Below are 1100753 nucleotides of genomic sequence, written 5' to 3'. Positions count from 1 at the left end.
ATGTAGTTAGCTACCATCCTGCTAAAGTCTTGCTCTGCATGCGTTGACAGTAAAGGTCAAATTTTACATATGATTTTAATTCAACATATTGCTGTATGAAGGGCCAAAAATGGGGTGGTGGACCTTAGCAGAACACTTACGAAACCCACGGATAATGAGAATCTCGTTCCAGCAGAAGATCAAGCAAATATGATAATGAAATTCGCAATTGTAAAAGCTTTCCACGGGATGGTTTGTTTGACGAAGGCGCGTCAACTTGTTAACACTGTTAGGAGATAAAAGTAATAGACGTGAACGACTAATACTTTCTGTCGACTCGATTGGTTACCACTTCATTGTCAGTTGTACTTCATTGATGCCCTGATGCACCCTCCAACCCCATCTAATATATTTAAATTCAAATCAGTAATATTGTATAGGAAATTTGAGCATGTATAGGAATATATAAAATAGTGATCTGGTAGATAATCCTGGAAGGTTGCTATGCTTCAATACTTTAGTCTGAAATGTTAATTTCATTATAACTTTCTGGTGGTGTTTCAATGTTAAACTAATTCTGTAAGCATAATAAAATAAGCTATAATAATAAAAAACTATAGGAGATGAAACGCTGATTTATGAACATCCACTAAAGGTTGGTCAGATTTTTTTATCCAATAATGATGACGACGGGAATCTGAAACTAATTATGTCCATCGATGAATGTTTTATCCTTACACCAGCACTGAATAGATATGAAAAGCACCGATACTCGATTACTCAATATTTGATAAATCGATCTGCAATAATAAATTTAAAACACTGCCTCGAGCAAGCTTGAGGTCAAATTGATAACTTGATTTGATGTTGAGGAATCGCTGATTTTTATTGACGGTTTTAACGTTAAAATAATAAAATTTACAAGAAAAAATCTTATAGTGACATCAAATTGAGGAACTATTTCTGCTGTCTATGAGAGCAATTTAAAATAATTTCAATATGTATCATTAGTAAAGACATAAGAAACCAGTTTAATATTAGTTCATATAATTTAAAAATCAACAGAAAACTGAAATCAAATTAGGCAATCCATCATGGATTTTTGATTGAAAAATTTGAAAACAAATTATGATTTCAATTTGATGTTGGTATGCAATATGTTTTATTTGCCCTCATTTTGATATCAGACTTTGCTCAGGTAATTTATCTTAAACCACAGTGTAATCAATCTGAAAATAGTATATGATTGTATGGAAGGTAATGATAAGACTCATGCGTTATGATAAAATTGTATAAGATTTAAAAAATGCATACTGTAAATATGTAGACTTTTGTATTCTATTTGATGTATGAACACAGTGTATAAATAAATGTATGAATATAATAACTCAACTAGCCTTGCGATCGAAATCCTAATATAGGGGCGTTAAGTTTTATGGTTGGTACCGTCCAGGATTTTCATCTTGATGACAATCTAATGCACATGAAAATGTTTAATATAGTGATGCAGAAAAAATGAACAAAAGGAGTAAATAATTATAAGTTATAATGACTGTTAAATGCTTTGAGATTTTCATTATAGCTTACTCATACTGCGGGACATTTCATTTGATGTAGAGTAATTTGCAATGTAAAACATTAAAACATTCTGCATCTCGTGATATGTTTAGGAATATGATATCAAAATGACAATCGAGTAGGGGAGTATATCTAGTTAGAGAATATGAATAGTAAAGAGTAAAAAGGTATAGTACAATCTTGAGGTTAATCATCCCTAGCTCCATGAAATGTGCGACATAAGGTGTGCTAAATCGATATCCAGTTAAAAATCTTGATAGATGAAAATAGTATGGCTCAATCGAGGCAATTTAGTACAATGATAAAAAATAAATATATTTTTTTTAGATTCGTTTATTTGGCAGGCTCAGGCGTGCTAACACTTTACGGAGCCACGTTTCTTTGTGATATACAATCGACATAATCTTATTATAAATTTGTAAGAGAGGAAATAAGCAACGTACTCGTGGTGATTTGAGGTTGGTTGACAATGTTAAAGGATGGACGGGGATTAGGATTTGGGGTTCATCACAAACGTCCGAATGACCTCGCCGAATTCCATTCGCCCGAATGACAAAGCCGAATTCATTCGCCGAATAGATCAAACGCCATGAAAAGACCAAACGCCGGGGACCATTCTGAAAGACCATTCGCTGAAAAGACCACTCGCCGAATAGACTTTATGCCCGAATAAACTCTTCACCTTACTTGATGAAAAGATTTTTTGTACTAATAGGAAGAAATAGTATAACTTCGTCGGGGTGACAATAGGTCAAATGGGGGTGAGAATGGGTCACTGTTTCAACTACTTGAAATGCTTGTAGAATAGATTTTATGCATCTGAGGCAAAAGACCAAAATATAAGAGACCTTTTGAACGATTTTGTCTGACGCTCCAGACTTCCGGTGAGACCGATGACCCATTTTCATCCCTCAGACCCATTGTCACCCCGATGGCGTATTTGATTTCCTACTTATCTCATATTTTGTTGTACACGTCTCTCCACATGGATCTAAATATTCGTTTTCGTTTATGTATAAAATAATAAGAAAATAACGATGTTATGTACTTTCCTTTCATAATATTTAAATAATGACATTTCTTTAAATTCTACATAAAGTCCTTTAGGTAGCTTCATCTGGAGAATTTGGTCCACAGATTTTTCCCAGGGCACAGGGACCAAAAATCCAGCGGAAAACTTTCCCGACGTGTAAAGCCCATAACATTGATTATAAATAAAATATACTCATCGCTCTTGCAATCAGGCTTGTAAAATGTCATCTGCATGTCATTTGACTAATTTGATTCATAACTTTTTCAGAAGAAAAATTTACTTATTTTTAGGTCTCATACGCTTGAGTAGGGCTATATTTTTGTCAAGGGTACATTGCTCTAAATATAACATCTTAGGCTGGAGGTGAAAAATTTCCAAAATGTCACGTGTCATTTGACATAATGTCATTTGAATGACATTTTACCTCCACGCCCTAGATTACATATTTACACAATGCCTTATTAGACAAAGTTAGGCACATTAAGGCTATAAGTTCGACATACGATAGCTTATTTCTGAACAAGTTCTGGAAAATTATACAAACAGATGCAATGACATTTACAACACTCTACAATCCATTCATAGAAAAAAAGTCATTTTCAATTGCTCAGCATTGTTGAGAGAATCAGATATCAAAATATGTTTTATGAATGCTGGTCACTTATACCGGTCCACAAACATCCTGCAATGAATCAAACCTGACAGAATAATTAGAGCTGTAGCGAAATAACGTTGCAAGTATTTTTTAAACCACTCGTCAAAAATAAGAGGCAAATGAATTCACCCTTCTTTTCTTCATACAATGTTCTAAATGTATTGAGACAAGGATTCTTCCTAAGTATTAACGTTCTAAGCAAAATTCGTTTTGAAGATAAGCAAAAACAGTCACGTCGTATAAACGTAACAACAGATGTCATATGATAACATTGGACGCAGAACCTTTTGCGATTGACTATCCAGAATGAAGGACGATCTTTCTATTACCTTCAACACATCATTCAGTGTTAGCAAAGAAGATTTGGATAATTGATGGAATATTGTTCCTTGGTATTAATTCTAAAATACGGGAACGTATGGTACACCTTCATTGATGGAACAGAATTTATCAGTATACGTTAGATCAGAGTATATACTATTGGATATAAGATGGCTGAGATTAAGCTGAGGAACGTGTCATCACCAATTCAAGTTTCAAGGATTTTCTTTCTCCTCACAAAGTTTTGTTTTTAGAAAGCATCAGCTATGTGATTACAATCGGCATACGAAGGATTAGAGACTTCAACTTGCCTATAAAGTTTTTACCATAGCACTTTTTTCATGTTGAGATATAACAAAGGCATTCAGGAGTTCGAAAATCTTGCCCAAGAAAGGTAATTTTTTATGTAAGCAAGTATTATTTGAATTCCGTAATACATAAATGACCAAAAAGAACAGCCCTGACATAAAGAAGGCAGAATTATTCAAACGACCATTATGTCCTACGTCCATATGCGTAACGTTCCTAACATACTTATGCCTAACGTACGGACTCATCTAAATGGTCGCCAATCAACGCACAAAGACCACTAGAGTCACTATGGTCGTTTATGAAAATATCTAAACAGTATTCCTCGAACTCTTAATAACATTCTAGGTTGGCACAATAGGTGGAATACGCTTTTGAATCGAAGAATTCCTTCGTTTGACAGCGTTCCAAACAGTTCCCACTAAAGAAAGAAATGCGACCACTGGTACCCTACGACCACTGCAGGCTAAGAAGACATCTAAATAGCGAAAAGAATGAAAACTAGACAAACGGATACGTTCATATATTCCAGGTGATTGGCATATTTTTTATTTTAATATGATTAAGAAAAATAATATGTTGTTATAGAATCTGGAGGTACATAAATATATGATATTCGGCGAATGGTACATTCAGGAGTGTCATTCGGAGTGAATGGTCTTTTCGGGCGTTTGGTCTTTTCAGGCAATGGAATTCAGCGACTGTTACATTCACAGGCGTTTGTCATTCAGGCGAGTGTCATTCGCGTTGTGATAGAATCGATTTGAAATTAGGAGAATAATAAATATATTGGTGATAATCAGTTCCGTAATGATGAAAGCCAATGAAAATATTGAATTTGATAAAATAAGTATTAGGAATTAACTGAAAATGTAGAATATAATGAATGCAGTGAGTACCTAATATTAACTAATATAGAGAAACCTGAAGGTAAACCTAGAGCTAAAATGGACAGATCAATTTCACATCAAAATTCTCCACATCACGCCACATAACTCATAGTCTGAATTCTCTTTTAATCAATATCCCTTCAATATCGAGAGTGAAAGTATATAAAAGAATCCGATCAGATCCCTAGGGACAACTTATGAAGATAACACATTGAGTGGAGAGGGTTCTCTGTATGATTAATACAAAAATCAAAGTAAATATATAATTAAATTAGTAGAAGCAATATAAAAAATGAATACAATAAAGTTAAATGGTTGATTGTGTGCAGGCAGAGAATATAGTGTGATATGAAAGGAATACGTCTATAATGAATTGTTGATAAATATGTTGAATAGATTAAACTTATTAATATAGCTAACAGAATAGATACATGGTTATCGAGTCGACCCAGTGAAGTCTTGAGATGAAAATTTATCCGATGAGTAGAGATAACGAGTGATAGTTATAAATGAAATTTAGCGAATATGAAAACGATATGAATAAGCGAAAATATGAGGTGTAATATACTGACCCACAATCATTACAAAGATATGGCCATTTTTCGTGGTAATTGGAATTGCCATCCTCTGAGCAAAATGTCACTTTCAGGACCTCGAACCTGTTGCAAATTGGACAGAAAGTCTTACAGTCCTCAAAATATATCTTTGATAAAAATCCTAATTCATCGTCTGGGAAAAATATGAATTTTGACTCCTATATACGCATTTCCCAGATGGTGCCAAAACCTCTTCCTGGAAAGCTTTTGGAACCTGCTATAAGTTGCAGTGGACACTATCATTCTGGAAATGTTTCTGTAATCATCGTCTCAAAAGCCATAAAGTTAGATAATAATTTGCATTATTTCGATCTGTTACCCATTCATTATGCTCCCGGAACCGTTTTTGGAAATGGCCATATCTCTGCGTAGTTTTGGTGGATTCTCGATCTACAGCAATTGATCGGCTATATGTTGTTTTTGGAGAGAGATAAAACATGATAAAGTGAACATCACATGAAATGACAAGCAGTGGAAGAAATGCATCTGAACATACCTCGCGAAGCTGAACATCTCGGTGGCCAGAAACCAATTTCAGGTTTTGTGGGGGCAGTATCTAGAAAGTGTCCGCTTATGGATGCCCTAGTTTTATCAAATTCAGATTACTCTACGCAAAGTTATGCTGATTTCAATTTCACAAAATTTTACTTATTAACCTTTTTGTCTAACCCCTGTATAGTCTTCTCCATTCGGCTCGTCAATGGCTCCAGGGTGCGAATTCTCAATCTCAGTGACTGAAATTTGTTGATATTACCTATTCTTTCACTCTTCACTTCCTAGCAGTGAAAACTGAAAATGGTTAGCAGCAACAATCAAAGATAAGTAAACAAATGACCTCTCTTCCATTGCACACGCAGCCTGCACTGACGATCTATTCAGTCTACTCGCTGCTGTGGCAGACGGCAACCTATATAAATGCATGGTGAATACTATCACTTGAAAGACAATGACAGGAAATGTGTGCGAATGATCATCACTTCAGCCCGCTTTAGCAACTGAGTTTCAGCTTCCTGCTTTTCGTTCTGACTGAAAGGAACGCATCATGGCAAAGAGAGCAGGGAAAATACAACAAAAAATCATCACCGGCATTGTTGATAAATTGCACCACTGATGGCTACATCGCCAACCACGCAGTCTCGGAGGGTTCGCGATCATCTTCCACCTGCCGCTGCGCACCTCGCCTTCTTGTCCCGTCGGATCGTTGTGAGAACCATTTTCACCGGTTTGTCGCATTCTGGCTATGCGGCCACCGCTGTCTCCGATTTTCGCGGTTTGAACGATGGATGGTTCCCAACAGCTGATGCAACTCGTGTTCATTCGCCTCCTCACGTACCGTCCGCCATCTGCACCCACGATGGTACGCAGCACTTTCCTTTCGAAAACTCCAGTGCGTTGGTCCTCACGAGCATCGTCCAGGTCTCGTGTCCGTGACTATCGTCTAATAGCGTTTGTAGATGTCAGTTTGGTACGGCGGCGAACTCTATTCGATCGGAGCGTTTGCGGAGTCCAGTACTACGATTTCGCCTACCGTCTCGATTTCTCTGTTGGTATCGTTATCGGCGGTCACCAGTGAGCCCAAGTACACAATTCTTCAACCACCTCGATTTCGTCACCACGATGAACTCGGGTGGGTGTGTAATACGTAACTTCTAGACAATCGATATCATCTTATTATCAACAGTTAGTAAGGGAAAGGGTATAGACCAAGATATTCGTGGCGACTCAAGCTTAGATTGGCGTAATTTCAGAACGGATTAGGTTGGGATTTAGGTTTGAGGTATTACAGCTGCTCATCCGTATTTGACGTCATTAACGGTATGGCGTAGCGTCAGGCTCGAGTTGTGGTTCGTCAGGGAGCATCTTCCGGATGGCCATAGCTTCGTATTACACAGAACAATAAAGACAAAAACAAAACAAAAACGAGAAAGAAAAAAAAAATAGGGGAATTAGACTTTTATATCAGACAAGCGAAGAAAGGCATAGATGACCTGCATATAAACCACATCACGATCCCCCAAAACACCTCTTATCTCCTGGAAGGGTTGTTTACCTCGGGCCACAAGGGTATCCAATAATTGCTCTCTGGAGGCGTTATTTTCCGAGCAGGACCAAACTACGTGATCGATGTCATCATAACCGGCTCCGCACCTACATAAGTTGCTATCCACAAGTTTTATTCTGTAGAGATGTGCGTTTAGTGAATAGTGATTAGACATAAGCCTCGACAACGTGCGAATGAAGCCTCGGCTTAAGTCCTCACCTCTGAACCACGCTCGCGCAGAAACTTTGGGAACTATGGAAAATAGCCACCGTCCAAGTTCATTGTGTGACCAATTCATTTGCCAATTTTGAAGAGTACTCTGACGAACTAATGGGAAAAACTCGTTGTTCGAGATTTGCCTATCGTAAACTTCACCTTCCTGTGCGCCCACCTTTGCCAGCGAGTCCGCCTTCTCATTGCCATAGATTAAGCAATGGGATGGGACTCATACAAAGGTAATCTTGAATGATCTTTCGACCAAATCACGCATCTGCTCTCTTATTTTTGTAAGAAAGTAAGATGCGTGCTTAACAGGTTTCATCGACCGAAGTGCCTCGATAGAACTAAGACTATCCGAGAAGATGAAATAATGGTCTATGGGCTGATCGGAAATTATCCCCAAAGCGAAGTTAATTGCTGCCAGCTCAGCAACATAAACCGAGCACGGTTCTAGAAGTTTTCGGAAGGTTGTCGAATTTTCGTTGAAAACACCGAAGCCAGTGGATCCGTTGATGCGGGAACCATCAGTGAAATATCTGTTTTTACAACTGACATGTTCATATTTTTCAGAAAAAATAGGGGGAATAGAGTAATTTTGAAGATGATCTGGTATTCCTTGAATTGCATGTTTCATGGACAGATCGTATTCAATTGAGGAGTTGTCGTTGAGGAAGTTAACTCGAGGTGGATTATAACATGGAAGACAAAGATCTGACGATATTTAGTTAAGATAAACTTTTTTCACGGGCTGAAAGTCTCTTTAATAAAAAAATAATAAAAAAAAACTTTTTTCAGATTTATATACTATGTGAGATGAATTAAATCTATGTCTAAAAATTAATTGTCTGTCATAAAAAAGTGCTATTTTTGAACACACGCGAAGGTTTTCCGAATAAGTGCGAATCCATAATAACCATTATTGCACATTATTCTGTATGACTTGCTTCAAAGTTGTGCTTTTCCAGAGGTGAAGAGGGTAGAAAATTTAACTAACCCTCTCTTTCCCACGCCTTTTTTCAAAGATTTCAATAGGAAGGAATCACCTATGGAAAAATGCTAGAACAAAAGTTATTCAGCATGGCTGAAATTAGTGCAAAACAAAAAAAGTTTTTGATTGTAATTCAATAGTTACTTGATTGTTTTCAATAGTTTCACTATTTTACTCAAAATTGATTATATTTGCAATCTAATGAAACCATAAAGTTGTGCCAAATAATGCTTTTTGTTGTTGAAATAATTCGAATCCGAAAGGTGCACAATTTGATGGAGCTCTACAGCTACCATGGGAAGAAAAGGGTTAATGTTTTGGCAACTTTTTTTTTTTTTGAATTTATTGCCCATTCAAACTAAAACTTTCAACCAAAAGATATTAAGGGGAGATTTTTTTTATTCTTTATTAAGGTGTTTTTTCAATGCTAGATTAAGTTCAACACCGGTTAAGGGGAGACATAGTTTTTGAAAATGATTTGTTTCAGCCTTCTTCTTCTTATTGGCATTACATCCCCACACTGGGACAGAGCCGCATCACAGCTTAATGTTCATTAACCACTTCCACAGTTGTTAACTGCGATATTTCTAAGCCAGGTTACCATTTTTGCATTCGTATATCATGAGGCTAACATGATGATACTTTTATGCCCAGGGAAGTCGAGACAATTTCCAATCCCAAAATTGCCTAGACCGGCACCGGGAATCGAACCCAGCCACCCTCAGCATGATCTTGCTTTGTAGCCGCGCGTCTTACCGCACGGCTAAGGAGTTGTTTCAGCCTTATTAACTTTAAATAAAAGTCCATTTCTGTTATTCTGCAAATGAATTTAAAAGTCATTATTTGGTCACTTTTTGTACAAATGAATGTCACTATTCGGTCTATTTTTGTTGTTGGTCCCTTAAATCACTCTTTTGAGTAGCATTGATCGCTACCAGCACTGAATCCCCATGAACTTGTGGCAAGTACAGAAGTATATTCGGCTTAGTGGGCGAGTGATTGCAACATCATTTCCTCCCCCTTCACTACATTGACTCTGACGTGGCAGGCGCCAGTGTGACCTAACAAATAAGATCACCAGTAACCTACTTGTACATTGAAGATGAGTGCTGGTCCCAACCAAACATCTGTTGGTTCTCTGTGCAAGAATAGCTGATCTGATCATAATGGAATAGCAACTACGGGCAGTCAATCAAGCTCAAGCTATGTTTGAAATTTCCCTGATTGTGTCAGGCATTCCCTTATAATTCCTGGATTTTTTCAGATAGTAGACACCCTGTAGGTTGAATTCAACATCGAGAATCGAGAATGGCATCATTACCACTGGGGGTAATTTTTTTTTATCAGAATAAGTGTTTTTTGGACGAGGATTCAGAATATATGAAAATTTCATTTTGGCCAAAAATGTCACATAATATGCTCATTTACTATTGCATACATTTGGGGAAGAAATGCTGTCGAACATTACTCGCTTAACTTTTCAAAAGGACCTAAGTAACATTTTTTCATGAATTATTTTGAATAGCGCAATCAATAGCTTTCATGGGTTCTATACTATTCCCCAGAAAACCGTTCCCCAGAAAACCATACCCCAGAATTCCATTTCCCAGAATGTACTATTCCCCAGAAAACCAATCGCCAGAATGTACCTTTCCCCAGAAAATCAATCCCCAGAATGCACCGTACCCCAGAAAACCATTCCCCAGAATGTACCGTTCCCCAAAAAACAGAATATATAGATAAACATGTTTTCATATTCTTGTTTTCTTACAAACATCATCGCAAGACCATAATTAAAATCATTTGTCTTGATGAGTTGGATGTGCAATGGCCATTGTGGTAATTATAAGTAAGTAAGGTTCCTGTCAGAGTAGACGCGCCTACGCAACGTCGCATGAAAATTGCACGCAAAGGAATAACAATCAATAATAAGGAGTTGTCAAATCGTATGAACGCTTCGCATTGCATTTCGCGTCTACTCTGGCCGCACCCTAATCACGATGTGCGATGCGACGTGACGCGACTCACGCAAAGGAATAACAATTATTATCAATGAACTGTCAAATTGCACTGTCGCGTCACGTCGCATAGCATGGTCACGTCTATGCTGGCTTCAGCCCACAACAGGAAAAAAATTCTTCTTATTTTGAAGCATGCCTTGATTGAGGAATCGAACAGAGACCCACGCATTTGCCCGGAATAAGGCAATATAGTCAATGATTCCTTCTTTTAAAACGCGCATTTGCTCGAGAAAGGCAAATGAGTGATACATTCTTTTGGCTCACACATTTGCCTGAAATACGCCTTCTTTCAAATCACGCGTTTGCACTGAGTATAGCAAACTGATGCCTTCTTTTGAAATATGAATTTATCCGCACTAATAAAAATCTACAGTTTCATTGAACAAAAATTTAAAAAAATACAAATACTGCCGTTACACGCATAACTGTCCCATGTACATAGGAATGCCCGTTTACTATAAGCATTTGCCGGAAATAAGGTGAATCATAATTGAACGCTTCTAGAAAAGCACACATTTGAATATAATAAGGTCATTTTTTTCAATGACTGATTTAGGCTCACAATAATATTGTAGATCCAAACCGAACTGAGCTCTCGCGACAATCGCAATTTCTCCCATTTCCGAATGTCGCGACTGCATCGCGAGTGGTGCGCATGATGGCGCACGGCTATGGCATAGATGCGCACTATTCGCGATGCAGTTGCGACATCCGGAAATAGGAGAAAATGCGATTGTCGCGAGAGCTCAGTTCGGTTTTCAACTTGATCTACAATAATGCTTTCACCGTAATATTACTTATGTGAATGAATCCTTACAACATGCCGTCGAAACAAGAAGTATTACGGCGCGTATTGTACACTTTATCAAGTAAACCAGGACCATGGGAAAAGTACACGGTCGAACATTTTAAGCGTGAAAATGATTCGAAAACTGTCATAGCATTTTCTGGTCAACTAAGCTCTATTGTATGCAACTCATAAGCAGGATCAGAAGCAGTATTTCGAAATTCGATGTGGCAGAGCCTTCCAGCGGTCATGTCATACCAGCAAGACTAAGCTGCGCCGCACGGCGAACCATGGATCATATGATAATATTCATTAGTCCAAGTTTGAAGACTAAGGGCATCTCTTTGTATAACATAATCTATTATATCAGATTGAACTGTACTTCTTTGTAGTTTTTTTCCCGAGCCGTTCTTTTTATTCCAGTTTTTTAGTTTTCAAAATATTTTTTCTTCATTGCAGGAATCTTTTTAAAGGTATGAAAAAAAATCTGGGATATGGTGCATTCTGGGGAATGGTTTTCGGGGGAATGTTTTATTCTGGGAAATGGTTTTCTGGGGAATGGTACATTCTGGGGAGTGGTTTTCTGGGGAACGGTTTTCTGGCGAATGGTTTTCTGGGGTATGGTTTTCTGGGGAATGTTATAGAATCGCTTTCATGTTGTTGTGTTGATTGCGCTATTCAAATTAATTCATGAAAAAAATGTTACTTAGGTCCTTTTGAAAAGTTAAGCGAGATTACATTGATTTTTCCACTACATTTCGAGCTGTAAGCAAAACAAATCTCCGCTCCTCCACTGCTTTTGGCTGCACATTAATCACTTCAAATTTATTCCCCCCGTTTACGGCAGGTACGGCAATCGTCAGCAATCGTCCGGAGGATTCCGAGGAGGCAACCAGGGTGGTGGCCGTTCCATGAATGGAGGTGGCTTCCGCGGTGGCGATCGCAACTCGGGTGGATCCCGTGGCGGAATGGGTGGAGGCGGTGGTTTTGGCGGCAATCGAGGTGGTGGATTTGGCGGCGATCGGCAAGCCAACAACGGTGCCTCGCTGCGCACGCTAAAGTGGACAAACGAAGAGCTGACCCCGTTCGAGAAGGACTTCTACAAACCATCGGATTTTATTACCAACCTCTCGGAGGGCGAAGTGAAGGGATACCTGGACAAACTGGAAATCACGCTCAAAGGCAAGAACATTCCCCGACCCAGTATGGAATTTGATCACGGTGGTCTACCGGACTACATCCTGGAGGAAGCGAACAAGCAAGGCTTCGCCAAACCCACGGCTATCCAGGCTCAGGGCATGCCAATTGCCCTAAGTGGGCGTGACATGGTGGGAATCGCTCAAACAGGCTCGGGAAAAACGCTGGCTTACATTGCCCCAGCATTGGTGCATCTTACGCATCAGGATCAGCTTCGTCGCGGAGAAGGTCCGATCGCACTTGTACTGGCACCAACGCGTGAGCTGGCTCAACAAATTCAACAGGTTGCCACGGATTTCGGACAGCGAATCAACGCAAACAATACCTGCGTGTTTGGAGGAGCCCCGAAGGGACCGCAAATCCGTGACTTGGAACGTGGTGCGGAAATTGTCATTGCCACACCTGGTCGTTTGATTGATTTCCTCGAACGAGGAATAACTAACCTGCGTCGGTGCACCTATCTGGTGCTTGATGAAGCTGACCGCATGCTTGATATGGGTTTTGAACCACAAATTCGTAAGATCATGGGACAGATCCGTCCCGATCGCCAAGTGCTCATGTGGTCCGCCACATGGCCCAAAGAAGTTCGCAACCTGGCAGAAGAATTTTTGAACGATTACATTCAGATCAACATTGGATCGCTGAATTTGTCTGCAAATCATAACATTTTGCAAATTGTTGATGTTTGCGAGGACTACGAGAAGGATCAGAAGCTCATGAAGCTGCTGACGGAAATCTCTGCGGAGAATGAGACAAAGACGATTATCTTCGTCGAAACAAAACGGCGGGTGGACGATATCACCCGCAACATCAACCGTAACGGTTGGAGAGCCGTGTCAATTCATGGCGACAAATCGCAGCAAGAGCGCGATTACGTTCTGAATGCATTCCGAAATGGACGCCAGGGTATTCTGGTGGCCACTGACGTCGCTGCACGTGGACTTGGTAAGTGTTCTGGTCCTCGATCGGCTTGTCGTTCGAGCGACTCGCGAGTCGTCGGCGGATGAAAGCTCCGGCTGGGTACTGATGTTTCGGTAGACTTGTCATATGATCATTCAAGTTTGTTGCAAACGGCACACCCGCTCACGCATTCACCGTTGATCGACTCGAAATCACAAAATGTTACCCAATGCTACACCAAATCAACCAATTCCTGGGATACTTATTCGCCTACAAAGTTTTGTCAGTCAATTGTTCTCACTGGCCGAGATCGTCCGAAAGAGATTAACATTTCGAGGAGAATCAGTTTCTGAGTACACCACCTGTGACGAAATCCTTCAGTATTTGTTCGTACTGAGATGCCATTCCGTATCGATCGAGAAAGAGATGGATTTATGTATTTCCTGTATTCACGACCCATGAATTTATTTCTTTGCAGTTTTTGCAACGGAGCGCACACAGGAGAAAGTTGCGCGAAGTTGTTTAATCCCTTTTTGAATCTTTCTTTACAGGATAGCACTCGCTATAACATCATTGGACATCGTTGACGCAGCATTCTGGATAAATCAGGTTCCTTATTACATTTCTTATTAATAGTGAATACCAGGAAAGATATAAACTGTGAATCATTTCTATTCTTGTGAGCATTAGCAGTTTGCTGGTGATGAATGTGTTTTGAAAAGCTTGGTAATTTTGTCTTGAGCTTTTCACGTAAACAACAAATATGAAGGCAGTTGGCATTGCAGGGTGTATTTGATTTATCTATCGAAGCAATAACTTTTCAACCAATCGGCAATCTCGAATCATGCTCGAGAGGACGTTTCACTGTCCAGTTCCCCGACAAGGTCTAGGCGGTGACGTGCCATTTCTTCTAGATTGCTTGGCCTCGTGCTGCCACAGGGGCACGTCACCCGAAATGAGCTTGTCTTGATCCTCAGCTTTACGCAGATTCACAACATACTTCACATCGACCCCCCAGCAAGTGTGAATCCTTCTCGCGTTCCCAGGGATTGCACGGAAAAGGCTATTGCTGTTGAATTATGTTTCATTCACTAGATTCAAATAGGCAAGAATTATAAACAGTGCATTGAACGGAAGACAAAGCTTTCCTAAATACATAGAAATGTGTATTTACGCGACATTTTCGATTATAGTTTAATCATGCGACTCCAATTTACCACCGAATCTATGCAACTTGTTAAAAAAGTCTGGTGGTATTGATGCGGTTAAAAAGCTTAATGTCATTAACATTGAGAAAAAGGAAATCGCGTAAAGACAAAATTCTGTGTATGGTATTTCCCCTTGCTTTTCTAATGTCATTTTAGTTTGATTCTAAAAAAAATGGGTACAGCAGAGAGCTTAATCATTACTAAACATTTTTTGTCGTAAACCAGGGGCCAGATGATTCCAATCAATTATTATGATTTATAATAGGTTAAATTACAACAGGTTTTCGGCGGTATTCTTCACTTTCATAGTAAGCCATTCTTTGGCAAGTAACAAAGAATTCGCATTAAAGTTAGTGAAAATTGATTTTTTTTTTGCTAGATGCTATTCTAAAAATTTATGGCAAAAACTCAAGAATACTGTGAAAATAGATCTTCTTTATTCGTAAACAGTGCATTTTACTGTTGCCCTATATAATTACGCCTTATTCTAAAGTGGCTTGGATTTATTCTTTTTGGAAATTAAAATTTTAATTTACGTTCAAAAAATATTGGAGCAGTACAATAAAAAAAATGATAAGTAGAAAATTTACTTCTGGCCCCTGTTAACACAATTTTGCCTTGGTCTAATTGATAATTAATAGAATGAAACCTTCTTTTTCAAAATTTATACCCTACTAAAATTCTGCTTATGATACTTTAACCAAAAAGCTTTGAAAAGTTGCCATAACTAGCTTTAACCCAACCCTGAAGTGAGTGAAATGTAAGGAAAATACCAAAATTAAATTTCTTCGACCATAATGATCTCGCGGCCACATTTGATTTGACTGAACAAAAGCTCGTAATTGAATGTACTCTTAAAACAGACAGTGAATTTGATTATTAGCCAATAAGTAGAATAATTATCTGAAACCGAACAATAATCAAAAGCACATTGAGAAAAAATAACTCATTGATGAAGAAACCGTTTCATCTGTTATAAGCATAGTGTGATGGCGTAAAGTTAAAATTTTGTTCGCGTATCATATACAAATCGGAGTCAGTCGGTAAACGCCCAAGCTAATATCACATAACTTGCGGATGGAAGCTGAATTCCTCATCAAATGGATCTCTTAAGTGGTGAAATCTGTTTTAAAGAACGTTTGAATATTATCCCAATTGTGATGCAAAAGTCATATTTTCCCTCTCGTGGCTTCCGTTTTTGCCATTCGCGGAAGCCGCCTTTTGTCGATGTTTTCGAAAATCAATTAGTCGATTTTCCGTCTGCGTCGTAATAACACGCTCTTCATGTACGTTACATGCTAATGCCCGTCCCCTGATCCCGCACAGATGTCGAAGACGTGAAGTTTGTAATCAATTACGACTACCCGTCAAACTCAGAAGATTACGTCCACCGTATTGGTAGAACCGGCCGTTCTAACAATACCGGCACCGCATACACGCTGTTCACCAATTCCAACGCAAACAAGGCCGGCGACCTCATCAACGTCCTTCAGGAGGCCAATCAGGTAAGATCATTCGTTTTTATTTTGTTTAGTTTTACCTGCTTCAGAGTTCTTGATAAACGAGAGTTGTGCAAATTGCACATCGTCCATACCGATTACTCTGATTCAAACTTTTATGTACTTGTTCAAACTGATTTCCCTTTTCTGGTGCAATCTACAGGTTATCAACCCTAAGCTAGCTGAAATGGCCAAACCGGGCATGAACAGACACGGACAACGCCACAACAGGTACGGAAACCGCTACGGAGGTCAGCAGAACAGGCCACCACGCGACGGAGGCTTCGGTGGACAGCGCAACGATGGAGGCAACCGTTTCGGCGGCGGTGGCATGAACAACGGAAACAAATTCGGCGGACCGCGCGGGGATGCTGGCGGTGACAAGTACGGTTCGAAACCGGCTCAGAACGGTGGCTACCAGCAACGTGATCAGAACCGAATGCCCAATGGATCTGGACCACCATCGGGAGCCCGTCCGAGTCGATTCTCTGCTCCGGCCAACGCACCTCCATCATTCTCGTCCAGTTCAAACGGTGGGAACAATTACAATAAGGGTAATTACCAGAACGGTGGCTCTTCCGGCGGAAACAGTGGTCCAACAAGCAATGGTTACGGATCGTACAAACCTTACACATCTGCACCTCCGTCCCAAAATGCTAACGGTGGAGCGTCCTTTGGCGGATACGCCAGAAGTACACAGGCCGCTCCTGCCGCGTATCCGTCGTTCGGTGGTGCTCTGCCACAACCTGGACAAGCATTTGCATTCCCCCCACCTGCAGTTGCGATGAATTAGGTCTTTTAAGTTAATCATCCCTTGAATTCATTCTTATCTCATAATTATTTTATTGACACCATCTAATCCATAGAACAAGTGTGATTACTTAGTTTTACCTGTGAACATGATACAAAACCTAGCAAACGAAGTATCTAGGATTAAGGACGTCCTATTTATTTAATTGATTGTTATTAGCAGGTACTGATTCAAAACAAAGAATGTAAGAATTTGCACTTTCATGTAGCTGCGAGTTGGGTTTTTACCTTTTCCTCTTTTTTTACTATCCTCGATGCGATTGATTATATAAATGTGATAATGGTAGTACATAAAATCCACCAAACAAAACAAAAAAATCAGAAATTATTTCTGTGTTCCACTTTTCTCGAATGAGAACCAATTCGCAAATTTGTATTTATTATAATTTGTGTGGAGGCTGCCCTGCGTTGACGCGAGGGATCTACTGTGAATTTAATAGATGTATGATGTGAAATGGAAGTGGTGGTTGGATGTGTGAATAATAGAAAATAAATTAAGTAAAAATACAGAAACTTACAGATTTTGAAATTCACACGAAAACATTGACAAATGTGTGGAAAGCAGCAAAATTATCAACCAGTTGCTCATTAGTGGGTAGTTTGGGTTTTTTACGTATTCTAACGATAAGGTTCAATCCGTTTTGAATAGCACTGTAATCCACACATTGAATCTCCTATGTAGTTTGGAAATAGTGTACTAACTAACCCCATTCCTTGCAGCAATTAGTATGTACTAAAAAAAACTCTGAATCATGTGATTTGTTTTGCTGAAGTTTTCACTTTAGTGGAATAAAAGCCATTTCTTGGAGTAACACAAATGGTACAATAAAAAAGTGGTAACAAAATGATACAAGTGTTTACACATTTAAAATATCCGAATTTTTTCTAGGGTTTAGCAGCTTAAGGTAAACCACACTTATATGAAAAAATCAAAATCATTTTTTCGAGACGTCCCCTGAAAATAAAGCTTTTTGCTCCCAGAAGCTTCTGTAAAAATTTCAGTCAAGTCTAAGTGGATGCTCAAAGAGCGTGAAGTTTATGTGGGAAAAATTGATAAAATCATTCGCGGTTTTCGGGAGCCTCTTCGCAATAATATAAAGATTGTAAATGTCACTAATAAGCGGGATTGAATGATCACAGCGCCACCTAGAGAAAAAAAGCGAAAAATATGCATTTTCCCATATATTTAGTCAATTTTTTCCTCATAAACTTCACACTCGTTGAGCATCCACTTAGACTTGACGGATCTGGTTGAAATTTTTACAGTAGCTTCTGGGAGCAAAAACTTTATTTCTAGGGGATATTAATACGTCTCGAAAAAATGATTTTGATATTTTTTTTTATATAATTGGTCCACCCTAATGTACCTATTATATCTCTTGTTTGCTTCTACATTGTGAAACGATTTGACCCCGGGAGAAAATGCTCGGTTCCGGAAGAAAACCCCCCTAAGCCCCAAGCAGCTGGTCTTCAGCCAACGGCCGCTTCCGGGTTGGACACCAAAGGCCTTCTTCTGTCTCCCGGGTCCCAGGGAGTTATTCGTAGGGGAGAATTTCGGATGAGGGAGTCCTACTAACAAAATTGAATTTCAACTTACGGTGGTTTATTGACAGAGGAGGGCGGCCGGGTGAATCGTGTATTTTTTATTTATTACCAGACCAAGGCCGGAGTGGCCTGTGCAATACATAAAGATCTTCTCCATCCAGCTCACGCAGTCTGCGGAGGGTCCGCAAATCGTCCTCCACCTGATCGATCCACCTTGCCCGCTGTGCACCTCGCCTTCTTGTTCCGGTCGGATCGTTTTTTGACGTAAACTACGTCTAAGGGGAAGACTCGGATACAGGGTGTAAAACGAAAATTTACAAAATCAAGACCGTCACGAAATTAGGATAGATTTCAAACGTTAATAGAGTTTTTATCCTTCAATGGATTTTCGAGATTTTCTTATCAATCGGTTCGAAAACTCTCCAACAATTTGTCAAATCCATTGGAACTATTGATTATCAACGGTAAACTATTGAAAAATTATATTTTTCTATACCCAGTAAAAATTTCAGAACCAATCAATCCCGTACATAGCGCGTTTTAATCATAGGTAATTGCCTACTTTTTGGCTATTATCTATTATTGAATTATGCATGATGAATGAATAGGAGTGCTTCCTTCATCATTGACCCTCGATAAAACTCAAGAAAAAGTAGAAACATGGAAATGTGACGACATTATTCGCGAAGTCGAAGCAAAATTCTTCACACAAACAATGACAGTTCTTTATGGGTTTTTACAGTAGAGCAACAGAGAGGAGGAGATGGCGGCCATGTTTCACTCAAACTCTGACAGATAGCAATGGGATTTCACATAGGAGGGAAGAGCAGAATTTGCTTCGACTTCGCGAATATAGGGTAAAATACCCAACAGTGGTAAAATACCCCCTGTTAGTGGTATTTTACTTCGACTTTGAATGCACCGGTTTTTTATACGTATAACGTAGTTTACGTCGTGCGGTCGTATCTTCTACACAACCCTTCTAATTTTTTATTCTTTATTTAAGTGATTTTTTTATTTTAAAATTAAGTTCATCACTCCGTCACCGTCGGATGAACAGAAAAATTGGAGTAGGCTGTGCGCGTGAGCTGCTGTATTTTTCCTGTGTGACGTATCCGTATCATTGAGTGAAAAGCCGAAATTCGGCTGATAGTTCTCGAAAAGTGCGAAAATAAAACTTTTTTTAATAGTTGCAGAAAACATGTATTAGTGATAAATTAGGAAACATGAGTACAGTGACACACACAGTACAGTGAACCAGCTCTAGGCATGCCGTCTGTAGCGGAGAAGAGGATACTATTTCTGCCACCATCAATAGAAGAAATAATTGCGACGGTGGCAGTGGCATCGAAACCGGAACAAGGGTGGAGATTTTGTAGGAGTGTTTCTTCGGAACGAACCAGAACTTCAAAAGGCACTAACCCCACGAGAACTTTCGCAGCACCCAAATCAGCCTCAGCTGGGCCAAAGACTAAAAGGAAGCAAAGATGGATGAACTAAATTGGTGAGCACGTTCCAATTCTTCACTCTTTCTTCTCTGATCGCTTCACCAATATATGAATAAAAAAATAAACACTGAATACGTACAGGGCATCGTTTGCTGCTATTGCCGCGGATATTGTGGGAGTCCCAGGTATCCGGTTCAAGCTCTAGTTAGCAACGGTGGCTCTTCTCGATCTTCTACTCCCTGAGTAGTACGAATAAGGGCGTCCTTGTGAAGTCTTGCTGTACCTGTTATGATCAACTAGTATATCCCATTCCCTACACTTCTGAAGAAACCTTCCTTGCTTCAGAAGTGATTCCTTTTTGTAGTACTAGTCTCCGTAACAAAAAGGGCACCATAACGGAGCATGAGATCTGATCAAATTATTCGTAGTACTACTTGTTCAACACCCTCGGCTGGGTGAAGGATAGAGGATGAAGCACACACACACATCACTCCGTCACCATCGGATCGTTGTCGACAACCATTTTCACCGGATTACTGTCCGACATTCTGGCTACGTGCTCACCGCAGTCTTCCGATTTTCGCGGTGTGAATGATGGATGGTTTTCCTAACAGCTGATGCAACTCGTGGTTCATTCGCCTCCTCCACGTACCGTTCGCCATCTGCACCCCACCATAGATGGTACGCAGCACTTTCCTTTCGAAAACGCCCAGTGCGCGTTGGTCCTCCACGAGCATCGTCCAGGTCTCGTGTCCGTGAAGAACTATCGGTCTAATAAGCGTTTTGTAGATAGTCAGTTTGGTACGGCGGCGAACTCTATTCGATCGGAGCGTTTTGTGGAGTCCAAAGTGCGTACGATTTCCTGCCATGATGCGTCTCCAAATTCCTCTGCTGGTATCGTTATCGGCGGTCACCATCAGTGAGCCCAAGTACCGATAGAAACTCGTGGTGGGTGGCTTACATTGACCTCTCTTGAGCCTCTTCCTATCATGTACTTCGTCTTCGACGTTTTAATGACTAGTCCAATCCGTTTAGCTTCGCTTTTCAGTCTGATGTAGGCTTCCTACATCCTATCAAAGTTACGTGCCATAATATCAATGTCGTCGGCGAAACCAAATAACTGGACGGACTTCGTCAAAATCGTACCACTCGTGTCAATCCCTGCCCTTCGTATTACTCCCTTCAAAGCGATGTTGAATAGCCTCTGCGCGTTTCGAAGGAACTCGAGATGGCCCTGAAATTCGAACTACCTACATCACCCGATCCATCGTCGCCTTGATCAACCGTATCAGGAAATCCGAAAATCCGTTTTCGTGCATTAGCTGCCATAGCTGGTCCCGATCGATTGTATCACATGCGGCTTTGAAGTCGATAAATAGATGATGTGTGGGCACGTTGTATTCGCGGCATTTCTGCAATACCTGACGTCCGGCGAACACCTGGTCTGTGGTAGAGCGTTTACCCATAAATCTCGCCTGGTACTGTCCCAAGAACTCTCTTGCAATTGGTGTTAGTCGGCTGAATAAAATTTGGGAGAGTAGGTAGTGACTTTTAGTTTCAGGAAAAGTGACCAAATAGTGACTTTTGTATAAAGTTTATAGCCAGATAGTGAGCTACAAGTTGCATTAGCATTGTTACGGGTGTAATTCGTCTTAGCAACACCCTCATAAGTATCACGGAGTTGGATATTGGGGATGGTATTCGTTGGTTAACCCAGAAGCAAGCAGTTTGACCATGATAAATCATATTTAGTCACACCACAAGAAAGTATATATCAGCCGTCACGGAAACAGGTAGTGAGTTACAAGTTTATAATTTCAGCAACGATTTTGAAGCAATTACAGCATTTTGGTAATAATGTTTGATATAATAATATGAGCTCAAAGTTTTCCGTGAAACTGCAAAAACAATGGTATAAAATGATCTAATTGATTCCTAGACAGAGAATTATTTGAACTCACAAAGCTTATAAATCTTTAGTAGTTGAAAAATAAAACTTAAAGAAATTAAAATAATGAAAAATACGATTTTTCCAACAACAGGTAGATTTTTTTCAATAACAGTAGGAGTGGGTGTGGGTGAAGAAGTTGACAATGCACTACGCGTCTCCATACACGGCCCATACCAAAATGTTGATTCGCCGATGTGTGGTACGCTGTTCTTTAAGAGCTGCCAACTAAAAGACGGTTTGCCTCATGAGTTTTCCGGCAACGTAACATAGCCCATTGTTTTTTAAATGTTATTATCAATATAATTGAGATTTTATAAAATTTTAAGATGGCATCGGCTAGCTATATTGTTTAACTGTTGTATGAGGAAAAAGTACCCATGAAGAACGATATTGCTAAGACATCAAAACAGTCTTTGCTTAGGTAGGGTCGGCCAATCCTTTCGAATGTTTTTTGGATCACCTCACGCTCGTTTGTAAGAAGGTTCCCGTTTATGTCCTTACACATATCGGGCTATACCTGAGATGGCAGCCCCAACCCGGTGGATAGGGAACCTTGGGCCAACAACCTACTGTTCCCGAAACATCAATTTGTTTGAGAATCCGATAATGAAAGAATACGGACTGATTTTACGGCGACTCTTAGCGCGATACAACGGACACGAATAGGAACATGGAACGTTTTAACACTAGCCCAGCAGGGTAAATTGGCACAACTTGCCAATGAGGCACGCCGCATGAAGCTTGAGATCCTGGGACTGAGTGAAGTCCGTTGGCCAAACTTTAGAAAACACAGAACGCCGTCGGGACAAGTTCTGCTATACTCTGGTTTACGAGGTGAACACGCTCCCCGGCATCGCGGAGTTGGCTTCCTACTAAGCGCTCATGCACACTCTGCGCTTATGAAGTGGGAACCTATAAGTGAAAGGATAATTGTTGCCAGATTTAGAACACGGGTCCGAAACCTTTCTATAATCCAATGTTATGCGCCAACCGATGCTGCAGATCTGCAAGACAAAGAGAACTTCTACAGTCAACTCAATGCCGTCGTAGATAGAATTCCGAAGGGTGATATCAAGATCTGTTTGGGCGACTTCAATGCGAAGATCGAATCCGACAACTCGAACCATGAGCGCATTATGGGACGCCATGGTCTCGGAGAAATGAGCGAAAACGGAGAGCTGTTGGCAGAATTTTGTGGTAATAACGACATGGTGATCGGGGGATCGCTCTTCCCTCATCGACCGGTTCACAAGGTCACGTGGGTCTCCCGTGACGGCTTTACAGAAAATCAAATCGTCGTCACCTGCATCAGCCGAAAATGGAAATGGAGCCTTCTTGATGTACGGAATAAACGTAGTGCCGATATCGCGTCTGATCATCACCTCCTCGTCGGCGAAATACGCCTGCGCATTGCGCGGATTCGTCGGCAGGAGGAAAGAGTTGGACGACGATTCAACACACGCCGACTGGAAGATGCCACGGTGGAACGGTCCTTCGTTGAAGAACTGGAGACGCGTGCTGCAGATATTCCGGAAGGTGGCAGCGTGGAAGACCAATGGACCGCCATCAAGAATGCCTTCAACGCCACCAGCGAGAACAATCTGGGCGAACTACGCACCCAGAGGAAACAATGGATCACCGATGAGACCTGGAGGAAGATAGAGGAGCGAAGAGAAGCCAAAGCCGCGATAGAGCGATCGAAAACCAGAGGAACCAAAGTCTTAGCCCGTCAACGATACGCGGCTCTTGAGAAGGAAGTAAAACGCTCATGTCGACGGGACAAGCGAGTGTGGGCAGACTCTCTGGCCGACGAAGGAGAGAGAGCCGCCGCAACCGGGGACTTTCGCCTCCTCTACGATATCTCACGACGCTTAAGCGGGACGAAGATGATGCCTGTGAAAGACGCGAATGATCAGTTATTAACCGACCCAACTGACCAGCTGAAACGCTGGTTCGAGCACTTCGAACAACTTTTTCAAGGCCATCACCACCTCGGCATGATCTGCCTAGGATCCGACGTATAACACGCGTCAATACCGAAGCTCCATCACTGCTAGAGATTCAAACAGCCATCCAAAGCATGAAATCGAATAAAACCCCAGGGGTCGACCGCATATCAGCTGAGATGCTCAAAGCTGATTCCATGACATCCGCTCAACTACTGTATCGTTTATTTCGTAATATCTGGGACACCGCAACTTTCCCGGTCGACTGGATGCAAGGTATCTTAGTGAAGGTGCCCAAAAAGGGTGACCTGACTGTATGCGATAACTGGCGAGGCATTATGTTGCTGTGTACCGTTCTCAAAGTTCTGTGCAAAATTATCCTAGCCTGGATTCAGGAAAAGATCGATGCGACTCTCCGGCGGCAGCAAGCCGGATTCCGTGCCGGAAGATCCTGTGTGGACCTTTACTTGGTATTCATTGACTACGAAAAAGCTTTCGACCGTCTCAATCAAGAGAATATGTGGGGCGCCCTGAGACGGGTTCCTGAGGTTCCTGAGAAAATCATCAGCCTCATCGAAGCACAGTACGTGGCCTTTTCGTGTAGAGTGCTGCACAAAGGGCTCCTGTCCGACCCTATCCGGGTGTTACTGTTCCTCATCGTAATCGATGAGATTCTGGTAGATGCGATTGACCGTGAACCAAACCGCGGGCTGTTATGGCAGCCTATATAACCATGGAGCACCTAAACGACTTCGAATTGGCTGATGACGTTGCACTCCTTGCTCAACGGCGCTCTGATATGCCGTTTGTATCGTGCCTCGTTCGCCCTCGTGCAGTGTTGCAGCAATCTCGCCCATGCTGCATTCTTCTCCTCAACTAACTGCTCACATTCGCCATCATACCAGTTGTTTCTCTGATCCGGGAGCACCGTGCCTAGTGCAGCGGTTGCGGTGCTTCCAATGGCGGATCGAATATCTCTCCAGCCTCCAGCTGCGCCTAGTTGCTCTTCCGTTGGGAGTGCCACTTCCAGCTGCTGCGCGTAGTCTTGGGCTATAGTCTACCGTCTTGTAGCCGACCAATGTTTAGCCACGGCGGGCGACTCCGATGCGTGGTGTACACCGTCGAGTTTTGAGCGCAGGCATACTGAAACGAGGTAGTGGTCGGATTTAATATTCGCACTGCGGTAAGTGCGGACGTTCGTGATGTCGCAGAAGAATTTGCCGTCGATTGGAACGTGATCGATTTGGTTTTCAGTTACTTGAATAGGTGATTTCCATGTGGCCTTGTGGATATTCTTGCGGGGGAAGTAAGTGCTTCGGACTACTATTCCGCGGGAGGCTGCAAAGTTTATGCATCGTTGGCCGTTGTCGTTCGATACGGTAAGCAGACTATCCGGTCCGATGACCGGTCTATACATTTCCTCCATTGCTAGCTTAGCGTTCATGTCACCGATGACGATTTTGACGTCCCGCAGTGGGCATCCATCGTATGTCTCCTCCAGCTGTGCATAGAACGCTTCTGTCTCGTCGTCGGGTTTCCCTTCGTGTGGGCAGTGCACGATGATGATGCTATAGTTGAAGAAACGGCCTATTATCCTCAGCTTGCACATCCTTGCGTTGATTGACTGCCACCCAATCACGCGTTGGCGTATCTTGCCTAGCACTATAAAGCCGGTTCCCAGCTCGTTGGTGGTGCCACAGCTTTGGTAGAAGGTAGTTGCTCGATACCCGCTTTTCCACACTTTCTGTCCTGTCCAGCAGATTTCCTGCAACGCTACGACGTCGAAGTTGCGGGGATGTAATTCATCGTAGACTATCCTGTTGCAACCTGCGAAGCCTAGCGACTTGCAGTTCCATGTTTCCAATGTGATCCTTTATTCGTCGCCTAGGTCGTTGCCGATTGCATCGAGTCGTATTATCTTCTATGTCGTTCGTAATGGTTGTTTTTGAAGGTGGCTTATTGGGCCTGCGCAATCCTCCTGTCTCGTCGGAGGTCCGTCGTGTCAGGTCTGTTTAGCGTCCCAGGACTTGGGCTTGTGCGCTTTGAGCGGCACACGGTCGCTTTGGCGGAGCCTACTTGCGGATGAATGCAGCTTTTTATAGAGATTTAACAGACCCCACTGTCAAACCCCACCACATCCTAGGCAGGCACCACAACTCGCAGATGGCCTGGGGAGGGGTCGTCAAGCCCTTGGACATAGTCCCTGCTGCTCGTGGCGTTTGATGTATGGTAGGGTTCTGAAATTTATATCCAGTTTTCCGCGAGCGGTAATGGTCCAATGCACCGAGTTCATCATTGACGTTTGAGCGGTGCGCTGTTTACTAAGAATGAATACTTTTTCATTCATCGAGTTCATGCAAGTGTTCATTTTTAGTAAACAGCGCCCGTCTCAAACGTCATTGTGTTCATTCGGTGCATTGGACCATGGCCGCCAGCTTGCCTGCAGGTCAGTCTCTGATTTGACATTTCTGGAGGTCAACTGCACCCACCTTTCGAGCATTTCAGACAATGTGGTATATAAGAAGGCTTGAATTCACTGCAACAGCACCTTCTTATATGCTACATTGGTTAGAATGCTCAGAGCGGTGGGTACAGTTGATCTCCACAAACGTCAAATCAGAGGCTGACCCGCAGGCAGCTGGCGGACTTTGCCGCTCGCGGAAAACTGGATAGTCCTTAACGCTCAAACAAGTACCCTCCCACAACCTAAAAAGCTATGTAATTTGTGAAAGGGCCTCTATGATGCTTTTCTCGAATCTGGATACAATCGTTTTCTTTCGTTGTACATACCAAAAGTAATTGCCTACCTTACGGATTCCACACACCCGATTCAAGCACAAGCGATCCAAGCATTAACCTTTCATCCTTCGATACACCATTTTCTTCATAATTTCGCAAATAAATGATCCAATTAGTGTATGAATTAAACGAACATCATTCCCCGCCCCTTAATTTAGTTTTATCAGCATTCGCACCAATCGTACAAACAATTTCTCATATAATAATAGAAATATTCAATGAATCGTATGTTTCATTAGATATACTTTCAACATCATTGCATGTGAATAATTTCAAGTCAAATTACTTGACAAATACGATTTGGAGTTGAACAGCGACAATGGCAAGTGGATCTTTACTACAAGAAACTGGTGATTTTCATAGATGAAGCACGTAGTCGTTTCCTGAACCATTTTAAAACATCTATAAGTGCTGCCTCGGTGGGCTGAAAAAACATCCACCTGATAGGGCCAATGGTGTCGACATTTTGTCCATTTCGCTCGAGACTTTCGCTGGTTTAAAGGTTGCGGACATCCATCGTCGTTTTTTGCTGTTTGGAGTCAAAACCAAAAATAAGCAAGCTGGCTGGTGAAAACCCGTATTATCACATAATAATGATACAATTTTGCGTGTACCTTTTAGTCCTCCATAGCTAGTCTAACAGTGAACCTGAAGACTGCTTAGAAGATATTAGAAGGTATTAATTTGCATTGTTATGTAGTTATTACGTGGCATTATATTTCGGATTTAAAAAGAAGTAACAAATTGTAAAAATCATGTCTTTTATAATAAAAGGTAATTGAGCAATCATAAATTCTATTCCGTCTTCTCTGCGGTAGGCACGGCCTCGAAAAGCACCTGGATGAAATAAGTCAGTTTATCTGAAAATAAGAATGATTGATTAGCTCTGAATTAATTCCACCGAGTATGCGAACGCTTACCCATCCAGCTGGGTCTGATTTTGTAGTAGACGAATGGAGTATAGACGGCCACGCCACTCAAGATAAATGCAAGGGCGAAGAAGTACTTTGGTGATGGCTCGGCGATGATTGGGACTACCGATAAGAAAATAGAAACTCCAAGCGCGAAAATTGGCACTAGCAATGGCACCTTGTACGGACGGGGTGTGTCTGGCTGGGTTTTGCGCAAAGTTAACAGCGCTATGAACGCCGACCCATAGAAGAACCAGATAAGGAATGATGCAAGTTCTATGAGTTCCTCGATATTGCCAACAAGAATGAAAGCTAATGCTAGTAAACCTTGCATAGCAACAGCGGGCGTTGGAGTCGATCGTCGTAGGTGAATGTACGAAAGCGGTTCCAACATTTGCCCCTCCTGACTAGCTACGTAACAAAGCCGGGTAACGCCGAATTGAATGCTAAGCGCACATCCAAAAGTTGACAATGCCACTCCCAGCGGAATTAGGAAAGAAAACGAACCAAGCACGCGATTTCCAAAGTCCAGTCCTACGGCTTCCGATACGATCATTTCCTCCGGGGACAGCACTGTCATGTAGGCCATGTTCATGAACACATATAGACCGGTGATGATCGGGACGGCGATTATGATGGAGCGTGGAATGTTGCTGGAAATGGAAAAGAACTATTGAAATGAGAAGTTCTGCAATTCAAATTCGCACTAACTTACACTTCAGGTCGTTTGATTTCTTCGGTGATAGTGGTAACGCTTGACCAACCATCGTAAGCCCAGAGACCATTGTAGAAGGCCAACGCTATATGACCAGGGCTGAAGTTTGTACCAGCGAATCCTCGGGACAAATTTTCTGTGTTGCCTATTGCCAGCTGGTAGATACCACCAAAAATTACTATCAAGCATGCAAACACCTTGCAAAATCCGAAGATGTTGTTGATCGTGACGTATAATTTTACGCTGCTTAGATTAATGTATGTGATTACCCCTGCAAACATAATTTGTTGTTGAAGAATGGTCGTAACAAATGCATGGGTAGACTCACCTAATCCTAATAGAGCTATCAGTTTTATTAGATTGTGTAAATCTTCTTCAGGGAGGTTCTTCAACCCCAGAATATTGCTAAAGGGTAGAATTGAGTATTCGGCGAATGTGAGAATTATCACAGCTATTTCTGCAGGTCGCAGAACTACTACGTAGACCCACGCGCAGATAAAGGAGGGCAACGGTCCCCAGAATTTGTTGGTTTTTTTGAAAGCTTCTATCAGGTACGCATACTCAGCTCCAGATCGTGGCACTACCGTGCCCAGTTCGGCAAAGCAAAGCGCTCCTAGCAGGGAAATTATTCCGCATACTGCCCACACTACCAGACAAAATCCCACACTTCCGGAGTACTTGAGAGCGGCCGTCGGTGAAACGAATATTCCAGACCCGATCATAACGCTGATGATGACATTGATGGCGGACATCAGCCCCATCTCCCGCTTCAGCCCGCCATTGGCGGGCTCCGTCTGCGCTACGGTCATCTTGGTTGGTTTTGTTGGAGCACGGATTGCTTCAGTTCAGTTCTGGTTCGGTTATCAATGGTGATATCAGGGATTTATCGCACAAAACTGCCAAAAAAATGCAGCATGGTTCCACTAGATGTAGATTGCCACTCGTCCGGTTTAGAACTGAAATCGAAGAAAAATGTGCCCATTACGTATTGGAACAATTGTTGGTAACAAGTGGAACTCTTCAAACACGTGTAGCTACATACATCGCAGAAATTATCTGATAACAAAGTGCAAGGTTGTTCTTAGCTTACGACATGGCGATTATGTATGTGAGGTCGGGGTATCGAGCCATCGTGGATTTGTTTGTCATACAAACAACACATGGAGATAATAAATGATGACCTACGGTAACAGCAGATATGTAGCAGGTAGATCAACACGACAGTCACGACAGGAAACGCTCATGAATAGATTCCAACACATCCGTTGTATCTGTCTTATGTTATTGGCTTATATTAGTTTATCATTTAGCATAATTATCCTATCAGTGGGTTTTGCTGATGCAAAAGCAGAAAGTAGAGAAATTAATTCTTCATTTCGTTGAAATAAAAATAAATACAAATTAATTCGCTTAGTTATGATGATTTGAGGTGGACGAAATGGCTTACCTTATTAGGCGATCTAAAATCATCCAGTCAAACAAAAAATCTATATTTTTTCTACTCTTGAGTATAGTTGTTACCACATTTTAATTTAGTTTTTTTCCCAACCTTATTCTTGTGAGTTTCAACATAAAAAAAGTTAGTTCTTCATTTCATTTTATGTAGTGTATATTGGATTTGAATTTTGTTTTATTGAGATTAGATTTGGATTGCAAGTGGTAAGAATTTGGAGTTTAATTGGTTTCCAATTTAATTTGGATTGCTTGTGGAAAGATCGTTGCAAATATTTAATTCAAATTATGTCCTACTGGTCTCCGAAAGATCAGGGGAGGGGGACAATAAAAAATCAATATGAGAATGGAAAAAAATCAATAAAACTCCACGGGTTTTTAAAAAAATTGTGTTAAAAATCATCAAAACTCCCCGATTATTTTTTGTCGCAACCTCAAAAATTTTTTTTGGGCAAAAAATACCGAGACGGGCGGGGGCGTAATTGTTTGGAATGGAAAAGGAGGATTAGTCGGTCCGGGTAACTTGGCTGCATATGACACAAAACAAGGCTTGGTGTGCAAATTTGGTTTTTCGCTTCATATCTTTCATCATTCCTTCAAAAGTTTCTGATAGTAAAGTTATGCAAATCGTCCTCCACTTGATCGATCCACCTTGATCGCTGTGCACCTCGTCTTCTTGTTCTCGTCGGATCGTTTTCGCCCGTTCCACATACCGTCAGCCAACTGCACTTCACCATAGATGGTACACAGCTCTTTCCTTTCGAAAACTCCCATTTCCTCGTTAGTCCTCCACAAGTATCGTCCAGGTCTCGTGTCCGTGGAGAACTACCGGTCTAATAAGCGTTTTGAAAATAGTAAGTTTAGGGCAGCAGCGACTATGTCCAAGGGCTTGACGATCCCTCCCCAGGCCATCTGCGAGTTGTGGGGCTTGCCTGGGATGTGGTGGGGTTTGACAGTGGGCCCTGTTAAACCTCTATAAAAAGCTGCATGTATCCGCAAGTAGGCCCCACCAAAGCGACCGTGTGCCGCTCAAAGCGCACAAGCCCAAGTCCTGGTGTTAGGTGGGACGCTAAACAGCCCTGACACGACGGCCCTCCGACGAGACAGGAGGTTTGCGCAGGCCCAATAAGCCGCCTAGAAAAAACAATCATTACGAGCAATATAAGAGATAATGCGACTCGATATAATCGGCAAAGACCTAGGCGACGAAAGAAGGATCACGATTGGAAGCTTGGAACATGGAATTGCAAGTCGCTAGGTTTCGCAGGTTGCGACAGGATGATCTACGATGAATTACATCCCCGCAATTTCGACGTCGTGGCGCTGCAGGAGATTTGCTGGACAGGACAGAAAGTGTGGAAAAGCGGGCATCGAGCGGCTCCCTTCTACCAAAGCTGTGGCACCACCTGTGGGAAGTTATCACGTAGGTTTCCCACGGTACACATCGGAACCGACACAACTCCCGGCGGGGTATTTCGGACGCGTAAAGTGGACGAGAAAACACAAGCGATTCGCTCTACGCGGTGGTCGTTTATTTACTATTATTTACATACATTCAACATACATTCACAGGGCTGGTCACGGATTATAAACATCGACAACATATAATAGACTGGCCCAAAGTCAACACTCCTCCTCGAGGTTTATCATCACGTAGTTCTCACAAAGTTTTACAAACAAAAAGTCAACACATATGTCGAATTCGTTTTTAAAAAGTTCCAACCTAAGTGCTGTCAAAGTGTTTTTTTATTCGCTCAGGTTGGAACAAGGTTCGCACTAGTTCCAACCCCAAAGCTGTCGGGTTCGCACTGTGTTGTTTCACGGTTTCGCACCGGGTTCACCAATACAAATGCACTTCAACTGTCAAAACCACGTGGGTGGGTGGGACTAGGCGGAATAAACAAGCAGAAGGGAGAAACGAAACTGTCTGTTTATTATTGTCGCGCTTATCTTTTTCTAGAATGCTGCGGCGGTCTTACACTCGCAGGCTCGACTGCGAAGGTAAACGTCAAGATAGCCGCCGTGTTAAAAGATAGGCAGAATTTTCCCGCTCAGAACAAAACCACGTGCTTTTCGCGAAATGACAGCAGTGTTCGATTGTATTAGTGAGAGGCAACCGATGTCACTGAGTACATGGAGAGTGTTTATCATGGCAAGTACATACGGTGGGTGAGATTTTCATTGACACTGTTGTGTTTAGTGACCGTTGCGATTACCTGAGAAGCAACCAGCAGGAAACCGCAGTATTCTATTTTATCTCGAGATGCATAATAAAATAAAATGCGCATTGAAAATCTTTTTTTGTTGGGGATTTTGTGATATTTGTAATTGTAGTTTTAAATGAAATTAATCCAGTACTGTTGTCTAGATTCAGTTTTAAAAATAATTGTTAGGGAAGTTATGTATTCATAAGTTCGTTCATGTTTTCCTCACATTTTGTGTCCAAAATTAGGTCGGTGGATGGAATTATGTAGTTTGGGAATTCCCCTTGAAACCCGTTCACAGAATCCACTAGGAATTGTCAGAAAAATATAATTGAGGAATACCGAATAGAATTATTTCTTATGAAATTCTTCCAAAAACTCTTTCGTGCTTTCTTCGGGAATTCTGCCAGAAATTACTTCAGACATTCTTTCAGTAATTCTTTCTTGAATTTTCAGGCATTCCACCATATGTTTTCCAATTGGGATCCTTTCCTTAAGGGATCCTTTCGAGATGAATTCCTTTGGAAATTCTTCTATGTAGGAATATCTTTGTATACTGTTCCAGGATTTTCTCTTAAAGTTGCTTCAGGAATTAATTTGGAAATTCCTACAATAATTCCTTCAGGGAATCCTTCTGGAATACAGGAACTTACTCGAAGTTTCCTTCAGGAATTGCTCCGCAAGATTCGTAAATAAATTCCCCCAGAAGTACCTTGAGCAATTCCTCCGGGAGATTCTTGAAAATCAAAATGCACAGGCCCGAAATCCGGCGGAAAATTTTCCCGAGGTGTGAGGCTACCTTTATCAGGAGAGGTAGCTAGGTAAAAAAATTAGCGAATCATGGAGAATTTCAATTTCATGCTTCTGAGTGTTCTCAAAAAAAAAAACTTTTGTAGAAACAGATGAATTTTTGTAAAATATAAAATCTCTTTTACATGAATTCACGGAATTCTTGATATAAAAATGTGCACGGGATCATTGAATATAATTAAATAGGGGAACTTTTCCGATCTCCTTCTCACTGAAAATAAATATATTCATCTCATCGGGAAACAAAGAAATACAGCATCAATTTCGTCGCCTCTTTTTGTCAACATGCGTGCTCACAGCTGAAAAGGATCACAAAAATAATAATCAATCCAAATTCCTTTCCATTGCTTTGCTTTTGATGGGATGAATATCGGAGCCATGAGATGAATTCCAGGAGCAGTTCCCCTATTTATATCCGCCCAAAAGTTAATTCTACTATCCGCAAAAATCAGTTCACGCACTTGAACATATTTATTTATTTATCATGATCTGATCAGGATCTGATTAGTCAAGGCCAACGCACTGCCAGTGCACTGGATGTCAGTCCGCGATCATCTGGATCATATGTTTCGAATCAAAACAAACACGATGCTACGCACACCACCATATCCAATGACAGATGGAACTGAAAATGTTTTTTTATTCAGGGTTCGGGTTGGCACTGACCCAGGTTTAAAAACGAATTCGACAATAGTTCTAGATGGGCACTTATCGATCTACTATCTACATTACCAGCTCCTGGGTCGTCTTATTCACCGCTTCGGCTTTATCAAGCGATTCATCCGGCACTCAGCATCGGTTTTATTCTTAGTTTTTCACACAGTCATAAAATTTGCTTACGTCCTTCATCTCCTCCTCAACGAAACGCCTGTCACCAGCTTGGCTATGCACTTCCCTGCTCTCTTGCCATTTTCCACAGCAGCACTCGGAGTTCCAGCGTAGATCCCTTGCCCGGACCCGATCCAGCCCTACTGGAAACTCCCGTCCAACGCTTTGTTTTCGCCTTTCTTCTCCCCTGGCACTTGTCTTCAAACTCTTTGCTACTTGCACAACATACAGGTCCCCACGAAGTTCGGCTACGGCTTCTACTTTTCCTCTGTTATTAATAATTTCGCACTTAGACTCCACAAAGTTTACTTTAAATCCATTCTGTGCTAACATCCGGACAGAAATAAGTCCACTGTCCAATTCCGGGACATACAGCACATCTTGCACTAACACTTCGTTCAATCTGCCGTTACCATCCACACATTTTAGCGAGCCTTCACCGGCGGATTTCACGGCGGAAACATTCGCCAACGTAACATCCAGCTTTACGCTCTCGTCAATCTCGCTAAAGAACTTCCGGTCGCTGGTCATGTGGCTGGAGTAGCCACTGTCCACATACCAGCTCCCCTGTTGCCGGTCTCCTCCTACACCAAAACATATTCGGGAATTCTTCTTTGCTACCGTCTTCGCCTCCAGCACATTCTCCTTTTGCAGCACCGGGCTATTTACCGGATGTGTCCCGGTTTTCGGCATCCATAGCAAATGCGGTCCTTTACTCTCCGCCAGCCTCTCTTCTGCGCTTTAAGCGCACGGTCTTCACGCTCACTGTACCCTTCCTTTTGTTTCTCGGTCCTCCGGTGGTACTCATCCATCAGCCGCTGCTTCGCGAATTCAACCGTCTGGTCTGCGTCTGGTCGGCTCTCCAGAGCAGTCACCAATCCATTGTACGACTCTGGTAGGCTTCGGTGAATCATTGCCACTTGCAACGAAGCTTCTACACTCAACCCTCTTTTTACGTCACTTATTGGGGGGACGTAAACGGAATGTGACGTAAAAAGAATTTTTGCTAAAATTTCTAGTACTTCACTTAATTTATTGATAGTGAGGATACTTTCAAATACATTCACTTGCGACTTACATGAGGTATTGTAAGATCTCTTCAAATCCAGGAGATGTTATAAGATCTCCAAATTGTCCTGGAGTTTGAATCAAATGGTCTACCGAAACAACCAAAACCTTCATGATGTACCGAGCCGTAGTATCAACTCAATTATGTCCTCCGAGGATTTGTCTTTCAATTGCGTCTCGAAACAAGACATATGAGGTGTTGTAAGATCTCCAAATTGTCCTGGAGTTTGAATCAAATGGTCCACCGAATCAACCAAGGCTTCCATGATGTCCCCAGTTTCGGTGTGAACCCAATTTTGTCCTCCGATTATTTGTCTTTCACTTCTTGCATGTATGAAGTTGTAAGATCTCCAAATCGTCCTGGAGTTTGAATCAAATGGTCTACCGAATCTACTGAGACTTTCATGATGTCCTCAGCCGCGGTATCATCTCAATCATGCCTTCCGAGTCTTTATCTTTCACTTGCGTCTCAAGTCCAGGTATATGAGATGTTTTAAGATCTACAAATTGTCCTGGAGTTTGAATCAGATGGTCTACAGAATCTAACAAGGCTTCCACTGTGTCCCCAGCCTCGGTGTCAACCCAATTTTATCTTCTGAGTATTGGTCTTTTACTAATGTCTCAAAAACAGGCATATTCGAAATTGGAAAATCTCCAAATTGTCCTGGAGTTTGGATCAAATGGTCTATCGAATCAACCAAAGCCTTTATTATGTCCTACGCCGTGGTATCAACTCAATAATGTTCTCTGAGTATTTGTCTTTCACTTGCGTCTCAAAACAAGACATATGAGGTGTTGTAAGATCTCCTAATTGTCCTTGAGTTTGAATCAAATTTTGTAATGAATCAACCTAGGCTTCCATGGTGCCCCCAGCCGCGGTATCATCCCAATCATGCCCTCCGAGTATTTGTCATTCACTTGCGTCTCAAGTACAGGTATATGAGATGTTTTAAGATCTCCAAATTGTCCTGGAGTTTGAATCAAATGGTCTACAGAATCAACCAAGGCTTCCACGATGTCCAGAGCCGCGATGTGAACCCAATTTTATCTTCTGAGTATGTCCTCCGATTATTTGTCTTTCACATACGTCTCAAATCCAGGCATATGAAATGTTTTAAGATCTCCAAATCGTTCTGGAGAAAGAATCAAATGGTCCACCGAATCTACTGAGGCTTGCACGATGTCGTCAGCTGCGGTATCATCCCACTCATGCCCTCCGAGTATTTGTCTTTCACTTACGTCTCAAGTCAATGTAAATGAGATGTTTTAAGATTTGCAAATTGTCCTGGAGTTTGAATCAAAAGGTCTACAGAATCAACCAAGGCTTCCACGATGTCTCCAGCCTCGATGTCAACCCAACTTTGTCTACTGAGTATTGGTCTCTTACTAACGTCTCAAATACAGGCATATTCGATATTGTAAGATCTCCAAATTGTCCTGGAGTTTGAATCAAATGGTCTATCGAATCAACCAAATCCTTCACGATGTTCTAAGCCGTGGTATCAACTCAATTATGTTCTCTGAGTATTTGTTTTTTACTTGCGTCTCAAAACAACCAAGGCTTCCACGATGTCCAGAGCCGCGATGTCAACCCAATTTTATCTTCTGAGTATTAGTCTTTTACTAACGTCTCAAGTCCAGGTATATGAGGTGTTGTAAGATCTCCAAATTGTCCTGGAGTTTGAATCAATTGGTGTTATGAATCAACCAAGGCTTCCATGGTGCCCCCAGCCGCGTTATTAAACCAATTGTGTCCTCCGGTTATTTGTCTTTCACTTACGTCTCAAATACAGGCATATGATACGTTTTAAGAACTCCAAATTGTTCTGGAGTTTGAATCAAATGGTCTGCCGAATCAAACAAGGCTTTTACGATGTCCCCAGCCGCGGTGTAAACCCAATTTTGTCTTCTGAGCATTGGTCTTTAACTTACGTCTCAAATACAGGAATGAGATATTCTAAGATCTCCAAATTGTCCTGGAGCTTAAATCAAATGATCTATCGAATCAACCAAAGATTTCATGATGTCCTAAGCCGTGATATAAACTCCAAAATGTTCTCTAAATAATTTTCTTTCATTTGCATCTCAAAACAAGACATATGAGGTGTTGTAAGATCTCCAAATTGTTCTGGAGTTTGAATCAAATGGTCTAATGAATCAACCAAGGCTACCATGGTTCCCCCAACCACGGTGTGAACCCAATTTTGTCTTCTGAGTATTAGTCTTTCACTTGAGTCACCAATTTTAGCATGTTAGATGTTGTAAGATCTTCAAATTGTCCTGAAGTTTGAATCAATGGTCTACCAAATCAACCAAGGTTTTCATGATTTCTTTCTATCGAATCAATCAAGGCTTCCATTATGTCCCCGGCCACGAAGGCTAGACTTCAGATATTTTTTCGATGACCTGGAGTGGAATAATTGTTGAATGCGTATCTAATATGGATCTATGGATCAAAATGGGATGAACCATTTAGAAATAATAATCCTGGAGACCTAAAGACCAGTACTCCATGCCTTTCTTAAATCACATGGAATGGAACAATAGTTGAAGAGGTATCCAATTTAGTCCTATGGATCAAAACAGATCAAGATAACAGTCTTTTGGTTACGCGTGTTGACCGTAAAGCTTATATTTCAGGGATGGGTGATATTCATGGATAATCTCCAATGGAAAAATAGTTGAAGCCGTATTCACTTTGGTTCTATGAATCAGAAAGGGCATGGCCCATATGAATTGCCGAATTTAGTCACAATCACGTTGCTAGACCCATCCCTACAAACATTTTAGTTTTATGCTGATTTTACCGAAGTCATGTAGAGCAAATAATGGTTTTCATGACCATTATAGAACTAAAAATGTTCCTTGGGATGATTGTCTGACTTGTGCTGCTCAGGTTGTTACTGGGGTTGCTGGGGACATCACGAAGGCCTTGGTTGATTCAAGCTCCAGAACAATTTGGAGATCTTAAGACAACTCATATGCCTGGAATTGAAACGCAAGTGAAAGACAAATACCCTGGAAACATAATTGTGCTGATACCACGGCATGGGACATCATGGAAGCCTTGGTTGATCCGGCAGACCATTTAATTCAAACTCCTGGACAATTTGGAGATCTTACAACATCTTATATGCCTGAATTTGAGACGAAAGTGAAAGTAAAATACTCGGAGGACATAATTGGGTTGATACCGCAGCTATGGACATCATGGAAGCCTTGGTTGATTCGGCAGACCATTTGATTCAAACCTCAGGACGATTTGGAGATCTTACTACATCTCATATGTCTGGATTTGAGATGCTAGTGAAAGGAAATTATTTGGAGGACATAATTGGGTTAATACCGCAGCTATGGACATCATGGAAGCCTTGGTGGATTCGGCAGACCATTTGATTTAAACTCCAGGACGATTTGGAGATCTGATTACATCTTATATGTCTGGATTTGAGACCCAAGTGAAAGACAAATACTCGGAGGACATAATATGGTTGATACCGCGGCTGAGGAATTCACGGAAACCTCGGTTGATTCGGCAGACCTTTTGATTCAAACTCCAGGACGATTTGGAGATCTTACTACATCTCATATGTCTGGATTTGAGGCGCAAGTGAAAGAAAATTACTCGGAGGACATAATTGGGTTGATACCGCAGCTTGGGACATCATGGAAGCCTCGGTTGATTCGGCAGAACACTTGATTCAAACTCCAGGACGATCTGGAGATCTTAGTACATCTCATATGTCTGGATTTGAGACGCAAGTGAAAGAAAATTACTCGGAGGACATAATTGGGTTGATACTGCAGCTATGGACATCATGGAAGCCTTGGTGGATTCGGCAGACCATTTGATTTAAACTCCAGGACGATTTGGAGATCTTATTACATCTTATATGTCTGGATTTGAGATCCAAGTGAAAGACAAATACTCGGAGGACATAATTTGGTTGATACCGCAGCTTGGGACATCATGGAAGCCTTGGTGGATTCGGCAGACCATTTGATTTAAACTCCAGGACGATTTGGAGATCTTATTACATCTTATATGTCTGGATTTGAGACCCAAGTGAAAGACAAATACTCGGAGGACATAATTGGGGTGATACCGCGGCTGAGGACATCATGGAAGCCTCGGTTGATTCGGCAGACCATTTGATTCAAACTCCAGGACGATTTGGAAATCTTACTACATCTCATATGTCTGGATTTGAGACGCAAGTGAAAGAAAATTACTCGGAGGACATAATTGGGTTGATACCGCAGCTTGGGACATCATGGAAGCCTCGGTTGATTCATCAGACCATTTGATTCAAACTCCTGGACGATTTGGAGATCTTACTACATCTCATATGTCTGGATTTGAGACCCAAGTGAAAGACAAATACTCGGAGGACATAATTGGGTTGATACCGCGGCTGAGGACATCATGGAAGCCTCGGTTGATTCGGCAGACCATTTGATCCAAACTCCAGGACGATTTGGAGATCTTACTACATCTCATATGTAGGATTTGAGACGCAAGTGAAAGTAAAATACTCGGAGGACATAATTGGGTTGATACCGTGGCTGGGGAATTCATGGAAGCCTCGGTTGATTCGGCAGACCTTTTGATTCAAACTCCAGGACGATTGGGAGATCTTACTACATCTTATATGTCTGGATTTGAGACCCAAGTGAAAGACAAATACTCGGAGGACATAATTGGGGTGATACCGCGGCTGAGGACATCATGGAAGCCTCGGTTGATTCGGCAGACCATTTGATTCAAACTCCAGGACGATTTGGAAATCTTACTACATCTCATATGTCTGGATTTGAGACGCAAGTGAAGAAAATTACTCGGAGGACATAATTGGGTTGATACCGCAGCTTGGGACATCATAGAAGCCTCGGTTGATTCATCAGACCATTTGATTCAAACTCCTGGACGATTTGGAGATCTTACTACATCTCATATGTCTGGATTTGAGACCCAAGTGAAAGACAAATACTCGGAGGACATAATTGGGTTGATACCGCGGCAGAGGACATCATGGAAGCCTCGGTTGTTTCGGCAGACCATTTGATCCAAACTCCAGGACGATTTGGAGATCTTACTACATCTCATATATAGGATTTGAGACGCAAGTGAAAGTAAATACTCGGAGGACATAATTGGGTCATTACCGCAGCTATGGACATCATGGAAGCCTTGGTTGATTCGTCAGACCATTTGATTCAAACTCCAGGAGGATTTGGAGATCTTACTACATCTCATATGTCTGGATTTGAGACCCAAGTGAAAGACAAATACTCGGAGGACATAATTGGGTTGATACCGCGGCTTGGGACATCATGAAAGCCTCGGTTGATTTGGCAGACCATTTGATTCAAACTCAAGGGCAATTTGGAGATCTTAGAATAACTCATATGCTTACATTTGAGATGCAAGTTAAAGACAAATACTCGGAGAACATATTTGGGATGAATCCGCGGCTGAGGAATCTAGGGAATTCTTGGATGACCAGGAAAGGAACGGCTGCTTAAGGCATATTGAGTTTGGTTTAATAGATCATATAGAGCATGAACCATTTAATAAAAGAGATAACAGCCCTTCGGTTACGCGGGTACACCTCAAGACCTATATTCCAGGGAATTCTTGTATGACCTGGAACGGAATTTGGTTCAATATATCAAATTGGGCATAAACCATTTTTTACAAGAGATAACAGCTCTTTCGCTACGCTTGTAGACCTTAGGTCCTCGGTTACGCGTGTAGACTCCAGGAAATTCTTGGATGACCTGGAACGGAACAATTGTTGAAGGCATATGATGTGTATACAAAGCATCTACTTTGTTCTTTGGGTTTCTAAGAGTGCCTTCTTATAGGCTTACTTTTGGATGTCAATAATGTTTCAAATTCTTTTTACGTCACGTGCCGTAAAAAGGGTGCCGTAAAATGAAGTGACGTAAAAAAAACTGCCGTAAAAAGAGGGTTGAGTGTATCTTCTGTCCCGCGCACGAAAGTCGGTCGAATAACTCTTCGATCCGGAACAGGTGCTGTTCCATATCAGCACCTTCGTCATAGTTCAGGCTACACAATTTCTTCAGTAGTGACACTCGCGACGTAAATGTAGCCTTCTCGTGGTAGTTTTTCAACTTTCTCCAAACATCGATCGCCGACGGCATCTTTCACCAAAGGCAACTGATTGTCCTCGACATACAAAATTATTTATTTATTATTCTCTGCCATTTCTATTTCTTTTCGCTAATTTTAGCGCACCCTGTACTCGATCAAATAAACACAATCGAAAGTACAGCACGTACCTACACACCGACGGCAGGCACAAGAACGGCAGAGACACTATCGATCACCACTACCAATAGGCTACAGCTACAACAATCGCGACACAAAATGGCACTCTGATAATTAGTTCACAGAACATAAAAAAACTGAACTAACAGCCCACCAGAGTCCAACCAGACGGGTTTCACACAGCCCCAAACAATGAATTATTGGCAGTGACTGATTTTCTACTCGCCGCTGCCACATCCAGGCGCTATAGTATATGCGCAAAATAGCCGGCATGAGTTAACCGCCAGAAATTTGTATGGTGAAAGACATATCTAACGCGGGTTTTCTCGAAAATAGAAACTTTTCATGGAAAACTATTTGGTACCGGTTATGTAGGAAGGTGTCTGCTACTACGCCTACCAAATATTTTTTCGATGAAGGTGCTTAATTTTGAGAAATCTAACCTTAGATGCCTTTCGCCATACTGATTTCAGAAAGTTAACTCCTAGTGTGCCGCTGTAAGCACGCTCAAAGTAGGCGATTCATTGTCGCGAATCACTGCTGTAGCACCACTCAGTAAAAGTCCACCACCAGGCAGAAAACGAGCAAAACAAATTTGCATCTGCCGAACGGCACACACGGAGGATTTGCAAAGAAATTTTTTTTTACACTCCGCGGCCGATTTACGAGTAACTTTCACGCCGATTTTAATGGTTTCTTCCACCTAACCTGGGCCGATAACCTGTGGGAAGTTATCACGGAGGCTTCCCACGGTACACAGCGGAACCAACACAACTCCCGGCGGTGTATTTCGGACGCGTAAAGTGGACGAGAAAACACAAGCGATTCGCTCTCCGCGGTGGTCGTTTATTTACTATTATTTACATACATTCAACATACATTCACAGGGCTGGTCACGGATTATAAACATCGACAACATATAAAAGACTGGCCCAAAGTCAACACCACCAACGAGCTGGGAACCGGCTTCATAGTGCTGGGTAAGATGCGCCAACGCGTGATTGGGTGGCAGCCAATCAACGCAAGGATGTGCAAGCTGAGGATTAAAGGCCGTTTCTTCAACTATAGCATCATCAACGTGCACTGCCCATACGAAGGGAGACCCGACGACGAGAAAGAAGCGTTCTATGCACAGCTGGAGCAGACATACGATGGATGCCCACTGCGGGACGTCAAAATCGTCATCGGTGACATGAACTGTGCGTAGGAAGGGAGGAAATGTATAGACCGGTCATCGGACCCGATAGTCTGCATACCGTATCGAACGACAACGGCCAACGATGCATAAACTTCGCAGCCTCCTGCGGAATGGTAGTCCAAAGCACCTTCTTTCCCCGCAAAAATATCCACAAGGCCACATGGAGATCACCTAACCAAGAAACGGAAAACCAAATCGACCACGTTCTAATCGACGGTAAATTCTTCTCCGACATCACGAACGTCCGCACTTACCGCAGTGCGAATATTGAATCCGACCACTACCTCGTTGCAGTATGCCTGCGCTCAAAACTCTCGACGGTGTACAACACGCGTCGAAGTCGGACGCCGCGGCTTACCATTGGGCGGCTTCAAGACGGTAGACTAGCCCAAGAATACGCACAGCAGCTGGAAGTGGCACTTCCAACCGCAACCGCTGCACTTGGCACGGTGCCCCCGGATCAGAGAAACGACTGGTATGACGGCGAGTGTTAGCAGTTAGTGGAAGAGAAGAATGCAGCATGGACAAGATCGCTGCAACACCGCACGAGGGCGAACGAGGCACGATATAAACAGGCGCGGAACAGACAAAACTCGATTTTCCGGAAGAAAAAGCGCCAGCAGGAAGATCGAGACCGTGAAGAGACGGAGCAACTGTACCGCGCTGTTCTATGAGAAGTTAAACCGTTCACGTAAGGGCCACGTGCCACAGCCTGATATGTGCAAGGGCATAAACGGGAACATTCTTACGAACGAGCGTGAGGTGATCCAAAGGTGGCGGCAGCACTACGAAGAACACCTGAATGGCGATGTGGCAGACGAAGATGGCGGTATGGTGATGGACCTGGGAGAATGCGCGCAGGACATAATTTTACCGGCTCCGGATCTCCAGGAAATCCAAGAGGAGATTGGCCGGCTGAAGCACAACAAAGCCCCTGGGGTTGACCAACTACCAGGAGAGCTATTTAAACACGGTGGTGAGGCACTGGCTAGAGCGCTGCACTGGGTCATTACCAAGATTTGGGAGGAGGAAGTTTTGCCGCAGGAGTGGATGGAAGGTGTCGTGTGTCCCATCTACAAAAGGGCGATAAGCTAGATTGTAGCAACTACCGCGCAATCACATTGCTGAACGCTGCCTACAAGGTACTCCCCAAATTTTATGCCGTCGACTAGCACCAACTGCAAGGGAGTTCGTGGGCAGTACCAGGGGGTTTTATGGGCGAACGCTCCACCACGGACCAGGTGTTTGCCATTCGCTAAGTACTGCAGAAATGCCGCGAATACAACGTGCCCACACATCATCTATTCATCGACTTCAAAGCCGCATATGATACAATCGATCGGGACCAGCTATGGCAGCTAATGCACAAACACGGTTTTCCGGATAAACTGACACGGTTGATCAAAGCGACGATGGATCGGCGATGGCGGCGAACTTTATTCGATCGGAGCGTTTTGCGAAGTCCAAAGTACGTACGATTTCCTGCCATGATGCGTGCCCAAGTACACCAATTCTTCAACATCTCGATTTCGTCACCACCAATACAAACTCGTAATGGATGGCTTATGTTGTCCTCTCTTGAGCGTCTTCCTATCATGTATTTCGTCTTCGCCGTGTTGATGACTAGTCCATTCCATATAGCTCCGTTTTCTAGTCTGATATAGGCTTCCTCCATCTTCTCAAAGTTACGTGCCATAATATCAATGTCGTAGGCAAAACCAAATAGCTGAACGAACTTTGAGAAAATCGTACTACTCGTGTCAATCCCTGCTCTTCATATTACCCCTTCCAAAGCGAAGTTGAATAGCAGACACGAAAGACCATCACCTTGCCGTAACCCTCTGCGGGTTTCGAAGGGACTCGAGAATGTCCCTGAAACTCGAACTACGCACATCATCCGATCCATCGTCGCCTTGATCAACCGTATCAGTTTATCCGGAAATCCGTTTTCGTGCATTAGCTGCCATAGCTGGTCCCGATCGATTGTATCATATGCGGCTTTGAAGTCGATAAATAGATGATGTGTGGGCACGTTATATTCGCGGCATTTCTGCAATACTTGGCAAATGGCGAACACCAGGTCCGTGGTGGAGTGTTCGCCCATAAAACCCACCTGGTACTGCCCCCACGAAGTTTCTTGCGATTGGTATTAGTCGATGGCATAACAGCAATGGCGTTCGTTCAGCAATGTGATTGTGCGATAGTTGCTACAATCCAGCTTATCGCTCTTTTTATAGATGGGACACACGACACCTTCTATCCACTTTTGCGGCAGAACATCATCATCACAAACCTTGGTAATTACCCAGTGCAGCGCTCTACATGAAAAAAGTACCCAAAATTGAGTATTTTTAAACTTACTTTTGAGTTACTTTTCTTCTTCTCTTTCATCCACTCTTTCTTTTGTTGTCAAAACAAAAGAGCCAAACGACGTCAGTTCAATACGGGAAGCCAATTTTAAGTTTTATTACCTGAGGTCGAAATTGAGTGAATTAAACTTACATTTGGGTAAATAAATTTTCCGTTGGGTACTTTTTTAACATGGGAGTAAAGGCAGTTGGGTGAATTAAACTCACTATTGGGTAGTTTATTTCTTCCGTGTAGCCAGTGCCTCACCACCAGGGCCGGACCTCGTGACCCCGGGCCCCCACAAATCGTATGTAACAAAACCAACCTCCTCCGAAAAAACCGAGTTTGTCCGTTCCGCGCCCGTTTGTGTCGTGCCTCGTTCGCCCTCCTGCGGTGTTGCAGAAATCTCTCCCATGCTGCATTATTTTCTTCGACTAACTGCTCACATTCGCCATCATATCAATCGTTTCTTTTATCCGGGAGCGCCGTGCCTAGTGCAGCGGTTGCGGTGCTTCCAATGGCGGATCGAGATATCTCCAGCCATCTTCAAGAGGTTGCTTCCTAGCTGCTCTTCCGTTGGGAGTGCCACTTCCAGCTGCTGCGCATAGTCTTGGGCTAGTCTACCGTCTTGTAGCCGCCCAATGTTTAGCCGAGGCGGACGACTCCAACGCGTGGTGTACACCGTCGAAAGTTTTGAGCGCAGGCATACTGCGACGAGGTAGTGGTCGGATTCAATATTCGCACTCCGGAGACGAGCCAGCCTAGGTCTGAACGTCTCCTTAATAAAGACAATTAAAAAATATTCGTTCTGCGATAAGTGCATTCGTTCGTGATATCAGAGAATAATTTACCGTCGATTAGAACGATTCCCGTTTCCCGTTTCTTGATTAGGTGATTTCCATGTCACCTTGTGGATATTCTTGCGGTGGAAGTCGAATTAAATGTAAATTTGTTGAGTCGAATTAAATTTGTAACTCTTAATAACTGATGAGTCGAATGCCCATGGTGAAAACCGAATTGCTCATCAGCAAAAATAGAATTGTCATTAATATGAACCATCATCCTATTTAAAATAATCTTTTCAAACAGTTTGCTTATTGACGAATGCAAACTGATTTGGCGAGCTGAGGCAGCTGGATTTTAGTCCGGCTTCAGAATTGGAACAGCTTAGTCGTTTTTTTTTCATTTATTTGGGAAGTATGTCAATTGAAAACATTTGTTAAATAAATTAACCAAAAAGGATAAAGAGTTGTTAGTGAGTTTTTTGATAAGTATGTAGAAAATACCATCATCACCCGGGGCTTTCATAATTTAAATTTTCTAGTAATAGATCCCACTTCCTCCAAATTAGTTTCCAACGAAGGGCCAATCAAAAACATTCTTTTGATTGAGAATGTCTTCGAACCTCCGCGTGACCGGATCCTCAATTAGACTAGTGAGACCTAGACTAAAAATATGGGCACTCTCAAACTGCTGAACAAGTTTTTGAGCCTTTTCGACTTTTCGTTAATTTCCAAATAGGTTTCGAATTGGGATCCAACTTGGAGACATTATTCTCAAATTTGGTATTTCTCAGAAAAGCGTTTTTAAATTTAATTTTGCAAACTCAGCAATTAACTTTCAACGCTGGATCGCGAATTCTTGGGTATTGCCTCAAATTTTGAAGACGGATCAGTAGCTGAAGATCGTCGTCAATAATAATGGAGTTGAATTTAATTTCACATTTAGGAATTGCAATGCCTCTGGCTTCGACAATTAAATTTGTCAAAGATACGAGAGCATTATGAATACAGTCCTATCCCGATTTTGGCAACACCCGTTTTTGTCTACCCCCGATTTTGGCAACACCCGTTTTTAGCAACATTTTCTTCCCGATTTTGGCAACAACTTTGAAAATATTTTTTTTATTACTTTTTAGTGCTAAAACCTTTTTATTAATATGTTAATAGGATAAACAAAACCAAAATTGAATGTCGTTAAGGTTTATATGAGTATTAGGGGCTCTGTACGAATAGTGGGCACTTTCACTGAAATAATGAACCACCACTCGTTTAACCGTTCATTGCAAACAATTTCTATTGAAACTTTTCTACTCTTTTTATTCACGTTTTCCATGTCCCTATTCACATTACCCCAATCTAACCAGCCCACTGTAGAATGTCGTACTTTTTGACATCCTCACTGATTTTGTCGTCGACAAGCTGACTCACACCGTTGTACATAGTACAACACATATTAATCGAAGCCCGCTATTTACATCACAATGCAATCGATATTGCATGAGTGATCCACGAGCAAGCAAGCCCCATTAGGTTTAATTGCTAGCGATTAGCACATTCGATTTTCTAAATGGGCTATATAGCTTCAAGTCGTTTTGCTCATTCTGTGCCTCTTTTCTGGTATCAGCCAAAAAACTGTCATTTTATCCGTCCTTCTGCTACATTCCCGTATAGATAGTAAGCATCACTTTTGTATCACTTTTGTTATCGAGAGGAATATCAACATCAAAACTCCTATCAATATACGTTTTTATATAAATCCCAAACAGCTCTATGATAATTAAAAATAGAGCTGATTGGATTGTTAATGGCTTCTTGTAAGATTTCAAACGTGATAGGAAGGTGATCAGAGTCAAAGTCAGCATGAGTTACCAACTGGCCACACAGCTTACATGAATTCGTTAAAACTAAATCAATTGTAGAAGGATTTCGACTGGAAGAAACAAGTAGGTCCATTGGGATATTGAATAGTATAATATCCCGCGTTCCCTTAAAAAAAAGTTTTGAGCATTATTCCATGAACGGTGTTTGGGATTGAAGTCACCGATTATGAAAAATTTGAATTTGTTGCGAGTTAGAATTTGAAGATCAGCCCTCAACAAATTCTCTTGCTGTTCATTGCAGGAAAGGCAAGTAGGCAGCAATAAAAGAGAATTATCCCAAAAATTGTTTCAACAGAAACTCCCAAGGTTTCAAAAACTTTATGTTTGATACGTCTATTAATGACAATGGCGACCTCACCACAGGCGCTGTCAAGACGATCATTTCGGTAAATAAAATAATTTGGATCTCTTTTGATGAAAAGACCAGGTTTTAAATATGTTCCAGTTTTCAGTTATAATGGCAATGTGCACATTATGAACTGATAGGAAGTTGAATAATTCATCTTCCTTACCCTTTAAAGAGCGGGCATTCCAATTTAAAATTCAAAATTCAAAGAATTATTTTGATCCATTAAAACGAAGTCCAATAACATTTTTTTGAGTAAATTTGATACCATCCTGCACAGCTTCAGTTTTGGTAAATATTTGCTTTGAAAATTGCAACAATCATGTGATGCAATTGTTCAGTTAGAAAATCAGAATCGGAAGCAGACATGCTACATGAATCGTTAGAACGACCATAACGGACATGGGACATAATGCAGGCCTATTCCAAACTTTCATATTATTTAGTTCGCTTTTATTAATGTGAACAAAATAAAATTCTTGAGAAATACCCCTCTGGGAAGTACCAGAGCGAGATTTCTTTTTCATCTTAATTACTTGGACTGGTGAAAATCCAAGTAATTGAGAAATTTCAATTTTAATCTCTACCAGTGATTTACCATCACTGGGGAGACCTTTCAAGACAACTTTAAACAATCGCTCAGTTTTGTCGTCGTACGTGAAGAATTTAAGCCGCTTCTCGCGGTTAATACTGAAGAAGACGTTTGCGATCGTCAGTGGATCCCGGCAAAACACGGCAGGCACCCTTCCTGGCACTCTGAAATGAAACTTCGATCCCCTGGAGGTTACTCAAAGTCTTATTCGTAAAGCCAGAAAAATCGGCAACAGACAATCATAATTGGCGGAATCCTTTGCTTCTTCGCATGAATCGTATCACCTGGGCTAAAGATAGATTCGATTTGCGTCATGATTTCGTCATGAATCAATTCGAGCTGATTGCTCAGTTTGATAGGAGAAGAATTATTTTCAATGTTAGAGTTAGAAGGAATATCTAAAGTCTGCAGCTTACTTCTATTTTTTCCGCGCTTTGTCGAATGGTCTTGAAACCTTGTTTCTTAGAACGAAGTGCAGAATTCAGACTCCCCCTTCCTCTTGTTTTTATTAATGCTCATTGCTGAGCGTGGAGGCGTGACCTTCTAAGACGTTTTTTTACAAAACGGTGTTCTTGCAGGATTACCACCGCTTGTTTTTACTTCAAACGGGTCCAACGTAAAACAATGGCACGGGTCCAAGCAGTGATGGGAAATGTCAAAAAAATGTCATGGGTTGCTATTACTAATTTGCTAATAACTTTTTTCAAAAGTTGTTTACAATTCGGATTTTTTTATTAACATGTAATGCTTAAAGGATCCTACAACTTTGCCGAACAGGTCATTGTTCTAAATATACAGTGTGAGGCATGATAACGAATTTAAAAAAATGTCACGGAATGTCATGACATTAATGTCATTTGACACTAATTCGGCTCTCACGCCGCCAATTTTAGTTTTAGAGCAATGACCTATTAGACAAATTTTTAGTATCCTTTGAGTGCTTATTAGTCCCATGACATCGATATGACATTTCCCGTCACTGGGTCCAAGTAAAGATCGTAACGGGATCAGTAGGTACAAATAGCGCTGAGAAGCACTGTTGAAATTAAAATACCTTCGGGTAGTATTGAAAACTTTCTTCAGCAATAAGAATAAAATTAGGTAATGAAGAGTTGTACTCATACTCGTTGGTAATACGGAGCACTTGAGAGGATTAAAATTCTCGCCTAATATTCTGAATACGATGTAACTCAATCGCTCAATTTTATAAGGTTTGTTGATTTGTTTTCAAAAAGTAGAAAAAATAAATGAAAGGTTGACAGCTTAACGCAAGCTGAGAATAGAAAAGTGTTCAAATGAGTTGGTACTTCCAGTGCAGCTCATTTTCGCAATGAAGCAAAATCTCAAAGCGCGCGTGTCTGAATGTTTTAAATTGAGCCAGAATAGCGTTATGTCTTGCTTTACGTTTCATATCTAAATAGCCACGCACTAAGCGTTTAACAACCAACGGAAAGAAACACGAAATGCCGTGTCATGTGTTTGCCGTGTAAGTAACTACATTATCACCTCATACATCATAGCGTCGCTCAATTTAATCATAATCTAGGCTTTCACTCCCAACCCCTTGATACCAGAGCACGTTTCAAGAAGGTGTACTGCACCATGTTCCGTTGATTTCGGAAGCACTGGCATGTCTACAATTAGGAGCAATTCAGCTGGACCTGATAGCAACTGTCGCAAAGATTAGGCCATTTCATTAACGATAGACCTTTCCAATTGAGAGCACTTAACCCTCTAAGACCCGGGACGAACGGATTTTTTTCAAATGGCTCGCATTCAGCACCTGATCGTTGGAATTCCTCGCGGTTTCGTTTGTGTTCAATGGGAATAACTATATTTTTGCTCTAATACATTTTCAAATAAAAATTTTTGTTCAGGTCCGAATTATTGCTAAAAATAAGTGTGCGCGGGGGTGTTTTTTCTATAATTCAAACATCTCTTCAATATTCTGGACGTGTTCATGCCCAAAATTTATCAAATCATTCATCAAACCAACCCAAAAAGATATTTGTAACGATTTTTAGTCGATTCCGATGTTTTCATCATTTGAGTAGGGCAGGATTGACTGAATTCAGGGCCGCATTCAGGGGTTATAATGGTAGAGTATGGGCTTAAAATAAAATTCAATTACAATGAAATTTGCATGAGCATGCGGCTGCACAAATTTTACAAATCAGGAGTTTTAAATATTTAATTTTCAATTGAAATTGACCTTCTGAAATTCTTATCAGGGCCGGATTTAGGGGTCTAAATGGGAGAGCAAGGGCCATATCACCAATTGCAATGAAACTGGGCATGCGACTGCTCAAACTTCATGAAAACACATCAGGAGCTCAAAGAACTCTGTTTGAATTTGAAATTGACCTTCTGTAATTTTGACCAGGGCCGGCTTCAGGGGTCTAAATGGGGAGAGCAAGGGCCATATCACCAATTGCAATGAAACTGGGCATGCGACTGCTCAAACTTCATGAAAACACATCAGGAGCACAAAGAACTCTGTTTGAATTTGAAATTGACCTTCTGAAATTTTGACCAGGGCCGGCATCAGGGGTGCAAAGGGAAGAGCAAGGGCCATGTCACCAAAAAGCAATGAAACTGGGCATGCGACTGCTCAAACACCATGGAAACACATCAGGAGCTCAAAGAAATCTGTTTCAAATGGAAATTGATCTTCTGAAATTTCAACCAGGGCCGGGTTCAGGTGTGAAAACATGGAGAGCGAGCTGCTCAAACATCATGAAAACACATCAGGAGCTCAAAGTATTCTGATTGAACTTGAAACTGCTCTGATACAAATTTCAGGAATTTCTCCGGAAAATACTCCAGGAATTGCTCTAGAAGTTCCTCCGGGAATTCCTCCAGGAATTTCTCCGGAAGTTCCTCCAGGATTTCCTCCGGAAGTTCCTCCAGGATTTCCTCCGGAAGTTCCTCCAGGAATTCCTCCGGAAGTTCCTCCAGGAATTCCTCCGGAAGTTCCTCCAGGAATTCCTCCGGAAGTTCCTCCAGGAATTCCTCCGGAAGTTCCTCCAGCAATTCCTCCGGAAGTCCCTCCAGGAATTCCTCGGGAAGTTCCTCCAGGAATTCCTCCGGAAATTCCTCCAGCAATTCTTCCGGAAGTTCTTTCAGGAAATGCTCCGGAAAATCCTCCAAGAATTTCTGCAGAAGTTTCTTCAGAAATTCCTTCGGAAATCCATCCAGGAATTCATTCGGAAATTCCTCCAGGAATTCATTCGGAAGTTCCTCCAGGAAATCTTAGAAGTTCCTCCGGGAATTCCTCCGGAAGTTCCTCCAGGAATTCCTCCGGAAGATCTTTCAGGAAATCCTCCGGAAAATCCTCCAAGAATTTCTGCCGAAGTTCCTCCAGGAATTTCTCCGGAAGTTCCTCCAGGAATTCCTTCAAATTCCTCCAGCAATTCATTCGGAAATTCCTCCAGGAACTCATTCGAAAGTTTCTCCAGGAAATCCTATAGAAGTTCCTCCAGGAATTCATCCGGAAGTTCTTCCAGGAAACCCTACGGAAGTTCCTCCAGGAATTCCTCCATGAATTCCTCCGGAAATTCCTCCATGAATTCCTCCGGAAGTTCCTTCATAAATCCCTCGGGAAGTTCCGCCATGAATTTTTCCGAAAGTTCCTCCAGGAATTCATCCGGATGTTCCTACAAAATTTCCCTCAAGTTCCTCCAGGAATTTCCCGGAAGTTCCTTCAGGAATTCCTTAGGAAGTTTCTCCAGGAATTCCTCCGGAAGTTCCTCCATAAATACTTCCGAAAGTTCCTCCAGGAATTCTCCGGAAGTTCCTCCAGGAATTTCTCCGGAAGTTCCTCCAGGAGGTTCCTCCAGGAGGTTCCTCCAGAAATTCCTCCGGAAGTTGCTCCAGGAATTCCTCCGGAAGTTCCTCTAGGAATTCCATTGGAAGTTCCTCCAGGAATTCCATCGGAAGTTCCTTCAGGAATTCCTTCGGAAATTCCACCAGGAATTCCTTCGGAAGTTCCACCAGGAATTCCTTCGGAAGTCAAAAAATCCTAGAGGATCTCTGAAAGTTCCGAAAGAATTCCTGAATTCGCGAAGTAACTTCTGCAGAAATTCCTGCATGAACTTCTGGAGGAATTCCAGGAGAAACTTCCGAAGGAATTCTTGGTGGAACTTCCAGAAGAATTACTGGTAGAACTTCCGAAGGAATTCCTGGTGGAACATAAGAAGGAATTCCTGGTGGAACTTCCGAAGGAATTCCTGGTGGAACTTCCTGGAGCACCTTCTGGAAAAATTCTTGAAAGAACTTCCGAAGAAATTCCTGGAGGAATTTCCGAAGAAACTTCCGGAGGAATTCCTGGAGGAACTTCCGGACGAATTCCTGGAGGAACTTCCGGAAGAATTCCAGGAGGAACTTTCGGAGGAATTCCTGGAGAAACTTCCGGCGGAATTCCTGGAGAAACTTCCGAAAGAATTCCTGAAGGAACATCCGGAAAAATTCCTGGAGGAACTTCAAGAGAAATTCTTGCAGGAACTTCCGGAAGAATTCATGGCGGAACTTCCCGAGGAATTCATGAAGGTACTTCCGGAGGAATTCATGGAGGAACTTCCGAATGAATTCCTGGAGGAATTTCCGAATGAATTCCTGGAGGAATGTCCGAATGAATTCCTGGAGGAATGTCCGAATGAATTCCTGGAGGAACTTCGGCAGAAATTCTTGGAGGATATTCTGGAGGATTTCCTGAAAGATCTTCAGGAGGAATCCCTGGAGGAACTTCCGGAAGAATTCCCGGAGGAACTTCTATAAGATTTGCTTGAGGAACTTCCAGATGAATTCCTGGAGGTATTTCCGAATGAATTCCTGGAGGGATTTCGAAGGAATTTCTGAAGGAACTTCCGAGTAACTTCGGCAGAAATTCTTGGAGGATTTTCCGGAGCATTTCCTGAAAGAACTTCCGGAGGAATTGCTGGAGGAACTTCCGGAGGAATTCCTGGAGGAACTTCCGGAGGAATTCCTGGAGGAACTTCGAGGGAAATTCTTGTAGGAACATCCGGATGAATTCCTGGAGGAACTTCCGGAAGAATTCATGGCGGAACTTCCCGAGGGATTTATGAAGGAACTTCCGGAGGAACTCATGGAGGAACTTCCGGAGGAATTCATGGAGGAATTTCTGGAGGAACTTCCGTAGGGTTTCCTGGAAGAACTTCCGGATGAATTCTTGGAGGAACTTCTATAGCATTTCCTGGAGGAACTTCCGAATGAATTCCTGGAGGAATTTCCGAATGAATTGCTGGAGGAATTTCCGAAGGAATTCCTGAAGGAACTTCCGGAGGAATTCCCGGAGGAACTGCGGCAGAAATTCTTGGAGGATTTTCTGGAGGATTTCCTGAAAGATCTTCCGGAGGAATTCTTGGAGGAACTTCCGGAAGAATTCCCGGAGAAACTTCTATAAGATTTCCAGGAGGAACTTCCGAATGAATTCTTGGAGGAATTTCCGAATGAATTCCTGGAGGGATTTCCGAAGGAATTTCTGAAGGAACTTCCGGAGGGACTTCTGCAGAAATTCTTGGAGGATTTTCCGGAGCATTTCCTGAAATAACTTCCGGAGGAATTGCTGGAGGAACTTCCGGAGGAATTCCTGGAGGAACTTCCGGAAAAATTCCTGGAGGAACTTCCGGAGAAATTCCTGGAGGAACTTCAGGAGAAATTCCTGGAGGGATTCCCGGAGGAACTTCTAGAGGAATGCCTGGAGTGTTTTCCGGAGAAATTCCTGAAATTTGTATCAGAGCAGTTTCAAGTTCAATCAGAATACTTTGAGCTCCTGATGTGTTTTCATGATGTTTGAGCAGCCCGCTCTCCATGTTTTCACCCCTGAATCCGGCCCTGGTTAAAATTTCAGAAAGTCAATTTCAAATTCAAACAGAGTTCTTTGAGATGCTGATGTGTTTTCATGAAGTGTGAGCAGTCGCATGCCCACTGCCCAGTTTTATTTCTATTGGTGATATGGCCTTTGCTCTCCCCATTTGGACCCCTGAAGCCGGCCCTGGTCAAAATTTCGGAAAGACTATTTGAAGTTCGAGCAGAATTCTTTGATCTCCTGATGTGTTTTCATGAATTTTGAGCAGTCGCATGCCCTGTTTCATTGCAAGTGGTGATATGGCACCTGCATTCCCCATTTTCACTCCTAAATCCGGCCCTGGTTGAAATTTCAGAAGATCAATTTCCATTTGAAACAGATTTCTTTGAGCTCCTGATGTGTTTCCATGGTGTTTGAGCAGTCGCATGCCCAGTTTCATTGCTTTTGGTGACATGGCCCTTGCTCTTCCCTTTTGGACCCCTGAAGCCGGCCCTGGTCAAAATTTCAGAAGGTCAATTTCAAATTCAAACAGAGTTCTTTGTGCTCCTGATGTGTTTTCATGAAGTTTGAGCAGTCGCATGCCCAGTTTCATTGCAATTGGTGATATGGCCCTTGCTCTCCCCATTTAGACCCCTGAAGCCGGCCCTGGTCAAAATTACAGAAGGTCAATTTCAAATTCAAACAGAGTTCTTTGAGCTCCTGATGTGTTTTCATGAAGTTTGAGCAGTCGCATACCCAGTTTCATTGCAATTGGTGATATGGCCCTTGCTCTCCCCATTTAGACCCCTGAAGCCGGCCCTGGTCAAAATTACAGAAGGTCAATTACAAATTCAAACAGAGTTCTTTGAGCTCCTGATGTGTTTTCATGAAGTTTGAGCAGTCGCATGCCCAGTTTCATCGCAATTGGTGATATGGCCCCTGGTCACCCCCATTTCGACCCCTAAATCCGGCCCTGATAAGAATTTCAGAAGGTCAATTTCAATTGAAAATTAAATATTTAAAACTCCTGATTTGTAAAATTTGTGCAGCCGCATGCTCATGCAAATTTCATTGTAATTGAATTTTAAGCCCATACTCTACCATTATAACCCCTGAATGCGGCCCTGAATTCAGTCAATCCTGCCCTACTCAAATGGTGAAAACATCGAAATCGAATAAAAATCGTTACAAATATCTTTTTGGGTTGGTTTGATGGGTGATTTGATAAATTTTGGGCATGAACACGTCCAGAATATTGAAGAGATGTTTGAATTATAGAAAAAACACCCCCGCGCACACTTATTTTTAGCAATAACTCGGACCTGAACAAAAATTTTTATTTGAAAATGTATTAGAGCAAAAATATAGCTATTCCCATTGAGCACAAACGAAACCGCGAGGAATTCCGACGATCAGGTGCTGAATGCGAGCCATTTGAAAAAAATCCGTTCGTCCTGGGTCTTAGAGGGTTAACTGCTACTGTCTGACGCGAAGTGCAAAGCGGTTCATGTGCGTGATTGTGTATGATGGATATATTCCCACGTTTCTGCGAAAGTAGCGGATGGATGCCAAAATTGTATAGCTCGTGATAGCTATGTCGTACATCAATGTGATTGATGACTGGATATTTTTTCGCATGATCGTTTAAAGATTACACATGGCGTATATGTACTATACTAGTATGGATGTATTATCTTACTTTACTTATGTCGATTTCCATGATATTATCGTCATAATTATTACAAAATCCATTTCTATTATCGTTTATGATAGTACCCAAAGCACTTGATGAACAGCTGTTACGGCTCATTCATTCCCATTTTTGCTATGCCTGATAGCGGCTATGTTCATATTGTCCACCTTACTCTACGTGTTCTTGAACTAATCGGATTAATAGCGACTAGCGAGAATCAGTTAGAATATCATTTCAAACCAGAAAATTTGCACTGTTACTAGAAATCAATCTAACAATTTCAATCCGAATTCAATCCCATTTCCAATTTATATCCAGAATCCGCTCCAAATTTGATCTGATCTAGAGCTGTGCGATGTGACGCGGCACTGTTCATAAGAAAATGCGGAAAGAGTTTTAAAAAAATGTAAGGAAAAAATAAAACAATTTCCTCTCAATTCAGACAATTGAGAAGATTTTACCGAATGAATTTGAAAGAATCTCCCGAAAAAACTCTATAGAAAAAAAAACTCTGTTGTTAAGTTTAGGATAAATTCCTATATTTTTTGAGGAAAATTTTAGAAGAAATAAAAAGCATTTCATGGAAAATTTGAAAGAATTTCTTATCGAAGCCGATACTGAATTCCGCCCTCATGGAGAGCTAAACTTTAGATGCTTCAGGTGACATCTGCACAAGTTTGGAATTGCGGCCCACCTTTTCGCGATGTCCAGACGTGATAAAAACGGCTAAGGACATTCTGTTCACATGTCCCTGGTACGAAGCGGAGAGGTTTAACACTCGAACCTGCGTGTGACACTTGATCAGTATCAAGATTGGCTTGAATTTTTACATGAGTTGACGGGCTGCGTAGATCCTAAATACGTGTGTTAACGTCGATCTTTTGATCCTCACTACTCGATCCTGTCTTCCCAATTGATGGTCGTGCTCTCCTATTGCCGGTTTTTACTCTCTCTAGTCTCCCATGCCCGGAACTAGTAGAACGCACAGGTGGTCATCGATGTTAAGATGTGAACAGTTTTGATTAGGTTAGTATAATTATTTTTGGTTGTACAGTTGTACTTCCATTTGATGACTATTTTTAAAAGTTTATCTCTGAGGAAAGCAGATCATGAGCGACAGCGTAAATCGCCGCTGAAGATGGAACTCAAACGCAAACGCCAGCTACAAAAGTTGCAATTGTCGTTAGCTTGTGGAGCGCGCGTAGCGTCAGGATCGGTACCGGAGAAGCTCTCGCTGTCGGGAGTAGGACAGATCCGCCGTCGGGGACTATCTGAGTCGTTCGCGATCGAAGTGGAGCTGAATGGCCTAGTGATTAAGTTGCTGAATGGCTCCAGGGCACTGAAAATCGGTTTTCGGAGTAGGCAAGCGGAGATTTTTGCTATAATGAAATGTGCTAATATCTGTGTAGAGAAGAAATATAGATATGCAAATATTTGTATCTTCACAGATAGTCAAGCGGCACTCAAAGCATTGAGTAGCTTTAAATGTACATCAAAACTTGTCTGGGACTACATTCTTTCATTGCGAAAAGTGTGCCAAGAGAACTTCGTAAATCTGTACTGGGTTCCAGGACACTGTGGCATTGAAGGTAATGAAAAGGCAGACGAGCTTGCAAAACGAGGTTCAAACACACAGTTTATTGGCCCAGAGCCTTTCTGCGGTATGTCATACTGTCCTACAACAATGAAATTGCACTCCTGGGAAGCACAAAGGTTGATGACCAACTGGTTGGTTGCCGAAAAGTGTGCTTAATCAAAGAGATTATTAATTCCCAATGTTAAAGTAACCGAAAAGCTCTTGGAGCTCAGCAAGAGAGCTCTTTGCACCTTCACTGGCCTAATTACCGGACACTGCCCGAGCAGATATCTCTTGAAAAATATTGGCCAGATTCAGAATGATATCTGTCGTTTCTGTACATGGAACGTGAAACCTCGGAACATCTGCTTTGCAGTTGTGATGCATTGTACAAGGGTAGATCTAAATAGTGGCTTTATGCAACCAAGAGACATTTGGACTGCAAATCCTGGAAAGGTAGTGGGTTTTATTAACTCAATTATACCGGACTGGGAAAAGACGTGTCTTAGGTTGTAGTCGATGCACAGTACCTAATACCTCTCCCATTCAAACCACGCGCTATCTTAGCCGTTTCCGTTACCGACAGAATTGCGTCGATGGTAGAACGGCCTTTACGGAACCCATACTGGCTGCTGGAAAAGCCACCAGCACACTCCGTATAGTCCGTCAATCTATTCAGGATCACCATCTCTAACAACTTACCAGTTGTGTCGAGTAGGCAAATTGGTCTGTATGCCGAAGGCTCTCCCAGGGATTTCCCAGGCTTAGGCAATAGCACCAACTTTTGCCGTTTCTGGGAAGTTTCCTTCGTCCAGGCAACGTTGGAGGCAGCTCCTGAACATATCTGGAGCGGCAAGAATCGCATGCTTAAGTACCAGGTTAGGAATACAATCCGGCCCTGGTGCCTTGTTTGGCTTAAGTTTTCTTGTAACGGCGATGAGCTTATCGTTGGTCACTAGCGGTACCACGTTTACTGACTCGTACGGTGTGGTGGGCCAGTCCGATGAGTCATGAGTCATCATCTCAGGAGGTGTGCTGTTGGTCCTAGCTATCACTATTTTGTATACATCCCCCATGGTGTATTATTGGCCATCATACACAGGTCTTCAAAGCAGGCTCTCTTACTACATTTGATTTCGTAGTTCAGAGCTCGATTTTCCCACCGTAGTGATTCTTCCAGCAGTTCTGGGTCGAACTGCGAGGTACGCCATCCTAGATAAGCTTTACTGATCCTCCTTGTGGTTCTGTTGGAGTATATCTGACCATTAAACGTGTTTCCTGATGGTCACTAGCAGTATACCCTTCGTGAACCCTCCACTCAGGCTTCACCGTCCATCCCGCGCTGCTTGGCCCTCGTTCAGCAGGACTACGTTCAGTACCGCTAGAGACTCTAGCAGGATATGACCTCTAGTCTTAGTGAACCGAGAGGCCCAATCCACTGACTACGCGTTGAAGTCACCTGCTACAACTAATGGTTTAAGACCAGTTAGTCTCGCTACAAGATTATCTAACACCCTAGTATACTGCTCTATGCTCCATCTTGGAGGACAGTAGCAGCTGCAAAAGTAAACTCCGTTTACCTTTGGTATAACAAAACCCTCATCATCAAGAGATGATACTATCTCCTGGATGGGGTATCTCCCGCCAGTCCAGATGGTCACTATTCGGGACTTATTTGCAACCCAACAGCTATGTTTAGCAGGGATGCAGTACGGGTCGGACAGCAAGGCAGCATCTGTCTTATTCTCGTGTACCGACTTTTGTAGCAGTGCTTGCGTTGCCTCGCTGTGATTGAGATTTAGCTGAGCTACTTGCATGACCGAGCCCGTCTGGAGGCCGGACAGGCTTGCCCACCGGACTGGTGTTTGTTGTCTGTGCCAGATCAAACACCTCGGTGCGGCCTGGCAGGTGTGAGCTTTGTGACCTTCAGCTCCATACCTCCGGTAAAGCCGACTCCGATCAGGACCTTTGCAGTCATATGACTTATGTCCGTAATCGAAGCACTTGAAGCAGGCCTGAGGTTGTTGGTTTGCGCTCACCGAGCATACCGACCAACCCGCCTTCAGCTTGTCCTTATCCAATACCTTCTTGGCGTCAGCCACAGGTACCTGAAATGAGGTAATCTGAGTTCCAGCATAATCTTTCCGCAACCGAATCACGATATCCTGGATTTCAACGCCACACTGATCTCTCAGTGCAGCTCATCGGCTTCGGTAATTTCGTCCAGGCCTCGGCATTGGATTACCTCTACTGGGCATAGGACTCTCACCTGAACCGCGTCACCCAGCACCTATTCTGCCAACTTTTTATACGTGCAGCATCTCGCTTCAGGACGAGGATCATCTCGCCCTTCTGCGTTCTGCGGATGCAGTTGACATCATCCCCTAGGCCAGTGAGCTTTTTATCGCCCTGCAAAGCCTTCAGAACGTCAGCATTGCTCTTACCATCAGCCTTGACGATAATTGCTTCGCCTCTGTCCTTCCTGCCATGACCATTGGAAGGTGTTGCCACTCTCCTTATGACTGGTCAGGGTAGCTCCGTCCATCTTGATCTCGATGGGCGGCTCCTCCAACCTGCCAAGCTCTTCTGTATCGCCTGCCCCTGGGACCTGGGACCATGTCAAGGCTGAAGCGACCAGCCACTCAGGATGAGGATCTTTTTAATTAATCCTATGTACCCCTAGCGGTCTCCAGTAACTAATACTACACGCTTTCGTGGATATTTTTCAAAAAGTGTCGACAACGCCAGATCCGTAGGCATATCTTATCTTCTCGTCCAGCTTCTTGCTATGTTTTTTGACAAAAATAAAAAAAGGAGACCTCCATATAGAAGACACATATCTCATGCAATAGTTTTAAAATCTATATACTACTGTGGGAACAAAGATTACCTAGCGAATATCATCCATACCGAAATCATTACCACTGCAATGCTGACGTGGGTGAAATTTGATAACCAAAAATTGTCAATCACTCTCGTGTTTTTCTATCGCATATTATTTTAGGAAATGCCAAAGACTCTCCCCATTTGCCACCATGGTTGATGTGCATCTAATTACCCATAAAACGGTTAATACACCAATTTCGATAAGCGTGGGTGTTATGGTTTCGAAAATCGATAAGGCAAACAATTGAACTTATCTCACGTTGAAGCTTTGGGGGTATTAGATATGTCGCGAATGTTTAAGATGTTATCCACAGTAAGTTTGATTATTAGGTAAGACAAATCGATCTATTTATCACTTCATTCGGCATTGAGTCATATCAGCAGCCAGGGCTTGCTTCTCAGATAGCCCTATCGTATGGCAGCCCTTAATGTATGGATTCTCATTTGACTTATATAGGTTAACGAGTATAAGTAATTTTGTTAGAATAAAGCAGATTCGGAACCAAAATAAATTACAGTTCTACTAATCACACGTGCTTCCATACAAAACAACTTGATGATGATATAAATTTAAAACTTATTTTAATATATATGAAGGGAGGTGACATCTGTAACGTGTTGGCTAGCTGTACTCGACTTGGGAGTAGGGACTAGTAAGGATAGATCCGTGTCGTACTATGCTGTGTATGAAAGCATATGTAACTGCCCCATATAGATAGAAAATCAATCTGATGTGGAACAGTTATATTTGCGGAGACCGCTTAATGTCTGGTTTTGTTTTTGGATTTGGATTCCGAGAGCGATCCGACTTGTGCAGGTCGTGCTATCACTAATTGATTATTTTTTAATTCTATTATTTGGCTCTGAATGGAGAGACTTCTTAATTCGTCAAGCAAATTAACGATCTTCAGCTAAACGATGAGGTCAGGACAAAAACACTCTAAGCTAGACTGACTGTAATCGCATATCTGTTCTAAATAGATGGTTGTCTTATTCAGATGAGACTGTTACGCGATTACAAGCTGTAGACTGGAGGGTAAGGTGACTTAGTTCACAGTCCACATGAGGATTTCAGAGCCAATTAACTCCACGCAAGCACCAGATAATTTTCTATTTATGCTCCAAGAATAAACAATATGAATTTCAGCTTTACTGAATGACGATTGACTTCGTTTTTTTCATCGTGTACGTGATAAGAGATTCGGGATTGGTATTAGATTGGCAATGTGGCTGTTTTTGCGGTACTGAAAAATTTGGCCATGAAAAGGCTTCAGTAGTACCCGACGTTCGTCACCTTAACTTCTTCTAAGGATTTTTGCAAGCCTATAGGGCACTGCACGGACTGCTTTGTCTCTTTCTCGCTGCAAAGAAATTAGAAAACAACAAGGCCAGTAAACGTCAAACTTTATGAGGAACGAAAGAGAAAGAGATGTTTCCGTGCAGTGCCCTATTGATAAAGGCAACTATGGAAGTTTCTGAGGTGAACTAGCCTAGGGCTAAAAACCTCACTAATAAAGATAAAAAAAAAACTGTGGAAGAATAATAATTTCAATTAATTTAGCTAGGAAAAATCATCTGAAATAAGAGAAAAACTAAAACAGTTCATAAATATAAGCTGATTTTGATTTTGCACTGCCCGCATGTTAAATCAATCTAAAAAGCTAATCAACTTTATGGGCAGTACTACACACATTGTGATAAATTGCCATTAAATTCATAACAGTCCCATGCTTGCTTGAATTCCTATCTACATGGGACTGTTATGCATTCAAGGGCAGTGAACGTCCTTGAACTTCAATATTCTCCACCACATCAGTATCTGTTATCAAATATTGTCGACACCACAAAGTATGATAATAGAAATCGATTATGTAGCCATTGCTCCAATTTTGCGCTACCCGTATGTGTAGTGCTAGTGCTCTATGCTGGATGATACTCCATCCACGGTATGTATAACATTCGCAATATGCTTGAGAGTATTAATGAACTGTTCGTTGCTACTATTCATATGCCGGACGATCTATAAATTCTCCAGCTAGCTTTAAGAGTCACAGTATTGGATTGCCAATCAGAAGACGGCGAGATTGACTTCAGGTTTGGTTGCGAATCATTGTGCCTCTTCTTTTTTTTTTCTTACTTGTATTACATCCCCTCTGGAACATCGTCGCCTCGCTGGTTAGTGTTCATTAAGCACTTCCACAGTAATTAAAAGTCCAACCTGAAAATTTAATAGACCGGATCGGGAGTCGAACCCAGCCTCCTTGATTTGTAGCTGCGCATCTTACTGCACGGATAGGGACGGCATCATTGTGCATGTAAGATTCAAATTCCTGTTTATAATGCAACGGGTGTACTTTGATCCACTTATTGACATTTTTCATTATCAAAAAAGAGTTTATTTAATTTTCCGCACATTCCGATGCAACTCCATTTTGAAACTTGAATAGGTCAGGGAGACTGAATACCATACATATTTGCATTGGTGAATAATTTGCTCTCATATTCGAAACGGGATTTTCAACACAACGAGCACGTTGGAAAAGCTCTTGGAAACAGTTGCGGTTGTCAGTTTGCTCTTATAATTGAATATTAAATATTCATAATGGTGTTAAGATGATCACATGTTGCGATGCACGTGCTAAAGTAGGGATTAGGGGGTAATATGCCTGAGGTAAGGATATGATGCTATGATCCTTCAATTGTAACGGTTTTCATAAGTATTAACACATCATGTAAAAGTTAACAAACGCCGGCTAGCCGATGTCGTCTCATTACTGCAGAAAATCTGAGTATTGTTATTAAAAATAAAAGTGTTGATGTTTTGTTGGTGGATAGCTCATGGGGGCAAAATGCCAAAATCGTTAGATGCTTTATTCAACGTTAGCACGTTCGTGAATGTTCAACATATATTCAGATTATCAAGGACGCCGCTCATGAGCCTTTCAGAGCTTTTAATATTCGATTGCTATTGTTGAAATTTCTATTTGTCACTTCACTTCTAAACATATTTTTTTATATCTTTATTAAAGAGGCTTTCAGCCGTTGGCTGGCTCACCTCCTCTAAACATATTTATGTTGATCAGTGAATATTTATTTACATTTCACAAGCTAACGAATTTCAGAAAAAACTAAACAATTTTTAATGATTAAAATTAATACCCACGTAGATCTGATCTTGTAACTGCAATCAAACTGAAGTAATCAAACTGAAGCAACGAGCAGCTGTCATCTTTTTATTCTATGCTTGCTGCGACGCAGCAAAGCCAAAATAAAAAGATGACAGTTGTTCGTTGCTTCTTTGATGAGATTGGTGCCTCTAAAAATGCGAGGCAAAATTTATTTGGATTCTGGACAGTTTCACCTTAATGTCATTTGACACTAATGAATCGCCTGCTTTGAGCGTGCTTACAGCGGCACAGAAGGAGTTAACTTTCTGAAATCAGTATGGCGAAAGGCATCTACGGTTCGATTACTCGAAATTAAGCACCTTAATCGAAAAAATATTTGGTAGGCGTAGTAGCGGACACCATCCTTCATAACCGGTACCAAATAGTTTTTCATGAAAAGTTCCTAATCTTGAGAAAACCCGCGTTAGATGTCTTTCGCCGTACAAATTTCTGGCGGTTAACTCATGCTGGCTATTTTGCGCATATACTATAGCGCCGGGATGTGATAGCGGCGAGTAGAAAATCAGCCACTGCCAATAATTCATTCGGCTCTCACGACGCCAGAATCAGAGGCCTCATTACGCATCTCCTTTCGACAGCTCTTTCCAAACAGCTCTATCCAAAACAAAATTCACTCGTGTTTTCAAGGGCACACCATTCCATATGAAAGCATCACACAACTGTCATTTTCATTATTACACGCATGCTGCGACGCAGCAAAGCTGAAATAATAAAAACAAAAGTTATCCGCTGCCTCCGTATTGAGTGGCGCCTTTGCAAATGTGATTTAATTTTTGGATTCTCTGATGCTTGTCTTTAAGGTCACTCCTGATAGAATCCAAGTTTCAAAGTGCTCGCGTTTTCGGGGGCACACCACTCGATACGGAAGCAATGCACAACTGTCATTTTTATTTTTTCATGCATGCTGCGACGCAGCAAAGCTGAATCAACAAAAATGACAGTTGTCCGCCGCCGCCGTATCGAGTGGTGTGCCCCCGAAAACGCGAGCATTTTGAAACTTGGATTCTGTCAGGAGTGACCTTAAGAGCTACATGTTTATATAAAAAATACACAGATAGAAAAATCCACTGAAATATACGCTAAAAATGATGCACATAAATGGAACGCCATTTTTAGCGTAATTCCACACGGGATATAACCTATATGTGTAAAATATTTGACGTGAATCGTCAATATTGCATACAAGTTGTAAGCAATGTTGTTAGGAAGAGTACCATTTCAACGTAGAATAGCGTAATTTTCCGCATGTCGAGTTTTACGCGCTGTTTATTTTTCATTATTTTTTTCTGTGTACAATTAATTGGCTACAAAATAAGTTACGCCCAAATCACAAATCAGTCCCGAATTGTAAATAACTTGTAAAAAAAGTTATAAACAAATTAGTTCCATGAAATCGATATGACATATTTCCCGTCATTGGTTTTGAATAATCATGCGAGTATTGTTAAACTCGGGCCGAAGTTGATCCATGAAGGTGATTATTTTATGCTCTCCTTATTGTGATCACAGAAATCCGCGTCGATTGCTTTAAAAGATCTGATAAGAAGCAGTCAATCATCTGATCTAGGTAACAATTATAAAAAACAGTTTTTTTCTCAGGTTTGATATTTATAAACAGTTATCAAGTATATATGTTTTGTGAGATTTTTAGTTACCAACCGAAAAAAAACTCGGACATTGCGTTGAAATCAACAATCGCTTCTTATTATCGCAAATTAGTCTGTTTTTCGCCATGCCGGCTGCTATTACGAACGGAGGTTATGTCAAACAATGATGACATGAAAGGATCATCCCAGTGCAAGAGTCAAGCGCCACCTGATAACAAACTGAATGAACGCAATGCCACGATGAAGAATTGCATGTGGCCGTATACAATGCTTCGTTTATTTTCTGGATTGATAAAATTCGAAGCAGTTGATATTCGGTTATCGTGTTTCCGGAATACAGGAATGGTTTATCATCGATTAAGTCGTTAATACACCGAACGATGGATTTATTTCTTTTTGCAGACGGTTGACAGCTGTGTATCGGCACATAACCAGTCACCGACCGTTCATGCTTATCAATATACTTATGTTTCATATATTTTTATCGGTTTGATATTTTCTATTGAAATTCTAAATTACAATTGAAAAGCTATTTGTAAAACGAGCACAATTTGAATTTACTAAAGTATTACTCAGTCTTGTGTAGTTTTTTGGACTACTAAAAGCTGATCTCTGGCTTCCATAATACTCACGCTTAAACAGATCTCCCGATGACAATCGACAGCCAGTTAATGATTGCGTTTTTATTGCAGCGAGAAGGTGTGTTTTTAGCGTGAGCGACCGTTGCAACCGTTGAGAATGAGAAAGCCGCAGAAATCGGGAACCTGTTGGTCCCTAAGGTTAGGCAAATTGTTGGTGTTGTGGTGGTTCTCCAACTGCGGTTATAATCTTTCCAAATGGTCGGCAGCCTTGGTATCCCTCGCTCAGTGTTGTTGCTAGGAGGTTTGCAGTGCCCTGAAATCCACGCAAATGTCGTGTACTTTTTTTTTGTAAAACCTCGTAAAACTTAAGTACCGTGCAAACTCAAACTTCGGACGCTTAAGCACTTCCTGATGTACAATCATCCTGTTAACTCACATTTTACATCACATCGTTTAAATCACCATTGCAATCACTAAGTACAGTATTCATCTTTAAACTACGTATTTAATATGTGCCAGATATTGCGAAGAATGTTTGCAATTTATGAAAATGTCCGGCTTCTGTTTGATTCAAACCTCGGACACCGGCGGGGTTGTATTCATATTTCGGACACAAAGATTCAAACTTCGGACACCTGATTACACCGTACCGGGAAGAATAATTGAAAACAATTTTCACTGCACAGTTCTGACTGTCTTTTAATCATTTCATCGCATTGTTTTAACATGTCCTATTAAAATGTAACTATACTAAAACAAGCGAAAACTATTAGTCTTTCCGATCCAGCTTCACGAAACATTTCGATGAAATATTTCAGAAAATTTCCCATACGAATTGAAGCGTCCGAAGTTTGAGTGTGTCCGAATTTTGATTATCCACGGTACTAGCACTAGTTACCGAATATGCTCTAGATCCAAGGGTGCTTAGACTACCCTGGCTGAGTTGGTAAGGGCCATGATCGGTTTCCTCGATAAGGTCTTGGACAATATAAAGCGTTCATGTGCGACTAAACGCCTTCAAGATGTCTGAATATACCAAAGTGATCGAGTTTACCTTGCTTGAAGGCGTCCTGGAGGCGTCTCCTAGGCTAGCAAAACTCTGCAATGTAGGACCCCGTCCATAGCCATGGCGAAAGGCGTGCTGCCAAAAACCAAATCTTCCGTTTGTTTCAAGTTTCTCCCGTTGTCGATGGTTGACTAACTAAACCTCTCAACGAGCTTGGATATGCAGAAGGTCAACGGGTTTGGTCAGTATAGGAACGCCACGGGGAGAGACGCTGTTTTTTTCTGGAATTGGAGGACTAGACTTCACTCGTCCGGGAAAATTTGGTCATTTCTTTTTAGCGGGATGAAACACAAGTTCTTTCAGAAGCTCAATGCATCCCGCTTGGTGCCACGAGCCGAGATGTGTAGGGATAACGATGGAAGCATCTTGACGGACGACAGTTTGGTGGTCGAATGGTGGAAGCAACACTACGAGGAACACTTAAATGGCTGAGAGCACAGACAGTGGAGGAAATAGCTACATCGGTCTCGCGGAAGTCACCCAGCCCCCACCTTGAGGGAAGTTCAGGGCTGTTACAAACTGATCACATTCCAATCCGCGAAATCCGCGACTAACAATATATTTGTAATTCAAGTAGATCTTGATGTTGTCATTGATGCCAGGTAGTCTACGAACTCCATAGAGTCAAGGTCTGTGGATCAACCTCCGTAATGGAGGCAGTTATTGAAGAATAAACAAGTTGTGTGACCCCTTCTGGGTATATGTTTGTATTCCTTGTAGTTCTTGTTGTTGTCGTGGGCTCCAGGAAGTTTACCAACTCCATAGAGTCAAGGTCTGTGGATCAACCTCCGTAACGGAGACAGTTATTGGATTAATTCGCGACTTCAAAACCAAAACCGCGACAAATGAAAATAATGGCCTTATCACGTGGAAACATATTAAAATGCAAAATTTCAATACTGTTGCTTTTAATTTATCGATACTTTGAACAAAGGAAAAAAGGAAATGCCTTATAATGTTTGAATGGTAAAGCAGAAATAATTTCAATGTGGTAACTATTTAGAAACCCAGAGGACCAGAATCCTTAAGAACTTGATTTTTCTAATCTGATTCTCCAGACAGGTCCTAAAATCCTACCCAACAAAGCTTGAAGAACTCTCTGATAAATAGATGCAGAGGCAGATAGAAAAGACTATAAGGTCTGCGGAATGTTTAACAAATTGATCAATATACGGTGTTCCACGATGCGATGAATGGATCTTTCTTCACTGAATAGTAGAAGGGAATATATCGCCGCTTACCGTAAGTCGAGCACATCTGTATATGGACGCCATATACAGATGTGCTCGACTCGCGGTTAGCGGCAGTATAGGAGTTGTGTGATTCTGCTCCCCATGAACATACAAGTACCCAGTCGGAGGGATTGCATCGTCCATTGACCATCCATCTATCCCGAGCAGTGGATCATCGGATTTGCAACCAACCGTGATTTCCCATGAAGTAATGTGCTCAGGCACGAGCAGTGTTGTAAAATGTCATTGGCATCCATTTGTCTAAATCTCTTTTTAGGAAGCGCGATATCAATTATGAGGTGGAACGTACCTATAGCGTTATAGCGTCTGGCAGGACAATGCTGTTAATATGTAGTTAAGCCATAAAGGCATGGGAGGCAAAATGTCATACAAATGGCATTATGTCGAATGACAAGTGACATTTTTGAAAAAAAAATCCTATGTATCTTTGTTTAAACATTTTAGACCACTCAAGTGTTATGGCGGGCTGATTTAAAATTATTAAATTACACTGGATTCTGTTTTTACACGATTTACATTTTCTCAACTTTCCACTCATCCTAAATGTGTAACGCATATTATTAATTATCATGTGATTTTTCTTTGATTTATTTGAATTTTTTGAAACATGTTGCGAAGAGTTTGGTGGTAAATTAAAGTCACACGATCAAAAATACGAGCGAAAAAAAATCGTGTAAAAACAGAATCCTGTGTACTTGGGTTTCTATAAAAGTTTAAGAAAAATTTATCAAATGACAAGCATATGATCTTTAACAACACTAGGCACATGCAAACAAAGAAACGAGGAATTTTTGATCGTGAAATAACAAAAACTTTTTAATCCGAAAAAATATCTAATAGCCTATTCAGATTACGCCATGACAGTACAAAGGGCTGTATTTTTTCAGGAACAACAGCTACGGATTCGGGAATACAGTCACGTTTCCTGGAACGTTCTGGAAAACGTAACTGGTGTTCCCAACTCCATGAGTTGAATCACGTTGTATTTTTGCTGGTTCACGAATTCGAGAACGCTTTTTTTGCGTGTAGATAGTAAATAGTTGAAATAAGCAGCCTGGAGTACTGGAGCAGAACTGGATGCAGACTCGAAAAGATGAAGGACCTCTCTATCGCTCAACCGTGTACAGAGCTGATAAAAACCAGCATGATTACGTACGATAGCCAGCATATTTTAGCTCAGTTTCGGCGTTCCCAGTTGCGAATTTCAATGCATTGGATCCGGAAAATAACACCCTTGGAGTGCAAAATGAACAAAGTGTCGTTCCCCAATTTGTAATACTGGTCCGCGTTTTTGCAAAAACATTCATGGAACCACTGTCAACAATATTGAAAACAAAGATTAGGTAACTATTAAACACAATTCGGCGTTCCGAATATCCAGAATTACAATATAATTAATTTGTCAGGTCAACAGATGGTCTGTTAAATGTCGTGTAAATATCAACCAACAATCATACGATAATTAAAATATTATGAGGATTATAATATGTTTGAATCCCAAAGTATTGCTTACTCCTCATGAAAAAAAAAACATTACACATCTCGAAATTAACCAATCAATTTCAGAAAATTCCAAAACCGCAATTTTCAAGAAAGTGAACCGAAAGTGAAGGAACCGCGATTTTCGCGACTGGAAGAGCAAATCCGCGAAATACGGCCTGGAAGTTAAGGATGTCATCAAACAGTTCAAGAACAATAAAGCAGCTGGTAAGAATGGAATCGGAACTGAGCTTACCAAGATGGGCCCGGAAAGCAGCACAAACTGATAGTCAGAATCTGGGGAACTGAACAGCTACCGTAGGAGTGGAAGGAAGGGGCCATATGCCCCAACTACAAGGAAGGTGATAAGCTGGAGTGTGCGAACTTTCGAGCGCCATCCATCCTTAAAGCCGCCTACAAAAGATATCCCTGATCATCTTCCGTCGTCTCTCACCAATAGTGAATGAGTATGTGGGAAGCGACACCGGACCAGATCTTTATTGTACGGCAAATCCTTCAAAAATGCCGTGAATACCAGGCCCAAACGCACCATCTGTTTATCGATATCAAAGCGGCATACGACACTATAGACCGCTTAGAACTATGGAAAATTTTGGACGAGAATCGTGAGGCAACAAAAGTTGGACTGGTGGTGAAGACAAAGTACGTGCTATAGATTTGGTACCAAGCGCGACAGGGTCCGCCTGGGAAGAAGTGGTTGAGGTATTTTTCGTCTCCCTTGGACCATTGCTAACGGCTGATAATAATGTTAGTCGTGAACAATGGAGGCACATCATTTGTGCAAGTCGGGCTTCAGAAGAAACTGCGATCAAACACGATTCACGCCAGCACTAAATGTACTTTTGTATAAAACGCTTTTAAGACCGGTGATCGTCTATGGACATGAAACTTTGACCATGCAAGAGGAGGACTTGCAATCATTTGAAGTATTAAAAAAAACGTACTTAGGACCAACCACGGCGACCCAAGTATCCAGAAGGTGGCATAAGCTGGAAGGATTCGATGAGCATCCAAATAAAAAATATTATAGAAAAAACATGTTTTTGAAGCAGTATTATAGCCTTTACGTACACTTAGTGTACGAGAAAGGCAAAAAAATACAATTTATTGTAACATTACTATCAAAAACAATAAATTGACCATAGATTATATTGTAGATGAAATAATAGAAATACATTAGAAAGCATTGTTATGAACCGTTTATTCAATTGTAAATGAAGTTTTTGCATTAGAATGTACGGGTTGTTAAGTATCGTAGCTATACAAAAGCTTAGATTTTTTCATACACTTTTTTTAAATAAAATATCCGAAGAAAACAGTTCAAATTACATTAGATTGAATTTTATTTTTATAGTAAAACAATTCGATATTGGATTTTTTAATTATGACGGCTATACAGTTCAACAATAAATTGCTTGATTGAAATGATTGAAATATTTTCGAACAAATATTTTCTTTTAATTGACCGCTAGAAATAATTACTTTTTCATTCAGTTTCATACTGCTATAGACACTCTCTCGATCATTTATTTCTATGTAATCTGACGGCTAATTTAAATTCGTTGGACTTTTATTAAATTGCACATAATATTGACGCTCTTTAAAAAATTGATCAATAAAAAGTGAATATTTGACTATTCTATATATGGTAATACGATCGAATCTAGCTGTGTACCTGCAGAGTTGTTTAATAGGGTGGTGGTTCATTTGCTCATATGGCACACTTGCCCCAAATCATATTTTAGCGCATGTTGCGGCTGTGTCTAGTTCTTTGATGATGTTGATTAAAATTTTTGCGGTAATTTCGCAATTGGATACAGATCTTTTTTTTTTGAAAATTTAATTTATTGAAGGTATTATTAAACCCTTAATCATTGCTACTTATTAATTAAATTGCCGCATTGCATCATCTTTGCTTAGAAAACACAGGATATGATGAATCCATTTCACCAGGAATGGTCCTAGTACAGAACAAGAGTCGAACTAGTCATCTACGCAATAACTTGGGACACAATGTTTATGGAAGATGGATTTCTACCATACAATTAAATTTCATTATTCAACGAGTCAAGTACGAGGCAGTGAAGACTACCATTCTACTGCCAAGCTAGTAGAATAATATGGAATATTATACAAACCACGTCTGTAATCTTGCAAAGATAATTCAATAAACAAGCCTCCAATTTTTTGACGTAGAATTACGTCTTTCGGTAAGATTAGGGGGTCATCCCAAAGTTTCCAATTTGGGACCAATAACACAGCTGTTTTTCAACGGATTCCGGAGATTTAGCAATAAATCGATTAGTAAACACTCTAAGATTCTATACAACTATTTTAAACAATTAATTTAATGAATTTAACTATTGAAAAATTTAATTTCGCCAGTCAATGTTGAAATTGCACTTTAACAGTAAATTGCCTACATTTCGACTGTTAGTCATCCGGCATGAACATGCATAAAATGTTGATGATCAAATTTCGTATCCTCTATTGCACTTTATGTAATTCTACGTTCAATTTGCGGTCGTATCTTTGATACAACCCTCTACTATTTCTTTCTATTCCAGAGTTTGGTAGTAAGTTAGCTGAGAAATTTATGAACGGAAGTTTGAAAACAATACCCAAATTCACAGTCACATCATTTTCAAAAAATGTTTCTTGTAAATTGCTTTTCAGCAATAATGGTATGTTGATAAGCACTGTTTCCTTTGTGATCTGCGTTCTATTTCTTCACTTCACCAATAACGAGATGCTCCTTTCAGCAACAAACACCCCAGCTTATCTGCCAAGTATAGTAATGTCAAATTAACATACAGATCAGCGTGTTGTCCATTTAGCCCCGAAATGGTCAATTGATAAGCAAATCACTCATCATATATAAATACCTATCAGCATCAGTTCAATACACTTCGCACCGCAATCGTTCTGCGTCGCTGTTTGAAGAACACAGCACTTTGCATTGCGGCGTTATTGTGTTTCTTTTAACGCCCCCATGCTACTCACTTTCCTCCTACCACAACAGTTCGAGCCCAGGTGCTAATGATAACCCGTTGTAACACGCAATTTGAACACTCTGTCGCGAATAAATCGATGGGCTCCCCCAGTCTCGGATTAACTCGGTTTCACCTGATCCAAAGGTAGATCAGTAAATCACTCCACGGGCAAGCGTACCTTATCAGCCGCGTGCGGTAGCTAATCGATGTTGATGGTTTCTGTCGTCTTCTCGAATCTCGGTGCCTGCCAGCGGGCGAAGAAACTCGCGAATTGAAACTGAAGCTGCTTACCGGTCGAGCGCGGGAAGAGAACTACGGAAAAGCGTGGACCGCTTCCAGTCGTCGTCGTCAGTCGTCGTCAGCGTCAGCGTCGACGTCGGTGTAGACATCAGTTGACGCTGTTCTCATCGCACCAGTAGCGTTCCTGCTGTAGGTATTGGTTAAATAGGCGGAGACGCAGTTCAACCATTAGTATAATGCAGGCTTTGGTAAATTCGGAAGGCCTTTGTTAAAACGTTCTTTTGAAGTAAACAACGGTGAGCGATATGAATGGGACTTGTAATCAGTTACCACCGAGAGAGCATCCTGCGTCTCGAGACTTTGATGAGCTGTTTCGGCAGGTCATAGGGGGTCCGATATGGAGCAGATTGAGTTTAATTTGTCTGCCTCTTGGAATTACCTGCCTCACTCAGGACATTGCTGGCTCGCATCTTGGTATTTCATGGGTGTTTTTGAGTCATCAACACATTTCAAACTCGAACGCAGCCTATCATATTTCTATCATAACAATATTCTACTCATAAGGAAAAAGCATTTTGCTTTTAGCATCTTCTTGCTTTTAATAAGTCGCGTAATTTGCCATTGAGCTAGAGGCGGCCCCAGTTTAGTTTCCGCTTGGACAAAATTCGAAACGGTTGAGTTTGATGGCGTCGATTAGATTTGAATGCGAGAGTGAATTGAGTGGTTTAGGAATTGATTAATTTAAGAAATGTCGCGCCAACTGAAATAGATCAGCTTGATTGGGGTGGGTAATTTTGTAGATGTAAGCTCCTTTAATAACCGGAAATTATGCAGATACTTTTATACATTTTTATGCATTCCAAGGCATCAAAAAATGTGTTTCAAATTTTTGCATTTCACAGGGTTTAAAGAAATACATTTTTAATTAGATTACTGTGTTTAGTGTTTGCTGTACGTACTTACAAAAGAGTAAGCCTTTTAATACTATTTAGTTCGAGCGCTGCGTCGAGATTCCAATTAAATTTCATTTTTTGAATATGTTTTTCTCTTGCTACGAAAAGTTAAAAAAAATCCAACTTGAATCAAAAGATAATATGTATATTAGAGGTTATTAGAAAGAGGAGTTTGATAATGTTCTGTGAGAGGGGTATCTCAGCAATATATTCTTATAAATGTCACTGGCTTCTGTGTTATAACCGGAAAAATGCAGATACTTTTATTTGTTTTAATCAGGCATTTCGAGTTTAATGCATGCAGCTTCTCAATGGCGTTGATACTATGTGCCAGAGTAAATCTAAAATATATCTATTAATATATTAGCATCAAATTCAAGTTTGATTTTAAAGTCTAATGAAGAATTTAAATTTGATTCTGTTATGCTCTATGATTACGCAGAAAAGGTCGCTACAAACAGTAAAAAACAAGCTCGGGTGTACTCCGTTGTTAGATAAATCTTTACATTTTTAAATACCTTTTGATAAAATTCGTTCAAAGTGGATATTTTTTGCACAAATTTGATAATACAAATTCGTACTATTCCACTCAATCTGGGCTTGTCGGTATGTAGACATTAGGACGTGTATGTCGGCCAAAACTGTAAGTTCGTATTCACTCGTTTTCGTCTGAGATGAGTGTAGGATCTAGTTAGCATAAAAGAATGTAAGTTACATTGAACCGAGAAATAAATATCATTCTGTATCCAACCGTCGTCTTAGTTACTATACTATATTTGGCGACGAGTGAAAACTTTAGCGCTCGGAAAAACGATTTGGCGGAAGTTGAAAGGAAGGAAGAAATTGGGATTATTTGCGAATCAATGAAGAATACGAGGAAGTTTCGGAAGGAAGTCCCTTGATTTTGAATAATGGCATATTCTATGGTAAGAAAAAAAATCCTAGAAATAAAATTGGAAAGTAGAATTTTTAACCAGCCATTAATTAACGTACCAAAAGAGGCCCGACATACCAGTACGACCTTCGAATCATAAAGTGAGACCCGGGACGCCGGGATGCGCCTCACATAAATAAATCTGAACGGAGGCCCGATTAAACGGGATGGCCCTCCAGTGAGACCCGGAAGGCCCGGGATGGCTCTCACTTAACCATGTACCAAACTGAATAACGAAAGGATCACTAATATAACTGTGAGACCCAAAAGTTGATGAATCTATCGAGGTTAGTTCAGGATTTTACGAATCGAGATTCAAGGTAGTCGGGATGACCCTCTTGAAATCAGTGAAATCTGAAATAATCAGGACAATGAATACTAAATAAACTGAAATTAATGGTTGGTGTGAAAGTCTCTATTTAAATTTTGGAAAAAGTCACCAGAAAAAAAAGAACAAATTAACCTGTTATGCTCATACACAGGACTATACTACCATATAATTATTAAAAAAAAAATACATTCATTAGGTCAACCAGATTGTGCCGCCATTTGTTGAAGACGATGAGGGCAATCCAGCGGCCCGCTGGGAGAAGTGGCGAGAGCATTTCGAGGCGTATCTCGATTGGAAAAATGTGGTTGATCACGAAGAAAAGTATAAATCATTAATGCTGTTTGGCGGTTCCGACATCCGTAGAATTGTTTCGAAAATACAGGTAAATGAATCGCATCTTCTGAGCAACCGTTATCATGCGGCTCTTCAAGTACTGGATGAGTATTTTATACCCCGCGTGTCGAAAACATTTGAAAGGCAGAGGTTTCGGCAAATACTTCCAGAGCCAAATGAAAAGCTGGACAAATACGCAATTCGCCTAAAGAAACAGGCAGCCAACTGTTCATTCGGAAGTCAAACGGACAATATGATTGTGGATCAAATCGTGTCAAACACCAAAGACGACAAATTGAAGCGCAAGTGGTTAGAAAAGGACTACACACTAGATGAGGTGCTAGCAATGGCTCGAACTCAGGAATCCGTGCAATTCCAATTAAGCCGGAAAGGGAAACCGAACCCCCAGTACTGAGGTGAATAATGTAATTCAAACAAATGAACCACAAAACTCTCTCCGTCATTCAAATAAGTGCTATCTAGAACAGAGCTTCCCAAACCTTTGGGTATGCGACCCACCTAGCAAAATTCTATATGTCTCGCGACCCACCTATGAAAAAATGCATTTTACCAAGTAGTATTAAGCGTTAATTGAATCAGAATGTCATTTGTTTCCACTTCTTCCACATAAAAAATATTCACGTTACCTTACATGTACAAATGCAAAAAATGACGATGGTATTGTTTGTCAAAATGTTAGCGTTTTTATTTTACTTCATTAAGGGGACAGCTTTAAGGCATAAATATTTAAATAAAATAGCGTGGTTATGGATATCTATAAACATAAAAATGAATTTCTGTCTGTCTGAACCTAATAGACTCGGAAACTACTGAAGCAATCGGCGTGAAAATTAGTGTGCATCGGTTTTTGGGGCCGATGAAGTTTCTTAAGATGGTTCGAGACCCCTCCCCGCTTTGGAAAGAGAGGCTCCCATACAAATTGAACATCAATTTGTTCTTAACTCGAGAATTAATCAAACAAATGGAATCAAATCTAACATGTGGAGGAATTGAAAGGAAAAATATGTTTCTGTAGTGGTTCGAAACCCCTCCCCCTTCTGGAAAGGGAGTCTCCCATACAAATGAAAAAGAAATTTCTGCAATTTTGGGCGAAACAAAGTTCGTCGGGCCTGCTAGTTTAAAATAAAATGCGGTTTGAACTTGAAATAATGTTGCTGAAAAAAATGATCAAAAGGTTCGGCATTCGAGCTGCAATTAATATTTGTTCTGCGCGACCCACCAACAATCCGCTCGCGACCCCCCTGGGGGTCGGGACCCACAGTTTGGGAAACCATGATCTAGAAGATAAGGCAAGTTCTTCATATACCAGTCGATGTTTCCGGTGTGATGGGCGACATAGTTCAAAGGATCCATCCTGCCCTGCTGTGTCCCGCAAATGCAAGGTTTGTCACAAGATCGGACATTTTGCTCGCTGTTGTCTGAGAGGAAAGAAATCCACGAAGCATTATCGCCAGGATAATCTCAAACCGAAGCAGAAAAGGTTTGTTCGAGAAGTGAGTGATGAATGCGCTGAAAACCAAGCTAATGGCGAAACTTTCGATCTGTTTCACTTGGGAGCAACGAAGCGCTTTGTGACTGCTAGCGTAGGTGGTGTTGCTGTGAAGTTAGTTATCGACACCGGGGCAGAGGAAGATATTCTCAGTGAGAACGATTGGAAAATGTTGAAGACAACAGGGTTTGAAGCATATGGCATCAAGAAAGGAAGCAATAAAGTATTTCACGCATATGGTTCTCCAGCTCCATTGACAGTTCTGGGAGAAGTAATTACGGACATCTGTTTTGAAGGAAGAAGCGTGGAAACCACACTGTATGTTATCAAAAGTGGAAAATGTTTTTTGCTATCTGCAAATACGGCCGTCAAATTAGGCATTATCAAGTTTTTGAGCGTTATTCAATCTGATCCCTTCTCTGCATAGCCGGTAAGATCTAATTCTCAAGTAAATTTAGAAGAATATAAAAATAGATAAATATATAACTCCAATCTAAAAAAAAATACACACACACATACACAGGAATTCAAGCCAATATAAAGATAGACAAAACCATTCCTCCCGTTCGACAAAGCCTAAGGCGCATTCCATTTCCCTTAGAAGAATTGACATTGTTAAAGCTAAAGGAATTAGAAAAGCAAGACATCATAGAGCGCGTTTCTGGAGCATCCGAGTGGGTCTCCCCGATGCTAGTGAAGCGTAAAAGCGTTAATGAAGTTAGAATTATCGTGGATCTTCGCGAAGCAAATAAAGCTGTTGTTCGCGAGGTCCACCCACTTCCTACGTTGGAGCAAATGACGAAACAAATAGGAGGCAATGTAATCTTTACGAAGCTAGATGTGAAACAAGCTTTCTATCAAGTTGTTCTGAAAGAGGAGTGTCGCTACATAACCACTTTTATCAGTCCTATTGGTTTGATGCGATATAAAAGATTGGTGTTTGGGTTGTCCGCTGCGCCTGAACTTTTTCAGAAGGTCATGGAAACAATTTTTGCCGACCTTCCATGGTTGATTGTTTTCATTGACGATATCCTCATTCCCGCTAAAAATGAAAACGAACTAGAATTTAGAACAAAAATAGTACATGAACGTCTTAAGAAATACAACGTACTAGTAAACACATCTAAAGTAGAAAGAGCTGTAAAAGAAACCGATTTCTTGGGGTACCACATTTCGGGATGTGGAATTACCGTTGCTCAAGATAAACTAGAGGCTATTAGGAAATTGAAACCACCGACGTCTCCAGAAGAAGTAAGGAGCTTTCTGGGGTTAGTTAACTTTGTTCATCGCTACGTACCAGATATGGCAACGATCAGCTACCCATTGAATCTACTGACTAGGAAAGGTACCAAATTCTGTTGGAATGATACGCATCAGAACGCATTTGAAAAAATTAAACGAATCTTGCTTAAAGAAGAAACGTTAGGATATTACGACATCGCTGACGACACTTTCGTAATTGCCGATGGTAGTCCCGTCGGGGTTGGTGCAGTGCTTGTCCAGAAGAACAAGGCCGGGGATTTTCGCATAATTAGCTACGCTTCAAAAACATTAACTTTGACTGAACAAAAATATGCCCAAACTGAGCGTGAAGCATTGTCTTTAGTATGGGCATGTGAGAAGTTTCATCACTACCTATACGGAAAATTCTTTTTCTTAATCACCGACCATAAGCCGTTGGTCGTTATTTTCGGTGATCGGTTGAAACCTTCACCTAGAATAGAACGATGGAAGTTGAGATTAATGTCGTACGATTTCAAGATCATGTATCGTCCCGGAAAGAACAACATTGCGGATCCACTTTCAAGATTATGTCAATCGTGTCCGAACACTGGTCCAAGTTTTGACGAAGAATGCGAGAGGATTATAAAGATGGTTGGAGTGGACAGTTGTCCTACAGCACTATCTAATAAAGAAATCATGTCTGCAACGAATAGTGATCAAGAACTTCAAGAGTTATCTAAATGGTTGCCTTATGACTCCAAACGTTGGCCGAAAACATTGGTAGGAAAAACTTTAATAATATTGCTGAAATCAATATATGCATGTATAGTTTTTCAAATAATTTTATTTTATTTATTTCAATAGATAAGGTACAAACAACTAGCAAACAGCCTATCTAGCGACGGGACCCTAATATACAAAGATCAACGAATTGTGATTCCAAGAACTCTCCAAAACGTATTTTGGAACTTGCACACGAGCCTCACCTTGGAATTACAGCTATGAAACGACGATTACGAACAAAAGTGTGGTGGTCTAGGATGGATAACATGGTAGAACAATTCGTCAAAAATTGCCATGGATGTGTTCTTGTTTCTGACCCTGACTCACATCCAATTGTTAGGTCGGAAATGCCTGATAAACCATGGGAGAAAATTGCCATTGATTTTATGGAAATACCTGATGGGAATCATGTATTAGTTGCTACAGATTATTACTCTAGATTTGTTGAAGTAGCTATTCTTTCATCAATGACGGCTAAGGTAACAATCACAAAATTACGGGAAATGTTTGCTCGTTTCGGGTACCCAGAAGAAATAGTTTGCGATAATGGGCAGCCATTCTCTTCTCAAGAATTTGGAAAATTTTGCAACACTAATTGCATCAATATACGCAGCATTCCAAAATGGACTCGTAGAAAGGCAAAACAGAACCATTCTCAAAACTGTGAAAATAAGCGATGCCATGGGTAGAAATTGGAGAAGCGATCTTCAAGACTTCCTGCATGCATACCGAGCAACACCTCATTCCACAACAAACTACTCTCCATCTGAGTTGATGTTCGGGTGGAACATCAGAGATAAGCTTCCAGGAACAGGACGAAAAGTTGATGTCGATCAAGCGAGAAGAAATGACGAGAAATCTAAGAACGAAGGGAAAAAGTATACTGACCGTAAAAGGAATGCTAAACCTTCGCACATAGACGTTGGAGATCACGTTGTGGTGAAAAACTTTATCAAGCGAAACAAACTTTCCTGCAAATTTCATCCGGATCTACATGTTGTAATTCGCCGTGATGGAACGCGCCTAGCGTTGAAAAACTTGAGAACTGGAGTTATATCAAGCCGCCACGTAAATCACGCTAAGTGTATACAAAGCCAAAACCCTGTATCTGCAAGCAATGAAAATGATGGAGCCGTAGAAGATTCTGTCAAATCACAAAATTGAAATAAACAACGATACATCAAATGAAGCAGAAAATGATATCCATCCTCCACCAAAGCGTATCAGAACGAAACCTTCATACTTGAAAGATTATAGGGTAAGTGGGGGTAACACGCCCATAGGGGTTAAAACGCGCCATCCCTGAATAAGGTTAAATATCCCCATTGTGATTATTTTAAATAGTCTATACGATGAATCAATGAAAAATATTGCCATTGGATACATATATTTCATGATTTTTCTCTAGTTACACATGAAAAACTCGAAAATGATTTTGCGTGTTTTGATGCAATTCTAGCTCGGTGAAATTTAGTCTTTCTATCGCTGTTATTCATTGGTAAATTGAAAATTGAGCCATGAGCCATGCTGCTTACTCGTGTTCTTTATGTTCCACACGAAATCGTCGTCAAAATTGGTCTTAAAACGATTTGATGGGCCTTCAAACTTCTGAGGTCGGTGTGGGGCAGCACGCCCATGCTCATTTCGTATGACCGAAACAGCTGAAACATTCGGTTAATTGCCTTAATGTAGGCAATTAAAATGAAAATCAGTACGATAAACACATGCGCGTTTTAACCCATCCACTGGCGCATCTCACCCCGCATGGTTTCAAAATCAATATTTTTCGGGTGCTTTTTAAAAATCAAATTTCTGTGCAATAAAATGTGGAATTAGATATCTGTCATCGGTAGTCAGTCGCAGATATGCTGTTCTTTAGTATGCGCTGATGAAAACTGGCTGAAATGGTGGTTTTCATTGATAAAAATGGCATTTTCCTTAACGTGGGCATCCTACCCCCAGTTCCCCTAATTTGAATTTTGTTAGCATACCTTATTCAATTGATTATTGATATTTATAAAAAATGACGAGGGGAAAGATGTAGGATCTAGTTAGCATAAAAGAATGTAAGTTACATTGAACCGAGGAATAAATATCATTCTGTATCCAACCGTCGTCTTAGTTACTATACTATAATGTTATAAGACACCTCGGAGCTGATTGCCCTCACACAAATTACCCGCAATCCACGCAATGGACAGCTCCAGTGTGACCAACTTATTTAACTAACCGAAAATTAACAAGACAAATAAAGTTCAATCAATAATTACCGAATGCTGAGCTGTTCATTTGTACTTCATGATTGCAGTTCTGACTATGATAATAACATTTTTATTATTCATTCCGAGATTCATTCTATTTCACGTTGAAATTAATGTAACAAACGTTTATTCGTGTTTACTTGTTTCTTTAGAAACTGAAGTTGGAAAATCCCCGACTACTAGCAACACCGCGAAAGTAATAACAAAGCTCCCACCAGCAAAATAAAGCAACGCTGCGCTTGCCGGCGTCTGTCAAATCTCCCAATCAAAACTGGCCTTTTCTGACAGGCAAATGGTTTCAAAAAGGGACAGTGAGATGTCTTATCTCATCTCAGGTTTACGTGCTTCCGTTGCACCAAGGGGTTGTACATATACCCCCAAGGTCGTTTTTAGTCTATTTTCTCACCATTTCAAATTCAGTCTGAATTTTCGTTTGTTGGTAGCTCACTGTTATATTGAAACTGAAATTAAGTAATTGAAAGAAAAATATTTTTTTCTTAAATATCTTGGCTGCGCATATTCACAGTACATGCTTCGAAATGGACAAATTGATATGAAATCTGCGAAAAAAGATCCACGTGTCTTGGAGGGACACGAACCGTCAATCTCATACTACCTCCCTCCAAGACATGTGGATTCTTTTTCGTAAATTTCATATCAATTTGTCCATTTCGAAACATGTGCTGTGCATTCGGGCAGTTCAAATTTCAAAAATGTTTGAAAATTCCAACTCTCATGTGTCTATTAGCATCATTTTTAAAATATAGGATTCCTGGCCAAATTTCAGGCAATTCGGTGGCCATTTAGGGGTGGCGCGAAGTTAATTTATGTTTATATGGAAATTTGTATGGGAAAAGCGTAAAATTTATTCAACTCTCCCTACAGCTGTCAAATCGTGATGAATTCAAATAAACATCCCCAACCTCCCTTTTTGTAATCTATATAAATGAGACCTCCAGATAACACATTAGTTCAAGACAAAATTTTCAAAACGACTTATCTGCTTTTGTAAACAAAGATTCAAACGACGATTTGACGAATCTGATAGCTCTCCCAAGCAAACCAACACCATCAACAGGTAGCGGAAACCTTCTGCTACCTGTTGGTGGTGTTAGTTTGCGTGGGAGAGCTATCAGATTCGTCAAATCGTCGTTTGAATCTTTGTTTACAAAAGCAGATAAGTCGTTTTGAAAATTTTGTCTTGAGTTATGAGTGGGTTGAACGGGTCTATTGTCAGTGCGAATATGGGATAAATGGCTAAAATGGTGTAATTAGCATCAACGTAGCAGTGGAAATATAAATCAAAACTAATGAGTCACCCACTGGTTGAGCTCAAATGGATTCCAAAAATGCAGGTTGGGTATGTTTATTTGAATTCATCACGATTTAAGAGTTGTAGGGGGATTACAATAAATTTTCAGTTTTTCCCATACAAATTTCCATATAAACATAAATTGACTTCGCGCCACCCCTAAATGACCACCTGAAATTTTGCCAAGACTCCTATATTATCAAAATGATGCCAATAGACATATGGGAGTTGAAATTTTCGAACATTTTTGAAATGTAAACTGCCCTACTGTGCATATGAGCAGCCAAGATATTTAACTGCCCATAAATTTATTACACTCACATGTTTACTTGATTTCCTATCCACAACTGTTATGCATTTATGTATTTAACAAAATACCTATACAAAATACAATGTACCTAATAAGTATAGACTTCCTATTTTTCTATACAGAGGAAACTTTCCGAAGTTCATGAGTTATACCGTTTCTTATTTTTCAAAAATTGTAATTTGGATAGTTGAATACATAACTTAAAAAATGTTCATTGTTATGTTAAAAATGGATGAGTCTAAATTTGAGTTTGATACGTGGACCGTCCGTGAGCTCTCAATGGACCTCAAGGTTTCCATACATGTAGAAGCTCACACTCTGTGACAAACACGCTGCTCTAATGCACTTTTAATAGGTGCAGAAAAGCTATGCTCGTCAAAATTGCTTATGTGTAGTAAATATTCTGCGATTATGTTTCCCATCACAAAATACACTTATTACGTATAACTGAAATGGTTTTTATAGGTGTGTATGTGACAAGTGCAGTTTCATAAAAGTACATATTGCATAAATATTAAATGTACATGTGGTATCTGAATGGGACTTTAACGCCAGTGTTCGTCTTCGAATCGTATGACAAGTATTAGTAATTTTTTTATTAGAGCTCTATCACCGATCTTGATAGCGTCACCTGGACTAGTGGCATATTTTTCTACTTCCGACACTTATTGTAAAACCCACATCAATCCACCTAACGTTGGTGGTGCCTTTCTCGCGCATACAAAAATAAGAAAAAACACATAAGAGAGTTCAAAAAAGCACTTTAGGGGGATAGATTTTACTTTTTCCATCAATTCATATTCATTTGCGGTCATTTGAATGCATTGCTGCAATATTTGAATTTTTTTTTTCGTTTTTGAAAAAAAATCCCAAGGCAAAAAACAATGTTTTTTAAATAACTTTGGAACGCAATGGCCGATTGGACCAATTTTCAATAGGAAACAACTAGGGGTCTGTTCACAAATTACGTAACGCAAAAATCCTAGTTTTTGACCCCCTCCCTCCCCCTCGTAACAAAGAGTAACACTTTTGGTACCCCCTCCCTCCCCCATGTAACGCGTAACTGTGAAATTTTTTTTCCTTCCCTGAAGCATGTAGATTTTGGTATTTTTTTGACATTGTTAGAATAGGAACGGCGGCACATGGTCAAAAACCAAGGATATCAAGAATGAAGTGGTTGAGCTAAAATGCAATTGCTTAGAATGAAAACTCTCTGGGTTGCCTCTAATAACTTTGGCTTAGTTTGGAAGATCTAATCATGAAATACAATTGGGGAACTGTACCAGTTTTGGCCATGTTCCCAATTTGACCAGTTTCTCGCATAACTCCAAAAATAAAGCAATTTTCGTGGGTTTTATTAGCTCTACTCTAACAGAGGATATATCTCTCATGCTTTTTCACTGTTGAAATTGATCGATATATTTTGAAAAATACGCATTTTCCAGGTTTGGCCAAATTAGGCACTAAGGTGGCCAAAATCGGTACACTTACCATACCAATAAAAGCGTCGTTTCCGAGTATATAAAATAATCTGTAGAAATCGTTAATATTCATCGTCAGACAAAAATGCCTCGAAATTTTGCAACAATTTTTCGAACAAAACTCGCTGTCTTTTAGAATTTTCAAAAATAAAATACGTGAAACCTGATCTGAGATAAAAAGTAAAAAACTACAAAGACTAGCATGGGACAATCATGGGTAGTATGGTGGTGAAGTGGATAGGTGTTGATGCGTATTCGTCGACTTGAATCAAGACATGTCAGCAATTACTTCAATCAGTGATTAAAAAAAAACATTTCAAATAAATTTTTATTCGCGTTATGCGTAACATTTGGTAGTACCCACCCCCTCCCCCACCTTTTAGTGTAACAAAGTATAACGCAAGTTGGACCTCCCCCTCCCCCCTAAAGCGTTACGTAATTTGTGAACAGACCCTAGACCGCAATCCGTGTCGAATCGGATAATGCTAAGTACCAAAAAGTGTGTCTCACATTTTTGTACACAAACACACATACATACACACATACAGACATCAATTCGTCGAGCTGAGTCGATTAATATATAATACTATGGGTCTCCGAGCCTTCTATCAAAAGTTCGATTTTGGAGTGGTCCTATAGCCTTTACGTATACTTTGTATACGAGAAAGGCAAAAAGTGCCCGTTGCTATACTAACAAAATGTCAATATTGCACATATGATTCCTATAATACAGAGTCTATTATATATAGAGTTACGCAAATAGTGAAGCCAAATCTACCAGGTGGGTGGCACGCCGCCATGTTTTTGAAGCCAACATCTCAGTGTAAAATTCATGATAGTATGTGTTTTGTTTACAAGCATCACATTTGATTCTCATTAGGATACAGAACTGTCAGTGGGATACGGTCGCGTTATGTTGGCTGCAAAACAAACCTATTGTGTGAGATAGCGATGCCACCGGGCAGAAATCTACCTATTGAACTGTCAAACCATCTACCTATCAAGCAAAGTAAACAAATGCTTGTTGGTGAGGCGGAAGTATTGTTATCGCCTAATAATTATTATGGCGAATATAAACGCATGAATTGAAATGTATTAGATTTGTTCTAGAAACAGCTTCAAAAGACTTCAATACGGACCGGAGCAATCGGCGAAGACCACTGCGACTAGGACTAGCGATTGGAAACTCGGTTCGTGGAACTGCAAATCTCTCAACTTCATCGGGAGCACACGCATACTCGCCGATGTGCTGAAAGACCATGGATTCTGCATCGTAGCGCTGCAGGAGGTTTGTTGGTTGGAAGGAATCAATGGTGCGAACGTTTAGAGGTAATCATATCATCTACCAGAGCTGCGGCAACACACACGAGCTGGGAACAGCTTTCATAGTGATGGGCGGTATGAAAAGGCGCGTGATCGGGTGGTGGCCGATCAATGAAAGAATGTGCAAGTTGAGGATCAAAGGCCGGTTCTTCAACTTCAGCATAATCAACGTCCATAGCCCACACTCCAGAAACACTGACGATTGTAAGGACGTATTCTACGCGCAGCTGGAACGTGAGTACGACAGTTAGTGGAAGAGAAGAATGCAGCATGGGCGAGATTGCTGCAACACCGCACGAGGGCGAACGAGGCACGATATAAACAGGCGCGGAACAGACAAAACTCGATTTTCCGGAGGAAAAAGCGCCAGCAGGAAGATCGAGACCGTGAAGAGACGGAGCAACTGTACCGCGCTAACAACACACGAAAGTTCTATGAGAAGTTAAACCGTTCACGTAAGGGCCACGTGCCACAGCCTGATATGTGCAAGGACATAAACGGGAACCTTCTTACGAACGAGCGTGAGGTGATCCAAAGGTGGCGGCAGCACTACAAAGAACACCTGAATGGCGATGTGGCAGACGAAGATGGCGGTATGGTGATGGACCTGGGAGAACGCGCGCAGGACATAATTTTACCGGCTTCGGATTTCCAGGAAATCCAGGAGGAGATTGGCCTGCTGAAGAACAACAAAGCCCCTGGGGTTGACCAACTACCAGGAGAGCTATTTGAACACGGTGGTGAGGCACTGGCTAGAGCGCTGCACTGGGTCATTACCAAGATTTGGGAGGAGGAAGTTTTGCCGCAGGCGTGGATGGAAGGTGTCGTGTGTCCCATCTACAAAAAGGGCGATAAGCTGGATTGTAGCAACTACCGCGCAATCACATTGCTGAACGCCTACAAGGTACTCTCCCAAATTTTATGCCGTCGACTAGCACCAACTGCAAGGAAGTTCGTGGGGCAGTACCAGGCGGGTTTTATGGGCGAACGCTCCACCACGGACCAGGTGTTCGCCATTCGCCAAGTACTGCAGAAATGCCGCGAATACAACGTGCCCACACATCATCTATTCATCGACTTCAAAGCCGCATATGATACAATCGATCGGGACCAGCTATGGCAGCTAATGCACGAACACGGTTTTCCGGATAAACTGACACGGTTGATCAAAGAGACGATGGATCGGGTGATGTGCGTAGTTCGAGTTTCAGGGGCATTCTCGAGTCCCTTCGAAACCCGCAGAGGGTTACGGCAAGGTGATGGTCTTTCGTGTCTGCTATTCAACATCGCTTTGGAAGGGGTAATACGAAGAGCAGGGATTAACATGAGTGGTACAATTTTCAATAAGTCCGTCCAGCTATTTGGCTTCGCCGACGACATAGATATTATGGCACGTAACTTTGAGAAGATGGAGGAAGCCTACATCAGACTGAAGAGGGAAGCTAAGCGGATCGGACTAGTCATCAACACGTCGAAGACAAAGTACATGATAGGAAGAGGTTCAAGAGAAGACAATGTGAGCCACCCACCGCGAGTTTGCATCGGTGGTGACGAAATCGAGATGGTATAAGAATTGGTGTACTTGGGCTCACTGGTGACTGCCGAAAATGATACCAGCAGAGAAATTCGGAGACGCATAGTGGCTGGAAATCGTACGTACTTTGGACTCCGCAAGACGCTCCGATCGAATAGAGTTCGCCGCCGTTCCAAACTGACAATCTACAAAACGCTTATAAGACCGGTAGTCCTCTACGGACACGAGACCTGGACGATGCTCGTGGAGGACCAACGCGCACTTGGAGTTTTCGAAAGGAAAGTGCTGCGTACCATCTATGTTGGGTGCAGATGGCGGACGGTACGTGGAGGAGGCGAATGAACCACGAGTTGCATCAGCTGTTGGGAGAACCATCCATCGTTCACACCGCGAAAATCGGACGACTGCGGTGGGCCGGGCACGTAGCCAGAATGTCGGACAGTAACCCGGTGAAAATGGTTCTCGACAACGATCCGACGGGAACAAGAAGGCGAGGTGCGCAGCGGGCAAGGTGGATCGATCAGGTGGAAGATGACTTGCGGACCCTCCGTAGACTGCGTGGTTGGCGACGTGTAGCAATGGACCGAGCCGAATGGAGAAGACTCTTATATACCGCACAGGCCACTTCGGCCTTAGTCTGAATAAATAAAATAATAAGAACCTACTTCCCACACAGCCTTCCGTATCGGTACACCTGGAGATCATCATTGCAGACAGAATCACAAATCGACAAATCGAGCCACTTCTCCAACATTGTCGACGTCAGGACATATCGTGGTGCTAACATTGACTCTGACCACTATCACTAGCTTAAACTGCGCCCAAAACTATCCGTCATCAACAATGTTCGGTACCGACGACCGCCGCGGTACGACCTAGAGCGACTGAAGCAACCTGATGTCGCCACTACATACGCGCAGCATCTCGGGGCAGCATTGCCCGAAGAGGGTGAGCTCGATTAGACCCCTCTTGAGGACTGCTGGAATACCGTTAAAGCAGCCATTAACGATGCAGCGGAGAACAACGTCGGGTACGTGTGACGAAGTCGACGGAACGATTGGTTCGACAAGAGTGCAGACAGATTCTGGAGGAGAAGAACGCAGCGTGGGCGGACGTGCTGCAGCAAGGTACCCGGCAGAACGTGGAACGTTATAGACGGAAGCGGAGATAGCATACCCGCCTTTTTCAGCAGATGCGAGGAGATGGAACAGCTGGGCCGTTCTCAAGAAACACGCAAGTTCTATCATAAGCTCAACGCATCCCGCAAAGGCTTGATGCCGCGAGCCGAAATATGCCGGATAAAGATAAGGATGGGAGCATCTTGACGGACGAACATGTGGTGATCGAAAGGTGGAAGCAGCACTACGAGGAACATTTAAATGGCGCTGAGAGTACAGGCAGCGAAAGTAAAGGCAGCGGAGGAGATGACTACGTCAGTTCAGCGGACGTTGGAAGCCAACCAACCCCCGTCTTGAGGGAAGTTAAGGATGCCATCCAACAGCTAAAGACCAATATAGCACCTGGTAAGGATGGTATCGGAGCTGAGCTCATCAAGATGGGCCCGGAAAAGCTAGCCACTTGCTTGCACAAACTGATAGTCAGAATCTGGGAAACTGAACAGCTACCGGAGGAGTGGAAGGAAGGGGTTATATGCCCCATCTACAAGAAAGGCGACAATCTGGAGTGTGAAAACTTTCGATCGATCACCATCCGTAATGCCGCCTACAAAGTGATATCCCAGATCATCTTGTTAAAAGCATGCAAACATATGGTGAAATTAACAAAATTTGGAAGTCGTTTGTTGTAAGCATCAAATATCATATGGTTTGATTTATGTTTTGTTCGAACAACTTGCTTGAAGAAATCCTAACGTGCAAATTTCTTACAAATGTTCAGCTTCTGATTTTTAAGAATTTAACGGTAAATCGCACATGGGCAATTATATTACTCAAATTTCCAGGTAAAAAAGAGGAATAATAATATAATAAATTAACAATCATTTGTCATAAACTCAAGAATTTTGTAGAACAACGACTTTTGGGGGAAACAGTATTTTTATGCACTTAAAAGCTTAAAAATCACTTTAACATGGACAAAACGTGAACTGAACGAATCGTAATGTTCACAAGACTTGTAGAGCACACCAATAGCTTCCGTATAGAGGTTTTTGCGGTAGTTTTTGACGTTTATATCTCACGTTAGATTTTTTCCAAAATTAAAAATAGTCCAAAAACACTAAATCGACTTGAGCCACCTCGAAATTTTATCCGAATTAGCTGAAAATTTGACAGGAGACTTATTTTAACATAAGAATTGTGATTCTGGGCTGACCGGTTAAATTTTTGATACTTTTTGAAAACATGAAGAGGTCTAATGTATAGGAGTGTATCAGAGTTCTGTGACAAAGACGCTGCTCTAATGCACGTTTAATAGGTGCAGACAAGCTATGCTTGACAAAATTGCTTATGCGTAGTAAATATTCTGCGATTATATGTCCCATCACAAAACACACGTTATTACTTATGAATGAAATGGTTTTTATACTGCCCATGATCGCATAGTTGTAATATTTGAATTTTGATTGATTTTGTAAATCGTTTGTCAATCTTCCCCACAAACTCAATCATTTCCAGGTTACCACAGATAAGCAAGGTATCCAAGCCTATTTTACGGTTGTGGGATTAAATGCAGTATATTGAGCTTTTTGAACGGTTCAGAGTTGTCCTACATAGTTGACAAAATAGTAGTTTGTGCAACTGTTTGCAAAAAGATGATTTTTTCAGCACAAGTTGGACGTTTATCGAACGAAGTTTGCGAGTTGACTACTACGAGTCCTAACAAAATCGAGTTTTGAGAAAATACCAGAAGAAGCCCGTTCGCTTCCGGGGCGCGGGGGTGGGACTTACACGCGGATTAGAGTCCCCGGCAGGCCCAGGATGGCAACTAAATCGGCTGATATGGCCCTCCGTCTTTGAGGAAACAGATGAGGGCTGCTAGGCTGGTGATTTCATCTGCCAAAGCGTCTTGGATACTCGAGGGGATTCTGTAGCTGGATAGGAGATCGTTGAACTTTGAACACCGGCAAATCACATGTTCGACGGAATTCAACACTCCGCATATTTCGCAAACAGTCCGGTTTAGACTACCACCGAAGTTATGCGAAAAACGGGTGTGGTCGGTGCGAAGACGAGAGATGATCTGTTGATCCATGTGGCTGGGCATGTTGTTCCAGGGAGCTGACCCCTTAATCTTCATGTTGCGGAGTAGCTGACGGAGAGTGTAGTGGCAGCGATAAGCAGGGTAGCGGTTTTGGCCGAAAAAATGCTGTATTGCTTGGGAAGGCTATTTGTCACTGTAAGGTTACTACCTGTGACTCCTAACCCTTGCCTCGAAAAGGAGCCGTCGGTGTACCGATGTACATGGTTCCTGTATTCCGTGTTTAACAAATTAGCCACCGACCTACGAAGAATCTCCGTATTTTCACCTCTCCTGAAGCGTCTCGCGATGGAGTGATTTATATTGACTACTAGTTGACCCGGCTAGTCGATTGAATCACTAATCGATCACGTTATAATTGATGGGTGATACTTTTCGGACTTTAACGACGGTAGGAACAATCTCCTCGTAACTTTGGGTAGACACCTTTAAGTGGTGTTTTACGGTGTAAGATATATCATGGCCACATTGTTAGCTACAGGCCAATCCTGACCCAACGAATACCTTCCCCAATGTCCAACTCCGTGAAGAGGGTGCACCGGTTCGAAAATCGGCGGCGGTGGCGTTTGCCAGAATTTTGGTCGGCGGCGGCGTTTTTGGTGTCACGCCGAAAGTTATTTTCACCGGTGGCGGCGTGAATCGACGTGGTGATTTTTTATATAATGTTCTCGAAGATTTTTTTTCATTTTTTTTCTGAATATTTTCAAGAAACCAAAGGAAGCATCTTTATCAGAAAATTCTTTAAGTTTTTCCAAAATATTCATTATTGGAAAACATTTTCGAATTTTCTACAGCAACTGCTTTGCCGTTCTTTGTAATTATGTAATTTGTTTGCATAATTTTCATTGTTCCAAATGTTGTACAGGAAATTGTTTGGAAAATTCTCAGAAAGTTCCTGTTGAGTACTCCAGAATACTCAACAAAATATTTTGTCAAATTTACACTGAACATTTTTCGGAATATCTGCGGGAGACTCTGAGAAGTTTTTACGTAAAACGGCACAAAACGAAAAAAAATCAGTGGAAATTGCTAGGAGTTTCCATAGGAAATTCATTCTAATTGGCGCGGGATTATTTAAAATCTGTCATGGAAAATTTTTCGAATTTTTCACGAGGAATTTTCCAGAATTTCCACAGGGTGACTACTACCTTTTTGAAAAAAAGAAAATTTTGGTATGGTTTTCCACAGGAATCAAGGCGTTTCCTAGGAATTATCAGCGTAATTATTCTAAATTATCCTTGGGGGAATTTCCAAAATGAGCCCCCGAATGAATTCCTGGAGGAATTTCTAAAGATAATTCAGGAGGAATTTCCGAATGGATTCTTTAAGGATTTATCGCATTTTTCAAAGGAATTCCAAGAAGAATTTTCAAAGGAATTCTTGATTCCCGAAGGAATTTCGAAATTACTATGGAAATTTTAAACAAATTTCCGAAGATTCAAAGGAATTTGTAGAAGAAATGCTAAAAGAAACTTTCTACAAATGACCGAAAAATTTTCGGAGAATATAATTACTAAAACGCTAGTGGCGCTGTAACCATTAAAATCATTTTGCCATTTAAAATTGTTTTGCTTCAATAAGCTTAACTTGGCATATGTTGTCTATCATGTTGTAGTGAATGATTGGTTGCATCAACAATATCGGTTTGACACTTATAGTACCGGTTTTCTGGCTGCGAACGAATTTCTAAAGTAATTTCTCAAAACATCTCCGAGGAATGCTCTAAAGGAACACGTAAACAAATTTACAAAGGAATCGTCGAATGATTTTCTGAATAATTACCCGTACGAAGACCTGGAGGAATTCCCGAAGAAAGTCCCCAACATATTACCGGAACAATTCTTTAAGAAGTTTACAATAGTTCCTCTAATAAAATTATATAAATAAAATCGATCGAATTTTCGAAGAAATTTTAAAAGAATATATGAAGAAATTGTCAATATGGTAACCTTCAATGTGAAACATATCATTCTACATTATGAACCAAACAAAAAAAAATCTTTTTATTTTTGTACTGAATCAAACATTGATTCCAACATAACTGTACTGACCATGAGTTGCGGAATATTGTAGGTACATAAAAATGGAAAAGGCCAAATTAGAAGGATCTCACCAGATTAATAGTTTTTTTCAGGAATATTGTCCATCTGTGTGTAATTCCGGGCCCACCATAGCTACTGCTTTTCCAGATCTTCTCAGATGACAATTCTGTTTCACCACACTATTTCCATTAATATCACTCACAATCGTGCCTCGCCCTCGCCCAACCCTGCGGCGAATCCTGTATCCAGAATGTAGCTGCTGAAAGGATACGATGGGCAGGGCATGTTACAAGCATACGGGACAGCATCCCTGCATATATGGCGTTCGCTTCCAAGCCGTCAGGTACACGAAGGCGTGGAGCGCAGCGAGCTAGGTGGGCGGACCAAGTACGAACCGATTTGGCGAGCGTAATCGAGAGCGGAGAAATATGGCCTCGAACCGTGAAAATGGTCGATTCAGTGATACCTAATTAAATGAATGAAATGAATGGACGACGCCGGACGCCGGACGAGTCTTCATAATCAGTTAGCAAAGGAGGGGAATGTTAGTGTGTAGGTATTCTTGCTACTAAAGACCGAGAGTGGCTCTGCAACTCCACAATGTCACGGAAAGAAAATTGTGTTAGTTGGATGGGGTAAGTAAAAGCTTAGATCATGGAAAATTTTATTAAGGGCGAACCCGAGATTGAACCAGCTATAAGCCAGAAGCAGTAGTTGCTAGACCACCCAGATTTTGTGAGTTAAAACAACAGAATAAAAATGCCAATTTTAAAACCTGCAAATATAGAGAAAGTAAGTAATTTTGTTGGGGTTGTAAGTGCCACAATATCGCGTTTGGGGAGACTTTCCGGAGAAGTATTAAGAAGAAATGCAAACTAAATTATAGATGCAACACAATATATCGGAGAAATGTTGTTAAGATATTTCATCAGAAAAACATCCACGTGTTTATTTTGCTTTTCAATTGAATCGTGTGTGTTTTTTTTTATTTTCAGTTTCCACTCATCTCCTGCTTTTTGTTATAGGGTAAAATGCCCAATAGTGGACCCCTAGTAGGGAAATTTTGCTCTTCCTGGCATAAAGAGTGGAAATTTTCAAAATATTAATTCTGCGTGATATCTAACATCAAGCTATGCATCTCCTCTTCACGATACATACATGAAACACGCAAATACTCGACGTTATTCGTTGAAATTAACATTTTAAAGTCTGACTGAATTCACCCTATAGTAGACCCCCTGGGGGTCCATAATAGGAAATTGCTTCCCTATAGTCGACACTTCATTTGATTTTTATGTTCCGTTTCGAGACGTTCTTCTTCCCTATTATGGACCCCCCAAAATATTCCTATAATGGACACACTCGTGTTTATTTTTTATAGAATTGTAAAAAATCATCTATTTTTACTTTCCATAGCATTTCCAATGCATGTAATCAAATCATAGAACTGTAAGGTAGGTTCTCCCGATGGAATTTCATAGCAAAATGTTTACATTGTGCTGTAATAATGCAAAAATGGCTGGAGGGTCCACTATTGGTTGGGGGTCCACTATTGGGCACTTTACCCTACATGTCCCTCATTTCCTAGCTACCAAATACGTAATTAAGAACCGGTTAACCGGATCAAAAAAAGGATACTAGTCATTAGTGATACATGTTTTTGGCTACATTCCCTACAGTCTATGTACGTTTATAATGGAAACATCAATTAGATCGCCTATCTTTATTTTATTCAGAAAGTGCTACATAAAATACAGTATGAGCTCCATGTTCAGGATGTAAGTATTATCAAGTTTGTGTGTATTGTTTAAATGTTTTTGACAAGATATAGCTAATGTCCAACTTCAGAATACTTTCCTTTATAGGCGTCTTAATAATATAAAGGAACACTTCATGCTGAGAGGTTGAAAAAAGTGTATGGCTGAGGATCGGAAAAGGGATAATGCCAGTTGTGTGTGACATTCTCTGTACATCGAATTTTTCCGCATGTTGGCGGTAAGATGCGCATTTGCAAAGCTAACTACTGAAGGGTTCGAGTTTTGGTCCAGCCTATAGGAAGTAATAACTTGGTTATAAAGAGTAATAATGCTAATAACGATAATACTAACCTATAGGTGACAATGGCTTTTTTACTTACAGTCGATATCTTTGTTCATTTTTGTATGTCTGTTTCCATTCTATCTCTTGCTCTCTGGCAGTACATATGTTTATAGATCTATTTCTGATGACATAAAATTTTGGTTGATTTTTTTTTCTGAAATTGGTTATTTAAGAATCACTTCGTGAACAATTTGCTTAAATTAATCAAAATTGATTGTTACCGAGATATCGTTGGTATCGATCGGTAAAGTAAACTGAAATATTGTCGAATTTTGTTTTGAAAGAATCTTCGTCCAATCTCGGTACTGTTTGCCGTTTTATATTAAAAAGCCTTCAGAATATTTAAGAAGTATTTCAAATTTTGTTTTTAAAAAGACAGGGACACCGTCTTCGACCAGAGGTCGCACAGACTGAACATTTAACACCTAGCATGAGACAACGGACAGGACATATAACACCCAGTGGACCAGTGGAGAATTTTTCGATCACGAAAAGTTTCCTCCTTACCGGGGCGGGAATCGAACCCACACTTCCTAGCACATGCGTCTAAACGATTGACGTATATACAGCGCCGTAGCGTGCGGTTGGCCAGGTTGGCCCCCGCCAAGGGCGCCAGTCTTTAGGGGGCGCCGAAATCAAGGATTACGCTATAAGAAAAAGACAAATTTATTTAGTTTAGTTTGAAAATCATGGATTGTGATACCAACATTATGTGAATTGGATTATTTCAAATTTTGGCTATTATTAGGACCACCGAGAGATTTCCGGAACCACAATGTTTAATAGCAGTGAGGACAATTTACACTCAGTTTTATTGGTTTGAATTTGTTCACATTTTTCAAGTGGATGTCTTTAAAGTATAACATCCATAAACCAATTGACCAAATTTAGAAGTGCTTTTTGTTCTTTTATCCGGAAGTAGTGGTATGGATTTTGAGCATATTTCAGATAAATTTGCTGTTTTTTCGTGAATTTTGTTCTTCTATTTATAATCAAATGTAGATTAGCCAACTCACTGCAGAGTTGAACTCTATCGACCCAAATATGTACAGCCTGTACAGTACAGTACAGGATGTGCCTCCAAACCATCGACAGACACAGTCCTGTGTTTAATTTTCTTTGATCCGAGATGATCTGTTGGCAATTTTAACCACCAATCAATCTGTTCACTATACGTTATTGACCCTTTAGTTACTTTCAAACCACAGACCAAGCCATATAAGATTTGAATTTTTCTTGATTCGTCCGATAGCGATTTTGAACATCGTTCAAACAACCCACGTTAGATTTGGATTTAATTTGTCCCTACGAGTCCAGTGGTCCAAACTATCGATAAAGCCTCTCCAAAGTTGAATTTTACTTGATCCGAATCCAGTATTTTGCGCTCGATAAAGGCGGCCGAGTGAGTGCCTTTTTGACATTCAAGAGGTAGAAAATATTTACATATTTCAAATACAGTTCAATGGCAATTCCCGGCCATCAACCAACCCATGAACCCGAAATATAGTTTTCCCTTATCCTGACTAGATCCGATAGCAACTCTGACCTTCGACCATCTCACCCAAAGTGGCACTTTATTAATCTAGTCAGCCACCGTCAGATCCGCTCCAGAACCGGATTTTCCTTGACCCGAGTTGGTCCGACAACGATTCCGATCATGGACCGACGCATTTCAGAGCGGGATTTAATTAACCCAACTAGACCTAGTATTGCGTAGGCTCTGGAAAACGGCTCATCATTTTTTATAAACTACCAGCGTGGCTCTGGAAGTTCCCTTACATGATTTTTGAAATAAACAAAAAAGTATCACAAAATTGAAAAAATCTCAAGAGAACATTTAGCAACCCACATGAACTTCAAGAATAAGCTTCTTGTACTCAGTATTGAATGGTATTTAAAGCATCGTTAAACCACTAAATCCTCTAACCTTACGTTTGGTGAATTTAAAAATATCTCTAATTTTTTTTGCGTTTTTGTTTTCATTTGTTAGAGAGGGGCGCCAAATTATGATTTCGCGAAGGGTTCTGGCAGTCCACGCTACGGCTCTGCGGTATATAAAATATATAAATTGTTCATACCGGCCGTACCCTAAAGGAACTATAAAATCTACACTTTCGTCTTAGATTTTATCATGAAAACGTACATCTAAGTTTTTAAAATCACATTTAGCATTTTCATATCATTACTATGGCGTACTGTGAATAACTTGAAATAAAGAGCCTTGTTTAGTGTTGGACCGTTGGACTATGAAAAAACGTAATCGTGCGCCTCTGATTGTGACTATATTTTACATGGCTAAAATGTAACTTATATATAAGTATACAACTACTGTGTTTTAAACGTTTAGTTTAAGGATCGCTTTCCTTACAACCGAATACAACTCCTAAAATCACGTGGTGCAGAAACTGTTTTGGCGCCCATCGCTAAATCATTTTATTTTCTGTTTTCGCACGAGGGGCTATTCACCAATGAAAGCTCATCAAGCAGATTGCGGGCAGCAAAAGCTAGCGGGCTTCTTGGAGCGGGATTCATTGGAAAGCTATTTTCAAATCGAGATGACTGGCAACCAGGAAGAGAATAATGTCAAAGTGGAATGTTTTGTTTGTAAACATCTAACGTTTGGTGCATTTAAGAGAAATTTAATCAACTTTGATTTGATTATTGCAATTGTTGTTGAGATGACTCGTCATGCAAGGAACTGCACTGCCGGAGCGGTTTACACCTATCACGAGAAAAAGAAAGACGCTGCTTCGTCCGGTTTTGGTTCATCATCACGGCGCATTGGTAAGGACTCGGTGAAAGGATTTGATTGCTGCTCTCTGACGCTACAGCCTTGCCACAACCCTGTTATAACGTACGTTTTTGAACTCATATAAATATGATTATATGGAAGACCACAATTAATGGCGTTGAATGGATGCGAATTCGTCTAAGGGAATTTAGTTCAAATGTTCTTCTCATTTTAGCAAAGATGGATATTTGTTCGACAAGGAAGCTATTCTTACCTACATCATTACAAAGAAAAAGGAATTTGCCAGAAAAATGAAGGAATACGAACGACAACTGAAGCAGGATGAGGAGGAACAAACGGAAAAGGTGAATGCCGAAACTAAAAAGCAGGTAGATCGCTTCATTTCCACCGAGAAGAACATCGTCAGCTCTAAGCCTACCAATCAGTTAGGTTCGTTGGTTTTTTATGTGCTGATTTGACATAAATTACATGCCCATTACTTTCGTTGCCCCTCAGATGAGATTCCCAGCACCAGCGGAGCAATTTCAAACGTGTCCCTCGGCAAGCGCAAGGAACTGCCCAGCTTTTGGGTGCCTTCGCAGACTCCTGCGGCCAAGGTGGCACGCATCGAGAAACCGGACAGCAAAATTTACTGTCCCATTTCCAACAAGCCATTGAAGATGAAAGACTTGATTGATGTGAAGTTTACCGAGGTGAAGGATCCTTCTGATAAGAAATCCTTGATTGCTAAGGAAAATAGGTACATGTGTGCTGTAACGCATGATATCCTCAACAATTCTGTTCCCTGTGCTGTTCTGAAAACCACGTAAGATCTTATTTCTGCCTATGAAGTTGGCGTGTGAATTAATTACCATTTATTGCAGAGGAGATGTTGTTACTTTGGAATGTGTGGAAAAGATTATCAAGAAAGATATGATTCATCCGCTGACCAATGAGAAACTCAACGAATCCGACATCATTACATTGCAAAGGGTTTGTTACTCATTTGTCTGCATAGAATGAAACTGAGTTATTATATTATTTTAGGGTGGAACTGGATTTGCAACAACCAACGATAACCTTCAGGCAAAAGAAGAGCGACCAGCATTGCAATGTTAAAGTATAGCATAATTCATTTTTCATATGATAATAAATAATGACACTAAAAATAGGTGTGTATTATATTTGAAAATAAATTGCTTTGGTAATCCACATAACTTAATAACGGCTGGGTGGATTATCTTCATGCAGATTTTCCTTGGAAATTCCCAAGAATTTACCTAGGAAACACCGACGTATCTCATTTAGAAATTCGGAAGAATTTTCCTTGTAAATTACAAAGATTATTTCCTTTGTAAATTCAGAAGATTTTTTTCTTTGTAAAGTTTGTAGAAACGATTCTCCGAAACCACAAACGTTTTAGCTTCTTCTTCGTTGGCATTACATCCTACGCTAGGACATTGTCGTATCGTAGTTAAGTGTTCATTAAACACTTCCATAGTTATTAGGGGAAGGGGGGGCAATATGCCCTAGCTAAGCAAACACTGCTCTATTGTCTTATTTGTAACGCTATTCATGGGTATTTTTACATTATGCATCAGTTAAACAAGATAGCTAGTTGATGCCATTCAAAAATTGACAAAAATTTCAATCATATTGATAATATTCATATTTCAAAAAAGTGGTGATATTCTGATGCCGGAAAACTCATGAGGCAAAACGCCTTTTAGCTGGCAGCTCCTAGGGAACAAAGTACCACGCGTCGGCGAATCAGCATTCTAGTATGGATAGTCCGTGGAGACGCAAGTACTTTGTATGTTATTGCCACTAGGGCGTTTTGCCTCTCCAAAATGTTAGATGTTTCTTCAAAATGTGGAAATTTTTGGTTTTTCCGACCTTCCCATGCACTATTTTGAAACTTTTTTCGCCTATCCTACATAATTTTAGATCTAGTTTTGTTACGGACATCTTAATGACGGTAAATATGAGAGAAACCACAAAAGGCGTTTTGCATCGGGTGGGCGTTTTGGGGCCTCTTCCCCTAACTGTGAGGTTTCTAAGCCAAGTTACCATTTCTGCATTCGTATATAATGAGGTTAACACGATACTCTATTTCCAGGGAAGTCGAGGAAATCTCCATACCGATAATGACCGGAGCGGGAACCGAATAAAGTCACCCTCAGCATGGTTTTACTTTGTAGCCGCGCATTTTTACTACCGTCGTCGGGGGTGACAATGGGTCAAATGGGGGTGAGAATGGGTCACTGTTTCAACCACTTAGATTGCTTGTAGAATAGATTGAATGTATCTGAGGGCGAGAAGACTAAAACATAAGAGACCTCTTTGAACGATTTTGCTCTATGACCTCCAGACTGCCGGTAAGAGCGATGACCCATTCTCAACCCCCAGACCCACTGTCACTCCCGATGGCAGTACTAGAATAAACGCTTACTTCCGACATCATGAACGTCAAAACAAAATTTGAGTTTGCCACCAACACATTTCAGTACCGGTAGGGTGGGTGTACCAATTGTCGCCACACGTAAGAACAACTATTTTTTAAAAAATAAGTAAAGGCATGTGGGTGGACTTTATAAATTAGTCTTTGCTTTATACATCAAGGGAACGGTTTTACTTCCTGCTCCTTATAACAGCTGTGAAAACAACAATAATTTTTTTTTTATAATCATCAAAATTTATTAATCCATAATAGGACCGCATGCACCATTGTGGTACTATTTTTAATTTTGGTTTCTTATTTGGCAAATCCCATTGTTTTCTTATGGGACTGGCCAAATAGGGACCACTAGTGCGACAACTGGTGCAAAGGACGTCAAAAATTAAGCAAAATCCATTTTTACAATTACGCTTTGCTTGTTTTGGGGAAGATCAAAGGTTTTATCGTATCATATGAATATGCTTTATCGATATGAACTTGGTTTGCGGTGATTTGATTGGCCATTTGGCATATAAAGCACTAGTGCGACAACTGGTGCTATAGCCACAACTGGTACATCTAGCCTACATAGTTGAATTTTTTTTTATTTAAATTTTCTACATTTTCCGGACCATTGTACATCACTGTATCCCTATTATTACTAGAATTAGGGGATTACAGTTATCTATCTTCAACATCACGAGCGCTATAGGGAGATTTTCTACATAAACATTTAGATATCCAATCATAACTGTTTTCACAATGGTGAAAATCGAGCAGGTGCACATTTCTTTTTGCTTTTAATTTTACAAAAATATCTACTTCTACGCAGAAACATATTCAAATGGAAGCCTGTACTCTAAATTGTGTGTTTGAATCTTCTTTTGTTTGATCACGCAAATATTATCAGAGTTGTTGACAATAGTCTTGCTATCATAATAAAAACTACTACTGTCTGCCTACATTTACTTCGCATAGTCGCAAGTCTAGCTGACAAAACATATAAACTCCCGCGGTGAATGTGCCATCATTAGCACCGTATGGAGCAACTCTAGATGATATGTATTTGACCTTATTCTACACTGAATATGTTAACGGACATGCAGAAAATGATGCGCTTCGTGAGAATGTTGTGACCAATAAGTAGGATATGCCATTGGATTGCCATATGACCTGGGCTGGTAATCTATTTCTTGAGAATATCTTACGGAGCGTGTCGGTAAGTGCACGAATTACGTTGTACCTACTGGAAGTATGCACTGGATTGATATGATACAATAGGGGAACTGTCCCATTTCCCTACTCACGGTCAGCTCATCTTGATGAAAAAGAAGCACAAATTGTGTCAGTTATTTTAGTTAACATGTGTTCGCACTGGAAAACAAGAAGCAACCCATTTGCGTTTAATTCCTTAGTTTTCGATAGGATGAATATGGGAACTATAGCGAACAAAACAATACTATGCTGAGGGTGTCTGCACACTTAAATCATTTCACAGATTTCGGTGAATTTTGCTTCATTTCACCGAAATCTCAACAGCAGATTTGTTCGGTAATTGTTTCACCGATTTTCTGCGGTATTTCCCTTTGTTCAACTGTCAAAATCACCAAAAAATCTGTAAAATTTTTACCGAACAGTTCTGCTGTTGAGATTTCGGTGAAATTTCACAGAAATTTGCGATTTATTTTAAGTGTGTGGGTTCGATTCCCGGTGCCGGTCTAGGCATTTTTCGGATTGGAAACTATCTCAATAACACTGGGTATCATCGTGATAGCCTCATGATATACGAATGCAAAAATGGTAACTTGGCTTAGAAACCTCGCAGTTAATAACTGTGGAAGAACTAATGGAACACCAAGCAGCAAAGCGGCAATGTCCCACTGGGGGATGTGATGCCAATAAGAAGAAGAAGAAGAATTCCGGAAAATTTACTCCAGGATCCATCGAAAACAAAACCTGGGGTGGCATTGCGCACCTCGACTCGAAACGAGAAAACCATGCAGAATGTCATACCAAAGAGTTGTCGAAAGGATATGCGCAATGAGGCCCCTGTTCCAAGAAGTATGACGATTTTAGATATGCAATGCAAAGATCGTGACGGCGGTTTGCATAGTGCCATTTTCCGCGTGATATAGAGGAACTGTTCGGCACTTCATCGCAGAGCTCCCGTCTTCTTCTTCTATGACCCTACGTTCCAACAGGAAATTGGCCTGATTTTCAACTTAGTATTCTATCAGCATTTCCTCAGTTATAAATTGAAAGCTTTCTATGCCCGTCATTTCACGAGTATGTATCTTATGTGGCAAGTACAATGGAAATACTATGCCCAAACATCCTAGACCGGATCGAGAATCGAACTTGCTATCTCAGGATTGGCAATTCTACGTCTTTGCTCGCAAGGCTACTGGAGACCCTCATAGCTCCCATATTCATCCTATTGCAAAAAAGCAATGAAAAACAAATTGATTTGTTTCTTAGTTTTGTGATTTTTTTTCATCAGTGCGCTGCGCACACATGGAACACATGGAAAACGGAACAGTTCTTCTACGTTATGGATCATTCTTTGGCAGAATAGAACAATTTTTGAATGAGCAAAATATGATGGCAAACAACCATTCCTCCAGGAATTCATTCTGAATTCTCACAGGAATTCATTCTGAATTCCCCCATGAATTCATTCTGAGTTCCCCCAGGAATTCATTCTGAATTTCACCAGGAATTCATTCTGAATTCCCCCAGGAATTCATTCTGAATTCCCCCAAGAATTCATTATAAATTCCTTCAGGAATTCATTTTTAATTCCCCCAGGAATTCATTCTAAATTCCCCCAGGAATTCATTCTGAATTCCCCCAGGAATTCATTCTGAATTCCCCCAGGAATTCATTCTGAATTCCCCCAGGAATTCATTCTGAATTCCCCCAGGAATTTATTCTGAATTCTCCCAGGAATTCATTCTGAATTCCCCCAGGAATTAATTCTGAATTCTCCTCAGGAATTCATTCTGAATTCCCCCAGGAATTAATTCTGAATTCTCCTCAGGAATTCATTCTGAATTCCCCCCGGAATTCATTCTGAACTCCCCCAGGAATTCATTCTGAATTCCCACAGGAATCGGAATTCCCCCAGGAATTCATTCTGAATTCCCCCAGGAATTCGTTCTGAATTCCCCCAGGAATTCATTCTGAATTTCCCCAGGAATTCATTCTGAATTCCTCTGAAATTCATTCTGAATTCCCCCAGGAATTCGTTCTGAATTCCTCCAGGAACTCGTTCTGAATTCCCCCATGAATTTATTCTGAATTCCCCAGGAATTCATTCTGAATTTCCCCAGGAATTCATTCTGAATCCCACCAGGAATTCATTCTGAATCCCTCCAGGAATTCATTCTGAATCCCCCCAGGAATTCATTCTGAATCCCTCCAGGAATTCATTCTGAATCCCTCCAGGAATTCATTCTGAATTCCCCCAGGAATTCATTCTGACTTCCCCCAGGAATTCATTCTGAATTCCCCCAGGAATTCATTCTGAATTCCCCCAGGAATTCATTCTGAATTCCCCCAGGAATTCATTCTGAATTTCCCCAGGAATTCATTCTGAATTCCCCCAGGAATTCATTCTGAATTCCCCCAGGAATTCATTCTGAATTCCCCCAAGAATTCATTCTGAATTTCCCCAGGAATTCATTCTGAATTTTTCCCAGGAATTCATTCTGAATTTCAGGAATTCATTCTGAATTCCCCAGGAATTCATTCTGAATTCCCCAGGAATTCATTCTGAATTCCCCAGGAATTCATTCTGAATTCCCCAGGAATTCATTCTGAATTAGAATTCATTCTGAATTCCCCAAGAATTCATTCTGAATTCCCAGAATTCATTCTGAATTCCCAGGAATTCATTCTGAATTTCCCCAGGAATTCATTCTGAATTCCCCAGAATTCATTCTGAATTCCCAGGAATTCATTCTGAATTCCCCAGAATTCATTCTGAATTCCCAGGAATTCATTCTGAATTCCCCAGGAATTCATTCTGAATTCCCCAGGAATTCATTCTGAATTCCCCAGGAATTCATTCTGAATTCCCCAGGAATTCATTCTGAATTTCAGGAATTCATTCTGAATTCCCCAGGAATTCATTCTGAATTCCCCAGGAATTCATTCTGAATTCCCCAGGAATTCATTCTGAATTTCCAGGAATTCATTCTGAATTCCCCAGGAATTCATTCTGAATTCCCAGGAATTCATTCTGAATTCCCCAGGAATTCATTCTGAATTCCCCAGGAATTCATTCTGAATTCCCCAGAATTCATTCTGAATTTCAGGAATTCATTCTGAATTCCCCAGGAATTCATTCTGAATTTCCAGGAATTCATTCTGAATTCCCCAGGAATTCATTCTGAATTCCCAGGAATTCATTCTGAATTCCCCAGAATTCATTCTGAATTTCAGGAATTCATTCTGAATTTCCCCAGAATTCATTCTGAATTTCCCCAGGAATTCATTCTGAATTCCCAGGAATTCATTCTGAATTTCCCCAGGAATTCATTCTGAATTTCCCCAGGAATTCATTCTGAATTTCAGAATTCATTCTGAATTTCCCCAGGAATTCATTCTGAATTCCCCAGAATTCATTCTGAATTCCCCAGGAATTCATTCTGAATTCCCAGGAATTCATTCTGAATTTCAGGAATTCATTCTGAATTTCCAGGAATTCATTCTGAATTCCCCAGGAATTCATTCTGAATTCCCCCAGGAATTCATTCTGAATTCCCAGGAATTCATTCTGAATTTCAGAATTCATTCTGAATTCCCCAGGAATTCATTCTGAATTCCCCAGGAATTCATTCTGAATTCCCAGAATTCATTCTGAATTCCCAGGAATTCATTCTGAATTCCAGGAATTCATTCTGAATTCCCCAGGAATTCATTCTGAATTTCCCCAGGAATTCATTCTGAATTCCCCAGGAATTCATTCTGAATTCCCCAGGAATTCATTCTGAATTCCCAGGAATTCATTCTGAATTCAGGAATTCATTCTGAATTCGCAGGAATTCATTCTGAATTTCAGGAATTCATTCTGAATTCCCCAGAATTCATTCTGAATTCCCAGAATTCATTCTGAATTTCAGAATTCATTCTGAATTCCCCAGGAATTCATTCTGAATTCCCCAGGAATTCATTCTGAATTTCAGGAATTCATTCTGAATTCCCCAGGAATTCATTCTGAATTCCCCAGGAATTCATTCTGAATTCCAGAATTCATTCTGAATTCCCCAGGAATTCATTCTGAATTCCCAGGAATTCATTCTGAATTCCCCAGGAATTCATTCTGAATTCCCAGGAATTCATTCTGAATTTCAGAATTCATTCTGAATTCCCCAAGGAATTCATTCTGAATTCCCAGGAATTCATTCTGAATTCCCCAGGAATTCATTCTGAATTTCAGGAATTCATTCTGAATTCCCCAGGAATTCATTCTGAATTCCCCAGAATTCATTCTGAATTCCCCAGAATTCATTCTGAATTTCCCCAGGAATTCATTCTGAATTTCCCTCAGGAATTCATTCTGAATTCCCTCAGGAATTCATTCTGAATTTCAGAATTTATTCTGAATTCCCCCAGAAATTCATTCTGAATTCCTCCAGGAATTCATTCAGAATTCCTCCAGGAATTCATTCTGAATTCCCCCAGGAATTCGTTTCGAGTTTATCCAGGAATTCATTCTGAATTCATTCTGAATTCATTCTGAATTCATTCTGATTTCATTCTGAATTCCCCCAGGAATTCATTCTGAATCCCCCCCGGAATTCATTTTGAATCTCCCCAGGAATTCATTCTGATTTCCTTCAGGAATTCATTCTGATTTCCTCCAGGAATTCATTCTGAATTCCCTCCGGAATTCATTCTGAATTCCCTCCGGAATTCATTCTAAATTCCCCCAGGAATTCATTCTGAAATCTCCCAGGAATTCATTCTGAAATCCCCCAGGAATTCATTCTGAAATCTCCCAGGAATTCATTCTGAATTCCCCAGGAATTCATTCTGCATTCCCCAGGAATTCATTCTGAATTCCCCAGGAATTCATTCTGAATTCCCCAGGAATTCATTCTGAATTCCCCAGAATTCATTCTGAATTCCCAGGAATTCATTCTGAATTCCCCAGGAATTCATTCTGAATTCCCAGGAATTCATTCTGAATTCCCCAGGAATTCATTCTGAATTTCAGGAATTCATTCTGAATTCCCAGGAATTCATTCTGAATTCCCAGGAATTCATTCTGAATTCCAGAATTCATTCTGAATTTCAGAATTCATTCTGAATTCCCCAGGAATTCATTCTGAATTTCCCCAGGAATTCATTCTGAATTCTCTGAATTCAATTCATTCTGAATTCTCAATTCATTCTTCGAATTCAGGAATTCATTCTGAATTCTGATTCTGAATTCCCCAGGAATTCATTCTGAATTCCCCAGGAATTCATTCTGAATTCCCCAGAATTCATTCTGAATTCCCCAGGAATTCATTCTGAATTCCCCAGGAATTCATTCTGAATTTCCAGGAATTCATTCTGAATTTCCCCAGGAATTCATTCTGAATTCCCCAGGAATTCATTCTGAATTTCCCCAGGAATTCATTCTGAATTCCCAGGAATTCATTCTGAATTCCCCAGAATTCATTCTGAATTCCCCAGGAATTCATTCTGAATTCCCCAGGAATTCATTCTGAATTCCCAGAATTCATTCTGAATTCCCCAGGAATTCATTCTGAATTTCAGAATTCATTCTGAATTTCAGGAATTCATTCTGAATTCCCCAGGAATTCATTCTGAATTTCAGGAATTCATTCTGAATTCCCCAGGAATTCATTCTGAATTCCCAGGAATTCATTCTGAATTTCCAGGAATTCATTCTGAATTCCCCAGGAATTCATTCTGAATTTCAGGAATTCATTCTGAATTCCCCAGGAATTCATTCTGAATTTCCAGAATTCATTCTGAATTTCCCCAGGAATTCATTCTGAATTTCAGGAATTCATTCTGAATTCCCAGGAATTCATTCTGAATTTCAGGAATTCATTCTGAATTCCCCAGAATTCATTCTGAATTCCCCAGGAATTCATTCTGAATTCCCCAGGAATTCATTCTGAATTTCAGGAATTCATTCTGAATTCCCCAGGAATTCATTCTGAATTCCCAGGAATTCATTCTGAATTCCCCAGGAATTCATTCTGAATTCCCCAGGAATTCATTCTGAATTCCCCAGGAATTCATTCTGAATTTCCAGGAATTCATTCTGAATTCCCCAGAATTCATTCTGAATTCCCCAGGAATTCATTCTGAATTTCCCCAGGAATTCATTCTGAATTCCCAGGAATTCATTCTGAATTCCCCAGGAATTCATTCTGAATTTCAGGAATTCATTCTGAATTCCCAGGAATTCATTCTGAATTCCCCAGGAATTCATTCTGAATTTCAGGAATTCATTCTGAATTCCCCAGAATTCATTCTGAATTCCCCAGGAATTCATTCTGAATTTCAGGAATTCATTCTGAATTCCCCAGAATTCATTCTGAATTCCTCAGGAATTCATTCTGAATTCCCCAGGAATTCATTCTGAATTCCCCAGAATTCATTCTGAATTCCCCAGGAATTCATTCTGAATTCCCAGGAATTCATTCTGAATTCCCCAGGAATTCATTCTGAATTCCAGGAATTCATTCTGAATTTCAGGAATTCATTCTGAATTTCCCCAGGAATTCATTCTGAATTCCCAGAATTCATTCTGAATTCCAGGAATTCATTCTGAATTCCCCAGGAATTCATTCTGAATTTCCCAGGAATTCATTCTGAATTCCCCCAGGAATTCATTCTGAATTTCATCAGGAATTCATTCTGAATTTCATCAGGAATTCATTCTGAATTTCATCAGGAATTCATTCTGAATTCCCCCAGGAATTCATTCTGAATTCCCCCAGGAATTCATTCTGAATTTCATCAGGAATTCATTCTGAATTCCATCAGGAATTCATTCTGAATTCCATCAGGAATTCATTCTGAATTCCATCAGGAATTCATTCTGAATTCCATCAGGAATTCATTCTGAATTCCCCCAGGAATTCATTCTGAATTCCCCCAGGAATTCATTCTGAATTCCTCCAGGAATTCATTCTGAATTCCTCCAGGAATTCATTCTCAATTCCTCCAGGAATTCATTCTGAATTCCTCCAGGAATTCATTCTGAATTCCTCCTGGAATTCATTCTGAATTCCTCCAGGGATTCATTCTGAATTCCCCTAGGAATTCATTCTGAATTTCCCCAGGAATTCATTCTGTATTTCCCCTGGAATTCATTCTGAATTTCCCCAGGAATTTGTTCTGAATTCCCGCAGGAGATCGTTCTGAATTCCCTCAGGAATTCATTTTGAATTCCCTCAGGAATTCATTTTGAATCCCCCCAGGTATTTATTCTGAATTCCCCCAGGAATTCATTCAGAATTCCCTCATGAATTAAACCTAGTGGAGGGTTACAATTCAACATGGAAGTAAAAGTAAAGTACAGATTTTTTGCATTTTACTCACTCTTAGCTTCTTTCACGCAAGGGCGGATGTGAATGAAAGGATCCATAAATTGAATTGATTGGCGGTTCCGTGTGAGTTCTCATGTTTGAATAAGAAGAAGGTTCTAGAGGTATTATAAATTGCCACAAGAATGTCCATCTGCTCTCCATCTTGTTATTGCATGAAGATACCGCCGGCAGACTCGGAGTTGCCAGTTTGATTCGCAGTTTTTTCACAATCGGAAAATGAATAAACCAATTTGTCAAAAGGATAATTGTGTTTTCTTATTGATACTTCATCATTTGATTAAAAGATGGCAGATTTCATTTGAAAACATTGACTGATTTTGAAAAAGAGGTCAAACCAAAAATCGCCTTATTCTGGTCCAACGTCTATTTCTAAAGAAGGAAAAATATCCACCGATGCTTTATCCCGGAAAACATCTATTTTTAAAGAAAGGATCACATTCACCATCCAGAAGGAAACAGATTAATCATTGCTTTTCACTGGGCAAACCATGATTTCGATGAAGTGTTGAGTTGATCGATAACTAAACAATACAACTCCCCCATACCCTTCCCTTTTCCATCCTTAACCCACTATCGTCGTCTCCTTAATATGAAGAATGTGTGTTCCAAATTTGACTGAAATCGGCTAAGGGAAGATCAGAAGTTACACTGAGGTGATTGAGAGCTGAACAATGCCAGTCCCTCAACAAGCTTCCTGGTTTCTAAATATCATCCCTATCATCTTCGCCTTCTTAAGAAAAAGAATGTCTGTTCCAAATTGGGTTGAAATCGGACAAGAGGTATAGAAGTTATGCATTGGTGAACATTGGATCATTGCATACCTTGCTTTTATTCATTAATCTTTAATCATATAATTTATATAATCATAAAATTTTATTGAAATCGGTCCTGGGGGTTGGGAGTTCCACTAAGTTGCTCGTTTTCCAAAGACAACACCTCCCCCCATACCCTCCCCTTTTTCCCAATGACCATCCCACCCCCTTTGTTGTCTTTTCCTTATGATATAGAATTTGTTGAAATCGGTACAGGGGTTCATAATTTATTTGAATTGCCCGTTATCTGAACAAAACCCCTCCCTCCAGACCCCTCCTCCTTTCCCAAATCCCCTCCCATATGATCGCCTCATCGTAGTGAATATATGTACAAAATTTGGTTGAAATCGGTCCTGGGAGTTGAAAGTTACACAGAATTGTTCGTTTTCTGAACAAAACCCCTTCCACCACCCCTCCCCCTTTTCCAAATGATCATCCATTAACTTAGCCTGAGGATAGAAAATGTGTGTACTAAATTTGGTTGAAATCGGCCAAGTGGTTCAGAAGTAGTTAGCGAACATACATACATAGATTGGTTTCTATATATATATAGAAGAAGAAGAAGAGATAGAGATAGATAGATAGATAGATAGAGATAGAAATAGATAGATACTGGGTGCTGCGGATAGAGCCGCTTTTCTGCTCTCAAGTGAGTAGAGGGATAGTTTGAAATCACTCCCATAAGCAAAATTATTTTGCAGTTACTTAGCTGTCAAACATTTCCCGCTCTTCGAATTCCGCTTTCCATGCTGCATGAGGGCGCTCAAATGCGCGAGACTCTACGTGACTGCTCCAGTCAGCTGTTTAATCTCGTGAAATTTTGTAACAAGTGCTTTTTAATTGCATTCCTACTAATTTTCCACTTGAAATATAATATGAAAATATTTGTTACAAAGAATACAATACTCAAACTAAGATTATTTTTATATTTTACTCAAATAAGAACAATACTCTAAATATAAAATCTGAAACGAGCATAACCACAATTTTCAATGTTTGGCTCCGTCACAATAGAAAGTTTTGGCTTCAGTTTGACAACCAAATCGATTCTATTCGCACCACCCAGGATAGATAGAAGATAGAAGAGAAGAAGATGAAGAAGATAGAAGATAGATAGAAGAAGAAGATATGAAAAGTTGGCTAATGTTTTTTCGGGTTTCGTTACACATTCGGTTACACAAGAATAGACAGACATTTTTTAGCTCGACGAGCTAAGTCGATTGGTATATAACGTCATGGGATCGGGGCTTCTATAGAAAGTTTGAATTTGTGGTAAATTGTAGCCTTTCGTACAACTTTGTTGTACTGCCCCGTAGTTTTATTTTTTTAAATCCCTGCATTAAACACGCACAGCGAGTAGATGCAATCGCCCAGAGTTAACCCGAACTGCATGCCAATAGCAACGTACCAACATACCTATGTGAAATCTAATCCCTCACTGGCACCGGGAAGCAAGAGAAATAGAAAAATGCATCCATGCTGACGAGTATGCAGTGCGGTTCTAAACAGGCAACCAGCGATGCAGTTTCGTCGGTACAGGCACTGCAGTTACTTTATAGAGAATGCTGATAGGGAATACTATCATGGGACGATCAAACAAGTACATACTATTTGCGACATACATTAAAAGCAACTTATCAACCTTTTCATGGCCGCGTTGATTTTTTAGTTCAATTTAGTTTCAATCTTGAATGATTCATTTTTTAAATTTTTCTAATAATAGTTCTCATTTCATCCATTTAGTTCGCAATGAAGGATCAAATTATCTTTATTGCTCGGAACTCCGTGATACCATATGCGTATAAAAACAATTAAGAACTTGAATTAAATGATGGGCACTCTCGAACTGCTTAGCAAATGGCTGAGCCTTCTCGCCATTTGGTAATAAAGCTCTATTCCGCCTTTTATTCTTAAGACATTATTCTCAATATTGGTATTACTCAAAATAGCTAAACGTTTTATTAATCTTTTCTGTGAATCGCGCCACATAATTATTAAAGAATTAAGTTTTCCGTGAAAGGAGAAGAGGAATTTCTGCTGTTGGACTCTACGGCTTACGTAACCATTACGGGTCCCGCAACATGCATTGCAGACAGAAACGAAATTTGCTCTTTATAAAACGTTGATTCTACCAGTTACCCTTTATGGACATGAAGAGTACACATTAAACGAGGCAGATGGGAATGCTTTCAGGGAATACTACATAACTCGGTCAACAGTATACTGCCGGAGGACGTATAATTGTCCCATGTATATAGGGAGTCCCAGCTAACATGGGACAGTTATTCGTTCACCGGCAGTATAGTCCAGGTGTTACTATTCAAACCATAGCATATCAAATCACTTCCCTGTTGCCAGCAGAGGGTTAATTCTGATGACCGCCCGCCCATGAGATGCGCCCCATAGCCGGCGCAGTCGCACCGCCGCCGCTCGCTCGCGCTGACTGGATGCCTGGGGAAGAAAACTTGCTATGCACTGGATTGCATTGTCCAGTAGTGCATCGCAATTGTGTCGGAGCGAAACTGTAGCGCGCGCGGTGCGATTCCTCTCTCGCCGGTTCTGGCGCGAAACGCGTGGTGTGGTCTCATCTGGTGTCGATCGAGATTACGCATTTGCCGGGTTCGGTGTACGTTACCGTGGTGGATTTTGGGGGGCAGTGAAGCTGCGGTTACGTGGCTGTCTGGGTCTGGAATATGTAACTAATAGTGCCTTTTAGATATTTTGTTTGGTGTTCGTTGAAAACAGGGAGAATATAAAGTATACTTACTTACCAAGAACGCGACCTTCACTGATAGTTAACATTGCAAATATGGTCGATGGCGACCACGACGCTGGTGTCGAGAGTGTTTAGAAGATTCGCCTGGAAAAACAAACTGTGTTAGTGTGCACATTGCCTTGGGGCTTGTTGTAAACAGAACAGCGTGAGCAAGTTCGCGTGCAAATAGTGTACAGCAGAGGAAAGGGCTTTCTGTGATAATAGCGCGGAATGGCGAAAAATTGTCATCGTACATTATGCTGATGATACACAGTTTTGATGGGCTCTTCCGGATTGATAAACACGATAGATTTGTAATGTAAGTACAATTTCACTCAGCTCAGTTTGGTGGTAGGTGGTTTTATTACTGGGGGGTGGTACGACAAATTCTGACAAATTGACAAATTCTGTCCCATTGAAAATTGGACAGATCGCTCTATGGGCTCAAAAGTTATGGCCTATTTTATTTTATACTATTTTTTCATATGCACGAGAAAGGCACCAACACCGCCAGGTGGATTAATCAAGGTTTTTATTTATACTTTCATTAGTACATTCATTATAAAGTTTAACGGAGATATTCGATGACTTTTAATACAAAATAACAATACGATCAATTTAATTGCGTTTTTAAAAGAGCAAAAACGACCAACTTACGACGATGTTACACGACTAATGTACTGTATGTAATCGCATAACTGTTCCATATGAATAGGAAACCCAGCAAATATGGGACAACTATGCGGTTACAGGCAGTGTAGGATAATAGGATTTATCTTCTTTGAGTGATTTGCGCTTTTCTTTTAAATTTATTTCGCTGCTTTTTATAGCTCAAGGTCAAGGTCGAGAAAAATCCCAGTAAAAATTCTAACCTAAGCGTTTCAACGCTCAAAATTCTACATTCTAAAACAACTGATTCAGCTAATTATTTTAATGTTAGTGATTCAACCCGTTGATGAATTTTTATCACGCCACAAGTCGTTTAATGAACGGGGATTCCAGTAGCAGTAATGTTTTAGTTAACAATCTTCTACAGACATATAAATTCAAAGCAAATATTATTCTAAAGTAACGGTTCTCAAACTTTTTCTTGAGAGGTACTTTCGCACTTTTGAATTGAATGAGTAGTGCTGTAAATAAAAATAAGTGTAACTCATAAGATGTATGAAAAATGGAACTGAAAATTAACGAAATATGTGAGTCTCCATAAAGTTGGCCGAAATTTTCATTATTCCGAGCTCTTGAAGAGAGGCTTCCGTGCCTCTTGAAAGATGGCTTTCGACCCACTTAAAAGGAGGCTTCTAAGCATCTTGAAATGACGCCTCTAAGCCTAAGGCTTCCAAGCTCCTAGAAAGATGAATTCCCTCTGGGCCTCTTGAAAGGAGGCTTTCGGGCCACTTGGTAGAAGGCTTCCGGGCCTCTTGAAAGGAGGCTTCTGGGACTCTTGAAAGGAGGCTTCTGGGTCTCTTGAAAGGAGGCTTTTGGGCCTCTTGAAAGGGGGCTTCTGGGCCTTTTAAAAGGAGGCTTCTTGTCCTCTTGAAAGGAGGCTTCTGGGTCTCTTGAAATAAGGCTTCTGGGTCTCTTGAAAGGAGGCTTCCGGGCCTCTTGAAAGAAGGCTTCCCGGGCCTTTTGAAAGGAGGCCTCCAGGCTTCTTGGAAAGAGGCTTCCGGGCCTCTTGAAAGGAGGCTTTCGGGCCTTTTGAAAGAAGGCCTCTGGGTCTCTTGAAAATAGGCTTTCGGGCCTATTGAAAGGAGGTCTCGAACCTCTTGAAAGGAAGCCTCTGAACCTCTTGGAAGTATGTTTCCAAACCTTTTTAAAGGAGGCTTCCAATCCTCTTGAAAGGAGTATTCCGAGGTGCTTAGAAGGTGGCTTTCGAGAAGCGTAGAAAGATGCTTCCAATCCTCTTGCAATGAAGCAACCGAGCTTTTCAGAAAAAAACCCTCATGTCTCTCAAATGGAGGCTTCTGATCGTGTAGACTCTAAATTTTAGTTCAGAAGCATATTTTTAACATATCATTCAACATTTTGTTTCGATTAGGTAGATTATATAAATGATTTTTAAAATTTGTTCATTCATCGTCCTGTCCTTTTGATTTTCTGGTGCTAGTTGTGGAGGGTAGTATTCTATATTCTCTGAATTACTGATCGCCATGCATATTATGTACAAGACATTGTAACCGATGGTTTCAAATATTTAAGCATTGGTTCCACCAAATGCGGGTATTTGTGTGATCTCCTTTATACGCCACCGCCACTGGGTTAGGTGCTGCCATCTATGTATGAGGTCACGGGAATTCATTTTCGAAGCATTTTAAGGTAAACCGTATACAGAAATCTCAGTTCATAAAATGTAATATGATTCTCGATATGGATGATAGAGGGATTGTCAAAAAAAAAAAGTTGTAAACCAAGATTTGTAGAAAAAGGGACTTCTTGCTATTTCGACCAAACTAATTCCTTCTTTTTGGCTCAAGACTTCGAAGTAGTTAGAAGTGCGCGGCGCGTGTTATAATTCGAGGTAGTGGAAGTTGAAAAATAAGTGTGCTTTTTTAGTAATTTTCTTTTCTAAATCTTTTAGATTATTGGTCCTCAAAAGTATTACGATTGTTAAAAATAAAACTAGTTGTTAGTAGTGAAATTAAAAATAAAAGTAAACTAAATGTTAATTGTAAAAGCTAAAAACATAACCTAAAAGTTAGTATGACATATAGGGTACTGTGTGACTGACGGAAACAGTTTGCCTTCTGAGAGAACGGTGTGCAATAAAACCCAGCGGAAAAAGGTAATTTACCAGGATGCTTGAAAAACCTTCGAATGGTACTTTGTCAGGTTACTAATACCGAAACCGATAAACGGAAAAAGGCCAAACGCGGCCTTTTTCCGTTTATTTAGGCCCAAAACCACAGACCAGGCGGCCCACGTGGATAAATCTTCCCGACTGGACCTTCCCATTTTCCCAGATCCCCCTGAGCCAGAAATCTACCCTGCTTGTTCTCCATTGGAGGCAAATGCAGAAGAGGGGTCTTCGACATCACAAGGGAGAGTCCAACGCTAAACTTCGAGACCAGTGTCGGTCAGTAGTTTGTCCAGCGGTAGTATTCGACGCCATTGTGGAAGACGCCATCATGTTCCGGACCACTAAAGAAATCCCGAGAATTCCCACCTGGCGAAACGGATAATCGAACCAGCTTCCCATCTATTCGACTTTCCGGGCGGCAAGCCGAGCCAGAGGTTCCTCATCAATAACAACCCATTGCTTCGATCTGGCACGATCTGACACGCCAGTCGAGCGGGCGATATCGACGATCGCCAATACCATTCAGTGGTTCCCCAGCAGCTCCATAAGTCAGTCCACGACCCACAGTAATCCGGAAAAAAACCGTAAGTCGCGCTGGTTATTTTTAGTAGTAATAAGCCAAATTGTGTATCAGAGCTATGAGAAGAAAAAAATAGTTCGAATAAATAATGTTTGTCAGCATGTTGTATTACCCCAGAAAAGCCTAGTTATCTTTGGAGATAGAAAGTAGAATTTCTTAGAAGGCACACAATTTGCTAAATACCGTCCTTAATTCGATGCAAACTTCGTTAAGAGATAGTTTCTCACCCCTCGCTTCTTGACGTCTTCCAAAAGTTCGAAAACGTTAGATTGTGATAGCTATTCAGTTCCAACCCTAGTAAATGAACACCCTTTAAGTTCATTCAAAAATTATGTTGCGTTTATGCTGAGTTTGCATGTATACTGAACTGTCAACAATTTCGCATAAAACGACCCTGGGAGTTTCCTAGCCACGTTTGGAACAAGGAACGTTATAAAGGAGTTATAACATAATTCTGAAATAAAAAACATATACATTCATCAAAACTTTATTAATAAATTTTGATTAAAATTGTAATAAATCCGCCATTATGCAATTTTGTTCGAGGTACCCCCTGGGCCCGGCAAAGGTACCCCCAGGGGTACATGTACCCCAGCTTGAGAACCGCTGTTCTAAAGCTTTGGAAGAATCCATTCAAATTATTAGCGATGCTATTCATCAACATCTGATTCAACGTGTATAGGGGAGGCTTAGAAGACTTCATTTAAAATAGATAATTTGAATAATTGTCCCATATAGATATGAAATCAAGCAAAGGTGAGACAGTTCTACTTGCAACGGACGTAAGAGAATCTTACAATTTATGATTAGATTTATTTTATGATAAAAATTGAAAATGTATGTTAATACTTGACTTGATATCTTGTCAAATTAACAAAAAAAAAACGCATATGAGAACAAGTTTATATTATGAATGCTAAAAGCCATATTAATCCCCCTAGCGGCGATGGTGGCTTGCTCGTGCATCATAAAATGTATTAACAAAAGTACATTAGATAGGTAAAATTAACACTTTAGGGCGATAGATCCCATCATTTTCAACAATTCCTATTAGTTTGCATTCATTGCCGAACATTTTTGCTTCAAACGAAAAAAAAAGTATTTTTGTTCAATTTCAATTTTTTTTCCAAGGAGGGACTCTTGGGAAAAAGCAGTTATTTGGAAATAACTCCGGAGCGCAATGGCCGATCTGGCCAATTTTCAATAGGGAACAAAGGGAGGATTTCACGTCGAATGCGACGAGCAAATCGTTCAATGATAAGTACCTAAAAATGAGTGAGTTTTTTGCGCACATACATACACACGCACATACACACGCACATACACACACACATTCGGCGAGGCCTAGTCCTCGTATGTGGAAGACATCATACTTCGACGACGAGGTGTTTAAGGAAGCGCTCCGCCGCGAGCACAATACTCTCGGTCTGAGCGGCGAGCAGCTGGTAACAGTACTCTCGCGTGCATGCGATACCACCATGCCTAGGAAAGTCCACCCTAGGAATGGGAGACCACCGGCTTACTGGTGGACTCAAGCAACTGCGAACCTGCGCCGCGCCTGCCTACGAGCAAGGAGGCGGATGCAGCGAGCACGCACAGAAGAGGAGCGTGTTGAACGACGGGTGGCGTTCGTGGCTGCTAGAGCCGCTCTGAAGACTGAGATTAGATGAAGCAAAAAAACCTGCTTCGAGGGCCTGTGTCAAAGTGCCAACGCGAATCCATGGGATGACGCCTATAGGGTCGTAATGACCAAGACACGTGGGGCGATGGCCCCTACAGAGCGGTCTCCAGAGATGCTGGAGAGAATCACCGCGGGGCTCTTCCCACGTCATGACCCAAGTCCCTGGCCTCGCTTTGTGAAGCTGCTAGGGGCCAGGTTGGCTGACAAGGGAAGAGTAACTGTGGCGGAACTTTCGGGATTGCACAGTCCCTTAGTGTGAGTAAGGCGCCAGGACCGGATGGTATTCCGAACCTGGCCATCAAAGCGGCCATTGCCGAGGCTCCCGAGATGTTCAGATCTGTCATGCAGAGATGCCTGGACGAGGGAGTCTTCCCTGAAGCATGGAAAAGGCAGAGCTTGGTCCTATTGCCAAAGGCGGGAAAACCACCGGGGGATCCGTCGGCATATAGACCAATATGCCTGCTTGATACGGCGGGGAAGGTGCTCGAGAAGATCATTCTCGACGTGAGGAATGGTTTCAATAGTGCCAGTTGGGCAGCTATTGCAGATGCGCTCCTGCGTCTTGGAATTCCCGAGTACCTGTACAAGATTCTCGGAAGCTACTTCCAGAATCGAGTATTGGTATACGACACGGAGGCGGGTCGGAAGTGCGTTGACATAACCTCAGGGGTTCCGCAAGGTTCCATACTGGGCCCAGTGTTATGGAACGTCAGTACGACGGTGTCTTGAGGTTGAAGTTCCCGGTGGGCGTGGTAATCGTCGGCTTCGCTGACGATATTACGCTGGAGGTCTACGGCGAATCGATCGAAGAGGTGGAGTTGACTGCAGCCCACTCGATCGCAATTGTGGAGGAGTGGATGAGTTCCAGGAAGTTAGAACTGGCTCACCACAAGACTGAGGTGGTTGTTGTTAACAACCGAAAGTCGGAGCAGCAAGCGGTGATAAGGGCGGGCAACTGCACGATCACCTCTGAACGCTCAATCAAACTCTTGGGGGTAATAATCGACGATAAGCTCACCTTTGGTAGCCACGTCAATTACGCCTGCAAGCGTGCCTCCACAGCTATAGTGGCATTGTCCCGGATGATGTCCAATAGCTCTGCGGTTTATGCCAGCAAGCGCAAGCTTCTGGCTAGCGTTGCTCTGTCCATACTGAGGTATGGGGGGCCAGCTTGGGGCACGGCCCTGCGTATTAACTGCTACAGAACGAAGTTAGAAAGTACGTATAGGGTCTGTACGTATAAGAGTTGCGAGCGCGTACCGTACCGTGTCGCACGATGCACTCTGCGTCATCACCGGTATGATGCCTATTGACATCGTTATCGGTGAAGACATAGAGTGCTTTGAAATGCGCGGCACGAGAGGCATCCGCAGGACTGTCAGGTTGGCCTCAATGGTCAAATGGCAGCGTGCGTGGGACAGTTCCACTAAGGGTAGATGGACACATAGATTGATACCGGAGATAGGTACGTGGGTCAAGAGGCGCCATGGGGAAATCACTTTCCACCTGACCCAGGTCCTTACAGGCCATGGTTGCTTCAGACAGTACCTACACCGGTTCGGACACTCGGCCTCGCCCGAGTGTCCGGTGTGCGTAGGTTTAGAGGAAACGGCGGAACACGTGTTGTTCGTGTGCCCGCGTTTTCGCACAATGCGCGACCACATGCTTGCCACATGTGGTCTGGACACTACCCCGGACAACCTAGTCCGGAAGATGTGTAAAGATGAAGTTGGCTGGAACGCCGTTTTATCGGCTATCGTCCAAATCGTCTCGGAGCTACACAGAAGGTGGCGCGTGGACTCGAGGAATGGCTAGTTCAGGCGCAAATAAGAGGTGGTCCAAGGGTTCGGAGTCGGCTTCATGGGTCATACCGGTGCCATGTGGTCCTTTTATCGAACAAGTGGCCGCGTGAAGAACAACATGGTATCGTCGCTTTCGCGGCGTCGGTCAACCCGGCGGGTCCCGAGCCCGAGGACGGAAAGGGTCCTCGTCAAGGCTGGGGCAGGCGTAGGCACCGCGTCGGCAATTCCCTCTGTGTGCTGGCGAATAGGCCCTATCGCAATTTGGGGTGCACGCGGCATCATCATTCTTGATACCAGTCGTGCAAAGGGAAGCAGGCCCGAAGTCGACCCTTCCCACCTTCAGAGGACATAGGGTATGGTAAGGCCACCTGGAAAGCCGGCAATGCGCTGGCACGATACCATGGTGTTCTTCTAAAAAAGCGAGTCACGATGTTCGATGCTGCAAGGACACGCAGCTAACCTCGAGGGTGCGTTATGCACTGGCCCCCTTTGAAGCATTACTTTCTGGTTGTACCGAAGGGACGATGGGCTTGGCGGCAATGGAAACGGTTTAGCTGGTCGGGGATGCAGTCCTGGAGGTGGCCCCTAACCCAGCACTTCCTGGTCAACCCAGGATGTCTGTTGAGCAGATTCCCCCTCCATTGTTTAGGAAGAGAAAAAAAACACACACACACACACACACACACACACACACACACACACACACACACACACACACACACACACACTGTTTTTGTTTGAGTATAGCAAACTAAACAGTTAATGGAGCGCCAAGTGCTGTGGTTTGAAATTCTACTTTATCAAAAATCTTCTACTTATAAAATTAGTATAATATTCTGTGAGGATTCACACTGCGGTGATTTTCTAACTATATATCTTGCGCCTGCCACGCGCCATCTCCAACTGCTACATGTAACTATCCATATGGCTAAACTAGAAAAACAAATTGCGCTGCTGAAGTCGGGAGAAGAGTAAAATAAACCAGTCTCATCGAAAAGCCGGTTAAACATGCCGTATGTATATCAGGCTAAACAGAACCCTTCTAATGAATAAGCTCGAAGATAAATAGAAAACTTTTATTTATCATCATTCAAGTAGTAATAAAAATAAAATTACGCAATCATCGCAATTATATTCCACACGAAAACAACGGAGAAGTAAATATCAACAATAGTTCAATAGCAAAAACGTACGTCTCATCCCCATCAGCAGTGTTATTTAACGATAGTTGGTCGTTGCCGGTCGCACGTAAACATTCGGGAACCCTACACCCCTATACCTAAGTAGCACGAGCAATGCAGCGACATATAAGTACCTTAGGTTTACAATTCCCGCATACTCGAAAGTGCATTCGCATTGCGCCCGTGATGCACACGCTCCTCGGGTTCCAGAAAAATGGCGCAAAACATTACCTACTTAGGAGCCCCGGTCTTTATCAGCTGCGCATTATTCAATCTAAACACAAACAGGACTTAGTACCTTAATACGGGAAGGGGTTTTCGGGTCGTTTGCCGTGGAACATGGAAATTCCGAAGTATTTTTCAATGAAATTCAGAGGAAAATTAAGAAGAACATTCAGTGGAAATTTTAAATCAATTTCTGTCAAAATTTGACATAGTTTTCCGGAGAAATAAAAAAAAACTTGAAGAAAATTATTGATTGAAAGGGAAATTCTAAAGAACGCTCCCGAAAATTCAGAAGTATTCATGAAAGTTTATTTTCGAAAACTCAGGAAAATATCCCAAAAAAATCAAAAGAGTTCCACCAGAAAATTCGTACGGGAAAATTCACAAAAGTTTTCGACCACCACAAGCAGAAACGACAGGCGCCAAAGCGAGCCCTTTTGTCTGTGGTCAAAGCTTTCTCTGTAGTTCAACACTGTGATCATTTTTTTTATGAAGGAGATGTGCCGATTTGAGTTAAATCCCGAACAGACTATTAAACCCCAAATACAATTCAGTGGAACGAAAATTTGACAGAAAATAACTAACTAACTGTCAAATCTGCCGTTTTCGTCGCTGTTCCGCTGTATCGCATGGGGGCCTTTATTCCGAACACTCGCCACATGGAGATTTATGTGAAATATTTCGTTATTACTGCATACATAAACAAACTTTCTTAGCAGGCGTACATAACAAGGACATAATAATTGTCCAATGAAGATATCCAATAATGAAATTTTGCATTTTAGTGCATTTAAGCTGGTATTTGGATTTTTTAGTGGAAGAGGCCAATAAACGCTATTTTAGTATACCCTCATATTTACCGTGTTTGAGATGTTCGTAACAAAACTAGACCTAAACTTGTGAAGGTTAGACGAAAAAAGTAATAAAATAATCGATAGGTAGGAAAAATTGAAATTTTCTATATTTTGTTGAAACATCTAACATTTTGGCGAGCCAAAACGCCCCAGTGAGACTAACCTACAATGTACTACGCGTCTCCACGCACATTCCATACCAGAATTCTGATTCGCCGAGGCATGGTGCGTTGTTCCCTAAGAACTGCCAGCTAAAAGACGTTTTGCTTCATGAGTTTTCCGGCAACAAAATATCACCACTTTTTGGAAATGTTAATACAATCAATATGAATGAGATTTTCTACAATATGAAGATGGCGTCAGCTAGCTATATTGTTCAACTGTTGCATGAGGCCAAAATACCCGTAAAATTCGATACAGCAGAAATTAAAGCAGTTTATGCTTAGCTAAGGCATTAAAGCACTCTTCGCTTAGTCTTCCTACCAGTGTTGGGAAATGTACAGTAAAACACTGTGATTATGTGAATGTTTACATTTTATCCGGTCAAATTTCACGCACCGCACAAACCGAAATAGTTTTCAAAAAAAAAATGTACGCCTCATTGTGACATTTTTTTTGCTGATGAGGCAAACTGTTTGTTTGCTGCTGCGTGAGAGTCGAGCCGTCGGTGCGGTCAGCATTTGCATGATATTTCTTGTTTCGATTCGTGCGCAACAGAATCGAGTCAAATTGCCTGTGGCACAAAGCCTAGAAAGAATGCTAGCCGTTGGTACTAATTCATCAGTTCAAGCCTCTAAAATGAGCAAGAAGTAATAAAATAATCATTTACCACAAAAAACGGTCATACGTCGTGAAATGAGCGTACAGAAACATTAATTGTGGGGAGAGAAAATAAAAAAATCATGTTCTGACTGTCGTCTGCTTGGTTGTGGCTGCTGCTGCGGCTGCAGTGGTTTTGTTTTTCTTTGACTGCGTGGCAGAACGAATAATAAAAAGAAATGTCAACCGTTCCCGTCCCTGCTTCCTACCCCTATTATGTGTATTCGGTATTTGAGACAAAGTTTGGCAGAATAAAATCATTCAGTATTGATAGTTACAATCTGTTACAATCAATAAAATCTGATTTGAAAATTTAAGCTCTTTTTATCAAGTGCTACCTATGAAAGTTCTTTTCTTTCTGGATATATTCTATGTAGGGGGAATGACGGCTTTGGCAGGTTTTGTTCTATTATTGGCAGGGGGGTTTTTTATGACTGACTAGGCTTAAATTTGGCCTAAACATTCTTTGCATATCAAAGAATATTGTGGCCAAATTTCATACAATTTGGTCGACAAAAACCCCCCTGCCAATAATAAAACAAAACCTGCCAAAGCCGTCTTTCCCCCTATTTCTTTCTCGATTCTATTCTACCCGATAGAACATAACATTAAGACCTCCGTTTTGAAAAATGCGCATAAGTATTCGGAATTTGAATCAAAACGGTGCAGCTTCTACGTTTAGCTAAATGATGTTAATGTTCCAGGATCATGTAAGAATTGTAATTCTATTTGTAATTGCATAATTCTGCTCCCTCCTAATATAAGGATCCAAAACCCCTGACGCAGAAGTACCTTGTTTGTTGCACATCTACAACCTATCCACAGTAATCCAGAACGATCGGGTTCTACTAACACCAGAACAATCAATAAGTAGGTAGCTCGTGCATATGTTCCAGTCCCAACCGGGTTCCATGTCTGGGTGCTTAGCGCGGGCAACGATATTCGCAATCGCCACACTACTGTTACGTATATGATGTAATAGGTGTGCTGTAACGTGACGCGCCAGGGAAATATATTCAAGATTACAAGCGTGGAAAATTCGCTGCACTTTGTCGTTGATTGATGCGCGCTGCAGCAATTAGTGTGGATTGACTGGACGTTTGTATTGGATAGTCGTAACGCGTGTGCTCGGTTGACTCGGCCTTACACTTGAACTCGGTTCAAGGCTGCCTATTACGTCTTTTCGAGAATGAATCTACGTACATACGAAGAATGATTCAATGATTTGCAGTTAGTAACCGAAATTGGTTACTTTTACTTTTTTAAATTGATTTCTGTTTTATAACATTTTGCATTTTGGCAAATTGATTTTTGCATCAGTTTTGCATATAATTGAGCTTGCAACTTATGCAACTGGGAGGGTGTGTTTAAAACCTTTTTTAATTTACAATAATCATGATTGTTCCATTTTTCACTCGATAACAAATTAAGTAATTCTTATAAATTTCTATGCGTTTCCAAAATAAACAGTTTTTATGAATCTAATATTTGTCGCGGTATTCTGCAATTAATGGTATTGCATTGGAAACGGTGTGCCACCATCCATTCAGGTTTGGATTGCACTCAAGCGCCACTTGTTGATCAGCACGAGGGAAACGAACATCGCTGTTTGTTTATCCTTCCAGTTGCAAAACTTTAACAGCTCTCCCCGTTGTTTGTCTGCTTTACAGTTCAGCGGACAATCGATTCGGCCGACTTTTATCTTATCTTTTTACAATTTCTCTATCTCTGTGTACTCCATTATTATAAAATTTACACTGGCGGAATCAACAAAGTGAAATGCGCTAATAATTATGTGACTTTTCTTTCGCATGTTTGCTTTTCTCGTATACTAAGTGTACGTAGAGGATAGATGCTATGGAATCGGTGTTAATGTCTTGCTCGTGCATTAGAAAAGGTATTAGAGTAGAGTGGGGCAAGAGTACGCACTTAGTTTTCAATCGATCATGTGGCCCTTATGAAGCAAGCTTCTGCATATCAAATCAGTGTCGATGTTTCATATACTCTTCCTTTATGTTACCCAGTGAAAAAAATATTGAAATTATTGAGATTCGTTTTAGTAGAACCCTTATTGCAAGACAAGTGAAAAACGCACTCTTACCCAACCGGTGGGGTTCAAGTGCGCATCGGGTGGGGTAAGAGTACGCATTTATTCAATCATGTGCTTTAAGTATATATTAACACAAATAAGAGTTAATAACATTTAATTGATGTTTAATGAGCATATATTAGGGAATGTTTAAAGATTACGCAACTCTTAAAGGGGGAGGGGGTCCTAAAAATGTGCACATTCATACGAAAAACCATTGTTTTTAATATATACAAAAAACTACAGAGGTAAAAATATATATCAGGTTTCGCGTGGCGTATTCAAAGGCATTTTCCTTAAAGAAAGTCTACCAATCACGTAACGTAAAATTTGGCTATTTCATCACCCCTCCCCCCCTATCTTACACTATTTGTATGAATCCTCTAAAAATTATATGGATCGTCAGACAACTCACAGCCCCTCCCAGCTAAACGTTGCGTAATTTATGAATATTTCTTTTGATTAAATGAAATTATCATTCAGATGAAATTGTGTTTTCGTACTATGTTTAGGTGTACAACAAGTCCTAATACACGACGACTAAAACACGCACTGCACAATGCTTGCTCGATGGCTACTCAGAAACACATTATCATTTTCTGATTAATTTACTCACCCGCACAATGCAGAACAAAATTTCGGTGACCGGCCGATTGTTTTGCTTTTCGCACAATTTATTGTTAATCACGTGCCTCAATACGTTAACCTATAGCCTGAGCAAACCTTCTTCAGCAAAGTTTTTCGATATCCTTTGGGTTATATTTTAACGCAATGTGACACTTGGTTTACGATGAACTGAAACCTCTAGAAGTCAAAATGCAAAAATATACGTTCTCCCATGTGTGTATCAGTGCAGAATACTCAACAATTGCAGGTGTTCATCAACAGATGACCGCGGTATATAATTTGGGCCTGGTGGCCTCACATCTGGATCTCAAACAACGAGCTCCATCGTCGTTGTCACCAGAGGCCAATAGCAACAGAAATTCGGGATCGGAAGTGGGGCTGGGTCGGCCACACTCTACGCAGGGGCGGAAACGAAATCTGTAAACAAGCATTAGACTGGAACCCAGGGGACATCGCAGCAGAGGCAGACCCAGAGGCTCATGGCGGCGAAGCTTTCAAAAAGAAATAAAAGAAGTCGACCGAAATCTAACCTGGCAACAGGTTGAAGCGATAGCTGGACAACGCTCAGGATGGAGATCTTTCAAGTCGGCCCTTTGCACAACCGGAGGTGCACAGGATCCATAACTAACTAACTACATACTAATTCCCACACAAACTTCAAATGCGATGCGGAAAGCGAGGAAGCAACCAATCGGGCTCAAATTATGTACAGTTGTTTAGGACCCAGGACATTAGGACATTAAGTACAATAAAAAAAAACACTGAAAAGTGGATAAATTCCCAGTTAGCCTTGCATGCAAAGGTGTAAGATTGCCAACCCGGAGAAGGCGAGTTAGATTCTTGGTCCGCCCTAGGATGTTTCCTAGGGTAAATAAGCTCTATAATTTGTAAATCCTCGTGAAAGCGCAGACAATTGAAAATTCGTAATATCACACGCCATGGAAGTATTTCAACCCACATTATTGTGGGTGCCAAGTTCATTTTCAGTGCAAAACGTAAACAAACGAGCATAAATTCCATAGAAGAATCCAAGATGGCTGACTTGGGATCATTGGCAAGTCAGATCACCCGCCCAATAAAGGCATCCTGAGTAAGCGCACGAGTTTCAGTCCGAACCATTCGAAAAATTAGACCCTGCAACTGTTGTTGTGGACCTCCAACGCTGCAACTTCAATATAATCTGGTAAGCTGCTCTGCACCTTATCCATGCCACCAACAAGAATAACAGACTGTGCAGACCCAAGACTGTGTCAAGATTCCCCCAAACACACGCGATACAACTGTAGCTGAACCACTGTTGCCGCGACTCTAAGCCGGATTCCTTGCATGCAAGGTTTCATTGAAGCTTTTATTACCAACGTCAGCCAGCGACAGTCGCATGTAATCTGACTATCGACTTTTGACTACGACATCATATGGCCGTTGGCATTTGATCAATTTATCCACATTGTACCCGGCAGTGCCTTTGACCATGCTGGTACGTTCACATTGGGGAAAATCGATCGAGAAACCTCGCAGTTAAGAACTGTGGAAGCGCTGAATGAACACTTAGCTACGAGGCGGCAGTGTCCCAGATATGTAATGCCAATAAGAAGTAAGAAGAAGATATGTATTGTGCCCTTCTGTGGAGGAAATTGCATTTTTACACGGGTAGAAATCCGCTCCCCAAAATGAGAAAATGATTAGTGATTTCGTGAATCCATCGTGTTTTCATGTTATGAAAATACACCATAAATATAATTCATGATTTATTTTCGAGTAAAGCATCCAATGCGTTCCGAATTGGTTGTTGATATTGAAAAATAAAAATAAAAATTACACAGGGATCGAACACTAAATGAGAGTCCGGCGTGCTACTTCTCAACCATCCTTGCTTATTGAGAAGGAAATGTTGGAGGTACAACCGTTTATGCATTTTGTCGATTAGTGGGGATTGCTCAGTACCATGATTAATATTCCTGGAATCATGAATTATAATCAATTATAACTATAATGACAAGTTCATGATTTACATGATTTTTAATTCATGATTATGGGTACGCATTTATTTCCTTGAGCACATTATCATAAAAATAAGATGACGAAAATATTGCGCATTTTGCACTTTACAAGAGTTCTGCGAGAATAGTTTTCTCACAGTCATCTTTTTCTCTCACTCAATACACTAAAAAAATGATTTTCCGTGTATGATATTTGTGTGTGAGTGCTCGATCTAAAACAAAGAGACGTCAAATCATGGCGGGAATCGTATTAGTGTACACGCTTACATGTGACTACACAGAAAAAAAATAATGAAAGCTAAGAGGCGCGTAAAAAATAAAGACATGAAAAATTACACTATTTTGGGCGTACATGGATATTTTCCAACAAGTACGCCCTAAATGTATGCAATTTCTGTAGTATTATGTCAGTTTCCATAGCATACATCATATAAAAAGTGACATAATGCAATGGAAATTGCATACGTTCAGGCGATAAAATCGTTTAAATTTACGCTCTTTTTGGCATTCCCTTTATGTGCATTACTTTCGTGTAAATTTCAACATTTTTTTCTATCTGTGTAACGAGTAATGAGTTACTATGTCTGAAACTTGATTATGCATATGTACAACATGTGATAGATTTAGTTCGGAAAAGGTATTGGAGGGTAACCGCCCCTTCGGGGGGGTTTGATCCCACGACCCCAGTTCGCATGACAGGTGCTTTCCCTACTAAGCTACGAAGGACCTCCCCTAGCAGCACACATGTACCACGTAGGTTACTGCAACTCATATGTGACCAGATTTGGTCACAATCAAGTTGCTGCAACCATTTATGTCTGACTTGTGCTGCTCGGGTCCGTCGTCCACCGCAGCTTAGCGGGTACTGATGAAATCAAATTCCCAGCACCAGGTACCAGCCGATCTTTCGCAATACATTTTCAGAACTAACTCTCTCATATGTATTTTTGTACACATGCCAACCAAGTAGGATGAGTATTTAGTATTGTCCGGCTCCTACACACACTAACACACAGTAATGAGTTATAATTGGGTAGATTTCAGTAACAAAAATCGATCAACCTGAAATGAGAATGAGTGAGCTTGAGCTTGAGCTTGAGCTTGATTGACTGCTCGTAGTTGCTACTCCATTATGACCATATCAGCTGTTCTTGCACAGGGAATCAACAGATGTTTGCTTGGGACTAGCACACATCTTCAATGTACAAGTACTGGTGATCTCATTTGTTAGGTCATACTGGCGCCTGCCACGTCAGAATGCAAAGTCAATGGAGGGAAGGGGGAGGAAATGAAGATGCAATCACTCGCCCACTGCAAGCCGAATATACCTCTTCACTTGCCACGAGTTCATGCGGAATTTGTTGGATTTTTTGGGTTAGGTTCGAGAGGCAGACGTCCGTCTTGGTTAACGAGCTGCTAATGTGATAGATAGGAGAAGCAACTGATGGAATTTCTAATTGGATGTAGGAAACGAGCTTTTCAGTTCATTTCCATTTCTGGCAGATTCCTGTTAGAATACTCAAATTGCCATCACACAGAGTAGAGATGGGCGTTCAGATCCGGAACCGGTCAAATGATCCGGATCTCTAAAGCGAGTGAATGATTCATGGATCATTTTTCAAAACATCCGGTTCACCAGATCAACAAATTATGTGACCATTTGTAAGGAAATAATAAAATAAAAAGTTCATTGTTTGTAATCCATACGCTTGTAAACAAGAAAGAGTAAAATTATTGTCAGTACGGTTCAAAAGTGTGATCCTGAATGATGAAAGTTTCACTTTTTTGGATTCACCTTACAACTAAACAAAACAAGAACAAAATCAAAGGAACCGATCCGGTTGGAAGATCCGGATCATTAGAATGAATGACCCAGATCTGATCCGTTCATCAAAGTGATCGGTTTTGCCCATCTCTAGCCTACGCCTGCTCCAGCCTTGACGAGGACCCCTTTCCGTCCTCGGGTTCGGAACCCGCCCGGCTGACCGACGCCGCAAAAGCAATGATACCATGTTGTTCTTCGCGCGGCCATTGGTTCGATAACAGGATTGAGCTCGACCACAGGGCACCGGTATAACCCATGAAGCCGACTCTGAACCCTTGGACCACTTCTTATTTGCGCCTGAACTAGCCATTCCTCGAGTCCACGCGCCACCTTCTGTGTAGCTCCGAGACGATTTGGACGATAGCCGATTAAATGGCATTCCAGCCAACTTCATCTTTACACATCCTCCGAACAAGGTTGTCCGGGATAGTGTCCAGACCACATGTGGCAAGCATGTGGTCGCGCATTGTGCGAAAACGCGGGCACACGAACAACACGTGTTCCGCCGTTTCCTCTAAACCTACGCACACCGGACACTCGGGCGAGCCCGAGTGTTCGAACCGGTGTAGATACTGTCTTAAGCAACCATGGCCTGTAAGGACCTGGGTCAGGTGTAAAGTGATTTCCCCATGGAGTCTCTTGACCCACGTGCTTATCTCCGGTATCAACCTATGTGTCCATCTTACCTGCACTGTGATTTTCTAGCACGCTTAAACGCCGGGCACTTCGAACCCCCCATGGGGTGCTTGCTTTTCGCAGCTTTGCTGGAGCAAATCAAACAATTGGGAGGGTTTGTGCAGCATTGTGCCTTATGTGCCTCCAATCTGCAGCGTCGGGAGAGCTTGCTTCTGTCAGGGCCTTTGCAGTCCCATTGCTTGTGCCCCGGTTCCAGGCACTTGAAGCAAACTTCGAGTTCCTCGTATTTGCCCACAGGGCACACCGACCATCTCACCTTGATGCTCCCTAACTTGACTACCTTGGAGGCGTCCGCTGCAGATAGCCGAAACAATGCTACCTGTGTCCCTGCCGGACCTTTCCGTAACCGAATGGCTGCGGTTTGCGTCTCCACTTCACACTGTCGCCGCAGTGCCGTGACGAGCTCTTCGACTTCGGTGATCTCGTTCAGGACTTCAACCCTTAGATTCACCTCCGTCGTGAGTGCCCTCACCTTGACCGTCTCGCCTAAGACTTTCTCCGCCAACTTCTTGTAGGCGGCGCCCTTTTGCGAGACGCCCCGCTTCAGCTAGAGGATCATCTCGCCCGTCCGGGTACGTCCTATTTGACGTACGTCGGCGTCGAGTTCACCGAGCTTGACGTCACTCCTCATCGCCTTCAAGACGCCAGAGTACTTAGCCTCGTCCGTCTTGATGACTAGGGTATCGCCTCTAAAGCGATTGGCGCCTACCCTAGACTTCTTGCTACCCTCATTCGCCTGGGTCTTTTTTTCGGCCTTTGACGTCTTCGGTTTCCTCTTGTTCTTGGCCAGGGCCCAGGAGGCGTCATTCCCTCTATTTCCCTGGTCTGGGGCGACTGAGAGTTCTCAGCCTGCAGTAACCCCTTACCACCGTCTTTCCTGGGTGGACGGACCTTTCCAGGTCCTTCCTCCGCCGGTTTTGGAGGTACCTGGCCGGGGTTCAGCTTCCTAGCCCCACTACCCTTGTTTAGGGGTAGAAACTCTCCGCGTTTTGGAACGGCCCCCAGGGGGCTCATCCCCCGGATACTGTCTCCCCTGGTCTGGTTGTGGCTGGTCCGTTGCAGCAGTCACCCCCGACGTGTCCGCGAATACTTGAGTTGCAGTATGGGTAGACTTTGGCACCACCATCTTCGCTAGCACGCCTTCGGTCGATTCGACCTTGCCCGAGTCCGCGAATCCTTGGGCCTCAGTCTGGGTAGACCTCGACTCCACGGATTTCACGGGTTTGCACTTGGCCGTCCCAACCGCCCTCTCCAGCTTGGCGTCCAACATCAACTTATGAAATTTTAGCAAGCTTCCCTTGAGGTCTTTACTGATATTATGCTTCGATGACGCAAAGTCGATGATGGCGTCCAGCTGTTCCGTCGCCACCTCGAAGGCCGAAAGCCCATCGCGTTTGCGGTTCATCGCCCTCACAAGCCATGGGCCATCCATAACCACTACCGGCGTAGCCAGGGAGAAGGTTGAGTAACCCACGCTGGCGCGGCGCACCCAGCTGCCGACTATTGCCTCTGACCTCCTAGGCGGAGACCTGAACAACCCACCTCTTAAGAAGGGGTTGTCGCCTACCCTACTACCACTAATTGAAGAATTGGTTTTCCATTTTGGTCCCACGAGTTGCTCGGGAAAAGAGGTCCACCACGCCAGAGCCCAGCATGACGCGGTAAGGGACAATTACTGTGGAGGGTGCCCAGGTACCCCACAGGCTCTGTTAAAGGCCTAGCTCATTATTTCACCCCCTGGCCATGCATCCCCTCGGCACGGGTCGCTTAACGCCTTGGGATTAGGGAGGGATGATGGTCCCCTTGGTCGCACCCCATCACTCTAGCTGATGTCAGAAGGACAACAGTGCCCAGGCTGCACTACCAGCTAAGTACAAAACCCTTAGCTGGCGGTCGATTGTCATCGGAAGACCCGTGGAAGTGTGAGATTGGAACTTGTGAGGACCAGAGCTGTGTAGGTCGCTCCTTCCCATACGTCAACTCACCATTTCGCAGCCCCAGCATCGGAATTGAATACGTCGTTAAGTATAGATGACAGGTAATATATTTCAAGATGATTTACTTGTTATTGATCCTTCAGTTCTTCAAACAATTCGATGTGCAGCACACGATGTTCAGCTTTCTGTTTCGGATGTTGTCAAGGACCACAACGTACAAAAACAATTGGCACCGGTAATAGAATTGGTGAAAATTCTCCGAAAACTTCCGTACGTTAGGTAGTGGTTTTCAAGAAAAAAGAGGGAGAAAACCGTTTCTTGATAATGAAACCCGCTGGGGATCCAAGTATGCAACGGTGGAATGCATTGGGACTCAAAGCGATCATATAAGGAGTAAAATGGCTGCAGATTTAAACCAAAAGTTTGATGATGATTTTTGGAAATTCGTTGACGATTTCATCCTATCAGTCAAACCTGTATACATTTTGACCAAACGAATCCAAAGACAAAACCTTACCTGCGGAGATTTTTATCTTTATTGGTTAGAGTGCATGTTGCATCTTAAAGAACTGAAAACAGCTTTATCGGTTCAGCTGATCGCTGCTCTGGAACAGAGAAAACATATGTGTGTGTGTGTGTGAGTGTGTGTGTGTACAAACTAACCCCTACTGTCTGGCAGTGATGTTATGGAAGAAAGCTGTCTGTTAAAACAGTCAGATTTAATCCGGGAGTTAGAAAGTGCTAGCTCTACTGCAGCTCCAGTGACCCATTTCAGAGTGCCTGGTATTTCATGTCCACTCCGAGGTCACTATCACTAACAGTAAGCCCCGCCTGGTTATGCTACCGTTTATCAAATGGATAAAGGTATCATAATCAAACTTCCGGATTCAAAATATATATAATATATTTTAAATCCAGCGCGCATTTAATTTAATTCATTATACCATTCATTATACTTATTATATACATAATCATATAGATTTAATATGAATCATTAGGATAAATAATGGAATTCTCTCACCAAATTTCCGTTTGTGAAAAGTTCATTTCATCTATCGTTTGTCCGAGATGATCTCAACTCAACACTAGTATTTTTTGGGGTTTTGATCCAATATTAGGAAGCGTTCAAAATTTGAAAAATGGTATTCTTGCATTCTGAAAAGATTAAATAAAAGGAACGAATGCAGTATCAAACAATATGACACATTGTCTTTATTACTTCTTGAACTATTTTAACTATTTGTTTAAGAAACATTTGCTATAAAAGCCAAGAAATTTTTTTTTTCAAATGATCTGTGAGTGTATACATAGATGTTATGTAAGAGATTTCAACTACAGAAATGGGCGATTTTAATATGACGTCCACTACTTTTTGAGATTTGTAGACCCCCCCTCTGTCGAGCTTTCCTTTATACCTGGTATATGTACTGTCACAACATCTTAGGCCCACTCCTCCCCTAAAACCCGTGACGTTATTTTTGAACAACCCCAAAGTTCATCAGTAGTTCCCAATAAAGATTTTTGTTGATACAATTTTTATACAAATTCATAGATGAAGATGAATGAAAAGAAAATATATCATGATAAATGAACAACCGATTATTAATTTTAATTCATAAAACAAAATTTAACCTATGTATTAGTTCTTCACTACTCTAAGCTAAATTATGAACACTTGATCACTTATTTATGATTTTTTTTTCTACCTTGGTGTAAATGCTAGTTAGCCTTATCGGTTTCTGTTACCATTTTCAATTTTTGCCCCTCGTACGCGATCTCGATCACTGGATAATGCGTTTAATATCGAGTAAGGGAGAATTCACTAAAAAGTTCAGTAGTTAGGATGTGTCCTAATTTCTATATTAGAGATATCTTGAGATATCTTGAAACCTAAAAAAAAATGACGAAAAGATGAAAAGAAGGAAGGCATTATCAAACATTACAGCATGAGTGCTTTTACATGAAAACCAATATGTACCCATTTTTTTCTCGTATCATTACCGGTTTATCATGATTGAAAAAAACAATGTCTAGAACCTTTTAGTGGAACGTCTTCACTTGTCATAACATGAGTTTAAATCCTAACAAACCTTAGGACAAGTGAATCATGATTGATTTGAGTCAAAGTATCATTAATTTCATTAGAACCTTGAGTCTAATCATTTTTGGAAAGGTGCTATGGTAATAGTAATAGAAATATGGGAAAAATATTAAAGTTATTGTAATAGAAGCTTTCGAAGAGTAAACAAACGAAACCACTAGCAACGAACTTCTATCTAAGTGTGTTTATTCGAAATGTTGAACGTCATCACTATCAGATGAAGATTCAAATATATTCAAATATATTGTCAGATTATTTTCCAATTCCTGAGTGAGTTCTCAATATCTATATGAATAGCTTATTTTAAAATGAATATCTTCAGACAAATATATTCATATAAAATTGAAAAATTGCGCAAACATTTCAAAATAAACTGGACGCTAATGTGTTTGTTTCTAAACTTAAGTCGTCCTAAATTTAAACCTAAGCAACCCTGATTTTAAATGAAGTACCTAATCTTAATTTAATATTGTAATATTGTAGAATTATTGTCCAGTATGAAAAATTTCGGGTTCTTATAAGACTTTAAATTTAGGTTATTTCAGAAAAAAAGAAATAACAAGGGCAATGGATCAACTATGGGAAATGCAAACTAAAATATGTTTCCTACCAGGAAGAATATAAATAGAAGAGAAAGCTAAATATGTGATTGTGGAATCGAAACTAACTCGTGATTGGTCTACTTTTAGATAAATATACCTATATGAATCCAGATAAATGAGGAATGAGGATCATCTCTTTCCAATGTTCTAACGAGATATTTACATATGTGCGTATTAAAATAAAATACTAAATACGGAAGAAAAAATTTAAAAAAATAAAAAAAAATTATACTTAATAATCTGCACTGAGAAAACGTGCAAATTTATCAATCGGTCCTTAGAAACAGCGGCAACCACGATCACGCTCGATAGTCAGGCCACGACAAATAGGATTCACTAATATTTCACAGCCTTCAGATCTTTCTTGATTCGTCCGCTCTATTTCCAATGCTTGAATTTCGCCGCATCCTGTAGAAATACATGATTGTAGTTTGGTGACTTGTCAGGATGTCGGGTGTTGCAGCGGCAGCAATTTCGACCATCTTCAACCGGAAGCCATATATCTTGTTGTGTTGGTAATTTTGGTTTTCCGCTGTTGCTAAATCGAAAAAAAAATCTGACGCGTGAACAAAAAAAAAACGTCTTCGTTGCAGCGCAGCACACTACGATCCACGATGCTCTGGAACAGAGAAAACATATGTGGTTCAAAAATAAAGCATTTCTTGCATCGCTATACGTGGACGTCCGTTTGAATTGCTTCAATCCACCGATTTTATCTCAGGATGACAAGGAAGTAGCAATAGTGAGTACCGCAATTTTGATTTGTTTTTTGACCAGTTTTGAATAGCATTTTTTTCCTTCAGAGTCATCTTCTATTCATATGGGATACGTTGGAGTCCATTAAAAAGTGCACCAGTTGCGTCTGATGCAGAAGCTTCGAGCAGTCTGAGCCGAATTCAGCGATTGATTCAAATTTGGCTACACTATGCCAAACAGCATTAGCGACACCTTGCACTCAAGTATCCATAGAGCGAGGATTCAGTGGTTTGGGTAAAGTGCTGACTAACGAGCGCACTAAGTTGAGTCATGAGAATCTTCGTATGCTACTTTTCATCAAACTAAACAAATCTCTTTTTTCAGAAGCATATCTGAAATGTGCATTCTAACCAATCGATAAACTTTGATTTAATCTAGTAAAACCATGTCTAGTCTAGTTATAACCAATCATTATTGATTTATTGGGATTTATCAGTGAGTACAACATCTAAAGCTCTAAGTCAAGAGGGAGCGCAACAATGACAAACGACCTCTGACTGCGACGTCCCATGCGCGTTGCCATTTGTCCAGTTTCTTGACATGTTATACTCGGCCTTTAGTTAGATTCCCATATTCGCATTACTTCGATTTGTTATCATTTCTAGACCAACATTTGAAAGGGCGTAACAGCCAAAATTTATTCCTTCTGATTCTTCGCCCACATATATAGCTATATATGTAGACGAAAAATCAGAAATGTTGGTCTAGATTTTATCATGCTCCCGGAAACGTTTTTACGGAAAGGGCCATATCGCTGCGTATTTTTTATGGGTTCTAGATCTACAGCCAACATTGGTCGGCATATTAGTTCTAGTTTCTGGAGAAATCATGAAATATTATGAAAGTAAACGTCACATAAAATGACAATCAATAGAAAAAAATGCATTATGAACATTGCCTCGGAAAACCCGGAACATATCCGGTGCCCAAGGCCCCATCTACAATTTCTACAAAGTTTTGCCTTTATCCAGCTTTTTGTCTATCCTCTGTATATGAACTGCTTTTCACATTAATCGCCTCTTCTGAATTATGGACGATCCGGATGGCTCGAACTATAAAATTTGTTATCAACAGTTTTTGACTAAGGAATACGCTCCTCTCTTATAATTTTTAAGGTTTTACATTGATTATATCGGAATCTTAAAAAAATACCAGCATTGTTTAGAAGTAAAAGGCACACTTTACTGGCAATGTCTTAAATTCAACAATCATAGTAACGATAGTATTGATTAAACTTAACAACATCTTGTCATAAATGTATTTCTTTTAAAAACTAAAAAGGCAAGAAATCTTACATTTACATATTTAATACTTCTGAAAATGTTCCATTCGACATACAATATTTTCAGGTTTTGTAGCTAAGTTGGCAGAATTTCAAGACTTCTTGAATAATAAAAATTATTTGGCTTTTTGAAGTAATTTAACTTTTTTTGGGATCTTTGAGATTTCAAAAAATATTTCCCGGTTTTCGGGAAATCCCGAAATTAAGCAATTCCCGGGATTTTTCATCCCGGGATGTCCCGGGATGGGCTCATTTTGAGACCTGTTTCATTGGTACGCCAAAAATTTGGTTTGGATATTGCAAAGGGCGAAAAACAACCAATGACATGAATTACTTTTAGTAGCTGTAATCTTCCGGGAATAACAGTCAGAAGATGCGTTTAGAGGAGTAGACTGTAAAAAAAATAATCAGGGCATTCGGTAATTTCCGATCTAAATTACAATTTCCGTTTTAATTTACCTCGCATAACAACTTGCCCCGTGTGCCTTGATTAGATTTGAAAATAACAATGATATCTTTATATATCGGGCAACTTGTTATAATACGGACAGTTCTCTACAGACACGAGGCGGACGGTACATGGAGGAGGCGAATGAACCACGAGTTGCATTCATCGTTCACGCCGCTAAAATCGGACAACTGCGGTGGGCAAGGCACGTAACCAGATTGTCGTACTGTAATCCGGTGAAAATGGTGGTCGACAACGATTCGACGGGAACAAGAAGGCGAGGTGCGCAGCGAGCAAGGTGGAAGACGATTTGCTGACCATCCTCAGACTGCGTGGCTGGCATCATGCAGCCATGGACCGAGCTGAAAGGAAAATACTTTTATGCACTGCATAGGCCACTCCAGCCGTAGTCAGAACGTTCCTTCTCAGCCTTCGTTTGGATATGGATGAGTTATAACAAAGAAGTGTTTCTTTTGTTAGTTTTCGAGCCTATATAGCGGGAACTAGATCTTAGACGAGAATACCTCCCTTACCATATCTAGTATATTTCGGGACAAGTTTTCAAAGCGATTCATGATGTTTAAAACAGATAAAAATAAGTAACGTTAAAAAGCAATCTTGTTTGCCCCTTCAATATTTTCGGGAAATTGAAGGCGCTAGACATAAAATAAAACAATTATTTGTATCCGCCTAATTAAATCAAGTATGTACGTATGTTTTTCTCGGAGGTTCATCAAACAACTGTCAAACACACTACTCACGCCTGTTCAGTCATGAAAATTAACCATAATGATGCGATTAGCTCACCATAATCAGTAGCAAGCATACACCTCTTCAACTTCCCTCCCATCATTCTTGTACGTATTATTCCGTTTCTTATGAAACAACCCATCTCACTACACGGTTCCGTCTTTTTCAAACTTCTCTGAAACTGACTGGCGGGAAACCAGCTCGGATATTAGATAATCGAGCGTATAGGATTGCAAACAGAACGCCACAGCTTGAATTGATTGTAATGACGGCGAAAGACATCGCTATCACTCACCTTCCTCGCCCGTTGAAAAATAGGACTATTCTACAGCACAAATGGCACAACAAGAAATCTGTAACTGTTTTGGAAGGGTGCTTGGTCGACTGGATGGGAGACATATTGAGAGAAGTCCTCAATGAACGGGATCAGGGCCGGTAAGGGTATTGGGTGCGTTGGGTTGTTCTTTTTGTTTGACTTTGTGTTTCGAAGGCACGGAGGGAGGCCATGAGCAATTGACGTAATATTGATACCGAAGGACTAGACGATTCAGAGGTAGCGGTCTTTCGTTCACAAAAATGGGCAGCTGATACTGACAGTTATGATGATTTTTCTCTGCATCCATTGTGAAACTAGATAACTGAATGAGCCCACTTACTTGTTTCATTTATTTGCGTGGGTAAGAATGTACATAGAGAAATTGATTTTGTAGCACAATAATTGGCTGTAGTTGAACAGGTGTGTTTGCATTTTTCCTTGCTGACTACATCTCCAATCCTACCTTATGGCATTGACAATAATTTTCGCACAGACTTTTCCCAATCCATAATGTGATAGCATACTGAATGGAAATTCAAGCTTTTTCCCTTTTTCCACAATTCTTTCACAGATGCTCACGGAATGTCTTCCGGTGCCACAGACAGGACGACTGAAGGATGATCTATACTAAAAGGTGAGCGACGGAACGGAATGGTTTCACTCAATTACGATGCTTTCTTGGGTAATCATTACTGTAACTACCAATCAATCCGGATGGTGTCAATTGAGATGAGGCGATGACGAACAAAAGCAGTAGCGTGGAGGATGTAATGTTATACCGTCGCTGATTGAAGCACTGTCGAAAGGGGGGGAATACAAAGAAAATAATCAATTAGATCTCGGCTTACGATTGACTTGCCGGTTGTGGCTGTCTGAAGGTGGGAATTGCCAGTAAAACAATATTGGACTGGGGTAATGCCATTTTCAAGAAAATTTATCGTGCAGTTGAAATTAATGCAAAAAAAAAACATAATTTATTTTGGATTTCCGTCTTGAAATGACTTTCAAAAACGCTAAGATCTTTCTGATTCTTGTTTAGGGTTCCGTAGTCACAGAAGGTTTCTCACAACCCTTGAATTGTTTTTTGAGAAATTCATAATTATCCCTGTCATTGCTTTTCCTTTTATATAAAAACATAATATCGCTATCGGATTGATGTGGTTTTACTTATTCTCATATCATGTTTGTCAAAATCCGATACATTTTAATCTGTGGTCATGGCAAATATGAAGGATGTTAATTCTTTGCATACTGCACCGCTCGTTCAACCGAGTAGAGTCTAGACATTCACGTCCATCCAAGAAGAGTATCTGCCGAGCACTGGAGTTCGGGCTCCACGCAATGCATCGCTCGTAGACGCTCTGGGATCAATCCTCTTAGCCCCGGTCAATCAGATTCATACGTAAACCACACGGATGGACGATTTCCTCACTCGATTGCATGAATATTACTGCCAACAGACATCAGACGGCAGCTGAGCTCGCGTATTAATTTGAATCGACAATGGTTTTTGGAAATAATTTTAATTCCAAAATAACAAGCTTTGTTCGTTTGATCCAGATTGGCTGGCAAACGGATTAGCATCGATGGGCATTTACAGACTAGTGACTGTTGACCATTGGACTCCGATGGTTTAAATTACGGCCGAGCTGGGCAGGGGGATATGAACATGAATGGTGCGAGTTCGCGAGATTCACGAAAATCCGTTTAGATTTCAAAATGCTACAATCGTTTTAAATAAAAATTGAAAATGTATGAACTTTTAACATTTCCAAATCAGATTCGAAACTGAATGAACTTTTTCAGATGGGTGAATTATCTCTTGTGGTGATATTTAAAGTCCAACCCCTTTTGTTGGTTTTGGTATCAAAGAGCTACCTGTTGCAACGAAAAGGTGGTTTTGATAGGAGTAGAACAAGAGTGGAAAATGTTTTCTCGGTGCATGCGCGTCGACCCATTTATTAGAGAAAACCACATGGAACTCCTAACATGCCGATTTTATGAGCACATTCATGATACGTTCATAATAGCATACGGATGAGGTAAGTTTTCTGATACAAGGATTCATTAGGGTGGCGATTGCACATAACGGCGAAGTTTGGGCGTTGATTGTCGAAGAACATTTATCTTGCTATTTTTTTAGCTAGTTTTTGAAAACAAAGATTTATAAGCCGTTAGCAATTGATATGATTCACTCGTCCAGGTTTATTTAAATAGTATTGAATCTTCTTCTTCTTCTATATAATAAAAATGAGTTGAGATTTCCTTCCTGACGATTTAACTCGCGAAGGGGTTGACCGATTTGCAAGATTTTATCCCTAATCGATTCGTTTTGGGATCCGCAAGGTTTGTATATACAAAAAGTGGCTGAATTAAACGGGGAAAGGTGAAAAATCATTAGAATACAATTTTGGGTCAGCGGTTGAGGAAGCAAAACAATCGCACGGAAATTGATCTAGAGTGCGGTGCTGCAATTAGTTCATTGTGACATTTGCAACACCCGGGCAAAGCTGGGTTTCTTTCGCTAGTTTAAAATAAAAAGTTGAAAACAGACCACGTTCTGGTAGAAACGCAGAACAGCGGCTCTCAACCCCTGGGGTACCTTCGTTAGGCCCAGAGGCTACATCGGACATAAATGCGTAATGGCGGATGATTTACAATTTTAATTAAAAATAACTGATAAAGTTTTATTTTTGTTTTATTTCAAAACTTTGTCTTGTAGGGGGAAAGACGGCTTTGGCAGGTTTTGTTCTATTATTGGCAGGGGGGTTTTTGTCGACCAAATTTTATGAAATTTGGCCGCAATATTCTTTGATATGCAAAGAACGTTTAGGCCAAATTTGAGCCTAGTCAGTCAGTCACTCAAAAAAACCCCTGCCAATAATAGAACAAAACCTGCCAAAGCCGTCATTCCCCCTACATAATATCCATGGCGATCAGTAAATCACGGTATATTGAATCCTGCCCTCTACACAGTGGATGAAGTGCTGTGGGACAAAAGACAAAACCTCGAATGAACAAATTTTAAAAATCTTTCATGCAATCTACCTGATAAAAACAGAATGTTGGATAATATGTTTATGCTTCTTAATTAAAATCTAGAGACTACAAATTCGAACTACAAATTTGAGAGACATATAGGCTTTTTCCCGAAAAGTTGCTTCGTTGCAAGAAAATTGGAAGCATCCATCTACGCTTCTCGAGAGCCTTCTTCCAAACAGATCGAAGGACTTCTTTCAAGAGGCTAGCAAACGTCTTTAAAGAGGCTCGAAAACTTTCTTTCAGGCGCCTTGGAAGCCTACCTTCAAGATGCCCAGACGCCTTCTTTCAAGAGCCCCGGAAGCTAGGATAGGATGTGCCAATTAGTCATTAAAAATCGTACCGATTTTCTGTCAAAATCGTACCGGTTGCTGATTGGGTGAAAATGACAATCGATTACTTCGATCGGCGGAATCACATTTTCAAAAGGGCAGCTTGTTGTTACCTTGGCCGTGTTGCTGGGTAAATAAATTGAAATTTATGACAAAATTCAAAAGTTTATTTTTAGATTTTTTGGGTAAAATGAATTTATGTTAGACTGCAAATGATGTATGCATGATTCTCAAGGGTAATGCTAATTTAAAATACACGATTTGAAGCATAATTAACCAACTTTTTACTCATTCCACTGTAAAACTCGTCTAACTCAATGTAAAAACTGTTTTACTATAGTACGTAGCATCTTTTATTATAAATAATAGAAGAAAAGAACGAGAAAACATTTTTTTACATATATTATTCGGCGGATTTTGCACAAAATTTTTTTCGGAAGCACTGGTCACCACCTCGTTGAAGCAACCGACTAAGGAAACAACAAGGCAGTCGCAATTCAATTGTCGCATCCTATCCTAGCCCGGAAGTTTCCTTTCAAGTAACCCTTAAGCTTCATTTTAAGATGTTCGTTTAGGGTATACCCCGTTAGGCATAAGCACGTTAGGCATAAAGACGTTAGGCATAATGGACGTTGAGCATAAAATGACCCAAAGAACAGCCTATGACATAAAGAAGGCAGAATTATGCCAAACGTGCCTATCGTCCGTTATGCCTAGCGTCAATTATGCCTAACGTACTTATGCCTAACGTCACGGACCCGTTAATTTAAGCTTTTTTCCATAAACTTTCTTTCTTTTTTATTTTCTATTTTTATTATTATTTTAAAAGCCTCGGAAGGATCTTTTCAAGTGGCTCGGGAGGCTTTTTTCAATAGGCTTGAAAGTCTACTTTTAAGAGGCTCGAAAACCTACTTTCAACAGGCTCGGAAGCCTACTTTCAAGAGGCTTGGAACCTCATTTGTACAGGCTCGGAAGTCTCCTTTCAAGAGGCTCGAAAGCTTTCTTTCAACAGGCCCGAAAGCTTTAATTCAAGAGGCCTGGAAGCCTTCTCTTAAGCTTTCTTCCTTATTTTTTTATTTCACCTTTTGTTAAAAGGCTGGGAAAGCTTTTTTCAAAAGGCTTGGAAGCCACCTTTCAAGAGGCTCAGAGTCCTCATTTCAAAAAGCTCGGCAACCTCCTTTCAAATGGTTCGGGAGCCTTTTTTTCAAGAGACTTGGAAGTCCTCCCTTAAATAGGATCAGAATCACTCTTTCAAAAGGTTCAGAAACGTCCTTTCAAGTGTATGTGTGTGTGTGCGTCCAGTATATCCCCCTCTGGCTGGCCGTGATGTTATGGAAAAAAAGTTGACTCACGGCGTGTGTATGGGGGACCTTTATGACAAAAAATGAGCATCGCCAAAACTTTCACTACGTGAAAATATAGCTCTTAAGCTTTCATTTCGTGACTATTTGAAAAAAATCTACCGAGGGGTCTCGAACAACTTTTTTTCTCCCTGAAACGGATCTTTGTAGTTGGAAGACCAACGATTATTATTCATCGCGTCCCATTTAAAATGAGATTCCTGGATTTTTTTATTCCAATAATCGTATATAAACTCAGGGGTACAGAAATTACCAAGTTATAGTCTAAATTAATAGTTTGTTGGAGCTCAAGCGTCAAAGTGCATGACGAAGCCGAACTCGATATATTTATGTTATCCCCTGCAAACAGCTAAGAAAGGCTTGGATGGAGATTATGCTCTGCATCGTAATCTTATGCACATATACACCCAATTTTTTCCCAAATATATACCAAAATTGAAACTTTGGTGGTAAATTTGATGGTAAAAAAATTGTAACTTGGCTTAGAAACCTCGCAGTTAATAACTGTGGAAGTGCTGATTGAACACTCAACTGTGAGGCGGCAATGTCTTAGTGGGGAATGTAATGCCATAACGAAGAAGGAGGAGTAATGTAGATACACATAATTCATTTTTTACACTTTTTTTTCTGTCGTATTTTTGATTGTGTAACATCAATTTATCACTAAAAACTATCCAACATGCTCATAGAAATCCTAAATACCTCATTCAAATAGAAATCAGATTTCAATTGATATACGGTAAACAGCTGAGCGCAAAAATGAGTCATGCTAAGTGCACAATAAAGGCAAAAATAGAAGTAAATATCTAGCTTTTAGTTTAAAATAAAATCTCTTCTGATTTCAACAAAAGGTGACATGGGTATAAAAAAACTTAAAAATATGTACTGTATTTTGTCCTAGAGATCATATCGCTGCGATGCATAGTTGTTGAGAACGAGTGATTCATCCAGACAAGCAAATTCATTTTACTACAAATGTTGTGGCAAACATGCAACTTTCTATGATATTGCACTGCGTGAGCTTGGAGAAATACTCATTCGAAACGATTATTTTCACTCGAAATTCATTACCAATTTAAAAATTAGTCCACTTTTCATTGTGTTGTCGCATTATTGCTATTTTGCTTTTGGCAATCACTTTCAATAACGTTCAATTATTTGGTCAAGCCGAATACCACCAACATAAAACGCAAACACAAAACTTGGAGGATCAGAACCAGGGTAGTTTTAAAAGTTTTTGGAGAAGAGTTTGAATGTTTAGACACAAAAATCGTGCTGAAGGGATGACTCTAATAAAATCTAAATTGCCTAAGAGTTCAGAAAAGTTAACCAGTAAACGAAAATCAATCTCCTGCCCTATGCATCAAATGCATCTTCTTCTAAAAAGACACTTATTTTCATGACTCTTGGTACAACCACCAGACTTTGAAGTAATCGATGAGCTTTACTTTTATTCATCTATCTAGTGGAACAACAATGATCAGAAGCGTAAATAAAAAAAAGCTTTACTAATTATTAGGCCCCGTTAATATTTATAAAAACTCCATAGAACAAAATGTATTCCTTACTTTCAAAACCAAAAATATCTTTATATAACCATCCCACATAGAAATGCCGAGGAAATGTCCAACCTAAACATTTCCTAGACCGAACCGGGAATACAACTCAGCCACCTGCAGCATGGTCTTGGCATGCTTATCTCGGTAGGTTAAAATAGTTTTATATTATCTTGGAAATGTTATAAAAAATCATTAGGTTTTCAGAAATCGTTATGTCTTGAATGTCGGAATCCTGTCTTTTTTGAGCTCAAATAATCAATTTGAAATTTCTCAATTATCTGGAATAATTTCTACGAATTTAGCTAATTTTCATTTAAATCCAAAAAGTATAAAATTGAAACTAAACAAACACTGTTAAAAATATTAGTGGGTTCAACCCTTGCGAAGCAGTATGTTTGCTAGCCAAATGTTGAACTTAATAATTTTGGCTTCGTCATGCTTTTCCATTTTTTAACCCTTTTAAATTAGGTTCAAAATAAAAGAACATGAAGAATATTCATTCCTTGCATTTAATTCATGAAAATAGTTAAAAAAATAAATGACGAGTCAACTCGTGATGGACTCGTGACTGGCAGCTGGTATTAGATTAGAATGCAGGTTCCATTTGGAAAGGAAAAAAAGTTGTTCGGGACCCTCCGGTAGATTTTTTTTAAAATACCCAGGAAATGAAAGATAAGAAGCTATATTTTCACGTAGTTGAAATTTTAGCCATGCTCATTTTTTTGTGATAATATTGTTCTACTGAACACGCCGTGGACTGTTTTACAATCAGATTTAGTCCCGGAGTAAGAAGATGCTTGCTCTACTGTAGCCCGAGTGACCGTTTTCAGACTGCCTGATATTTCATGACCAGTCTGAGGTCACTTTTGCTTACAACAAGTTCTGGCTGTTTATGATACAGTTATCAAATGGATTATGGATCCATACAAAAACTTCCAGATTTGAAATCCAGTGCGTATACAGATTTTTTGCAATTCCTGATCATAATACCTGGTTTACAGTTGGCGTTTGAGTGATAAAACGGCCTACTTTTCATGGGTGCTTTAATGAACATTATGCAACTCAAATGGGTTGCATAAAATCTATTATAGCACTCATTTGGGTGCTATATTGGAAAACCAGCATTAAAACAATAGTTACATGACCACATTCAGCTAAATTGGCTTGGGTGAGTTTTCAAATAGTGTATTCTTTGTGTCACGTAATAAATGAAATAATTTTATGGGCATGACATCCAATTTTCCAAAGGCAGGTTTATCTATCGCTTTATGGTCTGTCGAACACACAATGGGGCACGATAATATGGAATCTGTTTGTTTTCTGCAGCAACATGATTTTTTGGTAAGATTGGTCATGTTAAGTAAATAAAATTGTACCATTGTGGTACAGATTTATCATATTTAAGCTCATTTTTCGTCATTGCAAAAAATAGCGTGTGCAACTCGTTGCAAAACTCGATTTTTTCAGCACTCGTAGTATTTATCCAACTCGGCAAGCCTCGTTGGATAAACGTACAACTCGTGCTGAAAAAATTATCCTTTTGCAACTAGTTGCACAAACTACTATTTTATAATGGAAATAAAAGTATATTGGAAGAATTTCACCAAATAAATCCATTATTATGTAACGCCGTTCTTTGCCAGGACCGGGTTTTCGAGGAGTGACTTTGGTTTATGTGTGTGTCATACGTAAGGCCACATAAGGTAACGCATTTTTTCGCGTAATAATAAAAACGGTACACCGTATGTTAGCAGTTAAATAAAGATCCAGACTACAGCACATTCACTAAACTATTCCTGCTTCTTCAACGGTTCCAAATTTTGATATTAAATAATCTCACCATACACTGTAGCAGATGTCTCTGCTTAAATCCAGAAAGCAGATCAAAATATTTATTGAAACACCATGCATTGCTCGAAAGCTTTTCTAATACTTTTATCACACTATTTTGATCGAACAGTTTCATGTAATTGGAATTCGTCAACTGCACTGACATAGATCAAGCTTTAGCATATAATTTACTCTTAAACACATCTTCTTCTGTCGATATATGGAGTTTCCAAAAAGCCAAAAAAAAAAATTCTCCCCGTCCAAATGCACACACGGAATCAAAACACGCGCAGCAGCAAATTTTTTAAGCTGAACACAGGCTATTTTATTTAATTATTTTATTTTCACCGTCTTCAGCTTAAGCTGCACAGACTGATATTCTTATAACTATTGTAATTGCCTTATGCTATTTTTAAAACGGTCTCTACTGATATTGAAATCAAACGTGGGTACATCGTTGAGCATAATAAAACATTTTTCCAACGGGTGATTTTGTCCAAACACAGTGCGATGCCGATTTGTATAAAATAGAGGACGTTGGCGGGAACGACGTGCTGGAACATAGAAGATTGCCTGACGTTAAAAATCTGGGCAGTCTATCCGGATGTCAATTATCGCAAGCGAATATCCTTTGAAGGATACATCAACGTTGGCGTAGGTCAAGGCTCGCCAACGTTGATGTATCCTGTATCCTAGTCATGACTCGCTTTGTAGCCGAAGCTCATTTCCAACTGTATCGAATCAGCTCCTTTGCCATCTTTAAAAATCCGCCAAAAAGATGACGGATTCGCTGTCACTTCCTCTTGGATTCGGGCAATATACTCATGGAAGGAAACAGAGACGCATCTGTTATGTTCCGCTTAGGGTTCGCTAAGACACCCTGTTACCTTCGGAACGATGACGCAAAAAACGGCGGCGCGCCTTACGAAGGACATTACGTTTGTGTCGCAGTTCAGTATTCAGGTTTTGGTAGATTTTTATACCTACAGAATTGTTAGAAAATCTAACAAACGCCAGTTGGGTGTAGCTCCTGGAGGACAGCATCGTAATCACATTGGTTGAAATCGTAGTCATTTTCATTTATGATTGTAACAGGGGTGAAAAATGTTTTTTGTATCATCGAAAGTTGGCTTATGGTGACGGTCAGTGCTGCCGTAAACTGGCAAAGTGACGTATACGCTATTTTCCAAAAATGGTGTTAACGAGTGTTATTCATCGTACTCTTTAAAAGAAAAATGGAAAACATGTATGTTGTAAGTGGGTAAAATTGATGATGGCGCTTCAAACAATTCAGTTTCACTGCTATTGCTAACGATGGCCAAGTCAAGAATTCGTTCATTAGTATTACGCACATTACAAATCTGCTTTGAGCCACTAGAAATCATATTCTCGGTAAACGCAAGCTCTTGTTCTGTCGATGCGTTCATTGGGGTGAAAAAATCCAAACCCTCGTCATAAGACCAAATTAAGCGAGGTAGATTATAGTCGCCCATAACAATCACAGAATCGCTACGAGATGCTCTGTTCATAAATTTCGTTTTTTTTTACTCAGAAGCCTCTTTTCAAGTGGCTCGAAAAACTCGAGCATCCCTAGGCTAGGAAGACTCTTTTAAAAAGGATCCAAGGCTCCCTTCAAGAGGCTCTAAATTCTTTTTTCAAAAGGCTTGTAAGCATTCACTTAAGATACTCATAAGCCTCCTGGCTACAAGCCGCCATTCAAGGGGGGCTCATTGGGGGGCAGGGTTTGCAGAAATCGCTCTAAATAAATAACGAACAACGATAAAAGAGAGTCAAAAACCTCTTCGATTCATAACAAGCCATGAAAACAAGACTATCGTACTTGTATACAAGTTGGAAAAAAACTGATTTGGATAAGCGGCCTCACCGATTTTATGTTGGGGACCATATTTTTTTCGCATAGCTGTGTCAAACAAGTTGAAATGCATTATCAGCCCCGGTGCCTTTGCAATCGGGGCTTATTAAAAGATCAGTTCATTAACGTAACAGCTACCCAAAAACGTCTCTCACGGTATGCTACCTATCGAGAGTGTATTGTATACAGACATGATAAGTGAGAGATTTTCTCATTCTCCTTTGGATTTGATGCTCATAGAGTAACCAGAAGGTCAAATTGAAAATTGAGCCCCATTAATATGAATAAGGTACCGTTTTGACTCCAATGACTCATATTCTGTATACTGGATGATGTTTTAACGCCCTAACACTAACACTTTCAATCGGTTTTCCATAGTGAGGATCAAGTATTCAAGATCCTATGGAGAAATTACACGATTAAAGCCACATTTTGACTTTTCTCGAAATGAGATGCTCGAAGTAAGTAATGAGTAGTGAGAAGTAGGAAGTATGTAGTGTAGTGGAGGAGGAAAGAAGAAAGAAGAGAAGGAAGGAAGTGGGAATAAGGAATAAGGGAAAATCCATAAAGTACGTCACGCAAAAATCGTCAATTTTCAACCCCCCCCCCCTTTGTCGCACTTTTTGTATTAAACCTCTAAAATTTTGTTAAAAGTCGTCACGCTTCTCGGACCACCCCCTCCCCCTATGAGCGTGGCGTACTTTGTGGATGCCCCTTAAGGAATAAGGAATAAGGAATAAGGAATAAGGAATAAGGAATAAGGAATAAGGAATAAGGAATAAGGAATAAGGAATAAGGAATAAGGAATAAGGAATAAGGAATAAGGAATAAGGAATAAAGAATAAGGAATAAGGAATAAGGAATAAGGAATAAGGAATAAGGAATAAAGAATAAGGAATAAGGAATAAGGAATAAGGAATAAGGAATAAGGAGTAAGGAATAAGGAATAAGGAGTAAGGAATAAGGAATAAGGAATAAGGAATAAGGAATAAGGAATAAGGAATAAGGAGTAAGGAATAAGGAATAAGGAATAAGGAATAAGGAATAAGGAATAAGGAATAAGGAATAAGGAATAAGGAATAAGGAATAAGGAATAAGGAATAAGGAATAAGGAATAAGGAATAAGGAATAAGGAATAAGGAATAAGGAATAAGGAATAAGGAATAAGGAATACGGAATAAGGAATACGGAATAAGGAATTAAAAATAAGGAAATAATACTCGATATTGAAGGGACCATCGAGTTAGGGAGGTATCGAGATAGAGAACACATTTATATTTTTCTTCCAAAATATCAAACACTTTTCACAACATGTAGAAATAAGGACTGTTCAGTTTATTGAGAGGACACTTTTGCATAACGATATTATGCAGATAGATTGGTCAATTTCGATGGAGTTTGCTTTATCGTATATTATAATACACTGTCAATCAACAGTACTTTTTGAAAAGAGATAAAACAGTTTAAATCCAACAAAATGGCGCCAATTGTCAAAGGTTCTCGAATTTCTCGTAAACATAAGTTTCCCAACAGAATTTGTTATGAATATCCCAAATTTCTGAGTTAGAATTGTTTCGTTGATAATTGGATTTCATTTCTAGAAGGCCAAACAATATATTCAACGAAAAGCAAACAGATTTCGGAAAAGATTGATGGTTTAAAAGCATCGACAATACTGAGTGTCCTCTTTATAGATTGAACAGTACTTATGGTTAAGGGTCATTTGACAGAATGGTGTTTGGCCGAATGCCGTTTGACCAAAAAGTTAAAATTGATTTCCTTATTAAGTGAAGTAAGGAGTGAGATGTTCGAAATGAATAGTGAAAAATGAGAATAGAGAAGTGAGAAATGAAATGTTCGGGATCAGCACTTCTCACTTCTCACCTTTTACCTTTTACTTCTCACTTCGCAGCAGGAAGGAAGGAGAAGGAATGATAAGGAGGAATAAAGATTAAGTTGAAAAAACTCCTATTTTCACCTCACTTTTCACTTCTCACTACTTAATCCTCTTACTTCTTAGTTCACTTCTCACTACTCACTTTGTACTTCTCATTTCTCACCATTCACTTCGCACTTCTCGTTCCTCAACTTTCACTTCTTACTTCGCATTTCTCACTTCTCACTTCTCGCTTCTTACTTCCCACTTTTCTATTCTCATTTTCCACCATTCAATTCTCACTTTTCACCTCTCACTTCTCAAAGTTTTTACTTCTAACTTCTGACCTCTTATTTTTCACTTTGCAATTCTTACTTCTCACTTCACACTTCTTTATTCTCACATCTCACTTTTCACAATTTACTTTTCACTTTCTCACTTTTCGTTTCTCGCATCTCACTTCACAATTCTCACTTCGAATTTGTCACTTCTCACTTATAATCTTTAACTTCTTACTTCTTACTTCTGACTTCTTACTTTTAACTTCTCACTTCTTACTTCTCACTCCACAGTCCATTCTGGAATGATGCGGTGGAATAAAGATTAATTTAAAAAAAATCCAATTTTCACCACACTTTTCACTTCTTACTACTTGATCCTCTTACTTCTAAGTTCCCACTTTTCACTTCTCACTACTCACTTTGTACTTCTCATTTTCACCATTCACTTCGCATTTCTAACTTTTCGCTCGCACTTGGCATTTCTCACTTCTCGCTTCTTACTTCTCACTTTTCTATTCTCATTTTCACCTTTCACTTCTCATTTCTCAAAGTTTTCCCTTCTAACTTCTGACCTCTGACCATTTCACTTTTCAATTCTTACTTCTCACTTCACACTTTTCACAATTTACTTTTCACTTTTTGTTTTTCTTTTCTTAATCTAACTTCACGATTCTCACATCGAATTTGTCACTCACACTACTTATCTTCAACTTCTTACTTCTCACTTCTGACTTCTTAATTTTCACTTCTCACTTTTCACTTCTCACTCCTCACTTCTCCCTTCTCACTTTTCCCTTCTCACTTTTCCCTTCTCACCTTTTCCCTTTTTACTTTTCTTTTCTCACTTCTCACTTCGAATTTGTCACTTCTCGCTACTCACTTCTTATTTTTCATTTCTCATTTTTCACTTTTCACTTCTCAAATTCCACTATTCACTTCACAGTTCTCACTTCTCATATTTCTCACTTTTCACTTCTCAATTCTTACTTCTCACTTCTAATTTCTCACTTCTCAATACTTACTTCTCACTTCTAATTTTTTTTCTTACCACTTCACTATTCACTTCCTATTTCCTGTTATGAGATGTGCGAAATGCCTCATTCCTCACTTCTCGCTGCACATTTCATGTAATTCCTACTACACTGCCGTTATCTGAAAAAGTGACGTATACGCCATTTTCCAAAAATGGTGTTAACGAGTAATACTCATCGAGCTCTTTAACAGAAAAATGGAAAACATGCATGTTGTAAAATTACTGTAACGTCACTTTTCCAGATTACGGCAGTACAGTAGACGGTCGATAACTGCAAGTCATTTAACTGCAATTCGATAGTTGCAACAGTTTTGCAGTTATTGGGACGCTAAACTTCAAACTGGTGTCAAACTCAATGACAACTGCATTGCGCTGCACATTTAGATGCACTTTTATTGCATCTGACGTCGATTGACAACCGTTTGACGTCTAGAATGCGTTGCAGTTATCGAACGGCATTCGTTAACTGAAAAGTAAACATTTTGCAGTTATCGAACGGCTACTGTACTCATAACTCACAATATCAGTTACAGCATTCGACCAAACGGTTTTCGGCCAAATGACCCGACATCGTATACATTGTGCATGTGAACTGATTCTGACAACATCGAGTTGAAAATGCTTTGGGAAATTACTTCGACTTAGAGAATATCGAGTAAGGGAGGTATCGACTTACAGAGGTAACGCAGTATGCAAATTTCAAGGGACTTTGAATTTCATCGAGTAAAAGAAAACATCGACTTACAGAACATCGAGTTAGAGAGAGTTCACTGTATAAGGAAGAGGGAAGAAGGAAGAAGGAATAAGGAAGAAGGAAGAAAGACAAATGAAGAAGGAAGAAGTAACGGGAATGAAGAAATAAAGAAAATGCAACATGAAAAATATTGAATATCAAAAAAAAAATCAGATTTTTTTCAATTTTTCATTTCTTTTTTTTTTGCTTATCTTATTTCACATAGCACTTCTCACTTCTCGGTTCTCAATTCTTACTTAGCAGTTCTCATTTCTCACTTCTCACCTCTCATTTCTCACTTCTCACTTCTTATTTCTTATTTCTCAGTTCTCAATTCTCAGATCTCAGTACTTAGTTCTCAGTTCTTAATTCTCGGTTCTCAGTTATCAATTGTAAGTTCTAAGTTCTCAGTTTCCAGTTCTCAGTGCTCATTTTTCAGTTCTATCATGATTTTTGAAAACGTCGTATGTGCAAATGAAAGACCCTCTTTCATTACGCTATCTTTTGCTAATAACTAGGCTAGTTTTGCATTTGTTGCAAATATTTGAACCTCTGCACGCTATACAAAGCTATTCTCTTCAGAGTTGTGCTAAAAATCCGATATAAATGTTAGTATGGCATGGCTGCACTTCTCGTAATTAACTTTTCAATTCTCACATATTATTTTTTTTACTTCTTCTTTTTCTTCATTATTCACTCCTCACTTCTCATTTCTTATTTCTTATATGAAGCCACAATCCACATTTTCTTAATTTCACCTCGCGGTTATTGTTACTCACTTTTCGTTTCTTATTCTTCACTTCTCGTTTCTTCTTCTTCTTATTGGCATTGCGTCCCCACACTGGGACAGAGCCGCCTCGCAGCTTAGTGTTCATTAAGCACTTCCACAGTTATTAACTGCGAGGTTTCTAAGCCAGGTTACCATTTTCGCATTCGTATATCATGAGGCTAGCACGATGATACTTTTATGCCCAGGGAAGTCGAGACAGTTTCCAATCCGAAAAATGCCTAGACCGGCACCGGGAATCGAACCCAGCCACCCTCAGCATGGTCTTGCTTTGTAGCCGCGCGTCTTACCGCACGGCTAAGGAGGGCCCCGCTTCTCGTAATCTGAGGATTTTTTTTTAACTATTCGGCCGAACGGCCGTTCGGTCTAACGACATTCAAACGGGATTCGGCCAATTGGTCTGACATAATTTTGATGTCTCTAATATGCCTTTTTCATCCAATTTAATAAAAGCTCATCCACCGCTAAACTGGCATGTTTTTATCACAGAGCAAGTGGTCTATTGTCATGCATATTTCCCTAAAACATTAAAAAAATTCCAAATTTTGTTCGAAAAGTGAAAACAACACTCGACTTGTAAGTCGAGTCAAGTACGAGACACTGAAGACGGCCTTACTGTTGAGGTCGAAATACGTATCTGTCAAGATACAATTAAGTGGTGGAATTCAATGGGATTGTATTAACTCGTCTTATGACAAGTGACTTCAACAATGTTTCTGATATGTTGAGGCTCAGCTCAGTTCCGTATTAGGTACGTATAACTGTGGAAATGCTAATAGAACACGAAGTTGAAAAGTAGGCTAAGTTCCTGTTGGAATGAAGAGCGATAAAAGAAGAAGAAGAAGGAGAAGAAAGTCATACTTGATTTTGTTGTTTATGTAGTACACTTGTAGGCAAAATGTTGCAAATAGGGTCCACCTCTTATGCTTTTTGTGTCACAAATGAGTTCCAAATACGACGCGTTGTGTATAACTCAGACATTTAGTGAGTTACACCACAGTTGTTGTTACTCATTGAGAAACGAATTAATCATTTGTTTGAGAAACTGCATATATCCATTTTATACATATAATAAACATGTTTTTGAGCAAATTGCCGCCGAATCTTTTGATTTCTTCGATACAGATCAATAGTTTTTAGCAAAACTCAACACCCTGGGGCACTTCCTTTGCGAAAATTGCAAGCAGTTCTCAGGGCCTGAATTAGCCCGAAGGGGGCCCCGGGGCCGACAGTTTGTGGGGGCCCCAAAATGTACAAAAATTGTTGGTGTTGATACATAAGATCTGTGTTGGCCCGGCGCCACGACCCCACCTCCCCTACATCCGGCCCTGGCAGTAATTCATAATTGTTTTCCAAAGTGCGTGCACATATGTAGCTTTTTTCGTTTTTTTTGCCAGAATACGTATTTTTGGACGAGGATTCAGAATATATAAAAATCTCATTTTGGCCAAAAATGTTACATATGCAGTTCCTTAAACAAACGGTTCAAATGGTGTTGCTTGGGAATGCTGTATATATTTTGATACAGTTCTTGTTTTGTTTTCTCAGACCCTTCACAGAGAGCAATTGCCGCCTTAAAATATTATTTTTGGAAAAAAAAATCCGAAGCGGAGGAGATATAAATGTTTTAAATATTTGTATCGGCCTAATAGAAAACCAACAATGAAGCAGCAGTTACATTAGCATATTTAGCTTAATAAAAGGGGTAAATGTTCAAATAGCGTATTCTCTGCATCGCGTAATAAGTGCAAATAACAATTTGATGCAAATGTCTTCAAACATTTTAATAGGCAGTTTATCCATTGCTTCAAGAATTGTCGAGTTATACAAATATAAAATCTGATTGTTTTTTGCTCTACTTAAATGTTTTTGTTTCAAATTAGATCAAACTGGGCCTTAATGGTTTGGATATCATATTAAAACCCCTTTTTCTCGTTGCAAAACTCAGTTTTTTAGCAAACGTGAGATTTATCCTTAGCTTTTTGAATTATTCTGCATAACCAAAAAATCCTTCGTCCCTAGATTTCCATCACGGGCAATGTTAGAATCTCTGGAGGTCATTGTTTCCAGCTAATTTCGATTACCCAATATATGTTCTTACCCTCATACACAATCATCCTGTGTAACCACGAGCAACATAAAATGATTCGCACCTGACTTCCCAAGGGTGGCAAAATGCCATAACAGGATTTTCTTCTTATCGATGACGTGAAGTGCCATTCCACATCTTCCTTGCGTTCGACTGCACCCGCAACAGCACACGTTCGTTCATCCTTGTTCACTCGGTTCATTCGGTCGATGGTCGGCCGATTTATTTGAATATCCTCATCTACATTTCCCAAGCGCACCCTCCACAACTCGGGTTGCATTTTCCCCCCAGGTGGCCAGGTGAACGAAAGGAATATTTACTGAGCACACCGGTCCCAAACGGCACAGTCTGTCGCGAGAATCCACCGCGAAAGGATGTGAGCGAGCGCTAAGGACAGGAACGTTTGTCCATCGTCGGTGGTGGAAACTTCAAAAGGATTAAACTGGGCTGTTTGATGTGCCAGATATAGGGTTGACCGGTTGTGGATTAAGTTCGGATTACAGTGTGGAGCATCATCTGGGCGCCCAAAGGCTAAGGTCAATGAAGAAAAGTGTTGTCGTGGCTGCTGGCATTTATTGTGTGAATGCGAATGTCAAAAGAAGGAAAATAGGCTATCTTCAAGTAAGACGAGTTGCGACGGACATGTAATTTGATCCAGTTACAGTTCAGTAGTACTGTATGGAACTTCGTAATCTAATTAGGATACCACGTAGCAAACGGCAGAATATAATAATGTTTTCCAAAAACAAACATGTTTGAAAATAGAAACCATTGTGTCGAAGGCAAATTGTGTCATTTCGTCACAGTCTATCACCTTTTACCACAATATCATGTCTTTCACGTGCCAATTAAAAAGCTGACGGATAATTTTGTTGATTAATAAATAGTTTAAAAGTATCTTCGTTTATCATTGTGCTGTTTGTGACCGGCTAGGTTTAAATTTGGATAGTCTTGTAGAAAATCCAAATCAAACGACATAATCCTTTAAGCGAATGGTCCTCTTCATCATATGTGGCTCAGGCTATAATTTCTAATTAATTACGCCGCCACAAGCATGTTTTTCAAACTATTTGTCTGAATTATTGTGTTCAGGCCAAATAGATTAAAAACAGGTCAAATTAAGTACAAATTGCACTACAATTACAAGTTTGCACTTTTCTGCTTTACCTTTTTTTTGTCAAATTAGTTTCTGCAATAAAATCACTTAAATTAAGCATAAATAAATAATATTGTTGCCTGTTAGAAGTTAATAAATAAAAATTAAAAAAAAATCAGCCCAATCACTTGTTTATACAGTATGTTTCAAAAACAATTGTAATATATGATCTATAGAATTAAAGCATCACATCTGCGAATATCTTGTAAGCAGATTGATCATATTTATCCTTCCGGATTAAGGTGCAGCGTGTGTAAAATGATACTTTCGCCAATGAGAAACCACAATTGTGATGTCTTACTCAGTTGTGTAATTGTAGACCTTTGTTAACCCTAAAGCATACGAACATTGCATTACAATAGATCACTCTAAAAACATTAACGTTGATTATCTAACCAGTGAAGGAAGGGAACGAGATTAGTTTCATCTCAACGATTTATTGACGGGGAACACACGACCGCCAACCGGCTGTCATTCATCCAATGATACTTAGCTGTAAACTATTTATGCGTCGTCAAGCGGTTGTTGTGCAGCTAATTACAGATCTCCGTCTGCTACCAATAATTCTCGCCCTTAGTGAACCGTGCAAATAAAAAAAAACATCAACGCCACTTTTGCTGGAATAGATAAAATGTTTCAAGTGTTTTGGTGCTATTTTATTCTATGTTAGTAGAATATAAGAACAAACAGTAGTGCGTCGATGAAAGCATGGTGGCAAGAAACTTCCCCCTGCAAGATCTGCCGTACAACCATCTGTTGCAAGTGCCGGAAGAAGAGCGTGAATTCCTTACGTTGGACGAGCTGAAGCCGTATCAGTTGACCGAACTCGGGGTGTCCGTATCGTCGTCGCCGGTTCAGCAGCAGTCACTAGTTCCGGTGGTTAGCGGTGAGATCACCAATCCCGTCATCAGTACCGGCGGGTTGCTTCAAAATTACCACCACCATAACGTGTTCTATAATATCGGTGCATCACGATCGCCCACAAAGTAATAATCATGACTTGTTCGGTGGATGTATCGTAGAAAACTGTGGAGTGGAGGGCTTGGAAGACGCGCTGTTGTCGTGCGGATTCCAAAAACTCTACAAATTATCTTTAGTTCACGTAACAATCGATTCATTATCATATCAGGCATACAAAGATGCTATCATTGCTAGGAATCATAAATTTAATATTTGCTTCATTCAATTATGGTTTGCCTATACAGTATCTGCCTCAGTACTATTCTTGTAAACTATTCAACTCACTTATTATTTGACCTCACCTTCCCTTTTGGTGTTTCGCTTTTTCCAAACAGTGCAAACAACGCCGGAAATGATCATTTGACGGCAACTACCGTGTCGACGGTCGCCGTTCCCAACGCAGCGCTGTTGGACTCTATGCATGCGAGCATGGCCGCCGTGTCGAATCTCAACAGCCATCAGCAGAGTCTACCGTCGGGCGGTGCTGGGACCTTACATATGGGAGTTGACCACGGTGGCCATCATCACGACGATGGCGGCGTTGTTGGGAATGGGGCAGCTGAAAGGAAAAAACGGAAATTTTCGTACAAGTGAGTAATATTTGATAAACATGTGAATATAATAATTTTGACTCTTTTAAATAAATTTGTGAACATATTTATTTTGTCTCTTACATATAGTCTACTCAAATCGCACACTTTTTTTCAATGTCATGCCAAATTTTCCTTCTATATATTTCTCTGTTAATTAAAGGGCTGTCATCGCTATGGCTGTGTTAACAATATGATGCACAATTTCAACACCTGGGATGGGAATAGAGCACTTACGGCAAGGCTGTGCATCGTGATCATAGTTCAATTCCCAGTTTTGGATTTAAATGTTGAAAATAGTGTGGTAAAATTTAAAACCTTGGTTGCTATTATTGTAATGATCAAAGAATCAATGCAAAACCTTGATGGTAGTGAACGAATTTCGTTGGTGTTAACATTAGACAGCTAATTTAGCGAACGGACAAAGATCGCGATGAACGTCTAAGGGGTCGTTCAATAATTACGTAAGCACATATAGAAGGAGGAAAAATGCTTACGTAATTAGTGAACGACTCCTAAGTTAACCTCTACGATTCAAAGTAATTGATTATTCGGAGTTTTAAAGTTCTCTGCGTATTTAAATATATTGTTTACTTATTTCGTGGTATTTATAACGCATCGTTAACCTTCCTAGTGCATTGGGGTCTGTTTTGGCCCTGGGATGGATTAAAAACGTTATAGTTTTTTTTAACGAAATGAGATACCTAGAGGTATGAAATTTTCTGGCTGTTGCTAGCTTTTGAAAACAAAAGTTTTCGAGGATTAACAGCTTTCGGCGACCTCCAGGAATGTTACAACAAAAAAGGGACACATTAGTCGGTCAAAAATGACCCCAACTTCAAATTTTCAAAAGTGCATTTTTGAAACCAAATTGAAGGTACAGGAACAAATGATTTTGTTGACTAATTTTGATGGACCTGAGTGGCCACCGGAGGTTTTCCTTCTTCTTCTTCTTCTTATTGGCATTACATCCCCACACTGGGACAGAGCCGCCTCACAGCTTAGTGTTCATTAAGCACTTCCACAGTTATTAACTGCGAGGTTTCTAAGCCAAGTTACCATTTTTGCATTCGTATATCATGAGGCTATAACACGATTATACTTTTATGCCCAGGGAAGTCGAGACAATTTACAATCCGAAAATTGTCTAGACCGGCACCGGGAATCGAACCCAGCCACCCTCAGCATGGTCTTGCTTTGTAGCCGCGCGTCTTACCGCACGGCTAAGGAGGGCCCCAGGAGTTTTCCTGAAAACCTTGAAGATTCGTGAAGGTGGTCAACTCATGGAACTCATCATAGCAGGCAGGGTGCGGTTTTTCGAATCTCAATCGAAATCTGAGTAACAAATGGTTGTGATGACTCATTTTGATGGGCCCGATTGGCTTCGAGAGATCCTCCGGAACATCCATGAAAGTGGCCAATTCATGAAACTCATCATATCGCGGTTTTTTTTCAAAACTTCTTATCATCAAACTCTGAGATTGTGGTGACTTATTTTGACGAACCAGAGTGACCATGGGAGGTGCTCTGGAAGATCCGGAACAGTCGCATCTACCTATACCTATGATGGTCGTACACTTCTTGTTGTCCGGAGCAAAACCGAATGTAAACTTATATTTCAGGTCGCTCGTTCTTGGGCCGCCAATCAATCGCCAGTCTTCATGCACACCGTCCGTACGCATATCTTCCTAGATTGCACACAGCCAGCGAGTGCGAGGTCTACCCCGAAACTGACGTCGTCATTCAGGTTCTCTGCTAAACATAACTTAAGCTGGTCCCTCTTGCGACATACGCACTACATGTCCAACCCACTGTAATATGCCGTATTTCATCAGTCTGTCGATGTCTGCATTTTTGTGCACTTGTCCGCCTTGTTGGGTATTTTAATCACTGCGACCATTGCACTATGGGGAATCAGGTGGCCGAAAATAAAAAAATCGACTTTCTCTGATTCGTAATTCAAGTTGACCTACTAAATGCTAAAGCTTTGGAGCATTAAACCCCAGCATATCAGCACTCTAAGCCATATGGTTATCAAGATATAGGCATTAGAGCCAGACACTTTTTAGTTCTTGAAAAATCAATGCATTATTCAACTGTCAATATCTTCGGCTACAGTAGCTCTTTTCCAACTCTTTAAAAAGTTTCTGAAAGCTTGTTTCATGGACTTGCGAAGAACGGGTTAGTTATGGGAAAATAGGTAGTGAAACATCCGAAAATGACCCGAAGAAAAATTTTTTTTTATCATACGAAAAGTTCCATACAAAACAAGTTTCTCAAAGTTTCGCTTAGCGACTACCACTACGACTTTCTTTGGACCTCCCAGAAGGCATTAAAACAAATTCCAGCTGCTTATGGCTGCAAATCTGCGATTCCGATCACTTTTTCGAAAAAAAGTCATTAATTTTGAAACATTAAATGTAATTATTCTCATAATACACGGCAGACTGTGGTGGGCTGGATACAAATCCCATGCGTATGACAAAAGAGCATCAAGAACAGTTAAAATAGAGATAGTAGATAACACGAAAAGTGTCGTAGGCTTCGTGGTAGGCCGTGTACACGATAGCTTATGCAGCTATATGATACTCCATTTGGCGTAGGCTCACCAAGAGGAGGCAACTCATTATCTATCAAGTATCAAGCAAATAAATATGAAAAAAAAAAAACAATATACTCTTGAGGGTTACGAAAATACTCTAGGCTTCATTTGAAATCTATATAATAAAAATGAGTTGAGATTTCCTTCCTGACGATTTAACTCGCGAACGGGTTGACCGATTTGCAAGATTTTCCCCCCAATCGATTCGATTTGTGATCCACAAGGTTTGTATATACAAAAAGTTGCTGAATTTAAGGGGGAAATATAAAAGAAAAATTATTAATAATTATTAATTATAAATAAATAATTTTTGGCCAGTTGTTGAGGAAAACAAAATAAATGCACGGAAATTGATCTAGAGTGCGGTGTTGCAAATAGATCATTATGACATTTGCAACACCCGGGCAAAGTTGGGTTTCTTTCGCTAGTTATTTCATAAAAAGTAAAATTTTGATATTAATTAAAATCCAATATGTGAATACAAGAAGCAAAAATGTCTGTACCTAAGGACATCTTTCGATAATTATTGGTATGTACCTAGGTGAAATAAATAAACAGAACATTCATGAATGTCTGTCTGAGTGCATAGTGAGCTGTGATTGCGAAGGTAAATCGTGTGAAGTGTTTGTACTTATTATTTGGTGAATCATGAATTATAGGCAACTCATTGAAGTATTTAGAGCTCACGAGGGACGTCAGGTAGATCGCGTTGAAAAAGCTTTGGAATATATCTGCCAAAGCTTCGCTGTGGATAAACAAAAAAAGAGTCAACTCCATACAAAATTAATAAATCTGCATTTGAAATTTGAAAAAAATGGCAGGCCGCATCCCGGTCCAAAACTTACTTTGACTCATATAATGAGGAATGGCTTGACACAGAATTTGAATTAGAAGAATTTTATCATGCTGAGCCAGAGCCAGTGGCTTCAACATCTCGTGGAAGGCCATCAAACAAATTTGAGGATTTAAGTGAGCGTACGAAGCGCAGAAGAATTAATGACGAGCTAATGGATCCAAGAGAGGATGTCATAGAAAAAGCGCTACTGGGAGCAAGAAGAACTGCCTACAACAGAAGTGATACGAGTATGGTGAAAGTGATAGGCCATATTTAAAAAAAAACCGAGATCACGCTTCCAGAATGTTTTTTAGTGACTGAAACTTCTTGCAATACAACAGATTCGAGTACAGAAAAATATACCATAGCTGATATTTTAATCGATCTTGAAGAAATAAATGATGATTTTGTTGAGGATGTTCATGTACATAATGAATAAATAAATGTTGTTGCAGTATACTTATATATCTTGAAGCTTTTATTGCATGGAGTTCGTTTAGCTTTAATAGAGCTTTATATTGTATTCCCTTTACTTGTTTTACGGGTTAAGAGCCTGAACCAATCTGAAAAATCCTACAAAGACAACCTGTTACGTATGTAGATGCAATGGCCTGTATTTGACGGAGTCCTTGTGCAACTTAGAACATCTGTACAACTCAATTCACATAAAAACAGTATACAATTTTCTAGTTTGAACTCTACAGGTCTGCGCTGCAATAAAATACACATCTATAGACTGCTGTGTACATGAGACATTCGTAGATAAAAGGGATATATTCCATAGAGATCAAAGGTCTGTATTCCAGGGAGTTTGGAGACCTTAGAAGTAATAACGACCTGCAAAACAAGTATTTCACATCTTTTAGACAATAATCTACGATATAAGTGTGATATATTGCAGAAATGAAATGAAAATATTTTCGGCCACCTACTTGTATGGAGCCGCCCCATAGTGCATTGATACATTGTAATATATGCTCCATTTGATGTAGCTAAGTCAAGTTGATGCATCATTACTATGTATAGTAATTGCATTGCATAACCATGACTACCAGCATCTACCCAATACAAAACATAATGGTTCTGATGAATCGTACTACCGTATTGGGACTTGTTCTTTAAGAGGTTAGTCAGCTAAGGGCTGAGCTGTCAAATAAAGACAAAAAAAGATCTCCAAACTTCAGAGGGTTATATCAGCCCCCTGTTGAAGAACTGTAATCTCTTTCTAAAAATTGCCGGACAATGGCATAACAGATGTTTTGCGTCCTCTACATGTATGCCGCAGAAACGAATTACATCATCTTAAAGTGTTCATAACAGCTTCAAGTGATACTAGCTCGGGTAAAGGCAAGTTATAAGAACTGTATATGTGTTAAGATCTTTTTTGAAAGATTTAAAATTTTGCGAGTGATAAACAAGTGTGATGAAACGTTTAGACTACCTCGCAATCAAAGTGTTTTTCCAGGTATCCTCTATTTTAGAAAATGGTTTGGGACCTATAAATTGTCGAGATGAACCAAGTCTTGCCAGCATATCAGCATGCACATTGTTTATAATGCCACAATGAGCAGGAATCCAATACAGGTTTACTTTGTTACGACTACTCAAGGGTTAGAGTGACTGAACACATTCCAAAACGAGTTTAGATGTGCATTATGCAAGTTGCTGATTTCAAAGCATTCAATGTTGATTGTCAGACATAAGGCATATATTTGAATTCCTGTAATTTCGGCGTAAGCATAGATTAGAGCATACAAAACAGTTGGCCCTCGAAATATTTGTCATTGGGCCTGTCATGCCTGTCACGCCTGCCCACACTTCAGCTATAAAATACAATTGATACTGCGCGAAGATTTGGTCCTCCATTTGTCCTGACGGGGGATCTGCTCATTGCCGTACAATTTCTACATTTCTGAGCGAATATTTCTATACGCCACGTTCACGAAAACGGCCATATCTTAAATGTTTGCCATTCGATCTTTGATATCATTATATCAATCAACTCAGTGAAAGCTCTAGTTTATGTATTAAAATATAACAAGGGCCAATATTTCTCCCATGTAAATAATGTAGGCGCGTAAAAACTACCATATATGACATGCTCTCAAATAATCTGGAATTTCTCCTGCGGTTAAAACATGATTTTCAACCAGTTTTTCAAAACTAGATACATTTTCTGCCAAACTATTCCACATCGGTTGATATTTCACAGAGCAATGGTCAATCAAATTTTGAACGCCCTATTATTTTGTTCAGCTCCGGTCTGCTTGTCTGTGATAAAACGAAGAGTTTATGTCTGTCAGGTAGTATTTTTTTTATTAAGAATATGTAAGCCGATTCAACACGATTTTTTTTTCGTCGTAGGGGGAAAGACGGCTTTGGCAGGTTTTGTTCTATTATTGGCAGGGGGGTTTTTGTCGACCAAATTTTATGAAATTTGGCCACAATATTCTTTGATATGCAAAGAATGTTTAGGCCAAATTTGAGCCTAGTCAGTCATAAAACCCCCCTGCCAATAATAGAACAAAACCTGCCAAAGCCGTCATTCCCCCTATTTCAACATAAATTTTGGACATAGTGCTTCGAAAACGGATGCAAACCATAAAAAAGTAGAAATATGGGGAAAAATATTTTTTTTTAGATCTTTTAGGGCTTCCAAACCTTTCTTGAGTACAGAACTTGATGATCTACATAAACAACAAAGCGTTTTTCGGGGTCTCAATCCTAATATGAAGTTGGAAATGGTACTTGAGACATAATTAAACTATTTTTATCAAATCGCAGTGTTACCAGAACATCAACGGTACTCCAAACTATTCTTGAGTTCAGATCTTGGAGGTCTTCAAGACCAACCGAGTGATTGATAGGTTCCTGAGCTTGTGTGTTAGTTGTAGAAACCCCATGGGACATCATTACATCAGTATTTAAAAAAAATCAACATTCCCAGAATAGCTACGGTACTCCAAACCATTCTTGAGTTCAGATCTTAGAGGTGTACAACATCAACAGAGTAATTCAAAAGGTTCCCGAGCTTGTGTGTTAGTTGGAGAAGCCTCACGGAACATCAATACATCAGTATATAAGAAATTCAACATTCCCGGAATAGCTACGGTACACCAAACCATTCTTGAGTTCAGATATCGAAGGTCTACAACACCACCAGAGTGATTCATAGGGTCCTGATCTTGTGTGATAGTTGGAGCAACCCCACGGGACATCATTGCACCAGTATACACAAATCACAACATTCTCAGAGTTCCTGCAGTACTCCAAGTCATTCTTGAGTTTAGATATTGGAGGTCTACAAGACCAACAGAGTGATTAATAGGTTCCCGAGTTTGAGTGTTAGGGACATCATTACAGCAGTATATAAGAAACTAAACATTCCCAGAATAGCTACGGTACTCCAAACCATTATTGAGTTCAGATATTGGAGATCTTCTACACCGACAGAGTGATTCATAGGTTTCCGAGCTTGTGTGTTACTTGGTGAAGCCCCACGGGACATCATTAAACCAGTATACACAAATCACAACAATCTCAGAATTCCTGTGGTACTCCAAATCATTCTTGAGTTGGAGTTGGAGGTCTACAACACCAACAGAGTGATTCATAGGTTTCCGAGCTTGTATGTTAGTTGGTCAGCTATTCCAACTCAAAAAAATAGTTGAGACATCAAAGATTTTCATGTTGATATTTTTGAATATTAGGATGTGTACTCAAGGACAGTTTGGAGTTTCGTAGATATTGAACGAATTCTGTAGTGTGTCTGTAATGGTGTTTTGAAGTCCTGTGGAGCTATTTCAATACATAAAACTAGTAGGGACATCGAGGATCTTCATGTTGATCGATTTGAATATTATGATCTGTACTCCAGGATAGTTTGGAGAGTCGTAGATGTCGAACGAAGTATGTAGTGTATCTGTATTGATGTTATGAGGTACCGTGGAGCTATTCTAACTCATAAAATAGTGGGGACATCCAAGATCTTCTTGTCAATCCATTTGAATATTAGGATCTGAGCTTAAAGACAGTTTGGAGTATCGTAGAACGAATTCTAGATTCGAATTCAACGAATTCTGTAATGTGTCTAAAATAGTGTTACGAGATACCTTGAAGCTATTTAAACTCATGAAAATAATTGAGACATCGAACATCTTCGTATTGATCGTTTTGAATTTTAAGATCTGTGCTCAAAACAGTTTGGAGTGTCGTAAATCGAAGATCTTCATGTTGATCGATTTGAATATTATGATCTGTACTCAACGATAGTTTGGAGTATCGTAGATATTGCTCGAATTCTGTGGTGCGCCTGTAATGGTGTTACGAGGTACCTTGGAGCTATTCCAACTCATAAAACTAGTAAGGACATCAAAGATCTTCATGTTGATCGATTTGAATATTAAGATTTGTACTCAAGGATAGTTTGGAGTGTCGTAGATATTGATCGAATTCTGTGGTGTGTCTGTAATGGTGGTACGAGGTACCTTGGAGCTATTCCAACTCATAAAACTCGTGAGGACATCGAAGATCTTCATGTTGATCGATTTGAATATTAAGATCTGTACTCAAGGACAGTTTGGAGTGTCGTAGATGTCAAACGAACTCTGTAGTTTGTCTGTAATGGTGTAATGAAGTCCCGTGGAGCTATTCTAACTCATAAAAAAAGTTGAGACATCGTAGATCTTCTTGTTGATCGATTCGAATATTAAGATCTGAATTCAAGGATGGTTTGGAGTATCGTAGATATTGAAAACCGCGTGCCGCGAGCCGAAATGTGCCGGGATAAGGATGGGAGCATCTTGACGGACGAACGTGTAGTGATCGAAAGGTGGAAGCAGCACTACGAGGAACATCTGGATGGCGCTGAGAGTACAGGCAGTGAAAGTCAAGGCAGCGGAGGAGATGACTACGTCAGTTCAGCGGACGATGGAAGCCAACCAGCCCCCACCTTGAGGGAAGTTATGGATGCCACCCAACAGCTAAAGACCAATAAAGCAGCTGGTAAGGATGATATCGGAGCTGAGCTCATCAAGATGGCCCCGGAAAAGCTGGCCACTTGCCTGCACAAACTGATAGTCAGAATCTGGGAAACCGAACAGCTACCGGAGGAGTGGAAGGAAGGGGTTATATGCCCCATCTACAAGAAAGGCGACAAACTGAAGTGTGAGAAGTTTCGAGCGATCACCATCCTTAATGCCGCCTACAAAGTGATATCCCAGATCATCTTCCGTCGTCTGTCACCATTAGTGAACGAGTTCGTGGGAAGTTATCAAGCCGGCTTCGTTGGCGGCCGCTCGACAACGGACCAGATCTTTACTGTACGGCAAATCCTTCAAAAATGCCGTGAATACCAGGTCCCAACGCACCATCTGTTCGTTGATTTCAAGGCGGCATACGACAGTATAGACCGTGTAGAGCTATGGAAAATTATGGACGAGAGCAGCTTCCCTGGGAAGCTTACCAGACTGATCAAAGCAACGGTGGATGGTGTGCAAAACTGTGTGAAGATTTCGGGCGAACAGTTCGTTCGAATCGCGCCGGGGACTAAGACAAGGTGATGGACTTTCGTGCCTGTTGTTCAACATTGCGCTAGAAGGTGTCATGCGGAGAGCCGGGTGTAACAGCGGGGTACGATTTTCAACAGATCCAGTAAATTTATTTGCTTCGCGGATGACATGGACATTGTCGGCCGAACATTTGCAAAGGTGGCAGAACTGTACACCCGCCTGAAACGTGAAGCAACAAAAGTTGGACTGGTGGTGAATGCGTCAAAGTACATGCTTGTGGGCGGAACCGAGCGCGACAGGGCCCGCCTGGGAAGCAGTGTTACGATAGACGGGGATACCTTCGAGGTGGTCGAGGAATTCGTCTACCTCGGATCCTTGCTAACGGCTGATAACAATGTCAGTCGTGAAATGCGAAGGCGCATCATTTGTGGAAGTCGGGCCTACTACGGGCTCCAGAAGAAACTGCGGTCGAAAAAGATTCGCCACCGCACAAAATGTGTCATGTACAAGACGCTTATAAGACCGCTTATCCTCTACGGACATGAAACATGGACAATTGCCGAGGAGGACTTGCAAGCACTCGGAGTATTCGAGAGACGGGTGCTTAGGACCATCTTTGGCGGTGTGCAAGAAGACGGTGTGTGGCGGCGAAGAATGAACCATGAGCTCGCCCAACTCTACGGCGAACCCAGTATCCAGAAGGTAGCTAAAGCCGGAAGGGTACGATGGGCAGGACATGTTGCAAGAATGCCGGACAGCAACCCTGCAAAGATGGTGTTCGCTTCCGATCTGGCAGGTACGAGACGGCGTGGAGCGCAGCGAGCGAGATGGGCAGACCAGGTGCAAAACGACTTGGCGAGCGTGGGGCGTATCCGAGGATGGAGAGATGCGGCCTCGAACCGTGTATTGTGACGTCAAATTGTTGATTCAGTGTTATCTGTTTAGATGTAAACTAAATAAATGAAAAAATGAAAATGAATGAAAGATATTGGAAACGGTCTGTTATACCGCTGGGCAGGCGTAGAATTTTATCATTAGGCATTTCAATTTCAATTATTCAACAAGAATATGGTAAAGTATGGTATTGATTCCTAAGAACATCAAAATAACAACTCAAGGATAGTTTGGATGCCCTAGATCGTCGTAGTGCCCGTAACCTGACTTGTGCAATATTTTTCCTGGATGGAGCAGTTAATTTTGAACATTTTTGCTGAAGAAAGCAAGGCTCTATCTCTTAAAACTGATTTTTGACAGCTGATTTTTGTCTTGGGTTATATATGACCCATCCGTATTGAATCGGTTATTAAAATATTTTGACCGACTTATTTGTATTATTCAAAAGATTGATCACTTTACTCCAACGTCTGACCATTTTACCCCGCCCAAAATGAAATTCAATTATTATGAACAATTTATATTTTATTCTTTTTACAACGGGCTTTGATAACCAATAAGATAAGCTTTGACACACCTGCATTGAACAATGCAAAATCTTGATAGCCACTCGATAAACAACAGCAGTTCTTAGGGTGTCCAATTTACCCCCACCACCCCTACACAAAAGATAAAAAACACCTTAGCCTACTTTTCATATAGCAATCCCTAACCGATATTCTCACAACAAGTTGCATTCGATAGGAAGCAAAATCAATCTGAATTTTATATTGATCGGCCGTTACGTTTAAAAGTTATGGAATTTATGGTCTATCGAACCTTTGGTGTCTCGGCTAAATGCTAGAAAGGCAGGATCACTACTTAGTGAATGAAGTTTTTTTTTCAACCGTTCTTGTTTCTGAACTTGATAAAACTATTTAACAGGAATGTAACGATTATGAGAACTGTTGGCAATGAAAATCTGTAACATCTTTATTACTTGGATTTAACATTTTGCTACGACAAGTTCAATACTTTGGCGGAAAAATTGCCATAAAAGTCGTACGATTCTGAATGAGGAAATTTTTATATGGTAAATAAAAATTAACTTTTTAAGAAGTCCCTTTTAAAATTTTCTGGTGGGGGCACAAGTGCGTTTGGTGGGTCGGCCACACTCTACGTAGGGGCGGAAACGAAATCTGTAAGCAAGCATTAGACTGGAACCCAGCGGGACATCGCAGCAGAGGCAGACCCAGAGGCTCATGGCGGCGAAGCCTCAATAAAGAAATAAAAGAAGTCGACCGAAATCTAACCTGGCAACAGGTTAAAGCGATAGCCGGGCATCGCTCAGGATGGAGATCTTTCAAGTCGGCCCTTTGCACCACCGGAGGTGTACAGGATCCATAAGTAAGTAATTTCAATTTCAATAGTTTGGATGCCCTAGATCGTCGTAGTGCCCGTAACCTGACTTGTGCAATATTTTTACTGGATGGAGCAGTTAATTTTGAACATTTTTACTGAAGAATGCAAGGCTCTATCTCTTAAAACTGATTTTTGACAGCTGATTTTCGTCTTGGATCATATATGACCCATCCGTATTGAATCGGTTATTAAAATATTTTGACCGACTTATTTGTATTATTCAAAAGATTGATCACTTTACTCCAACGTCTGACCATTTTACCCCGCCCAAAATGAAATTCAATTATTATGAATAATTTATATTTTAATTTTTTTTACAACGGGCTTTGATAACCAATAAGATAAGCTTTGACACACCTGCATTGAACAATGCAAAATCTTGATAGCCACTCGATAAACAACAGCAGTTCTTAGGGTGTCCAATTTACCCCCACCACCCCTACACAAAAGATAAAAAACACCTTAGCCTACTTTTCATATAGCAATCCCTAACCGATATTCTCACAACAAGCTGCATTCGATAGGAAGCAAAAGCTATTTAAATTTTATATGGATCGGCCGTTACGTTTAAAAGTTATGGAATTTATGGTCTATCGAACCTTTGGTGTCTCGGCTAAATGCTAGAAAGGCAGGATCACTACTTAGTGAATGAAGTTTTTTTTCAATCGTTCTTGTTTCTGAACTTGATAAAACTATTTAACCGGAATGTAACGATTATGAGAACTGTTGGCAATGAAAATTTGTAACATCTTTATTACTTGGATTTAACATTTTACTACGACAAGTTCAATACTTTGGCGGAAAAATGGCCATAAAAGTCGTACGATTCTGAATGCGGAAATTTGTATATGGTAAATAAAAATTAACTTTTTAAGAATTCCCTTTTAAAATTTTCTGGTGGGGGCACAAGTGCGTTTGGTCCAGGCCTATATCTCCCCCTCATTATTTACGCCGATGCTCATGCAATGGAAAACACTTTCAATTAATGGCCGAGGAAATGCAAATAGCATTCTAAGGCTTCGGTCTGATTCGCGAATTAAAGTCAAATTAAACTTAAAGGTGACAGTTCGGAAATTATAAAATCCCCACTCAGTTTAGCCAAATCAGATTTTCTAGCTTCTCCAAACTGTGCTGAGCCAATTATTGAGCGTAAGTACTGACAATTCCACATTCCTGTGTGATCGTGATGAGACCTACTACCTACGTAAGAACTAAATCTTCTAAATACTGCAAAGTGTCCATCAACCGAAAAATATTGGGATTGGAGCATCTTAAAATCGTTGAACCTGATGATGAATGAATCAAATCGAGGTCCAATGCGGAAATCTGTTGATTCTTATATTGTACAATTTTTTTTTTTTCGAAAAGTATCAATTTAAACGACGGGAAATTTGTACTTGGTAGAAGAATTTAATTAAATGAACATGGAATCTAAAATATTCAACTTTTTCGTGAAAAAACTTATTTTTACTGAACAAATATGTGTGTTGTATTTTTTTTTATTTGTATATAATTATGCTTGCAATACAATATACAAATTCGTGCATTGATTGGCATCGCAAGATAATTATTAATCGAGGAATTGTAGAAACTAGCTGGAAGTCAGCTAAAAGCTAACAATTATTGTAACAGTAATAAGTTTGCAGAATCTTAGAAAGAGAATTGAATAGGGTTTTGACTTTTCAATTAGAAATTTTGGCGTAGATGCTGTTCGTATTTCGGTCTCACATGGTGCCTTCACCAATAATGCTCCAATCGAACAAACCGTTCAATATTCTTCAACTTAAAATGTCACACATCTTTGTGTGCAACGCTTTGAAGTTGAACTCGTTAAATTATTTAACTCTTTGCATTCGCTAGAAGTTTGCGGCAATATGAAACCTTATGAAACCGAGACCTATTTTCAACCGACACTTTTCCATTTCCCTGCTGTGCGTTCCCGCGCGACGAGAGCGGACGAAGTAGGTAGCAAATAAAGGGTAGCGAACGAAAGACAATGCCAACCCTTTCCCAAGGATGGAAAGAAAACTCAAAGTAGCAACTTGTTGGATTTCTCAACACTTCCAGTTTTGCGTTTGTGTAAAAATCGGGGAAACTTTGATTTCTTAAGACTGTGAAAGAAAGTGTTTTTACAGCACACTGCTATTAAACGTGGATTTAACAGTCTAAATTGGAATTTACAAAGCTTTGATTTTCGAAGCTTGTTTCTTTGAAATTTTATGTGAAGAAATACATTTGAAATCAATTTTCTCGAAAGTACGAACTTTTCCCGAAATAATATTTGGTACCCGTTTAAGAAGAAGGGGCTGATTACTCTGCTCAATATATATATAGGCTCAATCAAGTTGAAAACCATAATGACGACTATCCAATCAGAATGGAAACGTTTGCTTGCGTTTTGACAGTGTACCCTTGGTTTTCTATGCATCCATTCTGCGTGGCTCTTTAGGTATAAAGTACCGAAGTTATCTACATTGTTATTCGCCCATTCTTGTTTTCAATTAGTTTGAATATGTTTTTTTCGATATAAGAGCTCCTCTACTCCGAATAATTCGCTATTGATGCTTTTCGCCGTATTGTTTAAGAAAGTTTACTTCTATTGCGCAGTAAATATGCACAAAGCAGGTATTCATAAAAAATAGTTCAAATGTTGGTGTTTTACTAATTTAATTTGGAAGATTTTTGTAATATTCTACGAAAATATTGTTCTCGACAGCATAATCGAGAAACAATTGTTAAACTTGGCGGGTTTATCATTTACATCACGATGTCAAAAGAATGGTCTCCACGTGCCTTCACATTAGTCTGATAATAGATACATAAAAAAATGTCTTCACATACTTGAATAGCCGTTCGAAGAAATTCAAACCTCTGAAGTCAGTTATTTAATTTTGATCATGAATTCGACACAGTGCAGAGAAGCTGCTTTGAATAAGGTTTCATACCATCATCACAATTAGTGCTGATTGTGGGCCATATAGCAAGGTGAGAATATGAGATTGCGTAAACCGATCCATTAGTAGAGCAACATGTTGTAGAATAAATGTTCTTAACAAATTTTTGCAAGTTTTCTTTTGCTGATTTGTACTTTCTGCCTCTACTCCATACCATAGTAATACAAGGCTGAGCATTAAAACTTCAAGTAAAAAAATTAAAACTAAAACTAATTAAGTATATTTTTCTTGTTGTTCTATGTCGAATCATTTATAAAATATTGCATATATATTCAAAACAATAAATAGATAGTTGACTCTTAGTATGCAGAGGTGATGTTTTCGCAAGTTAGGGAAGTCTCTTTCAAGTTAGTTTGGTGCCTACAAGCATATGCTGCCGCCGCAAGTACAGGAGTTGACAAAAAGTTTGAGATAGGCAAAAATAGGCAGCATTTAGCATAAGATTTTGAAAAAAAAATCGTGCATATTTCTAGTTTTCTCTCCTTATTTTAAATCTCAGATTGACTCATGGATACCGGAGATGTACCGGGTTTTCCAAAGCTATGTTGTAAATGCATTTTATTCTTCTGCTTGCCATTTTATATTTTATGTTAGGGGAACAGCTCCTGGAATTTATCTCATGGCTTCGATATTCAATGTTCAGTGAGATTGAGATCTTAACAGTTCCCCTATTTGTTTATTTATATCTCAATTGCGTTTGATGAAGCAATTTCGATGATACTGGTTATGAATTTTATTCATACTTTGATTCTCCCCGACTCGGCGTCCAGCGTCTTTCTAATAGCATCTTTAAGTTTTCTCAGTTTCCTGAGCATGATCCGTAGTTGTCACTCCTTTATGATGAGGTCAGCTGATATTGCACAGAAAACCAACAGATGTTTGCTTGGGACTAGCATTCATCTTCAAATGAGCTTTTTTCATTAATTGAATATTCTAGCAGTAATTGCTAGAATTGGAAATCGTAGAATATATGATAGAAATGGTATGTATGATAGAAATGGAAGCCATATAGAAGATCATTTTCAGTTCTATCGATTACTAGTGCATGAGAATGCGGCTGGATTTGAACCTATGAGCTCCTGCGTATGACGCAGAACCGGTAGCCATATGACTACCAATCCCGTTCTTTAAGTTTTCTCAGCCTCTTTCTAGAAAGTAAAAAAACACGCCATAGATCTTGTCCCAATTTTTGCGAATATTTTAAAATCATCACTGTTTTATTAGAAAACTATCAAATAAAAATAAATAACTTCATATGTTCTCCTTTCGTTCTGAAGAATTGGAGTTTTTTTTTCAGTTTAATACATATTGAATTATTTATTTGAGCAATTGCCAATTTTCGAAATGTTTCGCAAGGAATTAGCGAAACTGTTTTCAAACAAAATTTCATAAATTCATCTGATTTCATCGAGTTTATCCACCTTTCAGCAAAAATATTTGAAACATGAAAGTAAAATGATATGGAAATGAAAATCATTTTTCAAAACTTAGACACACTTGTTCATGATATAATTAGAGGCAAAAGTAAGTTAGGATACGGTAGGTACTATTCCAAAGGTCATTTTAGGGGAAATGTCATTCTCGGGGCAGTAGTTTTTGTGGATATGTTACTGTCTAGGATTATGTGTTCAAAATTTGGTTGGCGGATCAGAAGTTATACTGAGTTGACCAATAACTACATCTCCTCCACTTTTCCAATGACCACCCTCTCCTCCACCATAATAGTTTCCTTGGGATGAGAGCCGTTTCACCGATTCGTTAAACTTTTAGTTACAATTTGACAGTTCAATGGTTATTTTCCCTGCTTCGGAGCATGGTGAGACTTAACAGATCGATAGTTAAACTTTGTTCGTGAGAAAATTGGCGCCAAATTCATTTTGTTCCAAGTATCTACCAGTCTATTTTAACTCCTTCGTAAAAGCTAAGCAAGGAATAACATAACATTATGAATTGTTGCAATTTTTAAACATCGTCCTGCTGTGTGCGATTTGTTTTTATTTTCTCAATCCCTTTCATTCTGCCTTTCGATTAGACGCAAGAAAACGATATAAGCAATAGAACAGTAGAAGCATAAGTAGGGGAAGGTCCGCGGGGAGACTTGATCACCCCCTGTTTTATCAAGAACTGAAGTAGTTCTGTCCTATCGTATTTTTTAGTATAGATCCTCTAGACCATCGGTTTTCAACCTTTTTCTTGAGAGGTAAAGGTTTTGCATTTATTGAGGTACCCTTTTTCTGTGAATGAAAATAAGCGTAACATATACTAACGTGAATCGTAAGTCAGTCCCATCTGTATATGGATTCCATGATGCGTTAGGTATTGCAATACCTATGCATAAGGAATTTTGCATATTAATTTTTGGTATTATTCTATGGTATTTTACCTCATAGCAATGTCTGTTATCGAAGTCGTCGCTCCGGCTCGGGTAGCGTTAAAAAATACGGCATTCGTTCCATTCCTGCCCACTCTCACTGTACTTTCCGCGGCTTGTGTCGGGACAACAGCCCATAAGGGTGAGGGCGTGTGGATACCCGCGCGGAAGTAATGCTAACTGCAACGAAGGAGCGAGAGATATTTCGATTTTACGTGAAAGTGAAAAATAAAGTAGTTGAAGAACTGAAAAAAAATCATAAAACCACCTCGTCGAGGTCTTTTGGGTCTTCTTGTAATACGGACTGCCAAGACAGTCGTAGTGCGCGCCGTATCAGTGAAAAAGTACAAGCCAAGGTTGACAAAAATTATTTGCATGTGATTCATCCCGCACCTCCGGCCGGAAGCTTCCTAGCCTCTTAAAAGGGGGGTTCCGAGCCACTTGAAAAGGAGGCTTTGGAGCCTCTTGAAAGGAGGGTTCCGAGCCAATGAATCGCCCACATTGAGCGTGCTTACAGCGGCACACTAGGAGTTAACTTTCTGAAATCAGTATGGCCAAAGGCATCTAAGGTTCGATTTCTCAAAATCAAGTAAGGTACCCCGGGACAAGTGGGACCTAAAAAAACGCTAGTTCAGCAAAATTGTTAAAGCATACTTAGAAAACAGGTTATTTCAGAACATTAACCACTGATACACCATTATATGCTTCCATTGTTGAAGTGTATAGGAGGGTGTAGGAGGCCATTTATTCAATTACAAAAATATTGGTAGTGCAAGAAATAAATTTACCTTCAGAACCCACTTACCCCTTCAAACGGGGTTATAAAACAATACTTTAGAAGAAACGTTTTCATTCAGCGATGCGCAGTATTTTTAATTTGTAACAGAACAAAATAGCCAATTTATGTGTTAAGCACTTTATTTATCTGAAATCTGATGCAAAGTTTAAAAATAATAAAACGCAAGACAAATTCTATTGACCTATTGTAGAATAAATAGATTATTTGCACTGTGCACAGAAGAATATCGCATAGTTATAGCCATTGCTCTTCTTCATGCGGGAGATAGGTAATTTTCAGAATGTAAAATACACATTTGGTAATTAACTGTACAATACTTTTTAAAAACGAAATCAAACTGTATCTGATTCAGATCCATATGATATATGAATGACGAAATTATTTTTCACTAGACAGCCATATAAAAACAATTAAAATAGCTCTATCGAAAATATTATTCAGATATGTCCCACTTGCCCCATGTATGTTTAAATTCAAGGGCAAGATTTTGGCTTTAATTAAAAAAATTAAGTCGTTTTCGATGTCACACAATTATTTAGTTGCTCAAAATATTCACTTTCCACATCAATGATAAATTTATAAACGACTATTTAGTTGGAAATCCATTGAATTAAAATAAAAGTAGTAGATTTTCCCGTTAGTTTAAAGTTATGATCAAGCAATAGCATTAGTATGGTGCCTCAAATGGTTTTGATTCCAAATATTTTCGTGTTGGGTGAATTCGTTTATAGTTCTGCTTCATCTTTCTAGAACATTGTTGCCATTAAACACGTTCATCGATTCATCTGCAGACATAGTACCCACTTACCCCATATTTTCATTTGCCCCGGGGTACCTTACTTTCATCGAAAAAATATTTGGTAGGCGTAGTAGCGGACCCTACATAACTGGTACTAAATATTTTTTTAAGAAAAGTTCCTAATTTTGAGAAAACCCGCATTAGATGTCTTTCGCCATACAAATTTCTGGCAGTTAGCTGGATGTGGCAGCGGCGGGTAGAAAATCAGCCACTGCCAATAACACAGCTCAACAAGATTTTGTCCCTAACACCAAATAATGTATCCCTAGTAGATTTTTGCTCGCTGAATCCGAATCTGATTTCAGATTTGCTCTAACACGTCGAGATTTTGAGATATACCTTAACAAATGTCGTAAAATCAATGATTTTGGGCATTTTGGAACAGCCATCGTTAACCCTATAGAAAGAATTACTAGTCAATCAAGGTCCAAAATGGATCACAAACATCTAATCTTTCGAAATGTGGTGCATTTTGAACAAGTTAAACATAATAAGTGTGATTTATCTGCAATTTTAGTTAGTGAAAGTTATTTAAAATTTTTTTTTATGCAAGCCACCTTGTATACAAGCCTGGTTATTTTCTGTGAACGGTTTTGAGAGGAAAGTAACAAGAATTCAATATAATAGTTTGTCCAAGCAAAAAAATAATTTGTTTTCATTGAACTAACTTCTATTGAATATAAATATGATATTGTATTTCCTCTGGCGCGATAAATTTTCAATTATTGCACAAGTGATATGGTGTATTTAATTATTCAATTTATGTCAATTTATGCTCCTTTATTATGTTCATTCGAATAAAGCAAGTACGAGAACTGTACGCAGTTCTATATATTTTGATTATTCCTGCTATTTATGATCATTCCAATATTCATATGATAGAAATTTGGGCGGAAAACTATCAATTAGCAAAATCAATCAACGAATCGATAAATTGGTTTTCGATCGTTCTTGTGTATGATTGCATACAAGTTGAAGCGATGTTGACGGCTACGCAACAGAAACCGGAAAACGTCAACAACCTACTCGTGCGTGGGGGACTTTTTATTTGATTCGCGTTGAAAATGCTGATTGTATGACATTTGCCAGAAAACCATTCGCCAGAATCAATTTGCCAGAATGATTTTTGCCAGAAACCCATTTGCCAGAATGGACCTAATGCCAGAAAGCCATTTCCCAGAATGGACTATTTGCCAGAATGTACCATTCCCCAGAAATAGTAAAACTGGAAATTCCAATTATAAAAAAAAAATATATAAAGAAGGTACTTTTGCATTATTTGGTGGATTTGACATTATTTAATAATGAATGGATTTGCGGTATAACTAATTTTCATAAAAGGGATTATTCAACATATTAGACAATTTTCAGAAAGATGGATACTATTTATCAAAAAAAAAATATCATATTTGTCTAATACCAAACAAACTGTTTACGAATGTAAATCATATTTCTTCGTCCCATTCCAGACGCAGACTTCATTTCAAAATTAAATCATATCTACAATTAGATAATATCATTTTAAGTCATACTAGACGCCATTTGCTTTCATTGAAGAAGTTATATCTACAAGTCTAGGCGAAATGTCTATTTCTCAAGAAGGAATCATATCCACAATTGACATATTCAAACACGGACACGGGCAACCACCTACGTTTAAAGAAGGGATAACATCTTCTTCTTCATTGGCATTACATCCCCACTGTGACATAGCCGCCTCGCTGCTTAGTGTTCATTCAGTACTTCCACAGTTGTTAACCGTGAGGTTTCTAAGTCAAGTTACCATTTTTGCATTCGTATATCATGAGGCTAACACGATGATACTTTTATGCCCAGGGAAGTCCAGACAATTTCCAAACCAAAAATTGCCTAGACCGGCACCGGGAATCGAACCCAGTGACCCTCAGCATGGTCTTGCTTTATAGCCGCGCATCTTATCGCTAGGCTAAGGAGGACACCGGGATAACATCTATCCTTGCCTTAATCGGGGCAAGCACCTTTTGACGTAGAACTACGTCTGTCTTTTCAATATTGGGGTACACTTTACGATTGCAAAAAAATGAAAAACGTCACGAAAATATGATAGACTTTGATCGTTAATATCTCAGCCGTTTCTCCATGGATTTTCAATTTTCTTCGACCATTCGATCAAGGATGAGTCAACGCTTCATACCCGATGTACACTGAAGTCGTTTTTCACGCGGTTATTTTTACAGGCATCGCTTTTTATGCGATTTTTTTCATTCGAATTTCTGGATTTCCGCGGTTCATTTAGACATATTTTGGGATTTACGCGTTCTTTTACGTTGTTTTAATTTACGCGGCCCATTTTCTCCGCGTAAAAACTGACTCTAGTGTGTTATATGTATCTATATATGATAATATTTACTATTAAAAACTTGGTAACAGTTTAGCACTCGGTTTCGGTGAATCAGTCAATTTCGTAAGTGCATCGCAAACTTATTCTTCCATAGCACTACATTCCAACTGGAACTTGGCCTGCTTTTCAACTACTCTATTAGCAATCTATTAGCATTTCTTTAGTTATTAACTGAAAGCTTCTTATGTCCGCCATTGCAGGGCTTTTAGCTGGTGCAGTTCGTTTCTGCTAACTTAAACGTGCGTTTTCTATCGAAAGCTTGGGGCGTTTGACGCCAGCTTCTTGCTTACGTCTATTGATGCCAATAGAGGAGCTCGGATATCTTCGGATATACCCCGTTAGGCATAAGTACGTTAGGAATAAATACGTTAGGCATAAGTATGTTAGGCATGATGAACGTTAGGCTTAACATACATTATGCCTAACGTCCATTATACCTAACGTCGCGGACCAGAATCTTCTTCGCTGCTGCAGTGAATGCGTTCTGGTAAACTTTCTTAGGCTCGTTTTTGCTGATTCGTAGGTTTCTGCCGGAGTAAACGCTAAGTCCGACGCAACTCACGTGAAGGAATAATAATTATTATCAATAAACTACTATGTCTGAAACTTGATTATGCATATGTACAACATGTGATAGATTTAGTTCGGAAAAGGTATTGGAGGGTAACCGCCCCTTCGGTGGGGTTACCCTCCAATACCTTTTCCGAACTAAATCTATCACATGTTGTACATATGCATAATCAAGTTTCAGACATAGTAATTAATTTCCACTCCGGGTGGCTTAATACCCGGCATATAGGCAATTAACTTTGAATGTACTGATCAATAAACTGTCAAACTTCTTTGTCGCGTCTACTCCGACTTCCTGCATAGAATGACCACCAAACGCCGTTGACAGCCCAGCTTTCGCGATGGGCTTTTATTGTAATGAGCCACTTAGATTGTAATGGCTTTTATTGTAATGAGCCACCAGGGGCTTAGACAGACTTAGTGACGGATGCTTAGTCTCTTAGTTTGCGTCGGCGAAGGTTGCAGCTGTACACTATCAGCCAGTGTTGTGCTTTTCAAATTTTAAACCAAATGTAATTAAATGTGATATCAATTTAATGTCAACAATGAAGTTCGGATGTTTGGCATTGTGTTTTGGTGTTATGTAGGAAAATAAGTTCAAAAGTAGCATTTACCAATGCTTCGAATCGAGATACAATTATCGAACGATTCTTACTCTCTAACGAGTTCTTATCAATTGATAATTTTAATATGTGAACGCTTTCATCGTGAACGTGTTGCTCATCCTCGATTATTTGAAAATTTTATTTTTATCTTCCTTTTCAAATGTTAGTCCAAAAATTATATACATCACCAGTTTTCATAATGCTCACTCAATCTCAGGAGCATAGGATAAACAACAAAAGCAGATTGAAAAACGCTTGGTTTGGTCTCATCGCAAAGAATAGTCGAAAACCTGTACATTACATACAGCTACGTAGTTCAACGTCACCTTTGCGTACAACCCGATTGGGCTGCACCTTTGAGTTTTTTTTAAAAGATATGGATCATATCCACCATTGTTTCATTTCTAACAAACCCCTATTTTCAAAGAAGGGATCACATCCACTTTTGCTTTAATTTGGACAAGCGCCTACTTTTAAAGAAGGAATCACATCCACCATTGCTTCATTTGAAGCAAATGCCTACTTTTAAAGAAGAGACCACATCCACCATTGCCTTAATCCGAGCAAGTGCCTTCTTTTAAAAAATGAATTACATGCACAATTACCCTTATCCGGAGAAGCGCCTTCTTTTGAAGAAGGGATCGTATCGACCATTGCCTTAATCCTGGCAAACACCTATTTTTGAAAAGGGTTCACATCAACCATTGCTTTAATCCGGGCAAGCATCTAATTTCAAAGAAGGTATCACATTAACCATTGCCTATCGCCTATTTTTAAAAGAAGGGTTCGCATCCACCGTTGCCTTAATCACAGCAAGCGCCTGCTTTTAAAGAAGGGATCACATCCACCATTGCCTTAAGCCGGGCAAACACCTATTTGAAAGAAAGGGTCACATCCGCTATTTTCGCCTTAATCCAGGCAAGCTGCTATATTCGGCTTATGCATGCATACGTCTTATGTACAGATTAGGTATTTTCAATTCTATTTTCGACTGGTGCGGTGTTTTATTCCTCAGTAGAAAACAACTATACAACAACAACAAAGCAAAATTATAAAAAATGTCCCTTATGCCAAATGACCCTCTCTTTTAACGCTGTTCATAGTTATGCCTAAAGTTCATGGCGTTAAGAATTATTGCGCATACTGAGCAAACGCGCGCTTTGCAAATAGGTGACGACCAATTCTGGGGAATGGTACATTCTGGCGAATGGCTTTCTGGGGAATGGTGCATTCTGGCAAACGATTTTCTGGGGAATGGTCCATTCTGGCAAATTGATTCTGGCAAATGACTTTCTGGCGAATGTCATACAACCAAAATGCTGCGTGGATGTTGCAATAATCCCAATGCAATTTCTTTAAACTATGATCAGCTTATAACATTGAAAAAGGAAAAAGTTCACTAGTTTTATCAAGCTTTGTTATGTGCTAAGACGCAAAGTTATACGAAAAAAAAACTTGGGCTCCGCTCCACTTGTGTGCTGTTCAACATGTTACAGTTACCCGAGCATATGGTTGGATGATCCGCCAATCCTGCACTCTGATATTTCTCTAATTTAACAAAACAACGGCATGAATGAGAAAATTTAAGATGAAGTTACAAAATGGTTGAGTTTCAACCAGGGCTGACAATCGTCATCGTCATAGCACGAAATGCCACAGTAGCGACGAGTTGCATTGTCTTCATTGCTACCCTACCCATCGTCAATGACGCGCACGACGTTAGCTTTCGTCGTGTAACCAAATCGTCCTGACGACATCGAAGAACGAAGACTTCATACCGTTATTCTTCAAGCGGCAGCTGCCATGCGAAGATTTTTACTAATTCTTTGTAATAATGAATTTGAAGCAACGTATGAAAGCGTTTTGAATGTTATCGATACATTTATGTTACCAAATTTCCTACTATTTGTTTATTTGAGACGCTATTATGTTTTTAACCAGTCCGTCTATAATGACGTGCGATCAATTGTGTGAAGAAGTGACGACGAAAATCGTCATAACTTTTTGCTGCGCGACTATCGTCGTGGTACGCATGTGGCGCGAAGAAAACGAATAGGTGTTGCGTCGTGCAATGTTATGACGAAGGCTAAATTTTTTTCGCTTTCTTCATACGACGAGAATGACTATTGTCAGCCCTGGTTTCAACTTATTTTCCGAGTGCTGAAATGTATTTTATTAGTCAATGTGGCTTTAATGCTCTGGTAGGGGATCTAGTAGAGGATTTGAATATGTTCAAATTGCACTCCGATCTTTTTCCTTGTTGATTAAAAGAAAGGAACTTTATGGATGCGGAGACGAGCCAGCCTCGGGCTGAAAGTCTCCTTAATAAAGACACAAAAAAAAAAACTTTATGGATCATCATGTTCTCACTATATTCTAGAACAACACAATTGCAACATGTTAACAGATTACGTGTGGTTATTGGAAGTTGATCGATCGAAAAAAAAAACAACCAGAAATCGAGCAGAATAACATTTTAGGAGGAGGAGATATGTAGATATTTTATTAAAAGTCCAATGAAACATATATTTACAAACTGACTAGTATCTCTATACTTCATTTAACATTTTCTTATCCCAGTTCCTCTGGCCTCATGTTGTGGAATTTTTGGTGGCTTCGAACTGGTGGTGATGGCGTTTGCATGCAAGTTTTTGAAACAAACTTGCATGGAATATTTTTAAATTAAATTCACTAAACTTAAATTCAAGTAAACAGGGACAGAAAAAGTCAGTTCAACTACACTCAAACAGCTGACATCCAACACACAATCAAGTCGTTAGCCCTTCCCGAATTTGAATGTGCGAATGAATAGGACGGCATGTGCACGAACAGCAGCAAGCGTCGACTCTCGGTGTCAGCGTTGTTTTGTGCGGTGTCAAAATAAATCTTCAGCTTGACACATTGATATTCAATTTGAAATCTCAAAATATGAATATCATTTCATACTGCGGTGCATGGATTCAACATTTTGAAGTCAGATTCCTGAAATATATGCATCTGTTTAGTATTTAAAGTAAAATAATCATCATTTATCGGTGCAAATTAACCGCAATTCAAAATATTCATTTCAGCCCCGGTAGATATTCATTTTTTGCGCTCGATTATCAATCGGCTATTGAAGATCGGGCGGTAAATTTGGTATGGAAGTTTGACAGCATGCTGCGAGATGTTCGTGCCTGCATCGCCGAGCGTCTGATCAAAACAAACACGAATCTATGACGAAGCTCCCTACTGAGCATCTATGCAACTGATAGTAAAACGAAGATTTCCGTCCTTGCAAGTAAAACCGAATAGAAAACAATTGTAACGTGCAAATCTGATGGAAATTCATTAGATCAGATGTGCTTTTACCGTTTCGGGTATTAATTGACCTAAAATTATGTTAATGTACTTCGATAAATGCCAATTTCTTCAAATTAGCGGTATTAATTTAGCTATATCTCAAAATTTGGACATGTTAGAGCATATCTGAGGACAGATTCGGATTCAGCGAGTCAAAATCTACTGAAGACACATCAATTGGTTCTGAGGACCCGCAAAAGGTTAAATTTTGTTCCCCTGTGTAATTCATCGAAAGAGGCTTCCAAGCAGGGATTGCAATATCATCTGAGCATAGGATATCATCCTTGCTAGTGCAAAGATATTACTCCTAATCAAAGAGCACTCTGGAAAAAATATTATCATTTGAGCACTAGATCAGGCCTGCCCAACCTTTTCAAGCCACGGGCCAATTTTTAGAATTTACACTTGCTGGCGGACCAGAAAATATTTTGTACATAACTTTTTAAATATTTCTAGACCAACATTTGAAAAGGGCGTAACAGTCAAAATTCATTCCTTCTGATTCTTCGTCTACATATATAGCCAAGCCATATAGTCTAGATTAAAAAAAAACATTGTTTTTTTTTTTCGTTTTCTAGAAAAACTAAACACGATCTAATTGCGTTAAAACTATCTTTTTTGTTTTTGTCGTTGCATTAGGGATCCATTTTAAATATTGAATTATTCTACTCACGCAGGTCTTAACAGCCCTCACCTCAGGATTCCCCCTTTAGATGTTCCCTGCATTGGAAATAAAGCTGCCAATTTTTCTGTCAGTCAAAAATGACCATGAAGACTGCCACGTTTTTCACGACGGTATTTTCATCGCTTGAGAGAGAGTAGAATACGAAGCGATGGTTTTTTCCGTCGGGGTTTTTCTTCTGCGAGAACTTTTACTCTTCACCGTGTTTCGCGCAAGCTAATGCTACTGAAGTAGACTTTTTCTATAGGACACACGATGTCAACAACAACCGAAATGCATTCCTTAACAGTTTCTTGGTCCTGGAAAAAAATCATCCGTTTTGCCTAGCTCGTATTAGCTCGAGTGAATAGAGTTTGTTGCTTCTATAATCCATTGTACCATCAATTTGAATCAATAAATATAAATTTAAATTGGAACCTTTGAAATTCTATCAACTTTTATTTCCTACCTGGGCCATTTTTAATATCATATTTCATAGAAGGCTTGGATTCAGATTTTATTCCTTCAGTATAGTAAAACTTTCCGAACAAATTAAGCAAACCGACTTTCCTTTTTTCAACGTGAAATAAACTACTTTGACCAATCTTTATTGAAAACGCGATGTTCTCCATCAACTTTTCATGTCTTGGGGTCACTTATATAATCATTTCTAATTATGTAAAATATTATTTTTCGTTTCACATTTAAATGAATTGTTTTGCAGTGAGAGCTTAAAACTTAAATATTGAATGACGAATAACAAAAAAAACTTCTGGAGCCAGGTGGTAAAGCTGGCGAGCCAATCATGAGGTTATTTTTCTCACATGCCGCGGGCCACAAAAAAATGGAGCCGAGGGCCGCATTCGGCCCGCGGGCCGTACGTTGGGCAGCCCTGCACTAGATGATGATCCTGATAGCGAGCGCAATTCAGGGTTTGTTCACGTTGTGAGGGCGTTGCTACAACAAAAGCAGTGAAAAAACTTATTACCATGGCAAACATTGCACTTTGTTTACTAAGCAGATAGATAACTGAGATCGATAACCCAGCATATCATCAGTATCTTTGCTTAGAAGATCGAATGATGGGATAAATTGCAATGGCTGCTTCCAAAACTCTTAAAACGAGGGTTACGAGCAACTCTAAACTTTGCGAAAATATTACTCATTGTCTCGCAATAGTATTTCGTGATATACAAAGAAACAAAGAAACGGTTGCTAGTTCGGTTGTTATGGCATTTGTCAATTAGTTGATGAAACACAGTGCTCCCCCGTATTGGAAACACCTGATTCCTACCTTCTACAGATTATAGAAAACTTTCAAACCGCATTTTATATTTCAAATAACAACAAACCTAAACGTGGGCACCTGTCATAAGACGAGTTTAAACAATCCCATTGAATTCCACCACTTAATTGTATCTTGCCAGATACGTATTTCGACCTCAACAGTAAGGCCTTCTTCAGTGTCTCGTACTTGACTCGACTTGAAGAAAATGATCGCAGCTTACACTATTTATACTATGCGTAGGTATAATAATTTATCTAGGTACTTATCTTACTACGGTGCTTATTTCTACTCGCTTGATGCGCTTAATGCTTAGGTATAAACTTGAAGAGCCAGGGTGGGCCCTAAAGATTGCTCCAAAAGTAATAGGGGGAAAGACGGCTTTGGCAGGTTTTGTTCTATTATTGTCAGAGGGGTTTTTTTTCGTCCAAATTTTATGAAATTTGGCCACAATATTCTTTGATATGCAAAGAATGTTTATGCCAAATTTGAGCATAGTCAGTCATAAAAAAACCCTGACAATAATAGAACAAAACCTGCCAAAGCCGTCATTCCCCCTAGTAATAAATAAAGTTGTTCGCTATTTTTTTAAGAATTTAAAGGAGACTGAAATCATGTGCTGCCTAAAACTGGGTGGACTGTATCGACTGGCTGGCGTTGTGTTTCATGCTTTCCAAACCAGGGCTCTTCGATCAATTAACCGTAGATACGACGTAGTTTTTCGCTAGTATTTGTTAGTATTTCTGGATACTGTCGAAAGTTTAGAGTTAGTTGCCCCTTGGTTACGAGCCTTTTGAAAAGGAGGCTTTCAAGCTGCTTGCAAGGAGGCTTCTGAGAAGCGTAGAAGGAGGCTAACAATCCTCTTGCAATAAAGCAACTAACTTTTTCGAAAAAAAAAGCCTTCAAATGCTGGCTTCAGATCCTTTAGACTCCTTTAGATTTTAGTTCAGAAGCATGTTCATTATTTTGTTTCGATCTAATAGAAGATTTTTAAAATTTGTTCATTCGACGTTTTATCGTGTTTTATTGTGCAGTATCAATGTGGAAAAAATGTCCATAACACGAATAAATACAATATCTCGGTACGGTGTCAGCAGATTGCGCTGAAATTTTGACGCAAACCGTAGAATAACTTGATGAGTTACATAACAAATTAGGTACATTGGGGTAAAACAAGGTCTTGCAGCTTTATGCAGTGAACTCAACCACCTTTGCATTATTCCCCAGACTTGTGTCAAAATTTCAGCGAAATTCGCCTATACCGAACCATTGCATATTGAATTTTTTCGCGTAAATGACAATTTTTTTCCCATTATGCACTGTGTTTGTTGTGAAGGGCATTATTCATTTGGCTTTAATTTACTGATCGTCATGCATATTATCTACAAAACAAAGTTTAAAAATAAAAGAAAACCCAATTGTAAAGCTTTAATAATAAGATTGAATAATAATTGTAATACAACCGCCATTACGCAGTTTTGTCCGATGTACCCCCTGAGGCCAGCGAAGGTACCCCCAGGGGTACAAGTACTCCAGGTTGAGAACCGCTGCTGAGTTATTTTTTGGATTGACAACTTTATTTATTCTGCAGGGCAGTTTGTGTGTTTTCACCCTTTTAAAGATTTATTTATTGGCCACGCAAAATTTGAATATTTTTTTCATAACAAGGAGCAAATGCTTTCGTTTTTTTCACAGCACAAAGCCATAAATATGCGTAATGATCTGTACTGATGAAAATGTCAACATTCCATCAAAGTTTTAGGATATTTGGATTTGAAGTTATTGCCTCAATATGGGGGCACTATATCCTTCATTAGTCAGTAGTCACCCATACAAAAATTTGACGAAAAAATTCAAAAAATATAAACCTGCTCTCAGGCTTCTAATTTTTTGTAGATTTGACATATTTGATGAAGGTTTGGCAGGAAAAATATTTATTGTGTAGATATCATAAATTGACAGGCAATCTGCGAGTTGAGGGGCTTGCCTAGGATGTGGTGGGGTTTGACGGTGGGCCCTGTTAAATTCCTATAAAAAGCTGCATGTATCCGCAAGTAGGCCCCACCAAAGCCACCGTTTGCCGCTCAAAGCGCATAAGCCCAAGTCCTGGTGTTAGGTGGGACGCTAAACAGCCCTGACACGACGGCCCTCCGACGAGACAGGAGGTTTGCGCAGGCCCAAAAAGCCGCCTGGAAAACCAGTAATTACGAACAATATAAGAGATAATGCGACTCGATATAATCGGCAAAGGCCTAGACGACGAATACAGGATCACGATTGGAAGCTTGGAACATGGAATTGCAAGTCGCTAGGTTTCGCAGGTTGCGACAGGATGATCTACGATGAATTACATCCCCGCAACTTCGACGTCGTGGCGCTGTAGGAGATTTGCTGGACAGGACAGAAAGTGTGGAAAAGCGGGCATCGAGCGGCTACCTTCTACCAAAGCTGTGGCACCACCAACGAGCTGGGAACCGGCTTCATAGTGCTGGGTAAGATGCGCCAACGCGTGATTGGGTGGCAACCAATCAACGCAAGGATGTGCAAGCTGAGGATTAAAGGCCGTTTCTTCAACTATAGCATCATCAACGTTCACTGCCCACACGAAGGGAGACCCGACGACGAGAAAGAAGCGTTCTACGCACAGCTGGAGCAGACATACGATGGATGCCCACTGCGGGACGTTAAAATCGTCATCGGTGACATGAACGCACAGGTAGGAAGGGAGGAAATGTATAGACCGGTCATCGGACCGGATAGTCTGCACACCGTATCGAATGACAACGGCCAACGATGCATAAACTTCGCAGCCTCCCGCGGAATGGTAGTCCGAAGCACCTTCTTTCCCCGCAAAAATATCCACAAGGCCACATGGAGATCACCTAACCAAGAAACGGAAAACCAAATCGACCACGTTCTAATCGACGGTAAATTCTTCTCCGACATCACGAACGTCCGCACTTACTGCAGTGCGAATATTGAATCCGACCACTACCTCGTTGCAGTATGCCTGCGCTCAAAACTCTCGACGGTGTACAACACGCGTCGAAGTCGGACGCCGCGGCTTAACATTGGGCGGCTACAAGATGGTAGACTAGCCCAAGAATACGCGCAGCAGCTGGAAGTGGCACTCCCAACGGAAGAGCAGCTAGGCGCAGCATCTCTTGAAGATGGCTGGAGAGATATTCGATCCGCCATTGGTAGCACCGCAACCGCTGCACTTGACACGGTGCCCCCGGATCAGAGAAACGACTGGTATGACGGCGAATGTGAGCAGTTAGTGGAAGAGAAGAATGCAGCATGGGCGAGATTGCTGCAACACCGCACGAGGGCGAACGAGGCACGATATAAACAGGCGCGGAACAGACAAAACTCGATTTTCCGGAGGAAAAAGCGCCAGCAGGAAGATCGAGACCGTGAAGAAACGGAGCAACTGTACCGCGCTAATAACACACGAAAGTTCTATGAGAAGTTAAACCGTTCACGTAAGGGCCACGTGCCACAGCCTGATATGTGTAAGGACATAAACGGGAACCTACTTACGAACGAGCGTGAGGTGATCCAAAGGTAGCGACAGCACTACGAAGAACACCTGTATGGCGAAGTGGCAGACGAAGATGGCGGTATGTTGATGAACCTGGGAGAACGCACGCAGGACATAATTTTACCGGCTCCGGCTGAAGAACAACAAAGCCCCTGGGGTTGACCAACTACCAGGAGAGCTATTTAAACACGGTGGTGAGGCACTGGCTAGAGCGCAGGAGTGGATGGAAGGTGTCGTGTGTCCCATCTACAAAAAGGGCGATAAGCTGGATTGTAGCAACTACCGCGCAATCACATTGCTGAACGCCGCCTACAAGGTACTCTCCCAAATTTTATGCCGTCGACTAGCACCAACTGCAAGGGAGTTCGTGGGGCAGTACCAGGCGGGTTTTATGGGCGAACGCTCCACCACGGACCAGGTGTTCGCCATTCGCCAAGTACTGCAGAAATGCCGCGAATACAACGTGCCCACACATCATCTATTCATCGACTTCAAAGCCGCATATGATACAATCGATCGGGACCAGCTATGGCAGCTAATGCACGAACACGGTTTTCCGGATAAACTGACACGGTTGATCAAAGCGACGATGGATCGGGTGATGTGCGTAGTCCGAGTTTCAGGGGCATTCTCGAGTCCCTTCAAAACCCGCAGAGGGTTACGGCAAGGTGATGGTATTTCGTGTTTGCTATTCAACATCGCTTTGGAAGGGGTAAAACGAAGAGCAGGGATTAACACGTGTGGTACAATTTTCAATAAGTCCGTCCAGCTATTTGGTTTCGCCGACGACATAGATATTATGGCACGTAACTTTGAGAAGATGGAGGAAGCCTACATCAGACTGAAGAGGGAAGCTAAGCGGATCGGACTAGTCATCAACACGTCGAAGACGAAGTACATGATAGGAAGAGGTTCAAGAGAAGACAATGTGAGCCACCCACCGCGAGTTTGCATCGGTAGTGACGAAATCGAGGTGGTAGAAGAATTTGTGTACTTGGGCTCACTGGTGACTGCCGAAAATGACACCAGCAGAGAAATTCGGAGACGCATAGTGGCTGGAAATCGTACGTACTTTGGACTCCGCAAGACGCTCCGATCGAATAGAGTTCGCCGCCGTACCAAACTGACAATCTACAAAACGCTAATTAGACCGGTAGTCCTCTACGGACACGAGACCTGGACGATGCTCGTGGAGGACCAACGCGCACTTGGAGTTTTCGAAAGGAAAGTGCTGCGTACCATCTATGGTGGGGTGCAGATGGCGGACGGTACGTGGAGGAGGCGAATGAACCACGAATTGCATCAGCTGTTGGGAGAACCATCCATCGTTCACACCGCGAAAATCGGACGACTGCGATGGGCCGGGCACGTAGCCAGAATGTCGGACAGTAACCCGGTGAAAATGGTTCTCGACAACGATCCGACGGGCACAAGAAGGCGAGGTGCGCAGCGGGCAAGGTGGATCGATCAGGTGGAAGATGACTTGCGGACCCTCCGTAGACTGCGTGGTTGGCGATGTGTAGCCATGGACCGAGCCGAATGGAGAAGACTCTTATATACCGCACAGGCCACTTCGGCCTTAGTCTGATTAAATAATAAAAATAATAAGTTCCAAAAAGTGTGTCTACAAAATTTTGTACACATACACACATACACACACATACATACATACACACAAATAGACATAATCTCAATTCGTCGTGCTGAGTCGATTGGTATATAACACTATGGGTCTCCGCGCATTCTATCAAAAGTTTGGTTTTGGAGTGATCATATAGCTTTTAGTATACGAGAAAGGCATAAAATACAAACGATTCAAAAATGTGTGATAAAGCAAAAAAAATAGTTGGTTTGGTGGTGGTGGTGGGGAGCTGGGGTGTTGGCCGAACTGCGATGAGAGATGAGGGGCAATATCAAACTTTTTTGATTTCCATCAATATTTGCTTCAATATTTTGGGTTCGCACTCACACCATCAATCTTTTATTTTATCTTCAATATTTAAGATTTCATCAAACTTTTTTCGTCGTCGGGGGTCTGCTTAAAGTTTACAACGTGGTGGAAACTAATGGCATAGTACTAAACTCGTCTTACGACAGGTAACGACATTCCAATAAAAGAGTTTAATAATTTACTTAAACCACGTTCGATCGCTTCGGCAGCCCAGGGTTGCCACTACTTTTTAAGAAAAGTCTGGCATGATGCATTCTAAAAATCTGGCAAAATCTGGCGAAGAAATTTGTCTTCATATTGTTTTTTAAATTGAGTGATTCTAACTAAAAATATGCTCTAAATATGTTTACACATATCAAAAATTTCACTGTTTGACCATATGTTTGCTTTTGCTCTGTGTTTATCAAAAATTATTCTTCTAAAAGAAGTTCTGCTTCCGCCTAATATATTCCTCAAAACAATTTTATATCCGTTAGACGATATTATAGAAGTTTTTAACATTTAAAAATTCAGATTGAATTGAATGAAATCTTAGCTCTGAATGTTTTTAAAAATTATAAATAAAATATAAATATTATTGGAGTAACTTAAGTCTAGTCCAGTTACTTGACTTAATTCGAGTCAGGGTTCGTTTGAAATTTGAATTTCTAAGTAACTCTAAATGACGTTGAAAGCATTTTCAATTTATTTGATTAATAAACGTAGCTTGAATTGAAAAATATTCAGATTAAAAATGGTAAGCCCACAGATATTCTAAAAATAGTTTTGATAAACATAGGTAATAATTAAGTTTTTGCAACAACAAAATTAGAGCCCTCAGAATTTTTTAGAAATGGCCATAACATAGGATTTTGATCTTCCGGAGCGATACAAATCTATGCCAAGGGGTAAAGACAATCATTTGTTGCTTGTAATGAAAAGATTTCAACAAAATTGTGCTCCTCTAAGATGAATATCAAGAATTTACCACTTTTACGGAGGTTCTGGATCTTCATCATCATCTCCACTCAGATCCATGAGAATGGGCCATATCAATCATTCGTTATTCAGAGACGGATGAGTTTTACAAACTGTCTACTTTTACGGATGCTATGAATATCCCGAAGGACCTCCGGTGGCCACTCAGGTCTATCAAAATGAGTTTAATGATGTTTCGGATCTTCCAGAAGGACACCCCATTGTTGAATAACCAAGAAATGTGATAAGCCATGAAAATAGACTATGTCTACATATTATTGGGATTATTATTACAGAACGACGTAAGCATTTTCAGAACTCCAAACGTAAGAAATTACGCCTGAAATTGGCCCTTTAATGTTTGTTTCTTTCAAACCGATCTCTGAGAATAAGCATGGCTAAACTGCAGTCCGGAACAACATCCGCGGAATCTTCACACCTTCACTTTAGTTATAAAATATTGAAAATAATTTAAAAATGAGAAGCGAGTTGAAGTTGCGGCCATTTTTGACTTTGTCAATGTACTTTGTAGAACTGTTTTCGCTGTAGCTTCCCGAACAGCACACTTTTATTAAATGATTTACTGCGACTCAAATGCAAATTGCACTACGATCCAAGTGAATAGTGGTTTGGATTTACCAACTATTCTCGAAGTGCACGTTCCGTGATTGAAAATAAACAGTTTCATTACATTAACTAATAGATAAAATATTTATTTTAAAATAAGATTTATTTCACCTAACCAATTATTCAAAATAGCTTCGTAAAACTTGCTTCACCATTGATGTGAGGAAATCAATTTTGTTATGAAAAATTATATTGGTGTGATGACTTAATTACATCATACCGCAACGAAATGAAACATATGTGGATAATAATGGAAAATATATAATAAGAACCCACTACCTACACTCAAGGTACGGGTGCCCTATGGAAATTACAAATATCCGTTTTCCGATATCGGTTCAGTAATTGAAAACCCTCTCCTATGTTAAACGTCATACATAACTTTTCTCATGTCTTATTGCTAATGCGCTAAGTCATGCGCTAAGAAAAACACAAATACCCTATATCACATACTCATGTATAGCAATTTCAAAATGCATCGTGCTTTGTTCAACGCTCTCCCGTACGAATGCGCGTGAAAAAAGGAATGGCAATGTACCGTCGCACAGTGGCAGTGGTGGGCCCCCATATAAATGTCAGACTAAAAGAATTTTTCGAATTTAATTTGCTCATACACATTTGTTTAGGAGATGCTTTACAGCATCAACTTTTTAACACCAAGTTACTAAACATTAAATTAACAAGCTACAATCAACAAATTAAGGAATTAGCTCATTCATAATATGTGTGAGCTTCACGAAAAAAAAACGAATCTTTCTTTGTACGGGTTTCCGCCACTGCGCATCGGTCGGCATCGCATCGTAGCAACCCCGTGGCAAGAGATGCTTCTCAGCGTAGCGAACATCTTCATGAATATGTCCAGCATACATTTTGAAAAGTACTTCTCCCGAATCGTGCGTTTACAAGCAACTAGATTTTATCCACAATATTGGTGGCTACACATTTTCAATTTGATCGAAAATAATACCAGCTATTATGGGCATTTAAATATAATCCTAAAACATCTTTCCGCACACCATTTATATCATTTCAATTTCACTAATGAATGTTGTTCGATTTGCATCCCCGGAGCATTTCAACTGTGATGCTCACCACAGTATAAACAATAATAATATCTTTTGTTTGATTCGGTGCGGGAGAACAAGTTACGAAATATGATTTCGTGTAGCGTTCGATTTCACCTGTCGATTCACTCCAATTCGTAAGTTTATTATATTTTATCATCAAATAACATAATTCCCATGGTCAAAGATGTAATACTTGCAAATTAATTTGAAAACAATTTTCAGATTTAACCAAAACAAATAGTAAACAAAATACATGTTGTTTATTTTCGTACAATAACAACAGACGGTAATGAGCTACCGTCCGTGGACATGGTGGCTATTGTCAAACCCCTTGTGATAGTATAGGACGCCAGGGGGGTGCATCGTAGCATCAGCAACACAAGCTTTGACTGTTTATTTTCAGCTTGCATCAGGCATCGCATTGTATACAGCCCGTACAGCGCGTACATCAAGCCGTGCTTCTGTTCTATTTTTAGCACTGATAGAAGTAAATACCTATATGAGGCAAGAAAGCACATAGGTAGTAGATCATTTTGACGTCTGGCGGTCGTCACGAGAATCACGAAAAAAGTGCTGTTGGCGCCGAAGTGCTTGAACAGCATAGGGGGGTGGTGTATGTTTCTTGCGTTGTCTGCTTGTAAATTGAATGAATTTCAGGAAACATTCGCAAAGTGATAGAAAATGTTATGATGGAATAAAATTTGATTTTAATTTTTTTAAATGATTTCGAATTTAAACAATCGATTTAACAACTATATAATATAATAACATAATTATTATGTTTTGCTTTTTGCAGATTCAAAGACAATTCGAGAACGTTTTTGTGGTAGAGTATGCTGTGGGATATTTGGAGAAAAACTCACAGCTTCTACCATACCACAAAACGTTCTCGAATCATCTTTGAATTAACAAAAAGCAAATCATAATAATTATGATATTACATTACATATATTGAAAATTGCTTTATTGCATTTGTACATAATTGCATATTTGTACCATCTTCATTTTAATTAATTTTCCAGTCCATAAATTGTCATTAAAAGCTTTTAAGTATATCATTGATTACACAATGGAATAATTTTTATTCATAGGGCGTAAGGCAGGGCGAATATTTTCTGAATTTTGTCTACCCCTTGAATGTATCAATTTGAAGGAAATACAGTAAAAGTATTGGTAATTCAACGACATGTGGTCGGGGCTTAGCCAAATCGCACCAAGCGGCTTTTTGACTGACTTGTGGTACTTCGTTCGCAAAAATAAAACGAACATCATACAATATCAATTTTATGTATATTTGTTGTAGGATATCCATACGATTTGTTATCAATTAAATCTGCTAATCGAAAATTTGAGTAGAAAAATGGGTTATTTTTATTGACGCTCAGTGCGATTTGGCAGAACCCGCCCATGTGAAAACACAAATATTCCCAACAAGTGAATATTCATTATTATCGATTAAATTAGATAAATTCTACAAGCGACAAATTTATTCGCATTATAAATAACAGTTAGTTTGATTGGATATTGCACTTTTCGCATGCCCCAAATATGTGCATGAAAATTCATTTAAAATTACAAAACACCTATATCTGAGGAATTATTTACGAAAACTTATTTCTCGTAGGGCTTGTAGACCAAAAGTGTCATAATACAAACGATTATGTTCGAACAGAGCTGCAAGTCTTTATAATAAACGCACAAAATGGAAATATGCACATTCCAACACTCGATCCAATTGTATGATCATATTGATTGGGTGACAGAAGCCTAAGCTGGATTCTGACTTCAAACTGGGAAGCACTCGAATGTTTGCCAACTGGAATCATTTTTTGTTCTATATCCCGGGATTTTTTTGTAATACTAAAATAAAACGTCACTGCATTCGCTTGCCGTTGGATGAATATTTCAGAAGGACGCAACACGCTCCATTGGCCCATCACCCCGGCAAGGGTGAAGTGCGTCAATTTTAAAATTATTGTTAAAATGTTAAAACACATTTTAGCCTAAAATAGTTAGATTTTTCGGATTTGAAATTTAATTTTCTTTTAGATTGGCAACATGAAAGCCTAATTATTTCGATTAAAAGACATGTGTAGATATGTAGTCTAACATATAGGTAAATACTTCGGCTACCTGTTAGTGGTGCTGGATTGCGTGGGAGTGCTCTCACCTCTCAGATTTGACGAATCGATGTTTTTAACTTTGTTTACAATCGCAGAGAAGTCGTTTCAAAAATTTGGTATTGAGTTATAGAAAATAAAAATTATTTATAAATATGTTTTTCAAAAAAAAATGAGAACCGAATGAGCTTCGAACATAAACTCTCTGAGTGAGAGCCTAGAATGTTACCCCTTAGCTATCTGTACTTCTTGAACGAGTGGTGATCGAAGTATAACAGGTTATATGCAATTTGCACTTATCATCGGCTTGTGCATTCGTGCGGCAACGCACCTGGAGCTGTGTTTTTAGGTTCCGTGGCATATTTAAATCATCTGACGTTGAAAAACATATACGATTGAGTTTACGTCATGTGCTTTTGGGTCAATTCATTCAAATATGTCGCATAATATTCATAATGTTTTGGTGTGCAGGGAAGCAACTTCAGAATCAATTTCAACATTTATTTTGAATCCTGTGTAATGCATTCTTCCTGGCGTTTCAGCAAATAATTCATATTGGCACAATTTCAAATAGCACTCGGATTATGTGGGAGAAGCTGAGTTTCGGAAGGATTTGAAGAAAATTTTCTTTTTGGCAAGTCAATGGAAAATGTGTCCAAACTTTTCTACAATCCAAGCATGTTTTGGATCATGTAGTAATCTATGTTCGATCATTTAGTTTGTCGATTACTCATACCAGAAGTTAAATTTTAAAACGTGTTTTATGGTGGACTTCTGGTGCGGATATTTTTCGACATTTAACCTCTGGAATGAGTTATTGACAAACTACTAAATTATCGAACCTATATTACTAAATGATCGAAAACATCCTTGCTATAATCCATAACAAATTACTCTAAGGCAATCAACGATTTTTGATTTCCTGATAGAATAATATCAGGTATGCAATCAGTATGATATAAAGTATTAGACCAGCTCTGTCACGAGTAATCTATCAGATTTTGTACAGGGATAGTTTACCTGTACAGAGTAATCTGATAAATAATTTTAGATCAGTTCATTATAATATATACAAAAACAAATTAATATGAATCAATTTTAATTAACCTTCGGTTAATCACTCCGAAATGCTCTATATGGAATGAAGAAAAGTAACCGTAGTAGAATTCTCTTTAGATTTTATTAAGTCGGATCAAATTCGTAAATCTTAGTTGAAAACTGGTTGAATGTCAATGACAAAAACGGAACTGCTCATCAGCAAAAAATGAATTCTTATCTATATGAAGAATCATACTATTCAAAACAATAATTTTAAAAAGGCTATCTTATTGATTGGGTGCCAGAAGCCTTAGCTGGATTCTGACTTCAAAACAAGAAACACTCGAAAGTTTGTCAAATGACCAATATTATGGATCATATATCCAAAACTATGGATCATATTACCGAAGTTATGGATCATAATCACGATAAAAATGGCCCAAAATTGTTTTTATGGATCAAAATGTAGTTTTTTATGGATCATTTTCCAAATTATGGATCATTTGAAAATAGCAGGAATTATATTGTTTTTCTTGATCATATTTGAAGGCACATATTTTTTTTTTTTATCTTTATTATAGAGGTTTGCAGCCCTAGGCTGGCTCACCTCTAAGAAGGTACATACTTATTTTCCAATTATTTGGTTTATTTTTTAGCTTAGTTATGGATCTTAAAATTAATCTTTATGGATACGCCTGAATTATTCGTTGGATTTAAGGTAGCGTTTTATGGAACATTCAGATGTTATTTATGGATCGTTTTTCATTTTTTTTATGGATCGTTTTTGTGCATTTAACGGTACAAAGTAAAGCTGCCATACACAAATGTGAAAAATAGGCCCTTTTTAGTGTTATATAAGACTTTTCTAATATGTTTGTCAACCCTTTTGAACGAACGAGAAAGGCACCATCACCGCTAGGTGGATTAATCTGGGTTTTACTCTATATTTTACTTTAATGTTATTCGTTCTTTCTATTTGCTAAAAATATTTCAAACAACAAATGGTTTATCTTTGTGTTTATTTCATGACTCCAATTATAATGACGAGGCATTACTGTATTGAACATTCATTATTATTTAATCTTTCAGCGACAATAGTGATATTGAAGATGACACTGGTGATGATGCAAAATCTGTTCGAACAACAGACGACAATAAAAAGTGAGTAGTTCTATTTTTTATTCTCATATTTACATTATTTATCATACATTGATCCTACTCTTTGGAATCATGCACAGCTAAATGGAGCATGTTCACATCGCACATTGCGTCATACAGCGGATTGATTTCTGTTACGCAACTGCTTTCCTAATTAAATCGATTATGTGTTGTTTCCTTGCATCATCCTTCCTGCAGGCAAAACCACAGTGAAATTGAAAAGCGTCGACGTGATAAAATGAACACCTACATAACCGAGCTCTCGGCTATGATTCCCATGTGCCATGCCATGTCCCGGAAGCTGGACAAACTGACGGTCCTCCGGATGGCCGTTCAACACCTGAAAACGATACGAGGGGCCGTCCACTCGTATACCGAAGGTCACTATAAGCCGGCCTTCCTCTCCGACCAGGAGCTGAAAATGCTGATCCTGCAGGCGGCCGAAGGTTTCCTGTTTGTGGTCGGCTGTGATCGAGGGAGAATTCTGTACGTGTCGGAATCCGTCTCGCAGATACTGAATTATTCTCAGGTATGCGTAGAGTATTGAGTCGAAATGGATCAAATTAATGACACTACTTTTTTACAGGGGGATTTGCTGGGTCAGAGTTGGTTCGATATTCTCCATCCTAAGGATGTGGCAAAGGTCAAGGAGCAGCTATCCTCTTCGGATCTCAGTCCAAGGGAACGGTTGATAGATGCTAAAAGTATTTGATCACTTGCATATAGTCTTTTCAGCGTTCTGAATTAAAATTTGAGTAATTCCTTTAAGCAATGCTTCCGGTTAAAACGGATGTCCCGCAAGGCGTAACGAGGCTGTGTCCGGGTGCAAGGCGTTCGTTCTTTTGTCGAATGAAGTGCAAAACGAATATTCAGGTGAAGGAGGAAACCGAATCTAACAATTCGCCGTCCAACTGTCATCGGAGAAAAAGTAAAGTTAATTCAGGTGAGCATCGCTTTTAAATTTAAAGTTGTATTATTTTAAAACAAACACAGATATATGTCCTGTATGTATAGTAACTTCTGAGCTGCTTCTTTAGAGTTAAGGATATTTCCAGAAGTAACAAGAAACAGTCTTTAATCTCAATATAAAAAACTACCATTGTACCATTGTTTGATAGGTTGTCTGCAATAGTTAAATCGATGCACTGCAGTAATCCATAGTTGTCAAAAGTGGTCGTAGATAAAGATGAATCAATTTACGTAAATACGAGTAAATTCTCGATACTGTTGATGCGATACCAAGTACTTTTGGTATCGATACTTTGATGTCCGATACCAAGTAAGTATCGAATGAAAGTAGCTGGATCAATTGAGTACTCCTTGCAAAACCTTTTAAACCTAAAAAGTTTAGGTTAGTTATGCAAAGTCTTAATTTTTCATAAAAATCCTTTAAATGTCAGTATTTAAATCGAATCACGAGTAAGCACTATGGTTTTCGATAACAATATTGCAGGAATTACTCTTCAATGTGTTCACCATGTTAAAGATATTGGTGTCCTGTTAGATGACAGGCTAACTTCCAGTCGTCACACAACATAATATTTTGAGGGGGCATCAAAATAAAATTCGGATAATTTTGAGTATTTTCAAAGCATTCTTTAAAAAATCCGAGGAGTTTTTTGATTTTTTCCATTTTAATATTTATTTTTTATCACAGCAACCCCCCCCCACACCCCTATGACCAGTAGAACAAAATGTTAATTAAATATTTATTACGGCCGTAAAGAAATAAAAATATAAAGCAATTATGAATTTACAATGTTCTGAAAAACTCCGAGGTAACCACCTTCCTTCGATTCAACTCGAACCCCTGACCCTCAGTACGTTAGACTGGTGTTTTTAACCAACTTAGCTACGAAAGATCTTCGTTGGCCTTCACAACTTAGCGTCTACTGAATGAGCCCGATATTCCCAAAAATTTGGATTTTTTGGTGTACTTTTTGACTGAACAAAATATGTATGGATAAGGACCCATACACAGTCTGATGGGATGTCGCAAAAAATGATGAAAAAAATTCAAGACCATGTAGGGAGTGAGTGCTATAGTAATGGACTCTTTAACGACTGAAATTTACTTCAGTCACTCCGCTAGAATTGTTGTTCTGCTGCACCAGATGACAAGCTACAGGTATCAATATTATGTTCGATGTCTCAACTATTTTATGGGTTGAAATAGCTCCACGGGACTTCGTAACACCATTATAGACATATTACAGAATTTGTTGAATATCTACGACCAGTGGTACAATTTATCAACAGTGCCTGCTGAGTGTGATTCTTTTGTTTTGTATTTTTCTCTGCTCCTCTTTGCCTATGACGGTGCCTTTCAGTCAGAACGACAAAGCAGGAGTAGCTTAGCAAACTCGGTTTGCCAACAGCGGGCTGAAGCTGATGATCATTCGGCACAAATTTCCTGTCATTGTCTTTCAAGTGATAGTATTCACCCATGCATTTATATAGGGCCGTCGCATTCACACAGTAGCGAGTGAACTAAATAGTCTGTCAGTGCGGGCTGCGTATGCAATGAGAAGAGAGGCCTTTTGTTTACTTTATCTTTGATTGTTGCTGCTAACCATTTTCAGTTTTCACTGCTAGGAAGTGAGTGTGAAGAGGGAATGGTATCAATATCCAACAAATTTCAGTCACTGAGATTGAGAATCCGCACCACTGCACTATGGGGCGGCCCCGACTAGAAGGTCATATCTAAATTATATCAACATATGTTATTATGTTATACTAAATTTTTATAACAAAATTTGTTAGAAACATGGTGCAGGATGTTGTTAAAATATATAAATTTCTATTAAAAATTACACTACTGGAAACAAAAAGCTATCAAACTTTGTTACAATTTTATCAAAAAAATAACATAATTTGTTAGAAATTTATAACAGAATCAGATACAAAATATATTGTTTCTGTGCAGTTGGAATTTTTTTACAGGTCGTGATAAGTCTGCAGATTGTGGTCAACAATCAGATATTTTTGTTTTTGTCTGAACAAGAATATTTTTCAAGAACATGAAACTAACAACACTACAAATTAGGAAACCTTTTCAAATGAGATCACTAGCGTTGTGATATATATGGCTGATAGACTTTGCTACATCTATTTTAATTGCCTACTGTTGGGCAATTCGGTGTTGAGCATTTTTTAATCATATTATGATAAAATCCTGTTACAACATTTGAAAGATAATAACTACTAAGAACAAAATTGTATTAAAATAAGTTATAAATATCACAATATGTTAAAATTATGTTCAGTTTCTGTTATGCTCTTCTAGTCGGGGCTCCATACAAGTAGGTGGCCGAAAATATTTTCATTTCATTTCTGCAATATTTCACACTTATATCGTAGATTATTGTCTAAAAGATGTGAAATACTTGATTTGCAGGTCGTTATTACTTCTAAGTTCTCCAAACTCCCTGGAATACAGACCTTTGATCTCTATGGAATATATCCCTTTTATCTACGAATGTCTCATGTACACAGCAGTCTATAGATGTGTATTTTATTGCAGCGCAGACCTGTAGAGTTCAAACTAGAAAATTGTATACTGTTTTTATGTGAATTGAGTTGTACAGATGTTCTAAGTTGCACAAGGACTCCGTCAAATACAGGCCATTGCATCTACATACGTAACAGGTTGTCTTTGTAGGATTTTTCAGATTGGTTCAGGCATATATTATTCCATTTCAAGGGAGATGATCTATCTTTCATTACCTGTATTTTTGTTGCCGTTTTTTCGATGGAATCCAGCGGAGGAGAACATATCGCTTTCATTTTTTGTATCACTTTGTAAGTAGGAAATCTTGCAGGATTTTTTTTATGTGTTTGTTCGTACACATATTTACTCATATCACAGTCGAGAAAATATTCAAAAGTTTCTTCATCGGACATCATTCCATGAGAATCACTTAGAGTAGTGTACATTCTGGAAGCGTGATCTCGGTTTTTTAAAATATGGCCTATCACTTTCACCATACTCGTATCACTTCTGTTGTATGCAGTTCTTCTTGCTTCCAGTAGCGCTTTTTCTATGGTATCCTCTCTTGGACCCATTAGCTCGTCATTAATTCTTCTGCGCTTCGTACGCTCACTTAAATCCTCAAAATTTTTTGATGGCCTTCCACGAGATGTTGAAGCTACTGGCTCTGGCTCGGCATGATAAAATTCTTCTAATTCAAATTCTGTGTCAAGCCATTCCTCATTATATGAGTCAAAGTAAATTTTGAACCGGGATGCGGCCTGCCATTTTTTTTTCAAATTTCAAATGCAGATTTTTCAATTTTGTATGGAGTTGACTCTTTTTTTGTTTATCCACAGCGAAGCTTTGGCAGATATATTCCAAAGCTTTTTCAACGCGATCTACCTGACGTCCCTCGTGAGCTCTAAATACTTCAATGAGTTGCCTATAATTCATGATTCACCAAATAATAAGTACAAACACTTCACACAATTTACCTTCGCAATCACAGCTCACTATGCACTCAGATAGACATTCATAAATGTTCTGTTTATTTATTTCACCTAGGTACATACCAATAATTATCGAAAGATGTCCTTAGGTACAGACGTTTTTGCTTCTTGTATTCACATATTGGATATTAATTAATATCAAAATTTTACTTTTTATGAAATAATTTCAAATGAAGCCTAGAGTATTTTCGTAACCCTCAAGAGTAGGGGAAGAGGTGGTAAAATGAACAGTTGGCTATATTTATATTAAAACATTATTTAGGCGTATGCTAATCATGCACACGTTTTCCTCGAAATAAAATAAGGTACCTAAGCTAAAATTTTGGTTTTGAGACCGAACGAATAGCTATTACTATCCAAAATACCAAACGAGGCCGTAAAAATAGGGTCTGATGTAATTTTTAACCATTTTTCTGCAAGCTTCAATTCTTAATAAATTCATAATAACATTGATTTAAACCTGTTCTAACCACAGCGGCAAATGGGACAACCTTCACAAAGATGTTGCAGGGGTAAATAGTAAAATTATTGGTTTGCATAGTTGGAGGAAAAGTTATTTATCACAAGGCACGTATGGGGGTAAAATGAACACTTGTATCAAACTTTCACAAATTTATGGCAAAAGTTGTGCGATTTTGAAGCGGAAGTTCAAGAAACAAACCATATCAAATAACCAAGACAAAACTTTGAATATGTAAATTTAATTAAAAAATAATTGATATTTTCAAACTTTTTTCCTTCTTTTTATTATTTTGATAATTAAGAGCTTTTCAAAAGTTATACCAGATTTTTCAAAAGGCTCTCGTAATCTCAATTAGTTGTATATACAGTGCCAGAGTAAAAAAAAGAAAATTAAATGTTTCAAAAGGGTTTAAGAAGCGATGTTCATTTTACCCGCACTATTTTTGTACATACGAAATTTCGATGTTTTTTATTTCGATGAAAAACTATATAAAACAATGTTTATTAGCGAAAAAATTGTTCAGTGCAATAAGAATATGAGTTAAATTGCTAAACCAAGTGGTAAAATTAGCAAATTATCCTCGTTTTATGATTGAATTTAACGCAAGTCCTTAACGTGTTCATTTTACCACCTGTTCCCCTATATTGTTTTTTTTCATATTTATTTGCTTGATACTTGATAGATAATGAGTTGCCTCCTCTTGGTGAGCCTACGCCAAATGGAGTATCATATAGCTGCATAAGCTATCGTGTACACGGCCTACCACGAAGCCTACGACACTTTTCGTGTTATCTACTATCTCTATTTTAACTGTTCTTGATGCTCTTTTGTCATACGCATGGGATTTGTATACAGCCCATCACAGTCTGCCGTGTATTATGAGAATAATTACATTTAATGTTTCAAAATTAATGACTTTTTTTCGAAAAAGTGATCGGAATCGCAGATTTGCAGCCTTAAGCAGCTGGAATTTGTTTTAATGCCTTCTGGGAGGTCCAAAGAAAGTCGTAGTGGTAGTCGCTAAGTGAAACTTTGAAAAACTTTTTTTGTATGGAACTTTTTGCATGAAAATTTTTTTTTTTTCTTCGGGTTATTTTCGGATGTTTCACTACCTATTTTCCCATAACGTAACCCGTTGCAAGTCCATGAAACAAGCTTTCAGAAACTTTTTAAATAGTTGGAAAAGAGCTACTGTAGCCGAAGATATTGACAGTTGAATAATGCATTGATTTTTCAAGAACTAAAAAGTGTCTGGCTCTAATGCCTATATCTTGATAACCATATGGCTTAGAGTGCTGATATGCTGGGGTTTAATGCTCCAAAGCATTAGCATTTAGTAGGTCAACTTGAATTACGAATCAGAGAAAGTCGATTTTTTATTTTCGGCCACCTGATTCCCCATAATGCACTGTCTACGACACTTTAAACTGTCCTGTCTCAAAATTGTTCAAACAATAATGTTTTAACTGCCCGACGTTTCGGCTGTGTTTGGCAGCCTTCTTCTGGGGGAAATTAGTTTTCCCCCAGAAGAAGGCTGCCAAACACAGCCGAAACGTCGGGCAGTTAAAACATTATTGTTTGAACAATTTTGAGACTGTAAAGCCGAATCCCATCACATATATTTAACAGTCGAGACACCATAGAGATTTAAACTGTCCTTGAGCTCAGATCCTTTTATTTAAATCGATCAACAAGAAGATCTTTGATGTCCCCACTATTTTTATGAGTTTGAATAGCTCCATGGGAATTCATTACACCTTTATAAACACATTACAGAATACGTTGAATATCTACGACACTCCAAACTGACCAAGAGGACGGATCTTAATATTCAAAACCATCAACAAGATGTCTACAATATCCCACCTACTTTTATGAGATGGAATAGCTCCACGGGACGTCGTTATACCGTTAGAGACATATTACAAAATCAGTTCGACATCTTCGACACTCCAAACTCAACTCAGATCCTAATATTCGAATCGATCAACATGAAGATCTTTGAAGTTCCCACTATTTCTATGAGTTGAAATAGCTCCGCGGGACTTCGTTACACCATTATAGACACATTACAGAATTCAATGAACATGAAGATCTTCGTTGTCTGAACTATTTTTATGAGTTGGAATAGCTCCATGAGACTTTATTACACCATTATAAACACATTACAGAATTTGTTGAACATCTACGACACTCCAAACTGTCAATAAGTTCAAATCTTAATCTTCATCTTGAGAAGATATAGTAGAACGTCACGCAAAACAATTTTCAACACGTTTCAACAATTTTCGTCATACTTCTTGTAATAAATCTCTAGTATTTTTTTCAATTAATCGTCACGCTGCTCAGACCCCCGGTCCCAGTAAGGATGTGTCGCAACTTGTAAATGGCTACCTTACACATATTTCATCGAAATTAGGAGCATTTATCGAAAAAACAATCACCAGGTTGCACAGCAACTGATAGATAGATTTATTTAGCAACATGTTTTAGCTATTATATTTAATTCATTTTGGGATAAGTATGGTGAAAAGCGCTTGAAGTGAAATTTTATAAAATTCTTCATACGTAAATTACTTTACTCTTATAATATAAATAGTAGTCTTAGTAACAAACATTTTCGTGTAATACTGCGATCAATTATATTGTGGATTGAATATGTTGCGAGCTTTATTCAGTTCTAAGTACGCAATACTCATTTATTGGTTAGACTTTCATCTCATGATACCCCTTGGCAAGATAACCAGATAGTAAAGCCTATTTTACTGTTGTGGGATTAGATGCAGTAAATTGAGCTTTCTGAACGATTCACAGGCTTTCTATAAAATGAACAAAAATGAGAGTGTTACAAATATGCGATCATGGACAGTATACTGGTGTAATGATGTCCCATGGGGTTTTGCAACTAAAACACAAGCACAGTACTCTATGAATCACTCTGTTGGTGTTGTAGACCTTCAATATCTGAACTTTACAATGGTTTGGAGTACCATAGCTATTCTGGGAATGTTGATTTTTTTTATACTGATGTAATGATGTCCCATAGGGTTTCTACAACTAACGCACAAGCTCGAGGGCTTATGAATTACCCTGTTGATCTTGTAGAGTACCGTTGATGTTCTGGTAGCACTGCGATTTGATAAAAATAGTTCAATTATATTTCAAGAACCATTTCCAACTTCAATTTAAGATTAAAGCCACGTAAAACGCTTTGTTGTTTATTTAGATCATCAAGATCTGAACTTAAGAAAGGTTTAAAAGCCCTAAAAGATCCTAGAAAATTCTTTAAAATTTTAACGAGTTTCAATAAGATGTAACAAACTTATGCAAATCTAAAAAAAGGATTTGTTTGGTCAATAAAATCTGGAGTGGGTCAGTCGATGTTTGCAATCATTATCGGACCTTTACAGATCAAGTAAAATCCATTTCTGGATGTGTTGTTTAGGTGAATTATTTTAAATCACTATCAGACCTAGTCAAGAAATCTTGAAAAATCCAAATCCAGAAACTACTGGACTTTGTTGGTGTCCAAAATTTAAGTATCTCATAAAATAGTAAATTTGGGCAGATTTTTATGCATGGTCCTTACAGCTTAGTAGTTCAACAGTGTAGTACATGGAATTTCACAGCGGAATACTGCGGGGTATATGTTTTGTTCGTGAATTTTTGCACAAAGTATGCTTTTACAAAACTACTGAAAACTCAAATCTGGACGGAGCTATTATTACGTTATCAAACCTATTATGTAGATCTGTCCAAGAGCTTTGTAACGATGTACAAATAAGATACTTTTGAGAAAAATATGACGAAGCTGCCCATTTCGCCAAAACAGTGTGCAATTATCACTTCTGGGAGGGGCCAGTTTGAACGCCTCTGAAAAATATAAAAAATCGAAACCGCCGCGATTTTAAAAATACAGACTATAGGACTAATTTTACATGCCCAAACCGAAATTGATATATTGGTAGTTTTGACTACTCCCTCATATTAAGCATTGGTCCAATTCGGGAAAAAAACAGCAGTGTTTTGAAGGCACTTCTGGGCGATAGGTCAATAATATCAAGCTCTGGACCAATCTGGGTCAATTATCTTGAAAACAAGTAATGATTAAGCATTTTCTCCATACTAACGATTTTAAAGAAGGCTCAAGCTTTTCAATTCTCGGGGGTATCAGTGATAAAAAATCAAACTCAAATTATCGCTTATTGAGTATTTAACGGTTTCATTTTTTTCTCCAATATGGATTGCTTGAATTGGAAATGTCGTTCAATTAAATGCTGCAATAATAATCTTTTTTCAGTCCACATGGAATTTTACGAGTAAAAAAGGCAAATTTGTCTCAAATCCATACCACTGGTTTCCGGGATAAACCATTAGAGCAGTAGAGCTCTTTGGGACGTGGACACTCGGTTGATTGAGAAATGAGAAGTGAGAACCAAGAAGCTGAGAAAAAATGAAAACTGAGAAGTTAGATGTGAATAAGGGCAGCGAGAAATTAGAAATGAGTTCTGAAATGTGAGAAATTTATATTTATTCCTTCTTTCTTAATTTTTTTTCCTCTTTGTATTTTCGCCATTTTTCTATCTGTCTTCTTCGTTATTATTTCTTTTATCATGTTTCTTCTTCTATATACATTTGTTCCTCTTCCTTTTTCTTTCTTACTTTTTCCATATTCGTCCTTCCTTCTTCTTTTGTTCTTCTTTCTTCTTTATTCTTTCTCTATCTCTCTGCTTTCTTCTTCCTACTTTTTCCTCATTCTTTATCCTTACTTTTTGCTTCTTCCTTCTTTTTTGTTTCTTCCTTCTTCTTTTTTCTTTCTGTTTTCTTCCTTCTTCATCTTTCCTCTTACTTCTTCATTCTCCATATTTTTTTCTCTCTTTTTTCTCTTCATCCATCCTTCCTTTTTTTCTTCCTCCTTCTTTCTTCCCCCTTCCTTCATCCTTTTCTCTTCTTTTATTCCTTCTTCCTTCTGAAGAAAGAAGGATTACCAAAGAATTACTAGGTTAAATCTTCTTCCTACTGTTTCTACCTCTCTTCTGCCTTCTTCTATATTCCGTCTTCCTTTTTCTTTCTTTTCCTTCCTTTCACCTTTTTCCTTCGTCTATCTTTCTTCTTCCTTCTTTCTTCTTCCTTAATACTGTGTCTACTTTTCTTCTTCCTTCTTGTTTATTACTTCTTTTTTTCCTTCTTCTTCATTTTGTTTTCTTTCTCCTTCCTTTTACCTGTTTCCTTCTTTCTTAGTCTGTCTTTCTTGTTCCTTCTTTCTTCATTTTTACGCTTTTTTTCCTCTTCTTCCTTTCTTATTTCTTCTTCCTTCTTACTTCTTCCTACTTCTTGCTTCCTTTTACCCTCTTCAGTACTCATGTTTCCATCTTTCTTCTTCTTTCTTCCATCTCACTTCACACTACTCATTTCTCACTTGTTACTTCTCACTTCTTCTCTTACTTTATTACTTACTTCGATCATCTAATTTTTCACTTCTCACTATTTACTTTTCACTACTCACTAATAACTTCTCACTTCTCACACTCAATAAGGAAACATATTTCAACTATTCGGCTGCAGGGCAGTCGGCTAAATAACTCTAACCCAAGTATATAATTCCCTTTGCGTCTATTTCGCAGCTGGGTGGCTGCCTCAAGAAGAAGAAGAACGAGATGGGCTTCATATCGCACAATGGTGCCGTCCTCATCAAGTTTTCGCTTACTTTTGGTGCCAATAGCTTTTCAAACCGCAGGGAATTGTTTAGCTAACTTCCATGTGCCTTGGTTGCTCAACGAATCAATCTCGTCATCCATTTCCTTCTATTTTCTTCGTTGCTGTATGGATTAACCGGTATGCCTCAAGGGCGTAGCCAGAGGGGGGCAGGGGGGCCACCGCCCCTCGCCCACCCCTCCGCCTTCTAAATGGTGAAAAAATTAAACGGGTACGGAAATTAACTCCCTTGAATATGTGCACTTTACGATCCAATCATATTCAGAAATAGGTGGTTGAAATTCAAAAGATTCCCAAAAACATAATAGGGTATCCAGGATTCATAATATATGAAAGTTCAAAACAACTCGAAATATTTTGGGCTCTAGAATTCTCATGAAATCCTTCTGGAAGCTCCCCTGGGAACTTTTCAATTCCTCCGGAAAGTTATCCACATATTCCTTTAAAGATCGTTCGAAAATCCTTCTCATGTAGTTGTAATTCCTCCTTATCTAGAAAACCCTCACCAATTTTTTTAGGACATTCATGAGCAAAACTTCTTGAAGAATTCTCTTCTTCTCTCATTTCGGCATTTTCTTCAGGAATGCATTCGAGAGTTCTTTCAATAATACATACGGATTTTCTTCCCAAAATTCTACCAAAAGTTTCTTCAGAAATTTATGACGGAAATTCTCCGATTTCGCTCCATTATTTCACTTGTAAATCTGAAAGGAATTACTTCGGAAATTCTTCTAGGAACTTCTTCGGGCATTCTTCCAGGAACTCTTCCTTTAATTCCTTCGGGATAACTTCCAGGAAATTCTCCGGGAATACCTCCATATTCCTCCAGGATTTCATTCTGGAATTCTTTTCGCAATTATTTCAGAATATCCTTCAAGAACTCCTCTAAAAAATTCTTCAGGAATTTCTCCCGTCCAAGTTTTTCCCCGGAAATTCTTACAGGTATTTTTCCGGGAGTTCCTTCAGATACTTCTCCAGGAATTCCTTCAGGAATTTTCCCGGGAATTTTTCCACGGAATTGTCCTAGAATTCTTTCCGGACTTCACTCGGAATTTACTCCAGAATTTCATTCGGAAATTAATTTCAGAGTTCCTCCAGGATATCTCCCAAGAGTTCTTCCAAGAATTTCTTCAGAACAAACCCCCGGGAATTCATCCGGTAATTTCTTCAGCAATTCATCTGGGAATACTTTCAGGATTTCATCTGGGAATTTCTGCAATAATTCCTCCTGGTATTTTTCCGGGAATTCCTTCAGATATTTTTCTGGAAACTCCTTAAGGAACTTCTCCAAGAATTATTTCAGGACTTCCTTGTTGAAATTCCTCCGGAAGTGCTTGTGGGAGTTCCTCCGGGAGCTCCTCCAGGAGTTTTTTCAAGAGTTTTTCCTGGAATCCTTCCAGGAGCTTCATAGGGAATTCCTGGAGAATATTTGGCAGGAATTTCACGAGAAATGGCATTACGGAAGCTCCTCTAGAAATTTAACTCCGGATATTCCACCGGATGTTCCCCTGAAAATTCCTCTGGGAGTTCCACCAGTTGTTTCTCCGGGAATTCATTCAGGCTTTCTTTCAGGAATTCATTTAGGCTTTCTTTAGCAATTTATCTACAAATTCCTCCAGAAGTTCTTCGGAGAATTTCTTTGGGAGTTCTTCCCTCTTGGAATTCTTACGGAAGTTCATTTGGGAGTTCATCCAGGAGTTCTTAAGAGTGTTCCTCCAGGATTTCCTCCGGAAATTCTTTCTGTAGCTCTTCAAGAAATTCCCCCAGAAGTTTCAGTTCCTCCGAGAATTCCTATGATCATTTCTCCAGGAATTCCTCCTGAAATTCCTTAGGGAGTTCCTCCTCAGATGAACACCCGGAGGAACTGCTGGTGAAACTCCCGGAGGAATTCTCGTAGAATCTGTTGGTGACCTCCCGGAGGAATTCCCGAAGGAACTGCCGGAGGAGCTCCCGTAAGAACTCCCGGATGCATTTCAGGAGAAGCTCCTAGAAGAATTCCTAGAGGACCTCCCGGAGGAACTCCCAGAGAAACTATCGCAAGAACTTCTGTAGGAATTTCCATCTATTTCCATCTGAAGAAAGCCTTAATAATTTTATTTAAAAAAAGCCTGAATAGTTTCCTGGAAGAGCTAGTGGTGGAACTCCCGGGAGAATTTTCAAAGGAACCCTCGGAGGAACTGCTATATAAATTCCTGAAGAAGCCTAAATGAATTCCAATTCTGGGAACTCCCGGAGGAATTTTCGGAGAAACTTCTGGAGGATCTCCCAGTGGAAATCTTGAAGTTTCCACCGGAATTCTTTCAGGATTTCTTAGGGAATTGATCCAGGAATTCCTCCGAAAATTCCATTGTTGATTTCATTTTCAGTATAATTTATGTAGAAAGTTTCGGTGGAATTCCTGGAGAAATTCTTTGAAATTTTCACAAGGAATTATTCGAAACTTTCACGGAAAATTTTATGGAATTCACACAAGAAATTCTAAGAGTTTTGCGAAATTCTCAGGAATGTTTATTGGCAATTCTGCGGAATTTCCACGGAATATTTTTAGGAATTCCGTGGTGCCCATTTTATATTTTCTTTCTGAATACTAAGCTTGTTAATAATTTTATCACTTTATTTAAAAATATCTGATGAGCAATCATGCATTTTTCTAAAAATGCAATCATGCATTTTTAAATCTATTATCGTTATAATCATTATTGAATTGGTTATTATTGGTTGTGAATTTAGTTTCAAAGTTGTTGGAACTTAGAAGGAAATAGTGCCAAGCAATAATATTCATGTGTGTATATAAAACTACTATAGAACTACGATTCAGAAGACCTAAAAAAGTTGCCCCTCACCCCAACTGGAAATCCTGGCTACGCCCACAGTTTCTGACTTGAGGAAATATACTTGAATGTACCGACTGAAGTTGTCGATCATCGATAAGAAGTAACGCGCACCACCTAGCGACATCGTGTTCATCTAATACCCACAGATGCCCGTGTCAAAATCATGGACGGACCACATTCCATGGCAAAGATGCCTTTGTCATATGTTATTTGTTTGTTTGTTTATTTGTTACACCCAACTGACCTTCATGGTCTTATTGAATAACTTAATACTATAGCTATGATATAATTTAACATTACATTTGGATTTCTTACACGACTTCATACAATACAATAATAAACAATAATTTCCAACATCTTTACAGTGCAAACAATAATCTAAAATTCTAAAAAAATTAAGCAGCACATATACAACAGACATAATATATACACAGCAAATTAAATAGAGTCATGGCACTAAACAAATGAAAATATTTGAATAAACGACAAAACGATTTTTTACGAGTTTACAACAATTAAATTCTATTTGGCTTCCACGTTATTCTAGGCTTTTCAATAAATTCACGATATTTTATTTCAGTCGGCCATATATCTGACTGCAAAGCTTTTCATTTATACTTATTACTAAGCATAACTTTAAATGATGCATATTCAAGGTGATCACATTCTTGCCATTTGGGTACAAGTTTCTTTACTTTTACAGAACTATTAGTTACTATCCCGAGTGATTGAGACACTAGAAAAGTGATATCTTGCTCCGTTGCTTGCCCATCAATGTTTGTCAAAAACAATGAAAAACTAATGCTGTCCAATGAGCAGCTCGAAGTAGCTCGAAGTTGTTCCTGTCACGCTCATGCCCGTTTGTTGACAAAAAAGAACGAGCAGGACGGGAACAACTTCGAGCTACTTCAAGCTGCTCATTCGCGACTACGAAGGTAAATGCTTCACGCACAGTCTGACAGTTCCTTATGGGATTTTACTGTGGAGGAACAAGAATGGGTGATTGGCGGCCATGTTTCACGCACAGTCTGACAGATAGCAATGAGATTTTGCCATAAGAGTGAGTAGAGGCATTACTTTCGTATTCGCGAATTGGACAGCACTACTGTCGTTTGCATAGACCGCTTCAGAATTTGGGTTCGTTTCGGATTGTTTTTTCGTTCGCATTTTCGCTTCCTTGTTGCAACCTTCCTGCAGTATCCAGTATGTGCCCCCAGGCTTGACATCAAGTCATCGAAAAATAAACGGTCACAGCACATGTGCGATGTGGCATCCGAATCGACAATCTATAGTTAAGAAGAATTTTCTGTCACAGCAACCATGGATTTGAATGCAAAATGCGTTACCTTGCCAACCGTTGCTTTGAATTTTAAATGTTTGGTGCTTCATCGCTTGCTTCCCTTCCAGTTCATGAAACTGGGCAGTGGGCACTCGCGCTTCACATGGCCCGGTTTGTGACAGATGCGGTAGACAATAGACTTTTCGTTCCCACCAGCTTTTGCCACTCGCTTTTGTGCTCTATAATAGCGTGAGCTCATCTTCGGATCTGCTTTCATTGGCTTTGATGTTGTTTTGAAGCTTCACGGTCCGATAACTGGGAGTCTTTATAAAGCAACTAAAGCAACTATCACATTGCAGATTAATTACTTGCAGTTATCGAACGAAGTTTGGTTGGGTGGCGTTGGAGCTACTGTACACGTCTGCAATTGCCACTTGTTCACTAAGGGAACAGGACTAGCTGTCTTCGATGTACACTATGATGCGCGTAGCCTGCTGTGTTCCACGTAGTCCGTTGGCTACTATCTGCTCATTCCTTGTATCGGAGTTCTTATACTGCCCACAAACTATCTTTGTACCGATCATAGTAATGGATTTTGTCTCATATTTTCCGTTTTTAGCCCTCGCTTAGAACACTAACATAGCTCGCTTTTTCCAGACAAGAAATATTCAGTCATTCAATGCACCGGTTACCTCAAATCCTGGGCACCAGCAAAAATCGGACTAGAAGAGCACGAAACGGATGGCGAAGGCGAGTCGTGCAATCTTTCCTGCCTGGTTGCCGTCGGACGGGTCCAACTGAATCTGTTCCAGAACCAAATCACCAACGGTAACGGCAATCTTCCGAATCGTCGTCCAACGGTAGACAGCGGCGGAAACGGCGCATCCACCGCCACCAACGGCTGTAAGGGCCTAAATCGGAATAACATTCCAAACCTGAGAAATGTACAATTCATATCGCGCCATGCGATGGATGGCAAGTTCCTATTCGTGGACCAACGGGCCACTCTGGTGTTGGGGTTCCTTCCGCAAGAGCTGTTGGGTACCAGCATGTACGAGTACTATCACCACGAAGACATTCCGGCGTTGGCTGAGTCGCATAAGGCTGCCTTACAAGGGAACCAGTGTGTGACGACTTCGGTTTACCGATTACGAACCAAAGAGAACGGTTTCGTGCGACTGCAAAGTGAGTGGAAATCGTTTCGAAACCCATGGACCAAAGAGATCGAGTATCTGATAGCGAAGAACAATGTCATTCTGGTGGACCTGGCGGAAGCCACGAGAGGCAGTTTCAGTGGAATAAACGCGAACTTGCAAAGTGGCTGCAACGGGAACGACGGCACCGGCAACAACGAGATCAACGACGGCAACAACAACAACGAAAATAATGAACAAAGTACGGTTGGATATGAAATTTTTAACCATTGTAAGTAATGGTTTGGCGTTAGGAGTCCAATTGGCATGGAACTGTATTAAAAACTAGTATTCGAAATTTAACTTGAGCTTTTGAGATCGCTTCTGCCGAGACGCATAGGGAAAGCAGTGTGTTATTAACGCTATGTTTGTTTGATTTTTTTCAGCGAATGGTCGTGAGATACAACGAATGATAAACTCACATGTGGAGGCTAGTAAAATAGGTCGTCAGATAGCAGAGCAGGTTTTGGATCATCAACGCAGGATAGGAGATTCTTCGTCAGGTACGAAATTTTATCTTCTACTTAGCTGACAAGGTTATTAAACCTAATCCTTGATACATTTCAATTGTATAATCACAGAGAGCAGTCCTGACCCTACCGACTCGGCCATAGCGCAAAGCTTTAACCCAGCCATCCAAGAATCCAACAACGCATCGAGTGAGGCTATTGCGGCTTCTTCCTCTGGGGTTTCACCAACGTCTTCCTCAAATGGTGGCGGTGGAAGCGGAGGAGGCAATGGGAATGTAGGAGGAGCGGCAGCAGGAGCCGTTTCAACGGGTGCCACAACCGGACCACCAGTGCAACGAATAAACGGCACATTGCCGGGTTACAACCATGTTCGAAGTAACAGCATCGTCAGTCCAGAACATGGTGAGTGTAAAAATATCGTATTTTCGTCAATTTTGCTCAAAATTTTGCATCGTTTTATTTCGCAGAGGCTTCCCATAGTCAAACCAACAGTAACGACGGCAACGATGAAGCGGCAATGGCAGTGATAATGAGTCTTCTGGAAGCTGATGCTGGCTTGGGAGGTCCTGTCGATTTTTCCGGGCTACCGTGGCCATTGCCATGAACCAATGAATCAATACGCACCTTAGAGGCATTTGTTATTATGATAAAATATGAGTTAACCTCCTTAGTCAACCAACCACGCAATGAATCAGAGTTACCAATATAATGATTTAGTCAAGTTGAAAGGGGAACAATTATTTAAGTAGACCAAGTCATTTATCAATATTGTGTTTTATTGCCAAGCTCCTAGATGGAATAAATCAGGCGATATTTTCGCTTCATATACTAAACTTTATTGTTATTTATTATTGAAATACTCTTAACCTATTTGCTATTACTTAGACGTACACCGCATTTGTCATTATGACTAATTCTACGGCCGCAGATGACCCAATCCCTGGATTCTTAATTCATACATTTCCAGTCTATTATTTTACTTCTCACTGCTTATGTTCTGCCTGACACTAATAATTTCTTTTTAGAACTTCGCACATCTATTTTCTCACATCTTCCTTCTAGTTTTCTTTAATTTCACTCACTTTTTAACTTCACCTACTACACCGAAGTTAAAATTTGTCTGTGAGCATTGATGGGAGCTTTGGACAAAATGCTATGTTTACTTCACCAACATGTTTTATATGAGCGTTTTGATTTTCTTAAATAAATTGATTTCATTTTCCGGCACTCGCAACAAAGTGATCTCGCTTGACTGTGGATATACAACAGTAAAGCACATGTGACGATTGGACAAATCAAGCATCCGAAAGATATTCAATTTACAAAAAAGAGCTAACCGCGGTGGAGGTGGAGGCGGATGCGGATACCAGGATTCTGATGGCTTTTCCGTAAATGTTACCTTTAAGTGGTCTAGTTGTGTAGGGGTTATCACGCCTATCTGACAGTAGGAGGTTGAGGGTTCGAGTCCCTCCAAGACACGTAGATTCTTTTATGCAAATTACAATTTGTCCATTTCGAAACATGTGCTGTGCATATGCACAGCCAAGATATTTATCAAAAACATTATTTCAAGTTTATTCTTAATTTCAATGAAAACAATGGTTACTCAATGAAAGTTTGTTCAGAATCCTTATGAATGATTAATACTGTTGTTTAACAGTTGTTTTACGAAATAATCAATAGCAATCTTTAAACACTTCCTTTTTGCGTCTTTTTCAACAAGGTTCACCGTGTAATACTATCAAGTACTCGACGGTGCGTTCCGTCCTTCAAACTATAATTGTTTCAATACAGTAAGGAACGATGAATTCATGTTCCGTAAATTCTACTTCGTTTGCCACCCTTTCTTGTCTTGTCTTAGCACATGCATTGCCAATATTGAAAAGCAAACTGGAAATGTCGGTTGTACTTCCAAGCATTTTCTTGTCTGTATTAATATTTGCATCATATCATAAATGTGACACAAATATTGAAACGGCCAGGCCCACCGTGCAGGCTTGAAAATGGGAGATAATTCATAACTCCCCGGCAATCTGATTATTCAGCAATAAATAAGATGATCAACGAAGAATTTATAATTCACGAAACGAAGAAACGGGGACAGCCGTACTAAAGGTTCCGCATTCAGGGAAGGATATGATTGAGTAATCGGTGGGAGTGATTTAGCTAAGAGGATTAATGTACACTCCTTGAGTCCTCAACGTCTTGGGATGGGACACAGTTTTTAGACTAGCGCCCTGGCTTAGGGGCCGTTCACAAATTACATAACGCTTAAGAAGGAGGGAAGGGGTTAAACCAAGCAAACCAAGTTGCCCAAATTTGCGCTACGTAATTTAAACCTTTAAACCTTATATAAGCCTAGGTTCAAGCGCCATTACTCGCCCTCTGAAACGAGAAGAAAAGAAGAGCGTAAATTGCATAAAATAAACCCCAAGACGTTGAAAATATGCCACATTTCCATAATTTCATAAATTATATGCTATTGTGATTAACATTTTTTTTAACTAACGTTTATTTGGGAGGCTCATTTGCCGTGAAGCGCTACGGAGCCGAAATCATACAGTTCTTCATGATTCTCATACACTAATGTTTGTATTGGGGAACCGAAAGACTCGCGGTTTGCTCGAGGTTAGGGAATAAAATATTACAGTAGGAAAGGAAGGGAATTTGGTGTGCTTAAGTAATTACGATTCTTATGGATAAAAAAAAACATTCAAAAGTTCCACAAAACGAAGAATTTATTATGTTGTCATATTTTGGTATGATGCTACAAATGATGATGATTTTGTACAAATTTAGTTTTGATCTCCTCGTATCACTAGACCCGTGCTATAATAAAATTATAAGTTGCTGGAATCAACAACAAAATCCTTGCGTTCAAAAGTTCAATATTGAGAAACATGTCTTGGAATATGAAATATATCATTGAAAATAATAAATTTTCATGCATTTCAACTTCCAATTTGTAACTGGAAACAATTGCCACACTTCTTGTATGTAGCTTCATGTAAGAAGTAATTACATCCACCCTAAGCGGGAACAAGCAATCAAAATGCACATAAGCAACTCTCACTGACTGAAAAGTCAGGTCATTCCAAGCTAGGAGGCAAAGTTCCAACTCAACCCAATCACTAGGAATCGAGACCTTGATCACCAAACATGATCATTCTACTTATATTTTTTTTTACATTTTTGATGATTTCTAGCGACATCGCAAGGTACTTTCTACTCTGGGTCGCGCGAGCAACATGGTGCCCAATACGTACACATACCACCTATATTTAATAACTGATATTGTAGAACTCGTCTTTACAAAATATCAAAATTTCTTTAAAAATGTGTATACAGAATAAAATATGAAATGTTCAAACACATAACTTCTATAATCAGTCCGTGCTTGTGGAAGGGTATAATTCAATGGATAGGTAGCTTATGAAATCGAATAGTACACTAAGATTTTTTTGCTTTGAGTTTTGTTTGAAATGTATGAAAATCAAAATTAATTCTTAACCTTCCGGGATTCGCACCGCTGTAAAAAGTACAACACATTGAGTAAAAATGAGATAACTTTTTAGTCAGTTGACCAATTTGCACCAAACCACCATGTATTCCTCAAAAAATTAGTTCTTCATCAATTGAAAAAATAATAAAAGTGATTCGATAGAAGGCTCAGGTAAATATAGCTAAATAAAAGGCTCAGGTGCACTGGGAAAAGTGACCATTCATGAATTATTTATTTACAGTCGCCTCTCCACATCTCGATATTGAAGGGACCATCGAGATAGGGAGAGATCGAGGAATGGAAGGATAATTGAAATGGGTACTAGATTGAAAAAAGCTCGTTGCTATGAAAAACGACAACAAAACATCTATTGTTGTTCATGTGTTTGTTATTGTCCAAAAGTCGTCTAGTAGCCTAGAAATATGAATATATCGACATAGGGAGAAAGAATCCTGAGCAAATTATGACCAGAACACATCGAGATAGAGAGATATTGAGATAGGGAGGTTATCGAGATGTGGAATTCCCAAATGTATGGAAATCGAAGGGACCGAGAAAACCATCGACATAGGGAGAGATATCGAGATATAGAACATCGAGATGTGGAGAGTCGTCTGTATTTCATTAACAATTCATCCTAAAGTAACGCAGTTTTTTTTCTATATTATTTCTGATACAGTCATGATTCGCTGGTTGGGGTTTTAATACTTGGGCCACTTTTTAGTTGGGCCTCCGCTGGTTGGGCCACGGCTCAATTAAAAAGCAACTGGATGTCAAAACCTTATGTCAAATTATATTTGACAACAACACGTCAATTCTTTCAAGGGGTAAGAAAATGAGTTCATAATAGATTGTCCTCAGAAATAATCAAATATTTGTATTTCATTTTCAATTAACAAAGTATGAGTCAACAAGTTCATGTAGCTTAACATTACATATTGCGCCGATTCCAGTCGTTTTCAATAAACTTGCTTGCTACATATTGCGCCGTTTCCACTCTTTTTCAATCAACTTGCTGCGTAGTGATTTGAGACGAGCAGCCTCCGAAACATCATCTTCAACGTATGTAACAACGATATCGAGCGATCGCAACACAAGAGAAAAGTCTGGCTTGATCGAGTCTTCTGGTGAAATTGGATGAGATGATGATAAGTCTTCAGGAGCATTTATATCGGTATCGTTCAACCACTCTTCATCTAGAACAACTGACTCATCGAAACCACGTAGCAAACCATTTATTATTTCTTCGTCGGTATACACCTGGCTTGTGCCACATAACAAATTTCCCTCAGCGTCGACTACCTGGTCATTCAACCATCGGTTCAATGATTCCTCACTAGTTTCAGTCCCGACGAGCTTATCAGCTGCAGCTACTAACGCCCTAATATCAGCCAAATTATCATTAATCGACGTTGCTTCTTCATTTGGGACAAGTAATGGCTGGTCATCTATTATGAATTCCTCATCCCCAAAATCTGGAAACTCGTCGACCAACTTATTCCACGAATTCCTGATTGTTGAAGGGTTTATTTCCTCCCATGAAGCGGCCAACCAATCCAAACACATTTTGAGTGAAACTTTCTTCAACCGTTGGTCGAACGATAAGGCTTCGTCTTCTAGTACAAGTTTAAGCATCAATTTTCTTTTGTACCGTGTCTTGATGGCGTTTATGACAGACTGGTCCATCGGTTGGCACTCGCTAGTTACGTTGGGGGGCAGATAGATGACTTGAATCAGGCCATCATCACTCCTCAAGTCACAACCGTCATGGTGAGCGGAGCAGTTGTCCAAAACAAGAAGAGCCTTCGGCTCAATTCCCCTTTCGCGACAAAATTGACGGACAGATGGTACGAATTCTTCTTCAAACCATTTTCGGAACAGCACCCGTGTCATCCATGCTTTTTTGGAAAAATAGTACGAAACTGGTAAGTCCTTGTTTGGTCCTTGCGGGAGATCGCGTGGGTTTTCTGATTTTCCAATAAACATCAGCTTAAGTTTCAATGAACCGTCGGAATTGGAACATGGCATGAAGGTAAATCTAGTCTTGTTCAATTTTCGTCCAGAAGCTGCTTTCTCATCCCACAATACAACAGTTTTAGAAGCAATGAGCTTGACAAATAGAGCAGATTCGTCGGCGTTGAAAAGTTGCGATCGATTTATACCCATATCCAGTATCTTTTGCATCAACACCGTCTTGAACTTACCATAGGCTTCCAAATCCGCTGATGCTTTCTCCCCGGCAGCAGTTACCATTCGCAATCCATGACGTTCCTTAAACCGACGAGACCAACCGTTTGAAGCAAGAAATGTGTTGTCAGAATAGCAGCCGTGCTTCTGGAATTCCCTGAATAGGGAATCTGCTTTTGTGCGCATAATGTCTGCCGGGACAACAATATTTGCTTCTCTCTGCTGCAAAATCCAAATGAAAAGTGCTTCCTCCATCAACGGAAAGTGCTGCTCTTTCAGTGTTCGCCGTTTCTTCAGACCGTATTCTCTGTATTTTTCGACTGCCATCCGAATTGCATTTTTATTCTGCAGGAACCTACCTACCGATGATCTTCCAACATTGTATTTTACAGCGATTTGTTCATGCTCGATGATTCCATTTTAATTCGCTAAAAATGAAAGCATATTTTGTATAAATATTATTATAATCAAAGATAAAGTTGCAATACTTTACCAACAAAAAATACGAATCTGGAGGAAAAAATTGCTTTTAATTAAATAATTTAACAACGAAAACAAACAAATGCGCACACCCCCCAATTGATTCGATGGTCTTGTCACTTGACCCAACTAACGAACCAGATTCGATAGTTGGGTCAAGGTGGTGGCCCAACCAGCGAATCGAGACTGTAATATCCTTGGAGTTAATTCTCGAGTAACGCAAATAACGAGCTCGAGATTCCCAAATTGGACGCATAGTCATATCACTCGCAATCCATTTCTCAAGCCAATACTTCCACATGTGTATAGTACACGTTCAGTAGCCGCTAGGTTGCGAAGGCCGACGGAGGTCCTTCGTAGCTTAGTTGGTTAAAGCACCAGTCTAGCGTACTGTAGGGTCATGGGTTCGAGTCCCATCGAAGGGAAAGTGGTTACCTCCAATACATTTTCCAAATCAATATCTTCCACATAACGTACATATTCAAATTAACGTCCGAGTCGGGTGGTTTAATCCCCGGAAATAGGCAATTAAGGTACACCGGGGCAAGTTGAAATGCGGGGTAAGTTGAAACAGAAGCTGTAATTTAGAAAGGAAATGACCGAATGTTCTGATATTTTTTTTCAAACAAACTACTCGCCTAAACGCATCTTCTGACTACCATTCCCGAAAGATTGCAGCTTTCAAATGCAATCCCTGTCATTGTTTATTTTTCGCCCTTTGCAAAATTCAAACCAACTATTTGACGTGCCAATGAAACAGGTCTCAAAACGATGTTTGGAAGAGTTTTTTTCATAAAATTTTCACGGGAGGTATTCATTCAATGTTGAATAAGCATAATGATTATGAAAAATCGATGAAAGACCCGTTTTAATTTTTGTATTTTGGTTGTTTGATGTTGCTCTGCATGTTCAACTCATCGGGGCAAATAGAAATGCGTGGTACGGGGCAAGTTGAAACAACGATTCAGAACGTCACCCTCGCAATTAAAAGTTTTTTTTTTTCAAAATTCAACATGGTCCGTAAATACATTCAAAAAACATTCATTTGTAAAAACATGCAAACTTCTGAACATAAATTTAATTAATTTGCCCATTCTGTCATGAATGCAACCTTCTTACAATCTCCATTAGAATAAAAAGGGGTCATGTTTAAACTGCAGTTTTGAGATTCTTAATCTTCTGAGCACTGACTCTCAGAAAATAAAACATAGAGTATCTAAACATTTCGTTAACCCCACCTTTCACTTCCCCAGCTGCCTATTTCTCCAATCGAAGGGTTTATGAGAGATATGATGGCTGGAACTAATGTGCATTTATGAAGAAGCCACAACAGAATTAATCAATTGTGCAATATCAAGTGAACCAAATAATGAAGCATCCTGAATAGAAATCCGAGTGGTCACCAGTAGGAGAAAATCAATTTGATAAATTTTCAGCGTAGTGCGTTCTCCAGAATTTCGTCTCTGAAAATACGCTTGTGACTTTGTTGTACACTGCCCTTATTCGCATAAGAGTCCCATGTCACTTTCGCCGACTTGAGTAATATGCCGTTGAATTTATCAAACTTTTTTTACATGGAGAAATCCAAAAAATTATCTAATAAATTGAAAAAAATTCGTATCCTTCCAAAAAATTGACATAATATTCTTTACCCGTATTTATTGCTGTGGGACAATTAAATGAACCATACTTAAGTTTATTTTTTGTGTAAAAGAGTACCTATCAAAATCTGGAATCTGATTTTTATGCGAGTAAATATCAAGATGAGACAACAAAAGTGGGATTTGTTTTCAAATTTCTAGAACAAACCCTACTATTTTATCAGTTTTTCTTAAACAGGAGACAATTTTAAGCTAATTTCTGAAAGAAAATCAATATCGTCAAAAACTTACATGGGGCCCTTATGCGAATCCTGGCAGTATTATAGTTCCCTTTACAACCTCGTGCTTATTGAGTCTCAATGAGTACATACATTTTGTTATTAATACGGAAAAATTAGCTTACGTCTGAATATAACGCAGCGTTTCAACTTGCCCCGATTCGCGGGGCAAGTTGAAACGATGCACATAAAAAAATAATTTAAATATAAAAAATATTTATAAAAAAGTTAGTTAAGGTTGTTTATTTTTTATGTATAATATTTGACCCGAACTAGCAAACACCGCAAACGGATTCAAAATATATCAAAGGGTGATTTTTTTACAGCACTTTGAATTTCAACTTTGAAAAAACCGTTTCAACTTGCCCCGGTGTACCTTAACTTTGATTGAACAGAAACGGTAGTTATATGACACACTTTTCTGAACACATTGGTTTTCAAATCCCAAATAACTGTGAATGACAGCACTTTAAAATATCCTGCGACATCTAGCAAAACTGGTTGATCTATATATCACCACCCAGCGGATGTAATCCAAACTAAACAGTTTTTAAGAATAATGGTTTTCATCCTCCAGCAGCTGTGAAGAAGACGGTCACTCGCTAATATCACAGATCCGGGGTTATATAATCACATGTACTATCACTACTCTACGGATGAATTTTAAACTTCACAATATTTCAACATGTTGGTTTGAAATCCCCGAACAACTTTGTAGAACACAGCAATTTTCTAAATCCCCCAGATCCCAAGAAATCGAAGAACTGATATCTCATATGCAGTAGCACCTCCTTGAGTCCTTGCGGATGAATTTTAAATTATTCTGTTTTTCAACATATTGGTTTCCAGTCCTCGAACAATTTTGTTGATGACGGCAATTTTCTAAATTTCACAGATCCCGAAATATCGAACTAAACTGATCTCTCATATACACTAGCGCTGCCTTATGGCTTAATTCTGAACTAAACAGTTTCTCAACATATTGGTTTCCAATGCTCGAACAACTTTATAGAAAATGGCAACTTTCCAAAACCAATAGATCCCGAGATATCAAACCCAACTGATCTCTCATATACAGTAGTGCCACATTGCGGATGAATTTCAAACTAATTAGCTTCAAATTTCAAACAAATATTTGTAAAGGTGTTGGAAGCCATTTATTCAATTACAAAAATATTTGTAGTGCTAGAAATAAATTTACCTTCAGGGCCCTGTAGCATAATCAGACTAATAATATTAGCTACAAGTTACAAGTTACAAGTCAAAAAATTACAAGTACTTGTAATTTGCGTCGCATAATGATGTTTTGTCAACTAATAATATTAGTACTTGTATTATTAGTAAAGTTGAAATTACAAGTCCGTCAGGTTCATTTACCTGTCAAAATTCATCCGACAGTTCACTGTCAATGCGAAGGTAAACGATTTGTTTACGTTTGTTTGCAAATTTGTGGATAGAATATATGTTTTGACTGCGATAGCTATGCACGGAACACGAATTATTATCTCTGTAAATTTATTGATTCCGCGGTTTAAGCCGGCTTCGTGGTATTGGCAGTTTTAACCAAGCCAATGTAATGCACACTGGAGTCGTTTTTACGTGGTCTTTGGGATTGACTTAAGTTTTAATTAGGGCGATTTGTAAGTTACGCGTACGTATCCTCCATGATAAATCGAATCCCGATAGACTTGTTTGTTGTGTGTCTTTAAAAAACGGGTTTAATTTACGTGATTGTGAGACTTATGCAAGTTTGGATTTTGCTTCTAATTCGATTATGAAATTTGAACGATTACTTTTTTAGTTCAAATTACTAACTGATGAGAATATCGCAATAAATTCTACTCAGAATTTAGGTAGTTTTTACGTTTTTCCTTTCTTTCCCATGATTGTTGTCAAAAATAAAGAAATATGCATGGTCTTAAACGAAATTGTTTAGTACAATAATACAAATTTCAGTAAATTAATATATTCTCAATTTTGAGATAAATAAAGTCAACTTTGGGTAAACTAAACTCAGCTTTGGTAATATGTTTTAAGTGGATTAAGTTAAACTACTAAGTGTTAGGAAACTCATTTTACTCAAATTGGGGTATTGTTACGAAGTACGGAGTTGCCCTAAAACAACCCACTTTTGAGTAGTTTTGGGTTTCTGTGTACTGCATAATGATCTTTAGCGCTCCACCATTTGAATACTTGATGTCAGCACTTAAAGTACTTCTACTATATTCAAAGTCATTTGAAAATTTTCATAATTCTCAGTGTTATGCACTGTCATGTCATGTCATTATATGGTAATTTGAATCAACTAGAATAATAGTTTCTTTCTTTGTTAAGTCGTTAAAAACAATTAAACGATGCATAATTACTTTGCACAGCTAAAATAATAAAATAAAAGCTACTTGTAAATTAAATTACAGCACCATTCATACTTGTAAAAATAACTACAAGCCATCGCTAATAATTTCTACTTGTATTTTCTTTATGCAACAGTTACTTGTAAATTCCACTAATATTATTAGTGCGGTTTACTTGTAATATTAGTCTTGTAAATTCATACTTGTAGAATCATTATGCAACAGAAAAATACAAGTTACAAGCTACTCTACTAATATTATTAGTAAAATTTCGATTATGCTACAGGCCCAGGACCCACTTACCCCTTCAAACGGGGCAAGTGGGACCCATTCTGTTTTCAAATGTCGAACGAAACTAATTTGAGGCATGAACAGTATCATATTATTTCTGAGCCTAAGTATTTTCAGATCATGCATAAATATTGGTTGCATGTCGGACTTTATATTTGCAAGAAGAAAGGGATTATAATGTTAGCATTTATGAAAACAAGACAACAGTCGATTTACTGTTTTTTTGGCTGTTGTCTTGTTTTCCATTAGCTTACTTTTGTACCAAATGTTTTAGGTGGCAAGGATAAGCAAATCTTTATTCACTTTTTGTATAAATAAATATTTCTCTGTTTAGAACACAAATTGTTATATAAATTAGTACTTTAGAAGAAACGTTTTTAATCCGGCGATGCGCAATGTTTTTAATTTGTATCAGAACAAAATTTCCAATTTATGTGTTACGCACTTTATTTATCTGAGAATGAAAATAACAAAACACAAGACAAATCCTGTTGACCTATTGTAGAATAAATAGATTATTTGCATTGTAAACGGAAGAATATCGCATCATAGTTAGAGCCATTGCTCTTCTTCATGCGGGATATAAATAATTTACATAATGCATACACATTTGGTAGTTAACTGTACAATACTTTTTAGCATTAAAATCAAACTGTAACTGATTCAGATCCATATGACATATGAAGGACGAAGTTATTTCTCACTAGACAACCATCTAAAAACAGTTAAAATAGCTTTTCGGAAATGTTGTTCAAATAGGTCCCACTTGCCCCATGTATGTTAAAACTCAAGGGCAAATGAACATTGCAGATTTTGGCTTTAAATAAAAATTTCAAATCATTTTCGATGTCACACAATTATTTAATTGCTCAAAACATTCACTTTCCACATCAATGATAAATTTTGAAACGACTATTTAGTTTGAAATCCATTGAAATAAAATAAAAGTAATAGATTTTCTCGGTAGTTTAAAGTCATGATCAAGCAATAGCATTAGTATGGTGCCTTAAATGGTTTTGATTCCAAATATTTTTGTGTCGGGTGAAATCGTTGATAGTTCTGCTTCATCTTCCTAGAACATTGTTACCATCAAAAACGTTCATCGATTCATCTGCAGTCATAGTACCCACTTACCCCGTATTTTCACTTGCCCCGGGGTACCTTATATGTTTTAGATCATCCAAGAAAATTGGGTGTAGGTACGAAGGATCTCAAGGTAGAGCAATATTTCACGAAAAAATATTGCAAGCACACTAGGGCCGTCTAATTGTAAAATTCCTAATTATTTTTTCCATCACATGACAGTCCATTCTCACCAGATAAACTTTGCTTAAGATATATTTTATACGGTTTTAAAAAAAAATTGTCTTCCTTTACTTCCACTAATTTCCACAATTTAGTTTTCAACAATTTCCAATTTCCACAAATAAGTGGAAGTAAAAGGAGGACACTAGCGCCGCCTTATGGCTGAATTCTGAACTTAACAGTTTCTCAACTTATTGACTTCCAATCCTAGAAAAACTTTGTAGAAGACGGAAATTTCCTAAATCCCATAGATCTCGAGATATCGAACCAAACTGGTATTTTTATGTACACTAGCGCCGCTCAGTGGGAGAATTCTAAATCAATTTTTTTCTTGATTCATAGGGCCACATAGGATTATAGATGGATATAGAGAGAGATTAACATTTTTTAACCATATACCGTATACGTATAGTGATTCAGGACCCGTGCTGAGGGTAAGGGGTGATCTTGGTATCAAAAAAACACCATGGATGCCACTTAAGCCTCTCGTCAGACACATTAATTCGTCGCTTACCTGGCTCTTCAGCCTGTTGATTTCTTACCAAGTTCCTTCGTGTGCCTCTCTTCCTGATTATTAAAATTGGGGGTAGCTTCTGCAGCATTTCCACTAATTTCCACAATTTAGTTTTCAACAATTTCCAATTTCCACAAATATGTGGAAGTAAAAGGAGGACAATTTTTTTTAAACCGTGTAACATTTTCCCCTAAGACGCTCGCAAATAATTATTAACATATTTTATACAAATTTCAAATTTGTGCGATAGGAATGTTTACAATGTAGAAAATTTCATATATCGGAATATCTTGAGTTAGTCTAAAATAATAATTTCATATATACCATCACCTAGCGGCCAAGTTCTAAACTATTCATTGCCTAATGGCAAAGTACACGCCATCCTGCTTAATCTTTTTGAAAAGGTGCATTTCAAAATGGTTAGAATTTCCAAATATTAGTAAAATAAACATAAAAAATTACAGTTTTTTTTACACTTTTTCCCGAAAACCCCTCCCCGCGAGGTACCCATCCACAATACGGTCAATCTTAGATAACTTCCATAGAGAAGATTAAATTATCTTTCAAAACTGCCCAAAAAATCCATAATTGGCCAAACCATAAAATAGTTAGAGCAATTTCAATCTGGGATCAATATGACCCCAGAGCGCAGACAATCCTTTGTGGAAGTGTAGCTTCAATAGGTATTGATAAAGGAGGAATTCGCCTTATATCGAGCTAACGCGATCATCTAAAGTTGGAATTATTTCTTCTTTATATCTCATGCCGGGCAGACGCGTTCATTTGACGAATGCATCAGTAAAAATGCTAGAGCAAAAGATTTTTTCCATAGCTTAAAATAGTGGGAAACCTAAAAAAAAGTTTAATTATGAATCAATAGTCACTTGAATGTTTTCAATACTTTCACTATTTTTAATATAGATAATAATTTATATTGGGAACGACCAGGGTAGATAACAAATCAAGACAAAATTTTCAAAACGACTTATCTGCTTTTGTAAACAAAGATTCAAACGACGATTTGACGAATCTGATAGCTCTCCCACTCAAACCAACACCACCAATAGGTAGGTGAAGGTTTCCGCTACCTGTTTATGGTGTTGGTTTGCGTGGGTGAGCTATCAGATTCGTCAAATCGTCGTTTGAATCTTTGTTTACAAAAGCAGATAAGTCGTTTTGAAAATTTTGTCTTGAAATAATCCCTCTGTTTTGGCTTTCCTTTTATACGTCTATCGCCTATTGCTGGGCGTTTGATTGTCGGGGGAATGTTCCCCGAAAATTAAACGCCCAGCAATAGGCGATAGACATATAGTGGCACCCCTATAACCTCCCTAAAGAAGGCCCAAACCAAGGGTCGAAACGTCGGATGTAGTAGGATCACTCCGCTTTGTACATTCTATGACCAGAAAAGCCAAAACAGAGGGATTATAGATAATAATGGCGTAGAATGACAGTTTAAGTTAATTACACGTAAATCAAAAATGTTGGTTAAACAGAATCTTTATTGCGTTTCTCTAAGTAACTCTAAGTAGTATATTTTTTTTTTTAACTTTTCAAATATTTTTATTTTCCAATTCATCGGTATCTGTATCGAAATATTTTCGGGGTAATGGCTTTCGGGGTAATAGCCTTCAGGGTAATGGAATTCGGCGTACTGTCATTCGAGGTGTGAGGTGGAGCCATAATTTTTATACTCATAAGATTCTATTGCAAACACCATTTAGAAGATGTAGGGTAGATGTTCAATTTTGGACCCCTAGAGAAAATGCTTCCCTATTCCCCGATCTAAACCAGAACATTTCTTGAAGAGTTATTGGTTTTCTATCTCTGAAGGCATAAATCTAAAACTAGCTGGCGTTGAAGAAAGGTCCTTATTCGTTACCCAACGTTTCGACACGGGGATTGTGTCTTCCTCAGGGGGTAATTATTTGTGTCGTTTCACGTTTATCGTTTCGTCTAACTCGTTTCTACAAATAAAGACTGCGTAGCCGTAAAATAAATATAAAAAGATACTAGGAGCTTTTTTCAAATAGGCGTAATTGTATTTGACCTTGAAATTTGAAATGGCTAGTACTCTCTCTGTTCAGCATATTTTTCTCAGCTGACGTTACTATCAGAAAGATTGGAATCCATTCTTTCTGTTAGGCACATTAGTTGACGAAATTAGTTTAAATGAAGCGCACATTTGTCGTTCAAAAAAACTAAGGTCAAAATCAATTACGCCCATTTGAATAAAATCCCTATGATTCTTTAGGGTAACTGTCCAATTTTGGACCCCTAGAGGAAGTGCATCCCAATATATGCTTATATCTATTGAAACACAGGTTCGATATGGGCGGAAATGACACCATTTCAAAGATGAAAGTCTTATTCATGAAATAGAAATTCGAAATGAGCTTCAGTTATTGATAAATCAGTGAAATTTGCCATTTTTTGAAATGAAAATATTCTTCGTTTTGGACAGTGCAACATATTTTGGACCCCCAAATGTACACATTTTGGACACCCCCAATTTAGTTTCTTCAAAGTCGATTTTTTAATTTACCGTGGTCCATTGAGTCGAAGCCAAGTCTAATCTTTCGATTGGCATGCATCAATGAGAAGGTTCCTGCGTTTCAAATTCACAATTTTGAAAGAAACTTATTGTGTACATTCTAAGATTTTCAGTGATCTATACTTTTAAGCGTAACGCTTTGTATCGCTCGCCTTCTTGAACATACTAATTTCCTCGAAATTTCATCTAAATATCGCCTTTTCGCACGAGAAACCAGTGAAATAGATGCTGAACAATGTTAATTTCCTGAAGCCAATGGGGAAATTAGCAGCGGCATTGTTTTTAGTTCAGAAATCAGAAAAATGTAGCCAGGAGGGTCCAAAATGTGTAGGGGTCCAAATCAAGTTGGTTACCCTACTATAAAAAAAAAACATTAGGGCACTCGATTGAAACGATTTGGATAGGAAGAGTGGAATCGCCAAATTACTATTGTTAACATATCGTGGAAAAAGGGCGGGCTCTTCTCCCCATCTATTGGGTCTATTGAGAAACGAGGTCTAGATTACGAACAATAATCTGGAAGGAGATTCTCTATTCATCCCGTGGATTCGCATAAGTGTCTCTGCTTATGGAACCACCCCGCCCATTTTTGGCCCTTCATACAGGAGTCTGATGAAATACAAACATTAGTTTAATCATGAATAAATCGTTTGTCAGATATGGCCAGTGCTATCGGCAGATGCCTTGCTACAATAGATGGTAGTATCATCATCATCATCATCCTAAAGAAAATGCTTCCCAATATCTGCTTATATCTATTAAAATACAGGTTCGATACGGGCGAGAATCATACCATTTCAAAGATGAAAGTCTTATTTAAGAAATACAAAATTAGAAATGGGCGTCAGTTATTGAGAAACCGGTGAAATTTGCAATTTTCTGAAGTAAAAATATTCTACGTTTTGGAAAGTGTAACATATTTTGGACACTCCCAAGTGCAACATATACACATTTTGGACACTCCAAATTAAGACTCTTCAAAGTTGAATTATCAATTCGCTCTGGTCAATTAAGCCGAAGCAAAGCCTTATCTTTCGATTGGCATACATAAATAAGATGATTCCTGCATTCTAAATTCTAAATTTCGACATGAACTTATTGTGTGCATTTGAGATTTTCTGCGATGCATGCTTTGCAGCATTGTAACGCTTGCCTTCTTGTCCAAACTGATTTAATTAAAATTTCATCTAAATATCGTTATTTTCGCACAAGAGACTAGTTAAATAAATGCAGAACAACAAGCAACGGCATTGATTTTGGGTCAGAATTCAATAAAATTCCACAAGGAGGGTCCAAAATCTGTAGGGGTCTAAATCAAGTTGTTTACCCTATTAAGGGCTGCATTCCAACATGTTTTGAGCCTAGTACGCTGCTTTTACGGAATGGGTTTACGGAAAATTACCAAGGTAAATTTGACAGCTGATTCAGTATGGGTGTAATGTCACTTTTCTGTACGGAATATTTTTCCGTAAGGGAATGTGACAGCTCCATTTACTTTACCCAGCAGGCGTTATTAGCGTTACGAAATTTTCTCTACTTATCAGTTCCGGAATCATTCCGTGAGCATTCCGTATCCTATCAATTTGCACAGTACTTTTCAGCAGCGCACTAGCCTTTGACGTAAACTACGTCTAAGGAGAAGGCTCGGATGCAGGGGGCAACATGAAAATTTCAAACTGGGAACCGTCACGAAATCCGAAATCATTTAAGATTTCAAACCTTAATAGGGAGCGGGAGCTCAACTGTGACAGATGGGCTCGGAGGCATACTTAAGGTTGAGTCCCGGTGTTTAGAAACGTGGAATATGGTAAAAAGTGAAGAGATTTGTTTAAGAAACTTTAAGACTTCATTCAGAATTAGATTTTTATTGAAAATCCGTTTGATATACCATTAAAAAAAATTCCGGATACCATAGGAAAGTTGTAATTCAAGTTGTCAAGTAGAAGAATTCGAAGAATTCGAAAATCGTTTAATTAATCATTCGGATATCTCGGATGGCACATTTTTTTTGCAGTTATTTTTATTTTCGACATTTCATATTTGCAAAAGGATGTAAGGCATATTTTGGCAAAAAATGAGTGGGAAATGAGCAATTAATTATTAATTATAAGGCTTCTATAAAATTCGTATGAAGTAATAAATATCTAACATCTTTGCAGCTTGTTTTTTTATAAACTAAGATTTTCTCACTTACACCACTTTGCGTCCGAACCACGATTCCATATTTCGCATGAGCTTTTAAGTTTCTCGATTATTGTCGCTTCTAGAGTAAAAGAAAAAAATCATAACGCATATAACTATGTAGGCTTTCATATGCATAAATTTTATAACCGAAAACTGTATATTCTAACGTGAAATTAGAAGCCAACGCGAAATATTCATCACAAAGGTATGAGCAGCAAAAACATGTTTCAATCAGCCTAGTGAAAAATCCAGTTCGCTGCAATGCCTGCATTGATGTCACTGTTGCACATGCGCAATAGCCACGGCAATAGCGGTCTGGTTCATCTTGGTTCAAACACCACTTGGTATGGTTTCGGCGAGAGCGTGATTCCCGGGAGCAGTTTCAGACTTGGCTTATCGATGCAGTTATCGGGCTGTCGGAGAGTGAATTTCTGTAGTATCCCAACAAGGAATGTGAACATGCAGGCTCGTGCCAAAGATTCACCGAGGCAGCGTCTTCTGCCCAGTCCAAATGGAATCAGACGTTCGACGTTGATTATCTTTCCATCTGAACTGATGAATCGTTCAGGTCTGAAGTTTTCCGGATCGCCCCAATGTTCCGGGTCCATATGAACTGTACGTAATCCCATTAAAATTGTGGTGTTTTTGGGTATTTGATAGCCTCCCAGGGTGCAATCTGAAAGCGCTCTTCTGGGACCACTAACGGGGACGATGTGGAAAAATCTCTGAACTTCTAACAAGAATGCTTCCGTATAGGGTAAGCTTGTTCGATCGTTTTGCTGAGGCATTTCATCTTGATGCAAATGTTCATCGATTTCAGTGTGAATCTTTTTCTGGATGTCAGGTTTCATTGCCAGAATCATGAATGCTAAATCAATGGTAATACTGGTGGTCTGAGATCCTGCAATGAAAATATCAAGTATGATCATTGTCAACTGTAGATCCGTAAACGTGGAGCTTGAGGCATCTTTTCGATCATTCATTTCTTTGATAAACGCGTAGATCAAGTCATCCGAACATTTCTCTTCGTTGTACTCCTGATGATGTTTTTTGATAGTTATCATGAAGAACTCATGTAATTCTTGATTGAACTGTTTGAGAAGGTTGTATCCGGTCCATTCCGGCGCTATATGACGAAGCCAAGGCAATTGACTCAGTATGCCTCCGGACATGTCGAATGCCTTCGATCTGTCCTGAAGCAGTTTCAGCAATCTTGCGAGTCGTTGGTCATCTCTTGCAATCCTTGATCCCGTGGTGAAAGTCCACAGTACGTTTATTACACTCGTTGGAAGTATACTGCCAGGCCACACAGGATTTCCTTTCAAATCTCTGATGATTCCAGTCAGCTCGTTGAGCTCATTTTGTATTTGCAGCTGCATCGGTTGTCTCCCATAGCCCGCTTGACGTAGATGCCGTACAACGAAGTTCCTGTGTTCTACCCAGAATGGACCATCTGTACAAGTAACTCCTAATCTGTAAATCAAAAACGTGCTGACATTATTTGCTTTTGACTTATTGAAAAAAATGTCACCTTGTTCCCATGGTTCTCAATCGGAGGAAGAAATTGTCCGGTCGACCGTCGAACTCTTCTTTGCTGTGAACCTCTCGAACGGCAGGGTACTGCAGGGCAACAACTACGTATTCCTGGCCTAGTTTTAGCCCTATAACGGGGCTATTATACTGCTTGGAAAGTGCTTCAAATGCCAAATGTTGACCACCGCTGGCGCGAGCCAATTTGCGAACGAACGGCGTATTACCGACAAGGGGAAGCCATTGGGGCCCTGTAAGAAAATAGCAATTAATGTACAGGCATTTGTTGTTGAACAGAAATATGGATAAACCACCACTATCGCGTTAGAACTATGATGAAATTAACAAATCGACAGATATGGTAAGCTGCCAATTGAATAATGGCACTGCAAATGCTGGGTAAAGCGTACCATTGTTACTTCGCGTACCTCAAGGAATAAAATAGATCCCATTTCGCGGCCCTTAGTTTTTTTAACTTTATTAAAGTGTTTTTTTAATCTACAGATTAAGTTCAACACCGCGATCCTTAGCCTCTTACCCAGCAATTCCTATCCCTTCCTCATCGTGGCGCTGCAGCCTTAGGGAAGATCGGGTAACCAACCCGGGTGGGAACTATGGTCGTTACTGACAGGGAAGGGGGGATTTGCTCCTCTCCGGAGGTGCAAATCTGAGCGAGCGTCTGTTCTCCATATTAGGGGCGGCTGATCATCGTCCGAGTGCCAGCGAGGGACTCTAAAATAAACTGTGCACATCATGTTGCATCGTGTCTGCATTGAGCAGGCAGCTCCTTCAACGCGATATAGGTAGTGCAACCCTGGTAAGATAGCCTACCAAAGATTCTACAGTTACCAAGAAAGGCAAAAGTAGAGCAAACGGATTGATTCAACTCAACGGCAACATAACCGGCAACGAATAAATGACAACGATTGGAAAGTCGGATCTTGGAACGTGAGAACTTTGAATGAACCCGCACGTGTTGGGCTCCTGGCTCGAGAGCTGCAGGAGGTCGGCGTGGGTGTGACACCAATCCAGGAAATACGGTGGCCTAAAACTGGAGAACGTGAATTCCGGGCTGTGGATCCCATAGCGAACACTTGTTGGATTCATGGTGATCGAGAAGCAGATGAAGCGTGTTATCCGGTGGAAGCCGATAAGCGACCGCATTTGCGTGTTGAGAATAAAGGGCAAATTCTTCAACTATAGACTGATCAGCATCTATGCCCCAAAGAACGATAAGCCTGATGACGTGAAGGATGAGTTTTATGAGAGCTTTGATAAGGCCTACGGAGAGTGCCCAACACACGATGTAAAGATTGTAATTGGGGATGCAAATGCGCAGATCGGATGAGAAAGTTTCTTCCGCCCTGTCATTGGTACGAAAAGCCGTCATTCAGCTCCCAACGATAATGGTCAGCGACTTGTAACCTTTGCTGATGCTAGAGGATGGCAATCAGCAGTATCTACTTCGCACGTAAGAATATACGCAAACACACCTGGCAACATCGAAGTGGAGATACTTGCTCACAGATAGACCACGTGCTGATCGACGGACGACATTTCTCGGATGTTATAGATGTAAGGTCCTTCAGAGATCCGAACATTGACCTTGTAGTTGCAAAAAATCGGGCGCGACATCCAGCGTCACGAATTCACGAAACAACAAAACGATGCGTTTCAATATCCAACGCTTGTCAGTTGAAGAAGTTGCTGAACAGTACCACCAGAAGCTGGACGAGCGGATAGGAGATGCCACCGGATATGGCGACGTCAACAGATTGTGGGAAAATATCCACGAAGATGTAACTACAACAGCGCAGGAAGTGTTAGGCACTGCACAGCGACACCAACGAAATGGTTGGTTTGATGAGGAGTGTCAGCGAGTGACGGACGAGAAACATGTTGCTAGGAGTCGAATGCTAGTGGCTCGTACCCGTTCCAACAGAAAGCGGTACAGTGTAGCAAAGGTTTTACGCAACTGTCAATAGCGCGCGGCATAAGACTGCGCCAGTGCGCAATGACCGAGAGGGGAATTTGCTGACAGACAAGACTATGGTGGCAGACAGGTGGAAGGAGCACTTCGAAGATTTGTTGAACGGTAAAAATGAAGGTGTATTAAGGAGCGGGATGGACATAGTCGGCGAAGGTCAAGCTGTGGAACCACTAACGAGGTAAAGATGAGGTAAAGAAGGCTCTAAACGAGCTGAAAAACAGCAAAACTGCTGGACGAGATCCCGGTCGAGCTTTTCAAACATGGAAGTAAACAGCTGCATCAATCAATCCACCACATTATCCAGAAAATATGGGAGGATGAAGAACTGCCTGCCGTCTGGTTGGATGGCCCCATATGCCCAATCTATTAGAAAGGGCACAGATTACAGCAGTGTTGATTAGTACTTTGGACGTTTTTTTCTCAATTTACTCAATCACACAATAAAAATTAGCTTTAACCATACAAATTAGCACTTGGTCGAAAGCTTTCAAATATATCTATCTGCTAAGGGTGATAAAACGGATATTGGTGTTAAATTCACTCCATACCAAACGATCAAAGCAAAACAAAAGTGCGGCCCGCGGGCCGCAGGGTAATTTTACTTTGATTAAGTCGTACGGAGTGATTTTAACACCAATATTCGTTTTAATATTCTCAGCTGATAGATATATTTGAAAGCTTTCGTCTAAGTACTAACTTGTAAGGTAAAAGCTCATTTTTATTGTGTGACAAGCAAATTAAAACAAAAAACGCAAAAAAATATTGAGCACTACTGGACTACAGTGTGCCAATTACAGAGGCACCCTTCTGATTTCAGCGTACATAATCCTGTCGCGTATCCTGTTTAACAGACTGAGACCGCTTGAGGAGTCCTTCGTCGGCGAATACCAGGTAGGTTTTCGTGAGGGCTGATCAACGACGGATCAGATGTTTAGAATGCGGATGATCCTTGATAAATTCCGGAAGTACAACTTGCAGGTTAATCATCTGTTCATTGATTTCAAAACAGCGTACGATTCAGTGAAAAAAAATAGCTGTGGCAGATAATGTCCGAACATGGTTTTCCGGCTAAACTGATTAGACTGATACGTGCACCGCTGGGTGACTCGAAATCAAATATCCGGATTGCAGACGAAGTGTCAACCTCGTTAGTGACCTTAGACGGATTGAAGCAGGGGGATGCACTTTCGCATTTATTGTTCAACATTGCACGGGCGCTATTAGGAGATCTGACGTGCAGAGGAACGGCACTATCATCACACGGTCGCATATGCTCCTGGGCTTTGCGGACAACATCGACCTCATTGGAATCGATCGCAGAGCAGTAGTGGAGGCTTTTGTCCTACTGAAGAGGGAACGGTGAGGATATTCTTAACCATAAGCTCTACCAAGAAAAAGTACATGGTGGCAGGTAGAGATAGAGGAAGACCTACTGGTGTTGGTGCTGAGGTAGTGCTTGATGGGGATGTGTTTAAGTTGTTGAAGAATTTGTTTTCCTTGAAAAAGCTTGTGACAATGACGTTTCCCGTGAAGTGAAAAGACGTATTGCTGCTGTGAATAGGGCCTTTTACGGATTACGTAACCAGCTTAGGTCCCGCAACATGCAGACGGAAACGAAATTTGCTCTATACAAAACTCTGGCCCTTTATGAACATGAAGCATGGTGATTAAAAGAGGTGGACCGGTGAGCTTTCGGGGTTTTCGAGCGAAAAGTGCTGCATACAATACTCGAAGAGAAACTGGATAATGGTGTGTGACGCAGATGTATGAATCATGAGCTGTATCAAGTATACAAAGAAGAAAATGTTGTCAATCATATACAATACGGCAGACCTTGGTGGGCTGGTCACTTAGTGCGAATGTCGGAAGAAAGAATAGCGAAAACAATATTCATCAAAGAACCAGATAAGGGCTGGCGACTTCGTGGAAGGCCATGAACACGCTGGCTGCACGCTATGGAATCGGACCTGGGGACCCTTAACGTTCGGGGAAACTGGAGGAACATCACCCAAGACCGACGATTATGGAGCTACACAATACGCTAGGGATAGGTGTATCGACGCTGTAGCCATGCTTATAAGTTTGAAATAGTTGTATATTGGCCCTATATGACGGTTTGGCGTAATAGATTCATCCAAAATGGCTTCCAGAGCGTTTTCATTTGAAACTTTTCCATCAACCTGATATCGTAAAGATGCGTGTTTTGTGGTAATAAAATGGTAAAGAAATAACGACATTGATTTTGAGTTTTTTCCTTTAAATTTTTCAATTTATTATAAATTTTTAACTATGTAATATTTTTATGTCAGTGTATTATTTTCTCCATTATAAATTGTCAGTAATCTGCACCGAAAGGCAGTGTTTTCATTATGGTTTCTAGGAGAGTTGTTGGGCAAAAAATATTGTAAAAAATCTGCTTGCATGGAAATGGCCAAAACATATTTTTTGAAATTCTAGGAACTTTTTTCAAATAGGCGTAACTGTATTTGACCTTGAAATTTGAAACGGTTAATATTCTCTAAATTTAGCTTATTTTGTTCAACAAACGTTACTACCAGATAGATCGGAATCTATTCTTTCTGTTAGACACATAAGTTTACCAAAATAGTTTAATTGAAAAGCACAGTCGCCGTTCCAAAAATCAAGGTCAGAATCATGTACGCCCATTTGAAAAAAAGTTCCTAGAATTGCGTTTTCTCAAAATGGTTTGCGCAAGATTTTTCTTCGTCCTGAAATTACATATCCCAAATCTGATACTCAACGAAACATTTTCGCGGGGAAAAAGTGGCTGCTTTATTTATTTATTTTTTTTTTCAGAAAAATATATTAAGCTCTTTTTAGTGGAATGTATTAAACCGTCTAAGACGAATTAAGTACTGTCCATTTAATTCCACCAGTTAATTTTCGTTAACTTTGCAGATACGTATTTCGACCACAACTGTGTGGTCGTCTTCAGTATCTCGTACTTAGACTTAGACTCGACTGAGTCGAGAAAATTAACTGGTGGAATTAAATGGACAGTACTTAATTCGTCTTAGACGGTTTATTTTTTTTTATTGAAATTTTTTGTCAAGTTTGAATTACTTACATTATTTTTAGTTACTAGCTATCTCCAAATAGAAGTTAAGCGAATTCAATGATAGGTATAACATTTATCTTTTGAACTTATGAATTTAACATAACAAACAAATAATTTCATTATTTTTGTTTTATTTTTTCGTGGAAAATGTTGTAGAGTTGGTTCCATCAGGTCTTCAAATCTTTTTTTCCAATTTTAGTTTGGTGATTCTTCCATAACCTTTGGGCAAGTTATTTGGCTCAGATATCGATGACGCAAGACAGCTGAAGATGTAGCTCTAGCTCTCAACACCTCTTGAGGGATGTAAGCAATTTCTTGATAATTTTGATTTTTTTACTTGGTATTATTCCGAATGTTGTTGTTGTAAGCCACAAATCGGACATCTTAGATACCACGTGCTTTTTCCAGTAGTTTTTTCAAGGCAGAATGGTAAAATCAAACGGGTTTGTTATATGTTGAAAATCGTCGGTGCATATTCTTAAGATAACCCTCGTTTCGACTATAATATTTTTTTCCGTTTAGGACCATCAAGTCGATTGGTATATAACACTATGGGTATGCGAGACTCATATAAGAAGTTCGTATTCGGAGTGAAAAGATAGCCTTTCGGTACAACTTTGTTGTACGAGAAAGGCAAAAAAGTTTTTCTAAAAAAACTATTTTCATGCCCATATTGAGTACATATATAAACCTTTTTCAAATGTTGGTCCACATAAATGCTAGATTATGCTAAATTGCGTCCTAAACAAAATTTTATACGTCCAAAATGTGTCGTTGGTTGAAGATAGGCTGCTGAACCTATATTCGGCACTGTAGGCATAAAACACGCTGATAAATTTTCACTCAATATGGACATGGAAAAAGTTTTTGTTAGAAAACCTTTTTTCCTTAAATATGTCACAGTTAGATAATTGAAATACCTACCTGTAGAGAAAATTTCATCGATTTCGAAAATTTCATCGAGATGAGGTTTTTTTTTGTAATATCTATTTTAATTTTTAAAACTAATTTGGTTCAGTGTAGGAATCGCTTTTTTATTTTTTGGATATTTTTCCAATAAACTTCAGGGAATTTCACGACAGTCCGCCATACAACATTTTTTTGTAGGTCTTGTCATTTTAGAGTTACACCCAGGTTTTTTTTTACGCGGTTGGAATTCAATAATTTCTCAGTCAACCTGAATTTTTACAGCTTTTAAAATACCCCCTAAATTTTCTTCGATTTTTTATGAACTTTTTCGTGGGGTCAACTCATTGTTTTATAGACGCTGGAGGTCTTAAACGACTAAAACCAAACCGTATAAAAAAAAACCTGGGTGTACATCGTTTTTTAAAAAATCAAAGAAAAAAAATTGGCCCTCATCAAATGTTACTCTTGACGTTTTTTGAAGAACCAAGTATGCAGAGTGGCTTAGAAATACCATATCCTCATGCCCACCAAGTTTGATTTGATTCTGAGATGGTGCTTCCAGCCCCATAGAAGGGGTGGTGCGAAATTCGTCTATGGGGGAGGTGGGGGTAAAACGGACAGGGGTCCCGTTTGAGCTAAATCGTTACAAATTTGGCACTCTATCAAGTGGATCTTATTGCTTGTTTCAAATTATGAGTGCAACATGTTTTACTACATTCAAATATGAAAACTATTTAGTTGATTAAAGATATATTTTTTTGTCGTTTATTTAGCAGGCTCAATCGCCATTTGGCATCACGGAGCCGGGTATTGTTTTTACAATAATTCATTAACTCAAGATTAAAAACTACTTTTCCCTAAAACCATTAGCAGGATGACTAATAGTTTGGGTACACTGCTCAGAACAAACTTTTTTTTTATGTTCTCTATCCGTTTTGATAGCCGCCTATCAACGGCTTTTTCATCTTCACCGACAGTCTTAGTTCCTTGTAGGCTGTTCGGTCAGTGAAACCGGTTCAGCACTCAGCGTATCTTCTGAATGGGATACGGAAAGCTGAAAGGGAAATGAGAAAGCGGACACTCTGGTTAAGGTGGGCACTATGGAAGGTGATATTTACGATCGGCAAATCACCTTCGATGATTTTTCCTCACTAGTTCGTCAGGAAACCTTGATCAGCTAGATGGCTGTATTCAAATTGCCAACAGGAGTCGAAGCGGCCATGGTTAAAAAAATTGAATTTGGGACGAGACTTCATTCGAACCATGTGTCGTCTACTGTCCAATCACTACTCTTTAAATGCACATCTTTTTGGAGTGGGGCTCTCAGAAGGCAATCTCTGTGTTTGCGAGGCGGATTATCAGGACATTGAACATGTCGTGTGGGCGTGCGAGGAGTATTGTGGCCCCAGATCGGCGTTAACTGAACATCTTCGGGTCCGAGGAAAGCAGCCAAAGCCTATTAGGGAAGTGTTGGCGGGTCTTGATCTCGAATACATGTCCCTTTTCCACCAATTCTTGAGAGTTGCTGATGTTAGATTATAATCGTCGTCCATCCATCTCTTTTGATGTCGCAATCCCTTAAGAATTTCTTCCTCCTGTTGTTTACCGTTAAATACCATTCGTATGTCTTTCTCTCGCTGCTATATCCCAAAAAATGTTTGTCTCATTACAGATGTGAAACATTGCCAAGGATTTCAACTGTGTGAACATCAGCATTGTAATTAATTAAGCACCCTAAATTCCCTCCCTTTCATATGGTATAATTGTATTCCCTAACCTCGACCAAACCGCGAGTCTTTCGGTTCCCCAAAACTAACATTAGTGTATAAGAACATGAAAAACTGTATTTAAAAACATGATTCCGGCTCCATAGCGCTTTACGGTAAATAAGCCTTCCAAATAAATGATAGTTAAAAATTCCAACAATTCATTTTTTTGAGAATTTTTAAAGAAAATGGATCATGGTGGGGTAAAACGGACACGTTCTGGTGTGGGAAATTTGGATCATATGAAGTACATACATTTTTTTCATCAAATTGTTTATATCCGAAAACACCAAGCATTCATTAGGAAATTCGAATCTCCGAGTTTTGTTCAGACCATTGACATTTTTAAGTAATTTCAAATGATGTAATATGGTTTTTAGTAAACTCGAAACTCGATTATGCATATGTACAACATGTGATAGATTAGTTCGGAAAAGGTATTAGAGGGTAACCGCCCCTTCGGTGGGCTTTGATCCCACGACCCCAGTACGCTAGACAGGTGCTTTCCCTACTAAGCTACGAAGGACCTCTGTCGTCCTCCGCAGCTTAGCGGGTACTGATGAAACCAAATTCCCAGCACCAGGTACCAGCCGAACTCTCTCAATATATTTTCAGAACTAACTCTCTCTCTAATATATTAATTATTATCCAACATTTTTATTTTAAGAGGCACATTTTATAGATGCTTCGCCTATGCATACAATTTATCAACTAAATTGATTGTTTTAAACTTTATTTCTTAACATGTCCGTTTTACCCACACACTATGTCCATTTCACCCGCATACTTTTAAACCGAGTTTTTTCTCATCCTGATTTTCATTGTCAAAAACATCACAAAATCCAACTGTTTTCCACTAAATTGACTTCAAGGCATCGTAGTGTTTCTACTAAAAATTCACGTAAGTGGTTTAAGTCCCCAATATTACGACGTTTTCCTTGTGAAAATGACGCGGTTCCTTAGGGTGTCCATATTACCCCCAGCCCCCTATGGTGCGAAAGAAATGTTGCGGTTGAAATTACTATATCGAGGGTTAGTTTACCTGCACCGACAGATTTTCAACAAATAGCAAACCCGTTTGATTTTACCGTGCGCGCAGTAAAAATCAATTGTGGCCCTTATGGATAGAAGGCCAAATTTATCCTTAATCTAATCGCTAGAAATCGAGATACTGATCCTCAAACATGACCATTTTGTATGAAAATCAGCGCAAGCATTATAATTATTTTCGGGTGTATATGTGTGTGTGCGTCATCCTCTATCCCTCACCCAACCGGGGGTGTTGATTAAGTAGTACTACGAATAATTTGATCAGATCTCATGCTCCGTAATGGTGCCCTTTTTATTACGACAACTAGTACGACAAAAGGGAATCACATCTGAAGCAAGAAATGTTTCTTCAGGCTGTGGAGGGAAAGGGATGTACAAGTTGTTCATAACAGGTACAGCAAAACTTCACAAGGACGCCCTTATTCATACTAACTACTCAGGGAGTAGAAGGTCAAGAAGAGCCACCGTTGCTAACTAAAGCGTGAACCGGATACCTGGGACTCCCACAATATCCGCGGCAATAGCAACAAACGATGCCCTGTACGTATTTAGTGCATATTTTTTATAGATTGGTAAAGCAATGAGAGAAAGAAAAGTAAAGAACTGGAACGTGCTCACCAATTTAGTTTATCCAGAAGAACTTCAATTTTGAACAGCGAACACCAAAGATATACGAAGAGACCACATAATTTCCTAAAGTCATTTAATTTTCTTCTCACTAATGTTTGCTGTATTGTTCGGTAGCCATTACACATTGACCACGACGTCGAATGGTAGCACTATCACACATATTGGTACTAGATCAAACCGCAGAACATTTCGGGTAGCTGGTCCCTGGCCCTATCGAGGAATGTAGATCACTTCTTAAACGGATAAGTTGAAGGCCATGTGCTGATGAATTTGAATAAATTCCACAGAAATATTTTGTCATATACAGAAACAGACAAAAATTTGTGACAGCGAAATTATGTTGCACCCATTCACACATGTCTACTTCGATCTTCATTATAATTATTTTCGGGTGTATATAGACCAAAACACACATCGACTGATGAAATAATCAGTCGAAGACTCATAAGGCGCCAATTTTGAATTTCGATGGTCCAGTTTACTAAGTGTGTAGTAGCTCCAACTGATCATAAATCGGATGTCCCTCAATCGCGCAAATGACGCAATCCTACATCAAATGTACACATTCCGTTTTCACTCTAGGAACGCAGCATAACAGGTCGGTAAGAAAGGTTTCGACACCAGTTTCGCAGAACCCCGACCAAATAATACGGGTCATACGGGTTAGTTGTCACCCTCTTTACCAATATGTACAGTATTTTAATCAAATTTGATGATTATGGATCAAATTTAATGATTTTTGAAAATGTTAAAACCAAAATCGCTCAATGCTGAAGAAATGACAAATAATGTTCCTTCTATCACTCACACGTGATATGGAATTTGGCAAACATTAATCACACTCGCTCAATCTGTATACGGAAGCGATTTACTGATAAAGTACACGACCCTCGTGCTGTTGTTGATAAGAGAAAATCTTCTGCTCAAATCGTTCAATATTTCGCGGCTCACACGAGAATGTATGAAATTGGTATGACGATACGATGAGTTAATATGATGTAAATTGGACATTGTGCGAGCGCTTATCGCATTTCGATAAAATTACTTGAAAGTGAACGGACAAATCGTAAATTGCGTTAGATGTCTTTTTTCCTGGTTTAGATTGACTCTCCCAATATTGTAAGACTAAGAATATTAAGATAGATTAAAAAAAGGGACTGGCTATTAGAAAACTAGATAAGACTATGAAAATTTTAAGATTTTATAATATCTTATGTTTGGTTGGAAAAGGAGGACATTGGCAAAAAATATATATTCAACTGATTTGAAAGCTCGTATCATCGCGCAAATGGGCTGGTTATATGCATAACGAGTTCGGTGAAATCCATGCTGCATCAAAGTGTGTTGCCTTAAAAGTCTTCCTGATGCACGAAAGTTCAGCAAAGATAAAAGATGCGGGCAGTCTAAACATCCTGTGTTTGACATTCCATCGAACGATTTTTCGTTTTTAATTTATTTCAGAATATTAGGGGCTGTGCGCAAATCACATTTTCGACCACCCCCTACCTCCTAGTAGACTTTTGTAGACTTTTCCTAAACCCTTCCTCCTTCCTTTACGTAAACTTCTACAAAATAAAAAAAATCATATTTGTTGTGCGCAATGACCTATTGTGAAATAATATGGAGATCAATCACGTGTTAAGTAATTCAGTTATTAAAATCCGTTTCGGTATAAAAATATAGCAACAAAAAACAAACTTGAATCAGAACAACATCAAACTTAAAAAATCCAACAAAAATCAATTTGATTCAAAATAAATTTTAATAAACTTTCCACGGCTGCTGAAACTATATCCCAAAGTCAACTGATGCAGTTTCCGGTAGATTCGATTCCTCCTAGAGAGGTGCGCTCGGCCATCGATATTCTTGCATCGGCGGGCCGCTGTTTAAAATCTGCACCGCCACAGATCTATATTTTCCTCGTGGATATTTCGTAAAATTCTCCTTACAATTTCTGTAGATAGTCCCGTGGAGCTTCAAAAAAAATCCTTTGGAAACTTTAAAGACTTTTTCTGAGAAATTCTATAGAATTTTCCGTTGAAATTCAAAATAATTTCCCAAGAAGTTTCATAATTTCCAAAGATTTTTCCGTGGAATCTCCAAATAATTTCAAGAGGAAATACCGAAAAGTTCTCCATGATTTTGTAGAATACTTAGAAGAATTTTTCAACTCAAAACAGAAGAATTTTCTGGTGAAATCCAAGATAGTTTCCCTAGCTATAAGTGACGCAAATCATGGAATCTTTATTAGAAGTCAAACAGACATTACATTATTTCAATACGAATAACAATTAATTTATTGAATTAAATTTATTTATTTATTTATTTATTATAATTCATCTGATCTGATCTGATCTTAATGAATAACGTGAAACGTTACTAATCTATATGTAGTCTTCTTATCCTATTAACAAATTGAGATGTAGTCAATCCAAAATCAAACACAGATTCAACTGATTTGAAAGCTCGTATCATCGCGCAAATGGGCTGGTTATATGCATAACGAGTTCGGTGAAATCCATGCTGCATCAAAGTGTGTTGCCTTAAAAGTCTTCCTGATGCACGAAAGTTCAGCAAAGATAAAAGATGCGGGCAGTCTACGTCTCCGTTGAGTAATTTGACGATGAACGATGCTTGCTGAATCTTATATTAGTGCGTGGCAGTGAGATATCATTTGCCGTGTACTATGTATGCAAATATTTATTGGCTTTGAAACCATCCAAGTGGGCCTGATACTGATAATCAATTTGAAAATAATCAAAGTAGTCGGGGCAATTGGTTGACAGTCTCATCCAAGATGATTACACCACTAGGTGTTCCAATCTGTCAAATTCACGATTCAGCCATTTTGGATTTTAGTATGGAAGAGCCAGCCGGTTTGTTTATGTTTTGCACCGAAAATGAATATTTCACCCCCGCCTTCTTCTCGTCCATAAACTGGGCAGATTGAAACACCTAGCTGTGTATTCATCTTGGTCTCATCAGTCTCATGGTCCGTTGTGCTAAACCATCAGATGCGGAAGGTTTTCCTGGAGACTCCCGCTTGCCTATTCACAGAATAAACTCCATAATTAGCATAGGCGAACGACGGTAAAAAATGAGTTAATCTTGTATGGGACTCAAACCATTTTGGTGCACAAAAACAAGCTTTTCAGTTGTTGACGCACCGGCTGTTAACCATAAATACTAATGGGGAAGATGGACTTTGAGACGGAAAAAGAATATCCAAAAGCATCGTCAAAACGTCACTACACTGCAGCCGAAAACGCAAAATGTTTGAAGAATAAGCTTACCTTTCTACCCGAATATGACAAAAACTGTTCAGGTCACTCTCAAGAAACATGGTTTCTGGGTAGTTTATTAATGTGGGAATATACTTTGAAGGATCGCCTATGTGCTATGAAAGAGAGAAGATTATGTAGGAAGAAATGTCTGGCATCTACGAAATCCCGAGCCAAGATTATCTTGCAGTGTATATAAGCCAAACACACGCCGAAACTTAAGGTTTGTTCAAAAGACCATGAAAGGGCAGTGAACAACGACAGGTTCTATGGCTCGCGCGTGGCAGCACACAGTGAGCTAAACCACGCCATAGATTGGGAATAAAATACGTTCGAAAGTATTCCCAAACAAATGCATGGGAGTCCCTATACATTGCCGCCGCTCTACAGCCGAAACATAAAATAATGTGAATGTTGTGTGCCAAGTACCAAAATGTAATCGTTCCTCTTAGTTTGATCACGTAGATGGGCAGCATCGAGCAATCGAGAAATTTTAAAAATCTTTTCCGTTTGTTAGAACCACAAGTATTGTGCCCAGTCTCGCGTCGCGTTTTGTGTTTGTAAATCTTGTATTCCTTTCGTTCGAATCTTGGAATATATAACGTAATCGCTGCCTATTCTCTGCCTATTGCATGACCCCCTACTAGTAATCTCAGAAGCCGGCATATCCCGATCAGGAGTGAATAAACTGATAACCAAAGCTTTATAGAGTACAAAATATAGAATTCCGAGACTAAACATTATATTGCCAAATATCTCGTGAAATGAAGGAAATATAGTGCGGATAGAGGAAAATAATGATTAAATGAATATTGGTTCTTAACATGTTTGTCACATTCGCAGTACCTGTATATTAGAAAAGTTTAAACATATTTTGTTAAATCATTAAGCCCCAAGATATGGGTGAGTTGTGGAGCAGACTAAAGCGATTAAACGGAAAATGATTTATTACGACACTGCAATAAGCATAGTGTTTGATATTTCAACTGAAATACAATACAGAGAGCCTAACCAGGGCAGGGAACGCTCTGCCAGTAATTTATCAAATCAGATTGATATTATTTTATTGATGGTGATATATGCTGTCAAAGAATATATTTCTTTACAATTTCTCGTGTTTCTAAATAGCGTATCCATATTTTTTCGATTTGAAATATGTTCTCCTACTCGGGACACAACTGAATTCTCACGCGACAGCTGATACACAGATTATTGCATGTGGTTCTCTCGCTGTTGGCCGGCACTTAATCAATTGTCGCGATGTGTTTTGTTCATCAATGAATTGTCAATCAACAAATAAATGCTCGGTCACTGAACTAAACTTGATTTTTTCGATTTCAGATAACTCATACCTGGTGGGTAATTTGGTGGTCTACGAAGTTGCTTCAATAACCAACTGATGAAGGTGATGATAAGAATGCTGCTCAGCACTAGAACTATCATGATGATTGGCTGTCAAAACTTTTTTTTTATAATCTTTGCACGATCGCATCGGGTTGCATAACATCCACCTGCGAGGCCAATCTTCTAAATTATGCAAATTTATATCAGTCCAAATTTGTCCGATGGCACCACAACTATTCCACTTCAAGAATGCTGGCTAGAATAAGATTTTAGTGCTCTGGAGCTGACTGGGCAGATTACACAACCGCATGAACCGCGTGCTCGCCCAAACGATGTGGACGAGCTGAAATACGAAACCGAACTGAGCAGAAAGGGTTGAGTCGGCGAAGATACTCCGATCTGATGGCACATGTGTGTACCATATGGTTGAATTTGAGCTGACTTGGTTTAGAATTACTAAAACGTCTTATCAAAGACGAAAGTGTGGCGCATGGTACGCTCATTCTCTCGATTATTTTGATGAACGATGTATGCAATTCAAAGAATATATGTTAATTGAGACCGACACACAACATGTATTATATGTTGTTTTCAGTGTTGCCGTGTGGATTTTTTTTAAAATGTGTACCCCGTCGAATAAAAGTTTAGTTTTTAGTTGGGATTATTTTTTTAATATTCCACAAAGATAAGAAAAATTGAAATTTAATCAAAATTAATTTCAACGCATTTTTTACTAGATTATCTTATCTGGATGCCATATAGAAAGAATACAATGCACTAAAATATAACAATGGGGCTCACGCCAAGAAATGAAATACAAAAGAAATAATTTTGCTTGTTTTTTTATTTATGATACATATTTTTGGACTTTTGAAGAAAATAATGTTCAGATGTACGAAAAGCATGTAAAACTGTGATTGAAATGTTTAAGAATATTTTTAAAATACATAAAAATAACTAACGCTGAATTATGCTTCAAATGTGAGATATTTCAAATCGGAATGTTTTGGGGAGACGTCAAAGGGTGCACTCCAAAACCAATCGTCGAATTCCAATCGACATAACTTGTCGAATTGAGATAATGTCTGTCTATCTGTGTGTGTATGTGTAACTGTACATAGGTGTGTATTTGTGTTAGTATGTGCTTGTACGTACATTAGAGTGATTAAAATTTTGACATTTTCGCTCCCCTATGCTTAAACGATTGGTTTTGTATTTCAATAGACCTCCTAAAGTTTAAGCTAATTTGGATGTAATTTGATTGTGTACGCGTCATCTGAAGATTGTATGGAAATTGATTTATAACTTGGGTGGGTCTTCACTACTTAAACAAGGTGGGCTGGCTTGACTGTAGATATCCAACAGTAAAGCACATGTGAAGATTGGACAAATCAAGCATCAGAAAGATATTCAATTTGCAAAAAAAAGCAACTGCGGTGGAGGTTGGTACTCGGATTCTGATGGCTTTACCGCAAACGTGACCTTTAAGTGGTCTTGTTGTGTAGGCAGGGGTTATCACGTCTACCTAGAGAGTAGGAGACTGAGGGTTCGAGTCCCTCCAAGACACGTGGATTCTTTTTCACAAATTCCATATTAATTTGTCCATTTCGAAACATGTGCTGTACATATGCACAGCCAAGATATTTAACAAGAAAAAGTGTCTATTGGGTCAAAGTTGTTTATGCTGGAGTTATTTGTTGGTTTTGCCAGTTCCCTCACATAAGCCTAGATGGTTTTAAACGGCCCAGTCTTGGTGACATGCTTCTAGTAGAGTTATGAGAGAATTCCACACGCTATGTTTAAAGGCAATTATTATGCAAAGTGAATGCACCTCGGATGTTAAACCGTTGGATCATAGTTTTTGACCTCTAGTTCTAGGATCTGTGTCGATTAAAATATTTCATCGGTGAAATTTTGACTTTTTTTTACTATTTAAGGTAATATTTTTAACCTAAAAACCTTTGCTGATTTTTTTAAATTTTTTGAAACAAATTATATAAAACCAAACCACAACTTTTTATTCCTGATGCTTTATGAAACATTTTCATATAAAAACATTTTTCATATGATGAAAATAGTAGAAGTTATATTAAAATTACTGCCAGTTTTAAATGTTCTTAAGGTTTATTATGAACAGATCTGGAGCCTTCCTTAGCCGTACGGTAAGATGCACTGCTACACTGCAAGACCATGCTAAAAGTGGCTGCGTTCGATTCCCGGTCTTGTCTAGGATATATTCTCGCCTTCCCTGGGCATAAAGTATCATCGTAGCCTAATGATATACGAATGCGAAAATGGTAACTTGGACTAGAAACCTCGCAGTTAATAACTATGGAAGTGCTGAATGAACACTAAGCTCCGAGGCGGCATATGTCAGAGTGGTTGATAAAATGCCAATAAGAAGAAGTATTATTAAAATTAAGAACATAATATCACTCTTTAACACTTCGAATCAACAAAAAAATAATACTACGAACTAGATCAAAGTAGTATTTATGTTCTGTATTTCAAACTTGATTAAACCTCAATGGACGTCTGTATTATGTGACCACTGTTATATGCTACCACCGTGGATAACTTGCATACTGTTCGTGGTTATCTGGCATTTTGTAGTTTTGCTAAATAGTATAGAAGTTTCTGTGGATGGCCTCCGTTGTTTGCTTCGTATACTTTGTAGGGCCTCCCTGTGATGCGAACGATTCTAGAACATGGAATTTCAAAATAAGAAATTTTTAGGTGTTTGGTAGCCCAGCTGCTATCGAACTATTCAAAAAACTGTTACAAAAATATCGTATGCCGTCTGAATAGAAGTCCAACAATGTTACACTAGAACAGCAATCAACTAACTGTGGTAGACTCTCCATTTACCTTGTAATAACCATTGCACTATTTTCCTTTCAAAACACCCCGTTTAATTAAAAGACTTCAGCAGTAGCGTCCAGTGAAACCAAGTTGAGCGTGATGGGTTGCGTTGACCTCTGATATCCAGACTTCAGATTTGTCTTGATGGTTTTTTGCTACACGGCAGAAAATTTGGTAGACCAATCCCACCAGCTAACGTTGCGCTGGATGAGGGGTTTTCTCTAAAATTGTGTCATAGTCTCCTCCTTCCAGAAGATGATTATGAACACAATTGAAATATAATCGAGCATCTTTCTTGACCTGTCCAGTGTTAAATTCTGTTTCTATGGTAACAAGTGGACGGTGCAGGGTTGCTGGTTTTTTAATAGACACGTATGAGATATGCAGTTACACAAGAATTCGCTATCGAAAAATGAAATGTATGTTCGGTGTCAACAGTATTTTTAGTATAACTTCTGCTACTTTCATCATATGAAAATTGTTTTTATATGAAAATTTTCCTTGAAGCGTTAGGAAAAAAATGTGGTGCCTGAATTTTATACCTATATCTCGCTACAAAAAAAATTAAAAACTCAGAATAGATTTTTAGGTTAAAAATATCCCCTTAAATGGTAAAAAAGTCAAATTTTCACCGATGAAATATTTCAATCGACACAGATCCTTAAATTAGATGTCAAAAACTATGATCTAACGGCCCAACATCCGAGGTGCATTCACTTTGCATAATAGTTGCCTTTAAACATAGCGTGTTCCATGGAAAAGATATGACTACAGAGTGGAGAAATGTACATGTTGCAAAGAGCATCGCCGGTGAGGGTTGTACATAAATATAATGATAGCTTATTTAGCGAATAGTTTCAACTTGCAATGATGTCACACTGTCACAATGATGTCATCTGCCTACGTGATTTCAATACTTTTTCAACAAACTCTATTTGGAACGAACTGGTTTTTTGAAGCGGTACACTAGAAATGTGTCCAGCCCATCGTATATTTTCATATTTGTCATACATTGGGTACATAAACGAGTATTTAAAAAAATCTTTATTTTAATGATTTTAATGATGTAACTATAGCGAGAATGGTACGTACCTATGGCATGATTACCGTCCATTCTACTGGTGGAATAGGACGATAGCCGAACTCCTTCACAGCTGTATTCGAGAAGGGAGTAGGATACAGAGAGCCTACAACGATATTTAAAGAGAAGATCGCAGACCTATATTTCATGGATGACATGAGCTGCTTTCACGAATCATGATCAACAAGGCTACTTGAATGCAGAGCAAACTAATGGGGAGATGCATATAAGTTCACTATAACAATGATTGGTAGCCCAACGAAATCGCCAGAAAGGTACCCAGAAGAGCTAAGGACAATAATCGAATGACTGTTTAAGCGCCATGAATCAACTGGCCGCCTACACTGAATGGCGAAGTTAATACTCCTACGGAAGAAGACCGTGTTACTGTAATCAGGAACTTATCACGAGCGTTAGCGCTTGATTGACCCCCGTAGTTGCTACTTTGTTAGGACCATATTAGCTGTTCCTGCTAAGGGAATCTACTAATATTTGCTTGCGACTAGCACTGCTCTTCAATGTACAAGTGATGGTGAACTCACATAACGATTCGATTCATTTCCAATTCTAGCAGTTAATGCTACGCGCAGCTGGAACGTGAGTACGACAGCTGTCTAAGCCACGACGTCAGAATCATCAAAGGAGATTTGAACGCTCAGGTCAGGTTCTCCGACATTATCGACGTCATGACATATCGTGGCGCTAACGTCGACTCTGACCACTATCTGGTGATGGGTTAACTGCGCCCAAAACTATCAGTCATCAACAATGTTCGATACCGACGACCGCCGCGGTACGGCCTACAGCGACTGAAGCAACCTGATGTCGCCTTTGCATACGCGCAGCATCTCGAGGCAACGTTGCCAAGAAGATTGGGAGCTCGATGGGGCTCCTCTTGAGGACTGCTGGAATACAGTTAAAGCAGCCATTAACGAGGCAGCGGAGAACAACGTCGGGTAAGTGGAAAGAAGTTGACAGAACGATTGGTTCGACGAAGAGTGCAGACAGATTCTGTAGGAGAAGGACGCAGCGCGGGCGGTCGCGCTCCAGCAAGTTAGCCGGTAGAACGTGGAACGTTATAGATGGAAGCAGAGACATCAGACTCGCCTTTTTTAGGAAAATAAACGCCGCCTGTAACAGGCAGAGTATGAGGAGATGGAACAGCTGTGCCGTTCTCAAGAAACAAGCAAGTTCTATCAGAAACTCAACGCATCCCGCAAAGGCTTCGTGCCGCGAGCCGAAATGTGCCGGGATAAGGATGGGAGCATCTTGACGGACGAACGTGTGGTGATCGAAAGGTGGAAGCAGCACTACGAGGAACATCTGAATGGTGCTGAGAGTACAGGCAGTGAAAGTCAAGGCAGCGGAGGAGATGACTACGTAAGTTCAGCGGACGATGGAAGCCAACCAGCCCCCACCTTGAGGGAAGTTAAGGATGCCATTCAACAGCTAAAGACCAATAAAGCAGCTGGTAAGGATGGTATCGGAGCTGAGCTCATCAAGATGGGCCCGGAAAAGCTGGCCACTTGCCTGCACAAACTGATAGTCAGAATCTGGGAAACCGAACAGCTACCGGAGGAGTGGAAGGAAGGGGTTATATGCCCCATCTACAAGAAAGGCGACAAGCTGTGATGTGAGAACTTTCAAGCGATCACCATCCTTAATGCCGCCTACAAAGTGATATCCCAGATCATCTTCCGTCGTCTGTCACCATTAGTGAACGAGTTCGTGGGAAGTTATCAAGCCGGCTTCGTTGACGGCCGCTCGACAACGGACCAGATCTTTACTGTACGGCAAATCCTTCAAAAATGGCGTGAATACCAGGTCCCAACGCACCATCTGTTCGTTGATTTCAAGGCGGCATACGACAGTATAGACCGCGTAGAGCTATGGAAAATTATGGACGAGAACAGCTTCCCTGCGAAGCTTACCAGACTGATCAAAGCAACGGTGGATGGTGTGCAAAACTGTGTGAAGATTTCGGGCGAACACTCCAGTTTGTTCGAATCGCGCCGGGGACTAAGACAAGGTGATGGACTTTCGTGCCTGTTGTTCAACATCGCACTAGAAGGTGTCATGCGGAGAGCCGGGTGTAATAGGCGGGGTACGATTTTCAACAGATCCAGTCAATTTATTTGCTTCGCGGATGACATGGACATTGTCGGCCGAACATTTGCAAAGGTGGCAGAACTGTACACCCGCCTGAAACGTGAAGCAACAAAAGTTGGACTGGTGGTGAATACGTCAAAGACAAAGTATATGCTTGTGGGCGGAACCGAGCGCGACAGGGCCCGCCTGGGAAGCAGTGTTACGATAGACGGGGATACCTTCGAGGTGGTCGAGGAATTCGTCTACCTCGGATCCTTGCTAACGGCTGATAACAATGTTAGTCGTGAAATACGAAGGCGCATCATCTGTGGAAGTCGGGCCTACCAGAAGAAACTGCGATCAAAAAAGATTCGCCACCGCACCAAATGTGTCATGTAGAAGACGCTAATAAGACCGGTTGTCCTCTACGGACATGAAACATGGACAATGCTCGAGGAGGACTTGCAAGCACTCGGAGTATTCGAGAGACGGGTGCTTAGGACCATCTTTGGCGGTGTGCAAGAAGACGGTGTGTGGCGGCGAAGAATGAACCATGAGCTCGCCCAACTCTACGGCGAACCCAGTATCCAGAATGTAGCTAAAGCCGGAAGAATGCGATGGGCAGGCCATGTTGCGAGAATGTCGAACAGCAACCCTGCAAAGATGGTATTCGCTTCCGATCCGGCAGGTACGAGACGGTGTAGAGCGCAGCGAGCGAAATAGGCTGACCAGGTACAAAACGACTTGACGATCTTGGGGCGCATTCGTGGATGGAGAGATGCGGCATCGAACCGTGTATTGTGGCGTCAAATAGTTGATTCAGTGTTATCTGCGTTGATGTAAACTAAATGAAAAGAATAATGCTGTTACTGCCCTCTAGCGTGTACTTTGACTTTAATGCATTCACCACCAGTCCAATAACTTTTATTGCTCCACGTTTCAGGAGGTAGTAGTAGTAGTAGTAGTAGTAGTAGTAGTAGTAGTAGTAGTAGTAGTAGTAGTAGTAGTAGTAGTAGTAGTAGTAGTAGTAGTAGTAGTAGTAGTAGTAGTAGTAGTAGTAGTAGTAGTAGTAGTAGTAGTAGTAGTAGTAGTAGTAGTAGTAGTAGTAGTAGTAGTAGTAGTAGTAGTAGTAGTAGTAGTAGTAGTAGTAGTAGTAGTAGTAGTAGTAGTAGAAGTAGTAGTAGTAGTAGTAGTAGTAGTAGTAGTAGTAGTAGTTTTCGACAAATTTTTGTGGGTAACTAATGGGGGATCAAGTGTCCCCATATTGAGGCAATAATTTCAAATCCAAATACCCTAAAACATTGATGGAATGTTGTCATTCAGTACAGATCATTAAGTATATTAAATATTTTATAATTTTATGCTTTCTGCTGAGAAAAAAAAACGAAAGCATTTGGCCATTGTTGTGAAAATTTTGCGTGGCCAATATAAAAATCTTTAGGAAGGTCAAAACATACAAATCGCCCTGCAGAGTAAATAAGGTTGTCAATCCGAAAAATAACTCACCACATAAAAGTCATTTGTCTATAGGATCTATACTAAAAAAATACGCTAGGACAAAACTACTTTAGTTCTCGATAAAACATGGGGTGATCAAGGTCTCCCCGGGGATCAAGTCTCCCCACTTTCCCCTATATGTAAAGTTGGGGGACATGCGGCGAAAAAAGTCTTTTTCACTGTCAAAAACGCCAAATTTTGCAAAAATTTGCGTAGCTACTAAAAAAATAACGGCAATTTTGATGACTGTTTAATTTGCCTTGGAAAGCTTTAAGTAGGCTAGATGTACCAGTCGTGGCTAAAGGGCACTGCACGGTCTGCATTTATAATTTCTTTGCAGCGAGATAGAGGCAAAGCAGTCCGTGCAATGCCCTATAGCACCAGTTGTCGCACTAGTGGATTATACACCAAATGGCACATCACATCACCACAAAACGTTTTCTGATCAGTGAACCATGTTCATGTGACACGATAACACCTTAAATCTTCTCTAAATCAATAATAATGTTTCGGAGACGAGCCAGCCTAGGGCTGAAAGTCTCCTTAATGTATGTATGTATGTAGTTAGCCACCATCCTAGCTTGAGTCTTGCGCTGCATGCGGTTCCATTTGACATTAAGGTCAAATTTCACTATCATTATGAATTCAACATTTTGCTGTATGAAGGGCCAAAAATGTGGGTGGTGGACCTGTAAGCAGAGACGCTTACACGAAACCCACGGGAAAATAAGAATCTCCTTCCAGCAGAATGATCCAACAAAAAGAATAATGAAATTTGCAATACTTGTCAAGCTTTCCACGGGATGGTTTGTTAGAAGAAGGGCGCGTCAACTGGTTAACAACTGTTGGAGATAAAAGTAATAGCAGCTAACGACTAATATTTTCCTTCCTTGACTCCGATTGGCTACCACTTCGTTGTCCAGTTGTAACTTCATTGATGCCCTGATGCACCCTCCCAACCCCATCTCAAATACAGTCAAATAAGTTATATTGTAAGTAAAATTTGGTCATATGGAGAAAATATATGAAATAGTGATCTTGCAGATAATCCTGTAAAGCTACTGTGCTCCAACACTGCCAACACTGAAACATCAATTTCATCGTTAACTTAAGCTACAATTAACTACTTCCTATAATCACAACTTAATACATTAGTGTTTCGGTTGAAGCGTACCGCTATCTCTGGACCTCGATCCTGTATCGGGAAAAAAAAAATCTCTGTCGGCATAAGCATTCATTGAAAAAATGATTATAGATATATACAATATAAAAATAAAATGAAATGCTTGCCAAAAAATTAATAAGACAAATTCACTGAAAATATTGAATATAATGAATTATAAAACACGTAGATGAAACATAAATTATATTTAATACTAGTCGACGCAGCAGACGTTGTCCTGACTCCTGCATAGTAGGCAAAAATGCGCGTTGTTAACTGCCCATGCGAAACTTCTACACGAATAATAATTTTGGTATTTCACGATGTAATCTACCTTACTCGTGATTTTCGCATGAGGAAACATCTTATAAACCCGTCGGACATGATAGCGAACATATCTGTTGAAGGAATGAAGACAATCTATTCAGCCGCTCACGAATCACGCGTACACGAACACAGACCATTTCACCTTTATATCTAAAGATATAGAAGAAGAGGATAAATAAACAATATTTGTTGAAGAAACAGCTTTTTGTGAATAATGCAATGATCTATTATCCGAGATTGCCTTTTTGCCTTTCTCGTACAACAAAGTTGTACCGAAAGGCTATCATTTCACTCCGAATACGAACTTTTTATATAAGTCTCGCAGACCCATAGTGTTATATACCAATCGACTCAGCTCGACGAGCTGAGCACATGTCTGTCTGTCCGTGTGTATGTATGCGTGTATGTGTGTGTGTATGTGTGTGCACAAAAGCTAAAAAAACATTAGACAACTTTTCATATAGTAATCTTTAACCGATTTTCTCGCAACAAGTTGCATTCGACAGGGGGCAAGTCCTAGTTGATCACTATTGAATTTGATAACGATCGACCGTTGCGTTTAGAAGTTATTAAGGAAATGGTTCATCGAACTATATTAGCTCCATATAAGGTTGGTGTCTTGGCTAAATGCGAGAAAGGCAGTATCACTACTCAGTGAATTAAGTTGGGTTTTTCATTAGGAATGAATTTAAGAGCTGAAAATACAAATTTTAGAAAAAAATGAAATATCCTCATAACACTATTCCTGGAAATATAAATGAATGATGCTTTTATTATCATATCATATTATAATTTATCAATCATTGCAGAATCCTTGTTGAAAGTATGTATGTAGCTGGCCACCATCCTAGCTGGAGTCCCACTTCGCCTGCGGTTCCACCTAACAGCAAGACAAATTCTTCTTGAGTTCTCAACTGGATCTGTAAAGCTGAGTGTTCGAATCCAATCATTACATAACGATACCGATGTCTCTCTTACTGTACCTGAGGTGTTTGAGTTTATCGTATGTTTATAAATAATATATTTTATTTTATATAGAACTCTTCAAACAAAATAAAATAAAATGATAGTAACGACCTCCCTTCCTCCCTCACTAGGGCTGAAAGTAAGGAGACTAAAATAAGACAATAATAAATATGAAAAAATAAGAAAATAAAGACAAAAAAAAAATAATGTTTCGGAAATAGTAATTAAATTGTTTTATATATTTTGTTTTATTGACGAAAATAAGTATACATTCGATAATATGCAAGATGTACATTTGCATGCGCTGTCACGGAATAAAACTTGATGAGATTTTTGCAGCATGCCTTTCATCCTTCGCGTTTTAGTTTTTATTTAGTTTTTTTCTGGTCTGTTCTTATAACAAAAATTATTTCATCTTGATCTCGGTTCAAACACCAGTTTGTACGGTTGCGGTGAGAGTGTGATTCCGGGTACCAGTTTCAGTGTCGGTGCATCCGCGCTGTTCTTCGATGGACACACCCTGAATTCCCGAAGGATTCCTACAAAGAACGTAAACATACACGATCGTGCCAGCGATTCGCCGAGACAGCGTCTCCTTCCCAGGCCAAATGGAATCAGCCGTTCAGTGTTGGTTATTTTCCCATCTGGACCGATGAAACGTTCGGGTCTGAAATTTTCCGGGTCACCCCAATGCTCCTGATCCATATGGACGGTCCGTAAGCTCATCATGATTGTGGTGTTTTTCGGTACTCGATAGCCTCCCAGTGTGCAGTCCGATAATGCCCTCCTGGGACCCCCAAGTGGAGCGATTTGATGTAATCTCATTGTTTCGAGTAGGAAAGCTTCTGTGTACGGTAGCTGCGTTCGATATTTTTGCTGATATATTTCATCATGACGTAAGTTGCTATCAATTTCCGAAAGAATTTTATTTTGCATATCAGCTCTCATTGATAAAATCATAAAAGCAATATCAACGGTGGCGCTAGTGGTATGGGAACCAGCAATAAATATATCGAGAATAATCATGATTAGCTGAAGATCAGTGAATGTAGAGCAGGGATCATCTTTCCGATGTTCCATTTCTTTGATAAACGCGTAGATCAAATCATTCGAACATTTATCGTCACTATACTCCTGATGATGCTTCCTAATAGATGGCATAAAAAATTCCCGCAGCTCTCGATTAAACCGCTTAATTATATTGTATCCTGTCCAATCTGGGGCTATATAACGAAGCCATGGAAGTTGGCTCAGTATACCACCGGACATATCAAACGCCTTCGATCTATCATGAAGTAATTTTAGCAACCTGATGAGACGTTCGTCATCTCTTGGAATTCTAGATCCTGTTGTAAACGTCCAAAGCACGTTGATTACACTGGTTGGTAAAATACTTCCAGGCCAAATAGGTTTTCCTTTCAGGTCTTTGATAATATCGATCAACTCAACCAGTTCGTTTTGTACGTGCATTTGCATGGTTTGTTTACCATACCCGGCTTGACGCAGATGCCGTTCGATGAAGTTTCTGTGTTCTGTCCAAAACGGCCCGTCTGTAAAGGTCATACCCAACCTGAAAAGTAACAGAATTAATTATTATATAACTATTCCTCTAGTAGCGAATAATTCACACCTGGTACCCATAGCCCTTAGCCGGACGAAGAAATTGTCAGGTCGACCATCGAACACTTCATTGCTGTGCGCTTCCAGCACGGCGGGATACTGCAAAGCCACGACAACCAGCTCCCCGCCAAGCTTGAGCCCTATAACTGGGCTGTTGTACTGCTTCGAGAGGGCTTCGAATGCCAAATGTTGTCCTCCGCTGGATCGAGCCAATTTCCGTACAAACGGCGTGTTACCAATCAATGGAAGCCACTGTGGTCCTGCAAAAAAGGTGTATGTACACTGACTCCACAATCATGGGTCACACACTAATATGGGTCATTTCCATTTGATCAACGTGCAAAATGAAGTGGCTAATAATTGTTACAAAGTGACCCATATATGTAGGGTCAGTGTACTTGTTTGTACCCCAAATTTTCATGGAAAACTAAATGTTCAAAATGATGGTTCTCAGCATATTTGCATCGCAATTTGGTTCTGTTTGCTGCAATGGATCACAAAATTCATATACTTTTTGGGATAATTGTCAACATTATTCCGAAGGTAGTACTTAAATAATCCCTTAAACTATCCCGCAAAAATTTGTCATTTCTTGATCATGTCGGAACCAAGACGTGTCAAACTTCATGATTTTGGAAAACAAGTTCATTGGAATGTATTCTGAGTGTATCTGGCAGTACTGGAAAAGCTCGCGATCGTCATAATACAGCGTTTTTCTACTCAGGCCACCAAAGGAAAATGTCGTGGCCTTTTTGAACAATTTAGCTTGAAAAGCACTCATGAAAGGATTTTGTGCTTTATTTTAAAATTAAAATTTACAAGTTATTTATTTAAATAGATATATGCAAAAAAACAATGATTAGTCGATACATTAATCATTATTAAAGACTTCTCTCAATCAAACTTTTTGGAGCATGCCTTTCATCCATCTTATTTCTAAAGAGAACGAGAGGGGCGATATGTAAAAATCGCGTGACATCTCTGATTGAAATAAAAAAAAACAGTGCAGGGGATAAATACGTATCTCATGAAAAAACGTGTAAAAAAACGCGTCAATCCGGAAATCCAATTGAAAACAACCATCGAAAATTTTTCTGTTTAGCCCTGTTCAATCTATTTGATTGGTAGAAACTGGGTATTGCCGGATTGGGCTCGATGAGTGGAAGCCGGAAATCAGTGTTTTATGCCATTTTAGAATTGTAGACAGCCGACGTCTGGTTAGACCTGTGCGTTGCCGCCAACTATTTTCTTTGCCGTCCCCGCCGGTTTAAATTAATCGTCTTGGCGCCGTATGAAAATTGAACAATTATGCAGTATTTATTAGCAACAAATCTATGAATCTAAATCATTGAATGACGACCTACAGCATGTGCACTGATTGATTTTTTATCGATGGCGGCGTAATAGATCATTTTCATGCAGCGGCAGCAGCGTGGCGGCGTCGTTGCCAGGAATTCCTCTGGAAGTCTCTCCAGGAATTCATCTGGAAGTTTCTCAAAGGAACTCTTCACGAAGATCCTCCAGGAGTTCCTCCGAAAACTCCTCTTTAAAAATTCCGCTGAAAAGTCCCCTTTAAAAATTCCGCTGAAAAGTCCTCCAGGAATTCCTCCGGAAGTTCCTCCAGGAATTCCTCCGGAAGTTCCTCCAGGAATTCCTCCGGAAGTTCCTCCAGGAATTCCTCCGGAAGTTCCTCCAGAAATTCCTCCGGAAGTTCCTCCAGGAATTCATCTGGAAGTTTCTCAAAGGAACTCTTCAGGAAGATCCTCCAGGAGTTCCTCCGAAAACTCCTCTCTAAAATTCCGCTGAAAAGTCCTCCTGGAATTCCTCCGGAAGTTCCTCCAGGAATTCCTCCGGAAGTTCCTCCAGGAATTCCTCCGGAAGTTCCTCCAGGAATTCCTCCGGAAGTTCCTCCAGGAATTCCGCCCGAAGTTCCTCCAGAAATTCCTCCGGAAGTTCCTCCAGGAATTCCTCCGGAAGTTCCTCCAGGAATTCTTCCGGAAGTTCCTCCAGGAATTCCTCCGGAAGTTCCTCCAGGAATTCCTCCGGAAGTTCCTCCAGGAATTCCTCCGGAAGTTCCTCCAGGAATTCCTCCGGAAGTTCCTCCAGGAATTCCTCCGGAAGTTCCTCCAGGAATTCGTCCGGAAGTTCCTCCAGGAATTCCTCCGGAAGTTCCTCCAGGAATTCCTCCGGAAGTTCCTCCAGGAATTCCTCCGGAAGTTCCTCCAGGAATTCCTCCGGAAGTTCCTCCAGGAATTCCTCCGGAAGTTCCTCCAGGAATTCGTCCGGAAGTTCCTCCAGGAATTCGTCCGGAAGTTCCTCCAGGAATTCGTCCGGAAGTTCCTCCAGGAATTCGTCCGGAAGTTCCTCCAGGAATTCCTCCGGAAGTTCCTCCAGGAATTCCTCCGGAAGTTCCTCCAGGAATTCCTCCGGAAGTTCCTCCAGGAATTCCTCCGGAAGTTCCTCCAGGAATTCCTCCAGGAATTCGTCCGGAAGTTCCTCCAGGAATTCCTCCGGAAGTTCCTCCAGGAATTCCTCCGGAAGTTCCTCCAGGAATTCCGCCGGAAGTTCCTCCAGGAATTCCGCCGGAAGTTCCTCCAGAAATTCCTCCGGAAGTTCCTCCAGGAATTCATCTGGAAGTTTCTCAAAGGAACTCTTCAGGAAGATCCTCCAGGAGTTCCTCCGAAAACTCCTCTCTAAAATTCCGCTGAAAAGTCCTCCTGGAATTCCTCCGGAAGTTCCTCCAGGAATTCCTCCGGAAGTTCCTCCAGGAATTCCTCCGGAAGTTCCTCCAGGAATTCCTCCGGAAGTTCCTCCAGGAATTCCGCCCGAAGTTCCTCCAGAAATTCCTCCGGAAGTTCCTCCAGGAATTCCTCCGGAAGTTCCTCCAGGAATTCTTCCGGAAGTTCCTCCAGGAATTCCTCCGGAAGTTCCTCCAGGAATTCCCCCAGAAGTTCCTCCAGGAATTCCTACCAAAGTTTCGCCAGGAATTCCTACGGAAGTTCCTCCAAAAATTCCTCCGGAAGTTTCTCCAGGAATTCCTCCGGAAGTTCCTCCAGGAATTCCTCCGGAAGTTCCTCCAGGAATTCGTCCGGAAGTTCCTCCAGGAATTCGTCCGGAAGTTCCTCCAGGAATTCCTCCGGAAGTTCTTCCAGGAATTCCCCCGAAAGTTCCTCCAAGAAGTTCCTCCAGGAATTTGTCCGGAAGTTCCTCCAGGAATTCGTCCGAAAGTTCCTCCAGGAATTCCTCCGGAAGTTCCTCCAGGAATTCCTCCGGAAGTTCCTCCAGGAATTCCGCCGGAAGTTCCTCCAGGAATTCCGCCGGAAGTTCCTCCAGGAATTCCGCCGGAAGTTCCTCCAGGAATTCCGCCGGAAGTTCCTCTAGGAATTCCTCCGGAAGTTCCTCTAGGAATTCCTCCGGAAGTTCCTCCAGGAATTCCTCCGGAAGTTCCTCCAGGAATTCCTCCGGAAGTTCCTCCAGGAATTCCTCCGGAAGTTCCTCCAGGAATTCCTCCGGAAGTTCCTCCAGGAATCCCTCCGGAAGTTCCTCCAGGAATCCCTCCGGAAGTTCCTCCAGGAATCCCTCCGGAAGTTCCTCCAGGAATTCCTCCGGAAGTTCCTCCAGGAATTCCTCCGGAAGTTCCTCCAGGAATTCCTCCGGAAGTTCCTCCTGGAATTCCTCCGGAAGTTTCTCCAGGAATTCCTCCGGAAGTTCCTCCAGGAATTCCTCCGGAAGTTCCTCCAGGAATTCCTCCGGAAGTTCCTCCAGGAATTCCTCCGGAAGTTCCTCCGGAAGTTCCTCCAGGAATTCCTCCGGAAGTTCCTCCAGGAATTCCTCCGGAAGTTCCTCCAGGAATTCCGCCGGAAGTTCCTCCAGGAATTCCGCCGGAAGTTTCTCCAGAAATTCCGCCGGAAGTTCCTCCAGGAATTCCTCCGGAAGTTCCTCCAGGAATTCCGCCGGAAGTTCCTCCAGGAATTCCCCCGGAAGTTCCTCCGGGAATTTCTCTGGAAGTTCCTCCGGAAGTTCCTCCAGGAATTCCTCCGGAAGTTTCTCCAGGAATTTCTCCGGAAGTTCTTCCGAAAGTTCCTCCAGGAATTCTTCCGGAAGTTCCTCCAGGAATTCATCCGGAAGTTCCTCCAGGAATTCCTCCGGGAATTTCTCTGGAAGTTCCTCCGGAAGTTCCTTTGGGAATTCCTTTGCAACATCATAAAGAAATCTTCCCGAAAATTCTACCTAGAGTCTTCTGGTCTTTTTTCAGGATCTCCTCCAGTAATTCTCTAAAAAAATATATAAGAGTTTTTCTAAGAATTCTTCCTACGTTTTCCGCGGCAATTATTTTAATAAAAATAAATTCAGTAGTTTCTCCAGAAAACTCTCTATGAAATCTGTCCGAGATTTTTCCACAATTCCTTCGGAAAGTCGCCAAAGTCGGAAATGATTGATATTGTCCAAAAAAAATCTGGAGGAACTGCTTCAGAAAATTTCTCTTTCAGGAAAATTCACTATGTAATGTTTATGAGAATATCTGACGGAGTGGAGAGTTCCTGAAGGGTTTGACAAAGCAATCCTTGAAGGATTTCTTGACGAAAGTCTGGCGAAGTTTTGGAAAGAATTCCTTGTTTGAATCGCTGGAAAAAGAATAATTGCTTGAAAGAATTTTGGCTTGATTTCATGAGAAATTCTTGAAGGAATTCATGAAGGAGCTTCTGAAATAATTTTAGGAGAACTCTAGAAGTACAAGTATCTTCGTAGGATGTTTATAAGGAATTAAAAAAAAATTATTGTTGAAGTCAAATAATTTCAGACCGAAATACCAAACGAATCTACGAATGCGTTTTTGGAGTATTTTTTTTTGGAATGGCTGGAGAACCATTCCCACATTTCTGAAAGATTAAATAATTTATGTTTGGCCGAGTATACATTAGGCATAAGAGCAATAGGCCAAATAACCCTTAGAATCTATTAGTCAAGCTGCCCTAAAAGACATTTTTTCATAATGCTTCAGCACTTTTTCAGTTATAAAGTGGCTCCAGTGGCGCCATGCTTGTTGCGAGAATAAATAAAATTGAGCTAGTAGAAGTGAAAATAAATAATTCGGGACCACTTTGCGATTTGGGCGTAACTTATTTTGTAAACAAACACTGGAAGGCAAATTCCTGCTAAAACAAGCATTTCATGAGGAAACCACGGTATGGATCCGACAGATTAAGCTTTCCTCTACCAAATAAGGGAATTAGTTTGGGATGAAAACGATTGCATTCTTCGGAATCCATGAAGCAATGTTTGTTTACAAAATAAGCTACGCCCAAATCGCAAATCAGTCCCGAATTGTCATATAAACTTGTCTGTAAAAAAAACTCTTTTGAAAAAGAAATGTACTAGGTACTTTAATAGTCCTTTAATAGGCAGCGACGTGGTAAACAGCATTCGTCGGCGTGGTCAATTATCATACGGCGGCACGCTGATTCAATTTTTATGGCGGCGACGGCGGAGCAAGAAAATCAACGGCGATGGCAGCGTGGTGGGGCGGCTTCTTCTTATTGGCATTACATCCCCACACTGGGACAGAGCCGCCTCGCAGCTTAGTGTTCATTAAGCACTTCCACAGTTATTAACTGCGATGTTTCTAAGCCAAGTTACCATTTTTGCATTCGTATATCATGAGGCTAACACGATGATACTTTTATGCCCAGGGAAGTCGAGACAATTTCCAATCCGAAAATTGCCTAGACCGGCACCGGGAATCGAACCCAGCCACCCTCAGCATGGTCTTGCTTTGTAGCCGCGCGTCTTACCGCACGGCTAAGGAGGGCCCCAAGGTGGGGCGGCGCACAGGTTTAAAGCTGATTCCCTGGGAGAAGCGGATACATTTTGATCAGAACAGGAACCTGGCTTTCGAAGTCAGGTTAGCAAGCCAGGTATCATCCGAATGTGGCTACTTCCTCAGAGAACCTGCATTACATGGTGTTCTGAAATATGACATTTAAAAACGATGACCAATATCCCAAAAAGTATATGAATTTTGTGATCGATTGCAGGAAACGGAACCAAATTCCGATGCAAGTCTGCTGAGAACTATCATTTTAGTTTTCCATGAAATTGGGAGTCAGGTATGTAAGTGTAAAAGTAAGTCGTGGACCAGTAATTTACTTTTCGACTCTTTTAATGAAAGAAAGCAAAACCATCTAAAGGAAAAAAATATATAGCTAAAATTATTTGAACTTGTTTAGTGGAATGTCTGAACTCGTCATAAGACGAGTTATTACTTTTCCTTTAAATTTTACCACTATGCAATATTTATAGACACGTATTTCGATCTCAACAGCAAGGCCGTATTCAGTGTCTCGTACATGATTCGGCACAGACAAACATGGAATGACGTGGACGGCCATTCCTTACCTGGTGGAAAATTTGGTGGCCTACGAAGCTCCTGCAGTACCCAACCGATGAACGAAAATATTAGAACGCAGGTGAACAGTATTACGAGCATGGTGATATTGGAAACTTTTTTAATACGAAACCGTTCTTCAATTGAACTAACGATGTGTACTTAACCTTGCAGATATCAAAAATATGATCTTTCGCAATTGAACCGTAACTGTCTACTGCTTGGGTCACTCACTGTGTTCTAACTGTGCTGTTGGACATGTACGCAATCAAAACATTTATTTATAATGTACGGAAAACTATGATCGAACAAAACCTCAAGTTGCACCCATTAATTTGATTTGCATTTTAACCTTCTGGAACTCGCATTTTCCTCAAACATCGACGCAGTGCTGCTTCTGTTGGCAATCTGAAGCGCACTTTTTTATAAGGCGTTGAACATTTTACAGCGGTGCGAGTCTCCGAAGGTTAACAATATAATTATCACATGTATCACCCATAATATCATATTTGTCGCATATGAATAGGAAATCTTGCAACGATAGGACTTATATTCGATTATACGCTGTGTATGGTAGCCATAGTACTACCAATTAATTGGCGTTAAACGAAAGTGGTGTATAATTATGTGCAATAAACTTAATCAAGTAGCTGGTCAATGAGAAGCGTCCTATTGTAATAAAATGCCCTAAACTCACTGATCAATTTTTTACACATTGATTTCAGAAAATTATTCTAATTATTGTTTTGAATTAATTATCCACATTCTAAGAGCCTAAACTAAAAATCTACGAGTGAGTACGGTGAGCATTAGAGTGATTCAAATTTTGACTTTTTTGCACCCCGATGCTTAAACGATTGCATTTGCCATTTAAATAAACCTCCTAAATTTTTAGCTAATTTGGATGTAATTTGATTGTGCACACGTCATTTAAAGTTTGTATGAAAATTACTATGAAAATCGCCATTGATGTAAAAGATCGTTCCGTGAGGAGACCCATGAACAATTTGAATACAATTAACGCGTCCACTTCATAGAACACTTCCTAAGCTGAAAGACAGTTGTTGTTGTGAAACGATTTGACTTTTGTAAGCAAAGTTATATAGAAAACAAAAATGCTCATTATTGATATTGATGTTATTCTTTTACGTGTTAAATTGAATTTCCCACGATTCAGTGTTTCCTTAATAACTTTTCTTGAAAGCATCAAATCGTTTCGCAACAAAGATGAGCTGCTTCCTTGCTAAATTTGCTATGTAGCCAACGTTTTCGTACGTTTTTGAAGCTTAATAGGAAGCGTTGTGGAACGGTTTGCCCAAAAGTTACTGTTTTCATATCGATTTTCATACAAACTTCATATTGCGCGTGCTCACTCAAATTACAACCAAATTAGCTAAAAATTTAGGATGATTGCTAAAACAGCAAATGTAATCGTTTAAGCACAGGGGAGCGAAAAAGTCAAAATTTGAATCAGTCTAGTGAGCATACTTTAATTGGAACTTGAAGTTTTACAGAACTCATGGATTGTTTGGTTTGGTTTAGGCTAGGCACTTCAGTTCTTGCTTGTTGCCTTTCTCATACACATTGTCATCGTTTTTGAAAGAATCAACTCAGCTCGAACAATTGAGGTGATGTTTGTCTATGAACAGGTTTGTGCGTGTGTAAGTATGTGCGCAAAAAACTCACTCGCTTTTTAGGCACTTGTCCTTAACCAATTTAATCGCCACAAGTTGCAGAAAATTGGGCAGATTGCATTATGTGATTTAAAATTATAGCCAAAATACTGTTTTTTAAATAATGCATGATACCCTTGGCGGTTGAATCATTGTTTTGAGAGCAGACAAATTTCTATCATCATTCGACGAATATTATTATGTAAAGAAGAATAAATTGTTTTCGCTATTACCAAGATATTCTTTGTAGAGATGTGTGCTTGTAAAAATTGTGAGCTGATATTGTAGTTAGGTATCGATGCGTTTCACCTTAATCTTGTGGCACGCGCACGGTCCTGGAATGCAGTCCTGCTGCACAAACGACGTATTCCCACTAGTGCTATACAAAATACAGCAGGGCGCCTGCTCGATTGTAAATTAACAAAATTAAATTGCTGTTCCAAACACCTGTTGTTCGATCGTTGCGAACCAGATGAAACATTGCAGTAGTTTGTTCGGATGGATGGTTGAAATAAAAAACCATACCCGTGAGAAAATGAAACTTGCGACGAAATCTCGACGTGAGTTTCAATTAATTATCACGAATTAATAATAAAGGGTTCCAGAGATGAAAGAAAATTTTGTGAACAATGTTAGAACATCGGAAGTATTTGAGGGAGAATTGCATGAAAAAATCTAAAAAGTGTAAGTTCTGAAATAGTTTCAGAAACGAAGGTTTCCTCTCCCTCATATGCCCTTGTGAATTCGTGTGTGTTCCATTAGTATCCTTTAGAACCAAAATTTTAAAAATAACCTGTAGATCTCTGAGATCTTTAGAAACATCCTACGACTACGAAAATAATTCTTCTGAGTAGATCAAAAACATCGAAGAGAATTGCAAATATCAATTTACAACATTTAAAAAAAAAATTAAGATTCCGAAGGGTTTATGTGTTACGAAAATAATTATTGAGAATATTGGGATATTTAAAACGACAAATGGCCATCAAATGAACATCTCATGATTTAGACAAGGTCAACTAAACTTGACAATGTACTATTTATAGTATTTAAATTGTCCATGGAAATACTATAAATAGTACATTGTCTACACCTTCCGACTGATTTAACACTGTCTCGTTCTTGGGCCTCATGTAGCGAAACGGAAATAGTTATTCTGCATCCACGAACGATCGCACATCAATTTATATTTGTAATCACCTTTGGAACCAAAGCTCCAGTCTCAAACGGAGAAGGATGACCACAGAAGAAAGATCTATTTTTCTGAAATGCAGCGGATTAGCCCATGAGGTGATTAGCATAAGAAAAAGAAAGGGTCAGATTTTATGATAACATCATCGCACATCCAGCGCTGGCTATTCACAACAACACAACGGTTTATTCTTTTTTTGGATGGAACCCGCAGCCCATATAACCGATCGGAATGGGATGGCTTCGGTCCAGTCGGATGTTGTAACTTTGTCCGAAAAGAACATTCGGTGTTGTCAGCGGATCGATTCAAGAACAAGAATGTGGCATAATTTTGTGGTTTTGATAATATTTGTGATATTGTTTTGTTTGCGAGATATGCGGAAGCCGAGCTATTTTCCACCAGGTATACCACTGAATTTGAGTGAATATTTCCTCAAAATTGGGTGAAATGAATAAGATTTAAAAATGTGCTTCTTGTCAGGTAAAACAAATGCTTCAATTTTAATGAATTTGTTGAACAAAGTGGGTAGAGTGAAAATGCATAGGGAAAACGGTTTAAAATGCACCAGTCAGCTAATACGAGGCACAGCAATTTCGGGGATCTAGGCTGAGTTAAATTAAAACACCGATAGCAGCTGATACAACATCAAGAAAAAATAGTTGTGTCCTTGTGATAAAAAATTAAAACTTTTGTTTCCTCAAGGGGGTTTTACTAGAAACATTTTCTCAACAATCTTAAAAACATATTGGTAATGATTATGCCAACTTAGTGAAAAGTAAGAAGTTATGAGTGATGGAAAGTAAGAACTAAAAAACGACAAGTGAGAAGCAAGAATCCAGTATTGTAAACTGGGGACTGGAACATGAGAAGTGAGATTTAAAAACCAAAAAGTAGAAATTTCAGAAGGGATAAGTGAAAAATGAAACGTGAGAAGTGAAAAGTAAGAAATAAGATGTAGAAAGTGAGAAGGAAGAAGTGGGTCGCCAGAAGTGAGAAATGAGATGTGAACGGTGAGAATTAAGAAATGATAAATAGGGAGTGTGAAGTGCATACCCTAGCAGCACACATGTTCCACATAGGTTACTGCAACTCATATATGACCAGATTCAGTCACAATCAAGTTGCTGCAATCATTTTTCCTCTGACTTGTGCTGCTCGGGAAGTGAAGAGTACGAAGCAAGAAGTGAAGTTTTTTTTCCTTATTTCTGTGAATTTTGAAATGACTTCAGTTCTGCACTTGTCATGATATTGCCAGCGCTAAGAGAGAGACCTTCCGCAAGCTGGGTGTATAATACATAGCAATTAACAAAGGAAATTATAGCAACACACTTTGAAAAATGTTAATAATTTGTACTGTTCGGATGATGGCTTTCTCAGTCTGAAGTATCAAAACGATGATTTATTTACTTGCCCGACGTTTCGGCCGATGGGTTGTGGCCTTTTTCAAGGGTCGCTAAAACATGTAATTACATTTAACATATAACATGAATACATATAACATAAAACATAAATGTTGAACTCACTATAGTCTATCGTCTATCGTAAATTATTGTAAACCACGTTCGATCAGTGGTGGATAGGGTGCTTTTCATGCTTGCCTGAATGTTGAGTTAATGAGTGATTACAATTCGAAATGTGTGGTAAATTATGTAACTTACTATTTGTAAATTTTTGAAAAAATGGTTTAAAACTGGGTTTGTTTGTTAACATACAACAACTGTTTCATAATGGTAGGCACATTAATAATGGGTAATGGTCATCGTTGATGGTTGTGTGTCGTGATCATTATTTTGGGTAATTTGATCACGGTTGCATGCAACATTTGGCATATTGATACTATTCGGATGTGTGAGTGTTCTTCTTAATGTCGACTTTTTTATAGTGTGCAACAGACCAACGTAAGTGGTACTGAGATCTTGCACATCTGTACGATGGTTAATAGTATTGGTGTTGTAGAAAATATTACATATTTCTAATACGGGAAGTGATGATGATCTGTTGGTCTTATCTAGAATGTTGGGATGTGTTAGGTTGAACGTATGTTTTTCTTCAATGACATGTTTCATAAGAGCTGTTTTGGCACCCGATGCTAAATCTTCTTCTGTATGTGTGTTGCTGTTTTGGGCTGATTTTAAGTGTTCGATCATATAAGTCATTTGTAATTTCAATGTACCTTGTACGGAACATGCAGGGGATTGTCAAAAATAAAATATTGATCAGCTGAGCCCAAAGTGTTTTCCAACACATCGGAAACTTTGTCTGCAACTTATCTGTTTTGTTTCTGATATGAAACACATTGAATTCCAAATCACCCAATAAGCGTGGCATATTGCAACGCCACTTAAACGGAAATGAAACATTGCGTGTTTCTGAAACTGGAAAGTGGCTTTAATGTGACTCGATGTATTGCCAGTGTTTTCAATGCAATTTATTTGGAACAAACAGCTATTTGAAAGATGTTGCGCGTGTTACTTGGGGAAGATAGTAATGAGAAGCGAGACACGGGGGTTGACAATTGAGAAGCAAGACTGAGAACTGAGAAGTGAAAAGCAAGAACTGGGATGTGATATTTTAAAAGTGAAAATTAAATCCTTTTCGTATCTTCAATGGAGGTTCGGAGAAGATCCTTTTTAACTTTAACAAAGCGCCTCTCCAATCACAAACAGAAGCCAACCGATAGTCCGAATGATGCACGAACATTTCACTTGAGTTCGACTGCCACTAACCGCTGAAAATCGTAACGCCTTTCCAATCACTAACAGCTATCGTTTGGTTGCTGTTAGTGATTGAACCTGCATCGTTATGTGAAGATATTGGTAATTTTATAATCACAAATTATTGTGTGAGCACTAAAATGATTTGAGAACTATTATCAAAATGTGCAAAAGACAATCGGCATGGCGTACTGAAAATTTAAGAGCGTAATGACCTGTTCGCTAGTTCTAGCGGACAATGCAAGGTCTGGACTGATAAGTGTGTTTGTTCTAACTACATATTTGTTCCTTCAATGTGCCTTTCTAATAACAAACCTTAACGCTTGTCCGAACCTTGCGTTGAAGTTTAACTTTGTGCTGCTACCGTCCGACGGATACTCGACGATTTTGCGCTAAGACGCCAACATTTAGAAAATAATATTTCAGTATCGCCTCGCATATCGCGGCACCGCAATCGATGCCATTTTCTCGTCACAAGATGGTAGTTCAAAGAGAAACAGAAAATTTTATAGCGTCGGTAGAACGCCGTCGTCACGTGAAATTTTCTCCCAAGGTCCGAATTGATAAGTGTGTGTTGATTTGAGAGAAATTTTCTCCAACTTGCATTTTTTTTCTCAATGCGCCTTTCTAATAACCAACAGCAGGCTTCGGAATTCTCACTCATATGAATAAAAACCTGCGATTAATCCATTAAGCGGAGTGTGATTCTTCATGGTTCCCCTGTGAGGAAGTATTCTCACACAACATTTTTATCCGGATAGAATGGCGGGTGATAAATTCGTGAGCGCCGGATCGCCGGATAATTTGATTTTAATCCACAAATTTTCCTTCTCGTCGCCTCACCAGATAAATTTTACAAGCATATTTACAAAAATTTAGGACCGCAACGGGATTCGAACCCAAAACAATTTTAAAACGTTCAGAGCGCCCACTAAAACCACGCCACCACATGAATTGATTGAAAGCGAGTGGAAAAACTGCTGTATTAAACCTTCTGCTTATCGTGGCGCATCGTCAGATTCAATCAGCTTGGAGAGGCAAAGTAACCGTTGTGTGACCGGCAAAAAAAACACCCTTAACAGGCCGGCAGGGTACCCGGGTACCCACGAAACTAAAATGCTTATATCTATGGAAATTTACAACCGATTTTAACAATTTTGGGCTTATTCGATTCAGAATTTTCTCTTCTTTAAAGTTACTTTAATGTTACCAGGATGAACCGATCCGGTCAATTCGATTCCAGGAAAATCCGGATTTCCAGGAACATGTCCTGCATAAATGATACTGATCGTGGATTTCGATAGCTAATCAGCTATACGGGTATTAAACTTCTAGAAATTTCATCGGTAGAATGATTCTTATCGATTTGGGTCCATCAGAAGTGCCGATTTTCGATTGGCCATTCCAGAACAGGTTCCTCGAGGGGTCATAGGTGGCCATGAACATTGTTCAATGGAACATCAACAATATGGGTATCAAACTTCATGAAATTAACTCTTGCGTATTTCCTTCATGATCCTAGGCTCACCAGACAAGTTGACTCAGGAGTGGCCATTCTGGAACAGGTTCCCCGGGAGCCGGGGTTGGCAAAAATTATTTCTCATTGGAACCCCAACAATATGGGTGTCAAACTTCTTGAAATTGTTTATTTCTGATCTGTTTGGGTTCATCAAACAAGTTCACCCCGGATCTCCAATTCCGGAATAGGTTCCCTGAGGGGTCAAGAATGTTCATTAACATTTTCAGAGCTAATTGTTTTAAATCAATTTATCTAGCAATGTGAGTGCAAAATAAATGCAAGGAGCACTCATGGACGCCGGGTGACCAGCAGGAGACCCACCATAAGATTCCGGACACTCGGAGATATGATCGATTCCAGAAATTCTTCTAAACAGATGTGACTTTTCATAAACCGTTTGTTTTAACATTGTCACATCAAAACCAATACATGCACTACTCTTCGATCCTAGGTGGCCTCTGTCTGATACTACGAAAGTTTGTTCTTAAAAATTGCAATCCGTTGTAAAGTAATGTCCAGGGCCATTAATTGACTCCAGGTGAACACTAAGTTATCCTTGGGAAGCTCCGAATCATCCGGAGCAGTGGTTAATTCTTGAAATTCGTCATTTGCTGTGAGAGCAAAATTAATGCAAGGGTCACCTGGTGGTCCCCAGATGGTGCTCCAGAAGTGCAGAGGCATCCAGAGCAGTGGTAAATTATTGCAGTTCGTTCTAGAAACTTTTGAAAATCGTTTGTAATAGCAGTATAGAAGCAGAGTCGTTGCTCGCGCTTAGAATCATAGGGGCGTAACCGTATTGATCGATTTCTCTTCATCGATTTTATATTTGCTTCAGGTAGAAGATGCAATCATCCTTCATTACAACCATGAACCTTCGGCAAACTACCGCAATTCACTACATTGATAAAAGGAAAATATCGTCGAAGATAAATCGATTAATACAGTTACGCCCTTATGATTCCAATCGCGAGATTGCGAATATCATTCATTGATCCCGAGTGGCCACCAAGAAGTCCTTCTGAAATACCAGAATTCCCGAAGCAATCATCATTTCTTACATTTTGTTTTCAACAGTTGCGTAATCGTGAACATTGGTTTTGTAACAAAGTAAAAAAAAGAAGGAGAAGAGAGCCGGCTTGGTAGTCATAAGGCTACTGCTTCTGCCTCATACGCAGGAGATCGTGGGTTCAATCCAAAGTCCGTTCCTATTTCCTACTTTGAATCTTTCTTTATATTTATCTCTAGCAATAGCTAGAACTGGAAATGGACTTCCATACCATTTCCATTTCTTTTCCTATACCTTCAACTTGACTATTCTAACCGTTTCTGCTAGAATTGGAAATGAACTAAAGAGCTCGTTTTATACATCCAATTAGCAATTCCATCAGTTGCTTTTTATCTATAACATTGACAGTTAACCAAGACGGACCTCTGCCTCTCGAACCTTAACCCAACGATTCCAATAAATTCCGTACGAACAGAGGTATATTCGGCTTGCAGTGGGTGAGTGATTGCATCATCATTTGCACCCACTTCCCTACATTGACTTGCATTCTGAATCCACTGATAATCTGTGTGAAACAAAAATCTGTAACTAGATGCGCTCTCTCAGTAGATGAAGAAACTGGCTAGTCTAATCAGTTTCGTCGTTCCAGTTTCAAAATCTACCTGTCTGGCCGTGAAGGCCGATGAGATGTCGACGGATGAGATGTTTAGCCTGAAGATGATGAATTTCGGGAGTACAGTCCATCTGTCTATTGATTTCAAAGCAGCGTACGATTCAGTGAAAAGAAATTAGCTGTGGCAGATAATGTTCGAACACGATGATTACGATGATACGTGCAACGCTTGATGGCTCGAAATAAAATATTCGGGTTGCAGACGACGTATCAACCGTGTTTGTGACCGTGGAGAGATTGAAGCAGAGTGATGCGCTTTCAAATTTATTGTAAATATTGCACTCGAGGGGGTGATTAGGAGATCTGGTGTGCAGAAGAAGGGCGCTATCATCACATGGTCGCATATGCTCCTGATCTTTGCGGATGACATTGACTACATTGGTAACGATCACAGGGCAGTAGTGGAGGCTTTTGCCCTAATGAAGAGGGAGCAGGCGAAGATAGGCTAAATCATCGACTCTACCAAGACGGAGTACATGGTTGCGGGTAAAGATAAAGGTAGGCCTATTGGTGTTAGTGCTTGATGGGGAAGTTGTTGAAGAATTTGTTTATCTTTGAACACATGACATGTGACATGTGACAATGACGTTTCCTGTGAAGTGAAAAGACGTATTGCTGCTGCGAATAGGGGCTTCATCGAATATTGGAAACGAAATTTGCTCTGATTCGTAAGGATGTAAAAAGAGGTGGACCGGAAATCTTTTGGGGTTTTCGAGCGAAAAGTGCTACGTACAATTCTCGATGGGAAATTAGGAAAAAAAAATGTGTGGCGCAGACGCATAAATCACGAGCTGTATCAAGTGTATAAAGAAGAAAATATTGTGAATCGTATAAAATACGGCAAACTTTAGAGGGCCGGTCACTTAATGCGAATGTCGGAAGAAAGAATAGCAAAAACAATATTCACCAGAGATCCGGATAGAGGCCAGCGACTTCGTGGCTGCTGCACGCGGTGGCATCGGACCTGGGAGCCCTAAACGTTTATGAAAACTGGAGGAACATCACCCAAGATTGACAATTATGGAGCTCTACAATACGTCAGTCAAAGGTTGTTCAGAGCTTCTAGTGGAGTGTCTTCACTTGTCATAAGATAATTTCGTACTATCCCATTTTATTCCACCACTTGAAGTGAACGAATTGAAAGTCGTAGCATTATTCAATGTATTGTGGCTATCCGTTTAGATTGCATCAAATATGCCCTCTCATATTTCAACAAGCGATTTCTAAAAACACACAACTTTCTAGGACGACTTAAAAATTGGCACATCTTCGAAAGTTCCGAAGCTTCCAGATGCTCACCTAACGGCCCACGGTGTCAATGAATGATCCTTGAATTGATTTTAATCGCAAACAACTACAAAAAAAATCGCTGCTTTCTAGGGCGAGTTGATTACCATTTCGGCTATTCCGGAGCTTCTGGAGCACCACTTAGTGGCCTCTCGGGGTCAACGTTTAGTTCTTGCAATGATATTGCTCTCATTTTGATGCATAAATCGGTTTGTGAAACAGTACGGTTTAAGAGGATGAATTTAAAAACTGGCAATTTTCTCAGAATGTTCCGGAGTTCCCGGAGGACCATTTAGCGGAGTTTTGCTCTCATATTCATAACAAACCACTGTATTCTAGGACGATTTTCAAGAATTTGTCTTTACTATGGGTGTTCCGGACATTCAGCGCCAGATGACCAATGGTGGTCAACGCGTTGGTCATGCAATGATTTAACTCTCACAATGCTACAACAAGTAATAGTTTTTAAGATTTCAGGAATTAGCATTACGCCAACAATAGATTTATAAAAAAAAAATCGCGACCTTAAAATATAATCTTCTACACCTGGTCATTTCTCCTGATGTTCCAGAACTTTCTAAATCCACTTAGTGGCCATCCGGGATGAATGAGTAGTCCTTGTATTGATTTTGTTCGCTACAACACTAAAATTCTAAAAAGTCTCAGTTTTCTAGGACAAAATTTTTGAATCGGCAACTTCTCCGGATGTTTTGGAGCTTTCGGTGATCCAACTAGTTGCCTTCTGGTGTCCTATTGTCCCTTCGAGGGTGGTCCTTGCAATGATTTGACTCCCAACACACGGGTTACAAAAAAAACTGCAGCTTTCTATTTTTTTATTTGTATTTATTTATATTGAAAAGTATTTATGGCCACTTAACACCCTACGGGGACATGTCCTGCAATGGAAACTATAAAGTCAGCACGTCTGGTGGCTCTAAAATAATCAGAAACACACTGCTGAGGCAATTTCAAGAAGTTTGATGCCCATATTGTTGAGGTTCCATTGAAAAATGTTTATGACCATTCTTGGCCCCACTGGGAACCTGATCCGAAACAGCCACTCAAATTTTCACACATCTGTTGGAACCAAGATAATAAACAACAGCCTGCTGTGGAAGATTCAAGAATTTTGACATCCATATTGTTGGGGATCCAATGAGAAATGTGTTCGGCCAACCTTGACCAAACACCCCCCCCCCTTCTCCCCTCCCCACCCGGGAAACTTGTTCCAAAGTGGCCACTCCAGATTCAACTTGTCAAGAACACACGTTAGAAATAATTTCAGGAAGTTTGATACCCATATTGTTGATGTTCCCTTGAAAAGTGTCCATGGCCACCTATGACCCCTCGAGGAACCTGTTCTGGAATGGCCAATTAAAGATCTGCACGTCTGATGGACCCAAATCAATAAAAATCAACCTGCCGATGAAATATCAAGAAGTTTGATACCCATATTGGTATTTACCTATCGAAAACCACGATCAGTGTAATCTATGCAGGACATGTCCCTAGAAATCCGGATTTCCCGGTGATCCGACGGTCCGGACCGGTCCAATCCTAAAACAGCATGATGAAGGACAAAATTTTGAATCGAATATGCCCAAAACGATTAAAAACGGTTAAAAATTGCCTAAGATATAAGAATTTTAGTTTCGTGGGTACCCGGGTACCCAGCCGGCCATTTAAAGGGTAAAAAAATGTCGGAACACCTCCTTCCACCCATCCTTAATCAAAATTTCAGTTAACCCGTACAATCGATTTTGGCCGTCATTATTGTGGATATGACAGAGTTTCAACCTCCTACTATGAAAATTCATTTAGATATCGCGAATTGAATTCCAAAAAGGTACCCGGGTACCCAGCCGGCCACACAAGGGGTAAGCAGCATTTGATTTTCACGAAACATAGGAAGAAGGATAACAATTTTTCGCACCATCGCTTGTGCCGGAGTTTATCGCACTGTAATTTATCCGGATAAAATGCATGGTGGAATGATCAGTTGTCGCGTGAGTGAGTGAGAAATCCGAAACCCTGACCAACAGCAATTAAACCTTACATTGGTATTTAATTTTGCGCTTCTACTGTCCGACGACCACTCGATGATTTTTCGCTAAGCTTAGAATGAATTTTCAGCATCGCAACTGATGCCATTTTTCTAATCAAACCTTTCTTCACATTATATGCTGGTCCTGATCAGAACCGGATTTTGATCCACATCACTAACACTAAACGTATGTTCGAATACTGCGTTGATCTCACTTTATGTTGTTGCTGTCAGCGACGGCCACTTGATGAGTTACTTTCTGCTGGACGGAGAAGGGCTGCTGTCGGCGACGGACACTCACCGCTGCTACTGGTCGACCACGACGCTGCTGATCAAAGAGCTATAGCTGCCATCGTTGAGGTTGGATGATCTGCAGCAACCATCTCGAACACTACCATCGATGCGCCATTAGCGCGTTCGTGCTGCTGCCTTCGCTCCGCTGCGTTCGCTCTGCGTTAAACGTTGTACGAACTGAGGATTGGATTCAAGCCTGCAAGTTGCTTGATTTTGATGTCTGTGCTTGCGATGCATATCGGGACCGATTTGCGATTTGGGCGTAACTTATTTTGTAAACAAACTTTGAAAGGGGATTCCGTGAGGAGTGTCCTTAACTGATGTTTTGTAGAAAGTTTTCAATTTTTTGTTGAAAAAAGATTTTTTTTTGTGGAAAATTTTGTGATTGTTCATTTGTTCATATTTACCTACAACTTTTAAATCTATATAGAAAATTTATTTAGTTGCCGGCAGGCTTTTTTTTGCTCAATAAAGTAGCTTTCTAAATGAACTTACCTATTTTCGCATATTACATGAACGGATAACATTCACACTAATTTAGCGACACTGTATAGCAACACGATTAACCAAAACTTTTTGGGGCAATATTAGTAGCTCTCTTTGCTAAATTACTGCTTACAATTTTCATCTGAAGCAGCGCATTATAATTCCTTACCTTACTGCTGTTACAAACATTTCTAAAATAAATTGAATTATTACTGTTCTAACTGAACAAATAAACATTGGCGTATATCTGCTCAAGAAATTCTATTATCTTTGTGATACGCGGCAATACGAAAAATACCCTTTTTGAATGTTTGCGCTTCTCGTGCACTTAAATGTAGAGATGTCGCAAATTAATCGATTACTTCGATTAATCGATTCAACGTTGTGATAATCGATTAATTTTGAATCGATTACTATCCAAAGATTAATCGATTCAATAATCGACAAGAATCGAAAGTGATCGATTAGTTACTAATCGATTAATCGGGATTTTACGACATCTCTACTTAAATGCTTTTAAAGTATTCCTTCGAAAATTCTGGAGAACTTCTTTCCTAAATTTCTTCGGAAACTTCCACAAATACTGCAGAAATCCGCCTGGAATTTCTCCAAGAATCCCTTCTGAATCCTGAATTATACCTTCCTTAGACTGATTCCTGATTCCTGATTCAATTCATAGAACTGTATAAGTATTGTTGGTACTTCCTTATGCCTGTGAACATTATTGCGTTCGTTTTATGACACACAAATATAAAAATGGTTATTCGGTTAAGAAACCTCGCAGTTAATAACTGTGGAGGTGCTCAATGAACACTAAGCGAAGAGGTGAGCCAGCCAAGGGCTGAAAACCTCTCAAATAAAGACATAAAAAAAACATTAAGCTGAGATACGGCAATTCTCTAAAGGGGATGAAATGCCAACAAAAAAGAACAGATGCAATAATTCTAGCAGGACATACTGTTTTGACTTAAATCTTGAACATGACTCATATTCTGAATACTTGGCGTCCTTAAACTAAAATTTTCATCGGTTTTAGATACGAAGAATCAAGATGATAAACGAAGTTATGTTTGGAATTTCAGTCAAAACGGTACCTTACGGTAATCTTATTTTTACTTCAAAGCTTGAGCTTGATTGACTGCTCGTAGTTGCTACTCCATTATGACCAGATCAGCTGTTCTTGCACAGGGAACCAACAGATGCTTGCTTGGGACTAGCACACATCTTCAATGTACAAGTACTGGTGATCTCATTTGTTACGTCATACTGGCGCCTGCCACGTCAGAATACAAGTCAAAATGTTGGGAAGAGGGGAAAAACTGATGACACAATCACTCGCCTACTGTAAGCCGAATATACCTCTGCACTTGCCACGAGTTCATGCGGAATTTGTTGAAATGTTTGGGTAAGGTTCGAGAGGCAGAGGTCCGTCTTGGTTAACGAGCTGTCAATGTGATAGATGGGAGAAGTCAACTGAATTTCTAATTGGATGAAGGAAACGAGCTCTTTAAGTTCATTTCCAATTCTAGCAGATTACTGTTTGAATACTCAAGTTGAAGGCATAGGAATAGTAATGGAAACGGTACGGAAGTCCATTTACAGTTCTAGCGATTACTAGAACATGAGAAATATAGAGAAAGATACAAAGTAGGAGAATGGAACGGACCTGGGATTGAACCCACGACCTCCTGCGTATGAGGCAGAAGCAGTAGCCATATGACTACCAAGCCCGCATTATTGTAATCTTATTTTTACTTCAAAGCATAGATAAACTTTATTTTGATTTTCTAGTACGTTTGGATTGTCGTGAGTATGATTCGCAACTCCAGCACCTGTGATGCCTGTACTCTTACCAATTTACAAGGGGAACAATGGTAGAGACATGGAAAAGTCTGCATTTGCTTACTGAAACTAAATGAATCGATTGCATATTCCACAAACGCTCAGAGTTCTGGATTGGAAGGCAATCCTTTTTAGTTCCTTGAATTTGTTCTTTATGTGTTCTTTTAAGCGACTCAGCCGATATTTCTCATATGTGTAAGGGTTTCAACGGATTTTCACTTCTAAAAAGTTAGGGGGAGGGGAATTAAATTCAAAAACCACTCCCAGGCTAAGGCACTAAAGTTATTTTTTTATTTAATAGAACAGTTGAAAAGCAGATCAAGTTCCAGTTGGAATGTAGAAGAAGAAGCAAGCCATCTGATGGCATAATTTTGCTTAGAGACGTTAAATGTGCCGTCGTCGGGGGTGACAATGGGTCAAATGGGGGTGAGAATGGGTCACTGTTTCAACTACATAGAATACTTGTAGAAAAGATTTAATGTATCTGAGGACAAGAAAACTGAATTATAAGAGACCTTTTTGAACGATTTTGTTATTCAACCTCCAGACTGTCGGTGAGAGCGCTGACCCATTCTCACCCCCAGACCGATTGTCAACGATGGTGTTTAACAAAAGCATATTATGCTAAGGTTTCAGCCATATACTCTCTCAAATATTTCACAGACAAATACAGCAAAATATAGAATAGATGGCCAATGTAGAGCAGAAGCTATATTTCATAAGAGTCTATTAAAGACAAGCGTCCTAGGATCCAAGACTAATTGCACTCGCATTTCAAGTGCACTGTACCGAGCGGTTAATTATGAAAATAGTCATCACTGTTGGAGAATAAAACGAACAATTTATTTTCGACTTGGTAACTCCAAGTTCAAAATACGACTCCTCTCTTTATTTACAAAAACGCTATTTATAATTAATGATATTGTTTACAATTTGTCTCTCGTGAAGAATGTTGCATGCTATCTACAAACTATCAAACTCTCATGCGACATTCTGCTATCTCTAAGAGAATTCCTACCCTCTCATTAAAACAATTTTAATGATTGTTTAACAAACCTGCTACGTTGAGTCAGCTACTATTTCTAGGCAAGCTGCATGATATTCGCAGAAAAGTTTTGCTTATAGTACTTAAATATCCGTTGTATTTATTTAAGAGCCAGTTCGCGAGAAGCGCGACCCCCTTTCCAAGGGAGGTTGCAACGATGTTCTCCGATTTGGATGAAATTTTCAGGGTTTGTTCATATATGTAAGAGAAGACATTTTGCAAATTTTCAGATTTTTTCATTGAGGGGAAGTGGGGTAAAACGGCCCTTCAAAAATTATTGTTCAAAAATCGCCAAAACCAAAAAATGCAATAACTTTGGCAATGAGTGATCGATTTTGTTTAAATTTTGCACGCTTTTTCTACTCGATTAGTACTTTGTACCAAGTGGTTAATAGGGTTATAAAGTTGTTTACTTTAGGAGAAAATTGACTTTTTCGATAAAAAATGGTCGTTTTTCCAAAGGGAATATTTTTCACCAACAGATCTAGGATAAAAAACTAAACCAGTAAGGCAATTAAGGAACTAAAGAGCTTTCATCTCATATATAATTCAGAAGCGCTAACTCAAGAATTTCTTAGAAAATCGCAATTTTCTGCAACACTGTTTATTCTTAAGAAAGTTCGACCCTACTTATGTTGATGTTTTCCGATCTGGTGAAAACTGTCCAAACTTTTTGTCTCAGTTGAAATTCAAAATCAGAATTTTCTATTAGGGGAGTGTAGGGTAAAATAGTCCTTTAAAATAAATGTCAAAAAATACATCATTTTTTTATGTGAGTTTTAGCAGAAAATACATAAGTTTAAAAAAACTGTTTCTTCTTCCTTTCAATTAATCTATATTTTTCGTCTCAATAGATACGTATATCCTTCGCTGGTCTATATTCGATAGCAAACTATTTGCAGAACAATTTTCACCAGAAGTAAAATAGGACCAAAATAAGTGCCTTAAACATTAGCACGTCTTTTGCAAACTGAAACAAAAATGAACGAATTCGGCGAACGTGCTTGTTGATATTTTTTTTGAATAAGCTACAATTAATGTGGGTACCGGTAGTGATGTTGCTTTTACATCTATGCGAACAAAAAACAATTATTCTTAACGATAAATGAGCAATTTCGGTAAAAATAAAATGTCAAAAATTCATAAATTTTTATATGTGAGCTCAAGCAGAATATATATCAAACTTATGGAAACTTATTTCAGTGCGCCGACAAGAATAATCAATCAAATTATGAACTTCTGCATATTGCACTTTTTGTTTACAAGCCAGTTTGTTAGAATCGCAACTCCATTTTATCGATGTATCAGCATCTGGCTGAAACTCACAAGGTTTATTTCTATATGTAGATGAAACTATTTGGCAAAATATTGGGATGGGGAGAGAGGGGTAAAATAGATCTCCAAATATAAATAATGTTACGAAACAAGATAATCGTAACCACACTTCTTAGATTTGATTATTCCGACCCAACTGGCAACTAATCTAGTGATTTTGCTAGTTAGCTTCGAAATCCTTCCAAGCTTAGTGTTTTTATGGTTTTCTATATGTCAACAATTAAATCCTTCACAATTTCTCAATCTCAAAAAATAACGTGAACTAGTCAACTAGTCATGTCATCTCTATAATATTCCGGCGGAGGTATTGTAAACTTTGTGCCGTCTTAAACTCCCGTTCAAAATTATTGTTCCACCAAAATATATTCCCACCAGTTCCTCCATGGTGACGTCTTTATTGCAAGAACGATGCATGGTTCAAGAACGACGTAAAGCAAAATCCAATGCTTTAGCTAGTTTCCATCCATTCGGAAGAACATTTGTTTTGGTACTTTGTTTGTTACATTGGTACTTCAACACGGTAGTCTATTCCATGGTGAAAAAAGCAATAGATAGATTTCTCAAAAAGTATTGCAAGCTGTTACTACCCAAGTACTACTTCTTAGCAAACCACACCTTATGGTTGGTTGGAAATATGTTCATATAAGGTTAGCAAAGATTTCAAGAGAAAAAGGCTGATATTTAAGGCATCCTGTTTTACAATCAACTACACAGTTTTGTTGAGGTACTCAAGCACTTTCAGGTGGTGTAAATTAAGCTGAGAATAAAACAGTTTTGCTTGGTAATCTTTTAATTAATTGATTAAGCGATCTACAATTTACATACTTTATCTATGAGTGTAGAAACGTGTATCCTAAAATTTGAAGTATTTTCATGAGGGGTGTGTTTTCAAATCGTCCGACAATTGATACTCTACAGGGGTTAGACAAAAAGGTTGAGATAGGTAAAAATAAGTCGAAATTCAAATCAGCATAACTTTGCGTATAATAATTCGATTTTGATAAAACCAGGACCATCAGAAGCGGACACTCTTCTAGTATACTGTCCTCCTGCAAAACCTGAGATTGGTCCTTGGCCACCGGAAATGTTCCGGGTTTTCCGAGGGTATGTTCAAGATGCATTTTTTCCACTGCTTGTAATTTTATTTGACGTTATCTTTCATCATGTTTTATACTTTCTCCGAAAACTAGAACTAATATGCCGGCCAATGGTGGCTGTAGATCGAGAATCCATCTAAACTACACAGAGATACGGCAATTTCCGTAAAAACGGTACCGGGAACATGATTAAATGATAACAGATCGGAATAATGCAAATATGAGTATCTGACTTCGTGGCTTTGCGAGACAATGATTACAGAAACATTTCCAGAATGAGAGTGTCCACTGCCACCCTTATAGCAGGTTCCATGGGCCTTCCAGGAGGGGCCGGTTTTGGCACCATCTGGAACCATGCATATATGGGTGTCAAAATTCATGTTTTCCCAAGACGATGAATATAGGATCTTTATTAGAGATATATTTTGAGGACTGTAAGACTCTTTGGCCAATTTGTAACAGGTTCCGGAAGTTCTGCGAAAGTGACATTTGTTCAGGGTGTATGGCCAATCCCGTATCGTTTTCACGAAAATGGCCATATCTCTGCGTATACCTAACGGATTTTCAATCTGCAGCCAGCATTGGTCAGTATATTAGTTCTAGTTTCTGGGGAAAGTATAAAACATGATGGCAGTAAACGTCATATAAAATGACAAGCAGCAGAAAAAATGCATTTTTAACATACCCTCGGAAAACCCGGAACACCACCGGTGGCCAAGGGCCAATCAGAGGTTTTGCATAAGGCCAGTATACTAGAAGAGTTTCCGCGTCCGATGGTCCCAGTTTGATAAAAATCGAATCATTCGACGCAAAGTTATGCTGATTTGAACTTCGACAATTTTTTGCCAATCTCAACCTTTTTGTCTAACCCCTGTATCCTATTCAATAGTATACACATTACCTTGTTTCGCTCTCCTTGTAAAAAATCAGCTCGTTGTAGAAAAAAAAGTTTTCTTCCGTATTGTGCAAAATTAATGAAACTTTGTTAAACTTTGGAGTGTTTTTTACACAGTTGTGTAAACATAGAATCGAGGGTATTCCATTACCTATGAGATAAAATTGACCAACTCATGAAAATATATACACCCGATTAGAACTGGTATAGTCAAACATTTTGTTTAGATTGTATCTCTGTAATATTAGCTAGCAGTTTGAAAGTTAGTAATTCAAAATATATGAATGGTACACGGTTTGACGTTTTTGCACAATAAACTTGCAGAATTTGGTTTAAATTGATAATGATGGAGGATGAAAGAGAGTTATGAATACCACACAATCGTTACAAGCTACAAAAACAAGCCTATGGTAACCTGATGCAAGTAGGTACAAAAGAAAAATATAATCTGAGAAGCAGCTCCACCAACAAGCTATGTTTAAACGTTACGAAATTGTTCATTTGCCGTTAAGAATAATTGTTTTTTTTTTCGCATGGCTGTAAAAGCAACATCAGTACCGGTACCCACCCATTCAAAGAAAATATCAACAAGCACTTTCGTCGAATCCGTTCATTTTTGTTTCAGTTTGCGAAAGACGTGCTAATGTTTAAGGCACTTATTTTGGTCCTATTTTACTTCTGTTCAAAATTGTTCTGCAAATAGTTTGCTATCTAATATAGATCAGCGAAGGATATACGTATCTATTGAGACGAAAAATATAGATGAATTGAAAGGAAGAAGAAACAGTTTTTTAAAACTTATGTATTTTCTGTTAGAACTCACATAAACAAATAATGTATTTTTTACATTTATTTTTAAAGGACTATTTTACCCTACCCTAATGAAAAATTCTGATTTTTAATTTCAACTTAGACAAAAAAGTTTGGACAGTTTTCCCCAGATCGGAAAACATCAACTTAAGTAGGGTCAAAATTTGTGCGAACTTTCTTAAGAATTAACAGTGTTGCAGAAAATTGCGATTTTCTTAGAAATTCTTGAGTTGGCGCTTCTACATTATATATGGGATGAAAGCTCTTTAGTTCCTTAATTGCCTTACGGGTTTAGTTTTTTATCCTAGATCTGTTGGTGAAAAATATTCCCTTTGGAAAAACGACCATTTTTTATCGAAAAAGTCAATTTTCTCCTAAAGTAAACAACTTTATAACCCTATTAACCACTTGGTATAAAGTACTAATTGAGTAGAAAAAACGTGCAAAATTTAAACAAAATCGGTCACTCATTGCCAAAGTTATTGCATTTTTTTGGTTTTGGCGATTTTTGAACAATAATTTTTGAAGGGTCGTTTTACCCCACTTCCCCTCAATGAAAAAATCTGAAAATTTGCAAAATGTCTTCTCTTACATATATGAACAAACCCTGAAAATTTCATCCAAATCGGAGAATATCGATACAAGAGGGGGTCGCGCTTCTCGCGAACTGGCTCTTAACATTGATTGCTATTTGATAAACATAAATGGACAGGTTCCAACCTGTTCAATCGTGCTTTCCATCCGTTTACATGACCTACTAAATGTAGAAGAAAAATGATTTTGATAATTGGATGGCGTTTAGGGTCGCTACACAAGGGCACCCCATTCAAAATAGAAGCTATGAACAACTGTCATTTTTATTATTCCACGCATGCTACGACGCAGCAAAGTTGGAAAAATAGAAATGATAGTTGTGTTTTGCATGGGGTGCCCTTGAAAACGCAAGTATTTAATTTTGGATTCCGGAAGGCTTATCCCCAAATAAAGTTGCGCAATGAGTGAAGCACTAGCAAAACACCGCAAGGCACTTGACTCAACCTTTGACAGTTAATATTGTGATTCTCGAAATATTATAGCATTTTGCTCATTCACCTCTGCTTCGCTTAGTTGTGCGCCGCTAAGGTACTTTATCATATTGTGATACCTGCACCATTCAAGTGTAGAATATTACATGACAAATTAAACACGATTGTACTACTAACGCCCACTTGAACAATATGCCAAACGCAACGCACGCGAAAGAAAGGCACAAACTATTAAAACTCGAAAAATTCCACTACATAATATCTTTTCGTAAAGGGACGACAATATGCTGCATACCTTAGAAACGAATGTGAAAAAGCTCACAGAAAGCTTGCATCTGTTTGACATTGGTTTATTTACTTTTTGTATGGCGCACAACTCGGCGCATGGGACCCGTCGCGTAACCGGTGAGCCAGTCTGCTAATTTTAGAAGAGAATCGCAATATATGGGCCTGACGTTTAGGGCTGATGGTTGATTCGTTCTGAAATGTTGCACAGCCTAAAATTTGCCTCAAAATGTCTTAAACACAAAAATATTATTTTTACTGATTTAGACTTTTACCATAATTTTTTATAACATCGGTTCAAGTATTCTAGACCGATGCACTATCGTTTGCAACCATAAACGAGGTAGGGCTTTAGGACCCAATTGTTTTTAGGCTATTCCCTTTTTACGCTCGACTAAGAGCAAGATTACCGGTGGTGAGTATAAGCCGTTTGGCAGCGCAGTATCATTACTTGACACTTTACCGGTCGCTACTAAACGCGCTGCTAAAACAGCTGACAGGTGACCAGACTTGGGGTCTGTCTCATTTGGAGAATTAATCTTAAAAGTGACAGTTCGAAAATTAAAAAAACACCCCGTTATAAGAATGGCTGGTGCTACCCAGCAATTCCAATAAGACATCGATGGAAAATGATTCGATATCTGTCAAAAGTAATCTTGCTCTGCGAGCAGGGTTATTCGATAATTATTGAAATGTCACTTTTAAGTTTAATTTCAGTTTAATTATCCAATTGAGACAGACCCTTGGTAGCGCGGTAAGAGCGCTGCTATTTAATGATCTGTTAAACTGCAAACGTCACCGGTGCGGAATACAGCAACCAAATTGATAGCACTCTTAGCTGTAACGATTTCGAAGGGTATTTTTACTTCATGCAATAGTTAAATAATATAGCTAGCTGATACCATGTAGAAAATCTCAATTATATTGATAATATTTACATTAAAAAAAGTTGTGATATTACGTTGCCAGAAAACTCATGAGGAAAAACTCCTTCAAGCTGGCAGCTCTTTGGGAACAACGCACCACGCGTCGGTGAATCAGCATTCTAGTATGCACACTTAAAATAAATCGCAGATTTCTGTGAAATTTCACCGAAATCTCAACAGCAGAACTGTTCGGTAAAAATTTTACAGATTTTTTAGTAGTTTTGACAGTTGAATAAAGGAAAATAGCGCAGAAAATCGGTGAAATAATTACCGAACAAATCTGCTGTTGAGATTTCGGTTAATTGAAGCAAAATTCACCGAAATCTGTGAAATGATTTAAGTGTGTGGGTAGTGAGCGTGTGGATACGCGTAGTACGTGGTAGGTCAGTCCGCCTACGGCGTTTTGCCTCGCCGGAATATTAGACATGTCATCAAAATGGGACCTCTTCCCCTTAACTAAAATGGCAGCGCAGTGTGGGTGACCAAAATACTCGCGCCCGGTAGAGACAGAGGCCCCAAAACGCATGGCATTGCCGTAACGAAACTAGACCTAACATTATGTAGGTTGGGTAAAAAAAATCTCAAAATAAAAGATAGGAAGGTGGGGAAAACCAAAATTTTCCACATTGTGATGAAACATCTTTTATTTTGGCTAGGCAAAATGTCCTAAGCGGACCTACAATGTACTACGCGTCTCCACGCACTACCAATACCAGAATACTCATTCGCCGACGCGTGGTGCGTTGTTCTCAAAGAGCTGCATGTTTGAAAGCGTTTTGCCTCATGAGTTTTCCGGCAATGAAATAGAACCACTTTTTTGAAATGTGAATATCATCATTGAGATTTTCTACCATTTTTGAACGGCATCAGCTACATTGCTTAACTGTTACATGAGGTAAAAACACCCATGAACATCGTTACAGTTAAGACATTGAAGCACAATATGCTCTAAGAAAGGTGTGGAGGAAGTCGACATTTACTTGTATTAGTAAACTGTCAACAAAAACAAACTTTGAGGGGAAATTGAGCGACGTCACACAAGCTCATGTTGTTAGTATGATGGTTGAGGCAGTGATATATTTTGAGCTTCTCATTAGAATGTCACAAGGTTATCGTGATATCAAACTAGAACCGTTAACCTGAATAACCTTAGAACAGAAAACTTAATCAGATACCTAGCCGAGTATCATTTAAAACAGGAAAAAAAATATTTTTGTACTTTTGCCAGTCGTTGAAGTTTTTTGCTCAAATTGGTACGATAAACGTGCCACCATAGCTGCAAATGGATTGATTTGTTGCAATCATGTGAACTAATGAATATCTTCAACATTGTTGTCAGTTTGTACATATCCATGAAATATCTTCTTTTCTCGTAAAACCTCTCCATCCTAAAAAAACAGAAATTTAGCGCAAATTTAATTAAAGATATTTTTGCAATTCCTGATCATAATATCTGGTTTACAGTTCGTCTTTGAGTGATAAAACGGCCTACTTTTTCATACCAACGAAATGGCTGCTTTAATGAACATTATGCAACTCAAATGGGTTGCATAATATTCATTATAATTATCATTTGGGTGCTATAATGAAAAAGCAACACCAGAACAGTCGTTACGTGACTACATTTTGCTAAATTAGCTTGGGTAAGTGCTCAAATAGTGTATTCTATGCGCCTCGTAATAAATTAAATAGTTTGGCGGTCATGACATCCAAAATTTCTAAAGGCAAGTATATCTATCGCTTCACGACTCATTGAACTTTGCAATGTGGCACGGTAACATGGAATCTGATTCTTCTCCGTAGCAACATAATTTATTGGCAAGAATGATCATGTGGAGAAAATTAGCCAACATTTTTGGACAAACACAAACAATTTTGGAACAGATTTATCAAATTAAAGTCCATTTTTCGTCATTGCAAAAAATAGCGTGTGCAACTCGTTGCAAAACTCGATTTTTTTAGCACTCGTAGTATTTATCCAAGTCGGCAAGCCTCGTTGGATAAACGTACAACTCGTGCTGAAAAAATCATCTTTTTGCAACTTGTTGCACAAACTACTATTATCTCCGACATTCTCCGCTGCTGCATTTTTTTCATGTTTGTTTATGCATAACAATGTGCAGGTTACCCTTAGGAACGGCAAGGGGAGGGATACAATCACATGGTTATCTGGGGGAAAATTAAATAACATCTTTTGTGACGTAGGGCGTCGTCAAGATATGCTAGACGTTGCTATATGAACAAAAGTAAACGACGCACTACTACACATAGACTTTGTGTAATACACATATTGATTTCCACACCTTCAGTAGATCATATTGATTAAAGCAGTCTTTGCTTAGCTAGGGGATATTGCCCCTCCTTCCCCTAATGATGCTCTAAGGCGGAGGATTTATTTAGTACCAAGCTCGAATGATCCGAATGCGGCAGTATACAGAGAAACAAACGTCCTTCTTCATCAAGTACATTTTTCCCATGTTCCTAGGCGCACAGCTGACGATGAACTACGCACAAATTAAATCAAGGCAGCTTTTACATCTGTGGAAATTTCTACAGTAGGGTAGAAGCACTATATTTCGCCACCCTTAACACACGTTTATCTCGAAAATTTTCGCAAAATGCAAAACATTCTAATTGTTCTGATGGTTTCGGGATCATAAGATAAAACTCATCCTTTTCTAGAAATGCTTATTTAATTGATAAATTATTGCTATTTCATATGAACATGTCGTATAAGTTGCGTGTATTTTGATTAAAATTTTGTCATATGTTTTAATTTTCACCACCCCCGTGATCTATTTTTTGCCACCTTTGTTGTGCCTTTGAATGTAGGTTTCAAACGGATATTGAATCCTTTAACGCACGGAGCTTAGGCGATGCACGCTATGCAGGGAATCAATACTCGAGCAACGCCTAACAATATACCCTTTGTCGTCAACAGAGTTTGTTACTGACAAACGCACCTAGCGACAAACCTTTATCAGAACCTGAACACAATATGACAAGAATCATTTGCCTTGCATGCTCTGATATTTCCGAGAATACGATGCCAATATTGTAATCATTGTTGGATTCTCGAATATTTCCATAAAAGCAGAAACTATGATAGCATAAAACCGAAATTTGCTCTAGAAATAATGCAAAATAACGGGATGAAAAGTTAACAACAAGATTGTCTTCTTTTTTGTTGCTGACAAAAATGTTCGGATCTTTGTCATTATTATCTCCGACAAAAACAAAGCTTTGTCGTTGGTTCTGTTTTGTCGCTTGTTCGCAAGCGCATTTCAGAAAAATTGATTCCCTGACGCTATGTTTAAAGGCAACTATTATGCAAAGTGAATGCACCTCGGATGTTAAGCCGTTAGGTCATAGTTTTTGACCTCTAGTTTAAGGATCTGTGTTGATTGAAATATTCCATCGGTGAAAATTTGACTTTTTTACCATTTAAGGGGATATTTTTAACCTAAAAATCTATTCTGATTTTTTTAATTTTTTTGAAGCAAGTTATATAAAATCCAGGCACCACATTTTTTTCCTTACGCTTCAAGGAAAATTTTCATATAAAAATAATTTTCATATGAAGAAAGTAGCAGAAGTTATACTAAAAATACTGTTGACACCGAACATATCTTTCATTTTTCGATAGCGAATTCTTGTGTAACTGCATAACTCACACGAGTCTATTGAAAAAAAAAACAGCAACCCTGCACCACTTGTTACCATAGAAACAGAATTTAACGCTGGACAGGTCAAGGAAGAAGCTCGATTATATTTCAATTGTGTTCATATTCATAATCATCTTCTGGAAGGAGGAGACTATGATATAATTTTAGACAAAACCCCTCCTCCAGCGCTAAATTTGCTGGTGGGATTGCTCTACCAAATTTTCGGGCCTGTAGCAAACAAAAAACATCTAGACAAATCTAAAGTCTGGACATCAGAGGTCAACGCAACACATCACGCTCAACTTGATTTCACTGGGCGTTACTGCCGAAGTCTTCTAGTTAAACGGGTGTTTTGAAAGGAAAATAATGCAATGGTTATTACAAGGTATTGGAGAGCCTACCACAGGTAATTGATTGCTGTTTTAGTGTAACATTGTTGGACTTCTATTCAGACGCCATACGAGCTTTTTGTGACAGATCAACAGCAGCCGGGCTACCAATCATCGAACAATTCTCGTTTAACTTTTCAAAAGGACCTAAGTAACATTTTTTTCATGAATTAATTTGAATACTGCATTTAATAGCTTTCATGTTGTTCTGTTGATTGCGCTATTCAAATTAATTCATGAAAAAATGTTACTTAGGTCCTTTTGAAAAGTTAAGCGAGAATTTCTTATTTTGAAATTCCATGTTCTTGAATTGAGCGCATTACAGGGAGGCCTTACAAAGTATACGGAACAAACCACGGAAGCCATCCACAGAAATTTCTATACATACTATTTAGCAAAACTACAAAATGCAGATAACCGCGAACAGTATGCAAGTAAACTGTTATCCACGGCGGTAGCATATAACAGTGGTCACATAATGCAGACGTAGATTGAGGTTCAATCAAGTTTGAAATACAGAACATAAATACTACTTTGAACTAGTTCGTAGTTTTAATTGTTTGTTGATTTGAAATGTTAAAAAGTGATATTATGTTCTTAAATTTAAAAATACTTCTTATTGGCATTACATCAACCACTCTGACATATGCCGCCTCGGAGCTTAGTGTTCATTTAGTACTTCAATAGTTAATAACTGCGAGGTATCTAGTCCAAGTTACCATTTTCGCATTCGTATGTGCTACGATGATACTTTATGACCAGGGAAGGCAAGAATAGTTCCTAGACAAGACCGGGAATCGAACCCTGCCACTTTTAGCATGGTCTTGCAGTGTAGCAGTGCATCTTACCGCACGGCTAAGGAAGGCTCCAGATCTATTCATAATAAACCGTAAGAACATTTGAGGCTGGCAGTAATTTTAATATAACTTCTAGTATTTTCATCATATGAAAAATGTTTTTATATGAAAATGATTCCTAAAGCATCAGGAAAAAAAAGAAGTGGTTGGATTTTATATAACTTGTTTCAAAAAATTTAAAAAAATTAGAAAAGGTTTTTAGGTTAAAAATATTACTATAAATAGTAAAAAAAAGTCAAAATTTCACCAATGAAATATTTTAATCGACACAGATCCTTAAACTAGAGGTCAAAAACTATGACCTAACGGCTTAACATCCGAGGTGCATTCACTTTGCATAATAGTTGCCTTTAAACATAGCGTGCGATGCCATCATCTGTTATAATAATTTCCCTTTACCATACTTAGTCGCCATACTTAGTTAAGAAAACATATTTTTGCCTTTCTCGTATACTAAGTATACGGAATGGCTATAGAACTGCTCCAAAACCGAACTTTTTATAGAAGGCTCGGAGACCCATAGTGTTATATACCAATCGATTCAGCTCGACGAATTGAGGTGATGTCTGTATGTGTGTATGTATGTGTGTGTGTGTGTGTGTGTGTATGTGTACAAAAATGTGAGACACGTTTTTGGGCATTTATCATTATCCGATTTGCTCGCAACAAGTTGCATTCGACGCGGAATGCAGTCCCATTGGTTCCTATTTAAAATTAGATCGATTGAACTTTGCGTTTCGGAGTTATGGCCAAAAAATGGTTTTTACGTGCAAAAACAAAGCAAAATGCTCCAATCTGGACTCGAACTCGCGATCTCTTGATCGGAAAGCGGCTACTACACCACAGCACCATCAATACACATAGCATGTGACAAGATATTACATACAAATATAAATCATCGAATTGGGCATATATTCATTACCTCTATAAGCATCAGAGTTTATCCTGCTAGGGTACCGATTCCTATACTGGAAGTATTAATGGATTGAGAAAAGAAAATATTAGCTTTTACCGTTGGTTATTAAAATATACAGTTTCAATACATTACTTTAGAGCAAGATTGCCGGTGGTGAGTATAAGCCGTTTGGCAGCGCAGTATCATTACTTGACACTTTTCCGGTCGCTACTAGACGCGCTGCTAAAACAGTAGCGCAGCGGACAGGTGATCAAATTTGGTAACGCGATAACAGCGCTGCTATTTGATGTACTATTAAACGTCACCTGTACGGAATGCAGCCACCAAAATGATAACCGAAAAGGGAACGTCCACAAATTACGTAACGCTTAGAGGGGGGAGGGGGGGTTGAGTGAAGTGTGACGATCCATACAAAATTTTCAGAAGCTTCATACAAAAAGTGTGACATAGGGGGGAGGGGGGGTTGAAAAAGTCCAATTTTTGCGTTACGTAATTAATGGATCTTCCCAAATAGTGACCAGTGCGAAAAAGAGTGACTAAACTAAAATGACAGCGTTGCAAGGATGATCAAAACACTCGCGCCCAGTAATGATGCTCTAATAGATAAACTATTGAAATCGCTTGGATACGCTGTTACTTTAATTGAGATAAAAAAAGATTCACTATTGATTCGAGGATGTTAATGCAAAATTATATTGGTATAATTGCATAATTACATCCAAACTAGTAGACACATACGTGTATAATAATGGGAAGTATCAATAAGAATCGCTCAGGTTACGGGTGCCCTATGCAAATTACTAAATAGTAATTTGGGGTGACCTTTTTACGATAGGATATCCGTTCAATAATTAAAAATCCTCTTCTCTGCTAAACGTTAGACATAACTTTTCTCATGTCTTATTGCTATCAAGCGCTAAGAAAAGCACAAATACCCTATATAACAGCCTGGAAATACTCCTCAGTCGTCATATAGCAATTTCAAAAAGCATCGTGCTTTGTTTAACACGTTCAACGCTTTCCCGTTTGAATGCGCCTAAAAGAAGGAATGGCAATGTGCCGTCGCGCAGTGGTGGTCCCCCATACAAATGCTCGACTAAACCTACGATTGCGCTTAAAATTTAGCAACAGTAATTTTGTAACGCTGAATTCATTTTGAAATCTAAATAGTTATCCGACATATGCTATGCTATCCAAAGACTTCCGGAAGCCGAAGACTTAGGATCACAGCAGCGTCTTAATTCTAACCTTGAAACAGTAAATTTCCCGCTTTGGTGCAGCAAGGCGCAATTCGCCAAACTAACCACTGTTAAGTGACAAAATATATATTTCAATGCATCATATCAGTTCTTTCCGAATCTTTCCCGATACAAAATTTAGTCAAATTTAATTTTCCCATACATATATGTTACACCATCAACTTGAACCAAGTCACCAAAAATTAAATTTATCTACTACAATTAACAAATTGAGGAATTATCATTGACTAAATGTGCAAAATTAAAATAATATCAGCTTCACGAAAGAACGATTTGTTTTGGGTTTGGCTGGGTTTCCGCCACTGTGGATCGGTCGGCTTAACCATCGTAGCATCAGCGGCAAGCCGTGCTTCTGTTCTATTTTTACGCATATGCATGCATCATTCTTTGTGGCGTTCAATCAGCATATGGGAGCGCAGCTGGTGTGCGGGAAGACGCGGGACGCATGCGCATTCGCTTCAGTCTCTTGCCGTCGGATGAATCTTGCCGAAGGAAGCATCACCAACACACATCGCATTGCGGGCGGCAATGTTCTATTTTTAGCTCAGATGGTTTGAATGTTGATCCGAGCAAATGAGATTTGGGGAAACTGGTTCATGAGTATGTATTACGGAAAAAAGAAAATTTTGGATAGCTCCGCGGAAATAACGCGCAGAGGGAAATCCCCGGTCTCAATTCCTTGGATATAGCGTCTGCTGCACCATAAACTCGCAAGCTTCTAATTTTATTGAATAATTATGTCTTTTCTATTCAGTAAAGCATATTTTCTTTTGTACATTGAAGCAATAGAATATAATTTCCTACTTATGTTTACTGTCTACTGAAACTCGGTGGGCAAGTTTGATTACTACCAAGATAAATCAAAAACTGTTGAGTACATATCGATTCTCAACTTATGTATTTATGTTTCATTTCCTAACCCCATAATCTAAAGTTCAGACCTGAATTCTTTCAAATATTCCAAATAATTAGATGGATTCAATTATAGAAATGTCATGAATATAAATATAAACAATACACAGCATTACGTTCCATTGATTATTAGCATGGAAAATATTAAAAACATTTTTTTTAAAGGCGCTTGAATTTTCTAGTATTCAAAATTTTTCTTGCAATGCGTATTATACCACACACCTAGAAAACATGAGTTTTGAAAAAAAAAATGGCTTACACGAGTATCGAACATAAATCCTCTGATTGAGAGCCTATCACGTTACCACTGAGCTATCTTTGTTTCTTGGAATATAAGTGTTCGAAGAACAAGAGACTAGGCGATTTGCAATAAATAACTATTTCACTACATCAAGACATAGGCTGCTTGTGCATACGTGCGGTAACGCACCGGGGGCTGTGCTTTGGTTCGGTGGCATATATTCTGAACTGAACCGATAAAAAGTTTAGTTATATCGGAATATAAGTCATGTTCGGGATTTAAGTAAAAACAATTTTGATTGAGTTTACGTCAGGTGCTTTTGTGTCATTTCATTCAAATAAGTCACATGTAATATTCTTATTGTTTTGGTGCGCAGGGAAGCAACTTCATAATCAATTTCAACATTTTATTTTGAATCCTCTGTAAATGCATTCTTCCTGGCGTTGCAGCAAATAACCCATATTGGCACAGTATATGTAAAACATGACTGGCCTAACAATTAGTTTGTAAATCAAAAAAAATATTTTAAGATTTTGATTTTCTATGAATATTCACTTACTATTTTTGTACCTTTTTGCTTGCATACCTTCTGTGTGGTTTTTGATAGTTAATTCATTCATGCTATACATAAAGTCCTAAATCTTGGACTTCGCTAGACCAAATAATTGGAACCCCGTTCATAGTGACAGCATGTCTGTTAGAAGAATTCAAATAAAAAGCACTCGGATTATGCAGGAGAAAATGAGTTTTGGTAGGCTTCGGAGAAAATTTTCTATTTTTGGAAGTCAGTAGAAAAAGTATTCAAACTTTTCTATAATCCAAGTATGTTTTAGATAATTTAATAGTCTTAGTTCGATCATTCACAAACTACAATTACTCATTCCAGAGGTTAAATCTCAAAACGTGTTACAGCAGAGTTCTAGTGCGATTATTTTTCTACAGCTCTGCCTAATAGTTTGTTGTTTTAATTCAACTAATAACAGAGTTAAAGCACTAGTTACTAATACTAAATGATAACAAAATTTCGACCAGTCTGTATAATAAGTTACTGCAACTAGCGCTATAACTCTGTTATTAGTGCAATAGAAACAACAATTAGGCAGAGTTGTAAAAACCTTCGCTCTAGAAGTCCTCCACATATCACTTTTGAAATTTAACCTCTGGAATAAGTTATTGAAAAACTACTAAATTATCGAAACTATATTACTAAATGATCGAAAACAGCCTTGCTATAATCCATAACAAATTACACGAAGGTAAGCAACGATTTTCGATTTTCCGATATATGAATGTGACCAGCAAGCGTCCTGCGAAACGCGGGACGCCTATCTGGATTGCGTCACTGGCTTGAAAATGGATTCTCCAAAAGTGCATTTCGCATAGATTTTTGCCCAAAAAAAATTGGAAAAATATTTGTAAGGCTGTATGAGTTTTAATAAATTTGTAAAACGAAGTTGAAAAATGCAGCGTCACGCGAAACGCGGGACGTATGGTCACATTAAGATATATTATCATCACGATATAAAGTATTGCACAATATGAGCTCAAGAATGCTGATTTTGGTAACACTAGCTCTGTCACGCGTTATCTATCAGATTTTGTGCTTGAATCGTTTACCTGTAAAGAGTGATCTGATAAATAATTTTGGATCAGTTTAGAAATTAAAATATTCAATTTTAACCATACATTCATACCAATTACTGCAAAATGCTTTCTATATAAAGAAAAGCAACCCCAGTAGAACTCTCTTCAGATTTTTTTAAGTCGGATCAAATTTATAAATCTTGTTGAAAAGTGTTTAAATAATAATGACAAAAATGGAACTGCTCATCAGCAAAAATTTACCTTTCTCGTCAAAAATGTTCATTCCCTCAATAGATTCTTGGCTTATTTAAGGTCAACATTCCCAATTAACCTATATTTTTTTACGCCACTAAATATTTTTTAAATTCAAAACAAAAATCGAAAAAGTGCTGATTTTTAACATTGACCCGATTTTGAACGAACATCGAGTGAATTTTTGCAGACCGGTTCACACATGTACACGTTTTCGGTTTTTGTTTTCGATTTAATAAAAGATATTTTAGTTACTAGATAAAGATTGTCGCTTCGGTTCCCTTTGTTCTGCTGTCCGGAATATGTTGGGTATCAAGCTGTCAAATCGTATGGATTTTCCTTCTTTGACATTTAGCTCCCCTATCATCGCCGGCAAAAGATGTTCCGGACAGCGACGACAGCGACAAACTTTATCTTGTAACTAAAACATCTTTTGATTTAATCAGGGGGAGAAGGCGGAGCACTGAATCCCTACCCCAATATGTGCGACATCTGGATTTAGTTCTAAACTATAAACAACAGTGTTAATTCTCTACCACCTTTTTGTTATGGCGAGGCAATTTTTATGCACACTTTTGTTTTCGATATTTTATCATGCAGCAATATAACGATGTGGGATGCTTGAGATACCTGCTTGATTATAGGGACTCGAAAAAGAATTTATTTACAGTAACTAATCGAATATAAAAATGTTCACATTAACGATTGCGCTTTAACACCGGTTCTAAGCTTTGATGCAGAGTACACGAGCTTTGTTCGCCAGTGACAGACGTATGAGGCCCTTGGATTTAATAGTTTAATAGGAAAGCACTCGAAAGTTTGACAAATGGAAACATTTGTTTTTTCTCTCCACCGTTTTTTTGCTTTTCTCGTATTCAAAGCAAACGATACGAACTTTTTCAGAAGAAGTATGTGTATGTGCATGTGTGCAAAAAAATCTAACTCATTTTTCGGAATCTTATCCTGAACCGATTATTTAAACGGCGAATCCTGTCCCATTGTTTCACATTAAAAATTCAGCCCGAACTCACTATGGGCTCAAAAGTTATGTCCAAAATACAAATTTTTATACTATGCCTGAAACTCGATTTGTGCAATTGCACAACCTCATCACATTTCCGGGCACTTAACCTCATCCGATTTGCTTGCAACAAATTGCATACGGCAGCAATTGTAACAAATGTGAATTTTCAATTCAATCTATCTTTATTTACGAGATCTTCGACCCTAGGCCGGTTCATCTGGTATAAATAAATGTGAAAAATAAGTCTTATTCACCAATTGTTATTTTAGACTTTTCATATATGTTTATCAACTATTTTGAACGAGCGAGAAAGGCATCATCACCGCTAGGTGGATTAATCAGGGTTTTTTTAAATATAAACAAAAGACGATGGTGTTTACATGTCAAACGAAAAATTTCCCGTCCTGCTTCTTAGAACGAATGAGAAAACCGCATTAAAATTCGTGATAGTGCCCAATATTGCTCAATCCATAATCCATTTCCTTCCATATCCCTAGTTACGGTAAAGATGGGCGTGGCCGGGAGTAGTGATCCTCATGCTTTTGTTATTTTTGTGTTAGACTGAAATCAAGAATCCCTCCCCTTCTTGATTTCTGATAGCATTCTACATAGGGATTTCAAAAGAAAAACATGAGTATCACTAGTGTCCAATCTACGAAGTATACCGTAACAACGCTAACGCTAACGCTAACGCTAACGCTAATATTGCTCAATCCATAATATGAAACCATGTACCAGTTGTAGCACTATTCTTAATTTTGGTTCCTATTATGGCAAATTCCATTGTTTTCTTGAAAATGCCAAATTTTGCGTTACGTAATTAATGGATTTTCCCCAATCAAATCATCTATCATATTGGCAAAGTTTATACTAAGCTAGCTTTGAAAAGTAATCCATTAAAAATTAAAAAATTGCACAAAGAGGATACGGAGGTTATACTAATAAAGTATAAACTACACTAATACGAATCTAGGGTCAACCAGGAGAAATGCGGTTAACATAGATTTATTTCAGAATGTACAAAACGAAAAAGCCATAACTTAAGGTTTAGAGCAACTCGATAAACATTTTGTTTGAAGGAACAAGCTGCACGCTTAGCCTGTCCTACACAAAATTGTGTCCATACGACTTATTTTCATCTGAAAATAAAAAAGAGTAATTGAAACTACTTTCTTAAAGTGATGGTTGCGCCAAATTTAAGGGTCTATTTGCATTGAATAGCACCTTAAAAGATACGTGTCTTTTTGATTCTAGCCTGCTATTAAAAAATAGCTAATAGCCCCGTTTTTCATTCTATTGCGATGGAAATTACAATAATTTCTGTAGATCATTCTTAAATTTTACAAAATCATTATTTCATTGAAATACAATTCCTTACCCAATTTTTGAAAAGTTCCATTTTTAACGAAAATAAGTCGTGTTCAAATAATTTTGAGTAGGTCAGGCCTAGCGTGTGGTCGAGCCTGCCATCATTGTATTTTTTTTAACTCTGGCGCATTCAAGACTGACATGGGACCAATCCAGATTAACTCGCTTGGCCACATTCTACATATTACATAACATCTCACAACGGTTACCGTTATAACCCAAATCGGTCTGCGCACAAGAAAAAACTGTATAATTTATTCATTGGGATAGGTCAAGCCAACATGCTGTTTCCCCACCATTCCCTTCGGAAACGAACGCATCTCATTAGCATATTTTAATCGTGTCCAATTCCAGGTCCCAACTGGTTCCCGCTCATTGGCAGCGGCCACGAAGTGATTAATCTCGTCAAGCGTTTCAAGTTCTACCACCTGATGTGGGCCGACTTGGCCCGCCGATACGGGTCAATCGTGGGCCTCCGGCTCGGGCGCGATAGAGTCGTCATTGTCTCGGGGCTGGACGCTATTCGGGAGGTCTACTCAAAAGATCAATTTGATGGTCGCCCGGATGGGTTCTTCTTTCGGATGCGTTCGTTCGATAAGCGCCTCGGAGTGGTGTTCACCGATGGCGACAATTGGGAGATCCAGAGGCGCTTTTCTGTGAAGACGCTGAAATCGCTTGGCATGGGACGGAATGGAATGGTAACGAGCTTAGAGAAAGAAGCCGAAGAGATGATACATCATTTGAGGAAGCTTTCGAGGACGCAGAAAATGATTAGTATGCATAATGCGTTTGATATTGCGGTGCTGAATTCCATTTGGACTTTGATTGCTGGACAGAGGTGGGGAGTTCAATGCTCGCTGATGTTGGGAGCTATGCTGGATAATATTTCGATTCCTTTTTAGGTTTCATCTGGACGATAAAAAACTAGAATGGATAAGCGAAACAATTCATAAAAGTTTTCGGGTTATTGACATGTCTGGTGGAGTGTTGAATCAGTTTCCTCCTATCAGATATTTGCTTCCTGAAAGGTCTGGATTTGCTCCACTACTTAATTTGTTAAGCCCTTTGTGGACTTTTTTGCAGGTAATACATACTATGTGCACCCTATTGCCAATTCGATTAATTAATATATTGTCACTTTCACATTCAGGATACAATAAAATCCATCAAATCCAAACTTGACCAACCGGATAATCCCGACTGCTTCGTTGCATCCTACCTACGAGAGTTGGGCAACTCTGGGCGACATTCCTCCTTCACAAATGAACAACTCCTATGTCTGTGTTTGGATCTGTTTCAAGCTGGGTCGGAGACGACTAGCAACACCCTGGGTTTTGGAATAGCGTACATGCTGCACCATCCTGGAGTAGTGCAGAAGGTGCATCAAGAGCTGGACAGTGTTGTGGGCCGCTATCGGTTGCCGTTGCTCGCCGATCGGCCCTATCTACCCTACACCGAAGCAGTCCTCTGCGAGATTCAACGAATTTCCAACGTGGCTCCTCTCGCCATTGCCCACCGAACCTTGGCTCCCGTTCAGTTGGGTTCTCATGTGATTCCGAAAAACACCATAACAATATGCTCTATCTACTCGGTGCACATGGACAAGATGTACTGGGGCGACCCAGAGGTCTTTCGGCCGGAGCGATTCCTTTGCGAGTCGGGACAGAATTTGGTGACCCATGAATACTTTCTTCCGTTCGGATCGGGTAAGTTCGGTATTATTTCGATAGTAATTTCGATTAGAAATGTTGTTTTCTATCTTTTCAGGGAAACGAAGATGTCTGGGGGAGTCATTGGCAAAGTCAAGCATGTTTCTATTTTTCACGGCCTTTATGCATGCTTTCGTCGTTGAACCAGCAGAAGAAGGAAAATTACCGGAATTGGGAGGAATCGATGGCATTACTTTATCTCCAAATTCATTTTATATTAAACTCAAGGAACGTCTAATTTAAGATAGCAATAAGACTGATTTTTTTTGACTGAATTATTCGTGACAATTAATTGCCATTTTTTGAAATGTACTTGAACAGAGACTTATGCATTATGAAAATTTATAAACAACTTATTTTATCATAGACTTTGTCATATGCTTGTCATCGAAAGCCCTTGTATTTTAACTTTTACGACCCCTGTTGGGCATTGTTGTAAAGAAGAGAGTGGAGCCTCCCCAGTCCCACCATTCTAGATAATTTGAATAGGAATTTCTAAATATGTAGTTTTTTTTAAGTACTCAATCACTCATGGGTCTTGAGGTCCCTGCGATTGCTCGCATTAAACTTCACCTGGGCCCAGGTCAGAATACTATCGACTTAATTTATTTTTTGTTGGGGCTTGCAGTTATATATTGTTAAGATATTGCAGAATAGTCGATGCACCATTGCGTGTATTGCATGAGGTTAATCAAGAATATCTTGTAACGAGCAAGTCCGTTCTTTAAATGTTTAACCCTTTAACCTTAATCGTTTCGCGAGCGTGGGAATTATACAACCTTCGGATTTCCGCTCCGGATTTCCCGAAGGTTATGATAACGAGGATAATTAATAATGCGCACCTTGATCTGAGGAAAAATCGCTTCGTTCTGGCTAGTGGAAGAGGCAGGAGTGATCGGCCCCCGTAACGCTGGGTAGACACCTTTGCGTGGTGTGTTACGGTGTAAGATCTACCACGGTCATATTGTCAGCTACAGGCAAATCCTGACTCAACGAATACCTTCCCCAATATCCAACTCCGTGGTACTTATGAGGGTGTCGCTGAGTCGGGGGCCTCTCGTTAAGTAAGTAATCAACACTTCCTTCCCCTCCCAAGTTACGGTGAAGATGGGCGTGGCCAGGAGTAGTAATCCTCATGCTTTTGCGATTTTTATCCTAGATTGAAATTAAGGACCACACCCACCTTGATTTCTGTTAGCAATCTGGATAAGGATTTCAAAAGAAACACATGAGTATCACTACGAAGTACACCGTAACTATGCTATGCTATGCTATGCTATGTGGAAGAGGCAGGAGTGATCGGATTTTTAAGTGTCGCGCCGTGATGTGTGTTTGAAGGTGATTAACATATTAGCATGCTTTAATTTAATTGATTTTTAATAAAGTCTTTCCCAAAATTAGTTGAGTTAGCTAAATACGAGTGCTAAGTTGTTCCGTGTAGCTACTAGTTTCGTGCGTGTGTATAAATTGTGCAGGTAATTTGTCGGTTAACATTGTGTGCATTATGTGTGTGTGTGCTAATCATGTCGTCGAACGACACCACGTGTTTAATTAGGTTTATGGCATACTGCGAAACCCCACACATCGCACCCAAAGTCAATAATCGCTTCTGACCCCACCGTCAGCTACGAGGGTTTTCCCGGAAGTACGTCGACCGGAATGTGGTAGTTATGATTGATATTATAATTTGGGGTTTTAATATTTCCATTGCGATCTAACATTTTGGCAAAACGCATTTCAAAAATAATTTTATTGAATTATTATATCTAATGAACCCTTCCTAGCCGTGCGGTAAGATGCGCGGCTACAAAGCAAGACCATGCTGAGGATGGTTGGGTTCGATTTCCGGAGCCGCAATTTTCCTATTGGAAATTGTCTCGACTTTCCTGGACATAAAAGTATCATTGTGTTAGCCTCATGATATACGAATACAGAAATGGTAACTTGGGTTAGAAACCTCGCAGTTAGTAACTGTGGAAGTGCCTTATGAACACTAAGCTGCGAGACGGCAATGTCCCAGTGGGGGATGTAATGCCAATGAAGAAGAAGAAGAAGAATATCTAATGAAAGTAAATTTAATTTAATTTTGACTTGTTTACTTTATGCGTGTATTCTATAAATTGAAACATTGAATTGATTATTGGTCATGACGATAAACAAAACAATGACGAAAAAGAGTTCCCAAAAGATTGGCCCTGACCTGGGAGCTGCGGATAGAGTCAAAACGAGTGTCAAAGAATCTCCAAAGTAAGCTGCACGCTTAAAATGACTTACATATTTTTGTGTTCCGTTCACACAAAACGGGCCTCTCCTGGAACAACTCATATTATGAGTAATTACGATGTTACTCATTTTTGTGTAACCGATAGCCGATGATTTTAGGTGAGTTCATTTTACACAGCGAGAGAGCAGTCGAAAATCGAACCTAACCTCAATTGTATGTTTTCAAATTGATGGTAAAGTAAGCCAACTTTTCCATACTTATTCAGAGGCTTCTCCAATCGTTTCGATCAACAAAACAAAGTGCGATGCTTGTATTCGCACATTTTTTTGTTTCGCCATCAAAGCAAAAAGAAAAACCTCCGAAAAAGTACGATTCTTGCCTCACATTCTGCACCCGTTCGCCATCATAGCGACCCGAAGGGACTTTGACAGTTCGAGGCAAACTCACTTACACATATCATGCACATGTGAGACATTACACAGCGACTGCTCGTGTTTCACACAAAATTTTCACTCATAGTGAGAGTTGGCCAAGGCGTCGCCGTAATGTGTAAAAACTATTCATGCGATGTGTACTTGACTTTAAGCGTGTGTCGAAAAGTATCCATCGCATCGAGAGAGGTTTTGTGCATTTTGAGCGCAGCCGAGAGAGTACACGTATAAATCAACTCATCTTCTTCTTCTATATACATAAAAATGAATTTTTGTCTGTCTGACCCTTATAGACTCGGAAACTACTGAACCGATCGGCGTGAAAATTTAAATGCAGTGGTTTTTGGGGTCGGGGAAGGTTCTTAAGATGGTTTGAGACCCCTCCCCCTTTTGGAAAGGGGGGCTCCCATACAAATGGAACACACATTTCTGCTTAACTCGAGAACTAATCAGAGAATAAATCAATTATAGGCGAAACAAAGTTCGTCGGGTCTGCTAGTACTAAATATAGGTCATTTTTAACAAATTTCTATTTTCTGGCGTTATTTTAAATATTTCGATGGATTCAACATAAGTGCAGGATATGAATTAATTTAACATTCGACACGTTAATTTATACGATGCATTCGATGTGAGAAAATCGTAACGTGTACATTGAACACCGAGAGGAAATTTGCGAGTTTCAAGCAAAATATCTTGAAAATTGGATTTGATCGAGTCCGCAGCTCCCATGCCCTGACGAAAGCGAGAAAACAAAATGGGGGTCGGCTGATGCTTTTTTATTTCACTGAGGAAGGGATATAGGACGTCAATTTTAAAATGCTTATTAAAGCGTTAAAACACATTTTAGCCGAAAATTGTCCATTTTTTTGGGTTAGAAATTTAATTTCCTTTTATACAGGTAACACGAAAGTTGAATTATTTTGATTAAAATAACATGTGTAGATAAGGAACATGTAGTTTTTCAAAATTCTAACCCTATGTATTTGAAAGTTTTCAATATATCACTGTTAATAACATTTTAAAAGCATTTTAAAATACACTTCCTATACTTCACCATGTTAAAAAACAGTGATTTCACGCACACGTCCGTCGCCGCTAGATGGCAACAGCGCGGCTGCGTCAAAGCGAATTAAGCGAAGGAATTCGGCTTCATTCGGGTCGAATTGCACTCGAAGTGCCTTTAAGAAGATCGGTTCGAACATTTGGTGTGGGGTATTATTATTGTAATGCTGGTAGAGTAGCTGGTAGAACCGCCGTTTGAGGAAAATCTATCCCGAATAGCATGTGGCAATAAAGTTGGTTAAAGTTTATCATGTTAATCGGTCGTTAATTTATTTTTATTATTTATTATATTTTGCTGGGGCGGTTCCCCGAAACAACCACGATAACTCCCTATTCTACCTTAGCAGGATTCGCAGGATTGGTCATGTCATCCAGTGATGATAAAAAGGGCGTAAGTATTGTTTCGTAATCGCCTTTTCCCACGCTTGTCAACTCGATATCCTTCCCCTTTCCCTCTACTTTGTCGTCCCCCAAGTCTTACGGCATCTGATTCGTTCCCTTTCTCAAAACGGGAGTAAATAGACCCACCGAAAGGAGTGGCGTTTAAACCACCTATCTTATTTACCTGGGAAACGTGCGGGTTGGCGGGCTATAGTCTCCGCGGATATACGATCGACCCCGGGAATCTTGTTGGATTTCATGCTTAGGACGACTGCTTTAATCTCCTACAGTGACGGGACTTCGGAGTTAACACGAGTAATGCATCGTACCGTTAGTGCCGAGATATTGATGGTTTTCCGGTCTTCATCATCATTCTCAGACGACATGAGATACCATAGAGGAGTCAAACATCTCCAGTTGTTCCGGCTTTCTCCCCTTCGTCGACCAAGGAGTCCACTCACGTTTGTTTATCCCATCTGCAGAAACATTTTCCTTCCTTCTCTGAAGCTGAATCCCGTTGATGGGATTCGTATTTGGTTGCTCTGATTCTTGCCTGCTCTATCGCGGCCTTTGCTTACCTATGCTGCTCAATTTTCCGTGGCAGGAAGTGCAGAGGTATATTCGGCTTGCAGTGAGCAAGTGATTTGCATTCCTCCCCCTTCCCCTACATTTACTTGCATTCTGACGTGGCAGGCACCAGTATGATCTAACAAATGAGATCACCAGTACCCTGGGCATAAAAGTATCATCGTGTTAGCCTAATGATATACGAATGCAAAAATGGTAACTTGGCTTAGAAATCTCGCAGTTAATAACTGTGGAAGTGCTTAATGAACACTAAACTGCGAGGCAGCTCTGTCTCAGTGTGGTGATGTAATGCCAATAAGAAGAAGAATAATCATTTCAGAACACATAAAACTTAATTTGTAGTGAGATTTTGCTTATATTAGAAACTGAGCATAGTATTTAAGAAATCCTCCAAAAATGCTTCAAAAATCCTCCAGGAATTCCCCCGGAAGTTCCTCTAGGAATACCTCCGGAAGTTTCTCCAGGAATTCTTCTGGAAGCTCCTCCAGAAGTTCCTGAGGAAACTTGCGAAGGAATTCTTGGAAGAACTTTCGAAGGAATTTTTGAAGGCACTTCCGAATGCATTTTTCTAGGAACTTCCGAAGGAATTCCTGGAGAAATTTGTGGAGGAATTCCTGCAAGATCTTCTGTAGGAACTCCTGGCGGAGCTTCCGAAGGAATACCTCTAAGAACTTTCAAATTAAATTTTGAAGGAATATAAAAAAAATCGTGGAGGAATTTACGAAGATGTTTGTGAAGGAACTCCTGAAGGAATTCCTGGAAGAACTAGCGCAAGAATTCCTGGAGGAACTTCCGGAGGAATCCAGGAGGAAATTCTGGAGGAGTTCCTTGAGAAGCCTGCGCAGGAATGCTAGGAAGGGGGCCATCCAGAAACCACGTGGTCACATTTTTGAAGATTTTCAACCCCCCTCCCCCCATGTGGTTTATCGTGGTCATTTGGCTGACCCCCCCCTCCCCCCCCTTTGACCACGTGGTTTTTTCAAGTACAAAAAAATTGAAAAAGAACCTTATTAACTAAAACATATGGTTAATCCGATCAATTTTGAAGATGGACAATTCCTACTGATTCAAAATCAAACTAAACCCAGCATGGAAATTATAAATGTTCATGAATTCGAAGATTTTGATGATGTTATCATGTTGTAATGTGTATCAGGTATTAGGATATCTAGAACTCGCACACCTTCGATGCAGCAGGAGGCTACAAAAAAATGTGGACTCGAGAAAAATTTGTAATGGTTTAGAAGTTTTCCAAATATACCTAATTTTTTTTTTTTTAATTTCTTTATTGGTGATTTTTTTAAAATAATTATGAAGTTCATCACAGACATTTTAGGTTATACAAAACGTCCTGGAAGTCGTAATGTTTGAACTACTTAATCATTCAAGTTCGTGAACCCAGTGCTTCTAAGGCCCTACAAAAAAGTTTGCGAACAAACCTCATAGTCATTGTGCAACTTGATGTTGACTCAAGATAATTTTGAGTACCTTGTCTCTTGGATCTCATGTCAATGGAAATTAGGATCATATGCTTATTACATCGGATTGGGTATATACCGATGATGAGGAGATTGCAAATGTCTTGATTGATCTGGTAGATATCGTGGGCTGATTTTGAGAACGTTTTGGAGTATCTTGAGCATCTCGTATTCCTGAATATAAATCACTGGCTTAACGTTCAGGATGACCCATCTTATCTGAGTGCTCAGAATGATTCAAACATTTCAACTTTATTTGCATGCTCTTAGAATCGAAATCTTCCCAAGGTTTCGGATATCTGAGTTTTCAGGGTCAGTCAAATTTGAGCTCCCATATTTTTTTCTGTAAAACCAATATCTAGATGAACAATTTTGCTGAAGAAAATGATGGCTTAGCTCTCTTTTGTGATTTTATAGACAATCTAAAACGCTGGGCATATATGACCCATCCGTCCTGAAAGGGTTGAGAATTGTTTTGGAATTCAATTTCAATCGTTATTATAACACTATTTTTCATATCGCAGAAATCTCCTTAGTTCTAGGACCCATTTATGAATTCTCGAACAACATATGATTAGGGCCGTAAAACCAACATTGCTGAACCGAGAAAAATGAGGTTCAAGTTTTCTATGAGTAATTTAATTCATTTATTGAAGTAGAAGCTCATTTCATTGCAAAAACCATGTCAATGCCATACGTAAATGGTTATATTATAACAGCAGATAAAGATTAATTGAAAAACTATTCGAAATCTTCAAAATTTCAGCTAAAACACAAATCGCGCCTTTTACTCCCATTACCGGCAACACGTCTGGTTTTTAAGCCGTTTGCTCAAAGCTAGTAACACCATTGGATTTGTTTAGATTTGTTAGCCAGAGCAGTTCTGTTATGCGATATATCGAAAACCTAGTAAGAATATACATTTTAAAATAACTTGAAGCTAGTTTTTCTAAATAAACAATATAAAGTGAACGGCCTAAAAACCAAAGCAAACATTCCGCATGGTAGTTAAGGGCGCCAACAAAGGACTTAAAAACCACTATGGTGCAAATGGTTCATGAGACGTTCACTCAAAATAGCAATAAATGTGTTTCTTAAGAGATATTAAGTACGGAGTTTTACCTACGATAAAGAATCATTTACAAAGCAATCGTTTACGCTAGAAAATGAAAAATCGTGGTTTTGGTTCATAGGCCGTAATCATATGTTACGCGAGAATTTGAAAAGCATTTTATTTAGAATTTCATGTTGATTTTTTAAATCAAAGCTTCTCTATGTCATAACCTTTTTTATACGCACTACTAGAATTTTGTGCATTTAGAACATTTAGGTGCATTATTAAATTTTTCGATCAGTTATCCCATTTGTGCAATACCATAAAAACTAGGCTTCTTAATACTATGGTATATGCGTTGTACGCCTCAAATTGTATGTCTGTCACCATTTACAACGCTAGAACCACGGAAGCAACGCGATACCTGCGTGGTTTCTGTACCATCATCGTACAGCGTTGTATGTCTCTCTCCATCCACAACGATGAAATCGAATAGGAATCATGCGCTACAACCGTTGTACCCGTACCAACCTCGATGTGCGTTGTACCAGCATTGTTCTGATTGAATCTCGCATTTTCCGATGGTGTTATAAGCTTTGAAAAAAAGCTTTCTTTCTCATTTGATTACTGTTGGTTAGATTACAGATACAAATTTGATTTATTGGATTTTAAAATATACAAGTTTATTTTGAAAATGTTCGAATCGCGTATATATTTATTTATATTTCAAACAAACTGGCATATATGTATTCATACACATATGTGCTAATGAGGAGTTTTGCACTCGTTTCAAAGATAAACAAAAACTAGAAAACTTATATACCATATTATAAGTGGAAGATTTTTTATCTATAATCCAAATTAATGACTATGTATATTCAAGTAGAGAAAAAGAAAAACACAAGAAATATGGACGATTTGAATAGCCTGAGTTTTTCTGACTTTCCAGACCATTCCTAAAGAAAATTCCATGCATGAAAATATGATGAATCCAAAATATAGAAAGTATCATTGCTTACAGAAATAGATTTCCAATTTTTCATTTTCTTTTTGTAAAGCGGTCATAGAATCGAGACATATTTTTAACTCAAGCATGTACTATTAGTACTCATGAACACTATTGGAACTCATGAAATTCCTGAATTTTCAAAATAATTCTTTGCATAAGGGAAAATGAAATGTTAAAATAACTGGAACGAGACATAAACAAGATCCCAGTTAATACTCTCAAGCGTCCACAATGTAAGTTGGACTGAAAGTCAATAAAGATTTTGTATAGCCTGATATAACGATCCTTGCAAGTTTGAATCCTCGAAGTTATCCTGAGTTAAGGTAAGCTATATAGCAAGAAGAATTTGTAGAATGCCGGAAGTAACTCTGGATTTCCCTTGAAGGTTAATGTACATTAATCACATCCATTAATAAACACGATGATAAAGTTAAAAAAAATAACATGTTTAAACATTGTTTTCCTATACTGTTATGAACTTTTAAGAATTATTATCAATATTGGAATTTGAGAAACAGGAATATAAATATTTTTCAAAGAAATTCATGGAGCTTCGAAAACAATATACTAGACAAATTCATTGAGAACTCTTGCAAAAAAAACTATCGAGAGAGCACTCGTAAAGTTTTATGGGATCGTTAAAGACATTGAATAAGAAACTTTTGAATAAACTCCACAAATATCCGTGAAGATTGTGTAAAAATCATTAACGTGAAAAATTGTAAATTGAAATAAATTCTGCCATCACCTGCTCTATGATGTAACAAATATTTTTTAGACTCTCTCTCCAGTACTTGGATATCTCGACCTAGAATACGTATAATTATAATATGACAAGCGCAATGCTTTAAAAAGAAAAAATAATACATTGGACCAAACTCTGATTGATCCGTTGCAGGAATTCGTAAACTAAATTTTCTCCACATTTTTCTTAAAATTAAGATAGGTTTCTATACTTCCTGCTCCGCTTGATCAATAATTGTTTTTTTTTAATGTTACTCTGAATTGCATTCGGCATTATTAAACTTTTGTTCGAACATTCACTAAAATAATTACCCATATTCTTGTTTACGTACGCACGTGCTTTCGAACGAAAATTGAAGCGCATTCTCGTTTACGCCAGCAAAATCAAATGGAGAAACCGTTCGAATGAATCACATTCGTTCGAAAGTATCGTTCGTCCGTAAACAAAAATAAGGGTGAATAATAGAACATCAAACCGAAATCAAATATCTTTTGAATTACTTGGAGGGGTTGTACACGTATTACGTAAGCGATTGTTTGAGCTTTCTACTCGAGACGAGCCAGCCCAGGGCTGAAAGTCTCGCTAATAAAGACAAAAAAAAAGCTTTCTACAGTATTCCCTTTGGAAAAAAATCATGTGTTCATTTGGATCGTTGGAAAATGTTAGCTCTGACGTGGTTATTTTTGCGTAAAGTACTTTATAAACCTTCCCAAACACAATTGAGATTATTCAGCCCAGTGTTGAGAAATATCATTTCAGTGTCATAGGATTGGATTGCTAGTAACTATATTTTAATTTGTTTTACAATTTTACATAGGACTAGCTTTTAAGTAACTTTATTTTAAAGATTTTATGATGTTGATGAAGCTAAAACGCTTGAAGGATCCTATACCGTTGTCTAACAAATTTTGGTTTAAACACAAAGTGTAGGGCACAAGAACGATGATGATGATGATGGTTTGTTTTTGAGGGATATTAACTCAGGCGGTTATTCCTCCCTAGGCACAAGAACGTAATTCCAAAATTTTCACAAAGAGTAATATCCCGTCTGACCAACTTATAGGACACTGCTCAGATCCAGAATGTTTGAGTGATGGAAGAAAATCAATTTACGCTATAAAGAAAACTCCTTGAAACTTGAGAAATAAGTACATTTCTATACACTTGTCGATGCATTTACAATGAAGCTTATATAAAAGTAAAATTTCTAGAGGAACTTTTGTCGGAATTTTCTGTCGAAAATTCTATGAAGAAGTTTCGAAGATATTCATACGCAATCTCCCGAGAAGCTCCTGAGTGAATTCCCGGAGAAATTCCATGAGGGAGTCTGGGAAGGTGTTTCTGGGTAAATTCCTGAACAATTCCAGGAGGAATCTGAAAGAATTTTCGGTGGAACTCTCAAAATACCGGATAAAATTACCGAAAGAATCCTTGGGGCATTTCAACGGAGAGTTTTTGATTTTTTTGGGATGGCATTCCTAAGGAATTTCAGGAGGAATTTCTTGAAAATCTTTTGAAACATTCCTAGAGAAAATTCTGAAGGGTTTCATTAAGAAGGTATTTCTGAATGTATTGCTGGAGGAATTTTCCAAAGAATTCTTGAAGGATATCCGGATAAACTCCTGGATTAGTTTTGGAAGAAGTTTCGGAGTTATTAACGGAAGAATTTCTGGAGATTTTTTGGAAGAAGTCCATTAACAAATTCACGAATTAATAACTTGACCAATTATCCCGAGAATATATAAATCAAATATTCTTTATATTATATTCTTTTACAAAATACATTGCTTTGAGATCTAACTTCATCATAAATCAGAGACGGTTCATGAATGTATTAATATTGTTATTTCAATTAGTTGTAGATGCGTTCGTCTTTGAAACGTATATCAACGATTCATGGTGATTTATATCATTATTCTTTTTCAGAAATGATTTAGTGTAATTGAATATCGACTAAATTATTTCCTTTTGCATAAATAACTTTGATAGAGTTTGACGATGATTGGTCAATAATAATAAATAATCAGCTATAGGCCATTTTAGGAAGCAAATTCGGTTAGCTGATCAAAATTGTAGGGTTTCTTACCCCATTCCCGGCCTAACTTGCATACGACTGCATTATTTAATTGATATTTATGACAGGAAGCAACTTTTCCTGAATTTTGTGGGCTGTATAATACTGCATCAAGAATGCCTTCATCGCCACCAGCGAGAACAATCTGGGCGAACTACGCACCCAGAGAAAAAAATGGATCACCGATGAGACCTGGAGGAAGATAGAGGAGCGAAGAGAAGCCAAAGCCGCGATAGAGCGATCGAAAACCAGAGGAGCCAAAGTCTTAGCCCGTCAGCGATACACGGCTCTTGAGAAGGAAGTAAAACGCTCATGTCGACGGGACAAGCGAGCGTGGGCAGACTCTCTGGCCGACGAAGGAGAGAGCCGCCGCAACCGGGGACATTCGCCTCTTCTACGATATCTCACGACGCTTAAGCGGGGCGAAGATGAATGCAACGATGCCTGTGAAAGACGCGAATGATCAGTTATTGACCGACCCAACTGACCAGCTGAAACGCTGGTTCGAGCACTTCGAACAACTTTTTCAAGTGCCAACCAGGCCATCACCACCTCGGCATGATCTGCCTAGGATCCGACGTATAACACGTGTCAATACCGAAGTTCCATCACTGCTAGAGATTCAAACAGCCATCCAAAGCATGAAATCGAATAAAGCCCCAGGGGTCGACCGCATATCAGCCGAGATGCTCAAAGCTGACCCCATGACATCCGCTCAACTACTGCATCGTTTATTTCGTAATATCTGGGACACCGCAACTTTCCCGGTCGACTGGATGCAAGGTATCTTAGTGAAGGTGCCCAAAAAGGGTGACCTGACTGTATGCGATAACTGGCGAGGCATTATGTTGCTGTGTACCGTTCTCAAAGTTCTGTGCAAAATTATCCTAGCCCGGATTCAGGAGAAGATCGATGCGACTCTCCGGCGGCAGCAAGCCGGATTCCGTGCCGGAAGATCCTGTGTGGACCATATTGTCACGCTCCGCATCATTTTGGAGCAGGTCAACGAATTCCAAGAGTCCCTTTACTTGGTATTCATTGACTACGAAAAAGCTTTCGACCGTCTCAATCACGAGAATATGTGGGGCGCCCTGAGACGCAAGGGGGTTCCTGAGAAAATCATCGGCCTCATCGAAGCACAGTACGAGGCCTTTTCGTGTAGAGTGCTGCACAATGGGGTCCTGTCCGACCCTATCCGGGTCGTAGCTGGTGTGAGACAAGGATGTATTCTATCACCGTTACTGTTCCTCATCGTAATCGACGAGATTCTGGTAGATGCGATTGACCGTGAACCAAACCGCGGGCTGTTATGGCAGCCTATAACCATGGAGCACCTAAACGACTTCGAATTGGCGGATGACGTTGCACTACTCGCGCAACGGCGCTCTGATATGCAGAGTAAGCTCAACGACCTTGCCGATCGCTCCTCCTCGGCAGGTTTAGTCATCAACGTCAACAAAACCAAATCGTTGGATGTAAACACGGTGACTCCTTCCAGTTTCACAGTAGCCGGGCAACCAGTGGAGAATGTTGAAAGCTTCCAATATCTTGGTAGCCAAATGGCGTCAGACGGCGGTACCAAGATCGACATAGGCGCACGGATCAAGAAAGCAAGGGCTGCCTTTGCGAGTTTAAGAAATATCTGGAAAAACAGGCAGATAAGTGAACGCACCAAAATACGAATTTTCAACTCTAACGTGAAATCTGTGCTGTTATACGCTAGCGAAACATGGTGTGTATCAGTGGAGAACACTCAACGGCTGCAGGTGTTCATTAATAGATGCCTGCGGTATATAATTCGGGCCTGGTGGCCTCACAACTGGATCTCAAACAACGAGCTCCATCGTCGTTGTCACCAGAGGCCGATAACAACAGAAATTCGGGATCGGAAGTGGGGCTGGGTCGGCCACACTCTACGTAGGGGCGGAAACGAAATCTGTAAGCAAGCATTAGACTGGAACCCAGCGGGACATCGCAGCAGAGGCAGACCCAGAGGCTCATGGCGGCGAAGCCTCAATAAAGAAATAAAAGAAGTCGACCGAAATCTAACCTGGCAACAGGTTAAAGCGATAGCCGGGCATCGCTCAGGATGGAGATCTTTCAAGTCGGCCCTTTGCACCACCGGAGGTGTACAGGATCCATAAGTAAGTAAGTATAATACTCCATTGAGGTTCACTTCTGATTAAAAAATAGCTATCCGTGCTAAATATCGTTCAAAAAAGCTTTTATTTGATTTTAATTACCGAGGTGCAGCACTCATTTCAGTCATAGCGATTTATTTTCCGGCCCACTTCCAAACCAGTTCCCGGCCTAAGCAAAATTTCGCTCAATATCTCAACTTATTACTCTCTTTCTCTCTCGGGACGGTAGAAAATGCGACGTAAACAAAAATAAGCACGTTCCACGACAACAAGATGCCAGATTGTATTATTCATAATCATTTTTATTTGGTTGAGAAGATATATTTACTCATCCAAAATTCTTCCAAATACTTAAAAACAATATTTTTTTCACCTTTTGAAATCGAGAGAATTATAAATAACATGATAGCGTCAACGTATTAGACAGTTTTCCTATTAACAATGAAGGATCATTTTCATACTCCTGGCCTTTTGGCAGCACGGTGCGGCAAGAAGTTCTTGGGCCGAGGTGATTTTTTGTTCGGTTTGAGGATACATTTTAAAATGTATTCTTATGTGTTTAAATAAGTTCTAGTGAAACGAAAAATTAGAAAGAATTGAAGCGCGTGTGTTTAGAATTATGGTGTGGTGATTAACAGCTTCAAGCAATGGTTGTATCGAGCACTGTGACGATTTTCAGGTAGGTGTTTATTTGATGATACCGTTTTGTAAAAGTGGAAAGAATCACTCCGGCTCAGTGGTGTGGCATCGGAGAGCGAAATTTTGAAATCTACATTTTTATTTTCTACAATTGGATCAATTAGGAGTAAAACAAGTGGTTGAAAAATATTGAGTATTGTGAAAAATAAATGGGAGACTTTTTAAAAATTATCAATCATGAACCTACGGCTTTCAAACAGTATAAATCATTAGTTTTCTGTGCAGTGAGCCGGGAACCGGGTCCATAGGCCCAAGTAGTGATTTACCCTATTATTAACTGATAGGACGTCTAAATCTTTTGTTTCGCATTTTCTCAACTGTCTCTCATTTGACAAATAGAAAGAAAATTTTGGTTTTACAAAAAAGGATTATATTCCATCAATGATCAGCTGATCAAAATGCGAACCAATTTTTTCTTCGCTGCCCCTATTGAAGTATGGCACAGCCATAATTAATACCATGCTTTGATTTTTTTAACAGTGAATTATATTTGCGGTACTTGAATAAAATTTACCCAGCATTTTTTATAACTTTCTTATGTATAATTTCCACATCATTTGCAAAATCTTGATTTTCAGAACAGTATTTTCAGTATAAATGCGTACTTCCCACAGCGTGAAATGCATATCTACGATGAAAATTCCAATAAACATCAAATTCCGAAGAATTTCCAGTATAAATTAAAAAAAAACCAGCTTACTTTTTTTTACAGAATCTCTAAGATTTATTCAAAATCCTGGGCAACTTTAATGAATCTTCAAAGGAAATTCTTCTAAATTTTCAATGTTTTTTTTTTCATTTTCCAAAAACAATTCTTAGAAATTTTCAGTAGTATTTTTAACTTCCAAAGGAAATTATTCGGAATATACCAAAATAATTCCTAAAAATTTCCAGTAGAAAATCGAAAAAAGTTCATCTGAAACACCAATAAAAAATTTCCATAGGAAATTCCGTTGTTTTTACAAGTGGAAATAACGAAAAAAAAAATACTTTTGTTGTAGCGTAAAAAAGTATTCCGGAAAATTTTCATTTCGAAATTCCAAATTTTAAAAAAATATCCTGAAACAAAAAATCAACGGAAATATCAAAGTGTTTCATGTGGCATTAGCTGTTTAATATCCCTTGAAAAAAAATAGAAGTCTTCTTCTTCTTCTTCTATGGCTCCACATTCCAACTGGAAGTTGGTCTACTTTTCAACTTAGTATATTCTATTAGCATTTCCTCAGTTATAAATTGACAGGAACGAGAATCGAACTCGCCATCTCCGGATTGGCAATCCTACGCCTTTGCTCGCAAGGCTAACTTGAGACTGAACATTTCGGAGTGTACTGTGTTTTGTTTTTTTTTTTCATTAACAATTTGTAGCAAAATTTCCAAGCAAAATTTTTCAGAGAGAATTGTTCAAAAATCATTCGGAATGCCAGCACTTTATCAGGAATGTATGAAGTAATGTCAAAGTTTTTACAGAAAATTTCTTTACTTTATTTTTTCTGAATATCCAGAAGAAATTCTTTTAAATTCTTTTTTTCTTGGATTATTGTAAAAACAGGAACATTTTTCAAAATTGTAGCTGCAGTCCGCTGATGCAATAGTGACGGCGGTGTGATGCCAAAAACAATCTGAAGCGGTGGCGTCGCGCGGCGGATTTTTTTAAAAATATTTTCCTATTTTTCCTTTCCAAATTTTTTTTGAGGAAATTGAGACTAAATCGCAACCTGTTTTTTCGTTTATTTTTTATGGAAATAGGATCTAAGGCTATAATGGTCAAATAACGCAGATATGCATCGGCGTTGCAACCGACGCTGCGTTACCGGTTATTTTGGATGCACACCTACATCTTTTTAACGCTGAGTTGAAAAGACGCTACGTGGGCATCGGCCCTAAGATGCGCTTTGCGTTTAATAATTTAATGATTTGTATTTTTACACCGCTATTATTATTCAATCAAAGCTTTCGTGTAAAAAAACCACGTGGTTCGAGAGCAACACCCCCTCCCCCCATGTGGCTTATCGTGGTCATTTTCCTAACCCCCCCTCCCCCCATATATGATCACGTGGTTTCTGGACGGCCCCTTGTATGGACATGCTGGGTTGATTTCGATTGGATAGCAGGCGTAGTTAACCTTGTAGACCAATTGATCTGAACTCCGGAACAATGTGGATTACCTGAATGTCTGCATCAAACCAATAAAATACCCAAGGGCTTGCATGGTCAAACCGGGTTGATTCCATTATGAAGGATCGATAATTCTCAAATTGAATTTGGTAAATCGAAATTGTCTACATTCTAAATGACAGCATCTGTATACCAGGCTGGTGTTAAACGAGCAGGAAAAAAAATCGAGTGGGTAAAATTTTTCGACTTCCATGGTGGCGCCATCTATATGTGACATTTGAAGCTCGAGAGCTTTCGGAAGCTTAATTTTTTTCCTGCTGGCTTCACAAAATTCAAATTTTTCCTGCTGAGATCACAATCATGCATTGAAACATTTATTGAAATCAAATTAAACAATATCCAATAAAATTAAGAGGATTTTATAAAACAAAATTGACAATAGTGATAAATTAAATATGTAGGCTATGCGACTAATTTGTTAATACGTTCATATCATTGCGTTCTAATCAGACTATGTACCTAATATTTAAACTCACTGGGACTGAGTACTTTTTTATAACAAATGGTTATAATAATTGAGTGTACTACTATATTTTTCCAAATTATGTCGTTTACGAAGTATTGTTTGAAGATGTAATAAAGGTACAGATTTATGAATAAACTCATCACATTAAGACAACTTTATGATAATTATATAAACTCGTTTCGGTTGTCGCGTTCCAAGTGTAACTTGATGATTGCGCCAAAGAATATAGTGGAATACATTTTTCCTGCTAATAGTTTTTTGGACGTCTTTTAAAAAATGCTGTGATTTGTAAAGATGAATGCAGTCCGAAAATTCGATAAGTTGATGCTTTTATGATAAACTTGATGTTTGCGCCAACGAATATATTTTTCCTGCTCGTAATTTTTTGGCGTATTCTATAAATGCTGTGAATATTAAAGTTGAATTCAGTCCCAAACTTCAATGAGTTGTTGCTTCTTAAGTGAAACTTGATGATTGCGCCAACGAGGATATTTTTCCTGCTGGTAGTTTTTTGGTTGATCTCGAGAACTCTGGGTTTAGTGAAGTTGAATGCAGTCCCAAACCTCAATGAGTTGTTGCTTCTTAAGTGAAACTTGATGATTGCGCCAACGAGGGTATTTTTCCTGCTGGTAGTTTTTTTAATGCAGAACCAAACTTCAGTGAGTAGTTGCTTCTTATGTGAAACTTGATGATTGCGCCAACGAGGATATTTTTCCTGCTGGTAGTTTTTTGGTTGATCTCGAGAACTCTGGGTTTAGTGAAGTTGAATGCAGTCCCAAACCTCAATGAGTTGTTGCTTCTTAAGTGAAACTTGATGATTGCGCCAACGAGGATATTTTTCCTGCTGGTAGTTTTTTGGTTGATCTCGAGAACTCTGGGTTTAGTGAAGTTGAATGCAGAACCAAACTTCAGTGAGTTGTTGCTTCTTAAGTGAAACTTGATGATTGCGCCAACGAGGGTATTTTTCCTGCTGGTAGTTTTTTGAATGCAGAACCAAACTTCAGTGAGTTGTTGCTTCTTATGTGAAACTTGATGATTGCGCCAACGAGGATATTTTTCCTGCTGGTAGTTTTTTGGTTGATCTCGAGAACTCTGGGTTTAGTGAAGTTGAATGCAGTCCCAAACCTCAATGAGTTGTTGCTTCTTAAGTGAAACTTGATGATTGCGCCAACGAGGATATTTTTCCTGCTGGTAGTTTTTTGGTTGATCTCGAGAACTCTGGGTTTAGTGAAGTTGAATGCAGTCCCAAACCTCAATGAGTTGTTGCTTTTTAAGTGAAACTTGATGATTGCGCCAACGAGGATATTTTTCCTGCTGGTAGTTTTTTGGTTGATCTCGACAACTCTGGGTTTAGTGAAGTTGAATGCAGAACCAAACTTCAGTGAGTTGTTGCTTCTTATGTGAAACTTGATGATCGCGCCAACGAAGATATTTTTCCTGCTGGTAGTTTTTTGGTTGATCTCGAGAACTCTGGGTTTAGTGAAGTTGAATGCAGTCCCAAACCTCAATGAGTTGTTGCTTCTGAAGTGAAACTTGATGATTGCGCCAACGAGGATATTTTTCCTGCTGGTAGTTTTTTGGTTGATCTCGAGAACTCTGGGTTTAGTGAAGTTGAATGCAGTCCCAAACTTCAATGAGTTGTTGCTTCTTAAGTGAAACTTGATGATTGCGCCAACGAGGATATTTTTCCTGCTGGTAGTTTTTTGGTTGATCTCGAGAACTCTGGGTTTAGTGAAGTTGAATGCAGAACCAAACTTCAGTGAGTTGTTGCTTCTTAAGTGAAACTTGATGATTGCGCCAACGAGGATATTTTTCCTGCTGGTAGTTTTTTGGTTGATCTCGAGAACTCTGGGTTTAGTGAAGTTGAATGCAGTCCCAAACCTCAATGAGTTGTTGCTTCTTAAGTGAAACTTGATGATTGCGCCAACGAGGATATTTTTCCTGCTGGTAGTTTTTTTGGTTGATCTCGAGAACTCTGGGTTTAGTGAAGTTGAATGCAGAACCAAACTTCAGTGAGTTGTTGCTTCTTATGTGAAACTTGATGATCGCGCCAACGAAGATATTTTTCCTGCTGGTAGTTTTTTGGTTGATCTCGAGAGCTCTGGGTTTAGTGAAGTTGAATGCAGTCCCAAACCTCAATGAGTTGTTGCTTTTTAAGTGAAACTTGATGATTGCGCCAACGAGGATATTTTTCCTGCTGGTAGTTTTTTGATTGATTTCGAGAACTCTGGGTTTAGTGAAGTTGAATGCAGTCCCAAACCTCAATGAGTTGTTGCTTCTTAAGTGAACCTTGATGATTGCGCCAACGAGTAATGAAGGCAGTTTTTGAAGAATTACCAAGTTGTATGACGCCTTCTTGGTGTATGTTTGTATTTCATGGCATTCTTGTTGTTGTCGTGAGTTCCAGGTAGTCTACGAACTCCATACAGTCAAGGTATTCGGATCAATCTCTGTAATGGAGGCAGCTATCGAAGAATAAACAAGTTTTGTGACCCCATTTTGGTATATGTTTGTATTCAAAGTAGTTCTTGTTGTTGTCGTGGACTACAGGTAGTCTACGAACTCCATAGAGTCAAGGTCTGTGGATCACCTCCGTAACGGATGCAGTTATTGAAGAATAAACAAGTTGTGTGACGCCTTCTTGGTATATGTTTGACTTCCAAGTAGTTCTTGTTGTTGTCATTGGTTCCAGGTAGTCTATGAACTCCATAGAGTCAAGGTCAGTGGATCTCCTCCTTGATGGAGGCAGTTATTTGAAAATAAACAAGTTGTAAGACCCCTTCTTGGTATATGTATTTTATAAGTAGTTATTTTTATTGTCGTGGGCTCTGTAACGAAGGCATTTATTGAACATTACACACTTTGTGTGACCCCTTTTTTGGGGTGATAAAGTAGAAAATGTGACAAAATCGGAACAGATTTTATTTCAAATTTATTTGTTTCGCTAATATGAATGAAGATTATGCCTTGGAAAGGTAAAATACGTGAATGGAACCCGTAATTTAACCGTCTAAGACGAATTAAGTACACTCCACCACAGACGAAATTCCACCATTTATTTTTATTTTTTATTCTTCAGTGTCTCGTACTTGACTCGACTAAGTTGACTCGACTAAGTCGAGTCAAGTACGAGACACTGAAGACGACCACACAGTTGTGGTTGAAATACGTATCAGCAAAGATATCGATAATAATTGGTGGAATTAAATGTAGAGTACTTAATTCGTCTTAGACGGTTGAATACATTCCACTAAAATAACTTATATTTTTCTGACCCGTAATTTATTGTCGAAGAGACTTAAAAACTTATTGACAGGCACAGATAAATGATTCATAATAAGCTACAGGCAGTGAAAGTTATTTCATGAAAATTGGAAGTAGACAAAATCGGGTAGTGCTTTTTATTGTCATGGGTTCTCTACGAACTCCGTAAAGGTCTGCAGATCAACATCCCTAGTTGAGGCTGTTGTTGAGGAATAGGCCAGTTCTGTGACCGCTTCTTGCTATATGATTGAATGAGTAGTTCTTGATGGACCTAATACTTGAAAAAGTAACAAGTTGTGCAACCTCATCTAAGTGAATGTATGCATTCCAAGTAATTTTTGTTTCTGCCATGGTACTGGGTAGTCTATGAACTCCATACAGGAATGATCTGCAGATCAACCAGCGAACGGCTATTGGCATATGTTTGCATTTCAAGTAGTTCAAGTTGTTGTCATTAGCTCTAGGCAGTTATTGAAGAATAAACACGATTTGAAACCTCATCTTGATATATTTGCATTCCTAGTAGTTATTGTTGTCTTGTTGTTGTTGGTTCCAGGTATGTAGTATACAAACTTCATTAATATCACTAATACGAAGCTGTTTATTTTTGGAAATGCAAAATGTGAATAAATTGGAACGATACAACTTCACGTTGAGAACGTAAGGAAAAACGGGCTAATAGCGCAAAGATTATGAAATTAGATTGAAGACCCTCTAGTTATTCGTGCAAGCCTAGGAGGACTTCTCTCCATATATTTCTAGGATGGCCATAAGTATATGCCAAGAACGCATTTTATTCGTGGACCTCAAAGTACAAGTGCCAAATTTAAAACAGGCTGATATATCTCTGGTGTAGATCCTAATGCCTTACTTCAGGGTTTTCTTGGATGACCATACATTTGAAATGGATGCATTCTTTTCTATGGTACGTAAAGGGCATGTATAACTATTCAAATAGGTCGCAAGAACTCTGGTTACACGTGAAGTTCTTGAGGATTGTTCAAGGGTTTTCTTGGATAACAATGAACATATGCATATGCCACTTTTGGAACAATCCGAAAAGTATCTGGTTACGTAAGTATCTGAGGCCTATTCTAGCATTTTCTTGGAAGGCGATAAACATATGCAATGGACGTATTCTGTTTCATGTACCACAAAGGGCATGTATCTCTTTTGAAACAAGCCAAAAGATCACTGGTTACGCGTGTAGATCTTAAGGCATATTCCAGGGTTTTCTTGGATGATCATGAACCTACGCAATGGACGCATTCTATTGTTCGTGCCACAAAGGGCATATACCACTTTTGAAACAATTTAAAAGGTCTTTGATTACGCGTGTAGATCTTAAGGTATTTTCCAGGGTTTTTCTCGGATGCCCATGAACATATGCTATGAAGGCGTTCTATTCTATGTACCACAAAGGGCATATACCGCTTTTAAAACAGGCCGAAAGATCTCCGGTTACGCATGTAGATCTTAAGGCATATTCCAGGGTTTTCTTGGATGACCATGAATATATACAAAGGCGCTCTATTCTATGTAACACAAAACACATAGGTTCAAGTTCCAGGAGGATCTCGAAAAACTTTAAATACTTGAAAATGATGATGAACGTCTTACTTACGTCTTCTTGATTTCTCGGCGTACCAAGAACATCTTAAGGCATCAACACTAAAAAAATTAGACAACCATGATAACGAAAACAATTTGGACGACCCGCATACCGAGTTTGGTAGAAGACACATCTGAAGACTAAAAGTAAGTTAAATATCAAACTTTGCTTACCTAAAAGATGGCAAACTTTTTCACGCTCCAAATTCCAAATTGTACCCTCTTTGTACGTTAGAAATTCAAAATAACGCTCCCTCTTTTTTCACTCTGATTCCATTTACGCTCCCCCGTTTTGGGCGCAAAACGAGGTTTTGCAGTAAATATGTTGTGATCGTATTATCACAGACAAACAGACATAACACTCGTCAAATTTCTATCGTTCAATGATTTACTGGTCGATACAAATAATCATTAGTTGGCCAATCGATCACTCGTGGCGCGCGCATCGGATTTTTGAGACAAGTCCATGGACCCATGGTTACGAGTGTAGATTTTAAGGCCTTTCTCCAAAGATTTCTTGGATCACTTCGAACATATACTGTGAACGCATTCTATGCTAAGTACCACACTTGTACACTTGTACACACACTTGTACCATACTTGAATTTGGATAATAGGCCTTTGGTTACGCTAGTAGATCCTTAGGATTTACTCCAGAGATTTCTCGGATGACTAAGACCTCACTTCAGGGATTTTTTGCATTACGCGAAGCATATACTGCGAACACCCCAACTAACATTTAATGTCAATGTAAATGTTATTTCAACTCGTCTATACGGCTTCAAGCTGAATATGTGTGCTATAGAACTTCTATTCAATGCCTTTACCAGCAAATCTGGCGAATCTATTCAGCTGTTTTTGACGTGCCTGCACAACTACTTTACAGCATGTTACACATTTTTTTCTCAATCTTTATTAAACCATTTAGTAATATAATTCGCTCCAATGGCGCTTATTCAGATTTTTTAAATCTGTTAAATAAATTTAATCCAGCCACTGAATTCATTTTGATTAAATATTATTTGAGAGGAGAGTAAATTTCGGAGTTTATTTAATGTTTTTTTTTTGTGAAAACTCAAATATCAATTTTGTTGCTACCTAGATTCGAACTCCTGATCTCCTGATTCAATGGCCGCTGCTCTGTCATCACCGTCACTTTGACATATGTAAATAACAAAGAAAATTATGGATGTGCTTCTTCGCACACCCTATAGGTTGTTTTACTAACGCAATTTTCAGATTCATGCTGTATAAACGTTAGAAAGAGGCCTACATGCTGCTTTCAGCACATAAGCTTAAAAAGTATGCTTTCAGCATTATTTCAACCATTATTCAAACATCTGTCAGCATGTTCTGTGGGCTAACTTTGATGCATCATCAATCGCTGAAATTGTTTTTAGGCAACATTTTCTCGATCTGTATAGATGTTACTCTGCTGCTAATCGTTTAACCGTTGTGTGGCCGGCAAAAAAACACCCTTAACAGGCCGGCAGGGTACCCGGGTACCCACGAAACTAAAATGCTTATATCTCTGGAAATTTACAACCGATTTCGACAATTTTGGGCTTATTCGATTCAGAATTTTCTCTTCTATAAAGATGTTATCAGGATGAACCGATCCGGTCAATTCGATTCCTGGAAAATCCGGATTCCCAGGAACATGTCCTGCATAAATGATACTGATCGTGGATTTCGGTAGCTAATCAGCTATATGGGTATCAAACATATTGAAATTTTATCAGTAGATTGATTTTTATCGATTTGAGTCCATCAGAAGTGCAGACTTTCGATTGGCCATTCCAGAACAGGTTCCTCGAGGGGTCATAGGTGGCCATAAACATTGTTCAACATCAACAATATGGGTATCAAACTTCCTAAAAATAACTCTTGCGTATGTCCTTCATGATTCTAGGCTCACCAGATAAGTTCCGGAGTGGCCATTCTGAAACAGGTTCCCCGGGAGCCGGGCTTGACCAAAAACATTTCTCATTGGAACCCCTGTCAAACTTCTTGAAAAACTGTCAAACTTCTTGAAATTGTCTCAAGCGTTTATTTCTGATCTATTTGGGTTCATCAAACAAGTTCACCCCGGATTGCCAATTCCGGAATAGGTTCCCTGAGGAGTCAGGAATGTTCATAAACATTTTCAGAGCCGCATTTTGTTTTAAATCAATTTATCTAGCAATGTGAGTGCAAAATCAATGCAAGGACCACTCATTGACGCCGGGTGACCAGCAGGAGACCCACCATAAGATTCCGGACACTCGGAGATATGATCGATTCCAGAAATTCTTCTAGACAGATGTGACTTTTCATAAACCGTTTGTTTTAACATTGTCACATCAAAACCAATACATGCACTACTCTTCGATGGCCTCTATCTGATACTACGAAAGTTTGTTTTAGAAATTTGCGTCTTTTTTGTAAACAATCCGTTGTAAAGTAATGTCCAGGGCCATCAATTGATTCTAGGTGGACACTAAGTTATCCTTGGGAAGCTCCGAATCATCCGGAGCAGTGGTCAATTCTTGAAAATCGTCATTTGTTGTTAGAGCAAAATTAATGCAAGGGCTACAGGGACATCCAGAGCAGTGGTCAATTATTGAAGTTCGTTCTAGAAACTTTCGAAATCGTTTGTAATAGCAGTATGGGAGCAGTGTTTTTTCTCGCGCTTAGACTCATAGGGGCGTAATTGATCAATTTCTCTTCATTTTATCTTTGCTTCAGGTGGAAGATGCAATCATCCTTCATTACAACCATGAACTCGTCGAAGTTAAATCGATCAAAACAGTTACGCCCTTATGATTCTAAGCGCGAGATTGCGAATATTATTCATTGATCCCGAGTGGCCACCAAGAAGTCCTCCTGAAATACCGGAATTCCCGAAGCAATCGTAATTTTTTACATTTTGTTTTCAACAGTTGCGTAATCATGAACAATTTTATTGTAACAAAGTAAAAAGAGAAGGAGAAGAGAGCGGGCTTGGTAGTCATAAGGGTACTGCTTCTGCCTCATAAGCGGGAGATCGTGGGTTCAATCCAAGGTCCGTTCCATTCTCCTACTTTGTATCTTTCTTTATATTTATCTTTAGAAATCGCTAGAACTGGAAATGGACTTCCATACCATTTCCATTTCTATTCCTATTCCTTCAACTTGACTATTCTAGCAGTATTTGCTAGAATTGGAAATGAACTAAAGAGCTTGTTTCCTACATCCAATTAGAAATTCTATCAGTTGCTTTCTATCTATAACATTGGCAGTTCGTTAACCAAGACGGACCTCTGCCTCTCGAACCTTGACCTAAAAATTCCAATAAGTTACGTACGAACTCATGGAAAGTGCAGAGATATATTCGGCTTGCAGTGGGCCAGTGATTGCATCATCATTTCATCCCCCTACTCTACATTGACTTGCATTCTGAATCCACTGATAATCTGTGTAAAAAAAACTGTAACTAGATGCGCTCCCTCAGCAGATGAAGAAACTGGCTAGACTTATCAGTTTCTTCGTTCCAGTTTCAAAATCTACCTGTCTGGCCGTGAAGGCCGATCAACGACGGATGAGATGGTTAGCCTGAAGATGATCTTTTATGAATTTCGGGAGTACAACTTGCAGACTCACCATCTGTCTATTGATTTCAAAGCAGCGTACGATTCAGTGAAAAGAAATTAGATGTGGCAGATAATGTCTGAACATGGTTCTCCGGCGAAACTGATTACGATGATACGTGCAACGCTTGATGACTCGAAATAAAGTATTCGGATTGCATACGACCGACGTATCAACCGCATTTGTGACCGTGGAGAAATTGAAGCAGAGTGATGCGCTTTCAAATTTATTGTAAACTAGCAGACCCGACGAACTTCGTTTCGCCTAAAATTAATTTATTCTCTGCTTAGATCTCGAGTTATGCAAAAATTTCTGGTTCATTTGTATGGGAGCCCCCTTTCCAAAGAAGGAAGGGGTCTCGAACCATCTTAAGAACCTTCCTCGGCCCCAAAAACCGTTACATACTAATTTTATGTACATAGATATTGCACTCGAGGGGGTGATTAGGAGATCTGGTGTGCAGAAGAATGACACTATCATCACATGTTCGCATATGCTCTTGATCTTTGCGGACGACATTGACTACATTCGATCGCAGGGCAGTAGTGGAAGCTTTTGCCCTAATCAAGAGGGAGTCGGTGAAGATAGGCTAAATCATCGACTCTACATGGTTGCGGGTAAAGATAAAGGTAGACCTATTGGTGTTAGTGCTGAGGTAGTGCTTGATGGGGAAGTTGTTGAAGAATTTGTTTATCTTTGAACACATGACATGTGACAATAACGTTTCCTGTGAAGTGAAAAGACGTATTGCTGCTGCGAATAGGGGCTTCCTCGAATATTGGAAACGAAATTTGCTCTGATTCGTAAGGATGTAAAAAGAGGCGGACAGGAAAGCTTTTGACGTTTTCGAGCGAAAAGTGCTACGTACAATTCTCGATGGGAAACTAGAAAAAGATGTGTGGCGCAGACGCATGAATCACGAGCTGTATCAAGTGTATAAAGAAGAAAATATTGTGAATCGTATAAAATACGGCAAACTCCAGTGGGCCGGTCACTTAGTGCGAATGTCGGAAGAAAGAATAGCAAAAACAATATTCACGAACTAGGCCACGAACACGCTAGCTGCTGCACGCGGTGGAATCGGACCTGGGAACCCTAAACTTTTATGAAAACTGGAGGAACATCACCCAAGATTGACAATTGTGGAGCTCTACAATACGTCAGTCAAAGGTTGTTTAAAGCTTCTAGCTTCTATCCAAAGATGTTAACAATCATTCAGTAATTTGCGTTCGATCATTTAGTAGTTTGCCAATAACACATTTCAGAAGCTGAATTTCAAAATATGTTGTATGGTGGACTTCTAGTGCGAAGGTTTTTCTACAACTTTGCCTAATGGTTCGTTGTTAGAATTCAACTAATAACGGAGTTAGAGCGCTAGTTGCAGTAACTTAAACTAAACGATTGGAATTTTGTTATCGTTTAGTCTAAGTAACTGAAACTAAAGCTATAACTCCGTTACTAGTGGAATTCAAACAACGAACCATTAGGCAGAGTTGTAGAAAAACCTTCGCACTAGAAGTCCACCATACAACATATTTTGAAATTCAGCTTCTGGAATGTGTTATTGGCAAACTACTAAATGATCGAACGCAAATTACTGAATGATCGTTAACATCCATGCTTCTATCCCAATTTATTCCATCACTTGAAGTGAACGAACGATTTATTGAAAGTCGCAGCATTATTGGATGTATTGTGACTATCCGTTTAGATTGCATCAATTATGCTCTCACATTTCTCAACAAGCGATTTCTAAAAACTCACAACTTTCTAGGACGACTTGAAAATTGGCACATCTTCGAAAGTTCCGAAGCTTCCAGATGCTCACCTAACGGCCACACGGTGTCAATGAATGATCCTCCAATTGTTTTTATCGCACACAGCTACTAGGGCGAGTTTCTAGAATTGATTACCTTTTCGGCTATTCCGGAGCTTCTGGAACACCGCTTAGTGGCCTCCCGGGGTCAACGTTCGGTTCTTGGAATGAATTGCTCTCATTTTGATGCATAAATCGTTTTGTAAAACAGTACCGTTTACGAGGATGAATTTAAAAATTGGCCCTTTTCTCAGAATGTTCCGGAGTTCCCGGAGGATAATTTAGCGGAGTTTTGCTCTTACATTTATAACAAACCACTGTATTCTAGGACGATTTTCAAGAATTTGTCTTTACTATGGGTGTTCCGGACCTTCAGTGCCAGATGACCAATGGTGGTCAATGCGTTGTTCATGCCATGATTTTACTCTCACAATGCTACAACAGGTAATTTCTAGGGCGGATTTCCAGAATTGGCATTACACAAACAATAGATTTATAAAATAATCGCAACTTCAAAATATAATCTTCTACATCTGGTCATTTCTCCTGATGTTCCAGCACTTTCTAAAAACCACTTAGTGGCCATCCGGGATAAATGAGTAGTCCTTGTATTGATTTTGCTCGCACATTGCTACAACACTGAAATTCTAAAAAGTCTCAGTTTTCTAGAATAAACTTTCAGAATCGACAACTTCTCCGGATGTTTTGGAGCGTTCGGTGGTCCATTTAGTTGCCTTCTGGTGTCCAAGGGTGGTCCTTACAATGATTTTGCTCTCAACACACGGATTACAAAAAACTGCAGCTTTCTATTTTTTTTATTTATATTTATTTATATTGACAAGTATTTATGGCCACTTAAGACCCTACGGGGAACCTGTCCTGGAATGGAAACTATAAAGTCAGTACGTCTGGTGGCTCTAAAACAATCAGAAACTAACTGCTGAGGCAATTTCAAGAAGTTTGATGCCCATATTGTTGAGGTTCCATTGAAAAATATTTATGACCATTCTTGGCCCCACTGGGAACCTGTTCCGAAATGGCCACTCATATTTTCACACATCTGTTGGAACCAAGATAATAAACAACAGTCTGCTGTGGAAGTTTCAAGAATTTTGGCATCCATATTGTTGGGGATCCAATGAGAAAGGTTTTTGGCCAAACAACCACCCCCCTCCTTCCCTACCCGGGAAACTTGTTCCAAAATGGCAACTCCGGAGTCAACTTGTCAAGAACACACGCTGGAAATAATTTCAAGAAGTTTGATACCCATATTGTTGATGTTCCCTTGATAATTGTTCATGGCCACCTATGACCCTCGAGGAACCTGTTCCGGAATGGCTAATTGAAGATCTGCACGTCTGATGGACCCAAATCAATAAAAATCAACCTGCTGATGAAATATCAAGAAGTTTGATACCCATATTGCTGATTACCTAACGAAATCCACGATCAGTATAATCTATGCAGGACATGTCCCTAGAAATCCGGATTTCCCGGTAATCTGAGGGAGCGGACCGGTCCAATCCTTGAACAGCATGATAAAGGACAAAATTCTGAATCGAATGAGCCCAAAAGGGTTGAAAACGGTTAAAAATTGCCAAAGATATAAGCATTTTAGTTTCGTGGGTACCCGGGTACCCTGCCGGCCATTTAAAGGGTAAAAAAATGTCGGAACCCCTCCTTCCACCCCTCCTTAATCAAAATTTCAGTTAACCCGTACAATCGATTTTGGCCGTCATTATTGTGGATATGACAGAGTTTCAACCTCCTACTATGAAAATTCATTTAGATATCGCGAATTGAATTCCAAAAAGGTACCCGGGTACCCAGCCGGCCACACAAGGGTTAACAGTAGCCGTCAACAGCAATATCGCTTCTAAATGGCTTGTTTTCTTACACTATCTGCTAGCATTAATGACAGCGCTTTGTCCGTTGCTATAAGAGCAGGTGAATGCCTTTGTAGCTGCATTACAGAAATCAATAGCTCATACACAGCTCCGGCAACAAAAATCAAATGTAAACATTGCGGTTTTGACGTTCCATACTGATAAGCTATAAAAAGAAACAGTATAAGGTTTACTTAAACGTTGTGTAATCTTCAAAGATACAGAAGTTGCCTAAAAGCTTCGTTAGTTCATTTATAGCGCCATTACGCTATATTGTTAGTTCTATAACAACAGCGAAAACATTTTCATTGTGAATGCTACTCACCGTAATATGGGAAGTTGCTAACAAGCAACTTAATTACATACATCAGCTCTTAACCGATAAGCTTTGTTGCTAATTCAGACAGCTGTTTTATGACTATATGAAAGCTGCATAAACAATAAAAGATGAAATATATTCGGCACAAACTGACTAGCTGATAGATATTTGGGTAACAGTCGAGTTGAAGTTTAAGGGATTATTTGCGGAGGCTTTTCTTTTATTCAGCATTGGCTGCTTTTATTCAAATATTATACAGCCAAAGGCTAGAAGTTGAAGCTTTTAGCACCAAAATTGTTACTTGGGACCTTCAATTCTAAGAAGTGCAAAGAGCTTGTAGCATATTTGAAATTGGTTGAATGGCCTTTTGTTACGCCTGTAGACTCTTTAGCCTTACTTCAAAGATTTCTTGTATATCCATGGACATCAGCTGTAAACCTTGACAATTGGCAAAAAGTATCCAGCTTTCCACGCTCGGTAATGGCGGCTTGTCGGTGTGAAAAAATCATTCGGTCACTGTAGCATTTGACACCAGCTGGAGGAAAGCTCATTGGCGTTCCTGGGAGAGGGGAAGGGAAAAAACGCCTTTTCGCCGGTGAGTTTTCCTCCAGCTAGTGTCAAATGCTACAGTGACCGATTGATTTTTTCACACCGACAAGCTGCCATTACCGAGCGTGGAAAGCTGGATATGAGTTTCTGTTTCCAAAACTGTCAAAATTATCCAAATCGGTTGAAAATTGTTGAAGTTATAAGAATATCAATTTATGGGAACACGGGTACCCTGTCGGCAATCCACGTGTTTTTTTTGTTGGCCGCATAAGGGTTAAAAAGTTGCACCTAATAAGCATCAAATCATCATTCTCAATTCTTCATTCATCTTTACCAAAAATAAAAATTTACAAAACTGCTCAAAAGGTCTACGAGCAGAATAAAAACGTTGACGCTCCACCTAATAAGCGAAAACTCGTCATGTCTAATTTCATCATCATCAAAATTGCATAAAAGGTCAGAATAAAAACGTTGACGCGTTTGAAAACTTCCACTTAATAATCATCAACTCATTATGTCTCAATTCTTCATTCATCTTTTACTAAAACAGTTTTTTCAACATTGCTCAAAAGGTATACGAGCAGGATAAAAACGTTGACGCGTTTAAAAAGTTCCGCGTAGTAAGCATCAACTCATCATGTTTTAATTCTTCATTCATCTACCCAAAACAATATTTTGCAGAACTGCTCAACAGATCCACTGATAAAAAATCTATAGTAGAATGAACTACACAGTCCTGTTTAGGTTTACCATGCACGATAATGGTAGACACGACTTCATCATCTCTATGAATTACCACATTATTGTCCTCATTACTATGTGGTTGTCATTCTCGTAGTACTATTTGCTATGGTAAATTTAACTGTTCTTCTACCGCTTTGACTACGGTATGTTTTGACGTTTTTCTCGTCGCCATTCGTATTTTGTCCAGTGCATCGAAAATTTGTCTTTATTGTTGCTTCACGTTGAAACGTGTTTTATCAATATATTGTGGATATAATTGTACATTTTAAGCCAAGCGTATGTTAAATTTGATAAGAACATTAAGATTTATTCTGTTACATCGAAATAAATGACAAATTCAACATATTTTTAGAACACTACTTTTGAATGAACGCCGCCGAAAGAGTACCTGACCCAACCTGACCTGTCCTTGTTCCTGAGTATGGATTGTTTTTCCGCTCATTCCGCGTTTTCTATGTGTGGAATTAGATTCAGGCGGAAAACCGGTTAAATGAATAACAGGACCTGGCGAACAGTGATTTGGGAGAATTGTTAGCAAAGCTCCAAGTGCAAATGTGTACAACTGGACTGGAAACTCATATATTTGCATTCTCATGCCACATGTTATGTTATTTAATATTAAGCATTATTTTAAATATGTTTCTGTTTAATAACGTGTTGTAAGTAAACTGGAAATAAACATGTTTCGTTAATTGAATACAGGTTCATCTTTTATTTGTTCACAATATACCAAAGGCTGAAAAAACTACAAAGAATACCATGCTACCATAGTGAAGATAAACCAATCTTCATGTTAAAATTTACTATGCTTCGGATTGATTCGCGCATAGTAGCAGTGACAAGAACATGGTGAAATCTGCAACACGTCATTGCTCAAGAAGGCATAGTAAAATCTAGCGCGCTTTGTGGTAATTTCAAAACTGTTTGCGTTCTACCGAAATCAAATGGTAAAATGTTTTACTGCTACCTTTGATATGGTAGGCGTTACCATGCCGTTTCTTTCAGTATACGAACCGGAAAAACGTTGACGCGTTCTAAAAGCTCCACCTAAAAAGCAACAACTCGTCATGTCTTTATTTCTTCATTTATCTTTACTAAAAACAGCATTTTACAAAATTGCTCAATAGGAGCAGGAAAAAACGTTGACGCGTTTAAAAAGTTCCATCTAATATGCATTAACTCATTATGTCTCAATTCTTCATTCATGTTTTTACTAAAAACAGCTTTTTTTCAACATTGTCTACGAGCAGGATAAAAACGTTGACGCGTTTAAAAAGGTCCACCTAATAATACTAATGACATACTGGTGGTATTCGTACCATGGTACAAGTTGTACTACTAGTGTGTCACCTTGTACCATGCTGGTAGAACGTGGAAAACCATGCTACAATATGTACTAGGGTATATAACCGTGGTACTTGTACCACCAGTGTGTCTTTAGTATAAGCAACAAATCATCTAGTCTTAATTCTTCATTCATCTTTACCTAAAACAATATTTTGCAGAAATGCTCAACAAATCTACGAGCCGCAAAAAAACGTTGACGCGTTCTAAAAGCTCCACCTAAAAAGCGAAAACTCGTCATGTCTCATTTCATCATTCATCTTTATTAAAAACACCATTTTACAAAACTGCTTAAAAGGTCAGAATAAAAACGTTGACGCGTTTGAAAAATTCCACTTAATAAGCATAAACTCATTATGTCTCAATTCTTCATTCATCTTTTTACTAAAAACAGAATTTTTCAACATTGCTCAAAAGGTATACGAACAGGATAAAAACGTTGACGCGTTTTAAAAGTTCCGCCTAATAAGCATCAACTCATCATGTTTTAATTTTTCATTCTTCTTTGCTAAAAACAGCATTTTACAACATTGTTTTCATATTATGTATCACAACTACTCATACGGACTTGCTTCAAGACTTCAGCATACTAAATACTTTCCAGCAGAATATCTTATATCTAAATTCATCAGTAGGTACCCTAGCTATTTTCAAGACGTTTTGAAATAACCATGCTTCTAATTTTAGTACCAACATTGTACTGAATAAAAGTCTTATTAAATAAATTGATTTTTTATTTGGTTTATCGACGGTTGGGATTAATATACGGGCTGTTATTAATATAGGAACAGATACCCTACTAGCAGGCTATCGTTTTTTATAAAGCACCAATTACCAATTCCAAAAGCAATATCAGCGTTTCCATAATATTCACTCAATATTTGATAAATTGTTTCAGGAAAAATTTTCTTAGTTAGACAAATCTGAAATTTAGCATTACCTATCCTATTTTACTTTTACTCAACATGTCTAATTTTAATTTAAGATTTTCAAAAAACGTTATGTATTGCTGTATAATTATGATATGTAATTGTAAATATTACCTAAACCCATTGAAATTTGCCGGCATCAATAAAACAATTATTTTTTAATCTTGACTCACCATTCTAGAAGTTATTCCATTTATTATATTTGAAAACAAATAGGGGTGATCGGGGCAATATGGGCCACCTAAGGAAATCGTTTCGAAAAGAGCTGAAAAGCTCAAAAAAACATCGTTCAAATGTAGTTGACTTATACTAGAGAATGTTACCTTCCATATTACGTCGATGAATGACGAAAAATGCGTTTGGAAATTGTTGGAATGCACTTTTGAAAATGTATTGATTTCAATGTGTGTTCCCGATTATACGGGGCAATATGAGCCACCATTTGGGGCAGTATGGGCCACCCTTCCAAAACCTTTATTTAGGCGAAAAAAGTATCGTAATGTGGAAGAATATGATATTCCTACAACAGTTGTGAGTATTCCATACCAAATAAAATGAAAAAACTGCACAACAGCGGACTGAACTGATTTGCCACTCTTCACCGTTTGAACAGCCACATTTCAATTGGTCAATGGTCATTTTTTCTGTTTCTATCGCAGTAATGCGCTGTTGTATTTTTTCCGTAATGAATCTTTCATATATGATAATATTCTTGTATTTGACTACTGAAATTTGAACTTGTTCGCATTTTAAGGCCAGATATCTTGTGCTATGCAGGTATGCCCATATTGCCCCATAGAGACTGGTTTTGGGAAAAAAAAGTTTTATGATAAATTCAGATTTGTATCAATATAAACATGTGTGCATAATATTCAATTTTAATATATCTTTTGAGTGTGGTGTATTTTTGACCTGTATTTTAATCAGTTTTGTGTCAAAACCTTATTTATAAACTTGTAATCTTATAATAATTTTGCCTATGCAGCAAAAATTTACATTTTCAAGTGTATTTTCATGTTTGAATTGAATTTTAATGCGGTTTTCACGTTGATGCATATGTGGAGCATCCTCTTAAAGATCATATAACTTTTACATGATAAAACTTGTCAATAATCTCAAAATGAGGGTGGCTCATATTGCCCCGTATGTTCATATTGCCCCTACTGCCCCTAATCAATTATTTAATTAAAAACATTTGAAAATAAAAATATCACTACGTAATGCACGAATTCGAACTCAGCAGGAAAAAAGCTCGACCTGTGAACTCAGCCGGGAAAAAGCTCAATATTGTGAAGTTAGCAGGAAAAAAGCTCAAAATGTGAAGTTAGCAGGGAAAATATTTTTACCTGCTCATAGTTCATGTATTCAGGCACAGGTGGCGCACTGAAAGAGCTTTTTTCCTGCTCGATTTTTCCTGCTAGTTTAGCAGAGGTGTATACCAGCTGATCAAGCGAAAAATAAGGATCCCTTGAAACATAACAAACTACAGGTTAACCATGTACTGTACTTCCCAAAATGCAGTTAGGTTTCCCTCAATATAAATTCCACTTGTTCAATAAAAAGATGTGATGAAATTTGCATCAAAAGTTTAGTCACAAGATTAATCATCGCACAAATGTACCATGCGTCTCCATATGCTTTTATGCTCATATGATGCAGATGTTTTTTCAAATCCCTACCAATCGTTTCCCCTGGCAGGCCCATTTTTGCTTGGTAAACACTCATGAGGAAATTCAGATATTTTAATAACTTATATTATCGTAATAACTTTGTATTTTAAGTTATATGAACATGCATTCATGCAAACATCCAAGTGACTTCAACGCAACTAAAGCGATACCTTTTCCAACTTTGTGACCAATTAATCTCGGAATTATCCCAATCAAACAAAAAACGCCAGAAACCAGTTAGTCGAGAACAACACATAAACATCGCGAAAACAAATTTACTGTCGGCCAGTGCAGTGTTATTTCATATGAACAAAAGAAACATCCATAAATTACGCAACGCTAAGCTGGGAGGGGTTTACGAAAAGTATGACGATTCATATAACTTTTTTTAAGGTTCATACATAAGTCCCTAGAGTTCTTGCGTATTATGTGCAGTTCAAATTAATTTAATGCAGATGTTCTAGACTGTCCAAATTGTTCTGGAGTTCAGATCAATTAGTCTACCAGGTAAAATCCGTCTGGCATCAAACCAAAATCAATCCAGCATGCCCATACAAGTCCCTATAGAGCCTTTGCCTATTACACGCAGCCCAAATCAGTTTGATGTAACTTACAAAGCAGGAAAATAATTTCTCAAACCAATAAGACAAAATCAGCGATTTTCATTTTTTCCTTTATTCGATTCATTTTGTATTTTAAATACATTAATTAAAAATAAGATGATGTTATCTGCATTTTTACAAGTATTCTCCATCTTTCTCAAATATATATTTAAAATATATACGCGTGTGTGTATTTTAACTTTTGTTCTTCTTTTTGTTATTTTTTCCCTATGCGATCTGTGAATCTTTTTTTTCATTTCTCTCTATGTGTCTGCTTTCTGGTAGATTTGTGTACGTGTATGTGTTTTTGTATATAGACTACAATCATGAATCTACGGATTTTTGCCATATTTTTCGAGTTTTGTTTTAGATTTTTTTTTGTTAACACATACGTTTTCTCTGCCTGTTACTGCTACAAAAGAAGAACTTATCACTGAACTTATCCAATATAAAAAAAATAATAATGTACATTCACAACGATTTTGTTTTTTTTTTCTCGGCTTTACAACCACCTTATCCACTTCTCATAAACTCTTTTGTTTGTGGTTCTGCTTATACTCTGGCCCGATGGGGGTTGAAAACGTGGTAAAATTAGTATCAACAACTCCTTTTTTCATAAAATTTACTTAAACCTCTCTGCAAACAAAACGTTTTCTTATTTCCATATATACTTTAACGTCGATTCTTATTTTTGATTCTCGATCTCACGCGTGCTCTCTCTCTCTCTTTCATTCAGTCGCTCTTCGTTCAACAAAGTGTGCTGGTGTATGTGTGTGTGTGGGTGTTTTTTTATAATCAATAATTTATCCACTTTGATTTTTTGCATGTCCCATCGATGAGTGTTTCCGCGCTCGCTGACGGTTTTCCGCTGCTTTCACATTTTCCCTAAGCTTAATGATACTTTTTGAAAGTATGTGTGGTAATTTTACACTTGTTTTTTTTTTGTTTCAAACACTAAATTTTAAGGTGTTTTATCCATTCCTTCGTCAAGGAATAACTCTAAAGCTATGTGTTTAGTGGTAGTTTCCTCTGACACTGTCATCCTTTCGTTAATTTAAAACAAAATTAAGTAATATCCTAAGCGAACGTTGCTGATTTTCCTCTCTTACTTTTGGACACGATAACAAAACATACAAAAAATGATTCTCCTCCGTCGCTTTCGCTCTCTCACTATCTTTTTTTTTCTCTCTTGTACACTCCATTGCAGTAGTAGTAGTAGGTAATTTTAAATTAATAGATACAGCTTCATCGGTAATAATCACTAAGACGAACAACTTAAACGTTAAAATGTTCTGAAAACACATTTAGGTAAGGTACCCCATTTTTTGTTAGATTTTCTTTGTCTAATATCATATTTTTTATCGGCTTTATCATTTCCATCTATAAGTGTGATGCGTTTTTTTTTTGTTTTTGTGTGGGTGAATTTGCCTTCTTTTCTTCTCTAAATTTGTTTGTTTGGAAACCAGTGGCGAGTTTGTTTGATTTGTGTTCGTGTTATACATTCAGTTTTACGGGACAGCATATTTACACTTTTAATGGTTAGGGAATTATGGCATGATGATGAACGCACGCGTGCACGTTGACTCATTTGTGCAACAAGCGCAACGAAACAGTGCTAAGAAGAAAATGAAATTATAAACTGAGTTGTCTTATCAATTTGGGTGGTGAGTTCGTTCCAAACAAAGCAGCACCCTGTTCTATAACAGTGTTTCCGATCACTTTAAAATACTTCTAGAAAGTTCAACCAAAGATCGTTCCCAAAGAAATCCATCACCGTATAGAATTACACAGCTGTTTGACATTGCGCTTCTATTCGATTTTTCCTAAACTCTCACGAACAATGCTGTCAACCAATTCAAAATACTATATAAATTAAGTGTTTGTTTCCTTCCATTCATAACGCTTTTTAAATCTATATCACTGTGGCAAATTATTTCCATATCTAATATTTCCACATTTCAGTGTTGGTGTGTAGTGTCGACGCAGATTCCGGCTAAATAGTTGGCTTTAGTCTGGAAATCTGTCCACTCTGGAATGTTTGCTACGACAAATACGGTACCGCTAACCGACGATGAATGCCCACGAGTTAGTCCTCCTCGATCGCCACGGCGGAAGCCGAGTTCCTTCCGTTGCGGTGAGTTGCTTCGCTATTTTCAAGCCTTTTCCTTGCTGCAATAATGCGTTGAACAGTTTCACGCCTATCAATAGCTGGTTTTCGAAATAGTCCCTTGTCACACTTTTCAATAAATCGTTAGAAATTCCCTTTCGCACTTTTTAGGTTGGAACGCGACCAAACAGCATGAATCTAACTAATCTTCTCAAATGGCAGAATAATTGAAACTTTGAAGCATTTGTCTTACTGTTAGTTCATTCTTACTCTCGACATTGAAATGTAATCCTTATAAAATTTGGTTGCAAACTCTGTCTCCTTTCACGATGTCTCTCACTCTTCTAAAACTTTTTTTTATTAGCTTTCATTTTCTGTAGTGCCGAATGGTTTTATACGGAGTAAACGTGTTGAAAATATGGAATAACTTGCAATGAACTATGGAAATTAAGCATTAGAATCGCACTCTGTTCATGTTCTGTAATTCAGGTTGCAATGAAAATGTTTTTTCCTCACTGTAATTGGAAGTCAAAGTTTGTTCAAAAAGTAATTTGCTCACTCTTATTTGATTACTAAACGCATAGATGATATCATCGCTCTTCGACATAACAATAATTATTTGAAAAGCACTTGAATATCGCTCGAGGTGCATTTTAGGCTTATCTGACGAGTAAAGTGACACGCTAATTGATGTCTAAGGTAAAAAGCATTAGAATACAATTTCAAAATTACATCAAGCTTGAATAGGTGGATAGCTGATTCTCTAAATCTGGAAACGTAGAACTTTCTTTTAGTACTTCTGAACCCTAATTCTAAAAAGCTTTCGAACTAGATTCTTCTGAGCCTCTAAACGGAGTCTTTTTGGGCTCCATTAGGAATCCCAGAAGGATTCTGTTCGGAATTCCGAAAAGATTATGTTCGGAATCTCAAAATAATTCAGTTGAAAAGAGAAAAAAAATCGTTCGAAAGACTAACAGAATTATTTCGTTCAAAACCAGAACAGAATTTCGCTCGGAAGCTTAAAAAAATCCGGTCGAAGGCCTAATTGAAGTCCAGGAGGATTTTTTAGGAGGCCCAAATTATTTCGTTCGTTTCGTTTCCCAAAAGGATTTCGTTCAGAAATCAAAAAAAAAATAAACAATATGTGGTTAGAAGTCCAAAAGAATTCCGTTCAGTGGCCCAAAGAAACTCCGTTAAGAAACATGAAAACTCTGTTAACTATTCCGTTCTGAAGTCCTGGAGGATTTTATTAGGAAGCCCAAATTCTTCTTCTTCGTCTTCTTCTTCAAAGAAGACCCAATTTATTTCGTTCCAAAATCCAAAATAAAATCTGTTCGGAATTCCAAAAGAATTCCGTTTTTTTTTTTTTTTTTTTTTTTTTTTGATTGCCCAAAAGAATCATTCCGTTCGAAAGCCGTAAGAAATTCATTCAGAATTCTAAATGAATTACGTTCGGAGGCCAAATGATTCCTTTCGAAAGCCCAGGAGAATTTCATTCGGAGGGCCAAATAATTCCGTGAAAAAAATCTGTTCGAAAGACAAAAAGAATTCCGTTTGGTGGCCCAAAAGGATTCCTTTCATAAGTCCGAGAGAATTTCGATTGAAAGCCCAATTGAATTCCGTTCGGAAACTCAAAAAAATTCCGGTTAGAAGCCTGAAAGAAATCCCTCCGGAGACCCAAAATTAGAACGTGCGGAAATCTAAGGAGATTCCATTAGGAGGTCCAAATAATTCCGTTCGGAAACTCGAGAAAAAACCAAAAACACTGTTCATAAGACCAACAGAATTTCGTTTGGAAGCCCAAATGAATTCCGTTCGGGAACCCAAAAGAATTCCGGGAAATAATTTCGAAACCTGAAAAAACGATTCCGTTCGGGAACCTAAAAGAATTTTATTTAGAAGCATTAAAGAATTCCATTCGGATGCCAAATGAATCCTTTCGGAAGTCCAGGAGGTTTCCATTCGGAGACTCAAATAATTCCGGGCGAAAATACAAAAAAAATCGCCCGGAGGACAAAAAAAATTCGTTCGGAAACTCAAAACAATTCCGTTCGGAAGTCCAAAAGAATTCCCTTCGGAGACCCAAAATGATTTCGTTCGAATTAGATTCTTTTGATTAGAAGCTCAGCGGAGTCTTTTTGGGCTTCCTAAAGTAATTTCTGGGCTCCTTGTTCGTAATTTCAAAAAGATCATGTTCGGAATCCCAAAATAATTCCGTTGTAAAGTAGAAAAGAATTTCGTTCGAAAGACTAAAAGAATTATTTCGTTCGAAACCAAGTAGATTTTTGCTCGGAAGCCTAAAAAATGCCGTTCGGAGGCCCAAAACTATTCCGTTCCGATGTTCTGGAGGATTTTATTGGGAGGCCAAAATTATTTCTTCACAAATTAAAAAAAAATCTGTTTGGAAGTCCAAAAGAATTCCGTTCGGTGGCCCAAAATAATTCTGTTCAGAAACCCAAGAAAAAAAATCCATTCACAAATCCGAGAGAATTTCGTTTGAAAACCCAATTGAATTCCGCTCGGAAACTCAAATAAATGCCGTTCAGAAGACTAAAAGAAATCCCTTCGGAGACCCAAAATGATTCCGTGCGGAAATCTAGGGATATTCGATATTCGAGAAAAAAAAATCTGTTCGGAAGTTTCTCAGAAACCCAAAAATTCTGTTCATAAGATCAAAATAATTTCGTTTGGAAGCCCAAATGAATTCCGTTCGTGAACCCAAAAGAATTCCGTTCGGAAGTCCAAAATAATTTCCATCGGAAACCTAAAAGAATTATTCTGTTCGAAACCCAAAAGAATTTCATTTAGAAGCCTTGAGAATTCCAATCGGATTCCAAATGAATCAGTTCGGAAGTCCAGGAGGATTCCATTCGGAAACTCAAATAATTCCGTTCGGAAACACAAAAGAATTACGTCCGGGGGACCAAAAGAATTCCGTTCGGAAGTCAAGGGAGATTCCATTTGGAGCTCTTAATAATTCCGATCGGAAACTCGAGAAAAAAAAATCTGGTGAGAAGACCAAAAGAATTCCGTTCGGTGTCCCAAAAAAATCCGTTTAGAAACCCAAAAAATTCCTTCAGAAGTAAAAAAAAAATGTTCGGAAGTCTATGAAAGAATTCCAATCTGTTCGGAAGCTCAGGAGGATTCCATTCATGGACCCAAATAATTTCGATCGGAAACCTAAAAGAGTTATTCCGTTCGAAATCCAAAAGAATTTCATTTGGAAGCCTCAAAGAATTCCATTCGGATGCCAAATGAATCCGTTCGGAAGTCCAGGAGGATTCGATTCGGAAACTCAAAAAATTCCGTGCGGAAATACAAAAGAATTTCTTCCGGAGGACAAAAAACGTTTCGTTCGGAAACTAAAAAGAATTCTCTTTGGAGACCCAAAATGATTTCGTTCGAGTCTTTTTTGGCTCCCAAAACAAATTTCTGGGCTTCCTGTTCGGAATTCCAAAAAGATCATGTTCAGAATCCCAAAATAATTCCGTTGTAAATTAGAAAAGAATTTCGTTCGAAAGACTAAAAGAATTATTTCGTTCGAAACCAAATAGATTTTGGCTCGGAAGCCTAAAAAATGGCGTTCGGAGGCCCAAAACTATTCCGTTCCGAAGTCCTGGAGGATTTTATTCAATTCCGTTCAGTGGCCCAAAGAAACTCCGTACAGAAATTTAAAAAAAAAATCCGTTCAGAAGTTTAAAATATTTCCGTTCGAAAGCCCAAATGGTTGGTTCGATTGCACAAAAGAATCATTTCGTTCGAAACTAAATGATTCCGTTCGAAAACCCAGGAGGATTTCATTCGAAGGCCCAATTAATTCCGTGAAAAATCTGTTTGGAAGTCCAAAAGAATTCCGTTCGGTGGCCCAAAAGCACTCCGTGCAGAAACCCAAAAAATCCATTTACAAGTCCGAGAGATTCGCGTTCAGAAGCCTAAAAGACTTCCTTTCGGAGACCCAAAGTCATTCCGTGCAGAAATCTAGGAAGATTCCAATCTAAGAAGATTCCAGACGAATTCTGTTCGTGAGCCCAAAAGAATTTCATTTAGAAGCCTTGGGAATTCCAATCGGATGCCAAATGAATCCGTTCGGAGGTCCAGGAGGATTCCATTCGGAAACTCAAATAATTCCGTTCGGAAACACAAAAGAATTACGTCCGGGGGACCAAAAGAATTCCGTTCGGAAGTCTAGAAGAATTCCCTTCGGAGACCCAAAATGATTTCGATCGGATGTCAAGGGAGATTCCATTCGGAGCTCCAAATAATTCCGTACGGAATCTCGAGAAAAAAATCTGGTCAGAAGTCGAAAAGAATTCCGTTCGGTGTCCCAAAAAAAAAACCGTTCAGAAGTCTAAAAGAATTTTGTTCGGAAGTCTAGAAACGAATTCCATTCAAAGACTTAAAAGGAATCCGTTCGGAAGCCCAGGAAGATTCCATTCATGGACCCAAATAATTTTGTTCGGAAACACGAGAAAAAAAAGTTTGTTCGAAAATCCAAATGATTTCCGTTCGGTGGACCAAAAGGATTTCTTTAAGAAACAAAAAAATAATGTTTCAGAAGTCCAAAAGAATTCCGTTCGAAAATCCAAATGAATTCCGATCGAGAGTCCAAAAGAAATTTGTTCGAAAGTCTAAAATAATTGTTCCGTTCGAGACCCGAAAGAATTTCGTTCGGTGGCCCAAAAGGATTCCGATCAGAAACCCATTCACAAGTCTGAGAGAATTTCATTTAAAACCCAATAGAATTCCGCACGGAAACTCAAAAGAATTCCGATCAGAAGCCTAAATAATTCCGTTCGAAAATTCGAGAAAAAAATTGTTTGAAAGTGCAAAAGAATTACGTTCTGTGCCCCGAAAAAAATTCGTTCAAAAACCCAGAAACTCTGTCCTTAAGATCAAAAGAATTTCATTTGGAAGCCTTGAAGAATTCCATTCGGATGCCAAATGAATCCGTTCGGAAGTACAGGAGGATTCCATTCGGAAGCTCAAATAATTCCGTTCGGAAATTCAAAAGCATTACGCTCGGAGGTCTAAAAGAATTCCCTTCGGAGACTTCGTTCGGAAGTTCAAGAAGATTCCATTCGGAGGGATTAATAATTCTGTTCGTAAATTCGAGAGAAAAAAATCTGGTGGGAAGTCCAAAAGAATTCCATTCGGTGGCTCAAAAAAATCCGTTTAAAAACCCAAAAAATTCCGTTCAGAAGTCAAAAAGAATTCCGTTCGGAAACCCAAAAAATTTCGTTCGGAAAACCGAGAAAAAAATTGTTCGAAAGTCCAAAAGGTTTCCGTTCGGTGGACCAAAAGGATTCCTTTTAGAAACAAAAAAAAAACGTTCCAGAAGTCCAAAAGAATTTCGTTCGAAAGTCCAAAAGAATTGTTCCATTCGAGACCCGAAAGAATTTCGTTCGGAAGCCTAAAAGAATTCCATATCGAGGCCCAGGAGGAACATCGCCCTACAATAAGCCAGGCATAGGGGTATCGACGCTGTAGCCAACCAGGTATCCAGGTAGGTAGGTATGGAGGCCCAAAAGGATTCCGAACGGAAGCCCAGGAGGATTCCACTCGGAGGCCCAAATAATTCCGTTCAGAAACCCAAAAAATCCGTTTAGAAGTTCAAAAGAATTACGTTCGAAAGCCCAAATGACTTTGGTTCGAAGGCCCAAAAGAATCATTCCGTTTAAAACCCGTAACAAATTCGTTCGGAAGCCCAAAAGAATTTCGTTAGCAGGCCAAATGATTCCGTTCTGAAGCCTAAAAGAATTCCTTCCCTTCCCTTCCCAAAAGGATTTCTTTCAGAAACCCAAAAAAATCCGTTCAGAAATTCAAAATAATTTTGTTCAAAAGTATGAATTCCGTTCGACAAAAGCATTATTCTTCCCCGAAATAATTTCGTTTGGAGGACCAAAAAGTATTTCGCTCTGAAGCCCAGGAGCATTCCATTCGAAGTCCTAAATAACTACGCTCGGAAACCGGAAAAAGAAGCCCAAAAGAATCATTCAGTTTGAAACCCGTAAGAAATTCATTCGGAAGCCTAAAAGAATTTCGTTCGTAGGCCAAATGATTCCGTTCTGAAGCCTAGAAGAATTCCTTCGTAGGCTCAAAAGGATTTCTATCAGAAACCCAAAAAAAAATCCGTCCAAAAAAATTAGGTTAAAAAGCCCAAATGAATTCCTTTCAAAAGCCCAAAATAATGATTCTGTTCTCGAAATAATTTCGTTCAGAGGCAAAAAAAGTATTTCGCTCTAAAGCCCAGAAGCATTCCATTCGAAGGCCTAAATAACTGCGTTCGGAAACCCGAAAAAAATCTGTTCGGAAGTCTAAAAGAATTTTGTTCGGTGGCCTAAAACGATTCCGTTCAGAAATCCAAATAAAAAAATCCGCTCAGAAGTCCAAAAATATCATTCGAGAGCCCAAATTAATTTGGTTTGAAAGTCCAAAAAAATATTTCGAAATAGAATTATTCCAAAAACAATTCTGTTTAGAAACCCAAAAAATCCGCTCAGAAGTTAAAAAAAATCGTTCGAAAGCTCAAATAAATTCCACTCGGGCGTCCGAAAGAACTCCAAAAAAATCCCCAAAAAAATCATTCAGAAGCATTAAATAATTCCATTCTGATGCTAAATAAGCCTGTACAGAAGTCCAAGAGGACTCCATTCGGAGGCCTAAATAATTCCGTTCAGCAACACAAAAGAATTCCGTCCGGAGATTCAAAAGAATTCCGTTTGGGAGCCCAAAAGGATTTCGTCCAGTAACCCAAAAAAAATCCGTTCAGAATTCAAAAAGAATTTCGTTTGAAAGTATATGAAAAAATCCGTGCGGAAGCCCAAAAAATTTTCTTTTGGAAGTCGAAAAGAATTCCATTCAAAGACTTAAAAAGCCTAAGAAGATTCCGAACGGAAGCCCAGCACGGAGGCAAAATAACCCAAAAAAAATACATTTGGAAATCGAAAAGAATTTCGGTCGATGGCCCCAAAAGGATTCCGTTCAGAAACCCAAAAAAATCTGTGCAGAAGTCCAAAAGAATTTCGTTCCAAAGTCCAAATGAATTTGGTTGGAAAACCCAAAAAAATCATTTCGTTTCAAACCCGTAATAAATTCGTTCCTAAGCCTAAGCCTAAAAGAATTTCGTTCGTTCCCAAAAAATCCGTTCAGAAGCTCAAACGAATTTTGTTCAATAGCCCAAATGAATTCCGTTCGAAAACCCAAAAAAATCCGTTCGACAGCCCGAAAGAATTGTTCTGTTCCCGAAATAATTTCGTTCGGAGGCCCAAAAAGTATCTCGCTCTGAAGCCCAGGAGCATTCCATTCGAAGGCCTAAATAACTTCATTCGTGAACCCGAAAAAATATGTTCGGAAGTCTCCGTTCGGTGGCCTAAAATGATTCCGTTCGGAAACCCAAACGAGCCCAAATGAATTTTGTCCGAAAGCCCAAACAAATTATTTCGAAATAGAATTATTCCAAAAACGATTCTGAAACCCAAAAAAATCATTCAGAACCCTTAAAGAACTCCATTCGGATGCCAAATAATTCCGTACGAAAGTCCAGAAGGCTTCTATTTGGAGGCCTTAATAGTTCCGTTAAGAAACAGAAAAGAATTCCACCCTGAGATTCAAAAGAATTCCGTTTGGGAGCCCAAAAGGATTTCGTCCAGTAACCCAAAAAAATCCGTTCAGAATCCAAAAAGAATTTCGTTTGAAAGTATATGAAATTCCGTTCGGAAACCCAAAAGAAATTCGTTCGGAATCCCAAAAGAATTTCGTTCGAAAGTCAAAAATAATTCCAGTCGAATACTTTAAAGGATTCCGTTTAGAAGCCCAGGATGATTTCAATCAGAGGTCCGTCCGGAAACTCGAAAAAAAAATCTGTTCGAAAATTCGAAAGAATTTCATTTGGTGGCCCAAAAGAATTCTGTACAGGTGCCCAAAAAAGCCCAGAAAAATTCCAGTTCGAGACCCAAAAGAATTTTGTTCAGAAGCCTAAAATAATTCCGTTCCAAGTCTCAACAGGATTCCGAAAGAAAGCCCAGGAGGATTCCATTCGGAGGTCCAAACAGTTTTGTTTAGAATCCCAAAAAAATACATTCGGAAGTCCAAAAGAATTTCGTTGGAAAGCCCAAATGAATTCCATTCGAAAACCCAAAACAAAAATCCGTTCGACAGCTCAAAAGAATTGTTCTGTTCCCGAAATAATTTTGCTCGGATGCCCATAGAATATTCCTGAAGCCCAGGAGCATTCCATTCGATTGCCTAAAATGATTCCGTTCGGAAAACTAAAAAAATCCGCGAGCCCAAATGAATTTTCTTCGAAAGCCCAAAAAAATTATTTCGAAATAGAATTATTCCAAAAACGATTCTGTACAGAAACCCAAACAAATCGTTCTAAAGCTAAAATAAATTCCGCTTGGAAATTCAAAAGAACTCCAAAAAATTCATTCAGAATCCTTAAAGAATTCCATTCGAATGCCAAATAATTCCGTACGGAAGTCCAAGAGGATTCCATTCGGAGGCCTAAATAATTCCGTTCAGAAACACAAAAGAATTCCGTTTGAGAGCCCGAGATAATTTCGACCATCAACCAAAAAAAAAATCCGTACATAAATCAAAAAGAATTTCGTTTGAAAGTATATGAAATTCCGCTCGTAACCCAAAAGAAATCCGTTCGGAATCCCAAAAGAATTTCGTTCGGAAGTCAAAAAGAATTCCATTCGAAGACTTAAAAGGATTCCGTTCGGAAGCCCAGGAGGATTTCAATCGGAGGCCCATATAAGTCCGTTCGGAAACTCGAGAAAAAAATCTGTTCAAAAATTCAAAAGAATTTCGTTTTGTGGCCAAACTTCCAGAAGTCCAAAAGAATTTCGTTCGAAAGCACAAATGAATTCCGTTCGAAAACCCAAATGAATTCCGGTCAGGAGTCCAAAAAACGTTGGAAAGTCCAAAAGGATTGTTCCGTTCGAGATCTGAAAGAATTTCGTTTAGAAGCCTAAAAGAATTCCGTTCCAAGGCCCAAAAGGATTCCGAAGCCAGGGCTTCACTAGAAGGCCCTAATAATTCTGTTTGGAAACCCGAATAATACATTCGAAAGTCCAAAAGAATTCCGTTCGGTGGCTCAAAAGGATTCCGTTCAGAAACTCAAAAAAAATCCGTTCAGAAATCCAAAAACATGGATGTTAACGATCATTCAGTAATTTGCGTTCGATCATTTAGTAGTTTGTCAATAACACATTTCAGAAGCTGAATTTTAAAATATGTTGTATGGTGGACTTCTAGTGCAAAGGTTTTTCTACAACTCTGCCTAATGGTTCGTTGTTTGAATTCCACTAGTAACGGAGTTATAGCTATAGTTTCAGCAACTTAAACTAAATGATAACAAAATTCCAATCATTTAGTTTGAGTTACTGCAACTAGCGCTCTAACTCCGTTGTTAGTTGAATTCTAATAACGAACCATTAGGCAAAGTTGTAGAAAAACCTTCGCACTAGAAGTCCATCATACAACATAGTTTGAAATTCAGCTTCTGAAATGTGTTATTGACAAACTACTAAATGATCGAACGCAAATTATTGAATGATCGTTAACATCCTTACCAAAAGAATTTCGTTCGAAAACCCAAAAAAATATTCTGTTCCCGAAATAATTTTATTCGGAGGCCTAAAAGGTGTTTCGTTGGGAAGCCCAGGAGCATTTCATTCAAAAGGCCGGAAACCGGACAAAATCGAAAAAAAGTATTCTGTTCAGAAACACAAAAAATCCGCTCAGAAGTCCAAAAAAACTGGATTAGGTACGAAAGCCCAAAAGAAACAATTCCGTTCGGAAGCCTAAGAGAATTCCGTTCAGAGACCCAATAGGATTCCGTTCAGAAGAATTTCGTTCGAAGGCCCTAAAAGATTTCCGCTCGGGAGTTCAAAAGAATTTCGTTCGTAAACCTGAAAGAATTATTCCGTTTGAAAGCCAACATTTTTTATTCAAAAGCCTTAGAGAATTCCATTCGGATGCCAAATGATTCCGTTCGGAAGTCCAGGAGGATTCTATTCGGAGGCCCAAATAGTTCCGTTTAGGATCGAGAATTCCGCCCTTGAAATCCAAAAGAATTCTGTTTAAGAGCCCAAAAGGATTTCATCCAGTAACTTAACAAAAACCGTTCAGAAGTCTAAAAGTATTTCGTTAGAAAGCCTAATTGAATTCCGTTCGGAAACGAAAAAAAAAAGAATTCCATTCGAAAACTTGAAAGGATGCCGTTCGGGAAGTCCAGAAGGATTTTATTCGGAGGCCCATATAATTCCGTTCGGAAACTCGAGAAAAAAAAAATCGGTTCGAAAGTCCAAAAACAATCTGCTCGATGCATAAAAAATCCGTTCTGAAGACTAGAAGAGTTCCGCTTGGAATCCCAAACGGATTTCGTTTAGAAACCCAAGAGATTTCCATTCGTAGGCCCAAATAATCCTGTTCGGAGTCCCGGAAAAAAACCGTACGGAAGTCCGAAAAAGTTTCGTTCGGAAAACTAAATAAATTCCGTTCGGAAGCACAGAAGAAACCGGTTCAGAAGTCCCAAAATGACTCCATTCGAAAACCCAAAAAAAATCCGTTTAGAAAAATTCCCTCCGGGGGGCGGAAGGGTTTCGTTCGGAATCCTCTTAAAAAAATTAGACTTCTACCACCTTCTACGTTATCAGTGAACAGATATGTGAAAGTGAGAAAGCAATACATGGACAGCTTGAAAAATATAAAGAACATGGATTCGAGAGCAGAAAAACATTGAAGGAAAAGTCGCGCTAGCACTGTCGGATAGTGCATTGTCCGCTAGAACTAGCGAATATGTAAACGGGCCATAAGGGACAATTTCTTCACATTCGCTTAACTCTTAAGCGGAGGTGAAGAAATTGGTCCTAAGGCTCTCCCATACTAAAATCCAAGATGGCTGAATCGTGAATTTGACAGATTGGAACATCTAGTGGTGTATTAATCTTGGTCCTAAGAGTATTTTTGAAATTCAAAATACTTCATTTCGGTTGATCCCCATAAAACGTGATTTTTTGGTATCCGTCACCTTCGAGTCGGTCAAATAAAACCCATGACCAACTAATCTTCGTACTGATATTACTAAAGAACTAAGGTTTGAGATTAATGTTAGCCAAGGAGTACTTTTGGGTTTTTAACAAATTAGAACTTGCATTTCGCAGTGTCATCGATACGATATGTATTGAAGTTTTAATGCCCATCGCAAAATATCCATAGTTCAACAGCAACAAATTCCTATACTTTTGCTCTTTTTTTGCTGTATATCCACCCGGATCCGACTCTTATCTTCTTCATGCTCGTTTGCATCCCGTGCTGGTTTTGTTGTGGGATATACATATTCTTACAGTTTTAAAATTCAAAATGAGCAAAGTGCCAAAAATATCAGAAACGATCATCTTAATGTGATTGGTCAAACATTTTCCTAATTTCTTCGATCATCGATCCGAAATGACATTACGGTTTCTTTTTAACACGATTATATAGGATTTTATTTACATTTTCTGAAAGCCGTTTCCACACTCAAAGCTTGATCTGCACATCTTCCTCCCCCACTTGTTCAAGCGGCACTCGATCACTTCTTCATACATTTATAGATACTCTTTGAGTCAACAATTTATTTCCGGCTTCCTAAACAAATCTTCTCAGGTGTGTTTGTGTTTTTTTAGCGAGTGTCTTTCGGTGTTCGTTTCAAGTGTCGCGCGTGTTTTGTGTAAGTGTATTTGTATGAATTATTTGTACTTTTGAAAAAGGCATTTCATTTGAGTTTGTTCGGTACAAACACTTCCCGTCTACTAAAGAGAATCATTCGACTAGGCTCGGTCCTTCTTTGAACGTGTGTCCGTATGTGTGTGTGTATGTGTGTCTCTGTGTAATGTAACACGCGAATGTGTACGTGCAGATGTGGAAGGCCTGACTCCGACGAACTAGTGCGGGTGTGTCTGTGTGTGCAAGAGAAGGTAACGAAAGATTCCAATGCTCTAACTACGCCACACGTGTACGCCCTTACACAGCACGCACGATACTACTAAGAATAAAAGTGTCATCAAAAAATATATATCCTCTCTTTGTTTTATATTCTCGCATCTCTACTAGACTGACCGGTTGTTAAACGTTTCACTTCCTCCGGACGGGGACAGCGCACGGGTTACTCCCTAACAAGTGGTGGCTTCCTTTCCTTTCCACTCCACTATCATATAGACTATTTACAAAAGGGGCTAACCTCGATCACATACTTCGCCGACATGTTTGGGAGTTCTACTCTACCCGGGGGGCGACCGTAAAAGTGGTGTGTTTCTATATAAACAATAAATAAAACTATTCCATAATACTTTCACTTTGCGTAATCTACAGCTCTTTGGCCGACAAGAGGGCTTCGTTAGCTTTGATTTAAATATACATACTATCTGATTTCTGTTTTTTACTTCTTCATTGGTTTCATATATTTTCTTATATTTGTATTTTGTATTTCGCATAGAACACATTCGATAACGGTTTTTTGTTTCGTTTATTTCATATATTATCATCACATTTATTAACCCATCATTTAGCATTACTACTGCTTTCGCTTTTTCGATTACTGATGACCGTCGTTATGCAGTTTGGATAATCATTCGAATATATTCACATAATCGCACGACAGATTTAGCAGCTTTGAATTCGGATCGATGATTGAAGAGTTTGTTCCTCCCACGGTGATCACCTAACAATTCATCACTGAAATCATCGACCGTTTCATCGTTTGAACAAATTCCATAAGCCTTTTGGGAACCACCAATCCTCCATCTCCGGTTACCGCCCTCACGTGCTACGATTTGAGGTTACTTATTCTACGGGAGGATCGACCACAGACTCCAGACGTGACGAACCACTCGAGATCGGACCACTCGACCGGTGCGTGGAATTGGAGATTCAGCGCCATCCGAGATGACCGATTTCGAGGGTCATGCAACACTTCCAGAAGTAACTGACTGGTCGAGACGTTTTGTTTTGGGAAAGAAAGGGTCACACTCGGTTTCACGATCTTTTTTATCACTTTTTTATTGACTGTTCAAATACAGCGCAGCGGAGTTCATGGGTTTAGGCGTTTTTTTTATCACTCACTCATATTAGGGAATTGAAAAGGGTCGCAGTTTGGCGGGATGGTTTCCGGTTATGGGTGGATTTGGAAATGAGAATGGTTCGGAAAAGCAATTATGCTGTTCCACACATGAAACGATGTTTTCCTGAAAATAATTTGAAGGTGATCAACTGAGTGGAAATTGATTTTATCAAGTCATATCATTTAATCAATTTAGTTTCAGTGTCCTTGCGCCTAATATAAGTCTTGGAGCTTGTGATGTACAAAAAACCAAGCCATTTGGTGGTAATGCGATCGAGTAATGAACGTTGCGGACGGGAATAGGGGTACAGCCCAAATGGTCCCGCTCCCTAGTGCAGTTTGCATCCGAACGGATTCTTCTTCTATCCAATCAAAATAATCCAATACTTAATGTCGTTCTAGAGTAAATTACTTCTATTTGATGAAACTCCGATTTCATTTCTATTTCAAAAACATTAGCAAGCTTATCGAATCTGTCGACTTGGTGAATATCTCTTTCATAGCATGGTTAGATTTGAACTTTAACAACGAATCAAAACTAACTTCTTGACTAGAGGCGTGATGCCAAAAAATGTTAGCGGCGATGGCGTATGCATACCATACCTACAGTTTTTTTTCTTTTCCAAAAAACTCATTCCCATAGATAATAATAAATGTTACCTTTTCTTAATAACACCAATCCAACATCACATGAAAATGTTCCAATCGATTGCTCAATTTTAATCGGGAATCATGAAGTACCAGAGTCGTTCTAGTACATGAAAATGAAGACAAGAACCACCCATGAAAAGCGTAATAGAATGCTCGGCCAAAAAAAGGTTTACGAAAAAGATAAATTCTAGCCGAGACACTCGCCAGCTTCCATTTTATTACCGTTGGCGCCACCGTCAGACACTGAAACGAATCCTTCCATCGAAGTTACTTGACTAATCGCGAGTAAAAAGTAGATCGCAACATTTTGACCAATCACATTGTTTTCGTTTCTCCTAAACAAAATTCCAACAGTAATTACCCTCATTTTAACAGTTTTAAAAAGCACTTTCAACGATTTGGTGTAATTTCTAGTTTCCGATTCACATTTCCCGGTTGATGATGCAAGCTACTACACGCGCGCGCACAATCTATCGTTATCTCGTTATCCATTTACCACGCTTCGATGCAGCCGTTACATTTTCCTTGACACAAACATACACAATCGAATGGCTGCTGTTTTCCTTTGTAACAATTCATAAGCTTCCGCAGCGGTGATTTTTTTTGTTTTGTTTTGCTTGACGATTTAAATTTCTTAGGTCTCGACTGACGCGTGTGTAAGTAAGGTGTAAATTGGTAACATTCAGTATACGGTTGTATTGGTTTACTTTCTGTGTTTTTGCGTATGGTTTGTTTTATTTTATTTTTTTACTGTTCAACAAGTAAGAGCTGATTCAACAACTTCTGATTGGATGTTTCGTTTCACTATTTTAAATATATTTTTGTTTTTCTGTAGTTGTTCTGTTTTAACAAACGGCAATATTGATTTTCATTCATCTATTTAATGCGTGAAGCGCCCAGGTGGTGGCGCTGTCGTTGCCGGTGGAGATGAGCTTCTAGTACCTAGTAGGACAAAGAGGAACGATAATTGATGAAAAAGGGTGTGTGCATCAAAGGGTGCAAAACTTGCTAGGATTTTTCTCCTTTTTGTTTGTTCTTTGGGTACGGTGTGGTGAGATGTTTCTCCGGCATGAGATGACATGGACCGTTGCGGTTGGTTGTGGTTGATTGATGTTTGCCTTAAATATTGCACTAACGTTCCGAAAAAAATAACGAAAATAAAATTAAATGATTCTTACACGAGGAAAAAAGAGTGGTTTATTTTGCTCTTGTTTTGTGTTATTTAAGGAGAATTCGTTAACAGCTTGATTTAACATTTATTGAACACTTAGTTTTAGATCCTTTGTTTTACGTTTTTGTTTGCGGTTTGGAATTTGCTTTGTTCACCGATATACAATCTATTTGATTTTCTGTTAAGGTTTTTAAACATGTTCGACATGGATCACGCGAGAGTTACGATCCGACTCGTGGCTTCAGTATGACCGTTCCGTAGTTCTGCGAACTTCTATTTGTGATGTTTTTGCTTAGATTCATCGGGTGGATTATCTTCAAAAAATGTGTTTTTTACTGTGTTTCAAGGACTGTCGACTACATTACTATGGTTACGAGTGTTGTTTTTTCTGGTTTGCATACGATTGCTGCGACTATTACACACGGCTTGCTGGTTTCACAATTGTTGTAATGTTTAAGGAATTAAAATTGTAATCGCTGAGATGAAATGGTAACGTCATTGTGAATTAGTTCTTATCTCCTTTGCTATCCTCGGCAACTGTGCGGTAATGGTAGTGTACTTTTTAAAAAGTGGTTGAATCGCATACAGACTCGTTGGCTGTAAGGCTGCTGGCTGCTCCGTTTCATGTAACGAATTATGGTACGGAATTTTCTGGCTTTTGCGCTCCAGGTCGGGGACTATTCACACCTAGATTTGAAGAAGAAGTGACATGAAAGACATGATACTATTTTGGGAAACAAAGAAACTGCATTGTGATGACTGATTTTAACTTTTTTTCAAGGATGTCTATTTCTTGAGTTACAATCAAAATTGTAAAACACTGCTCTTATTCAAAGATATATGAAAACCCGAAAACTTCTAGACTGAACCGGTCCAGGAATCGAACCCAGCCACTTTTAGCATGGTATTGCTTTGTAACCGTGCATTATACCCCACGGGCCCGAGACGATACATCATTGGCCTCAAATTTTCAGTACCTAAATTTTGAAATGTTATATTTTATATTTATGTATTAGGAATAAAATAACTGTTTTTCTAACTTATATTCTAGTGGCGTTCTAGTCCTACAGATCTGCGACTTGCAGTTACTCGCCAATAACCTTGCGAGCAATGGCGTAGAGGATTGCCAATCCGGAGATGCCGAGTTCGATTCTCGGTCCGGTCTAGGATATTTCCGGGTTGGAAACTTTCTCGGCATAGAAAGTTGTCCGCCACCTCCGTATCGAGTGGTGTGCCCCCGAAAACGCGAGCACTTTGAAACTTGGATTCTGTCAGGAGTGACCTTAAAGCAATGAAAAATGTCATACTGGGCGAGGACAATGGCATGAAGTCAGAAGGTAAGAGAGATTAAGAACGACACCGAAAAATGGGCGGAAAGTGGTAATACTGCAGATCTACGTGATCTACGTTACTCAATGCTGACAAAATTTGTCATAACCTGATTTACATTTGTTCTTTGATGTCATTCTCCCGCAAACGTTCTGTGATTAGCTACGACTAGAAAATCGGTTCCACTAGTCTCCGGCGAGAATCTTCTGTCAGAGGACTCAGGGTGATGTTAGATTCTAAGCTAACGTTTAGAGAGCATATTGCGTACGTAACTTCTAAAGCCTCTCGCACCCTTTATATTCCGAATTGCAAAGCATTTCGATGATGTCCACTGCCTCAAAGCACTCTATTGTTCTTTAGTCAGATCGATTTTAGAATATTGTTTCGCAGTGTGGGCTCCATATTGCCAGAACAATATTGCTAGAATAGAATCCGTTCAACGCAAATTTATACGCTTCGCTTCACGCCGCCTTCCATGGAGATATCTTTCAAATTTACCCAGCTATGAATACCGTTGCAAGCCCATAGATTTAGAGTTGTTAACAGTCCGTCGCAATACTTCTCGGGCGATATTAATTGCAGACCTCTTGCAAACGATAATCGACTGTCTCCCACTGCTTTCCATGCTAAGTATCAATGTTAGCCATAGGAATCTTAGCTCTCGTTCTCTCCTCTTTCTTCATGGTGCACGAACTAATTATGGTCACAACGAGCCATTTACTAGCATGTGCCGTATATTCAATAACTGCTCCATTGGATTCGATTTCCATTCATCTCGTAACACGCTCCGTACGAACTTTTCTCAACTTCTAAACGACAATCAGTAGTAGCTTTAAGTTTATTGTTGGAAGTAGTTTTAAGCCGAATTGTATCATTTGGATATCAATTGTAATCTGTTGATGCATATAAAAGATTAGGAGGTTTTGCGCTCTTTTGAGTGAGAGCTAATGAATTTCTAATTATTCAACTCATGCGGGCTTTTCCCTGCTCCCAAAAATAAATAAATAAAAATAAATAAAATAGATAAATCTATTACGGCTGTAGATTAAACACACCCGGCTTACTCACTCACATTGGCACTAGTCTATGTGAGCCTCTGGGTAACACAAAAAGTAAAATGGTAAACCCCTTTGAAATATTTACAACAAAGTCAAATGTACAAAGAACCATAGAATTTAAATTATAATCATAAAAGTTTTATTTATATGATAGGAATATACTGACTGGTATAGTTATTAATGTATACGCACCAACAGCGTCTAGACAAGACCTACGAAGAATGCCCAAAATACGACGAGAAATTTATCATCGGTGACTCAAGTGCCCCAAGTAGCACTTGTAACCATTCGAAAATTAGAAAAGAAATGCAATGTTACATAATTGTTACATAAAAGATGCTTGGAACATGTCAAGTTTGTTGTTGCCGTTTAGTCATAATGTATCTAAAAGTATGAAAAATTACTTATGGGTTACAAAGTAATTCAGTTGCAAACATATTCTAAAACTGTTACTAGATTTAATGTCACAATACAGTTTTTATTTCGTTACACCAAGACTATTGGTTGGGTAGTTACCGAATGATCAAAATGAAACAATAACAAATCAAAACTGTTTTATGAAGAAATTTCAGCTGTCAATTTGTAAACACACGATACAACTGGCTTGTTGTTATATAGCAAATTATAATAATTATTATAATAAAGTGACCAGACGTCCCGGATTATGCGGGACATTTCCGGATTAAACCCGCATTGCTAGGGGTCCCGGAAAACGTCCCGCATCCCATGATAATTCTTCAAAGTTTTTAAAATCTATGAAATCTATATGAAATGGGTGTCTTGCAAACTTAAACAGATTTATACACCCAACCGGCGGTTGTTAGATTTTCCAACAATTCTGTATAAGAATCTACAATCTAGAATCAATCGAACATTTAAAATGGTTATTATGAGCAATGTTGTGCTGCAATTGACCCTGACCACTGTCTTGTGGCATATGAGATGTGCGCAAGGCTGTCCAGCATCACTGGTTCTAGGCGTGAGAGGACTATGCGGTTGAGAATAAAATGACTGTCGGACCAGAACGTTGAGGAGCAATTCGCTCATAAGCTCGACGAATGAATGTAAGAACACTCAACTAGAAAAAATTTGTACGCATTGCTACAGCAATTTTAGGAAGCGACCAATACGATAGTCACAGTAACACACCTGGCGTAAAGGCTAGTAACGCTGTCTGACGCCATTTGGCTACCAAGATATTGGAAGCTTTCAACATTCTCCCGTGATTTCCCAGCTACTGTGAAACTGGGAGGGGTCACCGTGTTTACATCCAACGATTTGGTTTTGTTGACGTTGATGAATAGACAGACCTGCCGGAGAGGAGCGCTCGGCAAGGTCGTTGAGCTTTTTCTGCATATCAGAGCGCCGTTGAGTGAGGAGTGTCACATCATCAGCCAATTCGAAGTCGTTTAGGTGCTCCATGGTTAAAGGCTGCCAAAAGAAGCCCGCAGTTCGGTTCACGGTCCATCGCACCTACCAGAATCTCGTCGATTACGATGAGGAACAGTAACGGTAATAGAATACATCCTTGCCTCATACCAGCTAGGACCCGGATATGGTCGGACAAGACCCCATTGTGCAGCACTCTACACACACGAGAAAGCCTTGTACTGTGACTCGATGATTTTCTCAGGAACCCCCTTGCGTCTCAGAGCGCCCCACATATTCTCGTGATTGAGATGGTCGAAAGTATTTTCGTAGTCAATGAATACCAAGTAACGGGACTCTTGGAATTCGTTGACCTGCTCCAGAGTGATACGGAGCGTGACAATATGGTCCACACAGCATCTTCCGGCACGGAATGCGGCCTGCTGCCGTCGGAGGGTCGCATCGATCTTCTCCTGAATCCGGGCTAGGATAACTTTGCATAGAACTTTGAGAACGGTACACAGCAACATAATGCCTCGCCAGTTATCGCATACAGTCAGATAACCCTTTTTGGGTACCTTCACTAAGATATCTTGCATCCAGTTAACCGGGAAAGTTGCGGTGTCCCAGATATTACGAATAATCGATGCAGTAGTTGAACGGATCAGACGTGATATCGGCACTACATTTATTCCGTACATCAAGAAGGCTCCGTTTCCATTTTCGGCTGATGCAGATGTGGTCGATTTGATTTTCTGTAAAGCCGTCACGGGAGACCCACGTGATCTTGTGAATCGGTCGATGAGGGAAAAGCGATCCCCCGATCACCATGTCGTTATTACCACAAAATTCTGCGAACAGCTCTCCGTTTTTTCGCTCATTTCTCCGAGACCATGGCGTCCCATAATGCTATCATGGTTCGCATTAAAGTCGCCCATTATTATTATTTTATTATTTATTCAGACTAAGGCCGAAGTGGCCTGTGCGGTATATAAGAGTCTTCTCCATTCGGCTCGGTCCATGGCTACAGTCGCCAACCACGCAGTCTACGGAGGGTCCGCAAGTCATCTTCCACCTGATCGATCCACCTTGCCCGCTGCGCACCTCGCCTTCTTGTGCCCGTCGGATCGTTGTCGAGAACCATTTTCACCGGGTTACTGTCCGACATTCTGGATACGTGCCCGGCCCATCGCAGTCGTCCGATTTTCGCGGTGTGAACGATGGATGGTTCTCCCAACAGCTGATGCAATTCGTGGTTCATTCGCCTCCTCCACGTACCGTCCGCCATCTGCACCCCACCATAGATGGTACGCAGCACTTTCCTTTCGAAAACTCCAGTGCGCGTTGGTCCTCCACGAGCATCGTCCAGGTCTCGTGTCCGTAGAGGACTACCGGTCTAATTAGCGTTTTGTAGATTGTCAGTTTGGTACGGCGGCGAACTCTATTCGATCGGAGCGTCTTGCGGAGTCCAAATTACGTACGATTTCCAGCCACTATGCGTCTCCGAATTTCTCTGCTGGTGTCATTTTCGGCAGTCACCAGTGAGCCCAAGTACACAAATTCTTCTACCACCTCGATTTCGTCACCACCGATGCAAACTCGCGGTGGGTGGCTCACATTGTCTTCTCTTGAACCTCTTCCTATCATGTACTTCGTCTTCGACGTGTTGATGACTAGTCCGATCCGCTTAGCTTCCCTCTTCAGTCTGATGTAGGCTTCCTCCATCTTCTCAAAGTTACGTACCATAATATCTATGTCGTCGGCGAAACCAAATAGCTGGACGGACTTATTGAAAATTGTACCACTCGTGTTAATCCCTGCTCTTCGTATTACACCTTCCAAAGCGATGTTGAATAGCAGACACGAAAGACCATCACCTTGCCGTAACCCTCTGCGCGTTTCGAGGGACTCGAGAATGCCCCTGAAACTCGAACTACGCACATCACCCGATCCATCGTCGCTTTGATCAACCGTGTCAGTTTATCCGGAAAACCGTGTTCGTGCATTAGCTGCCATAGCTGGTCCCGATCGATTGTATCATATGCGGCTTTGAAGTCGATGAATAGATGATGTGTGGGCACGTTGTATTCGCGGCATTTCTGCAGTACTTGACGAATGGCAAACACCTGGTCCGTGGTGGAGCGTTCGCCCATAAAACCCGCCTGGTACTGCCCCACGAACACCCTTGCAGTTGGTGCTAGTCGACGGTATGAAATTTGGGAGAGTACCTTGTAGGCGGCGTTCAGCAATGTGATTGCGCGGTAGTTGCTACAATCCAGCTTATCGCCCTTTTTGTAGATGGGACACACGACACCTTCCATCCACTCCTGCGGCAAAACTTCCTCCTCCCAAATCTTGGTAATGACCCAGTGCAGCGCTCTAGTCAGTGCCTCACCACCGTGTTTAAATAGCTCTCCTGGTAGTTGGTCAACCCCAGGGGCTTTGTTGTTCTTGAGCCGGCCAATCTCCTCCTGGATTTCCTGGAGATCCGGAGCCGGTAGAATTATGTCCTGCGCGCGTTCTCCCAGGTCCATCACCATACCGCCATCTTCGTCTGCCACATCGCCATTCAGGTGTTCTTCGTAGTGCTGCCGCCACCTTCGGATCACCTCACGCTCGTTCGTAAGAAGGTTCCCGTTTATGTCCTTACACATATCGGGCTGTGGCACGTGGCCCTTACGTGAACGGTTTAACTTCTCATAGAACTTTCGTGTGTTATTAGCGCGGTACAGTTGCTCCATCTCTTCATGATCTCGATCTTCCTGCTGACGCTTTTTCCTCCGGAAAATCTAGTTTCGTCTGTTTCGCGCCTGTTTATATCGTGCATCGTTCGGCCTCGTGCGGTGTTGCAACAATCTCGCCCATGCTGCATTCTTCTCTGCTACTAACTGCTCACATTCGCCGTCATACCAGTCGTTTCTCTGATCCAGGGGCACCGTGCCAAGGCAGCGGTTGCGTCGCTACCAATAGCGGATCGAATATCTCTCAAGCCATCTTCAAGAGATGCTGCGCCTAGCTGCTCTTCCGTTGGAAGTGCCACTTCCAGCTGCTGCGCGTATTCTTGGGCTAGTCTACCGTCTTGTAGCCGCCCAATGTTAAGCCGCGGCGTCCGACTTCGACGCGTGTTGTACACCGTCGAGAGTTTTGAGCGCAGGCATACTGCAACGAGGTAGTGGTCGGATTCAATATTCGCACTGCGGTAAGTGCGGACGTTCGTGATGTCGGAGAAGAATTTACCGTCGATTAGAACGTGGTCGATTTGGTTTTCCGTTTCTTGGTTAGGTGATCTCCATGTGGCCTTGTGGATATTTTTGCGGGGAAAGAAGGTGCTTCGGACTACCATTCCGCGGGAGGCTGCGAAGTTTATGCATCGTTGGCCGTTGTCATTCGATACGGTGTGCAGACTATCCGGTCCGATGACCGGTCTATACATTTCCTCCCTCCTACCTGTGCGTTCATGTCGCCGATGACGATTTTAACGTCCCGCAGTGGGCATCCATCGTATGTCTGCTCCAGCTGTGCGTAGAACGCTTCTTTCTCGTCGTCGGGTCTCCCTTCGTGTGGGCAGTGCACGTTGATGATGCTATAGTTGAAGAAACGGCCTTTAATCCTCAGCTTGCACATCCTTGCGTTGATTGGTTGCCACCCAATCACGCGTTGGCGCATCTTACCCAGCACTATGAAGCCGGTTCCCAGCTCGTTGGTGGTGCCACAGCTTTGGTAGAAGGTAGCCGCTCGATGCCCGCTTTTCCACACTTTCTGTCCTGTCCAGCAAATCTCCTGCAGCGCCACGACGTCGAAGTTGCGGGGATGTAATTCATCGTAGATCATCCTGTTGCAACCTGCGAAACCTAGCGACTTGCAATTCCATGTTCCAAGCTTCCAATCGTGATCCTGTATTCGTCGCCTAGGTCTTTGCCGATTATATCGAGTCGCATTATCTCTTATATTGTTCGTAATGATTGGTTTTCTAGGCGGCTTATTGGGCCTGCGCAAACCTCCTGTCTCGTCGGAGGGCCGTCGTGTCAGGGCTGTTTAGCGTCCCACCTAACACCAGGACTTGGGCTTGTGCGCTTTGAGCGGCACACGGTCGCTTTGGTGGAGCCTACTTGCGGATACATGCAGCTTTTTATAGAGGTTTAACAGGGCCCACTGTCAAACCCCACCACATCCTAGGCAAGCCCCACAACTCGCAGATGGCCTGGGGAGGGATCGTCAAGCCCTTGGACATAGTCCCTGCTGCCCGTGAAGTCGCCCATACAGATCTTAATACCATCCTTCATTCTATCTATGACGCCTTTAAGTTGGCTGTAGAAGTTCTCTTTGTCTTGCAGATCGGCAGTATCGGTTGGCGCATAACATTGGATTATACTAAGGTTTCGGACCCGTGTTCTAAATCTGGCAACGATTATCCTTTCACTTATAGGTTCCCACTTCATAGGCGCTGAATGTGCCTGGCCGCTTAGTAGAAAACCAACTTCGCGATGCCGGGGAGCGTGTTCACCTCGTAAATCAGAGTATAGCAGAACTTGTCCCGACGGCGTCCTGTGCTCTCCAAAGTTTGGCCAACGGACTTCACCCAGTCCCAGGATCTCAAGCTTCATGCGGCGCCTCATTGGCAAGTTGTGCCAATTTACCCTGCTGGGCTGGGTTAAAACGCTCTATATTCTTATTCATGTCCGTTGTTTCGCGCTAAGAGTCGTTGCCGTTAAATCAGTCCATATTCTTTCATTATCGGATTCTCAAACAAATTGATGTTTCGGGAACAGTAGGTTGTTGGCCCAAGGTTCCCTATCCACCAGGATGGGATTGCCATCTTAGGTATAGCATCCCGGGAATAGCACCCCTCAGCCGCTGGATGCCAGACGCTCGATGAGTCGAGTCAAATTTGTTTAAAGTCCCACCCAACACCAGGACTAGGCTAGTGCACTTTGAGCAAAAACTGTTTTTATCCTAACTTCAATTCCTTTGGGAACAATATCGTCAAATTGACCCAACTAAAGTAATTCACTATGTTGTTTACCTGTTTTACGCTAGAGAAATATTTAAAAAATATATTTCATCATTTTGAAAAGGGGCTTTTGACCCTATGTGCGCATCCGACTTTATTGGATGGGCTAGGACAGCGGTTCTCAAACTTTTTCTTGAGAGGTACCCCTTCGAGCTTTTACCTTCATTGATGTACCCTCTATTTTTTTACTGTAAATGAAAATGATCATAACTTATAAGATATATGAAAAACGGACCTGAAAACTAACTGAATATATAGCTCTACAAAAGGTTGTCTGAAATGTTCCGTGAAGCTTTCCAATTTAAATTAAGTTTATACGTCAAGCTTCCTATAAGTCCTCATCTTTTGCTTCCGAACCTTTAAAAGGAGGCTTCCATGCTTCCTAAAATGAGGCTTCCAAGCCTTTTGAGGATTTGCGAGCCTTTTGGAAGGAGAATTTCGCGCCTCTTGAAAGGAGGCTTTCGAACCTCATGCAAGGAGACTTTGGAGCCTCTTGAAAGAAGGTGCTCGAGCCTTTTGAAAGGAGGCTTTCGAATCTCTTAAAAGAAGGCTTCCGAGCCTCATAAAAGGATATTTCCGTGCCTCTTAAAGGAAGGTTTCCGAGCCTCTTGAAATTAGCCTTGCGAACCTTTTATAATGGACGTTTTGAAAGGAGGTTTTCAAGCCTCTAAAAGGGGGTGTTCGGGCCTCATCAAGAAGGGCTTTCGAGCCTATTTAAAAAGGGTTCCGAGTTTCCTAAAATTAGGTTTTCGAGTTTCTTAAAAGAAGACTTTCAAGCTTCATGAAAGGAGGCTTCCGAGCCTCATGGATGGAGGCTTCCGAACCTCTTGAAAGAAGGATTCTGAGCCTCTTGAAAGCAGGCTTCCGAGCCTCTTGAAAGCAGGCTTCCGAGCCTCTTGAAAGGAGGCTGCCGAGCCTCTTAAAAGCAGGCTTCCGAGCCTCTTAAAAGCAGGCTTCCGAGCCTCTTGAAAGGAAGCTTACGAGCTGCTTGGGAGAAGGCTCTCAAGCCTCTTGCAACGAAGCTACTGAGGTTTTCGGAAAAGCCGTCATGCCTCTTAAATGAAGGTTTTCGTGCTTTTGAATTCTAGAATTTAGACATTCAACATTTTGTTCCACACTGTGCTGTTTGTAGTGATAGGATTTAACAGGTTTTGATTAACTGAACGCCATGCATATTATGTATACAATAAAGAATAAAACTGTACACGCGCCGGATAAAATAATGTAGTTCAGCGCAATAAATTGAAATTAATTATCAATATCGGAAATATCCACTTAATCTGTAGATTTTTTACTCTGATATATTTCTAATTCTAATCATTTACTAAGAGAAGTGTTCTACGCGATTAAAATATTATCTAATTATGGGTTTCAGCTATAAATTTCACTGATTTGAAAATACTTCTTTTTTTTCAATATGGCCATCATGAAATCCGATCAGATGTTGCTCTTATTTTACGCCCTTATAAACTCTTTGCAATGCAAATATACTTATTGAGGTTATTCATTTGACCAAATTACAACCAAAAATTGTGGCTTTTATCGAGCTTTGAAAATATGACTTATTGCGCTCTTCATCACAACCGTAGAGCAGCTCATAAAATCAATCGGCATTTGACGTTTGAAGCTTTTTCAGCAGATTTATGAGCGGTTTATTGATAGTAATAAGAATGCTAATAAAACTGAGCAACTAGCCATGGCGATTGCTGTCATAAATCCGCAATAAGAATTAAATAAATCCAACAAGCATGGAAATTGTAACTCGGGTAATCCCAGTCAGTAAAATTGCTCTAAATAAGTGAGCTTAAGAGCTGATTTTTTTTTCTTGAAAATAGATTACTACACGAGATTAGAAATCTAGTAAAAACAAAAAAATAGTAGCTTGTCCGAGATATTCAAGAAAAAAAAAATATGACAAACAAATAAATATTTGTACAATGTAGATAATCAAAAGTCTAACCTCGTGATCTAAATCATTTTAAAATTTTAAAATTATTTGGAGAACTGCATCTCATATCTCCCTGCGCAAATTTATTCGTGATTCTACTTTTTCTTTTTTGACTTTTTTCCTAGCCTATTGGCGAGACGCCGCTTGAAACCTGTCATGCCGGGGATCTATAATTTACTTTGCTCATTCAAATTTGTAGAAGTCCGTAGAGTATCCTGATAGATATTTGAAAGTTATTATATTAGCAGAAATAGAATTTGGTCGAAAATTACGTTCGATTGAACAAGTCATATGCCCGAAATGGTCGTTTGGCAGTGAGGTCCATTTTGCCGAAAATGCCATTTGGCCAGCTGAACGGCATTTTCGGCCGAACGGCTTTTCAAATAAATGGCTATGCGGTCATTCGACTAAACACATCTGGTCGAAAATTTCATTTATTCGAACAAGTCATTTGCTGGAATAAGTTGTTTGGCCGAATGTGCCGTTTGGCAGAAATGACCATTTGGCCGAATAGGTCGTACAAAAATGGTATTTGTTCAACGGGCCATATGGCCAAAAATATCGACCCGTTCGAATAAATGACTCTTTCTGCCATCTCGGCCAAAAAAAATCTGGGATTTTGTCAAAGGTTTGTTCTGTCAAATGACTTATTTGCTTGGCCAACAACTTTTGGCCTCGTAGCGGTTGGCCAATTGGCTGCCGACCAAATGACTTTCGGCCAAACGGCCATTCCCCGTTTATCCTAACAATATGGTCGATTGGTCGAATAGATCATACCGATGAAAATATCATTCGGTCAAACTAGTGCTTTCCGCCAAATGACTTTTGTCTAAATGATCCTTCCTCTTTTGAACAATTGCTCGTGGTCGTCGATTTTCCGGATAGTTTCTTATGAACAATACAAAGAATTTTATAAAGAATTCCAAAGAAATTCTATCAAAATTGAAATTCCGAACAGTTTTCTGTGGTGATTTGAAGAAATCACGAAAAAATCAATGGAATTTTAGTGGGTACTATGGGGATTTCCCCATCGGAATTTGAAAAAAAATCTCCCAACGAATTTCTTGTAAAAATGCCGCAGAATACTTCATGTGTGCATGCTGAACAAATGCCGTAGATATATCGAAGAATTTCCTATTGAATCCACATTTTGGACAATTTCCCGCGGAAACCTCTATTTTTTAAAGAGTTTCTCGCGAATATTCTAAAGAATTTTTTGTTGAAATTCCAAAGAATACTCATTGCTAATTCTGTAGAACTTTTTGTGTGAATTCCGAACAAATTGCCAAATTGAATTTTGAAGAATTTTCCACGGAAATTCCAAATAAATTCCCTCAAAAATTCTAAACATTTTTGTTTGAAAATTCCGGTCAGCTTTTGGGAATTCCAAACAGCTTCCCTTGGAAAATCCGAAGAATTTCCCGTGGAAGTGAATTTCCCATAGAAACTTCAAACTTTGTTTTCTGGAAAACGTGAAAAAGGATTCATTTTTTTTAAAGAAATTCCTGGAAAAAATCAATAGATATTTATGGCGAAACTCGAAGATTCTCCCGTTAATGTGTGGAAAATATCCCGAAAACAATCCAGAAAAAAATCTTTGAGTAGTGAACGCAATAAAAAAAATCACTATACCGCCTTCGACTAAAATGATAACAAATGTCCGCAGATGATATTCGAACCGCTGCTTTCAGACACGGACAAAACTAGCTCTGTGCACAACGTTGATTCGTTCAGGCCATGAAGTATGGGCGTTAAAAGATGCAGACTATCAAATTCTCAAAATGTTTGAGAGAAAAATACTGCGTTCAATATTTGGCGTTGTTGTGGAAAATGATGAAACGCATGAATCACGAGTGTACAAAAATGCAGACAAGCTGGTAAAATACGGCAGACTACAGTATGCTGGACACATAGTGACGGAAAAGAGACCAGCGAAAGTTGTTACGGTTGGTTTTATGTTGTTCGAATAGTTGTAAATATTCGATCGAGTCTGTATCATTTGTGCTATTTTGTGTATGTTTTATTTGTTGATTCAGTGTCTGGACTGAAGAGGAAAGCCTGAAAGTAGGCAATAAAATATTTATTTGTGATTTGTCCCAAGTTTGTTCCAGACACAGACATCGAATCGTTGATGCTAAATGGCATTAATTGATTCGAGGTGCCCAAATAGGATAAGAATCCTGTACAAAGGCTCAGCTATGAATACAGCAAACTAATTGCTGTAGACAAAAAGCGCAATACGCAATAAAAATATACATGCGGGATTTGACTGATGGACCAAAATCTCATATGAAACCTCGTCATTTCCCGTAGTGGGCACAACCAAGCCGTCTCTCTCAGGGCACCAGGAGAGAACGTGCATTATTTTAATTTGTTATTTGTTTCATGTTGTTTGAGTATCTTTATTTTTGTATAACATAAATTTGTTACAAAGTTATGCTTAGCAGACAACCTGATAGGGGGACGTCAGAAACCGCCCCCTCCCCCGTCCGCATTCGTTGACTATGTGCAATCGAGGAAGAAGCGCGTGTGACCGGACTGCAGATAGACTGACGATAGGCCGCCCAAGAAAGAGCGACCTATGACATAACATTCGGTTCTGCTCCGAACAACACGGAGGTACGACCATCACAGGTCGTATAAATAATAGACAAATATACAAACCTTTTCTAAGTAAGGCCCCCTGAATTTGTCATGCTGAAATCAAAAACCAGCATATATTCTTGATTCATTTTATTTAAAAAAAAATTTCATTCTAATATTTTATTCTTCAGCAGTGATTCATTCAGTACGATATTTGTACTTGCATTTGTGGTACCTGCTCCGATATACAAGTTTGCGCGTCTGATAAAGCGAATCTCAAATCGTGTTTGATCTGTTTCTTGTTTTGGGCTTTATCTGGAGATGTGTTGAAAATCTTGCAACATTATGTAGAAGCTAACGTTATTAGAATCTTGAAAGCTTGTAACGTGACTTTGGTATACGCTTCGTATAATGCACATCAAAACTGGCTCATTTTTTTTTACTGAATTCACAAGACGATGAACCACTCCGCATATTAAAATATTCATTCCAATCAATATTCACTTCATCTGGAAGGCTAGCCAATGTAAACGAAAACAAATTGCGAACTAGGGGGAATGACGGCTTTGGCAGGTTTTGTTCTATTATTGTCAGGGGAGTTTTCTATAAATAATTATGCTCAAATTTGGCCTAAACATTCTTCGCATATCAAAAAATATTGTGGCCAAATTTCAAATTTGGTCAATAAAAACCCCCTGACAATAATAGAACAAAACCTGCCAAAGCCGTCATTTCCCCTAATGAAGCATCTCCTTGAAAATATCGATCAAATTATTGTTACAGTGAGTTAAAATGAGCCCAGAGTTCCAATTCGAGATCCGCATATAAGTTGATTCTTCCTCAAGCAAACTGCACAGTTTATCAAACTTTATAATATTTCCAACGTTAACTTTAATAATGTCTGATAGGTAAGCGAGACATTTCTGTTATCCTTCTTCATTGAGGCTGGCAAGCAAATCATTCCTTCCCTGAGTTTTGAGGAAAATTTTAGTTGTATCCCTCAATTCAATAACACGGGTAAATCGTTGCCTTTTGATAACCACCGTACGGCAGAGTATAGAAAAGAAGGACTGCAGAGTTCTGATCGGCATGCTTTTCTTTGCGGAGTTCTTTAAGCAAATGGGTGTTGAGAGTTCCAGATTTGTTATAGTTCACGATACGTATATTTATTAAACGGCAACTAAGTCTGAAATTTTCACATCGAGTGTTTTTTACCTGAAGTTTCAACACAGGGTATTTTTCTTTTTCAATGGGAAAATATTCAACAAATATAATTAAAAGGTACAATCGATCCTTAATCAGTAAAGTTCGATTCTTTTATTCGTTTCTTAAAACCTGATTTCATCCCAAGCAAAGCTGATGCACCATCGTTGAGCAGCACAAGTCAGGCTAGAAAAATTTACGGCAACTTGATTGCGACTGAATCTGGTTGCAGTTGAATGAGTTGCAGTAACGTATGTGATACATGTATGCTGCTAGGATCAGCACAAACTCACAAAAAAAAATCCTACTGCAAGCCACCAGATTAAAAATAAAAATTCTTCCTTCAAATCTCCTGATGAGCTAACAAAATTATATTTATTTACGAATATCATTTTATTAGTTTTACTAAACATCAGGAGATTTGAAATAATGTACTTGACCGACTGTTTATTGTTATTTCAACTTAAAACGGCTACGCAGTCTTTAAGGGTTAAAACAATGTGTACAAATATAAATCTTTTAATTGCATATTATTCGGTAACTCGGCCGTACGAAAAACCATTTTTTTGTTTAATATCTTGCCGAATAATATGCAATTATTTGTAATCAAGTGTCGGTCTTCCACCGTCATTAGTCGTCTGAGTACACGCGACCGCATGCGTAGGGAATCAAACTCATCAAATGCTTTAGCCAAGCATACAAATCCGCCCAGTCCGTTGTTGGGGGCATAGAGTGCGATCCTCTCGTTCAATAAACAATGTGCACTCGCTTGACTGTGGATATACAACAGTAAAGCACATGTGGAGATTGGACAAATCAAGCATCCGAAAGATATTCAATTTGCAAAAAAAGTGCTAACCGCGGTGGAGACTGGTACTCGGATTCTGATGGCTTTTCCGCAAACGTGACCTTTAAGTGGTCTTGTTGTGTAGGGGTTATCACGCCTATCTAGAGAGTAGGAGGTTGAGGGTTCGTGTCCCTCCAAGACACGTGGATTCTTTTTCGCAAATTTCATATCAATTTGTTCATTTCGATACATGTGCTGGGCATATGCACAGCCAAGATATTTAACAAAAAAATATAAATCTTGTTTTAATCCTTAAAGACTGCGTAGCCGTTTCAAGTTGAAACAAAAAAATAATGTTATCATACCAAAAAATGTGTTCATGATAGCTAAGCCACAAATAGTGTGCATTCTTTGCAAAGGTTCCACGGCCCCCTTGGTACGGTCTCGCAGCCCCCCAGGGAGTCGCGGACTACTGGTTGGGAAACACTGAACTATAATAACGGTAACGTCATCCTAAGTCTTTAGCCAGAATGAGTGTACCTGAAGATTTGAGCTTCAAGACAGTTTCTTGAACTGTTCCATTTTACATCTCACTGAACATATGTTCATCTCATCGCAAAACACTGAAATAAAGCTCAAATTTGGTCGCTTCTTTTTGCTAAAATGTGTGCTCACTGCTGAAAAAAGTCATAAAGTTTTCCATCTGAGCTATGGATGAAATCCAGGAGCAGTAACCCTAGTTTTATTGAAAGTTTGAGAAATCGTTCAAATTCAGAAATAAAAATCCTATGAATGCGGATGAATTTAAAAAGAATTATCCGTGATAATTGAACAGATTTTTTCGTGGCAATTAAAAAACATTTCCTGATGAAGTTTGACGGAATTTCTCGAAAAAAAAAGTCATAATATTTTTCGAAGATATTTAGAAGAATTTCTCGTAGAAACTCAGATAAATTTGCCCTCGAAACAACAATTTAAAAAAACAGTTAAAATTTCTGGCCCTTTACCCTATTTCTAAGAAAAAATACACGCATTTAAAAAATTAATCTCTGGAATGAGTTATTGTGATTTCACCCTAGAATTAAACAAAAACCCAAGCAAAAACCCCTGAAATATAAATAAAACTGTCAAGATGACGTCCTTCAGAACGTACGCAATATTATCGGTTCTATTTAAAAAAATCTTCAGAATTTTGATACTATGTTTGTTATCTCTGCATACTAGTTGGAACTTGAGCATGGTCCCTTGGTCACCATTTCCGACCGAAAAGATGCAGTTTAAAAAACCTTGTTTTGGTATAACTCAAACTCATACACAGTTCGGTTGGTTATCAATTTATTAAAATCAGTCATCCCAATTAACAGAATAAAATGAAAAAAACTTCTCACTTACCTTTCGCTCAAAATGGACGCACGGTTTAACGTGTTAAATTATTACAAAGTAGTTTAACAACTTAGGCAAAGAACAATCGCGCTTCGCTCCGGCTCGATGCAACTAAAGTACACATTAATAATCTGAAGAAACGAAGAAGAGAACACATTTCTGCTGCCACGCCGCTGCTCCGCCACCGCCACACAAACACAACACGTGGTGTTCATCATCCCTCTGCTGCTAACTGCTCCCGTTGTTGGTTGGTTGGTTGGTGTCTTCGCGTGTCTTAAAACATTAAAAACCCCCACCCCCCTGCCACGCATATGGCGGCGATCACATATATGTTTGTTTGTTGCTATCCTCCCCTCCTACGCACAACGGTTTTTTTTTCGTTTGTTTCTACACCCTCTGGCGACGATGTTGACGGCGATGACTTCATTTCCGCTTGGCGTGCAGCATCTCCATCAGTAGCGTCTGGGAAGGCGCACTGCCGGCACAGTGCTTAATGTACAGGTGCTCCTCGCCACGGGTGGCCATCGCGTGGATTTCCGGAATAATACTGAGCAACTTACTAAACTTATCCTGTTTTCGACGAGTCGGAATTTGCAGAGGAAATGGGTTATTGGCAATTGATCTCCCCGGACAGCGAGGAATGACTTTGGGGATACTTACAGGCACCGACGGATAACAGGTGAGGGTGTAATCCAGCAGCGCTGCTTGCACGTTCTCATAGCCTTCGACCACCGTTTTCCGATTCGTGATCCCCCGGACTTCCACTGGAGGATGGAAAATGATAATGAATTGAAAGTTCCGACATGACAGCCCTCGGACCCGCAGAACACTGCAAAGATAAGAAGTATCAGTGCCACCCCCAAAAAGCGTCCTTACCAGGGTTCAACAGCAGCAGGAATTTCATGCAGATGTAGTCGCCGACGTCGAATTTCAGCTCCTGGAGCTTGTTTTGCAGCTCGTTAAAGTGCTCGGCCAGGCTCGGCACGCCCAGCAGTCCTAAACCTAAGAGATCAAACTTCTGCCCATTGTGCAGGGTGGTTTCGTCCGGCAGTCCGTTGTGTAACCGCTGGTGGATGTGATCTAGCACTAGCATGTCGGACCAGCTGTTCTGAAGTAGTTTCATCTGGTCGTCCACCTGTTTGCGACGGAATGGTTAGGATGCGGTTAGTTGGGTGTATCAATTGTGTAAACATTTTAAAAATTGACCGGTGTGTAAATGCAGTTGTTTGTTGCGTAAAGTGATTACTTATCAAACCTATTGGTATACATTTTAGTCTAAACGGGCGAGGTTCCGCATCAAACGTGGTTTTTATATTGAACAAGAATCGAATTTTCAATAACCCGTTTACCAAAGAAAGCCAAGTTTTGTTTGCTAAAAGAAAGTCGCACAGAAGATGAAAGATAATACAGGGATAAAGAAGTAAGTTTCATTTTAATTTTCATTTCATTTATTTAGTCTACATCTATACAGATAACACTGAATCAACAATTTGACGCCACAATACACGGTTCGAGGCCGCATCTCTCCATCCTCGAATACGCCCCACGCTCGCCAAGTCGTTCTGCACCTGGTCTGCCCATCTCGCTCGCTGCGCTCCACGTCGTCTCGTACCTGCCGGATCGGAAGCGAACACCATCTTTGCAGGGTTGCTGTCCGGCATTCTTGCAACATGCCCTGCCCATCGTACCCTTCCGGCTTTAGCTACCTTCTGGATACTGGGTTCGCCGTAGAGCTGGGCGAGCTCATGGTTCATTCTTCGCCGCCACACACCGTCTTCTTGTACACCGCCAAAGATGGTCCTAAGCACCTGTCTCTCGAATACTCCGAGTGCTTGCAAGTCCTCCTCGAGCATTGTCCATGTTTCATGTCCGTAGAGGACTACCGGTCTTATTAACGTCTTGTACATGACACATTTGGTGCGGTGGCGAATCTTTCGACCGCAGTTTCTTCTGGAGCCCGTAGTAGGCCCGACTTCCACAGATGATGCGCCTTCGTATTTCACGACTAACGTTGTTGTCAGCCGTTAGCAAGGATCCGAGGTAGACGAATTCCTCGACCACCTCGAAGGTATCCCCTGTCTATCGTAACACTGCTTCCCAGGCGGACCCTGTCGCGCTCGGTTCCACCCACAAGCATGTACTTTGTCTTTGACGCATTCACCACCAGTCCAACTTTTGTTGCTTCACGTTTCAGGCGGGTGTACAGTTCTGCCACCTTTGCAAATGTTCGGCCGACAATGTCCATGTCATCCGCGAAACAAATAAATTGACTGGATCTGTTGAAAATCGTACCCGGCTGTTATACTCGGCTCTCCGCATGACACCTTCTAGCGCAATGTTGAACAACAGGCACGAAAGTCCATCACCTTGTCTTAGTCCCCGGCGCGATTCGAACGAACTGGAGTGTTCACACAGTTTTGCACACCATCCACCGTTGCTTTGATCAGTCTGGTGAGCTTTCCAGGAAAGCTGTTCTCGTCCATAATTTTCCATAGCTCTACGCGGTCTATACTGTCGTATGCCGCCTTGAAATCAACGAACAGATGGTGCGTTGGGACCTGGTATTCACGGCATTTTTGAAGGATTTGCCGTACAGTAAAGATCTGGTCCGTTGTCGAGCGGCCGTCAACGAAGCCGGCTTGATAACTTCCCACGAACTCGTTCACTAATGGTGACAGACGACGGAAGATGATCTGGGATATCACTTTGTAGGCGGCATTAAGGATGGTGATCGCTCGAAAGTTCTCACACTCCAGTTTGTCGCCTTTCTTGTAGATGGGGCATATAACCCCTTCCTTCCACTCCTCCGGTAGCTGTTCGTTTTCCCAGATTCTGACTATCAGTTTGTGCAAGTTTTATTTTAATCTTTAAGACAAAATTCGATCGTTATCATGTCTAAGAAACGCATAAGAAAGAAGTTAACGATCAAATAATGCAAATAATTAAAACTTGTTAGTTTTATAATGCTGGGAAAGGATAAAATTTTAATGAATTCCATAGATTATGAGATTGATTGATTATCATTAATGTCATATTTAAAAAAATGAAATATGAAAATTGTTTATTTTCAAAGAATTCAGACTGTTCTGTTACAGAAAAGACTATTACTATTATGAACTATTTTTATTCACGTATTCATTTCTTAAGCTGTTAATTTTTCTTCTAATTCTGTTTTCACTCCGTTCTTCACTTGTCTGTCTTCCCTTAGGTCAAACCAGGGGACCTTCCAAATACATGAGCGTCAATTATATTAATACCGTTTTGATTCATATCTCGGACACTGGCGTTGAAATTGCCATTTAAACTCCGATAACTGTTTCATTTTCAGTTTCAGTTTCGCTTTAAAAAAAAAATATTGAGCCAGGGTAAATGGAAATCTGCAACCAGACACCTGAGGAGATTAACTCAGGTAGTGTGGGGATAGGTGTGTCATGTAACTCTTACTCTAACACTCCCCAGTGTTATTCGCCTAACAATTCTGAGTTAAACTGTGAGGTGTGCCATCTTAGATCGGCTGTACCGATCCGACTTGTGGTTCTGTTGGGAGTATACCGGTCCATAAAACGTATTTCCTGATGATCAATAGAGGAATGCCCTTCATGAACCTTCCATTCCGACTCTATCGTCTATGACGCGCTGCAGAAGGTCACATCGATACATGAATCACTGCTCGGTCCGCACTTGGCCTTCGTTCAGCCGGACCCGACCGTGCAATACCGTTAGCGTCTCTAGCAGGATATGACTTCTAGCGCTGGTGGACCGGGAACCCTATTCTTCTGCCCACGCATTGAAGTCACCTGCTACGACTAACGGTTTTAAACCGGTTAGTTTCGCCGCAAGAATATCACCTATCCACCATTCCGGGCTTGTCCGCAATCCAGCTGCCATTTCTAGCAGGGATGCGGTATGGGTCGGCCAGCAAGGCTACATCAGCTTTACACTCTATAAACAACTGTTGTAGCAGCAGTTAAGCCGCCTCGCAGTGGTTTAAGCTTAACTGTGTTACCTGCATGTCTGGACTCTTCTAGAGCTTTCTAGAGTTGTCTGTACCCGGGGGACAGATCACACACCTTCGTGAGGCCTGACAGGTGCGAGCGTGATGGTCTTCAGCTCCACACTTACACAGCTTACTGCAATCAGGGCTTTTACATTCATAAGATTTATGACTGTAGCCAAGACACCTGTAGCAGGCCTTAAGTCAAGACTAAATTTTCAAAACGACTTATCTACTTTTGTAAACAAAGATGCAAACGATAGGTAAGTGAAGGTTTCCGCTACCTGTTGGTGGTGTTGGTTTGCGTGGGAGAGCTATCAGATTCGTCAAATCGTCGTTTGAATCTTTGTTTACAAAAGCAGATAAGTCGTTTTGAAAATTTTGTCTTGAAGTGGTTGTCTTATGCTCAGCAAGCATAGCAACCAACTCACTATCAGTTTATCCTTATCCAGCACCTTCTTAAGGTCACTCCTGACGGAATCCAAGTTCCAAAGTGCTCGCGTTTTCGGGGACACACCACTCAGTTCAGAGGCGGCGCACAACTGTCATTTTTGTTGATTTAGCTTTGCTGCGTCGCAGCATGCGTGAAATAATAACAATGACAGTTGTGCGTTGCTTCCGTATCGAGTGGTGTGCCCCCGAAAACGCGAGCACTTTTAAACTTGGATTCCGTCAGGAGTGACCTTAAGGCTCCGTCAGAAGTTGCAAGCAAATCACTCGTGCGAGCGAATGATTTCTGAGAGCACTCGCAATTGCAGTCACACGTAGCAGCTTTTCACTTTTTGCAAATGTCAGATTTACTCTCTTGCTAATATAAACAAAAAAGAAAAACTTGTTTTCCGCAAAAAAATCTAATTCCATTCCTATTTTTGCAGTGCAACACTGCCATCTGAAAACGTTTTCACGTTTGCGAGTGAAAAGTTTGCTAGTGCTGCAATTTTGTTTCTGCGAGTTGCAAATTTTTAACGCTTAGCAGTTACACAATGCAAGCAAGCGTTTGTTTATGAGTTGTCATTTGTTTGCATGCAATCATTTGCATGCAGACATGCACATTTTTGAGAGATGTCACTTTCTGCGAGCAAAATGCTCTCTGCGAGTGATTTGCTTGCAACGTGTGACGGAGCCTTTAGTCTCGGCCAGAGGTACTTAGAATGAGGCAACGTCGGTTTATTCATTCCCGCGTAGCTTTTGCGTAACCGAATCACGGATTCCTGGATCTCGACATTGCACTGATCTCTCAGTGCGTCGACCAGGTCTCCGGCCTCAGTCACTTTTTTCAGTCCCTTGCACTGGATGTTCGAGACTATGGGCATAGGAACTCCTCAGTCAACTTTTTGTACTCAGAACTCTTTTGAGCAGCATTCCGCTTCAAGACGAGAATCATCTCGCCTTTCTGCATTCGTTGGATGTAGTTGACATCTCCTTCTAGGCTGGAGAGCTTCTCGTTGCATCTCATGGCCTCCAAGATGTCGGCGTAGCTTTTATCGTCAGTCTTGACGATTATCACCTCACCTCTATCTTCAGTTTTCAGTGTCCTTCCTCTTAGGAACTACTGAATTCGTTAAAAACGTTCGAATTGTGATCAATGTTTTAGGGAAGATCCATTAGTTACGTTACGCAAAAATTGGACTTTTTCAAATACCCCCCCCCCCCTCCCCCCCATGTCACACTTTTTGCATTAAGCATCTGAAAATTTTGTATGGATCGTCACACTTCACTCAACCCCTCCTCCCCCCTCTAAGCGTTACGTAATTTGTGGGCGTTCCATTATTAAAATTGCAATGCAGTACGTGTTTGACATTTGAAAACACACAAAAAAAGAATACTGCACTTCATGTTGCAAACACGAAACAAAATCATTAAGTTGCATATTTTGTACCATGTAACTTCAATGCGTCTTTCAAAATTTAATTGTTTGTTTAAATTAAGTTGCAGATAAGTTGAATGTGTCTTCATGTTTAATTTAGCATCGTTCAACGTTTTAAAAACATACAATTTTTTACTGTGATGGTGCAATCAAGTAACAGAAAATCCGAGTACAAAACTTCATAATCGTATGGTTTTTATGCAGTCCCTTCGAAGTGTTGAATGGTTCTGTGGTAGAGTGAAGGACTATCAATCACAAGATCCATAAATCGAATCCAGTTTTATATTTTTATTTTTTTCCGTTGGAGTATTTTGCCATATTATTGCAATTTTACTGCAATCGAAGGATGTTTCCATAGGGTCTACCTCTTGCGCTTTTTAGATTGCAAGAGAGTTATATTTAATGGCACATACGCGAAAATTGTTTCTTTCCGAAAAGTTGCAACACAGTGAATGGACTCTCACAAGACTGGACTCGTTTGCGACTCTCACAAGAAGATCGGCGGTGACGTTTCCTGGTACTCCGCAACGCCAGGATCCAGGCAAAAGTGTTGTTCTGGGGCTTATCAGCGAGCATGTTATGAATACAGGAGGCTTGGGTTTTTTTACAAGGGAGAATGTATTTACGCACAACCTAGCACACGTGCTCAGTAGTTGCCACACTACCACGCGGTAGTGTGCTAGAGTGTGGGACTCCTCCAGTCGTGACTGCCCATACCCACTAAATTCACTTTGGGCTCCGCCCATCATTTCCCTCCGGGACTGTTTCCCACCATTATTTCTGGGGGACAGGCAGTACTTACAGTACCTACCCCATGTGAGGCTTACTCACTCTGTCATACCATGCGAGGAATACTTGGATGCTTACCCTGACGCCCCACTGTCATGCTTCGAGGTGTCAATAGTAGGTACCGATAATTTTACGCTACGACTCTTCAGTCTCGGCATGAGCAATCCATACTCAAATCTAGGCACTCACACTCACACACGCACTACGTATCCCGCGACACCAGGTCCACATATTTTCCCAGCTCAATAAGGAAACAAGACCAGCAGAATAAGACCGTGTCCCCTATCCAGGGTCGGAAGCCCAGTCTTCCATCTTCTTCCAGCGTTTCGCGAAGCCGACGGTTGATCAATCGCTTCACGACCTTAGAGGTGCAAGAGATCAACGAGATTGGCCTATACTTGGAAGCGAATAGGGACGTTATTTTTCAGATACCGGATCACAAAGCTTTGTCGCTATTCGTCCGGATAAGTACGGTGCCCTCCAGGCTTGGTTGATTAGGTCCAGCCAGTCATGGGAAATGTAAAAAAAATGTCATGGGATTACTATTCCTATTTTGCTTATAATAACTTTTTCATAAGATATCTACAATTCAGATTTTTTTTTTATTCACATGTAATGCTCAAAGGATACTAGAACTTTGCCAAACAGATCATTGTTCTAAATACAAAGTGTGAGGCATAAGAATGAAATTTAAAAAAAATGGAAAAAAATTAAGGATATTTTAAGGGCTACATGTTTGTATACAGAACAGAATTGTAAATAACTTGGGAAAAAAGTTATTACCAAAAAGTCCCATGTCGTTAATATCTCAGCCGTTTCTCGATGGATTTTCAATTTTCTTGGACCAATCGATCAACGCTTCATACCCGATGTACACTGAAGTTGTTTCTTACGCGTTTTTTTTCACACGAATAGCTTTTTATGCGTTTTTTTCACTCGAATTTCGGGGTTTACGCGGTTTATTCAGACATATTTTTGGATATGCAAGGTTTTTACGTTGATTTAATTTACGCGGCCCATATCCTGAAAGTCAAACCCGACTCCAGTGTGTTACAATAGCTATGTATGATTATTTACTATTGAAAACTTGCTAACAGTCTAGCAATCGGTTTCGGTGAATCAGCCAATCTCGTATGTGCATCGCAAGCTTCTTCTTTCATAACACTACATTCCAACTGTAATTTGGCTTGCTTTTCAACTTAGTAATCTATTGGCATTTCTTTAGTTATTAATCGAAAGCTTTCTATGCCTGCCTTTGCATTAGTATGTATTTTGTGTGGCAAAGTCAATGGATACACTATGCCCAACGAGAATGTTTCCCACCCGAAAACAGCCTAGATCGGATCAAGAATCGATCTCGCCATCTCCGGATTCTGCGCCTTTGTTCACAAGGCTAACAGACAACCTCAATCCAGCACAGATGTTCAATGAATGCAACTTAATAGGGCTTTTAGCCGGTGCAGCTTGCCTTTGACGGCAGCTTCTCGCTTACGTCTATTGATGCCAGTAAAGGGGCTCGGAATCTTCTTCGCTGCTGCAGTGGATGCGTTCTGGGAAACTTTCTTCGGCTCGTTTTAGCTGATTCCTAGATGTCTGCCGGAGTAAACGCTGGAGTCCGACGCAACTCACATTAAGGAATAATAATTAGTATCAATAAACTGTCAAGCTTCTATGTCGCGTCTACACTGACTTCCTCCATAGAATGACCACCAAACGCCGTTGACAGCCCAGCTTTCACGATGGGCTTTTCTGTAATGAACCACCTGGCCTTTACACTATCAGCCGGGGTGGTGTTGAATCATTCTCATACGATAATTATTAGAAATATCCTTTGATAACTTCTCAGGTGTAGAAAGTGAGCGAGTTGTCTTTGGCGATAACTTTTCAAATTTTGGAATCGATTGAGAAACGGAAAATTATCATTTTAATGTAAACCTAACTAATACCAATTTAATGTCAACAATGAAGCTCAATCGGATGTTTGACATTGTGTTTTGGTGTTATGTAGGAAAATAAGTAGCATATTTACCAATGTTTCGAATCGAGATACAATTATCGAAAGATTCTCACTCTCTAACGAGTTTTTATCAACTGATAGTTTGGATATGTGATCGCTTGAGAGTGATGTTCATCCTCGATTATTTAGAAATTTTATTTTTTAACTTCCTTTTCAAATGTTGGTCTAAAAATTATGTACATCTCCAGGGTTCGACATGCTCACTCATTATCCGGAGCATAGGATAAACAATGAAAACAGATTCATCCTTGGCTTGAAAAACGCTTGTTTTGGTCTCATCGCACAGAAAAGTCGAAAACCTGTACATTACATACAGCTACGTAGTTGAACGTCAGCTTTGCGTGCAACCCGATTAGGCTGCACTTTTAAGTTTTCAACTCATGCAACAGTTAAATAATATAGCTAGTTGAAGCCAGTTTAAAAATATTAGAAAATCTCAATCACATTGATAGTTTTCACCTTTAAAAAAGGAGTGATTATTTCGTTGCCTATTTCGAAAACTCATGACTCAAAACGCTGTTTAGCTGGCAGCTCTTAGAGAATAACGCACCGTGCATCAGCAAACCAGCATTCTGGTATACAGGGTATATGCGGTATCTGGTATATGCGAAAATTGATTGAGTTTCTTTTAAATCCCATTTGAACTGCTCCATGCAATAAGCTCAACATTTTCAAGTTCAGTTATTATTATAAGGTCCTTCGAAACAAATTTACTGAATGTGTGCTTTATTTTTATTAATAATATTATCAAGACGACACCGGAGCACACACACGACACACACGCCTTTCGAGCCTAGTCCTCCAACATCGACTGCCATGTGCATGTTATGGGGTCTCCAGACAAGGGTACGATGGTTTGCAGGCTCGCAGGGACTGCTAGGGAGCCACTAATCTTTCGACCAAAATTTCATGCTGTTCTTCAGCCATTGTTAGGTCGATTGGACGTGTGACATGGCGCTCCATCATGTTGTAGGATAATGTTTTGATCCTCGGAGAAATTGGCTTTACCCCAGGGAAGCACTTGGTCCTAAAATACCGATAAACAATTCGGTATTGATTTCAGACCCAACATCAATGAAAACAGGCGGCAGTTTCAAACCATTGGACGCCCCCAAGCCAAACATCATGACACCAGCCGGATTGGTTTGAAATTTAAACTTCACTTTCTCAAGAAGATCCGTTATTTTTTTCGGTGAAATGAACCGGTCTGTGCGGCCTTTGACGTCAGCATCGATGCTGTAACCCTGGCGTTTCACTCAAGCTTTGGAAGGTACATGCAAGTCTTCTTCGATGGTTATCGCATGGATTTCCCAGACTTCCTTGGCAAGTTTTCTGATGGAACGCACCAGGTTGCGAGCAATCTTTTCACGAGCCGATTTGATCACGTTTGGCATACGTGCAAATCACGCACATCCACTTTCCGGCTTCCGCTGCTTAGACCTATCATGCAGAGATATTTCAAGACGATAAACTGTGGTCAAAAGACATCCTACCACCATAGCAATCTCATTTTGTTTAGTCTCTGCTTTTTTGTTCCGTAGAGCTCCATAGCTCTTGCCATCCGGAAGATGCTCCCAGTCGAACCATTCCTCGAGCACGACGACACGCCACATCGTCACTGACGCCAAATGCTCGGATGAGAAGCTGAAATTTCCTTATCCCAAATCCTAAGCCCCGTCCATCCTTGAACATTGTAAACTAACCTCGAGTCACCACGAGTACGCTGGCTCCTACCCCTCTCTTATTAATTGTATAATAAAATAATATTGATTGTATATATCACAAAGAACCATGGCTCCGTAAAGTGATATACACGCCTGAGCCTACCAAATAAACGAACTTGGAAAAAAATAGCAATCTTATTCGGCGTCTTCTAGGCGAGCAACAAACTAGTAATCACTTATTTTGGGTACATTTTTCCAAATTTGCAATACAACAATTACAATCTCTCGGTGCGGCATTTGAAAGCAAACATAAACAAATATACTTTCAAGAGAAATTAGTCACTAGCTACTCGAATTAACCCAATATTGAAGTTAAAACATGTTCGCATTATTTTCTACCGCACCCTGTAGATATTGCGTGGAGACGCGTAGTACATTGTGATTAGTCCACCTAGGGCATTTTGCTTAGGTAAAATGTTAGATGTTTCATCAATATGTGAAAAATTTCGGTTTTCCTACTTTCTTATCTAATATTTCTACACTTTTTTCGCCCTAGCTTCATAAATTTAGGTCTAGTTTTATTAGGGCAGACCACGTTAAGGACTTGCGTTGAATTCAATCATAAAACGAGGATAGTTTGCTAGTTTTATCAGTCCAGTCCAACGGTTTAACTTACATTATTATTGAACTAAACCATTTTTTTCACTAATAAACATTGTTTTCGATAGTTCTGTATGTTTAAAGACAGGGCAGGTCCCTGATGATAAAATGTACATCGCTTTGAAAACCCGTTCGAAACACAAAGTGGAATAATAGCAGCAGAACAACAGTTTTTGTTTTGTAAATATCTGGAAAACAATTGGATGAATAGTTACTAACTTGATTATAGGTGATAAAGGATATCTAGAAGATTATATAAATAAGTCTTCCTTAATTGATTCGACTAAGATGGCGACGTTTGAGGAATTAGCTTTCAGTCTTTTGGGATCAAAAACGGGGTTTAATGTTTTCATCCACAGGTATGTCCTCTTTTTCAATGAGTTAACTATGTTCCGTTTTGTTGTCACATAAGCCCTCGGCGTAGGACATAGTTAACTCCTTGAAAGAGGCACAATACATGTGTCCGAAACGTCGGATGAAAACATAAAACCCCGTTTTTGATCCCAAAAGACTGAATGCCAAATATATAAATAAGGACATTTGATCGAACGGACATTTAGTCGATTGGAAATTTAGTCGAAGTTGTGAAATCCGTATTAAGCACGCACTGTCGCCCAGCACACAACCTGCTCACCCGGCAGTTCGAACACCAAAGAGGACTTAGTCGAGTCAACCAACTTGTCTTTAGTATATCGTCTTTAGTATACAAGTAGGGTTGTCTTTAGTATATCGTACTAAAGACAAGTAGGGTTGTTGTTGAGATCGAAATACGTATTGTTGGAAATTACTCTAAATTTACAATCGGATATCCCTTTTACAGAAACAAAGAAAAAAATGCATTCAGAAGCCCAAATCGCTGCACTCGGAATTCCAAAAGTATTCTTTTCGAAAGTTTGAATCCGATTGAAAGTAAAATCCAAAAAAAAATCGTTCAGAAGCCCAACAAGGTTTCGTTCGGAAATCCAAAAGAATTCTGTGTAGGAAGCCCAAAAAAATTTCGTCCAGAAATATAATAGAATTCCTTCCAGAACCCCTAATAATTTCGTTCGGAAGCTCAGAGAAAGGCCTTTTTTGGGTTTACAAACCGTGTTTTTTGGTTTTCTGAACGGAGCTTTTTCGGGCTCTTTCCTTTCGCGCTTCCTAACCAAATCCTGTTAGAGCTTCGGTAGGAAATATATATAAGTATTCTAATCAGAATCTCTTGTCCAGAAGCAGAAAAGCTTCTTTTCAGAAGGCCAAAACGTTCCAATCGAAAGTCCAAAAGATTCCTTTCGGAAGACCAAAAGTATTTTGTCCAAAAGATTTCGTTCGGAAGACCAGAAGTATTCCGATCGGAATTCTAGAATGATTTTGTTCAGAATCCCATGAATTCCGGTATTGCTTTGGCCAGCCCAGAGTGATTCCGTTCAAAAGTCCAAAAGAATTTCGTTCAGAAAATCGAATGGATTCCGTTAGTGAACTCAGAAGGATAACGTCCGGAAGTTGACATAATTCTGAACGAAAATCCGTACGATCTGATGTCTTTCGGGCCCCCTTTTGACATTTTTGTGCTTTTGAACGCCTTTAGAATGGATTAATTTTGGACTTCTGAATGCAATCTTTTTAGGTTTCCGAAAGGAATCGAAGAATCTTTCCGTTTGAAAATCTAAAAAGATTCTGTTTGGAACCCAAAAGGGAATGCCGTTCAGAAGCCTAAAAGGCTCCGTTCGGAATTCCAAAATTCTGTTTAGTAACCTTATAGAATTTCGTACGAAATCCCCATAATGATTTTGTTTGAAAACCCAAAATAGTTTAATTGGAAAGTCCAACAGGATTCTATTTCCAGCCCAAAATTTTTAAAAACTGAATGTCTGTAAAAGTATATAATTTCTGTAATCTGTATGATGTCTGTATGCAAGACCAAATGTCTGTATAAATACAGACATGTCTGTATGTCTGGCATCCCTGGCAACGCCTGCTTTGATGCGCAAAGATCAGGGATGTATCGAGGAGTGCATAATTACTATGCATTACGCATGTACGATGGGGTTATCCAGCAGCCTCTCACAGAAGTGACATTTGGTCGAATGGACACTTGATCGAAATTAAGTCGAAAGGACATTTAGGCGAAAAGACATTTAGTCAAATTGAAATTTTGTTGAATGCTGAGAGTGAATTGCAAAGCAAAATGGACAATTGATCAATATATTTTTGGATAATTTGGAATGGATGAACTGATTAGTTCAATTAGCAGCGGAAGAAAGAATACGGAAGCTAATGAGGATCCCCTGAGCAAACGGAAATTTCTGGAGGCCCTGGTGGACTATAGAAAAGTTGAAAACCTACAGAAATAGCAAAATATGTGGCACTGATGGTGAAATACTTTCGATTCTGTTTTTTCACGCAAACTCGAAAACCAATGATATCAATGTTATTTTGCCAATACTTCATCGTAGTCGGCTTTGGGACATTTCGTCGATTGACACTCAGTCGAATGACATCTGATCAAATGAAATATAGTCGAAATTAGTGATAAACTCGATGCACCTTTTGAAAAATCACTTTAATAAAGTATTTTAAAAAAATCGTCGAAAGGACGTTTAGTCGAAGGGACATTCGGTCGAATGGAAATGATTTTCTTATTCTTTTCATTGAAACTTTTTTTTCTACTCAATTCTTATACAATAAAAAAATTACTTCCAGCCTGGTTAATTATTTGCCGAAAAAAATATTCCGACGAAATGGTCGTATGACCTACCCAAGTAACAGGTTTCGATATATGATTTACGACAAGTGTACTTCTTCGGTAATGTCTATTCGTTGTCTTTCCGACCAAGTGTCATTTGACGAAACATCATTTGAATAAATATATTTTGACCAGATGGTATAGATTTATCGTAGTCGGTTAGAGAGGTTCACCGAAGTCAACCGAAGTAAATATCCTGTCGGGAATATTTACCGTTTTGCCTTTCTTGTACAACAAAGTTGAACCGAAAGTCTATCATTTCACTCCAAAATCGAACTTTTTATAGAAGACTCGGAGACCCATGATGCCAATCGACTCAGCTCGTCGAACTAAACAAATATCTGTCTGTCCGTGTGTATGTGTGTGTGTGCACACGAAAACCGAATAACATTAGCCACTTTTTCATATAGTAATTCTAAACCGATTTTCTCGCAACAAGTTGCATTCGACAGGGGACAAATCCTTGTTGATCACTATTGAATTTGATAACGATCGACCATTGCGTTTAAAAGTTATTAAGAAAATGGAATCTAACTATATAAGCGCCATATAAGGTTGGTGTCTTGGCTAAATGCGAGAAAGGCAGTATCACCACTCGGTGAATTAAGTTAGGTTTTTCTATTATTAATACTTTTTATGAACCCATCATTCTTCGGACAATATTGGAGCAATAATTATGTGACTTTTTGAAACATCGTAATAAATTTTAATATTTTTTTTATTTATTATTATTGACCAAAGTTCCTTTCTTTCAAATCCCCATTCGACGAAACGTCATCCGTCTAAATGTATCAGGATTATTCATTCGAAAATCCACTTACGAACAAATATCTTTTCGACCAAACGTCTTTCGACTAAATATACGAAGATTCTTCATTCTAAAATCTGTTTTCGACTCCATTCGACCAAATGTCCTACGTCCTACTATAGAACTAAAAATTAATTTTTGACTAAATGTCCCTTGGACCAAATGTTCATTCAACGAAATGTCTTTCGACGAAATGGTATAAATTCATCAAAAATATGAACAAAGTTACAGCATGCCAAAGTTGGCTATTTTGTATGAAAATCGGCCTTTGCTGCTATTGTTCCGAACACCACTGTACATTTTTAATTTTTTTTTCTTACTGCAGTATCATAAATATGATCACTGAAGATCACGAGAGCCTTCTAAAAAATCTGTTAAATCTTTTAAAAGTAATTGATAACCAAAATAATAAAAAGAAGTAAAAGAAAAAGTTTTGGAAAAACATTTGATTTTGGATGTTTGATATTGTTTGTTTCTTGTTTTTCCGCTCCACAATTGCACAACTCTTATCATAAAGTTTTGTAACTTTGTTACAAGTGACATTTGACTAAATAGTATTTTAATTTGTTCATTTTACCACCTCCTCCCCTAGGTCCATCTCAAAAACGGAAAATTTGACTAATATGCGGGAATAGCCAAAAGGCGTTTTACCTGGGGAGGGCGTTTTGGGTTCTCTTCCCCTACTACACTTCGTTCATGAACAGGGGAAAAATAGGCCTCACTCATATAATCTGTTGTAGGACATTTATGAACGAATATTACCACTACAATTTAATATTAGTTATTCATTATTGAACCGCAATGGAAAAAAATGGCAAAATCCCCTCATATTCACTCAAATTTAATAAATTGCGATTCTTCCACCTCTCTCGTAAGATTGTCGTTCAATCCGCAAAGAAAAAGACAAACAACCATGCGTTCACTTGTATTTTACATGCAATTGAGTCATTTTCAGTGTTGGTAAAAACTCAAAATCTCAAAACTCATGGATGATTCAAATCAAGCGTGAGTTGAAACGCACCCATCTCAGCACCTAAAAACTCATGGATGAGTTGAATCATCCGTTTGAATCATCGCAGGTTTTCTTTTGTTCACCTTCGTTAAAAACAGTGAAATGACGTTTGTCGCATAAAATATTAGACACTCTTTTATGTATAAGCAATAAATTTCCCCCATATTGATTTCAAATGCGTTTTTGAGCCAAAATGATTTTTGGCAAATGAGTGAAATGATGCGTTTTAGCATGAAAAATTCATTCCGTGATGCATTCCTTTTAAATCGCAGACGATTTCTTTCGCACGGGAGCGCTCGTTGATTGAGATTTATGAGTGATTTTACCAACACTGGTCATTTTACACTACCTTTCGAGCGTTTTGCTCCAGGCCCATTTTCAAAACAATTTTTAAATGCGTTAGAAAGTCATGAAAACTTGTTGTTTTGAATCGAAGATCATTGTGAACTGTTTCTAGTTTTGTAAATTTTGCATCAACACGTTGGAATGATTCGGTATTCTTGTTTATATTGTTGAAAACATCGAACCAAAGGGGTGCCTTTTAAGCTGTTCTCCCCTACCGGTCCTGTGTCTGTGATGTGAACTGAATCACGGCAAAACTGAAGACGAAGAGCACATCAAAACAACCCGCATCTTTCCTCCGTGATCATCATCACCATCATTGGAGGTTGCGTCTCCGACCGTCGAGTGAGTTGCGTCAGTTGCTGTTGTTGGCTTTGTGGCGCAGAAATCTGGGCCATGGTCAACTGAGATTGATGCAAATGAAGCATGACTTGCTCTGTTGTGCGAACTTTGTCCATCCACGTCGCGGCAATCGCTTCGCGGAAGGGAACTATGTTTGGGGTAAACTGGATTGTAAGAAGAGTTTCTTACTTTCTAGAAGTAGGGAGAAGGGATTTTTTAGTTGTTCCACCACCATCGTCGATTTTCAAGTAAGCGCCAACGCTTACAGCCGAGTTTTAGGCATAGAACTTTTTAATATAATTTTCTAGTTAGAAGTTATAACATATACTATTTTACAATACTATGTTTGTTGGCTGTATACTTTATGTAAAGAACGTTTAAAATATGGATGTTTGAGGAATTAATAATCTTTACATTTCACAGATATTCGTACATATTATAAGTCATATAGTTTTTATATAGCGTATTTTTATTTTATACAGATTTTACCATCAACACTATCGTCATGATAAAAAAAATTAAATCTAATATCAAAGTTTATATTAACTTTGCCATCATAACATAATACAAAAACCAAAATTTTCAGTAAGGAACAAAAGTGCAGCAATAAAGAAAACCGTAAAAACAATAATCACAGAATTAACTCATTTGTGTCTGCATTTATTGCTCATTGCGGTGGCACTGTGGCAAGGCTTGATGTTTGCATCACTCACCGGCCGCTTGCCACTGAGACCATGCTTCAGCTCAACGGTTGCACGGTTTGTGTGATATCAGCGATTCTCCAGCAAATCGGTTGAATAAATTGGATATCCGCGGAAAATTCGCACATTTTTTTTGAAGAAAATTCGTTTAAATTTCCTTGAAAAATTCGTTAGATTCTCCGTTGAAAATTCTTTGGAAAGAATTCGATAAACTCTCACGGAAGGTACGATACATTTTTACTGGAAATATCAAGGGAAATATCGATGTTTATATGAATTTCAATGATTTACACAGCAATTTCGATGGAAATTAGATGAAATTTGATTGAATTTCTTCCGAAAATGCGATTGAATTTCCAAGCGGAGTTCGTTCAAATCTCCTAAAAAATTCGTTGGAATCTTGTCAACTTACTGCCCGACACAAATTTCTTTATTCCCTTCTTGGGAACTACTGATTCAGCTGTATGCACTTCACACACTGAATTGACCATCCCTTTGTCATGCGTTACAGATTGGCCGCTCGGCAGACCTTACCTTGAGTGTGGAGTTAGAGTGCATGGTTTCAGACCATACAAGCATAAAAGATTGTTACTTGACTGCCAACACATGGACCTGGCGATATTGGCCCGACAGCGGGGACACACCATCCGGTTGACTCCGCAGAAGCGGGGGGTTGCAATTTTTATTTCCACTTTTGGCTCTGTTCGCGGTTTAAGTCAAGAGCAACAGAAAGAACAGGCAACCCAGCCGTAACTGAGCCGCGCGCGCTCGTCGCCAGATCGCATCCACCGACTGCTGCTGCTGCACCTCGCTTCTACCTTTCACAGCGAGAGCTGCTGGTGCGGTTCAACTCAACTTGGCAAGTAGGTCAGCAATTGAAATTGAGAGTGGTCTGGGCAATGCAGTTTTTTTTCTTCATTTATTATTGTTGTGTTTTATTTTCCCTCGTCATTCAACCAGTCAGACTGTGGTTCATTCATCGTGAGTGGTTGATGACTTGGGGGGATTGATTGCGAGTGTGGGACAGGAAGAGCGTGCGCTTGTGTTTAACTTGAGACTCGACTCTGTAAACTTTGGTCCGGTTGCGGCGGGTTACATTTAATCGGTTGGTCAGTGTAATTTGTAAATAAATGGCTGTTCTCCATTTTTCTTTTCCCTGTTGCAATGAAAGCATTTCATTCCAGCATTTTCAGAGGTATTGTTAAATATTTAAAATTTAAAGGGGTTTGAAATTGTGTTGGCTTTCTGATCGAGATTTTTATCCTACGACTTATTGAAATTGTTCAGTTCTTAAAGAAATTAATGATCATCACTTATTTTAATATTTGTGTAGTCAATGCACATTTTAAATAATAAATCAGTAACACGAAAGAACAACACTCAATAGAATCTGAACAGCACTATTAGTAGCAATCCACTGTTGGAACTTATAAAAATTACATCGTCGGCGTTGAAACAGTGAGAAGCACATCGTCGTTCAGTGGTCGCAGCCCTCCGCACACAACTCGGATAGAAAACAAACAGAATAAATCTCGGGTACTTTTTCAAAACGGCGTATGTCGCAAATTGTAAACAAACCCGTTTTCAACAGCATATGGCATCAAATTCATCTAAAAATGTGTATATCTTCAAACCTACATGAAAATGTGTTTTTAAAAATGTAAATCAATTTTTTGCAAAACGGTGTAACATCATTGTTGAAAATATTGCACATACACCGCTTAGCAGAAAATGTACTTTAAAAAGTTTTTTCGAACAACTAAATAGTTTAAAACGTGCGTCTGCTTGTACTTTTTCATCACTGATTTCAAAATTAAGCATGTTGCTTGAATACTCTGATTTTCGTTAAGAAAAACATTTTACGTTGTTTTTCTGCAGCAAATGTTGTTACGTCGTGTTGTAAGTGTTGCAATTTTTTGTCGCATGTGCGTGAAACGTTTCAACTTGACGCAACATTTCGACGTATCAACAATGCAGCGTACGGAGCAGCGTAACATTTCGACGAAAGTAGCATGACCTCGGTCATGCTGACTTATCAAAACGACGTATGTGATTTATTTGTGGCAGAACGTTGTAACATATATTTTTATCAAAATAACTGAAATGTTCACACGCAGTGCAGATTTCAGAGTCAGCGACGATGAACCTTTTCATAATGTATCGTTGAGGTGTATTCAATTGCAATAAAAATGATTAGTTTCTAAATAGGAATAAAAATGAAATCTGAAAACTTCCAAGCTCATTTTCTCAGCTTGATCAAAATGTTACATACGCCGATTTGAAAAAGTTCCCGAGAAATGTCCCAACAAATTGCATGTGTGCATATCAACGCTTCTGACTCAGTTGCCGTAACCGTTTCTTCGGCTAGACGGAAGTCGGTGTCTTCCAAATTCGTACGGCACGGGGCGGTGCTTGGCTTCAAATTACCATAGGGTTTTTTATTTGTTGAGGTGCCACACAACGTGGAACTGTGAGTAAACGGAGGCGCCAATTTGTGTCAATGTCCATTGACAAGCTGTTCGTGTCACTGGAAACATATTCCAACAAATTGAACTTGACTTGTGAATGTGTTCGTACCGAAATTAGACAGCAACACTTTGAATGCCCAGTGCTGCCGAGTTTATTTCTAGCGCGGATTTAACCCTTATGTGAGTGACGATTTTTCCCACCGTAAATGGGTGACGGGGTACCCGGGTACCCAACCACCTTATAATGGGCTTTTATGTGTCTGTGGGTGTTTGTATGTGTGTATGTTGGTGTGTATCGCTGTGTCTATGTATGCGCTTGTGTGTGAGTGTGGTTCCAGAGAACCGTGTGAATTCAGAGGCCACCGGGTGGTCCCCTGGAAGATCCGGAACATCCGTAAAAATGGTCAATTCGTAAATTCCATCGTAAAGCGACGGGATTTTTTTAGAACCATTTTCTGACGAACCCTGAGCATGGAATCGATGCTTTGACCCACATACGGACCATTGTGTCCACTGGGTGGTCCCCTGGAAGATCTAGAACATCCGTAAAAATGGTCAATTCGTAAATTCCATCGTAGAGCAACGGGATTTTTTAGAATTATTTTTTGCCCAACGATAAGTATGGAATTGATGCTTAGACCTTCATATGGACCATTGTGTCCACTGGGTGGTCCCCTGGAAGATCCGGAACATCCGTAAAAATGGTCAATTCGTAAATTCCATCGTAAAGCGACGGGATTTTTTCAGAATTATTTTTTGCCACACCCTGAGTATGGAATTGATTTACAATGTTATGAAAACTCATATGTGAATATGTACGTTATGTGGAAGATATTGATTTGAAGAATGTGTATAGCCGCCAGACATTCTAAATACTCACGCTCCTCTAATGTGGACGTGTACAATACACATGTGGAAGTATGGGCTTGAGAAATGGATTGCGAGTGATTTGACTATGCGTCCAATTTGGGAATCTCGAGCTCGTTCAGTAGCCGCTAGGTTGCGAAGGCCGACGGAGGTCCTTCGTAGCTTAGTTGGTTAAAGCACCAGTCTAGCGTACTGTAGGGTCATGGGTTCGAGTTCCATCGAAGGGAAAGTGGTTACCTCCAATACATTTTCCAAATCAATATCTTCCACATAACGTACATATTCACATATGAGTTTTCATAACATTGTAAATTAACGTCCAAGTCGGGTGGTTTAATCCCCGGAAATAGGCAATTACCTTTGATTGAAATGGAATTGATGCTTCGACCTACATACGGACCATTGTGTCTACTGGGTGGTCCCCTGGAAGATCCGAAGCACCCGTAAAAATGATCAATTCGTAAAATACATTGTGAAACGACGGGATTTTTTAGAACCATTTTCTGCCGAACTCTGAGCATGGAATCAATGCTTTGACCCACATACGGACCATTCTGCCACTGGATGGTCTTCTGGAAGATCCAGAACATCCGTAAAAATGGTCAATTCGAATATTCCAGCGTTAGGTAACGGGATTTTTTTAAAACCATTTTTTGCCGAACCCTGAGTATGGAATCGATGCTTTGACCCACATACGGACCACTGTGTCCACTGGTTGGCCACCTGGAAGATCCGGAACATCCGTAAAAATGGTAAATTAGAATATTCCGTCGTTAGGTGACGGGTTTTTTTTTTAGAATCGTTTTCTGCCGAACCCAGAGCATGGATCGAAGCTTTGACCCTCATACAGACCACTGTGTTCACTGGGTGGTCCCGTGGGAGATCCGGAACATCCGTAAAAATGGTCAATTTGAATATTCCATCGTTAGGCGACGGGTTTTTTGAGAACCATTTTCGGCCAAACCCTGAGCATGGAATCGATGCTTTGACCCACATACGGACCATTGTGTCCACTGAGTGGTCCCCTGGGAGACCAGGAACATCCGTTAAAATGGTCAACTCGAATTTCCCGTAATCGTAATCGACGAGATTGTTTAAGAACCATTTTCTACCGAACCCTGAGCATGGAAACGATGTTATGACCTACATACGGACCATTGTGTCCACTGGGTGGTCCATTGGATGATCCGGAATATTCGTAAAAATGATCATTTCTAATATTCCATTTCTGAAGAACCCGAAGTATGGAATTGATGCTTTGACCCACATGGTTTTGCAAAAATTTGTTTGATAGAAATGATGTCGCTTCAGTTTGCGAATTGACCATTTTTACGGGAATTCCAGATTATTGAGGGGACCTCCCAAAGGGCACAACGGTCCGTTTTTGGGTCAAAGAATTAATTTCATGCTCAGGGTTGGGCAACAAAAGGTTTAAAATAAAAACCTGACGCATCACGATGAAATTTACTAATTGACCATTTTTACGGATGTTCCGGATCTTACAGGAGACCACCCAGTGGACACAAAGGCCGGAAGTGGGTCAAAGCATTAATTCTCTACTCAGGGTTCAGCAAAAAATGGTTCTAAAAAAATCCCGTCGCCTAACGATGGAATTTACGAATTGACCATTTTTACGGATGTTCCGGATCTTCCAGGGGACCACCCAGTGGACACAATGGTCCGTAAGCAGGTCGAAGCATCAATTCCATACTCAGGGTTCAGCAAAAATAATTCTAAAAAAATCCCGTCGCTGTACGATGGAATTTACGAATGTTCCGGATCTTCCAGGGGACCACTCAGTGGACACAATGTTACGTATGTAGGTCGAAGCATACAATTCCATACTCAGGGTTGGGCAAAAAATAATTCTAAAAAAATCCTGTCGCTGTACGATGGAATTTACGGATTGACCATTTTTACGGATGTTCCGGATCTTCCAGGAGACCACCCAGTGGACACAATGGTCCGTATGTAGGTCGACGCATCAATTCCATACTCAGGGTTCAGAAAAAAAATAATTCTTAAAAAAGTTCCGTCGCTGTACGATGGAATTTACGGATTGACCATTTTTACGGATGTTCCGGATCTTCCAGGGGACCACCCAGTGGACACAAAGGCCGGAAGTGGGTCAAAGCATCAATTCCTTACTCAGGGTTCAGCAAAAAATGGTTCTAAAAAAATCCCGTCGCTGTACGATGGAATTTATGAATTGACCAGTTTTACGAATGTTCCGGATCTTCCAGGGGACCACTCAGTGGACACAATGGTCCGTATGTAGGTCGAAGCATCAATTCTATACTCAGGGTTCAGCAAAAAAAAATTCTAAAAAAGTCCCGTCGCTGTACGAAGGAATCTACGAATTGACCATTTTTACGGATTTTCCGGATTTTCCAGGGGACCACCCAGTGGACACAATGGTCCGTATGTAGGACACAATGGTCCGTATGTAGGTCGAAGCATCAATTCCATACTCATGGTTGGACAAAAAATATTTCTAAAAAAATCCCGTCGCAGTACGATGGAATTTACGAATTGACCATTTTTACGGATGTTCCGGATATTCCAGGGGACCACCCAGTGGACACAAAGGCCGGAAGTGGGTCAAAGCATCAATTCCCTACTCAGGGTTCAGCAGAAATGGTTCTAAAAAAATCCCGTCGCTGTACGATGGAATTTACGAATTGATCATTTTTACGGATGTTCCGGATATTCCAGGTGGCCACCCAGTGGCCTCTAAAACCCACACACCTCCAAAAAAATGTACATGCACTTGAGCAGCCTTTGTCCCAGTGACATACGTAAAGATTCATATAATCAAACACTCATATAAATATAAAGGCCCTCTGTTATATGATTGGGTACCCGGGTACCCCGTCACCCGTTTAAGGGGTATAAATAGTTTTCGACCCCTAATAAGCGCTGTAATCGCAACCTGGACCTCAAACTTTGCCCATCGCTTCGTCTCAACATTCTACGAGATGTCAGAAAGTTTCATAGTATTTGAACTTATCTACAACAAGTTATTTAACTTTCAATATCAGAATGGGTACCCGGGTACCCCGTCACTCACATAAGGGTTAAATGCATATTGCATATCAAATATAACAAATTTCTTTTTTTTTTCCTGTTATACTTGTGGAGATACAGAGATATAAACAGATTCTTAGCAGAAGATAGCGCCTGCATTTTTTTGCATAATAAACTAGCTGTAAGGAAATCGCCGTTTTCAACTTTTTGTTACAGTGAGAAAGGTTTCCGTCTTAATTCGTTAATTCTTTGTTCGACTTTGTTCGACTTATCTGATTCTGATCAAGTTGTAGCAATCATATAGGAGTACATTGTGCAATCAGTCCTAGCTAAAATAAATTGCTTAATTTTTTCGTTGAGTTTTTGATCCATGCAATAAAATTTAGTTTGGTTTGCGATTTGATCAGAAATTTTTTCGATAACTAATGTTTGTCTAGTTGAATCAATAACTAAAATTAATCAGTTAACCCAAATGAAACGAGAAAGGCAAAAACGTTAAGTCCGAAAGTTTTGCAAGAAATTCTGAAAATTTTATAACGTTGTTTCTAAAAATTTACAGCTTTCGAGTTGTCCCGACATTGCACGAAACTGTCGACATAATAACGCGCATCGTAATTTGCGTTAATCAGAGTCAACAACAGATGCTGCTAGTGTTCTCTGAATTTGATATCTAGATGTTCCAAGTGTTACGGCAGTTTGTCTGTGATATAATCTAAACCTCTCAGAACGCACGCCAACTTTTGTAATAGGAGCACGAGCGTTAGTTGTTCCTCTGGATTTCCAGGCTTTCTCGATGACGAAACTATCCGATCGGCATCTCTAGTACGTGCAACGACTTAACGGAAAGGATATCTCAAGATCTGTAGAATCGTGATGGAGGGCAGTTTAGTTTGAAATTCATCTGCTAGGTGGCGATAGTGTATTGAGGTCTGATTAGATATCTCAAAAATTGTAGCATTTAGAAAGTTACCGTCTTCCAGAATGTTGTACAGGTAGTCAAATCATTGTCACGAAGCACAGGTAAGTGTGAAGTTTAACGCTGCACAGTAAAATATTATGAAAATTGGCCAGTGGAGAGATATCAGCTTCCACACTGATACTCTTCCCTCCCTCTTCATACGGGAGCTTGGCAGAAGGAAGGTCGTGAGATTTATACTATCACAAATATTGCCCTCCGCTCGCTTTCAAATCGACTTCTATAAAACATTCTTCATGCCTGTCGTATCCTAACGGAATTATCAAAAACTATACTTTCACCTCTTATAATATGCACTTCTAAGTTTGGAAGATTATATTAGCATTTCCATATCATTGTAAATCGTTTAACTTCACGTATAAGTAATACACTCATATCATTAATCTATATACATAAATCTATATACATAAAAATGAATTTCTGTCTGTCTGACCCTTATAGACTCGGAAACTACTGAACCGATCGGCGTAAAAATTTACATGCAGAGGTTTTTAGGGTCGGGGAAGGTTCTTAAGATAGTTTGAGACCCCTCCCCCTTTTGGAAAGGGGGGCTCCCATACAAATGGAACACACATTTCTGCTTAACTCGAGAATTAATCACAGAATAAATCAATTTTAGGCGAAATGAAGTTCGTCGGGTCTGCTAGTTATAGAATAAAATAAAGTTGTGTTGATGGTAAAGACTATTGTGATGTAGGACGGTTTAGTGGAATTCAAACAATATCAGTAGTGCAGATACCTTGAAATCTGTTAGCTGCAGAATATTACCGTCTTCCATAAAATTTCTTCGGGTGATAAACATTAATATGATGGAAGCTAATTAATAAGGGCAACTAATAGAGGGATATTGTCGGCGTAGCACCAAATTAGAACCGAACATTCTTACGAAGTATTATCTTTAAAACTATTCGAAGCGTTGTTTAGCGCATCTTTAGGCGAATCCAGCACACTACTTCCGAAGTTGGGCAAATTGCCTGTACCTGGAGAAAAATCTAACTTCGGTATAAAAAGCGTACTAACTTTGTTACGGATTTGACGAGATGAACCGACCTAGGGCCGAAAATCTCGTAAATAAAGATAATTCAATTCAACTGTTCCGGATAGATAATACAGTGAAACCTCCATGAGTCGATATTGAAGGGACCATCGACTCATGGAAAAATCGAGATGTGGAGTAGCAAAACCTTGGAAAGCTCTTTGAAGGGACCATCACAGTAACCCAGAAAATATTTTTTAGTATGGAATAATTTGCTTCCACGAGTCGATATCGAGTCATAGAACATCGACTCATGGAGGTTTGACTGTATTTGCATTTACTAGTTGCGCTTACTGAATTAATAATAAAAAATCGTTTTCATGGTGCAAAATTCAAACAATAGATTTTATCTTTGCAAAAAAAGAAGAACAGAAAATCCAGCGCCGCATAAATTTAATCTCAAAGAAATTTCAGGATAAAAGTAAAAATAAGACGAAAAAAGAAAATTAAGATGGAGCATCAAAATCCGTACGTTTAAGCACATCGAAATCTTCAATAGTTTCTGTAAAATGCAGTTCGAACCTAAATGCGATATTTTTTTGTTCTAGTTTATAAAATCGTTAAGAGCTGAGCAGAAAAGATACGTTTGCGTACGTACGTATCTATTCTGCTCTGCTCTTTAAGTTTTAATTTATTACACTTAACGAACTGATAATGACGGAAAATTTGGTAAAACAAAGAATGAAATAAACTCCTTTTGAATCAAAATCTGGATTGATGGGAATAAATACCACATCAAATAGTCTAAAACGCTCTTTGAGAAGCAGTCCTTGCTAATTCAATTACGGCCAATCAACCATTATGCCCTACAGCTGAGTTGGAGAAGTACTCACTTTTGAATGAAAAAGTAAACAAAACGTTCCTAAATCCAGTCGTTTTAAAAGTTGCGACTACTTGATTGGATATTTTCAAACTTCCTTGGCCTGCTTTCCATGTATAAAGTTTCAACAATCATACAAATCAATTTTCCTAATTACAAATCAATATGATAAGTTATTTATTGACAAATGGTCGGGGTTCTATCAAACCGGCTTTAAGACTGACTCGTAAAAAGTAGACGGAAATCATTTCAAAACAAATTTCATACCTACATTTGTTGTAGAATAGTCTCAGTTATAGGGCTGAGCGATATTTGATACGATTTGTGATCAATCAAATCTGTTCAACGAAATCATAGGCAGAAAAATGGGAAAATTTTTGTTAACGCTTGGTGTGATTTGGCCGAACCCCAGATAAAATGAAATTGTTAAAGTGGAAGTATTTTGGTACTGTACAGATTTCGGTCCCTACGAGACGAGCCAGCCTTGGGCTGAAAGTCTCTTTAATAAAGATATAAAAAAAAAAAAAATTTCGGTACCACACAAAATTTGCAGAAATCACTCTCGATAGATAACGAACAACGATAAAAGAGAGGCAAAAACCTCTTCGAATCATAACAAGCCATGAAAACAAAACTATCGCACTTGTATACAAGTTGGAAAAAAACTGATTCGGATAGGCGGCCCCCACCGAGGGGGTTTGATAAAACACGTTTTTCTCGCTCATTTTATGTTGGGGACCATATTTTTTTCGCACAGCTGTGTAAAACATCATCAGAACCGGTGTAAATGCATCGTCAGAACCAGTGCTCCCGCAATTGGGGCTTATTATAAGAAATTTATCACGGGTTGTAGCTCCCCCCAAATAAGTTCATTATCGTAACAGCTACCGAAAAACGTCTTTCACGGTATGCTACCTATCGAGAGTGTATACAGACATGATTAGTGAGAGATTTTCTCATTCTCCTTTGAATTCAAACCCTGGTCCCACACTAGGTAATGGCAAGGATTGAGGCAAGGATAATGGAGCACAAAACAATAGAAAGGGTAAAAAACAAAAAGGAACAAGAAAACCCAGTTTAATCCACCTAGCGATAATGGAGCCTTTCTCGTGTGTTATAAAAAATGTATTTTGGCCATAACTTTTGAGACCATAGTCCGATCCGGTCAATTTTCAATAGGAAACAATGGGACAGGATTTTGCGTCGAATGTAATTTGTTGCGAGAAAATCGGGTTTTCAACGTGTTTTGCGCACAGACATACACACACATATATATATCACAGCAATTCGTCGAGCTGAGTTTGTCCTTTTCTCGTGTATTAGATATGCTCGAAAAATTGAGCGGGCTTGGTAGTCATATGGCTACTGCCTAGTCATATGGTCGTGGTAGTCATATGGTCGTGGGTTCAATCCCAGGTCCGTTCCATTCTCCTACTTTGTATCTTTCTCTATATTTCTCATGTTCTAGCAATCGCTAGAACTGGAAATGGACTTTCATACCGTTTCCACTACTATTCCTATACTATCAACTTGAGTATTCTAACAGTAATCTGCTAGAATTGGAAATGAACTTATAGAGCTCGTTTCCTACATCCAATTAGAAATTCCATCAATTGCCTTCTCCTATCTATCACATTGGCAGCTCGTTAACCAAGACGGACCTCTGCCTCTCGAACCTAACCCAAAAATTCCAACAAATTCCGCATGAACTCGTGGCAAGTGCAGAGGTATATTCGGCTTGCAGTGGGCGAGTGATTGCATCATCATTTCCTCCCCCTTCCCTACATTGACTTGCATTCTGACGTGGCAGGCGCCAGTATGACCTAACAAATGAGATCACCAGTACTTGTGCATTGAAGAAGTGAGCTAGTCCCAAGCAAACATCTGTTGGTTCCCTGTGCAAGAACAGCTGATCTGGTCATAATGGAGTAGCAACTACGAGCAGTCAATCAAGCTCAAGCTCAAGCTCAAGCTCTCGTGTATTAGATATGCTCGAAAAATTGAATTAGATTGTCTCAATGTGTATTTTTTGTATGAAAATTGTATTTTGGCCATAACTTTTGATCCCATTGGTCGAATTGGCCAATTTTCAATAAGAAACTATGGGAAACGATCTTCCGTCGAATGCAACTTGCATGCAAGCAAATCGCTTTAGGAAAAGTTTCGAAAAAACAAGTGATTTTTTTTTGCACGCATACATACTCACACAAACAAACACAGACAGAAATCTTCATCGAACAGAGTCGATTGGTATATAACACTATGGGTATAAGGTAAACACAAACTAGTTTAATAGTTATAATAAGGAAAAAGAAAAGAAGTAATAATAAGGAAATAGGTATAAGAATAAAGAAAGAAAAATAGGGAGCACGAGAAAAAAAAGGAAGATCTCGAGACGAGCCAGCCTTGAGCTGAAGAAAGCAAAACCAGGAAAATGTAGGCAGAAAGTTGAAAAATATTGAAGGACGAAAAAAGAGAAAAATAAAAAAACGAGAAAACGAAGGTTTAAGGTATATGATAAAGCAAAACATAAAGCAAGTAGAAGAATAAAAGAATATGCAAGAAGTGGAAAAAGGAATGAAGTAAAATAGAGAAAGAAGGTAGAAGTAATAAGGGTGAAGGCAAAAGGAAGAAGAAAAAAATAGTAGAAGAAAAAGTAGGAAGGGAAAATAATGAACAAATATACAAAAAGGAAGAAAGAAGGATGAGAAGCGAGATGAGTGGAAAAAGAAAGAAGATGAAGGAAGGAAAAGGAAGAAAGAAGAAGTAAGCGATATAAATAAGATCAAAAAAGAAGACAGAAGGTAGAAGAACAAAGAAAAAAGTAATGAAAAAGGAAGAGGAAAAAGAAAAGGTGAAAAATAGAAGAAGGAGAAATGGAGAGAAAAAAAGCGATAAGGAGAAGTATCACAGAAAAACAAAGACGAGGAAGAAGGATAATTGAAGAAAGAAAGGGAAACAAATAATGAGGAAGAAGGACGATAAAGCGGAGGACAGATCATGAATTTACTAAGTTCTGAAAACGCATAGTCGAAGCACTCAAAATCCATTTCCCGTAAGCGTAAACGAAAAAACGAAGACCAAAGGTATACGATAAAGCAAAACATAAAGCAGGTAGAAGTATAAAAGAATATGGAAGAAGTGGAAAAAGGAAGTAAGATAGAGAAAGAAAGCAGAAGCAATAAGGGTGACGGCAAAAGGTAGAAAAAATAATGGTGAAAGAAAAAGAGGGAAGGAAAAATAATGACCAAATATATAAAAAGGAAGAAAGAAGGAAAAAAAAAGCGAGATCAGAGAAAATAGAAAAAAGACGGAGAAAGGTAAAGCGAGAAAGAAGAAGAAAGAGATATAATTGAGATATAATAAGATCAAACAAGAAGAGAGAAAGTATAAGAACAAAGAATTGCAATTAATTTGATTGAAAAGATCATGAATGTTTAGAAAAAGAAAGGAATCAAATATAAGGACGAAGGATAAAGAAGAAAGAATGGAAAAGGCAAAAGAAGTAACGAAGAAGGATGAAGAAAGAAAGAGTGGTGAAAAATTGGAAGGAGGAGAGTAGAAGAAAAAGGAAGAAGGATTTACGTAAATTTAAGGTAGAAAAATGAAGCAGAGAAAAAAAGAAGAAAAAAAAATAACAAAAGGAAAATAAAGAATTAAGGAGAAAAAAGGAAGATGAAAGAATGATTGAGAATGGAAAAGTAGGGAGAAAGGAAGGAAAACCTTAAATTTGCTTAGCGTCAACGGTGCCTTTAACGTGAGTTTTGAAACAAAGTTGTTTTGGTCATTAATTTTGAACATGAACATCTGATTTGGCTCATATTCAATAGAACCTGTTGCGTCGTCGTCGACCTGTTGTGAACATTTCGAAATCATTTTTTGTATTCCCAATACAGTCAAACCTCCATGAGTCGATATTGAAGGGACCATCGACTCATAGAAATATCGAGATGTGGAATAGAAATTTCTTGGAAAGCTTTTTGAAGGGACCATCATAGTAGCCAAGAAAATGTTTTTTAATATGGCATAATTTGCTTCCATGAGTCGATATCGAGTCATAGAACATCGACTAATGGAGGTTTGACTGTATTTTAAAAATGCATAAAACGTCGAGATCTGGTATTATCTCGAATAAAACCCGACTTAATCCACCTACAGTGAACGCAACCCTTCTTACACTTTTGAATGGTTGTGTGTGCCCAGTGCATATTACAATTTCTATGCATATGACCTTCAATTGAATGTAAAATAACTGATATTATCATGCTTTTAACGATTTCAAAATAAAAAAGGAGATATTTCCGGAAATTTAACAAATACAAAAAATACAAAAAGACTGCAGATTTGATTTGCCGCCTTAAATGGCAATATTACAGCTTCTGTTTAAGCCCAAAAGAGTTCAAATCGGGTCATAGACGGCTGAGATATTGGTGTGACAATACTTCATTAGTAGTCTGAAAATATGTATCATAGTTGTATTCCACAGATATCTCTGAAACTGAATTTCCAATTGCAGAAAAAAAATGAATGGGTCCAATGACAAAAACATAGCTTTCGTTTAAAGATAAAATCGCACAAATCGGTCCATGAACGACTGAGATCTTGATGGGACATATTTTACCAATGTGTGAAGTTGATACGTCTAATGCTTTATGTTCGTATTTCAGAGATATCTCCGGAACCCAATGTCTAATTGCAAAAACAAAATACAATGGGTTCAATGGCAAAGTCATAGCTTTCGTTTAAAGATAAAATCATGCAAATTGGTTTACAGACGGCTGAGATATTCATGTGACATTATTTTGTTAGTTTTCTGAAAATGCACTTCATGTTCGTATTTCTCACATATCTCTGGAACCAAATGTCCGATTGCAAAAAAATTGAACTCGTACAATGACAAAGTCACAGCTTTCGTTTAGTGTTAAAATCGTGCAAATCGGTACACGGACGGCTGAGATCTTGATGTGAGATTTTTGTAACGCACACACATACGCACACACGCACACACGCACACACACACACACACACACACACATACATACATGTGCTCAGTTCGTCGAGCTGAGTTGATTGGTATATACGACTTGGGTCTCCGAGCCTCGGATAAAAAGTCGGTTTTTCAAGCGATCTTTATACCCTTCTTAGGGTGTAAGAAGGGTAAAAAGGAAAAATAATAATAATATGGAACGAAAATGAAGAAAGAAGTGAGAAGGAAGACGAAATGAGAAATCAGAGAGAAGTAAAACAGAATAGGAGAGAAATAAGCAAATAAGGATAGAAATAACAAATAATATTACTATGTCTGAAACTCGATTTGTGCAATTGCACAACATGTGAAAGATTTAGTTCGAAAAATGTATTGGAGGATAACCACTTGCTTCGGTGGGGTTTGATCCCACGAAACCAGTACGCTAGACAGGTGCTGTCCGTCCGTCGAAGCTATTGATGAGATCAAATTTCCAACAACAGGCACATAGCCGATCTCTCGCATTTTTTTTTTTAACAAACCTTTAACACGCATTGTTTGTGCTACGCCAAACGAGTGGGATTGAGCTTCATTAGCAATTGCGCTATATGAAGTAGGATTGTGTGATCGTACCAGGTTTATCGTCAGATCCCATCTCGACCACATAAGAGAGGAAAGAGATTGCCACTCGAGTTCAGTATAGGCAATTAACTTTGATTGTAACAAAATAAGCAAGACAAAATAAGAAGGAAGAAAAAGAAATGGGGAAAAAATGTTGAAGGAATAGAAAGGAAACGCGCAAGAGGGAAAAAGAAAGAATGATGTAAGTTGAAGAATTGGAAGAATATTTTCATGATAAAATATTCGTAGAAGATCTACATTAGTATCACTAATCATTAGAGTGGGGCGCAGTTGTATGGGAAAACGCAAACTTCATCCAATCAAGTGAGATCAAGGATTTTCTGAATAATTTTGGGACCTCAATCAATTATGCAGTGTGTAGAACATGAGTTCGATTGGTTGTGTCCACACCTTCCGTATTGCGTTCGAAATTTATGTGGAGATTAGTATGGAGAAACGTTCATTTTTGCATTTTAGCTCCTAGCGGTTTCAATTTATCGTCAACGTGACTCAATGCGTTAGTGCGTACTCTGAAAGATACCAAAGAACTTCACCTAAGAAAGTATGTTGCTGGGACATGTATGTTACATTGCTTCGAAGATTAATTGTTCAAACCATATGCAAGAAAATAATGTTTCTACCAGTTTCACAAATTACATAACGCAAAAATTGACCATTTTCAACCCCCATGCACCCTCTCGTGATGTTTTTTGTATGAAAGGGTTCTGAAGTTAGTATAGACCCTAACGCTCTGACGGGTACCCTCTCACCCCCAAGAGCGTTATTCCTTTTTGTCCGGAATTTTACTTTCAGAAACAATTCCGAATAACTACATAAAGCTCCCAGCCCAATGAAATAAATAATTTTGACATACCACTCAGTAAAATTATTGGCAGTTTATAAGGCAGTTTGCAATGCTGCCAAAATAAACGATTTTTTGCAAATGGTTTGAGCAATCAATCTAGGAAGCTTTACATATAACTTTTTGTAGACGTTCCAGCAACGTACCTTCTTCAACAAAGTTTCCCGGCAACCTTTGAGGCATACTTCAATGCAATGTGCTTTTCGTCTCAGTTAGTCGTACACATAGACTCAATTAGCTCACCAAAAATGAACAACATGTTTATCACAGTGTATTCTGTGTGTCGTTTTTCGGTCAATATTGTTTAAAATTATTTTGTTTTAGAGAAGTTATAAAGTAAGGTTACTGCTCCTGGATTTCATCTCATAGCTCCTATATTCATATCATGAAAAACAAAGCAATGAAAAGGTATTTGATTTGTTTCTTATTTTTGTATTTTTTTCCAGCAGTGAGCATGCACGTTAGGAAAAAGAAGCGATGAAATTGGTGCCGTATTTCTTTGTTTCGCGATGAGATGAATATATGTTCAGCGAGATTTTTTTTTAAATTTCTTTATTAAAGTGATTTTTTAATTAATTATAAAGTTCATGTTCAGTGAGATGGAAAATGAAACAGTTCCCCTATATTATATTTCACATATGCTAAACATCTAATACTTTAGAACCTAGCTATTAAAAGTATATACTGCAATTGTCGATTGTGAATGTTGAGTAACACCTCCGCCAAAAGTTCGGAGCAATCATCGCTAAATTGGAGAATGTGGCAGGTGGAGTTCAATCAGTGCGCAAACACCGACAATTTGTGATGCATCTCGATAATGCATTCGGAGGTCGTGTAGGTATTGGAAGGTAACTTTTAAATGTTCACACTTATGGCATTTTCAGCACATCAATTTGGCAGCAGTCGGTTAAGAAGTTTTGCATTGACTTAATCACTCCGACTTTTCAACGCTAGACCAACATTTTCAAAAAGGCGTAATGGCCTAACTCAAATCATACAAACCCGAGAAAGATCGGGCAGGTTCTACTAGTATTCAATAAGTAAGCTCGTATCTCCTCCGCGGCGTGCTTCTACAGTACCTTCGAGAAATCCACTTTTCATAACTGATAAATGTCCCAAAACTGGAATAGCACAACCAATTTAAAGTGGTAAAATAGTATTGCACAACCCCAAGTTGATAATCACAGATTTTGGCAGATATTTCGCAATCACTTTCGAGAAAACTTTTGGCATCCTGTGGAGACTTCGCGGTCATGGTAGAAGAACTTTCCGCCATGAAAACTGGCGCATGAAAACTAATTTTAATGACAGACGATAAATTTTACAACTTTTTAAATACGACCAAAATGTCGTATATGTAACTCACAACCAAGATGAATACACCACTAGGTGTTCCAATTTGCCAAATTCAAGATTCAGCCATCGTGGATTTTAGTATGGGAGAGCCAGCTTCTCTTCCAAAAATGTGACAGATTGGAACACCTATTGGTGTATTCATCTTGCTCACAACCGTTTATGTCAAAGGGGACTGGGGAAGCCAAGACAAATGAGTAAACCCATCAAATTAGTATTACAATATAGCAGCCACCGTTTGAAATGATTTTTATCACATAAATCCAAGGTATTTGAGAACCATACAACATCCATAGGCAAAAAAAAAACAAAGTGCAATATTACTTTGATCAACAACTGGGTGTAATATTTTCTCGCTTTCAAGTCCGTGCGATTCTGCAGAACCAACCATTATATAATTGCATCGATTCCGGAACAGGAGTATTTAACCTCGTTTCGTTTTAATCTGCTTTAAACCGCTTAGCTCGTTTGCACAGTGACAGCCAATTGGTTGACCCCATTCGCCATTTCATAAGAACTATTTTTCATCGCCGTCCGGAGAACAAAGAACAACCCCTTTGATATTCGTGGCCTACGACATGATGATTCCACTGAAGAGAGGAACAATATTTGTGAGTAATCCATCTATCAGTGATGCATCTACTGCTTCATTTTGTAACCCATCAAAAGTTAGTTTAGTGATGAAAATGAAAAAGCATTCCATTGATTAAACATTCACACGTAAATACATGCGCATTCCAAATTAAATAAGGGACATTCGTTTATCAAAAGGATCATTTTCTTCAAGTAGTTACAGCATCTCACACCACAAGGCCATAATTGAGATCGATCATCCAATCTCCGAAGTATCTACCACGGCCTTCAACCGGTCCCATCACCGTCGTCGATAATGACGACAGTCAGCATGCGATGACACTTGCATTCCAGGTCGTACCCTGGCTGGCCAGACTTTTAAATCGCTTGCTGAACAGCAACTTCGTTTGCGCCTTTATTCGACGAACATCAGTTTTGCTCATGTGAGAGAAATGCCTAAAGAAAGATGCATCATCATCATCGTTTCGTGGAGACACGCATGCATCCATCCATACGCAGGCCCTGGCACTCGAAGCGGCATGCATCTTCTTGTTTCTTGTGACACGGCGACATGGGGCATTGGCGCGACCTTGACATATGGCGGAGGCACCACCGTGTTCTACACTGACTGTCTGGACGGTGTGTTGTCGGATCGGTGAGAAGATTTATGTACCAGTGCCACCCGGAGTCTTGGAAGCGAGATGAATAAGCGCGCACTCTCGGGATTGTTAGTTTCGATTCTGGGTATTTTAGCATTTTATTAATAAATCGGGCCCATTTCAGGGAAAAAGGAATTTCTCCCGTCCCGACCGACGGCAAGCGCCGCGGCGGGCCATGAGACGTCTGGGCACATCCGTTCTACTTGTGACAACGAGATCGCTCTGCGACGTTGGTGGGATAAAAAATGTTTATTAACGGATGAATTATGGGCAAGATTGGATATTTTAGCGAATTTGGCTCCGATTTCGATGTTAATTGTAATGTTTAAGAATCGTTGACCGACACAGGAAAAAAATGTGGCGACGTAAATACACTGGATTCTATTTTTACACGATTTACATTTTCTTGCACTCATCCTAAATGTTTAACGCATATTAATTATCATGTGATTATTCTTTGAATTATTTAGGAATTTGATTGATTGAACTATTTAGGAATTTTTCAAATTGAAGTCACACGATCAAAATTACGAGCGAACAAAAAATCGAGTAAAAACAGAAATCTGTGTATTAGGTAGATCCATTTATGAACATGAGAATTTTCGAACTACCAAAGACTGGTATTTGAAATCTCTTAGAACAACGTATAATCAGATCGATGCAAATACAAAGCTTTTGGACCGAAGATATTATGTATTCATATATTAAACTAATGAGCTTCTAACCCGCTCAATTGTAATAATTTCCCTTATTTAAATTTGACGTACCATGCATCAAATCCAATCGGACAGATTTATTGGGTAGGGTAAGGTCCCATCCTCGGCACAGGCTTAAAAAACCGATGATAGGAACACAATTTTGCCAAAACTCCTCCAAAATCTCTCAAGAAGTTACGATTCAGTAGCGGTATGCCGAAGCGCAATAAAGCTATGTCCATTTAGAATCCGGAATAATAAAATCATCTGTATCTCGGTAAAGGACGAGGCACGATATAAACAGGCGCGGAACAGACAAAACTCGACTTTCCGGAGGAAAAAGCGCCAGCAGGAAGATCGAGACCGTGAAGAAACGGAGCAACTGTACCGCGCTAATAACACACGAAAGTTCTATGAGAAGTTAAACCGTTCACGTAAGGGCCACGTGCCACAGCCTGATATGTGTAAGGACATAAACGGGAACCTTCTTACGAACGAGCGTGAGGTGATCCAAAGGTGGCGGCAGCACTACGAAGAGCACCTGAATGGCGATGTGGCAGACGAAGATGGCGGTATGGTGATGAACCTGGGAGAACGCGCGCAGGACATAATTCTACCCGCCCCGGATCTCCAGGAAATCCAGGAGGAGATTGGCCGGCTGAAGAACAACAAAGCCCCTGGGGTTGACCAACTACCAGGAGAGCTATTTAAACACGGTGGTGAGGCACTGGCTAGAGCGCTGCACTGGGTCATTACCAAGATTTGGGAGAAGGAAGTTTTGCCGCAGGAGTGGATGGAAGGTGTCGTGTCCCATCTACAAAAGGGCGATAAGCTGGATTGTAGCAACTACCACGCAATCACATTGCTGAACGCCGCCTACAAGGTACTCTCCCAAATTTTATGCCGTCGACTAGCACCAACTTCAAGGGAGTTCGTGGGGCAGTACCAGGCGGTTTTATGGGCGAACGCTCCACCACGGACCAGGTGTTCGCCATTCGCCAAGTACTGCAGAAATGCCGCGAATACAACGTGCCCACACATCATCTATTCATCGACTTCAAAGCCGCATATGATACAATCGATCGGGACCAGCTATGGCAGCTAATGCACGAACACGGTTTTCCGGATAAACTGACACGATTGATCAAAGCGACGATGGATCGGGTGATGTGCGTAGTTCGAGTTTCAGGGCATTCTCGAGTCCCTTCGAAACCCGCAGAGGGTTACGGCAAGGTGATGGTCTTTCGTGTTTGCTATTCAACATCGCTTTGGAAGGGTAATACGAAGAGCAGTGATTAACACGAGTGGTACAATTTTCAATAAGTCCGTCCAGCTATTTGGTTTCGCCGACGACATAGATATTATGGCACGTAACTTTGAGAAGATGGAGGAAGCCTACATCAGACTGAAGAGGGAAGCTAAGCGGATCGGACTTGTCATCAACACGTCGAAGACGAAGTACATGATAGGCAGAGGTTCAAGAGAAGACAATGTGAGCCAGCCACCGCGAGTTTGCATTGGTGGTGACGAAATCGAGGTGGTAGAAGAATTTGTGTACTTGGGCTCACTGGTGACTGCCGAAAATGATACCAGCAGAGAAATTCGGAGTCGCATAGTGGCTGGAAATCGTACGTACTTTGGACTCCGCAAGACGCTCCGATCGAATAGAGTTCGCCGCCGTACCAAACTGACAATCTACAAAACGCTAATTAGACCGGTAGTCCTCTACGGACACGAGACCTGGACGATGCTCGTGGAGGACCAACGCGCACTTGGAGTTTTCGAAAGGAAAGTGCTGCGTACCATCTATGGTGGGGTGCAGATGGCGGACGGTACGTGGAGGAGGCGAATGAACCACGAATTGCATCAGCTGTTGGGAGAACCATCCATCGTTCACACCGCGAAAATCGGACGACTGCGATGGGCCGGGCACGTAGCCAGAATGTCGGACAGTAACCCGGTGAAAATGGTTCTCGACAACGATCCGACGGGCACAAGAAGGCGAGGTGCGCAGCGGGCAAGGTGGATCGATCAGGTGGAAGATGACTTGCGGACCCTCCGTAGACTGCGTGGTTGGCGACGTGTAGCCATGGACCGAGCCGAATGGAGAAGACTCTTATATACCGCACAGGCCACTTCGGCCTTAGTCTGAATAAATAAAAAATAATAATAATCTCGGTAAAGGATTGACGTACAAAGAAGGTTAATACATCAAAACAAGGGTAATTCACTGCACTTTAAGAAAAAAAAAAATTGGTATGAATAATTTCTTCTTGTTTCTAGTGAAAATTCGCACCTTCTTTTTTATTCCTCTCATCAAAAGTTGCACACCTCCGGAGTCAACTTCCTTGGCACATTTGTTCCACATTTTGGTCATCTGAGTCGCGTCCCGAGCTGTTTTTCCACTTTTTCCACTTTTCTTAAGCTTCCACTTCATTACTGCCCAAAATGTCTCGATGGGCCGGAGCTGTGGGCAGTTGCGTGGATTTATGTTTTTATCGATGAAATCTTCGTTATTATCGCGGTACCACTGGATGACTTCCCGGCTGTAGTGGCATCTCGCCAAATCTGGCCAAAACTTCACGGGACCTTTATGGGCTTTATGGAAGGTCGACCGCGGTTTTTAAGACATTCCTCCTTGTACAGCTTCGAGTCCATTGTCTTATTCGTCACAAACACTTAGGTCTTTGCCCCACAGTTGCATATCCCTTGCCACAATCATCCGTTTTATTTCGCAAGTTTGTCCAAAAATCAAACTTAAACTTCGCAGGAACTACTCCTCGTGCCGTCACCATGTAGAATTTTTGGCTAGGAAGCTGTCCGAAATCCATTTTGACGTAGGTTGGGTGTGCAGACTTTTTTCTCTCCTTTCGGCTTCCATCTGGAATAATTTTTAACACGGTGCACGAAACTTCATGAAATTCATACCACAGCAAGTGGGCGCCTAGGTAGACAAACCGCTGTAAAAGAATTCACTTTCCGGTCACTTTCCGTGCCACTGCAATACAATAAATGATTCCGGATTCTAAATGGACATAGCTATAGCCTACCGATACTCTACTTCTCAAGGAGCTTGATAAGAAATTCCTAATATAGCTGAAGAGATTTCTGAGGAAAAAACAACAACTATTTTTTCGAAAATACCTCTGAGATTCTTTCTGTGCATTCTTCTTGCAATCCCTCTAGAGATTCATCTGATAATTCTTTCAGGAATTACTTAGAAAAGTTCGTCAAAAATTCATTTCGGAATATTCTTAGGTGTTTCTTTCTGAGAAATTCATTCTCCGAAAATTCAGCCAAGAATTCATTCAGATTGATTGATTTCTAGATTTACTGTTGAAAATTTTGGCAGAAGTTTCTTTGAAAATACTTTGGAGAATCTTCTGGTAATTCTTGCGTGAATTTCTTCTGAAATGCATCTTCAAAATCCTTCCGAAATTCATTTGTGAATTCCAGACATTTCCTCTAATGATTCTATCAGATGGAATACTCTTTACAATTTTTAAGACTTTGAAGAACACTTCTTGGGAAAATCAGTCAGAAGATATGTCAAAACTTCCCCAGACACTAACTTCAAATGGAACTTTTCCGAGTCTCTATATAGTCTATATAAAGCACTTTCTAGTCATAAACTACCACCACCCTCTTTATAATGGGAAGATTTTAGCTTCAACTAATTTTAAAATCAGCAGTTAGCGGGCTTGGTAGTCATATGGCTACTGCTTCTGCCTCATACGCAGGAGGTCGTGGGTCCAATCCCATGTAATGGCCGAAACGTCGCGAGATGTGGCCATTTCTAAGGGATAAAATTGATCAATCGTTCTCGTCCTAGTATATATCAAATGGCCGAGCTGAATAAAACGTCAACCGTTTAATGGTTTTTAAAACTGAGATAACCGTAATTCCTACATGAAAATTATTTCTAGTCATCTTCAATATTATACTCAATCATGGAGGAAAATATTTCAGATTACGAAGCAGAAACGCAAACGTATGCAACGAGATGTTTCAATAAAGCTTGACTTCCACACCGCTAGGTTTGCTAGCGTTTCAAAATCATAGAAGATGGAAGGAATGTGACGTCAAACATGCCTAAATTTTATGTGCGAACTGTCACAAATTGTTCTGCTTTTTCATGCGAGAGCATTTTTTGACTTTCCTATCAAACTACTTGTTCAGTTTGAAGTTTTGCTTACCACCGTAAAATTGATAAATTACAAAATGGTAAGTAGTAACAAGTACGCTTTTTAATTTAATTCTATCAATGAACTTATGTATGTAGGGTGGGTGTACCAATTGACGCCATACATAAGCACAACTATTTTTTTAAAAATAAGTAAAAGGCATGTGGGTGGACTTTATATATCAAGCGAAAGGTTTTACTTCCTGCTCCTTAGAACAGCTGTGAAAACCACAATAAAATTTGTTATAATCATCAAAATTGATTAATCCATAATAGGAACGCATGCACCAGTTGTGGCACTAATCTTAATTTTGGTTCCTTATTTGGCAAATCCCATTGTTTTCTTATGGGACTGGCCAAATAGGGACCACTAGTGCGACAACTGGTGCAAAGGACGTCAAAAATTAAGCAAAATCAATTTTTACAATTATGCTTTGCTTGTTTTGGAGGAGATCAAAGGTTTTATCGTATCATATGAATATGCTTTATCGATATGAACTTGGTTTGCAGTGATTTGATTGGCCATTTGGCATATAAAGCACTAGTGCGACAACTGGTGCTATAGCCACAACTGGTACATCTAGCCTATAGCTAATTTATTTTCGTTATTTCATATGTCGACATGTTTATTCGTTTCTATCATTTTTTTTAATTGCATATTATTCGGCAACTCGAGGGAGGGACTCGAACCCTCAACCTCCTACTCTCTAGATAGGCGTGATAACCCCTACACAACAAGACCACTTAAAGGTCACGTTTGCGGAAAAGCCATCAGAATCCGAGTACCAACCTCCACCGCGGTTAGCTCTCTTTTTTGAAAATTGAATATCATTCGGATGCTTGATTTGTCCAATCCCCACATGTGCTTTACTGTTGTATATCCACAGTCAAGCGAGTGCACATTGTTTATTAAACGAGAGGATCGCACTCCATGCCTCCCAACAACAGGCTGGGCGGGCTGGTATAGAATGCGAATCAATCGCACTCTGCTGTGCCAAAGGCTTGCTTGGCTAAAGCATTTGATGAGTTTGATTGCCTTACGTAAGCGGTCGCGTGTACTCAAACGACTAATGACGGTGAAAGACCGACAGATTACAATTAATTGCATATTATTCGGCAACTCGTCCGTACGAAAACAATTTTTTTGTTAAATATCTTGGCTGCGCATATGCACAGCACATGTTTCGAAATGGACAAATTGATATGAAGAAGAAGAAGAAGATATGAAATTGAGGAGGTTGATGTTGAGGGTTCGAGTCCCTCCAAGACACGTGGATTCTTTTTCGCAAATTTCATATCAATTTGTCCATTTCGAAACATGTGCTGTGCATATGCGCAGCCAAGATATTCAACAAAAAAAAATTTTTTTTTGTTATTTTTATAAAGTAGATACACCGCACAGAAAATACGTTCTTCCTAAAGTTGCAACTGCCATGCGCCAGCGTAAATGAGTCCCCAACTCAGTTACGTGCGTACAAAATTAAATATATCTCGAAACCGATCAAGTGCAAATTTGTAATGCCTTCTTAGTCTTAGGCTGAATCTACCCGGCTGAAAGTTATTAGGCCGAATAGGTCTTTTTCTTCAAAGGCTCTACATTCTAACTGGAACATAGCCTGATTTTCAACTTAGTATTCTATTAGCATTTCCATAGTTATTAATTTAAAGCTTTTCTATGCCCGACAATGCATAAGTCCTTCCCCTTCTTCAAAAACAACATTTGCCTGACAAATAATATTGCCTCAAAAAAGGAAAAAGAAAGAAGTTAGAAATAAAGAAGATGAAATATGGAAGGGAAAGGAAAAAAGAAGTAAGAAAGAAGAAAGGAGGAAAAAGAATTGAAGAAAAGAAACATATGAAGTGAGAAGAAAAAAGGAAGAAGCAAGAGAATAGAAGGGAAAGGAAAGAAGAAATAAGAAAGAAGGAAGAAAAAAGAAAGACCTTTCGTCCTTTTGTCCTTCGACCTTTTGACGCAGTTTTTTTGTTTCGACCTTTTGGCCCTTCGACCTTTTGTCCTTTCGACCTTTTGACCTTCTACCTTTTGTCCTTTGACCTTTTGACCTTCGACATTTTGTCCTACAACCCGCTCAAACACGTTGGACCAACATTGACTCCGCCGAATCTGTGTCAAAAGGTCGAAGGTCATAAGGTCGAAGGTCAAAAGGTCGAAGGACAAAAGGTCGAAAGGTCAAAAGGTCGAAAGGTCAGAAGGTCGAAAGGTCAAAAGGTCGAAAGGTCAAAAGGTCGAAAGGACAAAGGGTCGAAAAGACAAAAGGTCGAAAAGACAAAAGGTCGAAAGGACAAAATGTCGAGAGGACAAAAGGTCGAAAGGACAAAAGGTCGAAAAGACAAATAGTCGAAAGGACAAAAGGTCGAAAGGACAAAAGATCGAAAGGACAAAGGGTAGAAGGGACAAAAGGTCGAAAGGACAAAAGGTCGAAAAGACAAAAGGTCGAAAGGATAAAAAGCCAAAAGGATAGAAGGTGGAAAGGATAAATGGTCGAAAAAACAAAATTCCGAAAGGGTAAAAGGTCGAAAGGATAAAATGTCGAAAAGTCAAAAGGTCGAAAGTCAAAAAATTTAAAGTACAAAAGGTCGAAGGAAGAGGGTCGAAAAAATAACAGAAGGTTGAATGAAGAACAGGCCAAAAAAAATATTAAAGTTTCTCGTCTGAAGGCGGTCTTGGGCGTTAGAGGGTTACTGGTTAACTTTAAAATGAAACACAAACGTTCACAAATCACGTAAGGGAGGGGTTGAGCGAAGTGTGACGATATATACAAAATTTTCAGATGTTTCTTACAAAAAGTCAGACATAGGGGGAGGGAGAGTTGAAAATTCCCTATTTTTGCGTTACGTAATTAATGGATCTTCCCTAATGCAAATTTTGGCAATTCCATACCCCTCCCAACTTAACAGCGTAACGTAACGGTTTCTAATAATAAAAATAAATTTATTTTGTAGGGGGAAAGACGGCTTTGGCAGGTTTTGATTTATTATTGGCAGGGGGGTTTTGTCGACCAAATTTTATGAAATTTGGCCACAATATTCTTTGATATGCAAAGAATGTTTAGGCCAAATTTGAGCCTAGTCAAAGCCAAAGCCGTCATTTCCCCTATATTCGTGTATAGTTACTTAAAAACAAATTTTGTGAACAAAAACGTATCATCTTTTGAGCACATAGAAAGTCTTTAGTCTGTCATTAGAAGATGGTATGTTAAGCTAAAATTATATATTTTGAATTATCATTTTGATGAAAATGAGTGAAGAACTATTTTCATGAATTACAATTGAAGTTGATAAAGTCTAGCAATACTTTGATAAAAATAAGAATACCCTATGTTTTAACAAAAGGAAAATTCTAGAATGAAATGTTTTCAAGTGTTGGTATTTCATATACGGAAGAAAAAGGCGAAACTCGAAAGAAAAGGTTATGAATAAAAGAAAAAAAAAGAATCAACAATGAAAATAAGATGAAACACAAATAAATATTAATGTGCGAAACTCGAATGACAAGCCTTTGATTAAAAGAAGGAAAAATTCAACAATAAAATATAATCAGGTGAAACACAAACAAATATAAATTTATAAATGTGAATCTCGAAAGAACGGCCTATGACTAAAAGAAGGAAAAATTCAACAATGAAATATCAAGTAAAACATAAATGTGCAAATGAATGGTTGATCAACACTCGACGTTTTGCCCAATTTTTTCAACCTTCGACCTTTTGTCCAACAACCGCAATTTCTATCTTTTGTTCTTTCAACTTTTTGTCTGTCGACCTTTTCACTTTCGACCCTTTGTCTTTCGACCTTTTTTCTTTCGACCTTTTGTCCTTCGACGTTTTACTTTCAACCTTTTGACCTTTCGACCTTTTGACATTCGACCTTTTGGCTCAGATTTTTTTATTTCGACCTTTTGACCTTTCGACCTTTTGTCCTTTCGACCTTTTGACCTTCGACCTTTTGGCTCAGATTTATTTGTTTCGACCTTTTGACCCTTCGACCTTTTGTCCTTTCAACCTTTTGTTCTTTCGACCTTTTGACTCAGATTTTTTGTTTCGACCTTTTGTCCCTTCGACCTTTTGACCTTTTGTCCTTTCGACTTTTTGACCTTCAACCTTTTGTCCTTCGACCTTTTGACCTTCGACATTTTGTCCTACAACCGACTCCGCCCCCAAGAAAACGCTTCGATTGCTGCTTTGTTTGACCGTGTGTGAAGTTGTTCGAACAATTATTTGACGGTTGGCGGCTTGGTTGGAAAAAATCGAAGCGGTTTGATTTTGGTTTGACCTGTCGGGGGTGGAGCCAACGTTCGCCGACCATGTTTGAACGTTTGTAGCGAAGTCGCACAAACCCCCATATATATTTTGATGGTTGGTGTTCAAGTTGGCGTTTCAGTCGTTCATGTGTGATTTTGTTGGTCGGATAAATTGAGTGTTCGTGCCGCTGTTGGTGGTGCTTGTTGGATGCTTGACTAAACGAAAGCTGGCCTCAATGATGGTCAAATTGCTTGACCAGTGTGTACGCACCATTATATTGGATGCTACTCTTGGCTGCGATATTAGTCGCAGAAGAAGAATTGTTCACAAAACCAGTCAGTCAGTTTGACTTTTTTGAAACACGAAGAATTCCCATTTGTACAGAAAAAAATCGAAATTGTTATTTTTGATGCCAAATGTCTTAGAAATGCATGAAACGTCGAGAGCTGGTGTTATCTCTTAAACAATTGTTTTGAAAGATATTTGGCTTTGACCGCTTTGGTCAAATCCTTAACGAAGTCCGATTGAGCAGAAATTTTGCATGCGGACTTTTTTTTGAGGAGATGAAACTTTTGAGCACTACCCGTTGTTGAAATTCGATGGTCATATTTTTCTCATACATTCCATTGGCAGCCTACTGGGCACTGTCCGCGCACATCTCATTTGAAAACATTGGACAAGTTCAGACTTCCATATTGTCCTCAGCGACCGTTGACATCATATAAGCCTTGGTTGATTCGATAGACCATTTGATTCAAACTCCAGGACAATTTGGAGATCTTAGAACAACTCATATGCCTGGATTTAAGACGCGAGCGAAAGACAAATATTTGGAGGACATATTTGGGATGAAACCGCGGCTGAGGAGTCTAGGGGTCTAGGAGTCTTGGATGACCTGGAAAGGAACGGCTGCTTAAGGTATATTGAGTTTGGTTTAATAGATCATATAGGGCATGAATCATTTTTAAAAAGAGATATCAGCCCTTCGGTTACGCGGGTAGACCTCAAGACCTATACTCCAGGGAATTCTTGGATGACCTGGAACGGAATTTGTTTTAATATATCAAATAGGGCATGAACCCTTTTTATAAAGAGATAACAGCTCTTTCGATACGCTTGTAGACCTTAGGTCCTTGGCTCGCGTGTAGACTCCAGGAAATTTTTGGATGACCTGGAATGGAAGAATTGTTGAAGGCAAACGGCAAATGGCCTCACATCGTTTTTTCGCGTAAATTACTTAAGAAATTCCCCTAGGAATTCTTTCGTAAGTTCAACCAGAAATTACTTCAGCCATTCAATCAAAAATTCCTTCAGGAATTCCTTCGAATCGAAAAAGATGAATTCAGAAATGTCTTCGAAGCGGAAATTCTGAGAGTTATTTCGGAATTTCCTTCAGGAATTTCTTCGGAAGTTTCTCCAGGACTTCATTCGGAAACATCTTGTCTTGTCTTGTCTTAGCACATGCACAGCCAGTATTGAAAAGCATCCTGGAAATGTCGGTTGTATTTGCATTAATATTTGCAGCATATCATAAATATGACACAAGTATTCAAACGGCCAGGCCCACCATGCAGGCTTGAATTTGGGAAATAATCCATAACTTCCCGGCAATCAGATTATTTAGTAATAAATAACATGATCAACGAAGAGTTTTGAATCTTCGGGGACAGCCGTACCAACCGTTTCACATTTAGGGGGAAAAATGATTGACAAATCGTTGGGAGCGACTTTTCTAAGAAGATTAATGTACACTCCTTGGGTCCACGATGTCTTGGGATGGGACACAGTTTTTAGTCTAGAGCCCTGGCTTATACACTGATGGGCAAAAGTATTCGCATAAAATCAGATAGATTACTATGAAAACACGACGAATACTTATGTACATCAGTGTACATATAATTTAAAGGAATTCTTGTAAAAATTTTAAAATAATTCTGAAGAAATCTCCAAAGTATTTTTCGGATGTATTTCCAAAGGAATTTCCAAATGAATGCGTAAAGAAATTGTCAAAGGCATCTCTAAATGAATTTTTATTCCCAGAGGACCCTGGGAAGTGTTTTCTAAAGTTTTTGTAAAGATATTTCCGATTGAAATTAGAGCGAGAATTTTAGAATTTTGTTTGTAAAAAATTCTTTGGGAATTTCTTTGGATTTTATACCGAAGTAATCTCTTTGAAGAAACTTTATGAAACTTCTTACACCCAAAAAACAAATCTGACAATTATTGTATAAAATCTTGGCATATTCAATTCTGTAAGCTTTTTATATAGGGGAACGGTTCGACACTGCATCACATAGCTCCTATTCCCATCCCATCAAAAACAAAGCAATGAAAAGGATTTGGTTTGTTTCTTAATTTTGTGATTTTTTTCACCAGTGAGCACGCGGGTTAGCAAAAAGAAGCGACAAGATTGGTGTTGTATTTCTTTGTTTTGCGATGAGATGAATATATGTTCAGTGAGATGGAAATCGGAGCAGTTCCCCTAGATATTGTATTAAAATAATACAAATTTGTAAGATTTCAATACAACAATTGTATTAAAATCTTCCGAAATTGTATATGCCTAATTATTATACAGTTTCTGCAAGGTTCTTATGCAGAACTGTATTAAAATCTGCCATCCGCTGGTTGGGTGAAGGAATTGTTCCGAAAATTTGTTTGGGAATTTCTTCGGGAATTCCTTCAGAACTTTTTACGAAAATTCCTTCAGAAAATCATTTGGGAATTCCTTTGTAAAATCCATTAGAAATCCCTTTAGCGATTCCCTCGGAGATGTTTTATGAAATTCCTTAGGAAACTTCTTGGAATTTGTTCGGAAAAACAGTTGATGCAAAAGTATGAGATTTGTCATGTCGTTCCCGTTCGCGTGGCAACATTTAGTTTGTGTGGACCAAAGTACCAGTACCGGTAGGGTCAAACCAATCTTGGTGATGGAGCCTAAGTAAACATGCAATTCAATATGATAGACAATAAACGGCCTAAAAGCTAAGCTTTTTGAAGTATATTTTGGCTAAATAGTTTTAATAATGATAGCGCCACTAGCCATAGCGTATGAAAATGCTTCCGAAATTCTTTTGGATACAAAAATTTCCTTATGATTCTTTGGAGAAATTCGTGCACGAATTGCTTTAAAAATTTTAATAAATTACTTCAGGAATTTATTCGGAAACTATTTCTGGAATTTCTGATGAAATTTTTCCAGGTATTTATTTGGAAATTCCTCTAGTAACTTCTTCAGAAACTCCTTCGGACATTCCTAGACAATTTATTTTAGTAAATCTTCAAGAAATTCCTTTGAACCTTTGGAAGTTTTTTTTTCCACAGAAATCTATCAGATATTTATTGGGAAATTCATTGTGATATTCCTCTGAGAAATTCTTTGGAAATTATTTTAGGATTTTTTTCGAGAATACCTTTGAAAATTCCTTTGAAATTTATTCAATATCACTTTCGTCAAAATTCTTCACAAATTCCTTTAGATTTTTGTCAAAAATCTTTCATGTTCTGCTACTGATTTTTTTTGAAAATCCTCCAAGCATTCTTTTGGGGATTCCTTTTGGTAATTTCTCCAGGAATAATTTTGAAAATTTCGCTAATAATTTCTATGAACACTAGACTGGCCCAGCTTAGTATGGGGAGAAAAAAATGTTGTCGAATTCCACGGGGCACCCCCCAGGATTGTGTCTTTGGGTGATAAAATGAATCTCTGAAAATTTCAGCTCAATCGCTTGTTGCATAAGCTGGCGCATTTGATTTGAAGTTTGTATGGAGATTTCAGCCAAAATGTATAGGAAAATACAACTCCGTCACTCATTCGATATGGAAATTGGTTCTGATTGCTCGATTGACCTCAGAATTGCAAAAACGGCAGTTGGTATGCTACAGAACAATTTCACAGAACATTGTATGATGATTAAATGAACTTTTATATAGGTTTCGGCTGATTTATTAGGAGCTGAATTGTGTATTTTTGGATTTATTGATCAAATCGCATCAGCCGAAACCTATATAAAAGTTCATTTAATCATCATACAATGTTCTGTGAAATTGTTCTGTAGCATACCAACTGCCGTTTTTGCAATTCTGAGGTCAATCGAGCAATCAGAGCCAATTTCCAGATCGAATGAGTGACGGAGATGTATTTTCCTATACATTTTGGCTGAAATCCCCATACAAACTTCAAATCAAATGCGCCAGCTCATGCAACAAGCGATTGAGCTGAAATTTTCAGAGATTGATTTTCTCACCCAAAGACACAATCCTGGGGGGTGCCCCGTGGAATTAGACAACTTTTTGTTTCCTGGGCCAGTCTAATGGACACTCTTTAGTGATTCCTTTTGAAAATCCTCCGAAAATTCCTTTGAAAATTGATCCAGAAATTTCTTCGGAAGATCCTCCAGGTCCAGGAATTGCTTTAAAAAATCCTTAGTAATTTTGTATTTTTTAATACATTCCTGGAGAACTTCCGAGGGAATTCTCAAAAGAAAACACAAAGTAATCCCCAATTGATTTCCGGAATAAATTCCTAGATTTCTCCAGGAACTCCTTTAAAGATGGCAAAACCATTTTTTTTGCCCATCAACGATCCATAAATGTACAATACAGTTTTAATTGTATGATTTGACATTGACATTTTACATTTATTCAAAGTTGTGAATCATTTTCATCTTTTGAAGTTTCACACAAGATGTATTGATTACCGGTTATTGAAATTTCCCTGATTGTGTTAGAAATTCCCTGATGATTCTAAGTTTTAAAGGTTTTTATAGGTTGTAGGCACCCTGAAACCTCCATTACCATCATTCCGAGATGGTAAAGGGTCGTGGTATATGACTGCAACCATATATGAAGTTGTGGTTGGTATTAAACGACACGTACATTAAAACAGGGATATACTATGTATGATATTAGTTCTTATTAATGGGCGCAGTAGTTCTAATTCTCTAACAAGAAAAAAAAAATGGTAACATTCATCCCATTCCATCTCATCCCATAGATTTGGAGAAACGACTCTCTAAACAAGCAGAAAAATAAATTTCTTTCCTTTTTTCCTATTTGGGCCGCATTGTTATTGTTTAACGATTTGCTTCGATTTGATAAAAGGCTTAAACTTCAAATTTGTAAAATTGGTCGCAACAAATCTTATCCACATACACAATTGGTCAATTGAACTAAAAGAAAATAGAAATGGAAAATACTTACCTTCAAATCCTTAAAGAATATCGTATTCCGCGCCCAGTCCACCTGGGAGAACAGATTTTGGTCTAATACTTTGCACATCAGCTCAAAGAGATCCACTTCACACTGATTGTAGGACTGGCTCTGCAGCAGCGAGAACAGCGACGTCTGCCACTCCCGGTCGTCGATCGATTGTACGAAGTCGCGTATCATCGGCGATACCCTAGATATGGTCGAACCGAACGAAGCCATAGCAATAGAAATGGGGTAGAAGGGGTGGCAAGGTCACAAATTTTGATTTTTTTTTTTGATCGATCGATGGAATTTGGAAAATGTGGAAGTTCAGGAGGGTAGAAAAGAGAAGCAATGGGGAGTGGGGGGCGAAGACGCGTTTTCCGGAAGATAATTTGCGAATTTCCTTGGACGAAAGAAGGGCGGCGACGAAGTGGGTGGATGGTTGAAAATGAGCGAAAGAAGAAAAAATAGAGAATAGAAGAAAAAACAACTATTAAATGGAGCCCTAAGCCGATGGTGCTGGCTGCGTGTGGGCAATGGGTTCTTCGTAGCTGTCTAGTAAGGAAGTGCAAAATTAAAATAACTGTAAAGACTAGCCTTAACGTGTCCGCTGGGTTGCCCGAGTCGGCCGTACTGGTGGGGTTCGTTCCACTGTCGAAGCTGAACGCTTTGGGACTTAGCGAATGTGGCGAGGCGGTCGTCGAGTTGGCGCTCATCCAAAGTTTGGACTCTGAAAGCTGGTTCTGGATAGCCGTGGACGTCGAGTTGGAACCTCCAGTGCCCGCACCGGAGCTGTTGCTGCCACCACCTCCGCCACTTCCACCACCACTGCTGCCGTTTCCTCCTACGCCACTACTCAGCGATATCGTCGTCTGCGGGTTCACTTGACCTAACGCGATGGCGATCGGACTAGGTGAGCTATCGGGCGAGGACGTCAACGAGGACACCTGTTTTTTGGTATGGAAATGAGAAATACACGTTGTGGAGCGCGTGGTTGGTTATGAAAAAACAAGAAGGAAAAATAGGAAACATCGATTAAAACGTAGCTTTCCAGGCACTAGATGTCGTTCGGTTTCGAAGGATCGGTTGTCGAGTGGCGGGAGGACCGCAGAGAGCTCCTGCCATCGGCAACCCATCAACCGACAACAAACCTGGGGTATTTGGATTTCCTGCTTGATGTGCATGTTGGAGTACGGCTGGTGGTATTCGATGCCCTGCAGCTGCGCCGAGGCACCGTCCGACCCGAGCTGCCCGATGCCGACGCCGCCACCGATCGACCCCCGCAGCGCTTGGAGGGCCAACTGTCGCTGTCGCATGATTTGAAGCTTTCGCGCCCGATCGCGTTTGTACATGGGCCCGAACTTGTTCCTTCCGCCCCGCATCCGATCGGCTCGAACAGCTGCAAAACAGAAAAAAACAAGAAGATTTAGATTATTAGTGAAAAAATTCAAAATATCGGAAACGTTGGAACATGTCTTCCTTCATTTAACTGCAAGAAGAATACACGTGTAAGGTCTCCACTTTGCATACTTTTTTGCTATCATATACGATCCTTTGTTTCTGATTATTTTATTAAAAGCAATTGCATTATTAGAAATTGAATCGTTATTTTATTTTTGAAGATTTTTTTGACAATCAATTAATGAATAAGGTGTCTTATTGTTTCAAGACAAAAGAGAAGTAATCTTACAAATGATTGGAAACAACAAATGTGTACCTGAAATTGAAAACTTCTCCACCACGGAAGCAGTTGCTTTGTTTGTTAGCTCAAGTTATGAAAAAAAGATTATCATTTGAGTGACCAGCCTTTTTAGTGGTGTAAATAAAATTTGATAAAATTTTGATTAAGTAATATGAACACATCATTGGCCTAAGAGCTTTGCGGATATATATTGAAATGACTTCTATGTTAATTGTAATAAAGTTGTTATTTTCGAACAAATATGGAACACCTTTGCAGCTTGTTTGTTTAAAACTCAGTTTCTTTGCTTCAAACCTCCTCGTTTGTCCTATACCTAATTTTTATGGCTTCACACTATGCCATTTATGCCCATTCGCATAACACATAATATGTCAAGGTGCCACCCAGCACGATAAACGATCGAGTCGAATTTGGGTCATGTCTAAACCTTTTGCCTTTTTGCCGAACCCCACAGAAATTTGAGACGGCTCTCGTGACTGCCTATCGAAACTGAAATCTTCAAAAATGACTACTAACCGTAGGCAGGTAATATTAAAGCACCATCACCAGCAAAATTTTATCTCGGAACAAATTTAAACCGCGCGCGTTGCGTCCTAATCGCTACTAGATGAAACGTTTAGCGCGAACACACAACAGGCCGAAATTCAGTAGGACCTTCCGAGAAGTCCAAGTTGCAATCCGCACTTCGCTTAGTTGTTGTCATATTATGGGAATAGTTGGCGATATGATCAGACGGTTGCTGGTAACTTTTCCCACCAACCTGATGAATACGCGAACAATGCTTTTCGGGAGTGAAATTTTGCTACGTAGACTACCAAGAGAATAAGAATGGAATTTAGAAATGGCTTAAAATGCAGGACAAGAAAATCAAGTCATCGGACGTATTCAACCGAAATATTTCTGTTGAATATGATTTTCGACGATAATCATATCACACATCACAGCATGTTTTAACAGTCACTCCGATGGCGTCAAAAATTTTAAAAAAATAAAAAATCCTGAGTAATCCACCTGAAACAATAAATATGTATAATTGCCCGATCTGGTCAATTTTCAAAAGCAAACAATGGAATCAGATTCCCCGTTGAATGAAGCCTATTGCGAGTAAATTGCCATGATCTAAAAAGTATGTCTACAGAATTTTGTACACATACACGTATACACACAAACATACATACATGCATACACACATACAGACATCGCCACAGTTCGTCGAGCAGAGTCGAATGGTATATAATATTATGGGTCTCCACGCCTTCTATCAAAAGTTTGGTTTTGGAGAGGTATGGGACATTTGACATTACGTTATTTGGCATAACGGACATTTGGCATAATGTTGAACTGTAACAAAAAAGTGGGTCATTTTTCGGAAGGATGGACAAATGAAACGACAGAACTATTTTTGAGATAGAGATCACATATATCATTGACAAAAGCCTATATCCGAAAAAGAATCTTAATTCCCGTTGCTTGATGCGGGGCAAATACCTACTTTCGTAGAATGGATCAAATACAAGATTGGAGCTTCGTTGTTTCTTCGTGAAAAATTGGACGCATAATTGTACGACGTGACAGAACAGACATTTTTCAAATGTTGATAAGACATTACTTCTATTTGAATCATATCCTTGCTTGCCTTCTACCGGGCAAATGCATCCTTCAAAAAGAGATAATATCTTCCCTCACCTTAAACAAAGCAGATGCCTGAATTGGAAAGAGAAGTCATATTTTCTCTTGTAATCTGCCGGGCAAATGCATTTCTTGAAACAAGGATCGTATCTACCTTGCCTGAATTGGAAGAAGAAGTCATATTTTCTCTTGTCATCTGCCGGGCAAATGCATTTCTTGAAACAAGAATCGTATCTACCTTTCCTTAAATCGAGCAAATGTAAGAAATGTAAGATGACATCATACTCTCGCTTGCCTTCTGCTGAGCAAATGCATCTCTCAATGAAAGGATCATATCTTCCCTTGCCTTGAACCGAGAAAATGGCTAAATCGAAAGAAAGAATCATATCCTCTCTTGCCTTCTGCCGGGCAAATGCATCCTTCGAAAGAAGGGATCATATCTCCCCTTGCCCAAACCAAGCAAATGCCTATATTTAATGCAGGAGTCATATCCTCCTTTGTTTTTTTTTGCCCTCGCCTTAAAGCGAGCAAATGCCCGAATTGAAAAATGGAATCATATCCTTCCTTGTCTTTTGCCGGGTAAAAAAGATGGTAAGTGAAAAAGGTAGATATCAAACAGGATCTCTCTTATGATGTAAAAGCGACGATAATTACATCCAACCAGAAAATGCATGATTTTATGACAATCTTGCATGAATTCCATGCACAGATTGCATTAAGCTGAGGCCCATGCACAGATTACATTGAGTTAATATAGCAAGCTATTGCATTAGATCTCTGGTCACGAGAAAAAAAGAACTATGTATGCATTTGTGTCTACAGACTGAGAATATATTTTTAAACTTTCGCCGAGGAACGATTCTTTATATACTTTGCCAACCTTATCTGCTTACAAAAAAAATTGGCCGAACACGAGAATTGAACCTAAGCCTAGCACTTTTCGACTAACGCGCTACACCAGATGAGAGAAGCAGTGATAGAAGACTATCATAATCCACGTGCGTCCAAAACGTGGTGCCGAATTTCACCCCAACGATAACGTCTGCTCCAGTTTAGAGGTAAATCATCGTGCCAGCAGCAGCACTTAATGATATTTCCTCACAAGTTTCGGACTGATAGTTGGCTGCTGATTAAATGTTAATCGGTCCTTAGCTGGGCAAAAAAATACTAACGAGAGGATAAAAAGTTAACCTTTTTCAGGACCACTTACATATGCAGAAGAAACTTAAATTGAGAGGAATTTTCTCCACAGTACAAAGCACCATCTTATGTTGACTGTAGACTGCAGAAAATTCAAATTCAATTCAGCGGTGAATCATCGAGTATCAGCAGAACTCAGGTGATATATTCCCCCAAGATTCTGACTTTGGTTTCATTGTTTTTAGTGATGAAAAATAAGAATTCAGCGCGGGTTTCCTCTTGTTTCGGACAGCAGAACGATCACGCGGTCTGCCGAAATATTGTGTTCTGCTTTGCGCGCCCGATAATAAGAGTAGCCATCGAACAAGCAAGTGCAGTGCATGTTTTATTCGTCGGGAAATACTTGTGACAGATATATGATGTGAAAATCACAGTACAGCATAAAATCATATATCTGTCACCCAGAATCACGTTGGTATTACCCAAGCAATGATGATTCTACGCTGATACGTACCCTGCTCTGCGCCCGTTGTATACAACGTTACAGGTACAGCGCAAAGCAAATTTGAATGCAAGCAATGCTAGTAACGCATACAATGGCGTCATCTGGTTGCGGTCACTACCCATCACTGACGTTAAAACATAATGAGAAAAATGAGTTTTTTCTTGTTGGAATATGAAAACGACCAATGAACGTGTTCGTCAGCGATATATTTGTATATTCCATTTTAGTTCAAACTACATATTTTACAAATTTATATGCCACATCATATCACTAAATTTACTAAAACTAAATGATTTGTTCAGTAGGCATATTGTATCTGTTTGTCCTGATTATACTTGATGACCTTAAATAATTTTCTTTTGCTATTATCCGCTTTTTTGAATTCTGAGTTTCAGACAAGTCTGGAACGCTGATCTTTTTTCTTAGTTTCTTGTAAATATTTCTTATAAAAAGGAAACGTCAACATATTTTCTATTTATATTTGAACTAATTATTTCCCAACAATTAAATGAATATTTCATCGCCTACAATAAGTAATACTTAACATCACGGATATCTCCATCAATCCTTTTATTAATTTTAACATTGCAGTCCTGGATTCACTGATTCAGCCTGCTCGATCCGAATTGCCCAGAGAATGTCCCGCATTACCACATGATAAAATTTCTAAATTCTGGATGAGCTATGGAATTCGTAAGAAATTGAATTAAAAAAAATGGTTCACATCCTAAAAACCAGGAGAAAAAAGAAATCTTGGACACTCTACTGGGTCTACTGAACTTGGAGAATGGAGGTTTAAATAATTTTGAGAATCTAGGCCATTTCCGTATATGTACTGAAAAATCAACGAAAATTGAAATAATTTGTCAAACTCTGAATAACGCAGGAATCTAAGGAATGTTAAGTATTTGATTACCCGGGAGGGATTAAAGAATGTGGGAATATTAAGAATTTGTATGATTCACAGAGTTAAACGTGTCTGAAGATATTCTGTAAAGTTAAGATCATGACAATGATCCAATCGAAGCTCTAGAATCTAAGAAAATGGGATATCAGGAAATGTGAGAAATCCTTTTCGGGTATCCTTATATTAGCAAATATCTACAAAGTTAGGAAAACGCCTTCAAAATCCGAAGAATGAAAAAAAATCACAGTGATTGTTCAGACTGAACACTTACATTTTTTTTAAATCACGATAATAAAGAATATAATAGTAAATACTTACATATTTTGTAAGACAACGGACAATGCCAGAAAAATTTGCATATCGAAGAGTTTTCACGGTTGGAGGGGGAACAGTTTTTAATAGATATTTTGTTTGGGCGTAAATAGGGTTTTTACGTTTTTTGTCAATCTCAATAATCAAAAAGCTGTACATATTGTAATGTAACAATTTTGATTACGACAAATTTACTTTTTAGCAATTTTACAGATAGTAGTGTTTCTTTACATCAATCGAAAATTCACCAAGTGTGTTTTAAACAACAATAAAAATGTTTAAATTAATCAGCAAAAGGCCGGATTTTAATAAAGTATGTATTTACATTTTAATAATATATTTACAGGTTATGTAAAAATGGAAAATATTTTTTTTTATTTTGTAGAAAATGTAACGCAAATAATACTATAGTAACGCAGCGAATGGTAAAAAAATATGTGTGTCATCCTGCTGCTGTACGTGTACAACATGGTACGTGTATCATTGTACAGAAATCATATGTCTGTCGATAGTAAAAGAAATAAAATATATAGGTATCTTGTGTTCGGTGACTCATCCGCATGTCGTGCGCGGTCGAAAAAGCGCGTTCTTCAATAGTTTGTTGTAGCCATCGAGCAAGTGAGTACAGAGTGCTGTGCTTCCGTCCGGTCGTCCAAAACGAACGAATCTCTTCAGTTTTCATATGCCACCGGGCGTGCATGTTATAGCTTTAACTCTGTAATGAATACCTTGGCAATACATTTCCTAAAACCATCAACTAGATTAAGGCTCAAGACTCCGTAACTCTGTTTTGAAAATTAATGACGTTATTGCTTGTTAGTATTGGTGAGGCATGTCAACCATTCTCCACCCTGCCAACAGAAGCTTGCATAATCTTTTCTTATTTTTTGGTTGATTTGATTAATTCCACAAACCGCAATAATTATTTGATTAAATAAATCTGGCAACGATGAAATGATGATTCTTTTCTTGTATAAGCATAAAGTTGTTTGCGTGTCGACTAGCATATTCGATGTATTGTTTTGATATTTCTAAGTTGCTTTGCTGAGATTTTGAGCGCACTATTTCACCTAATGCGGTAGTGAATTTGGGTGTTCCGAATTTTGCAACATTCACAATACGGCCGTCAAATTTGTCTCTCACTTCAAATTTGTTAAAGCAGTTTTCGTTGGTTTTTCGACATGAAGTGCAGAAATTGGTGTTCAACATCAAAGACAAAATTGAAAGTTAGGTAGTGAATTATGTTAAGTTGTGATAAAATCAAGAAAACGGCGAGAAAAGAACAAGTGAAAAACTGAGTGCATGTTCAAAATAAGTGTATGGGTGTGTTTCGATCGTTCGGAGTTGGTGTGTGTACAATTAGTATACGAAAATTTGTCTAGGAAAAAAGCAGTTTTAGGCGCTTTTCAGTCAACTAATTAATAATTAATTAGCTAGGTGAGTGAAAAATTCATATGAAAATACCATGAATATACGTTTACAGAGGTAAGTTGGTGAATAGCAGTGAAATATTGAATTTTGGCTAAAATTGCATTAGTATTAGTGCGAATGAGAACAAAATCATCTTCATCATCAAATTGATTACGATTTATAGAGCCTTACCAGTGTAATAAAATTCCAACAAAATGAAGTTTTCACTCTATCATCAGCTTACGCGCTATGTCCCTGAATTAGTTGAGGCAACTGAAGCTTTTTGAAGCTAAGCTTTATGATTGTCTCCGGGTACTCAGGAGAATCTTCACGGATCTCATTCAGCCAAACACAGAGCAGAGCAACTTTAGCTTTTTAAACGAAGATCAAGGCTTTACAGAGTTTTATATCCGCACTCAAAATAAAAAAGAAACTAAGGATGAGGGGGGTAGGCTTTACTGCGAACGTATAATACAGATACGAATCAGCAGAATTTAATATGCAAATTCCTATTGTGGATTAATTTGATTCTCGTGCGATTCGTCAGCCTGCATAGTTCGGTGTGATTAGTCTGCTAAAGACAAGGAAAAGATTTTATGAAACCATTTTGTAAAATCTTAAAACCACATAAAAATTTTATAACTTAGAGCAGTTAAAAACAAACGAAAGGTGAAAATGTAATGCAAATCATTATATTTTGTGAAACAACGACGAAAAAAATGTTTTCAGAGATTAAAATTTTGATAAAGATTAGCTTTTGTGCACAAACTTAACAAGTGATAAAAATTCCTGTTTCTGTAAGGTAAGAAATTAATTATGCCTAAGTAGTGCGAAATGAGAATATTGAAATTATTCGCTTGACCAGGTGAACTCCGCTGGTCATCGCGGGTGCTTGTAAGGGGTCGATTTGGCGGTGAACAATTTGGCCCGGTGTCACCCTAGTGCCTAGTGCCTATCACCTTAAAAGCTTCCTCTCTCGTATACGCTACGCAACACGACTCGCCACGTGAAAGCTCCTGCGATTTATCAACGATACGTAAGTCATCGCACGAATCTCTTACAAAGCTTGCTAGTACACCGAAGCAAAGCAAGAATCGTTGTGTGAGTGAGCAATCATCATCGTCAACGCTGTATGCAGATAATCGTCGGTAGCTTTACGAGACGTTTTATCCGGAGTTGAAGCTTTGGCGCCAACCATTAGAGCTTACGTGCGCGCCTGGATGTAGGTGACCCCCAAGCCTTTCGTCGAGGGATGGTAACGGATTTCATGATTTGCCGAATCGTCGATGCATGCGGAGTGAAATTTAATGGAATAAGGTCAGATCCTTCAATAGTAAATAGTTTTAATTTAATTAGTAATTAATTTCCCAAAAGCTAGGACTAGTTAGTTAGTGACGTCACTTTCAGATCGTTAGGCCTCTGTACTGAATGATTGGTCAATGAATAAGCAGGAGTTGAAAACTGTATGAAGGTTGACGACTTAGCGATTTGAAATTATTAGGAATTCATACCAGATATCTTCTTGGGTCTAAAGTTGATTAATTTGATGAATTAGAATTAGTATTTGGAGTGGGATTTTGAATTTAAATAGTTTTAATTGGCATTCTTTGTGTCTGCGTGTGGTCAGCTGAGTGGGATTTGGTGTTTGAGGAATGAAATTCAATCAGCTCTAGAAAAGAGCCTTTGCCTCAGTAGTCTCACCGTTTGGTGGGTGGCGCATAAGCTGCTGCTTGTTACGTACCGAAGCATTCAGTTCAACTCGTATTAGTGTTATTTCCCATCCCATAGATCGCATCGCTTACCAAAGTGAATCCAGATAAATTATACTTTGTAACTAAAACGATATCCTATCCCAAGACAATCGTGGAGATGCGGAGGTATACTCGGTCTTTAGCAGCAACGAGAGTCGGACTAACAACCCTTCCATTCCTATATGACACATTCCAGCGTAACGCGACACCATGAGGAGTCGACTTTCAGTGAGAAATTAGGTCCGCATTCGAAAATTAACTTCGGGGACATATGATTAAACAGGTTTAAAATTATCCTCACTAAATTTCCTTTCTGATGGTATATTAATTTAAAGATTTTTCGCTTTGAATGTGATTAATATAACGCGCTGCATTTCGTAACGCGACACCATTGCTGAAATGCACTATTTTGCAATTGGCAATGCAAGTGCGTTTTTTAGCTCTGGTATAAGGTTTGGAATCTCGGTTTACTCCAAGCATTTCACGTATACATTAATAGAAATGAGAATGTGAATTTAAATTACGGATAAAAACGGATATTATATGAAAAATTGCTGGATTGATTTAAAATCCGCCGCGTTACGCTGATCAACAAACTGTGTTCTGCAAATGGTGTCGCGTTACGCGAACGTGTTTATCGTTGATGGAGTACATAATATCAGTCGATCTCGATGCGGCACGTTGCATTTGACGTGGAATATTATCACATTATCTATCGTTGAATTTAGTTCGAGTTAGTGGTCGCGATCTGGAGTTCCGGCTATTAAGGTTTTAGGGACTAATCGGCCCGAATTCGGTACAAAACCATTCGCGTCACAAATGTTCAAAACGAAGTCAATGCTAATGGGTTCACTGATTTTCAAATAAGTCACACCCAGCTATGATCAGGATCGGTTTTTCAATACGCGGTCAGATGATCGATCCCCCTAGAAGTGAGTTGTATTTTTACATTGAAAAGTTCTATGTTGCTTTTTTCTGCGTTAATAATTTTGAAAGGTGATGATGACCCAAGCAAATCAGAAATGTTGAAGATGCACCTTTCTGTTGTTATTTACTCTACGTTTCTACTGGAACGTGGTCTGTTTTCAACTTTTTATTTGTACCCTTTCAAAGACATTGGTGTATGTTTCATGCCTCAACAAATGTTTATTACAAGAGAATGCACTACTTGCGTACATTTTAAATCTTTACGCTCTAGAGTCAATACTTTAAGTAAAATGAGAATTGCCGAAACCTCCCATTTAAATTACACGGTCTGTCACGTGAGACGTGTCAGATTCGACAATTCTCGAGTCATTCAAGACGCATAATTGGCACATTTTGCTGTATATTCAAGTTCAAAGTGAAATTCGAATGTCTAATATAATATGTCTTTATTAAGGACATTCCTCAAAGAATCCAAAATTAAATGCACTCGCATTTACAAGGGCACCCCACTCAACAATAAAGCAACGCACAACTGCCATGTCCGTGAAATGGTAGAAGGAAACCGTGTTCAGGAGCAAATTGTTCGTTACGTATACTCTTATGAGTACCTGATGATGTTGAGTGCGACGATGTGCGAGAGATGTTTAAAAAAACCTCACAATCTGTTCAAACAAAAAATAATTGAGCCCTGGTTTTACGGGGGTTATTAATGGACGTATGAGTTCTACGAAACAACCAAATTTGCAATTTAAATTTTTCGTAACATTTCTTATATGGGAACTCATTTTTTAGTATGAACAGTTACCAAATGACACACCCCGTTCCACCCCCTATTTTGTTACGCTATTCATGTACAAACCCTACAATACAAAATAGAAACTTTTTTTCATTTTAAAATCCATTGTGATACTGTATACATAAACCGAAAGCCGTATATCCCTCATTCCAAAAGCACACTGAATTCGCGTAACGCGATACCATATTTTTGTACCTAGTGTAAGTACATAAATAATGATCCGATTTTGGATCTTAATATATGAAAAGAAAGCTTTTGACGAGTACTAAGAGAATCCAAAATATTACTTTTCTAATGTGTGTACTTTTTGTATAGTATCAATAATACGACTATTTTCGTAACGCGACACCATTTCAATGTCACTGTTTTAAAAATATAAATATTTCATGAAAACAAAAATATTCGAAACAATACAATTGGTACAAAAAATGTCATTATCAGCTCTACTTTATCATGTATTCATTAACACATTTGAACCCAAATAGGTGCCATGGAGCACATTTGTAAAAAAATGATTACGAAGTCTTTTTCTCATGCTAAAAGTATACTGCTTTGATTGGCTGTTAAACTATGTTCCTAAACCAATTTTCAGTGGAAAAATGTTTTTTCTTATAATTCAATATGGACATGGACATGGACCCTAATTTTCTGTTTGAAATGTTGGTTCTTTGGCGTAGAAGTGCGTGGAATGTGTCATATGACCGTAAGGACGTGGTCGGCGCCGTTATTGACTTTAAATATTTGAGCTCCCAAAACATGTACATTGAGAATGGGTAGCTAATCCCAAGCCCTATTCATTGTGTTCTCTGTAAAATTTTGCAAGTTCAGTCAATCACGGAGTAGCAACTACGAATTGTGCGGTCATAATGCTCATGCTCATGCACTGTCTTTAGTGATGAAAAATAAATGATTTAAACAAACACCGGATCACTTGCAATTGTTTTGATTTTGATTCTGTGTTTAAAAGCTAATTCAGATTACCAAACGATGTTGCGACATTCCGCAAAGAGCGGTCTCAGTATTGGCGTCGATGGAGGTCGTTGGCGTGGTATCTTGAGAAATTTTACATCGGTGCCATCTGATGCCACTGAAGCGGTCCATTTTTGCAATCAACCCTTTCTTTTCAGAAAATGCTGGTCTTGGGAAGAACCGAACTAGCACAGCAACTTGCAATGAAATTTCACTTTGTGCTGCTATTGTCCGACGGCCACTCGATAGTTTTTCACTAAGACACCACCACTGACTGGTGGCACTAAACCGCAACAGACGCCCTTTTTGTTTTAAACCCTTCTTTCACTTAAAATTCGGGTTCGTAAAAGAACTGCTTTTCCATTCACAGTGCGCTTTTCTAGAGAAAATGCTCCGAATCCCTAAAAGAAATTCCATTATATACCCGTAGTATTCCTAAATGGAATTCATCTGATTTTTAAAAGGAGGTTCAACTGATTTTCCAAGGAAAATTAATATGAATATTCACAGAAAATTCGTTCTAATTTTCTTGGGAAACTTGTCTGATCAACTGAAAATTCTTCGGAAAGGGAAATTTCCTCCGAGATTCCACGATGAGTCACAAAATCTACAGGAAACCCCCCAGAATTTCCACAGAGAACCCTTCAGAATATTTTCGGGAATATTCACCGAATTCTTACGGAACAAACTTCTACAATGTAATAACTTTATACAAGGGGCAACTAACTCTAAACTTTCGTCAGTATCTAGGAATACTAACAAATACTATCGAAAAGCATGAAACACAACGCCACCCAGTCGATACAGTCTACCCAGTTTTAGGCAACACATGATTTCAGTCTACTTTAAATTCTAAAAAAATCACGGAGCAACTATTTCTATTACTACTACTTTTTGAGCAATCTTTGGGGCCCAACTTTTAAGTTTGATGGCATTAGAAATATAAAATGGGGGTTGAAAGTTTTCTAGAATCTGTAGAAGGTAGAAATCTGGTGTTTCCAATACGGAGGAGCACTGTGTTTCGTCAACTAACTGACAAACACCATAACAACCGAACTAGCAACCGTTTCTTTGTTTGACGAAAATCGTGGATACTAGAAATATCACAAAATACTATTGCGAGACAATGAGTAATATTATCGCAAAGTTTAAATAATTGAGCATATTTTGCGTTAGCTCCGAAATTTGTTATGGATACAACAGTCTACTCATGTTACGGCATTTATTCACGCACAGAAATGTATTGTAGAAACAACAATATTCCTGTTCAAATTCAACAATAAATATTGTTAACTCAGGGCTAATAGGGTAAGACGGTATAATGCGCCCCACCTGGCCAACACGCCCCAGTTGGATTTCTAGAAAACTATAACTAACTAAGGGTCAAAATCAGTTGGTACCTATAAATATTTGTAAAACCAGCATCCTATGTGAATATGAGAGTATTTTTGTAAAACGTAATAAAAATAATAGAAAAATACAAAAAGTTACAGTTTTGATGTAACTTTCAATGTTTGTTTGCTCAACATTCTGGAGAAACTCTAGCATACTGTCCGCAAAACTTGCACTGGAGCACTCAGTTGGGCAACCAATTAACTTCTATCAGTGGTTAATGTAATATAAAATTGCTTCCATCTTCAAAAATGTAACGTTTTTCGAAAATATGTTTCACTGGTCAATACGCCCCAGTGTAGGCAGGACAATATGCCCTTACCAACTGGACACAAGCGCGGCGAGCTTGCAGCAGTTGCTTCCAAATTATATGGAAACTATTGAAATGTATTTCAAACCTGATTAAATGGACTTATGTTGCTTTTTTAATGTCACGCGCATAAGGATTTGTAACCTTTTTATTATGGGATTGATAAAATACTAATGAAGGGCTTTGAAACGTGTTTGGCTAAGGTGGGGCGTATTGCCCAGGCACTTTTAAAATCCATTTTTTCGCGACTTTTCAAAAAAGCTTTATTACGTGTAATCTGTAATATTTTTATATGACTACTCACGGGCAATACATTTGCGACTTCCTGGACTACCAAATAACACAAAGTTTGCATAAATTGCGTTGAAAAGGAAAAAGATATCAAGGAGTTGCCTTAGGGGGGGCATATTATACCGTCTTACCCTAATATTTATCTTTTGAATCAACCAAGAATATTGTTGTTTCTACAATCGGATGCTTTCCATGACGTGAGCAACATTATTGTAGTTTCAACAATATTATTGTTGAAATAATCGTGACTTTTATATTAGGTCAATAGTACATCTAGGATTGATTCAACAATAAAATATTGTTGAAACAAAAATATGGCATTTATAAGAATGTGATTGTTAATATTTTACTCGAAAACAAAAAATGTTGAGTTTCAAATTTATTTATTCGTTGAATATAATAGAATATTATTACAGCTGCGGCGGAATAATTACCTTACTGAAGCCGTCCTTTGTAAGCAAACGGAACTGTTTTCAAAAAGTGGTTCATATCAAGGATTCTGCTACAAATTGTGTAATGTTATATATATTATGATTATTTAAAAAATAATAATATTTTACCTGTGGTTAGCCTTGTGGATATTTCACCATCCAACTAAAATTAAACTTAATTAAGTTTTGGCTATATTCACGTGTAAGAGACATTTCTCCATTTTTAAAATAACAACAGTACACATTAAAATATACACGCTGCATTTAAATCAGGTGAATTCATAACAAAACAAAATATTGTTGAAATTAAAATAATATTGTTGAATCAATCGAACAACATTGTAGTTTCAACAATCAAATATTTTTGTAACAATAAAAGACTTATTGTTGTATTCAACAATATACTTTTTTGGTTCAACCTCACGAAATTTTGCTGCGTGTTATAATAAATATCACGATAAAGAGTATCTTGATAACCATGCCCATTTATTCTATTTTATTTCTCCACTTTAACAAGTAATCAGACTATTAATATGAATAGGCTATTAAAGCCAACAATAACTGCAATAGATTACGTAACGCTGCACTATGGGGAATTCTCATACAAATGGACGGCCAAAAATATTTATTTAGGCCGTTACAAATATTTAATAAACTTTTTGTCCTACTGGTCTCCGAAAGGTCAAGGGGGGGGGGGATAATAAAAAATAAATATTAAAATTAAAATAATCAAAAAACTCCTCGGATTTGTTAAAAAATGTTTTGAAAATCCTCAAAATTATCCGAATTTTATTTTGTTGCCCCCTCATAAAATATTATTTTTTGGCAAAAATAATCCGAGGGGGGAGACAAAATATATTACAAATATTTATATCGGCCTTATTTCCAATACAGCATACATAAAATAGCAAACAACCATATTTCTAATAATAATGTTGTTCAATTTCTAATCATTACGAGGTATAGAAAATAAAAACCGCAATTTTCAAGAAAACTTTGATTGCAGCGTTCTCGCAAAAGCGCAAATATGCGCAAGCAAATCACTCACTAAAAGGTGGTACTAGAGTTATATTTCAATCCCCCATTTACAGATGAGGGGACATTAGGTTTGCGGGACCATTTTATAGCGAAGAATTATCATAATTAAAGTTTTCTTCTACAACTTTTTGATATCGATCTTCGCGTGCAAAGCAAGTCAAACTATCGAAAAGCTAAGGTTTTATTCTTGGAAATTGTATAAAAAACTTTATATTTGGAGAAAAATTGACTTCAAAACAGAGAGTCTGCGAAAAACACATAAATTTATTTATTTTGGCGTTGATACATAGGAAATAAAAAAAGGGGATCCAGTCTACCCAGTCTCCCATAATGTTCGGAATTCAATGAGGTTCTTCTTCTTTTAATTGCCATTACATCCCCAACTGGGACATTGCCGCCTCGCTGTTTAGTGTCCCTTTAGTACGTCCACAGTTGTTACCGGGAGGTTTCTAAGCCGAGTTACCATTTTTGCATTCGTATATCATGCGGCTATACATTTATCCCTAGGGAAGTCGAGAAAATTTCCAACCCGAAAATTTCCTAGACCGGAGCGGGAATCGAGCCAAGCCACCTTCAGCATGGTCTTGCTTTGAAGCCGCGCATCTAACCCCACGGCTAAGGAAGGCCTCAATGAGGTTAGAAATCTCTAAATTTGTCAGATTTAGAATATTGCTGTTTTCCACAGAGGTGTTTTAGTGATAAGAACCGTACTTCATAATTCAACTGTTTCGCAGTGCTAGTGTAAAATTAATGCCTGTTAGGTTGGACGAAGTAGAAGTACATGATTGGATGAGGTTCAAGAGAAGACAATGTGAGCCACCCACCGCGAGTTTGCATCGGTGGTGACGAAATCGAGGTGGTAGAAGAATTTGTGTACTCGGGCTCACGAAAACGATACCAGCAGAGAAATGCGGAGACGCATATTGGCTGGAAATCGTACGTACTTTGGACTCCGCAAGACGACCGCGCCGAATGGAGAAGACTCTTATATACCGCACAGGCCACTTCGGCCTTAGTCTGAATAAATAATAATAGGTTGGATATCTCGAAATCTGTAGAATTCAGAAAGTTGCCATCTTCCACGATTTTTGCCTTTCTCGTACACCGAGGTGTAACGAAAAGGCTATATAGGGTAGAGAACCACTTGGGCAGCACCCCTATGCCCGTCAGCAACGTTCATTACTCGAGCGCATTACAACCGAATTACTTGTTTTTACTACATGGTTAGTTTCTGTCGATATCTAGTGATGTACAAACAATCAAGCCATTTGGTTGGAACGCGGTCGAGTTATTAACGTTGCGGACGGAAATAGGGGGTGCTGCCCAAATGGTCCCGCTCCCTATTCACTTCCAAGACCATTTTGTGATAGAAGGTCCGGAGACCCATAGTGCATTCCAATCGACTCGACTGTGTGTATGTGTGTGCGTGTGTGTGCAAAATAAAACTCACTCGTCTTTTAGGCACTTATCTTGATCCGATTGGTTTGCAATAAGTTGCATTCGAATCCTGTCCCATTGTTTCCTGTTGAAAATTGGCCAGAACGGACTATGAAATCAAAAGTTATGGCCAAAATACGATTTATACAAAAAAAAACACGCTAAGAAATTCTCACTCATTTTTTTAATGTATCTATTGTACGAGAAAGGCACAAATACCGCTAGGTGGATCAATCAGGGTTTTTCCAAGTGGTAAAACTATAAACATATTGGACAGTTTAGCTAGGAATTCAACCATTTGACATCAATAATGTAAAGGAAATGTAAGACAAACACTGTAAGATTCAGAAAGTTGCTATCTTCTATTTTGGTTCAGATGATAAGAATCATTGGTCCCCCCTCAAAATATTATGTTTGGACAAAACATCCGAGGGGAGGGGGAGACATAATTGTTTTTTTAATATTTGTATCGGCCTTACTGAATGTCTTCTCTTCAAGTTCGTTTTTTTTAATATAACTGATGTCAAACATGATTTTAAACTACAACTTCACATATTAAAAATAAGACTAAGAAACCCGCAGTTCGTATTATAGCCCTTCTAGAAGTCCATACATATTCATCTACTGAAGCTAAAAGAACAAGAACTAAACAGCTAAAACTATTTCAATAGGCATCGCATTTTATATGAGATGATGGTTTTGTTCCGTTATTGTCAGTTGATTTTTTTGTTGATCGAACTTTATAAAATTCGGCACAAGATGCATCGATATACACAGAATGTTCAGGCTAGATTTGATCATAATTGATTACATATTATTAAACTTGGCAAACAATAAAAATCATCAAAAAACTCAATTTCTTCTGAAATAATAAATTATGCAGCTTTGTTGTAATTATTGATCACAAGACAAACTTGCGTGGAGATTAAAAAATTAGACAAAACGTCTGTAAAACAATTATTTGAATTCATATCAAAAAACAAATATTACAAAATTTTACATAGTTGCTCGAGATCCGTTGTCAGTTAGATAGAATACTGAGTTTCAAACGTAAATACCTTCGGAAGATCCAGAGATTTTTTTTCAGAAATTTAGCAGATACTTCTTTGGGAATTTGGCAGAATAAAATTGCGTTTATTTTACTGGAATTTCAGCTAAAATCTATAGAATACTAGCGGAAGAAACCCAGCATTGCCCGGGTGTTATAAATGTCACATTGAACTATTTGCAGCACCGCACTCTAGATCAATTTCCGTGCATTTGTTTTGTTTTCCTCAACAGCTAACCCAAAATAGTATTTTAATGATTTTTTTACATTTTCCCGTTAAATTCACCAACTTTTTGTATATACAAACCTTGCGGATCTCATAACGAATCGACAAGAAAAAAAATCTTGCAAATCGGTCAACCCGTTCGCGAGTTAAATCATCAGGAAGGAAATCTCAACTCATTTTTATTATATAGAAGAAGAAGATATGTGAAAAATCATCAGAGAGTTCCTGCAGAAATTTATCATTTGTGTGCAGATTCATCCAGGAAATTCCTGCGGTTAATCCTCCGGAAATGAGCCCTCCTTAGCCGTGCGGTAAGACGCGCGGCTACAAAGCAAGACCATGCTGAGGGTGCCTGGGTTCGATTCCCGGTGCGGGCTAGGCAATTTTCGGATTGGAAATTGTCTCGACTTCCTTGGGCATAAAAGTATCATTGTGTTGGCCTCATGATATACGAATGCAAAAATAGTAATATGGCTTAGAAACCTCGCAGTTAATAATGTGGAAGTGCTTAATGAACACTAAGCTGCGAGGCGGCTCTATCCCAGTATGTGGATGTAATGCCAATAAGAAGAAGAAGAAGAATCCTCCGGAAATTCTAGCGGAAATTTTCTTGAAAATGTTTGAAGAAATCCAATTGCTCTTGGATCCGCTGCAGAAATTGCTTTAAAATTGTCAACAGAAATTCTTCCGAAAACCTCTGAGGAAAATCTCCAGGGTATTCTTACTGGGAAATTATGCGGAAATTCATTTGGAAATTTTGTCATAAACTCAAGTAAATTTTTCAAAAACAACCCGCGAAAAATCTTCAGAGCCTACTTGCGAAATCTCTTTATGAATTCCTGCGGAAATTGCTTTAAAAAATATTGCAGAAATTGATTGGTGATTTCCTGCGGAAAAACTCCCAGTGCAATTTATGAGGACTTTTAACAGAAATTCCTATAATCATCGCTGTAACCGGATAACCTTCATGATTTTTTTTTTCGTTTATTCAAGGCGGCATTCTTGTAAATTTTTTTACAGTCATTCCTGCGGTCACCGCTTTGAGAAATTCCGCGGAAATAACTCCACATATTTGCTTATAATTTTTCGGATTTCAAATGCTGCAGAAATCCTCTTTAGGGTGTGGACATTTATTCACAAGGATCCTCATAGGACCGCTAGGTGGATTAATCAGTGTTTTTTTCTAAATAATTTTTGACCACTGCATACAATTTTTTTCGTTATTTAATTGCAGATTTGATTTTTTTCTGGTGATTCGATTATCCGGAGTGAAATAAATTGATACTCCGGATAATCGAGTCCGACCTGTACCTCTATTAGATAGACATAAAACTTATTTTCAAATAAACTTCCTAGGATCAAGCGTTTTGACGTAGTAATAATGTATCACTAAGAGTCTGCGCAAAAACAATGTTAATTTATTTATTTATGGCAGTGATATCGGTATATGAAAAAGTCCCCCCAGTCTTCCCTAAAGGTGATTAACTCATCTCCCAGTAGTTCAATTAAAAAACACCTTGTCCTTTGCGTACTGTTCAGAACCAATTGTTAAAATGTCAGAAACCGAGAGAAAGTTATAATTCTGCATCTTCCATCTGCATTCTAAAAACGTTTGACCCACATTTCTGTTCTGAAACATAATACGTTCCACAAAAACAGAGCCACACAGTCTGTAATCACCAAATTTATGCTCAATTATGTCGCTACGCTACGCATCATCGATCTTGCTATGGACCCTTCGGCAACGTCCCAGCGCGCCACACAGTAGCAGACATCGCACGTCACAAAGTGCATCTTGTCAAACATCGAATGCTGTTTTGTTTCATGGCACACGCACTTGACCGTATCGAATAATTGATTCGTCACCTGTCGATCGAACCACTCTTCTCATCCTGTGGCCAATAAGGTCACCGCCGAAAAACACCGGTAGTCGATTTCACTTGTTCTTCGGTGTGGTGTTGCACATTGTCGGATCCTGCAATAGTTGCGCAATCAACCAACAACAACCAGCCAGCAGCCTCATCCGTTCCATCACTTTCTACCATGGCGATCGATCGCGCGTGCCGCTGTACCTGTTCCGTGGGCAGCTGCTGCGACCGGCATCTCGGTGCGATAGGTCTGATCGAAAAATGATCCATAATTACGCCGGCGATGACCTATGCGTGTGAACGATGCAACACCGCCACCACCGGTTCGGTACATCCATCGCGGTAACAAGATCTACGGCGGCGGGGCGGTTTCTTTGTCTTTCGAAGGCTTCTGCTAATTACATCGAGTCGAACTCGCCAGAAACGCGGATGACGCTTGTTTGCGCAGAGGAAATGGGCAACTTTCTTTTCGCATTGCCAGGCTTCGAGTTGTCCTAGAATTCAGCTCGGTTTTTGCGCCCCAAAATTCACCGTTCTTTCCCTGTGTTGCTTGTTGATTGTTTCTAATTGAAATTAGGTTTTTGTTGTGCTCAGTCCTGTGGGGATGATGAAACGATCATAAATGCGACTGATTGCGAATTTTATGACCGTGCAGTTTTATGTTGCTACCTCGATTTACGAGCAGTTCTAGAACATGGTACGCGATGAGCATATTGCAGCAACAGGTAGCAAAAGTGCGGGCAAGAAGTTTGATTTATTATGCCCAAGTCATACAGGCGGTTAGGGTTGGTGCGCAGTGATGAAAAGGTAAAACATTACCGTGGCTAAGGTAAACACATCTTGGGATTGCAATGCATTCGTAGTGATGAGTCAAAGCGTAAAGTTCAAGGCTTACAAAATAGTGCCACATAAAATTTGCAGTTGATTTATCCATTCTCAGCATTGGTGCTAATTTATGGCCTCCTGAAATGTTGACAAAACAATTCTATAGTTTACAATTCGTTTAGATCTTTACGATATGATAAATAGGATTGTTCAAGTTTGTATGAAAATGTTCGTTTTGAATAATTGTTGTAATATTCGTCATAACTTGCAATGACAACATCGATGCATAATCATTTGTATATTATATGACCAGAGAAGTTGAGAAAATTTCCTATCCAAAAGATCCCACACACTCAGTTTTTATTTCTGCAGCTCGGCAAAAATCCGCACAGCCGTGCGCCAGCAAAATAATTAACTGATATTCCGGCAAAAATAGCGTTTGTTAGCTGATTTTCGGCAAATTATTTGCTGATTTCCAGCAATTTTGACAGAAATCTCGGCAAAAAACATGTCTGCTGGGGCACGGCTGTGCGATTCTCGGTTAAAGTTCAACATTTTGCTGAGATCCCGGTAAAAAAACTAAGTGTGATCGACCGGATCGTGCCTTCACCATCTAGGCAACCTTTCAACCCCTCAGTATTAAAAATCTTAGAGGGAGATAAAAATGTTCTAAGGGGACTAACACACACCTCCAGTATGCAAAAATCATTCAAAGCTATAAGTCTACTAGTCGACCCGGCAGACGTTGTCCTGCATAGTAGGCGAGAAAGTGCGTTCTGAACTACGCATGCAAAATGCCCATACGATTCCTTATTTTAGCTTTTCATGGTTTAGTCAGCTTTACCCGTGATTTTAGCATGAGAAAATATCATATAAACCCGTCGGAAAGGATTACGAACATATTTGCTGAAGGAATGAAGAAAATCCACCCAGCCGTTTTTGAGTTATGCGGATACGAACACAGACCATTTCATTTTTATTATATAGATGAGCCTTCTATAGAAAAATCGGGTTTGGAGAGGAATGATAGCATTTCAGTACAACTTTAATTGTACGAGAAAGGCAAAAATATTTGATGAAAATTATGAAATACTATTTCTTCTTTGGATTCTTTGTAGAAATTGCTGGCATGAGGCTCTAAAAAAACATCTGAATAATTTTTTGGAACTTCTGAAAATGGCATTCTTGAACAAAATGTTAATTTTTCTTAGCATGTGCAGTGTGCACCATGTACGGGTATTTTTGGGGAATATTCTCCGGTAAAACTTTCAGCATTTATTTTTAGTCCTGCAGTGTTACTCTTGAAGAAGCAAACCACGACAAAAATTTTACGGATTTTCTCGATGAACAACTTTTGAAGAGACTCCCAAAAATGAAGAATTTCTTGCAACTTCTGGATAAAATATTTGAGAAATTTCAGTGGACTTCGTTGACTTTGGCCGTGTAACTTTTGGTTCATAAATTTATTCCGAGCTTTGGCAGATAATATGACAAGTCTATTGTGCCGCGTCAAGAGCGCTGACGTTTACTTCATCGGCATACAGGACCATAGTTGACAATGTTTACATGACCCCAGGGGCTTGTTCTTCAGCCTGCCAATCTCCTCCTGGATTTCCTGGAGATCCGGAGCCGGTAAAATTATGTCCTGCGCGCGTTCTCCCAGGTCCATCACCATACCGCCATCTTCGTCTGCAACATCGCCATTCAGGTGCTCTTCGTAGTGCTGCCGCCACCCTTGGATCACCTCACGCTCGTTTGTAAAAAGGTTCCCGTTTATGATCTTATTACATATCGGGCTGTGGCACGTGGCCCTTACGTGAACGGTTCAACTTCTCATAGAACTTTCGTGTGTTATAAGCGCGGAACAGTTGCTCCGTCTCTTCACGGTCCCGATCTTCCTGCTGGCGCTTTTTCCTCCGGAAAATCGAGTTTTGTCTGTTCCGCGCCCGTTTATATCGTGCCTCGTTCGCCTTCGTGTGGTGCTGGAGCAATCTCGCCCATGCTGCATTCTTCTCTTCTACTAACTGCTCACATTCGCCGTCATACCAGTCGTTTCTCTGATCCGGGGACACCGTGCCAAGTGCAGCGGTTGCGGTGCTTACCAATGGCGGATCGGATATCCCTCCAGCCATCTTCAAGAGACGCTGCGCCTAGCTGCTCTTCCGTTGGGAGTGCCACTTCCAGCTGCTGCGCGTATTCTTGAGCTAGTCTACCGTCTTGTAGCCGCCCAATGTTAAGCCGCGGCGTCCGACTGCGACGCGTGTTGTACACCGTCGAGAGTTTTGAACGCAGGCATACTGCAACGAGGTAGTGGTCGGATTCAATATTCGCACTGCGGTAAGTGCGGACGTTCGTGATGTCGGAGAAGAATTTACCGTCGATTAGAACGTTCTCGATTTGGGTTTCCTTTTCTTGGTTGGGTGATTTCCATGTGGCCTTGTGGATATTTTGCGGGGAAAGAAGGTGCTTCGGACTACCATTCCGCGGGAGGCTGCGAAGTTTATGCATCGTTGGCCGTTGTCATTCGATACGGTGTGCGTACTATCTGGTCCGATGACCGGTCTACACATTTCCCCCCTTCCTACCTGTGCGTTCATGTCACCGATTTTGACGTCCCGCAGTGGGCATCCATCGTATGTCTGCTCCAGCTGTGCGTAGAACGCTTCTTTCTCGTCGTCTGGTCTCCCTTCGTGTGGGCAGTGCACGTTGATGATGCTATAGTTGAAGAAACGGCCTTTTATCCTCAGCTTGCACATCCTTGCGTTGATTGGCTGCCACCCAATCACACGATGGCGTATCTTACCCAGCACTATGAAGCCGGTTCCCAGCTCGTTGGTGGTGCCACAGCTTCGGTGGAAGGTAGCAGCTCGATGCCTGCTTTTCCACACTTTCGGTGATGTCCAGAAAATTTCCCGCAGCGCCACGATGTCGGAGTTGCGGGGATGTAATTCATTGTAGATCATCCTGTCGCAACCTGCGAAACCTAGCGAATGCAGTTCCATGTTCCAAGCTTCCAATCGTGATCCTTTATTCGTCGCCTAGGTCTTTGCCTATTATATCGAGTCCCATTATCTCTTATATTGTTCGTAATTATTGGTTTTCTAGGGGGCTTAGTGGGCCTGCGCAAACCTCCTATCTCGTCGGAGGGCCGTCGTGTCAGGGCTGTTTAGCGTCCCACCTAACACCAGGACTTGGAGTGGACATGCGTCTTTCTTAATCGCCTCTTCTATTGTCTGGAAGCTTTTTGGTAATCGCTTCAGCTGCACTGGGATACTCTCGGTGAATTGTCGAGCGTTAAAGTTCTTTACAAACTGCGCGGATGAAGGGGAGCAGGTGGAACAGAGTGTGGCACCGTCCATTACATACACCTGAGGATGTTCAACACCTTTATTTAATCTTAACTTATTGTAACCGCGACTTTCTGGAGTGGGGTCTGGTCCGATCACGGACAGTCGAATGATGAGGGAAATCTTTCGGTTGAGGATCCCTGCTGAGCGACCAATTCCTTTTCGGAATGCCAATGATGATCGGCCAATTCCTTCTCGGTGAAGGGAGTGTCGATAGCTTAGGCTGGAGAGATTGATAAACTCATAGCTCTGAAAAAATCTGGATGGATTGGCTTTTTTCGGGGAATGGAAACTACTTCGCTTTTTGCTTTGACCGGTTTATTGCCGTACAATACTGAATGAAAGAGATACATTGTGCACATTTCTTATTTGATCTAATAACAATTGTTGACTTCGACTGTAATGATAATTTTTGAGATTCGATTCGGAGAGCCGAAAAAATCTCAAAAATCTAATAACAATGACAATGTAAAATGTTTCTTCTAAGTTCATGAAAGCGTGGCTTCAGTGAGTAAATTCTCGCTGTTGATGCGGTGCTGCAATGATCATAGATGATGAAGAATAGAAGAATTAAATTTTGGGGAATGGAACAACACCACATCAAAGAATATGATGAAGACAAAATGGAAGAAATATTTGATTTTCGTTCGCTTCATGCGCAAACAGGGTCAACAGATCTGGTTCTTCAAGCAGCGTTTAATTAAATGATACATTACGTTTGCTGCTACTCGACTGATGTCAACTCCGGTTAACCTTATGTGCATATCCCTACCGCTGATATGCCAAGATCTCTTCTTAGACAAGTTGTTCCAGCTTAGGGTCGTTCTGCAGATTACGCTTCAATGCCCGTAACCGACGTAAAGCCATGGGTAACCTATCCGGAATTTGTTCTCCATGGCAGCCCCGTTGCGGAAGTGGATTCGGTTGGAATTCGGTGGGCCCTTCTTTTGATTCAGATAGGTCAAATGGAGCAACGATCCCATACACCATGGAGAAGTCATCACGAAGTTGATCATTCATCTCATTAGAGGAAGGGTAATTTAGACGAAAGTCATCTAGCCGAATTCAATTTGGCCGAAACGGTTATTAGGCCAAAGTGTCATATTATCGGAACGGACATACGGCTTGGTCATTTGGTCGAAAAAGTCTTTTGGCCGAATAGGTCATTTGGCCGAACAGGTTATTTGGCCGAAAATGGCGTTTGAGGTTGAGCTTGATGACCGTGCGTTTCGTGGTTGCTACTCCGTGATTGACCAGGACAATCGTAATTGCACAGGGAACCAATGGATGGAAGCATGCGATTTGCTCTCCAACCTCAATGTGCACAGTCCTCACGGTCCTCACTCGCCCACTGCAAACCGAAAACACCTCTGCACTCGCCACGAGTTCATGCGGAATTTGATTGAAATCTGGGGGTTGGGTTCATAGTAATTGAAAGGGTGATTATATACTAATTGGATGCCGAAAGGGGCTTTTCGCTCAATTCGAAATAGAACAGTTACCTCCTAGAACTAGTCAAGTTGTATAGGATAGAGGGTCGAAACGGTATGAAGCCCATTTCCAGTTCTAGCGATTGCTAGAATATGAGAAATATATGGATTGATACAAAGTAGAAGGAATGATACGGGCCTGGGATTGAACCCATGACCTCCTGCATATGAGGCAGAAGTGGTAGCCATATGACCACCAAGCCCGTTACGGTAATTTGACTGAAAAATGGCGTTTGACCGAAAAAGTCAATTGTCTAAAATTTGGCCGAAACTGGCCGTTTGGCAGAAAGTGCCATTTGGCCGGACGGGAAAGTGGTCGTACACTAATTACATAAGCACTTACATGGGGGGAGGGGGTGAAAAACCCTGAAAATTTTTTTTAGGTAGTTGGCGTACGGCCCCTAATAGGAATAGCTGAATAGGTCATCTGGCAGAAAATGCCGTTTGGACGAAGTGGTCGTTTTGCAGAGAGAGATATTTGGCGGAAAATGACATTTGATCGAATATGCCGTTTGGCCCAATAGGTCATATGATAGAAAATGTCGTTTGAAAAGTTTAAAGTGCGAAGTGAGAAGTGATAAGTGAGAAATGAGACGTCTCACTTTAAAATTTCCTACTTTCCTCATTTCCTACTTTTCACTTCTCCCTGTGAAAAGTGAGAAGTGAGAAATGAGAAATTGATGATGAGTGAGAAGAAAGGCGTCTGATTTCTTACTTCTCACTTCGCATTTCTCACTTTTCACAGGAGTGACGAAAGAGGAAAGATGAGTGAAATGTGAGAAGTGATACGCCTCACTGTCCATTCTTCATTTCTAACTTCTCACTTTTGGCAGTTCGAAATAAAAAATGAGGAGCATGACGTAAGAAGTGAGTAGACATTTTCGGGTTTATGCTTCGTTTGACCAAATAACTTTAGGCCAGATGGGGTTAAGGCTAAAGAGTTTTTTATTCGGCCAAATGGAATATTCGGCTAAACAACTTTCAGCCTAGTGGCCTTCACCCAAATGGCTTTCGGCAAACTTCTCGTGACCATGGAATGCATCCATAGGTGCTCAGAAGCCTCCATTCAAGAGGCTCGGAAGCCTCCATTCAAGAGGCTCGGAAGCCTCCTTTCAAGAGACTCGGAAGCCTCCTTTCAAGAGGCTCGGAAGCCTCCTTTCAAGAGGCTCAGGCCTCCTTTCAAGAGGCTCTGGAAGCCTCCTTTCAAGAGGCTCAGGAAGCCTCCTTTCAAGAGGCTCAGGAAGCCTCCTTTCAAGAGGCTCAGAGCCTCCTTTCAAGAGGCTCAAGCCTCCTTTCAAGAGGCCTCAGAAGCCTTCTTTCAAGAGGCTCAGAAGCCTTCTTTCAAGTGGCTCAGAAGCCTCCTTTCAAGAGGCTCAGGAAGCCTCCCTTTCAAGAGGCTCAGCCTCCTTTCAAGAGGCTCAGAAGCCTCCTTTCAAGAGGCTCAGAAGCCTCCTTTCAAGAGGCTCAGAAGCCTCTTTTCAAGAGGCCTCAAGCCTCCTTTCAAGAGGCTCGAAGCCTCCTTTCAAGAGGCTCAGAAGCCTCCTTTCAAGAGGCTCAGAAGCCTCCTTTCAAGATGCTCAGAGCCTCCTTTCAAGAGGCCTGGAAGCCTCCTTTCAAGAGGCTCGGAAGCCTCCTTTCAAGAGGCTCGGAAGCCTCCTTTCAAGAGGCTTGGAAGCCTCCTTTCAAGAGGCTCGGAAGCCTCCTTTCAAGAGGCTCGGAAGCCTTCTTTCAAGAGACTCGGAAGCCTCCTTTCAAGAGGCTCAGAAGCCTCCTTTCAAGAGGCTCGGAAGCCTCCTTTCAAGAGGCTCGGAAGCCTCCTTTCAAGAGGCTCGGAAGCCTCCTATCAAGAGGCCGAATGCCACTAGGCCGAAAGTTGTTTGGCCGAATATACTATTTGGCCGAACAGACCATTAGGCCGAAAGTCATTTGGCCGAAAAGGTCGTTTGGCCGAAAGGGTCGAATTGAAGGAGGAAGTTATATTCATAGCTATAACACTAGAAACGCAGAAGTATTAAGAACATCCTATTTTTTGAACGGTGCTTCACAAAGCTCTTTGTTTTTCAAAGGAATAAATGTTTTCAATTCGATGCCTACACATATAAAACGTGCATCAACACTTACGCAATTTAAGAGACAATGTATTTCAAAGCTGCTTTTGGACAGCTACCTGATCATTTTTTTAGTTGATAGACACCTATATTTTGACGAAGTTTTTACGACGGATGATTTAGCATGACCAAATGTGTATTTTCTATTTATTGGGGCACATATGTATAAATTATAACTTTCGCCTGAATGATGATGATGGATTTTATTTTATTGACGTAATGTTAGTTTGAACCTTTTTTTGTGTAGTCTACAAAAGTATGAGTCTCGCGCGCGGAATACAGGTATAAATGATTTCGAATTTATAATCAATATTGCTTGTTTCGAGCCGATTAAATGATTCCTTGGATAAGTAGTAAGCATTCTGGTAGATTGTTTTGTATTCGCGACTATTGCCGAAACTTCTGATATCGACGGAGCGGTAACAAGAGATTTGGCTTCTGTGTTGTCGTACATAAAATTTAACTCTGAAAGATACTTACGAATCATTATCTGCGGATTGTATTATGACTTTATGAAGCGCGTTTCATGGTGAAACTTTTGAAATCCTTGCGAGAGGTATCACAAGTTTTGCATTCTTGTTTAACTGTAAGTATCTATACCGATGTTTACGAAAGATCGAAGTTGAAATCAACGGCTCATTTTTTCAATTATGTTTTTTGTAGTATAGTAATGGACATTTTTTAGGAATTTATATCGGTAAAATAACCGGATCGTTTTTGTTTTATAAATCTGATTAAATTGATCTTAATTAAATATCTTAACGATAACTCGTCCAGCTCAAACCTTTGTAGGGGAATGATGCGGGACCACCATCATCATAATCATCATCATCATCATTTGGCCGAATGGGTCATTTGACCGAAAGGGTCATTTGGCTGAAAGGGTTATTTGGCCGAAAGGGTCATTTGACCGGAAGGGTCGTTTGGCCGAAAGGGTCATTTGGCCGAAAGGGTCGTTTGTCCGAAAGGGTCATTTGGCCGAAAGGGTCATTTGGCCGAAAGGGTCATTAGGCCGAAAAGGTCATTAGGCCTTAATGGTCGTTTGGCTGAAGAGGTCTTTGGCCGAATAGGACATTTTGCCGAAAGGGTCATTTGGCCTAATAGGACATTTGGCCGAATAAGACATTTGGTCGAATAGGTCATTTGGCCGAATAAGACATTTGGCCGGATAGGTCATTTAGCCGAATAGTTCATTTGAAAAGTGAGAAATTATAAATGAGAAGAGAGACGTCTCACTTCTCACTCTTATTTTTTCTCTTCTCACTGAAAAAAGTGAGAAGCGCAAAATGAGTAGTGAGACGTCTCACTAACCACTTCGCACTACTCACATTTCACAGTGAGAAATGAGGAGTGAGAAGTGAGACGTCTCACTTCTCACTCCTCATTTCTCACTTCTCGCTGTAAAAAGTGAGTAGTGAGATGTCTCACTACCCACTTCGCACTACTCACTTTTCACAGTGAGAAGTGAGAAATGAGGAAAGAGAAGTGAGACGTCTCACTTCTCACTCCTCATTCATCACTTCTCGCTGCCAGCACGAAGTGAGTAGTGTCACTTCTTTTTCCCAATTTCTCACTTCCCACTGTGAAAAGTGAGTAGTGCGAAGTGGGTAGTGAGACGTCTCACTACTCATTTTGCGCTTCTCACATTTTACAGTGAGAAGAGAAAAATGAAGAGTGAGAAGTGAGACGCCTCTAGTCTCATTCCTAATTTCTCACTTTTCAAATGTCTTATTCGGCCAAATGACCTATTCGGCCAAATGACCCTTTCGGCAAAATGTCCTGTTTTTCAACTTAATAGTCTAACTATTAGCATTTCTTCAGTTTAAAATTAAAAGATTTTCTATGTCCGCTATTGCATGAATATGTATCTTGTGTGACAGGTACAATAGATACAATATGCCCAGGGTGTTGAGAATCAATGTTTTCCACCCGAAAATATCCTGGACCGGATGGAGCATCAAACTCGCCAGCTCCGGATTGACAATCCTATGCCTTTGATCGCAAGGCTAACTGGAGACTGTTGCTAAATGTTACTTGAAAAAAAAAATCAAAGCCTCTCCAGGAAACGATGCACTGCATCAAAATGGATGCAAATTGATGTAAATTGGAGGAAATAATGAAATTTATCTCCGTAAATTGCTTTTTCGACCTTTCTTATGTGTTTCTCTAATTACATTTTATAATTACCTACTTTTAGTGGCTTAACAATTGTTGAATTCATGGCAACGCCGTACTCTAGAACGACTTCAGAACGATATTGACTGAAATCTTCAGAGCCTAACAAAATTCTATAATTTTACGTTTATTCTATCTTTCCATGGTATATCTCCTCCATGAATCATTAAAAATATTACATACATACAGGTTTTGCTTATTGTCTTATTTTTTATTCCGTATCAAGTTAGTTTTACCTGGAAAGAGATGAAAAAATGTAATCATTAGTGTTTTTGCCATAGCAGATATTTATCAACAATAATTGGAATAAAACAGACATTTTTGAATTTAATTCAAAGAACAAAAGCCAAACACTTCCGCTATATTAAAAACAAAATTTCCAACATTCTGATGTTCTGCCTGATTAATTATGCTGAAACTGATTGGATTGAATATAAAATTCGTAAAACAACCCGGTACTACTCGCAACACCAAATATTTGAATACCATTTCCGTTTCATCACCGGCTTGAGCTACACATCGCCATCCCGCCGTTCTACCTAACAACCGCGCGTTCCTTCTCTCCATTGCGCCGGGGAGGAAGGTGCCTCGAAATTACCCGGCTGCATATTGCAAAATGCATTTTACCGTGAATATTCCAATGCAAACTCGAAGCAAGAAAGGAAGAGATCCCGTGCAATAATTATCACACCCCAGCCAGGGCAGTGCTTTTTACGTTCAGTCAGTCAGTCAACTATATAGTCTGCTGCTGCTGCTGCAGATGCAGTCGGTCGGTTATTACAATGCCAAGTACTCGAAAGCAAAACGAACCAGCCCGGGTGCATAATCATTATGCTGCGTTATTTCCATTCGGATGCTCCCATCCCGATCCGGGGGCGGGCTGCCTCCATTTAGATGCATAGCATAGCTGGAGTGGTGTACACGAACACGACTCTCGCTTTCTCATATTTTAATTCGATTTTGGGGGTCTGTTCTTTGCGGAGTTTTTTCTTTCTTTTTTGCACATTATTAATGCCCAAGCGTGCTGCTTCTCCGGCCAGGTCTAGTCACTAAGGGTTCCCCCCCAGTGTGGTTTTGACTTTCTGTGGAAACGACCGTCGTAGTCGCGGTCCTACCCGACCAGTCCATGTGGCCCAGTTATCAAGTGATGTGGAACGGCGTCAATTCATTAAATCGCATGTTTTTTTTTTTCAAATTTTCAGGTTGAAAAATTTCTCAGCTTCCCTGGTTGTTCAATGTATCGTACCAATCACAATATGTTAATGCTTTATTAATGCTATTCGAACTTAGAAACATCGCAGCTAGTTAGTGATTAGGTGAAATTAGGAAGAAATTTCTTCCTAATTTAAATCTTGATCGGAAGTCATTTTTCAACCCGTTTCAAGTCAATTAATCCGTCATCCGCGTTTTTTCAAATGCCCTTCTAAAAATAATAATAAATCCTTTTTTAAATGTGATAAATAAGTAAAGAATAATTTTGAAAAATGTGACTTTGTGCTTTATAGACATCACTTATACGATTCACATTTTGTAACACGCGAGATAACTATGATGCTATCATAGTGAACTACATACAAGAGTATGATTTATAATTTATCACATTTTGTACAATCTAATATTTTTATTATTTCAAATTAGGAAGAGTACCCACTGTCAGTCATAGTTTGACGCTATCATAGTGAACTACATACAAGAGTAGGGTTTACTATTTATTACATTTTGTTACCAAAACAATATTAAGGAAGAGTACCCACTGTCAGTCAGGATTTGAAGTAACAGACTTACCGGATATACGATTTTATTTGCAAAAAACCTAATCTACAAATAAATAGCAAATTCTACAAGAAAGTATATTAGACGTTCTATTAAATAGTTAAGTCGAATCTCCATCTCAACTTTTTGTGGATATGAGCCTGCCCGAAGCTCCAGCTAATCAGAACGATGTTAAATTCCGATGAAAAGCATATAGTTGTTCTGCACTACTTTTTTCCAATCATTTTGTACGAGGAGTGCGGATATGTTGGAAAACAGGTCTCAAAAGTAACGGGTCTAAATCACCATCAGACCCAGGCAAACCTTCAACCTTACAATCGACAGACCAAATTACTGCCCAACATTCGCCAGAACTCCGTAACGGTGTGCAATGATTGAAACGAGAAAGTCATGAGAATTTGTACGTTTCTTTCGTTTAATCTACATCCGGGTCGGGTGTGGGTCTCGGGCGTGTAAGCGTGTGTGCGGGATCCACAATTCGCTAGCCAAGTCAGTCGGGTTGTTGCATAAGTCATCATATCCGCAAGCAGACGAGTCCACCCTACCATCAACCACGACGCATTGCTCGGTGGGTTATTCCTTTGAGTCATCCCGAGTCAGTCCAAAACCGAGACGAAAAACGTGAAATTGTTTCATTCTCATAACCATCACTTTCTAGAGCGGGCCGAGTCTGCCGGTGTACGTCCAATATCCATTGTCTTTCGTTCTGCATCAGCGTGCAATCTTCTGCTTCATGGAAGTTTTTTTTTCTTTCGGATCCCGCTTCTGGTGAGGATTAAGCGGATACCCACTACGGCATGGGTATTGAACGCGATGGATTGAGTCTGGTGAGGGGGAGCACTGTTCCGTGTTTTTCGCAGAATTAAGAGAAAGTTTCTTTTTTTCCTCTACGTTTTGTGTCATGCATCATCCTTCCACTTCCTGCCCTAGTTGTGTGGACTGGTGTTCGCCTTCGTCATCCTCCCGCCTATCGTTTCGCTGTTAATATGTATAGGGATGGGGATCCGAATTGGAGCATTATCCAACCACGTCGCACACGTTCTGACACAATGCGATGAGAAAAGCACGCCGCGCCACTTCGTCGTGCGACACTGGCTGCCGCCTAATAAGACGAGTTAACAATCATGGAGAGGAGGTTCAGGGTATTGCTGCTCCAGTAATTTGCCAGAACGGTCCTCATTCACAAAGCTATTCTTTTGTAATGTCTTGGGTTGGAGATTTTTTGTTTAGTTCATAAGTCGCAATATCTCCGCCTATGCATGAATTCTACCACTGAGATTTGTATCTTCTTGGTATAAAGCACAACCGCGTTGAATTGTAGTTGAAATCGTTCTACACCCAAGTAACATTTTAAGTTTTATGACGCTCTTGAAGGCCATAATTTACTCCTCAAGAGTGTTATAAACCAGCATGAAACCAAAATGTTACTAGGGCAACTACATATGTTATATATAATATGGATGAATAACGTGGACCCTTGTGGTGTTTACACATATCTTTCATTAGGTAAAAAAAATGGCAAAACAATTTAGAAGATTATGCAGCAGAAGTTTAGTACGATTCCCCGAGCAATTCAAGACGGATTTTCCGTGAAATTCTGAGAAAAATTGGTTACAATTATTAAAAAATTGCCGTGATAATTCAGTAGTACATTTTGCCTGAAAAGAAATCCCATTCCAGAATGCATAGTATGATGAAACCCAGATATCCTTTATTGCCGAAGATGCGGGTCCTGATTCTTAGGTTGACTCCTCAAGTCATGGAATTTACCCCAGAAGTCGCAAATTAACTTGATATTCCCTTTGGTCATGAAATTTCCGAACAGAAGTGCATTCTGAGATTGGGTGGATAGAACCGACAGTAGTCGAAAGGCTCCCCCAAACACACGCAACGCGACAATCGTAATGCGATTCTATCCCTTGACGACTGCGATTCTGCCGCCGTTGGTATGGAAGCGTAAATGAAACCTTGCAGCGACCCTACGATAGAATCGCGATCAGTTGTTGTCGCGGCGATGAAGTCGCTTAGGTCTGGAGGAGCCTTTACTGTGCAGAACGCTGGTGATCAGCTTTAGAATACTGAATTGTTGGAGAGCAGCATTTTCGATCTTATAGCTGACCTTGTTGAAGTTCGTGAGTAATGTTGAGAGGGACTTAGAAACTCACTGGAGGGTGGGGAGTTATAACCTCGGGGAAATCAAGGAATGTCCAAAAGCCTCGAGTTGTAGGAACTTACCCTCGAGATTGATCTCAGGATGCCCGTAAGGTCATTTGGGTTACATTTGTTTGTATAGGCTCACATCTTTTAAGATGAGGGCAACGTTGCTGTCAGCATCGTCGAATAGAGTTCCCTATTGCTAGCAGGTATCCTGTTTAGGAACCTGATATTGGGGACAATGGCAGACAAAGCGTTCCGCAGTGTTGCAAACATTACAAACGTCGCAAGGTGTACGGAAAAGGTTCTCACCAAAGTTATACGAGAGCCGCGTGTGTTTAGAATGGCAGAAACGTTTTAAAACGAAAAAATAGTTACAGGGTGTCTACTCATCTGTAAAAACAAAATTCCCTGATTTTTCCTGGTTTTTTCCAGGTGTTTTTTACATTAATTTCCAGGAAAAACAAACGTGTAATATATAGATTTTAGCAGCAAAATAATCAATTAAAAAAAGTAAATATTGCGAAAAATATTATTTTAAATAATTTTTGTTGGCTTCACAAAAACAATGTTGTAAATTACTTAAGAAATTCCTCCAGGAATTCCTTCGCAAGTTCACCCAGAAATTGCTTCAGCCATTCAATCAAAATTCATTCAGGATCACATATTACATATGAAATTCCTCCAGGTATTTCTTTGAAAATATCTCCATAGATTCCATCGGAAAATCCTCCGGATTTTAAAAATTGCTTCAGAACTTCCTCCAGGATTTAATTTAAAAATTTCTTTGCTAAAACTTTAGAAAACATCTCAAGGAATTGTTTCGGAAATTCCTTTAGAGATACATTTGGCGATTCCTTTACGATTTTTTTAAAATTCCTTTAGGGTTTGTTCGAAAATGTCTTGTTCCCTCGAAAATACTCTGCAGAATTTTTTAAGGAATTTCTTTGGAAACTTGGTTAAGAATTCTTTCGGAAATCTCTTTGAATTTTATTTCAGCTGTCTTTTTAAAGAAACTTAAGAAAACTTCTGAAGGAAATGTTCCGGAAATATGTTTGGGAATTTCTTCAGGAAATCCTTCAGAACTTCTTACGGAAGCTCATTCAGGAAATGTGTTGTTGCAAAAATATGAGATTGCTGGGTCCATGACGTTAGGCATAATACCTTCTTTATGTCGTGGGCTGTTTTTGGGGCACTCTATGCTTAACATCTTTTATACCTAACGTACTCATGCCTAACGTCCTTATACCTGTTCGCGTGACCAACATCTAGTTTGTTCTAGTTTGTGACCACCATCTAGTTTGCTTGGACCTAGCAGCTAAGGTACCGGTACTATAAGTGTCAAAGGGCCAAGTTATAGCCTATTCAGATAACGCCATTTATGATCATAAATATCATGATAAACAACAAACATGCCATCCTCATACATTCAATTTTCTTTCTCCGCTTTACCACGATATTTATTACGATAAATAATCTAATCGAAATCTGAATAGGCTTTTGAGCTTATTGAAGCATATTTTGGCAGAATAATTTCAATGGTTACAGCGCCACTAGCGCTGCTTTACTGTAAAAACCATCGGAAAATGCTTCGGATTTTTTTTAATTCCCTGAGATATTTTAGGAACTCATTCAGAAGTATATTGGAGAAAACAACTGGAGTAATTTTTCCGGATATTTTGCTTTTAAGAATTCTTTGGAAATAATTCGAGAATACCTTTAGAAACTCCTTTGAAAAATCCATTCGGGAATCCTATGGCTATTTTTTCAACAATTCCTTTAGCAAAAAATCCTTTACAAATCACTCCACACTTTTTTTAAAATTCCTTCAGGTTCCCTTTCGGGAATTTCTTAAAGAAACCATACGAAAAATCGTCCGGAATTTCATTTTGAAATTCCTCCGGGAATTATTTTCGGTTTCTATCTTGGAATTTCCTCCAGAAATAATTTAAAAAGTTGTTAATCATTCTTATCGACACTCTTTAAGTGATTTCTTTGAATAATTGTTCGGAAAACTGAACACGAAATTCCTTCGGAAGTTCCTCCAGGAATTGCTTTGAAAAATCCTAATTAATTTAGTATTTTTTAATATATTTCTAAAGATTTATCGAGAGTATACTCAAAAGAATTTACAAAGCAATCTCTAAATGATTTCCCGAATAAATTCCTAGATTTCACCAAGAATAGCTGCGAAAATTCTCCTGGAATTTTGGGAAGATGGCAAAACGTTTTTTGCGAACGATTGCGAGATAAGGAGAGATCGAGGAATGGGAGGAAAATTAAAATGTGTACTAGATTGAAAAAAGCTCGTTGCTATGAAAAACGACAACAAAACAAATGTCATCGATTGTTGTTCGTGCGTTTGTTATTGTCCAAAAATGGTCTAGTAGCCTTGAAATACGAATCTATCGACATAGGGAGAGAAAATCCTGAACAAAATATGATCAGAACGCATCGAGATAGAGAGATATCGAGCTAGGGAGGTTATCGAGATGTCGAATGCCCAAATGTATGTAGATTGAAGGGACCGAGAAAACCATCAACATGAGAAGAGATATCGAAATATCGACTATATTTCTATATTATATTACTATATCGACTGTAGATTAGATTGGTATATTTATTCAAATATTTTTAGATTTTTTAGATTTAGATCTTTTGAGAGAATTTAACTCATGATCGCCGGGTATTGAATTTTCCCTGATTATGTCAGGAATTCCCTGATAATTCCAGGTATTTTCCAGGTGGGAAAAATTCCCTGATAATTCCAGGTTTTCCAGGTTTTTCCAGGTAGTATACACCCTGAGTTAACTAATTTATGATAGAAATTGAGCGAACTTCCGGAAATAGCGACTTCCCAAGCAGAACTCTTTATAAATGAGTTGATGTGACACATGTACGACCAAATTCAGTTATATATGAGTTGCTGCAACCAAATCGGACTAAATTGTGCTATGTACTAGAGTGGTTAGAAAGAGTGATCAGCGACGATTTAGAATGATCAATGCATTTGATCCGTATAATATCACCCCTGAAGGGCAAAAAAGTAGTTCCCCAAAACGTAATAATAATTCGCGATTTTCGCTACATTTATAGGAACCACTGTACAAATTATTGGAAACGAACGAAGACTAAGTTCTTAACAAAATCCAATCATTTTCATGAAATTCGAAAATCGCTATTTTTGAAAAAGTGCAATAATAGAAATTCGCGATTTTCACGACAACATTTAAATAAAGGAATCGCGATTTTTGCGACTGGTCTAGTCTAGTCTACACATAAACAGCCATCACTTGGAAGAATCCTGGAAAATGATAGAATCGACTATTTCTATTATTTTTCTTGTCATTATTTATGTTTGAAGCACAGTATAGTTCAAGACAAAATTTTCAAAACGACTTATCTGCTTTTGTAAACAAATATTCAAACGACGATTTGACGAATCTGATAGCTCTCCCACGCAAACCAACACCACCAATAGGTAGGTGAAGGTTTCCGCTACCTGTTGATGGTGCTGGTTTGCGTGGGAGAGCTATCAGATTCGTCAAATCGCCGTTTGAATCTTTGTTTACAAAAGCAGATAAGTCGTTTTGAAAATTTTGTCTTGAGTTGTAGTTCAAACGTAAAAGCGTCCAGGCCTACTGTGCAGCGTTTCTGGATATTTTTCGAATAATCAATAATCCACATTAAAGTTATAGAATGGGGGCATCTCGTACCAACTGCTCCGTTTACATTATTAGGTGATAAATGATCAGTCGTTGGGAGTGACTTAACTAAGAGGATTAATGTGCACTCCTTGGGTCTTCGACGTCTTGGAGTGCACACAGCTTTTAATCTTGTGCCCTGGCTTATACAGTGATGAACAGAAGCATTCATATAAATTTATACAGATTGATAAGATAAGATAAGGATAATGATAAGAAAGCTATCGTAACAGCTCCAAACATATTTTAGTATCAACAATAACTTTTTTCTCAATCCTTCGACATACTTAAAACTACTCATTTTCCGAATGTTCCACCCATCTGTACACTTGTCACACTGTCACTCATTTTTCGTATCACCTGCTCTAGTTGCTTTCCTTCTTTATTTCTTATTTTTTCTCAACTTCCGCGAAGTGCGAAGTGAGTAGTGAGACGTCTCACTTTTGACAGCGAGAAGTGAGAAATGAGGAGTGATTAGAGAGACGTCTCACTTCTCACTCCCCATTTCTCACTCCTCACTGTGAAAAGTGAGTAGTACAAAGTAGGTAGTGAGACGTCTTTCTTCTCATTCCTAATTTCTCACTTTTCAAATGAACTATTCGGCTAAATGACCTATTCGGCCAAATGACCCAACAACCCTTTCGTCCAAATGACCCATTCGGCCAAATGATTCAACAAATGTACGTATGAATTGATATAAAATGATTTCCGTTTTCTTTTTGCGAACAAAATACCACAAGTCAGTCAAAAAGCCGCTTGGTGCGGTTTGGCTGAACCCCGACCATATACAATTTGGGCAATGAGAAGCTGCATATTTACTTTTTTAGAGAACTTGCAGTGCTACTTCGTTCAGTTTCTCTAACCCCTGGATCCTGGGAGGACATACACGATGGAATCCACTAATGACAGCTACAATGGACAGTTTATTCCGCACTTCGCGTTCCTGTATGCACAAATCTCGCTTAACTTTCCAAAAGGACCTAAGTAACATTTTTTTTTCATGAATTCATTTTAGTACTGCAATCAAAAGCTTTCAAATTGGTATGTTGATTGCGCTATTCAAATTAATTCATGATTTTTTTTACTAAGGACCTTTTGAAAAGTTAAGCGAGAAATCTCAATGACCAACATAACTGAAAATGAATACTAGCTGAGTAAGACTGGGGCATGATGACCAACCAAATTGAATATTTTTCCTGAAATTTTGTTAAATATGCCAAAAAAGTTCTTGGTGGAGTTCCTATTTTTTTGGAAGCTCCTACAGGCGTCCTTAGGAAATTTCATTATTAATTCCTTCGTAAAATCCTATATGAATTTTTGCAGAAATTTCCATAGGTGTTCTTTCTAAAATCCATTCAAGTATTCTTTGGGAAATTCCTTTGGTAAAACTATACAATATTACAGGAGGAATTCATTATAAATTTATTAAATAATGAACTAGATTCCGATGGAATTCCTAAGCGAATGTTCTAAAGGAGAATTACTGAAAAGAGAGAGAATTATTCGTGAAGTAATGTAGAGGAAAGGGTTAAAGAAAGCATTTCCGGCAAAAATTTGAAGGAATTTTCGGAAGAACTTTGGGAACTGCAAAAATCGGTAGGAACCTTTTGAGAAAATTTCGAAGAAACACCCCCCCCCCCCTCTCAAACATTTTCAATGGAATTCCTAACAGAATTTCCGAATGCATCCCAAAATCAATTTTAAAAGGAATTTCAAAAAAAAAATCCGGAGAAATTTCTAAAGGTGTTTTGAAAGAATTTCTGAAGAGATCCCGAAAAAAAAATGGAGAATGTTGTGAAGGATTTCCCGAGGGAAATGTTCAAAAATTTCTTCCTCAAGTTACCTATGATGGTCGAGCACTCTGTGTTGTCCGGAGCAAAACCGAATGTATTTTCCTATTCCAGGTTGCACGATCTTGGGCCGTCACTCTCCCTGCACATCTACTGCACGTGAATCTGCCTCGATTGCATACAGCCAGCAAGTGCAGGATCTGCCCCAGAGTCGACGTCCTCTTCCAGGTTCTTTTGCTGGTCTTTCTGCCGGCATGTCCAGTCCACTGTAATCTGCCGTATTTTATCAGCCTGCCTATGTCTGCATTTTTGTACACTTGTTACAACTCGTGATTCATTCATTCGTCTGCGCCATTTATCATTTTCCTCCACGACGCCAAGTATTGAGCGCAGTATCCGAATTTCTGAACGAAGTCTTGATGGAATGTCCGAAGGAATTTTCGGAGAAATCTAAGACTGTCGGAAGTTCCTTAGGAGTTACTTTGGATTTCTTCGGATATTCGTCCAGGAACTTGTTCAAGATTTGTTAGGGAAATTTCAAAAGAGTTCTTAGAAGATTTTCTGAAAGAATTTCAAAAATCCTAGTAGGCATTTCCTCTGAAATTCTAATAGGCATTTCTTCATTAATTCCTTTGAGAAGTCCTCCGGAAATTTCTTCATAAATTCATTCATGGATTCCTCCGGAAATTGCTTTAGGAATTCTCTTAGAAAATCTTTTAGAAATACCTACAAAAACTCTTTTAGCAGTTCCAACGTGAATTATTTTCGAAAATCGATTAAGGCTCTCTTTTAAAAACCCTCCAGGAATTTCTTCAAAAACTCCTCCAAAAATTCATTTGAGAACTCCTCATGATTTTTTTCCATAAATTATCTAAAAAAAAACGTGCCAAGAATTTCTTTTTTTTACAAGTTTCTTCGGAAAGACTCCGAGAAGCCTTCTTAGATTTCTTCAGAAATTCTTTTGGAATTTCTTCCAGGAAATCATTTGCAAATTAATTGGAGAATGAAATAGTTTCCGATTGAGTTACTAATGGAATTTTTCGAAAACTAAAAAAAAACAATCAACAACAAACACTTCAAATTTCGGAGGGTATTACTGAAAGAATTTCGGAAATAGCTCATGAAGGCATTTTCGAAGAAATTCCTGCAGGAAGTTCTGGAAGAACTCCCGCAGAATGTTTTAAAGGAATTGTTAGAAAAAGTTATGAAGAAATTCCTATACATGGAAGAATTTATTTAAAGAGCTCTTGGAATAACTGCCGAAGAAATTTCATAATAAGGAGTTCTGAAAGAAATTTCCGTTGGCATTCCCGGGCAGCAACCATGAACAGAATAACAAAACATGATATGGACTTGATTGATATAAGAGATAAAAGAACAGGCAAAAATATCAAAAATTTGCACCGAAATATCATTTAAATATCAATATATGCTATGGATAAGAACAAACTAATGGCACATGATATTGATCACTTATTACAAATAGCATAACATGATCTTCCCATAATATTTTAGTGCAAAATTTTGATAGTATCGTCTGATCTTTTATCTCTTATATCAATCATGTCCATATCTCATTTTGCTATCTTATCAACATTTGATATTATTGAGCTATTTTCGCCTACTCGGGCTGCATAAAAAAAAATTAAAGAGTTGCTAAACAATTTTCGAAGAAACTCTCAATGGAATTTCTTGAGGAATTTCTGAGTAATTGCTAAAGAAACTTCCGTAGGAATTCCTTGTCTCCGAAGGAATTCCTTACGAAATTTTAGCAGGCATTCCTGGAAGAAGTTTTTCGTACGCATTCCGAAAGAAATTCGTAAAGGATTTTCTGAAGAAATCCGTAATTATGAAGGAATTTTTGGAGAAATTTCCGGAAGAATTCTTACAGTAATTTTCTAAGGTGCTTTTGAAGGAAACTCTTCGGATGAATAACTGGAAGAAATATAGGGACACATAACAAAAAACTCTCTAAGTATACGGATAAGGTTGACTTGTATACCATATACACAAAACATGATAATTGATGGTTCATACAAACTATTCTTGACCATTTGATGACGATGAACATATTTTGATGATAAATTTTGGTGAAAAATGTAACGGTTCAGAAAAGTGTTCCCAAGTACCGGACACTATTTCAACATGTTCAAATATGACCAAGTTCCTGTTACACGAGTAAAGACATCATTGAAAATAGTAATATTTTTCATTGTAGATATAAAAGTTTAGTTGTAGATATTAAATTGTGTTAGCAGAGCTCATTTGACTCTCCAGCTGAATTTCTTACATCCTACTCCAAATTCCCACCTTTTTCAATGACATTTTCAATTTTTGTTTCTGCTTATTTCTGTGGCTTTCTGATACCTTACTAAGAAGAAACAATTGAATTGAAGTAAGTTTAACAGAACAGGTGTTAAGAATGGCTATTTGATCCAGGCTATTGACATCCTATTGTTAAGCCCATCGCCAGTTCGTAGCCAGGATGTCCCGGGCTATATTTTTTTTTTCATACTGCGTTTCAATGATGACAGCGGACTATGTCTATTGATGATGATGACACCACGCTTGTCACCGGCTCGATTTGATCACATGAAAACTCTCACTGTCCGGACCCGGGGGACAGCTACCGGATACAGAAATTGATTTTGCACCACAGTTACATTGCAAAGCACAGTTAGTATTGCAAACAGTTACATGATCTTTATTTAAAGTATTACTAATATTGAACTTCTTCACATAATCTCAATGCATTCGATTGATTTATATATTGTTGATTCAAATCTTCTAAAGTAAGCCGAAACACAATATTTTTTTGCATTTTTGTTCAATTTCAAATTGTGTACGAAGTGTATAACATAAGAGGCTGTTTTTTTATGCAAGTATAGGAATTTTAAAGTGCTATCTTGTGTATTGCAAAAGATGGTGGAGGGACCTTTACAAGTGTCGTTTTGAGAAGTGTCCGATATTGGGTGGTGTCTTGCGCTGGGAGATCTCCCCCTACCAAGTGGTTTTGGTAATCATATTCAAACATTGATTCCAAAATAAAAATTAGTTATACTGGACAAAAAAATGCAAAAGCATTCACAGTAGGGATTTAATTAATTGGCTAAATTAGTTTTCCAAATAAGTCAACTGTCCTTATAGCGCAAATCAAAAAACAAAGAAAACTTATTAAATGAGTAGCCTGGTTGATTAAAACAAAAATATTGTCAAGATAATTAATGTGCTGTAATTAACTTGAAATTCCTGAACTGCAATGATTTGCCTACACCAGTGCCAGATCCTATGTATTCAAGCCTTCACAAAAACTTATGTACCGTCAAATGGGGGGAAGATGATCATTGAGGCGAAGATGATCATTTGATGTGTCAGTCAAAAGTGCCTAATTTTTTTATGAAACGGTAGTCAACAATATTATCCGTTCAAGTAATGTTACCGCTAGGTAGAAAATCCGAGTTTTTCGATTATAATCATGAAAATGTATTTTGTGGAAGAAAGAGAGAGATAGTCATTAATGACGCTATTTTTGTTTCAAATATTGACTTCGTAGACTTCTTTACGTAGTAAATTCTACATTCATACAAATAACCTAGTGTATTTTGACTACTAGGCAGTGTTGGTAAAATCACTCATAAATCTCAATCAACGAGCGCTCCCGTGCGATCGAAATCGTCTGCGATTTTAAAGGAATGCATCACGCTTGAATTTTTCATGCTAAAACGCATCATTTCACTCATTTGCCAAAAAATCATGTTGGTTTAAAAACGCATTTGAAATCAATTTGGGGGCAATTTATTGCTTATACATAAAAGAGTGTCTAATATTTTATGCGGCATACGTCAATTCACTGTTGTTAACGAAGGAGAACAAAAGAAAACCTACCATGATTCAAATGGATGATTCAACTCATTTATGAGTTTTTTGGTGCTGAGTTGGATGCGTTTCAACTCACGCTTGATTTGAATCATCCACGAGTTTTGAGATTTTGAGTTCTTACCAACACTGCTACTAGGTCATAATGATTTTAGTAGAGCTGCCTTGATCAACTTCACCCAAAACCAGATTACTCACAAAATGTGTGATAATTAAATTTATTTTAATAACTGCGGACGCATTTCAGAAAACTAAACTTGTTGATTATTGCAACGTATAGCAGTACATGTTTTGAAAATATTTGTTTCGATTTAAAATGTAAACACCCTTTGTTATTGCATGTTTTGTCTTAAAAATGATCATCTTCCCCCCAGATGACTGTACCACAACAAACATAATATACGAGTCACCTACAAGTTTTTATTTGCCCGACTGGATGAGGCCTTGGCTTAGACGAATTCAAAAGATTAGTTAAATATTTTATGTATTATTCTACTTAGTAAATTAAATCTACTAGATAAAGCCTCATTCAATCTCACAAACTAATCAAGATGCCTTTTTGGAGTTGGAGAGGAATTGAGGGCGCTAAACGTTCAGGGCGACTGGAAGCGATTGGCCTTGGATCGAGAAAGATACTCCATTCAACGTAGGTTCATCGATGAAGAGCTGTATTGTACCCCATTAAGTATCAAGTAAGAAGTTGAATAATTTTTTTTTCAAAATGGGCTGGGTTGGAGCATTCTACAATACAAATTACAAAATTAAATACTATAAAACGCGAAGAAGGCTCAGCACCACCAAGAACGTTCAGGCCACAGGAAGAACAATCATTCGCGTGCCAGATAGTAAAACATTCTAATTCACCAACAACTCGTTTGAATAATGCATATCATCAATCCGCCCCGCAATTAGCATATTACCTCCCATTTACCGTAATAAACAACCAGTTTTCACTTTCTTTCCAGCACGAGCCATCCGCCAGCCTCGACCGGTCCCGCTCGGTCAGTGCGCTAATTCTAACACAACGTTTAACAGCAAATCACTGACCGTCGAATGAACGAACGCTTCCAGTTGTGCCATATCAAATACATTCTACAAACAAGCAGAGCTGCCCGGTTTCGTTTGCATTCCGCATTTAAAGTCGCCAACCTGCTTCACACTATTATGAAGTAATATTAAGTACTTCCGCCGCACCATCCGTCCGTGGCTCTGTCCCTGTCCCACATCGAACCAGGGAACCCCGCGGATTGCACAACACTCGAACCTCGCTCGGTCCTAGTCATCGCCTGGTGATGGTGCATCGTCATCATCCGCGGCTGCTTCCCGGCATCAAAACAGAATCGTAGAAAATAGTTTTATTAGCGGAGCTCTATTACCATTTCAAAGTGGTTTGACTGCCATGCCAAGCCAGCGTACAAACCAGCGTGCGGACCGGAGCAGAGAAAGCACGAAAACGAGTTGCTCTCCACGGCAATTAATAGTCATGCTCGTAAATATCTACCTCGAACCATTCTCACACCGCGCGCCGCACCAACGTTTACGGACTGCATCGTAGACGCGCTCAAATCTAGGCCAATGTCAAGGTTTCCCGCTTCGCTTTGCCTTGCTTCGTCATCGTCGATGTCTTTTTCGTCATTGACTTTCTAACTTCGCTTAGAAGCGTTCGCTCGCGCAATAAATTCCCCGGCCGAGGACTGGTTTGTCTCCTGTGGGGTGGCGACGGGGGCTTTCACGGTCCCACAATACCCGCATACCGACTTTTCTGTATTACCTAAGCGTAGTGCCGTGGCGCGCAGCTCTCGTTGCTGTACCCCGCTGCCACCACACTGAACGGCTTAGAAAACTGGAAAGCTTTCGCTGATGGTGCTTAGAGTGCGTCGTCGGTCGTCGTCTTGCGATGGTAGTCGTTGGTTTGACTCGTCATTGCCCGGCCCGGTTGGGAACAACCAGTTTCAGTGAGTTACCACCGCGGGCGGTGCCGATTCTCCCGCGGGCTCAGCTTAACTCAAAGTCGTGCGAGTACCGCCCGCTTAGCCGAGAGGAGTGATTGAGTGCTTGCCTTGTGTCATAGTTTTGCACCGTCCTTCATTTCACTGCTTTCGCTGGCTGGGTTGAGATGGTTCGGCGGCAGCAGTACCGTCTTCGAGCTTGGGCTGCGCGGCCCACTACCGGGAAAACGTGGGTGGAAAACTACCCGGTGCGAGTTTTGCACATTGCCATTGTACGCTTTGTGATGAATGATGATGATGACTCATTCGAACCGGTTGGCAGCGTTGTTGCCGGCGTGCGTCGAGGTTGGGAATTGCGTTTGCGTGTCTCGGGCTGTCTCACTTTCTTCGTGCGTGACGTTATGGTTTATGCAATTATACTGACAGACAGAGTTACATAATTTGCTGCGAATTGTGAGCCGAATTTCTTGTTTCTTCTCTTCTCTATTGAAAGTTGATTATTGGTTTTGATTGTGAGACACCTTGGCCTTACTTTCTGATTATATGTTGCCAGGAGTCAATTCCAGTGGAAGATTCAGTTTAGTTTTCAATTAACATTTATCAATAATGCGCCAACATTATTACTTTTGAATATATGATTTTGTTGAACGCAGTACCAGTACCAGTAGAGAAATAAGGTAATAGAGGAAAACTTTTACTCATTACTGTTGATGCTTAATAAAACTAACATAATAGTCCTTGTTGTAGAAATAAAAGAATGTCGGTATGTCAATGGGTTACACATCACACATTCCTGACTGATAACGAAAAATGACTTTCACTCGTGGATTGATTTTTGAAACTTGGATAACATTTGGGCACGAAAATTTAATTTGTGTTAGCTTCAGTTTTTAAGTTGATGTGAATTCAGCGGATGATGCTCCATCGGCTGAAAGGCTAATACTGTTCGATTATAGAATATCCGGGACAATAGTTAAAAGAATTGATATGGTTTTCGATTTTGGAATCATGTAAGATCCAAAGTTTACACTTAATTCTAATAATGCAGCGTTTATATTCAAGGCGAATCATCAGTTATTTTTCTTTTTCTAATATTGAAAAATACATTACCGCACCTAACCATATTGCTCGAAGTCCTTGTATTGGTCCTTGCATACTGATTCCTAACGATTGAACATGTCCAGCGGAAGTTCATACTGTCGGCATTACGTTGTTTACCTTGGCGTTATTCAATCAATCTTCCTGCTTACCCTGATCGCTGTAAACTGCTAAGTATTAACAGTCTGGACATCCTACAATGAAGAAAAATACAACAGGCAACATTCGTTGATCAAAGTAATTGACGCTTCGCAATTGCTTGCGTTGCTGGACTTCCGCGCAGTTGCATGTCCTCTTTTGCAATGATCATTGCTGCATGTCCGGTAGCATCGAACAGCGTTGGGCTATAATGAATCGCTATCGTCGATGAGCAGAACGTTCTCGGAAGATGACTATCTTTTAAATTCCAATCAAATAACCATGCATATTTATTAAATCTCTTGATTTATGTGTTTTTTTTTAACTGGACATTAAGTTCAATACAGAAATGAGCATGCACTTATTTGTATGTTTTATTGTATAGTATTATATTTTCACTGTATTGCATTTTTGAATAATTTTGTATGTTTTATAAATATATCAATGAGAATATTGAGACGCATTGTCTCATTTTTCATTTATCTCTTCTCGATGTGGGAAGTGAGAATTGAAAAGTGGGAAGACAGAAAAGTGGAATATATATGAAGTTAAGTGCCTTATTTCTCTTTTCTAATTTGTCAATACTAATAGTCTCGGAAATTAGAAATAAGAAGTGGAAGGTTCCATTCCACACTTACAATTTCCCAATTTTCCCACTAATTTACGAACTTTTTTGTTATTTTGAGAAGTGAGAATTGAGATCGATAGTGATTACAAAAGAAGAAAAAATGAAGAAACTAGTAGAAAAGAAGTACGAAGTTATAAACAGGTAGAAGTTAAACGAAAGAAGAGAGAATAAAACAAAAAGAAAAAAAATGAAAAAAATGAGGAAGGCAAAGAAAAACGTAAGGAACAAGGAAAAAATATGAAAGAAATCGGGAAGAAGGTGAAAAAAATACTAAAGAATACAAAAGAAATGAAGTAAACAAATTTAAAGCATTTTAGTGGATTGTCACATGCCACAAAAACAAGTTGATACTATCGCATTTAAATTCGCCACTTAATTGTAACTTTACAGATACGTATTTCGAACAGCCGACTGCAGTTTCTCGTTATTGATTCGACTTCAAATACGAGAGACTGAAGGCGGCGGCGTTTTTCGCGATTTCGCTTGGCAGCGGTGGTTCTCCATGAATTCCTCCGCAAAATCCTTCAGAAATTCCTTCGGAAGTTCCAGCAGAAATTCCTCCAGTTATTTCTCCTGCAGGAAGTCCTTCGGAAATGCCTCCAGAAAGTCCTCCAAAAGTTCCTTTAGAACAGCGGTACATGTACCTCTGAGGATATCTTCGCCGGGCCCAGAGGATATCTCGCACAAAAATGCATAACGGCGGATGTGTCACAACTTTAATCAAAATTTATTGATAAAGTTTTGATAACAGTATTTTTTTTATTTCAATATTTTGTCTTGCACATATAATGCATGACGATAAGGACAGGACAACGATGAACTAAATTTGAAAATCTTCTATTCAATCTACATGATTGAAACAAAATGTTGATTGATATGTTAAGAATATATGCTTCTGAACAAAAAATTAGAGGCCAAACGATCGGAAGCCTATATTTGAGAGACATGAAGGCTTTATTTCCGAAAAACGATGCTGCGATGAAAAAGAATTCTAAGCATCCTTCAATGCTTCTCAAAAGCCTTCTTCGAGCAGCTCAAAGGACTTCTTTCAGGAGGCCCGAAAGCATCCTTTTAAAAGACTCGGAAGCCTCCTTTCAAGAGACCCGAAAGCATCCTTTCAAAAGGCTCGGAAGCCTCCTTTCAAGAGGCTAGGAAGTCTCCTTTCAAGAGGCTAGGAAGTCTCCTTTCAAGAGGCTCGGAAGTCTCCTTTCAAGAGGCTCGGAAGTCTCCTTTCAAGAGGCTCGGAAGTCTCCTTTTAAGAAGCTCGGAAGCCTCCTTTCAAGAGGCCCGGAAGCCTCCTTTCAAGAGGCCCGGAAGCCTCCTTTCAAGAGGCCCGGAAGCCTCCTTTCAAGAGGCCCGGAAGCCTCCTTTCAAGAGGCCCAGCCTCCTTTCAAGAGGCCCTGAAGCCTCCTTTCAAGAGGCCCGGAAGCCTCCTTTCAAGAGGCCCGAAGCCTCCTTTCAAGAGGCCCGGAAGCCTCCTTTCAAGAGGCCCTGAAGCCTCCTTTCAAGAGGCCCGGAAGCCTCTTTCAAGAGGCTCAGCCTCCTTTCAAGAGTCTCGGAAGCCTCTTTCAAGAGTTTCGGAAGCCTCCTTTCAAGAGGCCCGGAAGCCTTCTTTCAAGAGGCCTGGAAGCCTCCTTCCAAAGGCCCGAAGCCTCCTTTCATGAGGCTCGGAAGCCTCCTTTCAAGAGGCTCGGAAGCCTCCTTTCAAGAGGCTCGGAAGCCTCCTTTCAAGAGGCTCGGAAGCCTCCTTTCAAGAGGCCCGGAAGCCCCCTTTCAGAGGCCCGGGAGCCCCCCTTCAAGAGGCCCGGAAGCCTCCTTTCTAGGGGCCGGGAACCCTCCTTTCAAGAGGCCCGAAGCCTCCTTTCAAGAGGGTCCGGAAGCCTCTTTCAAGAGGCTCGGAAGCCTCCTTTCAAGAGGCTTAGAAGCCTCCTTTCAAGAGGCCCGGAAGCCTCATTTCAAGAAGCCCGGAAGCCTCCTTTCAAGAGGCCCGGAAGCCTTTTTGCAAGAGGTCCGGAAGCCTCTTTTCAAGAGGTTTGGAAGCCTTCTTTGAAGAGGCGCGGAAGCTTCTTTTCAAGAGGCCCGGAAGCCTCCTTTCAAGAGGCCCGGAAGCCTCCTTTCAAGAGGCCCGGAAGCCTCCTTTCAAGAGGCCCGGAAGCCTCCTTTCAAGAGGCCCGGAAGCCTCCTTTCAAGAGGCCCGGAAGCCTCCTTTCAAGAGGCCCGGAAGCCTCCTTTCAAGAGGCCCGGAAGCCTCCTTTCAAGAGGCTCAAGCCTCCTTTCAAGAGGCTCCGAAGCCTCCTTTCAAGAGGCCCGAAGCCTCCTTTCAAGAGGCTCGGATGCCTCTTTTCAAGAAGCTCAGAAGCCTCATTTCAAGAAGCCCGGAAGCCTCCTTTCAAGAGGCCCGGAAGCCTTTTTCAAGAGGGTCCGGAAGCCTCTTTTCAAGAGGTTCTGGAAGCCTTCTTTGAAGAGGCGCGGAAGCTTCTTTCAAGAGGCCCGGAAGCCTCCTTTCAAGAGGCCCGGAAGCCTCCTTTCAAGAAGCTCGGAAGCCTCCTTTCAAGAGGCTCAAGCCTCCTTTCAAGAAGCTCAGGAAGCCTCCTTTCAAGAGGCCCGGAAGCCTCCTTTCAAGAGGCCCGGAAGCCTCCTTTCAAGAGGCCTGGAAGCCTCCTTTCAAGAGGCTCCAGAGCCTCCTTTCAAGAGGCCCAGGCCTCCTTTCAAGAGGCTCAGCCTCCCTTTCAAGAGGCCTCGGAAGCCTCCTTTCAAGAGGCCTGGAAGCCTCCTTTCAAGAGGCCTGGAAGCCTCCTTTCAAGAGGCCTGGAAGCCTCCTTTCAAGAGGCTCAGGAAGCCTCCTTTCAAGAGGCCTGGAAGCCTCCTTCAAGAGGCTCGGAAGCCTCCTTTCAAGAGGCTCAGAAGCCTCCTTTCAAGAGGCTCAAGTCTCTTTTCAATAGGCCCAAAAGCCTCCTTTCAAAAGGCCCGAAAGCCTACTTTCAAGTGGCCTGGAAGCCTCCTTTCAAGAGGCTCGAGAGCCTCCTTCCAAGAGGCCCGGTAGCCTCCTTTCAAGAGGCCCGGAAGCCTCCTTTCAAGAGGCCCGGAAGCCTCCTTTCAAGAGGCCCGGAAGCCTCCTTTCAAGAGGCCCGGAAGCCTCCTTTCAAGAGGCTCGGAAGCCTCCTTTCAAGAGGCCTGAAAGCCTCCTTTCAAGAGGCTCAGAAGCCTCCTTCAAGAGGCCCGGAAGCCTTCTTCCAAGAGCCCCGGAAACCTTCTTTCAAGTGGCCCGGAACCCTCATTTCAAGAAGCCCGGAAGCCACCTTTCAAGAGGCGCGGAAGCCTCCTTTCAAGAGGTTCGGAAGCCTCTTTTCAAGAGGTTCGGAAGCCTTCTTTGAAGAGGCGCGGAAGCTTCTTTCAAGAGGCCCGGAAGCCGCCTTTCAAGAGGCCTGGAAGCCTCCTTTCAAAAGGACCAGAAGCCTCCTTTCAAGAAGCCTGGAAGCCTCCTTTGAAGAGACCTGGAAGCCTCCTGTCAAGAGGCTCAGAGCCTCCTTTCAAGAGGCCCGGAAGCCTCCTTTCAAGAGGCCCTGAAGCCTCCTTTCAAGAGGCTCGGAAGCCTCCTTTCAAGAAGCCTGTAAGCCTCCTTTTAAGTGGACTAGAAGCCTCCTTTCAAGAGGCCCAGCCTCCTTCAAGAGGCCTGGAAGCCTCCTTCAAGAGGCCCGGAAGCCTCCTTTCAAGAGGCCTCGGAAGCCTCCTTTCAAGAGGCCTGGAAGCCTCCTTCAAGAGGCCTCAGAAGCCTCCTTCAAGAGGCCTGGAAGCCTCCTTTCAAGAGGCCCAGAAGCCTCCTTTCAAGAGGCCCAAGCCTCCTTTCAAAGGCTCAGCCTCCTTTCAAGAGGCCTCGGAAGCCTCCTTTCAAGAGGCTCAGGAAGCCTCCTTTCAAGAGGCCTCAAGCCTCCTTTCAAGAGGCTGGAAGCCTCCTTTCAAGAGGCCCGGAAGCCTCATTTCAAGAGGCCCAAGCCTCCTTTCAAGAGGCCTGGAAGCCTCCTTTCAAGAGGCCTTGTAGCCTCCTTGCAAGAGGCCCGCGAGCCGCCATTAAGGGGGCGCGGAAGCGTCCTGTCAAGTGGCGCGATAGCCTCCTTTCAAGAGGCTCGGAAGCCTCCTTTCAAGAGGCCTGGAAGCCTCCTTTCAAGAGGCTCAAGCCTCCTTTCAAGAGGCTCAGGAAGCCTCCTTTCAAGAGGCCTGAAGCCTCCTTTCAAGAGGCTCAAGCCTCCTTTCAAGAGGCATGGAAGCCTCCTTTCAAGAGGCTCGGAAGCCTCCTTTCAAGAGGCCCAGAAGCCTCCTTTCAAGAGGCCCGGAAGCCTCCTTTCAAAAGGCACGGAAGCCTCCTTTCAAGAGGCCTGCTTTCAAGAGGCCCGGAAGCCTTCTTTCAAGAGGCCCGGAAGCCTGCTTTCAAGAGGCCCGGAAGCCTGCTTTCAAGAGGCCCGGAAGCCTCCTTTCAAGAGGCCCGAAAGCATCCTTTCAAGAAGCCCGTAAGTCTCCTTTCAAGACGCTCCGAACCCTCCTTTCAAGACGCTCGCAAGCCTCCTTTCAAGAGGCTCTGAATCCTCCTTCAAGAGGCCTGGAAGCCTCCTTTCAAGAGGCTCGGAAGCCTCCTTTCAAGAGGCTCGGAAGCCTCCTTTCAAGAGGCTCGGAAGCCTCCTTTCCTGAGGCGCGGAAGCCTCCTTTCAAAAGGCCCGGAAGCCACCTTTCAAAAGGCCCGGAAGCCTCCTTTCAAGAAGTTCGGAAGCCTACGTTCAAGAGACTCAGAAGTGTCCTTTCAAGAGGCCCGAAATCATCCTTTCAAGAGGTCCGGAAGCCTTCTTTCAAGAGGCCCGGAAGCCTCCTTTCAAGAGGCCCGAAAGCATCCTTTCAAGAGGCCCGAAAGCATCCTTTAAAGAGGCCCGGAAGCCTACGTTCAAGAGACTCAGAAGTGTCCTTTCAAGATACTCACTCAGGAACCTCTTTCAAATTTGCAGCAAAAAATAGGGTGTAAATAGGTATTGATGCAAATGAGCGAAGGGGTTAATCTCAAGAAAAAGTTTGAGAAACGCCGCTTTAGAAATTCCTTCGAAAGTTCCTCCAGAAAGTCCTTCGGAAGTTCTCCATAAATTCCTCCAGAAGTCCCTTCAGCAGTCCTTTCAGAAGTTCCATCAAGAGTATGGAGTATCATTAATGATTTGCCACATTTTTCGGAAGTTCCTCAAAGAATTCCTTCGGAAGTTCCTCCAGAAATTCCTCCGGAAGTTCCTCAATGAATCAAAAGTTCAATTTTCTTAATTCCTCCGGAAGTCCCTTCATGAATTTCTTCAGCAGTTTTTTTTTCAGGATTACCTTCGGAAGTTCTTCCAAGAATTCCTTCGGAAGTTCCTCCATGAAGTTCCTTCCGGAAGTTCTTCCAGATATTCCTCCAAAAGTTTCTCCGGAAGTTCCTCCAGTAATTTCTCTTTGAGGGAGCCCTCTGCAAATTTCGCCAGGAAGTTCTCCGAAAATGCCTCCAGAAAACCTTCAGGAAGTTCTCCGAAAATGCCTCCAGAAAACCTTCAGGAAGTTCTCCGAAAATGCCTCCAGAAAACCTTCAGGAAATTCCTCCAGAAAGTCCTTCAGAAGTTCCTGGAGGAATTCTTTCAGAAGTTCCATCAATAATTCCTCGGAAAGATCCTTCATTAATTCCTTCCGGAGATCCTTCAGAAATTGCTTCGGAAATTCCTCTAGAAAGCCTTTCGGAAGTTTCTCCAGGAACTCCTTCGGAAGTTCCTTCTAGAATCCCTCCAGTAATTCTACCTCCAGGAAGTCCTCCGAAAGTGCCAGTAGAAAGTCCTTCTGAAGTTCATGCAGGAAGTCCAACGAAAGTTGCTTCAGAATTAGGGACGTTCCGATACTTCAAAATATCGATATTTGATTCGATACGATAATCGAATCAAAGTATCGATATCACCGATATATTGAAATAAAAATATCGAAATGAGACTATTTAGAATACATTTGTTGTAGTTTTTCAATTATTATCGTGTTACCGTATTACCCCCTTAACAATAATGATTATAAATTACTTTTTTCCTATTACTTTACCCAATCTGCTTCTAGACTGTACCAGTCCAACAATAATCGGCGGCGGCGTTTTCGGCATGATACTCACTTTTATCCGAAAAAATCAACTGAAGCTTCAACAAATAAGCTAAAAATCAAGCGACAGTTTTCCGTATTTATGCACGGGTTACTTTAATTCTTAAAAACAAAAAAATCGCTCTTCAAAATTTCATCGGAAGTTTTTTTAAATTAATTTTCAGAAATTTCAGAATTTTTACGGAAAAATCAATTGAAGTATTCTTAACTAAAAAAGATAATTCTCTTAAACTTGTACTTTTTGTTTCACATGAAATTCCCTGGACTTTTAACAGGAAATTCTCAGAAAAAATATTTTAAGCTCTTTTTATTAGGAAATTCTCTTCGATTTTCACGGGCATTCTCCAAAATTTACGCAATATTTTAAGGAAATTTTACTTTAATTCCTAATGGAAATTCTTATGAATTTCGGGAAAAAAATATGTTTTAAAATTATTCTAAGCTTTCATTTCCAAAAATCTCTTCCTAATTTTTGAAGTAAATTTATATAATTTATTATAGGTACACGTCAAATAATTAAATAATTGAACTCGCGTAAAGATTCAAGGGCCAGCTGCTTGACAGATGTTGCATAACGGCGTTTCAATGCACAGTGCAAGTTGCCAAAACTATTTGGAATGGCAGCGGACATCTCACATCAATCGCGTTACCGAGAAAAGTAATCTTAACCATTAAAAATACGGCATTTCAGATCCATTTTGTTTTGTGTTTTCTTTCACAAAATACATTGCAATTGATATTTTTTGTGATTCAATATATCGATATTCAAAGCAAAAATATCGATACAAAAATATCGGATATCGAAACAAAAATATCGATATTCCGATATATCGGAAGTATCGTAACGTCCCTATTCAGAATTCCCTCTCACCTACAGGAATTCCTTCAGATGTTCCATCAATAATGCCTCCGGAAAATCTTTCATAAATTGCTTCTAAAGTTTCTTCATAAATTCCTCCAGCAACTCCTTCGGGAGTTCTTCCAAGAATCCCCCCAGAAATTCCTCCGAATGTATTGCCAGGAAGTCTTCCGGAAGTTTCTCCAGATAGCCCCCAAAAGTTCCTTTATAAATTGTTTCTGGATTTTCTACAGAATCCTCAAGAAGTTCTCCCCAGCAAGCCTTCCGAAAGTTCTTCCAGGAATTCCTCCGGAAGCTACTCAACGTATTATTCCTAAAAATCCGCCAGGAATTTCTCCGGAATTTTCATCAGGATTTCCACCGGAAATTCTTCCTAGGATTTCTTCAGGAATTTCATCGAAAGATTCTTCAGGCATTCTTATGGAAGCTTCTCAAAGAATTCTTCCGGAAATACTTTCGAGAATTTCTTCGGAAGTTCCTCCAAGAATTCGTTTAAAAGTTCCACCAAAAATTCCTCCGGAAGATTCTCAAGGATTTTCTCCGGAAGTTCCTCCAAGAGTTCCTTCGAAAATCTTCCAGCTTATCCTATGGAAATTGAATTGTTAGTTTCTCCAAAAAAAAAATCCAAAATAAATTCCAGGAGTCCAGGAGTTATCTTGAAAATTACATTAAGAACTCCTTCAGGTATTTCTCCAAGAATCACCTCCGAAAGTTCTTTTGGAAACTATTGAAGCCATACTTTTGGCAATCTCAAGGAAATTTCGGCACGTACTTCTTCAGAAATTCGTCAACAAATTCTCTTAAAAACTCATTCTCGAATTTCTTGGGTAATGATTTTAGATTTTTCAGAATCCCGCTGTAAATTTATTAAAAAACTACTCCGGAAATTCGTGTCAAAATTTTCCCAGTAAATCGTTACGATATTTTCCAGAAAACTCCTCCTGGTACTACTCAGGAAATTTCTCTTAAAGGAAGAATTTTTCTGTGACGTTTAGATCCCAGGAAAAAAAAATAGACGAAATCTTGAATGGAACTCCGGGTGGATTTCCCAATAAACTTCCTGAGGAGAAACTCCTGAAAGAATTGTTAAAAAAAATTTCTGCAGAATATCGCGAAGGAATTCTTTGTTTGAATCCCTGAAAATATTTTTGGGTTGACTTTTGTAGAATCTTTTGCTAGATTTCCCGACGGAAGGAATTTACGAAGGGATTCCCAAGACTTTCAAAGGAAGTTTTAGGAAAAAATATAGAATTAGAAAAATACAAAATGAGTTTATAAGAAATTTCCAAAACAAATCATTTTCAAAAGAAATTCTAATATGAAAAGATACGTTGATTCTATCTAGTGGGCAACTTTGTCCATCAAAGGCATTTTCAAACGACGTTTTTCGCACTATTTAGCTAGAAATCATCTGCATGCAAGTTGCAGTTCATGGTAGGTTCCTATCCAATGATGTCTGAAACGACAATAAATGGTGCATAATTATAAATAGATAATACTCAAATGAATTTGATTGGAAAAATGTTTTCCGATCATTCTGGATTGTGAATAGTTAACCTACTGCTTTGATGAGGCTTTCATAGCCATCGGCGTGGCCTCTGACCCCTCTTAAAGACACTACTTTCTGAAACGAGAAAGAAATAAAAAATTTCCCCCCATATTTAATTTATAAAACCAACCTAACCACGTTATAAATGCTAGTCTGTAATGTTTTGCTGAAAAAACAATTCGCTTCAAAAAGCAATAATTCCCATTATTCAATGACAAAAACGTCGATTCACAGTTTTAATAATGCAATGACTAGAATCGTGCATGGCGTTAACTGACTTGTGATTATCTAAATACTTATTATTATTATCCTTATTGCCTAGAAAATATAGATCAATTCTCCGGTGAAACAAACGCATGAAAAATTTGCCGCACTGAGTTCAATTACAACAGCACAACTTGTTTAAATCCAAAATGAAATCGAAACCAGTTCGATTCAAATTCAAATTGAATATAAACTCAAATTTTATCCATTCCATTCAAGTTCAAATATGAACCAAAACGAATGCAAATCCATTCCAAAACAATCAATTGATCCATCCATAATTAGGTTTAAATTCATAACAAACTTAATCTGAATCTCAATCTCAATATAGCAAACATCAAATCTAAAGTGTTTACTTATTAGTCAATTAAAAAACCCAGATTAATCCACCTAGCGGTGATGATGCCTTTCTCGTGCGGTAAAAAAATAGTATTTTGGGCATTATTTCTAAGCCCATCGTCCGTTTGGGCCAATTTTCAATAGGAAATAATGAGACAAGATTCTGCGTCTAATGAAACCTGTTGCGAGGAAATCGGTTCAGGGTAAGTGCATTAAAAGTGAGCTAGATTTTTTTACGCGCTTTTTTTCTGAGAAAAAGTATTTTGGCCATAACTACCAAGCCCATTGTCCGATCCGTCCAATTTTCAATAGGAAACAATGGAGCAAGATACTGCGTCGAACGCAGCCTGCTGTGAGGGAATCCGTTTAGGGTAAGTGCATTAAAAATGAGCTAGACTTTTTTACGCGCTTTTTTATGAGGAAAAGTATTTTGACCATAACTTCTAAGCCCATAGTCAGAATCGGCCAATTTTCAATAGGAAACAATGGGGCAGTATACTGCGTCGAATGCAACCTGTTGCGAGTAAATTGGTTGAGGGTAAGTGCATAAAAAGTGAGCTAAACTTTTTGCTCTTTTGGTGCGCATACACACACACACACATACACACACACACACACACACGCACACACACACAGACATCACCTCAATTCGTCGAGCTGAGTCGATTGGTATATAACACTATGGGTCTCCGAGCCTTCTATAAAAAGTTTGTTTTTGGAGTGAACATATAGCCTTTACGTATACTTAGTATACGAGAAAGGCAAAAATAGCATCAAACTAGGACTTTTCCCACCCTTGTCATAAGACGAGACAGCACTATTCCATTCAATCCCACCACGTGGCTCCAACTCCACGGATCGGTATCTCTACCCCAACAACCACCCAACCAGAACACATGTTGTAAACAAGTTACAATAAGTTATAAACAATCAAATTTGGCAACCAAACCAGCGTGAGTTGTGCTACTCGGGCAGTACGTCTTCAGTGTCTTGTACTTGTACCAGTTGCTGAATAAAGTCAAGTACGAAACATCGAGGAAGACCTTACGGTTGAGGTCAAAATACACATCTGTAAAGATACAATCAAGTGGTGTAACAAAATGGCATAGAGCTAACTTGTCTTATCGTCACTAAAAATCTCTAAATAATATTCTAATGTTTTCCTCGTTGTCCATCTGTATGAAACATTAAAAAGTGCACATGCTATACACATACATATACACACATAAACACGGACACGACTCTTCTACCCTAAAATATATGCGGAAGTGCATTTACGGCTTTAAGTACAAGCATTGTACGCGAAAGGCAAACATGATTAAATCGCTGATTGACTTGTCATATTAACGACATACTGCGAGATTCTTCTCAGTTATGGTTTTGAAATACATCCGATCCGATTTTTGATCAACTGCATCAGGATTCAGGATAATTGCACATAAAATTTCATTGACGCTTCGTGCGATTTAGCAGAACCCGGCCTAATATTGACTGCATTATGTTTTCATACATCTCTGAAATAGGTTTTGAAACATTAAAAAAAACAAAACATTCAACATTCAACATTCAACATAACAAAACAATATGTACCCAGGCTTAAGGCAGTCCATCACTGGATGTCTTAAAGCAGATTATCCATCAACAAACGTTGCAAATACCAACGTACGAACCGTAAGAAAGCTATACCAGATCAGCAGTAGGACAAGGACAAAATAAAACGTAACGCCTGCGTTACGCATGCAAAATGAAATTATAGACACTTCTGAAGGAAGGGTCATAACGATTGAGGACAAACACATTATCCATTAAAGATGAATCCCTAACGGGATGGAGAAGAATCTCTAAATAATTCACTACAGTTCAAGGCGAAGATGAAAAGCGCCACATAGATACTACCAATATATCTGAAGAATCCATTATTTCCTCATCCGTTATCATGTTGAATAATGCAATTGCATGCTATTTTGCATTTCACAAAGTGTACTACAAGGAAGGACTAAGTAATGTAGTTGTTTTCCATAAGTTCAATAACTATTTCAATAGCAAAACCCATTTCAGATACTAACTCGCCAATTCACCGTTTATCCAATTTCCCTTCCATTATCAATTCGTATTAAGAAGCAAAGGTTGCGCCCTACCATTCACACCCTACCAATGCAATGTAAAGCAGATAACCCCGATCTGGTTTGACATTGCATTGTTGGTCTGCTGATGGTAGCGCGAACTTGTTCTATTACGGGAATTGAAGATTGTTTTGCATTTCTTTCGAGGGAAACCCAAACAAGGCTATGAAGTAACAACTGCAAGCGAAAACTGCACACTCCACCACTGACTGGCATGGATTGCCGGACCGGTTTTTCCATTTCTCCAAGCTTCTGAGGCACTGGCACATAATATCTTCGCTTGGTGTCTATTGCCGGTTCAATGTTACCGGCTGGTTGATATGCAGTTTGGTCGGAGTTTTCCCATCCAGCAATTGCCGAAGCCGCCCCGGACTAAATTGAATATGCTCCATAATTTTTCGTTTTTTATTTCAATATCATTGGAAATAACCTGTAAATAATATATCCACTTTGGTTTTGGAGGGTCATATAGCCTTTCGGTAGAACTTTGTTGTACTAAAAAGGCAAACAATTATTACTTGCAGGATGTGTAATGCATTAATCTAAGGAGCTAATGATGCTCATTTACTAAAATTTCCGGCTAGAAATCGTTTTTCGGGAAAGAAAAAATGTCTGTAGAATGGTTATCATTTTTGCTCAAAGTAGAAACTCTGATTATTTATTGCATTTATGAACATATCCAACTTAATCACGGACAGTTCATAATGCCGCCACTTTGGTATCTACTTCCTTTCACTTTCAGCTCGCCCGGTTGCAGACCTTTTGGTGAGGCTTCTGGCCGAAGCGGGTAAACCAGGGATGGATTTGTGGTGCACGGCGCGGTGGACCGGTGGTGGTTGATCGTGACCGAGACCGGCTTCTGTCAGCCTGCGGATTCAGAAAGAGAGTCAGAAAACAAGCGATAGAAAGAAAAGCCAGTTTGCAAAATTATGTTGCGTTCGGTTTCAGGTGGTTAAGCGGTTGCGCGATTCGACCTTGAGTCTATGTGGTGTTATTTTTTCCTCTTAGTTATGCAAGCTCCGCCTCTATGTTCAATCGGTTTGTTTAGAAATATGGAAGTGGAAACATGCAAACCGGTGCAGCAAACCGAGGTGGATCAATTGGCAACGGAGTGAAGGTTGCGTTTTTGATTGATTAAGTAAAAGTTGTTGAAATTATGCAACCAGCTTCTTAAATGGGATTATAATTGCATCGAATATTCGAGAACAAGAATTTTATTGATGAAAGCACGAATATTTCATACTCTTCCTTGCTGCTTGCACCCAACATTCGAAAAAAATAAACATGAACAAACTGAACGGATTTATTTTATAATCCGAGTAGGATTCGATTCGAGTCCGAGTAGTATTTCAAAAGAATCCGAGTAGTATACGAAATGAATCCGATTGAATAGGATTCGAGTAGAATATGAGTCAAGGCGAATACGAGTAGGATTCGAGACGAATCCGAACAGGCATCGAGACGAATCCGAGTAGAATTCGAGACGATCCGAAAAGGATTGAAGACGAATCAAAATTGAATTCGAGACGAATCCGAAAAGGATTCGAAACGAATCCAAGAACGATTCGAAACGAATTCGAGAAGGATTCGAAACGAATTCGAGAAGGATTCGAAACGAATTCGAGAAGGATTCGAAACGAATCCAAGAAATATTCGAAACGAATCCAAGAAGGATTCGAAACAAATCCGAAAAGGATTCGAAACAATTCCAAGCAGGATTCGAAACGAATCTAAAAAGGATACGAAACGAATCCAAGATGGATTAGAAACGAATCCAAGAAGGATTCGAAACGAATCCAGGAAGGATTCAAAACGAATCCAGGAAGGATTCGAAACGAATCCAAGAAGGATACAAAACGAATCCACGAAGGATTCGAAACAAATGCATGAAGGATTCCAAACGAATCCAGAAAGGATTCGTAACGAATCCAGAAAGGAAACAAGAAGAATTTGAAACGAATCCAAGAAGGATTTGAAACGAATCCACAAAGAAATCGAAATGAATCCAAGAAGGATTCGAAACGAATTCAAGAAGGATTCGAAACGAGTGCACGAAGAATTCGAAGCGAATTCAACAAGGATTCCAAACGAATCCAAGAAGGATTCGAAGCGAATCCAAAAAGGATTCGAAACGATTCCAAGAGGGATTCGAAACGAAACCAAAAACGATTCGAAACAAATCCAAGAAGGATTCGAAACGGATCCAAAATGGATTCAAAATGATTCCAAGAAGAATTCCAAACGATTCCAAGAGGGATTCGAAACGAATCGAACTCAAGAAGGATTCGAATCGAATACACGAAAGATTCGAAGCAAATCCAAGAAGAATTCGAAACAATTCCAAGAAGGATTTGAAACGAATAAAAGAAGGATTTGAAACGAATCCAAGATGAATTAGAAACGAATCCATAAAGGATTCGGAACGAATCCCAGAAGGATTTGGAACGAATCCAATTAGGATACGAAATGAATCCGAATAGAATTCGTAGGATTGGAGAAGAATTTAAAAATTAGGATTGGAGAAGAATTCGGATTGGAGAAGAATCCTAATAGAATTTGGAAAAAAATCCTAGTGGGAAGCACGACGAATTTGCAATTTAATTCAAGTAGGATTCAAAATGTTTTTTTAATTAGCATTCGAGAGGCATTCGAGTAGTACGACTTGAAACAAATTCGAGTAGGTTTTGAAACAAATCGAAAAAATTCGAAATGCATTCGATAAGAATTTGAAACAATTTCGAGAAGTATTTGAAACGATTTCGAGTAGGATTCGAGAAAAGTCCGGGTTGGACACAGGTTTCTTTATGGTAAGCATTCTAAGCATAACTAATTTCACAGATAGAATGACTTTCTCTGATCGTGATGTCAAGCATTTCTTTGTTGGCCCAATACACTCAGAATGCAATAATTCATATTTAACTTACGTTCCGGAAAATACCATTTCATCATACCTGTAAATGAACAAGAAAAATAAAAATACATTAGATGGCAGTTTTAGTACAAGAATTGGGAACTTTTACAGTTTTTTTTTTCTATTTGCTAAACTCAAAGGTTTTTCCCATGATTTTTTACTAATAAAAACTAATAAAAACTTATAGGCAAGCACGACTTATATTCCGATAACAACTAGTTATAATCCAATACTCTAAAAAGACATGCAATTTATACATTCTGTTACTGAACTGCTATTGCACGACCAACTTCGTCACTGACTCTGATTGCATCGCAATTCATCTTATCTCAGCAACTCTGCAAACAAAACAGTTTACCCCATCTTGGCTAAGTCTCGAATAGCGAGTTTGCTCAAATTTCATAACCAATTAGCAAATTTCCACTCACAGCAGCGGCGGCCCAAGAGGACCCTATGCTGCGACCGATTGTTACCCAGAGCGCCATCATTGATGGCGAAGTTGTGCGACAAATTGGTTGGCAAATATGTGCAAAACTCTTCGCACCTGGATGAATGTGGATGGATAACAACGGGCAGCTATCTCTGGCGGACGTCGTCGTCATCGTCATCGATTACTGAGGCGCACCGTCAAGCCAAGGATGATGACTTATGAATGTTGGCTCATATTGCATAATATTTGCTGGGCCGTGTAGTCGGCGGCACGACACAGCATTTAATAGCCAGCAACGACAATATAAAGATCAACGTGACAAGCATGCTAATTGATGGCGCAAACCTTTCCAAGCGCTGCTGCAGCGCTCTGCGTTGGAAATGGGAGTGCAGCAACAGTTGGCAGTCATTAACCGTGAATGCCAAACTCCGTGATGATGATCGTTGCGGCCTGGAAGGTTGTATGGAAAATCTAGATTGTTGTTTATCTGTCGTCATTTTGGTCTCAGAATGTGATACAATTAAATTATTATTTTAGTACAAGCCAATATAAGAATGAGATATAACTTTAATAATAGTTTTTTTCCTTGCCAATAATACTGTGCTCCCAGTGTAGTGTTAACACCATATGGGCCGATGTCGACGTAGCGGTTTTTCAACGCTGCGTGCACGTGGCGTTGAAAAAACGCAGGTGTGCATCGGTGCTGCGACGCTGCGTTACCGCTTTTTCCTGATGTACACATGCGTCCTTTCAACGCCGTGTGCACGCAGCGTTGAAAAGACGCTACGTGGGCATCGGGCCTATAAGGGGAAAAAATCGCTAAATATTAATCTGAATAAATATCCCAACATAAGTTACTACCATTTTCTTTAGAGGGTATCCTGGAAGGATCATTATGAGTCACATTAAAATCTACCCTCGCAAGCATTTGAACTGTATCTAGCTTTTATTCATAATCGCTAAACTTCCTCATAGTGTTGCATAACAGAGACCAAGACTTTAGAAAATGTGGAAAATTTATTTTCACTATTCGAATTGGAGCATTCAGTGTCGTTCTTATCAATATTAGTGTGAATATCAACATTGAAACAATTGTTGACAGTTTCGGCCAAATTTCATGACAAAAATCAAAAACTTATCAACCTTACGTGAAAGAGCATTGATATTTTTAGAGTAATTTGTGGGTAGTACTCTACAAGTCAATAAAAAATGGTTTTTATTTTTTTGCTTGAACATTTTTTTGGAGTGTGTACTTTATCGTAAGCTTTACCCGGAGATCATGAGCCCGTAGATTTCAAAATTACCAGCTAAAAGACGAAGCAGTGTCGCAGCGCTTCGAGCAAAACGCGATTATCTCGAAACCATGTTTTCAAAGTTGGCGTTTTGAAATAACTCAGAAATGGTTCAAAAAAGTTTTAATTTCAGGATTCTACACAATTTATTTTGTCATCGTACGTAGCTATTTTTATTGATTTTATTTATCTTAAAAGATAACTCATAAGTGCAAGCTTTATTTTTTGGATCTGAACCACATTTTTTAACGTTGTCATTTTTTCATTGTTCAACATGCTCAAAAGCTCTTACGTACGATGACAGGAAATTTATCGAAGAATTTTGTTCTAGCTTTAACGATGTGTCCTCTATGATGTTTGACGATCGGCTGGCTGCCGTCGGAGATGCCAAGCTGCATCTCATGCAGCAGCTGAAGAAGTTGGCTAACGCAAGCCCCTTTTACTCATAAGCTGAAATTGGTTTCCAAGGGGGGATACGTACCGCGTAAATCTAAAAAAAAAACACTTAAAACAACCGTCTAAGACGAGTTAAGTAACCTTCATTTAATTCCACCAATTATTTCGATATCTTTGCAGATACGTATTTCGACCACAACTGTGTGGTCGGCTTCAGTGTCTCGTACTTGACTCGACTTATTTTTTTTTTCTTAAAACAAATTAAGCAAAAATCGATTCGATTTTGCCAACTTTTTTGAAAATCTGTGTACAAAACGATTTTTACGAAAAATCCACGTAAATTTATACATTTATAGTTATCTTTTCTTTTTTGTACAATGAGATGGTTTAGTTTATAGTTACTGTGAACTCTCCCTAACTCGATGTTCTGTGACTCTATATTTTCTAATACTCGATGAAATTCGCTCCGTAAGTCGATACCTCTCTTACTGGATATTCTCACCTCGCTAACTCGATGTTGTCATAAACGGTTTACATGCACGATAAACATGGTCTCGCGCCATTTGGCCGAATGCCGCATGGCCGAATAGTTAAAAATAAACTTAGATTGTGGGTAGTGAAAACTGAGTAATGAGAAGTAAGGACTTGAGTGAAAAATTGGAAGTGAAAAGTGCAAAGTGGAAAGTGAGTAATGAAAAGCGAAAAGCAAGAAGAGGAAAGTGAGAAGTATGAATTAAGAAGTGTGGAGTGAAAAGTAAGAAGTAAGAGATAGGAAGGAGTGCTAAGTGAGAAGTGAGTAGTGAGCAGTGGGTAGTGAGAATTTAAAAGTGAGAAATGAGTAATTCGAAGCAATAAAAGTGAGAGGTTAGTAGGAGGAGTGAGAAGTAAGCGGTGAAAAGAAAGAAGTGAGAAGTAAAAAATAAGAAATGATAAATAAAAAATTAAAAGTCAGAAGTCAGAATTAAAAAAAGTGAGAAGTGAGGAGTGCTAAATAAACTATCTTCTTCCCTATTCCCTTTTCCTTCTACTTTCTTTCTTTTTCCTTCCCTCTTGCTTCTACTTACTTCCGTTTTCTTCCACATTTCTCCTTCTTTCCTCGTTATACAGAATTGAGAAGTGAAAAATAAAAAGTATGAATTGAGAAGTGAGTAGTGAGAATTGAAATGTGAATAGTGGGCAGTGAGTAGTGAGAAAAGAGCAGGGAAAAGTGCAAACTGAGAAATGAGAGAAATCTGAAGCGAGGAGTGAAAATGCAAAGTGAAAGTGGGAAGTAGGAAGTAAGAAGTGAAAAGCAAGAAAGTTAGAACTGAGAATTGATAAAAGAGAAGTGGGAAGTGCTGTTATATAGTGAGTAGGGAGCAAGGCTAAGAATTGGAGAGGTGGAAAGTGAGAGTGTGTAGCTAAGTAGAAAAGTGAGAAGTTAGAAATGAGAATTGAGAACTGAGGGTGGGGATGTGAACTGGTAGAGAAGTGAGATGTGAGACTTGGAAAATCTGTGAAATTAATCCTTTTTCCTTCCGATTTCCTGTGGCTTTTTTTTTTGCTCCTTTTTTTCCTCTTCCTCCTTGTTCTTCTTTTACCCATTTATTCCTTTTCTTTCTTCCATATTTTCCTATTTCTTTCTACTTCCTTCCATCTTTCTGTTTCCTCTACTCCTTTTCCTTATTTCTTCTTCATTCTTCCCTCTTCCTTCTTTCTTTTCTTCCTTTTTCATTTTCTCTCCGTCTATCTTCTCCTTATTCTCTTTCATTTCCTCCTTCCTTTTCGTTATTCGTTCTCGCTGTCCCTTTTTTTCCTTTCTTCCTTTTTTTCTCCTCATGCCTTTTCTTCCCTTCTTATTTCGGTCTCATATCTCAGCACTCACTTCCTCACATTACAAATCTATCATTCTGCACACTTCTCACCTCGGTTTGCTTCTTCATTTTCCTCATCTACTCAATTCCTACTTTTCACTTCTGCAAATCTATCGCATCTCTGTACTTCTCACCACTCATTACTCTAGCTTCACCACTCACTTTTCTCTTACTTTTTCAACATCCCTTCCTTATCTTCCTACTCAATTCTCATTGGATACAGGTAACAATAATCTCACTACTTAAGAACTCACTTCCATTTCGGCAGTGCTCACTTCTGACTACCCTGTCTTCTTTCTTCTGTATTGGCATTGACATCTCCACACTGGGACAGGGAGCCGCCTCTACAGCTGGTAGTCATTACAGCACTTCCACAAAGTTATTAACTCGCGAGGTTCTCTAAGCCAAGTTACCAGCTTTTTGGCATCTGTATATCATGAGGCTAATATGATGATACTTTTATGTCATAGGGAAGTTTAGACAATTTTCTAATCCGAAAAATTCGCCTTAGACCGGCACTTTCTTCCGGGAATCGAAACCCAGCCACCCTCAGCATGGTCTTGCTTTTGTAGCCATGCGTATCTTAGCTGCATCGGCTACAGGAGTGGACCCAACCCCTGATTCTCTCACTATACCTTCTGTACCCAACCTCAAACATTCCTCATTTCTCATTTCTTGCGTTCTCACCTTCAACTGTTCACTTCTGAATATCTCACTCTTCTCCTTCGGCCACTTCTAATAAGGAAAAACAATTTGAACTGTTCTGTTCGGCCAAAACGACCGTAAAAGTCGACCCTTAAACCATGTTTCTGTTACATGCTCTGGAAAAGTATTCCATATTTTGGTTTAAAAAAATAAAAAGTTTGTTCCTTATCTTTGATGGTCCCTTTATTATCGGGAGTAAGGGAGAGTTCTACTGAATCTTTTGAAAAATTCCGAAAATCATCGGCCTTTTTCCAGGTCGCCAGAGAGTGTGCGTATCGCTTTAATAAAGTGATCCCATTATTATTATATATCGGAAACCCTCCCCGAACTTTACATCCATATAGGAAACCCATTTCAAAACAAACTTGAATAAATTTCTATCTCATTTGTCATCGTATTGTGTAGTATTGCTCTCATGATGCAAATTATTGGATTCCCCGTTAGAGTGGTCTTTAATTTCTTTTTCCAAGTTTGAGCATACTTTCGAATAATTCTCTGAAATCATTTTTTTGCTTATTTTGTGGACCTTCGTTAAAACGTAAGGTTCAGCATCTGCTGGCATCGCTTTTTATAGTTACTGTAAGACAGAACAGAACGTTTTCCTCAAAATTAAATGGTGGTGAGGTAATAAAAGCCATCAATGCGTTCCGGTAGAAAAGAGTATATCAGAGTCTCTTTCCCTACGTTGGTGATACGCGCGCAACAAGAAAAGTGTAATTGTGGACTCAGATCAATATCACAATTAAACGTGGTAGAATGACCGCATGCCTTGAGATAGACAAGAGTAAGTCAGAAAAGCGTCTTTCTCTGGTGGGATGCCCGCCAGAAGAAGTAGTGTAAATGGGTGGGAATCTGAATTGATCTACATTTTTGTGTGGTGGAAACGCCTGCATACTTTTGGAGATAGAGAAAGAGTTATTGAATTCTTTCTTTCTCCTGCAGTTGAGTGGATGCTCACAAGAAGGATGTGTAATTGTGAGCAAGTTAATGGATCAAAATTTTGGGTCGCTCTGCGTATTTTGAGAGTTAGAAAAGGAAGAGTGACTTCCAGAAGAATAATAATTGTGGATAAGAATGATCATAAATCTGGCGTGGTGGGACGCCTGCATCTACATTGAGAAAGCAAAAGAATGACTGAGTTTCTTTTTCTGCGTTGGTGGACGACCGTTCGAAGAATAATGTATAGTCTTGATCACAATTCTTTTCTTATTGGTGGCTATGGTCACAAGGATCGGAATAATCACAATTCTGCGTTTTCAGTATCTCCGCTTGCCCAGAGATAGAAAAAAAATAGCCTTCATGAGCAGGGGTTTGCAGAAAATCGCTCTAATAAGATAATAACGATAGGAAGAAAGGCAAAAACTATTTCCTGTTTTATTACAAGCCATGAAAATAAGTTTATCAAACTTGGTTATACAAGTGCAAAAAATGAATCAAAAAGACAGTCCCCTATGCTGCTGATAAAACGCGCTCATTATTTTGTTGGAGAACCATATTTTTTTCGGCACAGCATTGTGATTCAAGTTAGAATGCACTTCATCAGTAACGCAGTGCACACCTGTTTTCAGAGTTTCTTTTTTAATTAAATTCATCATGGGTGGTGTAGCCCCTGAATTCATTTCTTTTGGTCATGGGAGAGACCGCAAGCTCTTATCGTAAATGTGATTTAGGAGACGATAAGCTTAGGAGATAAGTTTTCATCCTCTTTTGGATCTCAACCCTGCTTCTGAGTTTCATATGCTCTGCATGTTATTAAGACAACCGAATGCTTTGAGATAGAAAGGGATGACTGAGTTTAAAAGTGACGACGACCTCAAGAATAATAGTAATTGTGCATAAGAATGATCATAAATCTGCCTCCTGCAACGCAGTGTGGGTAGTATATTCTTTACATGATGTGTCATGTGTAAGATTTACTGCATGAACACATTTTCAGCCACATGCGAATTCTGAATCAACTTTTTAAATCCTTTAGTCTTAATATCCAACTCTGTAGATACTTATGAGGCGCGTCGCTGGAGTCGGGGGCCTCCCAATTAAGAGTACATTACAACACTTCCTCATCCCTTCTGGGTTAAGCGATTGTTAAAATTACTTTTTCTGCGCGTTGATGATACACTCTGTATCAAGAATAGCGTAAAGTTATGGACTCAGAACATGATTTACAATCTTCGGCGTGGTGGATATTTCTGCATGCATTGAGACATAAATGAAGTTATTATTTTTTTCTTCTACGTTGGTGGGATGTACGCAAGCAGAATGGAGTGTAAGTATTATGGATCAGAATAACTCACAATTAGCGTAGTAAGACGCCCATGCCTTTGAAACAGAAAAGTGCAATCTGAATTTCTTCTTTCATGCGTGAGTGGGATGCTACCTCGTATGAAGAATGCAAACGTAAATCAGGATTATGCATAATTCTGCTTTGGTGACACGCCCGTATGCTTCTACAAGACAGAAAAGCCTTTGTTGCTAATTTCCTGCTTCTGGGTTTGAAGGGCACCCGCAAGAAGAACAGTATCATCGTTGACCAGAATGCTCACTAAAGGTTTTGTATGGTGCAGACGCCTGCATGTTTTGAGAGGTGAAAAGAATGACTGGAGTTGAGTGTCAGTAATGTCGGAAAGAATCTAATTCACCAATATATGTTTTACTATTTTCATTACTATATTCAGCGTAACAAATGTCCTGCCTTCGAATCAATTTTGAAACCTTTCACAGCGACAAATTTAAAAAAATCAAGATTGTATTGATCACCTTTCACTTGAGATTTATGCAATGAAAACGCGACGGCGGCCATTGTAGACTTTGCTACTAAGGGTGTCCTTAAAAACAGGATTCAGTAGCGAGCCAGAATTTTATGCCAATTTCGCTGAATAAATTCCTCAAAAGAAAATTCCTAACAATCGTCGGTGGAACGTTCCGAAAAATTTTCCCGTTGAAATTTGTAAAGTGATAAGTTCTAAAAAATCGTCCAGTGGAAAACTTCTTTTTCGTTTCGCCGTGTTTCCCCTTTGAAATTCCGGCGAGATGTCCGTGGAAAAAGTAGAGCGGTTATACTAACAAAAACTCCTGGAATAGTCCAAGTTTCAGTCAGCATATATCTGCTACGCAAACAGACTCTTCTTTACTTACTCACAAGGACGTAGCTTTAACATATATGTATTCTTATTTCGGGCCATGTTCGGTCAAAGCAGTTCATAGTCGACCGAGTTAATTCGTTCTGGCTTAAACGACATTTTCAGCCGTATGACTGCTGTCTGAAAATCTTACATTTTCGGCCAAAATGGCGTTTTCGATCCAAATGACAACGTTCGACCGAACGACGCGGAAGGACGCGGAACATTTGTGAAATCCGGCCGTTTTGTTTGGCTTTGGACGGTTCGTATGTAAATTAATGGATGCGTGATTGCTTGTGCTTTTACGTGATCGGTTGTGTTATGACTGACAGCTAATCGATATTTTTATCGATTTGAAAAACAGTGGAGGTTCCTAATCTTCTTTTTCATATTGGCATTACATCCCCCACTGGGACATTGCCGCCTCGCAGCTTATTGTTCATTATGTATTTCCATAGCTAACTGCAAGGTTCTTAAGCCGAGTTACCATTTTTGCTTTCGTGGCATATCATAAGGTACTAACACGATGATGTTACATTTATGTCCAGGGAAGTCGAGAAAGTTTTCCTAATTCGAAAATTTCGCTCAAGTGCAAAACATTGAAATCAAAACAAAAAATCAATGTCTGATATTTTTTCTCGTATATCAGGCTCAGTAGCCATATTACACTCTATTTTGCTATTTATTCAACATTTGAGATATTATTAAGCTATTTTCGTCTATTCGAGAGTGGATACAAAATGAAGTGATCTAATCTCCGAACAGCATGTTCAGTCAGACAAAATTGGTTGCAGCAACTCTTCTTGGTTGTGACTTTAAATCTGGTCACAGTATGAGTTGGGCAGTAATGGCATATGCGAAACAAATGTGGTACTAGGGTCATAATCTCTAGCTCATCTTTTAAGATTTGTGGAAGGCATTTACCAAGCTTGGGTTTGACCTCGATCTCAGAAAAAGTTCCTAACTAAGATTAAACTTTCAAAGATTTAACCTTCTCTATAAATCACCGGATTATCCTCCCCAGCTTTCATATCTAATTAGCGGAGGAATTCTATCGAAACAAATATTTTACGGCCACCGCATCGGATGGTGTAATTTGTGCATGACCTCCACCGGAAAATATAAAAAAAATATAGATGCCCATGCGTTGTAAGGTTTCGGTGAACGTGTTGCTGCAACACAAATAATTCTACCCCACGCCATCATTCCGCCCCCACGTCAATGCCTACTAACACAAACTTTTCGAGTTTTTCTCTTCCTGCTGGCCCCCTATCTTTAGATGATGTTGGCCCAAGGTTGTGCATCCTCCTCCTCTATCGTGCATCGTGGTCGTGGATGGTAGCTTTTTGTTCCTAGCGCTGGACACTTGGACGCTCGCTGTCGTTGACGATAGAAAGCGAAAACCACCAATCACTTCCCGCGCAGACTGAGCACTACTTAATTGGCTATCACCAGCAGCGGTTCAGTGTTCAGGTCGTTCTAGCGTTGTCCTACGGTAAGTTATCCGAAGTGAAAATTCCACCTGAAATCGGCGCGGCGCTGCGCTGTTAGGCTATTCGATGGAAACCAAATCGTAAATCAGTGGGTCTCTGCGTGGCATTGAAGATTTTTTGCTTTTATGTCTTCTCGACAGCCGTTGCCATCAACATGTGGGTGAACGGGGTTGAGCGATTTCCTTCGCTCGCTTTGTCTTTTCGATTATTGGATTACTGCCTGCAAAGGTGATGAAATTTATGAGTTTAACCTCAATTTTGCAGCGGGATAAGAGTTAAGTTTGAAGTATCCCATATTCATATTAATTTGATAACTTTTGGCTGCAACTGGGTGCTAAAGTGATTTTCTAACAATTCTGTATAGGTAATCTAACAGAATCTGCTCTCAAGATTCTGGCGTAAATACCAAATTGAAAGCAAAGGTTTATGGCTATGCATTCTTGTTCTAAAACTTCTGTATATTATATGCAGTTCAAACTCTGTAAAAATAACAAATAAGAAACCACAATAAATACACATGGGTAAGTAAACTATATTGTAAGATTATGTAATCAGATGTATTTAAATTGTTTGGAAAAACTGGCACCCACTGGTTTGATTTTGCGTTTTAAAGTAATTTCCATGCTGTGAGAAAAATACCACAATGAAACAGCTGCTTCAAAAATGTTGTGCAGTGGAATATCCTGAGTGATATTGGTAAGTTGCCACAGGACCATCCCAAGAATAGGGCCACTCACGATCAGGAGTATAGACCTAGACTTCATCTCATTAAACAAGAGTAAGCTTTAACAGGATTAGACAGAACCAGACAAGACTCAATCAGGCCTTCAGAAAACCCGAAAAATCTGCTGTGAAAATTTCCTTTCAAAATTTTGAACAAATTAACTAAAAACCAAGTTCTACAAAAACTTTCGGAAGTTCCGAAAATTTACGTTGAATTTATAGTTGGACAAATTCGCCGGATGACTTATAGTGACCAAAGCTTGAACGAAAAAAGAAACTCAAAGCTAGTGACTTTCAGTTGCAGAAAAGTGACCAAATAATGACTTTCAGTTGCAAAGTTCGATGAGACGAAATCAAGGTCGTTTTTGTATCGAAGGAGAGTTTGTAATTTGTCGCGGAAACATAGTCGCTAACTTTCACTTCTACTCGGTGCACTAAGTAAAATTGTATTGCCCTCTCTTATCCCTCGGAAATTTTACTCAATACCAGTCAAAAGCAGGACTTCTCAAAACTATGAGTAGTCCTGCAAGCAAATCATTTTTTTTGCGCAACTGCAAGTGAGCGAAACATTGTTAATCACTTCTTTCCCGAAGCTAAGAAAGATGCAGAAAACTCTACGATTTGTCATGGCAGCTTAATGGAAACGCCTTTTGGAATTTTAGTAACGAAAGGAACAACAGTACAGACTCATTTGAGTGGAAAAACGAAACAAAAAATATGAAGATTCAGGGACAATGAGCCTGGGATTGAACGCTCGACCTCCTGCTTATAATACAAAACCATCGGGCATCACCAAAACATCACGTGCTGATAATCATAAGGGTACTAATCGATTACTCTTAATAGATTTTTTGTTTCGTTAATAACTCAATTGTTTCCAAAATTATGTAACCGTGATTATGTTGCGTCTATGCAAAGATAATAATCATCCTTTATTACACCAAACCATTGAATCTTCGGCAAACCACTGCAATTCGCTACATTCGTAAAAAACATCGACGAACAGTCTGCCGTTACAGTGTTGGTTGACCTCCAAAGTACCATAATGTCCTTCCGGCAAATGATTCTGCTGATGTCCGGTTGCATCGAACACGTTTCGGCTATGAGTCGCTGTCACCGATGATCAGAACGTTCTAAGTGAGTACTTTTAAATTCACAAATAGCCACGCATATTTTTTAAAATTTCTTTATTTATGTTTTCTTAATTACACATGTCTTACATTGTATTTAGGTTTATTGAGTAATATTTTCACTGTAATATTTTTAATTTATGTTATAAATATATCAATGAGAATATTGAATTTATCGTCTTCATTTTCATTTATCTCTTCTCGATGTAAGTGAGAATTGAAAAGGGAAGAATAATTGTGAATATATATAAGAAGTGGAGAGCCGATATCTCTTTTCTAATTTTCAATACTAATAGTTCTGAAATTAGAAATAAGTGGAAAAGGTTCCATTCCACTTTATAACTTCTAATTTTCCCACTAAATTACGAACTTTTTGTTAATATAGTGAGAATTGAGATCGATAGTGATCACAAAAGAAGAAAATGAAGAAACTAGTAGAAAGAAGTATGAAGTTATAAACAGGTAGAAGAAGGAAAGGAAGAGAAAAACAAGAAGAAAAAAAAAAATGAGGTACAAAGAAAAACAAGGTAGGAAAAGGAAAAGAAATCGGAAGAAGGTAAAAAATACTAAAGAAACAAAGAAATGAAGTAAACAATAAAAGCGCATTTTAGTGGATTGTCACAGCCACAAAAAAGTTGATATATATCGATTTAAATTCGCCACTTAATTGTAACTTTACAGATATGTATTGAACAGCGATCGCAGTTTCGTTATTGATTCGACTTCAAATACGAGACTGGGGCGGGGGCAGCTTCGTGATATCGCTTGGAAGCGTGGTTCTCCATGAATTCTCCGCCAGAAATTCCTTCGAAGTTCCAGAGCAAGAAATTCCTCCAAGTTTCTCCTTCAGAGTCCTTCGAAAGGCTCCAGAAAATGCTCCGAAGTTCCATTAGAACAGCGGTACATGTAACCTCTGGGGATACTCTCAAGCCAAGGGTACCGGATGCATAATGGCGATGAATAATAATTTTAATCAAAACTTATTGATAAAGCTTTGATAAGTGTATTTTGTTTATTTGAACATTTTGTCTTGTACATATAATGCATGACGATTAACAATGATGAACTAAATTTGAAAATCTTCCATTCAATCTACCTGACAAAACAAAATGATAATTGATATGTTAAGAATATATGCTCTGAACAAAAAATTTAGAGTTCAAACGTTCGGGCCTAATTTGAGGCAGGAAGTTTATTTCCGAAAACGATGCTGGCATGAAAAAGAATTCTAGCATCCTCAATGCTTCTCAAAAGCCTCTTCGAGCAGCTCCAAAGATCTCTTCAGGAGGCCTGAAAGCATCCTTTTAAAAGACTCGAAGCCTCCTTCAAGAGACCCGAAAGCATCCTTCAAAGGCTCGGAAGCCTCAAGAGGCCAGGTTCCCTTCAAGAGGCCAGAAGTCCTTCAAGAGGCCTGGAAGTCTCCTTTCAAGAGGCCTGGAAGCTCCCTTCAAGAGGCTCGAAGTCTCCCTTTAAGAGCCCGGAAGCCTCCTTCAAGAGGCCCGAAGCCTCCTTTCAAGAGGCCCGAAATTCAAGAGGCCCGGAAGCCTCCTTTCAAGAGGCCCAGGCTCCTTTCAAGAGGCCCGAAGCCTCCTTTCAAGAGGCCTGAAGCCTTTCAGAGGCCCGGAAGCCCCTTTCAAGAGGCCCGGAAGCCTCCTTTCAGGCCTGAAGCCTCCTTTCAAGAGGCTCGGAAGCCCTTTCAGAGGCCGCCTCCCCTTCAAGAGGCCGGAAGCCTCCTTCAAGAGAGCTGAAGCCTCTTTCAAGAGCTCGGAAGCCTCCTTCAGAGGCCTCAGGAAGCCTCCTTTCAAGAGGCCTGGAAGCCTCCTTCCAAAGGCCCGAAGCCCTTTCAAGAGGCTCGGAAGCCTCCTTTCAAGAGGCTGAAGCCTTCAGAGAGGCAGGCTCAAGCTCCCTTTCAAGAGCTGGAAGCCTGCAGAGGCCCGAAGCCCTCCTCAAAGAGACCTGAGCCTTACAGCCGGTTCCTTTAGAGGCCCGGAAGCCTCCTCTTCAAGAGGCCCGGAAGTCCTTTCAAGAGGCCGAAGCCCCTTTCAAGAGGCTCGGGAAGCTCCTTCAAGAGGCCCAGAAGCTCCTCCTCTTCAAGAGGCCCGAAGCCTCATTTCAAGCCAGCCTTCAAGAGGCCCGGAAGCCTGCAAGAGGTCCGGAAGCCTCTTCAAGAGGTCTGGCTCTTTGAAGAGGCGGAAGCTTCTTCAAGAGGCCCGAAGCCTCCTTTCAAGAGGCCCGAAGCTCCTTCAAGAGGCCCGGAAGCCTCTTCAAGAGGCCCAAGCCTCCTTCAAGAGGGCCCGGAAGCCTCCCTTTCAAGAGGCCCGGCTCCTCCTTTCAAGAGGCCGGAAGCCTCCTTTCAAGAGGCCTGAAGCCTCCCTTCAAAGGCTCAGCTCTCAAGCGCTCCTTTCAAGAGGCCCGGAAGCCCCCTTCAAGAGGGCTCGAAGCCTCCTTCAAGAGGCCCGAAGCCCATTTCAAGAGCCCGAGCTCCTTTCAAGAGGCCCGGAAGCCTTTCAAGAGGGGTCCGGAAGCCCTTTCAAGAGGTCGGAAGCTCCTTAAGAGGCGCGGAAGCTCTTTCAAGAGGCCCTGAAGCCTCCTTTCAAGAGGCCCAAGCCTCCCTTTCAAGAAGCCCGGAAGCCTCCTTCAAGAGGCTCCGAAGCCTCCTTAAGAAGCCTGAAGCCTTCAAGAGCCAGCTCCCAGAGGCCCAGCCCTTCAAGAGGCCCAGCCTTCAAGAGGCTCACAGCCTCCTTCAGAGGCCGCCCTTCAAGAGGCCTCAAGCCTCCTTCAAGAGGCCTCGAAGCCTCCTTCAAGAGGCTCAGCCTCCTTCAAGAGGCTCAGCCTCCGCGAGGCCTGGAAGCCTCCTTCAAGAGGCCTGAAGCCCCTTTCAAGAGGCCTGGAAGCCCTTCAAGAGGCCTGAGCCCTCCTTCAAGAGGCCTCAAGCCTCCTTCAAGAGCGGCCTGAGCCCAGCTCCTTTCCAAGAGGCCTCGAAGCCCTTCAAGAGGCCAAGCCCTTTCAAGAGGCCTCAGCTCCTTCAGAGGCCTGAAGCCTCCTTCAAGAGGCCTGAAGCCCTTCGAGGCCCAGCTCCTCAAGAGGCCCAGCCCTTCAAGAGGCCTCGAAGCCTCCTTTCAAGAGGCCGAAGCCCTTCAAGAGGCTCAAGCCTTTCAAGAGGCCTGAAGCCTCCTTCAAGAGGCTCGAAGCCTCCTTCAAGAGGCAAGCCCGAAGCCTCCTTTCAAGAGGCCCGGAAGCCTCTTTCAAGAGAGCCTGAAGCCTCTTTCAAGAGGCCCGAAGCCTCTTTCAAGAGGCGAAGCTCTTTCAAGAGGTTCAAGCCTTTAAGAGGCAAGCTCTTTCAAGAGGCCCGGAAGCCTCCTTCAAGAGGCCCGGAAGCCCTTCAAGAGGCCCAAGCTCCTTCAAGAAGGCTCCCAAGCCTCCTTTCAAGAGGCCTGAAGCCTCCTTCAAGAGGCCTGGAAGCCCTCCTTCAAGAGGCCCGAGAAGCCCCTTTCAAGGGCCCAAGCCTCAAGAGGCCTGAAGCCCCTTCAAGAGGCCCGGAAGCCTCCTCTTCAAGAGGCCCGAGCCTCCTTTCAAGAGGCCTGGAAGCCTCCTTCAAGAGGCCTGGAAGCCCTTTCAAGGCTCAGCCCTTCAAGAGGCCTGAAGCCTCCTTCAAGAGGGCCTCAGCTCTTCAAGGGCCTGAAGCCCTTCAAGAGGCCTGGAAGCCTCCTTTCAAGAGGCTGCGCCCAGCCTTTCAAGAGGCCCGAAGCCCTTCAAAGGCCTGAAGCCTTTCAAGAGTAGCCTCCTTCAAGAGCCCAGCCTCCTTTCAAGAGGCCTCTTCAAGAGCCGAAGCCTTCAAGAGGGCCCGGAAGCCTCCCTTTCAAGAGGCCCGAAGCCTCCTTCAAGAGGCCTCGGAAGCTCCTTCAAAGAGGCCCGGAAGCCCCTTCAAGAGTCCGGAAGCCTCCTTCAAGAGGCCCAAGCCTCCTTCAAGAGGCTGGAAGCCTCCTTCAAGAGGCCGAAGCCTCCTTCAAGAGGCCTCGGGAAGCCTCCTTTCAAGAGGCCTGGAAGCCCTTCAAGAGGCCTGAAGCCTCCTTCAAGAGGGCTCGAAGCCCCTTCAAGAGGCTCGAAGCCTCCTTCAAGAGCCTCAAGCCTCCTTTCAAGAGGCCCGAAGCCTCCTTCAAGAGGCCCAGGCCTTTCAAGAGGCCCGGAAGCCTCCTTTCAAAAGGCATGGAAGCCTCCTTTCAAGAGGGCCGGAAGCCTGCTTTCAAGAGGTGCCGAAGCCTGCTTGAGGCCCGGAAGCCTGCTTGGGAAGCCCGCTTCAAGAGGCCCGGAAGCCTCCTTCAAGAGGGCTGAAGCTCCTTCAAGGCCTCGGAAGCTCCTTCAAGAGGCTCGGAAGTCTTCAAGAGGCCTGCAAGCCTCCTTCAAGAGGCTCGAAGCCTCCCTTCAAGAGGCCTCGGGCCTCCTTTCAAGAGGCCTGAAGCCTCCTTCAAGAGGCTCGAAGCCTTCAAGAGGCTAGCCTCCTTTCCTGAGGCCGGAAGCCTCCCTTCAAAGGCCCGGAAGCCACCTTCAAAAGGCCCGGAAGCCTCCTTTCAAGAAGTCTGAAGCCTACTTAAGAGACTCAGAAGTGTCCTTTCAAGAGGCCCGAAATCATCCTTTCAAGAGGCCCGAAAGCATCCTTTTTAAGAGGCCCGAAAGCATCCTTTCAAGCGCCGGAAGCCTTCTTCAAAGAGGCTCGAAGCCTCCTTTCAAGAGGCTCGAAAGTTACGTTCAAGAGACTCAGAAGTGTCCTTTCAAGATACTCACTCAGGAACCTCCTTCAAATTTGCCGCAAAAATAGGGTGTAAATAGGTATTGATGCAAATGAGCGAAGGGTTAATCTCAAGAAAAGTTTGAGAACGCCGCTTTAGAAATTCCTTCGAAAGTTCCCTCCAGAAAGTCCTTCGAAGTTCTCCATAAATTCCTCCAGAAGTCCCTTCAGCAGTCCTTTCAGAAGTTCCATCAAGAATTCCTCTGGAGTATCATTAATGATTTGCTGGAAGTTCTTCAAAGAATTCCTTCAGAAGTTCTCCAGAAATTCTCCGGAAGTTCCTCCATGAATCAAAAGTTCAATTAAGAATTCTCCGAAGTCCTTCATGAATTGCTTCAGCAGTTTTTTTTCAGTTCTTCCAAGAATTCCTTCGGAAGTTCCTCCATGAAATCTTCCGAAGTTCTTCCAGATATTCCTCCAAAAGTTCTCCGGAAGTTCCTCCAGTAATTTCTCTGTGAGGGAGCCCTCTGCAAATTTCGCCAGGAAGTTCTCCAAAATGCCTCCAGAAACCTTCAGGAAGTTCTCCGAAAATGCCTGCAAAACCTTCAGGAAGTTCTCCGAAAATGCCTCCAGAAAACCTTCAGGAAATTCCTCCAGAAAGTCCTTCAGAAGTTCCTGGAGGAATTCTTTCAGAAGTTCCATCAATAATTCCTCGGAAAGATCTTTCAATAATTCTCGGGAGATCCTTAGAAATTGCTTCGAAATTCCTCTAGAAAGCCTTTTCGAAGTTTCTCCAGGAATCCTTCGAAGTTCTTCTAGAACTCTCCAGTAATTCTACCCCAGGAAGTCCTCCGAAAGTGCCAGAAAGTCCTTCTGAAGTTCATGCAGGAAGTCCAACGAAAGTTCCTTCAGAATTAGGACGTTCCGATATTTCAAATATCGATATTTGATTCGATACGATAATCGAATCAAAAGTATCGATATCACCGATATATTGAAATAAAAATTGTGAGACTATTTAGAATACATTGTTGTAGTTTTCAATTATTATCGTGTTACCGTATTACCCCTTAACAATAATGATTATAAATTACTTTTTTCCTATTACTTTATCTAATTCTTCTAGACTGTACCAGTCCAACAATCTAGCGGCGTTTTCGGCATGATACTCACTTTATCCGAAAAATCAACTGAAGCTTCAAATAAGCAAAAATCAAGCGACAGTTTTCCGTATTTATGCACGGGGTTTTGATTCTTAAAACAAAAATCGCTCTTCAAAATTTCCTCGGAAGTTTTTTTAAATTAATTTTCAGAAATTTCAGATTTTTACGGAAAATCAATTGAGAGTATTCTTACTTAACTAAAAAAGATAATTCTCAAACTTGTACTTTTTGTTTCACATGAAATTCTGGACTTTTAACAGGAAATTCTCAGAAAAATATTTTAAGCCTTTTTATTAGGAAATTTTCTGATTTTCACGGGCATTCTAAAATTTACGCATTTTAAGAAAATTTTACTTTAATTCCTAATGGAAATTTCATGAATTTCGGAAAAATATGTTTTAAAATTATTCTAAGTTTCTCCAAAAATCTCTTCCTAATTTTTGAAGTAAATTTATATAATTTATTATAGGTACACGTCAAATAATTAAATTGAACTCGCGTAAAGATTCAAGGGCCAGCTGCTTGACAGATGTTGCATAACGGCGTTTCAATGCACAGTGCAAGTTGCCAAAACTATTTGGAATGGCAGCGGACATCTCACATCAATCGCGTTACCGAGAAAAATAACCTTAACCAATAAAAATACGGCATTTCAGATCCATTTTGAAGTTTTTTTTTCCACAAAATACAATGCAATTGTTATTTTTATTTTACTTTGTTCTGATTCAATATATCGATATTGAAAGCAAAAATATCGATATGACCGATATATTGAAAGCAAAATATCGATACAAAAATATCGGATATCGAAAAAAATATCGATATTCCGATATATCGGAAGTATCGGAACGTCCCTATTCAGAATTCCCTCTCACCTACAGGAATTCCTTCAGATCGCATCAATAATGCCTCCGGAAAATCTTTTTAAACTGCTTCTAAAGTTTCTTCATAAATTCCTCCAGCAACTCCTTCGGGAGTTCTTCCAAGAATCCCCAGAAATTCCTCCGAATGTATTGCCAGGAAGTCTTCCGGAAGTTTCTCCAGATAGTCCCCAAAAGTTCCTTTAGAAATTGTTTCTGGATTTTCTACAGAATCCTCAAGAAGCTCTCCCAGCAAGCCTTCCGAAAGTTCTTCCAGGAATTCCTCCGAAGTATCAAGTATTATTCCTAAAAATCCGCCAGAATTTCTCCGAATTTTCATCACGATTTCCACGAAATTCTTCCTAGGATTTCTTCAGGAATTTTATCGAAAGATTCTTCAGGCATTCTTATGGAAGTTTTCAAAGAATTCTTCCGAAATACTTGAGAATTTCTTCGAAAGTTCCTCCAAGAATTCGTTTAAAGTTCCACCAAAATTCCTCCGAAGATCTTCAGAATTTCTCCGGAAGTTCCTCCAAGAGTTCCTTCGAAAATCTTCCAGCTTATCCTATGGAAATTGAATTGCTAGTTTCTCCAAAAAATCCAAAATAAATTCCAGGAGTCCAGGAGTTATCTTGAAAATTACATTAAGAACTCCTTCTGGCATTTCCCAAGAATCACCTCCGAAAGTTTTTTGGAACTATTGAAGCCATACTTTTGGCAATCTCAAGGAAATTTCGAACGTACTTCTTCAGAAATTCGTCTACGAATTTCTTAAAAATCATTCTCGAATTTCAGGGTAATGATTTCAGATTTTTCATAATCCCGCTGGAAATTTCTTAAATAACTACTCCGGAAATTCGTTTCAAATTTTTTCCAGTAATTCGTTACGATATTCTCCAGAAAACTCCTCCAGGCACTACTTGGGAAATTTCTCTTAAAGGAATAATTTTCGTGACGTTTAGATCCCAGGAAAAATTAGACGAAATCTTGAATGGAACTGGGATTTCCCAATTACTTCCTGGGGAGAAACTCCTGAAAGAATTGTTGAAAAATTTCTGCAGAAATTGCGAAGGAATTCTTTGTTTGAATCCCTGAACATATTTTTGGTAGATTTAGTAGAATCTTTTGCTAGATTTCCGACGGACTTCCGAAAGAAATTTACGAAGGATTCCCAAAGAGTTTCTGAAGAAGTTAGGAAAAAATCTAGAATTTGAAAATACAAAAGGAGTTTATAAAATTTCCAAAACAAATCATTTTCAAAAGAAATTCTAATATGAAAAGTTATGTTGATTATATCTAGTGGTTCGTCCATCGAAGGCATTTTCAAACGACGTTTTTTGCACTATTTAGCTAGAAATCATCTGCATGCAAGTTGCAGTTCATGGTAGGTTCCTATCCAATGATGTCTGAAACGACAATAAATGTGCAAATTCGTGAATAGATAATAAAAACTTGATTGAAAAATGTTGTCCGATCATTCTGGATTGTGAATAGTTAACCTATACTGCTTTGATGAGCCTTTCATAGCCATCGCGTGGCCTCTGACCCCTCTTAAAGACACTACTTGAAACGAGAAAGAATAAAAATTTCCCCATATTTAATTTATAAAACCAACCTAATTACGATATAAATGCTAGTCTGTAAAGTTTTGCTGAAAAACAATTCGCTTCAAAAAGCAATAATTCCATTATTCAATGACAAAACGTCGATTCACAGTTTTAATAATGCAATGACTAGAATCGTGCATGGCGTTAACTGACTTGTGATTATCTAAATACTTATTATTATTATCCTTATTGCCTAGAAAATATAGATCAATTCTCCGTAGAACAAACGCATGAAAAATTTGCCCACTGAGTTCAATTACAACAGCACAACTTGTTTAATTCAAATGAAATCGAAACCAGTTCGATTCAAATTCAAATTGAATATAAACTCAAATTTTATCCATTCCATTCAAGTTCAAATATGAACCAAAACAAATGCAAATCCATCAAACAATCAATTAATCCATCCATAATTAGGTTTAAATTCATAACAAACTTAATCTGAATCTCAATCTCAATATAGCTAACATCAAATCTAAAGTGTTTACTTATTAGTCAATTAAAAACCAGATTAATCCACCTAGCGGTGATGATCTCGTGCGGTAAAAATAGTATTTTGGGCATTATTTCTAAGCCCATCGTCCGTTTGGGCCAATTTCAATAGGAAATAATGAGACAAGATTCTGCGTCAATAAACCTGTTGCGAGGAAATCGGTTCAGGTAAGTGTTATAGTGAGCTAGATTTTTTACGGGCTTTTTTTTCTGAGAAAAGTATTTTGCATAACTACCAAGCCCATTGTCCGATCCGTCCAATTTTCAATAGGAAACAATGGAGCAAGATACTGCGTCGAAGCAGCCTGCTGTGAGAGAATCCGTTTAGGTAAGTGCATTAAAATGAGCGACTTTTTACGCGCTTTTATGAGGAAAAGTATTTTGACCATAACTTCTAAGCCCATAGTCCGAATCGGCCAATTTCAATAGGAAAACAAGGCAGTATACTGCGTCGAATGCAACCTGTTGCGAGTAAATTGCTGAGAGTAAGTGCAAAAAGTGAGCTAAACTTTTGGTTCTTTGGTGCGCACTACACACACACACATACACACACACACACACACACACGCACACACACACAGACATCACCTCAATTCGTCGAGCTGAGTCGATTGGTATATAACACTATGGGTCTCCGAGCTTCTATAAAAAGTTTGTTTTGAGGAATATATAGCCTTTATCGTATACTTAGATACGAGAAAGGCAAAATAGCATCAAACTAGGATTTTTCCCCACTCTGTCATAAGACGAGAAGCACTATTCCATCAATCCCACCACGTGGCTCCAACTCCACGGATCGGTATCTCTACCCCAACAACCACCCGACCAGAACAATGTTGTAAACAAGTTACAATAAGTTATAAACAATCAAATTTGGCAACCAAACCAGCGTGAGTTGTGCTACTGGCAGTACGTCTTCAGTGTCGTACTTGTACCAGTTGCTGAATAAAGTCAAGCAAACATCGAGGATGACCTTACGGTTGAGGTCAAAATACACATCGTAAAGATACAATCAAGTGGTAACTAAATGGCATAGAGCTAACTCGTCTTATCGTCACTAAAAATCTCTAAATAATATTCTAATGTTTTCCTCGTTGTCCATCTGTATGAAACATTAAAAGTGCACATGCATACACATACATATACACACATAAACACGGACACGACTCTTCACCCTAAAATATATGCGGAAGGTATTTACAGCTTTAAGTACAAGCATTGTAGCGAAAGGCAAACATGATTAAATCGATTGACTTTGTCATATTAACGACATACTCGAGATTCTTCTCAGTTATGGTTTTAAATACATCCGATACGATTTTTGATCAACTACATCAGGATTCAGGATAATTGACATAAAATTTCATTGACGCTTCGTGCGATTTAGCAGAACCCCGGCTCATATTGACTGCATTATGTTTACATACATCTCGAAATAGGTTTTGAAACATTAAAAAAAACAAAACATTCAACATTCAACATTCAACATAACAAAACAATATGTACCCAGGCTTAAGGCAGTCCATCACTGGATGTCTTAAAGCAGATTATCCATCAACAAAGGTAAATACCAACGTACGAACCGTAAGAAAGCTATACCAGATCAGCAGTAGGACAAGGACAAAATAAACGTAACGCCTCTGTTACGCATGCAAAATGAAATTATAGACACTTGAAGGAAGGGTCATAACGATTGAGGACAAATACATTATCCATTAAGATGAACCTAACTGAGAGAAGAATCTCTAAATAATTCACTACAGTTCAAGGCGAAGATGAAAAGCGCCACTAGATACTACCAATATATCTGAAGAATCCATTATTTCTCATCCGTTATCATGTTGAATAATGCAATTGCATGCTATTTTGCATTTCACAAAGTATACTACAAGGGAGGACTAAGTAATGTGTTGTAAAGTTCAATAACAATTCTCAATAGAAAACCTATTTCAGATACTAACTGCCAATTCACCGTTTATCCAATTTCCTTCATATATCTTCGTATTAAGAAGCAAAGGTTGCGCCCCACCATTCAATCTACCAATGCAATGTAAAGCAGATAACCCTGATCTGGTTTGACATTGCATTGTTGGTCTGCTGATGGTAGCGCGAATCTGTTCATTACGGGAATTGAAGATTGTTTGCATTTCTTTCGAGGGAAACCCAAACAAGGCTATGAAGTAACAACTGCATGCGAAAACGCACTCTCCACCACTGACTGGCATGGATTGCGACCGGTTTTCCATTTCTCCAAGCTTCGAGGACTGGCACTAATATCTTCGCTTGGTGTCTATTCGGTTAATGTTACCGGCTGGTTGATATGCAGTTTGGTCGAGTTTTCCCATCCAGCAATTGCCGAAGCCGGACTGAATGATTATGCCATAATCTTTTGTTTTTTTTTATTTCAATATCATTAAAAATAACCTGTCAATAATATATCAACTTTGGTTTTGAGTGGTCATAGCCTTCGGTAGAACTTTGTTGTCTAAAAAGGCAAACAATTATTACTTGCAGGATGTGTAATGCATTAATCTAAGGAGCTAAGGATGCTCATTTACTAAAATTTCCGGCTAGAAATCGTTTTTCGGGAAAGAAAATGTCTGTAGAATGGTTATCATTTTGCTCAAAGTAGAAACTCTGATTATTTATTGCATTTATGAACATATCCAACTTAATCACGGACAGTTCATAATGCCGCCACTTTGGTATCTACTCTTTCACTTTCAGCTCGCCCGGTTGCAGACCTTTGGTGGGCTTCTGGCCGAAGCGGGTAACCAGGGATGGATTTGTGGTGCACGGCGCGGTGGACTGGTGGTGGTTGATCGTGACCGAGACCGGCTGTCACTGCGGATTCAGAAAGAGAGTCAGAAAAAGATGAGAAAGAAAAGCCAGTTTGCAATTATGTGTGCGTTCGGTTTCAGGTGGTTAAGGGTTGGCGATTCGACCTTGAGTCTATGTGGTGTTATTTTTTCCTCTAGTTATGCAAGCTCCCCATGTTCAATCGGTTTGTTTAGAAATATGGAAGTGGAAACATGCAAACCGGTGCAGCAAACGAGGTGGATCAATTGGCAACGGAGGAAGGTTGCGTTTTTGATTGATTAAGAAAGTTGTTGAAATTATGCAACAGCTTTAAATGGGATTATAATTGCATCGAATATTCGAGAACAAGAATTTTATTGATGAAAGCACGAATATTTCATACTCTTCCTTGCTGCTTGCAAAATTCAAAAAAACATGAACAAACTGAACGGATTTATTTTATAATCCGAGTAGGATTCGATTCTGAGTCCGAGTAGTATTTCAAAAGAATCCGAGAGTAGATCGAAATGAATCCGATTGAATAGGATTCAGGGGAATATGAGTCAAGGCGAATCGAGAGGATTCGAGACGAATCCGAACAGGCATCGAGACGAATCCGAGTAGAATTGAGACGATCCGAAAAGGATTGAAGACGAATCAAATTGAATTCGAGACGAATCCGAAAGGATCGAAACGAATCCAAGAACGATTCGAAACGAATTCGAGAAGGATCTGAAACGAATTCGAGAAGGATTCGAAACGACTCGAGAAGGATCTGAAACGAATCCAAGAAGTATTCGAAACGAATCCAAGAAGGATTCGAAAATAACCGAAAAGGATTCGAAACAAATCCAAGCAGGATTCGAAACGAATCTAAAAAGGATACGAAACGAATCCAAGATGGATTAGAAACGAATCCAAGAAGGATTCGAAACGAATCCAGGAAGGATTCAAAACGAATCCAGGAAGGATTCGAAACGAATCCAAGAAGGATACAAAACGAATCCACGAAGGATTCGAACAATGCATGAAGGATTCCAACGAATCAGAAAGGATTCGTAACGAATCCAGAAAGGAAACAAGAAGAATTTTGAAACGAATCCAAGAAGGATTCGAATCCAGCCAATCCAAGATTCCAAAGAAGAATCAACGAAGAATTCAGCGAATTCAACAAGGATTCCAAACGAATCCAAGAAGGATTCGAAGCGAATCAAAAAGATTCGAAACGATTCCAAGAGGGATCTGAATCCAAGAAGGTCGAAACAATCCAAGAAGGATTCGAAACGAATCAAGAAGGATTCAAAGATCCAAGGATTCGAAACGAATCCAAGAAGGATTGAAGAATCCGAAGGATTCGAAGCGAATCCAAGAAGGATCGAAGCGAATCCAAGAAGGATTCGAAACAATTCAAGAAGGATTCGAAACGAATCAAAGAAGGATTCGAACGAATCAAAGAAGGATCTGAAACGAATCCAAGAAGGATTCGAAACGAATGCAAGAAGGATTCGGAGCGAATCCGATTAGGATTCGAAATGAATCCGAATAGAATTCGGGTAGGATTGGAGAAGAATTAAAAGTTTAGGATTGGAGACGAATTCGGATTGGGGAAGAATCCCGATAGAATTTGAAAAAAAATCCTAGTGGGAAGCACAACGAATTTGCACTTAATTCAAGTAGGATTCAAATGTTTTTTTTAATTAGCATTCGAGAGGCATTCGAGTAGTACGACTTGAAACAAATTCGAGTAGGTTTTGAAACAAATCGAAAAAATTCGAAATGCATTCGATAAGAATTTGAAACAATTTCGAGAAGGATTTGAAACTATTTCGAGTAGGATTCGAGAAAAGTCCGGGTTGGACACAGGTTTCTTTATGGTAAGCATTCTAAGCATAACTAATTTCACAGATAGAATGACTTTCTCTGATCGTGATGTCAAGCATTTCTTTGTTGGCCCAATACATCAGAATGCAATAATTCATATTTAACTTACGTTCCGGAAAATACCATTTCATCATACCTGTAAATGAACAAGAAAAAATAAAATACATTAGATGGCAGTTTTAGTACAAGAATTGGGAACTTTTACAGTTTTTTTTTTCTATTTGCTAAACTCAAAGGTTTTTCCCATGATTTTTTACTAATAAAAACTAATAAAAACTTATAGGCAAGCACGACTTATATTCCGATAACAACTAGTTATAATCCAATACTCTAAAAGACATGCACTTACATTCGTTACTGAACTGCTATTGCACGACCAACTTCGTCACTGACCTGATTGCATCGCACCATCTTATCTCAGCAACTCTGCAAACAAAACAGTTTACCCATCTTGCTAAGTCTCGAATAGCGATGCTCAAATTTCATAACCAATAGCAAATTTCCACTCACAGCAGCGGCGGCCAAGAGGACCCTATGCTGCGACCGATTGTTATCCAGAGCGCCATCATTGATGGCGAGTGCGACAAATCGGTTGGCAAATGTGCAAAACTCTTCGCACCTGGATGAATGTGGATGGATAACAACGGGCAGCTATCTCTGGCGGACGTCGTCGTCATCGTCATCGATTACTGAGTGCGCACCGTCAAGCCAAGGATGATGACTTAGAATGTTGGCTCATATTGCATAATATTTGCTGGGCCGTAGTCGGCGGCACGACAGCATTTAAAGCCAGCAACGACAATATAAAGATCAACGGCACAAGCATGATGGCGCAACCTTCCAAGCGCTGCTGCAGCGCTCTGGGTTGAAATGGGAGTGCAGCAACAGTTGGCAGTCATTAATAGAATGCCAAACTCCGTGATGATGATCGTTGCTGCCTGGAAGGTTGTATGGAAAATCTAGATTGTGGTTTATCTGTCGTCATTTTGGTCTCAGAATGTGATACAATTAAATTATTATTTTAGTAGCAATATAAGAATGAGATATAACTTTAATAATAGTTTTTTCCTTGCAATAATACTGTGCTCCCAGTAGTGTTACACATATGGGCCGATGCCCACGAGCGTTTTAACGCTGCGTGCAATGGCGTTGAAAAACGCAGGTGTGCATCGGTGCGGCGACGCGTTACCGCTTTTTCCCGATGGACACATGCGTCCTTTACGCCGTGCACGCAGCGTTGACGCCAGTGGGCATCGGCCTATAAGGAAAAATCGCAAATTAATCTGAATAAATATCCCAACATAAATTATTACCATTTCTCTAGAGGGCTAGCATCCTGAAGGATCATGAGTCGTACTTTAATCTACCTCGCAAGCATTTGAATTGTGTCTAGCTTTATTGATAATCGCTAAACTTCCCCATATTGCGTAACAGAGACCTAGCTTTAGAAATGTGGGTAAATCATACATTATTTTCGTCATTTGAATTGGAGCATTCAGTGTCGTTCTTATCAATATTAGTGTGAATATCAACATTGAAATGACTTTACAGTTTCGGTCAAATTCCATGTCATGTCAAAAATCAATAACTTGGCAATCTTACGTGAAAGAGCATTGATAATTTTAGAGTAATTTGTGTAGTACTCTACAAGTCAATAAAAAGGTTTTTCTTTTGGTGAAATTTTTTTGAGTGAGTACCGGAGATCATGAGCCCGTGGATTCCAAAATTACAAGCCAAAAGACGAAGAGTGTCGAGCTTCGAGTGAAACGCGATTATCTCGAAACCATGTTTCAAATTTTGCGTTTTGAAATAACTCAGAAATGGTTCAAAAAGTTTTAATTTCAGGATTCTACACAATTTATTTTGTCATCGTACGTATATTTTTATCGATTTTATTTATCTTAAAAGATAACTCATAAGTGCAAGCTTTATTTTTTGATCTGAACCACATTTTTAACGTTGTCATTTTTTCATTGTTCAACATGCTCAAAAGCTCCGTAGATGACAGGAAATTTTCGAAGAATTTTGTTCTAGCTTTAACGATGTGTCCTCTATGATGTTTGACGATCGGTGGCTGCCGTTGAGGTGCCAAGCTGCATCTCATGCAGCAGCTGAAATAGTTGGCTAACGCAAGCCCCTTTACTCATAAGCTGAAATTGGTTTCAAGGGGATAGTACCGCGTAAATCTAAAAAAACACTTTAAAACAACGTCTAAGACGAGTATAACCTTCATTTAATTCCAAAATTATTTCGATATCTTTGCAGATACGTATTTCGACCACAACGTGTGGTTTGATTTCAGTGTCTCGTACTTGACTCTGACTTATTTTTTTCTTAAAACAAATTAAGCAAAAATCGATTCGATTTTGCCAACTTTTTGAAAATCTGTGTACAAAACGATTTTCACGAAAAATCCATAATTTATACATTTAAAGTTATTTTTTTTTTGTACAATGAGATGGTTTAGTTTATAGTTACTGTGAACTTCCCTAACTCGATGTTCTGTAACTCTATATTTTTCTACTCGATGAAATTCCTCTGTAAGTCGATACCTCCCCTTGGTATTCTCACCCGCTAACTCGATGTTGCTAAACGGTTTATATGCACGATATACATGGTCTCGCCATTTGGCCGAATGCCGTTTCGAATAGTTAAAACAAACTGGAGATTGTAAGTAGTGGTAAGTAATGAGAAGTAAGGACTTGAGTGAAAATGAAGGAAAAGTGCGAAGTGGAAAGTGAGTAATGAAAAGCGAAAAGCAAGAAGAGAAAGAGAAGTATGAATTAAGAAGTGTGGAGTGAAAGTAAGAAGTAAGAGATAGGAAGGAGTGCTAAGTGAGAAGTGAGTAGTGAGCAGTGGGAGTGAGAATTTAAAAGTGAGAAATGAGATGAAGCAAAAGTGAGAGGTTAGTAGGAGGAGGAGAAGTAAGGAAAAGAAAGAAGTGAGAAGTAAAAATAAGAAATGATAAATAAAAATTAAAAGTCAGAAGTCAGAATTAAAAAGGGAGAAGTGAGGAGTGCTAAATAAACTATCTTCTTCCTATTCCCTTCCTTCTACTTTTCTTTTCCTTCCTCTTGCTTACTTACTTCGTTTCTTCCACATTTCTCCTTCTTCCTCGTTATAAAGAATTGAGAAGTGAAAATAAAAAGTATGAATTGAGAAGTGAGTAGAGAATTGAAATGTGAATAGTAGAGTAGTGAGAAAAGAGAAGGGAAAGTGAAACTGAGAAATGAGAAATTCAGAGGAGTGAAAATGCAAAGTGAAAGTGGAAGTGAGAAGTAAGAAGTGAAAAGCAAGAGTTAGAACGAGAATTGATAAAAGAGAAGTGGAAGTGCTAAGTTATAAGTGAGTAGTGAGCAATAAGAATTGAGAGGTGGAAAGTGAGAGGTGAGAGGAAAAGTGAGAAGTTAGAAATGAGAATTGAGAACTGAGGTGGGATGTGACTAGAGAGAAGTGAGATGGGAGGATTGTAAATTGTGAAATTAATCCTTTTTCTTCCGATTTCCTGTATTTTTTTTTGCTCCTTTTTTCCTTCTCCTTGTTCTTCTTTTACCCATTTATTCCTTTTCTTCCATATTTCCTATTTCTTCTACTTCCTTCCATCTTCTGTTTCCTCTACCCTTTTCCTTATTTCTTCTTCATTCTTCCTCTTCTTCTCTTCTTTCTTCCTTTTTCATTTTCTCTCTCCGTCTATCTTCCTTATTCTTCATTTCTCCTTCCTTTTCGTTATTCTGTTCGTCCCTTTTTCCTTCTTCCTTTTCCTCATGCCTTCTTCCTTCTTATTTCGGTCTCATATCTCAGCACTCATCTCACATTACAACCATCATTCCTCACTTCTCACCTCTTGCTTCTGTTTTCCTCACTACTCAATTCCTACTTTTCACTTCGCAACTATCGCATCTCACTTCTCACCACTTACTCACTCACCACCATTCTACTTTTCATCCCTCCCCTTACTCCTACTCAATTCTCATTGGATACAGCACATCTCACTACTAAGAACTCACTTCCATTTCGCAGTGCTCACTTCTGACTACCCTGTTCTTTCTTCTTATTGGCATTACATCTCCACACTGGGACAGAGCCGCCCTCAGCTTAGTCATTTTAACTTCCACAGTTATTAACTGCGAGGTTTCTGCGTTACCATTTTGTATCTGTATATCATGAGGCTATTAGATGATACTTTATGCTAGGGAAGTCGAGACAATTTCAATCCGAAAATTGCCTAGACCGGCACCGGAATCGAACCCACCTCAGCATGGTCTTGCTTTGTAGCCGCGTATCTTACCGCACGGCTAAGGAGGACCAACCCCGACTACCCTGTACTCACCTCAAACATCTCATTTCTCATTTCTCAGTTCTCACTTTCAACTGTTCACTTCGAAAATCTCACTTCTCCCTTCACTTAATAAGGAAACAATTTGAACTGTTCTGTTCGGCCAAAAACGACCGTAAAGTCGACCTTAAACCATGTTTCTACATGCTCTGAAAAGTATTCCATATTTTGGTTTAAAAAAATAAAAAAGTTTGTTCCTTATCTTGATGGTCCCTTTAATATCGAGTAGAGAGATTCACTGAATCTTTGAAAATCTGAAAATCATCTTTTTCCAGGTCGCCAGAGTGTGCTATCGCTTTAATAAAGTGATCCTATTATTATTATATCGGAACCTCGAACTTTACATCCATATAGGAACCCATTTCAAACAAACTTGAATAAATTTCTATCTCATTTGTCATCGTATTGTGTATTGCTCTATGATGCAATTATTGGATTTCGTTAGAGTGGTCTTTAATTTCTTTTCCGTTTGAGTATACTTCGATAATTTCGAAATCATTTTTTTGCTTATTTTGTGACCTTCGTTAAAACGTTCATATCTGTTGGCATCGTTTTTATAGTTACTGTAGACAGAACAGAACGTTTTCCTCAAATTAAATGGTGAGGTAATAAAAGCCATCAATGCGTTCGAGAAAAGAGTATCAGAGTCTCTTTCCTACGTTGGTGATACGCGCAACAAGAAAAGTGTAATTGTGGATCAGATCAATATCACAATTAAACGGTAGAATGACCGCATGCTTGAGATAACAAGAGATGTCAGAGTGTCTTTCTCTGGTGGGATGCCGCCAGAAGAATAGTGTAATGGTGAATTGAATGATCACATTTTGTGTGGTGGAACGCCTGCATACTTTGAGATAGAGAAGAGTTATTGAATTTCTTCTCCTGCTGTTGGAGGGATGCTCACAAGAAGGATGTAATGGAGCATAAAATCAAAATTTTGGGTCGCTCGCGTATTTTGAGTTAGAAAAGGTGACCTGAAGAATAATAATGGATAAGAATGATCATAAATCTGCGTGGTGGAGCCCGCATTCATTGAGAAAGAAAAAAGACTGAGTTTCTTTTTCTGCGTTGGTGGGACGACGTCCGAAGAATAATGTATGTCTTGATCACAATTCTTTCTTATTGGTGGCTATGGTCACAAGGATCGGAATAATCACAATTCTGCGTTTTCAGTATTCCGCTTGCCTAGAGATAGAAAATAGCTTCTGAGCAGGGTTTGCAGAAATCGCTCTAATAAGATAATAAGATAGAAGAAAGGCAAAACTATTTCGTTTTATTACAAGCCATGAAAATAAGTTTATCAAACTTGTATACAAGTGCAAAAAACAGAATCAAAAGACAGTCCCATGCTGCTGATAAAACGCTCATTTGTTGAGACATATTTTTTCGCAGCATTTGATTCAAGTTAGAATGCATCATCAGAACCAGTACACCGTTTTCAGAGTTTCTTTTTAATAAATTCATCATGTGGTGTAGCCCCCGAATCATTTCTTTATCATGAGAGACCGCAAGCTCTTATCGTAAATGTATTTAGAGACGATAAGTTAGAGATGTTTTCATCCTCTTTGGATTCAACCCCCGCTTCTGAGTTTCATGCTCTGCGTTATTAAGACAACGAATGCTTTGAGATAGGGATGACTGAGTTTGGTGGACGACCTCAAGAATAATAGTAATTGTGCATAAGAATGATCATAAATCCCCCGTACCAGGGTAGATATCTTTACATGATGTGTTACGGTAAGATTTACCATGAACACATTTTCAGCTACATGCAATTCTGAATCAACTTTTAAACTTTTCTTAATATCCAACTCCGTGATACTTATGAGGGCGTCGCTGAGTCGGGGGCCTCTAATTAAGAGTACATTAACACTTCCTATCCCTTCTAAGGCGATTGTTAAAATTTTTTCTGTTGATGATACACTTGTATCAAGAATAGCGTAGTTATGGATCAGAATGATTACAATTCGGCGTGGTGGATATTTCGCATTTGAGACATAAATGAGTTTTTTTTCTTCTACGTTGGTGGGATGTACGCAAGCAGAATGAGGTAAGTATTATGGATCAGAATAATCACAATTCAGCGTAGTAAGACGCCCACTTGAAATAGAAAAGTGTCTGAATTTCTTCTTCTGCGTGAGTGGGACACTCGTATGAAGAATGCAAACGTAAATCAGATTATGCATAATTCTGTTTGGTGACACGCCCGTATGCTTCAAGACAGAAAAGCCTTGTTGCTAATTTCCTGCTTCTGGGTTTGTGGGGCACCCGCAAGAAGAACAGTATCATCGTTGACCAGAATGCTCAGTTTTGCATGGTGAGACGCCCGCATGTTTTGAGGTGAAAAGAATGACTGAGTTGAGGTCAGTAATGTCGGAAAGAACTAATCACCAATATATGTTTACTATTTTCTACTATATTCAGCGTAACAAATGTCCGTTCGAATCAATTTTGAAACCTTTCACAGCGACAAATTTAAAAAATCAGATTTTTGATTTCACTTGAGATTTATGCAATGAAACGCGACGGCGGCCATTGTGACTTTTGCATAAGTGTCCTTAAAAACAGGATTCAGTAGCGAGCCAGAATTTACGCAATTTCGAATAAATTCTAAAAGAAATTCCTAACAATTCCCTGAACGTTCCGAAAAATTTTCCGTTGAAATTGTAAAGGATAAGTTCTAAAAAATCCAGGGAAAACTTTTTTCGTTTCGCGTGTTTCCTTGAAATTCCGGCGAGATGTCCGTGAAAGAGAGCATACTAACAAAACTCCGAATGTCCAGTTTTGTGCATATATCTGCTACCAACAGACTTTACTTACTCACAAGGACGAGCTTTAACATATGTATTCTTATTTCGGCCATGTTCGGTCAAAGCGTCTAGTCGACCGAGTTACCTGTTCGGCAAACGACATTTTCAGCCGTATGACTCGTTCGAAAACTACATTTTCGGCCAAATGGCGTTTTCGACAAATGACACGTTCGACCGAACGACGCGGAAGGACGCGGAACATTTGTGAAATCCGGCTTGTTTTGTTTGGCTTTGGACGGTTCGTATGTAAATTAATGGATGCGTGATTGTTTGTGTTTCACGTGATCGGTTGTGTTATGATCGACACTAATCGATATTTTATCGATTTGAAAACAGTGGAGGTTCCATCTTCTTTTCATATTGGCATTACATCCCCCATGGACATTGCCGCTCGCAGCTTATTGTTCATTATGTATTTCCATAGCTAACTGCAAGGTTCTTAAGCCGAGTTACCATTTTGCTTTCGTATATCATAAGTCTAACACGATGATACATTTATGTCCAGGAAGTCGAGAAAGTTTCAATTCGAAAATTTCTAATGCAAAACATTGAAATCAAAACAAAAATCAATGTCTGATATTTTTTCTCGTATATCAGTCATAGCCATATCTCATTTTGCTATTTATTCAACATTTGATATTATTAAGTATTTTCGTCTCTGAGAGGATAAGCATAAATTCCCCGGCCGAGGACTGGTTTGTCTCCTGTGGGTGGGGTGGCGACGGGGGCTTTCACGGTCCCACAATACCCGCATACCGACTTTTCTGTATTACCTAAGCGTAGTGCCGTGGTGCGCAGCTCTCGTTGCTGTACCCCGCTGCCACCACACTGAACGGCTTAGAAAACTGGAAAGCTTTCGCTGATGGTGCTTAGAGTGCGTCGTCGGTCGTCGTCTTGCGCGGTGGTAGTCGTTGGTTTGACTCGTCATTGCCCGGCCCGGTTGGGAACAACCAGTTTCAGTGAGTTACCACCGCGGGCGGTGCCGATTCTCCCGCGGGCTCAGCTTAACTCAAAGTCGTGCGAGTACCGCCCGCTTAGCCGAGAGGAGTGATTGAGTGCTTGCCTTGTGTCATAGTTTTGCACCGTCCTTCATTTCACTGCTTTCGCTCGCTGGGTTGAAATGGTTCGGCGGCAGCAGTACCGTCTTCAAGCTTAGGCTGCGCGGCCCACTACCGGGAAAACGTGGGTGGAAAACTACCCGGTGCGAGTTTTGCACATTGCCATTATACGCATTGTGATGAATGATGGTGATGACTCATTCGAACCGGTTGGCAGCGTTGTTGCCGGCGTGCGACGAGGTTGGGAATTGCGTTTGCGTGTCTCGGGCTGTCTCACTTTCTTCGTGCGTGACGTTATGGTTTATGCAATTATACTGACAGACAGAGTTACATAATTTGCTGCGAATTGTGAGCCGAATTTCTTGTTTCTTCTCTTCTCTATTGAAAGTTGATAATTGGTTTTGATTGTGAGACACCTTGGCCTTACTTTCTGATTACATGTTGCCGGGAGTCAATTCCAGTGGAAGATTCAGTTTAGTTTTCAATTTACATTTTACAATAATGCGCCGACATTATTACTTTTGAATATATGATTTTGTTGAACGCAGTACCAGTACCAGTAGAGAAATAAGGTAATAGAGGAAAACTTTTACTCATTACTGTTGATGCTTAATAAAACTAACATAATAACCCTAATTGTAGAAATAAAAGAATGTCGGTATGACTATGGGTTACACATCACACATTCCAGACTGAAAACGAAAAATGACTTTCACTCGTGGATTGATTTTTGAAACTTGGATAACATTTGGACACGAAAATTGAATTTTTGTTACTTGAGATTCAGTTACTAAGTTAATGTGAATTCAGCTGATGATGCTCCATCGGTTGAAAGGCCAATACTGTTCGATTATAGAATAGCCGGGACGATAGTTGAAATAATTGATATGGTTTCCAATCTTAGAATCATGTAGGATCCAAAGCTGACATTCAATTCTAATAATGCAGCGATAATTTTCAAGGCGAATTATCAGCTATTTTTCTTTTTCTAGTAGTGAAAAATACTTTACCGAACCTAACCATATTGCTCGAAGTCCTTGTATTGGTCCTTGTATACTGGTTCCTAAGGATTGAACATGTTCAGCGGAAGTTCATACTGTCGGCATTACGCTGTTTACCTTGGCGTTATTCAATCAATCTTCCTGCTTACCCTGATCGTTGTAAACTGCTTAGTATTAACAGTCTGGACACCCTACAATGAAGAAAAATACAACCGACAACATTCGTTGAACAAAGTAATTGACTCTCCGCAGTTGCTTGCGCTGTTGGACTTCCGCAATTGCAATGTCCTCTCCAGCAATGATCATTGCTGCATGTCCGGTTGCATCGAACAGCGTTTGGCTATACGAGTCGCTGTCGCCGATGATCCAAACGTTCTCGGAAGATGAGTATCTTATAAATTCCAATCAAATAACCCATGCAACCCTTTTTTTTTAGTTTCTTCATTTATGTGTTTTTTTTAATAGGACATTAAGTTTAACACAGAAATTAGCATGCACTTATTTGTATGTTTTATTGTACATTCTTCTTCTTCTTCTTCTATGGCTCTACATCCCAACTGGAACTTGGCCTGCTTTTTAACTTAGTATTTTATTAGAATTTTCTCAGTTATTAAGTGAAAGCTTTTCTATGCCCGCCATTGCATGAGTTTGTATCTTGTGTTGTATGGTATGTGTCGAGAAAGTTTCCAACGTCTTTGCTCGCAAGGCTACTGGAGACTGGTATAGTATTATATTTTTATTGCATTTTTGAATAATTTTGTATATTTTATCAACATATCAATGAGAATATTGAGACGCATTGTCTCGTTTCTCATTTAACACTTCTCGCTGTGGGAAGTTAGAATTGAAAAGTAGGAAGAAAGAATTGTGGAATATATATGAAGTGGAGCGCCTTATATCTCTTTTCTAAGTTTTCAATACTAAAAGTCTCGGAAATTAGAAATAAGAAGTGGAAGGTCCCGTTCCATATTTCAGATTTCCCACTTTTCTCACTAATTGACTCATTTTTTTCTTATTATTCAGATAAGTGAGGATTGAGATCGGTAGTGAAAACAAAAGAAGAAAAAATAAAGAAGCTAGAAGAAAAGAAGTTAAAATCAGGTAGAAGTTAAATGAAAGAAGAGAGAATAAATCAAGAAAGAATAAATGAAAAAAATGAGAGAGGAAAAAAACGTAAAGAAAAAAGAAAGAAATATGAAAGAAATCGGAAGGAAGGAGAAAAAAAAATACAAGAGAATACAAATAAAAAAAAAAAAATTAAATCTTTTTAGTGGATTTTCTTCACATGCCATAAGACGAGTTGATACTATCCCATTTAAATTTAAGTACTATCCCATTTAAATTCACTTGATTGTAACTTTACAGATACGCATTTCAAGGTCGTCTGCAGCGTCTCTTACTTGACTCGACTACAAATACAAGAGACTGAAGGCGGCGGCGTTTTCGTGAGCTCGGAAGCCTCCTTTCAATAAGCCTCCTTTCAAGAGGCCCGGAAGCCTCCTTTCAAGAGGCCCGGAAGCCTCCTTTCAAGAGGCCCGGAAGCCTCCTTTCAAGAGGCCCGGAAGCCTCCTTTCAAGAGGCCCGGAAGCCTCCTTTCAAGAGGCCCAGAGCCTCTTTTCAAGAGCCAGGAAGCCTCTTTCAAGAGGCCAGGCCTCCTTTCAAGAGGCCAGGCCTCCTTTCAAGAGGCCCGAAGCCTCCTTTCAAGAGGCCCGGAAGCCTCCTTTCAAGAGGCCCGGAAGCCTCCTTTCAAGAGGCCCGGAAGCCTCCTTTCAAGAGGCAGAAGCCTCCTTTCAAGAGGCCGGAAGCCTCCTTTCAAGAGGCCCGGAAGCCTCCTTTCCAAGAGGCCTGGAAGCCTCCTTTCAAGAGGCCCAAGCCTCCTTTCAAGAGGCCTGGAAGCCTCCTTTCAAGAGGCCAGAAGCCTCCTTTCAAGAGGCCCGGAAGCCTCCTTTCAAGAGGCCAGGAAGCCTCCTTTCAAGAGGCCCAAGCCTCCTTTCAAAGAGGCCAGGCTTCCTTTCAAGAGGCCCGAAGCCTTCCTTTCAAGAGGCCCGGAAGCCTCCCTTTCAAGAGGCCAGCCTCCTTTCAAGAGGCCCGAAGCCTCCTTTCAAGAGGCCCGGAAGCCTCCTTTCAAGAGGCCAAGCCTCCTTTCAAGAGGCCAGAAGCCTCCTTTCAAAGAGGCCCGGAAGCCTCCTTTCAAGAGGCCCAAGCCTCCTTTCAAGAGCCTCAGAAGCCTCCTTTCAAGAGGCCCGGAAGCCTCCTTTCAAGAGGCCTGAAGCCTCCTTTCAAGAGGCCCTGAAGCCTCACTTTCAAGAGGCCAGAGCCTCCTTTCAAGAGGTGAAGCCTCCTTTCAAGAGGCCCGGAAGCCTCCTTTCAAGAGGCCCGAAGCCTCCTTTCAAGAGGCCAGGAAGCCTCCTTTCAAGAGGCCCAGAGCCTCCTTTCAAGAGGCCCGGAAGCCTCCTTTCAAGAGGCCTGAAGCCTCCTTTCAAGAGGCCAAGCCTCCTTTCAAGAGGCCCGGAAGCCTCCTTTCAAGAGGCCAGGAAGCCTCCTTTCAAGAGGCCCGGAAGCCTCCTTTCAAGAGGCCCCAGAGCCTCCTTCAAGAGGCCCGGAAGGCCTCCTTTCAAGAGGCCAGAAGCCTCCTTTCAAGAGGCCCTGAAGCCTCCTTCAAGAGGCCCGGAAGCCTCCTTTCAAGAGGCCCGGAAGCCTCCTTTCAAGAGGCCCGGAAGCCTCCTTTCAAGAGGCCCGAAGCCTCCTTTCAAGAGGCCCAAGCCTCCTTTCAAGAGGCCAGGCCTCCTTTCAAGAGGCCAGGAAGCCTCCTTTCAAGAGGCCCGGAAGCCTCCTTTCAAGAGGCCAGGCCTCCTTCAAGAGGCCAGAAGCCTCCTTTCAAGAGGCCAGAGCCTCCTTTCAAGAGGCCAGAAGCCTCCTTTCAAGAGGCCCGGAAGCCTCCTTTCAAGAGGCCCTGGAAGCCTCCTTCAAGAGCCAGAGCCTCCTTTCAAGAGGCCCGGAAGCCTCCTTTCAAGAGGGCCCGGAAGCCTCCTTTCAAGAGGCCCGGAAGCCTCCTTTCAAGAGGCCCAGGCCTCCTTTCAGAGGCCAGGCCTCCCTTTCAAGAGGCCAGGAAGCCTCCTTTCAAGAGGCCAGAAGCCTCCTTTCAAGAGGCCCGGAAGCCTCCTTCAAGAGGCCCAGGAAGCTTCCTTTCAAGAGGCCCAGGCCTCCTTTCAAGAGACGCGGAAGCCTCCTTTCAAGAGGCCCGAGGCCTCCTTTCAAGAGGCCCGGAAGCCTCCTTTCAAGAGGCCCAGGCCTCCTTTCAAGAGGGCCCAGGCCTCCTTTCAAGAGGCCCGGAAGCCTCCTTTCAAGAGGCCCAGAAGCCTCCTTTCAAGAGGCCCGGAAGCCTCCTTTCAAGAGGCCCAGGAAGCCTCCTTTCAAGAGGCCCGGAAGCCTCCTTTCAAGAGTCCTGAAGCCTCCTTTCAAGAGGCCCGGAAGCCTCATTGCAAGAGGCCCGGAAGCCTCCTTTCAAGAGGCCCGGCAGCATCCTTGCAAGAGGTACGAAAGCCTCCTTTCAAGAGGCCGGAAAGCCTTATTTCAAGAGGCCCGGAAGCCTCCTTTCAAGAGAATCGAAAGCCTTTTTTCAAAAGGCACGCAAGCCTCCTTTCAAGAAGCCCAGAAGCCTCTTTTCAAGAGGCCCAAATGCCTCTTTTCAAGAGGCCCGTTAGCCTCCTTTCAAGAGGCCCGGAGCCTCATTTCAAGAGGCCCGGGAGCCTCCTTTTAATAGCCATGGAAACCTTCTTTCAAGAGGCTCGGAAGCCTCCTTTCAAGAGGCTCGGAAGCCTCCTTTCAAGAGGCTCGGAAGCCTCCTTTCAAGAGGCTCGGAAGCCTCCTTTCAAGAGGCTCGGAAGCCTCCTTTCAAGAGGGCCTCAGAGCCCTCCTTTCAAGAGGCTCAAGCCTCCTTTCAAGAGGCTCAGAGCCTCCTTTCAAGAGGCTCAGAAGCCTCCTTTCAAGAGGCTCCAGAAGCCTCCCTTTCAAGAGCTCGGAAGCCTCCTTTCAAGAGGCTTGAAGCCTCCTTTCAAGAGGCTTCAGCCTCCTTTCAAGAGGCCCAGAGCCTCCTTTCAAGAGGCCTCAGAAGCCTCCTTTCAGAGGCTCAAAGCCTCCTTTCAAGAGGCCCAGAAGCCCCTCCTTTCAAGAGGCTCAAAGCCTCCTTTCAAGAGGCTCAAGCCTCCCTTTCAAGAGGCTCAGGAACCTCCTTTCAAGAGGCCAGGAACCTCCTTTCAAGAGGCTCAGGCCTCCTTTCAAGAGGCCCGGAAGCCTCCTTTCAAGAGGCCTGAAGCCTCCTTTCAAGAGGCCTCAGGAAGCCTCCTTTCAAGAGGCCCAGGCCTCCCTTTCAAGAGGCTCCGGAAGCCTCCTTTCAAGAGGCCGGAAGCCTCCTTTCAAGAGGCCAGGAAGCCTCCTTTCAAGAGGCTCAGAAGCCTCCTTTCAAGAGGCCTGGAAGCCTCCTTTCAAGAGGCCCGGAAGCCTCCTTTCAAGAGGCTCAGAAGCCTCCTTCAAGAGGCCTCAGAAGCCTCCTTTCAAGAGGCTCGAAGCCTCCTTTCAAGAGGCTCTGGAAGCCTCCTTTCAAGAGGCCTCAGAGCCTCCTTTCAAGAGGCCCTGAAGCCTCCTTCAAGAGGCTCAGAAGCCTCCTTTCAAGAGGCTCAGAAGCCTCCTTTCAAGAGGATCAGAAGCCTCCTTTCAAGAGGCCGGAAGCCTCCTTTCAAGAGGCCTAGCCTCCTTTCAAGAGGCCCGGAAGCCTCCTTTCAAGAGGCCTCCTTTCAAGCAGCTCGGAAGCCTCCTTTCAAGAGGCCTCAAGCCTCCTTTCAAGAGGCTCCGGAAGCCTCCTTTCAAGAGGCCCAAGCCTCCTTTCAAGAGGCTCAGGAAGCCTCCTTTCAAGCAACTGGAAGCCTCCTTTCAAGAAGCTCGGAAGCCTCCTTCAAGAGGCCTGAAACCTCCTTTCAAGAGGCCTCAAGCCTCCTTTCAAGAGGCAAGGAAGCCTCCTTTCGAGAGGCTCGGAAGCCTCCTTTCGAGAGGCTCGGAAGCCTCCTTTCGAGAGGCTCGGAAGCCTAGTTTCAAGAGGCTCGGAAGCCTCCTTTCAAGAGGCTCGGAAGCTTCCTTTCAAGAGGCTCGGAAGCCTTATTTCAAGAGGCCCGGAAGCCTCCTTTCAAGAGAATCGAAAGCCTTTTTTCAAAAGGCACGCAAGCCTCCTTTCAAGAAGCCCAGAAGCCTTTTTTCAAGAGGCCCAAATGCCTCCTTTCAAGAGGCCCAAATGCCTCTTTTCAAGAGGCCCGTTAGCCTCCTTTCAAGAGGCCCGGAGCCTCATTTCAAGAGGCCCGGAAGCCTCCTTTCAAGAGGCTCGGAAGCCTCCTTTCAAGAGGCTCGGAAGCCTCCTTTCAAGAGGCTCGGAAGCCTCCTTTCTAGAGGCCTGAAGCCTCCTTTCAAGAGGCCTGGAAGCCTCCTTTCAAGAGGCCCGGAAGCCTCCTTTCAAGAGGCTCAGCCTCCTTTCAAGAGGCCCAGAAGCCTCCTTTCAAGAGGCTCAGAGCCTCCTTTCAAGAGGCTCAGAAGCCTCCTTTCAAGAGGCCTGGAAGCCTCCTTTCAAGAGGCTCGGAAGCCTCCTTTCAAGAGGCTGGAAGCCTCCTTTCAAGAGGCTCCAGAAGCCTCCTTTCAAGAGGCCTGGAAGCCTCCTTTCAAGAGGCCTGGAAGCCTCCTTTCAAGAGGCCTGGAAGCCTCCTTCAAGAGGCCTCAAGCCTCCTTTCAAGAGGCTCAAGCCTCCTTTCAAGAGGCTCGGAAGCCTCCTTTCAAGAGGCCCAGCCTCCTTTCAAGAGCTCAGGAAGCCTCCTTTCAAGAGGCTCAAGCCTCCTTTCAAGAGGCTCAGAAGCCTCCTTTCAAGAGGCTCAGGAAGCCTCCCTTTCAAGAGGCTCGAAGCCTCCTTTCAAGAGGCTCAAGCCTCCCTTTCAAGAGGCTCAGAAGCCTCCTTTCAAGAGACTCAGAAGCCTCCTTTCAAGAGGCTCAGAGCCTCCTTCAAGAGGCCTGGAAGCCTCCTTTCAAGAGGCTCAGGCCTCCTTTCAAGAGGCTCAAAGCCTCCTTTCAAGAGGCTCAGAAGCCTCCTTTCAAGAGGCTCAGGAAGCCTCCTTTCAAGAGGCTCAGCCTCTTCAAGAGGGCCTGGAAGCCTCCTTTCAAGAGGCCTCAGGAAGCCTCCTTTCAAGAGCTCAGCCTCCTTTCAAGAGGCTCGGAAGCCCTCTCAAGAGGCCTGGAAGCCTCCTTTCAAGAGGCCTGGAAGCCTCCTTCAAGAGGCCCAGGCCTCCCTTTCAAGAGAATCAGCCTTCAAGAGGCTCAAGCCTCCTTTCAAGAGGCTCAGAGCCTCCTTTCAAGAGGCTCAGGCCTCCTTTCAAGAGGCCCAGAGCCTCCTTTCAAGAGGCTCAGCCCTCCTTTCAAGAGGCTCGGAAGCCTCCTTTCAAGAGGCTCAGCCTCCTTTCAAGAGGCTCAAGCCTCCTCTCAAGAGGCCTCAGAAGCCTCCTTTCAAGAGGCCTCAGAGCCTCCTTTCAAGAGGCTCCGGAAGCCTCCTTTCAAGAGGCTCGAGCCTCCTTTCAAGAGGGCCTCAAGAGCCTCCTTCAAGAGGCTCCGAAGCCTCCTCTTTCAAGAGGCTCAGAAGCCTCCTTTCAAGAGGCTCAGGCCTCCTTTCAAGAGGCTCAGAAGCCTCCCTTTCAGGCCTGGAACCTCCCCTTCAAGAGCTAAAGCCTCCTTCAAGAGGCTCGAAGCCTCCTTTCAAGAGGCCTTAAACCTCCTTTCAAGAGGCTCAGAGCCTCCTTTCAAGAGGCTCAGAGCCTCCTTCAAGAGGCCTGGAAGCCTCCTTTCAAGAGGCTCAGAGCTCCTTCAAGAGGCTCAGGCCTCCTTTCAAGAGGCCTCAGAGCCTCCTTTCAAGAGGCCTGGAAGCCTCCCTTCAAGAGGCTCAGGCCTCCTTTCAAGAGGCTCAGAGCCTCCTTTCAAGAGGCTCCAGAAGCCTCCCTTTCAAGAGGCTCAGAGCCTCCCTTTCAAGAGGCCTCAGAGCCTCCTTTCAAGAGGCCTCAGAAGCCTCCTTTCAAGAGGCTCAGAAGCCTCCTTTCAAGAGAGCTCAGAGCCTCCTTTCCAAGAGGCTCGGAAGCCTCCTTCAAGAGGCCTCGGAAGCCTCCTTTCAAGAGGCTCAGAAGCCTCCTTTCAAGAGGCTCAGGCCTCCTTTCAAGAGGCCTCAAGCCTCCTTTCAAGAGGCCTCAAGCCTCCTTTCAAGAGGCTCAAGCCTCCTTTCAAGAGGCCTGAAGCCTCCTTTCAAGAGGCTCAGAAGCCTCCTTTCAAGAGGCCTCGGAAGCCTCCTTTCAAGAGGCCTCAGGCCTCCTTCAAGAGGCCTGGAAGCCTCCTTTCAAGAGGCCTGGAAGCCTCCTTTCAAGAGGCTCAGAAGCCTCCTTTCAAGAGGCTCAGAGCCTCCTTTCAAGAGGCTCAGAGCCTCCTTTCAAGAGAGCTCAAAGCCTCCTTCAAGAGGCCTCGGAAGCCTCCTTTCAAGAGGCCTCAGAGCCTCCTTTCAAGAGGCTCAGGAAGCCTCCTTTCAAGAGGCTCAGGCCTCCTTTCAAGAGGCTCAGCCTCCTTTCAAGAGGCTCAGAAGCCTCCTTTCAAGAGGCTCAGGAAGCCTCCTTTCAAGAGGCTCAGAAGCCTCCTTTCAAGAGGCTCAAGCCTCCTTTCAAGAGGCTCAGAAGCCTCCTTTCAAGAGGCTCAGGCCTCCTTTCAAGGCTCCAAGCCTCCCTTTCAAGAGGCTCAAGCCTCCTTTCAAGAGGCTCGGAAGCCTCCTTTCAAGAGGCTCGGAAGCCTCCTTTCAAGAGGCTCGGAAGCCTCCTTTCAAGAGGCTCGGAAGCCTCCTTTCAAGAGGCTCGGAAGCCTCCTTTCAAGAGGCTCGGAAGCCTCCTTTCAAGAGGCTCGGAAGGCTCGGAAGCCTTATTTCATAAAACCCCACTAAGAGATAGAACCGCCGCTTCAGAAAGTCCTTAGGAAGTTCCCCCAAACAGTCCTTCGGAAGTTCCTCCAGAAATTCCTCCCGAAGTCCTTTCAGGAGTTCTTTCAGAAGATCCATCAAAAATTCCTCCGGAGTATCATCCCGAGCAGCACAAGTTAGGCAAATCTGGTTGCAGCAACTTGAGTGCGACTAAATCTGGTCACATATGAGTTGCAATAACTTATGTGGAATATGTGTGCTGCTAGGGATTCATTAATTGCCACGGGAGTCTTCCGAAAGTCCCTTAAAGAATTCCCCCGGAGGTTCGTCCAGCAATTCCTTAGGAAGTTAGTCCAGGAATTCCTTTGGAAGCTGCTCTACGAAATCTTTCGAAAGATCTTTCAAGAAATTCCACATAGTCCTCCGAAAGTTCCTCCAGAGATTCCTCCCAAAATTCATCCAGGAATTCCTTCAGAAGTTCCATCAGGAATTCCTGTGGAAGTTCCTTCATGGATTGCTTTGGCAGTTTCTCTAGGAATTCCTTTGGTAGCTCGTCCAGGAATTTCTGCGGAAGTTTATCCAGAAATTCCTTCGAAAGTTCCTCCATGAAGCCTTCCGGAAGTTCTTCCAGGAATTCCTCGAATAGTTTCTCCAGAAGTTTCTCCTGGAAGCCCTCCGCAAATTTATCCTGGAATTCCTCTGAAAGTGCCTCCAGAAAATCTTCAGGGAGTTCCTCTAGTTCTTGCAGTAGTTCCTTCAGAAGTTCCATCAATAATTCTCACGGAAGATCCTTCATAAATTGTTTCGGGAGTTTCTTAGGAATTCCTTCGGAAATTCCACCAAGAACTCCTTCAGAAGCTCCTCCAGGAACTCTCCAAGAATCCCTCCAGTTATTTCTCCTACTAGAAGTCTTATGAAAGTTTTGCAACAAAGTCTCCCGGAAGTTCCTGTAGAAAGTCCTACGAAAGTTCCTCCAGAAATTCCATCAACTTTCAGGAATTTCTCCAGAGGTTCCAATAATAATTCCTCCAGGAAGTCTTCCGAAAGTTTCTCCAAGAATTCCTCCGGAGGTTCGTCTAGGAAATCCTCCAGAAAATCTTTAGGAAGCTGCTCCACGAAATCAATTTCGCCATGAAGTCCTTCAAAAGTGCTTACAAAACCTTCATAAAGTTCCTCCAGAAAGTACTCTGGAAGTTCCTGCAGGAATTACTTCAAAAGTTACATCAATAATTGCTCCGGAAGATCTTTCATAAAATGCTTCGGGAGATCCCTTATAAAATGCTTCGGGAGTTTCTTTAGAAATTCCTTTCGACGTTCCTCCAGGAAGTCTGCCGAAAGTTCCTTCAGGAACGCCGTCGGAAGTTCCTCCAAGAATCCCTCCAGTAATTTCTCCTCTTGGAAGTCCTCCGAAAGTTTTGCCAGAAAGTCCTTCAAAAGTTCCTTCATTAATTGTTTCTGGATTTTCTACAGAAATTCTTCCATAAGTTCCCCCAGGAAGCCTTTCCAAAGTTCTTCCAGGAATTCCTCCAGAAGCTAATCCACGTATTATTTCGAAAGGTCCGCCAGGAATTCCATCGGAAGTTTCTTCAGGCATTCCTATGGAAATACTTGCAAGAATTCCTGCGGAAGTTCCTCCAAGAATTCCTCCGGAAGTTCTTCCAAAAATTGCTCCAGAAATCTTGTAGCAATTTCTATGGATATTGAATTGCTAGTTTCTCAAACAAAAATCTCGAAGAAATTCGTTAGGGAATTCCTTCGTTATTCCTTCAGAAATGCGTTCAGGAATTATCTTGGAAATTACAATAAGAACTCCTTCTGACATGTCTCCAAGAATCACCCCAACCCCCCTCCGAAAGTTCTTTTTGAAACTATTGAAGCCATCCTTCTGGCAATCCAAAGGAAATTTCGTCAAAAACTCTAGTAGAAATTTCTCGTGCTTTAGATTTTTTTCCTGGAAAATCCTCCAGAAAATTCATTAGAATTCACTATGAAAATTATAGAAGAAATTCTCTTGTTTTTTCCCCATGTATTTCTTTAGAAATTCGTCTACAAATTCTCTTAAAAACTCATCCCAGAATTTCACTGGTAATGATTTCAGATTTTTCCAAAATCTCTCTGTAAATTTCTTAAAAAACTAATCCGGAAATACTTTTCAAAATTTTCCTAGTAATTCGGTAATATATTCTCGAGGAACAACTCGAGAAATTTCTCTTACAGGAAGAACTCCCGTAGGAATGTTTCAACGAATATCCGGAAGAAATTCCTGGAGAATCTCGACGTTTCTGGAGAAATTCGTAAAGAAATTCGTGGTTCACATCCTTCCCTGGAGGAATTTTTAGAAAAAATCTTGAAGGAATTTCCGAAATCTTTAAGGGAACTTCGGGTGGATTTCGCAATAAACTTTCTGGGGGGAATTTTAGGAGAAACTTCTGAAAAAATGTTGAAGAATTTTCTGCAGAAATTCGCGAAGAAATTCCTCGTTTGAATCCCTGGAAATAATTCTGGATAAACTTTTATAGAATCTTTTGCTGGATTTCCCGATGAACTTCAGAAAGATGGGATTCCCAAGAGTTTCTGAAGAAATTTTGGGGAAAATCTAGACTAGAAGTAGAAGTATTTTTAAAAGGAGTTCATAAGAAATTTTCAAAACAAAACATTTATATGCCTTTCAAAAATACGTTGTATATATCAAACGACGTTTTTCGCACTATTTAGTTAGAAATCAGCTTCATGTTAGTTGCAGTTGAGGGTAGGCTTCTATCCAATGATTTAGATAAAGGACTTTGTCTGAAAAGACAATAAATGCTGCATTATTGTAGATAAATTAATTGTTAACCTACTGCCTTGATGATCCTTTCATAACCATCGGAGTGATCAATTTTCGTTCGGCAGCACGTCGATTCATGTTTGGCGTAAGAAAATCAACGATAGGGGCGGTAGGGTGCTGCTGTGCATAGGTCTATTTTGTACCGAGCCTAGTTGACTTAGTAAATAAATAGTTTTGAACTGTAGATTGATTTGCAGAACATAAAGCATCCAGTTAAAACATATCTAAATCGTTTATTATGTGCATGGCCTCTAAGCCCTCTTATGGACACTACTTTCAGCAAAGAGAAAGGAAGAAAAAACCTTCCCCCATATTGTACTTTCAAATTCAAACTAACCACACTTACATATACACACATACACCCACACACATTAACACGGACACGACTCTTCTATCCTAAAATATATGTAGGAATGCATTTACATCTTTCAAGTACAAGCATTGCACGCGAAAGGCAAACATGATTAAATCGCTGATTGACTTGTCATATTTACGACATATTACGAGATCCTTCTCAGTTATGGTTTTGAAGTACACCCGATACGATTTTTGATCAACTGCACCAGGATTCAGGAAAATTGGACAAAAAAATTTCATAGACGCTTCGAGCGATTTAGCAGAACCCCGGCCAAATATTGACTGCATTATGTTTTCATACATCTCTGAAATAGGTTTTGAAACATTAAAAAAACAAAACATTCCCATACGTACCCAGGCTTAAGCCAGTCCATCACTGGATGTCTTAAAGCAGATTATCCATCAACAAAAGTTGCAAATACCAACGTACGAACCGTAAGAAAGCTATACCAGATCAGCAGTAGGACAAGGACAAAATAAAACGTAACGCCTGCGTCACGCATGCAAAATGAAATTATAGACACTTCTGAAGGAAGGGTCATAACGATTGAGGACAAACACATTATCCATTAAAGATGAATCCCTAACGGGATGGAGAAGAATCTCTAAATAATTCACTACAATTCAAGGCGAAGATGAAAAAGCGCCACATAGATACTACCAATATATCTGAAGAATCCATTATTTTTAATGTAATATAAATATCATCAGTAAATGCTTTCAACGTTTCCTCATCCGTTATCATGTTGAATAATCCAATTGCATACTACTTTGCATTTCACAAAGTATACTATAAGGGAGCACTATGTAATGTAGTTGTTTTCCCTAAGTTCAATAACAATTTCAATAGAAAAACCCATTTCAGATACTAACTCGTCAATTATCCGTTTATCCAATTTCCCTTCCATTATCAATCCGTATTGAGAAGCAAAGGTTGCGCCCTTCCATTCAGACCCTACCAATGCAATGTAAAGCAGATAACCCTGGTCGGGTTTGACATTGCATTGCTGGTCTGCTGATGGTAGCGCGCGAACTTGCTCCCATTACGGGGAATTGAAGATTGTTTTGCATTTCTTTCGAGGGAAACCCAAACAAGGCTATGAAGTAACAACTGCATGCGAAAACTGCACACTCCACCACTGACTGGCATGGATTGCCGGACCGGTTTTTCCATTTCTCCAAGCTTCTGAGGCACTGGCACATAATATCTTCGCTTGGTGTCTATTGCCGGTTCAATGTTACCGGCTGGTTGATATGCAGTTTGGTCGGAGTTTTCCCATCCAGCAATTGCCAAAGCCGCCGGACTGGAATGATTATGCTCCATAATCTTTTGTTTTTTTTTTATTTCAATATCATTAAAAATAACCTGTCAATAATATATCAACTTTGGTTTTTGGAGTGGTCATATAGCCTTTCGGTAGAACTTTGTTGTACTAAAAAGGCAAACAATTATTACTTGCAGGATGTGTAATGCATTAATCTAAGGAGCTAAGGATGCTCATTTACTAAAATTTCCGGCTAGAAATCGTTTTTCGAGAAAGAAAAAATGTCTGTAGAATGGTTATCATTTTTTGCTTAAAGTAGAAACTCTGATTATTTATTGCATTTATGAACATATCCAACTTAATCACGGACAGTTTATTATGCCGCCACTTTGGTATCTACTCTCTTTCACTTTCAGCTCGCCCGGTTGCAGACCTTTGGTGAGGCTTCTGGCCGAAGCGGGTAACCAGGGATGGGATTTGTGGTGCACGGCGCGGTGGACCGGTGGTTGATCGTGACCGAGACCGGCTTCGCCAGCTCGCGGATTCAGAAAGAGAGTCAGAAAACAAGCGATAGAAAGAAAAAGCCAGTTTGCAATTATGTTGCGTTCGGTTTCAGGTGGTTAAGCAGTTGCGCGATTCGACCTTGAGTCTATGTGGTGTTATTTTTTTTCTCTTAGTTATGCAAGCTCCGCTCTATGTTCGATCGGTTTGTTTAGAAATATGGAAGTGGAAACATGCAAACCGGTGCAGCAACCGAGGTGGATCAATTGGCAACGGAGGAAGGTTGCGTTTTTTGATTGATTAAGTAAAAGTTGTTGAAATTATGCAACCAGTTTCTTAGATGGGATTATAATTGGATCGAATTCGAGAACAAGAATTTTATTGATGTTTTGCTTTGCATATTGCTCTTATCGGATCCTGATATTCGATGAAAGCACGAATATTTCATACTCTTCCTTACTGCTTGCACCCAATAATCGAAAAAAGATAAACATGAACAAATTGAACGGATTTATTATATAATCCTCTTTAATCCATCGACTTGAATAATCAGAGTATCCGAGTAGTATTTCGAATCCGAGTAGTATTTCAAAATAATCCGAGTAGTATACAAAATGAGTCCGATAGAATAGGATTCGAGTAGAATCTGAGTGAGACGAATCCGAACAGGCATCGAAACGAATCCGAGTAGAATTCGAGACGAACTTGAAAGGCTTGAAGACGAATCCAAATTGAATTCGAGACGAATCCGAGAAGGATTCGAAACGAATCCAAGAAGGATTCGAAACGAATCCAAGAAGGATTCGAAACGAATCCAAGAAGGATTCGAAACGAATCCAAGAAGGAATCGAAACGAATCCAAGAAGGATTCAAAACGAATCCAAGAAGGATTCAAAACGAATCCAAGAAGGATTCGAAACGAATCCAAAAAGGATTCGAAACGAATTCGAGAAAGATTCGAAACGAATCCAAGAAGGATTCGAAACGAATCCAAGAAGGATTAGAAACGAATCCAAAAAGGATTCGAAACGAATCCAAGAAGGATTCGAAACGAATCCAAGAAGGATTCGAAACGAATCCAAGAAGGATTCGAAACGAATCCATGAAGGATTAGAAACGAATCCAAGAAGGATTCGAAACGAATCCAAGAAGGATTCGAAACGAATCCAAGAAGGATTTGAAACGAATCCAAGAAGGATTCGAAACGAATCTAAGAAGGATTCGAAACGAGTCCAAGAAGGATTCGAAACTAATCCAAAAAGGATTCGAAACGAATCCAAGAAAGATTCGAAACGGATCCAAGAAGGATTCGAAATGAATCCATGAAGGATTAGAAACGAATCCAAGAAGGATTCGAAACGAATCCAAGAAGGATTCGAAACGAATCCAAGAAGGATTCTAAAAAGAATCCAAGAAGGATTCGAAACGAATCCAAGAAGGATTCGAAACGAATCCAAGAAGGATTCGAAACGAATCCAAGAAGGATTCGAAACGAATCCAAGAAGGATTCGAAACGAATCCAAGAAGGATTCGAAACGAATCCAAGAAGGATTCGAAACGAATCCAAGAAAAAAAAAAGGATTCGAAATGAATCCAAGAAGGATTCGAAACGAATCCAAGAATGATTCGAAACGAATCCAAGAAGGATTCGAAACTAATCCAAGAAGGATTCGGAATGAATCCAAGAAGGATTTGAAACGAACCCAAGAAGGATTCGAAACGAATCCAAAAAGGATTCTAATAGAATCCAAGAAGGATTCGAAACGAATACAAAAAGGATTCGAAACGAATTCAAGAAGGATTCGAAACGAATCCAAGAAGGATTCGAAACGAATTAAAGAAGGATTCGAAACGAGTGCAAGAAGGATTCGAAACGAATCTAAGAAGGATTCGAAACGAATCCAAGAAGGATTCAAAACGAATCCAAAAAGGATTCGAAACGAATTCGAGAAAGATTCGAAACGAATCCAGGAAGGATTCGAAACGAATCCAAGAAGGATGAGAAACGAATCCAAGGAGGATTCGAAACGAGTCCAAGAAGGATTCGAAACTAATCCAAAAAGGATTCGAAACGAATTCAAGAAGGATTCGAAATGAATCCAAGAAGGATTCGAAATGAATCCAAGAAGGATTCGTAACGGATCCAAGAAGGATTCGAAACGAAACTAAGAAGAATTCGAAACGAATCCAAGAAGGATTCGAAACGAATCCAAAAAGGATTCAAAACGAATCTAAGAAGGATTCGACACGAATCCAAGAAGGATTTGAAAGGAATTCAAGAAGGATTCGAATCTAATACAAGAAGGATTTGAGACGAATCTGAGAAGGACTGAGAAGGAATCCAAGAAGAATTCGAAAAGAATCCAAGAAGGATTTGAAACGAATCCAAGAAGGATTCGAAACGAATTCAAGAAGGATTTGAAAGGAATTCAAGAAGGATTCGAAACGAATCTGTTATTCGATGAAAGCACGAATATTTCATACTCTTCCTTACTGCTTGCACCCAATAATCGAAAAAAAAAATAAACATGAACAAATTGAACGGATTTATTATATAATCTTCTTTAATCCATCGACTTGGATAATCAGAGTATCCGAGTAGTATTTCGAATCCGAGTAGTATTTCAAAATAATCCGAGTAGTATACAAAATGAGTCCGATTGAATAGGATTCGAGTAGAATCTGAGTGAGACGAATCCGAACAGGCATCGAGACGAATCCGAGTAGAATTCGAGACGAACTTGAAAAGGCTTGAAGACGAATCCAAATTGAATTCGAGACGAATCCGAGAAGGATTCGAAACGAATCCAAGAAGGATTCGAAACGAATTCGAAAAGGATTCGAAACGAATCCAAGAAGGATTCGAAACGAATCCAAGAAGGAATCGAAACGAATCCAAGAAGGATTCAAAACGAATCCAAGAAGGATTCAAAACGAATCCAAGAAGGATTCGAAACGAATCCAAAAAGGATTCGAAACGAATTCGAGAAAGATTCGAAACGAATCCAAGAAGGATTCGAAAAGAATCCAAGAAGGATTAGAAACGAATCCAAAAAGGATTCGAAACGAATCCAAGAAGGATTCGAAACGAATCCAAGAAGGATTCGAAACGAATCCAAGAAGGATTCGAAACGAATCCATGAAGGATTAGAAACGAATCCAAGAAGGATTCGAAACGAATCCAAGAAGGATTCGAAATGAATCCATGAAGGATTAGAAACGAATCCAAGAAGGATTCGAAACGAATCGAATCTAAGAAGGATTCGAAACGAGTCCAAGAAGGATTCGAAACTAATCCAAAAAGGATTCGAAACGAATCCAAGAAAGATTCGAAACGGATCCAAGAAGGATTCGAAATGAATCCATGAAGGATTAGAAACGAATCCAAGAAGGATTCGAAACGAATCCAAGAAGGATTCGAAACGAATCCAAGAAGGATTCGAAACGAATCCAAGAAGGATTCGAAAAAAAATCCAAGAAGGATTCGAAACGAATCCAAGAAGGATTCGAAACGAATCCAAGAAGGATTCGAAACGAATTCGAGAAGGATTCGAAACGAATCCAAGAAGGATTCGAAACGAATCCAAGAAGGATTCGAAACGAATCCAAGAAGGATTCGAAACGAATCCAAGAAAAAAAAAAGGATTCGAAATGAATCCAAGAAGGATTCGAAACGAATCCAAGAAGGATTCGAAACTAATCCAAGAAGGATTCGGAATGAATCCAAGAAGGATTCGAAACGAATCCAAAAAGGATTCTAATAGAATCCAAGAAGGATTCGAAACGAATACAAGAAGGATGTGAATCGAATCCAAGAAGGATTCGAAACGAATCCAAGAAGGATTCGAAACGAATTCAAGAAGGATTCGAAACGAATTCAAGAAGGATTCGAAACGAATTAAGGAAGGATTCGAAACGAGTGCAAGAAGGATTCGAAACGAATCTAAGAAGGATTCGAAACGAATCCAAGAAGGATTCAAAACGAATCCAAAAAGGATTCGAAACGAATTCGAGAAAGATTCGAAACGAATCCAAGAAGGATTCGAAACGAATCCAAGAAGGATTAGAAACGAATCCAAGAAGGATTCGAAACGAATTCAAGAGGGATTCGAAACGAATCCAAGAAGGATTCGAAATGAATCCAAGAAGGATTCGAAATGAATCCAAGAAGGATTCGAAACGAATCCAAGAAGGATTCGTAACGGATCCAAGAAGGATTCGAAACGAAACAAAGAAGAATTCGAAACGAATCCAAGAAGGATTCGAAACGAATCCAAAAAGGATTCAAACGAAACGAATTCTAAGAAGGATTCGACACGAATCCAAGAAGGATTTGAAAGGAATTCAAGAAGGATTCGAATCTAATACAAGAAGGATTTGAGACGAATCTGAGAAGGACTGAGAAGGAATCCAAGAAGAATTCGAAACGAATCCAAGAAGGATTTGAAACGAATCCAAGAAGGATTCGAAACGAATTCAAGAAGGATTTGAAAGGAATTCAAGAAGGATTCGAAACGAATCCAAAAAGAATTCGAAACGAATCCAAGAAGGATTCGAAACGAATACAAGAAGGATTCGATACGAATCCAAGAAGGATTCGAAACGAATCCAAGAAGGATTCGAAACTAATCCAAGAAGGAATCGATACGAATCCAAGAAGGATTCGAAATGAATCGAGTACGGCTTTAAACGAATTTGAGTAGGATTCTGAAACAAATCGAAAAAAAATCCAGGTTAGATTCAAATTAAACATAGTAGGATTCCTAATGAATCCAAGAAGGATCCGAAACGAATCCGAATACGATTAAAACGAATCAGAACAAGTTCAGAAATGTATTTGAGTAGGATTCGAAAGGAATGTGAGAAGGATTCAAAACAATTTCGAGAAGAATGTGGAAAAATTTTTTTAAACGATTCGAGACAAAGCTGAGTAGAATACCGAATGAAATCGAGAGTTGAGTAGGATTCGAAACGAGTCCAAGAAGGATTCGAAACTAATCCAAAAAGGATTCGAAACGAATTTAAGAAGGATTCGAAACGAATCCAAGAAGGATTCGAAACGAATTAAAGAAGGATTCGAAACGAGTGCAAGAAGGATTCGAAACGAATCTAAGAAGGATTCGAAACGAATCCAAGAAGGATTCGAAACGAATCCAAGAAGGATTCGAAACGAATCCAAGAAAGATTCGAAACGAATCCAAGAAGGATTCGAAACGAATCCAAGATGGATTTGAAAGGAATTCAAGAAGGATTCGAAACGAATCCAAGAAGGATTCGAAACGAACCCAAGAAGAATTCGAAACGAATCCAAGAAGGATTCGAAACGAATACAAGAAGGATTCGGAACTAATCCAAGAAGGGTTCGAAACGAATTCAAGAAGGATTCGATACGAATCCAAGAAGGAATCGATACGAATCCAAGAAGGATTCGGAACAAATCCAAGAAGGATTCGAAACAAATCCAAGAAGGATTCGAAACGAATCCAAGAAGGATACGAAACGAATCAATGCAGGATTCGAAACGAATTCTAGAAGGATTCGACACGAATCCAAGAAGGATTTGAAAGGAATTCAAGAAGGATTCGAATCTAATACAAGAAGGATTTGAGACGAATCTGAGAAGGACTGAGAAGGAATCCAAGAAGAATTCGAAACGAATCCAAGAAGGATTTGAAACGAATCCAAGAAGGATTCGAAACGAATTCAAGAAGGATTTGAAAGGAATTCAAGAAGGATTCGAAACGAATCCAAGAAGGATTCGAAACTAATACAAGAAGGATTTGAAACGAATCCAAGAAGGATTCGAAACGAATCCAAAAAGAATTCGAAACGAATCCAAGAAGGATTCGAAACGAATACAAGAAGGATTCGATACGAATCCAAGAAGGATTCGAAACGAATCCAAGAAAGATTCGAAATGAATGTTTTTTTCGAGTAGTACGGCTTTAAACGAATTTGAGTATGATTTGAAACAAATCGAAAAAAATCCGGGTTAGATTCAAAATTAAACATAGTGGGATTCCTAACGAATCCGAGTAGGAAGCGAAACTAATCCGAATACGATTAAAAACGAATCAGAACAAGTTCGAAATGTATTTGAGTAGGATTCGAAAGGAATGTGAGTAGGATTCAAAACAATTCCAAGAAGAATGTGGAATAAGAATTTTGAACGATTCGAAACAAAGCTGAGTAGAATTCCGAATGAAATCGAGAGTTGAGTAGGATTTGAAACTAATCCAAGTACGAAACAAATCTATGAAAGATTCGAAACCAATCCGAGGTAGGTATCGAAGCAAATCCGAGTATAAAAAATTTGGAATCTTGCTGGGATTATTCTTCCAGAATTACTTTCAGCATGCATTTATAATCCACACCGGTTTCTTTATGGTAAGCATTCTAAACATAACTAATTTCACAATAGGATAACTTTCTCTGATCGTGATGTCAAGCATTTCTTTGTTGGCCCAATGCATCAGAATGTATTAATTCATATTCAACTTACGTTCCGGAAAATACCATTTCATCATACCTGTAAATAAACAAAAGATAATAAAATACATTAGATGGCAGTTTTAGTACATGAATTGAGAACTTTTACAGTTTTTTTTTTCTATTTACTAAACTTAAAGGTTTTTCCCATGATTTTTTACTAATAAAAACTTATGGTGTTAACATAGGCAAGTACGACTTATATTCCGATAACAACTAGTTATAATACAATACTCTAAAAGACATGCAATTTACACATTCGTTACCGAACCGCTATTGCACGACCAACTTCGTCACTCGACTCCGATTGCATCGCACCATCTTATCTCAGCAACTCTGCAAACAAAACAGTTTACCCCATCTTGGCTAAGTCTCGAATAGCGAGTTTGCTCAAATTTCATAACCAATTAGCAAATTTCCACTCACAGCAGCGGCGGCCCAAGAGGACCCTATGCTTCGACCGATTGTTACCCAGAGCGCCATCATCGATGGCGAAGTTGTGCGACAAATCGGTTGGCAAATATGTGCAAAACTCTTCGCACCTGGATGAATGTGGATGGATAACAAACGGGCAGCTATCTCTCCGGCGGACGTCGTCGTAGTCGTCGTCATCGTCATCGATTACTGAGTGCGCACCGTCAAGCCAAGGATGATGACTTATGAATGTTGGCTCATATTGCATAATATTTGCTGGGCCGTAGTCGGCGGCACGACACAGCATTTAATAGCCAGCTCTACGACAATATAAAGATCAACGTGACAAGCATGCTAATTGAAGGCGCAAACCTTTCCAAGCGCTGCTGCAGCGCTCTGCGTTGGAAATGGGAGTGCAGCAACAGTCAGTTGGCAGTCATTAACCGTGAATGCCAAACTCCGTAATGATGATCGTTGCTGCCTGGAAGGTTGTATGGAAAATCTAGATTGTTGTTTATCTGTCGTCATTTTGGTCTCAGAATGTGACATAATTAAATTATTATTTTAGTACAAGCCAATATAAATATGAGATACAACTTTAATAATAGTTTTTTTTTTCTTTGCGAATATTACAGTGCTCTCAGTGTTAACACCATCTTAGGGAAAATAATCGCTAAAATGTTAATGTTAATCTGAATAAATATCCCAACATAAGTTACTACCATTTTCTTTAGAGGCTAACATCCTTGAAGTCGTACTAAAATCTACCTCGCAAACATTCGAATTGACTCTAGCTTTTATTCATGATCGCTAAACTTCCCCATAGTGTTGCATAACAGAGACCAAGCCTTTAGAAAATGTGGGTAAACTATAACATTTATTTTCACGACTTTTGACAGTTTCGGCCAAATTTCATGACAAAAATCAAAAACTTATCAACCTTACGTGAAAGAGCATTGATATGTTTAAAGTAATTTGTATACCAGCAAGGATCTACATCCCCCAGTCGAGTCAAGTACGAGGCACTGAAGACGACCACACAGTTGTGGTCGAAATACGTATCTGCAAAGATATCGAAAATTAATTGGTGGAATTAAATGGAGAGTACTTAATTCGTCTTAGACGGTTGAAGGATCTACATATTTTGCTGATGATTAAGTGGACAATCTACAAGTTAAAAAAATGGTTTCTTTTTTTTTTTGTTTTCAAAGTTGGCGGACATCATAACTCAAAAATGCTTCATCCGATTTAAACGCTGTTTTAATTTCTGAATTCTACACAATTTATTTTGTCATCGTACGTAGTTGTTTTTATTAATTTTATTTATCATAAAAGATAACTCATAGTAGCAAACTTCATTTTTTGTGTCTGAAACATGTTTTTTTAAAACTTTGTCAATTTTTCATTGTTCAACATGATCAAGAGCTCCCACGTACGATGACAGGAAATATATCGAAGAATTTTGTTCTAGCTTCAACGAAGGTCCTCTATGATGTTTGACGATCGGCAGGCTGCCGTCGGAGATGCCAAGCTGCATCTGATGTAGCAGCCGAAGGAATTGACGCAGGCCTCTTTTACTCATAGGCTGGAATTGGTTTTTAAGCGGGGGATTCGTATCGCGTAAATCTAAAAAAAAAAACACGTAAAACAAATTAAGCAAAAATCGAATTCTCGCGTTTTTTTTTCGATTTTGCCAATCTTTTTGAAAATCTGCGTACAAAATGGTTTTTACGAAAAATCCACGTAAATTTATACATTTATAGTTTTTTGTAAAATGAGACGGTTTAGTTCATAGTTACTGTGAACTCTCCCTAACTCGATGTTCTGTGACTCTATATTTTCTAATACTCGATGAAATTCGCTCCGTAAGTCGATACCTCTCTTACTCATATTCTCACCTCGCTAACTCGATGTTGTCATAAACGGTTTACATGCACGATAAACATGGTCTCGCGCCATTTGGCCGAATAGTTAAAAATAAACTTAGATTGTGGGTAGTGAAAACTGAGTAATGAGAAGTAAGGACTTGGAGTGAAAAATTGAAAAAATGAAAAGTGCAAAGTGGAAAGTTAGTAATGAAAAGCGAACTGCAAGAAGAGGAAAATGAGAAGTATGAAGTAAGAAGTGAGGAGTGAAAAGTAAGAAATAAGAAGTAGGAAGAACTGAAAACTGAGTAATGAGAAGTAAGGACTTGGAGTGAAAAATTGAAAAAATGAAAAGTGCAAAGTGGAAAGTTAGTAATGAAAAGCGAACTGCAAGAAGAGGAAAATAAGAAGTATGAAGCAAGAAGTGAGGAGTGAAAAGTAAGAAGTAAGAATAAGGAAGGAGTGCTAAGTGAGAAGTGATTAGTGAGTAGTGAGCAGTGGGTAGTGAGAATTTGAAAGTGAAAAATGAGTAATTCGAAGCAAGAAAAGTGAGAGGTTATTAGAAGGAGTGAGAAGTAAGCGGTGAAAAGAAAGAAGTGATAAGTGAAAAATAAGAAATGAGAAATAAGAAGTGAAAAATTAGCAGTGAGAAGTGAGAATTAAAAAGTGAGAAGTGAGGAGAGCTAAATAAACTATCTTCTTCCCTATTCCATCTTCCTTCTACTTTCTTTCTTCTTCCTTCCCTCTCGCTTCTACCTACTTCCGTTTTCTTCCTTATTTCTTATATGAGAAGTGAGTAGTGAGAATTGAGAAGTGAATAGTGGGATGTAAGTAGTGAGAAGAGAGAAGGGAAAAGTGAAAACTGAGAAATGAGAAATTCGAAGCGAGGAGTGAAAAATGCAAAGTGAAAGTGGGAAGTGAGAAGTAAGAAGTGAAAAGCAAGAAGTTAGAACCGAGAATTGATAAAAGAGAAGTGGGAAGTGCTAAGTTATAAGTGAGTAGTGAGCAATAAGAATTGAGAGGTGGAAAGTGAGAGGTGAGAAGTGAAAAGTGAGAAGTTAGAAATGAGAATTGAGAACTGAGGTGTGGGATGTGACTGGTGAGAAGTGAGATGTGAGACTTGAAAATTGTGAAATTAATCCTTATTCCTTCCGATTTCCTGTATTCTTTTTTTGCTCCTTTTTTCCTTCTCCTGTTCTTCTTTTACCCATTTATTTCTTTCTTCTTCCATATTTCCTATTTCTTCTACTTCCTTCCATCTTCTGTTTCCTCTACCCTTTTCCTTATTTCTTCTTCATTCTTCCCTCTTCCTTCTTCTTTCTCCCTTTTTCATTTTCTCTCTCCGTCTATCTTCCTTATTCTTCATTTCTCCTTCCTTTTTCGTTATTCGTTCGTCCCTTTTTTTCCTTCTTACTTTTTCCTCACTCCTTCTTCCTTTATATTTCGGTCTCATATCTCACCTTCTCACCTCTCACATTTCAACTATCATTCCACACTTCTCATCTCTTGCTTCTGTTTTCCTCACTACTCAATTCCTACTTTTCACTTCGCAACTATCGCATCTCACTTCTCACCACTTACTTCTCACCACTCACTTCTTACTTTCCATTCCTCCCTTACTCCTACTCAATTCTCATTGGATACAGCACACATTTCACTACTAAGAACTCACTTCCATTTCGCAGTACTCACTTCTTACTACCCTGTCTTCTTCTTCTTTTTGGCATTACATCCCCACACTGGGACAGAGCCGCCTCACAGCTTAGTCATTAAGCACTTCCACAGTTATTAACTGCGAGGTTTCTAAGCCAAGTTACCATTTTTGCATTCGTATATCATGAGGCTATTACGATGATACTTTTATGCCCAGGGAAGTCGAGACAATTTCCAATCCGAAAATTGCCTAGACCGGCACCGGGAATCGAACCCAGCCACCCTCAGCATGGTCTTGCTTTGTAGCCGCGTATCTTACCGCACGGCTAAGGAGGGCCCAACCCTGACTACCCTGTACCCACCTCAAACATCTCATTTCTCATTTCTCAGTTCTCACCTTCAACTGTTCACTCCGAATATCTCACTTCTCCCTTCACTTAATAAGGAAACAATTTGAACTGTTCTGTTCGGCCAAAAACGACCGTAAAGTCGACCTTAAACCATGTTTCTACATGCTATGAAAATTATTCCACATTTTGGTAAAAAAAAATAAAAAAGTTTGTTCCTTATCTTGATGGTCCCTTTAATATCGAGTAAGGGAGAGTTCACTGAATCTTTGAAAAATTCCGAAAATCATCTTTTTCCAGGTCGCCAGAGTGTGATATCCCTTTTATAGATTGATCCTATTATTATTCATTCGAAACCTTCAATTTTTCATCCATCCATCCCGTTTCTAACCAGCTTGACTGAATTTCTAGCTCATTTGTCATCGTATTGTGTATTGCTCTATGATGCAATTATTGGATTTCGTTAGAGTGGTCTTTAATTTCTTTTCCGTTTGAGTATACTTCGAATAATTTCGAAATCATTTTTTTTGCTTATTTTTGTGACCTTCGTTAAAACGTTCATATCTGTTGGCATCGTTTTATAGTTACTGTAGACAGAACAGAACGTTTTCCTTAAATTAAATGGTGAGGTAATAAAAGCCATCAATGCGTTCCGGTAGAAAAGAGTATCAGAGTCTCTTTCCCTACGTTGGTGATACGCGCGCAACAAGAAAAGTGTAATTGTGGATCAGATCAATATCACAATTCAACGTGGTAGAATGAATGACCGCATGCCTTGAGATAGACAAGAGTGTCAGAGTGTCTTTCTCTGGTGGGATGCCCGCCAGAAGAATAGTGTAATGGTGAATTCGAATGATCACATTTTTGTGTGGTGGAACGCCTGCATACTTTGAGATAGAGAAGAGTTATTGAATTTCTTCTCCTGCGTTGGAGGGATGCTCACAAGAAGGATGTGTAATTGTGGAGCATAATGATCAAAATTTTGGGTCGCTCGCGTATTTTGAGTTAGAAAAGGGTGACTCAGAAGAATAATAATTGTGGATAAGAATGATCATAAATCTGCGTGGTGGGACGCCCGCATTCATTGAGAAAGAAAAGAATGACTGAGTTTCTTTTTCTGCGTTGGTGGGACGACCGTACGAAGAATAATGTATGTCTTGATCACAATTCTTTCTTATTGGTGAGATGGTCACAAGGATCGGAATAATCACAATTCTGCGTTTTCAGTATTCCGCTTGCCTAGAGATAGAAAATAGCTTCTGAGCAGGGTTTGCAGAAATCGCTCTAATTAGATAACAAATAACGATAGAAGAGAGGCAAAAACTATTTCGTTTTATTACAAGCCATGAAAATAAGTTTATCAAACTTGTATACAAGTGCAAAAAACAGAATCAAAAAGACAGTCCCCATGCTGCTGATAAAACGCTCATTATTTTGTTGGAGACCATATTTTTTTCGCACAGCATTGCGATTCAAGTTAGAATGCATCATCAGAACCAGTGCACACCGTTTTCAGAGTTTCTTTTTTAATAAATTCATCATGTGGTGTAGCCCCCCGAATCATTTCTTTATCATGAGAGCTTGCGATATGCTACTTATCGTAAATGTATTTAGAGACGATAAGTTAGAGATGTTTTCATCCTCTTTTGGATTCAACCCCTGCTTCTGAGTTTCATGCTCTGCGTTATTAAGACAACCGAATGCTTTGAGATAGAAAGGGATGACTGAGTTTGGTGCGACGACCTCAAGAATAATAGTAATTGTGCATAAGAATGATCATAAATCTGCCCCCGTAACGCAGGGTAGATATCTTTACATGATGTGTTACGGTGTAAGATTTACCATGAACACATTTTCAGCTACATGCGAATTCTGAATCAACTTTTTTAAACTTTTCTTAATATCCAACTCCGTGATACTTATGAGGGCGTCGCTGAGTCGGGGCCTCTCATTAAGAGTACATTAACACTTCCTATCCCTTCTGAGTTACGATTGTTAAAATTACTTTTTCTGCGTTTATGATACACTTGTATCAAGAATAGTGTAGTTATGGATCAGAATGATTACAATTCGGCGTGGTGGATATTTCGCATGCATTGAGACATAAATGAGTTACTATTTTTTTTCTTCTACGTTGGTGGGATGTACGCAAGCAGAATGAGGTAAGTATTATGGATCAAAATAACCACAATTCAGCGTAGTGAGACGCCGAGAAAAGTGTCTGAATTTCTTCTTCTGCGTGGGAGGGACGCCCGTATGAAGAAAAGTTCAAACGTAGATCAGAATTGGCATTATTCTGCGTTGTGACACGCCCTTATGCTTCAAGACAGAAAATCCTTGTTGCTAATTTCCTGTATCTGGGCACCCGCAAGAAGAACAGTATCATCGTTGACCAGAATGCTCACAGTTTTGCGGGGTGAGACGCCCGCATGTTTTGAGGTGAAAAGAATGACTGAGTTGAGGTCAGTAATGTCGGAAAGAACTAATCACCAATATATGTTTACTATTTTCTACTATATTCAGCGTAACAAATGTCCCGTTCGAATCAATTTTGAAACCTTTCACAGCGACAAATTTAAAAAAAAATCAAGATTTATTGATCACCTTTCACTTGAGATTTATGCAATGAAAACGCGACGGCGGCCATTGTGACTTTGTCATAATTGTCCTTGACAATTGGATTCAGTAGCGAGCCAGATTAAACGCCTTATCGAATAAATTCCTAAAAGAAATTCCGAACTATTCCCAGTGGACGTTCCGAAAAATTTTCCGTTGAAATTGTAAAGGATAAGTTCTAAAAAAATCCAGTGGAAAACTTTTTTTCGTTTCGCCGTGTTTCCCTTGAAATTCCGGCGAGATGTCCGTGAAAAGTAGAGCATACTAACAAAATCTCCGGAATGTCCAGTTTTGAGCGTATATATTCTACTAATAGACTTTACTTACTCACAACGACGTGGCTTTAACATATGCATATCTTATTCCGGCCATTGTCGGCTAAAGCGTCTATTCAGCCAAGTTACCTGTTCGGCCAAACGACATTTTCAGCCGTTTGGAAAAACTACATTTTTGGCCAAATGGCGTTTTCGACCGAATGACACGTTCGGCCGAACGACACATAGGACGCAGAACATTTGTGAGAACCGGCTTGTTTTGTTCGGCTTTGGACGGTTGGACGGTAAATTAATGAATGCGTGATTGTTTGTGTTTCACGTGATCGGTTGAGTTCCTAATCTTCTTTTTCTTATTAATATTACATCCCCCACTGGTACATTGCCGCCTCGCAGCTTATTGTTCATTATGTATTTCCATAGCTAACTGCGAGGTTCTAAGCCGAGTTACCATTTTGATACATTTATGTCCAGGGAAGTCGAGAAAGTTTCCAACTCGAAAATTTCTAAGTGCAAAACAGTGATGTCAATATCAATGTCTGATATTTTTTCTCGTATATCAGTCATATCCATATCTCATTTTGCTATTTATTCAACATTTGATATTATTGAGCTATTTTCGTCTATTCGAGAGGATACGAATGAAGTGATCTAATCTCTGAGCAGCACAGGTCAGACAAAAATTGGTTGCAGCAACTTCATTGTGACTAAATCTGGTCACATATGAGTTGCAGTAATGTATGCGAAACAAATGTGGTACTAGGGTAAAAATCTCTAGCTCATCTTTAAGATTTGTGAAGGCATTTACCAAGCTAGTTTGACCGACTCAGAAAAAGTTCCCAACTAAGATGAAACTTTCAAAGATTTCTAACCTTCTCTATAAATCACCGGATTATCCTCACCAGCTATATCTAATTAGCAGAGGAATTCTATCGAAACGAATATTTTACGGCCACCGCTTCGATGGTGTAATTTGTGCATGACCTCCACCGAAAATAAAGAAAAAACTATAGATGCCCATGCGTCGTGGTTTCGGTGAACGTGTTGCTGCAACACAAATAATCTACCCCACGCCATCATTCCGCCCCACGGCATTAACAAACTTTTCGAGTTTTTCTCTCCTGCTGGCCCCCCTCTTTAGATGATGTTGCCCAAGGTTGTGCATCTCCTCCTCTCTATCGCATCGTGGTCGTGGATGGTGGCTTTTGTCTAGCGCTGACACTGACGCTCGCTGTCGTTGACGATAGAAGCGAAAACCACCAATCATCGCGACCGAGCACTACTAATTGGCTACCAGCAGCGGTTCAGGTTCAGGTCGTTCAGCGTTGTCCTACGGTAAGTTACCGAAGAAAATTCCACCGAAATCGGCGGCGCTGCGCTGCGCTGTTAGGCTATTCGATGGAAACCAAATCGTAAATCAGTGGGTCTCGCGTGGCATTGAAGATTTTTGTTTTATGTTCTCTCGACAGCTGTTGATCAATATGTGGTGAACGGAGTTGAGCGATTTCTTTCGCTGGCTTTGTCTTTTGATTATTGGATTACTGCTCAAAGGTGATGAAATTTATGAGCTTAACCTCAATTTTGCAGCGGGATAAGAGTTAAGTTTGAAGTATCCCATATTCATATTAATTCGTCAACTTTTGGCTGCACTGGGCACTGGGTGATAGATTTTCTAACAATTCTGTATAGGTAATCTAACAGAATCTGCTCAAGATTCTGGTAAATACCAAATTGAAAGATTTATGTATGCATTCTGTCTCAAAACTCTGCATACTATATGCAGTTCAAACTTCAAACTCTGTAAAATAAATTGTATGTAATTGTGTACGGTATTTAAATTGTTTGAAAAACTGGCACCCATTGGTTTGATTTGCGTTTTAAAGTAATTTCCATAGATAAATGCCATGAAACGACTGTTCAAAATGTGGAACAAGTGCAGTGGAATATCCGAGGTGCGATTATGGCTAGTTGCAGTTGACAGGACCATCCCAGAATAGGCCACTCACGATCAGAGTAGACCAGACTTCATCTCACTAAACAAAAGTAAGCTTAACAGGATTAGACAGAACCAGATAAGACTCAATCAGGATCAGAAAACCCGAAAAATCTGCTGTGAAAATTTCCTTTCAAAATTTTGAACAAATTAAAAAAAAACTAAGTTCTACAAAAAAACTTTCGGAAGTTCCGAAAAATTTCATGTTGAATTTTATGTTGGACAATTCGCCGATGACTTTAGTGACCAAAGCTGACGAAAAAAGAAATCAAATAGTGACTTTCAGTTGCAGAAAAAGTGACCAAATAATGACTTTCAGTTGCAAGTTCGATGAGACGAAATCAAGCGTTTTTGTATCGAAGGAGAGTTTTTTTTTGTAATTTGTCGCGGAAACATAGTCGCTAACTTTCATCTACTCAGTGACTAAGTAAAATTGTATTGCCCTCTCTTTTTATCCCTCGGAAATTTTACTCAATATCAGTCAAAAGCAGGACTTCTCAAAACTATGAGTAGTCCTGCAAGCAAATCATTTTTTTTGCGCAACTGCAAGTGAGCGAAACATTGTTAATCACTTCTTTCCCGAAAAACGGGCGAAAATCTGCGTGAATGAGCATTCTCTTCTGGTGAGAATAAGTGAAAATTAAGTTCACTGGATTAGCTCAACACCTGCTTAAGAAAGATGCAGTGAACTCTACGATTTGTCATAGGTGTCACGGAAACTTTTGGAATTTTTAGTACGAAAGGAACAACAGTACAGATCATTTTGGTAGAAAACGAAACAAAAAATATGAAGATTCAGGGACAATGAGCCTGGGATTGAACGCTTGAACTCCTGCTTATAATGCAGGACCATCGGGCTCGTCTTCAAATTAAAATATTATCGAAATCTAACAAAATCTAAATAAAAAATTCTCGATTTTTTATATCGAAATCTTCTACATTTATGCAATTTAAAATGTATTATAAATGTATGTTATGGAAAATGTAAAATTATTACCATAATGTATTTTGGAAAGCTCAGAAGTATTGATCCAAGTGGATGTTGGGAGGGAAGAAGGGCTTACAGCAACATTACTTTGAAGATCCGTTACATATTTATTGTATCGCCCCCCAATTCAATTGCAGTATCAATCATATATGCAAACATCATTATTTCGATTAAAAAATTATATTACCAAAACATCACGTGCTGATAATCATAAGGGTACTAATCGATTACTCTTAATAGATTTTTTGTTTCGTTAATAACTCAATTGTTTCCAAAATTACAACCGTGATTGTTGCGTCTGGTGCAAGATACAATCATCCTTTATTACACCAAACCATTAAATCTTCTGCAAACTACCGCAATTCGCTACATTCGTAAAAAAACATCGACGAACAGAAAAATATGGATGCAGTTACGCCCCTATGATTCTAAGCGCGAGCTTTGTGATTAAACATTTTACTGTTATAAAAAAAAACTAAAGAGCATGTTTGTTTTAAAGTTCAAATAAATAGCATTTAATCAACTATTGGTTACCTCGAAGCACCAGGAAGAATATCTAAAATTGAGAAGATTAATATGAACCGCCAACAGTGCAATTGATAGGGGAGACTGGGGAGACTTGATCTACTTTTCTCATTTACGATGTATCTCAGCCAAGAATAAATAAACTTACGCGGTTTTCGCACAGACTCTTCAAGAAATATATAATTTAACTTTACGGATATGTGATAGTCTGTAAATTGTTGATGTTATTGACACACAATCGATTTTTTCGAGTGCTGTCAAAAGTTGAATTTGAAAATATTTGGAGGGAATTGTGCCCTCTCCAAGAACTTGCTTTAATAAAAGTAGAAAGGTGCTCTCTGAACTTTTAAATATTTTTCCTACAAAATACGCAGATTTGCTTATGCTTATTCATGAACGATTTTTGCTATGGAATTCGACAGCGCATGCAATCTTCAAAATTGGGGAAACTTGATCCCATTTCTATGATATATACTCAATAAATATTTTTTCGAGCAAACCCTTTATTACATCCGTCAAATCTACAAAAAACACAGTGAATAATAAAGTAAATAAGGTTGTCAATCAAAAACATAACTCGCCACATAACTTCGCCTTCATCAACAGAAACTTGCCAAAACGTTGGGACCGATCTTAAACGGTTTTTCTAAAAATATCCAGACTGAAAAGCCGAAGCCTCGCAAATAGTTTAACATAAGCAGTAGAACTCCCAATCTACTAAAAAAGGGACAACGAAGAGTTTTAATATTTTCAGGATTTCTACTAGAGGATCTCTTAGTACATATTATACCAAGAATTCATCAATAAATGTGTGCCCTCCTTAGCCATGCGGTTAGATGTGCGGCTACAAAGCAAGACCATGCTGAAGGTGGCTGGGTTCGATTCCGGTGCCGGTCTAGGCAATTTTCTATTGGAAATTGTCTCGACTTCCCTCGGCATAAAAGGTATCTTCGTGTTAGCCTCATGATATACGAATGCAAAAATGGTAACTTGGCTTAGAAACCTCGCAGTTAATAACTGTGGAAGTGCTTAATGAACACTAAGCTGCGAGGCGGCTCTGTCCCAGTGTGGGGATGCAAAGCCAATAAGAAGAAGAACATCAATAAATGTCACCAGATGTTTCTCTCATTCCCATTAACAATATTTTTCATTGCAGTTTTTGCTTTTCTCATACAACAAAGTGGTACCAAAAGGCTATTATTTCACTCAGAATCGAACTTTACATAGAAGCATCGGAGACTCATAGTGTTGTATACCGCCGCTAACCGCAAGTCCAGCACATCTGTATATGGACGCCCATATACAGATGTGCTAGACTTGCGGTTAGCGGCAGTATAGAGGTCGTACGTTAACAGGATGTCCACTCATATGTAAAAACAAAATTCCTTGATTTTTAAAGGTTTTTTAAGATTCCTTTCATTAATTTCCAGTAAAAACAAACCAAAACAAACAATACATAGATTTTGGCAGCAAAATAATCAATACAAATAAGTAAATATTGCGAAAAACGTCCCTCAAAAGTAATTATTGGAGGCCTCATAACAGTGGGGCGGTTACCCTCCAATACCTTTTCCGAACTAAATCTATCACATGTTGTACATATGCATAATCAAGTTTCAGACATAGTAATTAATTTCCACTCCGGGTGGCTTAATACCCGGCATATAGGCAATTAACTATGAATGTACTGATCTCGAGTGGCGATCTCTCTTCGCTTGTGTGGTCGTGTTGGGATCTGACGACCAAACTGGCACAACCTCACACAACCCTACTTCATTGAGCGCCGTTGCTGATGAAGCAAGTGTGTAGGAGCCGGACAATATTAAATACTCATCCTACTTGGTTGACATTGTGTACAAAAATACATTTGAGAGAGTTAGTTCTGAAAATGTATTGCGAGAGATCGGCTGGTACACGCTTAAAATGACTTACATATTTTTGTGTTCCGTTCACACAAAACGGGCCTCTCCTGGAACAACTCATATTATGAGTAATTACGATGTTACTCATTTTTGTGTAACCGATAGCCGATGATTTTAGGTGAGTTCATTTTACACAGCGAGAGAGCAGTCGAAAATCGAACCTAACCTCAATTGTATGTTTTCAAATTGATGGTAAAGTAAGCCAACTTTTCCATACTTATTCAGAGGCTTCTCCAATCGTTTCGATCAACAAAACAAAGTGCGATGCTTGTATTCGCACATTTTTTTGTTTCGCCATCAAAGCAAAAGAAAACCTCCTAAAAGTACGATTTCTTGCCTCACATTCTGCACCCGTTCGCCATCATAGCGACCTGAAGGGACTTTGACAGTTCGAGGCAAACTCACTTACACATATCATGTACATGTGAGACATTACACAGCGACTGCTCGTGTTTCACACAAAATTTTCACTCATAGTGAGAGTTGGCCAAGGCGTCGCCATAATGTGTGAAAACTATTCATGCGATGTGTACTTGACTTTAAGCGTGTACCTGGTGCTGGGAATTTGGTTTCATCAGTACCCGCTAAGCTGCGGTGGACGACGGAGGTCCTTCGTAGCTTAGTAGGGAAAGCACCTGTCATGCGAACTGGGGTCGTGGGATCAAATCCCACCGAAGGGGCGGTTACCCTCCAATACCCTTTCCGAACTAAATCTATCACATGTTGTACATATGCATAATCAAGTTTCAGACATAGTAATTAATTTCCACTCCGGGTGGCTTAATACCCGGCATATAGGCAATTAACTTTGAATGTACTGAGTTTTTTTTTGTTAATTAATTAAAAAATGCTTTAAGAAATCAAAAATTCTTCCTTTCTTCCAATACGTTTTTGATTTTCGGAATAAATTCTCAGATTGCCCCAGGGATTGCTCCGTGAATTCCCCAAGAGCTCCTTTGAAGATGTATTTTTATGCCTATATATCGGAACAACGATCCATAAATTTTCAGTACATTTTCAATTAAAAAATTAGATTAAAACATTTTATTTGAAAATTTACGAAAAATTTTCATTTTTAAAAACCTAGATTGATCCACCTAGCGGTGTTTGTGCCATTCTCGCGTATTAAATATACTAAAAAAAGCCATTTTTTTAGCGTGTTTTTGTAAGAAAATCGTATTTTGGCAATAACTTCTGATCTGGCCAATTTTCAATAGGCAACAATGTGAAATGATTCCCAGTTCAAGGTATGTCCCTAAAACATGATTGAGTTTTATTTTGTGCACATACATACACACACACACAGACAGACGTAGTCTTAATCCGTCAAGCTGAGTCGATTGATTTATCAAACTGTGGTTCTTCAGGCCTTCTATCACATAATTGGCTTTGTGATGAATGTATCGCCTTTTCGTTACACCTCGGTGTACGAGAAAGCCAAAAAATAGTTTCACCCACGATTTATTGTTTTTGCCCTTCTCGTATACAAAGTATACGTAAAGGCTATAGGATCACTCCAAAACCGAACTTTTGATAGAAGGCTCGGAGACCCATAGTGTTATATACCAATCGACTCAGCTCGACGAATTGAGGTGATGTCTGTATGTGTGTATGTATGTGTGTGTGTGTACAAAAATGTGAGACACACTTTTTGGTACTTAGCATTATTCGATTTGCTCGCAACAAGTTGCAGTCGACGCGGATTGCGGTCTAGTTGTTTCCTATTAAAAATCGGCCCGATCGATCATTGCGTTCCAAAGTTATTGAAAAAACATTGTTTCTCTGCCAAAGGTCCCCCCTTGGAAAAAAATTTCAAAAACGAAATTTTTTTTTCTTTCAAAAATTGCAGCAATCCATTCAAATGACCGCAAATGCATATGAATTGATGGAAAAAGTAAAATCTATCCCCCTAAAGTTCTATTTCGACCTCTCTTATGCGTTTTTTTTTTTTAAAATGCGCGAGAAAGGCACCACCAACGCTAGGTGGATTGGTCTGGGTTTTTAATCTTTTCTTTCATTTGGTAGGCTCATTTTCCATGAAGCATTACGGAGCCGAAACCATGTTTTCCTATACATTTCATGATTCTTATATATAGGGTTAGTTTTGGGGAACCGCACAACTCGCGATTTGGTCAAGGTTAGGGAATACAATAATACAGTAGAAAGGGAAAGGAATTTAGGGTGCTTAATTAATTACAATGCTGATGTTCACATAGTTGACATTCTTGGTGATGTTTCACTTCTGTAACGGCACATTTCCTTGGGGAGACAACAACGAGAGGAAGACATACGGATGGGGTTTAACGGCGGGCATGTGGAAAGACGACACAATGAAGACATTCTTGAGGGATCACGACAGCAAAAGAGCAATGGAAAGACCCGCCAACACTTCCCTAATAGGCTTTGGTTGTTTTCCTCGGACCCGGAGATGTTCAGTTAATGTAGATCTGGGGCCACGATGCACTTCGCGTGCCCACACGACATGATCGATATCCTGATAGTTTTTGCCGCAAACTCAGAGATTACCCACCGAGAGCTCCCCTCTGAAAAGATGTGCATTAAAAGTGTAGTGATTGGACATTAGACAAGGACGTGGCCAGGACAGATCTGGACTATTCGAAAGTGCACTGCTTCCATCTAAAAGGCATCTAAGAATAGTCCCAAATCATTATCTGTGGTAACGGATGAAAGTGATGCTACTCTCGTACAATAGTCTTGGCTAGTACCACCTACGAATTTGTGCGAATTGCGAACAACTCCCCATCAAGGTTTCCTGACGAACTAATGTGAAAACCCAAGTAGCACACGCAACATCCTCATAAAAGCACCTTTTTTTTTATTCAGTTTCATTAAAGGTATTGGAAAAAAAATCAAAGCACGAACAAGTTTCATCAAGATGTCAAAAACGTTCGAATTGTGATCAATGTTTCATTAAAATTGCAATGCAGTACGTGTTTGACATTTAGAAACAAACAAACAAAGAATACTGCACTTCATGTTGCAAACACGAAACAAAATCATTAAGTTGCATATTTTTTACCATGTAACTTCAATGCGTCTTTCAAAATTTAATTGTTTGTTTAAATCAAGTTGCAGATAAGTTGAGTGTGTCTTCATGTTAAATTTAGCATCGTTCAACGTTTTGACAACTCACTTTTTTCCTGTGATGGTGCAATCAAGTAACAGGAAACCCGAGTACAAAACTTCATAATCGTATGGTTTTTATGGTGAGTCAACATGCAGTCCCTTCGAAGTGTTGAATGGTGCTGTGGTAGAGTGATGGTCTATAAATCACAAGATTTATAAATCGAATCCAGTTTTATATTTTTATTTTATTTTTTACCGCTGTAGTATTTAATTTAATCGAAGGATGTTTCCGTAGGCTCCACCACTTGCGCTTTTTAGATTGCAAGAAAGCTATATTTGATGGCACATACGTAAAGATTGTTTCTTTCCGAATAGTTGCAACACAGTGAAATGTTCAGTAGTGAAACAATTTGTGCTGCTTGGGAAATTCATCAAAGGTGATATCACCTTCCACAGCACCCACCTCAGCCAAATATGATGTATTGATGATTATCAAGAAAAATGTATGAATTAGTGATCAAAGAAAGTTTTCCTGTTTTCGTAAACTCCTCAGGAATTCTTTTGGAAGCTCTTCAATGATTATCAAAATAGGCGGATAAATATTCAACTTGGTGGGTCACGTGGCTCAGCTCAGCTTCGTCAGTTGAGGCCGACAGCAACAGAAATTCGGAAACGGAAGTGGGGCTGGGTGGGCCACACCTTCCGTAAGAACGGAAACGAAATCTGTGAACAAGCATGAACATCGCAACAGAGACAGACCTAGAGGTTCAAGGCGGCTAAACCTTCTTAGATTAGCAATAGCATTCGCATTGAGCAATTCGCATGAATTCGAAGCTGGTACTAGCCAAGACTATTGTACGAGAGTAGCTTCACTTTCATTCGTTACCACAGATAATGATTTGGGACTATTCTTAAATGCCTCTTAGATGGAAGCAATGCACTTTCGAATAGTCCAGATCTGTCCTCGCCACGTCCTTGCGAATGCTGAGGAAGGGGAAGAATGGTTAGTTGGACAGCTACTTAAGAAAGATGCAGAGAACTCTACGACCTCTCATAGGTGCCACGGGAGCTTTTTGGGATTGTGTGGAAAGTTATAACAGTAGGAATCTTTTTGGTAGAACGTGAAACACAGAAAGATATAAATACAAAGTAGGAAATGGACGAGCCTGGAATTGAACCCACGACCTCCTGCTTATAAGGCAGATGCGGTAGCCACTAGACCACCGAGCTCGTCAAGGCGGCTAAGCCTTCGATCAAAATCTGTATTGGAAATTGGTAAAGGCGATAGGGTAAGGGCTGTATTTTGGACCGGGCTTATATTTTGGACCACCTAGCTGAATTTTGCATTTATATCACACAAAACTAAATAAAACATGCAACATTTAAATTTGATTGCAAAAATTGATGTAAGCCCTAGAAAAAATGTCTATAAAACCAACATGTAACTGTTTTCATTATTTTCCATACGAAAATAGTCAAGAAATCTCCATGACAACAGCCACTCTACTATCAATGACGCAAATGGAACATATCTGGCAAACTACATGAAAATATTGTAGGGTAGGAGTGACTAGGCCATTGGCCGCACGTTTGTTTTGCTTTGATGATGCTGTTCCGAGTGGTAGTGAAATTGATATTAGTTTCAATACCCTTAGCTGGTAGATATTGTTCTAAGCTTTTAAGTGCTTATAAATATGTTTTGCTTAACAAGGACTTTAAGGATGAAAACGCCGAAAATGCTGGAGATCGCTAATTGAATCTAATAGTAACATAACTTTGCAAGCAATGCAACATTATTCAAGTGGTCCAAAATATGTTCAATAGGTGGTCCAAATAAAAACAGGTGATGATGATGATGATGATGATACTACCATCTATTGTAGCAAGGCACCTGCCGATAGCACTGGCCATATCTGACAAACGATTTGATCATGATTATGCTATTGTTTGTATTTCATCAGACTCCTGTATGAAGGGCCAAAAATGGGTGGGGTGGTTCCATAAGCAAAGACGCTTATGCGAATCCACGGGAAGAATAGAGAATCTCCTTCCAGAAGAAAGTTCGTACATGCAATATTATAATCTAGCCTTCGTTTCCAAGATTGACCCAATAGATGGGGAGAAGAGCCCGCCCTTTATCCACGAAATGTTAACAATAGGTAGTTGGCGATTCCACTCTTCCTATCCAAATCGCTTCAATCGGGTGCCCTGATGGTTTTTTATATAATCATATGCGCTTAATATAATTTATCAATATAGGGTTAAGGCAGGCATTTCCGTCTTATCGTCATAGTCTCAAATATCAATCAAATAGAAGCTTTTTTGCTAAATTCATCCGTACCCAATCGTAAGCTTAGGCGAAACGTTCTGCTATAGTCAAGTTCTAGCAAAATGACGTTGCTTTCATTGATTTTAGCCCCTATGACGATGGACGGAAATACCTGCCGTGTCCCTATACAATGGAATTTTCTCACCAAATTTCTGTCCGAAAAAACTGCAGCTCCCTCGTTTGACTTGAATGGGCGAGGTCCTTTCTTGAATATCAGTATGTTTTGAAATGAAATTACTTTCAACGGTATAATTCTTGAATCCTTAAAAGAGGTGATGGGAAAAAGAAAAGGCAGTATCAAACATAACAAATATGGTATTAGTTTTTAAATACCGAAATGGACCATCATTTCGTACATTGTGAAACATAGCAAATTCACAAATACCGAAGCATCGAATGAAAAACTAAAAACTAATTGAACCATGTTAAAATGTTAGCATAGGAGACCATTTAAATGACTCATAAAGTATAGTGCACCTAGAAACCGATAGCAAGGCGATGACACCAAATACAAATAAATGAATTGATTTTATAGTCTGTTTAGAAGTCGAGCTTTATGACACAATAGAGGGTATGTTGAGAGGTGAAGCATATTTCTACTTGTTGGATTCTATATCTGTATCACCTATGTCGACAAGAATGCAAAAAATAATATTTTTCCGAAAGTCAAATATTCCAAAATTTGAAAACTCTGCTAATCACTATTGGCTCCAACATCTTTTGGAAAGCCAAACATGTTTGAACGAGGAAATAAAAAAAAAGAAAAGAAACATGTTAGCAAGGAGTCATTCTGCAGTAGGATCAGCATTATAGATGAATTTTTAAGATGATAATAAATAATACAAGCAAATTTAACTCCATTTAATTTACTTAATAACCTTTCAATAAGACAGCTGATGCTTATTTTTGGCTAATTCTTAATTTTAAATCTTTTAAAGAAACATATTTCTGCAATAAGTACAATCATATGAATGTTTATTACAGTCAGTTAAAACGACCACCATTCATCAATTTTGTATATTGAAGTCAACATTTTTATTACACATAAAACATGACAGAAACCATAATGGCAGTTTATTGTTTAATGAAGAATTCCGTTCAAATCGCACTTTAGTTTGTTATATCGATTTTAATTTTTGATGTTGTTTGCCTCGTTTTCATGACGGAATAATATTCAAAGTGTACAATAAATCTTAAGTCTATAAATTGGGATTCAATATACATATTGACAGACGCCAATCAATACTCATCAGTGTGGAATAGCTCCATCTTTTCATAAATATTGGAACTATTGTTTTGTTTCAACTATTCTCAATCGCATAAAAAGCAAGATATTCATGCCTTAAAATTATTGACCTTTTCAAGGTTTTATACAAAACTTTCCATTTTTTGAAAATACGACTCAAGTCGAGTCAAGTACGAGACACTGAAGACGGCCTTACTTTTGAGGTCGAAATACGTATCTGTCAAGATACGATTAAGTGGTGGAATTCAATGGGACTGTATTAACTCGTCTTATGACAAGTGAAGACATTCCACTAAAAAGCTCAAAATAATTTTCTTATCGTTCCGTAATAGTAAATTATGGTTTAAGTTTAGTAACTGTATGACCGGATATTTGAAAGATGCTTTCTAAGGAAAGAGAAAAAAAAATAATTAAATTATACTTAATAATTTCCATCTCAAGATGTCCAAATTTTGAAGCCTTGTACGATTGATTTGAATATTTCCCCTGCTTGAGTGTACTGGTTGAAGACGGAACAATCCGCGAAGCCTTCGGTGTCTCCTGTGGAACAAACCCTGATGACTTATTTTGATTACTTCCACTGCATTACTGGTCCGGCTATTGTTGGGGCACGATGGAAGGAGCGAGAGTAAGAACTGGAGGGCTGTGGCAACATACAATGTCGCAGTTGACGACAATGCATCAATCATAGAATTGGTGAATCATATTATATGTTGACGAGGCAGCTTATGGTCTTTCTGCTTTCTTTTTAGAACTGGAGCATTTCGGATATCGGGGTATGGGTTTGTATTTCAATTTAGTATTTTCTTCAGTTGGAAGCAAGAAAATCCTTGTCATAAAAAATTAACGCAGCCGTCCAGGCGCAATGATTGCTGCGATCCTGAGGTGGTCCAAATAAAAACAGGTGGTCCAAAATTAAATCTAACATATCTTCAGAATTTTTGATAGTTTGGTTTTTTCGGTGGGATTTGCAACATTTTTACCTACAAATCCTACTTAGCATTTACCACTTTTGTGTTGCATAGGGAATTCATCAAACATTATTACAAAATCTAACTTTTATTCGAAAAATTATTCGGCCATCTTCTAAAGTGGTCCAAAATACCTCCCTTACCCTACCTGAACATCGCTCAGGATGAAGATCTTTTAAGTCAGCCTTCTGCACCTCTCGGGGTGTACTGGACTCACAAATAAAAATTAAACTAGTAAGTATAGACAGAAGTCCATACTTCAGATGTATACAAATGTCTCACATAGAGCTGAATGCAATCCAAGTCATCGTCACGGGAACATTATCGCCCAATGCTAAATACACTGTGAGTGGACATACGGCTACCAGATGGCGGTAGTGTGCAATCGTTAAAGACAAGCAAAATCGATGGCGCCAACAGTGGCTGATCGACCACCAACAGAATTAGTCCGCCGTTGAAAATGTGAACAATGGAACATGTATTGAGTAAGACGTCTGTATCTCCGGGGGCGATTCAAATATGACGTCCACTACTTTTAGAGATCTCTGGACCCACCTCCCCCCTCTGTCACGCTTTTTTGGAAACCTTGTATATGTTCTGTCACGAAATCTTAGACAAAAACCTGTGACATCATTATTGAATGACCCCCTGTGTCCATACGTTCATCTATACGTTTCTTTGCTAGTTCCTTGTCTGAGGTGATCGGACCCTGGATGTTTTATATATTTGTTTGAAATTTAATTCAAGTTATTTCGTAGAATGAAACGAGCCTTAATTGTTATATGTTAACCAGAAAATTGAAATATATTAAGAATGATTAGATGGCTAATACTCACTTGTATAGCATGTTATACATATCAGAAATATGGGGTCTCTACTATGAAGTTTATAATCTAAACGTTCCTCAATTATTAATTATTCTATTTTTAGTTTATTCCTTTGATGAAGGAAAAGCTGTTCTCATACCACGTGGAAAGAAGTCAAACTGTTTTAGATGAGTGCTTCCCTCCATCAGCGTACACATCTGCTCATCCATTTTTTCATTAATAAATTAGTCTGAAACATGGACATTCTTTATACCCCTCTACCGCCTAAGTTGGCCACGTGGTATACGAATAGCTCCTAAATATTTTGGATATTGAATTTGACGAAAAATTCTTCATAAAGCCAGAATCCCTATCAATATGAAAGACGTTTCTGCGTCGAAGTGCTTATTCAAAGCAGGACTTTCGCCATGGGGCGCTCTCAGAGAGCCTATTTACTCTTTCTATTTTGCTTCAATCGCGCGCTCTTCACCCAATCGCGCATGCCCTGTTTGATGCGGTATAGGTAGGGGAAGGGGGGCAATATGCTCTAGCTAAGCAAACACTGCTTTATTGTCTTATTTGTAACGCTATTCATGGGTATTTTTACATTATGCATCAGTTAAACAAGATAGCTAGTTGATGCCATTCAAAAATTGTCAAAAATCTCAATCATATTGATAATATTCACATTTCAAAAAGTGGTGATATTCTGTTGCCGGAAAACTCATGAGGCAAAACGCCTTTTAGCTGGCAGCTCCTAGGGAACAAAGCACCACGCGTCAGCGAATCAGCATTCTGGTATGGATAGTGCGTGGAGACGCAAGTACATTGTAGGTTAGTGCCACTAGGGCGTTTTGCCTCGCCAAAATGTTAGATGTTTCTTCAAAATGTGGAAATTTTCGGTTTTTCCGGCGTTTTGGGGCCTCTTCCCCTACCTACTCGGTAGGCACCAAACCGATGTGCTTTTCTCCATCGGCACCAAACCGTGCACTACCAACGAAGAACGCTTTACCTATACATCACCGATTGTAGTTAGAGCGGATGACCTACTCATACAAAATAATGAGTGTATGATGCATGGCAAACCATTCTCAGCTGAAAGTGCACGTTTTGGACAACATGTGGTGGTGCGTCGTTTTGGTATCGTAAAGTAAAATATAACGCGCCCCCATCGCTGCATTTTAGTTGCCTGCCTTATATCACATGCCGCCTATAAATATACATATTTTACGTTATGTATTTATTAATCGTTTAATTTGTACAGAACATATGATAAATGCACATAATCCAAATATTTATTTGGATAAGAATGACAAAAAATCTATTGAGAGTTTAAATGTTTGAGACTAAATTTCTACCTGTGCCGTGCCTCTGTGTACAATATTTATGCCTCTCGTCTATCAATTCAACAATTTAGAGCGAATTCTGCATACCCTGCCCAGTACTGCAAAAGGTCGTTCCACAGTTAATTACTGAGGAAGTGTTTAATAAACACTAAGTAGCGGTGCAGAAATTTCTCATTGCGGGATTTCCAAAAATAAGAGGACGGGATTCCGGCACGATATCCTTAGAAAGCGTACGGAAAAAAATCTGCAATAACTCTAAGAAAATTCTATAGTAGATAATAATCTAATAATTTCATAAAAAGTTAGGGATTTGGAAGCTCAGATGATTACCGATGTCTCGGTAAGATTAACCGGAATCTCGCTGAAAATGTTACCAATATTAGTTAAGATCTGTTGGATTCTCGGCAGTCTTCAAATCTAAGGAGCGAATAAATCCTCTGTAATTTTTTAGAATTTTTGAAAACGGATTTTCTTATAATTCAAGAAGGATTAATTCCCCATTGCATGCAAAAGTGTATGCTACAAAACGGTCGATTGGCATTAACGAATACAATACAGCTCTGGCCCTCACAGATTCTATCTCACGCTTCCCCGGTCGACCGATGACAAAATACAGTCAGCTACGGATTCCGTACTCAGTTGGTAAGTGCAGTCGGGCATTGTTGCCCTTCTGACATCAGCTATGTGCGACTGGTCAACGAAACTCTTTATCGCGTCAGCTATACCTAAGGCGAGATTTCCGAAAGAATCTCTTATAAAAAATATTCCGGTGAGTTCTGACAGAATATCCTGGTGAATTTTTTCCTTGCAGAATGTTCTTAGTATTTCCTTAGCAATTTGATCTTATAATGACAGGGGTCGATTCAGCCTCTTTAAAATACATGGAGCCCGAATTCTCGCCGCATGTAAAATACACGGGGTACCAAAATCCGACAAAATCTTTTTAAGACTACCTCTCGAGCAGGAGCAACGAAATTGATAACATGAGTTGGTATCAATTCGCCTTGCATAAGTGGTAAAATACCAAAAAACAATAACAAAAATTTATAAGCCAAATACTTAAGTAATAACATACTTAGGTATTTTAATATTAAACGAATAATAATTTGTTATTCATTTGTCATTGTAATAACAGAGTATGTTATGCTAGAAGTATTTTTATGATAACTTTTGGTATTATTGCTTTTGTATTTTACCTCTAAGCACTCTCAATCGAATCGATATTTGACATTTCCTTCCCCAAACCAGTTCTCCAACATCACCCTACTGAACTTCATGGAAAATATGTTGAATTTGAGAAGCGGTAAACCCGTCAACGTCCAAAAGGTTCATTCCAATTATTGAGTCTAAAATTTCAGTTCCATAAATAGGCATCATCCGTCCTCACGCCGTACGCACTTTAGTCCTAAATACACACGCGCTCTCGTATAGACAATTCCGTCGCGAACGGACCACCATCGTCGTAGGCAGACATTTCGCCGGTCGTTCGGTAGTAGAACCATCCAAGTAGAACGAGAGTCCAAAATTGATAAGATTATCAGCAGCGCGCGGTGACCTACTTTTTGGCCGGCGGCGTTCGGGCAGTGTTGTCCGATGCGTGCATTTTTTTTTTCTTTTTTTAACTCTCTCTCGCTTCCCCCACCCTGACTGGTACCTATTAATGGTTTTATTTTTGCTTACTCAAGTTTTTCATCGTGCGTGCGTGCAATCTATACCGTAGTATGTCTGCTTGTATAGGACACTAACCAAGTACTAATAACTGCTCATCAAAAGCAGTAGAATCTAATCAAGTGCGTGATGATTTGTTTGCAGTAGTTGGTTTAAAAGCTGTTCGGAGCTACATTTTTTTAGCTGAAAATGTACGGAACATTGTCTGCTTCTCCTTCGAGTAGCTGGAATCCCCCAAACCAAAATTGTTACTGAGTATGAACTAGAATGATGTAAAATTAACATTAACATCTCCGCGGTCATCTTTGCGTCACAAAAATCATCAATGATTTAAGCTATATATAATCGACTATAAATATACTGAGTAGTAGCATAATTGTGAAATTGTCATTTTGCGATTCTCGACAGAATCATGTTATGTTATATTTATTAACAGCGCAGGTCATTACCTACATTTATTTTCTGAAATATTATTATGTTTATACTATTTTTTAAAAATATTATTAAGTTTCTAACATCAGTTTTCTTATTCCTACATTCTTTTTTTTCATTCTTGTGTATTTGTCTTTATCTGTTTCGCTTTGACTAAACTGAACTACTAGGTTGTTTGATAGATTTAGTTCGCAGAAGTCATGGATTCAAGCCCAGACCGCCCCTTATGATCAATTGTATCTTGCAGTTCTGTCTGCTTCTCTATTTAGTTCTCATATTTATCGCCTTTTATCTTTTGTTCAGTTCTCATAGTTGATTTTTTTGCGTTAGTATTTTTTCTATAGTATCAAAGAGGCTAAGTCCCCACCCACAATTTATTTCATCAAACTTAGAAAACTCAAATCGCCATACCAACAGCTGACCACGGCTTCGGTTGATCAAAGCAGCAAACGCACGAATCACAACGCCAACGACGACGCTAACAATTCCTCCACACCAGCGGAAAACAGCACCGCGCCGCGCCGCACGGTGCTCTATAATACAGTCAGCTTAGCGATGATGATGACGAGCTGTTTTTAAAATATATACAAATCGGAGCAGCAGCACTGCTTGTGAACAAGGTGGCGTAAGTGCGCGCGGTGTGAAGTGTGGACCAGAGTGCGCGGGGCGCGCGCGGTCGCATGCAAGAGTTGTGAGCCACAAATTTGGGTCAAGGTGGACCGAATCAATAAAATTTCGTGCGCGGCGCATACACACACAGCTGAGTGGTCCGCGGCGAGGTGCTTGAATGTGTGGCGTGGCGAAGCGCGAGCGTGTAGTTCACTCCATGATGGCGAAGTCGTTAGAAGAAAAACACTAAATAAAACGTTCGCAATGGCTAACCGGGTAGGGTAGGGTTGCTTTTGCGGGAAATAATGTTGTTGATGAAATAAAGCAGTATAATATGTATCGCCAATATAGAGCAAATATTCGATACTGAAATTAAATGACTGATCTGAATAATGTGCGATAAAATCAGATAAATAACACGAAGATTCAAGATCTAAGGATTGTTTAAAATCTTCTGATACAAACTTCCATCTAAATTGAATAATTTAAACTACCATAGCTCCTCATTTCGGGAAAGCATTATTCGTAACGTAATTCGTCGAATTTTTATCCCATGTACATGGAGAAAATTTCATTATTTCTTCCTTCTTTAGAGCGGAGCCAGAGCTCTGGTAATGGTGGGGCACCTGTATATTAGGGGAAACCGCCAAATGTTGAACGGCTAATTTCTAATTTCGTCGCCTATTGTTGAACACAAGTGCATATCTTACATGAGTTCAACAAAAGGCGACATAATTAGCCGTTCCACGTTTGGCGGTTTCCCCTAATTATTTCATTTATAATTTGGCATCAGTAGTAAGAACTCTAATTGGAGACGTTAATTTGTCAAGCGATAAATCAGAATATATTCCAAAACCTTCCAATTCGAAAATTATTTCAGGTATCCCTTCGGATACCATAAAAAAAATCCATTCCATCGGAAATTTTTCCAGTAATTCCTCCTATCCACAAATCTTGGACAAAATTTCAGAAATTTTCTTAGGAGCTTCCGAACGAGTTCCAAAAAATTCCTTTCAAAATTCAAAAAATCAATTCTAAGAAAATTTCTTCCGATATTCCGATTCCGATATCTTTTCCGAAAATCTTTTAGAAATTTCTTTAGAAATTCCCTTTGGAATTGCTTTTAAATTCCTTTGAAAATTTTGTCGGAAATACCTAAGGAAAGTCTCATAGATATTGTTTAGGGGTACCTTCAGAAATTCCTTTAGGAATTTGTTCGGAAATCGATTTCATTATTTCTTCTTTCTTTAGATAATCCTTCAGAATTCACTCCTGGAATAATTAAGAAAAGTATGCTAGGGATTCCTTTTGACATTCGTCCTGAGAATCTTTCAGAAGATTATATGAAAAGGCATTTGTAAATTTCTCCGGAAATTTTACTTTAGAAACTTCCTCCAAGAAATCCTTTGGAAATCTTTTCAATTAAAGCATATGAAATTTCATTCAAAATTCCTGTAGGAACTATTCCCCATTTTTGTTGGAAGATTTTTTTCGGGAATTTATTACAGAAAAAATGGGAATTACTGAAAGAATATTTGGAAGTGTTTCAAACGAAAATTTCAAAGAATTTCCAGATAAAATTTTCGAAAGAACTCTTGAAGTAATTTCCGAATAATTTCTAAAAGAATTTCTGAAGCAATTCTAAAAAAATTAGGCCTCAAGGAATATCTTATTAAATTTCCTGAGGAATGCTCGAAGAAATCCCTTTAAAAATGGAAAGGATTCCTCGATGAAGTTCTGAAGAAAAAAAAAGAGTTTCTTCTTAGAGCTTAAAGAATACTGAAAGAATTTCTTTAAGAAATTGCTGAAATAATTGCTGCAGCATTTCTTAAGAAAAAGAACTTCAGAAATAATATTTTAAGCTCTCAACCATCTAAGAGGAGTTAAGTACTCTCCATTTAATTCCACTACGTTTTGTTATCTTTGCAGATACGAATTTCGACCTCAACTTTGCGTACTTGCTGAACCAATTTCCGAAGAAATCCCAAAAGCAATTTCCAACGACATCATAACGAGGTTCCATCAAAGTTACTTGCCTATTCGACAATAATTTACAATGTTCTGAAAACTCAGATGAATATGTACGTTATGTGGAAAAATTTTATATAAAAAATATATTGGACGTAACCACTTTCCGTCGATGAGCTTGAACGATCACAAATAAATTTCCGAAGGAATTTTCTCAAAGGCATTTCAATAGGTTTCCCTAAAACAATTTCCGTAGGTTTTTTCACATAATTTTCCATTGGAATTCCGACTAAATTACCAAAAGAATTTCCTATGGAATTTCTAAGAGAATATTCGAAGAAATTCTTTAAAGACTTCGTTAAGGAATTTCCGAAGAAATTCCCAAGACACAAGTATTCCCTAAGGATTTTTTAATAGATTTTCATATAGGAGTTTTTGAAGGAAAATCTTGATGCACTTTCAAAAGAATTTCTGGATCTATCTCTAAAGTAATTTCCTGAAAATTTGTGGAATCCACGGAGAAAGAGAATTTCGGAAATTCCTTCAGGAGTTCCTTCGGAAATTTCTTCAGAAATTCGTTCGGACGTTCCTGAGACGGAGACGAGCCAGCCTTGGGCTTAAAGTATCCCTAATAAAGACACACAAAAAAAGTTCCTGAGAGAAAATTGCAGAATTGCAGGAACGTAATTTCTGAATATGGAATGGAATGGAATATGGAATGAAATTTCTGATTTCGTATGGAATTTCTGATGGAATGCCTGGAAGAATTTTTGAAAGTATCACTAAAGGAATTTTCGAAGGAAATTCTGGAGGAGTTTTTAAAATTATAAGACAAATATTTGAAGGTATTTTTGACACAATTTTTTAAGGCCTTTTTGCAGATATTTCAAGATTCATTTGCGAAGGATTTTTGAAGGTATGTCTGCAATAATTTCTGGACAACAACTTGGAGATATTGTTTTGGGAAAAATGTTAAGATGATTTTCCGAACGAACTTTAGAACAAATTTATGAAATTTCACCTGGATGAATCCTGGAAAAAATCCCGAAGCAACTTCTGAAGTAAATTTCGTTCCAATAAATTCTTGAGAATATCTGAAGGAGTATTATGATGGATCAACTGCAATCCCGATTTTTTTGGTTTTTTTTTTTGACATATCTGAATTCCAGACTAAAAACAAGGTTTAGTTTACTACTGTCCGGATTTTGCAGACCTACTTTCCGGAATCTTCAAAGATATTCCTGAAGTAATTTCCGAAGGAATTCCTGTAGAAATCTAGGAATTTATATGAAAATTCCAACAAATATTTGATTGGTAATTCCATTGGAAATTCGTTCATGGGTTCCTTCAACAATTCCTTTGGAAATTTCTTTATAAATTCTTGTTAAAAATCTTTTCAGGTTGTTCTTCGAAAATTCCGAATTTCCCCGTAGTTCAGCAAAAAGAAGAAGAAATTTTAAAAGGAATCACCAAATGTCCAGAGGATTTTTTGTAAGAGTTACTAAAAGTCATTCCCGAATGAATTTGTTGAGGAAGTTCTGAAGAAATTCATGGGGGAAATTTCGGTTTCCTGAGAAAGTACTGGAAGAATTCTTAAAATGAATTCCGAAAAAGGAATCCTAAAAGAATTTCCAAAGGTATTCCTAAAAAAAATCGGAAGGATTTCAACGGAAGGAATTTCTGAAGGTATTCCCTTAATAATTTCCGTAGGTGTAAAAAATGTCTTTTGATTTTTTCTTATAATTCTTCCGTTTTATTTTCGAATGAAAAAATAATGAGGAATTTTTGAAGGGATTGAAATTCCACGAAAATTTAAACAAAGTAATTCTTGTAGAAATTTAAAATTATCAGAAATTCCTTCATGACTTTTTTTTGAAAAAAAAGTTTGTTAATGCATATTTTTTTCGTTTTTTGTGGAAAATAGATATATGTAGTTTCTCAAACAAACAATTTATTTGGAGAACCCTTCGAATATGTATGAAAATAGGTGCCAAAGTTCACTTCAACATGAAAAATATAATTGAGGTTAGGTCCGATTTCCGACTGTGTCAAATGAACTTATCGAATATCGTCTGCCATTAGTTACACAAAAATGAGTAACATGGTAGTTGTTTGAGAAAAATAAATTTACTCAAATTTGGGTTGGATCCATGCATCTTGCTCTATTTTTTACAAAACAATCATGAGAGTATGGGACAGAAAGAAAAAAAAACTACTCAAATTTTGAAAGTTATTCTTTGATATCAAATGCTAAAGCTTGATGACCGCATTATTCGTATGAGACATTGTATGCCAGGATTTAGAGCAGATCAGAATGTGGCCATTTTATCCAGGGACCTCATTGCGCATCTCCTTTCGACAGCTCTTTCGTATGATTTTTTTTTTGCATGGTTTGCACGTTTCAAGTCGAGGTGCGCAATGTCACCCCAGCTTTTCGGGATATTCTGGAAAGAAATCCGATACACCAAAAAGCATAAGAACATCGCCATTACTACGATGACTCATGCGCTGAAAACCTCGTGATCGGTTACAGAAAACAAAACTGAATTCCAATGCAAAATCAACAACAAACATTTGTAGTTCTGTCTAAAATCGACTGGTAAATGGCGTTTTTTGTTTGATTGAGAAAATTTCGAAAAGGAAGAAAAAAAAAATTTTGGAGAAGGTGTTCGCTTTGATGGCGTCACTTGGTCACTTGGATGTTTGCATAATTGCATGTTCATATAAGTCAAAATACTAAATTTTTACGATAATCTATGTTCTGAAGATATCCGAAGGGGCTCTCAGAAAACAATCTCTGTGTTTGCGGTGCAGATTATCAGGACATTGACCATGTCGTGTGGGCGTGCGAGGAGCATCGTGGCCCCAGATCTGCGCTATCTGAACATCTTCGGGTCCGAGGAAAGTAGCCGAAGCCTATTAGGGAAGTGTTGGTGGGTCTTGATCTCAAATACATGTCCCTTGTCTACCAATTTTTGAAAGTTGCTGATGTTAGACTGTAATCGTCGTCCATTCTCCCCTTTAACTGTCGTTATCCCTTGAATGTCTTCCTCTGGTTGTCTACCGCTAAACCCCATTCGTATGTCTTCCTCTCGTTGCTGTCCCCCAAAAAAAGGTTTGTCTCGTTACAGATTTGAAACATTGCCAAGAAGTTCAACTGTGTGAACATCAGCTTTGTAATTAAAAAAGCATCCTATATTCCATTCCTTTTCTATTGTATAATTGTATTCCCTAACCTCGACCAAACCGCGAGTCTTTCGGTTCCTCAAAACGAATATTAGAGTATAACAATCATAAAAAAACTGTATTAAAAAACATGATTCCGGCTCCGTAACGCTTTACGGCTAATGAGTCTTTCAAATAAATGATAGTTAAAAAAAAAGATATCCGAATGTCCTTATGAGTGTTTTTCAGGGAAAAATGCCTTACCAGATGATTTTTTTTGTAAGGAGGACATTTGGTTGTACGGGCGGTTGAAAAGGAGGATATAAGGAAAAGAATGATTTTTACTGCGTGATTTTGGGTAAATGTTCTGAACATCATATTTTCGCATTACTTACAATATTTGTCAGATTTTCTGACAGCATTCTTCATTAATGGTATACAATATCAAACTATTTTCAAGTCTTCTGCTACATAGTTGGAAACAAAACGGTACAAAATATCGATATATTTTTGATCAACATAATGACCATTTTTTGACCCCACCGTCGCAGTAATTGATTATCCGAAAGCTCCTGAAAGTCCAGAAAAGTGATACTTTTTTTTTTCAATTCGTCATAGATAGCAACCATTTCTGGTATAGAAATCTAAGAACTACAATGATTAGAGCCTGTGAAGTAACTGGGAATTAGTCCCGGTAGGTCTCCAAGTGAATTTTTCGAAATATCCGGAACATTATGGAGAATGGTCACTTCTAAAAATAAAGGAAATTTAAAACATCGAACCACCAAGAGTAAAAAACCATCTCAGAAGCTTGGATTCAAAATCAGGAACTTGCTTCCGTGGATGCTATGTCTCTTCAGCTTTGTTTGGAAAACCTAAGGAAATAAACTGGATAAAGCCTCTTCCTCTAGGATGAATTCAAAAGCTTTTTTGAATGGCAACATAGGGTCAAAGCGTGGTGCTATATTGGTTTTGCTTCCACAATACTGCAGAAACCGATTTAAAAATAGTTTCGCGGAGTATCGTTTAATTTCATTTTTGGAACTCATCATCAAGAAACGAAATAATAAAATAAACTCCGTGAATTTCTGATGAACTTCGTTTCGATTCACCTTAAGTTTTTAGGAATCTTGGTGTCGTGAAATAGTCGACCGAGTCAACCGAGCAATCTGTTGACTTGTGGGGCATGGTAATAAGAATGGCTCCAGAATTGAAAACTGATAGATGCATTCACTCTGAAGTTATGTAGATTTTTTTGCGGCAGTTGTTTGTGTGATATGATAATAAATATCCTTCCATCAAAAGGAAGACATTTTTGGCTTAAGGATATGACCTCCCAAAAGAATACCATCTGGTATTCTTCTCCCAGGGGAAACAATAGCCAAGGATTTTAGAAACTGTTCAGTAGCATACAAGCTAAAAAGCATATTGAGACACATGGTACATTTATGCGTTGGTTCACCTTATGGCATAACTTTTTATACATATTTAATCACATCTATTTGATTAAATAAATCAACAAGTGTGCAAGCATTTGTAAGGAACTTGTATTAAGGGAAACCCGAACCTAAATGCTGTTGGAAAGTACATGTTCTTGGATAACATGTCGATGGTTCCCGGGCGTCTTCTAAGCGATTTTCACAATTCTTTCCATTTTGTCTTATCCACCTAATAGTTTCCTGCAGTTTGTTATGTTCCAAAGGATCCTAATTTTTTTTAGCAAGATCAGCTGGAATACGGATGCTGTCATTTTGAATGTAGACAATTTCGATTTACCAAATTCAATATGAGTAAAATTTACCGATTCCGATATACTTCATAACGAGAATCAACTCAGCTTGTCCAAGCAAGCCCATCAAGTCTTTGCGTATTATATTGATTTGATGCAGATGTTCTCGGTTCTCCAAGTTGTTCTGGAATTCAGATAAATTAGTCTACCAGGTCAACTCCGTCAAGAATTGATCAAAAAGTGGCTATTTCGCCCCGGGAACCAGTATTCCAGAGCGTTCTGGAATGTGAGCACAGATGGACCAAATACACTCAGAACACATTCCACTGATCATGTTTTACAAAATTGATAAAGTCTGCCCACTTCTCTCAGGAAAACAGTATTCCATGGCGTTCCGGAATGTGACCAGATGGACCAAATGCTTTCAAAACCTAATTCCTAAATTCATAAAGTTTGACACGTCACACGCCAGGTTTTGGGATTGATAAGAAAGTGTCCACTTTCCTCAGGGAACCAGCATTCCAGCGTGCCCTGGAATGTGGTCAGATGAACCAAAAACCCTCAGAGCACATTTCTATTAACTTTGTTTTGCAAAATCATGAAGTTTGACACGTCGAAAAACGTGTTTCCGGCTCGATCAGGCAGTGACCATTTTTCTGGGCCGGGAGGTTATCCCAGTACTCCCATTAATATCCCTGAAACTGTAGGAATTTTGTGATCGATTGCAGAGAACAAAACCAAATTCCGACCCAAGACTGCTGAAAACCATCATTTTGAAATATGAGTTTCAACGAAATTGGGGGTCAGGTACGCTACTATAATGCTAATAGCTAAGACCTAATAAAATTTGTACTGGTTCTATAATAGCCCTATATATATGAAAAAGCGGAATATAGTGCTAATGATTATCTGGACATAGAGCGCTTGCGTATTACGTGCAGTCCAAATTAGTTTGATACAGTTATTCTAGGCTCCTCAAGCAACCAGAAGTACGGATAAGATGGGATGTTTTGGCTTAATCACCTCGCATTTTAAGTAATTCTTTGTATGCTGGGAGCGCAAAAGTGAACTTCCGTTCCCTGATGAGCACTGCTCAAGCGTGCTCAGATTCGCCTCATACCTGCTACATTCGTCTCGAATTTATATGGGATCATTGATTCATGCTGGGATTGGTCTCGAATCCTGCCAAAATTCGTCTGATAATCTAATTAAATTATTTTAAGAATCCTCATGATGTTCGTCTTGAATCCTTGAATTATGTCTCAAATCTACAGGAATTCACCTCAAATCATGATAATTTTGATGGAAATTACTTTAGATCAAGCTGCTGTCGGTCTAGAATTGAGCATTTTGCTGATGGTTTGCTGATGAAATCACTCGACCATTGCAAGCTGTGAACAAGCGCTTGCCACAAGCTATTGTGATAGGTATGAAAGGATGGTATTCTGAAATAGATGTAGAAACGAGCAGTTCTTGGAATTGCATGAATATGAGACAATCATGGAAAGATACAAAGTAGAAGAATGGAACAGGCCTGGGAATGAACGCACGACCTCCTGCGGTAGCGGCAGCCATATGGTTAGCAAGCCCGTTCATGCCGGGATCTGGTCTAGAATTTTGTTAGAATACGTCTGAAATCCTGTTAAAGTCCGTTTCCAATTCTGCCAGAATTTATTTGAAATCATGCTAAATTTTCGACAGGATGATATTCGTCTGCAATCCTGCTGAAGCTTGACTGAATTCCTGCGATTCCTGCCTCGATCCTTGAAACAAGTCTTACTATTATTCTATTTTTTTCTTGTAAGCGTCGTAGCCAAACGATTTGTAGTTAAACGCCAATAAACAATCGGCGTCCTTCCGCCTCTAGAAACAAAAACTGAATAAGCTTTATGTATTTTCTATGTCACCCTTCGAATAATCTAGTGTCGTTTTCGTTTTTGAGGTGCAGCGACACCGTTTAGTGCAGCATTTTGCACGGCAAAAACGAACGTGTTGAGTGCAGTTGGGTTTGTTTGTTATGGATACCTGTTGGATACCATAAAAAGAAAACAATAACAACGTGAGAAACTTGAAAACAAACTACACTACACGGCACACTCCGATTTTTTCTGGTGCTAAACTGCTTGTTTCAGTGCAAGAAAAATGCTACACTGGTGTAGCACGAAAATCAAAAACGAACATTTTCGGTGCAAAAGTGTAGCACGAGTGTAACTACACCGCAAAAACGAAAACGACAAAAAACTCCCTGTCAGCCTACTGAGATTGAATTTAAAATTTCTTCTCATTAGCGTCTTTTGCCTTATTTTTTTCATTATTGTCATTTGAAAATATTTTAGTTTATTGCTTTATTTTTATAATGAAATAAGGCATACGTTCTACTTTATCAATGTTATCAAAAAATGCGAGAGCTTTATTCAAGCTCACTTTATTCCCTACAATATTCACCGTCTCTACTCTTTCACTGTTCATTCCGACATGCAAATTATTTGCAGCTGTTTATACGAAAACATGAATTGAATTGTATTTTTTTTATACCGGCGCATTTGTTCAAATGTGAATAACAACTGTGAATTTATTATGTGTAGCTTTAAAGCATTGACGCTGTCCTAAAACTGCTCAGTTACCTCTGTTTTGTACTATTGATTTACTAAGCCGTTAACTAAACCAATCTGATCAAATTCTAATCCACATCCAATGCAAATACAATCCAAATCTAATCCAAACCCAATCCAAATACAATCCAAATTTAATCCAAATTCTAATCCAATCCATATCCAATCTAAATCTAATACAAATCCAATACAAATCTAATCCAAACTTCATCCAAATATATTCAGAATCCAATCCAAATACAATTTTAATCTAATCCAAATCTATTCAAAATTAAAATCCAAATCCAATCCAAATCCAATCCAATCCAAATCCAAATTCAATCCAAATCCAATCCAAATCCAATCCAAATCCAATCCAAATCCAATCCAAATCCAATCCAAATCCAATCCAAATCCAATCCAAATCCAATCTGTTGCGAAACTGGCAACCTCAACAGGGCGAAAGCGAAGCGAGCGAAACCATGACATATTGGTTGAACGATGCGAGAAACGTCAGGTGTAGACATGAACAAAAAGGAACAAAATTGTTTCGATGCGACAACGAGGTGATTCCAGTGCATGGTAGAAATATGGTATATTTTATATAACTTGCTATCAGAATAGTGTAGAATCTAGGTTTTCAGTAGGAAAACCGCAGGTACATTCAGTACGATAAAATTGAGATGAGTCAGTGCAAGCAAACAAACGGTTTTTGTTATGTTTCAGGCCTTAGGTATTTCACACGAGGTCCTGTATTGTCTAATCTATTCTTTGGGTTATATGGCTACACAATATAATGCACTAAGTAAGAATCGTACAAACTGATCTTATATTTTCAGTTGAGATTGCTAATTTGATTATTCTTTCATAGCCCATAAAACTCTGTGAGCAAAGATGAATTTTGATTGTTAGGAATAATTGTTGAATTAGATCTACGCACTGAAATTGTAAGTGAACTTTTCTCTGTTACATGATCCCTGCATAGTAATAAATAATTGCATTTCAGCTTGTAGCTGTTGCTAACAGGATTCAGCGTTATATTTAATTATTCCTCAACACAATCCAAATCCAATTCAAATCCAATCCAAATCCAATCCAAATCCAATTCAAATCCAATCCAAATCCAATCAAAATCCAACCTAAAATTCAAATCCAAATCCAATTCCAATAAAGGGGTATGAAGCAATTTATCTTCTATCCAATCTAATACAAACTCATTTTTGTTCAATTGCTAAAGAACAATGCATTTGGTACCTGGAGCATCGCAAAGATTTTGAGAACTTCTGATCTAAACAATATTATAGGAAATGGCTACTCGCCGAATTTCACAACTCTGGGAATCGAGCGATCTTTAGATCATACGATCTCTTTATACGTCAAGTTAAAATTCACCTTTCAACTTTCAGATAATGGACAAACTTCAAAATTAAATCCGCGATGTTTAAAATATGCAATTCTCAATGTAGCTTTTTCCATAAAATTTGCTTCAAGGGTTACCATTATCATTTGTTATTTTAACTTTCCATTTAAATCAGTTTCGACTGTTCTACAAGAATTCGCTTCGCATTTTGACTACTGATTTGGAATTGGTCCGAATCTTGTATGGTTTGATTTTGAATCTTTTTCGAATTTGTGATACTTTCTAGGAGTTAGCCCAGAATCTTATAAAAAGTCGCGAAGAATGGGCATGATTCGCCTTGATTCTTACTGAAAATTGTCTCTAAATTCACTGTAAAAAAAACTTATCAACAATACTGTTAGGATCTCAACTCTTGCTAAGATTAGCATTCAATCTTCAAGGATTGATGTTTAATTTTAATCCTGCCATTATTTCACTCGAATCCTATTTGAAATAATTCTTTGAGAATGCCATACAAATTACCAGTCTACAGACTGTTGACTAAAAAAGTTAAATCATCAATTCAGCAAAACGCCTATTACAGCGATCAGCTGATTAGCACAATAAAGGATTGCGCCACCTAATCTTTCATCCGAAACAGCCGTCAATAGCCGGTCCGCTTTCCCAACACGCTCTCTAATGAACGAAAATACATCGAGAAGACCTTCGTCTGCTCGCTGCTCTACGCACCGATTGTTACGAAATTTCGTAACCATCCATAAATTTTGGCGGTCCACTCGTCATCGCGCGTCGCACAGTAGTTCGCGCTCGCTGGCAGCCCCAACCGAAAAAAGCACACTATTTTGTAATCCGATAGTGGTTGGCCGCCAAAATTGTGGTAGCCCACTGATCTGGCGGGGGGCAGACAACTGGCACCACAGCAGAAAAAGAACATGAACGGTAAAGACGTGAGTCGAAGCGTGCGGACAAGCAACGCGTCAACCAAGATGGCTCTCATTGACGGGCAGGTAACGCAAAAACATATGAAAAGAGTGATCAATCCACCCAAAGGGATTTTTCATCTTCAATCGGTACATACAGTTATCGAAAGCAACTTACTCCAAAATGCATTTCCCAATATCTTTCCATGTGGTAAGTGATAATCGTCTTTATTATTGGTGAAGTGCCTCTGCAAACCGGCTTTGATAACAAAAGCAACACAAGACACGAAAAAGCGTGGCATCTGTGTGGCACCAATGCGACGCGACGTCGCACGCTTCGAACTGGCACACATTTGTTTTCGATTATTGATGTCGCTGTCGTTCCCATCGCATCGTCGTTGTCGCTGTTAACACTTTCCATTTCATTACGGATCGCTCGACAGGTACCAAACAACCAACACATACGGCGCCCAACACGAGTAGGTCAAGGTCGACCCGTTCGATGCAGACTGCGGGATCTACGAGGGGATGTGTGTCAGCGAAGAAGAGGAGACTTCGCCTGCCGCCGTCGCCGCCGGGGGGAACTGATAAAGCAGCGCAGCGCGTCAACGAATGCGAGGAATGACGACGATGCGTCGTCGTGTCGCTTGTTTGGAACTCTTTTGCACCGGAGAATTAACGACCTGCCCAAGTGACCAGGATCTCCGCATTAATGGACAGATGCTGGGAAATTTGTTGTGAAATGTTGATCGTGAAGTGCAATCTCATCGTTGAAAGTTTTATGGGTTTGGATAAACCCGAGTGAATCATTAGTTAAAGTCGTAAAAGGGACGATTTCGCGAGAAAAAATCTCTCTGTTACAAAAGGACCAGAATAAGCAAAGAGTGAAATGGTGATCAAATACTGACTCATATTAATGAAACGGTCCATTTAAAAAGGTTCAGGAAATATCTTGAGTCTCGTAGTTACAGCTTCAACAAAATTTACAGTTGCACTGTTGAGGCATCAATGATGCCAAAAAGCAATCCAAACTACGTCATATGCAATCAAGAGCATTTGCATATACGGATACTGAACAAACCAAACTTGATCATCTTTAAACTATAATCAATATAGCATCGAACTCTGTCCGGATTTATGTCAAATACTGACTCATAGTTATCGAGTATCACTTTCAGATGTGTTTAAAATCATGCACAGATTTTTTTCAAATTTCTTTGAGATATGTCTCGCAAGCTTAATTGCCATCAAATGTCTTGCTCGAATGCACATACATTTCAAATACTGGAGTTCACAAACTCTTCATGAGTTCTGCTAAATGTGGCTCTCGATTGGATTCGACTTGAACTCCATAAACTTCCCACACAAGGATGCCACAAATAGTCTCACATACTGTAGGAATTCGACGAAAATCAGATTTCTCTCTAAATTTTATCCGCATTTAAAAAAATCTGATTCGTTTCTTGTCCAGATAGGATAAAATACAACGGGAAGTCTAATATATATAATCCGGTTGCGAGTTAATTCAAATACGATCATGATTCTTCTCGAGTCTGATCAAGACTTGTCTCGAATCTGGTCAATATGTATTACCTTCGTAACCTATTCGGATTTGACTTCAATACTATTCTGGATTCGACTGGATTCTTATCCCAATACTTGCTCAAATTCTGAGCGGGATTTGACTCGAAACCTGAAACCACTCGAATCCTATTGAGATTCGATTCAAACCAAATACAAAATATTCGAAATTCGAAAAGCGAATCAAATCCTTTTCTGGATAAAACACCAGAATTTCACCGAGGTTCAACACGAATCCTGTTCCATATTGGACTCAAATTCTATTCGAAATTTGACCCGAATCTTGTTCGGAAATCTACTCGAATCCTATTTGGGATTTGACTTAAATCTTGTTTGAAATTCGATTCGAATCTTGTTTGGGATGAAACTCGCATCCTGTTCAAAAATGGAATCGAATTCTGTTCTGGACTCAAAACGAGTCCTGTTCGAGATTCAACACGAATCCTGTTCGGGTTTTGACTCGAATCCCATTCGAAATTCGACTCGAATCCTGTTCGGGATTCTACTCAAATCCTGTTTGTCGGAGAAGAGCCAGCCTCGGGCTGAAAGTCTCCTTAATAAAGACACAAAACAAAAAAAAATCCTGTTTGGGACTCATATCAAATAATCTATAAATTTGACTCAAATCTTTTTCGAGATTCGACTTGCAGCATGTTCGGAATTCGACAGTTTGCATGGTTTTATCGTTTCGAGTTGAAGTGCGCAATGCCACCCCTGTTTGGGATTCATTTTGGATGAATTTCCTCTGGGAATTCGGATGAACTTCCTTTGGAAATTCGGATGAATTTCCTCTGGAAATTCGGAGGAACTTCCTCTGGAAATTCGGATGAACTTACTCTGGAAGGAAAAAACATGTTAAGCTCTTTTTTTCTGGAAATTCGGATAAATTTCCTTTGGAAATTTGGATGAACTTCCTTTGGAAATTCGGATGAACTTTCTCTGGAAATTCGGATGAACTTCTTCTGCAAATTCGGATTAACTTCGTCTGGAAATTCGGATGAATTGCCTCTGGAAATTCGGATTAACTTCGTCTGGAAAATCGGATGAATTCCTCTGGAAATTCAGATGAACTTCCTCTGGAAATTCGGATGGACTTCCTCTGGAGATTCGGATGAATTTCCTCTGGAAATTCGGATGAATTTTCTCTGGGAATTCGGATGAATTTTCTCTCGAAAATTGAACGAATTTTCCCTCGAAATTCGAATGAATTTTCTCTCGAAATTCGAATGAAATTCCTTTCGAAATTCAGATGATTTTTTTCTTTCCTCTTACTTCTCCTTCCTGATCCAAATTTCCTCTGAAAATTCGAATGAATTTCCTCTGGAAATTCGAATGAATTTCCTCTGGAAATTCGAATGAATTTCCTCTGGAAATTCGAATGAATTTCCTCTGGAAATTCGAATGAATTTCCTCTGGAAATTCGAATGAATTTCCTCTGGAAACTCGAATGAATTTCCTCTGGAAATTCGAATGAATTTCCTCTGCAAATTCGAATGAATTTCCTCTGAAATTCGAATAATTTCCTCTGGAAATTCGAATGAATTTCCTCTGGAAATTCGAATGAATTTCCTCTGGAAATTCGAATGAATTTCCTCTGGAAATTCGAATGAATTTCCTCTGGAAATTCGAATGAATTTCCTCTGGAAATTCGAATGAATTCGAAATTCGACTCGCACTTCGCATGAATTTCCTCTGGAAATTCGAATGAATTTCCTCCGGAAATTCGAATGAATTTCCTCTGAAAATTCGGATAAATTTCCTCTGGAAATTTGGATGAATTTTCTCTGGGAATTCGGATGAATTTTCTCTCGAAATTCGAATAAATTTTCTCTCGAAATTCGAATGAATTTCCTTTCGGAATTCGGATGATTTTTTTCTTTCCTCTCCCTTCCTTTCCTTCCTGATCCAAATTTCCTCTGGTAATTCGAATGAATTTCCTCTGGTAATTCGAATGAATTTCCTCTGGAAATTCGAATGAATTTCCTCTGGATATTCGAATGAATTTCATCTGGACATTCGAATGAATTTCCTCTTGAAATTCGAATGAATTTCCTCTGGAAATTCGGATAAATTTCCTTTGGAAATATTGCTTGAGATTCGATTCACATCGTTTGCGAAATCCAACTTGAATTTAATCCCAAATTCAACTCAAATTCTGTTTTGAGTTCGACTTGCATCCTGTTCGCGATTCAACTCGAATCTTGTTTCGGATTTGACTCAATTACTGCTCGGGATTCGACTCGAGTTTGGTTTCAGTTTGGTTTCAGAATCAACTCCATTCATGTCCGAGATTCGAATCGATTTCCGGATTCGACTCAAATTCTATTCAGATTCGACTTGAATCATGTTCATGATTCGACTCGAATCCTGCTTGTGTTCATACTCAATGTCTGTTTAAGATTAGACTCGAATCCTGTTCGTGTATCGACTCGAATTTTGTAACATGGGCACGATTCGACTCCCATCCTATTTTATTATAGGCTTCGTAGCCGTGCGGATGGCTGCGTTAGTCGTCCAAACGCATTTGCGTGCTGTGGAGTGAGGGTTATATTCCCGCCCTAGTAAGGAGAAATTTTTCTGGATGTTGTGTGAATGTCATGTTCGTTGTCTAATGCTAGCTGTTAAGTATTTCGTCTGCTCGACCTGACTTCTGTTCTGTTTCCACTCGAATGTTGTTTTGGATACCTGTCTTAGAATGTTTAGGGCTCAACTCGAATACTGTTCACGTCGACTCGAATCCTGTACGAGATTCGACTCAATTCCTGTTCTATATTCTAAACAAGTACTGTTACGAATTAGACTTAAATTCTATTCTCGAATTCTGTTCAAAACTCCACTCAATTCCTGTTCTAAATTATCCAGAGAACTGTTAGGGACTCGAATTCTGTTCGGGATTCGACTCAAATCTTGTGTGGGGTTCGATTTGAATTCTGTTTGCGATTCGATTCGTTTTGGTACTCCTGTTCAGCATTAGATTCCAATCCTATTGGGAAATCGACTCGTATTCTTCTTGCGATTTGACTCGAATTCAGTTCGAAATTCGACTAGCATCATGTTCGGGATTCGACTATTGCCCTGTTTTGATTTCAACTCAAATTCCGCTTGGGAATCGATTCGAATCCTGTTCGAAATTTGACTCAAGGTCAGTGCTGGATTCGGTTCGAATCCTATGAAAAATTCTTCTCGATTGAGAATTCAAAGAATCGTCTTGAAACCTGGGGTGACATTGCGCATCTCGAATCGAATCACTCGATTCGTATGTTTTTGGATTTGTTTCTGTTGGAAAGGCATCCTTCAGGGCATGAATTGGCAGTTAATTTATAAACAAGCAAATTGGGCGAAATAACTTTAAAAAGCAATATTATTTATTGAGCAGTTGCAACCGATTAAAACATTATGCCGATACGACATGTTTTGTAAATTGAGATATTGTTACGACCCAAATTATAAGTTTTATGTTTATTCGAGTGTATGCCACAGATCCAAATTTGAGCAAAATAATTTAAAGCTAAAGAAGGATTCGATAATAAATTACTTTGATGTTTCCATGTATTTTAGTTGAATGCACTTGGGTCATCTCATGCGCGTTTTTTTAATTTAACTCATCTATTTTTACGCAGATTTTCCTCATAGATTTTTCACACGATTTATCGAAATCAAAAAATACGTAAAAACTTCAAAAAACCGATTTAATTGAAGTCGTTTTTACGCGGATTTCGAGATAATTAGAGATTGCATATTATCTGGAAACTATAAAATTAGGTAATAATGACATTCTTATCCTCTAGAGACAATAATAAAACATTCATTCTCTTCCCGTAGATAAATAATAACAAATATAATTAAAATCTTTCAGCAAGAAATAACTCTCGAACAACATTCGAAAGCTATAAAGGTGACGAGTGTTTTTCATTCCACTTGAGTCGATTTTCAGTGTGCTAACGAGTGTCCATAATGCCAAAACATCTCGTTATCCTCGATCATACTCGAACGATGAGTCGTTTTCGAGATTGAATCGAAACCCGTAATGCCAAACTTGTTTGACTCGATAGAATTACGTTCGAATCGAGATGCACAATGCCACCCCTGTTCGGGATTAGACTGAAATCCTGTTCGAGATTCAACTCGAATCCTGTCCAGGTTTCGAATCGAATCCTTTGTGGTATTTGAGTCGAATGCTGCTTGGGATTAAGCTTGAATCGCATTCACTCAATAACCGATTCGCATCCTGTTTAGAATTGGTCTCGAATTCTGTTTGCAATTCGACTCGGATCCTGTTCAGAATTTGACTCAAACAATGTTTCGGATTCGACTCGAATCATACCCAAGATTCAATTCAAATCCTGTACAGAGAGACGAGCCAGCCTAGGACTGAAAGTCTCTCAAATAAAGACAAACAGATCATGTATGGGATTCGACTCGAATCTTGTTTCGGAATCGATTCGATTCCTGTCGAATCCTTTTCGAAATTCTACTCAACTCTATTCAGGATTCGACCCTATTCCTGAACAGGATTCTACTCGAATCTTGTTTGAGATTCCAGTCGAATCCTGTTTGGGATTCTTCTCGAATCTTGTTTTGGCTTCCACTCAAATACCGTTCAGGGTTCGATTCGAATCCTGTTCGAAACTCGACTCGCATTCTGTTTTAGATTTGACTCGAATCCTGTTAGGAATCGACTAGAATCCTGTTTGGAATTCGACACGAATAATGTAAGGAAAAAGACTCAAAAACTATTCTTGATTTGACTCGAATCCTGTTCTCTATTTGCATATCCCTTTTAAGATACGACTGGAATCTTGTTTCGAAGATTCGACTCGAATCTTGTACGGATTTTGACTCAAATCCTGTTCGTGATTCTACTCGAATTTTGTTTGGGATTTCACGAATACTGCTTAGGATTCGACTTGAATTTTGTTTGGGATTCTATTCGAATCCTGTTCGGGATTCCACACGAATCTAAAAAATAAAATCATACCGAAAAGGGCAAATCGAATTTAATTCTTCTTTCTGTTTCAAATTCTGTTCGAAAATCGACTTGCTTCATGTTCGGGATTCGATTATTATCCAATTTTGGATTGGACTCGAATTCCGCGCGGGAATCGACTCGAATCCTGTCTGAAATTCGACTCAAATCCGGTTCTGAATTCGGCTCGAATCCTTGAAAAGATTCTTCTCGATTGAGAATTTAAAGATTCGTCTTGAAACCAGTTCGGGATTAGACTGAGATCCTGTTCGAGGTTCAACTCGAATCCTGAACAGGTTTCGAATCGAATCCTTTGTGGTATTTGTGTCAAATCCTGTATGGGACTAAATTTGAATCTTGTTTGGAATTTAACAAACGATTCGCATCATATTCGGAATTAATATCGAATTCTATTCCAGATTCGACCCGGATCCTGTTCAGAATTTGACTCCAACAATGTTTTGGAATCTACTCGAATCTAGTTTGGTATTCAACTCGAATCTTGTTTGGGATATTCTTCTATTCTCTATTCGTCTCACACTCCCCTTTTTAAGATACGACCGAAATATTGTTTCGAGAATCGACTCGAATCTTGTACGGGGTTAGACTCAAATGCTGTTCGTGGTTTTATTCCAATTTTATTGGAGATTTCACTCGAATACTGCTTAGGATTCGATTTGAATTTTATTCGGAATTCTATTCGAATCCTGTCGGGAATCCACACAAATCTTGTTTGGAATCCGAATCGAATCTTGTTTCGGATTCGCCTCGATTCTTGTTCTTGTTCGACCCGAATCCTGTTCTGTATTCAATTCGAATCCTGTTTGGGATTCAACTCGAATACTGTTCAAAATTAACTCATATTGAAATTCGACTCTAATCCAGTTCTGGATTCGGCTCGAATCCAGAACTGGATCGAGATTCTACTCGATTAAGAATTAAATGATTCGTCTTGAAACCTGTTCGGGATTAGACTGAAATCCTGTTCGAGATTAAACTCGTATCCTGTACAGGTTCCTGTACAGGTTCCTGTTTTGGGATTCAACTCGCATTTCGCTCAATTACCGATTCGCATCCTATTCGGGATTCGACTCGAATCCTGTTCGAGATTCAACTCAGATCCTGTTCATAATTTGACTGAAACAATGTTTTGGATTCGACTCGAATCCTGTTGCTGAATCCTGTATGGGATTCGACTCGAATCCTGTCCAAGATTCGAATCGAATCCTTTTCGGGATTCTACTCGAATCCTGTTTGGGATGCGATTCGAACTCTATTCAGGATAGGTCTCTATTCCTGATCGGGATTCTACTCAAATCTTGTTTGGGATTCAACTCGAATCTTGTTTGGGATTCCAGTCGAAAACTGTCCTGGATTTGACTCAAATCCTATTCGGGGTTCGACTCAAATCCTTTTTGGAATTCTACTCGAATCTTGTTTGGGATTCTTCTTGAATCTTGTTTTGGCTTCTACTCGAATACTGACTCGCATGTTGTTTTGGATTTGACTCGAATCCGGTTCGGAATCTACTAGAATCTTGTTTGGAATTTCTTCCCAGTATTCGTGTCGAATCCAAAAAAGGATACGAGTCAGTATTCGTTACACTCAAAAACTGTTCTTGAATCCTGTTGGAGATTCTACTCAAAAACCATTCTTGATCTGACTCAAATCCTGTTCGGGATTCTTCTCGAAATTTTGTTTCTTCGAATATGACTCGAATCTTGTTTGGAAATCCACTTGAATACTCTTCAGATTTATTCTCGAATGCTTTTCGAATACTGTGAGGGTTTAGACTCAAAAACTATTCTTGATTTGACTCGAATCCTGTTCGTTATTCGTCTCGCACACCCCTCTATAAGATACGAATGGAATCTTGTTTCGAGATTCGACTCGAATCTTGTACGGGTTTTGACTCAAATCCTGTTTTGGATTTCACTTAAATCTAGTTCGGGGTTCTATTCGAATCCTGTTCGGGATTCTACTCGAATCTTGTTTGGAATCCGAATCGAATCTTGTTTCGGATTCACCTCGATTCTTGTTTGGCATTTGACTCGAATCCTGTTCATGATTCGACTCAAATCCTGTTCAACAGTAGATTCGAATATTGTTCGGAATTCTACTCAAATCCTGTTAAGAGATCGATCCTTTTCCCTGTTCGGAATTCGAATCAAATCCTGTTCTTTATTAAATTCGAATCCTGTTTGGGATTCTACTAGAATCATACTTGAGATTCGGCCCGAGTCTTCTTACACATTCTACTCGAATCCTGTTCGAGATTCGAATCGAATTCTGATCGAAATTTCAGTCGATTCCTGCTCAAGATGCGACTCGAATCCTATTCGATATTCGACTATTCGGACTTCAACCCAGTGATGGGAAATGTCAAAAAAATGTCATGGGGTTGCTATTACTAATTTGCTAATAACTTTTTTCAAAAGTCTTTTACAACTCGGATTTTTTTATTAACATGTAATGCTTAAAGGATCCTACAACTTTGCCAAACAGGTCATTGTTCTAAATATACAGTGTAAGGCATGATAACGAATTACTGAAGAAGTTTGTTTTAAAACGTCTCGGATCCGTTTGAATGGGCCGCAAATCTCATCTGGATTCAAGTGAAACCTTGGCTGGATGTGCCTCGTCATGCTAGGATTTTTATCTTGCAAACAGAATTTGCGTTTTAAATTCTGTTCAGAATCTAGTCTCGAATCAATTAAAGATTTTTATCTAAAATCCTGTCCGGAATGACCTCGAATACATTCTGGATGTATCTTCGTCACAAACCTAAACACGTTTCGATTTCTGTCGGAATTTGTCTTAAATGCGCCTAAAATCATTATTTGTTTGCCGAGAATCGTATCGAATCTCTATAAAAATGAGATTGAATTAGTCGTGAAAATGGTTTTGATTCATTTCACATACTATTCAGGCTTGCATGATTTTTGCCGAGACAGACTTGCATGATTTTTGCCGAGAATCATGCCGAGCATGATTTTTGCCGAATCTCATCGAGATTATATTTACGTTTGCGTAAAATACTTAAAAATCTGTTGAAATTAGTTAAAAAAAAAGTTGATAGTAAGGGGGATATTCCTTAGTACCAACTTTTTTTTTAGTTGTCAAAAAAAAATATGAATAGCCTAAAGACTGTTTGTACTTACAAAAGCACCAATTTATAATCATTTGCGTTACAAACAGAACGTACCTGAAAAGAGAAAAAATAGATGAAAGATTAGAATTCGTGTTTTATTGCAACGATACGATTAATTCATTTCATATCCCTCCCACTTCCGTTCAAGTCCCCCAGATTGCAATCGTAGCCAATTACTCCACCAATTAACCGCGCTACATGTCACCAGATAAAATCTTAATCGGCCCCAGATCCATCATTTTTGCGCAGAGTTTGAATATCTACATTTTGCTGCAGTTTGGGCCGAACGACGGCAAAGAACTTCTATCGACCGGTTCTCGATTAAATCCAATCTCATGGTATAAGGAGGAGGGGTAAGCAAAGGAAGCTGATGCAACCAGCGAGACGCCGCCGCCACCGTTGCTCGATGCAGAAACTCGGTCAGAACCCTTCCGAGTTGGGGCAAGCCGAGAAACAAGTGCACCGTCGTTGGCTCGACTCGTCTGAACATGGGGATTGAATTGCATTTTCGATGGACAAAATTGTGTTGTAAAAATTCATTTTTTTTTTTACAAGCAGATTTAAATATTAGCAAAATTAGGGAAGAAAACTTTTCCCTCGACATCTATTCCGAACTCAGAACCGATCCTACCCCACCGTGCGTCGTCATTAGAACACACACCGCATCTTTCGCAACCTTCTGTGCGCCAACTTAGAAGCAACTTGGAAGGTACCAACCTAGACGACGTTGTACAAGAAACGGAGGAATGTGGGTATTACCAGTCAAGAACCGGGCAATGTGTGCAATGCGTTTTCACCCCGCACTACAAGCTTAGGGGACCGCGCCGCTTGGATTGGAAATGAAACTTTGTGAGCGAATTCCGTTTTTCCTCACAATTTACGACGACGACGACGACTCGGCACACGCTCTAGCCTAGAACCACGGGAAACAAGTACATAGCTGTGCAAAATAAAAATGTTCAACCTTTTCGACCGGTCGGGCGGTTGGCGGCTTGTTAGACTCGATCGGCCACGGAAGATTGGCCAATCGATTGAATTAGTTTCGCGCTGCGGAGTTGCTACCGTCGTTGTTGCCGCTCCGGCTGCCTACCGCGTGCGACGTACTCAGAGTGGACCACTTCCATATAGATCTACTTCCATCTATTTAGAACTACACAGTTGAGTTGCAGTTCAGACGAAGTTGGCTCGCAAGCGGAGTGCAGTATACTGAAGGGTTGCGAGTAGATTCTAGTAGATTCTGGTGGCAGAGCAATTAGAGAAGTTTTCATTTACTCTTCCTTAGTTCGAGCCAACAATGTACTTCTGCACTGAGCTGTTGTGGAAGTGGATTCTCAAAGTCAGTTTGCATTGATTCGACTGTCTGCAGGAAAACGCATGCAGAGATTGAACGTTTGGTATGTTTTACAAGCTGACAACTGTTTGTCAATAACTAAGGATGGATAAAATAAAGCCTTAATTTCTTTCACGCCGTTATAACCCAATGGCAAAAACGGTATGGGTGTCAGTATTTGTTGACTAGAATTTTGATCTCGTAAACACATAGATCCGAAATAGGACCACAATCAAAATGCGATCTTAGTTGATTCTTTACAATCGATTCAGATTAGGATTTATAAACGGGATCAAGCCACCTGTCCATTCAAAATAATCCGTTCTTAAGCTATTTCTTACATTAAAATGATAATTCGTTTGAAACTCCTGCGAATTCCGGTTCCATTTCGTCAGCACCATCTTCAACTATGCAGTCGGAATTCGGCTCAAGTCCTGTCGGAATTTGTTTGCAATCAAGTCGAGAATCAAATTCCCTTGGAAACCGATTCAAACCCGGTCAAGATTCGTCTAGAATACAGTCTGGATCCATTTCAAATTCGAGCAGAATTTGTTACCGTATCCGGTTAGGATTCGATTGGAATCCGGTCAGGATTATTCTTGAATCCGTTCAGGATTCGTCTCGAATCCGGTTAGGATTCGTCTTGAATCAAGTCAGCGTCTGTCTTTAGTTCGATCTTAAATCGCCACAGTACTGGTCAGGAGTCGTCTCCAAACCGATCAGTATTCTACTTCAATCTGGTCAGGAATAAACCCAATCCGGTCAGGGTTCGACTTCAAACTGGTCAGGATCCGTCTCGAATTCGGTAAGGATTCGTCTCGAATCCGGTAAGGAATCGTCTGGAATCGGATCAGGATTAAGCACTAATCCGGTCAGGATTCGTCTCGAATCTGGTCAGGATTCGTCTCGAATCCGGTCAGGATTCGTCTCGAATCCGGTCAGGATTCGTCTCGAATCCGGTCAGGATTCGTCTCGAATCCGGTCAGGATTCGTCTCGAATCCGGTCAGGATTCGTCTCGAATTCGGTCAGGATTCGACTCGAATCCGGTCAGGATTCGTCTCGAATTCGGTCAGGATTCGTCTCGAATCCGTTTAGGATTCGTCTCGAATTCGCACAGGATTCGTTTCGAATCCGGTCAGGATTCGTCTCGAATCCGGTCAGGATTCGTCTCAAATCCGGTCAGGATTCGTCTTGAATCCGGTCAGGATTCGTCTTGAATCCGGTCAGGATTCGTCTCGAATCTCGTCATTATTCATCTCGAATCCCGTCAGGATTCGTCTCGAATCCCGTCAGGATTCGTCTCGAATCCCGTCAGGATTCGTCTCGAATCCGGTCAGGATTCGTCTCAAGTCCGGTCAGGATTCGTCTCGAATCCAATCAGGATTCGTCTCGAATCCAGTCAGGATTCGTCTCGAATCCAGTCAGGATTCGTCTCGAATCCGGTCAGGATTCGTCTCGAATCCGGTCAAGATTCGTCTCGAATCCGGTCAGGATTCGTCTCGAATCCAGTCAGGATTCGTCTCGAATCCCGCCAGGATCAGTCTTGAATCCAGTCAGGATACGTCTCAAATCCGGTCAGAATTAGTCTCGAATCCGGTCAGGATTTGTCTCGAATCCGGTCAGGATTTGTCTCAAATCCGGTCAGGATTCGTCTCGAATCCAGTCAGGATTCGTCTCGAATCCAGTCAGGATTCGTCTCGAATCCAGTCAGGATTCGTCTCGAATCCGGTCAGGATTCGTCTCGAGTCCGGTCAAGATTCGTCTCGAGTCTGGTTCGGTTTTGTTTCGAATCCGGTCGGGATTCCTCATTGCCTCAAATCCGGTTCGAATTCTACTCGAATCCAGTTAGTCTCGACCTCAATCAGGATTCGTCTCGAATCCGGTCAGGATTCGTCTCGAATCCGGTCAGGATTCGTCTCGAATCCGGTCAGGATTTGTTTCGAATCCGGTCAGGATTCGTTTCGAATCCGGTCAGGATTCGTCTCGAATCCGGCCAGGATTCGTCTCGGTCAAGATTCGACTTTAATCCAGTCAGGATTGGTCTCGGTCAAGATTCGACTTTAATCCAGTCAGGATTGGTCTCGAATCCGGTCAGGATTCGTATCAAATCCGATTAGGATTCGTGTCGAATCCAATCAGGATTCGTCTCGAATCCGATCAGGATTCGTCTTGAATCCAGTTAGGATTCGTCTCGAATCCAGTTAGGATTCGTCTCGAATCCTGTTAGGATTCGTCTCGAATCCTGTTAGGATTCGTCTCGAATCCTGCTAGGATTCGTCTCGAATCCTGCTAGGATTCGGCTCGAATCCTGCTAGGACTCGGCTCAAATCCTGCTAGGATTCGTCTCGAATCCTGCTATGATTCGTCTCGAATCCTGTTAGAATTCGTTTCGAATCCTGTTATGATTCGTTTCGAATCCTGTTAGGATTCGTTTCGAATCCTGTTATGATTCGTTTCGAATCCTGTTGGGATTCGTCTCGAATCCTGCTAAGATTCGTTTGAATCCTGTTAGATCTGCTCTGAATCTTGTTAAGATTCGTCTCGAATCCTTCTAGCACTCGTCCCGAATCCTGCTAGGATTCGTCCCGAATCCTGCTAAGATCTCGTCTCCAGAACCTGCTAGGATTCGTCCTGAATCCTGCTAGATTCGTCTCGAATCCCTGCCAGGATTCGTCTCGAATCCTGCTAGATTCGTCCTCGAATCCTGCCAGATTCGTCTCCGAACCTGCTAGGATCTGTCTCCGAACTCTGCTAGGATTCGTCCTCGATTCCTGCTAGGATTCGTCTCGAATCCTGCTAGGATTCGTCCTCGAATCCTGCTAGATTCGTCTCGAATCCTGCTGGGATCTGTCCTCGAATCCTGCCAGGATTCGTCTCCGAACCTGCCAGATTCGTCCTCGAATCCTGCTGGGATTCGTCCTCGAACCTGCCAGGATCTGTCTCGAATCCTGCTGGGATTCGTCTCGAATCCTGCTAGATTCGTCTCCGAATCTGCTAGATTCGTCCCTCGAGATCCTGCTGGGATTCGTCTCGAATCCTGCTAGGATTCGTCTCGAATCCTGCCAGGATCTCGTCCAGAATCCTGCTAGGATCTCGGCCCAAACCTGCCAGGATCTCGGCCCAAATCCTGCTGGGATTCGGCCCGAATCACGCTGGGATTCGGCTCGAATCCTGCTGGGATTCTCAATCCTGCTAGGATTCGGCCTCGAACCTGCTGGGGATCTCGGCTCGAACATGCTAGATTCGTCTCAGAATCCTGCTAGGATTCGTCTCGAATCCTGCCAGATTCGTCTCGAATCTGCCTGATTCGTCTCAGAATCCTGCTAGGAGGTTCGTCTCTCGAATCCTGCTAGGATTCGTCTCGAATCCTGCCAGGATTCGTCTCGAATCCTGCTGGGATCTGTCCCCGAATCCTGCTGGGATTCGTCCCGAATCCTGCTGGGATTTCGTCCTCGAATCCTGCTAGGATTCGTCCTCGAACTCCTCGAATCCTGCCGGGATTCGTCTCGAATCCTGCCGGGATTCGTCTCGAATCCTGCCGGGATTCGTCTCGAATCCTGCCGGGATTCGTCTCGAATCCTGCCGGGATTCGACTCGAATCCTGACGGGATTCGTCTCGAATCCTGACGGGATTCGTCTCGAATCCTGACGGGATTCGTCTCGAATCCTGACGGGATTCGTCTCGAATCCTGACGGGATTCGTCTCGAATCCTGCTAGGATCTCGTCTCGAACCTGCTGGGTTCGTCCTCGAATCCTGCTGGGATCTCGTCTCGAGATCCTGCTGGGATCTGTCTCGAATCCTGCTAGGTTCGTCCTCGAATCCTGCTGGGATCTCGTCCCGAGACCTGCTGGGATTCGTCTCGAATCCTGCTGGGATTCGTCCTCGAATCCTGCTAGGATTCGTCCTCGAATCCTGCTAGATTCGTCCTCGAATCCTGCTGGGATTCGTCCTCGAATCCTGCTAGATTCGTCTCGAATCCTGCTAGATTCGTCTCGAATCCTGCTGGGATCTCGTCCTCGAATCCTGCTAGGATTCGTCTCGAATCTGCTAGATTCGTCCTCGAACTCTGCTGGGATTCGTCTCGAATCCTGCTGGGATTCGTCTCGAATCCTGCCGGGATTCATCTCGAATCCTGCCGGGATTCGTCCTCAGAATCCTGCCAGGATCTAGGCCCAAATCCTGCTAGGATTCGGCCCAAATCCTGCTGGGATCTGGCTCGAATCCTGCTAGATTCGGCTCGAATCCTGCTAGGATTCGTCCCGAATCCTGCTGGGATTCGTCCTCGAATCCTGCCAGATTCGTCTCGAATCCTGCTGGGTTCGTCTCGAATCCTGCTAGGATTCGTCTCGAATCCTGCTGGGATCTCGTCCTCAAGAATCCTGAACTGGGATTCTGTCCCCGAACTCCTGCTAGGATTCGTCTCCGAGATCACTGCTGGGATTCGTCCCGAGATCCTGCTAGATCTCGTCCTGAACTCGCTAGATCTCGTCCCGAGATCCTGCTGGGATTCGTCTCGAACCTGCTAGATTCGTCCTCGAATCCTGCTAGGATCTGTCTCGAGATCCTGCTGGGATTCGTCTCGAACCTGCCAGGATCTCGTCTCCTGAACCTGCTGGGATCTGTCCCGAACCTGCCAGATTCGTCTCGAATCCTGCTGGGATTCGTCTCCGAGATCCTGCCAGGATTCGTCTCGAACCTGCCAGGATCTCGTCTCGAATCCTGCTAGGATTCGTCTCGAATCCTGCTGAGATCGTCTCCGAATCCTGCCGGGATTCGTCTCGAATCCTGCCGGGATTCGTCTTGTATCCTGCCGGGATTCGTCCTCGAATCCTGCTAGGATCTGTCCTCGAACCTGCTAGGATTCGTCTCGAATCCTGCTAGGATCTGTCCTGAATCCTGCTAGGATTCGTCTCGAATCCTGCTAGATCTGTCCTGAACCTGCTAGATTCGGTCTCGAATCCCTGCCAGGATCTCGTCTCGAATCCTGCCATGATCTGTCCTCGAATCCTGCTATGATTCGTCCTCGAACCTGCTATGATTCGTCTCGAACTCTGCTAGGATCTCGGCTCGAATCCTGCCAGGATTCGGCCTCGAACCTGCTAGGATTCAGCTCGTATCCTGCTAGGATTCAGCTCGTATCCTGCTAGGATTCAGCTCGTATCCTGCTAGGATTCGGCTCGAATCCTGCTAGGATTCGTCTTGAATCCTGCTATGCTTCGTCTCGAATCCTGCTATGATTCGTCTCGAATCCTGCTATGATTCGTCTCGAATCCTGCTATGATTCGTCTCGAATCCTGCTAGGATTCGGCTCGAATCCTGCTAGGATTCGGCTCGAATCCTGCTAGGATTCGGCTCGAATCCTGCTAGGATTCAGCTCGTATCCTGCTAGGATTCGGCTCGTATCCTGCTTGGATTCGGCTCGTATCCTGCTAGGATTCGGCTCGAATCCTGCTAGGATTCGTCTTGAATCCTGTTAGGATTCGTTTCGAATCTTGTTAAGATTCGTCTCGAATCCTGCTAGGATTCGTCTCGAATCCTGCCATGATCTGTCCTCGAATCCTGCTAGGATTCAGCTCGAATCCTTCTAGGATCTCGTCCTCGAATCCTGCTGGGATTCGTCTCGAATCCTGCTAGATCTCGTCTCGAATCCTGCTAGGATTCGTCTTGAATCCTGTTAGGATTCGTTTCGAATCTTGTTAAGATCTCGTCCTCGAATCCTGCTAGATTCGTCCCGAATCCTGCTAGGATCTCGTCTCGAATCCTGCTAGGATTCGTCCTCGAATCCTGCTAGGATCTGTCCTCGAATCCTGCCAGGATTCGTCCTCGAATCCTGCCAGATTCGTCTCGAATCCTGCCGGGATTCGTCTCGAATCCTGCCGGGATTCGTCTCGAATCCTGCCGGGATTCGTCTCGAATCCTGCCGGGATTCGTCTCGAATCCTGCCGGGATTCGTCTCGAATCCTGCCGGGATTCGTCTCGAATCCTGCCGGGATTCGTCTCGAATCCTGCCGGGATTCGTCTCGAATCCTGCCGGGATTCGTCTCGAATCCTGCCGGGATTCGTCTCGAATCCTGCCGGGATTCGTCTCGAATCCTGCCGGGATTCGTCTCGAATCCTGCTGAAGTTCGTCTCGAGATCCTGCTGGGATTCGTCCTCGAATCCTGCTGAGTTCGTCTCGAATCCTGCTATAATTCGTCTCGAATCCTGCTGTGATTCGTCTCAGATCCTGCCATGATTCGTCTCGAATCCTGCCAGGATCTCGGCTCGAATCCTGCCAGGATTCGGCTCGAATCCTGCCAGGATTCAGCTCGTATCCTGCCAGGATTCAGCCTGCATCCTGCCAGGATTCAGCTCGTATCCTGCCAGGATCTCGGCTCGAACTCTGCCAGGATCTCGTCTTGAATCCTGCCATGCTTCGTCTCGAATCCTGCCATGATCTGTCTCGAATCCTGCTAGGATTCAGCTCGAATCCTGCTAGGATTCGGCTCGAATCCTGCTAGGATTCGGCTCGAATCCTGCTAGGATTCGGCTCGAATCCTGCTAGGATTCGGCTCGAATCCTGCTAGGATTCGGCTCGAATCCTGCTAGGATTCGGCTCGAATCCTGCTAGGATTCGGCTCGAATCCTGCTAGGATTCGTCTTGAATCCTGTTAGGATTCGTTTCGAATCTTGTTAAGATTCGTCTCGAATCCTGCTAGGATTCGTCTCGAATCCTGCTATGATTCGTCTCGAATCCTGCTAGGATTCAGCTCGAATCCTGCTAGGATTCGTCTCGAATCCTGCTAGGATTCGTCTCGAATCCTGCTAGGATTCGTCTCGAATCCTGCTAGGATTCGTCTCGAATCCTGTTAGGATTCGTTTCGAATCTTGTTAAGATTCGTCTCGAATCCTGCTAGGATTCGTCTCGAATCCTGCTAGGATTCGTCTCGAATCCTGCTAGGATTCGTCTCGAATCCTGCTAGGATTCGTCTCGAATCCTGCTAGGATTCGTCTCGAATCCTGCTAGGATTCGTCTCGAATCCTGCTAGGATTCGTTTCGAATCCTGTTATGATTCGTTTCGAATCCTGTTAGGATTCGTTTCGAATCCTGTTATGATTCGTTTCGAATCCTGTTAGGATTCGTCTCGAATCCTGCTAAGATTCGTTTCGAATCCTGTTAGGATTCGTTTCGAATCTTGTTAAGATTCGTCTCGAATCCTTCTAGGATTCGTCTCGAATCCTGCTAGGATTCGTCTCGAATCCTGCTAGGATTCGTCTCGAATCCTGCTAGGATTCGTCTCGAATCCTGCTAGGATTCGTCTCGAATCCTGCTAGGATTCGTCTCGAATCCTGCTAGGATTCGTCTCGAATCCTGCTAGGATTCGTCTCGAATATGGCCAGGATTCGTCTTGAATCCGATTAGGATGTCTTGAATCCGATTAGGATGTCTTGAATCCGGTCAGGATTTGTCTCGAATCCGACCAGGATTCGTCTCAAATCCAGTCAGGAATCCTGTCTAGAATCGGGATAAGATTCGTTTCGAATCCGGTCAGGAAATTTGGTAAGGATTCGACTAGAATCTGGTCATTCATTTCGATTCGTCTCAAATTCCGTTAGTATTCGTCTCGACTCCAGCCATGATTTGATTCGATTCCAGCCAGAAATAGCCCCAATTCCGTTCATGGTTTGTCTCGAATCCGGTGTGGTTTCGACTCGATTTCGGTCAGGATTCGACTCGAATCTAGTTAGTTGTTTTGAATTCAATCACGATTTGTCTCGACGATTTCGACCAGATTTGTCAAGATTCGTCTCGAAACCAGTCAGTGGAATTTTTTTTCAAATTCTAGGGTTTGATTGGAATTTTGTCGCCATTAATCTCAAAACTAGTGGGCATTCGTCTTGAATCTAGACGTGTTTCTTCTCGATTCCGATCGGAATTCCTCTTGATTTCAAATCCCCGCGAACTCAATTATGATTTACTTGATCTTGATTTTTTGTATTACTTGGAATTCAGTCGATATTTGTATCGGGATTCAATGTGTGGTTTGTATTTACCTTAAAATTAGTGCAATGTACGCCTCAAATATTCGACATTTGTTGTTCGACTGAAATTTGGTTGAGATTTCTTTTATCCGATCGCGATTTATCTCAATTTAGTTCAGAATTCCTTTCGATGCAAGTTGAAATTTATTTCAAAAACTGTCGGGCTTTTTTCGAAATTGGTCAGAATTTATTTCAGTCACCATTCGCTAACGGTTTGGTTACATCAACATGATGGACAGGAGCTTTCAGCAATTAAATGGATCACGTGTTTTTCTCATCATGGCTCATCGGAAAATCCAATTGTCAACATCCGCGTCAATCGAAAATCAATTTTATCTGATGTTTTATCCAAGGTTATTAAATGAGCGTAATGTAAATTTTTAAATTCTATTTAAACAAGTTTTAACAAAGAAATAAAAAACGTCTATCCATGTTTTTAAACATTCACGGTATCAAAGTCAACATAAATTTTGAATTGGCTACAGGGGAAAACATAAAACTTTAACTGGAGAAGTACCTAAAACATGATTAACAATTGAATCAGAACATTTCGAAAACACAACAATGAGTCATAAAATATTTAAATATATTTCAACAGCATAGAACTTTACACCCGTGTAAAACCCCTTCGAGAACCGATGCGGCAATCTCATTTTAAAACCCATACTGCACAACGCTGCATGGTGCAACCATCACCCATTCGGTAGTGCAAGAACAGAAACTGGTTCTACCCCACGGAAATTCGCAAAAGCCTCTCTCTAGAACCAGAACGCCGTGCCGCCGAGCTACCGGAGTACCTTTGTGCCTAACTTACATCACTTTTAAAATCCACCACCTTACCGTGTGATGGGAACGCGCGTCAACGATCTCACTCATGTTGTGCATTTAATCGCGGAAAATTTCCCGCACACTAACACACAAAGCAGAATCATATAGGGCCAGCAACAACGACAACAGCAAGACTCTTTAAACATAAACCATTAAGAACTGCAGCAATAATCCCATTCCTTTAGGCAGGCATGCATTGAATTGAAATGGTGGTGCATCACAACCACCATGCCTACATAAGTCAGTAACTACCGCGCGCCGCCGCGCCGGTCGCAAGTTTACCATCATTAGACCCGGCGACTCAGGTAGCGCATAGAGGATTGCTTCTGCTTCTAGAACTTTGTTCTAGCGTTCGGTCCTACTGCTAAAATGCCGCGCGAAAGAATCGGGTAATTGCACAAGTTTTGCAAACCAGTTTTTTCGCTACCCTTGTTGCTTGTTGCTGTTGGCTTCAATGTTGCTGGTCGGAGGTTTCGCATCTTCTGTCCTGCTTCCGCTGGGTATGTTTTTGTTTTGTTCGGAAATGTATTTTGTTTGGCTAGGCCGTATAGTGCAACAACTAGCTGGTGTGTCTAATCCAAAGACGGACGAGGTGAGTTTAGTGTTGGATTCGAAACTCATTTCGGAAACGGCTTAGCTTTGGCGATAATCAACGGTGATTAATGATTAGATTGAATCACCGCATGTGGGCCACATACATGAATAATATCAATCTGGGACAGTCAGGGCCTCATTTTTAAATATAACCATTCTCGTTTCCCATACCGTCTCAATTGAGCAGAGCCCAGGAGAAGCCTCTGGTCAATAAAGAGACGTTATTCTGATAAATGAGAAAAGGGTCATTTAACAGATAGGTGGACGAAAATATGGGATATGGCAAAGTTTCAAAGTACAGGAAGATGTTCCATGACCACCATATAATATTTGGTCGACTACTCATAAAATTCATAGAAATTGTGCTGGTGTCGGACGAACTTCTCTGCTCAGTTTTGGCCACTTCTACCGAAAAGTCTATTTAGTTTTCCCACAATGATTGGCTATCTACTTATGGAACTCCCAAATGTTTGAATTGTAGGAGTAATGCTTCACCTCTACGCTCAATTTTGGCCTCTAATATCTGAGTTTTCATGAATTCCGGATCCTGTGTCGTTACCATCGTATGATCCATTTTATTGCGAAAAGAATCTGTGAGGTTAACTGTAATTGTCTTGAAATTTTGAACGAGACGTTGTGAAGTCCATTGCTTTTGATGCACCATTTAGTCCTATTTGACCACAGGTTCCATGGTGCTTTGGAACCCTAATTGTGTCCGTTCGGCCATTTTTATAATGCATTAACGATGAACAATCAATTCAAATATCCGTCCCGTGAAAATGCTGAACTATTGAGCAATTACTCAAAAATGACAAAATGCATTCTTGTCGTACGAAAAAAGCGAAAAAATATAGTCTTCGTCACAAAAACATTGTTCAACGCAACATCTATAGGGTTTTTCGTGCCGCATACTTATCACGAAGATAGTCCTGCAACCAAAAGTCATGACGATTTTCGCAGTTACTTTATTGATGGAACGTCACTATAGAGGGACTGGTTAATAGTTGAATGGCATATCAAATAAATAAATAGTAGGAACTCTGGCAACATAAATGTGTCGAAAATATCTATAACGCCTTTATATACGTTGCCTCAAATTTATTATTATAAAGTTTTAAAGAAAATCTTCGAGTGGCAGCAAGAATAATGGTAGGAAGCCTGTCAGAAGTAGATGTCGTCATGATGATTTGGTTGCACGACAAAAGCGTACGACATCATCATTGACGATGTGACGAGTAGTTGTGAAGACACTACAACTCGTCGCTACTGTGGCATTACGGGCTGCGTCGATGACTTTTGTCAGCACTGTGCCTATCTCTCTTGACCTATAAGCAGGCGGTCGAGGGATCAATCCTAGTCTCGTCCCTTTCCTAATTTGTCATTCTATCTTAGTTCCTTTTGTGTTTCATGTTCTACCAAAACGAATCCTACTGTCTTCCTACGATATCTTCCACACTAACAAATCCGAAACCTCCCGTGGCGGCTACCAGAAGTCGTAGAGTTCTCTGCATCTTTCAAATAACTTATGTCACAATTACACATGAATAAGGTGACCATTTCAACCAGTTTGGTCATTTGGTCTAAAGTCATCTGATCGAATCAATTTGGTCGAATATTTCAATTTGCAAATAAAACATTCGGTTTGGGGTTTGGGAAATCATTTCAATCAACAACTGAGCAAATGCTAATATGTTACCCGAGCAGGAGCGACGACCTCGATAACAGAAATTGGTATGATTTAGCCTTGCATAAGAGGTAAAATACCAAAAAATAATACCAAAAACTTATATGCAGAATACCTTATATTTCAATATCAAACGAATAATAATTGGTTATGCATTTGGTATTGAAATTCAATTCAATAACTGAGTTTGTTATGGCTTAAGTATTGTGCATATTAGTTTTTGGTATTTTACCTCTTATACAGGGCTAGTTCATAACAGTTTATGGTTCTTCTTCTTCTTATTATTGGCATTACATCCCCACACTGGGACAGAGCCGCCTCGCAGCTTAGTGTTCATTAAGCTCTTCCACAGTTGTTAACTGCGAGGTTTCTAAGCCAGGTTACCATTTTTGCATTCGTATATCATGAGGCTAACACGATGATACTTTTATGCCCAGGGAAGTAGAGACAATTTCCAATCCAAAAATTGCCTAGACCGGCACCGGGAATCGAACCCAGCCACCCTCAGCATGGTCTTGCTTTGTAGCCGCGCGTCTTACCTCACGGCTAAGGACGGCTCAGTACATATCACAGTTTATGGTATCAATAACCGAATTAAGTATTTTTTAGCCAATTTCTCCTGCTCGGGCAATTTGAAAAGTAGGCCAAGTTCCAGTGGGATTTTAGGGTCATAGAAGAATAAGAAAAAGACGTTTGGCCAAAGAAGCCATTTAGGCGAAAAACACATTTGCTCGAAAAAGAGGTGTAGCGGAACACTCATTGGAACGAATACATTAGATGACCGAAAATGACTTCTGAAAATGAAACTTCTCATTCCTCTTGTGATCTCATTATGAGATTTTCTAAACTGAATTAAAGTGTTTTTTTATCACACAATCTTCCCGATTCCATTTAGCTTGATAACAAAAAAGGACACAAATATGCATGGTACTTATTCAACTCGTATCACTCATTGCTATCCCTGTTACCCTTCCACTTGTCACATCCGCATAGCATGAAACGTGGATTATGATTGCCTTTAGTCGCACTGTTCCTCATCTGGTAAATAGTCCAGATGGTTAGCGCGTCAGTCTAGATGTGCTAAGTGTCGCAAATTATGGCAAACTGTACGCGAAAGTAATGCGAGATTGCAATAAAATGTTGCAATCTCTGGTTGGGTGTATAAGAAAAGTATTATATGAAAAATCCACTTCTTATTCCACTGTGTGCAGTGAAAAGTGAGAAATGAGAATTTAGGAGCGAGAAGCTAAAAGTTAGAAAGTGAAAAGTGAGGAATGAAAAATTATTTGGCCTAGGAAAAATTTTCCCCCTAAAATATTTTGAAATAATCTACTCTCTGTGATTTTTGCATCATTAGTTTAGTAATCTAGGCCCAATGTTGAACGGCTAATTTTGTCGCCTATTGGTGAACTCCCATGATAAATGGATGTGCGCTCAACAATAGACAAAGAAATTAGCCGTCCAACATTTGGCGTATTACCCTACTTGTTTTTATCTGGTCTGGACATAATCAATTAAATATTTTTTGGTCCAAACAACATGTTCATTTTATTCTGAAGAATTATATTCTGATAAACGACCTGTTTGGTCGAATGTTATTCTTGGTCATATAATTTGTTTGCCCAAATCCATATCTGCTCGGACAAATAACAATTTCGTCCAAACGGCATTTCAGACCAAATGACATGTTGGCTGTGAAAATCACAAAAGAAATCAAGTTCTTCACTTTTCTTTTAGCAAAAATGTTTACCATGATGTCGGCTTCACAGGAAAGACATCGGAGATGCTGTTTGACTATACCCTGAAGACTCAGATATCCGATACCTTGAGAAGATTGCGCTTCTGAGAGTATACCGAAGAATCTGAAAGATTTGAATCCTATACCACATTGTTTGATAATTCTAAACACTCAATCAAGTTGATCAATTTTCAAGGATACGAGAAATTCAAGGTTCTCCAAAACGTTCTCCAGTCAGAGTTTTGGTGATTAATCATAATCATACAAAAAATATGATTTAATCATTAATTACTAATTGTTAATCACACAATACACCGTAATACACCTAATCTTTATTCACTAATCATAATAATAATTGTTTTATTTATTCATTAATAATCAATCTTTATCATTGCATACATCGCTTTTATTCATTAAATCTTCTATCATATCCATACAACTTTTATACTTTTTTTTTAATCCAATTTGGAAGCCTTAGAGAAACACGCCGTTCACGTAAGGGCCACGTGCCACAGCCTGATATGTGTAAGGACATAAACGGGAACCTTCTTACGAACGAGCGTGAGGTGATCCAAAGGTGGCGGCAGCACTACGAAGAACACCTGAATGGCGATGTGGCAGACGAAGATGGCGGTATGGTGATGGACCTGGGAGAACGCGCGCAGGACATAATTCTACCGGCTCCGGATCTCCAGGAAATCCAGGAGGAGATTGGCCGGCTGAAGAACAACAAAGCCCCTGGGGTTGACCAACTACCAGGAGAGCTATTTAAACACGGTGGTGAGGCACTGGCTAGAACGCTGCACTGGGTCATTACCAAGATTTGGGAGGAGGAAGTTTTGCCGCAGGAGTGGATGGAAGGTGTCGTGTGTCCCATCTACAAAAGGGCGATAAGCTGGATTGTAGCAACTAGCGCGCAATCACATTGCTGAACGCCGCCTACAAGGTACTTTCCCAAATTTTATGCCGTCGACTAGCACCAACTGCAAAAGAGTTCGTGCGGCAGTACCAGGCGGGTTTTATGGGCGAACGCTCCACCACGGACCAGGTGTTCGCCATTCGCCAAGTACTGCAGAAATGCCGCGAATACAACGTGCCAACACATCATCTATTCATCGACTTCAAAGCCGCATATGATACAATCGATCGGGACCAGCTATGGCACCTAATGCACGAACATGGATTTCCGGATAAACTGACACGGTTGATCAAGGCGACGATGGATCGGGTGATGTGCGTAGTTCAAGTCCCTTCGAAATGCGCAGAGGGTTACGGCAAGGTGATGGTCTTTCGTGTTTGCTATTCAACATCGCTTTGGAAGGGGTAATACGAAGAGCAGGGATTAACACGAGTGGTACAATTTTCAATAAGTCCGTCCAGCTATTTGGTTTCGCTGACGACATAGATATTATGGCACGTAACTTTGAGAAGATGGAGGAAGCCTACATCAGACTGAAGAGGGAAGCTAAGCGGATCGGACTAGTCATCAACACGTCGAAGACGAAGTACATGATAGGAAGAGGTTCAAGAGAAGACAATGTGAGCCACCCACCGCGAGTTTGCATCGGTGGTGACGAAATCGAGGTGGTAGAAGAATTTGTGTACTTGGGCTCACTGGTGACTGCCGAAAATGACACCAGCAGAGAAATTCGGAGACGCATAGTGGCTGGAAATCGTACGTACTTTGGACTCCGCAAGACGCTCCGATCGAATAGAGTTCGCCGCCGTACCAAGCTGACAATCTACAAAACGCTAATTAGACCGGTAGTCCTCTACGGACACGAGACCTGGACGATGCTCGTGGAGGACCAACGCGCACTGGGAGTTTTCGAAAGGAAAGTGCTGCGTACCATCTATGGTGGGGTGCAGATGGCGGACGGTACGTGGAGGAGGCGAATGAACCACGAATTGCATCAGCTGTTGGGAGAACCATCCATCGTTCACACCGCGAAAATCGGAAGACTGCGGTGGGCCGGGCACGTAGCCAGAATGTCGGACAGTAACCCAGTGAAAATGGTTCTCGACAACGATCCGACGGGCACAAGAAGGCGAGGTGCGCAGCGGGCAAGGTGGATCGATCAGGTGGAAGATGACTTGCGGACCCTCCGTAGACTGCGTGGTTGGCGACGTGTAGCCATGGACCGAGCCGAATGGAGAAGACTCTTATATACCGCACAGGCCACTTCGGCCTTAGTCTGAATAAATAATAATAATAATAGACAAACAATACCTGATTATTGATCACTATACAGATAATTCAATTTGACTATATATAATGATTAATCATATCAATCGTTAACCATTCATCATACACATATTGTGTCAATATTAAATTTATAAAAACATTTTATTTATAAATTATAATCGTTAATCATTGACAAAAATAAATTTAATCGTTAATTATAATCATTATTTATTGTCAAAAATGAATTAATCATTAATCATAATCTTTAATCATAGAGTTGAATGATTGGAATCATAAGAAATATAATCATTCATTGAAAGCTTTATCCATTAATGCTTTGAGTTCTGCCCAAGTTATGTACCTGATCAACCAATGCTTTTGCAATGTTCGCATCGTCGGCACTTACCCAATCCGCTCTAATAAGCATATGCGCAACATGTAAACCCAATTTTCTTGAATACGAAGTGTTTATGATACTCCAAAATTTTCTCGAATTCAGTTAAAAGTATCTACTGCAATGCTCTAATCGCCATGTTGTATCCAATCTAGTTCAAAAAGCACATGATCCTAATTTCGATGAAAATAGGATATCCAAGGTCCTCCGAAACGATTTTGAGTTAAGATCAAGAAGTCTACCAGATGCACAATATCTAAGGAGGTGTCATTCAGAACTTGGTTGATCCAGTAGATCGCATGTTCTGAATTCCAGACCAGAACCGGAGTTTTTTTTTAAATTTTTTTATTGGAGCAGGGGGAAGCCCCTGGAAGTGTTATTCCAAGTGGACCACTTCTTCCAAAGGCATAAAACCTACCCTTCTTTTCAAATTATTGGTACAATTCAGATGCACTACCAGTGAGAAAAAGATCCCAGGTAACCAGTAAGCATTATATAAAGCATTTAAGTGGCATTATATGCGCCTTTACTGCAAAACATTAAATGCCAATAAGCCCTATAGTCGCCTTTAATGCTATTTTAATGCAGGTTTTGGTCCAATATATGGCCGCCTCAATGCTCAATCCTACTTTATCGATAAAGTAGAAATTTTGCTGAGTAGCATTTATTCAGCATCCGAAATGCTGAATAAATGCTTAATTTTAAAAACAAGAAAAAAGGTTTTTTTAATGGCATTTTTTTCTAATTCTTTTTTTACATAGTTTTTTTTTCATATTTGAAATGGAACATATTTTGTTTACTTTCTTCGAGCGGGAATCGAACTCGCGCTCTTGCCATTCAACGCTGTAGTTGTCATCGCCCTTACCAGCTGGCCCATAAGAGAGAGATGGTAGTGGAAATAATTTTGCCCAACATAAACAAAATCCCCTTTCAGGAACATTGAAACTTAATCTAATTTATCTCAGAATGCAACCGTGACAAACGTCGGAACAGCAATGGAACAGCTACAGTAGTGCTGCTTTAATGCATCCATCGAAAATAGTGCAATGGAATAATAAAATGTAGCTAAACTATGAAATTAGTGATAGGGTTAGGGTAACGACAAGTACTCCTATCAATGGTCGGAATGGAAAAAACATTCTGCACGTACCGATTTCTATTTTCAAATGTAAGTTCATTGGACAAATAATTCCCGCTATATGGTTCCATATTGGAAAACGTTTTTATCGTATGACCCCTTTAAAGTGGCACTAATGTAGCTGTTCCACTGCACTTAACGAAAAACAACATTGTGCATTCAAAATGCTATTTTAAGACTATGCCTCTCATGATTGCTTTCTGAATGCTTATTTAGAACAGCCAGGTTTTCGAAATGCTTATATACAGCATGGAGCATATGCAATGCCAGTATAATGCTACTATAGTGCTTACTTTAATGCTTATTGGTTACCTGGGATCTCTTTAAAGGTAGTGCGATAACTAACATAACTTATTAATCGATAAGTGACATAACTTATTAATCTAGTATTTAGAAAAAAAGGAAAAGGAAAAGAGAAAAAAGTTTTGTAGTATGAATGCCTGGTAGTGATTGCTTTGACACAGCGGTATCATTGGATGTCCTCGGCGGTGGTGCAATCACGTTGATAATGAGGTAACAATGGGTTTGATAAAGCTGGTTGTAGTAGTTTGGCGTGACGAAGAGGAGTTAAGAAGTAGTCCAGTTCCTGGGAAGTTTGCGTGCCGTTCACGCGAGAAATCAGGTGCGTCGAGACGATGGTAGATCAGTAAGATGATTCAAAGCTCGTCTGGTCTACAAATGGTTTTAACTTCGTCATGGGCGTAGTATCACTGGCTTCGGCCAGACATATACCATTATTTGTTACCTGTCAGGGAAGCAGGGTCTACAACTGGCCGAATGTGACGAGGACGAAGGCATTGTTGTTTCGCGTGACGAGAAGGAGTTAGGAGTAGTCCAGCTTCTGAGAAATTTGCGTGCCGTTGACCGAGAAATCAGGTGCGTCGAGACAATCGTAGAGCAGTGAGATGATGCAAGGGTCGGCTGATCTACGAATGGTTTTGACGCCGTTATGGGCGTACTATCACTGGCTTCGGCTAGACATATACTAGCATTTGTTACCAAGCAGGGAAGCAGGGTCTACAACTGGCCGAATATTATGAGAAGGAGTTAGGAGTAGTCCAGTTCCTGGGAATTTTGCGTGCCGTTGACTGACAGGGAGCCAGGGTCTACCACTAGCGATCAATCTAGTGCGTCGAGTCGGTGGTAGAGCAGTGAGGCGATGTAAAGCTCGACCGAAACACCGCTGGAAAGCGAACACGCTGCAGTTCGACAGCGAGAGATTATATCAAATATTGACTAAGGTTGTTTCTTAGTAGCTGCTTCACAGCAATTTTGAACTTCCTTAAATTGTGCTCGGATTTCAGAGCCATGGGTTAAGCATTGTATCGACAATTTCCATAATAAGAGAACGATTTTTCCCAGTTTCTGTGTTTCTACGTGACATGTACAAGTTGGCCGATTCCTGGTTTCATGTGAGTGATGATGTTTTCGGAGAATGTAGTTGTGATGGAAGTTGGTATTGTATAGTAGATTATGCATGGTTACCAGAGTCTGTAGCTCGCACAAAACTAAGATTGGACTGATGGACGGGGCTGCATTTGAATACAGGTCAACGGTAGCAGATAATTGTGGTTTACCATAAACTATTTTCAGGTAGGTTTTGTGTAGATTGCAGTGGTTTCAAGACAGTTTTTGCGGCATCTCCCCAGATAGACACTAAATATTGCAGTTCAGGCTGAACGAATGCTTGGTACATAGTGATGAGTTGTATCGTTGGAAGGAATTTAGTGATTCTCCAGAATATTCCACAATATGAACTTATATCGCTCCCAAGATTGTCCACATGAGGCTTCAGTATTGGTACAACTCGCGCTACTTTTTAATACACTGAAAAACTCCCTGACAAGATGGAATTATTGAATGTGTCGGCTACCAAGGTGGCAAAGATGCTATGGTGGGTTTTGATGAAATAAGCAGGGATTTCGTCATGTCAAGGGCTTTTATTGTTACTCAAATTGTAGATTTTGCGATGTCGTAGGCCGTAGAAATATTGACTGGTCATGCCTGCACAGCGTTCCAAATTTGTTTATATCTCGGTTACTGGGTATAGCAGAGGCTAGCTGGGGTCCAATCGCACAAAATATTCGTTGAAACTATCCGTAATTGTTGGGCCGTGCGACGTCAAATTCCCATTTATATTTAGTTTTACGCAGCTGTTGCTTCCGAAATTACGACCCAAAAATTTACCTATATTAAGCCAAATAGTTTTTTGATTCGATGTTTCAAACAGTTTAGAGTAATACGTTTTTTTAGAACAAAGCTTTTCTTCCTTAACTTTTCTTGATATATAGCTTAGTAGATCGGTCTTCTCCTACTTCGTTGCAGCACATTGTTTTTTATTCGAATCAGTTTCCAGAGATCAAATGTCATCTATGGGCAGTGACCTTTAACTTTGGCACTGATTGAAATCGTCTTAGTAAACCGTTTCTTAAGACTGCCGTACTTCCGTGAATCGCATAGTTGTCCCACATGAATAGGATTCCCAGCAAAGATGGGACAGATGTGCGATGCACGGCAGTGTACAAGTTCACTGCATAATTTAGTTTTTCTTGCGCTGAACTACCAATAGGGTTCTGCATAGCAGTTTTGAATGCGTCATTGAGTAGGGTATGGTTAACTATAGTTTTCTGTAGGCCTAATGAGTGCTTTTTCACCCGATGCTACAATCGCATGTATTTTTGCTTAGCTCTTCTTCACTTTGTTCGGTTCTCTGCTCTATTTACGCATGGACTCATTCTAGAACATGCGAACGCAGAAGTTTGCTGGTGATTATTTTATTTAGTTTTAGTGAGCTTGAGCAGGTTTGTCAAGTCAGATCACATGTTCTGAGCTCCAGGACGTTCTGGAGAACCGTAAAGGTCTGTAGTAGCTTATAAATTAAATGAGTTAAATTCTATTGGCTTGTTACTTTTATATTCTTCTTAACGTTATGTTCTCATATCAATACGAATCATAATGAAGGTTCTTCTAAACAAACACGATGCGATGTCACTTTGGTAAGGAAGCATCAATGGAGCCTATAGAGTCGCGACGGCACTGCCAGTTGCGTCGAGTGTGTTCAGGGCAACCTTAAAGCTTTCGATTTCCATAAAATCTGTAGGAGAAATCAATAAAATAAGTCACGTAAAAATGTATAGTGATCTATTAACCACCCCCAATAATCGCTTTTTGTAGTAACCTGCATAATAATGCACAATGTGTAACATATCTTTAAAACATTACTCCTACAAGTATCACCTAACATATGGATGTTCGGAAGTTTTAAAAACAATTTTCTACAAAAACGATTTTGCTTAAAGCAACACGTAGGTAACATTTCAAAAAAATCTGGGTCCTGTTGGTCTGTTGTGCACTGTACCAAATAAAAATAGGTTTAGAGTACAGGGACTTCTATCGAAAATTCGACTTCCGGGTGGTTTTATGAACGTTCTCTTACACTTGAATAAACAAAACAGCAAACAAATGTTATTTTGTTCGGAATATTTTTTACTTCATTAGTACGTACACTAAAATAACGCAGGTGCAGGTGGACGTACTATCGAGCCTGTAGTTGGTTGACAGAAAGATCGCAAAGTCATTTGAGAAATGGGAAGTGAGAAGTGAGGCATTCCAATCCTCACTTCTTATTTCTTGCTTCTCACTTCGAAAAGTGAGTAATTAGAATTCTGAGTGATTTTACCTTTATCGAAATAAAAAATATTTTGTGGAAAATTGTGTAATTTTTTATTGCTAATAATGATTTATTTATGGAAATTGTGCATTTTTCTGTAAAACATTTTGATTATTTTTAATGGAAATTTTTTCTTTTATAATTGCAATTTTACTTTTAAAAGTGCTAATTTATTTTTGTTTTGTGGAAAATTCTTAATGGTTTATGGAAGTTTTGCATTATTTGTGGAAATTTTATATTTATTTATTACTCATACCCAGATTTCTTTATTGGTAATTTCCTAATTTTTCATGGAAAATTTACAATTATTCTTCATGGATTTTTTTTGCTGCCATAATAAATCTACCTTCAGATTCTTTATTTGAAATATATTTGCTAGAAAATCTCAACTATTGATTTCCGTCGGAGGCAAATAGTCTTTCTATAAATCTCAAGATTTTTATCAGAAAATTGAACTTTTACAATAACAAATTGTGTACCCAACAAAAACAATCATTTTACAGATTTTTTGTGAGGTTGTCAGATTCCTAAGAACTGCTTTTATGTATTTAAAGTTTCTACTTGAACTACTGGAACTACTGAGTTCCAAATAGTTTCTGAAGAAGATTACGAAAGCAGCTGTAGCTCCAGTTATCATTTTGAGTACAGACGTTGAATTACCAAGCCAGTGGAAGCGAGTTCAACTCTCAACCACACAAGGAACAAATTATTATAAATTAAATACCTGTTGAATACCATGCAGGTGTTGAAATTATTCCAGCGTTGGCTGAATTTGCGATTCGCGATATGGTGAAATAGGATGACATTTTAATATGGTTTGTTAAAAAACTATGAAACGTGTCGGCCTGGATAATGTCCACAAAGTATTACATTGGATCGACAAAAATAAAATAGTACCCTGATAGTAGCTGACTAAACTGAGGTGTTTTGTGATGCACGACTGGGCATATATCAAGCGGACACAAAGCAATTGTCATGCTGGAGTTGTCAAGTTGCTTTACATCAGAAACAACTGTGCTCAGGAGGCGGGATCAATCAGATTTTGTCATCAGCGGGGCTGTCCTATGTTTTATCCGGGAGACGAAGGAACTCATCCGGACGAAATGTGGTTAAGTGGTCATGCTGCTACTCCACGAAAATAATCCTGTATTTTTTAACTTGATCAATAGAGCAACAACTGACCGAACTGGCCCGGACGTTAACGCTTTCCAGTACCGACTAATTTCCTGTAGTCCAACAGAAGACTAGACTTTCAACAACATGCCTTTCACCCCGGATATAGACTCCAGGACGCTCTTGAGCAGGGTTAACATGTGGAAATCATTTTCGTTGACATCTTAAAAACGTTCAATCGCACCTGGGCTCCTCTACTGTATTAGAAACTCAGCGAATGGAACTTCTTCGAGAAAATACTTCGAGATACAGCATTCAGATTGTCCCAAGAGTCGGTCCTGGTAGTTAGATTATTCTTAATCGCCATGAACGTGTCTTCTGCTACAGCTCCTCAAACATACACACGCGAATCCAGGCCTAATAAACTGTTGGGATTCACCATAACGGCGTACCATGGACTTATATGCAGCAGCAGGCATCAACTTTCCGGGCCCATCATTGGCAGCCGATTCCCAATAAGATATTCGTCCTTGTCCTTGGAGCGTCGGTCAAGCGAAACTTGACTTTCCCCCCACATTTCTGTTCTGTCAACGATGGCTGCCGGTCGACGATCAATTTGGTTCAAACCCTCTCTTGTACTCACAGCACATACGGCCGGAGGTGTCGTTCCGTTGAACATGTTCTTTTTTTCAGTCAAATTACCTGTTCGGCAATACGACATTTTCAGCCAAACGGCACATACGGCCAAATGACCTGCTAGGGAAAATGACTTGAGTGCGGAATTAGGACGCTCGTATTAGGACGATTAGGTGATTATGCGTTCGTATTAGGACGCAAAATAGTCGCGAAATCGGGGTTTGTGCTTTGTGCGGTCGATGACTGAATAAATAGTGCGTGTTTTCAATAAGTAGTACGCAGAACAATTGCGTGATTATCCCAAATAATTTGTTCTCCTTTGTGCGGTCGGTAAATAATCAAGGCGCGTTTGGTCGTAGGGTCACACGCCGCGCTGGTTCGATAGGGATAGGGAACAACGTGAATATAATGTTTTCAATGCGCATTATTATATTCCATCTATGGGTAGCACCAAACAAAGTGAATCCAGATAAAATAGCTAGAATGCTCATAAATGCTCATCCCTAATGACCTGTTAGGGCAAACGACGTCTTAGCCATATTACCAGTTCAGCTGTATGCCTCTTTCAGCCCTATGAGAGTAAATCTTTTCTTTATATCAACTTCTTTGAAATTTTTAAAGAATATGACCTTGACTCAAATATATTTTTTCCCGTTCCAATTCCCGGTTTACTTCCTTTTTTCCCCGGTGACTCAAATTTCCCGTCTTTGTCCCGCTTTTTCCGTTTTCCCTGGGTTGGTGGCCACCCAGCAAGTGGCATTCAAATAAACGACTTTCAGTCGAATGACTTTCGGCCAAACGACGGCCGAAGGCCATAAGATCGAAAAATGTTTGACCGAAACCCATCTGGCCGAAAATGTCATTTGGTCGAACTGGTCATTTGGCCGATAAAGGCGTTTAGACGAATGTGTACGGAGCAAACGGCCTTTGCGACCAAATTACCAGTTCGGCCCTATGTCGCTTTCGGCCAAATCGTTTTCGACCTATACACAATTCCGGCCAACATTTATTTCGGCTAAATGGAATTCGTCTACATGACTTTCAGCTTAACGTGTTACTTGACCAAGTTATAATCGTCTAAATGGCTTTCCACCGAATGACATTCGGCCAAACGACCCCCTCCCAAAAAACCCCTGGATCCACAGGACAAAGATCTAAGGTAGTACTGCCAGGTGCAGTGACATATTCAACTAGAAAGGGGGATGGGGGAATACCGTTCGACTGAATTCCATTTGGCCGAAGGCCACTAGGCTGAAAGTCTTTTGGCCGAACAGGCCATTAGGCCGAAAGTCATTTGGCTGAAAGGGTCATATAGCCAAATAGGTCATTTGGCCGAATAGGATATTCGACCGAATAGCCATTTGGCTGTCTCACTTCTCACTCCTCATCTCATAGCTCTCCCTGTGAGAAGGAAGTAGTGCGAAGTAAGTAGTGAGACATAAAAGTCCTCACTTTTTACAGTTAGAAGTGAGAAATGAGTAGTGAGACGTCTCACTTCTCACTTCGCACTACTCACTTTTCACAAATGTCCTATTCGACCAAACGTCCTATTCGACCCTTCCCCAATTTGTGCAACAGTTTTCTTTAGAAACGTAATTCAGTCCATAATATTTGATGAACTCATATCGCTTGAGTAGTCCTACATTAATAATCCTGGAGGTAAACGGAAACCAGAGTTGAAAACTATTGGTGCTTCTGACTTCTGCTGAATAGATGAACAGGTATATAATAACACCAATTCCAAGTTTGAATCTCTAGAGGGTGTTCGGAAGAAGATAACGCCAAAATGTTATTGTAGTAAAATGTGCACTCCAGTCATCACTGAACTAGAGTGTTGTGAAGTAAATAAAAACAGTGTCTTCGAAAGCCACCCATGCCTTTTTTGCCATCTGTCCTATAATGTGCTTTTTTGCCAAAATACTTTAATTCGCCGAAATTTGTACTACCATGAAACCAAAACCAAAAAACTCTATTTAACTGGGAGCTTATCAGGCTGAGTCTGGATGAAAAGTCAGGAAGTGAGTGAAGTAAGGAAAAAGCTATTGCATAAAACTTGATGGAAGGAGTTAAGAGAATAAAATGAGCTTTTGGATTGAAGAAGGATATCGAATGAAACAAATAACACAAATCATAGCTTAGTATGTAGCCAAGAGTAGGCAGTTGCGTTTCCTATACATACTTACAACACAGTTTAAACATCTGTTAACGCATGATTTTCATACCTGCAAAGACAAGAAAATATATAACATTAGTAATTTTTACAATCTGGCAATCATGCAATCAAGCAAAACTTAAATTAAAAAATTTATCCAAGTTTTTCATATTTTATGATAAAATTAATTTTCAAGCTTATAATAATATGCATAATCAACAAAAATCTAACCTGTTAGAATGAGCTTCGTAGTGGACTTTTGTTTGATGCAGAAAAGGATAAATAAACCATCAACTCCCTGCAGTACCAAATCGTTGGATGTAAACAGGACAAAGCCGTCCAGTTTTATAGTAACATATCGAAAAACGTTTAAAAAAAATGATTATTTTTAATACCATGGCCGAAAAATGACGTCTGGTGAGGGCACTAAGATCGAAAAAGGATCACCAATGAAGAAATCAAGGGTCTTTGTATAGATTCTTCGCCACATCGCTAATCGAATTATTCAGCTAACGCATCAACAAGCTTAGCGCCGGCATCCCGGCACCGGCGAGTCAGTTTTCTTGGATTTTCTGCCGCTGCCTACCCATTGCTGGGTTTTCTGATTGTTCTTGAATGGTTTTACCACCCAGAACAGGACATCTTCCAATGATAGATTGAACATTTGGAGGACACGGTCGGATTTTTCTTGTATATTATTTTTGAAGGATCTACACATATTTTTACTCCGATGCCACTTTACAAATTGTGTCGAAAAATCATCAGTGAAAACATTAAACTTTTAGCTGGTTTCAGTCAAAACTTCATCAAATTCACCCACAGGCAACAGCTACAAACTGATCAATGTATCTCACATTTTTCAAGTACAGTTCAGTCTTCACTTCCGAAACGAAGACAAAGTAATCATTCTACACACATTTGGTGTGTTGTTTCGCATGAACACTCGCAAAACGCTTCTCTCTTTTGTTGCTTATTAAAACGCTTCATCCGGCAACGATTATAAAGAACCCCTCTTATGTTCCCCATTCGTAAGCCCATGAACAACAAACCACCCTCTCACCGGCATCACCATAATTGCCACACATAACCACCTCCGACACATTCACCACAAAACCAAACCTAAACTACAGTCATTGAAACCCACAGCTCATTGTTTCAACAAAATGTAAGCAAATTCGTCATCGATCATGTTTAGTTTAGTAAATTATTTTAAAATCAAACGTAATTCGAATTTTAATTGGTGGGCAAATGAATTTATTTTAAAGTGCATCACCCTAGCTCCGAACTGATGCCAACGCAATGGTTCTCAACGGTCTCAACATCAACCATCAAGCGAGCAGCAACAGCAGCAGCGCGGTAATTAGGTACGGCTGGTCTGAGGGGCTGAAGGGACCCCGAGACTGACTAATCGTCCGTCTCGTTTTGTTCCTTCCGCTCGCTGACCGTGTGCTCGCGAATAACACGAGAACGCCACCGCGCGCTGTGTTGTGTATGCTGTCTCTTGTTGTCATGACCCAGTTGCGCGCCGTCCCGTATAAAGAGTGGTGTACACACGATTAATCAATGCATAACTTTGAAACACGTTTGGCTTCAGCGGGCGGGCGGGCGACCGTCATTCACTACAGGAGGATTAGATTCGAGTTTGGGGTAAGTAGCGTAGTAGGTGGTTTGGACCAGCAATGGGGGGAGGTCACTCAAACACAACATTCCCATGGTCGCTCGCTCTCAGTTTGGGTGCTGCCGCGAGCATCGTATCGGTTGGTGGCTGCAAGTTTTCATTTTCCGTCGGGTGTTCGGCATTCTTTGGATTACTTCATCGCATCGCGGTCTTTGCACATATACGAACAAGGTTGAATCGGTGTGCCGCGCGGAAACTGAGAGTGAGCGATCAATCCCCGCAACCCTTTCCGTAGCTTCACAAAACTGAGGCACAACGATGATTGAGAGCGAGAGTGACACGATCGGCTTTCATTCAATGGTGGATTTCAATGCAACAAAATGTTGTGTTGGTGTTTTGAGTTTAGTCAAGCAAACAATGGGATCAAAATATGAATTAATTTGGTATAGATTAAAGGGTTCTATACCAATCGCCCGAAAACCATTCGCCCGAAACCCATTCCTTGAATGCCAAACGCCCGAAAGAGCCAAACGCCCGAATGCCATTCACCCGAATAGGTCATTCGCCCGAATGGGCCAAACGCCCGAATGAGCCAAACGCCCGAGAGCCCTTGAAATGAAAAAAAATCTGTTTGATATTTTTATAGTATATATTATCATATTTAAAAGAATCATTACAACATAAGTCTTAGGTGATAGGAAACTTAGGAACTAATTAACACAAGCGCGATCCCCGTCAAAAAGCTCAACCACTCACCTGGCTTGTATGACGCAACGAGCCCTTCATACTTTATGTTTTTTTATGCTGCTTTGCTATCGGCTGGGACTGAAGCGATCGTAAAATATCAGTGCTAGCTATTCGTTCTTCTAGCTGGAATTGCTTTACAACACTGTAGAAGGGAGGATTACCCTGTTCTAGCAGCGAACCCCATTTGTTATGCCATCCTTCAATGTGGTTGGAGGTCCGTGGAATATTTTGCGTCATTCTTCCATGAACTGACCATAGGCGGAACTAGAGGACCTCGACTGTTTTTTTTTTGCTTTTTGTTTGGCGACCATTAACGTACAACTCAGTCACATAGTTTAAAAAATTACAGAGAGGCTCTGGGATCGTTTTTTGCAATTCTTGAAATGCATTTGGAATCTATTGACTCGGCAAGAATGCCAAAGCAACAACTTTCTTATATGCAAGTTGGATAGTGAAATCTTTGGAATAAATCGACTTCAGCTTAAGGTGTGTTAGTTTTCTGAAGAAACTTTGGTTTAGGTGAAAAAAGCAACCGTGGAGATTGGTTCCAGGGAAAAATCTTTTAACAGCATTTATTTCTGCTATTTCGAAATCCAATAGAATATGCTCCGGCTCAAGTTCGCATTGGTATTTCTCCGCAATTTCTTCCAGCGCACTGAAAGCTGATTCGTAGGTTCTCTCATTCTTCTTCGGTAGCATATTTAAACCAAAGGAACAAAACGTCTATGATTTTCTTCACCTACACTTCCATGTATCGTGAAAATTTGAGAAAAGTGTTGTGGAGCCGTCCATAATCCAAATTTCCGATTTCGACAGCACTTTTATGTGTTGTGCCGAAACAAACAAAAGATCTTACCATCATCGCAATCAACTACAGACTGCAAGAAGAGCTCTCCATCCAGATTTACTTTATAGCGTTCGTCGATATGATCGAAATCATTACATTCCAGTGCAGTGGCTCTGGTGGCATATCACAACGTCGCCGACGATGTATTATGTGAACCTTTAAAAAGAATAATCAATTTACATAAGCTAATAGCTTTCAATCAATATTTCCCTTCTTAATTACACATGCTGTTCTTTCTGTTTTAAACTAAGAATAAAATCAGTTCATACTGGCTTATTCGGGCGATTGGCTCATTCGGGCGTTTGGCTCATTCGGGCGAATGGCTCATTCGGGCGAATGGCACATTCGGGCGAATGGCTTTCGGGTGAATGGCATTCGGGCGAATGGGTTTCGGGCGAATGGTTTTCGGGCGATTGGTATAGAACCAGATTAAAGGAAGTTCTTCTGAACTTCGGTTGGATTTGTTCTGTTGCTCTGAATGTTCTCGATATTTTTTTTTCGAATTTTCACAATTTTCTCCGCATTTTCAAGAATTTTCTAGAGTTAAAAAAAGATATTTTTTTTCCAAGAAGTTCTTCAGAATTTCGACGGTTTTTTTTTTTAATTTAACGGCAAACTGAAATTTCTAAAGGAAATTAATTTGAATTTTTGCGGGAAGTTTTTCAAAGCTACCACGAAAAATCTGTCTCGTAGATCAGTAGGGGAAGGGGGGGCAATATGCCCTAGTTAAGCAAACACTGCTTTATTGTCTTATTTGTAACGCTATTCATGGGTATTTTTACATTATGCAACAGTTAAACAAGGTAGCTAGTTGATCCCATTCAAAAATTGTCAAAAATCTCAATCATATTGATAATATTCACGTTTCAAAAAAGTGATGATATTCTGTTGCCGGAAAACTCATGAGGCAAAACGCCTTTTAGCTGGCAGCTTCTAGGGAACAAAGTACCACGCGTCGGCGAATCAGCATTCTGGCATGGATAGAGCGTGGAGACATTGTAGGTTAGGGCCACTAGGGCGTTTTGCCTCGCCAAATAAAAGTTAGATGTTTCTTCAAAATGTGGAAATTTTCGGTTTTTCCGACCTTCCCATACACTATTTTGAAACTTTTTTCGCCTAACCTACATAATTTTAGATCTAATTTTGTTACGGTCATCTTATTGACGGTAAATATGTGGGAAACCACAAAAGGCGTTTTGCCTCGGGGGGGCGTTTTGGGGCCTCTTCCCCTACTTGATACTGGAACTAGCTTTCGGAATTAGCTAGATTTCGGAACTTCAAGCCGAAGTAACGATTTCACGATCACGAAGTCATTGTCAAGTCACCGTAGTGTGCAATTCCGGAGACAAAACCGGGTTTTACTACTGACTACTGGATTTTTTCAAGAATTCCTTGGGAATAAACTTCTGACATTTGTTCGTAAGCCTTGGTGCACAAATTAAGTAACGCAAATCAATCAGGATTTTAAATCCCATCCCCCACATGTAACAATAACTAACGCTTGACCAGACTCGATTCCTTTATTTACGTAACGCTCACTAAGCAAACATCCCTCTCCTTATTGTTCAATGGTTATAAAACCATAACAAAAAACCGTTTTTGTTGTTGTTTTATGTTTCATTCTCATTTTATGCAGGATAAATTTCGTATCCAATTCTGATTTCTTTTAGATTTTAATTATTTTGTTACGTAACTATCCATAAACTCCTACTCCCTCTATGTCACAATAAGCAACGGTTACTCAGCCCCTTCTTCACCTCAAGCGCTAATTAGATTTTGTGTTCAAAGCCTAAATATCCTAAATATTGTTTTAGGAAATACCTCCTGAATTTTTTCAAAAATTCAAGGGCACTTTCAGAAATTCCTATAGGAACTCTTTTGAAAATTGTTTCGAAATTCCATTGTCTTAACAATTTCCCCAGTAGTTCTTTCCTCCCTAACGGAATTCGTAAAGAAACTCCTGAAGGCATTTCCGACATTCCTAAATTTCTCCAAGAATGTATTTGAACATTCCTTCAAGGTAAATTTCCAAAATTTGTTCCGGAAATTACTTCGAAGATAAACCTAGAAAATCATATGGACATTTAAAGAAGAAATTCTAAGAAAATTTCAATAATATATTCAGAAATTCTTTTGCGAATTCCTAATGTATTTCTTCAGAAATTCTTTTAGAAGTTTCTTTGAAATTCCTTTGCAAAATTTTCAAAGGAGATTCCAGATGAATTTTCAAAATAAATCTTAAAATAATTTCTGACTTACTCCTTGAAGAATTTCTGACAGGTGCAAGAAATTTCTCATTAAATTTCCGGAATTGGAAAGATTTCCTGGATGAAGTTCTTATGAAATTGCGAAGGAATTCTAGAATTTCTTCCTAGAGTTTCCAAAGGGATTTCTTGAGGAACTACTCGAGGAATTGCTGAAGCAGTTTCTTAGAAAGTTTAGAAGGAATTCCTAACACAATCTCCACAAAAAAAAACAACCAAATTCCCGAAAAAAATCTTTCAAGAGAATTTCTGTAGGTATTTCCAAAGAATTTTCCGCAAGAACTCCGACCAAATTTCCGATTTAATTTGTAAATTAAATTCTGAAGGTTCGTTGTGAAAATTTCAAAGAAATCTTAAGATGCAGTATTCTTTAAGGATTTTTAAAGGTTTTCCTAATTGAATTATCGGAGATTCCCTGGAGGAAATTCCGAAGGAATTATTAAAGGAATGTATAGAGAAATTCAAGAAATTCCTTCAGGAATTACTTCAGAAATTCCTTCGGAATTAGTTTGGAAATCCCTGAAGAACTTCCGGCGGAATTACGATTGCCGAGGGAATGGAATACTTGGATGAATTTCTGAAAGAAATGTTGAAAGTATTCCTGAAGAGTTCCAGAAATTCCAGAAGAGTTTCTAGAATAATTTCGGAAGGTATTTCTAAATTTATTTGCGAAGAGTTTTTGAAGCAATTCCTTGAGAAGGTTTGTAATAAAGGAGGAGGAATTTCCGATGGATTACATACGATGGAGATCCTGAAGAAATGGTATGCCTGAAATAACTTCTGGATGACTAACCAAATCAATTCCTGGGGTTTTTTTTACGAAAAAATAACATTTGGATGAATTCATGAAATATCACCTGGATGAATACTGGAGAAATTTTCGAAGCAATTACTGAAATAAATTCTCAAGTAATTCATGAGAATATCTGAAGAAGTATGATCATCATGGATCGACTGCAATCCCGATATTTCCCGAGTTTTTATTTTTGTCATCCAGGCATCCATATTTAATCTGGTTTAAATCCAGATTCAAAACATGGTTTTGTTTTGCCACTGTCCGAATTTTCGCAGGAATTCCCGAAGAAACTCCTGGAAGAATTCCCGAAGGAAAACCTTCAGATGTTGGATTTTTTTTTAATCTTTCGATTATTTGGAAGGCTCATTTGCAGTGAAGCGTTACGGAACCGAAATCAAGTTTGACAATTATACTTACATTGATTCTTATACATCGTGTTTGTTTTGAGGGACCGAAAGACTCACGGTTTGGTCCAGGTTGGGAAAAATAATAATACAGTAGGAAAGGAAAGGATTTTAGGGTACTTAACTAATTACGATGCTGAAGCTCACAAAGTTGAAATCCCTCACGATGTGTCACATCTGAATCGGGACAACCAAACTTATACGGAAAGGATTAACGACAGACATTAAAATAGACAACAAAAAGGAAGACATCTCTGTAATACAACAACAGACAACAGACGGTACAACCAGAGCCTAAAATATTCATCTTCATGAAGCAACTTCGGTCCGAATTTTGACAAACATCGCATGAATATTCAAAACATAGAATGACATAGTCAGACGACTACTCCACGAACTCATTCATTCGACTGTCACTGAATGTGTTTGCTATGTAATTATCATTGTTTAAACATAATTATCATTGTTTATGTTGATGTTTACCGCTGAAAGTGCCTCGCGGATGAAAATCGGATTCAGTCCTGTGTGATAAATCACTTTACTCATTTGAAACGTGTTCAGATTTCAGATAATTTATCAATTTGTAAAATGTGCATAAATATTCAATGACTAATATTCAACTGAATGTTGACTGTCCAGAGCCGACTATGAATGTGTCGGAAGTGAACTGACAAATGAAGAAAAATGGACTTCACTAAAAAATTTCGATTATTTTACACTCTGGGTACAACAGACAATGGGGAGGGCAGACCATGGTTACAGTCTTACATCAGCAACTTTCAAAAATTTGTGGACCATTGTCATGTACTCGAGATCAAGGCCCGACAACACTTCCCTAATAGGCTTTGTTTGTTTTCCTCGGACCCGGAGATGTTGGAATTCTCGCAGCAGCTTCTGAAGCAATTTCCGAATGAAAATTTCAATAGGTTGGAAGTAACATTGAAAATTCATTCGTGGATTCCTTTAATAATTCTTTAAGAAATTTGTTCAAAAATTTGTTTTAGAAATTATTTTTGGAAATCTATTCAGGTTGTTTTTCGGAAATTCCCTTAAAAAATATTCGGAAATTGCTCCTGACATACAGTTGGAAATTCCTCAAGAAATTTGTTCTAAAAATTCTCCAGAGAAATATCCAGAGTTTTTCCCGGAACTTCTCCATCAATAAATTATAAGATTCCCCTAGTAGTTCATTTGAATATTCCTCCAGGGATTATTTCGTAAAACCTCCCGAAAAACCTTTGAAATTTTTTTCTAGAAGTTCTTTTAGTGAAACAAAGCAAAATTCCAAATTCCTGAAGGAATTATTCCAGAAATATTGTTGAATGAATTCTTCGGAAAAATTATTTAAGAATAAAATAGAAAACCCTAAAAGAGTTTTCGACGATCTTCTATCGAAAATTCAAAAGGATTTCCTGCAGGAATTTCGTAAGGAATTTTTAAGGAATTCTCAAAGGAATCCCCAAAAAAAAATCCAAATGAAATATCCGAAGGGTCCATAAAAGAATTTCTCGAGGATTTTCTGAAGAGATTCCAGAAAGAATGCTCAAAGGAAATTCAGAAATAATTTTAAAACGAATCCCCGACAGTCTAAAGGAATATCTGGAAGAAATGCTACAAAAAATCCGGAAAAATACCTATAAGAAGTTTTTGAAACAATTCCTGGAGATCTGAAGAAAATCACGAGGGATATTTCGAAGGAATTCCAAGAAATTCTTCCTAAAGTCTCCGAAGGGATTTTTCGAGAAAGTACTGACAGAAATCCTTAAATATATTCGAAAAAAAAAATCCTAAAACAATTTTCGAATAAATTCCTAAAGGAATTTCCAAAAGTATTTTTAAAAAATTTCGATACAAATTTTCGAAGTTATTCATAGAACAATTTGCGTAGGTGTTCCCAAAGAAACTTCCGAAAGATTTTGTAAAAGAATTTCTAAACATATTCCAAAAAAATCGAAAAGGAATTTCAGGAATTTCTAAAGAAATTTCTAAATTCATCTCTGAAATAATTTCTGGGTGATTTTCTGAGGAAATTCCAATATAACTCTTGGGGGAATATCCAAAGAAATTCTTGGACAAATTTAAGAATCTCGGAAATTCTTTCATGATTTAATTTGGAAATTCCGTTTGGCAACTTTTTTACGAATTCTTTTAGAAATTCCATTTGGGAAATTCTTCAGAGATTCCTATAGAACAAACCTACAAAAATTGATTAAGGAATACCTTCAGATTTTTTTTTAGGAGAAATCCTTCGGAAAAGAAGTTCCTTTGTAAAGTCTTTTAGGAATTTCTTCGGAAATTGTTTTAGAAATGCCTTTAGAAAATACTCTAGGAATTTCTTTAAGAATACCCAAGGAAATTGTTTCAGGAACCTTCCGAAATTCTTCTAGAAGAATTCTTCTTAATTTTTTTTAAATTCAGATATTCTTTTATAAATTCTGTCGGAAATTCCTACAGATATTTTTCACGTTATTAGAAAGTTATTTACGAATCATTAGGAACGGAAAATGAAATACCGCCATCGGGGGTGACAATGGGTCTGGGGGTGAGAATGGGTCAGCGCTCTCACCGGCAGACTGGAGGTCAGATAGCAAAATCTTATATTTCTGTCTTCTTGCCCTCAGATACATTTAATCTATTCTAAAGGAATTCTAAGTAGTTGAAACAGTGACCCATTCTCACCCCCGACAAGGGTAAGAATTCCTATTTCATTCTTGAATAAAAAAAATTCAAACAAGGATTTTTTAATTATTTCCTGGAGGATTTTTCTAAGGAATTTCCGGAGAAATGTACAAAAGTAAATTTCTAAATTATTCCTAGAGTGAATTCCAGAACTGCTCATGATTTCAAAGTTAACGTAATAACTGGCGTAAATAAATCGCTGTACACACACAGTTTTTATTTCTGCAGCTCGGCAAAATCCGCACAGCCGTGCGCCAGCAAAATAAATATCTGATATTCCGGCAAAAATAGCGTTTGTTAGCTGATTTTCGGCAAATTATTTGATGATTATCAGCAATTTTGACACAAATCTCGGCAAAAACACGTTCGCTGGGGCACGGCTGTGCGGGGATTCTCGGTATAAGTTCAACATTTTGCTGAGATCCCGGTAAAAAATTAAGTGTAACATCGTTAATTTGCTTGTTTCAAGTCTCGTTTAAGTGTTTAAGGGTTGAAATGTTTAAAATTTGCGATGTTTGTTCTAAAATCTTCCCAAATGCATGCGAAAGCACAATGGTTGATACGTCAACTATGAAATCATGGGCAGAGAAGTGCAAAGAATTACTGAAGGAATTTCAGAATAAATTTTCAAAGTCCTGGAGAAATTTCAATTGTTTTGGTTTTGTGTTGACGTTCTGACACAATCTGTTAAAGCAAGGTTTCTTACTCTCTTTGATGGCCAATGGTGACCTGTCTTTCCACGTACACGCTTTTTTTAGTCGCACACGCGTAACACAACCGCAAGTATTTTCCTCCTGTCTCGGAGCTTCACTGAAGGTCCCGCTTTCGAAGTGAGTTCGGGTTATGGAAGTAGCTCCCCGGTTTTCTCTTCTCACATCGCTGCCTATTCTGTAGCGGATAGTCAAATGTTCACTATAGGTGTAATCATTATCCACTATCCACTACAGATCTCCGGCCAGACTTGAACTGCATAACGTTACGTCTATTGTCAAGTGCACCCTGTTTCACTGGAAGGATGCCGTCGTTACCCAGCACGACTTCCAGCTGGGTCTCTAGTAGCGCTTACCCTTTTCAGTTATTGCAAACCCACTAATGACTACTGGTTTGCGATCCACCAGGTCTGATGTCAGTCGATCAGCCACTTAGCTGTACAATCCATTCACCTTCGCTATAACTGCGCCCTCATTGTTTACCCCATCTTCTGGGTCGGGAATCTTATCGTCTTACATATCATCACTGTTCTGAATCCGTCCTTTACCCAATTTTCATTATCTGCGGGGATGCAATACGAGTCCGCCAGGATGGAGACCTTCGTGCCCGCTTCTACTGTCAACTAACACAGCACTTGCTGAGCGGCCGCACAATGATTAATATTGAGCAGTGTTACTTGCACGTCTCCCTCGTATTCTTACTCCATGTGCAAGCAAATTCATCAATGGCATAGTTGCGTGCGCAAATAGCGTGCACGATGGTGTTTTATCACAAGTGTGAGCTTTGTGACCTTTTTCACCACAGTGTCTACACAAACTGTTCTGGTTTTTTGTATGCCCAAGATTTGTGTCCAGCTTCGAGACAGCAGAAGCACTTGTAGACTACCAGGCCAGCCCTCCATTTGAGGTACCGCCTGTAAGCCCTTCCTTAGTACGAGGATCATCTCTCGTCCACCTTATGCTCGGGTCCACCAACCTTCTCTTACGTTCATTGCCCATATCACAACGTCGCCGACGATGTATTATGTGAACCTTTAAAAAGAATAATCAATTTACATAAGCTAATAGCTTTCAATCAATATTTCCCTTCTTAATTTCACATGCTGTTCTTTCTGTTTTAAACTAAGAATAAAATCAGTTCATACTGGCTTATTCGGGCGATTGGCTCATTCGGGCGTTTGGCTCATTCAGGCGAATGGCTCATTCAAGCGAATGGCACATTCAAGCGAATGGCTTTCGGGTGAATGGCATTCAGGCAAATGGGTTTCAGGCGAATGGTTTTCGGGCGATTGGTATAGAACCAGATTAAAGGAAGTTCTTCTGAACTTCGGTTGGATTTGTTCTGTTGCTCTGAATGTTCTCGATATTTTTTTTTCGAATTTTCACAATTTTCTTTGCATTTTCTAGAATTTTATAGAGTTAAAAAAAGATATTTTTTTTCCAAGAAATTCTTCAGAATTTCGACGGGGTTTTTTTTGGAATTTAACGGCAAACTGGAATTTCTAAAGGAAATTAATTTGAATTTTTACGGGAAGTTTTTCAAAACTACCACGAAAAATCTGTCTCGTAGATCAGTAGGGGAAGGGGGGGCAATATGCCCTAGTTAAGCAAACACTGCTTTATTGTCTTATTTGTAACGCCATTCATGGGTATTTTTACATTATGCAACAACAGTTAAACAAGGTAGCTAGTTGATCCCATTCAAAATTATCAAAATCTCAATCATATTGATAATATTTACGTTTCAAAAAGTGATGATATTCTGTTGCCGGAAAACTCATGAGGCAAAACGCCTTTTAGCTGGCAGCTTCTAGGGAACAAAGTACCACGCGTCGGCGAATCAGCATTCTGGCATGGATAGAGCGTGGAGACATTGTAGGTTATGGCCACTAGGGCGTTTTGCCTCGCCAAAATGTTAGATGTTTCTTCAAAATGTGGAAATTTTCGGTTTTTCCGACCTTCCCATACACTATTTTGAAACTTTTTTCGCCTAACCTACATAATTTTAGATCTAATTTTGTTACGGTCATCTTATTGACGGTAAATATGTGGGAAACCACAAAAGGCGTTTTGCCTCGGGGGGGCGTTTTGGGGCCTCTTCCCTACTTGATACTGGAACTAGCTTTCGGAACTAGCTAGATTTCGAACTCCAAGCCGAAGTAACGATTTCACGATCACGAAGTCATGGCCAAGTCACCGTAGTGTGCAATTCCGGAGACAAAACCGGGTTTTACTACTGATTACTGGATTTTTACAAGAATTCCTTGGGAATAAACTTCTGACATTTGTTCGTAAGCCTTGGTGCACAAATTAAGTAACGCAAATCAATCAGGATTTTTAAATCCCATCCCCACATGTAACAATAACTAACGCTTGACCAGACTCGCTTCCTTTATTTACGTAACGCTCACTAAGCAAACATCCCTCTCCTTATTGTTCAATGGTTATAAAACCATAACAAAAAACCGTTTTTGTTGTTGTTTTATGTTTCATTCTCATTTTATGCAGGACAAATTTCGTATCCAATTCTGATTTCTTTTAGATTTAATTATTTTGTTACGTAACTATCCATAAACTCCTACTCCCTCTATGTCACAATAAGCAACGGTTACTCAGCCCCCTTCTTCACCCTCAAGCGCTAATTAGATTTTGTGTTCAAAGCCTAAATATCCTAAATATTGTTTTTAGGAAATACCTCCTGAATTTTTTCAAAAAAATTCAAGGGCACTTTCAGAAATTCCTATAGGAACTCTTTTGAAAATTGTTTCGGAAATTCCATTGTCTTAACAATTTCCCCAGTAGTTCTTTCCTCCCTAACGGAATTCGTAAAGAAACTCCTGAAGGCCTTTCCGACAGTCCTAAATTTCTCCAAGAATGTATTTGGACATTCCTTCAAGGTAAATTTCCCGAATTTGTTCCGGAAATTACTTCGAAGATAAACCTAGAAAATCATATGGACATTTAAAGAAGAAATTCTAAGAAAATTTCAATAATATATTCAGAAATTCTTTTGCGAATTCCTAATGTATTTCTTCAGAAATTCTTTTAGAAGTTTCTTTGAAATTCCTTTGCAAAATTTTCAAAGGAGATTCCAGATGAATTTTTCAAAATAAATCTTTAAATAATTTCCGACTTATTCCTTGAAGAATTTCTGACAGGTGCAAGAAATTTCTCATTAAATTTCCGCAATTGGACAAAATTCCTGGATGATGTTCTGATGAAATTGCGAAGGAATTCTAGAATTTCTTCCTAGAGTTTCCAAAGGGATTTCTTGAGGAACTACTCGAGGAATTGCTGAAGCAATTTCTTAAAAAGTTCGAAGGAATTCCTAAAACAATCTCCACAAAAAAAAAACAACCAAATTCCCGAAAAAAATCTTTCAAGAGAATTTCTGTAGGTATTTCCAAAGAATTTTCCGCAAGAACTCCGACCAAATTTCCGATTTAATTTGTAAATTAAATTCTGAAGGTTCGTTGTGAAAATTTCAAAGAAATCTTAAGATGCAGTATTCTTTAAGGATTTTTAAAGGTTTTCCTAATTGAATTATCGGAGATTTCCTGGAAGAATATTCCTTCGAAATTAAAGGGATGTATAGAAATTCAAGAAATTCCTTTAGGAGTTACTTTGGAAATTCCTTCGGGAATTAGTTTGAAATCCCTGAAGAACTTCCGATGGAATTACAATTGCCGAGGGAATGGAATACCTGGATGAATTTCTGAAAGAAATGTTGAAAGTATTCCTGAAGAGTTCCAGAAATTCCAGAAGAGTTTCTAGAATAATTTCTGAAGATATTTCTAAATTTATTTGCGAAGGGTTTTGAAGCAATTCCTTGAGGAGGTTTGTAATAAAGGAGGAGGAATTTCCGATGGATTACATACGATGGAGTTCCTGAAGAAATGAAGAAATAACTTCTGGATGACTAACCAAATCAATTCCTGGGGTATTTTTTACGAAAAAAGTAACTTTATGATAAGTGCATGAAATATCACCTGTATGAGTACTGGAGAAATTTTCGAAGCAATTCCAATTCCGAAGTAATTCATGAGAATATCTGAAGAGGTATGATCATCATGGATCGACTGCGATCCCGATATTTCCCGAGTTTTTATTTTTGTCATCCAGGCATCCATATTTTTGGTTTAAATCCAGATTCAAAACATGGTTTTGTTTTGCCACTGTCCGATTTTCGCAGGAATTCTGAAGAAACTCCTGGAAGAATTCGAAGGAAAACCTTCAGATGTTGGATTTTTAAATCTTTCGTTTATTTGGAAGGCTCATTTGCAGTGAAGCGTTACGGAACCGAAATCAAGTTTGACAATTATACTTACATTGATTCTTATACATCGTGTTTGTTTTGAGGGACCGAAAGACTCACGGTTTGGTCCAGGTTGGGAAAAATAATAATACAGTAGGAAAGGAAAGGATTTTAGGGTACTTAACTAATTACGATGCTGAAGCTCACAAAGTTGAAATCCCTCACGATGTGTCACATCTGAATCGGGACAACCAAACTTATACGGAAAGGATTAACGACAGACATTAAAATGGACAACAAAAGGGAGACATTCGTAATACAACAGACAACAGACGGGTACAACCAGAGCCTAAAATATTCATCTTCATGAAGCAACTTCGGTCCGAATTTTGACAAACATCGCATGAATATTCAAAACATAGAATGACATAGTCAGACGACTACTCCACGAACTCATTCATTCGACTGTCACTGAATGTGTTTACTATGTGCAGAAAAACATAATTATCATTGTTTATGTTGATGTTTACCGCTGAAAGTGCCTCGCGGATGAAAATCGGATTCAGTCCTGTGTGATAAATCACTTTACTCATTTGAAACGTGTTCAGATTTCAGATAATTTATCAATTTGTAAAATGTGCATAAATATTCAATGACTAATATTCAACTGAATGTTGACTGTCCAGAGCCGACTATGAATGTGTCGGAAGTGAACTGACAAATGAAGAAAATGGACTTCACTAAAAATTTCGATTATTTTACACTCTGGGTACAACAGACAATGGGGAGGGCAGACCATGGTTACAGTCTTACATCAGCAACTTTCAAAATTTGTGGACCAGGGTCATGTACTCGAGATCAAGGCCGACAACACAACCCTAATAGGCTTTGTTTGTTTTCCTCGGACCCGGAGATGTTGGAATTCTCGCAGCAGCTTCTGAAGCAATTTCCGAATGAAAATTTCAATAGGTTGGAAGGAACATTGAAAATTCATTCGTGGATTCCTTTAATAATTCTTTAAGAAATTTGTTCAAAATTTGTTTTAGAAATTATTTTTGGAAATCTATTCATGTTGTTTTTCGAAATTCCTTAAAAATATTCGAAATTGCTCCTGACATACATTTGTTCCAAAAATTCTCCAAATAACTATCCAGAGTTTTCCTGAAACTCCTCCATCAATAAATTATACGATTCCCCTCCCAGTTCATTTGACTATTCCTCCAGGATTATTTCGTAAACCTCCTGAAAAACCTTTGAAATTTTTCTAGAAGTTATTTTAGTGAAACGGTGCAAAATGCCAAATTCCTGAAGGAATTATTCGAGAAATTTTGTTGAATGAATTCTGCGGAAAAATTAGTTGAGAATAAAATAGAAAACCCTAAAAGAGTTTTCGACGATCTTCGATCGAAAATTCAAAAGGATTTCCTGCAGGAATTTCGTAAGGAATTTTTAAGGAATTATCAAAGGAATCCCCAAAAAAAATCCAAATGAAATATCCGAAGGGTCCATAAAAGAATTTCTCGAGGATTTTCTGAAGAGATTCCAGAAAGAATGCTCAAAGGAAATTCAGAAATAATTTTAAAACGAATCCCCGACGGTCTAAAGGAATATCTGGAAGAAATGCTAGAAAAAATCCGGAAAAATTCCTATAAGAATTTTTTGAAACAATTCCTGGAGATCTGAAGAAAATCACGAGGGAAATTTCGAAGGAATTCCAAGAAATTCTTCCTAAAGTCTCCGAAGGGATTTTTCGAGAAAGTACTGACAGAAATCCTTAAATATATTCGAAAAAAAAAATCCTAAAACAATTTTCGAATAAATTCCTAAAGTATTCCTAAAAAATTTCGATACAAATTTTCGAAGTTATTCATAGAACAATTTGCGTAGGTGTTCCCAAAGAAACTTCCGAAAGATTTTGTAAAAGAATTTCTAAACATATTCCAAAAAAAATCGAAAAGGTATTTCAGGAATTTCCAAAGAAATTTCTAAATTCATCTCTGAAATAATTTCTGGGTGATTTTCTGAGGAAATTCCAATATAACTCTTGGGGGAATATCCAAAGAAATTCTTGGACAAATTTAAGAATCTCGGAAATTCTTTCATGATTTAATTTGGAAATTCCGTTTGGCAAGTTTTTACGAATTCTTTTGAAATTCCGTTTGGGAAATTTTTCAGAGATACCTATAGAACAAACCTACAAAAAATGATTTAGGAATACCTACGGAAATATTTTAGGAGAAATCCTTCGGAAAGAAGTTCCTTTGTAAATTCTTTTAGAATTTCTTGTTTAAGAAATGCCTCAGAAAATACTTTAGGAATTTCTTTAAGAATACCCAAGGAAATTGTTTCAGGAACCTTCCGAAATTCTTCTAGAAGAATTCTTCTTAATTTTTTTAATTCAGATATTCTTTTATAAATTCTGTCGGAAATTCCTACAGATATTTTTCACGTTATTAGAAAGTTATTTACGAATCATTAGGAACGGAAAATGAAATACCGCCATCGGGGGTGACAATGGGTCTGGGGGTGAGAATGGGTCAGCGCTCTCACCGGCAGACTGGAGGTCAGATAGCAAAATCGTTCAAAAAGGCCTCTTATATTTTAGTCTTCTAGCCCTCATATACATGCAATCTATTCTAAAGGAATTCTAAGTAGTTGAAACAGTGACCCATTCTCACCCCCGACAAGGGTAAGAATTCCTATTTCATTCTTGAATAAAACAAAATCTTAAAACAAGGATTTTTTAATTATTTCCTGGAGGATTTTTCTAAGGAATTTCCGGAGAAATGTACAAAAGTAAATTTCTAAATTATTCCTAGAGTGAATTCCAGAACTGCTCATGATTTCAAAGTTAACGTAATAACTGGCGTAAATAAATCGCTGTACACACACAGTTTTTATTTCTGCAGCTCGGCAAAAATCCGCACAGCCGTGCGCCAGCAAAATAAATATCTGATATTCCGGCAAAAATAGCGTTTGTTAGCTGATTTTCGGCAAATTATTTGATGATTATCAGCAATTTTGACAGAAATCTCGGCAAAAAACATGTTTGCTGGGGCACGGCTGTGCGATTCTCGGTAAAAGTTCAACATTTTGCTGAGATCCCGGTAAAAAAAATTAAGTGTGTAACATCGTTAATTTGCTTGTTTCAAGTCTTGTTTAAGTGTTTACGGGTTGAAATGTTTTAAATTTGCTATGTATGTCCTTTAATCTTCCCAAATACATGCGAAAGTGCGATGGTTGATACGTCAACTATGAAATCATGGGCAGAGAAGTGCAATAAATTACTGTAGGAATTTCAGAATAAATTTTCAAAGTCCTGGAGTAATTTCAGTAATTTCTGGTTTTGTGTTGAGTTTCTGACACAATCTGTTAATGAAAGCTTTCTTACTCTCTTTGATGGCCAATGGTGACCTGTCTTTCCACGTACACGCTTTTTTTAGTCGCACACTCAAGTCGCAACACAAGCGCAAATGTTTTCCTCCAATCTCAGAGCTTGATTGAAGGTCCCGCTTTCGAAGTGGGTTCTGGTTATGGAAGTAGCTCCTCGGTTTTCTCTTCTTACATCGCTGACTATTCTGTAGTGGATAGTCAAATGTTCACTATAGGTGTAATCATTATCCACTATCCACTACAGATCTCCGGCCAGACTTGAACTGCATAACGTTACGTCGATTGTCAAGTACACCCTGTTTCGCTAAAAGGATGCCGTCGTTACCCAGCACGACTTCCATCTGGGTCTCTAGTAGTGCTTACCCTTTCCAGTTATTGCAAGTTGCTGACCCACTAATGACTACTGGCTTGCGATCCACCAGGTCTGATGTCAGTAGATCAGCCACTTAGCTGTACAATCCATTCACTGTCGCTGTAACTGCGCCCTCATTTTTGCACCATCTTCTGGGTCGGGAATCTTATCGTCTTACATATCATAACTGTTCTCAATCCTTTCGCTACCTAATTTCCATTATCTGCGGGGATGCGATACGAGTCCGCCAGGATGGCGACCTTCGTGCCCGCTTCTACTGTCAACTAACACAGCACTTGCTGAGCGGTCGCACAATGATTAATATTGAGCAGTGTTACTTGCACGTCTCCCTCGTATTCTCACTCCATGTGCAAGCAAATTCATCAATGGCATAGTTGCGTGCGCAAATAGCGTGCACGATGGTGTTTTATCACAAGTGTGAGCTTTGGGACCTTTTTCACCACAGTGTCTACACAAACTGTTCTGGTTTTTTGTATGCCCAAGATTTGTGTCCAGCTTCGAGACAGCAGAAGCACTTGTAGACTACCAGGCCAGCCCTCCATTTGAGGTACCGCCTGTAAGCCCTTCCTTAGTACGAGGATCATCTGTCGTCCACCATATGCTCGGGACCACCACCCTTCTCTTACGTTCATTGCCCTTGTTTACGACCTACTTTCCGCTTTCTGGCGTTCGATCCTAGATCTTAAGATAGTTGGTCGAATCACAGCATATATACGTAGTATTTGCTTTAATGACTAGATAGCCAATAGGAATTGTCAGAAAACTGATATCCTTACATAAACAGAGCATATGACAAAGTACTGTAAAATCAGGTTTGTGTTTCTCAGAAACAATGTTTTTCCCATGGAACTGCAGATTTGGCTAATGGTCGACGATATTCTTCTAAAATAACATCGTTTTATATTTGCATTTTGTGAACAGTTTTGGCCAACAAATATCCGCAACTTTGCTACAAAGACGATGATGATGATGATGCAAACCAACAGTTCACAATCAGTTAGTGACAGGACTTCCACCCCAACGAGTTACTCCCTGTGCACCTTTTCAGCGATTTGGTGTAGATCACTGCTGCCCACCCAAGCAAACAGATAAGAGAGTGATGTTGTGGCTAATCAGCTCGCATTTTAAGTAATTTTTTGAATGGAGGGAGTGCAAAAGTGAACTTTGTGGTTCCGTTAAGGTGCTTGGAATTGAATGTGAACCAAAGGTGTACCAATTGGTTCGGTTAGGAATAAATTCAAGTACAATCTGGACTACTGGTTGCTTGCGATAGGGAGCTAGATACTACACAGAAATAAATAATGAAAAGTAAACAACGCGTAAAACCTGAGATGCGGAAATTTACACTATTCTACGCGGAAATGGACCTCTTCCTAACAAGTTTGCTTACAACTTGCAAGCAATATTGACGATTCACGTCAAATATTGTATACATTTAGGCTACATCACACGTGGAATTAAGCTAATAATGGCGTTCCTTTTATGTGCATCATCTTTGGCGTAAATTTCAGTGGATTTTTCTATCTGTGTATGATAGATGAAATGAAATCTGAAACCAGAATAGTTTTGACTTAAATCAGAGTTGATTTAAAACAACGGAAATAAGTTTGTCCATAAAACGATAGTTTCAATCAAATTTTTGACCAGAGACCACACAATTATTATTTAAAACGATAATTCTTTAAGTAACATAATTTGTGCATAGTCTCCTAAAGTGAAAAAATGATACCTAATGTTGTACAATCAAAGTCAATTGTATATGTTCCGGGTATTTATGCACCCGGAGAGGAAATGACTTACTGTGTCTGAAACTCGATTTGTGCACATGCACATCATGTGAAAGATTTAGTTCGAAAAATATATTGGAGGGTAACCACTTCCTTCGGTGGAGTTTGATCCCACGAAACCAGTACGCTAGACATGTGCTTCCCCTGCTAAGCTACGAAGGACCTCCATCGTCCTGTATCTGACGACCAAACTGGTACGATCATTCAACCCTATTTCATCTAGCGCAATTGCTGATAAAGCTGTTTGTGGATGCCAGACATAACTCACTCATCCTACTCGGGCGGCATTGTACAAAACAATACGTGTGAAAGAGTTGGATTTAAAAATAGATTGCGAGAGCTCGGCTATGTGCCTGACGTTGGAAATTGGATCTCATCAGTAGCCTTCTGAGCTGCAGACATAGTACATAATGTTTTGTTAAGTTCATAAAATGATTTATAGAGTTTGCTCGTCTTGTCCCAAAGAATAAATCCTCAAGAAACATATTGTTTAATTAATAAGATGCTTGAACTATAATCATCAATATTTGTTCATGCTAATATTATAGAAAAGACACCAAATTGATGGCTAACAGACAAATCTGCAGTATGCGTGGGATTTGTAGTGTTCCACAATAGTCAGAGCTAAGGGTGCCGATCTAGCCCCACTTGTTCCTACTTACCCTTTCTCAGATGGCGTCATATGGAAGCTATCGTCGCTGTTTACGTGTGTTTGATGACTAAAGCAGTCCACCTAGAACTAGCAGCGGATTTGGCCGAAAATCATACGGTTTAAAGCCATTTGGCCGAAAGTTACTAAGCCAAATTTGGCTGAAAATGCCCTTTAGCTGAAACGATCCTTCGGCAAAAAGGGCCATTAGGCCGTAAATGTCGTTTAGCCAAAAAAGTCGCTTGGTGAAGTGGTCTTTTGGCAATAAGGGCCATTTGGCCGAAAATGCCACATTTCTCACTCCTCACGTGTGAAGGTGAGAGTTCCATTTGAGATGTGAGAAATAAGTGAGACGTCTCACTTCTCATATGAAACACCAAACGAGAAGTGGCCTGCATCACTTCTAACATCCCATTTCGCAGTACTTACATCTGATTCGTTACTTTTCACGTCTCACTCTTCGATCTCACTTCTGTGAGAAGTGAGAAATAGCAAGTGAGAGATAAGTAGTTGAATTTTAGATGTACGTCAGAAATGAGATGTTTAACTTCTCATATATCATTTCTCGCTTCGCACTTCTCACTTTTCACAGTGAAAAACGAGGATATATGCTATCACTCTCACTTTTCACTAAATCTTTCTCATTTCTCACTTCTTAACACTTCTCACCTTTCAAAGTGAGAAATGAGAAATGAAAAGTGATACGCCTTACTTCTAGTTTTTCACTCACTCTCTTCTCATTTCTTAGTTCACATATCTTACTTTTCACATATCTGTTATCATTATTCACTCCACACAATTCACATTCACTATTGTTCAACCACCCTGGGGCCCTCCTTAGCCGTGCGGTAAGACGCGCGGCTACAAAGCAAGACCATGCTGAGGGTGGCTGGGTTCGATTCCTGGTGCCGGTCTAGGCAACTTTCGGGTTGAAAATTGTCTCGACTTCCCTGGGCATAAAAGTATCATCGTGTTAGCCTCGCTGATATACGAATGCAAAAATGGTAACTTGGCTTAGAAACCTCGCAGTTAATAACTGTGAAAGTGCAGAATGAACACTAAGCTGCGAGGCAGCTCTGTCCCAGTGTGGGGATGTAATGCCAGTAAGAAGAAGAAGAAGAAGAAGATTGTTCAACCAAATAATATTTTTGATATTATAGACCAATTAATCAGCAAACGACGGTTATATGATCTGTTCGGTCAAAGGACATTTTCATATGGCCATAATGACATTTGTAGCCAAATGGCTCTTTCTGCCAAACGACCATTTCGGGCAAACGGTATTTTCGGTCTAACGACTTTTTCGGCCGAATGACATTTTCGATCATATTACCTTTTCGGCCTAATGATATTTTCAGTCATATGAATCATTCGGTCAAATCGATCATTTCGGTCAAGCGGCATTTTCAGCCAAATCACCTTTTAGGTCGTATGTCGTTTTCGGCCAATTCGTGTTCGACACAATAGCCATTTTGGCCAAACGTTCAATTCGACCAAATAGAATTCGACTAGACAACTTCCGGCTCAACGTGTCATTCGGCAAAGTGGCATGCGACCATAAGGCTTTCGGTCAAACAACTCTTCCTCGTTCCAGGTGATAGTTTTCAGATATGCAACTTTGGAAAACATCGAGGTTTCGTTTCTTACCAAGCAGGTTCATCAAACTTTCGTGGCTTCTGGGAAGGCCTTCTCCGTTCCAGGAAACAGTCTTCATAGATGCAACTGAAACATAGAGTTTCAGTTCATATCAGCTCGCTCACCGAATGCTGATGGCGTCTGGAAAGCAGCAGTCTAATCGTTCAAGACATCACCTAAACGAACTATTGTAAACTGCCACAAATAGGCGCATGCCAGAAACAAGCATATAGTTATCAGGTTCCTCTTCTTTTGATGTAAGAACATGAAATTTAGCCCAATGGAATCATGTGATAGATGATTTCTATTCCTATTTCATAGCATAAATATCCCACATACAACCATAAAGTTTTTTAAGAACAGAAGATAGAAATCAAAAGAAATACATGTGGTTAACAAAGGGACATAACTGCTTTCGACCTGCACAATAGGACGAAATGGACGCGACAGACGGACAATGCTGCCTTTAGAACAATGGCTGTTCTAAAAAACGAGAGCAGTCCGCCACTTAAGTGCCTCCTCGCCCGCGTTATGAGAGTACCCGCAGGTTCTGATGGCAGAGACTTTGAAAAAATTCTTTTGGAGCTCCAAAGATTTTTTTCTCCAAAGAAAATTCGCGTGAAACATCGAAGTCTTCATGTAGATTTGCAAAATCCGTATGGTCTTGATAACCCTGACTCATGCTGAGTTTGTCCTCCACTAACAAAGCGGTGGCTTCTTATCGATAAATAAATATTATCGTAAATCTTTCTACGCATCAGGGTTCTCTATTTTTTTCAAAGGATTACAGGTCCGGAGAGCCAGTTACGATCAACACTTGACGGTTCTTAAATCCATTGCCTACTCTTACGTATGGATTGGAGTTAGTCCTAGCGAAAAATGTGTGTCCGAATCTACGCATAAATGTCACAAACACACCTCGCACCATCCGTAAACACAAAGAATACAAAATACACAAACCCTAAAATGTACCGCAAACAAACTCATCGGCACACTTGTCGCACTTGCTCTTCGTGTCTACACACATTTCCGTTCGACTTGTTCGCGTAACAGCCGGGTTATGAAGCGTCTGCCCCATGAAATGTAGTCACAAGTGTGTGACATTGTTTCAGTTTGTTTGAATAAATCCGCAAACGGGGCTACCCCCTCGCGATCTCTGCTCACGCACCAGCGCAGCGCGCATTCATATTTGCGGGCGGAGAGCCAAACGTCATCGCGCGCAGAAAAACAAACGTTTCGCGAGAACAGCGTGTGTGATGGGCTAACAAACAACAACAAAAACGCAGGAAAGCGAAAGTGAAACACACTCATCATGATGAAATTCGCGCGCACTCACTCGTTCGTTCGTTCGTTCGAAGCGAACCGTGCGCGCCCGCGCATCATGAATGTAGGTCCTCGCTTTAGCAGACTGCTTGATCCGGATCTGCGGATGTCTCGCTACGTCGACGTCGAGGGTACCATTGAAGCGTAAATTTTGTTTGTTTTTGCCCTCGTTTGCCAGGATTAAACTGACCTATTGAAAATAAAAGTTTATGATGACAACGGATTTTGAAATGTTGTTCAATAATTTAATTTCAACATGTAACAACTGCTACTATTTCAGAACAATAATCCTCTATAATTAAGACTAAAACTGCCTCGTAGATCTAAAATTAGGTGGGTTGTGGGATATTGTAATGCAAAGTATTATCTATGCTTTACTTCTGATTCTTCAAAACAAAAATCAAATAAACTGTTTAATAATTTTCATAATTAATGTATTAAATGAACAATTCGAAAAAGAAATTGAAAAATTATACAACTGTGAGCCAGTCTAGCGTGGACAGCCAATTTCGTCGCGTAAGCATTGAATGCGTGACATAAGCATTCGCATCCCATTTGCATTGAATACAAATTAAGAAAACCTCCGAAAAAAAAGGGTTCCGTTTTGAGTCACAACAAAAGGAATGTCCTAACCTAACGGTACCTGTTGCGTTTGTATGTTCTCGTCCCTATTCCACCGAGATCGCTCACAAATACAGTGTGCATGCGCCCTCCACGGAGAACACCGATGGGATAACCAAGAATGCGCCATAAGCTGAGGGTTCCACCGCGGTACCAAAGAACCGGTCCAAACACACACAGAGTTCTATGATAGAAGAACGTAAATAAAATTGGTTGGGAGCGCGAGACCGCGGAACGACGCGACGCGCGAAGGAACGAGAACACGCGAGCTCCAAATCTGGGTCACTCAAACAATCGCACAGTCATATACCGTCGTCGTCGCGGCGCGGCGTTCGGGAGATGGTGAGTAAACATCGCAGCACCGCATCATGAGTTTGGATGGAAGAATGCGGCCGCGGTTGATGGAACAAGAGGAACGATGGAATATCGTCGACGGCGCGATGGGACGGTAACTCAACTCGGATGGGATTGAGTACGGTTTTATTCTTCTGAGTATGAAAGTGGGGTTTATTTTTCTTCAGGAATTTATTTACGCTATTCGGTACAGAAAGGACAAACATTTTATGATTATTACAAAATTCAAGTAATACACATGAACTAAATGAACCGTGTGCTTGATAAACTGCATATGTAACATTATTGGTCACAATGAGATTTTTATATATTCTGAATCCTCGTCCAAAAATACATATTCTGGCAAAAAATACAAAAAAAAACATTTTTGTTCAGGAATGTATAAATTTTTTTTCGTTTGTTTGAGAAACTACGTATGTCCACGTACTTTAAAGAGCAATTGTGGAGTACTGCTTACATTTTTTGCACTGAAAGTGCCCCAGGGTTGATCTGTATCGAAGAAATCGCAAGATTCGGTGCAAATTTGTTCAAAAACAGTTTTTTGTTGTTTTCTCGAATAGTGTAAAATGGACTTATGCAGTTTCTCAAACGAATGATTCAAATGTAATATGTGGCGAGTAAGACAGGAGAAGATCCCCCAATGCCATTTATCGAAATAATTTTCAACTATCCGGATTTAGATCATTTATGATTCATAGCAACTATATTTGATCATTTGAACACGCTATTCGACAATGTATTTTGATGATGAAATTTAGTGAAAATTTTCACGGTTCAGAAAAGTGTCCCCTAGTACCGGACACTATTGCATCATGTTCAAATACAGTAATATCCCGTTTTTATCACCCCCCTGGTGAATTTTTGGGTGATAAAACAGGGTATGTGACAAAATTGGAAAAAAAATATTTTCATTTTTTTTAATTCATTCCACAAATATCAATCATTTTATGCCTTGGAAAGGCCAAATGCGTGAACGGTACCCGTTATTTCTTGTCGAAATTGCTTACAGAATATTTCCCAGGTACTCAGAAGTCGTTCGTAAAGAACTACAGGCGGTGAAAGTTATTTCATGAAAATTAATGTTATTTTTGGTATTATTTACGAAAATAAAAAGAATGACAAAATTTTTTGGGGTGACAAAATCGGGTCGAAAACGTGACAAAATCGGGACGTGATAAAATCGGGTCGAAAACGTGATAAAATCGGGGGTAGACAAAATCGGGGGTAGACAAAATCGGGGAGTGACAAAATCGGGTCAACACTGTATGACCAAGTTCCTGTTACATGAGTATAGACATAATTTTAAAAAAATTTTGTTGTACGAAAAAGGCAATTGGCAATTAAAATGAGGTTAGGTTTAGTAAAATTTCAAAACTGGAATCAAATTTACGCTTTCTCATCACTTTAATTGTAAGAATCAAAGCAGGGTTCTCATTATCAAACATTTTCTTCAAATTTAAACACAAAAAACAGTGCACAGAATGCGTTAATCAGCAATTTATCGAATGATGATCCTTCGTTTTCAACCTCACTTTTATCTGTCAATAAAATAGTAATGTTTTTCGCTTGTTGTCAGTTGCAGATATTAAAACTTGTTAGAAGAGCTTATTTGACCCTCGAGTTACATTTATTACATCCTACTTCAAATTCACATTTTGTTCAATGTCATCTTCATTTTTTTGTTTCTTCATATTATTGTGGCTTTTTGATGCCTCAATAGAAATACAAGTGTATTACGAGTGGCTATTTGGTCTTATGAAAAAAGCTTGCTGTCTGGACCTGGGGGACAGCTACCGAATAAAGAATTTGATTTTGCACCACAGTTACATTATATATCTAACAAATCATAATCGTTATTTAAAATATGGCTAATATTCACAATCTCCACATAATCATAATACATTCGAATGATTTAAATATTGTTGATTCAAACCTTCTAAAATAATAGCAGAAAATCAAAATTTTGAGCATTTTTGTTCAATTTAAAATTTTACACAAAGTTTGCAACATGTGGATCTGATATTCCAAGCAAGTAAACAATTTTTCAATAGCTTCCTTTTGTGCTACATAAAAAGGTGGACCTCTCCAAGTGTCGTTTTGAAAAGTGTTCGGCGGGGGGGGTTTTCGGGGTTCGGGGTTTCCTCTAGTTATTCAAATTGTTTTTAAATAATAAACTAGTTTTTGGAGCATGTGGATCCTCCTTGGTTCCAAGTTTTTTTAGAACCCCCAATTTTTTTTTAACAGAATTCTTATCAGAATCAAAAACTACATAGGTCCTGGAAACTAGGATTCCAAAACCCAGATTGATTAATGAATTTCGATTCCAGCTTTTTTTTCCGGAATTCAGTATTTGGTAACTAAACTTCTAGTACTGTTATTCAGAACAATAAAGCAATTCTAATATCCATCTCCGGATTAGCCAAGCAATAATCGACACCAGACTAGCACTGGCGGACCCTAATAGATATTATGTCACCGATTTTAAATCAGTACGCGCAAATCATTTCCGGACTACCAACCAAGCAAAGACACAACCGAGTCTGGCTGTGCCGAGGCGGTTATCTGTCGTCGCAATTAAATCCGGAGAGCATACTTCAGGTATTGGATTCTCTACATTATGGCACTAATCCACTGGGATGGAATTAGAAGTCAGGGTGGCCACTGAAATTCAATTTTCAAATTCCCGGTTTTTCCCGCTTTTCCCGATAAATTTTGTCAAATTTTCCCGGTTTTTATATTTCTTGGAAAACATAGTTTTTGAACTTTAATTTGGTGTTTTATTTTCTGACCAGTCAGTTTTTATATCGAAGGTCAGTTTTTATATCGAAGCAACTGATAATTTGTAACGAACCTTTGATATATATACATTAAATTACCAACAACATGCTTTGATCTACAGTCATATACAGATACATTTGATGCCAGCGGCGTCACGCTGTTGGTAATCGGCGGCAGGGTCGCGGCGGTGTGGTCGGCGTGAACTGCTTCCAGGAATTCCTCCGGAAGTTCCTCCAGGAATTCATCCAGAAGCTCCTCCAGGAATTCTTCCGGTAGTCCCTTCAAAAATTCTTATGGAAGTTCCTCCAGTAATTCTTCCGGAAGTTTTCAAAAGAATTCCCCGGGAAGTCCTGTAGCTTCTTTAATAATTACCCGTCGCATTTATCCTGCAATTCTTGCTGGTATTCTTCCGAAAATTCCTTCAAGAACACTTAATAAATTACTTCGCAAACTCTAGAAGAAATAATCATGAGGACTCTTAAGATATCTCTTCTAAATTGCTTCCGAAATTCACGTGGCATTTTTCCGGAAAATTGTCCAAGAATTCTTGAAGAACTTCTTATAAAAAAGTAATTTCCAAATCTTAATCTAGAAAATGTACGCGCATTCCCCTAGAAATTCTTCCAGAAAATAACCCGGAAATTCCTATCCCGAAATTCCACCAAAGATTCTCTTGGAAAGTCGTTCACAAATAATTTATTTTGGAAATTAATTCACCGGAAATTTCTTTAGGAATTCTTTCGAAAATTTCTCCAAGCTTTGCTTCACATATTCCTCCATGAATCTCTTAGGAAATTTCTCTGAAAGTCACGGCATTTCCCACGGAAACCTCTCCAGACTTTCTCCAAGAACGGCGACGGCAGCGTGGCGTGGCGGCGCACAGGTCTACAAGAAACGAGCATTTGGAATGCAGGAGCAAATCGAATGAAACAAATATAACAAATCATAGCTTAGAATGTAGCCAAGAGTATGCAGTTGCATTTGCTATAATTACTTACAATACAGTTTAAATATCTCGTTACGTATCATTTTCATACCTGCAAAGACAAGAAAATATTTAACATTAGTAATTGTTTATGCCTTTTATCAAAATATTGTTTCAATTTATACAATCTGGCAATAAAAAATGTATCCAATTTTTTTCATATTTTATTATGAAAGTATTTTTCAAGCTTAAAATAATCTGAATGTTCAATAAAAACCTAACATATTATAATGACCTACAAAAGAAGATTTCGCTTGATTCAGAGAAAGGTAAATTACCCAAAAGCTTCCTGCAGTGCCAAATCGTTGGTTGTAGACAGGACAAAGCTGTGCAGCTTTAAAGTAACAGATCGAAAACCGTTTAAAACAATGATTATTTTTAATACCATGGCCGAAAAATGACGTCTAGTGAGGGCACCAAGATCGAGTTTCTGACAGAGCCAATGTACATTGCATGCTAGTCTAGTGTGGTTCTATGTTCTTAGAGCATAATGTTCACAGAAAGCAATGAAGTTTTAAATCATAATAATTGGATGGTAACTTTTCGTTTCAAATTTGGTATTTTTTAGTTTCTCTAAGTGTATATCTTTCGGCATCATAAACTTTTATTACATTAGGTTAGTTGTAGAAAAATACTAAAATAAAGACATTTTACTCTTTGAAATATTACAAGCGAAAGCACGAAGTATAAAAAATACCATTTTTCAATGATTCGTAGAATTTTTAAATAAAAAATGTCACTCGAAATTGATATCAAAATGAACTAGTGACAACACAAACTGGAAAAGATCTACTTATTTTTTGTACCTCACACACCATGTACTAAAATCATATAATTTTTCTAGAATGCGGCTGAGTAATAAATATTAAAGGGCAAATCTTTTTGTTATATCAACTTCATTAAAAACTTTGAAAAGTTTTGAATGTAATTTGACGAAAATTTATTTTTTCCCGGTACATGTCCTGAATTCCCGGTTTTTCCCGCTTTTTTTCCCGGTGACATCAATTTCCCGTCTTTTTCCCGCTTTTCCCGTTTTTCCCGGTTCGGTGGCCACCCTGGGAGGTGCTTGCACCCCAACAGCCACTATAAACAACTCCATCGAAATCATCACTATCGCCATTCAAAAGTGACGACAATTTAGAAGCACTTTGTAGATCTGTGGCAGAATTGCTATCCGTATTTCTACGCTACTGTAGCAGTTGTGCGTCAATGCCTTTCCGATGCCAAAGCTATTACTAAGAATTAGTATTTCTCTATTCTACGAGAATGCAAGAAAGAATTATCAAGTCCCAAGTAACAGAACTTGTTTTAACGATTGCACAATTCCGGTCAAACAAGTAATAGCATAGCATAGCATAGCGGGTGGCTATATAATGCTCAATTGAGCAACCTGCTGTTTATTGTCGCAAATTGGTACTTGGGATTAGTACCTTTTCCTATACAGTAGCTGTTGTATACCTGGCCACGTCCTTACAATCACGGAAGGAAGGGAAGGAATGTTAGTTCAACATCTACTAGTGAAGATGCAGAGAACCCATACTACCTTCATAGATGTTTCGGGAAGGAAAATTTGTGTTAGTGGGTAAGGTGAATAATAGGAATCTCTATTCGACAATATAGAGCGTTTGTCAATAACAGAATATGCTGAAAAAATATTAACTTTATTACTTATTTATTATTCTGCCGTCCGAAACAAGAGCCAACACGCGCTGAACTCTCCGGTCAAACAAGTAATATGCATAAAAGAAGAAGTCATCTATTGTTTTGCCTTTTTCCAGCGAAACACGGGCTTCAGTTTTTTTTGCGGATAAAATAAAGAGAAAATTTGGCACTAAAAAGAGGTAAAAAAAGTTAAAAAATGTATCTCAAAAAGCGATCCTAAATATTTTAGGCAATTAGTTTAATTAAGATCTGAAACGGCTTTACTTTATAGTCGAGTTCACGACAAATATTTTTAAAACATTGTATTATTATTATTTATTACCTTTCTGATTATACGCTGAGAATTTGAATACAAGAAGCATTCACGAAGTTTGAAATATTTCTGAATGGGATGATTTCGTGATAAAGCGACCCTTGATATTGGAGGCATTGACTTTCAAGAGTAACGCAGTAACGGCTTTCGGGATAGTGTTCCATTCGAGATAATGATGTTTAGGGTGGTGAGATAAATTGCTTTTCCAATTCCCCTGAAACCAGTTCAATGAATCCAAATTTCCTCGAAAATAACATATTGTCGAGAATATTATCTGCTTGAAATTAAAATTTTCCAAAATTTTCTCGAAAACTAAAATTGTATAGTCTGTTACAAAAGTGCGCATGTGGCTCATGGCTTATACCGTGTAAAAATCAACTTTTCGAGTAGCCCAACTCACACTGATTTGTTTGCAACAACTCAAACATGACCAAATTTGATTGTATATAAGTACCTAAGTGCTGCTTGGGTTGACCAGCTTTCCCTGGAATTATTACATAGTGAGAAATGGTTTTCGGGGAATTAGTTGTCGTACAATCGTTCTATGGCGCATTTTATGATCAACGTCTGTTGTCCCTATCGTTTATTATACCCAAATGTTATCGTTATCCTCCCCTCCGTTGTTCAGTATGTCAGATACATCGGTGGCACTGGATACGTTGCTTTTGTTCCTTTTGCTGCTAGTTAAAATAAATAATTTGCAAATGCCGTCAAATTCAAATTACCGTGCGGATTATATCAAAATTCAAATTTCTAAGAAAGTCGATAATCAACTAAACAGAAATCACAGATTGGGACCAGACATCAAGTTCAGGTTTTTAGTGGTGAAATTAATTTAAAATTTTAAAACTCACTTGGAGACTTAAACTATTGGAGAACATTCATCGAGGAGGAGGAGGACTGAAAATGCGATTGCTCCAACTACAGTTTTAGACACGGAGAATCAGAAGGAATAAATTTTGGCTGTTACGTAAACTTTACTGTTAAATGTTGATCTAGAATTTTAAACTGCGGAGCAAAGAGGAAATGCTTTCTTATATCAATTGAATGAACACAGAATGAATTTTTATTCAAAGGAGAAATTCTAGTCCTCAGAAACAAAACGTGCGGGAAAAAGCCCAAAATTTCAAAACTTACAGACAATTCAAATCAAGCGTGAGTTGAAACGCTTTTAAACCACCTAAAAACTCATGGCTGAGTTGAATCATTCATTTGTATCACAATAGTTATTCTTTTGTTCTCCTTCGTTCAAAACAGTGAAATCTCGCTTAACTTTTTAAGGACCTTTTTTAATGAATTAATTTGAATATAGCAATCAACATATTAATATGAAAGATTTCGATTGCAGTACTCGAACTAATTCATAAAAAATTTCACTTAGGTACTTTTGAAAACTTAAACTAGAAATGGCGTTCACCGCATAGAAAAATGGATACTCATGTATGTGCAAAGAAAAAAATTCACCATATTGGTTTAAAACGCATTTTGAAGCGAAATGATTTTTTGGCAAATGAGTGAAACGATGTGATTTGGTATGAAAAACTCAGGCTTGATGCATTCCTTCTAATTCGCAAACGAGTTTGCTCGCGCGGGAGAGCTTGATGATTGAGATTTGTAAATGATTTTACCAACACTGATGCTGGGGTTGAGCAGTCTGGAACAGCATTGGAGAAAATAAACGTCGATCGCACACGTTTAAAGCGGTAGAGCAGAATAAAGGAATGCCAGAAATAACAACGCTCAAGGGAGATTTGTGTAGCATCCGGACTGCTAGAACTAGAAAAATTTGGGAAAAGTATTATTAAACTTTTGGTAGAGACCAATAAGAAGAGCAGGGGCGTCTCGTGGACTTTAAGTACATCTGTTCCACCATCCTACTAAAAAAATGCATCAAGCTGAGTGTTTTTAAATTAAAGTTGTGAGTTTAATCTAATATTACAACCTTTTCTTGCACAACATAACCAAATATTAGAGAAAAAACAAACAATTTAAATAGAAAGGATTTGCAAAACAAGAAGTTTCCTATTGATCTCTTTTGTTGCAGAAACGTTTTGGATTGAGATGCATTCAGAGACGCAACTCTCGCAAGTCGTCCGAAATCTTGCGAACGAATTGCTCAGAACGGAGATCTTTCAAATCGGCTCTTTCCACCATTCGTGGTGCACAGGTCCCATAGCCGCTACAATTTAAACTCTCTCATATTTTGGTATATATGTAAGAAATTCTAACAACCATTATTAGTATCATCGCCAGATGATACGACCTCAGATTGTGACGACCAATGAGTCACATTTAGAAGCTGAAATGTTTTCCAGTTATTTAATTTTGGAAAATTTAGAGAAAAATCTACCATTTTCTTTATGTTCAGCTAATGTCTAATTTTGATGATTATTCCTGAAAAAAGTATCATTCTATGCCTCTTTTCAAAACTTAAACGTTACTTTATTATTGTTGTTGATGCTGAATTGTTTTTGATTCATATTCATCAGGAGAAAAATTAAACACAAACCTTTCGACAAAGCACAGTTCGAAACTCCGAAACTCGAAATTCTAACCGAAGGTACATAGCGTCGTTGATTGTTCTCGCATCGCATCGAACGGGTTGGACTCCTACGCAACATTTCAGAACTTGCACCTAAACGTGTCTGCTTCGCATATGCGAAAGAGGATGGTGTGAGGAAACGAAGAAAGCTGGTAACACTCACGCTGGTACTCCGCGCGCGGAGAACGAGTGAGCGTCCTAAGGAGGGAATTATTTCAAAACATTTGTCATGGCGCAAAACTTCAAATTTGACTTCTGGAAGCGCTGCTGTTGACTCTTTATTATAAATCGAACGACTGGCAAAAGCTTTGGCCTTGAGTTGATCTGTCTACGCAATATTTGTTTCGTTAGATGTTAAAACATCATTATGGCGTGAATCTTTGTTTTTAAAATGTATTTGGCTTAATAATTAATTGCTAAAAAAATAATTGTAAGTACATTAAGTTGCTTCTGAACTAAAAATGGTTATCTGTTCCATGAACGGGTAGAGCGTATAGAAGAGGCGCCTCTGAAGAAGAGTGGGTCACATGTCGAAATTGCAACAGAATCATCTGTCAGTTTCATACGTTCAAATGCGCGTTCCAAACAAGCAGGATACTATACGACTATATCTTCCGGACATTTGATCGAAAATCAATATCCTGAAAACTTATACTGCAACATTTGTTTGTAAGTGAATTATATCAAATGAGATAAAAAGGCATCTGCTAATTTATCATATCACTTTTTCATTTTCAGTCTCAGGACTCATAATAGAAGAGAACATGTTGTCGTATAAATGGTCGAGAGGATAACGCGCCAAATAAGAAGCGAAACGAAACTGAAACAAACCTGTCCGTGTATTAAACCAAATGACCAGATTGATCCGCAGTTGCCTTGAAATCGCAAACACCGCACTTCTATCTTGAACTAGATCCAGACTCTAACTAATATGACCGATATAATCCAATGGTTTTGGAACCGTAAACATCTCATTTTAATCATTATTGAGCAAAATAATGAAGTTTAGGCTATCACACGGCTTGTGAAGACATCTTTCAAAACATCTACCCCATAAGCACTCTAGATCTTGATCAATATGACCGGAATATATAATATTTAATCAATAATATTTATTTAGCAAAGTCATCTAGAGCAATCAGTCTAGATTCAATTCTGAAGGTGGCCATAATCTGGAGGAGATTTAAGTTGTTTGGAAAGAATCGGTCAAAAATTATTGTGCCCTGGACAGTTGTTTCAATATGTCCATCCTCTCCAACCAAAAACTAATAATATGTCAGGTACGGAAAGGTTAAGGGGACAACGTTCGGGCGGAATATTTCCGAACAGGCGATAAGCGATAAAGCAACGTAGCGTTGACGCACTAAACTTAGAGCTTCGTGCAAAACGAAAGTCTGGTGACAACCTGTGCCGATAGCTTCCTACGTCAGCGTCAGCGCACGTTTCCCTGACAGAAAGGTACCAGGCGGTATCGTTAGTTTTGTATACACTAAGAAACCGAAATTCGAAATAATTTCCCACGAGAATCCAGAAGAATTTTTCGTGAAAGTTCAGAAAAATTCCCCCGAATTCGAAAGAATTTTAAGTGGAATTCTCGAAATTTTGGTGATTCTTCGGGAGAAATCTCTGTAAAAAATAGAGAAGAGATTTCTGCACGGGTAAAAATCCGTTCCCGGAAATGAGAAAATAATTCATGATTCCATGAATCCGTCGTGTTTTCATGTTATGAAAATACACCATGAATATAAATCATGATTTCATGATTTATTTTCGCGTAACGCAACCAATGCGTTACAATTTGGTTGTTAAGATCGACAGAATAAAAAAAAGTTCAACAGGGGATTTGAACTCGAGTACACTGAGCGAGAGTCCGGCGTGCTACCTCTCAGCCGTTCTTACTTCTTGGATATGGAGTGTTCGAAGTATAACCGGTTATGCATACTGTCGACTGATGAGGATTGCCTAGTACCATGAATAATGTTCCTGAAATCATGAATTATAATCATGGTTTCATGAACTGACCTGATTCATGATTTCATGATTTTTTATTCATGCCTGTGGGTATGCATTTGTTTCCGTGTGGTGAATCACAGAAAAAATCTTCGCTAAATTCTAGAAAGCACGTCTAGCAGCTACAGGAGGAGTTTTTCATGTTTATTGTTCTATTTTACAAACCATTTTATAAATTACTGAGAAGAATTTCCAGCATGCTCCTTTTTCTTTAAATATACGTTTTTCTCAGAAAACAAAATGTTTTATCCTAGATTAATATTTTTACATTTTGTTTTTATATCTATTGTTTAGTCGGGCTAGATTTTGGTCCAAAGAATGAAACAAAACAGTTGAAACAATGCATTCGCAAATGTAAAATCGAATTTTTGGTCAACAATACAGTAGAAGTAACTGACTAATTAGCATAGCATAGAACCCTTGTACTAATCGTAGATGGAGTTGAGAGATAAACATATCCACGGTCATTATGATTCTGCTACAATCTACAATTGAGTGAACCCGATTTTCTTATATCAACATTTCCAGTAAATGCAAAACCACAACAACACTCAAAATATATTTTTTACCAAGCTAGGAATCGAGAAAAATCAAAAAGTAGTGAAAAGGAATATAGTAAACATCTCACATCATTGGGTGGATTACTCCAAATTTCGTTTGTTGTTGTTGAACGGGTATCCTTTTCAGAACCTCATCACCAATTGGGAACACACCACACTGCCTTCGTCGATGCGCTGGACGATGACGGTTAGTGTGTTAGTAGGACTCCCCAACCCCATGTTCTCCGAACAAGAATGTGTGAGTGACACACATTGCCGTGCCGGATCGATCGGACGGTCCGCCGAAAAACACAGAGAGGTAGGTCACTCATTCGGCCAGCCAAAACAAGGATGTCGGGTGAGTGCTTTCGATAGGAAAGAAATTAGAACCATAGCCTACGGATTACACTACGCTTGAGATTGAGACGCACGCTGCCGAAAGCAAGGAATGAGGTCCATGTGATCCAAAACGTCGAAGATGCCAAATTCGTTCAATTCAAATTTGGGGACCGACAGACCGACGAGGCGGGAGCACGGTGACGAGCGCGATTATCCCGTTCGTATGCTCCTCCGCGTGTGTATGGCTGTGTTGTTGGGCGCAAACATTCTTCACAACGAGTACCGTATTATTCATGATTCTGCTGATGGTTCGTCCTCCACCTTTTTTCGCATTTTCGCAAAGATTGCTTCGAAAAGGAGCTCCGCCGCGCTTCGCACCCCATGTTCTCGGGGAGCGTGGTGTGTGTCTTCGAGCGTTTGAAATTCATAATGAGAAGAAGCACAAAGTAGTCGTCGCACGGGCTCGATTAAAATGATGATATTTTCACTTCTTTTGAGGTTTATGGAGGGACAAGCAGCGCAGAATAAGTAGGTTGCAAAAAAGAAGGGTTCTGGTAAAGTTGTGATTTGTTTGGTTGAATATAGATACGTACACAGTTAGGTAGGTCTGAATCGATTTGATCCAGTTCAAAGGAGGGTGAACTTCATTAATTAATTCTGCCTTAGCCTTATACAAATAGGTCAATATAACCATAAAAATTGAGAAATAGTATAATCATTACACACATTAAAACAATTCTGAAAATTGCAATATGTGATTTGTTTGAAAATGGAAAACCGTTTGGAAGATTAAAGCAGTGATAAACATTACCATGTACAAAGTTGATACAAACAAAGAGAAAAAAATAACATGAATATTAATCATGATTTCCCCGTGGAATTGGAATGTGATTTTCAAACTTCAATAATGTTGAAACATCAGCATTTATGAATAGATTCAAGAAATTATTTCAATTAATAAAAAACAGGAAAAACAAAATTCTAAAAAAAATGTGAAATTGATGAAATGGCGAATTAACAGTTTGCACAAAAAGTGCTTGGATAAGTTATAAAACGTAAAATAGTAATTTCAGCGAAAGCACAAAAAATTGGTTTTGAGTGTGTTAAAAAATAAAGACAAAAAGCAGGACGTAGATTGGAGAAGAATAATGATAAATACATACAAGAACAAGAAACGAAGTTAAAAGCAGACATAAATGGAAAGCTTTGTATTAATCCTTCGACTGGAGATAGTCATTTTTTCGGGGTATACCCCGTTCGGCATAAGTACGTTAGGCATAAGTACGTTAGGCATAATAGACGTTAGGCATAATGGACGATAGGCATAATGTACGTTAGGCATAACAATCTACGCAAGTGCTTCTCCCTCGTATCCCCTCTCCTTGTCAACGAACTCATAGTGCAGATATTGTTCTACCATTACCAGCGCTTGATTCTAGAATGTGCCCATCGTCACCGTGGCTTACTTTCTTCTGTCGCTCAGATTGGAGAGAGATAGAGAAGGAACGTTTGTCACCATGTGCTATTAGAAAAGGATCTCGTGAATAGACTACCATTGGATCCTCGGATCCAATTTTTAGAACAGCGGGAAGCCATCAAGCAGCGGAATTTGTGGCGTAGGGTAGGTTACAGATGTTATCGGAGTCATCGACAAACGTAAATCACGCTAATGCGCAACATCTCAGCGCAAATGTTGTTGCTCCTACATACTGTTCTTGCCAATCAGATGCACACTTCGAAAAGCAGAAATATTTCGACACTCATTCCGATTAAGCAGCCTCAACAATCGTGCTGCTGTTATAAAAAAGCGACCAAATGTAGTATTCACCGATTTCAATCAATCAACAACCACATGTTCCAGTCTTCCATCCACCTGAAACCTCTTTCAACGACCATACGCTCCAATGGTTCAACCTCTAATCGATCTACAATCAAAGTACGCAGGATTCTGCGAGTAGTATGCCCAAGAGGCCCTGAATATCAGTCTACCCTACATGATGACAGCAATGGAAGGAATGGCTTTGCGCAATAGATCCAAATAGCCGCTTGTCATGTTGTGCCTAAAGATCTTTTAATACTTCCCGGTGAACCTCAGGAGTGGTCCTTGATTTTTTCGCAACATTTGAGAATACAACACACTTGTGTGAACTAACAGCCGAGGAGAACACGATTTGACTCAAGATATGTCCAAGACCAAGGGGAATGGTGCTAGAGGCAGTAAAGTGTCAGTTGTTGCATCCTCCCAGCTTGGATCAGGTTGTCGCTACTCTGAGGGTGCTCTTTACTTGACCGGAAATTATCGTTTAATCACTGCTGCAAAAGGCTTCCAACCCCTAAAACAAATCGCAAGCAAAACTTGTAGACTTCGATTTGGCCGTGCGGAATATGGTGGCCACAGTAAAGGCCTATCAGCTAAAGTCTGAATGGGGAGAAGTATCCTACTATGCCGTTTTGGCTCAAATTCCGAAGAATCGCATTTCAACCTTATTCGCGTGGTTCTTCCCATAGGATATTGAATTCGTTTGCAATTTTGGTCCTCCGTACGACAAAACAAAAACGATGAAAATGTTAGTTTCATGTCGCTGAAACGCCAGTGCACGATGGACGACGCCGGGATATTAGGATTTAAAAATTATTTTCACTTTTTTTTAATCTTTCGTTTATTTTGGAGGCTCAATTGCCGTGAAGCGTTACGGAGCCGAAATCAAGTTTAACAATTCATTTCTTTTTTATTTTCACCTTGAAGATGATATTTTAGAAACAAAATGTCTTCAGCAAAGTAAAAAGTTTATTATTTAAGTTATTTTGAGACCACCCTATCTCATTACATTTTGAGATAAAATTCATAACTTCCATATTTCTAATTTTCACATTGTACGATGATTTAGAAAGTTGTTCCTTATTCAATTTTAAAGCACTTGGCTGAAGAAACTTGTTGTTCGTCGTTTGTATCATTTGTTATGATAATTTCAAATAATAATATTAAGGTGACTCTAAAAACTATTTTTTTGGTTGTATCTTTTTAATTTTTACCGAAGTGACGTTTTCTACAATGTTTTGGATTATAAAAATTGCACATTATTGTTACACAACCGAGTGAATACATTGGTGGAATGTAGAGATATCACTGATTTTCTTCAAAAGATCCATTATTTTTAAATGCTTGTATTTTTGGATAGGGGAAAAGGGGGATCCATTCCTCCTTGGGTTGTAGGGGAACGGTTCGGCACTTCATCTTATAGCTCCTATTTCCATCCCATCAAAAACAAAGCATTGAAAAGGAATTTGGTTTGTTTATTATTTTTGTGATTTTTTTGACCAGTGAGCACGCGTGTTAGCAAAAAGAAGCGACGAGATTGGTGCTGTATTTATTTGTTTTGCGATGAGATGAATATATGTTCATCCCATTTCTAAAATCGAAAGAGCATGTTACGGCCTAATTAATCCTGCTACATCAACGGCATTCAGATGGCGTGGTGTTCATAGGATATTATGCGCTCAAGAGTTTCCTAAACTTGACGAAACCGGCAGTATTGGGAGTAGGTGCATATGAGAGTAAGTCCAAATAGAGTTCAATTACGTACACTATAAGATCAAGTGTCAACTAGGCTTGGGAGTAAAACCGAAAGTGATTTACACCCGACATCGATATTGGTATACAAACTGAATAAGAGAAAGCACAATAACTTGACAGTATAGGAAATCAGTCATATTTCGTATTTAACATTCATTTTGAAAGATTTTTTACGAGATCAAAAACATTTTATTAAATTTTAAATCAAGCTTTCAACCATCGAGATCCTAAGTAAGGATTATATTCTGTATGGTTCCGCATCAGTGACCAGCTTCGAAACGAATCCAGACAAAATCCCAAACGAATCCTAACGTTATTCGAGGCAAATCCTGACAGTATTCAAGACGGAGCCTAAAGACCTGACCTGACCAAGACCTGTTCGGATTTGAAACAGATCCTTGCCGGATTCAAGAAGAAACTCGATCGGATTTGAAACGAAACCTGACCGGATTCTTACCGCATCTGAGCTGTCTCTTGACTAAACTCGAGACGAATCCTGATCGGATCGGAGACGAATCCTGATCGAGTTCAAAACGAATGCTAACCGAATTCGGGAGAGATTCTGACCGTATTCGAGACGAGTACTGACCTAATTCGAGACAAATCATGATCGGATTCGAGACGACCTGATTTGGAGACGAATCCTGTCCTGGCTCAAGAGGCTGACGAATTAGAGACGAATCCTGTCCTAATTCAAGACATATAGTGATCAGAATCAAGACGGATCCTGATTAGAGACAAATCCTGACCGGGTTCGAGACGAATCCTAAGTGGGTTCAAAATAAATCCAGCCCAGGCTCGAGACGAATGCTGAACCGATCAGAGACAAATTCCGACCAGAATCGACACGAATCCAGACCAGATTTGAGACGAGTCTTGACTGGGTTCGAAACGAATCCAAACCGAGCTCGAGACGAACACTGACCAAGTTCGAGATAAATTCCATCCGGATTCGAGTTATATCCTAACCGGATTCGAAACGAATGCTGACCGGACTTGAGACGGGTTCTCATCGAATTCGAGACGAATCCTGACCGGGTTCGAATCGGATCTAGACCGGAAGGGAAACGAATGCTGATCGGATCAAAGACGAATCCTGATTATATCGAGACTCGAACCGTATTCGAGAGGAAACCTGACCGGATTCGAGACGAATTCGGGTTCGAGACGAATACTAACCAGATTTGAGAGGAATTTTGAGCGAATTCGAGTCGAATCCTGGCGGTATTCGATCCGGCTCGGTAGCTCGGTGCCAGACGAATTCAGACTGGATACGAGACGAAACAAGATCGGACTCAAGACAAATCCTAACCGAATTCGAGACGGATTCTTATCGGATTCGAGACGAATCCTGACCGAGTTTGAGACGAAACCTGGCGGAATTTGGAACGGATCCTGATCGAATTCAAGACAGATTCCGGACAGGATTTGATACAAATCCTAACCAAAATCGAGATCCTGACCGGATCCGGAACGAATTTCGACCGATTACAGAATTCGAAACGAATCCTGGCTCGATTATAGTCAAATCCTGACCGAATTCTACACAAATTATGACCGAATTTGAAACGAATCCTGACTCGATTGAAAACTAATCCTGACTCGAATCAAGTCTTGATCGAATTCGACACAAATTCGGACCGAATTTGAAACGAATCCTGAACGAATTTAAGACGAATCCTGACTGGATTCAAACCGAATCCTTACAGAATTTGAAACGAATCGTGACTCTATTACAGTCGATTCCTAATCGAATTCAAGACTCATTTTAACCGAATTCAAATCTAATCCTGACGGAATTCGAAATGAATTCTGACTCGATTAAAGTCGAATCCTGACCGAATTTGAGACACATCCTGATCGAAATCGAGACGAATATGTGTTGAACTTAATGTATAATTGAAAAGGGGAAAGTGTCGTTTGGCCGAAACCCATTCGGCCGAAAGCCATTTGACCGAATGCCACTAAGCCGAACAAACCATTAGGCCGAAACCCATCTGGCCGAAAGGGTCATTTGGCCGAACGGGTCATATGGCCGAAAGAATCGTTTGGTCGAGAGGGTCGTTTGGCCGATAAGGTAAAATCGTCGAAAGAGGCGTTTGGTCGAAAGGGTCATTATACCGAAAGGGCCATTAGGCCGAAAGGCTCATTTGGCCGAAAGGTTCATTTGGCCGAAAGGGTCATTTGGCCGAAAGGTTCATTTGGCCGAAAGGGTCATTTGGCCGAAAGGGTCATTCGGCCGAAAGGGTCATTCGGCCGAAAGGGTCATTTGGCCGAAAGGGTAATTTGGCCGAAAGGGTCATTTGGCCGAATTGGACATTTGGCCGAATAGGTCATTTGGCCGAATAAGGCATTTGGCTGAAGAAGTCATTTGGCCGAATAGATCATTTGAAAAGTGAGAAATTAATAATGAGAAGAGAGACGTCTCACTTCTCTCTCTACATATTTCTCTTCTCACTAAAAGTGAAAAGCGCGAAATGAGTTGTGAGACGTTTCACTACCCACTTCGCACTACTCATTTTTCACAGTGAGAAGTGAGAATTGAGGGGTGAGAAGTGAGACGTCTCACCTCTCACTCCTTATTTCTCACTTTTACCAGCAAGTGAGTAGTGAGACGTCTCACTACTCACTTCGCACTACTCACTTTTTACAGTGAGAAGAGAAAAATGAAGAGTGATAAGTGAAACGTCTTACTCCTCACTCTTCATTTATCACTTCTCGCTTTAAAAAGTGAGAAGCGCAAAGTGAGTAGTGAGACGTCTCACTACTCACTTCGCGCTTCTGGTCGAATTCGAGAAAAATCCTGACTCGAATAAAAACGAATCCTGTCTCGAATCGAGTCGAATCTTGGCCGAATTTTGAAACGAATCCTGACCGAATTCAAGACGAATCCTCACTGGATTCAAATCGAATTCTGACTGAATTCAAGCCTAATCCTGACAGAAATCGAGACGAATCCCGATCAAATTCGAGATGAAACCTGATTGGGCTCGTGACGAATGCTTTCAGACGGAACCTGACCGGACTCAAGACGAATCCTAACCGGATTAGAGACAAATCCTGACCGGGTGCGAGACCGATCCTGACTTAATTCGAAGCAGATTCTGAGAGGAATCGAGACCAATCCTGACCGTATTTGAAACGAATTCTGACCGAATCCGAGACGGAACCTGCCTGGATTTGTGACTAATCCTGACTGAACTCGAAACGAATCCTGATGGTATTCGATACGCATTCTGACCGGGTTCGAGACGAATGCTAGCCGAATTCGAGATGAATTCTGACTTGGTTCGAGACAGATCCTGATCGTATGCGAAACGAGTCCCGACCGGATTCGAGACAATTCCTCACCGAATCCGAGACGAATATTGACCGGATTCGAGATAAATCTTGATCGGATTTGAGACATATCCTAACCGAGTTTTAGACAAAATCAGACCGAAATTGAGACCCATCCTAATGGTATTCGATACGCATCCTTAACAAATTCGAGACAAATATTGATGGTATTCGATTCAAATCATGACTTGGTGCGAGAAGAAACAAGAACGAATTCCAGAAAAATCCTGACCGAATTCGAGACGGATTATGTCAGGATTTGATACAAATTCGAGATCGATTCGAGACGAATCCTGACCAAATTCGAAATCAATCCTGACCATATACAGGACGAATCCTGACCGAATTCGAGACGGATCCCGACCGGGTTCGAGACGAATCCTTGCCAGGTTCGATACGAATGCTGACTGGATTACAGACGAAACTAGACCGGATTCGATACGAATCCTGACCGGGTTCGAGACGAATCCTGACCGAATTCGAGACTTAACTCGTTGATTAGTTTCGAATAACTCGTAAGAAAATGATGATTCAAAATTAATTCATTGATGAATGCTTCGTTAAGAATTCCTTGATTTACTTGTGAGTAGCTTGTGACATACTCACGAGTGTATTATTCGAAAGATACTTGAGACACTCATGAGCGAGACTTGAGTTACTCGTAAGTGATTCGTGAAGATTTCGTGAGTATTGAAAAAATTCAAGCATGGAAATCAATTTAGATTTCAATCTTGTGAACACTTATTTTTATTATGAATGTAAACTATTTCGACCCCATTTACATAAAATTGGTTTTCTCGTGGACTTTTGGTACACCTGTTCTACCATCCTCCTAGAAAAATATGCTTGAATATGCTGAGTGGTTTCAAATGAAAGTTGTTCATATAATCTAATATTACAACCTTTTCTTGTACAACTCAACAAAATATTTAAAAAAAAAACATTTAAATAGAAAGGATTCACAAAACAATGAACAGCCTATTGATCTCTTTTATTCCAAAAATGTTTTGAATTGAGATGCACTTAAAATTTTAAACTTTCGCAAGACGTCCGAAATCTAACTTGGTTGGCGATAGCTGGATTTCGCTCAGGTTTTTCCACCATTCGGGGTGCACAGGACCCATATCCACTAACATTTAAACTATCACATATTTTTTTGTTATGAAAGAAGTTAGTATCATCATTATTTGATACACGACTCCCTATTATGACGACCAATGAGTTACATTTAAAAGCTGATTGATTTCCAGTTATTTAATTTTGGCAAATTAAGTGAAAAATATACTTTTTTCCTATGTTTAGCTGATGTTTAGTTTTAATTGATTTTGATTATTCGTAAAAAAGCATAATTTGCCTCTTTTCAAAACTCAAACATTAATTTATTATTGCTGTTGATGCTGAATTGTTTTTGATTCATATTCATCAGAAGAAAAAAGTAAAAACAAACCGTTCGCAATCATCGGAGTATGAGCGGAAGCGCGTTTTTTTTTTTGGCAAAGTACAGCCCGACACTTCGACCGAGTCTAAACCGAAGGTACGTCGCGTCGTTGATTGTTCTCGCAGCACATCGAACGGGTTGGACTCCTTCCCAACATCTCAGCACTTGCACCTAAACGTGCCTGCTTCGCATATGCGAAAGCGGATGGTGTGAGGAAACGGAGAAAGCTGGCAACGCTCACGCTGGTTCTCCGCGCGCGGAGAACGAGTGAGCGTACCAAGGAGGGAATTATTTCAAAACATTTGTCATGGCGCAAAGCTTTAAATTTGACTTCTGGCAGCGCTGCTGTTGGTTCTTCATTATGAATCGTACGACTGGCAAAAGCTTTCCACCTATATGATATGGTATTATCCATCGGGGATGTGGCGTTGATCTGTCTACGCAATATTTGTTAGATGTTAAAACATCATTAGAAATAGGACGTAAAACTTTGCTTAAATAATTTTACTGAGAAATTATTTGCCCTAAAAATTAATTGCTAAGAAATTAATTGTAAGTACATTAATTTACCTACTTCTGAACTAAAAATAATTACCTGTCCCATGAACAGGTAGAACGTATAGACGAGGCGCCTCTGGTTTTCCAATTGGGTAGTTTGTTCTTTCGTTTACCGAAATATATTACGAGATTTTTTTGTGAAATTTTAAATGATGCATAGATGACGAAGTTAAAAAAAAAGACTGGGATTCGAAAGAAATTTGGGATTCTGAAGAAGAACTGTGGCAGATAGCCAATCAATCGACAGAAGTGTCTTCTATATTTGAAGTATTTATTCAAATTATGAAGGAACCCTGATTTGTAAATTGTACAGAAGAGATTCATCGAAAAACAGATTAATTTTTTAGATTTCGGAAATGAAAAATTGTTGGTATCCCATGGGTTTTTTAGCAGATAAACAAACTATAAGGATTCTGGAAGAATTTATGAGTTGGGATTGGAGTAGTATAGTTTTTTTTAACCTCGAAGAGAATGTCCTGCTTAGAAAAAAAAAGATCTAAGCTGTGACATCGGAAGATGACCAATGGATTCAAGTATTAGGCGAGAAAATTTCTGGGCTGGGCAACCGAAAGGACTGCACGACTACTTGATACATTTTTGGACTTACAGACTGACTGGTCTTTCAAAAAATGTAATTGACCTTTCTCGTCAAAAATTTTTATTCGCTCAATCGATTATTTGGCTTATCCAAGGTCAACATTCCCAAAATTTAAAACAAAAAATCAAAAAATTGCTGTTTCAAGATTGGCATTTGTCCGATTTTGAATGATTTTGAACGGATGAATATTTCAGACCGGTTCACACGTGCAGCTTCGGTTTTTGTTTTCGATTTTTGAAATAATTAGAGACTTTGAAACATATGGGTTCTATGGGAAAGTTGACCTTAAATAAGCCAAAGAATCGACTGAGACAATAAAACGAGATACACTTTATGACTGGAAAGGTCAATTAGAGAATTTTATAAGTATTGTTGGTGCTATGACTCGTAGCATGAAAAATCACTTGGACATTTCGGGCCGAACCGGCAAAAATATATAAGATATCTTTCAAAACTATTAATCCCGATTTTAGCAAGCAGGATATAGAAAAAAAATGTTAATGATGAAAATATGATACTAGCAACGAAATTCCTGTAGAGTAATATACGGTTTAAAGAGCAAAACAAAATAGTTTAACTTTATTAAGGATTCATACAATTTCCACTTTGATAGCAATTCCATGCAAAAATGAGTCACTTTAAGTCTAAATGACAAACACATGGGAAGGAAACTACTTCCTCACACATAACTAAATGGAAATTTATTCCTCTCTAAGACAGTAATTTATTCCGAAGTACCAGGCTCCGTCTCTCCCCATTTTGCCGTCCAAGTGCAGCCAGGCAAAAACTCCAAGGAAGCGAAAATATTTCCACTTTTTCTTGTTCAAATTCACGCACTTCCGCTGTATCTCTACCAGTTTCTTGCAGGAAGCCCTGCTGCCACCACGACAAAGTCGAATGCATTTCTTACTGCTGCTTCTCGTTCTGCGAGTGCCGGAAGGTGGCGATTGCAACTGCACTTTCGCCAAAGCTATAGCGGGTCTGAAGTTCTGTCTGAAGAAGCAGGAATCGCATTAGTTTGGAGCATAGCGACGGAAGAATGCCGACGGTTTGGCGACTCTCCAGCAGTTGCGAACACATTCGTGCATACATGGGAACTATACCCCACATGAGCATATCCCTACCCTTATGGGGTTTAAAGTGTATGAAAAATTCTTTCGAGCTATTCCACTGGAAGTCCGTTTGTCGTCTTGTTGCCCTATGCGGCGTCGGTCGTCACTTTATGTCTCCACTTTGTCGCCGATGTTGACATATGACGGTTAATGACTAACTTGGAGGCCGGCTGGGAGATGAATTTGCGAACCACTAAGTGTTCCACTTTGACCAACATTAGGAATTCTTGAAAAGTTAAAATGTTGTCACTTATATGACATCGAAATCTGAAGGATTCTACGAATTGAATCCAATAACTCGAACAGCCCCACTAACTTACAAAGTTCAGTCCTGACCTACCACGCATTCTGCAGCGCCACACCATCATCAATCCGCCAATTGAAGCCGACAGCAATCGTAATTTACAGCTCACTTATTCTCAATTTCGCCACCCCGAACAACGACAACAAGACAAGATGTCACACATTCCCACAATTTTTGGGTTATTATTGACCCAGATTTGAGTGGTTTTTTTTGCTCTCGCCGCCACCTCTTCGTGTGTGAAACTCGAGAAGAAGCCGCAAACCAAATACGCGAACGATGCGATGATGGTGTCGTCCCCAATCAGAACAGAATCGACCGGCCTCAGTGCGGCAGCATTTTTTTTTCTTATAAATTTCTCTCGTTAGTTTACATATTTGAGCCAACTGGGACACGTGAGTGTCACCATCGTCGGATTTCTTCGCATCGTAGCATATCATCCTCGACGGGTCCTCATAAATTTGCGCTCTTATGAGGCTGTGTGATGTGTGTGTTCGGAAGGAAAAAATGCACTTTACAATTTTTATGTTTGCAAATTTGTTCACACATTTGAGAGCATTGCACATGATAAAGAAATCATAGAATAGAATTCCAAATGTATGTCGACTACAGTTACTATTCGTCGCAAATCTGGTCAGGATTCTTCGCTAATCCAGTTGAGACTCACCTCAAATTGGGCAGAAGTTCGTCTCGAATTAAGTAAGAATTCGCTAAAAATTTCGGAATGGCCAAATTTCATTCCTTTCAAATCCAATATGGAATTTAATCCAATTTGAACACGAATCGTTTCGCATCCGGTTATAATTCGTCTCGATTCCGATTGCGCTTGGGATCCGGTTTCGAATCCGGTCAGGGCTCGTCTTAAATTCGGTCAGAATTCGACTTGAAACCAGTCAAAATTCGTCTAGAATTTGGTCAGGATCAGTCTCCAAATCCGACAGGAATAGAATTGAATCCAGTCAAGATTCATCTCGAATGCGAACAGAATTCGTCCCAAATTCGGTCAAGATTCTCCTGGAACCAGTCAGAATTCGTGTCGAATTCAATACGAATTCGTCTCCAATTCGATAAAAAACATAATGGAATCCAGTCAAGTTTCGTTCATAGAAAGGAATAAATCAAATCAAGGTTCGTCTCGAAATCGGTCAGGATTTGGACTGGATTCAAGTAGCATCTCATTTGAATTCGAAACAAATACGAACCCCTCCTTAGCTCTTAGCCCTCCTTAGCCGTGCGGTAAGATGCGCGGCTACAAAGCAAGACCATGCTGAGGGTGGCTGGGTTCGATTCCCGGTGCCAGTCTAGACAATTTTCGGATTGGAAATTGTCTCGACTTCCCTGGGCATAAAAGTATCATCGTGTTAGCCTCATGATATACGAATGCAGAAATGGTAACCTTGGCTTAGAAACCTCGCAGTTAATAACTGTGGAAGTGCTTAATGAACACTAAGCTGCGAGGCGGCAATGTTCCAGTGGGGGATGTAATGCCAACGAAGAGAGAGAGACGAACCAAATTCAAATCGAATCATAACCAAATTCGAGACGAATCTTGACCGAATCTGAAACGAATCCTGATCGAATTCGAGACGAATCCTGATTCGATTAAAGACAAATCATGGAGAAATTCGATACGAATTAAGACCTAATTCGAAAAAAGATCTGACTGGTTTTAAGGCGATTCATTATACGAATCCTGACCAAATTCGAGACTAATCCTGACTCGAATCAAGTCGAATCTTGACCGAATTCGACACAAATTCTGGCCGAATTCGAAACGAATCCTGACTCGTTTAAATTTGAATCATGATTCGAGACGAATTCTGACAGAATTCGAAACGAATCCTGACTCGATTGAAGTCGAATTTTGACCGAATTCGAGACAATTTCTGACTGAATTCGAGACGAATCCTAACTCCATAAAAAAGAATCCTGACTAGAATTAAGTCGAATCTTAACCAAATTCGACACAAAATCTGACCGGATTTAAAACGAATCCTCAATCGATCAAAATCTTATCAGGACCGAATTCGAGACGAATTTTGACCGAATTTGAGATAAATCCTGGCCGAATTCGAAACAAATTCTGACTAAAATCAAGTCGAATATTACCAGGATTCGACACAAATTCTTATCGAATTTGAAAGGATTCCTGACCAGATTATAGTCGAATCCTGACCGAATTTGAGCCGCATACTGACCGTATTCGAGATGAATTCCAACACACTTGATACGGAAGCAACGCACAACTGTCTTGATCAAATTCGACAGAAATTCTGACCGAATTTGAAACGAATCCTGAGTCGATTAAAATCGAATCCTGACCGAGTTCGAGATAAATCCTGACTCGAAAAGTCGAATCCTGACCGAACTCGAAACGAATCCTGACTTGATTAAAGTCGAATTCAGACCGGATTCGAGACGATTTCTGACTACATTCGAGACGAATCGTAAATCGATAAAAATCTAATCCTGATCGAATTTGAGAAGAATCCTAACCCAATTAAAGTCGAATCACGACCAATTGCGAGACGAATTCAGACCGAATTCGAGACGAATCCTGACTCGATTAGAGTCGAATCCTGACCGATTTTGGGACAGATTATGACCGAATTCGAGGCGAATTCTGAACGAATTCGAGATAAAATGTCTAACTCGATAAAAGTCAAAACAAATTGAAAAAAAAATGAAAAGAATCCTGACTCGATTAAGGTCGAATCCTGACCGAATTCGAGACGATTTCTGGCCGAAACCGAGATAAATCCTGACTCGACTGGAGTCGAAGTCTGACCGAATTCGAGACCAATTCTGACCGGATTCGAAATGAATCTTGACTCGATTAAAGACGAATTCTGAACGAATTTGAAACGAATCCTGACTCGATTAAGGTCGAATTCTGAACGAATTCGAGACGAATTCTGACCGGATTCGAGACAAATTCTAACTCGATAAAAGTCGAATCCTGACCAAATTCGAGACGAATTCGGATTGAAATCAAGTCGAATCTTGACCGAATTCAACACAACTGACAGAATTTGAAACGAATCCTGACTCGAATAAAGTCGAATCCTGACCGATTTTGGGACGGATTCTGACCGAATTCGAGACGAATTCTGACCGAATTCGAGACAAAAGTCAAAAAGAATTGAAAAAAAAAAGTGAAACGAATCCTGACTCGATTAAAGTCGAATCCTGACCGAGTTCGAGACGAATTCTGACCGAATCCGAGACAAAGCCTGACTCGATTGGAGTCGAAATCTGACCGAACTCGAGACGAATTCTGACCGGATTCGAGACGAATCCTGACACGATTAAAGACGAATTCTGAACGAATTTTAAACAAATCCTGACTCGATTAAGGTCGAATCCTTATCGAATTCAAGACGAATTCTGTCCGAATTCGAGACGAATACTGACTTGATTTAAGACGAATTCTGACCGAATTTCAGAAAAATTATTACCGAAAACGAGACGAATCTTGATTCAAATCAAGTCGAATCTTGACCGAATTCACCACAAATACTGACAGAATTTGAAACGAATCCTGACTCGAATAAAGTCGAATCCTGACCAATTTTGAGACGGATTCTGACCGAGTTAGAGACGAATTCTGATCGAATACGAGATAAAGCCTGGCTCGATTGGAGTCGAAGTCTGACCGATTCGACCGGATTCGAGATGAATCCTTGATTCTAACGAATCTTGACTAAGACGAATTTTAAACAAGTTCTGACTCGATTAAGGTCGAATCCTTACCGAATTCGAGACAAATCCTAACAATATTAAAGTAGAATCTTGACCGAATTTGGAACGAATTCCGACCGAATTCGAGACGAATCCTGACTCGATTAAATGCCCATTCTGAGATTCTGAATTTGAGTCGAATCCTGATTCAAATCAAGTCGAATCTTGACCGAAATCTAGACGAATTCTGACCGAATTCGAGACGAATTCTGGCTCTTTTGAAGTCGAATCCTGACCGAATTCGAAACGAACTCTAACCGAATTCGAGTCGAATTCTAACTCGATTAAATACGAATTATGATCGAATTTAAGACAAATCCTGACCGAAATTGAGACGAATCCTGATTTAATTCATGTCGAATCTTGACCGAATTCGAGACGAATCTTAGCTCGATTAAAGTCGAATCTTGAACGAATTCTGACCAAATTCGAGATTAATCCTGACCGAAATCGAGTCGAATCCTGATTCAAATTAAGTCGAAGCTTGACCGAAATCGAGTCGAATTCTGACCGAGTTCGAGACGAATTCTAACTCGATTAAAGTCTCGTCTTGAACTAATTCGAAACGATTTTTGACCGAATTTTGGCAGAATTTGACACAAAGCCTGACTCGATTAGAGATGAATTCTGATCGAGTCCGGAACAAATCCTAACTCTATTAAAGTCGAATCCTGACTGAATTCGAAACGAAATCGACCGAAATCGAGACGATTCCTGATTTAATTCATGTCCAATCTTGACCGAATTCGACACAAATTCTGACCAGATTCGAGACGAATCCTAACTCGATTAAAGTCGAATCTTGAACGAATTCGAAAGGAATTTTGACCGAATTCGAGACGAATTCTGGCCGAATTCGAGACAAAGCCTGACTCAATTAGAGTCGAATCCTGACCGAACTCGAGACGAATTCTGACCGGATTTGAGACTAATCCTGACTCGATTAAAGATGAATTCTGATTTGAAACAAATCCTGACTCTATTAAGGTCGAATCCTTTCAAAATTAGAGACAAATTCTAACCGAATTCGAGACGAATTCTGACTGAACTCGAGACGAATCCTGACTTGACAAAAGTCGATTTCTGATCGATTTCAAGACGAATCCTGATTGGATTCAAATCCAATCCTAACTGAATTCAGGCCAAATTTTTTTTAAAGCTTTATTATCGTGATTTCAGGCCAAATGCTGACAGAAATTGAAACGAATTTTGACAGAATTTGAGACGAATTCGAGGTAAGTTCTGGACAAATTAGAGACGAATTCTGACCGAATAAATGAATTCCTAACTCGAATAAATACGAATTCTGTTCGAATTTGAGACGAATTCTGACCAAAATCGAGTGGAATCCCGACCGAATTCGTGACGAATCCTGACTCGATAAAAGACGAATTCTGACCTAATTTGAGACGAATCTTTACCGAATCCGAAACAAATTCTGATTCAAATCAAGTCGAATCTTAAACGAATTCGATACAAATTCTGACCGAATTTGAAACGAATCCTAACTCGATTAAAGTCGATTCTTGACCGAATTGGAGACGAATCCTGATTCCAATCAAGACGAATCTTGACCGAATTGAGACAAATTGTGACCGAATTTGAAACAAAACCTGACTCGAAGAAAATCGAATCATGAACGAATTCGAAGCGAATTTTTACCGAATTCGAGACGAATTCTTGCCGAATTCGAGACAAAGTCTGACTCGATTAGAGTCAAACCCTGACCGAACTCGAGATGAATTCTGACCGGATTTGAGACTAATCCTGACTCGATTAAAGATTAATTCTGATTTGAAACGAATCCTGATTCGATTAGGCTCGAATTTTTACCGAATTCGAGGAATCTGACCAAATTCGAGACGAATTCTGACTGAACTCGAGACGAATCCTGATTTGATAAAAGTCGATTTCTGAACGATTTCAAGACGAATCCTGACTGGATTCAAATCCAATCTTAACTGAATTCAGGACAAACACTGACAGAATTTCAAACGAATTCTGACCGAATTTGAGACGAATCTTGAATAGATTCAAGTCGAATCCTGTCAGTATTTAAGATTAATCCTGACCAAAGTTGAGACGAATCTTGACTGAATTCGAGACGCATCCTAACTCGATTAAATACGAATTCTGACCGAATTTGAGCCGAATCCTGACCGAATTCGACACAAATTTTGACCGAATTTTAAACGAATCCTGACTCGATTAAAGTCGAATTCGAGACGGCTGAATACGAGACTAAGCCTCGATTAGAGGCGAATCCTAACCGAACTCGTGACGAATTCTGACCGGATCTGAGACTAATCCTGACTCGATTAAAGATGAATTCTGATTTGAAACGAATCCTGACTCGATTGAGGACGAATCCTGAACAAATTCGAGACGAAGCCTGACTTGATAAAAGTTGAGAAGAATCCTGACTCGATTGAATTCGAATCCTGACCGAATTGGAGACGAATTCTGACGGAATTAGAGAGAATCCTGTCTCGATTAAAGACGAATCATGGCCAAATTCGAGACGAATTCTAACTGGATTCAAGTTGACTCTTGGTGAAATTCGAGTCGAACCCTGAAAGGATTCGAGACGACTCCTGACCGCAATCCAGTCAGGATTGGTCATACATTCGTTCAGGATTCATCTCAAATCAGGTCAGGATTCGCCTTAAGTTCAGTCAGGATCAGGGTTTGCAGAAATCGCTCTCAATAGATAACGAACAACAATAAAAAAGAGGCAAAAACTGTTTGAAATCATTACAAGTCATGAAAACAAGTTGATTGAACCTGTATTCAAGTACAAAAAATAAACAAAACCAAATAGGCAGACCCCACCGCATGATTCTCGCTTGTTTTGTGTTGCGGGACCATGTTTTTTTGCACTGCTGTGTAAAATAGATTAAAATTAAGGTGACACGGGAAGTATGAACAATCATCAAGTTGTCATCATTTTCATCATTGAATGCTTTTTTTTTTGTACCACAAATATGATTTTGAAAAAGTATCACCGGTGCGTGCTTACTCGCAATCTACATGCTGATACATTTACAGTTACATCAAATAACTGAAAACCGAAATACGCCACTCCAAAATTGCGAGGTGACAATGCTAGAAAAAGACAAAATATAGGGAAAATAACACGGTGTGTAGTGCCTCATCAGAACAGGTGCCCCGCGTTTAAAACTTTTAAAACGAATTTATCATGGGGTATAGCATCCCCAATCAGTTATTTATCATGGCAGCTTGCGAAAAAAGTCTTTCACGGTATGCTACATTTCGTTAATGTTTACAGAGATGATGAGTGAGAGATTTTTCAATCTCTTTTGGATTTAGATCTAGATTTTTTCGATTCTGCTCTGGATTTGTATCGATTTCGGTCAGGATTCTACTCGAATCCGGTATGGATTCGTCTGAAACATGGTAAGGTTTTTTATTATATTAGATAAAGATTCTTGTACATCCTTGGTTAGGATTAGATTTTTAATTTCAGGTCCCAAATCCGGTTGGATTTTATCTCCAAGTCCGGTAGGAATTGATTCTCAAGATTTGTCGACAGTAAATTTAGAAATTCAAATTCGCTTCAAAATCGATTGTAACGCGTCTCCAATCTAGTTTGGATTTATCTATAATCCTGTTGGAGTTCGAAATCCAAGACTCATTCTGTCGAGATTCGGAATTGACTTCCTTACAGTTTTGTTTGGAATTGTGTCAAATTTTGTTTACGAAGCGTTCAGAATTGTGTACGAAACGCGAAGCGAAATGGATGGTAGTTTCAACAATAATATTGTTGGTTGAAAAGTAATAATAATTTAATATTTTTTCGACAATAAAAATACTGTTGAATCAATCGAGTGTTTGTTGAATTTAAGATCACTCCTGACATAATCCAAGTTTCAAAGTGCTCGCGTTTTCGGGGGCACACCACTCGATACGGAAGCAACGCACAACTGTCATTTTTATTTTTTCACGCATGCTGCGACGCAGCAAAGCTGAATAAACAAAAATGACAGTTGTCCGCCGCCTCCGTATCGAGTGGTGTGCCCCCGAAAACGCGAGCACTTTGAAACTTGGATTCTGTCAGGAGTGACCTTAAGTATTATTTTTGAACTTAGTTAACAATAATTGTTGAATTTTGAACGTGAATAACTTCTGAAGTAATTTTACTTTATTCTCAAAAGTCACAAAAAGCTTTACTCACCCTAATAATGACCATTTGTTAAAAAAGAAGAAAATGCACGTACCTGAAATGAGAGAAAAATAAAAGTTTAATTGGGTTAGATGTGTTTTTTAACGCAATATTATTTTAATACAGAATATATTTTGTATCGAATATCAGAGAGTCTCCCATATTTTGCCAATTCATACCATAATAGAGCTTCGGTTTCGTTAGCAAGGACATTGCCAACGAGTACATTAATTCAACAGTCAAATTTTTCAAATTGCAAAAAATATCAAAATCCATAAGTTTGTTGAGCTCATTATTTTGCTAAACCCAATAAAAACGATTCGCGATATTGTTTCTACTTGATTAACAACTAATTAGATTATGAAACTAGAACTCAACAGAAAGATTTTTTTTCCTCACAAGAATATCCACAAAACCCCAGCACTGCACCAACAGAAAGAAGCACAGACAAGGATTCAAATCCGTGCATTGCATTGGCGGCTTCATTTTTTGTGCATTTTATTCTACGAAAAGCAAAAAGTAGGTACCCATCGGCGTCATCATCAACATCATCATCGCCATGGCCCGAGGCAGGCAGGCAGGCAGGCAGTTTCAGTGCAGAGCCCCAACAAACCAAACAGCTCAGCTACGTTCTCGGTTGTGTGCCTTGACATCGTCGTCGTCGTGGTGGTAGATTTGGGGCGCAATCGCCACCACTGCTGTCCTTACCCTGCATCACTGCTCTAGATTTCCGCCCGACGACCGTTCCGAACCGAACCGAACGATGATGCGAAGCGATGGAAGAACGATGGGTAGGGTGCTCCGAAAGCTAATTTTTATTAACGTTACTACAATTTACGAATAATCTGTTATGAACTTTTCAGAAATATTTCCGAAAAGCACAAAAATAATTAAATTGCCTAGCAACACTGCCTTTTTTGGAACACCCTATTTGGAAGTGTGTGTTACCAAGCGAAAGGACTACACCACCGAGCGGCAGCGCAACAGTAGTATGTAGGTTCCGCGAAACTAGGTCACAGCGGCACGGAGCGACTTGACGGCGCGAGTGTGGCGGCGCGGCGACCCTCTGGCCGCCATCATCGCATCAGCCCAACTGGGACAAGAATCGGAGTCGGACCGGCATAAGCGGAATGTTCAAGTTGCTCGTTCTCGCCACCACCACACCGGTGTGCGGCCGCTTCCATTTGCCCCACCACCACCAAAGCTCGGGGATCCTTTTTGAGGTTAGGGAAAAATTCAAGGGTTCGGCACCGTATCCACTGTTTTGGGGCCACTGCTAGACTGAATAGGTTGGCAGTTAGTTGGGAGGTGCAGTTGTCAGAGTGCAGCTCTTCCGAGGATTAAAGTGCTGATTGGAGAAAACCCGGGATGATGGAGGTGGAGATGGGACCGGCGGCGGTGCGAGGTTGTTTGTTGTTTTGCAGCAAGAGTGAAAAGTTTCCGATTTTCCGCTGTGACGTCAGCTCCCAATGATAGCACATGGCCTGTCGTCGGGGGTCGGAGGTACCGGAGGGGAGGATGGTAAAAAATCGATACCGGAAAGTGATATCCTAGCCTAGGACTGGATGGTTACTCGGGTTTTAGGAAGTAGAGATAGAACTCTGGGAATAGTTCGGTTTTGGTTTTGTTTTTATCTTTTGAAGAGGTTCCCAAGTGTTCATGCTTTTTGTTACTGTTTACGACTTCAATCACGGTGAGTTTAGTTCATAATAGGCTACATTTGTCAGACTTTTTCTAGCACTAGACATAATAACTTTTAACTTCGACAATTCCGATTATTTTAAGCTAAAACTTTTTTGTTTGCTTGATCAATGCGAAATAGAGTCTAACAGCATTCGAATCAAACGAAAACAGGATCATGACAAATGAGAAAAAAAAGGTTCGGTACAAATCCAAAGCGGATTCGGTACGAATCATGCCAAGATTCGAAACCAATTTGGACATAGCTTAAGGCAAATTTATGCAGGATTTGAGACGCATCCGATCAGCAGTTGAGACGAATTCGGTCAGGATTTAAGACGATTTCAGGCAGGATTTAAAACGAATGTGGGCAGGATTTGATTCAAATCAGAGAAGGATTTGAGACGAATCCGATCAGGATTTGAGATGAATCTGATCAGGGACGATTCGAGACAAATCCGGGCAGGTTTTGTGATCAATCCGGGAAAGACTTGAGACTGATCCGATCAGGATTTGAAACGAATCCGGGCAGGATTTTGAGACGAACCCAACAGGATTTGAGACGCACACTTTGAGACTAATCTCATCAGGACGAATACAATCAGAATTTGAGACTAAACCGAGCAGGATTTGAAACGAATTCGAGCAGGATTCGGGAAGAATCTGGGCTGGATTTCAGACAAATCCGATCAGAATTTGAGTCGAATCCTATCGGGATTTGAGACGAATTTCCGAATAATTGGGAACAAATCCAGGCAAGATTTGAAGCAAATCGGACTAGGATTAGAGAAATTTAAGACGAATCCGGGCAGGATTTAAACCGAGCCAGATTTGAAACAAATCTGAGTAGGATTTGAGACGAGTCTGGGCATGTTTTGAGACTTATCTCATCAGGATTTGAGATTTCCTGTCAGGATTTGAGACTAATCTGGGCAGGATTTGAGACGACTTCAGGCAGGATTTGAAAGGAATCGAATCAAAATTTGAGACGTATCCGATCCGTATTTGAGACGAATCCGGTTAGGATTTGAGAAGAATCCAGGCAGGATTGAGACGAATCCCCGTAGGATTGGAAACAAATACAAGCAGGATTTGAAACAAATCGGATCCTAATTTGAGACGAATCCGGTCAGAATTTGAAACGAATCCAGGCAGAATTTGAGACTAATCTCATTAGGATTTGAGACTAAGACAGACAGACAGGCAAGATTTGAGACGAAACTAGGCAGGATTTGAGACGAATCGAACCAAAATTTGAGACGAAGCCGATAAGGATTTGAGACGAATACGGACAGAATTTGAAACAAATCCGATCAGGGCCTGAGACGAATCAGAGCGGAATTTGATACGGATTCTGGCAGGTTTTGAGACGAATCCAGGCAGTATTTGAGACGAATGCGGTCAGAATTTGAGACGAATCCAGGTGGGATTTGAGACGAATCCGGTCAGGATTTGAGACAAATATGGGCAGCATTTGAGACAAATCCGAGCAGCATTTGAGACAAATACGGGTAGCATTTTGAGACGAATCAGGGTAGGATTTTATACGAAACCAAGCAGGATTGAGAAGAATCCTAAAAGGATTTGAGACGAATCCGAGCGGGATTTGAGACGAATCCGGGCAGGTTTTGTGATTAATCCGGGAAAGACTTGAGACTGATCCGATCAGGATTTGAAACGAACCCGGGCAGGATTTTGAGACGTACCCAACAGGATTTGAGACGCATACTTTGAGACTAATCTCACCAGGACGAATCCAATCAGAATTTGAGACAAAACCGAGCAGGATTTGAGACGAATTCGAGCAGGATTCGGGACGAATCTGGACTGGATTTCAGAGAAATCCGATCAGAATTTGAGTCGAGTCCTATCGGGATTTGAGACGAATCCCCACAGAATTGGAAACAAATCTGGGCAAGATTTGAAGCAAATCGGACTAGGATTAGAGACGAGTCCGATCAAAATTTGAGACGAATCCGGGCAGGATTTAAACCGAGCCAGATTTGAAACAAATCTGAGTAGGATTTGAGACGAGTCCGGGCAAGTTTTGAGACTTATCTCATCAGGATTTGAGATTTCCTGTCAGGATTTGAGACTAATCTGGGCAGGATTTGAAACGTTTTCAGGTAGGATTTGAAAAGAATCGAATCAAAATTTGAGACGAATCCGATTAGGATTTGAGAAGAATCCAGGCAGGATTTGAGACGAATCCCCGTAGGATTGGAAACAAATACAAGCAGGATTTGAAACAAATCGGATCCTAATTTGAGACGAATCCGGGCAGTATTTGAGACGAATCCAGGCAGAAATTGAGACAAAACCGAGGAGGATTTGGGACGAGTCCAGGCAGGCTTTGAGACTAATCCAGGCATGATTTGAGACGAATCGAATCAAAATTTGAGACGAAGCCGATAAGGATTTGAGACGAATACGGACAGGATTTGAAACAAATCCGATCAGGGCCTGAGACGAATCCGAGCGGAATTTGATACGGATTCGGGCAGGTTTTGAGACGAATCCAGGCAGAATTTGAGACGAATTCAGGCGGGATTTGAGACGAATCCGAGCAGTATTTGAGACGAATGCGGTCAGAATTTGAGACAAATCCGGGCAGCATTTGAGACAAATCCGGGTAGCATTTTGAGACAAATCCGGTAGGATTTGATACGAAACCAAGCAGGATTGAGAAGAATCCCAACAGGATTTGAGACGAATCCGGGCGGGATTTGAGACGAATCCGGGCAGGTTTTGTGATTAATCCGGGAAAGACTTGAGACTGATCCGATCAGGATTTGAAACGAACCCGGGCAGGATTTTGAGACGTACCCAACAGGATTTGAGACGCAGACTTTGAGACTAATCTCATCAGGACGAATCCAATCAGAATTTGAGACTAAACCGAGCAGGATTTGAGACGAATTCGAGTAGGATTCGGGAAGAATCTGGACTGGATTTCAGACAAATCCGATCAGAATTTGAGTCGAATCCTATCGGGATTTGAGACGAATTCCCGTAGAATTGGGAACAAATCCAAGCAAGATTTGAAGCAAATCGGACTAGGATTAGAGACGAGTCCGATCAAAATTTGAGACGAATCCGGGCAGGATTTAAACGGAGCCAGATTTGAAACAAATCTGAGTAGGATTTGGGACGAATCTGGGCAGGCTTTGAGACTAATCTCATTAGGATTTGAGATTTCCTGTCAGGATTTGAAACGAATCCGGGCAGAATTTGAGACAATTTCAGGCAGGATTTGAGACGAATCCCCGTAGGATTGAAAACGAATACAAGCAGGATTTGAAACAAATCGGATCAAAATTTGAGACTAATCCGGGCAGCATTTGAGACGAACCCTAGAGGATTTGAGACACAGACTTTGAAACTGATCTTATCAGAATTTGAGACGAATTCAGGCAGAATTTGGGGCAAATCCGGGAAGAATTTAAGACTAAACCAAGCAGGATTTGGGACGAATCTGGGCAGGCTTTGAGACTAATCTCATTAGGATTTGAGACTAATCCAGGCAAGATTTGAGACGAAGCTGGGCAGGATTTGAGAAGAATCGAATAAATATTTGAGACGAAGCTGATAAGGATTTGAGACAAATCCGATCAGGGCCTGAGACGAATCCGAGCGGGATTTGATACGGATTCGGGCAGGTTTTGAGACGAATCCGCGAAGGATTTGAGACGAATCCGGGAGGGATTTGAGACGAATCCAGGCGGGATCCAGTCAGAATTTGAGACAAATCCAGGCGGGATTTGAGACGAATCCGGGCAGTATTTGAGACGAATCCGGTCAGGATTTGAGACAAATCCGGGCAGCATTTGAGACAAATCCGGGTAGCATTTGAGACAAATCCGGGTAGCATTTTGAGACGAATCCGGGCAGGATTTGAGACGAAACCATGCAGGATTGAGAAGAATCAAATACGAAATCAAGCAGGATTTGAGACAAATCCGGGAAGGATTTGAGACGAATCGAATCAGAATTTGAGACGAAGCCGATTAAGATTTGAGACGAATTCGGGCAGAATTTAAGACAAATCCGGACAGAATTTGAGACTAAACCGAGCAGGCTTTGAGACTAATTTCATTAGGATTGGTATCCAGGCAAGATTTGAGACGAAGCTGGGCAGCATTTGAGACAAATCCGGGTAGCATTTTGAGCATAATTCGGGCAGGATTTTAGACGAACGGGATTTGAGACGCAGACTTTGAGACTAATCTCATCAGGATTTGAGACGAATCCAGGCGGGATTTGAGACGAATCCAGGCGGGATTTGAGAGGAATCCGGGTAGCATTTTGAGACGATAACCAAATACGAATGAAGCAGGATTTGAGACAAATCCGGGAAGATCCGAATCGAATCACAATTTGAGACGAAGTCGATTAAGACTTGAGACGAATTCGGGCAGGTTTTGAGACGAAACCGATCAGGATTTAAGATGAATCCAGGCGGGATTGGAGACGAATCCGGGTAGGCTATGAGACTAATCTCATTAGGATTTGTGACGAATTCAGGCAAGATTTGAGACGAAACTGAGAAGGATTTGAGACGAATCCGGGCAGGATTTGAGAGGAATCTGATCAGGATTTGAGACAAATCCGGGCAGCATTTGAGACAAATCCGGGTAGCATTTTGAGCATAATTCGGGCAGGATTTTAGACGAACCCAACTGGATTTGAGACGCAGACTTTGAGACTAATCTCATCAGGATTTGAGACAAATCCAATTCAACAAAACAATTCCGGGTAGAATTTGAGACTTAACCGAGCAGGTTTTGAGACAAATCCGGGCAGGATTTGAGACGATTGCGTGCAGGATTTGAGACGAATCGAATCAAAATTTGAGACAAAGCCAATAAGGATTTGAGACGAGACGAATCCGAGCAGGATTTGAGACGTAATCAATTAGAATATGAGACGAATTCGGGCAGAATTTGAGAAGAATCCGGGCGGGATTTGAGACGAATCCGGGCAGTATTTGAAACGAACCCGGTCAGGATTTAAGAGGAATCTGATCAGGATTTGAGAAAAATCCGGGAAGCATTTGAGACAAATCCGACCAGGACTTGAGACAAATCCGGGCGGGATTTGATACGGATTCGGGCAGGTTTTGAGACGAATCTGGACCGAAACCGAGCAGGATTTGAGATCAATCCGGGCGGGATTTGAGACGAATCCGGGCTGTGCTTGAGACGAATCCGGTCAGGATTTGAAAGAAATCTAACGAACAAATCCTGGCAGCATTTGAGACAAAACCAGGTAGCATTTTGAGGCGAATCCGGACAGGATTTGGTATGAAACCGAGCAGGATTTGCCGGGAAGACGGAAAACGACTTCGATAAGGATTTGAGGTGAATCCGAGCAGGATTAGAGATGAATTGAATCAGCATTGGAGACAATGCCGATTAGGATTTGAGGCGAATTCGGGCAGGACTTGAGACGAATCGAATCAGAATTTGAGACGAAGGCGATTAGGATTTCAGGGCTGGTAGCGATAAACGCCGTTCAAAATAGTGACTTAGTGACCAACGATGACGAAAAAAGTGACCAAATAGTGACTTTCAGATGCAGAAAAAGTGACCAAATAGTGACTTTTGTATGAAGTATTAACCAGGTGGTGAGCTGAGATACATTTCCATTGTCACTGTGTAACTCGTAGTTGATTGGACACTAGTGATATCATATTTTTTTCAAATCCTTATCTAGAATGCTATCAGAAATCAAGAAAAGACAAAAATTACAAAAGCCTGAAGATTACTACTACTGGCCATGCCCATCTGCACTGTAGCTAGGTAGAGGGAGAGACAACATTTTGAATAATAACAAATTCAAATACATACAGTGCCCATTTGTCATTCGAGCCCTGATCTCGGTTGCCCGTGAACCCATTTTACTAAAAAATTTACCAGGACTCAGATATAACATGAATTTCACCATACCTAAGTTTCGACCGGCGCCGAATCCGCACCGACTGAAATCAAATACGCGACATTTCCGCACGACATGAAATCCAATTCGCGCTAACTACGCGCGAAAAATATCAATTTTTGTAATCACAATTTACTGAACGTTTTCTCTTCCAGTAAAGTATTTTAGTTTATTTTCTACATGATTTTACAGCATTGAAAAAGAATAAAGAAAATATCCATTAGTTTCACATCCCTTCTAGATGGTCCTGTTCTCCAACGTTCCGAAACTAAGCAAACAAGAATGAAGCAGTCTATATTTTTATAATCAACGTTTTATAAAGAAAATGATGCGGCTTTGTTGTAATTGTTGATTATTAGACAAACTTACGTAAAAATTAGGTAATAAAATAATGTAAACTCGTTTTTCGAACAAAACTCCTGTATACAAGTTATTTGAATTCATATAAAAATATGAAAATTATTTGGATTTATATCCAGAGAGAAATAATTCAGAATACAACAATCTAACAAAGTTGCTCAAGTTTCGTAAAATATGATCCAAAATCTTGAATTTGATGCAGAAATAGCTTTGGAAAACTTTCAGCAGAAGTTAAGTGTATTTGGAACGCCTTGTGAAAACCTTTAGGATTTTTTCCAGAAATTGTGCGAAAAATACTTGGAATATTCTTGTGAAATTAATCTCCAGGAGTTCGAACGGAAATTTTAACAGAAATCCAATGGCGAATGTCAGCACCAAAGCTTCCGCAAATTTTTTCTTATCATAAATTCAAGGCGGAATATTTTACAGACATTCCTGCTGTCCAATTTCCGCAGGAGTTGCTACATTAATTCTGTAAAAACTTCTCCGGGAATCCCTGAAAAAAATCTTCCTTAAATACAAGTGGATTTATTCATGAATTCCGATGGAAGTCGCTTTGAGAATTCCTGTAGATATTATTTGGTGAATTCCTAAAAAAACCTTCCGAAAATTATTTCCCAAATTCAAGGCGGAATTTTACAGAAATTACAGTGAAAGTCCCTCAAAAAAAATCTAATTTTTCGGAGCAAAATTCAGCAGACTGAAAAAGAATCTCATCGAATTGTTTAAAAAAAAATCAACGGGAATTACTTTCTGAATAATCCGAAAAATCCAATTTCTGTATAAATCATGGAACATTTTTGTGTTTTAAATTTTTGTATAGACCCTGCTTCCTTCTAGATGAATGCTATGAAAACAATATAAAACGTTCAATACTTTTAGAAAAGGAACTAATTCCTGACAAAAAATATAACAATGATGGTATATATCATGCTGAGTGGTTCGTCGTAGAGGTTAATCAATAAGAAACTAAGAAATACCTCGGCATTATATCAAAACAAACGTGACAAAAAAAGGATTTCAATATTCAGAAACGATGAAAAATGACCACAAGTGAAGTTCTTACCCTTATAATGCTTGTTAAACGAGTGCTCAAGAGTTTAATGCATTCACTAATGGCTTGAAAATATCCAAATAATTGGGTAAGCATAGACTTCACACGTGGAGTCCCTTCTCAACAATATTTCGCTATCGAAAACAAAACCCTAACCTTCTTATTTATTAAATTTCCACCGAAAACTAAATTCGCGCGAAGCTTTAAAACCGTTATGTAAATCCGCATCAAATCCGCGAAATCCGCATAGTCGTAACAATTCTGCGCTTTATATACGGAGTTTGCTTTCGAGACTTTTTTGGATCCTGAAGGATAACAAGACGGGTTTCACAATCATAAACGATTTTAATTAACTTTTCGACACCGACAACATATTATCTTTTTTTTTTTGTTAAATATCTTGGCTGTGCATATGCACAGCATATGTTTCGAAATGGACAAATTGATATGAAATTTGTGAAAAAGAATCCACGTGTCTTGGAGGGACTCGAACCCTCAACCTCCTACTCTCTATATAGGCGTGATAACCCCTACACAACAAGACCACTTAAAGGTCACGTTTGCGGAAAAGCCATCAGAATCCGAGTACCAACCTCCACCGCGGTTAGCTCTCTTTTTTGCAAATTGAATATCTTTCGGATGCTTGATTTGTCCAATCTCCACATGTGCTTTACTATTGTATACCCACAGCCAAGCGAGTGCACATTGTTTATTAAACGAGAGGATCGCACTCCATGCCCCCAGGAACTGTCTGGGCGGACGGTATAGAATGCGAATTCAATCGCACTCTGCTGTGCCAAAGGCTTGCTTGGCTAAAGCATTTGATGAGTTTGATTGCCTTAACGTAAGCGGTCGCGTGTACTCAGACGACTAATGACGGTGAAAGACCGACACTTGATTACAATTAATTGCATATTATTCGGCAACTCGGCCGTACGAAAACTATTTTTTTGTTAAATATCTTGGCTGTGCATATGCACAGCATATGTTTCGAAATGGACAAATTGATATGAAATATTATCGTTAATTATTCTTCCTGGCGAAGAAAAACCTCGCCCGACAACAATGTTGTCACGGGATGCAGATAAAGCTATTTTCATTATTTTAGTCACATTAGGGTGTTTACGCACAATCGTTTTTTAATTGAAAAGCCTGGTTCCAGTACTCCTCAATTATTGTTCTCAGCACTTCGTGTTTTAACAACCTTTATTCATGGAGAAGAAGATCATAGTTCACATGAATTGCAAGTAACCTGGCGGTTTCCACAATACACTTGGTGCAATTTTTCAAATTTGTCTATTTTGCTAACAGATTTACATTTGATTTGGTTGGTGATAATGATTTGAGACGAAAGCCGGGCAGGATTGAAGTCAAATTCGGGCAGAGTTTGAAACGAATCTGGTCAGGATTTGAGACAATTACTAACAGGATTTTAGACGAATTCGATTGAACAAATGACAAATGTCGAGATGAATCCGAACGGGATAATAAATTTGAACTCAAATTAAATTCGACAGAACTAAGAATGAATTGGAATATGGTTCGTGGCAAATCGGCACAGAATTCCAGACGGTATTCGAAATAAATCCGGATTGGACTCGAGAAAAATCTGGGCGAGATTTGGGACGAATCCGCACGAGTTTCAGAACGATTCCCGAGAAAAAAAAATGGCCGGAATCAGGTAAGATTCGAGACAATGGCGGACTAGATTTAAGACAGGGTTTGAAGCGTTTTCGGACACATTTCGGATTAGAATGGAGTGCGAGACTTTTTCCTAAACAATTCCAATTCTATACCAGACGTTCTAAAAGGCAATCAAACAAAAGTCATCTTTGGATCATTTATACATTTTTTTTTCTGAAAAAACAATAAATTCGTGATTACAAACACCTAGATATGCTTTGCTAATTGCAGTTCCTCCCTCCTACTATTTTTCGAAAACATTCGTATGCCTTAAGCGTTTGTTAGCGTATTTAGCTTTGTTCAACAATATGGGATTGAAAATCAACTATTCGTAGTGTTCAAGAACCTCTGATAGCCAACAGAATTCGCATTCACAGCGAATTGCAGATTCAAGACAATTTATTCTAACCAGATTTCATGAAGTGCCAAATTACTTGCCCACCCCCCTCCAAAACTCGTCCCATTCTAACATCCTTCCGAAACAAAGCACATCTCGCCGCGACAAAGCGAGCGACCCGCCCCCCTTTCAAAACCGCTCTGGTATTGCCAATCGGGAACGGGAAACAATATCCATCCTTCGTAAAGCGAAGCGAACTTCAATCTGGAGCAAGGTCAGCCCCGCAAGCTTGCCGCCGGAAGCTGTCGGATTTTCTCGCGCCAGCAACAATCCAACCCGGCATGCAGCTCGCATCACGGTAGCTTAGCAGCAGCGCCTCCATGTCTGGAGCATAAATTTTCGCCTTTTCCTGCGGGAGGAAACTGTGTGTGGCAACTTCCCGTCGTCGTCGTCGGAATGGGGAGTCGTCCTGCTGAACTTGGAGCTTTTTTCTTTCTTTCTTGTGTTTTGGTGTTCGAGAAACGGGGATGGTGCAGTTTGGGCACTTTCCCCGATTAAATTTATTGGGATATTTTTCAAGAGTTTATGCTCGAGGATTTGCGCGTTTTGGTTCACGATTGGAAAAGGGGGAAAGCGGAAGAGGACATACGGTGCGGCGATCGTTGCCGTCGTCGTCGTCGTCGTCAACGACGACGATTAGGATCCATAAATTTCGATAGTGTGCGAAGACTGTGTAATAAAGTTATGAACTTGAAACGCAAATATAATAAAAGAGGGCTGGTAATGGGGGTTGTGATGAATCACAGTGTGCTTCCTCCGATTCGTCCCTCCAGTTGCGGAAGCGCGTATGAGTAGAAGAAAGGATGATCAATTACGAACGCATGGGGTGGAGTAATTAGTTTGGGCAAGGACAAGCTTTCTTTTGTGAGCAAAACATCCCTAAGGATCCCGCGTAACTTGATTAGTGCCGATGGAAGTGTTTTGCGAGTATCGATGCTCTAGGCGAGAGGATTTGACGTGTGAAGGATAACGGAGATGGATTTCGGGTTGGATCGAATCAGTTCTGGAGAAGGAAAGAGTCAATTGATGCGTAATTGTGGCCTTCCTAGCAAAGACCGTTTGAGTCTCTTCAATTCATAATACATATCTGCGAATCCTGGGATTTATTAAAAGTAAAAATTGTGCCAGCGTGATTAGACCAATTTATTTTCTTTTATGATAAATGTGTCGCTCAGCCAATTCGATCCAACAAATCCCAGATCTCCTACCCACTGAATCCAAACCGCAATACCACCGACCATGTGACATAACCCGCACCATTGCCGTGCATGTGCCCGTTCCACTAAACCAGTCTTGGCGAAACAACAATAGCACCAGCTTGTTGAACCACACGCGACATAACCGAAATCGAAAGTGAAACTCTCAATCGCGACTACTTAAACAGTCCGCGGTCTCGGTAAATTAACACCCACCTTTCGTGGGTCGAGTGTGCGCGACTTGTATTGACACGACGAAATAGCGTATAGACCACACCACACTCACCCGGTGAGTTCGTATGACAAAAAGGCCGTTTCCCAACTTCCAAACGGTCTACCTGTGGATAGTCTGCAACCCCTCTGACAAGTCAGTGAATCACTTGGGGAGGGCTGTGTAGTCGCGAAGAAAGCAGCGATTTCCCTTTTCCAAATTTGGAGATCAGTCATTAGCAGAGAACTTCTTACCAAGCCGATGATCTTATTCCGCAGTGCGTGTCGTGACTGTTTGTCGCCCGATGGTTTCACATCTGTTTTGGAATTGATTTATGAACTGCAGCTCAGAGTCGGATTCGCGACAATTCAAATCCGCTTGTTTGAACAACGGCTTTATCAAGACTGTTTGAGTTGATACAAACAATAAGCTGGATTGTCAAAACAAAACCTCTTTTTTATTTGTTTATTAAGATTAGTTTGTATTTGAAATTGTGCCAACCGTAGAGATTTTGTATCTTGATTAATAACAGGGCATATAGCTCGGTACTGACAGTTGCAAATTTGATTCAATCTGTTACAAATCTTCTTCAAATTTTGCAGCAAGTCTCAAATTTGTATGTTTCACAATTTAGTTTTATGAGATTTCAAAACTGTCAAGCGAAATTTTCTCGCCTTGCACTTCCCGAACTCAACTAATTTCAAGCTTGTCTGTGCGTATGTGCAATTAGCTACCGTGTTTGCCATCCGCGGCTCTACCGCAAGAGCACCTTTTCCCGAATCAAAGTAAGACAGACCCCCGAAAATGTTCGCTTCTTTCTTTCCTCATGTTCCTCGGTTTCTCACTTGGTCAGCTGGTCAGACCCGTGGCGGTGGTTCGAAACCACCGAAACAGGTTTGTTTTGTAATCACCCTTTCTCCATGGCCGGTGATTTTCGGCAGTCGCGTCATCATCACCGGGTAGCTACCTACTTGCTGCGGTGTAAGTCAGCGTGCACGCAGAGACGCAGAGCAAAAGTAGGCTCAATTCGTTTTCGTCGTTTTCGGTTGACCATGCGTGTGTGTCACTTTCGTCACGGCGGAATCCAACGACGGACGATTAACTGTTACGTCCGTCGACGGTTCGTGCATTCGGATGGATGGATTGGGTAGAAGGCGTGGAAGGAAACAGAACACGCAAGGAAACAGGTTCCGCACGTAATCACAATCGCTGGCTCGATTATGGAAAGTGAGATTTCTGAGCTGAGTGGGTTCCATATTTGTCGGAATTTATGGTGGTTCAATTTTGGGAGTTTGATCTATAACTTGTATGCCGGTTGTTCCGGCTAAGAACATGTTTGGTTACGGTTTGGTGTTTTCATTTTTTGATAAGAGAAACAGTTTCGCTACCTGTTTCTAATTTCGATGGGTATTTCTCTTAGGATTAAAATTTAAATCCGGGTTTTTCCTTGGAACAAGTCTGCATTATTCGAAATTTTCATAACATTGTGATTGCTACACACTTAACTAATTTCACAGAAATCTCGACAGCAGAACTGTTTGGTAATTGTGTCAAAGATTTTCTGTGATTTTTTCCATAACAACAGACAACAATGTTTACTGTCAACATCACCGAAAATCTGTAAAAATATTTTCCGAACAATACTGCTGTTGAGATCTCGGCAAAATTTTGCTGAATTCTGTGATTTATTTTAGGTGTGTAACTTTCTCTAGCACTGAGTCTGACTTATCTGATTTGTTTTTAAGTTGCCCACAAATACCTTAAATGGCACAATATTCCAATATATTTATTCATTTTCAGGATTTACTTTTTTTTGTTCATCCTGTTTGCCCAAATGTAAATCTATCAACTTATAACTGAGAAAATACTAATAGAATACGAAGTTGAAAATAAATCCAAGTTCCAGTTGTAATGCAAAAGAAAAAGAAGAAGGTTTGCCCAAATTATCCAATTGGTCTTAATTATCCAATTCATCTAGTGCGCGAAATTTTATACGTTTTCCAGATTTCGGGTTGTCCAACCAACAACGGATGGAAAATTTGAATACAGTTCTGCATAAGAACCTTACAGAAACTTTGGCATATTTTAGCATACACAATTGAATTGAAATCTTAAAAGTTTATATTATTGCAATACAGTATAAATATCTATATAAAAAGCTTAGCTTTCTTGTATTAAAACTATTCAGAATTATACATGCCGGAATTTTATTCAATAATCGTAAAATTTGTTTTTTGGGTACTGATATGTTTTTTGTCAAATTTCATATTAACTTAATAAACCCTGATAACTGTCCAATTTACCAAATTACCAAAAAAATATTTCAAATCTTCCGCTCGATGAGTTTCCCAATCACTGGATTATTTCAGTTAGTTTTATTAACTACCTTTCAATTTCACATTTTTTGACATATTTTCATTTTTTTTTTCAATTAAGGCTGTTACAAATATTTAATTAACTTTTTGTCCTACTGGTCTCCAAAAGGTCAAGGGGGGGGGGGATAATAAAAAATAAATATTAAAATGAAAAAATTCAAAAAACTCCTCGGATTTGTTATAGAATGTTTTGAAAATCCTCAAAATTATCCGAATTTTATTTTGTTGCCCCCTCAAAATAGTATTTTTTGGTAAAAAAAAATCCAAGGAGGGGGGGGGGAGACAAAATAGGTTTTAAATATTTGTATCGGCCTAATCCGATTTTTATAATTGATTTTCTTGATTCTTTAAAATCACACCATTTGTATATTATACCCAATTTAATTTATTAATTGGTTAGTCTTTTAAATTTTTAGAATAATCGGATTTGTCCAGTTTAATCATTTCTCTGCTTTCTGCAATTGTCTTTTTTTTTCGAATTCAATCGACCCGAGACGAGCCAGCCACGGGCTCAAAGTATCGTAAATAAGGAACACACATAAGGAACACATTCTCATTTGCCCAATTTACCCAATTTAATAAAATCAAATGCTGATGATGCGCAGAACCCCATCTGCTGATTTGAACCAAACTTATTTTAAACTTCTAACACTTCAATAAAATCATAATTGAGTGAACCCTCGATAGTCAAAGATATTTTTCAATTTTGAAACTTTGTCTTACAAAATCCAGTTTTGGACTAAAGCAGTAATTCTTAACCTGGGGTACATGTACCACTGGGGGTACCTTCTATGGCCGAGGGGGTACCTCAAACAAAAATGCATAATGGCAGATGTATTACAATTCCAATAAAAACTTATGGATCAAGTTTTAAAATTTCTTATTCTAAAACATTGTGTTACGCATAATACGCAAAGCGATCAATAAATCAAAGACTTTTGAATTCTGTCCATCCGAAGGAGTACAGTGTGTGAAGGGATGTGGGACAAAAGATCATGAAGCCATAAGATCAAGAGGCTCCTTCCGAAAAAGCTCGTAAGCCTCCTTCCATGAGGCTCGGGAGCCTCCTTCCATGAGGCTCGGGAGCCTCCTTCCATGAGGCTCGGAAGCCTCCTTCCATGAGGCTCGGAAGCCTCCTTCCATGAGGCTCGGAAGCCTCCTTCCATGAGGCTCGGAAGCCTCCTTCCATGAGGCTCGGAAGCCTCCTTTCAAGAGGCTCGGAAGCCTCCTTTCAAGAGGCTCGGAAGCCTCCTTTCAAGAGGCTCGGAAGCCTCCTTTCAAGAGGCTCGGAAGCCTCCTTTCAAAAGGCTCGGATGCCTCCTTTCAAGAGGCTCGGAAGCCTCCTTTCAAGAGGCTCGAAAGCTTCCTATCAAGAGGCTCAGAAACCTCCTTTCAAGAGGCCTGGAAACCTCCTTTCAAGAGGCCTGGCAGCCTCCTTTCAAGAGGCCTGAAGCCTCCTTCAAGAGGCCTGAAGCCTCAGAAGCCTCCTTTCAAGAGGCTCGGAAGAATATTTTCAAGAGGCTCCAGAAGCCTCCCTTTCAAGGGGCTCAGAAGCCACCTTCAAGAGGTCTGGAAGCCTCCTTTCAAGAGGCCTGGAAGCCTCCTTCAAGAGGCCCGGAAGCCTCCTTTCAAGAGGCTCTGGGAGCCTCCTTCAAGAGGCCTGGGAGCCTCCTTTCAAGAGGCTCAGAAGCCTCCTTTCAAGAGGCTCAGGCCTCCTTTCAAGAGGCTCAGAGCCTCCTTTCAAGAGGCTCAGGAGCCTCCTTTCAAGAGGCTCAGGGCCTCCTTTCAAGAGGCTCGGAAGCCTCCTTCAAGAGGCCTCCGGAAGCCTCCTTTCAAGAGGCTCAGAAGCCTCCTTTCAAGAGGCTCAGAAGCCTCCTTCAAGAGGCTCAGAAGCCTCCTTCAAGAGGCTCAGAAGCCTCCTTCAAGAGGCTCAGCCCTCCTTTCAAGAGGCCTGGAAGCCTCCTTTCAAGAGGCTCGAAGCCTCCTTTCAAGAGGCCCGGAAGCCTCCTTTCAAGAGGCTCAAGCCTCCTTTCAAGAGGCCTGGAAGCCTCCTTTCAAGAGGCCTGAAGCCTCCTTCAAGAGGCCTCGAGCCTCCTTTCAAGAGGCCTCAGGCCTCCTTTCAAGAGGCTCAGAGCCTCCTTTCAAGAGGCCTGAAGCCTCCTTTCAAGAGGCTCGAAGCCTCCTTCCAAGAGGCCTCAAGCCTCCTCTCAAGAGGCTGGAAGCCTCTTTCAAGAGGCCTGGAAGCCTCATTTCAAAGGGCCTCAAGCCTCATTTTAAGAGGCCTGGAAGCCTCATTTCAATAGGGTCGGAAGTCTCCTTTTAAGAGGCTCGGAAGCCTCCTTTCAAGAGGCTCGGAAGCCACCTTCCAAGAGGCTCGGAAGCCACCTTCCAAGAGGCTCGGAAGCTTCCTTTCAAGAGGCTCGATAGCTTCCTTTCAAGAAGCACGGAAGCCTCCTTTCAAGAGGGTCAGAAGCCTACTTTCAAGAGGCTCAGAGCCTCCTTTCAAGAGGCCCGGAAGCCTCCTTTAAGAGGCCTGGAAAGCCTTCTTCAAGAGGCCTCAGAAGCCTCCTTCAAGAGGCTCAAGCCTCCTTTCAAAAGGCTCAAAGAATATTTTCAATAGGTCTGGGAGAATCCTTTCAAGATGTTCTGGAAGCCTCCTTTCAAGGGGCCTGAAACCTCCTTTCAAGAGGCCTGAGCCTCCTTTCAAGAGGCCTGAAGCCTCGGAAGCCTCTTTCAAGAGGCTCAGCCTCCTTTCAAGAGGCCTGAAGCCTCCTTTCAAGAGGCCTCAAGCCTCCTTTCAAGAGGCCTGGAAGCCTCCTTTCAAGAGGCTCGAAGCCTCCTCTCAAGAGGCCTGAAGCCTCTTTCAAGAGGCTCGAAGCCTCATTTCAAGGGGCCTGAAGCCTCCTTTAAGAGGCCTCAAGCCTCATTTCAATAGGGTCAAGTCTCCTTTCAAGAGGCTCAGAAGCCTCCTTTCACGAGACTCGAAGCCTCCTTTAAGAGGCTCGGAAGCCTCCTTTCAATAGGGTCGGAAGCCTCCTTTCAAGGGGCTCGGAAGCCTCTTTTCGAGAGGCTCGGAAGCCTTTTTTCAAGAGGCTCGAGAGCCTCCTTTCAAGAGGCTCAAAGGCGCCCTTTCAAGATATCAGAAGCCTCCTTTCAAGAGGCCCGGAAGCCTCCTTTAAGAGGCTCGGAAGCCTTTTTTCAAGAGGCTCGAGAGCCTCCTTTCAAGAGGCTCAGAAGCCTCCTTTTAAGAGGCTCAGAAGCCTCCTTTCAAGATGCTCAGAAGCCTTCTTTCAAGAGGCCCGGAAGCCTCCTTTAAGAGGCTCGGAAGCCTTCTTTCAAGAGGCTCGGAAGCCTCCTTTCAAGAGGCTCGGAAGCCTCCTTTCAAAAGGCTCGGAAGAATATTTTCAAGAGGCTCGGAAGCCTCCTTTCAAGGGGCTCGGAAGTCACCTTCCAAGAGGCTCGGAAGCCTCCTTCAAGAGGCCTGGAAGCCTTCTTTCAAGAGGCCTCAGAAGCCTCCTTTCAAGAGGCTCTCAAGCCTCCCTTCAAGAGGCCTGGAAGCCTCCTTTCAAGAGGCTCAGGAAGCCTCCTTTCAAGAGGCCTCAAGCCTCCTCTCAAGAGGCCTGAAGCCTCCTTTAAGAGGCTCGGAAGCCTCATTTCAATAGGGTCGGAAGTCTCCTTTTAAGAGGCTCGGAAGCCTCCTTTCAAGAAGCTCGGAAGCCTCCTTTCAAGAGGCTCGGAAGCCACCTTCCAAGAGGCTCGGAAGCCACCTTCCAAGAGGCTCGGAAGCTTCCTTTCAAGAGGCTCGGAAGCCTCTTTTCAAGAGGCTCGGAAGCCTCATTTCAAGGGGCTCAGAAGCCTCATTTCAAGGGGCTCAGAAGCCTCCTTTTAAGAGGCTCGGAAGCCTCATTTCACTAGGGTCGGAAGTCTCCTTTCAAGAGGCTCAGAAGCCTCCTTTCACGAGACTCGGAAGCCTCCTTTTAAGAGGCTCGGAAGCCTCCTTTCAATAGGGTCGGAAGCCTCCTTTCAAGGGGCCCGGAAGCCTCCTTTAATAGACTCGAAAGCCTTCTTTCAAGAGGCTCGGAAGCCTCCTTTCAAGAGGCTCGGAAGCCTCCTTTCAAAAGGCTCGGAAGAATATTTTCAAGAGGTTCGGAAGAATCCTTTCAAGATGTTCGGAAGCCTCCTTTCAAGAGGCTCGAAAACCTCCTTTCAAGAGGCTCGGAAGAATCCTTTCAAGAGGCTCGGAAGCCTCCTTTCAAGAGGCTCGGAAGCCTCGGAAGCCTCCTTTCAAGAGGCTCCAAGCCTCCTTCAAGAGGCCTCAGAAGCCTCCTTTCAAGAGGCTCGGAAGCCTCCTTTCAAGAGGCTCGGAAGCCTCCTTTCAAGAGGCTCGGAAGCCTCCTCTCAAGAGGCTCGGAAGCCTCTTTTCAAGAGGCTCGGAAGCCTCATTTCAAGGGGCTCGGAAGCCTCCTTTTAAGAGGCTCGGAAGCCTCATTTCAATAGGGTCGGAAGTCTCCTTTCAAGAGGCTCAGAAGCCTCCTTTCACGAGACTCGGAAGCCTCCTTTTAAGAGGCTCGGAAGCCTCCTTTCAATAGGGTCGGAAGCCTCCTTTCAAGGGGCTTGAAAGCCTCTTTTCGAGAGCCTCGGAATCCTACTTTCAAAAGGCTTGGGCGCCTCCTTTCAAGAGGATCAGAAGCCTCCCTTCAAGAGGCTCAAGCCTCCTTTCAAGAGGCCTGTAGCCTCCTTTCAAGAGGTTCAGAAGCCTCCTTTCAAGCGGCTCAGAAGCCTCCTTTCAAGATGCTCAGAAGCCTTCTTTCAAGAGGCCCGGAAGCCTCCTTTAAGAGGCTCGGAAGCCTTCTTTCAAGAGGCTCGGAAGCCTCCTTTCAAAAGGCTCGGAAGAATATTTTCAAGAGGCTCGGAAGCCTCCTTTCAAGGGGCTCGGAAGCCACCTTCCAAGAGGTTCGGAAGCCTCCTTTCAAGAGGCTCGGAAGCCTCCTTTCAAGAGGCTCGGAAGCCTCCTTTCAAGAGGCTCGGAAGCCTCCTTTCAAGAGGCTCGGAAGCCTCCTTTCAAGAGGCTCGGAAGCCTCCTTTCAAGAGACGTGGAATCCTCCTTTCAAGAGGCCTCAAGCCTCCTTCAAGAGGCTCAGGAAGCCTCCTTCAAGAGACTCGAGCCTCCTTTCAAGAGGCTCCAGCCTCCTTTCAAGAGGCCCGGAAGCCTCCTTCAAGAGGCCTCAGGCCTCCTTTCAAGAGGCTCAGAGCCTCCTTTCAAGAGGGCCTGGAAGCCTCCTTTCAAGAGGCTCAAGCCTCCTTTCAAGAGGCTCAAGCCTCCTTTCAAGAGGCTCAGAAGCCTCCTTTCAAGAGGCCTGGAAGCCTCCTTCAAGAGGCCTGGAAGCCTCCTTTCAAGAGGCCTCAGAAGCCTCCTTTCAAGAGGCCTGAAAGCCCTCTTTAAGAGGCCTGAAAGCCTCCTTTAAGAGGCTCAGGAAGCCTCCTTTCAAGAGGCTCAAGCCTCCTTCCAAGAGGCCTCAAAGCCTCCTTTTAAGAGGCCTGGAAGCCTCCTTTCAGAAGCCTGGAAGCCTCCTTTCAAGAGGCTCCTGAAGCCACCTTCCAAGAGGCTCGGTAGCCACCTTCCAAGAGGCTCGGAAGCTTCCTTTCAAGAGGCTCGGAAGCCTCCTTTCAAGGAGCTCGGAAGCCTCCTTTCGAGAGGCTCGGAAGCCTTTTTTCAAGAGGCTCGAAAGCCTCCTTTCAAGAGGCTCGGAAACCTCCTTTCAAGAGGACCGGAAGCCTTTTTTCAAGAGGCTCAGAGCCTTCTTTCAAGAGGCTCAGAAGCCTCCTTTCAAGAGGCCCGGAAGCCTCCTTTAAGAGGCTCGAAAGCCTTCTTTCAAGAGGCTCGGAAGCCTCCTTTCAAAAGGCTCGGAAGAATATTTTCAAGATGTTCGGAAGCTTCCATTCAAGAGGCTCGTAACCCTACTTTCAGGATGCTCAGAAGCCTCGAAAAGTCTTGTGGGAAGCTTGATGTAATTTGAAGGATTTTTCACGAAAATTAAGTGCTCATACTCAAATTGGCTAAAATCGTCACATTTGTCGAGTATTGCCGGGACGGGCGCATTTAGTGCCAAATCAGAAACCGATGTAGTGCACCTTATCGAAACTGAAGATTTTCAATGTTGTGAACCTAACCATACGTCATAATAATATTGCTAAAATAGATGAAAAGTTTCCCTCAACTATTGTGAATTTAGCATCACCAAATAAAAACTGAAACGAAAAAAATTGAAATATGAAAAATACGTTCGGTTGAATGCCATTTGGCCGAATTCCACTAGGGCGAAAGTTGTTTGGCACCATTTGGCCGAACAGACCATTAGGTCGAAAGTAATTTAGCCGAAAAGGTTATTTGCCCTAAAGGGTCATTTGGCCGAAAAGGTCATTTGGCCCAAACGCGAAGCGAGACGTCTCACTTCTCACTTTCTACAGCTAGAAATGAGAAATGCGGAGTTCTCATTCCTTATTACTCACTTTCCAAATGACCTATTCGGTCAAATGTCCTTTTCGGCCAAACGACCCTTTCGGCCAAATGACCCTTTCGGATAAATGACCCTTTCGGCCAAACGACCCTTTCGGTCAAATGACCCTTTCGGTCAAATGACCCTTTCAGCCAAATGACCCTTTCGGCCAAATGACTTTCGGCCAGATGGGTTTCGGTCGAATAGTTTTCGGCCAAACGATTCTTCCCCCTGCCAAACGACCATTACGGTCAAACGGCATTTTCGGTCAAATGATCTGTTCGGCCAAACAACATTTCCTTCAAAACGACATTTTCGGTCAAATGACCAGTTCGGCCAAACGACCAAACATTTTATTTATTCGGCCAAACAACATTTTCGGTCAAAGAACCCGGCATCTACGATCGTATGACTTGTTGTTGATTAGTAATTGTGATGACGACTTTTAGCGCCATGGACAAATCGGTTTACCATAATTTTTCGCAATTGCCCCATTTCAAAGAAAACGAACAAACAGCCCTCGATTTTTAATTTTTCATTGGCCATTTATATTTCTTGTCTCCTTTGCCTGCTTGTCTAATTTGCCAAATTAGTCAATTCACCAAAATTACCAAATGCTCGTTTTGAAAAATGGCTATTTCTCGGGTACTTATTCAAAAAGACGTATGTGATTTTGTAAACAAAGATTCAAACGCCGATTTGTCCAATCTGATAGCACTCCCATGCAAACCATCACCACAGACAGGTAGGGGAAGCCTTCGGCTACCGGTTGGTGGTGTTGGTTTGCGTGGGAGAGCCATCAGATTGGACAAATCGGCGTTTGAATCTTTGTTTACAAAATCACATACGTCCTTTTGAATAAGTACCCGAGATTTGTCTATTTCACGATTTCACCAATTCAACAATTTCCACAGTGAAGTAAATGTGGTGAGCATAGAATGATTCTTTCAAGAACCGGGGGTGGATAGAAAATGATTTCTAAAAAAAAGTTAAACCATATACACGCTTAAAATGACTTACATATTTTTGTGTTCCGTTCACACAAAACGGGCCTCTCCTGGAACAACTCATATTATGAGTAAATACGATGTTACTCATTTTTGTGTAACCGATAGCCGATAGGTGAGTTCATTTTACACAGCGAGAGAGCAGTCGAAAATCGAACCTAACCTCAATTGTATGTTTTCAAATTGATGGTAAAGTAAGCCAACTTTTCCATACTTATTCAGAGGCTTCTCCAATCGTTTCGATCAACAAAACAAAGTGCGATGCTTGTATTCGCACATTTTTTTTGTTTCGCCATCAAAGCAAAAAAGAAAACCTCCGAAAAAGTACGATTTTTTGCCTCACATTCTGCACCCGTTCGCCATCATAGCGACCCGAAGGGACTTTGACAGTTCGAGGCAAACTCACTTGCACATATCATGCACATGTGAGACAGTACACAGCGACTGCTCGTGTTTCACACAAAATTTTCACTCATAGTGAGAGTTGGCCAAGGCGTCGCCGTAATGTGTGAAAACTATTCATGCGATGTGTACTTGACTTTAAGCGTGTAGTGAACAAATCGTGGATAGAGAGAGCACGCGTGCCAGAACCTGCAAGTGTGCATCGACAAATCCTGTTTCCAAATCATAATGAAAACGGCAAAATCTCAACTACTATACCTTTTTGACACAAATCCCGATATATGAGTCATGTCATATTCCGAACACTTTTGCACACTCGCTTTTGAACAACTATTTCACAGAGGCGTCGCGTGACCAATTCTTCAACCTGTGCACTATTTTAATAATTCGAGAAAAACACAAAAAAGGGACCAGAAATGATAAACGAGTCATTTTTCAGAGCGTTTCTCAACATGTTTGCTTATTTTGTTGCATCTAACTGGTTCTTAGCTACTTCTTATTTTCTGAATTAACTCAAACTAAACTAAGCTCAAAAGTGATAGTACGTAAAATTAAAAATTACTGTCGTCAGAATCGTTTCCAATGTGGCATATAAGACATATCGGAAATTATTGAGCTGACTTTCAATTTTAATTTGAGTCATTTCGCAAATGAGACGAAGTTTTAAAAAGACAAAAGGAAATTTGGATATATCAATCATGCAAAGTTACTAATAATAAATTAGCATGTAATAGCATGTCATATCAGAAAAATAAAGTCTGTACAATGAAGAGAACAAGAGTTCATAGCCTTAACTCCTTTCAATTAATAATTATTCTATTTACAATTTATTTCTTTGATCATTAATCTGAACTGGGCAGACTTCGAACAGTTTTCCGCCCATCAGCATGGACAATAGCTCATAAATTTGTTTGGACCATTGACAATTGACGTCCTCCCTCGCCAACTAAATATATTGGATTTCTCGAAAAAAAAACCTTCAGAAATAAATTTCTTTGAAAATGTTGCCCGTTTCATATTTGCTAATTCGGCGACAATATAGATTTTCATCAGAAGATGAAATGTCTGTTTACATTATGTTAATATTGTCGGATATTTAAATGTTGAATATAATAAGCGTATTTGTAAACAGGCTTTATTGCAAGCGCTTATTAGCAGATGACAATTTCTGTTTAAATTGAGCTAATGTCGCGCTAGTATTATCGGACAGTACATTGTTGCCAGGATTAGTGGATATGTAAACGGGCCATCCCAATCAAATATCAAAAGCGCTTTTGCTTCGCGGTGCTTATTCAAAGCGGAATTTTCGTCATGGAACGCTTTGAGGGAGCAGAAATGAGCGCGCTTTACTATTCTCTTTCCGATCGCTCTCTCTTCACCGAATCGCGCATGCGCTGTTTGAAGCGTTTGAAGCGGTTTTCGATAGGCACCAAACCGTGCATTGCCAGCGTAGAACGCTTTGACTACCTATACATCGCCGATTGCGATTAGAGCAGATGATCCACACATACAAAATAATGCGTGTATGATGCATGACAAAGCGTTCTCGGCTGAAAGTTCCGTGTTGATACAACATGTGGTGTCGGAGGGTCGGTTCGGTATCGTAAAGAAAAATATAACGCGCCTCCATCGCAGCATTTGGTTTCCTCACATCACATGCCGCCTAAAAAAAAATCATTCATATTTTCCGTTTATGTATCTAATAGTCAAATTTGCATGAAACATCTATCAAATGCACATAATTTAAATATATGTTCGGATTAGAAAGACTAGGAATCTATCGAAAGTTTAAATGTTCGTGATAAAATTGCCACATGTGCAGTGCACAGGTTGCACATGCGGACGCGACGCCTCTGCTATTTCAAGTTTCTTCGCGTAATTCATTCCAAAGGATATGAAATTCGTTTGTAATATTGATCCTTCGTAGCAAAAACCGATGGAAATTTTAGTTTTAGGGCGCTAAAATGCCAGTGTTCGGGATTTGAGTCAAAATGTTGTTATCGACAGAGCCGCATTACTTGTTTCTGCTCGAACACGACATCTAAAATGGTTAAATGACCCTACGTGAATTTAAGCAATTCCCTATAACATCTGTTTTTTTCCTTATTTTAAAAATTACAGCCTGCAACAGGCCATCTCGTTCACACATGACAAACATTGCTAAACTAATTTGCCCGATTAAAAAATCTATTCAAATTTATCCGATTTTACATATTTGCCAGAACTTACAATTTCTGTTTTCTAGATTCGCCGAACCTCTGCATCCTTCCATCTCTCATCCAACTAAACAGGAATACAAAGATCATTTTTAACTCTTTTTTGCACATACCATAGAACAGCAATGCCAATGAATAAAAGTCTTTGTCTAGTCTATTTTTAAATTATTTCGTTAGTATTCTATGTTGATTATATGTAGGTCTCCAAAATGTAAAAAAAAAACATTTGCCAGAGACCACTTGACTGATTTTCATACCAAGAAAATTCTCAAATAGAATTAAAATTAATTATTTGGAAACACCACAAAGCAACAATTAAGATTATTGAATTAATATATTTTGCCAGAGGCGAACCAGCCAGGGGATGAAAACCTCTATAAATATTGCCGATTTCACCAATTTGAAGAGTTATGTGTAGATTGTGATTTGCCCGCTTCTTTTTCTCACACTCACTGTCATTTCGGGTTGATCGATTTTTGTTACTGAAATTTACCCAATTATAACCCATTACTCGTTAGTCACATGTAAACGTGTACACTAAATCGATTCCCGCCATGATTTGACGTCTATTTGTTTTCAGATTGAGCACTCACACACAAATATTATACACGGAAAATCAAACTTTTTTGAGTGTATTGAGTGTGAGAAAAAGATGACTGTGAGAAAAAAAAATCTCGCAGAACTCTTATAAAGTGCAAAAAGCGCAATAAGAATAAAAGAAATAACTTACATAGGGGGAAAGACGGCTTTGGCAGGTTTTGTTCTATTATTGGCAGGGGGGTTTTTGTCGACCGAATTTCATGAAATTTGGCCACAATATTCTTTGATATGCAAGGAACATTTAAGCCAAATTTGAGCCTAGTCAGTCATAAAAACCCCCTGCCAATAATATAACAAAACCTGCCAAAGCCGTCATTCCCCCTACTTTTAATTTCATTGTGCATTGGAGAAAAGTTTATTTTACACTAGTTTACCCAGCAGACGTTGTCCTGCAACATTGTAGGCGAAATTACGGAATATCCATACGAATCTGATTTTTTTTACGATCTACTCAACTTTTCTAGTGTTTTTCGCATGAGGAAATATTAATAAAACCTTCGAAACGATAACGAACATATCTGCTGAAGAAATGAAGAAAATCCATCCAGCCGTTTTCGAGTTATGCGGATACGAACACAAACCTTCATTTTTATTATATAGAAAAAAAGATAGATTTGATAATACGTGATAAATAAAAATGCGATGGCTCATCACTTTTAAATTATTTAATGCTATTTCGATGATATTGTATGAAGTTTACATGGTGTACAGAATTAGAAAGATCCCTGTAACTGGTATCATCATTGAGAGAAAATTTGACCAGTGCCAAATCGATCTTAACTTTGCGTGAAATGTTGAACAACCGGCGTTGCTCGAAAAATGCACAAAACAGCCCCCCGAAATGATCACGCCCGAATAAATTCCCGCGACATTTCAAACCAAATCTACATAATCCGAATCAACAACACCTCCTTATGGTAGAGGCCATTCATAGCTTAATATCCTCGCACGTGATGAAATAAGCGCGATTGGGTAAGTCTCGTCGCAGTCGTCGTCGTCATCGATCGTAACCTCGCCCCAGCAGACTGCGCCGCGCTGCTCACTATCTGGAGACAAAACAACAGCAACAAAAAAAAACTTAAAACCTGACGGTGTGGATCGGTGAATGGATCGTCAAACATAGACCGAAAGACGGGGAAGAAACCTCGCTAAACGTTTTGACTGACTGACTAACTTGGTAATGCAACGCGTCGTCGTCGTCAAAATTTTTGGAACGCGCAGTCTGCAGCAGCAGCAGCAGCGGTGGCGCGTTGCGCCACCACATTCGCCAAAAGATGAAAGAGAAATAATTCGGCCGGGGTAATCCATCTTGTCTGGGGACGGACCTCCGCGGCCGCGCCGGCTGGCTGGCTGACTGGATGGCTGAGCTATTTTGCGCGCTTCGGGGCAGGCAGGACCTTTCTCTTCGATTGGCGAAGAGGTAATTCGGCAAATAGCGAGACCGGCAGCGTCAGCTGGTTGCGGATGTAGCCGCGCGGGATTGCAAATTTGTGCCAGTTCGTTTTTTTTCGTCTTACGGCAAGTGTTGAGAAATTCGCGCCTGGGTTTTCTGGAGGAATTTTGAAAGTGGTACATATGGTGGCGGAACTGACAATACCAGGAATTGTCGGTTTTCGGTGGATGTTGGGCTATTGTTGCTGGGAGCCGAAAATAGAAGAGTAGAATTTGGGGAACAGTTTGAATACCTGGTATTTCGATGTGATGAGGGATTCAAACCATGATCATTTCTATCGCGATGCAAAACTTTTTATAACGACATGAAAATTAATTTGAAAAGGTATCACGCTATGTGCTTACTCGCAATATACGCTTTTTTGGGTGTGTATTCATTCTGGTTAGACTTTACGAAAAACGGTTTCGAAAAATAATTCAGGGAAAAAGTTTATAAACAAACAAATGCGGCGGGAAAATCGGCCAACCAACACTAGGGCAGAATCACTTCTGAGATGTAATAGTTATAATTTAAATACTTGGAAAACGTTAAAGTTTGATACTCATATTTCTAATATGGAGGTAAAATATTGAACTAATTACGTTGGAGCCGATTTCCAAAGGGTGATTTCGAAGAAAACCTGTTGTTGGGTATTACTGGAACAAATGTCACCATGATTTTTGGTTCTGATGTAATCGCTATACCGTGGACCCCCGATAATTTGAACGGTACCTCATTCAAATTAACGGGGTTCATTTTTAATTTGAACTTCTGGTTACTCTGCATCAGAAAAACTGGTTTCTGGCCGCTCTCTTTGCTGGTTTGTTTTGATTCTGCGTTCCGTTTCACGATGTTTCATTTTTCTTCTCTCGATTCCACGTGCTAAATGACGTTTGAACCATTTTTAATTTGAACGATGTTCAAACCAACGGGGTTCAAATTAAAAAGTGTTCAGATTAAAAGCGGTCATATTACCGGGGGTCCACGGTATACGAATCAGCCATAATGGATACAGACGAACAAAGCAAAATTTTGTTGCCAAATTATTTTCAAAAAAAGTAAGTTACGGTAAAATTTACTGCATCTAAGCCAGTCCCACCGGAATAGGGGGACCACATCACAAATTCCAACATGTATTCTGAATTCTGTGATCCGTACGCGTAGAACAGTAATAATCAAAATCAAATAATCACAAAATAACGAAATGGCAGCAATTTTAATATTTACTCTCAGTCTTCACTCAGGCCGATGCGGGTTAAAATAGGTGAAACAGATCACATGTATCAGTGGAGATTGCATTTACCCCAGGTTTATTTTTGATGCGGTTGGAATTCAATAATTTCTCGATTAACCTGAATTTTCCCAGCTCAGGTGTTATTTAAACTGATTTTTGTTGTTGATTTTTTGGGATTTTTTGGTGGGGTTAACTCATGTTTCATTGACGCCAAAGGTCTTAGTTGAAAAAAACCTGGGTGTAATGTGAAAAACAATTTCGTCACTTCGGGACAGATTTGCGATTTGTCATTTTCAAAAGAGAGGAAATCGATGATCAAGTCGATGATCGATGAGGCCATTACAAATATTCAAAAACAAAATATGGATTGATGCTCTTCGAGTGCTGTTTTACACCAGAAAATCGTTCAATCGTTTTTATAATCTAGGTATCGAAAATTTTATTTTCTTCAATATAATTTAACCCCATTAGCTATTTTAAAATTAAAAACAAAAAAAAGATCAATTTGATCTAACGTTCACCTGATCTTGGCCAATCCTTCAGACCGCTTCACACGGCAACACGTTTTTCATTTTTTGTTTTCGATTTTTTCAAAATCCCGGACGCTTCGGATTCCGGACACCTTTTTAGGTTTTCCCTTATTTTAATGCTTTGAATATATTTAAATGGATTGCAAAAAAATCGCCCTTATTTTTGATAGTATAAGCCATTTTACGAGACAGATTCGATCAGCTGATCAAAAATTTGAGTGAACCGCGGTCTTTGTTTTGGTAAGTTTGCATGCAAACCATCATCAATTCGTAACCATCATCATCATTTCACTCCATTTTCGCAAATGTTCCTTGTAAAATGTAAATATTAGTGTTAGGTCTCCTGTCATTTGAGCTTTCTATAAAATGGGTTATTGTTCATCTTTTAACATGTGTTCATATCACAATAGGCATTGTTTATAGCGAAATTAAATATAATATTTAATCAGCCCAAGCGTTCCTCCCAAGTTTAGCAGAAGTGGTAAGAATTACAAGCATTATTATTAGACCGAGTGAAGGGTCGATATAGGGATCAACTTCTTGGAGCTCCAAAGGCTTTGTTGGAAGAAGATAAAAACCGTATTGTGAACATTATAATTGATAAGGCCAAAGCCGGTCATCCCGTCGATGGAAAAAGGGCAATCGTTCATGTGGTGGAAGTCGCTAAGAGCATTACAATAGAAGCTGTTTTCAAAAATGGGATACACTATCGAGGTTTGTGCATTTATAATAAATGAATAAAATACAGTACTCATTTAATGCAATTCTTAAAGATGATTTGCCCCTTTTCAGGAAGCGTCATTCAGAGCTGTCTAGAAGAAGCGCAAATAATCTTTCAAAAACTCGTGTTGTTACCAAATAAGACGTGAGAAAATTGTTCAATGGAATAAAGGAATATCAAGATAATTTTCATATCTTGAATGAATCACAGAGGGTTTTTAATATGGATGAAAGTGCATTTGCTTTGGTTCCTAAGAAACTGCGTGTTCTAGCTCCGAAAGGTTTCAAAAATGTTCAATCTATATCTGCCAATAGTGAAAGTTATACCGTACTTGGCAGCATCTGCAGATGAAAATCTTGCGCCGCCATTAATATTATTTCCATACAAAGCTCGTTTACCATCCGATGTGGTACTAAGTGTACTCCGTGGGGAGTCGGAAGGATTCTGGATGGATTCTGGACGTTTTATGTTTCGAAAAGTTATATTTCGAAAGTGTTCCAACCTTGGGCAGTAAAACGAAATAAATGATTTCCGATATTGCTGTTTATGGGTGGTCACGCTTCCCAAGGAAATGGAAATACCCGATCGAAACAAATTGTGCACACACCAGTTTCAGAGTATTGATTTAAATTTGAGAATAAAATTCCCTGACTTTCCAGATCATTTCTTCAAAAATTCCAGGGATGGAAAATGTTTTTTTTTTTCAATTCCTAGAAGTATATGAAAATTTCTACATGTTTGAATCTTTGAAGCATATGAGTTCCTGAGTTACTTTAAGCCTAACCTAGAAGCAGAACAATAAGGATTTATAGAAAAACGTAGGTAATTCTGGTCGTTCACATAGATTCAAGTAAATGTGCAGAACTCCTGATAGGTTATCATAATTCAGCTTTATGTACTCACATCTTTCTAAAATTAGCTCCAATTAATGTTACAAACTAGGTGCCTTTATCCACCATCGGTGACTCTCACGGATTCTTGGAGTCGCCTTCAGATTTCTTCAAGATTACTGGCGGACTTCTTCAAATCGTTAAAGTTTTCATTACCTTTCTGAAAATTTATGTGAAACCTTGTTTCTTTTGACACGACGACGACAATCGTGGGAGCTTCTAGAAATCCTTCTATTTCCGTTAAAAAAAAACTAACGGATGAGGTATTTTCGTGGACATTGAGAATGCTCCATTGACAGTTACGGAGTAAGAATTCTTATGCATTCTCTGTGGAGTTTACAAGCATTTTTATAAGCAAGAAAATTAAGAAGGAACATCTGATAGAGTTTTTTTTTAAGAACTCGTGGAAGATGTTTGATGTTAGAAGAAACAGCTAATCATTGAATTGTATATTATGTACATACTGGTAAGCCATGACTTTATAAATAAATTATATTATTATTTGTCCAAACCTAGTCCAAACTAGACGTACTTTCATTAGGTTTTGGGCCCAGGAAAATTTCCATAGCAAAAACTGTTTGGAAGAAAAAAAACATTTTTTTTTCAAGCCGATTCAAGATGACCGATCCAACTGGCCGAGGGGCTCAAAGTCAGGCAATTGGAAATGGTGAATATGCTGGTGCACAAGCTGGCGGTACAAAATTACCCGGTGGCCTTGTTTCGTTGCACACGAGGGAAGTTCTTCGTGGATCCGAAAATTACAACTCCTGGGCGTTTTCAACCAAAATGGTGCAAACCATCCGTCAACATGTCGATGTTAAACTTCCGAACAATTGCCTCGAAAATGATATTCATTTTTAAAAAAATAGAGATATCATACCTCAATTTTAGACTTATGTTAACTAGTACTATTAGCTAACAACTCCAAACTCCAACTTTGTGAAAGCTGGCAACGTTTTTTTAAAATTTCGTGAATTTCGGATATCTGACCCAATGGGCAATTCCGATATAACTACTTAGTCAGTGAATCCCATAATAAACTTCAAGATAATGTGTTTCGCCTTTCTAAACAACTTTGTGGCATATGATGTTTCTCCATATGTCTCAGATTCAGTTAGAATAAGCTTAACTTGTGGTCTCATGTATACTGTCATTGGCATAAATTTTATATTAAATTTGTTTTAACCAAAATCTATGCTTCCAGGACTTATCCTAGCATTTTCTAGATCGGCAACACTTCTTTTTCGGCAGTCTCTCAGACGCGTTTTATGGTTTACCAAATCATTAACTTTTTAAGAGCGGTTTTTCAGACGCACCTTGTGAATTTCCAAACCACAACCAATTTACCATCGGTTTTCCAATTTCAGACACGCTTTGTGATTTCCCAATCCATTCCAGCGGTCTTCCTGACGCGCTTCGTGATTTTCCATACCACAATCCATTTTCCAGCGGTCATCCCGACGCGCTTTGTGATTTTCCAAACCACAATCCGTTTCCCAGCGGTCTTCCAGACGCGCTTTGTGATTTTCCAAACCACAATCCATTTCCAGCGGTCGTTCCGACACGCTTTGTGATTTTCCAAACCACAATCCATTTCCAGCGGTCGTTCCGACGCGCTTTGTGCTTTTCCAAATCACAATCCATTTTCCAGCGGTCATCCCGACGCGCTTCGTGATTTTCCAAATGCAATGCATTAAAATACAAACCACATTGGTTATAATTCCTTTCAAACCACTAAATACTGTATTTTTCGAACATTAAACACTTGAATTCAACTCACCTTTTAAAATCAGCGTCAGTATTCAAAAAACAACCTGGCAGGATCGCCAAAATGTGTGGCTCCAAATGGATGGAGCTAAATGCGTTGACAGCAGCTCTCCGTCCGTGCGTGTGCACGCCACGGAGATCTGACAAGAAGAGGCCGAGTCATGGCTTGCTGCTTACCGATTGACACGCTGAGGTAGTAATATATAATCACACGCTGATGGTAACTTACTCAAACCCCACAGGACTCATCAAGAAGCGGACCTGGGACCTGGGACAACCTGCGAAATACTTTCGAGGACAGCGGTTCAACTCGACGGATTGGACTTTTAAGGAAGCTAACGGGCATTCGATTGGTTGGGACAGAGAGGGACGATGACGTTATTTGTCAGTCCCCCCAGGAATCAGTAGTGGAAATCTGTGAACCTTACTCACAAAAAGAGAAATAGGCAATGCGAAATACTCGCGAACATTTGTTTTGCTCTTTTCTTGCCTATCTACTACTCGCAGAGAAAACAAAAAAAGGAACTCCGATTAATGTTCGTGAAGCTTCGCGAGTCATTCGGGTTTATTTGCAAAAAGTCATAAAACGACCTCGGAACATGTTTTTCACAGATGTTCGAGCAAGAACACAATAAATTCTTTAATGTTATTGCGTTTATGTCAAGTAAAATTTATCTATTGTATTCGAAGTAAACACAAATACTAGCGACCGCAAACAAAATACTGCCCTGCTTTTTATCTTTGCTCTGCCCGTACTCGCGAACGCGCCAGAAAAATGCAGGCAGTAGGTTCGCGCGAGTGTGGCATTTTTGGTAGGCCCATTTAAACTCTTTTCTTACTCATGAAGCGAGTATTTCCACCACTGCCAGGAATACGTCAACAAAATCATGCTGATATACAACCAGCTGGCTGAGGTAGGCCTCAAGGTGATCTTGGGTAACTATTTGAGTTGTATAAGATCAGTGGGAGAGTAAAATAGAGAACTAGTGGCACGCAGTGCTGATCTGCGCCACCTTAGTAAAGTCTAGCTCCTTGGATAAAACCGGCGTGAAGTGCTTTCGTTGCAAAAAGTTTGGACGTTTTGCCTCGGAATGCCTGAAGGAAGCAAGAGGGAAGCAGAGAGGGAAGCGTGGTACCCATAAAGGACATGCGGCGTTTTTTGCTGCCAATTCTGTGTGGACGTCTTAAGCGAAGAATGGCGATTAGTTTTTCGATTCTGGTGCAACTAATCATTTGTGTTGGAACAAAGCCATGCTGGAAAATTCACGGGTCGTGTCAGCAAGGATCAACGTAGCAAATAATGCGGAAGTCTCTGTTGTGGCGGAAGGATCAGTGAAACTGAAAGCAGATTGTGGAGATGCAGTTTGGGACCTTACAATGAACGAAGTACTATGTGTTCCAGATTAAGCGATTAATTTACTCTCCGTGAGCAAGGTGTGTCAGAAAGGATTCAAAACAGTGTTCATGAAGGAGAAGTGCAAAGTAATTAACCCCAACAACGAAGTAGTTGCAATTGGTCGTGAAATAAACGATCTTTACAGGTTGTCCGAAGCTAAGAGGCCTGTTGTGAATTTGGTATGCACCGTGTATCCAAGGTAAGCATTGTCGTCAGCCGTTCAAAGCAAGAGGGCACCGAGAGGAGCACGTGTTGGAACTCATCCACTCGGATTTGTGCGGCCCTATGGAAACGGAATCGATAGGGGGTAGTCGTTATTTTTTGCCTTTCTCGTATACTAAGTATACGTAAAGGCTATATGTTCACTCCAAAAACAAACTTTTTATAGAAGGCTCGGAGACCCATAGTGTTATATACCAATCGACTCAGCTCGACGAATTGAGGTGATGTCTGTGTGTGTGTGTGTATGTGCGCACCAAAAGACCAAAAAGTTTAGCTCACTTTTTTTGCACTTACCCTCAACCAATTTTCTCGAAACAGGTTGCATTCGACGCAGTATACTGCCCCATTGTTTCCTATTGAAAATTGGCCGGATCGGACTATGGGCTTGGAAGTTATGGCCAAAATACTTTTCCTCATAAAAAAGCGCGTAAAAAAGTCTAGCTCACTTTTAATGCACTTACCCTAAACGGATTCCCTCACAACAGGCTGCATTCGACGCAGTATCTTACTCCATTGTTTCCTATCGAAAATTGGACGGATCGGACAATGGGTTTGGTAGTTATGGCCAAAATACTTTTCCTCATAAAAAAGCGCGTAAAAAAGTCTAGCTCATTTTTAATGTACTTACCCAGAACGGATTCCCTCACAACAGGCTGCATTCGACGCAGTATACTGCCCCATTGTTTCCTATTGAAAATTGGACGAATCGGCTTGGTAGTTATGGCCAAAATACTATTTTTTACCGCACGAGAAAGGCATCATCACCGCTAGGTGGATTAATCTGGGTTTTTTAACTTTCATCGACGATGCCAGTCGGAAAACAGTGGTATATTTTTTGAAGTCCAAAACAGAAGTGCTCGAGGCTTTTGAAGACTATAAAACTTTTGCGGAAAATCAAACGGGAGCAAAGATCAAGCGCATACGAACTGACAACGGCAAGGAATGCGTTAATTGAAGTTTTCAAATCTCTCTAAAAACGGAATCAATCACGAAACATCAGCTCCGTATAACCTGGAGCAAAACGGTTTAGTGGAAAGAATGAATCGAACGTTAGTCGAAAGAGCGCGAAGTATGCTGTTCGATGCAAATTTGGACAATCGTTTTTGGGCAGAAGCAGTCGCAGTTCCATCGCATGTGGTCAATCGTTCGCCGCCAAAGAGACTGTTGGTAAGTTCTCTGGAAAGCGGCCGGATGTATCACATCTTCGCGTATTTGGAGCTGAAGTGATGGTGCATGTACCGAAGGAAAAGCGGAAGAAATGGGCTAGGAAGTCTGTAGAGTGTATTTTCGTTGGTTGTAGCGAAGGTTCAAAATCGCCGAGATGTAATTTTCCTCGATGAATGTCAGATAAAACGCTATGTGACAACAAGTGAGCCATCAAGAGACAACGTGGAAGGAAGTGAGTTGAAGATTCAAATTGGATCAACCGATGGTGACAATCAATCCGCTGATGAAAAAGATGGTGAGAATGAACTTGACGAAACGTTCTATAGCGATGCACATTCCGTAGTCGATGAGGAGTCAGAATCTTCCGTGCTCCCTCCACAACCAGAGAATCAACAATCTTTGATAAGGCGCAGTGCGAGGGAGCACACCATCCCAGGCAAGTATCGAGAATATATTATGAGCTGTAATACTTTTCCTAAAAGGCGTTCCCAACCCGAACAGATCTGGTCCTTGAACACAGTCATCGAACCAGAGACGTTTCGTAAAGCGATTATTGTTTAAAAACCAAACATGGGAATTAGTTGATCTACCGAACCTCTACGCTGCAAGTGGGTCTACAAAGTGAAGACAAATTCGGATGGATCAGTGGAGCGATACAAAGCTCGCCTTGTTATCAAAGGTTTTTCTCAAATCAAAGGCGTCGATTATGATGAAACGTTTTCACCTGTAGTTCGGTACGCTACTATTCGGTACTTGATGTCGATGTCGTCAACATGAAACTTTAAATCCATCAACTTGATGCAGTGACAGCATTTTTACAAGGAGATCTAAATGATGAAGACATTTATAAGATTGAAGGTGGCGTAGTCATTATCGTGGCTGTGTACGTAGACGACTTGTTGGTGTTTTCGAATTGGATTAACCGATGGTGACAATCAATCCGCCGATGAAAAAGAAGATTCCTTGACATATTTTTTGCATGAATCCCTCTAATGTAAAAACATTTAAATTCTAATTTGAGTAAATACCATACAATTTATCAAGTTTTTGGAGCGGAGCCTTTGAAAAAATCCACTGAACATCCATCGAGGAACTCCAGGATAAAAACTATCGAGAGAGTTCTTGGAAAAACCTTTGGGATTTTCTTTGTATGTTTCAGGGAGAAGTCTGAATTAATTTGGAAAATTGTGTGCAAGGAAGATTTATCATAAGAAGACTCCCTAAAGCATTTCCACTGAAGTAATTTATGGACGAAATTCTCTAACATCAACCAGAATATTTCCTGATAAAAAAGTTTTATAAACATCAAAACCAGCGAAAACTGAAACATTGCCGTTGACAACAACATTGTTCTCCTTTTGCGTCCGAGTATCTTCACTTACGCACATGAGGTAGACCATATGATGCTGTTATCTACTATCATTCTCACTAGCCCTACCAATAATTTGACCACCTAAGGACATGAGGATAGGTCAATGACTTTATACGCCCATCATCAAATGGAAGTTCACGAAATGTTTTTCAAAAATTATCTACAGAATATTGTTTAGAGATGATGCCGATGCTATGGAGTGCCATCATAGGTCCACAAAGATAGTATTTGGCGTTTTCTTTAAACAAGCTTTAAAATATCTAGTTGTTGGTTGTAGGTCGAACATTTTTGATGATTGTTTGTTCAACGGTTCTGAACTATGAACGGTCGACGGTCACACAAAAAAAGGTTGTGTGTTGCCACTTTCACAGATTTCATCCGATCAGGACTTGATTAAAGTTCTTAGATTATGATATATTTATATCGCATTTCACAAGTTACTATTAATATTAAAAGCCTAAAAGATGCATGGCAACATAAATCGTACCTTCTGCAAAAACATATTATTCTTCTCATCGAAATCAAGACAACTTTGCGTGATCTCGAAATTCTATGATATTGAGACATCTCAGATTGAGACTCTATATCTTAAGTTTCGATGACTTTCACATCGGCGGCAAAATTTTACTAGCGACCGACAAATGCTCCACAGTAAAATTGAATTACCGAAGAGGGCTCGAATTTTACTGTATTATGCGAAGAGCTGTGTAATAAGTAGAAGCATAAGTACTAGAACGATAGTGGCGCTGTAGTCATTTGAATTATTTTGCCAAACTATGCTTCAACAAGCTTCAATTGATCAGAATTTATGACGCATGTTGTAGTGCATGTTTGGATTCCTCACCAACATCGGTTTGACACTTGTAGTACCGGTACTTTGGCTGCCAGATCGAAGTAACCTAGATGTTAGATGTTATACTTTTGAATCAACTGTGCCGAGGCGCAATAGCCTGCCGATATTCTATCTGTAAATTATGATTAAAATAGCTCCCAATTGACTTTGCCGTCAAAAATTTTAGCCGAATGCATTGGCTCTACCGAATTATTTTTAAGACTAACTTTTCCCAAGAACTCATGTCATACCAGAATAGGATTTCGGCAAAAATGTTAGATCTTTGGGAAAATTGCAGGGCTGTTACAACAGTCGCGGATTTCGCGATTTTCGCGTTTTTCGCGAATTTCGCGGATTTACCCTTCCAGTCGCGAAAATCGCGGTTCCGTCAAATATTGTCGCGAAAATCGCGGATTTATGATTACACTCTCGCGAAAATCGCGATTTCCCTCAATTTAATTTTAGGATTAGTTCAACATGTAATTTATATGAGCGTTTGCAAAATAGGCAACTCGTCGAGATCCAAACACATGGTGTTTGAATAATCTTTCAATAGTTGGTTTAAGCGGACACATAGAAAGTCTGTCGAATTATCAGATCGATCATATTGCATTTCTGGATTACCGAAATGCCGGGAGCTATTTATTTTATTGCTTGGAACTTTTGTACTGCCAATTGCGGTATTACAATGCATAGAGCTGCATCATACGCAGTAATATTCACACCTGCAACTGCCGGAACGGAACTGATACCTGATCGAAGCTCTCTTTATTGAGGTGTTTTGAAATTTATAAATTTAGGTTCAACGCCAATGCGGAAAGGAATTAGAAGGATTTAGCCATTTTAATTAAGAGGAAGGCCGGATTAGAAGGACCGTCTTGCGAGTCAACCAAGGGCTTCGCCAGTTATTTAAATTAAAATTTACCACATTAAAATGATTTTAAGGATAAAATTTGGTAAAAAAAAAACACAAAAACACTAATAAAATAGACAAAAATTGCAATGATAGGGTCCGACGGCTCCGGCTTCTCCCTGAGGACTGGAATTGTGGGGCTCCTGCCGCTTTGTTTAGCTTTTTTTTTGTAAGGGTGGTGCAAATATGGTTCATCTGTTCTCCGGTGGTATGTTAACTTGCTGCTGAAGGATTGATGTCTAGGTTGGGAATGCCACATTTTGACCATTCTCGCCAATATTAGCTGCCAAACAGAAAATCGTTGTGGATTGTTCGACCTTTCTTTTTGTGAGAAAGGATCAGATTGCCTTTCAATGGTTGGGGCGATATTCAGAAATCCGAATATCGTCGGTTGAACGAGAGGTTTTTTTAATTGCCCGACAATCAGTTGCGTCTAGTTTTGTACCATGCACTATGACTATTGCAGGCATCTCATTCAAACCATTCAGTATTCATCATTTGTTCTATTATGCATTCCAAAAGCTTTTTGGTAGGCTAGTTTTTATTCCATTACCTCCGCTTCAAAATTCCTCGCTGTTCTTATATCCATTGAGAGTTCGTTCTTGATTACTCAGTTGCAGCAAACTGTCTAACTGAACATGAGCCTTGAGACTTCAAACGAATCCAACGATGAATAGGACATACGACGTTGTAATGCTCACTATAGATGGCAAAACGCCATCGTATACGCAGTCTACCATAGAAGACAACGGCCACTTCTGAGATGTCTAGTGCATGTTATCTTCGCTGGACGCTCTTCCGTGAAATGAACAATGTGTCGAGTCTGCCGTGTTGTATAAGCTTAGCAATACCCATCCATTATCTCAAACGTAGTGATAATGACATCATTTTTCAAATCCTGAATATTATCCAAGTTCTTAAAAATTCGCAGGCCTTAGAACCGTTCCTGTTCACCTCTGGTTTGATTTCGCCTGAGTGTTTTTAAATCAGATTCGTCAGGCTTTGCTCGGGCCTCTGCAGAGTTCTGTAGAGAATCGCTTGCTTTAAAAAAATTGGTCTTATATTATTTCCTAACTGGCGGATTTATGGAAGTACATAATGCAATGACTGAGCAATAAATAGCTTGACGGATTATTGATGCGTCCTTGTAAAACGATAGTAGAGATTAGAATAATACTATATAGCGTACTAAAAAGTATAATTCAAATATAGCCCTTGATCTAACTAGTATTTACCTATGACAACAGACTGACATCTGCACAACTTACTTATAAAGAAATGCAATGATACAACATCGATCAAATGGGGGGTTTCCCGGCAACATTAAAAATTGCATTACTTCCGGGCATGCAGTTTTAGATATTACATAAATTAGTGAATGTTCTTTCTTTTTGTTTTATATTGACGAATATGCCAATAGATTAAAAGCAAAAATATTTAAAAAAAATTAAAATTATAAAACGTGTAATTATAAGTAAGAAACCATATTTTTGTTAGTCGCGGATTTGTTTTTACAGTCGCGGTTTTCAATTTGCTAGTAGCGGATTTCGCGGATTGGAATTCGATTAGTTTGTAACAGCCCTGAAATTGATCTTAAATAAATTAAGCCAATTAAGCCAATAAAAATGGACAGAAAGGGACAACTTCTTGTGAACCTAAAGACGGCCCTAACCTTGGCTTTATCATGATTTGTGCCAGAGAATAAACAGTTGATTAAATCAACTGAAAATTATTACTTTATTAATGCTGAAGCGGAGTGTGGTTTTCGCTTTTGTCTGCAATAATCTTTTAGTTGAGCATTGTGTTTTTGAACTTTGGTTTCTAACGGGATGCATTTTTCCAAATTAAGTCTAAAGCTACCTGCATTTAACAAAGACGACTGCTCGGTAACCTGTTTTAGTTACATTAGGCGGCTGACAGTCCTATATCTGGATCGTTGCCACGATGTTTGATTGGCGAGACTTGACACAGGCTCTAGTGAGATGTCAGCAACATGGAGACAAAGTGACAATCGAACACCTTATGTAAATTTGCCAAGGGAAATCGTATTTTTTTATTATGAAAGATTATTTTTACTTTCAAAAACAAAGAGCACCAGATTAAGTTAGAACCAAAAACGATATGATCGGAGACCTGCAAGCAGACCATCGACGCTTGGACATCGACTGGACTCAACTGAATATTGTTTAGTAACCGACCATTTTGTTAGCCGAAACTCGATTCAAATTTCTAAGCCAAGTCGGTGAATAAAAATAAATGTGGCATAATGCGTCTCTATTCTGATGTCTATTATAAAATTACTGAACCAGAAAGCAAATACTTTATTCCCTGATCAGGATATTTGCCCAATATAGTCAAAATGATCTGCAAGCAATGTCTGTGGGTTAAGTAAACTCTCGTATAACTTAATAACAAAAAATGAATTGAATTGAATAGAACTGAATTTCAAGACAAACTTCTAAAAAATTCGCAGGAAAGCGTAATTTTGTTACAGTATTTTTTTTTTCAAATTGTCAAGTTTAAATGAAATCAAGTAGCAATTGATTGACATCAAATATTTACATTGATATGGAAATGCTAATATCATCTTCACAACTTAGACGTACAATGTTCATGATAGAATTAGAGGCGAAAGTATAGAATTGATAGTTCCGTTAGGATATGGCATTATGGCGGGCATGAAGAATGTTTTTATCAGTAGCGTATCCTTAACCTCAATCTACCTGTGCACTGGACTTAAATTTAAGGAATTGGTGTGCGAAAACGCATAGAATTACTAGATTTTGATTAGTTTAAATGACTCTGATAATTTTATTTTCCATTTGGACTGTCAAAATATCAAAATTTTTATTTTTTGGGTCAGTGCACAGGTAAAAAGTGAGGTTACGCGACGCCACTGTTTTTTATAGAAGTCGATTTAAGCGGAGGGCAAGTCGAAGTCGAGCGGAGGGCAATATTTGTGATGGCACATATTGCACGACCTTCCTTCTGCCAAACTCCCATATGAAGGGGGAGGGAAGCATATCAGTGTGGAAGCTGATATATCTCCACTGGCTTTATTTGAATAATTTCAATCGATTTTTCGGGATGATTAGTAGATTAAAACAATTTTCAAATCTGATCGAATATGTAAGAATTTAAGGAAAAAGCAAATCATTCATTCCTAATTATAAAGCTTTCTTCAGACTCCTGATCTATAACAATGTGTATATCATGTTTTTGTTATTCTTTAATCTCAAAGACATTTACTGAGCTTGGTACAGACTTATGGAAATAGCCTCTGGCACCCCTGAACAAATTACCATAAAACATCGCATTTCCTCACATTTCGGATAAACAACGCAATTGCATCGATCATCACTGTTTACTCCGTTGAAACTGGGAGCAAAGTCCACGCACTGCAGGATTGATTCATTCCCCTTCGGATATTTTCGAATTTTTCTAAATACAATTTCAAGAGATTAGAAAACGAAACAAACAGCGCTACTCACCTTCTAGCTTCATGCCGACCTCGAGACACTTCTGGAAGCGACAGTACGGGCAGCGCTTGCGCTGGGTCTTGTCGATGTGGCACTGCCGCTCGGCGACGCAGGTGTAGACCTTCTTGTTCTGGACGGTACGCTTGAAGAAGCCCTTGCACGATTCGCACGTCAGCAGTCCGTAGTGGTAGCCTGAAACTTTGTCACCGCACACCGGGCACAGTTCTTCAATGAAATATTTAAAATCAGTTTGATCGCATTGGATGGCGGATACGACATTAAGGTTATTGAGACTGGTCGGCTCAATGGCGGTAGTACCTGACGGGGGGATCGCGAGATAGTTCGACTGCGTTTGGGAGATGTTGTCGTGGTAGCCACCTGCGGAGAACATGTACGGAGAATCGAAGTTGTAGAGCGAGTAGCTGTTGGCCGCGGCGAGGGCCTGCTGCGAGGACTGCATGCCCTGTTGCTGCGCCTGTTGGGAGCCGACCCCCACGGTGTTCCCGGTGGCGCCGGATTGGCTGTGGTGATGATTGTTGTTGTTATTGCTAGTGTTGTTGTTGTTGTGCGACGGGATCGGTGATTGGGACGTAAGGCTTAACGACGTGGTATTGTTGTTGTTGATGCTGCTGCTGTTGTTGTTGTTGTTGTTGTTGAGATGTCCGACGACGGCGCCGAGGAGGTTCCCGGCGTTGGAGGACCCTCCGGTAGACATACCGTAGCCACCGTATTGTGGCGGTGGCATGGATTGTCCGCCGGACATGCTGTTGCTGTTGCTGCCCTGACCGGACAACGACAGGAGCTGGGTCGCAGTGTTACCAGCGCCACCGTGCGGCGGTGGGCTGGTTGAATCGTTGATCATCGAGTACTGCGACATGTTAAGCGACATAAACACTGCCGAATTCTGGTGATCCATGTCTAATAACATTTCTTCTCACTTTTTTGTTTAAATTGTTGGTCGGTGTTTTTTTTTAATTTTCTTAAGAACTTTTTTATTTTTGATTTGTTTGATCTTTTGTGCACTGAACACAAAAACCTTTTTTCTTCTCGAGGACGGATTCTTACTTTTGATTTGCGGGTTGCCAATTGGGTTTCTTTACACTAAGATCGTGCTTTCAGCACAAACGGATCCATGCGTTGTTTGCTTCTTGCTTGTAGGTCAGTTAACAGTGCAGTTGAGGTGCTACCACTATAAATTTTCTTAACGATAAAATAACTATTGGATTTTTCACTTATGCCTCTAAAAATGACCATTCACCCTTACTTAACAGTAGATTGGACTTATCCGCTAGTAAACACACAATCACAAATTCGTAGCTTGAACCCTTTTTAAGGGAGGATTTTTTGCACTTATGGGTTTTAGTTTTGCGTTTCTTCTTCACTTCGTCAGATTATTTTTGTAACTGATTTCTTCTTACATAAAAGCCGCCAGTTTACACTTTGTGCCACTTTGAACTCTTTATTTTGTTTTCATGCAGTATTGCGTATTTTTGACAACACCATTTAACACTTATTTCCAAGGGTCGTTGTTGTTATTGGGTTTAATCATAAAAATGTGTTTTGCGGATCTTCAGGCTACTTTCACACTACTCTTCATAAATTTTTATAACTTTTAAGAAACTTGTCTTCCTATGTCAAACACCGACGCCGAAGACCTTTGGACATTCGTGTTGATCACGCACCGTAACTGTAGTATGCGTAGACGAAAGACGATTCTTGAGTTTGCAGAAACTGCTCCATCGATGGGACATCTTCGTACTTCACACTTGAGAGCTTCTGCTGTAAGCTGGTTCAGTAATCCTTGTATGAAATCAGTACTTCAGGTCATTGCAAACCACACATTTATCACACACTATTCCGAGTAATCCAGCTGCCTGCGGAGAGGTAGATTTAATCCGTTTAGACTGCGGGAATGAGTTTAGCACCAATTTCCAACTGCGAAGCTCTTCGAAAGAATCTCGACAAACGCGCGTATCACACTTTCATATCATAAGCTTTTTGAACAAGTTTGGGAGGTTTTCCAGCACTTGAGGGACTTGGTCAGGAGCACTTGGTAACTCTTTCTTCCTTTTCGGTAACTGCTATCCGATTTAATCGGGGGACACTCGAATCAGCTTGGTCGAATGCAGGACGAATCCCACCAAAACAAAACCGGGAGGCTAATAAACTATGGCGATCACTAGAATTGTGCGTAGCTTCACGTTGCGAACCTTAGATATGGTCTTGGACACTTCTTGCACACCACTTGGATAGACGTTCGACTGCGCCGCGCGCGTTCTTCCAACAGGCCTCTGAAGAAGCTCAGCCCTGTTGGAGCGTTGATGGTTTTCGAGGGTACGCGCGTTCTTTGGGAAGGCTCGCGGTGTGGCGCACGATCAGCGGAGGACAGCGACGAGAATTACGACTTACGGCAAACATGGGCTACGATATACTAACTGCAACTACTTGACAAAATAATAATAAAATCCGCTTTTTCGAGAATCCGTCCGAAAACATCGGCGACTGTTTTTCGTGTGACCGCACTCCGGTTGTCTTGCCCATCGGCACGCCAGGCCTGGTGGTGCTGCTGCTGCTGCTGTTGCTGCTTACTACGACTTCGGTCTTTTTTCGTCGTTTTCGCTTTCGTCGTGGGGCTCTCCTTCTCTTTGTGTGTGCCGCTCACGAGTGCCATGCGCGCGCCTCGTCCGCTGCCTGCCTGCCTGCCTGGGGAAGGAAGAACGCACGCGGTCGGTCGGGTCGGGTCGGTGAGTGAGTTACCAAGCGGCCATCAGCAGGCAGTCGAGCAGAGTCAGGCAGTTTTTGCGGTGCATTTGACACAGTTCGGAATCAAGAGCGGCAATAACATCATCATCAACAGCATCAGCAGCAGCAGCAGTGGCACACAAAAAAGTATGACACACTCTCGCTCTCATTGGCCCACTTTTTGGGGCTCGCGCGTCGTCGTCGTGCGGCGTATGCACGCAAACACTCGCACACACATCGACGATAGCCTGAATTCTCACGCCTCACGCGGGTGTGTTGAAGAAAAATCGGAACGCGTGAGGGTGGGGGAGTCCGATGGGGCGCTCGGCGTTGATCGAAATTTAGAACTTAGAAGGTCAGCTGTGGCACTATCTCAATAAATCAAACTCTTGTTTGCTGATTTATTGACAAATATACTTAAAAATGATAAATATATGCAGCTACTGTGCTTATGTTGCTTTTAAAACTTAAAATGATTTTATTGACTTTTCTCATACCGTACCAATATCAACATAATTAATGATCCAAGTTTTTCGTCGACTGAGTCAGAATGCAATCAATGTTTTGTATTTATAAATTCGTAGAGCGAAAAGTCAAACAAAGATCTTGGAACGATGAGATATCGCTTCGTTTTTAAGTTTTGAATACTAATAGAAATAAAATACAGTCTCTGCGGGATGTCTATTTCGATACTCAGCATCTGAATGGCAGAGCTTAATACAATTACGAAAATGCAAATCATATCATAGACTTTGGATTGCATATGAAAATAGTGCAATGTAGTTTGTATTCAAATTGTCAATCAAAACATCTTATAATTTGGAACTACCGAGTGGCCTTTTGTATTATTGTAAAACAACCTTTTAAAAACCCCTGCATTTCTAAAACAAAATTCGACGCACTATTTTAAGAATATTCTTAAACTAGTTCTAGATTTAAGCGCCTTAAATCGATTTCGAAATTGTCGTGAATCCGGTTCGTATTCGTCTCGAATTGCGCTCGGATTCGTCTCAAATTATGTTTGGATCTGTCAAGCTTCTCTTTCAGAATCTTGAATCGCGCTAGAATTCGACTAGAATCTCGCTCTCTGTACCGAAACCCGTACTCTGTTCAAGCATGGATTCGCCTCGAATCATGCTCGAATTTGTCTCGAATCCCGTTCGTATTCACCTCAAATCGCACTCGGATACGTTTCGAACCCCGCACGATTTTTTTGAATCCCCTTCGAATTTATTTCGAGTCCCATGCGTATTCGTCTGCCGTAATCAGAAAAAGTGACGTTTGCGTCAAACTACAACATGCATGTTTTCCATACTCGATGAATACTTGCGAAAAAGGCGTATACGTCACTTTTTCAGATTACGGCGGCGCACAAATATACCTCGAAGGTCACTCCTTTTGTTTCGAATCCTGTTCGGATTCGTTTCGAATCCTGTTCGGATTAGTTTTAAATTCTGTTCGGATTCGTTTCGAATCGTATTCGGACTCATTTCGAATTCTAACCGGATTAGACTCGACTCTTAATCAGATTCGTTTCGAATCCTGTTCGGATTCGTTTCAAATCCTGCTCGGATTCGTTTCAAATCCTGTTCGGATTCGTTTCGAATCCTGTTTGGATTCGTTTCGAATCCTGTTCGGATTCGTATCGAACCCTATTCGGATTTGTTTCGAATCCTATTCCGATACGTTTCGAATCCTATTCGGATTCGTTTCGAATCCTATTCGGATTCGTTTCGAATCCTATTCGGATTCGCTTCGAATCCTATTCGTTTCGAATCCCGTTCGGATTCGTTTCGAATCCCGTTCGGATTCGTTTCGAATCCCGTTCGGATTCGTTTCGAATCCCGTTCGGATTCGTTTCGAATCCCGTTCGGATTCGTTTCGAATCCTGTTCGGATTCGTTTCGAATCCCGTTCGGATTCGTTTCGAATCCCGTTCGGATTCGTTTCGAATCCCGTTCGGATTCGTTTCGAATCCCGTTCGGATTCGTTTCGAATCCCGTTCGGATTCGTTTCGAATCCCGTTCGGATTCGTTTCGAATCCTGTTCGGATTCGTTTCGAATCCTGTTCGGATTCGTTTCGAATCCTGTTCGGATTCGTTTCGAATCCTGTTCGGATTCGTTTCGAATCCTGTTCGGATTCGTTTTGAATCTTGTTCGGATTTGTTTTGAATCCTGTTCGGATTCGTTTCGAATGCTGTTCGGATTCGTTTCGAATCCTGTTCGGATTCGTTTCGAATCGTGTTCGGATTCGTTTCGAATCCTGTTCGGATTCGTTTCGAATCCTGTTCGGATTCTTTTCGAATCTTGTTCGGATTCGTTTCGAATCCTGTTCGGATTCGTTTCGAATCCTGTTCGGATTCGTTTCGAATCCTGTTCGGATTCGTTTCGAATCCTGTTCGGATTCGTTTCGAATCCTGTTCGGATTCGTTTTGAATCCTGTTCGGATTCGTTTCGAATCCTTTCAGGATTCGTTTCGAATCCTTTCAGGATTCGTTTCGAATCCTGTCCGGATTCGTTTCGAATCCTGTTCGGATTCGTTTCGAATCCTGTTCGGATTCGTTTCGAATCCTGTTCGGATTCGTTTCGAATCCTGTTCGGATTCGTTTCGAATTCTGGTCGGATTCGTTTCGAATCCTGTTCGGATTCTTTTCGAATCCTGTTCGGATTCGTTTCGAATCCTTTTAGGATTCGTTTCGGAACCTGTTCGGATTCGCTTCGAATCCTGTTCGGATTCGTTTCGAATCCTGTTCGGATTCGTTTCGAATCCTATTCGGATTCGTTTCGAATACTGTTCGGATTATTTTCGAATCCTGTTCGGATTCGTTTTGAATCCTGTTCGGATTCGTTTCGAATCCTGTTCGGATTCGTTTCGAATCCTGTTCGGATTCGTTTCGAATCCTATTCGGATTCGTTTTGAATCATATTCGGATTTGTTTCGAATCCTATTCGGATTTGTTTCGAATCCTGTTCGGATTCGTTTCGAATCCTGTTCGGATTCGTTTCGAATTTTGTTCAGATTCGTTTCGAATCCTGTTCGGATTCGTTTCGAATCCTGTTCGGATTCGTTTCGAATCCTGTTCGGATTCGCTTGGAATCCTGTTCGGATTCGCTTGGAATCCTGTTCGGATTAGTTTCGAATCCTGTTCGGATTAGTTTCGAATCCTGTTCGGATTCGTTTCGAATCCTGTTCGGATTCGTTTCGAATCCTGTTCGGATTCGTTTCGAATCCTGTTCGAATTCGTTTCGAATCCTATTCGAATTCGTTCCGAATCCTATTCGGATTCGTTTTGAATCATATTCGGATTCGTTTCGAATCCTATTCGGATTCGTTTCGAATCCTATTCGGATTCGTTTCGAATCCTATTCGGATTTGTTTCGAATCCTATTCGGATTCGTTTCGAATCCTATTCGGATTCGTTTCGAATCCTATTCGGATTCGTTTCGAATCCTATTCGGATTCGTTTCGAATCCTTTTCGGATTCGTTTCGAATCCTATTCGGATTCGTTTCGAATCCTGTTTGGATTCGTTTCGAATCCTATTCGGATTCGTTTCGAATCCTATTCGGATTCGTTTCGAATCCTATTCGGATTCGTTTCGAATCCTATTTGGATTCGTTTCGAATCATATTCGGATTTGTTTCGAATCCTATTTGGATTTGTTTCGAATCCTGTTCGGATTCGTTTCGAATCCTGTTCGGATTCGTTTCGAATCCTGTTCGGATTCGTTTCGAATCCTGTTCGGATTCGTTTCGAATCCTGTTCGGATTCGTTTCGAATCCTATTCGGATTCGTTTCGAATCCTATTCGGATTCGTTTCGAATGCTATTCAGATTCGTTTCGAATCCTATTCGGATTCGTTTCGAATCCTATTCGGATTCGTTTCGAATCCTATTCGGATTCGTTTCAAATCCTATTCGGATTCGTTTCGAATCCTATTTGGATTCGTTTCGAATCATATTCAGATTTGTTTCGAATCCTTTTCGGATTTGTTTCGAATCCTGTTCGGATTCGTTTCGAACCCTGTTCGGATTCGTTTCGAATCCTGTTCGGATTCGTTTCGAATCCTGTTCGGATTCGTTTCGAATCCTGTTCGGATTCGTTTCGAATCCTGTTCGGATTCGTTTCGAATCCTGTTCGGATTCGTTTCGAATCCTGTTCGGATTCGTTTCGAATCCTGTTCGGATTCGTTTCGAATCCTGTTCGGATTCGTTTCAAATCCTATTCGGATTCGTTTCGAATCCTATTTGGATTCGTTTCGAATCATATTCAGATTTGTTTCGAATCCTTTTCGGATTTGTTTCGAATCCTGTTCGGATTCGTTTCGAACCCTGTTCGGATTCGTTTCGAATCCTGTTCGGATTCGTTTCGAATCCTGTTCGGATTCGTTTCGAATCCTGTTCGGATTCGTTTCGAATCCTGTTCGGATTCGTTTCGAATCCTGTTCGGATTCGTTTCGAATCCTGTTTGGATTCGTTTCGAATCCTATTCGGATTCGTTTCGAATCCTTTTCGGATTCGTTTCGAATCCTATTCGGATTCGTTTCGAATCCTATTCGGATTCGTTTCGAATCCTATTCGGATTCGTTTCAAATCCTATTCGGATTCGTTTCGAATCCTATTTGGATTCGTTTCGAATCATATTCAGATTTGTTTCGAATCCTATTCGGATTTGTTTCGAATCCTGTTCGGATTCGTTTCGAATCCTGTTCGGATTCGTTTCGAATCCTGTTCGTATTCGTTTCTCTTTTGATTCATTGCAAATCCTATATAGATTATTTTCGCATCTCAATCAAAGTTTGTTTCGAAGCCTGTTCAAATTAGTTTCGATACCTATTCGGTTTCGTTTCGATTTTTTCTCTGATTTGTCTTGAAACCTATCCAGATTTCTTTTCAATCCTGCCTTGGCTCTATATCATTTTTCTCCGGATTTATTAGGAATCCTATGCGGATTCGTCCCACGTTCTGTTCAGCTTCGTGTAGAATTCTGTTCGGATTCGAATCGAATCTTGCTTGGGTTCGACTTAATCCTTCTTGCTTTCACTCTAACTTTCATCTACTCAGTGACTGGGTAAAATTGTAATGTCGTCTCTACTCTTCCCACGGAAATTTTAATCAATTTCCGTTAAAAACAGGATTGCTCATAGTATAGTCCCAATTTTGACGAAAATTGAGTAAGAATTTGAACAAAATATAAAAAATAAAAAAATAACAAAAATGTTGTTAACAAATTACCGAACGAAAAAAACATAGAACCAAATTATCCGAGCCAAAAAAAAATCAAAAGAGCAGAACCTTCAATTTAGAAAGGAAACTTCAATTTGAGAAGAACTTCTGAATCTCAAAATTGTTCATTTTTATTTAAAACCAGTCTCCTAATGCCGCGCATTTTTCAGCTCGTAAGTTTAATTCTATTGAGAATTGTAAACCCCGATTGAAATAAATTCCCAAATTAGGGATTTAATCCACCTATCCCAAAGCGCACTCGATTAAATGTTGAGGCAGGGAAGGAACTCCCAGTTGTTAGTTCCATCCATCCAACAACGTGATTCCATCATCGCTCGCCATCGTCGTCGTCGTCATCGCTTGGACTCAATTCGATTACATACACACCGTCCAAATCCGACCGACATCGCATCGCATCACACCGAGTTCCCAAGTAGGTAAGTAACTCAAGCGCCGAGTTCCACTTTCGGTTTCATTTTATGCGCTTATGCGCTCCGTCTGTGCCTCAACACTGACTGGGTTGCCTACCCCTTCCTTTCGACGAGTGTCAACAACGGACGGGGAGCTATGCAAAGCATATGCAACATCGATCGGTCGGTAGCTCACTCACTTTACCGCACATCAGATCGGGTTTTTCGATTATGCTTCCTCTCTCGTTCCGGAATAAAGTGAGTTACCCCCTCCCCCAATGACTCCGCTGAAAATGCAACCGACCAATGAGAGTTGCAATCGGTGTGGGTGAGAACCGTAGCAGAGTGACGATCGACCGACCGACCGACCACCAGTTTGCGCCCCAGCAAAAGGAGATCCGAAAAATAAAAGCGAAGGTATGAGGTAATATGCATTCTATTCACTAACGATATTGCCGTAATTTAACCAACTACCACTACCATCAGTAGTTGGCCCTCTATACGACGAGGAGAGTCTAAAAATTTAATGACTGTGGTGCCGTGATCAGATCGTCGAACAGCGGCGTGCCCCATCGGATTCGGATATGGTGGTTTGTGTACTTTACAAAGGGAAACGGTTGGATCGAATCACGTTGGATGTGCGGCGGAGGCTTCTCATTTACCTGCGTTGCACTGCATTGTAGGACTGTGAGAAGAATGAAATTCGGAGGTTTGGTTTGGTGAAACTTCAAAAATCGGTTCGAAGGTGAATGCGAGTGACGTGTGAACATCGTTGAAATAGAAGGCGGGTCGAGGCAGGGTATTCAAATAGGTATTTTACACTAATTATGGACGAAAAGTAATAATAGGATTGAACACAAATATGACTTGAGCAATATTTGAATTGAGGCGATCAGCGGAAAACATGATCTAGTTGAACATTGCTCGCTTGCAAGGGGGGATGGTTTGTCAAACACCTCAATAAAGCAAGGCAGTTCTTGACTGAAATCTTATCTTATCAGTCGGAATTTATGGTCTTTAGTAGACAAGCCTTCATTCAATGATTAGGAATTCAATTCCAAAAACTTGTATAATTCATACGACTCAATTGGATTCTGTGTTAATACAAGTGGTAATTCAATAATGATATTTTACAGAATGTAAATAAAATCTTCAAATGAATGTTTTCTCCATACGTAGATTTAATTTTTCTATGAAACTTCGGTAGAGTTTCCTTCATCCGTTTCACTAAGGTTTTTTTTGACGTAAACTACGTCTAAGGGGAAGACTCAGATACAGGGTGTAAATCCGAAATTTCCAAATTCGAGACCGTCACGAAATTAGGATAGATTTCAAACGCTAATAGCGTCTTTATCTTTCGATGGATTTTCGAGATTTGCTTATCAATAGATTCGGAAACTCTCCAGCAATTTGCCAATTCTATTGATACTATTGATTATCAACGTTAAACTATTGAAAATGTTATTTCTTTCCAAATCGGGTGAAAAATTCAATTCCGTTTATAAATCCCCAACACGGACATCAGATTGCAGTAAGGTACGGGCCTTTTGATCAACTGCTTCGTTTTCCCTGTGTATATAAAGCCCCGTGTTTCGCGTGCGCGCGTCATTTTCATTCTGTATGTCACGGAGTACGGACCAGGGCGGTTCAAGCGATAACGCCTGTGGTTTGGTCTGTGGTGGTAAAAACTCAAAACTCATGGACGATTCTAATCAAGCGTGAGTTGAAACGCACCCAACTCAGCACCTTAAAACTCCTGGATGAGTTGAATCATCGTATGTTTTCTTTTGTTCTCCTTTGTTAAAAACAGTGAATTGACGTTTCTCGCATAAAATATTAGACACTCTTTCTTGTATAAGCAATAAATTGCCCCCAAATTAATTTCGAATGCGTTTTAAACCAAAATGATGTTTTGGCAAATGAGCGGAATGATGCGTTTTAGCATTACAAATTCAAGCGTGATGCATTCCACAGATGATTTCGTTCGCACGGGAGGGCTCGTTGATTAAAATTTATGAGTGATGATGCGGATGAAATTTTTCGTTGGGTGGTGGTGGCGGTCGTGGCAACAGCAGTACATCTTTACTTCCGTGTTCCCAACAGCATCTTTGAATCTGGCAATCAACGCCGTGTTGTTGAGGCCCATAAGTGGAAATGAATCGGTTCTTTTCAGGACCACCATTATGTTTGGGAGGTTGATTAAGTTGAAATAGTTTTTTGACGTAAACTACGTCTAAGGGCAAGACTCAGATACGGGGTGTAAAACGGAAATTTTCAAATTCGAGATCGTCACGAAATTAGGATAGATTCCAAACTATTAGCGTCTTTATCTTTCGAAGGATTTTCAATCACTGACTCTGCAGAAGTAAAATAATGGATTGAATCTAATGAATTTTTGCGTAACTGCTGCCGATTTAACGCAACCATCTCATGAATTTACTCTCAATCAAACCAAATTCCTCCAATGAAATATTAGTGCCCTGAAAAGGACAGATTTCAGATCATGCGGATTTCTAATCACCAAAACAACAGCAACCATTCGATAGTCAGAATATCACAAGAGTATTTCACTTAAATGCAGATGCTGGCTCTATGATTTTACCGCTACACTGCAACATATTGCCATCGTTGCATTCTCTGTCGCGACGATCCTGTTACGAGCGCTACCTACGCCATCAGTGGGAACGAAGAGCGTGCGTCAGAAGGAGAAGCTGGGAAAATGTATTCGCATGGATGGAAATTAAACCTGAAACAAGTAACAGTCTATCTACTAAAATTATAATCTTGACGGGAAATTTCACTGGTATTGATGCTATCCATGCGAATAAATTTTTGTAGCGTCCCTGACGCACGGTCGTGATTCCGCCACCGACAGAAATATACACCACCATAGCCGCCATCGTAGAGAAACACGCAAGAAAAATTCCATCTCAGTGTTGTTGATGCTGACGACGACGATCGCGCGACCCACACCATCGCCGGGAATAAAATTTCCGGTAGGAGCTCCGCCGATGCCGAAGGTGGTATCACGGTCTTCTCTCCGCGATATCACGAACGAAATACCTCGCGCGCGCGGAAGAGCTGCTTTCTTGTAATCAATAAAGTTGAACCTGTAGCCACGCCCCTTTGGTGAGTGTGTGACGATTACACAATATTTGCAGCCATACCGGACAACAAAGAGGCGGGACTAATGACCCATCTTTATTGATTATAAGAAAACTGCTCTCCCGCGCGCGCGAGACATTTCAGCACCTAAAAACTCATGGATGAGTTGAACGATCGTATGTTTTCTGTATGTATGTAGAATCACGAGCGCGCGTCTAACGGAGGAGCTGCAAACATTTGTTTCTTACAACAAATATGATTTTGAAAAAGTATCACCGGCGCGTGCTTACTCGAAATCTACATGCTGATACATTTACAGTTACATCAAACAACTGAAAACCGAAATACGCCACTCCAAAATTACGAGGTGACAATGTTAGAAAAAGACCAAAGATAGGAAAAATAACACGGTGTGTAGTGCTTCCCCGAGTCACCTTAAGGGAAGATCCTTTAATTACGGAACGCAAAAATTAGGCATTTCAACCCTCCCTCCCCCCCCCTATGTCACACTTTTTGTATGAAGCATCTAAAAATTATGTATGGGTCGTCACACTTCGCCCAACCCGTCCCCCTCTAAGCGTTACGTAATTTGTGGACGCTCCCAAGATGGTAGCCGATCGTTAGTACTTCATATCAAATATCATATCATATCATAGCATATCAAAAAATATTGTGGCCAAATTTCATAAAATTTGGCCAACAAAAACCCTCTGACAATAGAACTAAACCTGCCAAAGCCGTCATTCCCCCTACTTCATACAAGAAAATTTAAACTACCACGGTCTGCTCTTCGCGACATCTCAAACGAAATGGCTCGCGCGCGCGAAAGAGCTGCTTTCTTGTAATCAATAAAGTTGAACCTGCAGCCACGCCCCTTTGGGGGGTGTGTGACGGTTCCATAATATTTTCATTCATACCGGACAACAAAGAGGCGGGACTAATGAGCCATCTTTATTGATTATAAGAAAACTGCTCTCCCGCGCGCGCGAGGCATTTCATTTGAAATGTCGTGGAGAGCGGTTCCATCATCGGCAGAGTTGCCGAGCGAATTCCAGCTCGTGTCGTGGATCATGTGGTCGTCGTCGACATATTTGGAATTAATCGGTTCTTCTCAGGGCCACTATTCTACACAAAGGAAGATTGAGGCGAGGCGAATTTTATTCAAAGTGAAAATTAACCGCTTGGCGACGCCATAAAGTTGCCTGCCGTCCGTAGCAGAATCACGAGCGCACATCGGAGGGAGATGGCTTCAGTGGCAGTGAAATTCTTTCAAGAATTATTCGGTTTATTATTCGGTTTTGTTTTTTCAGCAGCATCGTAGGTGCTGCAAATATGTATTCGTATGGATGGCGTCAGTTGTTGCCAAGTGAAATTTTCTCTCAAGATTATGATTTTTCAGAATCACCATTTTACACAAAATAATTAATTTGCCAGCATTTTGACGTAAACTACGTCTAAGGGGAAGCCTCGGATACAGGGTGCCAAATGAAAATTTCCAAATTGGGAGCCGTCACGAGATCATGTAAGATTACAAAAGTTAATAGCGACTATATCTTTCGATACATTTTCGGGATTTTATTATCAATAGTTTCGGAAACAACGTTAAACTATTGAAAATTTTAGTTCTTTCACGTCTGGTAAAAGATTCAGAACTAACCAACTCCGTTCATGCATCCCCAACACGGACATCAGATTGCTGTAACGCACGCACCTTTTGGCTCACCGCTTCATTTTTCCTGTGCATAGCAGTGTTGCCACTTATTTTTCGAACCTCACCTTCATTTTCAGGCGTAAAAATCTTTTTCACCTTTATTTGTGAGCAAAAAATCTTGAAAAAAATCTTTATGTACTTAAGGCTGAAGCGCTTAACATCGTTCGTCATTTCGCCCGTCAAATTTGACATTTTCCCGTGGATAATTGAAATTCGACGAGTTGATTGGCGAACTTGTCTTTGTGCTCCAGGCTTAAACTTCAATAGGTGCTTAATAGCTGAAATATTCACTTTTTTAAAAATATACAAATGTTTTTAAATCTGTTGGGTTTTTTAGAAACAGGTAGATATTTGTAATGAGAGTATATTTTGAAACGAGTTTCGAGGTATTTTTGTACCATCCCATTTATTGCATAACATTTTTGCCTTTCTCGTACAACTAAGTTGTACCGAAAGGCTATCATTTCACTCCGAAAACGAACTTTTTATAGAAGCCTCTGAGACCCATAGTATTATATACCAATCGTCTCAGCTCGACGAGCTGTGCACATGTCTGTCTGTCCGTGTGTATGTATGTGTGTATGTGTGTGTGTATGTGTGTGCACAAAAGCTATAAAAAACATTAGACAACTTTTCGTATAGTAATCCTTCACCGATTTTCTCGCAACAAGTTTCATTCGACAGGGGACAAAGCCTATTGAATTTTATAACGATCCTTCATTGCGTATAAAAGTTATGAAAAAAATGGTACATCGAACTATAGAAGCGCCATATAAGGTTGGTGTCTTAACTAAATGCGAGAAAGGCACCACCAACGCTAGGTGGATTAATCTGGGTTTTAACGCAAAATAGCATTAATCGTGCTGGTATACCGTATATATATTCAGTCGGTTACTAACCAAAGTTTTATAATAAAGTTGTTCAGCCAAAACAGCCTTTTGAAAGCTGCTGCCGAATGAGGGATGAGATAGAAATGTTGATGAACTTTCTTAATAATGGAAATACCAGCTTTCCTTCTCGCCGTTTACCGCCCAGCGATGTCTCGCAACTTTTCGTCGTATCGGCTTGCTCTTCGATCTGATTAGTTTTGCAAAGATTTGCACCCCTGAGCTCACGCAAAAGTTTGGAATCTTCTTCAGGATCGAACTGAGACTGGTAATGTTCTCCAAATTCTTTGGATCGATGAGTCAAGCTGTCTTAAGAACGGAATCATACAAGAGTTAGATTGTTTGCTCCACCAGCTCCATATAGAAATTACATGCGAGAGAATAGAAAGTTTCCTTCAGCGGTTAATCAAGAGGTCCTGCCAGATTATCTGCCGCTAGCCCTACGTAGGTCTTCATTTTCTCGTGAAGATGTTGTTCAATGTTTTGTAAGCCATTTGTCTATGATATTTTTAAGAAATTCATCTTTCTAGATGTTGGAAAGGATAATCAGATAAAGCGATTTAATTTCACTGTACATGTTCGTATATTGTGTATCCGGAATAAATTTATACCGCTTTTTATACCGAAGTTGGATTTTTCTCCAGATACAGGCAACTTTCCCAACTTCGGAAGTAGTGCGCTGGATTCGCCTAAAGATGCGCTAAACAACGCATCAATTAGTTTGACAAATAAAACTTCGGAAGAAAGTTCGGTTCGGAAGTCCCGACTTCCGAATTCTAACTTGGTGCTACGCCGACAATACTCAGGGCTTTCCGATTGGATAATACGATTGACTTTATTAACAAGCAGTAGGTCATCTCGAGTAGAAGAAAATAGCTGAATAATATCAAATGTTGATAAGATAGTAAAATGAGATATGAACATGATTGATATAAGGGATAATAGATCAAACGACAATATCAATATTTTGCATGAAAATATCATGAGGAGATCAATTTATGCTATTTATAATAAGAGATCAGTATCATGTGCCATTAGTTTGTTCTTATCCATAGAATATCTTGATATTTAAATGATATTTCGGTGCAAATTTTTGATATTGTTGCATATCTCTTATATCAATCAAGTCTATATCATGTTTTTTTTATTCTGTTCATGACTTCTACCAGGGATGGGATCATAGAGGTGACGACGTTAGCGCCGGGAAGTTCAACAATTGTCACAGTTCGAATAGAACGTAAAGTACATGATAAGCTTTGAAAAACGATCAACATTCCGTTGACTACTGAGTCAAGCAATAGCCATCTGGTAGCTGACGGATTTTACTGAGTGAAAACTGCCTTATCGGTCATGATATCGGATATCGGCCAAAAAAGAGAAAAAAAAAACAGAACACTAAATTTCAAAATGCACAAAAATCTTGAAAAATCTTATTTCTTCAAAAAAATCTTTAATCTTTATATAAAGATATCTTTATCAAAAAATATTAAAAAATCTTTATAAATAAGATAAATCTTTATATGTGACAACACTGGTGCATAGTCGTGTCCTGTCGTCGACGTGTCTTGTCTACCCGTCGACGGGTAGTTGTTGCATAAAATTATTCACAAAGATGACGTATGTAGCAAATAAGCGGAAAATCATTAAGTGGCTGTCGTCGGTGACAGCAGAATTGTGTAAATGCAATTTTCTCCTCATTTTAACTCGCTGTCGACAAACCTGTTCTACTAAAAAATTTAAACAAATTCTATTGAACGCTGCCGATGCTGATGACAACCGCACGATGATTTCAAGCAAAACCGCAAACACGCGCGTGAGAGCAGCTTTTTGAATTGACTTGAGACGATGGCTGCGCCGGTAGCCGTCCCGCTAACATCTGTATTGTCGTCGGTGGTGATTGAGAAAAATGTTTGTTCTGAAAACAGTTTAAAATAATTTTTGGTTGAAATTCACTATTGTGTCATGTATTCAACTTAATGTTCATATGATATTACGATTCTCATTGCACTAAGAGGTTTTACGTAGTTTACGTCGAGCGGTCGTGTCTTGTGCACAACCCTTCTGATTTTTTTCAAATATTCATTCCGTATGATGAGAAAATTGGTCTTAATTCTTAATTCCTACTAAATACATTGGGAAGTCTCCATTAATATTATTTCAGGTGTGCGGCCTAATTCCGCAGAACTTGCTATCCGTTGGTTTGAATGCTTGTGTGCTGTTTTATCGAGCATGCAACTCCGTTGGTTGCCCGACGAGGAAAAAGAGGCAAAGTCATGGCCTGCTATTCACTAGTTAACGTTGGCAACCGAACCGTTATACGGATGATATTTCCATATCTGTCATAAATGCACGCTGGAAGTGGAATGTCGAATATATCTCACCCACACATTCCCCTTCTTCTTTGACTAAAAAAGAAAAAAAAAACATTGACTTTTATAAACAACTTTTTACATCGCTTTTTTTTAATTGTCACCAAGTCTAATTTCACAATCCAATATCCAATATCCGTACTCAGTTCTCATATTAAAAAACATCCTAATTTAAATTTGAATTAAAATATTTCAGTCCTACGTTTCATACGATTTTCCAATCCGATACTCAAATCCAATGTATGAACCCGAAATGCAAAGCCAAAATTCCTATTTTATGAAATTTCCCGGTTTAAATCCCGAATCAACATTGGAACGTTATCAAAATCAAATGTTTCATTTAATACCAATATCAAAAACGATCCAAATTAATTTTTTTAATTCAAAATCAACAAACAAATACACAAATGCAAATTTACTAAACAAATTAATCAATAATTTTTTCTGAGCCTTATGAACGGTCAACTTTTTGATGTTCATGATCCTCCGGCTGTATTGCTTTCACTTTTTTTGCAACTATATTCAGCATTGCAATCCAAAACCAATAGAATTCGATCCGTCAGACCATATCCAATATAATTTGAGGGCTCTCCAACGGGATAGCCAAAACAATATCGGTGACTCTCCAAACATACTCTGTATTGGCCCTTCAAGCTAATCAGTCCGGCACACTCATACAACACCTTCAAAATAAAAATTTTCGTTGCGTTTTGCTGCTCCACCGCATTAACGTTTCTTTGACGCAAACAATTCGAGCCCTATTCGAGCGGAATTCGAGACTAATCAAAGAGGAATTCTAGACGAATCAGAGAGGAATTCGAGACAAATCCGAGCGGGATTCGAGCCGAATCCAACCGGGATTCGAGAAAAATCCAAATGAGTAGATGGATCCGAGCGGGATTCGAGACGAATCTGGACGGGATTGGAGACAAATCCTAGCGGGATTCCAGAAGAAACCGTGCGGGGTTTGAGACTAATCCGAGCAGGATTCGAGGCGAATGCAAGCGTAATTATAGACAAATCGGAGCGGAATTCGAGACAAATTCGAGTGGAATTCGAGACGAATCCAAATGACGAGACGGATCCAAGCGAGATTAGAGACAAATCCAAGCGGAATTCGGATTCTGGGCGGGATTCGACTAAATCTGAGCGGAATTCGAGACTAATCCGAGTGGAATTTAAATCTTATCCCAGCGGGATTCAAGACGAATCCAAGCAGAGCTCGAGACGAATCTGAGCGGGATTCAAGACAAGTCCAAGCGGGATTTGAGACGAATTCAAGCGAAATACTGAGCAAGATTCGAAACGAGCGGAATTCGAGACGAATCCTAGCTGGATTTGAGACGAGTCCTAGCGGGATTCGAGACGAATCCTAGCGGGATTCGAGACGAATCCTACCGGGATTCGAGACGAATCCTAGCTGGATTCGAGTCGAATCCTAGCTTGATTCGAGACGAATCCGAGCGGGATTCGAGACGAATCCTAGCGGGATTCGAGACGAATCCTAGCGGGATTCGAGACGAATCCTAGCGGGATTCGAGACGAATCCTAGCGGGATTCGAGACGAATCCTAGCGGGATTCGAGACGAATCCTAGCGGGATTCGAGACGAATCCTAGCGGGATTCGAGACGAATCCTAGCGGGATTCGAGACGAATCCTAGCGGGATTCGAGACGAATCCTAGCGGGATTCGAGACGAATTCGAGTGAGGTTCCAGACGAATCTGAGCAGGATTCGAGACGAATCCGAGCGGGATTCCAGACGAATCTGAGCAGGATTCGAGACGAATCCGAGCGGAATTCGAGACGAATCAGAGCGGGATTCGAGATGAATCAGAGCGGGATTCGAGACTAATCAGATCGGAATTCGAGACAAATCCGAGCGGGATTCAAGACGAATTCGAGACAAATTCGAGTAGAACCCAAGACAAATCCTAGCGGGATTTGAGACGAATCTGAGCGAATTTTGAGACGAGTCCAATCGGGATTCGAGATGAATTCGGGCGGGATTTAGTACAAATCCGAGTAGCATTTGAGACTAATCCGTGCGGAATTCAAGACTTATTTGAGCGGAATTCCAGGCTAATCCGAGTGGGATTCTAGACCTATTCGAGAGGTATTTGAGACTAATCCGAGCAGAATTGGAAACTATTCCGGGCAAGATTCGTGACGAAACCAAGCGAGATTCGAGTGAGAGTCAATACAAATATTGAGCGGAATGATAATGAGTTCGAGCAAAATCCATGCAGGACTCCGTAAGGAATTCAAAACGATTACATACAGGATATCAACCTTTTGTACGGAATCCGAATCGAGTTCGTACATATCCGTGCGGGATACGAGACGGAGTCTATCGGGAGTAAAAGTAAAGCCAAATGTCGAACATATTACGCGGGCAATCGGTTCAAAACAGAAAAATAAAAATCCCACAAAAGAAAGGGAAGACACACGCTGCTCTTCTTCGATTGAACAGCAGCTAAGTACATGTGAAACATCGCGTCCCTGAGCGATGAAATGAAAAAGAAATTACTTCAGGGTCCATCTGATGTCAGCAGCTTCCTTTACTGCATCGTATGGAAGCCGATTTCAGGCACCATAATTATGTATTTTTTAAATAAGTTTTCACAAAAAATAATTTCGGTATTTATTTTGCTAGTTTATGTTGTTGTCAACCGCTTTCCAAAGATGTCTACATATTGTATTTAAAATTATTTTTTTAGGTCAATTCCATCCATAATCCTTGTACAAATTCAAAATAACGCGATTGTTTATTGTGACTAATCTTAATTACATATAGTTGTATAATTCAGATTTCACTCTTCAGATAGGAAGCTAATGTTTTTTTTAATGATTTTTCATTTTCTATTAACGAGCGTTTTGTTATTTGTTTATGAGCCTTGAGAATTCGTCTTCCCTAATTGAACGTCTAAACACGTTCCTTTAACTCACTCTAGAAAGTCAAACACGTCCAACATTCTGCAAGTCAATTGAATTGATCAACTCCACTTGCCCAATCAAAACTTTACATGAAGAAGAAGGTTTTTGGAATCTCATCCCCATCTGGTATCGAAACGCTCTGTTGTTTACATTGATTTGTTTCCAAATCCTGTTAACGTTAACACCTTCCAAAACTGCACCGCTACCCGTTCGTGTTTGTTTGTTTTCGCCCGGTAGGATAAAGAAACAATTCGAGACTCAAAATATTGATACAGCCTCACAGTAGTAGGGTCGGCATTATTCTCCTCGCCAAAAACCGACAACGTTTTTTCTTTCAGGGTTCCAGGAGAAGCGGCTACCTGCCGCCACAAACATCCTTCCTGCTGTGTGCATCTCATCTAATTCTTCGTCGACTGTTTCCTTCCATCGGAGTGCATCTCACCGAAAAGGCATATTTACATAATTTCCCTATGCCTAATTGGTCTCTCACAGGGAATCTCCTTCACTTTAGGGCGATGTGATACAGCAAAAGGATAATTGTGGTCGGGAACAACACGGGTAGCATCGACCAAATTTGTCGAAACAAATAGATAGAAGAATGGATGCTAAGGGCCAGGTTCTGCTTCGACCGGTCCTGTCGGGGCTAATAAACCAATAAAAAGCGTGTTTATTGATCATTTTCTTTCTATTCTCCGGTGCTCGGGGGGAGAAAGCATTGGATGGCGAGCAAGCGAGATGGACAATGAGCAAGGATTCAACCGTAAAAATGAAAAAACGTGATCACACTGTTACGGTACCGAATGCAAGATGCAGTATGTAGTTAGTTTGGATCCCATGCCAGCCGAGAATGAATCTTTCAACGGGGATCGGCTTTCTCCGGCCCTGTAATTTCTGGATTTCATGATGTGCTCTCACCAGTGATTGACTGGAATCGAATCTTGCTCGGTCGGTTGGTTTTATTGCACGTCATTCTTCCTCTATTTTCGAAGGAAAGAAGTTTTTACGACCTGTTTGGTTGAATTTCGATACCGAAGGCAGAGAGGGCCCTAACCAAAGTTGCCGCATCACCTCGGGACGTGTTCCGTCTCGTTCGGTTCAGGATCCGCGGTTCATTGCTTGTGGGGCTATTTGTTTCCAATCAATTTGACTTTCCGTAAATATTTAAATACCTTAAGGGTTAAGAGAAATGGGTGCAAAGGCATTCGGAAAGGATACATTTCTCACATTACATCTGAATAGTATTAAATACATTTCCAAATCATAATGGTACGAAACGAAGCTAGATATTTATTTTTCTTTTGATTTAATAGTCTCTGCGTTATCGAGTCTATTTATATTCTAAAGCAGAGTTTGATGCTATTTTGAACTATTTCTATCATTTTTGTTTTGTCTCCAGCGTCAATAAGATAAACTTTCCAACGTTTCTGCACGCTAGCATCTGTGTTCTGTATGTCAAGTTGCACAAGCTGTCGCTCGGAACCTATTTTTCCTGAACTCTTGACTTGACGCACGAATAAACATTCGCCCATTATCAGCACGCGCGCATCTGCCTGCATCTCATCTATCCACATAGCTGTTCGCCGCGGGAAGATCATTTTCAAAAATTTTCTCAGCTGACATTCGGCTGACAAAAATAAAGAAGCACCGCGCACCGTAACCTAGTTCTGCTCGCCAAACGCATCAAATATCAGCGTCCCAATCTCAACTCAATCGTCAGTTTGCCATTGACAATGCGCGCAATCGCTATAGGCCAAAACCGTTCGGGTTGCGTAGCCCCGATCGACCGACTCATCTCTACGCACGAACAAATTAGCGATTTGGCTTTTGGCGTTCGTCGTGGTCGACTGCCAAAATGCCAAATGCGTGAATCCGCCCTGTCAAAGGAGGGGGGGCTGCTAGAGTCTGCGCTGCGTGCTTGCGCCTAATAATAAGCGCCGTATCGCACGCAGCAACCATTTTTTCGGTGGACAATACGCGCTCGGTGAGAGGGGAAAATGCGTCGGCGGTGGAAACGCGCGGTGTGTTTTGTTTTATTTCGTCGCTCATGTAATAAGTGAAAGTGTGGCGGCGACCTACTTTTTTTTCGGTTTCGCCGGGTCCGCGCGCGCCGTTGTCGCCGATTTTTTTCGTTATCTTCTTCGGTTGTGTTCTTCTTAATGGCTGCGTCGAGCCTTCCATTTGTTGTAGTTGTAGTTAGGGGTATGCGCTATTTCGATCAGTGTAGATGATGGCTAATTGATTAATCATTAGCAATATTATTTCGCATAGTCTAGTTCTCCTTAATTTAATTTTAATGGAGCAAACTTTCTTGGGACTGTCCATAAACCACGACTCTTAAGGAAAGCGTGGGGGGGGGTTGGTTTCAAAAAAGTTTATATTAGTATACTATGTGTTGAAGGAGGGGAGGTATACCAAAAGTCTAAGTATACTTTTTATTTAATTTTATTTTTGTATTTAAAAATCGATTTATACGGCAGCTTTGTACCACAGATCTGTGTTTGTGCTAAAATTTATAAATTTATAAAATTGACCGGTGGAATCCCTCAGAATGTATTCTACAAGGATACCACATCAATTTCATCGATCGATTCTGCTCAATTATTCTCGTCTTTATTTCAAAACGTGGCAAGTAGTAACTCCCCAAGCAGCACAACTTGTTTCACTACTGAACATTTCACTGTGTTGCAACTATTTGGAAAGAAACAATCTTTGCGTATGTGCCATAAAATATAATTCTCTTGCAATCTAAAAAGCGCAAGAAATGGAGCCTACGGAAACATCCTTCGATTGCAGTGAAATTGTAATAATGTTGCAAAACACTACAGCGGAAAAAATAAATAAAAATATAAAACTGGATTCAATTTATGGATCTTGTGATTGATAGTCCTTCACTCTACCACAGCACCATTCAACACTTCGAAGGGACTGCATGTTGACTCACCATAAAAACCATACGATTATGAAGTTTTGTACTCGGGTTTTCTGTTACTTGATTGCACCATCACCGGAAAAAATTGTGAGTTGTCAAAACGGTGAACGATGTTAAATTAACCATGAAGACACACTCAACTTATCTGCAACTCAATTTTTTTTTTTTATGTCTTTATTATCGAGACTTTCAGCCCAAAGCTGGCCGCTCTTTAAGTGAGACTTATGGACTGCATTCCTGTTCGAGTCAGCAGCAGTACGGACGTGTTTTTAGCTCGCGCATTTTTTCCAAGTGTTTTCCTCGTTCGTTCACTGTTTACGTTTTCGCTTCGTCACGTTGACGTTATTTTCTCCCGGACCCGTCATGGGAGGCTCGGTGGCCGGTTCGGTCACGGGAAAGGTGCCTTAGCGCACTGCTCTTGGAGGCGCGCGTAACCCCTCCAAGCAGCTTTTGCAAAGCAACGTGTTCTCTCCGTTGCCGCTTGATGACGCCGGCCATCCGCCGAAAAAGAGGAAGAAGCAGCAATCGCAGGTGCAACCGGAGCAGAAGGAGAACTGCCCGCCCGTGTTTGTGAAGGGCGATCCGCCGAATTTGCGCCCAAAAACTCGCCATCTGATCGCTAAAGGGCAGAAATGTACTTTTCGGCTCTGCAGCGAGGGCGTGAAAGTGATGCTGGCAAACAAGGACCCCGAGCAGCACAAGTCAGGCAAATCTGGTTGCAGCAACTTGAATGCGACTAAATCTGGTCACATATGAGTTGCAGTAACCTATGTGTAATATGTGTGCTGCTATGGACCATCATCAATCCGTCGTGGAGTTCCTCGAGGTCCACAAGTATGAGTACTACACTCATGACCACCAGTGACCGTGCACAAGATCGCTCTTCACGACAAGACGAGAAGATATAGCGATCAGCTTTACCTGGTCCACCTGGAGCACGGCTCCACCACGTGGAAGGACCTGAAGCACCGTCGTCGACTGGGAGCGATATCGGCCAGTGCGCCGCGACGTCACGCAGTCCCCCAACTGCTTCAACTTCAGGCACGGAACCAGGAACTGCCGCATGAAGCCGCGCTTCAACAAATGTGGCGAACTCCATCCGACCGAAGATTTCGACAAGATGGAGGTGGCTGATCCCAAGGGTGCCAACTGCGGCGACGAACATCGGGCTACAACCAAGGACTGCCCAAAGCGGGCGGCGTTTTTGGAAATCCGGAAGAAGGCTGCTCTCAACGAGGTGAAATTTCCGGCCATCCCGGCTCCCCAGCAAGCGATACCAACACTTGCAGCTTTGCAGCCACACAAACGGCTGGCGGCCGCTGCAGCATCAGTTCAAGCTCCAACACCCCACGCTCCATTCACCAGCGAATGGTCCCAACTTCCTCCCGCTGGATTCCGTCATCAGGACAATGAGCCCCTTCCAGCCGAGAGCGAAGTACCGCTCTACGCATCGGAGCAGCTAGTTCCGATTTTCTCCCAACTGGCAACGCGACTACGCGGTTGCAAAACACGCTTCGACCAGATCTTCACCCTGTAACTACTGCCGACGTCCATACGTCTATGCAGTGGACATCCGCACGTCCCTAACTGGCTCTCTAAGCTTGAGATACTCAGGGTTCGACATCTACCTGCTTGAGGACTCAACGACACAAAAAGACGAAGAAGGGTGGACAAAACAATATAATATCGACGCAATTGCATGCCTAGCCAAAAGGAAAGCGAGTGATTAAGAAATGGATATACACCCAGGTTTTTTTGACGCGGTTGGAATTCATTAATTTCTCGGTTAACCTAAACTTTTACGGCTTTTGAAATACCCCCTGAATTTTCTTTGATTTTTTGTGATTTTTTTGTGGGGTTAACTCATTGTTTCATTGACGCTGAAGGTCTTAAACGACTAAAACCAAACCGTGTAAAAAAACCTGGGTGTAGTTACATTTTATTTAATTTTTATTGTTATTTTTTTTTCTTGTGTTAGTGGTTAGGGTTAGTAAATGTTGTGGCCAATCGATGCGTTGGGGCCCTTTAGCGGACATGCTGGCTGACGGTGACATACCTGTTACCCGGGGGTATCAGCCACTGGATCTGGATATCCGCCTTGAGATTTGAAGGTTTCCGACTTGCAGGGTACGGCCGGCGGGGCCGTTTGACTGCCACGTGTAGCTTGACTGGGCCTTGCTGGTTATGGTTTTTAGGACTCGACGACCAACAGGGTTCTCGATTCACCGAAGGGAACTGCTTGTTGTGCTTGAACGAGATACTTCTTCGTTTGATCGGTTGAGGTTATGATCACCGCAGGTCCACCGTCGGGAGGGTTCCTAAACTTTGGCCGAGATACTTGCATCGTAGCGGATCTTTTCCGATCCTCGAAGGATATTAGTGGGAATTGGACCCCCCGCTCAACTAGAAAACGATTTGCTGATGGATTTGCATCGCACACATGGGATTGGGTGGCAGGGAAGCCTTCTGGTCTCTGGTGGATTTGCGTCGCACACATTCGATTGAGTGGCAGGGATGCCTTCTGGCCTCTTCACCTCACTGGCGGTCTGGAATTCTTCACGGATGGCACTTACGGAGTAAAACTCCCAGATTATACTTTACGCTTTAACGGCGGGCAATGGCCGTAGAGGTTATCGAGCAACCAGTTCCCGCGTGGCCACTATGCGCTTTCGATCGTCCAACTTGAACGGTCTGTCCTCGATCACTTCTTAACTCGCACTCTCGAACAACCGAACCTTTTCCAGTTTTCTCTCTTGTCCCTGTCTTCTCTTTTCTGTTCCCTTTCGCCCACGAATATAGGGTTGCCATATAGTGAGTTTCGCTCCCGAGCGAATCGTGGAAAAGGGAGGGGGGGGGGGTGTTAGTTATTTCTTACACAGTGAAAGTAGACTAAGCACATTGTATTACTATCTAGTCTACTTAAGGTACTGCATGCGAAGTCTCACAGCATAAAATTGGGTCAGGCAAATGTATCGATAAGTATTGTTATCCTATACGGTAACAAACAACCCTTGGCATGTTCGTCATCGAAAATGGCTGCTAGTGTGGGTCTGGTCAATTGGAACGCTTGCTCACTTAAGAGCAAAATCATTGAGCTGGCTGGTTTCCTCGATAAGAGAGATCGACGTGACCTTCATCACGGAAACGCACCTGAAGCCCGAGGTGAGTGTACATATTCCGGACTTCCGTGTGGTGAGACTCGATCGGTCCAACTCCAGCGTAGGAGGTGGGGCTATCGCACTAAGAAACAACGTTCAGTTGTCGTCTACTGCCAAGTCTGTAGCTTAAGATAATCGAGGCCGTTTCGGTAGAAGTCACCACTGCCATCGGAGTAATCATCGCGGCCTACTGCCCAACTCAAGTCAAGGACATCGACGGAACATCTATGGCCCTTAGGAGGGACGTTGTCAAGCTTACGCGTTGGCAAGGTCAGTACATCATTGCCGGTGACCTAAACGTGAAGCATCAAGCCTGGGGCAACAGTCGCGGCAATTGTAACGGTGCCATTTGGAGCAACGATATGGAGGAAGGTCACTTCACGAGCCCGGATTTCCCCACTCTGCTTTAGACCTGTACATAACTACCACGAACGATCACATCTCACATCCAATCGTGTACCAGGAACTCAGCTCCGATCACTACCCGGTGGTGGCCGTAATCGGTTTGTCGATTAACCGATCGACTGCCACCAGTGCGCCATCGAAGAGGCAATCTCGGTGGCCAGAGAGCAGCATGTTCCAAAGGCTCGTCAGGTAAGCAGCACCCTAACCATTGACACCCTCACCAAAGATCTAATTCGTCTTCGCAACGTGGTTCGCAGACAGTATCAACGTACTGGGCTGCCTGGAATCAAAACTATTCATCACCGTTATTTGGGTCTACCGAAAATCTCCACATCTCGCTCGAAGAACAGTTTGGTTTTCGACGCGGTCGATCAACCGTACACCAACTGACCCGAGTTACAAACGTCCTCAGACGGAACAAGTTCGTCTCAAAAACATCTGCCATGGCCTTACTCGATGTCGAGAAAGCGTTCGACAATGTATGGCATGATGGCCTGGTGTACAAACTACAACGCTAAAATCTTCCCAGCTACCTGGTTAAAATAATCAACAATTACCTGTTGGCAAGAACATTCCGGGTCTCAATCAGCGTAGCGAGTTCCAATACGCACAACATTATCGTCCCCCAAGGCAGTATTCTCGGGCCCCTGCTTTTCAATCTGTTCACCTCCGACATGCCAGAGCGTAGAAGGCGGCATTCTGTCTCTGTTCGCAGATGACACCTCGGTAGAGTGATCAGAGCGCTAGTGGCAAAACTCCAACGAGGCCTGGATGCCCTAACAGAGTACCTCACCAGCTGGAAGATCTGTATTAACGCGGCGAACACCCAGGTCATAATTTTCCCCCACTCTTAATCCCCTAAATATGTTTCGCCTGGAGACTGTAAAATCATCCTCAATAGCACGACTGTGGAATGGGCCAATGATGCCGACTACCTTGACTTGACCCTCGATAGCTTCTTTTCAGGCAACAGGTTGACAAGACGGTGACGAAGTGTAACGTTTTGTTGAAACTACTGTATCCTTCGATCAACCGTCGGTCGTCATTGTCCCTGAAAAATAAGATTGCTGTCTACAAGCAAATCATCCTCACTGTGATCAAATACGGCAAGTCGGTATGGGACAAGAACATCTGAGGTCCACCGTCTGGCTGGCATCAAAACACTACACGAGCGCTTTGGTGAGGGTAAAGATCGGTTTAGGGTCCGTTGCTTGCACTCGGATCAGACAGCCATTAGGGCGCTTATACCCAATTAGAATATGAAATTCTAATGTAAATATGTAGATAGGTTATCAAATTATTAGTTTTTTTGTTAAGTTAAAAGTCAAACCAATGCCTTGGTTTTGTTAAGAAACGTTCCATAACAACAAATGGCATGACCTACGTGTCCCTTCTGTTAGACAAAATTGAGTAACGTGAGCATGTGGACGTCGACTGCTCTAAAGCTTTCAACCGCGTCCCTCACAATCTGGTGGTCGAAACGTTGAAACGATATGAACTTCCGACTTGGCTTACTAGCTGGATTCAATCGTATCTGTATACCGTATCGTAGAGTATATGTTAGAATTGGCTCAACATGTTCGGCATTTTTCTCTGTACACTCCGAGGTTCCTTAGGGTAGTCATATAGGGCCACTACTTTTTTTGCTCTTCGTCAACGATCTGCTCTCCATTTTCAAATCATGTAAAGTAATGTATGCAGATGATCTAAAAATATACCGAGTAGTGACATCTCTACTGGACTGCTGTGCTCTTCAGATGGACATGGATGCTTTGCTAGGCAGGTGCGTAACAAATGGCATGGAAGTAAACGTCAAAAAATGCAACGTGATCACCTTCTCTCTCTTACACTCTTTTATCAATTTTCAATATTCGATGGGAAATATCATTCTGGAACGAGTTGCGGTTGTCAAGGACTTGGGTATTTCACTTGATAATAAGCTGTTCGGCTGTTCGGCCACATTGAGAGTTGACGTAAAGTCAATGTCAACTTCTCTCCACGAACAGCCTAGATAGCCGTGTGGTGTCGGCAGTTGGTTATCTGGCTAAGAATAACATTACGGATTGCCTGTTCCAGTGGTAAAAGTCCATCATACAGGTGACCCCTAATTCTCGGTGTGATGCGGCTTTATGCTTACCGTGCCTACGAATGAATGGTTAGGGGGGTCTAATAAGAACCTAACCGCAAACGGAGCCTGTGAAGCACCAGGGCCCCTTCACAGTATTTAGCCCTCGCTGCGCTAACCGGAGCTATGGCGTAGTTGACTTTTTACTTCTCCGAGATAATCGGCTACTCTTATTCAACCTCATCGTGGGGTTAAATAAAAGTGGGGTTATGAATATGTGTTTTACTTAGTTTTTAACAAATTTTCACCTAGATGGATTCGCATTATGCGTGTTTTTTAACGATGTACTTTGTGTATATATATGGATTCGCATTATGCGTTTTTCACAGTGTACTCTGTGTCACGTCCTTGACGTACGGCTTCGGCTACTCTTGTTCAATCTCAAGGTGAGGTTCAATAAGAATGGGGTTATGAATATGTGTTTCACTTTGTTTTCAAAAAAATTGTCACCTATATGGATTCGCATTATGCGATTTTTACAATGTACTTTGTGATTGTCACCTATATGGATTCGCATTATGCGTTTTTCACAGCGCACTCTGTGTTTCGCCTTTGACGTTCGTCCATTGTTACGTCCTCTGTATTTTTGTGACACCTCTCTTTAGTCCCTAGCTGAATTCGTGTGAGTCTACATAATTGGCTTTCCTATAAATGGTTCCATTATCCTTTCCAACTTCACTTCCTCTTCCTTTCCCCTTTTCACTTCCTTTTCCGTCAGGTAAATGATGAGAAAGGCCAGTGAAGGCGATGGCACAAATCTCCCAAATTGAGGGGAACGTGCCTCCTGAGCCGACGTTCTGATACCTGATAACAAGCTAAGATTTATGATTTTTCCGAAAGTTGCTAAGAACTGGTAACGTTTTGCCTGTAACAATGGGATCGAATTAAAGTGCTACAAAATTCAAGTGAGGGGGGGTCCCGTAGCGTAGTTGGCTACACGTTCGCCTTATAAGCGGACGGTCATGGGTTCGATTCCCAGCCCCTCCACCAAGCCCTTGTCAATCGCCTGAGGTGCAGCCCAAACGGTTGCGTTTTGGGGTGCGCGTCTTACCGACACGGCTGCCCGATAACGACTGACAAATTGTTCTTCTCGGAGGCATTGCATTCCTCCAACGTACCCGCATAAACGGCAACCAAACAATGCAACGAGCAATTGGATACACGAAATGGACAAAAGGACACAATGGACTTACGACGAGATGGACCCGGCAAAGATAACAACAACGAATGTCTAAAAATAGATTCTGTGTGGATTCTGTACAGCAGAATACCACAGTAGATCACGGCACAGTAGCGGTTAAGAAACACAGAGTGCCTACCAAATAAAGAAATGAATAAAAAAAAAAATTCAAGTGCGTGTGGGAATGTTAACATTAACATATGAAATTGTGCACCGTTTTTTATTGCCTCCAAACGATCGGTCATACAATAAAATTTCCAAACGAGCATGACGTTACGATTTCAATCAAAATAACAAGATTTATACAGTTATAATCACCTAACAGAAATGTACCCAAATGATGTGCTAAGTATAGGCCCCGTAATTGTTTCTCCTTATTTTATGGGATTTTAAATTTTCAACTCAAAAATTAAAACAATTACCGTTCAACAAAAATACAGCAACTTATCCCGAACCTGTGTCCAAACTCACATCGCATACCTTCAGTTTATGCTCTGCTCAGTTTGCGGCGAGGACGGAGAACCACTCACAGTTCAGCTCTAAGCCAGTGGAAGTTGGATCACGGCCGACAATTCGACGATGACACGACGGTGGACGAGCGAGCAGGGAGCACACGAGGGTTGATCTTTTTATATTTTCACGGTGCGCACCGAAAAGTGATGTCAGCGAGGAGAGGTAAGCAATCGCGACGAACGAAGGGGGCGATCAGATTGGGTTTGATCGGACCATAATCGCTGCAGGCAGCAGCCTGCACTACTAGTGGCGCGGGAGGTGTTTGGAGACGCGCCGCCGCCGCTGCAGGGAAGGGACATCCAAATGATCGTGATGATGGCCAGACCAGGCCCGGGGTATTTCACCACAAAGAAGCGTATTGTCTCCGCGAGTATGGGATTCTACACATACGAAAGAGGGAGTGTGTAAGCCCGGATCGGTGTGGTGTGAGTCCCGTCATTGTGGTCGATAGCATTGAAGACTGACTGGGACTGGGACGAGAGGTAGGCACTGAATCGAGTGTGACGTGAATGATGATGAGTCTGGGCTGGTTGCTGCAATGTAGTAACATTGTAAATCTCTTTTTTCTGCTTTTATTATGTTGATCGCGCAATGTCTGCTGCCTCGAGCAGAGCGTCGTCAATAACTGACCAGACGCAATGTCCGAGAAAAAAATGATATAATTTTTAATCAGGTTTGCACTTCAGTCTATGGAAACTTATGTGACAATTTTAATGTGAAGAAAAGGACTTCATCCAGCTTTTAAAAAGATGTTTCCATAGAAAAAACTGAATTATGATGCATTAAATATTAACTATCTTATTGAGATTTGTATTTATGTTACAAGTGATTTGGAAAATTGGATACAGCTCTAACTCGATTTTGTCAGATTTTCTTACTATTTTTAGTTTTGAATTCAATATCCGTTGATTTTTGTTCTCTAGTAACTTTCAAGCTTTGTTATGTTCTCGCTGTCCCTAGAAATCATATTCAGAAGATGATCATCCACACTACCAAATGATAAACATCATGACCGTTGATTGAACTGATTCCCAGCACAACAGCGCCTGCGACACGTTGTTATTGACCCAGAATATCACATTTTTGCAATTGTTTTTCGATTGTGAAATAATTCGTGCAAGTGCTGTTAAACTGCCGACGGCTACTGGACAAACAAAACCAACAAATTCTCTCATTCCGTTCAGCTGATGACGATGGTTGCTGCACTTTTTCAGCCGGTCAAATGATCGATGCAACCTTCTCGTCCATTATTTCTACAATTATCTTTTTTTGTTCGCTGCTCGCGATCTTGCTGGATTGATCTTTCAAAACGAATCGGATGAGTCAATTCTGCCAATGGCGCTGGACGAACCACTATATATGTATGGCAATAATGGTGAGAGATCTGTCCCAATGTAGACGGAGCGAAATCTGTCTCGGTAAAATCAATCATCGATTGCTTCTGAATGTTGTTTTTAAGGCATTATTTGGCAATGTTTCCTTTACCCTACTGGAATAGGTAAATATCATATTAAACTTGTTATGATTTTTCATTATTCCACAAACAAGACCCATATAAAACCCACTTTAGGTTCCAATTGAGTTAATATTAAATATTAAAACTACGGGACAAGAAGAAAAATCAAAAGCATAAATATATAGACAGAATAAGAAGAAAACAAAGAAAAAAATAAAATACCAGTAAATGATAAAAAATCAAGGTAAAATGACGAGAAATTAGAAAACGAGAAGCAAGGAACGAAGTAGGAAACATTATCCAACAAAATTGAGCTTTTTCTCGCTCCCTTAAAACATTTTAAATGTACTCAATAGAATTTTTAACGCTGAATTTAGATACATATTCCGATTTTCCGTAACACATCCAGTTTTCGAGATGAACGGGTTTTAATTCTCAAAAGTACGTATTTTCATGGAATTTAAGACTCTCTGCTTTACAAAGCTGAATTTCGGTTTTACTCTTTAAGAATAAAATTTGAAATTCAAAGAAATGGCCATGTAGAATGCATATGGGGGGTTGGATTTTATTTGGCAAGTACATGTTGTGTGAAAAACGGAATTAAATTCACAAAAGTACGTATTTTTGTAGAATTTGGTTCCTCTCATCTGCAAACCTGAATTTCGGCTTCTCACTTTGAGAATAAGGTTTTAATTTTGCAGAATGGGCCATTCATTGGGCCCTTATATTGTAGGTGGGCCTAATTCAATTCCATTTTTCACAGTAAAGAAACCAAGTTTCTATAAAAATTCGTACTTTTGTGAATTTATTTCCGTTTTTCACAACAAATGTACGTGACAAATAAAATTTAACAATCCATATGAATTCTACAAGACCCGTCCTATGAAATGTAAACTTTATTTTCAAAGTGAAATGCCAAAAATTTAGCTTTGAAGATCAAAGAAACCAAACTTCTTTAAAAAAAGGCACTTTTTTAAATAAAATCCAGTTTTCCACATCAAATATACGAGCCAAATAGAATCCTACCAGAGCCGTAGCGTGGACTCCCAGCGTCCTTGGCGAAATCTTTATTGGCGCCTCTCTATTACTAAGGGAAATAAAAAGCAATTTTACATTTGTAGAACAATTTAAATCTTTTCAGAAAGAAGTAAAATGAGAAAATATGTCAATGTCCATGTGGATTGCAGAAAAAATCTCATTTTTATTTTTATCATCTCAACAATATTGTAATTTATGAAAAATTATATTTAGTCATGACTTCCGAGCCCATTGTCCAATACATATTTGCACACACACATACACACACAGACATCACTTTAACTTCTCGAGCTTAGTCGTTTGGTATGTGACACTCAGGGTCTCTGAGGGTTCTATCTTAAAATCGTTATTGGAATTAACATAAATTATACCCAAAATATTTTGTTATGATATCCAGTGTATTAAAATCTCGCATGCAAACCGATCAGAGAATGTCATACTTGTTATACCAGCTCACTGCATTAAGTCGATTTATTTGGTTTCGAAATACATCCAAACGACTTTCTGGACCTTTCGACACACCTTAGAGTACGAGAAAGCGAGAAAGGCTCAAAACAAAAAAATCAAACCGATGTTTCTCGAGATACAAAAAAAGCACCTCTCTGATTTTTTGATATGTTTTACTTTAGGGTTTATTTTTTGAAATGGTGGGAAAACATATGATTTATGTCTGCGCCATCCAGAGATATTGTCATTTTAAAAAAGGGCAATTTTCTAAGTAAAATGCAAATAACTTTTGATCTGCGCATGATATCGGCAAGTTACTATCACGGCAAGTTGCATCTTGAAGAGTTCTAAAAGTCGTCTAAAGACAACTTCACTGAGAAATTTTAAATAAAAAAGTTAGAACAAAAAAACTGTTTTTTTGTGGGACCACTCTAAGTTGAAATGGGAAAAATGCTGTAATTCCGTCATTTCAAGAGCTACAGAAAACATTTTTTTCAACAAAAGGATTGGAATGAGCTGGACTATAACTTTACAGAACAATGTTAAAACCTTTTTCTGCTATTAAAAAAGTTGATATTTCCATTTTATGAAAATAAGGACCATCCTAATTTTCACTAATACACGAATAAGGACCTTACTATTACGAACAACTTTGTAGAACAATATTTTATTCTAACTGTGCTCTTCGTGGCTCAAAATAGCTTTTTCCACCTAATTTCACTCTGTGGACCACTGTGTTTGGTCGATCGATGTTCAGAATCGCTATTGGACCAAGTCGGATAAAAAAAATCTGCCATGGCTTGGAACTGATGGACTTAGTTGGGTCAATTAAAAACAAATCTGGTGTGAATTAATCGATGGTTCAGGTCTAATAGCTATTAGACCTTGCCGGATTGAGTGAGTTGGATGTCACCATCGAATCTATTCAGATCAAGGAAAATCCAATTCTGGATTGGGCCTGTTGGCAGTTTGGAGGCACTTATGCACATAGTTGAGTAAATGAAATCTAACTCTGAAGCGGTTTGGTCGATGAACGGAAACGTTATCGAAGGCAGAAGGGAGAAGAAGGAAAAGCTACCTCTCTATTTTATTAATATTACAAGAGCCTCAGGCAGAAAGTCGCAATAATAAAGACATAAAAAAATAAAAAAATAAATAAAAAATGTTACAAGAAAACATTCCGTGAGGAGTGTCCTTAAAGACGTTTTCAACAATCAATTGTTGCCCTACTAACAATTTCAACAATACAAAAAATAATGAGTTACCAAAATCCTTCTATGTAGATGGTAATGTAACTCAATAGGCCGTAATAATGACTAAAATTCAACCAATCGCAAATAAGATACTCTCAGATTTTTCTTATTCTATTGGCTCCCCCAATCCGATCCCGGAGGTCCCTAAAACCTGAATAGCAGCCAAAAAGAAACACCAATCCATATCCATATATCATGTCAACCTGGCCAACCCCACGCTTCGGCGCTGAATCCTATAAACCATATTCATTCTACAAGGCCTATTCTACAAAATTTGAATTTCATTCTCAAAGTGAGAAGCCGAAGCAACAGAGCAGATAAACCAAATTTCAATAAAAATACGTAATTTTGTGAATTAAATTCCGTTTTTCACAACATATGAGGGTGTCAAATAAAATTCATTAACTTATTTGGATTATGTAAGACTCATTATATGTAATTCCAATCTCAGACTCATTCCAGACTCATTATATGTAATAGAAGCAAAAAATTTGCTCTACACACATTTGGCTGAATGCCGTTTGGCCGAACGTCATTTGGCTGAATGCGATTTGCCCGAAATGTTAAAAAAAATACCTCAGATTACGAGTAGTGAGGAGTGAGAAGTGAGAAATGATTAGTGAGAAGTGTCAATTGAAAAGCGATAAGTGAGAAGTGAGAGGTGAGAATTGAAAGTGAGAAATGGGTAATGAGAAGTGGAAAGTGAAAAGTGAGAGGTGAAATTTGAGAAGTGATAAACGAGAATTGAGAAATAAAAAGTGAGAAATGAGTAGTGAGAAATGATAAGTGAAAAGTGAAAGTGATAAGTTATTTCTTCTTCCTTCGCCCTTCTTCCCTATTTTCTTTTTCTTCTTCTATCTTTCATATTTTCTCTTCCTTCTTTCTACTTCCTTATTCCTTCTTCATCCTTCATTATTCGTCTTCGACCTTCTTCTTTTTTTCTTTGTTCCTAATTATTTCTTACTTCTTCGTTCTTCCATATTTCTTCTTCTTCCTTCTTTCTTCAACCACTTTTCTTATTTTTTCTTCCTTCTTCATTTTCCATCATCCATCTTCATTTTTACTCCTTCTTTCTTGCTTCTTCCTTATTCCTTCTTCCTCGTTTATCTGTTATTCTTCATTCCGATTATGATTATTTAATTTGATATCTCTTTGGTTGTTTTAACGGTTGAAATAACAAAACGTCAAGCAGAAAAATCTATACTATGACATCAAATCGAAAGCTATTCCTGCTATCGATGAGAACAAATCGAAAACTAATTTTGATATTGGTTTCCGATAACAAAATAAATACACAGTTTGATGTCAGAATATACAGTTTAGAAATGAAAAGCAAAATGAGATCAAAATATGTTTTCTATATGCTCTCATTATGTTTTCAGACTTTGCTCGCGTTACTACTCGCTATCTCACTTATCACTTCTTCCGTCTATGTTTATTCTTCATTTTCATTTCTCGCTTCGTATGCATTACTACTCGCTATTACATCTCAATTCTCACCGATAACTTCACACCACTCACGCCGCCGCCGCCAACATTTTTGAATCGGTGCGCAACTGCTTTAAATTTGTCACGCCACTGATCTATGATTTTTCACGCCGATGATTCAAAGCTGTAGAAGTTTACAAAATTTCCCGTGGAAAGTCCGTAGATTCAATTTGATTTGCGTAGAATTTCTTGATTTATATCTTCACAGCAAAAAGTTAAAACTCCAGAAATTTTTTCGGAAAAATACCAATGACTTACAAATTCCATACAATATTCCTTTGAAATTTTGAAAAGCTCTTCGTAAATACTAAGACGAACTTCCCGCAGAAATACCGAGTAAAATTCCTGTTTAAAAATCTCGTTAAAATACATTTTTTTATCGGAGAAAAACCGTTTGATGAAAAGTTATTTGTTGTTATTGTGTAGCCGAATATGTCATTTAAATGAACAGTTTATTCGGCCAAAGCCCATGTAGCCTGATTTTTTTGGCCGAAAATGTCATTCGGCTGAACTCCTTTGCCTAAAAGAACAGCGATTGCCTAACAGCAAATTTCGATAGATTTTTTCCTCTTTGCAAGTCCTATCCCCGGTTTGTCTTAACAGGTCATTTGGCAGAAGATGCCGATTGGCCGAACTGGTCGTTTGGTGGAAAGGGTCATTTGGTTGAAATGTATATTCAGCTGAACGGGTTATGTCGGCAAACAAAATTAATTTAGCTGAATCGAGTCAAGTACGAGACACTGAAGACGACCACACAGTTGTGGTCGTAATACGTATCTGCAAGGATATCGAAAATAATTGGTGGAATTAAATGGAGAGTACTTAACTCGTCTTAGACGGTTGAATACATTCCACTAAAAGAGCTTTATATATTTTTCTTGCTGAATAGGTTATTTGGCCGAATTATTGTTTGGCAGAAAGGACAATTTTGGGCCAAATGGCTCTTGCTGCCAGAAGATGCTTTCTACGAAACGGTATTTTCGACCAAATGATCTATTTGTCAAACAAATGACCTGTTAGGGCGAACCTGGGACGAAACTTGCAAAGAGGAACAAATGTAACGTCATCTGCTGCCAGGCAATCGGTGCCATGAGCTGTCAGATGCATACAGCAGCCTTTTGTGTGGAAGGAAGTATTGGTATCCAATATAAAGTCTATCGCATGATTTTTGTCTTACAAAGACTTTTCCACTTAGCCGAACAGCTTAATACTGACCAGTTTGTTGGCAACAGAGCCCAGCGTAGTAACAGTAGAGCCAGTAGAAGCTAAATAGGGTTGTGCGACAATTTGTGACAGTCACAAGTAAAGATGGTAAAACGACGGAGAATCGGAGCTGTCGTGCTTGCAACGAACCGGATGAGGCAGACAGTAGAATGGTCCAGTGCGACGGCTGCAATCACTGGTGCCATATCAGATGCACCGGTGCGGTGTGGGGAATAGTATCGCGGATGAGAGCAGAACATATATCTGTGCTTTCTGTTCTGCATCTCCAACTCCCTCAGACACACAATCTACTACGGGGAGTGCAAAAGAAGCCAAGTTGAGGCTTGAAATGCAACGCCTGAATGAAGAGAAAGAGTTGCGGTCTAGATTTCTAGCAGAGAAAGTGAAGCAGGAAAAGGACATGCAGGACTTGGTCATGCGACTTGAGAAGGAAACCAGGGATAAAGCCTAAGCAGATTTGTTGATTCTAGAGAAGGAGTTTATTGAGAAGAAGTACCAGCTGTTGCAAGCTCGATTGGAGGACGACAATGGAGGGAAAAGCAACAGAAGCCATCGAAGTGCACGTCACGGAGTTGATAAGGTACAAGAGTGGATTAACAAACAGCACGCAGCAACATCGAGCTCCAATCCTGGTGGGATTCTCATCACCGGACTCACATCTACGGCAACTAGTGCTGTACATCCACCACCATTACCCACGTTCGACGCAATCAGTGGAAATCGGCCAGTCTATACAGCTGGTGAAATTTCTTTCGCTCCAAACTTCAAAGACCCTAGTAGCACAGTTCAGATCGGTGTGGTTGCTGCAACTGCAATGTGACTGGATTTGGTCGCATATGAGTCACAGTGACTGATACGTGACAAGTGTGCTACTCGGGGAACTGATTTCGCCAGTGACCATGACACAGTCAGCTTTGCCGAGGGAAACGACAACAACGATTCCTGCATCCGGGAGAACCTCAGGTAGCAGGGACTAGCACATCTACCACTGTAGCCACAGGAACGATAGCACTTCATCAGCCGCTGCGTAGTCGGACACTGTTTCGCATAGTGCCGGTGATTTTGCATGCCAATGGAAAATTGGTGCAAACCTATGCTTTGCTCGATAGCGGTTCGGATTCTACTTTGGTAAAAAAATCTATTGTTAAACGTCTGGGAATAGTTGGTCAATCGGCGCCGTTATGTATGCAGTGGACTAATGGAGTGAAGCGAATGGAAGAATCGTCACAACGCGTCGACCTCTTCATCTCTAGATTAGGTTTGAAGAAACGTTTCCTACTGAGCGGTGTACACACCGTAAAAAGTTTGGGATTGCCTCGACAGTCTTTGAGTTTCATGGATTTGGAGCGAGACTTCTCTCATCTTTGTGGGTTGCCCGTGGAGAACTACGACAACGCGTCTCCTGGAATATCAATCGGTCTAGACAATACCAAGTTGAAGGAAAGCAACAGCGGAGAACCAGTTGCAGATTAAACTTGAATCGGTTGGGTGATGTTCGGCTGCGACCGAGAAACCGGCAAAGAGGAAAATCCTAATCGGGTGCTTCACATCACGTGCGAGTCTAATGATCGGCAGCTTCACGATCTAGTTAAAGATTTATTCCGAGTCGAAGGAACAGGAGTCTCTACTCCAAATGCTTTGGATTCTACTGACGATCAACGGACTAAGAAAATGTTAGCAGCTACAACATGCCGCACAACCAATGAACGATTTCAAACTGGTCTGCTGTGGAAATATGACCAGATTGATTTTCCCTACAGCAGGCCTATGGCAGAGCGACAGCTACACTGTTTAGAAAAAAAGCTGCAGAAATCCCCAGAACTCTATGCCAAGGTGCAGCAGCAGATCGTTCAGCACCAACAAAACGTACAGTGAGCGGACTCGAAACGGGTTTGGTACTTGCCCTTAGGAGTCGTTGTAAACCCCAAGAAACCGGAAAAGATACGCGTAGTGTGGGATGCTGCCTCGACAGTCAAAGGTGTATCGCTGAACTCGGTTCTGCTGAAAGGACCCGATCTTCTTACATCTTTATCGGCAGTACTGAGTCGTTGTCGACAAAGGCAGGTGGCTATCAGTGGCGATATCAGGGAGATGTTCCACCAGGTGTTAATCCCCCCCGGAAGATCGTCAAGCGCAGCGGTTTTGTGGCGAGCCAGTCCGTTGGAACCCCTATAAGAATTCGTCATGGACGTGGCAACATTTGTTCACCATGTTCACTACAGTATGTGAAAAATGTTAACGTAGATGAAAATGCAAACGAGTTTCCGGAAGCAGCAAGGACAGTAAAAGAAAACCACTACGTCGACGATTATTTGGACAGTGTTAATACAGTCGACGAAGCGGTTCAACTAGCACAAGAAGTGAGAACTGTTCATGCAAAGGGAGGGTTCGAGATTCGGCACGGATGTCAAGTTCATCAGAAGTGATCAAGCAAATTGGCGAACGCAGCAAGAGCACGACTAATCGATTCGTTATGGATAAGTGCAGCAGTATAGATCGTGTGTTGGGGATGACGTGGCAACCGCTGATCGATAAATTCTCTTTCTCTATTTAACTCCGTGATAACCTTCAACTAGACCTGTGCGCCGCCGCGCCACGCCGCCGCCGCCGGTGGTTTTACTCGCGCCGCCGCCGCCGGCGATTTTGGGTCGGCGCGCCGCCGATCATAATTTTACCACGCCGATGACTAATCGTAATAAAAAAAATCAATTAGCTTAAGTCGAGTCGAGTCAAGCACGAGACACTGAAAACGGCCTAATACTTGATGTTGAAATACGTATCTGTGAAGAAATACAGCGTGGTGGAGTTAATTCGAGTAGTACTAAACTAGTTTTAAGGCAGTTCACAAATGACGTTAAGGTGGATCTCGTCAAAATTCAATTTCAAATCTACCTCAAGCGATGGTGTCTCTAAGTCGGTGAAGTGACAACTAAAGTGAAAACTGACACCATAATGTGTTTAAATGGGTGGTGATATTTTTTAGGCGACGTGTAGCCATGGACCGAGCCGAATGGAGAAGACTCTTATATACCGCACAGGCCACTTCGGCCTTAGTCTGAATAAATAATAATAATGATATTTTTTAATCCGGAAAATTCTGAATTAGCGAGACTAACGAGTCATCAGATTAGCGAGGTCCGGATAAGCGGGGAGATACTGATAAATAAATTGTTAAACTGATCTTTGGAATGGGTTAAGCCAAGGCTTCATTCAGTCGGGACCTAAACTTGTAGATCACTCGCAAAATGGGTTTGTTGTTCATAAGCTTTTGTGGGACCTGGATGCATGCCCAAAGCGTCCCCATTCTTAAAGGATCTGGCATTGGTGCAGGAAAGTTATTGACGTTTAGAAATTTCAAGTTAAGATGCACATTAGTTATTTTGACAGTATTTTTTTTATTTATTTGAATCCACTTATCTCAGCAGTTTTCTTTGTTTGTAGACTTGTGATATTAGGACAGCTTATAAGGCGTATCAGGCAATCTGATTTAGCAAAATAATTAATTTCGCTTTATCGATTTTTTGTTCCGACTCCTGAGTAAGTAATTTAAATTTTGAAATCAATTTCTAAATATAACTGACAAAACCACTTGCTGAGCATCAGCAAAGCAAATATTACGAGCATCAGTTAAAAACGCTTATATTCACAGCCATTGTAACCCAGAACTGGGGCGTTGTCGCCTTGCTGCATAGTATTTAGTCAAATTATTTAGTTAAAACGTCAGGTATTTTCTAACATTACGAAACTTTTATTTTATTTTATTGTCTTGAAATGATTTAATACTGTATTATAAAAGCTTTATTATAAAATTCCTGGAATTTCTGAGAATATTCGAAGAAGTATCGGTAAAACATTCATTTTGAATGCCTTCAAAAATACTCGAGAAATTAGTTAGGAAACAAATCAAGAAACAATAATTCCTCCAGATATTCTTTCGAAAAGTTTCTTTAAAACAACTTAGAAGATTATTTTAGGAATTCTTCCTATGTTTGGGTATTCTTTTGGGTATTCCTTACAAAATTTCTTTGAAAATTCCTTAAGAATTTCCATTACGGATTTCTTCATAAAATCCTTTACGATTTTTTTTCGGAAATTGCTTAAGGAATGCTTTTGGATTTTGTTCCACGTATTCCTACATTCTCCTTCGGGCACTCGGGCATTCCTTTCTTTAGTAATTCCTGCGGAAATTTCTTAAGGAATTCCTTTAAAAATTCCATTCGTTTTTTGAGAATTTCTTCGGAAATTTTTCCTTTGGATTTTGTTTCAGCAACTTTATCTTGAGTCGCTGTAGCAAAAGTGTTCCAGATGTCCATGAGGAATACATTCAACATTTTCCTATGGATTTTCTTCAGAACTTCTTCCAGCTATTCCTTTAAAACATTCTCAGGAATTCTTCCGGAACTTCGTGCAGGAGTTTCTTCTGAAAATGCCTTCATCTTTCCGAAAGTCTTTTAGTGTTTGTCGTTTATTTTTAGTTTTTTTCGAAAATTCAATAAGTAACTACATTGCAAACAATTTAATTTTCAATAAATTTCAAAGGATTTCCTGGAAGATCTTCAAAAAAAAATCTGGAGAAATCTCCGAAGGAAATGGGTTGTTTAGGGGTATAGATGTTTCTGCATATTCTGAATCTGCATGAAAAACTGAGCCAAACTCCAATTTTTCAGGATTTTTGGAGCACCGGAACTATTTTTAATTAACATTTCAAATTTATGTGGAACTAAAATTTGTTCTTATGGGCTAACTGTCATTCTATGAATGTCAGTGCCTTTCTATTGATTGAAATGGCTTATTGTTTGCTATACAAAAATGTAAATAAATGGTTTACAAACAAAATAAAAATATGTTAGAGATCAGGCATGCTCCTTATGTTAAACTATAAAAACCTTATAATTTACTTTTGCTAAACAACCCAATTCTCGGAAATTTTTCGAATAATCTTTTAAAGAAGTCCCTGGAGGAATATCAGAAGGAATTACGGGCGGTATTTTCTTGATTATTTAAGAAATAAAATTCTTGATGATTTTCCAAATAAATTTTTGAAGACATTCCCAAAAAAGAACCTGGATGTATTTTGGAAAATAATTCCTAAAGGAACTTTTGAGTTTTTAAAGGTAAAATACTTCCTTGAAGAATTCCTGAAGGAATTTCTAGACGGATCAATAAAGGTATTTTTGAAGGATTTTATGATGGAATTTCCGAAGGAATTCTCAAAGGGAAAATGTCAACTGGTATTCCTGATGTAATTCCTTAGTTTCTTCAAGAATTCCTTTAGAGTTTTTCCCAGTAATTTATTCGCAATTTCTTCTAGAGATTTATTTGAAGATTCGTCCAGGATTCCCTAAGAAATTGCCTCAAAAAGTTGTACAAAACTCCTCCGGAAACGATTTCCAGAAAGTTCTTCGGAAATTCTTTCGGATATTCCTTAAAATTTACCTCAGGAATTACGTCAGAATTTTCTCCACGTATTTCTTTGTTTAAAAAAATCTTATGAAATTCGTTAAGTTTCGTTCTTTTGGAAATTCCTTTGAAAATTTCGTACGAAATTGCTTTAGGAATTGCTTTATAAAATCCTTTAGGAATTCTTTCGTAATTCCCATAGAAATTCTTTCGAATATACCTTCCGAAAATCATTCGCAAATGCCTTTTGAAACATCGACAGGAAATATTTTAGAATTCCTCTAAAAATTCCTTCAGAATTTCATTCACAGATTCCTTCGGAAATATGTTTAGGCTTTGAAAATTTGCTTTGGAATTTCTTCGGAAATTAATACGGAGGATTATTTTGGGAATTCCTTCGGATATTTTTTTCAGAAAAAAAAAACGTTGGATTTTTTTTTAGAAATGCCTCTAGGGGCTCCTAAGCAAGTTCCTTGACAACTTTTCCTTAAATTCACATTGGAAATCTTGCAGAACTACCTTAAACAATTCCTTAGGGATTTCTACGGGTAATCCTTTGAAAATTCTTTGGTATCTTTAAAAAGATTTTTTGGCATTTTCCTCAAGGGTTCTTTCTAAAATTACGTAACGCTAAATTTGGTAATTTGGATCCTCACCTCCCTCGTAACACTTTTTGTATAGAAGGTTTATTTTTGTATGGCTTCAACGTTACGTAATTTGTGAAAGACCGTCAATAATTCCGTCACAACATTCTCCATTTATTTTGATTTTTCGGGAATCTCTTCAGAAATTAATTCAAAGAAATTTCTTCGGAAATCGCTTTTAAGAAACATTCGAAAATTGTTCTAGGAATTCCCTAGAATTTTTTTTTTCGAAATTTGCTGAAAAGATTCTTCCTGATTTTTCTAATTTTGAGCAAACAAGCTAGTTCGGTTTTGTATTTCCTCGGTGTGATTTGTTGGAAGTCAGGCTTGGGATCAATAGTGAAGTTGGCCAAGTTCGGACGAAGTATTTTCACACTAAGTTTTTTCGAAAATTTCTTCAGAAATTTTGTCAGAAATGTCTTTATAAACTCTTTTCGCTATTCCCTCGAAGAGTCCTTTCTGAACCCCTTCGAAGATTTTTTCAGCAATTTCTTCGGAAATTGTTTTAGGAATTCTTTCTGAAACTATTTCATTCCCTAATAAATTTGCGAATGAAATCCTGGAAGAATATTCTATGGTTTTACCTGTGGTTCTACTAAAGGAATTTCCTAACGAGAACCTTAATGGTTTTTGAAAAAATGCCTATATGAGTTTCCGTAGAATTTCTTATAGGGTTTTAAAAAGGAATTTCTAATAAAACTTAGAAAAAAAATCGTGGTTTCCTCCGGAAATTCCTTCAGGAACTCCATCAAGAACTTTTTTGGCAAATTTTACCAACTTATGAGGAAAATATTTAACCGTGCCCCAGTCTTACTCAACCAGAGCTCATTTAAGTTATGTTGATCATCTGTTGCGATTTGTCCATACAAGAACGCGATGTCAATTTTTCTTGTCATTAGTGGATTCCATAGTGAATGTCCTTCCAGGATCCGAGGGTCACAGCAGGTGAACGAAGTAGCCCTGCAAATTCTCTAAATATACTAGAAATGCAGCCGCTCAAACCTTGCCCAAATGTCTATGTAACTCAAAAATAATGGTTAGAATTTTTTAAATTTGGATATATTGAGAAGTTTCCCCAGATCTGCGCTAACTGAACATTCTTCGGGTCCGAGGAAAGCAGCCAAAGCCTATTAGGGAAGTGTTGGCGGGCCTTGATCTCGAATACATGTCCCTTGTCCACCAATTCTTGAATGTTGCTGATGTTAGATTATAATCGTCGTCTATCCATCTCTTTTGCTGTCGCAATCCCTTATAAATGTCTTCCTCCTGTTGTCTACCGTTAAACCCCATTCGTATGTCTTCCTCTCGCTGCTGTCTCCCAAAAAATGTTTGTCTCGTTACAGATGTGAAACATTGCCAAGGATTTCAACTGTGAGAACATCAGCATTATAATTAATTAAGCACCCTAAATTCCCTTCTTTTCCTATTGTATAATTGTATTCCCTAACCTCGAGCAAACCGCGAGTCTAACGGTTCCCCAAAACTAACATTAGTGTGTAAGAATCATGAAAAACTGTGTTTAAAAACATGATTCCGGCTCCGTAGCGCTTTACGGCAGATGAGCCTTCCAAATAAATGATAGTTAAAAATATATATATATATATATATATTGAGAAGTAAATCGACTGGAGTTTATCAAAATCCTGAATTGGGAAAACTTTTGGAAAAAATATTAACAAATTAGTCCTATGGCACCGAAGTCTAATTCTCAATACTGCTCAAGGGTTACGAAAAGTGAAGCAGAATTCGTCGTTAAATTTTGATTCATCAAAATCAGAGAATAATGTAATAATTTTAATTTAAATAACATTTTGAGATCAAGTACTTATTAGTGTGGCTGGTAATTTACTATGGAATGTGCTGTTTGATGGTCGACAAACATAAAATATTACAATTTTAATCATCGATTTTTATACGGGAGATTCGTACCGTGTGAATCAAAACCGCGTGAATTCAAAAATCCGCGTTAAAATTGATTTTTAACCATTATTTTTCATCCACGCCGGTTCACGCCGCCGCCGCCGCCGCCGATAAAAGCCAACGGCGCGCCGCCGTGACGCCGCCGCCGCCGGGGCAAAAGTGACCACTACGCCGCCGCCGCCGATTATATGACCGGCGCACAGGTCTACCTTCAACGTCTCATACTGGATGATATAGTGCCAACTAAGCGGGAAGCTCTGAGTCTCGCAATGAGTTCGACCCCCTGGATTTATTTGCAGTGTTCTTAATTCACAGGAAAGTGTAACTGCAAGAGATATGGAGATCAGGTATTGGCTGGGACGAACCGATTCCGGGAGATACATTCACTCGTTGGAGGGCCTGGGCGCAGGAGTTGATGCATCTCACGGAAGTGATTATTCCCAGGTGCTATTTTCCAGGCTACGGGTTTCAAGCTTACGAGTCACTTGCACATTTTCGTCGATGCCAGTGAGTCAGCCTATGCAGCGTGCGCATACTTTCGGATCGTTGATTAAGGAATCATTCGTTGTTGCTTAGTGACTGCCAAAGCTAAGGTGGCTCCCTTAAAATCATTATCCATTTCACGGTTAGAACTTCAAGCGGCTGTTTTGGGAGCACGCTTGTTGAAAACTGTAGCTTCCCACCACACATTGAAAATACACAACGCTCTGTTCTCTGGAGCGACTCGACAATAGTACTGTTTTGGCTGAGATCAGACCCACGACGCCATACGCAATTCGTTGCGTTGAGAGTTGGCGAAATATTAGAAAGTACGGATAGCCAGTGTAAGCGATGGGTTCCGACCAAACGGAATGTAGCTAATGAAGCCACCAAATGGGGCGCAGGGCCTGACATAAGACCGAAAAGCCGCTGGTTTATAGGACCAATTTTTCTCTACGAAGAAGAAGAAAACTGGCCACAACATGAACTATCGTTGGGCGAATCATCACACGCTACGTGCGGCCTACATCCACACCTATGTAGTCGTAGATCAGGTGATAGATTTCAAACGATTCTCAAAATGAGAACATCTCGTACGCACAGAGGCATTCGTACGTCGTTTCTACGAGAACTGTATGCGAAAAAACGGAAAAAAGTCAATGTGTCTTGCGCCAACTTTGTGTCGTGAAAAGCTGAGGACTGCGGAGTTCACGATTGGTAGGCTCGTTCAGCAAGAGACGTATCTGGATGAGTTCCCGGTACTACTGAAGAATTTACATGGACAGCAATTCAAAATCAACAAAAGTAGCAGAATTTACGACAAATCCCCGACTATTGGCGATGGCGGATTGATTCGTATGGAACGTCGCTGTACAGGCGCCGAATGAATTTCCAACGATGTGAATTTTCCCCTGATTGTACTCAAACAACATTATGTGACCACTTTGGTAGTAGATTTTTACCATGCAAATGCGGAAACCGTGGTGAACGAGATATTACAGAAGTATTCTACTTCTGCCCTGAGAGTGCTTGTTCGAAAAGTAGCCGCTCGCTGCAATTGGTGTAGAGTCTACCACGAGTCTGTCTCCGTACGTTCGTCGTTCTCGTTTGTTGGTTTGGACTATTTTGGCCCAGTAACTGTGAAGATCTGGCGCAGTAATGCAAATCGATGGGTGGCACTCTTCACGGGCTTGACTGTTCGTGCGATCCATTTGGAAGTTGCTTGCAGTATCTCCACTGAGTCATGCAAGATGGCCATTCGCCGATTCGTTGCGCGGAGAGGAACTCTGAAAGAAATCTATTCAGACCAGGGGACGAACTTTTAAGGAGCAAGTCGTGAACTTCGCAAAGAAATCCTTGACATCAACACTTCATTAGCCAGTACGTTTACGAACGTCAATACACAGTGGAAGTTCAATCCACCATATGCTCCGGAACCTGGGAAAGGCTTGTTCACTACGTAAAAGTGGCTCTTAGTTCTCTACCAGAATGCAGAAAGCCGGACGACGAAACATTGTTGACGGTGCTGGTGGAAGTAGAGAGTATGGTTAACACTCTTCCCCTGACCTACTTACCCCTGGAAAGTTCAGAGACGGAGGCTTTGGCTCCAAACCTATGTTGGATCTATGTTGGATCGATTTTGGACAAGATGGATACAAGAGTACTTGCCGGTAATATCGCGACGTACCAAGTGGTTCAACGAAATCAAACCATTGCAAGTTGGAGACTTGGTTGTCATTGTCCAGAATAGCATGAGGAACAGCTGGGCGCGAGGAAAGATTGTACGAGTATACCCTGGGAAAGGCGGTCGTGTTCGAAAAGCGGATGTTCAAACGTCCACTGGTGTCACTCAACGGCCTGCGACTCTACTCGCTGTTCTAGATGTTCAATCGCCTGACAGTGGTATAGCTGAATGAACTTCGTGCAATACGAAGTGTTGGCAACAGAGCCCAGCGTAGTAACAGTAGAGGCTAAATAGGGTTGTGCGACAATTTGTGACAGGATAGGATAGATATGTCATAGAATGTCAACAGAACAAGGACAATGAAAAAAGACTCTAAGGTGAAAAACTCGTTACATTTGATTCTAAACTAAATTAAAAGCTATACTGCCGCTAACCGCAAGTCGAGCATATCTGTATATGGGCCTCCATATACAGATGTACTCGACTTGCGGAAAGCGGCAGTATAATTATTCTAAACACTATACTTAAAATTTAAAGAAACTGTAAAAAAATATTATACAAAACTTAAACTATTGTTACCACAAGGGAATATTTGAAGTGAAAGACTTATATTCTTGAAGCTTAATTAATCACCATCAAACAAGAGTTTGCTGAAAGAGGTCCGAATCACCCCCCTCCCTAGCCGTAAATGGTTATCCGATGAATTATTTGCGACTTAACCACCCTTCTCCCTTTTAAACAATTTTCCGTGGAATTGCCGAAGAATTTATTATGGACAATACAAAGAAATTCTCGTGAAAATCCAACAATATTCTTTTAAAATTCCAAAAAATGTTTTCATTCAAATTAAAAAAAAAAAAAAAATGTCTGTGAAAAATTAAAAAAAAAATACGTGGTAGCTATCAAGAATTTTAGTGGATATTCCCTGTGCTAATTTCGAATAAATTTCCATATATGCTTAAAAAAATGCGTGCAGAATATCTTGCGAAAACTCGTGGAAATTCCTGAAAAAATCCAGAGATTTTGCCGTAAACACTCTTTACAGTTTCTTGCGGATATTTTGAAAAAATTTCTGTGCAGATTTCGAAGAACACTGAACAGAAATTCCGAACAATTTTCCGTATACATTCTGAACAGTTTCCTGTGGAACTTTGGAACAATTTCCCGTAAAAATCCTGAAGAATTTTTCATGCAAATTACGAAGAATTTTCCTTTAAATTCTAAAGAGCTTCAAAAATTGTCACAAAATTTGTCATTTCACATCAATAGTTTTATATTTCGTATTAATATATTTCAGTCATCTCCGTCATTAATATATTTCAGTCATCTTCAGTCATTAATATATTTCATCATCTTAATAACGGGAAACATTTGAGGATTTTTCCTAAATGTCGCCGATCAGCAAGTATTGCTTGAAAAACAGCTGTCCATTAGTAAAATCGTTCTCAACAGCCTTGGATTTAAAAAACAAACTAAAGTTATTGCAAATTCACAAGAAAGATTGCTAAAAATAGATTCAGAATTGTGACAAATATTTTGTGCAGAAATTAACAAAATTCGTGCCAAATTCCGTTTAACAGGAAAGATTGTAATGAATTAGAGAGGATGGAACCACGTTCCACTACCCCTATAGAGGAAAGTATGATAGTCAGGTTAAAAATGATCCTTTCAACTTATTTGAAAGGACACAGAAGGAATTTCAATTGTTTGTTTCGAATTATTTGCAGTGGGGTTGTTCTTTCAGCGTCCGGCATAGAAGTCCCTGATATCGAATAAGAAGAATTTCCTCTAGAAGCTTAGTATTGAAGTATTCAAAAATGGTAACAGTCTTGTATAGTAATCAATCCAAGTTCAACATCATTGAAAGCGATGGAATATCTCGTGTGCAGAGACCGCAGGAGAATGTTTGAATCTACGATACTGTCGAAAAAAGATGTTCTGTTCTAAAGCAATGGCATTCTAAATCTAAATCAATCATCCACAAACCGAGCGCGCTCGTCAATCGACGGCTATTGCATTATCGTTTTCGGTTTAATCTACTAATAAAAAAGTTAAACCGAGCCGCGCGGCTAATCACACTCCAGCCACGGGCAGAAGTCAAAATTTTCCCTTTCGTTTGGTTTGTGTATTTGCGCGCGATTTTTGTTCCGTTTCTTCATCGCTTTCCGTTTCGTTGCCACTAACTGCTGCTGCTGGCAAAGTGGCAGCACGCTTACGAGAGGCGCTATTACTAGCTTCGATCCGAACGGAACCAACCGACCGGTTGTTGTTGTTGCTGGTTGGACGTTTAGAGACCGGGTCGGGCTGGGAGCGAAACGGAGGTTCAATCGCGAGGTATTACAACATCAAAGGCCGTGATCAAGGGGAGGAGACGAACGGGGACGGTATACGAGTGGGGCCGCCTAGTAGGTAGTTAGTAACGTTTTTTTAATCGCTCGTCTAAAAGCAGCGGAGGGTGGGAGGTTGACGTGTGTTGCCTGCTTGCTACTACTGCTTCTGCGAGAGTGGTGCTACTACGAGGCGTCCTACTAACCTACTTTCGGGGGGTACCACTACCAGCAGCAGCAGTAGCACCGAGCGATTCACTAACTCAAACGGCGCGATGGTTCGCGTTACTCACATTAATAGGCGAGAATTTATTTCGTTTCGTATACGAGAGCCCCGCGATGACCGTGAGTTACCGGTCCTCCCGCATCTCTCGCGGTTTCGGCGGAGGGGTTCTCACGCGGGTGTCGGTTGTTGGTAATGCAATCAAGCAACAACAAACGGCAGAAATAATGTCAATCTATCAGGTCGCGACACTTCATAGCTACATAGGTAGGTAGGGATGGGGATGTGGAAGATAAAATCGAATTGAGTGACAGCAGTTGTGGATGTTGTTCTTGAGCGGTGCAATAGCGCGAGCCCCCGCGGTTTATTCTTAGACACACACGTGACTGCCTCAGGTTGCATTGATGCAGGGGTCTGCATCATGTGGGTGCAGACCACCTGGCATATTTTCCATAATGGAATTTTGCCCTCATTTTGCGGTAAAAATGATCCTAACCGAAAGTATAATAAACATAAGTGTAATAAACATAATTAAACGTTTGCTGTAATGAAAAATGTAATAATTCAAACATTTGAATATAATCGCATGATTTTTGCTGAAAATGTATCTGTAGTTTGAATAACCTTTTCAATAATCTATCAGAAAATTTCTCCATTAACACGTATTTTTCAACTATCTCTTAAGTTGAGTTACTGGATTCTCCGTGAACTTTTTGCTAGGACGTTTTCGACGTTTTTAAAAAAAAATGTCAAAGTAAATTTTCAAGAAACATCTTGAGAAGCATGTGAACAAAATGTTCGATGAAACTGGTAATTTATACAATTGAGATTAGAAACTTCTGAAGTAGCTTCGAGATAAAAATCAAAAGATATCAGATCTCCTTGTACACTATTTGTTGGGGAAGCTGAGAGGGCCGAATGATCTATCAATCTTGCCAGATCGACAGTTTTCTCCACAATACCACAGAAAGGAAGTTTTGTTTTGTTTCGCATTTAAGGTAACTTAAATCTTAGACCAAATTACAAAATTAAATGAGTCTGGAATTTTTTTTGTGACGTTATTTATGAATGGTCGTCCATATACCACGAGGTCTTTTGGTGAGGATTACAGGGTGAAAGGGAGGTGAAAGGATTATAGAGTGAGGAGGAGCAGGAGAGAGAAGTCTCGCTGAAAATCTTAGTCCGTACAAAGTTATGGAAACAAAAGAAGGAATAGTGAGCGGTATCGTGTATCACAAAAATGTATCCACGTGATTTATGAATTATATGAAATTTGGAGCTGTTTGGAAGCTCAGCCTGAAGCCAGTTTTTTGCAAATTCTTGATCTTGTTTGATACAAACCAACTTTTCATAATAAGAAAATTATTTTGAGCTTTTTAGTGGAATGTTTTCACCTGTCATAAGACGAGTTTATACAATCCCATTGAATTCCACCACTTAATTGTATCTTCACAGATACGTATTTCGACCTCAACCGAACGGCCGCCTGCAGTGTCGCTCTCAAGTCGAGTCAAGTACGAGACACTGAAGACGGCCTTACTGTTGAGGTCGAAATACGTATCTGTCAAGATACAATTAAGTGGTGGAATTCAATGGGATTGTAAAAACTCGTCTTATGACAGGCAACTTTTCTTGCAGGCATGCAGCAAATACCTCTGCAAAGTTGTCAAGCACCTCTAAATTTCAATCAAATAATTTTATTACAAGAATAGGATCAATTTATTGAATTCTTACGGTTCTGAGCGCTCCAAGTGGCCCATCATTTTCCAGAATGGTCTTCTTATCTATCAGTTTGTGACAATTTCGGCCAGTGGACTGCCGTAATCTGGAAAAGTGACGTAACAGCCATTTTACAACATGCATGTGGTAATTTTTCTGTTAAAGAGCTCGATGAGTAGTACTCGTGAACACATACTTACTTGCTGTGCCGTTGGCAAGAACTGGCTTTCACCCACCGTTCAGTAACCTCCGGATTAATAGCTGCAACTCCTTTGAAGATGGCGTTTACAATGCCGAGTACGATATGGAGAACGGGAGGTGGACAAATCAAAACAGTTTTCTGACTGTGAACGCCATACAATAAGGGATATTGTACACAATTGTAAAAATATTTCGCTCGTTTGTCGTCAGAACCATCCTCTTTCCACTTGTCGCAGTTATCGTTGATGGAACCCAACGTTCGCGGTTCCTTGCATTGTTGAGAAAGCAGAGGCTTGCTAGTGTGACAATATGGGCAAGGATATGTTGCACTATGACCCATCAATCCGAGTAAAAGATTAATTATTTTGAGATCGCCCGCCGCAATTACTTCCAATTCGTTTAACTTCAACAGATTTGACCAAACTTTCGCAAGGCCTTTCACATCAGTACAATATACGACGGGTTTCATCGTCACTCATAATTCAGATGCGTTATCCTTTTAAACATTAAAAGATTTGTGCTCCGAAGAGAAAAAATGCATACATCGGGGATTGACTATGGAAAGTTATATATTCTACGCCACATTTTTTTAGAGTAGGGATGAGTCAGGGATTGAATCCAGGGCCTTCTGCTTGTTAGGCAGAAGCGGTATTCCCTAGACCATCGAGCTCGCCAAGTTCGGCCGAACAGCAAAACAAAATCGTTTGGCCAAATATGCCGTTTGGGCAAAAAAGTCGTTTAGTAGAAATAGCCATTTCGTCGAAAATATTATTTGGCTGGCACTTTTCACGCATCATTTCTCATTTCTTACTTCGCACTTCTCCCTTTTCACAGTAAGAAGTCAGGGATGAGGAATGAGAAGTAAGAAGTGAGACGTATCACTTTTTTATTTCTCACTTTTCATTTCCTACTTCTCAGCTCACAATGTTCAAGTCCACTATTGTTCGGCCAAACGACATTTTTGGCCATATGATCCGTTTGGCAAATTACATTTATGTTCATATGTCATATTCGACCAAACGTCCATTTCGGCCGAAAGCATGAGTGGAAACTCCTTTCTAATGGAAACGGCACAAATTTGTGCTACCTCACTTGTTTCATTTTTATTAGGAGTAGAGTTTTGGGCCGCTGCCACCGAACTTTTTGTTTCGGCGTACCGCGGTTTAAAATATGTCATGCCGTTAATCTATAATTTGTCACGCTAGTTGAGGGTTCGTATTTTCGTTTCGATGAGACCAAAGCAAGCGATTTTTGGAACAAGGGAGAAACTATTTAAATTGTTTTTGGTTAGCAACATCTTTTATTCATCAGTCTTTTCTCGAAGCTTTTCTTTTTTTATCACACTACTTTTTCATCTTTACTAAACTTTAATGGCGGCGATGGGACTCGAACCTAGAACAATCACATTAATATCGTGGTGATGCGTGCACTCAAGCCATAAAACCATTCTATCTGCATGTAGGCACCAAGTTTGTTCCACAAAGGCTACTGCTATTTGCATTAGTAATGGCTCGAAAAAGTTCGGATGTAAAAGAAAACGAGTAAACCATTTTTTGTGGCAATCGATGGGAGCAAAACAATGGTTATATTTTCAGGCTGTTTTTCTTCCCAAAAACGATTTCTCTTTAGAATTATTTCAGAATTATTCCAGAATCCGTTGGGGCCAGCTGTCCCGATTAACACATTTTAGTAAAAAAAGTCGTGTGGCACTTCAATCTTCATGATTTCCCAAAACAATGATAAGAATGATAATTTTGGGGTTTCTGGGCAACTGGGGTTCAATCCAACCACAATCCGGAATGGCCATTTGTAAATTGATCTCCCAGATAGTGGTTGGATTAAACCCGAGTGGCCCAGAAGCCATGCAAATATAAGTCTCATCATTGTTTTGTGAAATCATAAAGTTTGAGGAGTCGCACGACATATTTTGAATAGACCTGCGGGCCGATGGAAAGTTTGTCGGCGGCGCGGCGTGATAGATCATTTTCAGCCAGCGGCGGCGTCACGCCGTTGGTAATCGGTGGCAGCGGCGCGGCGGCGTGTGACGTAGTGAGCTAATTTCAAGCAATAGAGATTTTCCGAAATTCTTCCACAAATTCCACCAGGAAATGCTCTGAAAGCTGTTCCAGGAAATGCTCCGGAAGTTATTTCAGGAATTCCACCGTAGGTTCCTCCAGAAATTCCTCCGGAATCTCCACCAGGAATTCCCCCAGAAGTTCCTCCAGGAATTCCTCCGGAATATCCTCCAGGAATTCCTCCGGAAGTGCCACCAAGAATTCCTCCGGAAGTTCCTCCAGGAATTCATCCGGAAGTTCCTCCAGGAATTCCTCCCGGAATTCCTCCGGAAGTTCCTCCAGGAATTTCTCCGGAAGCTCCTCCCGAGATTCCTCTGAAAGCTCCTCCCGGAATTCCTCCGGAAGTTCCTCCCGGAATTCCTCCGGAAGTTGCTCCCGGAATTCCTCCGGAAGTTGCTCCCGGAATTCCTCCGGAAGTTGCTCCCGGAATTCCTCCGGAAGTTGCTCCCGGAATTCCTCCGGAAGTTTCTCCCGGAATTCTTTCGAAAGTTCCTCCCGGAAGTTTCTCCTGGAATTCCTCGGAAGTTCCTCCGGAATTCCTCCGGAAGTTCCTCCTGAATTCCTCGGAAGTTCCTCCAGAATTCCTTCGAAAGTTCCTCCCGGAATTCCTTCGGAAGTTCCTCCGGGAAATCCCTCCGGGAGTTCCTCCGGAATTCCTCCGGAAGTTCCTCCCGGAATTCCTCCGGAAGTTCCTCCCGGAATTCCTCCGGAAGTTCCTCCCGGAATTTCTCTGGAAGTTCCTCCCGGAATTGCTCCGGTAGTTCCTTCCAGAATTACTCCGGCTTATTTTTGAGTCACCAGTTCTTACACATTGAAAATGATGTTAGTCCCAAACTTCATATGTTAGCTCTCTGTGTAATTACAGCTGACCTGGCAATAACGGAGTAGCAACCGTGGGTGGTCAATCATGCTCATGCTCATGATATTTCGGAGGAGATTTGAAGGGAAATTCTTAAGAAAATCCTGTAAGGTTTTCTAGGCGAAGTCTTGGAAAAACTCTGAAGAAGTTTCCGTAGAACTTTCATGAAGATTCGTGAAGGAATTTGTGAAAGAGTTTTTGGAACAAATTTCTGGAAGAATTCCCAAAAGAATTTTCTATATCTAGCTTACACAATTTAATTTCCAAAATATCTCAAGAGCCTTCGTGGTAATTTCTGTAGAGTTTGCGAAATAATTTATGAAGTGTTTTGGAGGAGTTTTGGAGAAATTCAGAGATTTTCGAGCGAAATTCTATGGATAATTGTTTAAGAAGTTACAGGACGTCTCGTGAATTTCTAGAGCAAACAGCCTGAAGCATTCATTTAGGAACTTCCGAAGAAGAGAAAAATATTGAAGGAAATACCAAAGTAATTTTTTAAGGTGCTTCCGAAGGAAGTTCTGAAGGAGTTTCTGGAGGAACTTCCGGAGGAATTCCTGGAGGAACTTCCGGAGGAATTCCTGGAGGAACTTCCGGAGGAATTCCTGGAGGAACTTCCGGAGGAATTCCTGGAGGAACTTCCGGAGGAATTCCTGGAGGAACTTCCGGAGGAATTCCTGGAGGAACTTCCGGAGGAATTCCTGGAGGAACTTCCGGAGGAATTCCTGGAGGAACTTCCGGAAGAATTCCTGGAGGAACTTCCGGAGGAATTCCTGGAGGAACTTCCGGAGGAATTCCTGGAGGGACCGGAGGGTTTCCTGGAGGAACTTCCGGAAGAATTCCTGGAGGAACTTACGGAGGAATTCCTGGAGGAACTTCCTGAGGAATTCCTGGAGGAACTTCCGGGGGAATTCCTGGAAGAACTTCCGGAGCAATTCCTGGAGGAACTTCCGGAGGAATTCCTGGAGGAACTTCCGGAGGAATTCCTGGAGGAACTACCGGACGAAATCCTGAAGGAACATTCGGACGAAATCCTGGAGGAACTTCCGAAAGAATTCCTGGAGGAACTTCCGGAAGAATTCTGGAGGAACTTCCGGAGGAATTCCTGGAGGAACTTCCTGAGGAATTCCTGGAGGAACTTCCGGAGGAATTGCTGGAGGAACTTCGGAGGAATTCCTGGAGGAACTTCCGGAGGAATTCCTGGAGGAACTTCCGGAGGAATTCCTGGAGGAACTTCCGGAGGAATTCCTGGAGGAACTTCCGGAGGAATTCCTGGAGGAACTTCCGGAGGAATTCCTGGAGGAACCTGGAGTTCCTCCTGAACTTCCGGAGGAATTCCTGGAGAAACTTCCGGAGGAATTCCTGGAGGAACTTCCGGAAGAATTTCTGGAGGAACTTCCGGAGGAATTCCTGGAGGAACTTCCGGAGGAATTCCTGGAGGAACTTCCGGAGGAATTCCTGGAGGAACTTCCGGAGGAATTCCTGGAGGAACTTCCGGAGGAATTCCTGGAAGGAACTTCCGGAGGAATTCCTGGAGGAACTTCGGAGGAATTCCTGGAGGAACTTCCGGAGGAATTCCTGGAAGGAACTTCCAGAAGAATTTCTGGAGGATCTTTCGGATGAATCCCTCGAGAAACTTCCGGAGGAATTCCTGGAGGAACTTCCGGAGCAATTCCTGGAGGAACTTCCGGAGGAATTCCTGGAGGAACTTCCGGAGGAATTCCTGGAGGAACTTCCGGAGGAATTCCTGGAGGAACTTCCGGAGGAATTCCTGGAGGAACTTCCGGAGGAATTCCTGGAGGAACTTCCGGAGGAATTCCTGGAGGAACTTCCGGAGGAATTCCTGGAGGAACTTCCGGAGGAATTCCTGGAGGAACTTCCGGAGGAATTCCTGGAGGAATTCCTCCGGAAGTTCCTCCAGGAATTCCTCCGGAAGTTCCTCCAGGAATTCCTCCGGAAGTTCTCGGAAGTTCCTCCTCCAGGAATTCCTCCGGAGTTCCTCCAGGAATTCCTCCGGAAGTTCCTCAGGAATTCCTCAGGAAGTTCTCAGGAAGTCCTCCGGAAGTTCCTCCAGGAAGTTCCTCAGAGTTCCTCAGGAAGTTCCTCCGGAAGTTCCTCCAGAATTCCTCGGAAGTTCCTCCAGGAATTCCTCCGGAAGTTCCTCCAGGAATTCCTCCGGTTACCCACCTCGAAGTCCAGACTAGGGCTTTCTGAAATGCGACGATTATCTCTGGCTTGCATAATTTTTTTTAGCTCCTCAATCTCTCTTCGCGACTGTTCCAGTTCGGTAGCTAGAACCGCATTCATAGCCTTCTCCCCTGCCAATTCTTGGGATAACTCTCTCGTAGAGTTGGTTTCCTTCTTACGACTGGGTGCTCGAACATACATGCCTGAATGAATAGTAAAAAAAAGCCATATAGAGACCTGAACGCTCTAACAATTTTACATAAATCTGTTTCAACCGTATATATATATATATATATATATATATATATATTTTTTTTTTTTTTTTGTAGCAGAGTCCTGATCGCTCTGACTTTGTTGTGGAGTCCTGCTCGCTCCATATATATATATATATATATATATATTTTTGTTTCAGAGACCTAATCGCTCTGTATCAACGAGACCTACACGCTCATTTTTAATTTTTTAATTTTTATTTTTTTTAATTTTTTTTTATTTTAGAGACCTGCTCGCTCTATTTTAAGGAGACCTGCTCGCTCCATTTACATAGTTACAGAGTCCTGCTCGCTCTGGTTTCTTTTGGGGGGTCCTGTTCGCTCTATTTTTTTTCGAGCCCTAATCCTAATCGCTCCGTTAATTCACAAAATCTTAAATGTACTTAATATTTTATATTACATGCCAACTGCACCATGTCGTATCCTCAAGTCGATTTTTAGCCAAAGAGCCTCCGCAGCGGAAAAAGAAACCAGCCGAAATTTTCCTGAGACCGAGAGAAGTTAAAAACGGACCTCACTTTGCAAATATGGTTCACAGAATGAAGTTTTCCGTTTCCGATTGCTTACATGCCTAAATTCTTTCAAACTGCTCATTTCCGGTCAAAGTTGCGTGTTGCGTTTTCTCATTTATTCAAATATTTATGTTGCGTATAATTTTCTCACAATCATCGATTCATCATTAAATTTGAGATCGAAGTGAAATGATGAATGATACACTCGAATGATTTCTATGTTTAATAATGACAGAATAAAATATGATCGAACTGTCAACCTCACTGCAGAACAGAATCACTAATGCAAAAGTGCAATTACAAATAATTTGCAATCTGACAAATTTAAGATTGTGCTATTTGACGAATGAACAGCTGTATATATCGTGGAACAGTTTTGAGATGGTAAGTTACATTTTGCTGAGTATTGTTAATTGTTATTTATTATCATTATCCTTCCCCGAATCACTACACCATTAGGCAGCATATATTCTCATTTCCAATAAAGTCTAGGCCCCAACAAAATTAAAAGTAGATTAAGAACTTATTTCATTAAAAATAGGCTTTTCCAGCTAAAAAAAAGTAGCATGCTCAGCCTGAATTGTTTTTTGGGGACCAGCTAGATCCCTTGTTGTTCAACCTATGTTCAGTCAAACAAAACTATATTTGTTCAAACAAAATGCACTTGACATTCAATTACTCAGAAAATAAAGAATTTGTTCTTCAGGAATTCAAGGAATTGCCTCTAGAACTTCTTTGGCAGTACTGTAATTTCAGTCTGAAAATATTTCATAACTTCAATTAAAAATTTTGTTTGGAAACCCGACAATCTTTTTTCGAAATTCTTTATGAACTAATACGTCTTATATAAAAAATTCGCTGGAGTTTCAAATCAGTAACTCCTTTGCGATTTTTTTTTCAGAAATACCTCATGAATTGATCATGAAAATCTTATGAACTTATGAACTCCTTTGGAAATTCCCACAAAAATTCAGTCGTGAATTCTTCATGAAAGAGGAATTTCCCGGAGCAGTTCCATGGAGAATTATCTAGAGAAATTTCCGGGAGAACATATAGAGATATTTCTGGAAGAGTTCTTGATGGAATTTTCGCGGATTTTCTTGTAGGTATTTTTGATAGAATTCTTGGAGAATTTCTAAAGAAGTCTGAATAAAAAGCAGGATAATTTTCGGAGTGTTTTCCTTATGATATTTCGGAGGAGTTTTGAAGGGAGAGTACGTGTTTTCTCTTGTTTCGGATTGCAGAACGATCGCGTAATCTGCCGAAATATTGTGTTCTACATTGCGCGCCCGGTAATAAAATTAATCAGTTCAGTGCGTGTTTTCTCTTCTTTCGGAAACAGCTGACTGGCAGCAGATGAAGGGAAAGGGAAAACAATTTTCTTGTCCTGTCGTGTTCTCCAGTAAGCAGAGCGATCGGCCGGTCATCAAAATTTAGTTTTGCTTTGTGCGGAAGAGTAAGTTAATCGGAAAGTGAAAATTTAGTTCGCATTCAGTTGGGCAGTGCGGTCGATAATTAAAATAATTAGCGTTCGTTCGATTGTTTTTATTTTAAATTAAACTACACACCAATACACGGCAGACTGTTTAACAAAACAAACTTTGCCACCTCCCTACCCCATACTTCCAACATCCCAGTGATTGCTCGTGCAAGCCTCAGATGACTTGTCGGCTTCTATCAAAGCGAGTATCACGTCAACAATTTTCTATTGACCTGTATTCGGACACGGCCGGCGCTGGTATTGCTTATTTTTGAGTCACCAGTTCTTACACATTGAAAATGATGTTAGTCCCAAACTTCATATGTTAGCTCTCTGTGAAATTACAGGTGACCTGGCAATAACGAAGTAGCAAACGTGGGTGGTCAATCATCCTCATGCTCATGATATTTCGGAGGAGATTTGAAGGAAATTCTTAAGAAAATCCTGTAAGGTTTTCTAGGCGAAATCTTGGAAAAACTCTGAAGAAGTTTCCGTGGGAACTTTCATGAAGATTCTTGAAGGAATTTGTGAAGAGTTTTTGGAACAAATTTCTGGAAAAATTCCCAAAAGAATTTTCTATATCTAGCTTACACAATTTAATTTCCAAAATATCTCAAGAGCCTTCGTGGTAGTTTCTGTAGAGTTCACGAAATAATTTATGAAGTGTTTTGGAGGAGTTTTTGGAGAAATTCAGAGAGATTTTCGAGCGAAATTCTATGGATAATTGTTTAAGAAGTTACAGGACGTCTCGTGAATTTCTAGAGCAAACAGCCTGAAGCATTCATTTAGGAACTTCCGAAGAAGAAAATATTGAAGGAAATACCAAAGTAATTTTTAAGGTGCTTCGAAGGAAGTTCTGAAGGAGTTTCTGGAGGAACTTCCGGAGGAATTCTGGAGGAACTTCGGAGGAATTCCTGGAGGAACTTCGGAGGAATTCCTGGAGGAACTTCCGGAGAATTCCTGGAGGAACTTCCGGAGGAATTCCTGGAGGAACTTCCGGAGGAATTCCTGGAGGAACTTCCGGAGGAATTCCTGGAGGAACTTCCGGAGGAATTCCTGGAGGAACTTCCGGAGGAATTCCTGGAGGAACTCCCGGAGGAATTCCTGGAGGAACTGCCGGAGGAATTGCTGGAAGAACTTCTGGAGGAATTCCTGGAGGAACTTCCGGAGGAATTCCTGGAGGAACTTCGGAGGAATTCCTGGAGGAACTTCGGAGGAATTCCTGGAGGAACTTCCGGAGGAATTCCTGGAGGAACTTCCGGAGGAATTCCTGGAGGAACTTCGGAGGAATTCCTGGAGGAACTTCGGAGGAATTCCTGGAGGAACTTCGGAGGAATTCCTGGAGGAACTTCGGAAGAATTCCTGGAGCAACTTCCGGAGGAATTCCTGGAGGAACTTCCGGAGGAATTCCTGGAGGAACTTCCGGAGGAATTCCTGGAGGAACTTCGGAGGAATTCCTGGAGGAACTTCCGGAGGAATTCCTGGAGGAACTTCCGGAGGAATTCCTGGAGGGAACTTCCGGAGGAATTCCTGGAGGAACTTCCTGAGGAATTCCTGGAGGAACTTCCGGAGGAATTCCTGGAGGAACTTCTCCGGAATTCCTCCGGAAGTTCTCCCTGAATTCCTCCGGAAGTTCCTCCATTCCTCCGGAAGTTCCTCATCTGGAAGTTCCTCCAGAATTTCTCCGGAAGTTCCTCCCGGAATTCCTCCGGCTTATTTTTGAGTCACCAGTTCTTACACATTGAAAATGATGTTAGTCCCAAACTTCATATGTTAGCTCTCTGTGTAATTACAGCTGACCTGGCAATAACGGAGTAGCAACCGTGGGTGGTCAATCATGCTCATGCTCATGATATTTCGGAGGAGATTTGAAGGGAAATTCTTAAGAAAATCCTGTAAGGTTTTCTAGGCGAAGTCTTGGAAAAACTCTGAAGAAGTTTCCGTGGGAACTTTCATGAAGATTCGTGAAGGAATTTGTGAAAGAGTTTTTGGAACAAATTTCTGGAAGAATTCCCAAAAGAATTTTCTATATCTAGCTTACACAATTTAATTTCCAAAATATCTCAAGAGCCTTCGTGGTAATTTCTGTAGAGTTTGCGAAATAATTTATGAAGTGTTTTGGAGGTTTTTGGAGAAATTCAGAGAGATTTTCGAGCGAAATTCTATGGATAATTGTTTAAGAAGTTACAGGACGTCTCGTGAATTTCTAGAGCAAACAGCCTGAAGCATTCATTTAGGAACTTCCGAAGAAGAGAAAAATATTGAAGGAAATACCAAAGTAATTTTTAAGGTGCTTCGAAGGAAGTTCTGAAGGAGTTCTGGAGGAACTTCCGGAGGAATTCCTGGAGGAACTTCAGGAGGAATTCCTGGAGGAACTTCCGGAGGAATTCCTGGAGGAACTTCGGAGGAATTCCTGGAGGAACTTCCGGAGGAATTCCTGGAAGAACTTCGGAGGAATTCCTGGAGGAACTTCCGGAGAATTCCTGGAAGAACTTCCGGAGAAGAATTCCTGGAAAAACTTTCGAAGAGGAATTCCTGGAGGAACTTCCGGAGGAATTCCTGGAGGAACTTCCGGAGGAATTCCTGGAGGAACTTCCGGAGGAATTCCTGGAGGAACTTCCGGAGGAATTCCTGGAGGAACTTCTGGAGGAATTCCTGGAGGAACTTCCGGAGGAATTCCTGGAGGAACTTCCGGAGGAATTCCTGGAGGAACTTCCGGAAGAATTCCTGGAGGAACTTCCGGAGGAATTCCTGGAGGAACTTCCGGAGGAATTCCTGGAGGAACTTCCGGAGGAATTCCTGGAGGAACTTCCGGAGGAATTCCTGGAGGAACTTCCGGAGGAATTCCTGGAGGAACTTCCGGAGGAATTCCTGGAGGAACTTCGGAGGAATTCCTGGAGGAACTTCGGAAGAATTCCTGGAGGAACTTCCGGAGAAATTCGTGGACGAACTTCCTGAGGAATTCCTGGAGGAACTTCGGTGGAATTTCTGGAGGAAATTCCGGAGGAATTCCTGGAGGAACTTCGGAGGAATTCCTGGAGGAACTTCCGGAGGAATTCCTGGAGGAACTTCGGAGGAATTCCTGGAGGAACTTCCGGAGGAATTCCTGGAGGAACTTCGGAGGAATTCCTGGAGGAACTTCCGGAGGAATTCCTGGAGGAACTTCGGAGGAATTCCTGGAGGAACTTCCGAGGAATTCCTGGAGGAACTTCGGAGGAATTCCTGGAGGAACTTCGGAGGAATTCCTGGAGGAACTTCCGGAGGAATTCCTGGAGGAACTTCGGAGGAATTCCTGGAGGAACTTTCGGAGGAATTCCTGGAGGAACTTCGGAGGAATTCCTGGAGGAACTTCGGAGGAATTCCTGGAGGAACTTCGGAGGAATTCCTGGAGGAACTTCCGGAGGAATTCCTGGAGGAACTTCCGGAGGAATTCCTGGAGGAACTTCGGAAGAATTCCTGAAGAAACTTCGGGAGGAATTCCTGGAGGAACTTCCTGAGGAATTCCTGGAGGAACTTCCTGAGGAATTCCTGGAGGAACTTCAGGAGGAACTCCTGGAGGAACTTTCGGAGGAATTCCTGGAGGAACTTTCGGAGGAATTCCTGGAGGAACTTCCGGAGGAATTCCTGGAGGCACTTCCGGAGGAATTCCTGGAGGAACTTCCGGAAGAATACCTGGAGGAGCTCCCGGAGGAATTCCTGGAGGAACTTCCGGAAGAATTCCTGGAGGAACTTCCGGAAGAATTCCTGGAGGAACTTCGGAGGAATTCCTGGAGGAACTTCCGGAGGAATTCCTGGAGGAACTTCCGGAGGAATTCCTGGAGTGAACTTCCGGAGACTCCTGGAGAACTTCCGGAGGAACTCCTGGAGAACTTCCGGAGGAATTCCTGGAGGAACTTCCTGAGAGGAATTCCTGGAGGAACTTCCGGAGGAATTCCTGGAGGAACTTCCGGAGGAATTCCTGGAGGAACTTCCTGAGGAATTCCTGGAGGAACTTCCGGAGGAATTCCTGGAGGAACTTCCGGAGGAATTCCTGGAGGAACTTCCGGAGGAATTCCTGGAGGAACTTCCGGAGGAATTCCTGGAGGAACTTCGGAGGAATTCCTGGAAGGAACTTCCGGAGGAATTCCTGGAGGAACTTCCGGAGGAATTCCTGGAGGGAACTTCGGAGGAATTCCTGGAGGAACTTCGGAGGATTTCCTGGCGGAACTTCCGGAGGAATACCTGGAGGAACTTCCGGCGGAATTCCTGGTGGAACTTCCGGAGAATTCCAGGAGGAACTTCCGGAGGAATTCCTGGAGGAACTTCCTGATGAATTCTTGGAGGAACTTCCTGAGGAATTCCTGGAGGAACTTTCGGAGGAATTCTTTGAGGAACTTCCGGAGCAATTTCTAGAGAAACTTCACGAATAATTCCTAGAAAAACTTCAGGGGGATACCTGGAGGAACTTCCGGAAGAATTCCTAGAAGAACTTCAAGAGGAATTCCTGGAGGGACTTCAGGAAGATTTTCTGGAAGAACTTCCGGAGGAATTCCTGAAGGAACTTCCGGAGAAATTCCTGGAGGAACTTCCGGAGAAATTCCTGGAGGAATTCTTGGAGAAACTTCCGGAGGAATTTCTGGAGGAACTTCCGGAGGAATTCCTGAAGGAGCTTCCGGAGGAATTCCTGGAGGAACTTTCGGGGGAATTCCTGGAGGAACTTCGGAGGAATTCCTGGAGGAACTTCGGAGGAATTCCTGGAGGAACTTCGGAGGAATTCCTGGAGGAACTTCCGGAGGAATTCCTGAAGGAACTTCGGAGGAATTCCTGGAGGAACTTCCGGAGGAATTCCTGGAAGGAACTTCCGGAGGAATTCCTGGAAGGAACTTCCGGAGGAATTCCTGGAGGAACTTCCGGAGGAATTCCTGGAGGAACTTCGGAGGAATTCCTGGAGGAACTTCCGGAGGAATTCCTGGAGGAATTCCTCCGGAGAATTCTCCAGGAACTTCGGAGAATTCCTGGAGGAACCTCCGAAGTTCTCAGGAACTGTCAGGTTCCTCCAGAATTCCTCCGGAAGTTCCTCCAGGAATTCCTCCGGAAGTTCAGGAACTCCAGGTTCCTCTCCAGAATTCCTCCGGAAGTTCTCAATTCCTCAGTTCCTCCAGGAAGTTCTCCTCAGGTTCTCCAGGAAGTTCCTTCCAGGAATTCCTCCGGGTTCCTCCAGGAAGTTCCGGAAGTTCCTCCAGGAATTCCTCCGAAGTTCCTCAGGATTCTCGGGAAGTTCCTCCAGGAGTTCTCTCAGGAATTCCTCCGGAATCTCAGGAGTTCTCCAGGAATTCCTCCGAAGTTCCTCAGGAATTCCTCCGAAGTTCTCAGGAGAATTCTCCGAGTTCAGGAGTTCCTCCAGGAATTCCTCCGGAAGTTCCTCTCAGGAAGTTCCTCCAGGAGTTCCTCCAGGGAAGTTCCTCCAGGAAATTCTCCGGGAATTCCTCCAGGAAGTTCCTCCGAGTTCCTCAGGAGATTCAGGTTCCTCCGAATTCACCGGGGACTGGGTTCCTCAGTATTTTCCTCTCGAAGTTCCTCCGGAATTTCCTCCGGGAGTTTTTCTCAGGTTACTTCGGAAGTTCCTAAATGAACTTCAGATTTGGTATTTCCTTATTGGGTTCCAATGAGCTTCAGGCTGTTTTGCTCTAGTTCACTCACTTCTTAAACAATTATCCATAGAATTTCGCTCGAAAATCTCTCTGAATTTCTCAAAACCTCAAAAAACACTTCATAAATTATTTTAAACTCTACAGAAATTGAGGCTCTTGAGATATTTTGGAAATTAAATTGTGTGTTTAGATATAGAAAATTCTTTTGGGAATTCTTCCAGAAATTTGTTCCAAACTCTTTCACAAATTCCTTCACGAATCTTCATGAAAGTTCCCACGGAAACTTCTTCAGTTTTTCCAAGACTTCGCCTAGAAAACCTTACAGGATTTTCTTAAAATTTCCCTTCAAATCTCCTCCGAAATATCATGAGCATGAGTATGATTGACCGCCCCAGTTGCTACTCCGTTATTGCCAGGTCAGCTGTAATTACACAGAAAACCAACAGATGGAGTTTGGCACTAACATCATCTTCAATGTGTAAGAACTGGTGACTCAAAAATAAGCCGGAGGAATTCCAGGAGGAACTTCCGGAGAAATTCAGGAGGAACTTCAGAGAATTCAGGAGGAACTTCCGGAGGAATTCAGGAGGAACTTCCGGAGGAATTCAGGAGGAACTTCCGGAGGAATTCGGGAGAATTCTCCAGAGTTCCTCCAGGAATTCCTCGGAAGTTCCTCCAGGAATTCCTCCGGAAGTTCCTCCAGGAATTCCTCCGGAAGTTCCTCCAGGAATTCCTCCGGAAGTTCCTCCAGGAATTCCTCGGAAGTTCCTCCAGGAATTCCTCCGGAAGTTCCTCCAGGAATTCCTCCGGAAGTTCCTCCAGGAATTCCTCCGGAAGTTCCTCCAGGAATTCCTCCGGAAGTTCCTCCAGGAATTCCTCCGGAAGTTCCTCCAGGAATTCCTCCGGAAGTTCCTCCAGGAATTCCTCCGGAAGTTCCTCCAGGAATTCCTCCGGAAGTTCCTCCAGGAATTCCTCGGAAGTTCCTCAGGAATTCCTCCGAAGTTCCTCCAGGAATTCCTCCGGAAGTTCCTCCAGGAATTCCTCCGGAAGTTCCTCCAGGAATTCCTCCGGAAGTTCCTCCAGGAATTCCTCCGGAAGTTCCTCCAGGAATTCCTCCGGAAGTTCCTCAGGAATTCCTCCGGAAGTTCCTCAGGAATTCCTCCGAAGTTCCTCCAGGAATTCCTCCGGAAGTTCCTCCAGGAATTCCTCCGGAAGTTCCTCCAGGAATTCCTCCGGAAGTTCCTCCAGGAATTCCTCCGGAAGTTCCTCCAGGAATTCCTCGGAAGTTCCTCCAGGAATTTCTCCGGAAGTTCCTCCAGGAATTCCTCCGGAAGTTCCTCCAGGAATTCCTCCGGAAGTTCCTCCAGGAATTCCTCCGGAAGTTCGTCAGGGAATACCTCCGGAGGTTCCTCAAGGAATACCTCCGGAAGGTCCTCCAGGAATTCCTCGGAAGTTCCTCCAGGAATTCCTCCGGAAGTTCCTCCAGGAATTCCTCCGGAAGTTCCTCCAGGAATTCCTCCGGAAGTTCCTCCAGGAATTCCTCCGGAAGTTCCTCCAGGAATTCCTCCGGAAGTTCCTCCAGGAATTCCTCCGGAAGTTCCTCCAGGAATTCCTCCGGAAGTTCCTCCAGGAATTCCTCCGGAAGTTCCTCCAGGAATTCCTCCGGAAGTTCCTCCAGGAATTCCTCCGGAAGTTCCTCCAGGAATTCCTCCGGAAGTTCCTCCAGGAATTCCTCCGGAAGTTCCTCCAGGAATTCCTCCGGAAGTTCCTCCAGGAATTCCTCGGAAGTTCCTCCAGGAATTCCTCAGGAAGTTCCTCCAGGAATTCCTCAGGAAGTTCCTCCAGGAATTCCTCCGGAAGTTCCTCCAGGAATTCCTCGGAAAGTTCCTTCAGGAATTCTGCCGGAAGTTCCTTCAAGAATTCCTCCGGAAGTTCCTTCAGGAATTCCTCCGGAAGTCTTTCCAGGAATTTTTCCGGCAGTTCCTCCAGGAATTCTTCCGGAAGTTCCTCCAGAATTTCATCCAGGAATTCCTTCGGATGCTTCTCCAGGAAATCCTCCGGAAGTTCATCCAGGAATTCCTCCAAAATTTCATCAAGGAATTCCTCCGGAAGTTCCTCCAGGAATTCTTCCAGAAGTTCCTCCAGGAATTCCTCCGGAAGTTCCTCCAGGAATTCCTCCGGAAGTTCCTCCAGGAATTCCTCCGGAAGTTCCTCCAGGAATTCCTCGGAAGTTCCTCCAGGAATTTCTTTGGAAGTTCCTCCAGGAATTCCTTCGGAAGTTCCTCCAGGAATTCCTCCGGAAGTTCCTCCAGGAATGCCCCCGGAAGCTCCTCCAGGAATTCCTCTGGAAGTTCCTCCGGAATTCCTCCAGGAAGTTCCTCCAGGAATTCCTCCAGTTCCTCCAGAAACTCCTTCAGAACTTCCTTCGGAAGCACCTTAAAAAATTACTTTGGTATTTCCTTCAATATTTTTCTCTTCTTCGGAAGTTCCTAAATGAATGCTTCAGGCTGTTTGCTCTAGAAAACCACGAGACGTCCTGTAACTTCTTAAATAATTGCCCAAAGAATTTCTCCTGAAAATCTCTCAGAATTTCTCCAAAAACTCCTCCAAAAACACTTCATAAATTATTTCGCAAACTCTACAGAAATTACCACGAAGGCTCTTGAGATATTTTGGAAATTAAATTGTGTAAGCTAGATATAGAAAATTCTTTTGGGAATTCTTCCAGAAATTTGTTCCAAAAACTCTTTCACAAATTCCTTCACGAATCTTCATGAAAGTTCCCACGGAAACTTCTTCAGAGTTTTTCCAAGACTTCGCCTAGAAAACCTTACAGGATTTTCTTAAGAATTTCCCTTCAAATCTCCTCCGAAATATCATGAGCATGAGCATGATTGACCACCCACGGTTGCTACTCCGTTATTGCCAGGTCAGCTGTAATTACACAGAGAGCTAACATATGAAGTTTGGGACTAACATCATTTTCAATGTGTAAGAACTGGTGACTCAAAATAAAGCCGGAGGAATTCCGGGAGGAACTTCCGGAGAAATTCAGGAGGAACTTCCAGAGAAATTCAGGAGGAACTTCCGGAGGAATTCCAGGAGGATCTTCCGGAGGAATTCAGGAGGAACTTCGGAGGAATTCAGGAGGAACTTCCGGAGGAATATCCGGAGGAAGTTCCTCCAGGAATTCCTCCGGAAGTTCCTCCAGGAATTCCTCCGAAGTTCCTCCAGGAATTCCTCCGGAAGTTCCTCAGGAATTCCTCCGAAGTTCCTCCAGGAATTCCTCCGGAAGTTCCTCCAGGAATTCCTCCGGAAGTTCCTCCAGGAATTCCTCCGAAGTTCCTCCAGGAATTCCTCCGGAAGTTCCTCCAGAAACTCCTTCAGAACTTCCTTCAGGCACCTTAAAAAATTACTTTGGTATTTCCTTCAATATTTTCTCTTCTTCGGAAGTTCCTAAATGAATGCTTCAGGCTGTTTTGCTCTAGAAATTCACGAGACGTCCTGTAACTTCTTAAACAATTATCCATAGAATTTCGCTCGAAAATCTCTCTGAATTTCTCCAAAACTCCTCCAAAACACTTCATAAATTATTTCGCAAACTCTACAGAAATTACCACGAAGGCTCTTGAGATATTTTGGAAATTAAATTGTGTAAGCTAGATATAGAAAATTCTTTTGGGAATTTTTCCAGAAATTTGTTCCAAAAACTCTTTCACAAATTCCTTCACGAATCTTCATGAAAGTTCCCACGGAAACTTCTTCAGAGTTTTTCCAAGACTTCGCCTAGAAAACCTTACAGGATTTTCTTAAGAATTTCCCTTCAAATCTCCTCCGAAATATCATGAGCATGAGGATGATTGACCACCCACGGTTGCTACTTCGTTATTGCCAGGTCAGCTGTAATTACACAGAGAGCTAACATATGAAGTTTGGGACTAACATCATTTTCAATGTGCAAGAACTGGTGACTCAAAAATAAGCAATACCAGCGCCGGCCGTGTCCGAATACAGGTCAATAGAAAATTGTTGACGTGATACTCGCTTTGATAGAAGCCGACAAGTCATCTGCGCTTGCACGAGCAATCACTGGGATGTTGGAAGTATGGGGTAGGGAGTGTGGCAAAGTTTGTTTTGTTAAACAGTCTGCCGTGTATTGCGTGTAGTTTGATTTAAAATAAAAACAATCGAACGAACGCTAATTATTTTAATTATCGACCGCACTACCCAACTGAATGCGAACTAAATTTTTACTTTCGGATTAACTTACTCTTCCGCACAAAGCAAAACTAAATTTTGATGACCGGCCGATCGCTCTGCTTACTGGAGAACAAGACAGGACAAGAAAATTGTTTTCCCTTTCCCTTCATCTGCTGCCAGTCAGCTGTTTCCGAAAGAAGAGAAAACATGCACTGAACTGATTAATTTTATTACCGGGCGCGCAATGTAGAACACAATATTTCGGCAGATTACGCGATCGTTCTGCAATCCGAAACAAGAGACAACACGCACTCTCTCGTCAAAACTCCTCCGAAATATCATAAGGAAAAACTCCGAAAATTATCCTGCTTTCTATTCAGACTTCTTTAGAAATTCTGCAAGAATTCTCTCAAGAATACCTACAAGAAAATCCGCGAAAATTCCATCAAGAACTCTTCCAGAAATATCTCTATATGTTCTCCCGGAAATTTCACCAGAAAATTCTCCAAGGAATTGCTCCGAAATTCCTCTTTGGTGATGAATTCTCGACTGAATTTTTGTGGAATTTCCAAAGGAGTTCATAAGTTCATAAGATTTTCATGATCAATTCATGAGGTATTTCTGAAAAAAAAATCGCAAAGGAGTTACTGATTTGAAACTCCAGCGAATTTTTTATATAAGACGTATTAGTTCATAAAGAATTTCAAAAAAAGATTGTCGGGTTTTCAAACAAAATTTTTAATTGAAGTTATGAAATATTTTCAGACTGAAATTACAGTACTGCCAAAGAAGTTCTAGATGCAATTCCTTGAATTCCTGAAGAACAATTCCCTTATTTGCTGAGTAATTAAATGTCAAGTGGATTTTGCTTGAACAAATTTAGTTTTGTTTGACCGAACATACGTTGCACAACAAGGTATCTAGTTGTTCCTCAACAAACAATTCAGGCTAATATGGAACTTTTTTTTAGATGGAAAAGCCTATTTTTAATGAAATAAGTTCTTAATCTACTTTTAATTTTGTTGGGGCCTAGACTTTATTGGAAATGAGAATATATGCTGCCTAATGGTGTAGTGATTCGGGGAAGGATAATGATAATAAATAACAATTAACAATACTCAGCAAAATGTAACTTACCATCTCAAAACTGTTCCACGATATATACAGCTGTTCATTCGTCAAATAGCACAATCTTAAATTTGTCAGATTGCAAATTATTTGTAATTGCACTTTTGCATTAGTGATTCTGTTCTGCAGTGAGGTTGACAGTTCGATCATATTTTATTCTGTCATTATTAAACATAGAAATCATTCGAGTGTATCATTCATCATTTCTCACTTCGATCTCAAATTTAATGATGAATCGATGATTGTGAGAAAATTATACTCAACATAAATATTTGAATAAATGAGAAAACGCAACACGCAACTTTGACCGGAAATGAGCAGTTTGAAAGAATTCAGGCATCTAAGCAATCGGAAACGAAAAAAAATCATTCTGTGAACTATATTTGCGAAGTGAAGTCCGTTTTTAATTTCTCTCGGTCTCAGAAAAAAAAATTTCGGCTGGTCTCATTTTCCGCCGCGGAGGCTGTTTGGCTAATAATCGACTTGAGGATACGACATGGCGCAGTTGGCAGGTAATTTAAAATATTAGATATAAAGATTTTGTAAATTAACGGAGCGATTAGGACTTAAAAGACTTAAAAGAAACCAGAGCGAGCAGGACTCTGTAACTATACAAATGGAGCGAGCAGGTCTCCTAAAAAAATAGAGCGAGCAGGTCTCTAAAATAAAAAATAAAAAAAAATAAAAAATAAAAAAAAATTAAAGATTAAAAATGAGCGTGTAGGTCTCGTTGATACAGAGCGATTAGGTATCTGAAACAAAAAAAAAATATATATATATATATATATGTATGGAGCGAGCAGGACTCCACAACAAAGTCAGAGCGATCAGGACTCTGTAACAAAAAAATATATATATATATATATATATATATATATATATATATATATATATATATATATATATATATATGGTTGAAACAGATTTATGTAAAATTGTTAGAGCGTTCAGGTCTCTATATGGCGTTTTTTCTTGCTATTCATTCAGGCATGTATGTTCGAGCACCCAGTCGTAAGAAGGAAACCAACTTCACGAGAGAGTTATCCCAATAATTGACAGGGGAGAAGGCTATAAATACGGTTCTAGTTACCGAACTGGAACAGTCGCGTAGAAAGATTAAGGAGTTGAAACGAATTATGCAAGGCAGAGACAATCATCGCATTTCAGAAAGCCCTAGTTTGGACTTCGAGGTGGGTAACGGTCGCACAGAAGCCAATACCAGTATGGTCCGTAGCGTTGACGAGTCGAAATTCTTATCATCGATGAACCATTTATCACCGGACGGAGAGAATCTACACCGTCAAATATTCGAGCAATAGATAGATCTACTTACCGACACTATGAAACTGTCAGGAATCGATGATGAAGCGACCAGATTCACGGTATTTAAAGTGAAAGCTGGGTCCCGCTTGCAAGGCATTTTTCCCAATACAAAGTCGTCTGAAGACGCGCCTGATATGAATTCGCTTTCATTCTCCATGCTGTTATCGTCTGAGAACATATTTTGGATCTGGTTCTGATATCATGCTGATGAGGCGCAGGTTAGCACTCATGACACAGAAGCTCGAAGAGTCAGACTTAAGCTTCATTTCAAGAGTGGGTAATATAGCTCGTTTGTGCGAATTCGACGAAGAGAAAGAGTTCGAGGAAATCGTGGCAACGGTGGCGGAGCATGCGAGAAGCCGGGAGGTGCGCACTACTGCACTGAAAATGCTAAGTCGCAAAGGCAGTTTCACCGATCTGGTAGACAAAGTCCGCGAGATAGAAGCGATTAGACTGAACGAAGAATATGTGAAGCAAAAGATTGGGAACCAGTCGCATGCGTTGATTGCACCGATTACTACAGGTCCAAAGTATTCTGAATATCGTCAGCAACGACAAAACTACGATTCCCGAGGAAATCCATACAATCGAGGCTTTCCATTCCGCCGCGGTAATTGGCGTGCACCAAGAGGTAGGCAGTCATATGTTTCCACCGGGTCACGAAATAAGGAAAGCGACAAGCGCTGGCCATATGCATTCGAAGAATCCCAGGCTCAGGATGGCGAGAGATGCTGGCGGTGTTTTAGCGTGTTTCACACCGAAAGCAACTGTAAAGTCAAGGATAAATATTGCAACAGATGTGGAGTCATCGGACACATTCAGCGTGCGTGTCCAAAAGCAAATTATGGTCCACCGAAACGTTCAGGACAGGAAGTAACAGATGCGCCTCCGTTCAAAATCGCTGCCATCGAGGAGACGACTGCTGCAAAATCAGAAGAGGGATCGGTAAGTGGCGATATTCTCCTTGAATAGTCACAGCACTATGCTATTTAATCAATATTATCAAAAAAAAAGACAATAATTCAAATGTAAATTGAATAAAACATGTGCATTAGTCTAAGGTAATTTACAAAAAAATATAATTATCCAACAGGCCAAAAATTCTGCTAAAAAAAGCGATTGATGGCATGCAAACGCAGTCTCAAGAAAGCCCAAATCAAGTCTCAAGAAATCTCACCCCGGTATGCTCAAAAAGCGTTGCTTATACTTCAACATTTTCCGAAGCGTCACCAAACACAGTCGATGATACGTTGGGAGAGGGTGCTCTTAATATTGTGAGTAGAGTTGTTTTTTTTAAATATATAATAATTATTTCAAACTACGATTTATTAGATACAACGGTCGACCATATCCACAGAGTTCGACAGTTTCGACAAACAATCACGCGATGAGGGAGTAATTTTTGCAAAGGTTGCTGGATTGCGCTGCCCATTTGTAATAGATTCGGGAGCACAGGTTAATACCTTTACCGCAGAGCTGTTTCAAAAGTTAATTTCGGATCCTAGGTACATCAACGGGGTGTACAATGTAGAGAGCCAGTCGGACAGGTTACTTAAAGCATATGCTTCTTCAGGAAACATCAAAGTGATTGCCACGTTTCATGCCCATTTGTTCATAACTGAGGATAGGCCTACATTGATCGAGAAGTTTTATGTCGTCCAAGAACATCGTGCTCTTTTGAGTCGATCTACGGCCGCCAGATACAGTGTGCTAATGCTGGGTCTAAAGGTTCCTGTACAGTTAGGCGATATTCCGGACAATCGACCGAAGCAAGTGGACGACATAGCAGCGATCATTACCAACGAGAAATTCCCTAAATTCAACATACCCCCAGTGAAAATTTACTATGACAAGTCCAAGCCTCCTTGTCGGAATATTTTTTTTAATATTCCCTTGTCAGTTAAACCAATAGTTAAAAATCGCATTCAAAATTTAATCAAGGCAGACATTATAGAGCCAGTTGTAGCGGGTATGGATACATCATTTTGCTCGTCAATGCTCGTTGTTCCGAAGGGGAAAGATGATATTCGGTTGGTTATAGACCTAAGAGGCCCGAATCGTTATATATATAGAACTCCTTTTGCAATGCCAACATTGGAGAAAATCCTAGCTGAACTCAACGGGGCTACCTGGTTTTCAACAATTGATCTTTCAAATGCATTCTATCACATTGAACTAGATCAAGATTCGAGACACCTCACCAATTTTTGTACAGAATTCGGAATGTTCCGTTGCGTGCGTCTGTCTTTCGGACTGTGTAATGCTCCAGACGTGTTCCAAGAGACGCTTCAAAGAAAGATCCTCGGCGAATGTAAGGGATGTAGAAACTTTCAGGATGACGTTCTGGTGTTCGGATCATCCAAAGAAGAACACGATGAAAATTTAACTGCGGTTTTAGCCTGTTTGGAGAAGCATAAATGTCAAGATGAATGCGAGTAAATGTGTTTTCGGAAAACAATTGGTAAATTTTCTGGGATTTGATTTGACCCGGATGGTTGGATGATAGAAAGTGAGAAAGCAACAGCAATAAGTCAATTCAGAACCCCCAAAAGCTGCTCTGAAGTGAAAAGTTTCCTGGGGTTAATCACGTTCGTAGACAAGTTTATAATGCACCGCGCCACCAAAACCAAACATCTGCGAGCATTAGCAATATCAGACAGCTTTTATTGGACAGATGAAGAGGAGGAGGAATTCAAATATCTCAAAGAAACGGCAACATGTACAATTAAACGTCTAGGCTATTACAACCCAAACGATCCAGTAGAATTGTTTGTGGATGCCTCCCCATCTGGGCTCGGGGCCGTATTGACACAATACAATAGCGAAGGTACTCCAAGGATCATTGCATGCGCTTCTAAAGTACTATCCCCAGACGCAAAAAGAGGCTCTAGCTGTTGTATGGGGTGTAGAACGGTTTAGCTATTATCTACTAGCCAGGTCGTTTGTAATAAGAACTGATGCAGAAGCGAATCAATACATTTTCAATAGCAATCACCGTCTAGGTAGGAGAGCTGTAACTCGTGCAGAAGGTTGGGCTCTAAGGCTGCAACCTTACAACTTCACTATACAACGGATACCAGGAAAAGAAAATGTCGCCGATGTTCTTTCCCGATTAATACCCGAAACACAGAAAACAGAGATTTTCGAAGATGACGAAGATAAACATTTCTTATTCGCACTGGACACGGGCTGTATGGAAATAACATGGAGTGAAATAGAATCATCATCTGAAACTGATGAAGAACTTCGTTCAGTTCGAGAAGCTATGGATTCAAAATTGTGGCCTAGGGATCTGAAGCCATTCGAAGCGCACAAGAAGAAACTACACCGACTAGGATCATTGGTCTTTAAGGATGAAAGAGTTATCTTACCCCAAACTCTTCGTCGTAAAGCTTTTGACTCATCTCATGGCGGACATGTGGGAGAGATGGCGATGAAGAGAATAATGCGACAGTTTTTTTGGTGGCCAAAAATGTCGAATGAAGTAAGTGAATACGTCAAGAAATGTGAAACTTGTGCGCTCTTAGCTAGGCGCAATCCACCAATCCCACTGGCATCCCGAGAACTCCCAGAAGGGCCATGGGAAATCCTTCAAGTAGATTTTTTATCGGCCGCGAGCTTTGGATCTGGTGAGTTTTTAGTCGTTATTGATACATACTCAAGGTTCTTATCGGTGATGGAAATGAAATCTATGGATGCGGACAGTACTAACATCGCTTTGTGTAAAGTTTTTCAAAATTGGGGGCTACCACTAATTATTCAAAGCGATAACGGACCCCCATTCCAAAGCTCTTCTTTTATAAAGCATTGGGAGGAAAAAGGAATTAAAGTTCGCAAGTCAATACCCCTTAGTCCGCAGTCCAATGGGGCGGTCGAAAGACAGAACCAGGGCATCATCAAGGCCTTGGCTGCTTCCCGTATTGATGGATTATATTGGCGCGATGCTCTTCAGCAGTATGTACAAAAACACAATACTCTCGTACCGCATTCTCGTTTGGGTGTGACACCATTCGAATTGATGGTGGGGTGGCGCCACCGTGGCACCTTCCCATGCCTATGGAGCAATTTGAATCAAAAGAAACTAGATCGCGAGGACGTTCGTGACCGTGATGCAGAAACAAAACTTTCTAGCAAGCAGTACGCAGATAAGATACGAGGCGCAAAGGACTCGGACATCAAGGTGGGAGACGTTGTCCTTCTTGCGCAGCACAAAAAAACTAAAACTGATCCTGTTTTTTCCTCGGAACGCTTCAAAGTCATCGCAAGAGAGGGAGCCAGAGTGGTTGTGATAAATCAAACAGGAGTACAGTATGCAAGGAATATCCGGGAGGTGAAGAAATTTCAGGGATTAGAATCAGTATCTATTCCAGACAGCGAAACTCCATGGAATACAGAAAATGACAAAGCGGATGGGCCTGCCTTACCTTCTTCGGGCGACAACTCATTACCAACCCGGCAACTTCAAAATCAACGAACACTGAGGGAAAGAAATTTAATAAGTAGACCAAATAGGTTTGATGATAACTATCTCTACCACATATATGATTAACTAGCCATTTAAATTTAAATTGTACACTCTTTGGCAATCATTCGATACATAAAAAAATAGTAAAATATGGAATAGAACGGTACTGAATTCGACTTACTTTGATTATTGCATCGTTTATTAATTAATCTCCTCGTCCTGTAATCCACGTATATTTATTCTCCAAATTTACAAAATTCATCGCCGTCGTCCCATATCCCGAAGCGAAGTTTTGCTTTTATTAAGCGTAAATACGATGTATGATTATAGATGTAAACCGTAGGTCAGAAGTGCGGGTAGTCAATTCATCATGACAATTTGGAAATTACGCGTTTATTGTATTGCAGTAGGTATACGCCGTCCTGGATATTTCTTTATCTGCGCTCATTTTCAGTTGTACCTTCCACTCAAAAACGACAACCACGATGCCAGAAAGATGACTCCCACACATCGTCCTCATCGTCCTATATCAACAAATCCAAATAATAAAAAAAAGAGTAGAGAAGGAAACAGATGTAGTGATTCGGGGAAGGATAATGATAATAAATAACAATTAACAATACTCAGCAAAATGTAACTTACCATCTCAAAACTGTTCCACGATATATACAGCTGTTCATTCGTCAAATAGCACAATCTTAAATTTGTCAGATTGCAAATTATTTGTAATTGCACTTTTGCATTAGTGATTCTGTTCTGCAGTGAGGTTGACAGTTCGATCATATTTTATTCTGTCATTATTAAACATAGAAATCATTCGAGTGTATCATTCATCATTTCTCACTTCGATCTCAAATTTAATGATGAATCGATGATTGTGAGAAAATTATACTCAACATAAATATTTGAATAAATGAGAAAACGCAACACGCAACTTTGACCGGAAATGAGCAGTTTGAAAAAATTTAGGCATCTAAGCAATCGGAAACGAAAAAAAAATCATTCTGTGAACTATATTTGCGAAGTGAAGTCCGTTTTTAATTTCTCTCGGTCTCAGAAAAAAAATTCGGCTGGTCTCATTTTCCGCCGCGGAGGCTGTTTGGCTAAAAATCGACTTGAGGATACGACAAATGGTAAAGAAGATACTTGTCATATGAACTTGTCTGAAAATATGTATGAGAGCGCATGGTTTTTGAAGTTAAGTGTAACTAAAACACGGTAAGCTCGGTAAAAATTGCAGTTCCGAAGTGACGTATGTTTTACGATGTAAGGATGTAAGGCCCATGGTTCTTTGATACTAATGTGCGCCTTCAAAAGTTTCAAAAGTGCTCGGAATTAATAATTTGCCAGAAATAAATGTATAATATGTTATGGCAAGAAAATCGAATTTTAAATGTTTGGACCACCTAAAATGTTTGTTTAAGAAACTCATAACTTCCAATGGAAATACCAATTAATTGTCCGAGGAATTTTGGAAAATTTTCTGCTGAATTTTCGAAGAACTTTTCGTTCAATTATGAATTTTGTGGTCTTGCATTTAGAGCAAATAATTCAATTTGTCAATGTAGGTCCTTATAACAGACGAAATGAGAACGAGATGCCCAATACGGACAACACACAAAACGAGCTGTAGCTTTTCAGCCGATACAGTTATTACGTGAGAGATTTATAACTTGTCCTGTCATAAGACGAGTTTAGTAGTATTCCATTTAATTCCACCACGCTTTGAAATATTAACAGATAAGTAATGCGGCCTCAACTGTGAGAAAGTCTTTAGTGTCTTGTACTGGACTCAACTCATACGTGACTCGTGACTCGAGACATTGAAGATGGCCCCACAGTTAAGATTTCTGTAAAGATTACAAATCGTGGTGGAAATAAATGAAATAGTACAAAACCCGTCTTATGACATGTGAAGACATTCCACTAAAAGACCTCAAATTTTATTTTCAAATAGCTTTTATTTTTTATGGAGCGTAAGAAAATGACGAACCTTCCATTTCCCCATAAGTTCTTACATAATTAGAGTACGGCTCCTAATGGCAATTTAATATATATGAGAATATTCTGATTAGATTCCCAATGAAGATTTTCATGATTTGAAGTTTTCTTTTTATGAAATTGAGTTTATGTTTGCCCACATAAAATCTTTGGGAAAAGCATCAACATGCAAGTTGCATTTCCAACTCCACCTTCATTGGATAGCTTGCAGCTTTTCATTTCGTATCAGCAGTTATTTACTTGAGATAATGAATTCATATCGGCAAACTAGTCGACGCCATTTAGGCTTATCAATTAAAAAGCAAACAACTTCATAAATGATAAATTGGAGTTTCTTTCCGCGGGCACCACCTTTCGATCCTCCAGAGCACGAATTTGCAGTAACCAAACCAGCAGCAGCACCGATCGGTGAAACCAGTCTTCGCAACCAGCCGTAGTCGCCTAGCTGTTGTTTCGCCAAAATAGCGCGCCAAGGACATCGGGCCGCACTTTCCAATCGTGTACAGTCGAAAAAAAGTGATAAAAAGCCATGTGCAGAAAAACAACAACATCGATCGCGATGTTACGCAATCAAAGGTGTCCTACCACAGCAGCAGCAGGCTCCCAGGCAAGATGCATTGAACGAAAGCGAATTTTAATCAGCCCCTTCCCGGCAACATCATCATCATGCACTTGGGCAGTCAGCCGGGACGAACCGAACGCCGTTGTTGTCTCGATTGTTTCCCCCTTCTTCATATAGGCTTCGACTTCTTCCTTTTCGGGGATTCAGTTTGGGCTCCTTATTCGGAGAGTCTAGCCCCTATGCTTCCATAAGGTACCAACGCGGCGGTCGTTCAATTCTGCGAAGGAAAAGGCTTCAACGGCGACCGAAAAAAAAGAAGAATGCCGCCGCCTCAACATAATTCAATTCGATGCAGATTTGGTGCAGCTCCACACTCACTCGTCGTCGTCGCTCGTAACGGAGTCTGACAGCGCTGAGACGATGCGACGCGACGCGAAGGCAGCATTCAATTATTGGTTGACCTAAAAAAAAAGATCTGGAACCGTACCTACCTCTACACTACTGTTAAAAGCGGCGCAGTCGATTCGAAGAAGGTGGATAAGGGGGCCGTCGAACACATTTAATAAAAGGAGCAACCGTGAGTGAGTAAGGGCTCAAGGGTGGTGATGGTGGTGGAAGAAATGGCCCCTCTCCGAAAACAGCGGAATGAGAAGCTGACATGAATGCTTGCCCAAAGTGGACACAATCGCAGAGGATCAATGGAAACGGGGTTGTGTGTCCCCATCGGATGGTTGAAATGTCAGTCTCCTTATCATGTTCGAAACGACAAAGTTGCATAACTCAAAGTTTTTTTTTGACAAAATGTGTTCAAAAGCTGCAATATAAAGCGATTAAAGGTTTCTTCTTGTGTCAAAGTGGAAACGTTCATAGCCTGTCTCGTCCATCTGAGGTATGCTTCAAGCGAGCTAAAGCCCTGCTAAATGAAGTTGTTGGTAATTATTCGTACATTATTGATGCTAAAAAAAATAGTCAAATGGTTATCGGATGCCAAGTTGGGAATTACAGCTCGACTCAGATCTAAGGCAAAATCAACAAAACCATTAGAATTACTTCTCCCAGAACCATTTCTTTTCAGTGAATACTTATAGGAAGTAAGAAGGAAGCGTTGATGTTATTTGACGAGAAACACTTGACCCAGCTACGCCATTATAAGATCCATGGGGGTGTAGGGTAAATGCTCCCATATTAATAACAGCCCGTATATTAATCACAATCGTCAATAAACCCAATTGAAAATCGATTTAAATACAATATCTCACATCGAACGTATATAATAATGAATGGACAACATTCTTCAATGTTTATAATATTATTTAAAATTCCGTTTAAGATATATTTCAGTTCACAAGACTCAAATTATTAGAAACAAAACTATAAAACACATTTTCTTACCTCTGATCTGTTGGTTTGATGCACTGCTCGATTGCTACTAGCAGATACACCTGTTTTCACAACGTTGTTTTCCACTCAATTTCAAGCTAAAACAACTGTTTACATATGAAATACACTTCAGAAGACATAAATCACATCACATTTTCACTCATAATATAATTATATTTGAAAAAAGAACGCGATTTCCTATCTTATATATAAAAATGAAATGGTCTGTGTTCGTATCCGCATAACTCGAAAACGGCTGGATGGATTTTTTTCATTTCTTCAGCAGAAACATTCGTTATAGTTTCCGACGGGTTTATATGATATTTCCTCATGCGAAAATCACGAGTAAGATTGATTAAATCGTGAAAAACTAAAATTAAGATTCATATGGATATTTCGCATGGGCAGTTCACAACGCGCATTTTCGCCTACTATGCAGGACAACGTCTGCCGGGTCGACTAGTAGTTTGATATTGGTTTATTTCGAACTATGTCTCAATTATCCTTGTCCGTATTCCAAACTGTTTACATCTTTGCTTGCATCCTCAAGGGTTGCCGACTTAGATTTTTATTTCAAAAAGGCTTGAATGAACTTTTAATGTGAAACTCAACTCAACTCAACTGCAAAATAAGGTATATCGAAAAGATAAATTATGACAAACATAAAATTATCAGTTCAATTGGAAAATGGAAAATTGCAACAAAAACTGAAATATTGTAATTATATTCCTAATAGCATTTCAGTTGTTCCTACATAAATAAAAACGATGGAGAATTCCGCATCACTGCAATCATATCGTTACGTATACACACGAGTAATAGTGAGCGTAGTTTATGTTGGAAATAGTATTATTGAAATAGGTACAGGCATAGGATTAACTATTTTAGAATGTTATTGAAATGGGTGCATGGTGGTGAAGATGTTTTTCAGTTAAATACTTTATAAATGTGATGTTTATTTCATTTTTGAAGTCACCAAATTGTTCTCAATTAAAAATTATGTGAATTGAGCATAATTTTTCTCACAGTACTTGATAATTGGGTGAGAAATCAATGTATTTTATGTGCGCTGTGCCTTATTGTTATTGATATAGGAACAGATACCCTATATAAACTAAGTATTTTTTATGTGAGATTTAAGACAGAATGTTTTTTAAAACATCGCAGATTGATAATACATAATTTGTTATTATCGTTAAATGCAAATAAGTACCTAATACTTTTAACGAATACTTTGACAGATATTTTAAAAATGCTTTCAAGTTTTTAATGCTGTATAGTATCCAACACATTGGAATAAAAAAATCAGCAATATCAGTCCCAGATCGAAACGGTAGAGGTAGAAAGCACAAGTTGCGAAAAAGCAAAATAACGAGCTGTTGCGTAACAGAGACCTGCCAAATTTTATTGAACATACAAAATCAGTCAGGATCCTGTGCTGTGAAAGAAGACAAAACAGAAGCGAAACGTGACCACAATCAGTGCGATCTCCCTTTCAACAACAGCCAACGCTGCCACCATACCAGTGCAGTGAAGAGAAAGGATTCTTAATTCGCGGGGGCTCAACGTTTATGCTTTATCCCATTCGTCCGTCGCTGTCGGTGTCGTTTAAATCCCCATACGACGGAGTTGCAAAGCTAGTAAACATTTCGGTAAATCTACATAATTGGATCCTTGTTTTTTTTCACTTTTTTTACTGCGATTGGATTATGTTTGGTGAGAACAAGCACCGCGTGGTGCGGCAACCGTGATTGAATCGATTCCGAAACCACGGACGCAACCATTACGCGATCACTTTGGACATTGCGAGAGGAATCCATGGAGATCCTTTTTTCCTACGTGCAATAATAATGAGTAATGGCACTTATTCACGTTCGTCGGCCATGATGAAGCCCGGAACTAACCGCGAAATGGTGCACGGTCATGACTGGAGATTCGGGGGAAAGTTGCTTTCTCGGGCCGGCTGGTTGCAAATTTTGGCATGGCCTTTAAACGGAACTGCACACAGTCGTGATTTGGCACTTTTGGGTTGATGTGGGAGGTTTCATACGGAGTGATGGATTGAATGGGCTGTGAAGCAATTTGGAGCTCAATTATTTTAACATTCGTGAGCAATTGTGGTCATTAAATTGACACATAATTAACAAATTTAATCGATTTCTGGAATGTTGTGATGCTATTAATTAAAATGGAAATAAACGATGATGTATTTTGCAAAATACTCACTTAAATAATAAGAATTGAAAACTTGATTATGTTGTATTGCCTTAAATATTTTCCAGTTGATGGAAAAAATATGTTAAGTATTTATGTTGTTCAATAATTAGAATCTTATTTAATTAAACTGAATTTAAGAATCATAAATTTCTGTTACAAAACTTCTTCCATGTATAAAAAATAATTCGTATTAAAAGTTAAGTTTACGCCTTCTGAAACCACATTTTTTTACCAATCTATTTAAGGAATTATCTAAATGTTGATCTGGTCTATGAGCAAACATCATTTCGATATCTTTTTTCGAATTGAAAGAACAACAACTTCAAAAATTCATCGAACAACTTTTAAACAGTGACGGTGCACAAGTCTAAGAGTTTATAGGGAGCGTCAGACGTGTCCCTTCTCTGAAATCGCCATGCCAAGAGAAAGTTATGGGTCTTGTGTGCAGTCATTGCACAAATGGTTCAGTATGCGAGAGATCATTTCGCGACCCTTGCCCAAAACAAATCGAGAATTCAGTGGAAAAAGGGATCACCGCCCGAAGCCAATACCGTAAATGACTTTCTATAGTTCGTCCGCGATTGGTTCGAAGATGATCACGCCTAGGTGAAGCACTGCTTCCTGGAAGTGGCAGCAATTTCTGCTTTTTATGAGTCGAAACAGGGCTTTATGCTCGCCCTTTAACAGATCTCATACTGCTGCAGAATCGACTTAGATACTGCCGTAAGGGGCCGTTCTTAGCCGTGCGGTAAAACGCGTGGCTACAAAGCAAAACCATGCTGAGGGTGGCTGGGTTCGATTCCCGGTGCCGGTCTAAGCAATTTTCGGATTGGAAATTGTCTCGACTTCCCTGGGCATTAGGTATCATCGTGTTAGCCTCATGATATACGAATGCAAAATGGTAACTTGGCTTAGAAACCTCGCAGTTAATAACTGTGGAAGTGCTTAATGAACACTAAGCTGCGAGGCGGCTTTGTCCTAGTGTGGGGATGTAATGCCAGTAAGAAGAAGAAGAAGAAGAAGAACTGTCGTAATCTGGAAAAGTGACGTAACAGCCATTTTACAATATGCATGTTTTCCATTTTTCTGTTAAAGAGATCGATGAGTAGTTTTTGGAAAATGGCGTATACGTCACTTTTTCAGATTACGGCAAGATAGTCCTGGTTACTCGAAATTGAGTAAACATGGAGTTTTTCATCAGTATGGGTCTATTTTGGTGTGAGAGAAATGATGGAATAGCGGGCTTGGTAGTCATATGGCTACTGCTTCTGCCTCATACGCAGGAGGTCGTGGGTTCAATCCCAGGTCCGTTCCATTCTCCTACTTTGTATCTTTCTTCTTTATTCCTCGTGTTCTAGCAATCGCTAGAACTGGAAATGGACTTCCATACCGTTTCCATTACTATTCATATGCCTTCAATTTGAGCATTCTAACATTAATCTGCTAGAATTGGAAATGAACGTATAGAGCTCGTTTCCTACATCCAAATTAGAAATTCCATCAGTTACCTTCTCCTATCTATCACAGGCAGCTCGTTAACCAAGACGGACCTCTGCCTCTCCAACCAAACCCAGAAATTCCAACAAACTCCGCATGAACTCGTGGCAAGTGCAGAGGTATATTCGGCTTGCAGTGGGCGAGTGATTGCAACATCATTTCCTTCCCCTTCCCTACATTGACTTGCATTCTGACGTGGCAGGCGCCAGTATGACCTAACAAATGAGATCACCAGTACTTGTACATTGAAGATGTGTGCTAGTCCCAAGCAAACATCTGTTGGTTCCCTGTGCAAGAACAGCTGATCTGGTCATAATGGAGTAGCAACTACGAGCAGTCAATCAAGCTCAAGCTCAAGCTCAAGTATGGGTCTATTTTGGTGTGAGAGAAATGATGGAATTGATAATCTGGATAATTCTAAGGATGTGTTTATTTTTTTAAAGAAATGCATTTTTGTGAGGCTTTTCGCTAAACTGGCAACACTGCAAAATAGCAAGCGTACGCGAAAAAGGGTCGTTTGGCCAAAAGCTATTTTGTCGCCAGCACTAAATTGTATTCCGACTTCCGACGTTTTACTTCCTAACTTACTTCCGAGATCATGAACGTCAAAACAAAATTTGAGTTTGATACCAACATTGCAACACATTTTCGGAAGAGCGTTCGAAAGTGTGGAAATCGACTTCCGAACTTCGAACTTCAATTTCAGCGACTTTTTCAACGACAAAACAAGCTCGATTTTGTGACAGATAACACCGTACAGTGCTGCATATTTATTTTATTTTTCCGTGTGAATCTCGTCAGGCCCGTCAGGGCCTTGCTGCCAGTTCGTCAGCGTTATACAAACAGTTTTGGTCTAAATGAACAATATTTGGCCGAATAAGCCTAATTCGATTTGGTCAAATTGAAAAAAATAAAGAATTTTAATAACGTTCTTTTCTAAACAGTTAGGCCGTTACAAATAGGATTTCTGCTCCTAGGATTACATTTCATAGTTCCGATATTCATCACACGGAAAACATTTTTTTTTTTAAATTCTTTATTAAAGTGATTTTTTTCAGTTTGAGAAGTTCATGCAGCTCAACAAAGCAATGAAAAGGTATTTGATTTCCTTCTTATTTTTATTTTAACTCAAAACGGCTACGCAGTCTTTAAGGATTAAAACAAGATTTATATTTGTCCAACGTTTCGACACGGGGTTGGTGACCTAACAAATGAGATCACCAGTACTTGTACATTGAAGATGTGTGCTAGTCCCAAGTAAACATCTGTTGGTTCCCTGTGCAAGAACAGCTGATCTGGTCATAATGGAGTAGCAACTACGAGCAGTCAATCAAGCTCAAGCTCAAGCTCAAGTATGGATCTATTTTGGTGTGAGAGAAATGATGGAATTGATAATGTGGATAATTCTAAGGATGTGTTTATTTAAAAAAAAAATGCTTTGAGGCTTTTCGCTAAACTGGCAACACTGCAAAATAGCAAGCGTACGCGAAAAAGGGTCGTTTAGCCAAAAGCTATTTTGTCACCAGCACTGAATTGTGCCGTTTGGCACCAACCCCGTGTCGAAACGTTGGACAAATATAAATCTTGTTTTAATCCTTAAAGACTGCGTAGCCGTTTTGAGTTAAAATAACAATAAACAGTCGATCATTCGAAAGTACTTCTTATTTTTGTGATTTTTCACAGCAATGAGCACGCATGTTAGTAAAAAGAAGCGACGAAATTGGTGCCGTATTCATTGTTTCGCGATCAGAAGAATAAATGTTCAGTGACATGGAAAACGGAGCAGTTCCCCTATTTATTGTGCATTTAGACCTGTTTGTATGACGCTGATGAACTGGCAGCAAGGACCACTTCCGACGAGATTCACACGGAATAATAAAATAAATATGCTTGTTTTGTCGCTGACATCGTCGCTGGCACCAAATCGAAGTTCGGAAGTCGATTTCCACACTTCCGAACGCTCTTTCGACAATGTGTTGGTGGCCAACTCAAATTTTGTTTTGACGTTCATGATGTCGGATGTAAGTTCGGAAGTAAAATGTCGGGAGTCGGAATACAATTGAGTGCTAGTGACACAATAATAAAAACTATGTCTTACTGGTCTCGGATGGTGAAGGGGGGGAGATAATCTCTATATAATATAAATGAGTTAAAATTTCCTTCCTGACGATTTAAATCGCAAACAGGTTGACCGATTTGCAAGATTTTTTCCCTGATCGATTCGTTTTGGGATCCGCAAGGTTTGTATATACACAAAGTTGGTATATTTGACGAGGAAATGTAAAAAAATAATTAGAATACAATTTTGGGTCAGCTGTTGAGGAAAACAAAACAAACGCACGAAAATTGATCTAGAGTGCGGTGCTGCAAATAGTGCATTGTGACATTTGCAACATCCGGGCAAAGCTGGGTTTCCTTCGCTAGTAAAAAATAAATATTATAATGAAAAAAAAAAAATCTAAAATCTCTTCGGATGTGTTGAAGCATATTTTGAATATCCTTAAAATTCTTTATTTTTTTTGTTGTTTCCTCAAAAAATTATTATTGGGATTATATTTTTTAATATTTGTATCAGCCTTATGAGCCCAAAACGGTTTGTTTGAAATTATCGTTTGTCGGAAACCGACATACGACCAAAAGGGTAATACGGCCGAACTGACCATGGCTGAAAGGTTAGTATAAAACTGACCAAAAATACCTTTTGGCCGAAATGGACATTTGGCAGACAGGGCCATTTGACCGAAAATATCGTTTGACCGAATAGTTCATTTGGCCGATAATGCCGTTTGGCAGCAATGATTGTGTGGCAGAATGGGCCATTAGGCCGAATGAGTCAAAAGACCAAAAATGTCGTCTGACCGAACAGACCATGTGGCTGGAAAATTCATTTGGCCTAACAGGTCGTTAGGCCGAAAATGTCATTTGACCTAGATGGTCGTTTGACAAAAAGGGCCATTTGGTCGAATATGTCATAAGGCCGAAAGTGCTGTTTGGCCGAAAAGGTAGTCTGGCAGATATTCAATGATAATTAATGATAATGATAATTAATAATTGAGAAGTGAGAAGTATGAAATAAAATAATTCTCACTACTCATTTCTTACTTCGCACTTGTCCCATTTCACAGTGAGAAATGAGAAGAGTGAAAAGTGAGGCGTCTCCTTCTCCTTCCTTTTTTCACACTTCTTATTTCTTACTTCTCATTTTCCACAATAACAATACCGCCCCAGCAATAGACAGAATCAAGCTCTACTTGCTTAAAAACTTCCCAGACGTGGTAAGGAGGCGCATGTAGAATTTTTTTAATCAATTTGGGGCCGAACGACTTTATCTACCGTATGCCTATTTCAGGTGGGTTTTGGCCAAATGGTTTGTTCAAACATAAAAAAAAATCCGTGTGTCGTTAGGCTGATCTGGTCACTTTGTCGAAAATGTTGTTTGTCCGAATTGGTCATTTGGCCGAAACAATCATTTGGCCAAACGGTTCGACATTTTTGGAAATATGACGATCAGCAAATGACATTTTCGACCGAATGACCATTTCTGCCAAACGACTATATCGCTCAATTGCCTTTTTCAGCCAAATTGATTTTCGGCCAAATTACCAGGTCAATCGTATGTTTCTTTCGGCCTTTTGTTGTGTTCGGCAAAATGACATTAGCTTCCAAACCATTTTGGATCCGATAAATATTTCGGCCAAACGTTCAATTTGACCAAATGGAATCCGGCTAGATGACTTTCGGTCTAACGTGTCATTCGAACAAATGGCTTTCCACAGAACGACACTCGGCCGAATGACGGGAAGGGCTATTTGGCCGATAGCTAAAAGATTGAAATTTGTTTTGCCAAATATGTCATTTGGCCGAACAAACCATCCAGCCGAAAATGTGATTTAGCCGAAATGGGCATACGGCCAAAAACGTCAATCGTCAAGTCAAGTCGTTTGGGCTTAAGAAAGATCCATAAAGTACGTCACGCAAAAATGAGCGATTTTTAATCCCCCTTCCCCGCTTCGTCGCGCTTTTTGTAACAGTTTTTTTGTATGGATCGTCATGCTGCTCTGAACCCCCTCCTCCTAGAGGCGTGGCGCTCTTTCTGGATGGCCCTTTAAAGGTTATTTGCTAGAAAATGACACTGGAAGTCCGGGAGGGACTCCTCCGGAAGTCCGGGAGGGACTCCTCCGGAAGTCCGGGAGGGACTCCTCCGGAAGTCCGGGAGGGACTCCTCCGGAAGTCCGGGAGGGACTCCTCCGGAAGTCCGGGAGGGACTCCTCCGGAAGTCCGGGAGGGACTCCTCCGGAAGTCCGGGAGGGACTCCTCCGGAAGTCCGGGAGGACTCCTCCGGAAGTCCGGGAGGGACTCCTCCGAAGTCCGGGAGGACTCCTCCGGAAGTCCAGGAGGGACTCCTCCGGAAGTCCGGGAGGACTCCTCCGGAAGTCCGGGAGGACTCCTCCGGAAGTCCGGGAGGACTCCTCCGGAAGTCCGGGAGGACTCCTCCGAAGTCCGGGAGGGACTCCTCCGGAAGTCCGGGAGGGACTCCTCCGGAAGTCCAGGAGGACTCCTCCGGAAGTCCGGGAGGACTCCTCCGGAAGTCCGGGAGGGACTCCTCCGAAGTCCGGGAGGACTCCTCCGAAGTCCAGGAGGGACTCCTCCGGAAGTCCGGGAGGACTCCTCCGAAGTCCGGGAGGACTCCTCCGAAGTCCAGGAGGACTCCTCCGGAAGTCCGGGAGGACTCCTCCGGAAGTCCGGGAGGACTCCTCCGGAAGTCCGGGAGGACTCCTTCGCAGTCATCACCAGCTCGTATATAAAGAGAAATTTTATCGCATATAATGCTATTTATATCACAGTATGTAGTATATAAACACTTATAAATAAAGGCAAATTAAGATAACTATCGTTTCTTTAAGTATATTTACGATTGTCTCCGAAAAAGTCATAAATCAATATAAATAATATCAGTTCAATCGGATTAGATCGCTTATATCGTTTATACCAGTGGTCCCCAGCATGCTTACTATCTAAGGCCGCATAGTAATTTTGAGCTGTTGAAGCGGGCCGCAGTCGCAGTACATTTGCATGATTTGTTTTTCATTTCATAAAGAATTCTACTGCTTAATCAAAATGATTTTTTATATCTATTTCACATTTTAATAAAAATTTGTTGCGATGAATCTTTTTTAAATAACGTACGTTGTAAGAACATTTTATTCTACTTGTTTTATCACCGTAGCTGACATTTAGTTGATACTAACAGATACTTTTGTGATGGCGGACTTGACACAACAAAAATCTTTTCGCAACAATTTTTTTTAGCATAGTTTGCAGAGCATATATTAATCTATTTTTCCAAATGATCATATGTCGTCCGATTCTAAGATTCGGATTTTTCATTGAAGGATTATTCTGCCAATGATCGCATATTTGTAATTGTTTACTACATACAACAGTAACGATTCCTTAACCTCATTCTATCGGTTCAAGGACTTTAAATATGCAAAACTTATGCGCGTAAATGCTTGGAATAAAGGAACTGGTAACTTTATTTTCGTTTTGGGCAGTCAAAATATTGAAATCTTTCAATTAGGGTAGAAAACCGTTTGAGTAGCACCCCATATTCCCGTCCACAAAGTTTATTACTCGAGCGTTTGGCTGGAACGCGGTCGAATTATTAACGTTGCAGACGGGAATAGGGGGTGCTGCCCAAATGGTCCCGCTCCCTATGTGTTATTGAACAGATACAAATTAAGATTTCGAGACACCATTGACCATAACTTGTCGATTTTGTTTTGTTTTCAAGTTCTCAAATCTAGGTGAACTTGCCAGTAGTTTTGAATAAAAATCGAATGAATGTAAATTCCGCACTATTTACCGTGTTTCCGGATTTCTGATCAATTGAATTTTACAACATTTTATTTATCAACTAATCGGAGCATGAGAGAATTCTTAGCTTTGTTAAATATTCTAGATACCCTCGTTCAAGGGTTCTTTTGGCAAATCGGTGGCTACTTTGGACATTTTAAAGCAAGAATTATAACGTAAATTGCTCTCAAATTTCCATTATCACCATTTGGGTGTCGTGTTTATAGTTGGATGGCAATCTTCTGTTTTCAATTTGGTATTTTTTCCGTTCAGTTTTTTTTAGAAAAAGAAAGACCAAAGTAGCCCCCGGAGTCAAAAGAAGCTTTGCACGACGGCAACGTAAAATACAAATAAAAAATAAAGTAAATTTAAATTTTTTCAAATACTAACTTGTATTGAAAGTTTCCTCATTTCAGAGCAGTATATGACAACATTATTTTGACCAGAAGTTCATTATTCAGTTCATTTGAATCTGCGCAAAAATTAACGAATTTTCTATTTTCATAATCCGGAGCAATACCATCGAAGTTGTTTGCTGTTGGCCTACGTAACATCTACGTAGTCATGAATTTATTTAATCATGATGGTGCTTAAACATCGTAATGATGTGAACATGACAGATTCCTGAGTATAACAAAAACTGAGCATGATGAAAAGCGTTTTGTGTAATCTAATGCTGATTAACGGGCCACATGTAGTGTATATTCTGAAATCCCTCACGGGCCGCAGGAAAAGGCTTCGAAGGCCGCACTTTGGGGATCACTGGTTTATACAGACGCGTGTTGTTATGCAACCGCAATTGATGAACGTTTTATACAACGTACAAGTTTATGGCTTCTTACTTCTGCGCGTTTATACCGATAGAACTAATTTATTTTCACTTACTTCATTCCTTCGATATGCCTAAATGTCAACTATCGACGATGTGCTATTCCGCTGCATATTACCACTCCATATAAATCCCAATAATATTAAAAACAATTATATTTATGGAACGTCTGTTGCTGAGTCTAACAATTTCATAACAATTTTATATTCTTCCCGACGTTTTGACACGGGAATTGTGTCTTTTTCAAGGCGAAAATATTTCTGTAGTTTGTTTTTCTAGCTACCTAGGAAAAAATGAAAAGTGATAGCATTGCTTCCGAAGTCATGTACGGACATTTAGACAAACAGACGGTTCAAGTACGACTAAACACACGACGACAAACAAAAGAAATATTTTCAGGTAGATAATAAACTCGTTCAATAAATATAATTCAATCGTGCAGTCGATCCATAAACAGTAAATTTAAAACAATAGTAATACAAATAAATAAAAATATTTCGGAGATAAACATTGGAAAATAAAATAGGAAAACGGCAGGTATTTCCGTCCATGGACGTAAGAGTTAAAACTCACGAAAACAACGTCTATTTGCTAGAACTCCACTATAGCACAATTTTTTTCCGGAGCTTATGATTTGATACGGATGAGTTTGGCAGAAAAAGTATCTCTTTTATTTACTTTCAAGACTTTGATAAAAACACGAAAATGTTTGCCTTAACCCTATAGCTGTTGTTAACAAATCAACATCGCAGAATCACTTGGAATGCTGCATAATCGTTGTTATGCATTACCATTATATAGGGATAATCCTGTGCAGTTTCCATATACGATTCAACTCACATTCATACATACAACAACGAAGTACTCAAATCGTATAAATGTAATATGAATCGTGATTTGTAATACCGAAGCTTTTGTCAATACTAAACTTTCATCTACATTATGATTGTCAAAATTGTGCTGCTTTCTAAGAGTTGCTGAGTAGCATCAAGGAAGGGTCAGATCCAGAGGTCAAATGTTCGAGTCAGGGTTGGTCAAATTTTTGTTGTTGTCACAGTTCACTCGATCGTACTAATAATTATGAAAACTAAAAAAGTCGTTGTTCTGTGCAATATATAAAAATTAGCTTGCTGTCATATGATAATCTAATCAATTGCAATATGTATCAAAATGTTCACTAGATTCGGACTATACATATAGGTAGTCTAGTAATTAATTATGTGTTGTGAAAAGATTAATGTATGGTAGATATTCGCAATTTCAGTTTGATAATGCAAATCAAAAAATATATTTGAAATTTTGGAATCTTTTTGTTGCTTAGGCAGTTGGCGGATTGCATCATTTTTTTCCCAGGCACGCCTCTGTCTAGACGCAGCAGCAAACCTGATGCTGCGATGCAATCGCTCACCACGCTCGGTTCCAAAAATGTCGAAAGAAGGGTACTAAACCAGAGGGGGCTTGCAGGCGACCAGACCCTAAAGTGCGTGCATAAATCAACCTCTATGGCGCAACACGACTGGCGCAAACTGAGGGGCCGATCGGAACCGGTGGTCGTGGCGACGCGGTGAGGCGATCAGCCGACCGGTTCGGTGCACGGGTGCGGAGAGTGGGTGCGTGCCAGTCTGTGTAACGAGCGTGTGTTTCTCTTGACATTCAAAACTAGAAATAGAAAAGAGTGTCGTGTCTTTTTGTACTGTTTCGCAATAGATGCGACTATTTTAGTTTAGACTCGCCGTGTCGGAGAGGCGATGCGATGACGGACCCAAGACCAAGATCAAGTTGATCCGATCCGCGGGCCGCGGGAGGGCTAATTCGTAGTAAGATTGAAACGGTGCACTTTGCACTTTGGTGCTGCTCTGCAGCGAGATTTCACTTTCATAAAAGGATTTTAAGTTTTACAGCACCATCACGACTTCGTATAGTTCCAAAGCACTCCATGCCGGGTGGTTTCAGTTGCGAGCAACAGTTGGCCACTCGTCGATCCGATATCTGGTTGAACCGATCAACTGACTGTTGACTGACTCGACGTGAACTGCCTGCCAAGAGTGGAGGATTCGTCGTCATCGTCGCCATTGACTTCTTTCGTACAGGTGTAATTAACCTACTTTTTCGGCTACGTGGGGCTTATTTTGCATTTATGGGCTCGGATTTGTATTGCAAACTACGCTGTGTCTGTTGGCTTGCTCACTCGGGTAATGATGGTTTTATGCGTTCGCGTCGCTGAGCTGATTAATGATGTTTGTGTTCGAGTGCAACTCTGGGCTTTGGTAGCCTCTGCCCCCCAGTGCAGCGTGCGTCGACACACAAAAAAAAGCCTAGTTTATCGATTTTCCAGCGGAGATAATGAATGGTGAGCTTTTATTGTTGCTCTTTATTTGTCTGATGGGCTTGGGGTGCTGGAGATGGGTGGTGTGATGCAACCGGCGCGGGTTTACGTCATACGTGTCAGTCTGGGAGTCATGATTTGGTCGAATTAGCAGCGCACGTAGACTGGGTCATCGGATTGGAAAGCCAGACAGCCAAATATTGTAGACGGATAGTAAATAATAATTGCAATTAACGACTCATTTTTTAAATAATTTCAATAAAGGAAAAAAATTGAGGTGATACAACTATGAGAGTTACCGCTTTCTCAATTTTACTAATCGTTGTATCAAATTTGTTCCATTGAAATTCTTTATTACGTATACTTGCTTATGCAACTTCGTTGGAATAAAATCTACAATCCATATTTAAACGTACAGTGCACATCGGAGATGACTGACCGCATGTTACAGTACTTAAAGTTCGATATCGAGGTGTTGAAGTAAACATTAATTGAGACTTTGTTAAGATGGTTTTATTCACGAACTAATTCACGGTGGCACTGCTGGAGTGACAATCCATGCAATAGCTACGGTTATGCGGAGAACTAGCGGATTGAAGCTCAGAACTTCATATATGTTTCGTAATCGTAAAAAGTTTGAATAATCGTTTCGATGTACGATTCGGGTTCAGAGTTTTTTGTCAGATTCATGTTTAGATTAGTATTTCGCTATTATTGAATCACTTATTCCCGAATGGAGTCAGATTGAAAAACAGATTTAAATTAAGAATAAACTTGGAATGAAATTCGAAGATTGTTTTCGATTTATGTATGAGTTCAAAGGTAAAAATATGTATTCAGATTAAAACAAAGGGCTTCGAGGCTTGGAATTTGCTATTCGTTTTCAATGCATACAACGAGTTTAATAATTTCAGATACCCTTTCTAAATGCAATAAAATAACGTATATGCTATTAAGTTTTTTGGTATATTACATTAAAAGTACTCTTTGTATAGATTAAGTTTAGCGAATGTCTCAGAATATTACCACCTTCTAATTTCCCAGTTTGCTTTAAACAGTTTTTGTAACGATGGCAGGCACTCACTAAAAAAATCTAAAAGATATTCCAGAATCCAGCGACTATAGAATATTTTTAACGACGTTATATCTCGAACGCAGACCTTAGCGGACAAAGCGATAACACGATTCATCACGCACTAATTTATTTCGCTGCTCTGCTTACATAAACTCCTTTTTTCATTCGTCTTTTCGAACGCGAGCTTTGAAGGACAGGGCAATTACACGATCCGTCGCGTACTTAATCTATAAACATATCTCTATTTATGAAAATGAATTTGCCTTTCCTTTAAAGCATTATAACGCACGAAAGGATGAACCGATTTTCAAGATTTAATCACTGATCGGTTCGTCTTGGGATCAGCTGTGTTTAAGTATATATTTAAAAATTGGTGCATTTGACGAGGAAAATTGGAAAATAGAGTTTTGAAGAAAGTCATCGGCGCGAATTGAAATCGATCTAGAGTGCGACGCTGCAATCAAATAATTTACAGTTATTAAGCGTGATCAGGCTGGTTTTCCTAGTTGTATATAAAACTCAATGTTTGTATGTATTGTATATTCGTATGTATGTTCCAGCATATTTTCTGAACCCATTGACCGATTTCCACCAAATTCGTAACTTGTAGTGGGGATGAGAGAGTTATCAGAAAAAGGGGAGGATTACTGTTTAGTTATCGATCAAATCAGTGTAACTTCTGAACCTCTTGACCGATTTCCACCAAATTTCTAAAAGATATTCTCTGTCCTACGGAGACGGTTACTGCGGTAGTGTGATGGTGCAGGGGGAGGGGTATGTTTTAACTTTCGATCAACTCAGTGTAATTCCTGAATCCCTTGAACGATTTCAGTTAAATTTGGAAAACATATACTCTGTCCTAAGGAGACGATGAGAGTTGGAAAGAGAGGGTCATTGGGAAAGAGGAAAGGTGTTGAAATGTGAGAGGTATTGTTTAGTTAACCAACAACTCTGCGTAACTTCTGAATCCATTGACGGATTTTAATCAAATTTGGAATGCTCTGTCCTAAGAAGACAATTATAGAAAAGGTGGGAGAGTTATAGGGGAAAGGAGGAAATCGCATGCTTACAAACACACTTTTGTTCATATCTTTAAAACGCATGAGTCGATTTCGGTGTGTCGGTGAGCATAATTTAAATTCTTGATTCTTTAGTTTACATCACCTGAGTAGCACAGGTCAGACAAAAATGATCGCAGCAATTTTAATGTGACTGAATTCGGCCACATAAAAGTAGCAGTAACTTAATTGGAACATGTGTGCTGCTAGGGTAGATTTTATGAGATACTGCAATTCCCTGGAAACCGATTTCTCAAATTGAAAAATTCCCCAAAAATAACATTTCTCCAAAAATAATATTTTTCCGAAAACACAATTTTCTCGAATATAACATTTTCTCGAAAATTACACTTCCCCGAAAATAACATTTCTTCGAATAAGATGTTTCACCGAAAATTAGGAAATGCCATTACGCCGAATAAGACATTTCCCGAAATTTTATTTCCCGTTTCACCGAAAATTTTATTTCCCTGAAAACGAAATCTCCCAGAAAATGACATTACCCCGAATAAGACATTTCCCCGAATATGACATTCCTTCGAATAAGATGTGCCACCGAAAATTATATTTCCCTGAAAACGAAATTTTCCAGAAAATGCCATTACCCCGAATAAGACATTGCCCTGGAAATAATATTTCACTGATAAGATGTTTCACCGTAAATTATATCTCCGAAAAGATGTTTTACCGAAAATTATATTTCCTTGAAAACGAAATCTTCCAGAATAAGACGTTACCCCGAATAAGACATTTCCCCGAATATGACATTTATCCGCATAAGATGTTTCACTGAAAACTATTTTTCCCTGAAAACGAATTCTCCTAAAAAATGCCATTACCCCGAATAAGACATTTCCCCGAATATGACATTTCTCCGAATAAGATGTTTCACCGAAAATTATATTTCCTTGAAAACGAAATCTCCCAGAAAATGCCGTTACCCCGAATAAGACATTTCCCCGAATATGACATTTATCCGCATAAGATGTTTCACTGAAAACTATATTTCTCTGAAAACGAAATCTTCCAGAAAATGCCGTTACCCCGAATAAGACATTTTCCCGAAAATGACATTTCCCGAATAAGATGCTTCACCGAAAATTATATTTCCGAAAAAATGTTTCACCGAAAACTATTTTTCCCTAAAAACCAAAAATGCTATTACCCCGAATGAGATATTTCCCCGAATAAGATATTTCCCCGAATAAGATGTTTCACCGAAAATTTTATTTCCCTGAAAACGGAATCTCCCCGAAAATTCCATTACCCCGAATAAGACATTTCCCCGAAAATAATATTTCACTGAAAAGATGTTTCACCGTAAATTATATTTCCGAAAAGATGTTTTACCAAAAATTATATTTCTTTGAAAACGAAATCTCCCAGAAAATGCCGTTACCCCGAATAAGACATTTCCCCGAATATGACATTTATCCGCATAAGATTTTTTTTTATTCATTTCTTTATTTGGTAGGCACTCTGTGTTTCTTAACCGCTACTGTGCCGTCATCTACTGTGGTATTCTGCTGTGCAGAATCCACACAGAATCTATTTTTAGACATTCGTTGTTGTTATCATCGCCGGGTCCATCTCATCGTGAGTCCATTGTGTCCTTTTGTCCGTATCGTGTATCCAATTGCACGTTGCATTGTTCGGCTGCCGCTTATCCGGGTACGTGGGAGGTATGCCTCCGAGAAGAACAATTTGTCAGTCGTCATCGGGCAGCCGTGTCGGTAAGACGCGCACCCCAAAACGCCACCGTTTGGGCTGCACCTCAGGCTTGGTGCACTGCACTGACAAGGGCTTGGTGGAGAGGCTTGGAATCGAACCCATGAGCGTTCGCTTATAAGGCGAACATGTAGCCAACTACGCTACGGGACCCCTTCCGAATAAGATATTTCACCGAAAACTATTTTTCCCGAAAACGAAATCTCCTAAAAAATAAAACATTTCCCCGGAAATAATATTTCACTGAAAAGATGTTTCATCGTAAATTATATTTCCGAAAAGATGTTTTACCGAAAATTATATTTCCTTGAAAACGGAATCTTCCAGAAAATGCCATTACCCCGAATAAGACATTACCCCGAATATGACATTTCTCCGAATAAGATGTTTCACCGAAAACTATATTTCCCTGAAAACGAAATTTCCAGAAAATGGCATTACCCCGAATAAGACATTTCCCCGAAAATAACATTTCCCGAATAAGATGCTTCACCAAAAATTATATTCCCGAAAAGATGTTTCACCGAAAATTATATTCCCGAAAAGATGTTTCACCGAAAATTACATTTCCGTGAAAAAAAAAACTAAAAAATGCTATTACCCCGAATAAGACATTTCCCCGAATAAGACATTTCCCCGAATAAGACATTTCTCCGAAGAAGATGTTTCACCGAAAAATGTATTTCCCTGAAAACGAAATCTCACAGAAAATGCTATTACCCCGAATAAGACATTTCCTCAAAAAAATACATTTCCCCTAAGATAAGAAATTTCTCTAAAGTAACATTTCCGGGAATACATCTTCTCGCCTTTAATATCATTTCTTAGAATATAACAAGAATTTATTTCGCAATATTAATGTATTGAAATTAAAAAGTAAAATCTGCCTTCGTTTGATCATTGAATGTTCTTTAACCAGTCTTTTATTTTTCTCATCAAGAAATTAAGTATCAATAACAAAAGCAATGACCCCCAAGTTCTGGTTTGAGGCAAGGTCGGGTGCATACTACAAGTGTCTAATGAAATGAGCCTTACGGTAATAAAGAAATGGAAGAACCGTAAGTTCGACTTGCTGCTTGCGATCATGTTCACCTCTGAATATTCATGACTGCTTGGGTATTATGTTCGGTATGAGCCATTTTTTATAAGAATTAATTTTAGTAAACTTGTTTATTTATTTACAGTTGTTCACGCGTAAATTGAATATCGTATTAGAGAGGATGAACTGTAGAAAATTGGTAGCAGATTCCTTATGACAATCGTCGACATAACTGAGCAATGAGATATTCGTATGTGTACTTGCGCGCTAAGATATTGTATAGCTTTATTATCCAATTGTTACAAATTATCGAAGTTATTATTAAAATCTTTGTCATTAGTCCGTCCTTGCGACTTATTGTCCAAGCGACATACAGTTTGTGATATTCCGTACAGCGGTATGCCTACCTAGGCGCCCACTTTATGAGGTATAAATTTCATGGTGTTTCGTGCTGCTTCCTGGCCAAAAATTCTGCGTGGCGACGGCACGAGGAGTTGTTCCTGCGAGATTAAGTTTGCTTTTATGGACAAATTCGACAAAAAACTGATGATTTGGCGAGGTATAGGTAGCTGCAGAGCAAAGACTAAAGTGTTCGTGACGAATAGGACGATGGAATCTAAGCTGTTCAAGGAAGAATGTCTCAAAAACCGCGTACTAAGTTTCATGAAAGCCCATGAAGGTCCCTTGAAGTTTTGGCCAGATTTGGCGAGTTGCCACTACAGCCGGGAAGTCATTCAGTTGTACCGCGATAATAACGTCGATTTCAACAATAAAAACATAATCCACCCAACTGCCCGCAGTTCTGGCCCATCGAGACATTTTGAGCAGTAATGAAGCGGATGCTTAAGAAAAGTGAATAAACAGCACGGGACGTGACTCAGGTGACCAATATGTGAAACAAATGTGCCAAGGAAGTTGTCTCCGGAGGTGTGCAGCATTTGACGAGAGGAATAAAGAAGAAAGTACGAATTGTCACTAGAAAACTTAAAATGATTTGCATTTATATTTTTTCCTTAAAGTACAGTAAATTACCTTTGTTTTGATGTATTAACCTTATTTGTATGCCAATCCATTACCTAGATACAGATGTTTTATTATTCCGGATTCTAAATGGACATAGCTTTAGCTTGTCATTTCCATTTCCAGCATTTGGTATGCGGGTACATTCAATATGGGGCAAGGTTGGTTTGGTATTTCTTCACATTTCTCCTGAAAAAACTCTATTTTTTATCATGTAATGTGGAAGCATAATAAAACTGAATGATATTCACGGAGTTAACTCAAAAAATGACGAAAACCGAAATGGGACTGATATGCGAGTAGCGGCAGTGTAGTGATTGCTAAAAGTATTGAGCGAAATTTTGTTGGTGCAATGGACCTGCTGGGATGTTCAACGATGCACGAATACAATGGTTGATTTGGTAGATCGCATGTTCTGAACACCAGGACGTTTTAGAGACCGTGGAATAGTTTAAGTTTAAGTCTATTAATTAATGGCTTTTGATTTTAAATACATTTTTGGATATATACTTCAGCTTAGAACATTTAGTTTCTTGATATTTTTCTTGATACATTCAAAGATTTGTACTAGGACATACGAAAAAATAAATTTCATTGCTTATTTAGTTAAATCTGAACTAGTTGTGGCAGGATCCAGTGAAAGAAAAAAACCTAAATTCGTACGTTAAATCTCCGTAAAAAAGTCGCCCAGAAAGGGTTAACCTCGAGTATTCTAAAGTTTATGTTTTCCTATCTCTGGATGGGATTATATGAATGTCAAATTTCTACTCGTGTAATCCTGATAGAAGTGAAGTGCCATCAAAATAAAACATTCTGCTCGGAGAAGGGCCGTTTGGCCGAAAGCCACAAGACCGAAAGTTGTTTGGCCGAATATTCCATTTGACCGAACAGACCATTAGGCCGAAAGTCATTTCGCCATTTCACAAATTTCGTCATTTCACAAATAATGCAAAATTTCCATGAATAATTAAAACACGTTTAAGCGCACGTTTTAAAGCAAACTGGCAATAGTATAAAAGAAGAACTTTCTATAAAGAAATCAAAATGTTTCACAAAAAAAACAAAATAATTGCATAAATAAATATATTGATATAATAAATAAAGTAATAAAAAAATACAAAATTTTTAACAAAATAAACATTTTTTCTGCAAAAATTAATAGAAAAATTCCACAAAAAAATCAATAAAGGGCGAAAATTTACATAAAGAAATATAAAAAAGCAATGAAACTGAGCATTTTTCCGTAGATAACCCGTTCTTTTAAAGCGCTTTAAGATAATGAAAAATTTATTTATTGGAAAATTGTGTAATTGTTTAGTGCTAATATTGATTTATTTATGGAAATTTTGTATTTTTTTCCGTTGAATATTTTGATTTTTAATGGAAAATTCTTCTTTTATTATTGCATTTTTTCTTATGAAAATGCTATTTTTTTGTGTGAAAAGTTCTTAATTATTCATCGAACTTTTGCATTATTTGTGGAAATTTTATATTTATGTATTGCTCATGCTCTGATTTATTTATTGGCTATTTTCTAATTTTTTATGGAATTTTTCTAATTGTTCATAAAATTTATTTTGCTGCATCAGTCGAATAGGTCATCCGGTCTAATAGGTCATTTGGCAGAAGAGGTCATTTGGCATTTGGCTGAATAAGTCATCTGTCCAAAAAAGTCGCTTAACCGAATAGGTCAATTGGAGGAGTAGTACGAAATGAAATGTGAGACTCAGTGAGAGTCTCAGTTCTCACTTCACAATCCTTACTTTTCACAGTAAGAAGTGAGAAATGAGGAGTGAGAAATTTTCACACCTTACTCCTAATTTCTCACTTCTCAATCCTCAGACACTCCTTTTTCACTCATCATTCCTTACTTTTCTTTTTCTCTTTTCAAGAGCAGAAAAGCAAAGTGAGGAGTGAGACGTCTCTTTTCCCTTTTTCACTCCTTATTTATCACCTCTCACTTCTCACTGCGAAAACAGAGAAGTGCAAAAAAAAGATGTGAGAAATTATGCATGAGAAGTGAGAAGTGCAACGTTTCACTTCTCACTTCTTACTCCTAATTTTTCACTTCCCCTTCTTACTATAAAAAGTGAGTAGGGTGGTTACTCACTTCACTCTTCTCACTTTTCACAGTGAGAAGGGAGAAATAAGGAATGAGAAGTAAGACGTCTCACTCATCGTTTATTATTTTTCACTGCGAAAAGTGAGAAATGAGAAGTGAGACATGATTGGTTTCACAGTGAGAATTAGGAAATATTCTCAATGTAAAAAGTGAGAAGTGTGGAATGAGAAATTAGAAAAAATAAGTGTAAAATGAGAAGTAAACAAATAATCAGTGACAAGTTTGTGGCTAGAAGTTTCATTTCTCACTGATCACTGCTCATTTCTCACTGTAAAAACTGAGCAGTGCGAAGTGAGAAATGAGACGTCTCACACGTTCTCACGTGGCACTCCTCACTTAACTCATAATTTTTTACTTTTCTTTTCTTTCTTTTCGATGAAAAGGGAGAAATGCGAATAATAAGTGAGAAGTGAGACACCTCGCGTCTCACTGATCATTTTTTGCTTCTTGTTTCTCACTTTTTGCAGTGAGAAGTGACAAATGATAACTGAGAATTAGGAAAAGAGAAGTCAAATGACATATTTGGCTGAATAACATATTCGCCCAGGTGAGTTTCGGCCCAATAGTTTGTTCGGCCTAGTGGCATTAGGCCAAATGGCTTTCGAACGAATGGATTTCGGATTAATAACCCTTCTCCTTCTGCTCAATACGTAGTGTATTTTCCAAAACTTTTCGAGCAAGTCGATCTAACAAGAGCATTTCGCAATAATAAGGACTGGTCAGGTTATAAAGAGGACACTTTGTTTCTCGGAGGTGAACTAGCCTTGGGCTAAAAACCTCTTTAATAAAGATTATAATAATAATAAGGACACTTTGTATTGTCGATGTTTTTAAAACCATCAATCTGTTAAGAAATCTGTTTTTTTCTTTTAATATATTATCTGACCTTCTAGAAATAAATTTCAATTATCAACAAAACCGTTCTAATTCAGAAATTTGCGATATTTATAACAATCTCAATTTATTGAATTTTCAACAGCTCCAACCGTTTATATTACGTTAATTGGCTGCCAAATGCTCTACTGTTTCTGGATATCGACAAATCATTGACAGTGCGCTTCTGTTCGATCCTCTTGATGATTTTGTTAACATGCCGATTTAATTTTTTTCAAACTGTCAATTTTGCTTATAAAAACAAAATGCTGGGAAACAAAAAGCTTTGACAATGGGCGCCATTTTGATGGATTTAAAATGTTCTATCTCATTTAAAAAATTACAGTTGATTGACAGTGTATTATAATATACGATAAAGGAAACTCCATCAAAATTGACCAATCTGCCTGTTTTATATCGTCATGTAAAAGTGTCCTCTCAATAGACTGAACAGTCCTTATGGCGAGAAACATTTTTTACTCCCTGTCTTTGTTTTCTACAACAAGATTCATCATTTTTATGTCTAACTATTTTTTCGCGAACATTTTCTGAACGCATTTTGAAAAATTTTATGACTATAAACGGGATTCAAACCCAGAACACCAACAAAAATAGCACTTGGTTGCGCTCACTCTAGCCACACCACCGATTGCTTATTATAAGGTTATTTGTTACACAAAGAGTAATTCTCGCTGAGACCGGGCCACTATTTGCACAAGGTTTTCAAAAATGCCTAAATTAATATTCATTCGAAAGCTTTCGGCGAGTATATTACACAGATAGAAAAATCCACTGAAATGTACGCTAAAAATCATGCACATAAATGGAACGTCATTATTAGCGTAATTCCACACGAGATATAGCCTAAATGTATACAATATTTGCCGTGAATCGTCAATATTGCATGCAAGTTGTAAGCAATCTTGTTAGGAAGAGGACCATTTCAGCGTTGAATAGCGTAAATTTCCGCATGTCAAGTTTTACGCGTTGTTTATTTTTCATTATAATTTTCTGTGTAAGGATCAGAGTTAAATTCTTCAGAAAGATGAACCCCTCGTTAGTTATGCACGAAATCATTCTAATGGACCCGAAATCATTTTTAACGAATTTTTGTCAATTTTTGACTCACCAGAACTGTCATAACTCACGTCAAACGCCCGAATGAGCGTCTGAAATAACCTAAACCCAAATCCCTACCCCGTCCGTCCTGTATTAAGTTTGTTTTAACCTTGAGTCGCCACGAGTATTATGGTCTATGTTCCCTCCCAACTAACTGTTAAGATAAGATGATATACCATGTAAAAATATCATACTTGAGAATTGCGGCTCCGCAAAGTGTCACATACGACTGAGCCTACCAAATAAATGAACTGGTTAAAAGAAACTGTCATAACTACAACATTTCTCAACCGATCATAGAGATCAGCATATTGTTGGAAAGAGGAAGAATGTATCAATTTTCAATAATAAAAATAGAAGCAGCCGTATTGAATTTGGCCGCCAACTTGGATTTCTTTTTGAAAACTATTTTTCCGCCTGGTTGACAACCACCGATTTTGAATATTAATACATCGATAGAAAGAATAGCTTATTTTGTGCGTTGTGTCCAAAAATCTCAGGTGTATGTTGTTTCTATCAAAAGTTATAAATGATTTTCCAAATTATTATTTGAAGGCCCATCTGACCAACGAACATTATTTTTATGGTTAATATGATACTACGAAGTCAGTTCCTTGATTTCATACACTATTCTAAGCCAAATATGTTTCGAAAAAAAAGGAATATCCACAACAGTAATTTATTTGAAGGGCTCAAAAGTTTTGAGCATAATGGAGCCGTATTCAAGTTGTTGTATTAAATAATTCAAGAATTTTGGTATTGGTAAATCATACAGACTACGACCTCTCATAGGTACCACGGGAGGTTTTGGAGTTGTTAGTGTGGGAGGTTATAACAGTAGGAATCGTTTTGGTAGAACGTGAAACACAGAAAGAATTAAGATAGGAATACAAAGTAGGAATGGTACGAGGAATTGAACCCACGACCTCCTGCTTATAAGGCAGAAGCGGTAACCAGTATACCACGTTCCAACCAACGATAAGTTACGGATAAATTCAATTTTATCGAGCAATTTTCCAAAATAGTCATAATGACGCATGAAATTGTCATTGAAAAAGAATAAAAATAACTGGAAACAGCCTAAATGGGAAAACTCAACTGCATCTTTGAATCCGTACTAACTACCCTCTCCGTAGGTCGCCCTCCAACTCACGCAGACCTGTCGTGTTAATCAGCGCATAAAACTTCCTCTCCTCGTTGTCATTGCACGTGAACTTACTCCACCAAACAACCGTCCGGACGAGCACCACCTTCCTTAGGAAAAATCAAAAGAAGTCAAACCACCTTCGAACCACCGCAAAAAGGCTTCATCGCGTCGTCGATGCTGATCGTTGTCGTTGAAACATTTCGTTAATTTTCAAAAGTGCTCTTTCTCTTACATAATCACTGCCAGTCTGACGAGATTCATAAAGTAACGCAATCCGCAACCGTCGTCATCGTCGTCGCCTTTGCCATCGAACAGCAGCAGTCAGTCAGTGGCACAACACAACACGGTCGTACCCTACTACATTCCGTATTAAGTGGTATAGTAAGGCAAGCGGCTATAAAGCTCTGGAAATCGGCAGCCGAGATCGCGCTCTTGCGATCATGCGCCTGACACTGACTGTGGTGGTTGATCGGAAAAGATCGCCGTGCGGGACACGGCCAAGGGGGCCTCTTCAAGAGCTCAACCAGCTCTTGAAAAGTATGTGACTTCGGTGCGCCGTTGTTGGCTTACTTGGTGTACCTAAGCAACTGCCAGGCCGGCGGCGGAGGGTAGACAGAGAAGGGACGGAGCTGGTTGATGTTGCGATTGCCAATAAATTTAGCCTCTTGAGGAAAAGCCGTTGCACATCTAAAAGACACACAGGTTCAATGGTGAACGGACATGTAATGCGGTTGATCGGTCGTGTGGTGTGTCTTGGAGGTAAATGGTTTCGGATGTTGATGAAGTCATTAGTCACAGAATGCTGTAGGAGTTTTATGCCATATGATTTTTGTTTTGAAGAACTAAACAGAATATTGAAAAAGTTTCAATCATTAAAATTCATATATCAAATCAATCCAATATATTTTTTGTTTAGACTATGTTTAGTTTAGTTCTCGGTCGATCTTACTATCATTGCCTGGTCGTGGTTATATTTGGTTATTTTTGGATTCGCAATCCTACCTTTTTGCTCGCAAAAATAATTGGAAATCTATAGCCCATTTACGCCCTCCTTAGCCACCATGCTGAGGGTGGCTGGGTTCGATTCCCGGTACCGGTCTAGGCAATTTTCGGATTGGAAATTGTCTCGATTTCCCTGGGCATAAAAGTATCATCGTGTTAGCCTCATGATATACGAATGCAAAATGGTACCTTAGACTTAAAAACCTCGCAGTTCATAACTGTGGAAGTGCTGAATGAACATTAAGCTGCGAGGCGGCAATGTCCCAGTGGGGGATGTAATGCCAATAAGGAGAAGAAAAGGAAGCCTATTTACGCCAGATGTTGGAACATCTTTCAAGTGTACTCTGTCTTAAATTTCGATAATATATATTTAAACCGATGTTTCAGCTACTTATCAACACTTGTTGTTTTCAAGTGTTGCGTATTGTAAATAATGCTAAAAATAGAAATAAAAAATCATCTCTGATTCGCATCCTCCAGAACGGTTATCTTAAGCAATTGTCAACTTGGCTAACTAGTAGCCAGAGTAATATAATTTGTGTCTATAATATTAGTTGATTTGGTATACTTCAACCAGCTAATAAATCATCTTTGCCACACTAACCTGCCTTGCAGGTACTCGCAGCTCTGTCATACATAGTTCAGTTCGTTTCAAATAAAGTGTTATTCACTGCAGTTCCAATGCAACGTCCCTCAGTTAGTCTCTCATTCCAAAACCTAACCTACGGATGTTTCTCGAAACCATCGCGTACAAGTCGCTCATTTTACCATGGCTTTTTTGGAGTACAATCTCCCGCGGATGGTTCCCCTCCATGATGGCAGCGTGAGTGTCGCGCCGGCCTAGACGAAACGAATCGCGTACAGAAACGCAACCCAAAATAAATTATACACGCAGTAAAGCCAATGCTCATAGGAGAGACACTGCAAACAATCCGACAGCAACCGTGATGGAAGAAGTAAAACAAACGAAAAACAACGAATCCACCGCACTCTCTATCTCCTGACTAGGCAGCCCCACAGCCAGCAGCTAGGCCACCACCATCAGCAGCATCGGTCCGCGGCCCGCGGATTGCGCAATCTCTATAGAGAGTGAAAATTGGCCAAGTGCAGTAGGGCAGCGAGCAGCACAGCCGCCAGCCACGTCGCCGGTCCCGTCCGGTTGCGCGCCACCATCATCGCGCGCTTGGCACATGTAGGTACGGTACCAAGCAGTCGGCAGTCGACATTTATTTGGTGTTCGGCACTCTCCTCCTCGGCCGGTGATGGTGGTGGAATAACCCCGCGAACACCAACCGGGCACGGCATTTACCCGCTGCCGCCGCGCCGCACGACGATTGTCGACGATCGAAAGTGGGTCGCACACCATCTCAGAGCGTTGTTGGTCGTGGTCGCATATACCTACTACGCTTTTGGGGTGTTGTGTTTTAGCGTGCCCCAAGAAACGCGTGTTGAGTTTGCGATGCGATGCAGCAGCAGCGGCGAATGATTGCGCGGGGGACTTCCAACAGACGTGCACCCGATCGTCATTATCATAGGTGATGTGGTTGCGGGTTTTGTGTACTACGAAATTGAGATAGGATTGCGGCAGATGATGGATTTTGGTTTGGTTGTTGCGATGTGGGTAAATTCTAAGAAAAAATACCTAAAAATTGGGAAATTGTTTACTAATACTAGTCATGTGGAATCGAGATTTGGACGATTCCTTCGACACTCGATGGGGATTTGAAAATCTTTTCTCGAAGCTCTACACATCCACTGCCAGGGTTTGCAGAGATAGTTCTCAATGAATAACGAACAACGATAAAATAGAGGCAAAAACTTAAATTTAAAGGATAATTCTGTGTTAATAATCGTTTGAGTTCAAAATTTGAGAAGTTGTAGCCGGTGACAATTCGCCTACTGTTCTCACATGAAAAATTTTGAAATGAAAATTGCATTAATTATCGCCTGAGAATTATTGTGCACAAAATTCGGGAGCCCTAGCAGCACGCGTGTTCCACATGGGTTAAGACAACTCATGTGTGACCATATTTGGTTTTATAAAGTTGCTGCAACCATTTTTACCTGACATGTGATTTTTTTTTGCACAGCTGTGTAAAACAAGTTGAATTGCATCATCAGAACCTGTGCCCTTTTTGCCTTTCTCGTACAACAAAGTTGTATCGACATTTCTTATGGCTATTTCACTCCAAAATCGAACTTTTCATTGAAGTCTCGGAGACCCATGATGTTATATACCAATCGGCTCAACTCGTCGTGCTGAATAATAGCCTGTCTGTCCGTGTGTATGTGTAGACCATTTTTTCATGTATACTAAAGTAATTCTTAACTGATTTTCTCGCAACAAGTTGCATTCGAGCAAATTCTTCTTCAATGCCTCTGCATTCCAACTGGAGCTTAGTATTCTAAAGCTTGATCCACTTAGAATTTGGCCGCACGAAATTAGACATTTCTTTGCCGAAAAAGTTCATAAAAAGCTGGGTCAAGTTTTATTATACAGAGAATTCAATAAACTTTGAAGGAAAAAATATCGAAAAATGATTCATTGGCATTTCGGATGAAATCTCGGCCTTTTCTCTCAATACCACTCGTTGTTTTTTACACAGTAGAACGGTCAACTTAATCTGTCATTTTTTCACACCACTTCTCCATATAAGATGGTTTTCTGATTGTTTTGCACCATTTCTCAAGTTTCCCTATGATAATTGGCTAATATTTTTCGTTGAGACGAAAATTTGGGCATTTTGGTGGGTTGATAGTTTTTTCAGTAACGTCATTATTATTCGGTTCATACCATTCCATCACATCCCGTCTGTAATGGCAGCTTGTTAAGTCAGGCCAAAGCAACACCGGACATTCGTGTGATTGAATTGATGGAAAAAATCGCTTCTGAAAACACTCCTCCTTGTATATTTGCCCATTTATGGTCGCTCCAGTGATGAAAACTTTAGTTTTCTTTCCACAACTGCAGATGCTTTGACATACCATCAATTTGTAGGCAATCATGCCTGCATATACATATTTGAATTTTCCTGGGGCATTACCCAGTCAACCACAGATCGTATATGAAAGGAGAAATTTTATCGCATATACTGCTATTTTATATCACACTCGTATATGACTACTTATGAAGATAGTCAAAATATGATTACTGTCGTAAATAATACTTAGGAATGGAATATATGCGACTGTTTTCAAAAAAGTCATAAATCAGTATAAAAAATATCAGTGTAATCGGATTGAATCACAAAAATCGCTTATACATATGCGTGTTGTCATGTTAATCGTATATTCATACGCGATGTACCTATATATTTTGTTACTTCAGAGCGTTTATCAAAGATCACTGCACTGCTTATTTAGATGAAATTAATTTCATTTTCACTTATCTACTCCACTTTATCCGAAATTTTTGAATTCCACCTTTCACTTCTACGCTATTATCACTCCCCGACAACAACTAAAACAACTTAAAACAACTAAAAACATCCGAATGAAACAGCTCGAGAGTAATCAAAGGGATATAAATCACTATAGTATAATGGTGTTGACATTTCATTATTGTTTACATGCATGCAGAGTCGTTTGCAATGCTGCATTATGGTTATTATGTATGATACTTATCGGAATAATCAAAATCTGTTTTCATATACGATTCAAGCTACATTTATACATAGAGCAACAAGGTACTTAAATCGTATCAATGTAGTATGTATCGTATACTTTATGATTATGATTGTCCAAACTCTACTGCTTTTCAAGAGTTGCTGAGTAGTACATGGGTAAAGTAATACATGCCTTAGAAAACTCGGGAAAGTCGTTATTCAGTATGTATATGGCCTCCACTTTAGTAGATATATAGCGATTTTATGCATTATATACAGATTAGTTTGCTTGTATATTATTACTTATATCATTAGTTATACGTATATACATGTTGACTGGGTACCCTTCCGTTTGGCAAGATAAAACTTGTGTCCCGGGAATTGAAGGTCAATTTTAATATTAATTTCATTGCTCATCAAAATACATCAATTGTATTTCGTCAGAACTTGCTCGACCATCATTCTTGCGCGATGTTTGGCAACCAGGTTCTGTTACAGAGTCCTGTTTAGACGCTTACTGACATCATACGACTTGAAACCTTCGCGCCGACAGATTATTTGAGCTGTGCTGTACGGCGCAGTGAACTTTTTCGCTAAATCACGCAAGAAAATCCCAAAATGGTTCCAAACTGCTCTGTAGACTTTCACTTGTTGTTTCTGGTCGTATGTTCCACTTTTACGATTGTTTTGTGCTACGCGATCCAGCAATAGTGTTTCCTGATAACGTTTGACAGTTTTTATAGTCAATTTCGCAAATTTTAGATACTTTGAAATCATTCCTCCTGACCATGTTGGATTTCCAACGTGAGTGTGCATAATTTGTTCTCATCTCTCTCGTTCCATTTTCGATAACTTTTGAACGTGAGCATCAATACTGATGAAATTTTCACCATAAATTAAACAAACCTTCCGCAACGATGTGATGTATTTTACTTCTCGGTACGGCCACCAGAGGCACCGCAGTAATTGGAAAGAAACGGCCAAATACTAAGTGGATCGAGCTTTATTAGGATTTTCACAGATAATTGAATGCTTTTCAATACACGACAAAACACGAGTATGTATATTGTATGGCAAGTACAATGGACACTATACCCAAGGAGTGAAGAATGTTTTCCACTCGAAAACATCCTGGACTGGACCGAGAACCGAACTTGCCATCTCCAGATTAGCAATCCTACGCTCATACTCGCAAGGCTAACTGGAAACATCACAACAACTCAAAATCATGAATAAAATGATGAATGCTTCAGCTTTGAGATATGAAGAAACATTTGTGTAGGGTAAAACGATCTATTATGGAGTAGTTAAGCATACCGTAAAAAAAATCGGGTTCAAAAATTCTTTAAAAATGTAGGGTAACGGTACCAATAGTGGAGGTTTAAGTAGATCCACAAAAGAAAATATTTTTGAAAAATCGATATTTATGGGAAACTTACAGCTTTAATATATTTGCCATAGATATACTAATAATTGAGATTGATGTTATTTAACATTAACAACTACCAAATATTGTGTTGAACTTAATTAATAAATAAAAAAAAACACATAAATAAAGATTAAAAAAAAACTTCCAAATATTGTTTGCACCACTATGGGTACACTATTCCTTTAGTGGCGGTAAAAATTAATTTGGGTTCCCATAGTGGTGCTTCCATTGATTTCTTATGAGACTTGCCACTATTGGTACAGTTGCACCACTATACTGCCGCTAGCTGCAAGTCGAGCACATCTGTATGTGGGTCTGCATATACAGATGTGCTCTACTTGCGGTTAGCGGCAGTATAGGTGCAAGGGAGTCAATTTTATTAACGAAAGTCATTGTTTTCAATAGTTTTCAAGCAAAATTATTACTCTTATTCACTCACTCAGTCACTCACTTAATTCAACTAACTCACTCACTCTTACTCATTCACTTACTCTCACTCACTCACCTTCACTTATTCACTCACTCACTTCTACTCACTCATTCATTCTCTATTACTTATTTACTCATTCTTACCCAATCTCACTCATTCACCTTACCCTTACTCACGCACCCGTCAATTCTGAGACTTAGACCACGTTTCATCCTAAATCCGTTGCTTTTACTACAACGACCAAGGAACAACTTCAACCTTGTAGTCATGCTGACGTGGACCGTAAATGCCTCCAAGGAGTGCACTGTGCATGAGAAACTGCTACATAGTCTCCCCCTACCCTTCAGGACTCTTGAAGGGTGTTATACGTAGTGGAACGGGATTTTACTGAGTACAAATACTTAGTTTTTTAGTTCTGCATTGAAACAGTTCCAGGCGAAGGGCAAACTATTGTTCATTCATATGAATTCTAAATAAACTTCTATAAAGTAACATTTTTTCCATTGAAATGAAGTATAAACTTGAAATAATGACTGATTCGGGGTAATGGCATTTGGGTTAGTGACTCATTCGGGGTAGTGGCGTTCGGCGTAATGGCCTTCGGGGTAATGGCATTATGAGTAATGGAATTATGGGTAGTGGCGTAGAGTCACCTCCACTATTGGTGCTACTTCCAGTAAGGGTACGGTTTCCCTACTGTTTATCCTTTTCGCATTTCAGTAGTCGAATCGGATGCTATTCAACTCTAATTTTACAAATTTTATGTCAATTGTGCTTAACATATGTTGTTATGGACTCTACGACACTACCAATAATTCCATTACCCACAATGCCATTACCCCGAAGGCCACTACCCCGAATGCCATTACCCATAATGTGTCACCACCCCGAATGCCATCACCCCGAATGGGGCACTACCCCGAATAAGCCAGTACCCCGAATCAGTCATGATTTCAAGTTTATAGTTTATTTTAATTAAAAAAAGCGAATCAAAAGAAGTTTGTTTAGATCTCATGTGAATAATAATTACTTGTTTTACGAATTATACAACAGTAAAGCAACGTCAGTCGAGCAAATTACATATTTTTCAAGAGGATTTTGATCGTATATCCGTGCTTATTTTTCGAGCCGATGGTCCTTTGACAAGTACACTATTAATAATATGAGTATATTACTTCTACGTGAAGTTAAACGATTTACAATGACATGGAAATGCTAATTCTACCATGAACAATGTACGTCTAAGTTTGGAAGATGATATTAGCATTTCCATACCTTTGACAAGGTTCACTGTGTCAGACTCGGTACTCAACGGTGCGATTCGTTTCATTGAACTGAAACTATTTGAAACTATTATCCGCTTAAAACTGTTATCCTGCAATAAATGCAGGGCTGATAATAGTCATCGTTGCAGCCCGAAATACCACAGTAGCGACCTGTTGTAGTGTCGCCTCTGATAATCGTTGCATCGTCATTGACACCAAAGCACGAAGACTTCATACTATTATTCTTCAAGCGGCAGCTGCCACTTGGAAAGTTTTTTGAAACCTTTTTAATAATGAATTTGAATTAACATATAAAGGGGTTTTTGATACCTTTATATTACCAGAGTTCCTACTATTTGTTCATTTGAGAAGCCATTCTGGTTTGATCTAGTCTGTCCATAGTGACGTGCAATCAATTATGTGAAGAAGTGACTACGGAAATCTTCATGACTTTTGGTTGCGCGACCATCTTCGTGGTAAGCATGCGGCACGAAGAAACCGAATAGGTGATGCGTTGAATCTGTCGAACGCGTTCATTTTAAGAATGCATCATATCGGGTAAACACTTTATACTCGGCAATCGCGTTCACTTGAAGCAGGCATTATTTCCACTATTCGCCTTATACCGGGCAAATTCGTTCATTAAAAGAAGGCATTATCAACTCTGTTCCCCTCAAACAGAGCTAATGCGTTTATTTAAAGAAGGCAGCACCTCCTATGTTTGACTTAAACCGTGCAAATTCTTTAGTTTAAAGAAGGTGTTATCAGCTCGGCTCGGTAGGTAAATGCATTTATTTAAAGAAGGCCTCATCTACTCTCTTGACCATATACCGGGCAAATGCGTTCCTTTGAAGAATGCATTTTCAACTCGGTTCGCCTTACACCCGGGCAGTTGCATTCATTAAAAGAATCATCTACTCATCTACTCTGTTCACCTTATCCCGGGGAGATGCGTTCATTAAAAAAGGCATTATCAGCTATCTTCGCCTTAAACCGGGTAAACACGTTCATTTAAAGAAGGCATTATCTCCTATGTTCGCATCGTATTACGCAAATGCGTTTATCCAAAGAAGGCATCATCAACTCTGATCGCCTTAGAGCGGACAAACGCATTAATTGAAAGAATGCATTATCAACTCTGTCCTACTTCAACTGGGCAAATGCGTTCATTAAAAGAAGGCTTTATTTCCTATGTTTGCCTTATACCGGGCAAATACATTCATTTTAAGAAGGCATCATCTTCTCTGTTCTCCCCAAAATGAGCAAACACGGTCATTTTAAGCAGGCAAATCTTTTTTTCTGCTTTATATCAGGCATTATTTTCACTGTTCGTCTTATGTTTATTGAAAGAAGGCGTTATCTCCTCACTTACTCCATTTCATAAAATAACACTTTCCCAGATAATAATGGCGTAGAATGATAGTTAAAGTTAATTAGCCAAAAATAAAAAATGTGGGTCAATAGAACCTATATTGCCTTTCTCTAAGTAACTCTAAGTAGTACACTGACCCCACAATAATTCAAGACAAAATTTTCAAAACGACTTATCTACTTTTGTAAGCAAAGATTCAAACGACGATTTGATGAATCTGATGTCTCTCCCACGCAAACCAACACCATCAACGGGTAGCAGAAACCTTCATCTACCTAGTAGTGGTGTTGGTTTGCGTGGGAGTGCAATCAGATTCGTAAAATCGTCGTTTGAATCTTTGTTTACAAAAGCAGATAAGTCGTTTTGAAAATTTTGTCTTGAATTGTTCACACACCAATATGAGTCATTTCCATTTAACGAATGTGCATAATGGAGTGACTTATTATTGTTACAAGTGACCCATATATGTGCGATCACTGTATATACTTTTATTATTTTCAAAGATTTTCATTTTACGATTCATCAGTATCTGTGGATGTTAAAAATTATGCTGGCAAAAACTACAGATTCGGAATGTACTCGGGGTAATGGCCTTTTGGGGTAATGGATTTCAGGGTAGTGTCCCATTCCTGGTAATGGCTTTCGGGTACCGTCCCATTCGGGGTAGTAGCCTTCAGGTACTGGGATTCGGGGTACTGGGGTGGAGCCGTTGTTATGATTTAATCACAATAACAACAAACTACAGTTGCCCAACGTTGCGATATTCTTTTTTTGCGGCAAGGAGAGCGATACCATAACAATAAGGACCTTAGCGCTTCTTTAATAATAGGCTCAAAAGACTCTTTGCTCTAAAGAAAAATGATGATTTTTGATAATTTTGCATGAAATTCTATCGAACAAAACGTGTTCTAGTCAGACATGTCCGACTATTGAAACTTTATCGGCGGCGGCGTGATAGATAATTTTCAGAAATTTTCCGGAAGTTTCTCCAGGAATACCTCTGCATATTCCTTCAGGAATTCCTCAGGAAGTTCCTTCGGGAATTCCTCTGGAAGTTCCTTCAGGAATTCCTCTGGAAGTTCCTTAAGGAATTCCTCTGGAAGTTCCTTAAGGAGCTCCTCTGGAAGTTCCTTAAGGAATTCCTCTAGAAGCTCCTCCGGAAGTTCCTCCAGGAAGTGAGTGACGTGACGCAGTGCATGAACTGTCTCTGCATCGGTCATGGCACGCGGAACTGCTTCATGAACGCACGATGCACCCGGTACGGCGGAGACCACGGCATCGACGAGTGCGAGTTAATGGAAGAGGCTGACCCCAAGTGTGCCAACTGTGGGAAAAAGAACCGGGCTGTTCGGTCACATTGAGAGTTGACGGAAAGTCAATGTCAACTTCTCTCCACGAACAGCCTAGATAGCCGTGTGGTGTCGGCATTACGGATTGCCTGTTCCTGTTGGTAAAATTCCACCTTACAGGTGACCCCTAATTTTTGGTATGATGCGGCTTTATGCTTACCGTGCCTACAAATGAATGGTTAGAGGGGTCTAACAAGAACCTTACCGCAAACGGAGCCTGTAAAGCACCAGGGCCCCCTTCACAGTGTTTTAGCCCTTGCTGCGTTAACCGGAGCTATGGCGTAGTTGACTTTTTACTTCTCCGAGATAATCGGCTACTCTTATTCAACCTCATCGTGAGGTTAAATAAGAGTAGGGTTATGAATATGTGTTTTAATTAGTTTTCAACAAATTGTCACCTATATGGATTCGCATTATGCGTTTTTCACAGTGTACTCTGTGTCTCGTCTTTGACGTTCGGCTTTGGCTACTCTTGTTCAATCTTAACGTGAGTGTGGGGTTATGAATATATGTTTTACTTAGTTTTTCAACAAACTTCCTCCTATATGGATTCGCATTATGCATTTTTTTTTACAATGTACTTTGTGTTTGTCACCTATATGGATTCGCATTATGCGCTTTTCACAGTGTACTCTGTGTTTCGTCTTTGACGTTTGGCTTCAGCTACTCTTGTTTAATCTCAACTTGAGGTTGAATAAGGGTGGGATTATGAATATGTTTTTTACTTAGTTTTTCAACAAATTTTCACCTATATGGATTCGCATTATGCGTTTTTTTTTACAATGTACTTTGTGTTTGTCACCTATATGGATTCGTATTATGCGTTTTTCAAAGTGTAATCTGTGTTTCGTCTTTGATGTTTGGCTTCAGCTACTCTTGTTTAATCTCAACTTGAGGTTGAATAAGGGTGGGGTTATGAAAATGTGTTTTTACTTAGTTTTTTTCAACAAATTGTCACCTATATGGATTCGCATTATGCGATTTTTACAATGTACTTTGTGATTGTCACCTATATGGATTCGCATTATGTGTTTTTCACAGTGCACTCTGTGTTTCGTCTTTGACGTTCGTCCATTGTTACGTCCTCTGTGTTTTTGTGACACCACTCTTTAGTCCCTAGCTGAATGCGTATGAGTCTACATAATTGGCTTTCCTATAAATGGTTCCATTCTCCTTTCCAACTTCACTTCCTCTTCCTTTCCCTTTTCACTTCCTTTTCCGTCAGGTGAATGATGAGAAAGGCCAGTGAAGGCGATGGCACAAATCACCCAAATTGAGGGGAACGTGCCTCCTGAGCGGACGTTTTGATAGCTGATACTGGTAAACTTGAACGCTTGCTCGCTCAAGAGCAAAATCGTCAAGCTCAGCGGTTTCCTTCAATAGAAGGAGAATGACGCAACTTCCATCAACGAAACCAACCTGAAGCCCGAGGTAAGCGCAACAATTCCGGGTTTTAGGCTGATGAGGTTCGAACGAACAAGCTTCAAGCACCAAGTCGACTGGGGTCGGTTTCAACGGTGCGTGGACGAGAAATATCGACTACCAGCGGCATCCGAAGACGTCGACGAGCAGACCCGGTGCAATAGCATGACCAATATTATCCAGGCCAGAATGGTGGACCTCAGAAATAGTGATTTTTTTAATTAGATCCACACTCTCCCAGACTGTGCTAAGCCGTTCTGGAAGCTAACCAAAATTCTAAAATCCAAGCCTCGGCACATTCCTCCTTTGATCCCACTAGGCAACAATGACTCTAAAGATCGCTTGATAACTCCTGCAGAGAAGGCAGCTGAAATAGGTCGCCATTTCGTCAGCTCACACAATCCTGGACAGAACATCATTAGTCCACATAAAGCAGCCGTCAGTGAGCTTGCACATAACATCCATCTGATTCCAAACGACTTCTCGGAGAAGAGATCTCAGCTGGCGAATTGACGGCCTATATCAAATCATCCTTAATCTCGAGCTAAAAACATATGAGTGTTCCGTTCTTTGAACACCTATGGCTGATCTTAAATCAGTGTCTCCGTCTCAGCTACTTCCCATCGTCCAGCGAAAGTCATTCTCATCCGGAAGCCTGGGAAGGATCCTTCCTCTCCAAAAAGCTATCGTCCCATCAGCCTTCTCTCAGGGTTATCCAAGCTATTTGAAAGGGGATTTACAGCCAGTTACTTGAGTCTGCCAAACACCACAACATCTTGCTCGAGGAACAGTTTGGTTTCCGACGCGGTCGATCAACCGTACACCAACTATCCCGAGTTACCAACGTCCTCAGACGTCCGTCATGGCCTTACATGGTGTCGAGCAGGCATTCGACAATGTAGGGTATGATGGCCTGGTGTACATCGCTCGCTATAATCTTCCCAGCTACCTGGACATTCCGGGTCTCAATCAGCGGAGCGAGTTCCAATGCGCACGACATCGTCGCATGCGTCACCCAGGGCAGTATATCCTCCTATGAATATCATACCATAGTGTAGCAATATTGCAGTCTCGAAATAATTCTGGAAGTATTCGTTTCGAAACATGGAATATTATTTAATCTACAATGATCCAAATGCATTCGAAAGCACAACCCAAACAAACATCCAAAATGTCACCCTGCACGATATCAACTCGATTACAGGTTTTCCAAAAATTACATAAACCTGCGAGCTCCAAAATTACGTGCTACCCTACTAACACCACCAAGCTGCACGCCGTAAGACTTCCACGTCCCAAAATCTACTCCGCTCCGCCGGTGCGTGGTGACAGTCAGTGGATTCGAGTGTTACCGACAACCTACCTCATAGGAGTAGGTCTACACCTCGCCATGTAGGATAGCCGGGCGGCGGATGGACCGGAGTCCGTATCGAATGACTGATCACACGCTTGCCGAAATGAACGAAGTTTCACTTTCATTTCGGCAGAGCTCCATGTCCCCGCATCTCTGCGCTGCTGATGCGGGGCGGATCTCCCGGACCATCCACAACCTTTCACAGACGGGTGTCGATGCAATTTGGTTGATTGAAATGGGGGTTTTCAGGATCGGAAACATGCACATCTATCGCATGTAGGTTTTTGTTTTTGAGGTTTAAATGGCAGATGCAGAATAACACATAGCGATTGGAAAGATTCTGTGACCGGCAAATAATTTTAACCGTTTAGATTAACGAAATACCCAACTGTGCAAATGATCATACGCTCGCGTCCGAAAACTAAACAAAGACGACGACGACGGTGGACGGGAAAAGTGAAACTTTTCCAGGGAGATTGTGTCACATGTGGGCCCTCTCGCCGCCGCGCGCAGTTTCGCTATAGGACCGAATTGTGTGTCGTTTGGTTTTATTTTCGGCTACGAAACACGGGGAGACAGACCATCAAAAGCGAAAATGAGTCAAGCAAACATACACGCGATCGATCGTCGAGGAGAGGCTTTTTTTTACGGTCGGGCTTTTTTGGCGATCGTGATCGCTGTCATGCCTCCAAAGTTTGCCTTTGCGCTGATGTTGATGGCGCTGTCACTTGCGCAGACAGCGCTTGTGCGCGTTCGGTTGGGTTGGGTATTAGTGGGGGGATTGCGACAGCCACCAAACATGGATGACAACATAGCTTTTTCGGAGTTTGATTTTGGGTTGGTTCGTGACATATTTGTTCGGAACCGGTATTTTTTAATGGTGGCATTATGATGGACAAGTTGCATTCAAAATTAATACTAAAACGTTTTTGATGCCCGTCTGACTGATATAACTTAATTTATGATTTTATTGAAACGGTTGATTGCGGTAATCATAACAAATGTTTTTTCTCATTCCATTATGTAGAATAGAAAATGTGTATTTGAATGATTTATTTAATTGAGATTGTATCAGCGCAAGTGAAACTGATAGAAGCCTGAGGAAAAATGGATAAATTTGCAGCACCAACTATATTTTAGTAATGGAACAGAGGGGATTTCAGATTAGATGCATAAATTGTTTAGATGGTAGGCTTGGTTTGCACTAAAAGTACGGTGAGTATGCAAAATAAGTCTAGAACACATTTTACGATTACTCATTTACGCCATTTGAAGACATTCCAAAAACAAGCAAACCGGAAGGAGCCGATAAGATTTAGTAGCATTATTGGTATTACAGCACCCGATTTTATCACGTTTCGAACATTTCGAAAATTTTATTCGTTGTTGTTATTATTGCAAATAATCTTCTTCTTTTTCTTATTGTCATTACATCCCCACACTGGGACAGAGCCGCCTCGCTGTTTAGTGTTCATTAAGCACTTCCACAGTTATTAACTGCGAGGTTTATAAGCCAGGTTACCATTCTTGCATATGTATATCATGAGGCTAGCATGATGATACTTTTATGCCCAAGAAAGTCGAGACAATCTCCAATCCGAAAATTGCCTAGACCGGCACGGCATTTGGAGAACTGAAAGGTGAATCAGCATTCAGCATTCAGCAATCAGCAATTATTGAAAAAAATAAATTCGCTAGGATATACACACCAGCAAAATGATGGAATGCGTATTTGTGATTCCTGCCGATTGGTGATTGTGTATAACAGGAGCCCAAAATTAAAAAAGCGGCGAACCGGTGTGAAGCAAAACAACGAAGAAGATGATCTTCAAGTGCCTCCCCAAGTAATCAGCAATGTGACGAATCTCAGCAAGTGTAGAAGCCCAACATTAGAAAAGCAGCGGACCGGAATGAAAACGAGTGGCGAAGACGAAAATCCACGACCTTACACAAAAATTAGGCCCTTATCAAATGTTACTCTTGAAAAATTAAGTATGCAGAGTGGCTTAGAAATACCATATATTTATGTCCACCAAGCTTCATTCGATTCTGAGATGTTGCTGCCAACCGCTGGTCGAGTTGACGCGAAATTCGTCATTTGTGAAACAAAATAAAAAATTTCCCGATTTTGTCACATTTCCTATTTTGTCATCTCAAAATTCACCAAGGGGGGTAATAAAATCGGGATATCACTGTACGTGGTATTAGAAACGCTATTAAGCCCCGAACGCAGCATGTTGAAAGTTCCAGATTCAGTACGCTCTTTCGAAAATCAGTCAGGATGGCTAATTAATAGGGCCCTCTCTAACCGTGCGGTATGACGCGCGGCTTCAAAACAAGACCATGCTGAGGGTGGCTGGGTTCGATTCCCGGCGCCGGTCCAGACAATTTTCGGTTTGGAAATTGTCTCGACTTCCCCGGGGCATAAAAGTATCATCGTGTTAGCCTCATGGTATACGAATGCAAAAATGGTAACCTGGCTTAGAAACCTCGCAGTTAATAACTATGGAAGTGCTAAATAAACATTAAGCTGCGAGGCGGCAATGTCCCAGTGAGGGGATGTAATACCAATAAGAAGAAGAAGAAGAAGGCTAATTAATATCGTGTTTTTTTTAGGAAACTGTCTTCTGCTTGGCGAAGGGTCGTTTGGCCGAAACCCATTCGGTTGAAAGCCATTTGACCGAATGCCACTAGGCCGATCAATCCATTAGGCCGAAACCCATCTGGCCGAAAGTCATTTGGCTGAAAGGGTCGTTTGGCCGAAAGGGTAATTTTCCCGGAGGAATTCCCGAAGGAACTTCCGGAGGAATTCCCGGAGGAACTTCCGGAGGAATTCCCGGAGGAACTTCCGGAGGAATTCCCGGAGGAACTTCCGGAGGAATTCCCGGAGGAACTTCCGGAGGAATTCCCGGAGGAACTTCCGGAGGAATTCCCGGAGGAACTTCCGGAGGAATTCCCGGAGGAACTTCCGGAGGAATTCCCGGAGGAACTTCCGGAGGAATTCCCGGAGGAACTTCCGGATGAATTCCCGGAGGAACTTCCGGAGGAACTTCCGGAGGAATTCCCGGAGGAACTTCCGGAGGAATTCCCGGAGGAACTTCCGGAGGAACTTCCGGATGAATTCCCGGAGGAACTTCCGGAGGAATTCCCGGAGGAACTTCCGGAGGAATTCCCGGAGGAACTTCCGGAGGAATTCCCGGAGGAACTTCCGGAGGAATTCCCGGAGGAACTTCCGGAGGAATTCCCGGAGGAACTTCCGGAGGAATTCGGAGGAACTTCCGGAGGAATTCCGGAGGAACTTCCGGAGGAATTCCCGGAGGAACTTCCGAGGAATTCCGGAGGAACTTCCGGAGGAATTCCCGGAGGAACTTCCGGAGGAATTCGGAGGAACTTCGGAGGAATTCGGAGGAACTTCGGAGGAATTCCGGAGGAACTTCCGGAGGAATTCCGGAGGAACTTCCGGAGGAATTCGGAGGAACTTCCGGAGGAATTCCCGGAGGAACTTCCGGAGGAATTCCCGGAGGAACTTCGGAGGAATTCGGAGGAACTTCCGGAGGAATTCCCGAGGAACTTCCGGAGGAATTCCGGAGGAACTTCCGGAGGAATTCCGGAGGAACTTCCGGAGGAATTCCGGAGGAACTTCCGGAGGAATTCGGAGGAACTTCCGGAGGAATTCCGGAGGAACTTCCGGAGGAATTCCCGGAGGAACTTCCGGAGGAATTCCGGAGGAACTTCCGGAGGAATTCGGAGGAACTTCCGGAGGAATTCCCGGAGGAACTTCCGGAGAATTTCGGAGGAATTCCGGAGGAACTTCCGAGGAATTCCCGGAGGAACTTCCGAGGAATTCCGGAGGAACTTCCGGAGGAATTTCCGGAGGAACTTCCGGAGGAATTTCGGAGGAACTTCCGGAGGAATTCCCGGAGGAACTTCCGGAGGAATTCGGAGGAACTTCCGGAGGAATTCTCGGAGGAACTTCCGGAGGAATTCCTCAGAGGAACCTCCGGAGGAATTCCCGGAGGAAATTCCGGAGGAATTCGGAGGAAATTCCGGAGGAATTCGGAGGAACTTCGGAGGAATTCCGGAGGAAATTCCGGAGGAATTCGGAGGAAATTCCGGAGGAATTCGGAGGAAATTCCGGAGGAATTCCGGAGGAACTTCCGGAGGAATTCCCGGAGGAACTTCCGGAGGAATTCCGGAGGAACTTCCGGAGGAATTCCGGAGGAACTTCCGGAGGAATTCCCGGAGGAACTTCCGGAGGAATTCCGGAGGAACTTCCGGAGGAATTCGGAGGAACTTCCGGAGGAATTCCGGAGGAACTTCCGGAGGAATTCCCGGAGGAACTTCCGGAGGAATTCCCGGAGGAACTTCCGGAGGAATTCCGGAGGAACTTCCGGAGGAATTCCCGGAGGAACTTCCGGAGGAATTCCCGGAGAACTTCGGAGGAATTCGGAGGAACTTCCGGAGGAATTCCCGGAGGAACTTCCGGAGGAATTCCGGAGGAACTTCCGAGGAATTCGGAGGAACTTCGGAGGAATTCCCGGAGGAACTTCCGGAGGAATTCCCGGAGGAACTTCCGGAGGAATTCGGAGGAACTTCCGGAGGAATTCCCGGAGGAACTTCGGAGGAATTCTGGAGGAACTTCCGGAGGAATTCCTGAGGAACTTCCGGAGGAATTCCCGGAGGAACTTCCGGAGGAATTCGGAGGAACTTCCGGAGGAATTCCCGGAGGAACTTCCGGAGGAATTCCCGGAGGAACTTCCGAGGAATTCCTGAGGAACTTCGGAGGAATTCCGGAGGAACTTCCGGAGGAATTCCCGGAGGAACTTCCGGAGGAATTCCGGAGGAACTTCCGGAGGAATTCCCGGAGGAACTTCCGGAGGAATTCCTGAGGAACTTCCGGAGGAATTCCCGGAGGAACTTCCGGAGGAATTCCCGAGGAACTTCCGGAGGAATTCCGGAGGAACTTCCGAGGAATTCCTGGAGGAACTTCCGGAGGAATTCCGGAGGAACTTCCGGAGGAATTCCCGAGGAACTTCCGGAGGAATTCCCGGAGGAACTTCGGAGGAATTCCCGGAGGAACTTCCGGAGGAATTCGGAGGAACTTCCGGAGGAATTCCCGGAGGAACTTCCGGAGGAATTCCCGGAGGAACTTCCGAGGAATTCCCGGAGGAACTTCCGGAGGAATTCGGAGGAACTTCCGGAGGAATTCCCGGAGGAACTTCCGGAGGAATTCCTGAGGAACTTCCGGAGGAATTCCGGAGGAATTCCTGAGGAATTCGGAGGAACTTCCGGAGGAATTCCGGAGGAACTTCCGGAGGAATTCCCGGAGGAACTTCCGGAGGAACTTCCGGATGAATTCCGGAGGAACTTCCGAGGAATTCCCGGAGGAACTTCCGGAGGAATTCCTGGAGGAACTTGCGGAGGAATTCCGGAGGAACTTTCGGAGGAATTCCCGGAGGAACTTCCGGAGGAATTCCGGAGGAATTCGGAGGAACTTCCGGAGGAATTCCGGAGGAACTTCCGAGGAACTTCCTGGAGGAACTTCCGGAGGAACTTCCGGAGGAATTCTAGGAACTTCCGGAGGAACTTCGGAGGAATTCCCGGAGGAACTTCCAGAGGAACTTCGGAGGAATTCCCAGAGGAACTTCCGGAGGAATTCCCAGAGGAACTTCCGGAGGAATTCCAGAGGAACCTCCTCGGAGGAATTCAGAGGAACCTCCGGAGGAATTCCCAGAAGGAACTACCGGAGGAATTCCCGGAGGAACTTCCGAGGAATTCCAGAGGAACTTTCGGAGGAATTCCCGGAGGAACTTCCGGAGGAATTCCTGGAGGAACTTCCGGAGGAATTCCGGAGGAACTTCCGGAGGAATTCCCGGAGGAACTTCCGGAGGAATTCCGGAGGAACTTCCGGAGGAATTCCCGGAGGAACTTCCGGAGGAATTCCGGAGGAACTTCCTGAGGAACTTCCGGAGGAATAGCCGGAGGAACTTCCGGAGGAATAGCCGGAGGAACTTCCGGAGGAACAGCCGGAGGAACTTCCGGAGGAATAGCTGGAGGAACTTCCGGAGGAATAGCTGGAGGAACTTCCGGAGGAATAGCTGGAGGAACTTCCGGAGGAATTCCCGGAGGAACTTCCGGAGGAATTCCCGGAGGAACTTCCGGAGGAATTCCCGGAGGAACTTCCGGAGGAATTCCCGGAGGAACTTCCGGAGGAATTCCCGGAGCAACTTCCGGAGGAATTCTCGGAGGAACTTCCGGAGGAATTCCCGGAGGAACTTCCGGAGGAATTCCCGGAGGAACTTCCGAAGGAAATTCCGGAGGAATTCCCGGAGGAAATTCCGGAGGAATTCCTGGAGGAAATTCCGGAGGAATTCCTGGAGGAACTTCCGGAGGAATTCCCGGAGGAACTTCCGGAGGATTTCCCGGAGGAACTTCCTGAGGAATTCCCGGAGGAACTTCCGGAGGAATTCCCGGAGGAACTTCCGGAGGAATTCAGGAGGAACTTCGGAGGAATTCCCTGGAGGAATTCCGGAGGAATTCCGGAGGAACTTCCGGAGGAATTCCCGGAGGAACTTCCGGAGGAATTCGGAGGAACTTCCGGAGGAATTCCGGAGGAACTTCCGGAGGAATTCCCGAGGAACTTCCGAGGAATTCCCGGAGGAACTTCCGGAGGAATTCCGGAGGAACTTCCGAGGAATTCCCGGAGGAACTTCCGGAGGAATTCCCGGAGGAACTTCGGAGGAATTCCCGGAGGAACTTCCGGAGGAATTCCCGGAGGAACTTCCGGAGGAATTCCCGGAGGAACTTCCGGAGGAATTCCCGGAGGAACTTCCGGAGGAATTCCCGGAGGAACTTCCGGAGGAATTCCCGGAGGAACTTCCGGGAATTTACGCATATGAACGCATTTGCCCGGTATAATGCGAACATATGAGATAACACCTTCTTTAAATGAATGCGTTGGCCAGGTTTAAGGCGAGCAAAGTTTATAATTTTTTCTTCTAATGAACGCAAATACGCCCGATATAAAGCTAACAGAGTTGATAATGCCTTCTTTTATGGACGCATTTGCCCGGTATAAGGCGAGCATAGTAGATAACACCTTCTTCAAATGAACGCGTTTGCCCGGTTTAAGGCAAACGGAGTTGATAATGCCTTCTTTAAATGAACATATTTGCCGGATATAATGCTAACAGAGTTGGTAAAATCTTTTATTTAATGAACGCATTTGCCCGGTATAAGGCGAACATAGGAGATAATGCCTTCTTTAAATGGACGCTTTTGTCGGTTTAATGCGAACAGAGATGACAATGCCTTGTTTAGATGAACGCATTTGCCCGATATGAGGCGAACATAGTCGATAATGGCTTTTTTTAATGAACGAATTTTCCCGTTTTAAGGCATACACAGGAGATGATGCCTTCTTTAAATGAACGCATTTCCTCGGTTTAAAGCAAACAGTGTTGAAAATGCTCGCTATTAAAAAACGCGTTTGCCCGGTATGAGGAGAATAGAAGGGATAACACCTCCTTTGAATGATCGCTTTTGCAAGATGTAACGAAACTATGCCTGTTCTTTGCCATAGGAGGAACAAGCATTTTCGACGAACAGAAGAAATTTTCTCATTCTAGGGTCTTGTTCTTATGCCCTTCTAGTCACAGTAAGGTTTAGCACCAACAAATTTCAGAAGCAACTTTTTCTACTCCTTTATTCTGTTTAAATACATGTTCGCGAGCTAACTCAAGCCCAGTCGACGTGGGATGAAATTTCCTCCAACTCCCTGCATTGAACATGCAAACGTGCTTCGAAATTCTCGTTTCCGCTTAAACAGTCTTCAAAGGTAGCACATGATATGTAATGGGAGTTTTTGGACCAAGAACTATTCGTTCTATTTTGTTTTCAAACAGTTCGAGTTTGCTGAAACAAATCGCGAATCTAACACGGTAAACTTAACTGGAGACGCCCTACTATTGAATAAGTCGTAAAACAAGTTGGGTTCCTTTTTCCAGTTCAGGAATTTGCTTGGTTTAAGACACGGGAAGATATTTACCTTCTTTCAAAAGGTGCATTTGCCCGGCAGACTGCAAGAGACGGTATAATTTCTTCCTTCAATTCAGGGATTTGCTCGGCTTAAGAAACAGGAATTAATGATTCCTTCTTTTAAAGGATGCATTTGCCTAGCAGAAGCCAGAGCGGATATGACTCCTTTCAATTCAAGCATTTGGTTCACGCGGTTCAATGCAAGGGGAGATATGATCCTTTCTTAGAAACCGTTTGCTCATAAAGCTTAGCTTAGCTTAGCTTAATTGACTGTATCCATCGTAGTTGCTACTCGTTTTCTCGGGACTAGAAAGCTATTCTCACTGTACGTACATGCTTCGGAGTTTCTTTAATTCAAGACCAATAACGATGCCGGCCACGTCATCACAGTCAATTAGGATAAGGGGAGGAAAATTAGTTCGACACTCATTGCTATAAGAGACCGAGGAATTCTCTGCATCTCCATGAGCGCACTGGAAAGGAGTAGTATGTTAGTTAGGAAGGAAATATATTGGAAATCGCCTTGGTAAGCGACTAATTATTTGATTTTGAACGACGCCATATTCATGATGATACAGATAGAAACCGTTTGTTCATAAAAGGGAAAAATGGACAAGTTTTCTGGCTTGCCCTTACATGAAAAAAAATGTCAATTTAATTTAATGCTGATCTATCTTGCTGGTAGGTCAACATTTCAAATGGTCCCGTTTTGACAGGAAGCTTCTTTATTCTTAATTTGTCACGCCGTACTATTTCGTTCCCAATTATCATGCATTGCCCATATGAAGGAAACCACGTAACTGAATGGTTCAACAAATATTGCTTATCCATTACACAGCTGAAATAACAATTATGCCAAATGACCTTATGCCAAACGACCATTATACCAAACGACTTTATGCCAAACGACATTATGCCAAACGACATTATGCCAAACGGCATTATGCCAAATGACTTTATGCCAAACGGGGTACAATCGTTATCGAGGTATGCCTGTGTTTATCAATGGAGTCAAATCAGATGACTTTGTATACAAAACCTAGACAATTGAATTTCAATTCTAAGAGGTGAGCCAGCCTAGGGCTGAAAACCTCTCAAATAAAGACAAAAAAAAATTCAACACATGTTGAGTTTAAATAAATTCATCATAAAGTTTAACTATCGGCTAAGATAAAATCAAATCAAATTAATCACATAGGTACTTTTGATGAAATTTGTGCAATGATACCGGCTTTGCAGCCAATAATCATTTCTTTCGTTAAGCATTTCCATCGCACCAAATGACATCGACCCACTTTTTCGGCGCATTTTTGTCAATTGGGAAATGTTGGCACAAAATTGCACCAACCGCGTCGTCGTCGTCGATGCAGATGGTGGTTTGGTTTACGAAAAAAATGAACCGAACGAGAAATGTAAAACACCACACGATGAGCCCAGTACAGTGCGGTGCGGCGCGGTTCGCTCGTCATCGTCATCGGCGTGAGATTGGTACAAACTAGCAATAAAAGTAAAGTACGCGCCACACCGCTGCTGTACAACACAACAAATGCATCAGGAGGGCGGGCGGTCGATCGGATGACGGGGCAGCCAGCGGAGGAAGCACGTAAACTCTGTTTCCATTAAATTCATTAAATGCACGGGCCAAACGAGCAGCAGCAGCGGTAATGCAAGAGCAAAACGATACAAAAAAGCCGCGTCGCTCACACACCTTTTCTGACGGGGGGGCCAACGCTGGGCACTAGTGATTGGGTTGGGGGGGAATGAGTGAAACACCTCCGTCGATCGCGTCGTTGTTGGTGCGCGCAAAAAAAAAACGCAAAATTGAGGTCAAGCTCAATTAAAACATTAAGTATTTCTAAATTATGCAATACCGTCTGCCAACCGCGTTTCTGAATGCATAATCTCTGTCGGTGTTCGATCTCTGTGTATGTGTGTATGTTTGTGCGCTGTTGTGTGCTGATAGTTTTTTTTCGGTTGTGCGGTCTGTTGTCCATTGATGGTGTTGATTTAAGCAATAATTTTTAGGTGTTTTTTGCTTCTCGTTCGATCTCACGCATATCTGCGAGGATCGGCTTTGACCAAAGCGCAAACGAGTTACAAATTCATGGAGTGTGGAGTGTGAACACTTTTTCTACGATTTTTTTTTGTTTCGTGGCAACTGATTGCCAAAAATGATTGCTTTGTTTGAAGTCACAAAAACTATGGCCATATGGGTGATGACGATCAACGTGAAAAAAATGTGGTTGCTCATTTGATTTGAATTGGTTCGTAATTGCGAGCTTGTCGTCATGCGTTCATATTGTTCAAACAGATTCATTGGATTTATTGCACAAATGTTGGGTTAATTTAACTCATGTGAAATTAATGATCCAAATTTTCGTTCAGATTGCAACAATTACAATGTCGAAATCTCATAATAATTGCTTGTCGTACGTTCATCGTTATTTGCTGTGCATCAAACTTCTTGTATAAAGTGTATCTGCCTTAAGCATTTTACGAAATGTTGTCCAACTGATGGAACTTGATTTGCTTCTTAGAGACGACGTAAGGATGCAATATGCTCTAAAAATAGCTCGCGAACAATCGAAGTCTTCCATCCCAGTGTAGCTCAAACCTTCATCTCTTGCTTGAAAGTACAACAATTCACTCGAACCAGCACTGATCATAAGTCTTGACGCTAATCCAAGCTTATCGACAGATCAATGTCGGCCGGTTTGGCATCGATATTGAAAGCTCATTTGACACCTAAAGCTAAAATAATAATCCGAATTTTAGAGTAGGACTTATTCTTAATCACATACCATTAAGTTCGACAGTCAAACCACAACATGAAAAAGTGACTCAGCCTACACGTCCAAATCCGATTCCGATACCCCCATCCCTTTTCAATTACCACAGCCGAAACCAGTCAGTCAGCCGCAGCTATCTTATGGCAAGCCGAATAGTCGGAATTACGTATACCTTCCACACCAGCCAACCAATCAACCGACGAACTTCCAAGCGGATTTCACTCTCGATTTCGATTCCGAAATCGGGTTGAATTTACGCGAGCCACCATATCGTTGTGCTGAACTAACTAGCTGGCGAGCGAAGCAAGGCAACGACGACGCTGACATAGTTCGACGGCAGCAGCACCCTGAAGCCACCGCGCGAGCGAAATCCCAATTCGGAAAAGGTACTCCGCACGACACCGAAAGCAAAGGCGAAATAAAAACCGGACCAACTATAGATATTATAGAGTCAACTCAACCGACATGTTGTTACGTGCTGTTTGTGGGATTTTGGGTCTGCCTAATAGCTGGGTCAAAATGGAATCCAACTGGCCGAGAGGGTTGAGTGGGGATAGTTTCTTGGTGAGTTTGTCAAGTTTCGGCCAAGTTTGAGGAACCTGACAAGCAAATCTGGGTGACGGTTCTTGCAGATGATTAACGTTACGATGGATAGTTTTATTTGACTAATTCAGTTGAACTGTTTGCAAAAAAACAAGTTATTTCACTCGCAAAGCATAGCATTGAACATTCGCACAAATCGTAGATGGAGTTGCAGAGATAAGCATATCCATTATTATCAAAGCTTTCGCCACAAACTTCAATAATGTAGACCCGATTTTCTCTGTACACCTGGCCACGTCCTTACGAATGTTTTTATATTGTAATAGTCCTCTCATCTACTTTAAAAAGCGCTCGGAACCGAAACAGCTTTCATAGATGAAGGAGTTTAAAAAAAGGCGAGTATGTATAATATACATTGTATGTATTTATACAATGTATATACGAATAAAATGTAAAATAAGAAAGATAAAACATATGAATAAATAAATCGGAAAGAGCTCACCGGTGTCCTGTTAGGCCATAATACCCTTGGCGGTTATTGAAGACCACTAAGGAAAAAATAGTTAATGGCGTCTCACACTGCTTCGATCGGTTTCTTCATTGAGAAAATTGTGCTAGTACTGCGTTGTTTTCGCCATTTTCGTTATTACCATTTTCGCTGAGTAGTCATGTTCCATTGCGATTCTAGATCAACATTTGAAAAGGGCGTAACAGCCAAAATTTATTCCTTCTGATTCTTCGTCCACATATATGGCTTTATATGTAGACGAAGAATCAGAAGAAATAAATTTTGGCTGTTACGCCCTTTTCAAATGTTGGTCTAGGATTCTCGTAGGTTTGAATAGTAGTGCAAGTCGGAAAAGGTGTGTTCTTAAATCTATCTACATTAAATTTCTACAAAAGCAAAAATCTTTCATTACGTCTTTCCAATTTGAACTTGAATATATTTTGACATACTTTGAAAACTGTTTATCTATTAAATGAATTTAAATCCAGCTTCATATCCGCGCTAAATCCAAGCATTTGCTAATTCGAGTTCCATAATTAGTTTCGGCTTCGTGAAAAGGAATTCCCGCGCTTAATTTCATAGGGGAGTAACTGTAGTGATCGATTTCTGTTAATCGATTTTATATTTTGTTGATAAGTAACTCAATTGTTTCAAAACCTACAACCATGATTTTTGATTCTGGTGCAAAATACAATCATACTTTATCACACTAAACCATTAAATTATCGACAAACTAGCGTAATTCGGTATAATAATAAAAAGAAAACATCGACGAAAAGAAATTGATCTATACAGTAACGCTATGAAACTAAGCGCGAGAATTTATTTTAAATGCTATCAGATGCCCTGCTCGGGATCGGCACTTTTGCTTTCAAATGTCAAATATTTGAGCACCGCACTCTAGATCGATTTATGTACATTTCAATTACTCGAAAATAATTAATTCACTTTATTTCTTGCTGTTATATAATATTTTTTTTACTTAATTAATTATGAAAAGGGCTACTTTGTTTGAATGTATTTATAGATCTTCTGGAGCTACTTACATAACATAACTATTTTTAACCTAAAGACTTTTTGTTACCGAATTGTATAAATATTCAGTCAAAAAAAGGTCTTGTATTCTACAGTTTTTCTAACATACGTAGAGTTAGAATTTAAGTTTTATAACGCTCTTAAAGACCATTATTTACCCTTAAAGAGTGTTATGAAACCAACATAAAACCAAAATGTTAACAGGGATGGGCTCAATCCCTATCTTGTTTCCTTTCAAATTTGTATATTTGTAAATAACTTTGATTCAAGCAACAGATACTTTCACATGACGATATAAAACAGACAGATTGGTCAATTTTGATAGAGTTTGCTTTATCGTATATTATAATACACTGTCAATCAACTGTAATTTTTGAAAAGAGGTAAAACAAAATGGTGCCTATTGTCAAAGCTTCTCGAATATCGTGTAATCATAAGTTTACCAACACATTTTTTATAAGCTAAATTGTCAGTTGTAATAAAAAATGTAAATCGGGATGTCAACAAAATCATTAAGAAGATCAGTAAGAAACACACTGTCATTGATTTGTCGATATCCAGAAACATTAGAGCCTGTGGCAGCCCAAAAACCGAATATAAACGGTTTTAGCTGTTGAAAATCCAACAAATTGAGATTGTTATAAATATCACAAACTTCTGAGTTAGAATTGTTTCATTGATAATTGGATTTCATGTCTAGAAGGTCAGATAATATATTCAACGAAACAAAACAGATTTCTAAAAAGATTTATGGTTTGAAAAACATCGACAATACAACGTGTCCTCTTTATAAACTGAACAGTCTTTAGTACCACAAATATTCATTAAACTTCACATATTTAATTACTCATGATTCGTTGGTCACTCTTCTTAAGGTCCTGAGGCATCACTAATCCCTGTAAACTGAATCAAACATTTACATTTTATTCAGCCAAATGTCATGCACGCCTCAAATATTTACGAAACTTTAATTTATTGTTACTGTAATTTTTTTCAATTTTTCGTTTTCTTTCATATTTGAGGGGGTCAAACGCAAAGGGGTGTAAATGACAAAAAGTTAGTTTTGAGAAAAGCGGGTTCATACAAATTGTATGAAAGTTAAAAAAAATACTAATTTTCTGTGATTTTTTACATTTTTTATAAGCATCGTACAAACTATATCAACATATTTCCGCAAAGCTCGAGAACCCCAAGCAAGTCTTGGACGAATTTTTGAAATTTTGGAAAAAAATGTCAACGTTGTGTTTGAAATCTTGTCTTTGAAACATTTGGTGCCGAAATTTTGAAACTTTGGAATAGGGGGAATGACGGCTTTGGCAGGTTTTGTTCTATTATTGTCAGGGTGTTTTTTATGACTGATTATGCTCAAATTTGGCCTAAACATTCTTTGCACATCAAAGAATATTGTGGCCAAATTTCATAGAATTTGGTCGACAAAAACCCCCCTGACAATAATAGAACAAAACCTGCCAAAGCCGTCTGTTCCCCTACTTGATGTTTGTGAAACTATTAGTCATTCGCGACGCAGTTTGTTTTGCATTAGAATTTTTTTTTAATATTTGAAATTTAGTGTAAATAAAAATCGGTGACGAAGCCTTTAGAAATTAAAAATAAATTTATGACGAATCTTCCGGAATTCCTGGAGGAACTTCCGGAGGAATTCCTGGAGACAGACGAATCAAACCGTACCGTTTGCATCGAGTCACCGGGACGCATGCTTGCCGTAAGCTCTATGGAAGCCTCTAAGTCTAAGCCATCCATTGCAGTTGAGCCCTTCCCGTCAACGACCTGCAGCCGTCCTGGTCCTGCGTATGGTGTCGGTAAGGAGGTCTTCCAAAATCCTCGCGCAGGCAAGTACCCTAATGTTTCGCAATATTCCCGTATTGATTCGCTCGCCGCTTGCAGTTCCACACATCCACTCCAGAAGCTACATGTGGGTGGCATTAATTCCACGGTCGAGGATTACCGCCTTGCAGCGTCTGATCAGTGCTTCGATATCATCGTCCTCGTTGAGACTTGGCAGAGTGATGACACGCTTTCCAGTCAGATATTTGGTCCTGCTTACGAGGTTTTCAATGTGATCGAAATTCCAACAACAGATGTACTGGTTGCCGTGAGTTCTAGTTCCAAATCAAAAGTAGTCGTAAACTCTTCGTGGGAATGTCTAGAAAAGCTATATAGCTATATAGCTATATAGGGTTTCTTACCCCATTCCCGGCCTAACATGCGTACGACTGCATTATTCAATTGATATTTATGACAGGAAGCAATTTTCCTGGATTGTGGGCCGTTTAATACTACAATGGGGTTTACTATTGCTTAAAAAATAGCTATTAGAGCTAAATATCGTTCAAAAAAGCTTTTATTTGATTTAAATTAACGAGGTGCAGCACTCATTTCAGTCATAGCGATTGCCATTCCGGCATACATAAAACCCAGTTCCCGGCCTAAGCAAAATTTCACTCAATCTCTCAACATTTTACTCTCATTCTCTCTCGGGACGGTAGAAAATGCGACGTAAAAAAAAATTGCACGTTCCACGACAACAAGATGCCAGATGGTATTATTCATAATAATTTTTATTTGGTTGAGAAGATATATTTACTCATCCAAATTTCTTCCAAATACTTAAAAACAATATTTTTTCCACCTTTTGAAATCGAGAGAATTATAAATAACATGATAGCGTCAACGTATTAGACAATTTTCCTATTAACGATGAAGGATCATTTTCATAATCCTGGCCTTTTGGCAGCACGGTGCGGCTAGAAGTTCTTGGGCCGAGGTGAATTTTTGTTCGGTTTGAGAATACATTTAAAAATGTATTCTAAAATGTTTAAATAAGTTCTAGTGAAACGTACAAATAGGAATAATTGAAGTGCTTGTGTTCAGAATTATGGTGTGGTGATTAACAGCTTCCAACAATGGTTGTATCGAGCACTGTGGCGATTTTCAGGTAGGTGTTTATTCGATGATACCGTTTTGTAAAAGTGGAAAGAATCAGCGAAATTTTGAAATTTACATTTTTATTTTCTAAAATTGGATCAATTAGGAGTTAAACAAGTGGTTGAAAAATATTGAGTATTGTGAAAATTAAATGGGAGACTTTTTAAAAATTATCAATCATAAACCTATGGCATCCAAACCAAGATGAGTACACCACTAGGTGTTCCAATCTGCCAAATTCACGATTCAGCCATCTTGGATTTTAGTATGGGAGAGCCAGCCGGTTTGTTTATGTTTTGCACCGAAAATGAATTTTTCACCCCCGCCTTCTTCTCGTCCATAAATTGGGCATATTGAAACACCTAGCTGTGTATTCATCTTGATCCAAACAGTATAAATCATTAGTTTTCTGGGCAGTGAGCCGGGAACCGTGTCCATAGGGCCAAGTAGTGATTAACCCTATTCATTGATTGTACCTGCACCACCAGTAAGATCAGTGACATACCATATCCGCCGATTCTCGTTATGGTTAATCGTGGATTGATGCATGATTTCAATACTTTTTATGAATCCATATCTTTCGATAATCGAAAAGCCGACCATCATAAGTTCGCTGAGCTACCGTCTTCCATCGATTGAAGTAGCATTCTGGACCTAGAAGATGTGAATATTGAAGCGCAAACTTTGTTTCAACGGCTTGGCGTATGTCATTGAGAAACACGATCCAAAGAAAGTCTGTCGTAATATAATTAGTCCTTCTTGTCCTTCTCTTCCTCTAGCTCTCTACGGTGATTGAAAACTACTAAAAGAGCTGTTTTGTTGCAGTTTACCAAGCATGGTTCACTCTCACTCTAGTAGCCGTGCGGTAAGATGCGCGGCTACAAAGAAATACCATGCTGAGGGTGGCTGGGTTCGATTCCCGGTGCCGGATTTCGGATTGGAAATTGTCTCGACTTCCTTGGACATAAAAGTATCATCGTGTTAGCCTCATGATATACGAATGCGGAAATGGTAGCTTGGCTTAGAAACCTCGCAGTTAATAACTGTGGAAGTGGAAGTGCTTGGAAGTGCCAAAAGAGAATCAAGAACAGTTAAAATAGAGAGAGTAGATAACGGCGGAAAGTGCCGTAGGCTTCATGGTAGGCCGTGTACACGACAGCTTACCCCAGCGAAGATGAATAACTAATTGATAAGAAATTCTATTATCTGGTTATCGGACATTTTGATAACTGGACTTGTTATCATTTTGGCTGAATTAACAGCCAACATAACAAAAACGATACCAGATTTTTGTGCGTGAAATATTTGAATGAAAACAAATTAAGTTATCACTGATACCAAGTTGATAACACATTTTGTCATACATGCTATTTACTCAAAATAACTTATTTAGTTATCATTAAGTTATTAGCCATCACTGTTTTATCGACCAAAATAGTTAAATCTTGGAAAAAATAATGGCATTCATTGAGATTCGAACTCTAATCGAGTGATTGTACGGCGTCGTCTCTTCGTACTCATCCAATTACGCTTTCAGCAGAAGAGAAGAGCATCACGCTTTCTACAATCTTGCATTTACTGAAGACTATTTATAATCAAATCATGATGCCGTGACCATTAAATGTAAATAAATGTCGGCTGGTGTGCAAGACAGAATAACTTATTAATAACAAACTTTGTTATCCTGTTATATTGATAACTAGAATTGTTATCATTTTGGTTGAATTACCAGTCAACATAACAAAAATGTTAACCGAATTTAATTCAAAATAGCAAACCGGCGATCAAATAGGACAAATACAGTTCATCGTCCTTTTATTGAATACTTTCAGTTGTTAACAAATAAATAAATATATAAATACAAGGCAATCGTTCCCGACCTTGCTCAGGTTAGTTTTTCTCACAAACTGTTAATTAGCAATAACTTATAACAATAGCAATAACTAATAACAATAGTAACAATTTTGTAACTTCGCAGTGAAACGTTCTATGCTTTCATATGCATATATAAACACTGCTGATCCCTGGAAGAATTAATCCATGAAAACATTTTGCTATTTGGAGAATATCCTTTTGCTAGTTAAATCGAGACAACAGAAACCTCAACTCATTCTTACTTATGTACAGTCGAACCTCCAGGAGGCGATGTTCTATGACTCGAATCGACTCATGGAAGCAAATTTTTCCATACTAAAAATTGTTTTATGGATTACTGTGTTGACATGATTTTCTTTTCCATATCTTGATATTTACATGAGTCGACCTCCCTTAATTATCGACTCATGGAGGTTTGATTGTAGATAACGATATTGGGTTTGTATTTTGCGTTTAATTAAAATCACACCAGATTGCTGCAATTTCTTAATTAGCCGATATTCCCAGTTAAATTTTCCGCTGCCCCATATATATGAACACTGCGGATCCCAAGACGAATTATATTGCCGTTCGTGAATTATATTGCCTCAAAGCAAATGCAAACTAATTTTTATATATAGACGTTGTCCTGCAAAGTAGGCGGTTAGTCAAGAGTATTCACCATTCCTGAATGATAGGCTGACCAGATTATTTTCGAGGAAAAACGGGGCAAACCTTGGGACAAACGCACTTGAAAAACGGGACATGTCAAACAACCTTGTGACAATGTGTGGCTTAAATTCCAAAGTAGTTTTACGAAACAAAATCGTAAGTAGAAAAAATTCAATAAACGCAATAAGGTGGGATTATTGATTTATCGTCTTATTGAATTCTTTTCCTTTCGAAATTTTATTTAATTCGATGCAAATGGGTGGTACATGAAAATAAGTGTCGAATCTAGAAAAAATATTTTAAGCTCGAATAATTAGATTTACAATTTATTCCAATCGAAATTGATTCAAATGATTAAAATTAGCTTCACTCCTCGGGAATCTTGTCAACTGATTTTGTTCCCATGTGTTTCCAAAAGGGCGGGATTCGTGGGATTTCGTCGCGGAAATTTAAAAAAATCCTGCATAGCAAAGGTAGCCTCACACCTCGGGAAAATTTTCCGCCGGATTTTGGTCCCCGTGTGTGTTTAAAATGGGCCGGGATGTGGATTTTCCATGTCGACATTCCGTCAGTCCCGCCCCTTTGCAATAACATGGGAACAAAATCCGTGGACAAGTTCCCGAGGTTGTAATTTTGAGACTGGCTTACAGTTCGGAGAAATTTTCTCCCCGATTGTTGTCCCCATGCATATTCAATGGGGCTGGGACTTTCAAGGGATGAGACGAGTTCCCTTCCCGTAAATCCCGTCACTTTGGAACCGAAATCCGCATACAAGCTTTGTGATCTGTAAACTTGCATTAAAATACAGGAAAATTTTCCCGAGGTTCGAGACTGCCTTAAACATAATTTCGTTCAGTTGTTTTATCAATTTTCATATTGTTAATTTTCATATTATGTTTGTAGATTTTTTAAAAGTTTTTTTTTTGTTACAGTAAATAATTTCAAAATGTTCAGAATTATTCAGAAAGACAGGATGCATCTTAAAACAAAAGAAGTAAATGATTCAAAGATATGTGAGGGAGGGAGCTTAGAAATGACTTATTTTGAAAAAAATTAAAAGAATAATAGCAAATAAGCCAAATCTGAAAATTGAAATGTCTGTCCCCCTGCTTCATTCTATTGACGATATGACGTAATTGACGTGACATGTCTTGATTATCAGGTGCCACTGATGGAATTGTCCACTAAATAAAAAAAAATAATTATGAAGCAGCACTGTCAGGAGAATCTTAAGAAATATCAAACAAAACTCACACTTTTTTACTGGGTTTTTATCCACTTTCATTGTGTTGTGTATCGTTTGAATAAAATTTTAGAGCTCTATGAAAAAACCGGGACAAATTGAGGATTTTTAGATTACGACGGGACAGTACTAAAAAGGCTGAAAACGGTACTGTCCCGTTAAATACAGTACGTATGGTCAGCCTACTGAATGAGCACATTCTCTTGGTCCTAGTCTTGGATCATATGCTCCGGGAGCTGTAAGGCCATATTAAGTACTAATTTGTAGTTGAATTAGTTCTCAGATAAATACATATTTCATTATTCAACGAAACCTGAAATAAAAGTTTAGTTAATAAACATAGTATAAAACAAATAAGAAAACTTGAATCCTTGCGTAATTGGCTTTGTTGACAGAGAAATAAATAAATTCAATAGATATCGTTGGTAACGGTGAAAATAATCGTCTGCTTAAACGAAAATTTCAGTTCAGTGCTTAGAAACAGCTCTTGTTACACTTTTTATAACATCCACTATTATGGTGAGAATGGATAGCTGGATTAATATTAATCCTATCTGTTTAAAGAAAGAATCGCAGTTTTTTTGGTAAAGTTTTACCTCGTGTTGAACATATTAAGATGACCATTCACCATAAAATATGTCCCTAGGGAAGATGTTTTCATAAGTTAATTTGTTTACAAGAATAGAATGCTTAGCAAGATACCTGAACGACGCGAAATTTTAAAGAAAATGGAAAATTTGTATTGATAATAAAATTTGTTATTATTCAGTTATCAGTTAATCACATGATTGATAACTAAATATCAAAATGATAATAAGGATAACTTAGCGTGTTATCAGTTTAATATCATTTCAGTTATCTGCCTTTGCTCGGGTATGCTATATGATACTCCATTAGGCGCAGGCTCACCAAGAGGATGCAACTCATTATCTATCAAGTATCAAGTAAATAAATATGAAAAAACAATGGACTCTTGAGGATTACGTAAAGCTGCTGGGCTTCATTTAAAATTATTTCATAAAATGTGGAATTTTGATATTATTTTTAAAACAATATATATCGCGTGAAGAGTTTGTACGTAGTGTTTGTGAAGCATGAATTATAGGCAATACATTGAAGTATTCAGAGCTCACGAGGGACGTCAGGTAGATCGTGTAGAAAAAGAAATATATCTGCCAGAGGTTCGCTGTGAATAAAAAAAAAGTGTCAACTCCATTCAAATTGAAATATCTGCATTTGAAATTTGATAAAAAAAATGGCAGGCCGCATCCTGGTCCAAAACTTACTTTGACTAATATAATGAAGAATGACTTGACACAGAGTTTGAATTCAAAGAATTTCATCATGCTGAGCCAGAGCCAAAGATATTGAAGGAAGCATACCTGAAAACAACTTATACAGAAAAGGCTTTAGGCTAGCTTTGGTGTGAGGGTCGATCGACCAAGGCAAGGCGGAGCAGGTAAAGCATTAGATGTCAACTAAGAGCTAATACACCGGTTCTGGAACATTCTGATCGCGATAAACTGCCAAGAGCCAATCAATCCTGAAAATTGATTGATGCAACGATTGGTTATCAGCGCTTCTTCTCGGCTTAAATGTAGCTTTTCCCCTGGACTCAACGGATTTCCTTCGGTTCTTCTGAAAATACATTTGGACGTTTTGGTACTTCTAATCTTCCAATCATCTATCCTGCTTGCTGGAAAACTGTGATATAAATCACTATAACAACAAACGTGATAATAATATCACTTCGTTAAATGCTGTATCTATCGAAAATTGGCCCGGTCAGCCATTGCGTTCTGCAGTTATTTACGAAACATTTCTTTTTGCTAAGAACCCCCCTTTGAAAAATAATATTCGATAAAAAAATCCAGGAGTTAAATTAAAGATAGATTAGTCTTGGTTTTTAAATTTTATAATAGAAAATTAGAATTTTTGAACAATATTTTTGAATTGTGTCCGGTCGTGTTTCTCCAGTAAGCGGATCGGCCGGTCGTCGAAGTTTAGTTTTGCTTTGTGCGGAAGGCAAAACGATCGGCCTGTATGTCGTCGTAATTTTGTTCTGCTTTGCGCGGGCGAGTGAGTAAATCAGAAAGTGAAAGTTTCAGACAGCGAGAGTGTTATTTCCCATCCCATAGATCGCATCACTTACCGAAGTGAATCCAGATAAATTATCCTTGGTAATTAAAACACTTTGAGCTCAGCTGAACAGTATTTTATTTTTGACAGTCCCCTGCATGTTCCGTATAAGGTACAATGAAGTTACAAATGACTTTGTTGTTTATGTAGTGCACTTGTAGCAGAATCTTCAAATAGAATTGTTGGTGTGATGGTTTTAGAAGAAGGTTGTAGATCTCAAGGTCCATGGTTCGATTCCCGGTTGGTTTTTGTGTTTTTATTTCCATTGTAGCCGCAAGATGTTGCAAATAGGCTCCACCTCTTGTGCTTTTTGTGTCACAAAGGAGTTCCAAATATGACGCGTTGTGCGTAACTCAGACCTATAGTAAGTCACACCACAATTGTCGTTACTCACTGAGAAACAAGAAGTGTTGCTTGGGTAGTCCCAAGCCCCATTTATTGTGTTCTGTGTACGTTCTGCAAGTTGTAGTCAATCACGGAGTAGCAACTACGAATTGTGCGGTTATAATGCTCATGCTCAATATTTTTGAATTGTGTGACAAAGTGTTTAAAACCTCCGACGATTTTTTTTAAATTCTCGACACAATTTCTGAAATTCTGTAGCAAAGTATATGACGAAATCTTGTATATTTTGCCGAGAAATGTTTGGCATTTCCAAAGATTTTTTTTAATTTTAAGGGTCTTTTTGAAATGTTACGAAGTTTTTAATATTTTTCTATTTTTTTTTTTTGAAATTTTGCCATAATTATTTAATATCCCAGATTAATCCATCTAGCGACGATGATGCCTTTCTCGTGCATCATTATTGAAAAAATCACATAAGAAAGATCAAAGAAGCACTCTAGAAGAATACGCCCAATTTCCAATAGCAAATAATGGGACCGCATTCTCCGACGAATGCAGCTTGTTGCTAGTAAATCGGGTAATCCTATGCTCAAAAACCCAAATTTATCCACCAGTGGTAATGATGCCTTTCTCGATTAAATGTGTTGAATTCGAATTAATGTTGTAAATGCAGTGCTTATTGCCTACATTTCAGCGATTAAAAGATTTGGTACGCGAGTATCTGTGGTAACGGTCCGAGTAGAACACATGGTTCAAGTCTGAGATTTATCATATTTATAGACTTTACGATGGTTTCAGTTGATGCGTTGTGCTTTAAATATCCTGTTAAATGCAACTTACCTTAAGATTTCGCTTGAAAAACTATTGAAAACAATGATTTTCCTTAACAAAATTGACTCCCTTGCACCTATAGTGGTGCAACTGTACCAATAGCGGCGAGTCTCATAAGAAACCAATGGATAGCACCACTATAGGAACCAAAATTATTTTTTACCGCCACTAAAGGAACAGTGTACCCATAGTGGTGCAAGCAATATTTGGTAATTGCTGATGATAAATGACATCTATCTCATTTTTGTTAGCAAATTCATTAGTTTATCTATTGACTAAGATAATAAAGCAGTAAATTTCCCATAATTGTCAATTTAAAAAAAAAAATATTTTCTTTTGTAGATCTACTAATACCTTCACTATTGGTACCGTTACCCTATATAACAGAATTTGGTCATATTCAAGTTGCTATAACCAGATTTTATGGAAATATGCTGCTTGGGTGACGATTGTGATTCTTCGCTTCTAGTTTAGGCTTGTACCCCCTACGAATATGTGCTAATTGCTCGATAGGACGAGTTTATTACTTTTTCTTTTAATTCCACCACGTTGTAATTTCCACAGATATATATTTCGACCTCAACTGTAAAATTATAATTGACTATCGAAATTGAAGCGAGGCGCTACTTATTTCTTTATTTTTAATAATTTCAGCTATGGTATTCTTTTGCAGTATTCAGTTGACGATTTCTAGTCTAATGTTTCTCAACGGCAAATCAATAACTGTCAAATTTGGAAATATTATTAAAAGACGGTATTACATGCATTCGCATCTTTCTGCTTCTCTATAGAAAAGAGAACGTGCTTCCACGGACATAATTCCCACCCTAACATAAATAATCATTCATCAGCAGTAGAAATCCTTCGAATTCCATTTGATCGATTGTTTTAGCTACACATTAGCCAGCACACAAACGCATCGCAGAAGAAAACAAGGACTCCTAATTCCAAAGCTGCTGTTGTTGCTGTTGCTGCTGCTTCGAATCGAACCATTCATTGCGAACTAGCAAGAACAACAAACAGTCCGCCCGCTCGCCCGCCTGCCCGCCAACCAAGCAAATGAGGCTACTAGCAGCACCTACTAACCAAGTGAGTGAGTAATCTCGAAACACAGAAATTGCTTTACTCTAATGCGAGCCAAGTGTGTTGCTGCAGTGCCGTGCCGTGCCGCGTTCGGTATCGATTGCCCTTGGCCTAGATTCCGCGCCTGAATGCAGGCCGCCGAGTCCGAGCACGCCACGATCGATCCACGTCAAACGGCTTTTCAGCTCTGAAGGATTGCTGATCGGCTTCGCGCGCGCTCGTTGGCTGCGGCGATACGTGCCGTCCAGCGCCGATCGTGACTCGCCAGTATGGTCATAAATTAGCGAGTGAAATAATATTGAAATTAGGATTGCTATTTGCGCGATGGAAAATCACGGCGCATCGTAAATTTCGTTCATTTCCAGTAATCGGTTGACACCGCCAGCGGACGGCTAATTAGCGCCATCTCTGTTGGCAATGGGGTAATGCTGATGGCGATGATAGTTTCATTCTGAGCAATGCATGGGGTGCACTATGATGCCATTCGGTGGACGAATCAATCAATTGCGAATATTTATTCTTTATCGCCTGTTTTGAATTTCGAATATTACTACGAACAAAATGCCAAAATTTAATTCCGTTTACTACGGTGACCGTAATCAACGAACTCGCCCTAGATTTAGCATTCGATTGTGCGATTGGTATGCAAATGGTATTGTTGCAGCAGCGTCGTGCTCTAGCTTAGCCTCTCAATAATTGTATTCACCCAGAGGAAGAAAACCACTTTTCGGTTTCGAACCGGTGTGAGCTTTGGCAACCCTCCTCGGTCAGCGAGGTGTGTAAATCGGCTAAGAAAAGTTGTTCTCAAAAGAGAAGCTGTCGTCGATTGGGTTGTTTGTTCGTCATCCATTCAGGTTTTCCGAGGAATGGTGGATGGTTGAATTGGTTTCGGATTACGAAGTGGTCGGAGGTATCCTTGACACCAATACAGTGGACTCAGAACGGTTTGCTGCCACATTTTAAAGCATGAGTGAGATTTGTTGAATTCTGTCAAGTGCGTGCATGGGTAATGGGCGAACACAATGATAACAAGATTCGACATATTTGTCAGCAAACCTCGTCGGATAAACATAGAACTCGAGCCGTTAACAAATGGGTAGCACCTCAATCCTTTGAATTTTCAGAAAAAAATGATTATGAATTGAGATCTGAGAAATTCTTCTGAATCCTCAAAAAATCTACTGTGTTTTATTGATGTTTTAGGCTTTCCCGGAAAATTGCTCCTAATTTCCGAAGGAAATTCATCTTATTACTGCCCGGACGCAGATGCATCTCTTAAGCAGCATTTGGAGTAGCTAGAAACATAAACAAATGGCTAATTGTGTGAATACTGGTGGAAAGCTCACCGCGAGAATTGAACTAAAATTTGATTAAATTCTGAAACAGTTTCTGATTGTAGTTAATTTACTACCATGACAATTTGACTCATAATTGAATCATTTGTTTGAGAAACTGCGTATATCCATTTTTCACAATTCCGAGAAAATAACAAAAAACTGTTTTTGAATAAATTGGCACCAAATCTTTTGATTTCATCGATACAGATCAATAGTTTTTGGCAAAACTCAACCACCTGAGGCACTTCCAGTTTGAAAACTGCAAGCCGTACTTTATAATTGCTCTTCAAAGTGCGTGTACATACGTAGTTTCTCAAACAAACGAAAAATTCTTTATACATTTCCGAACAAAAGAAATTTTTTTTGCCAGAATACGCATTTTAGAACGAGGATTCAGAATATATGAAAAACTTATTCTGGCCATAAATGTCATATATCAAGCTCTATCTGGTAAAAGGGCGAATGTCGCAAGAGAGGATTCTCTTCGTCGACTTCCCCTCTTTTAAATAAAAGTGACAAGCAGTGGATTTCTTCGCGGTTTATCACCTCAGAATGCAAGTTTTCATTGTTTTCTTTCATTCTGAGGAGAAAAACCGCAACGAAATCATCTGCTTGTCACTTTAATTTAAAAGAGGGGAAGTCGGCGAAGAGAATCCTCTCTTGCGACATTCGCCCTTATTCCAGATAGAGCTTGATATGCAGTTTCTCAAACAAACGGTTCAATTAAAAAAAATGAGTAGAACGGACAGACAAGTTTAAGTACGGACGGTCATGTCAGAAACGAAACCATTTTTGGTTTCATTCTTTTGGCTGCTTTCGGTTTCTATGGGATAATTTCCTTCAAAATAAGAGTCATGTTTGTACTGCTCTATTTCGAAGTCTAAGTCGGAGAATTTGTGTTGGATACAATGAGGTTGTAAAAGCCGATTGTCGCTGTCAAATGTATGTTTTCGCCCGTGCCTGTCATCATAGTTTCCGAAGTATTTATATGATCTTTCCTCATGTGGAAATCACGAGTTGAAGTTGAGTAAATCGTGAAAAGCTAGAATTAAGATTCGAATGGATATTTTGCATGGGCAGTTCACGCACATTTTCGCCTAGACTGCTTACTATCAAGGGCCGCACATCAATTTTGAACTGTCCAAGCGGGACGCAGTACATTTGCATTTTTTTTTTATTTCGTAGAGAATTTTAAAGCATAAAACAAAATAGTATTTATATCAATTTTATATTTGCACAGTTTTCTTATTCTATTTTGAATCTATTTCAAAAAACATACTAAGGGTCTTACATTCTACAGATTTTATTGCCGTAGCTGACTTTTAGTTGATGTTATCAATACTTTTGCGATAGCGGACTTGGCGAAAATAAAAATCATTTCGCAACAACATCATTTCGGCTTAGTTGGCATAACAAATTTAAAGACCGTCTGACCAAATGATCATCTGATGACCAATTCTTATTTTCAGTCTGAGGTATTCAAACGTGATTATATCTGCATTGCCCGACGTTTCAGCTCGTTCATTTGGTCTTGTTCAATACTCGAGCCGTGCCGAAACTAGGGTAAAATGCCCAATAGTGGCTTAGTAACGGAATTTTGCTCTTCCTATCATAAGGAGTGTAAGGATTGAGAGGGGTATGAGTAAATATATTGACTGAATAAGAGGGCATATAGTCATGAGTACTAGATGTGAGAGGTGACAGTTGAACGAAGTGAGCATTCAGTTTTGTGATGTATTTCGCGGGAAGCAGTAGTGCTTCGGAGCTGCTGCGGATCGAACAGCAGCTGGAGACGGCTGATTCGGATGCAGCCGTCTCCTGAGGACACGACAAGGAGTAGAAATTTTCAACATATTGATGTCTATTATCAATTTCTCCTCTTCACGATACATACATCAAACACTCAAATACAACGTTATTCGTAGAAATTAACATTTCAAAGTCTGACTGAATTCGCCCTGAACTGGGGGTCCATAATAGGAAATTGCTTTCCTATAGTCGACACTTCATTTGATTTTTATGTTTCGTTTCGGGACGTTTTTCTGCCCTGGTATGGGCCCCCAAAATATTCCTCTCGTGTTTATTTAATGTAGAATTGAAAAAAATCATCAAATTTTGCTTTCTGTAGCATTTCCAATGCATGTAATCAAATCATAGGACTGTAAGGTAGGTTCTCCCGATGGAATTTCATAGAGAGACGTCTCACTTCTCACTCCTCATTTATCACTTCTCGCTGTAAAAAGTGAGAAGCGCAAAGTGAGTAGTGAGACGTTTCTTTGAGGGGCTTCCGGACGAACTCCCTGAAGAATTTATGAAGAAATTCATGGAGAATTTTCAGAGAAAATTCTTAAAGATGCTACCTGGAGGAATTTTGATGGAAATTTAGAAGGGATTCCGGAAAGAATCCTAAGAGAAGACCTGGAGGATCTTAAGGACGAAATCCTGAAGGAACTTCCGGAGGAATTTTCGGACGAAATCTTGGAAGAACTTTCGGATAAAAACCTGAAAAAGGTTTCAAACGACTTCCGGTTGAAATCCTGGTGAAACTTCCGAACGAAATCCTGGAAAAATTTCCGGAAGAGAATCTGAAGAAACTTCCGGATGAAATCCTGGAGCATTTCCGGATGAAATCCTGGAGGAACTTCCGGACAAAATTCTGGAGGAATTTCCGGGCGAAATCCTGAAGGAACTTCCAGACGAAATTCTGGAGGAACTTCCGGACGAAATCCTGGAGGAACTTCCGGATAAAATCCTGAAGTTACTTCTGTACGAAATCCTGAAGGAACTACCGAACAAAATCCTGGGAGAACTTTCGGAAACAATTCTAGAGGAACTTCTGGACGAAATCCTGGACGAACTTCCGAACGACATCCTGGAGGAACCTCTGGAAGAAATCCTGGAGGAACTTTCAGACGAAATCCTGGAGGAGCTTCCGGACGACATCCTGAAGGAACTCCGGAGGAACCTCTGAACGAAATCCTGGAGAAATTTCTGAACGAAATCCTGTAAAAATTTCCGTATGACATCATGGAAGAACTTCCGCACGAAATCCTGTTGGAATTTCCGAACAAAATCCTAGAGGAAATTCAGGACGAAATCCTGAACGAACTTTTGGGGCGAAATCGTGGAGGAACTTCCTGACAAAATCCTGGAGGAACCTCATATCTAAATTCTAGAGGAACTTCCGGACGAAATCCTGGAGGATCTTCTGGATGAAATCCTGGAGACACTTCCGGACGAAATCCTGGAAGAACTTTCAGATTACATCCTTGAGGAACTTCCTGACGAAACCCTGGAGGAACTTCCGGACGAAATCCTGAAGGAACTTCCGGACGAAATCCTGGAGACAATTCCGGAAGAAAATCTGGAGACACTTCCGGATAAAATCCTGGAGGAACTTTCGGGTGAAATCCTGGAGGAGCTTCTGGATAAAATCCTAGAGGAACCTCCGGTTGAAATCCTGGAGCAACCTCTGGACGAAATCCTTGAGGAACTTCCGGACGAAATCCTGGAGGAACTTCCGGATGAGACCCTGAAGAAATTTCCGCACGAAATCCTGAAAGAACGAAATCCTGGAGGAACTCCCTGAGGAAATCCTGGAGGAACCTCAGATCGAAATTTTGGAGGATCTTCCGGACAAAATCCTGGAGGAACTTCTGGACGAAATCCTGTAAGAACTTTCAAACGCCATCCTGGAGGAACTTCCGGTCGAAATCCTTGAGGAACTTTCTGACGAAATTCTGGAGATACTCCCGAACGAAATGAAGAAACTTCTGGATGAAATCCTGGAGGAACTTCTGGAGGTAGTTTCTGACGAAATCCTGGAGAAACTTCCGGACCAAATCCTGGAGATTCTTCCGGATAAAATCCTGGAGGAATTCCCGGATGAAATCGTCGAATAACTTCTAGACGACATCCTGGAAGAACTTCCGGACGAAATCCTGTAGGAAGTCCGGGACGAAATCCGGGAAGAGCTTCCAGACGACATCCTGGAAGAACTTCCGGAAGAAATCTTAGAGGAACTTCCGGATGAAATCCTGGAGGAACTTTCGGGCGAAGCCATGGAGGAACTTTTGGACCAAATCCTGAAGAAACGTCCGGACGAAAACCTGCAGAAACTTCTGGACCGAATGCGGGAAGAACTTGCAGACGACATCTTGGAAAAACTTCTGGACGAAATCCTGGAGAAATCTTGGAGGAACGTCCGGACGAAATCCTAAAGGAAGTCCGTACGGAATCCTGGAGACACTTTCGAAGAAATATCTGGACGAATGTTCAGAGGAATTTCTTGATGAACTTCCCATCGAACTCGTGGAAAAAATATTTCTTCTTAAAATTATTCCACGCCGACCCACGTCGCCACGCCACGCCGATCATCAACGGTGAGCCGCCGCTTCGCCGCCGCCAAAATGAGAGAAAATTGTCCATGACGCGAATAAATTCAATATCTCGGTTCGATATGGGCGGATTGCGCTGAAATTTTGACACAAATCATAGAACTTTCTGGGAAATCGTGCAAAGGTGGTTAAGTGCACTGCATAAAGCTGCAAGACTTGATGAATTACATAACCAATAAGGGGCATTGGGGTAAAACGAGGTCTTGCAGCTTCGTGCAGTGAACTTAATCACCTTTACACGATTCCTCAGAAAGTTGTACGATTTGTGTCAAAATTTTATCGCAATCCACCCATATCGAATCGAGATATTGAATTTACTCGCTTTAGGGGCATTTTTCCCATTGTGCCGTCGTTGGCCGAAAATCATCTATTCTATAATATTTCAATCGGCGCACAGGTCTACGATAAGCAAGTCGTGAAGCAAGTGGCAAGAAGGCTGACCAAAAGGGCGATGGAGAGGTCGATCAGGGAGTTGGCTCTTTTACAAATCCAATTGAGAAGATTTTTGTGAGAAACTGTTCAGAAAGTACTTGGGAAACAGTTTGGAATTTCCTCGGGAAGCGCTTCAGAATACACTTTAAATCTCTTCGAAATTTCCTTAGGAAACGCTTCTCGGGAACTTTAAACCGGCGGAGACAAGTTATAGATCAATGACGTGAAAGATTTTGAAACGTGGAAAATACCGGCGGCGGCGTAATACCAAAAACTATCGGCGGCGCAGAGTTCAAGCGGTGGGTACCGACGAGGTTCAACATTGCAGACCTGACAAAGTTGAGATCAAGAAAAATACACTACTAGGTGTCCCAATGGGGTAGTACATAGGTTCATAATTTGACGTTTGAGCGGTGCCGACCAAGATGAATACACAGCTAGGTATTTCAATCTGCTAAATTTATGGACGAGAAGAAGGCGGGGATGAATAATTCATTTTCGGTGCAAAACATAAACAAACCGGCTGGCTCTCCCATACTAAAATCCAAGATGGCTGAATCGTGAATTTGACAGATTGGAACACCTAGTGGTGTATTCATCTTGGTGCCGACATTCATTTTGAATGAACTCGATGTATGAAAGAGTGTTCTATTTTAATAAACAGCGCACCGCTCAAACGCACGCGCCATCTGCCAAATTTATTGAAGGAAAGAACGAGGGGGTTAAAAATTCATTTTCAGTGCAAAAAGTAAACAAACCTGCTGGCCATACTAAAATCCAAGATGGCTGAATCGTGGATTTGGCAGATAGACCTGTGCAGGAGTTCATCAAATTCACTCACCCGATGGATTTTGACATTTGAGCGGGTCGTCCACTCGAACAAAAGTTCATTTTGCGTTCATTATGCGACCTGCGTTAGTCTATTGGAACACCCAGTGGTGTATTCATCTTGGTTGGGACATGATCCCGAGCTACATCCGAGTAGTGCATGGGTTTGTGACTCACATTTTATATTCGACTGGGAAAAAGATTGGCCGAATAAGCAACTACCACCGGGTGCATAAAGTGAATCTGCCTACGAATATGAAGGGTACTTGCCGGATCTCGAAGTTGACGGTGCTGATTCAAAATCGAACGAAGGCGTATGTGTTCCGTTACGAATCGAACTGTCAGCGAAAGGCCAAGGGGCTACCAATCGAAACGCTACGACTACGAGCCACTATACAAGCTGACACCATTGATTCAGATAGAAGAACGAGTCAAGCGAGCGGAATTTTAGCCGTTCGATCCAAGATTTCCATTAATTCGGACGACGCACGACTATCCGATTAAGAAGCTGAGAGCGCAGCACTTTTATAAGACTGTCGTTCACAAGCTCCGCCAATAGCTCTACTGCTATTGCAACGCATCCCGACGAATCTTCGGCCGTTCAGCAACGAAGAAATGGAATAGGGAAGATCCATAAAGTACGTCACGCAAAAATGGGTGATTTTCAACCCCCCCTCCTTCCTTCGTCACGCTTTTTGTAAGAAACCTCTAAATTTTTTGTATGGATCGTCACACTTCTCTGAAACCCCCCTCCCCCCCAGACGCGTGACGTACTTTGTGGATGGCCCCATATCTGGGCGAAGGGTTGTTTAGCCGAAAGTCATCCGGCCGAGAGCCATTGAGCCGAATAAAACGTTAGGCTAAAAATCTTCTAGCCAAATCCCATTTGGCCGAATTCAACGTTTGACCAAAAATGTCATTTGGCAGAAACCGGCCTTCGGTCTAAGGTTGCTTAGGAACATATGCCCGTACAAATCGTAAGGCTGAACAAGTCACTTGGCCAAAACATTCGTTTAGCTGATCTGATAGACCATTTGACTGAAAATGTGATTTGGCCGAGTAGGTCATTTGGCCAAATAGGTAATTTGGCCGAAAATGCCGAAAAAGGTCGTTTGGCAGAAAGGACCATTTGGGTCAAACAACTGAGAACGTCGTACGGACGAACAATATTGAATGTGGAAAGTGTGAAGTGATTAATGATAATTGAGAAGTGGAAGTAAGAAATACGTAGTGAAAAACAAGAATCACGCACGTCGTCTCATTTTTCACTTCTCAATTCTCATTTTTCACTTTTTACTTTTCCCTTCTTACTTTTCACAGTGCGAAGTGAGAAATGAAACATCTTACTTCTAAATTTTCATTTATGACTTCTCAATTAGCATTAATCACTTCAAAGTTTTCGCATTTATTATTATTGTTCGGCCAAACGTCATTTGTCATCGGTCATTTGAACCGTTCTGCAAACAACATTTATGTTCGCATGACCAGTTCGGCCAAATTGCCTTTGCAGCTGAACGACTGGGAAGGGCCGTTTGACCGAAAACCGTTCGGCCGAATGCCATTTAGCCGAAGGCAACTAGGCCGAAAGTTGTTCGGCCGAATATACCATTTGGCCGAACAGACCATTGGGCCGATGGTCATTTGGTCGAAAGGGTCATATAGCTGAATAGGTAATTTGGCCGAATAGCTCATTTGGCCGAGAAGGTCATTTGGCCTAAAAGGACATTTGGACCGAACAACAGACGTCCCGCTTCTGACTCCTCATTTCTCACTTCTCAAAAGTGAGAAGCACGAGGTGAGTAGTGAGACGTCTCACTACCCACTTCGCACTACTCACTTTTCCCGGTGAGAAGTGGGAAATAAGTAGTGAGAAGCGAGACGTCTCCTTTTTCACACCTCATTTCTCACTTTTCGAATGAACTATTTGGCCAAATAACCTATTAAGCCAAATGATCTGTTCGGCCAAATGACTTTTGGGCAGATGGGTTTCGGTCTCATGGTTTGTTCGGCCTAGAGACATTCGACCGAATAGGTTTTGGTCAAACGACCCTTCCTCGGTCAAAAATACGTCCTCACAGCTTCCAGCAGAATAACTTTAAGGCCCTTTCCCGATTATCTGAGGCCGAAGACGTGGCTGTAGGATACCAAACAGAGAATCACCTGCATGGTGATACGTGTAATACATTCGGAGGTACCACAGGGGCTGGCCATTCAATCCTGTTTGATGACGATGCACCGATCACTGGGGTGGGCCTATCGAGCTCTTCTCTGATAACGGGAAGAATCGGCACGGAGCTAGCAAGGATGCGGTAGAAGCTGTACATGGCATTAGATATTACTATGCAGACCAGCTGACGATCATAGTGGATGCTTAATCCTTCCACACCGCACCTCCAATGAGGGGCGTCTGACGGTTGACGCGGAGGGCATCATCAACTTTTGCCTTCTCACCCATGTGTCGCAACATATCACCGAGATGGAAACAGTTACTCAAAAGTCAAAACCATTTTTTGAAAGGCGTTTCACCGACTCAACCAAGCGGAACACTACCAAAACTCGATCCGGAAGTGATTCTTCTAGATCAGCGGTTCTCAAACTTTTTCTTGAGCTTGAACTCCTCTTAAATCCCAAGCAGCACAGGTCAAGTGAAAATGGTTGCAGCAACCTAATTGTGACTGAATCTGATCACATATACGTTCTTGTGATCTTCATGTAACATGTGCGCTGCTCGGGATGGCTGCTTTCGAGAAACTTCAAAGAAGGCCTCTGAGCATCTTGATAGGTCGCTTCGTAAGAAGAATTCCGAGCCATTTAAAGGGTGGCCTCCGAGCCTATTGAAAGGGGCGCTTCCGAATCACTTGAGCCGCTTGAAATTTGGCTTCGGAGCCTCTTGAAAGGAGCCACCCAAGTCTTTTGAAAAAAGGCTTCCGAGAAAGTAGGCTTACAGGCGTTTTGTAAGGAGACCTTCGGGCCTTTTGTAAGAAGCCTTTCTAACCTCTTGAAAGGAGGCTTCCGGGCGTCTTAAAAGGAGGCTTCCGGGCCTCTTGAAAGGAGGCTTCCGGGCCTCTTGAAAGGAGGCTTCCGGGCCTCTTGAAAGGAGGCTTCCGGGCCTCTTGAAAGGAGGCTTCCGGGCCTCTTGAAAGGAGGCTTCCGGGCGTCTTGAAAGGAAGCTTCCGGGCCTCTTGAAAGGAGGTTTCCGAGCCTCTTGAAAGGAGGCTTCTGGGCCTCTTGAAAGGAGGCTTCTGGGCCTCTTGAAAGGAGGCTTCCAAGCTTCTTGATAGGAGGCGTCCGGGCCTCTTAAAACGAGGAGTCCGGGCTTCTTGAAGGAATCTTTCGGGCCTCTTGAAAGAAGGCTTCCTGGCCTCTTGAAAGAAGGCTTCCTGGCCTCTTGAAAGGAGGCTTCCGGGCCTCTTGAAAGGAGGCTTCCGGGCCTCTTGAAAGGAGGCTTCCGGGCCTCTTGAAAGGAGGCTTCCGGGCCTCTTGAAAGGAGGCTTCCGGGCCTCTTGAAAGGAGGCTTCCGGGGCTCTTGAAAGGAGGCTTCCGGGCCTCTTGAAAGGAGGCTTCCGGGCCTCTTGAAAGGAGGCTTCCGGGCCTCTTGAAAGGATGCTTCCGGGGCTCTTGAAAGGAGGCTTCCGAGCCTCTTGAAAGTAGGCTTCCGTGCCTCTTGAAAGGAGGCTTCCGGGCCTATTGAAATGATGCTTCCGGGCCTCTTGAAAGGAGGCTTCCGGGCCTCTTGAAAGAAGGCTTCCGTGCCTCTTCAAAGGAGGCTTCCGGGCCTCTTCAAAGGAGGCTTCCGGGCCTCTTGAAAGGAGGCTTCCGGGCCTCTTGAAAGGAGGCTTCCGGGCCTCTTGAAAGGAGGCTTCCGGGCCTTTTGAAATGAGGCTTCTGGGCCTCTTGGAAAGAGGCTTTCGAGCCTCTTGAAAGTAGGCTTCCATGCCTCTTAAAAGGAAGCTTCAGAGTCTCTTGAAAGGAGGCTCCCGAATCTTTTGAAAGGGGTTCTCCGAGCCTCTTGAAAGAGGCATCCGAGCCAGTTCTGGTAGTTCTCGTGATCGTCACGTGGAAGCGAAAAGAGTTGCAGTTTCATTTTCAAGAGACCAAATGAAAATGTAGTGGGCTCCCGATCACCTGTCACATTAAAAGCCGTCATGATGGGAATGTTGCTTTGTTTTGAAATCTAAATTTTTATATACCTATATTTAATAAATCTGTGCAAATAACGATGACTAGTCGATAAAATAATTATATTCTTCCTTATTTTCGAAAAGGAAGGTCCATTATTGAAGGAGAAACAGTGTGTTTAGAATAGATTGAAACGCCACCATGAAATAAAAATCTGTGAAAATTTGGCGGAATTCCTTCCATTGTTTATGTTTTCTTTGAAAGCGGGAGAGAATAAAATATAAATATCGCCTGACGGCTCTCAATGAAAATGAAAATCTCAGTACTGATCCGAGCCTCTTGACAGCAGGCTTCCGAGCTGCTTGGAAAGAGGTTTCGAGAAGCGTAGAAAGATGCTTCAAATCCTCGTGCAAAAAAGCAACTTAGCTTTTCAAAAAAAAAAAACATTTCACGCCTCTCAAATAATGGCTTCCGGACCTTTAAACTCAAGATTTTAGTTCAGAAGCATATTATTCAACATTTGGTTTCGATCAGCATTGAAATTTTTAAAATTTGTTCATTTGACGTTTTTGCTTTTGATCTGTTGTTCACAGTCCTTCATACACTGAGCGAGTTGTGAAGGGCAGGATTCAATAGGCTTTGGTATACTGATCGTCATGCATATTACGTACAAGATAATGTTTTGAAATTAAAAACATTACACTCTATCAATAAACTTTGATTGGAATTGTAATACATCCGCCATTATGTATTTTTGTCCGAGGTACCCCCGAGGGCCAGCAAAGGTACCCCCAAGGGTACATGTAACCCAGGTTGAGAACCGCTGTTCTAGATGCATTCCAGTGGTCACAACTAAAAACTAGCTTGATGTGGGAGAGGTACAGTACGTGTCATTGCTAAACCGGTCGAAGAGTCGAAAACGTTGCAGGCAGAAGATGTGGTGTACATTGTCAATGGTGCCAACAGGAAGTGTTGGGTCCGTGGAGCTGCAGAGGACCCTATCGTAACCAGTGACGGCAGAGTACAAAATCAAAAACAAAACCGTCTTTGGCTATCATCCTGTTGATTGATTACCAAGAACAGTTGTCATAAGACGAGTTTGTACAATTCCATTTAATTCCACCACTTCATTGTACCTTGACAGATACGTATTTCGACCTCAACAGTAAGGTCGTCTTCAGTGTCTCGTACTTGACTCGACTCAAGGAAGCTTCCGGGCCTCTTGAAAGGAGGTTTCCGAGCCTCTTGAAAGGAGGCTTCTGGGCCTCTTGAAAGGAGGCTTCTGGGCCTCTTGAAAGGAGGCTTCCGGGCTTCTTGAAAGGAGGCTTCCGGGCCTCTTGAAAGGAGGCTTCCGGGCCTCTTAAAAGGAGGCTTCCGGGCCTCTTGAAAGAAGGCTTCCGGGCCTCTTGAAAGGAGGCTTCCGGGCCTCTTGAAAGGAGGCTTCCGGGCCTCTTGAAAGGAGGCTTCCGGGCCTCTTGAAAGGAGGCTTCCGAGGCTCTTGAAAGGAGGCTTCCGAGGCTCTTGAAAGGAGGCTTCCGAGGCTCTTGAAAGGAGGATTCCAGGGCTCTTGAAAGGAGGCTTCGGTGCCTCTTAAAAGGAGGCTTCCGAGCCTCTTGTTAGAAGGCTTCCGAGCCTCTTGAAAGGAGGCTTCCGAGCCTCTTGAAAGAAGGCTTCCGGGCCTCTTGAAAGAAGGCTTCCGTGCCTCTTGAAAGGAGGCTTCCGGGCCTATTGGAAGGATGCTTCCGGGCCTTTTGAAAGGAGGCTTCCGGGCCTCCTGAAAGAAGGCTTCCGTGCCTCTTTAAAGGAGGCTTCCGGGCCTCTTGAAAGGAGGCTTCCGGGCCTTTTGAAAGGAGGCTTCCGGGCCTCTTGAAAGGAGGCTTCCGGGCCTTTTGAAAGGAGGCTTCCGGGCCTTTTGAAATGAGGCTTCTGGGCCTCTTGGAAAGAGGCTTTCTAGCCTCTTGCAAGTAGGCTTCCATGCCTCTTAAAAGGAAGCTTCAGAGTCTCTTGAAAGGAGGCTTCCGAATCTTTTGAAAGGGGTCCTCCGAGCCTTTTGAAAGAGGCATCCGAGCCAGTTCTGGTAGTTCTTGTGATCGTCTCGTGAAGCGAAAAGAGTTGCATTTTCATTTTCAAGAGACCAAATGAAAATGTAGTGGGCTCCCGATCACCTGTCACATTAAACATGATGGGAATGTTGCTTTGTTTTGAAATCTAAATTTTTATATATCTATATTTAATAAATCTGTGCAAATAACGATGACTAGTCGATAAAATAATTATATTCTTCCTTATTTTCGAAAAGGAAGGTCCATTATTGAAGGACAGTGTGTTTAGAATAGATTGAGGCGCCTCCATGAAATAAAGTCCGTGAATTTTTGGCGGAATTCCTTCCATTGTTTATGTTTTCTTTGAAAGCGGGAGAGATTAAATTGTAAATATCGCGTGACGTCTCTCAATGAAAATGAAACTCTCAGTACTGATCCGAGCCTATTGACAGCAGGCTTCCGAGATGCTTGGAAAGAGGTTCCGAGAAGCGTAGAAAGATGCTTCAAATCCTCGTGCAAAAAAGCAACTTAGCTTTTAAAAAAAAAAAAAAAAAAAAAAAAACATTTCATGCCTCTCAAATAATGGCTTCCCCACCTTTAGACTCAAGATTTTAGTTCAGAAGCATATTATTCAACATTTTGTTTCGATCAGCATTGAAATTTTTAAAATTTGTTCATTTGACGTTTTTGCTTTTGATCTGTTGTTCACAGTCCTTCATACACTGAGCGAGTTGTGAAGGGCAGGATTCAATAGGCTTTGGTATACTGATCGTCATGCATATTACGTACAAGACAATGTTTTAAAATTAAAAACATTACACTTTATCAATAAACTTTGATTGGAATTGTAATACATCCGCCATTATGCATTTTTGTCCGAGGTACCCCCGAGGGCCAGCAAAGGTACCCCCAGGGGTACATGTAACCCAGGTTGAGAACCGCTGTTCTAGATGCATTCCAGTGGTCACAACTAAAAACTAGCTTGATGTGGGAGAGGTACAGTACGTGTCATTGCTAAACCGGTCGAAGAGTCGAAAACGTTGCAGGCAGAAGATGTGGTGTACATTGTCAATGGTGCCAACAGGAAGTGTTGGGTCCGTGGAGCTGCAGAGGACCCTATCGTAACCAGTGACGGCAGAGTACAAAATCAAAAACAAAACCGTCTTTGGCTATCATCCTGTTGATTGATTACCAAGAACAGTTGTCATAAGACGAGTTTGTACAATACAATTCCATTTAATTCCACTACTTAATTGTACCTTGACAGATACGTATTTAGACCTCAACAGTAAGGCCGTCTTCAGTGTCTCATACTTGACTCAAGTCAAGTACGAGACACTGAAGACGGCCTTACTGTTGAGGTCGAAATACGTATCTGTCAAGGTACAATTAAGTGGTGGAATTAAATGGGATTGTACAAAATCGTCTTATGACAAGTCAAAATAATTTTCTTAACCAAGAACAGTCTCGTTCTTCATATCTATCCAACCGTCCGAAAACTCGGGAAATTCTTCAAAACATCCTCAGGGAATTCCCAAGATTTTCTGAAGAAATTTATCGAAATTTATTTGAAAGAAATTCTCCCTAATTTGTTCAGGACATTTTATGGAATTTCCTATGGAGCGTTATATAAAAAAATGGGGAAGTTCCTTGCAATTTTGTAGGGAAATTCTTCGCAACCACCTCGTTTTTTTCGGATTATCCTCGTGAATTTTTCGGAAATTCCTCCAAAAAAAATCTTTGCAATTTTCTCCGGAAATTCTTTAGAATTTCTTGTATCTTTCAGTTGGTAAATGCACAAACAATACGTGGTGAAGAATTAGTTCGGGAAGCAGATTACGAGTTTTGAACCATTTGTTGAGTGTTACACCCAACCGGTAATTGTTAGATTTTCTGTCAATTCTGTATAAGAACCTACCAAAACCTCAATAAGAACTTGACATATATGCGAAAATGTTAGTTTCTTATACAAATATTATTACAATATTTGTTTGTGAGCTTAAATTTTATGTATAAAAATCTAACATTTTTTATACAGGTTTTGGTAGGTTTTTATACAGAATTGCTAGAAAATCTGACAGTCGCGTGCTGGTTGGATGTAAGGATTTGGGCTCATAATTACCCGCTAAGTTGCGAACAACGACAGAGGCCCTTCGTAACTTAGAAGGGAAAGCACCTGTCTAGCATACTGGGGTCGTGGGTTTAAGAGCAATCTGTTCAGCTTCAGTTCTATGTTCGTTCCAAAGGACCTTTCAAAACTTTGCTGAGAATTGGTATGCATTCATGAACTGGAGTTGCATCAAGCACATAAATTTGAGAAACAGAAAAAACTAATCTCAATAATGAATATAAAGATTGATTCCCTTTTGGTTGAACAACTTTTTATAATGTAGTCAAGCCTTAGTGTCTGCATATGGTATGATTGGTAACTCGGAGAAGTGTTTGGCATCACAAATGATTTAGCTTCTCCCTTAGTTTGTATACCATATCAGAACAATTGAAGGGCTACCCCAGAAAGTTTTCACCAACCAATTCTGGATAAAACTGGACATTACTCAACTACTATTACGATTTCCGACCCACCCACATACTCGGCACTGACATCATGGCATTTCATCTCACCCAGTCACATCCGTCGCGTCCAGAGCAAATCGCTCTCCATAAAGACAATTTTCACCCAATGGTACCCTGCGTCATCATCGCTGTCATCATAGTTTCACCTATGCTGACTCTATTCGCCGTCTGCGTTCATACCCACAAAACAATCTCCAACAGTAGTGGTAGGAAGGTGGTAAGTATCAGGGATGAGGGCAGGTACCGCCATTTGACGGTCACAGTGACCGAGTTGCAATTGCAGCAGACTAGAGGTATAGAAGCAAGCCCAGTGCAACAGCAAACGGCGTAGAAGCAGCCAGTGCATTGCAAATAGTTTGTAGCTCAAAGTCAGTTTGGAAAACCGGTCAATGTCAGGCACTCTCAGTCAGCCAACCAGCCAGGCAGCCAGCGACAACGCGATGCGGCTGGCTTAGGAGATTCAGTGCCGCTGCATTAGTGCACACTACCGTGGTGGCGGCCACACTGGGCGATGAAATGGGATCTGGTCGGGGCGGTCGGATGCACCGCGGTATGGGTCGGTTGTACACCGACCGGGAAGGAGGAATGGGTAAATGTGCTGTACATGATATTGTGCAATTGTATGGACGGAGTCACAAATGCAACCACCGATTAGGGTAAACTTTTCCTGGGGATCTATCGTTTTAACTTTTTGTTGGGGAGAAGTAATTTGTTGTTAAATACGTTTCTTTTAGGTTTCTCTCCATACATAGTTTATTAAACAAGATTTTCGTGTACTACCTATTTTGGTTAGGAAATACCTAATACCTTCCTTTTACTGTATGTGTGTTTATTGCAATGGATTAAAGGGATATTGGTCAAAAAGTTACAAGAGTAACATTTTAAGACATTTCAATAGTGTTGTCGAAAAAACCTTTTGTGGAGCAAAAAGGCAACGGTCAAATAAGTATTCAAATCTTTACTCTGGTATTAGAATTAGTGATAATCTTTTATCTGCATCATAAGCCACTATTGTTGCAGGGTGGAAGTCCTCAAATGGCAAGTTTACCATACGTAAATTGTACATGCAGCAATTCGTTTTGTAAGGACAACGCCAATGCCGGGCTGCATCGGGTTTAACGACAAGAGAGAGCGAGAGAGAAACAGAAAAGGCACGGTGCGAGGGAGAACCGATTTTTAGGTCAAGTATCTTCCAATGGTGCAAAATTTTATTATATTAAATTAATCTAAACCGGCGTTGTGTGTGAGTGTAATTGGCAGGCCTCTGTAAACTGCGGCGATTTAAATTTAAACTTGTTTGTGCACAAACTGACCAAATCGAGGATCGGTTGACTGAAGTAGGTAAGTGCGTGCATGGTGCATGTAGGTACTCCACAACAAGGCGGATGGACGAGCGCGAGTGTGCGAATCAGTGCAGATTGCATTTGCTGCACCGCTCCATCAAAGCAACCCGATGCGATGCCTAACGTGAAGGCCCTACCCCCGTACCTGCAAGAAATAGAAGAACACGCACAAAATAGTAAACAGCATCGGAGACTAGAACAGAAGAAGACGTGGATTCGCTCATGGGTGGTTCTCTCGTTGTTGGTTCGGCAACGCTCGCCGCATTCCGAATTGGCACAACGCACATACAAAATAGTTAGTATAGGTAGGTAGGTATGGTTGGTAGGTGGGTCGATTTGTAAATCGAGTGCAACTATGCAGCTGCCCTCGTACACTAGACCTACTTAGAATTGGAGCCGAGGTTAGGCCTATCGCATCGATTCACGCCTCGGTGGGTTTGTTTTCGTTTGCTATTATGGATGATGAGCGGATTCTAGGCGATTCGATGGGCCGGGTAATGCTGGCGGAATGATGGGTCGAAAAAGCTTGAAGAATGGTTTCGATTGCTGCGAGTATACTTGAAAACTTTACCAATGCTGGCAAAAGTTATGAAGTGGACCAAACAGAGGAGCACCATGACAGGGAAATGCAATAAAGTTAATCTTTGTTTTATTAAATGTTTTCACTAGGGAAGAGTTTGTATTGATCCACTCAACTCCATCAGAAATTCATCCGAATTTCCAGAGGAAATTCATCCAAATTTTCAGAAGAAATTCGTCCGAATTTCCAGAGAAAATTCATCCGAATTTCCAGAGGAAATTCTTCCGAATTTCCAGAGGAAATTCATCCGAATTTCCAGAGGAAATTCATCCGAATTTCCAGAGGAAATTCATCCGAATTTCCAGAGGAAATTCATCCAATTCAGAGGAAATTCATCCGAATTTCAGAGGAAATTCATCCGAATTCAGAGGAAATTCATCCAATTTCAGAGGAAATTCATCCGATTTCAGAGGAAATTCATCCAATTCAGAGGAAATTCATTCAATTCAGAGGAAATTCATTCGAATTCAGAGGAAATTCATCCGATTCAGAGGAAATTCATCCGATTTCAGAGGAAATTCATCCGATTTCCAGAGGAAATTCATCCGATTTCCAGAGGAAATTCATCCGATTTCAGAGGAAATTCATCCGAATTCAGAGGAAATTCATCCGATTTCCAGAGAAATTCATCCGAATTCAGAGGAAATTCATTCGAATTTTCAGAGGAAATTCATCCTAATTTCCAGAGGAAATTCATCCTAATTTCCAGAGGAAATTCATCCGATTTCCAGAGGAAATTCATCCGAATTCAGAGGAAATTCATCCGATTTCCAGAGAAATTCATCCGATTTCAGAGGAAATTCATCCGATTTCAGAGGAAATTCATCCGATTTCCAGAGGAAATTCATCCGAATTCAGAGGAAATTCATCCGATTTCAGAGGAAATTCATCCATTTCCAGAGGAAATTCATCCGATTTCAGAGGAAATTCATCCGAATTCAGAGGAAATTCATCCGAATTTCAGAGGAAATTCATCCGATTTCCAGAGGAAATTCATCCGATTTCCAGAGGAAATTCATCCAATTCAGAGGAAATTCATCCGAATTTCAGAGGAAATTCATCCGATTTTTCCAGAGGAAATTCATCCGAATTTCCAGAGGAAATTCATCCGAATTCAGAGGAAATTCATCCGAATTTCCAGAGGAAATTCATCCGAATTCAGAGGAAATTCATCCGAATTCAGAGGAAATTCATCCGAATTTCAGAGGAAATTCATCCGAATTTCAGAGGAAATTTATCCGATTTCCAGAGGAAATTCATCCAATTTCCAGAGGAATTTCATCCGAATTTCCAGAGGAAATTCATCCGAATTTCAGAGGAAATTCATCCAATTCAGGGGAAATTCATCCAATTCAGGGAAATTCATCAAATTCAGGGAAATTCATCCAATTCCAGGAAATTCATCAGAATTTCAGGAAATTCATCCGATTTCCTGGGAAATTCATCCGATTTCCAGGAAATTCATCCGAATTCCAGGAAATTCATCCAAATTTCCAGGGACATTCATCCAAATTTCCAGAAACTTATCCAAATTTCCAAGGGAAATTCATCCGAGTTTCCAGGGGAAATTCATCCGAATTTCCAGGGGAAATTCATCCGAATTTCCAGGGGAAATTTATCCGAATTTCCAGGGGAAATATTTTCGAATTTCCAGGGTAAATTCATCCGAATTTCTAGGAAAAATTCATCCGAATTTCCAGGGGAAATTCATCCAAATTTCCAGGGGAAATTCTTCTGAATTTACAGGGGAAATTCATTCGAATTTCCAGGGGAAATTCATTCGAATTTCCAGGGGAAATTCATCTGAATTTCCAGGGAAAACTCATCCGAATTTCCAGGGAAAATTCATCTGAATTTCCAGGGGAAATTCATCTGAATTTTCAGGGGAAATTCATCCGAATTTTCAGGGGAAATTCATCCGAATTTCCAGGGGAAATTCCTCCGAATTTCCAGGGGAAATTCATCCGAATTTCCAGGAAATTCATCCGAATTTCCAGGGAAATTCATCCGAATTTCAGGAAAATTCATCCGAATTTCCAGGAAAATTCATCCAATTTCCGGGGAAATTCATCCGAATTTCAGGAAATTCATCCAATTTCCAGGAAATTCATTCGAATTCCAGGGAAATTCATCCGATTTCCAGAAATTCATCCGAATTCAGGGAAATTCATCCGAATTCAGGAAATTCATCCAATTTCAGGGAAATTCATTTCAATTCAGGGAAATTCATCCAATTTCAGGGAAATTCATCCGAATTCAGGGAAATTCATCCGATTTAGGGAAATTCATCCGAATTCAGGAAATTCATCCAATTCCAGGGAAATTCATCCGATTTCCAGGAAATTCATCCGATTTCCAGGGAAATTCATCCGAATTCAGGGAAATTCATCCGAATTCAGGAAAATTCATCCGAATTTCAGGAAATTCATCCAATTCCAGGAAATTCATCCGAATTCAGGAAATTCATCCAATTCAGGAAATTCATCCGAATTCCAGGAAATTCATCCAATTCCAGGGAAATTCATCCGACTTCCAGGAAATTCATCCGATTTCCAGGAAATTCATCCAATTTCAGGAAATTCATCCGAATTCAGGGAAACTCATCCAATTTCCAGGAAACTCATCCGAATTTCCAGGGAAACTCATCCGAATTTCCAGGGAAACTCATCCGAATTTCCAGAGGAAACTCATCCGAATTTCCAGAGGAAATTCATCCGATTTCCAGAGGAAATTCATCCGAATTTCCAGAGGAAATTCATCCGAATTTCAGAGGAAATTCATCCGAATTCCAGAGAAATTCATCCGAATTTCCAGAGGAAATTCATCCGAATTTCCAGAGGAAATTCATCCGAATTCAGAGGAAATTCATCCGAATTTCAGAGGAAATTCATCCGAATTCCAGAGGAAATTCATCCGAATTCCAGAGGAAATTCATCCGATTTCCAGAGGAAATTCATCCGATTTCCAGAGAAATTCATCCGATTTCCAGAGGAAATTCATCCGAATTCAGAGGAAATTCATCCGAATTCCAGAGGAAATTCATCCGAATTCAGAGAAATTCATCCGAATTCCAGAGGAAATTCATCCGAATTTCCAGAGGAAATTCATCCGAATTTCCAGAGGAAATTCATCCGAATTCCAGAGGAAATTCATCCGAATTTCAGAGGAAATTCATCCAATTTCAGAGGAAATTCATCCGAATTTCCAGAGGAAATTCATCCGAATTTCAGAGGAAATTCATCCGAATTTCAGAGGAAATTCATCCGATTTCAGAGGAAATTCATCCAATTTCCAGAGGAAATTCATCCGAATTCAGAGGAAATTCATCCGATTTCAGAGGAAATTCATCCGATTTCCAGAGGAAATTCATCCGATTTCCAGAGGAAATTCATCCGAATTTCAGAGAAATTCATCCAATTTCAGAGGAAATTCATCCGATTTCAGGAAATTCATCCGATTTCCAGAGGAAATTCATCCGAATTTCCAGAGGAAATTCATCCGATTTCGAGGAAATTCATCCGAATTCGAGGAAATTCATCCGAATTTCCCGAGGAAATTCATCCGATTTCCTGAGGAAATTCATCCGAATTTCGAGGAAATTCATCCGAATTCAGAGAAATTCATCCGAATTTCCAGAGGAAATTCATCCGAATTTCAGAGGAAATTCATCCGAATTCAGAGGAAATTCATCCGAATTCCAGAGCAATTCATCCGAATTTCAGGGGCAATTCATCCGAATTTCCAGGGGAAATTCATCCGAATTTCCAGGGGAAATTCATCCGAATTTCCAGAGGAAATTCATCCGAATTTCCAGGGGAAGTTCATCCGAATTTCCAGGGGAAATTCATCCAAATTTCCAGAGGAAATTCATCTAAATTTCCAGGGGAAATTCATCCAAAATATTCTTCCTTATTTCCGTTGAAAATTCGTCCGATCTTTTAGTTGAAGTTCGTTAAAATTTCCAGTGAAAGCTCATCTGTATTTAAATGGATATGTCATTTGAATTTCCAGAACAAAAAGAGTAAACGAAATTGATTCATATTTCTTGTAAAATGATTTTCGTACGGCCGAGTTGTCGAATGAAATGCAATAAATTGTGATCAAGTGTCGGTCTTCCACCGTCATAAGTCGTTTGAGCACACGCGACCGGATGCGTAGAATAGTCACATTCCTCACAAGCAAGTCTTTGGCACAGCAGAGTATGATTGAATCACACTCTATACAAATCCGCCTAGCCCGTTATTTGGGGGATAGAGTGTGAAGTTCTCGATAATAAACAATATTGCTTGACTGTGGCTATACAAAATTAAAGCACATGTGACGATTGGGCAAATCAAGCATCCGAAAGATATTCAATTTGCAAAAAAGAGCTAATCGCGATGGAGGTTGGTACTCGGATTCTGACGGATTTTCCCCAAATGTGACCTTTAAGTGTAGTAGGGTGCCAACGGAATGTATGGGAAAAAAAATTGTCATCGAGTTTCAAAAAACGACATTGCTCACAAGTTTCATTACCCCAAATATGACCCCATGCAAAATTTGAGCTCAATCGGACATGAAATAATTGGTGGAATTAAATGGAGAGTACTTAACTCGTCTTAGACGGCTACAAAATTCCTTATTTTGGTCTCACCATTGCACCTATTCTTTTTTAAGTGTTCCATATAATACAAAGTAATTAGCATTTATTGGATCAGTTTAGGCATCAGCAAGAAAAAAAAATTCCTGGAATGTTTTTGGGTAAAAACAAGATTAATCTGCTTCCTAATGCATCTTCTGTGCATATTAATCAACCATTGGTCTTCAACTACTTCGCTATTGGGTATTTCTCGCTTCAATCTTCAATTTAATAATCAAACCGTCAGTCATAGTGGTTGATAATCTTTATACTTTCTAGAACCATCCTGATTGAATACCCTTCAGATTTGTTGAGTTGAATCAAATTTGTAGCTCTAAATAGTTGATAAGCGAAAATCAAACTACACTTTCCATTAACATGAGAGATCATTTTATATATTATAATCTTTTGAACCCTTTTATCTATTGAAAGAGAAAATCAATTTTGGAGTGCACTTTGGGATTATGAGAAACTTGATTTTTTTTATTTTTCTATGATGTATGGCATTTTAAAACATTTCTTGAATAAATTATGGCTAGCCACCTAACCAAAGCTGAGAATCCCAAGAAATCTCAATAAAATTTACATTTCAAAAAAGTCATGGAAAACTCATGTAACAACACACCACGCGTCCGCTTTTAAATATGGTATGACAATTAGTGCAGCACAGGTGTTTTGTCTCATTTAAATGTGAAAAGTAATTCTAGTACTATTTATTTTTTAACCTGCAACATTCAATGCCTAGTTTTGTTCCTTATATTTCAAACCGCTGCTGTTTCGGAACTTTCTTATTGATTATTTCTAGTTCTCCAACAATGTCCTTACAAATTGCTAAACCAATGAGGTATTCTTCTGATCTTGACTTCGTAATACGAATCTACATATTTACGGCTTTTCAGATGAATCTTATGTTTACCTAATTATAAAACACTTTTAGCTCATACACATTAGCATTAACCTCTAATCAAATTGGCGATAGTGTCTCTACTCAGCGTAAAAACCCTCTCGCCCTATCACCGTGCATCGCAAAAAAAACCTTCTAACCATAAATGGCAAATAGTAATGGCGAGTCTCCGGCTCAACTAGCTCAAGTGCATTGTGTTTCCAGGTCAATGCCATCCACTAACAGCAGCGCGGCGTTCGTTTTTCCATTTTTAATGGACTGTCGACTGCAGCAGCTCGGCACGTCTGAGCAGCTATCGTCGTCGGTCTATTAAGCCATTAGAACAACGTCAGCCCGGTCGATGGTTAATCTCTCGTATCGGCATCGCATGCCTACATGGTGCTGGCTGGTGGTGACCCAATTACTACGTGGTGGGGACCCCATGTGACCAGTGAATACACCTTCATGCATTAGAATGGATACTCGATATGCGATACTAGACAGTAGCTCGAGTTGCACATCCGTGAAGGCCGGGGAAGGTGAAAGCGTCATCCATCGATGCTTTCCACAGCTTTTCCCATGAAATCCATAAACCTTCCTTCATGCAAAAAACCAGTACCTCACCCGTCAAGAACAAGAAGACCTTGAACGGCGCTAGAGCGGTAAAGTAACCGTTTCGTTAGTGGCCGCCGGGCTGATTCAAGATCCAGCAGAACAGCAAGATAATGGCGAAAAGAAAAACCCCTTTCGGTCAGATTTCGCCAGAAATAAAGCATTCGCTGTTTTTGTTGGTTGCAACAGATCGCAGTTGGTGGGGCGGTTCGGAAGGGAAGGAGACCCCAGAGGTGAGCGTCGTCGGTTAATGTTTGGCGAATACAAAAACAGCGAGCCACCTCCATCACAACGGGATTGCAAAATGACCCTTGCAGTCGAGTCGGGCCACACAAAAGTAGACCCCCGAAAAAAAATCGTAGATTTGCCGTAGGGTAGTCCACTTCAACTGGAAGACTTTGTTTGGATAGTAACGGACGAGACAGCAGGGTCACCCTACCGTTGCACAAAAGGCTGCTTGCAACTTTCAGTTTCGTAGCATCGAAGATTTTGGGGAATGGCAGCCACTGCCAGTGACTGTTTGGTCCACCAGAGACCGGTTTGTCTGACTCTCTTCCACAGTTTGGTGGTTTGCAGCTCGAGAGCTTTGCTGTCTTGGAGTGGTCGGGATTTGGTAATCCGTAGTGTGGCGATGATGAATTGTTGCAGCGCTCATCAAATGCAGTTGCCCAATTTGCCGAAAATAAAGAAACATCTGACCAAAGCGGCTGCTGGTCTGGGCTTCAGTAACCAAAGATGAAATTGCCAGCCGTAATGAGGTATTTGCCACAAGTTGCAATGCGTTTCGGTTTAAGTGCGCATTTTGGCATGCTCAACACCATCGTGACCTTCTCCATCGTTTGTTTCGTTATTTGTATGGGATAATGTAAAAAAAATTTATGCAAACAATAAGCTAAACTTATTAAACTAATGGAACTTGATTAAACTAGAAAAAAGAGCACTTCCTTTTACTTTTGATTTTTTTTTTCAAAATTCTTCTTGCAAAATCCGTATAGAATTTTGACATATATAAAAAAAATGGTAGATTCGTATATCAACATTGTATGAAACCTTTACAATTTTGAAATGTTTAACAATATTTGTATAAAGTCCAGCTATCTTTTTTGTAATATAGTTCAAGCCAAGATATTACAAGGCATCGATAGAATTAATAAAATAATTAAAATTCTCGTAGACAAAATACCTAATTTCGTGAACATTACCACTGATGAGTCTTTTGTTTAATTATTAGTTTACTATCATAACGGAAATATTTTGAATAAACTGTACTTGTCTGACCATAGTAGTCTTCTTCTTCTTCAACGGCTCTACATTTCAACTGAAACTTGTCCGGCTTTTCAACTTAGTATTATATTGGCATTCCCTCATATATTAATTGAAAGCTTTTCTATGCCCGTCATCGCATGAGTATGTGCCTTGTGTGGCAAATACAATGGATACAGTATGTCAAGGGTGTCGAGAAAGTTTCCTGCCCGAAAACATCCTAGACCGGACCGAAAATCGAACTCGTCATCTCCGGATTGGCAATCCTACGCCTTTGCTCGCAAGGCTACTGGAGACCAGAGCATTGGTGATTAATCATAGATTTAATCATGATCAATGAATAATGGGTAATAAATATGTAAATATGTAATTTTTATTCACTAATCGTTAATCATAGAATTTTTAATTTAATCATTAATCACTATTTATATTCATATTTATATTGGATTTATTCATTAATCATCAATCTTATTCAATGCATACATTCGCTAATCATAATCTTATTACTTTTATACCTTTTTATAACCCAAAGCTTGAGAGAAAAATTACTTGATTATTAATCACATCACTAAGCAAATCATTCAATTGGATCATTCATAATCATTAATCGTTATTCATATCGACCGTTAATCATTAATCATATACATATTGTATCAATTTTAATTACGATCCGAAATCATTAATAATAGGGGAAAAGACGGCTTTGGCAGGTTTTGTTCTATTATTGGCAGGGGGTTTTTGTCGACCAAATTTTATGAAATTTGGCCACAATATTCTTTGATATGCAAAGAATGTTTAGGCCAAATTTGAGCATAATCAGTCATAAAAAACCCCCCTGACAATAATAGAACAAAACCTGCCAAAGCTGTCATTCCCCCTACTCCAATCCAAATTTTATTCTTTATTCATAATTGTTAATCATTGTCAGAAATTTATTGTATCGTTAATATTCAATTAATATAATATAATCAATTAATAATCAATTAATTAAAAATCGAAGCACAGAAGGTTGAAGGGCAAAAGGTCGAAAGGACGAATGGTCGAAAGAACAAATAATAAAACAGTTGTAGGCTCAAGAGTCGAAGATCAATAGTTCGAGAATTAAAAGATCGGAGGTCAAAAGGTCGAAATTGCAAAAAATGAGGTAAACGACGAGTGTTAATCGATCATTCTTTTGCATTTATATTTATTTTTGTTTCACCTGATAATATTTCATTGTTGAATTTTTCCTTCTTTTAATCATAGGCTGTTCTTTTGAGTTTCGCATATTTTACACAGGAGTTGGTTTTTACGCGGGAGATAAGTTTCGCGTAAAACAAAACCCCGTCAATCTAGAAAAAACGCGTAAAAAACTACTTCACTAAAAATTGATTTTTTGTGGTTTTTACGTGTTTCCTAACCTTTTTAAAAAACCACGTAGAAAAAACTTTTGAAAAAATTCGCGTAAATCCCGAAAATTGCATAAAAACGACTGTCATTCAGAAATCGGTTTTTGCGATTTTCACGCGTAACCAAAGGTCTGTCGATCTGTTTCAAATATGGTGCATGCTCCTTATTGTAGACTGGCTGTATGTACCAGGCCTTGCTCGGAATTGCCAGTTTGATTCGCAGTTTTTTCACAATCGGAAATGAATAAACCTGTTGGTAAACAGGATAATTGTGTTTTCTTATTGATACTTCAAAAAAAAAAGGATGAAAGGACGAATGGTCGAAAGAACAAAAATAAAATGAAGATCAAAAGTATAACTTCATTCCGGGAAAACGTCTATTTTTTACGATGGAATCTCATTCACCATCCAGAAGGAAGCACATTAATCATTACTTTCCACTGTGCAAACCATGATTTCGATGAAGGGTTGAGTTGATCGATAACTAAACAATACATCGGTCTTGGTTGTGGCACCTTTGTCGGCCTTCTCGCTTTCCCCGGGTGGTTGATAAAAATGTCCTGTTTTTGACTTACGACTCGAACAACGGTGGCGGTGCACCAACTGGTTCTGTTTCAGTACCTTACTGATGTTCTACCTACCGCTTGCGAACCTGATAATGTTATTGAGTTGTTCGATGACCACACGCTTCCCGGCTGGTGGCTTAAATATTGTACCTAAATCGCAAAGTAGTCTAGGCTATAGGTACCATAGATGAGTGTTGCCAAACGAACTCTCAATTAGTGTAGCCAAACGAGCGTGACGTCACGATTGCAATCCAAGCAACGGAACGTGTGACGCGTGGTACACTTCTCCATTATCATTTCTCACATCTCACATCTTTATCTCATTTTTCACTTCTTAAATCTCACTTCTTACTATTCACTTCTCGCCTCTCACTTCTCACTTCTCGATTCTCACTTCTCACTTCCCGCTTCTCACTTCACACATCACACTCCTCACTTCTCTCTTCTAATTTCTCTCTTTTTGCTTCTCACTGCTCACATATTGTTTTTTATTTTCACTCCTTACTTCCCGCCTTTCACATCTTACTGTTAACTTCTCACATCTCACATCTCACTTCTTACTACTCACTTCTCACCATTCACTTCTTGCTTCGTACTTCTCACTTAAAACTTCTCGCTTCTTTTGTATCGAATCTCTCACTTCTCACATCTAAATTTCACTTCTCATTTGTTGCTTTTAACTTGTTGCTTTTCATTTCTCGGCTCTCACCTATCGCTCCTCGTTTCTAACTTATCAGTTTTCACAACTCACATCTTCATCTCATTTCTCACTTCTCACTATTTACTTCTCACCTCTAACTTCTTACTTCTCGATTTATAATTCTCACATCTTACATACTACTTTTCATTTCTAACTCCTCACTTTTCATACCTCACATTTTCTTACTTCTCACTGCTCGCTTCCCACTTCTCACTTCTTACTTCTAGCTTCATACGTCTTATTTCTTGCTTCTAACCTCTTGCATCTCACATCTCACATATTGCTTCTCACTTCTCATTTCTCACTCCTGACACCTCACAATTCACTTATATGTGCTAACTATTTTCATCTCACTTTTCAAAAATCACTTTCCATTGCTCACTTTTTATTTCTCACAATTTGCATATCATTCCTTACTTCACACTTCTCAAATATCACACCACACTTCTCGCTACCGTTTTCTAACTTCTCATTCCTATTTCTCATTTCGTACTTCTTACTTCTCTTTCTTCACTTTTTACTTCTCCCTTCTCGTTTCTCACTTCTCGCTTCTCGCTACACACCTCTCGTTTATCACTTCTCAGTTTTTACTTCACACTATTCACTTCTTACTCACCACTTCTCACTTTAAACTACTTACTTCACACTTCTCATTTTTCACTTCGTACTTCTTACTTCTCTCTTCTAGCTTCTCACTGCTCACATCTCACATCTTCATCCCATTACTCACCTTTCCCTTCTCATTTGTCACGTTTCACATCTCACTTATCGTATCTTATATCTCATTTCTTACTTCACACTTCTCAATCCATTTTTAACTTATCGCTTCTCACTTCTCACTACCCGCTTCTCACTTAGCACTTTACACTTCTCACCTCTCCCGTCTCACATCTCTATGTCATTACTCACTTCTCGCCTCTAGAGGTGCGCGCCGATTCGAAAATTGGCGGCGGCGGCGTTTATCAAAATTTTGATCGGTGCCAACGGCGTTTTTGGCGTCACGCCGAGAGCCATTTTAGTAAATCGGCGTGGCAATTTTTTTATCATGCAAGCCAATTTTTTTCTTTCTTTATTTTTTTGGGATAATTTCAAGACATTAAAGCCTCGAACGCAATGGAACGGAACGGTGACGGTAACGGCAGAATTTTAACAGATTTATGTAGCTTCACCGTTCCATTGCATTCTGGGCCTAAAGGGAAAATCTTTTGAATTTCGCCGGAGAAAATAAATGAACTTCTCTAGAAAATAATCCAAGTTTTTTTCCGAAATACTAATTTTGTAATTATTTCCGAATTTTCCACGAACTACTTTGAAAATTCAAAAATTCTTTTAAATTTCCAAGGGTAGCTCTACGGAATTTTTTTTAGGAATTTATGCGCATGAGAAGCGCACACACACTCAGTTTTTAATTCTGCAGCTCGGCAAAAATCTGCAAAATCAAAGCTGATATCTCGCAAAAATAGCGTTTGTTGGCTGAATTTCGGCCATTTATTTGCTGGTCTTCAGCAACTTTGACAGAAATCTCGATGTAAAAATGGTTTGCTGAGGCTCGGTTGGTAAAATTTGACCAAATTGCTGATTTCGCATTAAAAAAAAAGTGTGCAGTTAAGATTTTTTTACGGGAAATTGTTCGAAATATTTACAAGATAATGTTCGAATATAAACAGAAAACACTCTAAAATTCTTCGGAATTTTTCGGCAAATTGTTTGAAATGTCCGAAATCCGAATCCGAATTAAAAAAAAATCTTCGGATTTCAACGAAAAATTGTTCGGAATTTCCAAATGAAATTCATTGGATGTTAAACCGATTTTTTTTTATTCAATGGAAAATTCGTCGGAAAAAAATCTTCATAACTTATACGTGATTTTTTTTGAAGTTTTCACTGAAAACTGTTCGGCATTCCAATGGATAATTATTCAGGATTTTTAAGAATTTATTTGGATTTATACGGGAAATTCTTTGTACTGTCCATATTTTTTTCAGAAATTCTAAGGGAAATATTATAAAAAGAGAAAGGTCGTTTGGCCGAAAATCATACAACAAAAAACCATTTGGCCGAATAACACGTTGAGCTGAACGTCATTTAGCCCTGTTGCATTTGGCTTAAGTAGACGTTTGTGCGGAACAGTTATTCATCGAAACAGTTTAGCCGAAAACTTTATTTGTCCAAAGCAACATACGGCCGAACTGATAATTTGGCCGAAAAACCGTTTGCTCAACAGATCGTGTGGCCGAAAGGGCCATTTGAAAAAAAGAGATATTTGGCAGAAAATGTCAAGGCTTCTGCCAAACGACTATTGCGCCCAAATGACCATTTCGGTCAAAGCACCATTTCGACAAATGGTATTTTCGGTCAAATGTCCTATTTGGTCAAACGACTTTTTCGGCCAAATGATCAGTTCGGTCGTATGTCCATTTCGGCCATATGTTTATTCCGGCTAAATGACATAATGTACCCCGAGGCAAGTGAAAACACGGGGAAAGTGGGTACAATGGCTGCCGATGAATCAATGAACATTTTTAATGCTAACAATGTTCTTGAAAGTTGGAGCAGAAATATCAACAAGCTCACCCGATACACTTATATTTGGTATCATTACCATTTGAGACATCATACTAATGCTATTGATCGATCATGACTTCAAACTACCGAGAAAAGCTAAAGCTTTTATTTCAATTTAATGGATTTCCAACAAAATGGTCGTTTTTCAATCTATCATTTATGTGGGCAGTGTATATTTTGAGCAAATAAATAATCGTGTGACATCGAAAACAATTTAAAGGTTTTATTTATTATTGCTAAAGTCTGCAATTTTCACTTGCCCTTGTGTTTTTGCATACATGGAACAAGTGGGACACATCTGAACAACATTTTTAATAGAACCTTTTTAACTGTTTTTAGATTGTTGTGCAGTAGAAAATAACTTCGATAGTTGTATGTATATCATTTGAATCTTGTGATTTGCCTTTGTAGGGGTATGTGGCGGGACCATCATCATCATCATCTGAATTAGATGTAGTTTTATATCGTTGCTTCGTTACCAAAAAAGTATGGTACAGTTAATTACCGCATGTGTATTTTACACTCTGAAAATTATCTCTTACAGGTAAATTTATTTCTGTCTCTATCAATAATTTTTGTAATTAAAAAAAAATATTTCTGCAGTATGTACGCTTCAACGGAGGCATACAATAATGAATTAATCACTAATGGTCTGAAATACCTTGTTTTATAAGCATAGGATAACAACTTTGCTGAACTAGCGTTTTTAGGTCCCACTTGCCCCGGGGTACCTTATGGGTTTTGGCCCAATGGTTTGTTCGGCAAAATTACATATTCGGCCAAATACTTTTCGGTATTGTGGCCTTGAGCCAATATACCTTTCCCGTCGTTTGGCCGAAAGTCACATGGCAAAAAACTATATATTCGAATACTACTTGGCCGAGTAAAACCCCGGGCAGGAGCCATGAATAGAATAACAAAACAAGATATGGACTTGATTGATATAAGAAATAAAAGAACAGGCAACAATATCATAAGTTTCCACCGAAATATCATTTATATCATTAATATAGGTTATTATTGAACGCTATTGAGTTTCGTTCAGATCATTGACTGATTTAGTTAGTTCTGGATTAATTAATATCAATGTCTCTGAAAATTAAGAGTACATTATATGCAACTAGCGTTACGATAATTACTAACCATGTCAAAATAGTTATTCAATCCGACGAGCGCCTTATAGATAGGCAGCATGAAGTACAGTACGTTATCATTCGTTGAGTAGTCACTTAACCCATGACATCCGCATTTGGGTAGGCAATTATTTTGTTACGTTCATGGTAAATCGCAGCGGGAAGCTGAGTAGTTTTATCTCGTTTTAAATGCTGGAGTCTGGAAAAAAATTCCTTATAACTAAGGAAGGGTCAAAATCTCACTGTAGGTGGATTAATCTGGGTTTTTTTTTTTTTTTGGAAAACAACCATTTCGGCCCAACAGCATTTTTGCCAAATGACCAATTCGACTAAATGATTATTTTGCAGAATAATCAATTCAGCCAAACGACTATTTCGGCCAATTGAGCTATTCGGCCAACCATTTTTTTTTTCAGCCAAAGGAAGTGTTCGACCAAATGAAATTTTTGGCCAAATACCTTTAGGCTAGATGGGTTTCTGCAAAACTACTCTTCTCCGTACAAAAATTTTATTTTAAGGACAAATACTTATCGGACGCTGTCACCATGTGGATTGCTTCACATATACTTTACCGGCAGCGTAGAAGTAAACATCGCTCTTGCTTACGCTGCCGCAGTCCAGTTCAAGTTAAATACAGTACTAGGTGCTCCAATCTGCCAAGTTTGTGGAAGAGAAGAAGGCGGGGGTGAAAAATTCATTTTCAGTGCAAAACGAAAACAAACCGGCTGGCTCTCCCATACTAATATCCAAGATGGTTGAATCGTGAATTTGGCAGATTGGAACACCTAATGGTGTATTCTCGCTTAACTTTTCAAAAGGACCTAAGTAACATTTTTTTCATGATTTAATTTGAATAGCGGAATCAACAGAAAAACATGTAAGCTTTTGAATGCAGTACTCAAATTAATTCATGAAAAAAATGTTACTTAGGTCCTTTTGAAAAGTTAAGCAAGTATTCATCTTGGTCCAGTTGGCCATCAATTGTAATCACCACGAAATTGCTACAAACATAAATTCTGATTGGCCATCTTGGATTCCAAAATTGCGTCAAATAGGGACCATCAACAAAGTACGTCACGCTCTTGGTCACGCTTCTATGAGAGAAGGGGGCTTCCGAGCGGCATGACGAGTCATACAAAAATTTTAGAGGATTAAAGCTCTGTCCAGTTAGAATCCAGAATCGTTTATTGTATTGCAGCGGCCCGGAAAGTAACCGCTGCAGGAATTATTTTACAGCGGTATGTCTACCTAGGCGCCCATTTTCTGTGGTATAAATTTCATGGTGTTTCGTGCAGCGAATCAAAAATTATTCCAGATGGAAGCCGAGAGGAGAGAAAAAAAACTGTACACCCCCGTTGATAATCCTGCTCATCGACGGTGGAACCTACGTCAAAATGGATTTAGGAGAGCTTCCTGGCCAAATATTTTGCATGGCGACTGCACAAGGAGTTTTTCCTGCGAGATTTAGTTTGCTTCTGTGGACAAATTTGGCAAAAAAATTATGATTTTGCGAGGGATATGCAGCAGCAGAGACCAAAGTGTTCGTGACGAATAAGACGATGGACTCTAAGCTGTACCAGGAAGAATGTCTTAAAAACAGCGTACTAAGTTTCATGAAAGCCCTGGATGGTCCCGTGAAGTTTTGGCCAGATTTGGCGAGCTGCCACTACAGCCGGGAAGTCATCCAGTTGTAGCGCGATAATAACGTACACAGTTCGAACGAATCGTATACATTTACATCAAATATCATGCACATAATTGGAGCATGATAAACAATAGAAATTTACATTTCATTTTATTTTTACATCTCGTAACATCCCAAATTTTTATGTTGTTTTAAATTTACATATTCTATTTTATGCTATATAAATAAAAAAATGGTTAACATGAGAATCGAACTCAGGTCCGCAGAGTGATAGCCCGTTCTGATACCACTCTACCATCTTCACTTCTTGAATCTAATGTTGCCCAAAAAGTAACAGGTTCTGAGTTATGACGATTCAAATATACCAGTATCGAACCCGTCGTAATCGGGTGCTGTCTACGTAATGTAAATTTACATGTTCTGAGTAAACGCATGCGCATCGTCAGGGGGAAAAATCTGACTGGATGAAGTGCAAGAATTCGAAGTTTTTCCAACGATTTTAGTAAACGCCTGATGAAGTACACCGATGAAATGCAGCATAATGGATGTTGCTTTGTAGTCGTGATGGAAAATCTTCACTTTAGTATATGACTGTGGTCGAAAACGAAGTTTTCCCGCTGCATTTACAGCTGCTGTGATGGAATTGTTTGTTTTGTTTACATTCTGCCGAGATCGTCGCAAGCGTGGCCATCTTTTGTTTCGGTTCACATAATATAATGTAAACTTAATGGTTTATAAATTAATTTCCATGGTGAATAAAGTATTGTTGTCAATAGAGTGTAGTAATAATGGTAAGGTAATGTATTTATACGGTTTAAATCATGCTCTGTTTATGTGCTTGATTTTCAACGCATAATTACATTGAGAAAACGATTACATGATCTGCATTTACATTAGTTTCATTGATTACATTACCAGTAGAAGTCAAATTTTTTTGCAGTGTAGATTTCAACATTAAAAACATAATCCACCCAACTACCTGCAGTTCTGGCCCATCGAGACATTTTGGGCAATAATGAAGCGGAAGCTTAAGAAAAGTGGATAAACAGCTCGGGACGTGACTCAAATGACCAAAATGTGGAACAAATGTGTCAAGGAAGCTGTCTCCGGAGGTGTGCAGCGTTTGATGAGAGGAATAAAGAAGAAAGTGCGAATTGTCACTAGAAAACTAGAAATGATTTGCATTTATATATTTTTCATTAAAGTATGATAAATTACCTTTGTTTTGATGTGTTAACCTTATTTGTATGTCAATCCGTTACCCAGATACAAATGTTTTATTATTCCGGATTCTAAATGGACATAGCTTCAATACAAAAATAACCCCGAATATAAGATTCTGTAAATGCACTTACGTGAAAGGGGAACCTATCCTTTCGTGTAGTGGGAGTTTTAGAGATACTGATTTTTTGAAAATATGCCCCTTTGGAAAAAGACACCGTGTTTGATGTACAAAGTAGCAGCAGATTGCTGTTTAATGGATAAAATTGATTAATAGTAATTATGCAGCGGTGAATTCTTACAATTGTTATTTTCATTTTTAACAGTTTATAATTAAACCAAATGCTTACTCACTGAATTCAACATATGAGCCACATTCACGCTCCAGATACGTGATAACTTTATGAACCTTGAAACCATTGTGTCAATCATGCTCGGTCATCATTACTTTCAACCATTATAAAAAAGTATTCAAACAGGAAAAAAAGTTTCTTATTGACAGAAAACTTTCCACGCTTTCACTTTCCTTTCCGATACCGAGCAAAAACACGGAAAAAGAACCCCTTCTGTCATCATTTCGTCCCACAGACCATGTGTGCGGGCAGGGCGGCAGCTCGTCAACTTTAAACTTCTGATGTGTGCAAAACATCGCGCTCGCTGAACGGCAAACAATTAATTTCAACTTTCCGTCCGCTCGAGAACATGAGCGGTGCTCATATTTCTGCACAATATTTTCTCCTGTACTCGCCAACCCAGAACCAATAAACAAGAAGCATATTGGTCGCAAAAAGTTTCCGCTTCCTTTCCTCGCTGGCTGGTTGCTCGATTGCTTCAGTAGGGGTATTTCGCTTTAAAGGTAGTCGGGCAGATTGGTATGTTGGGGGATGATGGTGTAATATGCAGTTTACAGCTCTTCTGTTGTATGTAATGGTCGAAAAGTAAAAAATAAACATTCTGCACCAGCTTAATTTGCTGAGCTAGAATACAATCAATAGAAATGCTACTAGATTATTTACAAATATTTTGACACTTTCGATCAATAACGTCTCTATGACTTGTCTGTAACATTTCTCGGTAACTATAACCAGCTCGAGCAACTACTGCGACAATCTGACAGAGTGTCTCATCTTCTATAGAAAATACGTATAGAAAAAAAAATTGTGAGTAGTTCCTACTGAATTTTCCAAAACTTAGTGCCGATTTCTGTGATTTCCTTAAAAGAAAAAAATTTGCTATAATGCGCCCAACTGCTGTAGCGGTTCGGTCAGATTGGCGCATTCAAGACCATTTCTCCCCCGTGTAGCATTACTCATAGCGAAATGTTTGCATTTCGCCAGCGAGGAAAAACAAAAGCATGGAAGAAACTACCGGCAAGAACAGTTCTGAGGAAGTGAAAGCATCTGGTGAAATGTGCCTGCCTTGGCCGTTTCTTCGCTACAATGTTGATTGCGAAAGCAAAGCTTCAAACGAAAAGTTTCATTTTTCCACAATAAACAAAGCTTTTGTTTTGGAGCACATGTTTGTCGCTCGGTTCGTTTGATGCCGGAACCAAATGGGTTGCACAGTAAATAGAGCCAAGGTGAAATGAATTACTCAAACCGTGGGATATTTGGAAAACATCCCAAGAAAAGTCTTCTGCGACTTTCTTTCAATTAGCTTCCCATCGTCGTCCATGCGGAGGCAAATCTAGTGTCTAGTGTGACTGGTGGTACTGCGGGAGACAATATCCAATGTTATGCAAATAGCCATGTATTATGTCACTGTGCCGTGCATGCGGAAACGATTTCCATTAGCGTTCCCCCGAAAAAAAAGACATTTCTGTTAATTACTGACCCGGCTGGAGACCAAACGTCGTCGTCACACCATTAGCTATCAACAGATGCATGGCCATTAATCAAACAGAAATCAGCCGCGGCTGTTGTCGTGTTGAGTGAGGCCATTTCGCCGTCCTTATCCAGCATCAGAGCGCCCTTCAGACGACTGAACCCAGATGAAGTTTCGACTACGCTCATTTACGGCCAGTTGATTCACAACATGCGTATCTCGGTGGTATTACATCACTTCACAGCCCAAAACACCACATAATGGGGTGCATTTTTCTAGTCGACGATGGCGGCTGCGGCGACGTACGGTTGCCTTTCTTTGTCTCTACAAGTCTGCCAACAATGCTTCGGTCAGCGCAGACGTTCGATCAACCGCGCCACAACTAATAATGCCCGGAACGCACACGGCTTGCCGAAATTTCAGATTTCTCATCATGCGTGTGCTGGAAAATTATCTGCAGGCTCGGCCCTTGATGAATGGGGCCGCACAGCGCTCGGGTCTTTTTGATAAACAATCTATGCATGGTGTTTTAGTTGGCTCCCGCTGGTTGCAATTTGTCAATAGACAAGACAAGCCTAGTACCTGAGGTGACATTTACAGGTTACGTAAGTCAAAAATTCAAAACATTTCGTTTGAAGAAAGAAATTGGAAATAGTTATTTGGGTCGTCTGGCCGACTGCGACTAGGTCGACTACAACAAATTTATCTGAACTGTAACTTTATTTCTAAGAATAATTTGTATTAGTTTCTACGGGAAATTCCGCACAATTTCCAAAGAAAATTCATCTGTATTTTTGAAGGAAATTTCATTCAAATTTCTCTAAGTGGTAATTGATCAAAATTTCTAAGAGAACATCATCTGAACTTCCAAAGAAAAGTTTTACTATAATGTCCACGGAAAACTCATCTTTCAATGAAAAAGTCATCTGATTTATAATTTTCAAGGAAATATTATTTGATTTTCCGAGAAAATTTACTAAAGAAAACTCATTCGAATAAAAAAAGTAATCCGAATTTCCAAAAGTATTTTTTTTCATTTCGGGGTTTCAGAAATAATTTTCTCCTAAATTCTCCGGAAAATTCATCCTTACTTTCAAAAGAAATGGATGTGAATTTCCACCAGAAATTTATCCAATTATGGGTCTTCAGTAAGCCTTGTGAGCAAAGGCGTAGTATTGCAAATCAGGAAATGGTGAGCTCAATTCTTAGCCCAGTTCAGGATGTTTTCGGGTGAGAAACATTCTTAACTTCCTGGGCATAGTGAATCCACTGTACTTGCCACACAAAGAACATACTCAATGGCGGGCAAAGAAAAACTTTCAACTAATAACTGAGGAATGATGAATAATTAATATTATGGAAAATGTTACAAGGTTAAAATACTTCACTCTTCCATTTACTTCCGCTATATTCACTTTTCTATCAACAGATACTTATTTCGTTTTCTATAACAAAACACTGAAGATGTTTTCAAGTAGAAAACGAAATACGTATCTGTTGATACAAAAGTGAATATGGCGAAAGTAAATGGAAGGGTGAAGTATTTTAAGTGAGGAATAGCCAAAAATACCAAGTTGAAAAGCAGGCCAAATTGCAGTTTGAATGTGGAGCCACCCATGCAATCAATCGAACATTAACTTGAGCGAAAAGCGACCCCTGTTTGATGAACATGATTACCTTCAGAATTGAATCTTCAAACTTTAAACACCAATGATTTGAAAATCTTCATACTTAAAATCAGATAATTAAAAAAAATGTCAGGGCAAAAAAAACATCCTGCTCGATCAAGGCCTAAATTACTCCTCTTCAAAGGAAAATAATCAAAATTTCTATTTCACTTCATAAACTTCAAAAGAAAAAATATTCAAAATGTGGAAAAAAGTGTGTTCGAATATCCAAAGAATATTATTCGCAATTTTGAAAATATAGGGTATATGATCCAATAGTGGACCCCTAACCAATTGTGCACCATCCGCCTCCAGCCGTATTTGTATTAATGCTGTGGAAAATAAAAATAGATTATTTTCAACAATTTTATAAAAAATAAACACGAGAGTGTCCATTATAGGAATAATTTGAGGGTTCATAATAGAAAAGAAGAACATTCCGAAACGGAACATGAAAATCAAATGAGTTGTCTTCTATAGGGAAGCTATTTCCTATTATGGACCTCCAAGGGGTCTACTATATCCCAAATTCAGTAAGACTTTGAAACATCATCGAATAAAGTCGTGTATTTGAGTGTTACTGTTCGGCGCTAGAGGGTCTACTATTAAACATTTTATACTATCCGACCTTTCAAAGGTATTTTTCCTTACATTGAAGAGCAATTGATCCGATTCAAAGTGGTCCATAAAAATTACTCCTTTTCACAGAAAATTCATCCGAAGTCCCAAAGGAAATTTATCCAAATTACCAGAGCCAATTCATCCGAATTTAAAAACGCAACATTAAAAAAAATGATTTTCCAAATTTTCAGAGGAAATTCATCCGAATTTCCAGCGGCAATTCATCCGCCTTTCCAGAGCAAATTCATCCGAATTTCCAGAGGAAATTCATCCGATTTCAGAGGAAATTCATCCGAATTCAGAGGAAATTCATCCGATTTCAGAGGAAATTCATCCGAATTCCAGAGGAAAGTCATCAGAAATTTTCCAGAGGAAATTCATCCGATTTTCCAGAGGAAATTCATCCGAATTTCCAGACGAAATTCATCCAAATTTCTCGAGGAAATTCATTCGAATTTCCCGAGGAAATTCATTCGAATTTCCCGAGGAAATTCATTCGAATTTCCCGAGGAAATTCATCCGAATTTCCAGAGGAAATTCATCCGAATTTCAGAGGAAATTCATCCGAATTTCCAGAGAAATTCATCCGAATTCAGAGGAAATTCATCCGAATTTCAGAGAAATTCATCCGAATTTCCAGAGGAAATTCATCCGAATTTCCAGAGGAAATTCATCCGAATTCAGAGGAAATTCATCCGAATTTCCAGAGGAAATTCATCCGAATTTCAGAGGAAATTCATCCAATTTCAGAGGAAATTCATCCGAATTTCAGAGGAAATTCATCCAATTTCCAGAGGAAATTCATCCGAATTCAGAGGAAATTCATCCGATTTCCAGAGGAAATTCATCCGAATTTCCAGAGGAAATTCATCCGAATTCAGAGGAAATTCATCCGAATTCCAGAGGAAATTCATCCGAATTTCAGAGGAAATTCATTTCCAATTCAGAGGAAATTCATTCAAATTCAGAGGAAATTCATTCCAAATTTCAGAGGAAATTCATTCCAATTTCAGAGGAAATTCATTCGAATTTCAGAGGAAATTCATTCAATTTCAGAGGAAATTCATTCAATTTCAGAGGAAATTCATTCAATTTCCAGAGGAAATTCATTCGAATTTCAGAGGAAATTCATTCCAATTTCAGAGGAAATTCATTCAATTTCAGAGGAAATTCATTCGAATTTCCAGAGGAAATTCATTTCAATTTCAGAGGAAATTCATTTCAATTCAGAGGAAATTCATTCCAATTTCAGAGGAAATTCATTCAATTTCAGAGGAAATTCATTCCAATTCAGAGGAAATTCATTCGAATTCAGAGGAAATTCATTCCAATTCAGAGGAAATTCATTCGAATTTCAGAGGAAATTCATTTCAATTTCAGAGGAAATTCATTCGAATTCCAGAGGAAATTCATTTCAATTTCAGAGGAAATTCATTCAATTTCAGAGGAAATTCATTCGAATTTCAGAGGAAATTCATTCCAATTTCCAGAGGAAATTCATTCCAATTCAGAGGAAATTCATTTCAATTCAGAGGAAATTCATTCGATTTCAGAGGAAATTCATTCCAATTTCAGAGGAAATTCATTCAATTTCCAGAGGAAATTCATTCGATTTCCAGAGGAAATTCATTCGAATTCAGAGGAAATTCATTCCAATTTCAGAGGAAATTCATTCAATTTCAGAGAAATTCATTCAATTTCAGAGGAAATTCATTCAATTTCAGAGGAAATTCATTCAATTCAGAGGAAATTCATTCGAATTCCAGAGGAAATTCATTCCAATTTCCAGAGGAAATTCATTCCAATTTCAGAGGAAATTCATTTCAATTTCAGAGGAAATTCATTCAATTTCCAGAGGAAATTCTTCGATTTCCAGAGGAAATTCTTCGATTTCCAGAGGAAATTCTTCGAATTTCAGAGGAAATTCTTCAATTTCCAGAGAAATTCTTCGAATTTCAGAGGAAATTCATTCAATTTCAGAGGAAATTCAATCGAATTTCAGAAGAAATTCAATCGAATTTCAGAGGAAATTCAATCAATTTCAGAGGAAATTCAATCGAATTTCAGAGGAAATTCAATCCAATTTCAGAGGAAATTCAATCAATTTCCAGAGGAAATTCAATCAATTTCCAGAGGAAATTCAATCGAATTTCAGGAAATTCATTCGAATTTCCAGAGGAAATTCATTTCGAATTTCCAGAGGAAATTCATTCAATTTCAGAGGAAATTCATTCGAATTTCCAGAGGAAATTCATTTCAATTTCCAGAGGAAATTCATTCAATTTCCAGAGGAAATTCATTCCAATTTCCAGAGGAAATTCATTCGAATTTCAGAGGAAATTCATTCGAATTTCCAGAGGAAATTCATTCGAATTTCCAGAGGAAATTCATTCGATTTCCAGAGGAAATTCATTCGAATTTCCAGAGGAAATTCATTCAATTTCCAGAGGAAATTCATCCGACTTTCCAGAGGAAATTCATTCGAATTTCCAGAGGAAATTCATTCGATTTTCCAGAGGAAATTCATTCGATTTCCAGAGGAAATTCATTCGAATTTCAGAGGAAATTCATTCAATTTCCAGAGCAAATTCATTCGAATTTCCAGAGCAAATTCATTCAATTTCCAGAGGAAATTCATTCAATTTCCAGAGGAAATTCATTCAATTTCCAGAGGAAATTCATTCGAATTTCCAGAGGAAATTCATTCGAATTTCAGAGGAAATTCATTCAATTTCCAGAGGAAATTCATTCCAATTTCAGAGGAAATTCATTCAATTTCAGAGGAAATTCATTCGAATTTCCAGAGGAAATTCATTCCAATTTCAGAGGAAATTCATTCGAATTTCCAGAGGAAATTCATTCGAATTTCAGAGGAAATTCATTCAAATTTCAGAGGAAATTCTTCGAATTTCAGAGGAAATTCTTCAATTTCAGAGGAAATTCTTCGAATTTCCAGAGGAAATTCATTCGAATTTCAGAGGAAATTCAATCGAATTTCAGAAGAAATTCAATCGAATTTCCAGAGGAAATTCAATCAATTTCAGAGGAAATTCAATCGAATTTCCAGAGGAAATTCAATCGAATTTCAGAGGAAATTCAATCGAATTTCCAGAGGAAATTCAATCGAATTTCAGAGGAAATTCATTCAAATTTCAGAGGAAATTCATTCGAATTTCCAGAGGAAATTCATTCAATTTCCAGAGGAAATTCATTCGAATTTCCAGAGGAAATTCATTCAATTTCAGAGGAAATTCATTCAATTTCCAGAGGAAATTCATTCAATTTCCAGAGGAAATTCATTCGAATTTCCAGAGGAAATTCATTCCAATTTCCAGAGGAAATTCATTCAATTTCCAGAGGAAATTCATTCGAATTTCAGAGGAAATTCATTTCAATTTCCAGAGGAAATTCATTCGAATTTCCAGAGGAAATTCATTCAATTTCAGAGGAAATTCATTCGAATTTCCAGAGGAAATTCATTCAATTTCCAGAGGAAATTCATTCGATTTTCCAGAGGAAATTCATTCGAATTTCCAGAGGAAATTCATTCGAATTTCAGAGAAATTCATTCAATTTCCAGAGGAAATTCATTCAATTTCCATAGGAAATTCATTCGATTTTCCAGAGGAAATTCATTCGAATTTCCAGAGGAGATTCATTCAATTTCCAGAGGAAATTCATTCGAATTTCAGAGGAAATTCATTCAATTTCAGAGGAAATTCATTCAATTCAGAGGAAATTCATTCGAATTTCAGAGGAAATTCATTCGAATTTCAGAGGAAATTCATTCCAATTTCAGAGGAAATTCATTCGAATTCAGAGGAAATTGATTCAATTTCCAGAGGAAATTGATTCGATTTTCAGAGGAAATTCATTCGAATTTCCAGAGGAAATTCGATCAATTTCAGAGGAAATTCAATCGAATTTCAGAGGAAATTCAATCGAATTCCAGAGGAAATTCATTCGAATTTCCAGAAGAAATTCAATCAATTTCCAGAGGAAATTCAATCAATTTCAGAGGAAATTCAATCGAATTTCCAGAGGAAATTCAATCGAATTTCAGAGGAAATTCAATCAATTTCAGAGGAAATTCAATCAATTTCAGAGGAAATTCAATCAATTTCCAGAGGAAATTCAATCGAATTTCCAGAGGAAATTCAATCAATTTTCCAGAGGAAAGTCATTCCAATTTCCAGAGGAAATTCATTCGAATTTCAGTGGAAATTCATTCAATTTCCAGTGGAAATTCATTTCAATTCCAGTGGAAATTCATTCCAATTCAGAGGAAATTCATTCAATTCAAAGGAAATTCATTCGATTTCGGAAATTCATTCCAATTCCAGAGGAAATTCATTCAATTTCAGAGGAAATTCATCCGAATTTCAGAGGAATTCATCCGAATTTCAGAGGAAATTCATCCGAATTCAGAGGAAATTCATCCGATTCAGAGAAATTCATCCGAATTCAGAGGAAATTCATCCAATTCAGAGGAAATTCATCCGAATTCCAGAGGAAATTCATCCGAATTTCCAGAGGAAATTCATCCGAATTTCAGAGGAAATTCATCCGAATTCAGAGGAAATTCATCCGAATTTCCAGAGGAAATTCGTCCGAATTTCCAGAGGAAATTCATCCGCATTTCCAGAGGAAATTCATCCGAATTTCCAGAGGAAATTCATTCGAATTTCCAGAGGAAATTCATTCGAATTTCCAGAGGAAATTCATTCGAATTTCCAGAGGAAATTCATTCGAATTTCCAGAGCAAATTCATTCGAATTTCCAGAGGAAATTCATTCGAATTTCCAGAGGAAATTCCTTCGAATTTCCAGAGCAAATTCGTTTGAATTTCCAGAGGAAATTCGTTCGAATTTACAGAGGAAATTCATTCGAATTTACAGAGGAAATTCATTCGAATTTCCAGAGGAAATTCATTCGAATTTCCAGAGGAAATTCATTCGAATTTCCAGAGGAAATTCATTCGAATTTCCAGAGGAAATTCATTTGAATTTCCAGAGGAAATTCATTTGAATTTCCATAGGAAATTCATCCGAATTTGCAGAGGAAATTCATCCGAATTTACAGAGGAAATTCATCCGAATTTGCAGAGGAAATTCATCCGAATTTCCCGAGGAAATTCATTCGAATGTCCAGCGAAAATTCATTCGAATTTCAGAGGAAATTCATCCGAATTTCAGAGGAAATTCATCCGAATTTCAGAGGAAATTCATCCAATTTCCAGAGGAAATTCATCCAATTTCAGAGGAAATTCATTCGAATTTCCAGAGGAAATTCATTCCAATTTCCAGAGGAAATTCATTTCAATTTTCCAGAGGAAATTTATTCGAATTTCCAGAGGAAATTCATCCGAATTTCCAGAGGAAATTCATCCAATTTCCAGAGGAAATTCATCCACATTTCAGAGGAAATTCATCCGATTTCCAGAGGAAATTCATCCGATTTCAGAGGAAATTCATCCGAATTTCCAGAGGAATTTCATCCGATTTCCAGAGGAAATTCATCCGAATTTCCAGAGGAAATTCATCCGAATTCAGAGGAAATTCATCCGAATTCAGGAAATTCATCCGATTTCCAGAGGAAATTCATCCGAATTCAGAGGAAATTCATCCGAATTCCAGAGGAAATTCATCCGAATTCAGAGGAAATTCATCCGAATTCAGAGGAAATTCATCCGAATTCAGAGGAAATTCATCCGAATTTCCAGAGGAAATTCATCCGAATTTCCAGAGGAAATTCATCCGAATTTCAGAGGAAATTCGTCCGAATTCAGAGGAAATTCATCCGAATTTCCAGAGGAAATTCAGAGGAAATTCATCCGAATTTCCAGAGGAAATTCATCCGAATTTCCAGAGGAAATTCATCCGAATTTCCAGAGGAAATTCATCCGAATTTCCAGAGGAAATTCATCCGAATTTCCAGAGGAAATTCATCCGAATTTCCAGAGGAAATTCATCCGAATTTCCAGTGGAAATTCATCCGAATTTCCAGAGGAAATTCATCCCAATTTCCAGTGGAAATTATTAAAAATTTCCAGAGGAAATTCATTCGAATTTCCAGAGGAAATTCATTCGAATTTCCAGGAAAAAATCATACGAATTTCTAGGAAAAAAATCATTCGAATTTCCAGAGGAATTTCATCCGAAATTTTTGAGCTTTGTTGCCGAGCGGTAAGCGTCAATCGCCTATTCGCAAGTACTATGAAGTGTGGGTTCGATTCCCACCCTGTAAGGAGAAAACTTTTCGTGATCAAAAAATTCTACTAGGTGTTGTGACCTGTCCGTTGTCCAATGGTGTTCAGTTTGTACGACCTCTGGTCCGTCTTAAAAAAAACAGATGTTCATTCGAATTTCCAGAGAAAAATCATCCGGAATTCATTCCAGAGGAAATTCATTCGAAATGAAAATTAACAAGCAAACTAACTGCTTCCCGATCGACCTTATATCTTTCGCGGAGTACAGTATCCAGTTTTTTTCGGTAAAATAGAACTTGTTTTTCTTATTAAGTCTATGTTATTTACACTTCACATTGACTGGTATTTCTATTGCTACTCAAGTGCAAGAATAATTGAATACTCAAAAAATTGTGATACCAGGTAAATATCAATCAAATGTTAGCGGAAGGACTTATCAGCAGAAAGGATCTTGATGACAAAAAAACACATGTTTTCAAAATTCTTAGCTATTCTATCGGGGTTTTATGCTGATCTTGGATGCCATTTTACGCTCACTTTGATAAAACTAACAACTTTTATGTGAACTATAGAGAATGGCCTTGAACGCCTTATCTGGAGTGGGCCTCTTCCTTTTTATAACTGTTTTATGGTGGCCTTGGAGCAAGATTGAAGAACAATTGGTTTATGTTTGATTTTGAGATACAAACCTTGAAGTGTTCTTCAAGTGTACCAAGTGTCAAGTACTAATTTGATAAATCAGTTGGAACTTGCACAAACTTAAACATGTTTAAAAATTTAGATTTTTTTTTGCAGTCTGTGATGTTTGGGTGTAAGTTTTCAAGAATTTCTAAAGAACAATTTTTGAAAATATATGGGTTATGGATTTATGGAATCCCAATGACATTAATGGAAATCATATCTGAATATTTGGAAAGCTTCAAATCATTCAATAATTATTTAAGTGTATTTGGATATTAGCAAACAATAGCAAACTTCTATAAAAAGTTTGATTTTGGATCGAATATATTGCCTATTGTGTAAGAGAAAGGCAAAAACAAAAAAAAATCAATTGCAGTAAATATTTATGAAAATTCGGGCTACTAGTAATAACATCACGAAGTTGGAGTGTATTTGATAACAATCAGGAAAAATAGCAAAATAGTCTTTTAATCTTTGAGTAGCTTACAAAACTTACATATTTTTTGTAACGATAATAAAAGTATGTTTTAAGAATACACATTTCTTTTATAATCTGGAGCTTGATAGGGGAACGGTTCAGCACTTCATCCCATAGCTCCTATTTCCATCCCATCAAAAACAAAGCAATGAAAAGAAATTTGTTTTTTTTTTCTTGTTTTAGTGAATTTTTTAGCAGTGAATACGCGTGTTAGCCGAAATAACCGACGAGATTGGTGCTGTTTTTCTTTGTTTTGCGATGGGATGAATATATGTTCAGTAAGATGGAAAACAAAACAGTTCCCCTATATGAAATCAAATTCAACTGTTGAATCCAATACTTTTGAGTTCAACTGAACAGTCTTAATTGTATTTAAATTTGTCTAGTTTTAATTTATTTACTATTTATTATTTAAACGTTGCTTAACACTAGACCAAGACATACAAGCAATGAAAATTAATAATCCAATCAATTGAGATTTTTTCACCTGCTATTATAAAACTACACGCAACTGAGCTCCATCCTCACGCCGCCACCAGAATGCGTAATCTCAATCGCTTGCATACGTTGGAGTGGAACTACGCGAACACTTGCGCGTATCTCATCATCCATCCACCCAACCAACCAACCGAGCATTCATTCGTGGCTGTGGTCTGGGTACAGTATTTCGAAAGAAAGTGAAAACGGTGTCACTGCCAGCAGGTTAGTGGGCCACCTCACGCGGTGTGTTTTTCTTAGTCACAAAATTTTCGCTGGGTGCGGTGGATGGAAAAGGGGAAGCAGATGCTCGGCGCTGAAGCGATTACGTCGTCGTCGCCGACCGACCGTCTTCATCAACGTCAACCCTTGTCAACGGTTTCCAACCTACGATGATGTGACTGCAGGTTGGTTGGTGTGCCCCCCCCCGTACGATACGAATGGAAATAGTTGTGCATGTTCCTAAGTTCGACGGAAGTAGCGGGCGATGTGCGATGGAGTGGGTTGTTTGAGAAGAGTCTGCCCAATAATAAGCGCTATTGTACTAATGTGAGGTTTGGCACACATATAGGAAAAAAAAGACGCGAGCTAGAAATAGAGATACAAAACTCTCACTTTTGTTGGTCGCGCGATGATGATGTGACGAGTGGTCTGGTGAAATGGATGGTTTACCTCAAACAGGAACTAACTTCCCCCCGGAACGCCGAGATCCACCGCATGCGGTGCACAACAAGAGTGTGGTTTGTTTAATGGGTGACCCGAAAATTCATAGCACCGACCTGTTCCGAAGCCATGCGGCGGCGGTTGTCATTTAATGGATCGCTTTCCACTTTCCGTTTCACGTTCGATTGCGTGGTTTGACGAATGGTTGGTTATATAATTTGACAAAATGTCATAAATGTATTTATGTCAAAGCATGTTCCAGCTCCGATCGAACGGCTGTTGTGGCAGACGTTCGTCCACGTTTGACGCTGTTGGGAGGCACGTGGTGATACCTGGGCATCGCATCAGCTTGAGCAAACAACCGATAAATGGAATAATTTAGGGTGGCTGAAAAGTCGAAGTCGTTATGTGAGTTTACGGCTGCGATATGAATTTCAAGTGGTTCAACTGGGTGAGGAGGTGATTTACAGAAAATGCCTGCTGAGTGACATTCCCATGAATGGATTCTAGATCGGGAAGGGGGTGGGACATTGAGATTCTGGGTCAGTACCAGCGTTTATTGATTGGTACTAGGCTATGTGCTTTGACAGCAGCCATTATTAACCGGACAAGCCCAAGAGGCTTGTCTGTCTAACCTATCCCCAAACTGAATAGAAACTTTTTCAAATAAGTACACAGTACATGCTCGCAATGCGTGATTTGCAATTAACGCGTATCGTGGCACTTACCTCTATATTGAGAACGCTCCTACTAATAAGGAGTGCGGGCCGTGTTCCAAAAAGAAGTTAAATAGATACGGATTTTAGAGCATTAGGGCTTCACTGCCGCAAGACGCAAATCAAGCACGAGTACAGAGCCGCTCGACTTGGTTGTTTGCAAAACAATGTTGAAGCCGATTCCGATTCGGACCATACGAATTCTTTTTTCGAAAATTGAACTAAAGACTATTAAAATAGCGAGATTCTTTCTGTATCTTTAGTATCGTGTTTATTATTTCTAGATTAAGTTCAACACCGTAGCGAGATTTTTTAAAGCGCAAGCTATTTTCTTTAACTTTGATTCTAAGAATATGTCGATCTACTGCTTAATAATAAAAATTCGTAGAATTTACTATCAATAATTGATTATGATTATTGATAATGAAAGACAATAAATGGAAGGTACCTATAAACATCTTTCTCAGTCATTACAAGTCATGAAAACACATTTGTCGTAGCCTGATAAAATTTAAAAAAACAGATTTGAAGAAGCAGTCCCCTAATGTTATTTTTTTTCTATGGGAGCTGTACTGTTCTTGGTAATGCTATTTATTTATTTGACTATTATCGGCTCTTTCAGTTAAAGCAGCTAAAAAACTATTGCGTCTATTTTCCGACGTTTCGGTGTATATTTCACTTTCTCCAGGGATTTAGAGGCTACGTTTTGTTGTGATTCCACCCAAACAAGACACACGCATACACAACAAAACTTAACCTCTAAAGCTCTGAAGAAGGTGGAAAATACACCGAAACGGAAAATAGACGCAATAACGTTTTAGCTGCTTTATAAGACTGAAAGAGCCGATAATAGTTAATCAAAATTGAGCACAATAGTCGAAAGCATCCCCTCAAAGCTATTTATTTTATTTTCTATTTTTATGGAAAAATGTGTTAGTTTATGGGAAATTTTGATATTTTCTTGTAAAAAAATATTACATTGTATTATTGCTATTTTTATAAAATTCTTTTCGGTTTATGAAAGAATTACATTATTTATGGTAAATCAATATTAACTAATTGCTTCTACCACAACTTTTCATTTGCAGTTTCTGCATTTTCTATTCTTTATTGAAACTTTATTTCATGTCATTGAATTTGGATCTGATATGGAACAAAATTTGGGTCGAATCGCGAGAAAAATTCGCTCAAATCGAAAACTCTATTCGATTACATATTCGGACATGCTTCGGGTCAAATCTCGTAAATGTTTATACTCGATTACCGCAAAATATTTGGCCACATTGCCAACAGGATTCGTTTCCGATTCCGCACAGAATTCAGATCAAATCTTAATAAATCCAAAACAAGATTCGAGTGGTGTCCTGAACGAGATATAGCTAGATTGAAAGAACAATATTTGGAAAGAACACTGGAAGGGATTTGGGTCGAGTCCAGAACAAGACTTGGGTTTGATCCGAACAGGAGCCTGAATAAATACTGACCAGGATTCGAGTCAAATCCCGAACAGGACTCAAATCCCGAGCTGGATCCGAAACAAATCCCGAATAGGATTTGAGTCGATTCCCAAACGCAACCTTGACCGAATCCCGAACAAAATTTGGGTCGAATTCCGAGCAGGATTCGGGTCGAATCTCAAATAGAATTCGATTTGAGCCCAGAACTCGATTCGGTTCGAGTCTCGAACAGGATTCGGGTCGAATCTTGAAAGGAATTTGAGTTCAATGGTAAACAGGGAACTATCGAACCCCAAACAGGATTGAAGACGAACCCCTGAAGTTTTGACGAATCTTGAACAGGATACAGGTCGAATTCCAAACAGGATTCGGATCCAATTCCGCGTTGGATTAGAGTCGAATAGAATTTGGTTGGAGTCTCAAACACGACGTGGGTCGAATCCTGAACAGGATTCAGACCAAATATCAAACACGATTTGTGTGGAATCACGAATAAGATTTGGGTCAAATCTCGGACAAAATTTGGGTCGAGTTTCGGAAAAGATTTGAGTCGAATATCCAACAGGATTTGGGTCAAATCTCGAATTGGAATCGGGACGATTTGATTTGAATCCTCAATAGGGTTCTGGTTGAATCCCGGACAGGGTTCTGATCGATTTCCTAGCATTTCTGCACAGAATTGGGGATGAATCCCAGAAGCGTTTTAAGTTGAGTCCCGAAAAAACATTTGAATCGAATCCTAAACAAAATTTTGGTCAAACCCCGAACACAATTTGGGGCAAATCCCGCAGAAGATTCGGATCAAACCCTGAACTGGATTTGGGTCGAGTTTCGAACAGGCTTCGTGTCAAATTCCATACTGTATTGAGAACGAATCTCGGATAGAATTAGGGGCAAATACCGAAAGAATTTGGGTCGAATCCCACTCGATTTGGGTCAAATCCCGAACTGGATTTGGGTCAAATCCCAAGCAGGATTTGGGTCGAATACCGAGCAAAATTTGGGTTCAATCCAGAATAAGATTCGAGTCGAGTTCTGAACAGGGTTCGGGTCCATTTCCGCAAAGATCTAGATCTAGTGGAATGCCGAACAAGATTTTGGTGGAATCACAAAAACGGTTTGAGCCGAATCCCGAACAAAATTTGGTTTAAATCCAGAGCAGGATTTGGGACGAGCTCCGAGGAAGATTTGGCTCGAAACTTGAACTGGATTCGGGTGGAGTTCCGTAAAGGATGCCCATCTGCGTTTGGTTCGAATACCAAAAGGATTTGGATCGAATCTCGAAAAGGTTTTGGGCCGAATTCCAAACCTAATGTGGGTTGAATTCTGAACAAGATTTAGGTCAGATCAGATCAACAATCAGATTCATATCAAGTTCCGCATAGGATTCGGGTCCATTTCCGCAACAGATTCCGGTCGAATACCGAACAAGATCTTGGTGGAACCACAAATACGGTTAGAGTCGAATCACGAACAAGATTCGGGTCAAATCCCGAACAGGATTTTGGTTGAGTCACAAAAATGGTTTGAGTCGAATCACGAACAAAATTTGGTTCAAATCTGGAACCGGTTTTGGAGCGAGTCCCGAAGAAGATTTGGTTCGAATCGTGAACTGGATTCGAGTGTAGTTCCGTAAAGTATTCCGATTCTGATTCCGATCAGCATTTGTGGGTCGAATCCCGAACAGAATTTTGGGGTGAGTTTCAAACAGAATTTAGGCGCATTTTGAACAGGATTCGTGATGAATCCGGAATAGGATTTAGGACAAATCTCAAATAGGATTTGCAAGATTCGGAAAAACAGGATTACCGAATATGATTCTGTGAACAGCATCTTGGTGAAATCCCTCAAAAGGGTTAAAGTCAAATCCTGAAGAAAATTGGGATCAAATTTGGAATAGGATATGAAGCGAACTCCGAACAAGATGGGGATCGAATCTTTTTCTTCTTCTTCTTATTGGCATTACATTCCCACACTGGGACAGAGCCGCCTCGCAGCTTAGTGTTTATTAGGCACTTCCACAGTTATTAACTGCGAGATTTCTAAGCCAGGTTACCATTTTTACATTCGTATATCATGAGGCTAACACGATGATACTTTTATGCCTTGGGAAGTCGAGACTATTTCCAATCCGAAAATTGCCTAGACCGGCACCGGGAATCGAACCCAGCCACCCTGAGCATGGTCTCGCTTTGTAGCCGCGCTTTGTAGCCGGGCCCACATGGGGATCGAATACCGAACCGGATTTTAGTCGAATCCCAAAAACGGTTTGAGTCAAATCCCGAACTGGATTCGGGTCAAGTTCTGAACAGGATTCGTGTCGAATCCTAAACAAGATAAGGAACGAATAAAACAGGGCTTGGGTCGAATTCCGAAAATAATTGGGGTCGAATCCTATACACGTTTCAGGTCCATTCCCAGACAAGATGTGGCTTGAATTCCAAACTGGTTTCAGGTCGAGTTCCGAACAGTGTTCGGGTTGAATCCAAATCAGGACTTAAAGACAAGTCCTGAACAGGTGTTGGGACGATTGTTCAACAAAATTCGTAACGAATTCCGAACAGGGTTTGAATCGAATATCGAAAGGATTGGGGTTGAATCCCAATCACAATTTGGGTCAAATCCTGAACAGGATTTGGGTCACATTCTAATTCGGGTCAAACTTCGAACAAGATTCGGAACGAATACCAAACCGGATTTTTGTCAAATCCCAAAAACGGTTTGAGTCGAGTTGTAATCAGAATTCGTGCCGAATCCCAAGCTAGATAAAGAACGAATCTCAAACAGAACTTGGATGGAATACCGAACAAATTTGGGTCGAATCCCGGACAAGTATTCGGTCCGAATCCCATTCAGGACTTAAGACAAATCCTGAACAGAAGTTGGGACAAATCTGCGACAAAATTCGTAACGAATTCCGAACATGATGAAGAATGAATCTCAAACAGGGCTTGTGTGGAATACCGAAAGGATTTGTGTCTAATCCTGGCCAAGATCTGGGTTCTGAAAGCCTCTTTAAAAAAGAAGAAAAAAAAAAAATGATCTGGGCCGAATTCCAAACGGGTTTCAGGTCTAGGTCCGAACAGTATTTAGGTCGCGTTCCAAACAGGACTCAAGACAAACCCTGAACAGAAGTTGGGACAAATCTTCAGCAAAATTCGTAACGAATTTCGAGCAGGGTTTAGGTCGAATCCCAATCACGATTTTGGTCCCGAGACAGGATTTTGGATCACACCTCGATCAGGATTCGGAACAGGATGTAGGACGAATCCTGAATAGGAGTTGGGTCGAATCTGGAACAAATTTGGAACGAATCTCGAACATGTTTTGTTTCGTATCCCGACATTTGGCCGAATAGGACATTTGGTCGAAAGGGATATTTGGCTGAATATGACATTTGGCCGAATGGGACATGTGGCCGAATAGGACATTTTGTCGAATAGGACATTTGGCCGAATAGGACATTTGGCCGAATAGGACATTTGGCCGAATGGGACATTTGGTCGAAAAGGACATTTGGCCGAATGGGACATTTGGTCGAAAAGGATATTTGGCTGAATATGACATTTGGCCGAATAGGACATTTGGCCGAATAGGACATTTTGTCGAATGGGACATTTGGCCGAATAGGACATTTGGCCGAATAGAACATATGGCCGAATAGGACATTTGGCCGAATGGGACATTTGGTCGACAAGGACATTTGGCCGAATGGGATATTTGGTCGAAAAGGATATTTGGCTGAATAAGACATTTGGCCGAATGGGACATTTGGCCAAATAGGACATTTTGTCGAATAGGACATTTGGCCGAATAGGACATTTGGCCGAATAGGACATTTGGCCGAATAGGACATTTGGCCGAATAGGACATTTGGCCGAATAGGACATTTGGCCGAATGGGACATTTGGTCGAAAAGGACATTTGGTCGAAAAGGACATTTGGCCGAATGGGACATTTGGCCGAATAGGACATTTGGCTGAATAGGACATTTGGTCGAAAAGGATATTTGGCTGAATAGGACATTTGGCCGAATGGGATATTTGGCCCAATAACACATTTGGCCGAATAGGTTATTTGATCGAACAGATCATTTTGCTGTATAGGTAATTTGACCGAATTGATCATTTGGCCAAACAGGTAATTTGCCCGAACAGGTCATTTGAAAAATGAGAAATGAAGTGTGAAAAGTGAAACGTCTCACTTCTCACTCCTCATTTCCCGCTTCTTACTGTAAAAAATGAGAAGCGCGAAGTGAGTGGTGAAACGTCTCACTTGTCACTTGACACTACTCGCTTTTCAAAGTGAGAAGTAAGAAATGAGGAGTGAGACGTCTCCCTTCTATTTCCTTATTTCTTACTTCTCACTTTACAAAGTGAGAAGTGAGACGTCTCACTTCTCACTCTTTATTGTTCACTTCTTTCTGTAAAAGTAAGATGTGAGAAATGAGGAGTGAGAAGTGAGTAGTGAGACGTCTTACTACACACTTCTTACTCCATTTCTCACCCCTCATTTCTTACTTATCACTTCTCACTGCGTAAAGTGAGAAGGGAGACGTTTCTCTTCTTACTCATCATTTCTAACTTTTTGTTTCTCACTTTTCACAGTGAGAAGTGAGATGTGAGACGTCAAATGACACATTCAGCCAAATGACCTTTTCGGCTAAATGACCTTTTCGGCCAAATGGCAAGTAGGCCCAAATAACTTATTCGGCCAAATGGTCTATTCGGCTATACGACCTCATCGACCATATGACTGTATTCGTCCAAACGGCTCTTTCCCTATTTAGTGTCGCGACCCCCTTGACGATCAGTCCAGTGGCCCACGGTCCCCTTGATATGTTATGTTGAAATCAAGAACGAATATACATTTTTTATTATATTTATTTCAATATCCTTTTCTATTCCAATATTCAAATTTCCAGCAGTAATTCTTTTAGAATTTCGTCTGGGACTTTTCTTGTACTTGTATTTTTTATACCAGTTCACAAGGTTGCATGTCTGATAAAGATAATATCAAATCGGTCTCAATCTCCAATCTATTTTTCCCTTTTACGGTTTAGAATCTTCAAAGCTTGTTCGGCAACTTTGGTATACGATTTCAGAGTTTCATCGAGAATGCTAACCACGTCCAATGTAAACGTTAACGAATTGCGAATTAATGAATGGCCTTCTTGAGCCAGTAAAAAAAATAACAAGTGAGTCATAATTTCCAATTTGAGATCTACATGAAGGCTTGCAAACTGTCTCTGAACTGTATCAGATTGGCTTTCCTGTTCCTGTAGCTACAAATTCAATGATCAAAAATTGTCTGATAGGTAAGCGAGACCTTTTTACCATTTTTCAAGAAAATTATTTTTATACTGACTTCTTAGGAAAATTTTATCATCATCCCTTAGCTCAGAACATTGCATTTTGCTAACCAACGGCAGTGTTGAAAAGAAGACCATCGTGATCTTGATTTATTTCTTTGCAAAGTTCTTTGAACAGACGTGTGTTGAGAGCTCCAGATTTGATGGAGATCACGATTCTGAAAACAGTATCCAGCTCTTTTTTCAATGGTTGCAGTAACGGGTCACGAACCTCCGTTTGGGAAACACTGTATCACAAGATTCGGGTCGAATCCCGAACTGGATTCGGGACAAATCCCGAACTGCATTTGAGTCGAGCTCCGAACAGTAATCAGGTCGAGCCTTGAACAGAATTTGGGACGAATCTGAAACATGGTTTGAGTCGAAATCCAAATAGGGCTTGGGTCGAATTCCGAACAAGATTAGGGTCAAATCTCGAACTGGATTAAGGACGAATTCTAAACAGTATTCAGATCTAATTCTGCACAAGATTCGAGTCAAATACCGAACAGAATTCGGGTCCAATTCTGAACAGAATCAGAGTGGAATCGAGATAGAATTAAGGTCGAATTCTGAATTGGATTGGACTCGTTTCGAAACCCAGACAGAATAAGGTTTGAAGCTCGAATAGGGTTCGGTTCGAATCTTGAACAGGATTCGGGTCGCATTTGACAATTTGACTGTAATTCTGCATAAGTTCGAATCTCAAATAAGACTCGGATCGAATCTCGGACAGGATTCGGGTTGAATTACGTTAAGAAATTGGGTCTAATCCCGAACAGCAATTGTTTCGTATCCTCACAGGATTCGTGTTGGATCCCGATAATGATTCGGATCGATTCCAGAACAGAATTTGGATTGAATTCCTAACAAGATTCATGTCGAATTCTAAACAGGATTCAAGTCGAATCCCAAACAAGATTCAGGTCGAATCACGTATAGGACTCGGGTCGAATCCCTAGCAGAATTCGAGTCGAGTTCCGAGAAGGAACCTGGTCGAATTCCGAACAGCATTTGTTTCGAACCTGAACAGGATTCGTGTTGAACCCCGTGATGGATTCGAATCGATTCCAGAACAGAATTTGTGTTGCATCCCTGTCTATCGTCATTCCACAAGAACCATTCGCCGTCAGCAAAAGATGAGCCCAATGTGGTAGTACGAGAAAAGCAAAAGAAGGATGGCAAATCGAGCATATTGTTAGTGAACTTCAATCAGAAATGACGACATTAAAACAAAGTATTGCAGACCTACAGCAATCGATGAGCAGTGGATGTCAACCGATTCATAACAAGATAGCAAAACCGTCCACTTCTACGCCTCAAAGAAATTCAAATCGCTTAGACTGGTCAATGACCAGTGGTTATCGAATTCATTCGTAAACTTTGGATATCCGCAGTACTACCATCGAGTTTCGAACAGCCCTTCCGTCCTGCTTAGTCAAGCTTAGTCTACAACCAAGAAGCTTTTTTCAAATGAAATTTTTTTTTCTCTCCTATTTGAGCGATATGCGTGGATGTGAGCGTGTATGTGTGTACAAAAAATAAAATGCTCCCGCAGGTGCGGACTCGCACTGCTTGCGCCCACATAAGTCTCAACTGGGCACTGATGGTTACTATAAACTGCCCCAAAGCCAACATTTTATCAGCGCTCAGACGGGTCTCGGTTCCGTATGAGAAGTGTCAAATTGTTCCCCTAAGAGCTCATTTTACTATCGTCTGAAAACATTTTATTTTTTGTGATACTTGGGTTAGTTTCGAACAGGATTTGGATCAGTCGAGTCGAGTCTTAATCATAATAGGATTCAAGTCGATTTGCTAATAGGATTTGTGTTGACTCCCGGATGTTTCCCCTTCTTGTATTGAACTCAAATCAAATCTTGGACAAATGTTGAGACGATTCCCAGGCAGTCTTTGAGTTGAATTCTGGATAAAATTCGGTACGCCGACCGATCGAATTGCACACGAATTTTGACCGGATCCTGTCGTATCACATCAAGATTCTAAGTTGGCTTCTTGTTAGCAAGTGGCCTAGTTAAGCAAAGTTCGAGATGAATCGAGATAGGTTTGAATATTTTTGGCGAATATCTATGGAATTAAAAGCAAAGCTCTACCGCAATCGTAAAATTTTCTTCATGAGACCGTGAAGCAAAATCCTCTAAAATATACTCACAATTAAGTACCACTTGTAACCAATTATCTCCGGGTATTCATATTCGTATATTTATCCCGTCATTAAACATCTCAATCGGTTGTGTCGTGTTCATCCTTCACGAACCAATATGTGGACGATAAACGTTTGCTAAAACCCGTCAGTACATTATAGGTAGAAGCGTGCCACTGCGTGATCGTGCCGTAATTGGGCTTGCATTTTGTGGATGAAATACAAGACATCATTAGGGCTTAAAATGACTTTCCAGCAAAACAAATCAAGTAGATATGTGATCATCTTCTATTGCAATATTCCTATAAATGGTCGTAGTGGCGTTTATGGCTGTACCGAACAAAAAATCTTCTAATGACACAACATCATCGTGCTCTGGGAGTACATTCAAGAATTTCAGGGCCACCGTACTTCCGATTGCGCTAGGTCTGGGATCCATTCTCAGTTGGCAAATAACTCTTGTTACGTGATGCGTTATGTGGAAGTGTATGCGCTTATTAGTTCCAATGCATCCCTCACACCATTGCAGGCGGTCGCTTTTGTCTCCCAACCACCACCGGTCTGAATGCGCAATGTCGGAATGAAGGTATCAAACCCCCATTACAGGTCCCGAATGGCCGGATGTATTAAAATTTATGCATTTACTTTGTTGCGCGAGTCACACCGGATCGGAATCCGAACCGCCCCGCGCCCTCCCTTTGGTGTCCAATACTTTCAACAGTGCTCTTTCGGTCCAGACTTGCAACCAGCACCATCCTACATGCCGAGGCAGACCAAAATTGGAGTAATTCTTGCGTTGCGACTGAGTTGGTATGGCGCTGGCGGAGGTATCGGGGGTTGCTAGAAAATGATGTTCACTTGGTACCGGTGTAGGAATGGGTGCTTTGCAAACTTCACAACATGAGCACGAAGATCCAAAAAGAGATCGTGATTTTTTTTCATAAAATATGTAAGAAGTTATGCTGATCCTTTTTTATCCATCCTTTATAAGATCCTCATCAATCATCCAAAAGCTCAAAGTTCAGAAAAAATAAAAAATATTCAAATTGTGTGGAAACAATATCGAATTTACGAGTTGGAAAGGTAGAGCACTTTCGAAATATTTGGAAACCGTTTCTGTTTTCCATTATTTTGGATAACCGTGCAGTGCTACGGTGACATTCTCTTAGAGTCTGGTCCGTTGGGGGTCGGAAGCTTGGGGGAATCGATGGAAAAGTGTTGCTGACTACATGGTACGCTACTACTGCTGCTGCTGCTGGACCGATGCACAACTAGTTGAAGTAGCGGCGGGCGGCAGCAGCAGCAGCAGCGACAACAACAGCGTTACAGACAATGTTCAATTTATGTCATGGTCAACCGTACCGAGTGAATAAATTGCATTATTCTCTTCTCTTCTCGCCGTGTGGCACTGCTGTTTGTATTGAACGTTGTTGGTTTTTCTTCTTCGATGGCAATGCGATGCAATGGATGTAAGCCGGTCTCATGTGGTTTTCCCAGTTTCTTGTTCTTGTTGCTGTCAACCTTTTTCGGATGATATTCAAGTATGTTTAAAAGGTGCTGAAACGTTTCGATTGTTCATTATTTTATAAATTGATGTGATTCACTAATTTTCTTTTTATATATCATCATACATCTAGGAATAGTCGCACTTCCGAATACACGAACCACTTGGCCCACTGAAATGCTCTCCTTGAATAAAATTAATATTAAAAATCCCTTTTTTTGGAAAAGATGATCAATTTTGATACACATAGTTATGTGTAATCAAAATTGAAAATTTTTTCCAAAAAAAAGGGAAAAAATATAATTCTCTCACAAGTCATCAATCAAGAAAAAAATAAAAATCTACCTCAGCTTATAAAATTCCTTAATCAGACAAGTTTTCACAATCACATTATTAAAAATCAAGGAAAATACCGTTCATTATTTTTAAAACCCTGATTGATCCACCTAGCGGTGTTTGTGCTTTTCTCGTATATCAGTATACTGAAAAAAATTGAGTAAGAATTTCTTAGCGCTTTTTTTTTGCATATTAATCGTATTTTGGCCATAACTTTTGATCCCATAGTCCAATCTGGCCAATTTTCAATAGGAAACAATAAGACAGGATTCCCCGTCGAATGCAACTTATCCAAACAAATCGGATCAAGATAAGTGCCTAAAGTAAGAGTGAGTTTTTTTTTATTTTGCGCACATACAAAGTTTTTAACAGATAACTTTGCCTTCTCTCATGCAGTTGAGCAGTTGAGTAAAACTGAGCATATGACTGGATCAGTGAATTACTTAACGTCGAATCATCCAACCAGAAGCAATTGTATCCTGCTCGAATCGATTGACAGAGGGGGTAACCTAAATCGATCCATTCAATAGACTTGATGGATCAAGTGTTCGGTTTTGTACTCTAAACGTATTCACCAGCTAAATAAATGGCTTTTCTGGCGAATTATACCATTCACACGGTTGATTGATCTTGGATAGAAATGAACCACCTGATCAAACCAGTCAACTTATTGAAATGGTCAACTGTTTGATTTCATCAACTGATGAAAAAAGCCAACGTATAAAAACAGTATTAAAAAATAATTCATCATTCATACACAGGATTCGATCCGAATAATGTTCTACTAAGCTCGACCCAAATCCTGTTTGGAGCTCGACCCGAATCCTGCTCGGGATTCGAAACGAGTCCTATTCTAAATTCGACCTAAATTCTTTTTACAATTTGACCCAAATGCTGCTTGGGATTCGACTCAAATCATGTTTGTAATTCAACCAAATCCCTTAGTAGAATTCGACTCAAATCCTGTTAGGGACCCGACTCAAATCCTGTTAGGGACTCGACCCGATTCCTGCTCGGGATTCGATCCGAATCCTGTACGAGAATCGACCCGTATCTTGTTGAGGATTCCACCAGTCAGAAATCTTATTGGGGATTCGACTCGAATCCTGTTTCGGGATTCAACTCAAATCGATCCAAATCCTGTTCGGGATTCAACCTCAATCCTGATCGGGATTCGACCCGAATTCTGTTAGGGAATCGACCCAAATCCTCTTCCAGATTCGAGTCAAATTCTGTTCGGGATTCGACCAGAATAAAGTTTGAAATGGGCACGGCAAATGCTGGGTAAAGCGTACCATTGGTACTTCGCGTACCTGAAGGAATAAAATAGACCCATCTCGCGGTCCTTAGCCTCTTACCCAGCAACTCCTATCCCTACCTCCCCGCGGTGCTGGCCGGGATACGAGCAACCTTAGGGAAGATCGGGTAACCAACCCCGGTGGGAACTATGGTCGTATGCTGACAGGGAAGCGGGGGTTTGCTCCTCTCCAGAGGTGCAAATCTTACTGAGCGTCTGTTCTCCATATCAGGATCGGCTCACAACAGCGTCTGTTCTCCATGTTAGGAGCGGCTGATCATCGTCCGAGTGCCAGCGAGGGACTCTAAGTGAAACTGTGCACCATGGTCCCCCTGGAATAAGGGGGATTGGTCCTCCGGAAATTTAAGGGTTTGGCCCTGCAAGTCAGCCCTTTAAAAATCATAAGCAACGAACAATCAACAAGAGAGTACGGACCGGAACCATCGGCGAAGACCACTGCGACGAAAAGGGACTAGCGATTGGAAACTCGGTTCGTGGAACTGCAAATCTCTCAACTTCATCGGGAGCACACGCATACTCGCCGATGTGCTCAAAGACCGTGGATTCGGCATCGTAGCGCTGCAGGAGGTTTTTTGGAAGGGATCAATGGTGCGAACGTTTAGAGGTAATCATACCATCTACCAGAGCTGCGGCAACACACACGAGCTGGGAACAGCTTTCATAGTGATGGGCGATATGCAAGGCGCGTGATCGGGTGGTGGCCGATCAATGAAAGAATGTGCAGGTTGAGGATCAAAGGCCGGTTCTTCAACTTCAGCATAATCAACGTGCATAGCCCACACTCCGGAAGCACTGATGATGATAAGGACGCATTCTACGCGCAGCTGGAACGTGAGTACGACAGCTGCCCAAGCCACGACGTCAAAATCATCATAGGAGATTTGAACGCTCAGGTTGGCCAAGAGGAGGAGTTTAGACCGACTATTGGAAAGTTCAGCGCTCACCGGCTGACGAACGAAAACGGCCTACGACTAATTGATTTCGCCGCCTCCAAGAATATGGCCATTCGTAGCACCTACTTCCAACACAGCCTCCCGTATCGGTACACCTGGAGATCACCACTGCAGACAGAATCACAAATCGACCACGTTCTGATTGATGGACGGCACTTCTCCGACATTATCGACGTCAGGACATATCGTGGCGCTAACATCGACTCGGACCACTATCTGGTGATGGTTAAACTGCGCCCAAAACTATCCGTCATCAACAATGTTCGGTACCGACGACCGCCGCGGTACGACCTAGAGCGACTGAAGCAACCTGATGTCGCCACTGCATACGCGCAGCATCTCGAGGCAGCGTTGCCGGAAGAGGGTGAGCTCGATGGGGCCCCTCTTGAGGACTGCTGGAGTACAGTTAAAGCAGCCATTAACGACGCAGCGGAGAACAACGTCGGGTATATGGGTCGAAGTCGACGGAACGATTGGTTCGACGAAGAGTGCAGACAGATTCTGGAGGAGAAGGACGCAGCGCGGGCGGTCGCGCTGCAGCAAGGTACCCGGCAGAACGTGGAACGTTATAGACGGAAGCGGAGACAGCAGACCCGCCTTTTTCAGGAGAAGAAACGCCGCCTGGAAGAAGCGGAGTGCGAGGAGATGGAACAGCTGTGCCGTTCTCAAGATACACGCAAGTTCTATCAGAAGCTCAACGCATCCCGCAAAGGCTTCGTGCCGCGAGCCGAAATGTGCCGGGATAAGGATGGGAGCATCTTGACGGACGAACGTGTGGTGATCGAAAGGTGGAAGCAGCACTACGAGGAACATCTGAATGGCGCTGAGAGTACAGGCAGTGAAAGTCAAGGCAGCGGAGGAGATGAGTACGTCAGTTCAGCGGACGATGGAAGCCAACCAGCCCCAACCTTGAGGGAAGTTAAGGATGCCATTCAACAGCTAAAGACCAATAAAGCAGCTGGTAAGGATGGTATCGGAGCTGAGCTCATCAAGATGGGCCCGGAAAAGCTGGCCACTTGCCTGCACAAACTGATAGTCAGAATCTGGGAAACCGAACAGCTACCGGAGGAGTGGAAGGAAGGGGTTATATGCCCCATCTACAAGAAAGGCGACAAACTGGAGTGTGAGAACTTTCGAGCGATCACCATCCTTAATGCCGCCTACAAAGTGATATCCCAGATCATCTTCCGTCGTCTGTCACCATTAGTGAACGAGTTCGTGGGAAGTTATCAAGCCGGCTTCGTTGACGGCCGCTCGACAACGGACCAGATCTTTACTGTACGGCAAATCCTTCAAAATGCCGTGAATACCAGGTCCCAACGCACCATCTGTTCGTTGATTTCAAGGCGGCATACGACAGTATAGACCGCGTAGAGCTATGGAAAATTATGGACGAGAACAGCTTCCCTGGGAAGCTTACCAGACTGATCAAAGCAACGATGGATGGTGTGCAAAACTGTGTGAAGATTTCGGGCGAACACTCCAGTTCGTTCGAATCGCGCCAGGGACTAAGACAAGGTGATGGACTTTCGTGCCTGTTGTTCAACATTGCGCTAGAAGGTGTCATGCGGAGAGCCGGGTGTAACAGCCGGGGTACGATTTTCAACAGATCCAGCCAATTTATTTGCTTCGCGGATGACATGGACATTGTCGGCCGAACATTTGCAAAGGTGGCAGAACTGTACACCCGCCTGAAACGTGAAGCAACAAAAGTTGGACTGGTGGTGAATGCGTCAAAGACAAAGTACATGCTTGTGGGCGGAACCGAGCGCGACAGGGCCCGCCTGGGAAGCAGTGTTACGATAGACGGGGATACCTTCGAGGTGGTCGAGGAATTCGTCTACCTCGGATCCTTGCTAACGGCTGACAACAACGTTAGTCGTGAAATACGAAGGCGCATCATCTGTGGAAGTCGGGCCTACTACGGGCTCCAGAAGAAACTGCGGTCGAAAAAGATTCGCCACCGCACCAAATGTGTCATGTACAAGACGTTAATAAGACCGGTAGTCCTCTACGGACATGAAACATGGACAATGCTCGAGGAGGACTTGCAAGCACTCGGAGTATTCGAGAGACGGGTGCTTAGGACCATCTTTGGCGGTGTGCAAGAAGGCGGTGTGTGGCGGCGAAGAATGAACCATGAGCTCGCCCAACTCTACGGCGAACCCAGTATCCAGAAGGTAGCTAAAGCCGGAAGGGTACGATGGGCAGGACATGTTGCAAGAATGCCGGACAGCAACCCTGCAAAGATGGTGTTCGTTTCCGATCCGGCAGGTACGAGACGGCGTGGAGCGCAGCGAGCGAGATGGGCAGACCAGGTGCAGAACGACTTGGCGAGCGTGGGGCGTATCCGAGGATGGAGAGATGCGGCCTCGAACCGTGCATTGTGGCGTCAAATTGTTGATTCAGTGTTATCTGTTTAGATGTTAACTAAATAAATGAATGAAAGTTTGAAATTTGATCGGAATTCTGTTCGAGATTCGACCCGAATCTTGTTGAGAATTCAACCCGAATCCTGTTCGGGATTCAACCCGAATCATGTTCGGAATTCGTCAACAATCTTTTTAACAATTCTACTCGAATCCTGTCTCGGGATTCAACCAGAATCCTGTTCGGGATTCTACACGAATCCTGTTCGGGACTCGACACGACTAATGTTCAGGATTCAACCTAAATCCTGTTCAGGATTCGACCTTGAACATGTTTAGGATTCGACCCGAAACCTATTTGAGGATCGACCGCAACCTGTTCGGGATTCGACCCTAACCGTATTCGAGATTCGACTAAAATCCTTTCCGTGATTCGACCCGAGTCCTGTTCAGAATTTGACCCGAGTCCTGTTAGGAATTCGATTTGCATCTTTTCCGGGATTCGACAGGTTTGTTCAGGATCCGACCATAAATGGTGTTCGGAATTCGGCCCGAATCTTGTTCTGGATTCGACCCGAATTCTGTTCGGGGTTTGCCCTGAGAGCTGTCCGGGATCCGGCCTGTTCTTAAGTCAACTCGAAATCGGTTCAGGATTTGGGCTGAAATCTGTTCGGAATTCGAATTGAATCATGTTTGGAATTGAACCCGAATTCGACCCGAATACTATTCGGGGTTCGACCGGAATCCTGTTCGGGATTCGACCTGAATCCTGTTCGGGATTCGAACCGAATCATGTTAAGGATTTGACCCGAATCCAGTTCGGGATTCGACCCGAATCCTGTTCGGGATTCGACCCGAATCCTGTTCGGGATTCGACCCGAATCCTGTTTGGGATTCGACCCGAATCCTGTTCGGGATTCGACCCGAATCCTGTTCGGGATTCTACTTGAATCCTGCTCGGGATTCGACCCGAATCCTGTTCGGGATTCGACCCGAATCCTGTTCGGGATTCGACCTGAATCCTGTTCGGGATTCGACCCGAATCCTGTTCGGGATTCGACCCGAATCCTGTTCGGGATTCGACCCGAATCCTGTTCGGGATTCGACCCGAATCCTGTTCGGGATTCGACCCGAATCCTGTTCGGGATTCGACCCGAATCCTGTTCGGGATTCAACTCGAATCCGTTCAAGTTTCGACGTGAATCCGATCATGTTTGGGATTCGACCTGAATCATGTTTGAGACTCGCCTCAAATCCTCTTCAGGATTCTACTCGAATCCTCTTCTGGATTCGACAAAAATCCTGTTATGGATTCGAACCGAATCCTGTTTGGGATTCGACCCTAATCCTGTTCCGGATTCGACCCAAATCCTGTTCGGGATTCGGCCCGAGGCCTGTTCGGGATTCGACCCAAATTCTGTTCGGGATTCGACCCGAATCCTGTTATGGATTCGACCTGCATCCTGTTCGGGATCAAACCCAAATCCTGTTCGGGATTCGACCCGAGGCCTGTTCGGGATTCGACCCGAATCCTGTTCGGGATTCGACCCTAATCCTGTTCGGGGTTCGACCCAAATCCTGTTCGGGGTTCGACCCAAATCCTGTTCTTGATTCGACCCGAGGCCTGTTCGGGATTCGATCCGAATTCTGTTCGGGATTCGACCCGAATCCTGTTCGGGATTCGACCTGAATCCTGTTCGGGATTCAACCCGAATCCTGTTCGGGATTCGACCCGAATTCTGTTCGGGATTCGACCCTAATCCTGATCCGGGTTCGACCCAAATCCTGTTCGGGATTCGACCCGAGGCCTGTTCGGGATTTGATCCGAATTCTGTTCGAGATTCGACTCGAATTCTGTTCAGGTTTCGACCCGAATCCACTTCGGGATTCGACCCAAATCCTGTTCGGGATTCGACCCGAAACCTGTTTGGGATTCGACCCGAATCCTGTTCGGGATTCGACCCGATTCCACTTCGGTATTCGACCCGAAACTTGTTCGAGATTCGACCCGAACCGCGTTTGAGATTCGATCCTTTTCTGGATTCTACCTGTTCACGACTCGACCCGAATTCTGTTTGGGATTCGACCTGAATCCTGTTTGGGATTCGACACGAATCCTGTTCGGGATTCGACCCGAATTCTGTTCGGGATTCGACCTGAATCCTGTTCGGAATTCATCCCGAATCCTGTTCGGGATTCAACCCGATAATGTTCGAGATTCGACTCGAATTCTTTTCGAGTCGATTCGAATCCTTTCCGGCATTCGATCCGAATCCTGATCGAGATTCGACCCGAATCCTGTTCAGAATTCGACCCGGATCCTGTTCGGGTTTCGACCCGAATTCTGTTCGGGATTCCATCCGAATTCTTTTCTGTATTCGACCCAAATCCTGTTCGGAATTCGACCCGGATTCTGTTCGGAATTCGACCCGAAACCTGTTTGGGATTCGACCCGAATCCTGTTCGGGATTTGACCCGAATCCTGTTTATTATTCGACCCGAAACCTGTTCGGGATTCGACACGAATCCTGTTCGGGATTCGACCCGAATCCTTTTCGGAATTCGAACAGAATCTTGTTCGGCATTGGACCCGAATCCTGTTCGGAATTCGACCCGAATCCTGTTCGGGATTCGACCCAAATCCTGTTCGGAATTTGACCCGAATCCTGTTTGGGATTCGACCCGAATCCTGTTCAGGATTCGACCTGAATCCTGTTCAGGATTCGACCTGAATCCTGTTCAGGATTCGACCTGAATCCTGTTCAGGATTCGACCTAATTCCTGTTCAGGATTTGACCTGAATCCTGTTCAGGATTTGACCTGAATCCTGTTTAGGATTTGACCTGAATCCTGTTCAGGATTTGACCTGAATCCTGTTTAGGATTCGACCTGAATCTTGTTCAGGATTCGATCTGAATCCTGTTCAGGATTCGATCTGAATCCTGTTCAAAATTCGATCTGAATCCTGTTCAGGATTCGATCTGAATCCTGTTCAGGATGTGACCTGAATCCTGTTCAGAATTCGACCTGAATCCAGTTCGGAATTCGACCCGAATCCTGTTTGGAACTCGACCCGAAACCTTTTTGGGATTCGACCCGAATCCTGTTTGGGATTTGACCCGAATCCTGTTTGGGACTCGACCCTAATCCTGTTCAGGATTTGACCCGAATCCTGTTCGGGATAAGACCCGAATCCTGTTTATTATTCGACCCGAAACCTGTTTATTATTCGACCCGAAACCTGTTCGGGATTCGACCCGAATCCTGTTCGGGATTCGACCCGAATCCTTTTCGGAATTCGAACAGAATCTTGTTCGGGATTCGACCCGAATCCTGTTCGGAATTCGACCCGAATCCTGTTCGGGATTCGACCCAAATCCTGTTCAGGATTCGACCTGAATCCTGTTCAGGATTCGACCTGAATCCTGTTCAGGATTCGACCTGAATCCTGTTCAGGATTCGTCCGGAATCCTGTTCAGGATTTGACCTGAATCCTGTCCAGGATTTGACCTGAATCCTGTTTAGGATTTGACCTGAATTCTGTTCAGGATTTGACCTGAATCCTGTTTAGGATTCGACCTGAATCTTGTTCAGGATTCGATCTGAATCCTGTTCAGGATTCGATCTGAATCCTGTTCAAAATTCGATCTGAATCCTGTTCAGGATTCGATCTGAATCCTGTTCAGGATGCGACCTGAATCCTGTTCAGAATTCGACCTGAATCCAGTTCGGAATTCGACCCGGATTCTGTTCGGAATTCGACCCGAAACCTGTTTGGGATTCGACCCGAATCCTGTTCGGGATTTGACCCGAATCCTGTTAATTATTCGACCCGAAACCTGTTTGGGATTCGACCCGAATCCTGTTCGGGATTCGACCCGAATCCTGTTCGGGATTTGACCCGAATCCTGTTTGGGATTCGACCTGAATCCTGTTCAGGATTCGACCTGAATCCTGTTCAGGATTCGACCTGAATCCTGTTCAGGATTCGACCTGAATCCTGTTCAGGATTCGACCTGAATCCTGTTCAGGATTCGACCTGAATCCTGTTCAGGATTCGACCTGAATCCTGTTCAGGATTCGACCTGAATCCTGTTCAGGATTCGACCTGAATCCTGTTCAGGATTCGACATGAATCCTGTTCAGGATTCGACCTGAATCCTGTTTAGGATTCGACCTGAATCTTGTTCAGGATTCGATCTGAATCCTGTTCAAAATTCGATCTGAATCCTGTTCAGGATTCGATCTGAATCCTGTTCAGGATTCGACCTGAATCCTGTTCAGAATTCGACCTGAATCCAGTTCGGGATTCGACCCGAATCTTGTTCGGGATTCGACCCGAACAGGACCCGAATCCTGTTCGGAACTCGTTCCGAATCCTGTTCGGGATTCAACCCGAATCCTGTTCAGGATTCAACCCGAATCCTGTTCGGGATTCGACCCGAATCATGTTCAGGATTAAACCCGGATCTTTTTCGGGAGTCGACTCAAATCCTGTTTTGAATGCGACCTGATTCCTTTTCGTGATTCCACCCGAATCATGTTTGGGATTCGACCCGAACCCTGTTCGGGATTCGACCCGAATCCTTTTCGGGATTCGACTCGAATCCTGTTCGGAATTCGACATGGATCCTGTTCGTGTTTAGACCCGAATTATGTTCGGGATTCGACCCGAATTCTGTTCGGGATTCTACATGAATCCTGTTCCTGAGATTCGACTCGAATTCTGTTCAGGTTTCGACCCGATTCCACTTCGGGATTCGACCTGAATCCTGTTCGGGGTTCGAACCGAATCCTGTTCGGGATTCGACCCGAATTCTGTTCGGTATTCGACCCGAATCCTGTTCGAGATTCGACTCGAATTCTGTTCAGGTTTCGACCCGAATCCACTTCGGGATTCGACCCAAATCCTGTTCGGGATTCGACCCGAAACCTGTTTGGGATTCGACCGGAATCCTGTTCGGGATTCAACCCGAATCCTGTTCGGGATTCGACCCGATTCCACTTTGGGATTCGACTCGAATCCTGTTCGGGATTCGACCCGAAACTTGTTCGAAATTCGAGCCGAATCCTGTTCGGGATTCGATCCGAATCCGGTTCGGGATTCGACCTGAATCCGGTTCGAGATTCGACCCGAATCCTGTTTGGGATTCGACACGAATCCTATTCGGGTTTCGACCCGAAACCTGTTTGGGATTCGACCCGAACCGCGTTTGAGATTCGATCCTTTTCTGGATTCTACCTGTTCACGACTCGACACGAATTCTGTTTGGGATTCGATCCCAATCAGGTTCGGGATTCAAATCTAAATTCAAACCTAAACTCTTTCCGAAATTTGATCCGAATTCTGTTCAAATTCCATTCGAATCCTGTTTGGTGTTCTATCAGAAACTTGCTTGGGATTTGACTTAAATTCTGTATAGAATTCGACTGCGATCCCGTTCCAGAATAAAGTTTTGAATTCAACCTGAATCCAGTCGTAGAAACAGTGACAGGAAATGTCATTTCGATGTCATGGGACTGATATGGTAATAGCTGTGGTTTTTTATTCAAACAAGTATCACTGGAACGATCCTAAAACTTTTTCCAATATTTTTATTTTAAGCTTTTTATAGTGATTTTTTCTGTGCTTCATAGTCATCACTATATCTTTTCATTGCTTTAAATCTGAAATTGGCGCCGTGTGAGCCGAACTATTGTCAAACGGCATTTTTTTACATCTCCCATCATTGCGTAGAATGCACCCGAATCATGTTGAAAATTCGATCTGAATCCTGTTCGAAATTCGAATCAAATCTTGTTCCGGATACGACCCGAATCTCGTTCGGGATTCGTCACGAATATTATTTGGGTGTTAACCCGAATCCTGTTGATTCGATTCGAATCTTGTTCGGGATTCAACCCGAATGTTATCACCCTGCTCGGGATGCTATCCAAATCCTGTTCCGAATTCGATCCGAATCCTGTCCGGGACTTGACTTGTTCTATCCTACTCTTGTTAATGGTTAGGAATTCGATCTGAATCGACCATAATCATATTCGGAAATTTAATCCAAATCCATTAAAGGACTCGATCCGAATCTTATCCGAGATTCGACCCGAATCCTGTTAGGGATTCGACTCGAAGCTTGTTCGGAATTTGACCCGAATTTGTATCGGGATTCGACCCGAATTCGGAATTCGATCATACGCCTGTACGGGATTCGACCGTAATCCTGTTTGAGATTCTACCCGATTTATGTTCTCTTGAATCGTTTGCATGGCGTCTTTAAGTTCTGTCGTACTCTTGCTTAGGTTATTATCAGATACAGATTCCCAAAACAAGTCTGCAACTCAAATGCCTTTATTTCGCACTAAATGTAACTCTTTGAGCTTCTTTGCCTCATTATGTGTGTAAGTTACGGAGAAGCTTGTAATATCAGTAAAAATAAAGCATTTTTTTTCAAATTCTGCAACATTAAAGCTGCTAAGTGAGACTTAGTGTAATGTCTCTCGGTATTGTTGAAGGCATCTTCAATGCATTGGAAACATACTTAAACATGCTAAAACAAACATGAAGATGTTGCGCGTCTTGCAACGAATGACAATCTCGCTCATCATAACTGATTTGAAAATCGAAGCAGCCGTCAAGCAATCCAATCACTTAAGTTTAGCTTAACGGTCTTATAGCGGGGCGCATTTAGCTTCGTCAAAACGCCATATGTTTTCGAACATATGTATGTTCAGCGACAAGAGCCAAAAGAATCCTGTTGTGCCAAACCCGCAATTTTTTTCGCGTGGTTTGGTCTGTCTTGGAATAATCCTTTGGCAAATTCGTTAATCATTGCATTTATTTTTGTTGCTGTTTGAATCGCTTGCGACCCGCCATGTGATCTGTTTGCTGCGTTTGTGATCGGCAACGTCATCAATACGTATCAAAAGTTTTACGGCAGCTGTATCAAAGGGGGTGAATGTGGATCCGACGAAGGTATGCTGAGTACCTTTATAAAGGTATTTGTAAAGCTGGCTGAAAGTCCGCCAAGGTTAGTAGGTTTTTGTGTCAAGTCTAGTAGAGCTATCTGATCGTATTCAAATTTTAATCCGAAAGCGTTTGCGCCTCTGCGCGACGCCAAATTGACTGCATTAAGATATCAATCGACGAAGTTTGACTAAAGGTCATCCATTTTAGTAAATTTTGTATTCTATAAAAATTTAACAGTTTATTTATAAATTTTCACAAAAAATGTTTATTATGTTTAATATCTTGATTCTTGGTAAGGGTTAGCATGATGATTCTAAATTCTCTTATTAAAAAATAATCACATAGGAAACGAAAAAACAAATTCATAGAAAGCAAGATAGTCACGCATGGTTGCAATAGACGCATACCATCATCAAGCAAGATTTTTACCCAGCTATCAAGTGCGCTACCGGCTGACTATCGCCGATGATCGCGAGCTGAGACATCGCGAGAACGCACCACCAGATGTGAGTAGAAAGCGCGGGTACGCACACCGTCGTCGTCCTACTCGTACGCACGTTGTTGCAAGAAACCGTGCGTTGATGACGATCCGAAAGCCAAGAAGAGAACGCAGACAGAAACAAGAAGAGCCACCGCAAGCAAATGAGAGAAGAAGAAAAAAAAATCGAAAATAAAAAAATGATAGTCGTCCTTGGCCCACTAACATACTTCTACGCAGCACACGAGCTGATCTCGGCTGCAGTGAGGCGCGAGCTCGAGACGGACGGTGGCCGGCGGTGGACGGATCCAAGCTTGTTGGACCACTCTCGTTTGTTTTCGTGGTGCATATTCATGAGGCGTTTTGGCTTTGGTTTCACAGATGGAACTGCGAAACTGCGTGCGCATACCTTTGCGGATGGATTGAGGGGACGCAGCAGCGTTGTAGCAGACGCAGAATAATAACGGACAATCTCGGTACGAAGAATGATTGTTTTGAGAACGGAGTGCGATGGCATATGAAAATAAATGTTATGTTGACTTCTGTCGGTAATGAAAAGGATTGGAGCTGAGATTTGATTGAGATGTCGAGATGTGAATACTACGAGCAAACGAGTATTTACATCTTGGCCAAGAAGTATGAAATACAAATTAAGAGGAATTAAAGAGTCTGGCGATTACTTATGATGAAATATTTACATCATGGCAATTATTACCTGTCATAAAAAAAATCAATTTCGACTATAGAGTCTAAAGAATCAATATTGGCACCACGCAACAGACAACTGATTATTTTTTGTCACTTTTTTATGCATTAATATGGTCTCAAGAAACGAAAGAAAAAGTAATGCAGAAGAAGTTAAAAATCTTCGAAGATTTGCTACCCTTTCAATAACTGGTGCAATGAGAAGCACACCCTTGAGCACACCGAACAAAGCGTTAGACACCTTGCTCCACGTGCTTTCACTACATCAATAATTTATTCAATTAAAGGCAGAAAAGAGTGATTTGAAAATCATAAGAGATTCAAATTATATGGAAGGAGACCTGAAAGGGAAATCTTAGTTTTTATAAACAAAGTAAGTATCAATCACTAATCACAAACTATGATGATTTGATGAAGAAAAGATAGGTACTGCTTTTATCGATGTTTCGATATAATTGATCCTGAGCGAAATATGTGGATAAAGTTGACCAAACGGTTACCCTGATGGTTCGAAGCTGAACAATCAAGTTGATCAAGTGTGACTGGCCCATATTTGGGGCATGCAAATAAATGTTATGAATTTTCAAAACTATTTCAAGTAAACACTTCAAATTCCAATAGGCAAGTTGCCAACTGCATTTCAAGCTAAAGTTTAGGCAATTTTGTAAATGCTCAATTTTATGCTTACGCTGACGTTTCATGTATTCAAATATTTGCATAATATTTGATAGTTAAACAGCATTCGAGCTTATTAAGAAATGTGATCAATCACTCCAAACCTTGAGTGGTCGTAGCTAGGTAATTTTGTTTTGGGTTCCAGATCACTGTGGCATTGTTGAAAAATATATCGCATTTCATCAAGTATCAAATCTACACAGTTTGTTGTCTCCACCGGGTCATTCATCATCAGCTGTTTTGCGTATTTTAGTCTTCTACTGTCTGGCGCAATTAATTTTCTCCCATTTTTCATCTGGTATACATGTGTTGATTTGTGGCTATTTTCTTACAAACTATTGACTTTTTGCGAGTCAGTGTCCATAAGATACGGATGATCTCGGATGATTCCGTTGAAAGTCCTACTGTCATAGGTTTGAAAAGAGATGTGCAAAAAATACTGTTCAATTAGATTATTGTCCATCAGATGGAATTGATTTAATTCTGAAAACCATTATTTCAGCTAGCAACTATTTTAGCGATTCGTTTAAATATTAGTATGAAAGTATTAAACTTCACAATTTGATGGTTATTCTTCCATCGTAACAACTGAAAAAAAAAATGAATTTGGCTCATTTGATCTTTGATAGACAGGTAATTTTATTAAAACAAATCTATCACGACCAAAAAATACTTTTTTTTAATTACCTTATTACCTAATTTAGTCTTGCTCCTGGGTTGTGTTATTTTCAAACAAGAAGGAAATAGCGAACGATCAATCGAATTTTAACTTTAAGTTAAACAACTCATTGAAATCATTCCCCCTTATTGGATTTAATTTATTTTAGTATAGAGTAGTTTTCTACTTTCTTAATATGTTGTTATGAATTCTTTTCAAGTGAATGACTTGTTCCCAATAATTATGTAAACAATACGTTAAGATATTTAGGGAGGCCATAGGGTAGAGAGCTAATATCAGTCGTAGTTTATACTGCTTGTTTTTCAAATCTAATTCAAATAGCAGCATAACTACTGATTGTAATCAGGTTATGGTTGAACATTTTCACAAATTCGTCTTACAAAAATCTGTTTACGTCCATGGAAGTTTTCATTCGTCCATTCCAATATTCGATGGTTTGTTGTACTATGAACATATTAGTCTTGGTGTGTGATTTCGTGTGTGAGTATACCAAAGCATATTTTTACGCGATGTAAATGCGCCGAGTTAAATAAAAATGGCCTAAATTCATATAACGTGGTCAATGGCCTGTTTTGTATATGGTATGTGCCGTTTGAGGCACGTTGAACAGTTTGTTTATGGTTATCCAAGAAATTCCAGAAGTAGAGGACTTCAGATCTACAACTTCGACGTCGTGGCGCTGCAGAAGATTTGCTGGACAGGACAGAAAGTGTGGAAAAGCGAGCATCGAGGGGCTACCTGCTACCAAAGCTGTAGCACCACCAACGAGCTGGGAACCGGCTTCATAGTGCTGGGTAAGATGCGCCAATGTGATTGAGTGGCAGCCAATCATCGCAAGAATGTGGAAGTTGAGGATAAAAGGCCGTTTCTTCAACTATAGCATCATCAACGCGCACCGCCCACACGAAGGGAGACCCGACGACGAGAATGAAGCGTTCTATGCACAGCTGGAGCAAACATACGATAGATGCCCACTGCGGGACGTCAAAATCGTCATCGGTGACATGAACCCACAGGTAGGAAGGGAGGAAATGTATTGACTGGTCATCGGATAGTCTGCACACCGCACCGTATCGAAAGATAACGGCCAACGATGTATAAACTTCGCAGCCTCCCGCGGAATGGTAGTCCGAGGCACCTTCTTTCCCCGCAAAAATATCCATAAGGCCACATGGAGATCACCAAACCAAGAAACGGAAAAACAAATCGACCACGTTCTAATCGACGGTTAATTCTTCTCCGACATTACGAACGTCCGCACTTACCGCAGTGCGAATATTGAATCCGACCACTACTTCGTTGCTGTATGCCTGCGCTCAAAACTCTCGACAGTGTAGAACACGCGTCAAAGTCGCACCCCGCGGCATAACATTGGGCCGCTACAAGACGGTAGACTAGCCCAAGACTACGCGCAGCAGGTGGAAGTGGCACTCCCAACAGAAGAGCAGCTAGGCGCAGCGTCTCTTGGAGATGGCTGGAGAGATATTCGATCCGCCATTGGTAGCACTTGGGCACCCCCCCTCCCGGATCAGAGAAACGAATGGTATGACGGCGAATGTGAGCAGTTAGTGGAAAAGAAGAATGCAGCATGGGCGAGATTGCTGCAACACCGCACGAGCGCGAACGAGGCACGATATAAACAGGTCCGGAACAGACAATACTCGATTTTCCGGTGGAAAAAGCGCTCGCAGAAAGATCGAGACCGCGAAGAGACGGAGCACCTGTACCGCGCTAATAACACACGAAAGTTCTATGAGAAGTTAAACCGTTCACGTAAGGGCCACAGCTAGAGGTGTGCGCCAGTTCAAGAATGAGCGGCGGCGGCGTTTGTCAGAATTTTGGTCAGCGGCGGCGGCGTTTCCGGCGTCACGCCGAAAGCCATTTAAGCCGGCAGCGGCGTGAATAGACGTGGATTTTTTTTTAAGTTCGTGTTTTTTAAATATTTGTTTCTGCAAATCTGATGAACTCTAGTAAATTCTCTGAGCTCGAAAATATTAATTTGAAAATCATTTTCGGATATTCCATGGCAACTACTTTGAAATATGGCAGCAAAATTATTTTTCCATAAAGAAATAAAAACTTTCCATAGAAAAAATAGGAAATTGCCAAAAAAGAAACTAGGGTATAGGCATTAAAAAATTATAAAATTTTCATAAATAATGCTAAATTTCCATAAACAATAAAGAAAATCCAGAAAACATTTTAGCTCTTTTGAATGAAAAAAATACAAAAAAATGTCCATTGAAAAAATACAAAAATTTCAATAAATAATTACAAAATTTTCCACGAAACAATTTTTTTTCTATAAAAAATAAAAACTGTCCACAAAAAAATCTATAAAAAGCAATAAAAAAATTAGAAAATTAAAAAAAATTGAAAATATCAATAAAATTCATCAAATTTTCCATGAACGATACGTTTTTAAAGAAATTGTCATCTATGGAAAAAAAAATCCAGTTTTATTTCTTTCATAAGGTATCCCGGGGCAAGTGGGATATAAAAAAAATGCTAGAGTGCGGCTGGCAAAATGGGTGTTTTAATGTTAGCTTGCTTAGTCTAGAATCATTAGGCTGGCTAGTTTGGCATAGCATAACATAGCATAGAGAGGAGGAGTTTTCAAGGGAAATTCTCTGGAATTTTCACGAGAAATTCTCCGGAATTTCAACGGCAAATTCTTTAGAATTTCCGAGGAAGATTGTTCAAAATGTAGATTTCAATGGAAAATTGCTCAGATTTTTAAGGAATTTCTTTGGATTTCTACGAGAAACTCTTGGTACAGTAGACTTCGATAACTGCAAGTAATTTAACTGCAACTCGATTACACTTCTATATCCAAAGCCAAATAGGGAAGTGTTGGCGGGTCTTGACCTCGAATACATGTCCCATGTCTACCAATTCTTGAAAGTTGCTGATGTTAGACTGATGTTAGACTATCGCAATCCCTTAAGAATGTCTTCATCTTGTCTTCACTCCCCATGTCCGCCCATCCGTATGTTATCCTCTCGTTTTTGTCTCCCCAAGAAAATGTTTTTTTGTTCCGTTATAGATGTGAAACATCACCAAGAATGTCAACTTTGTGAACATCAGCATTCTGATTAATTAAGCATCCTGAATTCCTTTCCCTTCCTACTGTATTGTTGTATTTCCTAACCTCGAACAAACCGCGAGTCTTTTGGTTCCCCAAAACTAGGGTTAAAAGGGTTATATAAGAATCATAAAATGTATAGACAAACATGATTTCGGCTCCGTAACGCTTCATGGCAAATAAGCCTACCAAATAAACGAAAGATAAAAAATACGCTTCTATTGCACCTGACGTCGACTGACAGCCGTTTGACGTCTTTAATGCGTTGCAGTTATCAAACGGTATTTGCTAACTGAAACGTAAACATGTTGCAATTATCTAGCGACTAGTGTACAAGAAATAAGAAGATTTCATAAGAAATGTTGGGGAAATTTCATTGGTTAAAAGCCGAATAGGGCCGAACTTGTAATTTGGCCGAAAAGTTGTTTTCCTTACAGTTCGTTTGGTCGAATATGTCATCAGCCCTAAATTGCCGTTTGACAGAAATGGTCGTTTGACAGAACGGTCCATTTGGCCGAAAATGCCGCTTGGCCTAACGAGTCATGAGGCCAAATGTTAATTACGGATAATATGGTCAAAAATGTTCACAAAATGTTTGACCAAAAGACATTTACGGTTAAATAGCCTTTTTGTCAAATGACCATTTAACGAACCTCTCTACTTTTTAAGTCGATACTGGCCTTTAAGCCAAAAGTCATCTAATCAAATCATATTAAGTCAAGTTGAACCCACATCCGAAACTGTTATGATGTTGAAAATGTAGTTTGACCACAATGGACTTATAGCCGAAAGGGACATTTGGCCGAACTGATAATTTGGTTGTTAGCCATCGTTAGACCGAATAGATCGTTTGCCCAAAAAGGCGGTTGGGTTGGAATGGGCATTTGACAGAAAGAACCATTTGGCCCGAAAATGTCCTTTCTGCCATATAACCTAATCGGCTAAAAGACTTTTTGACCAAATGATCAATTCAGTCGAACGACACTTTTCGCAGAAATTGCCATTTGGCCGAAACGGTTGTTAAAAAAAAAAGTTTTTGGGCCAAATGGCTCTATCTGCCAAATGACCATTCTTACTAAATTGCATCAAATGATCTATTTGGTTAAAAGACTTTCCGGCAGAACGGCATTTTCAGTCAAATGGCCTGTTAGGACAAACACATTTTCGGTTAAATCATTGTTGACCTGATAATATTTTCAGATAATCATTCAGTTCGGCTCGGCTAAATGAAATTTGGTTAGACGAATTTTTGATTAAGGCCAGTATCGACTTAAAAAGTAGAGGTTACGGATTTTTGTTTAACAGTCATTTGTCAAAATGGCCATTTAAACAAACGAGTGGTCAGTTATGATCAAATGATCCGGTCAGTGACATTTTCGCACAAACGGCATTTTTGGCCTAATGACTTCTTCGGCCAACTTGTTAGGGCAAACGTCTTCGACAAATTACCAGCTCGAGCGTCTGTTGCTTTCGATAATGGAATTTTTTATGGACAATACAAATAATTTCCTGTAAAAATCCAAAGAAAATTTCAAGCATTTTTCCGTTTTCCGTTCCGATTTTTTTATTGAAATTTAAATTTCGAACAATTTTCCGCTGAAAGTCGATAACAACACACTGAAGAAGTCCTCAAGTGGAGGACGAAATGCGTATCTGTGTTGATACCAAAAAACTAATTAGTGGAAGTAAAAAAAAAGACAACAGTCGTTTAAACCGTCTGAAGAATTTTAAGTCGCGAAAAAAAAAAATCCATTTGGTTCTCTGTTACGTTGGCTCTAGTCTAGTTATCTTAATTAATCTAGATTGAGAAAGTCAACGTAGAAGCATCCTTTCCACCAGTCACAAGCTCCTACAATTATGAAGAATTTTCTATGTTATTTTCGAAGAATATCTTCCTGTAGAAACTAGGAACAACTTCCCGTGAAAATTTTGAAGAGGCTATCATGTAGAATCCGATGACTTTTCCGCTAAAATTCTAAACAATTTTCCTTAGCAAATCCAAAGAGCTCCTCTTGGTAATAATTGAAAATAATTTTCAAATGAATATTCTGAAAAAAACTTAAAGAATTTTCGGGAGAAGTTGATTGATTTTTCCAGCAAAATTTAAAATATTCTTGCGTTAATGTCTTGATAATGACCAAAATGGGCTGCATCCAAACGAAACTTTTGGTCGAATGTCATTTCGGCCAAACGATTTTTTCAGCCAAATGATTTTTTTCTACCGAATGACAAAGGCCAAATAACTTTATACTAGATGTCTTTTACCAAATGGTCTATTTGGTCAAGCGACAAATTCGACCAAATAACTATCAGCCTTGTGGTCTTTGGCCAAATGGCTTTCTGCCGAACGATCTTTTTCCGTACAAAAAATCATCTAGAAATTCTTTGAATTTCAACGGGAAATTCTTCACGATTTCCACACGAGTTTTTTCATAGCTTATACGGAGAGTTTTTCAAATATTTATCAAGAAATTGTGCGGAAATTTCAACAAAATCATTGGTATCTTCACGAAAAACTCTCTGGACTTTCAACGTGATGTTTCTGAGATCAATTAGAAAATACTACCTAAATTCCACTGAATCTCCGAAATTTCCACTGAAATTTTGCGGACTTATTCAAATTTTAATCGGCGTGGAAAATACAGATCAGCGGCGTGACAAATTTTAAACGGCGGCGCGCCGATGCAAAAATGTCGGCGGCGGCGGCGGCGTGGCGCGGCGGCGCACACCTCTAGCCACAGTCTGATATGTGTAAGGACATAAACGGGAATCTTCTTACGAACGAGCGTGAGGTGATCCAAAGGTGGCGGCAGCACTACGAAGAACACCTGAATGGCGACGTGGGAGATGAAGATAGCGGTATGGTGATGGACCTGGGAGAACGCGCGCAGGACATAATTTTACCGGCTTCGGATCTCCAGGAAATCCAAAAGGAGATTGGCCGGCTGAAGAACAACAAAGCCCCTGGGGTTGACCAACTACCAGGAGAGCTATTAAAACACGGTGGTGAGGCACTGGCTAGAGCGCTGCACTGGGTCATTACCAAGATTTGGGAGGAGGAAGTTTGGCCGCAGGAGTGGATGAAAGGTGTCGTGTGTCCCATCTACTAAAAGGGCCATAAGCTGGATTGTAGCAACTACCGGGCAATCACATTGCTGAACGCCGCCTACAAGGTACTCTCCCAAATTTATGCTGTCGACTAGCACCAATTGCAAGGGAGTTCGTGGGGCAGTACCAGGCAGGTTTTATGGGCGAACGCTGCAAAACGGAACAGGTGTTCGCCATTCGCCAAGTACTGCAGAAATACCGTGAATACAACACGTCGAAGACGAAGTACATGATAGGAAGAGGTTCAAGAGACGACAATGTCAGCCACCTCGAATTTGCATCGCTTGTCACGAAATCGAGGTGGTAGAAGAATTTGTGTACTCACTGGTGACTGCCAAAATTGATACCAGCAGATTAATTTGGAGACGCATAGTGGTTGGAAATCGTACGTACTTTGGACTCCGCAAGACGCTCCGATCGAATAGAGTTCGCCGCCGTACCAAACTGACAATCTACAAAACGCTCATTAGACCGGTAGTCCTCTACGGATACGAGACCTGGACGACGCTCGTGGACGTTCAACGCGCACTTGGAGTTTTCGAAAGGAAAGTGTTGCGTACCATCTATGGTGGGGTGCAGATGGCGTACGGTACGTGGAGGAGGCGAATGAACCACAAGTTGCATAAGCTGCTGGGAGAATTATCCATCGTTCACACCGCGAAAATCGGAAGACTGCGGTGGGCCGGGCACGTGCCAGTATGTCGGACAGTAATCCGGTGAAAATGGTTTTCGAAAACGATCCGACGGGCACAAGAAGGCGAGGTGCGCAGCGGGCAAGGTGGATCGATCAGGTGGAAGATGACTTGCGGACCCTCCGTAGACTGCGTGGTTGGCGACGTGTAGCCGACGTGGACCGAGCCGAATGGAGAAGACTTTCATACTCCGCACAGGCCACTTCGGCCTTAGTCTGAATAAATAAAATAATATGTTGAAAGGCAGGCCAAGTTACAGTTGGAATGTAGAGCTAATGACGAGGTCGAAAGGCTTTACTTCAGGGATTTCTTGGATGTGAACACATTCTATTATTTGTACTACAGAGAGCACGTACCATATTTAAATCGGGCCAATTGATCTTTTGTTACACGTATAGATCTGAAGGATTTAGATCACAAAAAATGGTTTGGCTGTACTAGAAGAATGTCTCAGTATGTGTCTACTGTCTACTGTGTCTGCTATTTCGGACTTGACACAAGAACGTTATTTTCCTACTCTATGGATGGACTTCCTGACCGATGAAGGGAAGGAGGATGAATCCGATAACGCCAGTGAAAGACGCGACAGTTCAGTTACTCACCAACTCAAATGATCAGCTGAAACATTGGTTTGAGCACTTCGCCCAACTTCTTCAAATCCACCAACCAATCATCAACATCTCGGCATAATTTACCAAGGATGCGACACATTTCCTGAGTAAATTCTGAGATCCCAATACTGCAGGAGATTAAAGGCTGCCATCTGAAGCATGAAATTCAACATCATCGCATATCACCAGGGATGCTCAAAACTGACTATTTGATATCTGTACAAATTTTGCATCAACTATTCTGCAATATCTGGGATACCGCCACATCTATGGTCGAGTAGGTGCAAGGCGTTTTAGTGAAGGTCGCGAATAAAGGGCATCTGGCTGAATGGAACAACTAGCGGGACATCGTGTTACTGTAAAATTTTCTTAAAGTTTTGTATAGTACAAACTCCTGTAAGTAAGGGAAAGTAGGGCAAAAGTGGGAAAATCTAGTTAAAATCGGAAAAATTGTTCAATTGCAAATAATTTCATTTTAGAACCCTTTGAAGAATGCTAAATAAATTAACCGAAACATCGGATGTAGGAGCAACAAACTATTTGCTACTTATTAAAAATGCTATCGCCCAAAGAAGTCAATCTTAATAGCAAAACTTCAGTCGTCAACCCCCAGAGTTTTGTACAAAGTTATCCTTATTCGGATACACATACACGACTCTTCGATGGTAGCAGGTATGTAGGATTTCGCCCCGAAATATCATGTGTGGACCCTATTTTCACGCTATTTTCAACTTTTTGTTCACTCATTCGGCAGCTGGTCAACGAATTTTAAGAATCTTGCAATTTGGTATTCACAAAAAAAACTGTTGTTCAAGTGAACCACGAAAATATGTGGGGCCCTTAGACCCAAGGGAGTGCGGGACAAAGTCTTCGGCCTCATCATGGCACATTCCAAACTTTTACGTGCTACGTTTTATAATTTGCGTCTGGGGACTTACAACTGGATTTCCAATGCCATAAAAAATAAAGAATTAGAATAAGTCGAAATGGAGATGGGCCTATGATGGAGATCTTTTGCGCTGGCGCTATGTACCTCAAGGGGTGCTCAGAACACATGATGATGATGATGATGATGCCACGGCCACGAGCATTCTTCGGAACTTTCTCACATGCGTTCCAGACACATGCGAAGCTACTAATATTGGTTGTACATCTGGCTGATTCAACCACGACAAATAATGCATGCTTACAGTGCCCTCTACACTGCAAACAATAGCAAGCAAGGTAAACATATCATGACGTCAGATCAAAAGCAGTTCGATATTTTCTTCCGTTGCTTTGATAACATTAGAGTCAGATTAGATCATTTGACATTCAGGCTCGGCTGTTTCAAAACTGAAACTCGCAGTTTAGCTCTCGAACGGGCTACTGTGTTGTTCATACAATCTACTATTAGACTCCAGAAACCTCTCTTTTCAGGGAAATAACCGTCCACATGAACAAAACTGATTAAATACTCTATACTTAAATCTTTGTGAAGATTCACAGAGATTTGCACCAGTACGTACAGAGATTTAAATAAAGAAAGAGAATTCACTCTATTTCATTCATGTGGGCCAAAACATTCTTTCTTGGCAGAAATACTAATTTTAAGAGCTTCGAACTCATTCGATATAAACTGCTAGGAAGCTTTGGCGTATTCCATTTTGATTTCCAAATTTTGAAATCGACTGTTTGATTTGATTTGATGATCGACGTGCCGATCTGAAATTTCAACTAATTGATAAAATTTTCACAGATAAAGCATCAAAAATAAAAAAGAAAAACGCTTTCTGATTGAATTTTTGGAAAACTTCTTCAACTTTAAAATGTACCTTATTTATTCAAAAGTACTTGAACTTTAAGATACGTAATTTCAGGATAAGTTTAATGATACATTTGCAGCGATTCTTGGAGAAATGCATGATGGATTTTAAATACTTATTTTCATTCTTCTGCTAGAATTCTAAACATCATGAACCATATTCAAGATAATATACTTACAATATGTCCATACAATATTTTAAAATATGTTCATGCCTCATTACTCAGTTTACTCAATGACTCAATCCCGAACACTAGTGTTCTAGCATAGTCAAACTGAAAATTTCATCGGTGTAGTGATGCATAGATGGTTGGATAATTGAATTGAGAAATATGGTACCGTCAACTGGGGGGAAGATGATCATTGAGGTGAAGATGATCATTTGATGTGTCAGTCAAAAGTGCCAAATTTTTTTATGATACGGTAGTCAACAATATTCTCCGTTCAAGTAATGTTACCGCTAGGTAGAAATCCGAGTTTTTCGATTATAATCATGAAAATGTATTTTGTGGAAAAAAGAGGGAGATAGTCATAAATGACGCTATTTTCGTTTCAAGTATTGACTTCGTAAACTTCTTTACGTAGTAAATTCAACATTCATACAAATGACCAAGTGTATTTTGACTACTAGGTCATAATGATTTTAGTAGAGCTGTCTTGATCAACTTCACCCCAAACCAGATTTCTCAAAAAATGTGTGATAATTTAATTTATTTTAATACATGCGAACGCATTTCAGAAAACTAAAGTTGTAGATCATTGCAACGTATAGCAGTACATGTTTTGAAAATATTTGTTTCGATTTAAAATGTAAATACACATTGTTATTGCATGTTTTGTCTTAAAAATGATCATCTTCCCCCCAGTTGACGGTACTAAAATATCTTTACAATGTGAAAAAATAAATAATAGATGAAAATGATCCATCCTTCAATCATCAGTCTTTCAACGAATTTGGATGAGTGAAGTCCTGTTTTGAAGGATGATTCATTAAGCTCAAGCAAAATATGAATGGGAGATTTGGATACCTCCGGTCACATCAATAGGTACAAAGAATGAAGATTATAAACAATTTCATTATTCTAGGGAAGAAATTATGCGTAATAGATTGACCGGAATATGAGTCATGTTCGGAATTGGAGTCAGAACGGCATTTACTTCTTCTTCTTATTGACGTTACATCCCTCACTAAGACATTGCCGCGTAGCAGCTTCCATAGTTATTAACTGCGAGATTCCTAAACCAAGTTACCGTTTTTGCATCCGTATATCATATGGCACGATGGTACTTTTATGACCAGGGAAGTCAAGAACATTTCTCTGGTCTTGCTTTGTAGCCGAGCTTCTCACCGCATGGCTAAGGAAGGCCCAGAACGCCATTTACTCTACGGTAATACTGATGTTACAATATCCAAACAACCATCAAAATGTACACCGTCCAATGTAAAAATGACTGCAGCCTAATTTAAATACGTGTACGGCTAACACCTCTAGCTTTCTTACGCTAAAGTTTAACCCGCTTACCGCATTTCAAACTATTCAGGTTACAGGAACACGCCATTAATGTTGTCGGTCATAATTAATATACTCAATTTCATTATGTTTGTCCTCTTTACATACAATTGGATTTGCCCTAGACGCGAAAAAGAGTTCCAATTAAACCGAACAAGAAACTCCTCGTTGTCGGCTAGAATGATTTTTTCCAGCATAAACGCCACTCAATGGAACAAAACTCACACAAGAAGCATTTCCCTCAGCTTCAAAAACGCTAACGAAAAAATCATTTGTTCAAATAAGCTTACTCGGAGGAGTATACATTTCATTTCCAAACGCCCCTTTTGGGCGATTCATCCTCCGCAGGGAAATAAAGCTCACCAAAGAAACTAACTTATTCAAATGTGCATCATCGCCTCAATCCACCCACCCACCTCCCACCTATGTTGCCCTGCTCGTTTTTGTTTACTTTCGAATAAGGCCGAACTGAGCAGCTGTAAAGAGCGTGAAAATAGAACAATCAATAAAGTGCATCCTCGACCACGCTTCTTCTCGTCGGCGGAACGCGCGCGCAACACCAACATCAGTGTGGAAGCAACCGCCGCCGCCGACGTGCCGCCATCCCCACGCCGATGACGACCACGACGATGCAACCATGACCTAGTTCTAGATATTCCGACGTAAAAGCCGTCAGCCGTAAACGAGTGGAAAAGCGTGTGCTGCCGTTGGCTTCAGCTGAGTCCAGCTGAGAAAATCTAACTTCGGCTGCTCGGGCACGGCCATACAGAGAGAGAGGGAGAGGGCCCACACCGCAACATGTGCGCGCACGATTGCATCCGCCGACGATCGAATGTTCGTGAGAACGATTTTCCCACGTGCGCCGCTGCTGCAATGAGACACGGACGCGAATCGAAACTCATTTCCCAATAGATTGGCACCAACACCAATCGAGGGACGACGACGACGCTGAGTGCTTGGAGGAGCACTCAGCTGACGACGTTCACGGTTTATCACCAACTCACGAGCGGACATCTGGCCTGGTTGGTTTATTGGTTTGGCAGCATTAACAGTTTTAGGAAAAATAGTTCGAGTGCTGTCTGTTTTGTTGGGGTGGTCGTTGTTTATCGCTAGGCAGTAGGTTGGTAATTGGAACATTTAACATGCGCAGAACGTGCTGTTTGTTTTGCTACCACGACGCTACTGACTGTTCACAATAGCCCCACCGTTGCAGATCAAGTACCATGCGTCTCCATTTCTATCCCAGCACACATCGAAGGGATGAAGGAAACCCTCGCTTACATGCTTGCATGTTTGATCGGTGTGAGATTTTAAGTTTTCATAAGTTATTATACTGCCCAAAAGCATAACAGTTTTTTTGTATATAGGTGGCAAACTTGCGACTGTTATGAATTTATGGGCAGTATACATATTAGACGAGTCTTATAATGACGATCAATGATGACAGCGATGGCATCATCAGATTGATGATTGCGAGCAGGATGGTGTTGGTGCATTGACCAACCGACAGTAAAGGCGCTAAAACTTGAAGGCCAAACTTGTGCATGATTTGTATTTTTAGCTAGAGGCGATCATCCGGTTAAATTTGGATTCTTTTCCGTGAGAGTAATCTGTTAAAGCTTTTTTTTTTATTAATGGCCTTAAAATTAATAAATTTATACTTAATTTTCTTTTCTAAATATCTCGATAGAATGACCGTCATCCAGTTCTATGCGGTTGTATTGCGTAGTAACAAATCATAAAAAAGGAACGCCAAAATGGTCTTCTCCCAATGACGCATTTTGCACAAATTCGTACATACACAGCAAATAGTTTTGAAAATTCAATGACATGTATGTACGTCTATTTGCATGCTACAAATATGTGCATCAGAATACATTTAAAACCACAGTATTTTGTTATCTGTTATCATTTTGAAGCTGACACAACTCTCTCGGATTTGAATGGAACTTTCTGAACATGTAAACATTGTCACAAAAAGCCACTTTGAATACTTAATTTTCCCAAATTGATCCAGATTATCTTTTGAAAAGGGCAAAACATTTTTTTAGATTTTTTTTCAAATGGATAAAAATGAAAAAACGATGCATCCTTAAAAAAGTGTTGTATGGGTGACTATCGCTGAATTAGACAAATTTTCTTCAATTTTGATTTTGATTTCAACGAAATTTTGTTTCGAGATAGGTAATTACCCGTTTAGACATGGCAAGCTAAGTACTCTAAACGATTGAATTTGCCATTTTAATGATCATCCCAAATTTTTATCTAATTTGGATGTAATTTGAGTGAGCACGAACAATTTGAAGTTTGTATGAAAATCACTATGAAAACAGTAACTTTTGTCCCAACGCTTCCCATTAAGCTCTAAAAATATAGGATTACATTGACTATTTTTTTAAATTTAACAAGGTAGCGGATCGTCATTGTTGCGAAACGTTCTGATGCTTGCAAGAAAAGCTATTAAGGAAATATTGAATCATGGGAAATTCAATTTAACACGTAAAAGAATAACACCAATATCAATAATGGGCATTTTTGTTTTCTTCGTAACTTGATTTCTAAACGACAAATCGCTTCGGAACAGCTACTGCCTTTTAGCATAGGAAGTATTCTATGTAGTCAACGTGTAGATTACCATAAAATAGTTTATGGGCAACCTTACTGGACGATCTTTCACATAAGGGCCGATTTTCACAGTGATTTCCATGCAAACATCAAATAACGTGTGCACAATCAAATATCATCCAAATTTGCTAAATATTTTGGAGGATTACCAAAATGGCAAATGCAATCGTTTAAGCATCGGGGAGCAAAAAAGTCTAAATTTGAATCACTCTAATGCACCATATTTGAAACTGGTTGATAGACCTTTGGTTACGCGTTTAGGTCTGAAGGCCTTACCCCAGGATTTTTTTTTGATGGTCAAGAAGTTATGCGGTTATGCACATCCTATTCTATGTGCCACAAGGAGCATGAACCATAATAAAATAAGGCCGATAGATCTTTGGTTACGCGTGGAAATAGCTAAAAACTGACCTATTCGGCCAATGACCTGTTCGGACAAATGACCTATTCGGCCAAATGACCTATTTGGCCAAATGACCTGTTGGGCCAAATGACCTATTCGGTCAACTGACCTATTCGGCCAAATGACCTATTCGGCCATATGGCCTACTCGGTTAAATGACCTACTCGGCCAAATGACCTATTCGGCCAAATGACCTACTCGGCCAAATGACCTATTTGGACAAGTGACCTATTCGACCAAATGACCTATTCGGCCAAATGACCTATTCGGCCAAATGACCTATTCGACCAAATAAACTGTTCGACCAAACGTCTTTTTTGACCAAATGACCTATCCAGCAAAATGACCTACTCGACCAAATGGCAGCCTCGGGCTGAAAGTCTCGATAATAAAGACAAAAAAAAACCTACTCGGCCAAATGACCTCTTTGGCCAAATGACATATTCGGCCAAATGACCTATTCAGCCAAATGACCTACCCGACCAAATGAGCTGTTCGACCAAATGACCTATTCGGCCAAATAACCTGTTTGACCAAACGTCTTTTTTGGCCAAATGACCTATTCAGTCAAATGACCTACTCGACCAAATGAGCTATTCGACCAAATTACTTGTTCGGCCAAATGACTTATTTGACCAAATGACCTATTCGGCTAAAAGACCTATTCGGCCAAATGACTTGTTCGGCCAAATGACCTATTCGGCCAAATGACATACTCGGTCAAATGACCTTCTCGGCCAAATGACCTACTCGGCCAAATTACCTGTTCGGCTAAAAGTCTCGTTCGGCCAAATGACGTACTCGGCCAAATGACCTATTCGGCCAAATGACATACTCGGCCAAATGACCTACTCAGCCAAATGACCTACCCGACCAAATGAGCTGTTCGACCAAATGACCTATTCAGCCAAATGATCTACTCGACCAAATGAGCTATTTGACCAAATTACTTGTTCGGCCAAATGACCTACTCGACCAAATAACCTATTCGGCTAAATGACTTGTTCGGCCAAATGACCTATTCGGCCAAATGACGTTCTCGGCCAAATGACCTTCTCGGCCAAATGACATGTTCAGCTAAATGACATGTTCAGCTAAATGTCTTGGTCGGCCAAATGACCTATTCGGCCAAATAACCTGTTCGACCAAACGTCTTTTTTGGCGAAATGACCTATTCTGCCAAATGATCTACTCGACCAAATGAGCTATTCGGCCAAATTACTTGTTCGGCCAAATGACCTATTCGGCCAAATGACCTACTTGGCCAAATGACCTATTCGAACAAATGACCTATTCGGCCAAATGACCTATTCGGCCAAATGACCTGTTCGACCAAATGACCTATTCGGCCAAATAACCTGTTCGACCAAACGTCTTTTTTTGGCCAAATGACCTACTAGACCAAATGACCTATTCGGCTAAATGACTTGTTCAGCCAAATGACTTGTTCAGTCAAATAACTTATTCGGCCAAATGACATACTCGGCCAAATGACCTACTCGGCCAAATGACCTGTTCGGTCAAAAGGCGTGTTCGGCCAAATGACATATTCGGCTAAATGACCTATTCGGCCAAATAACCTACTTGGCCAAATGATCTATTCGACCAAATGACCTATTTGGCAAAATAACCTGTTCGACCAAACGTCTTTTTTGGCCAAATGTCCTATTCAGCCAAATGACCTACTCGACCAAATGAGCTATTCGACCAAATTACTTGTTCGCCCAAATGACCTACTCGACCAAATGACCTATTCGGCTAAATGACCTATTCAGCCAAATGATCTATTCGACCAAATGACCTATTCTGCCAAATTACTTGTTCGGCTAAATGTCTGGTTCGGCAAAATGACATATTCGGCCAAATGACTTGTTCGGCTAAATGACCTATTCGGCCAAATGACCTATTCGACCAAATGACCTATTCGACCAAATGACCTATTCGGCCAAGTGACCTATTCGGCCAAATGCCTCGTTCGGCCAAATGACCTATTCGACCGAATGACCTATTTGGCCAAATGACCTATTTGGCCAAATGACCTACTCGGCCAAATTACCATACTTGGCCAGGTTAGACTGTTTTTTTCTGCGCTTGACATTTCTCGCTTAACTTTTCAAAAGGTCCTAAGCAACATTTTTTCATGAATTAATTTGAATACTGCAATCAATAGCTCTCATGTTGTTCTGTTGATTGCGCTATTCAAATTAATTCATGAAAAAAATGTTACTTAGGTCCTTTTGAAAAGTTAAGCGAGATTTGTTCTTTCTATTTTCAGATTTTTGCCCTGATTTTTAAATAAAGAATCTCTGCGTGGATGCGGTTGGAATTGCTTTTATTATTGAAGTCTAGTGATGGCTCTGCAGGATCAGGAAGTTTTTTCCCAGGGAAAAGAAGTATTATTTTAACTTTTTTATTTCTTTACCTTTTTCGTAGAACTTTCTATATTGTTTATTTGCTTTGTTGAAACTAAATAACATTCGAACATTCTAATAGTATAAAAGTGACATTTGCCTGTTCTATACTTCCCGATTATGTTGTTATTGATAATGTAATTTTCAACATTAGACTTTATTTTCCCAAATTAATGCACTGTGATCGTTGCCTTCTTTTTGGACACACGTCACTTTTTTGCTCGAACACACCAAAATGTTCTAAATGTGATGATATTAATAATTCACCTGATTGCGAGACACAATCAGATATTTGTATTTATTGTAAAAATTGTCATAATTCATTCAAAGATTGTCCAGTTTTTATTGCAAATCATCAAAAATTTAATCAAAACTAAAAAAAATAAAAATCGATTATTGTATTCCGAGATAATTAAATCTTCTAATATGTTTTCTTCTCCTAACAAATATAAGCCGCCATTATTAACTATTGAAAATGCGGATGAAAATGAAAACAATAATTACTTCGCTTACAAACCTCCTATTTAAAAAAATGAAATCATAGTCTATTAAAAAAACATGTCCTTAGCTCGGATCCCCAACCTTCAACATCTTTTGATAATAATTTTCCTCATCTTATTTCCCCTTTAAATTTTTCTAATTCTCAAAATAATTATAACAATAATTCTTTCAATAATAATAATAGTTAAGACAATACCAATGCTCATCTTCAGAAAAATGAAAGTAATGATAATTAAATTTTGAATATATTGGAAGATTTAACAGAAATTTTAAGATTTAGTGATTTAAAAAAAATATTATTAAGAAATGTCTTCCTTTTTCGGCTTCTTTTCTTGAAAAATTAAACTCATTTTTGCCCCTCATTGGTTCATTGTTTTCGTCTTAAGGTCACTCCTCACGGAATCCAAACTCAAAAGTACTCGCGTTTTCAAGGGCACATCATTTAATACGGAAGCAACGCACAACTGTCATTTTTGTTATTTCAGACGCAGCAAAGCAGATATGATAAAAATGACAATTGTGCGTTGCTTCTGTATTGAGTGGTGTGCCCTTGAAAACGCGAGCACTCCTGGGTCTGGATTCCGTGAGGAGTGTCCTTAATGGCTTCTAACAATAACAAATTGAACATTTTACAATGGAATTATCATAGTACTAGTCGACCCGGCAGACGTTGTCCTGCATAGTAGGCGAAAATGGGCGTTGTGAAGTCACCATGCGAAATTTCCATACGATTCTTAATTTTAGTTTTTCACGATTTACCCAACTTTTCTCGTGGTTTTCGCATTTGAAAATATCATATAAACCCGTCGGAAACTGTAACGAATATTTCTGCTGAAAGAATGATGAAAATCCATCCAGCCGTTTTCGTGTTATGCGGATACGAACACAGACCATTTCATTTTTATTATATAGAAGATTATTCCAAAACTTGATAGATTAAAAGTTTTATTACATAACCATAATATAGATATTATTGGTGGAGGCTAAATCTTTTCGTATTCCTTCGTTCAACATTATTAGAAAAGATCGTGATATTCCGTAATAATATTGAATTCAAATATTTAGATATTTCATTGAATTCACAAATTGAACATATTGCGATTTCGATTGATCATAATGGTTCAAGATTTTCAATTATTTGTTTGTATATTCCTCCTAGAGCAAGTTTTTCTATTTCACAATTAAAACATATTTTGGATAAAGTTCCTCCTCCTTTTTATATACTAGGGGATTTTAATGCACATCAACTGATGGTAGAGGTACATTGGGTTCGGAATTGATAGAAGAATTAAACTTGAATATTCTTAATGACGGTTCATTCACTAGAATTGGTATTCCTCCCGATCGCCATTCATGCATAGATATATCGTTTTGTTCTAATTAATTATTGTCGTGACCTAGACGAGGTTACTAGGCTCGTCCGTTCGTCGCAACAATACTCAGCAAACTGATCCGCTTTTCGCTTTTGACACAATCATCCAACATGTTTCAAAATAAGGTAGCTTGTTACCCATTCGAAAGAAATACATCAAAAGAGCGTATTCAAATAACAAAAATCAACTGATTGCCAATACCACAATGCAGTACAGTGAATCACTTTTTTCCAATACTTTATAGACCTGATCTTATCTACTACAATTATCTCTTTAAATCTTTTTGGAGAATCATTAATGATCCAAATGGTAGTGACCATTTGCCTATAATAATTTCCTTTTACAATAAAACTTGCTGACCCGGCGAACTTTGTCTCGCCCAAACACAATTTATCTAAAAAACAAACCGAAAAACCATTTTAACGAAAAGATTGGGCATTGATCTTTAAAGTATTCCATTTCATCTTAACATTTTTCCTCGTAAATAGAAGAAGAAAAGGGATATAAATTAGCAAAAATTGGGTTGTCTTTTCTTGAGTGATGCGCGGTCGTACAAATGCCAACTTTGTTTTATACAGTCGCCTCTCCACATCTCGATATTGAAGGGACCATCGAGATAGGGAGAGATCGAGGAATGGAAGGAAAATTGAAATGGGTACTAGATCCAAAAAAGCTCGTTGCTATGAAAAACGACAACAAAACACATGTCGTTTCCTGTTGTTGATGTGTTTGTTATTGTCCAAAGGTAGTCTAGTAGCCCAAAAAATCTAACCATATCGACATAAGGAGAGTAAATCCTGAACAAAATATGATCAGAACCCATCGAGATACACAGCAAAAATAAAGAACCTAAATAAAAAGTTTAAAGAACTCAACTTTGAGTACAATAGTAGGTAGTTTTCTCGCTCTCTCTCATGAATGTTATTATAAACAAATAGAGCTGCATCGAACCAACGTGTGCTGTTCCGTGGAAGAAGACAAATTTGAGTTGTTTTCACCATAGTCTCGAGTGAGTGAAAATAACATAAATTTGAGTTGGTGAAACTTTATAGTGGGTGAAAATTCAACACGGGAGTAAAGGCAAAGTACTCACCGGATTTTTTCGCATTTTACTTATTTTTGGCTTCTTCCACGCAAGGTCGGATTTGAGTGAAAGGAACCGTCAAGTGAGTTGTTTCGCGGTTCCGTGTAGAGAGATATCGAGATACCGTGGGGCATCGAAATCCGTACACTTAAGCACCTTAGTATATGAAAAAGTCATTATAAAATAGGAATCGAATGTAAATAAAACATTTGTCATCGACACAGGAGCATGAAGGCTTCTACTTTTGAACTGCTTCACATTTACTCATTAGAAACTACGAAAAACATCATAAAATAATGAATTAAATCAACTACTCTTGGCAACTCCTGGTCCACGGTGGACGGATTTTGAATCAAAGGATCAAAATCCGTACAGCTATTTGTTAACTAAATATTTAAATTGAAACAGTCTGATTGACCGAACTACCACTGTAAATAGTTCGATACACACCTTGAGAAGGGATCCCTTTGATTTGTATTCCACTGATCTTATGTAATGATTCGCAATAAGCAATAAAAACACAGTTACTTTTGGTGCAATTATGCTCTACCCGAAAACAAAATGGCGGCACAAACTCCGCGTTTGGTGGGTGAAGATTTGTTTTTGATTTTTGTTGTTTTAATTTCAAAGCCTTCTTTCCAATTCTATGCCCTAAAAGCTTACTGCCAAGAATCTGAACAGGATAAGATTAATTATTTCTACATTAATTACCTTTAACCCCCTTTAATTTATTGATATCTCATGAGGTGGACGGATTTCGGTGCTGTACGGATTTCGGTCCCGCACGGTAGGGAGGTTATCGAGATGTAGAAAGCCCAAATGTATGTAGATTGAAGGGACTGAGGAAACCATCGACATAGGGAGAGATATCGAGAAATAGAACATCGAGATGTGGAGAGTGGACTGTAGAGTCGACTGTCACATGTTAACAAAAAAAAATATAATAAAAAAATACATTCTGGATCTCCAAAGAAAAAAAAATCCACATTTTGGTGGGATGAAGATCCCAAGTAACCATTAGCACTATATTACGCCAAACTGCCATATAGGGCCACTATACGGCTATTTAAAACTTATAAGCATTAAAGTAGCACTAAATGGCCGATTTGGCGGAACATAGTGCTTACTGGTTACTTGGGATTGTTCTGTCGCATTGAAAAATAAATCAAATGCTTTTAAAATATTATGTCAACACGGCCTAATGCCCTGCTCGATCATAATTACCTATTCGACCAAATGACCTGTTCGGCCAAATGACTTGTTCGGCCAAATGGCATATTCTGCTAAATGACCTATTCGGCCGTATGGTTTTCGTCCTATTAATTTGTTCGGCCAAATGGCTTTCGACGGAATGGGTTTCGGCCATACCACCATTTCCCTTAAAAAAGACAATTTTGAATCCCCATTCTCTCGTACCGTTTTTTGTATGGGATGGTACGGGTATAGGTTTAGAACCATTACGCTCCGTGAATGGGCTCTATATAGTTCTTCAATTTTTTGCTGACATTTTGATTTTGCGATAGTTCCCTTACACGGAACCCCAAAACTATCCCAATAACCCAATTTCTGAGTAAAATTATTATTCTCGTGCTAGTTAGTATGCCTTCAACCACGGGCAAAAAAAATACCCCAGGGCGGAGTATAATTTACCCATCGTTGACCTTATTCTACTCAAAATTGAGAATATTGAATTTACTCAAAATTTGAGTTATTGTACTGAACAACCCCGATGGGTTTGATGCATCTCGTTTTATCTTTGACAACAACAGGAAAAGAAAACACTTCCCAAATTTGAATAAAAGTTTATGCGATATTCTCATCTTTGAATACTTTTTACGCAAATTTTAGGTTTACATATCTGTCCGTGTACAACACTTTTTTGTAGGATGCGTCGGAAAAGTGGCTTTTTATGATAAACATGTCCAGAAAGCTTTAATGAAATCTGAGATCCTGAAATCCAACATTTGTTGACGAATTTTTCTTTCTGTATCTTATCAACGCATTATAATTTTGTTCAATTAGAATAATACAGTCTTATATAAGAAGTGCTTCACAGTCTGTGCATTTTGGCATAGGTTGTTCTGCCTGATGCCTAAAGTTGGATCTCCTCTATTGATAGCTACTGCATCTTTTTTGCTATGCCGGTCCTTTGAATAAAGCATTTTACGAAACTGAATTAGTAATTCAAGACTACCATTAAAAAAAATTTAACATACATTGTATAATATCTGTTATTTTTCTTAAATGAATGAAATAGGAACAAAAAAATCCTTTTCCATGCCAAATCATTTATTTCTGGCATGAGATGGTGCCTGTGCTTTTTTTATGCAGGCGGATCAGTACGTGCTCTAATCTTCTCCCATAAAACTATGCCCGCAGAGATGGTGAGAATCTGTGTCAATTGCCTGCCTACTTCCTAACCAATTCAAAACAGGCCAACCCCTAGGCCCAATATGTTACACTGCAACCGATCCATCATTCCAGATTAGGGGGAGCAGAGCTCCCCCAACCGGAGGTGGTGATGGTGGCTCACTTTTATTTTCCTGTTATCGAAATCCATCCATCAGCAGGATACGGCCGACGGGGCTTAGCTGTTTTGATGGGCTACATTCTTGTTATGTTCTTTTTTTATTTTCGTTTCAATCTTCCCCTTGAATGGGGTGTGAAAATTCAAATCCTATGCTAATGTAAAATCCTGTTGGCCCAGAAACCGCTCTGGGTGCCGACCCGGTTGGGTCGAGTCGGAAAATAGACAGGAGGAAAACAGCACACATTCTCCGAAAAGCTAAGTACGTATTCGAGCTAGGATGCATCATGGAAAGCCTTTTTTCCCTGTTCGCCACCTGATGTTAGGCAGTTTGTTGGTACCCTTCTGAGTATTGAGCGAGAGGGAGAATGAGCTACCCCAACAACCGAAACGTGGTGTTCGAGCCTCGAGAGCGCCATCTGTGTTAGTGGGTCACCTAGTAACCGTGAACTAGTATCGTTCATAGGCATAAGTACTGTACCCTTCCACACTGACTGTTGGGTAGGCACAATAACAGCTTAGCAGAACATAGTTTGCGTTTTCACCTCAGGACGAGATATGGCTTTTACATCGAAACTAGTTCACCGTTTGCGGGGTGCAGGCGTAGGGTTTTTTCTTTCTGTGGAAGAGTAGGCATGGAGGGAAAATTTATTGCTTCGGAATTGAGCCTGCTGGATTATGGTTTCCGGAACTGGATACGGCGGAATGAGAGAGCTGACCACTGCTTTTCCGAAGAAGTGGTGCTACACCGCACAGTGTCGGGGCCCCATACAAATGCCGGACAAAACTTAATATGTTGCTCACATTTTTCACCAAAGAGTAATTTTGGATCGCTGAACTTATTAGAGGCTAGAATTGTTTTCCGACATATGCTTTGCTACTCAAGGACTTCCATGCCTTTAGATCTGAATCCGTAACAGCGTCCTCAGTTTAACATTGAAAAAATCAATTTCCAGCTTTGACGCAACTAGGCGGAATTCATAACACTAGTCCAGTCAGTGGTTCAGTAACCAAACAAAAGATTTTAATATATGATACCAAATCTTTCCGAATCTTTTCCGAAAAAAAAGTTTAGTCAAATTATCTTTTATCATACATATTTGTTCGAATGTTCGGAAGACGCTCTGCAGTATTTTTCAACAAGTCATCAAAAATTCAGTTTACAAGCTACAATCAACAAATTTTAAAATTCTCATTAAATATATGTGTAAAATTGAAAAAATACGGGCTTCGCGATAAAAAATATTTTTTTAGGTTTCAACCGGGTTTTTGCCACTGTGCACCGTTATTTTTTATGACGGATTTGTATTGCCTTGGATTGTTTTGTAGCTCAAAGGAAGTTAATCGTTTTGTAGTCGAGCCTTTTCTTTTCTTCAAGTACTTGCCAATGAACAGTAATCGAATTGGGTCAATGGATGAACTTTTATAAAAGTTTATTTATCGGAATTGGCATTGGAATTGGAAGCTTTGTATAACAAATATCATAAAAAGAACATTACAACAGCGAATAAAATTCGGGTTCGATCATTTTTTATTTTATTTTTTTAAATGCTGTATAAAAGAAGCTTCTGTGAACTTCGTGGCTGTGCGATTTGCGACGTTAGTCGTCTAGACGCATGTGCTTGTGGAGCGACTACAAGACGGTAGACTAGCCCAAGAATACGCACAGCAGCTGGAAGTGGCACTCCCAACGGAAGAGCAGCTAGGCGCAGCGTCTGGCTGGAGAGATTTTCGATCCGCCATTGGTAGCACCACTTGGCACGGTGCCCCTGGATCAGAGAAATGACTGGTATGACGGCGAAAGTTAGTAGAAGAGAAGAATGCAGCATGGGCGAGATTGCTGCAACACCGCACGAGGGCGAACGAGGCACGAGGCACGGGTCAGCAGGAAGATCGAGACCGTGAAGAGACGGAGCAACTGCACTGCGCTAATAAAACACGAAAGTTCTATGAGAAGTTGACCCGATAAGAACCTTCTTACGAACGAGCGTGAGGTGATCAAAAGGTGGCGGCAGCACTACGAAGAGCACCTGAATGGCGATGTGGCAGACGAAGATGGCGGTATGGTGATGGACCTGGGGGACCGCGCGCAGAACATAATTCTACCGGCTCCGGATCTCCAGGAAATCCAGGAGGAGATTGGCCGGCTGAGAACAACAAAGCATTGGGGTTGACCAACTACCAGGAGAGCTATTTAAACATGGTGGTGAGGCACTGGCTAGAGCGCTGCACTGGGTCATTACCAAAAATTGGGAAGATGAAGTTTTGCCGCAAGAGTGGATGGACGGTGTCGTGTGTCCCATCTACAAAAAGGGCGATGAGCTGGATTGTAGCAACTACCGCGCAATAACATTGCCCGAGCAGCACAAGTCAGACAAAAATAGTTGCAGCAACTTCAATGTGACTAAATCTTGTCACATATGAGTTGCAGTAACCCATGTGGAACATGTGTGTTACTAGGGTGCTGAACACACAAGGTACTCTCCCAAATTTTATACCGTCGACTAGCACCAATTGCAAGGGAGTTCGTGGGGTAGTACCAGGCGGGTTTTATGGGTGAACGCTCCACCACGGACCAGGTGTTCGCCATTCGCAAAGTACTGCAGAAATGCCGCGAATACAACGTGCCCACACATCATCTATTCATCGACTTCAAAGCCGCATATGATACAATCGATTGGGACCAGCTATGGCAGCTAATGCACGAACACGGATTTCCGGATAAACTGACACGGTTGATCAAAGCGACGATGGATCGGGTGATGTGCGTAGTTCGAGTTTCAGGGGCAAGGTGATGGTCTTTCGTGTCTGCTATTCAACATCGCTTTGGAAGGGGTAATACGAAGAGCAGGGATTTACACGAGTGGAACGATTTTTAATAAGTCCGTCCAGCTATTTGGCTTCGCCGACGACACAGATATTATGGCACGCAACTTTGAGAAGATGGAGGAAGCCTACATCAGACTTAAGAGGGAAGCCAAGCGGATCGGACTAGTCATCAACACGTCGAAGACGAAGTACATGATAGGAAGAGGTTCAAAAGAAGACAATGTGAGCCACCCTCCGCGAGTTTGCATCGGTAGTGACGAAATCGAGGTGGTAGAAGAATTTGTGTACGTGGGCTCACTTGTGACTGCCGAAAATGATACCAGCAGAGAAATTCGGAGACGCATAGTGGCTGGAAATCGTACATACTTTGGACTCCGCAAGACGCTCCGATCGAATAGAGTTTGCCGCCGTACCAAACTGACAATCTACAAAACGCTTATTAGACCGGTAGTCCTTTACGGACACGAGACCTGGACGATGCTCGTGGAGGACCAACGCGCACTTGGAGTTTTCGAAAGGAAAGTGCTGCGTACCATCTATGGTGGGGTGCAGATGGCGGACGGTACGTGGAGAAGGCGAATGAACCACGAGTTGCATGAGCTGCTGGGAGAACCATCCATCGTTCACACCGCGAAAATCGGACGACTGCGGTGGGCCGGGCACTTAGCCAGAATGTCAGACAGTAACCCGGTGAAAATGGTTCTCGACAACGATCCGACGGGCACAAGAAGGCGAGGTGCGCAGCGGGCAAGGTGGATCGATCATGTGGAAGATGACTTGCGAACCCTCCATAGACTGCGTGGTTGGCGACGCCACACTGGGGCAGTCCTGGTTCAAACATGGAATAAACCTCTCATTCATTGAAATGATGAAATTGATCATAGGTATCTTCAGCGAAGTTTCAATATACATCAATGGCGACATTTTGGTCAATATTCACAATTTTTAACGATAATCGCATAAAAGTCCTATACGCCAAATTGGCCAAACAGCGTTTTTAAAGTGTGATTTCTTCAGGCAACTTGTTTATCACTTAATTTCGATGAACCTTGCTAAAAATTTCATATTTCCAGAGCCTACTGTGATGATTTATTTACTTATTTTGAAAAGACAGACCAAAAAAAGAAAATTGATCAGTAATTGTACTTTTTCAACACTTTTACTATTGGATATTATTCAAAATCATAGATACCCGAGCAACACACTTGTTATTGAGGAGTTTCTGTAACTCATTTGCGACAAAATTGAGTCATATAAAACTTGCTGCAACCAAGTCTGCCAGAACTGTGCTACTAGAGTATTGGTAAAATACACGATTCGTGGCGGTGATCCAGTTAGAAAAAATGATTTTTGGCGAATAATCGTGGAAAAAAGGCAAATTTATGGTATTTTTCACATATGCCGTTTATGCGATGGGGCAGAGACGGGCAGCTGTTTCAATCGGCAATGGACAGAAAAATTCATGCCCTTTAATACAAACACTTTCCCGAAGACATGATATTTGATGATTTTTTAAAAAATAAACTTTACTGAAAGCCAGTACTGATGCTAAAAAAAATACCTCCTAATGATTTTCGATTAGTTAGGAGGTTAATAATTGAACAACATGGTACGATGAATGCAATTAAAATTTGCATTGCATTTGTTCTACATGTATTTAAAAACTGATGAAATATTATTATTGCCCCTTTGGAAGATAAAGTTTATAAGACATATTCGTATCGACATAGAAGAAATTAGAAAAGGGTTAGTTGTTTAAATATCATATGGACATTTTATTTAGTTTTTTATACTAAGCAAGTGAATATTAGTACATATGTACTATTTTGACTATGTATTGTGATATTTGCAAAAAGTGTAGCATATCTGCGGTTTTTCCTTTTGTTTGTATTTTTTATATTTTACTGTTACACTTCTTTATAAAATATAAGAAAACACGCAGATACATAGGACACTTTTGCAAATATCACATTATTTACTAAAAGTGAATATGAAAATACTGGTACATATTGTTTAATATAAAAAGCTCATGAACAAAAAGTAATCCATACAATATTTACAAAGCTAGTCTTTATCCATTTCCTTCTGGGTGTATATAAATATTTTTAAATAAAATAATATCTTCCGAAGGGGGCAATAACAATATTTCATTAGTTATTATATTTTTTTCTAACAAATGCGATGCGAATTTAAATTTAATTCATCGTACCATGTTGTTCAATTATTTATCTTCCTTTCTAATCGAAAATCATTAGTAGAAAATCATTAGTACTGGCATTCAGTAAAATTTATTTTGAAAAAAATCATCGAATATCATGTCTTTGGGAAAGTGTTTGTATGAAAGGGCATGAACTTTTCTGTCCATTGCCGATTGAAACAGCTGCCCGTCTCTGCCCCATCGCATAAACGGCATATGTGAAAAATACCATAAATTTGCCTTTTTTCCACGATTAATCACTAAAAATCATTTTTTCTAACTGGATCACCGCCACGAATCGTGTATTTTACCAATATCTATGATTTTGAATAATATCCAATAGTAAAAGTGTTGAAAAAGTACAATTACTGATCAAATTTCTTTTTTTGGTCTGTCTTTTCAAAATAAGTGAATAAATCATCACAGTAGGCTCTGGAAATATGAAATTTTTAGCAAGGTTCATCGAAATTAAGTGATAAGCAACTTCTCTGAAGAAATCACACTTTAAAAACGCTGTTTGGCCAATTTGGCGTATAGGACTTTTATGCGATTATCGTTAAAAATTGTGAATATTGACCAAAATGTCGCCATTGATGTATATTGAAACTTCGCTGAAGATACCTATGATCAATTTCATCATTTCAATGACTGAAAGGTTTATTCCATGTTTGGACCAGGGCTGCCCCAGTGTGCGACGTGTAGCCATGGACCGAACCGAATGGAGAAAACTCTTATGTACTGCACAGGTCACTTCGACCGTAGTCTGAATAAATGAAATTAAATACTTTTGAAGAGTCTTATTTCTTTATTTCTTATTGAGAATGTGCCAAGTCAAACTATAGGCTCGGAAGTTTTGGCCAAAATTCAAATGTACGCATAAAAACCCACTTATTTCACGGTCATTTATCCTTAAGCGATTTATTGCATCGAGTTGCATTCGATGGTACTGTTCCATTGTTTTATATACATAGTCAATGATCTAGATCGGACCACAAATTTAAAAAGTTATGGCCCAAATATTATTTTTCAAACTGAAAATTCGATTTAAAAACATATTCATTCGAGCACGATCAAATAGAAATCTGAATAAGCAGCATGTTTCTAAAGCTTATTTAAGTCGCAACTAATCATAATATAATATAAAGTGTTATCGACAAATACAAATTTTAGATTTTTTCAAGTAACTCTCCCTTAGCAGATTAATGTTTCATAAAGGAGTTTTTTATCTTACATTTTAAGGTAATGTTGTTCATAACCCTTGTCGAATTATAATTCTGGGGATATAATTGAAACCTTGAAATATTATTCCAACAGTGACTTGAAATCGGAATTAATTTTTTTATGCCAAATGCCTGAGGAATGCATGAAACATCGAGATCTAATTCAACCTCGGAAAAAAAAAATGTTTTGAGAAAAATTGACTTTTTGGGACATTTTGAGACTTAGAAAGTTTTTCATTTCTGGCAAAATGGGATTCAACGTAATGGTTTGTTCGGCCGAATGACATATTCGGCGAAACAACTTCCAAGCTGGTGAATTTTGGCTAAGCGACTGGCCAAATGTCATACGGCGGAAATCATGTGTGTCATTTCGCCGAACAACATGTTAATTTGAAAGTCATGTAGCTGAGTTCCATCTGGCCGAATTGTACGATATTAGGTTGAAAATGTTTGTCCAAAAATTTCATTTGGCCAAAAGCGACATACGGCCCAGAAAACATTTGCCCTGATAGGTTATTTGGCGGCAAATATCGATTGGCCAAAACTGTCGTTTATGAGCATGAGCATTATGACCGCACTATTCGTAGTTGCTACTCCGTGATTGACTGAACTTGCGAAATTGTACAGAGAACACAATGCATGGGGCTTGGGATTAGCTACCCATTCTCAATGTACACGTTTCGGGAGCTCAAATATCTAAAGTCAATAACGGCGCCGAACACGCCCTTACGGTCATATAGGAAGGGAAGGATTGTTAGTCCGACTCTCGTTGCTACTAGAGACCGAGTATACCTCTCCCAGTCAACATTTTGGTACCTCTTGATATAGGTTATTGTATAAGAACCAACTTAATCGTATATAATGCACAGATTGGCTATATACGTACCAAAGTGGAGGCGATATAGGTACATACGAGTTTTATTTTACGATTTTTCCCGACATCAAAAGAACATTATTACGATTAAACATTAAAATATAGTAAAGTAAATAAAAAAAATCTTATTAGATCAAGTATCGAACATGCGATCTTTAGATTTGCAGGCGGATACTCTACCACTGCACCATACTACACATCTTGAGGTGAGATAGATTTTTGTTCAACATAAACTACACAATTTATATCTCTGAAACTTCTACAAGCCATTTAGACTGAAGTGGTTTCGATTGTATTACGATTCAGGTAGACATTCATTCGCACTGATATAGGATATTGCAAGGAATATAAGTCATTACGAGTTTTTATTTACACAATTACGATTGATTTTCACTACGGTAAAAATAATCGTATACGATGCATTCAATACAACATTGTTCGACAATAATCTGACTAATTTTGATATGGAATGCGATTTAGATTTTTGATGAACGCAAATGCGACTTTATTTGCTGTTTGTTATACGATATGTGGTTGATGCATCCCAGATCTCCGCGATTGTCTTGGGATAGGATATCGTTTTAGTTACAAAGGATAATTTATATATATTCACTTCGGTAAGTGATGCGATCCATGGGATGGGTAATAACACTCTCGCTGTTTGAAACTTTCACTTTCTGATTTATTTACTCACCCGCACAAAGCAGAACAAAACTTCGGCGACCGGCCGCTCGTTTTGCCTTCCGCACAAAGCAAAACTAAATTTGGCCAAAACTCTGTCGTTTAGCTGAAAAAGTTGCCATTTGCTGAACGGGTTATATTGCTAAAAATTTCGACACATTCCACCAAACGATATTTTTGGCTTTTTTTGCCAATCGACCAATAAGGTAGCAGTCGAAACGTTCAATGCAGAGATGGAGTTGATTCAGTGATAGTAAAATCGAAATTTCATCATCATAAAACTACTAATCAGTGTAAACTAAGTGCATGAGATCTTCTTTTCACCTCATACTGCATTCCATATCACTACTTTCTTCTAAAACACCACTATTTTCCATAAATTTGACAAATACCTGGTTTTCCCATACATTTTATCGATTTCCAACTACCATTTTCATGAGCCCATGATGAAAATTTCAACACATAGAGTAGCAGGTTTAACAAAACAGTTAGAAACGCCAGTAGCTCCACTCAGTGACGAGTACCGTAAACATGGTGCACGGAAGGTTATTGTCTACACTTTTGACGTAGAACTACGTCTGTCTTCTCTATATTGGGGTACACTTTACGATTGCAAAAAATCGAAAAACGTCACGAAAACTGATAGACTTTGATTGTTAATATCTCAGCCGTTTCTGGACGGATTTTCAATTTTCTTGGACCCTTCGATCAAGGAAGAGTCAACGCTTTATTTCCGATGTACACTGAAGTCGTGTTTTACGAGGTTTATTTTTACAGGACTCGCTTTTTAAGCATTTTTTCACTAGAATTTCGGGATTAACGTGGTTCATTTAGACATATTTTAGAGTTTATGCGGTTTTTTACATTGTTTTAGTTTATGCGGCCCATATCCTCTGCGTAAAAGCTGACTCCAGTGTGTTACAATATTTATGTATGATTATTTACTACTGAACACTTCCCTAATAGCACAGTTCAGTTCGATTTGGTTGCAGCAACTCCAATGTGACTGGATTTGGTCGCATAGGAGTCACAGTGACTAGTATGTGACAAGTGTGCTACTCGGGTTGCTAACAGTTTAGCAATCGGTTTTGGTGAATCAGTCAATCTCGTAAGTGCATCGCAAGCTTCTTCTTCCATATCACTACATTCCAACTGCAACTTGGTCTGCTTTTCAACATAGTGATCTATTCTTCTTCTTCTTATTGGCATTACATCCCCACACTGGGACAGAGCCGCCTCGCAGCTTAGTGTTCATTAAGCACTTCCACAGTTATTAACTGCGAGGTTTCTAAGCCAGGTTACCATTTTTGCATTCGTATATCATGAGGCTAGCACGATGATACTTTTATGCCCAGGGAAGTCGAGACAATTTCCAATCCGAAAATTGCCTAGACCAGCACCAGGAATCGAACCCAGCCACCCTCAGCATGGTCTTGCTTTGTAGCCGCGCGTCTTACCGCACGACTAAGGAGGGCCCCCTTAGTGATCTATTAGCATTAGGAAAATAAGTTCAAAAGTAGCATTTACCAATGCAATGCTTCTAATCGAGATACAATTATCGAACGACTTTTACTCCCTAGCGAGTTTTTATTAATTGATAATTTGGATTTGTGATCGCTTGAGAGTATTGTTCATTCTCGAATATTTGAAAGTTTTATTTTTTTATCATCCTTTTCAAATTTTGGTCTAAAAATTGTATACATCACCAGGGTTCGTATACATCACCTCACTCAATCTCAGCAGACAATCACGAAAACTACCAGTACTGCCACGTAGTTCTACGTTACCTTTGCGTACAACCCGATTGGGCTGCACCTTTGAGTTTTTACTACTGCCACAGAGAACAGACGTTGAAGCTGCACTTACTATGTTGTGATAACTTTTAACTGTCCATTTTGAAATAACTTCGGAATGTCGCCGTTATCCCGTTCAGAATCAGCGCTAGCGTCATAAAAAAAGCCACAGTGCGCTAGTGACGTTATGCATGCAAAAGCATACTAGCGCCATCGTGTTGTCAAAATGAGATTATGAGTTGCAATGTCGATGTCGATGGCGTTGAGGTTCAGCTTGTTTGTTTACACATGTTTTGCAAGAAATTTTGTTCGAGCCTCCATGTCTGTTCTCTGTGCTACTGCTGTCAACTGGAAGTAAATGTCATCGAAGTAAACAGTCGGTTCCTCATTCGGCCATACAAATTATTCGTCAAAACGACCAGCTTAACCGAACGATACTTTCGGCCGTTGGTTAATTCCGACCTAAAAACATTTTCGGCCGACTGGTCCTCTCTGACGAACGACCAAATTGCATTTTGGCCTCTTTTTCCAAATTAGTCAAACGACTTTTTCGGGCAAATGGCCTGTTCACTATATGTCATTTCGGCCAGATGGATTCTGGCCTAATGGTTTGGTCGGTCAATAGGAGGTCATCAGTCGCATTCTAGCAAAAAATCCGCTTGAGGCCCTTTCAAAACATTTTAACTACAGCTACTACACCTGATGGTATAATTGCAATATTTCTATTATCAGGCGACAGGTGGTGTTGCTGCGTGTGTGTATCAATGTAATATTGCATATACACTAGTGACATCTGCTGTTCGATATCGTAAGTTTTCAATGTTCCTTCCACACACACGAGGTGGAGAACAGTCTTGAAGAAATTGAAAGTATAAAGCTAGAATTTAGTATGGAGGTACAATGAAATCCCTTTTATTGTTTAGAACTGTAAAACAAGTCGTGGGTACAAAAAATCTAAAAATTATTTATTGCTTTTCGACCTAGCTCTCATATTGATGCGATGCGTAGTTGATGAGAATGGATGATTTTTCCATACATGGAAATTCATTTTACTTTAAATATTGTGGCGCCATCTCGTTCAAACAGTACCTTTGTTTTTGCCTTATTCACATAATTCTGCATAACGACCTTTAGCCCGAATGACTTTTGGCCAAACGGCCCTTCCTCGTTCAAAAATTTAATTAAAGCGTATTTTTTTTTTCGATTTCGACTGGAAACCTTTCGGAATTTTCACTGAAAGTTCTTTGGCTATTCTTGCACAGAACGCCCATTTGCTGAACAGGATATATGAATTGTCCATTAGGGGAGTCGTTATTTTGTGACATTTGTGATTGACGCAACCCAGTATTGCATAAGGCATAGACAAAGGTGCCGTTTGAAAGAGATGGCGCCACATCATTTAAAGTGAAATGAATTTTCTCGTATGGACAAATCATCCGTTCTAATCAACCACGCATCGCATCAATATGAAATCTAGGTCAAAAAGCATCAACAATTTTTTAGATTTTTTGTACCCATGACATGTTTTACAGTTTTGAATAATAAAAGAGATTTCATTATACCTCCGTACTAAATTCTAGCTGTTTAGTCTAGTCTACACATACACAGCCAGTTCGTGAAAGAATCCTGGAAAGTGATAGATTCGACGACATCTATCACTTTTCTTGTCATTATTTATGTTAGAAGTACATCATAAATGCAGTTCAAGCATAAAAGCGGCCAGGCCTACTGTGCAGTGTTGTTAAACATTATTGTGGATATCAAATATCAACTTGACTCCACATTTAAGCCATAGAACGGGGACATCTCGTTCCAACCGTCCCGTATTGCAATACCGTGGACCCCCGATAATTTGAACGGTACCTCATTCAAATTAACGGGGTTCATTTTTAATTTGAACTTCTGGTTACTCTATTTGCATAAGAAAAACTGGTTTCTGGCCGCTCTCTTTGCTGGTTTGTTTTGATTCTGTGTTCCGTTTCACGATGTTTCATTTATCTTCTCTTGATTCTTCGTGCCAAATGACGTTTGAACCATTTTTAATTTGAACGATGTTCAAACTAACGGGGTTCAAATAAAAAAAGTGTTCAGAGCGGTCATTTTACCGGGGGTCTACGGTATAAAATAATGATTGATTAATCATTGGGAGGACATTGCTGAAGGGGTTAATAAACGCTCCTTCGGTTCTCTATTTTTTCTTAACTTCTATATAATAAAAATGAAATGGTCTGTGTTCGTATCCGCATAACTCGAAAATGGCTGGATGGATTTTCTTCGTTCCTTCAGCAGATATGTTCGCTATAGTTTTCGATGGGTTTATATGATATTTCCTCATGCGAAAATCACGAGTAAGGTTGAGCAAATCGAGAAAAACTTTGCATGGGTAGTTCAGAACGCGCATTTTCGCCTACTATGCAGGACAACGTCTGCCGGGTCAACTAGTTTCAAATGAAATTGGAAGAAAATCTTCAATTATTCAGAATTCTTCAGTTATTCTATCATCATCGGAACACTTTTCCTTGAAAATTTGGAAGAATTTCCTATAATAGAGCCAAACGAACGTCCCGTGGAAGTTCGGAACAATATTTCATGGAAACTCGAAAAACTTTCTAATAGGCGAATTTTTCGTGACATTTTGGAATATTTTTTTGTAAAAGTTACCCACTGGAAAAAATTTGGTTAAAATAATAGCGGTTAAAATTCTAAGAATTTCCTTCGGAAATTCGGAAACAATCACGTGGGAATTGGGGAAAACCTCTGGGAAAATTATATGAGTTTCCCATGGAAATTCGAAAAAATTTTCATTGGAAATTCAAAAAAATACCCAGTAATAGCAATTTTTAAAAATATCCTGAAAAAAATCTGAAAATTTTTCTGTGTAAATTTTAATGAATTTCTCGTGGAAGTATTTTCCGAGAAAATTGGAAAGAATTTTCGGAGGAGATTGGGTAAAATTTCTCGTGCTAGTTAGGAAGAATTTCCAGCAAAGTTTCAGAAAAAAAATGCGGAGTTCAAACCGGTTTCTCTTTCGATTTTCCATAAAGAATTCTTGCAAGTTCCATGAGAGTTTCTATCACGGTATATTCTTTTGTATTTCACTGAGAAATTCAAATTCCATTTTCAATGGATGTGGTTTTGATTTACTATTGAAAACTTTTGTGAATTTGCGCATGCAATTCTTGCGATGATTCGCCACAAATTTCTTTATTGTTCTGATGAATATTCGGAAGAATGTCTTCCAGGTTTTTAATAAACATCGGGCATTTTCTTCAATCACTGGATGAAAAAAAATAAAAATGTAGAAAATTATAATAAATCTTTATATAAATTGACCGTTGTAGTATTGTACTGAAATTCGTTACGAATAAGCCCATTTTCCCGATTTTACCACCTCTCTGGTGAATTTTGGGGTGAAAAAAAAATGTGACAAAATCGGATTTTTTTTTATTTTCAATTTTTTAATTTGTTTCAATTTGTAATTTTTAAATTTGTTTCACAAACATGAATCAGCTCATGCCTTGGAAAAGCAAAATACGTAAACGGAATCCCTAAGTTCTTGGCGTTTTACAAAATCCTTGAGAGCTACTCAGAAATTATTAATAATAAGGCACATGCTGTGAAAGTTAAAAATCGTTGTTTGCTGTATTATTTACAAAAATAAAAAGGAATTTAAATTTCCTAAAAAAATGGGTTGAAATCTGGTCGAAAACGTGATAAAATCGGTGGTAAACAAAATCGTCAATACTGTATATAATCACATGTAACCTTTATTGGGTTGAAGAGAATATTTGTCAGTAGATTCTACAATTTCATTGACTCCAGGTCCAGCTCAACATAATTGTGCCACTATCAAGAATAATTATAAAACTGGGACGTTGAGGACTAGATATCGCAATTATCGGTTCAATTTGAAAGATTTACAAACCGTTCAATGAATTAAACGCTTCAAAAACACCCCCTCATCTAATTTAGTATCGTTTCGATACCACTAGTGCCATCTCTGAAAACCAATCTCAAACTACTCCCTGCAGCGAAGCTTCAAACCGAGCAGCGAGACACAAACGGCAGCAGCACCCCACCACATCCATCACCGTCGTCCGAAGTCCGTTGTCGTAGTCACCCCATCAAGCACACACGGCACTAGGTAGTAAGTACCGCCGCGGCAGCAAACTATGTAGGTCGCCCCCATCTCCGTCTCTTTCCTGTGTACTCGCCGGTTGGTTGGTCGGTCGGCCCGTTAGTATATCATCGTATTCCAACTATGTACACTTAACCCACTACAGCGGCGGCGTGGCGCACGTGGTGTGTGTCTGCTTCACCCGAACCCGCACGGGATCGTGCATTCATGAGCCACCCCGTGCGCAATAAACAAATCAACACTCGGCTGTTTTGTTTCGCCACCTCACTATGGAAGGCGCCTATGCATGCAGGTGGCTAAAACTATGATCACGTTTGAACTATACCTTTTGAGTAGCCTGGAAGACGACTTGGTAAACTATTCCACATAAGTGAAGCTTGACAAATTCGAACATCTCAATGTAAACTGTAAGATCTTGATTAATTCGATATTCTGTCAAGCGTAGATAACACATCTAACATCTAAATTTGTTCATATAAAAGCCAAAACAAACTGCCCTACACATCGCATCGTTTTGGAGCAAAGATCTTGGAATTCAATACTTATGTATCGAGGAGTATCATCAATGCATGATATAAAACAATAAGAAATTAATGAAAACTTTTTTCGGTTTCGACCACTTAGATCCTCATAGTGAACCGGGTACTCTTCGTTAGTGCAATAGTGTTGGTAGTTGATAGTGGTTGGAGAAACAGACTATTCTGAATTAATCCACTTACTAGCTTCAATCGATGCTAGTAGTTATAGCGCGATACCCATACCCATCCTAACCGAATTTGGTAGCGCGGTATTCCCAGGAACAGTAGTTGCCGCTAGCCATCAACATCAATACCATCACCGCTACGATTTAGAACCGCCGTTGTTTTGTTTTGAAGGCGATCCGGCGAATCAGTCCATGCTCCGTAAATCAGGTGCTGTTTTTGTGACGGTCGATAGAGCCGAGCTAAGCATGTATGCAAGCAAGACTTCTCCGACGCTCTGAAGCTCTGGTGTGGTGATAGTGATTTACTACCATGGGGGTACGGGTCGTTAATATGAGGACTCTACTAAAACGATAAAAAATAGCGCGAGCGGCTCCGCTCTCATCATAAACGCATGAACTGGTTGCGATACGTGTTGTTGTTTTTTGTTTTTGCGTTCCGGTCGTAGATATTTTCGTAAATAAGCTGAGCCCTTCTGTCGAGGGAGAGCTCGTTTGTGGACATGGTGACGACGTTTCCGTATGCTGTTGGGTATTTTATGCCGTAGAAAATTGAGTGAATTATTTTTCAAGTAGGGTAAAACGTCCCATCGTTGTGGTATGCCCTGATGTTGCGGTAGTGTTAAAATAGTCCATTCTGGATATAATACCATTGAAAACGGGTACGCTAAAACTCTTCGGATTAACAACTAGAACAGCTTTTGTTTGACAAAGTTTCGTTCAAAATGTTGAAAAATCAACATTTTTCGTTAAAAATTTGAATCCTTTGAGCCTATTATTGCGGTAGTGCTAAGGTCCTATTGTTGCGGTATCGCTCTCCATAAGAATTACATGCAATACCGCAACAATAGGACTGACCTTCAAAAAATATCGCAACAATAGGCAACAGCGTCCAATTGTTGCGGTAGTTTGTTTTTATTGTGATAAAAACAAAACAACATAAGTTCAGCACAATTGACGTAATATTTACGAAACTATAGTTAACGAGCATCCTATTCAACTACTACAATGTGGAAATCGACCAACAGGTAATTTTTGAAGAATTTTTGTAATGAATTTTGTTTTGACACGGTGCTTAACCCCTCCATAATAGGTCGTTTTACCCTATGTACAATAGATTTTTGATTGGAATGAACTGATGAAAAATATTCCATTAGCTGATCAATGTGTAACTAAGGTTCTTGTTGCACAGATAAAGCTAAAAGGTTTAAGGGCCGATTTCTTCACCTCCGCTTAAGCCTTAAATCAGGTTTAAGTGTATGGGTAAGCACCGCTTAAGAGTTAACCGGAGGTGAAGAAATTGGTCTTAAGTGTATTTAAAACGTACCATTAAAATATAAATCTCTCATGGACCTATATTTATTTCAGTCTGCGTATTTCCGACCTGACATCAAATCTGGTTTCGGTATTAATTCGGATCAATTGTTATGTTTGTGCAATTTTGCCATTTTGCCAGTAAATCAGTTTTGAATTTGGCTGAAACCTTTCTGTGTTCTTCCGGAGAGAAAAATTTAAATTATTCCCAAAAACTCTTTTTTATTTCACATCTCTGATAAAGGTTCCCCCAAACACACGCGACGCGATTCTATCGCATGGTAACTGCGATTCTGTCGCCGTTGGCATGTAATAGCAAATGGAAAGACCCAACGATAGAATCACGGCGGCTAGTTATCGCCGTCGCGGCGATGAAGCCGCTTAGGTCTGCGGAAGCCTCAAAGCTTTGAGTAATGAACAACAATAATCAACAATGTACTATGCGTCTCCACACACTGTTGATTAGACGACGAGTAGTGGTGCCGTTTTGACTCAAATCCCGATCAGACTAATAATCTTAAATATTTCGTTATTATTACATAAATAAACATATTTTCTCGGCAGGCGTACAGAGTTTGGAATTTTTATCGAATCGGAATTTGCGGCAATTTTTGCTATGAGTGTTCAGCATTTATGACAAAGTTTGGCTATCAATAAGACATGATTTTGGAATGTGAATATTTTTTTGTTCAATATCTTGGCTGTGCATATGCACAGCACATGTTTCGAAATGGACAAATTAATATGAAATTTGCGAAAAAGAATCCACGTCTCTTGGAGGGAGTCGAACTCTTGTTGTGTAGGGGTTATCACGCCTATCTAGATAGTAGGAGGTTGAGGGTTCGAGTCCCTCCAAGACACGTGGATTCTTTTTCGCGAATTTCATATCAATTTGTACATTTCGAAACATGTGCTGTGCATATAAACAGCCAAGACATTTAACAAATAAATGGTTTTCGTAAGGCCGAGTTGCCGAATAATATGCAATTAAAATGTGAATATTACCAATTTGAGGTCATCCGCAAAGTACGTCATGCTTCTAGGGGGGAGAGAGAGGAGGTTTCCTAGCAGCGTGACGAGTCATAAAAATTTTAAAATTTGAGAGGTTTAATACAAAAAGTGTGACAAAGGGGGGAGCAGGGGGGGCTTTTGAAAATCGCCAATTTTTGCGTGACGTATTTTATGGATCTTCCCTATGAGTGAGATTTTCTACTTCCTGGCCCTCAGTGAAAAACCGGGTGTAACAAAGTAATCCACAAGAAGTTTTGAAGGTTTGAATCCTTATCCTTGGTAGAAGCCTAGGGGAGTCAGGAATGTTTCAGTATAGGGGAACTAGGTTTAAAATGCGCCAGTCAGCTAATACGAGCCATTGCATTTTCTGGGTTAATTAAGTTACAAAATCGATGGCAGCTGACGCCTAAACATGTTTTTGGATCATCAAATTGTCAATAGTCAATAGTCAAGACATATATAATAAAATTTAAAAAAAAATGTTTTTTTTCGCCTTTTGTTAGATTTTAAGCTTCCGTTCACTTAAGGATTTTCCACTAGATGAAAACATTTTTTCAATAATATTTGGACATGTCTGGAAAAAACAAATTAATAAAGATTGTGCCAAGTTACTAAAAAGTTAACTTTACTACATTCTCCATAGAAAAACACATATTTTAATAAAACCTCTGCATACAGGATAGAACGCGCCCATCTGATGTGCCAGACTATGGATGTCATAGTTTGAGAAGGGCGTGTGCCAATAATAATTTATTTTTAAATGAAAATCAAATTAAAAGTAAAAAAGTAAGAATTTAAAAGTGAGAAAATTAAAATGAAAAGTGATGAGTGAGAACTCATGAGTGATGAGAAGTGAGAAGTGGGAAACAACAAGTGATAAGTAGGAATTGAAAATTCCACTAAAAAGCCCTCTATAGTTTTATAATAAAGCGTGAATTGTAAGCTGAGATTTGGGATATGAGAACGGAGGAGTGAGATGGGAGAAGCGAGAAAAAAGAATGAGAATTGAGAAATGAGAAGCGATAGGCAAGCAGTAAGATGTGCGAAATACGATGTGATCAATGAAAACCGAGAAGCAAGTAGTAGAAGGTGAGAAGTAATAATCGAAGAAGTAATAATACTTTGTGTGATAATTGCGCAGTAAAAAGCATAAAGAGGAATATGACAATTGATAAATGGGATGTGAGAAGTGAGAAACGAGACGTGAGAAGTGTAAGGTAGAAGTGAAATTGCAGAATAGAGAAAAAAGCGAGAAGAGTGACGTAGGGAGAGAAGTAAATAGTGTGGAGACTACTCAGAATAGAGTTTTTTTCAGCATAGATTTTTGGGCATCCAAGAAATCCCTGGAGTAAGGGCTAAAGATCTACAAGCGTAGCTAAAGATCAATCGGACTGTTTCAATTATGGCACATGTCCTTCTGGATGTGTAGAATAGAATGGGCCAACGTAAGAGATTCTGGGTCATTCAAGAAATCCCTGAAGTTGGGCGTTAAGATCTACATGCGTTACTAAAGATGTATCGGACTGTTTTTAAATGTGGTACATGCCCTTTTGGATGTGTAGAATAGAATAAGTCAGCGGCAGAGGTTCTCGGTCATCCTAGAAATCCCTGGATATAGGTCCTCAGATCTTCACGCGTAACTAAAGATCAATCGGACTGTTTTAAATGTTGTAAGGGACCTTTTGGATGTGAAGAATAGAAAAAGTCAATGTCAGAGTTTTCAGGTCATTCAAGAAATCCCTGGAGTTAGGCCTCAAGATCTACATGCGTTACTAAAGATGTATCGGACTGTTTTAAATGTGGTACATGCCCTTTTGGATGTGTAGAATAGAATAAGTCAGCGGCAGAGGTTCTCGGTCATCCAAGAAATCCCTTAAGATTGGCACACAGGTCTACATGAGTAACCGAAGATAAATCGATCGATTTTAAATGTGGTACATGTCCATTTTTAATTATAGAATATGATGTATCTACGGCATAGGTTGTCGGTTATCCAAGACATACGTAGAGCAAGGCCTTAAGATCTAATACAAAACAAAAGAGAATTGCCCTTTGTGGTGCATAGGCACAGGTAGGGATGAAACGATACCACTGAGGTATCGATACTTTTACTTTAAAGTAATATCGTATAAAAGTATCGATACCACAAAATATCGAATTAAAAGTATCGATACCTACTCGTATCATATGAGTACTCATATATTTGAAGTAAAATCCAAAAACGATTATGTTGTCACTGTCAAGTAGTTATTCATTATTTATGTTTAATGGAACACTAAAGAATTAAGCACATTTTATTACTATTAGTTCTTCGATACTTTAATTCGTTTATCTTGAGAGTGTATTTAAAGCTGTTCAACTTTATTTCACGTGAAACATTTAATATGTAAACCAATTGCATCTTTTGATCATGCATTCCTAGCCTAATGATGCGAATCTCTCTGATGCTTCTCCAATGGGATGGGACTTTTGCAACACTATGAGCCATTTACTATCGAGTTTAAGGAAATTTTAAACCGATATGGGATTGAGTAGAGTGACTAGTTTTTTCTTGGATCAATCAGGGACACTTTATGCATTATTTATTATGAAAGCTTTATTTATTGAGTTATATGTTATGAGTAAATATTTTAGTATTAATAATAATTTATCAAAATTTAAATTAAATCGTTTCAAAAGATGTTTGTGTCTTATCAACCTTCAACACCCAGTATGATGCCAACTACCCGATTTCTTAGAAACGATTACTTAGGATTTTCTTAATATTTTTGAAAGAAATGTTTTGCAAACTTGAACTCGTGGGCGTGCGGATTGCAGCGCCGGTCGTCTGAGCGCATGGTATAGTATGTGCACAGACAAACAGACATAACACTCGTCAAATTTTCATCGTTCACTGATTTACTGGTCAATTCAAATAATCATTAGTTGGCCAATCGATCACTCGTGGTGCGCGCATCGGATTTGCTCCAGTTTGACGTTTGCTCACTACCGCCATCTGGATCGTGATTTGCCTAACTAACTGAAATTAACAGATGTCGTTAGTGTTTGCATGACGATGAATTTGATGAGTATATGTTCTATGTGTTATGTCTGTTTGTCTGTGGTATGTGTATGTATATTGTGTATTATGAGCTGAGGGTTCCATTCCTGCTTAAGTCGTGGAAATTCTTCGATAAGCAAAACATTTTTCACTGGTCTATTGGGTATTGTCCGTTGTCCTTCATCTTATGTAAGTGTTCAGTCTGGAAAACCATTGAATGAAGACGGTGAAGCCGTTTTTTTTCAATTCTCAAGTGCTTCAGGCGTTTTCTTGATTGATTTTACAGATCAGGCGTTGATTTTCAAGATTTTTTCGATATTTATAGATCTATGGATGCTTCATATATTACATATTTTTTGATATACTGATGTTCAGATCCTGAAATAGTCATGACCTAAACTCTTCAGAATATTTTGACATATCGTTAATTCCGTATATCAAACTAATTTTCAATTTTTCCACGTTCTCCAGACCATTAAGGTTTTAAATGCTTTTAGGATTCTGGGATTTTCTACGGATTCCATAGTCTCTCGAATTAACTGTCTTGGACTGCAGTTAGCACAAATAAGTGTTGAGCAGCAGAAAATGAATAATTGGTATTTTTTATTCGAATTAAATACTTAGAAGATTATTACGGAGAAAATACGAATGTTTCTATTAAGGTTTATTAAATTTAAAAGTCTTTAAATCGGGTACTCGATTGATTCAAGTACTTCAATTCGATACTTACTTGGTATCGGGTATCAAAGTATCGATTCCAAAAGTACTTGGTATCGAATCAAAAGTATCGAGTATTTACTCGTATTTACTAGTATCGATTCATCCCTAGGCATAGGGCATGTATCATATTTGAAATAATCAAATTGCTTTATGGTTGCTTATGTAGATCTAAAGGCTTTATTCCAGGGTTTTTTTGGACAACCAAGAATTCATACTTTGAACACATTCTATTCTATGCATCACAAAGGGCAAGTCCCATATTTGAAACAATCCAAGTAACCTTTGGTTACGCATGTAGACTAACGTCTTGTTCCAGGAATCTCTTGGTCGACCAAACATCTATGCTGGGAACGCGTTCTATTCTATGTATTGTAAAGGGCATGTGCCAGTTTTGAAACAATTCATTTGATCTATGGTTACGCATGTAGACCTTAGGGCTTATTCCAGGAATTTCTTGGACGACCTAGAACTTATGCTTGGAACGCGTTCTATTCTATGCATTACAAAGGGCATGTAGCATATATGAATCAATCCAATTGATCTATGGTTACACATGTAGATCGAAAGGCCTTATCCCATAGATTTCTTGGACGGCCAAGAACCCATACTGTGAACACATTCCATTCTATGCATCACAAAGGGCATGTACCATATTTGAAACAATCCAAGTAATCTTTGGTTCCGCATGTAGACCTAAAGGCCTATTCCAGGGATTTCTTGGATGGCCAAGAACTCATACTGTGATCACATTATATTCTGTGCATCACAACTCGACCCGACTAGGAAGGCAAAACAAGATTATAACATAATTGTAACAACATCAGTTATTTATAACAACCGTTGATATATTCGAGTTATGATAAATTTTTATCAATTTTTTTCTTAACCAAATTATAACAGAATTAGTTATGTTTCATTGTTTTGTTAGAAAATTTAGTTATTTTAACAACATCCTGAACTATCTAACGCCACACAGATTTCAAGGATCTTTGAAGATTGGTTGACCCAAGTGGAGAATTATTTTTGTCACATAACAAACCCCAACAATGTTTAAATTCGTACACTAAGGACAATAGACGCATGATTTTGAATCAAACGCCTTATGAAAATTTGCCACAAGGATTCGGTATGAATTTGAATGTATTGCCTTATGAACGATGATTTTCATTTAAAAAAAAGTGAAGTGCGACAGACTGGGTTCGAACCATGGACGTCGGGGTCGGGAGGCCGGTAGGTAGACCACACGCCCATCGACGCTTGAATACTCGGGAAGGTAACTGCGTATAAGAATGACCCTTGGTGCAATAATCAGTCGATGATTCATAAGGCGTCAGTTATGAATTTCACTAGTCCAGTTCGCTGAGTGTAGGAAATTGAACTTTTAGAGAACTCGTTTTGTTTTTTACTAAGCATATGTTTTTATATATGAAATGTATTGTTACTGGCATTGTAAAAGCTCATACTGTTTTCAGTTTATTGCCTTTAAAATTTTAAAAGATGTAAAAGATGCTCAGTACGGCTCTTTAGAGTGAAATCAGGAGTGGTTCAGTCTCACTCCAAATTTTCGACCACTATTCTAGTTTGCATCTGGAGCAAAATAGAACAAACATGCTGGTTGTTCCAGATTAATATTCAAACTGATAGCCCCGAACGATTTGAATCACTGCTGATTTTACTCTTAGTGTTGCACATAGTTTTCGTCGAGCGGACGGGTCCTGTACACAACCCACGACCTTTTCTTCAATGATGCGCTTTTTCAATCACTGGCGACACGTTCGACAGTTCTTTTGATGACAAACGATTTATCTTCTTTCAACTAGGGGGAATGACGGCTTTGGCAGGTTTTGTTCTATTATTGTCAGGGGTTTTTTATGACTGATTATGCTCAAATTTGGCCTAAACATTATTTGCATATCAAAGAATATTGTGGCTGAATTTTATAAAATTCGGTCGACAAGAACCCCCCTGCCAATAATAGAACAAAACCTGCCAAAGCCGTCTTTTTCCCTATATTATTCTAATCCATATAGAACCATTCAATCGATTATAGACGTCATAGGCGGAAGCGGAGACAGCAGACCCACCTTTTTCAGGAGAAAAACGCGCCCGGAAGAAGCGGAGTGCGAGGAGATGGAACATGCAAGTTCTATCAAAAGATCCCGCAAAGGTTTTGTGCCGCGAGCCGAAATGTGCAGGGATAGGGATGGGAGCATCTTGACGGACGAAAGTGTGGTGATCGAAAGGTGGAAGCAGCACTACGAGAAACATTTGAATGGCGCTGAGAGTACAGGCAGTGAAAGTCAAGGCAGCGGAGGAGATGACTACGTCAGTTCAGCGGACGATGGAAGCCAACCAGCCCCCACCATGAGGGAAGTAAAGGACGCCATCCAACAGCTAAAGACTAATAAAGCAGCTGGTAAGGATGGTATCGGAGCTGAGCTCATCAAGATGGGCCCGAGAAAGCAGGCCACTTGCCTGCACTTGTCAGAATCTGTGAAACTGGAGCAAATCATCGAATAATTCCGAATCAATTCGTAAAGGGATTGCAAAGTTAATCGTCGAGGGAGACAAAATCTTCGAGAAATTCCAAAGAAAACCGTCGAACGATTCCGAAGCAATTCGTCGGGGGATTCCGAAGCAAATCGTCGAGGTATTCTGAAACAAAATCTTTAAGGAATTCCGAAGCAAATCTCCGAACAATTTCGAAACAAATCTTCGAACGATTCCGGAGGAATTCCAAAGCTCAACGAGAGGGTCTGAAGCAAACCCTCTATTGATTATGGAGGGTATCCCTCAACGAAACCGGAATGAATCCTGAGTGAATTTTTCTGGACTACAGTTCGAATGCTTCGATGATTCTCAAAGGAATTCTTCAGAGATTCCAATGAAAATTCTTCTCGGATTCTGTTGGGAATTCCTCTAAGAATCTAGTGAGAATCCTGCTCGGATGCTGATGGAAATTGTGGAGATTATCATGCTGCTAGGCAAGCGGAAGTCTGCTGGAAAACTGTCACTTCAGTCCGTGATAGTTGACAATATGCCTTTAATTATTTTGGCCAAGATGAATACACCACTAGGTGTGTTACGTTTAAATATGTTTTGTGGTACGTAGCGATATTTGGGTTAGATTATTATGTTAAGCACAACTTGAAAAAGTGAAAAGCTAAATTAGTCACACGACTCGCAAGCCACTGCTTGAGCACCCCTGTGCAAGTTTGCCAATTCCTCCCGTTTACCGGCGAAGACCATCAGTGCGGTGGTATTCCATCAGCAGTAAATAGGCTGCGCAACAAAAATACATCCACGCCACGGTACAACGCGACGATTGGAAACTGCAGAGGTTGCTATCGGACACACACACGCATGGCGTCGAAACGATGCACAAGAAACCACCATGGGATCAACGTCTAACGGATAGAAGAGAAGAAATAACTCACGCAATTCTCACTTATCGGCAATCGCGCTACCAACCACTGATCTCTCATCAGCACACAAACACATATGCGCGACAGAGAAGCGAACGACATCACCATCCCACGCGCAGTGCCAGCCAGACCGCAGAGCGGACTGGACACAAACCCAGTGCGACAAAACTAAGTCCGCGTTAGAAGTGCATAGTTTGGTGAAATTAGAGGCAACGGATTTGGCCTGATTTCAATTAAGAAACATTCGTGAACCTCGTCGTGTCACAGCACTGACAATACGTTTGCACGGCTGCTCTGGCGGCATGATTAAATCTGGAGAAAAGGAAGAACCCAGCACGGTGAGTCTATTAATAAGATGGCGGCCGATTGTCAGCTCTAACCATGCATTGTTCGCAGTAAAACGCTCGCCCGAGACCGTCGTACAGGAAACGTCGTGGAAAGCGAAACACCCTCTCGAAGCGGGCTATCGCAGCAAATCAGCAAGGTGAGGTGAAATTGAGATTTGTGGGTACAGTAATCGCAATTTGTGCATCATTCCACAGCATCTCTGCTTTTCGGTAACGGTGGAGAAGTGAATCGCCCAGAAAGATCGTACAACCGGACAATAGAAGACCCCGCTAAGGGTGAGTGAAAAATACGAACTCCAGTTAACATCTCCGACTAAAGGGCACATGTACATTGCAGGGTCTTTTTGTTTTATACATTATTGCTTCTTGTTACCGTACCGTGACTGGGTGTTGCTTTGAGGCGCAAGCCTGCCGTGGTGCGTGGATTGGTGAGTCAAAACAACAACCGATTATCAGTGTGTTCGTGGTGTTAGAACGATTGTGAGCGGTGATCCGCGTTGGGACGGACGGACGGCATAGCATCGCAGTGAAAGCCGACGGACACCAAGAAGTGAGACATCGGAAGTGTGGTGTTTGCCTCGATGCGGCTATCAAGTGATCGTCGGTGGGTGGTCGCTGCGTCCAGAGTCTGCCTGGTGGCGGAACCAAACAACATGAACGGCTCAGTGGCAGGCGGTGTGTCGTTGGCTCCGCGGAGCGGTACCGTGAGTACCTACCATTAGTTTAAGAAAACGATTGTATGGGCCTCGAGCCATAGAGTAGAGGATAGGTCTTGAGGTCAGGAGTGAGAATAGGCCACGATGAAAATGAATATAAGCTACGTTTAAACTGAAATATTCGCTTTGTGTTTTGTTGGTGCTCATAGCCCACAGTGTTTGTGATCGTTCCATCTATTGGTAGTTTCCACCTTGCTCTACCTAGTCGGGAAATCTACAACAGGTGTTCCAATCTGCCAAATTCACGATTCAGCCATCTTTGATTTTAGTATGGGAAAGCCAGCCGGTTTGTTTATGTTTTGCACTGAAAATGAATTTTTCATCCCCGCCTTCATCTCGTCCATAAATATGGCAGATTGAAACACCTAGCTTGATTTTGGCTGCTCTCCGTTGTTGTTCATATCAAGCTTACTTTGATGCTTTCAAATCAAGAAGGTATGGCTTTTTCATTTCATTAAACACTAAATGCAATTTCACTGAAACACAGGAATCTTTCTCAGGAATGAGAAACAAGCTCATTTGTCTTCCACTCATTTCATTATGATAGGAAGAATATGGAAGATAATGCTTTTGTCTTGAAACTTTTTCAGTAATTCAATATGTTATATATTAAAAATTAATATCACTACTAACTAAATTTTAAAATCCTAGGAGGGGGGCTAATTTTTTTTTCTAGGGAGGGCTAAGCCTCCCCTAGCCCTCCCTTATTTACGCCAATGGGGATATTACAGATCATCTTCCGCGTCTGTCACCATTAGTGAATGAGATTGTGGGAAGTTATCATGCCGGCTTCGTTGACGGCCGCTCTCGACAACGGACCTGATCTTTACTGTACGTCAAATCCTTCAAAAATGCCGTGAATACCAGGTCCCAACGCACCATCTGTTCGTTGATTGCAAGGTGGCATACGACAGTATAGACCGCGTAGAGCTATGGAAAATTATGGACGAGAACAGCTTCCCTGGGAAGCTTACCAGACTGATCAAAGCAACGGTGACAAGGTGATGGACTTTCGTGCCTGTTGTTCAACATTGCGCTAGAAGGTGTCATGCGGAGAGTCCAGTGTAACAGTCGGGGGGTTTCGATTTTCAACAGATCCAGTCAATTTATTTGTTTCGCGGATGACATGGACATTGTCGGCCAAACATTTGTAAAGGTGGCAGAACTGTACGTCCACCTGAAACGTGAAGCAACAAAAGTTGGACTGGTGGTGAATGCGTCAAAGTACATGCTTGTGGACGAAAACGAGCGCGACAGGGCACGCCCGTGTCATGATAGACGGGGATATCTTCGAGGAGGTCGAGGAATTCGTCTACCTTGGATCTTTGGAACGGCTGATAACAATGTTAGTCGTGAAATACGAAGGCGCATCATCTGTGGAAGTCGGGCCTACTACGGGTTCCAGAAGATACTGCGGTCAAAAAAGATTCGCCATCGCACCAAATGTGACGCTTATAAGACCGATTGTCCTCTACGGACATGACACATGAACAATGCTCAAGGAGGACTTGCAAGCACTCGGAGTATTTGAGAGGCGGGTGCTTAGGACCATCTTTGGCGGTGTGCAAGAAGACGGTGTGTGGCGGCGAAGAATGAACCACGAGATCGCCCAGCTTTACGGCGAACCCAGTATCCAGAAGGTAGCTATAGCTGGATGGGTACGATGGACAGGGCATGTTGCAAGAATGCCGGACAGCAACGCTGTCAAGATGGTGTTCGTTTTCGATCCGGCAGGTACGAGACGGCGTGGAGGTGGGCAGACCAGGTGCAAAATGACCTGGCGAGCGTGGGGCGCATTCAAGGATGGAGAGATGCGGCCTCGAGCCGTGTATTGTGGCGTCAAATTGTTGATTCAGTGTTATCTGTTTAGATGTAAACTAAATAAATGAAATGAAAAGTGAGACGCATTATTTTGGAAAAACGCTAATTTCATTCAATCAAGATGGACTCGATTGGATGTCTACAAAAAAAACTAGTGCGGAAGATGCTTTCCATATAGGGATCTGTAAATCTTGAACCATTGGTAGTCTTCCCCGCTAAACAAACACACAACCCAAACCACCACCGGCTTTTCCTCGCCATGCACACCATTTATCGCCACGCAGCCAAGCACACAAATGATCGGCGATGATTGACTACTTGATTAGACTAACAAGGAGCAACAAAGTCACTCCTGAGTCACCACGCCACACTCATCGCCGACGACTAAACAGCTTTGCCATCGATTAAGATCGGAGACAAATCTTGAAATTTAACTCTTTCTCACTGGTAAATGGATAGATCATGGATTTATTAGATAAGTTTATTTTTTATCGTGAGGTGAAGCACAACATTCGGAACGGGTTTTAGACGTCCCATGTGTCACAATCCCGATAAAGAATGAATGACAAGGGCTGATGGCTAGTAGATGTTTGGTTGCCGGCAAGTTGTTTACTAAAATCCGTTAGTGCTCCCATAGTGACGCGTGGGTGCGTGTTTTCACGCTTGTCTGACAATGTAGCGTAGAAATAAAAGTAATTTACCAACAGCACATGCTTACAAGGTTACATAGAATCGTGCTCGACTGATTATCTTTTTTGTAGTTGGTGGGTTTTAAGAATTTCCAAACTTTGCCAACTACTAACTAAGCTCTATTCATTTGTAATATTCAACTCTTTTGAATACATCTTTGAAGACGATAGCTTGACTTCGCACAAGCAAATTCGCAATCACTTTCTTCGAAGAATGTACCAACACAGTCGCGGCGGTAGTCGGCAACATATGCACAAATAAAGAAGAGAACTAAACAAAGCAACTAAAATGGCATGTTTGGAAGAACAAGCGGCACTTGAGACGCCGGCGCTGCCAGCCATGTCTCCCAGACTGTTTAGCTGCATCTACGTAGCTGAGCTACTACAGACAGTAATATAGGGTGCCGCCCTGTATTTCCTACGAGGGTCCAGTTTTCGTTACAGACTCCTAAAACAATAAGCGCAAATTGCTTTCATTTTTATTTTTTTGAATGACTGCGGTGAAATTTGAATTCTCAAATATTTGTCACAGCTGAAAAGTTTCCGAAATAGTCACTCTCCCTATGTGGATACTGTCTCGCTGGAATGGGTAACTTAACAGGAAGGAGTACGGTACCCACTAGTGGTTCACCTTGAAATAATGGCGACCACCACACCGTGTGCCGTAGTCTTCGCCGTTCAGCGGTCACTGTTTGAGTATGCAAAGGAGTAGACTAGCTGTAGACGCAGGAGATGTGAGATTCTTACTTAGGTATTCATTCTGTCTTAAAATAGCCGTTGTTCAGTAGACGGTTAGGTGAGTTAGCAGTGAAATTTTTATCTGTTATTGAGAACAGCTACTGCTTTCATTAGCAACATTGTCAGAGCGTGATCTAACTGTGCTATTCGTCTTGTTCTACGTTGTATTCACCAATGCTTAGCACTGAAGTATGAAATACAGAACACTCTACAGACTTCATTTCTCATCATTTTAATTATGTTAAATTTTAATATGATTTATTATTCAATAAGTACTGAATAATTCTGAGTTTATGTCAATTTTTTTTCATGTCTTGACAAATTTATCAAAATTTTTAAAAAATTGCCGAAATTTGTCAAAATTTGTCAAAATTTGTTAAAATTTGTCAAAATTTGTCAAAATTTGTCAAAATTTGTCAAAATTTGTCAAAATTTGTCAAAATTTGTCAAAAATTGTCAAAATTTGTAAAATTTGTCAAAATTTGTAAAATTTTAAAAAATTGTAAAATTCGTAAAATTTGTCAAAATTTGTAAAATTCGTAGAATTTGTAAAATTTGTTAAATTTGTCAAAATTTGTTAAAATTTGTCAAAATTTGTCAAAATTTGTCAAAATTTGTCAAAATTTGTCAAAATTTGTCAAAATTTGTCAAAATTTGTCAAAATTTGTCAAAATTTGTCAAAATTTGTCAAAATTTGTCAAAATTTGTCAAAATTTGTAAAATTTGTAAAATTTGTAAAATTTGTCAAAATTTGTAAAATTTTAAAAATTTGTAAAATTTGTAAAATTTGTAAAATTTGTAAAATTTGTAAAATTTGTAAAATTTGTAAAATTTGTAAAATTTGTAAAATTTGTAAAATTTGTAAAATTTGTAAAATTTGTAAAATTTGTAAAATTTGTAAAATTTGTCAAAATTTGCAAAATTTGTCGAAATTTGCAAAATTTGTATCATTTGTAAAGTTTGTAAAATTTGTAAACTTCGTAAAATTTGTAAAATTTGTTAAGTTTGTAAAATTTGTAAAATTTGTAAAATATGTAAAATTTGTAAAATTTGTAAAATTTGTAATATTTGTAAAGTTTGTAAAATTTGTAAAATTTGTAAAATTTGTAAAATTTGCAAAAGTGATAAATATATGACAAAAATTGTAAATTTTTACAATTCCGTCAAATTTATCAAATTTTCTTAAATTGAAAAATTATCAAATATAATTTATTTTTTAAACATGGTGCTTTTAAATTTGTGTTTTTTTTTTTCAAATTTAGATTCCTGATGGTGGACTTGCTGCTTTAATGCACAAAAATTGGCAAACTTCTAAAATTGCCACTACCAATAGTCGAACAGAACTGCAAATAGGTCACCTCATAGAAACCCAGGCAACAATGTACGCAAATGCATTCCATCTGACCTAGATAGCACCGTAACTACAGGCTGCAAGCTATTCTGTGACCCTTTCCAGCGAACTCCATCAATTCGTTGAAGTTTGCTGATGTATAACCAATTAGCCGCCCACTCGTTCCCTCCCACGAATCTGGGTCAAGTCCGTGCCAAAAAGCCGATTCGTCCTGATTGCCTTGCAGCTGAAGCCATCCATCGCGAAGGGGGTCGACCGGCTTCCACGAACCAACTAACGACACTAACGAACTGACTACACAAATGCCGCATGAAAAACCATAGGCGGTGGTGCCATTTGCGAATCACAGCATGGAGAGGAATGGACCCCGGAAGCTACAAAATGTAGAGATCGTTGCGGATGCGACAACCATTTGTGTACCGTTCGTGGTTGCAGTGCTGCGGTGGAATCGGTTGGCGTTGTTACAATCGTTGCGACTGTGAGGACTTTGTCCACCGTTTGCAATCCTTTTTCTTTTTGCAGATGTTTGTGATATCTACTCGGTGCACGAAAACCGAATCAAATCTAGGCCCAGGACTCTGAGACGTCATTGCATTGTTGCACCGGTGTGTGAATCCGCCGTTTTAAAACTGGGTTAGTTATGTACACCGTGGAGGCAACAAATGGTTTGTTTGCCTCTCGTTTCATCACAGCTGGATGTGGAGCAGTATGTGGGGATGTGATTGTAGTGGTCTTGCGAGCTGGTCGCATGCGCAATAGAAGGACAGGTCGTTGGTGGTCGGCTGTTTTTACGACCAGAAGACGTCTTATCGGTTAAGGTCAAGTTGTTGTCCTTTGCGTTGATAGGACGAAATGTAGGTTGCTGGCTGTTTGCTGTGACGTTGTGAATAAAACAGCAGAAGAACAGCCAAATGGAAGATATTTCTATGATGCATCAAATTCAAGAATAATTGGTTCGTTTGAATTTTACTGCCATATTTAGGATAAACATAAGATTGATAGATGCATGCATGAATGCGAATCAAAAACAATACAAAAATGTGCTGAAAATATCCAAGTTCTGCAATCAGTTTCCTTGTTATCAAGCCACATTGCACAAGTTCAACAAAACACGAATCGATAGGTGAAAATGCCTACCTATGGAAAATTTAGAAGTCAAGTAATTTAAAATGTTTAACAACGCAGAGAATAAATAATTTGAAAACGAATTAATTTTTAAATAAATTTAAAACGAATTGAACGAGTAAGTGTTATAATATTTCTTTGCAACTCATTTTACTGCCTATGATCGCATATATATAACAAGCGACAAAAGTATGTATGGGAGAAATGGAGGGTTTAAGTAAACTAATTACCTTTTCTATAAATGGCCAAAAATTTCAGATACGCTTTTGTCAGTGTAAATCTTTCACAGCGTTATTTACAAGACTTTGTTGATTCAGTGTAATTGCAAAATTTTTCGTTCTAGGAGCATGTCATACTGACGATAGAATTTTTCAGTGTGACTGTTATGCGGCTACTTTGCTCAATGTTACAAAACAACTTGGTACTTTTTTTGGGGTAACTAGAACAAACTTTAAGATTTCACTTAGTCAGTCGTAAGAACTAACAATTTGGAGACGATTCGTAAGCTTAACTCAAAATCGACAAAAATGCAAATATTACAAATATGCGGTCATGGGTAGTTTAGCACTGTAATAGTCATTAAACCACTCATTGATATTGAAGGTTGTTTTATTACTTAAAATAAAATTTTGATTCTGAATTGCAAAAAAAAAAAATAGTTGCAAATAGATGAGATACATTGACCTTGCAAATCATTTCAATCGATTTCTTCAATAAATAACGGCACCCTGAACGTGTACGCTAAGCGTCAGTCAACTGAGTTACTTTGAAGAATATTAGTTTTTTAAAAACAAGATTTAAGAACCTCAGAAGAAAGGTAATTCAAAATCGAGAAGTCCATCCCAGCGGCAAAGCTGCCTACGTCTATGAAGGCGAAATAAGATTCTACAATAATCCGAAGGATTATTCTCCCAAGATCTGCAGGCGATATGAACTTTTTGTCCCTATTTTTTCACGGTAGACAGGTTGATTAATTTCGAGCCCTGATGAAGATCTAAACTTCCGGATCGAAACGTTGGCAATGATTAAAATCATCATTTTCATGTGACTGAAAGCCGAAAAACGCAATTTTTCGCAAAAGCCGCAAAACGCAAAACGGTAGTTTCCACGAAAGACATGTAGTGGAATCGGGCTTCGTCGAACGACATTTGATCGAAAGAACATAACGTTGAAGAGGCATTAGCTCGAATGGCCATTTGGTAGAAATGAGGTTTTTATTAACTATTAACGAATTGTCGGAATAGAATTTTATACTAAGTTAATTGTGTGAATGTTATTTGAATGAAAAAAAAACAATAAATAGAATATGAAATTTTTTGCTAAACAATCGACTGTAAATCGCGCGCACACTGAAAATTGATCAGAATGTAGGCGGGAAATGATTTAACCAGGTGGTTCCCCAAATAATGAAATATTATAGATGTATCAATTCTAGCAGCACATGCCAAAACAAAAATGAGAAACAATTCAAATATGTCTGACCAATAACTTCATGTGTCACAGCGTGTTTCCTAGCAGTGATTCGAAAACTTAAATTTACTCTGGTTTTATTAACCCTACTAAATCACCTAGTTGTTGTTCTGTATATGTAATCAAAATTAGAACGAAAACATTAATTTTAACCTGCACTAACCAGTTCAAGATCATTGTGTGACTAATAGTTATGCAAAGTGACTAAGGACTTTTTGTGACTCATAATGGGCGAGACAGTTCTTAAGTTATTGGTCACTTAGGGGCCATCCAGAAACCACGTGGTCATATTTTTGTAGATTTTCAACCCCCCTCCCCCCATGTGGCTTATCGTGTTCATTTGGCAGAGCCCCCCTCCCCCCCCCTTTGACCACGTGGTTTTTTCTAAAGTACAAAAACTTAACAAAAAACTTTATGTAACTAAATCATATGGTCAATCCGATCAATTTTGAAGATAGACAGTTTCAACTGATTCAAAATCAAACTAAACCCAGCATGGAAATTATAAATTTCATGAATTCGAATTATTTGATGATGTTATGCTGTAATGTTTAACGGGTATTAGGATATCTAGAACTCTTTCACCTTCGATGCATCAGGAGGATACGAAAAAATGTGGACTCGCGAATATGTTATAAAAATTTCGAGAAAAAATTGTAATGGTTTAGAAATTTTCCAAAATATCCCTATATCATTAATTTTTTTTAGAATTTTTTATCAATGATTTTTTTAAAATAATTCTAAAGTTCATCACTGAATATCCCTATAGATTCCTGAGAGTATTTGGGACCTTCCGTAGCTCTGGAGGTACTGGAAATTCTTAAGATATATCAACCTCAAGGAAGCATCTGAACTGAACTCTTACAGCAAAAGTTTATCAGAGAATCACAAAGTTAATATTTAATCTTAGATATGCAAATAAAACCTCCTACTGTTGGTTCTTTTGATTAGCATTGCTGTAGAAATTCAAGTTTTGCTTTCCGAATCATCAAATTAGTTTACATTCCAATATTAACAGGTATTAACAGGTTTCAGTATAAATTAGAAAAAAAACAGCTTACTTTTTTACAGAATCCTGAAGATTTTTTTTCAAAATCCTTTGGCAACTTTTTCGTTATCCAAAAGAAAAAGAAAGACACTTTCAGCAGTTTTTCTTTTTAATTTCCCAAAACAATTATTCGGAATGTGCCAAAATCTTTCCTATGGACATTCATAAGATTTTCCAGTAGAAAATCGAAAAAAGTTCATCTGAAACACCAATAATGAACTTCCCGAGGAAATTCCGATGTTTTTACAAGTGAAAATTACGAAAAAATTGTACTTTTGAAGGAATTCCTTAAAAAATCAAATCAAAATTTTAAAGATTTTCTAATGTGAAAATTCCTTAAAATTTCTAAATCATTTCCTGTGCATCTTTGCATGGTAAAGACTTAAAGCAATGCTTAGCTGAACCTACAAAGAAATCAAAAGGACTTCCCGAAGAAGAATGAATTCCCTAGGAAATTTTGGAAGAATTTATGGTACAAATTAAAAAAAAAACAAGAATCTCGAGAATTCTAAAGATTTATTTTTTGAAAATCCAAAGAATTTTTTGAAGATAATCCATAGACTCGTTCTAACATTGGAAATTCTAAATAATGTCTCGAATAAAAAATTCTTGAATTTTTAAAATGTGATAAATTCACAAAGAGCGTAAAAAGTATTCCAAAAATTTCATTTCAAAATTCTAAATTTGAAAAAAAAACCAAAAAAACAAAAGTCAACGGAAATATCAAAGTGTTTCATGTGGCATTGGCTGTTTAATATCTTTCGGAAATTCTGAAGAGTTTTATTGAAAATTCAGAAGTCTTCTTCTTCTTCTATGGCTCCATATTCCAACTGGAAGTTGGTCTGCTTTTCAACTTAGTATCTTCTCTTAGCATTTCTTAGTTATAAATTGAAAGCTTTTATATGCCAGCCATTGCAGACTGAACTGAACATTTTTAAGTGCACTCCTTAAAATGTTCGAGAAACTTCTTTTGGAAATAAAGAAGAATTTCTGGTGAAGATTCGAAAGAACTTGTCGTAGAAAATTTCATTAGAATGTAAAAAAAAATATATGAAAATTTGAACATTTTTTTTCCACTGAAAATTATATGTATTTCCCACGGGACTGTTTTGAATTTTCAGACAGAATTCACATGGAATTTTTTTCGGAGTTTTAAGGAATTTTTTTTGCAATTTACACTGGAGATGTTTTGTTTTTTTTTCATTACCAATTTGTAGCAAAATTTCCAAGCAAAATTTTTCAGAGAGAATTGTTCAAAAATCATTCTGAATGCCAGCACTTTATCAGGATTATATAAAGGAATTTCAAAGTTTTTACAAAAAATTTCTTTACAGGATTTTTCCTGAATATCCACAAGAAATTCTTTTGAATTTTTTTTCTTGGATTATTGTAAAAACATGAATATTTTCAAATTTGTAGCTGCAGTCCGCTGATGCAAAAGTGTCGACAAGGATGTTATCGATCATTTAGTAATCTGCTTTCGATCATTTAGTCGTTTTTTAATAACTCATTCCAGAGGCTTAATTTCAAAATGTGTTATATGGTGGACTTCTAGTGCAAAGGTTTATCTACTACTCTGCCTAACAGTTCGTTGTTTTAATTTCACTAATAACTTAAGACTAAATGATTGCATATTTTGTTATCATTTAGTATAAGTATGGCAACTAGCACCATAACTCCTTTAGCAGTGGAATTCAAACATCGACCTGTTAAGGAGAGTTGTAGAAAAACCTTAGCACTAAAGTCCACCATACAAATACATTTTTAAATTTAGCCTCTAGAATGAGTTTTTGATAAACTACTAAATGATCGAAAGCAGATTATTAAATGATCGATAACATCTTTGAGTGTTGGCGGCGTGATGCCAAAACCATCTGCGGCGGTGGCGGCGTGGCACGGAGGAATTTTTTTTATATTTTCTCATTTTTCCTTCCAAATTTTTTTGCGGAAATTGAGACTGAATCGCAACCTGTTTTTCGTTTATTTTTTTTGATGGAAAAGGATCTAAGGCTACAGATGGTCAAATAAGCGCAGATATGCATCGGCGTTACGACCGACGCTGCGTTACTGGTTTTTCTCGAAGCACACCTGCGTCTTTTTAACACTGAGTTGAAAAGACGCTACGTAAACATCGGCCCTAAGATGCGCTTTGCGTTTAATGATTAAATCATTAAATTTTAATGATTTGTATTTTTTACACCGCTATTGTTATTCACCAAAAGTTTTTCGTGTAAAAAAACCACGTGGTTCGAGAGCAACACCCCCCCCCCCCCCATGTGGCTTTTCGTGGTCATTTTGCAAACCCCCCCCTCCCCCCATATATGACCACGTGGTTTCTGGACGGCCCCTTATGACGTTTTATGAAAAACTAGATTATGCTGACAATATTTAATTCTCTCTCAGTTCCATTTCTTGGGAAACGCGCTTGAAGCTTTATCGTTTCTATTGATTTACTGTGTCAATTCATGTCTGTTTCCATGCATATGACAAAAATTTTGAATCTTTTTCTACAGTCAAACCTCCATGAGTCGATTTTGAAGGGACCAACGACTCATGGAAATATCGAGATGTGGAATATAAAATCATTGGAAAGCTGTTTGAAGGGACCATCACAGTAGCCCAAAAAATGTTTTTTAATATGGCAAAATTTGCTTCCATGAGTCGATATCGAGTCATAGAACATCGACTCATGGAGGTTTGACTGTATTTAGTGCTAATGTTAAAGAAATAATCACGCGAATTCTCTGGAAATTATAAACTCAGGCAAATGGTTTTCTAGAGAATGGTATTTTCTGGCGAATTCTTTTTGGAAAATGTAACCTTCTGGCAAGCAGCTTTTTGGAGCTTGTCATTCTGGTGTTTGTGAGTGTGCGTTTGTTCGTTTTTATATTAGACGCAAAAGGTTCCCGCGATCAATGAAGTATTTGATTCTGCTTAATGCGGTTGATAAATTGATTTTCGGTCACATCACTTATCAGTGTGAATCCATGGACAACGATACCTACCCATTAACGAATGTTCCTTCCTATGATTTTTGTGGAGACGCAGAGGTAAACACGGTCACTAAATAGTAAAAATCACCTACTAATGTTCCTTCCATTTTCCTAACTGACTGTAAGGACGTGGCCGGTGGAGTTATAGATTTATTGAAACTTGCATAGTGAGAATGATTCACTTATCCCAGTCAGCCGTTCTGTTGAATCATTGTGCCATTCTCGACAGATTCTCGACAAACACGGAGTAGCAACCATCGATATACGATATGTACAGTCAGTCAAAGCTGAAGCAAATAACCAGGGCCTGAGGGAGCTCTGAGCAGTGTGGGGTTTGAGTAAAGTGCCTTCAGCGTGTGTTAATAGATTCACTCATCAGTGCGTCAATCAGCGAGTAGCCATGACTTTTCCTCTTCTAGTCAGACCTCCGCGGCGTGCACACGCATCCACGGAGAGTCGCTGTCATAACTTCGTTCCGGCTATTTAGGGCTACACAAGCAGCACTCTCAGGGCATCCATCATAGCGAACCTGAACATGTTCAGGCTATCTATGTAGAGATACCTCGATAAGTGTCGATTCCTCGATAGAAGTTGGTTCTGTTGCCGAATACCGGGAAGCCGCCGGGCGACCCTTCTGCGTACAGACCAATCTGTCTAATTGACACGATGGGTAAGTTGCTGGAGATGATCATCCTTAACAGACTGACCTCGTACTCAGAGGGTTAAGTAATCCGTTTTGTTTTCGTAAGAGTAAGTCCACGTTGGACGCTTTCAACTCTGTGGTAAAGACTGCCGAGATAGCGATCCAACAGAAAAAGCGAGGTATTCTATACTGTGTGTTAGTGACCCTTGATGTGAAGAATGCCTTCAAAAGCGCAGGATGAGATGCCATCGCGCTCTCGTTACGCTGGCTTATCCTGCCGGTGGCCGTGTACTGGGTCTTGGAAAGCTTTTCCCAGAACCGTATTCTATTTAACGAAGCCGATAACGGTCATAAAAGCGTTCCTATTACCGTAAAGATCAATACTGGGCCCGGTGTTATGGGCCCTCATGTATTACGGGGTCCTGAGAATCAAGTTTCCTCCTGGTGTCTAGATCACCAGCGTCAGAAATGTTTTTTTTGCCCCACTAGAATCCACGTCTAGATCTTCAATTATCTATGATAACCTCCACAAGCTTCTATACAGCGGACATACCGAGATTCTCCCTGGTCCATCCAGAAACCGTCCGCTCTTCCAAAGACCCGTAGCCTCTGCCCAACTCTAGGGGAAATATTGTTTTTTATGCGGCAACCGACGCCGGACTTCCCATCCTGAATGATGGCTCTCCAACTTCCCGCAGAGGACTGGTAGAACCAGCCATTGACGTTTCACTGGCCTCGATTTCCGTCGTGGGTAGGCCGTTCTGGTCAGCGGATAGTGACCCTAGAGGTAGCGACTAAGCACTGATCATCGTGGCGATCGATAGTCAACCTATAATATAACGAAAGCCAACTTATGATAAAGCAGATTGGAGCAGCTACCAGATGAAGGTCTAGAGAAAACTCGACTAGAAAACACAAACATCCGTCATTGCGTTGTCTGAATTGATACTTCAGGTGACAACCAACTCTATCCATAAAACCAGTCCTAATGCTGGGAAAAAAGCTGTCCCTTGGTGCGGGAGATGAAGCCAAGAAGGCGGTTAAGGATAGACGCAAGACGCTTCGATCATTGAAAAGGACTAAAAAGGAGTTTCCTCCGGAAAGCACGGAGTTTGAGAGTACATATACGTTCGAAATACAAATTCGCTAAAAATGGTTGCTGTCAAGTGATTAGAGAGGCGAAAGAGAAAATTTCTTGGACGAAATTTTTAGATGGGATAAATTATGAACAATCGACGACTGAGTTGTGGCGAAAAGTAAATTGCTTCCACCTTGAAAATCAATGACACAGTCCAACGAGGCCCGGTCCTTGTAGTGGATGCTCTCGCGGATCATTTCGGTACAAAATCCTCCTACCAGCAATACCCAGAACAGCTTTGAAAAAAAAAACATCCGCTCCCATCCGCCGACATCGATGCTTTCCAAATTCCATAGGACAATAATGCGAGCTTCAATCGGCCTTCTTCTCTCGATAAACTTGAATTCTAGTGGATATTTTGGTAAGTACCGGTCGCCTCGACAACAGACGGCTTCAGATCGAGCCGAGGCACACCGAAGAGGTTTATTTTCAAAAAATCAGTATCATTAAAGTATGGGTTTTCCTTTTTCACGTAGGTGTATTTTTAAAATGTTCTATTGGGGGTCATTTGGGGGGGGGGAGTTAAATCGGCTATCATTTACGATTTCTATGGATTTTGCACCAAAAATAGTGAAAAAAATCAAAATTGTTCTAGAACCCCCGATAGAACATTTTAGTTTACCCACTATATGAAAGAGAAGAGCATATACTTTCGCGTGGTGGGTGTTTCTGATTTTTGAAAAATGATATTTCCCCATAGAGACACCGTGACTTACTTAGCGTCGCTCAGGCGAATACTAGAAGATGCTTGGAGCAAGGATAGTCACATAGAACTCGCCTCGGTTGATCTGTCCAAGGCATACAGTCGAACTTGGACACCAGGAGTATTGGAAATGCTGAAGCTATGGGGGATCACCGGTAACATGTTGCAGTTTGTAAATATGTTCCTACCTAACCGATCCTTCAGTGTTCTGCTGGGAAACCATGCGTCGAAGTGAAGGAAGTGTGAAGGAAGAAACCCTAAGGCCCAGATATAGCTGTTACACTTTTCCTAATAGCAAAGAAGGACGTTTTCGTTAGACTGTCATAGGGCATTTTCATGTTGGTTTATGCTGAAGATGTCCTTTTGATCGCCACCAGGAAGCACCCTAAGTCAACCCATAGGAAGCTGCAAGCAGCTGTAAGTGATATAGCGAAATGGATCAAATCTGCAGGGTATCAAATGTCGCCCATTAGAACGCCCATTTGCAAAGTCATCAACCGATTACCCCAATTGAACCGGTCAGAGGCAAATTTTCCCTACTTTTGGAAAGTGGCGCCAGTTTCAGTTTGTTTGGACTAAAAGATACTGGGCTTTAAGCACCAGAACCTGCATATTTTCTCATTACGAACATTCAGAACTATTGAGACGTCGCCATAGGTTTGTACACAGTATACGTCAAAATTGTTTCAGTACTTGTTTATTTATAGGTAGCGTAAAAAGCTGGATGCAATAGGGCACTTGGCTACTTGGAAAGAGCGAGACCAAGCAACAACGTCTGTAGCCTACGAGATCGTGCAAGCCAAGCTTTGAACGAATTATGCAAGACGAGGATCCCCAGAATAGCCGGCCCCTGTCGCTTGGGGCCAAGAAGTTGGGAAGAAGTTGGCCCCATTGTGGTGTGCACTGGGCGTCTAAAAAATAGCTTAAAAGAAACCTAGCCAGTTACAAGCACTACCATTTTTCAGTATCCACATAGAGTCCAACCCTAGCAGCCAACATGCTCCACATAGGTTACACATACGTGACCATTTTTGTCTGAGTTATGCTGCTCGGGAATTACCTGGAAACTGAAATCCGTTTTACTGAAACTTGGCTAAATGGCTTTTGACTTAAAGGCCGGTATCGACTTAAAACGTAGAGAGTACGTTATGTTGTTCAATGGTCATTTGACAATACGGACATTTCGCCAAACGAGTGGTCATTTTTGATCATATTAACCGTTCAGTAATGGACATTCTGGCGTCTGACCTGTTGGTCCAGATGAAATTTTCATCCAAATGATCCACACGATCATTTCGGCCAGACGACATGTTATGGCAAATGGCTTTTTCGGCCAAATTACCAGTTCTAACGTATTTCGCTTTCGGCTAATGGAATTTCCCAAGAATTCTTATGGACTAGGCGAAGAATTTCATAAACAAAACTAATTCGAAATTAATTTTTTGGCTTTTTCGGTTAAAATTATCACCGAAAAAAGCCAATAAATTAATTTCGAAGTCACGCGGTGATCAAAGCTTTCTTAATTAACAAAACTAATGAAACTCCTTCAAAACTCCGAACAACTTCCCGTTAAAAGTTTCCCGTTTTTGTTGAAATCTACATTTTGAATAATCTTTCGCTGGAACTCTGAGCAGTTTTGCTTGGATATTTAGGATAACTTCTCTTGAAAGTTCCAGAAAGTTTCCCGTGAAAACTCTTCAGAGTCTCGGAGACGAATATTCCGAAGAATTTACGTTGGCTATGCCAAACAAGTCGTCTTTATTAATCTATACTAACAAAACAAAAAATAATATATCCCTTCTACCGGTCACAATTTTCTACAATAATGAAGAACTTTCTGTGTAAATTTCGAAAAATGCTCAACAAAAACTTAACAGGAACTTTCATTGGAAATTCTGAATATTTTCCTGTTGAAATTTGAAACAATTTGCCGTGAAAATTCTGAAGAGATTCTCATGTTTAGTCCGAAAAAAATTCCGCTGAAATTCCAAGCAATTTCCTTGGAAAATCCGGTAAATCATATTTACCCAATGAATATCCTTCAAAACTTAAAGAGCTTTCTGGGGAAGCTCATCAGATGTTTTCGGCGAAATTCAAAAGAACCTCACGTTAATACCCGAGCAGGAGCGACGACCTCGATAACAGAAATTGGTATGATTTAGCCTTGCATAAGAGGTAAAGTACCAAAAACTTATATGCAGCATACTTGAGGCATACCATGCTTAGGTATTTCAAAACCAAACGAATAATAATAGGTTATGCATTTGGTATTGAAATTCAATTTCATAACTGAGTTTGTTATGGCTTAAGTATTGTGCATATTAGTTTTTGGTATTATTCCTTTGGTATTTTACCTCTTATGCAGGGCTAGTTCATAACAGAGTTTTTTTTCAGCTAAGGGAACTGTTCGACCAAATGACATTTTCGGTCAAAATAACTTGATACTAGATGGGTTTCTACCAAATGGTCTAGCCTTGTGGACTTCGACATAATAGCTTTCGGTCGAACAACCTTTTTCCATTCAAAAATTCTATTTAAACGAGAAATTCTTTAAATTTCAACGGGAAACTCTTCGCAATTTCCAGTTGAAGTTTTCCCTAGTTCTGTTGTAGGGATCAATAATGAAATTATATGGAAATACGGCTTAATATTCGAAACTTTCATTGGAAATTCTGCGGACTTCTTCAAATTTGAATAGGCGTGGAAAATTATAGATCAGCGGCGTGATAAAATTTTTAACGGCGGCGGCGACATGTCAAAAACTTTGAGTAAAAAAGAGTGAGTGAGTGAGCTGTAGTGAGTGAGTGAATGAGCAAGAGTCATCGGGTGAGTAAAAGTGGGTGAGTGAGCAAGAGTGAGTGAGTGAGTAAGAGAGTAGTAGTGTAGTGTCCCATTATGGGTATTGGCATTCGGGATAGTGGAGCGGAGCCAGAAATGACAGTTGTGGGTTACTTCCGTATTGAGCGATGTGCCCTTGAAAGGCAAGTGAGTTTTGTTTTGGATTCCGACACGCTTGTCTTCAAAGTATGCCTTCTTCTTGTTGTTTATAATTAGAGCTGAGATGAATTTCATATGAAAATTTGCTTTTAAAAGTTAAAAAAAAAAATTCTATGAATATCCTGAAGATTTTCCCCTGGACGTTCATAAAAAATTCAGATTTTCCTGTTAAATAAAAAAAATCGAGGAAATTCTGAGGTGGAAGTTCCATTAATGGAAGCTGTACTACGAAAAGCCTTCTTCTTCTTCTTCTTATTGGCATTACATTTCCACGCTGGGACAGAGACGCCTCGCAGCTTAGTGTTCATTAAGCCTTTCCACAGTTATTAACTGCGAGGTTACTAAGCCAAGTTACGATTTTTGCATTCGTATGTCATGAGGCTAACACGATGATACTTTCATGCCCAGAGAAGTCGAGACAATTTCCAATCCGAAAATTGTCTAGACCGGCACCGGGAATGGACCCCAGCCACCCTCAGCATGGTCTTGCTTTGTAGCCGCGCGTCTTACCACTACGAAAAGCCAACATTAGCAAATAAGCAAAGGTTCTTTAAATTGGAACTACGTACAGCATGTTCCGGGGTATGGAATCAGTTTTTCAGGGTTAGTGTTCCTGGATTGAATCAAAAATGTTTATCATCGAACAGATAACCTTCCACAACATTTAGTAATTTGTATACGTGCTAGGGGGCGATCCAAATATGAAGTCCACTACTTTTTGGGATTTCTAGACACCCTCCCCCCCTCTGTCACGCTTTTTTGTATACCTAGTACATGTACTGTCACAAAATCTTAGACCCTCTCCCCCCATAAAACCTGTGACATCATTTTTGAACGACCCCTAGCCATATGACATACAGTATACGAATGTTTAGACGGTACATTTGATTAAGAACCTCGCCATAATTTATTGTGAGGGTGCCTATGGAATTCCAATGTCTTGGTTATGTGATTAATTTGATAACCATTTGATCTCAACTACCGACGTGAAACACCTTTAACATATCTTGAATGGCATATGACAGTGGATAAAAATTATTCCAAATCTCTTGACAGCAGGTTGAAACATATTGCCGATCAGAAACGTACCCTTCTGTATAAAAAAGCTAGGAAGCAACCATATAGATAATTTTGATTTTACGTTTCTACTACGAACACATTTCTCTCCTAAGCTTTGCCGAAAAAAAAACCGGTTTTCTTCATTCTGATCAGAATGGGTTAGAATCGCGTACCGATTGCTCTTCTAGTCAGCGCGGTGGTGCGGCGCTAGCCTGCTAGTTACTACGTAAACATTCGAATGGAACCCTGATCGCACTCCAAAGGTGACTTCCCTTTTCTCCCGATTGCTACTCTTCACCATTCTATACACACTTAGCCGGGTGGCTCAGCGTTGTTTCATGTCGAAACCGAACATGAGCAAGTCAGGCGTAACGTTCGCAAGTTGCTTATGACTTTATTTTGAACACGAACATTGTTTTCGTCAGAATTGCGAATGAAACGAGATGAAAAGTAGCGGTCGGAAGTGGATTCAACAGGTTTTGAAGATAAAAATAAAGTCAATATCAAATTCATTCATAATGATTTGCATATTTTCATCAGGAAGAATACTTTGTAGATTTTGTTTTGCAGTTTTTGCATCATCAGTGGCAAATCCAGGGTGGGGTATGGGGTTTAATTCATTGCCATGTTCTATGGAAAATATTCTAAAAATATATCGTATTCATGCAAAAGTCGGTGAACTACAAATACAAAGTGGTACAACACAGTTGCCTATGCACATCGATTGTGATCGCTTCACAAACAGAGAGATATTAAACTCGAACAACAAGGTACGATGGAATATTCTGCAGGTTTATGTCAGGTTGACTCTAGTTAAATTTTCCCCATACGAACTAAGATGTGAAAAACAAATTTGTCCATCCATCATGCAGGCTCATTACCGTTCGATACATGTAACGCACCCCTTACCACGTTTCACCAGTGCGCACCAAAAAAACGACACCCCAAAACCACCAACGCATGCATCAATCAGGGCAAAACTGATTCACATGAGTTGTCGTTTTGTTTTTTCGTGTTTTATGAAAAAAGAAGGAACATCCAATCCCAGTAGGTGGAAGCACACGAAATCGTAAACATTGGCACACATCATCATCCCATCGTCGAATCTCGCCATCCATCGCATCGGTGGCAAACATTTCGCCGAAAAGGATAGGTCAGGACAGGACGGAGCACGTGTGCAGAAGGCGCAATAAGGGCGGTGTTGGCGTTGCTCTGCTCTGAAATAGTGGGATGCGTCGGCGGGGTCTGTTGACCTACTTTCCTTCATGAATATGTAATGACTGCTGCTGTTGATGCTGGTGATGACGATGATGATGATGATTCTGATGACGAAGGTTCGCGCAGTTAGCAACAAGAGGAGAAATCTGCACTCCACGCTGGCGATGAACAATGGAACGGCAACAGGAAGTCCTATCGAGCGAACGGAACGACACACGAAACGGATATATGTCATGCATACATGCGCTCCCTAACCGTTCGACCGAGGACGACGATGGTAGTCTTTGTAATACAGCATGTGCCGTGGTACAACTACCGTTACAACTATTGCCCATCGGTTCGAAGCGAGTCCCTACGAGAATGTAGCTATGCGATATCCACGGGGTCGAAGAAAGAGCCAACAATTGGAATCCTCTTTCCTCCGAGTGGGGTGGAAAATCCGCATGGAGTCGTGTCAAGTTCAGAACTGCCATGTGTTCTCCGCACAGTCGGTGCCAGTTCGCTTTATTGAGGTTAGGGTTTTCGGGGCAATGTCAGTGGGGCAGCGCGCAGCATATCGTGTCGCGTAAATTAGCTGCCGTTGGACATGGGCTTGGAAATGGAGATACGGTGGACTACGGTGCGGTGGCTTTATCGATTTCGGACTTGGGCTGGGACTAGGCGGAAAAGGATTCCAACGACGACGACGACAACGATCGAAAATGCTAAACCATGCCGTTATTCGATGTTGTAACTCGAGAAGGAAACATTCGATTGTGGCTTGATTTATGGGGCACTTGGGAAATTGATTTTTGTTGATGATGGGCACTTGGTGAATCAATTGATGGGATCGTTTTGGGTGATGTTTACAGCCTAGGTGGTAACTATTTTTAGAAACGATTGGCTCAAGATAAATTTTATTTTTTTTCTGTCAAACCCACAGAAAAATATATTTCTTGACAGATTTTGACAGTATTATGGGTCTTATTTATGTAACGGTTAAAGGCATTGCTGTTTGATGGCGATAATTGTTGGTGATGCAGAACACGGACTATTCAAAGCTTCTCTAAGGAAAAATAGCGCTTGAAGATTTTTAGTGAATGTATTGCGAAAATAAATATAAGGAAACGAAGGAAACAACCACCGGGATGTGTTATACCTGGAGCATTTGAGTATGACAACCTCTACTCCAGGAGGCAAGCACAAAGCTCACCCCGAGCCTGTTCAGGTGGCGTGGACGGTACGTTATCGCTGGTGATCGAAACGTGAAGCAACAAGCCTGAAAACATAAACATTTCATCAAGCAAGGCATCTCGCAGACTCGGAAGCCTCCTTTCAAGAGGCCCGGAAGCCTCCTTTCAAGAGGCCCGGAAGCCTCCTTTCAAGAGGCCCGGAAGCCTCCTTTCAAGAGGCCCGGAAGCCTCCTTTCAAGAGGCCCGGAAGCCTCCTTTCAAGAGGCCCGGAGGCCTCCTTTCAAGAGGCCCGGAAGCCTCCTTTCAAGAGGCCCGGAAGCCTCCTTTCAAGAGGCCCGGAAGCCTCCTTTCAAGAGGCCCGGAAGCCTCCTTTCAAGAGGCCCGGAAGCCTCCTTTCAAGAGGCCCGCAAGGCCTTCTTTCAAGAGGTCCAGAAGCCTCCTTTAAAGAGGCCCAGAAGCCTCCTTTCAAGAGGCCCGGTAGCCTCCTTTCAAGAGGCCCGGAAGCCTCCTTTCAACAGGTCCGGAAGCCTCCTTTCAAGAGGCCCGGAAGCATCCTTTCAAGAGGCCGGATGCCTCCTTTCAAGAGGCCCAGGCCTCCTTTCAAGAGGCCCAGAGCCTCCTTTCAAGAGGCCCAGGTCACCTTTCAAGAGGCCCGGAAGTCACCTTTCAAGAGGCCCGGAAGTCACCTTTCAAGAGGTTCAGGCCTCCTTTCAAGAGGCCCGGAAGCCTCCTTTCAAGAGGCCCAGAGCCTCTTTCAAGAGGCCCAGGCCTCTTTTCAAGAGGCCCAGGAAGCCTCTTTTCAAGAGGCCCGGAAGCCTCTTTTCAAGAGGCCCGGAAGCCTCTTTTCAAGAGGCCCGGAAGCCTCCTTTCAAGAGGCCCGGAAGCCCCGGAAGCCTCCTTTCAAGAGGCCAGGAACCCAAGCAGCACCTCCTGTTTCTCAGTGAGTAACAACAACTGTGGTGTGACTTACTAAAGGTCTGACTTATGCACAACGCGTCGTATTTGGAACTCCTTTGTGACACAAAAAGCGCAAGAGGTGGAGCCTATTTGCAACATCAAAATAAAAACACAAAAACCAACCGGGAATCGAACCATGGACCTTGAAATTTGGAATCTTGTACTTTAACCATCACACCAACAATTCTATTTGGAGATTCTGCTACAAGTGCACTACATAAACAACAAAGTCATTTGTAACTTCATTGTACCTTATACGGAACATGCAGGGGACTGTCAAAAATAAAATACTGCTCAGCTGAGCTCAAAGTGTTTTACAATATATCAGAAACATTGTCGTAACAGCAATGAACCGAAGTGTTATTAATTCTGCAACTTATCTGTTTTGTTTCTGATATGAAACACATCGAATTTTAAACCACCCAAGAAGTCAGATGGGTAGAATATTGCGACGCCACTTAAACGGAAATGAAACATTGTGATTTTCTGAAACAGGGAAGTGGCTTTAATGTGACTCGATGTATTGCCAGTGTCTTCAATGCAATTTATTAGGAACAAACACCTATTTGAAAGATGTTGCGCGTGTTGCTTGGGTCGGAAGCCTCCTTTTCAAGAGGCTCGGAAGCCTCCTTTTCAAGAGGCTCGGAAGCCTCCTTTTCAAGAGGCTCGGAAGCCTCCTTTCAAAAGGCCCGGAAGCCCCCTTTCAAGGGGCCCCGAAGCCCCCTTTCAAGAGGCCTGGAAGCCTCCCTTTCAAGAGGCCCGGAAGCCTCCTTTCAAGAGGCCCAGGCCTCCCTTTCAAGAGGCCCGAAGCCTCCTTTCAAGAGGCCCGGAAGCCTCCTTTCAAGAGGCCCGGAAGCCTCCTTTCAAGAGGCCCAGCCTCCTTTCAAGAGGCCCTGAAGCCTCCTTTCAAGAGGCCCGGCCCTCCTTTCAAGAGGCCCGAAGCCTCCTTTCAAGAGGCCCGGAAGCCTCCTTTCAAGAGGCCTGAAGCCTCCTTTCAAGAGGCCCAGGCCTCCTTTCAAGAGGCCCGGAAGCCTCCTTTCAAGAGGCCCGGAAGCCTCCTTTCAAGAGGCCCGGAAGCCTCCTTTCAAGAGGCCCGGAAGCCTCCTTTCAAGAGGCCTGAAGCCTCCTTTCAAGAGGCCCAGGCCTCCTTTCAAGAGGCCCGGAAGCCTCCTTTCAAGAGGCCCAGGCCTCCTTTCAAGAGGCCCAGCCCTTTCAAGAGGCCTGGAAGCCTCCTTTCAGAGGCCCGGAAGCCTCCCCTTTCAAGAGGCCCAGAAGCCCCTTTCAAGAGGCCCGAAGCCTCCTTTCAAGAGGCCAGAGCCTCCTTTCAAGGGGCCAAGCCTCCCTTTCAAGAGGCCAGGCCTCCTTTCAAGAGGCCTGGAAGCCTCCTTTCAAGAGGGCCCGGAAGCCTCCTTTCAAGAGGCCTGGAAGCCTCCTTTCAAGAGGCCCGAAGCCTCCTTTCAAGAGGCCCAGGCCTCCTTTCAAGAGGCCAGGAAGCCTCCTTTCAAGAGGCCCAGAAGCCTCCTTTCAAGAGGCCCGGAAGCCTCCTTTCAAGAGGCCTGAAGCCTCCTTTCAAAGAGGCCCGGAAGCCTCCTTTCAAGAGGCCAGGCCTCCTTTCAAGAGGCCCGGAAGCCTCCTTTCAAGAGGCCCGAAGCTCCTTTCAAGAGGCCAGAGCCTCCTTCAAGAGGCCCTGGCCTCCTTTCAAGAGGCCCGGAAGCCTCCTTTCAAGAGGCCCAGGCCTCCTTTCAAGAGGCCTGAAGGCCTCCTTTCAAGAGGCCGGAAGCCTCCTTTCAAGAGGCCCGAAGCCTCCTTTCAAGAGGCCCAGGCCTCCTTTCAAGAGGCCCGAAGCCTCCTTTCAAGAGGCCAGGAAGCCTCCTTTCAAGAGGCCCGAAGCCTCCTTTCAAGAGGCCCGAAGCCTCCTTTCAAGAGGCCCGGAAGCCTCCTTTCAAGAGGCCCGGAAGCCTCCTTTCAAGAGGCCTGGAAGCCTCCTTTCAAGAGGCCCGGAAGCCTCCTTTCAAGAGGCCCAGGCCTCCTTTCAAGAGGCCAAGCCTCCTTTCAAGAGGCCCGGAAGCCTCCTTTCAAGAGGCCCAGAAGCCTCCTTTCAAGAGGCCCGGAAGCCTCCTTTCAAGAGGCCCGGAAGCCCTCCTTTCAAGAGGCCCGAAGCCTCCTTTCAAGAGGCCCAAGCCTCCTTTCAAGAGGCCCGGAAGCCTCCTTTCAAGAGGCCCGGAAGCCTCCTTTCCAAGAGGCCTGGAAGCCTCCTTTCAAGAGGCCCGGAGCCTCCTTTCAAGAGGCCTGGAAGCCTCCTTTCAAGAGGCCCGGAAGCCTCCTTTCAAGAGGCCCAGGCCTCCTTTCAAGAGGCCCAGAAGCCTCCTTCAAGAGGCCCGGAAGCCTCCTTTCAAGAGGCCCGAAGCCTCCTTTCAAGAGGCCGGAAGCCTCCTTTCAAGAGGCCTGGAAGCCTCCTTTCAAGAGGCCAAGCCTCCTTTCAAGAGGCCCGGAAGCCAGGCCTCCTTTTCAAGAGGCCCGGAAGCCTCCTTTCAAGAGGCCCGGAAGCCTCCTTTCAAGAGGCCCGGAAGCCTCCTTTCAAGAGGCCCAAAGCCTCCTTTCAAGAGGCCTGGAAGCCTCCTTCAAGAGGCCTGAAGCCTCCTTTCAAGAGGCCCGAAGCCTCCTTTCAAGAGGCCCGGAAGCCTCCTATCAAGAGGCCTGGAAGCCTCCTTTCAAGAGGCCCAGGCCTCCTTTCAAGAGGCCCGGAAAGCCTCCTTTCAAGAGGCCAGGCCTCCTTTCAAGAGGCCCGGAAGCCTCTTCAAGAGGCCTGGAAGCCTCCCTTTCAAGAGGCCCAGGCCTCCTTTCAAGAGGCCTGGAAGCCTCCTTTCAAGAGGCCCGGAAGCCTCCTTTCAAGAGGCAGAGCCTCCTTTCAAGAGGCCTGGAAGCCTCCTTTCAAGAGGCCCAGAAGCCTCCTTCAAGAGGCCCGGAAGCCTCCTTTCAAGAGGCCGGAAGCCTCCTTTCAAGAGGCCCGGAAGCCTCCTTTCAAGAGGCCCGAAGCCTCCTTTCAAGAGGCCCAAGCCTCCTTTCAAGAGGCCCGGAAGCCTCCTTTCAAGAGGGCCCAAGCCTCCTTTCAAGAGGCCCAGGCCTCCTTTCAAGAGGCCCGGAAGCCTCCCTTTAAAGAGGCCCGGAAGCCTCCTTTCAAGAGGCCCGGAAGCCTGCTTTCAAGAGGCCTGAAGCCTCCTTCAAGAGGCTTGGAAGCCTTCTTTCAAGAGGCTCAAGCCTCCTTTACAAGAGGCCTCAGGAAGCCTCTTTTTAAGAGGCTCGAAGCCTGCTTGAGAGGCTCTGAAGCTGCTTTCAGGCTCGAAGCCTCCTTTCAATAAAGGTGTCTCCGTTGTAGGATCAGACGAAAGAAAATCTTTCGGAAAGAACATGTAAGCCCTCATGACCAGAAGAGAAACAACTCATTTGAATCTCTTTCGGTACTAAATCAAACGATTATAGCGCCGCTTGGAAAGGTCATCGCGAATTCATGGAGGTTAAAGCGTATTCGATTAGAGCTCAAAACATATCCTTGTAGGAAACAAAACAATTCCGAGTAAGACCTGAAGCGTATCTGAATTGGATTCAAGGTCTATCAGAATAGGATGCGAAACGAGTCTGATCGGGATTCTATACCTTTCTATTAAAAACGAATCCAATCAAGACTTGGAGCGAATCCGATTAGGATGTGAAACAAATCCGAGAAGGATTCGAAAATAATCCGGATAGGATTTGAAACAAATCGAAGTAAGATTTGAAATGTATCCAAGCAGGAATCAACGAATAAGAATAGGATTTGAATCGAATCTAAGTAGGATTAGAGACGATTCCGTGTAGGATTCCACACAAACCTGAGTGGAATTCGAAACGAATCCAATTACAGTTTGCAGTGAATTTAATTAGGATGTGAAAAAAATCCGAGTAGGATTCCGGTTAGGGTTTGAAACTAATCAGAATAGGATTTGAAGCAAATCCAAGTAAGATTCGAAATGTGTCCACGTATGAATCGATATAAATCCGAGTACGGAATGAGACGAGCCCAAGTAGGAATCGAAAAGAATTCAAGAAGGAATCAAGATGAATCCGAATAGGATTCGAATCGAATCTGAGTAGGATTCAAAGCGAATCCGAGTAGAATTCGAAACAAATCCGAGTAGGATTCGAAACTGACTAGAGTAGGATTCGAAACGAATCCGGTTAGAATTCGAAATGAATGTGATTAGGATTCGCGAGTAATCCGAGTAAGGATTTGAGATGAATTCGAGTGTGATCCAGGCGAATCCGAATACGAATTCTAAACGAATCGAATATGATTCGGCTCGAATTCGAACAAGATTTGAATCGAATTCGAATTGGATTGGTGACTAATCCAATTTGAATTCGTGACGAATCTGAGTGCGATTCAAGATGCATTCGAGCAGGATTCGCTCCAAATCTCAATAGGATTCGAGACGAATTCGATTAAGATTGGGAGCGAATCCTAGTAGGATTGAAAAATAATTTAATTATTCACGAGGAATTCGGGTAGAATTCAACACGGATTCGAGTAGGACTTGAGACGAATCCGACTAGGATTCGAGATGAATTCGATTTGAGTTTGAGATGAATCTGACTAGAATTCGATGAGGGTCCAAGTAGGTGGCGAGATGTTGAAAAAAAGATGAAAGGTCGATACACAAAAGATCAAAATGATGGTATATAATTTTATTAAATAGACACAGAGCCTGTAATAAAGAAAATAAAGAACTTAAACCCAGAGCAATCCGTTTAAAAATTGCTTTATCCAGCAAAAATGGTTTGAAACATATTTTTCTTAAACTTGAAGAAAAATTTTGGATTTAATATCATTTAGTTATTTTCAATTTGATGAAGTTCACTTATAGTAGTAGCCATGTTCATTTTTACAATGTTAAGGACAAACTTTTTGGAATCCAATTTTTCCACCTCGCATTTGCAAGGGCTCCACTATCAGTACTGAAGCAACGAACAGCTACCATCTTTTTATTCTACGGTTGTTGAGACGCAGCAAATCCAAAATAAGAAAATGACAGTTCTTCGATGCTTGTTTATCGAGATTGGTGTCTCTGAAAACGCGAAGCATAATTTATTTGGAGTCTGGACAGTTTCTCCTTCATATTATTGAAATGTATAAAAACAATAGTCAGTAGAATAATTCAGCTGTATCATAGTTTATAAAGATTATTATGCAATATTAGATTCATTGTATGCGGTGAATATTTGAAGAAAAATGGTTACCATTCAATTTTTAATTTGAGGTTATTTGTTTTATTTCTTAATAAGTTGTTTTATTCGTAGTCCTGTTTTTATCAACAAATAGTTTCTTATATCTAGTTATCTTTGTACATTTGATTTTAACCATTAGCTAATTCATTCTATCCAGCTTAATCCTAATAAATGTATCCATTCCTTTTGTCATCATTTGAATTCGTTGATAATCCGTCGTACACAATAACAATCATCACCGTGCCATAATCTCCCAATTACGGGCAACAGGGGCATATAAACAGTCGCTTCAATTGAGAAATGTAATAAAAACTTAAAAATCGTTACTTGCCCACCATCGTGATCCCTCGGCAAAGGACCCTCCGATGGAATCTTTTAATTCGATGGGCTCATGCACCGCCGCACTCCTCCCTGCTTCCCGGCTCAGCTGCCGCCGCCGGTGATGATGAGGGACGACGACGTCGACGATGATGATGCCGCTGTCGTTTACCGCTACTGCTGCTGCTGTTTCACCTGCTCAGAGAAGTCGCCGCCGACGACGTGGATGCTATTCCGAGTTCCTGGATGTGGCCGGAAAGGTCCGTCGCCCAGCTGCCGCCGGACAGCGGAGGAACTGCTGAAGACGGACAGGTGAAGGTCGATGGGGGCTGCGGCTGCTGCCGCGACGGCAACCGTGTCCGCTGTCAGGGCATCGGTGACCGACGGTCCACCGGGTTCCGATTCGAACAGGGGATTGCAGCCGCAGCAGCCACATTTGAAGCTGTGTCGAAGGAGCAAATGTCCGTGTCCGTGTTGATGAGGATGGTTGTGGTGGTGGTGGATGTTCGGATGAGAGGATGGAGGTCTAAATTGCAGGACGAGGAGGAGAGGACTGAGACGTGGTGATGTTGATGTTGGAGCTGCTGCGGTATGTGATGCTGAAGGGTGCGAACTCCGGCTGGACTTAGTTTCGGTAGTCGTGGTGCGCTAATTGGCTTGGTTGGTTGGTGATGATGATTTTGGTTGACAGATGGAGCAACTGAGAGGTTGTCATGACCTGTTGATGGGGCTGCTGCTGCTGCTATGACTGCATGATGGTGGTATGGTGGCGCTGCTGCTGGTGGTGGAGATGATGACCGGCGTGAACCAGATCCGTAGGCGTCCCTGCACGATTGGTGAGGATTGTTATCAGGAAGATTTCCGTTGGGAGATGAGTTACCACCCCGCCGGATATGACAACCTGCCGCCACCCCCGCCATTGTGATGTTTTGCGTAGATGATGTTGAGTCAGCGGTTTGGTGGGAAGAACTGGCCAAATCGATGAGGAAGGCTTCTTCGTGCATGATTGGTTGGGCTTTTTTTACACTAAGACAAAGCACACTAACTCTTTCTTCGTATTGCTTCTTCTCTTTGTATCTTCTCCGATTAACTATACACCAGTAAATAATTCTATGAGCTCTTCTCTAGCTTCAGATTGGTGAACACTTTTACTACGTTAAGATGTTTGGGGAGATTTTCCATAAACTTTGCTACGGATTCGGGGTTGAACACTTTTACGGAACTTTGGCTACTAACGGTTCGAGTACGCACGCGAGGAACACTTCGTAGTTAATACGTTTCCATCAGGTAGCACTGCCGACTGAATGGCGACAAGCGAGATTCTCAGGCAACAATGGCACCGCTGACCCCTCGTCGGAACCAATGGGAATGCGCTCCAAAAAGCACGCAGATTGTCGGTCATCGGGTTTACACGGTCACTCACACGTTCTGACTTCGACGCAGGCTGGTCGATCCCGAAATATGCGCTTGCACAGGAGAACGAGTGCCGTTCCGGGATGCAACGGGAAGAGATGCTACGAGATCGTGGCAGCTTTGAACGAATTATGCAAGACGAGGATCCCAGAATAGCCGGCCCCTGTCGCTTGGGACCAAGAAGTTGGGAAGAAGTTGGCATTGTGGTGTGCACTGGGCGTCTAAAAATAGCTTAAAAGAAACCTAGCTAGTTATACAAGCACTACCATTTTCAGTATCACTAGAGTCCAACCCTAGCAGCCAACATGCTCCACATAGGTTGTACATACGACCATTTTTGTCTGAGTTATGCTGCTCGGAATTACCTGGAAACTGAAACTGTTTTACTGAAATCTGGCTAAATGGCTTTGACTTAGCGCGGTATCGACTTAAAACGTAGAGAGTACGTTATGTTGTTCAATGGTCATTTGACAATACGGACATTTCGCCAAACGAGTGGTCATTTTGACTATATTAACGTTCAGTAATGGAATTCTGCGTCTGACCTGTTGGTCCAGATGAAATTTCATCCAAATGAATCCACACGATCATTTCTGGCCAGACGACATGTTATGGCAAATGTCTTTTTTGGCCAAATTACCAGTTCAGGCGTATTTCGCTTTCGGCCAATGGAATTTCCGAATTCTTATGGATCAGGCGAAGAATTTTATAACAATACTGAATTATTTTGGCTTTTTCGGTTAAATTATCACCGAAAAAGCCAATAAATTAATTTCAAGTCACAGTGATCAAAGCTTTCTAATTAACAAAACTAATGAAATTCCTTCAAAACCCGAACAACTTCCCGTTAAAAGTTTCCGTTTTGTTGAAATCTACATTTTGAATAATCTTTCGCTGGAACTCTGAGCAGTTTTGCTTGGATATTTAGGATAACTCTCTTGAAAGTTCCAGAAAGTTTCTGAAAATCTCTTCAGAGTCTCGAGACGAATATTCGAAGAATTTACGTTGGCTATGCCAAACAAGTCGTCTTTATTAATCTCATACTAACAAAACAAAAATAATATATCCCTTCTACGGTCACAATTTTCACAATAATGAAGAACTTTCTGTAAATTTCGAAAATGCCCAAAACTTAACAGGAACTTTCATGGAAATTTGAATATTTTCCTGTTGAAATTTGAAACAATTTGCCGTGAAAATTTGAAGAGATTCTCATGTTTAGCCCGAAAAAATTCGCTGAAATTCCAAGCAATTTTTCTTGGAAAATCCGGTAAATCATATTTACCCAATGAATATCCTTCAAAACTTAAAGAGCTTTCTGGGAAGTTCATCAGATGTTTTCGCGAAATTCAAAAGAACCTCACGTTATTACCTGAGCAGGAGCGACGACCTCGATAACAGAAATTGGTATGATTTAGCCTTGCATAAGAGGTAATACAAAACTTATATGTAGCATACTTGAGGCATACCATGCTTAGGTATTTCAAAACCAAACGAATAATAATAGGTTATGCATTTGGTATTGAAATTCACATAACTGAGTTTGTTATGGCTTAAGTATTGTGCATATTAGTTTTGGTATTATTCCTTGATTTTACCTCTTATGGCTAGTTCATAACAGAGTTTTTTTCAGCTAAGGAACTGTTCGACCAAATGACATTTTCGGTCAAAATAACTTGATACTAGATGGGTTTCTACAAATGGTCTAGCCTTGTGGACTTCGACATAGTAGCTTTCGGTCGATCAACCTTTTTCCATTCAAAATTCTATTTAAACGAGAAATTCTTTAAATTTTAACGGAAACTTTTCGCAATTTCCAGTTGAAGTTTTTCTAGTTTTGTTGTAGGGATCAAACAGAAAATTCTACGGAAATACGGTCGAATACTCGGCTGAATATTCGAAACTTTCATTGCAAATTCTGCGGACTTCTTTAAATTTGAATAGGCGTGGAAAATTATAGATCAGCGGCGGATAAAATTTTTAACGGCGGCGGCGACATGTCAAAAACTTTGAGTAAAAAAGAGTGAGTGAGTGGAGTAGAGTGAGGAATGAGCAAGAGTCATCGGGTGAGTAAAAGTGGTGATGGAGCAAGAGTGAGTGAGTGAGAAGAGAGTAGTAGGTAGTGTCCCATTATGGGTATTGGCATTCGGGATAGTGGAGCGGAGCCAGAAATGACAGTTGTGGGTTACTTCCGTATTGAGCGATGTGCCCTGAAAGGCAAGTGAGTTTGTTTTGGATTCCGACACGCTTGTCTTCAAAGTATGCCTTCTTCTTGTTGTTTATAATTAGAGCTGAGATGAATTTCTATATGAAAATTTGCTTTTAAAAGTTAAAAAATTCTATGAAATCCTGAAGATTTTCCCTGACGTTCATAAAAATTCAGATTTTCCTGTTAAATAAAAAATCGAGGAAATTCTGAGGTGGAAGTTCCATTAATGGAAGCTGTACTACGAAAAGCTTCTTCTTCTTCTTCTTATTGGCATTACATTTCCACGCTGGGACAGAGACTCGCAGCTTAGTGTCTATTAAGCCTTCCACAGTTATTAACTGCGAGGTTACTAAGCCAAGTTACGATTTTTGCATTCTGTATGTCATGAGGCAACACGATGATACTTTCATGCCCAGAGAAGTCGAGACAATTTCATCCGAAAATTGTCTAGACGGCACCGAATGGACCCAGCCACCCTCAGCATGGTCTTGCTTGTAGCCGCGCGTCTTACCACTACGAAAAGCCTACATTAGCAAAAAAAACAAAGGTTATTTAAATGGAACTACGGTCGTGCCGTGGATGGAATCAGTTTTCAGGGTTAGTTTTCCTGGATTGAATCAAAATGTTTATCATCGAACAGATAACCTTCCACAACATTTAGTAATTTGTATACGTGCTAGGGGGCGATCCAAATATGAAGTCCACTACTTTTGGGATTTCTAGACACCCTCCCTCTGTCACGCTGTTTTGTATACCTAGTACATGTACTGTCACAAAATCTTAGACCACTCCCCCCATAAAACCTGTGACATCATTTTGAACGACCTCAGCCATATGACATACAGTACGAATGCTTAGATGGTAATTTGATTAGAAACCCTACCTAAATTATTGTGAGGGTGCTTTATGAATTCCAATGCGTTGGTTATGTGATTAATAGATAACATTCGATCTCAACTACCGACGTGAAACATCAACATATCTTGAACAGCATAGATGACAGTGGATCAAAATATTCTACATCTATTGACATCAGGTTGAAAAATTGCTGGTCAGAATTGTACCTCCTGTCTAAATAAGGAAGCAACCATATAGATAATTTTGATTTTACGTTTCTACTCACGAACACATTTCTAGCTGTGCCGAAAAACCGGTTTTTCACTCTGATCAGAATGGGTTAGAATCGCGTTCCGATTGCTCTTCTAGTCGGCGCGGTGGTGCGGCGCTAGCCTGCTAGCTACGTAAACATTTGAATGGAACCCTGATCGCACTTCAAAGGTGGCTTCCCTTTTCCCGATTGCTACTTCACCATTCTATACACACTTAGCGGGTGGCTCAGCGTTGTTTCATGTCGAAACCGAACATGAGCAAGTCAGGCGTAACGTTCGCAAGTTGCTTTTGACTTTATTTTGAACACGACATTGTTTTCGTCAGAATTGCGAAGAAACGAGATGAAAAGAGGTTGGAAGTGGATTCAAAGGTTTTGAAGATAAAAAAAGTCAATATCAAATTCATTCATAATGATTTGCATATTTTCATCAGGAAGAATACTTGTAGATTTTGTTTTGCAGTTTTTGCATCATCAGTGGCAAATCCAGGGTGGGTATGGGGTTTAATCTTGCCATGTTCTATGGAAAATATTCTAAAATATATCGTATTCATGCAAAGTCGGTGAACTACAAATACAAAGAGGTACAACACAGTTGCCTATGCACATCGAGTGATCGCTTCACAACAGAGAGATATTAAACTCGAACAACAAGGTACGATGGAATATTCTGTTTATGTCAGGTTGACTTCAGTTAAATTTTCCCCATACGAACTAAGATGTGAAAACAAATTTGTCCATCCATCATGAGCTCATTGTTCGATACATGTAACGCACCCTTACCACGTTTTAAAGTGGCAACAAAAACGACCCCAAACCACCAACGCATGCATCAATCAGGGCAAAACTGATTCCATGAGTTGTCGTTTTGTTTTTCGTGTTTATGAAGGAACATCCAATCCCAGTAGGAGGAAGCACACGAAATCGTAAAATTGCGCACATCATCGTCGAATCTCGCCATCGCATCGGTGGCAAACATTTCGCCGAAAAGGATAGGGTGACAGGACGGAGCACGTGCAGAAGGCATCAAGGGCGGTGTTGGCGTTGCTCTGCTCTGAAATAGTGGATGCGTCGGCGGGCCGTTGACCTACTTTCCTTCATGAATATGTAATGACTGCTGTTGATGCTGGTGATGACGATGATGATGATGATTCTGATGACGAAGGTTGCGCAGTTAGCAACAAGAGGAGAAATCTGCACTCCACGCTGGCGATGAACAATGGAACGGCAACAGGAAGTCCTATCGAGCAACGGAACGACACACGAAACGGATATATGTCATGCATACATGCGTCCCTAACCGTTCGACGAGGACGACGATGGAGGTTCTTGTTACACAGCATGCCGTGGTACAAACTACCGTTACAACCATTGCCCATCGGTTCGAAGCGAGTCCCACGAGAATGTAGCTATGCGATATCCACGGGTCGAAGAAAGAGCCAACAGAATCCTCTTCCTCCGAGGGGTGGAAAATCCGCATGGAGTCGCGTTCAGAACTGCCATGTGTTCTCCGCACAGTCGGTGCCAGTTCGCTTTATTGAGGTTAGGGTTTTCGGGGCAATGTCAGTGGGGCAGCGCGGCATATCGTGTCGCGTTTAGCTGCCGTTGGAATGGGCTTGGAAATGGAGATAGGTGGACTGCGTGCGGTGGCTTTATCGATTTCGGACTTGGCTGGGACTAGGGCGAAAGGATTCCGACGACGACGACAACGATCGAAATGCTAAACCATGCCGTTATTCGATGTTGTAACTCGAGAAGGAAAATCTGATTGTGGCTTGATTTATGCACTTGGGAAATTGATTTTGTGATGATGGGCACTTGGTGAATCAATTGATGGGACTGTTTGGTGATGTTTATACGCGGTAAATTCATTTTAGAAACGATTGGCTCAAGATAAATTTTATTTTTTTCTGTCAAACCCACAGAAAAATATATTTCTTGACAGATTTGACAGTATTACGGGTCTTATTTATGTAACGTAAAGGCATTGCTGTGATGGCGATAATTGTTGGTGATGGAAACGGACTATTTAAAGCTTCTCTAAGGAAAAATAGCGTTTGAAGATTTTTAGTGAATGTATTTGAAAATAAATATAAGGAATCGAAGGAAACAACCACGGATGTGTTATACCTGGAGCATTTGAGTATGACAACCTCTACTCCAGGAGGAAGCAAAAGCTCACCCTGAGCCTGTTCAGGTGGCGTGGACGGTACGTTATCGCTGGTGATCGAAACGTGAAGCAACAAGCTAAAACATAAACATTTCATCAAGGCATCTCACAGACTCCGAAGCCTCCTTCAAGAGGCCGAAGCCCTCCTTCAAGAGGCCCGAAGCCTCCTTTCAAAGGCCCGGAGCCTCCTAGGCCTAAGCCCTGGAGCCTTCAAGAGGCCCGGAAGCCTCCTTTCAAGAGGCCGAAGCCTCTTTCAAGAGGCCCGGAAGCCTCCTTCGAGGCCTGAAGCCTCCTTCAAGAGGCCTGGAAGCCTCCTTTCAAGAGGCCCGGAAGCCTCCTTTCAAGAGGCCCGAAGCCCCTTTCAAGAGGCCCGAAGCCTTTTCAAGAGGCCCGAAGCTCCTTTCAAGAGGCCCGGAAGCCTCTTTCAAGAGGCCCAAGCCCCCTTCAAGAGGCCCGGAAGCCTCCTTTCAAGAGGTCCGGAAGCCTCCTTCAAGAGGCCCCAAGCATCCTTCAAGAGGCCGGACTTTCAAGAGGCCCGAAGCCTCCTTTCAAGAGGCCCGAAACCTCCTTCTAAGAGGCCCGGAAGCCTCTTCAAGAGGCCTGGAAGTCACCTTTCAAGAGGCCCAGCCCAAGAGTCTGAGCTCTTCAAGAGGCCTGAAGCCTCTCAAGAGGCCCGGAAGCTCCTTCAAGAGGCCAAGCCTTTCAAGAGGCCCAGCCCTTTCAAGAGGCCCGAAGCCTCTTTCAAGAGGCCCGAAGCCTTTCAAGAGGGCCCGAAGCCTCTTTTCAAGAGGCCCGGAAGCCTCCTTTCAAGAGGCCCGAAGCCCCGGAAGCCTCCTTTCAAGAGGCCAGGAACCCAAGCAGCACCTCCTGTTTCAGTGAGTAACAACAACTGTGGTGTGACTTACTAAAGGTCTGACTTATGCACAACGCGTCGTATTTGGAACTCCTTTGTGACACAAAAGCGCAAGAGGTGGAGCCTATTTGCAACATCAAAATAAAACACAAAACCAACCGAATCGAACCATGGACCTTGAAATTTGGAATCTTGTACTTTAACCATCACACCAACAATTCTATTTGGAGATTCTACAAGTGCACTACATAAACAACAAAGTCATTTGTAACTTCATTGTACCTTATACGGAAAATGCAGGGACTGTCAAAATAAAATACTGCTCAGCTGAGCCAAGAGTTTTACAATATATCAGAAACATTGTCGTAACAGCAATGAACGAAGTGTATTAATTCTGCAACTTATCTGTTTTGTTTCTGATATGAAACACATCGAATTTTAAACCACCCAAGAAGTCAGATGGGTAGAATATTGCGACGCCACTTAAACGGAATTGAAAAATTGTGATTTTCTGAAACAGGGAAGGGCTTTAATGTGACTCGATGTATTGCCAGTGTCTTCAATGCAATTTATTAGGAACAAACACCTATTTGAAAGATGTTGCGCGTGTGTTAAGCCCCTTTCAAGAGGCCAGGAAGCCTCCTTTCAAGAGGCCAGGAAGCCTCCTTTCAAGAGGCCTGAAGCCTCCTTTCAAGAGGCCGGAAGCCTCCTTTCAGAGGCCTGAAGCCCCTTTTCAAGAGGCCGGAAGCCTCCTTTCAAGAGGCCCGGAAGCCTCCTTTCAAGAGGCCCGGAAGCCCTCACAGGGCCTGAAGCCTCCTTCTCAAGAGGCCTGGAAGCCTCCTTTCAAGAGGCCCGGAAGCTCCTTTCAAGAGGGCCCTGGGCCTTTCAAGAGGCCCGAAGCCTCTTCTCAAGAGGCCCGGAAGCTCCTTTCAAGAGGGCCTGGAAGCCTCCTTTCAAGAGGCCCGGAAGCCTTTCAAGAGGCCCGGAAGCCTCCTTTCAAGAGGCCCGGAAGCCTCCTTTCAAGAGGCCGAAGCCCTTTCAAGAGGCCCGGAAGCCTCCTTTCAAGAGGCCGGAAGCCTTCAAGAGGCCCGAAGCCCCTTCAAGGCAGGCCCGGAAGCCCTCCTTTCAAGAGGCCCGAAGCCTCCTTTCAAGAGGCCCGGAAGCCTCCTTCTAAGAGGCCCGGAAGCCCTCCTTTCAAGAGGCCCGGAAGCCTCCTTTCAAGAGGCCCAGGCCTCCTTTCAAGAGGCCCGAAGCCTCCTTCTTCAAGAGGGCCCAGGGCCTCCTTTCAAGAGGCCCAAGTCCTTTCAAGAGGCCTGGAAGCCTCCCTTTCAAGAGGCCCAGCTCCTTTCAAGAGGCCTGAAGCCTCTTCAAGAGGCCCGAAGCCTCCTTTCAAGAGGCCCGAAGCCTTCAAGAGGCCGAAGCTCCTTTCAAGAGGGGCACTGGAAGCCTCCTTTCAAGAGGCCCGGAAGCCTCCTTTCAAGAGGCCCGAAGCTCTCTTTCAAGAGGCCGAAGCCCTCTTTCAAGAGGGCCCGAAGCTCCTTCAAGAGGCCCGGAAGCCCTTTTCAAGAGGCCTGAAGCCTTTCAAGAGGCCGGAGCCTCCCTTTCAAGAGGCCCGAAGCCCCTTCAAGAGGCCCGAAGCCTCCTCTTCAAGAGGCCCGGAAGCCCTCCTTTCAAGAGGCCCGGAAGCCTCTCAAGAGGCCCGAAGCTCCTTTCAAGAGGCCGGAAGCCTCCTTTCTAGGAGGCCCGGAAGCCTCCTTTCAAGAGGCCCGAAGCCTCTTTCAAGAGGCGCCCGAAGCCCCTTCAAGAGGCCCGGAAGCCTCCTTTCAAGAGGGCCCGAAGCCTCCTTTCAAGAGGCCCAGCCCTTTTCAAGAGGCCCGAAGCCTCCTTTCAAGAGGCCCGAAGCCTCCTTTCAAGAGGCCTGAAGCCTCCTTTCAAGAGGCCCGGAAGCCTCCCTTTCAAGAGGCCCGGAAGCCTCCTTCAAGAGGCCTGGAAGCCTCCTTCTTCAAGAGGCCCGAAGCCCTCCTTTCAAGAGGCCCGGAAGCCTCCTTCAAGAGGCCTGGAAGCTCCTTCAAGAGGCCCGGAAGCCTCTTTCAAGAGGCCCTGGAAGCTCCTTTCAAGAGGCCCGGAAGCCTCTTTCAAGAGGCCCGAAGCCCCCTTCAAGAGGGCCCGGAAGCCTCCCTTCGGGTCGAAGCCTTCTGGCAGGCCCTGGAAGCCTCCTTTCAAGAGCCGGAAGCCTCCTTCAAGAGGCCCGGAAGCCTCTTTCAAGAGGCCTGAAGCCTCCTTCAAGAGGCCGAAGCCTCCTTTCAAGAGGCCCGAAGCCCTTCAAGAGGCCGGAAGCCTCCTTTCAAGAGGGCCCGGAAGCTCCTCAAGAGGGCCTGGAAGCCTCCCTTTCAAGAGGCCCGGAAGCCTCCTTCAAGAGGCCCGAAGCCTCCCTTCAAGAGGCCCGGAAGCCCCTTCAAGAGGCCCGGAAGCCTCCTTTCAAGAGGCCTGAAGCCTCCTTTCAAGAGGCCCGGAAGCCTCCTTCAAGAGGCCCGGAAGCCTCCTTAAGAGGCCCGGAAGCCCCTTCAAGAGGCCCGAAGCTCCTTTCAAGAGGCCGAAGCCTAGCCGAAGCCCTTCAAGAGGCCTGAAGCCCTCCTTCAAGAGGCCGGAAGCTCCTTTCAGAGGCCCTGAAGCCTCTTTCAAGAGGCCCGGAAGCTCTTTCAAGAGGCCCAGCCTCCTTTCAGAGGCCTGGAAGCTCTTTCAAGAGGCCCGAAGCCTCCCTTCAAGATGAAGCCTTCAAGAGGCCCAGCCTTTCAAGAGGCCCGGAAGCCTCCTTTCAAGAGGAGCTCCTGGAAGCCTCTTTCAAGAGGCGGAAGCCTCCTTCAAGAGGCCCGAAGCTCCTTTCAAGAGGCCCGCCTCCTTCAAGAGGCTCCGGCCTCTTTCAAGAGGCCCGGAAGCCTCCTTTCAAGAGGCCCGGAAGCCGCCTTCAAGAGGCCCGAAGCTCCTTTCAAGAGGCCGGAAGCCTCTTTCAAGAGGCCCGGAAGCCTCCTCCTTTCAAGAGGCCCGGAAGCCCTTCAAGAGGCCCGGAAGCCTGCTTCAAGAGGCCTGAAGCCTCCTTCAGCAGGCTTGGCCTCTTCAAGAGGCCTGAAGCCCTCTATAAGAGGCCGAAGCCTCTTTAAGAGGCCGGAAGCCTCTTGAGAGTGCCAAGCCTGCTGAGAGGCAGCTCGCCCTTTCATAAAGGTGTCTCGTTGTAGGTGATGACGAAAGAAAATCTTCGAAAGAACAGAAGCCCCATGACTCAGAAGAGAAACAATCATTTGAATCTCTTCAGACTAAATCAACGATTATAGCGCCGCTTGGAAAGGTCATCGCGAATTCATGGAGGTTAAAGCGTATTCGATTAGAGCTCAAACATATCCTTGTAGGAAACAAAACACCTGAGTAGGATTCATGTATCTGAATTGGACAATGTCATCAGAGTAGGATGCGAAACGAGTCTGATCTGCATCTATACTTATTAAAAACAAATCCAATCAAGACTTGGAGCGAATCCGATTAGGATGAAACAAATCCGAGGGATTCAAATAATCGATAGGATTTGAAACAAATCGAAGTAAGATTTGAAATGTATCCAAGCAGGAATCAAATAATAAGAATAGGATTTGAATCGAATCTAAGTAGGATTAGAGACGATTCCGTAGGGTCTCCACATACAAAATGAGGAATTCGAAACGAATCCAATTACAATTTGCAGTGAATTTAATTAGATGTGAAAAAATCCGAGTAGGATTCCGGTTAGGGTTTGAAACTTGAATCAAGGATTTGAAGCAAATCCAAGTAAGATTCGAAATGTCCACGTATGAATCGATATAAATCCGAGTACGAAATGAGACGAGCCCAAGTAGGAATCGAAAAGAATTCAAGAAGGAATCAAGATGAATCCGAATAGGATTCGAATCGAATCTGAGTGAGGATTCAAAGCGAATCCGAGTAGAATCAAACAAATCCATAGGATTTCAAATCATCTAGAGTAGGATCTGAAAAGAATCCGGTTAAAATTCGAAATGAATGTGATTAGGCTTCGTAAGTAATCCGAGTAAGGATTTGAGACGAATTCGAGTGGATCCAGGCGAATCCGAATAGAATTCTAAACGAATCCGAATATGATTCGGCCTCGAATTCGAACAAGATTTGAATCGAATTCGAATTGATTGGTGACTAATCCGATTTGAATTCGTGACGAATCTGAGGCGATTCGAGATGAATTCGAATAGAATTGAGGCGAATCTCACAGGATTCGAGAGGAATTCATTAAGATTTGGATGAACATAGGATTGAAAATAATTTAATTATTCACGAGGAATTCGGGTTGAATCACCACGGATTCGAGTAGACTTGAGATGAATCCGACTAGGATTCGAGATGAATTCGATTTGACCACGTTGGACGCTTTCAACTCTGTGGTAAAGACTGCTGAGATAGCGATCCAGCAGAAAAGCGAGGTATTCTATATTGTGTGTTAGTGACCCTTGATGAAGAATGCCTTCAACAGCGCAAACTGGGATGCCATCGCGCTCTTGTTACGCCGGCTTATTCTGCCGGTGGCCGCATTGGGCCTTGGAAAGCTTTTCCCAGAACCGTATTCTATTTAACGAAAACAGGATAACGGTCAGAAAGCGTTCCTATTACCGTAAAGATCAATACTGGGCTGTCAGCATGGGCCCTCAAAATATTACGGGGACCTGTGAATCAAGTTTCCTCCTGGTGTCTAGATCACCAGCGTCGAAATGTTTTTTTTGCCCCACTAGAATCCACGTCTGGCGATAACTCCATAAAGTTTCTATACAGCGAAAGACATATCGGAGATTCTCCCTGGCCCATCCAGAAACCGTCCGCCCTTCCAAAGACCCGTAGCCTCTGCCCAACTCGAGGAAATATTTTTTTTTATGTGGCAAACGACCCCGGTCTTTTCATCCTGAATGATAGCTCTCCAACTTTCCGCAAAGGACTGGTACAGTCAGCCATTGACGTTTCACTGGCCTCGATTTCCGTCGCGGGTAGGCCGTTCTGGTCAGCGGATAGTGACCCTAGAGGTAGCGACTAAGCACTGATCATCGTGGCGATCGATAGTCAACCTATAATATAACGAAAGCCAACTTATAATAAAGCAGATTGGCGTAGCTACCAGATGGAGATCGAGAGAGGAATCGATCAGAAAACACAAACATCCGTCATTTCGTTGTCTTAATTGATACTTCAGGCAACAATTAACTCTATTCCTAATACCAGACCTGGGGGAAAAACTGTCCCTTGGTGCGGAAATGAAGCGAAGAAGGCGGTTAAGCATAGGCGTAAGACGCTTCGACCATTGAAAAGGGTAAAAAAATGGGCTTACTCCGGAAAGCACGGAGTTGGAAAGTGTACATTCGAAATACAAAGTCGCTATAAGAATGATTGCCGTCAAGTGAATAGGAAGGCGAAGGAGAAATCTTGGACGGAGTAATTAGATGGGATAAATTTTGAACAATCGACGACTGAGTTGTGGCGAAAAGTAAATTGCTTCCACCTTGAAAATCAATGACACAGTCCAACGAGGCCCGGTCCTTGTAGTGGATGCTCTCGCGGATCATTTCGGTACAAAATCCTCCTACATGCAATACCCAGAACAGCTTTGAAAAAAAAAAAACATCCGCTCCCATCCGCCGACATCGATGCTTTCCAAATTCCATAGGACAATAATGAGTTTCAATCGGCCTTCTTCTTCTCGATAAACTTGAATCAGCGGATATTTTGGTAAGTACCGGTCGCCTCGACAACAGACGGCTTCAGTAGATCGAGCTGAGGCACACTGAAGAGGTTTATTTTCAAAAAATCAGTATCATTAAAGTACATGGGTTTTCCTTTTTTCACGTAGGTGTATTTTTAAAATGTTCTATTGGGGGTCATTGGGGGGAAGTTAAATTGCCTACAGTCATTTACGATTTCTATGGATTTTGCACCAAAATAGTGGAAAAATCAAAATTGTTCTAGAACCCTGATAGAATATTTTTAGTTTACCCACTATATGAAAGAGAAGAGCATATACTTTCGCGCAGTGGGTGTTTCTGATTTTTTGAAAAATGATATTTCCCCATAGAGACACCGTGACTTACTTTCTAGCGTCGCCCAGGCGAATACTAGAAGATGCTTGGAGCAAGGATAGTCACATAGAACTCTGCCTCGGTTGATCTGTCCAAGGCATACAGTCGAACTTGGACACCAGGAGTATTGGAAATGCTGAAGCTATGGGGATCACCGGTAACACAAGTTGCAGTTTGTAAATATGTTCCTACCTCAACCGATCCTTCAGTGTTCTGCTGGGAAACCATGCGTCGAAGTGAAGGAAGTGTGAAGGAAGAAACCCTAAGGCCCAGATATAGCTGTTACAATTTCTTCCTAATAGCAATAGAGAACGTTTTCGTTAGACCTGTCGGAGGGCATTTTCATGTTGGCTATTTATACTGACGATGTCCTTTAGATTGCCACCGAAAGCACCCTAAGTCAATCCATAGGAAGCTGCAAGCAGCTGTAAGTGATATAGCGAAATGATCAAATCTGCAGGGTATCAAATGTCGCCCATTAGAATGCCCATTTGCAAAGTCATCAACCGATTACCCTGCAATACAACCGGTCAGAGGCAAATTTTCCCTTACTTTTGGAAAGTGGCGCCAGTTTCAGCTTGTTTGGACTAAAAGATACTGGGCTTTAAGCACCAGAACCCGTATATTTTCTCATTACGAACATTCAGAACTATTGAGACGTCGCCATAGGTTTGGTACACAGTATACGTCAAAATTGTTTCAGTACTTGTTTATTTATAGGTAGCGTAAAAAGCTGATGCAATAGGGAAGTTGGCTACTTGGAAAGAGCGAGACCAAGCAACAACGTCTGTAGCCTACGAGATCGTGCAAGCCAAGCTTTGAAACGAATTATGCAAGACGAGGATCCCAGAATAGCTGGCCCCTGTCGCTTGGGGACCAAGAAGTTGAAGAAGTTGGCTCATTGTGGTGTGCACTGGGCATGTCTAAAAATAGCTTAAAAGAAACTCTAGCTAGTTACAAGCACTACCATTTTTTCAGTATCCACATAGAGTCCAACCCTAGCAGCCAACATGCTCCACATAGGTTACACATACGTGACCATTTTTGTCTGAGTTATGCTGCTCGGGAATTACTCTGAAACTGAAATCCGTTTTACTGAAACTTGGCTAAATGGCTTTTGACTTAAAGGCCGGTATCGACTTAAAACGTAGAGTACGTTATTTTGTTCAATGGTCATTTGACAATACGGACATTTCGCCAAACGAGTGGTCATTTTTGATCATATTAACCGTTCAGTAATGGACATTCTGGCGTCTGACCTGTTGGTCCAGATGAAATTTTCATCCAAATGATCCACACGATCATTTCGGCCAGACGACATGTTATGGCAAATGGCTTTTTCGGCCAAATTACCAGTTCTAACGTATTTCGCTTTCGGCTAATGGAATTTCCCAAGAATTCTTATGGACTAGGCGAAGAATTTCATAAACAATCTAATTGAATTAATTTTTTGGCTTTTCGGTTAAAATTATCACCGAAAAAGCCAATAAATTAATTTCAAGTCACGCGGTGATCAAAGCTTTTCTAATTAACAAAACTAATGAAATTCCTTCAAAACCTGAACAACTTCCCGTTAAAAGTTTCCCGTTTTTGTTGAAATCTACATTTTGAATAATCTTTCGCTGGTACTATGAGCAGTTTTGCCTGGATATTTAGGATAACTTGTCTTGAAAGTTGCCGAAAGTTTCCCGCGAAAACTCTTCAGAGTCTCGGACGAATATTCCGAAGAATTTTACGTTGGCTATGCCAAACAAGTCGTCTTTATTAATCTATACTAACAAAACCAAAAATAATATATCCCTTCTACCGGTCACAATTTTCTACAATAATGAAGAACTTTCTGTGTAAATTTTGAAAAATACTCAACAGAAACTCAACAGGAGCTTTCACCGAATATTCCGATTATTTTCCTGTAGAAATTTGACACAACTTGCTGTGAGAATTCTGAAGAGATTCCCATGGTAAGCCCGAAGGATTTCCCGCTGAAATTCCAAGCAATTTTCCTGGGAAATTCCGAAAATGTTTTCCAAATGAATATTCTTCAAAAACTTAAAGAGCTTTCTGGGGAAGTTCATCAGATTTTTTCGGCGAAATTCGAAAAACCTCCCGTTAATACCTGAGCAGGAGCGACGACCTCGATAACAGAAATTGGTATGATTTAGCCTTTGCATAAGAGGTAAAGTACCAAAACTTATATGTAGTATACTTGAGGCATACCATGCTTAGGTATTTCAAAACCAAACGAATAATAATAGGTTATGCATTTGGTATTGAAATTCAATTTCATAACTGACTTTGTTATGGCTTAAGTATTGTGCATATTAGTTTTTGCATTATTCCTTTGGTATTTTACCTCTTATGCAGGGCTAGTTCATAACAGAGTTTTTTTTCAGCTAAAGGAACTGTTTGACCAAATGACATTTTCGGTCAAAATAACTTGAAGCTAGATGGGTCTCTACCAAATGGTCTAGCCTTGTGGACTTCGACATAATAGCTTTCGGTCGAACAACCTTTTTCCATTCAAAAATTCTATTTAAACGAGAAATTCTTTAAATTTCAACGGGAAACTTTTCGCAATTTCCAGTTGAAGTTTTTCTTAGTTTTGTTGTAGGGATCAAACAGAAAATTCTACGGAAATACGGTCGAATACTCGGCTGAATATTCGAAACTTTCATTGAAAACTCTGCGGACTTCTTCAAATTTGAATAGGCGTGGAAAATTGTAGATCAGCGGCGTGATAAAATTTTAACCTATGGCGGCGACATGTCAAAAACTTTGAGTAAAAGAGGAGTGAGTGAGCTGTAGTGAGGAGTGAATGAGCAAGAGTCATCGGGTGAGTAAAAGTGGGTGAGTGAGCAAGAGTGAGTGTGTGAGTAAGAGAGTAGTAGTAGTAGTGTCCCATTATGGGTATTGGCATTCTGGGATAGTGGAGCGGAGCCAGAAATGACAGTTGTGGGTTACTTCTGTATTGAGCGATGTGCCTTGAAAGGCAAGTGAGTTTTGTTTGGATTCCGACACGCTTGTCTTCAAAGTATGCCTTCTTCTTGTTGTTTATAATTAGAGCTGAGATGAATTTCATATGAAAATTTGCTTTTAAAAGTTAAAAAATTCTAAGAAAATCCTGAAGATTTTCCCTGACGTTCATAAAATTCAGATTTTCCTGTTAAATAAAAAAATCGAGGAAATTCTGAGGTGGAAGTTCCATTAATGGAAGCTGTACCACGAAAAGCCTTCTTCTTCTTCTTCTTATTGGCATTACATTTCCACGCTGGGACAGAGACGCCTCGCAGCTTAGTGTTCATTAAGCCTTTCCACAGTTATTAACTGCGAGGTTACTAAGCCAAGTTACGATTTTTGCATTCGTATGTCATGAGGCTAACACGATGATACTTTCATGCCCAGAGAAGTCGAGACAATTTCCAATCCGAAAATTGTCTAGACCGGCACCGGGAATGGACCCCAGCCACCCTCAGCATGGTCTTGCTTTGTAGCCGCGCGTCTTACCACTACGAAAAGCCTACATTAGCAAATAAACAAAGGTTATTTAAAATGGAACTACGGCATGTGCCGTGGTATGGAATCAGTTTTTCAGGGTTAGTGTTCCTGGATTGAATCAAAAATGTTTATCATCGAACAGATAACCTTCCACAACATTTAGTAATTTGTATACGTGCTAGGGGGCGATCCAAATATGAAGTCCACTACTTTTTGGGATTTCTAGACACCCTCCCCCCCTCTGTCACGCTTTTTTGTATACCTAGTACATGTACTGTCACAAAATCTTAGACCCTCTCCCCCCATAAAACCTGTGACATCATTTTTGAACGACCCCTAGCCATATGACATACAGTATACGAATGCTTAGATGGTAAATTTGATTAGAAACCTCACCATAAATTATTGTGAGGGTGCTTTATGAATTCCAATGCGTTGGTTATGTGATTAATACGATAACCATTCGATCTCAACTACCGACGTGAAACACCTCTAACATATCTTGAACAGCATGTGATCAAAAATATTCCACATCTATTGACATCAGGTTAAAACATATTGCCGGTCAGAATCGTACCCTCCTGTCTAAATAAGGAAGCAACCATATAGATAATTTTGATTTTACGTTTCTACTACGAACACATTTCTCTCCTAAGCTGTGCCGAAAAAACCGGTTTTCTTCACTCTGATCAGAATGGGTTAGAATCGCGTTCCGATTGCTCTTCTAGTCGGCGCGGTGGTGCGGCGCTAGCCTGCTAGTTACTACGTAAACATTTGAATGGAACCCTGATCGCACTCCAAAGGTGGCTTCCCTTTTCTCCCGATTGCTACTCTTCACCATTCTATACACACTTAGCCGGGTGGCTCAGCGTTGTTTCATGTCGAAACCGAACATGAGCAAGTCAGGCGTAACGTTCGCAAGTTGCTTATGACTTTATTTTGAACACGAACATTGTTTTCGTCAGAACCGCGAATGAAACGAGATGAAAAGTAGCGGTCGGAAGTGGATTCAACAGGTTTTGAAGACAAAAATAAAGTCAATATCAAATTCATTCATAATGATTTGCATATTTTCATCAGGAAGAATACTTTGTAGATTTTGTTTTGCAGTTTTTGCATCATCAGTGGCAAATCCAGGGTCGGGTATGGGGTTTAATTCTTTGCCATGTTGTATGGAAAATATTCTAAAAATATATGCAAAAGTTGGAGGACTACAAATGCAAAGTGGTACAACACACAACACAACAGCAAAGTTGCCTATGCACCTCGATTGTGGTCGCTTCACAAACTGAGAGATATTAAACTCGAACAGTACAACAATGTACGATGGAATATTGGTTTATGTGTAAATTTTGCCCATACGAACTATTTTCAAAGATGTGGAAAACAAATTTGTCCATCCATCATGCAGGCTCATTACCGTTCGATACATGTAACACACCCCTTACCACGTTTCACCAGTGCGCACCAAAAATACGACACCCCAAAACTTCCAACGCATGCATCAATCAGGGCAAAACTGATTCACATGAGTTGTCGTTTTGTTTTTTCGTGTTTTATGAAAAAAGAAGGAACATCCAATCCCAGTAGGAGGAAGCACACGAAATCGTAAACATTGGCACACATCATCATCCCATCGTCGAATCTCGCCATCCATCGCATCGGTGGCAAACATTTCGCCGAAAAGGATAGGTCAGGACAGGACCGGAGCACGTGTGCAGAAGGCGCAATAAGGGCGGTGTTGGCGTTGCTCTGCTCTGAAATAGTGGGATGCGTCGGCGGGGTCTGTTGACCTACTTTCCTTCATGAATATGTAATGACTGCTGCTGTTGATGCTGGTGATGATGATGATGGTGATGATTCTGATGACGAAGGTTCGCGCAGTTAGCAACAAGAGGAGAAATCTGCACTCCACGCTGGCGATGAACAATGGAACGGCAACAGGAAGTCCTATCGAGCGAACGGAACGACACACGAAACGGATATATGCCATGCATACATGCGCTCCCTAACCGTTCGACCGAGGACGACGATGGTAGTCTTTGTAATACAGCATGTGCCGTGGTACAACTACCGTTACAACTATTGCCCATCGGTTCGAAGCGAGTCCCTACGAGAATGTAGCTATGCGATATCCACGGGGTCGAAGAAAGAGCCAACAATTGGAATCCTCTTTCCTCCGAGTGGGGTGGAAAATCCGCATGGAGTCGTGTCAAGTTCAGAACTGCCATGTGTTCTCCGCACAGTCGGTGCCAGTTCGCTTTATTGAGGTTAGGGTTTTCGGGGCAATGTCAGTGGGGCAGCGCGCAGCATATCGTGTCGCGTAAATTAGCTGCCGTTGGACATGGGCTTGGAAATGGAGATACGGTGGACTACGGTGCGGTGGCTTTATCGATTTCGGACTTGGCTGGGACTAGGCGGAAAAGGATTCCGACGACGACGACAACGATCGAAAATGCTAAACCATGCCGTTATTCGATGTTGTAACTCGAGAAGGAAACATCTGATTGTGGCTTGATTTATGGGGCACTTTGGGAAATTGATTTTGTTGATGATGGGCACTTGGTGAATCAATTGATGGACTGTTTTGGTGATGTTTACAGCCTGGGTGGTAACTATTTTTAGAAACGATTGGCTCAAGATAAATTTTATTTTTTTTTCTGTCAAACCCACAGAAAAATATATTTCTTGACAGATTTTGACAGTATTACGGGTCTTATTTATGTAACGGTTAAAGGCATTGCTGTTTGATGGCGATAATTGTTGGTGATGCAGAACACGGACTATTTAAAGCTTCTAAGGAAAAATAGCGTTTGAAGATTTTAGTGAATGTATTGCGAAAAATAAATATAAGGAATCGAAGGAAACAACCACTGGGATGTGTTATACCTGGAGCATTTGAGTATGACAACCTCCACTCCAGGAGGACAGCACGAAGCTCACCCCGAGCCTGTTCAGGTGGCGTGGACGGTACGTCATCGCTGGTGACCGAAACGTGAAGCAACAAGCCTGAAAACATAAACATTTCATCAAGCAAGGCATCTCGCAGACTCGGAAGCCTCCTTTCAAGAGGCCCGGAAGCCTCCTTTCAAGAGGCCCGGAAGCCTCCTTTCAAGAGGCCCGGAAGCCTCCTTCCAAGAGGCCCGGAAGCCCCGGAAGCCTCCTTTCAAGAGGCCCGGAAGCCTCCTTTCAAGAGGCCCGGAAGCCTCATTTCAAGAGGCCCGGAAGCCTCCTTTCAAGAGGCCCGGAAGCCTCCTTCAAGAGGCCTGGAAGCCTCCTTTCAAGAGGCCCGGAAGCCTCCTTTCAAGAGGCCCGGAAGCCTCCTTTCAAGAGGCCCGGAAGCCTCCTTTCAAGAGGCCCGGAAGCCTCCTTTCAAGAGGCCCGGAAGCCTCCTTTCAAGAGGCCCGGAAGCCTCCTTTCAAGAGGCCCGGAAGCCTCCTTTCAAGAGGTCCGGAAGCCTCCTTTCAAGAGGCCCGGAAGCATCCTTTCAAGAGGCCGGATGCCTCCTTTCAAGAGGCCCGGAAGCCTCCTTTCAAGAGGCCCGGAAACCTCCTTTCAAGAGGCCCGGAAGCCTTCTTTCAAGAGGCCCGGAAGTCACCTTTCAAGAGGCCCGGAAGTCACCTTTCAAGAGGTTCGGAAGCCTCCTTTCAAGAGGCCCGGAAGCCTCCTTTCAAGAGGCCCGGAAGCCTCCTTTCAAGAGGCCCGGAAGCCTCTTTTCAAGAGGCCCGGAAGCCTCTTTTCAAGAGGCCCGGAAGCCTCTTTTCAAGAGGCCCGGAAGCCTCTTTTCAAGAGGCCCGGAAGCCTCTTTTCAAGAGGCCCGGAAGCCTCCTTTCAAGAGGCCCGGAAGCCCCGGAAGCCTCCTTTCAAGAGGCCAGGAACCCAAGCAGCACCTCCTGTTTCTCAGTGAGTAACAACAACTGTGGTGTGACTTACTAAAGGTCTGACTTATGCACAACGCGTCGTATTTGGAACTCCTTTGTGACACAAAAAGCGCAAGAGGTGGAGCCTATTTGCAACATCAAAATAAAACACAAAACCAACTGAATCGAACCATGGACCTTGAAATTTGGAATCTTGTACTTTTAACCATCACACCAACAATTCTATTTGGAGATTCTGCTACAAGTGCACTACATAAAACAACAAAGTCATTTGTAACTTCATTGTACCTTATACGGAACATGCAGGGACTGTCAAAATAAAATACTGCTCAGCTGAGCTCAAAGTGTTTTGTAATATATCAGAAACATTGTCGTAACAGCAATGAACCGAAGTGTTATTAATTCTGCAACTTATCTGTTTTGTTTCTGATATGAAACACATCGAATTTTAAACCACCCAAGAAGTCAGATGGGTAGAATATTGCGACGCCACTTAAACGGAATTGAAACATTGTGATTTTCTGAAACAGGGAAGTGGCTTTAATGTGACTCGATGTATTGCCAGTGTCTTCAATGCAATTTATTAGGAACAAACACCTATTTGAAAGATGTTGCGCGTGTTGCTTGGGAAGCCTCCTTTCAAGAGGCCAGGAAGCCTCCTTTCAAGAGGCCAGGAAGCCTCCTTTCAAGAGGCCCGGAAGCCTCCTTTCAAGAGGCCCGGAAGCCTCCTTTCAAGAGGCCCGGAAGCCTCCTTTCAAGAGGCCTGGAAGCCTCCTTTCAAGAGGCCCGGAAGCCTCCTTTCAAGAGGCCCGGAAGCCTCCTTTCAAGAGGCCCGGAAGCCTCCTTTCAAGAGGCCTGGAAGCCTCCTTTCAAGAGGCCCGGAAGCCTCCTTTCAAGAGGCCCGGAAGCCTCCTTTCAAGAGGCCTGCCTTGCAAGAGGCCCGGAAGCCGCCTTTCAAGAGGCCCGGAAGCCTCCTTTCAAGAGGCCCGGAAGCCTCCTTTCAAGAGGCCCGGAAGCCTCCTTTCAAGAGGCCCGGAAGCCTCCTTTCAAGAGGCCCGGAAGCCTCCTTTCAAGAGGCCCGGAAGCCTCCTTTCAAGAGGCCCGGAAGCCTCCTTTCAAGAGGCCCGGAAGCCTCCTTTCAAGAGGCCCGGAAGCCTCCTTTCAAGAGGCCCGGAAGCCTCCTTTCAAGAGGCCCTGGAAGCCTCCTTTCAAGAGGCCCGGAAGCCTCCTTTCAAGAGGCCCGGAAGCCTCCTTTCAAGAGGCCTGAAGCCTCCTTTCAAGAGGCCCGGAAGCCTCCTTTCAAGAGGCCCGAAGCCTCCTTTCAAGAGGCCCGGAAGCCTCCTTTCAAGAGGCCTGGAAGCCCTTTCAAGAGGCCCGAAGCCTCCTTTCAAGAGGCCTGGAAGCCTCCTTTCAAGAGGCCCGGAAGCCTCCTTTCAAGAGGCCTGAAGCCTCCTTCAAGAGGCCTGGAAGCCTCCTTTCAAGAGGCCCGGAAGCCTCCTTTCAAGAGGCCCGGAAGCCTCCTTTCAAGAGGCCCGAAGCCTCCTTTCAAGAGGCCCGGAAACCTCCTTTCAAGAGGCCCGGAAGCCTCCTTTCAAGAGGCCCGAAGCCTCCTTTCAAGAGGCCCGGAAGCCTCCTTTCAAGAGGCCCGGAAGCCTCCTTTCAAGAGGCCCGGAAGCCGCCTTTCAAGAGGCCCAAGCCTCCTTTCAAGAGGCCCGGAAGCCTCCTTTCAAGAGGCCTGGAAGCCTCCTTTCAAGAGGCCCGGAAGCCTCCTTTCAAGAGGCCTGGAAGCCTCCTTTCTAGAGGCCCGGAAGCCTCCTTCAAGAGGCCCGAAGCCTCCTTTCAAGAGGCCCGGAAGCCTCCTTTCAAGAGGCCCGGAAGCCTCCTTTCAAGAGGCCCGGAAGCCGGCTTTCGAAAAGGCCTGAAGCCTCGTCTCAAGAGGTCCGGAAGCCTCCTTTCAAGAGGCCTGAAGCCTCCTCTCTACCGGCCTGGAAGCCTCCTTTCAAGAGGCCCGGAAGCCTCCTTTCAAGAGGCCCGGAAGCCTCCTTTCAAGAGGCCCGGAAGCCTCCTTTCAAGAGGCCCGGAAGCCTCCTTTCAAGAGGCCCGGAAGCCTCCTTTCAAGAGGCCTGGAAGCCTCCTTTCAAGAGGCCTGGAAGCCTCTTTTCAAGAGGCCTGGAAGCCTCCTTTCAAGAGGCCCGGAAGCCTCCTTTCAAGAGGCCCGGAAGCCTCCTTTCAAGAGGCCCGGAAGCCCCCTTCAAGAGGCCCGGAAGCCTCCTTTCAAGAGGCCCGGAAGCCTCCTTTCAAGATGCCCGGAAGCCTCCTTTCAAGAGGCCCGGAAGCCTCCTTTCAAGAGGCCCGGAAGCCTCCTTTCAAGAGGCCCGGAAGAAACCTTTCAAGAGGCCTGAAGCCTCCTTTCAAGAGGCCCGGAAGCCTCCTTTCAAGAGGCCCGGAAGCCTCCTTTCAAGAGGTCCGGAAGCCTCTTTTCAAGAGGCTAGGTCCGGAAGCCTTCTTTCGCCGGAAGCCTCCTTTCAAGAGGCCCGGAAGCCTCCTTTCAAGAGGCCCGGAAGCCTCCTTTCAAGAGGCCCGGAAGCCTCTTTCAAGAGGCCCGGAAGCCTCCTTTCAAGAGGCCCGGAAGCCTCCTTTCAAGAGGCCCGGAAGCCTCCTTTCAAGAGGCCCGGAAGCCTCCTTTCAAGAGGCCCGGAAGCCTCCTATCAAGAGGCCCGGAAGCCTCCTATCAAGAGGCCTGGAAGCCTCCTTTCAAGAGGCCTGGAAGCCTCCTTTCAAGAGGCCTGGAAGCCTCCTTTCAAGAGGCCTGGAAGCCTCCTTTCAAGAGGCCCGGAAGCCTCCTTTCAAGAGGCCCGGAAGCCTCCTTTCAAGAGGCCCGGAAGCCTCCTTTCAAGAGGCCCGGAAGCCTCCTTTCAAGAGGCCCGGAAGCCTCCTTTCAAGAGGCCCGGAAGCCTCCTTTCAAGGCTCGGAAGCCTCCTTTCAAGAGGACTGGAAGCCTCCTTTCAAGAGGCCCGGAAGCCTCCTTTCAAGAGGCCCGGAAGCCTCCTTTCAAGAGGCCCGGAAGCCTCCTTTCAAGAGGCCCGGAAGCCTCCTTTCAAGAGGCCCGGAAGTCTCCTTCAAGAGGCCTGGAAGCCTCCTTTTAAGAGGCCCAGAAGCCTCCTTTTAAGAGGCCCGGAAGTCTCCTTTCAAGAGGCCCGGAAGCCTCCTTTCAAGAGGCCCGGAAGCCTCCTTTCAAGAGGCTCGGAAGCCTCCTTTCAAGAGGCTTGGAAGCCTTCTTTCAAGAGGCTCGGAAGCCTCCTTTCAAGAGGCTCGGAAGCCTCTTTTCAAGAGGCTCGGAAGCCTACTTTCAAGAGGCTCGGAAGCCTGCTTTCGAGAGGCTCGAAGCCTCCTTTCAATAAAGGTGTCTCCGTTGTAGGTGTGATCAGACGAAAGAAAATCTTTCGGAAAGAACATGTAAGCCCCCTCATGACCAGAAGAGAAACACCTCATTTGAATCTCTTTCAGTACTAAATCAAACGATTAAAGCGCCGCTTGGAAAGGTCATCGCGAATTCATGGAGGTTGAAGCGTATTCGATTAGAGCTCAAAACATATCCTTGTAGGAAACAAAACAATTCCGAGTAGGATTCGAAGCGTATCTGAATTGGATCAATGTCTATCAGAGTAGGATGCGAAACGAGTCTGATCGGGATTCTATACCTTTCTATTAAAAACAAATCCAATCAAGACTTGGAGCGAATCCGATTAGGATGTGAAACAAATTCGAGAAGGATTCGAAAATAATCTGGATAGGATTTGAAACAAATCAAAGTAAGTTTTGAAATGTATCCAAGCAGGAATCAACGAATAAGAATAGGATTTGAATCGAATCTAAGTAGGATTAGAGACGATTCCGTGTAGGATTCCACATAAACCCGAGTGGGATTCGAAACGAATCCAATTACAATTTGCAGTGAATCTGATTAGGATGTGAAAAAAATCCGAGTAGGATTCGAAATGATTCCGGCTAGGGTTTGAAACTAATCAGAATAGGATTTGAAGCAAATCCAAGTAAGATTCGAAATGTGTTCACGTAGGAATCGATATAAATCCGAGTAGGAAATGAGACGAACCCAAGTAGGAATCGAAAAGAATTCAAAAAGGAATCAAGATGAATCCGAATAGAATTCGAATCGAATCTGAGTAGGATTCAAAGCGAACCCGAGTAGAATTCGAAACAAATCCGAGTAGGATTCGAAACTGACTAGAGTAGGATTCGAAACGAATCCGGTTAAAATTCGAAATGAATGTGATTAGGCTTCGTGAGTAATCCGAGTAATGATTTGAGACGAATTCGAGTATGATCCAGGCGAATCCGAATAGAATTCTAAACGAATCCGAATATGATTCGGCTCGAATTCGAACAAGATTTGAATCGAATTCGAATTGGATTGGGGATTAATCCGATTTGAATTCGTGACGAATCTGAGTGCGATTCGAAATGAATTCGAATAGAATTCGAGGCGAATCTCAATAGGATTCGAGAGGAATTCGATTAAGATTTGGAGCGAATCCGAGTAGGATTGAAAAATAATTTAATTATTCACGAGGAATTCGGGTTGAATTCACCACGGATTCGAGTAGGACTTGAGACGAATCCGACTAGAATTCGATGAGGGTCCAAGTAGGTGGCGAGAGGTTGAAAAAAAGACAAAAGGTCGATACACAAAAGATCAAAATTATGGTATAAAATTTTATTAAATAGACACAGAGCCTGTAATAAAGAAAATAAAGAACATAAATAACAGAGCAAACCGTTGAAAAATTGCTTTAGCCGGCAAAAATGGTTTGAAGCTTATATTTTTCTTAAACTTGAAGAAAAAAATGTTGCGGATTTAATATCATTCAATTATTTTCAATTCTATGAAGTTCACTTATAGTAGTAGCCATGTTCATTTTTACAATGTTAAGGACAAACTTTTTGGAATCCAATTTTTCCACCTCGCATTTGCAAGGGCTCCACTATCAGTACTGAAGCATCGAACAGCTATCATCTTTTTATTCTACGGTTGTTGAGACGCAGCAAATCCAAAATAAGAAAATGACAGTTCTTCGTAGGTTCTTCGATGCTTGTTTATCGAGATTGGTGTCTCTGAAAACGCGAAGCATAATTTATTTGGATTCTGGACAGTTTCTCCTTCATATTATTGTAATGTATAAAAATAATAGTCAGTAGAATAATTCAGCTGTATCATAGTTTATAAAGATTATTATTCAATATTAGATTCATTATATGCGGTGAATATTTGAAGAAAAATGGTTACCATTCAATTTTTAATTTGAGGTTATTTGTTTTATTTCCAAATAAGTTGTTTTATTCGTAGTCCTGTTTTATCAACAAATAGTTTCTTATATCTAGTTATCTTTGTACATTTGACTTTAACCATTAGCTAATTCATTCTATCCAGCTTAACCTAATAAATGTATCCATTCCTTTTGTCATCATTTAAATTCGTTGATAATCCGTCGTGAACAACAACAATCATCACCGTGCCATAATCTCCCAATTACGGCAACAGGGCATATAAACAGTCGCTATTGAAAATGTAATAAAAAACAAAAATCGTGTACTTACCATCGGATCCCTCGGCAAAGGACCCCTCCGATGGAATCTTAATTTCGATGGGCTCATGCACCGCCACTCCTCCTGCTCCCGGCTCAGCTGCCGCCGCCGATGATGAGGACGACGACGTCGACGATGATGATGCCGCTGTCGTTACCGCTACTGCTGCTGCTGTTCCTGCCAGAGAAGTCGCCGCCGACGACGTGGATGCTATTCCGAGTTCCTGGATGTGGAAGGTCCCGTCGCCAGCTGCCGCCGAGGCAGCGGAGGAACTGCACGAAGACGACGGGTGAAGGTCGATGAGGGCTGCGGCTGCCGCCGCGACGGCCGTGTCCGCTGTCAGGGCATCGGTGACCGACGGTCCACCGGGTTCCGATTCGAACAGGGATGCAGCCGCAGCAGCTACGGTGTCGAAGGGGGAGCAAATGTCCGTGTCCGTGTTGATGAGGATGGTTGTGGTGGTGGTGGATGTTCCGGATGAGGAAGGGATGGAGGTCGAGGTGCAGGACGAGGAGGAGGACTGAACGTGGTGATGTTGATGTTGGAGCTGCTGCGGTATGTGATGCTGAAGGGTGCGAACTCCGGCTGGACTAGTTTCGGTAGTCGTGGTGCTAATTAGCGGTTGGTTGGTGATGATGATTTTGGTTGAATGGAGCGGCTGAGAGGTTGTCATGACCTGTTGATGGGGCTGCTGCTGCTGCTGTTGCTGATGGTGAAATGGTGGCTGCTGCTGGTGGTGGAGATGATGACCGTGAACCAGATCGTAGGCGTCCTGCACGATTGGTGAGGTTGTTATCAGGAGATTTCCGTTGAGATGAGTTGCACCACCCCCGCCGGATATGACACTGCCGCCACCCCCGCCATTGATGTTTGCGTAGATGATGTTGGTCGGTTTGGTGGAAGAACTGGCCGTCGATGAGGCTTCTTCGTGCATGATTGGTTGGGCTTTTTTTTTACACTAGACAAGCACACTAACTCTTCTTCGTATTCTTCTTCTTTTGCTTATCTTCTCGATTACTTATACACAGTAAATAATTCTATGAGCTCTTCTCTGCTTCGATTTGAACACTTTACTACGTTAAGATGTTTGGGGGGAGATTTTCCATAAAACTTTGCTACGGATTCGGGGTTGAACACTTTGGAACTTTGTACTAACGATTCGAGTACGCACGCGAGACACTTCGTAGTTAGCCCGTTTCCATCAGGTAGCACTTGACTGAATGGCGACAACGAGATTCTCAGGCAACAATGGCACCGCTGGCCCTCGTCGGAACCAATGGGAATGCACTCCAAAAAACACCCAGATTGTCGGTCATCGGGTTTACACGGTCACTCACACACGTTCACACGACACCAGGCTGGTCGATCCCGAAATATGCGCACAGGAGAACGAGTGCCGTTCCCGGGATGCAACAGGAAGAGATGCAGCAGCAGCAACAGCAAAACGAGGCCAGTTATACGACTGCAGTATATAGTTCAAGGTCGAGAAAAGCAGCACAAGTGCACCGAGCGCTGCCTGCACATACACCGAAAATAACTTGAGAAATTTTACACCAATGACTACGACGGGGCACAAGGATTGATGGGCTCCAGGGAGAGAGGGGGCGACTTTTCCGGGATGTGGGGGTGGTGTTAAAAACGCAACTCGATGTCCCTCGGCTTCATTGCTTTGCAGCGATGATAGCAGCTGTAGCACATTCGGGCCATTGTCGTGACCGGTTCGCTGCACATGCACAAACCACTAACACGATTGCAAGGGGACATAAGGTGGCGCCTCCATCACACTCTGGAGTCACGGCAGCAGTCACGAGGAACTAGAAATATAGCACACAACTTGCTCTATGAGCCGGAAATTTCAGCACAATTTCCGAATCGCGATACACTCGCGCCTTTTCTGCATTCACAAGAGAATCGGTCGGAATAAGCAGGAAGCGAAAATTCGCGAATCGAATAAAAAATATAAATTCACAAACGCACACATCCAAAGAGCGATTCTATAAATTCGCAATAATAATCGCGAATTTCATTCTTGCTGGCCACCGTATTCTTTGCTTACACGCGCACTTCTACATACGCAATCCGGTTCCCCTTCGATTCACTTTTACAACACTGTGTTTGTATTCCTTCTAATTCGAAACCTGCAAAAAAGTTGCAAAAAATCACCAACTTATTCCAGAATTTGAATTTTCGATGCGCCTTAAGGCGTCTTTCCCCGAACCGAAATCACTCGCAACCGTATCGATGAGTCACTTTCACTATCATCCCGACGCGGAAACGCGCCTATCCCGAGTTTATTTACACTTAATTTTCGGGAATAATCAAAACTCGACTCGAATATAGGTCTTTAGGCCACTTACACTCGTTCTTAATTGTGCCTTTTTTCCATCACTCTCACTGCACAAACCCGCGACGAGCGGACGAACATGGACGCATACATTCTCATTGATCAGCCAACCAACCAACCGCGGCCGTCCCCCCGCGTGGCATGTCGTCCATGGTGAAGGCTTTTATCGCGATACCAAGTTCACGTTCAAACACAAGCACGCGCTCCACGCTCCACGCTCGCCGTATTCTCTTTCCCCTTGTGCTTAGACGCGGCTTAGAACTCTGAATTGGCACACACAGATGCGCCCCCGAGAAGACATCAAACATTGGACGGGTATGCGGCATTTAGGTCGGTGATGATTATTCGGAACAAAGCTGTGTCAAGTTCTGACAACGTCTGATTTATTTTCTCTACAATTGCGTCCGTTGTTGCATATTTGCATCTTCTCGCTTCTACTAAGAACTAAAACCTCACATATCGCATACCCTTGGGAACCAACACAATTACATTATCCACCGACCTATAAACGACGACAACATCGAAGACTGCGACAAAACCCCCCAAAATTTGCTCGCTCTCTCGCTGTTCCTTATGTTGTGCTCTCCACTGTTACATCAACTGACATTGAATTCATAATCAACCTTCACCCTTCCAACAGTCGCGCATATCAACCACGTCGTATTATCACTTCCTCTAAATCGATCCACGCCGTGTAAAACGGCTTATGCCCAACTAAATTCACCTTTCTTGCCGTCGCAACACAGAACTCCCTTAGAATCAAAACACAAAATTCGCGAGCGCGATCGTTTGAACTGGCATTCCGCACACGGGACGGGATGTAAACATTCTCACTTTCTTCCGCTTCTGTCTGAATACGTAGGTACTGACACACTAACCGTGGTGCTCGCCGTCAGGGAATAGGGCAACCGAGCGTGCCTGGGGATAGAACCCGTACCTCAACATACCAACAAACGCCACGCTCTCAGAACCCCTTTCGGCCGTGGCCCACCAACACACCGACGTACCTACCAACACTGGCTACTGGGAGAACATCCCGGAGAGAATTTCAACCAGCCACCGCACCGTCCGCCCCAAATCGTTCGCACCTTCCGTATCGGCGCAACATTCACGGTCAACCTGTCTGTGAGGTACCATGCGTCGCCATTCCGCCCGCCCACAGCAGCAGCCGTTTGGGTCCCACCTCACGTCGGACCGACTTGACCGTCCGACCGTGTTGTCACTTTTCGCATGGTCGAGCCAGAAGAAAACCCCTCTTTTTCCGTTCGTTCTGCTTTGCTTTGGGCTGGGTTTTGTGTTTTTGGTTGCGCTGTTGTTGCTGTTGGTGCGCGTGCGATGTGTTCTGGAGCTCTGTTTGTGCTTTTTGGCTTCGTTATTTTTTTCCACAATGTTGTTTGTTTATTTGTTTGTTTGATGACGTGCGAAGTTGGAAGATCGGTGTTTGGGCGATCTGGCCGTATTATTGATTAGGCTAAGTGAATACTGTTGAGAAGTACTATCTGATCTATTCGCAACAAATTCAAATGAAATATGTTTGGTTGTTTACGTCATATTTAGGAAAGCTTTTATAAGGCTGCGTGATACCGTCTTACATCTTCCAATAAGTCGAATACCTTCGTATTTCATTGGTTGGACAAGGTAAACGAAACACATAAAATAACTTTGTGATAAATTTCAATTATACTTTATGTGATTTCCCTAAAGACAAAAACCCAAAGAACTTCAACTCTGAAACTTATTTTCATGGGATTTAGTTTGAAAAGATTTGTTTTTATTCAGACGATTTTAGAAAATATTGTTTGAAGGATCATTTTACCCGAATGTCGATAAATTTTCATGTAATTTTAGTAGTTTCACTTGGAAGCACAAACGGATCTCAGTGGAACCTTGAAAAATCAAGGAAAAAAAGCAAATCAAACCTTTTTCAGGAAAAACTGTAAAAAAATCGTAAAAGTATTCGTTAGAATTTTGTTGAATTGCCAAAGAACTTGAGAAGGGTTTTCCACGAAAATTTAAAATATTTGTAGTGGTCGTTCGAAAGAACATCTGTCAAATATAAACAACATTCTCATGGAAATATAATGAAGAAATTATTGAGGAAACTGCTGAGGAAACATAAAAGAATATCTTGGAGGTATTTAGACCTATTTGTCCAGGAGAGTTTTAGGATATTCTCATATAAATTTTTCGGAGAAATTCATAATATTTTTTCTTTGAAGTACAGAAGAAATCCCATTGGAAGTTCTGAAGAATTTTCGTTAAAAACTGATGAATTTGCTTGAAAATTTGTTTTTTTCCTTTGAAAAGTCCAAAAAATTTCCATTGCAAATTCTGAAGTATTTCTCAAACACATTCTTTATGGTTTTCCAGAGAAAAGCAGATGGGTTTCCATGGAAAATTCTGAAATATTTACCGACAAATAAAAAAAATCTTTAAAAAATAGTCATTCAAAATAGTTTTCCTGCACAAGATATTCCCTTAAAAATAAAAAAAGTCTATTGAGAATTTAAAAGAATTTCCTTAAGAATAAGTCTCCCGGAATCCAAAACTAATTTCACTCGCATTTTCAAGGGCACCCCACTGGATACGTTTTTATCATTTCACGCATGCTGGGATGCAGCAAAGCTGAAATAATAAAAATGACAGTCGTGCGTTTCTTTCATATCAGGTGGGTTGCCCTTGAAAACGCGAGTGAAATTAGTTTTGGATTCCGGGAGGCTTGTCCTTAAACCTTTCTAATAGCAGGTCAATATGACCCGAATCGCACTTTCAAATGGTAATAACCTATTTACCCTTTCCGTTACCAACCCGCCTTTTGAAAACGAAAATAAGAATCTTTTTGGCTGTAACTTTTTTTGTCTTTCGACATTTTTTTTCGCAACTGTAACCAAAAGAAGCGGAATTTATTCAAGTGTCAGGGGCTTTATGGATTTTTAGGACTGGCTTCTTGATACCGAAGTTATTCCGGATTTAAAATGGGTGTTAGCTTTTGGCCATATGGCAGAACGCATAGTTCGTAAATGATTATTTTAGATATTTTGAAGAGAAACGAAGCATAAACTATACCAAATTTTATCGGGAACAAGTCGACCCGGCAGACGTTGTCCTGCATAGTAGGCGAAATGCGCCTTGTGAACTGCCCATACGAAACTCCATATGAATCTTAAATCTACTTTTTCACGATTTACTCAACCTAACTCGTGATATTCGCACCGATATAAACCCGTCGGAAGCTATAACGAATTTAACTGCTGAAGCAATGGAGAACATCCATTCAGCCGTTTTCGAGTTATGCGGATACGAACACAGACCATTTCATTTTTATTATATAGATTTGATCGGTTCGAAATATGGCCTGTATTCCGGAATCCGGACCTTCCGCCGGAACCTGTTAAGGGGTCACTTTACGGAAATAGGCGAATACCATCATGCGACCCATCAAACTCCATGATTTTAAAAGTTATGGTATTCAATGGAAGTTTTGTACTTCCTGGACCGTATTTGAACCGATTGGAACCGGTAAACTGATTTACCGGAAGTAAGAAACTACCTAACTAACTTTTGAAATCATGAAGTTTGATACGTCGCATGAAGGGGTTTGCTTATTTTCCAAAATTGTCCTTTGAAACGGTTCATGGCAAACCCGTTTACCGGTTCTAATCGGTTCAAATACGGTCCAGGAAGTACAAAACTACCATAGAATACCATAAACTTTGAAATCATGAAGGTTGATGGGTCGCATGATGGTATTCGCCTATCTAATCTAATCTAATCTCATACTTGCGCAGCCAATACTTGAAAGCATCCTGGAAAATGACAGTTTCTAAATTCCGTCATTTTTCTTTTCATACGGCCAGGCCAACTACGCAGTATGTACCGCAGAGATGATTTCTAGATACTGAGCGACCTCAAAATTTTTAAATCCTTAAAGTCGATCCATACCATGAAACCGAGGGGATAGGAAGAAAGCGTGGACCTCCCGTACCAAACGCTTCCAGTTAGTATAAATAGTATAAATGAAGTTCCAGTTAGTATAAATGAATTTTTCGTTGGGAGCGAAGCTATTTAAAAGTTATGAAATGCTCCATTCGGCAAGTGATGGTTGACGTCGTGTTCAGAATAACTACGTTCACTATAAATAAGAAAAGAAGAAAATCATCATTATTAGACGGTAACGTCAGCTTCTTTCCTCGGTAACAGATGTGATGACAATTCTGAAAATAAAAGAAGCGCTAGCACAACATTAGAAGATTGGACACTTTAATTATACTCATGTTATTTTTAAAATGCTTTTCTAGACTGCTATCAGAAAACAAGGGGGGTTAAATCCTTGATTCCAATCCGAAACGAATCCAACCCCGAAAGCTCTCCAGTCTGCCTCTTTTAACTTCCATGCTTCATGTCCATAAAGGGCCACTGGTAGTATCAGAGTTTTGTATAGAGCCAGTTTTCATTTCCGTCTGCATGCCGCGGGACCTAAGCTGGTTACGTAATCCGTAAAAGGCGCTATTCGCAACAGCAATACGTCTTTTTATTTCACGTTCCAAGGTAATCAAATCCTTCAACAACTTGAAACACATCCCCATCAAGCACTACCTCAACACCAACACCACTAGGTCTTCCTTTATCTCTAACTGTCACCATGTACTTTTTCTTGTTAGAGTTAATGGTTAAGCCGATCCTCGCCATTTCCTTCTTCAGTGGGACAAAAGTTTCCACTACTGCTCTGCGATCGAATCCAATGAGGTCGATGTCGTCCGCAAAACCCAGGAGCATATGCGAACGTGTGATGATAGTGTCGTTCCTCTGCACGCCAGATCTCCTAATGGCGCCTTCGAGTGCAATGTTGAACAATAAATTCTAAAGTGCATCACCCTGCTTCAATTCGTCTAAGGTCACAAACGAGGTTGACACTTCGTCTGCAATCCGAATACTTGATTTCGAGCCATTCAGCGTTGCACGTATCAGTCTAATCAGTTCCGCCGGAAAACCATGTTCGGACATTATCTGACACAGCTCATTTCTTTTCACTGAATCGTACGCTGCTTTGAAATCAATGAACAGATGGTGAGTCTGCAAGTTGTACTCCCGGAATTTATCAAGGATGATCCGCAGGCTAAACATCTGATCCGTCGTTGATAGGCCGTCACGAAAACTGACCTGGTAATCGCCGACGAAGGACTCCTCAAGCGGTCTCAGTCTGTTAAACAGGATACGCGACAGGATTTTGTACGCCGAATTTAGAAGGGAGAACCTTCTGTAATTGGCACAATCTAGTCTATCCCCTTTCTTATAGATTGGGCATATGAGGCCATCGAACCCGCCGGCAAGCAGTTCTTCATCCTCCCATATTTTCTGGATAATGTGTTGGATTGATTGATGCAGCTGCTCACTTCCGTGTTTGAGAAGCTCGACCGGGATCTCGTCCTTCCCAGCAGCTTAACTGTTTTTCAGCTCGTTTAGAGTCTTATTAAACTCGTCCAGCGTTGGTGGTTCCACAGATTCACTATGTTCATCCTGCTCCCTAATTCACCGTTCAACAAATCTTCGAAGTGCTCCTTCCACTTGGCTGCCACCATAGTCTTGCCTGACAGCAAATTCCCCCCTCTGTCATTGCACATGGTGGGCACTAGCGCAGACAGTTGGGTAAAACCTCTGCATATCGTTTCTATCTATGTTAACCTGTATTTCAGCTATCATACTCTCTTCGTGTTGCCTTTTTTTACGGTGCATTCGTTTCTCTTCTGCCCTTGCTACACTGTACCGCTCTCTGTTGGAACAGGTACGAGCCACTAGCATTCGACTTCTAGCAACATTTTTCTCGTCCGTTACTCGCTGGCACTCCTCATCAAACCAACCATTTCGTTGGCGTCGCTGTGCAGTGCCTAACACTTCCTGCGCTGTTATAGTCACAGCTTCGTAGATATTTTCCCACAATCGGTTTACGTCGCCAGATCCGGTGGCATCACCTATCTGCTCGTCCAGCTTCTGGTGGTACTGTTCAGCAACTCCTTCAACTGACAAGCCTTGGATATTGAAACGCATCGTTCTGTTGTTTCGTGAATTCGTGACGCTGGAGAGTCGCGCCCGAATTTTCGGAACTACAAGGTAGTGTTCCGAGTTGATGTTCGGACCTCTGAAAGACCTTACATCTATAACATCCGAGAAATGTCGTCCGTCGATCAGCACATGGTCTATCTGTGAGCAAGTGTCTCCACTCGGATGTTGCCGGGTGTGTTTGAGGATATTCTTACGTGCGAAGTAGGTACTGCTTATTGCCATCCCTCTAGCAGCAGCAAAAGTTACAAGTCGCAGACCATTATCGTTGGTAGCGGAATGAAGGCTTTCCGTACCAATGACAGGGCGAAAGAAACTTTCTTTCCCGATCTGCGCATTTGCATCTCCGATGACAATCTTTACATCGTGTGTTAGAGAACTCATCCTTCACGTCATCAGGCTTATCGTTCGTTGGGGCATAGATGCTGATCAGGCTATAGTTGAAGAATGTGCCCTTCATTCTCAACACCCAAATGCGGTCGCTTATCGGCTTCCACCGAATAACATGCTCCTCGTTCTGCTCTGTCACCGCCGCTATAGTAGATGTGGTACTTGAATGAAGTGTTCACTATGGGATCCACCGCCCGGAATTCACGTTATCCAGTTCTAGGCCACCGTATTTCCTGGATGGCTGCCTCCCTCACGCCGACCTTCTGCAGCTCACGAACCAGGAGCCCACACGTACGGGTTCATTCAAAGTTCTCACGTCCCAATCGTTGCCGGGTCTGTTGCCATTGAATCAATCCGTTTGCTCTACTTTTGTCTTTTTTGGTAACTGTAGAATCTTCGGTAGGCTACCTTACCAGGGTTGCGCTACCTACATCGCATCAAAGGGGCTGCCTTCTCGATGCTGACACGATGCAGCATGATGTGCACAGTTTAGTTTAGAGTCCTGGGCAGAAGCCATAAACAGAATAACAAAACATGATATGGATTTGATTGATATAAGAGACTAGCTTTATGTACCCGGCCTTGCTCGGAGTTGCCAGTTTGGTTTGCAGTTCTTTTTCACAATCGGAAAATAATAAAACCAATTGGTTAACAGGGTAATTGTGTTTACTTGTTGATACTTCATCATTTGATTAAAAGAAGGCTTTTGGAAATATTGGCTGATTTTGAAGAAGGGATTGTGGGTTTGAATAGCCTTATTCCGGGCAAACGTCTATTTCTAAAGAAGGGAAAACATCCACTAATATCTTATTCCGGGCAAACGCATATTTTTAAAGAAGGGATCACACCCACCATTGCCTTATTCCGAGAAAATGCCTACTTTTAAAGGAGCAATCACATCCACCATCCAGAAGGAAACACATTATTCATTGCTTTTCACTGGGCAAACTATGATTCCGATGAGGGGTTACAATTATCATTGCTTTATACCCAGCAAATGCATGCTTTATATGACTTTTTTTCTGATGATGTTCAGTATTATCCCAAATTCACTTCATGTTAAATGACCCTAGGCCAAATAGTGTTATGTTAATAGCCTGCTTCATTCAGGGCTATGTCATTTTTAGGGAAATATTATTGTCGAATTTGCTATTTTTGAAGAATTGTTTTCGGAGCATTGTACAATGTCAAAGAACTTCGGATGAACTAAATAAGAGGGATTTTAAATTAAGTCGTATTCTATACAATACCCAACCCCAACATTCTCCCGCATTTCAAATACTCCTCACAGCCTCTCTAAAATAATTTCCTTTGAGTAAACAATACGTGTTTAAATATTTGGTTTGAATTCACCCATGCGATAGAAAGGTATCTATCTAGTGCGCGTTGGTCCTCCACGAGCATCGTCCAGGTCTCGTGCCCGTAGAGAACTACCGGTCTTATAAGCGTTTTGTAGATAGTCAGCTTGGTACGGCGGTGAACTCTATTCGATCAGAGCGTCTTACGGAGTCCAAAGTACGTAAGATGTCCAGCCACTATGCGCCTCCGAATTTCTCTGCTGGTATCGTTATCGGCGGTCACCAGTGAGCCCAAGTACACGAATTCTTCAACCACCTCGATTTCGTCACCATCGATAGAAACTCGTGGTGGGTGGCTTATTCTGTCTGTGGTGGTGATCTCCAGGAGTATTCTTGGAGGCGGCGAAATAAATTAGTCGTAGTTGGATAACGCGTTGCACCACAGAGGAGATCATTTTTATTTTCAACTTTTTCTTCAGGATATAACTTTTTTTGTTTTTTGATCAAATAACTCGCGTTTTTCGGGAGCCTATTTGTAGTAAGATAAAGATTGTAAATGTAACTTATAAGTAGCGATGAATGTAATGGATGACACTCATTTCGCAAGTAATATTTTGAGTTTTTTAACCTACTATAAGAGTATTTCAATCCTATAATAATAAAACCCTAGTTAATGCATTTTTTATATTCGTCGCTTACATCAAAATCGCAAGCAGTATCGGACTATTTGTCCCATTCTCACGAAGGTATATTCCAATTTCCAGGTCCACCTAACCGCCTTTAAGGTTGGGCGGACATCAAGATTGGAATATAATGAAATATCAAAACGATTCTCGGTTGCAAAATCCTTGGAATTACCCTGGATTTACCACTTGTGAATTTTTATAACAGAAATTTTGCATCATTAAAACCATTTTCTATAGAAAATATATGCAGTCGTTCAGCTGATGTATTGTGCAGTGTCACTGACTATTTCTAATAGCGACAGTAGGCATTTTTGATGTATTTCTGATTTCATGTGGGTTCTAAAAACACAACATTTGGAAATATATTGGAACTGAACATCAACATTTTCCTCCCCTATAAGCGATCCCGTACGCAAACAACCCCCATAAGCTATTCGTGCTCTGTATTGGCGGCTAAGCCACAGTTATATTGGTCCACCACCACACAACCATCAGCAGTGCCGTGAATATCCCCCCACACGGTTCGACATCGCGCCCGAGAAGACTGTGCTGCGTCGTGTTTGTCACGGCCGTTCATTCGCGTAGCATTTCCGCATCGTCGCGCCGTTTATGGCTGCTGTAAGCTGCGTTGGTATATGTAGCCCACCAGCACCAACGCGCGCTCATGTATTAGACGTGAGAAGACGTCGAATACTAAGTCGCCAACAACATTGGCAGAGGCGCACAAGATGCGAACGGAATATGTGAAGGTACCGCGACATTCGGGGTGGCGTGTTTTATCTTTTGCGCAATTCATATTTCACTGCTCTGCTTGTGTTCGCGGCACGGCGGCGCGACCGATTCCGCACTTCTGCTGATGATTTGTTTATTTATGCTTCCCGTTCATCATCGCAGCGCCATAGAATCGTCGGCAAAGCGCGCTCTTCGCTTCTTGACTGGTCATGAACTTAGCGTGCTGTCGTCGGTTCGGTACGAGGATTCGAGGTTACTTTGACAAACCATGTGGACTGATAGGAGGATTTGAACGATATTTATTGCTGGCGATGAACACGGACGGCTCTGGGGTATCACTGTTCTGAATTTATTGGAAAAGCAAATCAGAGCCAAATATATTGTGCAAATATGTGTGATGACTTAGTTGTATCGAATACTGCGCATTCTTTCGTAAACAACCAAAAAATAAAGACCGATAATTACAGGTTAGAAGCCATATCGGCAAATTGAGTTCCATAGTGAGAGAAACAGTTGAGACTGCAGAGATTTCAATTTGTTTGATGTTTTCGATGCACAAAAAATAAAGATTTTTTGAGTTGATCGGAGGGTAAATAAGTGATAATATGGTTTCACCATTTTCCTTTACCATATGTAATCATTGCCGATTTTAGACAATAGTTGTAAAGATCTTCTGTTTCATCATTTTCAATGACTCTACACCCAACCGGCGGATGTTAGATTTTCTAACAATTCTGTATAAGAATCTATCAAAACCTGTATAAGAACTGGGCATATGCGAAATTGCTAGATTCTTACACAAGTATTGTATAAGAATCTAACAATTCTGTAGGCTTTTCTAACAATTTTTGTTTGAGAGCTTACATTTTAAGACAAAATTTTCAAAACGACTTATCTGCTTTTGTAAACAAAGATTCAAACGACGATTTGACGAATCTGATAGCTCTCCCACGCAAACCAACACCATCAATAGGTAGGTGAAGCCTGTTGATGGTGTACCTGTTGATGGTGTTGGTTTGCGTGGGAGAGCTATCAGATTCGGCAAATCGTCATTTGAATCTTTGTTTACAAAAGCAAATAAGTCGTTTTGAAAATTTTGTCTTGATTTTTTGTATGAGAATCTAACAATTTCGCATATGCCCAGTTCTTATACAGGTTTTGGTAGATTCTTATACAGAATTGTTAGAAAATCTAACAACCGCCGGTTGGGTGTACAGTCCACATTCCAACTAGAACTTGGTCTGCTTTTCAACTTAGTATTCTATTAAAATTCCATCAGTTATTTATTGAAAAATTTTCTATTTCCGCTATTGGCGAATAAATAGGCTGACCATACGTACCGTACGGGACAGTCCCGTTTTTTAGACCTTTTTGTGCTGCCCCGTCGTAATCTGAAAAATCCTCAATTTGTCCCGTTTTCTCATTGATTCTACATTGATCATACATCTTCATCTTCTTCTTCTTCTTCTTATTGGCATTACTTCCCCACACTGGGACAGAGCCGCCTCGCAGCTTAGTGTTCATTAAGCACTTTCACAGTTATTAACTGCGAGGTTTCTAAGCCAAGTTTACCATTTTTGCATTCGTATATCATGAGGCTAACACGATGATACTTTAATGCCCAGGGAAGTCGAAACAATTTCCAATCCGAAAATTGTCTTGACCGGCACCGGGAATCGAACCCAGCCACCCTCAGCATGGTCTTGCTTTGTAGCCGCGCGTCTTACCGCACGGCTAAGGAGGGCCCCATCATACATAGTAATTGTTTTTTTTTGTCCTTATTAGAGAGATTTACAGCCCTCGGCTGGCTCATCTCTCAACGAAGAAAGTAGACGGAACCCATAAAAAAATGTTAGATGTTATGTTATTAGTGTTGCTTTTAAAAGAATGCTATCTATGCCGATTTGTATTTTCCATGGATCGACTTTTCTTAAGGTTTTTAACAGTTAACATATGATAACAAGTCGCTTATCCGGGAGATTTTTATACAATCAATGATTTTTTCTGCTTATTCCGAGGGTATTGAAATTTGGCCGGTTTCATCAGTGGATTGAACCGAATCAGTAACTTGGTAGACACGTATTTCCCTAAAATCAGGTTACACCTCAATGTCAATAAAATGAAGCGCAGGGACAGACATTCTAAATTTCAGATTAAGTTTATTTTCCATTACTTTTTTTGAATCTTCCGAAGTAGGTACTTCAATTTTTTTTTCAAATCTGCTTTACCACATGTTGTTCAATCATTTGATTCTTTTCGAATCATTCTAAGTAGGGGAAACTGGACACATATGATCCCCGGGGACACATGATCCCCCCCTGTTTTCTCGAATACAAATCACATTTTTATACCAGTGATGTGTGTAAACGGATCCGTTAGATAGATTATTGAACCTGAGTAACATTTGATATTAGTTACTTTATGTATATGGGTTTTAGAGAGGTTTTATTATTTAAGCAAAATTTGTCTCAATCCTTTTTTTCTTCAAAGGAAAAAAGTTTAATAACTTTGAATATGTTCAACCAAAACGTACCAAATTTTTACTGGACAAAGTTTTATTATTGTAGAATTGAATAAATTCATTCAATTAACTATGGTTATTTTCCATTGAAGACAAAAAACAAAACAAGATAAATACTCAACATGGACACACTTGATCCCCCACAGTTTGGACACACTTGATCCCGATATTGCATATATTAAGGCGTTTGTTGAATACAGTCGCATATTATTGTATTGTATGTAACTAATTGATCTATTAAAATTCCTTTCTAGTTAAAAAGTATAAATGAATTTAATTTCTCTTTAATTTTGTCAATCAGACGATACACGCGCAATTTGAATTTCTCAATAGACTTATTTCATTAACCAGAACAAAGTGTAGTTGAACATACTTAGTTTTGATAATTTTAATTAAATGCACTTTAACATTATGTTCAATAAAAAAAGAGTGTAAATTAAGCTTTAAATAGGCTCATTCAACAAGTTTTGGTCAGTCGTTTAAAAGAAATCGCATTTGTGTAAAAATAACACGCACTACAAAATGGTGATGTGTGACAGTACCAAATGATTATGTGTGACAGTACCATATTGATGTATAAAGTCACCATCCTGGTATGATCACGGTTGTGGTATTGTTAGTAGTCTGGCGATCTCGATGTACCGTCGTCGGGGGTGACAATGGGTCAAATAGAGGTGAGAATGCGTCACTGTTTCAGCTACTTAGAATGCTTGTAGAATAGATAGAATGCATCTGAGGGCAAGAAGACCAAAATATAAGAGACCTTTTTGAACGGTTTTGCTCTACTACCCCTAGACTACCGGTGAGAACGATGACCCATTCTCACCCCCCCAGACCCATTGTCACCCCCGATGGCGGTATCACAGTCTTTTTTATATTGGTCCCAAAACAGGTACTCAGGGAGATTTACCATTGGCCGTGGCATTTGCAGTGTGGCAAATTTTCAGAGATTTAATAGAATAATTAGGTTCTAAAATTACAAAGATATATTTATGTATCGATCAACCATTTTTGGTATCATAACTGTATCAATCACAAAGAGAGATCCTCTTAGGAACATCATGGTTGTCGTGATATGACCACTGTATTTTAGTGGACTGAATGGTTTGCAGATAAATCATCATCACCATGCCAATTTTGTTGCTATAGCAGACATTCTATCTGTCACTATTACTCTATTCGAGAACCAAAATACTTGCCTTGCTTAATACCAACAATATTTAATTTTCGCACGACTGATATTACAACAGACTATGAAGAAGTGTTAGGATATGAGGCTAGACCAATTCAACCTTTCATTGGACTTGGAAGAACCTAAACATGTTCAGCTCATAAAGGGATCAATTTCCCCCTATATGGGGATCAAGTCTCCCGCAAGTTTTGAAAATGCCAAATTTTCTATCTTTCAGCAAAATCGATTTTTTGGTAACTTTCATGAACAAATAATTTCTTCCAATGACGTTTTTGAAAAGCTAATTAAATTCTTTATCAAGTCCATCAAGAAGCGTGCAAATCTGTGCATGTTACATCGAGAAATATCCTAAACAAAAAGTGGGGATCATGTGTGTCCAGTTTCCCCTATTTCTGAATAATTCTGAATATTTCGAAATCAACCACTGTAAAAAAACGACGGCATGAATAAAATAGCTTATAAATCGACTGAACAAAATTGAAATTAAGGCAGTTTCAAACCGGATTGGTCGGATTAAAGGCTAGATTTAAGGTCCCCACGTACTTTAAGGCTAGTTCACACATCAGGAACTTGTCTGCAAATTTTGCTCTCATGTGTGTGGACGAGATTTATAGGATTCCGTTATGAAAAATTAGAAATTCGGCTCTATTTAAAATACAATCCGGCGGAAATCGCTGAAAGTTCGAGCTATAAACCAGGCTATAAATTGGCCAGGATTTTTTACCTTTCCGCGACGAAATAGCATGAGTCCTGGTTTTTTGGGAGCACATGGGAACAAAATCAATTGACAAAAAGGTGTGTTCAAAAAAGGCGACAAGCAAGACGCGGCAAACTACAGAGGGATCACATCTCTGTGTGCATGCGCAAAATTTTTCGAAATAATTGTGAATGACGCACTGTTTGCTGCCTGTAAATCGTATATATCACCTGATCAGCATGGATTCTACCCTAAAAGGTCGATCTCAACTAATCTCGTTCCATTTGTATCGTTGTGCCTGCGTAATATGGAGCTAGGAGCCCAAGTGGATACAGTTTATACAGATATGAAAGCTGCTTTCGATCGAGTTGATCACGATATATTGCTTGCGAAACTGATAAAGCTAGGCGTCTCTCCAGATTTAGTACATTGGTTCGGCTCGTATCTGAAAAACCGCAAACTTTGTGTAAACATTGGATCGACACAATCCGAACATTTCACATGCTGTTCGGGAGTACCACAGGGTAGCAATTTAGGGCCGTTGTTGTTCTCAATTTTCTTGAACGACGTTGGATTCGTCCTTCCTTCTGGATGCAGGGTATTCTATGCCGACGATGTCAAGACATTTGCTGTTATCCGACACCATGCCGATTGCCTGCAGCTACAGCAGTTCATCAACGACTTCAGCGAATGGTGCAATAGAAACTTCCTTACACTGAGTTTCCAAAAATCCAATTTGATCAGTTACCACCGAAAGCAAAACCCTTTTCATTTCGATTACACAATTAACGATTTAACACTGCAGCGTGTTGATACAGCACGGGATCTTGGTATTATGCTAGATTCAGCTCTTACATTCAAAACGCATTATTCGGATGTTGTTACTAGAGCTAATAGACAATTGGGATTCATCTTTAAGATCGCCGATGAATTTCAGGACCCTTTTGCCTGAAAGCACTGTATTGCTCACTAGTTCGATCGATTATCGAATTTGGATCAGTTATTTGGTGCCCGTATCAGAGAGTTTGGATATCTAGACTGGAAGCCGTGCAAAAGAAATTTGTTCGCTACGCCCTACGTCATCTTCCTTGGAACGACGCTGTTAACCTAACACCATATGAACACCGATGTCAGCTACTAGGATTAGACACTCTGGAGCGTAGAAGATCGATAGCTCAAGCTGTTTTTGTCGCGAAAATTCTTGTAGGTGAAATCGATTCTCCTGAAATGCTTGCTGCTCTTCAAATGTATGCACCAGAACGACCACTACGAACCAGAAACATCCTTTACCTTCCACCACGTGTTGCAAATTATGGACTGCACGATCCTGTTCGGTACATGTCATTACGCTTCAATGAGTACTACAGTGCCTTCGACTTCAACTCCACGCCCAACGCCTTCCGACTACGGCTGGTGCGTATGTTACGCAACGGAATCAGTACTGGACGATGAATCTAAAGATGCATTTATTTGAACACTAAGACCATTCTTATTTTTATATTGTATTTGTAGTTTAAATCTGTTATGTATATGTCGAACCAGCTTTTGTAATGTTTATTAAAAGATATGGGGTTGTTATGCCTCTTTCAGTACAGCACATCGCTATCTCAAATAGGCTTTTCCCCATCCCTATTTCATTAAGACATTTTTTGTCAGATGAAATCAAATAAAATAAAATAAAATAAAATAAAAATAAAATATTTTGAGCATCCCTATTATGCATACGTTTTTTTGTCTTTATTAGCGAGACTTTCAGCCCAAGGATGCATACGTTGATAATTCGGTGCCTGATGAATTTGTCTTATATCACAGGGTATATGAAACTACAAAAAATATTCGAAAGAATTTGTTAAATTCAATGTAAACTAAAGAAGAAACATGTATGATAATAAACTATGATGTTCTAGGATCTCCAAGTTGTCCTGGATTTGGATTAAACCACGACTTACATGATGTTCCAAGCCCCGGTATCAACACAATAATGTGCTCCGAGTATTTGTCCTTCATTATTTATTTATTATTTATTCAGACTAAGGCCGAAGTGGCCTGTGCGGTATATAAGAGTCTCCTCCATTCGGCTCGGTCCATGGCTACACGTCGCCAACCACGCAGTCTACGGAGGGTCCGCAAGTCATCTTCCACCTGATCGATCCACCTTGCCCGCTGCGCACCTCGCCTTCTTGTGCCCGTCGGATCGTTGTCGAGAACCATTTTCACCGGGTTACTGTCCGACATTCTGGCTACGTGCCCGGCCCATCGCAGTCGTCCGATTTTCGCGGTGTGAACGATGGATGGTTCTCCCAACAGCTGATGCAATTCGTGGTTCATTCGCCTCCTCCACGTACCGTCCGCCATCTGCACCCCACCATAGATGGTACGCAGCACTTTCCTTTCGAAAACTCCAAGTGCGCGTTGGTCCTCCACGAGCATCGTCCAGGTCTCGTGTCCGTAGAGGACTACCGGTCTAATGAGCGTTTTGTAGATTGTCAGTTTGGTACGGCGGCGAACTCTATTCGATCGGAGCGTCTTGCGGAGTCCAAAGTATGTACGATTTCCAGCCACTATGCGTCTCCGAATTTCTCTGCTGGTATCATTTTCGGCAGTCACCAGTGAGCCCAAGTACACAAATTCTTCTACCACCTCGATTTCGTCACCACCGATGCAACTCGCGGTGGGTGGCTCACATTGTCTTCTCTTGAACCTCTTCCTATCATGTGCCTCGTCTTCGACGTATTTATGACTAGTCCGATCCACTTGGGTTCCCTCTTCAGTCTGATGTAGGCTTCCTCCATCTTCTCAAAGTTACGTGCCATGTCGCCGGCGAAGCCAAATAGCTGGACGGACTTATTGAAAATTGTACCACTCGTGTTAACCCCTGATCTTCGTATTACCCCTTCCAAGGCGATGTTGAATAGCAAACACGAAAGACCATCATCTTGCCGTAACCCTCTGCGGGTTTCGAAGGGACTCGAGAATGCCCCTGAACCTCGAACTACGCACATCACCCGATCCATCGTCGCCTTGATCAACCGTATCAGTTTATCCGGAAAACCGTGTTCGTGCATTAGCTGCCATAGCTGGTCCCGATCGATTGTATCATATGCGGCTTTGAAGTCGATGAATAGATGATGTGTGGGCACGTTGTATTCGCGGCATTTCTGCAGTACTTGGCGAATGGCGAACACCTGGTCCGTGGTGGAGCGTTCGCCCATAAAACCCGCCTGGTACTGCCCCACGAACTCCCTTGCAGTTGGTGCTAGTCGACGGCATAAAATTTGGGAGTGTACCTTGTAGGCGGCGTTCAGCAATGTGATTGCGCGGTAATTGCTACAATCCAGCTTATCGCCCTTTTGCTACATCGGACACACGACACCTTCCATCCACTCCTGCGGCAAAACTTCCTCCTCCCAAATCTTGGTAATGACCCAGTGCAGCGCTCTAGCCAGTGCCTCACCACCGTGTTTAAATAGCTCTCCTGGTAGTTGGTCAACCCCAGGGGCTTTGTTGTTCTTCAACCGGCCAATCTCCTCCTGGATTTCCTGGAGATCCGGAGCTGGGAAGATTATGTCCTGCGCGCGTTGTCCCAGGTCCATCACCATATCGTCATCTTCGTCTGCCACATCGCCATTCAGGTGCTCTTCGTAGTACTGCCGCCACCTTTGGATCACCTCACGCTCGTTCAGGCTGTGGCACGTGGCCCTTATGTGAACGGTTTAACTTCTCATAGATCTTTCGTGTGTTATTAGCGCGGTACAGTTGCTCCATCTCTTCGCGGTCTCGATCTTCCTGCTGGCGCTTTTCCGCCGGAAAATAGAGTTTTGTCTGCTCCACGCCTGCTTATATCATGCCTCGTTCGCCCCCGTGCGGTGTTGCAGCAATCTCGCCCATGCTGCATTCTTCTCTTCCACTTACTGTTCACATTCGCCGTCATACCAGTCGTTTCTCTTATCCAGGGGCATCGTGCCAAGTGCAGCGGTTGTGGTGCTACCAGTGGCGGATCTAATATCTCTCCAGCCATCTTCAAGAGACGCTGCGCCTAGCTGCTCTTCCGTTGGGAGTGCCACTTCCAGCTGCTGCGCGTATTCTTGGGCTAGTCTACCGTCTCGTAGCCGCCCGATATTAAGCCGCGGCGTCCGACTTCGACGCGTGTTGTACACCGTCGAGAGTTTTGAGCGCAGGCATACTGCAACGAGGTAGTGGTCGGATTCAATATTCGCACTGCGGTAAGTGCGGACGTTCGTGATGTCGGAGAAGAATTTACCGTCGATTAGAACGTGGTCGATTTGGTTTTCCGTTTCTTGGTTAGGTGATTTCCATGTGGCCTTGTGGATATTTTTGCGGGGAAAGAAGGTGCTTCGGACTACCATTCAGCGGGAGGCTGCGAAGTTTATGCATCGTTGGTCATTGTCATTCGATACTGTGTGTAGACTATCCGGTCCAATGACCGGTCTATACATTTCCTCCCTTCCTACCTGTGCGTTCATGTCACCGATGACGATTTTAACGTCCCGCAGTGGGCATCCATCGTATGTCTGCTCCAGCTGTGCGTAGAACGCTTCTTTCTCGTCGTCGGGTCTCCCTTCGTGTGGGCAGTGCACGTTGATGATGCTATAGTTGAAGAAACGGCCTTTAATCCTCAGCTTGCACATCCTTGCGTTGATTGGCTGCCACCCAATCACGCGTTGGCGCATCTTACCCAGCACTATGAAGCCGGTTCCCAGCTCGTTGGTGGTGCCACAGCTTTGGTAGAAGGTAGCCGCTCGATGCCCGCTTTTCCACACTTTCTGTCCTGTCCAGCAAATCTCCTGCAGCGCCACGACGTCGAAGTTGCGGGGATGTAATTCATCGTAGATCATCCTGTCGCAACCTGCGAAACCTAGCGACTTGCAATTCCATGTTCCAAGCTTCCAATCGTGATCCTGTATTCGTCGCTTAGGTCTTTGCCGATTATATCGAGTCGCATTATCTCTTATATTGTTCGTAATGATTGGTTTTCTAGGCGGCTTATTGGGCCTGCGCAAACCTCCTGTCTCGTCGGAGGGCCGTCGTGTCAGGGCTGTTTAGCGTCCCACCTAACACCAGGACTTGGGCTTGTGCGCTTTGAGCGGCACACGGTCGCTTTGGTGGGGCCTACTTGCGGATACATGCAGCTTTTTATAGAGGTTTAACAGGGCCCACTGTCAAACCCCACCACATCCTAGGCAAGCCCCACAACTCGCAGATGGCCTGGGGAGGGATCGTCAAGCCCTTGGACATAGTCCCTGCTGCCCGCCTTTGTCCTTCATTTGCATCTCAATTCCACGCATGTGAGATCTCCAAATTGTCCTGGAGTTTTAATCAAATAGTCTACCGAATCAACCACGTCTTCCATGATGTCCCCAGAGCCGTGGAATCAACCCAAACCTGTCCTCCAAGTATTTGTCTTTCATTTGCGTCTTCTGCCGTATGAGATGTTGTAAGATCTTCAAATTGTCCTGAAGTTTGAATCAAATCTTCCATGATGTCTCCAGCCACGGTATCAACTTCATTATGTCCTCTAAGTATTTGTCTTTTATCTGCATCTCAAATCCAGACCTATGAGGGATGGGAAAAATAAAATTTTCAAAAAATCGAGGGTGATCAAAACTCACTCGCGATCTTACTTTTAAATTATCAAGTGATAAAAACTCGTCAGCGATTAAGAATCGTTTAAAAATCGTATCTTGATTTGAAGCATTTACCATTAAATTTTGAACTCATTTTCCTCACTACCATAAAACCATAACGCCAAATAGAAGATATAACGGGACTGTTAACAATTAGCTGATATTAGAAAAGATTAATGTTTGGATGAAAATTCTGTCTTTATTATCGTTTGATTGCAAAATTTGAGAAGTTGTCGCCTGCGACAACTCGCCTAATGTTCTCACGTGAAAATTTTTCACATGAAAATTGCAAACATTATCGTCTGAAAATGATTCAGCACAACACTACCTTTGAGATAATGTAGGATCCCCAATTTGTCATGGAGATTGAATCAAATGGTCTGCCAAATTAACCACGATTCCATGATGTCCCCAGCCGTGTAATCATCCCAAACATGTCCTCCGAGTATTTGTCTGTCATTTGCGTCCCAAATCCAGGCATATGAGATGTTGTAGAATCTCAATTCTCAACAGTGGCGTATCCATTGACATACAAACCCCTCCCCCAGAGACAAATTTTTTAGAAGACAAATTTTGTTCGAACCCTCTCAAATTAAATTTCGGCTGCGCCGCTGTACCGTTCATAAAAAAATGTACTCTTCCGCTAATTATTAATCTCAACAGAAAATGAGCGCCAGATAGTCATAGCCTAAGAAAAACATACCGCCAGAAAAAAACTACTTTGATATTTTTGAAATGTGGCTGACACGTGGTGGATTGTGGTTAGAGGTGTGCGCCGCCGCCGCCGACGGTTTTTGGCACGCCGCCGCCGGCATTTTTGCATCGGCACGCCGCCGTTTAAAATTTTGTCACGCCGCTGATCTATATTTTTCCACGCCGATTCAAATTTGAAGAAGTCCGCAGAATTTTCCGTGGAAATTTCGAAGATTCAGTCGAATTTTCGTAGAATTTCCCGAATGGAACCCCAGAGATTTTTTCGCGAAAATACCAATGATTTCCTTGAGAATTACCGTTGAAATTCCGAAAACCTCTCCGTAAAAACTAAGAAAAACTGTGAATGGAAATTCCAAAGAATTTCTCGCTGAAATAGAATTTTTGTCGTTTGGCAGAAGGTAATTTAGCGGTAAGCTACAAGGGCGAACGTTGTTAGGCCGAATTTGTAGTTTGACCGAGCACATCATTTGACCGAAGTCCATCTAGCCTAAAGTTATTTGGTCGACGATAGTTGTTTCGGAAATTTATTTTTAACTTTCTTCGTGAATTCCTTCAGAAATTCGTACGGATATTCCTTCAGAAAATCATTCAACGATTTCTTTGTAAATGCTTTTACAAGTAGGGGAATTGTGGGTAAGACCGACACTGCGGGTAAAACCGACACCACTTCAAATCTCTGATTTTAAATGATTATCGGACATAATTTCAACACTCTTTGAATAAACGTTTGATTTCTTGTATTTCTAGTCATTTTGTAACTGACGGAGATGTGTAAGAGTCATAATAAACAGACAATTAGCATTGATCACCATTGAGGAGATAAGTTATGTAAAATTTTGGCATCGGTGTATAAGCTTTTTCGACAAAAAAATGTTAATTTTCAGTATTTAATTCATCTCTGATCCATAATTGAACATCATTTTATGTATGTTGTGGAAAAATAGTTGACTTTTCTTATTATAAACATCCACATTATCTCATCATTATTATGTTATCTGTTGGGGTAAATTCGACACCTGCCATCGAATCACGAAATACCTCTGTTTTATTAGACTCATCATTCGCATAATATAATTCAATTATTGAAAAACGAGGCGCCGGGGAATCCCAAGTAGCACACGCAACATCTTCCTAAGAGCACCTTGTTTCTATTCAGTTTCATTAAAGGCATTGGAAAAACATCAAAGCACGAAAAAGTTGCATCAAGATGTCAAAAACGTTCGAATTGTGATCAATGTTTCATTAAAATTGCAATGCAGTACGTGTTTGACATTTGAAAACAAACAAACAAAGGATACTGCACTTCATGTTGCAAACACGAAACAAAATCATTAAGTTGCATATTTTTTACCATGTTACTTCAATGCGTCTTTCAAATTTTAATTGTTTGTTCAAATAAGGTTGCAGAAAAGTTGAATGTGTCTTCATGTTTAATTTGGCATCGTTCAACGTTTCGACAACTCACATTTTTTTATGTGATGGTGCAATCAAGTAGCAGGCAACTCGAGTACAAAACTTCATAATCGTATGGTTTTTATTGTGACTCAACATACAGTCCCTTCGAAGTGTTGAATGGTGCTGTGGTAGAGTGAAGGACTATCAATCACAAGATCCATAAATCGAATCCAGTTTTATATTTTTATTTTATTTTTTTCCGCTGTAGTATTTAGCAACATTATTGCAATTTTACTGCAATCGAAGGATGTTTCCGTAGGCTCCACCTCTTGCGCTTTTTAGATTGCAAGAAAGTTATATTTAATGGCACATACGCAAAGATTGTTTCTTCCCGAATAGTTGCAACACAGTGCAATGTTCGGTAGTGAAACAATTTGTGCTGCTTGGGATATAAGTTAATCATAGACTGATGACATACCATATCATTATTTTGCGTGACAATAGGTCTACGGGGTAATATTGAGTCATCAAAGAAAACCTGCAGGTCGGATAACAATGACGCTCAAAGAAGAACCGTAATTTTAGGCTTACTTTGCTCTTAGATATATTCAATCCGTTCTCTAGTATTGTTCTTTCGTGATCCATTTTCACCCATGTAAACATGTAGCTTGTCACCTACGGAACTAGTTATTTCCATTTCTTGTCATAACTGCACCTTACGCATTTAATTTAAATCGCCGTTATAAACAACTTTTTAAAATAAGTGAAATTTAAATGCAGGTCAATATTTACAGTATTTAGTAAATTTGTTACTAACATTCTTATACTCTATATATTTTTCACCCGAGCCAATATAATATGTGGTGATGATTTTAAATATATAAAATATTGTTCAACCATCGTTTATGAGTGACCCCTAAACATGAATTACATACACAAATATCAAAATGAATGTTGTTGAACATTTTCAACTATGTTGTAACATCATTTAGAATTGTTCTGATGTTCGATTCCATAACGACTTGATGTGTCGGTTTTACCCTCATGTGGTGTCGACCTTACCCGCACCCCAGCTGTTTGGGCTGGAAGGTGGACTGTTCGCATTTTCATCATAAATCAAATTCCATCAAAAAATATTGTCCTGAGACCTCATGGACTGATGCATGAAGAGCCAAAGTATGCTTGTATGAAATTTCTAGACCGGAATATTGCTTCATAGATTGGGGAACTGTAAAGTTGCTTAAGGTGTCGGTTTTACCCACTTTTCCCCTACTAGCACTTTCCTCAGAAATTTTAATGTCTTTATTAGTAAGATTTTCAGCTGGCTCATATCAGATTCCTCGGAAATGTTTTAAGAAATTCCTTTAGAAATTCGTTCGCAAATACAGATGATGAAAAAGTATAAAACTGCTAATGTCGCTGCCCCACTCACATATTAGTCCCATACCGTTTTTTCGCATACTGAGATAATAGCTATTGAAGTTCCAAATCGCATCTTCCATATGAAACTTTTAAAAAATCTTTTAAATTGAAACATCATCGTATCTTTCTGAAATTTTGCTAAGTTGTTCATCATTCGCAGGATCACCGTAAAGCGATTTAGTTTGATCGAAATATTTAGTTTTGAGCAATTAGTTCATGTAAATTCTTAGTGGGACTATTTGGCGGGTATTTTTTTTACTCATGGGCATACAAAATCGCAGTTTTTGTTATGATTTATGGAAGTGCATAAGAAATAAACCATATTCATTGGGTTAAGTGACGAAAAGTAAAATGCGACTGTTATGCGAGTGGGGGTCATTTCTATAGAGTTTCTCTTCTACAAATTCATTTGAACCTTCGGAAATTTTCTTAAAAATTCTATAGAAATTGATTTCGAAATTTCTTCGGGAATCTATTCATAAATTCATTTAGGAATCCTTCTGAGGAATTCTTTGATTTTTTTAGAATTAGTTCGAGAATACCTTTAGAAATTCTTTTGAAAACACTTGTGGAATTCCTTGGAAAATCCATTCGATATTCCATCGAAAATTCCTTTAGCAGAAGTCCTTCACAATTCCTTCAGATTTTTTTTTCTTGAAAATCTCTTCATGTTCTACCGCGGGAATTCATTAAAGAATCCTTTCGGAAATTCCTTCTGAACTACCTTTAGAAATTCCTCCAGAAATTCATTCAGGGACACATCTGGGAAATTCCCCCAGAAATAATTTAGAAAATTACGCTTATAATTCCTAGGACACGTGATTCCTTTGTAAAACCATCCCGAAATTATTTTGAAATTTGATCTAGATATTTCTTCAAAAATTCTTCCAGGAACTGCCTTGAAATCCTTAATTATTATATATTTTTATAAATTCATGAAGAATTTCCGAGCGAATTCTAAGAAGATTTTGCAAGCAAAACCTAATTGATTTCCCGAATAAATGCTTAGCTCTCTTTAGATATTGCTTCGAGAATTATTCAGAAAATCCTTTGAAGCTGGATAAACGTTATTTGTCAATAGATCGGAACAACGATCCATACGTGTTCAATTCTTAAATTTGTAATTTTTTCATGTTTGACAGTTCCCTGATTGTGTCAGAAATTCTCTGATAATTCCAGCATTTTTCCAGGTAATCCCACCCTGTGGAAATTCTGGAAAATTCCGAAGAACTTTCCATGGCAATTAAAAAAAATCGTGCCAATTAGAATTAATTTTCTTTAAAAATTTCTAGCAATTTCCATTGAAATCGAATTCTTTTTCTCATTTTGGAAAATTTTTCGCGGAAAATTTCTGGTGAAAATTCCAGCGAGTTTCCCGTAAAACTCCTAAGAGTCTCCCGTGGATGTTCCGAAAAATGTTCAGTGTAAATGTGACAACATATTTTGTTGAGTATTCTGGAGTACAAAATTTTAAACAATTTCTCATCATTTCTCATAAGACGAGTTTGAACAATCCCATTTAATTCCACCACTTAATTGTACCTTGACAGATACGTATTTCGACCTCAATAGTAAGGTCGTCTTCAGTTTTTTGTACTTGACTCGACTTCAGTCGAGACTCGAGTTCGAGTCGAGTAAGGTACGAGACACTGAAGACGGCCTTACTGTTGAGGTCGAAATACGTATCTGGCAAGGTACAATTAAGTGATGGAATTAAATGGGATTGTACAAACTCGTCTTATGACAAGTGAACATTCCACTAAAAAGCACAAAATAATTTTCTTAACAATTTCTCATGAAAATTCTGAAAAGTTTCTTTGTAAATTTTAAATTATTTTACCCTGAAATTCCAAACAATTTTCCTTGAGAATTACAAAGAGCTGCGAAGTATTTTCTGTGGAAAATTCGAAAATAATTTCCAATAATGAATATTATGGAAAAAAAATTCTGGAAAAGATGCTCCCGTTGATGTCTTGAAAATATCCCGAAAAATTGTAAAAAAAATCTTCGAGAACGTTATAAAAAAATCACCACGCCGATTCACGCCGCCGCCGCCGGTTAAAAAGGTTTCCGGCGTGACGCCGAAAACGCCGCCGCCGCCGGCCAAAATTCTGACAAACGCCACCGCCGTCGATTTTCGGACCGGCGCACACCTCTAATTGTGGTGATGAATGCTTTGATAGCACGAGGTATTTGTACTGCGGATATTTTTTTCCATCTATAAGAGACTTGGAAAATGTTCACGAAAGTTATCATTTTGTTGCAAGGCACAATACATACATAGATCCAAGGAATCCAATCTAAATAGCTCCGGGAATCCCATCCAAATTCCTCTGGGAATCCAATTCCGACTTCTCCGAGAATCTAATGTGGATTTCTAAGGAAATCCTATTCGGATACTTCCTCGGGTTCATACTGCCTATCCAGACCGTCCGAAAGTATGGGTGAACACACAAACAAACCTCAAATGGAACGAAAGATCAGTAGTGCGATGCATATGAGGTGCAGGTGCTAATGGGCCGGAAGTCCCGCATGGTGGGAATGTGGCCGCTTGAAGCTGACGTGATTGTCAGGAGTTTGGACAACAGCGCTCTAGGGCGATCCTCATTATGACACCCTGCCAGTCGTGGCAGTTAGGAACGGTCTGCTTCGTAGCTGGGTCGCCTCTAGTTTGGTAGACCAGTTGTTCTACACTGATTGAGGACTACCTGAGCTGTGAGCTGCCAATTTGGTACCTGCCACCACCTCGTTGGGAGCTTTGTGGCTCAGGAAGGTAGTGTGGAGCATATGGGTAGTAATCGGAAAGTTCAGCCGCATTTTTTTTCCTGTTCGGGTGTGCCACTGCGACCTGTTATTATTGTAAATCTACTGTAGTGTTACCCGTATCCTTAGTGTTTAAGTGCATGTCGAATTACTTCATTACTATTGATAAGCAATGCAGTATCGGTTTCGATACAGTTGTTGGTTTGTTTTCCCAAGAGCACCATGACAAGGTCCCGCTATTTAGACCCTTCACAGAGAGCAATCCCATTGAAAGCGCGCCCCTTATAAATAGGCAATCAATCCTTTCTTGAGAAAACTGCCAGGTAATATTAATTATGTTTTTTTTCTGAGACTGCTTTTGGAAGCGGGGACTAAATACGATGAATCCGTAACCTTTTGTCTGTGCTCTGGGGTCAACATGACCCCAGGCCAATTTGGGCGGCTGTCATTTTTTTAGTTTTCAACCGATTCTCCTAATTTTTGGTAGTTTGGTGAAACTCGTCGAGATCTGTCTTCTAGGTGCAAATTTGTTCAAAAAATCTTGAAAATATGCGCTACAATGTACTTTTTTCAAAAAACTTACGTTGTCTGTGCTCTGGGGTCAAATTGAAATCGCTAAAACTTTTTTAATGTTTGGCCAATTTTGGATTTTTGGGGCTGTTTCGAAAGATAATTTAATCATATTGCAGGTCGTTATTAATGATTGACTATTGGTGGGTACATCGCAGGAAGGGGTTTTCGTAAAAAGGGTACAAAGACAGTGATTTTTCATGCTTATTTTGCTTATATCTGAAAATCTTACCCATTTTGAACTGCATTAGTTTACAGCTTGGTTGCTAGGTGGTGGTATATTTAAATTCATTATTTTAGACTACTCAAGTAATTCCGATATATGGAGCTTTCCTCATTATAAATATTCTTATCACACAAATTTTAAATTTGTAAAGATGACGTCTTTGACAAATTTCGTCTGGTGGGAATGGACTGTCCTGTGATTAGGAAATTTACAAATAGACGGCGCTAATGTACTTGCAATATTCTTGCATATTTGAAATATTGCTTTAGTTTGAGATCCCTCATACCTACACCCAAGTTGAATTCGGCAACATTGTTCAGGATGTCCAGGACAACAAAGCGGTGCTCAATATAATGAGCACTTCTTTCAAGATGCGGCGCTAGTGAGCTGTTATATTTGAGTATATTGTTCCATGTGAGATCTGATGTATTTTGGTTTGTAGCATTTTTTGCAAACATGAATATTGTGGTAGAGTTCATCGAAAGTTTTCTTAGTATTCAACCTGCTCCAGCGATGCTGCAAATAATAGAATGTGTTCACAGAATATGTTTTAGGTCATCCAAGAAAACCCTGGAATTAAGGCCTTTGGGTCTACATGCGTAACCAAAGATCAGCCAATTTGCCGCCTATTTGCAAAATTCCCAATTATTACTTCCGTCACAAGACAGTCCATTCCCACTAGACGACCTTTGATCAAGACGCAAATATCTTGAGTAGTCTAAGATAATGAATTCAAATATGCCACCACCGGGCGGCCAAGTTCAAAACTTATCAACACCTCATGCCAAAGCACACGCCTCCTGCATAACCTTTTTAAAAAAGTGCAATTCAAAATGGGTAGGATTTTCGGATATAAGAAAAGTAATCATGAAAAATCACTGTTTTTGTACCCTTGTTCACTAAAACCCTTCCACGCGATGTACCCGCCCACCAATAGTCAATATTTGGCTACGACCTGAAAGATGATTAAATTGTCTTTCGAAACAGCCCCAAAAATCTCAAATCGGCCAAACAATAAAAAAATTATAGCAATTTCAATTTGGTGTCAATTTGACCCCAGAGTACAGACAACGTAAGTTTTTTTGAGCACAGACAGAAGGAATTACCACAACTTATTGCCCTAGCTAGAAAAATGGATTAAGCTAGGGCTCTGTTTGGTAGATCTTACACCGCAACACGCTACGTCAAAGTGATCTACCGTGTTACGGAACATAAGGGTAGACATTCAGCCGCATAGGTAGGTACTTGTGAGCTTGATTGCGGGCTGTGGGATGTGGATGTGACTGGTTGATGATCCCATCTCCATACTACCTCGGTTCACCTCCCCAGGTTTGCTTTACCTTCGCAGAAAAAAAAACTGGAGATCAACGGGAATCCAGTCCCTAATCTCCTTGGGATCCAATACAGGTTCCACCGCAAATCCCATCCGTATTCCTCCGGAAATCAAGACCGGATTCCTCCGAGATTCCAGTTCAGGTTCTTTCAGGTGTTCAGTTAGGATACTATCTGGAGTCTAGTCTTGATCCCATCATCCCACCAATCAGAATTCCTTTTGGAATTCTGTCCCTAGTTCTCCAAAAATCAAGTTCAGATTTTTCCGATGAAGGCAAGTTAGAATTTACTGAGGGTAGTACATATATGTATAGTATACTATATATATACTAGTATATATACTAGTGTACTAGTTTTCTCAAAAGTAAATTTTTTCTTATTTTTCCAGAAAAAGTTAACATCATCCTTTAAAAGCTCGTACAACAGCTGCAAATTGTATGCCAAATGGAGACAACGTAATAAATGACAAGTCTCATAGAAAAACCGGACCTGCTTGGCGTCTACCGGTGACTGCATATCCGAAATAACTTTCGCTTTTCCGTGACCTTCGTGCAATCCTCCGTCCTGTAATGTCCCAAAATATGCAAGGGCTTTTTCGGAAGATTTACACCTGAGTTCAGTTTGGTGAAGTGCTCACCTCCTTACCATTATCGATGATTACGTAATGATCTGGAAACCTGTGAGCCGATTGAAAATTTAGATCCTCCTGGAAATATTCCGGAAGTTTCTCCGAAAGTTTCTGCAGAAATTCCTACGGACATTCCTCCAGTAATTTCTCCGGAAGTTCCTCCAGGAATTTCTCCGGAAGTTCCTTCAGGAATTCTGCGGAAGGTCTTGTAGGAGCTCCGCCCGAAGTTCCTCCAGTTACACCATCGGAAGTTCCTGAGTCGCTCCGGAAATTTCTCCGAGATCTCCTGAATTGATCCGGAAGTTCCTCTAGGAACTCTTCCAGAAGTTCCTTCAAGAACACCTATGAAAGTTCCTTCAGGAATTCCTCCGCAAGATCCTCCAGGCATTCCTCCGGAATTTCCTGCGAAACTTCCTGCAGGAGTTCCTACAGAAATTCCTCCAGAAATTCCTCCAAAAAATCTTCTAGGGATTCCTTTAGAAGTTCCTCCAAGAACTGCTCCTGAAGTTCCTCCAGGAATTCTTGCAAAAGTTGCTCCAGAAATTCCTCCGAAAAATCTTCTAAGGATTCCTTTAGAAGTTCCTCCAGGAATTTCTCCGAATATTTTTCCTCCAGAACTGCAGGGCTACTGGAGACCCCTAAACTGTCCATGATTTCATAGTCAATGTAACAACCATTGCACTTTTGCATGCATTTTGAATGGTTTAAGGACAAATATCGCAAATTTAATACATTTCAACTCGTAAACACTCAAATGAGATTTGGAACATACAATGTATCGATATAACGGTTGAATTAATTTGGGAAACGCATATTAATTCAAATTTACAAACTATGAAATCATGGACAGTAAAGTTTATACCCGATGCGTAGGGCTTTCGTGGGTTAAAATTTTCAATTTCCAGGTTATTCAAATAACCAAACTTTGACCATCAGAGGAAGCGTGGTGTCGGGAAGGAAGCTGACGGGTTGCCTAAGTCCGATCCAGTGGTAAGTAGCGGCGATGTAAACGACGTACTAGTCGAGTTGCGCTGATCAGAGATGAAAAAACCAGTTTGAACGTTGGTATTAGGTCCCCGAATACGTCCGGATGGGTGCTGCTGTCGACAGGAGTTTCTTGAGAGTTCAGTTTTGGATGCTGTTTGGTCCTAGAGTTAGGGTCAGCAAGTGGAGTTTGATTGATGTTGGAGGTCCTCAGAAAAGAATTTCCTGGAGGAGATAATGAACTGTTTGAAGTTGTAGGACTTATCATGGTGTTTGAGGATGTTTGACTACCAGGGGACCTGTCGGTAAACTTGTGGGGACCTAATTCTTCTGCTGCATGATTCTTCTGGCCTCCGGATAAGTGCAACTGCAGTCGACTTTGATTCCTTGGACATCATTTTCATCTCTATATCTGGAACAGCCTTGGCTTGAGATGATAGATGTTGCTCTTATAACTAAATTTTGGGAGGTCGCACCTGCAGTCCTCAGTGATCGGTTACCTGAGCACTTACCACAAACGCTGCTAGTGGCCTTAAAGTGGGCTTTGGTGTGATTATAAGACCAGCAGCCGAAGCACTGCATGGAGAGGGATAATAAGGTCGGGAGAAAATGTACATCCACCGAATTTTTATTTCGGACCTATCGCTCATGGGTCATCTTAATCGCTTCGCAAAATATCAGAGAACGGACACGCCGGTTGGTACCATCATCGAGGAAATCGTCATCATTGAAACGTCCCACCTCATCATTTCCGCCGACATGGAGTACCAACCTGAACCTCAACCAGATATGATTCGTCAAGTTCTAAACGTTTCCACCCACTGAACCGGTTCAATATGTAACCTAAATGTATGCATCCCACCAAACACGTATTCGTATGACATTCTCACACTGGAAAAAATGACTGAGTTTTAACTAAATAATAAACAATTTATTTCAAACAAACGGTAATATCTTCATTGCTCTAAGTATTTTCTTCTTTCCAAAAAATATTACTTCCCCTTCATTCATTAATACAAACTTCACACACTAAAACTTAAGCCTTGCCCTTGGCGGTCTCAATCATATTTCTCGAGATAATCAGTCGCTGAATCTGTGAAGTTCCCTCGTAGATCTGGTAGATTTTCGCATCACGCATCAGTTTCTCCACCGGGTACTCCGTGTTGAAGCCGTTTCCTCCGAAAATCTGAACCGCATCCGACGCAACCTTGTTGGCCATATCGGCGGCATAGCACTTGGCAATCGACGCGTAGTAGCTGTTTCTCCGGCCCTGATCCACCTCCCATGCGGACTTCATCGTGATCAGGCGAGCCGTTTCCACTCCGATGGCCATGTCGGCCAACATGAACGATACGGCCTGGTGGGCGGCGATCGGCACTCCGAAGGTTTTACGTTCCAGCGAGTATTTCAGGGCTTCGTCAAGGGCACGCTGTGCCAAACCGACGGCACCGGCAGCCACCGGAGGGCGTGTCTTGTCGAACGTGCCCATGGCGATTTTGAATCCAGCTCCCTCACCGATCAGCACGTTTTCCTTCGGTACTCGGACATCCTCGAATGTGATGCCGCGAGTGTCGGAAGCGCGCTGGCCCATGTTCTGCTCTTTGCGGCCAGGGGTCAGTCCGGGGGTGTCACGCTCCACAATGAATCCGGTGAATGCCTTCGCCGCGGGGCATTTCGGATCCGGATTGGTACGTGCCAGAACGAAGTACCAGTTTGCAACGCCACCGTTGGTGATCCACATCTTCTGTCCGTTGATGACGTATTCATCGCCCTTCTTTTCCGCCCGAGTTTTGACACCGTTTACGTCCGATCCGGCACCGGGTTCCGTCACGCAGTAAGCTGCCACTAGCGGTTCCTCTAGCAGACGACCCAGGTACTTTTTCTTCTGTGCTTCGTTGCCGCCGATGATGACCGGGGTTTGCTGGAAAGGAGAAAAATGTGGGAATGAAAATATGGAACTTTATTTCTATGAACTGGTTATACTCACTCCGAGGCCACTGGCTTCGAGGGCTGTCATGATACCGGTGCATCCGTAGGCAAACTCCTCGGCAATCATACAGCTGGTTATGATCGACATTTCGGTGCCACCTGCAAGAAAAAAATAAAATTATCAATAAAGATTTATTTTTTAGTATACATTTTAGTATACAGTTTATTGTGTTTTTAAAATATTTTTTGTTGAATGATAAACGAAATGTTTCGAAATGCACCATGTGCTGCGATACTGAACCCCATTTCGATGAGAAAATCTAAAGTTCTGGGGGCTAACAGAACGCTGTAAGTGTATATGTCCAATGAAATCCTTTGGGTTGCCCCCCAAATTATCTATTGGTATCTATTGGTCTATTGAATTTGAAAGAAACGATTATGGTATAAAAATGTGACAAAAGAGTTGCTGTAATAATGTAATAAGGCCGATATTTGTTCGGATTTTTTTTGACAAAAAATATTTTGGTTGGAGCAACAAATGTTAGGAGGATTTCGATAACATTCTTTAAGAAATCCAAAGAATTTTTTTCCTTTTTTATTTTTAATTATCTCCACCCCCTTGACTTTCGTAAAGTATTTGTAACGGCCTAATTGAAATGAAATAGCTTTATTACCTTCATGCTCGCGGAAACTCTAACAAATGCTCAATGCATTCCTGAAAACCATACTCGCAAACAAATAAGTCATAAGTGAACTTTGAGCTCATGGTCGATGATCATTTTTCGGTCATTTGTTTATATTATGTTACGACGTTTATGTGTGATCTTCATCTTAAAGCCAGGCCCCTGAATAACATTCGAGTGTTATCAATGAATGATGGTACGATTTTATTTTGTTGGTATTTTTACCGATGATGACGGGTGAAAAATTACGTTGTTGTCGAAACTCAGGCAGCGGGGAGGTCATTGCAGTCAAAGTTCTGTACTGAATTAATGAATTTCTGTCCATTAGAATGAGTTGTTAATATTATGGCTTATCTCGAAAATAAAAAATTAGATGACATCAAATTATTTATTTACTTTTATAAAATTGTTTCTACTCATAATTTACATAATTCGGGAAACGATTATCAATTTTGAAAAAGAAAATGAAGTATGACGAGAGTAAATTGGATTGTTGGATTTCCATTAGATTTTTAAACAGCCTGCTATTTGATTCGCTTAATGAAAATTCTCCTAATGGTCCCAGGATTTTTTAGCATTTCTGGAAGTAACATCCTAAAGCCCAAACAGCATTTCCAATTTGAAATATGGATAAGTTTGGTTTTATTGACTTCGCTATTTGACAAATTGAATTAAATCATGTTATTGGATCACTATTTCAGCTCTGATAATTGATAATCGTGCTCATACCACATCATCTGTGAATAAAATAATGCCCAATCACGAAACCATTCCCGGATACATTGGACAAACATACGTGTGAAAATTGAAAATGAATACATTGAGATAAATTTTCAACTTGATTAATCAGCGGATTAAGGCGGATATGACATGTCTAGCTGTTATAAAAAATAAAATAACGAACAGCGGACTGACTTTTTTTGCCAACGCAACTTGGCGTACCTCGAGAATATCTTCGTATCAGATATTTTCGCAGTCACGCCATCATTATCAAGTTGGGTATATGACAATATAGATATCAACTGCTTGTTAAGGTTTTCTCCAGATTCAAATACCTCATTTTTTATTGCCATATTACAAGCTATCTTCTCTATATCTATCTATCTATATAAAAATAGAATGGTCGGTGTTCGTATCCGCGTAACTCGAAAACGGCTGGATGGATTTTCTTTTTTTATGTCTTTATTTTTGAAACTTTCAGCCCTAGACTGGGTCGTCTCGGATAGAGTTTTTTCATTTCTTCAGCAGATAGGTTCGTTATCGTTTCCGACGGAATTATTTATTATTTCCTTATGCAAAATCACGAGTAAGGTTGAGTAAATCATGAAAAACTAAAATAAGGATACGTGTGGAAATTTTGCATGGGCAGTCCACAACGCGCATTTTCACCTACTATGCAGGAAAACGTCTGCTGGGTCGAATAGTTGTGAATAAATACAAATGATTTTTGGATTTATCTTTGACAAACTGTTATAAAAATGAAATTGCTTTATAATTAAGCCCATCGGCGTCACGCCGAAATCCATACTATAGTCGGGTGGCGATGGCGTGAATCAGATTGCTTTATGGCAGCCCTTACTTCGTACCGTTAGAAAATGATCCATAAAAAATAAAAAATCAGACCGCATCGTGCTTTCGTGCTGTGCGGTTCTTTCTCTCTTTGCGGAAGGAAGTTTTTAATACTACCCGAAGCTATTTTAATTTCAACGGTGCTTCTTAGCGCTATTTGTACCCACTGATCCCGTTACGATCTTTGCAAGGACCCGTGCCTTCGTTTTACGTTGGACCCGTTTGCGGAAGTAAAATTCCGACAAACGGTGGTAATCCTGCAGGGACACCGTTCTGGGAAAAAACCTCTTAGAAGGTCACGTCTCCACGCTCAGCAATGAGTATTAACAAAAACAAGAGGAGGGGGGAGTCTCTGAATTCTCCACTTCCTTCAAAGAAACAAGGTTTCAAGACCGTCCTGCCCAAGCGCGGAAAAAATAGAAGGAAGCTGGAGAATTCAGATATTCCTTCTAACTCTAATATCGGAAATAATTCTTCTCCAATCGAACTGAGCAATCAGTTCGATTTGATTAATGATGAAATTGAGCAAATCGAATCTACCTCTAGCCCAGGTGATTCGATTCATGCGAAAAAGCAAAGGATTCCGCCAATTGTGGTATCTGTTGCCGAGTTTTCTGGCTTCCGGAATGAGATTTTGAGTAACCTTCAGGGGATCAAGGTTTCATTTCAGATTGCTAGGAAGGGTGACTGCCGCGTTTTGCCGGGATCCTTTGACGATCGCAAACGTCTTCTTCACTATTTAACTGAGAAGCGCCATAAATTCTTCACATACGACGACAAAACTGAGCGATTGTTCAAAGTCGTCTTGAAGGTCTCCCCAGTGATGATAAATCACTGGATGAGATTAAAATTGAAATTTCTCAATTACTTGGATTTTCACCAGTCCAAGTAATTAAGATGAAAAAGAAATCCCATTCTGGTACTTCCCAGAGGGCATTTCTCAAGAATTTTATTTAGTTCATTTTAACAAAAGTGAACTAAATAATATGAAACGTATGTAAAAGGCCTGTCTTATGTCCAATGTCCGTGTTACATGGGAACATTTCCGCAGGCCTGCGGGCAGGTTCCAAACCACTACCCAGTGCAGTACGTGCGAAAGGTGGGGTCAAGGTACCAAACATTGTCACATGGATGCTAAATGCATGATTTGTGGTGGAACCTCTCACGCCAAGGACGCATGTCCTGTGAGAGAAGATTCCAATAAATTTAAGTGCGCAAACTGTGGGGGCAATCATAAATCCAATTTCTGGGAATGCCCTTCACGCAAAAGTTTTGAATTCCGTGCAAAATTGATGACGGGAAATTCCAATCGGATCCCAGATTCGACGGGTAGAAATTTTCAAACGCTCAAATTTCGAAACCGGTTACCGGTCGAGCAATTCATACCCACCACAATTCACAAACAAATTTTGCCGCTCGTCAACGGGTAGCAAGCACTTCAGTAAATTCCAATTTTTCCAATGTACCTACGTATGCAAACATCGCTGCTGGTAGACAAAATTTCTCTTCTCAAAATGAGGTTTATACCCATGTCCCAACGGAAAATAACGGTCATGTTGCCGATTCAGGTAGCATGACTGCTTCCGATTTTGATTTTTAACTGAACAATTGCATCACATGATTGATGCAATGTTCAAAGCAAATACCATTCCTGAAGCTGTTCAGGTTGGTATAAAGTACACACAAAAATTGTTATCGGACTCCGTTTCAATGGATCCAAATAATTGTGTGAAAGTTTTAAATTGGAATGCCCGCTCTCTAAAGGGTAAGGAAGATGAATTATTCAACTTCCTTTCAGTTCATAATGTGCATATTGCCATTATAACTGAAACGTATTCAAAACCAGGACTCTCCATTAAAAGAGATCCAAACTATTTTATCTACAGAAATGATCGTCTTGACAGCGCCTGTGGTGGGGTCGCCATTGTCATTAATAGACGTATCAAACATAAATTATTTTCTTCGTTTGAAACCAAAGTTTTTGAAACCTTGGGAGTTTCTGTTAAAACAAATTTTGGACAATTTTCCTTCATTGCAGCCTACTTGCCTTTTCAATGCAATGGGCAGCAAAAGAATTTATTGAAAGCTGATCTTCAAATTCTGACTCGCAACAAATCAAAATTCTTCGTAATTGGTGACTTCAATGCCAAACACCGTTCATGGAATAATGCTCAAAGCAATTCCAATGGTAAAATTTTATTTGAAGATTGTTCAGCGGGATATTATACTATTCAATATCCCAATGGACCAACTTGTTTTTCTTCCAGCCGAAATCCTTCTACAATTGATTTAGTTTTAACGGATTCAAGTCAGCTGTGTGGCCAATTGGTAACTCATGCTGACTTTGACTCTGATCACCTTCCTGCGACATTCGAAATCTCACAAGAAGCCATTTATAATCCAATCAGCTCTACTTTTAATTATCATAGAGCTGATTGGGATTTATATAAAACGTATATCGATAGGAATTTTGATGTTGATATTCCTCTCGATACCAAAAGTGATATTGATAATGCTCTCGTATCTTTGACAAATTTAATTGTCGAAGCCAGAGGCATTGCAATTCCGAAATGTGAAGTTAAATTCAACTCCATTATTATTGACGACGATCTTCAGCTACTGATCCGTCTTAAAAATGTGAGAAGAAGGCAATACCAAAGAACTCGAGATCCCGCGTTGAAAGTTATTTGGCGAGATTTGCAAAATGAAATTAAAAAACGTTTCGCTATTCTGAGAAATACCAACTTTGAGAATAATGTCTCCAAGTTGGATCCCAGTTCGAAACCCTTTTGGAAATTAACGAAAATTCTTAAAAAACCTCAAAAGCCAATTCCAGCGCTTAAAGAGGGAAATAAAATTTTATTAACAAATGGCGAAAAGGCTCAAAAACTTGCTCAGCAGTTCGAGAGTGCCCATAATTTTAGTCTAGGTCTCACTAGTCCAATTGAGGATCAGGTTACACGGAGCTTCGAAGACATTCTCAATCAAGAAAATTTTTTTGGCCCTACGTTGGGAACTAATTTGGATGAAGTGAGATCTATTACTAGAAAATTTAAAAATATGAAAGCCCCGGGTGATGATGGTATTTTCTACATACTTATCAAAAAATTTCCTGAAAGCTCTTTATCTTTTGGTTAATTTATTTAACAAATGTTTTCAATTGGCATACTTCCCAGATAAATGGAAAAACGCCAAAGTTGTTCCAATTTTGAAGCCGGACAAAAATCCAGCTGAGGCTTCTAGTTATCGCCCAATCAGTTTGCTTTCTTCAATAAGCAAACTGTTTGAAAAGATTATTTTAAATAGAATGATGGTTCATATTAATGACAATTCTATTTTTGCTGATGAGCAATTTGGTTTTCGCCTTGGGCATTCAACCACTCATCAGTTATTGAGAGTTACGAACTTAATTCGGCTCAACAAATCTGAAGGATATTCGACTGGAGTTGCTCTTCTTGATATAGAGAAAGCATTTGACAGTGTTTGGCATGAAGGTTTGATTGTAAAATTGATGAATTTTAATTTTCCTCTGTACATCATTAAACTGATCCAAAATTATTTATCAGATCGCTCGCTGCAGGTAAACTATCAGAATACTAAATCTGATAGATTACCTGTAAGAGCTGGTGTTCCCCAAGGCAGCATACTGGGGCCCATATTGTATAACATTTTTACTTCTGACTTACCTGATTTACCACCAAAATCTTTGTTTGCAGATAACACGGGCCTTTCAGCCAAAGGGCGAAGCCTTCGTGTCATTTGTAGTAGATTGCAAAAAAGTTTGGATATTTTCTCCACTTACTTGCAAAAATTTTCCCGAATGCTTCCAAAACTCAGCTTATAATTTTCCCACATAAGCCGAGAGCTTCTTATTTGAAACCTTCTAGCAGACATATTGTCACTATGAATGGGGCTCCAATTAATTGGTCTAGCGAAGCTAAATATTTAGGACTTCTGCTAGATCAAAAATTAACTTTTAAAAATCACATTGAAGGCCTTCAAGCCAAATGTAACAAATATATTAAGTGTCTATATCCACTTATAAACAGAAAATCAAAACTTTGTCTTAAGAACAAACTTTTGATTTACAAACAAATGTTTAGACCTGCCATGTTGTATGCTGTGCCAATATGGGCTAGTTGCTGCAATACCAGAAAGAAGGCACTCCAGAGGATTCAAAATAAAATTTTGAAAATGATTCTGAAGTTGCCTCCGTGGTATAGTACCAATGAACTTCATAGAATTTCTAATATTGAGACATTGCAACAAATGTCCAACAAAATAATTTCAATTTTAGACAAAAATCGTTGCAATCTTCTATTGCAACGATTAACTCCTTGTACCCTTAGTTTTAAATAGGTTAAGTTTAGTTTAAGTTGAAAACATTGTAATTCCTACATGGTTCAATTCAACCAGAGGAAAAATTCTAACTGCCAGAGGCAATTGAAATGTATTAATAATAACCAAAAGCGTAACATAGCAAATAAGGATGATAGTGTTAAGAAAACACGGAACACCTAGTCTAAGAGATGAATGCATGTATTAGATAATTAGCAAATAAAATTAGTTAAAAAAAAAAAAAAAAAAAAAAGATCCATAAATAACATATGAATGTTCCATAAACCATACACCCATAGAATAATTCAGGAGTAATCGTAAAGAATAATTTTAAGACCCATAACCACGCTAAAATTTGGCAAATATTGCACAGTCAACACACAATTGTATATGCAATATGCAACATAATACTTGTGACACATATATGATACCAATATCACTGTACAGCATAAAATCATATGTCTGTCACCCAGAATCACGCTGGTATCACGATAGCACGATGATTTCCATACCCTGCCCTTCGACCGTTGTATTGTACGAAACAGAACATAATTTGTTGTTTTGAAATGTCAAATACGCCGTTTGACATATGAAATAAAAACAAACATTTGCAAGCTGACTGAGTAAAATTCGTTTTCTGCAATTCGGATGATATTTTTCACAACATTAGCAAATAATTATTCGTAAGCCCATTATTTGCTACAATTACGCTCTGAAGATGTCTTCCTATTGATTTTGTCAGTTCTTGGGTTGTTTCCGGGAAGATCAACTGTCACTTTGAGCTCTGTATCGTGTGATTTCGAACATTTTGTGCAAGAATCCCATGGGTTTTAATTGGAATGAGGTTGCGAAGGATACGGGATCTTTGATTTGCCATTAGTTAGCATCTACTTTTTTAGATGGGAAGAATGTTTTGTACAGTTGTTTTGGACAAATTTGAAATTGGATCTATGACCCAATTGAACGGTGCTGGCTTTATCCTTCATAATGTCCAAATGAATTGAACAATCAGTGCCGTTTGCACTGTAATCACTCCAAACCATAGAATAGAGTGATTAACGTCCGCAGAAATAATTGCCCTGCGGAATATTTGCTAGAACTCGCATATTTCTGCTAAAATACCTATACGAATATATGGAAAACTAAGACGCTTTCATATCGATGAATGAACTGCTGACGCGAATCCACAATTTATTAAAAAAATATGGGTAAATATTGTGTAATACTCATAAGAACTATGTATAGTAGTAGTTTATGATTTCTATACATTTTGATGAAAAATATAGTTTTGGAAAGCGGTAGAATCAGTTTCAAAACAAGTTGTCAAATAGATACAACGGTGGAAAGAAAAGATGTGTGTCATCTTGTCACTGTACAGCGTACAGCGTGATACGAAAATCATTGTGCGGAAATCATATGTCTGTCGATAGTATAAGGAGGGCCCGTTGAATACATTCCACTAAAAAGAGCTTAAAATATTTTTTTTGAGGAATGCTAATGTTTTTCTTGACCAAGTCCTAAGGATCATAATTTCCTACTCAGTCAACACAAGATCGTATATGATGCTATATGAGATGCTAAAGTGGAGACGATATAGGAACTTTCCCATACAACGTATATTACCTCCACTTTAGCATCTTATACTATCGACAGACATATGATTTCCGCACAATGATTTTCGTATCACGCTGTACGCGTACAGTGACAAGATGACACACATCTTTTCTTTCCACCGTTGTATCTATTTGACAGCTTGTTTTGAAACTGATTCTACCGCTTTCCAAAACTATATTTTGCATCAAAATGTATAGAAATCATAAACTGCTACTATACATAGTTCTTATGAGTATTACACAATATTTACCCATATTTTTTTAATAAATTGTGGATTCGCGTCAGCAGTTCATTCATCGATATGAAAGCGTCTTAGTTTTCCAATTTTTCGTACAGGTATTTTAGCAGAAATATGCGAGTTCTAGCAAATATTCCGCAGAGCAATTATTTCTGCGGACGTTTATCACTCTATTCTATGGTTTGGAGTGATTTCAGTGCAAACGGCACTGATCGTTCAATTCATTTGGACATTATGAAGGATAAAGCCAGCACCGTTCAATTGGGTCATAGATCCAATTTCAAATTTGTCCAAAACAACGGTACAAAACATTCTTCCCATCTAAAAAAGTAGATGCTAACTAATGGCAAATCAAAGATCCCGTATCCTTCGCAACCTCATTCCAATTAAAACCCATGGGATCCTTGCACAAAATGTTCGAAATCACACGATACAGAGCTCAAAGTGACGGTAGATCTTCCCGGAAACAACCCAAGAACTGACAAAATCAATAGGAAGACATCTTCAGAGCGCAATTGTAGCAAATAATGGGCTTACGAATAATTATTTGCTAATGTTGTGAAAAATATCATCCGGAATTGCAGAAAAACGAATTTTACTCAGTCAGCTTGCAAATGTTTGTTTTTATTTCATATGTCAAACGGCGTATTTGACATTTCAAAACAACAAATTATGTTCTGTTTCGTACAATACAACGGTCGAAGGGCAGGGTACGGAAATCATCGTGCTATCGTGATACCAGCGTGATTCTGGGTGACAGACATATGATTTTATGCTGTACAGTGATATTGGTATTATATATGTGTCACAAGTATTAGCCGTGCGGTAAGACGCGCGGCTACAAAGCAAGACCATGCTGAGGGTGGCTGGGTTCGATTCCCGGTGCCGGTCTAGGCAATTTTCGGATTGGAAATTGTCTCGACTTTCCTGGGCATAAAAGTATCATCGTGCTAGCCTCATGAATGATATACGAATGCAAAAATGGTAACCTGGCTTAGAAACCTTGCGGTTAAAAACTGTGGAAGTGCTTAATGAACACTAAGCTGCGAGGCGGCTCTGTCCCATGGTGAGGATGTAATGCCAATAAGAAGAAGAAGAAGAAGAAGAAGTATTCAACAGTCTAAGACGAGTTTAGTACTCTCCGACTCGAAAGTCAAGTCAAGTACGAGACACTGAAGACGACCACACGGTCGAAATACGTATCTGCAAAGATAACAAAACGTAGTGGAGAATTGAATGGAGAGTACTAAACTCGTCTTAGACGGTTGATTAGCATTCCTGCTATTTTGCCATGAACATATGATCCATATATCATTCAGTAATACGATCCATAATGCATGAAAAGAAAGCTAGAAAGGTTCCTATTCTCAATGTATGCAATATTCAGTTCTAGGAAAGGGAAGGTATTAGTCACTTCTTTCAAAGGAAGCATTTTCTTGGCGAAGGCAAGGGAAGATTTTATTCATTTGTTCAATTATGGCATTTTCCCGGTTTAATGCAAAGGAGGATATGATTCCTTCTTTTAAATGATGCATCTTCCCGACAGGGACATTAGAGAAGATATGGTTCCATTTTTCAAGATACATTTGCCCGGCAGATGGCGAAATACGATATGCTTTCTTCTTCCAAATCAGGCATTTGCTGGGTTGAAGGGAAGGGAAGATGAGATTCCTTCATTCATTTTGCATGCATTTACTCAGGCTTTTGTTTAGGTTTAAGACAAAGAAATATCCTTTGATTCAGATAATGCATTCGCTCGGCAGAAGTCAAGAGAGGAAATGGTGGTCCCCCCCTCCTGTACCTCGAATGCCATTACCCCGAAGGCCACTACCCCGAATAGGACAATACCCCGAAAGCCACTACCCCGAATGGGACACTACCCCGAGATCTATTCCCAGAAAGTCCATTAGCCTGAATATATTTCGAATCTGTAGTTTTCTACTATTACTATTTATAACAACTATTTTTAAACAATTTGTTTAGAATAAAATTATACACTACTTAAGTTTGGACTGACGAGCTCGGTGGTCTAGTGGCTACCGCTTCTGCCTCATAAGCAGAAGGTCGTGGGTTCAATTCCAGACTCGTCTATTTCCTACTTTGTATTTCTATCTTAGTTCTTTCTGTGTTTCACGTTATACCAAAACGATTCCTACTGTTATAACCTTCCACGCAATCCCAAAACCTCCCGTGGCACCTATGAGAGGTCGTAGAGTTCTCTGCATCTTTCTTAAGTAGGTGTCCAACAAACCATCCTCCCCTTCCTCAGCATTCGCAAGGACGTGGCCAGGACAGATCTCGACTATTGGAGAGTGCATTGCTTCCAAATGAACGCATTTTCCCAGTTTAAGGCGAACGGAGATGATAATGCCCTTTTTTAATGAACGCAAATGCTCCCGATATAAAGCGATCAGAGTTGATAACGCTTTCTTTAAATGAAAGCGTTTGCCAGGTTTAAGGCAAACAGAGTTGGTAATGCCTTCTTTAGATGAACACATTTGCCGGATATAAGGCGAACAGAGTTGGTAATACCTTCTTTTAATGAACTCATTTTCCCGGTATAAGGCGAACATAGGAGATAATGCCTCCTTTAAATTAACGTTTTTGTTCGGTTTAATGCGAACAGAGATGATAATGCTTTCACAGCTAATAGTTTTGAATATTCAAAGACATGTCAAATTGCAGCTGAACCCATCAAACGAATTAACATTCAACATTCAATTAAATTTAACTGAATTTTACTAGCAAGCACCGTTTAAATTTATTTCGATTTAACAGAACAGTAAGATCGATTGAATATAACGTTTATTTGCATGCTCTAAATATGCTGCAAAGTTCTCACCTCAACTTTAACAGTCTTCAAAGGTAGCACATGATATGTAACGGGAGTTTTTGGAACGAGAACTATTCATTCTATACTGTTTTCAAACAGTTCTAGTTGGATGAAACCAATCGCGAGTCCAACACGGTGAACCTTGTAAAAGGATCGAAAAATAAGTACGGGTCAACGATAAAAAATTCTTTTGATTAAATTTTTTCACTGAAATAAACTATAAACTTGAAATCAGGACTGTTTCGGGGTACTGGCTCATTCAAGGTAGTGTCCCACTCGGGATGATGGCATTCGGGGTAGACACTCATTTGGGGTGGTGGTAGACGAAATGGTTCCTTCTTCTCAATTTCTCAATTCAGGTATTTGCATGGTTTAAGTTACGGAAAGATATTTCCCTTCTTTCAAAAGGTGCGTTTGCCCGGCAGACGGCAAGAGACGATATGATTTCTTCCTTCACTTCAGGTATTCGCTCGGCTTAAGGAAAAGGAAATAATGATCCCTTCTTTCAAAGGATGCATTTGCCCAGCAGAAGCCAGAGAGGATATGACTCTTGCTTTCAATTCAAGCATTTGGTTCAATGCAAAAAGAGATATGATACGTTTTTTGGCCTACCCTTACATGAAAAAAAATGTCAATTTAATTTAATGCTGATCTATCTTGCTGGTAGGTACGTCAACATTTCAAATGGTCCCGTTTTGATAGGAAGCTTCTTTATTCTTAATTTGTCACGCTGTACAATTCCGTTCCCAATTATCATGTATTGCCCATATGAAGAAAACCACGTAACTGAATGGCTCAACAAATCTTACTTATCCATTGCACAGCTCAAACTTGACCATTATGCCAAACGGGGTACAATCTTTTCAGAATATTTGCTTTAGAGATTTATTGCGAATGACCAACGATTTGCTTTAGAGATTGCTTTGTTGGGTACATAATTGTTCCTTCCCAAACAACTACGATGCGCATAGCAATGCTTGAGTGCAAACGCTTATCTATAAAAATGCATTAAACGACGTTATCAGTCTATTGTATCGTAATGAAGGCTATTTTGGGAGTTTATTTCATAACCACCACGCAGTATTTTGTAATTGTTGAGATGATTTTACTAGAGACTACGAGGGGGCTCGAATCTAATCTAGGACAGCTTGTGGCAGCGATATAGCGATTGCCTTGTTATTTTTGCATTAGGTTGCTTTGACGAGGTGGTTGCTAAAGTTCAATTTTATTTATTTATTTATTTTATTTATTTATTCCATTAATGTTGTAACGTAAGACAAAAGTCTTTTTTAATGTTACATTGAGTAGTTTCTAGTAGAACAAGCGCTTTTCTGAAGTATATATTGTAAACTTAAACTGTCATGGTAATATACTAATAGAACTTCTTACTTATCTAAAATGCTCTCTACATCCTCTCTTAAAAACTAAAAATGATTTTTCTATTGAAAGATTTACAGGCAGTGAATTCCAATGCACTACACCTCGAACAAAAAATGAATTCCCGTACTTAGTTGTCCTATAACGCGGTATTATAAATTTTTTGAAACGAATGCTCCTTGCAACATTGAGTTTGCTATATAAATAATCGGGCTGTTTTGTACTTGAAATGTTGTGTAAAATTAAGCAAGAGCGAAGTTTACTGAAATTTTTCAGAGGACATCCAATGAGTAAATGTTGCAAATGCGAAACGCTGTTATATCTACTTAAATTGAAAACATAGCGTACACATGCATTTAGTGCTACCTTTAGCTTGTTATGAGTATGCACTAAAATCGAATCAAGTAAAAAGTCACATGCTAGGAAATACGGTAAAATAAGGCCCTTAAAAAGTTTTAATTTAGTTTCACTAGACAAGAACGATGACGATCTAGAGAGCGTTCGCAAACATGCATAAATTTTACCGCATTGCAACATCACATAGCTATCCCATTCAAAGCTAGAACTGATGCGGATCCCTATTTCATCCAAATACATACCAATGCAAGATCTTGACACGATCTTTTTTGATAGTTTACAGAGCGTTCGAATTAAAATCGATTTGATTTGATTCCTACCATAATCACAAAACAGTTTTTCTGGAAACAAAACAGTTTTTCCGGAAGTTTCTGTAAGCAAGCCTTGTTGACTGTCATTATGCAGTAACATAGCATAGAATCCTTGTACAAACCATAGATGGAATTGCAGAGATAAACATATCCACGGTCACTGCAGAAAAAGTGGAAAAGTGACGTTTGCGTCAAATTACAACCTACAAGATTTCCATTTTAAAGAGCTCGATGAGTAGTACTACCCGTTAACATCATTTTTGGAAATTTGCATATGCTTAATTTTATCAGATAATGGCAGACGTTGATGTACGGAATGAACATAGTGCCGATATCGAGCCACACCTCATCGTCGATGAAATACGTCTGCGCGGATTCGTCGGCAAGAGGTGAGAATTTGACGATGGTCCAACAAACGCCGACTGGAAGATGCCACGGCGAAAAGGTCCTTCGTTGAAGACCCGGTGACTCGTGATGCAGATATTCCGGCAGCGTGGAAAACTAATGAACTATCGTCAAGAAAGAGAAGCCAAAGCCGCTAAAGAGAAAACCAGAGAAACGTTAACGTTAGCTCTGAAAAAGGAAGTGAAGCGCTCATGTCGATGGGATAAGAAAAGTAACAACAATGCCTTTAAACTACTGGTTCTAAAATCGATTTCGATCATCGACCGATCCACTTCAGAGTTCTGAATTTCTAGTCCCAACCATTTGAAGTTTGTAAATGATTTTTCCCGATATTATGTCACTTTTTTCAATTGAATGAAAGAATTAGCCGTTAATTAGACAGTATGACTATGGAGAGAAAGGAATTAGGACTAAAAACTTTCTGCAATTTTAATTATCTTCTAGTTCTGGATGTCATTACAGATTCCATACGAAGAGCCAGAAATGTTCACGACTCTGCAAGGTTTCTTACATGCTACGCCATATTTTGCAAGTTTCGAAAAAAAAATCACAGAACTTCAAAACTTTTGAAATCACCGAATACAGCTTGCTATTTGAAACATCTACTAATCCATTTAATCTTAATATTAGATGATTTTTTTGGAATGTTAAATTTGTACACTATTTCCTTAGCCAGGGGCGCCTGAAATTCACGCTACGGATCTAATGAGATACAATAACTAAAGTGAACACATTTCTAGATATGTTAGGAAAATAAATATTTAAAATTTTACAAATGTTATGCATCAATATTTATATAGGAAAAGGTACGCATTTCTGTTTTTGTTCTTCTTTCATGATTAGAGAACCTAAGAAAATATTTAGCGCACAATACAATTGATTTGTAATGCTAAATCGTAGCCAGACAAACCCAGTAAAATATTCAGAACCTACCAATCGCGTTCATGCTTCCCAACACGGACATCAGATTGATGTAAGTTACGAGCCTTTTTCTCATCATTTTCTGTGAAGAAAAAGAGCCGTGCCTCGCGGGCGCGTTTTTTTTATCGAAAAACTGGCGTTTGTGCGACGGCAAAAAGATGGTGCCGGTCGTATGGGGTGCGCGTCGAAGGAGGCACTGCAAAAATTTATTCGCATGGATAGCGTTAGTGGCAGCCAAGTGAAATTTTTCTCTCAAGGTTTTGTTGCTGTTAATTTTTGAGAAGGCGCATTATTGAAAATAAGTCGGTTCTTTTCAGGATTACCATTTTAAACAAGAGAAGGTTGGGCCGAAATCGCTTGGCGATGTTGAGATTCATTTCTAACGGAGAAAGCTTTACGTTACTGCAATATTTATGCAGGAATCCACAGACGACAATTTCTAGAATTGTTCCAGAGGTTTGCGGGGCCATATATGAGGCCCTCGAGGAACTTATATCATCTATCATTGGAGAATTAATCCCTCTGTTAAAAATGAGTGCTCTAGAATTTTACTGTTCTGTTTTTATTTATTCATCACCGTCTTCGGCACTACATCGTACATACTGTACTTATCTTCTAATATAACCTATCTTATAACTAAACAATTCTGTTCATCCGGTTTTTAAAAACATTTTTGGAGATATTGAAATCGAAAACATCAGAAACAAAGTTGAATGACCAAATGCAGGAGTCTAGCGGATTATTGTAACCGTAATGCGTACGGTGATACGGAACGGCCAGTAAGTTAGAGTTCAGGAACCGCCTGTCCCCCTTAAACGGTATCTGCCCAAGGATCTCAGAACAGTCGATGTTCCCTTCGATTACGTCGAAGATAAATAAGCGATGCAGTTTTATTCGTCTGGTGGATAGCGGCTCCAAGCCTATCAATTGACAACGTTCTGAATATGCAGGAAGATTGTTTCGATCATTCCAGGGTAGCAGCCGCAGTGCAAATCTGACAAACTTTTTCTGGACGCGTTCGATGGAAAGCATGTGTGAGACATGGTACGGAGTCCAAACTGGAGCAGCATACTCTAGAACGCTACGTACCAACGTGCAATAAAGCGATTTCAATGGGTATACGTCAGTGAATTCGGAGACGTGACGGCAAATGAACCCTAAAGTTGACAGAGCCCTGACTCCAAGATCGCAAATAGAAGACACTCGTTGTAATATTTCCGTTTCTAAAATGTATTGATGATGTACTGGGTTGTCGGAGCGACTGAACGATATGATCTTGCACTTATTGTTGTTAACACGCATGCCATTATCGATGCACCAGATCATCATGTTGTTGATATCATCTTGTAGAGCGATGCAGTCATCAGGGGATTCTATGACGCGAAAAAACTTCAAATCATCGGCGAATGAAAGCTTAGAAGACGACAGCATACCGCACAGGTCATTCACAAAAATGTTGAATAGCAGTGGACCCATTTCACTGCCTTGTGGCACTCCGGATGTAATACGGAATGATAGGGAACTTGCTGAGTTGACAACTACGTACGAGGAGCGATCGGAAAGATACGAAGAAATCCATTCCGTAATCCAGTTCGTGAAGCCTATTTGCTTCAATTTTTCGACAACTAGGGTGTGAGGTACGGTATCGAATGCTTTCGCAAAGTCAACGTACACCGAATCGATTTGCTTTCTCCTTTCCATTTCTCTTGAAAGCGTGGACACGTAGCACATCAGGTTAGTTGTGGTCGAGCGCTTCCTCATGAATCCATGTTGACTATTCGAGATAATTGGTGAGGCAATGGTATAAATAATGTTGTGTATCAGCTTCTCGAATACTTTGCTCAAACAGCATAGTATAGAAATACCCCGATAATTCTCCACATTTCTGATGTTGCCAGATTTATGAATTAGAATGATGTAAACAGTTTTCCAAAGTGCTGGGAATGTCCTATCGCACAGCGAACGTTTGAACAAAACCGTAATCGGAGTTGCTAGTTCAGTGGAACACTTTTTCAGGAACAGTGTAGGAAATCCGTCCATACCTGACCCTTTCTTAAAGTCTAGCTCTTCAATGGCCAACAACACTTCATCTATAGAGAATTGTGTGACGGGAATGATATTATATGCGAGGGAATATGGGCGAAGCAATCTTGATGAAGAACTGGAGAAACCTTGCTGAATACACTCTCGAAAAACAAAGAGAAGAGATTGGCAGCTTCATCATTTGAGCAAGCTTGCGTATTGTTGTAGCTGACATTACAAGGAATTCTTGCTGATGATTTCCGTTCCTTTACAAAATCCCAGAAACGTGATGGATTCTGTTTTACGTTGGTCTCGATCACGGATATATAGTTTTCATAGGTGGATTGCAGAGCAGATTTGTACGTTATTTCCCTCTCGCGGAGAACATGCCGAGCATCCTCGGATTTCGTGACAAAAAATCGCAGTCTTGCTTTTCTGAGTGTGTTTCGGAGACTACGGAGCTCAGAGGTCCACCATGGTTTGTTGGATGCAGAGTTAAACGAACGTCTTCTTCGGGGCACCGTGCCTTCGCAAATCGAATTGAGTTTGCTGTAGAAAGCGGAACGCGCTTCATCAATAGAGCCAAACCGCAACAGAGTATCCCAATCTGTTTCAGCGAGAGCTGCTTTTAAGAGGATGTAATCGCACGATCGATATGAAATCGTAATCGAAGTGATCGATGCCGTTTTCAGGAGACATTAAATTGTAGTCACTAACATCAAATTGTATTCCGATTGGAGGATGATGGACAGTCAGCAGGGGTAGCGGGTAGCATCGGCGTTACGGGCGCGAACGTGTCCATTAGCTCAGGCAGACTAACGAAAACAAATCGAGGAGTTTACCGTTGACGTTCGCGAAACTATTAATTTGAAAAAACTATCTAATTTTTTTGCACATTTATAAAACTCGCAACCGTATCAAGGAGGATTATGCCTTTTTTCTCATGAGCAGTTCTTTCTAACTTTATTTATACTGCCGGTAGACGCATAATTGTCCCATGTTTGCGGGGATTCCCTTGGTCTATGTTCCTTTATTTTTCCCAAACGTTTGGGTCCCCAGGTCCGATTTCACTACATGTGTAGAATAATCTGTTTTGAAATTAAATTTACAAGGTACCATCAACGGAATATCAGTGGAACCATATCTCTCAACGATTTGAAGAATCGTGGAACTCCCCCAACGGGACATATTTATCGGCGAAAATCCATTATTTGTTATGTTAAGATTTAGGTATATGTACGCACTTAACCATCTACTATCCCAGAACGCACTCAAAACAAGTAAGACAATGTTATTTTTACAGATTTGTTCAAGTTTTAAATTATTTGTAAGTATTTGCTACACAACATCGATAAAGAGTTGCAAACATCATCAAATATTTGAAGTTTTGACAGTACACGATTTGCCATTTCTGCAAATATTTGTTTTGCGCAGTGTGGCAAATATTTGATAAACAAATATTTGACCAGTCAGTACACACAAAGCAAATAAATTTGTTGAAATTTCGCAAATATTTGTCAATTAGACAAACAGTGTACTGAATGATTTACAGGGACTGGCTGCCCAGTCAACACAAAATCTATATGGCGCAACATAAGATGCCAAAGTGGAGGCGATATACGTACATATCTACATATTGTATGGGGAAGTACCTATATGGCCTCCACTTTAGCATCTTATGTGACATCATATACGATGTTGTGTTGGCTGGATGCTCTTGGTAAGCTTAGTAAGAATGTGGCCCAAGCATTGCTAAGCATTTCGTTATCTGATTTACGAGATAAGAAAAATCATGATGCACTTTGCCGAACCCTTGAAGCTTTAGTGCCAATTATTGCTTTGTCACCATGATCCGGCGTTTTAACACAAAGGTTGAAAATTATTGGATTTCAACATAAGCACATCCGGATTTCGCCAAAGTCTGGTGGAAGATCAGCATTTCATGATATAATATATAAAATTTTCCATTTTCAAAAAAGAGCTAACCGTGGTGGAGGTTGGTACTCGGATTCTGATGGCTTTCCGTAAACGTGACCTTTAAGTAGTCTTGTTGTGAAGGGGTTATCACGCCTATTTATAGAGTAGAAGGTTGAGGGTTCGAGTCCCTCCAAGACACGTGATCTCTTTTCTGCAAATTTCATTTCAATTTGTCCATTTAGGAACATGTGCTGTGCATATACACAGCCAAGATATTTAACAAAAAAAAGTCGTACTGCCGAGTTGCCGAATAATATGCAATGAATTAAAAATATGAAATAAGTAAATCATAAATAAATAAGTGAATGATTTAGAAAATTGCAGCGCCTTTCTGTAAACCTTTTGAAAATATCTATGGGGTTTCTTCTAAAACTTCAATTGATTATTTCTAGGATAAAATTGACTCGTTTTCGTTTTTTATGATTCAACCTATTTTCTTTTTTCGGTTACCATCAGAAATATTCAGCTCTGCGTTTGTGGTTCTTTTATTTTTAGAAACAAAAACAAATCAAACCCCAGAGTTTGTTTTTATTCCACCGGGAAAATAAAATGAAGGTAAAAAGATCATGAGAGAGAATTATCAAAATCTGTTCAAATTCCAGTAGTATCCAAGGTAGTATCTCAAGGATTGATTCCGGATACAATTTTACCTAGCGGGCAATGGCATAGGATTAAAAGACAGTAATTCACGTAGAAAATATTCTGGACAGCCTAATGTGGCTGTTATACAAACCGTCAGAATTTGAATAAAATTATTCTGTTTTCCGGCACAAAACCGTGTTTCATACGACCTGTCAGCAGCACATGGCGGAATGCTTTTTACAGGGCTCTAATGTTTTCTATCACTTGATTCATTTTACAAGTTTATTCAACAAGCTTGAGAGTAATATAAATAGTATCTCTGCAAAGTCAATTATGAAACAGTTTCACGTGATTCGACGATCTGTTTTTATGCCCTCCAACTAAACAGTATTTTCTAAACACCCAAGTCAGTCATAATCATAACAATTCTCATTCGCATCTGCAACACATACTCACCGATTTCAGCCGGGATGTGGTTGTTCATCAGACCCAGTTCCCAGGCCTTGCGGATAACGGGCCACGGGTACTCGCCAGTTTTGTCGTACTGTGCCGCCACCGGGATAATTTCCTCCCGGACAAACTTCCTGGTCATGTCCACGATTTCTTTCTGTTCGTCGGTCACTGCAAAGCTGGGCCCGGCCGAGGAAGCCTCGACGGCCGGAGCTGCTTTGGAGGACAGGGCCCGGCATGCCGGACGGACGGCTGTTTTGATTAGCTGAAATAGTTGCAACAGGATTAAGTATCAGAGGAAAAAGTGTTATCGCAAACCGGTTTGAATGTAATTCCGATTAAGGAAATAATGTGCCGGTACGAATTAACTGGTTGATTCCAAGCCGGCCCCAGCCGTGAATACTATGGAGGAAACTTTTCTCTTATCAGCTATTATGCAGAATACAAAGTCTGAAGTATCAATCGTAGATAAGCATGAAGTGTAACAATTCGGGGCCAAATAACGCTGATAAGAAGAGTGAGCTTTGGGATCTTCAAAAAATGGGCTGACAATTAATTAAATATAATACCTATTTCAATAATGGATATCTATTAAGTCTTCTCATCGATAAGCTCAATATCCTTATCATATATGCAAGAATTGCAACAATGTATGCGTACACAACATCACTAACCCAGTTTTAATAATGATAACACGGGTATAGCATTTTCGACCTCCAGCCGATTTGCAAAAAATAAAAAACAAGTTTCTGCGAATCATCTACTACACAGTCGTAATTTAACCGTCTATCTGTTGAAGTAGTCGTACGAAGCGGATAGGGTCAATGTCCAAAGTCCACTCGATTTGATACAACTTCATGCAGCGTCAATAGGGGCACTCCCCCAAACAGTGCTGCCACCTAAGAAAGAAGTACAAACAAGAACATTCAATAAGGTTAAATACGGGATATGAGGTTTGAAATACTTAAAGATTCGAACAATATTAGAATTGAATAATTCTCAAATTGCGAGATAGAACTTAGATGAACTTCAGCATTATCAAAAATGCATTAGAATCATCTTGAAATGTCTATTTTGTTTGTTCTTAAATGTTATATATCTGATATGCTAAAATTCCACAAATATATATTATAATTATTGATATTGTGCCCACTTGCTTTGCAAAACTTTCATGCATCTATTTTCTCTCTCCCAATAGCACCGACGAATGAAAGGCGCATATACCACTCCATCGCATATATGGCCGGTAGATGTTGCAAGCGATTCCACCCAAATGAATTACTTTCTATCTTACATATATTCAACTTACCTGTGACAGGGCAGCCATTTGTAGATGATTTCTTAGAACACAAGTAACGAAAAAATAGAACTAAAATGCCTTGAAAACACTACAAAATATAAACTAAGGACACTTTTCGGGTACGGATCTACGCAGAATGCACCACAGCAGAGTGCGACTTATACGAGCGAAGTGCTACCGATGAATGAATGCCAGAGAAGCGGGTGAAACTAAATGCAAAGTCCGTGGGGTGTGGGAAGAACGTGTTTGTGTGATGCGCGCTGGTAGTGTGACGTGTGTGACTATACAGCCAACTGTAGCTCGTTGGCCGATGTATTTATATGAGATGGATTGGATGAACCCCACAAGTTGTTCGGTGCAATATTGTGTTGGTATGACGTTTATGCTGTTTGTATGAGAGTTTGTATGGTGTATGAGACTGAGTAAAGTACCGAAGGGATTGTAGCTGCCGGAGAGGTTACTGTAATCAGATGTAGGTGGCAGTTACGATCATTAGGGTTCATTCTTATTGGACATCTTACGTATCCTTTGTATGTATCAAGGATAACATACGCAATTTTCCAAATCATTATAATTTTCATTAAAACATCTAAATTTGTTTGTATTGGGTTGCAGGGGTACTGGAATTGTAGGGGAAGGGGTGGGGCAATATGCCCTAGCTAAGCAAACTCTGCTATATTGTCTTATTTGTAACGCTATTCATGGGTTTTTTACATTATGCATTAGTTAAACAAGATAGCTAGTTGATGCCATTAAAAAATTGTCGAAAATCTCAATCATATTGATAATATTCACATTTCAAAAAAGTGGTGATATTCTGTTGCCGGAAAACTCATGAGGCAAAACGCCTTTTAGCTGGCAGCTTCTAGGGAACAAAGCACCATGCGTCGGCGAACCAGCATTCTGGTATGGATAGTGCGTGGAGACGCAAGTACATTGTAGGTTAGTGCCACTAGGGCGTTTTGCCTCGCCAAAATGTTAGATGTTTCTTCAAAATGTGGAAATTTTCGGTTTTTCCTACCTTTCCACTATTTAGAAACTTTTTTCGCCTAACCTACATAATTTTAGATCTAGTTTTGTTACGGTCATCTTAATGACGGTAAATATGAGGGAAACCACAAATGGCGTTTTGCCTTGGGGGGCGTTTTGGGGCCTCTTCCCCTAATATGTTCAAAGTGAGGGGCGGCTGTAGCATGTCATTCGTCTATCTTGAAATGAACAAGACGAATAAAAAATAAGCTAAACATTATATTTAAAGCACTGTCTATCGACTCATTGTAATGATTTATTGTGGTGCAAGCTGTGTATTATTATTTCAGCTACAATTATTGGAATAATTGTATTCGATAGATTTCACACGACACCAATTTGATGTTTCATAATAAAAGAAGAAACATTTTGGTTCAGACTTGCTAATGAATTGTTCGTTACTAAACTACTGCAGCATTTACTGTAATAAAAACTGAAAGGTGCAGCCCAATCGGGTTGTACGCAAAGGTGACGTTGAACTACGTAGCTGTATGTAATTTACAGGTTTTCGACTTTTCTGTTAGATGAGACCAAAGCAAGCGTTTTTCAAGCCCAGGGGTAATCTGTTTTCGTTGTTTATCCTTTACTCCTGAGATTGAGTGAGCATTGCAAACCCTGGTGATATATATAATTTTTAGATCAAAATTTGAAAAGGAAGATAAAAATGAAATTTTCAAATAATCGAGGATGAACAACACTCTCAAGCGATCACATATCCAAATTATCAATTGATAAAAACTCGCTAGAGAGAATCTATAATTGTATCTCGATTCGAAGTATTGGTAAATGCTGTTTTTGAACTTATGTTCCTAATTAAAACCAAAACACAATGTCAAACATCCGATTGAACTTCATTGTTGACATTTAATTGGTGAAATGATAATTTTGTGTTTATTATCAATCAATTCCAAAATTTATAAAGTTATCGCCGACGACAACTCGCTTACTTTTCACACCTGAGAAGTTATCAAATGATAATTCCAATAATTATCGTATGAGAATGGATCAGCACAACCCTGACTTATAGTGAACAGCTGCAACCATCACCGACGCAAACTGGAACAGAGACTAAGCACCCACCACTAATTCAGCCTAATACCCCGAGGGCTGATTACAGAAAATCCCATCGTGAATGCTGGGCTGCCAACGGCGTTTTGTGGTCGTCCTATGGAGGAAGTCAGAGTAGACGCTACAAAGAATTTGGACAGTTTATTGGTAATTAATATTATTACTTCACGTGAGTTGAGTCGGATTTTGCGTTTACTCCGGCAGACACTTAGGAATCAGCAAAAACAAGCAAAAGAAAGTTTCCCAGAACGCATCCACTGCAGCAGCGAACAAGATTCCGAGCCCCTCTACTGGCATCAATAGACGTAAGCGAGAAGCTGCCGTCAAACGCCCCCAATCTTTCGAGAGGAAACGCACGTGTAGAAACTACACCAGCTAAAAGCCCTGTAAGTTGTATTAATTTGACGACTATGCTGGCTTGAGGTCTCCAGTTGGCCTTGCGAACAAAGGCTCAGAACCCGGAGATGGTGAGAAAGATTCTTGACCTGATCTAGGATGTTTTCGGGTGGAAAACATCTATAATCGAATGGTACAAGAAAATTGAAAATCCATCCAGAAACGGCTGAGATATTAACGATCAAAGCCTATCATATTTGCGCGGCTACAAAGCAAGACCATCATGCTGAGGGTGGCTGGGTTCGATTCCCGGTGCCGGTCTAGACAATTTTCGGATTGGAAATAGTCTCGACTTCCCTGGGCATAACAGTATCATCGTGTTAGCCTCTTCTTCTTCTTCTTCTTCTTCTTCTTCATTGGCACTACATTACATTAAGAACTTCCACAGTTATTAACTGCGAGGTTTCTAAGCCAAGTTACCATTTCTGCATTCGTATATCATGAGACTAACATGATGATACTTTTATGCCCAGGGAAGAGGAAACAATTTCCAATCCGAAAATTGTCTAGACCGGCACCGGGAATCGAACCCAGCCACCTTCAGCATGGTCTTGCTTTGTAGCCGCGCATCTTACCGCTAAGGAGGGCCCCGAGGATTAAAGCATATATTGATGTTAAATTCACTCTGCACGAAACGATTAAGCAAACCAAAGCGAAACGGAGCGATTTTAACACCAATATCCTTTTCGAAACCCTCACCTGATAGATATATTTAAAAGCTTTCGTCAAAGTACTAACTTGAAGGGTTAAGGCTCATATTATTGCGTGAGAAGCAAATTATAAAAAATCGCCGAAAATGCTGAGTCTCACTGTAACAAATAATTCAGAGTTTACAAGTACATATACTGTAACAACATTTATTTATTTATTATGTATCTCTTCAAGATCGAATAAAATATCTGTTGAGCTATTTTTTATAAGCATATGCGGTATTTCGAAAAATTTCGTTTCAGGTGGTTCGAAACGAAATTCCGCGGAATTTCGCGGAATTTTAGCATGGCGAAATCACATTTCTTGATTTCGTTTCGTTTCGTAAAATTATAAAAATTTCGCTAGAAAAAACTAGCTTCTAACGAAATTTAACGGAATTCCGCGGAATTTCGAAACAAATTCAAACTTAAACCATTCTTTATTTTATCAAAAATTTTGGCTGCGCCGCTGAACAAAATTATTAAGTTGTTTTCAAAACTTTTATACAGTTTACAGTTATACAGTTTATTCTAATAACGCTTACTACATAACCCCATTCTTAGTCGACAAATACGTATGTAGTTTGCTTCTATAAAACGTTTTCAGTGTTTCCAAGTTTCAAATTTATATTTTGTGATATTTTTTACTATTTGTACAATATTAATGCGGAATCGATCGTGTTGCTGCTGGTCATGGGACGGCAGCTAGTCCGGGAGAACGCGAAGTGAAAAAAATCTACCTCGCGTAGCAGAAATTTGTTTAACCAGTGTACAATCGATGTTGTAGATGCTGATCACGCCAGCTAGTGTGGGAGAACGCGAAGTGATAAAACTAATGTCTGCATCAAAGAGCACAGAATTATTTAGTGCGGAATCGATCGTATTGTAGAAGCTTATTAAACGAAGCACATTGAATTGTGTTGGATTGATTTGAAAAACAGGTTTCGTCTTCTTGTTTTCAAATAATGTTGTTTACAATAAATATTCAGTCGCTTACCCATGGGCTTCACATGAATTTCCTTCTCTACAAACCAACGATTCCTTTCCCGTAGCGCTCACGGAGGTGCAGAGCATTCCTCGGTCTTCTATAACAGCGGTTCTCATCCTGCGGTACATGTACCCCTGATGGTACTTTCGCCGGGCCCAGGAGGTACCTCGGACGAAATGCTTAATGGCGGATGAATTACAATTTTAATCCAAACTTATTGATAAAGTTTTGTATTTTTTTTTATTTCTAAACTTTGTCTTGTACATAATACTCAGTGGTCCAAAATATGAGCCGTCAAACTGGTGGTCCAAAATACCTCCTTCATCCTATGCATGGCAATCAGCAAATCATATTGAATCCTGTCCATCCCAACCAGTACAATGGATGAAGAGATGTGGGACAAAAGATCAAAAGAGCAAAACCTCGAATGAGCAAATTTAAAAAATCTTCTATGCAATCTACCGGGTCAAAACAGAATGTTGAATAATATGTTAAGAATATGATTCTTAACTAAAATCTAGAGTCTACAGATTCGAAAGCCTCCATTTGAAAGACATGAAGACTTCTTCCCGACATGAAGACTTTCTGCTTATTTTAGGGAAGGGATTTTTAAACAGGCTCGACAGCCTTATTTCAAAAGGCTCGGGAGCCCACTCTCAAGAGGGTTGGGAGCCTCCTTTCTAGAGGCCTGGAAATCTTCTTTTGAACTTTCTTCTTTAAACTTTCTTTTTTTTCTGTCTCTCTTTTAAAAGGCTAGGAAAGCTCTTTTCAAAAGACTCGGAGGGCCTCGTTCAAGAGGCTCGAAGCCCTCCCTTGAAGATGGTCGGAGTTCTTCTTTCAAGATGCTTGGAACCTCGAACCTTATCTCGCCTCAGAAGCCTCCTTTCAAAAGGCTCGGAAGCCTCCTTTCAAGAGGCTCGGAAGCCTTCTTTTCAAGAGGATCGGAAGCCTCCTTTCAAGAAGCTTGGAAGCCTCCTTTCAAGAGGCTCGAAGCCTCCTTTCAAGAGGCTCAGAGCCTCCTTTCAAGAGGCTCAGGAAGCCTCCTTTCAAGAGGCTCGGAAGCCTCCTTTCAAGAGGCTCGGAAGCCTCCTTTCAAGAGGCTCAGAAGCCTCCTTTCAAGAGGCTCAGAAGCCTCCTTTCAAGAGGCTCGGAAGCCTCCTTTCAAGAGGCTCGGAAGCCTCCTTTCAAGAGGCTCGGAAGCCTCCTTTCAAGAGGCTCGGAAGCCTCCTTTCAAGAGGCTCGGAAGCCTCCTTTCAAGAGGCTCGGGAGCCTCCTTTCAAGAGGCTCGGGAGCCTCCTTTCAAGAGGCTCGGGAGCCTCCTTTCAAGAGGCTCGGGAGCCTCCTTTCAAGAGGCTCGGAAGCCTCCTTTCAAGAGGCTCGGAAGCCTCCTTTCAAGAGGCTCGGAAGCCTCCTTTCAAGAGTCAAAACATTTCGTACAGTAAGTCCCTTGATGTAAGAACTTAATTTTATTGGGAAGTTTAAAAAAAATGAAAATTTCAGAAAAGTTTATGGAGAGCCATATTTCATTTCATTTATTTAGTTAACATCTAAACAGATAACACTGAATCAACAATTTGACGCCACAATGCACGGTTCGAGGCCGCATCTCTCCATCCTCGGATACGCCCCACGCTCGCCCAGTCGTTCTGCACCTGGTCTGCCCATCTCGCTCGCTGCGCTCCACGCCGTCTCGTACCTGCCGGATCCGAAGCGAACACCATCTTTGCAGGGTTGCTGTCCGGCATTCTTGCAACATGCCCTGCCCATCGTACCCTTCCGGCTTTAGCTTCCTTCTGGATACTGGGTTCGCCGTAGAGTTGGGCGAGCTCATGGTTCATTCTTCGCCGCCACACACCGTCTTCTTGCACACCGCCAAAGATGGTCCTAAGCACCCGTCTCTCGAATACGTGCTTGCAAGTCCTCCTCGAGCATTGTCCATGTTTCATGTCCGTAGAGGACAACCGGTCTTATAAGCGTCTTGTACATGACACATTTGGTGCGGTGGCGAATCTTTTTCGACCGCAGTTTCTTCTGGAGCCCGTAGTAGGCCCGACTTCCACAGATGATGCGCCTTCGTATTTCACGACTAACGTTGTTGTCAGCCGTTAGCAAGGATCCGAGGTAGACGAATTCCTCGACCACCTCGAAGGTATCTCCGTCTATCGTAACACTGCTTCCCAGGCGGGCCCTGTCGCGCTCGGTTCCGCCCACAAGCATGTACTTTGTCTTTGACGCATTCACCACCAGTCCAACTTTTGTTGCTTCACGTTTCAGGCGGGTGTACAGTTCTGCCACCTTTGCAAATGTTCGGCCGACAATGTCCATGTCATCCGCGAAGCAAATAAATTGGCTGGATCTGTTGAAAATCGTACCCCGGCTGTTACACCCGGCTCTCCGCATGACACCTTCTAGCGCAATGTTGAATAACAGGCACGAAAGTCCATCACCTTGTCTTAGTCCCCGGCGCGATTTGAACGAACTGGAGTGTTCGCCCGAAATCTTCACACAATCCACCGTTGCTTTGATCAGAAGCTATTCTCGTCCATAAGTTTCCATAGCTCTACGCGGTCTATACTGTCGTATGCCGCCTTGAAATCAACGAACAGATGGTGCGTTGGGACCTGGTATTCACGGCATTTTTGAAGGATTTGCCGTACAGTAAAGATCTGGTCCGTTGTCGAGCGGCCGTCAACGAAGCCGGCTTGATAACTTCCCACGAACTCGTTCACTAATGGTGACAGACGACGGAAGATGATCTGGGATATCACTTTGTAGGCGGCATTAAGGATGGTGATCGCTCGAAAGTTCTCACACTCCAGCTTGTCGCCTTTCTTGTAGATGGGGCATATAACCCTTCCTTCCACTCCTCAGGTAGCTGTTCGGTTTCCCAGATTCTGACTATCAGTTTGTGCAGGCAAGTGGCCAGCTTTTCCGGGCCCATCTTGATGAGCTCAGCTCCGATACCATCCTTACCAGCTGCTTTATTGGTCTTTAGCTGTTGAATGGCATCCTTAACTTCCCTCAAGGTGGGGCTGGTTGGCTTCCATCGTCCGCTGAACTGACGTAGTCATCTCCTCCGCTGCCTTGACTTTCACTGCCTGTACTCTCAGCGCCATTCAGATGTTCCTCGTAGTGCTGCTTCCACCTTTCGATCACCACACGTTCGTCCGTCAAGATGCTCCCATCCTTATCCCGGCACATTTCGGCTCGCGGCACGAAGCCTTTGCGGGATGCGTTGAGCTTCTGATAGAACTTGCGTGTATCTTGAGAACGGCACAGCTGTTCCATCTCCTCGCACTCCGCTTCTTCCAGGCGGCGTTTCTTCTCCTGGAAAAGGCGGGTCTGCTGTCTCCGCTTCCGTCTATAACGTTCCACGTTCTGCCGGGTACCTTGCTGCAGCGCGACCGCCCGCGCTGCGTCCTTCTCCTCCAGAATCTGTCTGCACTCTTCGTCGAACCAATCGTTCCGTCGACTTCGACCCATATACCCGACGTTGTTCTCCGCTGCGTCGTTAATGGCTGCTTTGACTGTACTCCAGCAGTCCTCAAGAGGGGCCCCATCGAGCTCACCCTCTTCCGGCAACGCTGCCTCGAGATGCTGCGCGTATGCAGTGGCGACATCAGGTTGCTTCAGTCGCTCTAGGTCGTACCGCGGCGGTCGTCGGTACCGAACATTGTTGATGACGGATAGTTTTGGGCGCAGTTTAACCATCACCAGATAGTGGTCAGAGTCGATGTTAGCGCCACGATATGTCCTGACGTCGATAATGTCGGAGAAGTGCCGTCCATCAATCAGAACGTGGTCGATTTGTGATTCTGTCTGCAGTGGTGATCTCCAGGTGTACCGATACGGGAGGCTGTGTTGGAAGTAGGTGCTGCGAATGGCCATATTCTTGGAGGCGGCGAAATCAATTAGTCGTAGGCCGTTTTCGTTCGTCAGCCGGTGAGCGCTGAACTTTCCAATAGTCGGTCTAAACTCCTCCTCTTGGCCAACCTGAGCGTTTAAATCTCCTATGATGATTTTGACGTCGTGGCTTGGGCAGCTGTCGTACTCACGTTCCAGCTGCGCGTAGAATGCGTCCTTATCATCATCAGTGCTTCCGGAGTGTGGGCTATGGACGTTGATTATGCTGAAGTTGAAGAACCGGCCTTTGATCCTCAACCTGCACATTCTTTCATTGATCGGCCACCACCCAATCACGCGCCTTTGCATATCGCCCATCACTATGAAAGCTGTTCCCAGCTCGTGTGTGTTGCCGCAGCTCTGGTAGATGGTATGATTACCTCTAAACGTTCGCACCATTGATCCCTTCCAACAAACCTCCTGCAGCGCTACGATGCCGAATCCACGGTCCTTGAGCACATCGGCGAGTATGCGTGTGCTCCGATGAAGTTGAGAGATTTGCAGTTCCACGAACCGAGTTTCCAATCGCTAGTCCCATTTCGTCGCAGTGGTCTTCGCCGATGATTCCGGTCCGTACTCTCTTGTTGATTGTTCGTTGCTTATGATTTTTTAAAGGCTGGCTTGCAGGGCCTGACACCAAACCCCTAAATTTCCGGGGACCATTCCTCCTTATTTCCGGTGGACCATGGTGCACAGTTTCACTTTAGAGTCCCTCGCTGGCACTCGGACGATGATCAGCCGCCCTAACATGGAGAACAGACGCTGTTGTGAGCCGATCCTGACATGGAGAACAGACGCTCAATAAGATTTGCACCTCGGAAGGAGCAAACCCCCCTTCCCTGTCAGCATACGACCATAGTTCCCACCGGGGTTGGTTACCCGATCTTCCCTAAGGTTGCTCGTATCCCGGCCAGCACCGCGGGGAGGTAGGGATAGGAGTTGCTGGGTAAGAGGCTAAGGACCGCGAGATGGGGTCTATTTTATTCCTTCAGGTACGCGAAGTACCAATGGTACGCTTTACCCAGCATTTGCCGCGCCATGGAGAGCCATATATTTTGTTAGATTTCAGGTCCATTTGTGATATACTTCAAGCGCTACGATTATTTCCATTTACAGCAAAAAAAACGTAGGGGTACCTCAATTGATGCAAAAGTTCAAAGGGTACATCTCAAGAAAAATGTTAAGAACCGCTGTTTTACAACAATGAGTGTTAAACTAATTTTCCTCTTCTAATCCTAAATTGACTGTAAGGACGTGACCAGCATCGTTATTGGTCATGATTTGGAAACTCCGAAGCAAGTATTCAATAAGAATAACTTGTTTGTATCCCAAGAATATTATTTAATTGATGAGCTGTGCATATTTGCTGTTTTTCGGACAATCATGATTATCAATTACGATGTGTTCATCAAGCTAATCTCTTCTTTGACTATTTCCACAATATGTAAGGAACATTGAAGATTTGTGGGCATTTCTAGATCTTCGCATGGAAATTGCAAAAAAAATCCAGAACGGGTTGAAAGATTATTAAAATTGCTTAAAGTTCTTTACTTATGGTTGCTTTTAGCTCATACTGACCATAACAGCTGTTCTCATGTGCCAAGGACACACAGACAATAGCTCAGTTCGTCGAACTGATTGTACATAAGACTATGGGTCTGTGAAATTCAATCTGAAGTACATATCTTTGTGCATTTTAGAAAGGTGGACAGGATTCTTCTAGTGAGCAAATGTATGCTATATGTGCACGAATAATGAGAAGGAATAAGTTTTTGCTGTTACGCCCTTTTCAAATATCAATTCTCTATCTGTGTATGCGCCTGGCAGATGTGGATACATAATTGAGTATCCCATTTATTAAAAAAATAAATTTAAGCATTAATTTTCTGATTTTGAATTAGCTCAATACTATAAAACCACGCTGACAAGACAATATGAAGTATGCTTCCGCATAATTACATTATTCTTATATGAACTAAGGTTTTAAACGAATTTTGAATCCGTATATGAAAAATCCCACAATTTCTATATTTTTTATACTTTCTGATATGAAAGCGACATAAATGCTGGGTTATTGCCTTATCGCCAATGGTATATGCGGCAAGAATGCGGTGATTTATCACAGACTGCCTCTTCTGTTATTATAACTCTTTTGGTCGTAAAACAGTTATTTGACTTCGAAATAGTGAAGTCCGAATTGCGTACATAATGTAAAACCAATTTAATCAAAATTCCGCGGAAAAAAAAATTGAAATTTCGTTTCGTTTCGAAAAATTTCGAATCAAATGAACCTTGATTTCGTTTCGTTTCGAAGTTTCGAAAGTAAATCCATATTTCGTTTCGTTTCGATCCGAATCAACATAGACATTTTAAATTTCGTTTCGTTTCGTTAGGAAAAAGTGTGTTATCGCATACCCTTAATTTGTTATCTTTACTCGGATCTGTTGTACTGCAGGAACATTCAGTCACTAAAAATATTTGAACTGCTTCTGGATATACCAAGTAATTGTAGTAGTAGAGGTGTGCGCCGCCGCGCCACGCCGCCGCCGCCGACAGTTTTTGGTACGCCGCTGCCGCCGGCATTTTTGCATCGCGCCGCCGTTTTAAATTGGTCACACCGTTGGTCTATAATTTTCCACGCCGATTCAAAATTAAAGAAGTCCGCAGGATTTTTCGTGGAAATTTTGACTATTTAGTAGATTCCGTAGATTTTTCTGCATTTGCTTAAATAGCCTCGATGCCTGGGGAGTCTATAGCCCTTCATCTACTTTCTCTCGTTTGAGCTTCTTTTCAAAATGTATCGGACATTTCTCGCTTAACTATTCAGAAGGACCCAAGTAACTTTTTTTCATGAATTAAATTGAATAGCACAATCAACAGAATAACATGAAAGCTTTTGATTGCAGTACTCAAATTAATTCATGAAAAAAATGTTACTTAGGTCCTTTTGAAAAGTTAATCGAGATTTTACCACTTTATTAAGATTTAATACGGTCCAACCACACAAGTCAATTGCGGATCAATCACACTCATCCATATTCTTTTCTTTCTCAAGCATATGCTTTCTGCTGTAGCCCATAGTATTGAAGTATGTTTGTTTACCAGCCGATGATTGCTACAACGACTCAAATTGATAGCGTATGGCTTTTCGTCTAAGTGTTGTCCTGCACACTGGAAGGACAATATGTTATGGGTCGCAGTGAATATTTTTGCATATTTCATAAATATTCTATCTATCTCAAATGAAAAAAAAAAAAACGCAATATTCCTCCAGAGATTTCGACGGGAATCTTCCAGGCATATCGAAGGGAACCTCCAGAGAAGACAAACCACCAGTGATTCCGGCAGAAATGTTCCAGGGATTCCAATGAGAATCTTATGAATATCTTTCATCCTCTTGGAATTTCGACTTCCAGGAGTATTCCTGAAATTTGAACTGGAATGTTCTAGTAAATCCGACGGAAATGTTTCAGGGATTCCAATGCAAATCTTTCAGAGTACCCCCCACAGATTTCCAAGGGAAATAAAAGGAATTCATTAGAGATTCCAATGAGAATTCTTCTCGGATGCTGATGGGATCTGTGAAAATTATCATGCTGCTAGGCAAGCGGAAGTCTGCTGGAAAACTGTCACTTTATTCCGTGATGGTTGACCACATCCACATGCCATTGACTGCTGGAAAAGTATCACGTTTCCTTTGATTGATATTTTGGTGGCTCTACGTTGCTGTTCATATGAAGCTTACTTTGATTTTTTCAAACCAATTAGAAATTGCATTTTCATAATTAACAACAAGTATAATTTCACTGCCACCCAGGAATCTTTCTCGGAAATGAAAAAAAGCTCATATGTCTTCAAACTTTTTCAGTAATTCATTATGCTAGGGGTAATGACGGCTTTGGCAGGTTTTGTTCTATTATTGTCAGGGGGTTTTTTTATGACTGATTATGCTCAAATTTGGCCCAAACATTCTTTGCATATCAAAGAATATTGTGGCCAAATTTCATAAAATTCGGTCGACAAAAACCCCCCTGCCAATAATAGAACAAAACCTGCCAAAGCCGTCTGTTCCCCTATGTGTTGAAAATTGATATCACTACTAACAAACTTTTCAAATCATAGCTATTTTTTTCAGGGAGGACAAAGACCTCATAGACACTCCCCCCTATTTGGCAAGTATCGTTCGGCTGAATTGGTCATTTTGCCAAAAACGCCGTTTAGTTGAATAGGTTTTTTGGCAGTAAATGCCGTTTGGCTGAAATGTTTGTTTTGCAGAAAGGGCATTATTTCTACCAAACGGCATTTCTGCTAAATGATCTGGTCGGTCAAATGACTTCTAAACTTAGGGCAAACAACTTTTTCGGTCAAATTACCAATATGGCCGAATGAGCCTTTCGGCTGTTTGTCACTTTCCGCCAAATGTTATTGTTGGTCAAACCATTTTCGACCTAATACCGTTTCGGTCAAACGTTTAGTTCAGCCTAATGGAATTTGGCTAGACTTTTGGTCTAACCTGTTATTCTTGACCTTCGCCGACAGGTAGGGCCATTAGGCCGATAGACACAAGGCCGAAAGTTGTATAGCCGAATATGTCATTCGGCCGAACAAACCATTAGACCAAGATCCATCTGGCCGACAATTATATTTGTCTGAAATGGACATACGGCCGAAAATGTTGTTCGGCCGACTGGCCAGTTGGCCGCAAAAGTCGTTTCGGAAAAAAGTTGTTTGGCCGAAATGGTTGATTGTCGGTCAAATAAAAATGTTATTTGGCCAAACGGGTGGATATTTTTGTCCATATTACCCGTTCAGAAAGCAACAGTTGGCCGTTTCTACCAAATGACATTTTCATCTAAATGGCCCTTTCTGACAAACAAACACTTCGGCTGAACAACATTTTCGGCATTATAACCTATTCGGCCAAACAACGTGTTGAGAAAAGTGCTTTTTCGGCCAAATTACCAATTCGGCTGTATGTCCAAATGTAATTTTTGGTCAAACTGTTTTCCATTGTATAACCTTTTTGCCCAAACGTTCATTTCGGTCAAGTGAAATTCGGCTTGATGATTCTCAACTTAACGTATTATTCGGCCAAATGGCTTTAGTCAAATGATTTTCGGACAAATGACCCTTCCTGAATGACCTTTTTAATAATTTTCCATTGAATTTGCGAAGAATTTCTTATGGACAAATAATTCTCTGTAGAATTCCAAAGAAATTCCGGGAAACCGCGTAAAAATATAAAAAATCACGTAGAGTTCTAAATAATCTTGGTTGAAATTTCGTAATATTCACCGTGGAAATTCTGAAGAATTTTCCAAAGAAAATGTTAAAATCCCATGCAAATTCCAATAAATTTCCTATGAAAATTTCGAACTACATGCCGATGAAATCCAATTTTTATGTTGATGACCACTTTGTGAACAATCTCCCGCTGAAAATTTGAAGAATTTTCGGTAGAGTTTCGAAGAATACGCAACAGAAGCTTTCCGTGGATTTCCCGAACATTTTCTTGTCGAAACTTGAAAAAAAAATCTTAGGAATTCCAAAGTGCTTCCTTGAAAATTCCAAAGAATACCCAAAACTTCATAGTAATTTTCAAATGAATATCTTGGAGAAGCTCAGAGAATTTTCGAGAGATGGTAATAAGGTTTGTCGGTCTAATTTAAAAGGATTCTTCCGTTGAAGTCTTGAAAACATCCCTAAAAAACTCAAAGGTGCAGCCCAATCGGGTTGTACGCAAAGGTGACGAAGGACTACGAAGCTATTCGAAATTTATAGTATTTGCCATAATAATTTGTGTCGTTTTATTAACAATGAGCAAACTGCTCGGAGGCCAACTGAATCAAGAAGTCGAATAGTTGTTCCCAGTTGGATGGACTTTGAGTCTCTAACCGTGGTATTAACATGACTCATTGGCCGCTGAAGCCACTCGACTGGCTTTCAGTCGGGGACTTCACAATCCTTACTTTGCCACGAACGCTTACATCGCGGGCGAAGACCAAACGTTGCATATAAATATATTTGTGTTTGGTTTCACGCCACTTCTGATTCTGCTTATTTCTCTTTTATTTCGGCCATTTTTGAGGATGGTGTCCTCCAAAAAGGTCTTTATGCATACAAAAGAAGGTTGATCCGACAATCCGATATGAACTTTCTTTAAAGTGCAAAACTCAATCGTAACTAGCAAATTTGATAGCGCGGCGGAGGGAGATGATGCAATTAATTTGAACGGGTGAAATCACTAACAGCATCCAAGCTACATGTATATGGACCAACAGGTCTGTGCCACAAAAAGGGAAAAGCAACCAAGCTACCACGCAAAACCCGATGCCGCCGAAACAATCCATTTTCGCAATTACCTCTTTCTTTCCATAAAGTACTGGTCCTGAGAAGAACCAATTTTCTTTTCCCAATGCGTCTTTCCAATAACTAACTGCATCCAAACGCTTGACAGTACCTTGCGTTGAAATTGTCCGACCGCCTTCGTGCTGCTGTGTCCGCTCCGCTGCATTGAATGTCGAACCGAATCCCGATCAAAACGGGTCGCGCGCGCCGAATAGCAGCTTTCTTGTATTTAATAAATTAAGCCCGTTAGCCCCGCCCCTTTGTGATCTAATATGGGTGTAAATAAAATGTGCACTCATAACGATTAATGAAGGGGCGGGGCTAATGGAATAACTTCATTAGATATAAGAAAGCTGCTTTTTGACGCGCGCGAGCTATTTTGATCGGGATTCCACAGAGAGCGGTTCGACATTCAATCCAGCGGAGCGGACCCAGCAGCACTGAGTGGGTGGCAATGCTGAAAAACATATTTCAACTTTTGGAGGCTTAGCGAAAAATCATCGAGTGGCGGTCGGACAGTTGCAACGCAAGGTGTCGACAAGCGATTGGATGCAGTTAGCTATTGGGCAGAAGGCGCATTGGGAAATTAACTCTTTCTTTCCATAAAGTAAATTTGTCATTCTCCGAAAGGTCCGTTGTCTGCTGCGGAATCCCGATCAAAATGGCTCACGCGCGTCAAAAAGCAGCTTTCTTATATCTAATGAAGATATTCCACTAGTCCCGCCCCTTCATTAATCATTATGAGTGCACATTTTATTTACAGCCATATTAGATCACAAAGGGGCGGGGCTAACGGGCTTAATTTATTACATACAAGAAAGCTGCTATTCGGCGCGCGCGAGCCGTTTTGATCGGGATTCGGTTCGACATTCGATGCAGCGGAGCGGACACAGCAGCACGAAGGCGGTCGGACAATTTCAACGCAAGGTACTGTCAAGCGTTTGGATGCAGTTAGTTATTGGAAAGACGCATTGGGAAAAGAAAATTGGTTCTTCTCAGGACCAGTACTTTATGGAAAGAAAGAGTTAATTTCCCAATGCGCCTTCTGTCCAATAGCTAACTGCGTCCAATCACTTGCCGACACCTTGCGTTGCAACTGTCCGACCGCCACTTGATGATTTTTCGCTAAGCCTCCAAAAGTTGAAATATTTTTTCAGCATTGAAACTCACTCCGTGCTGCTGTGTCCGCTCCGCTGCATTGAATGTCGAACCGCTCTCTGTGGAATCCCGAGCAAAATGGCTCGCGTGGGTCAGACAGCAGCTTTCTTGTATTTAATAAACTAAGCCCGTTAGCCCCGCCCCTTTGTGATCTGATATGGGTGTAAATATAATGTGCACTCATAACGATTAATGAAGGGGCGGTGCTAATGGCATTACTTCATTAGATATAAGAAAGCCGCTTTTCAGCGCGCGCGAACCATTTCGAACGGGATTGCGCAGACAACGGACCATTCGGAGAATGACAAATTCTAAAAATCCTATGAAATTTTCTCGATTCTGAATTTGGTTATGAGATGTAGTTTATCTTAGATGTGTATTGTTACGAGGAATAACAGCAGAAATTTCACTCAAGACGAAGTTTCTCCATATTACCAATTATTATCTCTTGCCATCTGTCTGTCCGAGCGACGTTCACCGATAGGTGGTTGCTGTAGAAAGTTTCCACTGAGGTGGCGTCTTCATCGATTTTATACAAAAGAAGTTTGATCTGACTATCCGAAATAAACTTTCTTCAAAGTGCAAAACTCAATCGTAAATAGCGAATTTGATAGCGCGTCGTAGGGAGATGATTTAGTGAATTTGAATGGATGGAATCACTAACAGCAACCAAACTACCACGCCAAACCCGATGCCACCGAAACAGTCCATTTTCGCAATCAACTCTTTCTTTTCGTAAAATGTTGGTCCTGAGAAGAACCAATTTTCTTTTCCCAATGTTCCTTTCCAATTAACTGACACCACAATTTGTAATAAATTTTCAGCATCGGCACTGGCGGTGCGGGATCGCAACAGTGCTATTTTTATGGTCAACCTTTTCTTCATATGAAATTCTGGTTCGTTGAGGTTGAATGATCTGCAGCAACACATCGAGCACCACCACCAATGCGATGGATTTCCTTTGAAAATGTCATTAGCGCCTCCGTGATGCTGTGTCCGCTCCGCTGCGATCGCTTTGATGCGTCTGCTCTGCGTAAAATCTTGTTCAAACTGAGGATTAGATCCAAACCCGCATGTGATTGATTTTTGATGTCTGTGCTAGTGATGCATGTACGTGATTGGTTGGTTGACCTATTTCTAAACTTTTTATCAATTTTCGATAATAAATAGTTGAAATTCAGTATTTTCATATAAATACAAAGAAGCGTTGACTCTTCCTTGATCGAATGGTCCAAAAAAATTGAAAATCCATCGAGAAACGGCTTAGATATTAAAGTTTAAAGTCTATCATATTTTCGTGACGGTCCCCGATTTTCGCAATCGTAAAGTGTACCCCAATATAGAAAACACAGACGTAGTCCTACGTCAAAATGCAGAAAAAAATCTTCAAGAAACGAACGTAAAAAATCTCCACGCCGATTCACGCCGCCGGCGGCTAAAATAGCTTTCGGCGTGACGTCGAAAACGCCGCCGCTGCCGACCAAAATTATGACCAACGCCGCCGCCGCCGATTTTGCGGACCGGCGCACACCTTTATGTAGTAGGGGAAAACCTGGTAAAATGAACAGTTGGCTATATTGAGAATAAAACTCTAATTAGGCGTATGTTAACCATGCACAAGTTTTCTTCTGAATAACATAAGGTACCTGATCTAATATGTTGGTTTTGAGACCGAGCGAATAGCTATTACTATCCAAAATATCAAACGAAACCGTGAAAATTGGATCTGATGTAATTTTCAACCATTTTTCCGTAAGTATTAATTCTTAACAAATTCATCATAAAATTGGTTTAAACTACAGCGGCCAATAGGACAACCTTCACAAAGATGTTGCAGGGGTGAATATTAAAAATTTTGCTTTGTATCGTTATAGGGAGAGCTATTTATCACATGGCCTGTATGCAGGTAAAATGAACACGTGTATCAAACTTATACAAATGTACGATAAAAGTTGTGCAATTGTGAAGAAACAAACCATATCAAATAATCAAGATAAAACTTTGAATATCTAAATTTAATTTCAAAATAACTGATATTCCAAAACTTTTTTTCTTCTCTTTATTATTTTGATAATTAAGAGCTTTTCAAAAGATATACCAGGTTTTTCAAAAGGCTCTCGTTATCTTAATTGAATATATTTACGGTGCTGGAGTTGAAAAAATGAAAAATAAATGTTACAAAAGGGTTTTAGAATCGATGGAGTTCAGTGCGAGATTTCTCTTGTTTCGGACAGCAGAACGATGGCGCGATCGGCCGAAATATTGTGTTCTGCTTTGCGCGGCCGGTAATAAAAATCAGTTCAGTGTGAGATTTCTCTTGTTTCGGACAGCAGAACGATGGCGCGATCGGCCGAAATATTGTGTTCTGCATTGCACGCCCGGTAGGCCGGTAGTTAGATTGTAGTACTTTTCGCGCACGATTCATGGCTAGGTAAAATCACTGTGTATAAAGAATGGCACGGTCGTATCGCTTATCAGAGTGAATCCAGATCCAACGATGCCTACCACTTAACTGATAATCCTTCCTGTGGTTTTTGTGGAAACGCAGAGGTAAACACGGTCTTCAAATAGCAAAAACCACCTACTAATATTCCTTCCTTCTTCCTAACTGACTACAAGGACGTGGCCGGCGCCGTTATTGATCATTTGAATTTTAGAGTCACTGAAACTTGCACACTGAGAATGCTTGAACAATCCCAGTCAATCATTCAGTTGATTCTTTGTGCAATTTCACTGATTCTGGTCAATCACGGAGTATCAACCATAGATATGTGTAGTCAGTCAAAGCTAAGCTAAGCTAAGCAAAAGGGTTTTAGAATCGATGTTCATTTTACCACCAGGAAGTGTTTACCCGCACTATTTTTGTACATACGAAATTTCGATGTTTTTTTATGTCGAAGAAAAACTATGTAAAACGATGTTTATTAACGAAAACAATGTACGGTGCAATAAGAATATGAGTTAAATTGTTGGTCTAAGTGGTTAAACTAGCAAGTTATTCTCGTTTTATGATTGAATTCAACGCAGGTTCTTAACGTGTTCATTTTACCACCTTTTCCCCTAATTGAGAAATTTCAATTTTATTCTCATCCAGTTATTTATTATCAATGGGGAGACCTTCCAAGACGACTTTGAACAATCGCTCAGTTTTATCGTCGAACGTGAAGACGTTTGCGATCGTCAAAGGATCCCGGCAAAACGCGGCAGTCGCTCTTCCTGGCAATCTGAAATGAAACTTTGATCACCTGAAGGTTACTCAAAATCTCATTCCTAAAGCCAAAAAACTCAGCAACTCAGTTCGATAGGAGAAGAATTATTTCCGATATTAGAGTTAGAAGGAATATCTGAAGTCTCCAGCATCCTTCTATTTTTCCGCGCTTTAGCAGGACGGTCTTGAAACCTTGTTTCTTAGAAGGAAGTAGAGAACTCAAAGACTCACCCTTCCTCTTGTTTTTGTTAATACTCATCGCTGAGCGTGGAGACGTGACCTTCTAAGAGGTTTTTTTCAAGTACGGTGTCCCCGCAGGGTTACCACCGCTGGCGCTTGTCGGAATTTTACTTCCGCAAACGGGTCCAACGTAAAACGAAGGCACGGGTCCTTGCAAAGATCGTAACGGGATCAGTGGGTACAAATAGCGCTGAGAAGCACTGTTAAAATTAAAATAGCTTCGGGTAGTATTAAAAACTTCCTTCAGCAAAGAGAGAAAATAGAACCGCACAGCACGAAAGCACGATGCAGTCTGTTGCCATAAAAATCATAGCTTGAAAGCTCTTCCGCTCTTAATGCATCCAGTTTTCTTATCCGGTCCAGATGACACTGAAGTAGCTGTTGCGGACTTCCGTATATCTTGTAACCCGCCATTTTAGGGTTACAAATAGAATCCCTTGATTCTTGGGCCAATTTAGCTCAGACCCACAAAAAAAATTGTAAATATATGTTTATGTACTTGTCTACTAATTCATTATTAAATATCTAAATATAAAATAAATGTCTGTGGTCCATATTTGTATGTTTGACTGATATTTATTATGTACATAGTAGCTGTAGGGAGTAAATAAACAATTATATAAATTAAAAGATGGCGTTTGAGTCCAAATTTGTATATTATATTCCGTTGTTTGTTTACTTCCTGATTGGTGTTAAAAATATAAATTTATTTACATCATTTGCATTATCATTTATCATCATTTATTTACGTTATTTATTGGATTGCTTATTTACATGATTTATTCTGATATTTATTTAACCTATTTATTAAAATTATTTACTCTATTTACATTTAAATATGTCCATACATAATTAACTAAAGAAATTAAAAGAAAACAAGTACTTAGGGCTGACATGTACAGGTTTTGCATGAAATCTAGCTAAATTTATTTGAATTTAAATCAGAAATTTGAAAACGCAACATCCACCAAAACCATTGGCGTAAATAAGGGGGCGTTCCCTAAAAAAAATTAGCCCCCCTAGGATTTGATAAGTTAGTTATTAGTGATATCAGTTTTCAACATTTAGCATAATGAATTACCGAAAAAGTTTGAAGAGTTATCTCGCATATTCACTCTATCATACTAAATGAATGAAAAAAAAATTAGCTTGCTTCTGAATTCTGAGAAAAATTCCCATCAGCATCCGAGAAGGATTCTCATCAGAATCCGAGAATTCTTACTTTAATCTCTAAATAATTCTTTTCGGATTCATCGAAGTATTCCAATCGTAATCCAGAAGAATTCCTACTAGATTCTTTCCAGTATTGTTAAGCAATACCTTTGGGAATCTGTGAAAAATACCCTTTAAAATCCATGGAGGATTTGCTTTAGAATCTCTCGTTGATTTGCTCCGGAATATCTCCAGATTCGTTTTAAGATTGGTTCAGGAATTCCTTGACAAATCAGAATCCGTCGGCGATTTGCTTCGTAATCCTTTAAAAATGTAATTCGTAGTCTCTCGACGTTTTGCAAATGATCTGCGTTGGGATCTCTAGACGATAAGGAATCCGGCTGACGATTAGCTTCGGAATCCCACGAAGAATTGCTTCAGAATCATTCGACGTTTCGTTTCGGAATACATGGACGGTTTGCTTCAAAATTTCTCATAGATTTTGTTCAGAGTCCCTAAATGAATTTTTTTTGGAACCATTCGATGATTTGCATCGGAATCCCTCAACGATTTGCTTCAACATCATTGGAGGATTCCCTTCGGGATCGCTGGAGGATTCTTTTCGAAATAACTGAAGGATTAATTCGGAGTCGCTCGACGATTTGCTTCGAAGTCCTTCGACGGATTGCTTCGGAATCTTACGACAATATGCGTCTTCATCCCTGGAACATTGCTCAGGAAATACCTGGAACCATCATATTGGAATTCCTGGAGGGTTTTCGACGAAATCCCTGAAATATTCCGCTTCAAATTCCTGAAATATTCCCGTCAAAATTCCTGGAGGGTGAAGGATCCCTGCTACATTCTCGTCGGAATCCTTGAAATTTTTCCGTTGGAATTCCTGAAACATTCCCTCCGAAATCTCTGGTGGATTCCCTTCATGATCCCTGGAGGCTCCCATCGGTATTCTCGTCGAAATATCTAGAGATTTTCGTCGGAGTCCCTGGAACATTCCAGTCAGGATCACTAAAGGATTCTCATCAGAATTCTTGGAAGATTCTCGGCGGAATCCATGGAAAGTTGCACTATTTTTTTTCATTTGAGATGCCTGCCTGATGCTAGTCGAGCGCAATTAAACATAGACTGTGAGTTGTTGCTCACACGTGCACACGTGCACGTGCTTGAGAAAATAGAATAATATGAATGAGTGGAAGAGAGAATAATATGAATAATATGAATAGGTGGTTGGACTTGTCACATTACCGCTGATAAATGTTCGAGAATTTTCAAAAAGAGGGTTAATTTCGAGAAAAAATATAAAGGGGCTTTAGCCCCCCCTAGGCATCGGAGGTAGTTACGCCAATGACCAAAACCCCTAGATATTATACTAATAACAATCAACGAGAAACGCAGCGATTCACCGAAACGCACACCGGAATAACGAAATGGCAGGCTATGGGCGTTATACTTGTGGCGGCAAAAATGGGATAGAAGGACAAGGCATCCATAGAATCGCTCTCTTAGTATTTTTCTACTGGTCCAGAGGAGTAAGGTAACAAGTGACACTCGCAAAATTGAGATTCCTAAAGCTTTTTCTCAGTTCCGTAAGTTTGTGAGAAGTGAACGATAATTAAAACTTGCAAACTAATTGGAAACCTCAAAGCTACAGCAAAGCACCCTGAAAACGTTAAAAAATATCACGTAGTGAAGTTCTGTACGGACCTATGCCTGCCAGCACCACAACGATCGGAATTAAGAGTAGACACCAAAAATTAGAAGTAAGATTTCGATCGAGTCAGGACGGCGACGTACAAAATAGATCCTGAGCGAACGTGGTGCAAAACTGAATAAACCTATTGACTATGAACTGTGGTCCGAGCTGATGGATGTGATGTGATGAACAATTGCAAGCACGTTTTGAACGGTTGCTTTCGGTAAAGACAACGGCCGTCAGCTTCGGTGTCGTTCGCTCAGGTGAACCACATAGTATAGTGTGCCCGCGAAAAGTGGACCACTTCCTGGACCAACGGAGCATTGTCCAAATTTCAAGGCCATAGTGTCACTAGTGGTTCCCGCCGTCGTCATCTTGGAAGGACAACCCTGCAACCCGCATGCTGAAGTCGACCAACGAGTGATCAACGATCGGCCGCAACGTGAGTGATTATTGTAAAGAGATGTTGAATAAATGAACTAGAGATTTAATGCAATTTAAATGCACACGCTACATAAATTCTTCTCAAAAGTCACTTCAAAATTAATGTTGAAAAGTTTTGATTCTTCAAATCAATAAGTTGTTTGATCATTGTCTGAACCAAATTGCCTAGAATTATTTTTTTATTTTGTTACAGTCCATTTTGTTGCGTTTTTGCTTGTTTTCTATTTTCATATTGTTATTCCATTGCTCAAGTAACCAAGGGGAAGGAAAGTCCGTCAATCTTTACCAGGAACCGAACGACAAATGAACGACCCTGAATAATAACCCATCTATCGCTCAAAGGAGGCTGTTGTAGAGCCCACCCCAGTGGACACCGTGGCTAGACCAGTGTTTAGGGGAATAGCCAAGGGTCCATCTGACCCTTGCGGACATTAAGATAGTTTCAATTTGCTCAACTGGTGTTCAGTTCCATTTGCAGACAGTATCTGGCGTTGCCTCCTCAGCCGTGCGGTAAGACGCGGCTACAAAGCAGAACCATGCTGAGGGTGGCTGGGTTCGATTTCGGATTAGGTGTCTCACTCTTCCCTGGGCATAAAAGATATATCATGTTAGTCTCTTGATATACAATACGAAATGTAACTTGCTTAGAAACCTCGCAGTTAATAACTGTGGAAGTTCTTAATGTAATAGTACCAATGAAGAAGAAGAAGAAGAAGAAGAAAGAAGAGGCTAACACGATGATACTGTATCTAGGAAGTCGAGACATTTCAATCCGAAAATTTCTAGACCGGCACCGGAATCGAACCCACCACCCTCAGCATGATGGTCTTGCTTTGTAGCCGCGCAAATATGATAGGCTTTGATCTTAATATCTCAGCCGTTTCTGGATGGATTTTCAATTTTCTTGTACCATTCGATTATAGGATGTTTCCACCCGAAAACATCCTAGATCAATCAAGAATCTTTCTCACCATCTCCGGGTTCTGAGCCTTTGTTCGCAAGGCAACTGGAGACCTCAAGCCAGCATAGTCGTCAAATTACCAACTTACAGGGCTTTTAGCTGGTGTAGTTTCTACACGTGCGTTTCCTCTCGAAAGATTGGGCGTTTGACGGCACTTCTCCTTACTTCTTTGATGCCAGTGGGGGCTCAGATCTTGTTCGCTGCTGCAGTGGTGCGTTCTGGAAACTTTCTTTGCTTGTTTTGCTGATTCCTAGTGTCTGCCGGAGTAAACGCAAATCCGACTCAACTCACGTGAAGTAATAATATTACCAATAAACTGTCCGTGCGGCTCTACTCTGACTTCCTCCATAGGAGACCACAAAACGCCGTTGGCAGCCCAGCATTCACGATGGGTTTTCTGTAATCAGCCCTCGGGGTATTAGGCTGAATTAGTGGTGGTGCTTAGTCTCTGTTCCAGTTTGCGTCGGTGATGGTTGCAGCTGTTCACTATAAGTCGGGTTGTGCTGATCCATTCTCGATAATTATTGGATTATCATTTGATAACTTCTCAGTGAAAAGTAAGCGAGTTGTCGTCGCGATAACTATAAATTTTGGAATGATTGATAATAAACACAAATTATCATTTCACCAATTAAATTCAACAATGAAGTTCAATCGGATGTTTGACATTGTGTTTTGGTTTATTAGGAACATAAGTTCAAAACAGCTTTACCAATACTTCAGATCGAGATACTATAGATTCTCTCTAGCAGATTTTATTACAGTACTAGTCGACCGCAGACGTTGTCCTGCATAGTAGGCGAAAATGCGCGTTCTAGTTACTCAAGCGAAATTCTATACAAATCTTAATTTCAGTTTTCTTTCTTACTCAGTAATATTTACATGAGAAATATCATATAAACCTCGGAAACGAACGAACATATCTGCTGAAGGAATAAGAAATCCATCAACCGTTTTCGAGTTATGCGGATACGAACACAGACCATTTCATTTTTATATATAAGAAGAAGATATGCTGCACTAGTTTAGTGAGGAACAATTCATTAGCAACTCTGAACCATAATGTTTCTTCTTTTATTTTGAAATATCAATTTGTTTAGCTTATTTTTTATTCGTCTTGTTCATTTCAAGATAGACGAATGACATGCTACAGCCGCCCCTCACTTTGAACATATTAGGGGAAGAGGCCCCAAAACGCCCCCAGGCAAAACGATTTTTGTGGTTTCCTCATATTTACCGTCATTAAGATGACCGTAAAACTAAATCTAAAATTATGTGATTGGGCGAAAAAGTTTCTAAATAGTGGAAAGGTAGGAAAACCGAAAATTTCCATATTTTGAAGAAACATTCTAACATTTTGGCGAGGCGTCTCCACGCACTATCCATACCAGAATGCTGATTCGCCGACGCGTTGTGCTTTGTTCCCTTGAAGCTGCCAGCTAAAAGGCGTTTTGCCTCATGAGTTTTCCGGCAACAGAATATCACCACTTTTTTGAAATGTAGAATATTATCAATATGATTGAGATTTACAATTTTTAATGGCATCAACTAGCTATCTTGTTTAACTAATGCATAATAAAAAAACCCATGAATAGCGTTACAAATAAGACAATATGGAGTTTGTAGCAGTAGGCATATGCCCCACCCTTCTACAATTCCAGTACCCCTGCCCAATACAAACAAATTTAGATGTTTTAATGAAAATTATAATGATTTGGAAAATTGCGTATGTTATCCTTGATACATACAAAGGATACGTAAGATGTCATAAGAATGAACCCTAATGATCGTAACTGCCACCTACATCTGATTACGATAACCTCTCCGCAGCTACAATCCCTTCGTACTTTCTCGTCTCATACACCATACAAACTATCTCACAGCATAAACGTCATACCAACACAATTTACCGAACAACTGTGGGTTCATCCAATCCATCTCATATTACATCGGCCAACGAGCACAGTTGGCTGTATAGTCCCACGTCACACTACCAGCGCGCATCACACAAACACGTTCTTCCCACACCCCGGACTTTGCATTTATTTCACCCGCTTCTCTGGCATTCATTCATCGTAGCACTTCCTCGTATAAGTCGCACTCTGCTGTGGTGCATTCTGCGTAGATCCAGCCGAAAAGTGTCCTTAGTTTATATTTTGTAGTGTTTTCAAGGCATTTTAGTTCTATTTTTTTCGTTACTTGTGTTCTAAGAAATCATCTACAAATGGCTGCCCTGTCACAGGTAAGTTGGATATACTATGTGAGATAGAAAGTAATTCATTCGGGTGGAATCGCTTGCAACATCTACCGGCCATATATGCGATGGATGTATATGCGCCTTTCATTCTCGTGCTATTGGGAGAGAAAATAGTGCATGAAAGTTTTGCAAAGCAAGTACACTATCAATATATATATATATTTGTGAATTTTAACATATCAGATATATAATATTAAAACAAACAAATAGACTTCTAATAGTTCAATGAATTTTTAATAATGCTGAAGTTCTTTTAAGTTCTATCTCGCAATTTGAGAATTATTCAATTCTATATATTCGAATCTTTAAGTATTTAACCCCATATCCGTATTTAACCTTATTGAATGTTCTTTTTGTACTTCTTTCTTAGGTGGCAGCACTGTTTGGGAAGTGCCCTATTGACGCTGCATGAAGTTGTATCAAATCGAGTGGACTTTGGACTGACCCTATCCTTGTAGACTACTTCAACAGATAGACGTTATTACATGTGTAGTAGATGATTCGCAGAAACTTGTTTTTTTTTGCAAATCGGCTGGAGTCAAAATGCTATACCGTATCATTATTAAACTGGGTTAGTGAAGTTGTGTACGTTGTTGTTGCAATTCTTGCATATATAGTAAGGATATTGAGCTTATCGATGAGAAGACTTAATAGATATCCATTATTGAAATATATTATATTTAATTAATTTCAGCCCATTTTTGAAGATCCCAAAGCTCACTCTTCTTATCACGTTATTGGCCCATGTTACACTTCATGCTTATCTACAATTGATACTTCAGACTTTGTATTCTGCATAATGAGCTGATAAGAGAAAAGTTTCCTCCATAGTATTCGGCTGGGGCCGCTTGGAATCAACCAGTTAATTCACCGGCACATTATTTCTTAATCGTAATTACATTCAAACCGGTTTGCGATAACACTTTTCCTCTGATACTGATACTGTTGCAACTATTCCAGCTAATCAAAACAGCCGTCCGTCCGGCAGCCCTGTCTCCCAAAGCAGCTCCGTCGAGGCTTCCTCGACCGACCCACTTTCAGTGACAACGAACAGAAAGAAATCGTGGACATGACCGGAAGTTTGTCGGAGGGGTATCCGTGGCGGCACAGTACGAAAAACTGGCGAGTACCCGTGGCCCGTTATCCGCAAGGCCTGGGAACTGGGTCTGATGAACAACCATATCCGCTGAAATCGGTGAGTTGTGTTGCAGATGCGAATGAAATTGTTATGATTATGACTGACTTGGGTGTTTAGAAATACTGTTTGGTTGGAGGGCATAAAACAGATCGTCGAATCACGTGAAACTGTTTCATAATTGACTTCACAGAGATACTATTTATATTACTCTCAAGCATGTAGAATAAACTTGTAAAATAAGTAAAGTGATAGAAAACATTAGAGCCATGTAAGAAGAAAGCGCCTGCTGCCTGAGGTCGTTTGAAACACGGTTTTGTGCCGGGAAAACATTAATTTTATTCAAATTCTGACAGTTTGTATAACAGCCACATTAGACAACATATTACTGACACTGATATCTGTAACTTGAGTGTTTATTAGCAATCAAAATGAATTGCACGCTTTTAGAGACCAGGATATTTTCTATCTTTAAGGGTTTGGAACAAATCGCGAAATACTTTCTTTTAATCGCTAGGTAAAATCATATCCGGAATCAATCCATGAGATACTATTTTGGATACTACTGGATTTTGAACAGATTTTGATAATCACTTTCATGACCTTGTTACCGTCATTTTATTTTTCTTGGTGGAATAAAAACAAAGTCTGGGGTTTGTTTTATTTTTATTTCTAAAAATAAACGAACCGCAAACGCAGAACTGAATATTTCTGACGATAGCCGAAAAAAGAAAAAAAGGTTGAATCATTTACTTTTACTTATTTACTTAATTTATATATTATATAAGACTGTGTGGTCAATATGAAACATTTGAGAGCAAAGGTTATCATCCACCAGATGTACTCATGTTAAAATCCAATAGATTTCAACCTTTGTGTTAAAACGCCTGATCATGGTGACAAAGCAATAGCTGGCACTGAAGCTCCAAGGGTTTGGCAAAGTGCATTATGATTAGTCTTATCTTGTAAATCAGATAACGAAATGTTTAACAATGCTTGGGACACATTCTTCCGCTTGCCAAGAGCATCCAGTCCCCGTAAGCAGAGTGGAGAGATGGCGCTCAAAAGGGATTACGGAACGAAAGAATGCAATTGAACCGTTCGTTTAAGAAACTGCATGTGGCCAAAATGAGATTTGTATATATTCTGAATCTTCTTCTTCATTGGCCTTACATCCCCTACTGGGACATTGCCGCCACGCAGCTTAGTGTTCATTGAGCACTTCCCCAGTTATTAACTGCGAGGATTCTAAGCCAAGTTACCATTTCTGCATTTGTATATCATGAGGCTAACACGACAACACTTTCAAACTAATTTGTAAATGCCTCAAGACACTATTTCGGCACTAACATTTCAAAAGGGCGAAACGGCTTTTGTAAACAGGAGCTTCTCACGTCCCTGGTGGGTTTACGTGAGCCCATCCACGCAATACAATACAACTGATGGAAGCAGCGAATCTTCTTCTTTCATGGAATGGCGCTGGATTGCGAGGTGGGCACAAATCTGGATCAATATTCGAAAAGGACGTAACAGCCAAAATTTATTCCTTCTGATTCTTCGTCTATATATATATTTTCATACTTTTGATTTAATTTGAGCTATTTGAAATAGTGGAGTTCATTCAATAGTTCATTCCATGTGTGTATGTTCAGAAAACTTGAAATTTTCAAAAAAATGTAACACAAAAACGGCTCGAAGAACATTTCTAATTTTTTGATATGTTATCAAAAATGTCTGAATTTCATAAAAAAATATAAAAATATATAGTCGTTGTGGTCCAACATTTCAAAAATCATAAAAAAAAACGAATATTTTGGATCTGACGACCAAACTGGCACAACCTCACACAACCCTACTTCATTGAGCGCCGTTGCTGATGAAGCAAGTATAGGAGCCGGACAATAAATACTCATCCTACTTGGTTGACATTGTGTACAAAATACATTTAGAGAGTTAGTTCTGAAAATGTATTGCGAGAGATCGGCTGGTACCTGGTGCTGGGAATTTGGTTTCATCGTACCCGCTAAGCTGCAGTGGACGACGGAGGTCCTTCGTACCAGTGAGCACCCTGTCATGCGAACTGGGGTCGTGGGATCAAACCCCACCGAAGGGCGGTTACCTCCAATACCTTTTCGACTAAATCATCACATTTTGTACATATGCATAATCAAGTTTCAGACATAGTAATTAATTTCCACTCCGGTGGCTTAATACCCGGCATATAGGCAATTAACTTTGAATGTACGAATATTTTGGCCATTTTAGCAAATTTGAGTACACCAATACACCAAACCAATATTCTTAGTAAAAACTAGAAGTAATAAGCTTTCTATCCACAAAAAATTTGCAAATCGATACAGTGCACAGTGTGCAAATTCGAGAAAAAACGGACGCAATTCAACCACGATGTACATATCTGGAGATTACCTTAAAAAATCACAAAAATCCAAAAGAATCTGATGGTGCAACCCTTTGCCGTTAGAATACTGGAAGTGTCCTATTTTGTCCAATTTCCCCTACAAATAGAGGATTTTGCTAATGCATATGTTCACATCAATCGAAGAACAGGAAAACCTTGACGTTTTTGGAAATATCATAATAGGCCTTCCATATATTTTGAACACGATAGTGTCTCATTTTGTCTAATACACCCTATAAAATGCTTCAGATGATACACATTTAAGATTCGAGGAGATCATCAAATAAGTTACTGTCAATTCTGGAATTCAGGACGATTAAATAGTGTTATCCTCGGACAATTCACTGGGAATCTGTTTAGTGTCTGTTTTTGTCTGATGCCTCCTATAATTTAAAATATTTTCAAAAGTACTAATCAAATCAATTTTCATTTTAGGAAAATGTACTAAGATCCTTGAAGACTATTGTAGGCATATCAAAAGGCTATTCCTTTTTGCAGGGTCCTTCTGTGTCTCATTTTGTCCAATATCCTATACGTTGAACCTTTTTTACAATTTATCAGAACACACAAATTGAAAGCTCGAGAAAATTTGTGAAAATCGTGTAATTATCTGGACAAAGAAATTTGACTTTTCCTAGAGTTGAATAGTGTCTGATTTTCCAAATATCCTCTATAGTTGAATGAAATTTTAAAATCAGATGAAACAAATCAATGTTATTAATTGGCATCTTTGTTTACTTAGTGGACATATTAAAGAGAGTTCTCTTTCTATTTTAGAGTGCATCGTCCAGTGTCTCATTCTGTCTAATACCCCCTATACATTGAAATTTTTAACCTCTCAATTAAAGTTTGAGGAATTTTGTGAATTGTCTAATTTTAGCAAATCACGATAATAAAATAAAGCCTTAGCCTCGGCATTAGCCAATTAACAGGGGAGCTGGGTAATGTCTGATTTTGGTCAATATCCCTATATTTAAATAGAGTCAATATATAGTAGAGCAAATCAATAAATAACAGAAAACTATATCAAGATCCTTGCGTATTATTGCGGACATATTGAAGAAAGGTTGTTTTTCTTAAGTGCACCGTCCAGTGTCCCATTCAACAAATATCCTTCTAGGAAATATTTTAATGCATACGAACACACAAATCAAAATAACTAAAGAATGTTGTGAAAATCAGCAATCATCTGGACTAAAAATATTCTTCTTCGTGTTTCTGATAAGAGTTCTGATGAGAATATGAGAGCAATAAAAGGAATAAAATGTGGTTCTTCTCATTCATTTGTTGAGCAGTTTTGTGGCTGGTTTTGTCAAATTCTTTCCACTTGCTTATTGTAGAATATGTTATACTTTTGAAAATATTTTTAAATTATAGGGGCATCAGACAAAAACAGACACTAAACAGTTCCCAGTGAATTGTCCGAGGATAACACTATTTAATCGTCCTGAATTCCAGAATTGACAGAACTTATTTGATGATCTCCTCGAATCTTAAATGTGTATCATCTGAAGCATTTATAGTGTATTAGACAAAATGAGACACTTTTCCGTGTTCAAAAATATATGGAAGGCCTATTATGATATTTCCATAACACAAGTCAAGGTTTTCCCTGTCTTTTCGATTGATGTAAACATATGCATTAGCAAAATCCTCTATTTGTAGGGGAATTGTGACAAAGGACACTTCAGTATTCTAACGGCAAAGGGGTCGGCACCATCAGATTCTTTGGATTTTGTGATTTTTTAGGTAATCTCAGATATGTACATACCGTGGTTGATTGCGTCCGTTTTTGGCTCGAATTTGCACACTGTGCAGTGTTCAAGATTATGATTTTTAAATAAAAAAATCGACGACGATATTTCTAGTAACCCTATATCGAACATGGTCACCCTAATAAAAAAATAAAAAAATACGGGTCTAATTATTTTCGATGAAGAACATATCAAGCGGTTTTGAGCAAAATTGGACAACTATATATATATATATAGCTATATATGTTGACGAAGAATTAGAATGAATTAATTTTGGCTATTACTCCCTTTTTAAATGTAAGTCTAGAAATTATCCCACCAGCGACGTGAGAAGCTTCTTTTTTTACAAAAGCAATTTCGCCCTTTTGAATTGCTGGTGCCGATTTGTCAACAAAGCTGTTGTGTAATCATTGCAGTTTTATTGCATTTTTCAATAAACAACAGTGTGCATTTGGAATGCTAATATGTATAAGACAATGTATCTCAACCGGTCCGGCTTCGGTCCGTTTCGCGAATTAAAATTAAATTAAACTTAAAAGTGACAGTTCGGAAATTATGAAATTGAATTAGGAAATTTTTTAACTGCCTTGTTTAAGTTCAATTCGATTTTAATTCGAATCGCAAACCTATAAACCTTACCTGGCGCTTAGTTTAGGTTGCGACAAAAAAGCGGATGATTAGATTTTTATGCGCAGTACAGTACAGCACAATATTTGAAATATTTTGAATATCAGCGATCACCTCGTCAAAGCAACCCATTGCAAAAATAACAAGGCAATCACTATATCACTGCCACATCCTGTCCTAGATTAGATTCAAACCCCCTCGGAGTCTCTATAGTAAAATAATTGTCTCAACAATCATGAAATACTGCGTGGCAATTTTAAAATCAACTCCCAGAATAGCATTCTTTACGATACAATAGACTGATAACGCCGTTAAATGCATTTTTTTTTTAAATAGATAAGCATTTGCACTCAAGCATTGCTATGCGATTCGTAGTATTCGATTGGCCATCCCAATTTTGTACGCAACAAAGCAATCTCTAAAGCAAATGTTTTGGAACAGTTCGTAATCTGCAAAGTGCAGCATGCGCCAAAATGAGACAATCTGAGGGACATCAAAATCCGTACATACAAGCTCTTCCACAATTTTTGCAGCCACTAGAAAATAGTTTGAACAGTTTCTTGTGCAACACTTTCACAATCAAAAAATGTTAGAATATTAGTTCAAATCAAAACTCAAACAAACTCATTGTATATCTTTGTATAAATTAATGTATAAATAATGTATATCTTGTAAAACTTACCCTAACTTCAACGTTTTCTTCAAATCCTCATATGGCAGTGCAATGTTGTCATCTGTCCGATAAGCACTTTCCCTTCCAAGATATTATCGGAGCCAAACGGCATCATCTACATAAAAATTCTTCCTGAGGACTATTGCAATTGGTACATTTAACTGTGCTGCAACTATCCAGAAAGAAGCAATCTTTGGTTTTGTGCCTTCAAATATAACTCTCTAGCAGTACAAAAAATCTTTGGTCCGAGCCTATGAACACATCATTCGATTGCAATAAAATTGCAATAATGTTGCAGAATACAATAGCGAAATAAAACAAAAATATAAAATTGCATTCGATTTATGGATCTGTAATTGATAGTCCTTCACTCTACCACATTACCATTCAACACTTCGAAGGGACTTCATGTTAACGGCAGCAAAATAAAATGTTCACGAAGAGTTAGAAATTTTCCATAAAAAATTAAGGAATTGACAATAAAGAAATAAGGGTAAGAGCAATAAATAAATATAAAATTTCCACAAATAATGCAAAATTTCCATTAAAAATTTCCTCAAACCAGAAATTGCAATTTTAGAAGAAGATTGTTCCATTAAGAAATCAAAATGCTCCACAAAAAAAATTCTAAACTTTCATAAATAAATCAATAAATAAGCAAACAATCACAAAATTTTCAAAATACAAAAGCAATACGTAACTTCTAG

General features: G+C 40.2%; 11 protein-coding genes and 1 long non-coding RNA gene across 22 annotated transcripts; 6 read left to right on the top strand and 6 right to left on the bottom strand.

Annotated features, from left to right (window-relative positions):
- The first annotated feature begins 11074 nt into the window (after window positions 1-11074).
- LOC134209177 (uncharacterized) lies at window positions 11075-17356 on the top strand. The gene is made up of 4 exons (XM_062685160.1): window positions 11075-11109; window positions 12181-13559; window positions 16049-16227; window positions 16385-17356. The coding sequence occupies exons 1-4, from the start codon at window positions 11075-11077 to the stop codon at window positions 17012-17014; spliced, it is 2223 nt and encodes a 740-aa protein (XP_062541144.1). The 3' UTR covers window positions 17015-17356.
- A 10108-nt stretch (window positions 17357-27464) lies between these two features.
- Window positions 27465-72632, bottom strand: LOC134214998 (b(0,+)-type amino acid transporter 1-like). 3 transcript variants are annotated; one of them, XM_062694264.1, is made up of 5 exons: window positions 72478-72632; window positions 28675-29302; window positions 28347-28617; window positions 27641-28284; window positions 27465-27580 (listed from the first exon to the last, which is right to left on the bottom strand). In XM_062694264.1, the coding sequence occupies exons 2-5, from the start codon at window positions 29153-29155 to the stop codon at window positions 27516-27518; spliced, it is 1461 nt and encodes a 486-aa protein (XP_062550248.1). In that variant the 5' UTR covers window positions 29156-29302; window positions 72478-72632; the 3' UTR covers window positions 27465-27515. The 3 variants fall into 3 exon arrangements, with proteins under 3 accessions (XP_062550248.1, XP_062550250.1, XP_062550249.1); XM_062694266.1 differs by lacking the exon at window positions 72478-72632 and adding an exon at window positions 72192-72471; XM_062694265.1 differs by lacking the exon at window positions 72478-72632 and adding an exon at window positions 72310-72471.
- Window positions 72633-74333: 1701 nt separating this feature from the next.
- On the top strand, window positions 74334-75505 carry LOC134209176 (uncharacterized). Its single transcript, XM_062685159.1, has 2 exons — window positions 74334-74418; window positions 74954-75505. Exons 1-2 carry the CDS (start codon window positions 74404-74406, stop codon window positions 75503-75505), a joined length of 567 nt encoding a protein of 188 aa, XP_062541143.1. The 5' UTR covers window positions 74334-74403.
- Window positions 75506-96757: 21252 nt separating this feature from the next.
- Window positions 96758-98086, top strand: LOC134214997 (nitric oxide synthase-interacting protein homolog). Its single transcript, XM_062694263.1, has 5 exons — window positions 96758-97040; window positions 97153-97367; window positions 97434-97743; window positions 97802-97910; window positions 97965-98086. Exons 1-5 carry the CDS (start codon window positions 96865-96867, stop codon window positions 98034-98036), a joined length of 882 nt encoding a protein of 293 aa, XP_062550247.1. The 5' UTR covers window positions 96758-96864; the 3' UTR covers window positions 98037-98086.
- Window positions 98087-111153: 13067 nt separating this feature from the next.
- On the top strand, window positions 111154-213100 carry LOC134210710 (protein cycle). 5 transcript variants are annotated; one of them, XM_062686942.1, is made up of 11 exons: window positions 111154-111822; window positions 137443-137505; window positions 156116-156370; window positions 195772-195843; window positions 196039-196369; window positions 196427-196544; window positions 196610-196783; window positions 211271-212038; window positions 212193-212309; window positions 212388-212678; window positions 212744-213100. In XM_062686942.1, the coding sequence occupies exons 2-11, from the start codon at window positions 137489-137491 to the stop codon at window positions 212878-212880; spliced, it is 2280 nt and encodes a 759-aa protein (XP_062542926.1). In that variant the 5' UTR covers window positions 111154-111822; window positions 137443-137488; the 3' UTR covers window positions 212881-213100. The 5 variants fall into 5 exon arrangements, with proteins under 5 accessions (XP_062542926.1, XP_062542924.1, XP_062542922.1 ...); XM_062686940.1 differs by lacking the exons at window positions 111154-111822; window positions 137443-137505 and adding exons at window positions 154027-154285; window positions 155398-155806; XM_062686938.1 differs by lacking the exons at window positions 111154-111822; window positions 137443-137505 and adding an exon at window positions 155195-155806.
- A 3529-nt stretch (window positions 213101-216629) lies between these two features.
- Window positions 216630-219573, bottom strand: LOC134209175 (jerky protein homolog-like). Its single transcript, XM_062685158.1, has 2 exons — window positions 219565-219573; window positions 216630-218370 (listed from the first exon to the last, which is right to left on the bottom strand). The coding sequence occupies exons 1-2, from the start codon at window positions 219571-219573 to the stop codon at window positions 216754-216756; spliced, it is 1626 nt and encodes a 541-aa protein (XP_062541142.1). The 3' UTR covers window positions 216630-216753.
- Window positions 219574-228722: 9149 nt separating this feature from the next.
- Window positions 228723-245486, bottom strand: LOC134214996 (probable cytochrome P450 305a1). Its single transcript, XM_062694262.1, has 3 exons — window positions 245114-245486; window positions 231058-231307; window positions 228723-230999 (listed from the first exon to the last, which is right to left on the bottom strand). The coding sequence occupies exons 1-3, from the start codon at window positions 245202-245204 to the stop codon at window positions 229847-229849; spliced, it is 1494 nt and encodes a 497-aa protein (XP_062550246.1). The 5' UTR covers window positions 245205-245486; the 3' UTR covers window positions 228723-229846.
- Window positions 245487-255339: 9853 nt separating this feature from the next.
- Window positions 255340-263331, bottom strand: LOC134214995 (probable cytochrome P450 305a1). Its single transcript, XM_062694261.1, has 3 exons — window positions 263105-263331; window positions 256719-256968; window positions 255340-256658 (listed from the first exon to the last, which is right to left on the bottom strand). The coding sequence occupies exons 1-3, from the start codon at window positions 263193-263195 to the stop codon at window positions 255500-255502; spliced, it is 1500 nt and encodes a 499-aa protein (XP_062550245.1). The 5' UTR covers window positions 263196-263331; the 3' UTR covers window positions 255340-255499.
- Window positions 263332-266217: 2886 nt separating this feature from the next.
- On the top strand, window positions 266218-299752 carry LOC134214994 (methyl farnesoate epoxidase-like). Its single transcript, XM_062694260.1, has 5 exons — window positions 266218-266360; window positions 298063-298546; window positions 298611-298791; window positions 298859-299414; window positions 299476-299752. Exons 1-5 carry the CDS (start codon window positions 266276-266278, stop codon window positions 299658-299660), a joined length of 1491 nt encoding a protein of 496 aa, XP_062550244.1. The 5' UTR covers window positions 266218-266275; the 3' UTR covers window positions 299661-299752.
- A 49143-nt stretch (window positions 299753-348895) lies between these two features.
- LOC134210697 (nuclear hormone receptor FTZ-F1) lies at window positions 348896-1016555 on the bottom strand. Of its 5 annotated transcripts, none has more exons than XM_062686909.1 (11): window positions 1016453-1016555; window positions 1013397-1015522; window positions 700454-700513; window positions 700148-700360; window positions 418631-418878; window positions 418077-418426; window positions 417489-417687; window positions 368877-369135; window positions 368661-368764; window positions 368010-368570; window positions 348896-352017 (listed from the first exon to the last, which is right to left on the bottom strand). In XM_062686909.1, the coding sequence occupies exons 2-10, from the start codon at window positions 1014316-1014318 to the stop codon at window positions 368424-368426; spliced, it is 2502 nt and encodes an 833-aa protein (XP_062542893.1). In that variant the 5' UTR covers window positions 1014319-1015522; window positions 1016453-1016555; the 3' UTR covers window positions 348896-352017; window positions 368010-368423. The 5 variants fall into 5 exon arrangements, with proteins under 5 accessions (XP_062542893.1, XP_062542894.1, XP_062542898.1 ...); XM_062686910.1 differs by lacking the exon at window positions 1016453-1016555 and adding an exon at window positions 1015684-1015753; XM_062686914.1 differs by lacking the exons at window positions 1013397-1015522; window positions 1016453-1016555 and adding an exon at window positions 702545-702671 and having other exon boundaries at window positions 700454-701324.
- Window positions 958935-959380, top strand: LOC134214993 (uncharacterized). Its single transcript, XR_009979990.1, has 3 exons — window positions 958935-959105; window positions 959164-959251; window positions 959310-959380. It is a non-coding gene; the product is annotated as an uncharacterized LOC134214993 (long non-coding RNA).
- A 29334-nt stretch (window positions 1016556-1045889) lies between the features above and the next one.
- On the bottom strand, window positions 1045890-1068162 carry LOC134210695 (medium-chain specific acyl-CoA dehydrogenase, mitochondrial). The gene is made up of 4 exons (XM_062686908.1): window positions 1067896-1068162; window positions 1066593-1066851; window positions 1046968-1047068; window positions 1045890-1046901 (listed from the first exon to the last, which is right to left on the bottom strand). The coding sequence occupies exons 1-4, from the start codon at window positions 1067911-1067913 to the stop codon at window positions 1046017-1046019; spliced, it is 1263 nt and encodes a 420-aa protein (XP_062542892.1). The 5' UTR covers window positions 1067914-1068162; the 3' UTR covers window positions 1045890-1046016.
- Between the last annotated feature and the right edge of the window lie 32591 nt (window positions 1068163-1100753).

This window comes from Armigeres subalbatus, chromosome 2 (assembly GCF_024139115.2).
Source record: "Armigeres subalbatus isolate Guangzhou_Male chromosome 2, GZ_Asu_2, whole genome shotgun sequence".
Classification (NCBI taxonomy): Eukaryota; Metazoa; Arthropoda; class Insecta; order Diptera; family Culicidae; genus Armigeres; species Armigeres subalbatus.
Note: the sequence above shows the minus strand (reverse complement) of the source record. Positions and strands in the feature narration are given on the sequence as shown.

Bases quoted from the DNA above. Each gene is read 5' to 3' on its own strand.
- LOC134210710 (XM_062686940.1), top strand. From the start codon at position 155,529: ATGGTGGCAAGAAACTTCCCCCTGCAAGATCTGCCGTACAACCATCTG. The intron at 196,784-211,270 runs GTGAGCATCGCT...CGCTTTTTCCAG, and splicing joins AAAAAGTAAAGTTAATTCAG to ACAAGAAATATTCAGTCATT. The intron at 212,679-212,743 runs GTGAGTGTAAAA...TTTATTTCGCAG, and splicing joins CATCGTCAGTCCAGAACATG to AGGCTTCCCATAGTCAAACC.
- LOC134214998 (XM_062694264.1), bottom strand. From the start codon at position 29,155: ATGACCGTAGCGCAGACGGAGCCCGCCAATGGCGGGCTGAAGCGGGAG. The intron at 28,618-28,674 runs GTGAGTCTACCC...TTATGTTTGCAG, and splicing joins GATAGCTCTATTAGGATTAG to GGGTAATCACATACATTAAT. The intron at 27,581-27,640 runs GTAAGCGTTCGC...TCTTATTTTCAG, and splicing joins AATCAGACCCAGCTGGATGG to ATAAACTGACTTATTTCATC.
- LOC134209177 (XM_062685160.1), top strand. From the start codon at position 11,075: ATGCCCGTTTACTATAAGCATTTGCCGGAAATAAG. The intron at 11,110-12,180 runs GTGAATCATAAT...CTACATTTCGAG, and splicing joins AAGCATTTGCCGGAAATAAG to CTGTAAGCAAAACAAATCTC. The intron at 13,560-16,048 runs GTAAGTGTTCTG...GATCCCGCACAG, and splicing joins CGTCGCTGCACGTGGACTTG to ATGTCGAAGACGTGAAGTTT.
- LOC134214997 (XM_062694263.1), top strand. From the start codon at position 96,865: ATGACTCGTCATGCAAGGAACTGCACTGCCGGAGCGGTTTACACCTAT. The intron at 97,368-97,433 runs GTTCGTTGGTTT...GTTGCCCCTCAG, and splicing joins TAAGCCTACCAATCAGTTAG to ATGAGATTCCCAGCACCAGC. The intron at 97,911-97,964 runs GTTTGTTACTCA...ATATTATTTTAG, and splicing joins ACATCATTACATTGCAAAGG to GGTGGAACTGGATTTGCAAC.
- LOC134214994 (XM_062694260.1), top strand. From the start codon at position 266,276: ATGTGGCATAATTTTGTGGTTTTGATAATATTTGTGATATTGTTTTGT. The intron at 266,361-298,062 runs GTATACCACTGA...GTCCAATTCCAG, and splicing joins GCCGAGCTATTTTCCACCAG to GTCCCAACTGGTTCCCGCTC. The intron at 298,792-298,858 runs GTAATACATACT...TTTCACATTCAG, and splicing joins CTTTGTGGACTTTTTTGCAG to GATACAATAAAATCCATCAA.
- LOC134210695 (XM_062686908.1), bottom strand. The intron at 1,047,069-1,066,592 runs GTGAGTATGTGT...TTTTTCTTGCAG, and splicing joins CCACATCCCGGCTGAAATCG to GTGGCACCGAAATGTCGATC. The intron at 1,046,902-1,046,967 runs GTGAGTATAACC...TCTCCTTTCCAG, and splicing joins TCGAAGCCAGTGGCCTCGGA to CAAACCCCGGTCATCATCGG.
- LOC134214995 (XM_062694261.1), bottom strand. From the start codon at position 263,195: ATGCTCGTAATACTGTTCACCTGCGTTCTAATATTTTCGTTCATCGGT. The intron at 256,969-263,104 runs GTAAGGAATGGC...CCTTTTTTGCAG, and splicing joins GCCACCAAATTTTCCACCAG to GACCACAGTGGCTTCCATTG. The intron at 256,659-256,718 runs GTGTGAATTATT...GTTACTTTTCAG, and splicing joins CTAAGGGCTATGGGTACCAG to GTTGGGTATGACCTTTACAG.
- LOC134210697 (XM_062686909.1), bottom strand. From the start codon at position 1,014,318: ATGCACGAAGAAGCCTCATCGACGGCCAGTTCTTCCACCAAACCGACC. The intron at 700,361-700,453 runs GTACTACCGCCA...ATTTCATTGAAG, and splicing joins TCTCGCGATCCCCCCGTCAG to AACTGTGCCCGGTGTGCGGT. The intron at 417,688-418,076 runs GCTAGTCTTTAC...GACCATATCTAG, and splicing joins AACCCAGCGGACACGTTAAG to GGTATCGCCGATGATACGCG.
- LOC134214996 (XM_062694262.1), bottom strand. From the start codon at position 245,204: ATGATAGTTCTAGTGCTGAGCAGCATTCTTATCATCACCTTCATCAGT. The intron at 231,308-245,113 runs GTATGAGTTATC...ATTTTCTTACAG, and splicing joins ACCACCAAATTACCCACCAG to GGCCCCAATGGCTTCCCCTT. The intron at 231,000-231,057 runs GTGACATTTTTT...TTTGATTTACAG, and splicing joins TTGAGAACCATGGGAACAAG to ATTAGGAGTTACTTGTACAG.